We start from the raw sequence: 1,153,433 nt of genomic DNA on the forward strand, positions 1-1,153,433 counted from the left end.
GGCCCACCGGTTGCTTCACCCTCATTCCAGCTCTGCAAAAGATAGTGCTAAACACTCTGCTTGCATGATCCTCAAACAACCCTATAATGGTAGGTGCTATTATCATTCTTATTTTTCAGATGAGGAAACAGGATCAGAGTGGTGAAATGACTTACCCAAGTAATAAGTGGCACAGCTAGCATTGTAAGCAAAGTGTGTTCACACTCCGTCTGTGCTTTTTAACTCTATGGGTCAGACTCTCCTGGAAGATTAGTTAAAACACTGATGGCTGACCCCACCCCAGAATTTCTGAACCAGTGGGGCTGCTGTGTAGGCAGGAGAATATGCTTTTCTAACAAGTTCCCAGGTGACACTGATGCTGCTGGTCTGGGGACCCAACTTTGCGAACCACTGTGCTATGTCATACTTCCTCCTCTGTGGCTCTGGCTCATCAGATCTCAGGGGCACAAAGATGCCGAGTGTGCAAAAGAGAAATCTGAGAAAACACTGCCAGATCCCTCTGGCTTGTGAAAATAAAGAAAGCACCAATTTCCCAGGACTGACCAAGAGTTTCCATGTCATCCTACATGTGTTGGAGCCCCAGCCCATTCCAAAGTGCTTCACATGGAATCAATGAGCAGCTATGAGTTGAATAAGGGGATGAACTGACCAGTCATGATGGGACCTCTGTGGGGACTTACTCATCTGAAAAGAATGCCTGACATTTATTCTGAAAGACGTCTTTCTATAGACCCTCAATCCTTGCAGTACAAAATGGCATTTTTCTAAATGTGTTTTAATATGTTTCAAATGTTTTCTAATTTATTCTTAGGCATCTATATCAGACAGACATAGTACATCAAAATTTTCAAGCTTTTGAACAAGGGCCACTGCACAATAACAGAGTGGGGGGAGAAAACCAACACAGAGCTATTCACCATGTTATAAAAAAAGCAAACTTAAACCAGGCTTGGCAAAATCGCCAAGCTCGAAACATGTGACAACATTCCAGAGTTGACCCTAGTGTCCAAGGGGTTAAATTTTTCTTTAATCTTTCAAATCTTTGGACCCTAAGGCCCCCATCCAGCTATTCTTGGCTCTGAAGTGAAATAAGGAAAAAGCTGATTTTATTCATTCACTGATCTTTATCATGAGTATCACAAGTCCCCATGGCAGGAATTCTCAGCCCTGCTGCACACTGAAGTCAACTTGGAGAGCTTCTAAAGAGCCCTGTATTCTGGCCACATCAGACCAAGCACAGCAGATCCCCTGGGGGTGGGGTCTGGTAGGAGCCTTTCTGAAAGCCCCCAGACAAAGCCAGGGCAGCCAGGGCTGAGAAAGTCCTATTCCAGAGATAGTGAATTATCAGTGAATCCCCTCAGCCTTCTCCCAGACAATAATGCTTCTGAATCCTGAATATCTCCCTTGGGGTGAGACCCTTGCTTAGAATATGGAGACAGCTGCTGCCCGGGGCTCTGAACGGAGTGGGGATGAGTGGTAAGGGAACTCCTATTTGTTAGAGGTCTTCCTGATGCCAGCCTAGTCCCATCTACTTAGTCTCCCTGTGCGGCAGGTATTACTACCTTCACTTTGTAGAGGACACTCTGCCCGTCAGAGAGGTGAAGGGACTTGCCCAAGGTGATGCAGCTGGAATTTAAAGCCAGGCTTATCTCCTTCCTTTTTAGGAAAGAATAGAGAGGCTGAGTCCCTGTTACAGCCACAGATTGCTCCCTCCAATCACAGGGAGCCCCTCCTTCTTAAGGCAGCCCCTTCCATCCCTCCCACCTGGACCCCTATGCCCAGCCTGGTAAACATGACCTCCCCAGTTCTGAGGCCCCTTGCCACTCTAGCTATAGGCCAGGGATGGGTCAGCTCCCTTATCCCGTTCCCCAGGACCTGCTATTGGGTGGGGGATGACAAGGGCCCGGCTGGGCTTCTCTCCAAGATTCTGGCTTCTGGCATCCCCTCCCTTTCTGTGCCCTGACCAATAATCAGCCACTCAGTCAGCAGCAGCTGTCGTCCCCATGTCCACTCACAGAACGGGTCTGGGCGACCTGATCAAACATGAGAGGAAGCTGTGCTTTACCACTGCTCCTAATATATGCACAACACACAACGGCCTTTCTGCCCCAAGTAGGCATGTGATACTGTGATTTATGATAAGAAATATGTATTTGGTCTTCACCCCCATTTCTGGCAAAGAACTGCTAAAACCCTTGAAATTTCCTGTGATGAGAGGAATAAGGTTATTTTTTATGTTAATGAGGTAGCTTTTGGTCCAGCACCTAATGATGGGGGCTTGTTACCAGTGAAGCCAACATGTGGTTAGAGGGTCAGAACTTTCACCCTTACCTCTGGACTTCTGCAAAGGGGGCAGGGGCTGGAGGCTGAGTTTCATCACCAGTGGCCATTGATTAATCAATCATGCCATGAATGAAGACTCCATAAAAACCCAAAAGGATGTGGTTCAGAGAGCTTCCTGGTTGGAGATTTGGGGAGAACGGCACATTCCCTGAGGGTGTGGGAGCCCCTAGCCCCACACCCTTTCCCCATCCCTTACCCTATGTATCTCTCCCATCTGGCTGTTTCTGAGTTCATTTTATAATGAACCAATGATCTAGTAAGTAAAATGTTTCTCCGAGTTCTGTGAGCTGCTCTAGCAAATTAAACCCCAGGAGAGCACCGTTGGAACCTCCAGTCCATAGCCAGTTGGCCAGAAGCTCAGGTGACAACCAGTGAAGTGGGAGTTGGGAGGTAGGCAGTCTTGTAGGACTGAGCCCTTAACCTGTGGGATCTGATGCTACTCTGGGTATCAGAGGTCAGAATTGAGTTGAACTGTAGGACACCCAGCTGGTGTCAGAGAATTGCCTGGTGGTGTGGGAGGAAACTTCCCCCATCAACACACCCACACCCCCTCACTGGAAGTCTTAAAGGTATCCAACAGTTTCAAGTGGGTGTCTCAGTGGAGCCTCAGAACACCATGGAAGGTAAAATCTTTATCCCTGGTTAATGGCTGACGATGAGACTCTGAGAGGGCACAGGGCTCAAAGCAGCCCATCTGGGACCAGCACCAGGTCCCCTGTTTGTAAGGACCTGCTTAGGTTTCTAAGACCCCCACTGGTCACCAGGTCAGGCCTTCCTCATCTCCAGAATCCTCATCACCTCCTTTCAAGACCACCATCAGAGTCATCCTTCCAAGGCACTGCCGGGCTTGCCCCTTCATTCAACAACCTTAGGGGACATTGAAAAAAAACCCTTTTTATTATGGGAACTTCCAACAAAATGCAGAAGAGAACAGTGTAATACCACCATCTATAACTACCAACTTGTTCATCTCCTTTTATCTTTACTACACCCACTGCTCCCATCCCTCCATATGTTTTAAAAGCAAATCCCAGATATCATATCATTTAATCTGTGAACTTTTCTATATGTATTTCTAAAAGATAAAGCTTTGCAAAATAACCATAATACCACTATCACCTTTAACAACATAGACAATATGTCCTTAATATGAACAAAAGTTCAGGGTTCAAATTTTTTCCTAATGTCTCTTAAATGTCATTACAATTCACTTATTTGGATAAGGATCAAAATAATGCCCATAAATTCCAATTGGTTGACAAGTTTCTTGAATCTCTTTAAACCTTTAGATTCCCCTACTTCTTGTGTTTTTTTCCTTATAATTTATCTGTTGAATAAAACTGGCCATTGTCCTGTAGGCTCTGTCTCACAGTCTGGATTTTGCTGTGTGCATCCCCCATGGTGTTTAACAAGTTTCTCTGTTCCTCATGTCTTGAAGAAAAAAAATATAAAAGGAAAAATAATGACCTAATAATACATTACCCTAATAAAACTGTTTTTAATCCCTATCTATTCCTTTCTGATCCCTATTTCATGCATATAACTTTTTGTGTATTTTTGACACCACATTGTAAATGTTTTCCATGTTTCTATGTAAAGGTTTCATAATTAACATTCTTATTAGCTACTTACTATTCCAGAGTGGTGTTAATTAAACCTTAATCATTTTCCTGCAGTTGAACTCTTAGGTTTCTTTCTATTTTTGTCACTCTGATGGATAACAGTAAATCTCTCATGTCTCTGGTATAATGATTTCTTTTGGATAGATAGATGCCCAGGTGTGAGACAGAGGGGCCAAAGTGGATGAATGATTTTATGTATTCTATGCACACTGTGAAGGTGACTTCTCAAAGTGTTGAACCAAGTTACATCATCACCAGCACTGTACACATGAACTCCATCTCCATCCCTTTGTTTATGCTGCTTCCGCCCTGCAATTTTCCCCCCAATTAAAGTGTTTGTAAAATGATGCTGTGGTAGACCAGAGATCACCACAAACTCTTTGCTGTCTCTCCCGTTGAGAGATGGAGTCTAATTCCCTCCTCTTGAACCTGGGCTGGCCTTCATGATTGTTTGACCAGCAGTATCTGGAGGAAGAGATATTCTGGAACTTCTGAGCTAGGTCGCAAGAAGCTTTGCAGCTTTTGCCCAGGTCTCTCCAACCACTTGCTCTAGGGTGCCGGCTACCACATAAGAGCTCCGACCGTGCTAAGGAGACTGTCATGCTAGAGAGGCCCAGTGGAAGAGCTGTGGTCAGCAGATCCGGCAGAGTCCAGCCTGCCAGCCTCCTCAGGCATGAAGGGGAATCCTGGGATCCTCTAGACTCATTTGCTAGGTAAGTACCACTGAGTATCCTCAGATGCCACCAAGAGCAAAAGCATGTCTCAGCTGCCTAAATTCCTGATCCTATGAAATACAATTAAACGGTACTTGTTTTAAGCTGCTAAATTTTTAAAGTTTGTTTTGCAAAAGTAGATAAGTGGAATGCTGCCTTTATGTCCTCCCACCCTCCTTTTTATATTGTGGTAAGAACTATGTCCCTCTGACTTACATTTTCAGTTTGCATTTTCCTGGGTATTTGGATTTGGACCTGTGAATTTTTTTATTCACCTTTGTAAATTGGCCTTATTTTGTCTCTAGGAGAGTACTGACTCCAGACAAGCTTACATAGCATGTCTGGAAGCCCGAACATCCAACTCCCCACCCACATGACTGCAACATGAGCTCTATGGGTAAAATTGTAATATTTCCAGAATATCTCGCCTGGCTTTAGTACATCTGCCTATCAATAGGTGTTCAGAGGTGGAAAGAAGTATGGCTTTAGTGTATTTGCATCATTCCTCGGGGGTGCAGAGAAGTTCATCTCTATATCAATGGGTAGTTACCTGCGCAAGGAGGGCTTATCTACCTGAGAGGTGAGGGGAGGGCCGGTTTTGCTGCTGCTGCAGCAGGAAAGAGAGAAGGCCCCAGACTGAAGTTTGTAAGCAATAAACGGATTTTAAACTTTATTTCTCCCTTTGACTAATTTCGGTGCTTAGAGGTATTTTGCCCCGGGATTTCCTTTCCCCTGACTTACAAGCTCCCACCAATGAAATTTCTACCTGAATGACCTTGAAGTTCCTTCCCATTCTTTCATGATTCTAAGTGTCCTGAGTGGTAGAGGGAGAAAATTAGATTGTTTCATATCTATTGAGTGCTACAGATGAAATAAAAATAGATACTCAGCATCATTTCAATGCTCTTTGACAAGAAGGCCCTTGTAAGTGGATCCATAGCAACCTGAAAACACGTTTCTGTAAAAACACAGAAATAAGAGAATCTTTAAACCCTAAATGATTTCTGCAGTAATATAATTTGGATTTTTTGCACCTTCAACAAACCGTATGTTTCTATTTGCTTTTTGCAAATTTTTTTTTATTAAAGTATCACTGATATTGAATCTTATGATGGTTTCACATACACAAAACAGTGGTTCAACAATCACCCATATTATCAGGACCTCACCCCCTCCATTGTGGTCACTGTCTATCAATGTAGTAAGATGTTATGGAGTCATTAATTGTCTTCTCTGTGCTGTTCTACCATCCCAGTGACCTACCCATACTGTGATTGTGAATTATTGCGCCCCTTAATCCCCTTCGCCTTCCCCTCCCACCCTCTCCAACCCTCCCCCTTTGGTAACCACTAGTCCCTTCTCAGTGTTTATGAGTCTACTGCTTTTTTTGTTCCTTCTGTTTTGCTTTGTTTTTATACTCCACAAATGAGTGAAATCATTTGGTATTTGTCTTTCTCTCACTTTTTTCACTGAGCATAATACCCTCTAGATCCATCCATGTTGTTGCAAATGGCAGGATTTCTTCTCTTCTTATGGCTGAATAATATTCCATTGTGTATATATACCATATCTTCCTTAATCCATTCATCTATTGATGGACATTTAGGTTGCTTCCATATCTTGGCTATTGTAAATAGTGCAGCAATAAACATAGGGGTGCGTATGTCTTTTTGAGTCAGGGGTCTTGTTTTCTTTGGGTAATTTCCTAGGAGTGGAATGACTAGGTCAAATGGTATTTCTATTTTAATTTTGTGAGGAAACTCCATATTGCTTTCCACAATGGCTACGCCAATTTACATTCCCACCAACAGTGTAGGAGGGTTCCCTTTTCTCTGCATCCTTGCCAACATTTATTGTTTCTTGTCTTTTGGAAAGTGGCCATCCTAACTGGTGTGGGTGATATCTCATTGTGGTTTTAATTTGCATTTCCCTGTTGATTATGCTTTTTGCAGATGTTTTATGTCTGTTTCATAAAATGTGAAAGCACTGTAAATTAATTGGGCAATAAGAAGAGCAGTTTCTCAACTTACCCCCTCAACTTCTGCCAACAATGTTTTCTTCCTACTTGAAGCACTAATAGCATCTATTGCCTTTTCTTTTTTAGGGATTGAACTTTTTAAAAAATTAGAGATATAATTATATTACAAAAATTTGAAAACAAGGTAAAAATCCTTATGCCTACCACTTTGACATAGTGGCAACTATATTTTTATGTTCCTTTCCTGTTTTTACAAATCATGTGCATGCAAATATTTTTCCAGATTTTTTTTACCCCCTACTTTATCTTAAGTAGTTTCTATGTCCGTCATAAACTTCATACCCATCATTTTTAATGGTTATAGAATATTTCTTCAAGGCTTACACTATAATTTACTTTACCATCCTCCCTCCTCTTTTTGAATATTTGGGCTGCTTCCAGTTTCTCACTAAGCAACTCTTTGATGAATATTTTTCTGCATATGGTTTTTCCATATTTCAGGGTATTTTCTTAGGCGAGATTCCCAGAAGGGGATTATTCAGTCAAAGTGTATGAACATTTTTATGGCTTCAAAGTATCTTTTGAAGAAGGTAGGTGTTCCATTTCATGAGGTCCACAAAGATAAAAGGAAATTTGGCTTCAAAAAGTTCCTTGTAACACATGTTATGTAAAAATTTGGGCAAAGAGCTGCTCTGATAATTTTCTAAGTCATTAAAGATTGCTCTTTTCAATTAAAAAAATTAGGTTACTTTTCATTTCATTTGTTCTTGATGAGAGTCTTTTCTGAGATGTTTTACACTTTTGAGCCTTTCTAGAAAGAACCCACAGAGCACAATTTAACCTTTTCTTGATAACTTACAAGATCAGTATAACCATGAGCCATTTCCCTGGGCTAATCCCTGAGCACTTTCAGGAATTTCTGAGCTGGAGAGGCTACTTGCTCCGTTACAAAACAGCCGCAGACTAGAAGTGCCTGTGGAGGTCTCTGCCTACCTCTAGTTTCACGGCTCTGCACCCAAGTGGCTGGTGGCTTCTAGCATGCTGCTGCCTTCTCAGGCACCGTCTTGTCTGGCTGGAGACACTAACGTCAGCTCCAACCTGTCCTCACAGACCACAGGCACCGCTTGGAACTGGGGTTCTGAGGACTGAACCTGACCTAATACCACATCAGCAATAGTCCCTCTTGGTCAGTATTATGTGTGAAGCACAAATATTGAGGTAGCAAAACACCTCTGTTGGGATTGCCCTGGACTCACCTTGTCATTAGAAATCTGCCTCTCCCGCAGGAGTGCCTTGTCACTATTCATGTGAGGGTGAAACACCCTCAGCTGCCTTTTCCTGTGTTACCTGGATAGCAGGTGGGTGGCCAGACTTGTGAATAGAGCCTGGCACCTTTCTGAGGTGGTGGAGTGAAGTGGAATATGAAGTTAGGACACCCAAGTTCAAGGTGCAGCTCTGCCCTTCATTAGCCTGCTGACCTTGGTAGCCGCTCAGCCCCTCTGAGTTCTGGTTCTCCCATCTGTGAAATGGGGATAAGATGAGCCCTGCCACCTCCGGGTGGCTGTGATGACCCCGTGAGATAAGTGGTGGGGAAGCAGAAGGCTGCCACATGTGTGTGTTGTCATAATCTTGTTTAGATTGTAAGAACACAGACCTGCTCAGGCCGGCACAAGCTGATGTTTTATTTTGTCAGCTTTTCGGTGGGGAAACATATGAAGTCTCACATGTCATTAAGAATGGGAGCCTGGTAGGGCAGGGCTCCCCAAGGCCTGGAGTGGTGGGGGGAGGGTTTGAGGAGCCATCTGGTCCCTTGGTGGCATGGGGCTCCTGTGGAGAGTGTGGTGCTTGCTCAAGGGCTCTACGTGAGAAAACACTGAGTCACAAATCCGGAGAGCAGAAAAAGTATAAGCCAAGATAGGGAGGGACTGTCCATGGGAGGTGGGGGGCACAGACAGGCAGGGGGAGGGCTACATTTTCTTAAAGTAGTCTTTCCAACCATTTAAAGTAATATGTTGATATGATGGTTGGTATGGGTGTGGTAAAAAGAAGAAAGGAAGCAGTCAGAAGAGGGAATTGGATTATTTAGTTTGTGAGTGACCAGTGATCAGGAGGTGGTCAAAAGTGGCCAGTCAGCCCATCAAGCAGTGTCACGGGCCCTGGCCCTGCCCTCCACCTCCTGGCTGGCATCTGTTCTTGCACTTCGGCCATATTAGAATTGGGACCTTTGGAACTGGTTTGGAGAACCAGGTTGCCCATCTGACATAGGCTCCAGGCTGTGGTTCAGAGAGGATGAGAAATATATTCTTAATGACTTTTGGCCTAATTCAGGGTCCTCAGCCCACCCCCACCCCACTCCTACTCTGGCTGCTTCCACTGTCCACTGTGATGCAAGAGACTTTGAATGGGTTGATCCATCCCTTCCCGCTGTGGGGAAATGCAAAACACATGGAAGGTCGGCCTCCGAGCAGGACCCTGCAAGAGCCACATGCCTTAGCAAATAGATAATTGCTTGTCTCTCTTGGGCATCTGGTTTGGGGAAACAGAGCAAGACTAGTTTAGCTCATCCAGGTCATTGGGGCTTTCACTTTAGCCCTGAGATTTTAAGTCAAGTAGCATGGGTGAGAACAAAGAAATGATTCCTCCAGTGAGATTCATTCTGTTTCCACCCAATGGTGCTGACTAAGGGTTTTGAAATGATCACACTTAATATATGGGTCATGACCCATTTGTACATCATGAAATGTATTTAATGGATTTTGATCAGCCTTAAAAAATTTTTTTTAATCCAATGGAACAGAACAGAATAGAGAAACATCTGCGTTCATTATGTATAGTAAGGGCAAGTATGGCTACATGAAACTCTTGTCCCAAAAGTGTGTGTTTGTGGACTTGGGAGACCAAGGGCCTTGGTCAAAAACAATTTGAAAGCCACAATCTGCTAGCATTTCTCAGTGGGGCACAATTGGCATTTGTGCTGGGATATTACTTCTTTATTGTGTAGCCTGCTTCTTGCACTGCAGAATTTAGCATCCTTGGTCCCTGCCTGCCAAGTGCCAGTAGCTCCCCATTCATTGTGCCAAATTCTAAACACCTCCTAGGAGTGCCACTGACCAAACCCTTGAACCTATAGGGTCAAGGACGGAGGAAACTGCAACCTGTTGCTGATCTAAAACAAGTCAAGCCCAGCAGAGGTGGTAGGCAGCATGGCATATAAGGATAAAGAGAGAGAGGCTGTGTTTTTTGTAAGTTGTACTGCTGGCCCCACTCGAAAGCAACGTGTGGCCCTGCCATTTGGGGATATCAGTCCTTAATCAGTGATAAAGCTCCTATCACTTTGGACAGATTTCGTGTCCTGTTCTCTCTGGACGATAAAAGAATACATTTATCATCTCTCATCCATCTTGAGACAAAAACAGCTGTTGACCCTAGTGCCTCCATATTCACCACACCATTCTTTTTGGGGAAGTGACAGCTGTTAGCTGGTGTATTGGTAAGGGGGTTGAGGTAGGGTGGAAGGCAGGCAGCCCCCAGGTGTGGGGTTTGCCCACATCCTCTTTGATAGGCCTCCTTCTCTAGCCAAATAGTATCCAGGGAATTCTCCAGTTGTCCCATTTCTTTAAATCAGAGACTGATTGGACTGGGCTTGGGATCAGGTGCAAGGTCCCTTTTAGCTTTGGGCTGCTTTCTCTCCAAATTCTTGGATCCTAAAGGCCTTAACTCAATAAAACACATGATCTCTTGCTCTTTCAAGGGTGTGGTGAGTGGGAAAATCCATCCAAGAGAGCTCTTGGCAGTCTAACTAGAGACTGCAAATGCATCACTATGGGGAGTTATATTTGAATGGGAAAGTGTTCTAATGCAAAATGTCCTAATGCACGACAGAATTCAGGAATCAAGTGCCATGAGAAATAAAGATGTGACACTTGATGCCAACAGCAATGAGACCTCAGTATACTTATGAGGGACCAGAGGAGCTTCTCAAGCGCCAGGTCCCAGGTTCTGCCTGCAGACATTCTGATTTGGCAGGCATTCGGTAGAGACTCAGAATCAGCACTTTTAGCATTCTCTCCACAAAAGGATTCTGATGCATGTGCGCCACAGGTTCAAAAATACTGGTCTGGACTGTGGCTGACTAATGCTGATTGGCAGAATTAAAACCTTAGCATTTAGCATTTAGCAAATTGTGCAGAGACTTCAGAACATGACATAAGAATGAAGCATTTCTGATTATTATTCTGATTTGTAATGGTCTTAATTATGAATGTATGGGGGAACTGGGCAGGAGCCCCAAAAGGCAGAGAAAAGAGCACTGGGCAGGTGCAGGACTATTTGGCTCTGGCTTTGCCCTGGATTAACTGTGGCCCCGGGCAAGCCCCTGCCTTTCACTGGGCATGAGTGGAGGCTGGCTGGACAATCTCTGAGCAGTCTTCTAGATCTGATACTCTGTGACTACAAATCTGGGCCTTTTATTTATATTAGACAAAATCACTAAATAATAAAATAGAAAAATGCTTAGTGAGTGCTACATGCCTGAGTCATTTAATTTGATGCACTCAGTCACTGTGTTATTATAACTGTTTTCTCAGTTCGTGACCCTTGAGGCATGGAGAAGTTAAGTCACTTTCCTGAGGCCACACAGCCAGTATTGGATAGCCCATGAATTCAAACCTATACAGTCTGATTTTGGATGCTCTGTGCTGCTTGTATGTCAGATGTTGGATGGACTCCTCTCTGCCTATTGGAAATGACTTTTGCCTGCCCCCATTCTGTCACTTTTGGAAACCTGAAGTCATTCTCAATATCTAAGCAAATTCTCAGAAGCTGAAGTTCTCACACTTACCTCTGATGCTGAGCTCTCATTTGTGCTAAGTTCTGATTACAGCTCATCAGAACATCCCATGTGCATAGCCTTTGTTCTGTTCTGTTGACCAAGATACGGAATTCATCTCTCAGTTGATACTCATAAAACCCCATTTTCACAAAACATTTGTGTGTTTGGTAAACTTAATCAAAGGCTTCTGTTGTTGCTGGGGGAAGGGGACTGGCAGGAGGGATTTCCACTGCTGGAATGCAAACAGCTCCAAACCGTACATTGGGTTTATGATTTCAGATGTCCTGGGGCCATACCCACACCGGAAATGTTTCACTAGCTACTTCACCATACAGAACTTCCAGCTGCTATCTTGATGGTGCTTATAAGCTCTTGCTTCTCTGTCTTAACCTGAGTTTCAGAAAGCAGAGCCTGAGGCCAATTTCTGTGCTCCCTTGTTAAGGAGTGGAATCCCAGGAATGAGGGGAAATGAGGCAGAGAAGGAGGAAGAGTCAATGAGAGGCATTAGATGGTTGATGATTCGGTCTGCTGAGACCTTCTTCTGAGACGCCTATACACAACTTTCTCAGGACAGCACATCTGGGAGAAGTAGGGAGGAAAAGGCATTTGCTGGCTGAGTCCTAGGATCCCCATGTTCTGATCTCATTGTAAACAATTTAGACCAGCTTTGGTGACCTGAAGCTTCCTCTTGGCTATTTCTACAACCTTGCATTAAATGGAAGGAAATCACTTAAACCCTCAAAACACAGTCTGGCAGGAGGCAAAATGCCTTGCTTGGCATCCTGCCCCCATTCCTCCCACATGAGCAGTTGGAACCATTTGGATCCCCTTCAGCTCCCAGACCTGCCACCCTCCCTGTTCTCTGTTCTCCATCAGCTTGAGTTCACAGTTCCCACTTCCAGGTCAACTCCAAAATGAGAGCCCTAGTGTCTTTGAACATGGCCTGGCTTCCCTGGTGAAGTAGGTACAAAATTAACAATACTAACATGCATCTATTTCCAATTATTTTTAGGGGAGAAATGTACTTTGGGGGCTTTCATCTTTGGATTCCACTGAATTGGATACTATCAGACACAGCAAACCAAGAAACTATGAACAGTGCACATAGGATTTCTACCAGAGTAAGGGAATCTGGTGCCTTATGCATACAACTTTTCCTCTACTAACAGTGGGGTTACATTCTGATAAACCCATCATAAGATGGAAATATTGTCAAGTAAAAAATGCATTTAATATACCTAACCTACTGAACATCACAGCTTAGCCTAGCCTATTTTAAACATACTCAGAACACTTACATTAGCCTAGCATTGGACAAAATCATCTAACACAAAGTCTATTTTATAAGTGTTGGATATCCATGTAATTTATGGAATACTGTATTGAAAGTGAAACACAGAATGGTGCTATGGGTACAGAATAGTTGTGAGTTTCTTGGTTGTTTACCCTCGTTGATTGCTTGAGCACCAAGAGAGTATATCCTACTGCCTGTTCCTAGCCTGGGAGGAGATCAACATTAAAAATTAGAAATACAGTTTCTATTGTATGCATATCACTTTTGCACTATCATAAAGTTGAAAAATCATAAGCTGAACTATTGTCAGTCCGGGACCATCTGTATGTAACCTGGATTGATATATTGGACCACAGTTATGCCCACCAATCAAAATGCAACTAGGCCTTCAGCCCTCAGGTAACATATATAACTTAGGGGGACCAAGTTTGTTTCAAAATGGCATCTTTTCATTTTTTCAAGGTAGATATATCTTATTTATATATTAAATATGTAGCTATATATATTTTTTTAACCCATTTTTAACAGAGACATGATTACTCAATCTATTTTGCTTTTTTTAAATAAGGAAAGATAGGGTTACATTGCATATAATGGCAGATTTCTTAACTTTGATGTTGGGGAACAATAGGGAGTGGTGGAAACTATGGCAAACTGGAGAACATTGACTTAACTGAAGACAGCAGCCCTTTTCAATGTCACCACTCAGTTGTTGGCACAGGGAATGCAGGCCCCATGTTGTCAGGTTTTCCAAAAGTGTAAAAAGAAGCCAGAAATCTAGATTTTAATGTAAAATCTTATCAATTATTAATACTGCTGAATAATTTAATTTGGAGCTTGTAACAAAACATATCTGTAGACCAAACTGAGTCCATAGCAGCAGTTCTCAACCTCTGGATATAACTGTCAAACCATAGAACTATTATATAATCGTAGTTAATGTGGCTCTTTCTAAGCAATACAGAAATACAGTTACAAGAAAGTTATATTCTTAGTTGATATGGTACTTTATAAACAATAGAGAAATGTAAAACTAAGAAAACAAATTCCCTATGGTTAGTAATTCATAATAAAAAAGGTATGTTCAGCACAGAATGGCTGCAAATGGGAGAGAATTCATAGTCACTGAGAGTATAAACAGATGAAGAAAAAAGTGCAGAGCAGACAACTTTGTTAGAAAATACTTGGCTTTGTGTATTAGTTCCGCCTAGGACCATCCTAGCTCCAGAGCTGCTTTGGCTGCTGGAGCCTCAAACCCTTGAAGGCTGGGTCTGGGGTCTTGCCGCTCTCTTGCCAGTCACTCCTCTTGCCACAATATTGCCACCACCATTAACAGAGGCTGACATCTGATGAGCATTGTCTTGCATCAGACACTGATAAGTGCTTTATACCCCAGTAACACCTTGCATCCTCCCAACAACCTAGAAAGGAAGGAACCTCTGTCATCCTCATTTTGCATATTTACCCACATTTCACATAGTCCATAAGTAACTGAGCCAGGTTTCACTTAGACCATGACCCCAGAGCCCAGGTTCATAATTCCTACCTTCTCTGTGACCTCTTGCTTGTTAAGAGGTCTTTCCAATGACAGGAACTTCACCTCCTTTAAGGATCCCCTGACTCCATGTGAGCTCAGCAGCATTTGAAGAACTTGCCCATTCTTTCCTTCTCTTGTGTGTTCTTGGCTTTGGGACTTATGAATCTGTCACATACTGGATAGTTGACTTGGTAAATTGTATGTCTTCTCTGGACCTCACTTTACCATCAATAAAATGGGGACAGGAGGGAGATCAGGTTTCATAGGGGTCCCCTCTCCAGCCCAAAGAGTTCTTACCCATTTACTGCTTGGGTGTGCATCCCTCTGAGTATTGCCTTCTCCTCCCTCCTGTTTGCCCAGACTCTGCAGACCCCAGAGCCTGGGATAACTTCACTCCCATCTTGAAGCTTCACTTGCCTTCTCCAGGCCATGTGGATTTCTTCCTTTTCTGAAGACTGCATTAATCCCAGACACGACTCTCACATCTGTGCAACACTTTACAGGGGAGAGCACTGGGGCACGCAAGTTTTCTCAAGAGACTCACAGTCATCCACCCACATCAGGATCATTGCATCCATTATATAGATGAAGAAATAAAAATCAGATAAGGGCAGGATTTGCTCAGCTTCACTCTACAGCCAAGGCCAGAACTGGGCTGCAACCTGGCTCCCGACCTCCAGCAGAGCTCCCTGTGGCACCCTCACTGTCCGTGCTGGCATCAACCCTTTCACGCCTGAGTGCTCTGTGCCTCTAGTGCTGCTCTGCTTTTGATGGTGGGAAGGAGGTCTAATCCTCTTGTTCACAGACAGGTGGTATGATTGAGTGGCAAAGAGCATGGGTGTCAGCCCCTGTTATGCAATGCTAGGGCATGTTTTAAACCCCAGCTTCCTTGTCGGTGAAATGAGGATCAGTGCAGTGCCATCCTTCCAGGGCTAATGTGTACTCAATGACGTAACACAGGTAAGGTATCCCCTCCTTTTCGAATGTTCAAATTATGCCATTTCACTTTTATGAAAGACCTACATTAGTACATGTTTTCAGTAAGTGAAAGAAATCCGAAGAGGATTTTCACTTCTATGAAAAAGGCAAAAGGGAAAATACCGGTCAGCTTTTGTTCTCCAACATGGTTACAGGGTCATCGTGCAGCCCAAGCAGTGGCAGTGGCTCCACGAAGTTCTTTTCTGAGAACTACACTCAGCATCAAGCAGCCATAACTTTGAACTGTGTCTGTAGGCATCTGTGCTTTATCTCGATATACCTTGTGCATCCGTTAGCAAGATGTGTCCTAGAGTAGCAGAAAAGCCTAAGAGAGGTTATTTTTTGGGGTCTGAGAACACTCCAAAAGTTTTCCTTATAAATTAATGGTAATTGTTTATGCCATCCCAGCTTATGAAAGCTCTCTTAGGAATGCTCTACTTCCAGATAGAGGTGGGAAACCGGTAAAGCATTTAGCACAGGGCCTGGGACACAGTCAACACTCCATCAATGTCAGTTACCAGGTCCATCCCCATCCCATCTCCGTGGGGCTAACTGAAATTACCTCTTCACTCGGCAGACGGTGACTCACCTGCGGGAAATGAAATGAAGACAAGAACTACAGTCCACTGTGGCTGTATCGGGAAGACAGGTTCATCAGGAAGAGAGGCCTCTGAAGTTTGCCTGGCTACAGACCTGTCCAGGTCTCAGCTGGTTTCAGGGGTGCTGCCCCTTGCCTAAGGGACTTACACTACTTTGCCTGGTGGTAATTATCAAAATAAAGAGCTACCAAATGAGGGCTTAGGCAGTGCCCGGCCCTGAGCTTAGCTCTGTGGGGGTGGGGTACTTAACCCCCAGCCCCCACCATGGATCTGGGAGGCTGAGATGGGTCCTCTCTCCCATAGGACCACAGTGCCTGGAGTGGTGCCTCACCTAAGACGGCATTGCTTCATTCGTTCAGTGTTTATTAACATCTCTCACTACTATTTTAGGCAGAGAACAAAACAAATACTAACTCTTGTCCCCTTGGAGCTTACATACTGGTGGGGGTCCGGGGCAGAGGTGGGGCAGGCAAAGTATAGGGAGGAAAACCTTGAAATTGTAGATACTTAAAAACTATTAGGATGATCTTTGCTGCATTTATTTCTATCTGTCCCTTATACCCCTCAAAGGAGGCTGCTCCTGGGCATCCAAGTGGGTTCGCGTGTCAGGCGTGCAGGGCGGGGCACAGCAGTCAGCCGCTCAGTCCCAGCCGTGTGACTTTGGGGGCATTCGCTCCATCTCCCTGAGACTCAGTTTCTCCGTCCGATATTTAGGGAAATCACAGCGGTTGCAGCCTCCCTGGGCTGTTGAGAGAATTCCACTGGCGCGTGAAAGGAGGGCACTCTGCCTGCGGGACAGGGACCGACAAGAGGGCTGGAGGGAGCCGCGTCCCGCTCACGCTGGCGGGCGCGGGCGTGCTTCTCTCGCGGGCTGCGTAAGTCCGCCCGGGTGGAGCGGCGGCGGGGAGCGCGCGTCCGTAGAAGGGGAAAGGGGCGTGGGGAGGCGGTCGGCGCGGCGGGGATCCCCAGGCGCGAGTGCCGCGCCGCTGCCCGAGGTGGGCGCGGCGCGGCGGGGAGCGCAGGGCGCGGCGGGGTCGGGTTTCAGAGCGCGGTGACTCAGGGCGCGGGCCGGGAGCCGGATCCTGTCCGCCGCTGCCACTGCCCAGCGCCGCCTTTGTTCGCTGCAGGAAGGGCGAGCGGCGGCCAGCGCGCAGCGCCCCTGCGCCCTCCGCGGAGCTCGGCGGCTCGGTGCCTTCGGGGGCTCGGCTGACCGGCGAGATGGCGCCGAGGTAGGACGCGTGTCCCCGCGCCCAGGTCCCCTCTGCGCCCCGCGCCGCCTCACCTTCTCTCCCTTGGCCACTTCTTGCAGGAGGAGCGGGCAGACCTGGCGCCTGCTGTTGCTGATTTCAGTCTCAGCGCTTCTCCCCGCTGTCACCCGGCCCCGAGCAGCGACAGGTAGGCGACCGGCCTGAGGGTGGCACCGGCTGTCTTCGGCGCCCTGGGGAAATTGATTTTGGCGGCAGGCGCAGCAGCGGTGCGTGCCTCATTCCTGGACATAAAAGGGAGTCCTGGCCGCTCAGTGCGCACCAACGGCGCTGCCGCAGCTCTCTGGTTAGTGCAAGAGGGCTCGAGGAGCGCAGCCGGGGCGGTGGGGCGCTGTCTGGGTACCTGAGGTGTCGCGGCTAGGCATTGCCCCTCCATTTCTGGGCAGAGAGGGACTTTGGAAGCACAGTGACAGCGCCAAGCCCCGACGGGTCAATTAGCCCGCGCTCAGCCAGCGTGCGTGCCGACCATGGTACGGGCAGGTCTGGCGCCCTCTCAGCACACAGGTGCGGAAGCATGACTACCAGCAGACACCTGGCGCCTTTGCCTTGCAAGAAATAACGGGACTGAATTGCCCTATACTTAACTTAGCCCTGAGTTACCTAGGCCGTACAATCCCTCGTGGGCAGTGGTGCCATGCGTGATGGGAAGAGTATGGGCTGGGAGCCAGGTGATCTGGGCTTCTGTTTCCTGGGCCTCACTTTTCCCACCAGGACCCAGAGGAGTTGGAGGACTAGTGGGGTCTGAGTTAAAATAGATTTTGCTTAAACTGTGTTGAGGCTGCAGGGGCTTGGCTTGTGGCTGAGTTAGGTGCCTTGGGCAATGAATTTCACTTCTCTGTGCCTCAGTTTCCTCATCTGAAAAAGGGGAATAATTAAGCCACCTTTCCTCCTAGGGATGCTGTGGAAATTAATAGAGATATTTGAAATAATATGCTTTCCATCCCTTTGCACATACTAGGTACAAAATAAGTGATAGAAAGTACCAGTTAAACCTTGCAATAGCTGTGTTAGAAACAATGCAGACATTTTTACAGAAGAGGACATTGAGGATGAAAGAGGCTTAGGAAATGCCCCTTCAGAAAGGCAGGACTTAAGCCCAGATCTCGAGCCCTGTGCTTCCTTACTCAGCCCTTTCCCCATGCAGTTCTGCAGGAGAACTACCCTCTCCAAACAGTAGTCTCTGACTTGTGGATTTGTACATAGCCTCAGTAGAATAAGAGTGTGGGGAAAGGGAGGGACACATCTGTCCCTCTGAAGGAAACAGGATTGAATGGGCAGCCTTGGTTAACTCTTTGTGTGCTGGAGGAAGCCTGGGACAGCCCAGACCATTGTCTCCTTGGGAGCAAGACCCAAAGGCAATGACAGTTTTTCCTGCCAGAATGTTCAGCCTGGCACTTCTGCAAATCAAAGGGCAGCTGGAGCACAGTTTTGGCTTCTCAGCACCATGGCCATGTCGGAACATTGCAATTTTGCATGTGATATAGGCTGCTGCCAGCTCAGCGGCGCGGGCAGCTTCAGGGTCCGTGGCCTTTTGTGAACTTCGCTGCAATCTTCACCTCCAAAAGGAAGAGGGCTCCAGGGAAAGAAACTTCTGTGTTTCTTTCTCCTCCTGCATTTATAGGCTGGAACCCTTAATGTGCAGTCAGGACTGTTGTTTCTAACACAGAGGAAGTCCTGTTCCCATCTATAATGTAAAAAGGGAGTGACAGGAAACCCTCAGCAGTTGAAAAGGGCTGGGAGAGGACCAGTTGCAACTCATGGGCATTCAGCATCCCTCTGGGACTGTGAAGAGAATCTTCTTAGACGCAGGAAATATCCCCTTGCAAACCAGATTTTGCATACAGTCTAATAAGGCTAAGCCTTATAAACCACATCATGTGGTCACACAGTGGTGTGAACACACTCATATTTCATTCATTCAGTCATCACAATTGCTCCAGAAAGTGTGGACTGGAATTGTTATTATCCCTGGGCTTCACATGAGGAAACCGAGGTCCAAAGTTCCAAGGCTTCTCAGCTCCTGAGGATTCCCCAGCCCAACCTATTTCAAGAGACCCTTGTCAGTGGGATCTTTGACCCCCCACATATATCCTTGTGCCCCTAATGGGTCATGGTTGAGTTAGTAAAGTCACGGTGTCATTGTAAGACCTGCTGTTTTAGGAGAGAAGAAGGTTGTTGTGGGGGCAGAGGCAGTGGAGCCGTAAGATAATAAAATGCTGATATGTACAAATTTACTTACCTTCAAACTGTTTTTTTGTGAAGCATAACATCCACTCAGAAAAGTGCACACACACAAAAAGTACAGTCCAATGATTTATCCAGAGCAAATATCCACATAGCCCAGGTGGAGAAGTAGGATGGCCCCAGAAACTCTGATGCCTTGGCTGTGATTATTCCCTGCCTCCTCTCAGAGGTAACCATCACCTTGGCTTCCATGGTGATCACGTCCTTATACTTTTAAAAATAACTTTAATACCTAAGCATGTATCTCCAAATTCTAAAGTTCCATTTTACTTGATTTTGAACTTCATACATGAAGAATGTCTTCTTTGCTGGGTAGCTTCTTTCACTGTATATTAAGTTTTGAGATTCATTTATGCTATTGCATGTGGCTGTAGTTAATTCATCTTCATTGCAGTATAATAGTCCACTGTTAATAGACCATATATTATTTATTCATATGTCACCAACACCATTTGTTTCCATTTTTGGCTGATGCAGTAGTGTGGCTCTGCATGTTCTTGTGCATGTCTCTTGGTGCACATGTGCTCACATTTCTGGGGGTTTTAGAACTAGACATGGAGGGCTGGGAGACAGTGTATGCACATCCACCCATGTGCAGACAATGCCAGCACATCTTCCACTAAGGCTGTACTGAGGTCATGGCTGCCTACCTGGCAGGAGAGTCCCCATAGTTTTGCATCCTCACCAGCACTTGGTCTTGTCACTTGGGCTGAATTTCCATCTTTTTAATGGGTATGTTACTGTAGTCTGAATTTATATTTTCTTAATTTTAAGTTCAGTATCTTTTCATATACTTATTGGGCATTTGAATATTCTAATTTACCTTTTTTTATCAAGGTGAAATTCACCTAACAGAAACTAGCCATTTTCATGCATACAACCTAGTGACCCTGAGTGCATTCACAGCGGTGTGCTGCTGTCTTCTCTTCCTGGTTCCAAACATTTCATCACGCCAGGGCAAACCCTGTTTCCGCCAAGCAGTCACTCCCCACCCTCCCCACTCCCACCACTCCAACCCCTGGCACCCACCAAACCATTTTCTGCCTCTGCGGACTTGCCTATTCTGGACATTTCCTGCCAAGGGAATCATATAACATATGACATTGTATGTCTGGCTTCTTTCACTTAGCATGTTTTCAAGGTTCATTCATGTTTTAGTGTGTGTCAGTACGTCATTCCTTTTTAGGCTGAATAATATTGCATTGTATGGATATACATATACATTATAAGGAAAACGGTTTATTTATATCTGTTCTGCCATTAATGGGGGCATTTAGGTTGTTTCCTCCTTTTGGCTATTACAAATAGCGCGGTTACGAACATTTGTGTATAAGGATTTGAGTATTTCTTCTCAGTTATTTTAGATATGTACCTAGCAGTCGGATTGCTGGGTCATATGATAATTCACGCTTCAGTTTTTTTGAAACTCCCCAACTATTTTCCTCAGTGACTGTGCCATTTCACACTTCTACTAGAAGTATACAAGGGTTCTGATTTTTCCAGATCTTTGCCAACACTTGTTATTCTCCGTCTCAGGGGGTATGAAATGATACCTCATTGTGGTTTTGATTGGAATCTCCCTAATGATCAGTGGTGTTGAACATCTTTTCATGGGCTTATTGGCCATTTGTATATCTGCTGTGGGGAAATTCTGTATTCTGATAATCAAAGAAGGTTCAGGTTTCCCCTGTAATCATCTTGCTCTTGCTCATGGCAGTCTGATATACTTTCCTGAGTGAGAGAAGAGTTGATAAGAGTTGTATCCGAATCTCCCATGTTGTCCTCCTGCCTTATTTATGCTTTGGCCTGTAATGAGCTAATATTGTCACATACCATTAGAAGCTGTGATGAATATAAATGACTATGGTGTTTTAATTACTGGCTAAATGTTTTGGTTTGCCTGAAGTTGGGAAAGCCTGTGGTAGCATCATGTCTCACTTGTGTGTGTTTTGCAGCAGAGTAAAGGCTGAAAACCCCTGGCACACTGAGCCACTCACAGCTCCCCACGTATAGTTGGGGTTTTTGCAGTCTCTGCCACTTTGCACAAGTTGTGAACTAATCTCCCTGTCTAGAGTACACTTTCTCACCCTCCTGTTCTCTTGAAGGCCTAATCCTACCTACCAACTTAAATGGCATTTCTTCCAGGGTGCCTTCCTGGGTCTCTCCAGCTGAGCTCTCTCATTGCTAAGCCCCACCGCCTTTCAGTGGCCTCTCTGGGCACCAGCCACTACCCCCTGCTCCCACCATACTGCCAATATATTTCTTCATCTCTCCTTCCCAGAGGAGCATCTGGAGGACACGGGTCGTGCCTCCTTTGTCCAGAGTTGGTCACTTGGGCTTTGGCTATTTTGTCATTATTATAAACAGTGCTGCTGAGAATGTCTTCAGAAAAGCAGCCTTTGTTTTCTTTTAGATTATTTCCTTTGACTAGATTACCCCCAACAGACTTGCCCTTCAAAGGACAGAACTAGTTGGTTAGTTGTTATGTATTTAGATGGATCTTTCATATATATAAATTTTATCATGCCACTTCCTAGTTTAATTGCTCTCAGTGGGTTCTCATAATGCCTAAGATGGAGACATGCTCCTCACCCCAGTGGGCCTTTTGTGGGCAGGCCTCTGCTTGCCTGCTGGTCTCCACTCATACTGAGCCCCTTTTGACCTGGTCTCATCCTGAATCACTGGCAGGTTTTGGAATGAGATATTCAATGTCCCACCTCTCTGTCCTTGCACAGGCCAGGCTCTCTTTGAGAATTCCTTTCCCCTTGTCCACCTGGAAACCCCATTCAGCCTTTCAGGATCCTCTCTGGGAAGTCTTCCTGCTCTACCAGGCATTTGGGTGTCTCTGGGCTAATAGTTACATCACCCGTCTCTCATTCACAGGGCTTCTCAGACTGGATGGTGACCACTGACTACTCATCTGCCTCCCCTACCACAAGGGAAGCTCCAAGAGAAAGGGACTGGGCCTTTCCCAACTCTGAATCCCAGAACCTATGCAAGGTCTGGCACAGGGTGGGCACTCAGCAGACTCTGTCAATAAATTAAAGAGGGAATGAATGGGTAGGTCCACCTGTGGACTAGACAGGATGTACCATTTTCCCATGTCCTTTGCTGTGTGTAAGTCATCCCTATTCTTCCATGACTCTGTCAGCTATGGGGTGACTGTGGCTCAGTAAACAGGGTACATTATGGGGCTTTTAGTTTTCTTTCCTTTAGTAACTAGTTAGGCTGGAATTTACACTAAAGCTACTTTGCTCTTTACCTTTTTTCATTTCATCTAATTGTATAAACTATTTTCTAGTTTATCTTCACTCTTTTTATTCCTAATAGTTTTGTCAAAAGTTTTACATTTAACTTTTCTCTGCTTCACTAAATATATGAGCTTATATTCGAATGTCTGCAGCTTGATCCATTTAAAACGGACCACAGATTAGGTAGATTACATTCACAGAGTGGATCTGAAGTCAGGTTTTTTCCTAAGTGGTACCCAGGATTCCCCAAAATACCAATTAAAATATGAGCCATTTTCCCATCATTATGTTGCTTCTGATTATCATATAAAATTCTTTTCTTTAATGATAGAATTTTTTCTTGAATCTCTATATTTTGGTCACTTTCTTGTATACATGTGTTTTTTTTAATTCCACATGACCATGATAATTGTTGCTTGGTGATATATTTTAAAACCTGGTAAGGGAAGTCACCTGCTTCCTTTATTAAACCATGAATTCCTTTAGTATAGATTGACATATCACATAATTCCCTCATGATATGGTTGATGTGATGTGTATGTGGCATGTCTCATGATATGGTGTGTAGTGGTGGTGCGCAAGTGAGGGTTATAAAAAGGGAGGCAGTCTTACACTAAGAGTCAATTGAAAACATTAATGTGCAGCGAGGTAAATGGATGAGCAAATAAGGCTTCACAATCCTAGCAGCAGATCCTGGGGCCTGAGCTGCTGACACAGAGCCCAGGGAGCCGAGATGAATCAGGGGTATTGAGAGGAGCCAGGCTTGCTGTCAGACCACCTTCCTCTGCTTGACCCCAACTCCAGAGAAAAAGGCCTAGGGTTAGAACAGAATCTGGGAGAAGGTCCAGACCTCTTCCTGGGCAAGATCTAATGGGGGGAGACAGGAGGCTGGCATCACCTAATGAATACAATGCCCCCCTTCACCCTCTCAGAACTCATCTCAACACAACACAACACAACCTAATCCAGTTCAATTCGCTTTGCACTGGCTGCATATGCCGTGGATGATGTGAAGGACCAGGCAGGGCAGAAAACCATTACGAAGGCCCTGGTGTCTCTCAAATGAGCAGGACCCTGACCTGGGGTGTGCAGGGAACCCCTCCCTGGGTCAGTGGCATGGCTAGAGTCTGGCTTGCAGGGAGCAGCCCTGCCTCATGCCTCTCCAGAAGTCACCCTTCCATCACTGAGGGACTCAGATGGGTCCCCACTTGAGAGCCCCCTTCACCACCTTCTTCAACTAGCCTCCCCACAAAGTGAACGTCTGCTGAAGTCTTCAAAAAACTGCCCTGTTCTGTGTTCTGGCAACTATATAGACTTCTGTCTTCCTCCCAGATTTCCTGGCTGCCTGCTCTCTCTGAGGCCCTCTGGGGTGGGTGGCAGGGTGACTGGAGAGCTGCACTGGACCCAGTGGCCATCCCGGACGGACTCACAGTCCAGTAGTAGAGTGTCCAGCAGCTGACCTGAATGCTCGGGCGCTTGTTCTGAGTGCCCTAATACGGGTGCAAGCGAGCCTCAGCACTACCGAAGTAGGAGCATCCCTTTCTACCAGAAGATGGGGGAGGCGGGGGTTGGTAAGCAGACTTTAAAATAGATTTATTTTTTCAAGAATATTTAATTTTTTTGATAATAAAAATAATATTCATTAAAAAAATCTAGGGGGAAAAAGGGAGTTTAAAAATGTCACACATCATCTTGTGACTCAGAGATAAACCCTACTAACATTTAATGGAATATCTCTCAAGTTTATTTTCCATGCTTAAATATGCACATATATTATAATATGAATAGATCATTCCGTATGTTGTGTTTTGTTACTTGGCATTTTTTTCCTTAACAATTATCTAGACACTTCCTCTGGGACATTAAATATTGTTCCCTAACATCTTTCGTAATTGAAATAGTATTTCACTGTATGTATGTTCCATAATTAAACTAGTCCCCTTTTATGCCTTTAGACTCTTTCCGTGTTTCTAGTTGTTCACTATTATAAACATTATTGCAACACCCCTATTCTTGTAGCTCTGTATTTGACCTTTTCTGTGATTATTTTCTAGCACAAATTACTAAACAAATTGTTGGGTCTAGTGCATGCCTATTTTAAGGCTTTGCTGCACCCACAGCCTCTACTGTGATGGATGATGGAGGACCAGAGATGTGGTGGGAGCAGGGACTGTATAGAGCAAATATGTGGGGGACAGAATACATGGCATGAAAGAAAAATATAGGTATGTTTTTTGGGTGCTGGAAAGTTATAACCATTCCATCCTATAGATCAGAAGTGCAAAGAGTCCAAAAGCTGGTGACAAACTGAATCTAAATTCCTGCAGTCTCAAAAATGTCACGTGTAGAACTCCATCTGAAGTTGGGTCAGCTAGCTTCTTCCCCACTTCCAGCCACACAGTCTTAGTTCTGGCTAGTTCTGTCTCTAATTTCAGCACACAGATCTGTCTCCTGACCTCCATTTTCTCCACCCCTCAACCCATCCGCATTGCAGCCACAGTAGTCTTCTAGCTCCTTGCTACTCAGATGTGGTCCCTGGACCAGCAGCATCAGCCTGACCTGGGAACTAGTAGAAATGCAGAGCCTCCAGTCCCACCTGCAGACCCAGTAATTACATCAGAACCTACATTTTAACAGGATGATCCCTGGTGATTCACAAGCACAGTAAAGTTTGAGCCATACTGTAAAACCAACTCTGATTATGTCACCCCTGCTCAGAACCCTTTGTCATCTTCCCATGCTAACCTCTTGTGGTAGGCAGAGTAATGGGCTCCAGGGGTGTCCACATCCTAACCCCCAGAACTTGTGAATATGTTAGGTTACATGGAAAAGAGAAATCAGCTGTCCTTAAAAGAGGGCAAAGATCCTGATTACCCAGGTGGGCCCAGTGTAATCACATGCGTCCTTAAAAGAGGAGGAAGTCAGAGAGCTCTGTGACAGAGAGGAGAACTTGTCCAGCCTTCTTTAGTGGTGTTGGGAAGGGGCCATAAGCTAAGGAATGCAGGCAGACTCTAGAAGCTGGAAAAGGTAAGAAAATGGATTTTCTTTTAAAGTTTCCAGAAAGGAGGACAATCTGTTGACACCTTACTTTTTTTTCTGAGTAAGACTTGTGTTGGACTTCTAACCTATAGAACTGTAAGATAATAAATTTGTGTTGATGTAAGTCACTAAATTTGTGGTAATGATTTACAGGAGTCATAGAAAATCATCATAGCACTCCTTGGCATGGGATTTAAGACCCTCTAATATCCCACCAATGTGCTGGTCTGGTCTTGTCTCCCATTATATCCCTCCTCACAGCCTGATTTTATACCATCCACCCCCAGCATAGCTGGAAGGTAGGGAGACCACCCCACAGCCTGAGAGTCTGGCCTGGGGTCATCCTCCCCAGCAGCCCCAGCTCCTAGCCGAGCCTGGACCCTGGCAGATACTCAGGCAATGCTTGTTAAATGAGTAACTCAGTGGAAGCCTGCTGCATTCACGTCATCACCAGCCACAGAGGTGCCCAGTATTTGAGCACAAATATGACAATGGGGAGGAAGGGGAGGCATGGTGGAGACTTGCTCTATGGCTCGAGTTTGGCATTTCCCTGCTCTTCTTTTGTCTTGGGAAAACCTCTGTCTCTTTTTGCATCTCAGTTTCCCCATCTGTGAAGAGAAGGGGTTGGGCCAGATAAACCCTAAAAGCACTGTTAGCATGAACATTCTAGGATACCTGAGTTCAGTTTGGCCAAACTTGGCAGCCATTGGGGGAAATGGTTCAACCCAGCAGTTCTCAGCCCTGTTTATCTCGTTGCTGAGCAAACCCTCCACTGCATCCCATACCCCAAGTCAGGTTACAAAGCCATGCCCAGCAGCTGTGTGTACGTGGTACACAGTGGAGACTATAGCTGCTCTCTTCCCCCTGTCTAGTTAAAATGCCAAATTCCTCACTCTCCCACAGTAAGAAAAAGGGGGTAAAAAGGAAACCATTTCTTACTGCAATTTTTCCATGTGACACATTTTCTAATTTTATTTCAGGTTTAACTGTCTAGAATAGATGGCTCCATTTCAGGGTCTCTCCACCCCCTTTCAGAAAATGAGCTTCCAGTTTAAGCAGTGGAATGTTTTTGCTTGTTTAATAGTTGCAAGTGTGGGCTGATGTCAAGTTACAGCTGAAGGTAATTTTCTCTGTTGAGAGAAGTGCTCTAAAAAGCACAGCACTGTTCTAGCCATAGGATTCCTCCCGTTCTGGGCCCAGCTGTGGAAGCTTGACCAAGTTGCTGCCACTCCTGGACTCAGGTGCTTCAACCGCAAAGAGAGGGAAAGGCTGGCTCACCACGGAGACTGTGTGGCTGCATTGGAAGAAGTGGTTGGTGGGCCCCATTTCTAAGAGTAGTTCTGTTTCAGACTTCACTGGCATTGTGCGCACCAAAGTATATGTCTGCCATCAGCTTTTGTAATCTCTGCTTTGTTGCTCTAGTGCATGGAGTGGCTGAGAAAGTTTTAGCACCTGGAAAGAGGACTGTAGCTTTGTTGCAAAGAAAGTGGTTCTGCCCCTGTGATTCTGCTGCATCCAGCCCCTCCCTCCCCTGCCTTTGCCCCGCTGGGTTCAGGCCTGCGACTCAGCCTCTAGTGGGTGGTCACAGCAGCTCCCTGCTGGCAGGGCCTCCGTCTCTCTGCCTCTCTGTCAGAGTGCCTCCTCAAAACACAGGTTCTACCATGTCATGCTCCCTCTTAAAAACCCTTTCATTCTTCCCATTATAACACCTTAAATGCCACTCTGCCTGCTCTGGAGCTTGAGGCTTCTCCTCCCCTCACATCCTTCCTCCTGTCTGGCTCCAGCCAGGCTGAGCTACTTTCTGATCTCCGAATTTAATGAGTATGTTCCCTTCTCCCAGCCTTTGCAAGGGTTGCCCCACAGACTGGAATACTCTCCCCGCCCTATAGAAGTCCTCTTTCAGCTTTTCTCCTTTATAGACTTGCTATCAAAGTGTGCTCCCTGCATGAGCAACATGGACCTTACTCCGGAGCTTGCTGGCAATGCAGGGTCCCAGGGCCTGCCGCCTGGGAACCTGCACCTCACCCAGGCCCAGGAAAGTGCTGGGACTGTGGGGCCAGACAATGCTGGTTGGGTTCTAGGCTTTGTACCATACTAGCTAGTGGCCTTGGATGTTTGCTAGCCCTCTTCTTGCCTCGGTTACTTCATCTGTAGAATAGAGATGATGGTATTACCTGTCTCAGAGTTCTTATGATAAGTACATGACATCACGTCCCTAAAGTTCTTAGCACAGTGCATGGACCTAGTTCATTCCGGGGTCAGAATTCATTTTCAAGTCCATCTTGCCAAGGACAGGGAAGGCTGTGACAATGTTGTTCATCTTTGAAATCACTGACCTTCCAGTGGAGGGAGATAAACAGCCATGCTCCAATATGGGAAAAGTGAACTAACCAAATATTTGCAAGAGGGGGTGGTAGGGTAGGATTAATGCTAAAGTCTCTGTCCTTAGTAGATATCACCATCCTGCCTCTCATAGCCTGGTAGGGTTTTCATTTATTCATTTGTTCTCTCACTTTTTTTTTTCCTTTCTCTAATTTTTTAAAATAATTAATCGACAATTCCATGAGCAACATTATGGTTACTAGACTCCCCCCATCACCAAGTCCCCCCCACAAACCCCATTACAGTCACTGTCCATCAGCGTAGTAAGATGCTATAGAATCACTACTTGTCTTCTCTGTGTTGCACAGCCCTCTGCATGCCCCCCCCAACATTATACATGCTAATCATAATGCCCCTTTTCCCCCTTATCCCTCCCTTCCCACCCATCCTCCCCAGTCCCTTTCCCTTTGGTAACTGTTAGTCCATTCTTGGGTTCTGTGAGTCTGCTGCTGTTTCGTTCCTTCAGTTTTTTTCTTTGTTCTTATACTCCACATATGAGTGAAATCATTCGATACTTGTCTTTCTCCTCCTGGCTTATTTTACTGAGCATAATACCCTCCAGCTTGATCCATGTTCTTGCAAATGGTAGGATTTGTTTTCTTCTTATGGCTGAATAATATTCCATTGTGTATATGTACCACATTGTTCTCTCACTTTTATTGAATAAATATTTATTGACCGCCTACTCTTTGAGGCTATGTGGTATCTGCTGAGCATAAAGTGATGAACAAGATAGGCATGGTTCCCACCCTCAGGGAGCAATGATCTAATGGGGGACACAGACAGTAAATAAAGGATGGTATAAAAAATAAATATTTGTAAATTTATGAAGAAGTATAGGGAACTATAAAAGCAGATAACTGATCACTCTAATCTGTACTGGGTGTCAGGAAACTGTTTCTAGGGATATTTAAAATGAGGGGTGAATAGATTAACCAGGAAAGAGGGTGGGGCTGGTAGGTTGGAAGAGGAGTGGAATGTTCCAGATACAGGGAACAGAATGAGGAGCAAAGTTGAGCAGCAGCCTAAGCATGGGGAGGGACGGGAGGCTGGGGGGATGAAGGCAGAAACCCCAGCCAGCCAGTAGCTGCTTTCTGGAACCTGGCGCTGGGTGAGCACTTTAGCCCCCCGTCATCCCTTGGGTCTGCACAGCACTCAGGGCCCAGGGATCCACTGGCTGAGGGCCTGCTTCCTGCCCTGCTCTTGCCTCTACTTATCAGAGAGTTAAGTGCTTCAGGGAGGGGACACAGGGTCCCAATCTTTGTGTTGCCCAGGAGAAGTGCATTTATGAGACTTGCAGCAAAGTGATTGGAACTGGGCTGCAGTAAGAGCCCCAAGCCAGCACAGAGTCTCTGTCCTTCCTCACCCACCCAGAGCCTCCCAGGCTGTCACAGGCCTGGCTGAGAGGTCATGAAGGTCACGTGGGGGAAGGATTCTAAGAATTGCCCTCTGCAGTTAGATTCCAGTTAGTCTTGGCTTTGGAAAGCCTCTTCCTGTCTGTGAAACCAAGGGTTGGACCAGCTCTAAGCCTCCTCCAGATCTGATTTTATCTCTTGATTTTTGTCTCTCTGGATCTCTGTATTCAAAATGTGCCTCCATAAACACAATGCAGAATTTCTCTCTGGGGAGCAGGAATGAGATCTTGAGGGGAATAACTCAGACGGGAAGTATTTAGGTATTTAGTTTTATATTTTAGTTTTAGGGAAGCAGTTCCTTTAGAAATAGTGGGATATGGAGGATGCATCACCCCCCCCCCCCACCATATGAGCCATCCCTTTACAGAGCTGCTTCTCAAACTGGGGGTGCTGGTGGTCCCTGGCTGTGTAACAGTGGCATGCAAAGCCACATTATTTATTCCCATTTTACTCAGTGGTTGATAACATGGGGTCGGGGAGTGGGAAGTCCGGTAACAACTGGGGAATAATTTAGAATATTTTTATAACAAAAGAAACAGCACACGTGTGCTGTGGAGTGCAAAATTTCAGTGCTTTTAAAGATACAGCAGGAGGCTTTAATTAAATTTGCAAGCACTGGGGGCTCTTTGGCTAGACCCAAGCCCTCCCATATAGGGTTCCCTCTCTCTGATGATAGAATGCTTTAGTGGAGATGAGGTGATATACATGAAGATTTGAGGCCCCCAATTTGTGGGGAAGGCTCAGATTATTGCAACAGGTGCCAGAATCCATTGTTACATAAACATTTTCTCCACCCACAGATACCTAACACACTTGTGTGGGGAAGGGGCTATTAATGCTTTTTTTTGCTATTGAAAAGATGGAGGTCACTGCTTTCCAAAGCTCTTGTACTATAGCTGTCAACTCTAGGAGGGAAGGAACTTGTCTCTCTGTCACTGCTGGATCCCCAGCACCTAGAACAGTGCCTGCCATACAGCAGGTGCTCAGTAAATGCTAGTTGAATGAACGGATGTGCATGTTCCCAGCCACAGAAGTTTTCTTATTTCGCTCTGCATTTACCTCTCCAGGAATAAGTGTGTGGGGCTGCATTAGCATGGGCAGGTTAGGTGGAATGCAAAAAATGCTGCTCATGTATATGCATGTAGGAGACTGGCCAGTCCCACTCAAGTTCAAGGTTCTAAAAATCACCTTTGGAGCCAGCCTCCTACCCAGTGTGGCGCATGCTACACAGTGGCTCCTCTTGGGGGAAGAAGGCGCAGTTCACCGCTCCTGCACCCTGGATAGCAGGGCTCCTGGGGCTCCCTTCTGATGGGGCCACAGCTCCCCCCTCATTTCCATCAAAACCCACTGGGAACCTTGAGGACCCAGAAGACATTGGGCTTTCAGGATCACCTCTTCTAGCTCTCTTAAATTATAGATGGGAAGATGGAGGCTCAGAGAGAACAAGGGATGTGAGAGCCACACAGAGTCAGGAAGAAGTGGGCCTGGAGTCCAGGCTTCCCATGCCCAGGTGGGTGGCATTGCACTGCCCTGAAATTCCCAAGTGCTGCTTGGCGTGGATGCATTGTCAGTCTGTCCCAGCCTCAGGAAAGATGGAGGACATGAACAGATCTCTTACGGCCCTGGCAGCGCTTGGTTAGAGCTGAGCCTTGGAAACATCAGACTGACTTCAAATTCCAATTCTTCTATGTATTAGCCATGTGACCTGGGCAAATTGCTCAGAAAGAAGCACGGTTCCCTCATCTGGACAGGCGGTAGTAGAGGTCTCCCTCCCAGGGCTGCGTGAGGTGTTCAGCAGTAATTGCAGAGGAGTGGTCAAAGAGAGCTCTTAGGGGATGAGAACCCTTCCTGAAGCTCTGAACCTCACCCGGCTGCACGGCACCATCCCCGGGGAGCTTGGAAAACCTGCTGAGACTGGGGCCTCATCCCTGAGATTCTGACTGGGGTGGGAGCCAGGCATCAGTACTCAAAAGCCCCAGGTGATTCTCGCCCAGCTGGGGAAGAGGAGCTCAGTATTAGACCACATGCCCATGAAGGCAGGAGACGTGTCTGTCCTACTTGCCTGTGAACCTGCAATGCTAGCAGAGGCAGGCGCTGGTGGTGGGTGCGGATAATATTTGTGAATGACCAGATGGATGAACAGGATGTGCTCGGCGCCTGACGTGGCACTGTACCACCTCTCTGAGGGCTAGGTGTTGCCATCTCTACATCCAGATGAGGAAACTAAAGCTCAGAGAAGTTAAAGAAGTGGTGCAAAGTCACTGGATAGTAAGTGGTGGAACAAGGACTTGCGTGCCTGTCTCTCTGGCACTGAATCCCATGTCCTTTCCCCCACAACTGCTGGGCAATAGTTGTCCTCCTCAGGCACCCGCAAGGTCCCCTTCAGTTTCAGGTCCCTGGGTGCTCAGCTTGGAGGTCTGATTCCCCTCCCACCACTCCGTAGTACACAGGCTCTTCCCCCAGCAAACATTTGGAGACTGTCAAGCCGTACTTTCATCTAGATTAAACAAGAGTCAGCTTGTTTCAAAATATGACTTCAGGGTCACCATCTGTTCTGGCAGTTCCCTTAAACTCCAATCCCATTTCAGAACTACATGGAGCTCCGGCATCCCGTGGGGAGCAGGTCTCCACACAAGCGAGCACCAGGGTCTGCAGAAGAAGCAGTGTGTTTGATAACAGCTGTAGGACAAATTTCCCTCTACTCAACAACATCCAAGTCTTTATATGTGTGTACCATGGGCCCCCACTACAGACTTGAATGCCTTAATTCCCATATTGGGCACCTACTGTGTACGGAGTGTCCATATGAGGTGCTTTCCCATGCCACGCCTTCTCTAGGGTAATGGATGAGAGCGGCCTGGGTAGTAGACGGCTGTGGGAACATGACATGTAGGCATTTGTGTGAGTCCAGACCTCAGTTTTCTCATCTTGGGGACATTTGGCTGGGTATTTCCTGAGGTCCCTCCCAGCCCTGCAGGTCACCCCAGTTCTCCAGGCTTCCATCAGACTTGGTCAGTGCAGGCGAGGTTTCACAGTGCCTACTGAAGCCATGAGCTCATTCTGCCAGTCTCCTCTGCCCTGGCTGAATTCACACAAGCTCATCTGTTGGAGTGCCCTGGGGCCGTTCCCAGGGCGGCCTGATTTTGCCCAGGGCAGAACATGCCAAGTGCTGAGAAGCTGCAGGAAAGTATGTCTCCTGCTTCTGCCAAACTCCCGCCTTCACTCCACATTCCAAATCACCCAATTCCACCCTCTTCTTGGCAAGAGAAAGAAAGGGGCCTGACTGCCAGGGGCAGCAGCTCGAGATGAAGTGGGGATGCCTCCTAAAATGGTCAGCTGAAGCCTTCCTCAGAAACCTACAAAGGCGCCCCATTGCCTGTTGGATCAATTTGAGTCTTCTTGGCTTGACATTCAAGGCTCTCCACAATCTGGCTCCATTCTCCGAAGTTAAAAAATGATTAAGAGTAGAAAGAGCTGGGAAGGACCTCAGATGACCCACATAGGAGTCCCAACCACCCCAGTTACCAGCTCTGTGGACTTGATCTTGCTCAGTCTCAGTCTACTCATCTGCAAAACGGGATAGCAACAGTCACCATCTTAGCAAATGGTTCTGATATTAAATGAACAAATGCATGTTGGTTTAACATTTCTAATATCTATATTTATCTAGGTTTATAATTCTCTACCTTCAACTTTACTGCTGGAGGTTTTATCTAAGGGTCCCACCATTCCCATCCCCCAGAACTAGTCACAGAGCCCATTTTCCTAACCATGGGTTTGCTTGTGCTCTGCTCACCCTGCCGTGTCCACCTGTGCAAAGCCTTCCAGAGCCATCTCAGTTGCCCCATCCTTCAGTTCAGTCTTCTTGTCTCAGGCCTCCATGTATTGGTGTCTTGTCCCCCCTACGAGGCTGGGAGCTACTCAGGGACCAGAGTCCAGCCCAGGGCCAAGTCTAGACAAGGTTGAACACTAGACACTGGCTGTGGGTGAGATCAGAATCCTTAACTGGGACCAGGACAGTCTACCCTTCCAGTGTGGCTGCATTATGGCTGGGATAATGTAAATTATGACTGAACTGAGGCATATGGACAGCAACTTTTTAAGAGATTTTATTGACCAAGTGGTGTCAACCATGCCAAAGAATTCAAGAAACACCCAAAGACATGCCTCACTTAAAGACTTAGAAAGCTCCAGAAGTGTAATACTCCTCCAGGCTCCTCCTACCATATGATGCCCCTCCCACCCCAGTGCTCTACTTCTGGGGCTGGGGTTGGGCATGGGATGCAGGGATGCAGCCAGGAGCAGGAATCGTATCATTCTGCTCCTGGGATCTCCAGGGCTGGCCTGTCCCCTTCCCCTCCCATCCTGCACAGTGGCCCCAGCTCACACTCTAACACCCAGGCAGGCTACCACCCTCCAGCCAGACCTCAAGAACTCTGACAGTGTATAATGGAGAAGGGGAGGCATATATTGTTCACCTTCCTCACCCAGACCCTTGTTGCAGGGAGGGGGAAGGTGGAGGCAGCTGGAATTCAGTCTGAAGTCTAAGAGGCCAGTGGGTTTAAGAGAGGCTCTCTCAGCTCAGTAGGTGGGTGAGAGCCAAAGGCAGGCACTTTGCAGAAGAGGCTCATTCAGAGCCCTCCTACTCAGCCGGAAGGATGGAAGACTGCAGCCCCCAGGAAAGGTGACATCAAGCCCCTGTGTGGTTGTGCATATTATGCCTCAACAGTGGGGAACAGATAAGAGTTAGGCCATTAAATGCATATTGAGCTAAATGGTGCTGGGGTTACTATGACAACAGCCGGCACTTACTAGAATTCCTGTGATTGATGGCAGTAAATATGGTATGGTAAGACAAGCAGACAATCACTCTTGTCCAGAATCCACTAAGCTCATTCACTGACTCATGTGTGCAGTATTTGTTCATCTGTTTCTTCATTCATTCATTCATTCATTCATTCATGCTCAGTCTTTGCTTACTGCAGTCCAGGTCCTGTGCTGGAAGGGTAGGGGTGAAGTTGGGAGATTACAGGGGTGAAACCAGACATGATGCCTGCTCTCCACAGGGCTTACAGGCTGGTGGGAGACAAGCGAGTAAACAGGTAATAACAGAGGAGTGCGAAATCGGAGCTTCCTGGGAGACTCACCCAGGGAGGGTTTCTTGACAAGACGGTGTGACTCATTTGTAGGCATGTAGGAGTCAGCCCTGGGGCCCAGCTTCCCAGTGTGGCGGGAATGGACTTCCCTGGATGTCTTCAGGCCCCTTACGCCCAGTGCAGGGAGAGGGGAAGCTGCGCAGGCAAGGGAAGTAGCTGTCGCCAGCCCTCCCGGAAGGCGTGCGCTCCTTATGCTCCGGACGGGCTTTCCCTGGGGATGAGCTCCTTGGGAAGCTACAAGCTGCTTCTGGCTGCAGAACTATGGCCGCGCACACCCAGGTCCAGGAGCTCAAGTCCCCAAGGCTCGCTGCAGCCTGCCTACCTCCTGCCTGCGGCTGTTCGGCTGCCTCACCCCAGGCTCTAGGGCCCTCCTGATGTCAGTCAGTGGGATCCGGTCCCTTGGAGACTCAGCATCCCCACAGCTTGGGTGGGAAGTTGCTCATTTGCTGCCCTGTGATGAGAGGGAAGCTCCATCTCAGCAGGAGCCCTGCCTGGGGGTCTGTCCCCTGGTGTCTGGAGTCCTGCCTAGCGCTGCGCCGGGGTCGCGGCCCTGCAGCTGCTGGTTGCCCTCTTATACCTCCCGCCTGCCCTGCCGGTACCTCCACCATCCCCACAGCCGGCCTCCGTTCTGGTCTTGGGCCACCACCTTAGCCTCAGCGGTACGACATAGGGCAGGAGGTCTCAGAGCTGGCTGTGCATCCCTGCCTGGGGGGCTGGCTGTAACACAGGGTCTGATTCAGTAGGTCCGGGGCGGAGCAGGAGCTTCCCAGGTGACAGTGATGCTCCTGGTCCAGGAACCACACTCTGGAACCATGGGTGTCGTGGTTAAGCAGATGAGCTATGGAGCTTGAACCCAAGCTATCTGGATCTATCTGGGTCCAAATCTTGTCTTTGCCACTTATTAGCTATGTGACCTAATCCCTCTGCACCTCAACCTCTGCGTCTATAAAGTGGAGATAGTAGTAACGCTTTCCTCACTGGTGTTGTGACTATCAGGTGGCCCAATCTAGGTTATACTTGGCATACAGTGAGTGTTCAATGAATGAATTAGTTTCTTTGGCTGCTGTAACAAATTACCACAAACTGGGCATCTTAAGGCCACAGAAATTTATTGCAAAGTTCCTGTAAAGGATGACCGTCTAAATCCAAGGTGCTGGCAGGGCCGCTCCCTGTCTGGAGGCTCCAGGGAGGATCCTTCTCCGCCTCTCCCAGCCTCTGGGGGCTGTCAGCCTTCCTGTACTCATAGCTGCTCTATCACTCCAGTCTCTGTTCCTGTGGGCACAATGTCTCCTCATCTGTCTGTCAAATCTCTGCTGTGTATCTCTTATAAGGACACTTGTCATTGGATTTAAGGCCAGTGAGATAACCCAGGAGGATCTGTCTCTTCATGTCAAGATTCTTAATTCAATTATATCTGCAAAAGACCCTTCTTCCAAATAAGGTCACATTTGCAAGTACCAGGGATTAGGGTATGGACATATCTTTTTGGGTACGTCATTCAACCCGCTACAGTCAACATGGCAGTATTATTATTTGTTAGTTGTTTTTTCCTGCAGCTCAGTTAGGCCTGACCGTAGCTTCCTTCCTTGTGATGGGGAGGTATGGAGTGGGGTGCTAAACCAATTTCCAGGTTCCAGCTCCTCTCCACTGACCCTATTGTCCCAGGCTGGGGTGGGAAGCATGTTCCAGTTTCACAAATCTGAAAAAAATAGCACTGTCAGCCCCAAGACACCTGCTGGGAGCCCTCTGTCCATGTTAATGGTTCCTTACGCCTGAACAGTTCTACATCTGACAAAGTGCTTGCACATGCAGAACCACATTTGACCCTCACCGCAGCGTCATGAAGGAACTTGTAGCTCCCCATTGTGCAGGAGAGAAAACCGAGACCCAGAGTAAAAATTGCCCAAAGCTATCTTTCAAGGCAATTATAGACAACAACAGTGAAAGGGAGAAAAAAGAAGGCTTATGACACTGGTAATAATAACAATAATCACCACCACTACGCTTTATTGTGCATGCTCTTGCTAGGCTCTCTGCTCAATATTTTATGTCATTTAATATCAAAACTTTCTTCTGAAGTAGGCAGCATTATTATGTTACAGATGTTGAATCTGAGGTTCAGAGAGGTGAAGTTGTGTTGTGCAAAGTTGCACGGTTTTAAATGCAGAGATGGGTTTTGGGGCCAGGACTGGCTGTCTTTCTCCTCAACACCATGCTGTTTGGAGACCCTTCTCCCAGCTCTGAAAATGCCAGATCAGCCACGATGAGAGCAGTGGCTTCCTGGTGGCCAGTAAGACCAGGGCCTCCAGCCCTTCCAGATCTGCTCAGAAGCTGCAGCCCATGAAAGTCTGTCTCTCACTGGCAGCAGAGCCCAGCTCCTGGCAGCTGGGAGGCAGGAACTGAGTGTGGATGTCAGGAGCGATGGGAAGGGGCGGGTAGGGCAGTGGGCACAGAGAGGCAGATTGCTGGCAGTGGGGTGTGTTCCCTGGAGTGGGTCAGCTTGGGTTGAAGTGGCCTTCCTAGAAAGGAGCAGAGGGAGACTTGACTCCTCGCATCCAACAGATGAGGGCTTAAAATCGCCAGTCCTGAGACCTGACATCTACTTGTCCTTGTACAAGTTATTTCACTTCTCTGGGCCTCTGTTCCCTCATCTGTAGATTGGGACCAATGAGTGGGTTGTTGTAAAGAATGTGGTGGCTGTGAATTAGCATCACCTGGGGAGTTTGTGCAGCCTCACCATGCCCAGGCCACACCTGGACCAACTGGGTCAACCTCTCTGGGAGAGGGGGTCTGGGCATTAGTATTTTTAAAAATCTCCTCAATGATTCTGCTGTGCAGCCAGGGTTGATAACTGCTGCTATGCAGGTAAAACACTGGGTGCCTGGGACACAGCAAGGGCATGAGCTATCATTATGCATCTGTGGAACTAACATCTATTGGGCACCTACCTGTGCCAGGCCTGAGCCAAGTGCCAGGTGTCACCTGTACAGGTCAGCTGTTTGTATTTACTGATTGGCCGTTTCTAGCATTGCTTACAAGGTAATGAGTTAATTGCGTTCAATGCTTTGTGATATTCAAATCTAATATTCTGAGAAGGCGTTTTACTGACAAGGGGGAAAATGCAGAAAAGGTATCCACGTCAGGGCAACTGAAACCCTGTGTGAAGGAAGTGCAATTAAAGATCTCCAGGCCACTAAGGAGGTAGCTAGAGAGCAGAGGGCTGCAGGCTCCCAGTGGGCCCCTAGGCAGGCATCTTCCTTGTCACCCCCAGGGCTGGCATCGATGACGTGGAAGGCTGGCAGCAGTTGGGTTTTGTTGGTTGGTTAGTTTTAGCTGTAGAACCCTTCCTTCAAATGGGACTCTACTCAAAACCAATATATTCAACAAATTGAGTCTAAGTTGCTTTGGTGTGAGCATGTGTCTGAGGGTAGGTGAGTATGTGGTGATGTGTGTCAGTGTGTGAGAGAATATCCATGAGTGCATGTGTAAGAGAGTGTGAGTAGGTATAAGTGGGTATGTGTATGGGATGAGTGTAGGTGAAGGTGTGTGGGTCTGGGCAAGTGTGGGACCGTGTATGTATCCGTGTGTCTGAGTGTGTTCATGGGGGTGCTGGGAATAGGTCAGAGCATGGACATGAGTACGTGAGTGTGCGTGTGGTCGTATACATGCATGTGAGGGGCCGAGGGGCAGGCCTCCTCCTGCTCTGTGCCTCTTCCTCCCTCCCCACGCCGTCCCGGGCCCTGGAGAATGCCGTCTGAAAACCTCTGGTCCAGATGCCTTCACTAATCCTGCTTGCACTGCCGGCTGATGGTTCCCTGTTCCCTGCCAGTGCCGAGGCTGGCAGTTTTCAGGAGCTGCAAGTTGTAGGGTGCCCACTGCCAGTAGGTGGCCACGCTTCTCCCTCTGGGGCCCCTCACATGCCCCTGTCAGGCCCCTTCTCCTCCATGCCCGTTTTCCACGAGCTTCCCTCCCAGCCCTGGCTGAGTCCGCCTGCTGGGAGATGATTCATTCCAGTTGATGTCATCCTCAGGATTCAAGGCCCTCATGACACTCAATGAGTCTTTGTTCCCCAAATGGAAAAGGAAGGTCTATAAACTGAAAGGAGTTAGTTGACTACAAAACTCTTCCCAGATGCCCATGGCTGCTCACGCCCGCCTACACCTGCCGGCCTTCACGTGCCACCTGGTGCACGTGGTCCCTGTAGTGGTTCTGGGCCAGGTGCCCAGGACAGAGGTTGGGGAAGAGGGTGAAGAAGGGGTCTGAAGGCCCTCACTCTGCAAGTCAGCAAGACCTTCTGCAAGTCAGCAAGACCTACTGCATGTTCTGTGAGGCCTAGCCCAAGGGTGTGTGTGTGTGGGGGGGGTGCTGCCGAGCTGCTCACCCACATCACAGAAAGAGTCATACCATATTCTCTCCAGCCTGACCTCCTCAGTTCCTTAGTCACTGGGCCTACTTATCCAATTATATTACTAATTTAATGACCACCAGCTGGAGGGTGGCTGGGAGGAAGCCTGACAAGAGCGTGAGAGTGCTCGGCCCAGGTCAGCCCGGGGGAGCTCGCCAGGGTTCACACCAGGTCCTGGGCTAAGCACGGCTCCCCTTGTTGTCCACTCTCAGGGTGACTCTGAGCCGGCCTCTATTGCTGCCCCACTGTGCAGATTGGTCTACAGCTCAGAGAAGTGAAGTGGCTCGTCCAGAGTCATGTACAAGTTAGCAGCAGACCCCAGGACTCAAGCCCAATTCTGTCTGATATGAAAGCCCGGGGGACTAACCCTCACCTGTGGCTGCTGAAAGAGGGCATCACACTCACCCTGGCAGACCCTAGAAGGCTCTGAGGCCATAGGGCCAGACCTCTGTGCTTTTAAAAGCTCCCTGGATGACTCTCATGGGTGGCTAGATGGAGCCTTGTACTCTGCCACACCACCTATTCAGATTTGACTGCGGACTCCAATCCCTTATTATCCTCATGGCCTTGGAGCAGTAATTAACATCCCCAAGGCTCAGATTTCTAACCTGTAAAATGGGGATAATATCTACCTAAAAGAGAATCAGGAGTGAAGATGAAATGAATCATGGAAAGCTCTTTGACTAGTGCCTGTCACACAGCAAGCCCACAATAAATCTTAGTTGCTGATATGATCATTTCTGTCATTCACATGAATGTCACATATCATTCATAGATCACGCTTGCCAGCCTCTGTTCTGGTGCTGGGGACCAAGAGGTGAGTCTGCATCATCCCTACCCAGGAGCCTGTCTAATCATATCAGAGAAGGAAGGGAACTGCCCATCAAAATGCAGAGATGAGGGTGTTTGGATGGAAGGATGGACAGAGACTATGGGGACACAGAGGTGTGCATCTGCATCTGGGAGGGTCACAAGGGCAGCCCCGGAGGCAGGGGGCTCTAATGTGCAGAGCCCAGGGACAGGTCTTCAGTGCTGGCCCCTGTACTGGGGCTTGGTCCCTCCCCAACAAAGTGAGCGGATGATCCCTGCCCTGCCTCCCTCTGGGCAGAGGGAACAGGTGAGAGGATGCTTTGGAAACCAGAGAGGGTGCTGCGTGGGTGAGGATGTCTCCCTCCTGCTGAGGCCCTCAGCTGGCCTAGCTCCCTCCAGCTGCCAGGCAGAGTGGCCAAGCTGCGGTGCCCACACCTTGCCAGTCTCTGCCCACCTCCAGGCCCCTTCAAAACCAGCTCTTTCTCAGTTTAGGCCAGAGGCCAGAAAGAGGAAGAGAGAAAGAGAGAGAGGGAGGGAGGAAAGCTCACACAGTAACTTCATTGAGCAGGAAAATTCCTATGCTATATATGAAAACCGGAAAAGGCAAGGAGGCGTTCTAAGTTTACATGTAGAAAAATGCTCTTCTGTAATTCAGAAAAATGAGGTCTTTGATTGTTGCCAAGCCCAGGTCTCCTTTCTAAGTTGATCCAGGATTATTTCCCTGGCAGGGAAACAGTTCCTTTTCTAAGAAATGCATTGGGTGGTAGGTGTTTCCCAGAACCTCTTGCATCTTTGCTGGGTGCAGGCAGACCCCGTGCAGTGTGAATTTGGTTGTGCTCACTTTCCTCTAGAAGAGAGTCAGGTAAATCCAGGAGCCTCTGGGACTCAGCCTGGGTGTGGCAGGGTTTCTTTCCAGGCAGGACTGAGACAGTTTCCTGGGCACACTCTCCCTGCCTCTGGCCAGACCATGCTGTCCAAAGATGGGAAAGTCTGTGGGCAGGGCTGGGCTTGTCCTGGTCCCTGGTGGAGTCATTCCTTCCAGGCCTAAGGGCTGTGGCTGAAGGAACTAGCAGTTGAGGGTGGTTAGAGAAACTGGAAAACAGACAGGAGATGAGGAGGATGCAGAATGGGGGGCCCTCAGGCACGGCAAGGGCCTCTGGAAACCATTGAGTCCCAGCCTCCCATTTCACAGATGAGGAACCTGAGGCTCAGATAGAAGGGACCCTCAAGGGCATATACTGAGCTAGTATCAAATTCTGCTTCCCAAGCCAACCCTTTCCACCACACTGGGTAACATCTGAGAGGCCCTGATGTGGAAGTGAATGTTGACTTATGTGTGGTCCCAGGGGGCAGAGATGGGCCCAGATAGGTGGGTGTGAGCTGCAGGGAGACATGCCTCAGCACATCAGGAGAAAGAACTCTGAAGACTTAGGATTACCTAGCAGTGGTCAGGGTTGCCACAGGGGTAATGAGCACCCCAACAGTGGAGACATGAAAACAGAAACCTCGCACATGGCAGATGGCCTTTCAGTGGGTATGCGGTGGAGGAAAGCCCTTCTCCAGATGGTGAGCTGTGCTCTTTCTGCACAGTCTGGGGCTTGCTGAACTCCCGGCTTCCTGTCTCTCTGGGGAGGAAGGAGGAAAGGAAGCCACAGACCAGGAGGTCTGATTTTGATATACCCAGAGTCCTCAGGGGCCACCTCCCTGTAGGGGTGTCTAAAGGGAAAGGAAAGAATAATCCTGGGAAGATGCAAGAATGCCCACCTTCCAGGCAGGCTGGCATGAGAAAGAGCAGCAAAGAAGAGGGACATTTGGGTTACCTGAGGCTCCCCAGTTCATGCTCCAGGCAGCAAAGAGGGTACTGCCCTCCTCTCTCCCCAAGGCCCTAGTGCAGGGAAATCCAGGCTGGAGGGCTTCTGCTGGGGTCCTAGGGCAGCCCACCACCACTTTACCTACACACCCTTAGTCTGTTAGTTCCAGCCCCAGGCTGCAACCACAAGGGGTCCTCTGGACGCTGAGCCCTGCCCCTAATGGGAATATACTGAGCAGCCTGAAGAATCACCAAGTCCCCAGGTAAGTTAACTGAAGAGTTCCATGGGTCTTCATGGCTACAGGTGGGATGAGAGTTGTGGGCAGGGGTACCTTTTGCTTTCCCAGGCAGCCCGTGTAGGAAAAGGGCAGAGGTTGGGGAAGTAAGCATCTGCGTTGTAGTCCTAGCTTGGTCACAGCTCCCCACCTGACCTCAGACCTGCTCTCTTGGGTCCCTTGCAGACCTATGACTCTGAATCTGTTGTTGGGACCCATGTTCTCCGGTTTCCCTAAGCAGGCAACGCAGTCTCTTGCACCTGAATCCTGGGAAGCCTTCCTTGGGTTTCGTGGAGGGGCAGTTCTCCATGTGGCCGCCAGGGGCCGCTGCCGCGCACGCTCCTGAGCTGTCCTCAGCCTCCCTGTCTGGTTTCTCTGCAGCCTCCTTGACCCAGAGCCAGAGGAACGCTCCTTAGCCCCTTCAGGCCTTAAATGCTAACAAACTTGAGCACTGGGCTCACATCCCAGATCATCATCTGCAAGATGGAGTTTGCAGAGCTAGATACAGTTCCCTGGGGAGGCAAGGCTCCAAAGCCTAGGCTAGCCTCAGGACCCTGCAGATTTGAGGGCAGAACCAGCCCATTATGCAGGAGAAACTGAGACCCAGCTGGGGAGGAGAGACAGCAGATATCCTGGAGTCTTTGGCTGAGAGGAGGAGAGGGAAGGGCTCATGTTCTTCACCTCTGGTCAGGTTGCTGTCATCTCTGTGGAAGGAAAACCTGAATCCTGCCCTGTTTGTTTCTTCAGGGTTAGGATTATGCCCTGGTTCCCATGGAAACCGCCTTTGGACCCCTGGGAGGAAAGTTGCACCCTGCAGTGACTCTTCAGATTTTCCTCTGCCTGGTCCATCCCCAAAGTCAACTGATTCCTCTTCCCTGGGCCTGTGGGTGGGGCTGCCCCAGAGTTGTGCTCAGGAGCCTAAACCAAAGACTTGAGAGGGAGGCCAGTGGCATTGGTCTGTCCCCTTTCCTCAGGCCACGACACTGAGTGCCTGCTCTGTGTCTAGTCCTGATGTGTGTGTTTAGAGGAACGGGGGACACCTGCAGCTCTGCATATGGGGTGGGGGGGTGTTCCAGTGTCTTAGGGTACAGCTGAGCAAGTTTAGAAAGATTCAGCTGTGAGAAGATAGGGAAGGGTGTTAACAATAGAAGGAGTAGCATGAGCAAAGACAGAAGTCAAGGAAATGGGGAGAATGAGGAGATGAAGCAGAGGATGTCTTTAATGAAATTTCAACTTGATCCTGAAGGCACGAGGGAGCCATTGAAGGCTTTGGAAGTTGTGAATAGCATGAATGGATAAATGCTGAGACACCCAGATTGTGAGCCTCTGAGGTTCAGCCCCATCTCCCCAGCAGCACACAAGGCATGATGTGGGGACTTTACAAATTCATGAATCGGAAAAGTGGGTTGAAGAACCTCTAATGGAAATGAAGCTATCCCTATGCATTAATAAAGTAAGAGATTAAGGCTGAGGTCTGATTCAGCTGCAGGAGGTATTTTGAAGGCAGTGAAGATACATAAAATGTGTCAGAAGGGATACAGCAATAAAAGTCCATCTTGTCTAACTTCTTGATGTGCAGGTGGGGAAACTGAGGTCAGGGAGCGGAAGCAGCTTGCACAAGAGCACAGTTGGAGCCAATGACAGAGCTGGGGCACAACTCAAGTGTCCTGCCTCCCCCACCTGGGCCTCTCTCCTTGCCCCATAGTGTGTGCCTCCCTGGGGCAGGGGCCAGGGGTGGGGGTGGGGTGGGCCCTCAGACCCAGCCCTGTGGAGGTGGGAGGGAGCCCGGGTGTCCGGTGATGGATGAGCGCGCAGGGAGGTCCTTGTTTCATGTGGGACTGGAGCCTGACCTCACTAGCCTTGACCTGGGCCTCAGACTCTGAGCCTGGCTCTTCCTGTGTGCCGAGCATTTTAGCTGTATTATCTTCCTCAAGTTACACAGCTGTCCTGTGTGATAGGTATTATAATCTGTAGGGAAGTATGGCTCTCTCCCATGAAGGGCCCTGAGGCTCCCAAGGCCAGAGACTTCCAGGATCAGCCCCTCCAGGATGGTGGGATGTCTTCCCACCAGCTGTGATCCCCACCCTCCCCCTTCCCGCCCAGCACAGAGCCATCCCAGGACAAGCCTATGGACCAAGTTGCTGGGCCTGTTTATCTTGGCTCCCTGGCCTCTCTCTTCTCCCTCGCGGCTGCCTGAGCAGGTGGCCCTCCTGCCAGAGGCCAAGGGGAAGTGATCCAGCAGGCCCAGGCACAGCCCTGAGCATGGGTCACTCCAGGCCGGGGATGCTCCCCACCACACCGCACTGTGGCACAAGGCGTGCAGAGGGGCGTGGGGGTTGCTGAGAGCAGAGCTGGGCCAACTTGGGCTTCCTTTAGATTGTGGACTGGCTCTCTCTGTGGCCCACCCCCCCACCTCAGCAGAAACAAGGCCTGTGGCCCAGCACCTGCAAACTGTCCTCCTTAGCACGTCCGAGGCGTGGGCGTAGCCCGGTGGGCCAGGGAGGAGGCTCTCTGCTAAGCTTATACCTTCAAATGGAACAGAACCAATCACTACCTGTGCTGAGCCCTTGTACTTCCCACCCATCATCTCATTTAATCCCCCCCTGTGAGATGGGCGGATGTCCACATATCACTGGTAAGTCATCTGCCCGCTTGGTAAATGGCTAAGGCTGGATCTGAACCCAGCTGTCTGACACCCAGTCTGCCTCTGCAGACTGCCTCCTTTTCCGTCTCTCCAGATGGCCGACCAACCACCAGGACCTGGAGGGGCCGGTAGCTGGGGGTCATGGGAGGGGCATTCCAAGTCACTCCAGGGCAGAACCATACCCCTCCTCTGTCTGTCCTTGCTTTGCTCTTCCAGCAGCCACTTCCTGGCTGTGTCTCCTGGTCATGAAACTCCTTCCCTGACCATGTTTCCCTTCTCTGTAAAACAAGGAGGTTGAATAGATGTGTGATTTTTTTTTTTTAAAGCAGAATCCTCCTGGGAGGAAGAATTCCCAGAATTGCCATGCACAGCCTGGGCTGTACGGGCTGCTGCAGCCCTGGGCTGGTTAATGCAGGCTTCCGGGAGGGAGCCCCCGGGGTCCCCTAAAGCCCCACCTGTCCCTGGAATCCCCAGGACACCACTTGGAAGCAAGCCTGTGGATGCGAGGCTCGGGCCCACTTACTCCCCGTGGAACCACACTAGCTCCAGCCTGGAGCAGCCGCCGGAAAGGGGCTTCCTCTCCTGTTCTCAGTAGGAGACATCCTGGAACTAGAGGAGAAGCTTTCCACTGGATTAGGCCAAGAAGAAAGCAGGGCTGTCAGCAGGGTGCTTGTGGTTTTTGTTTTGTTTTGTTTTTATCTTTCAACTACGGAGGAAAGAAAAGAAATCTCGGTGGGGTGTTCCCTTTTATTTCTATTTCTTTCCTTTTTACTCTCCCCACCCCCCCTTTCTTCCTATATAAAGACAGGCTATATCTGAATGCAGGAAAAGCAGGAAAGGTTTTAGAATTTCTGAAAGAGGATGGAGGGAGTTAATGTCTTTAAAAATGTGTAAATGTCTTTATTTTTCACATACGCTACATGGTGTAAAATTCAAAAATTACAAAAGAATTTCTAGTGAAAAGAAAGCCCTCTGCTGTCCCCCAGCCACCAGCTCCCTTCCCTGGAGACAATTTGTGGCCTCAGTTTCTAACCCGTCCTTCTAGAGACATTCTAATGTATGTTTTTAAATATACTTCATATATTTATTTACCAGGTATTAATATGTATTTCCAATGGATAGTGATTCTATTCTGCACCTTGTGCTTTTTCTTTGCTTTTGGTGTTTGGTCTGTTTTTACTTAATGCATCTTGTGATTGTTTCACTTAAGGAGTCACACCTTTTCAAAGGCTGCACTGTATGTCCTGTGTGGCTATCAACATTTATTATTTATTTAACCCCTCCCAAAGATGAACACTTAGATACCAGTTCTGCAGTGAATATTCTTGTACCTGCTTTATATGTCACACATGTTGTAGCTTTGTTAAAATTTCATGGTAGTGTGACTGCTGGGTCAAAGAGTGCACTGTACATAAAATTTTGATAGGTATTGTTAAAGTGCCTCCCACAGACATTACACCAATTTACACTCCCAGCAGCAGTGTGTGCAATGGCCTGTTTTCTCAAACCCTTGCCAACCCAGCATATTATCCAACATTCTGGTCTTTGCCAATCTAATAGGGAAAATGCTTGTCTCTGTAGTCTTAGCTCGTATTTCTCTGGTTGTGTGTGAGGTTGAGTATCTTCTCGTATGTGTAAGAGCCATTCTCATTTCTTTTGTTACCAGACCTCCAAAGACCAGGTTCTTGAGTTTCAGTGTTACAGAAATGAACACTGACCTGGGAAGTTAGCAAGCAGACGGCGTGTATCGGAGACAGCTGTACACAGGGAGCTGACAGGACAGAGGAATGTCAGCTCCTCTCCTTGAAGGGGTTGTGCAGGGCTTATAAAGGCAGGTTCAGGTGAGGGGGCTGGGGAGGAATGGCATGGACGAATTACTTCATGATGTTATCTCCCTCATTTGCTTTTTGGTGGCGCCACTCCATGGTCAGCAGACGTTGATTCACTGGCTTTCCAAATACAGTCAGGACATCCTTTTCTGATGTTTCTATAGGATAAGCTTAACACAAAGAATTTTGTAAATTTTTCTTCTTCCCTCAAGGTAATGATTTTAGTGAAAACAGGGACTGGTTAGTAATTCTTGGGACTGTTTGTTCTGGCTTAAGATACGGTCAGTTGATTGTTATTTATATGGATGGTTAATGGAATTTCTTTGCTTTTAAAGGCAGTCTAGGAATTTTACCCTTTAACCTTTAAGCCCCAAGACGGAGGCTCAGTTTAACATGGAGTCCCTCTTGCTCTTCCCTATCCTATTTTACTTCTACTGTGGAAAGAATTTCCTGTTCTTCACTCATCTTTCTACTGGGTTCTTGCCCTCCTGCTGATTTATTTGCTTCATGTATTAGGGTAATTACTTTGTAGTCTGTAATATACGTAGCAAATATTTTTGCTGAGTTTTGGGATTTTATTTGACACTGTGGAGATTTTTTTTTTTTGCTATGCAGAACTTTTAAAATGTCTATGTAGTCAGAGTTAACCAAATTTATCGATCATTTTATTTATGCCTTCTGGAGTTTTCATACTTAAAATTAATTTCTGTTTTAATGCACTTGTAAACTGGAGAGAAAAATCAATCCCCTTCCCTCTTTTAACCTTACTCTGCCTGCTATAGATTGAGGGGTTGGACTTCATTCATTCACTCCTCCTCAGCCCTGGGCTGGGTACTGGGAACACAGGGATGAATGGGGTACCCATGGCCCAATGGGGAGAGAGACAAGTGACCCACCAGTGACATGCAGTATGCTGGGGGCTCTGATGGGGGATGCAGGGTGTCCAGCTCCGTGAAGGGGAGAAGGAGGTGCAGGGTTTTCAATGGGGTGAGGCCAGGCTGAATCTTGATAAAAAAGAGTTATTCTGGCAAAATAACGGTGGGGTGGGTGGGGCAGGGTGGATGGCAGAGAGGAAAGCATTTGATTTGGTGAGGTTGGGTGGAGGCGGGGCAGCCTGTGACAGCCTGAGGAACTGGAGGGATTATGCTGGGACATGGCCAAGAGCCAGCGTGCAGCTGCGTCCAGACCGCAAAGGCCGGTCAAGACTGGTGGTGGCAGTTTTACGCTGACCCCGAGGGCCACAGATGGCCATAGAAGGCTTCAAGGCAAGGCACCAACATAATCAGATTTGCTCTTCTGTTGAGGCAGGGATAGTTGTTTTCATTAAAATGTTGTGAAATATTTTCCATGACACTTTTAATAAAGAACAATACAATTAATACTTCTTTTGAATATTGCCTGGTTTAAGAAAAACATCATCCCTATAGCTAGAAAGCCCATGCTCCTGAATCACGTCTTTCTTCTCTCCTAAACATTGCATGTAAAATGGCAGTTACATCTTAAATGTTCTCCCTGCAAAAAAGGTATAATTATGTGACACGATGAAGGTGTTAGCTAAAGCTACTGGTAGTAATCATATCGAAGTATATAATGTATCAAATCAACATCTGGTACACCTTGAACATACAGTGTTATACGTCAATAATGTCTCAATTAAAATTTGGCACACTTGCTTTGGAGAACATTTTAGCAGCATTCAGTGAAAATGCAGATGTACATCCCATGTCAGCCAATAATTCCACCCCAGGTGGTGGAATTAGATGCACAGGTAAGCAGAAAGAGACACGTAAAGGTCGTAGCAGTTATGTTTCTAATAGGAATGGAAACCTTACTTTCCGTCAAAAGAAAAGTGAACCAATCCATCATGGCTTATTTACACCATGGAGTACTGCTGTGAAAATCTAAGACCCTGAGCCACATCCATCACCAGAGATGGATCTTAAAAATACAATATTGGGGTGAGGTGGGGAAATGCCCAAAGAATACATGCAGTAGGTATGCCAACATTGACATAAGGTTTAGAGATGTGCACAGTAGTTCCACATTCTGTTTAGGGACACATACATACTCATGTAGTAAACATACAAAGACATGCATGGGAATGATAAACACCAAATCTCCAAAGTGGCTGCTCTGGGGTGTGGGCAGCAGGAGAAGATGGGAGAGTTCATGAGAACTTCAGCTAAATCAATATTTTCTTCCTTAAGTAGAGTGATAAGCACATGCCTGTTCCTCATATTATTCTTCTTAAAAATTCTACGTAATTACTCTTTTTAACCTGGTATTTACCCAAATTATCATTTCAACATGTAATCAATATAAACATTTTTAATGAGCTATTTTGCCAAACTAAACTGGTTTGTATTTTATATTTACAGCGCATCTCAGTTGGGATAACCCACACTGCAAGTGCTCAGGAGCCACACTTGGCTAATGGCCGCCACACTGAACAGGGAGGGTTAACGTATCTCAGGTAGAGAGACTGTATCTGGTGGCCCTGGAGATTCCTTTCTGAACCTGATGATGATGATGATGTTAATAATACCTACCATTTATTGAGCATTTTCCATGTGCCAGCACCTTGTATTATCTCATTTAGTCCTCTCATCTAAGCACTCTTCAAAATTACAGTAAAATATAAATACATAAAATTTACCATCCTAACCACTTTTGTGTGTCTCACATTATTATTTATGTTTGTTTTGTGCCCTAAATGTTTCATAATGGTTTTGTGAGAACCTCCCCCCAACCCCCGCCCCAGCACACACACGGAAGCCAGCTGCTGACTTTCGTGTCCTGGCATCCCTCACTCCCATGCTCCAGGGAAGCTTGAGTTCCTGGACCGCTCAGAGTTTTATCTGCATCCCCCTTGCTGCTGAAGGGCCACTGGCACGGCCAGAACCGCTGGGAGAGCCCCTGTCTGCTGAGACCGAGCCAACCAGCCAAGGTGTGAGCAGCCCTGGCTCAAAGACATCCTGTCACCCACTGGTCATGCAGGCTCAGGCCAGTCCCCCCGTCTCCCCCAGCCTTGGTTCTTCATCTGTGAAATGGGGTAACAGCAGTAGTTCCTAGGGCTGAGGTGAGGCTGAGCAATATCATGCATGAAAACCCAGTCGTTACTGTTCTTTGTGGGGAGTTCAGGGCACAGAGGTGGGGTGTCCGGGCCCCATCCTCGGCCCCCCCTTCCCGTCAGCGCAGTGGAAGCAGTGACTCCTGGCCACCCTGTCCTGGGGTGCTGCATGGATATTACAAAAGGGAAGTGCGGCGAGTGTTCAACCATTACCACCATATTTACCGGGTGACACCGGTGGTCCCGTTGAACCCTTCTCATGGAACCCATGTTTCAGGGGAGGACACAGCCTGGGAGTAGTGCAGAGACTCACCTGAGGCCACACAGCTAGCTCGTTGTCCACTCAGACTGGGAGGCAGGCTGGGTTCATCAGGCGGGGCTTTCCTTGCGGTGCCCCCAAGTGGCTTGGGTTTCTTCGGAGGCCGGCCTGAGTCCCCTGAGGTCATGCATGCTCTCAGGGCCCTCGGCCTCTGGTGAGTGTGCCCTGCCTTCTCGTCTCCTTGGGAGAACACTGCCTGATTCTGACCCTCCCTGCATCCAGGCCTCCTCATCTGGCTGAATCCTTGGGGTCCAGCTTCACTTCCAAGGCCTAAGGGCCCTGTTTGTCCACTGCCCTGGCTGCGGGGGTCCTGTCTGCCTGTCTCATTGCCGGAACCTTCGCATTCCCTTGGGAGTGGGTGCGCATCCCCGCAAGCTGGCCTGCAGCCTTCTCCCGGGGGGCAGTGGTGGGGCGGGCCAGGCTCCTGAGCTGGGGCCCTTAACAGGCCTCCACCATGGAGCCCGAGCCCAGACTCTGGGATCGGATGATCCATCTTTGAACCCTGAGAGAACTTACCTCGGGCAAATTTATTAACTAAGTTTTCTATGAAGTAAAATGGGGGTACTTGTACCCACACTCATGGACTTGGTGCGAGGATTAAATGGCCTACTGTGTGGCAGAGTTCAGAGCAGAGCCTGGCTCAGGGTGAGAGTTCAGGGCTGCTGCTGATGACGAAGATTCCATGACAGCCAGGACAAAGGTCCACGATGACTGTGGTGTGAATTTCAAGTATCCTGACCTGTGGGAACACTTCACTTTGGTCCTGCTTTTTCCCCGCACCGTGAGGCACTCAAACAGTAGACTTCATTCAGAACAAAACAGAGCAAGCTTCCGTAGTTTTATAGAAAGAAATGGAGAGAAAGTCTCCAAGTTGATGGGAGAACATTATATATTTTAGGAGTATTCAAGGAAATATTTTGAAATGTTTTCCAAACTGCAGGTCATGACCTATTAGTGGGTAATGAAATAAATTAATAGACTGTTTGCAGTATATTTTTAATACAAGAGAAAAAGAATTATTAAATAGAAAAGAAAATATGAAATGGCCTGGTGGGTATTAAGAGTAAAGAATGTTTTATGAAACATCTGTTTTGGTGTTACAAATATGTATTTATCTAAACAGACACACTGGGTCACAATGTAAATTCATTTCTTATTGTGATTTCTTGTCAAAAAGGTTTGAAAAACAATAATTAAGAAACTACAGTGGGGTTCGTGAGGGGTCCCATTTTATTTGTTATTTTATTTCTTTCTCTTTTCCAAGTAGAGGAGAATATATGTGTGAAGCATGTCCTCTCCCTCCTTTCCTACAGAATTGGCTTCCCAGAGCCCCCTGGACCTCACCGAGCTCATCGGCGTCCCGCTGCCCTCGTCTGTGTCCTTTGTCTCTGGCTATGGCGGCTTCCCAGCCTACAGCTTCGAGCCTGGTGCCAATGTTGGCCGCCCCGCCAGGACCCTCCTCCCTCCCACCTTCTTCAGGGACTTTGCCATCAGCGCCACGGTGAAGCCCAGCAGCGCCCGAGGCGGTGTGCTCTTTGCTGTCACTGATGCCCTACAGAAGGTCATCTACCTGGGCCTGCGCCTCTCAGGTGTGGAGGATGGTCGCCAGAGGGTCATCCTCTACTACACAGAGCCTGGCTCCCATGTGTCGCACGAGGCTGCCGCCTTTCTGGTACCCGTGATGACCCACAGGTGGAACCGCTTCGCTGTGATCGTTGAGGGCGAGGAAGTGACCCTCCTCGTGGATTGTGAGGAGCACAGCCATGTTCCCTTCCTGAGGTCCTCACGGGCCTTGGCTTTTGAGGCCAGTGCAGGAATCTTCGTGGGCAATGCAGGAGCCACAGGGCTGGAGAGATTCACCGTGAGTCCAAGCCCTGCAGATCAGGGAGGCCGTGGGACACTGCAACGAGCATATGCCACTATTCCTGTTATTGTTTTTGTCTTATGTCCTTAAAGAGACATGCACGTATGGTGGGAAGAGCACTCAGCCCAGAACCCAAACTAGGTTCGGGTCCTCAGTTTTTTATTTATCCTGATGACTGTAGACAATACTCCGGTTCTCCGTTTTCTCATCTGTAAGTGGGGATAAGAAAACCTACGCCATGGGGTTGCAGTCAAGTGAAATAGCCTGTGTGAAAGTGCTTTGTGCATTTTAATGCATTATACAAAGAGTAGGGTTTGTTATATGCTTCAACAGTTTTATCTTTGGAGAAGCATAGCAGTTGCACTAAGTAATTTCTACAAAGGTGGAATAAGCCTGAATGTCAGAGTGAGAGGTCGTTTCTCTTTCTCCTTTTGGACAATGTGCCCTGAAAAAATATCAGAAAACTGACCTTGCTGTCAATATGGGCTTCTGTGAATAAGCCGTTCTAAGATATCGTGATTCTTCATTTATTAGCACCTGTCCTGACTGATGCCTTACCTGGCTGACACAAGACGGTGCCGGGGGCAGAGTGCGGGTTTATGTGGAAGACAGAATCTCAAGTGGTTAAAATCTGATTAATGATTTTTCAATACTCCCTTTGGGAGCATTGTGGAGAACGAACTCTCAGGTGTTGGAAGAGGAGGCTGGGAGGCTGGCTGGCAGCTTTTCATGGGATGAGGCCTTCCAGCCAACATGCTTTGAGCTACAAGGGAAAGACACCTTCTGCAAGAGGGGAGATGTGCATTTTAGGGTCTACCCCTGACAAACTGGGGCCTGGGGCCCAGTTAGGAGGCTGCTGTGTTATTCTGCACTTTGAACACAATGCTCCCCAAGGGCCTCTCCAGCTAGGGGGGCACATATTACATTGGCCTGGGGAGAGATGCCCCTAATGAAAGTGGGCCAAGGCTTGGGTAGTTTTCACGGTCACTGCCACAGGCCTCATACTCCCACACCTGTCCTTTCTCTTGGTCCTCTCTGTTACAAAAGCAATCATGTTTCCCACTGGTGGTCAAATTAAATGTGCAGGCAGTGGCTTCTGACCTCTCTGCTTTTCCCCAGGGCTCCATACAGCAGCTCACTGTCCACCCTGATCCCCGGACTCCTGAGGAGCTCTGTGAAGCTGAAGAATCCTCGGTGAGCAACCCTTCTCCCCCGCCACCCCTACTGTGGGCCCTGCGGCCCCAGCAGCCATTGGCCGGGAGGGCTGGCGCCCAGGGAATTCTTCATCCCCAGCGTCATGGAGTCTCAAAAATCTCTCATCTTGGCAAGTGCTGCAAGTCCTATTTTGGGCTTTTCGGTTATCTTTTATTTTTTAAGGAGCTTCAGCCATCTCTTTAGTGTGGGGGGTATATGTTTCTTCTAAGGTGTTAGGTTCTTTCATGGCTGTGGCAGTCAATGGCCTGGTTTCTAGTTTTCCTGCCAAGAAAGGATGCCAGGATTCTAAAATCAAAGTTAAAACTCTAAGACATTCTGGGTGTAAATTCCTATAAAAATGAACTTAAATTTAGCTTTTATGCTTGGCAAATGAGTCAGTTCTTAAGTTGGGAGTGGAGTGGTAGGCAGGGAAATAGATGGGTCCTCTTCCTCTCCTTCCCCCCATCTGCCCCTCCCTTCCTCTCTCTCCTTGCTTCCCTCCCTACCTCCAGGGTTTACTGAGCACCTGCTAGGTGACAGCCCTAGGGGATGCTGGAGATGAAGGGATATACTAGGAGCTGTCTCCATCCTTAAGCTGCACACAAGCACTTACACCCAAACGCAGTAACAGAGCATGGAACACGGGAGAGCCTCAGATCCAACTCTACATATGGGTTGGGTGGGGGCAAGAAGGTGAAAGAGGAGGAACCAGAGTAGGTCACGGAGCTGATGCCCGATCACTGACAAGCGCAAGTTACCCAGTTGCAGGAAGGCCATTCCAGGCAGACGCCATCGCGCCATGCAGAAAGTCAGAGGCAGGCAGAGCATGGCATTTTCCTGGAAATTGTGTTCCTCTCTGGTGGTGTCAGCCCCAAAACAAAATACAAGTTGATTGCATTCATTTAGTAAAAAGCACTGAAGTAGTTGGAAAGTCTTTCGGAGGCAGAATTCAGCTCTCTAAGAATGTTTGCACTCCCTGAGGCTACGATCCTGGCCTGACGTTCCTATAAAGCTGAGAGAAGGGAAGGCTTATGTGTATTCATTCCTTTATCTCTGCATTGCTGGAAAGGTAGAAACAGTGCAAGAAGCCAAGAATAAGGGATTGTTTACACAATCGTGGCACACGGGCTCCTTGGCTGCCATTAGAGGGCTAATTATGGAGATCAGGAAGACATCCTTTATATGTAACAGTTCCCAACACAGAATTCCCGTGACAGCCATGCAGAGATTGGGAGCGCGCCCTTTGACGGGGATTGAGGGGAACCCGGATGAAATGAATGCAGGTATATTAGAGAGATGGTACATGGATTGTAGGTTTTTGTTTGAGCAATAAAATGTGGAAGGAAACAAAATAGCTAATATATGCCCTGTGTGTGTGCTCAGCCCTTAATCCCACTCCCTGTCTCTGTCCGTCTCTTTCTTTCTCTTAGACACACATACACACACAGAGAGTTTGTGACTTTCCCAACTGTAACTACTCCCCTTATGGTTGGTATGATCTGTCTCCACACAGGCATCAGGAGAGACCAGTGGGCTTCAGGAGACAGATGGAGTAGCTGAGATCATAGAAGCCGTCACCTACACTCAAGCCCCGGTGAGTACTGGCTGCTGCACAGTATCCACTTGGCCAACTTTCAGGGGCTGAGCATCCATGGTGAGAGCCCATAGCCCCAGGTCTGACGTCTCTGTTCTGGGATCTGTGACTTCAACCACTGGCTCATCTGGGGAAGTTAGAAAAGTATTGGCCAAGCAGCATTTTGCAAAATCCCCGGTGCACTGGAATGCCACTTACCTCCGGAGATTCTCCAAATGCAAATGTTGTGCGATATGGCCTCCCAGCTCAGTGAGCTCAGGTAACTTCCCCTCTCTGAGCCTCAGCTCCTTGTTCATGAAGTGGTAATCTGAGTCCTATCTCAGGGTCCTATTTGAGGGTCAGATGAGGGAGTACAGGGTCAGGTCTCAGCCCAGTGCCTTGGTACAAGGAAGTGGCCCCAAATGGTGGTGGTTGTCACATTGGCTAGGGGCTCTGACTGTAAGAAAGAGGTCAGGGCTCCACTTCTGTGAGATGCAGAGTTCCCCCGGGACTGTCTGTCCAGCCTCATGGGCGAGGCAGCCATCCTCCTGCTGGCACAGGCTTCCTCCTGCTGGCACAGGCTTCCTCCCTCCTGGGAATGTGCCCTGGGGCCAAGACAAGCAAGTGGTTTTGAAAGCACTGAGTCAGACCATGCAGACAGCAAGAGCCCATTTTTTAATGAAAACCACCAGCAGTGTCTGAGTCATTGAACACAGAAGCCCCAGCAATCTCCTCGACTGGTCTTACTCACTCTATAACTCTATAAACTCATCTCTGATGGAAGAAAGTGAGAGATGGAAATAAGGCAGAGGCTATAAATTATAGACCTCCAGTGACAGAGGTGTGTGTAGGTGAGAATAGGACCACAGTCTGTTAGTGTGGAGAGTGTGTAAAGTTCACCTCTGTCTGTACTGAAAACTTCCCTTTGTACATACAGGTGGGCAAACTAAGGCCCAGAGAGGGGAAAAGACTGGCTCTAGGGTATCTGGGCAGAGCTGAGAGGTAAGGAAGGCCCCCTGACACCCCATCCAGTGTTCAGGCCATGACCCTGTACTTCTGGCCCAGGTGGTGTTTCAGAGGTCCATCCCCAGGACTGCAGCCAATTCTTGGGCAGCTGGGATGGAAGAGTTGAGGGTCCAAGGTGCTTGCCTAGGCATGATGGTTTGCGATCCGTGTGCCACAGCCTTTGGCCATACCACTGGCATGTCCAGGGCTCGTATAGTGGGGTGCAGGGTGGTGGTCGCCCGGGCCTTCTGGTCTGATGCTATCCCCCAGCGCACCAGTTCACAGCTAGGAGGAAGGCCAACTCATGCAGAGATGCCGAGAAAGTTGGTCCTGGGAGAGGGACAGAAAGGGGAGCAGGGTTTGAGAGCATGAGGTGATCATAGGGCTGGGCAGGGAGGGCTTTCTGGTGGAAGGGACACTGGAACCAGTGAGCTCTGAACAGAGGTAGAGAAACAGAGAAGGAAGAGGACCAGCATTTCTTGATACCCACTGTGTGCTTCTGCATATATGACTTAACTCAATCATTGCAACAGTCTCACAAGAGAGATGGCAGCAGACACTCAGGAGGGCTGGGTGGCTTTGCCAGGGTCGTACGGTGGTGACCCAAGCCCGGGTCTCCTCCCCTGGACCTCATACTGCAGAGCAGGGTGGACGTGGGAGCATGCCACAGCCAGGAGGGGTAAGGAGTAAATCCTCACAGTGACCTAATGGACCTGGTGGCTCAAGGGTGCCCAATCCCACTCTCCTCAGTGGCTTTAAAATACCTGGTAAGATCAAAGTCCCACCAAGTGTGAGTTCAGCTCTGCCACTTACTGGTGTTGGTGGTGAGTCAGTAACGTGACCTCTCCAGTCTCAGTTTCCTCCTGGGTTAAAATGGAGCATGCCTGCCATATAGGGTTAGCATGAGTCAGGTGGCCCCTGTGAAATGCCTGCAGGCCTTGGCCGGCAGCAGCTGCTCGGGAATGTTTTCTGCTGCGGCTACTATTGACTGATAGGTTTATTGTGAGGTTTAGGGAGGTGATGTGTTGGAGTACCTGTTCCTCTTAGGGCCCTTTCCTGTCACCTGCTTCTTGGTTGGCTGGTGACTGGGGCTGCAGGCATGCCAGACCCCTGGGGCTACTCTCAGTCCTTAGGAGGATTCCCCTTGGGCTGGGCTCTGGGCCTGGGGGTCCCAGAGCTGTGGGTCCTGCCACTGACCTTCTGTGGGCTCCCAGCATTGCCCCTGCAGAGCACACACTTCCTTTGCAGGGCCATGTTTTCCATTCATTCCCACTGAGGCATGGAGGAGTAAAGAGCTTTGTCCCCAGGACTATCCATCCTGGAGGTGGCAGAGCCAGGTCTCCTGCCTGGGGCCACCATGCTGTCAGTCCCAGCACCCAGCACTGGGGCCTTCCCCCCTTTCCCTGTCTCCTGGAAGTTCTCTGTGGCTCCTGTCCGCGGCCACCCCTCTGGAATGGGGGACTTTCCCTCTTCTCTCAGATGTCTCCTCCGCTCTCCGTCTGGCTTCTCTCTTGGAATGAATCTCACTTCTCTGTCCTCACCCTTTCCAGCCTGCCACCCTCCAAGACACAAGCCATGACCAGAGATCTAAATCATACACTGTCTGAGAGGTCAGGGACTTAAAAAGCCAGCCTTCCTCACCTCCTGCCCCATTTAGGGTAAGACTCCCTGCTACCCACTTTTTCCTCCAGCTAAATCTGCTACTGCTGACACATCTTCCCATTTCTGGAAAATTCTATCTTATGCTGAATTAGAATTAGTATCCTGGTGGTTCTCAGCCCTGGTTGTGCATCCAAGTCACATGGTGGGGCAGTGGTGGGAGAATCTTTTAAAAAAGACTCTTGCCCAGGCTGCATACAGGGGCTCTCAGATTTAGTAGGTCTGGAGTGAGGTCCAACAGTCTGTACTTAGAAAAGCTCTGCAGGTGATTCTGAGCCACCAGGACCTCTCTTCCAGCCAAACCCGAGTGCTCACAGGTTCCGGAACACACCAAGACTGTTCATGCCCCCACCATGCCTTGGCTCCTGCAGTTGACAGCCCTTCCCCCTCTCGTCCCTGCCTGGCCAGCTCTTACTGACCCTTCAGGATCGAGCCCACAGCCCTGGTTGGAGGCCGCTGCTACATTTCCTTCCTCGCACTTGGCTCTCCTTCTGCTAGCCCGCATGTCACGCTCAGTCACAGTTAGACTGGGTCTGTGTTTCTCCATAGTCCACAGTTTAAGGGCAGGCACCTTGTCTTACGTATTCATTTCTGTACCCAGGGGAATCAGCCAGGGACCTGGCACACAGCAGAGCCTCAGGAAATACGTGTTGAATGAATAAATCTGATTGTGTGAATGAGGCTCAGCAAATCACTACACTTCTAATAAAAAAGTCTTAAGACTCAACATTCCTATTTTGTCACAGGCCACGTGGGTCTCCGGCCCACCCTAACCCCTGACAACCACCAGCCAGCTGTGGAGGCGGGACGCCTGCCCTGACCACATCTGCGTTCTGCCCTTGAATAGGGGTTTGCAGCTGTCTTGTTGGGAGAGGTCTGGGGTTGGCAGGCTAGAGTCAGTGAATTTGTTAACTCAGACTTTGCCCCCTTGAGTTACAGAGCTCAGCTCGCCATCCCCTTGCTGCCCTGTGTTTCCCGCACCCTCACCTGCCCTCCTGGCCTTGCCCCAAAATCCAAGTCCTTCATACAGCAACTCTGCTTCCAGCCACAGCAGCTTTACTGCAGGCTTCATAGACACCGTCAGGGAACCCTGGCTGAGTGCCTTCCTCCCAGCCCCTTCCTCAAAGGGAGAGGAGGACCTGCCTGGGCAGGGGTCCTTGCCACGCTGCAAGGGCACCAGGCAGCTGGGACCTATCAAGATGTCCTACCTGGCCTCCTGCACAGCTTTGCCTGCCGTGGGGCCTGCTCTGCTCTTCCTACAGTGCCCTGGTCCCTGCTTCACTGGGCCTCTGGAGGGCAGCCTTCTAGTCTCTTGGCCTAAACTTCAGCTCTCAAACCACAAATCCACACTCCTATTGGCACTAGGGTGGACTCCCCAAAGTGCACACCTGCCCACACCTCTCTGCCTCGCCTGGCTCTGTCCCCCTGCTTCCCTCCCCAAACCCTTGCTTGCCAAGCTCAGGTGACAGGCCCTGACAATGCTGTGTCATTTCTCCCTCCACCCTTGTTTTCTAAAACTCTGCTCATTCTTTAAGGCTCAACTCTTTGAAGCCTTCCATTCCTGTCTCCACCCTGGAGATTTTACAGTACAATAAATATATCTTTAATTTTAGTATATCAATAGTTCATTATTGAAAAAAAACAGCAAATGCAAATGAGCCAAAAAGATAAAACAATCACCCCTAAGACCAACACACAGAGAAAACGACTATCCAGATGGTGGTCTTTCTCAAACCGGTGATGTTGATAGCTACCATTTATGTGCTCAGACTGTGGGCCTGGCCCTGTGCTAAGCCCCTCCTTGCATTTTCTACTCTGTGAGTGGTTATTACCATCCTGTTTTACAGAGGAGGAAACTAAGGTTACATGACTTGCCCAATATAACATAGGTAAGCAGAGAGCTGGGATTTGCCCTAAGTTTGATTATAAGAACTGAACCATTAAATCTTAAATTATGGGACTCATAAGAATCTCCTTTGTTCTGATGGACCTAACATTATCTGTATACTGGATTCTGACATTAAGAAAATAACTTCTGTTAGGATAGGTAAGTGATGCTGCAATAACCAGTGAACTCTAAGGTCTTAATGTCCTAGTGATTTCTTGTTCATATCACAGGTCCAACACTGATCAGCAGGACCCTTCCATGCACTCTCAACCCCTTGAGCTCAGAAGCGATGAGACTTTTTGAATATCAACAAGCCCTGGGCTCAGGAGCTGGTCTGTTCCTGGGTCTGGCTGTGATGCCATGACCTTTGTGGCCCCCGTCAGGATTTCTGCCTGGATCTCTGAATTGCTTTGTATTTTCCACTGTTGGGTTTTTTTGTTTGTTCATTTTTCTCTAGTTGGTAAAGGTGGTTAAGATACTGACTGGCCCTGGAAAAAGCTACACAGATCCAGGAGTTTCCTTAGATGGAAATCACACCCACCTTACATTTTAAAGGTGTTCATTGCACATCTTAGATTGGATTTATATGGCATTTATGGATACAGCCAGGTTCATTCATTTGTTCATTCATTCATTCACTCATTCATTCCTGCATCCAACAGATCTTTATTGAGCACCTCCTCTGTTTTGGCCTAGAATGTAGGGATCCCAGAAATGTGGTCCTTGTGCTCAGAGAACTTCAGCTGAGATTAGCAAAGTCTTGCTATAAACTGAACAGAATTTAATGACCCCTAGCACCTTTTTCAGGCCTTGGGAAGTTCAGTGATTGTCCAGGTACGTGATAGGCAAGGTTTTCTCTGGGTTTATTCAGCACTTCATGGATATATTTTCTCCAATGATACTCACTGCCATTTTGTGTGCTTTCCTGCCAAATAAATCCTTTTGGGTCTCGTTTTTCCTCCCTTCAGTCTAAAGAAGCAAGAGTTGAACCCATAAGCACACCTCCAACTCCGTTCCCTTCCTCTGAGGATGCAGAACTTTCTGGTGAGCCTGTACCTGAGGGGACCCTGGAAACCACTAACCTGAGCGTTATCCTCCACAGCAGCCCTGAACAAGGCGAGTCTCCGATGCACCTTCATATGCTGTGACCTTTTACTGGATGATTACTATGACCCCAGCCTGGGTGATGAGTGGGACATAGAGCATCTCAGTTTCATCCCCTCAGCCCTTTGAGGAAGGAATTATAATCATCCTCATTTTATAGACCAGATGGGGAAATTAAATCATAGAGAAGTTACTTATCCAACCAAATCTCTGTAAATGGCAGAGCTACATTTAAACTTTTAACCCCCAGACTCCACCCTCCAGGAGGTCCTGAGGTTCAACAGAAAAGCTTGTAATAATTGTTGCTACTTATTAAAAACCTACTGTGTGCCAAGTATTTACATACTTCATCTTCAGTCCAGACAAAGCCCAAGCTGCTATTATTAGCTAGTATTTTACAAACGGAAAATCTGACGTTAAAAGGTTAAGTGATATGCCCATAATCACATAGCTAGTGAGTGGTGGGACTCATCCAGCTCCCAGGCCTGACTCCAGAATCCCCACACTTTCCAGCCTCAGCCACAAACTCCCTGACTCTCAGAGGATCAGATCAGGTCATCCAAACTCCTGGGTAGCACACATGGGAAATGAGGCCAGAGGGGGGCAGGCACCCCGCAAGTCAGTGGCAGGCCCTGGGGTGAGTGCTGGCCTCCTGGCTCCCCATCCAGGGCTCTGGCCCCTGCCTGCCGTTCCCCAAGCCATGCAGAGCAGCACTGACAAAAGCCCAGGATCTGATGTGATCCACAGGCTGCAGCTTAACGCTTGCCCAAGGCCTGAGATTGGCCTGCATTTTCTGCCCTTTATCAGGGGAGACACCATTTCAGATGGAGGTCACAGCCAATGCCAGAGCACCGAGATTTAGGTGTGAGGTCAAAAAACAACCCAGACTACCCACAGTATGGACTGGCTGGGAAAATTGTGTTTCATTCATATGTAGACCTGAAATTAGTGATGCCGAAGACTTAACGACCCAAGGACACAGTCCACGAAGAAAAGAGATTTCAAAACCATGTGTGTGCAATGACCATAATTTTGAATGTTATTTATATCAACATAAAACCACATAGAGCGGGGTGCATATGTGCGTTAGAATAATATACAACAAAATGCTATGAGTAATTATCTCCGGGTGGTAGGATTCTGATGATTTTTTATTCTCTTTTTTGTGCTTCTGTATTTTACAAATCTACATTCATATGTCTCATTCTTTTTACTTCTGCCATTAGTATTTTATCAGTATTTTGACATCAGTAAATGAATGTTATTTTAACAACTAAATTTGGAAGGTCTGTGGGTGACAGAAGGTGTGCAGGACTGAGTGAAAAAAATGTATAATAACTCGGTAAAGTCATAATACACCCAGGGGGTCGGGTGTTGCTGTGGAGAGGCCTCAGGGTGAGCGCAGACAGCTGGGGTGGAAGCCCTGCTCAAGCCACCTCATTTGCTGTTAAGCCCAGGGCAAGTTGCTGAACATTTCCAAGCTTTAGATTCTTTAACTGTCCCCTGGGAATGTTCACAATCCCGGCCTCCCCGTGGATGAGAGGATTGAACACAGCCGCAGATGTGGAAGCGGTTTATGAATCGTGAATGCTGTTCTCCTGGGTGCAATTAGGATCTCCGAGGAGGGGCAAGGAGCCGGCAGGCTGCAGGGCCCGGGCGGGGGTCTCTCCTAGTGCAAAGGGTGGGAGCCAAGTGTTGACCGGGACCCAGATCCCAGCACAGCTCGCCTGTTCCCTCGGGTCATCCCGACTCCTCTGGCAGGCAAGAAGCTAAACAGGAACAGTGGAGCTGGCTGAAATGTTCCTGCTCATCTGTCTGGGTAGACAGATCAGATGGTGAGGAGAAAGGGACCTGGACCCCGAAGCCCCTCCCTGGCTAGAGAAAGCCTCCTAATAATTGTATTTCAAGCTTCCCTGACACCACCTTGGCCACCTCACCCCCACCTCCGTCCTTGGAGGGCCTCAGGGCGTGAGAGAGGAATGCCCCTGCCTGGGGACCGGATGGCTGCTTGCACGCGCCCCCTGGTGGTCACGGCAGGGAGGACGAGAGCGTGGTGATGCGGGGCGGTGGGGGGCTGGCGGCGGGCGGCGGGGGTGGAGGCAGGGTGGAATAGTTCAGCACCATCCCTGACGACATTCTTACGAAGGGACTGCGTGAACACCACATGGTGGAAACGCCCGGCACGGGGACAGGCCGACCTGGTTTCAGGGCCATTCCCAACCACTTACTCTTTGTGGGACCTTGTTCCTCCTCTGCAGAGTGGAGTTAATAATGTCCCGGATCAGAACAGGGCACGCCTGCTGTCATGGGTGATAGTGGGGAGACTGAAACCGTGGGATTCCTCTCCTGGCTCCTCCCACCAGCTGTGAGGCGGTGGGAAGGTCCTTGTAGGTAGGACAGATGGACTAGCAGGAGGATTAACTGAGGGGGTGCATGGGACATGTTTAGCCAGGGTCTCAGCCTATAACAGGTATGCATTCATGTCAGTATAATTTCTTTTTCTTTGCTCTTAGGACTCCATTTGTATTTTAATATTACAAAAGAACTATGTGCTTGTGGTAACGGTTCAATCAATGCAGAGTTGTATGAACCTAAAAATAGTAGTTTTCTCTCCTATCTTCTGGAGAAACCAGGATTAAACCAAGTGTGTGCAGCCTATCTGCACACACACACACACACACACACACACACACATACATATATATCTATATGTTACATTTTATATGATAATTATATAAGGATGGTGATATTTATATATATAATGGTAACAAAGCATGTATATTCATATACAGTTTTTTTCCTTTTACACATATGGAACCATACTGACGAACATTTATCAGTTGCTGACTATATGCCAGGAGCAGTCTTCCTGCTTTTCTTGCATTAACATCTTTAATCCTTGTAGCACATAATCCTCACAACAACCCAATGAGATAGGTATTGTTGTTCCCAGTTTATACTGAGGAACCTGAAGCACAGGTTAAACAACTCGCTGCAGGTCATGTTACTAGTAAGTGGCGAAGCAGGGGTCCTGCCCAGCACCTGGTGCCAGGGCCTGCGGTGGAAAACGCCATGTTATACCGCCATTCAGAGTCAGTTCCATGCAACTTGGTTGTGTTTCCTCTTAATCCTGTGTATGGACATCTTTTCAAGTCAGTAGATGAAGGGATACCTCATTCTTTTTCAAGACTGAAAAATGCAGTTATTAATTGCAGAATGCCCGCTTCCTTAGGGTCTGGTGAGATCCTGAATGACACACTGGAGGGAGTTCCTACTATGGATGGTGCTCCTATTACAGACACGGGCTCAGGAGATGGGACTTTCCTCCATGTCACCGAAGAGGTGAGTGAATGGGAAATTTCATTTGCTCATTTCAGACTCGCTGGTGACTTATTGGGCACCGTAGAGAACCACAGGGATTTAGGTGAATGTCTGGGAGACTGCCTCCCTCCTGCTGGCACAGAGGAAGCCAGAGTCCCAGGGCCCCAGAGCCTCTGAGGGATGCACGGGAACAGGGGAGGCGATGCAGAGCTCACTGGTCCCCACACCTGCCTGGGATGAATACGGGGCCCCCACCACGGTTCCCCCTCCTTCCTGCTGAATGGTGAAGATACCCGGCCTCCTCCACCCTTTGTGCCCCTTCAAGACAGAATCAGATTAACTGCTTGCATGTCCTCTCTACTGTTGGTAATTGGCTTTTAAACCTGCAAAGCCAGTTTTTAAAATTCTGGACACAGTAGGGTGCCAAAGTAAAGGAAATGTATTTTTCTCACAACTGCCTCTGCTAAAAACCCGCAGAATCAGGTCATTCTTTTCGTTATCCTGGGATGAAAATTAATTCCTTCTCCTACCCTCCCAGTCACTATCTGATAACAGCCTATTTTCACAGGTATTTTTAAAGTCCAGTCCAGCATAATATCGAAAATCCAGGTCCTTTGTCTTCTAAACTCCAAAGAATACACACATTCAACTCACTAAATGATTTGTAGTGAGGAGAAGGGAAGGGGAAAACCACAGCTCACTGAAAATTCTTCCCAAAGGAATTCTTATGCCCACCCCCCAGAATGAATTCTTTACTGTTTCTTCTATAGCCTGGAGGCTCGTGATGGGCTGATGCTGGTGGAACTGATTGCATTTCACTGTCTCTTAGCCCGTCCCACAGAAGTGGTCCGGTTGCTTCTTTTGTCGTGTGGTGGTTACCTGATGCCTGTGGAATTGGATTAATTGTACAATTAATTAATTAATTTTACTTAATAGTAAAGGCTGTTGGGACTTTAGCTGAAGCTGAGTCAGAAAGAGCCTCATTTAAAAATCTGTCACAGCATCTTGTCTGTTTTTTTGGAACAATAATTCTGCAAGGACTTAATATATGAAAAAAGGGTTCAGGGGTCAAATAAGTTTGGGAAATGTTCTGCTGTATATCCTCCTTACTGTAGGCTCTGAGAAGTCCAGCACAAGAAAATCTAACTTTGATCACTTAGTATTTTTAGTATCCAAAGGAATTACTTTCTGGAAAAAAAACCCCGTAAAACAAAATTTAAGAAAAAAATGAGATAAGACCTAGTCCACCCATCCCATCCCTCCCCTTTGGTAACCACTAGTCACTTTTTAGTGTCTGAGTCCACGGCTGTTTCGTTCCTTCTGTTTTACTTTGTTTTTATTTTCCACAAATAAGCAAAATCATATGATATTTGTCTTTCTCTACCTGGCTTATTTCACTGAGCATAATACCCTTTAAATCTATCCATGTTGTTGCAAATGGCAGAATTTTTTTTAAATGTCTGAATAGTATTCCATTGTGTATATGTACCAGTGCTTTATCTATTCATCTACTGATGGACCCTTAGGTAGCTTCCATGTTTTGGCTATTGTAACTAATGCAGCAATAAACATAGAGGTGCTTTATCTTTTTAAATAAGGGATTTTGTTTTACTCAGGTAAATTCTTAGAAATGGAATTACTGGGTCAAATGATACTTCTCTTTTTAGTTTTTTTGAGGAACCTCCCTACTGCTTTCCAATTGACATTCCCACCAACAGTGTAGGAGGGTACCCATTTCTCCACATCCTTGCCAACACTTGTTATTTCTTGTTTTTTGGATTGTGGTCATTCTTACTGGTGCAAGGTGATACCTCATTGTGGTTTTGATTTGCATTTCCCTGATGACTAGTGATGTGGGGCATCTTTTAATGAGCCTGGCCACATGTATTTCTTCTTTGGAGAAATGTCTATTCAGGTCCTCTGCCCATCATTTTTTAATTGGATTATTTGTTTTGGTGTTGAGGCATATGAGTTCTTTGTGTATTATTCGACTCGTTCTTATGGCTTCTGGATGGCACACAGGGGAGGTCACAGGAGGCAGTGGTGTCTGAATGGAAGTGTCTGGGGCTGGGCAGGCTGACTCAGAAGGAAGTGGTCCTCTGGTCTGTGGTTGGTGCACACAGACGCTTGGAATCAAACGGAGCCATGGGTGCCTTGCAGTTGCTACTGTCCCTGGATTCTGTGATTCTGAGACTGTTATGGGGCTGGGCTGAAGTCATAAATAACCAAGCGCTTTAAGAGAAGAAGCTGCAGCAGTGCAAGCTGCTAGAGGGCTGTGGGCAGGTTTCTCTGCGACCACAGGCACGCTGACCAGGGCCATGGTTCCCTGTGATGACTGTGTTTCAGAGTCCACATACTGAAGAAGGACTGTCAGCAACAGTAGCAGCCTGGGAGGCTGAGGTGCCCGTCAGCACTGCTGGGGAAGCAGAGGCAGGCAGTGTGTCCACCGGAGGGCTCACCCTCTCCTCGTCTGCCCAGCACCCTGGAGAAGGGGTCACTCTGGTAAGCAGCTGGAGTTCACGCTCCACGTTACTCACTTCCAGGAGAGGGTGTGCACCTCGGGGTGGGACTAGTCACTGGCCTTCCTCATCTGTCTGCAAAGTGTACAGCAAAGCCTTGTGGGGCCAGGCCTAAGTAGAAGCTGGTTTGGAAGTTGAGGCATCTATGACTCATTCAGCAGATGGCTGTGGAGTGCCATGCTGTGCCAGGCACTAGGTAAATAGGACAGACCCAGTTCCTGGGGGCAGAGTGCTAAGAGGTGCAGTGGGAGGAGACCAGTGCTCTGAGAGAACCAAAAAGGGGCCCAGAGCCCAGACTCAGGTGTCAGGAGCCTTACTGGGGAAAGGATGCTTCAGGTGGGACTAAGGGAGTGCCTGCAAGTGGCCTAGCAGATGGAGTGGGGCAGCTGTTCCCGGAGGTGGGCCAGCGGGAGCAAGACCTGGAGGTGTCAGTGTGAACATACAACGCCCTGAACAAGAGCTGCATGGCTGCGGGGTCAGGGAGAGCAAGGAGAGACCAGAGATGTGCCTGGAGAGGCCTCTCTGACCGGGGAGTCACTGGAAGGCGTTAGAGCAGGAAGAGACACAGTCAGAGTAGGACTTTAAGTGGAGAAAGGATGGGGGAAGCAAGGCTGGAGGCAGGGCTCGGGCTCGGAGGCTGTGTTGAGGTCTGGGGGGTGAGGGGTGGTACTGGCTCCCTCTGGGTGTGGTCAGTGATGTCAGGTCCTGCCTGGAGTCCCAGTGTGTGCAGGCCTGAAAAAAGTCCCCTGGATCTGTCACAGTTGGTGATCTGGAGGAGGTCAGTCTTAGGGATGTGAGAGAGGCGGAAGGCAGGGGGCACTGAGCCGGGAGACTGAGGCCAGGAAGTGGCCAGTGAGGCCAGCCAGCCCCTTCAACAACATTCTGAGGACCTGGGTTTTGTGCCAGACCACAATATGGTCACTCAGTGGAAGCTCCACCCTTGGGAGAGGTGGGAGAGAGATGGCAGGGACTGCTGGGGAGCCCGTGTCAGTGGGGTTGGCAGGGAGGAGAAGCAGGGTGGCGGCAGGAGCAGGGGGCTGGCACCTGGGGTGGCATGCAAGGTGTCACAATCAAGGCCATGCTATAAGGTAAGGTCTGGATATACAGCACCTTGAAAGTGAGGGAGCGACAGGATGCAGGTGTGGAAGGGACACCAGCTGTCTGCCCCTCCAGCCATACTGCAGCTGGTCACTTGTGGTTGCTTGTGGTGTCTTGCTGTTCAGGGTTCAGACGCTGAAGAAGGTTCAGGAGTGACAGCAGCCTGGGAGGCCAAGGTGCCCATCAGGACTGATGGGGAAGCAGAGGCTGGCAGTGTGCCCGCCGGGGGACTGACTCTCTCCATGTCCACCCAGGACCCTAGAGAAGGGGTCACTCTGGTAAGGAGTGTTGGCAGGTTGAGGTCATGGCTGGGAGCAGATCCTGCCCTTGTCAGAGGCCCAGTCCTCATTCTGGTCAGCAAATTCAGAGGAAGCTGACCAGGCAGGAGGCACCTCTCTGACCACATACTCCCTTGGGTGGAGTTGCCAAGGCATGGGCAAGCATGTGGTGAGCCCCTGGAGGCTTGGGGACTGTGCAGGCTGACAGCCCCAGCTGGCCTGTCGGGGCTGGGCCCAGGGAGGCGTGTGTTGGGAGAGGTGGGAGTGCATCCCTGGGCTGACACAGGGGCCCGCACCCCCAGCAGCAGGGCTCAGGGGCCAGGGTGGGACTGCAGGACAGCACCACTGCGGCCTGTTTCTGGGTGCAAGCATAGGCTGCCGGAGGGCCATGGGCGGTCAGGGTGCAGGCAGGCCCTAGCAGAGTCCCAGGGCACATCAGGCCTCCTCAGGCAGTGTGGAGAACCGTTCCCAGCTCCTGAGGGCAGAGTGCAAGTATGCAGGGTGACTGGCACATGTGCCCCTATGATGTCATGACACCGAACGTCCGGCAAGGTCTTCACGCTCAGCACCTCCAAACGCAGACTCCTCATGTCCACTCCTCCTGTGTTTCCACCTCGAATGGACGGGCCTCTCACTCCCCAGTTGCCTAATCCAGGATTCTCTTCTCTCTTCCTTATTTCCCACATCCCATCAAGCATGGTCTGGTTGATTTTTCCACCTAAACACAACATGGGCCTCTTCCTTCTCGCCTTCTCCAGTGCCGGCCCCTGGGCCACCGTGGCCCTGGCCCATGGCCCCCTCCACCCTCTGCCTGAGTCCTCATGGGGGGCAGCCCTCTGCAGGGAGCTTCCCCTTGCCCTCGCTTCAGCCCTGCCCTCCCACCTGGCCCTCAAGGCCTCGCAGGGTCTGGCCCAGGCAGCCCCAGCGACCAGGGTCCCCCTGCCCTTGGCCCTCCAGCTTCACTGACCTTATGTCAGTTTCTTGAATGTGCCTCTTCCCTTCTTGCTCTAGAATCTTCCTGTATCCTCTCCTCTCTGCCTGGAAACTTCTCCTCCCTGCTCCCCTCCTTCAACTCCTGCTTAGCCTTCAGAGTCCAGCACAAACACCACTTTGTCAAGGAGATGCCATTCCCAACTGAGGAGTCTCCCCATCAGACACATTTATGGTGCCCCAACCTTCTCCTTGGAAGGCCTCATTATAATTGTAATTAATCATAAACTTGGTAAATAGTTCACTTCTGGCTCCCTAGCAGACTGTGAGCCCTGTGAGCACAGGGGTTACCTGCATCTTACTCACTGATCTGTCTTCATCGCTGTAAATGGCAGGTGCTCAGTGGGTATTTACTGGGTGACTGAATGGAGGGGGTCACCTGGCCGTCACACACCGACAACGCTGGCTTTGGAGATCAGTCCACATGTTTGCTCCCAGCCTTTCACCTTGGTGTGTCTGGGGAACCTTTGCAGTTGTCGGGGGGCAGGGGTACCCTGACAAGGGGGCAGAGATCTCTAGGCCACTTGACAGTTACATGGCCTACTTTCATGAACAAAGTGGCCGCCATCATCACCTCCTCCTCCTCCTCCTCCTTATCCTTCTTCTGTCTTCTCCTTCATCCCTCACCTCTCATCCTCATCCTTCCTCATTTCCCTCCTCCCCCACTGCTTCTTTAAGAGCAAAGCACTTGTCACAGGGAGAAAACCAGGGATCAGCTCCATGTTCTGCCAAGTCTTGACTTAGCAGGAACCAGAACTTAACTGTGTGGAGCTGGAAGGGCTGCCTGTGCAGGCGGTGAGCTCCTAGTTGCTGAAGAGATGCGGGCTGAGGCCCCAGGTCCTGCAGAAGCAGATTCAGGGGACTCTGGGAGATGGCTGCGATGAGCCGGAAGTGCGTCCCAGGGGCTCCAGGGCGCTGTGGGCTAAGGCCTGCTCTGCTCAGCGCCTCACGGCCCCGGCAGTTCCTGCCTGCAGTCACGCTCCCACTGGACCAGCGTGTGAAGGAAGTGGCACGATCCCTCATGCTGGTTTCGTTTCAGAGTTCAGGCAGTGAAGAAAGTTTGCCAACAGCAGCAGCTACAACAGAAATGCTCCTCAGCACTTTCGAGGAAAAGGAGGCTGGCTGGGTCCCCACAGTTGGACTGGTGCCGCTCACGCCTACGGCACCCCCTGAGGCAGCAGTCACTCCTGTAAGTGTCTCCTAGTACCCTCTCTGGCTCACGGAGGGAGAGAGGCCAGCCTCAGGAGACAGCAGCAGGTGCTGGCCTGCCCAGAGGCAGTGCACATGCAGCTTCCTTAGAGCAGGCGACTGGACGGGCACAGCTGGAGGGCCAGGAAGCAGCATGTCAGAGGAGGTCAGGGGATCAGGTTTGTGTCTGGCCCTGCCACCTCCTAGCTGTGCCCAAGAATTTTCTCAGGGTGGCCTGTAGTGGGAAGGGGTTCCTGGGAGAAGGGCGGCATTGAGCACCCCATCACAGGGGAGGGGGGCCTAGAGGAAATGCACATTTCAGAAGGTGATTATGAGTCTGTGCTTCTGTGACTGTGTCGGGGTAATGATGGTAGGTAAGACAATGTTGTGCAATGGGCTAGCATCATAGCAATGGAAGTCACCAAAACTCACCAGCAGCTGTGGGCACATTGAGTCACGGGTGAGGTGACATGATTCCGTGTATTGGTTTTGCTTTTCAGGGTCTTGGTGATGAAGAAGTCTTAGCAGCAGCCACCACAGAGGAGCCCCCCACCGCAGCTGGGGCTGAGGAGTCAGGTGGCTCTCCCCCTGAGGGGCCGCCCCTCCCTGCACCCACAGAGGCTTCTGGAAGGGCGGTCACTCTGGTAAGTGGCATAGAGGCATGAAGATTTGATGTGGCCAGTCTTACAGAGGAGAGAGACAGGCCAGAGGCCTGGGAGGGGCCTGCCACCGGCTTGTTCAGAGGTAGGTTTTTGTTTTTGTTTGCAAAGTGCTCAACTCAGGCATTTGAAGGGCATCCAACCTGGGAACACACAAGAAAGCTGCAGTTTGTAGAGGAAAAAGCAAGAGGTAAGAATCTAGGGCACCCAGCTTCCTGTCCCAGATTGCCTTCAAATTGAAACAAGAACTTCCTAACTGGCAGAGCTCTCCAAAGATGCAGAGGCCCATCTCGTTTGTCATGAGAAAGCTTGTCAGAATTGCACGGAGTGCAGAGGGAATGGAAGCCTCAGGTTGTGTGTGTGTGGCCTTCAAGGCCCCTCCCGCATGAGTGTCTGTGCTTCTGGGCTGCCCCTGTGTGACCTCATGCAAATCCTTTCTTCTCGTTGGGTCTCATTTCCTCATCTGCAAAAGAGGGTGGCTGAGTGTCAGGTCAGAGAACACAGGTCACGGAAGCTTTGGGAAGCTCTGTACACATACACAGGGTTGTCATCACTTAAGGCCTGTAACTTTGTCTTTTAGAAATAGGAAACTAAAGCTGGTCCTCAGTATGGTCCTCAGTGTGAGTCAGAGAATGAAATTGCTCTTCAGATATTAATATTTTTAAGAAAACTGTCCCACTGGTGACCAGCTTGGGCACATCAGTGCTCCAAGTAACACTGTGTTGCTCACATGTTCAGAGCCTTGACTCAAGCTGCAGGCATGTGAGTGATCACAGTGCTCTGGGGTGACCCGTGAGGGGAGGGCTGCAGGACCAGACGGCACACCAGCGACCCAAAGGCCCATTGCTTGAGCTCTTCTGCCAGGCACCTGGTGCTCACCAAGCTCACTGTCTCCTTGTTTAGAGTCGTCTATTTATTCATTGATCACTCATCGACTCAATGCACAGCAGCGCAGAGCCTCAATCCAGACATTTGGAGATAGAGATAAATATGACCTTGTTCCTGTCCCCAAGGAATTCACAGTCAAGAGGCAGGAAATAAGCCGTTTATGCTGATGTTTATTAAGGACTCTGTGTTCCAAGTTTATCTGATTCTTTTCACACCACTACTCTCTGGTGCAAGGGGATGATCTCCGTTTTACAGGTGTGAGACTTAGCGAAATGTGCCTGCGGTTGCTTGCCTCAGAGAGGCTGAGCCAGGATTTGAACTGAGGCATGCTGGCCTGCAGAGCTAATGCAGCTTCCCTGAGAGTGTGGTGTGGGGGAACAGTCCCAACCCGGGAGCCGGGAGGCCAGTGTCCACCTTCCACGGGTGGCACTGATGCATGGTGCATCCTGAGTCTCGTTGTCACCACTGAGTGGCAGCAGAGTGAGAGCGCCAGTGTTTAGTCCTATCTGCACACTGACCCCTGGACACTTAAGCCAATACAGCTGTCCTAGTCCACTGCCAGACCAGCTGAGGAGCCCCTGCTGCTGGGGCTCAGACTCCCTGCTAGGCACCTAGCATGGACCCCGCCGACCCGCTGTGATGCCTGTGGCCCCCAGCTTACACCTTGTGACGTCCTAAATAAAGTGCCCTGCCCTTCTGCCCCTCACCCAAGGGTCATGCAAAGCACCCGGACCATACCTCCCCGTGATGCCACATCGGATGCTGCCGTACTGCCTGGCAGTGCACCTCGACATAGGGCCCATTCTCCTTTTCCTTTCTAAAAGTAGTTTATTATGGAAAGCCTAAAAATTCACAGAAGGACTTGGAATGCTATACTACCGCCCCGAAAACAGACACACCCATCACTAAGTTTAAACAATTATCACCATTTTACCAATCATACTTTATCTCTTCCACCTCCCATGGCCATCTTTTTGGAGCAGAGGGGAGAAGGCTGGAATATTTTGAAACAAATCCCAAATACCATGTCATTTAGTTCATAAATACTTTAATGCATATTGCTACAAGGTTGATCTGGGACTTTTTTCCCCTTAGCTACAGTGTCATCCATCAATGGTAATGATAGATGTCATTGTCCATCTAACAAAATTAACAGTGGTTACTTCATATGATCCGATACCCTAGATGTTAAAAAAATTTGCCTTTTTACAGTTAGTTTGAATCTGAATCCAAACAAGATCTACACCTTACATTTAGTTGATGTGTCTCAAAAGTTTTTTGGTCTGTGATTGTCCCACCTTCCTTTTTCTTTAGCAATTGATTTGCTGGAGAAAATGGGTCAGTTGTCCTTGGATCCTTTGTGTTTACTGCTTCGAGAAGTTGGAGCTTGGTGAGGGCCTGCTGAGACCAGCTGTGCTGGTGGGAGTGTTGACAAGTTTACTGCTTCTGAGGAGTTCTTTGTGGACACAGATGAAAAACCATAAAACTACATATTGTTGACCCAGAAACTTCTGTTCTAGGGATCAATCCTAACACAGATAGTCAGATATGTAAAATGGCTTTGTTTACAAGGATGTTAATCCCAGTATTGTCCATACTAGAAAAAACAACAGACACAGTTTAATTAGTCAACAATAAGGGTTTAACTGAATAAAGTATATTAAAATAATGGAACATTGTACAGCTTTAAAATTATAGTTATTAGGAGTTTTTAATGTTGGGGAAAAATACCATATAATGTTAAGTGAAAAAAGCTGGTTATAAACTTGAGTATATTGTGTGGTCTTAACTGTTTAAAAATAGACACACACAAAAACCCTAGAAGGAAATGCCCTCCCTAAATACTAGCAGTGTGGCCTCAAGTGGTACAACTGTTGGGGGGTTGGTAGGTTTCTAATATATTTTGGTGTTTACCCCATGGGAACTTACGATTTTTACACTGGGATTTTTGAAAAGCTCTTAGAAGTGAGGAGGGCATTGGTGGGGAGAGAGAGACTGAGATAGAGAAAGGAGAACAGGAGAGACAAGCACACGATATTTCATCCTGGCCTGTGACTAATGAAGGTAGATCATCCCTAAGTGCCTGTGTCAGGAATCTGCAGTGAATTGAAATGGATGTCTCGATTCCTGAGCAGATGGTTAAAGCACAGTAAGGACAGTCAAGAAAGCACTCACTCCGGAATAGCTTTGGGGTCATTTGAATCTTGGAGTCACCGAAGTAGTGGGTGAGATGGGTATCTAAGCCAGGCTCTGCCGCATATCTGTGACAGATTTCTTCACCTCTCTCAGCTTATTCACGCACAAGATGGGGATCATAGTATCTATCTACCTCTTGGGTTGAGGTAAGGATTGAATGAGTTAATACATGGAAAACTTTACCTAGCACATAGTACATGCTCAAAAAATTAGGTATGTAGAATTATTTATGAGACCCAGAGAGGGTTAGGGGTTTGCTTAAGGTCACACAGCTCCCAGGAGTCAAGTACAGGTGAGAGGCTTAGAGTCTGGACTTCCGACCTCTGTTTTGCACTGTCCACAACCACCCATCTTCAGACGTGAGCCAGGAGTTGATCAGCAAAGTCCATGTGGTTCAAATGCAGTCATTCTGTTTCCAAGGTCTTCCCAGTGGTCACTTGGCAAATACTGAGAGCCTATTGTCTGTTGGATGCAGGGGAGCCTACTGTGCTTTTTTCATGGGGCTCACCATGCCCAGCCCAGTGCAAGCCCCCTGCTTATGCCCAGCTCACTACTCAGGACCAGGGACTGTCATCAGAGCTGAGCAGTTACATGTCCCAAAAACATGGCCCAGGTTTTAACCACATCTTGCTTGAGGTTCAAAGAGAACATGTGGGAATAAAAGGACAAGTTGGGCCCAATGGAGAAAAGGTTGCTGCTGTCACCATATTGGAGAGCACGTTGGCTTTGATCAAATGCCCTGAGCATGTTACTTGGGGTTCAGTCAATTCTGATCAAGGGACTAGCTGAAGCAGTAAGAGGTCTGAGCTCAAACGGAGCAAACTGAGTCTCGGAGAAACACAAAACAGCATGTGGCTTTGTTCCGGCCAAGTCTGTTCTTACTGACTGGTGGCCTCGGGCAAGTCCCTTGACTTCCACAGGTCTTGGTTTCCCTACCTGTGATCAGAGGGTCCTTCCAATTCTGCTGTGCTGGGTCTCAGCTCTGGACTCTGCCCCTGATTTTCTTTCTGGGAAAGCACTGGACAAACAGGAGCTTCAGAGCTCCACTGGCCTGGGTTCGCTTCTTAGTAGTTATAGGATTTTGGGAAAGGTCTTTACCACTTCTTCCAGTTTCTCCAAATGTAAAATAGGGTGCTGATGACTGCCCTATGAGGGAGCAGCCAGAATGAAATGAGGTGATGTTTGTGGAAGGGCTTGTCTGGTGTCTGTCACCACAGAAAAATAACATGTTCCTCCTATTGAAGCAATGGGTGATGTGAAACTATTGCCAATGGGATGTGCCTGTGGTAATCTCGGCTGTGAGCCCCAGGAGCCCCAGTCCTGTGGCCGTCCTGCCTGGGGAGCTGGCTCTGGCCATAGACAGCAACCAGCTGCCTCTGGGACCCTCTCTGTCTCTACTCGGGCCTTGGTTCCCTGCCCTCCCACTTCTGCAGGGCTGCACCGAAGCGGTCCCACAGGGCAGACAGTGTTCCAGCCCTGGCGTCTCTTGAGGCTGCTTGTGGGGGTGTGGGGAAGGAGGGCTGGGGTCTGGGGAGGGTGGTGTCTTCAGTTCTCTCTGCTCTGATCTCCTCAGTGAACTTCAGGTGCCAGTAGGGTTTAGAGGGGGGGGCAGCAGGGGTGTCTGAGAGGGGGGTGATCATACCACCACATATGCTGGGGGACATTTCACTGTCCATGTTTCCATTCCTTTTCGTCACCTGATTTGTCTGAGCTGCCATTTCTCTGGGTCCTTTCTTAAGCCAAAAGCCTCCCAGGATACCAGTCTTTCTCATTTTCTTTTCTGCTTTTTCTTTCTAAATGGGTGTTCCTGACACTGTGCAAGCATTTCCGACGTACCAGCTGCAGGCCAGGCACTGGAACCCGGATGTAATTCAGGCACCAGACCTGTCCTCCAGGAGCCTACAGTCCCAGGGAGCCAGGCCCAGAGCAACAGGAACCCCATAAAGGCTGCAGGGCTGGTGGGAGGAGCGGGGCGGCAGGAACGGCTTCGGAGTTGGGCCTGGACCCCTGTGCTTTGGCAGGACCTTGACGGGGGGCATGCTAGGTGACCGGGGGACATGTGTCCAGTGCCTGTGCACCCCACAGTGTCTACAGGCGGGAGAGGGGACAGTGGGACAGGGCGCACAGCACTCCACTGACCATCTTGTTCTCTTTAGGGTGAAGCTGGGGAGGGGCTTCCCAGCCACCCTGGACCTGCCGGGCCTGCTGCACCCACGGTGAGATTCCCCCCAGGCTCGTCACAGGGGCCAGGGATACAGCCAAAGGAGGAGTTGACCTGTTGGCTCCAAAGCGCCTTCCAGTCAGACCTCAGGGCTTTTGCTTCTACCAGAACCTTCAGTGAACTCAGGAGCAGAATCATTTACATTGTGTTTGTATGCTGGACCTCCAATGCTCACAGGTCCCTCCAACTCAGCTCATCCCAAACTGTATTCATCACCATGCCCCCAGACCTGCTCCTCCCCCAGAGTTCCCCACCCTTGGGAATGGCACCCCCTATTCCCGATTACCAAGAGAGAAACAAGGAAACGTCCTCGAGTGGCCATCCCCAGGGTCCAGCTGTGCAGTGCGTCCTCATCCCTCAGTCAACGGCAACAGCCTCCTGACAGTCTTCCTGCCTCCGTATCACCACCTCCCTTCCCCCACCCCTACACACACACCAGTGCGACCTTCCTAAACCCAGCTTTAACCCCTGACCCAGCTTCTCCTTGGGGCCTCTGAATGGGTGCTCCACACACACGTTCAAGGATTGAATTAGGCCTCACATGGTTTCTGTCTTGGGAATTAAGTACCAAAAAGGTGTTTTGGAAATTCCCTTTGGTTCTTTGGAGGAATTTGATGGCATTCAGCAAGTGTGCACTGAGCTCCTTCTCTGTGCCAGGCCTCACTCCAGACACCAGGCACTTAGACGTGTCTCAAGACTAGGCTGACCTTGGGGGCACCCTAGTCTAAAGGGACTCACAGACACACACACAACTAAGCGTCAAGTCAGGTGGCCCAATGGCCAAATTGAGACCTCAATAGAGGTTGGTGGGAACACAGACAGGGGAGAGAAATTCCACCTAGAAACGGGGTGGTGGGGCTTCCTGGAGGAGGTAACGGTGGAACTGGGCCATGAAGATGAGTAGGGATTTGAAGGGCAGGAAAGGGGGCTGAGAAGATATGAGTGAGTACAGTGTGCTTGAGGACTGGCTGTCAGCTGCACAGCCGGGAGGCAGTGATGGGGGAGGGTAGCTGGAGGGGACAGTGGGAGAAAAGGCCAGAAGGAAAGTTGGCAGCATCAGGTACAGGGCTGCAGAACATGGGAAGCTTTTGGTGACACGGCTGTCTTTGGAGAGTGGCAGGTGAAACCAAGCTGTGGGACTTCCTTCTCTTTCCAGGTGGGAACAGAGGCTGAGGGCTCTGGCCTCGGCTGGGGCTTGGACCTTGGCTCTGGCTCTGGTGACACGATGCACAGTGAGGAGCTGTTAAGGGTGAGTGTGAGGGTAGAGGACCTGGTATCTGGGTTGCCCTCACAGTCTGACCTTCAGCACTTCCTGGCTTGGCCCCACCACTCCCACCCCTCACCCATTACAGAGACCTGCCGGCTTCTTCTCTGGGTAGCACTTCACACTTTGGCTTCCAGACCCTTCTTGAATCTTTCCCAATCCTGAGGCAACCCCCTCCCTGCCTCTTCAGACCACTCCTTCTCCCTCTTTGTTTTTGCTCTTCTGGCCTCTGCCCATGGTTGCACCCCCGCTGGTCCCTGGTCCCCAGGTAGCACCTGTCTTCTCCAGCTGCAGAAACTTCCAGGCCCCCAACATCATTCGCAGTCCCTCCTCTGAGCCCCTGTGCTGAATCCCCTACCTAGAAGGCTCCACCCGGCCACCCCTCTGCCTGCTCGGCATGACAGGGCTGGAAGGGGTGTGGACTCCCCAGAGGGATGAGTGGAGTGGGAGCCGGATGGGTGCTACCGGCTGCAGGACCAGCCAACTGAGCCGGAACAAGAGACCAGTACACGGCAGGGAGATTTTTAACAAGGGTTAACAACAGGCAGTTTTTGACTCACCTCCCAGGTAATCAGAAAACTGAAGTAGCCAGAGCATGTCTGAGAAGTCCAAGGAACTGGGTTTTCACTGCATACATGTATGTAGGGAGAAGACATGATATAACGGGCTCAAAAAGGCTGGCATTCAAATCTCAGCCTTCTACTAATTAGCTGTGTGTGTGTGACAGAGTGTCTATTTTTTAGGGTCCTCCAGGCCCCCCAGGCCCACCTGGCTTGCCTGGGATTCCAGGAAAACCAGGAACTGATGTTTTCATCGGACCCCCCGGATCTCCTGGAGAGGATGGAGTGACTGGTGAACCTGGGCCCCCGGTGAGCCACTGAAGTCACCCCCTCTCTGTGGCCGCAGAGCTTCCTTCAGCCAGGGAGGGGCATACAGATTGCAGATCCCCGGGCTGTCTAAATCCATGGCAGGCGGAGAACAGCCAGCTAACATTTGTAAGCAAAAATCCTCCTCCGCCAAGTTTTGCTAAGACTCCTGAGAAGGAGCAGCCAAGAAATCACCGTCCTGCGCATGGTTTTCCTGTGTTATCATAGTCGGCCCGGGAAATGCCGACTCGTGTAGAAATCCCGGAATCCTGGACCATCAGTGCTGGCCTGGAGTGGGAGACCCTCAGTGCGTCTAGTCCAGCCCTGCGCTTGCCTCCCCCACGGGGGAGGAAACTGGACGGGGAGAGTACGGGGCACTCAGCCGCAGGTGACAGCCAACAGAGGTGCAGCAGAGCCAGGGCCTGGCATTCTCTGTGGATGAGCACAGGCTCTGGAATCACCAGCTGGGCCTTCCCAGCCCTGGCCGTTAGTTCTAGGAAGAGTTTATTTGTGGTTCTTAAGAGAGCTGCTGTGGACTGATTGTCATTGATGTTCCCCAGGGCCCTGAGGGACAGCCTGGACTTGATGGAGCCTCGGGCCTTCCAGGGATGAAAGGGGAGAAGGTAAGGGGAAGAAGGGGGGGGTTCCTACACGTGGGAGCCACCAGGCCCACACCACCTCTCTCTGACCTCTAGGCCCGACCTTGCCTCTTACGCAAATGACCCTCTCTAATCCCCTCTCCCGGTCCTCTCTGCTGGATGTCCCCATCCCTGGGCTCTATGGGACTAAACCTGAACTCAGCATCTTCCCTGTGCACGCATGCATGGCCCCAGCTTCAGTGAGTGGCACCTCCTTCTACCCCAAAACAGTCACCTTGACTCAGAAACAGTCTTCTCTGACTCCTTCCTCCCCTTTTCTTGCCCATCCGTTGCCAAAACTGGCCAATCTGATGTCTGTGACCCTCACCTCTCTCTCCACCCCGACCTGACATTCATCTCTCCTCAACCACAGTGTGGCTCCTCACTGGTGCCCCATCCTACCACCCACAGCACAGCCTCCAGCCACCTACCCAGTCCATCAGCCACCAACCTGCTTTTCTAGCTCCACCTCCCTCTGCTCCCTTGCGTGGCCTCTAGGCCAGCCAGCCAGCCCTACCCACGTGCATTAGGCCTTCACCTAGACAGCCTTCTGCCCTTTGCACACGGTTTTCTCTCTATCCTGGATGTCCTCTCCCTTTTCTCATCCTCCAGTGCCCCATTCAGATACATCCTCTGAGAAGCTCTCCCGGACTCGTTATGAGCAGAAAGCATCCTCCTTCCTCCACTTGCCTTTAGCACGGTAGTTATTCGGCTGGGGATCTCTTAGCCAATGACACTAAAGCAGTCGGCTTGCTTGCCTGCTCCCACGCCCTCCTTCACAAATACAGAGCACGAGTACTGTCTGCGTGTCCACAGAGTCCAGCCCAGGACTCTGTTGGCGTTTGATGAGTGAATGAACCTTCCTCCCAGCGCCCTTTCTACCTTCCATGCCTGCAGTCCTGCATGCCTTCACTCTCTTCATTCTCTCCAAGCCTGTTTTGTCTTCTGTCTGTCAACCCCACTTGGGGCTGTGAGTATGAGTTCCTGCCCCCATGGTGTTCATAGCCTGGTTGATCAGATAAGCCATATCCTGCGATGGGGCAGTGAGGATAACGTGAGCCTCCTTGTAGAGACGGAGTCATGGTTTTACTTGGAGGCAGGGTCCCTCCCAGATGGCCTTCTGTGTACTCCACCGCAATAAAGTTATGGAAAATGCTACCTGCCTAGACACCACTAGTTTCCATCAGCTTTCAAGTGTTTATTTTTATTGAAACAGTAACTTGATTTTCGTGGAAAGCTCATTTCTCAGAAAGACAAGAAGGAAACCATTGTCAAGCTTTATGGAACTTATTTTACATGTACCAACCATTTCATAGCAAATTGCAGTTTGCAGGAAACATCACAGACCTCCACACATCTTCCTTGTTCTTACTAGCTTCTCCCCACCCACCCCTCCCAACTGGCCTTGAACTTAAAAATACCCAAACCTATATTCGCATATAAACCCCCACACAAGTGCACTCTGCCATTGCTCAGAGCTGTGCAGCCATGCACAGAGCAGCCTGCTTGCCTAGGATAGTTGATGGAGAGAAATCACATTTACCCCCTGAAATTTACTATTACTCCTTATTTGTTGCACTGTGTGTAAATGAGGCTTTCTGGTCAAGTAAAAGCAGACTCTGTAAGAGCTTGGAAATTTGCATCTGGAGAGCTCAAGGGAAACCTTGCAGGTGACATTTATTTAAGGGAAAAAAGCAAACGAAGAGGCACGGTCTGGACAGAAAATACAAGTTAACTAGTCATCACACTCCCTTTGTCCAAGTAATCCCAGTTTAGCTTTGTGTAATTCTCTAAATCTTGTATAATAAAGAACAGGTTGGCCCTCAAGAACCTGAGCAATGGAGCTGCTCTTAATGAGGATCCAGGAATGGGTTTAGAGCTTGTAACAACTTGTTTTAAGCAAACATTCCTATATTGACCTGATTTTTCTATTTCTTATCTTCTTTAATCATCAGATGTGTCTGGTATAAAACCTGGACTACAGGCCTCCATAAAACCACAGTCAATTGTAATCTAACAAATGGAAGTTATCAGCATAACCAACACCATGAGCAAGTTGTGCCACCTCAAATGATCACAACAGAAAAAAAATCCATGTATGCGTTAGGTTCTGTGATGCTCCTGGGTGGTGAAGTCTAATGAAGTCCTTGGCAAATCCACTTGCCATTATGAGCTGAAATTTCGAGTGAATTCTAAGCCATGATTTTGCAGCCCTCCTGCCCCTCAGTCTTTCAGGGGTTCTGTTATGGCACTGAACAAAGTACACTCTGCCATCACTATTTCAGGAATACGGGGTCTTTGCTGACCTTTTTCATTGGCGCTCCCACTGTTTTTTACTCCACCTGTTCATGTAGATTCCAACAAGATGAGCTCTTCCAGCCCCACGCTGATCTGCCCGTTATGCCAGAATGGTGGCCCCCAAATCTGTGATCCAAATGAATAGGTCCAAATACTATGTCCTCCCACATATAAGCTGGATAAAATCATCTGTTTCTGAGACAAATAAATCAAGGTCTGAAATGTCTCCTAGCACTCCCTTTGATACTGCTACAAAACATACTCTTGATTTGAAAAGAGTCAGGAAGGCAATTTAAAAGACACAACTTTTCACTTTATGAACAAAATCATCTTTAACAGGGTCAACTGGCAACACAATGATAAGGTTTTCAGAAGATAGAGTCCAGAAGTCAAGAGATGAGGCTAATTTTTCTGTTTCACCATAACCTTGACCATGATTTGACTTGTTTACTGAAAAAAATGTATAAGGTTGTCACTTCCTTCAGGGACAGATGGTGACAGGCAGCAGACGACAGCATGACTGGTCACACTCAAGAAAAGCAGACAGAAACTGTAGCCTCTGTGTTAGGCAGCAAACCTGGAACCCAATTCTTTTTGTTTTGGCCTAGATGGAGGGTCATCCTTAGCTCCTCCCAGGTCCGGCCAGCAGGCAGGGAAGGTCCTGCCGCTTCCTTCAGCGAGCACCCTTCTCCTGCACCCCACAGCGTCCAGGGTGTCTAGCTGGACTCTTTCTGCAGTTCTCTCCTCAGGAGTACATCTTCTGTTATTCAGCCCTTCCACAGAGTCATTCCTTTCAACAGTTTATGTATTTTTATTTCTAAGCTCTCTAATTGATTCTTTTCTCTAAACACTCTTCTTATTTCATAACAGTTTGTCCTTGTTTCAGGGCTGTAATACCTCCCTTGTCTCCCTGAGAATACACATCGTGTATGTGAAGCTCTGATCCGATTGAGTTCTTAGCTCTTTCGCCTCAGGGGCACATCCCGCTGTTGCCGCGGTGGCCTCTCTGTCAGAGCGTCCCCTTTGCTCAGATGTGTGCTGTTGCGGCTTTGTGTTTGCTTTTGGAGTTGGAATCCCTCTTTCCTGGTTTGCTGCCTCTTTGTACAGACGGTTGGGGAGTTGGGCTTCAGGAAGGGGGGATGGGAGGAGCGGGAGGTGCCGTCACTGAAGGCAGCTCGACAGCTGATCTTGTGTTTGGGGCCCTCCTGGACCCCCAGGGATCCCTAGCCCCCCGGCTCCCCTGTGTCCCTTTGCTCCAGTAAACAGCTCTTAGGGTTCTTGTAATAGAAATGGGGAAGGGAAGAGGAGGGGAGCTGGGTGGGCTCAGGGGCCGCCCTGCCCCAGCATTTCGCCCACCTCCCCTGTGGAGCCACGCTCTGCTCCTTGCTTCTCCCACCACTTGGAGGACACTTCCCTACGGTTTCCGCCATGGCTGAGGCCACTGGCTTCAGCCTCCTAGGTTTCCCCTTTGGTATATCTCACCACTGCAGATTCAGTGTCATGGGGCTTCTTAATTTTGAGCGTGACTCTTTCAGAACTACCCACTCTCTTGTTCTATGGATTCGATGTAGGAAGGGTGATGTAGCTGGGAGGGGGCTGCGGGCAGAGGGGAGCCGGGGGAGGAGGGACTGAAGAAAGGGCACAGCCTTAGATGGCGGGAATGCCATGCCCACGTGTCAGGACCGTCTGTGTGGCTGTGAAATTGCTGGCTCCCTCTCTTGCAGGTCCTTTTAAGGTTTCCTCGAAGACTCTGCATCTGGGGGCCCCCAGCTGCAGTCCTCTGATGGAAGGCAGTGTCCCCCGACGCTGACCCCTCCTATCCACCGGCACCCGTTGGTCCTTCACTCTGCTCAGAGCTCACAGCTCAGAGCTCAGAGCTCCTTTCTGTGGGATCCACATCTGCCCCCCACCTGTACTGCGGCCCACATTTACAGTGGACATGCAGTCTGCTTTAGAACGACATCCTCACCCCACAGTTCTGGGGCCACTGGAGCCAGCTTTTGGTCCTAATATTTTTCCAGAATAGAGTTAGTCATCATTCCACTTCTCTTCAAAAGTCTGAGGAATACATATCAAGCACTTGAAGCCCCTCTCCTCAGCTTCAAGCATGGGAAGCCCCCCTCTCCTTCCATCCCAGGAGGGCTGGGGAAAGGACCACACAGCCCACTGCCAGCCCTCCAAGGGAATTCTTCCTCTGCAGTCTCTCCCTGGCTCATCTTCAACTTCTCCTTTTTACTCCTGAGGAGGGTAATAAGCTAATAGTTGAAAAATGGGTTTCACAAGCTTTCTTAGCAAACTAACAGCCATTGTAATGCATTTAGCTTAGAGACAGCAATCAAAACTGAGCCAGGAAGAGTCTCATTTTAATATCCTCTTAAGAGTCTATAATTCTATGTGTCCTTATGAACCTACCTAATGAAATATATATTAATTGGCCTTTATTTTTGTTTATTGCTTTGTTTGTTTTTCAGGGAGCAAGAGGGTCTAATGGTGCAATTGGTGAAAAGGTAAAAAAAAAAAAGAAAAGTAAAAGCTTTCTCTTCCTTCGCCCCTTTCTCTGAGTTTACGATAATTGGACTGTTGGGCTGGAATATTGAACATAGAAATGCCATGGAACAGAGAGAAGTGCATCCCCAAGGAACTGCTGAGGGAAGGCAGAGCAGCTGGAGGTGGAGGGAGTGACTGAGCCGCGCTGCCCTCTCTGTCCTCACCCTTCCGCACAGATGCACTGGGATCAGTGCACCGGCTTGTCTCCAAGGGAAGTGCCGATTAGCAAGATGGCTGTCTCTGTACCATTAAGCAGTGCCAATCAGAGAATCCATCAGCCTAATTAAGTCCAAGAATGATTTTTCTGACATAGGCATGTATGTTGTTCCTTCCATGAGTGAACCCAGGGTTGGATAATCAGCCAGTCCTCTCCCTACAGGGTGACCCTGGCAATAGAGGCTTACCAGGACCCCCAGGGAAGAATGGACAAGTTGGTACTCCTGGGGTCATGGGACCACCAGGGCCTCCTGGACCCCCTGGGCCCCCAGGTCCTGGATGTGCAACGGGACTTGGATTTGAGGTATGTCCTCCTTTCTGAGGTTAAAGGATACTGTGCATGAAGGACTGCGGGAAAGACCAGCTGGGACAGCAGCCCGAGGGCAGAGGCTGTGCTGACCCCACTGAGTCTCAGCGCCCAGTCCACACCTGACCCAAGTAGGTGCTCAGGACCTGGAATCTGAAATTCACATTCTCTTTCCTTCCCTAGGATACCGAAGGCTCTGGAAATATCAGGCTGTTGCATGAACCCAGGATTTCTGGACCAATGGCTTCAAGTGTAAGTTGACTTTGGAAACCTCCCTTTTAGAGGGTGCTCATGCTCTCCTGCTGGAGTGAGGACACTGTGTGGTCCCAGCCTGGCTCTGCTAATTTCAGTAGTTTGCCTCTCTGTGCCTTTGGCACCCAGCTGTGCAATGGGGAGACTGGCTGCTCTGGATAGCTTCTTTCTTTGAAGAACAGCCCAGAAGTTCTACACAAAATGTCCTGCAGGAGAGCTTGAAAATCATATTTCTCTTTCTTTCTCTCTCTCCAGCCCCATGTCATCAAGCATCTCTGCTTCACTGCCTCCTTCCTGCTGCCCGATTCAATATTCACACTTTGCCCCATTTCAGAACCCTGTGCTCCTGACAGGTGTCCGTCCCCACTGCATCTAGTACCAGGGCAGTGCTGTCTGTCTTATACTGTGATACCTGCTCTCAGGGGGACCAACCCCCAGGATCTCGTTATCTTTGTCAAGTGGGGCCCAAGCTGAGCACACCAGTCCGAGAGGCACAGCACCTGGCAGAGGGGAGCAGTACAGCCCCGTCCTTGATTGAATGGGAGAACCTTCCCCTGTCCCCCAGAAGCAGATGGCTCTGAGATTCAGGGTCAAGAGGATGCTCACCCAATGCAGGCAGAGGGCCTCTGGTCCTCTCACTGTTGGAGGCATGTTCCTTCCTTCTGACTCTGGAAGGAGGATTTGCCTCTCATCTTTTGCTCCCATTATCTGGTACAAAATCCACTTGAGAGCTTAGGGAGAAATGGCAAGATGGGAGGATAGATGGAGAGTGAGCAAAGTGCATAGAAGAAAACCAAAGAATATTTATTTATTTGTTTTTCCAGGGTCCCAAAGGAGAAAAAGGAGACCAGGGCCCCAAGGTGAGGTCACAGAGCTGAGGTGGGTGTGGGAGAAAAGTCCAGTGTGGTTCTAGGAGCATTATCCAGGTACAGTGAATTTCTTCCATTATCATTGCTGCATCCAGGGTGACAGAGGGATGGATGGAGACAGCATTGTGGGACCTCCCGGGCCCAGGGGACCACCAGGACGCATAGAGGTCTTGCCTAGTGTGAGTATCATCCCAGTCAGAGCATGACTATGTATTTTCCACCTTTGCTAAAGGGAATAGGAGGTTGTCTACAACCAAAGGGCTTCCAGGGCTGCTGGTTATGCAGAGGGCACTGGAGTTATGTATCTGGCATTGGAGTTTCCTCCTGCCAGTGCACCCCAACTCTCTGCTTCTACCCCAGTACCACCATTCTCTCACATAGTGCTTCTGGAACATTCTCTTCCAGTTGGCAGCATTTGCAGTCAGGAGAGAATGGCTGTAACAGAGCTGTAACTGAGAGGCAAAGGAACATAAGTGGGGAAACAGGGAGGAAAGATAGTTTGGGTTATGAGAAATCAAGGAAGACTTTCTGGAGGAAGTGTTTTTGAGCTGGGACTTGAACGCCAAGAAGGATTTTACCAGGTAAGCCTGGAGGACAGGACTTCCACAATTCAGGTGGCAGGGATGCTCTGAGTCAAAGCACAGAGTAGGAATATGTGGGTATGTCCAAGGCACAGGAAGCTGATGGGCATGCGGGTGGATGGAGAGTGATGGGAAATTTGTAGATGAGACTGAGATGTGGGCTGGGACCAGATCACAGTTCACTTAATATTAGGACATCACATTGGTGAAAAATCGTCACCTTTCTGAAAAAAATGATGTCATCCTGGTAGATGACAAAAAGACAAAAAGTTCTAAATAACTGGGAAAAATGGCTAGAATAAAAGAAAAGTATGATTTAAAAATACCAAGTGTGGGTAAGGGTGTGGTGGGGTAGCATCTCCTGTGCTTTGGTGGAAGTATAAATTGTGTGTCCCCTTTAGACAGCTCTTGAGCAATCTGTTAAAACTAAAAACACCCATCCCCAAAAATTCCCCATGGAAATATCTCCATGCTGTATAGTTAAGTGAAAAAAGCAAGTTGAAGAATAATATATACAGCCTGATGCCATTTATATAGAACAACCACATGGACACACACACACACACGCACACTCACTCCCCAACAATACTGCATGCTTTCTGGATATATACTGTATATGTGTTTAAATTTCTGCCGAGGGAAGACATTCGTGTAGTGTGCAATTTTAAAATGAAGTGAAAGAAGAAAGCAGTAAGGCAGCTCAGGGCTGTTTTATAGGAAGTGGGAGGGAGAAAGGGAAGTGTGGGCAGTAGGTTAGGGTGTTAGCAGTGTCTGCCTGTGTTCTGCCATGCTGGGTGACTTCAGTTGAAGCCTCAGTGCCAGGAACAAGATGGAACATGTGCCACCCTCTGTCTCATTGTTTGATTTTTCTCTTTTCAGTCTTTGGCCAACATCACCCATGGATTCATGAATCTTTCTGACATTCCTGAGCTCATGGGACCTCCGGTGTGTATCCCCAGCTGTCCTAGGGTGAGGTGGGATCTCACTCTAGGTGCCCCTGTTGGATCTAAGTTGGGTTGGTTTGGAATCTTTGTAGCTCCTGAAGTATAGACCTAGAATATATCCCAATAGAATGGGAAGAGAACTTTGCATTTCTGAGAAGTCATTATCACGTTAATTTGAACATATGGGGAATTTTGTCCAGTGCAATAGAAGCTTCCGGTCCCATGTATCAGAGATATTTGTAATGGAAATCAGAGAATCGTTAGTAACAAACCATTTAATGTCTGTGCAATGGTTTGGCCCGCTTTTATTTACATGTTATCATTTCACAGAACAGGAAGCCTAGAGGGACCTATCCTTGTGGTAATGGGAAAACTGGTGCATAAGGAGAAAATGTGATCTGCTTCAGTCGTACATTTTAGAGATCAGGAACACACAAAGAAGCTACATTATTCTGCAAGTCCACAGAGTTGGTCTATGGCTCCACAGAACCTACAAGGAAGGAAGTTTCCTCCTGCAGCCCCTTTGCATCTTCCAGCATCCGCTGGTGACGGCAGGGAGAGAGGAAAGAGCTCTGGCCTTGTGGCCTGTGGGGCTTCAGCCCCGTCTCGGCTACACACACCCCTGAGCCTCTGAGCCTCTTCTCTGGTAACACCTTGCCAGCTTTGGGGCAGCTTATAAGAGGTGATGGATATGAAACTGCTTTGCAAACGGTGGTGCTCTGTGTAAGCCGACATGGAGACTGAGGCTTATACTTCCACAGCTGTGCAGTGCAGATATCTGCTGGGCTGCCCAGCCCTGCATTCCCCAATTAGGTCGGCCAAACCCCACCATCCAAGATCTGGGGAAAGTTCAGTACCCTCCCTGAGATTTCTGCAAATATCTGGGGTGGGTCCTTTAGAGCTCTGTCTCCTGCTGAGGGACCTCTGTTGGGTGGTCATTTTGCTGGCTTTTCTGTACTACATCCAGTGGGGCTCACATTCCTAGATCTCTACTAAAATCATCTCAAACACCCCAATAATCAAATCCTGAAGAACAGCAGCTAACAAGCAAAAGTCATTTCACAGACGGCCCTGTTTTCCTCCAAACCAGGAGGTTCGGGGTGTTAGGTGGGCTGATGCTAAAGCAAAGTGCAGGCAGCCTAAAATCGAAGATTCGACATCTCTGTTCTAAGAGTCTCTGGGCCTTGTCTGCAGGCATTACCATGCCCCACCCTCTCACTCTGCCTCAGCCCGGGGTCCTCCTTCCCTACTAATCTCTGTCCACTTCTTAGGCAAGTCCGGGCCCTCAAGGGTCCCCTTCATCCCTAATGGAGGGTCAAGATTTTCATACTCCAAGGCAGTTCCTTCCTGAGAGGACTCGAGTCCCAGGGGTCCCTTAGGCTTTTTCACCCCACTGTACATACAGCGTATTGAGAGACATGTTGCCATCCAGGTACGTCTCTCTGTATATATATTCTGCCAACCTCTTAGGACTTTAATAGTTATGTGGGCATCTGGGCTTGTAGGAAGAGGCAATCTGGCCCCATGTGGAGTGAACCACAAACTCCCTGTTTCCTGAGACCTTTAAAGTGGATGGTCCTTTAAAATTCTCACTCATATTCAGGGAAAAGGACTGAATGTCACCAATTGAAGCCCTAAAACCCCCGAGCACCCTTTTGGCTCACTCCTCATAGTTTAGGAACTTGTTTTCTGAGAACATTTGTCACTGGAGTTCTGCATTCAATGCCCCTAGAGATTTCTGATGCTAAGTGATTTTACAGGGAGGAGGCTGTGACGTAAAGTGCAGAGAGTTCTAGAGCCAGGGGTTGGGATGGGGTGGGGTGGGGGCTCTGGGCTCCTGGGTACAGTTCTGGCTTTGTCACGAACTAGTGGTGTGACTGCACGATTCCTCCTCCTCCCCGGCCTCAGCATCTCCTCTGCAGAATGGACCGTGTGCCCCGCTGTGTGGGAGCTGTTTGGGCCATTGGGAGGTTCTGGGAGGGGGTGGGCCCCTGAGGTGCAGTGTTTCTGCTATCTGGGAATGCTGCTCCTAACCTGCCTGCTTTGTCTGTGGTGTGTCACAGGGCCCAGAGGGCATACCTGGGCTGCCGGGATTTCCAGTAAGTACCACAGTAGTCAGCTTCCCTCTGTGCCCTGTGGCTGTGCTCATTCTGTTCCTTCCACCTGGAATGCCATTCTCCTCCATCTGCATGACCAAGCTCTAGCCCCATCTCGTTCACGTAACCTTTCCTTGTTGCCCCCACCTGGAGCCATCCTTCCTTCCTATGAGTCCCATCAGGCTTTATTCTCACCTCTGTTGTGCTTCTTTTCTGCCTTGAATAACTGTTATTTGTCCCCTGTCTTTTTTTGCAACTGTACTTTGAATAGTTTGTGGAGTTTCAGCCTTCCTCGTCTCTCTACCCCGGGGCCGGCTGACGCCAGAGCCAGTGCTTGGCTTCCTAAGAGTGCAGGTGGATGACCCGAGCATTTCACAGATACAGATCAAGTTCCTGAAGAGATAGGAGGAGGGTGGCAATGGAGGATGAGGGGAGGGGAATTGTGGACTAGAAGTCCAATAATTAATAGTCTGTGGGTACCACACTATGGCGCTTCCACCATGGAAGGTAAAAATGCATTTGTACATAGAAAGTGATCTTTTCTGTCTAAAGCTTGAGCCTGTGCTGAAGCTCAAAGACCCAGAGTGAAATTTATGTGATTTCTCCAAGATACTGCAGCTCTGAAAGGCCTGATGCCATCAGGTGACATGTACTGCTTCCAGGATAAAGAAGGAAATTTATCAAAAATGCAACAGAACTTTGTTCTTTATGGTGGAATTATAAGTGATTTCTTTATACTTTTCTGAACTTTTAATTTTTAAAAAGAGCACATTCTATGTGATGACACCAAAAATACATGTGAATAGATATTTAAAATCAAGAGAGAGTGGCAGCCACGGAGAAAACCTCTGACTTAGGAACTGGAGAGGCCAGACTGCCAAGCCCCAGCCCCAACGTGGCTGCTGCAAACTGGTGGCATGTTCCAGAATGCATTTTCTTCTAAATGAGTATTTCTGTGTTCCTGAGGGAGCTCTAGGCTCCTCAGAAGAACCTCCAGGGTCACGCCAGGGAGTAAGGAGGGGACCAGAAAGCAGGTTTCAAGCCACCATGCTCCACTGAGGAAACTCCCTTTGATTTATCTTATATACTGGGCTTTTGTTCAAGACTTTATTTGAAAAAAGGAATGAAAGGAATGTCACTGCTAAAAAATAACAACAACTATTTGAAAGCCACTGCTCTAATGAAGAACGCACCCCTTAGCCCAGAACACAAGACATGGACTTGTGAAAAGCTAAACAGCAAGTGTTGAAATGCTTTTTTGGGACAGATGTCTGGCTATGTGAGTCATTGTCACAGATACGTCATGCCTGTTGGAGTTGAGAAGAGGTCACCTCTGACTTGGTGTGCAGAATTTGGCTCTGCAGAGGGGTGGGTGGGCATTCCTGCAGGGGGAATGGCATGAGCGGATGTGCAGAGGCAAGGGGCAGTGCAAAGAATAAGGGCCAGGCTCAGCCCTGGTGGTATGATGGAGAGCAGAAGATGAGGCACTGGGGTGGGCAGGGATGGGTTTGGGTATCAGGCTAGGAGATTTGGAACCCATCTCACAGGTAGCAGGAAGCCAGAGAAGGGGCAGGAGTCCTGGAAGGTGAATGGGGGGTGGAGGCAGGCTGCTGGATGTGCTGAAGGACCCCGGGGGTGAGCAGAGGTGCAGGACCAGGCTGCTCAGTAGTTCCCACTGGAGGCAACCAACATTCAAAGGGGCATGTGGCCTCCAGGCTTCCTAACGCTTAGTGCTATCTTCTTTCCATAAGACCGCAATTTCTGGACTATTTACATTTAGGAAAATATCATGGCTAATTGTGAAGTCCACCTACCAGGGCAATGACACTCTCTATTCTACATTTTGAAAAAATGCTTCCATCTAGTTAAAGTGTTTCAATCTCAACAAGCAACAAAATACCCTCCAATGATTCCTTCTAGGGCCCAAAAGGACCGAAAGGTGACACTGGTGTGCCTGGATTTCCAGGACTCAAAGGAGAACAGGTAAGAGGGGCCCAGGTTTTGGTGGAATCATGCTCCAAATATTGCTAAATATTTCAAGTTGGCTGACAGTAGATGTTAGCTTAAAAAAAAAATTTGGTAGGTAATTCACACTCACATTATAAAGTCTACTTTAAATTTTAAAATTCAGTGACTTTCATATAGTTACAAGGTTGTGCCGCCATCACCATTACTTAATTCTAGAACATTTTCCACATGCCCCAGAGAAACTCCATATTTATTAGCTGTCACTCCACAGCTGTTAAGTTTTATGATCTCAAAATTCCTCTGGGAGGAAGGTGGATTGTGGGTGGAGAAATTGATTTCTATCATTGTTGGGTAAAGAATTTACCTGACACTCCCGTGAATGTGCTGTGCTTTGTCTGACTACCTGCTGGGCACTCCTGTCCGTGTGCTCCCCAAGGGTGCTTTCACAAGGCCGGGTACACAAATGGCACTCAAAACATTTGGGTAAAATAATACATAATTCATGAATACAATGAATGCTGATGTTTAGAAACTATAATTTGGGGCATTTTGCACTTGGACAGCAGTCTTGGTCCAAAACCTTTAGAATAGGCATTCAGCCTCCTGGAAACTTCCCGGGCACTGGACTGACCTTTGTGCCCTTCCACATTTACCTCTTAGAATTAACTTCCCAATTGGTTTTTATAGATGAGGGGGAAGGTGGCATGCATAAACAGATGGCAGAGACTCTGGATTGGATGCATGTATTCATCTGTCCATTTTTGCACTCATCCACCTTGCATCCATCTCCTAAGGTGTACCAGCTGGTTTTCTGTACTCGGCACTCAGGGCATAGATATAAGACATGAGGGGTAGACACATCAAGAGCCAGCCCTCTCATGGGGCCATGGCTGTAACAGAGCCTGTGCAAAGCCAATGGGAGCAACCCCTGAGCTGGCCTTGTGGAGTCCAGGTGGTGGGTGTGTCTCTGAGAGGAAGGAACAGGGGCTTTCCTCCCTCACCCCCCACATGCTGGCCCCCAGAGAGGAGGAAAGGGCTCCAGTGTCTGTTGGTCCACAGTTCCAGAGGGTAGGAGGCTCACTGTGCTGGACAAAGTGATCTACATTTGGTGCCCTGTGGGGTGATACCTGGGATGCTTTTTGCTGTCATGGGCCTATGGCAAGTGGCAGCTCTGGCTTGGGAGGTGACCTGGCCAAGCAAGAGCAGATCTTGCTTTAAACACTGTTTCCTATGAGGTGAGGTCAGAGGGACCTAGAGGGACCTATGTACCACCCCCACCCCCATCCCCTGCTGCCTTTAAAACTGGGTTGGTCATCCCGGCAGCCCTGCTCCAGCCTTTGTGGCAAATGCACTTTCTCTTGCTCTGCCTCTAATGCTCTTGTGCTTGCTTCTTCCTGCTGCTGGCGCGCTCAGGATTGGCTTTCCTCACCCACGGAGGGGTAAGATCAAAAAACCAGGTGTGGGCTTCGGGGGCCAGAGAGAAGAGGCTGCTCTGCTTGCTTTGGCACCACTGCCCTGGCTGCTGCTGGCCCCCCTGAAGGGAGACTGTATGTGGTCCAGCCCAGTGCCCCAAGGGCTAGCATTCAAATTTGGGGTCAAAGCCTCAGAGTGATACAGAAGGTTCTTCGATATGGCTTTGCTCTAGACATATATCATGTTGGAAGTCTCCTGGGATAGTAGATGGCTCTGCTAAGGACAGGATTTGGGGCAGGATCCTGTGTACCTGCCACCCGCCTATGCATCATCCCTGTTTCGCAAGCCTCGCTTGATCAGGCTTGCACAAGAGCCTGGAGTTCGGAGGCCAGATTCCACATGGAGACACAGGGCCTGTGTCGAGAGAAGCCCCTAGTGTTCATACCTTCATCTCTTTCCCAATTTCAGATGTTTTAACTAGAATAAGGATTCTTGGTGCGAACACATTCAAGTCAAATTGTTAGGAAAGCAAGCCACTGAAGGTATTGGGAGCCCGGAGGTTCCCGGAGGGGTGCCATGCAGCACCGTGCTGGGCTGCTTCCTGGCGGGCCGCGGGTGAGGGTGTATCTCTGTCAGCAGTGGAGCCTGGAAGGGCCTGCAGGCCCCTGGCCTGTGCTTTCCGCCAGTAACTGACGGTGCCCCGAGGGGATAACCCAGACAACAGCCAGCCACTCTGGAAGCTGTTGCAGTCCTCGAGGGAGAGGTTATGGCAGAGCAGCAGGGTCGAGAGGCAGGATGAAGGCAAGAGAAATCACGGGGGTAAGACTGAGAGGCCCCATGGAGCCTCTGGGTAAGGCAGCCAGGAGAAGGCCCAACTTCATCGAAAGATTCTCTGAATTACAGGGCGAGAAGGGAGAGCCGGGTGCCATCCTGACGGGGGACATTCCTCTAGAAAGACTGAGAGGGAGAAAGGTAATTATGTCACCAGACCCTGAAGGTACACATCTGCCTCAATGTCCCATCTTTGTTTCTGCCACAAACTGTGCTCCTCAGACTGACAAGTCCATGTCTCTGTGTTTTAGGGTGAACCAGGCACTCATGGAGCCCCAGGACTAATGGTAAGCCAGAGCTGCATCTGGACTGAGGTTTGAAGCATACTTTGGTTCAATTACATTGAAGTGTTCCAGTTGTGAAAATAAAAAGGATGTGACAAAATGTGTATGCATTATAGTAGGCTTGCTGCGATCAAATAAAAACCTCCGTGGTTTTTAACAGGATAGCACCTTATTTCTCACTCTTGCAAAGTCCACTGTGATTAATCCTAGTGGGGCATCTGCCCTCGAAGCAGTGACTAGGACCCAGGATGCTTCTGTCCTGTGACTCTGCCATCTGTGGACTGAAGGCCACACTGGTATCTCCAGCTGGCAGCAGGTGTGGGGTGGTACAGGGTTGGTTCTGGCAGAGAGCAGAGAGGCCAGGAGACAAGGAGCCAGGCAGGGGGGTACTTCATAATTGCCCCTTGCCCTCCGTCCTCCTGTCGGTGGTTCGTTGTCCCCACTGCCCATGAAAACAGAATGGGTGGCCCCCATCCCCCTGACCCTTGAGTTTCTGCTCTTTTCTAATCTGCTATTTGTTTTGCTGCTAGGGGCCCAAAGGACCACCAGGACACAAAGGAGAATTTGGTCTCCCAGGACGACCTGTAGGTGATGGTGTTCCTCAGACCAGAATTGAGGGAGGACCTGTGGGCCAGGCCGGCTGGTGGGCGCTGGGTTTACTAAGATGTCTCCTGTGGCTTTCAGGGCCGCCCTGGACTGAATGGCCTCAAGGGCGCCAAAGGAGATCGAGGGATCATGATGCCAGTGAGTACCACAGCCACTGCACAACCCTGGGGACAAGGCCAGTGTCCAGAGGAGGGTGAGACAGTGCCTGATGCAGTGAGCGGGGTTGCAGACAGAACGTTCAGCACTGTTTTTCTTCCTCCATTGCAATGTCCAAAGATCCTCCAGCCCAGCCCTGTCATCTACTCACTCTCAGGAGGGTCCCTGCTACTGAAAGCACCTTAGTGGAGTATAAACTTCCTTGTCCAGACCCCAGAGGGAGGGGGAGAAAGCAATCTGGGCACACTTGGGGAATCTGTTTCAGATCCCAAGTCTTCTGACTCTAGAATCATATCCATCTTCCTCTGTTACCCAGGCCCAGGGCTTTCACACCTCACTAGGGGCTCAGTTCACGTTTGAGTGATTACCAAAGCTACTCAGCTGCTTACATAGGGCCTCCCAGGATGGCAGGCACTGGGGGCATCAGTAGGGTCTGGAGTCTAGAATAAGGAAGCCACTATTTATTAAGCACCTACTATTTGCCAGACGGTCTTCACAGTGCTTTTAAGGACAGCATCTCAGTCTTGATAATAACTGTTCTGAGAAACACTCTATGGGGTCTTTATTTAACGCAAGAAGGAACTGGGGCCTAGAGAAGTTACATGACCCACTGAAGGTCACCCAGTTAAAGAGCACCAAGCTAAGATGCAAGTGCAGCTCTCAGCCTCTTGCTGCTTCTGTTTGTGCCGCACTGTTCCTACTTGGTACTTGCAGAAATCCAGAAATGCAGCCCTGGGGGACTGACTCACACTCATGAAGCCCACTGGGGCTACTGGGGAGGCAGAGACTGATGCACTGATGCCTTCACTTAGGATGATTGATACAGCTTCCAAGCAGGCCAGAGCCTCCCCCTCCTACTGCAAGGTCCTGCTTGGTATCCAGGTTTGGAGGAGAAAACATTGCATTGCTTGATCTCATTATTAAGGCCAGGCTGACCTCACTTTGACATGACTCTGTCTAGCAAGATTTTTGCATTCACTTTTGCATTTATGAGGCACTCTCCCAGATACCATATCACATGAGGAACCCCCCACCACCCCGTCCCTCCATAGCAGGGATGTTCTGTTAGAGAGGCAGTGGGCTTACTATTGGCTGAGTGCTGCTCAGGGAGTCAGAATCTGGGTTCAATCTCAGCTCTGCCGTAAGTTGCTGTTCGGCCTTGAGCAGCCCACTTCCCTTCTCTGGGCCTTGTTATCTCCATCTGTAAACCAGGATAATACTTGCTGTTCTGATGTCTCCCCCATGGATCATTGTGTAGATGCAATGAGGTCACAGATGTGCTCTTCAGAAGGGACTAGCCTACTTATGGGAGAAGTTAATTGACTTAGAGGACCCTCCTTTCCTCATTGTGTCCCCAAACCCTGGGGAGAGTATCACAGTTCCCTCTGCACTCTCAACAACCTGAACTCAGAAACGGTCTTTTCTTTCTTCCTTTAGGGCCCACCTGGTTTACCTGGTCCTCCAGGCCCTCCTGGGCCACCTGGAGCTGTGGTTAACATCAAGGGAGTAAGTGGGGCAGGGGCATGGTGGGGACCTCTCTGGGGGAGCTGGCAAGGAGCCCAGACTGGCCTGAGCTGGAGTCTCATATGTCCTGATGGCCTCACTTCTCTTGTTCTCACTTCCCACAGGCTGTCTTTCCAATACCAGCCCGGCCACACTGCAAAACACCAGTAAGTAGCATCTATTCACTGCCTCAAAGAGCAGGCTTTCATGTAGAAAGCAACTCAGAGAAGGTGATCAGTCCAGTTGAGCTCTTTCTATCCATTAGTGTTCTCTTTGATGTCTTCTATCGCCTACATAGAGACCCTTAAACGACTAGAAGCTTCTAAATAACAGATTGTGGCCATGAAGCATTCTGGATCATCTAAGGTTGCATGTGTTGTCAGTGTTTTTTAATGCAATCAAAGAAGCAGTGCTTTGTTATTGTAACCTCATTAGCTTTGTGCTTGGAGCAGTATAGTAAGCGGGAAAATGGACTCCTTAAAACTATTGATAAGAAGAAAAAGCAATTCCAGCCAGTGCTTTTTGCTTTGGGAGTTTGGGGCTACCTTTTGCTGTCCTTTCCCAGTTGTACTGCAAAGTGCAGAACTCTGCAAGGCAGGAATTCTCGCTCCCCTTTTGTAATGAGGGAATGGACTATGACTCAGACTAGCTCACTGACTTGTCCAAGGTTACAGGGCTGACAGAGCTGGAACCATCACCCAAGTCCCCTTACCACCAGGCAGCAGGTACAGGCACTGGGCCCTGAGAGGCCAGGCATATGCACAGTCACCCGGCCAGTCAGTGGCACCATCCCTGAGGCCTCACATGTGTTGGCAGAGTCCTGGAACCCAGGGGGGGTGGGCTTTTCCCTGTGCACGGACATTCTCTCATACAGCCAACAAATACTGGGTACTTACTGAGTGCCAAGTACTCTGCTAGGCCCCGGGACACTGGGGAGAACTAGACAGGCGTGGCCTCTGTTCTCAGGACTTTGCAAATTATAATTTAGAAAGATTCCTTGAAGTGGACTCATAATTGATGCCTGTTCGGTGTAGTGATGAGGCTTGGGTCTAGGGTTTCCAGTGATGCCGCGTGGCTGAGTGTTTGCCTAGACGCTGCCCCTGTCTGAACACTGAGGCGCCCAAGTCTGCAACCCAGGGTCCGGAAACAGGAAAGGACCCGCCTGTGTAAGGTGACCGAGGGGCCTGCTGGTTCCCAGATCCACATGAGGACAGAGGCAACCCAGGTCATGCGTACTGCAGTGGCCTGCAGGGGAACATAAGACACAAGTGCTGGAGGGACCCTTCTGAGAGACGGCTGTATCTCACCTCCTCCTCACATGGGAGGGGAGACTTCAGCCCAGAGGCAAAGGGCTGGCTGCTGGCTCTGCCATGACTTAGTACCCGAAGCCCCGCCCCACTAATATGATTTCGGGCTTCCAATGGGCCCACCCTGGGACGTCACTTGACAAGTATCTGTCGTAAAAATGTTGCTGTACTTATTACAGCCTGCACCGGGACCCTTTGTAGTAACCAGGTCCTTTGAGGGCCATGAGTTTACTTAAAGAAGCCAAAGATGAGCTCAGACCATTTTTGATGAGCTTCTGATTTCACATTGCCCGGCTGGACACTGAGGGGCTGGGGCATGGAGATCTCTTGACCAGCTCTCAAAATGGACAAGAAAAAGAAATGCTTCCCCTGACAAGCAGCATGTCACATGCCCCCTCCAATTTCAGCCCCTGTCTGACACAACACTTTACAGCTCACACCTGGAGTGGACGGACTTTGTTAGCAGAGCTGCAGGATGTCAGCTCGGCACTACAGCCATCACACTTAACTTAGAAATGTCTTCCCTGGAAGATTCCCATCCCTTCACCCCTCTCGGTGACCCCTAAGCAGCTTATGAGCCTCCACTCAAAAGCATAGAGGACCTTGGTGTCAGAGGGATCATTTTGATCCCATGTCAGCTGGAAATGGGTGAAGGTGAGCTACTAAAAGCAGGGACACAGGAAGCTCTGTTTTAATAGATGAAGAAACACAGGGAAGGAATATTATCTAGAACAGCTTGGACTCCAGATCCCTGGCACTTGATGGGGAGTCCAGAAGAGCCCTCCTGACCTAATGAGAACCCCCTTGTTAATCACCACTGTCCCCAGCTCCTGTTGGTTAGGCCCATCCTTAACTACACACAGTAGCAGAGCTAACAGCTGGCCCAGCTTTGCAGCCAGGCACATCATGTGTTCAGACGCTTGACCTCTCACATGAACAATCCTAATTGATAAGAAAGAAGGCCCAGAATGCTCACAGTTGGTCAAACAGCACTGCCACAGTTTGTTGACATAAAGCTTTGGACTTTCCCTCTGGTCTCACCCCAGCCCAGCTACGTGATGGGCTCCAGCTGAAGGCCTAGGATGCCTGTGTACTGGGGGCTGCTGGGGAGCTCAGGGCTTTGGGGGCTTCAGAGCCAAAGTCAGGCCTGACTCCATGTCCTTGTCCCTCCTGTCACATAACCCCAGACAGGCAACAGTGGTTACGTGTGCATGCGAACACCAGGACAGGGTTTGCAGTGAATGACCTTGCTTTTCTCTTTCCCCAGCTTGGTACCACTCATCCTGGGAATTCAGAGCTCATCACCTTTCATGGTACACACTCCATGTTCATCTTATGTTTCTCTGGGACATTTCTGGGACCTGTGTAGCTCTGCAGAAGGTGGTTTCCATTCGTCCAGTGCTAAGTACAAACCAGGTGGCCAGGAGGACCAGGCCGCGTATGGTGGGAGTGGGGGTTACTGAGCCAAGGCTGTGGGACTGGATGCCTCTCTTTGCTTTTGTCACCCGTCTGTCTTGGCTGAGCCTCCGAGCTAGCAGGAAGCATGCCGTTTGTCCATTCACTTGTTAGTTTGTTCATAAAGCATCCATTGACACCATCCCCCTGCCTGATGCTCTCCCAAGCACTGGGCTGAGGCAGATGACTCCTGTGCTGGTCCTGCCATCCAGGCCCTTTGACTGTTAGGTGAAACTATTTTTAAAAATCATTATAATGTAATATACCAAAAGCTAATGTAGGGAAGGGCCATGGGAGCTCAGAAGACCTTAGCTTCAAAGTGCTCTTGGACCAGCAGCCATCTGCATCTCCTGGAAGCTTGTTAGAAATGCAGAATCTCAGGTGCCCCACACCCGCAGACCTGCTAAATCAGAAGCTGCATTGAACAAGTTCCCCTCTGAGGGAGGCCTTGCCAGCTACTATCTGCTGCTGACCCCCAGTTGGTGGTGCCATGCCTCTGACTCTCACATTCCTTCCCCCCCACCCCACAATGCTGGGGAAGCCTGAGTCCCCAGACCTCATCTGTACCATGTGCCCCCATCTGTAGGTTCATCAGCATTGGCCTCTCACCTCTTGGAAACCAGAAATTCAAACATCTAATGCCCCCACCCCATCCCACCCATCTGTCAAGGTGGAAAGTAGATCACTTCCTTTCCCAGAGGGGAATGCTGAGCTCCCAGAGGTTCCCTCCATGGCCAGAGAGGGTGGCTATAACCAGTTCTACAGAAACAGAGCTGGTCACAAGTCCTGTGGGGCAGTGGGCAGTTGTACACTGGCATTCTTACAACATTAAGTGGAATGCTTATCACCCTCAGCTGTCCTCCATGGGCACTCCCGGGAGATTCCTCCCCTCCCCTTACACTACCATGCTGCACAGGTGTAGATGAGATGGGAATGGATGCTTGACGTGCTGGTGAGCCTCAGGCTGTGTGTGAAGCTGTCCAGGAGAGAGTTAATTGTACTCTCTGCTGGGCTCCCAGAATGCACGGCTGGTACCTTAAGGATACCACTTATTCCATCCTCCCTCCTGTTACCCTTTGCTGCTTATGTCTCCTCAAGGAGACCGAACTTGTCAAGGTCAGGAACTGTGTCTGATGCACCTACCTCTGTCTTCCCATCATTTAGCAAAGGATTGTATACCCTCAATAGGCCTTTGTTTGTTGAGTGGCCTTTGCTAAAGAGGCTCAGTTTGAAAACATGTCTCAAAAATATTTTCTGTAGAATGAAGGTGATTTTCCACTACCTTTTTTAAAGTTGTATGTGTTTTTGGTGGCAGGTGTTAAAGGAGAGAAAGGATCTTGGGGTCTTCCTGGCTCAAAAGGAGAAAAAGGCGACCAGGGGGCCCAGGGACCACCAGGTATTCCAATTTTTGCTCTGGATCTTGCCTTTGAGATTGGTTCCTGAGAAATCCAACTGAGCTAGAAAGTAAGACTATTTACATTACCACCCTGACTACAGGCTCCGCGGAATTCTAGAGAGACCCAGTCATGGGTGACTGGGGTCCAAGATAGACCATCATTAAGAGAGACCAGAAGTTCCAACATGCCTACTTCATATGCACAATGAGGCCCAAAGAGGGTCAGGGACATGCCCAGGATCCCACAGTGACTGGGTTGCAAGGCCCAGACTAGCATTCATTTCTGCCTCTAAGCCCAGTGTCCACTCCGGTGGCTAAGGCAATGAGGGGTCACCTCCACTAGGAAGTAATCATGGCTGCCAACTGGGAGACTTATTTTTTAATTTCTGAGATTATTATTTTTTTTACAAAATGAATTTTACAAAACATTTCCTTTTCAGGCCCTCCAGTGGATCCAGCTTACCTGAGACATATTCTGAGCAGCCTGAAGGTAAGTATTTTTCTACCAAACATTTGGCCAAGTTCTTGAGCATACGTCAGGGACTGGCTGATCCTACTCTTACTGGTTGTTCTGTGCTTCCAGGGGGAGAATGGAGACCGGGGGATCAAGGGAGAAAAAGGAGACTCCTACAGCGACTTCTCTGAGTCAGGGCCTCCAGGCCCGCCAGGAAGTCCAGGCCTGGTTGTGAGTAGTGGGCCCTCTGTGGTGTCTTCCTCCATGAGTCACACCTTTCCCTGAAGCCCCCCTGTCAGGGGTCAGTCACAGCACCACAAGCTGGAGGCAGGAGTGTGTCGGCCTCTCTCCCCATACTCACTTACCAGTGGGGGCCCACGGAGGAAAGGGGCTGGCCAAGGCCATACGTGTTCAGGTAACTTCCAGGTCGCCAACCACACAGCTTCACCCATGCTAATGATGGAAAATCCACTCAGCACAGAGTTATCAGTGTTGAACACATCGGATAGTGGAGGCAGAATGGAAAGCGAGGGAGATATTTTTAGAAGGGCTATTTGATTCTTCTGAAATTTCACTGAAGAAGGATGCCTAGATAGGCTTGGTCTTCTTAGGATGGCAAGTATCTCCAGGTCACATAAGAAATTCAAGCTATGCCTCCAATGAGATTGTGACCAGATCACGACCCTCAGGGACCAGAGTCCACCATGAGGGTAGAGCCGGCAAAGCCATGAGACCAGGGTTCTGCTTCCAGCTCTGCTGCTGATGTGCTGTGAGACCCTGTCCTCTCTCTAGGCCTCAGTTTCTTCATCTGTGAAATGTGAAGTCTGGGTCCTTCTGACCCTGGGGCTCTCTGGGGTTCCCTGTAGTGTCATTTAACATAGTGCCTTGGCTGCTGCTGTTTGGATATTATGCCTCCTGAGTGGTACCCAGGATTGAGGATAATTATAATGATAGCTTGTATCTATTACCTTCATACAAATGACCTCATAAAAAGAGTAGATGGGACTCCTAGTGACTGACGATGCTTTCTCTCTACTGTCACCATGCCCTTGCCTCAACAGGGCCAGAAAGGGGCAACTGTGGTCGGGCCCCAGGGACCTCCGGGTGCTCCTGGCCTGCCTGGGCTGCCTGGCTTTGGAAGACCTGGTTCCCCTGGGCCACCAGGACCCCCAGGGCCACCGGGACCTCCAGCTATCCTAGGAGCAGGTTAGTACTGTGAGTGGTGCCCTCATTTAGGCTGACCCTATTGTTTGTCTCAAGGTCACCACATCTGGGAGGCGTGTCAGAACCACACTGTTTGATAGAGGGCTGTTTCCTGGGTGGAGTTTCTTTTCTTATTTAAAACTGAGATATAATTCATATGCCATAAAATTCACCCAATTAAAATGTATGATTCAGTGGTTTTTATATATTCCCAAGGCTGTGCAGCCATCTCCTCTCTCTAATTCCAGAACATTTCATCACCTCAAAAAGAAAACCTTAAACCAATTAGTAGTCACTACTCTTTCTCTCCCTCCCCCCAGACCACAGCAACCAGTGACCTACTTTCTGTGTCAACAGATTTGCCTATTCTGGACATTTTGTAGAAATGGAATCATATAATATGAGGCCTTTCATGACTGGCTTCTTTCACTTAGCATAATGTTTTCTAAGATCATCCATGTTGCGCATGTGTCCTGACTTCATTCTTTTTATAGTCATGTAATATTTCATTGTGTGGCCTCATACCCCATTTTGTTTATCCATTCATAAGTTGATGAACATTTGGTTGCTTCTACTTTTTGGCTATTATGAATAATGCTGCTCTGAACACTTTTGTTCAAGTTTTTGTGTGAATATAGGGCTTCTTGGGTATATACCTAGGAGTGGAATTGGTGGGTCATATATATGGTTACCCTATGTTTAACTCTCTGAGGAACAACCAAACTGTTTTCCAAAGTGGCTGCACCATTTTGCATTCCCATGAGCAATGTACAAAGGTTCCAAGTTCCCCTTATTTTCCCCAACACTTGTTATTATTATAATATCTATTTTATGGTTACATCTCCTTTAGTCTAGTCATCATTCATTCATGTGAAGTAAGATCTTATGGTGGTTTGATTGCATTTCCCTAAAGACTAATCATGTTCCCTAAAGACTTTGCTTGTGTGAATGGAATGTGCTGGGCTGCTCTCTTGCTGCCTGGGCCTCAGGGGACTTGAAGACCAGCATTGATTCTATCTTTCTATGTAAAAACCTCTTCACTCCTTGGTACCTCACTTCCTCACATGAAAAAGAGGTATAATAGAAGAAAAAATCTCCATTTATTGAACACTCATCAAGTGCCAGCTGCTCTGCTAGTCACTCTACTACATTATTTTATTGAATTATCAGAAAGCTCTTCAAGGAAAGTATTAGTATCCCCATTTTACAGATGAGAGAAGCAAGACCAAGAGATGTTTAGGAAACTTTCCAAGGTCACACAGCTAATGAGTGGCACCAACAGGATTAGGACCCAGCTCTGTGTTCTTCCCACTATGCCCATGGTACAAAATACTAATAGCAGCAATACCAGCATGAATGCATCATTGTTTGTTGTCTGAATTGTCATGAGCCAGGTGTAGTGGGTGCATACCTGAGAAGAGCACTCCGGTGTCTGAGACCTCAGGGAGAACTTACACAGGGGGTGGCTTTGGGACTGGGATTTTGACTTAGTCTTGGATCTTTGGCTACAAGTGACAGAAACGTAACTGAAATTAGCTCAAGCAAAAGGAATTTATTGGATATAAAGGAGGAGGTGAACAATAAATTTGTGGGAGGGGCAGGCATGCAGTGGGACCTTAGGTACAGCCAGAACCAGGACTCAACCCCTTCTGGGCATCTCTGGACATCTCTTGTCTCAGCTTCTCTCTGTATGCCAGCTTCCTGCTACTCACCACAGACCACATCCTCTGCATAGTAGGAAATATTGGTACTGAAAACCAAGAACTTCTACTGTCAGCTAGAAATCTTGGCCTACTTTCTCGGTTTTAGTTTGAAAAATCTGGGGTGGGAAGATCTTAGGGAAGGATTCTGATTGACCTATCTTGGGCCAGATCCCAACCTTGGGCCAGTCTCCTGCAGCCAGGAGGTGGGATCACATGCGTACAGGGCAGCTCCTTCTGGACCCCATATGGTCCAGAAATGAAGGGGAAGATCTGAGGAGAAGGTGAGAATACTCATCTTCCACAGAAGGAAGGTGCTGGGGGGTGTAACCAAGCAACCTTGAGGGACGCGTAGGAATTGCAAGAGGTGGAGGGACATTACAGTGAGGACAGGAGGTAGAGACTCTGCTCTCCACAGTAGGCCTGCACTCCAGGTCCCAGGATGCCTTGTTCCGTGGCATAAGGATTGCCCCTCACAGAATATACAGCAGTTCAGTTCACAAAACACGCTCACATCCATTGTCTCATGTAATCTTCATAGCAACCCTGGAGGAAGATGAAATGGATACTACTATAAAACTCATTTCATGAAGGAAGATGTTGAATCTCAGAGAGATTAAGAAACTTACTCAAGGTCATAGATACCAGGAAGAGGCATGGCTGGGGTCCAAATCCAAGTCCTCTGGCCCTCTCTTCACCAGACATTCACCACCTGTGTGTGGCTTCTCAGGTCCTGTGATGGGGCTACACACTTACAAAATCTCATGCAATAATTTTACTGGGACCTGTAAAAAAACCCTCAACTCTGCCAAGAGGTTTGTAGTTTTTGTGGGGGACAGGGAATCAGAGAGGTAGGAGAGCAAAGCACTGGACCTAATAATACTTGTTTGTGTTTGCCTGAAATGAGAGCTTTTCAGTGGGGAGCCATAAACCCCTAGAGAATTCAAGGATGTGCCTCAGGGAACTGTCACCCACTGACATTTTCTGTGGAATTGTGTGGATGTGTGTGTATGCACGCACATGCATTTTTCTAGGGAAGAGGGTACTAGGACTCTTCAAAAGCTGCAAACCTCAGACTGAATGCTATACAACTTGCAAAGCACATTGCTAGTGTATCTCTTAGTTCTCCCCACAGCTCAGTGGGGAAGAAATGCCTGCTTACATTTTACAAATGGAGGAAACTGAGGTTCAGAAAGCTTGTTGTTTCCCCAAGACCACACAGTTGAGAACCAACAAACAGGGACTTGAGCCCACGTCTCCTGGTGCCAAGGCTCCTGGCGCTGTACTGCCTTGCCCTCTTTCTGCCACCAGGCACCTTCTCTTTCTCCTTCTTAGGCTGCTTCCTCTGTTCAGTGGTTCCTGCTTATCTCTTGGATGAAGTAAGTTGTATTAGGACATTTTTGGATGCAAATGACAGAAAACTCACTTCAGACTGAATTCTGTTCAAACAACAGAACAAGAGGAATTTAATCACTTACAAAAACTGAAAAAGTCCTGGACATGGATTCCTCTGGGGCTTCATCACGGATCCCAGCTGCTCCCCAGGCCAGTCACCGTGGCTAAGTCATGTGCAGGGCCCAGAGCTTGCAAGATGCAGCTGCAGGGCACCTTGCCACACCGTGAAGGGGCTGTGAAGGCTCTCTTCAGGGCCCAGCTGACCTCCGAGGCATTTTTCTGAGGGTGCTTTTCTGTAACCCCTCTTTTCTTCTTTGTCTTAGCCGTGGCCCTTCCAGGCCCACCTGGCCCTCCAGGACAACCAGGGCTTCCGGGATCCAGAAACCTGGTCAGTATTATCAGTGTATACCCATCCTTCTGTTTCGGGTGGGTTTACTCAGAACTTCAGCTGCAGGGTTAAGAGGCTGGCATACCTTTTACATTGGAGTCAGGCCTCCGTCACAACAGAATTGGTGCAATTCCTCAGAGGGTATTTAGTCTCTCTTCAGATGACTAATTCAGTAAAAAATACAGAATGCAAAATCATTTGATTTAAATTCCACCCTTCTAATCCTTAATTGACTGGATTGTAACAAGAACCAATTATCTTTCATCGAAAAACATAAGCACAAGTCTGTAAACAATAGCACAGCAGGCCCTGTGCTGGTCAGACTTACCCTGGGTAATTCAGCCTTCTCTGTTCTGCCAAAGGATGTCTCTCTTACGCACTGGTTACCCTGCTGGTCATTGTAGCAGGGTGCAGCACGCACAGATTATTATGTGCAGAAAGAGAGACAAACACCTCTTTGTCAGGAGGATGTTGGGGTGTCAAGAGTCTTAAGAATGCTTTTTGTTTTTCATTGGATTTTAGTTGGAAAATTCGGCTGCCAAAAGAAAGAACTGTCCAGCAAATGATGGAATTTTGATATTTGGCGCCTTTGGGTGGGGGGTTTCTAAGCCATTTTGATGCACAAAGTCATTATTTTCAAGGCTAGGTGAAAATTAATTTTTTATGATTTTTCTCAGTTGAAATGAAAAACAAAAGCTCTCTTGGATGATATTTCTTTGAGACTTGATGCTTGTCAATAGATTTTTGCAGCTTTTATGTTTGCTGCAAAATGGATGTACCAAAATAGCTGTCGAACCTTTGGCAGTTTTCTAGACAGAGAAATTACAGACCCTCATTTTCTGTCATGTATGTAATATTGCAACTACCCAGCTAGACACACAAGATTCAAGGCCTAAATAATTGCACACTTGCCTATGTTTCTTATTCCAAATGCAAACAAAGTTGAAACTCTTTAAGGAGCAGCATGAGATAACCCATTTAATGATGTCAGTGCCACGGAGCAGCTCACAAAGGTGGAAGTGGCAAAAGTTACTGACATCTTTGCTGATACCAACACCCAACAAAGGCAATTCTGTTGCCTCGTCAATGCCAGGTTTTTATGGAAGTTTTTAAATGTTTTGTACTCACAGAATATTATCTCCTTGTTCTATTTATCAGAATTTAGATTGGTGTTCTAAGGTAATTTATGTTTTTTCAAAAGAAAGTCCTTTGGTTATTAGTGAAACTATACATCTCTTTATGACATAATAAGCCTTTTCATTGACTATGAGGGGATGGCTCATATTTGACTTACAAAGAGGTCAGTTTTTCAAATTGTGCCACTACTCTGATAATAACTGCGGTGTTTGGAATTTAAAATTGACAGGTTACAGCATTTAGCCACATGGATGACATGCTGCAGAAGGCGCATTTGGTTATAGAAGGGACATTCATCTACCTGAGGGACAGCACTGAGTTTTTCATTCGTGTCAGAGATGGTTGGAAAAAATTACAGGTAATTCTTGTACTTCCAATAACAAACTGCCTGCCAATACCCTCTAAAAAGAATAATCTACTCCTGTACATGCCATTTTTCTGTGCTGAAAATTGGCAGTTTCTAGTTGATGTTTCATTTTAATGTACTGTTTTCCTTAAAGCTGGGAGAACTGATCCCCATTCCAGCTGACAGCCCACCACCCCCTGCGCTTTCCAGCAACGTGAGTACTTTCCCAGCCTCACTTCCCACGCCTTCATTCATCAGCATTTCCGGCCCCCTTGGCATCCAGCACCTGCTCTGCAAATTCTGGACACCCAGCTCTGCATGGCTTAGTATCTGATGGGAGGCTAGAAATTACCAAGTGCCAACAGAAGGTTCTCACTGTAGAGAGAAGGGAGAACTGGACCCAAACGCTGGAGACGTGCTATTCCCATGTCCTACCTGAATCCTGCCAAGCCAGGGGCTTCCCTTCTCCACCTCAGTTATTCATCTGTGAAATCATGGTTGGCGTAAGCAATCTAGAAGAACCCTTTAACTTTTGGCATCCTGAAACTTCTTTGCCCAAAAAGAACTTAAGCAACTTATACTGCCCATGTTTTACCCCTTGAGCTACCCTTTGAGGCAGGTCCTATTCCCCCACTTGCAATTGAGGAAGCAGAAGCTCTGAAGAGGTGACCTGCTCTATTAAGTGAATGGGTCGGCTCTAAAAAATGGGTTTTCTGCATCGTGGTTCAGTGCTCTTCCTAAAGACTTGAGAATGTTCCCTTCCTTTCTGAGGGTCTTTTTTTTTCATTCAAGCATGAGGTGTTTTTCAGTTAAGAGTGGCCCAAACACAGTGACAAACTAAAGTATCTTCTCAAGAAATATGGCACTTGCTCCTCAATGCACTCTGAACAGATTGAATTCACATTCGGGACCATTTGTTTTCCTCTTTTACTAACAGCCGCACCAGCCCCAGCCTCCACTGATGTCTATTTCAAGTGACAGTTATGAGAGGCCTGCAGTAAGTACAATTCATGCATTTATTCTGCAAATGCCGAATGTGTGTCTCCTGTGTGTGAGACCCTGTGCTTGGTACACAGTTCCTAACCTTAAGATGCATGTAGACTAGGGAGAGAGGCGAACAAAAAATAGCTTATTACAATTCAGTGTGGAAAGTCATGTGGGGGAGGCGGACATGGTACTGGGGTGTGAGGCAGGTCAAAGAAGTCTGCCTTCTTTAGACGAGGTGAGCTCTGAACTAAGACCTACAGGACAATTGAGAGCGCAAGAGAGCCAGGTGGGGGGAAGAGAATGGACATTCCAGGCAGAGGGAATATGCAACAGAGGATGGCAAGGGGAAGCGCTGTCCATTTCTGTAAGCCCACAGTATTTCAGTCTGGCTGAAGGAGTAGAGTTCGAGGCAGAGAAAGGAGAAGTTTAGTCTGCAGAGGGTAAGACTAGTCATCAAGGGACTGTAAGCCAAGCTAAGCACTTTGACTTCTTCTAGTGGACAATGGGGAGCTACTGAAGGGTCTTAAGCAAGAAAAGGGTATTATATAAGATTGGCATTTCAGAAATGGCCCGGGTTAAAGTGTCTGGATGGATTGGAAGGGTCAGGACCAGGGGCCCAGAGATGGGGGGCTGCTGTATTATATGAGCTGGGATCACAGCACTGAACCTGCAGAAAAGTGGGCAGCTTAGAGGGAAATTAAGGAGGCAGGAGTGACAAATGGGGTCCTTGGGTGGCTATGGGGCAATGAGGAATGATGCGCAGGTTTCTGCCTGAGTGGCTGAATGGTGAAAGCTTCCTTTCCAGGGATCATTTTTGTTGCTGGAATTAGAAACTCTCATTCTATTCCTTCACTAGCATGAGTGAAGATTTTGTTCAGATAATTGCCTGTACCTCATGGGCTGGGCTTGCGGAGCCCTGTCCCTGCTATTATTCTGCTCTACTATCTCTACAGACCAGCTTCTGCAAGGGTCTTCCTTCCTGCCTCCCCTCCACCCCCCACCTCAACACAGAGACATACTTACCTCTATGAAGCTTGCACACAGCTTTGGGTTGGCGTGGCACTGATCCTGACTCCGACTCTATGTGATCTTACAGGTGTAAAGCCCAATATTCTCTGACTCGGTTCAGAGTTTTGGAAGAGATTGTCTGAATGGGTCATCTTGGGCCAGTTGCCCCCTGCCAACCTAATCAAAAGTAGCCAAGAGAATGAGCCTGAATGGCCTTTTTAGCCAGTGTTGTGGGGAAGTTTCAAAGAACAAGGCATGGGCTTGGCAGAAACAAGAGGCATGTTGCCTGTAGTGCTGCCATTCACCGAGCAGTAGCTCATTTGGGGCACAATGAGTCTGAGGAATCTACAAATCTGAGCAGAGACTATGGGAGGGAATAGGGGATGAAGGCCTGATGCCCTGCAGTGGGTCTGGTCTGGGGAGAGACCTGGGAGTCTTCAGCCGAGCCACGGAAACTGTGATGGGGGTGGCAGGGTCCCCAGGAGAGTCTGTACAGTGAGAGCAGATTGGACTGTGAGCAACAACCCAAGGGAATCGAAGGAAGAAACAGGAGGAGGGAACTGAGACGCCATAGCCACCGAGGAGGAGAGGGTGCCCAGCAAGGCAGAAGCCAAGTGTCAAGGCTGCCAAGAGGCCCATCCAAAGAACTAAAAGGTGTCCTTCAAATTTAGAAACTAGGAAAAGCATTGCTGGAGCATTGAGAATGCCAGGAAGATTCTAGTCAGTTGAAGAAGAAATAAGGGGGTGAGGAAAGAGAAGAAGGCAAATATAAGTAAGGCTTCAAGAAGCTTAGCTATGAAGGGAAGAAGTTAGGGCAGCAGCTAAAGTACTCTTGAAGTAGGAGTTTGTAAATTCTAAAGTCATACATATTCGGTGTAGAAAATTTGGACAATGAATAAAAAGAACGGAGAAGAAAATAGTAAATCACCTATAATTTTACTAAAACTACAACTGTCCACAAAAATCACCATCTTAACATTTGATTGTTGAAATGTTACCATCTTCACAGACATGTTCATACTCATTATTAAAATGTTCTAGCAATTAGAGAAATACAAACATGAGAGCACAAAAGCTCCCAGAGCTGCCATTCAGAAAAAGCCACCACTCCAGACATTCCTGCTTCCCCTTAAAGGAGGAGACGTGGGGATGGGTGGCAGGAGAGGCATGGCAGGGAGGCCCTGAACCCCCAGCTGCCCTGTCCCTAGTGTCACCTAGCACGGGGAAGCCGTCCTCTCACCACTGCCCTTAGGGGTAGCCACCAGAAGCACACTGGCTGACGGGTAGTGAGGCCATAGGACCCCTTCTCTCGGGGGCCATAGTTTCCAGATATGTGAGAGTGAGGAAGAAGGGTGGGGGACTGCATGGCCACATGGCAAGGGCATCAGAGGGCTAGGATTTGTAAGTGGGGCTGGAAGTGGTCGTGAGTGGGCAGTGTGCCAAAGCCTCCTCCTCATCCTAAGGGCTGGGAATGTAGAGGATAAAATGCTGCTCCTGAGAGGGCTACAGGGGACCTTCCTCCTGGTCGGGGTGGAGGTGCCCAACCAGGGGTCTCCATCTAGTCTGATGATAAAGGCAGAACCAGGGATGAATATAAAGAAATTGGGAGAGGTCTCAAGCTTGGAGTCTATCCTCTTCAATGTAGGGAAGGCAAGGGGTGGGGAAATGGAGAAAATATCCAGTAAAATGCAAGGACTTTGTGAAGTCTGGACATTGCAGTTCCTGGCCAGCCATGCTCAACTGGCTGGACTGTTGATAAGCAGAAGAACGTCAGCATGGTGACGCTTGGCACTGGGGACATTCAGATGGGAGACACAATGCAGAGACAGGGAGAGAGGTACTGACCACCTCCTGCCTCACCACATGGGGCTCATTTCTTATCCTTTGGCTTCAGGTATTTTAACACATTTTTCTGTCCTGGAGACTGGGCCTGTGGCCTGCCCTAGCCCTCCCCAGCTTTATGCTCATGAGATAAAGTTATTGCTGAGGTGAGATCGTGGAGAGAGATGACTACTTGATTGTGTAATATATTCTACAGGGTACAGCAGAAAGGGCTGGGAGAGAAGGGTGGGTTTGGGGAGAGAACAGACTCTGGAATGACTTTTATCTGGGCTGCTGACCAAGATGGCAGGAATGTGAAGCTAGAATTACTGTATGACCCTTAGTTTCCAAACTAGGCCACCCCAGCAGTCTGAGCAAGTAATGTCTTGACCTTCTCCTTTCAATGCCTCTGGCCCCTCCTGATCAGCCCCAGCCCTACTCAGGAGGTAAAAGAAAGGATGGGAGGCAGATTGCTTGGTGTATCTCTGGGATCCAGAGCCAAAGCTAGCTTAAAACCTCCTGGAAACTGAGCTGGGGCAGACCCAGGGGTCTTCAACGAATGGCTTGCAGGCTGGCTTCAGATCTCTGAAGTATTTGGTTCTGTTTTGTTTTTCTCATACATGGAAGAACTTTCCACCATTCAGAGCTGTTCAGAGAGCTGACACAGGTTGCTTTGGGAGAGAGACCTGAGCTCTCCTGCGCTGCAGCTGGGACTGGAATGCCAGTTTCAGGGAGAGGGTGAATAAGACGACCTCTAGCATGCTTCTACCCCAAGAGGTCAAGGATCCTATTAGGAACGTGAAAGAGTTTGGGGGATTGGAGTTTACTTTTAACTCCTTAACTGCACTGTCTTTTCTCCCACTTTCTTTTTTCAGCTGCACTTGGTTGCTCTGAATGCGCCGTTTTCTGGGGACATCCGAGCTGATTTTCAGTGCTTCCAGCAGGCAAGGGCTGCAGGACTGTTGTCCACTTACCGAGCATTCTTATCCTCGCATTTGCAAGATCTTTCCACAATTGTGAGGAAAGCAGAGAGATACAGCCTTCCAATAGTGAACCTCAAGGTAAAAATAAATATGGTTCCCATTGCCTCCCGAGGCCTTGGTCTCCACAGAGACTGTAAGTAGTTGCCATTTGCTGGCATCATCAGAAATATACTGATTCGAGGCCCAGCCTGTCCCTGATTAGCTGTGTGGATTTGGGTGGGTCACTTTGCTTCTCTGGATCTCAGTTTCCTTACGTTTACAAGTGGCCCTTCCTGTTTGGATGGTATGACTCTTGGAGCAGACAGGCAGAAGGAAAAATTATGACCTCTTTTGTTGATATAGCTTTTTAAATGTGTACAAAATATTTTGTATCCATTATCTTAATAGATATTTTCAATAAAAGTGGGACTTATTATTTTCTCAGTTTGTCTCAGATGAGAAAACTGAGGCTTAGAGGGAGAAAAGAATTTGCTTGAAGTCACTACAAAATGCGAATTAGTTTCCTCGACTCCCACATCAGGGGTTCTCGGTTCCACCTGAGGATGCCTTCTACTGGGCACTGGCCAAATGGCACCAGACAACAGCCGGTGAGCACCGGTCCCAGAGCAGGGCCACTTTGTCCCGCACCTGGTCAGCTGTGCTCAGCATGTCTAAGTGCCCAGCCTGGCAGATATTTTTCTGTCCCCCACTCACTGACAAGACAGGGCCTCCTCATAGATCCTTCAGTGATACGATGCCAGTGGCCAAGTCTCCTACAGAGAGACAGCTCTGAAGCTGCTCACATGTCCTGGATCCTGCCCTCTCACTGAATCTCCAAGACACCTCGAGACCCTTTGGTCCCTGTGACTCCAGGACTCCAGTGTGAACCTTGAAGTTCCAACCTGACCACAGACCACTTTCCATCTCCTCTCCCAAGGTTCTGTCCCACCGTATTTACTCACTCAAATTGTTTGTATTCTTAGAATGTGCTCCTTGAGGAAAAGGAATAGGAGATTCAGCTCCGTGTCACCCACAATGTAAACAGCACAAGGCCTGGCACAAATTTAAAGCTCAGTACATATGAAAAAGTTTTCAGAATAACTAATAAAGACCTAAAACATACTTTTGATGGGGAGGAGCCTTTATACACATGTAATAAAATAAATTACCTCAAGAAATAAGACTGCAAAATCAAAAGCATTCAAGGGTAGTTAAGTTAATAAAATCAAACCACAAATATCTGCTGAGCTCCCACTCTGTCCAGGCTCAGGGATTGGGGCTGGTGCTGTGGTCTGAGGTGGCATCTGGACCTTGAAGAATGAATAAGGTCATTTGCAGCCCAATGGTATAATGACTCTAATGTGGCATTTTTGTATCCACAGGGCCAAGTACTTTTTAATAATTGGGACTCAATTTTTTCTGGCCATGGAGGTCAGTTCAATTCACATGTTCCAATATACTCCTTTGATGGCCGAGACGTAATGACAGATCCTTCTTGGTGAGTGGGGGTGGAAGCCCTGGAAGTAAATAGTATGATAAACAGTTTAAGGAGGCATGGGATGCTTTTACCAGTTGCCCCTCTGGGATGTTGCCAGCAGAAAGCCTCAGTGCGGCAGCTGAAGGCCCTGGGACCTTAACATGAGTGCAGTTCCTTAGCATGGGACCTTGGGCAAGGTAGGTCCACTCTCTGAGCCTCAGCTGCCTCACCTGTCAAATAGGCAAGATAATTGTAACCATACCGTAGGGCTCTTGTGAGAATAAAATGGTGGGTATGAGAACATCCAGCATACAGTAGACACTTCATAAGGGGAGGGAAGGCTACTTGGTGATCCTTTTAACCCTGTGCTCTGAGCTGTGCCATTATTCTCTGAAAACCAAATGCTATTAAGAATAGAACAATTCAGCAAACCTTTCCGCAGTTTCTACTCTATGCCAGGCCTGATGGCAGGCCAGGAAGGCAGAGTGATAAACCTACACAGCCCCCGTGCTTACAACACTCACAGTCTACAGAGGAAGACAGGCAGACTGGCTATGGTTTGACAGAATATTATAGTTATAAAATGGAGAAACAGATAAAGTGACAGGAGCACAGAGGAAATACTCATCCTTCGGTTGTTGAGAATCAATAAGGCTTCTTGTAATGGACTTTGAAATGTGAGAAGGAATCACTGGTTTGAAAATGATAGAGAAGCCCCTCCAGACTAAGGAACCTCATGAACAAAGGCTTAGATTCACCAGGGCAGAGAGTGCAATTTGGGAACAAGTATGAGCTGGATATGGTTGGAATAGAGCATGTCCAGCTAGGTGGACAGGGCAAGGAGAATAGAGAGGAGATGTGGAGTCAGACCTTGGAGGGCTCAGGAGTTTGACTTGATGCCCTAGATTTATGTCAGTTTGTTCACAGATGCCACAAAGAAGTGACATTTCAAAAAGTAATGACAGAATTCCTTTTTTAGGCCCCAGAAGGTCGTTTGGCACGGCTCCAGCATCCACGGAGTGCGGCTGGTGGATAAGTACTGTGAGGCGTGGCGAACCTCCGACATGACAGTCACAGGATTGGCCTCCCCACTGAGCACAGGGAAGATTCTGGACCAGAAAGCATATAGCTGTGCTAATAGGCTAGTTGTTCTCTGTATCGAAAACAGTTTCATGACAGATGCTAGGAAGTAATGACCTGATGAGTGTTAAAGAGTTTTCCAGTTTTTCTTATGTGAAGAGTTGACACTGAAATCTAAAATGTTTAAATGTTGTAAATATTACTTTTTTTATTACACATTCGTCACAACAGCAACCAAAGAAAACATACCTCAATACACTCAAAACTGAAGACATAAAGGACTCAGATCAAAGATAAAATCTGATCCGTGTATTGGTGCTAGATTCTGCAGGAACCCCCACGCAGTGTGAACACGTCCCAGCATGGTTAAGAGCAAGTTGAAAACAGAGGCCTTGGTGTTCTGCCCACTGCATCCTTCAGAAAGTAATTTCCTCCTTTTAGCCATTGTTGAGTGTAAGATGTCCTTCATGTTTTCTTACGAAGTGTTTAGAAATGTTACCCCTTTCTAAGTTATGTGCAGACCAAATGCTTTGTTCTTTAATATACATCCATCATTTGCAACTGCTGTTCATACAGAGAAACAACTGCTCAAATGATCCTATTTGTATTTCCTGATATTACCAGACTTTAATGTTTTTTTCCTAAACTATTATTGCCATCATGCTTTAGGATTTTTATATTTTTACACAATCATATTTTAGTATGGCATCTGTTTATGTAACTCTGACTTGCTGGAAAAGTTTAAACTCCAAATTATCTGAAACTAGAAAAAAAATAGCACATAATTACTACCTTTCTCTTGGTAGCCCTTCCCTGCACCCCCTCCGGATTTTATGACTTCCATTTGGCAACTCCTGAATTATAACTGCAATTGAACAAACAGGTTCACGAGGACGAATTTTCTGAGACACATTTATCTTCATGCTGTGTACTTTGATTTTTTTCCATGTAAGTGAACATAAAAACCATCTTTTCCAGGCGCTTTCTTCTGTTTGACGTTTTCCCCTAGTTCCTTTATTCTCCACCGTCCATGTGGAGGTGGCCCTGGGGCGGGCTGGCTGACCCTGCTTGTGTTGCCCTCAGGAAATGATCTGAAAACAGGAAGATTTTCCCATCATGCTCACCTGCTCCTGCCTATTGTCTCCCACGTGGTGGGGGCAGCATGGGGTGGGCAGAGAACCCGAGCCTGTAACACAGGATGAACTGTGACTGTCTCAACACATGACTTTGGACAAGTCTGGCTTTTTCCCTCCAGACGTTGAGATAAAATAAGCATAATATCAGCTCCCACTTATTAAACATCAGAATTACTAAGAGTCCCATTTACCTTTCCTAATAACCTGCAAGGTAGGTGTTTTTATATCTACTTTACCAATGAGAAAAAAAAGGTTGAGAAGTCACTTGTTCCAGGTCCCACAGCTGTTGAGTGTTGGGACTGGCTTCAGGCTCAGGGTCGGCCCTACTGCAGTGCCCAGGATCTTTTCAAGGAACTGCTGCACGAGGCTGCCTATCTGCTCCCTCCCAGTTCCGAGTCTGCGGCTCTCCAGCTCTTGGCTTGACCCTGCAAGAGGAACAGAATCACCAGGCAAGGGCATGCCGGGATATTTCCTCCCATTCACTGGGCTGGCCCAGAAACTTGGCAGAAGGAATCCACCCTAACAATCCCTGAGGTAGGACGGAAATTGAGGACAGCAAAAAAAAAGCAGACAGCCCAGAACCTCCACTTAGGGGCTTCCTAAGTGGAAGAGCAGTGAGGCTGTCTCTAAGGAGTCACGGAGTGAAGACAGTTACAGGCTGGGAAGCCCCAGAGGTGGATTGCTGAGGACCAGCTCACCCACCGAAGGCCTGGGGTGGGGGATGCCTAGCGTGGACAGGAACTGAAGGAGGAGGGGGCAGAAGATCCTGAGGTCATGAAGTGCAGATGCCATCCATTTCAGTCAAAGCCTGAGTGGCCCTGGGTCACAGAAGGGGTGGGCTGGCGTGGGGTGGGAGTCAGAGAGTCAAAAGAAGGAGAGACCCTTTTGCTGCCCCAGGAAGAGGGGGGATTGAGGTTTCTGACCTAGTTTCTCAGTCGTCTTTGTGCACCAGAGGACAGCACGAACAACCAGCCCTCTCTGAAGAGGCCCTGAATCAACCCAGCCCTGTTCATACTCTGAGAAACGGTGGTCAGAATCCTGGGGTGGGTATTCAAGACACTTCACTGAACATCAGCTTTCCTGCCACTTGCCAATGGCCACCAGCCTGGTGTCCTCATGGTCACTTAAGTGAGCTGCATAGGCCACTCTGCCAGGCTGCTGTTCATGCCCTGCCCTGTCTTAGGAAGGCCTAACCACTTTAGGTCTAGTCCCCTCCCCTTGCTGATAGCCAACACAGACCCTGCTTCATCTGTGACATCCCCCAGTGCCCCAAGCTTATCTGTTGTCATGCTTCCTCCTCTGAATACCTGGTGTTCTTGCCACACAACTGAAACGCAGAGGCCGAAAGGTCCCTAAGTCTTCACTCTGCTGCTGAATGTATCTAAAGGCTAGGAAGCCGATGAACGCCCTCAAGCCTAAGCAGGGCATGGAGGTATGGCCCAAGTAGCTGGTCTTTACAGTGCTAGAGGTCTTGGGGTACTTGCTCTAAGTCCATTTTGTAGATTCTGCAGCATCCAAAGCACCCTGTGCAGAAGTAGACTCCGGGCAGAAGTGTCTGGGCCACTTCTTAGGGGCTGAAGGAGGCAGACTTTGGAGGGCACAAAGGAGCTAAGAGACCAAGAAAGCATGGAGGTAAGGGAGACAGGATGTGAAGGAGAAGGTCCAGGGGAACGCTCATGGCCAACCTGGGCATGGCCACCTGGGGTACCTGACGAAGAGCGGGAGAATGAGGAGAACGGATGCCAGGAACCACTCTCTCTGAGGTAAAAATTTTCATATAAACCCTCTGGGCTGTGTATGGCAGCACTTGTTGCTTGAACCTATAGGGAGTGCTAGTAGGTGCCAGCATGGATTCAGGGAGCTGTCACCAGGCCAGTATGGCTGAACAGTAGTAAATTAGGGAAACAAGTCAAATTCATAAGCCAAAAAAACAAAAAGAACTTACTGGCTCATGAAACCAGGAAGGTGAGCGTGGTCACTCAGTCTGTTTTCTGTGTGTCTGCCTGTCTGCTTTTTTTTGTATGTGGCATCCCTCCAGTGAGGACAAGATTCCTTCATGTTCGGGGGTTGTTCGCAGACAGTGCCAGTCTTACGTTACTTCACCACCCCAGAGATGGCCTAGGAGAAAGGAGGAGACTTCTCCCCTCTGGAATTTTATTAATTCCTGGAAAGGATTCCGATTGGCCCCACTTGTGCGTATGACTGTGATTGGCAGCTCTATCCAATATGAGTTGTGCAGAAGGAACAATCCCTCCATCCAAAATGTGAGGAGGTTTGCAATGACCGGGGGCCTCAAGCAGGTCTTTTGCTTATTCCTTCATCCATTCAGAAATATTGATTGATGACTTTGTATCCAGGAGTATGTTTGGGTTTGGAGGTATATAATGCCCCACCTCTCAAATCCACCAAACCCATTCTCATGCCATGGATTATTTCAAATCTCCTGTGTCACTCCTCCTCCCCCAACTCCTCAGAGACCTTACCAGTTGAGGCAAGCATAGGTATGTGATCCCCGCCTAACCAAGCAACTGGAGAAGTAGCTCTGTTTCTCCTCCTTGAACTCCTGGGTCAGCAAGACACCACTGAGCTCCCTCAAAGCTCTTTTGACCACCACTAGTGATTTTCCCCTTTGTCTTCCACCTTGTACTTCACCTTGTGGGGCACTTGAATGTAGAGCCGTTGCCTGGGTTTGAATTTGGGCTGTGCCACCTACAAGCCATGTAATTAATCATAGGCAAGTTACTAAAAATCATGCCCTCCATTCAACATTCCCTGCAGCTCAGTTTCTTCATCTGTAAAGGAGAGACAGTAGTAGAAATCACCCTCCACTGAGTCACATTGTTGGAAGCACCAGGAATGAGATCCTGACCCTGAGTAAAGCTTACCCTCCAATGTGGGCTTGCTCTCCTAGCCGGCCCAGTTGCCTCTCGGGAGGAGCTAGGGGGCCTCCTCTAGCCTTGCTGAATGGTTCTGCCTGGTTTCTCTGCCTGCCTCTAAGCCCAGGACTCTGCCTCAACCTGTACAACCCCCAGCTCTACCTACTGGTGACTGCCCACTGTCCCAAGCCCCTGAATACTCTGGCTATCCTGGCCCTTTGCTCATCTTCCCAATAATCCGACAGCTAAAACGTTCCCATCTGGCCCAGTAGGGGTTCCAGGATTCAGCTCTGGCACCAGGGCTGGATGCCTTCTGATTGGCAGGAGCACGTGCCACAGTGCCTGTGAAATGGTCTGATCACTCCCTGCCTGAGCCTGCCTAGCACCCTCAGTTCCAAGAAGGACCCAGAGTGCCCTGTTACCTGATACGCTGGTGAAGGAGACTGCCTACCCCGCCTCTCCTTTCAGACTTGCTCACTTTCCTCTGGTTCTTCTCTCAGTGAATGGCACCACCATCCTGCCAGTAACCTTGGAGCCATTTATTTATTAATTCATTCACCAAATATTGACTGAGTGCTTCCTTGGTAACAACAACAAGCAGAACAATAACAACAATAAGAAGAAAAATAAAGTGCTGGGAAGTTCACCAAAGTCTGGATATTTTCAGGATGGCTACTTCTATTTCTCTAAATGTCAAAATATTTTTTAAAGTATTTTGCTTTGTTGCATGTGTTGATCTCCCTTTGAGACAGAGTGGTGCTGGCTCCTCTCTTACCTTCGGCAGGACTGCTGCTCAAACCTCCATGCTGACCTCATGGCCTCCAGTTCGTGCTCCACACCAGCAGACAGAGCTTTCGGCCACACTCTGTCAGCATTTTGATATGGTTTCCCCCTTGGACAAGGATTCATTTGCAAGTAGTTCATGAGGGAGGTTATGCCAGGACACACCCAGAGGAGTGAGAAAGTGAGACAGAGAAGGGAGGGCAGGCTTTGCAGGGACAATCTAGTCACCGCTGTGGGCAGCCAGATAGATGATGCTCTCGTTGTAAGAGCTCTGGGAGCCAGTGTAGAACTGGCACCTCAGTTTCTCCATAAGGAACAAAGGAGCTGTGGCATTTATATACCAACCAGTCCCTGGAAGGCAGGGGTGCTTCTGACCTGCCCTGCCCAGGCAGAGGGGCTCAGGCTGCTGGAGAAAACTTTCAGGCAAAGAGATGTAGATGCTGGCATTGGAAGCTGGAGGCCTATGGGCTGGCACTGCAGAACCTGCTCTGTTGGGCTTAGTCGAAAGTCTGCTATAACAGATTTTATTTCAAGATTACAGTTTGAACTTACAGTAACTTCCCAAATCTTATTGAAATGATAAGATAGTAAAAATAAGGGGGTGGGAGGGTGGGGTAGGGAGACCTGAAACCATTGTTAAATAAGAAGAACATCAACTGGGCAGAAACCTTGAGAACTTTTCGGAAGATATGAGTGGATATCTGAGAACCACAGCAAAAGCAGGGCTGGCCTGTGAATCTGTCCTGATGTTACACCCACACAGCGGCGCCAGAGGGGCTGGAGGTGCAGATGCGTTGGGAGCAGCTAGGACAGCCCACCGCGACCTGCGCACTTGCCAACATCACTGGAAGAGCCATCAGTCCTCTGCAGCACAGACTTCCATATTGACAAATACCAGCCAACCCCAACAAGCACCAGTCATCTGAGGAGACTGAGCAGCCCCAAAATGGGGACCAGCAGATGAGTCAACAGCCAATTAGAAAGAATTACTAGAGAAAACAGGAGCTAACTTTTCAGAAATTCAAATTTGTTTTTCAGTGAAATGTCAGAGCAAAAGAAGCATGAAATGGAATTCTAGGAGAACAAGAAACAGTCCTTGAAAATAAAATACATGATTGTGCCCCCAAAATAAAGCAGAACAGCCGCATGCATAGTATTGGAAATTGACTTTGTGATTTATCAGACAAACTCATAAGAATCAATACAGTCCTCTCAGAACATAGACAAGATAAATACATGAGGTAAAAAATAAGAGGAAGTTAGATATAATACTCCTATACTCCTATATATATATATATATATATATGTATGTATATATAACAAGAATCATAAAACAAAGAAGAATGGATAGATGTGAAGTATCAATTAACAAAATAATGGAAGAAAATGTTCTGAGCTTAATAATTATTATCTACAGATTGAAGTGGTTTACTGAGTCCTAGATAGAATTGTTTCAGTAATTCCACCCACCCAAGGACATATCCGGTAAATTTTCTGAATTTCAAGGATAATGTAAAAATCCTAAACTGTCATTACAGAGATTCAGACTGGCATTGGAGTTCTCATTTGCAATATTAAAAATTAGAAGACACTGGAGCAATATGTAAATAATCCTGTGGATTAAGAATTATGATACTAAAATTTTGCAGCCAGCCAAACTGAAAACAAAATAGATACTTGCAAAGACTGAAGATGATACATCCAGGTGCTCTTTCTGAGAAACAAACTCTGCAGAACAGTTATAATCAAATGTTACCAGAGCTCCGAGGCTAAGATCAAAAAGCAAAAGTTGCACTGTGCTAGGCCCGGATTCATAAAGGAAGAAGAGCCCACAGCCAGACTGCACGGGAGGCAGAGTGGAAGAAAAATGCCTTCATTCGTTTCTTCCTCCTGCTTTCCAATCTCTCATCAGCAAAGGCAGCTGGGAGTCGGCTGAGCCCACAGGCATCAAGCTCCCGCCCCGATGAGGGGCAGGGCTGGGAAAGCATGACAGATGTACCTTGAGGGCAACAGGCCCAGGACAGACACAGGAAGCTCTCCTGACTTCCCAGTTATCAGAAGTCCAGTCTACTTTTAGATTTACATCTCCAACTATTAAACCTCTTCTCCCTTCCCCTTGCTCTGACTCAGAGCATTCTTGAGCTGCTTGACTGCTAGGAATGAAGATGGGGAAGCAGTGTGATCAGGTTCTGAGATGTCTCTCCCCTTCCTTCTTCAAGGCCCAGCTCTTCCAGTGTGTTTGGGGCAGGCAGAAGGACAGGGAGGTGGACAAGAGTGTCCTCACCTGGCTACAGCTGTTGTCCTTTCTAGGCTGGCTGTCCTTGCCTGTCTGGCTGACAGTGGCCACAGACACCCTCTCTGCGGCAGGCATTCAAGTGCTGGTGAGTCCTCTGGAGGATGTGTGGGGTCCAAGCCCAGCCACCTTCTGTAACGTCCACTTAGCCCAACCACAAATCTTGCCGTTCTTGCCAGGGCAGCAGGAGGAGTATAGGGAGCTCCCCTTCTGCGCCTCTCGCCATCCTGAAACAATGCCAGCCTCCTCTACCTTACTCAGATAAACCCAGGGGCAATGTAGAAAAGATAACCAACCAGCCAACAGCATGCCAATTTCCCCTTCTCTCAGGGACCCCCGCTTTGTGGCTGACTCTCTGGGGCTTCCTCACTATCTGGCTTAGAGAGAAGGTCACCTCCCACCACAAATACCATCCTCCCCACGAGGCAGATGAGTCTCACTCTAACTCCCATCTTTTTCTCCTTCTCAGTCATCTCAAAACTAGGAAGGAGGGATGCAAAGGGTTAGAATGAGACCTTTCAGTATGTCCCAGGAGGTGCATCTGGTGCCATGGTGGGCAGCTCTCTTGAGAAGGTGGGGAGCGTGGAGCTTCTTTGTCCTCATCTCTGAGCTTCACGCAGAATTCTGGAGAGTAGGAAAATCCCATTGAACATCCTGCAATCTTTGAACAATGGGAAGGAGGCAGGCTTCCAAAGATGTGGGAGAAGAGTCTCCCAAAAAAGGAGGAGCGACAGATGTAAAGGTCTTGGGATGCAATCTCAGCTGGTGTGGAATAGGATACAGGAAGAAGCCACTAGGAGCAAAAGCGAGAGTAAATGGGCAGAAAACAGAGTGAGACAAGGGAGGAGAGGCTCACGTAGGCTCTGGGAGACTAAGGTAAGCGGTTTGGATTTTATGTCTGGTTGCTCTGGGAAGCTACCGGAGGGAGGATTTTAAGTAGGAGATTACATGAACCTGCTTTTTTTTGAAGCAGCAAATTCTATATTGGATGACATTTTCCGCTGTCAGAAAACACAAAACCAGCATTGACTGTATTCATTTTTATTACTGAGATAGATACAAAGATCTAGATTTTTGCTCTCGTCAGATCTATAATGTTTAAAAGTAGGTGAACTGTTTTTTTTTTTTTTTTTTTGGAAAGACTGCTGTGACTTCTGTTGGCTGAATGGACTGTGGAGGCAACAGTTAATGAACTGTTGCAGTGATTGAGCTGAGAGATGATGTTCAGGGCTACAGCTGAAGCAGAAAAGATGATGAGAAGTGGGCAGATTTGGGATGAATCTAGGAGGAGCCCTGCTGAACGGACTCGGTTGGGAGAGAATGATTCCTGGGCTGTGGGTCGGGTCAGTTGCCTGGACAAGAGTCCTGCTTCCTGGTATGGGAATGACTCTGAAAGTCATTTTGGTTCTTTGTTTTCTTCATGATTGTGTCTAGAAGAATGTCTGACACTTAATAGGTGCCCATAAACATATGCCAAATAATTTAAAAAGCAATAGCTTGATCAGGTTATGGTTGAGCAAGCTATTGGACATATCCATGCTCTTGCTACCTATGGCTAAATGATGCATTTACCACTCCATACATATTTGCAAAATTCTGGCTTAAAAAGGGGGAATGGGGAAGCAATTCCAGTTGCATCAGCCACATACCTACATCCCATCCTTTTGGACAGGGACAGCAAGAACTCTCGGGCATAGGAACAAATTCCTCTGATCTCCTGATGCTTCCACCTCTTGGGGGACTTGTGAGAATTCACTGGGCAGTGACAAACTGGACCCCACAGTGGAGGGATTCCTGTTCCTCACCAAGGGCCTAAAGGAGTGTCCACTTTCTAGGGACTCAGCTTCTGGTCTGAGTTGGCTTGAAGCTCCCAGTGAGGAGGACAGTCTACACTGGCCCTGGGCTGTGTTCCAGTAAATGCTGCTTCAAGATGAGATGCTCCCTCTTCACTCAGGCTCCCCCTTCCTAGCCACAGGTTTCTGCTTTTCCTGTTCTTTAAGGAAAAAAATCATCAAACCCTACACCGTTGGAATCTTGCTGCCCAGAGAGGGAACCTCTCTTTTATCTGCCTGCTGTTCCCTTCTGCTTTCAAACAGCCCAGCTTCGACAGAAGCATCCTTTTTGGAAGATCACGGCGAACCCATTCCAACATCCTGATGTCTCTGACCTAGACCTCTTGTAAAAGCTAAGTTGTGACCAGCTGCTTACCGGCGTGTCCAGAAGGGCCAGCTTCTCTGCCCCTGGAAAGAGACTCCTTGCGGCTCCTTATCACCTAGGCTAAGCCAATCCCACATTTTAGGGTCTATTACCTTATTACTTACGAGTCCCCATTTGCAGGTACCAATTTCTGTCTTACTCAGGCTTCTTTGGTTGTGGGACAGAAACCCAAGTAAACTTAGCTTAACCAAAAAAGAGTTACTGGCTCTTGCAGAAAGGGTGGGCCTGGCATTGGGCTCATCGTGTCCAGATAAATATTGTCGAGCCTTCGCCCTCCTACTTCCATCCCTTTCGTTCCATCGTCACTCTTCCTGACTTCTCCTTGTGCTCGGGCCTCATTTTCTCTGACTTGGGATGGCTCCATCCCGGCAGGGACAGGGCACAGGGGGCACGGCCACCGGAAGCCGGCTTAGATCCTTCAGGTCTGCCGCGCCGCGGCAATGAGGAGGCGTGTCTGCACGCCCCCCGGAATGTAAGTCCCGCGGACCGGCTCCCCGCGCGGCCTCTGTGTCTGGTCCGGGTTCCGTGCGTCGGCCCCTTGGAGGCCGGGAGCCCGGCATCTGTGATTGGCAGCCCCCGGAATCCGCGGCGGGCCGGGCAGGGGAGGGCCGGCCCCCAGGGCGGCGAGGCGAGGACGCCCGCCGCGTTCAGGCAGGAGGAGAGAGTTGCTGGGCCGGCGCACCCAGCACAGCGCTTCTCCAGGAAGCCCGGTGGAATGCCAGGAACCGGAGAAGGGTGCGTAGTAAGAGGCTGGTTTTGTTTTCTCACTTCAACAAGCAAGGGAATTGGCGGGCAGGAATTGTAAAGAGGAAGTGAGTGCAGGCTTCCTCGGTGAGGAAGTGCTCTCGGGGGAAGTAAGAGCAGGTCCTGTCTGCCCCTCGGCCTGAGGGGGCTCTTGGGGAGGGAGGCCATTTCAGTGATGACTCAGGGCGGTGTATCGCGCCTTCCTCAGGTCTGCTCTGCCCACTTCTCCAAAGCCAAGTAAATAGGAAGTGTGGCAGACTGGACTCTTTTTAGCAGCAGTACACTTGGGTTTGTTTTCATGGGCATGAGTCCACTGGGAAGCAATGATTGTCTCTTGCCTCTTTGCTGCATCAGAGAAACAGCAATTTTAAAGAGAAATTTCAAAGGAACAATTTTGTAACACCCAAGTTGGCTGTGCTGATATGTCATAACTGGGGTTTTAAAAAAAAAATTAAAATTGTACATATTTAAGGTGTACATGTTTTGATTACATATACATAGTGAAATGACTACTACAGTCAAATTAATTAACATATCCATCTCTCCATATAGTTACCCTGTGTATGTGTGTGTGTGCTGAGAACACCTAAGATCTACCCTCTCATCAGATTTTCAGTATTCAATACATTAACTGTAGTCATAGTTAAGTAATCATCGTTCTTCATACTGTATATTAGAGCGATAGAAATTATTCACACTACATAACCACAACTTAGTACCCCTTGAACACCAATTCCTGTGCCACTCTGCCCCTGTTAATCACCATTCTGCTCTCTTCTGTGAATTTGACTTTTTCAGAGTTCACATAGGAGATCATAGAGTATTTGTCGTCCTGTGTTTGGGTTATTCCACTTAGCATAATGTCTTCCAAGTTCATCCATGTTGTAAATGGTGGTATCATCTTTTTTAAGGCTGAATAATATTCTTGTGTGTGTGTGTGTGTGTGTGTGCGCGTGCATCTATACACACACTACAATTTCTTCATTTGTTGACAGGCACTTAAGATTATTTCCATATCATGGCTATTGTGAATAATAATGAATATTGTGCATAATGATGCAGTGAACATAAGAGTACAGATATATCTTCAAGGTACTGATTTCATTTCCTTTGGTTATATACCCAAATGAGGAATTGCTGGATCATATAGTAGTTCTATTGTTAATTTTTTGAGGACCATCCATACTATTTTCCATAATGACTGAACCAATTTACATTCCTACCAATACTGTACGAGAGTTCCCTTTTCTTCACATCCTCTCCAATATTAGTTATCTTTTGTCTTTTTGATATGAGTTATCCTAACATGTGTAAGGTGATATCTCATTATAGTTTTGATTTGCATTTCCCTGATGATTAGTGAGGTTGAGCACATTTTCATGTACCTGTTGGCCATTTGTATGTCTTCTTTGGAAAAATATCTGTTTGGGTCCTTTGCCCATTTTTAAAATTAGAATTTTTTTTTTTACTATTGAGTTGTTTGAGTTCACTATGTATTTTGGGTATTAAACCCTTAATAATTTATCTGATATGTTAATATATCAGATGAATAATAATATATCTGATAAACCATATCAGATATATGGTTTGCAAATATTCCTTCCTATTCTGGAGGTTGCCCTTTCATTTTATTGTTTCCTTTGCTGTGCAGAAGCTTTTTAGTTTGATATGGTCTCCCACCTGTTCATTTTTGCTTTTGTTACCTGAGTTCTGTTGTCTGATTTCCTATCCACAAAAATCGTAGCTAAGACCTGTGTGCTGAGACTTGTTCTGATCATCTACTTCCTATTAAAATCTTAGCCAGAATCAGGAGGGATCATTAGAGATCACAGCAAACCCTGTCACAATACAGAGAAGGAAACCAAGGCCAAGAGAAGGGAAGGGAGTGTTTTAAAGGACCCAATGAGTTGGAGGCAAAGTGAAGGTGAACACAGGTCTTCTGAATCATTGCACAAGGATCTTTCCACTAAGTCTGTCAAGGATGCTCAATAAAGTATATAATAGAGTGTCTGCTACAAATTTGCTTCTAAATGTCCTTGAAAATAGTTGATGGGAAATTTCGACCTGCTGCTGCAAGTGAAATTGCTAAGTGAATATGATTCTTGCATGCCAAAAATATCTCTGCAAAAACGTGACTGTCCTAGTTTAAGTGTAGGACTCTTGAATTCAGCCATCAAGCACATGCCCTCACCTTCCAATGGCCTTTTCTGTCTCTGAATTCCTGTGATCTGAGGGTGTTCTTCCCCAGTCAACTGCTTAACAATGTTTTTGTCATCTCTGGTACCCTCTAGGTTTCCCTATCTTAACTGTTGGGCTGTGCTGCTCAAGATTGGCCCCTGTCAATCTGTCCCCAACTTTGGCGGTGAGACTGTGCATCACTTGCTCCTTCAGGCCCACCAGGCTCTGGGCCCTGCTAGCTTGATCCAACTGGAATACAGCAGTGGGTTGCCTTGCCCTTTGGTTCCCTGTTAGGGTAGGTCAACTGGCTGGAGGGGCAAAGGAGGGAGGAGAGTGAGGTCGGGTTCCTGATTTACCAGGTTTCCTGCCTGGATCTCCAAGGCCTGGCTGCATCCCTCCATTGGAAAGCTTTGCTCTTGTCAGGCAGCTCTCTTCACAGGGCTCTGTCTCCAGGTGCCAGGAGCAACCTCTCCCCTTGCCTCTGCAGGCCTCAGCTGGCAACAGCACCTGCTGTTATTAGTGCTTCTGAGAGTGCTGAGGGTTCTGTATGCTCCCTTGTGATATCTCCAAGCTCTACCATCCATTTGAAAATAATCCTTTTATTGAACTCTCCTTGAGTTACCATTTGAATGTGCCACCTATTCAGCCAGGACTCTTTTTTTTTTTAAGGTATTATTGATATACACTCTTATGAAGGTTTCACATTAAAAACAATCTGGTTACTACATTTACCCATATTATCAAGTCCCCACCCATACCCCAATGCAGTCACTGTCTATCAGTGTAATAAGATGCCACAGATTCACTATTTGCCTTCTCTGTGCTACACTGTTTTCCCTGTGATCCCCCCACACCATGTGTACTAAACATAATACCCCTCAATCCCTTTCTCCCTCCCTCCCCACCCACCCTCCCACACCCCTCCCCTTTGGTAACCACTAGTTCCTTCTTGGAGTCTCTTAAGTCTGCTGCTATTTTGTTCCTTCAGTTTTGCTTCGTTGTTATACTCCACAATGAGGGAAATCATTTGGCACTTGTCTTTCTCCGCCTGACTTATTTCATTGAGCATAATATCCTCCAGCTCCATCCAAGTTGTTGCAAATGGTAGGATCTGTTTCTTTCTTATGGCTGAATAATATTCCATTGTGTATATGTACCACATCTTCTTTATCCATTCATCTACTGATGGACACTTAGGTTGCTTCCATATCTTGTCAGCCAGGACTCTTAACTAATATGACGCCAACCTGGGGTCTGTCTCCCCTAGACTCTGGGACATATCTGTCCAAGAGAGAGAATGTTCAGAGCCTAAGTTCAGGAGTCAGTTTATCTGCAGGGTGCTTGAACCTGGACTCCTGCATCTTAACAAATTCTCACCTTATACCTGAGAACAAGCTTCCAAGAGTTTAAGGTAGAACTCCTCACATGGAGAGGGCAGGGAGCCAGAAATCAGGGTCTTGAGCAAAGAGGCTGCAGAGCTGTGCTTGCTGGCTGAGCTGGTGCTAGGGGTCTCAGACAGCAGAGGGGCAAGAATCGGCCTCTGGTAACCCTGAAAGAGAGCCTATTCTGGCAGCTTTGGAAACCAGAGTGTTCTTGTGCTTTATGAGGCCAGCAAGAGCTGGGTGAAGGGATTTGTGTCCATGCTTAGGCCCAAGCGCTAAGGAGGAGAAGCACCCGCCGGGGCCAAGTGTGGTAATGGCAATGGAGGTATGCAGTGGATGGATGGAGCCTCTAGGGAAGATGAAACCTAGTGCTCTTCTCTCAGCCCCCGCCCCCCCCCACCCCGTCCACCCAGCCACAAATAGCCCACTAGCTCAAAATCCTAGTCCCTTGAGTCCAGCCACCTCATGGGTACCTTAAGCAATGAATCCCTGTTCTGACAGTCACAGGCTATTCAGGAGTAGCCAACGCCATCTTGATTTCTGCCCCTCACTGTGCTTGACGCAAAATGCAAAATGCATTAGTTTGAGAATAATTTATAGTCACCTACAGCCTGCTTCCTTCATACTGCCACTTGAGCACCAAACTGTGGGGGATGGCGGTTCCTCAGAAGAAATAAAGAGTTGCAAAGGCGCCCAACGTGATAATATTACCTCACTTTTTTTCACAGGGTTTCAGTTTGTCAGACATTTTTCTCATGCATTACATATAAATTGATTCTCACAATAAATCTATTGTGTGTGTGTGTGTGTGTATTTTCTGTATATCTACATTGAAGAGCCACAGGCTTTAAGAAATAAAATGACTTACCCAAGGTCATATGACTTACCCAAGCCAGAATGAATGGTTTCTTTGTATTTCTTATGATTTCATCGTGTAATGTATTAGCTATGATTAGGTCTGTCTTCCACTTGAGTCTATGAGCTCATTACTGTTAGAGTCCATGGTTTATTATATTTTTTGTCATGCATACCAATATAGGTTTGTGTGTGTGTACATGTGCATACATTGCATCTTTAATGTTTAATGAGTAATAAAACAACCAACTGTGTATTCAACACTTGGATTAGGAAATAAAATGTTACTGTAACTGTTGAAGGCCCCTCTGGGTCCCTTCCTTGTGTCTTTCTCTCTCTCAATTTCTTAACCACTGTTCTGAGTTTTGTCTTTATGATAGGAATGTATCCTTAATATATATGTATATATAATTTACTTATGTATTTCCTTTAGCCTTATATAAATGAGTACATGGCCTATATATCCTCACCCCTGACATGTACCCTCCATATACATATGCATGTCCTGCACACAGTAGGTGTTTTAGCTAGCCCAGCACTAGCACTGCCAAAAATCATCTGTCTGCTCACCCTGACCTCCCACAGGCTGAAGAGGTCTGGGCAGAAGTTGGAGTTGGGTTCTGAGTACAATTCACAGAAAAAAGCATCTCAGGACACCCCCTGTATTGCAGGTCCATCCCGCTAGTCCAGGGGAGTCTTTTATAACCACAAATTGGATCTGTTCAGCGGAAAAGCCTGGGGGACTGCCTTACTGCTTGAATCTGGAGTTCCACTTTGGAGCTCAAAAATCTCTTCTCTCAAGGCCTTATTCTTGAGTCCTGAGTGGCAAGCACCTTCTTACATGCTTATTGACTCTCCCTTAACCCAACTTCCACTTCCTAACACATGTCCCTCTTGTTCCTGGAGAGTTTATGACACGTTAACAACCATTGAACCAATGCGAGCCAATTGCGCAGACCTTAGGAGCAGCATTTTTCAAACTGTGGGCTGTAACCCATTGGGTAGTTGTGAAGTCAATCTAGTGAATCCAGATGAGGATTTTTAAAAACTAAAATAGAATTGGGCATTACCTTGGGCAAGGAGCCAAGATTACAAAATATCAGAGTGTGTTCCCAGTAGCAAGGAGTAAATATTTTGTAAAATTTTGTTCCAACCATGGTGTGTGTATGTGTATGTGTGTGTGTGTGTATGTACCAGGTCATGATGTAAAATGTATTTCTTATTATGCATCGTGTTCAAATATGTTTGCAAGCTACTGCTCAAGAAGAACTTTGCAGAGGACACTGGCTGTTTACTTACTTGCCATCTATTCTCTTTCCCCAGACAGCAGGATAGCCTTGTGGTTTGGATGGGCTCTAGGAGTACCCATGACTGACCTAAACCAATTACCAAATCCCAGTCAGTTCCCACCATGATTGATTCAGGGATGCACAGTAATTCTAGGCCTACACTAAGTAGGACATGTCTCTCCCTGGCCACATGGGGGGGTCACATGGCCCAATTAATCCAGGGATCTGTCTCTTAGAGAATACAACCAGATCTTCTGATGGGCCTGGAAACCTTACAAATCAATGCTTTGGAGATGCCCAAGGTAGTCTGAAACACAAAAAGGCTATTCACTGTCCACCCCACCCCAATTCCAGGCCAGAACTTGCTGGAGAGGCTGCAGAGGCCAAGAAAACAAACAAAGTAAGACACGGGGTAATTTCCAAGTTACATCATCAATCACCTACTTATAAAAGTAAGTCATGATTTTGTTGCTCTAAGGAGAGCGTTGTAGATGACCACAGGTCCCTCTCAAATTCTAGGTTCCCCACAGGGGTAGTTTACATGTTGGGAGAACCTGGGTACTTAGGAGGCTGAATTCCTGGGGAAACAGGGCTTTGAGAGTCACACCATGTCCATGCCAGGGGAAGCCAGGAGAGCATTTGAGGTTGTCCAGGAAAAGGTGTAAACTGAGTCAAGCTGAAAAGCCATGGGACAGACCCCAGGGAGAAGTAATGCTTAGGGACAGACCAAGGAAAGAGCATAAGACAGAAAGGCTGCCACCACCGCCCTTGTGCTGTTGTGTCCTGGTGGACACAAACTGCCCTCAGTGGTCTACATTCGCCTGCCAGACTCACAGGGCTTTTGTGATAGAGATCTGGGTAGTGGGAGAGGCAGAGGGAGAAGGCAGACTGATCTACCTTAGAATAGACAGAGGGCCTGTCAGGAGGAAAGAAATGGTAGAACAGGCAGCATTTTGAGAGATTTAAATGTAATCCTCCTGGCACCATTGCAAATTTCCTTTCCAATAAAAACTTACATGATGTTTCTGTGTTTGGGGGGAGGTCAGACCATTGTTTCTTTTGATGAAACACGATGATGAAGAGACTAAGAGATGGTCCAGCTATATTGGAGTTAGGATACTACGATAAGTAATTCATTGTATGCAGCCATCTCCTTCACTAAACTGTGAGCTCCTAGGAGAAAAGACTGGCTGAGAGGAGGTGACCTAGCCATGTTTGAGGAAGGAAAGAGAAACAGTTGCATGGAAAGATCTCACACTTTAGTCCTGTTCGTGCAGGGGCACCTGCCTTTCCCACTCAACCTTGCCCAAGAGGGCCAGGAGAGAGAAAACAGTGCATCCCGGGAGCCTGACTCCACGCTGGCTTTGGGAGGAAGGCACCCATCTCAGAAATAATGTGGAGTCTTCTATAAATAGACTTTCAAATAGGGTGTGAAGCAGAACTTGCAGAAGTGAAGACACACAGATCCTATAAGCTTGGTGGACTTACAGCATTTTCTTCTTTTATTTCCCTTAGTTTCCAGTTAAATTCCTTTGGAAAGTACCTATTTATCTCAAATCTCTCCCTAGAAATGCAGATGGAGTTTGGGTTACACTCTAGGAGCTGAAGGAGGAGTCAAGAGCTGTATTCTAGGGGCAGGTAAGGTATGGATACTCAGGGGCAGTGTTAGTGATGCTGGCGTGGTCTGTCCCGACCTGAGCAGTGCTCTCCAACACTGAGGCTCTCTGAAATCTCTCCTAAAAATGTGTCCTGGCCTTTGCTTTGGACTCATGTGAGATGCTTCCCAAAGCCTGTGTGCTATAGCTTGCATGCCTCATCAGCTCAGCTCAACTCAGCTCAGCTTAGACATGGGAACAAGGCAGACACCTAGTTGTCAGCCCACTGGAGGCCATGTCACAGAGAGGGAGGTTGGAACTGCTTCCCATCTGAGGGCAGGACTGGTGCAAACAGAGCCACGGGCTCCAGCAGTGGGACTGCTTCTCAGGGTCAGAGAGAAGATGGTTCAAGCCTGCTAGCCCTGAGCCCTAACTCACAGCGGCCAAGAAGCCAGCATTCCTTTTTAGTTCTGTGACATGGTAAGAAGGTGGTGAAGGCGAGGGGGAGTGTCTCTGGGGAAACAGGAAAAGCAGCGGGGAGAGCTTAATGCCACTCTCTCTGTCTTTGCAGATAGATCAAGCAAAATTCACATGCTCCGAAAAGAGTCCACTTCTGTTTCCCAGTATCCATGGGACATGTTTAAAATTAACAAAAAATTAACAAATAAAGGTTTCACAGCCAAGAAAGTATTTATCCATAGGAAAAACTCTTTATCCATACTGAGTTTAAAATTAGACATTCATAACAAAAGTCTAAGTGAAAACAAAACAATGCAAAACACAAAACAAAACATTTTCTTAAAGTAACCTAAGCATTTGGGGAAACCAGCTTGACAGAGGCGAGAGGGGATAGACAGCCTGTGAACATATTTTTAATGTTCGAGAGGCAGTGGAGACAATGCCAGAAGCTGAATTTCTCTTGTACTGTATTGGCAAAATAGCTTTTGTGTGAATCCCCTTTGATTCCTATAACAGCTACGACTGTTTTCTACTGTAACAGAAAATTTGATAGTAATTTTTAAGATGTCTGTGTCATGGAGGAGGTTAGGTAAGAGTTTCATTCCTAATAATTGATGGATTGATCCTTCCATGAGAAAAAAACTAAAACTGCAGGGAGATATATCTTCCTTCCTAAATGCATTTATGAGCTGGCGAGCAAGTAAGAAGAGATTCTCAGGCCAAAATACCAAGTGAAAGGAACTCAGCAGGGCAACTGGAACCCTGCAGCTGGCTGTTGCTCTGAGGGCATTTACCAATCAGATGAACTTGAGCTTCCATTGTCTGGCCTTCCAGAGTACAGGGGATCACAGAATACAAAGTAAGGGGCCATAGATACCTTCCCCATAAAGATGAGACCCCAAAGGTCTACAATCCCAGTGAAAGTGTGAACCAGAAATAACTACTGACCCCATCAATCACCAGGGGATCGTAAGAACCTAGGTGCTGAACAAAAATGGAAAACATAATGTCATCATTGAGAATATGGAAACACAAGCTGTCCCTTATGTAGTTTGAAGCCCAAATTCATTTACCTGTGTGTTCTAAATAATAAGCAAAAGCAAACAAACAAAAAAAAAATCTCAAGCCAATCATTTAAGTTACAGTACTCAGATACTGGTAGGGGTACAGGTCAGAAGAACAAAGGTAAATCCTCAACAGAAGAACTTACCTTTATCTCAGACCTTGAAGGATTTCCACAAATAAAATCTCAAGGAAAATGCACAGCTTTCAATAAAAAATAACTACACTTATGCAGAGGCACTTTAAATGAGAAACAACAGACAACAGACATAGGCCCACAAGAATTCAAGTGCTGGGATTATCATATACAAATATAATGATGAAATAACTATGATTGTTGTGTTGTTTTTTTAAAGAAGACCAAATTGAAAAACATGTTGGAAACAAGGACCAAGCAGACATGGAAAAGATCCAAATACAACTTCTACAAATGAAAAATAAAATAGTTGAAATTAAAACTGAATGGAAACAAAAAACAATCACAAACGAAGTTCAAAAATTAATTCCATTTACAATAACCTAAAAATGTACCTATAAATAAATTTAACAATTGTTCTGAAAGACACCTACCAGTAAGAGCTAAACACACATTGAGAGAAATTCAAGGCTTGAGTAGATGGGAGAAATGGACCATGCTCATGGATTAGAATGATCAGTACTACAAAGGTGCCGTCTCCCAAAATTGACTTAGAGATTCAAAGCAATTCCAATAAAAGTTCTAGCAGGCTTTTTTGTACATACTGACAAACTGTCATTACAATTTACTTGGAACTGTAAAGGTTTTAGACCAGGCAAAACAATGTTGAAGAAGAGGAACAAAGTTAGAGGGCTAACTGCATGATTTTAAGACTCATCATAAAGTACAGGAATCAAGACAGGGAATTGGTATGAAGACTGGCAAATAGACCAGTGTAAAAGAAAAGAGAGTCTAGAAATAAATATACACATATACATTCCAATTTTTGACAAAGATACCAAAGTAGTTTAATGAGGAAAGAAAAGTTTTTTCCAATAAATCATGCTGGACTAACTGAATGTCAATGTAAAAAAGAAAAATTGAACCTTTATTCATACCTCACACCTTACACAAGAGTTAATTCAAGATGGCTTAAAGACTTAAGTGTAAAAGCTAAAATTATAAAGCTGCTAGAAGAACACGTAGGGGAATATCTTTCTGATTGAGGGTAGACAAATATTTTCTAGACAGAACACAGAAAGAATAAACTATAAAAGAAAAACAAATTGAAATTAGCACTCTTTGAAAATAACATTAATAAAATAACAGTAAAAGTATTTACCATACACACACCTGACAAAGGGCTCATATCCAGATTATATAGATAACTCCTATAAATCATTAATACAAGACCTGAGCAAAAGACTTGGACAGACACTTCACAAAAGATAATATGCATATGATTTACAAATATAGATGTTCAACATTTCTTTTGATTTGAGGAGACAGAGATCAGTGCTTAGGGAATCTACAGCCACTAAAATTTGCAAGGCAGACTTCTGGAGAGGAAGGAGCTATGCAGAGTTTTAGAAATCTGCACAGGGGTTCCTTTGAGTCTTTGGCTGAATACATATTTCAATCTATGCAATACATAGAGTGGAACTCCCACAAGTCTGGCAAGAGCAACATTGGAGGACAGAAAAATTACTAAGAAGCTATCAGGTAGACAATTATCAGAGTTTAGACCTGGTCAGGGATTATCTGAGTTCTCTCCAGCCAGGGTAAAGAGACCTTGTTAGATATACAGAGCTTTTAACAGAGATTGCAGAAAGGTTATACCTTACAAGAAAGACCAAATTAGTCTTAGAATAATAGTATTTTGGACTTGTCCTAAAGAAGTTTTAAAATAAACCTCAAAAATATCAAACTAATCTGCACATAACCTACTTGCTGTCAGAAAGGATTACAACATAATTGAGCATTCCACGCCCTAAAATTTACAAAGTCTGGCACCCAATTCAAAAAAAAAAATCACTGGACATAAGCAGCAGGAAAATGTGAGCCCAAAATATCAGTAAACAGAAACAGACCCAGAAATGACAAAGTTGATGGAATTATCTGACAAATACATTAAAACAGCTATTATAAATTTATATGTCTAGGGATGTAAAGAAAAATGTGGACATGAGAGGAGAACCAAATGAAAAAAAAAATGAAGCTTCTAGAGATGAAAAATTCAATGAAATAAAAACAACCAGGTACAGAGCTACAGGACTCTCATTCATTGGTAATGGGAATGCAAAACAGTATGTCCACTTTAGAAGATAGTTTGGCAATTTTTTTACAACACTAAACATACTCTTGTCATATGACCCAGCAATCATCTTATTTACCCAAATGAGCTGAAAACTTATGTCCACACAAAGACCTGCACATGGATATTTATAGCATTTTATCCATAATTGCCAAAATTTGGAAGCAACTAAGATGTCCTTCAGTAGGTGAATGGGTAAATAAACTGTAGTAAATGTATACAATGCAATATTATTCAGTGCTAAAAAGAAATGAACTATCAAGCTTTGAAAAGATAGGGAGGAAACTTAAATGCATATTACTAAGTGAAAGAAGCCAATCTTAAAAGGCTATATACTGTATGATTCTGACTATGTGACATTTTGGAAAAGACAAACTATGCAGACAGTAAAAAATCACTGGATGCCAAGGGTTGGGGGAGGGACGGATGAGTAGGCTGAACCCAAGACTTTATAGAGCAGTGAAACTACTCTGTATGATACTATAGTGGTCATTAACATTGATCAAAACCCATAGAATGGACACCACCAAGAGTGAATTCTGATGTAAACTTTGAATTTTGGGTGACAATGATATGGGTTCATTGATACCACTCTGATGGGGGATATTGATAGTGGGAAGGCTGTGCATGGCTGGGACTGGGAATATGCAGTAACTTTATGTAATTTCTCAGTTTTGCTTGAACTTAAAAATAGACATTTATTGCTTATAATTTTTATGTATTTATTTATAAATATTTTATTTCTAAGAAAAAGGCTATTTTAAAAAAGCAGACAGAAAAGACAGATTACCTACAAAGAAGAAATATACTGATATCGGATTCATATAAATAACAATGGGAGCCAGAGACAGTGAATGATATCTTTAATTGTTGAAAGAAAACTATTATCAACCTAGAATTCTACATCCAGTGAAAACACTGTCCAGAAATAAGGATTAAATATAGACATTTCAGTCAAAACAATAAACTAGATTGTTTGCCTTGCCACTAGTCAACTTCCACTAAAGGGAATTTGAAAGGATATACTTTGGGCAGAATGAAAGTGATTTGAGATGGAAAGTCTAGAAGTAAGAAGAAAGGAAGATCAGAAAAAATGGTAAAAAGTGTTTGCAGGAATGATCACACTTATTTCTCTCTTGTTATCCACACCCCTTTGCAATGTGATTTTGCAGTTCCTTTTATCTATGTATGCATGCATAGATAAAATTACTATGTTTCCCCACCCTTTGAATTTGGGCTTGGTTCAATTCATGCCCAAACCAATGGGGTGTAGCAGAAATGATGCTGTGCCTGTTGTAAATGTCCATTTATTATCTTGGCCCCCTGAACTGTCATGTTAACAATCCCAGGCTAGCCTGATAGAAGATGTGAAAAACCACATAGAAGAGCTGATCTAGACCACTATAGATTTATTTAGCTCCCAGCAGACTGACCACCTGACAGCCCAAACTTAGGTGCAATCTCTGCTGAGATCAGCTTAAATTGGCGTAGACCAGAAAAACTGCCCAGCTTATCCACAGTCTCATGAAAAATAATACATGGTTATTATTCTAAGCCACCGAGTTTTGAGGTGATTTGTTATTCAGTTAGGAGCACCGAGAACTAGCAATATATAATAATGTATAAACCAATATTATTTTGTGGGTTAAAAAAATAAGATAAATAAAATATGCAACAATAAATAGCATATGACTAGAATTGTTCTAAGGTTAAAAAATTATGCTTATTTTTCTCATATAATAAGAACTACAGGGGTAATAATTTCAGAGCTAGTGTAGCTGCTCAAAGAATTTATCAAGGACCCAGACTCCCCCCATTTTTCTCTCTACTCTCCCTATTTATGGCCGTCATCCTCATGTTCACAATATGGCTGCTGTACCTCCCGGTATTGCAACTGTGTTCCAGGCAAAAAGGTGATAATGTGATGAATTTATCTCCTCTTTATGGGCAAAATAATACCTTTCCCAGAAGCTCTACCTGGTAGTCTTCTGCTTATATTTCACCAGCCAGAACTTTGAGAAATTAAGATTTTTAGCTACTAACTGCTTTCCCAAAAGAAATGAGATTATTTTACAAAGTGAATGTAGGGTTAATCAACTAGCAGTCTCTGCTATTTGGCAGAAAACATCTTAAGGAAATAATCCAAAAGGAAAAGCAAACAATGTACTAGGCATAAAAACTGAGAATTAGCACTGTGCAGGGGACAAGGCATTAGAGTGAGGGATCTCCTAGTCCTGGCTCTGCAGCTGACTTGCTGGGGGAATGGTTCTCAGTTTCCCTTTAAATCAAAATGTCGGAGTAAATAACCTTAAGCCTTTTTAAGAGCCTATAGAGCCTGTGAAGGGAATTAACATTTGTGATAGATTCTTCATGCAATCGCTCATTTACATCTTACAACAAATACATGAGTCAGTGTCATTATTCCATTTTATACTGAGGCTGAGAAATCTCAGACAGATCAAGTACCACATCTAGTAAATGACAGAGCCAGAATTCCAACTAGGGTCTGTAGGCCTCCAAAGGGTCTGTAGGCAGAGGATTCTTTCCATGGATGGCCCTCCTTTTCTCAAAAGGTAAAATAAGTGCATTCGTTGTCATTTATTGAATTATTAGTCACACTTTCTAAACCACTATTTTTCAAAATGTGGCCTAGGGATGACTGTAACAGAATTACCTGAGGATGTTTATTACAAATGCAGACTCCTGGACCTCCTTCAGATGAATTGAAGCTGACCCTATAAGGTGGATACCCAGAAATTTGTGTTTTTAAAACCTCTTCAGGTAATTTGGAGACATTTTAAAGTTTGAAAATGACTTTAAACTTTTAAATTATCATTCCATTGTAATATAGTTTATTTGTGGATCCATGACTCATGGAAATTTCCTCCTAATATAAGGAAAACAAAATATAAAAATAATCTGTTTCTCCTTCTTGTTCCTCAGTTTCTTAATGAACACACTCAATTCCTTGGAAATTGTTAAGGAACTGGAAATGTGTCATAGAAGATATCCTAACACTGATTAACTGTAAGGCAACGGCAGAGATTAACATGAACACGAATGCCGATTGAATCATATAGAGCTAGAAGGGGATGGGCAAAGGAAGCGGCATTAAGTAAATACTATGTTCCAGACACATTACATCATTTAAGGGGCCTGGGACATGTGACTCAATCCCTTTGATTTATTAAAGGGGTAAGTAGTATTATATTTCCATTTTAGAGATGAAGAACCTAATGAGGAGAGAACAGTCATTCATCTGAGGTGATCATTCATTCATTCATAAATAAATAAATGTTTCTTGAGCTCTTATGCAAGACACTGAGAAGAGAGCCTTGAAAAAGCAGTCTGGAGATCTCAGATGTCACAGGCCCTGACTTACTCACCAAGTCTCCATTGATGAAACAGGAACACCAAGGGAGCAGATTGGGACTGGCGCCTGCCAGAAGCAGTGTTCTGGGCTTGGTCTGTCTGCTGCAGGGAGCAAGAGGAGAATTTGTCACTGCTGGTCTCCAGCAGCCCAGAGAGCAGTCTGTGGCCTTGGTTTTTAGCAGTTGCTGCATTCCTGGTCAGGTGTTTCCGAGTAAAGCAGGTCCTTACCCGTCCAGAGAAGAGGATCAGGTGCGATCTGGAGGGAAGGTTGAAAAGTAGAACTTAAAAGGGGAGAAGGGGAGTTCCCAAATCTTATCATATTCTCTCATGTGTAGATGTTTAACTTTGAGAAGCACTTATTTCCATTTTATAGATGAAGAAACGGAGGCTCAAAAAGGTTAACTGACTTGATCAAGCAGGTGTCCCATTCAGAAGCGGAATCTGGCAGGTGTCAGATCCCAGCTCCTACACCCCCGCCACGCCCCTTTACAGCTCGGGAGGGGTCTTCACAGACACGTAAAATGCTCACTGAGTAGTGCTCAAGTAATTTTCTAGAGGCTGGTTCAGATTCCTACTACCAAGGTTTATTTAATTCCAAGTTCAAATCACATGGAAAATAAAATTTTTTCCTTAAAAGGTGCTGTGGAAAAAATGTTTTCTGTTCTATGTAACAGCCTCCTCGGCTGTGTTTGTGTCTGAAGACTAGTCTGACAGGAAGAATTACAAATCTGGAGCTCATTTTGGCGTCCCAGAGGGAAGGTGGGTGGAGCGTCTCACAGTAAATTAGGAATTCAGAATGAAAACGGAGCCGAGTTTATTTGGATTTCTAGTGGCACCTCAGAATTATTGTGCAGGCGTGTCAGCGGCAGCTCAAAATAATGACTGCTGTCCCACCGCCCTAGTGGTGATACGTGCTGAGAAGGGAATCCCCCTTCTTTGGGGTTGGGGGCGAGGGTGGAGAACCTTCCCTTTCCCACCCGCATCTGGAAGGGGTAAGAGAAGAGGGTGGTTTGCCTTTTGGGTCCGCCCTGAGTTCCGGAGGGAAGCGGGAGGATATTCGGGGGTGTGTCTGAACTCAGGTCTGAGGCTGCGATCTGAGGCCAGGATTTGGGGACTTTCTGGGCCTGGAATTTGGTGGGAAGGTAGGCAACGGGAGATGCGGGAGGAAACAGGAGACTGTGTCGTATATGAAGGGCACTGAGGAAGGATTTGGGGAGGTTGTTGAAAGTTGAGGCGTGAATCTGGGGAGGGGAAGTTGAAGCCTGCCTGACGATACTGCGGTCTGGGTGAATGTGTTGGGGACTGGTGGTGCAGGGCTATGGACAGGGGTCGGGGTGGGATTTGGGGTCAGTACCATATCTTAGGTATCTAGAGGCGGCTGCTAGAAGGGCTCCGAGCGGTCACAGCCTTTTTCCGAAAGCGACTCTTACCCAGACACGCCCATCATTCAGCCCTCGCCTTCCGGGACGGGAGGCTCTGCAGGGCTTGGGGAGCTAGACCCTGCCCCCACCCAACCTCTTTTCAGCGGAGACTGGCTCTGGCTGGGGCAGGGGTTTGGCTGCAAGGCCCCGGGGGGGATGGGGGCGTGGCCAGCGGCCGGGCGCCTGCGGCTCCGGATTGGCTCTCCAGCGGGTCGGTGGGCGGGGCTCGAGGCTGGGTCCCGTTCGGTCGCCAGCAGACGACCAGGAGGCGGGGCCGGCGGGACCCCAGCAGCCAATGGACGCGCGGCCCCCGAGCAGTTACAAAGGGCCGGAGCGAGGCCGCCGCGGCGGCTGGGGAGGTGGGGCGAGGCAAGGTTTGCGGAGGCGAGGCGGCGGCCGGGCCGGGCCACAAGCGGTGGCGGCGGGACCATGGAGGCGGCGCCCGCTGCTCCGCGTCCCGGGCTGCTCTTCCTCGTGCTGGCCGCTGCGGCAACGCTGGTCCCGGGGACGACGGGTGAGCGGCGGCGGGGCTGGCGGGCGGCTGCGGGGCGCGCGGGCCGGGCCCGGCCTCTGGCTCGCTCCTTCTTTCTCAAACATGGCGCGGGCCCGGGGGCGCAGGTGGCGGCGCCGGGGCCCGGGCTGGGCTTTCTGGCCAGGCAGCCGCCACGCGAGCCGTGGGCGCGGAACGGAGGCGGGACGGGGGGCGTGTGTTCGAATGTGAGTGGACGTGCCCGGCAGCCGGCGGTCGCCCCTGCTCCGGGCTCCCCTGCAAGGTGGCGTCGGGCGGAGCCGTCCGAGGTCCGGGGCGGCCCTCTGGGGAGCGAGAGGGGCGGAGGGCGTGAGGCTGGCCGGGACTGGTAGAGCTGGGGCTGCTACCCGCCGCGTGCCGGGGTGCTGTGTGGCTTGGTCCCGACACCCCACGCAGAGTGGGCTGCTGCGCGAGGCTCCCGGGGCCCCGGGCGGGGTTTGGGTTGAAGGCGGCTTTCGGAGCGGGCGTGAGCTCGGCGCTTCCAGCGCTTCCCCGAGCGGCGGGAGCGGGCAACGTGTGGTTGAGACCCCCGGGTCGGTAGGGCAGCCCAGGCTTTCGGCGCCTCCGACCCAGCCCTTTGAAAGCGGCTGCTTCCCCAGCCGGCGGTCGCTTTGGACGGGGAGCCGCCGCGAAGCTTTGTGTGAGAAGGGGGCACCAAGATGCGCGGCATGTTTTCTTCTTTCGTGCGTCTGGTAAGTGCTGGAAAAGAATCCAGTAACAGAAGGCTACAGATTGTTTTCGTAGTAGAAACTTGAACGTTTGCTCACTGCAGGGTTTGGAATGTTTGAATGGAAATGACTCCGAATTGATGAAACGCTTTTATTTCCTCGAAGGAACTTTGCTAGTGATGTTCCTTTTCTTGAGTGACAGTAGTTTGAATCTGTCATCTGTGTAGTTGGTTTTCAAGGGAGAATGTTGGCTCCATTTTCCAAAATATTTAATCAGGGTGGGGTACATGGTCATCACCCACCCTCGTGAAAGGAAGAGTGAAAAACTTAGCTAGCATCCAAAGTAAAGTACTGGAAACTGAACTATAGAGCCTTAGTTTTAGCAGCTGAAAATAGAGTACATTTCTGTTTCTGAAATTTAATACCAGTTTAAAGAAACAAAAAACTCAAGACTGAGGGTGCCAATTATTACTAATAGCCCCTGTTTGTTAAGAGTTTACTATGATACAGGTATATGAAGTACACCAAAGTACATTATCTAACCCTCAAGGGCTAGTGGCATTGGCCCATTTTATAGATGAGGAAACTGAGGTGCGGAGAGATTTAAGAACACCCTTACTAATAACTGGAATTAGGATTTGCACCCAGGGTTCAGTGTTTCCAAAACCTACACATCTTATCACATGCACCTAACTGTCCCGAATAGCCCATTTTTCTTTTTCTGTCCTCTAACGATTAGTTGATCTTTATTATTCACTTTTAGATTTGGCCCTCACAATTTGAAAATCAAGTTGGCTTTGTTCTGCCTCCTAGTAGATTCCTGAAGTCCCTTTACACTGAGCCTACGTTAGAGGAAACAGTGATTGGGTTAAAGAGGGGACAGGCTAAATATATGGACAGGTGGGAGAATCAATATAGTTACACATACAGCATAAGTAACATTTCCACACGACTATAGTTAACTATTTTCCGCCTAGTCTAGCACAGGAAGGGTTCATGTATTCAAGTAACAATATTGGACTTAATTGATTTACAGAACATTGCTCAGTCCATGCCCTCAAGGGTTTGCAGGCTACACTGGCATGCATGAATTACAAAGCTAATTACTCTTAAGTCTAGATTTCTTCAACTGGCCTGCCTGCCGTCTTGGTTATGTTGATGATTCAGTCAGTCTTTTCAGACATTCTGAAAAAGCTAGAATGGTTTTTAAAAATTTATAATTTGTCTTGGTGTCAGTTTTTTATTTCTGTCCTCAACTTCTTTCTCCATCATACATTTCTCTAGGGAAATTGTCCCCCCGTCCCTAGTACAGTTAGTACCACATGTGTGTATACACCATATGAGTCTTCTGTGTGCTTCCTTTCTGCTGTTTCATAACTTTGAAAACATGCCTAAAATCCAACTCTTTATATTAATGCCTCATGAATGTCTCTCTACCTTTCTTTGCAGCCATCAGTTTAGTCCTGTTATCCCTCAAATGTAGTTTCCAGTGCTTCTGTCTTCTAGGCTTTTCTGTAGGCTACACCAAACTAAGCTTTCAGCCATACCCACAAAGGTTTACAAGATTTCCCATTGTATTCAGCTCTCAGAGCGGCACTTCACCCTTATGATTAGGGCAGTAACTGAGTATGCAGGCAGAGATCTCACTTCTCACCACTGCAGACCCTCACTTCCAGCGATTTCTTCTCCCCCCCCCCCTGCCGTCTCTTGACTTTGAGCCTTTTTGCTACATAATTTTGCCCTTTTGGAGAGAGAAGTTCTCAGTCCTTACTTCCTGTGTACTGGTTTAGTTCCTGAACTCTGTATAGCACTTACAGTTTGTGTTGTCTGTTTCTCCCGTCTTGCTCTGTTATTTAACTATTCTCTTGAACATGTTTTAGGAACCCATAGGAAACTTCTTGCCCTCAGAACCTAGCACTGTGTTTTATATTCTGTTCCACTTAAATGCTTGCTAATTAAGTGAATTCCATTTGAGTGAACATTCCCTTAGTGTTTATACCATTATATGTAAGTATAGTTTATGCAATATTAAATGATTTTTCTGTGTATATAGTCAGGAAAAATTGGATGATGTGGTGAAAGAAGCAGTTGGTTATTAGGTTTGGTTATTAGTCCCAACTTCACCACTAGCGATGCAGAAAACTTCATCTCTAGTTAGGAAGAAAATGAGACTAACTTACTTTTCCTAATTCATGAGATCTTGAAGGTCAAATGAGGAACTTGTTTTGGAGTTTGAGGTTGCTATTTTGTATTGGTAATAGTAGGTAGGACTGGTGTTCAGCCAGCAATTCTCACTGGGCCAAATGTGTTTTGATTGGTTAGATATCCTTCTGATTGATTACCACCATTGTGGTGCCACTTGTTAAATATTTTTTAATATTGCCCCTGCAGAGAGGCATCCATCAAAGAGGGAAATGATTAATGTAGGCTGAAGTGATTGGGGAGGCTTCGTGGATCAGGACTTTATCTTTGAAGGGTGGCTAGAATTCAGATGGGCAGAGAGAGGGGATTTGATAAGTATTACGCTTTTTGTAAGCTGTGTCCCCCAGTTGTCCTGAGTTCTACTCCAAAGTAGAAACTAAAGCTTTTATTGTGTGGCTGGCAAGTTACTCGTTAGGGTTGTGTTCTTTGTATTGTGTGGTTTTGATGTATTAACTGCTGTTATTTTCTAAGTGCTGAATTCTAAAAACTCCGTAACATGTGACTGGAAACAAAATAGAAAGGTAATCTAAGTGAGATGAGTGAGGGAGATAATACTGTGATAGGCCCGCCAGGGCTAGGCATTCCAGTGGTGGAAGCCATAGTCACTGCAGTTTACAGATGGGAAACCACAGCTCAGGTTAAGTGAATCTCTCAGGGTCCAGCAGAATCAAGACAGGAACTTTGATTTTCTGATTCCAGGTCTTGCACCCTTTGTGGCACTTCAAAATGTGAAGGACTGGGAATGGGGGAGGAACAGGGTTAATGGAGTGACTTACCTCAGGGAAGTCTTGACTTTCACAGAACTAAGAAAGGTGATTTCTAAAGGTAAAAGGGAAGGGAAATGGTTATAGGTTATTGATTCCTCAAGAGAAAGGGAGTATCTTTTATATTGCTGATGAAAGGATCTGGCATAGTGCTTGTTAATTGAGCAAAGTAGGCTTCACGTAGTTTGGAAGATTGTGAAACAGTTCTGGGTTTTACAGACATGAAATGTAGTTGAAAGGCCTTGCAAGTACGTGGTTAGGTGTAGAATTCTCGGTGATCTGCTTTGTTGTTGAAATTAAATGGGGAAGTGACGTGATGAAGAATCAAGAAGATAAATATTGTTTCTGTGGGGAGGGCCACTCATGTGGAAACTTCTGTTGGAAGGCTCTTCTAGGCCTGGCTGAAACCGTTACCTGAATGAACACAGTTCTTGTAGTGTCGTATTGCATCAGTTGTATTTAAGTCTAATGAAACAGGTTTTGAAAATGCCATTGTCTCACCGATAGTACTCTTGATGTGAGAACATGTGTCTTCAAGTCACCGAGCCACTGGCATATGTGGATAACCCGTGTGCCCTTGCCTGCTCTTCCTTTATCAGAGTTTACAGAAAGCAAGTTCTCTGCCTAGATGGACTGTGGTTTAACATCATGTGACTGAGTCACATCTTCACTTTCTGCTTCTGGAATTGAGGGCAGGTGCAGCATTTTTCTTGGGAATTTTCATGCTTTATCCCATAGAATTAGCTTGAAAAGACTTGGAATCTTCTCAAAATTTATTGTCTATCTTGACCCAGCCTAACTCCATTACCAAGGATAATTATTTAATGCTTTTCTTAACTGAATTTTCTCAGTATCAAGTATAAGCAGTCTCCATAAACAGTAAAATTTGCTGCTACTCCAAATTAGATCCAGTTTCAGCTGTATGGTTTTGGTCCAGATAATGCAGATAGGTTTCTTACAGTTACCATTTTTTTTTATATGAACTCTTGACAGGTTGAGTTGTAGGTTTTTTTCTTAGACAAATAGTTTCTCAAACACTACTGCAGTACTAAGTCTGATTGGTTTTATGGATCCAGTTTTACAGATCTTATCTGGCCTTCTGAAAAGCTGCTCCCTCATTTTGGCTGTTGGAGAGCAATACATGTTATAAAGAAAGATTTCAACCTTTAAAGAAAATATATGACTCGCTGTATACACACAGGTTGTTTTGACATTTTTTGAAGGTTCAGTGGTCCTTGCACCATTTTATCAGTCTTAAAGTAATATAAGAATGTGCCAGGCATTCTTCCTGCCTTGTCTCCTTTAATTCTCATAACCAATCCTGGATGGTGGTTGTGTAATAGTTGTGTATAATAGTAGTTGTGTAAGCTTCTTGTTTATGTACCAGTTAATTTCCAAAAGGCTCGTTTAAGTCCATTTGTTACAAGGTCTAGGTGACCAGTGCTTGTGAGATAACTAGATTTTGATGACGTTGGTTCTAACCCAGTATTGTGTTCAGCTCTCTTAAACATTATCCAGAGATGTTAATATTTTGTCTTTCATCTTTTAATGATAAGTGCATTTATAAAAGGAAGACACACTGCTTCAGATAGAATAGATAGCTGTAGACTATCAGTAGTCCAACCATGGAGACTCAAATAATTGTGCATTATCATTAACTTCATCTGCCTGGTAGACTTGGTAGGATTTTGCTCAGACTAGATCTTATTTTGTTATCTATGAAAGTGTATAAATAGAAGAGCTGTGTTTTCATTTTACAGACCGGGTATCTGAGGCCATGGCGTTTGATGAGGGCTTGGAGCCTGCGCCTGAGCCCTCCAGAATGTGCACTTTCTCGTACTTCATGCCGCCTTCATGCACAGTGATACCTTGTTGTGTGGTTGGTCACTTCATTGGGAAGGTTTTCTTCCTCTTATCCTTTTTTTTTTTTTTTAAAGCATGAGAATTCCCTTCATCTTATTTTAAGTTTGCCTCTCTGCAACTGTAATTACTCAAATGCTTGCAGTCTTTCTTTGACATATTTTTAGGTAATTTGAATTAGAGAAATGGAAGAAGCTATCACTGTGGGCGGTACAGAAAAAGAGGTAGACTTGCTTTCAAGAAATATGATGCTGGGAAAATAGGTGAATACAGATTCAGCGATACCAACCACAGGGACTGCTTTACAGAGGTGGCAGCACTTGATCTCCCTGCCTGGCAGGATGGATGAGGAGTGGAGGGAAAGCACTCAGGCAGGGAAGGGTGATGTGTGTGAAGAAGGAGCATGCTAAGTTTCAAGAATTTTAAGGGGAGAAATGGGAGTTTATGATGTATAGAGTGGGGCAGAGAATTACGGGCCTTGAATATCAGGTGGATGGGTTCAGAGACTCTCCAGAGAATTACGAGTCCTGAATGTTAGGTGGATGGTTTTCATTTGGAAAAAACATCTAACTGCACCAAAGAGGAAATGGAGCAGGTGGTTCCCTAGGAGATTTTGGAGTTGGTGTGATGCCATTGGGAATGGAGTGGAAGGGTGGCCCTATGACATTTCAGAGAAAGAAATTGGAGGAGCTGGTAGGGCCTCGCGGGGCTGTCCTCGCCTGCATACTCTTCCCCCACACAGCTAACTGCAGGGCCTATTCCCTTGTCTGCTCTGTCTTTGATCAAATGACACCTTTTTCTCAATATGGCTTACCCTGACCACTCTTAAAAATTGCCATTATCTTACTTTGCTTTTTCTTTTTTGACCACCTTCTGAAATCCTGTATTTACTTAGAATATTTATTTACTATGCATATTATTTCCTTCTTCCTCCTAGAATACAAGTTTCATGAAAGTGGATTTCTTATTTTGTTCACCAGTGTATCTCAAATGCACAGAAAGTGCCTGGGGCATCATAGGCACACAGTATTTGTTGGGTGGCAAGTAGTTCTTAGCTGTCAAAAGGTGGAGTACAAAAATTAAGGATTCCGTGAAATAAATTTAACAGAAAGAATGACTCCAGGGTTTTTAATACCTGGATAATGCCTTTAACTAGTAAGGAATATGGTGAGAAAGATTGAAAGAAAAGGGATTGTGGTTTGAGCATGTTGAGTTTGAGGTGAAGGTAGGATGCCAAGTGGTGGAACGGTTCAGTAGGCAGCAAAGATGTAAGACTGGAACATGGTTGGAAACGGGAGAGGACCTTAGGCAAAGAAATGGTCATCAGTGTTCACTTTCCACCTCATTCTCTTTTTCTTCTGGATGCCAGTGCCCTAAAAAGCCACCTAAAATGAAATATTTATCTTGACCCTAAACTCTAGCTTAGATCTCGAGCCATGCTCTATTCACTGTGCTGTTCATCCCTCCTGGGTTGTGGGTCCATGCTTTGTTCCCTTCTACCCACTCAGTGCTAGAGAAGTATAGACTCAGAAGTATCTGGGATCTGCTGGTTGTACTGATTTAGCCTTCAGTCTGTGTGCTGCTTTCTCTGCAGTAATATGATTGACCTCTTGGGAATCTGGTCAGGTTCCTGGATGAGGTAGAAGAAAGTTTCCTGCTTGGGGCCTGCAGTTAAGCCACCGGCTTGAGGTCATGGCTGTGATGTTATACATATCACTTTCACTGGTTTCCTGGAGCTCCCTAATGGCTGCCTTGTTACATGCTTTTCATGCTACTGTTTTTCTCCATGAACCAAACTCTGGTGCAGTTCTCCAGACCATCTTAATTTTTCTCTTCCGTTTGATCTAAAATTGTTTGTTTTCCTTCCAGTTTTGAAAGCATTCAGATCAAGGGACTTGGTTACCAGTAATTTAATAACATCTTTATTTATGGGAGTATATGTAAGATACCCCACGGTTTTGTCTGGAATTAGATTCTAATCATTGTATCCCTCTGGGATTCACTTTTCAAAGGAGGATAGCACATATCTTAAGTGGTGGTTGTGAAGATAGTGGGTAGTAGTAGTACCTAGCACGTAGCCTCCCTGATACCACTGGATACTCAGTAAATGAGAGATATTATATATTTAAGTAAGTGAAGGGATGGCTTTTGGAAGAGAAAATACATACCTGTGCAGTGAAGAAATATGATCATTTGGTAGACGGAGGGACAGATTCACCCAATACAAGGAGCAATTTTCTATCAATGGGAGCTACCATAAAGTGGAACGTTACAAGGTACCATGTTCCTTGTCACTGGAAATATTCAGGCAGAGGCTGGGTGACCTGTCTGAGAAGTTACAGAAGGAATTTCTTGCATTAGGTAGGAGGTTGGAATTGATTATCTCCAAACTCTGTTCTTTTCTAGAACTGGATACTTTTAGGTGTAATCCAAGCTTCCTTGCTCACTGTTTTTAGACAGCATAGAGGCTCCCAACCCCTCTAGCATTCATGACTTCAAGGTAGGCACTGTTTTGTAACTTTAGTATTGTATGGGAAAAATGTATTTATTGATTGGCCTGTGTACTCTGGCCATTTTCCAGAAAAGGAGTTAGGAAGCTTGAAATGAAAACATGCGGCAAGACGAAAACTAATGCTAAGTAAGATAAGAACTAGTAAGTAAAAGGGGCAAAGAAAGAACAGTTATCCATAACTTAGCAGAGGAAAGCTTTAGTAGCTGGGCACAGTACTTAGTTCTGAGTTTTCTAGCAATGAGGGCAGTAAGGGAACCTTGTAGTTTGCATAGATCTCATTGCCTGTTACTGAGAATTCTGGAGGAGGCTGTCACCCTCCTTATTAATAGGGAGCCGCCAAACAAGGTTGCAGTGCAGGGAGCATCTCCCAGGGGTAAGGGTTTCCTGGACCTGGCAGCCTTGAATCTTGTTCTCTGGCTTCCTCTTTAACATGTGTTGAGGGTTCAGTTTAGTATCGCTGCTACCATTTTTCTTCTCCACTCTCAGGCTCTGATCCAAGTATGGACACACTGGTCTTACCCTAATGCCAATGGAACAGCTGATGTGAGGCTGACATGTTTAAATCAAGCTTTGCTAAAAGCTGGAGGATAATGAATAGAGAGCAACATGAAGCTGTTCAGCCTGGCTTACAAAGACATTTTCCTTATGTCCCTATCTTTTGGCCTCTCTCCATTTGGCAGGCATCATCTGAGTACTGCCAGCAGAAGTGAACAGTGCCAGATATTTACCTTTCTTCAAATAGGCCCAAGACGGCGAGGCCCAGACTTTGCCTTTGCTTGGGTTTCCTATCGAAGAGCTGCCTCTCTTCTGGGTGATGGATATTGGGTTCAACTTCCTTAGGAGAGACCACACTTAGTGTGAATTATGTATGTAGGTTGCATAGGAACCCCAATATTCATATAAAACATACCTACATATGTTACCATAAAGGACATTCTTTGGTTAGAGACATGCTGACTTTATTGGGAAAAATAAGTTTCTCTGTACTCTTGAGCAGACTCTATTATAGAAGTCTGCATAAGGGGCTCTGGGAAGTAAAGTGAAGGGCTTGGCATCATTGCTGTCTAGGACTTGAGTGGATTTACCTTCCTGTCTTCCTCTGCAGCAGCTGAGCTACTTTAGGCCTGTTTGGTGTTTCCTTGTTCTAACCAACAGGTCTGAGCCAACAGGTTCTTTTCGTTCGCTTGCTTCAGGATAACCATTCTATCTGGATTTCCTAGGTGTGAACCTCACTGATTACATAATGGTGTATATTTATAGTCCTAGAACACCTTGTTCAGGCATCCTGTTTCATGTCTACAATGTAAGAACTTTAAATATGCATGGAAGTACAAATAGCATCCATGGATAAAAGCACAGACAAATAATGGCTTTTTCTGTTAGAGCAAGGATTAATATACATATTTGGGATTACTCAACACGGAGGAGACAGTTAAAATCACAGAGGAATATAGAGATAGAAAAGCAGTATCTGCGGCTTTTCATCACATGCATAATATATATATGGGTTTTGTGTGTGTGCGATTTTTTTCCTTGATGTATTCATTCCCAAATCGAACCATAATGTGCTCTAATTGAGTCTCTTTGTTTAGCACATGGCTGTTGATTTGAGTACTTTCTCCATTTGAAAAGCTGACATTTTAATTTTGTTATTCAATGTGCAACAGATTTAAATAAAAACACCAAGATTGTGTATTGTAGATTTTCTTCAACAATAATTATATGTAATTATTTTACCAAAATAAACAAGTTAAAGTAGTTTTAGCTGTTTTATCTCATTTCACATTTGGGAAAAAAAAGTACAAACCAGGGGCCAGAATTTGCTTATATTTCTCGATGATGAAAGATAATTTCTGGTTGCTCGTTGCAGCTAGTCCCACCAGAGCAATGTAAAATTGATCCTGGTAAAGAGTACTGAAAATGTAGAGGGGACTTAACAGCTGGAAGTAGGGCAGACTAGCTACATGCTATATAAACAGTTGATAGTTCAAGTGAAGATTAAGTGTCTCAAAAATTTTAAGGAACCTGTGAAGATTAACTGAGATTGTGCGTGAAAAACTTGTAACATACTTTCCGGCACATAGAAAACATGAAGTAAATGATAGCTATTATTTAAAAAATTGTTTTTCATGGAATCATAGCATTTTTTGACTAGAAAGGACCATAACTAAGGGGACCATGATTATCATTTTGTCTGACTTTATTTTGCAGATGAAGAAACTTGGGCTCAGAAGTTATATGGTATTTCAGGATAATTTTAGGGTAATAATTCAGCTAATGACTGGACATGAATCCCACTTCCTCCTCACTTAGAGCTTGATTTAGCATCCATTTTCTGAAGCAAGCCTCCATTGGGGGAAATGATTTTTTAAAAATCACCTGAATTTGTGGGAGACCTCTTTAAATACTATCAAATCAGATCCCCAACAGATGAATTTATAGTTAGATAAATAAGGACAAACTCAATATAGCAAAATAGTAACAATTATAGGATTTAGGTGGTAGGTGTATAGGTGTTCACAGTTCTGTTTTTCTGAAGGTTTGAAAATGTTGATAATAAAATGCTGGAGGGGAGAACTGAAAAAAATCTATAGTATCTCCTCATTCCAGATGTGTTTCTTTTGGTGCTCTGTCTGAACATAGACCAACAGTACTTGGTGCTGCCAAAGTAGGTAAAACAACAAGGGGTCCAGAGCCCTCCGGGGTGCACATTCTAGTCATTTCCTGGACATTCTCCAGGGATTGAGAACCGCAAGTCTGTCTCGACTTTTCCTTTTATTAATTAGAAGTGATAGCTGTGCATTGCAGATTTGAAATTTCCTAACATCTAACACAATTTGCCCTGTAGATCACTTTCCTGTGAACAAATGCTCTATTTTTTTAAATTTTTCCATTGTTTTGCCTTTCTCCCTCCAATGGTAATTTACTTGTTCTCTTCTTTCTTATTTGTAATGCATTTATAAGTTTGAGTCTTTCTCCCCAAAATAACAGTTGTTTCTGTTACTTTATGCTGTTTTAAAAAAACAAGGCCACATAAATATTGTTTGAGCTAAGGCCTTCCCACCCTTTCTCACTGATCATTCAGGTTTTGTCAGATCCAGTTTACCCTTACCTTATGGAGAGAAAGGGAAGGAGGGAGGAGTTTCAATCAATGGGGTTAGGAGTCAGGCAGAAACCTTACGGATATACTCTTCAAGGGCCAACAGACTTAGAATTAGCTGTGCATCGCAAACAGATGGTGTGCCCTAAGGAAATAGCTGCTCTAAGCAGTTGGGTGCTTGCATCAATTTAGGTAAGAGATCTTAGATCTGGGGAAGAAAGTCTCATGAGCAAATGTGTAATTATCACCTACAAACCATCCTAAACCATAACTAGGGCCTAATAATTATTGACTTGTATATAGATGTGTCATCATTCTGTGCTTCATATACATATGCTGCATAGTTCTGTACAGCATAATTCTGTGCTGTATCTTGATTTCTCCAGGCTAAGTAACATTAAGCCCTGGAAGACCTTATCTCTTAATAGCCAACTCCCTGCTAAAAGCATTCTTCAGTAACTAAAATGCTAGCATCAATGGTACCAGCAGTTTGAAACCCATATTCCTGACACTAAGTCTCTGGACATCTAGGTTTAGAGGTTTGAAAACTATTAGGTTGGTTCCTCTGAATGGAGTTTGGTCAACACTACATGGTTACATCCTCATGTTGCAAGAGAGGGCACGGATTCAGTGGTTAGAAATATAATAAAAAATGTAAATACTATAAAATATTATAAAAATCCCTTCATTTTGGCTGGGCTTTTCTGTCCTTGCTTGGTTTAATTCAGCTTAGGTTCCTTTAGGGGACTGCAGCGAGAATTGAACTGCTTGCTTTGATGCTTTGACAAGGAAGGTGAACATTTCAGACTAGGGAAGGCAAGAAAATTAAAGTTTGTGTAACTATATGTGTGGTTCATCAAGTCTATTGAGATTTCTAACAGTACCTGAAGGGCAAATGGAAGTTTGATGGCCAGGATCCTCACCTGACCCTGATCTACTTCCACCACGTCCGAGCAGTGCTCGCAGGTGCATGCGTGCACACATGTTGGCAATGGGCTATCATTGACTCTATATAAAGAGCTCCACTCAGTGCTCTGGGGCTGGGAGGGGCTGGGTTCCTAGAGGTAGACCTTGCTGCATGAAGACTGCCCCGAAGGCAGACAGGTTTCTAGTGCTTCACCTGCCACCACCAGAATAAAGCTGGGTGTAAACCCTTGACCCACAATGTTTCTCTGTCATTTTCCTGTCTCACCCAGAATCCAAAGTGAACTTGCTGGAGGCTGAAACCCTTAGGGGAGATAGTATCTATCATCCCTCTTTTGACTAATACAGTCCTTTTTCTCTTTGTTTAAAAAGAGTGGGAATGACAGAGCTAAATACCAAGAGACCCATAGTAAAAATGTGATTGCTCCTGAGGAGCAGGAAATAGGAAGGGCATTGGGGAGCTGCTATCTTTTGGGGTTTTTTTTTTTTTGGTAACTATCTTATTAGAACTATTTGATACTTTAAACTCTATGCATAATACATAACTATAATAAAAACAAAATCTAAGTTAAAAAATTAATTATAAACATTTGGCAGTTAAGTCCATAAAAGCTTAGTAAATATGAAGGGGTTGAATTCCCCTGTTGAAAAGATAGGTCCTTAGATTGGATTTAAAACACAAAGGCCTGCAAATCTAGCAGTTTTTTTTTTTGAAGAGACACTTTAAAAATGATAACAAGATGTTGAAAATAAACAAGTAGAAAAGCAAATATGACAAAAACAATAAGGTAGATATGGTAAGGTTAATACCCAACAAAATAAAATTCAAGCTATGAAAGCATTAAAGGGAAGAAATGTATTTTATATTAATAAGGTAGCATCTCTCAAGACATGTCATGAATCTTTATGCAACTAATAAAAGTTTTAGAATGTATAAGGCAGAAATGTTAAAAGTACAAGAAGAAATTGATAAATTTACTATTTGTAAATTAAGAGTAATATTTGAATAACATAAGTGAAGGCAAATTCTGGCATGCTAAGACCCCCACCCCTTAAGATCCATTCACCAGCGACCAGATGGTCGCCCACCCCTTAAGATCCAATCACCAACGCAGAACACACCCTACCCCTACTCCTTAAAAACACACTTCCTCACCCACAAGCTGCTGCTCCCTCTCTCTGGGGGCAGTCATTTTCTCTTTCAGATAATAAAATCTCTTGCATGGGCAGGTGTCTCCTGAGTCATTCTGGGGTAAGGAGGGTCGCAGCGAGATACCCTTTCATTGGTGTCGTGACTCAGATGAGGCTCTCCCATTGGCTTTGCTCTTCCTCCGGAATCTGGGCTGCTTTGGGAACCCTCACTGCCCAGTGCTCCTCCACAGGCTCACCGTCCACTTCCCTTGTTGCTCGTCTTCTCGCCCAACACCGGCCTTCAATTTGGTTAAGTCTCCCCTTCATGGTTGACTTAAATGTCCCTTTGGAACCTAGGAAGTGATTGTTGAGTGTCTGGCACCCCCAAGGGCTCCTCCGGGACAGGGGCACCCCCAACCACAACTGTCAGAGTCACGGTTGATCCCCATAGTCGACCCTTCTCTGCCTCCCCATGGTGAGAATCCTCATCCACTGAGGCCCAGTCTCCCTTTATCTACTCGTAAACTCCTGGTACCAGGTACCGAGCCTTCTCGGCGTTTTCGCCTCAACCGCTCAGTTAGAGGTGGTGACGACCCCCTAACTGTGTCTGGTCTTCTTTGCGACCTTCTCAATCGCTCTGGGATGCCTCAGCGACTTGTGAATGGTCTCATTCTCACCATGGGATCTGGCCCCTCCATTCCTGCAGATTCACTGCTAGGGTGCTTACTCAATAATCTAAAGTCCCTCCACCTCACTCCAGACCTCAAACCTTTTAAGCTTATTCACTACTGTAATGAGGTCTGGCCACAATATTCCTTGGACAATCAGTCTAAATGGCCTCCCAGTGGCTCTTTAGATCCTAAAATTCTCCACAACTTATACAACTTCTGTGAGTGCACAGGCAAATGGAAAGAGATCCCATATATCCAGGCTTTCTCCTACCTCCGAACCAAGCCCGCTCTCTGTCTCCCTTGCAATCCTAAACATCTCCTGGCTCTAAAAAACTTCATCCCACCACCCACCAATTCCCACCACGTCCTCTGACTTTGACCCTGCTGATGAACCTCCTCCCTACCCATCTCAAACCCCTACAGCTCCCCCTCAACCATCAGTTCCTCTCTTGCCCCAACCTCCTTCTCTGCAAGATCAAAATCCCAACCCTCTCAGCTCCCCTAGTGCCGTTGCAGGAGCCACAGCACCTCCTCCTCCTCCACAACCAGTTCCCCCTCCCTCACCCAGTCCTGCGCCAAGCCCTCCAGTCACTCGCTCTTGAACCCAGATCCTAGCCCCACTATGGGAAGTAGCCAGTACAGAGGGCGTCATCTGGGTCCATGTCCCTTTCTCTCTCTCCGACCCATCTCAAATTGAGAAAAGATTAGGCTCTTTCGCCTCCAACACAACTACTTACATAAAAGAGTTCCAGTACCTAACTCAGTCATATGATCTTAACCTTTCATGATATTCACAAGATCCTATCCAACACACTTTTGCCCAAAGAGCGTAGGTGAGTCTGGGAACAGGCTAGAACTCATGCCGATGAGGTTCACCAAACTACTCCAGCTCATCCAATTGGTGCTGAGGTGGTTCCTGACCGAGACCCTAATTGGGACTATAATACAGCAGGGGGAGTCACCAGTCAAGGTCAATTCATTACCTGCCTTGAGGCAGGTCTCAGGAAGTCAGCCAATAAAGCCATCAACTATGAAAATCTCCAAGAGGTTATTCAGGATAAAAATGAGAATCCCTCTATGTTCCTAGACTGCCTCACCAAAGCTCTTTTACATTATACAAATCTAGACCCTGAGACCCCAGATGGGAGACAATTATTAATGACCTACTTCTTCACCCAGCGTTTCCCCAACATTAAGGCTAAACTTAAACGTCTAGAGAAGTGACCCTTAACTCCTCAGGCAGAAGTCCTGGCAGTGGCCTTCAAAGTATATAATGGGAGAGATGAAAAGGCCTGTAAACAAAAATATCAAATGCCAGCTAAGGCCTTTCAGCCTACCCCAACCACTGGTGCTCGGGTATCTTCACGTCCTAAGAAGCAGCCAGGAGGACCTCCTGGTCCATGCTTCAAATGTGGTCAAATGGGTCACTGGGCCAGAGCCTACCCAAACCCCCAGAAGCCCCCAGGTCCATGACCTAAGTGCCATCAGGAAGGGGCACTGGGCTGTTGACTGTCCTCGCACACCAAGAGGTGCCAGGTCATCCAGCTCTAACACTCCACGCACAGACCTTCTGGGTCTGGCAACTGATGATTGAGGGGGCCTGGGACCCCTCCACCTGACCACTACCATCACTGTACAGGAGCCCAGGGTAACCATTATGTTAGCGGGTAGGCCCATCTCTTTCCTTTTGGTCACTGGGGCCACCTACTCAGTCCTGAAGGAGTTTTAGGGACCTCCCTCCCTCTCACAGTCCTCTATAGTCGGGGTAGAGGGCACACCTTATCAACCTTTACAAACTCCCATGTTTCACTGCCTCTTTAAGGGCGTTGCTCTCTCTCATTCCTTTTTAGTGATTCCCCATTGTCCGGTTCCCCTTATGGGAAGAGACCTTTTATCCAAGCTAGGGGCTCTTATCTCCTTTACCTTTGGACCGCGCCTCAACCCCGACTAACCTTCAATCCCACTTTTACTCACCCGCCAACCTGCTGCAAACCCACCTACCTCTCCTTTTCCTTTGCCACCCCATCTGATCAACCCTGTAGTCTGGGATACCCTCACCCCCTCTATTGCCACCTGCCCCCCAGTAATTATCAGACTTAAAAACTCTGCCTCTTTTCCCTCTCAACCTCAGTACCCACTGCCCCTCAAGAGTTCACTGGGCCTGCAGCCAATTATCCAGGAACTTTTATACAAACAGCCACTACAACCAGCCGATTTCCCTTACAACACCCTGATACTGGCTATCAAAAAACCTAATAATAGCTCTTATAGGCTAGTTCAATATTTAAGAATTATCGGTGCAGCTGTTATTCCAATCCTTCCAGTAGTCCCTAACTCCTATACTTTATTATCCACTATCCCCATCTCTTCTACTTACTTCTCCGTCCTTGACCTCAAAAATGCATTCTTCACGATTCTCTTCCATCCCAGTGGGACCACTTACACCTTCAACTCCACAGACTACAAATCCTCCAGTAATCTACTCTACAACCCAAACAGGACCTCCTTACAGCTGCATAAGGCGGCATATATGTCCTACTCCAAGAACAATGCTGCTTCTACACCAGCCAATCCGGTCTCATACGGGATGGTGCAAAACACCTCCGTGAACAAGCCTCCAAACTCCTAGAAAGCTCCCCTAACAATCTGTTCCCTTACCGCCTCAACTGGCTCCTGCCCCTCCTACCCCCTATTACCTTTATTATTATTATTCTCCTTTTCCTTCCCTGCTTCATTAACCTATTCCAAAAATTCATTCAAAATCAGATTTTGAAAATTTCTAACCATACTGTTAACCAATTACTCCTCCAGGGCTGTCAAGGCCTTCTCACGAAGAATAACGAAACCAGCCAGATGACATCACAAGTCATCTCAAGATGCCCGCCCTTCCCCAACTATACAGCAATGGCCTTGCTAACCCCAGAATCTGCACCCCCTTCCAGCAGGAAGTAGCTAGAGAATGAGATTCTACACCCAGTTCCCCAAAGGCCCAATTAAGAAAAGAAAAAGATGGGAATGAAGGCAAATTCTGGCGCGCTAAGACCCCCACCCCTTAAGATCCAATCACCAACGACCAGATGGTCGCCCACCCCTTAAGATCCAATCACCAGCACAGAACACACCCTACCCCTACTTCTTAAAAACGTGCTTCCTCACCCACGAGCTGCTGCTCCCTCTCTCTGGGGGCAGCCATTTTCTCTTTCAGATAATAAAATCTCTTGCATGGGCCTGTGTCTCCTGAGTCATCCTGGGGTAAGGAGGGTCGTGGCGAGATACCCTTTCAATAATAAAGATTTAATGTATTCAAATTTTATAATCATGAATAGTATTCCTTTAAAATGCTTATTGAGTTTTCTAGGAAACTGTTGATAACAGCGGTCTACAGAGAACACCCAAATTAGAAATTAACCAGAAAAAAGTCAAAAGAAGTAATACATCCACTTGAAAATACAAGATTATTTTTCTGAATAATCCCTGTGTTAAAGAAGGAGTTACAACTGTCATTACAAACCATTTAGAAATGAGCAACGTGTGCACTACATACCAACACTATTTGGAGTTGTGCGAAAGTACTACCCAAAGGAAAATTTAAGTTAGAGAAGGAACAATTAAGTTAATACATAGAAAATAAGGATTTAGAAAGCATTTAAGAAAAGATTTGATCCATAAATCACCAAATTGGTTCTTTGTAATAAACACATAATTAAAATAGACAATATTTGGTAAATGTAAAAAAGATGAGTGGAAGAATGGAAAAGGAGAATGGTGTCTCTTTGAACTTTCATGTATTTTAATATAGTCCAACTTTAGTTTTTTTCTCTTAAAGTTAGTGCTTATTTAATTTAGTTAATCTTCCTGTACCCAATGTCTTAAAAATGTTTTCCTGTATTTCATTTAAAAGGCTTCTTGTTTTACCTTTCATATTGAGATGTATATATAGCCCATCTGGAGTTGATTTTTGATTATGGTGTGAGAAATATTTTTTTTTATGTGTATACCCAACTGATCCAGCTATTTGTTGCTAATAGGTTCTTTTCCCCAGTGTACTACAGGTTTCACGTTTATCATAAATCAAGGAGCAGTATATTTGAGTAACTGTTTCTGGGATCTATTCTGTACCATTGTTTTTTCCTTTTTATCTGTGTCATTACCATACTGTCTGAATTAGTATAACAACGACTTGATATTTAGTAGTTTAAGTCTTCCAGAAGCATCGTTTTTCAATTGCTTTGGCTTTTCTTGGTACATTTTTCCATAAAAATTTTACAATCAGCTTGTTATTTCTCTCTCACAGACACACACACCTGTAGGATTTTGATATAATTTTGTTCAATGTACAGATAATCTTGTAGAATATTGACAACTTTATAATATTGAATCTTCTAGTGAGGAGGATGGCATGGTCCTTCATTTATAAATACATAAATTTTACTTTATATCCTCCATAATTTCTATCAAATAAACAGTGCTTTGAAGCTTTCACGGTAGAGGTCTTACATGTTTTTATTAGCATTATTCCTAGGTATTTGATTTTTTTTTTTAATGCTCCTGTAAATGAAACATTTTTGAATTTTTCTGTTTGGTGCTGGTTTCTGTTTTATCATGAGTAGGTGCTGGATTTATCAGGGTATTTTGTATTTGTTTACATAAAGACGATTACGATCTGTTTACATTTTCCTAACCTGTCTAACTGTTGTTCCTGAATCTGTACAGCATCTCTATAGATCATCTCCCTGGAATGACCTTCCTTTGTTTTTTATGGCCTTCCTAATTCTCAGTTTAGAGTCATTGAGAGAAATTTCCCTTTTTGGTGCTGTCTGTACTTGGTCTGCATTACTCTTTATCAGTGGCCTGTTTGTTTTCTACATTACATCAGGAACTCCTGGAGAATAGGCATCTCATTCTAATCATCTCTGCCCAAAAGGTGTATTCTTTTCCTCCTACACAGGTTACATACACTATCCTTTTCTGGTAAACAGTGTTCAGGCCTTACTCTCTGCTCTGCTTCTGAAATTACTATTGCATGGCCCAGTCAGCTCATTTCTTCAACTATGGCTCCAATAGGTCTTTGCTGTTTGCTGGCCCAGATATAACTCTTCTCTGTCCTTAATTAAAAGGCAGTTGCTGGGTGGTTACCACTTCCTTCTCTTACCACAGTCCTCTCATACTTTGTTCCCTTAGCCCACAATGGTCTGCTTTTTTCACTTAGCTTCATCACTATACCTCAGCGTCTGTGCAACCAAGTCACATCTTCCACAGCCACTTTTGCTTTCCACAGGGAAAGGGTTGAGTCCTTTGTCCTGTCCCACTGGGGGGACCACCGTAGGTTAGCTAATAATCCTCTTTTTCTTTCTATGCTTTTAGAATAAATCTAGATTATGTTTATGTAATTCTTGGGGTCGTTATGGAACTTGTAGAAGTACCCCAATCTTTAAGATAAGGAGTTAGGATCAGGCAATTATCAGGTTCCTTCCAGTGTGAACATTTATGGTTAATAAGTTATGATTCTTTGTAAGTCAGGAGTATTTCAAATGTACACACTGGATGTGTTCCAGGTGCTATTAATTTGGGTTAGACCTGAAAGTATGCTTCCCTGTAGGTGACTCTTATGCTACTACCAAGAAGTTCTGGGGCTAACCCTGTTTAAACTCACATTACTGAAGAATTCTCTGGGTATCTGTGAGTGGAGAAAGAGAGAGCTACTGTGAACATTCACTGCTTTATGTGCACACTGTTTACATTTCACTCTGTGTCAGTATTGTGTTCCAGAGCTGTGCAGAGGTTTGCTCTTCTTCTCTGTTCAGCATCTACAACAGGGACTGACTGGCAGGCACATAGTAGTAGGTGCTAAATAAATATTTGTTGAGTGGGTGCATAAATGAATCTTTGAGCATTTTATTATGTGCCAGGCACTATGCTAAATATTCCTTACCTATTATATCATTTAACTCTCAGATCTTCTGAGATTGTTATTGTTACAAATTTAGGAAACAGGTTCAGAAAAGATACACAAGATTCTTAGAGGTTGACTGGTAATGATAGGATTTGAATTTAAGTCATTTTGTTTCTGAATGGGGTTAACCACCATTCTCTTACAATACCCACTGAAAACATAAACTCTGTTAAGAACTATGTAAAAGATGTCTAGATTGGGGAAAAATGAGAAATTTGTTTATTGTTTACCACTCACCACCAGGAACAGAAGTTTCTCTGTTTCTTTTCAGGGGCTAGGGTAAAAGAGGGCATACATCTACTCTGTGTGTTAACATAATCCCTCAACTCATTAAGTGGAACAAAAACAAGACAGCTTGAGAGACTGGAGTTGTAATCACATTGTATACAGCTTTAATGGTCTGACCATTTCCCTGTCCTTAAACATGGCTTCTAAAATAACAGCTTTACTGGCTATAGTCTTCCATTTATATCAGAATTCATTTTGTCATTGCCCTATTGTCATTCATACAGGTTGTTTTCAACCATAAAATACTGCACCATGCAGATTTTCACTTCCTAAGAAGATATTCCTTAGCAAGAAACATACTGGGTCTCTCCTGTGCTCCAGGATTGAGGGGTGCGGAGATGCATAAAGCATGAACCCAGTCCCTGACCCTAAAAAGTTTACAGTTTAATGGGGAAAATAGATAAATAACACTACAATAAACAATTATAAAATAAGGAACACTGCTATAATTATTGTCCCTTGTAGTCGTCACTGTAATTGTGAAGATGTTAAGTTGAATTAGTCAAAAATGGATGTTTAGTATTTGATGTAACTTGTAAAGTAATAGAATCCCACCATCTAAAGGATCATAGGGTTTTAGACCAGTGTTTCATTTTAGGGCAGGAGAGCGCTGCTTCAGACTATTGGTCAGTAAGATTAAGCCTCTGCTTAAGTATCTCCAATGACAGAGAAATCATGACCTTCCGAGGCAGCCAGTTCCATTGGAGGGAAGAGCTTTAATTAAGAAATGATTTTTTTATAAGACAAAATTTACCGCATCCTGACTTTGTGATTTGAATTACTATTGGAGTAAGACAAGTTGACTAAGTTGCTGCATCTTTAAAATGTGGTGGTTTTCTCCATGGCTAGGGTATCTTTCAGATCATTATGTCTCTGATTCATAATTCATGACAGATTGATATTCAACAAACACTTATTACTTATTATATCGGGCATTTGTGGGATTTTGTGCCTGGTTCTCCCTCTGCCTCCCCCATCACCATGGCTACAGTTAAGGGTAAATGCTGTTGTTTCTTTTTAAATCTGTTATTAAACAGACTCCCCAAATCTGCTGAGCAAATCTTTGTCCTGTACTTGTGCAGTTGCTTCATTTTGAACCTAAATGAAAGCCTTTGTATTAATTGTCCTTACTAAGTCTCATCGTCATTTAGGCAGCCTGTTCTTAGCATCCTTTTCTCTAACATCAGCTAACATTATGTCACTTAATTCCGAGGAACTTAAGAGACCAGAAAATGGAGGTATTGTGGAAAAACAAAAATTGAGAATTTAGGAGCACTGCCAGGCAAAATGGAGGTGTGTGTTGTTGAATTATAAGTGATGCTTCATAAGTGCTTGAAAGGTGACAGAAGTGGAGTTTATCTGGAGGAATGTCTGGAAAAATCAGGTTTTTCTTTTGAAGCTCTAAATTTGGGAGTGAAATGTTATCTAGACCAGTAGAGAATTTAATTGCAGATTATATGGTGCTCAGTATTTTGACAAGCTCACTGTGACATTATTGCTACAGTGTAATCCCAAGAGGGTAGGGTTGAGAAGGACCACTGAGTGCTTTCAGGGACAAAAATCTGGGGCAGTGGGCTGGAAGGGGCTGGCGGTTGGGGTTTTAGCCTTGTTTGTAGAGATATGCAGCATATTTTTTAAAAAGAAGAGGAAGAGAACCCCATGTAGTATGCTTTCTCCAGAGCGGGATGAGAGAGAAGAGAGGACAGACCCCTTTGAAGGGTGGGGTACATGATGCTGGGGAGGAGAGGGGAACACAGAAGACCTGGAGCAGAGGAATAGACCAGATGGAAACAGGGATTGACATTAGTAGCTGACAGGCTTTGTTGCAGCTTCTAACTTTTTTGCCTTTACCTTTGCCAACAGTGATGTGATCTGCTTTTAACTGTAGCCAGGCAGACAGAATAAAGGGCATTTCATTGTTCATGTCCTTTACCTGCCTATTGTGCATACTTGTCATATTTGGAAAACCCTCACTGTGTAGTAAAGCATAACTGTGTTGTGTTAGGCAGAGTAAGGGAAAGAAGAGCCACCCCAGCAAAGTCAGAGTGGTGACAAGGTTGGAATCCAGCCTCTGGTGAGAGAAATCTTCATTCCCACTCCTCTTGTTAACTGCAGAGCTGTCTCAGCAAGAAGGAACCCAGGGGTCCTTTCAGGGGCCTTTTAAAATTAAATCACACTTACCACTATTAGATGAATAATGCTGTATGTGGTTTTGAATATGTTGACTTTACACTAACAGGCAGGCCAAGCAGAGTGTTCCTGGAAGACAGTTAAAATAGGAGTTTGGAGTACAAGTGCAAGACCAGGAAGTTCAGAGATGCAGATCTGAGATGTAGCGAAGGGCTGAGTGTGGAAGTAAGTTAGGGAAATGTAGTGTCATGTAAACCAATGAAATACATGTTAATGTGTCTCATATCCTAAAAAATGGAGAAGAAAAAATTTGAATTCAGCATCACTAGAGAATCTCAAGATGTTTAGTCAAGTTCTTGATGGGGGGAAGATGAATGATGGGAAGAGAGATCAAATGAGGGGGGTTGATGAAGGAAAGTGTTGAAGTATATGCACAAAAAGAGGGTTTAGTTGCATAGACACGTCACTGTAGGCCTAGGAGGACAAAGCTTCTGGAACTAATTTTTATTTAATCAACAAGGGTCATAGTTCACAGGCTGTCTCCTCCTCCATTTCTCTAGCCAAATACATGAACTTGTGAATCAACCCTTGGTAGCTGGTGTCAGGTAGAAGTAATAGTGTTTTAATATGTGATCTCCAGACACACTGAAGTGAGGCAGTGATGGAAATTTTCTTTATAGTTGGGACCAAAAGCCAGAACCTCAGCTTGGAATTTATCACTCTGATACTATAATACAGTGAAGACAATAACCCCAGCGGTCCTGCTGTCTCTCTTCACTGCTGTCTTTTCCTTTGGCAGCTAGGCAATTGGACTCTGGCATTTTTCACATTACGCCGTCATCACACTTTGAAAATTCCATGATTTACTTTGCAGTCTTTGGAAATTTTTACTGCTAGTAATTGTATTTCCTGGTATGGGACTGATAGTTTTCTGTGAACACAGTAGTTGTTCACTACAGTGCTGAATCATAGTGAAATCTTTGTGAAGACATTTTAATAGGGATTAAGCTTAAGTTAACTTTTAGGTGCAGGAGAGCTACCAATGCAGATAATTAAAGTCATGATTAAATGAATAACCCCTGCCGTGAATAGGCAAGTTTGCAATTACATGGGTTGTAACAACTACATTATATTTTACCTTCCTGTCCAGAGGCTGGATTTTTCTTTTGGCCTTAATAGTGAAGTATATGCAGATTTCAGAAATGTTAAAATGTGGGAAAATGTGCATCTTGGAGTAACTGTGGCTACTCGTAGAGATTGGGGCATGGAAGCAATTAGGTGGCCAAGGTAGGAGAAAGGTAGCAAATAGGGAGTTTGATCTTTGCTATTAACCACAAAACTTAAATGTTAGGGGTCCAAAGAAGAAGCTGTACTTTGAACCACCAGGGAGTCTTAAAAGGTTCAAGTTACTTAACATACGAATAGTAGTACAGAAGAGAGTCACATATATTTTATTTGTTTATATGAAGATAATATAGTGGGAATTCACATCCACCTTTAATCTGGGTGAAATATTGTTACAGATAATTTTGGTACTCGTAAGTTTTGGTTTCTCAATTAGTACAAATGGTAGAATTGAATTTATAACTAGATGATGTTCAAGGTTTCATGTGACTCTGTCAGTCTAGGATTCTACAGTGGAATTTTAGACAGTTTTGGGAAGAGGTATTTATTTTGGTATTAATTATTTGGTTTATTTCCCCTAAAACTATGTCATATACATATACACATACATAATAGCAATCTTGTATTGAGTCAAGATGCTGATTTATGGTAAAGTAGAACTTTAAAATTCCCTCAAGAAATAAACCCTTACCTGGTTAAGCTTTGTGTTATATGATATTTGTATTTATCTAGTGACCTGTTCCTATTGAAAGGCTCTTAAGAGAAGCCCTTATGTATTTTTCATAATGTCACTTCAATTGTATAGACATGAAGCTAGATATAAAACCTTTATAGTTCTGGCTCATTTGTAAGTATAAACCAATTCTGCAAATTAAATACAAAGACAACTAAAAAGCCAAAAAAAATCAAATTAATACAATTATTCAGTGTGACAGATGATGTTTAGATTTCACAGAAGAAAAAAAATAGCCTTAGGTCTGATTCCATTTTAAATCTGTTTCTGTATTATAACTTCAGTGATTCTAAAAGCTTCAAGTGCTGATTCTCATAAGTTATGTTGTGCAAGACGGTATTAATGACATCAGTGCTTTGTTCGTAATTTCAGAATAATGAGACCTCACACCTAACCAGGACACTCGCAGCAAGCATTCCTCAAATACCAATTTTAATGAGATGTCAGCTGTGGTGGTCACCTGAAGATGAGGTTAACATGACATTACTGAGATATTTATTAAATGATTCTCTAAACCAATTAATGCTGAAAGTGAGAGTGGAAAATGTAGTTGTGTTCTTACACAACCACATATACTGCTAATGAACTTTTGCAAATTGTACTACAAAGATAGGACCCATGTAATACATGTTTTGGCTGTCAACTTTTCAAATGTACCATGACTTTATTATCATATGCTCTGTTGATTCAAGTTCTCTATCGTTTTCACCCTTTAAATTACAACTGAAATCTTTGCTGGTATAGTGTGCCATGCAGACATTTGGCCTGGAGGGGTTGTTCACACAACTGAAGCTGCAGCAGTGAAAGCCTGCTGAGAGAACTCATTTAGTTGGTGGCTACTCATGGTCCGGAATGTTTATTGTTCGTCTTAGATTATCTCATAAATGAAAATATGTTAGAATCCCCTTCTTCTCCACATGTATGTGTGAGCTCCTGTTTGTGAAACACTGCTTTAGCAAATATTTTTCTGATCACTACTTAGGAGTCCAGGACTCAAAGAGGGAAAACAAAACAACAAGTGTCTCTTAGTGTAATGAGGGACAGTTTAACAGCAAACTGTAAGCAGAGAGCTCCATGGGAACGTACTGAATGAAAGAAGCTGCCTGGTTATCCTAAGGGTAGGGGAGAGGTTGTCTATCATGGAGAAGATCTTGTTTGAATAGGGTCTTAAAGGATAAGACAGTGGGTTTAAAAGCAGCGAGAGAGCATGTGTAAAGACCAAGGTCATGAAGTCATGGTTATCATAAAGGTGAGAAGTGTGCGGCCCTAGATGACATCTGTAATGGGAAGGGTAAGTTGGAACCCAAAAGTATGTCTTAATTATTAGACCAAGCGTTCAGCTCTTACTTCATATGTTCTAAGGGAACCCTGAAGATCTTATAACTGGGAGAGTATTTGTGGCAGCATTTTTTAATGTATTGCGGTTGGCATAGTGTGTCGTGATGTCCTTTGGTAGTCACTGGACTCTTCAGGCACTGTGACCATGAGTAACTAATCTTTGTCTACAAAGCTTTTGGTAGAGTAACCTATTAAAAAAAATGCTTAGAAAACACTGGTAATGACTAAACTCATGAATAAAGAGGATTCAGAAAAGAATGATGATAATCTCCTATGGTGGTAGTTTAAATCTTTTGTGGGTGACAGAGGTTGAAAGTTATAAACCTCCGGAAAATGCAAATACATACCACATTTGGCCTAGAGTTTCACAGGCTTATACCCCTGAAGCCAGTCCATGGATTCCTAGTTCACTGTCCCTCCTTAGGAAATTATATCTATATAGAGAGGATATACCTGTATTGTGTAAATATACCTGTATTGTAGGGAACCTACAGTCACCACCAAACCTCACCATGAATAGCTGCTGTCTCTTTTAATAGTCTTTAAATGGAAGTCTTTAATGTCTCTTTAAATAGTCCTTATATTTTTCTTGAGTTTTCTTCATTCTTGGGACGAGTTAATTCAAATAGCTGAATTATCTAAAAGGAAAGGACAGATTTTTAAATAATGATTAGGGTAAAACTTTGCTGGTCTATAAAGATACTAGAAGTGTTCTAATTAAGTGAGCAACTAAGAACAACTGCTTGAGGAGATCCTGACATACATAAATTTGGGTTTAGCAAGTGAGTTGGGGTCCCCAAGACCCCCCTCAGGCTCCGTGATTTGCTAGAAGGACTTGTAGGACTTGGAAAAGTTATTCTCATGGTTATTATTTTATTACAGTGGGAGGATACCTATTAAAATCATCAAAAGAAAAAGGAAACGGAACATGGGGCAGAGCTCGGGAAAAACCAGGTGCAGGCTTCCCGGTCCTCTGCCAGTGCAGAAGCACAGGTGCACTCCAGGGCTTGGCAGCAGTGTGACAGCAGTTCAATGTATGCCAACTGGGAGGCTCACCACAGCTTTGGTGTCCAGGGTTTTTACTGGGGCTCAGTTATGCAGGCTTGCAATTATCTTATCAGGGAGAATAATTCAAGGACTCTGAGCTCATCCCCCCGGAACTGGCCAGGGGCCAATCATTAAGACAGGTATTTCTTGGGAATGCACAGGGTTTGAGCAGCTCAGACCTCCTGAGACCTTTTCTGCACAGCTGGGTTAGTTGTTCAGATGGAGCTCAGAGAGTTCTAGGCTGCCTAGCCACTCTTTTTGAGATAATGGTAGATCTCATCATAGATGGCCATTCCACTTACCTGGACTCTTCCTTTCTTCTTGCCAACAAGTAATTGGAAAATTTGGACTTAAGGATATTATCTGTGCTTTGCAGTTTCATGAGATCATAGTGAAATGTAAGTGCCCATTCTATCATTCATTCAATAAGTATTTTTTGAGTGCTGCTATGTGCTAGGCCTAGTGCTAAATGTGGGTTTATAAAAATGGTTAATATGGTTTCAGCCCTCAAGGAGCTTAGAGTTTCATAGGAGAGAAAAACAAAAATAGTAATTGTGATAAGCAATGTGTGCTTTGGGGAGCACTTAACCTCGCTGGAGAGCATGGTAAAGGGTGTGTGTGTCTGTGTGTATGGGAAAGTGTTGATAATAGTAGAAGACTTCCCTAAAGGGGTCACTCCTCAAGTTGAGCCATAAAGATCAAACAGATACAAGTAGGCACGGAGCTAGTGTTCTCCAGTCATTCCTGCAGCCGTTACCTATGTGATTAGAACGTACATGTATTTTACTGGTGCAGTCTCCTTGGCTTACCAGCAAAGCACCCTAATCCTAGAGAGAAGATACATGTCTTTCTCAGGGTTTGCACAGAGAAAAAAGTGTTTGGTTCAATACAAATTATTTCCATTATGCCATTACCATAAATCCACCCAAATGACATTTCCAACCTATAGTGAGTAGGTAGCAGTGTTTTCAAACATTGCTCCCCAGTGAGGAGTATGTGACTATAGTTTTGGCATGATAAGAGTTAAGAATTACCTGTTAAAAATGTAAATGTATTTTGTTTCTCAAATGGGTGGGCAAATTATTGCCTTAACTTTGACAAAATTGCATGTGAAAGTTTTTCTATACTCGGAAACACAAAAGTTTCAAAAAACCTGGGTCTAAATTTCATCTTATTTGGCTCCTATATATGTGTGCTTCTTAACAGAATTTGGAACTTCTAAGAGGAACACCTACAAGTTTTGCTTTTTGAACAGTGCAAAGAAATTTAAAGATTATGGTATGATCAGGAATGTGTTACTTTAGTAAATATGAGTTAATTTCAAATTGTTAACCTTGGGAACTTTTTCTAATAGAGTCTTGTTTTCTTTTTCCAGCATTACAGTGTTTCTGCCACCTTTGTACAAAAGACAATTTTACTTGTGTCACAGATGGGCTCTGCTTTGTCTCTGTCACAGAGACCACAGACAAAGTTATACACAATAGCATGTGTATAGCTAAAATTGACCTGATTCCTCGAGACAGGCCATTTGTATGTGCACCATCTTCAAAAACTGGGTCTCTAACACATTGCTGCAATGAGGACCATTGCAATAAAATAGAACTCCCAACTGTTGGTAAGTTGTGTAAGATTTTTTTTTTGATACTGCAAGTAAAGTTCTTAGACCCTGACTGTGATTTTTAGAACTGGGTGCATCTTAGAAATCATGTACCCCAGCTTGTTCAGTTTAGAGACAGGAAATAATTTGTCCATAGTTGCAGAACTTAGAGAGTAGCCAAATCCTGACTACTGGATGTGTGGTGTTTGAGAAGTTTGTTTCAAAAGTAGATGTTTTCTGAGGTCTGTTATGCCTAAAAGATAGCATCTTGAAAACGAATTCTGGCAAAGCCCACTGCCTCAGTGTCCTGAGTGTCCCTACTTTGTCCTCCGAGTGAATTTCTTCTTCCTTGGAGAATGCTTCAGCCTTTTAGAGCAATCCATAATGGGTGGGAATTGAGATCAGCTCTAAAAGTCTGATGCCTTCATTTTGTAATTTCACCTTGCCTTATGACCTTTCTATGTACAAATTATTATACATGCTTTCTAGGTTTTTGGTCCTTCACCATAGTTTATATTTTAAATTGTTTTGGCAGTGGCAGAGGCAAGAATTTGAACGCTTCATCAACTAGTATTAGATTAATTTTAAGGTTTTTGGTTTAAGAAGTCAGTCTGAGCACATGTGTTTAACTGTTCCATCACTTTCCTCAAACCCCAAATTCCTACTGTAATGATCAAAGGAATATAAACATGGGGGATACCTATATTAATGCTAGCAGAATTAATGGAAGAATGCCACCCATAGGTCTACACTTGTGAGGAACTTCTGCAGTTTATAGTGCAGATGACAGCAGACGAGTGAAGAATTGACTAACCATACAAAAAGAAGTGAAGGGACCTTCTAGAAAAATCCCAGCAATACCTTAAGCTCTGAGGGGTGGGAGGGGAGGTTAGACTACAGGGCAAACTCTCAATTCTCCTGTAGGAAGCACCTGGTTTCTGTGCTCAGAGTGGCAGGCCACAGTGCTTACTTTCCACCCAGTCTAGGCATCATGCTGAAGTAAGGTAGGAAGCATTGCTGTAGCTCAGAGGAAAAGGGCAAGCCGGGCAGGTTACAGAAGGAGGGAGCCCACCTACTTCAAGCGGTAACAGCAAATCCAGACTACATCTTTGCGTCATAAGGAAACTCCCTGTGGCAAAGCTCTATCACACTAATTTTTCTGACATTTATGTAAGCATCTGCAGTTCTAACATGACAAAGAAAATGGTAATTCTAGAATTTCCTGTTTCCATTGTTTGGCCTTGAAATATCTGAATTGAGACTCACAAAACTTTGTGAAGAACTCACTTATTTCTAATGTTAAACATATATAAATCCCTCACTCCCAGGTCCCTGTAAGCAAAGAGCAAAAAAACTACCAAATGGAAAGATTCATTTGCTCAAAAGAAGTAGATATCATCCTGTGAAGTAGACTTACCACATGATAGGGAGGAACTTTTGAATGATCCAAGGTCTATTTCCAGTTCACTATGAAATGAGAAGATTTTATGATTGGTAGCTTTTAGATGAAAAGCTCAATTGATGAGTTATTTTTTAAAATGCAGTATTGAAAATGAACAGTAGACTGAATACTGTATGTTTATAGTGAAGCAGGAGACAAGTTTGGGAAATTTTGTTACAAGTCAGAGAAAAAAGACAGTAAGCAAATTAAGTAATATAGAGGACAGACCGAGGTGATCCAATATGCTTAGTATAAAAATTCCAGAAAGTGATATTGGAGCAGACAGAAGAGAGAATACTATGCATAATTAATGAAAAACTACTTACTCAAATATGTAAAATGAAGAAAAGTATCAACTTCTAGAACAAAGAAAAAACTTTATATGAGCTCAGCACGAGTGAACACTGGTTACCTATAAAAGGAAAAAGAAGTTCAGATTTTCTGCTTTTTTAAATTCTAGAAGATAATGGAACATTATTATCCAAAATTCTTTGAATCAGAATTCTTTCATATGTATAGACAACGGGCATCTTTAGATAATTAAGTATTCAGTGTGCAAAAACCCATGTACTCTTCCTGAAAGAAATTACTGGAATTAGGATTCTGTATCGTAAGAAATCAATCCAAATAAAGATCTCAAGAATAGGAAAGATGTGATATGAAAGAAATGGTTGTGAGCAGTAAACCAGCAAGGCTTGGGATGAATGCCAAAATATTTGTAATTAATGTGTTTCTGAAACAATGCAAAATGTTAATTAAGTGATTATAAGAAAGTAAATGATCTTGAATTAAAAGCCTAAGTGATTAAAATAGACTGGAAAGTATATACATGGAAACTATTAACAAAACAAAGGAAACTAAACAAAACAAAGGATATATAATTTCACATGAAAAAAATTGGGGGAGACTCATGCACACACAGTAAAACGTGTGGTGTTTTGAGATATTAAGGCTGTAGATTTTTTTGTTTTGTTTTTTAATTTTGCTCATCTGTATTTACAAATTTTTTTTCCCTGCTATGAGCATATACTGACTGGCCTTGGAATAAAAAGATAAACTGAACTACTTAAGAAGAAGAAAGAAAAAGAAGACTTAGGATGTTAATGGGAGTGGTTCCAGGTTATTGGTTCTTTTATTAGTGACCTGAGAGTGATAAATGGGGAGGTCCTACAATGTCGGTGGTAGCTGGCATTGTAATTTAGATGATGGCTGAAGAATACGGGAAGAGTTAAGATGTTGACAGAGCTGATGATTTTAAAAGGAAGGCCACACTGCAGGCAGACTGAATGTTTCACATGTTAAGGGTTTGAGCCCTATGAGCTGCTGTAATGTGGCTCTGTGACTAATGGTGGTAGTGGCTACTGCAGGAAATCCGGAGGATTAGAAAATTGTGGATGCCACCTACAGTGTTTTTGGTTGTTGATGTTTATTTCACTTGAGGCCCTTTTTCAGGAAAGCCATCAACTGGCCTTGGTCCCGTTGAGTTGGCAGCCGTCATTGCTGGACCAGTCTGCTTTGTCTGCATCTCCCTCATGTTGATGGTCTATATCTGCCATAACCGCACCGTCATTCACCATCGAGTGCCAAATGAAGAGGATCCTTCTTTAGATCGCCCTTTTATTTCAGAGGGTACTACGTTAAAAGATTTAATTTATGATATGACAACATCAGGTTCTGGATCAGGTAATGTAATTGTTTTCCCTTTTTCCTAAGAAGTCTTTTTAAAATTACGTATTATTTTATTAGTTTGCTAAGCCAGTTGGCTTAGTTTGTTAAAACTTGGGGTAGGGCGAACACTTCCAGCTTTGATCCTAATAAAGGTCTTTAAGCTTGGGCTATATATGACTGACTAGTTTAGGTAGACAAATTAGAATTTATTTTTTCTATTGAAATAAGTCAGTAAGTTGGCTTCGCCTTTGTGTTAAATTTCAAAGCATTCTCACTTTCTCATGACTCCAAGAGGTAGAATAAGGATGATTATTCTCATGTAGGTGAGGTTGAAGTACAGAGATATTCAAATGATCTGCAACTATCCATTTGTTCAGGACTGTTTAGCAACTTTATTTTTGTATTTGAAAATAGGCCTAACAGAAAATGTGTTTGGAATTGTGATGGTTACTTACTTTTTTAACATGAAATTGCTGTCTTTAGCTCAGGCCTAGTTTTTTTTTTTTAATTCAACTAAGGAATTTTTAGTTGAGAAAAAAATCTAACCACTTTGTTATTTAATGTAGCTTTATGGATCCATGGCCTCTGTGGTATTTGCTTCTCTCAGTTCTTTCTAATGATTTTTTGTGGGATTAGAACTAGACTGGGTAATTGCCAGAATTATCCCTTGAATTCGATTTTGGAATACCAATGCTTCATGTTTAAACTGAAAGAGATTTATTTTTTACTTGCATGTGCTTTGAAAGGATACTAGGGGAGGAAGACCCCTATCCTCTAAGTATTGTAATTTGACACTTGGTTAGGAATCACGAGATTCAGATTCCTGTGCAAGCTTTGTCATTTATTGGCTCCCTGATCATGGTTGAACCATGTTTCCTCTTTGGGTTTCTATTTCCTTATTAGGAAAATAGAACAGATACTGTTGGTAATAATACTTAAAGTGGCTTGGGAGAACTTTTAATTGAGGCATACTATCCTTTGAAGAGTATAGTCAACTTCAGATAAGGGCTAGATTCATGGATAAAATGCAAATCTGAAAATACATACAATGAAAATCTCACATTTTATTATCAGGTGACTTAAAAGAATGTTAAAGCAGAAGTTGTAACTAGGGAAGAATTTGACTCACAGAATCACATCCGATAATACAGAAAGTTCACATAATGACACATGCCCATTTATTTTAGGGACAGGAATATATATTGGTTCCATATGCTTATCTGTTCATTTATTTAAGTATGAAGAAACCAATTTCTTGGCCTGAAGACTTGTATAGAATTTGGCTATATATATTCAGTAAGTGAGTTCTGTCCATGACTGTGAGGACACACAGGCTTGCGCTGGAGCCCAGGTCTTCTAAGGAAGCCTGTGAGGACCGCTGAGGCCATTGTGAGGATGGAGGCAATGAGAAGACTGGGTTGAGATGGAACAGCGTTGGTGCTGAAGATGTGACCGTCTTTGGGTAGGAGTGGTGGATGCATCGAAAGATGATTTTAGGGCTGCTCTGGGGTTTCCATTGATTCTGAGTTAGTCCAAAGGGTTCTCAAAGAAGCTGTGGTTCATTCTGGACCAAAAGGCTCTGATAAGCAGGAACGAAAGTCACAGAACATCAGGGTAGCTGCAGACCATTTGGAATTACCCCGGGGACCTGTTCTCTTGTTGCCAACTTACACCCAAGGAAATCAAAGCAGCTCATGTCGCTCGGCACAGTGGTCTGTATCTGGCCTCGGGAAAAAGCCTACTCACAGGATGAAGAGAAGTTGCTGTCTGGATGGCAGCTTATTTCTAAGTACACATGTATTACCTTTTAAGATAGACATGAAATAAATAATGAAATTATTCTTTTTCTATTTTATCTGTGTTTCTAGATAGATCAGGGACTACAAGTCTATTTAATTTGAAAGCTTCTTTTCCTCCTTCTGCTCCTTCCCCTGCAAACACTTGTCCATGTTGTTTGCTGGTGCTGTGGCTTTGGGCAGCTAGTTGATGTCTCATGTCCTGACTTAGTTCATCTTTAAAATGAAAGTGAAGAGTTCTGCCCTGTGCACGTCATTGAACTGTTGTGAAGTTCAAATGAGGCAGGATGTTTGTGTGAAGCACTTGGTAAATTGTAAAGTTAGGTCCAAATGACAAGTGTTACTCTTTAAGGTATTTAGAAGAAAAATCTGAGTTACAGTATCAGTTTGCTGTATTGTACAAAAAAATTTAGTTGAAAGTCTCCTTTCCCTGTCATAGTTCATTGTGCGCTGAGTAGTCTCCAGATTTATCCAGACAGATGCTATCTTTTGTTGAATGATAGCAGGAAATGCTATTTCTTTCCCTTCTATTTATTACAAAGCCTTACTGCCACCTCATGCTTGGGACTCAAGCCAGTGAGTAAGTAAAATGTCTATACATAATAGCCTTTTTAGTTCTTCCATTCGTTGAGAAAAAGATAAAACTAAACATTTCATACTACTAATTCACATGTTTATTACTCGGTACCATGCCCATAATTGAGAAAAGACCGTCTGTATTTCCCCAGATGCATTAGTTTGAATCATAGGTTGTGCATGTGGGCTCATTTAAGCATCATTAGATTGTAAAGTGTTTGCCATCATTGGCATGCTTACCAGGTTTTGAAAGGGAGCAAGACTCTTAGGGCAATACTCTTTATGTCTTGTTCATGCTTATGATCTCTTTAATGTATGTATGTTGTTCAGATCTTATTTCTATTTTCATTGCATGTGAAGCTGCTTGGACACATGTTGAGGTTTTCTCTCAAGCAGTTCTAAAGATACAGAATAATAAAGCAGAGAGTATAGAGACCTGCATTCATCCTGTTTATTTTTGTCTTTAGAAGAAAGTTACCTACTGTTTAAAAATGCTCAGGTGTTCATGTGGGTTATGTAACCAAATGCAGTATGTTGAAACTAGATTTGGCTTTTAACTTTTAGTTCTGCATTCTAGAATCCAGTAGTGTTGGGGAATATTGAAACTTGCTTTGAGCTGTTAACCTTTTCTTGACCATACCTTTTACATGAGTCATCAGTGTGTTAGGCATTTTCAGACTTCTCCCTTTGCAATTCCCCTTTCTTTATTCCTTGCCTTTCTATCTTCCAGATTAGCATCCTGAAATTAACTCTTTGATATATTAAAATTGTTTAAGTATATGGTGTGGTCCTGTTACAGGCTTTCAGAAAATTTATTAAGTTACTATCTATATAATAAAGGACATAATTAAGAATTGACTATTCTATTCATAATACAGAAGACCTCCTTGATTAATTAAGGATTGTTCACAGGTCTATTTTTAACTACTGGGCCCCTCATAAATATGAAAACAATCGTTTATGTTTAGACTAACTACTTTGCAGGAGTGGGGAGGATAGAAGGCAAGAAGAGAGGAGTATTTGAGAAACTTACAGATGAAAAGAGTAAAACTTCTCATTGCTTTAAAGTAAAGGTTTAATGTTTAGATTTATAAGCATTTCACATCAAAGAACCAAACAGGGCAGACAATTTCTTTACTGTCATTGAGTTAATCTGATCTAGCAAGCAATGCTGAATATAGATTATAAATTACACCAGTCTATGTGTAATAGATTGTATAAATAACATGCTAGTGTAGAGCATGAATAGTACACTGGTATTTTAATTGTCAGGGTCACTGTAATTTAAGATGATACTTCCTTAGTCCATGGGGGATATGATATTAAGTTAACTAAAATAGTCCCAAATATAGGGCTACTTAAATGTTTGTAGGAGTTATAAATCCTTTTCTGTAAATGAGTAAACATGGCAATATTTAAAAATACGTATTTTAGAATAAGTCAAGTTCAGTTGGTGAAAAAATGCCAGTGTCCCATTACCAAGGTAAGCTACTTGGCATCTTTCTTTAAGATGCTAGTGTTGCCTAGGCAGCCAGTTCCTTGCCAGTAAATTGCTTGTCTTGAAATGGTTTCTATGATAACTTTTACTAATTTATTAAAAGTTCGGCCAGAATTTATTTCTGTTTCTTGTATTCACATACTTTTGTTCTCCCATTAGTAAACTGTTAGCAGATTCATCTTTCTAAAATAAGATTTTAAAATTATTTCTCTTTATTCATGGCCCTTTTTCAGAAATCTTTGATAGTTCCTCTTTTATCCAAGGTGACCAGTCTTTCATTGGTCATCTTGAGCCTGGCATTCAATACTGTTCATATTCTAGTGACAGCTTACCTTCTCATCCACTGCCTTATCACATAGCCCTTTTCTCTTTATCTAAGCCAGTTCCCTAAACACCTATCATTCATTTCCTTCTTCTGCCTTTACTTGCGTATTCCTCCTAATTGAACACCTTAAGGTCCTTTACATCCCTTCTGTAAAGACAGTCTAAATTCAACTTACTTTACAAAGCCTATCTTGATCCTCTAGGCTGGAGATTCTGGATTATTTTATTGTATTTATTATCTCATTTTCCTCTTATCATGAAATACTGTTTTTGCAAATATAGTATATATCTCCTCAGTGAGATTGTAAGTTCCTTAATGGTAGAGCTTAAGGAGTTACTCCCATTCCTTGGTGGCTTTTTAATGAATGTTGTGTTGTTAGGAACACAGACTGTTGTTTGTTGTGTTGAATACTATTTTTGTTTATCTTTAGGTTTGCCACTGCTTGTTCAACGAACAATTGCAAGAACTATTGTGTTACAAGAAAGTATTGGCAAAGGTCGATTTGGAGAGGTTTGGCGAGGAAAGTGGAGAGGAGAAGAAGTTGCTGTTAAAATATTCTCCTCTAGAGAAGAACGCTCATGGTTCCGTGAGGCAGAGATTTATCAAACCGTAATGTTACGTCATGAAAACATCCTGGGATTTATAGCAGCAGACAATAAAGGTAAGTAACATTTGCTTCTCCTTTGAGTATAACAAAATATATTTAAGCCTTTCTACAAATATGGCTACTAAACATTGTCAAATTTGATGAGAAATTTCATGTAGCTTAGACCCATTAAGTCAAAGAGAAATAATACAAGTCTTTAGAAACAAGAACTTCTTAAAGATTTTGACTTTTGACATGTTCATAAATCCCTGACTCTTTTATAAAATGGAAAGATTTATATGTGTGTGTGTGTGTGTGTGTGTATAAAACCTATGTGCTTTTCTTATTTTGGTTCTGGGCAGTTATTGATTATAGTTATAGAAAAAAATTATAAACTGATTGCTCAAAACTTTCAGATAGGCTAGGGCTCAGGTGTCTGTTTCCTTTTAATCTTTTCCTGACCACTAATGTGTTTTGATACATACTAATGACCTCATTTATAGGGAGAGTGAAATAACTTCTGAATGTATTCTGTGTTCTAAGTTGCCAGGGGCTAAATAGGTGAATTTTTGAAGTAAACCCAGTTAAATAGAGAAATGGTTTCTCCAAAACCACCTTGGCCGGTGGTGCTTCAGATCAGATGCTGAAGGAATCAAAGAAGCCGTGTCAGTTGGTGATGAGTCAGAGAGAGGTGACAGCCCGCAGTGACTGGAGGCTACCTCATCTCCTTTCCTGGCTTCAGTTATGACTGTTGTGCCCACAGTTTCTGCTTTTATAGCTTTTGTTAGATACCTGTTACAACTCTCACTTATCCCCATCCTGAATCAAATGTATTTCCCTTCTTTCCTGTTTTTTAAAATGTGCTATCAATACCTTTTTTTAGGTTGGCCAGAACCATAGTCATCTTTTTCCTTCTCTCCGTTTCCATTTTATTCACCAATATTTAATTTTAGTTGATTATTTATAAATTTGTCATTTTTTCACTTCTCTATATCTTCAGATTTATTTATAATCATTATTATTATTATTTTTTTAGTTTTTATTGTAGAAAACTTCTAATATGTACAAAAGCATAGTATAATGAGGCTGTCACCCAGCTTTGACAATTATCAGTTCATTGCCAGTTGTATTTGATCTCTGATTTCACCTACTCTGTCCCAATCTGAGTTCTTTGAAGCCAAAGATATGATACCATGTCTTTCATCAATAAACACTTCAATTTTGCATCTTATGATTATGAGGAATTTTTTAATGGCCCTTTTTCAGAAATCTTTGATAGTTTCTCTTTTATCCTTAATACCATTGTAAGTTTGTAAAATCTCATCAAATATCTAGTCAGTTTCAAATTTCTGCAGTTGTCTCCCTTTTTTTTTTTTTAAGACAATTAATTATTCAATTTAGGATCCAAAGTCCACACAAAGCATTTGGTTGATATTTATCTTAAAATTGCTAGGATTCTTCTCCATGTTTTTTCTTCTGGCAGTTTATTTATTTAAAGAAACTGAATTGTTTGTCCTATGGAGCTTATCACACTCTGGATTTTTAAAAAAATATTTTATTAAGGTATTATTGATATATACTCTTACGAAGGTTTCACATGATAAAACAATGTGGTTACTACATTTACCCATATTATCAAGTCCCCACCCACACCCCAATGCAGTCACTGACCATCAGTGTAGTAAGATGCCACAGATTCACTGTTTGTCTTCTCTGTGCTACACTGTTTTCCCCAGGACCCCCCCACACCATGTGTACTAAACATAATACCCCTCAATCCCCATCTCCCTCTCTCCCGACCCGCCCTCTCACACCCCTCCCCTTTGGTAACCACTAGTCCCTTCTTGGAGTCTGTGAGTCTGCTGCTATTTTGTTCCTTCAGTTTTGCTTCGTTGTTATACTCCACAAATGAGGAAAATCGTTTGGCACTTGTCTTTCTCCACCTTGCTTATTTCACTGAGCATAATATCCTCCAGCTCCATCCATGTTGTTGCAAATGGTAGGATTTATTTTTTTCTTATGGCTGAATAGTATTCCATTGTATATGTGTACCACATCTTCTTTATCCATTCATCTACTGATGGACGCTTAGGTTGCTTCCATATCTTGGCTATTGTAAATAGTGCTGTGCTAAACATAAGGGTGCATGTGTCTCTTTGAGTCTGAGAAGTTGTATTCTTTGGGTAAATTCCAAGGAGTGAGATTCCTGGGTCAAATGGTATTTCTATTTTTAGTTTTTTGAGGAACCTCCATATTGCTTTCCACGATGGTTGAATTAGCTTACATTCCCACCAGCAGTGTAGGAGGGTTCCCCTTTCTCCACATCCTCGCCAGCATTTGTTGTTCTTAGTCTTTTCGATGCTAGCCATCCTTACTGGTGTGAGGTGATATCTCATTGTGGTTTTAATTTGCATTTCCCTGATGATTAGTGATGTGGAGCATCTTTTCATATGCCTGTTGGCCATCTGAATTTCTTCTTTGGAGAATTATCTGTTCATATCCTCTGCCCATTTTTTAATAGGGTTATTTGCTTTTTGGGTGTTGAGGTTTGTGAGTTCTTTATATATTTTGGATGTTGACCCCTTGTTGGATATGTCATTTACAAATATATTCTCCCATACTGTAGGATGCCTTTTTGTTCTGTTAATGGTGTCCAGAAACTTTTTAGTTGATGTAGTCCCATGTCACACTCTGGATTTTGCTAATTGAATTCCCATAGTATCTCTGAACTTGCTCCTTGTATTATTTAAAAACTGGTGATTAGAATCAGACTGAATGTGATTAAATTTTATTGGTTTCCTGAAAATATTTTATACTTCCTATATATTCTCTTGCAGCACATTAGGAAGCATATAATGTTGGATTATCTCTTTTTTGTGACTTGGCCAGTGACGGTTGTAGGCAGTGATGAACAATGGCTATTACCAATTCAGTAATAATTAATTGAGAAACAAAACTAATAAAGCAGTGATCCTAGTTTGACCAAGTCTTCAGTTTTCATTTTTTTCCTTCTTTGACACCATTTAGGTTTCTCCCGACTCTTAAAACAAACTTTATTGTGTTCTGTGACTCTAGATTTTCTTTGTTAATTTCCTGTTTCCTAATAGTGTCTTTGTTTTGTGAAACTTCCTACCAATTTATATGAAGACTCTACTTCTACCAATAGTAATTGCTCCCTTAAAGAATTTACCCAAACTTATGGTTTCAAACTGTTGTGGTGGTGATTTTCAAATCTGCATTTTGAGACTCAAACCCCACCCAGGCCCAGCATGTTTTAGACATATTCCAAGTTACAAACACAGTGGCACAAAATACTCTTGCTGCTGTGCCCTGAACTTTCTTTCCCACTTGCTCCAGCAGCAGTCAAGCTGGTGCTGTCATCTGCTGGTCACCATGGGAACTAGCTGATCCTGCTGACTTCCCTATACCTTCTTTCTCCTTTGGGTTAATGGACTTTGCCCAGAATCTCCATCCTGATCCCTTTTCCTTTCTCTTTATCCTGAGTAGTAACTGCATCTCAAACAAGCCTTTATATGTCAACCTCTTACGTAGCTTCCTTCTGCCTCTCTTGTCAAGTACCTCAGAAAATCTCTCTTCCATCTGCCTGTATTCTTATTTATTTCTTTTATTTGTGAGGCTTTCAGAATTTAATCATGGTTAATAAGCATGCAGATAAAGCTAGTGCTATACCTGTATCAAGAAAAAGAACAGATGAAAGTTTGGACAGAATCAGTTTATAAAGTTCATGAAGAATAGGTTTATAAAGAACGAGTATGAATATCTGAATCCTTTGGGAGGTACCCAGAAATCCCCTTCAGATTCTTCTGAAAACATCTTCCTTAATCTCTTCTGATCAGAGTTGCTTTCCTTCATTTAAGTAACAACCTTCAAAATATAGAAGTTGTTTTATGACAGTTTGGGTTTTTTTTTTCTTTTGTTTTCCAACTAAAAGAAAGGGAAGGAAACAGCACATTTTAAGTTTGTACTTACACTTATAAAACATCGAGTATCCTATTTTAAAAATCTAAACAGTTGCAAAAAGTAAGGTTTTCTTGTTGTGTAAAAGAAGAAATATGCTCATTGGTTAAGAAACTTGTCTGAGGTCACATAGTCAATGACAGCCAGGCTCTGGATTCTGAACCAGGTCAGAATGACTCTGTGTGCATCTTTTAGTGAATTGTGTTGCCTCCTAGTATTGAAATTTTCTTTTTTTCTTCATGATTTCATCAACTGTATGATTTTTCCAGCTACTTCTACTTAAATAGGCTTTTGTGGGCCAGCCTGGCTTAGAAGCCTTGCCAGAACCTTTACCAGGATTTCTATGGGAGGAAACATTTCAAATTCGTGTGTCACTTTACAAACTTCTGGAATGCATAGTTCTAGTTGTTGAGGTTCAAAATCACCTGTGTAAAACTGGTTCGGTCCCAACTTTCTCCTTCTGACATTCAGTTCCTGTCTCAGGTTCTCTGTGTGCAGCGATAGCACCGTTTTTGTTTTCTAGGATGGAAACTTTGGAATCAAAATTACCTTGTCTGGCTTCTTTGTGAGCTATATACACAGTCATTAAAGCTTGCATTTCTTCATTTAAACTCACTTTCAGTTTGGTCCCATACCGTTCTATTCCCACTGTGGCCACACTGGGTTCCAGATACTTCTCATCTTCCTCCCTCCCTCCCTCACTGATTCCCTCTTCCCTTCCGGAAACAGCCAGTGAGCACCTAACCGGAACCTTTTGTTCTACTAGGCTCTCAATAGTCCCAGCTCTGACCATCTTTGTAGACTCAAGATCACCATCTTTGGACTCTGATTTCTTGTCTCTTAAATGTCGTTAGTTATCTTTGCCTTACCTCAAGAATTACCCTGAGGACCTAAAGGATATGTATATATAAGTAGTAAGACAAACGGAAAATATGAAGTTTAGTATATACAAACTTAAGATGCCATCATACTGCAGTTGTGGGATTCAGGATTGAGAATAAAAAGTGGTAACTTTTGAATAAATAAATCATAAATGTTATATAACTCATCTGAAACATTGTTATTCCACTTTGCAGACAATGGTACATGGACTCAGCTCTGGTTGGTGTCAGATTATCACGAGCATGGATCTCTTTTTGATTACTTGAATAGATACACAGTTACAGTGGAGGGAATGATCAAACTTGCTTTGTCCACAGCAAGTGGACTTGCCCATCTTCATATGGAGATTGTTGGTACCCAAGGTAACTCGAAGCAACTCTGTTACTTCACATTCCAGTGAATCTAATTTATGTTCGTTTTTGCAGAAAGTAAGCCTAATTGGAGATGTTTAAAATGAGTTCTTAGATGAGATTATTTTATCTTTCTTTTGAAAATCTACATAGAGTTGGGTATCTGGGAATTTATTTAGAGATTCTGTAGTAATTGTAACAACACTGGTAATTTTGTGAGTTCTTAAAAGTAGCATCCGTTTTGTGATTTTTTAGAATCTTGATTTTATAATTCAAGTCTGAGAGAATATAGTGAGAATGAATTCTGTGGTATCAAATGAAATGTGAAAATCTTTCCGTAAACACTATTATCATGCATATACATGTTATCTGGCCATCTAATAATTATATTTGACCCTGAAATAAGGAGACTGCATGATACAGTTTTATCGTTGAAAAATAAAAACTGAGTTTTAATATGAAATTATTATGCTGTTATTTTTATGCCATGTAGGATATTAGATGCCAGTGTATCTCTCTGCTCTAGTGATTATCCACTTCAAGCCTGGTGGTTCTGTGACTCCTCACTTTACCATACACTTGCTATTTCACGTTTATCCCCATCTTTGTGATTATTATTACTGTTGGTTATAACAGCTTTATTGAGTTATTCACATATCATACAATTCACTCATTTAAAGTGTACAATTCAGTGGCTTTTAGTATATTCACAGAGTTGTGCAGCTATCACCACAGTCAATTTTAGAACATTTTCATCATTCCAAAAAGAAACATTAGCAGTCACTCCCCATTTCCCTCCAAATTCCTTAGACCTAGGTAACCACTTATCTACTTTCTGCCTTTGTAGATTTGTTTATTATGGACATTCCATATAAACGGAATCATAAAATACATGGTCTTTGATGACTGGCTTCTTTTTCTTAGCATGTTTTCAAGGTTCATCCATGTTGTAGTGTGTATCAGTGCTGCATTCCTTTTTATGGCCGAGTAATACTCCATTGTATGGCTGGACCACATTTTTTTGTATTCATTCATTGGTTCATGGTCATTTGGGTTTTCACTTCTGGTAGTTATGAACAATGCTGCTATGAACATTGGTGTACAAGTTTTTGTGTGGGTGTTATGTTTTCATTTCTCTTGTATATATGCCTGGGGATTGGATTACTGGTTCATACAGTTAGTAACTAATGGTTTGAGGCACTGCCAGACTTTTTTCCCAAAGTGCCTATACCATTTTACATTCCCACCAGCAGTGTATGAGGGTTCCAACTTTTCCATACTTTAATAACTATTTTTTTTTATAGCACTATGTTTTAATAGTACTTGGTTAGTATTAAAGGTTGTATATTTAATGGTGAGTACACTACAGGCAAGGGAAGTGATCTAGAGGTTGGTTCTTGGGCTGAGTCTGTGACTAGGGTTCTTATAAATAATTCATAGGGTAACAAATAAACTAGTATCTTTAACCCCCTAGTCTTTGAGTTGATAGACTTACATTTGGGGGCATCGTCTTTTGGTGTGTCTTACCTGTTTCTTTGAAGAAATGTAATTTCAGCAACTTTTGGTATAATGATTCACTCGAGGTTGTTCAGTAATGGCCCAGGTATTGTGGGTGATGTGGTGAGATGCTCTGACATGGGGGCGGGCTGATAGGCTTCTGAACCTAAAGATGAGAATTGTGATTGGTATTACCGGTTAAGCATCATGTTTAATTTTTGTTTCTTTAGGTAAACCAGCCATTGCTCATAGAGATTTAAAGTCAAAGAATATCTTGGTAAAGAAGAATGGAACTTGTTGTATTGCAGATTTAGGGCTGGCGGTAAGACACGATTCAGCCACAGATACAATTGATATTGCTCCAAACCACAGAGTGGGAACAAAAAGGTACCCTTGTGAATGGATAGTAATTTGCTACTCTCTGAAATCAGCATCCTTGCCTTTTCCTTCTCATTTGTTTACATGTATTTTCTGAAATTCAAACCTGTCCTTTATTAGATTGCCCACAGGTAGAGGATCTGATGGTCTTGCCTGCTCTGAAGCCAAGGTTACCTGACTTAAAAAGATGTCAGCTGATTAAAGTGGCCCTTCCAGAAAATGTTATCATTAGTTATGCTACTTATAATAACAATGGTAGCTAATGCTTATAAGCTACCTATTGTATGCCAATCATTGTAATGGGTCTTTTATATATTATTTAATCCTTTCCTGAAATGCTGTGCTGTAGGTAGGCCAACTATTTTCATATGTAATGAAAATATACTTTTCTCTCCTTATTAGAACTTTTGTATGTGCTATATCCTAGAGTGTATGTCTCCCTACTGTTTCCCTAACTGGGCACTCACCCTTCCTTTCTCATAGGAAACCCCTTTTGGACTTGGTGCCTTCTAGTAGGCTGAACTTGGACCATTGAGGCCCTCAGGCACCTTGTATTATAACTGTGCATTTATTTGTGCATTCCATTAGATTGCAGCCTTGTATTCCTAGCATCCATTATAGTACCTGATACATAGTAAGTCCTCAGTAAATACTTGTTGAAACCCTGAACATTAAAAGAACCTAACTAGGTAGACATCATTACCCTCAATTCACAGATGAGGAAACCACACCATGGAAGTTAAGTAGTGTGGCCAACCTCACGTCAACAGTAAGCTGAAGAGCTGAGATTCTAACCTGGGCCTCTCTGACCCAAAATAGGCCTTGCTTGGCGTATCATAGCATGGTTCCTCATCATATCTTCAGATGACCGCCTTGGCTTTGGGTAGAGCCAAGCTTCATTCTATCTCAGTTGTATTTTTTTATTTCTGGATTCAACAGGGACTCTCAGAATGTAGGGGTCTTGTATCATGGTTGCTGCAGGTTTTTATGGGTCCAAATCTGTAACTGTAGAAGGGTTTTTGAAACTTCAGAGCCGTATAGTGTAGCATCAGTAGAATTGGCATTCATTTTTATCTATTTGTTTTCTGGAGTATGTGCCTGCCCTTCCTCTCATTCTGTTTTAGTGAGAAGACTTTTAGATGAAAATATATGGTCCTTGCATAGTACACGGCAAAGGTTGCATAGTACCATTTGTAATAGTCATGATCATTGCACGTGTCTTTCACGGGAAACTAAGATCATGAGGCAGATGGAATGAAATTGTTGCTTGAGACTTTCATGGGATTTAGTGGACATTAATTTCACACCAGTTTGGATATTTATTATTTTTCTTGAGTCTAATATGATCTGTTACGTAATATTGTATGTATGTATATGTCTGTGTATACAGAGACATCTGAAATGATGTTCATCAGAGTGTTAACACTAAGTGGTAGTAATGGAATAATTTTTCACTTTGTAAACTGGGAAAATTTCTATAAGAAATAGCAGTCATTTTTAAAAACATCAGAACCATGCTGAAAGGGGAGAAAAGTCTTAAATGGTTACTTTTTTTTCTTTTTAATTCTTAGAAATGAAAGAAAATTTATGAAGCAGTTCAAAGTAATGTGGCCACTGTTTCATCAGGTAAAATGCTGACTTCTCTTTCAGGTACATGGCCCCTGAGGTTCTAGATGATTCCATAAATATGAAACACTTTGAATCCTTCAAACGTGCCGACATCTATGCAATGGGCTTAGTCTTCTGGGAAATAGCTCGACGGTGTTCCATTGGTGGTAAATTTCTCCTCCTTCCCCCAACGGCTTGTCAGAAACAGAAGTAATTCAAGAATTGCCTTCTTTTTTATTGAATGAAATCATATTTATCAGTAGTCTGAAATTATGTTCACCAGGTGATCACTGAGAATGCCAAAGGGGAAAAAAAGAGAGAAACCCTGTAGTGAGGGGAAGGTGACATGGCATGCTTTATTCTAGTGTACAGCTTTATCCTAGTCTTTTCCTATTTTCACATCAATCTTGGGAAGTATCAGAAAATCAACCCCTTCTTATCTTGGAATATAGGTATTTAGAATGAACGACTATTTAAGAGGCCACCCAGGAAGCTGTTTCAAGCATGTCCCTGGGTCAAACTCATTTTTCCCCTGAGATTATGGTTATTTTCTCCAACTTCATGGTTGGAAGTTACATACACAGAAAACAAAGTGCCATTACATTACTCTTTCAAGTAAGTGTGTTCTAACTTTTAAGTTGGTCTTTAGGAAATAGTCTTTTATCCTTGGGGGTCCGGCCTTGGCTGAGACTAGGACTTCAGGTCTTTGAGGCAGTGAGGGCTGAAATGTACATCTGCATTGTAGCAGATGGCTCAGGTTGTTGACAGATGCACATGGAGGAAGGGACTTGTACCTCAGACATAAACCTGCATTGTAGGGTTCACACCTCAGTGATAAAGCATATCTCCCTGTACCAGGGGAGTGACCGCGCCTACAGAATAAAACTCTTGGTTCATGCACATTGTTAGGTTCTCGGGAGAATGTCAGTCTGCTCATCACAGCTCATCATTAGCCATCATTAAAGCAGTGCAGGCTGATCCCGTGATGACACTCAGTTTCAAGGTGTAGGCCCAGTACTGATGCAGGGACGGGGGTTAAGGCAGATGTGGATGAAGCCGAGCAAGCTGTGAGTCCTGGATCCCTTGCCGAATTGAGCACTGGGCCACTGTAGTAGGACTCTCAGGTGTTCCTCTTCTATCTGGTCAAAGAATGGTCTTGCATTACCTGAATAAATTCTTCAAAATAATTTTTTAAACCAATATAGGAATTCATGAAGATTACCAGCTGCCTTATTATGATCTTGTACCTTCTGATCCATCAGTTGAAGAAATGAGAAAAGTTGTTTGTGAACAGAAGTTAAGGCCAAATATTCCAAACAGATGGCAGAGCTGTGAAGTGAGTATTTCTTTTAGATCCTGTATATAATTTTCTAAACTGCTTCTGCTTAGTGAAAATTGGCTGCTTTGCTTTAAGGAGAGCAGGCGCAGGCATTCCTTCTTCTTTCTTTCTCATAGCAATTAAACCAATGAATAAAAACAGAATAATACGGTTAAAGAATGTTCAGTTTTAAGCACATTTAAAGAACCAAGGCCATGAGTGAGTCCGAAGAGTGTTTACGTCTGCCAGTGAACCAAGGCACATGCATTTTACATGAGTGCTTCCTCTCAGCCAGGGCAGCTCAGGGTAGTGGGCTGCGTGCTGGGCAGGGCAGGAAGCCTATGTTCTAGACCAGCCCCACTACCACTGCAGTCTGACTTGGGGTAAATCACTTCAGTTCTGTGGATTTCAGCCTGCCTTTTTGTAAAGTGAGGAATTTGCGTAAGATGATTGCAAAAATGGTTCCGATGATTTTACATCTTACTCATCTGACTGCCCATATTCACCAAGAATTTGGAGAAAGTTCTTCCCAGCTGTCTAAGCTTCTTAAACCCAGCCCTTGGAAAAGTATCAGAAATGTTTTTTTAGTTGTAAATTTAAAGGATTTATAATACAAATTTTATTTAATTACTATCTGTTCTTATAATATTGGTAAGACAGAGCATTTTCATCCAGATCTGAGGTTTTGTAGCTTAGAAGGAATAAAAAGCTGATCACTTAAGTAGTTGATTTTACATCTTAAAAATGTAGGACTCAATAAACCCTTTGACATCAAGAGAGCTCCTTAGCTACGTCCAACAAAAACAGGTATCCAGAACCAGATGAAATACATCTCAGCACTCTCAAAGAATTTGTGTGTTTACAAATGAAATTAGGCCAGATTTTCTTTTACAATTTTGATCTTGATACTTCAAAGTACAAACTTGAAGTATTCATGTACTTATTCGATAAAGACAGCAAATTATTATTAAACAGATGGCTTTTTTAAGCATAAAGAAATGTTAGCACTTCCACTGCATTGTTTACTTGAAACTAAAATGACTGTATCAATAAAAATAAAAATAAATAAATAAAACAGAAAAGAAAGTTTAGCACTTAACACTAAAAGCATACAGGCAATTTGCAATTACTACCACATTGTGCTGAGTTAATACTGTCACTGTCGTTTTTGTGTTTCTCCATTTGGTTAGTTTTCTGTGTCCTTACTATTAATTCAGTCTTTCACTTCTAGGTTATTATAAATCTCCTCTCCATAGTAGAAACACATCAAGAATATGAACCTAATAGAATACCTCAAGAGATACCTTGCAGAACCTTCTCCCCTTTGCTGGTCTGGACGGTTGCTCTCTAGGCCAGCTGTACAGCTCTCATCCTGAGCTGTCCCTCACCTTTTGTCCTTGGGACTCCCTTTGCCTCTTTTCTTGGTGAATCCTCCTTCCTGGATCCCACGGCAGCCTGTTTCTTGGTTTACTAACTTCTCCTGTCTCTTGGGTCTTTGCTCAGATGTACCTTGTTAGTGGGACACTACCTCTCTCCCTATTTAAAAGAACACCCTCCTTCCCTAGCATATTTTATCTCCTTCCATAAATGATGTTTCTTCTTAGCACTTACAGTCCACGTATTTTACTTACTCATTAATTGTATGCTTTTAGATCTCAAGAAGGTAGCTTTATAAAGGCAGGGTTTTGGCCCTTTGTTAACTTCTGTGACCCTGGGGCCTCAGGTGGTCTCTGGTAGATGGTAGGCACTCAGTAAATGCTTGGTGGGTGAATATATGTATGTGCTGGGCACTTGGTCTTTTTTACTTTTTTTTTTAGGGTAGAACTTTTTTTGTTGTTGCTGTTATCATTAGTCTACAATTACATAAAGAACATGTTTACTAGGGTCCCCCCCTTCACCAAGTCCCCCCACCAACCCCATTTCAGTCACTGTCCATCAGCATAGTAAGATGTTGTAGAATCACTACTTGGTCTTTTTTATGTGGAAACAAATGCTCATTTCTAGGAAATGTTCTTGAAGTATTTCTTTGATTTGTTCCCTTCCATTTTCCTCTGTTCTCTCTTCAACTCTAATTATGAATGTTAGAGCTCCTAAACAAGCTTTCACATTTTCTTATGTTTTCCCTCCTATTCTCCATCTCTTTGTCTTTTTTCTCTACTTTTTGGGAGGTTTGTCAGCTTTTATCATTTTTTTTAAAATCAGATTTATCTCCCAGTTCTTCTGTAAAGTTTTTCCAAAGTCAAACCAAAAACAAAAAGTATCAATGACAAATCCAGTGTCAGTATTTTATCTCTTTAAGGATGTTAATGATAGTTGTTGATGTTTTCTTCTCTTTACAGCTTCTGTTTTCTCCAAGTTGCTTTTTCCTCTTTGTATCGGCTTCTGCATTTCATAATCCTTTCCTCAAGTGTCTCATCACACTCACACTCTTTTTGTGTTCAGAAAGGGCATGCAGGAAGCTCTGTGCCTGTAAATGGAGCTTGTTGACAGTGATCGGTGATCGTTAGGGCAATCTGACTGGATCGCTTCCTTGGGGACCCACTGATGTCAGTCTCTTCAGAGCTGTCCTCTTGCAGTCCCTTGCCTGGAGGAGTATGTGCAAATTGCTGCCTGTGTTTTGGGGAGAAAGCTTAAAATCCTAGCATTTAGTGTGTTGTCAATATGGAACTTTACCCTTGTGTTCCCCAAGTCAGAAATCTCTGTTTTGTCCCCTCAGATACAAACCTCTGGGCTTCTGCTGGGTGGGATGGGACAGTCCCCCAGCCATGTGAGCTGGTGGGGCACAGGTAGCTTGGGTTCTGGTGCTTTTGGCTGGTGCTCCTATTTTTAGCCTGAACATCCTTGCTGCAGTCAGTCCCTCGGTTGTAGGGGGAGTTTCAGTGTGAGTCATGTTCCTCCTCTGCCCTGCACAGCTCTGGGCTAGAAACCAGCCTTTTCAAGTCTGCTGAGTAAGTCACCCCATGTCCATCTGCTTTCCAGCTGCTGGTACCAGTGCCATGTTGATGGGGATCTAGGTCCTTTTATTCATTTGCTATTACAAATAATGCTGAAATGAAAAAACTTGTACATACGTTATTTAGGAAATAAACAGGTCAAGATTGTTAACCAATGAATGGAAAGTGATGTAAGGGTTAATTATTTTTCTTGTATTTTCTTGTAGGCTTTGAGAGTAATGGCTAAAATTATGAGAGAATGTTGGTATGCCAATGGAGCAGCTAGGCTTACAGCTTTGCGGATTAAGAAAACATTGTCACAGCTCAGTCAACAGGAAGGCATCAAAATGTAATTCTGCGGCTTTGCCTGAAGTCTACTTTTTCTTCAGATCTGCTCCTGGGTTTTAATTTGGGAGGTCAGTTGTTCTACCTCACTGAGAGGAAACAGAAGGATATTGCTTCCTTTTGCAACAGTGTAATAAGGTCAATTAAGAACTTCCCAGGATTCCTTTGGACCCAGGGAACAGCCATGTGGGTCCTTCCTTGTGCACTATGAACGCTTCTTTCCCAGGAAGGTCACAAAATGTGTAGTCTACCTTTATTTTTTATTAACACAAAACTTGTTTTTTAAAAAGATGATTGCTGGTCTTAACTTTAGGTAACTCTGCTGTGCTAAAGATCATCTTTAAGGGTAAAGGAGCTGGATTGCTGAGTTTTATGACACATTTCTTATTTTTGAAGAAAGTGATTTACTCCTGTTAGTACATTCTCAGAGGATTCTGAACCACTAAAGAGTTTCCTTGATTCAGACATTGAATGTACTGTTCTATAATTTTCAGGATCTTAAAACTAACACTTACAAAGCTCTTATCTTGAGTCTAAATATGACCTCATATAGTAGTGAGGAACATAATTTATGCAATTATATTTGTATACTATTACTGTTCTTTCACATATTCAGAACATTACATGCCTTCAAAATGGGATTGTACTATACCAGTAAGTGCCACTTCTGTGTCTTTCTAATGGAAATAGTAGATTTGCGTAAAGTTTGTGTGTGCTTAAATGTATAGTTTTAATTCAAAAAATTTATTTATCTGGATAACCCAGACTTTTTCTGTTTTTTTGGAAGAGTTTTTTGTGGTATGTCATTCAGTATTCCATTTTGAAAATGCCTTTCTCCTACCAGAATGTGCTTAAACCACTAAGGAACGAAGTGGCATTAATTGGTAAATTGTTATCATGGTCATGTTTGAATATTCTCATATCCGGCTTTTGCATTTTAATTGTGTTGTCTAAGTATACTTAAAAAATCAAGTGGCACTCTAGATGCATACAGTACTTTAATAATTTAAAATTTATAGCATACAGACTAATTTTTCTAAAAGGGAAAATTTGTCTAGCTGCTCGTGAAAAGTTGTGTGGCATTCTGTAAGCCATTTTTTTCTTTATCTCATCAAAGACAGTGTTATTTTTTTAAGAAATGAGTTATGTTTAAAATTAGAAATGGTTAGTGTTAAATAATAGGCCTTTTTCTGGAAAGGTAAAGGTAGTTAATATTTTAAGTAGAGAACAATGTGTGAGAGTCATAGGAACCAATGTTGGGTGGATTTTCTGTCATAAATACAGTTAGGGTTAGCGTGGTTTTGAGGTCTCACTACACTTTGAGGAAGGCAGCTTTTAATTCAGTCTTTACTTCGTGAGCAGATACTGCAACTGCTTAATTAACATGATTAGGTAATGAATTTAGTGCACCCTGGATATTTGGGAGAGGTATAGCTAAAGAATATTCTGAGTGTAGGTTCTCCATTTATAGATGTTTTTGGTCAAATTAAATGTTCAAAGCAAACTTGTCATGGTTTTCTCACATTAAGTTGAAACCAGCTTATAGTAGTAACTGATTTTTACATCCAGTGCTGAAAGTCTTTTGAATGTACTGTTCTATAATTTTCAGGATCTCAAAACTAACACTTACAAAGCTCTTATTTTGAGTCGAAACCTCATACAGTAGTGAGGAACATAAGTTGAAATTTTACAATTTTCAAAGTTCTCTTTATCACTGTGATCTTATTCTTGTGGGGGAAAAATTATCATAGTGGTAAGAAACAAAGAGTCAGAACATGGACTTCATAGTGCTATAGATTTCCCAATGAAGGGTTAGAATAACCTTTACAGTATTTTGGTCATTAAGAGATAGTGGCCATTATGCTGGCCAAGCTGCATTCTGTCAAATGTCTTATCTCTATACACTCATACATAGCATAGATTGGAAAGACTATTTGGTCCTAAAACCAAAGTAATTTTAGAATGAATGGCATATTACATAGGAGTTTAGTGTCAATTTCATGTGTTTAAAAACAATGGGGAAAATGTGGTTGGAGGTTAATATTTTGGCTTTTGACTCCAAATTTGAGGGTTTTTCTGTAATTACCATGATTTCATTAAAGCAGATAAGTGAGCTTAAGAGGTTTGTTTTTATCATGTTGTATTTCCTGTTTAATAATCTCTAGCTCTTTGATCAGGTACCTTTTTTTTTTTGCCATTTCTAAGACTACCAGATCTGCCTTATGAAATCCAGGGCACCAACGCATTTTGTCACTAAAACTATTTTCATATGATTTTAAGAACATACCAAAAGTTCTCGTCTGATTTGAAGTTGTAATACATGGTTTCTCACTGTCCTATAAGGTGATCAGCTTGTGCTGAAGGTATTCTTTATTCAGTCAAACACTGAGTTACAGTAATTATACTGCTATTGCCTAAGTGCATAACAAGTACTTTGAATGAATCAGGGTATTTTTTTAAAAGTTGGAATTTTGTTCTAAATTGGGTTTATACATTGTTACAGCTAATTCCTTTTTTGGCTAATGATGGTTTGATAAACCCCAATTGGCTAATACTGGAAATAAAAGTTACTTAAAAGATGAAATACATCATGATTACTGTGGCCTTAACTGCAGATAAACTTGACTAGAATATTGATTTTGTTATTTAGAAAAACAACCCTTTGTTTGTACTGTATAGCCTGTCTTCAGATGCACACCTTCCAAGGTTCTACTTTGGCTAAAATATACCTTCAGCACATTACCTGTCCATGTCCCTTCCTTCATGATTTCCACTTTGTTCCTCCCAACCTGCCTTCCTGCTGATCCCTGACTCAGAGACCAGTGCCTAGCCACCAGCCACCCTTCCATGCCCCTGTCCCCTGAACAGCCTTTTAACTGAATAGCTGCTTTTGATACCTAGAGTAAAATGGTTGATGGGTATGGTGGGACATATCTGCATTTCCTTGAGTCACTGCATGTTGCTGGGAGGTGTCTCTAACTTTGGAGTTTGGATGGAAGATGGCCCTGCTGGCTGCTCTGCTTTGATTTCAGGAGTGAGATGGCAGCGAGGTGGCAGCTATGGCAATGGGGATTGTGCCAGAAGCAGTGGCCAGGAGTATCCTCTACAGGACAGGAGGGTAAGGCCCAAAGAGCTGAGCCTGTAATTCTGCTGTAATGATAGTGCTCAGGAAGTGCCTTGAGTCAATGCACTGCCATGGCCATCAATTCCAAATTACAGTTCTGATGATAAAATGTAAGTGATCACTTGGCCATTTTGCAGCTCATGCATGAGTTACCTTTTTTTCCCTTTATATCTGAGAACTGTCACATACTTCGTAAAACAAGGTGGCAAAGTGCTAATTAAAATGCACAACAAAATCAGTATCTGGTTAGACATATCATATCAAGAGTTTATTTTTTTCCTTGAACTGAAAGAGTGATTGTAAATCACCGATTTCTTCTTGTTTCTTAACTGTGGCAGTGTTCTGGCTCCAAATGGTGGAGAGTCCAAATAATGGTTCTTCTGCAGCTTGGCAGAAAATGCAATTCAGATATTTTTGAGACGCTAAAGAATAGCTCTGGACATGTAATCTGCAGCTTGTGGTTTCTGTTTTGGAATGTTGGCATACCCATAGGCCCTCTCTGTAGGAATGCTGGGCTTTTAGGACATTCTGAGGATTGTCAGTGCATTGCAACTTTTCAATCCCATTATGCAATCTTATCTGTAATTGTGAACTTCAAAAAATGTGATTAATAACATTCAACCTGTATTTTCTTACAGCTTAAAAAAGAACTTAAGTGAATTTGTTTTTATTTTTTAACAAGATTTGTGAATTGAATATCATGAACCATGTTTTAATATCCCTTTTTCACATTGTGCCAATGGAACGGGGTGTTTGATATTTCTTTATATGTCAAGGAGATGCTTCAAAATGTCAATTGCTTTAAACTTAAATTACCTCTCAAGAGACCAAGGTACGTTTACCTCATTGTATATATGATGTTTAATATTTGTCAGAGCATTCTCCAGGTTTGCAGTTTTATTTCTATAAAGTATGAGTATTACATTGCTAAATTACTCAAATGGTACTGTATTGTTTATATTTGTACCCCAAATAACATCATCTGTACTTTCTGTTTTCTGTATTTTGTTGTATTTGTGCGAGTTCTTTTGGCTTTATCAGTGTAATCTCTGCCCTTTCAGATGTGTACAGAAAATGTCCATATAAATTTTCATTTAAGTTGGATGACTTGAGAAACCTGTAAAGAGGAGAGAAAAACAAAAACTGCATTTCCCCATAAGTTTTTTAAATTGTATATTGTATTTGTAGTAATATTCTGAATGATTTGTAAATAGGAAGTAGAAGAGCAATGATTATGTCAAGTCTTAACACTACAGTAGAGAAATGGAAGCAATGCAAATAAATTACTTTTTTTCCCAAGTGCTAGTGGCATAATTTAAAATAAAGTTAGTATACTGGAGTGAGCAATGCTGTTATGAAATGTAGTGCTGTCAATGGAGACTAGAGTCTTTGGATTACTCCCCAGGACAAGTTATAATGCTGTAATATGTTTGAGAAGTACCCACCTGCCCAAAGGTTCCTCTGCATGAGTGGTGGCTTCTTTCCACCCGCTTAGGGGTCGTTGATCTGTCGGTGGGAACGGACCTGTCTGCATGTGAACTGCCTTGCTTTTGGCTCCACAGATATGCTAAGTTTGTGTTAAAGCAGTATTATTATTTTGATTAGTAAAGTTTTTCAGTGTTTTTCAAGGGAGATTTTTTTTTTCTTTTACTGAAGTATCATTGCTATGCAGTCTTATGTTGGCTTCAAATGTACAACACAATGGTTCAACAGTTATACCCATATTATTAAATCCTCACCCCCCTCTGGTGTGGTTACTATCTATCAACACAGTTGAATGTCCATAACATAGAAATGTTACGGAATCATTGACTGTATTCCAATGGAAATTTATTTTCATCTTCTTATGTAATTTAAGGATTTGTGAGAATGGGCATAATTTGTAGAAGTAGGCTTTTTTTTTAAGGTAGATTTGAACAGTATCCTGGAAATGAGGACTTCGCTAAGAGAACTGAATAAATTATCGTAGAAAGAGGTGTGGTCCTCAATTCCCTGACTGATGCTGGGAGAGGATTTGCAGATAGAATTGCTCTCACAATGAGTACTAGTCATTTCAATTCAAAGACAGAACTTAAGGATTTTGTTTTTTCTTTACTCATTATAAAGAAGACACATCACCAGAATGTAGGCCTTTTGTTGAATGTTGGAAAAAAGTGAAATAATTTTTAATACATAATAGATTCAGTGAAACAACGTAACTAGTTTTATACAGTCTCTTCTGCCTTTGGTATTTCCTGATTTGGAAAAAGTGTTTTAAAAATACACGGCTTGATGACTTATCTTGCAACCTTACTGTTTTTGGTTGCTAATTGAGGATTTACAAAACAGTAGAACTATTTTGAAAGATGAGTGAAAAAACTTGATGTTATAAAAGCCAGAGCTCAGCCATGCATGATTTTTAACAATTAGGAAAGACAATTAAGTAATACTAAATCATTATGGAAATAAAGGATTCTTTGAACTAAAGAGAAATGAAAAAAAGAAGAAACATAAGATAGCTGGTTTTTTTCCTGTCGTGTAAGAATAGAAATATAAAAAGGGATTGGCAACTAAAAAAAAAAGGGAGAAGAAATAGTTGAAGGAAGGTAAGAAAAAGAGCAAAGAGGAAGTATTGGCATGGACCATTAACAGCTATATTAGCATCAAAGTGGGCTTTGAGACAAATATTACTAGAAATAGAGGACATTTAAAATGGTAAAAGGTTCAATATGTCAAGAGACATGAGACAATTACTACTAATGTATATGTACCTAACAGAACCCCAAAATACATTTAAAAAGTGACAGGTTTGGAAGGAGAAACAGTTCAATAATAATATTTGGGGATTTCAACATCCTACTCTAAATAATTGATAGAATAACATGACAAAAAGCATAAAAAAGAGTACACTATCAGTCAACTTCTGATATTTGTAGACCACCCACCAACAGCAGAATGCACAGTTTTTTCAAGGCCACATGGAACATTCTCTAGGAAAGCCCATAGGCTGTGCCGTAGAACAAACCTCAATGAATTTAAAAGGGTTAAGTTATAGGAAGTATCCAACCATGTTGGAATTAATTATAGGTCACCAACAGTAAGAAATTTTGAAAATCCCTCAATACTTGGAAATTAACCCATTCTAAATAATCCATGTATTGAAGTAATCACAAGGGAGATTAGAAAATAATTTTAACCAAATGAAAATGAAGACAACCAAAATTTATGGTACGCATCTAAAGCAATTCTAAGAGGGAAATTTAAATACCTATATTTAAAAAGGTATTTAAAACACGTGAAAGTAGATGCAAACTCCTTAACACACTATTAGCAAGCTGAATCCAGCAACAAAGAGGTAATAACCAGTACCAAATAGGATGTATCCTTAGGGCTGTAAGCTTGATTTAACTTCCAAAAATTTGTTGTATTACCATATTAATAAAAGACCCTGGAAAGGCATTTGACAGAATTCAGCACCCATTCTTGGTAAAAACTCAACAAACTACGAGTAGAGGGCAACTTCCACAGCTTAATGGATTTTCAATCTATGAAAGACCCACCTAACATAGTGGTGGAAGAGTGCCTTTCTCTGAAATCAGGAACAAGTGAAGAATATCCACTCTCATAATTTCTATTTAACATTGCAGTGGAGGTTCTAACCCCTTCCTGTTTTCCCTCCCTCCAAAAAGATTAAAGGCATTCAAGTTGGAAAAAAAAAAACTCTACTTACCAATGACAAGATCCGGCAAGATCCTAAGGAATATACCAAAAAAAAAAGCTACTAGAACTGATCAGTTTAGCAAGGTTGTAGGATCCAAGATCAATATACAAAAAAAAATCTATTAAAATTATTTGTATTGGCAATGAACAATCCCCCCAAATTAAGAAAAAAATGTTCCACTCAGAGTAGCATCAAGAATACAAAGAATATAAGTATTTCAATGAAAATGACAGAAGTTACTGGGGGTAGTTAAGGATCTAGATAACCGGAGAAACATTTATGGATTCGAGGATTTAATATGTACTATTAGAATGGATTAGAAGATTCAATATGCACCATTGTAATGGCAATTCTCCCCAAATTGTTCTGTAGATCCAATTGAATCCCTGTCACTATTCCAGCAGGATTTTTTGTTTGTTTGTTTAGAAATTAGCAAACTGGTCCTAAAACTAATGTGGAAATACAAAGTACCAAAGATGGCCAGAATTATTTTGAAGAAGAACAAAATTAGAGGAATTAACCTACTCAATTTCACAACTATAAAGCTGCAAAAATCAGGACTGTTTATTGGTATAAGGATAGGCAATATAGTGCAATGGAACAATATGGAGAATCCAGAAATAAACCCTTATGTATATGATGTATTGATTTCTGACATACGTGCCAAGATAATTCAACTGGAGAAAGGACAGTCTTTTCAGTAAATGGCGCTAGAACAATTAGATACTCATATTTTAAAAGATTGGAAGGAATGGGAGAAAGTTACTTTGATCCTTACCTCATTATGGACATAAAGGTAAAAGAAGTAAAGGCTATAAAACTTATGGGAGAAAATCTTCATGACCTTGGGTTAGGCAAAGACTTGAGTGTGATACCAAAAGCAAAAATCCATTAAAAAGAATATTGATGAATTGGACTTCATTAAAATCTTTTGGACTTTAAAAATCATTTTTAAGAGAATAAAAAGATAAGCCAAATGTGCAGAGAAAGATTTTACAAATCATATACCCAATAAAGGGCTTAGAGCAGAATACGTTAAGAATTACAACACAATAAGACAAATGATCCAATTAAAAAAAAAAGTCAAAAGATTTGCTAGTCATTTTCCCAAGAAAGCATATGAATGACTAATAAAAACAATTTCTTAAGGATTATTGGTTAAATTAAAACCACAATGAGAAACCACATTCACTTAAAATGACTGTTGTAATAAAAAACAATGCCTTCCCCCAGACAATACCAAGTGTTGGTGAGGATGAGAAAAACTAGAATCATCATACATTCCTGGAATGTAAAGTGGTATAGTCCCTTTTGAAAACAGATGGGCAGATTCTTAAAAAGTTAAATATAGACCTACTGTAGGATGAGAAATTCCATTTCTAGGTACTATGCATAATAGGGCTGCCAGATAAAAGACAGGACACCAAGTTAAATTTGGATTTCAGATAAACAACTTTTTATTACAGCCTGTCTCAAATATTTCAGGAGACATACCAAAAAAATTGTTACCTGAAATTCAAATTTAACTGGGCATGCTGTATTTCAATTTGCTAAATCTGGCAAATCTAATCCAAGAAAAATGAGAACATATATATTCACACTAAGAATTGTAGGTGAATGTTCATAGCAGCAGTGTTCTTCATAGCCCCAAATGGAAGCAATTGAAATGTCCACCAACTGGTGAATTGAATTTTTAAAGAAGTATTGTATGTCTTCAGTGGTTTACTGTCGTCCGGCAATAAAAAGGGATGGACACTGGTACACGTTGCAACATGGATGAACCTCAGAACCATTATGCTAAGTAAAATAAGCATAATGAAAAGACTGCAAACAGGCACAAGGGAACTTTCTGGGATGATGGAAATGTTCTAAAACTGGATTATTGGTCATGGATGAACATAAATGTACTAAGTCATTAATGGCCTACAGGCATGGGGTGATGCATACATAGTGTATGTATGCTCCAATAAACTTAAGACAAAAACCTCACTGCTACTCCTCCCACCCAGCATACCTTATGTGCTGGTCCTACTGAGTCACCCTTCTGTTCCCGAGGCGTCCTCCCTGCCTGCTCAGGTTCTGCTGACTGTCAGAACTGCACATTCCCCCCACCTTTGCCACGCGAACTGAAATATCCCCAAGGCTCAGCTCCAGTGGATTTCCTCCATCATTACTTCATCCTGCCTTCTGGTGCATCACTGATCCCCTGCAGAATTTCATTCCCGTTTTACCCCTTAGGGGTTTTTAGGACTCTCTCTCCTTCACACCCTTCCCTTTCTGAGCCCCTAACACCAGAACTAACAGGATAGCTTCTGTGATTATTTGGTGCTAACTCTGCTGGGCTCTTGGCTTAGGGAGCATGGCATGTGTGGGGTACCCCAATACCACTACTTAGGGGCATCTTTGCTTCCTAGCTCCCCTCCACACTCCCTTTATGAGGCTATGTCACATCCTACACAGGCTTCCCCCAAAACTCTCATCCTTGAATGGCTGCGAGGCCTGCCTCTGCAATGGGAAATCAGAACCCCGAGAATAGGGACCGTGTGTCATTTATTTTAGTGAACCCCTTGCCTAGCCCAGGGTTTGGCTCAGCAGTCCCCAAGAAGAGTTTGAGTGAATGGACTTCCAGTTAAAGGAGTACTAAGTGAATATGAACTGATCTGAAAATGCAACTCTGGAACTGGATATTTCATTTTACAGAAGCAAAGCCTGTCTCCCCGAGGGAGAGCCTGCCAGTTTCTTACGAAGGCATTCCAGCTCCCAGCTGCTGCCCCTCGGGTCATCGAAGAGAAGACTTTTCTGTCCTTACCTCTTGGTCGCTCTTCTGTTTACTTAATCTGTCAACTACTTGCATTGTCCTTTTATCAGTTTGTCTTTTTCTCATACTTGATGTCATTTTTTTTGTTTGTTTTAAACAATGGGCTCTCCTTAGAATCTAGCACCTTTTAGCACAGAAGTTTGGGGCTTTTGTTTAAATTATTTTGAGTGAAAGAATATTTTTACATTCTTGAATATTTACTGAACATTGACTATCACAAACCCTGTACGTATCATTCATCCCTTTCTATTTCTTGTCTTATACTGTCCTTCCAAATTCAGAAACAATCCAAGTTCGTATGTACAGCATTCCAGACCTCAGCCCAGCTCCTGAGTTTAGTGAACTGGATGATTTTGGAAGTTTTTCCAGTTCTAATATTTTGTGATTCTAATACAACTTTTTTTCTCTATGCTTCTTTTTTAAACCATTAGGTGAGAGAGGTCTGCTTTTATCTTATCAGGATGGTGATATTTGTAACCTTTGCTTTAAAAAGGAGCCAGAGTTTGGTTTATTAGATGCAGGACCTGGGTTTTAGGGAATGTGGGCTAAGCATGGGTGAGTGTGATGTGGGAAGCCAGTGCTTGTGGAAGACAAGTCGGGTTGGGTTGGGTCGGGTCTGGCAGCATGTCTTAGCAGGTGATTTGATTCCTCTTGGACTCTGGTGATTTGGCCATTTGAGTCATTCCAGAAGCTAGTGTGTGGGTCTGTGACTCTGGGTGTGCAGGAACCTGGACAGTATTTGGCAGGCAGTAAGCACTCAGTATCTGCTGAATGCCTACACGCCGAGGTCACAGAATCTTGCGTCCACTCAGCCATTCTTTCTGCAGCCTCCAGACATAGGGTTACACTGCTCGGTTACCCATTTTCTGCTTCACAGGACAAGATAAGCTATTTTGGAAATAATACTTATGTAAAGGTTTTTTTTTTAAATTAAAGTATCATGGATATACAATCTTATGTTGGTTTCAAATGTATAATACAGTGTACCCATATTATTAAATCCTCACCTCCTCTAGAACAGTTACTATCTATGTAGGAAGATGTTACAGAATCATTGACTGTATTCTCCATGCTGTACTACCATCTGTCTCCGTGACCAACTTATATTGTGATTGCAAATTATTATGCCCCTTTATCTCCCTCCCTCTCCCCCACCATCAGCCCCAGCCCCTCCCACTTATTTAAAGGTTCTTACTGGTGCCCAGTTACTCCTCATCTCGGTACCACACACAGAACTTTTGCCCCAGGACAGCCATGTCAGAGACTTCTGACTATGTCCCTTGGCTCAGTTCCTTGTTAGGACAAACAGACCCCATATCTTAAACGTTGCCTGTGCTTGCCCAAGCATCTCTCTATGATCCTTATTCTTACTTATATTCCTAGTAATTCATGCTCCTGATAAACCAGAAGATAAATCAGATTTTAGGTCTGTGCAGGTCTCAAAAGGTAATGTTTTTTATAAAGCAAAACAAAAAGCCTTCCCAACTCAGCATGTTCTCCAAGAAGTTCTCAGTAGATGGCAGTGTTGGTCTTTCTTTGGTTTTAGGTCTGGTTCGGGTGGTGGTGGTGTTTTGTTTTGTTTTGTAAGACTGCATAGCTGAGGTTTCTGTCTGGCTTTAACTGTTCCAGAAGGTGTAGTTCTTTTCACTCGATCAGTCTTCTTTGCTCAGGGCTTTACCAAAAACTGTTAAGTCCCCTAGACAGGCTAATAATTAAGTAACTCTTCAAACTAGTATTCTATTTACAACGTTTTAATTACAAAAGTTATACATGCTTGTAAAAATTAAAAAGGTACCAAAGTATAGAAAGTAAAAGTGAATAAAAGTTTTCCAGGTGTTTTTCTGTGCATATAAAATACGTATATAACATTATATATAAATGGGGGTCATGCTTTTTATGTTATTCTGTAACTTGCATTCGTTTTTTTACATGGTGTGCCTTCCTCCACATCAATGCCTGATCCTCACCCCTCTTTCATGGTTTATAACATTTACATTTTGTTCCAGAACTCTAGTCAAGTCTTCTAGGCTTGAACTTCCGAATACTTAAACATAATAAAAATAACATTTACCATATTGTGGTTATGTAATATTAATCACTGCAGAACAAAGTGTGTTCAGAACTATAGAGAAGTAAAGAAAATCCTATGTATTTAACCCCTGCCAACTGAATGTCAAGATTCAAAGCTGTTTTTTTTTAAGTGGAATCTCCCACTTTATTTTTAATTAATTTTTTTATTGAGTTATAATTGATATGCAATATTATATTCATTTCAGGTGTACAAAAGTGATTATTTTTATACATTATGAAATGATCACAATAAGTATTACCATCTGTCCCCATACAAAGTTATTATAATACTGTTGACTTTATTTCCTGTCTTCATTTTTATTTTCCTTGGCTCTCATTGTTTTTGATTAGCTTATTTGTTTCAATCTCATGTTTTCTTGAAATCTCATTCTTACATTCCTTTTGCTTTGCTCAGGTACCCCCCAGAGTCATTTGTCAAGTTTAAATACATCCAATATAAGCTTTCCCTGCATAGCTGAAAATAACTTCTCTCCACTGATGGCTGGTTTGGCCTGGAGTATAAATCACACTCAAGCTCATAGTCCATTGGAATTTTAAAGGCATGGTTTAAAAGTGTTTCTTATGAGAAATCTGAAGTTAGTCAAATTCTCATTCCTTTGTAATTGACCTATTTTTTTTTTTTCCTTTCTGGAAGCCTTTAAGATGTTATCATTGTTCCTGGGGTTCTGAAGTTTCTACAAGTGTCTAGGTATGGACTTTGTTTTTATTTATCCTGCTTTATCCCAGTAGGCTCTTTCAATCTGATGGATTGTGTTTTCCCTAACTCAGAAAAATTTTCTATTCTGTCTTTGATTCCCCACCCATTTATTTAATATTGTTATTATTATTATTGGTTCTTTCTTTCTCAAACTCCTATTGAATGAATGAATGCTGACCTTCTGGATCCCTCCTCTGTCTCTGGATTTTTCCTCAGTTTTTTACTGCTTTGTGTGTTTCCTGTGTTCTAGGAGATTTCATTGACTTATAGACAGCTGGTCTGGTTTTAGTCGTAGCCATTCTATTATTCCTTCTGTTTGCCAGATTTTTTTATTTTGCAGTTATTTTGAATTTCCAGAAATGATCTCTTGTTCTCTGATGGTGTCCATTTTAATGGCAGCTAGCTCTTGCTGTACGGATTTAGCATCCTCTCAAATCTCTCCAAAGATACATAAAAGTTTTTCTCTTAAACGTTCTCTACTGTAGCTTGCCTTTTTCAGGATGGTTCCTTTTGTTTATTTATCTTTGTTTAGCTCTTTCATTGCTTTTCCTCAAACGTTTGGTGACCCATGGCTGTTCATCCACTTTCATAAATGAAGGACTACGTTAGTCTGTCTAAATACCTGGTAAGGCTGTTTCTCGGGGAGGGCTGGCTACAGGTTCCCACAAGCTGTCAGGCCATGTTGTGGAGCAGGGACACCTCTAGACTGCCTGGGGATTCCCATACCTGCCAGTGTAAGAAGAAGTATAAATAATGGACTGGAGCACTTCTCTATTTTTCTCTTGCCTCTTCCCCTTGACAGATATGTCTGTGTGGATGTCTAGAGTGATTTTAAGCTCTGTTCTGCCCCTCTCTTGAGTCTGACATCCATTTCAGGATCCCTTCCTGGATAAATCACCCACAGTTTTTTAGAGGATAATTTTGGGTCCTAGAGATGCAAGGGTCAAAATTTCTACTACTAGTTGCTCTTTATGGGTTGAGGGTATGTTAGTGGGTAGAGGGAGGGAGAAAGGTGGGAATCATACAGAATAATCTCCTTTGTGAAGAGTTCTAGTGAATTCATTTTCTCCATCTTTATCTTTGTTGGGTTTTTGCATGATGGGACTTGGTGCCCCTGCTGATGCCCAGTGGGCCCACCCATTATCCCAGCCCTGGCTCTGCCTCCAGAAGCTTTGAATGTAGATGCCTCAACTGAATGAAGCTGATTGTTGACTGCTGACGGCCTCCTTGAATGGTCACTTTTCTCTCCATCTCTCCCACCCCAATTGCCACGTCCTCATGCTGGGTTCCAGGGTCCTGAATTAATCTCATGAGAAAGCCCTGGAGATTGGACAGTATTTACTCTGAGCTTTCTACCTTTCTAAAAAGAAGAGAGGAGCCAGGAATTCACCTAGGTTGAAGGGAAAGGTTTGCATGTTGGGTGGGGTGGGGTGGGGTGGATGGGATCCGTCTCAGAGCAGAGAGAAGATCTCGGGGATGGGGTGGTGGGGGTAGGGGGGCTGCTCGCTGGGCCGCCTTGGCCACCACAGTATTGTCACATTTGTGTCTTTACAGTTTTCCTTACTCCTTTCTGCCTCTATTAATCCTGCCCAGCTCAAAACCTGTACCTTCACTACAGGGATCCCCGTCGCCAAGCTAGCAATGTCCTTCGGTGTCTTACACACACACACACACACACACACACACACACACACACACACACACACAGTTTCTGATTCATGCAATGTCCTTCTGTCACACACACACACACACACACACACACACAGTTTCTGATTCATGCAATGTCCTTCTGTGTCTTACACACACACACACATGCTGTTTTTGATTCATTTCTGTGTCCCCAGAGTCTATCACAGTGGTGCTTAAAGAGCTTAGGAGCTTCTTGTGGAGCAAATATCCTTTTTAAAATTTTATTTTTAAACAGGTAATACACTAACAGGATCCACAAATGGTACAGCCAATATGGAAAAACAGTATAGAGATTCTTCAAAATATTAAAAATAGAAGTACCATATGATCCATTTATCCAAAGGAAATGAAAACAAGATCTTGAAGAGGTATCTCTACTCCCATGGTTATAGCAGCATTACTCACAAAAGCCAAGACATGGACTCAACCCAAGGGTCCACCCATGGCTGCATGGATAAGGAGGATGAGGTGTATATATATTTTTCAGCCATGAGAAAGAAGCAAATCCTGCCATTTTCAACAACTTGGATGACACTTGGAGTCATTATGCTAAGTGATATTTAAGTCAGACAGAAAAATTGGAAAGGTATTTCATATGTATATCATGTATATGTGGAATCTAAAAAACAAATTCCTAGAAAAACAGTGTAGAATGGTAGTTACTAGAGGCTGGGGATGGAGGAAATGGGGGAGATAATGGACAAAGGGTACAAACTTCCAGTTGTAAGATTAAGTTTTGGGGATCTAATTTCACAGAGCATGGTGATTACAGCGAATAATCCTGTATTATATACTTGAAAGTTGCTAAGAGTAAGTCGTAAGTGTTCTCACCACATAAAATAAATGGTAATTATGTGACCAGATAGAGGTGTTAGTTAATGCTATGGTGGCATGAAACATTTGTGCCAACATTATCTTGCTGGATACCTGACTCCCTTAACGTACGCGTGGGAAGAGATCCGCCTGGCCTGTTTCACGGGCGGGCGAGGACACTGTAAGTCTAGCTCATAAACTCAGGAAGACCTCCAGGGATTTTTCTCCGCTCTCATCGCTGTCAGAGGGGTTAGGTCTCTGCCCACCTGCAGGGCTCTCAGCCTGAACTTCAAGGCCATTAATCATCCCAGACCAGGGCTGCAGGAACAGCCTCACTAGCAATTAACCTACAGTGAAGGGAGCATTGTTTTCCCCTGCCCGCTCTTCTTTCATCTCCACGCCCAATTACTCTAAATTAACATTTACTAAGCAAAGTGCCTGTTAATTGGAAGGGCGGTAGGAAGAAAGGCCACACACCTACCCAGTCTAACTTAATGACCTCAAAGGGAGCCATTAATTAGCGGGAAGCGTGGCGCATTCAGATCTCCTTGGGATCGTAGCGCGTTCGCGTTCCTGAGCTCCGCTCTGCACTGACCCCCTCGCCAGCACTTCAGCTTATAAAAACACACTCATAAATAAGACAACACTTTGAAGAATGTCCTTACTGGCTGGGGTCTTTACAGATGCCTGGAAACAATCTTCTTACTGTCTAGCTGGGGAAACTGAGGCTGAGAATAAGGAAGTGGGCTGCCCAGGGGCCGCAGGGTCAGGCGGCTGGCTGCCACCCTGGCCTGGCCTCCCACTCCGCCACTGCGTTCGCGGTGGTTTGAAATGTGTGGCAGCTTCCCTTCTGATCCCTGGATGCCGGGCACCCGAGTTTGTCAACTTGCATGCCGCGGAAGGGTGAAAAGCCAGAGGCTTCTGGGAGTGTGAGGAGGGGCGGGCGCCTGCCCGGGGCTGCAGGGACTCCAGGCAGCCGTCCTAGAATGCCGTCCGGCAAGGCCTGCTCCCCTGGTTCCTCCCCACGTCCTCCGCCCAGCCGTCTGCGCCCCTGCAGCCCCTTCTCCCTCACCTCCGCCTGCGGTCAGGTCCCCCGTCCTGCCCCTGTGAAGCCTTGGCGTCACTCACCCCAGCTCTTCCTGCACCTGGTGGCCCCCTCGGTGCCCCGGCCACTTCTCTCTCCTCCAGTCTCCACAACTTCCTGCTGTGCTTGAAGGCTCTAACTCATCCCTCCATGTACTTCTCAGACAACCTCACCGCCCTCCCCAAGAAAATGGACACCCTGCCGGCGTGTGGGTTCACTTAGCCTCCCTTCCACCCTGCTGGGCTCAGCTGGCCCTGTGTCCAGGTGTGGCGGTGCCCTGAGCCCCCTCCCAGCTCCGGGTCTGTGGTCCTCAGGACCTCGCTGCTCCCTCCTCGCTGGCTCGTCCCCCTCGCTCTCCCCCGGATCCTTCCCCTCCCGGGAATACTCCCCAGGGGCGCCCGCCCTAAAACAGCCCAGCTCCGGGCCAGTCATCTACACGCATGACATGTCCTCACCTCCCACCCACTCTCAGCTGCCCCAGAGTCATCCTTCCAAAGTTCCTAATGATCTCTTCATTATTGAATCCAGGAGACGTTTTAGGTTTTGGGGTTTTTGAAATATGACCTTTTTGTGGAATTTTCTCCAGTTGATCAGTCCCTGCCTGCCTCCATGAAACCACTCTTCCCTTCACAGGCATCTCTTTCTGCTTGTCCCTTCAGGCACCTTCTCTCCTTGGCAAGCATTCCCCACGGGCAGCCCCATCCCCTCTGGTGGCTTCCATTACCAGCTCAATGACCACGGTGGTGGCGGTGATTCCTGAGTGGTGCTGAGTCCAGACCTGTCTCCTGAGCACCAGGCCTGTCAGCCACCTGGGAGATAACTCCCTTGGGGGTCTTACAGGCATCCTACACTCACCAGGTGCACAGTGAGCGCGTTCTCTCTCCCTTGTCTGTTCTCCCCTGGGGCTTCCCGTGTCATTTAAAGTACCCCCATCTCTCATGTCCAGTCAATCAGTTAATCACGGAGCCCTATACTTCAGTCTTCCAGGGGCCTCTATTCCCACCGCCATTACTTTAGCTGTGACAAAGTCAAGTCTTACCTCCCTACTGCCAGAGTGATCTTGCTAAACCCATATTTTATCAAGTCACACCCTTCAGTGGCTCAGCACTTTTAAGCAGGTTAAAGGCCAAGCTTCGTAGAACATCTTACAAGCCAAATTTCTTGAGACCATGTTGGGAAAATCCATGGACTAGTGCAAGAATTCTCATCTCAGCCTCAATTTTCTCACTTTTAAAAATCAAGCAAACATCCCTTCAACATGTTGGTTCTTGGAACTTTGATGCCCATTTCCTGATTTAAATCTTGAAATGCTTCCATGGAGAAGGTATTATTGTCCCATTGTTACAGGTGCGAATACTTGAGTCTTACAGGATATTTTCACAAGATAGTTAAGGCAGGATTTGAACTCTTGTCTGATAATTCCTATGCACTTTCCATGATCCCAGAGTTGAGCAGTCCAAGGGAGCCTCTGGGGGTGGTGGGCACCCTGACCATACCACGGGTCTGAGACCTCCTCCCATTGCAAACATCCTTTCTGTGTGCACACGGTTCTGTGTGCCTGGGCCCCCACCCTGAGCTCTGGGTCAGAGAGAAGCTGCGCCCACACGGGGTCTCACACGGGGCAGGGATGACAGACGAGTAGAGGATCAATAGCCATCTGTCTGGGCTCCACTGACAAGCTAATCTTTTCAGTAAACATTTCATTAGCTCCTGCCAGGCTGCTTGCACCTGCTGACAGGAGAGGCCAACTGGGCTGGGGGAGGGGGCCCTGTGCTTTATCACAGGCTCAGATGTCAGCAGTCTCCTGGCCCTCAGGGCCAGCTAAGCTCAGCTAGAAGGCCAGTGCCGCGCATGGCGGAATCCAAGTCATTCCCAAGACTTCTGCAAATTCCTGGAGACTTATGTTCTTCTTGTTACCTCTAGCTCTTCCCCAGACCTTCTGTGACCCACCATCAAAATGAGACCCCTCATGACCCTGCCCTGTTATAAACTCTTATAATTTCACCATACTTACTACTGCTGTGATACTGAGGTCAGTTGTATTAATAATACTAACAACAAACACCTAGTGAACACCACGCTTGTGCCAGACACCACGCTTAGTGACTTACATGCTCACTTTTGGTGAACACCACAGCAACCCTATGGGTTAGGTGCTGTTTTACTGCCCTGTTTGGCAGATAATCAGAGCCCCTGAGAGGTTATGTGGAGGAGCAGGAGGCAGAGCCTGGGGTTATCCACTCCGAAGCCCAAGTCCTCGCCCGCCATATTGCATCTGCAGTTCGTGGAATTAGCTGACAAGCTTCTGGTGCTCCCAGCAGACAGGTCTCTGCAAAGGGGGGAAGTAACTGACGGCTTCACCACTGGGTCTTCGGTGCAATGAATTTTTTAAAGATGACAGGAGGTATTGCTCGTGAGTTGGTTTAGCCTTTATTGCCCCTAAGCCAATGGCAGTAAGAACTGGCTTTTATTTGGTTTGATTTGGTTTGGGGAGAGATGTTTGTTTTTGCCATGCAAACTCACTTTTCTCTTCAGGTGCTTCAGAGGAAGACTGCTTCCTGCACAATGGCTATTTGGGGTGACCTCTCATTTGGCCTCACCACCTCTGTTTCTTATGTCCAGAAAGTTTCCTTATGCTAGCTAGCTGTTAATAATTCTACCTTCCCGCTCTGTAAACAAGCTACTCCAGTTCTGCACAGCTGGGTGTCCGCACTGTGGGATTTACCCAGAAGTCTGGAGCTCTCCACTTCCTCGTGTTTCCCCTGCTCAGTCTCCTGCTTTGGGCAGCCCTCCACGGAATTCGGGATCTGGAGGTGACTTGATGGGGACTGGGGTGAATCTGTCTCAGGGACAGCCCAGCAGCTTGGTGGCATCTGGGAATGCAGGCTCACTGGTACCAGATCGTTTCTCTTTTCATATTGCTGGGAAAGGACCCAGCCAGACCTCACAGCGTCTGCCTCTGAGGTCCTTGGTCTTAAAGCAATACATCACAACATCCCCATCAGCCATGCTGTTTGAAGAAAAATAGTAAACTATGATAAGCTAAAATAAACAATGAAAATCACCCATGATGTTTCCACCTAGAAAACCACAGTCAAATATGTGATGTGGAGGTTAAAAGCATTCAGATTTTTTTCTATACATATATGCAAGCAAAAAGTATTAATTATATCAGCAAATGATTCTGAAGTCAGATAGTCTCACTTAGCACTATATGAATGTATTTTCATGTCAATAAACACAGATTTAATTTGTAGTGACTTTACGGCATTCTAGTGTATGCATAGAGTATGATTTATTTAACTAGTCCCCTATTGATGTGCACTGTTTTTAATTTTTTAGCCTTTTATACAATGCTGCATTGAATATCCTTGGACATATGTCTCTGTGTACTTACCTCAGTTTCTTTCCTAAGATAGGGTTTCTCAATAGTGACACTATTGACATGTTGGACTAATAATTCTTATTCTGGGGGGCTGTCCTGTTAGCAGGATCCTTGGCCTCTACTCACTAGATGCCAGTAGCACCCCCTCAACATCCTGACCACATCTGCGGATTGCCAGTGTCCCCCCGCTGGCAAGATTGCCCCTGCTTGAGAACCTCAGCCCTAAGGACAAAGTTCTTAAATCAAAAGGTTAAAGAATATGCATATTTTAAGACTTTTGTTCTCTATTTTCAAATTGTCTTCCAAATGTTGCATGATTTACTCCCACCCAATTCACCACCCAAAACTTTACCAATCTTAAAAGAAAAAGACAAACACTTCTTTCCCTGTTTGATTTTTTGAGCTACTACTCAAGTGAGGTTGAACATTTAAAAAAAACCTATTGATTGTGTTGACCGTTTTCTGTGGTGAATCATCTTGTCTTATAATGTACTATTTTTTTGGGGGGTATTTTTTTTCTATGTCATCTTTTAATATTAAATAAAATGTACATGTCTTTCCTAGCTTGCTGTTTGTCTTTACGTGTTGATATTTGTGGCAGTCTCTGTTTGGAAGTCCTTAAGAATCTCATAAGCAGGTTCCAGGCAAAGCCTCACACTTGTGCCCCATTGTGGCTCTGGGCCCTAATCAACCGGCTCCATCTTTGCCTGCTAGAGGATCCTATTTGGGTCATGGTCTTTTATAAGATCTGCTGAGTGCGTATTATTGTGTTTGAGTGAAAAGTTCTTGCTCTGAAAGCTTGTCAGGAAGCAGCCTTGATCTGGGAAGACTGACCCGGGGCTTGATCATAATTAGTTCTGGTTAATTATTGCCAATCTGTAGCTTTGCAGCACAGGGGCCTGTCTTCCCCTAAGCTGGGGCCTCTGGAGGTTTCTTTTATGAGCTCTGAACCCTGAGGGAGGACTTAAAGTAATGAATTTTCCTGTAATCAGATTTGAGGGTTTGTTCCCCGAGCCATCCAGTCAATTGGAGAATTGAGCACTGACCGGTTTATTTGACCAAAGGATGCGCAAGATGAAGCACATGGCAGCCGAGAAGCAACCCAGTGAGTATACTGAAAAAATGACTTGACATTTTACAGACACCTACCTCTTCTATTGCAGGAAGCTTTTAGGGGGAACAGTTTCATTTACAAGGAGAGGATATCATCTGGGAGCTATTCAGGCATGAATAGGCCCGTGGTGTTTCCAGGGTCAGAGAGTAAGAGTCTAATTAGCCTTGAGTGAAAACTTGCTTCACCTTAAACTTCCCAGTGGGAGTAACACAGTTTGAATGTGTTTGTAAATATGTAATTTCCTCAACATGTCTTCAGCATTCATTCATTCATTCATTCATTCATTCATTCATTCATTCATTCAATCACCAAGGGCAGTGGGGATGTAGAAGGCATGACTTGGGGCTCCTGCCTTGTTTAAGGCACTAACATGCCACCTGTATAATTGAGAGAAAATAGACGCTTTGTGAGCATTCGTGTTACGTGCATTTGGGGTCACAGTGTGAAAACCTACTGAGACCTTATGGTAAAGTTAGTGAGGCTGGTTCAGGGAACAGGAGGATGGTGAGAAGGGCCAAAGTGGGGGTGAATGGTGAATATGTGCCACTCAGTGAATAGGCAGTATGTGGGCGCCAGTCCTTCTCCCAGGGGAATCTCCCATTTGAATCTCAGAAAGTGCCACAGCCTCACTAGCTCTGAACCTGGAAGAAATTTCTTGCAAATGAACTTGCCAGTCAAAGAAGAGGAAAGGAGATGTTCAAAGATGAGTTGTGTTACTTTTGAGGCCATGGAGCCAGAAGCAGAAGGGCACTCCCGGGGAGCTCCCTTCTCCATTGGCAGGCGCGGGTGGGTGGGGGGCGCCGGAACAGCAGCAGGCTGCGCTCAGGTGGGAACCCTTGCAGAGAGCAGCGAACCAGGCCAGAAGCTCCACCGGGAGGCTGCTAAGTGAGACAGAGATGTAGGCTGCAGAGAAGACCCCTCTGCCCTCTGATCCCCCACTAGAGGGAATTGTGCATATCCTCCTGGCTCTTATTATGTTCATTTCTTGTTTTCCTTTGCAACTGCATGATTTTTCTTTCTTTTTAAAGCAAATCTCTTGGGTGATACAAAGGGAATTCTTGAGATGGAGTTTCCATTCAACCCACTTCTCAGGAGCTGCTCACTGGTTTCAGACAGGAATGTAGTTTACCTAACTTTAGATAAAGGATGTTCTAAGGACAGAAATTCCAAAAGTTCATTCTAGAGTTAATTCCATTCTGTAGTTAATTCCAATGGAGGAGAAAAGATAGAGGCAGTCAAAGACAGAGGCATGGGCTCAAGCAACCCAACTGCCTTCTCTGAAGATGGGGCAACACACACACACACACACACACACACACGCACACACGCGTGTATAAGGGACAGCAAAGACATGTAGGGACAGGGTCAGGATGGTAGCCCAGGGTGGCTGAGATCTGTGGAAAATGACAAAAAGGCTTGGCTGCTTCTGCTTTTTAGTTCAAAATTGCTCTTAAATGCTGGAAACAGAGGCCTGAAAAAGCAATGGCTTAAACAAAATAAGGGTGCATTTATATTCTCAGGCAGTGCTGGGGTGCTTTGCTAGCTTCACAATGCCATCAAAATCTTCTTTCTGCTCTGCCATCCTTACTTACTGAATGGCTTCCATCTGCAAGGTCACCTCAGGGCCCAAGATGGCTACCAGTGTGCTTATTACATCTGTGTTTCAGGCAGGAAGAAGAAGGAGGCTGGCAAGAGCAAAAGGGGTGTCTTCCAAATGTGTAGGCTCCTTTTAAAGTAAGTCCCTAGCAATTCCTCCGATGACTTCGGCATACATCTGACCGATGACCTCATCTTTAAAGGAGATTGAGAAATGAGGTTCTATTGTGGGGCACATGGCTGCATTCAACAATATAGGGATTTTTTACTAAAAGAGCCAAGAGAATAGACCATAGGGAGGTGACTGGCAGTTTTGGGCACAAAACATTGTCAAGGAAGGCCATGAACAAAGAAGGGAAAGCATTTTCCGCCCCTCCTCAATCTGGGGTACACGGTACACTGTTAACAGGCAATAGAAAGCCTCAAGCAAATTCATTTCCATCCTTTCTTTAAGTGTCAGGGGAAAGTTCAGACCCAGGGAAGTTGAGGAGTCAGAGCAGCATTTGGGAAATAGTGGTACGGCCAGAGGCTGCCTCCTTACCTGCTAAGCATGCCCACTGAATCACAATCTCGGGCTCACAGCCTGGAAATCTGCATTTTGCCAATGCTTGTATTCAAGTTTGAGATCGACCAGATGACAGAGCTGTGACTTCACTTTACAAATGTTTTGCCTTGATGCATTTACGTTCAGGTAGCTCCTCCTGGCCCACCTCGCAACTCATTTTTCTCTTCACTATTTGGTATCTGGATAATTTTCTCAGCTCTGCTCAAAGCAGCTTGCATTTATCTTTATTGCTGCTCTCTTTATTGATTTAGGTCTATCTCTGCAATTCGTCAAGCTTAGATTGTATTTTAATCTTGTCCTCCAAAGTAGCTAAGATCCCTTCCAGCTTTGTATCATGCAGAGATCTGATTAGCCGGGTCTTGATTCCATCCTTCAAGTCATTAATGAAAGTATTAAATGGTCCTGGGTTAGCATGAAAGTTCTCAGATTTCTCAGCTATCTGGCTCCCATATCTGCCGCTGACTTCTGCTTGCCACAGTCGTAGGTTGGTGATCACACCCACCATTTCTGAGGTAGCTTATTGCTTCCTCATTCACAAATCCATGCATGTAGTACAATTCCATGCAGGAAAAAAAGAACCTATTAATTAATTAATCAATTCATTCATTCATTCAATAAACATTAGAGCAACAAATGCCCTTAGGCATACTGTGTTTTTCCTCTCACTCCAAAGGCATGTTGGCCACAGGGTGAAGAAGTTTATACTAAGTGTGTGCATTAGAAAGATCAATTTTTTAAATGTAAAAGTCAACTCAGCTCCATCTTTGAGATACACCATTCCAGGCTGAGCCAACCTCATGACAAGCAGCTTCTACATAATATTGCAGTAAGAGCTCACTTTTCTGAGCATTTCCTAAGTGCCAGTCTCTGTTCTAATCCCTTTATATGTGTTCATTTAATGCTGACCATACTCCTATGATGTGAAAGCTGTCCAATCCTCATCCCTTTTCTAGATGGGCTGAGGCACAGAGAAATTAGGCAGCAACAGCAAGTATAAGGTGCCAAGCTGGCCGGTGTCACGACAAGAACTCAAATTCAGCAGTCTGGCTCCAGTGCCCACACTCTGGGCCACTATCTTTCATTATGGTAGGAAGGATTGAGTGACCGATTTGCTAGGAAATGCCCACCCAGGGCTCAGATCCCAGAAATTATCAGAGGGACTGACCAGGGTGCCGACGTGTTCTCATCAATTGTCATATTGAATGCTTGAAAACTGTTGGTCAGTATTATTTGCTCCTCTTGTATAAATGGAAGATAGAGGCACCAAGATAGCTCCCCGAGAATCAATCCTCCCAGAGGCTTGCCTCAGGGGAGACATGCCTCACAGTCACCGCCTAGGACTCTTTGGAGAGCGGAGGCAGCACACGTGGGTGAAGGGACAAAACTGCAGGTCAGAAGTTCAGTCCAGACAGGAATTCTTTCTGTGTCCTCATCCTCAAACCTATAGCAAAGCACTAACAGGTGTGGCACCTACAAAGCCCATCTTCTGCAGAGAGGAGAGCTCAGTAGGCCTGGGAGACGAAGGCTGGACTGAAATTTTCTCTCGTTCAACAAACTCGCTTGCCCCCGGCTGGGCCTGGCCTTACTCCAGGAGCTGAACGAGACGAGTCCCTGCCTTTAGAAGTATAAAACTGAGCAGACATCAGCCACAGACCCCACTCGTGCCCGTGGCAGAGGCGGATCAGAGGCGTGGGCCCCAGGCTGGGGCCACAGCTGTCACCTGCTTCAGGAGAGCCGGAGGGAGAGCAAGGCTTCCAGCAGGAGGGGTGGGGAGCTGGACCGTGAAGTCAGGTCTCAGCGACAGCTGGGACTGGGCTGTGGTGGGTCCTGAGGGGGAGGCAGACACGGTGCCTGCCAGGGCACAGGACAAAGCCAAATTCTCACCTCGGGCCCTCAGACTCAGCCCCTCGGTCAGGCACCCAAGAGCTCTCTCCTGAGCTGATGTACATCTCGTCAGTCAGCTGAGCCACAGCAGCGAAGGCCAGGGGGCCCCCAGGATAAAAACTGTCTGTCGCCACCACTTTTCATTCGGCCAGGGAGAGGAGGCAGCGAGACTGACGGGTCTTTGTTCTCTGAGTTGCCACAATAGAGCATTTTGCCCTTTGGCCACCAGAGGGCGATGGTCGTCTACGCATAGGACAGTCCCGTGGCGACCTCGGGGCAGCGCCTGGGAGATCTGGGAAGTCGTGAAAGGTGACTTTGTTAAGGAAGGATGACGGGGGGCTTCTCCCACCATGACTTTAAATGCCTGTACAGCGGCGTTTTCCCATCCTAGAGAGCGGCCTAGTTTCAGCGTCGCTCCTTAGGTACGAGGATACGTGATCCGGGGAGTCAAGGCCCCCATCCCTCGACCTTCAGAGGCTGCCCGCCGCAGCCTTAGTGCCCCCTCCGTGAAATGGGGCGCACGGCCTGCCGCCGCTGCCTCACCGGCCGTCGTGAGGTGCAAACGAGACAGAGGAAGTGAAGGAGCCTGAAAGGACATGATGTCTGAAGACGAGAGCTTTCGATCCAAGCCCCTTCTACTGGTGTTTATTGCCAGTGTCCTTCCTGTCGCGGAGAGGGCGCTGGGGAGCGAGGCCCCGAGCACGCTCGGGAGGAGCTGCCCTCCTGCCGCAGAGGGCGCCCGCTCTGAGGCCGAAGGCAGAGCGCAGTGTCCCTACACCTGAGACCTCCAGGACAGGAGAGAGGTGGGGGCGCCGGCAGGGGCTGGTGGCAGCCCACAGGGCGAGAGCTCTGGCCCCCGTCTGACAGCCACGGCGGGACCCAGTGGGCAGTGGGTGGCAGCTCTCTGCGCCCCCAGCCCTGCTGCTCCAGCACCGCCTGGCCTGCAGTCCTCGGGCTGTTTTGACATGGGAGGTGGCGGCAGAGAGAGGGAGATTGCTGAGGTGGGCGGTTAGGCGAGAGGTGAAGGGTAGCCTGGATGCACAGGGAGCCCAGGGACACGCCCCTCTTCCTTTGGGCCCTGACTTCCTCATCTGTGGGCCGGGCAGGTTGGACTGGGTGTTCGCTGACTGTTGTCCCCTCCCCACCCTGTCCCAGAAGTCCACACAGAGCCCACCCCGGGACTAAGAGTCCCTGATCCTGATTCCGCTCAACAAGCAAGCACATGCCTCGGCCCAGATGCTTCTGCCCCTGTGGACTGACTCTCTGGGGCCAGACATCCTGTGACCACATGCAGTGTCGGCCCTGGACCTCGACGTCCTCCCTTCTTGCCAAAGCTCTCTCCCCTCTTGGTCTCCAGCACACTGCCCACAAAGGGGCATTTTGTCTCTGACAGCTTCTTTCCTTCTGTCTCCATCTGCAACCTTCCTACCCCAAGCCAAGGTGCTGTCCACAGCTTCATCCTCCCTAGTCCCCCATCCCCAGTACGTGACCCACCCAGAGCCCATACTGGGGGCAAGGGAGCCATTCCAGAAACAGGAGCTGGATGAATATTTAAAGGGAAGTAGTAAGTAGTATATTAACAACTTACATGGATATTGTAATGATCCCAGTGAAATATTCCCTCACCTCTTTTTCAAATTATCATTCCAAACCACGGAATACATTAGGTTTTATGTTCTACTTGCTTCTTTGGAGAAATATAAATCTTGGAACATCATCTTCATATGAAAGGGCAAAGAGTCCCCTGGGACACAAGATGTTTAAGAGCGTTAACCAAGAATCAGAAATAGTTTGCGATTAATATCGGGGTTTTGTTTATGGGCACAAATAAATTCCTAGTCTAGAGCTGACCTGTAAAAATCTGTCTGTGATGAAAACTCTGATTGCAAATGATGGAATGGGAAAACAGTGTGAATTTAAAGAGGTGATTTGGGGGGCAGGCTGGCAGTGTTTAGGAGCTAATATTTTCTGACCATAAATTTGTATGCTATTCAAACATTCCTAGTCACCTACTAAAATAAATATGATAAAGACTAGGAATTTATATCAGTGCTCCACAGCCATTCAAGAAGGCCACGTGATACAGAGCTGTTCCTTTCTCTGGGATCATAGAAAGAGGCCTTCCTCACCTTCTTCTTTCACTAGTGGTGATGCTCAATGACTGGAGGTAGGTGGGGGCCCCAGGGGAAGAGCACAGCTTTGGGAGTGAGAGGAAGACCACGTTTGCCTTCCCACTTGTCAGCCTGTGTGGAACTGGCCGGAGCTCTCACTTGTTCAACACCCATCACAGACTCCCCTTGGCACCTAAAACTAAGGCTGACCCTCCAAATCCTTAGGTGGCCTGTACAGTCCTCTGTGATTTGACTCTGCTTCCCTATCCAGGCTCATTTCCCATCAAACCTGGCTTTTGTGACTCTGTACACTTTCTCCATTTCTTGGTCCCTTAACCTACAACTTCTGCCCAGAACGTCCCTCCTCTTGAGCCATTTGGCCAATGACTGCTGGTTTTTAAAAACAGCATTAAAGTCATGTCACCTCTGAAGCCTTGTCAAAGGCTCCTTGGAAGAGGTGGTTTCTCCCTCCTCCGACTTTCTTATGAACCCTGCATGTTGCTCTCTGTCTGTCTTGTGACCTTGCAGCAAGCACAGTGCTAGAACCTGTTTCCCTACCTTGCTGGACTTGGACTTGGCCAAAGGGCTTGTTTAGACCAGTGGGATGTGACTGGAAGAGTGAAGGCCTTTTTATGTTCTCTAGTAATTCTTCTATTTTCCACAAGAAGAATGTGTCTGTGGCAGCTGCCAGCCCAAGGAGTGTATGGAGTCCATGGAGCCAATCTATCTAACGCAGTCCTTGAGCCAACCCCAGCTGCCCTGTGGCTTGGGGCAGGGCTGCCACAGCCACAACACAGATCTGTCAGTGAGAAAAACAGATGCTTATTGTTGGATGGCACCAAGTTTTGAGGTGGTTTGTTGTGCAGCATTAGTGTGGCAATAGCTGACTGATACACCTTGGGGCTGAACCCCAGAGAGGACATGTGCGTAGAAGAAACCACCAGCTATTTTGGAGCAATTAAAAACTACTGGGGCTGATGCTCTAAGCCTCTCAGCGCAGTCCATGTTTGGCATGGAAGTGGTGGTGCAGCTCCTGGCAGGCAAGAGGGCTAGAGAAATGGGCCGAGATAGTGCTCTGGATATGTGTCTTGAGTCTTGGATAGAGACCCAGGGATTCCCACATGCCTGGTGGAGGGTGAGATGCCTCTGGGAGGACTCTTTGGTTTATACAGAGGTCAGCACAGGGAAGCTACGAGGTGCGGGCTCTGCACATCTGGTTTATGGGAGGTCTTCAGTTATCAGCCAGATCCCCCAGACCAGACAGGACCAGCCACTGCCAGAAGACTCCAGCACAAGGGGCCCTACTATACGAGAGCATAGCAGTGATAAATCCATGTGGTTTTAAGCCGCTAAGTTTGTGGTGATTTGTTACAGCAGCAATAGGAGTTGAACACAAGCCAGAAGCAATCTAATGACCCAGTGATAGAGGGCTGGGTGACAGAACTGTTGTTCTGTAAAGAAAATGTAGATATTTATGGAAGATAGTAGAGAGCTGTGGAGAAGAATGGGTCCTGGGGTCTGATTCTGTTTCTATATTTGGTAGCTGAGCTGTGTGATCCTGTGCAAATGATTTACCTTCTCTAAATCTTAATTTCTTCATCTGTAAATCTCATATTGTTGTGAGGACCCAAATGCACCTGGTAAGCTCCCACTTAATGGTAATATCTATTATTATTATTATTAACAATATTATTATCACACAAAAGGACCTTCAGCAACATGACTATCATCTCAGAGTGAGGATGGCTTTATTTTTGTTGTCCTCATTTTCTGAGTCTTCCATAATGGATAACATTTCCTTTGGGGTAAGAAAACACAGTAAGAGATGAATTCAAACAATTAAAGAAACTGGTAATGTTTAGAGTCTTGAAAAAGTCTAATTTATTCTCAGGTAATGAACTAGACTTCGTTGCTTCTTGGATAACATTTTCATCACTATAATTTTTTCTGAGCTAGTTACAAATGTTTTCCACTGTCAGTTCTTTTAAGTCATTTTAAGAAATGTACAATATGTGTACCGTCTTCCATCAGATTGTTTTTGCCCACGTGGCTTGCTCCCGTGGTCTTCCCATGGAAGGGACTCCGAGTGGGGGCAGCAGGAACACAGCCCTGGGAAAATGTGGGTTGGCCGCAGGGAGGCTGTTCTTCTGAGAGGAGCAGGGAGGCAGATTGGGATGTCCTGGGACAGTCTTGAGACTAGACTCTGGCGGGAAAATGCGATGTTGAATTGTGACTCTAAGCCATTTATGTTTCTTTAAGAGAGTAATTAGTTGTGGATATTTCTTTACAAATGGCTTGAAGCCGTGTCTTTACTTAGTTATGTAAATGTTAGCAAGCAAAGAGAATCATATTTATAATTTTAATTCACCAAACATACTAAGTGTCCACCATGTGCCAGGCAGACTGAAGAATAGATTTGGGTGAGAACTGGTGAGTGGATGAAGAGAAACACGAAAATGAATAAATCAAGGTCACCAGTTTTAAAAACCTTATGATCTACTTTAACATTTTCCCACATTTACTTTCTTTTGCTGTTTCTTTTTAGCTTTTTTTTTTACAAAACTGTTTGAAAGCATCCCTATCATTTCAGCACAAATCCAAGAATGAGAATATATTCATGTGTCACCATATACTATTATTACTAAGATCTATATTCAAATATCTGTAAGACGCAGACGGGGCACCCAGTAGCCACGCTGCAATCATGAAGGAATACATGTCTATATTCAAATATCTGTAAGACGAATTTTTTTTTTAGCACTTTTGATTTTTAATATACTCTGACTTTGTTGTTGTTTTTAATTACCTGGAGTAAAACTGACCTTTGATCAATGTAGCCAATGGCATTTCTGTTACCTGAATAGCATTTGCTTGCATTGCACAGTCTTGTTTGAAACAAAGTTAGCGGGTTCCATGGGGTTTGCCCAGCAGCTTTTTATTAAGCAACAACAAATGCCTGTAAGGAAACCTGGCCGTTTGCCTCCCCTTCACAGCTGTACCCAGGAAGCGCTCAGGCTCTCATCTCATGGGCCATCTAATTTCCACCAAGGCAAGAGGACCTTCTGCTGTGGCCAGTTTCAAACTGATACCATTCAGTTCAGCAAATATTTATTAAATGTCTGCCATGCCCTGGGCCCTTTCCCGTGTATTATATTGTTAAATGTTCACAGAAACTCAATAGAGCACTATAGTGACTGCCAGTCTTATTTGAGAAATTACTGCATGGGGAATATTACTCATCTTTATTTCCTTGCACTCAATTTGGACTTCTTGAGTTCTTCTTTCATCATGATTATTTTATCTTTCTGCTTCACTTACTAGAGGGGACCCTCCCCTGCCCTTCTTCCTCCTTTCCTCTGTCTTCTCTCAGACTCTCTCCTCCTCCCTTCTCACTCCCCCTCCTTCCGCCCTTGGCCACCTCCCCACCGCACCCCCTCCGCGCCCCTCTCCCCTTCCACCTCTGCCTCCCCCTCTGATCACCCACACTGAGCTCCCTGAGGACGGGGCTGTCACGATAACAGTGAGTCCCCACCTGCTGAGCGCTCACTGCACCCCAGGCACACGGATGATTCTCTTCAGTCCTCACGGCAACCCTGTGAGGCAAGTTTACTGGTGATGATGCTTTAGGCTGTGTGCAGCTACAACCCACCCAGCCGTGGAGCGACCCAGGAGGCCGGGTAGCCTCCCCGCAGCCGGAAGTCTGTAGGAGGGGCTGCTGTTCTCGGTGTGGCTGTGTGATGGTGACACCGAGGGCTCCGGCCTTCTGCTTTGCCACCCGTCCCTCATGTATTCCTTCATGATTGCAATGTGGCTACTGGGTGCCCCGTCTGCGTTCAAAGGCAGGAAGCTGGCGGGGAAACTGAGTATTGAGTTTGTTTAGCTCTGCAGTGGGGAGAAGGGAGAAGGGTTGGGAACGTCCAGTGAGCCATCTGCCTCATTATCCGCCCCACTTCTACAAAAGCAAAACCGGGACTCGGCATAGTCAGTACTTGCCCAAGGGTCACACTACTGATAGTTGCAGAGAAGAATTTGAATCTTTATCTGTTTCAGTTCAACTTCACGGAAGTTGTTCAATAAGCATTTCTTATCGGCTGAGAGCCCTCGATAAAGCCCATAATAACTGCACCGTCCTCATGCGCACCTCTATTCAAAGATCTCTGGGTGCTTCCTGTGTGCCAGCCCTGGGCTGAGCACTGGGGGTCCAGAGAGGAACAAGGAGGACACACAGATGATCCCAGTACAGGATTGTAAGGGCCCCACTGAGCTGGCGAGCGAGAGCAGATGGAGCAGAGCATCAAGAGCTAAAGCTGGGAAATGCACTTCGCCCAGTGTCACCACCTAGAAAGTGGTAGAGGAGAAATTCAAAATCTGAGTTGTCTCCTTAAGAGCTGAAATTCTGCCCTCTCCCCCTGCAGCCCTGCTGTGCACAGCAGCGCCTGGAGTGAGCGGCTCTGGCACCTAAGAAATGCACCCTGGCCCTATGTAGGCAGTTTCTGAACGACGAGGATTCGCACTCGTGGCATTCCACAGAAACCATGCCCCGAGCTTACTGACATTCAAAACACTGCGTCCCCAGAGCAGCTCCGCCTGAACACCTCTGGCTGCCGCGGCAAGCTACCACAGACTGGGGGCTTAAACAACAAATGTTTGCTTTCTTACAGTTCTGGAGGCTGGGAGTCCAAGGTTTAGGGGCTGTCAGGGTTGGTTTCTGGTGAGACCGCTCTGCGTGGCTTGTGGATGTCTGCCTTTTCACCGTGTCCCCACATGGCCTTTCTTCTGTGTGCACTCAGAGAGAAAGAGAGTTCTCTGGTGTCTCTTCCTGGACTTACGAGGACACCCATCCTATTAGATTAGGACCCCACTTGTTATGGCTTCATTTAATCTTAAGTAACTCCTGCAAGGCCCTATCTCTAAATGTAGCCACAGTGTGGCTTAGGGTGTCAGCATATAGATTTGGGGGGACACAGCTCAGCCCTTAACATCTGTCCAGTGATTTTACAAATATTTTGGTCCCATCTCAGTGAGGCCCAGCACAGTGTGGATGGCTATCTGGATCACCCACATCCTAGATACTAATTTTCCTCCAGTGCTGACCATTTCCCCCACTCTACTGAGTTCCTTCAGCTCTCCACTTCTCCTGTAGATCAGGTGGAAGGAAATGCCAGTTTATCACAACTCAGAAAAACCTGAGCTCAGCCCTTAGTTTCTTGCTGAAGTCTTTTCTTTGCATCCTTCCGCTGTGGAAGTTGAAACTGCCGGATACTCAGTACCCCATCTCCTTTGCACCAACCAGGACCATCCCTGGCTTAGCCAATCAGACACATTGCTTTGAACTGCCAGCTGATGAAGCAGAGGAGGAATCCTGAAGAAGCCATTCTGGCAAGGTGTTCACAGCAGCAGCAGCTTCCCAAGGTGGCAGATCTGGCAGCGACATCTGAATGTAACATCAGAGAGCTGGCAATGCGCTCTGCAGTGTAAGTGCCATGTGGCTCCATGGCGACAGCCAGGTGCTCTCCACTGGGGTTCTGCCGGATGGTTTCCAACACTGTCCCAGCTGTCTGGTCTCCAGGGCTCTCTCATATACTCTGTGTGCTACTTGATGTCCTACAACAGATTCCTTGTCCGCGTACATTACTCAGAGTAGATTTCTGTCGCTTGCAACAAAGACCTCTCTGGCTGATGCCGGCATGACATCTGGAAGGGCATGCAGGCACTATCTATCACTGAAAGGAATAGTCTTACTACTAGCTTACTATGAAGCACAAAAGATGCCACTAACTTCCTTTTTTCATAAATAACCTTTTTATTTTAGAATAGTTTTAGACATACAGAAAAATTGCAAACACAGTGCAGAGAGTTCTCATGTACTTCACACTCAGGTTTCTCTATCACTAACACCTTATGTTAGTACGGTATAGTTGTCACAGTTCGTAAACCACCACTGACACATTCTTACTAACTAAAGTCCAAATGTTACTCAAATTTCTTGTTTTTACCCAATATCTTCTTTCTGTTCCAGGATCCCATCCAGGATACATTTAGTCCTCATGTCTCCTTAGGCTCTTCTTGGCTGTGACAGTGTCTCAGACTTTCCTTGTTTTTGATGATCAGTTTTGAGGAGTACTGGTCAGGTGTTTCATAGAACTTTCTATTGCGATTTGTCTCGTGCCTCTCTCATGGGTAGCTTGGGGCTATGAGTTTGGGAGAGGAAGAATAGAGAGGCAAATTGTCATTCTCATCACATTATATCAAGAGTACATCCTTCCAACATAATTTATCACTGTTGATGTTGGCCTTGGTCAGCTGGCGGAGGTTGTGTTTTTCAGATTTCTCCACTGTCAAGTTGTTTGTTTATCCCTTTGCACACTGCCCTCTCTGGGAGGAAGTGACTGTACAGCTCCCAAATTAATGGGCAGGGAGTGATGCTCCACCTGCTTGAGGGGGGGGGTATCTATATACACTGTTTGGAATTCTTCTGCATGGGAAATTTGTCTGTTCTCCCCATTAATTAATTTATTTAATCATTTACTCATACCAGTATGGACTCACAGATCTTTCTTTTCTGTTTTGGGTTATAATCCAGTACTACTTTATTTATCTTGTTGCTCCTGTGACCCATTGACATACCCTTTCAGAAAAGTGGGTTTTGAATTTATTTTTTAGTCCTTTTTCACTGTTTGGCATTGTAAGATGCTCAAGGCACATCTTGTATATTTTCTGCACCATCCTAGGATGAGCCATATTTCTAAGGAGCCTTGGTCCCTTTTGCTGGAGAAGAGGACTGGAAACCAAAACCTGGGTGTTATGTCTGTTTCTGACTGAAGAATTGTTGCCATTTTTAGCCCTCTGGTCTGAGAAGGCAAGGAAATACATGTGTGTAAAGTGGCCTGTGCATATATACAAGCTGATAAATTTGTCTATCTGTGACTATATTAAGCTAACCATAAATTAATATTGATATCTCCAACTCTAACTTATTACTGCATGGATCATTCTAAGCTTATCCCCTTCTTACCTTTAAATCTCACTCCAACAGTGAGAGACCACCTGGCTCCCACCACCTGCCTTCCCTTTATTTAATTGTTCAGTTTCAGTACATGTACAGTGGCTTCAGCTTTGTTAGCCTTCAGCTCCATGGGAAACAATATGCCATCCTTCTTGCCTTTAGTTTTACAGATACTGCTAATTTCCACAGTTACTTAGGGCAGCACCTTTGGCTCTCATCCCTTTCTGTGCAAAATTCCTCTTTTCCCCTGTTTGTCACATTTTAGCACATATAGAGTCAGCCTCAGTCTCCAGACCCCTTCTTTTCTCCTGTCCTCCCCTTCTTCTTTTTTACTTTTCTTCCCTGTCCCTGAAGCCCTGGTTTCATCCTAATAGCCCTTTACCTGGTGTAGACTAAGGAATACATGTTTGGTCTCTACCCTGAAGGAGCAAAGTGAGTTCTTACAATCAGGGGTGATGCTCCATAGACCTCTGGAGGACAAGGGCCAGGGTCCCAGGTTCTCTAGTGGATAGCATAGGGAATAAAGTTTCATAAAGAAACTATTGTCAGGCAGCTGTGTCTGGGGAGGTCCCTTCCAGTGCACTAGGTGAAACCTAACCAGATGGGGGAGGGTTCTTGACTCTGATAGAGAAAGAATTTGTAAGATAAATTCTAGCCAAAATAAGCAGGCGAAGAGAGGCAACAAAGGGCCAGGTAGTTTATTTGAACGCAATTCCCAGGCGAGGTTTCTCAGTCTACAGAAATGGAGGCTGGGAAAGTCGTGCGTAAGTAGACATGCAGTGAGTTTTTAAAGAAGGTAGGGGGAGGCAGAGCTTAGATTTACAGCGGCGCGAGGATTGGCTAGCCCAAGGCACATTTTTCAGGTTGGGAGGGGGCAGCAGCCGGGGACTTTGGCACGTCATCAGTGTCCGAAGTGCTCCCCCCTCCCCCCAGTGCCTTCAACCTTACAGAATTCTTGAACAGGTCAGTTGAGTGTAGGAAAGGAAAGAACTCATTAAAGTAAGAGTAGAAATGAATGTCAACAGTCATGCAGGCAACAGAGAGCAAGGGAGAACATAGGGAGGAAAGGGAAGTTTGTTGAAGTCCTGCTTGACAAGTAAGGCAAATTCCTTGCCAACTCCTAAAGCCAGGGTCTCCTGGCATCCTCTGGTGTCCAGTGTCTGCTTTTATCTGCATGGCATGGGAACTAAGTCCCCACTACCCCAGGATTTGGGGTTGCTGCAGAGCACTGGATGGAGTGAGATTATGTTCTGAGAACTTCTATTTCCCTACTGATCTGAAATGAAACAGGGAGAGAGAAAAGGATTGTAAGACTAGAAAGCTGAATGAAATAGCAATGTGACAAAGACATTTACCACCAGAGATAGAGGCTGGAGAGTTCTTGTCTTTATCATGGAAGAGTGTTCAGAGACAAGTGCAATCGATTTATGCAACAACAAAGTTTATTTGATGTAGGACAGTACACAGTCAGACGGGAGTGCAGGCGACCTCAGAGGGGAGGTGCACTTGAGTTTGGGGTTTTATAGGGTCTTTTGGGTAGGGGTCAGCATAAGGCATGATGTATACAGGTGATTCATAATTCATTTGAAGTTTTGTCTTAAGAATAGGGTTATTTAGGTGACTGTGTTGGTCCTGATCTCGGCATTCTTTATACACATAGGTTCATTTACACTTGGGAGGTCTACCTCCTGTCCTGGCTACAAAGTTACTTAATTGATGAAGGAGCTGGAAGATCAGCGTATAGATTAAGTTAAAGCATAAACTGAGCCTTTTTTATAGGCTAAATAAATTTTTACAATGGCATGATCCTTGTCCCATTTCTCTGCCCTATTTCAAAACTATGAAACAAGGAAAATGTTCTCTTTCTAATGTTCATGGCCTCTGATAGCATTACTTCAGTTATGTTATTGTGGTAACAACTACCATCTGCAGACAGGAGGATGGAAAGGAGGAAAGGGGGTGGACAGGAACAGAAGCCATTGCGACAATTGGAAGATGAGGACTGGCTGCAGGGGTGTGGGGGCCAGTCACACCACAGCCATGCCACAGTTCTAAGGACATGGGTTTTCCAAAATCAACTCATTCGTGGAAACAAAATTTCATTTGTCTTTAAACATTATGTTCTTCAAATTTCTCTACTATGTTTATTTTAAAAATATCACCAGAGTATTGTAATACTTTGAAAAATCACCCACTCCTCCCTGAAAGGCGATCTAAGTAACATTCTTATAATAATCCCTGTGGCTCTGGGGAGAGTATGCAGTTTGAACTGGCCTCCCTCACCAGTTCTGTCCCTGGGGACATGGAGGGTGCCTGACAGCTGAGCATTTCCTGCTTTTGATAAGCACCTTTCTTATTCTAATTTCACCTTTCCTAAAGTAACTTTTCCAGCTCCCCCCCCCCCACTCACTCCACCCATTACATCCCTGTTTAAACAACGTCTATTCAGACAGCTTGAGAACAATGATGATTTGGGTTGATTTAATCCGGGAACGGAAACCTGTAGAGGGTCTTATCTGGGGTGAGCGTCTCAAGCATCCAAGATTATCTCCCTGTCACCTCGTGACCCATCTTCTTCGTGCCACCTTTTAATTTTGGTAGCAATTACAGTGTATATGGATAATGTCCATTAGCATATTCATGGCCATCTCTTCATATTTATTGTCGGCACAACTCATTAATCTTCATCTACTTTGTGTGCTTGACAGCTCAATCTATTTTGCAATCTCTGGGAAGCAGCCATAGCCCCCCAACGCCTTTGTTTTCCTGTAAATAAACTGTGTTGGGGCCCGGAGGACAATGGTGCACCCTCCGGTGATTGACACCAGCCACGGCTACTAATCAGGATGGGACTTCATTGCCAGCTGAGTCGAGTGCATTATGGGGCCATTGTTCCGATGCTGCCAGGGCAAGAACACACACAGCCAGTCACCTTCGCAAGATGGGCTGATTGTTCTTCAAGATTAGACCGAGTTGCCTTATTATCCATCCCAGACAACAAGGCATCTCACCCAAACAGACGCATTTGTGGAATGGCCGGTACACCGGCCAGATTTGAATTGCTAATGTGTAATCTGCCCAGCACAGATGTGCAATGAATATTTGGACGTTGTTTTGCCAGTCAGTCGAGGAGGCTGAATTGATGAGGTGATGAGTATTCAGTGATGGGTCCTGGACGTTGGCCAACAGCAGAGTTGGAGCACTTGAGCCCACAATAAGCAGATTACCCCCCAAAATGCCTTTGCCGTAAATTGGTGGCAAATTCTGTTACAGAGACTGGTGGAAAGTTCCCTTTCCTTTCTGGTGAATTAGATGTTTTGTTATGTGTTTCAGACTTGGGGAAGGTATAGAAGTTGCTTCCATTGTACTCTTACCTGCCAACTCTTAAGGTTGTGAGTAATGTGGAGATGACTGTGTGGGTTTGAATTTGCCATTTCCTAGTTTATTTTCTCAAGCTATTTGTGCCTCAGTTTTCACATCTGTTAAAATGGGTTGAAAATTTCTATCAACCATATAGAGCTGCTGTGATGATTTGATGAGTTGATATACACAGAATAAGTCCTAGAAGGGTGCCTAGCTTATAGTAAGTGCTCAACAAATGTTAATTACTACCATATTATTGGTCATTTGCTTTTTCTTAACACTACAATGGTCAATTAGCTTGGATGCACTGGAAGTAAAGCTGACGCATCTTCATCACCTCAGGATGTCTCATGGCCTTCCCTGTGCTACTTTACTTAGTACATTTCCAGTTGTATGGAACATTTTCATACTTAGATGGCCACAGAATCCTTTTACCTGAAGCACCTTTTACAGTTTGTTTTCCCCAGAACATACTATGGGAAAAGCTGCCTAGAATATAACACAACATTTGCAAAACTTTGAAAGAAAAACATTAATTATGCAAATGCGTATATTCTCTCTGAAAAATATGTTACTCCAAGGTGTGTTCTACATGAAGGAAACAATGACTCTGAAGTAGGAACATAAGAATGGTAGATAAGAACTTGTAAGAAGCTGAGACCAATTGATCATACTGAAGTAAGTCTAAACAATCATAGCAAGTATCTTGTCAAAACTGACATATAAAAGTTTAAAATATTTGACAGCAATTATTTACATTGAAATAATGGGATAACAGCATATGTCAGTGACGATCAAAAGAATGAAGATGGGAAGAGAAAGCAAGTCTCTTTTTTAAGGAAAAAAAAAAAAGGAAGGTAGAAAAGGTATTTACTTATATAAGGTATAACAAGCAACTCCGGTAATCCTTAATGCAGCATTAAAGGCCAGCACTCTAAGACATGAGGGGGAAACAACCCTAGTCCACAGTTTCTCTGCTTGACAAACCAAAAAAAAATTAAAGTTAGAAAATGGGTAAAATATAATTATTCAAATGTGAACAAAATCCAAGTCAGGTCTGGGAAGATTAATATAAAGAATGCATAAGTATACAAGTCAAAGAGTATCAGACTGTTAACAGTTTCATTAATTTTTTTCCAGTCCTTTGCACATGGTGGGTTCTATGTGGATATTAGCAAGGTTTTTTTGTGGAAGGGGAAGCAATGGGCAAAAGGTATGCGGAAGAGGATGGCTTGTCTGCCAGGGCCCCTGGGGTGCTAAGTTGTTAAGGGATCTCCATTTGGAAAACTGGGGAGGACGCATACTTTTATCTGCTGGACTCAGCTTCTGGGAAGCGCTTCCTGCTGCTTCCGCTGTGCCCCCTGAGCTCCTTTCTCCCAGCTGCTGGGAGATTCCTGCAGCTGGCTAATCCTGGGGGCTGGCCACAGGTGATGGGAGCCAATGGGAGCCTGGCAGACCACACAGAACTGTGTTCCCTGACCTGCAAAATCAATTTAAGAGGACACCAGTGCTGAGAAGGGCCCATCACAGCCCTTCATTGATGTCTTTTCAGACTCTGAAAGAGTGCTGGCTCTTCTTGGTGGCGGAGGCAGTAAGACGGTGTCTGGGCTGCTACAGGTGGCCATGCCCTGCCATCAGGAAGAGACTAGTCTCCAATGAAATACAGTGAAATCCTGTACCAAGAATGGTGTTCTGGTGGCATTTGACTTCCTGGTTGCATTTGAACCTCAAGCCTAGGTACATCCCTGCACTTCTGGTTTCCTTCTTTTGCCTAAGCTAGAGTTGGTTTTCTGTCACTTGCAACCAAGAGTCTTGACTAATACAGTTACCTTGTTAAAAATTTTAAATAGTGGTATGTATGCCCTGATGTATACTGTATTACTCTATTGAACTGAAGTTTTAAGTTAGGTTTCCAGGTCCCACAGTGCAAAGGGATCACACAAATTGGCCAAGAGCAAGCTGGTCAACAACAGTAATTTGGTTTGAAAATAAGCATTATCAGTTAGTAATTTTTTTTTTGAAAATGCTTTTTTTTTTTGGTGTACTGCTAGGCAGTTTTGCAGCCTTTTTATACATCTGTTTTTTCTGATTTTTCTGCTTTTGCTTTAAAATTTTTAATACTTGCTTTTAGAATTTAAAGTCTATGATTTTTCCCTTAGAATCTTGCAGTAGCAAAAAGTTGGAGCAATCTCAATGTATAATAATAAAGGATTACTTCAAAAAACTATATAGCCCAAATAGGGCCCCAGTTTGAAACACAAATGTCTAAAAATATGTTATAAAAACATAAGTGATTGATATTTTATACTTTTATGTTCAATTTTCCTTTCTTATGAGAAAACCAACTCATGGAATATCAGAAAATATAAGCAAATATAAGAAAAATTTAATGCATACTAATAATCACACTCACCTGGGGACAACGAAGAGATGCAATAGTTCTTAGGGCCCTGGAACTCAAAGTTAAGTAATGCAGAAAAGCAAAGGCCAATCTGATTTCATCATTTTAGCAGCCTATTTTAATTCTGCCTGCCATTTTTGGGTGAGTGGCAGGTCACAAAGGTTAAGTTGCAACTGTGCTACATCTGTGTCCCCCCAGTAAAATCCTAACACACACTCCCTGAGAGTCTGATCTAGGCTGTATTTGTCTCAATGGCCTAGTGACAGTACTTCTTACAAGGTGTTTCAGCATTCACTTGTGGGCATATTTCTGGGTCACAAGGCCAGTTTGCTCGTCCTGTGAGCCCCACCCAATCCCCAGTCCTCTTGACATGGACAAAGTGCTGGTTCCAGCAGCCGCTTGGCTCAGGAGTCTGCATGGTTAGATCCCTCTTTATCCTCCCTCACAAGGGCTGCTATTTAATCAAGGAGGACAGCTTGGAAACTGGGCCTGTCACTGGGAAAGCTCCTCTCCCCTCTGCTAGCAGGCAGGAGGGCACTGGTATCTGGACAGTGGTGCCCTCACAGGCTGTTGGGGACACAGCTGCAGGGGCTGAGGTTAGAAATGAAGTAAGCAGTTCAAAGGAAGTGGCAGGAAAGAAGGGGTTTTTTGTAAAAGTGGAACTGATGTGAGGGGGTTCAGAAAGAAGTTACAAGTCTGTAACTGTCGCTCTGTGTGCCACAGGCAGATCCTTCTCCTTTTGGGCCTGTTTTCCCATCTGTGTAAGAACAAAGTAGGTTTGGGAACCTCTGGGGTCCTACTCAGCAGTGTGTATTTGATTCTGGGAGTTGGAAAAGTGAAGAAAGTTCACAGGACAGTTGGTAGTATTGGCCGAGGTGGACAGAGAAGAGCTCAGGTGCCTCATTTCCTCGTGGAAGGAGCCAGAACCAAAGGGAGGAGTGGAACTGGTGTACTGGGCAGGTCAGAAGGTGGTGGAGTGTTTATTGAGGAGGCATCTGTAACACAAACCAAAGAACTGTTGGCCAGGAGTCAGAGACCCGGGTTTGAATTACAGCGCCAGGGCTTCAGCTGGAGCTCAGCTTTCCTAGTGTAACCATGGCTACAGGGACTCCCTAGAAGGATGCTGTGAAAAGGAAACAAGACAGCCCAGAAAGAGTTCCACAAACTCTAAAATCTGTGATATTTACACTTATCAAATGGGGGCAGGCTGAGAAATTTGGCACGTGCAGTCCTTAGTGGATCAGGGGACCACTGGCTGCAAGCCTGCTCATTTCTCTTTTCAATTGTGTGCCCTTGGGCAAGTCTTTCATCTTTCTGAGCTGCTTTGTATACAAAATGGGGGATAATCATACCCACCTCATAAGACTGCTTTGAAGCTGATTAGCGAAAACAGCACAGCCTTTCTAAGCCTGAGGAGCTGAACAGGCCCAAATGCAGTGCTGCAGAGGACCTCAGTGCAGACTCGCTGTGTTAGGAGCTGGTTTGGGAGAAAGCAGACTGAAGAACGGTAAGGTGCTTAGACTTCAGAATCAGAGAATCTGGAGGTGGCCTGCCCCTACAGGCTGTGTGACACAGGAACTTGGCTCAACCACACTCATCCATAAAGGTTAGAATACCTATGCCTCAGAGCTGTCAGGATTCAATCAGCTGTTTGCTATGCAGCTCGTTATGCCCCACAATTACTGCTAGAGGGATTATTACCGACACGGCCCTGGAACATTTCATTTCAGCGTTTCATACTGCTATCTTCCCTAATTGCAGTTTAGTTTTGGAAGCTGTGAACACCTCCTATGGGCAAAGCTCCATCCTAGGTCCAGGAGCCAGGAGTGACTGCATCAGAAGCTGGAAGCTCCTGGCAGGCAGGGTTCTGCATCCCTCCCAGACCTGTGGTCTTACTGTCACCTGCTGGAGTTTAAGACAACGAAGGGAGTTAAACTCAAGGTTCATGAACCCATGAAGTCCATTCTGGAAGGAGCTGCATAAAAATAGTCAAATAGGCCAGTTTTTGTGCTTTGAATGGGTAAGCTCCAGTTCTGGATCAGAGCATGACCGAGACTGTCCTAAGCCCAGTGGTCACAGCCACCAGGCCTTTCTGGAAAGGCTGCAATTTCCTGAGACACATGCACCAAGCCACAAGATGGGGATGACTTACTTTACTGGATGGTGAGTTTTCACGATGCCAAAGAAAAGACAACTCAAGCTTTTCATTCTGTATAAGATTCAACGTATCTGACATGCTCATTTTAGAGAATTCCTTTTTAGTACAGTTGTTTTCATTAAAATACTCCTGTGATAAATTATCACCTGAAATTTCATCCTCTTAAGACTCCCCAAAGAAAATAATAGTGCAACATGGAACCTCTAGTTTCCAATATCCCCAAATTGCAAAATAGGTAACATTCATGTAATTTATAGGTTATGCCAAGTACTGTTTTAAATACTTTATATAAATCATGGTAATACGTTGTAACTACTATATGGGGAAAGCAGAATAGTGCAGTTATCCCATTTTACAGATGAAGATGCTGAGGCACAGACATTAAGTAATTTGCCCAAGGGAGGCCGTTAGGCTCTCAGGTGCATTCTTTTAGTTGATTAATGTAGTGCCTTTGGCTAGTGATCTTTGTTACTCTTAAAAACTGAATTTAGTTTTAAAGCTATGTTGAAAAGTGCTTTATGTTCATTTGTATGTATACCAACAGGTAAATAATGAACCATAGCCTGGTTAGTGTCATTCAAGAGCTAGAGTACATGGAAGGGGAGGATCAATTCCAGTTTGGGGGATGGGGGGAAGGTCAACAAAAGCTTCCCAGTCATGGCATTTGAGGTAGGGCTTGGAGGATAAAAAGCATTTGTGTTACACTTAGTAGGAGCTTACTTAGTAAAACACAAATATTAAAAAAACTGATGACATGGAGAATTAAACCTTAAGCTGCATACTATGTGCATGACAATATTCCATCTTCATTTCAACAGTCAGATTATTCTAGGTTCCAACTTCAGGCTTGGCTGTCTATATTCCTAACAATACCAAAATAGATCACAGGGGCCCAAAATGGATATTTTATTGTCTTTTTCTAAGACAAACATTTTTTTGGTCACATCTCAGTGTGCAAAAAATGTAATAAATCATCTTTGTAAAAAAATACAGATTATTCTTGCTCTGGATCCAGGCAGAGGAATGACTAACAAAAATTTCCAAACAGTGGACAGTGACCATAGGAGGGTTGATTCGGGAACTACAGTGATCCTGTTCTCATTAAGCTATGAAGCCAAATTGATCAACTTTAATTATGATACACCTAAATGATCAAAACTAAGTAAGGCACAATATGACTCCAAATTTATAGGCAGAACAATGATCTAGAGAAACTATAATTAAATATTCTGCTGAACATGGGATTGTACCACATTTTTACCTTAATCAACACTGGTAAGACTTGGAATAATTACAGCACAAAAGACACTGGTTTCCTGAAAAAGTAGGCAGGGAGGTGTGGTGTATAGGAAGGTGGCTCAGATTCAAGTGCATTTTTTTTTTTTAAATTTCTTCTGCACTAGATTCTAGGTTTCATTTTTGGTTTCAAAACTGGGTCTATGATCTACAAAAATGATAAGATACAGCATAAAGTCTTTAAAAATTTCATTATACCAGCAGTTTGGTGACATATTGGTAGAGCTGCTCTTTAAAAGCTTCAGGGGAAAACTTTTCTTTCACCCTGGCTCTTCCAGCCAGTCCCATTGTGGCTTTTAAGGAAGGTTCATGGATAAACTTTTCTACTGCTTCTGCAAAGTGCACTGGGTCAGGCTCACACAGAAACCCTGTGACACTGTGTGTGATGGACTCCAAAGGCCCTCCTGAGTTAACAGCAATGACCGGGCACTGCATGTACATGGCCTCCAAGGGGACAATGCCAAAGTGCTCATTTCTTGGTGTGTAGAGCACACAGGTACAGCCATGGAGCAGTGAGATTTTCTGTTTGTCTGAGAAAGACCGCAGGAGGGTCACATACTGGCCAAGGTCAAACTGCTGGACCATTGTCTTCAATTCCTGATAGTGTTCCACATTCTCCACAACTCTCTTGTCGTAACCACCTGCCATAATCAGATGAACCTTGTCCCAGTCTTGGGGTGTCAGTCTTCCACGCAGCTTTACGAGGGCTTCCAGTGCCAAAGTCAGGTTTTTCTTCCTTTCATATCTGTTGATGGAGAGGAACAGGAATTCTTTCCCTTTGGGGACTAGGTCATCGAGCTTTTCAGGAACAGCTGAGTCAAAGCTGGTGACATTCAGAGATGGGTAGAGGACATCAGGGTCTATGTGAGACAAGGATTTGAATGTTTCTTTAAAAATGGCAGCTGTGAACTGGCTGTTGACCAAGATGCAGTCTGCCATGCCTGTGGTATATTCCTCTATCCAGTCAATCGGGGCCCTGTATAGACGTTTAAGAAAAGAATCTCTCCTGGTGAGCAGCAGATCTGGGAAGTGACAGTAAAACAGGATCTTCTTACGCCGTCTGGCCAGCTTGAACACTGGGATACAGGCAGACACCTGGCCGAAGCAAAAATCAAGAGCAGATACAGTGACTGGTCAGCTCAACTTCTGCCTAAAGCAGACACCCACCCTGCCTGCTAGCCTATGGGCTTCTCAGGGGCAAGGTCTGATTCTGCTTTGTGTTCCCCCGGACTCTTACACAATACAATGTTTGGGGTATCGAAGGCTGGCAGACAGTTGCTGGCTGTGTGCTAAGGAATGAAAGCTGCAATTCCAGTGGTTTCCTCTAGACCAGCACTGTTTCACAGAAGTGCAGATCTAGTAACCACATTAACATTTTTTAAAAGTGAAATGAACTTTAATGTATTTCACTTACCTAAAATATTATCATTTCCTAAAGTAATTAGTATCAAAAAGTTAATGAAATGCTTTTTTCCCACATTAAATCTTTAAAATCAGTTGTATATTTTAGTTACAGCACATCTTAGGTCAGACTAACCACATTTCAAGGGCTCAGTAGCCCTACGTGACTAGTGGCTACCCTACTGGACAGAGCAGCTCTAGGACTGTTCTCCTCCTAAAGAACTGAATGGATGAACTAGAGCAGTTTTAGAGCACAGGCTCTGGAATCAAGATTGCCAGGATTTGAATCTCAGCTCTAGCAGATCATGATCAAGTAACCAACCTCTCTCTGGGCCTGTTTCTTCTACTGTAACATGGTGACAATTACAGTTCAAAAAAACCTGTATTTTTTTGTGATTATTAAATGGACTAGTATATGTAAAATGCTTAAGAATTTAGCACATAGTATGTGCTCAGTAAATGTTAACTATAATCATTACTGGGCATGAACTACCTGCTGGCATTCCCAGAAACTTTCCTGTTGGATAATCTTTACAAATTACTTAGTCTACAGCTCACTTAATTAACACCTGAAGAAGGTGAGCTTTAGGGATATTAGGGATTTTCCCAGAGCTATTTAGAAAGTAGCAGGTATGGAACTTGAATCCTGGTCTTCTTCTTCCAAGCTTAGTTTTTGTTCTATCTACTACACTATAGTCTTTTAGTGGCCTTGTGCTTAATGACAATTACACATGCAGGATGTTTGGTAAATGTCCACATTTCTTAAAAAGAAATAGCTTCTACACAAGCAAGGATGATCAAAAGTAACTTGGAAGAAACAATTAAAGAAACACAAATACAAATGTGATGTGATTTCCACCTATCAGTTTGGCAAAGATTAAAATGGTGACATCCAGTGTGCACAAGGCCATGAATAACAGGCTCTATCACACATTGTGAGACAGCAAAGTGACACAATCTCTTTGGAAGGCAAATCTGGCAATAACTATATTTAAAATGAATTCTTCTTATTTTTAGCAATTTCCAAAAACTTATTTCTAGCAATTTACTCAAAGGATATGCTTGCAGAAGCACACAAAAAAAGGTACAAGGATGTTCACTACAACACTGATCTTTTAAAAGAGAATGGTCATAATATAGTGTCCTTTAACAGAAGAATGTATAAATTATAGCACATTTGAATAAAACTGGATTTTCCAGCCCCATGATGAAGTGATTCTCCAATACTGGTATTATAAAAATGTCCCAAACAGAAACTTTTGGTGGAAAAAAACCACAACCAAGCTTTATCCCAACATAGGTGTATCATAATAAGAAATACAAATTCTAAGATATATCTGTGAACACACATATGCTGGTGTAGCTACAATTTATGGAAGGATAGAGGAGTAACTGTTAAGAGTGGCTACCTTTAGGGGGTGGGAAGTAGGATGGAGCTTTTACATTACACTCTTTTACATTATATGAATTTTTAGTTCCAAGTCAATGTTACTTTTTAAAATAAAGTTTTGGGGAAAAAAAGACATGAAGAGTCTAGAATACCTAGAGACCAGATCTAGGGAGACATGATTTACCAAGATAAAGAACTTGGGTTTTTCTCCAAAGACTTAACAGGGAGGAATGTTAAAGTTTTAACAGAGGCATGACATGTTTAGCCTGGTGTTTTTAACAGGACATGACTGAGTCCTGGCTGCACAGGCTGCATAGAATGATGCATGCGGCCTGGTAGTCAACAGAAATAATGCAAAGAGGGTAGACATATGAATTACTCAGAAGTAAAAGGTGGTAGGATGGCTGACTTCTAATGCTTGTGTTTCTTGGAACCCCAGGGCCCACCTGCTTCAGAATTATAAGCCAGTGAAAATGCAGATTTCTCAACTAAAATTTATGACCGTGGCGTCCTCTAATCTGCAGCTTTAATGTGGCCACATTGAAGTTCTAGAACCAGTCTCACTCATCTCTGCTCCAATCTGTCAGAACCGCAGGCCGGGAGAGGTCACCAGAGGTCATGTATTGCGCCCCACAGGGTGAGAAGAGGAGGCGCGGCGAGCATTGGGCAATGACCTCACTAGCAGCCGCCTCACCTGGTCGCACAGGACCACGTCGAACTCCTCATCGCCGAGGAACAGCACATAGAGCGCCAGGTAGATCATGCGCACGTAGGCGCAGACGGCGGCGCCACGGCCGCCCCAGCCCAGGCTGCGCGGCAGCCAGTCGCCCGCGCAGCGCACAGGCAGCTCGCGGCTCTCGGCGAAACAGTAGCCCGGGTCGTAGTGCGCTGTCCAGATCTGCACGCTGCATCCGCGCTCCCGCAGCGCCAGCGCCGCATCCAGCACGAGCCGCTCGGCCCCGCCCACGCCCAGGTCCGGATGCAGGAACAGCACCGACGGGTAGAGACCCGTATCCTGATTGTGGCCTCGCTTCTCCGCCATTGCCCGGAAACCACGCCTGCGCCCTTGTGGGCTTCCGCGCAGGCTCCTGGCGCGTGTTCCCAGCTGGCCATTGCGGAGCTGACCGCGCCTCGCGGCGCGTGCGTCCGTTAGGCCACATCAGCGCAAATCCGTGGGTGCCTAGTAACTGCCAGAGAAAATTTCTGATCTGGCCGTGCCTGTATTCTTCTTTGATAGGGACTGAACTCTGTGAAGGACGCCATGATTCTAAGGGAGGAGACTGAAGATCTGTACTTTCCAGAGAGCAGCGGAACAAGTCTCCAGTAGCATAAGTTCTACAGGCCTATAGTGGGACAACCCACGCGTCCGTGGAGTCGGCGAGGACCCTGCCAGCGGGTCGGGGGCGGGGCCTGAGCCAGTCTCTTCCGCCCCTGGCTTTCACTGCTTACCAGCTTTCTGGCAGTCAGTTTCAGTCCCCTGCCACTCTCCAGTCTCCAGCATGGTATGGCGGCTCCAGTCTCCCCTCCTTGATCCCCGCCTCTCCCAGGCTCCCCGACTCCTGCCTTACTTTTCTTCTGTGGCTCCCTCCCTCGCTTTGTCTAGCCTCCTGTGCAGGTGTAGGTCTCGGCTATCTGGGCTTGGGGTCAGGGAGCGGGCGGGGTGCGCTCACTTTTCTGTCTCGTTTCTTTGTAGCCTGGTCCGACTCCCAGCGGTACTAACGTGGGCTCCTCTGGGCGCTCCCCCAGCAAAGCAGTGGCTGCCCGGGCGGCGGGATCCACCGTCCGGCAGAGGTGAGGACAAAATGAGCCTCAGGCGACGTGACCGTAGGGGCAGTTAAGGCCTCTTGGTCTAATGGGTCTCAGGAGGGAGGCAGTATTTTCTTTGCATTGCTCAGTTTTGGTCATTGATCTTAGAAAAATAAAGTTTAACTGGAATAGGGATAGAGGCAACTTTGAGAAAACTGATGTCATTAAACTGGTTTATCTGGACTGAGCTTCGTCTTTATGTGCAGAGGTCCCAAACACACTCAATCTAGCTTGACTTGTCTAATAAAAAACTGTCTCTACTTTCACCGATTATATCCCCTTATTTCCATATGGCAGTGTTATGCGTTCGTTCCGTCCAGAACTTAAGCGTCATCTTGGATTTTTCTTTCCATTTCCATTTGCACTGCCCCAGTTCAGCCCTTAACTTCTCTCGTCTAGACCGTTGCTTGTTCTGCCTAACTCCTCTTCTCCAGGTCATTTCCACTATAATCCATCCTCTGCTCTGCTTCTGTCACCCTTCTGCTTAATTTCTATGTTAGTTTCTCGTTGCTGACCTTTAAAAAAGAACTGGTGGGTGGGTATCAAGGCTGGTGGTTGTTTTTTTTTTTTCAGCTGAACTGCCTCTCTTCATCTTTCTTGTGATCCACAACAGTAAATTTATTACTGTTTCTGAACTCACTAGACGGACACCCCCTAGTTTCTACTTATTCTTCACTCAGTTCAGAGTTATTTGCTCTTGAGGTCTTCCTTGACTCAGAAAGTAGCAGTAGCTACTAGTCCTCTTTTCCTCCCAAAGCATTTTGTTCATATCGTTGTAATGCATTTGTGTTTCCATGTTTATCTCCTTCCTTAGAATTTGACAGAAACTGCCCATCATCTCTGATACAATAAATGATGAATGAGTGAAGGAATCAAGCTACCCTGTAGTCTTGGCATTTTTGAAGAAACCAGTGGGGTTTTATCTAGAGAGGAGACTGAAGGAGTGTACATGATAACTACCCTTTAGGTTGTGAAGAGGGATGAGACTTTGGTTGCTGGCTACAATGGGTAAATCTAAAACCGATGATTTGAACTTACAGATTTCAGTGACAGATTTCAGCGTAGAGCAAAGAAATTATAATAGAACTGTCAGAAATGTCCTGAACAGTGTGAGTTCCCTGTCACTGAGATGTTCAAGGTAAGGCTGGGGTGTACCAGCTGGACAGTGTGTCAAGCTGTAGTGTAGGTCTTTGGGCTTGGAGTGCTGCCTGTTCCCACGCTGGATTTCAGAGATTCTTTGTGCTGGATTGGAAAATGTACTGTGGGTACAGTCCTTGGGGAATGGGTCTAGTTAATGAGACTGGTGAGTACTGTGACAGAGATGTTTGAGGACTGTCCCACTATGTGTCTGTAGAAGTTACGGGACTCGAGACTTGCTCTGCCACTGTATGGGAAGTACAGATCTTACATCGCCTTCCTTCAGATCACAGTATCCTTCAGAGTTCAGACCCTATCAAAGGGAGGATATAGGCCATCTAAGAATTTGTAAAGAAAAAAAAAGAAGTCACATATATATTAAATGTAAATATAATAAAATAACTAACTTAAAAATCAAATAGCTGCTGCATAAGTGAAATGGAGAAACAAGCATTTGAGGACAGATGTAGTTTTTAAGATGTGGGTGTTGTCATCTTTTAGAATTCACTGCAGCTGGGGCCTGTGTAACTAGACAGACAATGGTCGTATGTATTGAGAGACTCTACAGTGTTCCCTTCTGGAATTTTGGCACTCTTTAAGTGTTACTTCATTAGTGCAATGTTGAGAGGTATTGGCTGCCCAAGAGTATATCCCTGCTTTGTAAGTCTGTAAGAAAAACTTGAAGCTAACAGTTACTAATAATGCTTTGTATTATGCAATCCACAGATTTGCATTTCCCGAGCTCAATGAAGTTGTAGAGGTATTACCTTAAAGAAGCAATTGTATGGGATTTAAGGCCAGGCTGGAATTGAAGTCTTTGCTCTGTTAATTCAGCATAAAAGGAAGTTGCTCTGAGGATGAAAAGGAGCAATAATGCATTGTAAACTTAAAGCTATAAAATGCTACACAGGACCCAAGTAGGATTAATGGGAATCAGCAATCGTAAGATAGAACAGCCAAGGATATTAAAGATAGTCATCAAGTAGTTATTTAGGGAACATGCCAGACACTGGTCCAGCTCTGAGGCTATTCTGTGAGCAAGATAGGCAGGGCTTAACTTCATGAACCTTATAGTTGATGAACCTTATAGAAAGGCCATAGGCAAGGCGAATAAGTAATGTAATATTGGGCAGTAAGGGCTGTGAAGAACGATAGAGCTGGGTGGGGAGCAGAGTGGATGGGCGTAAGGTGACCAGAGTAGGTCACACATGAGTAGAGACCTAAAAGATGCAAGGGAGCAAATTAGGCAATGGCCTGGGGAGGACCAGGCTCCCTAGATGCAGGAATGGTAAAAGTGTAAAGAATGAGATGGCAGTGAGTGTGGCCTCTTCAAGGAACATCCAGAAGGCCACCGAGTTGGAACATTAAAGGTTATTATGGAAACCATTGTGTTAGGGTATAGAAAGGAGGTCAGTTACACTGGCCAGAAGAGGAGGTAAAGTGGACCCTGAATAGAAATTTACAAGATTACGATGGGCTCTGTTAACCTTTACATAGCTTTCCAGTGGGGGGATGGGAGGTATTTTGAGTACATTTTGGTATTTCTAGGTGCTCTGATGATCAAATCCTCTGCTAGGTCCCATGTGCCAGCAGATGTGAGAAATCTTCAGAGACCACTGATTCCTTTGGGGCTCCTGTAATTCCAGGAGACTTTGAAGACAGAAATGGACTTGGGAGGTTGTAGGAATGGTGAGAAGTTCATGGGTTTTAGTCCTGGCTCAGCCAGTGAGTTATCATATCCACACTGGCTTTACCGTCTAGCTCCATTTTTTAAAAATAAGGAGGAACAGATTAAGTGATGTGTATCCATGTGTGTGAAAGTTCTCCTAAGTGAATTACTCTGTAGATCCCTATACAGTTATGTGTACTATTACAGTCAGTTTTCCTATAGAAACAGTCATATAAATGGAGTTACAAGTTCCCAGGCTGCCATGTAGCCCATGATTAATGTGTCTGAAATATAATCTTTCTAGTACAGGAGTCCCAAATCATTGTTTGAGACTGGATGTTTTCACAGTCCTAGCATGAACACAACTCGTTTTCTGGAACCCCACCTGGAACCGGCAGGGCAGCAGGGTGAGCTCCCGGAGCTCCAGCCCAGAGCTGCTTGTGCCCAGCTTGGGGTCAACGCCATGGTGGGGTCAGGGGGATCATGACCCCTGTTGGGAGGGCAGTGAGAAGAGATGGTGGGATAGAGTTTCACTTCTGGTTTCTCTAAGTGCCCCTCTCTTTTCAAAAATCCAGAATCAGCAGCCCACAGATAACTGGAACGGGGTTTTGAGGGAGGTTGTACTGGGATTTGGTTAGTGGTGAGGAGCAGCGATGGGACCAGGCTTTCCCTTTCTCCTCTTTCCCCTTAGGATTTCTGTGTTGGTGATAAATGGTCTGAAGAAGAATCTTCTGCCATTTCTCACACTTACCCCCAGGTTGTACAACTCCAGCACTGAGGCGAGATGAGGAGCGGGGTTGGAGGAGTCTCGTGTGGGAGACCGGGGGCCGGGAAGGGTCCCCGGTGACGGAGGAGAGGAGGGAAGGGACTCCGGTGCCAGCGGTCCATGTGCAGGCTGGCTTCTGTGTGTGCTGGGCTGCCCGCGTTCCTGCCCGTCGCACAGGCCTTGCTCCCCTTGGGGGGGACAAGTTCTCGTTGGGGGTCTTTCGCATTTTCTCACATCCTTGCTCTCCAAGATCTACAGCCAGTATATCAAAGTAGTGAAAACAGATTAAAAAATAATTTTTCACAAATGTATACTCCATTTTGGGATCAGGAGTTCATTATCTGACCTCACAAAGATACAGGTGAAGAGAAATGGAAATGAAAGCTGTGTCCAAATGAGTCACTCTTGTGTGTGGGCAAGTGGATGGGCTCTGGAGTCAGAACCGGACTCCCAGCCAGGCTGGGCCACCTGCTCCCTATGTGCTCTTAGGCACTTTATTCAACCTTCTCTGATACTCATTTTCCTCATTTCTACAATGGAAATGGTAACTACTTTGCAGGGTTACTGCCTGCATTAGCATATTGCAGGTACACAGTTCTTAGTGGTTATGATCAGTGGAGTAAAAGCAAGAATTTAGGGGTACTAGCAAAGAAAAAGGGTTTTTTTTTCTGGTTCTTCTAACAATATAATGACAGCATGTGTTACAGTATTATAAGAGTTGCTAAGAAAAGGCTGTTTGGAACATGTTTTCTCTTATAGGAAAAATGCCAGCTGTGGAACAAGGAGCGCAGGCCGCACAACCTCAGCAGGCACAGGGGGCATGTGGCGCTTCTACACCGAAGATTCGCCTGGCCTCAAAGTGTAAGTCCTGGCAGCAGACCGTGTCACAGCTGTCTGGCAATGCTGTCTCTCTCTGCCACTAGTGGTGTTTGCTCTGATGACATTTATAATGTACAACGGCGTCATTTGTGCCAGGTGGGCTGGGTTTGCTTTGTCCATATATTACTAAGTTTCAGGCCTGGAATGACATCTCTTCATGGATTGAGTGAAAACAAAGGAAAATCTTCATGTAGCTTCAAAATAAATGGTGGGAATAGAGAGAACTGAGGAAGAGTTGTTTAATTAGAAGAAATTGCTCATTTGGTGTTCTTGTCCCACACTGAGAAATACGAGTAACCATTTGACTAGGAGTTGGGTGATTTTTCAAAGCCCTCCTGGAGGCATTGGCTGATACTATTACAGCTTAATGGGAGTTTCTGCATTAGCATCGTGTTACCCAAAGTTCTTTGGCCTCCTTGACTTCTGTGGGTGCTGAGTAGATCCCAGAGGGTGAACATACCACTTTCAAGTTGTTTGGATGGGAAATGGGCACCCGAGGGACCCCAGTCCTTTGCCTTCTTGCCTCACTTTCTGGGGTGCCTGGCGGTGTGTGGCAGACCTAATCCCACAGGTGACTGGTCAGATAGGCTCCAGAACACCACTTCCTACAGCAGCTCTCATTTGCACAGCACCTCAGGTTAGAGAGGTGAAGGTACGTGTCAGAGACAAGAACTGGACCCAGGTGTTCTGCCTTGTTCCAGTGCTGCCTGTCTGGTAGAAAGAAACAAAGTTAGGTTTCATTTGGATTCATTTAGTTAACTTGGCCAGTAGCTTGACTTGGATCTCAATTTAGTTTATGAAGACATCTCTAGAATTCTTGAGATTTGGTTTTACTTACTGATTGCGCTTTGCTCTTATATTGAAGATAGGTAGGTAAGGTGAGCATGTATTTGGGAAGTAGTTCTTGGGGTTGGGCATTATGTGAGTTGGTGGCATTCCAACAACCTTTCGATTTCTGTTGGAGGTATTTTTTTGGGGTATTTCAGAGAGAAGTTTTGCCCCTTGCTCTTGAGAGTGCCCAGGGACTCATTCTGAACCATTGCCAAGAAGGTGGGGAAACCTGTTGGCCTTGCATGAGTCTGGCTTGTGCTCTGGGCCTCCTGCTGGTGTGCGGCCAGGCCTGCTGGTGCTGCCTGAGTCCCCCTGGGGACAGACTGGCTCTTCCTGGAAGTGCTGTAAACCACAGACTCATCACACACCAGAGGGAGGTGTTTTTGGTGAAAGGACATAGTTAGGAATTCGTTACAGAGCCACTTTGGAGCAGTCAGGTGACACCTTGGAGCTTGTTGGCTCTTCTAGGAGTTTAGGATTTTTTTTGGGTTGGTAATAGCATTTCCTGAGAGCTTGCTATCACTTGCATTGTGTATGTATTAATTTCCTGAATACCTCAGCAACCCCCTGAAGAGGTAGTATGAGTATCCCTACCTTACAGGTGAGGAAAATGAGGCTTGGAGAAGGTAGGGTACAGGACCACGGTCACAGCTCCTGAGTGACCAAGGTGGTGTCCAAATTCCAGCACTTCAAGAGCTGTACCCTCAGCTTTATGCCCTATGGCTGATGTTACTCTGACATTGCTTTGTATGATCACATACAAGATGATGAAGATCTTGTCCCATGTACTTTTTTTTTTAATTAATTTATTTTGTTGTCATTAATCTGCAATTACATGAAGAATATTATGTTTACTAGGGTCCCCCCTTCACCAAGACCCCCTCACAAACCCCATTACAGTCACTGTCCATCAGCATAGTAAGATGCTGTAGAATCACTACTTGTCTTCTCTGTGTTGCACAGCCCTCCCCATGCCCCCCACACATTATACATGCTAATTGTAATGCTCCCTTTCTTTTTCCCCACCCTTATCCCTCCCTTCCCTCCCTTTCTCCTCAGTCCCTTTCCCTTTGATGACCGTTAGTCCATTCTTAGGTTCTATGATTCTGCTGCTGTTTTGTTCCTTCAGTCTTTCTTTGTTCCTATAGTCTTTGGGTTTGAGGTAAGTCTCTTGTAAGCAGCATAGAGATGGGTCTTGCTTTTTTATCCATTCTATTATTCCGTGTCTTTTGATTGGTGCATTCAGTCCATTTACATTTAGGGTGATTATTGAAAGATATGTACTTATTGCCATTGCAGGCTTTAGATTCGTGGTTGCCAAAGGTTCAAGGTTAGCTTCTTTAGTTTCTTACTGTCTAACTTAACTCGCTTATTGAGCTATTTTAAACACTGTCTGGTCATTCTTTATTTTTCTCCCTTCTTATTCCTCCTCCTCCCTTCTTTATATGTTGGTTGTTTTATTCTGTGCTCTTTTGTGCTTCCTTTAACTGCTTTTGTGGGTAGTTGATTTTATTTTTTGCCTTTAGTTAGTATTTGGTTGGTCTGCTTTCTTTGCTGTGATTTTATTTTCTCTGGTGACATCTATTTAGCCTTAGGAGTGCTCTCCCATCTAGAGCAGTCCCTCTAAAATACCCTGTAGAGGTGGTTTGTGGGAGGCAGATTCCCTCAACTTTTGCTTGTCTGGGAATTGTTTAATCCCTCCTTCATATTTAAATGATAGTCATGCTGGATACGGTATTCTTGGTTCAAGGCCCTTCTGTTTCATTGCATTAAATATATCATGCCATTCTCTTCTGGCCTGTAATGTTTCTGTTGAGAAGTCTGATGATAGCCTGATGGGTTTTCCTTTGTAGGTGACCTTTTTCCTCTCTCTAGCTGCCTTTAAAACTCTGTCCTTGTCCTTGACTTTTGCCATTTTAATTATTATGTGTCTTGGTGTTGTCCTTCTTGGGTCATTTCTGTTGGGAGTTCTGTACACTTCCATAGTCTGATCAATTATTTCCTCCTCCAGTTTGGGGAAGTTTTCAGCAATTATTTCTTCAAATACACTTTCTATCCCTTTCTCTCTTCTTCTTCTGGTACCCCTATAATGCAGATATTGTTCCTTTTGGATTGGTCACACAGTTCTCTTAATATTGTTTCATTCCTGGAGATCCTTTTATCTCTCTCTGCGTCAGCTTCTATGCGTTCCTGTTCTCTGGTTTCTATTCCATCAATGGCCTCTTGCATCTTATCCATTCTGATTATAAATCCTTCCAGAGATTGTTTCATTTCTGTGATCTCCCTCCGGATGTCTGTAATCTCCCTCCGGACTTCATCCCTTAGCTCTTGCATATTTCTCTGCAGCTCTATCGGCATGGTTTTGAGCTTTCTTTTTAATTCTTTTTCAGGAAGACTGGTTAGGTCTATCTCCTTCTCAGGGTTTGCCTCTGTGATCTTGGTCTGTATCAATTTCTTCTGCCTTTTCATGGCGATAGATATATTTGTGGGGAGCTGGCACCTGTGTTGGGTAAGAGAAAGTCCCTTCTTGCCAGTTTGTGGCTCTCCTCTCCTGGGAGAACAGCGGCCTCTAGCAGCTTGTGCTGGGCAGCTGCGTGCAGATGGGGCTTCTGATCTTGCCCAGCTGCTATGGAGTTTATTTAGCTCTGCAGTTGCTGTGGGCGTGGCCTGCTTCACGCCGCTGCTCCAATATGGCAGAGCCGCATTGGAGGGGGAACAGGCGGGAGGCTGTTTATTGTGGTGAGGGGCCTCTGAGCTGCGCTGCGGGGGTTCGGGTGCCCAGAGGTCCCTGTGATTCCCAGCTGCTGGGCTAAGGGTCCCGGGACACTTCTGTCCAGCTGTGGGGTCCCTGTCCCTATAAGACTTTCAAAAAGCACTCGCTTTTCTTTGTCCCTGTTATGCCACCTATGGGGACCCGCTCACAGGTCTTACTGCCCTGTTTCCCTAGTTTCCAGCACCCCATGCACGCACTGTGTCTGCGCTCCAGTGCGGATGGCTAGGGCTGGGTGTTCAGCAGTCCTGGGCTCCCTCTCCCTCCCTGCTCTGACTACTCTCCTCCCGCCGGGAGCTGGGATGAGGGGCGCTCGGGTCCCGCCAGGCCGCAGCCTGTATCTTACCCCCTTCGTGAGGCACTGGGTTCTCGCAGGTGTGGATGTGGTCTGGCTGTTGTCCTGTGTCTTCTGGTCTCTCTTTTAGGGAGAGTTGTATTTGTTGTATTTTCAAAAATGTATGTACTTTTGGGAGGAGATTTCCACTGCTTTGCTCACGCCGCCATCTTGGTTCTCTCTCTTGTCCCATGTACTTTTAAATTTGTTTTTACTCCTGCAATCACACACATTTTGGAAAAACAGAATAGTGTATCAAGGATTGCCTTAACTATAAAGATGCCTGGGGTCTTTTCCAGTGTCCACTCTCCAGCTGTATGTGGAACATGAAGTGACATCCCAAATTCTCAGTGTTGGGAGTATTGGGAGGAAACCAAGAAAACCCAGTGTTGGGAGGAAGAGTCAAAAAGGCAGCGCCTGTAACATTTCACCAAAGTCAACACTCACAGGTTGTGTAAAATCAATGAGTTCTCCTTTTAAGAAGTCCATTACTAATACTCTCCTGGAAAGGCATTTGATTTAGCAAAGGACTGATAAATAAACTCTATTTCCTTCCTATGATAAACTTTTAAATATAAATTAAATGTGTCACATGTTGCCTAGAATGTTTGCTGTTTGAATGTGGGAAGAAGTACCATAAAGCAGTAAAACAAGCAGTATGTGTGGGATCAGAAGCCTAAGTCAGGATCTGACCCTTTCATTCTGGCTGTGTGTTCTTAGGCAGGTAATAATTAATCTTTCTGGGCCCCGGTTTTTCTTATTGATAAAATGAGATTAATATTTGTTTTGCCTGTGTTGTAAACATTAATCAAATGGAATCATGTATTTGAAAACAACTTTGTAACTTTTAATGTGATACTTATCTTTGTATGCCTAGTATATTGTAGTCAGACAGTGAAGGTTGCCTTTAAATAAATACTGATTTTAAATAATATTCTGGTAATTGGATCATTTGCATTTAATGAGTTTGGGAAATTTTTCTTATTTGTGTTATGGAAAGTAGCAAGTATGTGAAATTAGAGAGAATAGCGTCTCCAGGACATTAGATCATTGTATTTGTATGTATTGTAGTATGTTTTACTAAAAGATAAGATTCTTTCTTTCTAAGTAACCACAATGCCATCACCACACACTCTCAGAATAAACAATAATAATTTGGGGAATATTTTTAAATGATGTAGATAATCTTGGATGACTCTTAGATGCTCCCCCTGCCCTTTTCCCCTAGGGTACCTTTAGTGTTACAAATATAATAATGTATTATTACTAAAATTAAGCATGCCTTCTCTTCTTATTTCCAGTGGCCCTGTTCCAGTATTGGTTATGAGTCTTCTGTTCATTGCTTCTGTATTTATGTTGCACATTTGGGGCAAGTACACTCGTTCATAGATTCGGCTACATCCATCTGTTCGTCATCTGAAGGAGAAGGAAGAAAAAACTCAGCATATCTTGGACCAAAAGTATAGTGATTTTCTGTTCATGAAGAAGAAGTTTCCTGTAAGCTTACTATTTTACAGGGAACCTAATGAGAATTTATTTTAAGGAATCAGTTTTTTTCTATGGCTAATAAACTTTTAAATTCATTTATACCAAGTGTCATTGCTGGTATCTGACTGCTAAGGCCCTTAGTCTCTCTGCTTTCGTTTTTATAAGTAAATATGTAGAAAACATGTTAGGTGGAGATTGTTTTCTTTGTTGGATTGACATATCCTTGTATGACCATGTAGTTATTCACATGCAAGAGACTGTAATTGGAGGCATTTCTGTCCTGGTAATTATCATTTGGGGTGTTCTGCAGTATTTAAGGAATGTGCATGCTTATGACTCCATCAGGCAGACCTGTGTTCAAAGGCGGCTGGTACCAAGGGAAATGAATAGTCATAGAGATTGTGAACTAAAATCTTGGATGAAATGTTTGCTCATTCTAGTCTGTTCTTTGTCTCTAAAACCACTGATAATATTTTCACCTCTTCTCCCAATTCTTAATTCTGAGAGTGTAGACCAGGGGTTTCCATCTGTTTATCACTTTTTACTAAACCTGTTCTGAAAGAATTCATTTGATAAATTGGATTTCTCAAATAAAATTTGCTTGAAAATTGCAGACCTTAATATTATAAGAGTGAGATACCAACATTTCTAAACTGAGTTGATATAATTGCAAGCAAAAATAAAAACTTGTGAAGTTCCACTTAGCTAATGCTGCCTTTCCGGGTATAACCATTCAGTTTCTGGTCGACCCTAGGAAATACCAACAGTAGCTCAAAAGGTACATCATCCTGGAGTTGAGGATTCTAAGCCAGAATTTCCAAAGAGAGATCCTTGTGAAATGCCCTACTTGTTCAGTAGAATCAGAAAATGATGAAGTGATGTATTAGTTAAAAAAACAGGTAATTAAAAAATACCTCTCTTACAAGGTAAGCCTATTAAAAAAATTGTAGAATAGTCAAGTAATTTCATAAATGTTTTTCTTAAATCCTAGCTGTAATTTTAGGTCCTAAGTACCAGATTTAAGTGATGAAAGTATGTACCTTTAAAAAAGACTTCCTAGGGCAATATGTGGGTGAGTGTGCTCTTGTGAATCCTAACACATGGTAAATTGTTGGGAGAAAATGAAAAACTGGTTCCCTTGGATCCTAGGAATTACTTACTATATGAAGTAAGTATCATTACTTTGAAATTCAAGAGAAAAATTCTCAATTTCATTTGAAGAAGTTAAAAATAGTAGTGGCTATAATGGAATTTCCCCCCTGATATTCAGTTCAATGGCAGCAGCTGAAAATTAGGCATTTACTTTGGAAATCTCATCTGTCCAGAGGGGTCCGTCTTGGGGGAGCTGCCGGGGCCACTAGGGGGAGCTCTTTGGTTGTGACTCTTCACAAGTGCTGCCTATTGGCCCCATCTGCCTAGCAGAGGTCTTCCTGTGCTGATGGCTGAAAGTCTCTAGACTTTCTGAACTAGTGATTTATAAGAAAATACCAGTTTTCAAGCAACAAGATGCTTCATTCAGCAGAAGGAAAACGGAACTGGGGCGTAAAAATGTACAGAATCTATTATGTAGCTACTTTTGGCTCTGATGATACAGTTCTAGTACTAAAGCTGAGAATCTTAGTGTTAAGCTATTCCCTTCTCTATTTTTTCCCCAAATTAATAAAAATTGCAAAATACATGTAATACAAAATATACCATCTTAACCTTTTTAAGTGTGCAGGTCAGTGGTATTAAGTACATTCATATCATGTAACCATCACCACCATCCATCTCCAGAACTTTTTTTTTATCTTGTGAAACTGCAACTCTAAACCCACTAAATAAAAAATCCTTTCCTGTTTCCCCTTAGCCCCTGGCAATCCCAGTTCTACTTTCTGTCTGAATTTGACTCATATGAGTGGAATCACAGTATTTTGCCCTTTTGTCACTGATTTGTTCCACTTAGCATATGTTGTCAAAACTCATCCGTGTTGTAGCATATGGCAGAATATCCTTCCTTTTTAAGGCTGAATAATACTCTGTTATGTATATAGATTACACTTTTTATTCATTTTAAAATAGGGATTCCTAAACTAGTGTCTCAAGCCCTAGAGAGCCATGAGCAATTTACAGTAATTCTGAAAGCCTGACAGCCTAGATGTTTACCTATGTTAAGCCTACCTTGGCCCAAGAATTCTCAAGTTTCCTTAACTATAAGCTATAATTCTAGTCACTTCTGAGTGGACACAAGCCAGCACATGCTGAGCGGAAACCAAGTGATTAAAACTAGGGACATGAAGTGTAACTGGTTTGGGCTGAGCGTTTTAAGTCTTTAGTAACAACAACATTAGGGAAATGGCCCGAGTCTCTGAGACAAGGATGCGAAGACTAAGTGCCTTTGGGCCCAATAGTGCCCTGAACACGTTCTAGTAAAACAGTAGACGAGGAGAGATGTGTTCCTGGGAGAGGTGAAACTCACCATAGCTTCTATTTTCACACTTATTTTCTATTTCACACACTAGCTGTTTAGCCTAGACTCCAGATTCTTTTTCCAGGTGCTAGCGTCCAGCTCTGAAACAGGCGTCACATGGGCCAGGATCATTGGGCCTGTAGTTCATCATTCCAGGCCCATCATGGACACGAGTGTTAATTTTTCCTCCTTTTCTCTTGGAAGCTTTAACTATGGTACTGCTTGTTTTAGTCTCTACTGTGTGTGGGGAAATTCACCCTGCCTTCTGTGATTTTGCATTTTATGTATTTCTGATGTGGCAGATATGCATGGTTAGCTAGCTGTGGAGCTGGAAGGACCAAGAGGCCACAGAGTTCTGATTCTCCCTTCAGCTCATAGCAGGGCCTCCTTCCGTAGAGTATGTGCTGCCTGAATGAACAAAACAAACCCTTGTCCGACTTCCTTTTGTGGCAGGCTTGCTGCTCTGGAACCTTCAGTTGGCTCCAGGAGGCAGTAAAAAATGTCATGTGCAGGTAGGTATGTGATGATTGTGCAGGGCAAGGATTTCCCTAAGGGGTAGGCCGTTAAATACTGGTGTGGCATCCCCCCACATCCATCAAGATGGTGTGCAGGCCGAGGACCATGGCTCTGTGCTCCACCAGCACCTTGCTCCACCAGATGCCTTGCTGTGAGAGAGCTGTGGAATCTTCCAGACTTGGGGTACCCCTCTGTGAGACACATCAGGCAGGGAACGTTTGTCAATGCCATGTTCATCCTCTGCACTGCTTGGTGGGTTTAGTGGTAAACCGAAACTGAAGCAAACGGGTGTGAGATGTCCTCACCAATCTCTGAACCTGGTGCAGGCTTGGTGGTCTGACCCAGCTCTCTGCTCTTCCTCTTTCTTTTCCTCCTCCCCTTTATCCCTCCCATTACTTTCTTCTGTTCTTTCATTTATTAACTCTAAAATTCAAACATTGCTAGTTTGTTACATGTACAAATAGTTCTGATTTTCACTGACATTTTTCCAAATTATGTTTGTGTTCCCCAAAATTCATATGTTGAAGTTCTAACCCCTAGTATTTCAGAATGTGACCTTATTTGACAATAGGGTCTTTAAAGAGGTAATCAAGTTAAATTGAGGCCATTAGCATGGTCCCTGATCTGGGATGACTTGTGTCCTTATAAGAAGAAGATACATGGACACAGCCATACAGGGAGAACCCCACGGCACTGGCATCCATCTGTAAGCCAAGGACAGAGGTTGGGGCCAGTTCTTTTCCCTCACAGCCCTCAGGAGGAACCAACACTGCCAGCACCTGAAATTCTTATTTCTAGCCTCCAGAGAGACAATATATTTCTGTTGTTTAAGTCCCCTCATTGTGTTACTCTGTCAGGGCAGCCCCAGCAAACCAGGAAACACATACATTAAAGGGGAAGCCAGTCGATAACGCTCAGCAGTGCTTAAGAAAGAAAACCCTGTTTTGTCCAGTTAAGCATCTGCAGCAGCTCTTCCCCACTAGTACACCGATTGACTTTCATTTTTCTAACATCTCCCCTTTGGGGAAGAAGAAATCAGCAGTCTCTGATTCATTGCTCTGGTATCTTCATTTTTGAGGAAGGTGGTGCCCCAAATCCGAAACAAGCATTTTGGGTCACCAGATGTGGATAGCCCCCACTGTAAATAAAAAAACTGGCCTGTGTATGTGTGTGTGTGTGTGTGTGTGTGTGTGTGTGCACATGCATGTGAAGTGAGAGCTATTTCTACTTAGATTGATTAGTCTGGAGACATGTTCATCTCAGCAAACTGAAAAAAAACCAGTGTTCTGACTCAGGCGACCAAGAAGAGGACTTTGGTTGGTGGTTAAGTTCTTGGCAAGGAATTGGTAGTGAGCAGAGTTTGCTTAGCAGAGTGGATGGCATTCCTACCACTACCAATAAAGCTGGGACCAGCAAAGCCTGGCACAGCCAGCTGGGATCTGATGGTATACATGACAGCTTGGAGATCCAGATTCAAGTTTCCATTTACATATATTATCCTTGCATTCCTAGTGAACCCCACCTAGTCATGTGAAGAAAAGAGCATAGCAGGCCAGACACTGCTATTTTTAGAAAAGTCTGTTTGCAAGGTTGGCCCTTGGCTGGTGGTCTGGAAAGTTGGCATCTCCACTGTTCCTTAACTGATGAGGATGGGCAGTGTGATTTGTCCTGTACACCAGCTTTCCTTCTGGGAATCTGGCGTTTTGGGAGTTGCCAGGCAGAAGTTGTCTATGCAATGACCACTAATAAAATCCTCAGGCACTGAGTCTTTAACGGGCTTCCTGGGCAGAAACATTGCACACATTCTTGTATTTTTCACTGCTAGAGAAAGGAGTGTACTTGATGTGTTCCTCACAAGACGGAAAGGGTGTAAATAGCCTGTGCATGGATTTTTCCAGACACTATCTGGGTCTTTTTCCTTCTGGTGATCCTATTGTGTATCCTTTCATTGTAATAAACCTTTACCATGAATGCAATTGTAGGCTGAGTACTGTGAGTCATTCTAGAAAATCTTCAGATTTACATTTGCTAATATTTGATGTCTTCTTATCAATATTCTTCAGATCAACTCCTATTTATCAAGATTTTATTTCATGCATATGTTTTAGATACCTTGACATATAGCAACTTCTTTAATCTTTTGAGGTATAACTCATTTTACATGATAACTCATTTTATAACTGAGAAAACAGGCTCACAGAGATGGAGTGACTCAGCCACAGTCATGCAGCTACTGGCTGCACAGCAGAGCTTGGAACCAGGGCCATCTGCTTCCACATTAGGGTGACCAACCATTCCGGTTTGCCCTTGACTAGAGGGTTTCTGGGACTTGGCACTTGAGTTCTAAAACTGGGATGGTTCTGGGCAAACTGGGATAGTTGGTTACCCTACTTCCAGTCTTCTATTTTCTTATACTTACTCTAACTGGAGACTTTTATTTACCTAAAGGAGAGCTTATCCCCATTAGGAGTTGGCATCTTAGACCCTGACTGGAAGAGCCAGACACCTGGTCTCTCAGGAACAATTTCCACAGTCCTTAGAATTAAGCACTCTGCTCCTCCCAACCTGCTTTGCTCTGCCTGCTCTTTCCCCCTTTCCACCAAACCCTCTCTTCCCCCGCTCTGCCCACCACATTTTTCAGCATTACTGTTTTTAATTTCCTTTACCATCCCCTTTGCAAAAACTTCTTTCCTGATTTAATTTCCATTTCTCTTAATTCAATTTCATTCTCTTGATTGTCATTAAACTCTTAAAGTTCTTTCCAAAGAATTCAACACAAGGCCTTGTGCTTAGAGATTAATTGTCGTCATTTTCCCTTCAAACACAGGTAGTTTCTTGCTTCTCCTCAATTATCTCTGGGAGAAAGGAAAGCGACCATCCTTCTTCCCAGGGCCTCTCTGAGAACAAATACTGCTGGTGGCTGCCTTTGGGGACAGAGAGAGAAGGCAAGTCTCTTATTTTCTTCCTCCTGTTAACTGTAATCTCAGGATCTGAGCATAGCCAGAGAACTCCACGCTCCTCAGGACAGCTCAGGCTGTGAACAGACTGGGGGGCTTTGGGGGCAGAGATGATGGCTATCTGCCAGGAGGGGTTTGGGATGGTGAGGACGGGGAACAGAGCCTGGCTCTGGCCTCAAGCATCCTGCCCAGCCAAGATCTCTCAGAGGAACTAAGGCTGTACCTCAAAGGAACAGAAACACTTTGGCTAGAATTTCCCTTCCCTGGAATGTCCCCCTTAGGAAACGAAAACTTCAGTGTTCTTTCTCACCATCTTTCTCAAGTTCTTATTACGGCAGCCCTTTGACCTTTAAGAGACCCCCTGCCTTCCCCCACCAGCCCTTGAACTCTATTTTCCCCAGCTCTCTCACCTCTGAACCTTCTCTGTATTTGCATACAAACCTTGAACCAAGGGTTGCAGGAGGAGTGGGGATGGAGGAGTGGGGATGGCGCCGTGGGGCTCTGGCCAGCCTCCTGTACAATCCAGCTGGCCGCAACCGCTGATCCTGTGTGGGTGAAGCACACGAGAATCAGAAAGCACAGGTCTGGGGATCTGACACCTGGCCGGTACTTAGGAGCTGGACGATCTTGGTGCTCTGCTGCCCCGGAGCCTCGTTCCCTCATCTGCAGATATTCAGATATATAGTACCACATAAAAGGGATATAGGGCTGAATTTTATTTTGTGTCAGGGCTAAATTAAAGAATTCAAGTAAAGTGTTTAGCCCTGTGCCTGGCACTTAATAAGCCTTCAATAACAGGTAGTAGTATTCACACTGGGTAGCACTTGATTCTCTATGTCATAGAATCCCCAACTTTCAGGTCTGAAAAGAAAATTGAAGTTCTTCAGGCCACCCTTCCCTGACCTCATATTTGAATATGAAATCCACTATTCATTCTCTGCCTCCGCTTGGGTGCTTCCTGTGGGGGGTGTGCACTGCTCTTTGGGAACCCCTGCCTTCTTTGGGCCACTGTATAGATGCCAAGCAGGAGCTCTCTCTTCAGGTTTGATGTACAAGTGCAGGAACAGGAAGCTCTCCCTTCTTGGCTAAAATCATTTGGGCTGCTAGAGACAGGACCAAATGATCGTTTGGAGGATAATTTAGCAAATAACTTGATGGCATACTTACAGGTCAGTCCAGCCTAGTCCAGCCGCAGACAAGGCCCTGGGGTTGAGGAGAACCCCAGTGAATGCAGGTGCATTTTATAGGCAAGGCCTCAAAGATCCCAAAGAAATCTTTGAAATCACCTTTCTCCTGGGTTCAGGGGACTCATAAATGATACCATCCGTCCCTGGTTACTCCTGCTCATTAAATGCCAGAATAAAGAGCTTCGAGCTCATGAGGGGCTCCATCCCCATTACTTCAGGACGCTTGGCTGCATTTATGATGAGAAGGCCCTGGGGTATTTAATAAACTACTGGATTTGTCTAATAAAATCCTCCCGTGGCCCTGCTGATGTTACCAGCTTCATGTCACACACTCTTGCACTATTGGGACAGTACCAGAATGTATTTTAAATTCCCATTGTATCTATTTCATTTTTATTTAAAGGAAATGATTTCCAAGGTTTAAGGCAGATTTTCTGATGTAAACATATCTATGTACCTAGGTATGAGGAGCTAGAAATGTGGTATCATATGTATCAAGTCTGTAAGGGGCTGGTCTAAGGCTAGGAAGGAGCAACTATGCACTGCTGGCTCATCTAATTGTAGTTCCAAACTGTTCTCCTCGGAACTGTGATTCCTCAAATAGTGGATTCTCATTGTTACATACCATATATTTATATAAAGCTGCATTTATCCTCATTTAACAATAGATTTAATCTTCTGTTAATGATATGTTTTATATAGTCTCCTAGAAGGTTTGGATTGGGCTTTGGAACTTAATCTGGCAACCCCTCCTGTTACAGAAGGAAGAACTGAGGCCCAGAGAGGGCATGGGATTTGCCCGAGAGCACACTGGTAGTAAGTGTGGGCTGATATTCAAGTCTAGATCTTAAAAATTCAAAGGTGGTGCTCTTTCCACCATAATAAGGATCTCTTAGTATATGTATATGTGTCTGGCTTTCATGGACACCCCGACATGGGAGGGTGGCAGCATGTGCACATCAGTGTGTTTATGGTGAGGGAATCTGGCTGCTTTCGCCATCACTGGCCACCAGGATCGTGGGGCCCATCTGGTGCCTAGGTGACTCTTCTCTTGCCCCCCTCGCTGCTCCCCTTGCACCCCAGGTGTAGCTCTGGTGTAATGAAAGACAGGCAGACCTTGAACTGGAACAGTTGGCTTCACCCCACCTCTCTGGCCCTGCATTTCCTCATTTGTAAAATGGAGTTACTGCTTCCTGAAATTCTCATGTTAACCGCAGGGCCCGCCTCGTGGGATGCAGATGGTATTGGTTCAAACTCACCACACGTGTAGTGAGATAGGGTTCATCAGTAGTCTCTCTGGAATGAAAGGGAGTTCATGTTTCCTCATCTCCTGCTCTATGATCCTGTTTATTTTTAATTAATTTGGTAGACAGATCAACTTGCTATCTCACAGGTGCTGTCCCTGCCTCACACCACAGTGATGAGGAAGCACAACCCCCTTTTCTTGATCTCCACCCCCATGCACACAAGGCCTCTACTTAGGCGTAGCAGACTTTATAGAAGGCTCAAGGAAACAGAGAGGTTTGCCTCACCCTTGTTAGAGCACTATAGCCTTCATCCCAGAAATTCCTTGCTCCTTACTTCAAAACACAGATAGCTTAGCTCATTGATCTCTATCATTTAGGAACTATGTTTTGCTGCAACAGAGACCTATAAAACAATGCCTTAAATAAGGTTTAAATATTTCTTCCATGTAAAAGAAGTCTAAAGATAGGCATTCTAGGGATGGTGTGGTAGTACTGTCATCTCATCAATGTCCTAACCTCCTCTTGTCTCTCTGTTTTGCTTTTTTTATCACAGGCCTATTGTTTCCAATCAAGATCACCTCAGGACTGCAAAATGGCTGCTTCAGCAGCAGTCATTACATCCGTTTTTCAGGCAGTGGAAGATGGAAGACCAGTAAGTTTACCAGTTGAGTCAGTCCCCCTTTCAGGGAGCATTTCCAGAAGTACAGCACCACAGTTTATTCCTTCATTCCATTGGCCAGAAGAAGTAAGCTGCTTTTATCTGGAAGGGAGTCTGGGAAATCCAATTTGTCATCTGGGCACCTTCCTGCCTCCAGCAAGACCAGGGCCCTGTGTGAGTAAGAAGAGAAGAATACATTTTGGGTAGGGTGACAGCAATGTCTCCCACAACCCCCAACTCAGTCCTGGACCTATCTTTGCATAGTCCATGACTCACTCCATTTAAACTAAGAGGCCATCACACTGCTGAAGGGAGGGAGCTGGAGTAAAAGAAATGGCTGAATTTTCATCTGCTGTGCTTACTAACAGTCTCTGAAAGTGAAAGGGGGAGCAGAGAGATTTATCCTCCCACTGATGGGAAATTTACCACCCTCCTTGGAAAGCAGAAGCAATTATAGTTAGCCAGTTGTCTTTTATTTTCCTACTGCTGTACCCAAGGATTGCTGTGAGACTCAGAGGACAGGTATGAGGAAGCATGTTGTAAATTATAAAATGCTATTTCCTCGTAGCAATGATCATTTATAATTCTGAGAGTTGTCGTGTCTCCTAAAGCTGCCTGCTCAGTTGAAGAAAAGGGTTTTCTGAGAGCCAGCCAGAGTGAGAGGCAGAGAGGAGGGGAGAGGAGGGCGCGAGAGGGAGGTGGGGAGAGAGGAGGCAAGCGGGACAGCAGAGAGTGGAGGCCTTTTTAACATCAAAGGCAGAACAAAAATATATTGACATAACTGAATGCCATGACTGACCCAAGGACACGTGCAACTGTCTGGGAGACAGAATCACTATTCTTTATACTCAGGTGTCTCTATTTAAAAACACCTCCCTCATTTCATAGTGATATATGTATGTGGAAGACTATGTAAAACAGATGAAAAGACACAAGGTAGCCTTTTTAAAAAAGCTGCACTTTCCATGTGTAATTGACATATAATAAACTGTCTATATTTAACATATGTATGGAAGAAACGTTAGCATTTGCTTTAGAGCCTTTTAAAAGTAAAAACTTAGAGTTGAAACCCAGCTGGCCTCCTGTCCCCTCCCTTCTCTCTCCAGAGGTCACTCTCAAGTTAGTAAGTCATGTTTCTGTCCTCACTATTACTTTATTTTTATACCAGTACACAGTATTATCCTGTGTGTTCAAAACATTTCATAAGCACTACCACAGGGCTTGTCTTCTATTTCAATTGGCTCTTGTTTTTTCATGCAGCACTGTGGTTTATCCATATTAATAATGCAGATCAAGTTCATTCATCTTATCTTATAGATTGTACTGTTTCCTCTGACATTTCCATGGTGATAGATATGATGTCACTCTTATTGGTTCTAAGGCTTTGTACATTCTCTGGGATTTTCTCTGATGATAATAAAATCACCTGGAATGACAGTTTTGTTTCTTACTTTCTATCCCTGAACCTCTCATTTCTATTTATAGTAAAATGTTGGATAGTTGTTAAAGAGGGATTATTTTCTTGTTCTTTAGCTGATTTTAAAGAGATTGTAAGGTTTGCTTTTTTAGGTGTGATGCTTGTGGTAGGTCCTTGGTAGATATCTTTTTATCAGATTAAGGGATTTATCTCCTAATATTAGTCTGCCAAAAGTTGTTTTCCCCAATCTCATTCATAACTGACTTCATTGAGTTTATTTTTCTGCAGCTTTTGCTATAATTATGTAATTGTCTCCCTTCAATTTTCTAATTTAGTTAATTATATTAACAGGTTTACCACTGTTAAAGTATTCCATCTTATTTAGGAAAAGATAAGACAGAGAACCATCCTTTATTTGGTCATGATGGACTTTTTATACATTGATTAAGATTGCCATCTGTCTGCTTTATGTGTATCTATTTTTTAAATTATTGTATTTGTGTACATGTTTGAGATTGGGGGGGATCTGTACATCATAACTGTCCTTATAATACTTTGTCTGTTTTTGTTATTTAGACTATATTAGCTTTGAAAAATAAGTTGAGGAGTTTCATCTTTTTTTAGTGTCTGGAAAAATTTATATGTAGTTGGAATTGTCTGTTTTATGAAAGTTTAAAGGATCCACCTGGAAAACCATCTGGAACTGTAGTTTCTTTGTGGGAAAACGTAGAAATTACAAATTTAAGTTCTTATTTTGTTATAAAACGAATTGGATTTTCCATTTCTTCTGAAGTTACTATTGGCAAATGTGGTAGTTTAGATCAGGGGTCGACCAGCTTTGGCCTGTGAGCCAAATGCAGCCACTGCCTGATTTCGTAAATAAAGTTTTATTGGAATACAGCCATGCTCATTCACTGACATAATGTCTATGACTGCATTCCTGCTATAACAGTAGAGTTGAGTACTTGCAACAGACACTGTATGGTCTGCAAATCTTGAAATAGCTACTATTGGGTCCTTTATGGAAAGTCTGGCAATTCTTAAGCTAGATTTTTTTCTAGCTTTTCCTAGAAAATTAATGTCCATTTTATTTGTCTAACTATTTCTTCTTTCTATTTTTGTTTTTTTCTTTCTTTAGTTAGACCTCCTATTATTTGTATGTTGGAGCTTCTAATCTATTTATTAGGTTTTCTTTTACATATATATTTTAACTTTTCTGCTGCTATCCAGGAGAAGTCCTCAGTCTGATCTTTTGGTTCACTAATTCTTCAGCTGAATCTGTCCTACCATTTAGCTGATCTAATGTGAATTATTTATACTTGGTTTTAAAAAATAATTTATTGTCCATGTCTCATAATGAAAATGTGTATTATGTTTATTTTAAGTTTTGGGCTATTCTGCTTCATATGGTAATAGTGTTCAGCATGCTATTTTTATTGTTTTTTTTGGGGGGGCAGTCTTACTCTTCAGATATCTAGTTTTTTTCCAGTGAGCTCATGCTACTTTGGTAATGTACACAGGGGGATTTCCAACAGAGAGCTCTAGTCTGTGTCTGTCCTTGTGAGCATAAAGTGTGGATAGTGGGTAGTGACACCACAGGGCCTCTATTCTATTGATCATGTCTGACTGCTGACTGCCTGGAAGGCAAGGCTTTGGTTCAGGGTTTCAACTTTAAACCTTTGAGTACCAACTGCAATGTGGTGTCTTGGATTGGATCCAAGAACACTCATGAAAAAAATGGATAAAATCTGAAAAAAGTCAGTAGTTTCATTAATAGTAACGTGCCAAGGTTAATTCTGACAAATGCACTACAGTTATGCAGGACATTAACATCAGAGGGACTTGGGAGAGAAGTATGCCAAGAAACCTCTGTACCATCTTTGCAGCTTTCCTGCAAATCTAAAATTATTTGAAAAGAAAAAGTTTTTAATATTGTTTTTTAAAATAAGTGAGCTGTATAGTCATGATATATGTACTCATCTGTAGGTATATTTCACTTAAGTACAATGTTTTTTATTAGACACCCACCCTAGAACCCTTTAAGTAAGAGCAATGCTGGGAAGACAAAGCCACCCTTATATTATACACCAGCCTCTGAGGGTCTGAAAGGGAAGAGTTGGAAGGGTGAATGTGCAAGGGAAGTGGTCATTCTTTATTTCAGTTTGTCCCACAGTTCACTGCTGCTCTTCTTTTTTGGAAGCTCTTCTTTTCTGTGTTTCATTTTGCCTTGGTTCTGTTGTAACACCATCAAGCTCACTAATCCTTTTCTCCTGCATCCTAACCTACTGGTCATCCAAATCAGTGTGTTTTTCATCTCATATGTTGCAGTTTTTATCTCTGGAAGTCTTATTTGGGTCTTTTGTTTATTCTCCAGTTTACTCAACTTTTTGAACATGGAGAGTTCAATGTAATAACTGTTTAGGGTCCTCTCTGCTAATTCTAACCCCTGTGTTAGTTCTGAATTGGTTTTGATGGACTGGCCTCATTATGGGTTATGTTTTCCTGATACTTTGCATGCCTGGTAAGCGTTGACCGGATACCAGACATTGTGAATATTACCTTGTTGGTGATGGATGTTTTGTATTCTTGATCAATCTTGATTTTTGTTCTGGAATGCAGTTAAGTACTTGGGAAATGGTGCGATTCCTTCAGGTCTCAGTTTTTATGATGTGCTGGGTGGGTCTGAAGCAGTGCATGAGGGCTGGTTATATTCTTCACTGCTGAGTGCCTTACCCCGTGCCTATGAACAGCGAGTTTTCCTGTCTGACTGGTGGCTGTGGGTCCTGCTCCCATTCCTGGGTGACCTCTGAGCCCTGTTGCCCCTAATTCTGTTGACTGGTTCCTCCCTCCACCTCCAGTAGTTCCCTACATGTGTGTCGTTGATGGAGGCACGGATCTCCGAGGCGCTCTCTGCGTGAGCTCTCCTCTCCGGCGCTCTGGGTCATAGCCTCTGGACCCTCAGCTCCATCTCTTCAACTCAGGGGGTCTGCCTGGTCTGCCTCAGCTCCCCTCATGCTGCCCAAGGCAGTAAACTGGGGCAACATAGGGCTTACTGCATTTGCTTCTAGTCTCTCAGGCATAGCTGTGACTGCCAGTGTCTTGAAAAACCACTGTTTTATGTATTTTGTGCTTCTTTCTCCCTCCCTCCCTCCCTCCCTTCCTCCCTTCCTTCCTTCCTTCCTTCCTTCCTCCCTCCCTCCCTCCCTCCCTTCCTCCCTTCCTTCCTTCCTTCCCTCCTTCCTTTTTCTTCTCCTTCTTTTTTGTTGTTTCAAGCAAGAGGGTTAATCAGTCCCTGTTACACCATCTTGGCTGGGAGCCAAAGTCCCCACATTCTTATTTTGTTCCCTATATTTAAGTGAGATGTGCTTTCCAGGTCTATTTAGGGATGGTTCTGTGGAGAGGTCAAAGAGGGGCCAGGACAGCCTTCCCAGTTTCAAAGTGCAAGGCTCCCTCTTCCACTGTCACCGTGAACAGCTCGCCGTATGGCCTGTCTGTAGCCACTTGGCCTCTCAGAGCTAAGCTCTCTGCCTCCAGCCTGGGTTTCATGGAGTTGTGCAGGCCTTACCTTCCAAGGTGGATGAGGCACAAGTCTTTAAACATAGAGAAAACAACAGACTGTATTGAAGGGGAAGCCCATTTGTGAAATGGCAGGGCTGAGGCAGATGCCAGGCTGGGCACAGAGGCAAGGTGGAGGCAGGGCTGAGGCCGGCAAGATGTCTCGACACACGTGAGAGCCATGTTTAAGGAAAAGTCCTCTCATTCCTTCACATGTCCCACGTCTGGGGCAGGGGTGGTGGCAGGACTGGAACGTAAGTCTGCCCAAATGGAGGAGACGGCCGGCATAAGGAAAGGCCCACACGTGTGTCTCAGTAGGATGCTGAGCATTTGAGAAGAGCCTGGTGTCTGCAACTGACACGTGTCAGAGAAGGCTTGCTGCCCACTGGAGAGAACTGCTTCTTTTCAGGGCTCCCAGAGTTGACACTGCAGAGGGGTTGTCTGCTCGGGAACTACACTTCCAGCCCCCTCTGTAGGTAGACATGCAACTTGGAGCCAGCCCACGGAATGTGAGTGGCAGTGATGTGTTCCTCCCACGGGGGCCAGTCCGTGTGTTCCTCTGCTTCCGGCTGGCTGGAATGGAGGCGACCCCAAGGGCAATCCTGAAGTCCCTTGGGGCCAATGGCAGAGCCTGCATATCTCAGGGCTAGTGCACCTCACTAGGGCATAAACAATTTTGCTATCATGGTGGTGGAACTACAACATCATATTAAGGGCATTCTCAGTACTACAACAAATCGATCATTTGGAAGTTTGACTTTTGACAATATGGTTTTCAGCAAATTCTTCCTTGAGGATATATATATATGTATTTTTTACTTCACTTGCTTCCTTTAGAAAGATCAAGTAGTGTTCTGAGCAAAATAACACACCAGTTTTAGGTAAAAGGCAGCTGATTTTACTCACAGATTTAGTTCATAGATGTTCTACCCTGTGGATAGGTCGGGAAGGACTTGCCTTCGTTCTTCTACCCATAGGATGCCAGGCTCTCTATAATGCTCCTTCTCTCTTAAGAGGAAGAAACCAGGGAAGTAGAGAGGGAGAGAGAGAAGGGAGGTCACTGAGGACTCACTCACTTAAGGTCACCAGTGCTGGCCTAGAAGTAGACCTACACCATGCATGGGGAAAAGTAAAGAACATCTGTCTCATCCTCTGGCCCGTGTGTGTGCCCCCTGGATTATGTCATTAGTAAAACATGTCCAGTAATGTCCTGCCTTCTTCGTATTGGGAGTATAACAGTGCAGTTGTAGGTCTAAGCCCTTCATTTCACAGGCGGGCAATCTGAGACCCACAGAGAACAAGGGGCTGCCCCAGGGCACTGTTTGTAAATTGCAGAGTTGGGTTTTCCCGTTTACTTGATTGAAAGACTTCATGAGGCCCCCTCCCACTCCTCACACCCATATGCACCTTCTAGCAGCTGCGCTTTCCTTCCTGTGAGTCGGTGAAAACCACACGGTGGGCCTGCAGGGTGACACGCCCGCCATCACTGCTCATGTGTCATCAGGGAGGCTGCACGGCGCCCCAGATGGAATGACGCGGCAGAGGAGCTTCTTGCACAGGGCCTCCCACCGATGCGTCTGCTCCTGGTTACATTTTTCAGGGGAATCCCTCCTGCCTTCAGCTGGTGGCCTCATGGGGCAAATGGCTTGAGTCACTCTCACCGCAGCACTCAGGTGACCTCAGAGGGCCACCACAGGGCTGAGAGCTGGAGCTGTCTGGAAAGTAGTTTCCCTTTTAATGTCTGTCTAGAAGGGCTGTTGTTCTTTACCCCTCTCCCTGGTCCTGTCTACCTTCCCTGTGCTCCTCTTAGTTTGATTGTTCTAAGCCACGACTGTGACCATGACTTTCCGAGAGCTGAGAGAGGCATGCAAGCCCGAGCAGGGCCTTCAGGGAAGCTCTCCAGCCCCCTGTGGCTACCCTTGCCTTATGTATCTTACACAACGGGCATGCTGTTACTATTTCAAGAACACTGTTGCCTTTGCACCCCTATGCTCTTGCTCAAGCTGATCTTCCGTCTAGACTTTTCTCCCCCACGTGGATGGCTTGGAAACACTCCCTCCTCATTCTTTCGTTTTTAAAATTACTTATTTTTAAAAATTGTGGTAAAATATATATAACATAAAATTTAACCATTTTTTAGTGTACAGCACAGTAGCATTAAGTACATCCACACTGTTGTGCAACCATCACCATACAGCCTATCTCCAGACCTCTTCATCTTACAAAACTGAAACTCTGTGTCCTTTGCACAATGACTCCCAGTTCACCTCCCCACTAGCCCCTGGCAACCACCATTCTATTTTCTGTTTCTATGAATTTGACTTCTCCAGGTACCTCATAGGGGTGGAGCTGTACTGTATTTGTCTTTATGTGACTGACATTTCACTTAGCATATGTCTTCAAGATTCATCCATTCTGTAGCATGTGTCAGAATTTCCTTCCTTTTTAAGGCTTAATAATATTCCATAGTATAGATTGATCACATTTTGTTTATCCATTCATCTGTCGATGGCACTTAAATTGATTCCACCTTTTGGCTATTGTGACTTAATTTGTTGCCTAACATATGGTCTGTCCTGGAGAATGTCCCACGTGCACTTGAGCAGAATGCATATGCTGTTGTTGTTGGTCTATTATGTGTTACGTCTGTGAGATCTAATTGGTTTATTGTGTTATTTAAATCCTTTAGTTGCTTATATTCTGTCTGGTTGTTCTATCCATTAGTGAGAGTGGGATAGTCAAGTCCAACTGTTATTGTAGAATTGTCTATTTCTACCTTCAGTTCTGTCAATTTTTGCTTTATACATTTTGGTGGTCTGTTATTAGTTGCATAAATGTTTCTCTTCATTCTTTAAGACTCTATTCATATGCTACCTCTGGGGCCCTCACTCCGTGCTTCCCCTCCTTGAAGTATAATGTGTTTGCCATTTGATCTGAAGTAACTTGGGCCCTCTTGCAATAGTCAAGGAGCTTTTTCTTATTTTGAACTAGGATCTGCCCCTTGTGAGCACCCTCCCACTCTTTCCTCTGGAGCCCTGCAGAGTGAATCTGCTCTCCCTGCCCCTGACATCCTTCCAGGGATGTGGCAACACTGACTACATCCTCCTGAGTTTCTCCTTCCTCAGGCTGAATGGTTCCCCTGCCTTCAAGCTCCTCCGTTGCTTTTCTAGGGCCCTCTCCCTCTCTGAGCCACTGCCTCCAGACATGCTCCAGACTGTCCCTGGCTGGGTCTGAGGGACAGGAAGGGCATACCCAGAACAAGGCATCCCCAGGCTGGCCGAGAGAGACAGCAGGGGTCTCTAACTGTGGCTTCCTCCAGGGGGTGGGCAGTTGGCTGCAGGGCGGAGAGCAGGAGCAGGAGGAGGAGGAGACAGAGCCTGGGTGTGTGTAATAGAGGGGCTGGGGTTACCGGGGCCAAGCTTCTTTTCAGCTGTGCTTGCTAGGAGGCTCTGGCTCTGGTGAGTCCACTGGGCCCTATGCTGGTTGCAGGGTGAGCCACATGGGAGGAGTGCTGGACACCCCCAGGCTGTTTCTGTCCAGTGGTTGGAGAGGGGTTTCAGATGCTGGTTAGCAGAGAGTCCATACTGTGGTCCTCAATATCTTGGATACCTGGAATTTTGTTTATGTCCCCTTCCCTCTTCCAGGGGTCCGCTGGAGGTGACTGGCCTTAATAGTCAAGGGGAAACAAGGACAAAGGAGGACAAGAGGGGGTCCAGTGAGGGCCTTTGGGCTAGCTTTAATAGGAATGATGATAATAATTGCACTAATTTTATAGGATTGCTGGACGTATTAAAGAAGGCACTGCATGTACATGCTCTGTGTGATGTCTGCCGCTGCCTGGTGCAGTGACTGCAGCTGCAGCAGCGCTCAGCCTGTGAGCGTCTCCCAGAGAGCCTTCCCTCTTGACGCCTTGGGCACCTGAGGGAGGTCTGTCAGCTCCATGCTCTGACAGCGTTTGTGGGCTGAGAATGGAACAGGACAGCAGGATGGCATTTCAGTTCTGGCTTTAAGTTGCAGTGTGACACAAGGCAAGCTCCTTCCTCTCTCTGGGACTCCGTTTTTTTTCCTGCACTGTGAAGGACTTGGCTGGAAGATCTTTGAGGCCCTTCAGCCACAGGAATGCGGTGCCTGGGTCATGGGCAGGGTATTACTTTCTGATGTTATTGACTCTCTCTGGGGAAAGGCAACTCCCTCTACTCCACCTTTGCTAATCTGATCTGCTGGTTTCCTCTACAAGACGGGCTTCTGGAGATGGGTCTGCACCTGGGGGATCTGAGGTCAAGACTCTCTGTTCCACTGCCTCCCTGAAGACAGCCCAGGACAGGGGTGTTGCCCAGGTTACTTTCAGGGCTCTTGCCCCATTTGGCCTGCACAGCCCAACCCATGTCCTGGAGTCACAGGGAGAGTTCACCGTGTCCTGCTGTGACACGTGGCCAGAGGGCAGTAGAACCCGAGCCCTCCTGGCAGGCAGGGGATCCTCATGGAGCTAGCCAGGCCCGGCTCAGAGCCGCAGCCTGCTAGCCTCCAAACCAGCTGTCACCTGGGCCACTACATAGAAGTCACGCCGTGGGGGGTGGCATCAGGCTGCTGGAAAGCGTGTTCCTCTCTCTGGGGCCAAGGAGAGGAATGAGACATCAGCCTGGCGCCGACTGGCCCGAAGAGACAGCTGGCTCTGCAGGGAAAGCTGAGACAAAGTCCCAAGTTCAAGACTGGCCAGTAGCCTCAGGACAGGGATTGCTGATGGTCTGACCCACTGCCAAGAAGGGAGCAGGGCCAGACCTACTGGGGCCCAGCCCTGAAGCCCATCCTCCGCCTGACCGACCTGCACTTGCTTCCTGCTCCTCCTCTGGGCCTTGGCTTCCCCATCTGGGCCAAATAGGAAGGTGCTGAGAGAACAGATTTTGTGGTGTCTTTACTTAAACCTTGGGGACCCTCTACCTTCAGCCTTTAGTGGCAATGCTACTATGAAGGGTAAGTACGTGCTGTGTAACTGTCTGCTGCTGTAGACACCCTCCTCACTGCAGAATAACCTTTCCTCACATGTCCCGGGCCAGGCTGGCACCTATTCTCCCATTCTCTAGAAGGGAAACGACTTTTGTTATGATTATAAGGAATGACAATCTGGATGGTTCAGCTCGTAGTTGAAAGAGGTCTGCGCTGACTGAACTCCAGCTCTCCCAGGGGGATCTTGAGGAATTCTCTTCCTGTCTGGGCCTCAGTTTCCCTCTTTGTAGTGTGAGCTCTTTGGGTCAGGAGATCTACAAACTTCTTTCCAGTTTTGCCTCAAGGTCTCTATCTTCCCCCTGGACATTTAACCTTTTTCCCCTTGCTTTGTCTCCGAAATGGATTAAATGGGAAAGACTGAAAAGCCAAACAGCTTGGCTACAGACCAGTTCCAAGGACAAAGAATCCCCTAACCTCTCCTGCAGTGGGCAGTTAGAAAAGTGCTGCCCCCAACACTGTTGGCAGAAAAAGACAGGGTGCTTATGTTCATATCTGGCCACGGTGGAGGACTGTTACTAGTGGTCACAGACATACTGCGGTTTTTTTGAGAATGTTTGTGCCTGAGTGAAAGTCAGGTGGAAAAGCTGACACTTGGCACCAGGCCTTTCTGGAATTATCTTCATCTTAGAGCCATAGTTTATTTTTCCACAGGCCTGAGGTTAAGGAGATTCCAGAACCTTCACGTGAGCAGTAGTACCCAGTATCCTGGGGCTGCTGCCTGTGAGGCTACCTCTCCCAGCATCTGCCACCCCACTGCTGACAGGGAGCTGGCTGTGGCGCCCAGGGCCCTCAGGGCATCCCGGATCATGTGAGACTCTCAGGAAGCCAGTGCTCACCTCTCAGGCATCTCCCTGAGAACCGCCGCCACGGAGTTGTCAGCACGCCTGTGTCAAATGGCTTCACCTGCATGTGCCAGCAGAAGGGCCACTCTGCGGGTGGGCCTCCTGGCTGTCCCGTCACCCTGCTCTGTGGCTGACACACACTCACAGCCACGTCACTCACCCATGCTGCTGGGTGCTTGTGTGAGCAGCTGCGCATTTAGGTTGTTGCTGGGGGAACCCTACCCTTCTGCCGCTCAGGAGCTGGGCTCTGGACAGTGAGCAGGAGAGAAGGAGGAAGAGCTTTCTGGATATAAAACTGCATGGGGAGATTCAGACAAATTTGGGTAATACAAAGTAAACCAGTTTTCCTAGACCAGATCCAAGATCCCTATGCACCTGGCTGCAGCCTGTGATGATTCCTGAGGAATGGTCATCATTCACACCAAAATGGGAAAAATAAAGCCAATAGAATGGATTTCATAAAATTAATGTAGCTTGAGGAGTTCATCTTCATTTTGAGAGAGATTGATGCTGCTTTTTAAGTTCAAATGCTTTTTTTCCTTAGAAAATGATAGTGATGAGATGGTAGTTGGTTTTTTAAAATGTACCTGCCTGACAAACCCATGTCAATCCTGTGTCATTAGGATAATTTTTACTGATGGAGGAATTTAAAAAATCTAGGTATCATCTGTACTCTCACATACCACACAGTGCACTCATTTCTAGTGTGTAATTCAGTGGTTCCTAGTCTTAATGGTTGTGCAACCATTACCATAGTCAATTTCAGAACATTTTTATCACCTCCCAAAAAACCCTATACCCTTTAGCCATCAACTCCTACATCCCCCATCCTCCCCTGGCCCTAGGCAGCCACCAATCTTTCTGTCTCTATAGATTTGACTACTCTGGGTCTTTCATATAAATGGAACCATAGAATACACAGTTTGTGTGTCTGGCTTCTTTCATTTAGCACATGTTTCCAGGGTTCATCCATGTTGTAGCATATATCACTACTTCATTTCTTTTTGTTGCCAAATGTTAAATAATATTCCATGGTACAGATCTACAACATTTTATCTATCCGTTCATCAGCTGATGGACATCTGGGTTGTTTCCACTTTTTGGTTATTTTGAGCAATGCCGCCATGAGCATTGGTGCACAGGTTTTTATATGAAGGCATGTTTTCAGTTCTCATGGGAGTGGAATTACTGGATGATTACATCTCTGACCTCATGTACCACCCCTTCATACTCCCTACCCTGGGACTCTATCCCCACCCCACCAGCTCATACTTTCAGGCTGCTCCCCTCTCCACCACCTGACTTCTGCCCTCACTGCTGTTTCCCCTGAGGAGCTCTTCCATGCTGTCATTTTGGGTCTAAATCCTACGTGTCACTAAAGGCCCAGCTCACCTGTCCTTTCCTCCACAAAACCTTCTTCCAGAGGTGTCTCAGAGTCATGCAACCCTCCAGGTCTGTCTTATAGCACTAGGCATTTGGGCTTTGCACTGCAGTTAATCTGTTCCCAGGTCTTACTACCTTCCTACTATACTCTTCCTAGCTTCCTTTAGACTCTGGTATTTGGATTTACTTTAATATTCCAAGTGCTTTGCACACAGGAGACCCTACATAAATGTTTGAATAGTGAGCACTCAATGTGTTCTATTATTTAATGATTTTAAGACGATACCTCTACTTTCTATATGGCTATCAGGGATGGTGGAACCCTTCCCAGCTTCTCAGAATGAAGACGCACTGTGCAGGCAGCACTTGGGGAGCAGGGCCAAGCTGCCTTCTGTCCCTCAGGCCCATTTCCCTTGTCTCCAGTCTGACACAGGCATCTCAGCCTTCTCAGCACGTTTCCAGCTAAAATCTAATGAATTACTCTGAAAAACAAGGTTATGCATTTTGGATCCTGAGTTCTTTGAGCATTGCTCATGACTTTGAAATTTATAAACATAGACAGCTGTCTTCCCAGATGACCTACCAAATCATATTCCCCTAGAAAGCAGAGCTCAATTAGATGTTTAAGGCATCAGATAGTGAAATGGACGAGATGACTTCCTGCCCTGTGAAGGTAGGGCACAGCCCTGACAAATGGTCATCTGGTCTCTGAGCATTGCCAATAACAAGCAGATACCTTCCTCCCAAGGCTGCCAGACAGGCAGGAAAGTTCTTCACACTGAAGTGAAATCTGTCATCCTGCAGCTCCCAACCACTGTTGGCTCGGCCCCTAGGGGCCCCTCAGGCCATCCCCACTCCTGTTCTCAGCTCTTCACGTTTTTGAAAACAGGACTGTGGCGTCTGTGTTTGTTCTTATCAGACAGAACAGCCCCAGTTCCTTCAGGAAGTTCTCTATACTTCAGAAACAGTAAATATAATACATAGTAAACAATTAATTAGTAATAATGAATACTTTCAAGTCAGAAAAAGTACCAGTAATATTACCATAAAAAAGTGACAATATTAAAATTGTAGTCTTTCATCTCTGACAACTGAGCATGTAGCACACACCAGGTATTGGGCCCATGCACTGACTTTCTACTCATCCAACAGCCCTCCGAGGTAAGGACTATTATAATTCCCATCTGACAGATATGGAAACTGAGACTTGGAAAGAATAAGTAATGTGACAAAAGTCACATAGCTACTGGAGGAGGGTTTTGAACCCAAGCATGTCTTCTTGAGTTCAAGGTCTAAATTCTGTGTGTGCCATCTTACTATTGGGCCCTGCCAGGCAACAGTGACGTTTTCCAGAAAGCTGGTTGCAAGCCTTGTTCTTCTGTGGTTCAGTCGGAGGAGCATGGGGCTGAAAGTCAGGAGCTAGGGATTCCAGTGTGGACACTTCTAACCTGTGGTGTGAATCTTCACAAGGTCCCCTCCTTGCCAGACTCTTGGTAAAGTCATCCGCAAAACAAGGAAGTTTAACTGGATGGTCTGTAAGATGCCTATTGGTTTTCTATTTGAATGCTCCAACCTTCCCTGAATGTACTAAACTCTGGACCTTTGAGTCCCTGGTCCCATTGTCTGGAATTTTCTTCCCCCTCTACTGCTTGACAAATGTTACTCATCATTTGAGTCTGAATATTGCTTCCTCATGGTGCCTCCCGACCCTCAGTGATGGCCAGCCTCTGTTCCCTGAACACCCATGTAAGTCTCTGCTCTAGAACCTGTGATCGTCTCTCCAGATGGACAGTTTATTTCTGGAGGACACACTTGTTCGTTCACGCTGACCTCAGCACTTAGCCCAGAGGGTGCTTGTCTCCAAGAACAGCAGCAGGCTGGTGGTTGGGGTGCCAGTTCCCCGACACGTCGACTAGATGGCTAGATGGCGCTGCAGCCCATGGGAATGTCCTCCCACCAACTGCAAAACTTCCGTCTGGCCAGAGGGGCCTTAACCTCAGGCCAAGCTGGGAGATCACTTGGTCAGAAGCCCAGGAAAAGTACAAGTTTCTATTTTCTCCCTATCTGCTCAGTTTTGAATGCTGCTAGGATTGACCCCTCTACATTTCCCATTCCTTGAGGTCTAGGCAGGCAGAGGCCCCTCCCTTCATCTCTCCTCTGCTGTCTCATAGCAGGAAAATTTAGACCATTCTTTTCCTCTGTCTTTGGACTGTTCCATGTTTTTGTCCAATGCATGTATGATCTGCTGATTTTTGCCACATGCCATCCTCACCTACTCCTCAAAAAAAGGAAAGATATTGTGCAATACCTTATGGTAATATTTCTGATACAAATGAACACCTTCTATTTCTGATCCTTTTACTGTTTGTTCAAATCCATTTTGTTTTTTCTGCTTTCCTGTATCTCCTTTTCACCCTGTTTGGTGCCTCTGCACACCCTCAGCACACCTCTGGGGCTGAACTGCCTGGGTTTTCATCTTGCCTTTGCTTCTTCTTTGTCGTATGACTCTGGGCAAGTTACTTGACCTCTTAGCAACTCAATTTCCTCATCTGTAGAATGGGGCTAGCAATAGTTCTTAGCTGAAACGGGTTGCTGTGAGGTCAGAATTAGCTCTTGGCACTTTACATAAAGGGGACCAATAGACACGACATGCTGCCAAGTGCTTGTGACATGCCTTTCCATCGCAATCCATTCCTTATGCGTTGAATGCACTTCTTATTTGTGAGTCCCAAGAAGGCAGAGGCTGGGTTTGTCTTGTTCACTGTCCCATCCTCAGTCCCCAGAAAAGGGCCTGGAACATGAGAGAGGCTGAATTAAAATTTTTGGAAGAACCATATTAGGTTTTGTTTCTCCTTTATCAGAAAAATGAACTAAAATTATGATACATGTTTCCCCATTTACATTGGTTAGGATTTAAAATTAATAACACTTAGGGCTGGCAAGGGCATAAAATGGATGCCTTTATTTCTGGAGGAATGTAAAATAGTAGAACCTTCTGGAAGGCAACTTGACAATATGTAGAAAGAGCCTGAAAAAAACTTGACTCAGTAATGCTACTGCTACTTAAAAAAAAAGGCTGGAGTGCTTAGACGTACACACATTGTTCACAACAGCAGGGTTTGTTCTATTAAAAAAAAAAATCACTAACAATTGAACAGAAATACTGAAATGGTTAAATAAATGATGACAGGCCCATGTAATGGAATAGTGTGCAGCCATTAAGGGAATCTCTTTTGTGGGATAGTTAAATGATGTGGGAAAACATTTCTGATAAAAGCTTAAATGATAAAAAGTAACCTACAAAAGTGGTAGACAGAATGGGCACATACCTCTTTAATCCTGATTTCCTTATCTGTAAAATTAAAATAATAATAGTGCCTATTTCTTGGGATTGTTGAAATGTTTTTAAAAGTATTTTTAAAAAATTTAAATTATTTTATTAGCTCTGGGCATAGGAGGAAGGACTCAGTAAATGTTAGCTCTTGTTCCATAACACATTAGAAGAACAAGATTGGAAGGAACCAGGGCAGAGTATTAATGGTGGCTAATCTCAGGTAGTGGCGTTACAGAAGTTTTAATTTTCTTCTTCACAAGATAAAATATACATAAAGCAGCTAGTCAAGTGCTGGACCATAGAAGGTGCTCAATAAAGGTAGCTAACATTGTGCTATTTTTCGCTCTCTTATTTTAAAATAATGAGCCTGTATTACTTTAAGGCTAATTAATACAGCCACAGCACCAGTTCTTGACTATTTGCTAATTGATTAACCAACCATGACCTAACCTGCACTCTGCCTGGCTTTGTGACAGCCACTTAGCCTATGTGGCAAGGGGGACTGACTATGGACCTCTTCCCTTCAGCTGGGAGCCCAGTATAACCAATTCAATTCTGTTTGCATCCTCTTCTTTTTACGACTCTCCTAAATAATCTTTCCCTGTGGCCAGCATTTTTTTGATAACACGTTCTTTCCGTGACTCAGTAATTTTCTCTTTTGCTATTTCTTCCTCAGACTTTCCTTTTCCACAATAAATTCCATGACTATCTTTACTGCCTTCTCCTGATTTTATCCCACAGTACACTCTCCTTTTCTATCCAAAACAAATAACAATTCATCTTTCCCCTATAAATGAAGTCAAGCTTGTTGATAATAACCATGTCAATCTTTTTAAAGTCCAAACAAAAGTATATGAGTAAGTTGGGATTACAAACCAGAGAGGAAAGGATGACTAATTTGATGAAAGATATTGGGAAATTTGACCAGCTATGTCAGAAAAAAATAAAAGTGAGATTCCTAAGGCATACCACACAACAAAATAAATTCCAGATGGAATAAAGAATCCCAGCTAGGAAAACCTAAAGAAGATATTGGCAAATATCTCTCATCTTAGAGTGAAGAAAACCTTTCTTAACACTTATGATATACAAAGGCATATGTGTCTAAATAAACATAAGATCTTTTCTAACTTAACAAAGTCCAACACAAAATGGAAAACAGAAACACACTGGGAAGATTAGTGACAAAGGTAGATATCTTTAAAATAGAAAAAGTCTTGAAAGGTCCAGCTCTTCTTCCTGAACCCCTGAAACCTCAGGCTGCCCTTCCTGTGCAGCCTTCTCCACTCCCACCCCTTCAAAAGATGCAGGAGCCTCTTGTCCCTGTGGCAGCACTTACACCCCAGTCCCCCCCCGCCCCAGCCACCACCTCGGAGCAGGTCATCCCACAGCTTGCCTCCAGAACCTCCATCACAACTGCAGGTAAAAACAAACGGAGTCTCTGCTGTCAGACTGGAATCACCATTAAAGAGTGGCCCATTTGAAGATCTGTCATTTAATCTGCTTGCTATATCAAAGGCTCAGTTATCTGTTCAAATGTCACCTGTTCTAACCGCAAACCCAAATGGGTTGATTGAGTCACTTTCTGCAACCCAAAGTAACATTAATACTTTGAGTTCTACAAGTTGCGTGTCAGCAGTGCCTCCAATTCCAGCCTGGAGTAAATCCCAGGAAAATACACGATGTTCTCCAAACCCATTTATTACCACCTTACCCAGCACAAATCCTTTCACTGACAGGACTGCTGCTCCTGGAAACCCATTTAGAGCTGAGTATCAAGAATCAGAGGCAACGTCATTGTTCTCCAAAGAAGAGCCCATTGCTAAGAGTTCTTTTCCTTCTCTGAAGCCTCTTGGTCATAACAATACTAAGCCTTCATTCTCACTTGATGGTTTTAAGGACAGTTTTGATTTGCAGGGCGAGCCTACAGTAAAAATTAAAAATTAGCAATCCAAAAGGATGGGTAACCTTCGAGGAAGAAAAGGACTTCAGTGTGAAACAGAAGTCAACTTCAGCTTGTCCAAACTTATTGGATAATCAACCAGGTTCATTTTCTGGCTCCAGCGTGACCTTTGATGATACCTGGAACAACAGTACAGATGTTTCTTTCTGTGTGTTGCCATCAAGAAGACCACCTCCACTCCGGTTCCTCTGCTCCCACCTGGTACCACCCCTCCAGTAGATCCTTTCACAACCTTGGCATCTAAGGCCTCACCCACTCTAGACTTTATGGAAAGAGAGTGGATACAATAGAAAGCAGTTGTTTTTTAGTTTTGGCAGGATAGAGCCAGAACAACTGGGCATTAGTTATTCATTATTTGCAATAAGTAATTGCTAAGTGTACTGATGTTATGAAATACCACTATTTAATGTGTTCAAAGTTGGAATATGTGTATGCTGGAAATAAGGAAAAAATCCTTCTGATTAACTGGAGTTTTGGTGTGTTTCTGTTTGGATAAGTGAGAAAGCATAGTAACCATAAAAAGTGCTCAAAACTACTTTAGAAAATAACCCTTATTCAGAAATTTTATCAGTCTTCTCTGAAGAATCTCAAAAAGCCCAACTTCTAGCTGACATTACTGCCAGCCTTTTCGTACTTGCTAACAATTGGTATTCATAAATATTTACCAAAGAGCTATCAAACTTACACTGAAACAGAATTTTGAAAGGCATTGCTTTTTAAAAAATGTGTATATATGCATAAACACATATATACACTTAAATACTTATAAAACTCATAATTTAAATTCTAGAATATAACTGAGACCAGATTTTTACCTAAAAGTTCAAACAGAGTACTTTTTTCAATACTTCATTATCAACAGGATGGCTATAAATGAAATATAGGTAGTTCACTAATTTTCATCCAAAACTAGAATAATCTCACTACAGAACCAGAATTTTCTACCATTCCAAACCCCACCCCTTCAAACACACACATAGCATACATCCTGTTACTTTCCACTCCAGCACCTCCATGTCCTTTCCTCTGGGAGGAGGTTCTTGCAGCTGGAAGCACATATTTTGTGGTCACTGTCATATAGATGGACACTCCAGCCCTTTCAAAATAGCACTGTGGCCTCATCTGTTGGGAAAGCACGTACCAGCTAACCTAGTCCAATGAGAATGTTAGCCTCACCGCAGGCTCTCTGTGCATTCAGGTATGTGTTACCCATCTCCCTCCCGCACTTTCCATTTGCTGCGTTTGCTCTGGAACTTGTTAGCAGGGAAGCAGCGGTCCTCAGAGTGCTTTAAATTACTCAGTGTCTGTTCTCGCCCCTTAAGAAGCTACGTATCACAACAATGATGCTGCTTTAAGTTTTTAGAGGCTACATCTCAAACTAGCTGTGGATTTTATCTCCTGCACTGCCAGTATGCAACCAGTCCTGCTTTTATTTTACAGAGAAGTACCCAGAAGTTTTACAGAATGTTGTATTTTGATGTCATTAAGTAATCCCAATCAGAAAACTCCTTGAGCAATGCTGTTTTATTGTCAGTTTAAGTTAAAATCATCTTTACTCATTAAAGTTCATATTAATGTTCCTTTTACATAGAGTTGTATGTGTCCACCTAAAGTCCATTGTCCACATTTAACCTGTAAAGGCGTGCTTTGGCAGAATATCAGAAAATTAAGTTCCTGGCTAAGAATGTGTAAAATGTAAAAGCACAGCAAACTGCATTGCACTTAACCACATAAAGAAAATCTAGTAGGAAAAAGCACTTTTCTAAATGCTCAAATGTTACCAAAATACTATATTTATAGAAGTAATCCTCTCTCTGTTAACAGCCATGATTTGTTGTTAGAAATAACTCTTGTGAGTTTTATATTGTGCTTGTTTTGGGGTTCTGATTATTTCAGCAGTAGTATATTTTAAACAGCAGTATTATTATAAGCAATGCGCTTCAAAATGTGAATTAACTTGTTGAAACTGTGGCTTTAACATCTATGTGATTAGTGTATATGGTATTTGCTCTCCATTAGCAAAATATTTCATTATAACCCTCACTAGTGCAGATTGCAGTTCTATGAGCAATGTTTCCTATTGAATATAAACTACTGTCTAAAATACACATATCATGCAGCAGCTCAGCCTTTATCAGGAAAATTGTGTTTGGCAGGTTGCTGAAAGTGCACAGTTATAAAAGAAAGTTAAAGGTATGCTGCAAATAGCCATTCTTCTGTGTATTATTAAAATATTTACCAGTTCTGTTAAAAGCAGAGCAGACATTAGACACTAAGGATCTCTTTGTGAATTCTTTGTTCTCTATAGTAGATTGCTGTTTATATGTAAGAATTTTATTGCTTATGTGGCATACAATATTTATATACTTTATAGAAGTACAGTATTGAAGTCAGTGGTACCAAACATTCTGTACATATCCTGTGAAGTGTGCTGTCATATGAAATAAATATACCTGTCTTTACCATATTGAAAAAAAAAAAAGTCTTTACAAATCAATGGGAAAATCTGAATAAGTCAACAGAAAAATAGGCAAGGGTAAGTAAGGTTAAAAGATTAGTAACAGACCAGGAGAAAATTTTTGTAGCATATAAAACAGATAAGGTATTAATAAAACATTAGTTGTATAAAGAGCTCCTTCAAATCAATATGAAAAAAGGCAACTCAAAAGAAAACTCCGCAAAGGCTGTCAACACACACATCACTGAGGAAGGAAGAAATAAGAAGACTGAAGGTATAAAAAGATGCTCAACCTCACCAATAACCAGAAAAATGCAATTATTATTTTTTTAAAGTTTCCTCTCCATGTAACAAATTGGCAAACATTAGAAAATTAAAAATAGCCAGAGTTGTAGTGGACATGAGGAAAGCAGTCATTCCCCTTATTCTCTCACTGGCGAGAACATGTAAATCAGTGAGGTCTTTTGGAGGGCAGTTTGGCAGTAAGTTTTAAAAATAGTCATCCCCTTTGGCCCAGCAATTCTACTTCAAGAGTTACATCCTCAGAAATGCTATACATGTGCAGAGATAGGTGCCAAAGATACTAATTGTTTATTATAATTTAAAAAAAGTGAAGGAAAAGCCATTCAAATATTCTAGAGAACACTAACAGAAGTGCACCCAAATGCATGCACATTGTCACAGTTGTTCTGGCAGGACTTATAAGTATCTCAGATGTCCAATAAGAGCATATTACGTAAATAAATTATGTGCATCACTTAATGGAATGCTACTCAGCTTGAAAAATGAATGAGGTAGATCTATATGTACAGCTATGAAAAGATGTTCATAATAATAAAAAATAAATAATGTCCAAAATCACTACTTAAAGAAAAAAGAACAGTTTGGAGGACTTTAGATGAAGTCTGATCCCATTATGAATACCAGACTATGACCCAGCTGTATGCAGCTGCTTGGGCGGGTGGGGACCCTGTTGACTGAGGCTGAGAGGAAGCCCCAGCTCCCAGCATCTCCTGCTTTTCACAAATCACTCTCAGGGGAGGGCTCTACACATCCTTTCTCTCTTTGGTCTGCTGGGTGGATTGGGACTCTTCTGCCTTGTGAAGCTGGTTTCAGGTAGGACATGACCCTATTACCATTCTGAAGGTTTCTTCATAGGAAAAGAATGGGAAATCCACAATTTCTGCATGAGCGTAAAGGAGGACATGCCAGCAGAAGCCCCAGAAGACTTGTGGTTCTGTCCCATGAAGTCTTTTCCAACAATAACAGTGGATCACAAGTAGGCAGGGTGGGGAACCCTCCATTTTAGAAGGAAGAAGAGAGAACAACTGAGGCTGAGACCACAAGATCTGTTGGGACAGCCCTTCCTCTCAAGGTTTTCTGCCTCATGTGAAGGTGAAATCTGCTTCTTTGAGGTTCTTGGGGTCAAGCCCACCTTCCCAAGGAGAATCCTTTAGAAACCCAAAATATATTGTCCTGTTCTCTCTTGTGTCAGCCTCATGCAAGTAAATTCCCCTGTCACTCAAGGTTTCAATAGCAGCCACAGTGCCATTGTTAGAAAAGCTGAGCAGGGGACCCACCATGGGTGAGAGACTGGACTAGATGATCCCACAAACCCACGGGTCCTTAGGATCCTCTTAGATTAAGGGAATCTAAGACTTGGTAGTGAAGGGCTGTATTTATATTCTTTACCCACTTGTTTTCTCTGTGAGTTGCATAAAGTGTTTTAGCAAATGTGAAAAAACGGTCTCAGCAGAAATGAATGGGCTGTGGGGAACTGAGTCTCAGTCCCTGGTAGGAAAGAATGAGATCCTCAGTGGGGCTTCAGCTTGAAAGGGGAATAATTCTTCTGCGTGATGGAGCAATTTATAAGGGATTTCAATCTTGTTATCAAGATAATAACTTTTTATTTTTATTTATTTTTTATTTATTTTAAATTAATTAATTAATTAATTTTGTTGTCATTAATCTACAATTACATGAAGAGTATTATGTTTACTAGGGTCTCCCCTTCACCAAGACCCCCCCACAAACCCCATTACAGTCACTGTCCATCAGCATAGTAAGATGCTGTAGAATCACTACTTGTCTTCTCTGTGTTGCACAGCCCTCCCCGTGCCCCCCGCACATTATACATGCTAATAGCAATGCCCCCTTTCTTTTTCCCCACCCTTATCCCTCCCTTCCCGCCCATCCTCCCCAGTCCCTTTCCCCTTTGGTAACTGTTAGTCCATTCTTAGGTTCTATGATTCTGCTGCTGTTTTGTTCCTTCAGTCTTTCTTTGTTCCTATAGTCTTTGGGTTTGAGGTGAGTCTCTTGTAAGCAGCATAGAGATGGGTCTTGCTTTTTTTTTTTTTTATCCATTCTATTATTCTGCGTCTTTTGATTGGTGCATTTAGTCCATTTACATTTAGGGTGATTATTGAAAGATATGTACTTATTGCCATTGCAGGCTTTAGATTCGTGGTTACCAAAGGTTCAAGGTTAGCTTCTTTAGTATCCTACTGTCTAACTTAACTCACTTATTGAGCTATTTTAGACAGTCTGGTCATTCTTTATTTTTCTCCCTTCTTATTCCTCCTCCTCCCTTCTTTATATGTTGGTTGTTTTATTCTGTGCTCTTTTGTCCTTCCTTTAACTGCTTTTGTGGGTAGTTGATTTTATTTTTTGCCTTTAGTTAGTATTTGGTTGGTCTGCTTTCTTTGCTGTGATTTTATTTTCTCTGGTGACATCTATTTAGTCTTAGGAGTGCTCCCATCTAGAGCAGTCCCTCTAAAATACCCTGTAGAGGTGGTTTGTGGGAGGCAAATTCCCTCAACTTTTGCTTGTCTGGGAACTGTTTAATCCTTCCTTCATATTTAAATGATAGTCTTGCTGGATACAGTATTCTTGGTTCAAGGCCCTTCTCTTTCATTGCATTAAATATATCATGCCATTCTCTTCTGGCCTGTAATGTTTCTGTTGAGAAGTCTGATGATAGCCTGATGGGTTTTCCTTTGTAGGTGACCTTTTTCCTTTCTCTCACTGCCTTTAAAACTCTGTCCTTGTCCTTGATCTTTGCCATTTTAATTATTATGTGTCTTGGTGTTGTCCTCCTTGGGTCCTTTCTGTTGGGAGTTCTGTACACTTCCATGGTCTGGTTGATTATTTCCTCTCCCAGTTTGGGGAAGTTTTCAGCAATTATTTCTTCAAATACTCTTTCTATCCCTTTTTCTCCTTCTTCTTCTTCTGGTACCCCTATAATGTGGATATTGTTCCTTTTGGAACAAAAAGTTCTCTTAATATTGTTTCATTCCTGGAGATCTTTTTATCTCTCTCTGCGTCAGCTTCTATGTGTTCCTGTTCTCTGGTTTCTATTCCATCAGTGGCCTCTTGCATCTTCTCCATTCTGTTTATAAATCCTTCCAGAGATTGTTTCATTTCTGTAATCTCCTTTCTGGCATCTGTGATCTCCCTCCGCACTTCATCCCTTAGCTCTTGCATATTTTTCTGCAGCTCCATCAGCATGGTTATGAGCTCTCTTTTTAATTCTTTTTCAGGAAGACTGGTTAGGTCTATCTCCTTCTCAGGGTTTGCCTCTGTGATCTTGGTCTGTATCAATTTCTTCTGCCTTTTCATGGTGATAGATATATTTGTGGGGAGCTGGTGCGTGTGTTGGGTAAGAGAAAGTCCCTTCTTGCCAGTTTGTGGCCCTCCTCTCCTGGGAGAACAGCGGCCTCTAGCGGCTTGTGCTGGGCAGCTGTGTGCAGATGGGGATTCTGATCTTGCCCGGCCACTATGGAGTTTATTTAGCTCTGCAGTTGCTGTGGGCGTGGCCTGCCTCAGGCTTCTGCTCCAATATGGCGGAGCTGCATTGGAGGGGGAACAGGTGGGAGGCTGTTTACTGTGGTGAGGGGCCTCTGAGCTGCGCTGTGGGGGTTCAGGTGCCCAGAGTTCCCCGGAATTCACAGCTGCTGGGCTAGCTGTCCCAGGGCACTTCCATCCAGCTGTGGGGTCCCTGTCCCTTTAAGACTTTCAAAAAGCACTCGCTTTTCTTTGTCCCGGGTGCGCCGCCTGCGGGGACCCGCTCACAGGTCTTACTGTCCTGTTTCCCTACTTTCCAGCACCCCACGCACGCACTGTGTGTCTGCGCTCCAGTGCAGATGGCTGGGGCTGGGTGTTCAGCAGTCCTGGGCTCCCTCTCCCTCCCCGCTCCGACTCCTCTCCTCCCGCCGGGAGCTGGGTTGAGGGGTGCTCAGTTCCCACCGGGCTGGGGCTTGTATCTTACCCCCTTTGCGAGGCGCTGGGTTCTTGCAGGTGTGGATATGGTCTGGCTGTTGTCCTGTGTCTTCTGGTCTCTCTTTTAGGATTAGTTGTATTTGTTGTATTTTCAAAAATATATATGGTTTTGGGTGGAGATTTCCGCTGCTCTACTCATGCCGCCATCTTGGTTCTCTTCAAGATAATAACTTTTTATTTAAAAAGTTGGGTAGAAGCATCAGATTATTTATTTTGCTTCATGAAAAATTGAATGTGGATAGCAAATTTCTTCTGTCCTATGTGAGGTTCACGGATGGTCTTTTGCCCTATTTTTGAAATACTAGAGAAAGATAAACTGTGTCCATTTAAAAAGTGGTCATATTTTCAGTAGAGTTTGGAATATTTATGAGACCTCTTTGGAATTTCACATTCAGTGAAACTGAAAACTGAGGTATATAAGCCAAGTTATTATTCATTATGTTATACTCCAGGCATTTATAGTTCCATTGCCCCCCAAGATACTGCAATGGCTTCTGAGGTGTACACTGCTCCCTAAGGTAGGATTTCTCTCTGAGAGATAGAATTTCCAAGAGAAGGCATGCAGGGCAGACCTCAGAAATTCTCTGGAATTTCCTCCCCTGTAATCTAATTACTGTCTGGGAATGGCACACTTACAGGTGGAAGGAGACTGGTGGTGGTGTGACGCACCCCACAAAGTGAGTGTTTCCCATGTTTGATGTCCTAAGTTGGTGGTGGTTCTCAGAAGTTCGTGCCAAATATTCACAGACTAGAATTTCTGGCCCTGTGCACAAAGCTCTTCCCAAACAGTTTGACCATCAGATTCATTTTCTCAAACATGTGATGTAAGAACAATGTTCCTTCAAACATACTTTGGGAAACACTTTTCTAGATGATAATGAACTAATATATATAGTGCTTAAAAGAAAAATGTTATGACCCAAGAAATAAAGACACTTCTCTACAAATTTATTTTTTCTTTTTCAGTTAATACACCTTGGTCAATTCTTCATTTCAATGGAAATGGAAGTCATTCATTCTTTTCAATGACTGTGCATTTTCAAATTCCCCCCACTAGATAATGCTGTACAAAACATTGTTGTGTGTATTATATATTAAAGCATCCTTTAAATTTGAATAGACTTTGGCCCTTCATTGTTCTCATAGGGACACTGAGTCCTGGAGAGTGAGAGGGTGTAGCCCCAGGAACAGAATAGCACACTCATTAAGGGAAATGACTGGAGGCAGACTGCCTAGCTTCACATTGGAGCCTGACCTCTTAGAGGGTGTGTGACCTTGGGCCATTATTTAACCTCTCTACCCTTGATTTCCTCATGTGTAAAATGGGGGAAAGCAATTGTACCTATCTCATTGGACTGTTATACAGATTAAATGACATGTTGTTTAGTGCCTGGCATCAAATAAGAGCTTAGTAAAATACGTAATGATGTCTGGACCATGTTCCCCCAGCCAGAGCCTGCTGACTCACGGAAGCAGCTTTCTTCAGTCCCAGGTGGTTCTTCACCTCGGCTACGTCTGCAGACTCACAGAGGGCTGTCAGTCACCTCTCTCTAACACTTGCTTCACTTTGCCTTGCACTTGAGTTAGTTGCTGGCTTGTCTGTCTTCTCAAAAGCTGGGATCTCACTGAGGATTACCAGGGGGTGGCTTGACATCATCTCTCCCCAGCACACAGCCTGGCAAACACTAAGCCTTCAGAAGAGCTTTCAGGGGAATAGATGTATTTGATTCCCAGAATTTATGATTTACAATCAATGACGTGTAGGTTATCTAACCCAACTGCCCACCCAATTCCAGGGATTTCACTTTAGACCATCAAGCAGATCCTCTTCCAGTAGTGAGAAACGCATTATTGCTCAGAGAAGCCCATTCTATTTTTTTAAAAGCTCTATTTTGAGAAATTTCTTGTTATAGTCAATAGGATTAACTTCCCACCATTTGCTTCAAGTTTTGGTTGGAGACTGCAGAAACATGCAGGGACAGGGCTGGTAAATAATTGTTTGGGGTTTATGGCTGAGGTGACAAAACAGTAAAAAGGGTGACAGAGCACACAGTATAACTTTAATAAGCTTTGCTCAACCAGTCAGAAACTAGCTCTCAGACATGTCTATACATTTCTGCCTCCAGTGTTTACTGGGGACATCTTTATAAGGCTGTTATTTACAAATTCAGACAGGAGTTTATAGAGGGCTTGAAGACAGAAGTTTATAGAGAGCTTGATGTATTTGTGTGCATGGTAATCTTCTAAAAGTTCTTTTCTGCTCTACAACTTTGGGGAGTGGAGTTGTTTAAGTTCTGAGGGTGCTTTTGAAAGCCCCAGTAGGAAAGGAATTGGACCTTCATTTCTCAGGATAGTTTTCCTGCCTTCTGGAAGTGATGCTAGGATCTTAGGAGACATGCCTCCCAGCCACTGAACTCTCTGGAGTTTAGCCAGAACATTAGCCCTCATGGATTAATTCGGAATTCTCTCAAATAGTCATCCCTAAAGGCCTACTTTATGCAAGAACTGCCCTTAAAACAATCACAACTGGGTAGGGGGTGGACAGACAGGTTGGTGCAAATTCTAGTTCCAGCCAGAACTTTCTTAGAGCCTTCCTGTGGCCACGAAGTCTGCAGTGGATTGAGGCTTTGCAGAAAACATCAGAGAACTGTTCTCCTAACTGTGTCTAGAGCTCATGGGTGAGGCTTGGGCAGCCGTGGTTCAAGTGCAAGGACGCCAGAACAGAGCGATGTCCATTTCTGCTAACTCAGTTTTTTACTGAAAAGTAAAGACTCTAAGATGCCCCAGCTGAAAAAGGAAAACTAACAAAGCAGGCACACTCCTCTCCAACTGTCTAGAGTCTCTCAGGTTCCCATCCTGTCCTCATTTCAATCAGATCTTCCTGGTACCTTTGAGAAGTAGGAAGGAGGAAGGTCATGATTTCCAATGTATAAATGAAGAAACCGAGGCTCAGATTTGATGACATGCCAAGGTCACAGTCGGGGCCTGGTGGCTCCTGCAGTCTGGCTCTGTCCCCACCCCCCACGGTTGTTACTAGGCCTTCTGACTAACAATCCACAATGATGCGGTCAGCCTCAGTCCAGTGAGACATCCAGTGGGGGATGTGAACAGTTAGGTGGCAAATGTGGCTTTTATGTGGAAGGTGTCTCTACAAAAATGTTTTTCTAAAAGGAGACAAAGACTAGGGGCTCAGACTGTCTCTGGGATAGTGATCTTTTGTCAGTTTATTAAATTCAGATTTATTGCTGACTCCCTGGCCAAAAACATAGTTGTAGCAGTCTATAACATGGAGCAGAAATATGAGTTCTCAGTGAATCTGAGAAAAAAAATAAAGAAATCTTAATGACCTGTCACTTGGAATAAATCTTAGTAGTCACATAAACGGGGATGACAGGAATTTATATTGTTCCTCAGCACTTGAATGACTAATGTGGTCAGAGTGGGGAACCACAGAAGTTATTTCTCTTAAAAAGCCAGCACCTGTTTGTAGACTTTTAGAACTGCTTTGATGAAGTTGAGGAGTATCATCTTGATATCCTTCATGCTCTTGGTGGGCAGGAACCTTCCCACACAATTAGAGGCAGAGGTGGCATTTCAGCCGCATTCTGAGAAGCTGATCTTGGCTGCTCCCAGGGGCCCTGGAAGTTCCAAGTGGGAGAAGTACCCCCAAGGGTATAGAGAGAACCAGAGAAGAGACATGGACACTTGCCAGGCAGGGGCACCCAAAATGGCTCAGAGGTTTTCGGAGGGGTGACTGTGGGGATGTGCATCTGACCCATTCCCAATCCGACCCCATGCTGGGACTCTGGATTCTGCAGCATCAGAATTACTAGGTTTAGAGCTAGAAGCATCTCCAGAGACCATTAGTTCCAGACTTCCATTTCTCAGATGAGAAGGCTGTGGTTTACAGGATGGAAATAACAAGTCAAAGTCACAGGGCAAGAGAGTGTCAGATGCAGAATGAGAGCTCAGATTTTCAGACCCTGGGGCATCATGTAGCCTCTGATAGTGTGACAATATCCTTTATTTGAGCCTTCATGCCACTGATATCTAATAGATGTTCCATGTTCAGTGCTGGGAATGTAATCCCCAGCCCCCGCCAAATCCCACTAACATGCTCCCCATGAAAATCATTACTGACCCCCCAAATCCCTCTCCTTTTACAGCATGTTACCATGTACACCACGGTTTCACATTATTCTCATCTAAGTCTCACAACCACACCCAAAAGGCAGGCAGGATGGCTACTTCTGCTTATGTTGTACAGACGAAGATGAACTGAGGTTCCTAAATTAAGGTTCACAAGGCTACGCTTCCGTTATCTCAAAGGAGCAAGTCTGAGGAATCAGTGAAATTCCGAGTGTATTGTACTGGTGCTGTTCATAGGCTAGTCAACAACATTGCTGGGTGTCATTAAGAATACAGAGAACCCGGCTCTGACCTGGTGCCCTGAGACTGGCAGTCCACTGGGGAAAAAAGAGGCCATCGAACCCCTGGGGTCTTCTGGGGCTGGGGCTGCCCTAGCCTTCCAGAGGCCACTAGTCCCTGGCTCTGGTTAATTAAACTAAAGCCAGTTTTCTATAAAACCGTTCATCTAAAATGCAATTTTTCGAAAAGGGCTTCTGTATCTAATTTGGGTGCACTGTTCTTTGTTACCACTGAAGAAAAAATTTAACTATTTGAAAACCTGTTCATCCTAGAGCACTTCTGGTTAAATTTTATGATTCTATTCATTTATCAAATTTGCAGCATTTTATGGAGATGGTATTTCTTATCTATGCAGGTCTCTTTTCTTTTGAGAGATATAAAACTATGCTTTCCTCAAAATGATATATATCTAGCAGTAAATACTTGCGTTAAAAACTTGAATTCCAGTTCATTGTTATGCATAGACACACATGATCCTGTCCTTGTAATTATAGATGACATGTACCTATGTACCAATGTTGAATGCTTTTTATGTTGTGCTTCTTAATCAGCTATTCATTTATGAGCTAAAATATGATTCTACATCCCAGAATGAATTGCTGCAGGTTTGATTTACTTTGATCTGAGAATGGGCATTAGTGGCCATCTAAGTAACACAGGGAGAGCGCAGGTGGACACCATCAGAAGCCGGAGGGGAAGGGGTCTTTGAATTTTGGCAAATGCTGCATTTGTGAAAGAGTTGACAGGAATTCTAGGGACCTGGCATTGGAGCCCATCTAGATCTCGGAAGACTTTAAAAATAATGACATTAGCAGTCATTTCTTATATTCATTATTCCACCAGTTGGCATATAATTATGGAGCATCCACTGGGCTTGATTCTGGGGACACAACTGTGGACATGAATACACATGCTCTCTGGTCTCATGGAGTGTATTCTTTAGTGAGGGAGACATAGCGTTAAGTCACAATCACACATTTGTGTTACTCTCCTGTTTCTTCTTAATAGAATCCTGATATTTGAGGTGGCAACGTGCCCAACTGAGAAACTACATTTCCCAGTCTCCCTTGCAGCTGAGTGCAGCCATGTGACCTGTTCTGGCCACTAAAATGTAAGTGGAGATTTGTTGGGTATTGCCTGAAAGTATTGCTTTCTGAAGTAGGTGTTGCCCCTTCCATTTTGTTAATTGCCTCCCTCCCCCCTCCTCCTAGAAAATGAGCATGAGGCTAGAAGTGAACAGCTATCTTGCAACTGTGAGGTTGCCATACAGATTGTTAAGTGAGAGGAAAAAAAAGCCTCTTCTCTTTGGTTAAACACACGGTAACTGCACCTCTCTTATATGCTGTCCCTACTGATAACTCTCTGGATGGGTGGTAGGGGCCTGGAAAGGGTGATCCCAGTAGTGATCAAGTGCCAAGACTTCAGAATTATGTCTGCAAGGGCTGGCCTGATAACTAAGGTCTAGTCTCCTCTGTTTTGAGGGCTCCCTCAAGGTGGACACCGTGTTGATGTGGGCTCTTCCCATCTACCATCTGACTGCACTGGGAAGTGGAGGGAACTGCATTATCATGCCATCTTCACAGGCCTGTCAATTATGTGCAGGACATGGGACAGTGTGGGTGGAAATCTGTAAAACCAGCTACCAAAGGTGAGTTCTTTTAATACCAGGTGGCCTGAAGTTAGAGGTAGTGAGGTAGGAAACGCATATAATGAAAGCCTAGGGAAGAGGTAGACTTTGAACTGGCCCCTGAGGGTGGTGCTGACTGTGATGGACAGATACAGAGCTGGGGGGCCCAACGCAGCAAGGCCAGGTCACAGGAGAGGCTGAGGAGCAGTGTATTAAAGAGCTAGGCCTGGACCCAAGTACTTTCTTATGTTGAAGAATAGATTGGAAACCAGATCACTTCTCAGTGTAAATGACCATTGATAGGGTATATAGAGCATACAGAGTGCATGTGTGTGTGTGTGTCTGTGTTCATGTTGAGGCTGATGTGGGGGAAAGGGAGGCACTAGGTGGAGTTTTCTCCAACATTCAACTAAGCTGAAGGGGTATGGAGGCTAGATAAATTTTTTTGAAGCAGTATTTCCAAGGCCTAGGACCCAGACTAGAACTTACTTTGCAGCACAGGCTTAGAAGAAATCCAGGCCCAGAACAGCCTCCCCCTTCCTTCCCAGAGCTGCCCACCCACTATTTGACATGCACAAACTGGGAGTTCTTTCCACAAGGCATGGCAGGGCCATGGAGAGACTGCTCCCTGGTAATGAGACAATTAGCTCCTTGCATTCTTCCTGCAGGAACAAATCTGGGCCCCCATGGCATCTGTCCCCTCCTGTTCCTCCAGCTGGCCTCCTTGCCACGTGCACACCCTGCGGGAACCAGGCCCCGGCTGCCTGCCTCTCCCCTGCCCACTTGTGCTTCCAGGAGGTGTTCAGGGGAGGCTGGAGGAGCAGGGAAGGAACCAGAGGCTCGCAGGGGGCGGAGTGATTGATGACAGGGCCGCGTGCCCCTGAACTCCTTGTCAGAGTTCTCCTACAGGGTTGGCAGCCCCTTCTTGAAAGCTGCTCTGTAGCTGAGGCGGCATATGGACTGTTGACAGAGCAGCTGCTGGGGAAGAAGACGCTGAAAGGAAGCCTCGAGGGATAAACAGAGAAATCCATGTCAACACGTGGCACCCAAGGCGCCCCGCTTGGCGCTCCAGCTCCCGACTCGCATCTCCTTCCAGGCAGGGAAAGTGGTTTGGGGCTGCTGAGCTAGAGCTTAAGCTCTTAAAATAATGATCCTGCTCATCTTCATCATCATCACATTTGTTAAGGTCTTAATATGTGCCAGCCAGTTCTGCAAACTACTTTAGGTGCCTCATTCTGTTTATTCCAAACAGTTCTCTGAGGGAGAGCTCTTACTGATTCTGTTTTATAGTGAAAAAAACCAGAGCCAGTGAGCTGAAGGATATCCTGCTGGTGACACAGCGAGTAAGTGGCCCAGGTCTAACTCCAAAACCTTTACTCCAAAGCCTTATTGTAGTTTCCTCTCATGAGCATTCGAGTGTCCGACCACTGGACTGATATTGATTACTAAGATGCACTGTGGTGTAATTTACAAAGCAACAAGGCATTCATTCCTTCATCAGGCCTCCAGAGCCTAGGGGCAGGTTACAGTCACCTCTGCACTCCAAGCCTCCAGGATAGGGTCTGGCAGGGAGGCATGCAGTGAATTCGGTGAATAATGCATGAATGAATCAATCACCCCTGCCAGGAGCTGCTCCCACATCCATTCTGCAGGTGGGAAAATGGGCTCTTCACGGAGCCTTGCCTAAGAGCTCATAATAAACGTGGCAGAGAGACTTGACCTCTCATCTTCAGACTACGGGTCCAGACCTCTCCCTGCCCTGCTGGAGTGTATCAGGTTAAGTGGGGAGAGGTGAGTGAGAACATAAAGCCACGAGTGTGGTTTATTTCAGAGTCAGTTGCCTATATCTTAATAAATCCCTGGTCTAGAGAGCTTGGAGAATATTGTTCCAAGAGCATCTAGCCTGAGCAAAAAATGTTAATTTTTTTTCTTGTTGTCAGAGCCTTGTCTACAGCCTGATCCCTGGAGAGCTCTGGGTCAGTCTCTGCTCCTCAGGTCTGTCAAATAACATTTTCCCCAGGTAGATCAGTCACACCAGTTGGGAATCTGGACCAAGAATCTAGACATTGAGACAGAAGCCAAGAGCCCACTCATCGCACTGAAAGCTGATACCCGATAGAGATTCAATCCCCTCTTGAGGCTGGGAACTTGGAGAGAAATGGACTGGACAGACTTTCTCAGGCTCCAAAGGGAAAAGTTCCCAAGTAGAAAAGACAGCACCATAAACCACATGAATGACACCACTAGAGAGCTCCACTTCAGGGTGTGGCAAATCAGGGCCTGGCTGACGGCAGTCTTGCTTCCAGAACATGATTCTAGAAGGCTCTTTAGGTGCATGTTGCACAGGAGTATTGCAACCATGAACTTGTTATGCTATTTGGAACAGGGAAAAGAATATATGGAAACTGTTTGCTTCCTTTTAAGTTAAGATGGTCTGTGAGTCTGGAGGAAGTCAAGTTCCTAAGGATGGGCCTTTGCTGAGCAGAGTACTTGGGTGAGAATGCAAAGTGGATTAGCCAAGAGAAAGCTAAATTGCTAATGCTTTGTGGGGTTGAACTCAAGAATTTCTGAGTCCTGCAGAATCCTTGGGCATGAGCTCAAGAAAGGAAGCTTGCCATGTCTGGATTGAAAATTTAAAGGTCCACTGAGACCACAGGCACTTCGTCCTCAGCTCGCCTCTAGCTTGTGAGGCACAGAGTACCCTGACTGGGTTCTTGCAGGTAGAGAGAGAGAGGAACCAGACTCCTGGGCCCTTCTGACTTACCACCTCCACCTTTCTATCCTCCCTCCAACTCCTCCCTCCCCACCCGCCTTTGATGCTCCCTCACCTCACCTCTGGGCATTGGCTTATGCTATGCCTGCAGTGCGCATCCTTCATTTCTGCCCTCTGAACTTCTGTTTCTACTTGGAAGTCCAGCTCAAGTCACACCCTTTGACTCCTCCTGGTTGTTTTCTGATCGAGATTCCCACAGCACTTTGCACATCCTTCTACTTCTCACATTCTAGCACCCGTTTTTGCTTTATGACTGCTTCTCACACCAGGCAGAGAAGGGAGTAGCCAGCCTTGTTCTCTTTCAGAATTCCAAGGATCCCGGAGATTTTGGTGCTTGCTTGCTGATCCCTTTTGAGTGAACAAGGCATAACATCTAACCTGTTGGCAACCTCAGGCTGATTTCCTTTTGTATTATTCACTCCGTACAAATTCCCAAGGGCGTTTTGAGAGGCCAGCAGGGAGCAACTTGGAGGCCTTGAGGTGAGGGGCTCCTGGCATTTTGCCCACCCTGAATTTCTGTCCAGCAGAAATGTGTATCCAGAGAAAATGCCTTTGCAGGCCAAGCCTGGGCCCCAGGGGAGGGGAGGGCTGGGTGGCCGCAGTAGGTCTCAGCCCCAAAGGCCTCCATGGAGTCTTCTGAAACCATGATGGCTCTTTCCTCAGTCTTCCCAAGTCAGACCTGAGGAATCTGTGCCCATCAATTTGGGCTTCCTAGTCATTCCACTCACCAGCCCTGCGCCTGGGGCAAGTCACCCAGCCTCAGGTTTCTTCACTGGTGGGTAACAACGCTGCAGACTTCATAGGATGGCACAAGGATGAAATGAGATGTTATTTATTTATCCACTTACATATTTATCACTTTTTATTGCCATATAACTAACATAGAATGAAATGCCTAAATCTTAACTGCAAGCTTGCTAATTTTTAACCATATGCATATACTCAGGTAACTACCACCCAGATCAAGATACGGAGCTAAATGAGACTTTAAAGGCGGACACAAGCTTATCAACTGTAAAGTGCTGAAGAAAATGTTGCTTTTGAATATTACCAGGAGGTGGAGCCTCTTTCCCATCAAATTCCTCTCCTTTACAACTTCTAGGTTTTTAGAAATCATTAGCATGAGTTGCAACCATCCTTGCAAGTTGTTGTGGGTGCCAGGACCGCCATATCCCTACTCTGCGGGGGGGCATGGAGACCAAGACCGACAGTGGCCGACCCCTGTGGCCCCAGAACCACTGCTCTGCATGTAGCTCCTGTCCCTGCTTCCTTGGGCACTTGGATGGCCTCACAAAACTGGGCCAGTGGTAACACAGCCCGTGTGTAGTTTCAACTCAAAACAGCTTGATTCCAAAGATATGCCCTGTAGGCCAGGCCCTGGGCAGAAAAGGAGAGAAAGAGCTTCCTAGGCTGGGCCCTCCCAGGAGGCCCACAGACTGCAGGACTGTGAACGTGAACATGGATGTGCAGGTAAAGTGAGGCCCATAGAGGCACGGGTGCTGACTGTCCCTGTGCTCTCCCTGGGCTGCTCTTCTGAGGTCCTCATACTCTCCTTGCAGTGTCTACCACTCCTCTGTTTAGGCAGCTCTCTGCTTTATCTGCTGTGTGTCTCCACCTGGCTGCTCCACAGCCCCTCAAACTTGGTGTGTCCCTAAAAAACCCATCTTCTTCCTGAACCTGGCTTCTTCCTCCTCCATTCTGGCATCACTTGCCCCCAGTCATCCAATCAAAGCCACGTCTGATGATCCATTTTACTCTTGCCATGTCCTTTCTTCCTGTCCTTCTCTACTATCACCTGTGCCATTACCCCTGGAAACCCTCACTCTGCTGGGAAACTCCTACCTGGTTCCCTGCCAAAGCTGGGGCCTACTGCCCCCTTCCTTGCCAAATCTTACCCAACCTTCAAAACTGAGAAACATGCCTCTGCCTCCGGAAGTACTCCCCGAGTTGTTCAGTTACATGTCAGTGACCACCTCTGCCCGCTGACCCCTGCCACCTTTTATCTGCACCTCTCTCAGGGCCCCTGGACACTTCCTATCTCCTCTCACTCATTTACCTCCCCATCTGCTGGTACCTAGCACAGTGTCTGGCCCTTGGTATTGGTGAATGAATGGTCAAATGCTGCGTTATTGACTAGACAGCATAAGTAAAGGCAAAGCCATAGAGCTATTAATCATACTTTCAGAGACCTGAGCCATTTTATAAAGGGCAGGATATGCTAATTCAAGTGGGGACTTTGAGAGTCTTTCTTCATCTCCTCCATGCCTGACCCCTGAACCTAGCAGAAAAGGGTATCTAATGCCTCACAGTCCTCAGTGCATGAAAATGCTGAATCTAGAGAAACTTTGTCATAATTACCCACCTACTTGAAAGTACAAACTATGTAATTTGCCTTTAAGTGATCTTAAATTAATATAAATAATGAAGTATGCTCAGTATAGTCAAGTACTGGTACATCCAGTTGAACACAATTAAAAATAAGATGGATTTATTAGTATTGTGACTATTATTGATTAAAATGGTAATGATAAATAAGGAGAAATGTTAAGTACAACAGAGAATTGGTAATATTTCTTCAAAGTAATCATTTTGCTGTGACTACCCAATTATTAGTACATTTAATGTGTTATTCAGTGCAATTAATTACCCACTTTGCTTCTGGGAAGGCACTAGGAAAAAATTGCTTTCTGTCTGGAGTGGTGGTTGCTCAGGAGAGAGACGGGGAAAAGCCACTGCTTGCTCGGGCCTCAGTGACAAGACTGCGTGCCATGGAGATGTGGCTCCCAGCTAGAAGCCGCGCGTGCCCTTGGTGAAGGGGAGACATGCCAGAGCCCAGGAGCTGAGTCTCATGGTCAGGAGCTTTTGTAGCTGTGGTGTGGGATGGTGAGCAGGCTGGGGAGTGGAATCTAGAAACCTGGCTTGTGTCTTGTCTGGGACACCTAGCTCTGAGGCCTGTGTTTACCTGCAGCACCTCCCAGGGGCTCATTTTTCTCATCCGTAAAATGGGTGTGATACAGCCTGCCTGCAAAGGTCTGCATGTGAAGGGGATTTGTTGGAGCAGATGTGTGTGGGCCATGGTGAGCATTTGTTGAGATGCCCAGGTCCTCTGCCAGGCTCAGCTTGACTCGTGGATTTGCTTCTGGTTCTTGTCATCCACCTCTGGGAGTCATCTCTTGCAGCCTGTTTAGATCCCCCATGTCTTAATGCAAGGTGATGAAAGGTCACACATTTGTCCTCCAGTTCACCTCCGTGGCACTTGACCCCAGGTTCATGAATGTCCTTGCTGGGAAGAACGTGGGTGGGTGAGATGATGTAACAACCATTGTTGGATACTTTTACCAAGTTTTCACCTATTCAGTTTCTTATCCTGCTAAACAGAGTAGGTTTTATAAGTTTCATTTTAAAAATGAGGACTCTGGGGTCTAGAGAGGGAAAGTGACTTGCTCAAGGTGACAGAGCTAAGTGGTAGCTTGGAGACTTGAACTCAAATCCTCTGACACTAAGAACCATGCACCCTGCCTCTGTAGCTTTCCTTCATTCTTGCCACATTTCCTTATCCCTGGAGTCCTCTGGCTCCCAACCCTCCCCAATGCCAAAGGTTCACTGTATTGTTTCATAAAGCTAATTGCTAGTTTTTACATAAAGGTTTTATTTTATGAGCTTCAAATTGCCCAAATTAGATTTTATTAAGCTCACATGTATGATTTTACTTGTTTTTATTAAAATTAAGTTCACTCATTTACCATTTGCAAGGGAGTTTGAAATTAGGATCACTTTGTATCCACGGAAACACAGGGAGACTCTTATATGTGATCAGACTTTTTACCCACAGAATAGGAAGAAAAGGCAGCTGGTAATTAGGTGCGTAATTCATAGGCAAGCTCCTGGAGCACAATGGGCCTGCTCTTCTGCTTTGTGGCTCACGGTTTAGGACAGTTCTTTCCAGCATGGCTATATGGTGGGCAGGATGGAGGGGTGGAAGGAACTGGTACCAGTCCCAGCTCTGCCCCTCACTCAATCTGTGGCTTTGAGAGAGGCTTGTCTCTTGTCTTGGGCCTCAGTTTCCCCAACTCTAAAATGGGGAGATTGAGGAAGTTAGGCAGAGAGAAAAGTCTTTATCCCTTGTCTCAATTCTGACTATTGGTAGTGAGTGGCCATAATACTGTGATGGGAAAGATTTTAATCCCATCACTGAGTCAGCAGAAAAATGCATCTTAATTAACTGACTCATTCAGTAACCACTAATTGAGTAACTAGTAAGTACCAGGAAGTCTTCTAGGCACTGGGGCTAGCTGAACGTATCAGAAAAGGCTTCTTGCAATGTATAAACAGTGTATCTTACAATGTATGAAACAATGACAACAACAGAAACAGACAACTAAATTAAATTTTGAAAAGTGATATTATATGAAAGATAAATCAGAGAAAGTGGTGCTACTTTAGATTGAAGCATCAGCAAAAACACCAGTGAGGAGGTAGTATTTGAGCTAAGATCTGAATGACAGAAAGGTCCCGTCATGAGGAGACCTGGTTGCAGCAAATGTGCAGGTCACACGGTAGGTTGGAGGTTGGCACGTTCAAGGAACAGAAACAAGGCCAGTGGGGCAGGTAAGGTGGAGATGGGCTCAGAGTGGTAGACAGTAGCTAGATGGTGATTGATTAGTTATGTCTGCCACTGGCATGGGAGGAAGAGTGTTGCTAAAGTGTGCTTCCTATTTGCAATTCCTGGACTAAGTGATGGTCTTAGCAATGATATTCCAGGATCCTGCTGGCAAGAGCCCCTTCCTGGCATAGGTTGCGGCTCCACCTGGGAGGATGGGGCAGTCATGTGAGGAGCAGGTGACATATGAACTGGGCTTTGAAGGATGCTCATCTCTGTACCAAGGGCTGACATGTCCCTCTCCATGGCATCCAGTTTGGGTCTGCAATATCTGGGATATAATATACTTCTTCAGCAATGTAAGCAAGATGTAGCCTGGTTTGAGTTAAGAGGCAGAGTACCTGGGGGCAAGTCCAAGCTCTGCTGTCATCCATCAGGTGACTTAGCCAGTGACTTCAGTTTCTGAACCAGTTTCCTAATCTTTAAAATGGAATTGTAATAGCATTTACCTCTTAGAGTTCTGTGGGAATGAAATAATAAGTTAGCACATAAGGCTTTAGAGGTGTTATCTGCATTTTAGTATTTGTAATTTGTATATTAGCTACTATACACTATAAAATAGTTTACTAGGATTAAAGATTGTTAAAATTATTAAGATGACTCCTGACATCCTTCAAGAGAATTTGATTTTTTTTTCTTGAGTGCAAATTGTCACAGCTTTATGGAAAGAACCTAGCAGTATGCATGATACAATGGCCTAAAAAATGTTTTAAAATGTTTGTTCCTTTTTGCCCAGGAATTCTTAGAATTTAATGAAAAGAAATAAGGGGACTTACAGCTTCTGGCTATGATCGGGTAGCCTGAGGCAGCTTAATTCTCCTGCTAAGAACTAGAAATGATCAACAAAAAGCAAAACAAAAGTCATCTATATTAATTCAATGGAATAATATGCAGCACTGGAAATGAATGAACTGTTGCAACAAGCAAAACAGTGAATCTCACAAACATAATATTAGGCAAAAGGAACCAGATGTGAGATCTGTATAATTTTATATAAATTCAATATTCAAATATAAATTTATATATAGATGATATATAAGATTATATATAAAACTATTTATGATATATACATAAGATATATAAGTATGAAATATGTAAGTAAATATATAAAATACACATTGTATGTTTTATATACTACAGTATTATGTATTTGAATTTATATAAAAGTTAACCTATTGGTGTGTTGAAGGTTAGGATAATGTGACCCTGGGGGCTGCTGTGGTGACTGGATGGGGGCACAAGAGGAGTGGGGGTCTGGCAATGTTCCCTTTCTTGATTCAGGTGGTGCACCTATGGGTTGTTTACTTTGTGAAAAGTCATTAAACTGTATACTTTTGATTTGTGCATTTTTCTATATGTATGGTTCACTTTGGTTTAAAATAAAGTTTACCTAAATAAAAAAAGAAGTATAGGGGCCTCAGGATAAAGATGTGTGATAAAAAGCTTATTGCTGCATAACATGTAACAGTGAAAAATAGAAATAATCAAATAGTCCAAAAATGGGAAATATTTAAATGTGGTAATGGTGCTGTCTTTAAAATGATGCTTTCAAAGAATTTTTAACCATGTGGGAGAATTTTAATATTTATTATTTTATAATTTAATATTACAGTGTTAGTATGAAACTTGTGTGCAGAATCAGAGCCTGGTTTTTAACTAGGCCCTATAACTTATAAAGTTATATATAAACATAACTTAGCCCTAGAGGCCCAGTGGGGGATGAAGCCCCTTCTGCTCCATACCTGCTGCTCCCATCTTCAAGGGAAGGTCAACAGATCCCTGTCTCCTGGCCTTGCTTTCTTTGTTCTTGTCTCTAAAAGTACCCTCATCCTTTAGCCACTCCCTTCAAATCCCCACATCTTGGGAACCCCACGCAGGGGCCCTGGGGGCCTCTCCTGGTCACTTGCCTTCCTCCCAGGGCTCCTGCTAGCTGGTCTGGACAGAACAGCTCCCAAGGACTCCCAGCCAGCACTCTCCGGTTTTCAGTCTGTGCAGATCAGTGGTGTGCGAAGAAGAGAAGACTTTCCCTCCCTGTCCCCTAGTTTACAAAACTGCTCCTGCCCCGCAGTGTTCTCAGAGCTGCATATTATTCCGTAGAATTGTATTAGCAGCTGTCCGTGCCTCTCACCACTTTACCACCCACCCTCCTGGGCCAGTCATACTGGGTTTAGGAGCTGCCCCTGAACTACACAAAGATTGAGGGGAGGCTTTGCCATCACCTCATGCAAGAGCCTGATTTTGTTCCCCTTTACGCCTGCTTGCCTCCTTCCTTAAAGATCGGAGTGGGGTGGGGCGATGCTTTCCACATTCTTTACGGTGAGTTTTTATTACTTTTGTAATCAGAAAAAATACAAAATAGCAGTGTTTATGTCTATGAGCGCTCTAGATCAGTGCTTCTTGAATGCTAATGTGCCATTCCGACAGATCAACTGGGGAACTTGTTCCACTGGGCTGTGATTCAGAAGGCTGGGGTGGGGCTGGGGGCTCTGCCTTGCTGACATGCTCCCAGTGGTATGTGGTCCACACCGCATTTCAAAGAGCCAAGCGACAGAGGAGAGGTGGAGTGTGGATGCAAACTGTGACCTGTCTCCTTGCTCTTCACCAGCACCAAGCCCGCCTGTTTCACAGGTCTTACATTCTGCTGACTATTTAGTGTAATGATGATTAAGTGAGAAGTTTTCAAGAAGGTTGGAATCTTCGTATGTATCTGGGCTAATCAAAACACTTTGGAGGTAAGTTCCTTAAGAGAACAGGTGTCCAGATTTGAGCGTCCTTACTCTCCAAGCAGATGGAACCAGCTGAACTCACAGAAAGGGACTGAGGTAAGAGTCAAGAGGCCAGGACTTCAGCCTCAGCTGTGTCAGTGACTCAGTTTCCCTGAGTGTAATTGATGAGGTTTAGTATAAATCGTTGGTAAAGACAATGATGTTCCTGATCCTGTGGGAGGGGGTTGTCATGGAGGTGGGGAGCTCTTAGTCACTGAGTCCGCCTTGGAGGCTGGATGGCAGCTTTTACCATAAGGGGGATTTGAAGGTCAGAGCGGAAGGCAGCTGAGAGACCCAGACTATCCTGATTATGAGTTGCCACTGGCTTTCACTTTCTACTTCTATAACAAATAAACTCCTATTATGTCTTCTTAGAAAAATGAATAGGAAAACATAGCTACAATTGTGAACTATTTGCTTCATTATTTAAAATTGCAGAATCAGGCAGTGAGGGGGGAAAGGACCTTAAAGACCTTAGTTCCATCTGCTCATGTGGGCAGTGTGGTGAGAGAGGCTCCCAAGGTCAAGGGGGTGAGAGCCTTTGCGAAGCACTGGAGAGCCTCCCACTGTGATGCTCGTGCTTATCTGGCCTCCAGACAAACACTGCCAGGGACAGGGACGGACTTTCTGGCAGTCTTTCCACCACTAGGTGGATCTGATAGTTTAGGAATTCTCACAGGTGAGTGGAAATCTGACTCCTGTGGCCTTTACCCACTGACCCTGGGGTCTAATGCAGGTGTTTTCAAACTGCCCGGATGACAAGTATCGCCTGGGAGGCTTAGTTAAAATTCAACACAGGCTGTGACCTGCACAAAACAGATTCCCAGGCTCTTCCTGGAGATATTTGATTCAATAGGTCTGAGAGGGGGCTTGGGAATTTTTTTTAAATAGCCATGCTTACTGCCTTCTGGCATATGAAATGAGTGAAGGAGGCATTTGGATACAAAGACTCATTCTTTTGGCTCAAGAAAAAAATCCATTACTGAAAGTGACGGATACAGGCTGACAGCTTTATTTGATATTTACCAAAAGAGCTGGTAAGTGATGTTTTTTTCACCTGAAATTAAATATGAGATGCATATCTATACATTTCTTGCAAATGTTTTAAAATGTCCCCATCCCTGAGACTGTGAGAAAGATGAGTGAGGCTGTTTTAAGGCAGATAAAACTGATCAAGGGATTGAGAATGAAAATATTAAAATACAAAAACCAACCCACTCGTATAGTTGTGATTAATAGTAGCAAAATTGATGTCAATGTCCAATATTTAGGATAGTGGATTAACTCCAATCTTAAATATGTTTCTCAAAACCTAGGCAGAACTACGAAGATACCCATGTGCTTCAATCCAATACTTTCCCTTCTAGAATTTTAGAGTAGATAAATCATTCAATAGAAGATAAAGGAGACTTATGCACAAAGATCTCATAGTAGCATTATTTATAACTTCAATAAAATTAGGAACAAATTCAATGTCCAAAAATAGGGCATTAAATAAATGGAGATATAACCATGAATGAAATATTATACAGCTATTAAAATGATGAGTAAAATCTATATCTCAATATGCACATATGTTTATGACATTTGGTGTAGGTTAGCAGAATAAAAATTAGCTCCATTTATACTTTTTTTGGTATATGGCTGAGTAATAGAAGGGAACATGGAAAAAGCACACCTTAGTAAAATAATTACTTGCTTAATAAATATATATATATTTAAATAGTGTCATTAATACAATGCCATACCAATAAAGCTAGTGGAAAATTCCATTTAGAAGTAGAGGTCAGGTCTTTGATAAATATCCATTGAAACTAAGGAACCTAAGATCTTCAAAGTGCTGAAGGAGGGCCCTTACGGTCAGCTCAGCTAGTTCAACCTCCTAAGCAACGTAAGGATGTTCATTTTAGGAACCTTGGCATAAGATACCCTGCACTCTTCTTGACTTCTGAAACTGATAAGCAACCTGAGAAGTTCTTCTCAGTTCCCGTCTACCATTGGGAGAGATCCAGCATAGGGGGTGGTGGGGAGAGGCAGATGCTCAAAAGCACAACTAGGAAAGCCAGACTTCCAATCTCAAATTTTGTTTTTTTCAGACCAAAATTCTTTTGTTCTGAACAGATTGGCATCAACTTCTCAAAATTTGCATCGTAGAACAAAGATTCATGTCTGAGTAAAAACAATGAGAATGGCACAGCTTGTGTCCCAAAGGTTTCTCCTGCTCCCACAACCACCCGTTCAGATTCTCTATTTCTAGTCTGCTAGAGACCGAGAAGCCCACCAGATCAGATTCAGAGGAGTTTACTGAGGCGAGGGCCTCTGGAATGAAGGATGGGGCCCAGGGCAAGCAAGCTGGTCTGGGGGCTTGAGCAGGGGCATGTCTCCTCATGTCTGGGTTAGGGACAATGCTCCTGAGCATTAAATTTAGCAGATTAGAGCCAGGATATATGTGATAGTACTGGCTATTTTGGATTGAGCTGGACTTCTGTAGAAAGAGCACCTATTTTAGGGTCAGAAAGCTGGTATTCAGTCTTGGCTCTGCCTCTTATTAGATTTGGGTAATCACATTCCCTTTCCGGTTCTCTGTTTCCTTACTTATGAAATGGGAAAATAATCCCTGAATCGCACACTCTCAGAGTTATTGTAAGGATTATTTAAGTAATAAATTGAAAGTACTTGATAACTGTAAAATATTATGCATGCTAATTATTTTAATAGTTACTAATGGTAATAGTGACACTGACATTCTAAATTTTATTCTGGGGTCTTAAATACTGATTCCCACAGACTTGTAATTATTTATGGGGTGATTTATAGGTTGCAGTGTATTGAGGTGGTAGTGTAAGTTAATTCTTTTTCCTTCTGCACTGGTGGGAGTGCCTGCACTGGAGGTAAGCCAGGCAGTCAGAGCATTTGAGAGAGACACCTCCTGCCCTGAGAAAGCCTGACCAGACACCTTAGTCCTTGTGAATTCTAAATCCTTGAGTTACATATAAAGAGGAGTATGCAGGTCCAATGTCACAGCTGATGGGAGAGCATTTTGAAGTCTGCTTCAAGAATGATGCATCGGAGGTGTCCAAGACGGCTCAGATGGGGACCTCATCACGTAGGACTGCTCATTGACCAGTGCTGCTGACACAGATCCCCCCCAGGACCAAAGGGGATACATGGTGACCGAGAAGGCGGGGCACCTTCCATCGGAGCCCTCTGTATACACTTCCTACCTTTCTTCCCTTTCCAGGTCTGAGTCCTAAGGCCAGGGACAAGGAACCCTGAGAGGTGTGAGTCTCAATTCATTGCCTTCTCTTTCCCTTGAATCGCGTCCTCCAGCCATACAGTAATAGCCACGATGTGTAATGCATGTTTCAAGACATTCTTTATTACTCAAATGATACAATTCAATTCTTTTGGTAAGAGAGCTAAATGAGACAGATGTGATATATAAAAAGAGGAGAGCTCTCCTTTCCCCACTCCTCCCCACCCACCAGGGGAAGTGTGCTGTAACCTCTTCTCCCTAATTGGTACATTCACACACTACACGTATTAATCACATATTGTTTTGCTGCTTCCTTTTTTCACTAGGTAATATATTTTGGAGATCTTCCTATCGCTCTATCTCTAATGCACTCTGCTTTCTGAAGAATGGAGATACTATAATTTACTTACCTATTCCCCTCCCTATAGTAGTAAATTCAGCTTTTAACTTTTTACTACTGCCCGCAATACCATGATGGGCATTCTTGGGTCTATGTACATAAACTTGTACAGTGATTTGTGTGGGGCACATAGACACGTACTTCTTTTGCAAAGAGTTCTAATAGTGGAATAGTTGGATCCATTGATACATGCATTTGAAATTTTGATGGAAGTTTACAAAGAGTCTTCATCCACTGGCCTCACCACTTTACACACAGTGTATATGACAAAGTCTGTTGCTCTACATTTTTGTCAACATTGGTATCTACCCTTTTACTTTTTGTCAAATAAATCTCTTTTGCCTGACTAATGCAGGTTTGCATGATTACTGTGTGTGAATTATTAATTTTCTGTGAATTGCCTGTTTATTTCTTTTACAAATTTTTTACAATTGAGCTGTCTTTTTCTTTTTGCTTTGTTACAAACTCTATATGCTCTGGATACCAATTCTTTACTTGATAAGAGTGTCATAAATATTTTCTCCCAGTCTTTTAAAACTGGTTCTTTTAACCTGGCTTATATGGTGTATTTTCACTTTCAGAATTTTATAACTTTTATGAGTTTAAAACTAGGACTTGTTATAGTTTCTAGATTTTCTCTCTTGCTTAAGAAGGTCTTACCATCCTAAATTCATAAAAGTTTCACCTATATTTTCTTCTAATACATTTATAGTTTTGCTCTTTAACTCTTCTGAAGGTTATTTTCTATGGATGGATGGTGTGAATTAGGAATCTAATTTAATTTTCCCCCCAAATGAATAGCTAATTGGTCCAGTCTCACTTGTGTGTGGAGAAACCCACTGTTTCTCTATTCATTTGAACTACCACCTTTATTGTATACTTAATTTTCATATATATATTTGGGTTTGTTTCTAGGTTTATTATTCTGTTCCGCTGATCTGTTTGTCAATATCTGCACCAATACTAGATCATTAAAATTACTATAGCTTACAGTGTGTTTTGACATCTGGTAGGATAAACCTTGAATAAAAATTGCAGTTGGATCTAGACTAGAATTGCACTGTGGAATATGTGGAGAAAATCAATGTACTTTCAATATAAGTCTTCCCAACCTGGTTTACCACTTCATTAATTTGGGTTTTCATATTTTATCTTCAGGTAGATCTCACATATTTAAAAATTACATTTGTTTTCTAGGAATTCTATGTTGTTATAAATTAAATCCTCTAAAAATATTGTTTAATTAATACTAGTATATAGGAAAGCTATTGGATTAACTATATTGATGTGTCTATCCACAGTTTTGAACTTTCTTATCAGTTCTAAGAGTTTTCAATTGATTCCCTTGGATTTTTTTTAGGTGGGCAATCATATTATCTGCAAAAAGTGAAAGTTATTTTTTTCCCCCTTTCTAGCTCTGTGTCTCTCTATTTTCCTTGCTTTTTGACCTCCAGGGCAATAATGACTACTATCACTGATAGCAATCAATTCTATCTTGCACTTATCTTTAGTGGAAATGCTTGAAAGATTTCACCCTTAAGTATTTAATGGCTAATGATTTCTGATAGATGTCCTTTTTTATGTTGAGAGGCTTGCATTTCATTCCTGACTTACTGAGATTTTAAAAAGTTAATTCTGAATGTTGAATTTTATTGAATGCTGCCATAATTATTAAATTATATTGAGATAATTAATATTACTTTATCTCTGCAGTGAATTACATGATGAATTTCCCTAGTGCTGAACTGTCCTTTTCCCCTTGGGTAAGTTATCTTTGAACAAAATATATTCTTCAGTATGCTTTTGGATTTGGTTTGTTAATATTTATAATTTAGGATGTCTGCAGCTACATTCCCAAGTGACAACTGACCGTACTTCCCTGTGATTCTTACTCTCCTTGTTCTCATTTATGGTGTCCTACTGTTGGCCATAATCTATGGCCACTCTAGCTTTCTTAGTCTTTTTCAAACACGTCAAGCTTTGTCACATCTCCAAGTCAATATACTGAGTGCTTCCTTTGACCGGGATGCTGTCTCCACGAGGTTTGTGTGGCTGGGCGCTGGACGCTCACTAACACTCCGGCACCTGGCCAGACATTACCACCTTCTCAACAAGCCACCTTCTGTCATTCTCTGTATGTCGTAGCGTAGATGCTCAGGAAATGCTTACTGAATGGATGAATGGTTTGTTTTTGTTTTGTTTTTGACAGGGGGCATAGGGGACAGCATTTCCCAGTCTCTTTAGGTTTGAAGTGTGTTTCAATTTTGTCTCCTTCATTGCAATGTTCATTGGTAGGATTCTAATATTTAAGTGCCAGTCCCTACATGTGCAAAGTTGGGATAATAAAGGAATTCATCTCATGGAGTTTTTAAGGGCACCAAATAGGAAATGTATACAAAGTGCTTCTCACAGCACCAGGCATGTAGGTAGCTAGTGCTCAGGGAATGCTTGCCATTATTGTCACTGACTTTCTTGTACACGCCCAGAGCACTCTCTCAGTCTCAGTTTCTCCTCATGGTCCAATGTGGACAGTAATCCCTGCCCTGCTTATTTCACAGGGTGAGTTGAGGATCAAAAGTGAGCATGGGATTTGAAAGTGAAGTGTCATGGGAATAGTGTGATTCTTCCCTGCCATGCCCAAAAAAAAGCCCCATTAAAGGAACCTGGGAAGCAGTGTGCCCCATGGGCAGAGAAGTGGCCTGGAGCTGGATGGACATGGGCTCAAATCTTGACTCTGCTATTTATCAGCTGCATAACTTTGGGAAAATTACAAGACCCTCTGATCTTCATCTATGCTGTTGCTATTCATTCTATAAACTAGGTGATAATACCATTTTCTTCATGGGGTTCCTGTGGGAATTAGATGAAACTGAATATATGAAAAACCCAGTTTAGCATTTTTCACAGAAGTGGGTATTTAATAAATGATATCTATTAATATTATATTTGTCTATGGAAAGGATTGGCAAGCCATGATTTAGAGCATTCTCTTTCCAATTTTCCATCATCGAAATAATCACACTTCGCACATCTTCACTGGCAGATCTCACAGCTAGCGCATTCAGGAAAAATTATTTACTTGAATAACAAATTCTTTGCCCAATTCCCTGAACAGGGGCTGTTATAGGTCGGCAGTGTGGGGTGTGTTGAGGAAGGTGTGGGAATGATGGTCATAGAGTGAATGTGTGCGGGACACTCACTGTGTTCCAGGCACTGTGCTAAGAGCTTTACAGGCCTTCCCTCATGCATCCTCACCTTATAGATAGGAAGCAGAAGCCCAGAGAAGCTAGAGGCTGTGCCTAAGGCCACACAGGTGTCAGAGACAGATGCCAGATATGAGCCAGTAGCCTGATTTTGGAATCTCTGTTCCGTATTATATTAGAATGGAACAAAGGTGTCAGGGCATAGCAGCTCTTCTCTGGGAGCTTGCAGAATGGAAGGTCATCCCCAGGCTTCAAACATGTCATTTTCATAGGTCTCGACATAGGTCATTTGCTCATAGTATGTGCTTGATTAATATTTGTCCAAATGAATAAAAAGCAATGAACAAATGCATAAACCAATGTAGTGCTTCTCTGAAGACCTCTGTAAACCAGACCATAAGGGTATGCTGTAAGACTATATGCTTTTAAGAGTATAAAACTATAAGAGTGTGCTGTAAACAAGACTATAAGAGATGACAAAGAGAATCAAATCATTCATTTTTAGCTCATAACTATAGGCAATGCTCAATCTTAGCATCTATTTTTGGCATATCTTTCCTTCTATTAATTATATTAATATATGTGGCAGGCTGGCTAGCTGCTTGCCAAACCTAGAGTTTTCCAGCTTCTTCTGAAGTGGTTTGTGTTATGGAATGGATTCATGACAATAGGATGTGAGTAGAATTGATGAGTGTCATTTTCTGGCTGTGGCAGTTGAGAACTAGGTGTATGCCTTTTTCCTCCCATCATTTTCATCTGCTGGCTGGTCACAGGGGGTCCTGAAGCCCTGGAGATGAGGACAGAGCCACCATTTGGAAGGAGCCTGGTCTCTGGAAGACTGCCCACCACCACCCACCTAAACCTGTGTTGCGTGTTCACATGAATGAACTTCTATAGTGTTTGGCCACTGAAATTTGGGGACTTGTTATTGCTCTTAGCATAATTTTGTTCAAAACTTTGATTCCTTCTGAATTATCTAATCTGCTTTGTAAAGTTGCAGATATATATATATTGGTTCATTTTGACATGGACAACTTGAGAAAGTATGATTATCAGTAAAACACAGAGACATAAGAAGGATGCACTGGCTGTTCCTTCTCCTTCTCCATTCAAGGTACAGGAATGGCCACTATAGTTTACAAAGCAGTTTTATATAATCACTTAACCCTTATAATTTAGTGGCATACTGATCACTATACAGAGGTGGAGACTGAAGTTCAGTTAAGGGATTTCCCCCAGGCCACCAAGCTGGTGACGATGATGCAGTGCCAGGACTCAAACAAAGTTTGTTTGGCTTTGTATCCTCCAATTTTTTTTTCTTTGGTCATAACACAGTAATAAATGGGAAGTTCTACGTGGATAAATTCCCTTTCTCTGAATACAGTGTCCAAGATGGTTCTGACAAGTACCTTGTCCCTTCCTTCTTTACACCTTTGTCTCTGCCAGAGTTTCTTTGGGATGTAGTGCCCAAAGCTTGTGATTAAAAACAGCTGAAGAAACAAGAGGAAAACACCTTCTAAAAATAAGTAGTGCCTCGGAACACAATGTACATGGACTTTAAGGAGGTGCACAGGGGTGCGTGACACAGAGCTGCCACGGGGAGGGCTTCAGTTTTCCACAAAAGGCGTTTCTTTCTGTTGTTAGCCACTCCCAGGAGGCCCCATAAATTTGATCTCAGAACCAGGGGCAGAAAAATTGGACTCATCCTTCCACTAAGGAATGAGAAGACTTCGAGAGTTTGAACTGCTTCTAAGATAGAGGCTAATTATCCCCCATAGAATTTGTTATTCTGTTATATGGTATTTAATCCTGAAGAGCAATCAAAACAATACAATATAAACAACTGATAAACCCCAAATGCTGACAACAGTGGTGAAATCGGTAAACCCTACAGCCTTCGCGGAGTCCCCCCAGTGACACCTGTTAAGAGCTGGCAACTACCACCCAGACCGCTCCTCTCATTATCTCATTATGGAAATCTGTGCAGATAACACAACAGAAATAAAGGCCAAATAAAGACAAAAATTAATTCTAGTATTTTCTCTAGGTGCAAGGAAAAAATATTTGAAACAACCCAGTGTTCTACCAAATAGAAATGGAAGTAAATTCTGGTACCCCAACTTAATGGAATATAAGGCCATGATTATGACAATTATGAGGGCCACATAGAACTATGAAATATATTTACTACACAACATTAAATGTAAAATAAATTGGACTTAACATTTCTGCTATTATTTGAGTGTAATATTATATATGTTTATGATCAGGGATGGAAAAGAAGAAAACATGAATGCAGTCACCTCTCAGTAACCTTATGAATGACCTTTCTTCTTTCTCAAACATTTCAAAAAGATATTGTATTGGATGTGCATTTTAACCTACTCGTCTCCATAAATAAAGAGCTTCTAAATGTGACACCCTATGAAACTTGAGTTGACTTAAATCTTGTTGCTTATTAATGAAAAATGACTAAAATCACTATAATTGGTGAAATAAACAAATGCTTATTGAGCTTCATATTTGTTTTTTATGGTTATGGTAACAAATTACCACAAACTGAGTGACTTAAACAAATTTATTATCTTATGGTCCTGTAGGTCAGAAGTCAGACCTGGGTCTCACTGGGCTAAGCCCAAGGTATTGGCAGAGCTCTGTGTTTTGTGGACTCTCAAGGGGGAAAGTCGTGTTTCCTGGCCTTTTCCAGTTTCCAGAGGCTGCCTGCATTTCTTGGCTCATTGTACCCCTTCCTCCATTTTCAAAGCCAGCTATGGCAGGTTGAGCCCTTCTTACACTGTATCACTCTGCCGCTGTCCTCTGCCTCTTTCATTTTTAAGGACTCATGTGATTAGATGAGGCCCACCAGGATAATCTCCCTATCTCAAGGCCAGCAGATTAACAATCTTAATTGTGTCTGAAATCTCAGATCCCTTTTGCCAGGTGAGGTAACCTATGAGTCATTCTGCTTGTCACAGCTTCTACTCTGAGCCAGGTGTGGTGCCAGGAGATGTTGGCGAAGGGGGTGGGTAGGTCCCAAAATAAAGCTCATGATCAGAAGCTGAGATTAGCCACGTAGCAGAGACCTACAACTCAGTGCGGACAGTGATTAGGGTCATGATGATTAATACGCAGAGACACGGGAAGGAGCATGGTTCCTTTTAGCTGGAAGATTCAAGGGAGGTTCGTGGTGATTGGCAATTGGACTGGGCCTTAAAGGGTGAGTAGGTACGTGTGAAAAGATGGCAGAGGAAGCCAATGGTACATCAAATAATACTAAATCAAAGCTTTGAAAGGGCCATTTTGTAAGGGAAATATGGTCAGATATTGACTTTATAATTTAACCTCATGCATCAAAGCAAAAGGCATGGAGGTAAAAGTGTCAGGAAAAATTCAGAAAATGTCTTCTACCTCTTTTCTATCTTGGTCCAAAGGTCCATTTTGCTTGTTTGTTTGAGTAGCTGTTCATACTCTGACTTTCTTCCTCATGCGGCCTCTATGGTGCCAGTTATGGGTTCCCTTCCAAGAAAGGGAGCCTCTTGGCAAATTGTCATGGCTTATAAAGCTTTATGCTTTGAAAGCAGAACAAATTCTGCTGCTTTGATTGGAGCAGCTGGAGCTAAAGGCTGCCTGACAGAGAAACTCCTACTGGACAGCCATCGTCTGGCTCCACGAGGTTGTACCTGCTTAGAGCAGTTGGATGGGAGAGACCAAGAGAAACTCTAGGGAGGAAGGAATGAGAGAGACGGAGGCCAGGTGGGCACCGGCTGAGAGCTGCTCCCGCGTCCTCCCCCAAAGCTCCGTTCCTGAACACTTCCTGAGTTTCTGTTTCTTGAATCAGTGAAAATAGTGTTCGGAATGTTCTAAGGAGGAATCATGAGGCCTCATCAAATCTCTGAGTCTGTTGTGCCTGCAGGTTATTTTGGTTATTAAGATTTTCATATTCATCTGATTATTCATAAGCTAGAGACAGTCCTTCTGGTAGCCAAGGGCTTCCCTTTAGCACCTCATCACACACAGCTCCTATTTACTGATTTTCAGATAATTACCCATATAATTTTTTTTCTCCCAAGTCATGGATAGACGCTGTATTGTATATCATATCATCATATCATATCATATCATTACATCATATCGTATCATATCATATCACATCATATCATATCTCATCATTTTATTGGTCTGGATTCACAAGGATGAGGATGCTCTTGAACCCCTATGTCTAAAATCCTGAGAAGACAGCACCTGGTGGATGGTGTTGCCATGGATTCTGCCTCAAAAGCCAACTCTCAACGGCAAAAATGGAAAGATATGGTTAGAATGAATTACAAGCCTTTGCACTCAAATTTCTGTTTTTTTTCCCCTCTATAAAAATAGACCTCTATTAAAACTCAAAGCAGAGGACGAGTCGTAACGGCTGCTGAGTTACAAGGCAGGCAAACCCCTAAAGAAAGAAAATAGTAGACTAGTTAATTAATTAATTCAGGAAAGAAAAAAAAGTGACTAAATGAAAGAAGACACCTTCAAATGGTATTATTAGTAATTACTGTTATAAGATGGAATAAAATGGAACAGACAGGAAGAACAGAGAAAGGAAATGGCTCACAAAGCATTTCTCGGAAATTTAGAAAGAGGAAGATTTTGAATCAACCCTTTTTGATAATCACAAGCTTCAAGGAATTATAAAAAGGACATTAGAAACAATAACCAGCAAACTAGAAATCATTACCAGCCAAAGGGAAGAAATAGAAAATAGGCTTCCAGAAGAGAGGGGAAAGACAGCAAAAGCCAAGAAATTCCATAAGTGGGGCCGTAAAACAAGAGAGGGCCTCAAGGATTGGCAGAGTGGGGGATGTCCTCCAATGTAGAAGTAAATGGGAAGGAAGAGTAAAAGAAAATAGGAAGAAAACTAGGAAAATTTCACACAATAATACAGTTCCCAAAGAACAATTCTAGAAACAACTCATGAACACCTGCAAATAGAAACCCAAATAGGGGTGTACCCAGATAATCAGTGTTAAAAAATTCTGGAAGTCCATGTGGAAAGAAAGACCTTAACAACATATGGAAGAAGAAAAATTTCTCTGTGGCTCCATGTAATAAAAATACTACCATATTTAGCAACAGCCACTGCAGGAAAAAGCAAAATGTATATGGCCCCTGAGTTTAATACACCAACCAAAATAATAGCCCAGCTCCAGGTCTGGTTTCCAGCCAAAATGCATCTTCACATTTAAGAGGAAGAGGAAATTTTTGCAAAGCTAGAAAGTCCACAAAAATTAATCAATGTTGGTGTTAAAAGAAAGCATTCAGAGGTTAGAAAAATTGTTATTTTTTATCCTGAGGGGGTTAAGACAAGGATCATACTAGAATAGGGTGACCCAGTTTGGCTGGGACAGAAAGGTTTCCTAAGATGTGGGACTTGCTGTAAAGCCAAGACAACGCTGAGCAAACTGGGATGGCTGGTTGCCTGAGTATTAGTTTCCTCCACGTGACAGCCTAGGCAAGCTAATTTGGCTCAATGTCAGCAAAATTAAGACAGGGAATTCTCTAAACTTTTTAGGTATTGCATTTTCAAATATGTTGTTTTCTTCTGTCTCCTAGGAAAATGTGCCTGAAATAGTCAGCATTTGATCATTCATTCACTCATACAGTTAAATAGTGATTGTGGGCTTTTTTTGCCCTTGGGCTGGGTATGTGGTTACAACTGCAAGCAAGCCTCTGCCTTCTGGGGTGTGGAGGCGGAGTGGGAGAGCAGGGCATGAAATCAACACACATAAATATGCATAGAGTTGGAAGTGTGACAGAGGGTATGAAGGTGAAGAACAGGGTGATATGATTGAGAGTGAAATAAAAGATGTGATTTAGACCCAGGAGAGGGATGTTCTGGATGGAAAAGCCCCTCTGAGGGAGTGACATGACCGTGGAGACCTGAGGGATGAGAGGAGAGGAGCCAGATGGAGAGTCAGGCTGCAGTGGGGAGGAGAGAGTGTTCCAGGCAGAGGGGTGGGACGTGCAAGGGCCCTGAGGCAGGGAGGAAGCCTGGTGAGTTAACAGTGATGAGACAAGGTGAGCGTCTTCTTAAATTAAGGGGAAAGAGAAACAGCTTTACCTTCTGTTGGAAGAGCAAGTAACACCAGGAATGATGGTGGTGAGGGTGGTCCAGCAGAGTTGGTGCTAGAGAGGGAGCAAGAGACCCAAGAAACAAAGGCTAAAGGTCAATGGATAATGATCCTTTTTGCGTGAACTCTTCTTACAGCATTTAAAGAAATCAATATAGCTGCCCTGGGGTCTCTCTGATGAATGCACATTATACAAGGCTTTGGAACACAGAGGGAAGCAGGAGCTCTGGAACAGTTGAAAATAAGAGAATGACAGAGACTTCGAGAATGAGTGGTGGAGGATAAAGCCATACTTAGTCTGAGATTTGCAAAAATGAAGGGAAAAATACAAAGGCTGTGTCTGGCTATGCTAAGTACAGAAAACTAAGGGAGGTATTAAAATATGGGCAATATTTTGGTGTTAGTGCGTGGCCTCATGTCCAGAAGAACCAGAAATGCTTAAATATTGCTTAATGGTCACCTTAAGAGGTCCCCAAAGGAGATACGTCTGAAGGAATGTGGCCTAACAGGAAAACAACATTTCCTCCCTCCCTCCCTCTCTCCCTTCCTTCCTCCCTCCTTTTTTCTCTCTTTCTTTCTGTCTGTCTGTCTCTCTCTCCCTACCCCCCTCTCTTTTTAAGCATAAATGAATCCATAACCTGTTAATTAGGATAAACCATGCTTCCAAACTCCACCTTATTGAATATTGTAAATAAAATCTATATGAAGATGTTGAAAACGTGTTTGCAGTTTTGGAAGATGAAACGTAAGTGGGAGTTGTGGCTGAAATCTTGGATCACAAAAATGTATAATCACCTTGACAGGGTGGAATGACTGACCTACCCAAGAGGATGTAATTTAGCAAAGATGGGAGCCCAGTGCCCTGCCAGAAGGAGGCTCAGTGCGATGAAGAAAGGCTGGCTTTTCTGCTCCAGAGTCCAGGCTCTGGCTAGTCGGAGCTGTTCAGGACCAAAGAGGCAGCCAAGATGTGGACACAGCGCGGCGTGACCCCTGCCTAGGAGACCATTTCCATGCATCCTCTAGCAACCGCTCCTGTGCGCGCGCCCCCTGGTGGGAAAGTCCAGGGATTGGCACACATTTGCTCCTCAAGGTTCTTTTAGCTTTGCTTCCAGAGGTGGAACTTGAGCTTCCATAAAAGAATGACAAGTAACTGCGATTAGTTAACTCTCTGGGCGCCCTACATGCCAAATCACACAGGAAAACGTTTACAGGAAAGTCAAGTACATATATGAAAAATTTTTAGAAGTGATTTTAAACCTGAAGAAGTCAATATATTGTGTGAATTAAAAAATGTAGTTCAAATGATGGTGTGACCTGAAACTGAATTTTTATTTTAAATCTTGCCATAAAATTCTCACGAGGTTTTTTATTGTATGTGCTCGAAAGAAATGCTAGAAGGTTTATGTGGCAAAACAGAATAAATGGAAAGCCACTAATGAAGAATATCAGAGAGGCTGAACACAGCCAAACGGTCAGCGTTACTGAAAAGCAGCTGGGTCACGTGGCGCTAAGGTTAACCAGAGCGGAGAACAGACTCTGGTATCAGAACGACCTGGGTTTGAATCATATTCTGCCACTTAGTGTCTGGGATGGTACTGTCCTATGATAAATGGGTTAGTGATATTTATTTAAGGAGGATTAATTGAGGTGATGTATGCATTGAGCACTGAGCACAGGGCCAGGCACATAATAAACACTCAGATTTATTATTATTGCTGTTATTGTTGTTATTATTAGGATAACTGTAGAACTCATGAAATCATGTTGAGAATCCTCACTATTCACTGATTAAAAACATCACTTTAGAATCCTATCAACTGATTAAAAACATCACTTTAATAAGAGACCCAACAGACAACCAATCCATTAGATTCACAGGTCCAGTAAGTATCTCTAGAAGCCAGCAAATTAAGCAGCATATAATGAAATCATCATTGTAAGTCAAGAGATGATTTCAACTTCAAGCCTAGTGTTAGGGACTTGATGTTTGTGTTCTCCCACCTCCCCCACTTCCTATGGTGAAATCCTAACCGCCAGCGTAATGGTACTGGGAGGTAATGGGAGATGCTTCACCCTCATGAGTGGTGTTTGGGCCCTTTCTTACAAGAGGAGATGGGACAGGGATCTCTTTTTCTGTCTCTGTTCTCTGCCACATGAGGCTGTAACAAGAAGGCAGCCAGGAAGCCAGTTCTCACTACACCTAATCTGTTTGCACCTTGATCTTGAACTTCCTAGTCTCTAGAACTGTGAGAAATAAATGTTTGTTGTTTAAGCTACCCAATCTATAGTAATTTGTTACAGCAACCTGAACTAAGACACAAAGACAGTAGGAGTCTAAAAAAGAAGAAGAAAACAACGTTGGCCCAGTTGTTTAGAGGTGATAAATTTATGCAGTATTTAAGTATATAAGAAATAACACTAGATAATATCACCTACTTAGAATATGCAAAAGCTAAAATGTCTCTGCCAAAAGGCAGACAACAATGAGGTTTTAATGAAAAGAACAAATGGGATAAGATGACAACAAGGGAAGGGAAAAAGCTAATAATAGATTAAGAATCACAAAAGAGATGATGTTCACATAAAAATAAGCTAAAAAATGCACACTATTTTCACAACCAGAGAAATTAAAATAATTTATTAGAAATATCTATAGCACCTAAAAATCCCCCATGCCAGCAGAAGGCATGCATGGAAGTATTGACAAGATTATGCTATTGAGAGAGATTTTTTTTCAGCAATTAAAAAGCAATAATAATGAACACAAAAAAAATATAGCTAATAAGACTAGCAATCTCAAACGTGGAAATAGGTCAGAAAGGAACACAAATATGTACAGAAGACATAATACAGCACACATACCCATTTCTCAAGAAGTTTTGTTTGGTAGGAATTATAACCTAGATATTCAAGACAGAAATATAAAGCAAAGAAAATGGATAATATTTGCAACACATTGGGTGGTGGTATCTTTAGATACATGACTTAATACATTGCGAGTTTTCTTTTTTGTCTGTTTTATTTTATATAAGCAAGCAATACAGGACATAATGTAGAAATCAATTTAGCCTTAAAGAAATATGAAAGCTCTCCAATGAATGTAGAAGAAACTTTAAACTCCATAGTCCACTGCTGAAATCTCTGCTTAGGAGCAGATGCCCTGAACCAGGCTGCCTTGATTGGCTCCAGGCGCACTGATTGCTGCTAGTTTGGGAACTGTGACAAGTTGCACTCTAATCCTTAGTTGATTCATCTGTGACAAGAGGATAATAGTGTCTGATAGCACAGCCTGGTGCATGGTGAACATACAGAGTGGCTGCTGATATTGTATGGACTTTTCTCTGCATTTTTAGTCTTTTCTTTCATGAATTCCTCTTCTAGAAGAATCCCCATTCCCTGAATACACCCCATCATCTCCTGCTTCTGTGTCTTTAATTTGACGTTTTCAAAGCAATTGAGGCTTGCTAAGGTCACAAACTGAGTGAGTATCAAAACCTGGAATTGAACTCAGCTTTGTTGGACACTAGACAGCTGCCTTACACCACTTTCCATCTTATACTCACTTCCACTTTGAAGGACAAGCCTGTATCAGAACAATCCCCTTCTAAGAAAACCAGGGAAAAACACCTCTTTGAAATTGTCAGTGAGATACCAAGCAACTAGGACTTGAAAGGTCAAGATCCTTGAAAGAAGGGAAACTCACTGAGATGAGCCTGTCATTCTGCATGGCTTTTTCTCTGGAAGTATTTGTTGCTTCATAAGAGGAAATAAGTGGAAGCCTATTGCATGTTTATGGGTTAGAAGACTCAGTATTATCACTTCTCTTCAAATTAGTTTATAGATTATAGAAGCCTAATCAAAACATCAGCAGATGTATGTGTGTGCAAATTAACAAGCTGCTTCCAAAATTTATATGGAGACACAGAGGGTCAAGAATACCTTGATCTTGAAGAATAAAATGGGAAGGCTTAACACTACTAGACAAAGCTATAGCAATTACAAGTGTGTAGTATAGATAAACCAGTGGTACAGAATAAAAAGTCCAGATATAGACACTTGATTTATGACAAAGGGGGCTTTGCAATACAACAAGGAAAGATTTGCCTTTTCAATTAATCATTCTGGGTCAATAGGATATTCCTTCATATAGAAAAATATGAATCTTGTTGCCTACTTCTTACCTTATGTGAAAACCAACTCCAAGTGGTTTATAGCTGTAAATCTGGCAACTAAAATTATAAAGTTTCTAGAGGATAACATAGGAGAATATATTAACGGCTTTGAAGTAGATAAGAGTTCTTAAATATTAGGGTGAGAGTATCACTAAACGAAAAAGGAAATATTAGAAAACTAGACTATATTAAAATGAAGAAGTTCTTCTCATCACATCTACTAGTAAGAGAGTGAAAAGCAAACCAGTTAGTGGGAGAAGATCCTTGGAATACATGTTGACAATGAACTTGTGTCCATAATATGAAAGGAACACGTACAGCCAATCAGAAAAACGTAAGAGATTCCAGTGTTTTAAAAATACAAAATCCCTTGAATAGAACTTCAAAAAAGAAGATACCCAACTGGTCAACAAGGTTATGAATAAAAGCTCAGGATCATCAGTCATCATGAAAATGGAAATTCAAATTAAAAAGCAGTAACACTATGCACTCACTAAAATATTGTAGACATTACCACTGAAATGCTGATAATATCACATTGGCAAGGATGTGGGGCAACCGGAACTTTCATACATTGCTGATAGAGGGTCAATGTGAGACTGAGCCATTGAAATGACTGACACTCAACTTTGACATGCAAACACTAAAATTTCCTAGCGTGCAAACTAATCCCACATTTTAGAAAACTGTCAGCAATTACTAAAGCTGAATATATACATAACTTTTGACCCAGCAGCAATTTCACTCTTAGGTATAAGTCCAACAAAATCTGTACATGTGGGCACCATAAAACATGGTCAGGAGTGTTCACAGCAAAATTATCTGTAATAGCCAAAGACTGTAATGCATGTAAATATCCATCATCAGTTGGATGGAAAAATAATGGAATTGTGACATATTTATTTAAAAGAATACTCTTCAACAATGAAAATGAATAAACTACAGCTACAGGTGTCAAAGATGAATAACACGCACAATATTGAATGAAAGAAATCAAACATCAAAGAATGCATATTGCACAAAGTTCAGAAAGAGGAAAAACTAATCTATGTTGATAGAAGACAGAATAGTGGTCACTCTTGGGGGGGGATATTAGTGATAGAGAGGGGTGCATCCATTCCCCTCCATTTTGTTCCACTTGTGACCCCTGGCCTTTGGCTGTGCACTTTAATATGTCAACCTGGAGTGTCCCTCTTTAATAAGGAATTACGGGTCAGGGTGGGGGTATTGGTGGTGTTCAATGTTTTAGAAACGATTTCATCATGAACTCCTCTACTGGAAACAGTTAGATGGCTTCTCATTCAAACTTCAGTCTATTTTGTCTAGTTTATGTCAGTTCAGAAGCACAGTCTGATTTAGGGGAGAGAAATTTGCTTCTTGTCAAAACTCAGTCACTCACACAGCCACAGATTTTAAAGTGTAGTCTCTTGTGTAAGAGCTTAATACAGCACTGAGTTCTGAAAGGTCTCTAGATATCTTGTAGCAGTGGCTTGAGATGGAAGTTTTGAGAAGGACTTATTTGTTCTTTTATATGTTATTGTACAAGTATTTATTGTAATATTGGACACAGTACTAGATGTGGGGGAGAACAATGGTATGACACAGATCCCTGACCTCTTCACCATGCTTTGGGTGCTGACATAATTTCCTTCTCCCTTCATCATTTTTATTTTGTTTTGAGCTCATTTAACTAGTTTCCCCTAGTTATAAGCTCTTAAGAAATGAGTGGAGGCCCAGATTCCAATTCTGTGCAAGACACGTACATTGGGTGAGAATAGCCATATACCTCAACTGGCACATATTTCTTTCGTCAAGAAAGAGATTATAGAGATTTTAAAAATAGATGCATCTCTTATCCTATCACATAATGGAGATGTTTCTACAATTCATTAGGTAAAATTAACATAGGGTAGTTGATGCTGAATTTGGGCATAGGGATGCCAGATGAAATGCAGTATTTGGGACATACTAAAAAATTGTTGTTTACCTGAAATTGAAATTTAGGGATTAGTTTTAGGGAAACTTTAGGGAAAATTAAGGGATTAGTTTATTTTCTAAATATGGCAACCTTATTTGGGCAGCATAAATGTTACATAGTAGTTGGGTCCATAGTTCATCTTTCAGTAGAATCCAGTCCAACCACTGCCAACTGGAACTGCATATAAAAGAGAGCTCGAGATCCTTTTGTATCTAAGAGAATTCTATCCTGACCTTAGCAAAAGTCACTGAGATTATGTCAAGATTATCAGACTCTAACAAAAGTCCTGAAGTGGAGAGTTACACAGATACTAGAAAGGATGCAAAATGTCCAAGAACCAGGGGACTTCCAAGGGCTTCTCTTTCTTTAATGCTAGAATGAAATTCATAATTGTGAAACTGCTCTATAGAGGGCATGAAAGTGCTTCAGGTGAATCTCTGGGTTCAAGGCATAAACACTCCTTTATATAGTGTTTATCTCAGAGACTAGAACAGTTCCAAAAGAACTTCTCTCACTTGCCAAGAAAGATCTATTTTTAAAAGCTCTTATTAAAAAAAAACACACCCTATTTAAATATCATGGCAATAATCCCTGAGGAAAGGTGTAGTATTATATAGAAAATTGTAAGATAAAAAGATTTAGGAAGGAATTCTTAGGGAGAATTCTCTCTCACAGCTGAAACTTCCTGAACTCACATACCCAAATAAATAACTTCAAAGAGAGTTAGTATTCAGTATTTTAAAATTATTTGCACATGAATATTTTACAGTGATTTTGAAGAACAGATGTTCTCATATTTTCCCCTCTTGCAAATTTTGAGAATCATCCTCTTAAATGTCTTCAATATTCCAAAGTGCTTAACCTTTGCTCTGGGGTAATTAGAGGAAAACATCTTGTTACCTACTAGGCAGGTTTTTCAAGGATATTCCCAAATCACCTATGAGTTGTGCTCAAATGTTTCTGGCACCTGGTAGAGACGAAGAGTACGGTGAGGAGTTACTCAACACAGATTTCAGTAATTTCACTGACAGTAGTTGATACTTCTTTCAAAACTCCCTCACAACCTAGCTTCACACCAGAAATACAAGGCAGAAGGTTGAAGTCAGCCATAGACAAAATTGTAGAAGAATCTGGGCATGGCTAAGCTGCAAAAGAGAGACAGAAAGAAGACTGGAGAGCTTTCACCCAAACGCTGAAATGTTATTGTTGGTCATGTGTGGCCCCAGAGGCCAGAGCCAGGATATCTAGGAGAAACTGAAGGAAAGTAGACTTTAATCTGTGCTGTTAAGACCTTCCAGTGATGACAGCTCCTACTTCTCTGCTTTGTAAGAAGAGATTGAAACATTAGCAGAAGAATTGGTCTAGATGAAGCCTGCCTTTTTAACTCTACAATCACAAAATTGAGCAACAGTGATGCCAGACTGTGCTATTAGTCCAGACCCTGGTCCTTAAGGTCTGAATCTGAATCGCAGCTCTAGCTGAGGGACCTTGGGTAAGCTGCTTAGATTCTCTGTCTAATGCAAAGCATTGCTGTGAGGACTAAATAGCATCTCAATAATGCCTGGCATATACTAGGCATTCTGTAAATGACTAGTTAAAAAAAAAACCAAACAACTAAATAAAGAAAATGGTTTCATCTGGGCTGGGCTTTATTTTTCTGAGGGCTTCTCTGATGCCCCCCCCCCCCCCACACCTGTGGGAGGAAAGCATGGCATGTCCCCAGGGTTTAGTAGGGTTGAAGAGGTAAGTAGCCTGACCCCTGGTGGATTCCTGGGAGGTGGATGCAGGTTTCACAACCTTTCCCGAGCTGGGTGGCTGCCTGAACCAGCTCTGGTACTGTACTTCTGGGCTATGGGCAACTGGAGGATCTGTGAAAGGACAGGGTGCTAAAAGTTATGACCTCCTTTTGAGGCCCATTTTGGCTTGCAGGGCACTGGGCAAGTAAGACTTTCCTTCAGGAAACAGAAGCACAAGTCAGTTGTGGGATGCATGGTATGGATGATGGGGCACCAGGTGGATGTGGGGCACTGGATGGGTGGTCGGGAATTAGTTCCAGCGTCCATGCAAGAGACACACAGGGGCTTTTCAGTGCCCAGCAAGTTTTGAAATGTGGAAGCCCTTGGAGTTTCTGTACAGTCTAGTGGAGGGGTGGGAGCTATGACAGTAAGATACAGGGCCTCCCGATTTTGGTGGATGGGGCCATTAATCAGATCTAGTTTAATCTGCAAAATAAGTAAGTGTGGCCACCGTGTGTCCCGAGAGACTGGGGCGTCTCTGCTTGTCCCTGGCACTTGCTTGCAGCGCTACTCCATCCTCCTCGCCTTCTCCACCCAGGCCGTCCTCTTGCAACACTTCAGCTTTCTCCTCACTCCCTTCAGACTGCAGGCATCTTGGGGCTTCATTTCTGTACTATTTTCCTCCCCCCCCTATATTAGAGAGGGTTATGAAAACATTAGGGAGGAAAGCTCTTTTGTTATAATACTATTTGTCTTTCCAAGGTTCAAAAAGTAAACAGAGTAAAGCTCTTTGCCTGCCTATGCTTCGGTTGCTGTCTCTTTGAAATGCAGGGGTTAGAATCTCTAAGGCTCTTTCTAGTTCAAAAGCCCTGGGATCTGTGATACAGCTGGGAAGTCCTATGTCATCATACTTGCAGTCACAGCGATAAAATCAGGATTCCGTGGTGCACTGGGGTAATTCACCTCGGTGCGCCCACACTCCCATGTCAATGGCCAACCCTGGGAAGAGGAAGTATTGGCCTGGGAGAGACCCAGGTCTTATCCTTATACTTCAAAGCACCTCAGGAGAGACTGGTCTCTACCTTCAAATCCCTTAAAGACATGATTTTAGGGTCAGCCCTCATCTTTCACGTCACAGTTTCTCGGGGAATTTATTCAAAGCCAAATGTTAAAACATTTTTGATTTAACAAGTCATCAGGAACAGTGTAATCACCCTTTAAAAATACTCCTCAGGTCCCTTCCATTTCTCTATCAGAATCCTTGATGTCTTTATGCATAAAATGGAAGTAATTGTTTGTGGGATGACTGGAAGAACTGGACGAGATAAGGTGTAAAACGTGCCTCTCACATAGCTGGGATTAAATGGTAGTCTTAGTAGAAGTTGGCACTGTTAGAGAGGGGCTTTCACACCTGCTATTTTGTTCATACCAGTTAGAGATTATGACTTTATCCTCCTCCTATTACTCTGGATCCTGAAAGTGTCCTTTTCGAGGAACTAGATTTCCCGGCTGTGAACACAATGAATCCAGGGGAATTGTCAACCCAGGGATCCATTTCTTCGGAACTACTTGCATGATTTTCCATATTTAATGACATTCCACCAGCAAGATAAACATACATGGGAGGTTGAATCATCTTTTCTTTCCCCTTGGATCGGGAATCCCAGAATGCAGGTGCAGGAAGCAGGTGGGAACTCCGGCACGCAGGCTGCTGCTCATGGCGTGCTTACACTGCTCGGTGGCCCTGCGGGGAGGTGGGTGGAGAAATGAGCGGGCTCTTCAGCTGACAAGGGGCTCCCCTCTGTATGGATAGCAGGTCTGCAGAGAGGGGCATGGTGTGGGGTGCCTAAAAGCAGCCCTCTCAGAAGCCCTTTCAATCAAGACCAGAGAGAGGCAGTTTCCATGACATTGGCTGAGAGTTTTGAGGGGAACCACATCACTCCGATGGGTTGGTTAGAGATACAGGGCGTACGGCTTGGCCATAAAGGGGGAGAGAACAAATGGCATCTCTGACAAGTACAGCCTGTTCTTCTGTCTAGAGAAGAAGAGGAGAGGCCCCAAAGAATATCTTTTGGATGAACTCTTGTAGAGAATAGAGGAGTTCCTAGATCGGATGAAAGAAATGACGGAAAAGAAAGTAAAAGATGAAGACTTTCAAAAAGATAAACAGAAACCAAAGTTTTGAGAGGGACAAATGGAAGAAGATGGCATTAAAAAAAATATATGTATACCCTCACTTTTTTTCCAAGGCATGCTTTGAAGCAATCTGCAAAATATACACAAGGATAAGGAATAAGGGGAGGGATTTGGGTTTAAAGGCTTTTGGGACTTGTGGTTGAAGATGGCAGCCCAAAGGCATTTTTAATTCTCATCCCTCCTTAGAAACCACTGCAAACAACAAATTAAAAAAAGAAGGGGAAAAAAAAGCCCTTCATCTCACATGAAATGAGAAAAAGGCCACAGCTCCAAATGAACCCATGAAGCATACCTGCCAAACACTGTGAACTCTGGAGGGAAGTGAGAGAGGAATGAAGACCACCTCCGGGCTTCAGCAAGAAGGAAATTTCCCTAAATGTGAGGATTCCCTTCCTGAAGGGGGCCTTTGATTAGCACGACGTGGCTGAGGGCTGGGTGGGCTCTCCTGTCCCCGGAACTACAGGAATGCGTCCTTGAGAACAGAGAGGGGTTGGTGCCGAGCAGGGAAGCACACGGGCCCACCTTTCCCACTGAGAGGAACTCCTGGTCCAGGGCGAGAGCCCACGCTGAGAGGGGTGGGAGGAGGCTGAGGAGGCAGCATTTGCCATTTGCCAGAGAGATCTGAACAGCGTTTGAAAACATCCGAAAGGAAATAAGCATTCAAGTGCAAAGGAAATAATGGATTTCATGAAAGGGGTTGGAGACCAGGAAGTGGAACCAAAGTTCCAGACTCCGTCCTCGCCACCACCAGCTCACTTCTCTTGATTCGCCCCAAACAAAACTTCAATAAAGAGCTGATTTCATTAAAAAACAGTAGGGAACACGATAGAACCCGTGGAAGACTTAGATATAGATCCTGCAAAGAAAGGAGGCACATGACTTACAAAAGAGGCAGAAGCATAAGAGACATCTTGATTATGTTTGAAATATCCAAGATGCTTCCCTCTGGTGTGTCTGGTGATGCCAAATTAAGGCATTATTTGTGTTGTGAAAAAAAAAAATAAGACTTGGTCGTGGACTTGAGTTAGCCAAGTAAATATTTTCTTGGCAGTGCACAACATCAGTGCAAAATGCCTATTATGCATAGACTATAATTATAGCATTCAATTAACATTCTCAAGTGATTATCATTTCTGGCCTGGTGGTGGTTGGGACTTGGGAGATATGAGTTCTGCTTGATGTCTTTGTCTGGAATCCACTACCTGAGTTTGGAAATTTGATGTGGACACACCACTCTAGAGGAGAGAGGGGAAATGAGAACTGCAGCCAGGGCACATTACAACTCATTGCCCAATCTCTTCAGTGGAATGGATCTTACTGAGGTTTAAAAAAGTCCAGTTTCCAATCCAATAGAAAGTTTTTAATATTAGTTTACTTGACTTATTTCTGGGGTGCACAGGGTTTTGACCATCTTTTTCTCCTCCAGAGGATTAGAAAGGCAGTATAGAAGGCCAGGTGTATGTGAGCATTAGCCCACTCCTAATCATGGGAGGGCTTTGCTTTACTGAGTACCTATTATGAACAACTTGGAATTATTTGTCGCGTTTACAAGCACCCTTTGAAAAAGGCGGCATCATTCCCATTTTACAGATGAGAAAACTAACTCAGAGAGGTTAAGTCATTGGCTCAAATTCACACAGATAGTAATTGGAAGAGCTGAGATTCAAATCTAATGATGAGAGAATGAGCCAATTAAGCATCGACAGGGCCACAGTATTGAGAATTCTTCAGTCAGAAATGTTTCTTAAAAGAAATCTACTTACTTCAAAACTTTCATGGAGTAGATGGAAATACGAATATATGTATTTTATTCTACTCTTGAGTAAAATACCATTGAAAGGGCCAAAGGAATATAATAAGGGGGCAAAAAATGTGCAGGAAAATAGAGAAGGATATTTTCCACTTGTCATTAAAAATGATGAGTACTTTCTGGAGGATGCAGTGGAGACATACATGACTGGACTGAGTCAGGTGATGGGGCTGATCAAGAACACCTGGTCACGTTTCATTAACAACTTCTGGCTCGGTGCTGAGCTGGAGATGGAAGTGGGCCATGGGACCTCCAGAAGCTTTAGAGCAAGAAGGCTCCCCAGGCACACTCTCAACTCACATGCTGACAGCAGGAGAAGAGGGCCCTATTTTACCAGTTTGTAATGTAGGCTGGGCCTGGCCCCAGGAAGCAGCAGAGTTAGGGCTGGAATCTTCCATGGGGTTCAGCACATTTATACTTGGGAGGCCAACTGTTTGTCCAGCTGGTGTTGGGGACACTGAGAGGAACTCATGTAAGACCTTATCTCCCATGAGTGCCAACCTTTTCTGCCATGCAGAGTAAACCGAGCTATGACAATGGCAGGGAAGTTCCCAAGGGCGCAGAAAGCTCAGAGGAGGGATGTGTCAGGGGGGACGGGGCCTCCTCAGAAAGGGTACATGGAACTAGACTTAAGGGCCGACGTAATACTTGTTCATCTAAGGAGAAGGCAACTCTGAATGAATGGAAGTATATGAAGAGATGTGTGGATGGACCAGTTGGAGTAAATTCTTGGGAAAATGGAAGACTGGGTGATATACCCCCACACCCCCCAGGGGGCGCGTTTCCAGGTCTATGAGGAAAGTTCGCTGAGAGGTGCCCGAAGTGCCTCCATGGGCTGGCGGGCGGGGGACAGGGCTCTCCCATGCTTTGGGAAGGCTGCTCTGGCAGGGATCACCCAGGGAAATGGCAGGTGTCGCTGCTCTTCACTGCAGAGGCAAACTCCCTCCCGAGAGAGGGATCGTGTGGCCTTTACTGGTATCTAAGGTGGTGGATCTGATAATGCCCATCGCTAGGGCTCAGCAGGACTGCGAGGCAAGTGGTCACGCTAGGACTGGCTAGTACTTACTGAGCGCCAGTTTCCCCAGCTGTAAACGAGAGATGTAGTGATTCCTCCACCTCGTGGCAACCGCACAGCAGCCCGGCATGTCGACTGTAAGCTCAGCAAATATAAATGGAATCATTATTTTTCCAGTTATTCCTGTTCCAAATCCAACACTTCTTCCACTATTCATCAATGACCTCTTTTGGAAAAGCAAACAGGCAGAAAAGCAAACAAATTTAAATTTCATTTGCACAACATCTTAAAATTTGCCCATTCGTCTTCCTACATCTTCTCCTGCCATCTCAGTCCATGGTTTTGCACAGCTGTTGCTTCTGTTTGAAAAACCCTTGTTAGTTCCCCAACCGACTTAGCCTGCAGCACTCAGCTCAGCTGTCACCTCTGTGTTGGCCCCTGGTCTGTGTAGCCCTCCTATGACATACCTCTGTCATGGTGCATCTTCATCCCAGATTACAGTGGGCCGGACATCTGTCTCCCTTCAGAGACTGTGAGCCCCTGAGGACTGGGGCTGTTTTATTTCTCTTTACCTAGCACCTAGCATGCAGTAGGCTTGACCAAATGTTTTTTGACGATTGTTTTAAAGCAGAATCCATGAATATTGGAGGAAAATGCATTTTTAACCACTTGGCATTGAGTTGCTGTGCACTCAAAAGAGAGAGAGTAGTTCTGAAATTAAATGAACTCTCATGATTGATTCATTTAAACCCCTCTCCCTCCAGCTCCTCTCTCTGGAATCATTCCAGGCTCTGGGTTACAAAGGTAAGTAAGGGAGTCAGTTTCTGCAGCCCCACTGAATGAGTGTGACATCAGAGCTCCACATTAGCTATGCAGAGGATGGAGGCACAGATGTCTCACCCGCAGTGGGGTGGCTGGGATTGTCTTCCCATACCTAGTACCCATAGCTATCCTCTGATGCATGTATTATAAAGTTGGCCTAGTGATCAGAGAGGGAAGCACAGAGCTGTTGAGTTCAGCCCCCATACAGGTGTAGAAATAGATGTAGAAGAGAGTAGCAGTGGTCCAGGGGTCAGAACCCAGGTGTGTGAGGTTTGCTATCGAAGGCTGCATGACTATGTGCAACTCATTCCCACTCTGAGAAAGGCTTCAAATTTTTGCAAGTTTCTGCTTATATAAAAAAGGGTGGGATGAGATCATCTTTAAGGTTCCTTCCAGGAAGCATGGATCTATGACAGCTTGAATGGGCCCTGAAATCCATCAGCAGGAGCACTTTGATTGGAAGATACCCCATGGCCCACAAATTGGGTCTTCCCTCTTCCCAGCTGTGTGATTGGCACCTCCCCAGTATGGTCATTGCATCTGGTTTAGAGAACCTGCCGCATTGCATCTGAACAGTCAGAACCTTATTGCCAGTTAGATAAAGCCATCTTAATGTCTAAATGAAAGTACATGAACTGGACAAACCAAGTGACCTCAGAGAGGAGGGGGCAGAGTTCTGAGCACAGGGAGGTAAGTCTATTTATTTGTTCCCTAGTTCTAATTAGAGAAAGTAAAAGAGTGTCAGGAGTCTTTAGTGATTCACATCTTAATAGCCTGGTTATAATTTATTAATCCCTTTCATCAAATTTTCAGCATCCCTTTCCCCAGGAGTCTAAGACTGACTCAAATGTATTTATTGTTTCTAGGTGGGGTGTCATTAAATATTTGGCATCTCCTAAAGCTGGTTGGGAAATGATTATATACCATGTGAAGGCTAACAATTTCTGAAGGGAAAGGCATGAACTGATAAAATACCAGTCAAAAAAGTGATAGGTACAGATACACATATGTTTATTCTTTAGACTATTAATGACCTCATATTTTACCTCCAATACTGACAACGAAGATCTGCCATTTCACTTTTTCCTTAACTTTCCTTCATCAGCCAATTTAGTGGTTTTCTTAAAGTGGAATATCAGGATGAATACTAAATGTGCCATGCTTCTAAACATTTTTTGATATATGTATACATTGTAAAATGATTACTACAGTAAAACTAGTTAACACATCCACCACCTCAGATAGCTTTTTTGGGTGTAGTGAGAACATTTAAGATCTACCCAGCAAATTTCAAGTATGTGATATAGTGCTGTTTGTTACCTGGAGTACAGTCCAATGCTGTATATTAGAGCTTCAGAACTTGTTCATCTTATCACTGAAAGTTCGTGCCCTTTGACAACTCTCCATTTCCCCCAACTGTCCCCCAGCCCCTGGCAACCATCATTCTATTCTCTATGATTCTATGAGTTTTAAAAAATATTCCACACATAAGTGAGACCATACAGTATTTGTCTTTGTCTTAGTTATTTCATTTAGCATAAGCATAATGCTCTCAAGAATCATCCGTCACAAATAGTAGTAATCCATTGTATGTGTGTAGACACACACACACATGTTTTGTGTGTATATATATATATATTTCATTCAGTTGTGGTTAGTTTCTTACCACTGTGGTTGGAAAAGAAACACGATATGATTTCAATCATCTTGAATTTATTAAGACTCAATGTATGATCTATCTGGAGAATGTCCTGTGTGTACCTGAGAAGAACATATATTATGCTGCTGTTGAATAGAATGTTTTGTACATATTTGTTAGGTCTACTTGGTCTTTGATAATTGGTCTTTTGTTTTGTATTTGATTGTCTGTATGATCTGGCTATTGTTGGGAGTGGGATTGTAAAGTCCCCTACTATTATTATATTGCTGTTTATTTCCCTTTTCAGTTCTGTTAATATTTGCATTATATATTTAGATGTTCTGATGTTGGGTGACATAAATATTTACAACTGTTATATCCTCTTGATGAACTGACCCCTTTGTCATTATATGTATAATTACTTTTTGTCTCTTATGATCATTTTTTACTTAAAGTTTACTTTGTCTGATATAACTACAGCTACCCCTGCTCTCTTTTGGTTACCATTTGCTTGGAATATCTTTTCCATCCCTTCACTTTCAACCTATGCATGTCCTTAAAGCAAAAGTAAGTCTCTTATAGGCCACATATCATTGGGTCTTCTTTTCTATCCATTCAGCATTCTATTTCTTTTGATTGGAGAATTTTGTCCATTTATGTTTAAAATAATTATTAAGAGGTGTGGATTTACAATTGCCATTTTGTTCATTGTTTTCAGACTGGTTTGTAGTTTCTTTGTTTCTTTCTTCTACTCTTGCTGTTTTCCTTTGTGACTTGAGGACTTTTCGTACTGGTATGCTTTGATTCCTTTATCTTAATTCCTTATGTAACAACTACAGGTTTTCCATTTGTTTCTATCATGAGATATCAAGAATCTTATAACATTCTGTTTTAAGCTGGTAACAACTTAACTTTGAATGCATCCCCAAACTCTACCTTTATTTCTCCTTCTCCCTAAAATTTTAGGTTATTGGTGTTACAATATACATCTTTTTTATATTGTGTATCCAATAAAAAGTTATTATAGTTGTAGTTACTTTTAATAAGTATATTTATAAAAATTTTATACTAGATTGTGCTTTATGTATCACCATTATAATATTATAGAACTCTGACTTTGTTTAAATATTTACTTTTACTGGTGAGTTTTATACATTTATAGGTTTTTATATTGTTAATTAGTATCCTTTCATTTCTGCTTGAAGAACTCCCTTTAGTACTTTTTGTAAAACAGATCTAGTGATGATGAACTCCCTCAGCATTTTTTTGTCCTGTTTTTATTCATCCTGTTCTCTTTGTCTACAATGTACCAAAATATGTGGCAACATCATTCAGGCTCTATCATTATCACAAAGCAGGAAAGGACCTCAGGAGTGTTTTTAAAGATCAGGAAACTGAGGACTGTTACCTGTGAAGTGACACAGAATATAATTCTAAAGATGGAGGAGTACCTACCTAATGGGTCTATTCTCTTTTGAGGTCGTAACTCTTATACAGCATTTCCTTAAAAGTTACCTGTCTTGGCTAATTCCCCTCCAGAAGCAGAGAGCTCACGATCCTCAGAGGCGGCCTTTCCATCATGAAGAGCTTGGCCATTAGGAAGTTCCTCCTCAACTAGTTAAAATCTTCCTCCTCCTGCATTTTCCTCTGCAGTCTTCAGTTTGTCCTGAAGACATCCCTGGCTCCTGGTGAACAATGGCAGAGCTGGATGCCCAGCAGCCCCAGCAGAAAATCCGGAGAGAAGGACAGCCAAGCCGGACAAGCATCTGCAACCCTACGTGCAGCTACCCCAGATGGCATAGTCCCCTGGACACGGGGGAACATTAACTATCCATACAGCCTCTTCTGATGAGAAAAAGGGCCTCCTTCACATGATCCAGCCTAGTTTGTTAGAATTCTTTAATTAATTTTAGTACTTTGCTAACAATGTCTTATTTTATTGCTTTTGAGTACATCTGTTTCTCTTGGTCTAGTTATGAGGAAGAAAGTGTTTGGGCCAAGGCAGACTTTAGGGTATACCTGGTTTCTTCACCAAATCCCATTCTTACATTATCTCTCAAACTTAAGACTTCTGATTTAGTGGACATTGACACTGTCTATCTTCTGGTTCACATATATTATCCTTTTAATTTATACAGTGCATCCTTGGGTCACACTGTACATTCTCAGCCTCATTTTCTGGCAAATGATGCCTCACTTGCTTCATCTCATGGATCATCCATGTCTTTGGGCCTCCATTTCTGAACTCCTCCACTTCCTGAAAAAGCAGAGAGCCCTTTAACATCCTTGGCCCAACATTCATTTACACAGTTCAGGGCTGGGCCAGTTGTCTTCTCTACCAAAGTTTTTTTTGGAGTATAGTGTCTTCAGCACCTTTATTGGCTTATTTTAAAGTGTACATACTCATAACACAGAGCTTTTTTCCTTCCCCACCAATAGGCAATATATAAACCTGGCTTACCCAAATCTACAAATCCTATATTTACAGTTGTTCTTAATGATGTAAACCACTTCTTTCCCAAGAGCCCTCGCATCCAACTTGTCCCATTGTAAAGGCAAGGTGACTATTTGCATGGAAGGAGCTAGGAGACACACCCACTTCCCAGTGTCTAGCCATTCTGAAGATAGCTTGCCAAAGTGCCTCAAGATTTCCCAGTGGTTTATCATGGCACAACTGGAGTCTATACACATCTCACACCCAGCCCATTGATAAGCAAGAATTATTTGAAGAAGTTCATCCTGGACCTCCAGAATATTTTTAAAGAAAGAAATAGTGAAAACTTCACAAAGTACAAATCCTAGGATGGAAGGTGGCTGACATCAAACTTTCCATTATGTTTCAAAGCGTTCAGCTGAACAATGGGGTATAGAATGGAATTTCTTACTAATGGGTCTTTGAGGGGGATATACACTGCCTGCTGTTGTCCAGATATTTTCTCAAGAGAATTACCTTCCACTCCCTACAATACATATTACTCCAGCCACGAATCAAATTAGATGAGGAAAGATTTGGTCTTCAAGTAACATTGGTCATTATTATAATGATGATAATAATAGCTAACCATATAAGAGTTAGCTGAGTCCTAGGCTCTTCATATATATTATCTTTAATCCTTATGTCTCCAGGGAAAAATATATTATTGGTAGTCATGGTAAGATGGCAGGATGTTTTGCTGAGATCTCAAATCCATTAGCCTTTGATCAGTTGCCCAGTTTGTCTGACACCAGTTCTGTTAGCTTCATGAACGAGGTACAAGTGGACAAAGCTAGTCAGAGAAAAAATGTTTTTTAAGTAGAGAGAAATCTTTGGCACTAAGTCTTCTCACTTTGGGGAAATAGGCTAGATTCTGTCTGAATCATAAGGACTGACTTTGTGCTCCAGGGTGGACTAAGGCCCATATGAAAAACCATCCTAGTTCATTCGTTCATTCTAAGAGTGATCATTCCCATGAGCAGAACCAAGAAAGCACACACCCCATGGGGAAGAGAAAGATCTTTTCCTAAGATCTAGTGGAATAGGCTTAAATCTCCCACACTGCTCACTCTTACAAAATTTATGGTAGAAAAGAGCAGTCTCATAAAGTAGAGCAGCCCCAGGCCCTTCTCAGCTAGCTAGAGTTACAGACATAATCAATCCAAAAAGGAAAAAGGATCCAATATGGCATGCCATGTGGAAGAAAGAATTTTTAAAGTTCTTTGTTTCTCCTATTGAAAGCACTTCTTGTTAGTACAGAAATGGCAGATCACCGACATGTATGCAGATGCTCTCTGCTCCTGATTCATGGCCAACATCCCAAATCGATGATGGCTCTCATTCTTGCCAAACCTAGAATTGTTCTCAACATGATGCCCCTAAACAGCTATATTAGATGGGAATTGGCAAGTGTTTAAAATCCTTTTGCCATCATTATCTTAGCACCCTCTTGAAGCACTGCCTATCGCCCATGTCAGAAAACTTCTACTAATGGGTAGAATATGTGAGAAGATGCTTTTGATTACTTCCCTAGAAGTTGAAGCCTGCAACCTACATGCCCCCGTATTTTGATCTTTTTTTAACTAGGGATGTGGCCTTGGGCCAGAAAAATCAAGAATATCAGAAAAGTCCTGCTTGATTCTTCATGTTGCCTCTTCTCCAATCCTTGCCTTTTCTATTTATAGACTTGGAACCAACCAATGGGCAGCTCAGTCTGTTTTCCTCATGGTTACCTGTTAAGCCATGTAGTCTCACCTGTTCTAACTTCCATCTTGAAATATGCTTAGTCACTTTGTGCAACCAAGGTCACCAGACAGGTTTTACGGCGTGCATGGACGAATGAAGCAACCCCCACTAAAAATAACAATAACATACAAACATCCTGAACAAATGCTGAACCAGACAGGAAGTCAGGACAACAGGTACAAACTGGGACTTTCATGAGCAAGTCTGGATTTAAGGCTTAATCAAGAGTATCTTTAAGAAACTCACAATATTAGTTGTATACCAATAGAATGTAGAAATCACAAGCATATCTCAGGATCAATATGACTTCACACTTACCTTCCAGCCTAACATCTAGATGAAAAGCAGAACAAGTAGCTCTCTGGTCCCATTTCCCTACTTCCCAAATTAAAAATACCCTGGGATCCTTTTTAAAAAATACATACACAAAATTCACATACACACACACACAAAAATAAACTCAAAATGGATTGAAGACCTAAATATAAGACCTGAAACCATAAAATTACTAAAAGAAAACACAGGCAGTAAACTTCTGAACATTGCCATTCACAGTATGTTTTTGGATATGTTACCTCAGGCAAAGGAAACAGGCAAATATAAACAAGTGGGACTACATTAAATTAAAGAGCTTCTGCACAGTGAAGAAAACCATCAACAAAATGAAAAGGCAACCTACTGAATGGGAGGATATATTTGTAAATGATGTATCCTATAAGGGGTTAATACACAAAATATATAAAGAACTCATACAACTCAACACCAAAAAAAAAAAAATCCACTTTAAACATGGTCACCTGAATAGATATTTCTCCAAAGAAAACGTACAGATGGCCAATAGGCACATGAGAAGATGGCCCCACATCACCAAACATCAGGGAAATGTGAATAAAAATCACAATGAGTTATCACCTCATACCAGTCAGAATGGCTAATATTCAAAAGACAAGAAGTAACAATTGTTGGGGAGGATGTGGAGAAAAAGGAATCCTGGTATACTGCTGGTGGGACTGTAAATTGGTGCAGCCACTATGAAAAACAGTATGGAGATTCCTCAAAAACTTAGAAATACTACACCACCCAGTAATTTGCTTTCTGGGTATTTACTCCAAGAAAACAAAATTGCTAGTTCAAAAAGATATGTGCACCACTATATTTACTACAGCATTATTTATAGTAGCCAAGATATGGAAGCAACCTAAGTGTCCACTGAAAGATGAATGGATAAAGAAGATGTGATACATATATACAATGGAATATTACTTAGGCATAAAAAAGAATGAAATTTTGTCATTTGTGATCAACATAGATGGGCCTAGAAAGTATTATGCTAAGTGAATAAATCAGAGAAAGACAAATACCATATGATTTCACTTATGTGTGGAATAAAAAAAATAGAACAAGTGAACAAAATAGAAATAAACACATAAATACAGAGGACAAATCAGTGGTTGCCATAGGGAAGGGAGGTCAGAGGATGGGAAAAATAGGTGAAGGAAAAGGAGGTACAGAGTTCCAGTTATAAAATAAATAACTCATGGAAATGAAAGGTACAGCATGGGGAATATAGTCAATATTGCAACAACTTCATATGGTGACAGATAGTAACTATACTTACTATGGTGAGCATTTCATAATGTAGATAATTGTTGAATCTCTACATTGTATACCTGAAGCCAGTATAACATTGTATATTAACAATGCTTCAATAAAAAAATAATATGGGGTAGTAGCCAAGATTTGAAGGTGGTTATACTGCACAAGAAATCTTACATGAAGTCACAACAGTTAGTTTCAGGTTTAAATCATTCCAGTGTGGAAAGTGTGTTTGCAAAGAGCACACCTCACTCTCAGTATCTCCAGGAAAAACCAGTTCTTCTACTCCCGGACTGTCCTGTACTGCGGCCCACAGTCATCCCTGAGCTACCCAATAGGAGCCAAAAGAGTTAAGGCCAGTCATGGATATCACTGACGCTGTTCAGGCATCAGCACATAACGCTTATTGAATGAATAGAATATAAAAAAATGAAAAAATAGACATATGACATGTGACATTCTCCCCCCACCCCCACCCAGTGTATAAAACAGGACAGCTCCAGAGATGGAGATAAAATGAAGCCAGTCCCTCCACGTGGATGCTCCTCAATTCCTAAGGTGGACTCTAAGGAGGAGTCTTGTAATTCCATTTAATTCCTGGTGTTTATCTCCTGGAAGCTAGCATATGAGATTGGCATTTGGTTTTGAGATTAGTTTGTATTTTCCAGATGCCACAAGTGCATCCTGGCACAGCAATCTGTCTTGGTGACCCTTTGGAACTTTGGAGGAGTGAGGTGCATGAGAGCGCTAGTGTTGGACGGACGCCACTCAGGACTTGTGAGAGCTGCTGCAGCAGAAGATGCCGTCTGCAGCTGCACAAGAGGAGAACCAGTGTCTAGCCTGGATCCTACGTCTCTCGAGGTTCTTACAGCGGGAATCAAGCGGAATAAGTACAAGGTTCAAAGGGAGCTTTTGGCATAATTGAGAATGTTTTCTCTGTGGAAAGAGAAACAAACTGATTAAAATGGGAGGGAGGCTACTATGATGCCTTGAAAGCACGGTGGCAGATGTGGGGGTTTCTGTGACGGTCATGGTTGTTGCTCTCGGATGTCCATTACGTAATCTTCAGCTTGTTAGTCATAGGGTTGATTTTCAGCTTAGTGGGGCAGCGTGAAAAAGGCAACTCTAAAGACCTTGGCGGTGTGAACCGTCCATCTCAACGGTCCATGCAGGACTGGGTAGGACATAGGGGCAGTGGGAAAGGTTAGAGAAACCGCACTGCCAAGAGACTAGTAGGAATGTTCTCATAATTCATGCTTTTCTCTTTTGTGGGGGACAGCTAGGCCTCTGGTGGGGTCTGATCATTGAACTAACTGGAGAGAAACAAAAGGTTAGCCTCTAGATTGCGTGCTAGGTCTCACCTCTTGTGGTGATTAAGATAGAGCCTGCCTGGATTATACTTCTCCATGATGAGAGGCAGGTTGAAAACTGGGTTTGAGTAGGAGGCTCTGCTTAGACCCTTCTCCCTTTGCATCTTCTCTTTTGAGGCTCCTGCTTTTGGCTTTCCCCTGGTCTCTTAAGTGAGGAGTGGCTAAGAAGCCATTGTTTGTATTTGAAGACCAGTACTGTGACATATGGAGTTGAAAAAAAGGGGGTGGGTGGCTTATTCAGGCTGCCGTAAGCTTTAGGGAGTGGCTAGTTTTCCCTGCTCCAGAGCTAGGGCACAGCCTGAAGAAAGGGTACCCTATAGGCCTCCTGCTTTCTGGCCAAGGATTCAAGCCAGGGGCCAAGTGGAATTCTAGGCTAACCCTAACTGTCAGGACATTTATTTGGATTTGGGGCCATGATTGGTAATGAAAAGAGTGGGCATCTGCCTGCCTTTGTTTATCATTCAAGGACCCCATAGTCTGCAGCAAGTGGCTGTACAGGATCCAGAGGTCCTCAGCCTGGCTTCTTATGGGCAGAAATAGCCATTATCATCTTTAGTGAATAGACAAGGTCAAATGGCTTAGAAGTAGCAGAGCCAGGATTGATTCTTACCTCTAACTCGTCTTCCCAATGCACCCTTAGTCTGGGAGTCACAATGCATGCATTTCAGCCCTGCCTCTGCCACCTTCTGCAGGACACCAGGAAAGCTCTCTTCCTCAGTCTCAGTTTCCTCATCTGACTTATGCATGGCTCACACTGGGCCTCCTTTAAATCTGACATTTAATGATTTGCTACATTATCACAGCTCTTACTGTTTGGATTGAGGGACTTGGTATTTTAATTTTCTATTATTTTAAGAAAGGCATCAAATCAGGAATTCAAGCCTGTAGCCAATGAACTCTCCACCCCCGTTATGAGAAACAGTCCCCAGAATCCCAAGGAAATCGAGGTCCAGGACTCCCCCTGGGGAGGATTCTGCATGCGCATAATTTATTTTGTCTTAAAAAAACAAAACTCTTGTGACATCCTTCCCCCTGTAGTTAAGTCAATGACTTTCAACTTCCTTTCCCTTCCCAAGTCCTCACAGAATTCTAGGCAAACTGAAGCACGAGCATTTGATCTCCCCAGATGTTTTGATCACAGAAGGGCCACATATGCACACACATTCCTGGATATTTTTAGATTTTTATAGGCTCCTAAGTTTTAACTTCTTTTTTACTCTGCATTTTGTGGCCGCTGCTGGGAGACACTTGAACAAATCGCCCAGTGGAAGAGGGCCTGGCAGGGGGAGGCTGCAAAGCAGCCTCACTCAGTGACGTGCCAGAAGTCGCTCTGAGGATGCTTGCTGCCAGGCTGCAGTCCCTGAGGCCTTTCTGGCTGCGAAGAGGAAACAAACCACTGCCATTAAGAATTATGGGTAATGCAGACTCCCTCTGGAAGAACTCTGGCTACAAGTCTCCTAAAAAACACATCAAGGCCCCAGTAAAGAGGTAGTGCAGTGTACTGGGTCGAAAGTCAGAAGATCTGCCTGTGGCTGGCTGTACGACCAGTTACTTTTCCCTACTGAGCCTTAGTTTACCTGCAAAATGTGATGCATCGTATATGTAGTACAAAGGGCTGCAAACTATGGCCTGCAGTCTGCCTGCCTGGTTTTGTAAATAATATCACACTGGGATAAAGCCAGTCTCATTTGTTCACATATCATCTGTGGGTGAGCTGACTAGTTGCATCAGAAACCGCACGGCCCACAAATCTAAAATATTTACTTCTGGCCCTTAAAGAAAAAGTTTGGTGACCCCTGATGAGACAGATGCTGCATTCACCATTCTAGGATGTGCCCAAGGCATCCTTGCCAGCAACTGGGACTCTCCTCCTTTCTCCTGAGGGAGAGGTGAACGATATCCCCAGGAGCAGCCTTATGGCAACGACGACAGAAGGTGGGGGTAGCTGTCCCAGCTTGCCCACCTCTCAGGTGGCAAAGTCCTAAAGGTGCCTCATATTGTGTCCTAGGTTCTGCAGTAGGATGGCACCCCAGATGCCCACAGTGGTAGCTTCCTCATCACCACACCCTGTACTGGCTTCCTTCTTTTCCCTATCTCCTCTCTCCTACTGGGGCTTCCTGGGTTCCAGTCTCCAAAAAAACCTCTTACACTCAAATCTTTGACTCAGGGTCAGCTTCTGAGAGTACACAGCCTAAGACAGGACACAAGTCTTATGTCCCTTTTCTTTTTCTCCCGTGGCTGGCATCCACTTGCACTAAGCTGCTCATTGATTTCTGGGTTATATGAAATGCTACAAGGCAGGATGTGGGATATGTGTTCCAAAATGGACACCATGGTGCTGGATGACACACCTTGGAAGTGCAGGGGAGTTTGTTCTCCATGGGGTGAACCTTGACTATAGGAGGAAAATTAATCTATCCACTATTTTCACCCTCCTTGAACTTCTGTGAAGTGTGGTTTCTCTTTGCAAACCTTCCAGGGAATTTCTGTGTACTGAGAAAGCATGGCTCCCAGGAGACCTACTGTGTTTCCTTGGATCTTTGTTGTGTAATTGTGTGGCAGTTACCTGCATGATGACTCATGCATCTTCTCTTGTCTCATTTCCCAGTTTTTTCCTAACCCTAACTACCCTGAGTTTGGACCTCCTAAATAAAGTCTCAGTACTATACCATGGCCTCAGGCTCTGCTTTCCAGAGGCACTAAGCTAAGGCATGGAGTTGGTTTATATATCTCTAAGGACTCTTTCAGCTCTGACATACTAGACTTGGGCTGAATTTCATTATAAAAAAACATTGTATATCTACTGTACTGGACATGAAGCACCATTTAATTCTCACAGAGATTAGTATGTGAGGTATGTCAAGGGTCTTGTTGCAATTCAAATCAGAGCAACAGAGGATGTTATAATAATTATTATTAATGCTAGGTATTGAGTTAAGTACTTTAAATTTTAAAGTATTTGATCCTCATTAAAACCTTATTGGGTCGTATTATTATCCTCATTTTACATAAGAGGAAAATGAAGTTCAGAGAGGGTAAGCCACTTTCCTAAATTGCACAGTAAGTGGTCAAGTCAAGATGTGAAACCAGGTCTGACAGATTCTAAAAACCATGTCTGAAATTGTATACTAATTTACTATATCTGAATAAACAAATACAATACTCTTTCAAAACTTTTTCTTTGGACACTCACCAATGAAGATATATGGATGGCAAATAAGCACTTGAAAAGATGCTCAACATCATTACTCATCAGGAAAATGCAAATTAAAACCTTAATAAGATACCACTACACACCCACGAGAATGACTAAAACTGAAGACTGACCATACCTGGCATTGGTGAGGCTGTGGGGGACCTGAGCTCTCATACACTGCTGGCAGGAATGTAAAGTGGTGCAATGAATTTGGAAAACAGTTGGCAGTTTCTTAAAAAGTTAACCATAAGTTGGCCATATGACCCAGCCAATCCACTCCTAGGTATTTACCCAGGAATAATGAAATCATGTCCACTCAGAGACTTTTGTATGAATGTTCATGGCAACTTTATTTCTAAGAGACAAAAACTGAAAACATTCCAAATGTCCATCAGAGATGAATGGATAAACAAATTGTGGTATAGCCATAAATGGAAATTCATTCTGTAATGAAAAGGGATGAACCTTTGATACATGCAACAACATTCATGAATATAAAAATAATGATGCTGACTAAAAGAAGCCAGATAAAAATGAGTTCATATTCTGTGATCTCATGTATACAGGGTCCCAAGTTCTAGAAAATGTAATAACAATAGAAAGCAGGTCTGTGACTGCCTGTGTGTGTTTGGGGATCGGTATGTGAAGAGGGGAGGGAAGGATGGATAATAAAGGTACAAGGAAACTTTTAGGGGTGGTGGATATGTTCACTGTCTCAAGAGTGGGGATGGTTTCATGGGAGCATACATATGCCAACTCTCTTCAGTGGTATGCTTTAAAAATACACAGTTTATTGTAGTTCTATTATATCTCAATAAAGCCAGAACAAAACAAAACAAGTTGTGTGGATAACTGAGCACACAAGAAGTGGCACTGGAGAATTGCTCTTTTTCATTTTCTTTTCGGATTACCCATGGAAATCAAACCAAATCAAATCAAAAGCTGATCAATTTTGTCATGGTTGACTCAACATGGTGTAGCCCAAAGAGAGGAGGAGGTGAGGATGCGGTACTTGGCAATTTGAGGATAGTCGCTTTACCTCCTTGAGCCTCAGATGCTTCATCTACAAAATGGGCATGCCTCTTGTTGCCCTGCCTCCCCCATGAAACTCACAGGAGGAAAAATAAGTGACCTTGCTTTCAAGTGTGAAGGACCAAATTTCCTCGTCTATGTAACAAGCACTTGCCAAGCAGTTGGTGGCGATCCCAGTCCTGGATACCACCGGCCCATCTGAGGGGTGCTGGGAGCTTACAGCCCCCACCCCTGGAGTCAGCACTCACCATCTCCTCTTTGGACTCTCAGGCTGACTGCTACTCTGTGGCTTTGTTTCCAGACCCTGTTTGGCTGGTGCCTTAAGGCCCATTCGTGTCCCTGCTTCCCACCTGCTCTGATGGCCCAGTGGCCTCACATCTCCTTCTGCATTGTCTCCAGCTCTCCATGTATTGTCTGTCATGTTGGGACAACAGGGTAGGCCTGCCCACTTATACCAAGATCAAAGAGGGAGAGGCTCCTATTTGGTCAGTCTCCTCAGGCACTAGGGAGACAGACCTGGATGGAGAGGGAACCCACAGTCTGGTGGGAGAGGCAGACCTACAGGCCTGCTGCGCCAGCACCTATCTGGTGTGAGGCTTTATGGCTGGGGTGCCATAGGCTGTCCCAGGGATGAGGGGACACAGGGTGGCAGTAAAAGGAGGCTTCTTGGATGAGGAAAGGGCACAGCTGGACCCAGAAGGATGGGTGAGTACTTGGCAGATGGACGTAGGAGAACATTCCAGACAGAGGATATGAGATCCCTTCCTCCAGGGCAAAGGCCTTAGAGCATTGAGACACTGTGAATGGTCTGGGGTCACCAAACCCAGCAGGAGGTGAGGCTGTAGGGTAAGAGGGAAGTGTGGTGCACGTGCCGAGGGCTTTGGGTTTGAATCTGTGGGCTGGGCAGGCACTGAAGGGTTCCTGTGGAGGAGATAGTCATAGCTCACTCCGGTGGGGCAGAAGGGTTCATTTGTGGAGCCCTGTTCAAATCTTCCCCAGGAGGGTTGCTTTCTCTCTGGAGCAGGGTTTCTTAACCATGGCACTACTGACACCTGGAGCCAGACAAGCCTTTGTTACAGGCAGCAGTCCTGTGCCTTGTAAGATGTTCAGCAACAGTTTCCCTGGCCTCTGTGCACTAGATGCCAGTGCCGCTCCCCGAGCTGTGACCACAAATGTCTGCAGACATTGTCCCTGGGGTGGCAAACTGCTCTCAGAACCACTGCTCTACAGTTTGCCTTGTTTTTTGAGTTATGTGTACAGATGGCCCTGCCTCTATTTGCCCTCTTCCCTCCTTCCAAAGCCCAACACTGCCTGGCTTCCAGCCCTTCCACGAGGCACACGGCTGGGTGGTGCCCTTGCCTCCCCTACAGCCCCACTCAGCACCAACGACACCACCTCCCTGCTCAGGGGCACCGGCTGGGGCTGGCTCTGGAGAGTCAGCTGCCAACAGCTCAGGCCGCCTCTGCATCAGGCCAGCAGGGCACCTAATCCCCTGTGGGGCACAGCACGTGGTGTTGAAGAGACTCCTGGATGGGATCCCTCCTCGAGGTTGGCTGGGATCAGAACTCTTCAAGCCTGTTGGCCCTGTACCCTCTGTCCCTCAGGCCTGCTCTCTGCCAAGCTCATAGCCTGGAGGGACAAGTCAGCCTAGGAAGCCTGCCAGGGAGAGGGCACCAGGCCGGGGACAGAGGGCAGGTGGTGGCAGCTAGAGGCCATGTGACTGCTGGAGGCTATGTGTGTCACAGGGCAGAGCCGGGCCACTGGCTCATTCCTGGGCTCAATCTGAGAAGGCTTCACATGACTTCTCTGTGGGAGCCTGCATGCTGGGGGCAGGAGAGATGGTGGAGGGAGGGGGAAGTGATTTTAGGATCCGGGCTGGAAATACAAATTACGTTTGTGAATCACAAGCAGATATTCATCACATGGCCCACTGAGTTTGCCTATGCAGAGCCCAGGCTTCGGGTGCAAAACCCGTATCCTGCCCCCCGGCTCTCTACAGGCTCTGTAGCCAGGGGGGCAAGGGGATTAGGGTAGGAGGTGGGGGCGCCAGCCAGCCACCTGGCCTCCATCTCCCAAAACTTCAGCCAAACCAGAACACAAAACCTGTCCCCAGTTTTGGCACGTTCCACATGCTTATTCATATGTTAAGCTCACAACAGCCCCATTTCTCAGTGAGAAAACCAAGGCCTGGAAAAATTCCTCTGTGTTCCCTTTTCTTCCTTCCTTTCAGTTTCCAGAGTTTAATTCAGTTTGATTTTACTTTAAAACACCTCACATAGCTCCCTCTACATCACTGTGGCCCTCCAAGGCACTTGCTGGCAGGTCCCTGCTGTTGACAGGATGAAGTGAGGGGTCTTGAAATCGCCCTTCCTCCACCCAGGCTGCCAGAGCAAACAACCACCAGCCGAGAGGGTCAGAAGTGCAGGACACACCAGGGTCAGGCAGCTTCTGCAGCTGTCAGGGTGAGACCAGGTCCTGGCAGGCCTCCGAATGCCAGGGAGGCTCCTTCCCCCGAGGAGTGAGAGGAAAGCCCCAGGGTTCCTCCAGTAGCCCCGCCTCCCAGCTCCCAGAGGGCCAGGAGCTTTATTTAGTTGTGCTGAAATCCCCCAGACCTGGACCAGGACTCCTAAGCCCATGTCCTCACCATCCAGGAGGACAAAAGCTTGTGAGCAGGCTCTGTCCCCTCTGGGAAGAGAGCCACCTGCCTCGTGCTTGCTGAATGCCTGTCCTCTAGGGTTATTACTTTCAAAATAACATCTAATATATTTAATCACATTACATAAGCAAGATAGGTTCCGTACAGAACAGTTGGAAGTCCAGAACAGTATATGAAAGGAGATTAAAAATTCACCATCATCTCACCAATCAGAGACAACCCATCCCTGCTGGAATGTTGGTAGACAGCTTTCTCACCTATTCCTGAGTCATGGGTATGCATATAACCCACTAGAAGAAGGAAAACCACAGTAATACTTTAGATTAAAGTTACTGAGACACAACATACCCAGTAAAAGGCTCAAATCTTCAGTGTGCAGTGCAGAACATTTTGCCCATGACTGCACCCTTCAAACTGTCCCTCAGATCCAGACGGAGACCATCTACACATCCCCGAAACGACACTCCTTCTCTGAGACGTAGCGGTACTCTGACTTCCGCTGCTCCAGATGATTTGCTTGTTCTTGAGCATCGTGTGAATGGATCCACACAGCATCTACTCTTTGTGTCTGGCTTCGCTCACCCAATCCATGCATCTACCACAAGCCCTGGCCTAGAAAAGGCACCCAACGTTGGCACCTGGAATGTGTGTTGGATGAATGTCTAGTAATGGAATGAGGAGGTGAGTGGGCTTTGGTTGTGGGGTGGTGTCCTGCGTTTTTTAGCCACCATCTGGCATCTGTGGGGAGAAGGGGAGCTGTCAGGAGGTCCAATAATCCGGGTGAGAGCAGATGACCCTGAGCTAAAGGGGGGGCTGTGGGGAGAGTGAGGAGGGAGCGGGCTGTGCACTCCTGTCTGCCTGGCACTCACAGGGGTAGGATTGGTGCCCAGGAGCACCAGGTAGGGGGTACTTTAAGAAACGCCATCAGAGCAGCCACTTGACATGGTGGCTGCCTCACTGTCACAGTGTCCCAGGCTCAGCAGTGACTTGGGGTGCTGAACAGCACATAGTGGAGATGCCCCACTGGGAAATGCAAGCCCTTGGCTCCTGGAGAGATGGGCACTGTTGTCCTGCACACCCAGAGTGAGATGCTTATTCTCTAGGATCAGAATGGCGGCACAAGGCCCAGCCATGGGGGCCCCCTTTTATTTTTTAAAGGTCTCAGGATTGGAAAGGACCTGTCTCCTGCCCCTCAGCCCATCTGAGGCTTGAGCCCCTTTTGACATTCTTTCTAACGCACGCTCAGCTTCCACGCCTCCCTTCCCCCTCTGTCTGTCATCAACACCCTGGCCTCAGCGACCATTACCTCTCGCCTGACCTGCTCTAGCCCCCTCCATCTGCTGGTACTTCCTGTTATCCACTCTGCAGGCAGGGGTCGGGTGCTCTCCAAGCGGGAGCCTCACGGAGTGGCTGGACTGCAGCACAAGGAAACAGGACTGGAGAGGGATGGACCCCCGGGCAGCAGGAGCTGCTGGGCTGTGCTGGGAAGGAGGGAGCCCTGGAGAGGAGGGCGGGGAGCTGCCCTGAGCTCTGTTGGTGTAAGAGGTTTGCTGGGGCAGGGACAGGAGAGGCAGTGCTGGTATGACACAGGGGGCTGAGGCCAGGCAGGATGTTGTTATTTGATGAAGATTCATTGCCCTTGATTCCTTTCCTTGGGCTTATCATTAATGGGTCATAGGAGATTAAAAGGATGGGGGTGGTGCTAGGTTTGGGTTTTTTTTTTCTGTATCACTAGGGAGATGGCGATGGCTCTGGGAATGTGGGAAATTGGGTCTCCATGAGCTTATGAGTTATTGGGGTAGAAGATAACCATGCTATAAACTTCTAAACCAGACACAAACAGGCTGTGAACAAGCTGTTAGAACAACCAGCATGTTGCAGTTAAATAATTCCTAGTCGATTATTGAGTGGGCTGCCTGGCATGGTTTGTTAATGCTGTCCCAGAGAACAGTGATCAGATCAGCAGTGTTTTGGGGTTGCATGTGGAAGGAGCCCCCCTCAGCTGACTGGTGCTGTCCTCCGCCAGGTGATTCAGTGGTCAGACTTGCTCAGGAGAGAGGGAGCTGTGTCATGACAAGCACTGCACCCACGTGCCAGTTCCGACCAAGAGCCAAATCACAGGGTCAGTAATGCCTCCTGGCCAGAGGATGCGAGCCGGGCAGCTGTCCCTGACATGCCAGCCAGGAGAGGTCCTCTTACCAAGGCCTTGGTCACTGTGGGGAGTGTGAGTCTCCTGTGCTCAGAAGGGCATGTGAGTGGCTATGGTCAGAGGGAGGCAGGGAGCCTGCTCCTGGCTCGCACCTAGATATGCACACAGGAAGCTGGGAGGAGGCCTTTAAGGCCAGGATGGAGGGTTCTTCCAGCATCCCCTGCGGCCAGAAGAATGGGGTCCTTGATGCACTTAGGGACCAGCTGGGAGAAGAGATAGGAGCTGAGCATGTTGCAGTTAAATAATTCCTAGATTGCAGAACATCTCCAAGCTTCATTTTCTTCTTTTGTAGAATGAGTAAAATAAGACGAGGAATGAAAGTGCCCTATAAATTGAATGATGTTATATGAATCTAAGGCATTATTTGCCTGCCCCAGAAGTCTTTGTGTTTAATATTTTTATCAGCAAGTTGGAGGAAGATACTGGATACATGCTTATCAGATGGGTGCGGAAAGTAAAGCCGGGAAGGCTGGCAGAGCCACAGGTAAGGGGGACCTTGCCCTGCAGCATCTGAAAACCCTACACTATTTGGTTTCTCTCCCCTGGGTGCCCTCTCTGTGTGACCATCAGAACACGCAGTGCCCCTAAAGGAGCTCCATCCTTCCTGACGTGCTGCTGCCTCTCTCTAGCTCAGGCTTTCTCCATCTCAGCACCAAGGTCATGGAGGATCAGATAATTCTCTGTGGCAGGGCTTCCCTGAGCACTGTAGAACATTTAGCAATATCCCCAGCCTCTACCCCTAGATGCCAGTAGTGTGACTACTGTTCCCCTTGTGACAACCAAATGTCCCTGGGGGACAAAATCGCCCCTGGTTGAGACCATACCTCTAGCTTTATCCTTTGCATGTCCCTGCCTGCATCATATGTGGCTCTGCTCATATCAAAGTACACATGGCTCCTTAAATAAAGCTTTTCTATGCCTTCCCACACCTTTGTATACCCGGATCTTTGCCCCCACCATCCCTTCCCACTCCTGCCTTTGGAGCTTCACAAAGTCCTGCTCATCTTGGAAAACACATCTCCAGCATCCCTTCTCCGAGGACACTGTCCTGGAGACTCCCCGCCAGCTAGCAGACTCACAACATACTTCTTCTGGAGCCCTGGCTGCATGGATTCTAATTTTTTGCTGGTGACTGTCTCTCCCACTGGACTATAAACTTTTTGAGGGCAATTCCTAGATCTTGCTTATCTTTGCTTACCGGTGCCTGGTACACAGCCTTGCCCAGAGTGGGGCTTAGTGAATAACTAGTTGAGTATAATATTATTCAGTGAATCTCTATGAGCTGGGCACAGGATGTATAATGATCCAGTGCAAATGAGAAGATTTTCTGGATCTTAGTAAAGCAAAGAGTCTAGTATTCCATCCTTAGGCAGCATAGTACAAGCTCATGTATTGGGCAGAAAAAAATAAAGGTATTATTATTTTAATCTCCAGGACACCAGAAAGGTTTAGAGGAGGTTTTCCTCCTGTGAAAAACCTTTTCCAGACTCTACCCTTGCAAGAACCCTGGTGTGGCTGCAGTAGGGAGCACTTTCTGTTTGAAAGATGCTGAGGATGGATGCCAACCCCAGCCAAACTTTCTCCTTGCTCCCCTCCAGAGCATGGGGCTCCACCTTGTCTCCCTTAAACACAAATATGATCCTTCCTGTCCAAGAGCGCAGCCCCGCCCTGCGGCTCCCCGCACCCTTGGCTACGGGACTTTCTCCAGCTCTCCCCTCTGCATTGTCAAAACGGCAACAGACTGCGCAGAAGGAACGCGTTTGGTGCTGAGACCAGAGCCAGGGCAATACGAGGCAGATCCAGACAATCTGCTCTGTTCCTCCCAAGGAGAGAGGAGAGGCTTTTATTACTTGCTGACAATTAAGTCAGCAATGGGAAAATCTCTGGGTGACCAAAGCTAAGCAAAGCAAGAGACGTACATCATGCACTGATGCACCTTGAAAAATAAAAAAGCCTGCTTTAAATTGTCAGACTTCATTGTGTGCGCATGCTGCGGGTGGTGGTGGTGGTGATACGTATGTACTAAAGGAAAATTCATGGGCTCTCAGATATAAAAAAACCATCCAGTCGTACCTCTGCCCATGGCTGGAGTGGCACTGATGACCCCCCTCCCTCAAGCTGGTTGCCTTCAGCGACAGGGACTGCTCACCGCGTTAGCAAATGTTAGATGGCTCTGTCTGCTAGGAAGCTCAGGCCGCTCTGGTGCTTCATCCTTTTGTCCTAAGACCAAGTCTCTGTTTCATTTGAAGTGGTCCAGTCCTTCTTCCCCAGGGAAGATTTTTCGAGGCAACTACTTTACTACCCTAATCTATTCTTCTGGCTACACAGACCCTGGTTTTCAATTGTCCTCCCTGTGACACAGTTTTTGAGTCCCCTCTCTTCCTGATCTTGTCACCACAATAGGTAACAAGATACCCCAGATTTCTGCAGTTCTCAGAGGGTATGTTATTTGGGTTAGACAAGTTTTCCAGAGGGCTGAGGAGTTATCTCTTCAGCAAGAAACTTAAAAAAGCATGATGGAAAGATTTCAAGCATACAGGATATAGGTCCTTTTAGAACGTGCACATCCCTGCCAATTCTCTGACATTTTTTACCACCTCTGACTTCATCTCTCACCACTTCTCTCCATTTGCCTCCCTACACCTCTTTGCATACCACCTTCCAACAAGACCGGACTTTCTGTGCCATCCCTGAAAGAATCAGAACCCATGAGTGGTAGCTGCCTAGAGTCAGATCACCCCTGGCTATGAGAAGCGCCTGCCAATGGCTGAGTAGTTCAGATATGGGAAGGGTGGCGCCAGCTGGGAGCTGCTAAGGTTTAGACTCCAGGGGCCCATAATCTCTTTCAGCCCTGTGATTTTGTGATCGTAGGCAAAGATTCCATAAGGGGGCTTTATGTGAAATGGGACGCCTGGGTGTCCTTGTGTCAGTTGTGGGAGAAGGGAAAGAAGCCAGTTCCTTTAGTCAAATGGCTGTGGGCTGAGCTGAGCTCCTGGAGAAGTGGGAGCAGTGCACACAGTGTGAGAGGGAGGGCAAGGGAAGGAGGACATGCTTCTGTCTCCTGTGACTGGAGGACCTAAGGGACAGGGGGTTGTGTGTCCGTGGGTCAGGCCTCTCTCTCTCTCTCTCTCTCTCTCTCTCTCTCTCAGGGGACTGGGTGGTTCTCTGATTGGTCTGGGCTGGAGTCTGGGACATTACCTTGGAGCTATTTGCCAAATTCCTGGACACCAAAGTAGCCAGTAGGCTTATCATAATGTGGGATGTCAGAGTTTTCACAGAATCCCAGAATTCAGGTCTGAGAGGGACTTTCACATCATTCCACTCTCAGAGGCTAGCACACCCAAACAAGCTGTCATCCAGCCTCTGCCAGATGTCAGATTAAAGATGATGCCTGGGAATTACATGCCACTGGCAGGTAGATAAATGTCTTCGTTTCCCCTTTCTTCCCTTCAAATGAGAGGAAGCACACCACCTCCTAAGACAACTCATTCCACCTTTGAGCAGCTTTGATTTGAAATCTGCATAGCTGGGTGTCCCCAGGACACCTTTCTCTCAATCTCATGTTATTGGGGGAATCAGAAGTTATTTATTACTATTGCTTATGATAAATATTAATAATAACTCTTTAGTGAGTACTACCCTCTGCTAGATACTAGATGAAGTATTTTATAAGGTGAACACAAAGTTAGGTTTATGAAACTCCAAATCTCACTGGGTCACAGCTACAAGGTCCCAGAGAGGTCATTTTATCTAGTCTTCATGTTCGAGAGCATGATATCTAGGCTTAGATCTTAAACAATCAACACCCTTTCAGGGATGGATGAAAATAGAGTCTCCCTAAAGGAGGCCATGGTTACAAGGATTTGGGGGCACCTCATCTTCCTGAGGTTTCCAAGAAGCAGTCCTGCAGGAATGTAGTTAAAGTCTGTGGTTACCCTCAGGATCACCCAGAGAGCCTCCACAGGACTGTCTGCCCATCCGGTGACAAGAGACTGGGCCCAAGGGGATGCTGTGCAGAGTCCAGGGGAAACAGAGGGCCTTCCCTGGCTGCTGCAGACAGCGGGAAGAGGCAATGACAGTCTTAGGTTGGGATCCCTAGAAGCAGAAACTGAAACAGGGTATTAGGTACCCTGTGGTCTACTGAGGGACTGCTCTGCAGGAAAAACCTGCAAGGGAGGGTGGTGAGGAAGCAAGGTAAGGAGGGGGAAGGGGATAAACACACAGTGGTCCAGGATAGGGCTACTGTATAAAATCTAGGACGTCTGGTTACATTTAAATTTCAGATAAATGAGAAATATTTTGCTACAAACGTTCTAATATTGCATGGGAGACACAGTAAAAATGTATGCTTCATTTATATGAAATGTGAATTTAAGTAGATACCCTGTATTTTTATTTCCTAGATCTGCTGACCCAGTCAAGGCTGGCCAATCAGCCTCATGTGCCCAACACTGAGGGTTTTTCTGGGACATGGAACTTTCAGTGTTAAAACCAGGATAGGAAACTGGGATAGTTGGACACCCTAAATTGTGGTCTCCAGCAAAGCCTAGCCTTGGCCCAATCCTTGGGCAGGGTGTGGAAGGGGACTGACCCTCTGATGCCCTTTGAGGGGAGGGGACTGCCCTTTTGCATCCTTCTGTCACTTAGTCATTGCCTGTGCTGGGTGTCGTTCGGGGGGTAGGTCTGGGGAGAAAGTTGAAACCTTCTGGAAAGGCATCTGCTGTTTCCTGAAAGCAATTCTCCTGAGAAAGGGAGCAGTTGTGGGTCATTAACAGGCAAACAAACAGGGTGCCTTACCAGCGCTGGAGGGTGTGTGCGTGGACCTCCAACATGGGACCAGGGTGGAGCACCACAGCACCTTCTACTCTGTCTATGGCCCTCCAGTCTGCAGGCTGTGCTCCACCCTTCAGGGGAAGGGTTGAGAACTAAGCCTGACTCCAGTCCACGGATCAACAATGTATTCCCTCTGGGATGCACAGGTAATTCCTCCACTGACTAGCCTGGGACCTACTGCCGTGTTCACAAAGTGTGAGGAGAAGGGGCTTGCATTATTATTCCTAATGGGAAGAGAAAGGACCAGGACAGATTTCAGAGGGAGTAATATCTGCACCAGGCCTTGAAAACTGGGGATTTGCCAATGGTGGGGAGTGGGGAGGCCAGGTGATGGTGGTAGGAAAGGTGCGGCCAAAGGCATGAAGGTCCAAGTCACGGAATTGAGGTGCAGACAATGTAGAGAGGTCTTATCAAGGCCTCCAAGAAGCAGCTATCCAGGACTTTGATCTCTTCTCTGCAAACAGGTCCTGAAGTCTGGTAAGCACAAGGCCTTGCCAGGTTGCACATTCTGGGACAGCTTTTTTTCTGAACTGAAAGAGCATCTGGTTCATGCAAAGGGCTGAATGATTTATTTTCTGACCCAAGCTAATGCTTTGGAAAAGTGCTGGCGGCCCTACTGACCTGGGGATGCCCGGGCACCTGGGGAACGTCCCAGCTCCTGGCAGGGGAGGCCCGGCCACCCGGGCCTGGCCCAGATCCATAGGAAGACAAGCTTCCTTCTCACCTTTCCAGTATATCCTGAAACCAGAAGCCTCATGACACTGGCTCCTCTGTCACTGCTCTGGGATTTCAGCTCTGGCTGAGGCAGGACACCCACACTGCTGAGAAGCCTGAGAAGCTACTAGGACAAAGATACAGGGAGGGTTGGCCAGGGAGGCTGATGGGAGCCATCCCAGATCAGTGACCCCATTTCTGGGCTGAACTAGGCCCAGCATTGGTAGAGCTCAGCATCTAAGCCTTCCACTGGCCCTGAGATTTCTTTTCAGGGCTCTGCTGAGGGAAACAGGGTTACTAAGCTCTTATTTTAAGCACTTACTTGCTGTGTGACCTTGAACATGTCACTCGGCCTTGCTGAGCCCTCTTTCACATCTATGCTAATGATTAATATCAGCTTTAGCAAATAAGTCTTGTAGCATTTGGCAGCTTTCAAAGCAGCACATTCACATAAATGCATTTAAACTGCAAACTGTGAAGGGGATGAGTGGGTAAGGTGGTATCAGTAGCTCCATTTTAGGGAAGCACAAACTGAATTAAATGAAAGCCATGTAACTTGCCCTAATGTTACAGTCGCTGGGCTTCTGGGCTTAGGGTTCTTGACTCTAGGACACGAAGTAGATAACAATCTCTTATCAGAGTCTCCAGGAAATGTCTGAGCCGGAGTCAGCAATTTTAAAGTCTTGATGCTGGGGACTGAGAGAAAATTTGGTTTGCATGAGTTTTCTGACACCTACAGAAGCTGGGTAAGAAGGGCAGGGTGTTCTACAATTGGTGCTGTATTCTGTTTCCACTATAGTCTGATGGGGATTCAAACCTCTTTACCCTTAGAAATATAATGAAAATATTTCACTCTGAAGCCAAGATCCAAGCGATTGTTGGAGGAATAACATAAGATTTGACAACATGGGGTTTTTCCGGGGCTCTTCAGGATCTACAGGCCTTTCCAAGAGGCTGTGTGCTGGAGTCCTTTCAGGTCCCGATGTGCCTGTAGTTCAGGTCGGCCACTGCTCAGGCTCCAAGGAAGCACACCAAGCAAGCGCTGAGGGTTTGAGGTGGGCAAGGCCTCTACTAGGTGGGATGGGGGTGAGGAGGGGAGTAGAGCTAGGGAAAGAAATAATAAAAACAGTGCTAATGGAAGACTCTTTACTTTTTTGGAGTGGTGAGAAGGCAGCGGCAGGGAAAAGGTGAGATTTGGAGCCAGCATTGCAGTTTGTAGCCAGACACATAGATCTAAGACCCAGAATAGCCACTTACTGTCTAAGTGAATTTAGGGCCGTCAGCAATCTCCCTGGACTCGGTCTCCTCACCTGTAACATGGGCGCAGGCAGGACCACCCGCAGCACTGTTGCCAGGGTCCAGGTTTCCACAGGGCCTGTACAGTGCTGTCCATAGAAGGCACTCAGTACATGCTAATTTCATTGATCTTTCCTTCCCCCATATGGGGATCATGCATCTAGAAAGTACAAAACCCTCTTTCATAAAAACAAACAAAAACTTTGTCTTCTTGGAAGAATCTGATAAAATTAACTTTAAGGCTAAAATAAAAGGCTCTGCATGAATGATGAAATCATTGGCTTACTTCCTTCTGACCTGGCTAGCCACCCCTCTTCCAAACACACACACACACACACACACACACACACACACACACACACACACACACACACACACACAGAACTGGAATGCCACAGAGAAGGGAGGCCAGGTTGTGACAGTCCCAGAGTCCTGCCCAGATAAAGCTGGAGTTCATTACGGAGACTCCGGGATTGAGGTCTGTATGTGCCCCCGCCAGCAGGCACTGACAATAATCTACAGGCCTAGTGCTTGGCCACACCACCCATTCTACTCCATGAGGATGGACCCTTGGGTGTCCCCAGAAAAATCTTTGGAAACACAGCTTTCCAAAGACCTCTCATTCCAATTTCCTCTTAGAGGAAAGGAAGGAGAAAGAAAGGAGAAATGAAAGCAAAATGATGGAGGGAAAGAGGGAAGAAGAGAGACCTGGTACAACTGGGAAAGCAAAATAATAGACTTGGGATGGTGAGATGCATGTGAACAGAGTGTGACGTGGGCAACCCCCACAAATAGACCTTCTGTTAAAAATAGCCTTTGTCTAAATGTGGAAAGGGTGTAAATATAGTAGCGGTTTCGGCTTACTATGGAGCCGCCCCAGCTCCAAGTAACAGAGGCTTATTATAGGATGCGTGCGTCAGCAGCAGGAGAGGAGGGAGGGCATGCAGGCAAGCCCTGGGCTGTGGGTAGAGTACCACGGCCAGCAGACCAGGGGTCAGCCAGCCAGCATCTCCCTGCTGTGAGGCGGGATGGCCAGATTGCTCTGAAATGCTCTCACGGAACTCCGCTGGGCAGAAAACTCGAGCCAAGCTGGAGAAGGCATCACAGAGCTGAAAAGGATCTGGGCACAATTGTCTTGGAAACGCTGCTCATTTTCATCTGGAGTTTCACCAGGCAGTAGCTCACTGACCAGCAGGCTGCTTGCCCCTGGACACTGCAGGAAGTTTTCAAAGGAACCCCTGGAACCACTAGCCTGTAGACAAACCATTCCCTCAGTCCTGAATGCCAGGGACAAAACCCCTAGAAACCCGTGGAAAGTGCCAGAAAGGAGTTAGACTCAAGTCTTTTAAAAAAAGCTTTGGGTATTTATCTCTCTGTCTCAGGCATCACTTAGTAGGTGAGCTGGGCATGGTGACTGCGAGACAGGGTGGCTGAGGTGCTGCTTTCCGGGTCTGAAGTGTGGCTGAGGGTACAGAGCCGCCCTGTGGGAGGCCCACTGCTCTCCATTCCCCTGACACAGATGGCCAAGGGCAGATGACCTGGGTGAGTGCTAAGGCCAGTTCTGGCTTCGTGTCTCCCATCCAACCCCTTGGGGGCCCTCCTTATCCTCCAGATCTGTCTGCTCAGCACACGTTCGTGCATACATCACACACACACACAGACAACACACACACAGACACACACACACCCCAACATTCAGCAGAAGTCCAAGGCCCATTTCTAGCAATAGCCCTCACAGCCCTGCTCCATCCCCACTCTGGCCCCTCGCTCGCATTACACCCCTCTGTCTTCCTGCTCTAGCCCTCTGGCACCTGGCTCCAGAAATGATTTGGGCTTGGTCCCAGATTCTTCCCACTCTGGTCCTGTTGGGCCTAGAGGACTACCCGCCACTGAATTAGCACTCGCCCCATGACTGACACCCTTATCTTCTACCACTACTCAAGACTGGTCCCATCCCTCCAGCCCACCTCCAACATCATCCAAACTGCCCTGGAAACCACCTTTCTAAGATTTGGGCCAAGCGGTGTCACTGCCCAGCTCAAAATTCCTGCAGTGGCTCCCCATGGCCGAGAAGACAAGTCCAAACACTGCAAGGCCCCGACTTGCCCCCATCTATTCTCCTGTCTCCTGCTGCCCTACACCAGGCAGTCACCCCAGCTTCTGGAGACGAGCTTTTGTTACCAGGGAAAGTCCGTCATTCGGGCCTCTGCCAGGGACCAGGCCATTCCCTTCGGCTGCCATGCTTCTTCCCAAATCTCTGCACATCAAAGTCCTACCCACTCTTCAAGGCCTCAGATCCACAAGGCTGCCCACTTCTTCAGGAAGCCTTCCTGGACCTCTCCTCCCACAACCACCACCTCCTGTTTCACTCCTACCCCAAATACTTAGTCGCTTTTGTGTATTCAAGTGGAAAGTGAATGAAGAGGCCCAGTGCCATGCCTAGGTGAGGGGCCCTCCCATGTACTCCACCACAGCCCATGTGGCCCTCTCCCAGAAAGCTTATCATTGTGTGTTGGAGTTGCCTGCTTAACACCAGACCTGCCCCCTGGACTGTGACTCTCTCAGGGCAGGTCTGGCCAGCCTTACCCCCAGTGCCCAGCACAGGGCCTGGTTAGCTGCACTAACTGAATCGGGCCTCTGCTATGGACTGAATGGTTGCATCCTCCCCACCTCCAAACCCATATGCTGAATCCCTAATCCCTCATGGGATGGCCCTTGCAGATGGAGCCTCTGGGAGGTCATTAGGGCATGAGGGCGGAGCCCACATGATGGGATCGGTGCCCCTGTAAGAAGACACAAGGGAGAGCTCCCTCCCTGCTCTCTCTCCCCGCTGTGTGAGGACAGAGCAAGAGGACAGCAAGCCTGGAAGCAGGTTCTCGCCAGAACCCCACGGCACCAGCACCGGGATCTTGGACTTCAAACCTCCAGAACTGTGAGAAATAACTGCCTGTTATTTCAGTCCCCCAGTCTGTGGTCTTGGTTATCGTGACCTAAGCTGACGAGAGTAACCTTTGCTATCTTCCAATGACTCTGCCATCAGCCCCGGAGACAGGTAGGAGGACCACCCAGATACGGTCCCGAGATGCAGGGCCTGGCATCCGAAGAACTGGGCCAGAGTCTCACCCCTGCCTCTTCTCAGTTGCAAGTCACTTTACCTACGTCTCTGAAGAGTTCCCTCAGCTGTGCAAAGGGGAGGCACCACTCCTGGCGGGGGGGTGCTGCAGGCATTAAGGGAGAGAGTGCTGCTGCAAGCCTCAGACAGACTGTCCAGCGCTCTCCAGACACGGGGTCCGCCATGACACCCTGCACCCGCGTAACTGAGGTGTTCGGAAACCTGCCTGGAAGCCAGGATGTTGACTCCAGCTGCCATTGGGGCCCATCAGCATGTCCTAGAAAGTACTTTTGCCACCTCTCTGTGTTAAAAGCTCAAAATCTCCTGACACTTCTGGTTACCAGAGCCCTTTAAAGCACATGATAATTTTTCTCCTCAAAATTCTTGAAAAGAAACAAGGCTTGAATGGCAGTCAGGACTGGCAGAAGTGGGCTCTCACTGTGAACGGAGGAAGGAGGCTGTGAAAGGAAATGGGAAGAAAGTGGACCTCCTGACAGATGGGCTAAGTCTGCCTGCCCTGGCCCCCAGTGGCCCTCCTGGGCGCGGCTGCGCCTGCAGTTGCCCAGGATACAGGGAAACCTGCAAACAACCGGGGGAACAGGGATCTGGGCGGATCCTATCTCCTTCCTAGAGAGTGTTAATAAGGTGGGAGGAGCGGCTGTGAGTGCAGCAGAGCCCAGCTCACCTCTCTTCTGCCCCCTTCCCAACGGAGTGAACTCAACCAAGCCTCCTGACCTCTCAGAGCCTTAGTTCTTCATCTGTAAAATGGGGATCACTTTGATAAGAACCCAAATCAAATGTGTTCATTTATGTAAATCTCAAACACAGTACCTGTATTCAATAAGCAGTAATTGAGACTGATTCTAAATTGATTTCTCCAGACTGGTATTTCATACTGCCAGGAAACAAGCAAAGACAAATGATTCTGAAAAATAAAGTGATGGAATAGACTTTGGTTTTTTTTTTTTTTTTTAATATCTTCCAATCAGGACAAAACAACTTCCACAAGGCAGGCTGAAAAACTTGCCATGGGAGCAAGGGTTTTGGGGCAGGACAAGAAAAGGGATCTCCTGTAGGATTATTCTAGAAGAATCAGAGCCTTGGATTGCTTAGACACTCCAGAATTTGTGCTGTGGTCTATTATACAGAAATTCTTATAGCTAGAATGCAATATGTTTCCAGATGACACACACTAATAGAATCATCCTGGAGGGACTGGGAGGTGATGCTTTTGGAAACATGTCCTTTCATCAGCTGCTAATCTATAATTAATCTGTACTTCTCCATGTATGTTGCCCTTCTCCATCTTAATTTTTCTTATGTGCATACATGTGTGGTTTCATGCAAAAAATGGTCATCTGAGTAGATGGGGTGGGGTGGGGTGGAGAGGACAAGAGCTCAGATTTTGTAGGCAAACCTTCCTGGTTCAACCCATGGCTCTGCCTTGTATTATCCTTGTGGCATGTTAGGGAAAACTTTTAATGTTAAAAATGGGTAGAATCTAGACACCTATCTACTTATCTACCTCAAAGATAGTTGTAAAGTTGAGAGATACTGCATGTAAAATGCTTAGCATAGTGCTAATGGTATTCTCATTATATAAATCTTCACATACATACACATAACATAAATATTCATATGTGCAAATATACCCACTCATATACTGATGGGTAAGCATGCACACCTACACATATTCTGTCAAGTATAGATAGTGACAAAGGGCACGTGCCACTTTGCCATGTAATCTAGTCAAGAGGTGGGAAACAGTGTTTCTTCTAGAGTTGGGGTCCTGAGACACCACTGAGTCTGAATTCCTATAATGTTCTGATGGGGTTCAAGGCTCCTGGAGTGGAGGTGTGGGCTGGCATGAAGCACGTGACATGGGTGCCCTAGTGACAGATGTCAGGGTCAGGTAGATATGGCAGCCGTAAGAACATAGCTCTCCGGTAGGGAGTTGAACTGACCAAGGGCCCCAGATGCTGTGCACTCATATTTGTGTTGAGGCCACTCTTCCCAGGGATGCTAGGGCACACCTGTCTCCAAGAGATAGGGGGCTTCTGTGATAGGTGGACTTTGGCCTGAGGACTCCCTCGGGCCTTGCTAAACTTCCTAGAGTGCACAAAGTCTAGGGTGCTTCTCCCGACCTTCCTTCCCTTCCTCCTTCTCCTGATCAGGCTTGCATGTGGCTCCCCCGCCCTCGCCTGACCTCTCCTAGATCCTTCTCCATCTTCTCTCAGGTGTTGTCCTACGTAAAATCCTTGCATTTTTAATTCTGTCTTGGTGTGTGTTTCTAACACCATAGTGGGGTGTGGACATCCAGGTTACAGAAGAGCTGTGCACCATTTAACCTGCATGACCAACCACACTGCCAGGCAGCACTTACTAGCGTCCCTGTGAGGTGAGAGACTGAGGGCTGGGAAGCTCTATGACTTGCTCATGGCACAGGATCAGAAAGTAACAGAGCCTGGTCAGGGACCCAGGCTTCTTGACCCCCAAATCTCTATTCTATTTTGTCCTGCCCATTGAGCACCTTACCGAGAGCTTCCACCAGCATATAATATCCTGAACTTCCCTGTGGAGGCAGAGTGAGTTCACCACCCCCGTTCAACAAATGAGGGGCTGAGCCTCAGAGAGGTAAAGTCAATTACTCAAAGTCATTTGGTTAGCAAGTGAAAAGGAAGGATTATAACCCAAGTCTCTTGCCCCTCAGCCCAGGGCCACATCTCTTTTGTCCCTCCTCCAAGCTACTTTAGTCCTTGCAAAAAATCTGGGAGTTGCCCACTCTGCCTGCCACTCCCCTCTCTTCCTGGGAACAGAAGCCCCAGGGTGACAGAGAGCTTGGCTGTACCAGGTACACAGTAGCCTGGGGTCCAGTCTGGGGGTGTGGGGAAAAGCTCCTGCTCCCATCATTGGAAATCTGCCCGCTGAGCATCCTTCCTTCTTGCTTGAAAGTGCTCTAGAGTTTCTGTGCTCACAATGCATCTCTTTGGAAGTCTGCCCTCTGAGGGTTGCCATGGTGACTATTTTGGTACTGCATGCTAGAAAAAGCCGAGGCACCTGCTGGTCACACCACCAAAACTTGTCTCTGAAAAATCAGCAGATGGCATTTGTCAGAAATTCCTACTTCTTGATTAATTTGGAAAAAAGAAGAGTGTGTGGCAGTGCTGATATCCTTTAACCTGGACTGACCGTGTCAGCGTTCCAGGGAAGACGTAAAATCCCCGTGCATGAATGCCATGAGCTTCCTCTGAAGCAGTGGGTCATTTACTTCTCCCAGAGAGGCTAAGAAGTTTGGTGATTTGCATTCTAGTAGGTGAAAACAAAAGGAAGACCATGATGTCACTTTCCTATTAAAGGAGGGATTGGGATTTCAGGGACAGCTCTGGAGAGGCCCATACCATACTTCTAGTAACTTCCATGAATTCTCAAACATGCCTCATGTTGGGTCCACCTTTTAATTGGCATGAAGGGGAAAGCATGCTGAGATTGGCTCAAATCCCAGCTCTGCCACCTATTAATTGTGTGAACTTAGACCAGTCCCTCAGTCCATCTGAACCTCAGTTTTCCAGTTTCCCCATCTGTAAAACAACAACAGTGTTTATCTCAACAGATTGTAATGAGGACTAAATGAGATAGTTACTACTATTTTTACTGTTATTATAATCATCATTATTATTAGGCACGGAGGGACTGACCAATCTATATGCTCATGCTGTTTTTACATGTAACTGTGCTCATGAAAATAAATAATTTCACTGTCTTATACTAAGCAGTGATATTATAGTAAGAGAACCATTAAAAACAATCCTCCCAAACTTCTGGGTATACATTGTACAATGTGTCTCTAACTTAATTGTTATCTTGTTCTGCTTTTATTTCTACCATTTCTCACATCCTGGCTTTCACATGCCATTTTCATACTTTGCAATACTATTTGTTCCCAGTGTTACTTAGTAAACCTTGACTGTAGGTGTGAGCTGGTTCCCTAAGCATTCATTGACTACTACTTCTTAATTTTGGGCTAGGTACTTTCAAGAGTCTTCTGCAGAACTGGTTATATGATTTTCACCTACTCGTTCTCTATGGAGTAGGAGCCTCCAGCTCCCCACCAGCAATTTGGTTCTATAATGAGGCCTGGTAAGTCAGGGCAGGCAAAACCCAAAACCCAGGTGACCACTCTCCCTTCCTGTGGCCATGACAGACATTGCTAATCAATCACAGCACTCTTCCCACTACACCCTGAGGACCTGGGAACCTTCCAGAACAGTGGTCAGGGAAGCCACTGCTTCGTCATCAGAGTTAGGGAAAGCAAATCTGCACGTGATCCCTGGTTGTAGGGGAAAGAACCCTTGGTGGGAAGGCAGGAAGGCTAATGCTGATCCCAGCCCTGCCTTTAACAGTGGTGTGAACTTGGACAAATCATTGCCTTCTCTGAGGCTCAGGTTCCATCTCTGAAATGAGCTGAAGAGAAAGAAAGAAGGAAGGAAGGAAGGAAGGACGGGAGGGAGGGAGGGAGGAAAGGAGGGAGGGAAAAGGAGCTCAATAATCTTTAATTCCTTCTAGCTTTAAGAGTCTCCATATTGTCACCATCCACTCCCTACCCCCACCATATACACACAGTCTCTCCTCAGGTGGGCTCCCAAAACCCAACGCAGGCTCTGATCTGTTCCTTTCCTGGGCCTTGTCCAAATGATCAGATTTTATCAAACATCCTGGGGCGGCTGAATGCTAAATAAAACATTCTCAGATGCTTACAATTACCAAATCATAGCTTTCCGAGCTGAAAGTCACCTCAGAGCACACTGAGCTAAATCCTCAATAAAGATGAGGAAACTAGGAGAGGTTTGGTGACTTCCCTGAGGTCACTCACCAACTTGACAAATGACCTGGTCTCCGCCTGGGGATCCATCAGGTTTGAGACCAGAGCGCTCCCTCGGTCATGTGACCTGGGCTCCACCAATCAGATGTGCCTGTGGAAGAATACCGTTCTGAAGCTAAACAGGAGGAAGGATGGCTTCGGAATTCATACTTTGGCGAGAGGGATAGTGGAGGCACGCAGCCTTGAGGGTGTCAGAGCCTGCGGTTCTGGTATTTAATGGTTAGTGCTGTCTAGGCCCCGAGCGTTGTCAGTTGGCAGTGGGGGGTGGGGTCTCTGAAAATGTCATCTCACTTTGAGGTTTGGGCATTTTCCAGGCTTGGCTACCTTTACATAGCACTCTTTGGCTGTCCTGGAGATTCTGTGAACTACTGGATATTGTTTAATAAATTTTCTTTCCACGGAAATGAGCTAGAGTGGTTCTGTTGTTTATACCAAGAGTCCTGACTGGCGCACCAACCCTTGAGAGGAAAGGAAAGTCTAAATATAAATGCCACTTTGCAGACACTTGTTAATCCTCTCTCTTCTCCTCCGCCCTCCTGCCTTTCCTCTGTCATGCCTGTCAAACTCATCAAGGCAACGCATCACTGGAGCATTGTGGGACCTATGAAAAGGGATATTGGATCTCAATTCCCACAAAATGACACTGATGGTTTGAAAATGCTTACAAAGAGGCACTGCTCCTTGCTGGGGAGGGGTAAGAATCCCAAGGATTTGCCAAGGGCAGGTCATGGAGGGTGCCAAGGTCCCTTTAACTCATCTCCTCCCATCTGTGCCCTTCTAGAGTTTAAAACATTAGCAGGAATGATGTAGGAGATTCAAGCTCATGTATGAACTTGAAATAGAATTGGTTCCCAGGTTCACAGTCCTGTTCTTTCCTGTGATCCCTCTTTGGAAGGATTTGGGCCTTGCAGCAAGAGCTGCCTACAGATTCATTTCCTTGGAAGGAGTTTACAGACAACCCCAAGACAAACAAAAAAGGGCAAGAAGGGAAAAAAAGAACAGCATAGCAAAGGAGGGATTGAAAACATCTGGAGTGAGTTCTCCTGACCCACAAATGGCAGTTGGTAACACAACTCTTCTGGCCAGAAGTCGCAACAGGCAGGGGCTGGTGGTAGATGGAGCATGAACTGGGACAGATCTGAGTTCAAGTGCCAACTCTGACACCCGTCCAAAGAGTCACCTCAGGCTGTCTGTGCACATTTTCTAACGTTGCTGAGCCTTGGTTTCCTTTATTTTAAATACTGTATATACACTCAGTCTGCACTGTGTTCTCATTATTGGTCGGAGTTGTGGTCTGTAACGTCTCTGGGAGCCCTGCATTAAATACTGAACTGCTGCTCCTAGGGGAATGGGGTTAGGTAACAACATGCCCTTGTATTATGTGTGTTTCTGTTTAAAGACATCTTATTTAATGTTATCATTGATTTGTTAAACATTGAACTTCTGGCCAACAGCACTGTAACTCATGCCTGGACGATGCTCATCTAACACATGCATTTTCTCTAAGGCACATCACAGTCTCCTCAAGCACCATGCTTGGGAACATTTTAAACAGCAAAGTTGCTAACAAAAAAAAAGCACAAGGATGTGAAAAACATGGCACTAAACAGACCACGAAAAGGACACTGTTTACAGTACAAGAGCTGAAACAGGAAGGCAGAGTATCACCTTGTTTGACCTCAGCAGCAAATGTGTAGAACAGGCACTCAAATTTGTCACTGCTCTGCCGGGGTCGGCAGATGACCCTGAAAGTGTTCTAAGTATTGATTTGGGGGTTACACACTCTAACGAGTAGATGAAAAGTCACATATGTGGAATCTGTGAATAATGAAGACTGACTATATATAAATTTATATATCACTACCTTACCTCACATAGTTTATGCCAGGACCAGATGCACAGGAGAGTTCATCATAGGCCATGAGGCACTGTATGAGGGAATGTAATGGTTATAACACATAGTGGGTCCCAGCTCATTCCTCACACTTCAGCTCAGGTGTCACCTCCTCCAGGAAGTCTCGCACCAAAGCCAAGGACCTAACTGTAAATACAAACTAGAATGGGTTCCCGAATTGTTTGGGCGAGGAGGAGGGAAAAGAAGGTCAAGAGAAAAACCTGTTTGCCTCATTCAGCTTCTCACCTCATCCAGGGACCTAGATGCAAGGGCATCGCCAAGTGGCAAAGTCAGGATTCACATCAGGATCTCTGACTCCAGAGTTAGCAGCCTTAACTTCTAGAATATACTAATGATGAATTTCAACAAATCATCATTGAAACAAAAATGTATCTCTAAGATATTTCTAGAGAGAATTCACGGACCCTTGAGGATACATCTCTGCACCTCCCCACACCATCCCAGTTAGAATGTGGGATGAAGACTTCTTGCCATGAGAGCATGCGGGATGGGAATGGGCTGGCTCCAAGGAGGAGTAAGGGTGGAGATGCCAGCGAAGACCAGGGTGAGCATCAGCAGAGAACACCAGAGGTGTCCTGCTGAGGCGGGGACACTTCCTGACAGCCTCACTTCCCCTCTCTGTTTGCCAGTTTGTGGGGACATGGGTTTCCTGCGCAAAGGCAGCATTTCTTGCAACTAGTAACCCAAGAAACTCACGAATTCTATAAATATTTACCAAACACCTATTGCATCCCAGAACTTGTACGAATGGGTGGGGGGACTGATGTTAGTGTTAGGGTAGAGTCATATCCTTTCCACCAGAGGAGAGAGGCCGGTGGCTGACAGCGTATGTTCTGTGCCTTGGTTTCCTCATATGTAATGGGGAGAAAACCCCAAGTATGTACCTTACAGAGCTGATAGGAAATCAAATAGGTTTGTACATGTAAGGGTGCAGCCCAGTGTGAGCTGCCCCACTATGGTCGCAGCAGCAGCAAATATTTACTGAGCACATACATAGCAGGTCACAGTGCTGAGTGTTTTACATATATTATTTAATCGAATTCACACAGTAATTAGTACTATTATTATTCCCGTTTTCAGACAAGGAAACTGAAGTATAGAGCAATGTGTCCAAAATTCCAGCTGACACATGCCTGGGTGAGGAGGTGGACTCAGGTTTTATAGGTGCAAATGCTGTTATCTTAGCCAATAAACTATATTGTCCTTGAGGAACTCACAGCCTCGTGGGGCAGCTGGAAATTAAAAAAAAATAATTGCAGTTGATTTGAAAAGCACTGGAGAGGTGACATGGCAATTAAGCTTTTCACAAACCTGTTCTCTCCCCTTCACTCTCTTGTTGGTGCCTAGATGGCAGGGACCAGATCTTACCCATCTTGGTTCGCCTTGCACCAGTGAGGTGCTCGGTAAATATTTGCTGGTTTGGTTTGATTCAAATGAGATATAACGACTCTTTCAGATGGTGCTCAGTATCTGAGCTAATGATTTCTCTAGTGTAGATTACAAGCCCTAAGGGTATGTTACTGTTTCTGAAGTTGGAGCCAGAAATGACAGTCTCTGTGTAAGGACGTAAGAAGGCTCAAAATAGGAATGATGTTTATTGCGGGCAAATTTGCTAAATGTGGGCTCCTTTGGTTTCTGGGTCATTTACAGCTGGCTACCTTGGGCTGTGAGCATTCCAGAAAGCTCCTGGCTGTTTGGTTTCCCTGAGTCATGAATTGAAAATGCAAAATAAGAAGGCAGATTGTATCTTTGCCATTTTGCCATGAAAACCCCACAGGCTACATATCATCTGTTACAGCTCCCTCGGTGCCAACCTGACCCCTCCCCCAGCCCCATATCCTCTTGCCTCTGTGGACACTCCCAGCGGAAGGGGGAGCATCACCATTCATCCCATCTTTGGGAAGTTCTAAGCTGCCTGCCTAGAGCTTTCTCCCATAAGTCCTGCCTCCTCAGCCCAGGGCCAAGCGAGGCCGTGTAAGCTTCCTTTACCTCAAGATAGTCCTTTAGAGATCAGATATTCACCACGGCCACATTTACTGTTCCTTTAACCATCCACCTGAGAGAATTATGTCCATCCCCTTGCAGCATGGTCGGCTCGAGTGGATGTGAGGGTGAGGCCCAGAGGTGAACATGGTACTCTAGATACGGTTTAACTAGCACCATAACCTGGATGATGCACTGTTAAACTGCTTTGTTGCTCCTACAGCCACACCCTGCCTCTGATGCAGCTTGAATATACAGTGGACTGGATTCCAGCAAGTTCTTTCTCTTGCTGTTGTCAAGACAGATGGCCAGTGCCCCACAGTAATTAAGCATCAGTCCTAGAACTCTGAGAGCCAGTGGGAAAATGCCATGTGCGGGGACACAAGAGAGGTGAGCCTTTCTCCTTGCATAGGTCCCGACACACAGACTGGATTCATGCGGTAAGGACCAGACCCCAGGAGAACAGGCAGGTGAAGACCTTGAGACAGGGCCCTGGCCCAGGGTTGGGAGATTCGGGTGTGAAGCCACTTAGGAAGTAGAGGTGCCAACACTCTACTCACAGGGAGGAGACGTGGCAAGGTCAAAGTGGCCCACAGCCTAAATATGCTGCATTGCCAAGAAATACCAGTCTGAGATCTAGAAAGCTATGCTAGCCTATTTACGTTTCTACTGAGGCTCTTTTGAATGGCAAAATGCAGAGATTTCCTTGAGTCACAACAAAATTCTTCTTAGCCTGTGTATCTCCCAAAGTTGGCCACTTCTCCGTTGCTCTCCACTGTACCATTTCTCCCATCTGGAAGCTCCTTTCTGTCCCCTTCTCTCTTCCCAAACCTGTAAACCAAACTCTTAATTCAGTGTCTCCTTTCTTGCTCCTGCCTTTAACTGTTGTTCACATTTATTCCATTCTTTCAAGAGTTGTTGAAAAAGTTTCCAAAGGCACAGAACATGCATGTTTTGGTCAGAAAAAGACTGCTCATCAAGCAGGGTTCACTCACCTAAGCAAGTTGGCAGTTCTGTCTCCTCCTACCCCTCATTTCACACTGCAGGGTAAGCACAGACTCTCAAGCCATAGGGGCTTGGAGAGGGGTGGGGGACAAACACCACAAAGCTTGGGTTCAAATTCAGCTCAGCCACTTGCTACTCACAAGTCATTTAACCTCACTGAGCCTCAGTTTCATCATCTGCAAAATGGGATGCCGTACCTCTCAAGGCCATGGAAAGGTTAAATGGGATAATGAATGTAAGGCATTTGTATGTGCCTGGAAACAATATACCCCTTCCATGCAAGTCACATTTAGTCAAAACATTGGGCTGGGGTTTAGGGGATGTGCTCACATGTCTCAGACTGTGTCTGTTTCCTGGGAAAATTCGTGGCATACTAGGGGACATGGGACAGCTCTACCAAGAGAAAGGAGAGCCTGCTGGGAGGACAGAGCACCACTGCGGACAGATGAGGATGGGCAGAGCCCAGAAGGCTCCCTGGAAAGGTCTTTGCTGGGTGGTCAGATTTGGCCATGAGGGAAAGAGAGAAAAGGAAGTGTGGTGTCTATACAGGGAGGGAGAGAGCTGAGGCATGGAGCAGGTGGTAGGACTGGAAAGCAGATGGAAGGTATAAGTCTGATTAAGGGCTCACTCTCCTGTCTCAGAGTTGGAGCTACAAGCGAATCTTCTAAATGGACTTTTGCAAAGATTCTCCAAGATGAGCAAAAAAGCAGCCCACGAAGGTGTAATGCTGTCACCCCCACCCCAAGACGAGGCGGGAAGAAAGAGAAGGGGTGCAAGGCAGAGGCAGTCACTGCTTCTCTCTCCTCCAGGCAGGTCTGGCACCATTGACTCCCGTGGAGGATGGAGACATTCAGCAGCCTGTGGTCCCCCAGGAAACTGGGTCCTTTTGCCTTTTTCCACTTTCCCATCTCAGAGGGAAGGTCATCAGCTCTTCCCTTTTGTAGTGCTAAATTCCATTCAGAGTCATCTGTCATTCAGGCCTGGACTATTCTGTCAAGAGCCACCATCAGTTCTTTAAAAAGAACAGCTAAAAGCTGGTCACACGTTCACCATTTCAAACACAGCACTGGCTCCTACATAAACTGCTGATGGCAGCTGCCATGTTTATATCTAAAGCCTACCTGCTTCAACCACTTTTGGATACTAGCATCTGCTTATCGACTCCAGGTGCCCACAAAAGGAGTTTCCCCAGGAGTCTTACCAAGATGTATGAATGCCAGTTTCAGGCAGCTGAAGGGTCTTTTCTGTAGGCTCAAAAGAAGGTGTGCGAGCTATGGGGTGGGAAATAGAAGACCCCAGAAGGAGAAGAAAGCAGTGACGGGAAGACCTTTGGGGAGAGGCCTGGGGCATATCATATCATAATTACTTGGGAGAAAGGCCAGGGGCTGGACCAGGCAGGGGTCAGCGGAGAGGAGAGACTTAAGAAATAAAGTCAAGGACAGACCACAACTCTAAAGAGGTAAGACAGGTGCCAGCCACGGAGAAGGCCATTTGGGAGGAGGAAGGTGACGTCTTCCACGGCAGTAAAATGAGAGTTCTCTTCCAGTCAGTTCTATTTTCTCTATACAAGAGAAGAGGTTCTTCTCGGGGTAAGACTCTGGAGTGGAGGTGCGGAGATGGATGGGAGCTGGAGAGCCACAGAGGAAGTCTGGGGCACGGCTGGGCAGCGTGCATGGGCATGGGAGTGGCATTAGGATCTTCAGAAGGCATAAGTGACTGAAGGGACCCCTGTGCCCTGAAATTGGGCAGGTCGGCCGCAGGAAAATGGTGGATGTGAAATGCCCTTCAAAGGCGCCAGGCACAGACTCAGGGTCAATTCACAGTTTCCTTCCTTTCCCCCGTTTTTAAAAGGCGTTTCCAACTTTAGAATGTTTGAGGTGTAAGTAGTCAAATCCTCACATTTTGCCGCCGGGGAAGAGGCAAGTACATCAGGGAATAATGGGTGCCCCACCAGGGCAAGCAGGGGCACACGGGGGCTCTAGGCCCTAGGGAAGCGCATGGAATGCCAAGGCGGAGCGAACTCCGCAGGAGGCCCCCGGCTGTCCCCCCAGGCTCTGGCTGTCTGCCGGGCTGCTCCCAAGTGCACAGGCGGGCACCCACACAACCACCCCGGCTACCCTGGGAATGGTCCGTCTTACAGGGTGGAATGCCCTAGGATCCTTTACTAGGACTAGAATTTCATTGTGGAAAATCTCCGGAGGCTCCAACCGCTGACTCATCGCTTGAGTATTGTCCAGGAAATCAGTTTCCAAATTGCACAAACTCACATGCAGGAAAGCTATCAATATGTTCACATTTGTATCCATGTCAATCTCCTTTCCTTATTCCTTGATATAATGAGTTATCTAATTACGGTGACATCTGTTGAGGAGGAATATAGCTTCCCTCTCCCCACTCAGAACCCAGTAGAGGGCTCTTTTGGGGGAGAGCGCGTCCTGCAGGGCTTGTGCAGGAGAGGCAGAGCCCCAACAGGAATCAGCCGCCGCATTGCTTTTGCTATCCCCAGCAGCCAGCTACTGGCTATCACCAGCACTATCTCAGAGGTGGGCAGGCCTGCAGGCTCACTGCCCACAGGTCTCCGTATTCGCTGCCTGGGTGGACTGAGAGGCAGGCAAAAGGGAAGGCAGAAGAACATATGCTGGTTGCATCGCCTTTGTATGATAACCACCATGTGACCTGGAAATTAAGGTATCTACAACTCTTCTCTAGTGTCAGCATTCCTCAAAGCCAGATTTTAAGGCTTGCTAATAGTCATTCATTCAACAAATATTAGTTGATTACCTACTAGGCACTAGGGGTTCCCGAGGGAGATAAGCAACAATCTTTGGAGCATTTAACATCCAGTGACACAAATGATAGCCACACAGGAAGACGGAGCCCGAACACTGCAGTGGATACTGAGAGAGACTTGGAAGGCAGAGCCATCTGGTCCCAGGCTCCCCCTCTGCCGTGGCCCCAAGGTGTCTTAAGAAACCATGGAGTCTGTTCCTGTCGTGCTGGGTCCCCCAGAGACTCACAATGGTGCGGCCCAAGGGGCCAGACCACAGATTCAAGAGGATCACTGACTTTCCGGGGAAGTTGGATTCGTGTTGTTGGTGTTTCTCATTGTTCCTTTTCTGATCATGTTTAATTCATGTTTTCAAGCTTCCTGTGTCTTCAGGGTAAATGTGGCTGCTGTACATACTTCTGATAGAATTCCTCTTCTTGACGTGTTAGCCCTAATTAAAGTGAGGGAACAGAGGATCCGCCTCTCACACAGGCCCTCACTATGTTTGATAAGATCTTTCTCTAGGTCCTAGGACTGAGCCTTCTTAGCAAGTATTTTTTCAATTAAAAAATTCTTCCGCTCATTTTTCTAGGAAATTCCTAATGTGGTAGTCATCAAAAAAAACAAAAAAACAAGACTCTTTAGAATCTAGTGATCCCAGTAACAGAATTGTAGGGCTAATTAGGACCTTCAGGGTTTTTAATCAAATCTTAATTTTGTGGGTGGGAAAATCAAAGCACAGAGTTGGGTTTTGAACACATGCTTCGGAGTTTGCCCTGTGCTCTTCCTGTACTCAGGTTCTTAGGTTCCAGCCCTTACCCACAGAGTTTGTTCTCCCCTTTAAAAATCAAAGTATCCTTGAGTACAAATAATACTTTGTCCACATAATCATACCTAAATTCCACTCTACAAGTTATATTTAATCCATTCATTTAACTGTTTATTGATTCAGTCTACAAAGATTTATTGAGCACATACTATGGTTTTGAGCACATCTTGCTACTGACTGAGGGTGACTAAGTGAGTAAAAAATGAATAAGGCATAGTCTTTACCCTCAAAAGGGAGACTTATACAGGAGATAAGATATGGACAAAAATAACTTTAATAGCTCTAATAATAATAATAGCATCATTTATATGGAGTTCACTATATTTCAGGTGCTGTTTTAAGCCTATCACATATATTAACTCATTAAATCTTTATGCTGATCTTAGGAGAAAGGTATTATAATTATTATTCCCATTTTTATTAATGAGAAAATAGAGGCCCAGGAAGGCTAAGGGACTTGCTCAAGGCCAAAGAGCTTGCCCAAGTGGTAGAGCTGTGGTTAGAATCCAGACACTCTGGTCTAAGATAAAAAGTAATCATTGCAATTAGGGAGGAACATTTAAAGAGGCATGAAAGCTCTGAGGAGGAAAGGTCCCTTCTAGGTAGGAAGATTGGGGAAGGTTTCACAGAGGGAGGAAGTGGCACCTGAGTGGGCTTGCAGATTTTGCAAATAAACATAGTGTGCCCACTTGGTAACCCTCAGTGTGGAGGTGGGCACAGGGGGTAACTGCAGCAGAGCAATGTGATGACATGTGCAAAAGAGGGACCTTCTTAGAAGCAGTGGTCCAACTGGTCTCCTTATCCTGAGATTCTCCCACTCCTTCCAATCCCCTCATGCATTTCACCTAGAAAGAGAGAGGTGATCACGTCACTGTCTACTTAAAACCTTTTAGTGGTTCCCCAGTGCCCTCAGGACTCAGTTCTGACTCTTTCATCTGAGATTTGCCTCTCCCTTACTTATTCACATCCATTTGCTCATTCATTCCAATTCTTAACCTTATTGCAGATGAACTTCCATTGCCATAACAACTGACTCCTAAAAACCTGTCAGTTGTTTTCCATTGCCAAATGGTACCAATTCTCTAGACGGGCTTTGAAGGCTGTCTACAGTTCAGACCTTCATATCCAATTGCCTGTCTCCAAAGAAACAACCTTCCTAACTGGGTTCTTCAGAATTCAGGAGCACATCCTGCCCATGGCGCGCCCATGCCTTGGCCCATCACATCCTAGAATGAGTCCTTCTTCTTTCTGGCTCCACCCATTCCCTCCAGCCCAACCCATCAACCTGCCCACTTCACAATTCTTTCAGCCTTCGCAGACCTCTCCGCTTCTCCCCACGCAGCACCGTGCTGATTCTGCTCCCCGCAGCTGCAGCAGGCTCCTTTATTCCATGGGGGCGTCTGGCATGTCATCCCTAGGCCTTGCTTGCAGAGATTATTATTTCATTTCGGTGTGGTTTTGTTGGCAGCATTCAGATGCATCACACATCCAGCCCGAGGTGTGATGTGCATCACACAGTGCTCTCGCAAGGGGAGTAAACAGTGTGATGAACAAGCGGCTGTCATTTGTCTCAAAATGTCTCCATTCTGAGAAATTCAGACTGCAGATAAGTTTTGTCAATCAACAGTCATGAACATTGTTAAAACTAGCAAAGGTACTTTTCAAACTTTTTTTTAGAAGAAAGTCCAAATTCCTTAACCAGCCCCCTAAAATCCAAGTCTCCCAAGAGCTCATTCATCAATCAATGAATCAATTAATTCAAAAAGTGTATGGATGGCCTGCCATATACCAGGCACTTCAGTAGATGCCTCAGAGAGTATTGCACAAAAAGGACAAAATCCTTGCTCTTCTAGAGCTTGCATTGTAGTAGAGAAGTAGATGACAAATGCCTAAACCAGGGGTCAGCAGATTGTGACCCACAGGTTGCCACCTGTTTTTATAAATAAAGTTTTATTGGAACACAGCCATGCTCATTTATTTATGTACCGTCTATGGCTGCTTTCACACTACAACAGCAGAGTTGAGCAGCTGTGACAGAGACCGTATGGCCTGCAAAGCCTAAAATATTTACCATCTGGCTCTTTACCAACCTATGGCCTAACAAAGTAAGTTATAATATCTCAGGTGACAATTCATGTCATGAAAAAAAAACGAACAGGTGTGAAGACAAATGTGAGAAAGGGGTGTCCATGGATACACACTCTGATCTCGTGACCACTGAGGACAAATTCCAGTGAAGGGAGGGAGCAAGCCACAAGAAACAGCTCAGGCAAGGATTCAGAGAGAGTGCACAGCAAGTGTGAAGGGCGTGCCATGTAGGTGTACTCGGTATGCTCACAAACATCAAGGAGGCTGCAGGTGGAGGCTGAGTCGGCAAGGAGAAGGGAATAGAGATGGGATTGGAGAGCCGGGCAGGGGCCAGATCGCAACGCACTTGCAGGCTGGGCGCAGACCTTAGTTTTATTCTGAGTGAGCTGCGAAGCCACTGTAGGTTTGGGGCAGAAAATGGTCTAACTATGAGTTCTGAAGGATCTCTTTGACTGCTGTGCAGAGAAAAGGTGGCTGGGTCAAGGACGGGTGCAGAGTGCATTCTGAAGGCAGAGCCAGTGGGATTCCTGATGGATCAGATGGAGGGCAAAAGGTAGTCCCTGGTTTTTGGCCTGAGCCAAAAGTTGAAGAGTGGCATTGGCATTTATGAGGTGGTGGTGGGGGTCTTGGGGGGCAGCAGACTGGGGAGTAAGCGAGTGGACGTCAGGGTTTCTGGTGTGCGTGTTTATCAAGCAGCAGTGTGGAACAGGCAGATGCAGCTACCCTGCTCTCCGTGGCTCACCAGTTTAAGGCCAGCAGTGCCCTGCACGGTCAGGCCCTGCTGACCCCTGCAGCTTACTCCCTGCCCCTTTCCTTCTCAGCCCTGTGCTCCAGCTATGCAGGGCTTGTGCCTCTGGACCCAGTCGTATTCCTTTCCGCCTGATGCCCTCCCCGCATGGCTCCATGCAATGCCCTGTGCCACTCCTTTCTTGTGGGCTACGTCTAATCTTTGGGTTGTAACCTAAGTATGGCCTCCTGAGAGGAGGTCTGGCCGGGCCACCCCACCTGAAATAGGCCCTGTCCTGTTGTCCTCTACCTCAGGACATATCTTACCTATGTTGTGCTTTTCTATATTTTAATTATTTTATGTTTGTTTACCTGTCCTTTGTCTGCCCCTCCTGTGTCTCACAAAATTGGGAGACTTAATGTCTGCCCTTTGCACTTACTATTTCCTCCCTCTGAATCCTCTCCTGACTTACCTGTTTCTGGTGGCTTGCTCCCTCCCTTCATTGGATCTGTCCTCAATGGTCACATTATCAGACACTATGTAAAGAAACAAGAAGTCTGTGGCTGTCTTGTTCCTCATAGTATTCCCAGGGCCTAGCATAGTCTCTGTGACATAACTTATTATCTTTCATCTATATAACCCGTTCCTTATGCTGAAATCCAGGGCAGAAGGGCAGCGTACTCATTCATTGGTTCCTTAGCCAGGTGAGACAGGATGCCTCTGGCTGAGCTGGGGCGGAGGCGCCCCTGACCTGAGGCTGCTGCTCTGTTAAACCAGACTCCTCCCACACGCCAGTTAGCAGAGGGCCAGAAGGTTCAAGGGGTTGCATCTCCTGGGGAAGTTTAATGTCAAAAGAAAAAAAAGAGGGAATGCCAATATAAGATTGGCAACATTCATTTTGCTAAATAAAAATGTGAAAAAAACACAACAGCTACTCTATTTGTTAAACTGTGTTGCAGGAACTATAGGTCCCCACGTCTCACTGCCTAACATAACAAAGCTTATTTCCCCCACCCTACATGCTCCGCGAGGCTGGCGGGGCCATGGTCACTGGGGCACCAGGCCGACGGAGGCTGCACCTGGACACATTTCCACAGTCTCTGTGGCAGGCAAGTGGGATCAGCTGCTTCTCAGAAACTGCCGGGAAGTAACATGTTCTTCCTACTTACATTTCATTGGTGAAAACGAGTCACATGTCCAGACCTGACGAAAAGGGGGTCAGGAAGGTGAATCCTCCCACGTGGACCCCATGACTGATGACTTGATAGCCACAGGGGTCCCAGGACTGCTGTTCAGACACTATCACAGCAGGAGAAAAGGAAGACCAGCGCTTGCTGGGTCTCTTGCTCCCGAAGACACCTTCCAGCCCACAGGCCATTTCTGAACCACCTACTTGGATGGGAAATGAGGTCCTGCTTGGCCCACTCAGGCCTGGCCTGGAAACAGGAAGGCACATGACTATATGGGTTGTGTCCACTTTAGCCTGTCAAAGACACAACTGGCATTTCATCCACTATATCCCAGAGATGACCTTGCTCTATTTTTGTTCCAAGGGATTACCATGTTATAAAATAAGAACAACAGGATAGATATTTCTCAAGTAGCAGACTACCTTAGGATTTTCAAAATAAGAGTAGAAATACATTTTTAAAGACCATTCCTTCTCTTCTTCCACCACTGCCCTGAGTCAGCAGACAAGTTGCCTAGAGCCCAAGGCTGGGGGACAGAGCGGTCCCAGTGGATTCAGGCCAGCGTGGCATTGCTTGCCTATGATAAGCAAACAGTGCAAGTTCTAGAGAAGATGCCTGGAACTTAGAAGTCAGAGGGAGGATGGCCAGGTCCACTCCAGTCCCAGCCAGCCCTGAGGAGAAGCAGGAAGAAGCACAGCCATGTGGAAAAACTCTACCTCAGTGTAAGGAGGTGGCGGGGGGCCACTCAGGAACATCACCTAGAAGCCTTGGTCCATTCCAGCTCACTTCCCTGCTGAGATTGGTGTGGCTTCTGATGGTAGACATTTGTTGAACATCTACCATTTTCAGGTGCTTTAGACACAGTCTCCCTTTTGCGACTCATTATATCCCTGTGGGAAGGGAAAAACCACCTCTGTCCTACAGATGAGGGGATCTCAGAGAGTTGAGGTAACTTTCTTGGGAGTGGGAGGTCACAGAGAGTAGAGTAGGCTGAATAACAACCACCCCAAAATGTTCACATCCTAACCCCTAAAATCTGTGGCTATGTTACCTTACATGGCAAAAAGGGCTTTGCAGATGGGATTAATGACCTTGAGATGGGGACATCATCCTGGGTGATCTGAGAGGATCCAATGTAATTACAAGGGTCCTTGTAAGAAAGAGGCAGAAGGGTCAGGTCAGGGAAGGAGATGTGACTGTGGGTGCAGAGGTTTGAGTGAAACCAGTGCTGGAAGGAGACCATCAGACAAGGAATGCAGACAACCTCTAGGACTGGAAAAGGCAAAGAACAGATTTTCCCCTAGAGCCTCCAGAGGGACACACCCTGCCAATAGCTTGGTTTTGTTCCTGTAAGACCTATTTCAGACATCGGACCTCCAGAATGGTGAGATAATAAATCTGTGTTGTTTTAAGCCACTCGGTGGGCAGTAGTGTATTACAGCAGCAAGTGGATACAGGTTAGCAAGGAGGCTTTGAGTGCAGGCCTGTCTGGCTCTGTGGTCCATTCGATTGCCACCAGGAGGCCAGGGCACTGGGCCTGTAACTCCCCCTTTGTAGCCCAATTTCATGCTCTGGAAAATGACAGGACTATGGGCTTGGATTGTGCTGGTTGATCCCAGCTCTAGAAGGACACATGGGGAAACCCTTGCCAAGGCCCACTGGAGGCCTGATGATGACCTGAACACAGATGAGACAGCTGGGCAGTAGAGGACAGTGCAGGAGTTGGTTATGAGAAAACAGCAGAGAGGGAACCTGGTGGGTGCCCAGATGAGGCAGGTGTCTTGTGCAATGCTGTGGGCAGGCAGGTATCACCCAATTAGACGGGACATGTTGGAGGAGGGCCTGGCTTTATTGGGAAGTAGAGGTCAGACTGGGGACAGTTGGGGGTGATGTGCCTCTGGAACTAACCCCTGAAGGGTGGCTTGGGGGACAGCTAGAGATCTGGCATTGCAGGTGAACAGGTGTGATTCGATCTGTGGATGAGTGGGATCACTCCAGAAGAGCGAGGAGAGCCAGCCATGAACTCCAGAGGCCCAGCACGCAGAGCAGTCAGAGGCAGAGGACTCAGCGGACACCGAGAAGCAAGCAGGGGGCAAGCCGTCGAAGGGAGGCCGGGAGAGAGAGAGAAGGCACAAAACAACCTCAGAAGCTGACTGGAGCTTAAGTGAGAATCTGTCGGTGACCTCTGGGAGAGCCGTGTCCATGGAGAGGTGGGGTGAAAGCCAGGTCGTGCTGGGTTGAGGAAGGGAAGGGGGCAGGTACATGGATGGCACGCTGTGAGCCTAGTTCAGTTCACTGGGAGAAAGCTGTGCCTGAGCAGTGATACAAACCACACCAAAGACAGCCAGGAACCTTTCCAAACAACTAGGTGGAGAAAATAATTCCTTAATAAAATGACAAAAACTATGCAAAAGATTGACAGTAACACCATAGTAGTAGTTGTCAAAATAAGTCAAAATAAGAGGAGGATGTAAGCTTCCCAGGAAAAGGGAGTCAGCAGTGCAGCCATCCTCACCCAGGCTGCCCCTGGAATATGGGCTCAAGGAGGGGAGCAGATGCTGCTGACACCCTGGCACAGGCCCGTGGTCTTTACCATTTTAGTGCCCGCGCCTGACTTTCTACTTGGTGGCACCTGCAGATCGCAGCGTGTGGGCTTTCTGGCCAGGAGAGCCTGCTTTCTGTGTTCGCTGGTGATGAATTAATTCCAATGTTCACCTCCAAGCATAACCTTCAACAAGGACTGCAGGGAGCTGGTATACCCACACCCCAGCTCTGCCACCCCGGGGAGGTTAACTCCGAGGTGAGGTCCTGCACTGCCACCTGCATTCCCAGCAGGACTGAGCTCCAACTGGCTACAGCGGTAACTAGCTTGGTAAAGCTCTTCATTGGCTTCCTATCTTTACTTGTCTTACTTTCCCATGTCCCCATTTCCTGGGATCACCTCCCAAATAAACTGCTTGTGCAGAAATTATTTTCTCAGGATCTGCTTCTGGGGGAAACCTAGACTAAGAGGGGTCTTCTGGCCTAGTACACAGCAGAGCTCCTTGCCTGTCCTTGGGGCCTGGTTTCCAACCGCTGTGAAATCGGCCAGCCAGTCTGTCAGCTACTCACATCTGCAATATCACCAGCATCAGCATGGGTACCTACTATGCTCTAGCTCGGGGCTAAGCTATTTACAAGCATTTTCTCACTTATTCAAGAGGCCCCGTCTGGTAGATGGATTTATGGTCCCCTAAAGATGCCCATACTCCAATCCCTGAAACCTGGAAATATGTTACTTTATATGGCAAAAGAGACTTTGCTGATGTGAGTAAGGGTCTGGAGATGGGGTGGCTATTCAGGATTATTACAAGGGTCCTTAGAAGAGGGAAGCACGCGAGTCAGCAAGGAGAGACGGAAAGGCGACAATGGAAGCAGAGGCCAGAGGGAGTTGAGCAGGGGATGGAGGAGCAGGGCATGGTAGGCAGACTCCAGAAGGTGGAAGGGCAAGGAAAAGAATGTCCCTGAGAGCCTCCCGGAGAAGTGCAGCCCTGCCAACACCTTGATTTTCCAGACTTTTGATTTCCAGAATTGGAAGATAAGAAATATGTGTTATTTTAAGCTTCTAAAGGTGTGATACTTTGTCACAGCTGCCATAGGACACTAATGCACTCTTCATGAAGGTTACCTATATAGATTCTGGAGCCAGGGATGCCACAATTCAAAGCCTGACTGTATCACTTAGTAGCTGTGTGACTCTGAGCAAGCTATTTAGCCTCTCTTTGCCTGCATTTCCTCATCAGTCAAATAGGGATAGTAATACCATCTGAGTCAGAGGGCTGCTATGCTGCTGAAATTAGTTAATACAGGCTGAACACCTCGAACAGTATCAGAAGTATTATAGTAAGTGCTCAATTAATGCCAGCTATTATGATTATTGATGTTCATGACAGCTCTGCAAGCTGGGTATTCTATCTTTATTTAACATGCTCAGAGAACTCATGAATTGCCCAAGGCCATTGGGCCAGGAAGAGCCTCAGCACAAAGTCCATCTGGCTCCACATGCCTTTCACCTCTTGCAAGACCTCACTGCTTCCAGGCTCAGCAGTGCCAGCAATTTCAAGTGTCCTCACAAGAGCTTGGACTCCAGTCCCCTTAACTATCCTTTGCCTCCCTGGCCTGCAATGCTCAGCCATGCTCCTTTCTGCAGTCAACCACCAGCTCAGATGGAAGGCAGCTAAAAAACACTATGATCTGCATTAAATGTTCAAAGGGCCACCTCACATTATCTTTGCAACAACCCCGGAGGTGGTTGGGCTGGGCAGGGAGTATCTCCATTTCAGGGATGAAGATACAGAGGTTCAGAGAAGCTGGAGGATTTGTCTAATGTCAGTGGGCCCTTGAGACAGAGCTGAAGGAGGAGATGGGTCTCCTGTCCTGGTCCTGGGCCTTTCCTGCTGTCTGTGAAAACCTCCAAAAGGCTCCTGCTAAGTCCCTGATGTTCAAATCCCAGCCAGTGAGAACCGCCATTGATTTAATGATCATCTAAGAGAATGTGATAAAAATCCTGTGTAGGTGGTCAGTAACATGTACACATTTTATTTCCCTTAATATTGCTTTAATTGAGTACACTTGGGTAAATACTTTGATTAGCAAATGTTTGTGCTTTGTGGATTTAACAAAGTTAGACTTTTCCAGTGACTGGAAAATACTGACTGCTGTGATTATTTTGATTTTCATGATGAACCCTTTGGAAACCAGGGTCCTTTGTCAGGGTTCAGCATCCTAAGCTGAACCCAGCAGGACGAGCCTGCGTCACTGACATTCCTGGTGACAGTGTACAAATTCCTTTTCCTCTCTGGGCCCCAGCAACTTGCTCTGGGAAATGAGGGGGTTGAACTAGATAATCCTAAAGGATTTTTGTAGCTAGAGGCTTTGACAAGCAAACCCCAGGCGGAGGTTCCTAGAAGCACAGGGCTTCTCTCCCAGCCTGCAGGCTAGGTCTCTGCCCTGAGTCCCAGTGCACAAGGAAGGCTGGCTGGTGTCCAGGTTGGAATCTGGAGCACAGCCCTGTGTGCCCCATGCCCAGCCACAGCCTGGCCACCTTTATTGCTCTCTGCCATCATGGGCAAGCTGCCCTGCCTCTTCCAGCTCCAAACATTGACACGAGCCACTGGCCTCTTCTCCTTGGCAATGCAGAACCCGAATGGGTGTGTCAGTCCATCCTGGGTCCTTCATTCTGGCTTCTGGCTGTTTCAAGAGCTTGACGGGACATCATGTGTGCTTAGGGTGGCTCTGTGATCAGTTGGCTAAATATGGAATCTATCCACTGCCTCTTTTTTTTTACATTGTAATGACAACCTTTTCCTTACTTTTAAAATTGGGCACCTTCAACCAATTGTGTATTATTGTAATATTCAGCCATTGTGTAGCATTCTTTGAAGAGGGGTTTGCTTTATATTCTTGAGGGTGTCTTATAACCCAAACAGCATGAGGATATGAGGGAAGTTCTGGTGACATTAATGCCCAGGCTTGCAGCCATTGACCCTGACTGGGTGACCAGAGGACGTCAGCAGTCCTCCACCCAGCAGGTCCCCAGGGCCACCTCACATGTGCTCCACAACACGGCCACCTGTGTCCCTCTCTAGTCTGTCCCTCAAGTCCTCCCTGCACAGAGCTCCACCTCTCAGGGCACTTCCTTGTGGCCATAAGGCTGTACCCCGCCGCTGGTCAGAGGGAGCAGGTGCGTGGGCCCATCCCAGCTCTGGGCGAGCTCCTCTCATCCTGTGTGCAGAGTTTTCAATCTTTGCTGAACACGATCCCCAACTTTTAGCCTGCAGCCTCCCCCAGGATCCATCTCTCAGGTCTGCAGAGGGGGCAGATGATATCCTATCCCAGGGTCTCTCTTTGCATACCCCCAGCCCTCAGAAATAAATGTCTCCATGCCAACAGAATTGAATTGCAAATGAATTGCAAAAGGCATTGAAAGCCCACCAGTTCCACAGGTTCCCATCTTCAAACTTTGGTTTGGTGGATACACTTAATTTTGTGAAAAGATTTTACAACTTAATTGATAATAGGAAGAATTTGAGGATTAAATATGAAAATAAATCTTTCAATGCCAAAAGAAAAAAAAAGGATAGGAAAAAGAACCAGACTATCTAGACAGATTAAAAAACACAAAAGTGGACTGAATTTTAGGCAAACAGGTCATTATATAAATTGGTCAACAGAGGAAATGACTTTAGGAGAAGTTGTTTTAGTCAGTGGGATCTGTTATAGAGGAGAGTCTACCTAAGGTGGAATGTGGATTTTTGGCACCTAGCACAGAACTTGGGGCATAATAGGAACTCAATAAATGCTTACTGAATCAGTGAATGCATGCCTGAATGAGGTTGTTTCTAATTCAACTTTGATGATGCCTAAGCAGAATATTGGTGGAACATCTCTGATTACTTTCAGGGATAACACACACTTCTCAGGACAGTAACAAAATTCACATTCACTTGGAAAAATAAGCCAGTGCCAGGAAGCTTTTGGGGAGATGGGCCAGGAAGTCAACAGAGCAGAGAAGGTGCAGAAGTCCAAAGGCCTTGTCATTAAAGGTCTGATTTCTCTCCTGAGAAGTGCAGGCTGGCAGAGCAGGATTCTAATAGCCCCACTGAGGTTACCAGGGTGGCCCATGAGAGGGGCAGAATGAGTGGCAGGTCTACCAACCTTGATTTTGTAGCTCAGCTGCAGGAGAAAGGAAGGATGGATTTCTGGGTTACCAGAAATTTCTCCTGAAGCACAAATGGGGGTTGAAGTGGTCCTGGTAGGACTAAGGTAGACTAAGTTTGTTCAGTCATGCATTACACAAAAATTTATTGAGCACCAATCATGCACTCGGCTCTGGGACAATAATAGAAAAGAAGACACAATCCCTTTGTTCAGGATCTCACACCTTGAAGACAGTCAACAGAAAATTAGAATTGATTGTGGTCCTTAGAAGGGTTAGGTGCCTCCGAGTGGAAATCACCTAAAGTAACCTTGGTGAGACAGGCCCTGAGCCCTGTGCTGAGTTCTGAGGGCTGACGAAGGTAAGTCTGGGGGATGAGCAAGCAGGGAGAAGGGCATGGGCGAGGAATGTTTCGGGGAGAGGGACCTGCAGTCCATCAGCTGGAGGGGGAGGCAACAGCTCCGGTTCAGTTCTCAGTTCCCTCAGCTGTGGCGAGCTCCTGGGGAATGGGGACAGGCACCCCCGGGGCTTCATTCCCACAGGTGACACGTCTACCCACTGCTTTGGCCCATATGCCCCAGGAAGTGGTGCACTGCCCTCCCGAAAGTCACCATCAGAATCCCTGGAAATCTACAGTTTCTTCTCCTGCTGAAGTGAGGTATCAACCTGGTCCTGGAAGGTGGGGCAGAGAAGCGAGGAAGTTCTAAGGGTGGGTTGCAAAGTACAGCCAGCATCCTACCCAGAAAGGCGGCAGGAAAGAGGTCAGAGGACTGGGTAGTTTTCCAGGCAGAGCCCCTGGGAGTGTCTGGAAGGCAGCAGGAGGCCCAGGGAGCCTCTAAGGAGCACTACCAGGCCCACCATGATAAGGGAGCTGGGAAGCGTGCCCAGCCTTTCTGGAACATGGGCCCCCTCGCAGCCAAAAGACTGGAAAATTAAGCTAGCAAATTAGACTAGTAAGACAACCCAGGCAAGTCAGTCGGCAGATATAATTCCTCCCTGATCAAGGGGTAGAACTTCATTATCACCAACAAGGAAGACTGGCTGGGAAGCTGGGGCTTCTTGGGATGGCACCTCAGAGCTCACAACAGCAAAAGAAGAGGGATTCTTGGCAGAGTCAGAGTCTTTAGAGATTCCTTCTATTTGGATAACACAATAAGAGTCTCAATACAGCAGCGCTCCATGTCTGTCACCGTGTGGCTACCTCCCAGCAGCCTGGAGGCCAGCAGAAGGAAGGGTTATTGTCCCCAGTTACAGGATAAGAACACTGAGGTCCAGAGGGGCCACCAGCTAGTGGGGGGAAGAACCAGGGCTCAAACGACTGAGGCTTGTCTGCCTTGACCCTTGCCATCTCTGATACATTACTACCTGTGCACTGCCATGCTGTAGATTTCAAAGCTTGCATAGGTTTAGAAACCATTTGTTTGAATTGCGGTCCTATGGGAAGGCACTCACCATACATCGCTATGTGAAAAAGGCAGGTTACAAAACAGAGTTGCAGTACGATCACGTTTTTGTAAAAGAGAAATATGTTAACACACACCCTTCACATGACCATGGGACAATGTCTGCATGAGCAAACACCAAAATTCTGGCAGCAGTTGTCTCTGGGTGTCGGAATTTACAGGAAATTTTAAAGAATTCTTGCTTATCTGCATTTTCTCATTTTTCTACAATCAATATAAATTACTTCTTTAAAACTGGATTGTCAAAACATATTATTATATTTTTATAAAATTCTAGAAAGTGCATACTGTAGTGACAGAAAGCAGATCAACAGTTTCTTGGGAATGGTAGCTGGGGCAAGCTATGATGGAAGGGAAGAAGGGATTACCAAGGGTCACAAGGAAACTTTGGGGGTGATGGATATGGTCATTCTCTTGATTGTGGTGATAGTTCCTTGGGTGTATACATTTGTTAAAATTTATCAAATTGTACATTTTAAATTATGTGCTGATTACTGTATGTCAATTACACCTCAATAAAACTATAAATGTAAAAAAAAATACTGGATTGTCAAGGTGGGGGACTGTGGGGGGAGATTTAACGGATAATAGTGACTGCTTCTCAAAAGAGACATTATCCATGAGGGCAAGAGTGTTCTAAATGAGACATTTTGTTCAGAAACAGGCAAGTGAGCCCATGTTCAAGTATATCAGAGAGTGCACAGGTTCTCTCAGAATTCAGCCTTTTCAGGCTGTAGGGGGGCCAGCTCAGACGGAGACAGACCACCTGTCTGGGGATGAAGAAGGCCCTGCGTCATTGTCAGCAGCACAGGCCAGCCCCTCCCCCAGCCTGAGGCAGCTCTGGCCGCCCCCTTTCCCTACGGGCGCTTTCATACCGAATTATTACTATTTGTGTGCATGCCCATATCCCCAAAGGTTATGAGACCTGGAGAGCAGGGCCGTGCCGTGAGCAAACTAGAAATATTCTTTAGAGGACTGGTGAGGACCTCAGGCTTTAAAGCCAGATACCCAGGTTTAAAACCTTAGCTCTGTCTACCAATTCTATGACCCCGGGTCAGTTATTTAAATCCTCTTACCCCCAGTTTGCCCATCTATAGGAGGGGGATGATCCTAAATACCTAATTTAATGGACTATGAAGAAAAATGGGGTAATGCAGATATATCCTAAGCATGGTCTCTGCTAATAAATGGTAGGTGGTATTATTATCATGAATAATAATTATAGTAGTTGCCGTAGTAAGTTCAGAATCCTCATACCCAGAAGGGGTCTGGTAGGCACTCCACGAATGTGCACTGAATGGATCAAAGGGCCCCCCCACCCGATCAAAGGGCCCCCCCACCCTCTTTTTCTCCCCCATGCAGCACAGCTCAGCAAAGCACCCCCCACTCTCTCCATCTCGGATAGCAGACAGAAGTGGGGGCTTGCCTGCACACAGTCCCCCTCTCTGGGCCCAGCCTGACGCACTCCTCGATCCTGAGGCCATATTCTTTGAAGGTCAGTCTCTGGTAGTCACAAGGTTGCAGTGATTAGCAAATGAGTGTTTCAAGTCCACCTTTGATCCCCATGATCCATTATTTGGCTGGATAGAGAGAGAGTAAGGGAAGAGCTACTTCTCCAAGGTAGAAGCCAACAGAGAAAGCCTTGTCTGCCCGGAAACCTCCTGGCCAGATTCTTCATGGTTCAGAATCAAGTGGCAGCAGCTGGAACTTGCTATGTGTGGCGGAAGCAGTGCTGAAGCAGAGAGCCGGGAAGGCTCAGGGTGCCCCAGGTCTGTCATGGTGGGGAGGAAGCACACAGGCTCTGATTCAGGCAGACCTGAGTTCAAATCCCAGCTCTGCTTGCTGTGCAGCGAATTGACTTTGGGCAAAGCTCCCTGAGCCTCACTTTCCCACATCTCTCTGAGAACTAAATGAGATGCCAGAAATAGCTGTCTGACTCACAAGAGTTGTTCAGTGAATATTGCTTTCCTTTGCTTGGTCACCAGCTCATTCATTGGGGGAGTTAGGTATCTCCCCAACTGAGCACCCCAAAACTTTATAGACTGAAAGAGGTGGTGTTCGAGCCCGACCTGAAAAAAATGGAGAGAGTCTGGAGGCAGGGCATTCTGCACAGCAAGAACATAATGAGAAGAGGCTCAGAGGCCACAGCACGTGCTGTGGTGGGGGTTAAGATGACTCAGTTAAGCCTTATTTGGGCAGGCAGTTCAGGCAAAGCTTGACTTCTCTTTCTTTTCCTTTTCCCTTCTTGCCCTGTTTGCTTCTTCACTTCCTAACTGTCTGCAAGAGGTTAAAGCAATCTGAATTAAGTTAGTTAAATTGACTTTTATTATTGAATTATAATCATTTGTGTAATTATGAAACCAGGTGTTCCTGATTGAGATCAATTATTCCTTCACCTGATCACTATAGAGCTAATAAGGACTTAGAATTGCTCTTCAAGTATACTTCCAGCCAGGTTGAAGCCTTCTGGAAAGGCATTTATTAAGCCAAAGAGTGGTGGAAAAAAATCCAAGGGAGAACAAGGACAGACATTAAAATCCTTTAGGAAAAGGCCTAGAAAGACTGATTTGATCATTAAGTAGCCTTGATGGGTGGCTGGCTGCTGACAAGGAATGTTTGAGGTGTTCCTACAGGAACTTTGATGGGCAAAGGGTAGAGTGGGGGTGTGCTAGGCATGGGGTGGTGGGAAATGAGGACATAGACATTGTAAACTACAGGTTAGAGATGCATTTTCTGCTGTGCTTCTCTGCTGAGGTGGAATTGACCTCTCATCCTCCTGAAGCTTCCATCCTGACTTTGAGAAAGATGAGAAAATGCCACAGTGTCCCCTTTCACTGTGTGAGGAGTGTGTGAAGCAGACATGCAGTGTGTTATAGGAGAGGCAAGCTTTGGATTCCTCCAGTCCTAGGTTCCTTTGCATGTGATCCCGGTGAGACCTCTGTGAGGAGGACAGAAACAGTTAGTTATTTCCATCGTATAGGTGGGGACTGTGAGGTAGGGTCAACAGATTGGCCTGTAGTCTCAGAATTAGTGAACAGGCCAGGGCTGAGATGGCGCCCTTTAGATACCAAGACCGCAGACGGCCTTTCATTCACAAGCTTATTGCCATGTGTTCCATTCCATAGCTGAGCAGGGTGAGCTGATCATCTCTGCAGTGGTTTGCAAGCCCAGGTACATGTTAACACTACTTGGGGAGATTAAAAACACATCTCTTGCTTGCCTGGCCCCTGGATTCAGTGTGTAGTGGCACTGGGCTGGGGTACCATCATGCTTTAAAAGTTCCTGAGGCAATTCTAGTGTGACTCAGGGCTGCAAACCTCTGATCTAATGAGCAGCTAGTTACCTAAGTGGAGCATGGCCTGGCCTTAGGATGTTCAGCAGCTATATAAGGCCCTTTGGGTTGCAAATGACAGACACTTCATTCAGCTAAATTGGCTTGGTTATTTGCAGGGGGATTTATTAGAAGGCTCATTTAATCAAGAGGCATATAGGGGATGTAGTGGGATCTCAAAGATAAATGGTATGTGGGGGTAGAGAACCACCTGATTTCACCTGACCCATCTCCACATCCCTAGTGCCAAGTTCTCTCTGTGTAGCCACTTCATTCTCTCTCTGCTCAGGCTTTCTTCTACAGTCCAAGGGCTGTGGTCACTGACAGCTCTAGACATCTCTACTGTTGGAGAAGATCTGAAATGTCTTTCTCTATCCCATCCATGGGCAGGTACCCACTCCAGGCTGATCACTTCGGTCACATGGCTGTGTCACTAAGATTATGGCAGCCTTGTGAACAACGTGATCGACCAAAGCGAATGGCAGCTCCCATTCAAACCACATGGCTAGAGTGGGGAAGGGGTTCTTTTTCAGAAGAAGGAGTGGGCACTGTTCTAGGAAGGCATACAACAGAGGCTCCCTAGGCATCATCTGTGATCTAGACATCATCTGGACCAAGCACTTGAAAGGAAATCCTTCAACAATTGCCTTGAAAGTCCTGGCTGAAACCTTGAACCACAAGGGAGCGAAAACCAACAACTTTGAAAGGAGGACTGTCCCACACCCAGTCATTTCAGGAATACTGAGCACAGGACCTACAAAGCAGAGGAGTTGGGTGCGGAGGCAGTATAGACACCACACCTGCCCCCCAGGCTGCCAGAGACTCGGCTTTGGATTAGGACTTGGACAGGTTCAGTATGAGTTAAAGATCTTTGGGTTGCAAGTGGCAGAAACCTGACTCAAATTGGTTTACATGCCTAAAAAAGTCTCTGGGCTCACGGGACAAAAAAACTCAAGGTGTTTTTGCTTCCAGTTAGAGTCCAGGCAGTGTTTTGGAAGCTCAGCCCTAGCCTCTCCCTCCCTCAGCTCTGCTCTCCGCTCTGGGCTCTCCTTGGTTCTCCCCTCACAGAAGCAACATGGCCATCAGTTTCTCAGGTGCCTGTAGGAAAGACTGGCTTTTTGTTTTTTCCTCAATAGAACTAAACAAAACTCCAGGGTTGAGTGTCACTGGAATAATGTGGGCTCCAGACCTGAGCCTCTATCTGTGGTCAGGAGGTGAAACTGCACAGACTGAGCAGAGTGGTGGTGGGGGTGAGGAAGGGTTGCCAGGCAGACCAGGATGACCTTTAAAGACCCCCACAGCTCATCTCGTCTGCAAGCCCCCAACCCTCCTGCCTAAATATGATTTTCTGTAAAGCCTTCCTGGGTCAGCAGCCTGAGCATGGCTGATGCTCCTGCCTTGCCCTCCTCTTGTCCTGTGTATGGGAAAGACACGAACATCACTCCTGGAGGGAGCCTGTGGAGAAACCGAGTATGAATCGGTTATCTTGGTACTCTAGGCCTGGGCTGCAACCGAGGAACTATTAGCATTCTGTTGAATCACAGGACTGGCAGGAGACATCAAGTGGAGGATGAAAGGGGCTTGGGTGGGGGGTAGGCAGAGTTCTGGAGCTAGCCCAGGTCCCTGGTGTGGGGCTCCCCATCTGCTTGGACTCAGGGCACCCCTTGGGCAAACTCCTTCTCAAATCTGGGCTTTGTCCACATGATCTTGCCCACCACCTGTCAAGATTTCTCAGGGGTTTGTGTTAAAATGTGTGGCAGCAACTTGTCTTTGTCAAGTAGTATCATTATGCTTGTTGCCCATAGAAAAGCCAAGGTCCAATGTCAGAAAATACAGCGTCATGAAAAACGGTTTAAAGGTGGAAGAATCATGCAATGGGGACTACTATACAGTGTGGACAAAAAGTCTAAAAGAAGATGATTTTAATATGAAGTATGTGCTTTGAAGAAAACAGGGGTGTAGGCGATCAGAAGCAGAAGGCAGAAGTCCATGGAGTAAAACCAAAGAGGGCAGCCATGCTGGCAGGGCTCCCCGAGCCTGGGCAGGAGCGCAGGGTTAGCGGGTGAGGCCTTTGGGTGCGGTCTTCAGGTCTGGCCATAAAGAGGTGCTGCTCTTCAAGTCCCTGGCCCTTCTCAGGCCTTCTGCTCCCTTTCCAGTCTTCACAAAAGAGGCTGAGGGGTTGGGTGAGCCTTGCAGGCATATTACAACCAGATCCAATTCTGTCTGCTGACACCACGGCTGCTCCCTTCCCCGATACCGAAGGCCGTCTGGCTTTCCTCACTCTGTCATCTTGGGCTGGAAGTAACCCACTTAAATCACCATTGGACAGGGAGAGGCTCGCAGCCTGCTTTGCAACTCTCCTTCCATCCAAGCCTTTAGTATGTGTAATAGCTCTGGCCCCATGCTGATTTCTGCCATGCGGTAATTAATTCCTTTCTTCTTAGAGATACAGCCATTTACGGGTCTCAGGTCTCGATTCAAGAATGTCTCTACTCTGTTCCTTTTGAAAAATACTTAAAATGTTGAGTGGGAAAACTTCTTGGTCTTTTGTGAAAAGCCATTGATCTCTATGCTATCCTTACATGAAAGTAAATTTGAGATGTATTAATGATTTAAATGTAAAACATGAAACCATAAAAATACTTTATGGTGAATATTTATATGACTTCAAGGTAGGAAAGGTCTCTCTAAGCATGCAACTGAAGGCAGCAAAGATAAAGGTTCATGAGTTTGTTCACATCAGAAATTTAAGTCCATGTCACCTAAATGAATAAACTAAAATTGATTTAAATTAAAAGAAAATGACAAATTTGGGGAAACTATTTGCAATATACAATGGCTACTACCTATAAGGATGATGATGATATGTAGTATTTATTTCTATGTGGCAGATGGTGTGTTAATATATACAGAACATTAACAGTTAAATTCACAAAAGAATAAAATCAAATGGTAAAGAAAGATAAGTGAAAATATTCTTATTTATAATCAGATTAGCAATGATAAAAGCCTGCTTGTGAAATTAACTAAGACGATAAAAACAATAATACCCAAATGTTAGGAAGGGAGTAGGGAGATGTTCACTTTCACACATTGTTGTTTGGAGTCTAAATTAGTACAAACTTTCTGGAGGGGAAATTAGTCAAAATCAGAAGCATGAATCCTCAACATCAAAGAATCTGTCTTGGAGAGAAATAACTAAGGATATGCACAGATATAGCTACATGATGCTATTTTAACATGAAGATTGGAGTTAATTCAAATGCCCGACAATGGAAGGCTTGCTAAATAAGTTAGATCCACATTGTACGAACATCACAAATTATTTGTAGGTGTATATTTACTAACATGGAAAGAGGTTCACTATCTATTGTTAGTGAATACAACTTGTATGCTCAACATACAAAATCTCATTTGCTTTGCAAAAAATTCATAGAAAAAGAGTCTGGGGAAAATATACCAACTATTAACAGTTTATCTCTGCCTAGCAAAATTAGAGGAAATTTCAATTTGAAATTTTACAGGTATTTTCTAATTTTTCTATAAGGAATGCATATTATTATAAAATAAGAATAACAAAAATACCCTGAATGCTTAGTATAAGGATTAAATGATATAATGGAAAGTGGTTTAGGTGTCCCTCAGGTGGTAACTGATTTCCAAAGATAGAGCTCCAACAAGACGATCAGAGAAGTCGGGGAAGATAAACCAAAGGAAAAGCAGAACTTGAATAAGCTCGTGCCACGCAAAGTCATTAGGGTGCAGGGGGTCTGAAGGGTGAGGATGGGCAGAAAATATGGCCCCATACCTCCCTTTTGGAGAGTTTGATGGAGTGGAACCAGGAGAGGGATAAACAGAACCAAGAAGGCCAGAGGACCAAGAGAAGGACCCTTGCGTTTTCTCCTTTTATTTTTGAAGATTATGAACTTCTGAGAATGTGTATGAAGTTCTGAAAGGATGACCAGGCTAATCCTTAGCCAGTGCTAGACTCCCCTTTTCAGTGATTGGAATAACCAGTTATCTAGCCTTGTTCTCATACCTGCAGTGACAGGTAACTCACTGACTTAAGCCAGTCATTCACAAATGGATGAGCTACAAGGAATCATGCTAACCATTTATGCCTAGAATTTCTATGGCTCTTTTTCAAAGCTGCTATGACCCTTTGTCACTGCAGACATTGCCAAGTTTTTTTTTTTTTTAATGATCCTTTTCACACGTAGTTATGCACGTGGATATAAATTATTATTTTACACACCATGTCTGAAATTCTATCATGGGACGTCTCTGTAGTTCTGTTTATATTGTCCATTGTTCCTGCTGGTTCTCCCTTGTAGAGACTAATTTTCTTTTGTGACTTGTTATTTTTGACTGTTTACTGGAAATTATATTAGAAAAAACTATTTTCAGGAACAATGTAAGGACTACAATCAAAGTACGTTTCTCCTGAGAAAATTTGGGTTGGCTTCTACCAAGGATCTTGTTAAAGTAAAAATTTTGATGCAGTTGGTCTGGGATGAGACCCAGGAATTTGCATTTCTAATAAGCTCCCTGGTGCTGCTGAGGTTCCAGATGCATGGACCACACTTTGGGGAGCAAGACACTAGAAGACCTGCAGATGGCAATCAGGCTGTAATTCTACAGGAGATGCATGACTTTGGTTCACTCTCATCCTGAGGGTGAAGCCCAGCTTGTGGGAAGGTCCCCTACAAGATGCCTCACTGTGTGTGGCCAGGGCTTTGATTATTGACCTCTTACCTCCTGAGATTGCCAGAACACAGCTTGAAGTTTGAAGGATTAGCATATATGTTCAGACCAAAAACAGTTTTTGTGCTTGCTTATTTCACTAGGTTTTAATTTTTTCTTTGTTTTTAATCTAGTAATTCCATATTTTCCTGTCATCTCCTTGATGCTTCTTAGAAGATTTTTAAAATCTATATTTCTAGTTGCTCTCAGTGGGAGCATTGGTCTAAATAACCTACTGCACGGTTGCTAGAAACAAGAAGCTGTGTGCCAGGCACTTCACATCTTCACACTCCTCGACTCTTTAGTACTCCCCAAATAATACCCAGAGAACGGCCTAGCATCATCTCCTTTGTTGAGGGGAGTCTTTGCTACATCTAGGACTATTTGTTTACAATAAATTTGTAAAGTTCTCTCCTTTCATTTGTTCTTGTGCTTCCTTTAAAGTTCCACTCAGTCTCCACCACTCAGCCGGCCTTTCCTAGCTGCTTTGTCTTGTCTGGGTTCTCCTCTTTGGAGAGCCCTCTTGCCAACCTGTCCCAGGGCTTCAGAATGGGGCCATAAAAGGAAATCTGAAGAGCCCCTTCTCATTCTATCAGAGAAGGGAAACAATTTGCCTAAGGTCCCACAAAGAATTACGGCTGCACTTGAGAATAGAACCCGAATCCTCCTCACCCAGCCTGGCAGAGTTCCACAGTCAGATGCGAGCCCTTCGTGATGTTGAGCCAAGCTTGCCTCTCAGCAACTTCTATGTAGTAATTAATCAAGAAATGGCAAGATGTGTGTCTTCTGATTCTGGGAAAAACACCAAAAGAATTCTGTACATTTTTATATAATTTATATCCACCTAGTTCTGAGGATAAAGGTCTCCATCCCCAACAGCTGAAGGAGAAGGAAGTGGTCAATAGGCACTCTTGGAAAAGGTGACAGGTCACAGGGTTTTTTCTTTTAGCTCTCCTCTTTGATTTAATTTCTGTGAGACCTCTGAAATCTAAGGAGCCCTGAAAACCACAAAATATACACCCTGTCCTCCTGGAAGGATTCCAGTAAAAACAGCTTTTAATTAAATAAAGGAGCTCTGCCATGTTCACTTCAGATAGCAGAATAAGGCCTCCGATGATAAGCTCATTTGACTGCAGGCAGGTTATTACTTGTTAAATAATCATTGAGTCTTGCTGTTCCTGTCCATCTTACAACATCTTAGTAACTGAACACAGAAGAATTGTAAAACAAACAAACAAACAAATCATAATTTAAAAAATAGTGATATTTAGGGAAACCTGAATGTCTGTAATAAAATCCATTAAGAAAGGAAGCAAAATGACTAATTCAGGAACTGGGAGTAACTCATTCAATCTAATTTCTTAAACTCCTGAACTCTTGGCCCCCAAACACTTCTCTGACCATATGTCCTCCTGAGTACCACCCCATGTGTGCAGGCATGCGCGCGCGCACACATGCACACACACACACACACACTCCCCATGCCCCAGCCACCACTGTCTTCTCAGTGGTTTCCAAACGTGGCAAACTCCCCTGAGCCTCTGTGTCTGAGAGCCTGCGAAGCTCTAGATTACAATGCCCTAGGCTGTTTCCCTGCCTATCACAATCCTTTCCAGCCTTTAGGGCCTAACACCAACTTCCCTGAAGATTTCTGCAGATGATGTTGCTAAGAAATGGAATCTCCCTTCAGAGAGGCCATGGAGATCTAGCCTCTCCGGAAGGGACTCTGGCTTCTGCAGTGTGCCCAGAGTCACGTGGACCCCTTCCCCATACTTAAATTTTTTTTCAGTATAAGTATGTCCTATGTAATAGTTGGGACATACTTATACTAAAAAATATATTCATTGTTTATCTGAAATTCAAATTTAGCTGAGTGCCCTGTATTTTATTTGGCAGCCCTGCTCAGGTAGCTTGGCGTGCCCTTGGCAGTGTTCATACTGGAAGATGTTTGCAGCCCAGGGCATAAGCAGAGCTCTGTGCCATTTGCTGGGTAATGGCTTACCCCTTAACCTTGATCTCTGTCATTTAAAAACACAAGTAACTATGAATTATACATATGCTTGAGTCTCTTCAAACATGTGTGTATGACTTTTCAAACTCTTGTAAGCATAACAAAAATAATCAACCTCATGATATCTCTATTGCCAGGTACTCTCCCAAGTATTATACAGGTACTAACGCTTAATTCTCATAGCAACTTTTTGAGGTAGGCACCTTTATTATCTGTATTACACAAATGCAACTGAATCAATGGGCGTTTAATAATTTCCCCAGGGGACAGTAGGTGGCTTGTGGTTGGTAAATGGCAGAGCTGGGATTAGATCCCAAGTCTTCTTCCAGAGGTTGCCTTCTCCACCATTCTCCTCCATGACATCTGTGGAGGTCCCCACTCATACATTACCCACAGCCCCCATGACTGACTATAACACACCAGTGTGTTGTGACCTTACACTTGTGAGTGATGGCCTACAGGATCTACTCCAAATTCATTACCTGGGAGCCATGACTTTCAGTAAGCTGCTGCAGATTACTTTTACAGACCTGACTCCTGATATTCCCCTTCTCTGGGTATGTTCCCCCTATGGGAGGGAATGCATGTTCTGTCTAGCTGTAGTACCTCACAGGGTCTCTGAAGAGCTAAGCAGATACTCAGAAAATTTGTCTTTCACTCCTCCTGTTTTGGCACACTCTTAGAGACGCATTTCAATACCTTCCTTCTCTCTACCATTCTTTTTTCTCCAAAGGGAAAATTCCTACTCACTCTTCAGGACTGAATGCAAATGTCACGTCCTCTGTGAAGGTTCCCCTGATTTTCCCTGGCCCTGTTAGTCACCCTTCCTTCCCCTCTACTTGGGTCATGGCTCAAACCCTGGCGTCTGGATTCCCTAATCAGATCTCTTTCTGCTGACTCCACTCCGTCTCAGTGATATGATTCTCTGGAACAGCAGTGCTCTACCCTGAGTGTGGCTCAGAATCAGCCAGGGAGCTTTGTAATACATAAATACTCAGTTCTATGCCCAATAATTCTGATTTGGCATGTCAGATGTAGGACCCAGACATCAATATTTAAAAAATAAAATCCACCGATGGTTCTGAGTCACAGGATTGAGCCATGGGTCAGAGGCATGGTTCTGAGTAGCAAGTGGTAATAGTCCAGGTAATCTTTCTGAGCTCAAGCTGTGTTCTTGGTACCCACTGAACACACTCCTCTTTACTGGCCATGCCCTCAGGTTCTGAAAGTAGGTATGACTGAAAGTCTGCAAGAGCCTGGGGGGGGAGTCCTTAAAGTGGCTTCCAGTCTGGACTTATCTTCTGTTATTCTGATGATTTTCTGACATAAGATTCAATTTCATATATACCCAAAGCAGTGCCCCCTCTCTACAGAGATATCAGGAAAAGGGAAAGGTACCTGTTTCTGGGATCAGTAGAATTCGTTTAGAGAAGAAACTTTAGAATCAGCTAGTATAATACCAGGTGGGGAAACAGGCTCAGAAAAGTGAAGGAAGCCCCCTAAGTGTCCAGTTTTCCTGCCTGGATTCCATCTGTGCTCTCACATACCTTGTCCACTTCGCCCAATGCCAGGTCCCCAGAGGGTAGATATTTGAAAGGGAAAAGAAAAAGGGCTTGGCCCAGGTCCCAGGTTACATCTGAGTAAACATGACATTCTGGTCATTCAGCCACAATATAATTTTAAATGGGAACCAGCCTTATAAGACACACACACACACACACACTACAGAATATCACATAATTTAACAAAACCTCTGCCACAATATTATTCAAACCAACATAAAGCAGCTGCATTAAAAATAAAAACAAAATTAAAATTGAATTCTGAGGCATAATCCAAGAGATAAAAGTCAAAAAAGCCAATATGTGATGATTGAGTATGCACGACCACAACCCTTAATCTCTGCCATCCTCTGCAGTGTAAACAAATCTGCTGATTGTTGATGATATTGCTGAAAACATCACTAATCAAACCTTAAATACCAAATACATTTAAGCAAATAACACTCTAGTTACAGTCATTCTAGCTGATGGTGAAGGAAATCCAAATCAGAGACCAGTCTGAAAATGGCCAGAGCTATACTGTAGCTTAGCCATTAATTGACCAACATCCTAGAGGCAGTGCTTTCTCTTAAGTACAGACGGCCTGGAATACAAAAGGAAATAAGGAAGAAGTCCAGGAGGCAAGCGCTAATGCAATTTCAGACTGGAATTACATCAGCAGCTTTAAACAGATGGCAGAATGGGAATAAATGTGTTAGCTCCTTTCTCTTACTTGGGCTCTCATTGTTTATATCATTAAAAATAAGGAGAGTTTAAAATAACATATATCATCATGTAGCGACTCACAGAGACACCTAAAACTAGTTTGAAGAAAAGACTGAATTTGGTCAGTCTCAGTTGTTTTGAAAACACCTGGGTGAATTCAACTAGATAACCAGCTGGCTATTTATAAAGGCGAATAAAAACTTATAGAGGCACACTGATTATGATGGAGCTGGTCATAGAAAACTCTGGATAATCCAGAGACTGGTTTCAGAACGTTTCTCCCGTGGGTGAGAAGGCGGTGGTGGGTTATGGAATCTTAAGCTCCTGAAGTTCAAAAGACCTAATTGGTTATCTACTCCAGGGAAAGCAAAGAAATGCATGTGTGTCAGCACTTTCCGTTCCCAGCCCTGAGCAGACATCATTAACCTGTTACGGTATTGTTACTGCTACCTGACATTTAGTTCGGGAATTCTTCTAGAAACAGCCCTTGCCCCCTTTTCACAACGGTGTTGGGTGTATGGAAGCCTCGTTCCCGTCCCTGATCTAATCCAACTCATTCATTTTTCAGGTGAAGAGCCGAGGCCCAAGGAGAGGGAAGTGCTCAGTAATATTGATTATAATGCTTTGCGCCGTAAATGTTTATTCAGTGCTCGACAAATATTTATATATTTACTGAACATGAGCTATGTGCCTGGCACTGAGCTCAACACTTCACGTGAATCACCTCATTTAACCTCACAACAATAGTCCAGATGCAATTTTTGTTTTTATGTTGAAAATGAGGCATCAGGAAGGTCAACTCCTGCTCTTCTTGTCAGGATGGTTCAGTAAGTGCATATAAAATCTTTCTCTGAATGCATAGGGATGTTAAGAAAATATTTTAAATGCTTAACATACACTGGAAAAAAGGGAACTTCTTTGTGGAACAGGAAGAAAGAGAAAACCTATTTACCAATTTAGTGATATATAGGAGTCCAAGTGGGGCTGTGGGAAGCAGGAACCATATACAGCTCTTTCCAAATATGTGGAGGCTCCCAAGTATGCCTGAGCTTGCATTCTAGCCTACATATACTGGCCTTCTTGATGGAAAAGTTTCCTATGACGTTAGGAGAGTGCCCAGAGAGGAGTGGCTGTGTGCCACCCTGAGGACTGGCCTCTGTCTTGGAGGTGTGGACAGACCTGCCTCTGAGGACCCAGCTCACAGCCACCTTCTTGCCTCCTCGGGAATGTAGCTTTCATCCTCCAGAATGAAAACATTTCTTCATCTCCAAAACAGAGCATTAATGCTTTTTTGTGTGTCCTCATGAGTTCTTAAAGAAGTTCCGGTAGGCAGACTCCAAGATGCCCACCGATGATCTCAGCACCTGGTATTCATGCCCTTGTAAAGTGCCCTTACATAGTGAAAAGGGTTGACTTGTGGGACCAACAGAGTATTGTAATGATTGTGGTGTATGTCTTCAGAGGTTAGGTCCTCAAAGGTATTATGATTTTGCCTTGTCCTCTCTTGTATCAGTCTCTCTGGGGGCAGCCAGGGCCATGCTGTGAGATGCTCAAGCAGAGTCATGGAGAGGGCCACGTGGCGAGGGACTGAGGCTTTGTGCCATTAGCCAGCACCAAACCGCCCTCCAATAAGTAAGCCACCTTGAAATCAAAACTTTTGGGCCACAATATGCCTTCGGAGGACAGCGGCTCTAGCCAATATCTTGACAGCATCTGTGTGAGAGACACTAAACCAGAACCACCCAGCTCAGTTTCTGCTGAATTCCCAACCCACAGACACTGTGAGATAAGAAATGTTGATCATTTTAAGCCACTAAATTGTAGTGGTAATTTGTCACACAGCAATGGAAAACTAATAAAGAAGTAAATAAGATAGTAACTGTAAAGTACTATCTCTTTATCTATCCCAGAGAAAATTTTGATATCATCTGAAAATTTGAATTTGAGGTCACTGCATTTCTATTCTATTTTGTATAAGTCAGTTGACCATTCCCCCTTTTCTCCTGCAAGTGAGGAGTAGTAGAATTAATCCAGCACTGTAAGTCATTACTAACAGAAGATGTGCAATCTCAAGTCCCAGAAATGAAATGCAAAGGGCTTAAACCAGCCCTGTGTCCCCCACCCCCGGTAGATGGAAATTAGGATTCAGGAAGCTGTGCTCCAAGATGACACCCCTGAGACTTCATTGCCTTATATTAGCATCTAGACTGGTCAGCTGCTTGTTAACATTTGTCCCTAAGCCTGCTGAATCCCCTTGATGGCTTTTGCATACACTAATTGAAGGCTTTATTTAGGAGAGAAAAGAGTAGATAACCATTTTTTCACCTGCTTCAGGTATTACCAAAAAGAATAATGGAGATCAAAGTTCATCAATATTTCAATAATCAGTCATATTGAACAAAATAATATGCTTCCTAAGTTTTTAATCTTTTTAATCTTTCCTTTCCTTCCAAACCAGAGATGGATATATAATTTTTTGTTAAGGGCTAACATTTTGTAAAATTAATTGCTTTCCTAGTCATTGGGGAAATTTCTTTGAATTATTATTTTTTTAAGGGTTAAAAGCTTTTCAAACCCCTTCATTCTTGGGTCAGAAGGAGATTTTTAAACTCACACTGGGACTCCAAATATTTGCTAGGTATTTAAATCATAATATTTCTCCATATTTGTATGCATGTTTTTATTCAAATATTTTAATGTTGAATTGAATGGATGGATTTGATGGACCCTTTACTAAAAAGAACTATCTTGTGGCATGAAAACATTTTCTAGGTGATATATTACTTAGGAACTTGTCCTTACAGCTAAGACACAAGTAGCGTTCTAGTTAAAAAATATTTTTTTATTCTTACCTTTTGCCTTCATTTTGTAAAATTTAAAAATTTTCAGCTTATTTCTTCCATACATATTAACACTGGAATGTGCCCTGCAAAACACTATTCCCTGAGCCCAAATGAGCAATGAACAAGCCAGCACAAGCTTGCTGAAGCTTAAGAACATTAGGCCCCGGTCTGATCCTATCTTTGGGTGACAGTGGGAGCTTAGACAATTGTTTTTCATTCTTTGGGACTCGGTGTCCTCGTCTATAAAATACAGCATCTGGGGGATGATCCCTAGAGGTCTTCTGTTATTTAGTCCTTCAGGTCTCACAGTTTAGGCTTCTAATGAAGCACTGCAGACTTGTCTGGTGACAGCAGTGGAAATGCTCGCTTCCTGATATGAAATCATGGACTTACATCATCTCTGATCTGCTGAGGAACCCCAAAGGATGTTTCACCTTCTTTGTCTTCAAACAGGTGTGGGGTTGCCATCCCATTTTACTACTGAGAATAGGTACAAAGTATGTAAGGTCTCTAACCAGAGATTTGAAGCCTGCCTGGGTAGCTTTCTGGGACTGGGCTAATATTTAACAAATAATTTTGTTTTCTGATTAAGCAGGAATACTAAAAAGTACAAATGGCCAAAGAGAATAACATCTATTGCATGCTTACTCTATACCAGACATGGTCTGAAATCTTATCTGTATTAAATCATTTAATCTTTACAACAAGCCTAGTAGGCACTGTTATTCTCTCCATTTCACAAATGAGTGAACTGAGGCACAGAGAGTTTATCCAACTGGCTTGAAGTCACATAGCTCATAAGTAGTGAGCTGGGATACAAATCTGGGTGGCTTGTACTCTTAATCCCTTGCTGTACATATGAGAAGATAGAAATCTTAAGAATTATCAGTAAAATGAAAAAAAAGGGCATATTATTTGTTTAATTCATCAAAGCAGCAAAAATGTTTAAAATTAAAAAAATTAGATAATATCCAAGATAGAGAAGTGTATGAGGTATCTTCATATACTTCAGGTGGGAGTGTAAATTGGCATTGCAATATGTGTGGTTGTTTTTAGTCTTCCTAGAGTACCACCCACACCTTTATGCAAGGTTGTATAATGTGATAGAGTTTTAACAACAAGAAAATAAAATCACCTAGGCTGAGGGAGGGGAACTAAAACAAATTGTATCAGAATTTCTAGGTGTGGGGCCTGGGCATTGGTTTGATTTTCAAGCTCCTCACCCAATTGCAGTGCAGAACCACTGCAAGTCTCTCCATTTGATGGAATATTATATATATATTTTTATTACTGAGGTAGGTTTATATGTAACTGACATGGATAGAAAATTGCTGAATATGTACTTTTTGATGCCATCTATATAGAAATGAAACTAGATTGTATATTTCTATCTGCATATATACATATATGCAAACTCGTTGAAAAAATATCTAGAAAGATGCATGCCAAAATGATGTGATTACCTCTGGATATTTGAGAATGGTAGTCAAAGAGGACTTCGGCCTTATCAGTAATGTTATTAATGTCTTACAAGTAGATTAAAATAAAATAAATTTATAGATGTTAAAAACATGAGGACATTAAAGCATACAAAAATAGAAAAGACAAAAACCAAAATCATAATCCAAACAGCTAGAAAAAGCCATCAAAATTTTTTGGTTTACCCCCTTCCTGTCTCTTGTTTATACTTACATATACATTGGTTTTAATCTTTTTCCCCCCTTTTTGCACAAAATAGGAATTATTACAGGCTGCCCTTTCCCTTTACAGTTCTGCAAAGGTTTTCTCCACGGATGCTCCTGAAGCATGTGTGTGCACCGATCCTGGGCTTCTTCACATTCTGCCACTTCACATTCTATCCTGCTCTCCTCTGACAGCCTGGCTACGGATGGGGAGGGGGTGGGAGTAGGGGCTACAATATCACATGGATCATTGCTTATGGGGATTTGCAGGGTTCCAACCTTGCCAGAGGGCCTAGCATCTGACAGGGGATTTAAAGTTTTGGGAAATGGAAACATGGAAACCACTCTTTATTAGCACATAAGTTTGTTACTTGGCTTTCAGACACATTTTCAATCTGTATGAAAGTAGGGGGTGACCTATAATTGACTTCATTCCAAGAAATGGGACCAGACTGTGCCAAAGGTCACCATGCATCCAAACCAGGTCACATGGTTTAAAATGGAAGCATCTGACAGTACCAACCCTCCAAGTGGACACAACGATGTCTTCCAGTCTGCGTACATGCATTATGACCCAACTGGTGGCATGACAAAGGGTCTGTGCCCATGGTTTACTCCAGCCCACATAGATATATGAAGCACTGGCCCTAAGATGGAAACATGGAAAGACCTGGTTGCTGGTCCGTGGGCTGTCCTGGTCCGGCAAAGACGACACATATGCATGAAGAGCCCCAATTCCAGACAGGCTTGATGCTGTCTTAGCAGAGCACTAACAAATCTGTCAGATATGGCTGGAATAATGTGGATGATAGGATAAAATTCTACAATTCCTAAATCCACATTCAGGGGCAGAAAGGGACAAGTTCTCCTAACTGCCTTGCATCAGTTCATTCTTGAGCTCACAAACTTGAAGCCACAGCCCTACTAGCATGCTATCTCTGTGTTGGCATCCCCATTCTGGCTGCCTAGAGAACTATGGCTCCATAACTGATTCACAGGCAGCTCTCATTAAATACAGTCTGCTAATACTAGGGAAACAGTGTGAGCTTGGATTTTTCTGAGCTCCACTTCCTCATCTGTAAAATAAAGGTCATTTTCTTTACATCGCTCTCACCTCCTCTCCCACTTCTACTACTACAACACACACACACACAAGCAAGCATGCACATACACTTGAGAATCAAGTGAATTAATGGATGTGAAAGCAGGTTCCACATTTTAAATAGCTGTAGAAATGTAAGGCCATTATATAGATTTTCTTCAGAGCTGCAGGTTTATCGAATGTTTATATTTCATCCTTGGAGACTTTTGCTTTTATTTGAAATGCAGCATTCATCTCCTCGTTATCTGTGAGACTAATCTTTTTATCCAACGCCTTCAGTCTGTTTGCTACAAAGCTGTCTAGGTGACAATGTTGATATTCAAAAGCCAATCTGAAAATACTTTCCATATAAGAAGTGTCAAAAATCACAAATGTGTCTCTTTTTAAAAATTGATTTCATCCACTGTTTTAGAACCCTGGTGAAAATATTGTCAGTGTTAGATGTATGTCTGCTCTGAATATTTCTGGTATTCTTCATGGGCCTGAATGTGGTTCTTGATTTATTCCTTGTAAATAACCTGGTGATCCTGGGGGAATATCACAATCTATAAGTATCACTATTTACAATAAGATGGATTTTCCTATCTTGCTAATTACAGTATTAATTTCCATTTACAAGTTGTTAATTCCTAGCATCAATCCTTTCCCTGTCATTGGGGAGGGACCATTGTTCAGAGAATGCCCCAGGAACATCTTTTCTATTCTAATCTCCAGATGTGCTACACATAACAGAAAATGAGGAAAAAGGGATAAGTTAATTTCCTTGATGGTAGGCCAAGCAGGCAGCAATCGCTCAGGTTTCTCAACACGCTCCCCACACAGAACCCACAGCCCTGGGTTTCATCAGCAACTCAGAATCGTCTCGTCGTCCTCCCTGCCTCACCCTCCTGCGACCAAACCAAATCTCATCCCCACACCAGGCAGGAAAACATCACCCTCATTACTGCAGTATGTATGTTCCTATTCCACTCCCCCTTGCGTAGTCAGTCCATCCCTGGGTGTGAGGAGAAAGTCAGGAAGTGAAAGCATTTCCCCACATGCTCTCCTTCTCTGCTTTGAACCGTCCGTCCCAGCTTCCAGCAGGAGCAGCCCAAGGGCTTTCAGAAATTCAATCAGTTTCCAGATAAGAGCATAACAAGGTATTAACTTTCATGTTGTTTTTCTCTATGACTTGGATTTTCCACTTTTTGAGGAAAGTCTAATAATTTTACTTCTAATGGGACTAAGGAGTAGCAAGAAAGATGGAGCTGCTTCTAGGGCTGGGGGTTGGGAATGTAGAAACCCCCTAAAAAGGTGGACTCTTCTCCCTTTTCCCTTTTTTTTTTTTGGTTCCAGGACAGTGGATATCAGAGGATGATCAAGATCAGATGCAGCAGAGAGGAGAAGTCAGGGTGAGGGATCTGAACCTGAGCTGGACCAGGGGGGACTCCGACCCCGGGGGCTGAGCGGGGTGAATGAGCAGCCTTGGCCAAAGGGCACGGTGCAGAGCCAGCCCTTGGAACTGACCTGGGCTTCTCCTAGCACTGCGTCCCTGTGTCAGAGTTCCAGAACACAGAGCAGGAACCTCAGGAGGCACCCAGGCTTTCTTTCTCTCCTTGACTGGTAACCTGTAGCTTTCAAAGAATAGGAATTCTAGATGTGAACTGACCTAGAAAGTGACCTTTCCAAGCTGGACCTGGAGGAATAAGGGATGTTTCTGAGAAGAAAATGGAACTAATGAAGGACTCACTGTGTCCGAATGTCTTAAGTGGAGTTTTATAGCTCGGTCCGATGGTTTGGGGAAAAATTAATAACAGGTACACAGACAACTAAACAAATGAAAAAAAGGGGCATTTACTCACTCTAAAAATACACAGGAAAGAAAATGTTACCATAGTATATACGACACAGCTTAGCTGTACATGTCGTTTACAGGATCATGATGTTGTAAACACGGTATGTGAGGAAGAGAGGTGAGTTGGATCTTCTCTAATAGGAATTTAAGAGAAAAATCAGGAAATAGAACTATACACATATTGTTTAGAAACTCAGAGGTAAGTTTGAGAAGAAATCACTAAAATGAAGTGGTTGGGAGCAGCCTTTTGCAGCAGACCAGGGGTCATGCTTTTCTGTGAGGAAGCCTATGGCAGTATTTTGAGGGATGCTCATGTATCTTAAAGGGAGTCACTAGGCCTGTGCACATGTGCCCAGGGTGCCACTGAGTTCAGATGTGGCCAAGGGATGTGCTTTGGTCAGTGAAACCCAATGGGCAGCGGAGCTTCAGCAAAGAGATCCCAACCCCTGCGTTCCCTCCCTCATGTCGGCATTTGTGGACCAGGGAACTGGGCTTTCCCTCCACTGGGGACCCTGAGTAAGCACAGCACAGAGCAGGGACCCTCAGTCACCCCCCCAACTGACACAGAGTATGAGAGAAATTAAGCTCTTACAGTTTTTAGCCACTGCAGGCAGGGGTTGTTCATTAACGCTTACGAACTTGGCCTAGCTGGCTGCTTTAATCACTTCAATAAAGGCAGAACCAAGCAGAAAAATGAAAATATGGAAATTGCCCATTCCGCCCAAGTCACTGAGTGTAGAGCAAAAGGTAGAAAAATAAATAGTGGTGACAAGCAACTACGGAAAAGACTCATAGATATCTCACTATATCATATATACATACACCCACACATTCAATATGTATACACAACAATTTAAAAATACATGACTATATAATATTTTATAATATATAACACATGTGAATTATATATTTATATATAAAATATGTGTTATAAGATATATCATATATATATGTATATATAGCGATGGGTAGAATAATGGCTCCCAGAGATGCCCACATCCTAAACCCCCAGAGCCTGTGACTGTGTTCCTCCATGCGGCAAGAAGGTTTTGCAGATGTGATTGTGGTTAAGGACCCTGGGATGGGGAGACTATACTGGATTATTCAGGTGGGTCTAATCCAACCACAGGAGTCTTTAAAGTGGAGACTCATCCTGGCTGCAGAAAGCTAGAGAGACGGCAACGTGAGACGGACTCGGCCTGCTCCTGCTGGCTTTACTGACACTTATGATTTGTAATTTCTTCATCTGTTTATGGATATAATAAAGCTTTTGCATTTGTTGTGAAGATCAAATAAGAAAATTTTAATAAACCTGAGGCCAATGCAACAATGAAATGGAGAGGGCAAGAGTGGAGCCTGGGAGGCCAGTTAGAAGGATCCAGGCATGACTAAGGGAATAGCAACGTTGACTTTGGACGGAGATCGAAACCTCGAAAGCCAGCATGTTCATTATCTGGAGACACTGATCCAAATATTTGAAACCTATGTGACCAACATCCTACAGACCTATATGAAAAGTTATGTCCTGATTAGAATTTCCCTTGGTTTGTATGGTATCAGGGAAAGGGGGTTAGAAGGAAGAAACAAATACTTAATGTCCCAGTGCTGAGAGGGTCTGCTTCATCCCTTTAACATCAAGGATGAATTTGCCAAGAGAAGAGGAACATTCTAAGTCTAGTGGATGCAGTCCCCTGTGTGCTTCTTCGCATTAGGTTTGCTCTTTCCACCGGGACTGCTGACCAAGGCTCTCCTGAAGACAGAGAGCCATGCGTGGACGCTGACCATGTGAGTCTCCTGCATTCATGGGCCTCCATTGCTGGTCCCCTGCTGATTGGCACACTTTTGCTTTAACTAGGTTCAAACATTCAATCACATAATGGTCAAGCCTGGCCCAAGAGGGCCATTAAATCAGTGATTTTCAAACTTTTTACCTTAGCTCATTAAATAAAGCAAAAGTCCCAAGACATAACCCACACCACCCCTTTCTATTTCCTGGTAAGATAAAGAACATCATGATAAATATCTGAGAGGAACAAAATAACATTCCAGTTATAACTGCAGCAATTACCCCAAAATGTATTGAGAAGGATAAGAACTGTAAATAATTTTACTAAGTGCTTTAATTAATTCAAGGATAGCAGTGAGTGAAAACCATGTCCAACTCATGACAGTTCTGTTGATGCACTGATAATAAAGCATCCTGCCTGAGCATCTCCGGAATTCCAACTCCCTGTGTCTGTACAGGGTTGCAAAGTGGACCTGCTGGCCAGCATTGTGTGTAGCAATCAGACTTCTTGTTAGGACACCAAGTTAGAATTCCTAATAAACTCTGGTAATATGCTCCTCTATTTATAAATATCAAATCTTGATATCTTTTAATAACCCACTTATTAGTTTACTAAGTTCTCCTTGGTTAAAAATAAAAATGAGAAAAAGTAACACCTCTTAAGTACTTACTATTGTTCCAGGAGCTCCTCTAAGAGCGTCTCATGCTTTAAGAATTGAACATTCATGGTATTTCCTGTTATTCATTGATAAGAAGAAAGTAACTGTATTTTGTGGTCAGTTTACAGCCCGTCAGAGGACGCCTAATATTGCTTTAAGGTAATTTTGTGTGTTTCTGTCCTAATCCATATATGCTGATTCTGAAGCTTAACTCCTAAAAGTCAGTTTCATTTCCCTTCAAGTTTTGAAGATTATTCTTTGTTGTTTCTAGATCCTAACCACAACATATAAAAAAACATTTTACAAATTATAAAGTGCTGCATTTGCATAAGGGTTTTAGAATGGGGTCTGGAACTAATGCTCCCATCTCCATTTATGAGTAAGGAAACTGAGGCCCAAACGGGAGATAACATGTCTTCAAGGCCCCTTAGTGAACAGGCAAAAGAATCAGGGTGAGATTCCAGACTTCCAGCACTCTGCAGGGCTCTTCTTCCAAAATGAACTCATTCTACACCCTTCAGGGCCCATTTCCCACACATTACTGGAAGAGCCATTTCTCCTTCTCCCCACTATTCCTTAACAAATTACCCCAAAACTTACAGGTTTAAAGCAGCAAGCATGCGTCTCAGTTTCCGAGGGCCAGGAATCCAGGAGTGGCTTAGCTGGGGGCTTCGGCTCAGAGTGGCTCAGGAGACCACAGGTGAGAAGATGGCCAGGCCTCAGGCCGTTGAAGGCTTCGCTGGGCGACAGGACCTCGCATGGCTGGGCTGGAGGCCTCGGGTTCCCACTACTCGGGCCTCTCCACAGGGATGCTCGTGACACAGCTAATGATCAGAGACAGAGAGAGGGGAGGGAGGAAGGCTTGAACACCACAATGAAGAGCCTGAACTCTATTTCACATAAAATGGGGAGCTGTTGATAATTGATGAGAACTGCTCAGACTCTGTTCCAAAGCCTTTTGGGTATTCCTCCTTGATGTCCAACGACTGGTTAATTTTCTGGGCTAAGACCATCTTACGTTGTCCAAAACTGCAGCTCGTAGCTGACAGAAACTCAAGAACAATAAAATTTAGTAGCAAGAATCCTACGAACATCCTGTAGTGGCACCTAAACACCATAAAAAGGGAGGCAGGAAAAAACATAGCAAGTGTCTCATCAGGATAATATTCCAGGGGGAGAAGAAAGCATTCATTTAAAAATTTTCCCTTTAATAAATTTATCATCACAGATCCTATGACTTTAGATTTAGAAAGGAACTTTGAAATTATTGAGATCAAGGTAAGCCAATGACACCCAGATCTACACTTCTGGCTTCACCCCCTCCTCTGAGCTTCAGGCCTAATTATTCAGCTGTCTGCTGGACATGTCAGCCGGCCTTCCACCTTCTGCTTTGGGTGTTTTACTTAATTAAATGATCATCTGCCCAGTCACCCAAAGAAGGAGCCAGCAGGCCATCATCCTCTGTTGGATGGGAAGCTACATTCAACTGGGCACCATGTACTGATTCTAAGTCTGAAGCACCTCTAGTTCCCTCCCCACCCTCATGCTCTTAAATTGATTGCTTGTCCTACCCAGGCCTCCTCAAATCTGCCCTCCCTCTCCTGCCTTTAAGGAATGAGTTACCTTGCCTGCAACATTCTTCTCTCTTGCTTGACTGGAAAACTCTTACAGCTTTCTCACGACCCAGTTCAAATGTCACCTCCTTTTTGTGGAATGAATAATCTCTCCTTCATCTGGACTCCCCACACATCATTACCAACTTCTAACATGGCTGTTGTCATGCCCATCACTTCAACAAAACAATGGCCCATAAAGACTAAATGACTTACTCAAGTTCAAGTTCAAGTTCACTCAGTTCATCTACAGCAGAGCCAGGACTAGAAGATAGTCTAGAAACAGGGCTCATGCCCAAGACTCCCAATGATAAAGTGTTCCTGCTGTTCCGGCCATGGAGAAGTGTCTGTGAGGCTAACTCCATGGTTATCTTTGAGGTTAGAGCTGTCTCCCCAAAAATCTATCCTGCACTGGGGGCGGCAGTCAGCGGGCTGAACAGCCTGTGCACTGAGGGGCGGGGATGTTCAGGCCTCGCTTGCAGGACGGCCCGTGGAGAGAAGTGCCACTCCAATTTGTGGGTCACTCATTTCCACTCCACAAAGGCCTTGTCAAATAGTTGCCTGGGGGCTTTCATCTTTATCTCTCTTACTCCTGGGGCCAAAAGTCAAATTTGGTTTCTGCTCACTTGTTTGATTTTTAGTGGCTCCCCTGGTATCCTCAGCTGCAGAACATTTAGCAAGTGGCTTCTTTTGAAAGTTTAAGGTGGAAGTCTCCGAGCTGGGGTGGGGCTTCTCCTGACAAGTGTGTAATTGATGGGAAACCTCTCACAGGAGGCTTCCTATCCCAAGTCTCACTGAAGGTCACTTCAGAGATGGAAAATACTCCTAGAGGCCTTTTACAATGGGCTAAACCAGCCTAAAACCGTCACCTTTTCCCTCCTGGGTGGCCATTCACTGTTTCCATCTGTCTGGCAGCCAGAGAAGAATGTGAGGAGACAGACAGAAAGGAAATCACTCCCTGAATACATACGGGACAGAACGCAGTGAAGCAGAGCCTTGGGAGAACACTGGGATGGGTGGGTGGGTGCTGGGGGCTGGGGCAGGCTGAGCCTCTAAGCTTTGGTTCGGCCCTCCAAGTGTTCTGTCGTTCTTGGGGTTTTCTGCCTTGATTCCTGTGGTCACCACCATACCTGGTCCTTCCCCACTGGCCCACAGAGAACACAAACCCTTGAACACGATTGAAATGGGCTAATATTTTCCAAAGGGGCATCACTAACACGCTAGAGAAAATGAACATAGAAAACATCAACAGCACTGAAAACAATCCATTTTGTTTCCTGGCACCTCGGAGATGGTGTGGAAGGTCCTGTTGTTCAAATCAAATCATAGCAGGAAGGAGACAGTCAGGAGATAATGGAAAGCTTACTGAAGGCAGTGGAGGTAAGGCTAGGTAGCATTGTAAAGATACAAAAGATACTTGGGAGTCAGAATAAACAGAATTTGCAGTATTAGGTATTAGATATGGGGTAGAAGGTTGACTCTTTTTTTTCTTGTTTAATATGATTCCCTTGAACTCAAGTTGGAATTCTCTATACCATTTGCATATTGGAAATGATATTGCTACAAAAAAAATTTGAAAGAGAGGAAGCACAGAGAGCTACAAGGGACAGGCTAAGACTTTTGCTATTAATGAAGATGGCATGTCTCATTTAAGAAAATTCATTTATGAAGGTATAATTTACATGCCCACATTTTAAGTGTATAGTTCATTGAGTTTTGACAAATGTAGACACCCATGCAACTATTACCTCAATCAATGTATAGAACATTTCCAGCTCCTCAAAATATTCCCTTGAGACCCTGCCCAGTCAATAGCTCCACCCTCATCCCTAGGCAACCATTGATTGCCTTCTGTCACTAAAAATTAATTGTGAATGTTCCTAGAATTTCATAGTAATGGAACCATACCACATATAATCTTTCATGTCTGGCCTTATTTCATTCAGCATTCTGTTGTTGAGATATATCCCTGTGTATCAGCAGTTCATTTCATTTTATTGCTGAATAATATTCTATTGTTTGGATATACCACAATTTGTTTATCCAGTCACCTACTGGGAGACATTTTGGGTGGTTTCAGGTTTTTAATGATTACAAATAAAGCTGCTCTAAACATTTGTGTACAGGTCTTTTGATGGGCATATATTTCCATTTTCTTGGGGAAATACCTAAAAGTGGAATTGCTAGGTCATCTGGTAAGCACTTGTACATTTAACTTTATAAGAATTTGGCAGCTCATTTCTTAACCAAAAGAACTCTTCTTATCATTATTTACCATAATTTAAAGATGAAGGAAAAACAAATGTAACCCAATACTACTTGAATGATCCTAAAATTTTAATTAGTGGAACCTGAATTAATGAGATTAAGCCATTGTAGAATGGTTTCTATATTCAAAAAAGTTTGCATTTTTAATTCTTATGAAAATAGGGCCTCCAAGAGATAATATATACACCAAGTGGGAAGAAATCTGTGAATTTTGTATATTTCCCCCAGAAAAGAATAGTAATGCCTTGTTATTTTATCAATAGGATTCAATTATATGTGAAGTGCTCTATAAATACACATAGGATATTATTTTTTTATACTAATAGAAGCTGCTGGGGATTCGTAGCATTGTTTTGCTTATACAGCCATGTGGATCCAGTATATGCCATGATATCATCGTTCTGAGTTGACTCAGCCAGAAAGCTGGGACACATATGTTGCCAGGTAAGCCAGCAACTTGGAAAATTATAGCTCCACTATTCTTAAGGGTTCCCCTGTGAGTGGAAGCCTTAACGTTGTCCCTAGGGGCCTAACATCTCACAGTGCAGCCTAATCATTGGCTCAGACATTTCTTTAGAAGCTGATTGACAGCTGCTGCCAATCTAGATAATCACCAGAGAGCCCCAATTAAAGCTCTGACCATCGATTTCACTGCCAGGACTTGGGACTTCAATATAAATCCACAAGTGGAAAGAAATTAGCCCCTGAGAAAAAAAAAAAGCATCATTTTTGTAGTATGCACTATATTATACAGCTATATTATGCATTATTTATAATTCATAGATGCATTTTTAACTCATCTTCTTAAATGTTGCATTGTTTGTCTAATAAGGTTGGTATTCAGAACCTTTCTTTTTCGATTTTCACTTTAGAAAGGGACACAGTAAATCTGGAAGAAAACATAAATGAAAGAGTATTTTTAGCACTGACAAAAATAGGAACTGTTTGAAAGTAATTTGTACTATTGTCATTGCTGGGGCCTTCATTAACCACCTAAGGAGGAAGCGCCCAATGTTTTCACTAATCCTCCAGATGAGGCCAAGTTTAAAACACACACACTCTCTATAGGAATCATGTGAAGATATTAAAACTTGGCCAGAAAGGTGACAAGGTATCTAGATAATTGAGACAACCTGGAAGTCGGCTGGCCTGTCCAATCGCTATGAACTAATGGTGGGTAATCAAACCCAGCAGGTCCACACAGATATTGGCAAATGCCAAACAGCTTCCTGTATGCACAGAATTCAGCTTAATTAGTCACAGAGGAGGAATAGGCACGTTTAAAGTAATCCAAGAAATCATTATTGTTCAAGTGGCTTACATACAGACATAAAAATTGTTGCTCTCTTACAGTTCCTACCTACAATGGAGGACAATGAGACAGTCAACTGACCTTTACATAAAGAACTGTCCGGAGGGTGAATTCTCTCTATCATTTCTCTGTTTGGTTATATCACAGGCTTATTTCTCAGTAGCTCTGTTTTACCCACCAGATGATAAATGTATGGTCCTGCCAACTCAAGAGTGGTTACTGACAAGAAATATAAGTGAACTTTTAAAGTATTTGGATAGTTTTATAGATGAAGAGCCACAAGAGCTGCTGGGAAAGGGTGATGTGCCCCTGACTACTAAGGCAGGGCTTTCCACAGCTGTCTCTGGTGTCTTCACTGGCAACTAGAACTGGATTGACAAGTTGGGGATTTCCTATTGCCCCAGAATTGCAACTAGGGCTCTGAGTAGTGAGCAAAAGGCACTTAGTGGTGTTAGTGTCCCATTTTCTAAGTCCTAATCTCCCCAAGGAGGCTCCAGTTCCAACCACACCACATGGGCTTATTGAGAGTGCTAACTCCAGAATGAGCCCTTCCACCCACCTCCATTCACTACCCACACCCCAGCCTTGGAGAAGAAAAGGACTTGGAGGTGAGAGAGCATCAGCCTGTTGGGTAGAGCTGCATTTGCGGAGAGAACCGCTTCCCTGAGTAAGGATAAGGAAGTTCTTCCTGCCCTCAGGCCGTCCAGAAGTGATGCACTTTCCCTCTCTGATAATTGACACAGGAGGCACCTACAGGAAGAGGAACTGCATTTCATTTCTTTATCACTGTTCAGGCTGTGCAAGATGAATGAGAAAAAGAGAGGACAGTCTTCCCATCTGTGTTGGTGTGCCCCGGGGTATGGCCCTGATTGCCCCCACAGAGTGGGCAAAGGAGTGCCTGCATCAGAGGGACATGGTAGGACAGCCACTGACCGGGGCTCATCTGGAATCGCCTCTCAGATCTTTCAATGGATCTTTAATGTACAAGGGTGCTGCTTGGGCATGAGTCCCTCATTAGCTGACATGCTGGAGTCACCACTGTCCTCATCAAGGCTATAGAAACTGAGATAGAATAGCAACCAGCCAGCCCAGAAGGCCACAGTTGCACCCACTTAAGTAAGGAGACATCTGTCCAGGCCTTCTGTGTCCTCCTGGCCTGTACCAAAAGCTCAGCCCCCAGAGAATGGCAGGAAAGGCAGCATTTGGAAACATACTCAGCCTCCCTCCAACCTGTCCCCAGCACTCAGGGCCAAGGAGCTGGCCAGTGTAAGGGCTCATTCCTTCTCTGTCCCTGGATAAAAATCTAGGCAAGTCCTTCAACCTTTCCAGGTACTCTCAGTTAACAATAAGTCCTGATATTTTCACAAAGTCCTTTCAGTAAATAAAATGACCAGTCACAACATCATAGTCAAAATAGTATTTTATTCAAAGTTAAAGCTTCCCACTCCCTGGCCTGCCTCAGGCTTGGAGACCGGTGGGTGGGGGGTCAGTTTCTTTCCTATTTTTTTCTCATCTTGCTCTTCTACTTCTCACCTTCTCAGTGGGCTGTCTCTGGCCTCCATTGGGTTGGAAATAAAACAGGGAAGTGGAGAGAGAGGAAAGGGACAGGAAAGATGTTCCCTCACTGGTGTAGATGCACTCCGGCCCTGGTGCCCTTTGGGCAGGGTGGGTCCCACTGCTGATTCTGTCTTTCACAAGTGACTCAGAGACATCACCTCTGTAGCCTCTGACTGTTGGCTCTTCTATGTGAGTGAAGCCTACTTCAGCCCCTGAGTATCTGGAGGGCCTTCCTATTGTCCTTCCAGGCTGTCCTCCCTGGGGAATCCAAGATGACCTCTGGCCAACTCCTCCCTCCCTCCATAACATGGCCATATCTGGTCCCTGACATTCCCTCATTCACCCAGTGCCCAGTTCATGCAATTGCTTCACTGTTCAGGAAGCTTGCTCCCAGCGCTTTCACCATTCTGTTGCCTAGTCCCCTTCAGCAGGGTCTTGCCTGCGGATTCTTGTCAGACTCATTTGAAGATTTTTGTCTGATAGAGATTCAAATGATTTTTGTCTGGTAAAAGAGATCACCTCAATGGGTTATGATTTACAGTCCTGCTGGAATACTGACAGGTTTTGTATTTAAGCCAGCTATCTTATTCTAACATTGCTATAAATACTTAGCTTCTCAAATGCTCTTTGGAGTGGTTTTAACATCTTAGTTGTTCTCTCATTAATGAGTTGAATAAAAGCTTTGACTTGTGTTCATTTTATATTTGAAAGTCCACCTTTTTGAAAAGTATTTCATAACACGATTAAAGTACAACACTCTCTGCTAACAAGTTCTACTACTGCTAATATTTGATGATAGTACTATTTTACACATCTACAGTAATTTATAATATACAACTTCATTTCTGCAATGAGAATCCTTTTGAGGACAGAGACTATGGCTGCTTTGTGCACTGTTGTATCCCTTCTGCCTGGCTTAGAGTCTAAGACAAAATAGGAGTTCAAAACATTTTTGCTATGAATCTCATTTGGTGTTCATATAACCCTGCAAGGTAGGTAGAGAGAGCCTCTTTCTTCATTTCACAAATGAAATGTGTTGGTTAGCTTGCCCAATGTCACAAAGGTAGTGAGTTAAGAAATTCGGGACTCAACCAGGCCTCCTTATCTAGGGCAGTGCTCTTTTGAGGATACCACAATTGTCTCTCATTTTATAAACATGTACTTAATATTTGCATAAAAATTAGAAATACTACCTGGCTAAAAGCTTCCGTAAGTGACTGCTTCTTGTTAGGATGCTTCTAAAAAAATTTTTAACATAATTCAATTAATAAAACTTCATAATTCATGCTCCTAAGCATGAAGTTACCTAAGGTCATGGCAATAATGTCTAAAGAAGTAATTAAATAAACTTGCAGGGGATGATTTGTTATTGAAACACTGGAACCATTTTTACCCCAATATTGCAACGTGTCTTGGTTTAGGAAACATCTAAATGTATGGAACCTTTGTTTTCCATGCAAGTCAAGTCACAATTAACACTGGAAAATCAGAAGCTGGTTCCAGTCTGCAGCTGGGCTTTTCTTTAGTCAATACTTTTATTTCCTTGGATGCCAACTGATCCCCTCTCCCCACTGCAAAAAAATAAATAAAAATAAAATCAAACAAAACAGAGAAGTAGTTGGTCCCCTTAAAATATGCTTGAGTCCTCATTTCTTCCCATCACCACCGCCAGCACCTTATTATAAACCATTAGCCATTTTAACCTAAATTTCTGCAGAAATCTCCTAGCTGATCTCCCTGCAACTGTTCTTATGCTTCTCTCACATCAACATGGCAAGTAAGGTGATTTTTAAAAGACACATTCTGATCTCGTTTCACTCTTCCTTAAATCCTCTCTGTGGCCTCCCACAGCCCTTAGGAAAACCTGATTCCTTCGTGTGGGCTGGAAGCCCCACATGACTTGGCCTCGCCTGACTCTCTCCTCATTACTCTCATCCTTGCTTACCCTGGGCCTTTTCCTCTCAGAGCCTTTGCATGTGCTAATCCCTCTTCCTGAAGTTCTACCTTTGCCCTCACCTCGCTGACTCCTGCTGCTCCATCTGGTCTCAGATGTAGGGTCACTTTCTTGGAAAAGACTCCCATGTTCCTCCAGGCCCTGCGTCATGCTTCAACTGCCTTTTTCAGCATCTGTCTCCCCACCAGACTCTAGTTTCTTGAGGCCAGACTGGATGTCTATGTTGCCTGCAGCCCTATGTTCAAGGCCTAGCACAATGCCTGATACATACTGTATTTCACTGGTTCTAAGATGCACAGTTTTTCACTTTTTAGTATCTCTGAAATCAGGATGCAACTTTCAATCAATAGTATGTGATAGTTTACTTGGCAGCATTTTTCTTTCCTAGTGTGAGTGAAACAATTGTGTGTCATACAACCAAAATTGTCTCATGTTTTAAGAAATTTGGTGGTTGCCACATGAATGACTACCTGTAACAAAAAGCCTGAGGGTTACTTGGTTTGTCAGAGTACAGAAATTCTCCTACTATGGGTGGCTAGATTCTGAAAGGCTGTTTGCAAGTAGCAAAGCCAGATAGCCAACTGCTGTTTCTGCTATAGATAGTGGGCAGCATCAGTGCATTTCTGCTTGAGTATTAGCCAGATGTTGTGTACGTTGGAATTTCATCAGCAGAGGAGCATTGTATCTGGGATAACTCATGCAAGCTCCTTCCTACTGCTCTGTGTCTGCTGATTCAACTTCTGTCAACATAATTTCATATCCCAACCATAGCTGTCAGCACCTCCTCTGCCAAAGCTGATGTCATATCAGCTGCCCCAGTTCAGATCAGCTGTCCCCATCACTGTCCTTATACTCCAAATAGATGCTTCTCTCAGCTAGCTGAACAGAGAAGCCCTTTAATGCTCACAAGACCTGTCATACATGCAGATGCCTCTGTTGGGAGCTCGGTCGAAGCCCCCAGAGAGAAGCAGGGAGCTACAGAGTGCTTGATCACTCATCATATTCCTGCCTTGACCATTGCTTCAGAGCCCAAAGGCCACCAGAATGGTCAAATCACTTTTTCTTGGAATCCAAGTATAACTCTGGAGCAATTTTGAGAAGCAGCTACATATAGGGCCTGAGAACTTCCACTTTCATTGTTATATAAAATATTAATTTGTTTTTCCCCATCCTTGAGGGCCAGCTTTTCCTTTGGTGAAGATTGTTCCACCCTGGTCATCTATTGAGAAAATACTTTCCTTATCCATGGACATGTGTCCACTGTAGCACAAGAGGACGTAAGTAGAACAGATTTGTTCCACTGACGGTGGCCTTGATAAGCTGCATCCATGATGGACGAGGCTGCAGCTTCTGGTCTTCTCCCACCATTATCCCTGCCTGGGGCTTCATAAAATAGCTGGGTCGAATCCCACTGACAGAATCTTTTAGTCACTTCCAATTCTGCCAAGGAAATATAGACACAGCTTTCAGCTTCTAAATTAACTTCGATTCCCTCCAGATCTTGGTCCCTTTTAGGTCACAAAGCATCTTAAAACTGAATTGAACACTTCAAAAGAAAAGAAAGAAAAAAGGAAACAGATAAGGGAGAAGTAGTTGAAGCAAATATGATAAAGAATTAAGACCCATGTCAAATAAAGATCTTATTCAAAATGTAAGAAAAATTAAGATCCCGATAAATAATTGAAATCTGCCCAAACTTCCCAAACCTGAATAGAAGCAAGGACAAAATTACCCAGTTAGAGGGGACCACTGAACTGCAGTTGACAGAAGGCTCTTCTCTTCCCCCAAGTACAATAAATAGTGGCCTTGGGAGGCTGGACTGAGGCAGGAGTCATGTATGGCTTTGAATCCAATAAGCCAGAGAGGAACATCTGATGAGGTTGCCCCAACTGAGGGATCAAGAGAAGATGTCAAAAGCTAAAATATTGAGAAGATGGTGGTGGAAAAGATATTGCTGTGCATACAGACATTAAGCTCCCCTAAGAAATCAACTGAAATTACTCTAATGAAAATTTTAAAATAGGGGCAAGTAACATCACTTGCTATACTAGAGAAGATCTCAACCACATCAGAAATTTTGAGGAGTTTCTGGTCTTCAAATGGAACAACTGGGCATCTGATTGAAGGAAATCTCCAAGGTGAAGGGCACCCCGTGTTCCTGAGGGGTACAGGCTGGAGGCCAGACTAGGCCATGAGGGAGCAGGGATCTCTTCACTTGAAAACTCTTTTGCTACCAGAGGAAAATCTTTGGCAATCAGCCTGTGCTGGCAGTCCAGGGGAAACCTGCCACACCGAGCAGAAAGCCCAAGATAGCAGGGTTTACTTCTGTGCAGACAGAAATATAGGAAAGCTGTCAGACACAGATGCTCCACCTGTGTGGAATGGAGGTAAGCCAGATAGAGATTTGGGTGCAGAATGTTTTGTCAACATAAAGTTCCCCTGGCACAAGACCTCTCCTGATAACATAGACGCACCCCTAAACTAGGACTTCATGGCCAGCCAGCCAGCCAGCCCAGTGAAGACTTAGAGATTGAATCCCCCCATATAAGGCCTAAGGAAGAATTCACCCATCTTAATTTTGGGGCAAATACAGGACAAAATATTCAGAGATTAATAAAGATACACATATACATATACCATGGAGGGTCTGCAACACAGAAAATAAATGTAGCACTCAGAGATAGAGAAAGGCTGTTCATTTCATTCAGGCCATAGAACTAATTTTCAGAGTCTACTTTTTACCTTTGAGGAAAAAAGAGCAAAGATTCTAAGAAACAAGAGATCTAAGATGAGATGGTAAGACAATATATTAATAAGTAATGAGGTAGGTAATTAATATATGTAAAGGCAACACTACAGAATAATTTGATAATTGGCAAAGGCAGTAAAGGACAAAACTAACTTTACAGAAAATCTGTGATGTGGAGGATAAACCTGAGGCAATATTTCAGAATATCGAGGAAAAAGACACAGAAATGAAAGTGATAAAAGAGACGTAAATGGAGGAGTCAGAAAACAAAGACTCAGCATGTGGGTCTGCTGCTTACTAGCTCAGTGTTTCTCCAACTATAAAATGGGGTGATAATAATACTACTCCATAGGCACCATAAGGATTGAGAGAGATAATGACTGTAAAGTACCTAGCATTTAGGAAGCATCATAAAAACGGTAGTTTCTGTTATTATTATTACTACTACTATTACTACTATACTTGTTATTAAATAAATGAACACAGGGACTCATAAAGAAAAAAATCAATACCACTGACCATGGTCTATGTTCCAGGACTATCAACTTGATTTTATCTCTAAATAAATATTTTTTTCCCAAGAAGGGCTCATGGCTTCTACATTCCCTGAATTTTTTTTAAAGCTTATATGTTTGCTACCTTCATACATAAATTATAATTCCATATACACATTCCAGTCTTAAAACACTGAATGTTACAATGGAGAATTGAGAGACCAGCTTGATTTTTTTTACATGGAACACTTGACATAGAATAAAAATTACAGCTACAACACTCTATCCTTGCAGTTCTGTAACTCAAGATATGCCTCAAGGTTTTTTTGTTCTGAGTCTTTTTATTTTTATTTTCTTGCTGGAATGAGTGCTCAGTTGATCTGCAGGTTCAGCTCTTAGTTTATTATAGGGAAGTTTTCTACTAGGATATCTTGTAACGTATTTATGTCTCATGTATCTGTTCTCTTTTCCAGAAACGCTGATATGTTTACATGCGTTGGCCTTTATCTTCCATGTCCATAATTTTTTTTCTGTTTGTAAACATTTTCTCATTTTCCTTAATTTACTCATGCTCCAGATTCTGGTTATTGCAGCTTCTAAAGTGACTCCCCTTTCCTAGGAATTTCATTATTGTGTTGTTTCTTTCCTAAACATTGCAAGCTTACTTCTCCTTTGGCCATTATAGGCTCTCTTCCTTGAACTCTTTACCTCTCTGTCTTACCTTCCTTTTCAAAGGGACCATGTCCTTCTTAATTTCTCTGAAGGTTGAAAAAGTATTTATCTGAAATTTTTTCTATATTCTGGAGTAATTTTCTCTCATCCCTTGGAATAATTCTGTGTCAGGTGTGAACTCCTCATCTGGTTTTCACTTCCTAACTTCCCTCCTTCTCTTCCTTCTCATGATGTCTACATATAGGACTGGTAGTGGGTCTTACTTATTCACCTGTCCGTTGAGAAAGAGGCCATTCTACTTGACTGCTCTTTGCTCAGGAGTGGTGTGTATGGTTGGGGCAGAGTAGTGATCCGGGGCAGCTAACAGCTTTGGTCCAGACACATCGTTTCAGAAGATATCCAGAGAGAAACTTTTTCTTAATTTTTATTGTTTACTCAAGTCAGCTGAGCGAATCACCCATCTAGGAGATAGGCCTGGCTCACAGCAAATCCTAACTCACAACTGATGTCCCTCTCACTTACTTTTAGAGAAATCTGGAATGGGCTGAGGTCTGGGGGGTTACATACCGCCTCTCAGCATCCTTCCTCAAATTGATCCCAAATTCACTGATCTGGCAGATGATCTCTTTAACCGATGGGTTGGAAGCTGTAGCTCTAACGATATTTCTTGGAGATGCAGTTTTCTTCTCTATTTATGTTCTTTGGACTCTCTTAATAGATGAAAAACTGAGGACTATAGTAAAGGTTTTTTTTACCTAAAACCTAAGACAGTCTTTTTAGAATAACAATCTGATGATGTTATCTCCTCATTCTGCTGCTCTGCTCTGATCTCTCCTCATCCACATCTTCAGCTCCTTCTAGCACTTCTTTCTCCTTCACTCTTTGGCTTCAGGTAAGGTTCACTTGCTCTCCCTCTGAGATCTGTCCTCTTGTGCCTTTTGTTCCCTTTGCCTAGAATGCTCTCTCTCCTCCCCTGCCTTTGCTTGGCCAACTTCTCTTATACTCCAGGCTCAGTTTAAACATCACTTGTAAAGGATGCTCCTTCTGAGCACCCTAAGTTTATATCTACAACATGTTCCTGCCCTTGCCACGTCCAACCTCCCTGCACATCTGGTTGGCAGGTCCCACATAATGTCTTGACTTCTCTTAATGTTGTAGAAATGCGGTTTGGACAATAATAAATTCAAATTTTAAACTGTAGTTTTCAAATGAATATTCTCTAATTTAGACTGGATATATTGTGGCAAAGTACAAACACATCGTGAATAGATTTGGAAGTATTTTGTGTGTGTGTCTGTTGCAGATACATCTGTATCATAAAGTTCAACAGGGCATAGATCAATGTTTGGCACATGGAAGTGCAATGAATGTTCTCTTAAACTAACGAATGACTTAGTGTATCCTGGCAAACAGATGATGTGCAATAAATGTTTTCTTAAACAAATGAACGAGGTTTAGATCCCTACCCAACACAAATAAATGTCATTCAGAGACAGGAAGTTCTATTGGGTAGAAAAGAGAGCTGTTCCTCAAGATACATCAAGGCACTGATTCAAGTTTTTCTGTCAGCTTGCCTCACGTTGTTTCGTACTTCCTCCTCATAGGTAACCACTTTGTAAACCTAGATGCAAAATGGAAGGCCGGCGGACTCCCTGCTAACAAACAAGCTGTGTAAGGCATCCTCAGCATTTCCTCAGGCTGTCAGAGGGCTTAGACCAAGTGTTCTCACATGTTGCCTAAGCTCTTCTCAGACACATTTGCTCCAAGCTTTTATCAGCTGCCAGGAAAGGAGCGGCTGTGAGCTCCAAACCTAATAGGTACATGGGGCTGTCGGCATGTGCGATTCTGATGGGCCAGGGAGAAGTTGTGCTGGGGACATCTGTGTCAGGTGGCCTTCTCTCTGACCAACAGGGGTTTGCATAAGTGCCAGGCTCCTGCTTAACTGGGAGATTGCCATCACAGGTGCTCAGCCTGGGGACTTTGTCCAAGCAGTGCCCGACTTCCCAGCCACACGTGGCTCCCTGTGCTCTGTCATTCAGGCTACCATTGGGATTCCAAGGGTAGCGTTAGCCTGCACTGCCTGCAATCCATGGGCTGCACTAGATTGATTCTAATGTCTGTTACTATTAAAATGTGGCTTACTGGAATACTGAATTTGTTTTACCTGGTTATAGAAGACTAAGGATTTATTACCTCCCTTGCCCCTTTCAGCCTTTTATCATATTGAAAGTTAAATATGTTATGCTCAGGGAAGTTTTTCATTGTTTTAATAACTCTCAGCTTGGGGCTGGGTCTCAATTTTTGCATGTAGTGCCTTTTTTCTAAGAATTGCTTTTTAAATGTGAAAACTCCTCTTTAGCTTTAATCTGCCTTACAAGATATTACCATTTTGTCTTTTAGATTTTATTAACTTTCATTTGGGTGGTTTTAGACTTTTCATAGGGTTGAGATTTCATTTCATTACTTAGACTATGGTGTGTAATTTGAGTATATCTGGCTTCCAAGCAATGGCCCCCCACCCCTACCTCTTTCAGAAGTGCAGACATTGAGGTAAATAAAGGTGCTAAGAGACCTGCTCAGATTCTCACAGCCAGTTGTAGGGTTAGGATGAGGAAATTCAGGTTTCCTAACCCTTAGTTCAAAGGTCTTTCCATTTCAGCTGCTTATCTTTTTAAGATATTTCTACCAACTGCACTTAAAATCTTACTCTAGAGTCACCACCACCACCATTGATGAAAACATATGCCAACTTGTATGAAAAAGGCAAAGACAGTGAATTATAACTACAGTCAATGTGATTTTTTCAGTTCCTCACCCTAGTCCCAAGGAATGCTAATACTCATGTGAAACAGCTGATCAATGGTTATTAGTATTAAGTGCTTCTATACATCAGGTACAACAATGGCCCAAATGTGGAAGCCCTTGGTTCTCTTGATAGGTCCTAGGAGACAGGAAGTGTGACATCCTGAGAAGTATAGCAATAATGTTGGTAAACTAGATTTAACAGTGGGTATTTGCATGGAGGTGGGGGTGGGGGGCCATTTGTTGGAAGTCAGATATACTCAAATTACACACTATAGGCTAAGAACAGTAGAAAAAAGTCTGATGTTCTCTCAGTAACACTGACAGTTTACTGAATTTAGTATGTATGCCGTTATATTTTTGTTAACAATAATAATAATAACATTTTTCATGGCATCTTAGTTTGCAGAGCTCTTTCACATTTACAAACTCATTTAATTGCCACAATAAGTATTTTAGATGAGTTTCTTCCTTTTCAAAAGATGACACTGAGACTCTAAATCTCCTAGCACATTACTGGGAGAAATTAGATTTCAACCCAGCTTCTTTCTATCCAAAATCTCATGATCTTTTCATAGTCATTTCTTTCTTCCTCCCTCCTTCAACCCACATTCATGGGGCACTTTTTATGTGCCAGAGACTGTAGTAGGAAATGAATCCATCAAAAGTGCAAAATTGGTTCAACACAAGGAAAATTATTAGCCTAATCTGTCACTCCAATAGACAAAGCAGTAAAAATTAGGTTTTGTGGCTATATTAGAGCAATAAGAAACAGCCCTCTTTGGATTAGCTGGTCCATGTTCACATTTCACAGATGAGGGAAATCTGGCACCAAGGTGGGAAATGGCTCAAACTCCAGTGAGACAGCGGCAGCTGTAAACTGAGTAGTTTAGGTATTCCTAGTAGACCACAGCACTTCTCAGGAGACACAAAAAACTATGTCCTTGGTAAAAATCTTTGTGCATTTCTGAAGAGTAGACATTGGTACACACACAGACATACACACAAATAAAATCAACATATACGAGCCAGTTAATTTAGTCTCAATGGGGAAACCACAGAGAGGCGTGTTCCCTGAAAGAATAGGATATTAAGAGTTTTTAATATAGATTACAGATGCTCTATAATTAGAGATGCTCACAAAAGAAATTCACATAGAGAAGGAAAAGGGAAAAATATCACCTTCTAAAAATCCAAGGGAATTCACCCAAAATCTAAGTCAGGCAAACAAAGTGACAGAATGTCAAGTAGATGCATAACAGCCAATTCTTGAGAACCTGAGATAAATAGCCAGAAAGCATCATAAAAAAAGAAAGCTGATCTATAATAGCAACACACAACATTAAACATTTTATTTACTAATTCAACAAATGTTTATTGAGAGCCTACTACATTCCAAACAATGTTTGGGGCTTGGGTTACAGCAGAGAACAAATACACAAAGATCCTGCCTATAGGGAGCTTTTGTTCTAATGGAGGAGACAAAGCATAAGTAAATTGTATCATTCCTTCAAAGCTAAGTGCTATGGGTACAACTGTGAGCAGGGTAAAGGAAACCAGGACTACCTACAGGAGGTGAGCATGGGATTATACTTTTAAAGAGGATAGTCAAGGCCACTGAGAAGGTAATATCTAACTCAAGACCTAAAGGAGGAGAGTGTGTTAGCTGTGCAAATATTTGAGGGAAGAATATTTGAGATAGAGGAATCAGACAGCATGCAGGTCATGAGGCAGCCTCTCTGCTGTTAGAGAAACAGCACCCCAAGGAGACCTACATAGCTGCTGAATTCATACTGAGGTGGGAGTGGGGTATAATCATCCAGAGTACTAAGGGCCCTTGTCTACTACTCCAGTACACAGGCCTTTACTTGAGGGAAATAGGAAGTGGGTATTTAGCAGAAGAGGGTCAGGATGCAACTTGAACATCACTTCAGTGATGGTGTTGAGGCATCCTTTATTTGATCACTGCCCTATCCTCTCCTACCCTGGCTCAAACCTCCATCATCTCCCATCCCAATACTGTAGATAATAGTGGGGGGCCAAGGTAAGGGTAGTGGAGGTGGTAACAAGAGGAAAATTCTGTATATATTTTAAAGGTAGAGTCAACAAGTTTTCCTGAGGTAAAACATGAGAAGAAAAGAACAACTCTAAGGATTTCTGTCTTGACCAACTGGAAGGAAAGTTAATAATTAACATAATATGGGACAAGGGAGAGTTACTAAAGAAAATCCTGAAAGAAAATCCTAAAATCCCTCTAGGATGGAGGATTTTATCCAGAACTAAGACTTTGTCCTTCTTCTCCCCTGTATTCCTGGAGTCTGGAACAATGTCTGGCACATAACAGGTACTCAATATGTATCTGCTGAAAACAATTCATGAATGAATAAATACTAACTACTGGAATCTCCATGGAGCTATAATTCAAACCAGCAGTTCTCTAACTGGCACGAAACAGAATCACCTTGTTAAAACACAGATTTTGGGCCTCATCCCCAGAGTTTCCGATTCAGTAGGTCTGGGACGGGAACCAAGAATTGGTATGCATAACACATTCCCGGGGGGGTGCAGACGCCGCTGGCTCGGGGACCACACTTTGAGAACTACTAGTTTGAACGCTGTGCTGATGTGCTCTGACAGTGAGCACAGCCCTGCCAAGCCCGAGGCAAATCCAACTCCCGCCTGCCCCTGCGCTTTGCCATCTCGGCCCCTCCGGCACCTCCCGTGGGCAGATGGCCCCGCCGTCCCAGACAGCTCTGGGCGCTCTCGCATTTCTGCTCCCTCGAACTCTCCCTTTTGGTCTGCAGTACAGTCGTGTATTTTTCAACGTAAAAATGATTTTTATCTGTTATCTCTTTTTGTTTGGAGCAGCCATTTTTGCCACTGAATCCCAACTGCCTCTCGTCTCTTGGGGCTGTTTCCTTCTTTTAGTTCTGTCTCAACCCAAATGGGGACATAGCTCCCTTTACCTTGATTTCCTCCAAGCACTGCAAGCCTGCCGTGAAGCAGCGGTGCGGAGTAGAGGTTTACTGAAGATTCCAGTACAGCTCAGCAAGGTAACTTAACATTTAACAGCGGACACCACATCTCTGCTCCCAAGTTTCATAAGCCATTCCTATAGAGGCCAAATTGCTTTCCTTTTCTCTCCATGTGACTCTCATTCTTCAGTCTTTCTTAAGACTAATCTCAAAGTCTTTCCCACATCGCTATCCGGAGCAGTTCAACTTTTTCTCACCCAGGGCCATTCAGGCCATGCCGGGGAGGGGGGGAGGGGGGGCTTCCCTTCCTACCAAAGTGATTTACTTTTCCAACAAAGGTGACTTTCCCATTTATGGGATTTCAGACCCATCTTTAAAATGAAACATTTCTCTCTATCGTCACACACACACACACACACACACACACTCACACACACAGTTAGCTTTAATGAGCAGAAGACCATACTTCATTATGGTTCTAATTTGCATTTCTTTGTACATTTAGGTACTGAGGTTATTTTTAGTGCTTTTTGTTTCAATTCACGTGTGTTTTCCAAGTAAATGTTCACTTTCCATCATCTTCTTTGATAGTTTGCCTTTTAATTTTGGTTATGTCAAAGTGTTTTCATTTTATGTAGTCAAATCCACCAGTCTTTGTTCTTTGTGACTTCTTCAGTCATTTGTAATCTCCCTTGTTTTCCCTTAAACTCTGGAATTTTTTATGTTTTGTTTTTGTTTTGTTTTTATGTTTGTATTTGACTTCTCTTCTATATTAGACCATTTATTACACTTGGAAAAACTCACCTTTGATATGAATAGAGTCTAAGTGAATTTTTTTCTCCCAACTGCTAATCAATCCTCTTTATATCCCTATTGCCTAGCACGGCTGTGACACGGTATGTGTTCTCACTAAGTGTTTTTACAGTCAATGCACTCATCTCCATACTTTGCGGCAAATAATCCTCCCTTCCCCCACTGAACCTGTTTGATTTGGGGATTGATAAGCACAGTATTCACTATCCTGCCAGCCACCACCACTGCCTACCATATGTATATACACTTTTGGGAAAAGCAAGTTCCTCTGGGGAATGTTCAGTCCTTCAGTAGTGTTCAGTAGTGAATCTGCAACCCATCAGAGGGAGTCAGAAAAGATTTAAGCATTATCCAAGAGGGCAAGGCCCAGGGTTTTGAGTCTTTGACAGCAGAGGCATGAGAATTGGAATGGAAGAGATAAAACTACCTCTGTGTGCAGCTGGTCTGTCTCATATATACGTATATATATATATGAGAGAAACAGAGTCAGAGGCAGAGAGACAGAATGATAAAGCAAATGGAGTAAAATGTAAACAATGAGTGAATCTGGGGAAGTGGAATGTATAGAAAGAAGGTCCTTGGACTATTCTTTTAAAACTGGTATAGAAAAATAAATGCAAATGGCTCTTCAATTTATGAAAGATGCACAATATAACTTGCAATGAGGGAAAAATAAAAGGATATTGAGATACCATTTCAAAAGTTTGACTATTGGCAAGATTTAGGAAACAGACACTGTCATGCATTGCTAGTGGGAATATCTCTATAGAGGGGAATTTGTCAAGATCTATAAAATTCATCTATGCATTTACCCTTGGACCCAGCTGTCTCAATTCTAGGAATCTAACCCAAAGACACACTACCAAAAATAAAGATAGATGTATAAGCCTTCTCATTGCAGCATAATCTGTTATTTTGCCCAATTATTGACTGAACAAACTATAATACATTTACACAATTGCGACCCAAAAAGGAATGAATGTTTATGTGTATATTACATGTATATCTCTAACAATATATATGTATATCCCTAAGATGTACATCCTCTTTGTCTTAGTCATTCTATTTCTAGGAATTTATCCCATGTGAATAGTTAAAAATATATTAAAATTTGACTACATAAATATTTATTCTAGTATAGTGATCATATTAAACAGTTATAAATAATCTAAATGTTCAACAATATAAGATTAGTTAAGTGGATGCACTGAACACAGAATAATTGGAGAAATCCCTTCTCTGAGAAGGCCTCCCTAATGTCTCACATTAACACAGCTCCTTGTGAATACCTCCCCATTACACTCATCACCTTATGCCTTGCTTTTGAAGAATTTGTGTATGGATATGTTTCTTCTCTAGACTATAGGTTCCTGGATCTGGGGAATTGTGTGTTGCTCATCTCTGTATTGAGTCTACCCTGACTCTTACCTTTGCCCCTTAAGACTGGCTTCTACCTTACAAACACTAGGCCAAAATGGCAGATAGGTTTCATTTGCAGCATTAGTCCCAATCATTTAATAATGGCTTCCTGGAGCACTGTGTTGAGAATGATTTTGCGGCTGTGTGCAGGCCTAGTTAGAAACAGTGTTACAATCAGTTCTATCTGTCACATACATGGGAGAGGAGAATAGAGGCCCATATGCCATGCTTTACATAGGAGACTACATATTGGTCACACTTATCTTGCATTGACTCATCTTGTAACCCCTGGTCATGTTTAAAAAAGACACACTCACAAATAACCACAGTATATAGCAGATTATGTTAAAAGCATTTAGGAAAAAAATATAACATGCTGCAGTTTTAATTCCAAAGGAAAGGACCTAACAACTAGCTTGGGAAACCAGAATCAGTTTTATGGAGGATGTAGTTTGAGTCAGGCCATGAAAGATGGAAAAAATGCTAAAATCTGAACAAGAAGATTGGAAAGAAGGGCATTCCAGGTGAGGAAGCAGTGTGAACAGATGCATGAGATTAAAAAAAAAAAAGGGTCAGTTCAGTGGTGTGGCCAACTAGCATTCCTGTTCTTCCTAACTGAATCCCAAATTTCTTTTAGATATCCATCCCTCCGTCATGTAGCCACATGCATTAGGGAAGACTGCCTCCTCTCCCGTTCTTAAGCATGGCCCCAACAGGTCAAGGATGTTGGTAATCAGTTTGGGAGCAGCACGTGCCCTGTTTCTGGCCAATGAGATAGGAGGAGGTGGTCTCTAAGAGGGCTCCTCAGAATAGTCTTCTAATCCCAAGAGAAAACCACAGGAAAGACAGTGCACCTTTCTCTCTGAGATGCCGCCATGTCTGGACACGATGCTTGGGACAGCTACAGGCAGTTGGTCCTGGTCTGAGGTTGAATCCAACACTAAGAATGGCAGAGCAGAGAGGTGCGATCGTTCATTACATCACTGAGCTGCTAGATCCATCATCCCTGCAGTTCACCTCGTCTCTGGCATTGCTCTGACGTGAGAGAATACATTTCCTTTTCCTAGAAGTCAATTTGGGTTTTTTCTCAGGGAGGCTGAAAGCATTCTGAGTCATTAGAAAATGCTGAGCAGTCCTGGTTGGTTAGAGCAGAAGGAACCTGAAAGGAACTCAGGAGAGAGATGGCTGGGAAAGCAGGCTGGGGGCAGACCTCACAAGACCTGCGTGCCAGGCCAAAGAATTTATAAATAATGGGGAGGGGGAGCCTGACAGTTTCGGTAAGTAATGGGGAGCAGACTCTCAGAACAGATGGGATAAATATTGGTGCAAATACGTGGTGCAGCTACAAAGGACCCAATTTGATTCTGACTTCTCCCTCCTGAATGAAATATGCATCTTCCGAGCAGCATCTTAACCAGACTGGGAACAATATGGAAAGGATGTGGGTGTGAGCGATGATCAAGTTCCTGGGCATTGGTCTCAGTGGTCACACTCACATACAAATGCTGCCCTTGGCTGCAGTCTCGCCCACATCATGTGTGAAACCAAACAGTTGGTTTCTCCGCTTTCCTTGGCAATGGCAAAGCCCCAGTTGGAGCCCCATGTTTGTGCTAAACTCCAGGCGGCACGATTCTGATTTATAACTTTTAGAATTATTATAAATGTGATTTCTTTCCATTGTAGAAAAATTGGAAGATACATGTAACACAAAGAAAATTAAAACACTTTTCAATCTATAAATCACAGATAACATTTTGTTGTATCCATTCCAGACTCTGTCTTTCTCTATGTATAAACGTTAAGTAAACAAAAGGGATACCATAACGTATAAATTGTTTCATCATCTTTTTTTCTACCTAGTAAAATAACTCACGTCAATAAATAGTTTTCTACCTTATTTTTAATGGCTCCATGAATTTCATTCTAAGGAAATTTCATGATTTACTTAGCCAGTGCCAGTGGTTGATGTATTATTTCCAATGCTGCTATCATGTACATAGGTGCTGCTGTAATGAACATCTTTATACATATACACAATTAACATGCATTGTCTAGTGATCATCTTAGAACAGAATCCAGAAGTAAGATTGCTAAATAAAGGTAGAATGACATAAAAAGTAAAGTTCAACCTCATTTCAAATTCTCTTCTTATCCAAGTAGATACACAAGCGAAAGAGTCCCCTCCATGTGAGTTCTCCAATCTACGTTTTTTCCAGCGTTTGAAATAACTACTTAATATCTATTTTGGCAAATGTCTAGATGTACAAATAAATCTATTCACATAATTTAATAGATATATGTATATATAGATACAAATATATAAATATATATCTAGCTATATATTTAGCTAATTTGCTTTGCATAAGAATAGATCTGTTCTGCTCATGTAAAGATTTGCAAGTGGTACATGTCATATTGTCCTACCAACACTCATCTTCCTCCTGAAATTGGATGCGATTATGCTTTCAAAGCTGGACAACCAACCCAATGGATGCCAATAGGGACAGCACTAGGGCACAAAAGATCATTAAAATTATTACCAAAGGCAGGTGACTTCAAATGCCTTGTGGTTCACTGCAGTTGCATTGTAAATCACTTGTTTAAACCTTTCGAGTCTCTTGTTCTTTCAACATAAGAATGACTGGGCACCCCATCCACCTTTCTCCTTATTGCCATGGTATACATAATAATATTCACAGGGTTCAAAGGTTTGCTGTATCATTGACTTTCTTAGGGCTGTCAGCCACCCTCTCTGTTACTTGATTATGCAACCTGTGAAATGGGACTGCAAGGTGTGGCAGACTGTGACATCATGATATTTGAGGTTCCAGCTCAGAATAACAATGGACAAACAGCAGTCTAAGAGGCCAGATCAGGGTGGCAGAGTCAAGCTAAAGCATCTGGGGTCAGGATGGGCCATGCCAACAGTGGAATGAGCACAGGAGTCAATGTCAACGCAGTGACGAGACAGGGAGCAGGTGCTGGAGGATTTGCAGGGCCAACCGGATCATCCCTTTGGCTGTGACTCCCTGGCATGAGGCCCTTTGTGGAGCAAGCACACACCTCCCTGACTATTCTATGGACTGTCTTAAAGGCACCATCCACCACCTGCTAAGGGTTGAGCCAATCCATGACATCAGAGTCACTTTGCACAACGCTTAAGACCTACAAATCAAATCACTGAGCACACGCACATTCATTATACGCAACCATGTTTGTTCAGTCATTTAAAAATACTTACTGAGCATGTACCATATTCAAGTCCTGCGCCAGGAATTGAGGATTCAGAGAATAAGGCATTGTCCCTTGCCTGCCCCCAGGTAGGTGAGGTAACATTTTAGTAGGACTGGGACCCAAGTACACAGACAATTTCAACAGATTGTGTTGGTCACAATCATAGGGGCCAGAAAAATTGTTCTGGAGTACCTTTGAGAAGCACATGGAAGACTTGTTGGAAAAAGTATCATTCAAGCAAAGAACTCCAAATACACAGAAGTGAATCAGATGGACATGAGACTGTTCAGGTACAGGAGGACAGCTCATGCAAAAGTGATTGCCTAACAGTCTATGTCAGGAACTGCTCAGAACTTGGGGTGACCAAAGCAGAGGGTGCAACTGGGACAGCAAGGAGGGGGTGAGAGCTAGAGCCAAAGGGGCAATCACGGGCCTTGGAGGACCTCACAGACCACACCGAGCAGTGTGGACCTCATCCTAAGGGCAATGGAAGCCACTGAAATGTTTTATGCAGAAAGGTAGTCAGATTGGCATTTTAGAAATGTTATAATGGTGAATGGAGGGAGAAAGGCTGGGGGCAGGGAGACCACACCTCTGAAAACTGATATCAAAATAAACAAGATTGTATTTTTTCTACTTCTCATCTGTACTTTATATATCAGCACTTACTGAGTATTTACTAAGTGTCAGATCCTGTATTTGGCACCAGAAGTCGATATAATAGGACATTGGCCTTGCTAGCGAGTGGCTGACTACCCCCAGGCGGCTGTGTGCTTGCCTGATGAGCCTGTGCAAGGAGGCACGTCATCAGGACTGGAGCACACTGTATTCTGTATAAAACGCACCACCAACCCTCCTGCTTAGCTTTGGTTTCAGTAAGAAGGCGGCACCCTCATCCCCCTTAATCCAATTAAAGGAGCGCTCGGTTGCTGTGAATGCCAGTCTGGCCATGCAGAAAGCTCCCGGCTGTGGAGGATGTCCCATTCCTTGAGCTGGGCCTGGGGTGTTGGGCCCCTGCTCCTCCCCTGAGCCGTTTCTACGGGCTGCTGGCCATACTCTGAAAAATGCACAGGTTGCCAAACTGTCAGCAAAAGCTTTAATGAATGGTTCTAATTACATTCAAGTAGCAGAGCCCACTGCCATTTTAATCAAATCTGGGCCTGGCAAGCTCTCTGGCAGGAATACAAGAGAAAGCCTCATGAAAATCCTGCCAAAACACTAATCACCTTTTATCCGAAATTTGCCTGATGGAGGCCTGGATGTAAAACGCTTATGGGGGAAGAAAAAAACCCAACAACAACAACAACGTTCGGATATTTTAAGGAGCTTATTTTGGGGCTTGCCATAAATTATTCCATGTGGGGAGGGGAGAAAATTCCAAATCAAGAGTTGCTGGGTGACTTCCCTTCAGGAACACAGTCCGAGCAGGGAGGGAGGGGCAAACTGCCTCCGGGCCTGAGACACACAAGCTCAGCCAGGTCCAAGTTCACCTCATACACCCACAGAGACAGGACCACAGGCCTTGTCCCAGACCTTGCTTTGGGACGCAAAATACCTAAAGCTCTGCTCTGTATCCTTGTGTCCCCTTGAACCTGTATCCTCTCATTAACTGGAGCTCTTCCAACCTAAACCAGGATGGTAATTAATAACTTTTTAAAAAGATGAAAAATGCACAGGTTTCATATTAACCATTCGCAAAAACTAAAAGGAGAGGGCTTCCCCTGCTGACTTGTTCAAGGCAAGGACATAGGCAGCAGGGAAATGAAAACCCGTACAACTTGCAAAGATGTTCTAGCCAAGGAGAAACAGAGAGGAAAGATTTGGTGATAAATAGGTTCCTCTCCCCTGGGGTGGAACAAGAGGAGAAGGATTCAAATTGCAGCAAGAGGGAATTCTTTTACCAATAAAAAAGCACTTCCTGACAATGAAGATAGAGAGTAAATAGGGAAAAGAGATAAGGGGTAAAAATCTGCACTCATTGATCTACTCTTGGAATACACTACAAGGGGCTGCACACCCCTTCCATCTCTAAGCGACAGCTCCCCTAGTAACAAAATAAAGGTTACTAACCACTTAATTTTAATACTTTAAATACCTCAGCCAGTTGTTGACTGCAGCTATTGGTTTGATTTTTTTCAACTTGAGATTCCATTTTCCACATATTTTACATCTTTTTCCCCAAAATTCCCTGAGATATAAGGAAAGCTGGGGTATCTAAAAGTGCAACACATGAATTTGGAAGCTCTGTTTTGAAATCCAGTCCCTGCCGTTGACTAGTTATATGACCTGAGCCTCAGACTTCCCATTTTTGTTACTTACGAAATGAAGATTAAAATACTTGCTCTGTGTATTATACAAAATACTTGCATTGATTAAACAAGTTCATATATATATATATATATATATATATATATATATAAATGCACTGCAAACATGACAGCACTTTAGAAATATTTGCTCATTTCTTTATTTTTATATAAGTGTAGCTATAGAAAGTCTGAAGATCTGAAGTTGAGTCTCAGTGTCACTTATTCCCTGGCTGCATGAATGTGTGCTTTCGTTTCCTCATCTATAAAATGGGTATGGTACTGCCTCATGGAGTTGTTGAGGCAGAATAACTGCATAAAACAATGAATGCGAAAGCACTATGAAAACATAATAATCCAGGAATATGATTACACCAAAACAAACCTGGTATGGGATCTAAATTATACTGGTTGGATCCTGGAGCTGTGCCAGGAATTGAAAGGTTGTTCAAAGCCTGCAGTTTAATTTAGGGAGAACAAGCATCTCAATGGACATGGGTGTAAGTCCAGGGGGAAAATATGGCCCCATCCCAGGGCAAGTAACCTTTGAAGCCAAAATCAGTCAAAGGGAGAAATAAAGTTGGAGAAACCCATTTATTGCCCATAAGCAGTTGCCTACTTCTGCTCACCCGTGTCTCTTGTGATCAGGCTGCAAGAAAAGGACCCCACTAAACTTCTCCAGTCCCAGTGCATGCTCGCTTTCCTCCCCCTTTGTAATCACCTATTGGTTTGGAGATGGACTACTTCTCTCCACCCCTTGGAAATACCTATTGATATGGAGATGCACAAAGGCCAGGTGAGACATTCTGGAAATATTGCAATTTTACCCACAGTGGGGTTCCAACAGACTGTCTATCCAAGCAATAGTTTCTCTGACCCCATTCAGGTGATGGAGTCCAGCTCACCTGCCACATTGCTAGACCAGGCTGGGTGTCCAGGCTTCAGAACTAGCCCTTCCAGAAGATAAAGCATATTACAATCAAATCATTTATAGTTACTAACATGGTATCTTATAATTGAAATTTGCTGATAAATAGAACTTAAATTTTCTCAACTCCCTCATCCAAAAAGGTAAAACAATACAAAAAAATCCTCCATTCCCATGGAGGGTCTATTGCTTTATAAATGTAATTCCTCTGTTTTCTATTCCTTTTCTGTGAACGATCTAAAGGTCATAGAATAAGCCTTCCTTTCATCTTTGAAGAACTTGGAATTTCAAAAAATGTCCACAAGATAGAAATAGGGTTGTATCACCAAAGATGAATACAAAGAGTGTGGTGGGACACTTAAGAACAGTGTCCTACAGAGGTGTAGAGTGTGGTCCAAGGACACGTAAGGAAGAACAGGGAAGTGGATGGGAGTAGAAATTTGCAAGAATAGAATTAGGAACACTAAGGACCAAAATAAGCTGAGAGATAAAAAAGCAGGAGGAGGAAGACAAGAAGTAGAAGAGAGTGAGAGAGAAAAAAAGATTTAAAGAAGCTCAGAGAAAAAAGGTACAATCTGACAGTGAGAGCAGCATTTTTCAATATATGAGTTCCTTGAGCATTAATTTTGTAGATTATCAAGAGTTATAAACAAGGAAAAGAATAACTCTGGTAAATAAGTTTCAGAATTGTCGGATTGTACAATCAATTAAGGAAATTTCTTCACTGAGGGACTTCTCAGAGACTTTAATGTACTAATGTGAATATCTCTTAAGAAGATATCATGAGGTATTTTCCAGCCTTATTTGACCACGGGATTTTTTTTTTTTTCATGAGGCATCTTGCAGAAATAGCACCCCACAGAACAGTTTGGCCTTGAGAATACTGGCTTGGAAGATCCAAAAGGGAATATGATTTGAGACTAAAGGAGCCTCTGGACCGTTAGAAATTCTGCTATTCCATGAATTCATTTATGTATTCACTCAACAAGTATTTATCAGCATCTATTGTATGCTAGACCCTGTCTCAGGCCCTGGGAACACAGCAGTGAACAAAATAGATGAGGTCCCCATTCCCAAGGAAGGTCTTTTTTACTGAGGGCAGAAAGGAGAGAAGAAATGTAAACAGGCAAACGAGTGCATGAACAAGACTGTGGTGGGCTCCATCAGGGTCCCTAGGGACGCCCACATCAGAATCTCTGGACCCTGTAAATGTTACCTTATATGGCAAAAGGGACTTTGCAGATGTGAGTAAGGATTCTGAGTGGAGGGATTATTCTGGTATTCAGGTGGGCCTATATGTGAACACAAGACACCTTATGAAAGGGATACAAGCATGCTGACAGCAGAGAAGGCGATGCGACGATAGAAGCAGAGGGAGACGAGACTCCGGGACGTGGAGTGCAAACCAAGGCATCCCTCAAGGCCGGGAAAGGCAGGGGATGCATTCCCCCTTCGGGCCTGCAGGAGGAGCCCGCCCTGCCCACGTCCCCTAAGACTCACTTCAGGCCTCTGACCTCTCGGACTGTAACGGAATAAACGCATGCTGTTTTAAGCCACTGAGTCTGTGGTCCTTTGTTATGGTAGCAACAGGAAAGCCATACAGAGATCATATTAGCTGATGATAATTCTGTGAGGATATTACAAGGGGTCCTGATGGTGTGATTGGCTCAACTGGGTGGGCAGGGAAGGATGCTCTGAAGGGGGTCAGCTGACAATGTGCTCAGGCCAGCACAGGTCAGCTTCTCTGTTGCCTCGACCCTCCAGCAAGGAAAGGGGGCTCACCAGCAGCTGATAGTGTGACGCTGTTGGTACAAAGAACAGAGACTCCCCCATGCCACTTCAAGGTACTAGCAGTTTGCTGAAAGTAAACTGGATGTAAAGAAACCAAGCAATCACCCTGAACAAGTCCCAAGGAAATGGAGGGAAAAAGCTTCCCAGCCAGACTCCAGAAAGAAGAGGAATCTCCTTAGAGAGTCGGGAGCGGGGCTGTTCAGAAATGGGAAGCTGCCCGGGATCCAGGGCAGGCAGCACCACCAAGAGTGGAAACAGAGGGTCACCTCCCTGTTCAGCTGACTCCTGCTTTTGTCTCTGCTCCTTCCCACGTGTCTTTCTGACTTGGCTTCAGATACAAATGGCTTACTATGCTAAACTCTCGCATCAAACTTCCCAAGGGAAACAATATGATTTGTCCAGTTCTTCACCATAATCTTCATGTGTCATTGGCCAGCCTGGGGGTTGGCTGCCTGTGGGTCAAGGGCCCACCCCTGATCCAATCAGTTGTGGTACATGTAGCTTGTCCACCAATGCATGTGGAGCTGCCCAGGACCACAGGGGAGAGAAATGGGGGTCAGGCCTGGCTGCTTCCTCCTCAAGAGGCTGTGGGTGGGGCTGGAATTCAGTGCAAAGACTGAGCTCAGGACTGAGCTCAGTAAATCCTAACTGCAGCAGAGTGAAGCCTGGTTCACTGACACTTAGCTCAACAATGTCGTAAAATGCTGTTCAAACACACACACACACACACACACACACACACACACACACACACACGTACCAAAGCTTACACACACCTCCTTATCATTTGAATTATCCAAACAACAACTCTGTCAAAATGATGTAGAAAAGATTTCTTCAGCCTGATACTAGAGATTTTCTTAGAAGCCCCCTGCATTTCCTGAGCTCCCTGACATGCAAAGGGACAATGTCAATTTGTAGAAGGTAGGTGAAAGGACAGCTGGTCCAGGTGACTGTAGGCTGTGACCCCTGCTAAAGGGCATGATTCCATGACATTCAGACCAATTCCTGTGGGGTCGGGCAGGCACTGAGAGCAAGGAAGAACCAGAGGCCAGGAAAAGGTAAGAGAGACCAGTTCCTCTTCCTTCACCAGAGCCCAGACATGAATGCAGATGAGTGTTCATGGGGTCAAGAAGAGCAGACAGATGTTCCCCTCCCCTCTTGTCCTTTCCTCAGAGGTTGTCAGAGCCCATGCAGTGACAGTGGGGAGAAGAAGGGGTTTCCTAGGGGGTCCTGAACACCATGGAAGATGGGTAGGCAGAAGGACTCAATCATTTTGGAGACTCGAAGTAGGAAGGTTCTTTTACAATTAATTTCTTTGAATCCAGTATGGTAAACGGAGGGCTGTAGAGATGAATGTCCATGATGCCCAGAGATCCCTGACCTCTCTGTAAGGCAGCAAGCACACCCAGGCCACTCATAGTACAGTAAGATTCTGATCCCCGCCTCCTTTCTGCCAGCGCCCTTCCTCTTACACTGTTTTCTGTGAGCAGATCTTCTGGAACTAATAGCCACTATTGTACTGCTGAGAACTAGAGAAAACAACACTGACAGGATCTGGCCTGGGACAGATGGGCAACAGCACAGCTTGGGGAGGAGGGAGAGGGAGCCCAGGCTCCATCACTTATGAGCAGAGAGTGCTTGGAAAGCCACTTCACCTCTAAGACTCGGACCTTCAGCTGCAAAATATTTCCATCCGCCCTGCCACAATGCAGAGCCTGAATACTAAGACGGTTTATGAAAGTGCTTTGCAAACAATAAAGAGTACTTTGAGGATTATTGTAGTCAGGAGGAAGGTTACTTGGATGGACTAGAATATCTCCCCAGGAAGCTGAATTCTCTTGTCTATCCACTGTTCCAGGGGACCCCTCATTCTCTGGCTTCCAATTCCGGCTGCAGTCAGCAGTCCTGGAAGGTAGCGCTTTTGTCTGAGCATCTTTAGGTCCTCGTCAGTTCAATGAATCTTAATGAATGTTTGTGCAGTGTTTTACAAGACAAATTTTCATATAAACTATTTCATTTATTCCTCACAAAAAGCAATGTTTATCATAACAACTCTGTTACGTGAATACTAACTATGGGGGAGACTGCCATTAGCACCGTTATGTGCATTATCTCATTTAGTTATCACAGCAACTCTATTGTGCAGGTATACTATTACTGTCTCCTTACTCCAGATGGGGAAGCTGGAGCACAGAGAAGTCAGGGGATTTTCCCAAGGTCACACAGCAAATAAGAAACAGAATTGGGATACACCACCAGAGTGGCTGGCCCCAGAGACTACACTCTGTACAACATGCCAAGCTGGCTCTCGGCAATTCCCTTGTATCACCTATTTCATTTTTATTTACATGTGCCATGTCATTCAACCATCATAATAGCCCTACAAGGCAGGTACTCCTGTCCTGCTGAAAAGGAGCAGTACAGTGATGGTAGGAATCTGCACAGTAACAACAGGACTCACAGCAGGTCTTCTAACCTAAGTCTGGCTCTCTCCCTGTCACACCTACCTCTCTGATAATAAAGGTAAAAACAAGCTCTTTCCAATTGCTCTGGAGATAATTGAGATAACAAAGGGCAAGTGGTTTGATTTTCTTTGGAAGAAAGGTTCTCAAGAAACTTAACATTTGATTATTGTTCCTGCGTTTTCAGTGAGGAGCAGCAGCGTGGGGGTATGCCAAATATCAATCAGCCGACGAACAAATCAGTCATCTTCTGGGTAAGTGCGTGCATCAAATTAGCATTTTAGGAGTGAGGCAGAGAATGAGATTTTCTAATAAGTCTCTCCAAAATATACACCAAACCTTTAGAGATTTTGCTTTAGATACTTCTGACATCCAACAGTCATAGGATTTCCAAGAGAAAGTAACCCTAAAACTCTCCTAGGCAATCAGCATCTCTGGTTAGAACATGTAACAGTAACAATTCTGAAGAAAGCAGTACATTTTACTTCCTTCTTTTCCAATTTCAGATACCCCACAGTGGTCATACGTGGAATGTTGTTGATTTCTAAAGAAAAACCTAGTTTTACCCAGTGGCATTTTTGTAAGTGAAGCTTACAAAAGTTGGTTATTTAGTCAAATCAATAAGCCATCATTCACCAAAGATATGAGAAAGGAAGACATGATCTTTCACCATGAGTAGCTTGAAATGACCTAGAAACATGGAAGGACATGTGGGAGTGAGAGAGGTCCCCTTTTTTCTTACTGATTCAATTTTTATTCTTCTGTTGAAATTAGGGTAAACATTTAAAATTATTTTTATGGTGCTTGATATATCCACTAACTTTTTTCCCCTGGCTTCATTGAGATACAATTGACATTTAAGTTTAAGGTATACAATACAATGATTTGATAGAGTGTATATTGCAAAATGATTCCCACAAGATGGTTAGTTAACACATCCATAACCTCACATAATTACAAATGTTTCATGTGAGAATGAATATTTAAGACCTACTGTTAGTAACTTTCAAGTGTACAAAATTATTGTTCACTATAATCACCATGCTGAACATTAGACCCCCAGGACTTATTCATCTAATAACTGGAAGCTTGTGCCCTTTGACCAACATCTCCCTATTTCTCCCTACTCCTCCCTTGGCAACCATTCTACTCTCTATATTCTCTATTTGAGTTTGGCTTTTTTTTTTTAAGATTTCATATATAAATAAGATTATACAGTATTTGTCTTTCTCTGATGCATTTCATTTAGCATAATGCCCAAAGAGGATGTTTTGGAGAATGCATCCCAGCTCTGACACTTACTACCTCTGTAATTTTAAGCAAGACAATCTCTTTAACTGTTAAGCCTCAGTTATCTTATCTGTAAAACAGGGACAATAATAAGAATACAAACCGGATCATAATAAGCATTGATTGGGCAGCCACCATACACCAGATACTGTTAGAAAGCTGGAGATACAGCATATAACAAGACAGACAGGGCCCTTGATTCTATGAAGCTTATGTTATAGAGGTAATTGATAAGTTGTTTGCAATTATAACTTATTATTAGTGTTATTGGTATTTTTTTGTCAACTTGAATTGATCCTTTCTTTTTCCATACCATTTTTTCCTTCAATGGTATTTCAATAGAAATCATGTTTTTTTATACTTAGTGAAATTATTTTAGTGTTGCTTAAAGTAATAGTGTATGAGTGCCTTATAGAGAAAAAAAAGAAAAAAAATTGTTATGCAGGCCAGGCCTGGTGATTTCTCAAGAGGCCAAAGATAAAAGGTCTTCTCAGAACAATTTCTGAAGAAAGCACGCTTGGTATGGTGTGCACAAGGAGTGCCTTGAGTGAGAAAGGACCCTGGAAGCATCCTAGGCACCCAAAGGCCTCCAAGAAGGGGCAGATACTATGCCTGGGGCCTCTAGAGAGACTCAGCTGGACATGCTCAGAAGGGCAGGCCCAGAGATGCCCCTAGACACCGTGGCTGAGGAAGCCTGCTGGGAGCGCGGGGCACCTGTGCTCATGCCAAACGCCTGCACCAGAGAGATCCCTCAAAGAGGTGGCCCCCATCACTCACCTGCACAGCCTTGATGGCTTCCCTTTGGGGCCCAAACAGGCTTCTCTGCTTCTAGGTTATCTGGATGGTTCTGTCTGGAGATTCTTACATGGCTCCAGGACCTTCTTCTGTAAGTTTGCATGTCACCACAGCCCAGTCTTTATTGTTGGAAGCAAAGCTTTGAAACAGAGGACACAAGGATGAAGTTTGACTCTCAGTTCACCTCTGCGTTTATTTATCAACAAAGATACTTCTAATTAATCTTTTGTATAAATGGGTAAGCATTCTCACAGTTTATAAAGTTTTTAAAAATGGGGTAAACATTCCTAAAACCTCAGAACAATAAAATACTAGAGATGGAGGGGTATTTGAGCCAATTACTCCAACTTCCTTTCTTCAGAGCTGAAGAAAAGGGGTTTGGAGAGGGGAAGGGACTCTTTGGAGGTCCTATTATTGTTATCTGGGGAATCTGGGACCATGAACTAGATCTTCTGACTCCCAATCTAGTGCTCCTTCCACCTCTTGATCAATTTACAACCTGGAGCAGGAAATTTGACTATCCTTCTAATCTCCTCCCAACTTGTACAGCTATAAAAATAGATACAATCTGGAAGCCCAGCCATGCCAAATATTGTGGCAGACTTCCCAGCCTCACTCTCCTCCTCCCCCAGCCGATGGGAAGTTGAAGCTCCAGAACACTCCTGCTAGAAATGTGAAAATTATTTCTCTTTTATTCTTTCTTATATCTAAATCCCGCTGCCCAACCAGGTTCAAAGCCCACTCAAGATCCTCTATCCAAAGAGGGGAGGAATCACAAAGGTCATCAGGTAAACAGAGTCCCCTATTTTAGATTCTGCCAATTAAAAAATATATAAGACAATTGTGATTATTTATAATTTAAAAAGACCCAGACTAGTGACAAAGAAAAACATGAGGTCTTCAAGGGAAATCAATGTGACTGAGTGAGTCTTTCTATGGAGAGGAAAGGCTGAAAAGAGACACAAAAATGGCTGGACGTATTAAAATATTAATGGACCCAGTGAGAGAAGCATCATAGAAACAAAAGACAAAAGCATTTGAACATAGATGGAATGTGAATTTGAGAAACTGCTTTCCTTCATGCTGATATTTGGCAGCATGCTGGAAAGAGTGATGGAGACATACACACAAGGATGTTCATTGCGGCATTATTTGTAATGAAAGGAAACGGAAATAATCTAGATCTTCCATAGGAGATCAGTTACAATAAGTTCTGGTGCATCCATACTGTGAAATATCATGCAGCTGTTTGCAGATGGAAGGTTAAGCTACATGCTCTGGCATAGAATGGTGTCCCACCATGTATGATAGCATATGGAAGAAGGCAATCACAGTGCTATATAATGTGATCCCATTTCATCTAACCGGAAATATATATATTTGTATATATATATATATATATATATATATATATATATGGAAAATGTCTAAAAGAATATGCAAGAAAATTAATTGCTGGAAAATGCTAATAGGAAGGGAAGGAAAATGAGAGGCTTTTATTTGTCACCTTTCATCCTTATGATGTGAAGGTTTTAGCATGAGAATATATTACTCCTAATATCTTTTTTATAAACCACAAAAATCTAATATCATTTAAAAGTCACAAAAATCATCCAGAATTGATTTTTCTCATAAATTTGAATTTATTAATAAATCTTCCACAACATAAAAAATAATAATGAACATAAGAAAAATATCCAAGAGGTCTTCATTGAACTCCTTTTCCTTGTGAAGACTTCAGCCCTTGGATAAAATTTATTCTCTCCTTCCTTGCCATTGTCCTCTGTAATTCTGAAGGCTCACTGTGTGAAATTTCCCACTCACATGTTTTCCTGCCTCACAGAATCCAGATTCGTCCTACATCCGCCACCAGCCTTTGGCTGGTTGTTGGACCTAGAACTGGAATGCAGAATTTCCTTTGTCCAGTCATAGCTCGGAAAGCTATGATCACAAAGAATTGGCACAGATTCCCCAAACAAACCATCTTTATTCTCCTTTTTGGTAAAAGAACAGATCAGGAAATTTCCTTATGGGTGCCAGGGAACTACAGCAAGACTTTTGCCCAAGTCTCCACTATATTCACGGAATGGCAGAAGCGTGGACTGGAAGGCTTAGGGAAACAGCTACAGATGAACAGACGTCTACAAAGCTCAGGTTACTAATGATGGCAAACTGGATGGAGGCATCTAAAGGTTTGCAAAGGCGGCCAGATTTGGGCCCTTTCCTGCACAACTTCTTTATCAATGATTCAGAAGAAGACTGGAAAGCCATGTTTTAAATACTCACTAATTTTTCCACCCATCACATGAATTTTCTTTTCCCTACCACTTTATTAAAGCATTCTAAACTCTGAACTTGAAAAGATACATATTAGATCATTTCTTTTCTATGTCAACAACTTGACTGTAGGATTCCATTAATATGAAACACTCTAGAATCTAAAGGCAAAATTATGTGATAGAGGTTGGGGGTGGGAGTAGGGACTAATGACAGAGGGGCCGCATGAGCAAATATTTTTGGAAGATGAAACTATTCTGTGTCCTAAATGCATCAATCTCTGCATTTCAAAACCCATAGAATTATATGCCATAAAAGTATGAACTTTACTGTCCATATACTTAAAAATAAACCCTAAAAGCCCTACCTGTCATTTTAAGATTCTAATATCAATAATAATAGTAATGATAGTAATCATAAATAATAATAATACAGCCTATAAAAATGAATGTTAGCTCCTCAGTGCAATGGCTTATGATTGAAAAGGTAAAATTTCCCCAATTCCCTCAGAGCTGGAGTTAAAAATATCTGGCTGGGTATATACATCATATCATCATCTGGTCCCTGCTTGTACCCCCTGCCCAGTTTCATCTCCAGTCACTGCTCTTTCCTCTCATTTTACATTTCCATTCCTAAATATACCAGGTTGTTTCTTGCTCTTGTGCCTTTGCATAAACCCTTAACTAATAACGCCTTCACCCCACCATTCGCTCTCTGCCAACCCTGAAAGCCCTTCAGACTTCAAAACCCAGCTCAGCCATCAGCTTCTCCTGATAGAAATCATGCTTATTTCTATCACCACCTTCATGACACTGGGCTGTGATTATGTATCACTGTGTCATTCTCCCCATTAAACTGAGATCCTGGAGGGTGGATACTGGGTCTTCTTATTTGCTTCTGAATCTCCAGAATTCAGCATAGGGTTGGGCACATAATCGAGCACTCAAGAAGTACTTGTAGACTTTAAACAATTAACTTTTTTTCTGATTAGGCAGCCTAAATCACTAATTATGTGTTTGAAGAAGGGGGCATTTTTCCCAAAAAAGATTTCCCTAACAATTAATCAGTTTTTCCTCTTCCAGCATTTTGTCACTACTTGGGAACAATTTCATACATTAAGAAGATGCAATCAACAGTCATCCATTTTATGGCATGTTTTGCAAGATGGATTTCCATAAGTCATTTTAGTCAATTTTCTCCTAGTTTTCAGGAACTGGTGTAAAGAAATCTGCAACACTTTTGTACAGTATGTGATTCCTAATTCCCTGCAGTCCCTTATACTTAAGGTATGAAGACTAAAGTGCATTAGACTTTGGTTGGAGTTCACCCTGATGCATCCAAAAGCAAAGGGACCAGTGGACCACAGACTTATTTAGAAGGACTGTGATACATTGTTGCAAGAATCTTGGACTATTGCTGATGGTAAAACCTATATGCATTGCTCAAATACCATGGGGTCTGAAGGGGTTTGGAAGGGATTTCCCACCCCTTCATGCTATATTCACCAATGCTGATCTGATTCCCTGGCTCTGGCAATGGGATGGGTCAAAGACATCTGACTGTTTCAGGCTGGGATTTGGGGATGGCTAGGATGAACCCTAGCCTCTGTAAGACTGCAGTAGTCTGGCAAGGAGAGCTGCCAGCCTGTGGTCACACTTGACCTAGTCTAGGCAGGTCAAGCAAGGGTTTGGATGATGCTGGGGATGCTGGCAGACCATTAGATGTCTGAACAGGGTGTGAAAAATGGCAAAGTCAAGGCCAAGGGCTTGGGAACATGGCCCAGGGGCCTCAGCAACACCACTTAGGAACACAGTATCTTAGAAGAACAGCGGCATAGGAAACATGTGCTGTCATCTCTCTAATCCTCACTTTCCCTCTCTACCAAAGATCAAGCATTAGAGCTAGTGCATTGTAAGGCTCCCTTTCCAGCCCCAGCTTAGACAAATTGACCTGGTCACAAACAAAGCAGGTGGGAACAGAAGGCAAGGCATCTCAGAGTTCATGGAGAGGTGGACTTCACTCTGAGCTACAGAAGGACACAGGGATTCCTGGATGGCTCCTGAGGCTCTGGAGGAAGCTGTCTCCTAGGTTGGCCAAATCTGCCAGGCCAGCTAACAAGCTATCTCCCTGGAAGATATTTGCCCAAGGAGAGTACTTCAGAGCCCATGAGCAGCACATAGATAAGGTACTGGGGCCTAGCGTCCCAGGCAGGAATCCCAGGAGCAGGGTGGACATTTCTAAGCCCAGCTGCCCCACCCTCACAGGTGGTCCCAGGCTTGGCACAGCTCCACTGCCTCTTTCTTGCATCCTCCCCACCCCACTCCGATGAGTACTTTTTTGGGAGGCAGCATATGGTGGAAATAGAGCAACTGTATAGTACAAAACCTGGGATTTGAGTCTCTGCCCTGACTATCATGCACTTATGTGACCTTGGGTAGATTATTTTTTCTACCTCAACTTCAATGTTCTTCACCTGTAAGATGGAGATTATGTCACCCACCTCCAGAGATGTTTCCATGATTCAAATCAGATCACCAAATAGCTGTGCTCTGTAAACTGAAACACTAGAGAAACCTAAGCCATTAGCCATGTCAAATTATTTTGGGAAGTTGTTGGGGTCTAAATGATGCATAAATAAAACCAGAGCTACAGAGAGAGTCTTTCTACACCCTGTGCAGACTCGCTGTCTCCTATGCATCATCTGGCGATCCCTCCAGCCTTCCTGGCTTGGCGGTGGGGCCAGCCAGCCGCTAACAGGATGGCTCAGTGCTCAAACCAGACAGTCCCCAGGGCTGGAGGCTTGTGCCTGTCAGCCTATCAGCTGGCACACTGACAGACAAGGAATCTGGCCAATAAATGTCTAATCAGGATGGTACCAATTCTCAAATCTGGCAATTCAGCATAGTGAATCCAAAGGGGTAGCAGGCAGTACTAAATGCGTGAGGTCTGTGGGCCACAAACCTCGGAGCTCCAAGGCCATGGGGCATTAGGGGAGGGTGGAGAATCTGGGGGAGAAACACACCAGCATTCCTTGCCCAGGAGGCAGTATGTGGCAGTGGGAAAAACACGAACCTCGAGTCCCCAGACACTCAAATACTAAGCCCGGCTCTGGAAGTAACAATTGGATATCCTTGGTGGGAGCATTTAACTTCTCTGAGCCTTGATTTTCCCATCGTACAGTGAGTGCAACACTAACAACAGTGTTCTAATAGCTAATATTTGCTAAAGGTATATTACATGCCAGGCACTGTTGTTCCATGTCTCGGTGGGTGTATCACGTGCAACTTCTCAGGATTCTTCTGAGGCAACCGGGTAAAGTACCTGCTAGGCTATCATGCCTTCAACAGAATAAGCTTCTCTCTGCACCCCTTATCCTGCGTTCTCCTATAAAACCTTAGAAAATACCCTTAGAAAACCTGGCTGCTCTAGTGCATGCGATTCTTTGTCCTTCGTGAGTCCCAGCTCTACCACTTACCAGCTGAGTAACCCTGGGCAATTACTTAACCACTCTGAGCCTCACTCTTTTCATAAGGTAAAACAATGGGTAATGAGCACATGGAGTTGTGGTAATAAAATGAGATGAAGACAAAGTACTTAATGCAATGTGTAGCACCTAGTAAATTCTCCATGAATATTAGTTGTTTTAACGATTATTTATAACCCCCTCATACTTGTGTCATATTTTTCACTTCATGAAGCACTTCCACATCTGTTAACTCATTGGATTTATGCTCTGTGAGACAGGCAAGGCAAAAATTATTATTCTTATTTGAGAAAAAAGGAAATGGAGGCTCAGAATGGTGGGTGACTTACTCAAGGTCATGTGGTGAATAACAAACAGAGATGAAACTTATGCCTGAATCTTCCTCCCCCAAGCCCGGTGCTTTTTCCCAAGAAGCTGCTGAGAGTCACAGGCAACTGCCAGAGTCAACCCCACCCAGCTGTTCCTTTGGCCCCAAAAGGAAGCCCATCAGCCAGGCCAGAGCGGTCAATGGTGGTGGGTGAGACCCTTCTCTGCAGCTGCTCCACAAATGGAGGAAAGGTCCCCCCAAGGCGACTCCAGGCCCGTGAGGATAACTCCCACAGAGGTGTTCATGGACGAGGGAGAAGAGGAGCATGGCTCTCACTGGAAACAGTCCCTGCTGCCGTGGAAGACCGCAGAAATGGAACACAAATTGAATGCATAAATGTTCTGGGTATTTTCCTGAGGAGAGGGTCCAGAGCTTTTATCAGAGTTTCGGAAGCATCCCGACCCGCAGAGGGGAAAGAGCTGTTGCTGTAAGCTGCCACACTGGCTTCCACACCCAGTCACCCTCTATGAGTCTGCTCCCCGGGGGTAGCTTTTGGGGCCGTGACCCTGACAAAGGAAACTGCCACCAGTCTCCATCTGCCTTGCATGGCATGATCTTCATTTTTTTTCTTTTATTCTCATCTATATTTATCATATTTTCTATAGTAAACAAATAGTACCTTTATGGATACTCAAAACAACAGATATATTTTTTTATGCTTTAAGTCTATTATTTAACCCAAGAAACAAGAGTTAATATGAGCAGGGTTTGCCACTTTGTCTCAACAAACACAATTTAGACGAGCTGTTTCTAATGAAAACTGAAACAGAGCAAATAATTCAGTTAAAAACAACAGCATCAATTTAGTGGTTTACCAATTAGCAATTCACTCCAACATGTATTGAGCAAATGCTGAGCTCACAGAACACCATGCTTAGTGTTCCTGGCTTAACGGGCTCCTGAAACACTTGGCGCAGCTGGCCTCTGACATCTACACTACCACCTGCCCTCGGTCTTGGTGACACACACTTCGCAGATTCTCTGTGGGTCCCTGTGCAGGTTTCTCTTCCTCTGCCCTCCCTTTAGATATTGGCCCACAAGCCCCTTGTTTTCTGGCTGGTTGTCTGCCTGATGCTTTCAGTTGCTTCCAACTCTTTGGGTACCATTCCTAGCCTGATGGTTCCCAAATCTGTAACTCTAGCCCATGTCTCAGAAGAATTCTAGTTCTACCAAGCCTACCTGCTCCTGGACACCTCCATCTGAAGGCATCAAATTCAACATGTCAAAAGCTGAACTTCTTACCCCCAAGGGCAACCCACCTCCAAATCATGATCTTCCTCTTGTACCTCTTATTAGTTAATCCAACAAGAACCATGGATGTTTGACTTCCTCTTTCCTACTGCCACATCCAGTGATCCTAAATATGTCGGTTCTTCCTCAGTAACTGTAGTGACCTTTGTTTGCTTGGTTACTCTACTAATTTCACTCACCTGGATGATGGCAGCAGCCTTCTAACAGGTCTCTTTTCCACCTTTGATGCCTGCTTTGATCTATTCTTCATGCAGCAGCCAGAGTGACTTTCCCCAAATGCAACTAGATCATGTCACTCTCCTGCCTACAATGACTCACCAAAGTCTTCAGGATACAGTTTAAACATCTGAGGATGTTTTCCAAGTTCCTCTGTCTCTAACCTCTGCCTCCTGTCTTCTACTCTAGACTCCATTTGCTACTGTCTATACCTGTTAAGACTGAGGTTCCAGTTGCTATATCAAAGACACAAATATCATAGTGGCTAGATTTTTTTCTCTCTCTCTCACATGACAACCCAAGCATAAGCAGATCAGGGCTGGTATAGGAACCTTGATTCCTGCTGTCCTATTGCTCTACTGTCTTCACTATGCAGCTTCTGTCTGAGGGGGTTGCTCCCGCTCCCACCACTTTCTTTTCTAGCCAACAGTGACAAGCTAAAGGGACAAGGAAAGAATCCGGAAGAAGTAATGTATGACATCCAACTTGTCTTATTGGCTGTAATTTAGTTACTTGCCCACACTTGGAATGAAATGTAGTATTTTGCTGAGCTGCCATGTGCTAACTCATACTTGCTTTAACTTAAGACCTTATAACCATCAAGAAGCCTTTCTGCTCCCAGAGGGTGGTGTGCTTCCCTCCCAAAGCACTCACTACATTCAATTTTAATTGTTTGATTACTTATCTCTTTTTCCATCTAGGCTATGAGATATTTTAGAGCTGGGAACTGTATCTTGCTCATCTTTGTTTCCTTAATATCTAGCATAACACCTCATGTATAATAGGTTATCAATGAATGTTGGTTGGACTAATGACAAAAAACGTTAACTGAAGTTAGGACCCCAAATGGTATAAAGAGTGTGGGCTTAATTGTGAAAAATCCCAAACAAACAAATGAAAAAACCAACATAAACAGAGTCCTGGAAACATGTCAAATGTTAACAGAGGTTACTTATGGGCAATGAGATTATAGGTGTTTTTTTTTCTGCTTCTAGCAGTATTATTTTAATTAGATATGGGGAATAACATTTAAAACAAAGGGGGAAATTTTGCTCCATGTGTTTCATATTAAGATCTTTAAAAGTTTCACTTAACAATTGACCGTTGTATTGTTTTTGAGCCAATTTTCTTTCAAAACACCAAAGAGCCAACTTGGAATGAATTTTTTTTAGATTAACATTTAGCATTAACAATCATCAAATCCAATCTGGTCATTTTATGGATGGCAAAACTGAGGTCCAGAGAGAAGAAGGGGCTTCCATGTATATGGTCTTTTTAAATTACTGTGGTCAGAACATGTAACGTGTGTTCTATCCTCTTAACAAATTTTTAAGTGAATACAGTATTGTTGACCACAGGCACATGTTGTACAGCAGAGATCTAGAATTTATTCCTCCTGTATAACTGAAACTTTATTCCTGTTGAACAGCAAGTCTTCTTTTCCCCCTGCCCTCAGCCAATGGCAGCCACAGTTCTACTTTTTGTTTCTGTGAGTTTGACTCTTTTAGGGACCTCATGTCAGTGGAGTCCTGGAGTATCTGTCTTTCTGTGACCGCCTGATTTAATTTAGCATGAGGTCCTCCAGGTCCATCCACCTTGTGGGAAATGGCAGGATTCTCTTCTTTTTTAAGGCAGCTGAATAGTATCTCATTGTAGGTATGCACCACATTTTCTTTATCCATTCATGATGGACATTGAAGCTGTTTCCATATCTTGGTTATTGTGCATAATGCTGCAATGAGCATGGATGTGCTAATACTTCTTTGAGACCCTGATTTCAAGTCTTTTGGATATATACCCAGAAGATTGCTGGATCATATGGAAGTTCTATTTTTAGTCTATGTGAGGAAACTCCATATTCCTTTCCCTAGCAGCTGCACCGTTTACATTCTCACCAACAGTGTCCTAGGGTTCCAATTTCTCCCCATCCTCACGAGCACTGTTACCCTTTGTCTTTTTGATCATAGCCCATTCTAACAGGTGTGAGGTGATATCTCACTGTAGTTTTGACTGACATTTCCCTGCTTAGTGATACTGAACATCTTTCCATATGCCTTTTGGCCATCTGTATGCCTTCTTTGGAGGAACGTCTATTCAAGCCCTCTGCCCTTTCTTAAAGTGGATTGTTTGGGTTTTTTTTGCTATCAAGTTGTAGGAGTTGCTTATAAATATTGGATATTAATTCCTTATCAGATATATGGTTTGAAAACATTTTCTCTCAATCCATAGGCTACCTTTTCCACTCTTTTGGTTGTTTCCTGTCTTTGTAGAAGCTTTTTGATTTAATGTGGTCCCACCTATTTATTTTTGATTTTTTTTGCTTTTGCTTTTGCTGTTATACCCAAGTAATCATTCTTTAGACCAATATCATGAAGATTTTCCCCTATGTTTTATTCTAGGAATTTTATAGATTCATGTCTTAAGTTAATCCATTTTGAGTTGATTTTTACATATGGTGTAAGATAAGGGTCTAATTTCATTCTTTTGCATGTGGATATCCAGTTTCCCCAGCACCATTTATTAAAGAGCCTATCCTTTCCCTATTATGTATTCTTGGCACCTTTGTCAAAAATCAATTCACTGTGTAGGTGGGTTCATTTCTGGGCTCTCTATTCTGTTCCACTGGTCTTTATGTCTGTTTTTATGCCTGTACCTTACTGTTTTAAGTAGTGTAGTTCTGTATTACATTTTGAAAAGAGGAAATGGTGCCTTCAGACTTATTCTTCTTTCTTAGAATTGCTTTGGCTATTTGGAGTCTTTTGTGGTTCCATATGAATTTTAGGAGTTTTTTTTCTATTTCTGAAATAAAAAACACCATAGGAATTTTGATAGGGAGTACATTGAATTTTGGTAGGGTTTGCATAGGTCACTTTGGGTAGTGTGGATACTTTAACAGTATTAAGTCTTGCAAATTGTGAATATGGGATGTCTTTCCATTTTTTTATCTGTGTCTTTAATTTTTTTTTTTCAGTGTTTTATAGTTTTCAGTGTACAAGTCTTTCACTTCCTTAAGTTTATTCCTAAGCATTTTATTCTTTTTGCTGCTATAGTAAACAGGATTATTTTCTTAATTTCCTTTTTGAATAATTTGTCGTTAGTATATAGAAATGAAATTGATTTTTGTATGCTGATTTTGTATCCTGCAACTTTACTGAACTCATTTATTAGTTTAAACTGATTAGCTTGTGGCAGCTCTAGATACATCAGGCTTGGTTTTATTCTGTAAGGAATGCCTTTGATTGGTATTTTTAAATTTCACATGTTCTAATTTTCAGTCATGATGAACTGTCAGCCCAGAAATGATGCACCCCACTGTGTGCGTGGCTGCATTTGGTGCCTTGGCCCACACAATGGATATAAATGCTGAAATCAGTCCTAGTATCCCTTCACAGATGCCTCTGCATCACAACGTCCCGAGACAAGGCCATTTGTCTGCAGCTTTTCTAGGAAGAGGCCTCTGGCAGAGCCCATCAAAATGAAGGTGAGGCTACAAAAGGCATTTTTTTTGACCTGATTATAGAGGCATTTTGTGGTGATTAAAAATATATGAGTACATTCTTCTTTCCACTTAGCACTTTACCCCTTGTTATATAGGCATAAAGAAGGCACAGAGAGATAAGTTATTTTTTAAAAGACTTTAAAATCAAACAAATTCAAAGGAAACTGGAAGCTTGCCTTTTCATCTTTCCCTTGTATGCTGTGCTCTGGGAGGTTAGACTCCTTCCTCAGCATAAACACAACATGAGCATCCCTAGCTCAGCATTTTTACTCACCATTTCTTCTGTCCCTTGGATTCTCTCCCCAGCCTCCAAACCCAATGGCTCTACCTCCTCCACGAAGCATTCCTGATCTTCCTCTCTGGCCTCACCTGCCTCAGAATTCCTAGTTCATGGTCTACATACATGTACCACTTATTTTACACTTCCCATATATACTTGGGTTGTGATAAATTTTTTCATGTGAATTTTGTTTCCGCAAATGGTGGCTTTCCTGAAGGCACAGGCCATCCACGTCTGATTCATCTCCATTTCTTCCGTGACTTGTACTCACTCACAAATCACTCAGGAAATTCTGGTTGAATCAATAAGATCACCCATGATCCAAACCTTGGGGGCAGCTTTACTCTAGGATTTGAGCCAAAGCTCCTTTCCCAGCTAATCCAGGGCTTTCAGCTCTCAACCATGTATCCTTGAACCAAGTCACCCTTGTAGGCCTTCAGCTTGAGGAAAGGTAGAAAAAGTGTGGGACTGATGGAGAGGAGTCCTGGGTGCAAGTCCAGTATCATCCAGCACTAATTGAATGAGTCGTCTCATGTCTTCTAAAAATAGTGTATTTTTTCAACTGCAAAATGGTTGTTGTACTTCACAGGCTGTTGTAAGGATTCAGGAAAGCAGTTTACCCAAACACAGCTTGCAGGCAGGTTAAAACTCAAAAAAGGCAACTTTGTGCTTCTGTGACTATTATCTTTTTCTTCTCCACTTACAGGCATCATTATTTTTCTGTTTCCTTTCCATCAGTGTCTGGCCTTTCCACAGCATTGCTATTCACAAAACTCACCCTAGTACAAGATGCTCTTGCCTACATCAAAGAGCAGTTTCCAGAAGTTCAGATTTCATAACTGTAAATGGAGTCATTCAAGAATACCAGGGTCAGGGCCACAGCTGGTGTCTACAATGAGGGTCCAGCAGCGGTGACAAAAATAAGATCTATTATTTGTGAGGGCCCTGAGGGGAATCATTTCAGCAGTAGGAATGCCTAGATAGTGACAATAAATAGGGGTATGCAAATGGAATTGGTACAGATCCTTCCGGGCATCCTGTGTAAAGGCCCAGTGTTTAGCTCCTTTGTTTATGATGTTACTAGCACATCGGCATTCTCCATTTCCTTATCTATGGATAAGGCCACTTTAGGGAACCTCAGAATATTTCTGCAGACTTCTCATGTGTGTGGATAGGGCCTGGTCATATAAATACAGCCTGGACCCTTCACCTTTCCACTCTTTGATATGTAGGATTTATATTATGTGCATGTTCATCTTATCTCTTGACTCTAGACATGGGGGAGCCAATATATGAGTCTAAGAGAAATATCCTTGGTGCCAAGATGTCAGGAGGGTCAGATCCACATGGGGCTTTTCTGGGGCTCTTATATAATGCAGTATGCCCAGATTACCAAAGAAGAAAATATTGGGTGGGACCTTGGAAGACAAACACCTTTGAATTGGGGGCAAAGGTCACAGTGACATGTTGCTCCTCCTGTCTCTCCTACAAATACCGCTTCTCATGGGATGTGGGTTACTATGGTGATGGAGGTAGAGTGGCACTGAACCTAGAGGGAAATAAGAAGTGTTGCTATAGGCTATGGTTTCCCTGCTGTGCTGTCACATTTCCTTTACTTCTCCCCAACCGCAGTCTGCCAACTCAACCTTTAGCAGCCACGGGCCTTCTACCAACAGTCCCTGCAAGCTCTTCCCTACACATTTCAGCCCAGTAGCTCACTTCCAGATGCTCCTTCTCTGGTTGGTTCCTTTCAGACTGATAACTTCTTAGAATTATCCTCAGATTTTAGATTTGGCTTCTTTCCTCCATCAAAATTAGAAGATTATCTTACTGGATTAGAACTCAGTGTGAGATGTTAGAAGAATATATTTTTTTGTCACTAAATTAGTTGCTCAGTGGTTCCTAGCTAAAAGTTGAATTAAACATTGTTTACTCTAGAAGACATCTTTTTGAGAAAGAGCTTGGACTGGAATTGGCTGTAGGCTCAGCAAGGATGGACAGTATGACATGGCTGCTTAGCAAGTCTACAGTGCCTTGGGCAGCCTTGGTAAATAAGAAGAACTCAAATGAATGGGAAGGAGGGAGGCAGCCCCATTCTTCCCTATGCCCTAATTCCCAGAGCTGGATTACCACACTTCCACTTACAAGTCCCCTTATAGAAGACAGATAATCTCAGTCCGCAATGGGAAGAGGAACAAAGCGGATAAAGAGCTGGATATGCAACAGATCTGAAGATACTGGGAATCTTTAGCTTGTTGTGGAAAAGGCATTTGAGGCTCTATAAGAGCTGCCTCCAAATATTTGAAAGTTTGTCATTTGGAAAGAAGATCAACCCTATTCTATATGAAATCTGAAACCAATGGTTGAAGATAAATTCATTTTGGCTCAATGTTATGTACACCTTTTCTAACAAACGGAGCTGCCCATCAGTGGAAGAGGCTGCTTTATGAGAGAAGGAGCCCTCACCAGTGGGTGCGTTCAAGCAGAGGTCTGGTAACAAACCATTAGGAGCGTGGACTAAGAGATTGCAGCTTTGGGGACTTAAGTATCATGACCTCTGAGAGCCATCTGATTCCACAAAATTTTGATGCCAAAAAGAAAGTCCAGACCCTAATTCCAAAGAGCAGCCTTTCCCTCCACCTCCCTTTCTGTTCCAGCATACTAATTTTCTCTCCTTCATCACTGGTAGGAAGTAGGACTCCTTGGGCGCTTGGTAAGTGAGACAAGACTCTGCCCAGCCCTCCCAGCATGGCTGGCAATTAGCTGGACTCCAGCCTCCCAGGACTCACAAGCTCTCAGCGGGCCACGATACTCCACCAGTGCTTATTTAGAACTCCAAGGCAGGAGGCAGCCACGGGTAGCAGGGGCTTAATTCTGAACCCATGCTAACCAAACATTAACATTTGCATTTAAAAACAGGAGCAGGAAAAAGAGCAATGAAATCTCTACTCAATTAAACCTGTTTGCAAATGCAAATATGCCTGATGTAGAAGAGAAAGGGACTCCTGAGTGGCCAACCCTCTCTGCTGACCTTTGTGACCAGACAGAAAAGGGGAGTGTATACAAATGCTAGAAGAAGGAAGTAGAGTGGGTGGGGGAGAGGAGGATGAGGAGGGACAGAGAGATAATTTTGTTCTATACCATGAAACCTATAATTTCACTCTGACATGAAAATTAGCTCTGTAGCTAATTAGCTTTCTAATATCATTTGCTGCCATAGAAAGGATAAAAGTTTATGAATTTATGAACCTACCTGAAAAAAGAAAAAAGGACTGTAAATTTGCAAGAGGGGATTAGCTGATTTAGCTCACAGGGGCCATTTCAGGGGATTAGGCCTGTCACTGCCTTTGTGCACTGAAGAGCTCCCAGAGGCAGGCCTTGTGCTGTATCTGCACACCATCACCCCTGGGGCTGACTTGGCTTCTCTGAGAAGCCCTCTAGTATTTGGAAAACCCTGACGGAAAGGGTCTCCTCCTACTATGCAGGTCTCTATCCTCTGCAGTTCCCCATCAGTTGTCCTAATTATGCCTTCTTGAGCTCCTGAACACTTTCCCATCCCCTGTCCAAGACAAGCCTACTGTGACTTGAGGTAATTTATGAATCAGGCCATGAGTCCACTTGGCAGCTGGACTGCTTACTCTACCAAACATCTTCCCCTCACCTCTCTGGACTGCTCTAGCCCCCTTGGCCTTTCCTACCAAGCTGAATGTGGTTTAGATCCTTCTGGAAGATCCCATAACTTAGCCTGGCCTTGGGCCATCTCTATTTTATTTTTATTTTCTTGAAAATACAGCCACAGTATGTCAGCAAGATGGCAGAATATGAACTTCTAACTCTCTTAATTCCCAGAGAAACACTAATTTTAATAAATACTCATGGATAGAATACCTTTATTGGAGGCCAGGAGTACAGCTAAGAGGCTCCAGCACTCAGGTAGAGCAAACATCCAAGAATAGATGCACCAAAGAAGTGTGAGAAGAGCAGTTTCACTTTATTGTCCGCCCTCCCAGAAGGTGGCATAGTCAGGGCCAAGAGTGATCCCCTAGGCTGGTGATTTCTTTCCCACAAGGGAAAGTGAGAGCAAAGTGGGTAGCCAGCTTCCCCGTGCTTGTAGGACACACCCAAGACCCACTTCTGCCCCACCCCACCAAGAACACTGAAGGGAAGGGCACAGCTGGGAACAGCTAGGGGCAGAGAAAAGGAGTGGGGGATCTCAGCAACCAGCTTGCAGATCTCAACAACCACCCACAGATCCTACCAATCAGCTTGAAGCCTCCACTAAGAGCCCTAGAACACACGAGCAAAACTAAGAGCTGGATTTTGAAAAGATAAACCAAACTGACAAACCATTAGTTAGACTGAGAAAAAAAGTGAGATGATTCAAATAAAATTATTAATGAAAGATGAAACATTATAACAGATTCCATAGAAATACAAAGGATCATAAGCACTACTATGAACAATTATGTACCAATAATTGGATAATCTAGAAGAAATGGCTAAATTCCTAGAATGATAAAATCTACTGAGATTTAATCATGAAGAAATAGAAAATCTGAAGAGTAATAACAAGTAAGGAGACTAAGCAGTAATAAAAAACTACCCAACTCAGGAAATTCCAGTAGCAGACATCTTCACTAGTGAATTCTACCAAACATTTAAAGAAGTAATGCAATCCTTCTCAAACTCTTAAAAATTTTGAAGCGGATCCAGACTCATTTTATTAGGCCAGTGTTATACCAAAGCTAGACAAAGACGCTATAAGAAGAGAGAATTAAAGGGCACTATCCCTGGGGAGCACAGATGCAAAAATCATCATAAGATATTAGCACACCCATTCAACAGTACATCAAAAAAATCATGCAGAGTAATTAAGCAAATAAAGAAATAAAAGACATCCAAATCAGAAAGGAAGAAAATTGTCTCTGTTTGTAGATGACATTATGCTATATATAGAAACCCTAAAGCATTTACCCAAAAACTGCTAGAACTAATGATAATTTAGTTAGAATTAATAATTGAATTCAGTAAAGTTGCAGAATACAAAATGAACACACAAAAATCAGTGTTTCTATACATTAACAGAAAACTATCCAAAAAAACTAAGAAAACAATCCCATATACATTAGCATCAAAAAAATAAAATACTTAGGTATAAACTTAACAAAGAAAGCTATCTGTACACTGAAAAGTATAAAACAATGATGAAAGATCCAGCAATCCCACTGCTGGATATATATATACATCAGTTTCTTGAGATATCTGTACTCCTAAGTTCACTGCAGCATTATTCATAACAACCAAGATATGAAAACAACCAAAATATCCATTGACAGATGAATATATAAAGGAAATGTGGTATATATATAAAATACACACATGTGCATGCACACACACACACACACACACACACACAATGGAATATTATTCTGCCATAAAAAAGAAGGAAATACTGCCATTTGTGACAGCATGGATGAATCTGGATGGCACTCAACTAAGTGAAATAATCCAGACACAGAAAGACAAACACTATATGATCTTACTTATATGTAGAATATAAAAAAGCCAAACTCACAGAAACAGAGAGTAGAACAGTAGTTATAGGGGCTGAGGGATGGAGGAAATGGAGAGATGTTGGTCAGAGAAAATAAACTTTCAGTTATAAGATAAATAAGATCTGATATCTAAGGTAAGGTACAGAATGGTGATTATATTTAATAATACTCTATCATACACTTGAAATTTGCTAAGAGGGTAAATCTTAAGTGTTTTCACTAGAAAAGAAGGAAGAAGGTAACTAAGTGAAGTGATGGATGTGTGAAGTAGCTTGATGTGGTAATCATTTCACAATGTGTACTAAATCATCATATTATAAACCTTAAATATGTACAATATTTGTCAATGATACCTCAGTAAAAGATGAAAAAAAGAAATTGAACAAGACACAAATAAAGGGAAAAACATCATGTGTTCATGGATTGGAAGACTTAACATTGTTAAAATGCCCATAATCCAGAGCAAATTATAGATTCAATGCAACCCCTATCAAAATCCCAATGTCATTTTCATAGAAATAAAAAAAAATCCTAAAAAATTCATATGGAACCACAAAAGAACCCAAATAGCCAGAGTAGTCCTGAATAAAAATAAAGCTGGAGACACTGCATCTTCTGATTTTAAATTATATTAGAAAGCTGCAGTAATCGAAACAGTATGGCACTGGCATAAAAACAGACACATAGACCAATGGAGCAGAGTAGAGAGCCAGAAATAACCTACACATATATGGTCAATTAATTTTCAACAAGGGCACCAAGAATACAAAATTGGGAGCAGATAGTCTTCTCAAAAAATGGTGCTGGGAAAAATTGATATCCACATGCAGAAATGAAATTGGACCCATATCTTATACCATATACAAAAATCAACTAAAAATGGATAAAAGACTTAAACATAAGTCCAGAAGCCATAAAACTCCTAGAAGAAAATATGGGGGGAAAGAAACCCTTGACACTGGTCTTGGTAATGGTTTTTGGATACGACACCAAAACCACAGGCAACAAAAACAAAAATTAACAGGTGGAATTGAATCAAACTAAAAAATTTCTGAACAAAGGAAACAATCAACAAAATTAAAAGATAACCTATGTAATGAGAGAAAATATTTGCAAACCATATACCTGATAATTGGTTAATATCCAAAATATATAAGGAACTCCTACAACTCAATAGCAAAATAAAGCCAAATAACCTGATTTGTAAATGAGCAAATGAGCTTGAATAGACATTTCTCCAAAAAAAGACATACAAAAGGCCAACAAGTACATGAAAAGAGGGTCAACATCACTCCCTATCACTAGGGAACTGGAAATCAAAGCCACAATGAGATATCACCTCATACCTGTGAGGATGCTTATTTTTCAAAAAGGTAACAGAAGTTGACAAGGATGCAGAGAAAAGGGAACCCTGGCACACTGTTGGTGTGAATGTAAATTGGCATGGTCGTTATGGAAAACTGTATAGACATTTCTTAAAATATTAAAAATAGAACTATGATATGGTCCAATGATCTTACTGTCAGCTATTTATCCAAAGGAAGTGAAATCAGGATCTCAAAAAGATGCCTGCATTCCCATGTTTGTTGCAGCATTATTCATAGTAGTCCAAGATATGGAAATAACCTAAAGTCTATGGATGAATGAAGGTGTAAAAAAAAAACTTGGTATGTACATAAAATGGAATATTATTCAGCCCTAAAAAAAGAAGAAAACCCTTTCATTTATAATAACATGGAGAGACCTGGAGGACATTATGCTAAACGGAACAGGCCAGACATAGAAAGACACATACTGTATGATAGCCTATGCATGCAATCTGAAGTAATCATTCATAGAAGCAGAGTAGAATGGTGGTTGCCAGAGGCTGGGGAGAGGAGGAAATGGGGATGTGAAGGTCAAAGGATGCAGTTTCAGTTATGTAAGATAAATAACTTCTGGAGATCCACTATACAGCATAAGGACTACAGTTAACAGTACTCTATTGTACACTTAAAATTTGCTAAGAGGATAGGTCTTATGTTAAGTGTTCTTACTACAAAATAATAGTAGTAGTAAGAAGAAGAAGAATAACAAAGGGAGTAGGAGGAAACATTGCAAGGGGATGGATATGTTTATGGCCCAAATGGTGGTGATGGTTCATGGTTATAGATTTCCGCATGTCCGTTATATCTCAATAAAGGATTGTTTATATATATATATAAACATAATCATGCTTACTGAGCACATATTATGCACCAACATGCCACATGCATTATTTCATTTAACCCTTGGAGAAACCCTAGGAGTTAGATGTCAGGTTATTATTCCCACTTAGCAGTTAGAAAACTGAGTCTCAGAGAGGCTAATTGACTTGCCCAGGGTTACAGACCTGGTAAAATATATAGCCAGGATTTGAACCCAGGTCTGCCATTTATTACCAATATCACTACCTGACACAAGTAGGACCTTTTTGTGAGCTACCTCACACATGTAGCTCATTGATTATCACTTTCATTAGCTCTGTGATTCTCTCATTCCCCAGGATGTGGGTAAGAAATGTGAACCTCACTGAAGTTGGGTGATCTGCCTGTCCACAGCTGGCAATCATTCATTCTGGGGTTAGAACCCAGATTGTGTTCCACACTCTCTGCAACATGGCACACTAACATACATCAACTAAATATTTTGTCCTAAATTTGTATTCTTTGGATTAACCAAATCCTGGGATTATTGTAACTCCCATAAAATACAACCACAAAGGTTAATACATGAGATTAATACAGAGCAGATGTTGAATGCCTGCCTGTAATTAAACTTATTTTTAAGGCCCCTTTCCCCAGGCCCCTAAACATGATGTAATTGCATTCCAAAGTTTCCTACATGCAGATAGATACCAGCTACCATCCACCAGCAACCACTAGGCTTAGGGTCTAGACCATCACAATCAAGACTACTGAGGGTGTGAGTCCTTTGAAGGAGGTCATGAGGCTGCAGCGTCCTGCCAAGCTCCCCATCCACACGAGGCATTTTTCTGCCCTGCATCCTACTCCTTGTCACTTCATTGGTCCTCCAAGCTTTGAGGCTGGATTTGCCCAGTGACTAAAACTCCCACACAGACCTGTAAATTCCCAGATGTGTTACTTCCTGGCATGGGCACCTTGCCACATGCTCACTATAATCTGACCTTACCCCTTCTCAGCTTTCTTGATATTCAGTTTGTAGGGACCTCAACCCCAGATAGGAGACTCTAAAAATAAAGAACAATATCATCCATTTGTCTGGTAAAGTCCACAGTACACAGAACTTCCATTGAGTAAAAGTGGGTCCTCAGTAAAAAACTAGTTAAGCTGAATTTTTAAAAATACCTATCAAGTTACCAACCTCTTTCCAAATATTTTATGAATTAGAGTTCCTTAAATGATTATATTCACTAGTTGCAACAAACTTATTTTGGGATGTCTTATAAACAAAGTTTAAGATGAATCAAGCAATGCTTCTTGATACTGAGATTGCTAAACTTCTCATGGAATATAAAAAGCAAATTTACTTTTAAAACATCTCTTCCAGGTTATAGGGCTTAATGGGGCTGATTGCAACTTTACTTGGCTACTTCTATAATAAGGTTTGTGATATCTAATAATAGTATTCTTAAAGAATAATTAACATCTTTAGAATAGGATTCATGAATATTACTCATCACAGCTTAAGGAATCCAACCAAAATCACAGCCCAGGGACCAACACCGAGTTGATGTCCAGAAAGAGCCAGACCTGGCAGTGGTCAGCAGCCTCAGCAGTCCAACCAAGGAGTGGAATGGGACTCGAGGGGGCCTGGGAGTAAATGCTCCCCACAGCACTCTGAAGGTGGTCATCTGGCACAAGTTACCCCCAAATTCAATTTCCTCATTCCCAATAGTGCCCTTAAAAAACAAGTCAGTCTTAATTATTGTAATAATAAAAGCATATCCAATTTGATGCTCTCATGCTTTAGCTAAGAATACATCCCATGATCTCTATTACATAGTTGAGCTTCACCCATATCCTGGTAATGATTTCTGTCTTTCAAAACTTGTGCTGAACTCCTGCTTTCCTCATAAGTGATTAAAAGAGCCCCTGTTCTCTAGGCAGACTTTCCTTTTGCCCTCAAGCCTACTCTGTTGAACCCTTCCTTAGTCCCCGAAAAGTGGGTCCCACCTGAAGTGGACTTGCTGCCCTGTCCTCTAGAGGTGTCTTCTATTCACTTCTCCACGTGTCTTCCACCCACCTCCTCACTTCCTGTTTCCTTGCTGGGTCTGTTGTTTAGCGTTAATGATTTTGTTTGCTTGTTCATCTTACTCTTTTCACTTCCTCCAACTCCTCTTGACAAGCATTGTCTTGATTTCTTCCATCATTCCCTAGGTCCCTTCAGAATTATAATGGAAAGATGGATGGGGTGGGAAGGATGGCTCTAGAGAACCTGAATGCAAATGGCACTGCTAACAAGCTGTGTGACCTAAGGAAAATCATAAAGCGTTTCTGGGCCTCTATTTGCTGGTTTGTAAAAGGGAGATAATCACTCCCACTAACCAGGGCTGGAGCAAGATGATCAAGAAATGATGACAGGGAAGGAGCTCCCCAAACAAAGAACTGTCCAGAAGTAAATTGATGTTACTCTCCAGCAGCATCCTGGCTTTCATCTGGTCAGCTGTTAGCATTCCATTATTCTGCCACCCACGGGATCCCATGTTCTCGGCTCTTCTCTTGATAACCTGCTCCAGGGAGGCGTGTCCCAGTGACCCCCAGTTTCAGTCTCACAGAAGGGCCCCATGTCCTCATGCTCTGCAGATGATGCTCTTAACTTGCTAGGGTCTGTCCCAAAGGAAATGTCTTAAATGCCACCATGGCCTGTCTTACTCCCCCTCAGCCCCTGGAGGAAAGCACCTGGTGGGCAGTTGATCCAAGCCATCCTCACCACCTTGCGATTTCACACATCTGGAGGTGGCAGAATGGTGCTAAAATGGCAGGCTCTGTGGGATCCCAGGCTTGGGGGTGAGTCCTGCCATCAACCCTCACTAGCTGTGTGATCCTGGACAAGTCTCTTCACTTCTGTGCGCCTCAGTTTTATCATCTATAAAATGGAGACAGTTATATGTCACCAAGGCACTCAATAGATGATCATCATTATGGTGATGATGATAATATTACAGAAATGCAGGAGCTCATTTAAGGAGCACCTAGTTTTGCTGCTGTTTTTACTGTTATTGTTAGTACTTCCTCATAGCTTCCTGGGTCTACCATGCACTTCATAGGTCCAAGGGGGACACCCTTCATAGTCCCCCTAGATGACTTACTTTTGTCCTAGGATATCTTCCAAGATAAATCCCATTCCTTACACCACGCTCTCTATCTCCAGCAAATGGAAACCATACAAACATAACTGTTGGACTAATTCCAAATGGAATGACTCACTGTTCCCCAAATAAGCCCTCATATTCTTGCCCAAATCCTACCCATCTTCCAAGTCTCACACTCTCTGCTTTCCCTGGTGTTCAGAATTCTTGGCTAACATGTCTTTCCTCCTTCTCTGCCCTGATACCTCCTAGAGGGCAGAGACCCTGCTACCACCTAATTGGGGGAGTTCAGAGTGGGGCTTAAGGGAAATGTGGTAGCAACAACCAATACAGGAAGAAGAAAGATAAACTACCAAAGTCAGGGAAAATTTGACCCTGAGGGTCACCCTATGTTCAGACAGGATTCTCATGAGGGGAAAATGCCATCTGCAGTAGTGCAAGAACCTGAACAAGAGAGGAGCTTTGGGGAGGCCTGGAAAGATCCAGAATATCTGCACAGGGATATCCATATACAAAGTTCTACAAGGCCATTATTAAAATCCATAAATAATGAGAAGCTAGATATAAATGTAGAATAAACATTGTTCAATCAGTGAAGAAATGATGATCAATTAAGCCAACTGAAGAGTGTCAAAACAGCAGAGATGACTAAACCATACTGAGGGCTCTCCTGTTGGCAATTTCTGTGTGTTCCACATTCCTTTTCCCTGCAGTATCTTGTGCATTAGAATTGTCCTCTGATGGGGCTCCTCAGAGACCAAGCTGAGTCTGATTCACAACTGTCTTCTGGGTGCTTTGCAGAGGGTCGGCCACAGAGTCCTTCCCCGTAGCTGGGTGCTAGGCCATACCCTCTGCCCGTGTTACTTCAACCTGAGCAAGCCCTCTGCACTGATGATCAGGCTCTGAGTTGCAGAGTTTTCATTCTGAGTCCAAACTCTTTTCAAGGTGACACAACTACCATGCTAGCTGAGAGACCTCCATGAATATCTCCTGATAGAGATCTGCCAACCTCCTGGCCCCTTCTTCCTTTACCTGTCTAACCCTAGTTGATCCAGCTCTGGACCCTGTGCTGGCCTGAGGCGAAGAGTAGCACGTGACCTCGGGATAGTATAAGCCAGCATGGCAACTGAGCCAGTCAGACCTAATCTCCGGGGGACAAGATCTCCAGTCTTTTTACCAATCCAGTCAATGCTGTAACAACGGATTTAGAGTGCTATCCTGTTAAGAAATTACCTCTTTTCATTTCTCCTTGTTCTAGTATAGACATTACAATTTTTATTGTTTTGTTTTGGTTTGGTTTTTGCTTCACATTATAAAAATTTGTTTCGATCTTGTTGTCTAGTCTTTAAATGTCTAGTGGCTGCATAATGTTCCACCAGGTCAATATACTACAATTTAATTAACCAGCTCTCTAATTTAGGACACTTAGCTATTTCAAAACTGATGCTAAACAATACCACAATGAACACCTTTTCTCTGGGTTCAGAATTATTTGCAAGGATAGAGTTCAGAAATGGAATCAATGAATCAAAGAATAAGAGCATGGCAAAGGCTCTTACCACGTAGTGCCAAATTAAAGTTGGTGGGGCTATTTTAAACTCACATTGCTATGAGCAATATATAAGTTTTCCAGTTTCAACACCACATTGCCTATATTAGGTGATTATCTAACATTTTTGCTAATTTAGAATCTATAATGTCATCTCATTGAAAAATGTGTTTGTCCTTTAATCACTGGTGAGGCTGGAACATTTCCCTGTGTTTGTTAGGAATCACACTGGCTCATGCATATTTTGACAGGCCCAGAATTTCTGCTCCGGTGGCCAGCTGCCCACTGTTTGGGTTCCTGCATTTATAACCTATTCTTCCTGAATCTGGCTTTATGATCCATTTGCTAATCTCTCTGACACCACTTGGTCACACACTTGTCGACTTTTTAACCAAAGTTTACAAACTTGGGTAGGGATTTGTAATTACCCAAGATTAAGAGAATGTCATTTGGAGTTAGAAGTTTGGGTTTCAGTACAAACTCTGGTGTTTGTTTTAACTCTGTGGCAGTTTCTTTTATTTTTTTAACTGTGTGGCATTAACTGATCTACTTTTCCTCTCAGAGCCTCTCTTTTCTCACCTGTAGAAAAGAGTAACGCCACTTACCTATTTACCTCACCATATTATATGAGCACTTTGAGGCTTGTTAAAGCAGGGTCAGCCCACTTTTCCTGCAAAGGGCCATATGGTAAATATTTTAGGCTTATAGGTCATACAATCTGTGTCATAACTCCTCAGCTCTGCTATTGTAGCATGCAAGCAGAACAGGACAATGACTAAATGGATGATGGTCCAGTAAAACCTTTTTTATGGATAGTGAAATTTAATTTTATATTTATATACAAACATATAATATTTACATATAAGTTACTTATGAGTATATAATATATACCATAACATGTTATATGCTGATATATACTATACTTATTTATGTTATATAATTCTATGTAAATATATAATTTAATTTTATATAATTTCCATGTATCACAAAATATTGTTCTTCTTTTGATATTTTCTCAACCCATTAAAAATGTAAAATGTAAAACCATTCTTCGCTCATGAGCCGTACAAACACAGGCAGGAGGCTGGATTTGGTCCACAGACCATGGTTTGCCAACCCCTGCTCTAAAACCTTATTCAGCATGAGACTGCGTGGGATGGTCCCAACAAATAGATACACAGAACAGGCGATAGGACGGTCCCTAGTTTCCAGTTTTCCCAGGGCCACACAGCTAGGGAGAAACGGGATCAGATCTGCCTGGCTCCAAAGCCCCCAGCGGTGCTGCAGCCAGCTGCCTCCCCCATCGGTGACCCCAGCCCTGGGCCAACTCCTTCCTGCCAGAACCTATTCCCATAGCTCCCCTCTCTCCTCAGCCTGCTTCAGACTGCCCCCACTCAAGGCCAGGGGCTGCCATGGTCATACCAGCACTAACAGAGAAAGAGCAAATCCAGCTCCTCCGGCTCCTACCAAGAGGCCTTCGAGTCTCCAGCCACAAAGCCATGTACTTGCCGGATCCAGCACCGATTTCCCACACTCAAGGAGATGTTCATTGTTGTATGGATGGAGCTCAAACCCACCTGCCGCCCTCTGCTGACACTCAATCCCCAGGCATCTCTGCTTATCAATCTTCTCTCTCCTGATATGTGACCACAATCACACCTTTCCTTTTAAGTCATCTTTTGAGGAGTTCTATACTCTTAGAGGAGAAGACCAGCAACAATAACGAAATCACTACTGTTGGAAACAAGAAACCTTGCTACGACAGGAGCCCAAGCGTCCAGCTGAAAGAGCACACCATTTGGAAAATGATGACCGGAGTTTAAGAGCTGCTCTGCCATGAATTACCTGAACCTCTTGAGGTTTTAGCTTCTCAGCTGACAATGAGGCTCACTAGCTTCAAATGAGAAGACATATGTAAATGTGCTGTACAGACTGTTCTACAAATACTAGTTAGTCATGCTATTAGCAGGCTTGTACTATTTCAAACACTGGAACTTGAGTCAGGACTTTCTCAACCCAATTCAAAATGTGGTGTTCATCATATTCTACAGAAACTCTAAGGCAATGTTTTCAGATTTTTTTTTTCTCCAAGCCTTACTTTCTTTCCTGCATGAATGGGAAAATGAATTCATTATAAATTCGCTTGGCACCAGCACAAATCCAAAGTGTTGTGGTTTGAAGTGACAAATGATAGGATGTTTCCACAGGGGCTTGTGGGAGCTGGCAGCTTGAGCACAGGAGCAGGGCCCAGCCCCCTCAGCAGTGGCATCAACAGCCTCTGCACGGCACAGGGCTGCCGCCTGCACTGAGTGCATCAGAAAGCCACCAGCAGCACCAGTTCCCAGCCTGGCCAGGCCGTGAAACTCCACGGATGCCAGGTACACACCTCACCTTGCCTTTATGGGAACTTAGTCACCTAGACAAGAGTCCTTTCCTTAGGTTCTGATTAGTGGCTGTTCTGAGCTTTTAAAAACCCTGTGTGCATTGCCTGGTCCAATCTATCCATTTTACTTACGGGAAAACTGAAGCTCACAAAGTAAAGGTGATTTGCCCAAAGTTATGTAAGCCCTGGTTTTAGCATTTTAGGGTCAACCAACTGTACTCACAATCTAATCCTTCCAATAAACATTAACACAAGGTAGGTATTGTGGTCATCTGCATTTTGTTGATGAAGAAAGAAAAGCCCAGAGAAACTAAGTGATTTGCAAGGTTACACGTTAAGAAGTGGCACCTTCTGGTTCCAAATATCATATTTTCTCCACCATTGCATACTGCTCGAATCCCTCAGTAATGAAATGGAATTAAAACTTGTCTCACAGAAGAGACAGGATATGTGTGAAAGTATGCTTGAACCAAAAACTGCTTGACTGCTGGTTCCCAACATTTTGAAAATAAGGACCTATATTAGTTATCTTTTGTTGGGAAATAAACCACCTCCTTCGCTTATAAATGTCCTCACATGGTGAGATAACTGCAGATAATAACAGTACCTACCACATGATTATTATGAAAAGTAAATAAACTAGTGTAAATAAGATGGAGACTGTATGTGGTTCACAGTAAGGATGCATGAATGTTAGCATCTTTCCACTCTCTCCAAAATCCTACTTGCTTAAGCAAATATAAAAAATTTCCATTGGAGTCAGACTAAACTGTTAAGCCTAATCTTAAAGGGTGGGTAACTGCACCCCTGAAATTATATGCATAATTTTGTATAAATATGTGTATGTTTTTCTTAGGTTAGAAGCCATTACTTTCATGAGATTCGTAAAGGAGTCTCTAAAAATGTCCAGAATGTCTAGGGATCATTGGCTGGTCAACATCTCAACAGCCATTACCATTCTCACTGGTTCCTATACACACTGCCTTCCCATCAGCATACACACCAGTGATTCAAATATGCTTCTTCTTAAAGAGGTTATTAGAGTCTTCATTCATTCATTTATGCATACCTGCATGCATTCATTCATTAGTGCAAAAGGCAATTGTTTGTACTGACTCTACATCTGACCTTGCTAAGCCCAGAGTACAGAGACACACAGACTGTGGGATCATTCAAAAGGCAATTACCTGAACTGTGATGAAGGCTTAAAGTGACCATAACATTTGAAAAGGGAATATGCCAGCAGCTGAGCAGCAACAGCTTTAAAATTTGCTACTTTCAACAACAACAAAGTTTTTTCTAAGGCAGGGAGATCACTCAATAGGGAACAGAAATGTAACAGAATGTTTTCTGTTTAAATGGACAGAAGCTAAGGAAAGAATCTCTCCAACTCTCCCACCTATCCTTCTTGCCTCTTTTAGTTTTTTTTAAAACCAAAATCTTCCCTTTATGTTCTAGATTTTCTTTTTTAGCTCAGTGTGAATTGCAGACTCTTGGAATATTTGAACTGGGAGGTCCCCTAATCCACAGACACCAATTATAAATTAGGTCTAATATTGAAAATATCCAAGAGCAAGTGTCTCACTACCTTGAGAGCCCCAGCTTATATTTGAATAGGTCTAATTAGTAATTTCTTCCTTGTTTTGAGCTGAAATATGCTCTTATTTTTACTTCAAAGTCCTAATTCCACCCTCTGGGGTCATATATGTCTCCTACCTCAATATTTTTCATTAATGGGTTATCAAATCAATTTTGGAATTATATTCAGCATGATTTACTTATACATATTATTTATTTGTTATTATCATATATATTTGTCCCTATAAATATATATATTTATTTAATGAGATCAGAATATAATAAAAAGTATCAGAGGTCATAACATATGAGAGAGACAGGTTTTGTTTTTCAAAGTTTTGTTTCAATTGTTTATAGATTTATGTAAATGTGTACTAGATTGTGATAGTGAATGTATTTCTTAGTATAAGTTACTACTGAAAATGTTAAAAACCACCAGTTCCTTTAGATAATTTAAGACTGCTGTGTCATGGAACCCCATGTCTTCTGTAGTCCAGATTCAATATCCCAGGTTCCTTGAACACCCCTCATTTTCTCTGTTTCCAATCCCTTCCAGACCTTGGTCTCTCTCCTCTGACTATGCTCTGTCTCACATGCTCCTCCTGGAGTGCACAGAAGGAGCCGAGCCGGGACAGGACTGGAGGCAGAGGGACTATGCGCCTCAGGGCATGGAGACGGGCAGAAGGCCTCCCTGCGTCAGTGTCTGCCAGGTTCTCAGGGGCCCTCAGCAGTGGGGCGCCACGGTCACTGACTATCAGTACAAAGCTTCCAGGAAGTGTTTGTAGGAGGCTCTGATTCAAAAATACATAATGTACAGCTACTCTACCAGGTCTCAGGTTGGTGCCGAGAGAGAGAGGGAGGACCACTGTCCTGTGTATTCCTACAACCATACACCCATTAGCTCCCTGAACCTGTGAGCTAAAAATCACCTCATTTTACAATAAGAAAACCAATGGTCAGAGAGGAAGACATGAAACTTCCTGGTGCATTTTAGAAGTTGTCATGAAATTTGTAATAACTGGTCAACAGAAAACCTACAGAGTGATGTGGGTAACAAGGCAGTAGCTCTCACTTCACTTCTATAGCACTCAGCCATTCTCCTTCCCTTTATCCCAGTCACCCAGTGATATGTACCACCTCTAACTGGGGTTCCAGCACTAAATCCAATGCTATTTTCATGGGCCTTTTGCCTAATGCTGCCAGTTTTGTCCAGACATACTGAAGCAAACTGCTCTTTATCTTCTCTGCTTCTTAAATTTATAAAAAGATTCTAAGGTGCTAATACTCTATCCAGCCATCCTCTTATGGCCAAGATGGCATTAGCCATTGTGATTCTAGGATAAGGTGGATTCCTCCTGCAAACAGCCAACAAGTTTGGGCCAAGTTGTAAACATTATTTACATCAACCTTAGCAGCTGAGTCTGTGGTCAGGGTGCCATGGAATATATGAGCAAATCAGGCAGCCTTAATCTCTGCAGCATGTGGAAGGAAAAAAGACCACCTTGACTGATGGTCGGCTAGATAGTCTGAAGAGGATTAAGTCTGACAGCAATAGAAACGGCTGGGGAGTCCAAGTGAAGACAGCTCGATGAGGTATGGCCTTCAAACTTTAAACTTCTAATCTCTAAGGACCAGAGTGACTTCGTAAGGAATTCAAGAAGAACACCATTCACTCAACATATCATAGGATCCTGAAATCCTAAGAATGTTTTCCTGAGGCCAGGAAATGGAAAGAAGTGCAGTGGTGCCCACTGTGTGGTGACTGCAGTTGCAGCAGACGGTGCACTGCGAGTTTGATAACTCAGTGCCACGGAGGTATTACAGGCCAGATGGCATTTGCAGGCATTGACAACTGCCCAAACTCATCCTCTGAACGGAGAGCTCAACAGATAGAAGCAAGCCGCTAAACATATCCACGCAGTCACCCAAACCAGCAGACTGGTAAAGTCAAGCCCAGAAACAAATGGAGTTTAATCTCTGGAGTTTACCTTAAACACCATCACTGGATTTTTGAGGTGATTCTGCAACTTCCTCACTGCCCCCGCTGTTTTTCTTCCTTCAGGGGTTTGTCTTTTGATGATAAACTCTACTTGCAGTTGCAACAAATAAAAAGTGAACTTCCAGATGGACTTCTCAAAGTGCAATCCAAATACAAGGGAAACAAGAAATCCAGAAGTCAAAGGCGAGTGGGAGGTTTTCTTCTCCCCCAGATCTCTGGGGAGTCCAATTCATTCAACAAGCTCACATTCTGGTTTCATTTCCATTTTCTATAATAAGAGATGAAGATGTAATATGTCAATGTTGATGTATCAGAGAGATGATGAATTCCAGGCTAAAACACAGCGACATCTGCTTGGAAACGAGATGGAAGAAATTAAGATGCTTACCATGATTATTTTCCTCCCGAGCAAATTTATAGTATCTTTGGTCTCAAGGGCAGAAATTCCAGACAGATTAGCTTTTCATCTCCTAGGTAACTCTCTGAACTGCGTAGCTATAGAAATTCATTGCTTTAACACTGGTTGTCCTTATTAAGAAAATATCTTAAATTCTGTACCAACAAAGAAACTCATTGACTACTAAGCAGTAGTCATGAAAATATTTATGACATGGATTACAAACAGGTGCTTCAAATAGAACAAAAGCTGGGGTTATTCACCACTTAGACTAACTGGAAAAAAAAATTATTTACACCTAGCAGAGGACATTTTATGCTTTTGGTAAATGTTTTTTCTGGGTTGCTTGTCTTCATATTCTAGGAATGGTAAATTTGCTTAAGCACCAGACAGAACCGGCAAATGTGAAGAGCTATGTAAACAATAGGGGCCAGAACTATAGAATTGCCTATACTATACTCATTCATAAATTATGCTGCAAAGATGTATCCAGGCCCTAGGACATGCTTGTGTTTGGCCCTGGAGATGCAAAAATAAATACAACATGACGTCTGCCTAGTTCAAAATTTGATTTATTTATTCTTTTTTTATTAAGGTATCATTGATACACAATGTTATGAAGGTTTCACATGAGCAACATCATGGTTACTACACTCACCCATATTATTGAGTCCCCCATCCACACCCCATTGCAGTCACTGTCCATCAGCATAGTAAGGCTTTATTTATTCTTTATAAATGTCTTAGGAAGCTGTGAAGGCATAAGGATGCCCGTTTCATAGATGAGAAAGCTGACGATGAGGTCACATACCAGGAAAAGCCAGTCAAGACTGGCACCCTACCCTTTTTCTTCAAGTCCAGCATTCTGCCTACCCCTCGTACCCTGGCGTACTGAGATGAGATCCACAGTGAGCTTGGATAACCCCAGGGCCTGAGCGTCTGAGGACATCAAAGCTGGCTTTTGACCCAATAGGAACATCCCAATGCCTTCCATTTTCATTTTCATCCAGTTTAGCACCATGTAGACACAGCTGTGGTCTCAATCAGGACTAAGTGATACTTTGCAGGAATTACTGAAATGCTCATTGAAAAGCTTTTCTCTTCTAATTGTATTCTGAAGTGATCCAGTGGTGGAAACGGTTTGGGCCTTTTCAAAGCAGCTTCTCTAGAACTTAAGCAACAAGAGTTGTAAAATGTTCCCCAAAATATTGCTTGGCATGAAAACCTCTTTCAATGCAAATGAACCATTGATAAACAGGAATTTGTTAAGAGGGACAGGAGCTGGGGGTGAGGCTCATTAGCCATTTGGTTGTCAAGGAGGGAAAGCTGCCAGAGAAGCAGAGATTGGTGGAAAACACCTTTGGCAAGGGAGGGGGAGGGGTGTGTGTGTGGGGGGCTAGATGACAAGGGTCATTTACAGTCAATAAGGTTCAAAGAGGCCATTTTACATCCATCCTAGGAACTGCTGATGTGAATTTTTTAATATTGGAAGAATTAATATGTGACTACTCCAAAATAGCCATGATGAAATGGAAACAGCTTAATAAAATGGAAATGATTTTAGGGTCAGAAAAGCTAGATGGGAGGATTCCCTCCCCTGTTAATTGTATGAACTTGGTTAAGTCATTGAACTCTGAACTGCCATTTCCTCATCTCCAAAATGAAGATAGTAATTCCTACCTCTAAGAGGATAAGTATGATGATGGATTTGGAAGTTCTTATTAAATTGTAGAACAGTGTATGGATCCAAGTTTTCCTTTTCTATTTACACAAAAATTCAAATCCAAATACAGTGTTGTTGAACATCTCTCTATGCTCAAATATCATTCATCACTAATTCCATCTAACTCTTAGTTGCCCCTGCCTCAGTCACACTGTGTATTTTTTTCTGAGAATCCACATTCAGAGTGCCTCCTGTGGGTGCTCCCCAAGGCTTCAGGTCTGTGATCAGACCTGGGAATGTTTGTTGCATCCCAACTTGGGAGAGCAAGGCCTTCAATTAGTCTTCCCAGCACTGTTACACGCAAAAGGCCTCACGGCAATGCAAGCATATGTCTGACAGCCATCCTCAGCTTGACCCCTGACGTCTAACCTCTCCAGTCTGTTCCTGCCCCAGAGTTCCTCTCATTTCAGTAAATAGCAACTCCACTCGCCCAGTTGCTCAAATCAAAAGAGTGGGGTCACCTTGGATTCTACTATTCCATCTCCCCATCAATATCCAATCCATGCCCCAGAACTGTCACTTCCACTTTTAAAATACATCATGCAGACACCATCTCTCTCCTTCTCCACCAGGTCCACCCTACTCAACCCACAAACATCCCTTGTCTGGAATACTGCCAGAGTCTTCACCTGTCTTCCTCACCTCTCCCTATAACAATCAGAGCGACCCATTAAAGATACTACCGCGAAGACCTCTGATGGTTTCCTGTCTCATTAAGAATATAGGCCAAAGTCTTTATTTACTATGGCCTACACGGCCCCAGCTGAGCAGATCTGGCTTCCACCGCCTCTCAGCTTCACTTCCTTCCATCTCCTCACTTTACTCCAGCCACTGTGGTGCTCCACCCCACCGATCACCGCCCTGCCTCTAGAAGCTTGTGCTTGTCATTTCCCTTGCCTGGGTCATTTTTACCCCAGGTATTCACATGCTTCATTTTTTCACTTTACCCAAGATTCCACACAAACATCCCTTCCTTGGAGAGGCCTTCCCTGATCACCTCTGCTGCTTATTTTTCTTCTTAGCACTTATTTATATTATATAATACCATTCCACTTTTTATATCATATTATATACTATAATTACATATTCTTGTTTATTGTCTGCCTCCCTGCTGGAATGTAAGCCCTGCAGGACAGGCATTTAGTCTCTTTGATTTATTGCCATATCCCCAACATTTAGACTGAACTGGTACATCACAGATATTTTTAAGAGGCTGTGTGATGCCTCGTTGAGCCCCTCAGGAGACCACAGCTGCCTTTCAGATGGGGGCATTCTTAGTCCTGTTTGGTGGATGTATACTCCAGGGTTTAGAGAGGACTGTGTACCAACCAAAAGGCCTTATGCCTGAGCTGAGGAGTAAGGAGGAGCGACTGAAGAATGCAGATCCCAGTGGACACCAACACAGTCAGGACAGAGGGGCCTTGACCTCCAGTTCCCATGGGGTCTGGAGAACCCTCCTTAGAGTAACAAAGGGGCCCTAAATTCAGGGGCATATTCCCCAAGCCCAGTTCTCTTAAAGTCAATTTCATAAAGGATTGAATACGGTGATTAAATGTGGTCTCCGGATTGGCATAAACCCAAGAGGGAGGGCCTTGCCCTAAGTAAACAGCCAGACTGAGGAGAAACTTGTACTTCCATCTCTTGCTTTGCTGACATATTTTTAGTTTATCATTTCCTGGGGGCCTGCTCCATGCTGGGTTTTGTGTTCAACAATATGCACATATTTTATCATTTATACTATTAAAGAAATGAGATATTATCCCTATGTTACAAGTGAGAAAACTGAAGTTCACAGGGGTTAAGTAATTTGCCCAAAGTTATAGAGATAGAAAATAGAAAAATCAAGATTTAACCAAAGGGGTTCAGAACATGCCACCCCAAAATATGCTACTTTGGCATATTGATTATTTTGAGCTGAAGGCACTTGAGAAACAGCAGATACAGAAGGGGCTCTCAGACGTCCCCCTTCCACCTAAAAACAGGTTACACAATTTCCCATGAGAACGGTGACCCCCCGCACCAGGAAGAGAGCAATCTTATCACCAAAATGGATCTGTACAAACAAACCTACTAAAATAATCCTTATCTTCCACTAGTTTCCCCCATTTATTTCCTAGTCACTCTTCCACATTTACTGCCCCTAGAAACTTAGATGCATTTTCCCTTGTCCTGTCACTTTTCCACAAATATATCATTCTTTGTTAAAAAAGCTATATAAGCTCTCAGTCCTAAATGTTTCTTAAGGTCTCGTTTTTCTTATGAAGTTTCCTACATACATGTGAACATACTGAATAAAATGTGTATCCTTTTCTCCTGTTCATCTGTCCTATGTCAGTTTAATTCTCAGGTCCAGCCATGAAACCTAAGAAGGTAAAGGACAATTTTTCCCTCCCCTGTAGAACTACACTCTAAACAGTGCTACCTCCCTAATGCTTTTCAACTGAATTCAATGTTCCTGCAGTAGCCCCCAGCTGTCAGTAAGTTGGGCCTCCAACTTGGTTCCTGCACTGTGAACAGATTGTGCAGAATTTCTAGAGCCGATCAGCACAGACACGGACCACAGGGACCACTCCAGGGACCTCTGGTGGCTGCTGCCTTGGACACGCAGGAGGCCAGGAGAGGTTTAACTCCTCTCAGGCCCTGGGAGGGTCTCCTATTGGCCCAGCCTGAGCGGGTATCATGGGATTCACCCACAGAAAAGGTGAACTTTAGCTTTATTCATGATTGTGAAACTCTTTAGGTTTCACTTCCTAAGGACTGCTCCTTTCTCTAATTCTCTTGAAATCTCTCAGCTTATCAAAACTGGTCACCCGGAAAGTGTTTGTAAATATCCTTCAAGAGGGCTGTCCTCGGGCTAGAAGCAACATCCAAACCCCAGAGGTGTGACAGATCCTCTAAAGTGGGCAAAGCAGATGGGCCAATATTTGCCTACACATCTAAGGAAGGAGACATTTTCAAACAGGCACCACCTAAGCCTTGATAAAGGCACTTCTCTCCTGCGTTATGAGAGGCCGGTCCTATCCCTTCTGTGCCCCCAAATCCTAGTGCATAACGAAGTGAACTGTCTTTGCCAAAGATGGAATAAGTGACAATCCAGGATGAGACATTCAGATTTCATACAAATATGAGTTCTTGTGACCTCCAAACTCACTATGCTCTGCATAGGCATTGCCGCTACCCAAAGTTATTCTTTCCAGAGCATGCTGAGAGAGAAAGCTATCTTACTGCAGACTGTTCCTTTGACATTCGTGCTCCAACACAAGGATAGTCTCTTCTGGGCCTAATTTGACTTCTTTATGTGCCAAGAGGAAACCTTCTATCTGAAGGGCAGGCATACAGATATCTGAAGAGGCCTTTAGGAGGCACTTTATAATTTCCTTGAATTTCCTAGAATGTTTGGAGAATAATGTGTATTGATTAACTGTCTCTTTCAAAATGCTTCAAGTTCTCCTATCCTTTCATGTTTTAAAAGGGAATTAACAGTGAAGAAGAAAAAAAGAATATACCAACTCATTCATCCATGTTTTCTAACTAAAAGGAGTATGGCCTAAAACCCCATGAAATGTAACAGAGTCCACGAGAGGACAGTGGAAGCTAAGTAGCTATTCCTGACAAAATGGGAATTGGGGCCATGGATATCAGAGAGATGGCAGTGATTCCTTGAGACCACGTCATAATCTAAATCTGACACATAATCCAAATCTCTGACAGCCAGCACAACGGCACAGAGATGTCAGGAGTCTAGGGCTGAAATCAGGGACACATGACCTACACAGCCCAGCACAAAGGGAAGTGTAGATCTGACCAAACCACAGATCTAGTCTGTGTCATTTAACATGCAAAGGCTGTGACACTCTTAGGCCAGTGTTCTAATAGAGAATTCTGCTTCCAACCAATGACATGGAATAAAAACAACAAAAACAATTAAGGCTCTGACCAATGATGTCATATAATAAGAACAAAGTTCGTAGATCTGAAGGCTTGTTTTTTATTTTTCAACTATAGTGGCCTATACATGGGCTTCTGAACTTCGTTTTTTATAGCTCAGGCCTCACTTGGTCACCTCAGGGGAACGACCTTCACTTATGGACCTGGTGGCTGTTGATAAGTCATGATGCGTGAGTTAATGCTTTGCTACTGGGAAGAGCACTGGACTTAAAGATAGAAGACCTAGGCTGCATTCTAGATTGTTACTATTAGCTGCATGACTTTGCATAGATCACCAAATTTTACGAGTCTTGTTGCTACATCTATAAAATACAAAATCTGGAAATTCACAGGACTATTTTTATGGGCATTATCATTCCCACGTTGCAGGTGAGGAAATGGTGGCCATGGAGTTACATGGAAAAGAACCAAGATAATGTAAGATCTTTCCGTTTACATTTCTAGTGTCTGTCTGCACCATGAGCTCTTGAGGTGGCCTTGACCGAGAAGGAAAAGGAATGATCAGTAGACACCGCAGCTGTGAGCAGCCCAGGTAGGGGTGTGAGCAGAGAGGGGCAAAGAATGGTGGGACCCACGACTTATCTATGCAACTTGTAAGCCCACACGCTCTGACACCTGCGGAGGTCAGCATTGTGAACAGATTCTGCCCAGTTCCGAAGTCCCTGAGGAGCGCTGCCCGTGAGTGTGCCTCACGGTGGGGACAAAGACCTGGCATCCACTCCAGGGACGGGATGATTCTGGGGCCTTCACTTTCACATGACATGCATTTTACATTTACTCACTGTGGGTTAACAATTAACATGCAATACATTAAGTTTCACATTAAACTTTCTCCACTTGGCCCAGTTTCAAGTGTGAGGAGGCAAAATATCATATCCCGAAACCATTTTCTCTTTTTTTCAAGGTGCCCATTGAGGAAGTTAACAAAGGAAGTAAAACAAAACCTTTGTTTTGGGCAGCCCTCTTGAAGGATATTTGCAAACCTCTGCTTTGAATCTTTCCAGCTTTCCTGTGCCCCTTGGGTTCCCCACTCCTGACAGGTCTCACTTCCTCAGGGAAGCTTTCTCTGGCTCCCCCAGTGTCAGGCAACCTTTCCACCCTTCCTCCCCAGAGCACCCAGAACCTCCATGAGCAGCAGATCACATGCTGTGCTTGTTCCATTGAGCTCGGGTACTGATTGGTTAAGTGCCTGTTCTCCCGAGTGACTCTGAGCTCCATGAGGACAGTGACTGTCTGTTTTGTTCACTGCTGAGCCTACAGAGCCTAGGGCTGTGCCTGGCACACAGTAATAGGTGCTGGGTAAATATGTGTTGGCTGAACCACACCCTGTTCGTTAGTTCCTCCTTCCTCCCCAAGGTCTGAATCACCGACCATCAAGAGTTGTTCATGAAGCATTCACAGCATGTGACACTGTGCCTGGTGATGTAGGGACCAGGAACTCGTCTCCATTCCTGGAGTGAGCTGGCCCTGAGCCAGGAGGCCACCACCATCGTGGCATCTTGGAAACAACACAGTGTTCACAGTCAGGACACCCTTTGAACCTCAGTTTTTCCATCTGTGAAACAGGAAGACAAACACGTCATGCACCTACCTCACAGAGTTGTTCCGAAGATCACATGTGGGAAACAGATGGGAAGAGTTTACTGTATGTGTCATGCAGCATTTTACTGTGGACGTTCCGTTTTTACAAGTGGTATGAGAGGCAGGTGCCTGTTTAAGCTCTATGGCAGAGCCCTTCTGTGGCTCTCTCTATCCCTTCCTCCTCTCCAGGACCCTCCCAGGCATGCAGCCCCAGACCTCCCATGGTCTAAGCCCTCCTTGTACATATAGGGAGACAACTGTGGCACAGACACGGTCAAAATCCCACATGGGGTCAGAGACAGAGGCAGGACTAGAACCTGCGTATCTGGTATCCCCTCCACTGTGTCCAGTTTCATACCCTAGATGGCTCTTTTGGCCCCTCTTGAAACCATTCCCCACCCGCACTGCACAGACTACTGATTCAAGAAGGTGGCAGTTCAAGTGTTTGTTAAATTTGATATAGCTGTGTGCATAACTGTTAGAGGCCCAGAAATATATTTGCATAGGCCATCTGACTCTAAATATTTCTCCAATTTTCCATTCATTGGTTATTTTAATGAGGCACCTTATCAGCATCTCCTCTTATTCTCTCCCTGCAAAACTAAATACATCTTTCCTCTGTAGAAAAGAATTTAGATATGTTATTACCTGATCATTTCATGTCTGGGAAGAGAAAAGCCTAGCAGATCAAAGCCCACGTGTGAGGAGCTGCAGCAGGGACAGGGAGGGGGACCCTGAAGGAGGAAGAGGGAACAGAGGACAGCAAAGCAGTGGCAGTGACGGCACCCTTCATGGCACTTGCTGCAGCAGTACTGTGCTAGGCCCTGAGCTGGCATTACCTTATTTGGTTCCTACAAGAGACTTAATAAGGGGGTATGCCCTGTTAAACAGTGTTCCCCCAAATTCATGTCGACCTGGAACCTCAGAATGTGACCTTATTTGGAAATTGGGTTCTTGTAGAAGTTACTAGTTCAGATGAGGTCATAGTGGACTAGGGTAGGCCCTAATCCACGGACTGGCGTCCATGTAAGAAGAGAAAACAGAGACCCAGATGCACAGGGAGAATGCCAGATGCTGACAGAGGCAGAGACTGGGATGATGAATCCACAAGCCAAGGAATGCCAAGGATTGCTGGCAGCAAGAAAGCTAGGAAGAGGCAAGGACAGATTCTTCCCTAGAGCCTCGGGATAAAGTAGGCTCTGCTGACAGCTTCATTTGGGTTTCTATCCTCCAGGACTGTGAGAAAATAAATTGCTCTGGTTTTAAGCCATCTAGTTTGTGGCAACTTGTTAGAGCAGCCCTAGAAAATGAAGAGAGGAGGTATTAAAATTCCCACAGCCTAGAGAAAGTTAGAAAGTGTTTCAAATCCCACATCTCTGAACTTGATAACTTCATGAGGAGGGTGGGAAATCCTGTGATTAGTCTCTGTTTTATGGGTGAGGCAACTGAGGCCAGAGATACAAAATAAAATGCCAAGATCGCACGAAAGCGAGCATGACAGTTGAAATGCAAATCCACAGTCATCGTTAGACCCAGAGAGATGCTCTCAAAGCACACAAACACCCTTCCCATTGCCCATCCTTTGCTCCCTCCTTTGGACAGAGGGATGAGGTTGGATCTCTTTCCCAGGGATCCTCCAGAGCAGGGCAGGCCTCCAGCACCCCAGCACCACAGCCAGGCCCGTGTCCGGGTGTCAGGCCAACCTTGCTCAGACCCAGCTTCATGAACCGATTTAAGGGACTAAAAGAGAATCCAAAAACTCATTGAACTTTGGTAAGCTAGAAATAGCGTCTTGATCTAATAAGACAACGCTGGACTACATTTGAAAAGGTGGAGTGCAGTCAGTTTGTTATTTGGCTTAAATGTAAAAGCATTTCAGTTGAAGTGGTTTCTCCTAGTCACTAATTCTCTGAAAGAGAAATTTTCCAAAAAGTCATCTCCCTTCAAGTGTTTTGAAAATTAGATGAGATGAAAAATAGGATGTCAAAATGAAATTAAGTAATTATTTTAGGAGGCTCAATTGTAGTTAACTGACCTAGAGCCTTGGAACGTCAAGCTAAAGAGTTCTAACTATTCTAGAAGTTATGTGAGAGATGACCAAAGGGCTGTGAGTCAGGAGTGAGGGGCTCTCTAGGGAGGTTAACTTGGTAGCCATGAGAAGCATGGACTAGAGAAGAGTCTGGAAGGCCATTTGAGGAGATGGTGAAAGTGCAAAGGGGAGAGCTAAGGCCAGGACTGGGGCAGGAGGCGCCAAGTGAAAGGGCAGATCAAAGACACGTGGCACATGGACAATGGCACTTAGTCCTCCTGGATGATTGGGCAGAATAATAAAGGGATAAAGCCTGGATTTTAATAGTCGATGCAAGTGAATGGAGGAAAAAGAACAGAGGTAGGCAGGAAGCTGAGGTGGTTCTAGCAACACTGAGATTGATGTGACCATGAGAACCCCTGCCAGTTATCTGAATCCTGGTCTGCTCATTTCTGAACTTCATTTTGGTCAGAGAAATATAAACTTTCATCTTGTCTAAGTCATTAATATTTTGGGTTTTCTGTCCCTTGCAATCAAACATAAGCCTAATACCAATATGGGTTGTATTTTCCCCATGACTACAATCTCAAAGAAATAATTACTTCAGAATACTCCATGGTTTTGTAAGAAACTTCTTCTCCCTTTCAAAGTTCCCATATTCAATCTGTCTCCAAAGCTTACAGTTTCTCCCTTAAAAATAAATTTCAGACTCACTTTTCCAGCCGAGTCCTTAAAGATGCACCTGTCTAGGGGACTGCTCACCTGACACAGCATCTGTCTTCCCCACCCAACCAGTACAAACACTGCTGATGACCTGCTGCACGCTGCCCTGACTGACAGCCCTCCGGTCTGCCCCAGCAACTCCAAGTGCCCCCCAACTATCAAGGTCCCCCCAGATATGGCTTTGACTGATCTGACATTATTTCCTACCTTTTCCAACATGAATTTTGTTGTAATCAGGCCAATCTTTTTCTAAAATACCCTACCCATTCCCAGCTCCACTCATTTATTCTTTCTACAAGAAACATCTTCTCACTCTTCACTTGGCTAGTGTGTATCTAACCATCTCCATCTTTCAAGGAGCCAAGCAAATCAGTAAGCCACCAGACAGGAGCAGGTATGAACTGGACTTGGACAAAAATCCAGAAGGGCTGCAAGCAAGCTCCCAGCCACAGACTGTAAGCTACTTGAAAGCAGAGATCCTGTCTAATATCTTTTCAACCGCAATCCTTCCCTGTACTTAAGAGAAGAGTGAGAGATACTGAATCTGGAGGGATTCTCCACATGGGGGAAGAAAAATAATGCAAAATAAAAGTGAAATCATTTAAAGGTTCACAGACAAATAACTGAAACTTTGCGATAAAACAGATTTCCATACACAAATACAATTGGATTCTAAAATTAGAATCAACAACTTCATACCTATTAGGATGCTTTCTATCGAAACCCAGAAAATAACAAGTGTTGGTGAGGATATGGATAAATTGGCACCCTTATGCACTGTTGGGAATGTAAAATGGTGCAGCTGCTGGGGAAAACAGTGTGGCAGTTCCTCAAAGCACTAAAATTAGAATTACCGTATGATCTAGCAATTCCTCTTCTGAGTATGTACTCAAAAGAATTAAAAGCAGGGTTTTGAACAAATATTTGTACACCCATGTTCACAGCAGCATTATTCACAATAGCCAAAAGTGGGAAGTGTCCACTGATGAATGACTTGATAAAGAAAATACATTATACCCATAAAGTGGAATATTATTATTCAGTCTTTAAAAGGAAGGAAATTCTGAAACATGTTACAGCAATGATGAATCTTGAGGACATTATGCTAAGTGAAACAAACTAGTCAAGAAAGGACTGATACTGTATGATTCCACTTACATACCTAGAATAGGCAAATTCATAGAGATGGAAAGCAGACTGGTGGTTGCCAAGGGCTGGGCGATGGGGCAATGGGGAGTTAGGGTTTAATGGGTTCATGAAGAGCTCCTGTTCAGGAAGTTGAAAAGTGTTCCAGACTTTGGTTGCACGACAATGTGAATGAACTTAGCGTAGCTAAACTGTACACTTAAAATGGTTAAGGTGGTCAGTTTTGTGGTGTGTGTTTATCACAGCTAGAAATGAATTGTCTTTTAATTAGAATCTACATTATTTGGCATTCAGTTCCGGCACCACATTTAAATCACCTGGGGAATTATTAAAACAAAACATTGATTCCTCCGTCTGCCTTTCCTTCCTCCTCCCCTAGAGACAGTTATCTGACTGGTTTGCATAGAGGCTTGGATGATTCCAATGTGTAACCAGGGGAATCGCTGGCATAGGAATTAGGGAACAAATGTCAGTGACCTCACACATATCTTATAGACATAGAATCTTAGAAGAAATGTACAAAAGTGAGAAGAAAGAACTTGGGCTTCAGTTTAACATCCCACTTCTTCCTAGTTTTGTGACATTGGGCAACTTACGTCCCAGTGCCTGGCCAAGTTCTCAGTGGCCAGCCTAATGCCTGGCACGCATACAGTAAGCTATCAATAAATATTAGGTAAACAAATAACATCTCTCTGGGAGCATAATGACTATATTGTCACATTATTCTGAGAATTAGCTTCTAGAAACACTAAAGTCTCAAAATAGTGCTTGGCACACAGTAGGCATGTAATAAATGATAGATGTTGTTACAGTATTATGGAAAGACCTAGATGATTTAATCCCATCTTCTCATTTAGCAGATGAGAACACTGGGACCAGTGAAGAGGAAGAGTTCTTTACCCAGGGCTCATTTTATTATGTAATAGCTTGCCTTCCACTGTCTTCACTTGCTGTCTCTGAATGTTTTCATGTGAATGCCTAGACCAGGACTTCCCCAAATTGATGCGGCTGTTGAAAACATCACTTATAACAGGAACTAGGACGTATTTGGATAAGCCTGCTGGTGCCTGGTTTGGCAACGTTAGATGGCAGAATGCAGCTCTTTATAACAATCTGTGGAACGTCAACTCTGAGGCGATGACCCTAAAGCTCCACAGGTCTGAGTCACTATGTATTGAAGGCAATTTCCTGGGGTTCCCTGAGGAGTAAAATCATTCCTTGCTGATTTTCAAAGGCTTTCTCTAAAATGAGGCTTCAAAACACTGAACTCCCAAGACCTCACGGACCTCCCAGCAGCCCAAGGCCTCCTGCGGCTCTCAGTCACTCAGCGAGAGCCCTACAGGGTGTGGCCAGAGGGAGGTGTGCAAACCCCTGTGGGGCCTGTGAAAACGGAAGATTCTAAGCCTTGAGGGTTAGATGAGATGAAAATTAGGATGTCAAAATGAAATTAAGCAATTGTTCTGGGTGGTAAGATTGTAATTAACTGACCTAGAGCCTTGAATGTCAAGCTAAAGAGTTTGAACTATTCTAATTATTCGTACTTTCCTTGAGCTCTCTATTTCCTGCAGCCTCCATTTCCCAGACTCCCATGTGACTTTCATGCACACTGAAATCGGGAAGCACTGTCAGGCTGGGAACCATCTGACAGTTCATTCATTCTGGTGTTCACTATTTTACTGAGCAGGTACTCCATGCAAGCCCTGTCCTTGCACTACAGATACAAAGTCAAAAAAGATATTGTTCTAATCCTCAAGGAGCTCTAAATCTGTTAGAGGACAGACAAGCAGCAGATGATATAGCACAGGGTGATCACTCGTTTCATGTAATAATTCAGCAAAGAATTATCAAGAGCTCACCACACAGAAAGCCTGGCAGTGTAGTGCTTACACCATGGACACGCCACCTGCTCTGCCTAGGTTTGCATCCCAGCTTCTCTACTCACCATCAGAGTGAGCTTGGGCAAGTGATAACCTACCTCTGTATGCACCCGTTTCCTCATTCACAAAATGGAGATGATAATGGCACCTCCCTCACAGGGTGACTGTAACAAATCTATGAGTTATATGTAAAACCTAGAAGAGTCTCCTGACATAGGAAGTATTGAGTAGATTTCTGTAGGAAAGTAAGTTACATGAAGGCCAGGATTTCTGTCTGTTTTATCCTTAATCCCTAGAGTGGTACTCTGCACTGTAGGCAATTACTAGATGTTCGTTGAATGGATAAATGAACTTCCGTGGGAGACTTCCAGCAACATGTTAGAAGAGATTAACGCTAAGACTCTTCTCAGCCTGTTGTAACCTGTTCTAGCTCTAGCTGCAAAGATAAGAAAACATAATTGGAATAAATAGGAATATGGTGTCTACTAAGTTGTGTTTCTGTAGGACTCCTTCAAATAAAAATACTAATTGGACCTGCTGAAACCAACATAGCACATGGGAATAGAAATTTAAAAAATATTCTTAGCTGGCACTAACCAATCCAAGGTATTTTCCTTCTTTCCATATGCAAAGTGTACAGTGCAGTGCAACTGCCGGCCACGCCCCCAGCGCTGAGGCCAGCTAGCCAATATTCTAAGACCAAGTGGTACAGAGTGTAGGGATCTCCGTGTGGAGTGAGTGGTTCCTTTCACATTTTAAATTTTAAACCCTTTACCACACCTTCCCAAAAGCTATCTGATTCTGAAAAACCACAATTCCAAAAACTCTAAAGTGTTATGATACACTGAGTACACATAATAAATCCCTTATTTTTTAACATAAAGAAAGAGGCACACCATTTTTATAAGGAGAATGTCAGTTTCTCCCTGAACCTACCAAAATATTGAACAAATATTTAGAGATTCACCTTTTCAAAGGGACCCACATGTTTCAGTCTAGCCCTGGTTCTATCGTCGCAAACACCCTCCCTGGAGACCTGCCTCTGGTCTCCTGAACACTCGTAACCATGCTTGGTCAGCCTCTGAAAGCCAACTTTGCTTCTAGGCAATCAGGGATTCCTGGAGGAAAGAGGACTTTTGAGAAAACTCAATTCCTTTTCCCTCTGTCAGAGGCAGCACAGCACAGTGATGAAGGCTCAGGGTCAAGCCACCTGGGCTTGCTCCATGGTTCTAGAAGGATCATGTGACCACTCAGTGACCATCTGACCCTGGGCAAATTATTCAATATCCAAGTCTTACATCATCTATATAACAGAGATGACATTAACAATGCCTTACTCATTGTGCCATTGTGAACTAAAATGAGTGAGCATGTGGAAGGCATGAAGAGTGGAGCTCAGCACATAGTACGTGCCCAACATGTGTTAGCTATTGTTGTCACTGTGCCTTCTCTAACCCTAGATGGCTTGTTCCTTCCTCTCCACTCTGGCCCAGGTTTGTGTCACCTCACATTGAAATTTTTACCATAATTTGGGGTTGGGGCTGGCTACAGAAATGCAGGAGTAGACATAGGGAAGATTTCATGAAAGCAATGAAGTTAGAGTTGGACAATAAAAACAATTCTTTCTTTCTATTTGAATGCTTATCAGAAAATTAGAAAAGGAGGAAATTAAGGAATTGCATTTCCCCTTAAAATTCTTTATAGGAAAATTGGGGCACCCTCAAATTGTTCTGTATGTTCTGGAACTGGCATATCTAGCTCACTCTTGCTATCTCTTCCTATGCAACACATCTTTCCAACCTTATTGTCATGTCTTTTATCCTTCAGAGCTTTTCCCCTAACTTTATTTTTTCTAAATTTTCTGAGCCCAAAGGCATGCCATGTGTCAGCTGCAGTAACTCCAGGGCTTAGCAGAGCACAGCCACACATCCACAGTTTCCTTGAGCTCTCTATTTCTAAGAATATGATTAACTTTGAAGAAACCCCACACAGACTTTAGTTAGCAATAATAAAATGAAATGGCTTATTGGGCCAAAATTACTCTTATTTGTGCCATTTCTATCAGTGTCATATATATTTCAATTGTGCTGAAAGAAGAATTATTGAATAAGTGTCAGGAGGACAGACTGAAATTGACAGATATGTGCTGCAGGTTATGACTGTTGCTCATTGCACAAAGGCAACTAGCCAACGGCTCAGTGGGGTCTGAAATCCAGCCTCACATCAAAAAGCCATGCATCCTGGGGCAGGGTAGAATTTCCTTAGAATGGACATCTTTTTCTATTTCATATAAAGATATCATATGGACCATATATGGTAGTTACATACAGGGGGAATGAATAAATAAGTAAATATATTGAGGAAAATGGGACTCAGATTTCTCACTGTCAAAAAAGGAGTTTCAAATTTGGAAAGAATGTTGGGTTGGAATTGGACAAACCAATGTGAACTTGTGTTTTTTAATATAGGTAGATATAATCTATGCGGGTATGTGAAAGTGTGTTCATGGATATATTTCCTAGCTCCTTCCACTAAAAGGGCCTAGAATCCATGATACACCATACACCAGTAGCAATGATCACATTTTGTAGCCCAGATCTTGATTTCTAAAATACCATTCTCTCCTAAAAGGAACCAGAGCCCATGGGAAAATTAGAGGATTGCAGGGTTGGAACAATGAAAGCACAAGATGAGCCAGGAACATCTTGTGGATCTAAAAAGCGAGAAAGGGCTAAAAAAATCTTGGGAACATGTCAAAAGCCCACAAGGCCAGCTTGAAAGGGCCCCTTCTCCCACCTGTCTCTGGTCTCCCAAATACCCATACTCATGCTTGCCCAAATCAGGGAAAATATGAGCATCAAAATAAGTAATGACAATCACAGATTATAGCCCATTAAATAAAATTATGATCTATGTATCTATACTGACATAAATGAATAAATGAGCAAAAAAGAGCTAATAGGGAAAAATGGAATAGTAACAATAAAAGAACTTATTAATCCTAAAGAAGATAATACAAATTTAAGGAAAAATAAAATAGGTGGAACAGATAGAAAGAAATTTAAACTATAGGTATAAACTAAAATACATATAACTATGTCATTCATATAATATAAATACTAAACACTCGATGTAAAAGACAAAGATTGTACAACTGAATAAAAACAAAATATAAAACCTAGTCATGGGTGCTTATGGGTCTTCTAAATATAAGAACACAGAAAGACTGAAAGTAAAAGGATTAGAAAAAGTATATCATACAAGCACTAGCCAAAAGAAAGTTGATATAACTATACAAATAACAAAGTAAATTTTAAGATGAAAATCATTGTCAGAAAGAGATAATTTTGATAGTATAAAGTTGAATTTACCAAGAAGATATTACAGTTTCTAAATTAATATGAATCTAATAACACAGCTTTAAAATATATAAGGCAAAATTTTACAGAACTAAAGGAAATAGTTAAATGTGCATCATTGTCAAAAACTTTAACATACTTCTTATAATAATGAATAAAATAAACAGGAAAAAAATCAGTAAGAACAAAGAAGACCTAAACAATGCAATTAACAAATTAATCTAATTGGCATAATGTAGAAGACTGCAGAAAAAGATGGAATACAGTTCTTTCGACACATGAGCAGCAGTTACTAGTATTGATATATGCTAGACCATAAATAAGCCTCAATAAATTTCAAAGAACTGAAATCATTTACAGTATGGTTTCTAACGACAATGCAATTAAGTTAGATATCAGTTACAAAAAGACACAAAAATTCCCATACATTTGGAAATTAAGCAAAAAATTCTTATTAACCCATGGCTCAAAGAAGTAAGGGTAAAGGAAATTAAAACATTTTGAATTGAATGATAATAATTATACAGTATGTAAAAACTTGGAAGAGATTAAGTTAAAACTGTATTAGGAGGAAAAGAGATTTAAAAGCTTACATTAGAAAATCAATGACCTATGTATGTATCTCAAGAGCTTAGAAAAAGAACAGCAAAATAAACTCTAAAAAAGTGGAAGGAAGGAAATAATAAAGAGGAGAAATTAATTAACTAGAAAACAAATATACAAAAAACAGAATCAACCAAAGTTTATGTCCTTTGAAATACTGATAAAATTGATAAACCTATGGCAAGATTCATCAAGAAAAAAGAGAGATGGATGAATTTGGAGTATCAGGAATGAAAAAGAAGACATCACTACAGGACCTACAGAAATTAAAAAGATAGGAATAGTCATATTATGAAAAATTTTGTACCAATGAATCTGGCAACTTAGATGAAATAGATAAATTCCTAGGGCTCAATTTTCTAAAACAGACACAAAAAGAAATAAAAGTGTATAGCTTTTATTTCTATTAAGTAAGTCAAATCTGCTATTAAAAAACATCCCAGGGAGAAAAGTTCAATCCCAGATGTCTTCACAGGTAAATTATCCCAAACATTTAAGACAGGAATGACAGCAATTTTATACAGTATCTTTCAGAGTATACAAAGAGATAATACTTCATAAATCATTTTGGTGAAGGCAACATATCCTTGTTATCTTCTTACTCTGAAAGTCTATGAAATAACTATAAGACATATGATAGTTAATAATTCATTAAGAACTCTCTGTAATATACCATGAACCACTAATGCCACCCCAAGAAGCTGCTCTATCTTTTCTGCTACCCTAATTATTAGGATGTTCTTTTTAATAGTGAATAAAATCTTCTTTTGAATTTCTTCTTTCCATCAGTCCTATATCTACTCTAAATGTGTGACATTTGGATGAGGCAGTTTAAGTTGGTCACATTTTATTGTAGTTTAAAAAAAACAAAAACACATTTTCTGCCCTTTTTGGACAAGAAGATCAAGTAATGTGCTAACAGACCACAGACCCACAGTCGTCCTTGTTCCATCTCCAAATTTTACACAATCACCAACCCTCCACTTTTAGAGTGTCAGCTTAAGGCAAGGAAAGGCTCAGGGTGTCCATTTACACATTACTTGAAAATGATGCCATAGAATGAAAGTAAGGAAGTTTTCCAAATAACAATGGCAACTCTTAGATGTGCCATACTTCACACTTTACAAAGCATTTGCATGTCTCATTTGTTATTTACAAGAATCCTGGGAGGGAGGCAATACACTTATTATTTCTTTACATAGAAGGACACTGAACTCTGAAGGCTTAAATACTGGCCCAAAATCACACAGGTAATGAGTGATAAGGTAGGTTTAGAACCTAATGCCTTTTGACCCCTACACCTATGCACCTTCCACTATACCACACAGCACTCCAATACTTAAGTAATGAAAGCCATGCACTGGGGACTGCTTTAACTGTCTAGGGCTATTGCATCTGCCAAGGTGAAGGCTAAAGAGGAAAAGATTAAGAGAAGTCAGAGAAAAATCACTATTTCTTGCTAACAGCATGATTAATAGCCACCTTCTGTATGTGTCCTTCATATAGCAAGACTCAGGCTACCTTACACATTAAAGAGTAAGCGCATAAGGACCCTCAGCCTGCAAGATATCTTGCCTACCAGTCTAAGACTTGCCTTGTTATTATGATGGCACTGAAGAGCATCCTCTTGCCTGCCAGCTAATATTCCTCCTACAGTTCTGCCTTCTTGGATCACCATCCACTCAGTCATAGAAACTAGATCACATTACCTGCAGCTGCTTCCTCTCCCTCACCCTCTTCACCAAACATTAAACATTTATCTATTCTAATTGACTCACTCATTTAACAAAGGTTTAAGAGCCCACCATGTGCCATAGCCACACTCTCTGACAAATGGCCTGCATAATAATTTGTACCTCACTTGTGCTTCTCTCTCCACAGACTCAAAGAAACCCCTGGGCACACCCATGTCTTACACATCTCTGCATTCCTGGAACTTAGCACAACCCACAGCAAGCATGTAACAAGTGATCAGTAAATATTTGAAGGGAAAGGAGAGAACTCATCTCCTTTTTCCATGCCAGTGCTGCTTACTGACCACCTCTCCCTGGACCTCTGCTTGTCCCACTTACTGCCTGCATTGAGGATGTCTGTAAAACACAGACCTGAATGTTGTGAATACATCTTACCTATGCAGAAAAACATCTTTAAATTTCTTAGCATTATCCCCATCCAGGTGACCTACCCCTGTACAAGCACCCTCTAAAAGAGATCTGGCTCTACACATCAGCACTAACCTCCTGGCCACCTGCCCAAGCCCTGCCACCCCCTTTGGCTGTCCCAAAGGCAGGTCTGATCCTGCCTCACCCTCACTGCCTGACCCTTTGAATGGTGGGCCTCCTCATGCTATAGATCTGGGCCTGGTCCTGCCTTCACATCCTGGAAGGACCCTGTGGAACTCTCCCTCTCCACCCCACATCTGCAGGCAGGCGTTCACTCAGCCCATGCTGTCAAAACTCCACATCAAGCCCAGGCTGCAGGTGCCCACTTGCCTAGGAGAATGTGGCTAACCATAGCTTACTAGAGTTATAATAATCTGGCTACAGATCAGCCTCCTGCCCCAGCCCTCAGAAAACCTGGATTTCAGCCACCTGAGAATATTTCTCATTCCCTCAGTGCACTAGGTTCTTTAACATATGAGCTTCCTGCTGCCTTAATGCCTCAGCTCCTCCCAACATACAAGCACCTTTCACCTGTCTTGTCTGCCTGTGGAACTCCTACTCATCCACCAAGGCTCAGCTTAAACTTCACCTTCTCTCTCCCTGGGCCCCAGTCAGAATAAATATGGTTTTAGAAGTTATGCTTCTATTCTAACAACCACCTCATGTCACCTGACTGGGGTCTGTCTCTGTCTCTGCCTGTAGGGCAGGAGCTCTAGGAAGATGGGAACCTTGTCTTGTTCAGAGTCATAACCTAAAGACTAGCTCTGTGAATTAAAAGCAAAAACTGTGCCATCATTGAATGAAGGAAGCTGGTAGAAATTAATAAATTATCTTTTAATAAATGAATAAATGCTCTAGAGGTAGCTTCTATTTATTACACATTTGAATACCAATACCTGCTGTCTCTGCCATCATCAAGATGAGGGTGTGCATTGATTCATTCATTTGCTAAATCCCTAATATTGCAACACGATGGACTGGATGCTGGGGATATGGAGGTAAGTAAAACATAAACCCTGCTTTCAGAGAGCTCAGATTCTCCTCGAGTCAATGTGAAAGTGAATTAATAGACATATGCTTAGGGTTAATACATTTCAAAGAAACATATTATTCTTTTAAAAGAATATGAAGTTCACATGCTTGTGATAAATGTTAGTTAGTGGCTGGTTAACACTGCAGAAATTTGGTAATTGTTTCGTCACCAGTCATTTCATTCTCTGGGTGCCTTTGGTTGACACCAAGATCATCAAGCAAGCTTTGAAATAATACTTATTTAAAGCTGAAAATATGAATGAGTTTCCACCTGAAAGAAATGATGAATCCTTTTCCAAAAACAGAGATAATTGTTAGCAATTTCAGAAGGTGAACTAGTAAAGGATTCATTCTCACATCGTTCTCGTCTGTCTGATGGAGATGGGAGGTTTATATAGGCTTGACTAGTCCCCATGGCAACAGCCGTTCTCCTGGGTTACCATAGGAATTATGAAAGCCTTTATAAACCTCCACTAGCAGAGCTGAGGCCGGCAGCAGTCAGGAACATCTGCTGAGGAAGACACGGCAAAGTGTCAGCAAGGGCGTCTGGGGAATTAATTTCACCCTGCGGTAGCTGTGCAGGTCTGTTTAGCCCACACCTCTACGGCCATGAACACTAGCTAACGCTGGAATCAGTCTGATGCCTTCAATGCATTTTCAAAATCGAGCCACAAACAGCTATGACCAGATTTCAAAAGATTTTGAGAGACCAGGAAAACCTCCATTGTGACAAAGCCTCACACAAGAGACAGGTAGATTCATTTATTTTTTTCCTCTCGGGACAGAGCATTTAAAGCCAGGAATGGCGGTGATGGTTACACAGCAACGTGACTGTTCTTGATACCACCGAACTACGTACACTTAAAAATTGCTAAAATGGTTAATTTCATGTTATGTATATTTTACCACAATTAAAAATAATTTTAAAACGAATAAAATTACCATGCTACCATGACCGGGCATCTACTATATCCCAGCACTAATGCTGAGCACTGCGGATGTTCTTGGTTGCATCACTCCACAAGTCTGTGAGTAACTGTCCCTACATTGAAGATTTTTATTATCCCTGCCTTGAAGAGGAAAGTGAGGCTTAGAAAAATAAATTGCTCCAGGGTACAGAGCTAGTAAGTGGTGGAGACAGCAGTCAAACCCACAGTCTCTCTGACTCTGGAATCTTGGCCCTTAACTACGCAACTTCAACAACAATGTCACATTCCACAGCAGCTCATGGATTTGGTAAAGATACATTCTTTTAATTTAATATGTGAAAGCTCTTGTTGAATTCTGTTTAAGTTTTTTTGCTTTCTTTTTTAAGACATAAAGGATAATCTCTTAGGGTGTGATGGCGGGAGGACTTTCATTTTCATTCTAACCTTTGAATTTTTTTACAACAATCATGTATTTGAAGGAAATACAAAGATACTTCCATTTTTTTAAGTTGTGTAAAGATTAATAAATCCTGGCGCTTTCAAATGGCAATCTGAATTTAAAAAAAACAACCGCTAAAATATACAGAAGAGTTCCTTTTACAAAGAAATCGTTTAGTAAATACACTGGAGCATTGCAGGTAATTTTTAGGCCCTGGAAAGCGCTTTCTCATCTGGACAAAGAAAATTACCATGTTTCATGCTAGAAAATGTGGAATACATGTGGTAGTAATCTCCTCTGTTAGGCTTTGGTCAAGCTGTATGGAAGAAATATGAAAAGAGAGAATTTTGGGGAGAAAGAATTCTAAAACCTCAGGGAATTTCTTCAGTAGCAAGAAGGAAAGCAGTAGGAATTGGTTCTTTAAAAATAAGCCTTTGGGACATGCCACCAGAGAAGACACACATCCTTCTTCAAGATTTCTTCTACATGCCAGTCATGGCTATGAAGGCCACTAACGAATCCTTCTACCAAGAACAAAAAATATGGGTCCTAGCCCCTGAAGCATTCAGTGCTCAAGTAGGTAAATGAGAGAAGAAATGACATTTTTTTCTCTTCAAAGATACATGTGGAAAAGAGGATACTAATTAGCAAGCAATGAAAATGTATCAAATTGTGTCTACTCGTCTTTATTCTTCTGCTGTTCAGGTATAGTTTCTTAAATAGTTGGTAGTGCTTCTCTTTAGCTACTTCAGTCAATTTTTGTCTTCAAAAGTAAAATTTGTTTTTAAAAGTAAGAAAGGAGGAAATGGGGAGTTGTTTAATGGGTACAGAGTTTCAGCTTTGAAGGGTGAAAAAGATCTGGGTATCTGTGGCACCACAATGTGAATGAACTTGATACCACTGAACAATATACTTAAAGATGGTCAAGATGGTTGATTTTATGTTACATGTTTTTTACAATTTTTTAAAAGGGTTTTTCAAATTGATGACTTCTGTATTAGTCAGCTCAGGCTGCTATAAGGAATACTGTAGACTTGGTAGAATTGTAGTCTACAGTATTCCTTATAGCAGCCTGATTTATTTAAATACAAAAAGCAGACATTTATTTCTCCTAGTTTTAGAGGCTAGGGATTCCAAGATCAAGGTGCAAGATTCTGCTCCCGGTGAGATCTCTCTTTCTGGCTTGCAGATAGTCTGGCCTTCTCACTACATCCTCGTGAGCAATAGAGAGTGAGCTCTGGTCTCTTCTCTTTCTTATAAAGACACTAATGCCGTCATGGGGACCCTCCTGAACTCAACTAAATCTAATTACCTCCTGTAGTAGGCACCCAGGAAGAGAGAGCTGTTGGCACCCTTGCCCCTTAACAGACAAAATCGAGAATTCTTTTGTTTAGTTCTCATGTTGAGCTCATTTCCAATCTCACTTCTGCTTTCACTCACCCCCTGACCAATTTTGGGTCTGCCTTTCTCCATCCTAATGATGACGAACATGACTCCTTTTATCTTGACACTTAACTCTCCTCCTAGTTGCTCATGTTGAACTTGCCCTCAGGTTAGATTCACTCCTGGTCACTCTGAGCTACCCTCTAGGCCCAGGCCTCCTAACCCTTCCCCACCATGAAGGCCCACCTCAGCCTACCTCAAAGGTGGGACACCCCGGCCTTGAAGCCAAAGACATTATCAACACACTAGACAGAAAAGCATAAGACAACAAGCTAAATTTTACCAAGGTTAAATTTAAAACTCTGCTCTGTGATTCATTAAATGAATTGTTTCAATCTCGAATTCAAGAAGGTATGGCTTGATAGCAATTCATATGATATAGACTTCTGGCTTTTATAGACCATTACAGACAAATCCAGCATTACTCAACATTGTAATAAGGTCACTAGGATTACCAATATGGTGTTTGACTACATTAGGAAGTTGACAAACATTTTTAATAAAGGGGCAGAGAGTATTTTAGACTTTGCAGGCCATACAGTCTCAGCCATTATTTATCAAAAGTAGTCAGAGAAAATGTATAAAAGAATGTGTAGCTATGTGCCAATAAAACTTTAGTTGTAAAGTTTGCTTACTCCTGGGCTACAAAATATGAGCCAAAATCAAGGAGTTGGTATCTCATTGCACCCTGCAAACACCAATCATAAGCCAGTTCTTGAGTTTATATCTGGGATCTATAAGTTTAATTGGTTAGAGACAAGAGAATAAAGATATTCTTATTGCTCAATATTGGTTTAGTCATTCATAGACCTTGAGCACAGTTTTTCAAGTGAGCTAAGAATCTACCTAGAAGTACTAACATTGCATCTAAACTTCTCTATCTTGTCCCCAAGGACAACATGACTATTCTTGTCAGAACCTTACTAGACTTAGACCAGTGAAGTCTACTGCCACCCTCTGCTAATCAAAGAAGTGAGAGAGATCAGTGTGTGGCATTTTGGTCCTTAGTGAAACCATGTAGCTCGTGAGGATCATCAATTCCTTTAAAGTGCCAACTTCTTAGCTGCAAGATGGCAAATCTAATTTGCAGAAGTCACAAATTGGTGGCCTGTTGGCCCTATCTGTCTACAGACTTGTTTAATGCAGCCTGTGCAGTATTATTTCAAGCATTTAAATAGTTATCTCCATTTGAAAATTTGAAATTTTAACTTAAAAATGTTGAAGTTCTAGTAATTCTAGGCATAGCTACAACCATCCGGAGCTCTTTCCCAGCACCTGCCCCTTTAAAAGAGAGCCTGCCTTTTCCAGCTCACTAGGGTCTCTGTCCACCCTTGATAATTTTTAGTTATTTTCTGGTATCCAAAAACGTTTGAGTTTACAATTATTCTACACAACACATTTTTCCCCCTTTTTAGAAGATCACGAATATGCTTAGCTGACTCTAGTCTTCTAACACATTCCCCATTTTTCACAGCTCCTCTGATATAATCAAAAGTGGCCCCTAATCTCATTTGCAAAGTTCCTGCAGTTCTCGAGAATACAATGTTCCTGGGCAGGAGGCCTGCAGCTTTGTGCTCACTCCCAGTCTCCTCACCAGTTTGGCCTTTGATGATCTTTTTTGTGTCCCTGTTTGTTCTACCCTTTCCATTTATAAGGTCATTCTCTTTGGCAGGGCAAACCAAGGCCAAGAGTTTTTAATGGTTTTGAAAGCCTTTACCCAAGGCATTTGCTTTGGCTTTTTACTCTTCAGCTTGCTCCAAACAGAATTTTGTATCTTTTAGGATGTCCTGAGCATTGTCCACAAGTCAGAATTTAGCCTGAGCTTTTGCTTTTGTGACATCATTTGCACAAATCTTCATCATCCTTTATATTCACTCTGTGATGTCCAGTGATGTCCTTTGAAGATCTGAGCTCACACGGAACTGCCTGAGAAGCCACAGGCTTCTTTCTTTTTAAGAGATCACCTCCGTTTCTTCTTCACGAGAATTGTATGCAATTTCATAGACAGAATGTCCACATAGGGAATTTCCCAACCCTCTTGAGACATTGACCACTTTAGAATTTCAAGCTGGTTGCATCTTTTCTCTGGATTTTTTTTTCCCCATGGCTAACACAAGCTTCTTCTCTCAGGTTTCCTCTCCTTTCTATCACAATTAAGTACAGGGAAGAGTCTTATCACTTCATCTACCTGCTGGGAGAAAATAGTTGTGGGGCAACTAAGGATTTATTAGGAGGTGGGCAGAATCTGAGAGTTGCTTAGGTCTGACATCCTCTGGTTTCCAGCTTTATTCTTTGAATAATATGGGAGTTGAGAAGCCTCCTGGGAAAAGAACTTGAATAGACATATGAGGCACATCAGAGGGATGGGCGGGGTGGGGGCGCTCAACAGGAAGGAAATTGTACGAAGACTTGCAGGATTTCTTGGACATTAAATTACATGCTCTGGAAAGAAGAGAGCGGTGAGTCACCTAAAATTGGCTGTGGGCTCCTCAAAGACACTGGGACACGGAGGAGGAAAAGGGCCAGCCAGCCAGAGTAGTGGTGGGAATCAAATGATGATACAAAAGCAAATGCGGACAATCAGGATACAACATCTGTACGCCTAGTTTCCTTGCCAGACCTGCAGCTGGATCAGGGACTCCTTTCTCTCAGCTGGCTGGATGACCCTCAGGATTCCCCCATGTCAATAATAACTTCTTTTTATACTTTTGCCTTTCTCAAGATTTGGCTCAGCTCAGTACATCTCCGTTCAAGTATTTGTCTTGAGAGACATAGCCCTACCACACCTCTTCTGAAAACCTGCTCCTTTCTAACGAGGCGGACACCCACACTGCCATGTCTAGGTATGAGGAGCTTCCTTCCTATCAGGTCTCAGAGACTCCTAGAGCTCTCTCTTTCTTCTCGTATTACACTATCAGAATTATTCTATTTTACAGTAGTAGTAAGTCTTTCTAACTCCTTACCTAGTTAACCTTTAATTTCCTGAGCTTCTTACCATCAGTCTTATGCTTCTGGATAAGTAGTAACCAGCTCTATAGCTTTTCCTGAATAGCCACTGAGGGCACCACAATCTTGCCAGTCTTCATGTGATAATTGTTACTACTGATGATGATAGGGTAACTATTATGAGCTATTGACATATATTATCTCTTATCTTTGCAAGGGGCATTTTTATCCCCACTTCACAGATGAAAAACTGAGACTCAAATGCTTAAGTAACTTGCTCAAAGTTCCAAAGCTATTAAGAGGATGAGCCGGTCTAACAGGGTCCAGATGACATCCTCCAAGAGATGATCGAAGAAAGTTCAATGAAGGGATGATTTAAGGTGTGGGCAGTTATAGAAAACTCTGTAAGGAGTGACAAAAGAACCCATCGATAGAAAGAGCAGAAAGCTTTTACTGTCCTTGGACGAGAAGGGGCAAGAAGGGCAGTGGTTACCACAAGCTGAAGAGAAAGCTGTAGGACAGGGCCAGCTGTCAGGAGCAGCCCCGGCCAAACTGCAGCCCAGCAGAGAGGGAGCCAGGAAAATAAACATCTTGACCTCACTTCCCACCTCTGATTACCTGCCCATGCCTCCCATTGGCTAAACCCAACAGGAGGCAAGAAAGCAAACCTTAGGCCAGCTCCCAGCATGCAGAGCACGGTGAGGAAGGGAGGAAAGTGGGTCTGGAGAATAGCTTGATGTCCAAATCCAAATTCCATTCTCAGACATGTGTCTTAAGCAGTCACTGATGTCCCTGTAACCCTATTTCCTCCAAGTTATTCTTCCAAATAATGACCTGACGCAGTAGAGAAGAAAGCCACACCAGTACCCTTAAGTTCTGCAGTGTCCTGTTCAGCACAGAAGACTCCCTGGAGATACTGATAACATTTGCCCACACACATGATTCATTGAGAGTGGGATACGGTAGCAGACTCTGCCAACCCAGACACATGCTTCAAGAAGTCAGTCCTTTCCTGGTTGGATGACTGGCCCAACCCACAGTTCCTTCAAATACTTTACTCTTTGATTTTCTCTTGGGCCTTTATTCTCCTACCCTATCTACCTCTTTCTTTCATTAGTGTCTTTTTTTTATTATGGTATCATTGATATACACTTTTATGAAGGTTTCACATGAGCAACATTGTGGTTACTACATTCACCCATATTATCAAGTCCCTCCCACACACCCCATGGCAGTCACTGTCCATCAGCGTAATAAGATGCTATAGAGTCACTACTCGTCTTCTCTGTGCTATACTGCCTTCCCCGTGCACCCCCCTACATTACGTGTGCTCATAATAATTCCCCTTATTCCCCTTATCCCTCCTTTTCTGCCCGTCCTCCCCACCCCCTTTCCCTTTGGAAACTGTTAGTCCCTTCTTGGGTTCTGTGAGTCTGCTGCTGTCTTGTTCCTTCAGTTTTTGCTTTCTTCTTATACTTCACAAATGAGTGAAATCATTTGGTACTTGTCTTTCTCCACCTGGCTTATTTCACTGAGCATAATACCCTCTAGCTCCATTCGTGTTGTTGCAAATGGTAGGATTTGTTTTCTTCTTATTATCTACCTCTTTCTTAAACAGTAATACCAAGAGGCATTGTTCAAGCTCTTTCACATTCTCCTCAATCAGGAAAATCTGTTAAGACTCCCCAGTGACTGCTTGTTTCTGATTTACTATATAACCAACATGACCTCACCCACAGACAGTATCTTCCATGACTTTCCCAAAGATTAGGAAACAGTAATTGTATTGGCTAGTTTCCAAGACAACAACTGGGCCAGTTTTTCAAGCAGGCAGTATCATTGCTTTTAAAAGTTGTCTGAAATAAAACATAATTATGTATGCAGGATATTCTAAGAAATCTATAAAAAACTTCTAGGACTGAAATGTGATTTAGCAAGGTCACAGGTTACAAGGTAAATCTATAAAATCAATTGTATTTTTATAGACTACTGGTGAAAAATAGAAAATAAAATCAAAGAAATACCAATTAAAGTAACATTAAAAAATGAAGTAGTAATACATTTAACACATATATATGTATGACCTATACACTGAAACCTACACTGTGAGAAATTGAGAACCTAATTAAATTGAGATAGATATATATCTGTTCATGACTTGAAAGTCTCAATATTAAGATACCAGTTATTTCCCCACTGATTTCTAGATTCAATGTTATTCCTATCAAAACCCTACCTATCTTTTTTCATAGAAATTGACAAACTGACTCTAAAAATCCTAGAAGTTTCCCAGTTCCAATTTTCTATAAAGATATGGAATTACAAATAGTCTAGAATATCCAAAACAGTTTTGAAAAAGAAACACAAAGTCAGAGGACTTACCTACTTGACTTTAAAATCTACTATGAAACTATGGTAACAAAGAGCATGATATCGAGGTAAAGGTAGACAGTGGATCAGTGGGACAGATTAAACAAATATATTTCCAACAAAAATGGCAAGGTAATTCAATAGGAAAAGGGCAGTCTTCCACAGATGTTGCAGGAATGACTAGACATCTATATGGGAAAGGGTATCAACCCTTACCTCACATCAGACCAAAAATTAACCTGAAATAGGTCATAGGACAAAATATAAAACTAAAACTATAAAACACAATAGGAAAACATAAGAGAATATTTTTAAGACTTGAAACAGGCAAATATATTTTTACTCAGGACACAAAAGGCATGAAACATAAAATAAAAAACTGATAAGTTTAACAGCAATAGTCCTGAGACTACTGCCTGGCTTGGCACCTTAAGGAGCCTCTCTGCCTCTGCGTACTGTTCCCCTTGTGTTACATGCATGTTGAGCTGACCCCTGGCTGAGGCTCTTGAATTCTGCCTGCTTGAAGAAAAGCACTCCCACCCAGTGTGCCGATGTTCTAGTCACTGGATTGGGTCTCAGTCTCAGCTAACAATCAAATGTGAATTTGCCTTTCTTGCTGTTGTTCTTTGTAAACATATATCTTTACATAAATGAAAGAAGAGGTTGAGCTTTATGTCTTCCTGGGTCCTAGCCCGAAATATTATCTAATACCATCAACGCTCTGATCAGCCGCAGGCTTCATGCACTGTTGCCTTGCTTTCTTTGTCTCCTTCCATGGTTTAAGAATCCTAAGTATTAAGTCAGAATCCTTAATCTAATTCATTAGAGGCTACATTTCCTGACCTTGTTTGGGATAAGGAAAATTCTTCCCAAAAGGATGTTTCTAGCATAATCCAAAACTGCCACCTTTGGAATATAGTTCACCAGGATGGCTGTGAATGCTGCCCCCATTACTGACCCTCAAGCCCCACTGAAGAATCCAGCACTGACCTAACCAAGGACAAGAACACTGATGAAGATGTGTCTCTACTTGGAGAACTCAAAAATGTGTAACTACTCAAAACTCCCGTCGAGTCCCCACATCTCCGCCCTCAGTGTCAGGACAGTGAGATGGGCCCTAGACACCTACGTATAAAAGCAGGGAAGGCTGAAGGCATCCTTTGAAGGAAGAGCACACATCAGTGGCCTCATAGCTATGGCTCCATTGATCCTCCCTGTAGCTCCATCCCTCACTGGACCTGTGGGATCATCTTCATTCTCCTGCATGAACCCGGCACTTCCTGAATTCCTGATCATGTTGAAACCACCCCTCAGCACCTTAGGGTTCTAGTAAGGCTCCAGCATCAGAGATGCTCCTTTGGATGTAGTTCCAGCCGACCCGCTTCACCTAAACATTGGTTACTATTATGTTCTTTAATACAAGCACAGAACTGAGAAAAGCATGTGAGGTTTTGCTTCAGCTCTATCTCAGTCTTCAGTTTAGCTTTTATCTGGCCTCTAAGATACAAGATGGACCCTGACTTCCAGAAAATTACCCTCTGGTTAGGAAGAAACTTGAGTAAGTCCCATAATTTATAAAGCCAAGACCGGCCCTGTTTACAGGGCTGATATCAGGATCAAATGGGAAAATATAAACTACATATACAATAAATTCACATACATTCTGCACATGAGGAACATTACACAAAATATGTCTTCTCTTAGAGGCTCTATTAACAAGATCCTGTCTGAAACCAAAGTACAAAAAATGAATTAATTAGCAGAAACCTTACTTGAGTTCTAGATTTAAACCAGAAACATGATTACTTAAGCAGTGTGCTGTCTTAATCTCCTTTACTGATCATTAAAGAAGGCATGTCAGCTACGATTTTTTATGTTTGCTCTGCTTTTACTTAAATAAAATGGTCCCTTGAACCAAAATGGACACTCTACACTTAATACCCTCAGAGATGGCACTGAAATAGGCTCAGAGCCTTCCTGGACTCTACCATCAGCCATTCTGCAGAGAAAGGGCTTATAAGTCCCCTATCCTCAATATACAATTTAAGTCTTGTAGCTGATGAGTTGCAGATTTAACTCATGCTTAGTTTCCCACCATCCTCCTCCACGTGCCCACCCCATCCAGCCTCACTTGTCTCATTTTTGTACATGTCAGTCTCCCCCCTGCATCCTAACCTTATCTGAAAACAAAAACTGTATGTCTCTTTGATGTTTAGGTGACCTCCAGCACTATCTAGTTTAATGCTTTACACACAATAGATCCAAATACGCACCTTAAAATAAATTGATTAATACATTAGTGCCTCTTTATAAAAAAAAATCTTTCTGGAAGCTGCATAGAACCATTAAGGACAGTGGGACCCCAACACCCTTGTCTGGAGCTTGGATGGATTTCACATTTCAGTGTGAAATGGTCAACAGAGAAATGGGGTTACAAAAGGCGCCACTGCCAAGAATTGGAAAGTTGTTAACATGGGTCCAGTCTTTTTCAGAGGCACCACTGGGGACTTGTGGATTGCAGACCATTACGCCTCACTCGGTATCAGACCAACAGATGGAGAGTTTAAGGAAGGGCAGAATAGAACAACCCAGATAAGGTGGATGTGCCACTGGGTCTCAGAATGGCTTTCCCTGGGGAGGCTGAGCCTCTGCAGCCAGGCTGAGTTCTTTGATAAGAAGACCAAAGAAACAGACTGTTCGGCGTGGCTGTGCTGGGACCCGATTTGCTCATGTTCTCAGGCAGTTTCGGTGGGAGCAGAGCACAGACACTCTAGGAAGAAGAGACGGAAGAATTGGCATGAGATCTTGCCTGGATCTAAACATCTTCCCAGCAGCAAATAAATGTGATTAATCTGATAGCATCAGCAGTGGACTGGGAAGTCCTAAGGAGTCACTTAAATCGTTGAGATGAATTCTGGTCAGGTTTTCTGTAGAGGGTGTTTCTGTTGGTGAACCCTACATTTCTACTGACTGCATCTTTAAAAAAAATTAGACACTGATTCTTTTGAAATAAAAATAGTCCAATGAAGTAAATCAAAATACTGATCATAGGGTGCTAGAAAGTTATTATATCCAAATACCTGTTGGCTGTTTCTTCCTTAATAGCTTACCAACGTCTAAACACCTGAGTTCAATGCCAAATTAGAGATGCTCCCCAACTGGCTTCTCTGCCTTATACTTCCTGTTTTGGAAATAAAAAGTATCACTGTCCTCCAAGTCACAAGGTTGTGAAACATAGGAGCCCTCTTTAACAACTCCCTCTTGCCAGTTCTGTCCCAGTGACATTGCTCTTCTTCATCCCCACTGCGATGGTAGCTTCCTAGCTGGTTCTTCTGTCTCCTGGTATTTCCCTTCAGGCTCCCTTCATACACTGCTTCCAGATCAGTCTTAAAAGAGCACATGTCGTTGGGTCACACTGCTGCTCAAAACACTCAAGACTCCCCGTTATCTAAACAAGATCTGTACTTTGTAACCTGGAATTCAAGAGCTGCATAATCTGGCTCCAACATATCTTTCTAAGCTTTTTTTATTTTCACTTCTTTTCAAATAAAAATTAGCTTTAACTGAAATAATATCTACTATTTATTGACTATAAGCCAGGTTATCTCTCTCTCTCTCTCTGCTTCCAAAGCCCCTGTTCCTAGGTTTTGGCCTCTGCTTCTCCCCCAGATAATTTCCCTGTTCTGGGAGCACTCCTACCCCATGAAGGGGAAAGGTTTATGTTCCCCTTGTCTGATGCTTTTAGTTCCTTGAAGTGTTTGTTGCACAACCTGGAAACTAGAAGTTTCCCAGTTCCAATTTTCTATAAAGATATGACTCATTAGAGCAGATCATTCCTAGGATTGCTTGTTCATTTCTTTCTAGTTCCATTTATCTGAACTGGGAGTTGTCCTTGCAGAATGGAACTGGTTTTCCTCCTCTCTTGCCAAGTAACAGAGAAAGAACTGGATATATGACATGCATTCACTTAAGGTAAATCAGGTAGGCTTGTGAAACCTCATCTGAATCATCCCTTCTCCAAGCCCTCATTTTCTCACAGAACTGAGAAGCGTGTAAAATGTCCCAGTTGGAAGAGCTGGGGGTAGAAGGGCAGTCTGAAGGCACAGAGGAGAGGAGACGCAATGCTATAACTTTCTTAAGATTCCCTAGATTCATGTCCTTCTAAGGTTGAAGCTAGATTAGTATTCTGGTCACAGTTTTTCAGTAATATTAGCTGATTATTTTCACAAGTCCAATTCTAGTGCCTCTAGGCACACTTTTTAAAACAAAGAAATGATCCTTTCTCTGCATTTTGAAGACTACCACACTAGTATAAAAATGCTTATGTTGATTTCTTAATGAATATGAAGTCTCATTAAAATTTGTACAGAATCCATAATGTTGTGATAGGCCTTTTTCTATGTGTTTCTGCATATCCTATATAATAAAACATTTTCATAGTACTTAGCAGTTTACAAAGAATATTTATGTTATCTCATTTGATCTTCAATTTTTCCTTGAAAGGTAATTTGAGTAACTATAGATAAGGAATCATGGCTCACACAGGGAAGATGATGTATCTATGTGCCAGGGAAAAAGCATGAAGACAAAGGATTTGAACCCTGGTTCTTAACTCCTAACCCAAAGCTTTTCCAAGCACCTTCTAGATAGGCAGGCAAGAGGGACAGAGCATTGAGTGAGACGTCAAAAAGCTTACAGTGCAGCGGAGGAGAGACAGAGAAGACAGTGTAAAGCAATTTGATGGAAGTGTACATGGGGTATCAGGGAAGCTCTGGGGAAAGGCTCACTATTGGCCAAGTCCTTAGGAAGGACTTAGGAGCTGAGTCTTAAAGAATGAGTAGGATTCAGCTTGGTAAAGGATAGGTAGAAAATGGTGAGGCACTCCAAGCAAAGGAAGAACAAGAGCAAAGGCAATGGGGCCCTGCCTGGCTGGGGTGGGGCCAGGTGTGCACTGTGTGCAGTCATTGTTGCTTTAGCAGAAAGGATCAAGCAGGGAGGGCTGATCAGTGAGGGGAAAGACATCGGCAGATCATGGAGCCCCTGTATGGGAAGAGTCAGGCATTTCCCTGAGCATACTGCGCACTCAAATGCTTATGTATGGGCTTGGCCTGGTCAGATTTACATTTCATTAGGTTATCCTAGCCATGACGTGAGGACAGACTGGAAGTTAAAGGGAATGAAAGCAGGGAGCCCTGTATAAAGGCCATTGTAGGAATCCAGGAGACAGAGAGAGGTGTAGCTTTAACATGGAAGGATTTGACCACTGATACAATGGCAAAGGAGAAAGGGAAGTTGAGGGTGACTTCAAAGTTTTAACCTGGTGCCTAGGCAAAGATGATTAAATTGCAGAATTCAGAATGTTTGTGAAAAAGATGAGCTGGTTTGGAGGCATGTTATGTTTGAGGGGTCAGCTAGAGCTGTGTAGAAAGTAGCTGAATTCCTGTCTCAAGGGAGGTATGGACAAAAAAGAGATACTATGAGGTTTGTGATTTATATGTGTTAATAGAAGTCATGGGGGTAGAAGAGCTCACATGGAGAGAATGTGAAACAGTGGGAAACTCTGGCAACCTCCTGTATGTAAGAGGAAGAGAAGCCTACAAAGAACCAGAGATAGAATTGTCAGCTACTATGAAAATCAGAAGGATGTATGTCCCAGATGCAAGAAAATCCCAAGTTTCAAGAAGGCAAAAAGGATTAGCAATATCAAACATTGATCTGTGGGTCAGTAAGATGAGAACCGATAAACATCTATTGCATTTGGTGATTAAAAAGCTATTGTTACTTTTACTGAGCTGCTGTTTCAGTGGCATGATTGTGGAAAGAAGCCAGATTACAGGAGGTCGAGGAGTGAAGGTGGGTGGGAAACCGGAGGCAGTGAGTATAGGCAACTTTTTGCCATAGTTGGATAAGATGCTAATTAGAGGTGAACATGCACTAAAGAGACTTTGTTTATTTGTTTTACAGGATGAGAAAAATGACTACTTTTATATGCCGAAGGAAAACATTTCATAGAAGGAAACACATTTTGTAGAGTTGATGACTAGTAGAACAAAGTGCAGGAGGAGAAAGGAGAAAATGGCATCAAGGATACGCATCCTCTGAGACAGCGGTAAGAAAAGGCAGTGAATGGTTAAGCTGCTGAAAGTTGAGAGAGATCAACTGATAGCAGCGGGATTATATTTCTCAGTGCAGCAAGAGACATGATATTCTGCTGGGCAAGGGATGTGTGGAGTGTGGAGCTCAAGGAAAGTGGTAAATGTTCAGAGTTGTTGAGAAGGAAAGGGCAACCGATTACGGACTCCAAAGAGGGAAAGAAGGAATAAATGCAAGGGAGAGGGCCAGTTGGAGGAGAGAAACTGAAAGGACCAAGAGCCTAGACAAAGCAAGGGCATGAGGCTACTAGAAGGGAGCTGAAGACTCCAAAAGTGAATCTCTTCTAGGAGATGGCCCTTGAGTATGGGACTGAAATTGAGGCATGGTAATGATGGTCTCTGGAAATAAGGAGTTCCAGAAATATGAGAGTGGGATACGGGATGGTCTAATTCTTGCCATCGAGATCTGCTAGGATGATGAGGGCAGGAGCTGAGATGGAGCGAAAGGTCATGAATTAGGTACCAATGTCTTCAGTTAATGAACAACAGTGCCTGGGAGGCTCATAGATGATGGTGATGTAGAAAAGATAGTGAGTTATATGGCCAAATAGGATGAGGATGAGACTCAAAATAAATTGTAATTTATTTTAATGAATGCATAATGTCTTTACACATAAGAGAAGATCTAGGAAAATGTCAATCCCTTTCCCACCTCTGTGGCACATGGCAAGTGAATGAATGAGTAGCTTCCACTGGGGAAGTCCACGTAGGGCAATTCAGATTCAGCAAATGAGGGAAGGGAGTGGGGAGTGGTTCACCCAGCAGAAAGGGTGCGGAAGGCAGTAGTGCAAAGAAACTTGCGGCTCTCAAGAAGTGAGTAGGATACCAGAGGGGAGAGGGAAGTCCGGCATGGCCTTCCATTCTGTGACAGAAAATTGCAAAGATGGGAGGCCTGGTCAGAAGAAAGCTCCACTTACCCCTTCCCCTCCACCACCCCACTCCCCGGCCCCCAATCAAATATTCTAACTGTTCTGTGATGCCAGAAGGGGCCAGGATTTCAGGTAGGGTCTGCTTGGTCCCAGGGAGACCACAGGGGCTGCTGGAGGTTTGCAAACGAATCTCCAGAGCCTTCCCCTTGCCTCCAAATACTCAAAAAAAATTATTCTTGGCTCATCCCACATTAGTTTTTATCCAAAATAAAGCTTGCAATTAAAAAAATCACCTCTCAATCTTTTTAAGTATGCTAAATTAAAATGTGCAAAACAACTATTATTTTCTTCCTTTAAAGAGAAACAGAGAAGCCTTTACTTCTGCTTTTCATATTTCATAGGAGAAAAAAAAAATGGAGCAAATGATGTGATTGAAGCCAAGGTTGTCTATTAAGTGTGAAAGCACTTCCTTTCCTTTCCCAGGAGCCAGGCCTAACACTAGGAGGGAGAGGAAATTAGCATGGAAGTTTTACTTAAATTACAAGATGGGTGAAGACCTGCCCAAGGATGATATCTTGTGTGCCCTGTGACAGACAATGAATGTTTTTCAAGACCAAGGTTGTTTTCTTTGTTATGTCAATAGTCTCTAAGAAGCTTCTGGACTGTTTTATTGGAATGAGTGTGATGGTGCTGAAAGCACACTGACCAGAGTTTTAATTAAGAGTTTAGGGATCCCTCCTCACTCTGCTACGCATGCGCTGTCTGACTCAGTTTGATCCTCTGTTCTCCATTTGCAAAAAAAAAAAAAAAATCAGAACCTAGACCACAGCATTGCTTTGAGGATTAAATAGATGATATTGGGAAAACTGCTTTATAAGATGAAAAGCACCAGATGCACGTCTGTCATCCTGGGGCGGCCTGGAATTGATGCCTCTGCCTCCACTGTCTAACCCCCAGCCAAGGGAGAGACGGTAAGACAAAGAATTGCATCAGGTTGTAGAACGCGGCGGGGCAGAAGCTTTGGGCAGGGCAGGGTCCTGAACCAATGCTTCTCAAACCACACCAGATGGGGAACCTTCCTTTTATCTGACTATAACTGCCCTGATTCATCCATTAGAAAAATTTTCAGAGTGGGAGTAAGGAAGCACAATATTTTATACTTTTCTTTACCACCTAATTAAGGAATAAAGTAACTTTTTTTCTTAATCATATTAAAGTCATTTGTATATATACATTTATATACATACATATTTTATATATATATATATATATATATATATATATATATATAAAATTCACAGGTCAAACTAGTTTCTACCAGAAATGCATACATATATATATTTATACACACATATATATACTTATATATACATATACATACGTGTATGTGTATAAACATACATTCAAATCCTGCTGTACACCTCCACCCGTATGCCCACCAGTTCTTTTAACTCAACGCCCAAAATAGAGAAAGAAACTTAGTGGTTTAAAACAACTGTTTATTGTTTCTCACAATTCTGTGGCTTGGTGGGATGGCTCTTCTCGCCTGGGATTACTCATGCAGCTGCATTCAGCTGGCAGATCTGCTGGGGCTGGGCTCAGCTAGGGCTGTTGACTGGAGCGCTCCATTTCCCTTCACAGGGCCTTAGGCCTTCAAGATGCTGAAACGAGCTCATTCGCCTATTTGCTTACTTCTGCTAGAATGTAAGGGCCATGTGGCTAGGGGTCTTCTCTGTCTCATTCACGGGGTTATCTCTGGCACTTAGGATAGGGGATGGCTCATAGCAGGTGCTTAATAATTATAAGTTTAATAAACTGGAGGAAGAAAGGTAGAAAGGAAAAAAGGAGAAAGACAGGAATCCGAAGTGGGAGATGATCTCCAAGGATGGCTGCAACAAAATCTCCCACCTTGCATGCCTTTTGCAATGAGATGTGTGGCTACTCTGAGCAGGTAGTGTGTTTCTTCTCTCTTGAACCTGGGCTGGCCCTGTGACTTGCTTTGGCCTGTAGAATGCAGGTGAAATGACACTGTATGGCATCATACAGAAAGAAAGAATGAGGTGAATAAAGATGGGAGGTGGTAGAGGCAAATTTAGGCTGGACAATCAAAGAAGCCTCTTGACACTTGAGCTAATATTGGACACAGAGACCCACAAGTGCAAAAGCCATGAGGCATGAGCAGATTTGGGCATTGCTGCAGCATAGTGAGCTGGAGGAGAATGGTCAGGCATGTGGTTTTATATTAGCCACAGATGGACTGTGCAACAACCTTTCTAGGTAGAAATGTGAGTGTCATTCTCAACTCCTCCTTCTCTCTTGTCCCCAGATCCACTGGGTCCCAAGCCCAGCTGATTTTTCTGAAACCTCTCAGAGGAGTCTCTTCCTCCCCACCTTTATGCCACTCTTCTTGGTGATTCATTCGCCTGCCTCCCTTTGCTTTCTTCTTACTTTAATCCAGTTTACTGAAGATGCAGCTCGGCTACAGCTCAAAAACCCTCAGTGGCTCTCCATGTTCCTTGGCTAGAGTCCAAACCTCTTAGCTTCTTTGGAAGCCTGCACAATCTGGCCACATGTCTACTTTTTGAGCCTATCTCCTCATTTTGCCTCTAGACTCTATTATGAGAGGGCCATTCTTTGGAGGCTGAAGTATCGCTCGTCTCCCAAAATACAAGTGAAATTAGACTGAAGCCACAGTCTGCCATCATCTTTCAGATGCTTTAGGAAAGCAGATGTTTCTACAGCCAGCTCTTCTAGATGGCAGAAAATTGAACCAGAAAGGAATCAAAGTGAAGAGAGAAGAGGGAAGATACAGGTTTGAGGCTAGGAGTAACAGCCAAGTTTAAGGCTGAACTTGGTGAGTAGCTCATGGGGACAAGTCAGGTGCCTGAAGAGCTGGCAGTGAAGGAAAGACCAAGGGTCACTGACAGAAAGTGGGGTGGTCATTCATAAAAAATTAATAGTTCACAGAAGACCAGAGTCAGCAATGGCCTTGAGGGGTCATCGAGCTCTACCCCTTATCACACAGAAGGCGGCCAACCCAGAGAGGGGGAAATGCCTCGCTCATGGCCACACAGCAAGTCCGTAGGAGATCCAGCCTCATGCTCAGGCCCCCAGACTGCCCGGCTCGCTGCTTCCTGTCACTTCCCACTAATCCGTCTCCCACCCTCTCCAGGGTGGAACGGCCTTGCAGAGTCAGGCCCAGAAACACAGTGCCTAATGCTGCTTCAGAGCGCAGCAAGGAGCCAAGGGGAGGCGGCCTTTCTCCAGGTCTCAGGGCTGCGCTTTCTCTGGCAGACGATGGAGACACCCAGGTCCAAAGCATTCTGGTCAAGACAGAGGCTCCTTATGTTTGACTCTGGTGATTAGACACATGGAGAAGCCGACAGGAAAACAACCAAGTCCATTTATCTGACTGCCATGATAAGTGATTGGATCAGCTGTATAGCTGGGCCAAAGACTTGCTAAGAAAGATGTCCTTACAGTGGCCAAGAGAAGAGAACCGACCCTTGGCAGCCAGCCTGGTGGCCTCTTACAGCTAAGAATAGCCCAGCATCACGATCTTTCTAAATAGGTTTCACATCCATTATATTCAATTCTCCACCCAACATGTTTGTGAGGTAGGTGCTATTTTCACTATTTAAGGATAAGAAAATAAGAAGCAGAGGGCACATGAGTTCATGAGTAGAAAAGTTGGAATTTGGACATAGGTCTTATGATTTCTAATCTACATGACTAATATTATTCAGCCTTAAAAAGGAATGAAATTTTGACACATTACAACATGGATGAAACTTGAAGACATTATGCTAAGTGAAATAAGCCCCTCCAGAAAGACAAATACTGTATGATTCCATTTAAACAAGTTACCTCAAGTATTCAAATTCATAGAGACAGAAAGTAAAATGGTGTTTGCCAGGGGTTGGGAGGAGGTGGCAGGTGAAGGGTCAGAGGAGTTATTGTTAATGCGTACAAAATTTCAAGTGGGAAGATGAAGAAGTCCTAGAGATGGACAGTGGTTAAAATGGTGAATTTTATGTTATGTGAACTTTACCACAGTAAAAAATAAAATTAAGGCAACTCCATACTGTTTTCCATAGTGGCTGCACCAATTTACATTCCCACCAATGATGACAGATGATAATTACACTTACTGGGGCAACCATTTCATAATGTCTATCATTGTTGAGTCACAATCCTGTACACCTGAAACCAACATAATACTGTGTATCAACTGTACTTCAATAAATAAAAATTTTAAATATTTTAAAAATCCACATGAATACAGTGAAACATGTTTTCTAACAATTCCATTTCTAAATCATAACTGTATGTTTCTATATCACCTACATCTAAATCATAGAATTCTGAATCACTGTAGAATGCTACAGCTGAATAGAGTCTTTAGTCTGCAGAAGAGGAAACTGAGGCTGAAAGAAGCACATGGGTGAATATGGGTCAGTCGGAAAGTTAGGAGCAAAATCTGCCCTCTCAGCTCTCTTAGTGCTTTCCACACTAAGTCACCTCTGCCTTTTGTCAAGCTTCCATGGTAACATCTTAGCACGGGCTGCGATAACACAATAGCACAGACCGGGTGGCTTAAACAGCCGAAGTATATTTTCTCAGAGTTCTGGAAACTGGAAATCCAAGACTGAGGTGTCAGTCAACTGAGTCCTGGTGAAAACACTCTTCCCAGCTTACTGATGGTCGCTGCCTTGCTGTGCCCTCAAATGGTGGAAAAAGAGAGAATTTTTCTTTCTCTTCTTAAAAGGCCACCAATCCTATCAGATCAGGGCCCCTCCCTTACAAGCTCATTTAAGGTTAATTACCTCCTAAAAACTGTATCTCCAAATACCATCACACTGCAGGTTGAGACTTTAACACAGGAATTTGAGGAGCAACACGATTCTGGCCACAGCAGCTAGCCAGCCCTACTCAAGGGCTTGTCACACGTTGGGCCCTGGGCTTTTGCAGAAGCCTTGTCTCATCTTTCTCATCTTTTGTTGCAGTGCCCAGGACTCCATCTTGGATCTCCTCTTTGCCTACATCTGTGCCCTAAAATTATTAAGGTCTGTTTCATGGATTTCTCCCCAAGTTACATCTCTGGCCTTGATCTCTCCTCTGGACTCAACATCTCCCTACTTGGAGATGTTAAAGCATCTCAAATTTAATATATCTAAAACTAAACTGCTGCCTGATCTCCCCCAAAACTTGCTGCTCATCCAGTCTCCCCCATTTCAGGGAGTGGCAACTCCATTCCACTTGCTTGGCATCAGCCTGACATTTCTCTTTCCACTCTAGCAAATCTATTTGCAAATCCTATGAGCTCTACTTTAAAATGATTATTTCTTGCCTTCTCACCTGCAACCATCCTCATTCAATATCATCACCCCGGGACAGACTACTGTAACAGCCCCTGGGGAGGGTGGGTGACGCACCAATCAGATCTCTCCTCGGGACGAGGGGTTCGTCCCCCCAGCTGCACAGAGTTGGGCTGCTGAAGGCTCACAGAAGCATCCCTCCTTGAGAATGGCCCTCAGAAAGGAGTGGCCTCACCCAAGATTGCTCTTACCCTCATATATCCACATGGCACAAGTCCTCATTTAATCTGTGTTTCTGTTCAAATGTCATCTCACTACAAAGGCCCCCTGACCACTCTTTGCAGATAACACCCCCTTTATTCTCTAGCTCCCTTACTCTGCTTTAATTTTTCTGACACATATTTATTTGTGTATTTATATATTGTCCTAGAATTTAAGTTCTAAAAGAGCAGGGTGTGTTGTGTGTGTGTGTGTGCATGTGTGCATGCACACACGTGTGTGTGACTGCTAAGTCCCAGCATCTACAGCAGAATCCGATAGTACATGGTAGACATTTGTGTCAGTTTCCTATTGCTGCTATAATAAATGACCACAAACTTAGTGGCTTAAACAATACAAATTTATTGTTATGCAGCTCTGGAGGTCAGAAGTTCAAAATGAATCTCATTGGGCTAAAATCACGGTGTAGGCTGGGCTGCATTCTTTCTTGAGGCTGGAGGCAAAAATGTGCGTCCTTGCTTTTTCCAGTTTTTAGAGTGGACGTGCATTCCTTGGTTCATGGCCCTGTTCTCCACCTTCAAAGCCAGCAGCAAAATATCTTCACATTTGTCCCTCTGACCTCCTCTCCTGCCTCAATTACACCGGGGCCCTGCCATTAATCCTATTTAAAGGTAATATTTTAAGGATATTTTATTATTTATATTTACATTTATGTTAAAATATCTTATTTTAAGGATAATATTCCTATTTTAAGGTCAGCTGATGAGCAACCTTAATTTGACCTGCAACCTTAGTTCCTCTTTGTCATGTAACCTGTCATGTAACATTCACAAATTCTCAGGATTAAGCCACTGATACCTTAGGGAAGGGAGGAGCATTATCCTACCAACCACAAGGCTCAGTAAGTATTTGATAAATGAATGAATAATTATCTAATTTCACTCACCCAGTAATTCCTTAAAATGTGTGCTATTTTTCTACCATTTTTACAGATGAGGGAAATAAGGCTAAGTCATCTGCTCAAGTTCACACAACTAATAAATAGTGCAGCAAAATTCAAATACAGACAGGCTGACTCAGGTCAGTCTCTGGCCCCACTTGCTTCATTTTCCCATAACTGTCAACTCACATATTTGCTTCCCCCATTAGACTCAGAGCATCTAGACAGCAGAGACCATGGCTTTGCCTATTTGCCACCCCATAGCTCAGTCAGTACCCAGCAAATAGCAATAAAAATAATGCCAGTGTGAATTTATTAAGCCTTTGAAATGTGCCAAGCACTGTTATAAACATTTTACCTGCACCCAAAAATATTGAGTACATGTTGAATGGATAAAACCATCTTTTCTCACTAAACCTCAATAGCCACATTTTTAGCCCTATCTAATACTCCAGTTCTATATAAATGTGCAAATTAAGTCATATTAAATTGGAGAGGCTCTAAAATATCAAGAGTAGGTTTATTTCTGTCTTCTGGTCTGAATCCAGAATCCCAACTCATCATCAGTCAGTCTGTCTAATGAATGGACATCCACTGTGAATAGATTTATCCATTCTAGATTAAGACTTTGATTTGACAAACTAGAAAATAATGACTAAGATACACAGAGGTCTTCTCAGTTTCCTAAGCACTCTCACATATACGTTTAATTCTCAGAATGGCATCGGACATAGAGAAAGGACGTGCTATTACATTTTATGTCAGGAAAGCCTAGACTGAGAAAACCAAAATAGCTTGCCCAAGGTCACCTGAGTAGTGAAGACCACAGTCGAGATTTCCTGTCTTCTAATTCCACACTTTTCTACCACATCATGTTGCCAAACAGAACATCACATGCCTTTTAGAAAGGGGACAGTCCATGCAGACTGGCAAACCTCAGCTTCCCCGCGGATCCGTGGGGACTCTGCCAGCTCCTCGGGTCTGGTTTGCCCACTCTTTCAGATCACCCAGCTCTCCTGATAATGAGTTTACAATTTCTCAGTCTGCACAATGAAAAGAGGCCCTAAGAATTCAAGTAACTCCATGAAGTCTAAAAAAAAAAAAAGAAGTGATAATTGCCATTGGGATTCATTTGCCTGAAAAAAATATATGTATTTACTGAATATAAATTCTGCATAACAGGGGATTCAGGGAAGGAATTTGATAGGCTTAGGAGATTTCTATTCTGTTTTCTCTTTATCTACTTTTCTAAGCATCCTTTCTATTTCCACTGTGCTTTGAAAAGAATGCAAGAGAACTCATGCTCTGGTATAAAAAGAGAAAGAAGATTCCTAGAGTTACAGAGCCTAGCTAACCCCTTTTCTGTGAAGATCTGTGTGCTCTTTTGTGTGGTAACGAAGAGAAAGAAAGAAAAGAACTGTCTCTCCATTGTCCACCATGAGGCCAGCCAGAAGGACCTCTGACTCCAGAAGCTAAGAGCTCCCCACTGCAGGCTCATTCCCTTTGCTTCTTCACTGACAGACCACAAACTCAGAGAATGACTCTGTCCCCACGGCAATTGTCCATGATTTGGGGATCAGGAGCTGCCATGGGAAGAGTATCTAATTTCACTTTCACACACTTGTGGTGTCAGCAACCTAAGTGCAGAAATGTATTTTGGCCACATTCTAACTACTCAAAGTCAACAGCACAGGACAAGAAGCCCACCTGTTGGAATCAATGAAGAAATCTCCTTAGTCACTGTAGGCTATAAATCATACTGATTTCACCTCGCCAGATGTGCTACAAGGTTTGGTGTTCCAAGAGACTGTGGGGTTTCTAAGTCTAATCCACACTGCACACTCTAGCCAGAGAGAATATTCTAAAGCACAAATTTCTTCCCTTCAAGTCTATTTTCCAAACTGTCACCAGAGTGATTTTTCTACAACATACTCTCACTTATAATCAATATATATTAAAATATATATTCAGTTGCTATTAGGTGCCAGGCACTTTTTTTGGTATGTGAAGTGATCAAGTCAGATAAGTATTTGCATTCATCTAGAAAGAGGGCACAACACAACATTACTTAAGTAAACATAAACAAGTTTACTTCAGAATACTGATTAGGAACAGAAAGAAATCAAAATGGATTTGGGGCTAGAAAGTGACAAGGGTAGGGGGATATTTTAGGGGGTGAGTCACATTTGAACCAAGGTCTTAGGGACATGAAGGAAACTGTGGCAAAACGGGAGAGAAGAACATTCCATGTGAAGGACAGGAGATCCAGAAGGTAGGATACGCATGGCTGTTTGAAGGACACAGAGAAGGCCCGGGAGGCTGCGGTGGCAGGGGAAGGAAAGGAAGGAAGTAGGCCGGCTCAAGACTGTTTTGGAGGTAAAGCTCACAGTCCTTTCTGATGGGGAAATAGTTAAAACTAATCAAGGATGATTCTGAGTTTTGGCTTGAGCAACGGAGTGGATGGCAGTGCCATCTGAGTGGAGGCAAAGAAGGGAACAAAGTCGGGAGAAAGACAAGTGTTTTGCTTTGAATATGTTACATATTAAGTATCCATTAGATATTCAAGTGAAAGCATCAAGTCAATAGCTGAATATACAAATCCAGAGGTACACAGAAAGTTCGGGCTAAATATATAGATTTAAGAGTCATTGGCATATATACCTGGTATTGGAAGCCAGGAAATTCCTAGGGAGAAGAGACAAAGAGGGAAAAGAAGAGCTCTAGGCACTCCAGGATCCAGAGGTTTAGCAATGGTGGCAGGTCCAGCAAAGGATAGCAAGAGAGAGTGGCCAGTGGGTGGGAGAAAATAAGGAGAGTGTCACCTAATGATCCAGGAGAAGAAAGGGATATATATATATATACACACATATTTATTTATTTATTTATTTATATATAGAGAGAGAAGTGACCAATGGATTTGGCAAGGTAGAAGTCACTGGTGACCTTCAGAAGTGCAGTTTCAGTGGAATGGTGGGTTGAGAAAGGGAGTAAGATCTTGTCCTGTCATTATCACTTACCAATTTAAAACCCATCAATGGTTCTTGCCCTTCACATAAAAGGATAAAGGCCATATTCCTTACTATAAAAGTAACTTTCCATCATGCAACTCTATGGAGGAAATCAGTAATTGTCAGGGTTCTTAGTTGCAAACAGAATCCACTTTAACTTACGTAAGCAGAGAAGGATTTTTGAAAGTATATGAGGTATCTCCCAGGATCTCCCAGAGAGGCAAAGAACCAGACTTGCATGCTGTCATAGTCAGAAACAACAAGCACAGGAGCAACCCTGTCAGGAGAAACTCCCATCCATACCGCAGGGCAGTTCTGACATAACTGGACCTAGAAACTCGATCAAACTGCCCCAGAAGAAGTAGATGTCTCCAACACCATGCCTGGCAGCAGAGCCCATCTGTCCACACAGTCAACACCTCCCGTTGTTAGCTTCATCCTCCTGTTGGCAGTTCCTTGGCTACATGTAGATCCCTTAACTGAGGAATCTGTGGAATCTGTAGTATCAATCACACCTCCAACCTCTATTTCCTCTTCTCTTGGTAGTAATCACCCTGATTTTTCTTAACCTAATAAGCCAGTGGATCTAGAGGAAGCTGACTCTAGTTTCAACCTAATGAATTATGTTTGTGATTGGCTTATGGCAGTGAGCATATCTCCATCTCCAGCCACAAATACTGGTTGAGGGGTGAATATTAAGACCTAATTCAAGTTGGTAAATGAAAGTAGACATCCGCTTGAGGCTTCTGTGCAAGAAACTACCTTAATGTTCTGAGAGCTCCCAGAAGCAATCTTCTCTCCCTTTCTGGACTGAGGGCTTGTCACCAAGGAAGAATAGCCCTGGGAGGAGCCAGCTGACAACCATCTTTTGGCTGCAGTGGCACCAGCCTAGAGTGAGGCTGACCCTGCAGAAGGCAGAGGAGAACGACAGAAAGGACATAGCCTTTAAGAACATTACTGACCCACTGAAATAAACCAATTCTGAAATCTGCCCTACTCCTGGACTTTCCAGTTCCCTAAACCAATAAGTCCCTTTTAATGTTTAAGCAAGTCTGAACTGATTTTGAGTAGCATCCATGAAATACATTATAATTGCTTCAGGCCCCAGTCTACCTCTCTGAGCAAATTTCTTGGCATCACTCACTGGCAGGCACATCATCCCATTTACCATAAACCACCAAGCATTCTGTTAAGACAGGTGACTCTACTTGGATACCCTTCCTTCCTTCCCTCCTTCATTGCCTGTCTACTTCCTTCTCACACTTAAGACCCAGCTACAATTTCACCTTCTCCCTGAAGTCTCCTGGATTCCGCTTAACTTGCTCTATCATAGCATGCAGCATTGTCTGATCTGTATTATGGTAACTCTTGAGGATATGTGCCCTCAAGATCATAGAGCCAGGATGGTCTCCCTGTTCTGAATGGCATTGTCCATGTATCCATCAAGTGTTTGTTAACTCTCCAGTGGTTTCCAAATATGTGTGGATGTTGGAAATTTCTTCGGCTGTGGTCTTATAAATTTGTAAGATGAGACAGTCTTGTATAAATGTTCTCGTCAATCCCCAAAGAAAAAATGGTCCTTGATGACAGCTTCTCCTAGAACCACTAAGTTCTTATGGCTCTGCCTAATCTACCATCTCATTTTACTAAGGAGGAAAGTGAAGCCCAGAGGAGAGAAGGTCATGGGCAGCTAGGGCAGAGCTTGGTCTTGAAACTGGTTTTTCCTAATTCATTGTTCATCTGCAGCAGCAAGTTGCCTCTTCCCACTGGCTGTGAGAATTGAGGATAAGCAAGACTGACTGTCCTGGATATGTTTGGTGTCTTTGGTCTGCCCCTTTGGGGCCCCCACCTTTCAAGAGCTCCCCTGGTGTGCCACCCTCACAGATAACTGGAGAAGCCATGGATGGGAACTACATACAAAAGGGGTGACCATCTCTCCCATTTTACCTTTGATGGGAAGGGAAAGACCTTATTCCTCCTGGAAGAATTTCTTTTTTCTCCCTGATTATTGAAATATACTTGGCAAATAAAAATTGTATATTTAAGGGATACAATATGATGACTTGATATATGTTTACACTGTGGAAGGATTACCACAATCAAGCTAATTAACACATCTATCACCCTACATAGTTACCATTATGTGGTAAGAACACTTAAGATTTACTCAATTTCAAGTATACAATACAGTATTAGTAACTATAGTCACCATGCTGTATATTACATCCCCAGAACTTCATCTTATAACTGTAAGTTTGTGCCCTTTGACTATTGGAGGAGGTCATGGAGAGGACAGGACTTCTGGTTGACCCACAAGCTGGACCTGGGCAATCAGAGGCTCCTCCTCCCCTGCCACCTGTTCTTAGAATTATGTTCTGCTCACTGTTCCCACACTAGGAGCTGTTTTCAAGGATGCAGCCTTGAGAGAGCAACGTGTTGCTGAGCCCATCTAGATGGTCTATGGGACTGAACCTTGTTAAGGCCTCTATATAAACTTAAGATTCTGGCAGGTGGGTGCAGAGATCTACTTGTCCTGTAACTGCTCAAGACAAGCCTCATGTGTAAGTTCCCTTGCTTGTTAAGCCTGCCACCTAGCAATCTGGAATGATCTGCCTCTTTCTTCAATCTCTCCTTGCCCTCAGTGTATGGGAGCCATTTTCAGATTTCACCTGGAGAACTGAGGTTGTGAACTAATGTTGACCAACATCTCCCCATTATTCCCCAACTCCTAGCTTCTGGAAACCACCATTCTGCTTTGCTTCTGTGAATTTGACTTTTTATATTCCATCTATAAATGAGACCATACATTATTGTCTCTCTATGCCTGGCTTATTTCACTTAGCACAGGAGTCCTCTGGGTTCATCCTTGTTGTCCCAAATGGCAGAATTTCCTTCTTTGTATTCCTTAATAATATTCCATTGTGTATATTACCACATTTTCTTTATCCACTCATCTATAGCATCACTTGGGTTGCTACCATATCAGGAATTTCTGAGTTTGTACAAAACAGAGGAGAGATTTAGAGAGGGCAAGAGGATTTTCTCATGACCACTCCAATGTCAGCCACCACCTCCTTCTCTGATATATGTGATCCCTTTGAGAAGCAGCTATTGGCTGGGGTTAGAAACGAGGGATGAGAATATCTGTAGCATAAGTTCTCTGGCTGCCCTCTGCCCCTCCTTCCCCCGCTGCTCTCTCCTGCCTGGCTCTGTGCACTGGCCAGATGGGCTTCACTTCCCAGACTCAGGCTGACAGTTGCCTTCCAGGCAGGTAAAGCGCATGCTGCAGGGGCCTAGAGGAGAGAACACATCAGGGTGGAGGCCAGGGAAGGCTTTGCACAGAGGGAATGCTTGTGCTGGTACTTTAAGGAAAAACAAGTTTGCAGAGTGAGGAAAGCTTGATGCTGGTGGACAGGTGGGAAGACCCTGAAGGATGCTGCAGGCAGTGGGAAGAGAGTCTACGGACAGGCACGGTTGCGGAAGGACTCGCTCTGTCTTGGGATGGCTGGTGGTTGAGTGGTGACCCCGCCCCAAAGGACATGTCTGGGTCCAAACATTTGGAACCTGTGAGTGTGACCCTATTTGGAAAAGGGGTCTTTGTTGATATAATTAAGTTAAGGATCTGGGAATTAGTTCATCCTGGATTATTATAACAGGTATCCTTATAAAGACAGGCAGAGGGAGATTTGAAACAGAAGAGAAGGGGAAGACATACAAAAAGAAGGCCACGTGAGAACAAAGGCAGAGACTGGAAAGATGCTGCCAGAGCCGAGGCACACCTGGGCCACAGGAAGCAGGAGGAGGCGGGGAAGGACCCTTCCCTAGAGCCCGCAGAGGGGGCATGGTCCTGCCAACCTTGATTTCAGACTTCTGGCTTCCAAACATGTGAGATTACATTCCTGTTGTTTTAAGCCACCGAGTATGTGGTAATTGGTCACGGCAGTCCCAGGAAACTAATCCAGAAGGCCAAAAGTTCACTGTGGTGGGAATTCAGGACATTCTGCTGGGTTCGCCAGAGACCCCTCTGTTCACCCCTTTCTACAGAATGTGGATCCCAGCCCTGCTATCCTTCCTGGGGAGCAAAGAAAGCAGCCACTTACAGCTTGCCTGGCTTTTGTACAAGGAAAGCCAGGCTTCTTAGTCAAAACCAGGCACAGTAGTGAGGACACCTGGGCTTCTAAAGGGGGCAAGACCAAACAATGCTACAGAAAAATCCTCTCTTCAATAGGACTTGAAACGGGGTTGACTCATTTTTAAAACGACCGGAAAACCGACTGCTGGATGAGGCATATCTACCTCTTCTGTAATTATGTAAAAAAATCAGCCACTTGTCCTCAGTGAAGGGAAGCTGAGCTGGAACTGTGGACTCACAGTCACCTAGGGCATGAGAGCCACCCTCAGTCTCACTCTGGGACCCACTGAAACCTGAGGAGTCGCTCAAGTTGGCAGCATCAGAGAGGAACAACTGCCTCTTGAACAAAAGTGTGCAGTGGGGACACCACACTGAAGAACTGAAGAGGAACCATGTGGGGAGAGGACTCGATGGAGGGAGAAATTCATCTGCAGAAAGGCAGGCATCTTCTTTAGGAGGACCTAAGGCCTTTCCTTGTGTGCTGTAATGGAACAATGAGTAAGTATCCGGATTTTGTATCTTGATACTGTACATCCTTCCTAGATCTGGGAAAGAACCTCATATAATGACACCATTGTGTGGCTCATGGGTCTGGTGTAGGCTGGCAGGGCAGGGAGGGGAGGGAGACTCTGGGAAGGGATTGGCCTTAGTTGCCCCTGTTCTCTGGGACTGGAGAGGTGCTCACCCCCAGACGTCCCTGTGTAAGAGAAGTCATCATGGGCAATGACAACTACAGAGACCCCCACTGCAACTAGCTGTGAGTAAACCAAGGCACTGGAGGTTTTTCAGCCAGGACAGCAGGAGTGGATTTGCTTTTTATAGAGATCACTTGAAGAGCAGTGTGGAAAATGGAGTGCATGAGAAGAAACTGGTGACAGAAGGACCACGTTCCAGAATGTTTAAATAATAGTCCGAGAGAAGGATGTTATTCTTGGGCAGAAGCACCGATGGAGAGGAGGTCTGACTTGGGAGACTGAGCTCAGAGTTGTTCTGTTAACCAAGATCTGGACAGAAGACAAGTCATAGAATTCTCCATCCGATTTCTATTCCCAGAAAACTGCCATGTTGGGACACCAGGGCTCTTCAGCGGTCATGAGAAATCCTGGGCATTTCCATGTTTGAGGCTTTTGATACTTTAAATAAAAAGAAAGAAATGCAAAAACAGGGCCAAATAAACTGTGGTATCTCTGACAGTTTTGCTTTGTAAAAACCATGGCTTTTAAACCACATGTGCAACACAGTGTATGTTTGTTTCCTCTTCAAAGACAATCATAGGAATTATCAATTTATTTATTCTGCCAACAGAGCTCTAGTCTCACAAACAGACACAATTTTCAGTGTTATGATGAGAGTCTTCTCCTAGGCTTGGCAGTGCCTCCCTGAGACTGTGTGCATAACCCCAGTTGAAGATGAGGTTAAAAATAGACATCAGGGGCTCATCACAAATGTGAGGCATGGGCGCTTGGTCCTCTGGATAGGCACTGAGGCCTGGTTGTGGATGCTTGGAGAATTGAACCCTGAAAATCTGCCCAAAGAAATAATTAATCCAAAGGTGCTGGCTGGAAAGAGCTGGAAGTCAGAGAAACCAGGCTGAGAGTAAAAACTGGCAGAAAGGGAGCAGAGCCCAGACGCATGCCAAACCCACCGCGTGCAGCCACATGCATGGGATGTGCTCTAAGAGTTTAAGGAGATAGGAAGGAATAACTCTTAGTCCCTCCAGTCAACTCAGCAAGAATAAAAGCACGCCCCAGAGGGACCCAGAACTTCCCAATCAGGTGGGAATTTGTCTCCTTCCCACAGTTCCCTTTGAGCCCTACGTCCACAATCGTGGCTTTTCCTGACCTATATTTTCTTATCCTTACCCTTCTTTCTCTAACACTGGCACATGTACTATGGGGTGGTAGAGCATAATGAGAAAGGTTACACAGCTCTAGCTGCAAATTCATGGGCACAGCAGTGCCTTATTTGGAGCCTTAGTTTCTCTGACCTGTTAAATGGGAGTGACAGTACTGACATCACAGGATTTGTTGTGAAGATGAACAGGTAGTGGTTGTGAATGTGCCTTGTGATCTCAAAGCACTGCAGGCCCTAGCTTAAAGTGAGGTCATCCTTATTATAACTGGTGTGGGGAACTCCTCGTGGCCCAGACCCAGAGTCAGGCTGGTAGCCACAGCATTATGACTGGCAACCTAAGGTTCCACCCAGTGCAGCCTCCTCCCTGTGATTCAGTGCCATGGGTTGCCTTTCACCCCAACTTCTCTTTCTCTGCCGCCCGTAAGTACCTGTCTCACTCCAATGGGCTACTGCACGGCCCAATTTGGATCTGTTCTTTCCATAGCCTGAGCCTGGGTCCACAGTGGCCCTTTACCACCAAACCTGTCCTATAAGGGCTCTCACTTGGGCACTGACTTGAAACCTACCCAGTCGCCATTGGTTAGAGGAGCAGAATGGGGCGGCGGGGAACAAGATCACACTAACCTCCAGCACGTGAGCCCCCCAAGCTGGAGATGAGGCTTCGTGGTCCATCGCAACTGTTTCTCAGAGCCCAGCTAACACAGAATCTCCATCAGCAAATGCCTCGGTATTTTAAATGCTCTAAATCAGAGTCCTTTCTGCCTTCTTTAATGGCTCTGAGCACTCTGGGACTTACGTGATAGTGATGTGAATTCATGTAGATACATATGCCACCATACCATGAGCATCTTGATTTATCTATGATTTATCTACATAATCCTTACAGTGCTGGACATTCAGTGGATGGTTAATAGTGCTTACCCCTCATTAAGGCTTTCTATTTACCAAAGGTATCTTTCCCTCCAACAATCTCAGTGTTTTGCAGCAGAGGTCAGAGGCCATAGCCCCCCATGTTCTGGTAAGTCAAGTTTCCTTGGGACACAACTACATCTATTTATTTATTCAATCAATGTCTGTCTCTGCTTTCATGCCATAATGGCAGACTTGAGAGTCACAACGGAGACCTTACAGCCTATAAAGCCTAAAATATTTACTATCTGGCCCTTTACAAAATTTTTGTTCAATCTATTTTATAGCAAGGAAGTTTAAGTGTTTTGAACAGGGATAATAGACAACATCACAGAGCTTTTGTGAAGATAAAAAAGGATAGCAAATGTAAAATTGTTCTGTAGACAACATCCACTCTGCCCACCACATGGGCCTCGGGAAAGGCTTGAAATCCCAAGTGCTGATGTGAAAAGTGTGAAGGTTCACTTGGGAGATAACCTGTCCCATTTAAGTTGCCACCTGGTAAACATACAGTGCTGTACAAATATAGAACTCAAATATCTGTCCACAAGGAATCAAATTCCTTCTGTCCTCCAGGGCAGCCCCTCTCCATAAGGCACTAATTCAGATGGGGTGATGGCTCCTGGAGAAAATAAGATAGGCCCCTGAATGCTCCTGTTCTTCATTTATGATAAGTGCTCTGAGGAGTAAGGAAGTTCTTTAATTAATGCCATTGGCAGATTTGCTTAACTGCTGGTTATGGTAGATAAGAATGATATTTTACTCGATTTGACAGAGCTAATATGCAAACCCCAAAATATTTTCAATTAGCCTCCTAGCTAGTTATCAACATGGATCTCACACTTCCTAAGGTGGCCTCCAAGTCTTAAGTGGCATGTTTTCAGATGCAGGGGAAGTGTGGGTGAAGAGACAGGCGGGCAGGGGCAGAGCCCCAGGTTCACATGGAAGAAAGAGACATTTCACTGTGGCTGAGCTGGAAGATGTGATGAAGGTCAAGAGGACAGAGCTGGGGCTTGGGTTTGAAGGTCATGCTCCTCTGGCCACAGGCTGGCCGGGGGCTGGGAGGGTAGGAGGGGAGCTGTTCTAACTGTGGGCATGGAGACCCAGCTGCCTTTGTCAAGTTGTCATTTCATCCACCTTGATGAGATGTGAAGTCCTCCTCAGAAAGGAGAAGTGTGTCCCGCGCCCCCTGAGCATATCAGTGGGGGGATCCACTTGGCCGGGGGTCCTCACACCCACTCGGATCTCCCTCCCCACCTCATGCAGTGCCAGCACCCACTTTACTGCCCGTCAGACACTTTCACTGCCATCATTGCACTGAACCTGGGCAGAAGACAGGGTTGTTCACATGGTGCAGAGGAGGAAACAGAGAGGTCCAGAAAGGAAACGCTACATTTGGCCTCCCACCAGGGCACACACAGATGGGAACTCTGGTCCCGGCCCCGTGGCCTTCCTCCCCCATGGTGTCTACTGTGGGAACAGCCTCCCCGGGCTCCAACCCTGACCATGGAACTGCACACTGCTCCTCTGACCCCGCCACCAACAGTGAGGCTGGGCCTGTGCTGGTACCCAACTGCTATCTGAAATTACCCCCACCAGGTGCCCCCAGAGCCTGTTCCACGTGTCTTTGTCACACAAGTCCTGCCAGGGCTGGGACGAGGATGATGTGAGACAGGTAGCAGGGCATAAAATTTAAGGAGGAGCTTACTCTCAGGACCATTACAAGTGCCATCATCTTGCTGGGCAGATTAAATGAAATAATGAAGTGCTTAGAGACAGAAACTGGCACACAAAAAGTGCTATGAAAATATTCGATATTCTCCTGAGTGGTAGCAGTGCTACTTTGAGTAGTAGGATTGAGAGAATCTGTTCTTCTGCTCATTGGAGGCAAAATTAGTTTATGTCAGTGAATAGAGTGACTATCGTAAAGTTAAATGAATGTGAGCTATTGTTGCAGAAGGTCTTACACTACTTTGGGGGCTCAACTGTCCCCAAATGAAGGACAGTTAGTTTTGTCCTATTCCACGGCCACAGTGATCCCTGTACTGCCCAGCCCATCTTACAAAGAAGAGTGGATGCCATGCTGCAGCCAACAGGAGCCCCTGAAGGATCTCAAGCTGGAAGTGATACGGCAAATCTGGGCTCGAGGAAGATCTCTCTGGCAGTGTGATCTTGGATCAAGGAGGGCTGGAACTGAGGCAGGGGGGCCAGTTAGAAGTAAGTGAACAGTCCTAGCAAGAGACAATGAAGTCTGAAGAAGGGCAGGGGTTGCGGGGACAAGAAAGGACAGAGGAATAGAGTGTGCATGAGGAAGTGAAATCTGGCCCCCACTCCTGGAAAAACAACTGTGAATCAGTGATACCATCTTTATCCCCCAAAGCAAACAGATCCTTCATTAGTGCTAGCAGTTGAGAGCTGTGTGAGGTTTGGTACCCACTAGCTGCTAAACATGCATATAAAAGGAAGCATACCATATGCTGTGATGAGTTAATGCCAACTGGCCCCACTCAGATATACACCACTTTAATTTTAACACTTTATTTGAACAGAAGTCTACTTCTAAGGAAGCACAGGATTTCTTCCTGCTGGCCATTTGACTTGATTCCTTTCCTCAGTGATAAAACGTCTCTTTTAGGATTCAGGATTCCGATGTCAACTCAATAGAATAGAGAACTTCATGGACAGACAGAATGAGATGCCTTTTAAGATAGTGAGTTCCCTGTCACTGGAGGCATTCAAGAAAAAAATCTGGATGGCCACTTGATGGAGTTGTTGCAGAGGAGTTTCAAACATCAGAACGTGAGTAGTATGGGGATGTTAGACTTGATGACCTTTAAGGTTTTTCAGAATCATGAAATTCTAAGAGGTTGAATCACAAATGTACTTCTTGGCTGATCAGGGAAACCCCACAATCACAGCAGAGTCAGAATGAGGATCTAAGATTTTTCAAGCAAATTTAGACATTATAACCACCTTAGGGAAGACATCTGGACAATCCACCAGCCAAGAGAGCACAATGGCACAAGAACAGAGATTGTCAGAAGAGAAAGTTTGCTTTCCATGTCATCCTGAAGAGCTTGGCACAGATGCTGAGTGCTAAAAATGAGGGCCAGGAACTAGGAAAGCAGCTTGGTCTTATCTTCTGTATAACTGACCATGCATTTCTCTTCACTTTGGGTATTAGGAGGCTCAGGACTTAATTTGCATACGAAAACAACTGTGTAGACCCTCGTACTCCGTCAGTGCTCTCTCCTATCCTGCCTTACCCCCATTCTGGTCTCCATATTAATGTATGCCTTTCTTAGTCCTAATTTTGTTTTTAATCCATAATTGACCTTCTGTTGCCTTCTACAAGCTACCTCAACTGCTCAACAAGGCAGGAAATAAACAAGAAAATACAAAATAAACCACCATTGGGGAAGCCATTTATTGGCTCTCATTGATAAATGGTGAGGAAAACAGCAGAGGGATCATCAGACTGGGGGCCACTTGAGTGTCAGGATTCCCCTGCCATTGTGGGAGCGTGGGGAAAATGATGGGCTGGAACACTGGATGTGACCGCGCTTTTCCCTCAAGATCTCGTCCCCAGCTGTCCTGCCCAGGATCCCAGGGGCAGCTCCAGATGCGGCTCCTCTCCAAGCTCAGAGCTCCCCAGACTTGGGGGTTTCTTAGCTGGAGACAACATCTCAGGCTTTTTTTTTTTTAAACAACACATGTATATATTATTCACTGTGTTCCTTGCACTGTTTTGAATGTGTCCAAATAGTAATTAATGTAAATTTCATAACAATTTTATTACAGAGTTACTCTTATTATGCACATTTTACAAAAAAATAAAACAAAGACCTTTAGGGGCTAAGCAAATCACTTGTGACAGACAGAGCCAGATTCAAAACCGAGGCAGCCAGTCTTTGAGGTCGTGCTCTTAACTACACATTTCTTTATAACTGGGGCTTTGGCTCAGCTCCCCGACCTTATAATTAATCCCAACCTAGATCATTAACTCTCCTGGATCATTAGCCCATATGGAGCTGTCTATTTGCAGACAGGAGTCAAACATATTTCCCACTCACCAGAATCCAAATATAAATTAAATGTTATGTGAAGGCTCAAGCAATGGGCTATGTCAGTGGGACTTCCATTGGTGGAGATGATGCTGAAAGAGGGTGGGGAAGAGCATCACATGCAGAGGGAAAAGCATGAGCAAGTGCCATGAAAGTACACGGTATGTGTCAGAGTCCGGCTCTGGCTTTCTCTCCAGTCTGGTCATGTAACACTCTTCCTGTGCAACTGTATTAACCACACTTGTTGAGTGCCGACTATAAGTCAGGCACTGTTCTAGGTGCTGGATAGAGCAATCAAGAAGGTAGCTTTATTCATGACCCTTACAAGGTAATGGAGAGACACAGTTCATAAACAAGCAAAAATGATACACAGGGTGTTGGTAAGTGTGATGAAGAACCATATGCAGTGTAATGGAACAGAGAGTGAGGGAGGGTCACTATTATAGGAAGAGTGATCAGAGAAGGCCCCTTTGATAACATTTTAGCACAGACCAAATGGAATAAGGCAATGAGCTATGAAGTAACCTGGTATGAGGGGGTCACAGGTAGGGCCTTAATTCTATGCCCCTAGGAGTTCTCATTTTGATTCTGGCTGGCACATCTGAAAGGTCTGGAATGGTTGTCTTCATCTGCTTCATGGCTCCTTGTTCCTCAAAGCCCCACATCAAATACTGGGGCTCTTGAAGCCTTCTCTGTCTCTCCACTCCCTAGGCAAAAGGAATCCTTCCATCCTGCCCTCCTTTGAACACCCAGCGCATTGAGTGTTATACAGCTCACTACTCTGTGTGACTTATCGTTGGGTCCACCTGAGAACAGTATTTTCACTCCCTTGTTCTCAGCTTTAGACTGAGTATTCAGCCTAGTGCACATTCTCTGTAGTTCAATGGACAAAAAGTCACCAGGCTGGCAGATTAGCTGACAAATCATGCAGTGGTAGGAGGGAGCACAAACAGACTTACTATGACCCAGAGAGAAGAGATTTCTCAACTCACCAGTCAAGAACATCAGTAACTACTCACTGAGGGGCACTGAGAGACCATGGGACATTGTGGGGGGTTGGGTAAATGCAACTCGCTTGTTGGACATGACAGAATGGCCATCAAGTACTTATTTTCTTCAATAAAATCACACTATAGCTTATACCTTTGCAATTTAGAGGCTGATATAAACTTGGGAAAGTGATTTAACCTCTCTATAGAAGGAGGAAAAGATGATGATGGTTTACTGAGCTGTCTGTGCAGGGATGTGCCCAAGACTCCAGATGGGTGTTTGAGCCCAAAATGACACACACTTTATGCCTTTCATGCACTGGGCATCTCTCACTTAGGGTTGCTAATACCTTTTCTAATGGAATGTTAATAATTAAGGTACAAATTAAAGACTTATATTTTTGAGTTGAGCAGTTGTTTCATATATATCAAAGCTATATATCTCACCACATTGTTTTCACTTTGCCTAAAATATGAACCTTTGTTTGTTGAGTGCAACTTTGTGCAGGCATTGTGCTAAGTGTTTTACGTGTATTATATAATATAAAACTAATATAGCAAAATGAAGGAAGTTGTTTGTATATTCCTCCTTAGGACAACTCTCAGGTAGAAAATATGATTTTGTTAGACCATTTGAATGAGATATGAGACCATTTGAATGAGACATGAGACCCTCAAAGGACATATCAAAATAATGACAGATGAATGCTAAAATTCCTTCTGATAGACAGTTGAATGCTCACTTAATGACAGGGTTTTTGAACTACTGAATAGCAGGATGGCTGTGGACTGTGCAATGGTGTGCAAGTTTGGGGCAGAACTGAATTGTTCAGAAATAATGGAGGAGAGGCTGAGGGCAGGGTTCAGGAGGGATCTTGGAGATTGTGAAAATCCCACAGTGGCACATGTGATGAATCCTTCTTCTCCATTTCCCCTGGGAAATCACCAGAAAATTCATTCTTATTCCTCAATGCTCTTGGGACATGAAGGTTATTTGGTAGGCTAGAAAGGAAATCTGGGTCAACAAATTCTGCAGATATAGAGGAACAGCCATGAATCTGGGTTATATTTAATCCACAACCCTATGAGGCAAAAAAATCTTACCCTCATTTTATAGATGAGGAAATTGAGGCTCATATAAGTTAACGACCTATTCCAATATACACAGCTAAAAGTGGCTGGACAGCCATTCCAAACAGATCTGCTTGATTCCAAGGCCTACAGTTTTATCCATAGGATATACTTTCCTCTGATTCTGTGACTGTGTCTTGCTTGTCAAATTTCATAAGTTTGATTATTGCTCTCCCTAATTTTATTTTAAGCCACATTAATAAAAGGAGAAATAGTTGTATACAGAATAGAAGGAGAGGAATGCTTCTAGCTATGGGGTATATAAATAGCCTACTAATCTCCCATCTTCGGAAAGGGACCAGAGTGAAACTTCAGTGGGAGTTGTGACTGCATGTGAAGGAGGGGAGCAGCCTCTCTGCACACATGGGCACATGCTGCTGAAAATGAGATTTGAGTTATCACTGCCATAGTCTCGACAAACACCCACCATGGAATGACATCACTGCCAAAGCCCAATTAGCTCAAAGAAGACCCTGGCACTGTATGATGTTCCTTCAAGATGGCATGAAATTCCAAATATAAATTGGGTCCGTACTGGGCGATGATTCAAGGAATCGTATTGGCCAGTTCACAGGACAGCTTGGCAACTAGAAATCTTTTAAACAGGCTTTTGAAACTACATTACCCCCTAAAAAGACAGAGGTATAATTATACCCCCGACTCCTCAATAAACATCTAGAAAAAGAAATAAAGGGGTTCTCTGTAAATGTTGTGGTTATCATCAGTTATACTTATAGAAAATGGAGGAAAATTTTATCAAGATGCATCATCTTCTGGAGCTACTTTGTCTTCTCAGGAAAAACAACTGTTAAACATTTAAAACAGTGAGAATTCTGCACATTTCTAGCTCTTTGCAATTTAACACATGCTTTCAGGTACTTTATCTGATATTACTTCCACAACAGTTCAATGTAATTATTGTTACTATTTTACAGATAAAGAAACCTAAAGTTTAGAGAGACACATTTTGAGGATTATTTGAAAGCAGGGATTTTTGTATTGCTCTTTGTGCCATCAGCATGATTCCTAGGGTGTGACACACACAAGGACACTATCAACGTGGATGGAATGGAATATATCGAGTGACTTGCCCAAGCCAGAAAGTAACAGCAATAGAATTTACAACTCAGTGTTCATTTCTACCTGATGAACTGCCATGCCATTCAGCCAAACATTTACCACACACCCGTTTTGTTTTGGGGCATAAATTAATATGATGAATACTGGAGAACTGGAGGAGCATGGGGGAAGGCTAGGTGTGTAACAGAAGCATAAGACAGGGTTCCTGTAAGAGACTGAATATAGAAATGATAATTGCCAGACCATACATACGAACAGAACTCTGACGCACAATCTGCAACCATTAGTCCAGGAAGCCAACCCACTATCTACAGCAAACAGCCAAGGAAGCTGAACCACTCCTGCAGTAGTCAGCCCAAAGTGGTGGGAATTGATTAATAACTGACAGCTTCTTTAATTTTTGTTCTGGCTTCCAACTTAGGACCTATTAGAGAAAGCCAAGTATGTACTCCTAACCAATCACAAAGGATGCCCGGCTTCTAATTCACTTGCCTCTAGCTTCTTGCTGCCAGCAGCCTCTGATCAGGGCATACTTGAAGCCTTCCCTTTTTCCCACTATAAAGCTTTGTCACTCTCCTGCCTACCTTTGAATCTCTGCTAAATCCAGGTGATGAGGGCTGCTTCTCTTGTTATCAAATTCTAAATAAATAGGCTTTGCTTATTCTCATTTGGTGGTTCTTTATTTCTACACCTGTGTCTAAGTAACTTAAACTGCAGTGAGGAGAGAAGAAATATTTTTAAGATAAGGATTCTCAAGTACTAGAAGCATTAGGAAATCAGTTACAGCAGCCTGAAGGAAGCTTTCCATTACCAAGTTTGACTTGTCTCTGTTGGGGGGCGAGGAGGTAACCTGGATGGACAAGGTGTAAGAAAACACAGTCACAGTGAGATGTCACAGAGATCACCAAGCCTCCTAAACTCACCAACTTTACACCAATGCATGTGCAAAGGTCCATAAAGCATCCAAAAGACCATGGACATATATCCCTTTTGACGTTTGAAGGACTGATAAATGCTGAAAGACTAGAAAGCCCACTTCTTCCAGTTGAAAGTGTAACCTTGAATGACAAGCAACTATAGAAGATGAACGTTTGCCTACATAAGAGGGTGTGAGAGTGAGCTGCTCAGGACTGTGGTTGACATTGGGCTTTCGGAAAGGTCCAAGGGAATCCTATCAGAGTCACAAGGTTCTTCATAAACCTGATAAGACAGTATTTTACACAATACTTACTGAGCAGTTAAACTATGCCAAGTATTCTTCAAGGAGCTGCAAATACGACAGTGATTAACATGGTCTACATCCTCACAGTCCTTACAATAACTTGCTTTAAGTTAAAATTTGAAGGAAAAAAAGGAAAAATTCCAGGAAAATTCTAAGCCAGAATTTTATACAGAAAATATAGGAAATATTCAATATTGCCAGGAATCCAACAGGAGAGGCTATCCATATAGCCTCAGATGTCTACATACCAATGCCCAGAGAATGGACATAAAAGTCACCCTATAATGTTAACACTAACTAGGAAGTATGCAGAACTTATTAGAACTCATTTATCAGTCTTGGTATCAACTGGCTTTAAACTTCCTTCTACCCTTCCCAGCCTCCAAAGGCCATCAGAATAGTTTCTTAACTTCAGCATGCTTGGGATCATGTCATTCTCCAGCTCAAAACATTGTAGTGACTCCCCATTAACTAGTGCATGGTTTCCAAGGCCCTCTATTATGTGGCCTCTGTAAATGTTTCAAAACAGTCTTCCAAAATCCCTATCCCCAAAAGATCCCTTGTTTCAGACACTCTAGAACTGTGTTGTCCAATATGGCAACATCTAGACACATGTGACTATTTACATTTAAGCTGATTAAAATTAAATTAAAGATTCAGTTCCTCAGTTGCACTAGTCACATTTAAAGTGTTTAATGGCCACACGTGGCTAGTGGCTACCACAGTGAACAGCATAGGTAGAGAGCATTTCCATCACCACAGAAATTTCTATCAGATATCACCGTCCTAGACTAATCATGAATCTCTGAACACACTCTGATTTCTCACCCCTGTGCCTTTAGGCATTCTGGCCAATCTTGTCTAAAATACCATTTCCCATGTCTACCTATAAAAAATTCTTGCCATTCCAGTTCAGATGCCACTTTCTCCAGGAAGCTTTCCTCAGTAAACATTAATCAGCTGTCCTCTATGTTTCCTTGAGCTACTTGGAAGTGCTATTTTGTCATTATTTATACTCTTCCTTGTACCAAGGTCTTTGTGAAAGCGGCTTTTTCCTCCACCAGAGAGCAAGTTTTTTAAGGTTCTGTGTCAGGTAAATTGTCTTACACATAGTTATGAACCAAAGAACTTTTGGCTCTCTGTTGAATCCTGGTGAAACTGGGCTGTACAATGACCACACCCAAACTATGAAAATGGTGCCCCAAAGATGTTCATATCCCAATCCCAGAACCTGTGAATATATTAGGTTACATGGTGGTATTAATGTTGCAAATGGAATTAAGTTTACTAATGAGCTGGCTTTAGGACAGGGAAATTACCCTGCATTATTCAGGTGGTCCCAATGTAATTACAGGCATCCTTAAAAGTGGGAGAGAGAGAGGCAGAAAAGAAAGAGCCAGTCAGACAGTAGTGTGAGGACTTGGCCCAATACTGCTGGCTTTGAGAATGGAGGGAGGTGGTCACGAGCCAAGGAATGCAGGCAGCCTCTAGACGCTAGAAAAGGCAAGGAAATTGATTATTCCTAGACCTTCTGGAAGCAGCCCTGCTGACACTTTGATTTTTAACCCAGCAATACCCATTTTGGATTTTTGACTTCAGTTGTTCCTCCATCAGTGTAAGTTAATAAACTTGTATTTGTTTAAGCTAATAAGTTTGAGGTAATTCGTAACATTTAAATTGATTAAAATTAAATTAATAAAAGCAAGAGGAAACTAATACAGAGTAGCAAAGGAATATTATAAGTCAAGGCACATGATTCCTGCATGGACCGAAAACCGACAGTATTAGTATCCTTCATCTGGCATTTTACCACCAAACATTTGTCCTAAGAAAACAATCAGAATTCTCATTAAGGTTTACAACAGGATATTCATTTGTAGTATTATTTATTCGAGTAAAAAGTCAGTAAGAAGGGATTGATGGCCATCCATACAACACAGTATTATATAGTCACTATAAAATATCGTTTCTTTGAAAAATATTTAGTGGTATGGAAAAAGTTGATCACGTTCAAAAAGCAGGATACCAAACAATATATGATCCCAATTTTATGAAAGTTGAAGGAAATATACCAAAATGTTAATGACAGGTTAAAAAAATTTTTTTATTGTTAATGATGGTTATGTTTGTGGGATAAGATCAGAAGAGATTTTTGGGTTTTCTCTTTATATATGTCTCTATCTTCCAGGTGTTGTATAATAAGCATGAATTACTTTTATACTCAGAAAAATAAATAATTTTTCATATAAAACAAGTCCCTCAGGTAACAAGAACCACAAAATTAATCATGTCTTTGAATAATCTCATTCATGAAAATATATCCTAAGGAAATTATGCAAACCAAGAAAAAAAATCTTATAAGTAAAAGGCTTTTATAGCAATGCTAGTTATAATAGTTTAAAATTGGAAGCAACCTGAATAGTAACTTTTATAAGTTGTTGTGATTATAAATACAACTATTTGATAAAGACACACACCAGCATGCAAATCAAGGAGCCTGAGGATGAAAGCCTGGCAAAGAGAACTGGAATGGCAATGACAACAGAAATAGAAGCAGTCTCTGCAGGGAAGGACTCCAGCCCGCCCCCACAGGGACATGTATGCTAATTTACCTATCCAACAAGTATTTATTGAGACTGTTTCCCACAAATGAATAAAATTGTAATGAAACACAAGGGAATAACAAACACAAAATTTAGAGTTTGAGTTACTCTTGGGGAATTCGAAGAATTCCATTGAGGAGGGGAACACAGAGAGTTTCATAGGGATTGGTCATTTCTTATGCAATTTCTTAAATTTGGTACATGGATGTTCTTTTTATGATTCTTTTATTATATCAAGTGCTTACAACAGTGCTTGACACACACTGGCTCACACAATAAATTACTTGTAGAATGAAACTTTTCAGTGGTTCTATAAATAAGGCTCAAACTCTTTGATATGGGGTGCAGAGCTTTTCAAGATCTAGCTTATACCTAATTTATCAAAGCTTATGACTTCCCATCTAATCTACAATCACTCTTGTTTATTAAGCACCAAACACACAGGACTTTTTGGTGTTTCTGAGACATTGTCCGACTGTTTCTTCTGCTTGGGATGTTCTTCTTCACCTAGAGAACCCCTAATCTCAAGGCCAAGTTCTGCATACCTGCTTTGCACAACCTTGTTTATCTCTCTAGCATTCTCCTCTGTGTTCCTATGCTGTTGTCCTTATATAGTGCATTAGGATCTGACTTGTACTAATCTATTAAAATCACTCAAATAATGCTTTGTTGCTTACAAAGCCCTTTAGCTCCATCATGTTTGCAATAACACTGTAAGCTAGTCTCCATTAGCCCACTTAACAGATGCACAGTCCAAGTTTCCACAGATCAAATGACCTGCTGTTTTCATAGCTTATACATCAAAGATAAAGACTTGAAGAGTCATGCAGCCTCTATAAGGCTGCCAGGATGAAATAGGGCAGAAAGAGGCTGGGGGGGATAAAACTGAAGTATCTAACAATGCAGTCAGCATTCATAAGATGAAAAAGGACATTTTCATGAGAATTAAGACAGGCCATGAAGATTAAATCTAGTATTGTTAAGACACATAAATTATACCCAGTAAGATAGAAGGTAGAATGGATTAAAAGAATGACCACAAAATTTCAATTTAGAAAAGAGTCAAATGACTTCAACAGAATGGTCCTTACATCTTACCAGGAGATTCTCAAATTGCAGACCATCTCTAAAGTAGGAACCTTGTCTTATTTTTCTCTTATTCCAAGTACCTAGAAAAATGCCTGGCACTAAAAAGGGATTCAGTCCACTCCTAAGAATTTACCCAAAGAAAATAAAACCCCTGATTTGAAAAGACATAAGCACCCCTATGTTTATCACTGCACTAGTTGCAATAGCCAAGATATGGAAGCAGCCTAAGTGTCCATCAGTAGATGAATGGATAAAGAAGAGATGGTATACACACACAGTGGAATATTATTCAGCCATAAAAAGAAAAAGAAATCCTGCCATTTACAACAACATGGATGATAGATCTAGAGGGTATTATGCTCAGTGAAATAAGTCAGGTGGAGAAAGACAAATATCAAATGATTTCACTTACATGTGGAGTATAAAAACAAAGCAAAAGAGAAGAAACAAAATTGTAGTGGACTCATAGACACCGAGAAGGGACTAGTGGTTACCAAGAGGGAGGGGATGGGGGATAAAGGGACACAGTAATTTGCAATCACAATATAAGTTGGTCACAGGGATGGTAGCACAGCTCAGAGAATACAGTTAATGATTCTGTAACATCTTACTACATTGATAGTGACCGCACTAGAAGGGGTGAGGATTTAATAATATAGGTAACTGTTGAACCACTGTGTTGTATATTTGAAACCAACATAAGGTTGTATATCAATGATAATTTAATAAAAAAAGGGACTCAGTACATCTTGAATTAATTAATAAAAGGATATGCTGTGAAGAAGCACAATTAGTTTTTAGTTTTCCTCCAACTGTTTCTCCTCAGTCATTTGGCCCTTTCAGTTCAGGGGGACTGAACATTAATTTCTGTCTGTTTAATTATTCAGACCCTGAAGCACTTCTCTAATGTTCAAAACCCAAACAAAATATTTATTTGCTTAAGCCAGTCAACAAGTATGCAGGCAGGTAAGTGGATGTAGTATGTGTTAGACAGCAGACTCTTGCTCTTTTATACTATCTTTAATGCCTGATTTGAAATACACCCCCACACACAAAAAACCCTCATGCCCAAAAGTCACAGATCCAATGAACAGAAAATACAAATCAAGAAGCCTTGCCCTGCTGTAGAGAAATGGCTCTGCTGAAACTAACAGTAACATGGAGCGAAAAGACACCACTGAAAAACTCAAGGGCTTTTGAAACCACCCTATCAAACTCCAACAGCTGTCCACTTTAGAACTTGATCATAGAAAATATGTTTTTGGAAAATGGGTCAATGGAAAAACCAGCCTTAAGCAAATTCATTTTTGCAGACTAATTCTCAGAGAATTGACCTTGAGCCAAGGCGGAGCACCAGGACTAGGCACTGTGTGGCATTTCACAGCCTGGCCTGTTCAGACATCCTTGGTTCTTGACTGACCATGGTTCTGGGATACATTTCAAGCAAAAAACAAGTCAAGGTTTGGAAAAATTGATTAAAAAGGAAGTTCACAATAAGAAAGGATTTAAAGGATGTGGCTATCCTGGAATGGGCCGAGGTTTTTGCCCCAACTGCCTTCTCTCTGTGCCTCATTGTATGTTATTAATTAGCCAGGGAGTAGAGGATGTTGACAGCAATCTCTCTCAAAGAACGAGGGCTGGATTGTTCATATGTGATTTTAATCTGATGAATTTGCCATCCCCAGACCCAAACCTAATTTATTCATTCTCTCATTTAATAAATATTTATCAAGTGTCTATACTCTGTTTTATGGGCTGGGAATACGGTAGGCAAGGTCTGCATTCTAGAAGGAGGAAATGATAAGGAAATATCAGGGACTAGGAAAGTTGAAACAGCCAGAAGTCTTTGCTCCTGTAGGCAACCAAGTATTCAACCTTCACTTCATCTCCCAGTGACATTAAGCAAACACTTGCCATTAAACTAGACCAAACAGCAGACCTACTCAGATGCTTAGCAGTCCCTGGAAAGAATTTGATTATGGGGGGTGGACAGTGGAGAATTTCTCCATTTGGTCCAATTTCTAAATGGAAACTCACAGTGTTTGATGAATAATGAATGTGCATAATTAATGCTTCTGAAAAAGGAAAATTTCTTACCTGTCAGTTACTTATCTTGGAGATTATACATCCATCACTCCTCCCCGGAGGGGCTAGACTCATCTCCATAGAAACTAGGGGCAACTGGAATGTTAATTATGCCTGCATGCCAGATTCCCCTGCTCAGAATGTGACTCACCAGAAGACCTTCTAGGGTTAACTTTTTCTGAAAAGTAGAAAATTTAACTTATCTGAAATACTTCTTAAAGCTTTAAGTAATGAAGTATCTTAATAACCCAAGACACCATCCAAAAACTGACTCTGTGTGCATACATGTTTGGGAAAGTATTGCATAGAAACACATACATCCTCTGGGAAAGAGGTAGGATGGTAAATGGATCCTTGACCCATTAATGAGATAAGTACCAGCACATAGAACAATGACAAGCACATAGAATGTGTTCACTGAATATTATCACTATTGTTGAATGTTGTTGACTGAACTATCAATTTGGTGCTCTGAGGATATAACAATTATCATTTTTACAGTGATATTGTAGATATCCTTTTTATACGTCATTTTATTTACTTCTTATAACAACGTGAAAAATAATAGGTACAGGTCCACAATATATTATCTGTAATTTTTTAGAACTCTAAAACCAAAAGTTTTGGGAAAACTCATAGGATGGCAAATCCTGATTTGAGCTGAAATGAGTGTCTTCATAGTTTTTATCCTATTTACTTAAATTTCAATACATTTTGTTACAGAAATATTATATGTTGCTTTTGGAGGGCTTTCCAGGTCCTGCTGGGCTTGTTTTGATCTATATATCAAATGCAACATATTACCTTTCTAAAATCTGAAAAATTCAGAGTTCTAAAACACATCTTGCCCCAAGAATTTTGATTGGAAAAATCATAGACTCACATTGTCATATTAATTTTATAACTGGATTCTTTGGCTCAGGAAAGCTACATGATTTATGCAAGATCAAAGAGCTGGTAAGTAGATATTTAAACCAAAATCTCTGATGCCAAATTTTTTGGGTTCTATTTTCCTCGAAACTCCAACCAATCTGAAATTGAATTGTCTGTCCTATTAACCTAAAAGAGGTAAATTGATCAGAGGCAGCACAGACTTCGTCAGGGCTGCAGAAGCTGAAGAACAGCAAATGGCATAGGGTCTGGAGCTAATTGGGGGAACTGTCTCTGCTCCCTGAAGGAAATGATTTTTAAAATCTAATATCATTCTTCAGGGCCTAAAATGCATGTGAAATAGGAGCTAACCAAGGTTTGTCCTGTAGACTTCTTTGAATAAGTACTATGTAACCCAACATGATATTGTTATGCCACATCCATTTTTCTTTCCTAATCACAGGTCTTTTATTTGCAGGTAAATGATATCCAGATCTCTCTCTTGGAGAGAGAGAATAAGAAGACTAAATTGTAAGGTTGGTACTTTTATCAGTCAGGAGAGTCTACATTATGCTGCAGTAACAAGCAACTCACTGCGGCTTAAACCACAGAGGCTTGTTTCCTGTTCATGTTGCTTATCCCAAGAAATCAGGAGAGGATCCATTCATTGTAATCAGACTGGGACCCAGGATTCAAAGCATCCACTACCTCAAACACCGCTAGCTTCCTGATAGAAGGAAAGGGAATACATTGACTTTCTAAACATCTACCCAAGAGTGATATTTGTCACTTCCACTCACATAGTTCACTGGTCAAAGTAAGTCATTTAGTCACACCTAACATCAAATAGGCAGAAAGTACAAAATTCATGACTTTGAGATTTTCTGATACATTTGCCTATTCAATAAATGTTTTCTTGTGTGCCTGGTGGTGCTAAGCACTGGGAATTTTTTTTTTTTATGTATTCAGTGCCCTGAAGAAAAATATCATGGGGTAAGGGGTGGTGCGTGATAGGGCTGGGGAGGGATTGCTGAAAAGCAAGTCCAGGGAAGGAGTCACTAAATAAGAGACCCAGGGAATGGAGAGAGGGATCAGGGTAAGGGAGATTCTGACTTTGTGGCCAAAACAAGACAGAAAAAATGCAAATCCCAGGAAAATCCAGAATGATTATTAAAATAGAGACAGAGGGCTTAGGTATCAACAGTCTCCATTTGTGAGTCTGAAATACTTGGCCTTTTTCTCTTCAACCTCATAGTACATCACGCCACTTCCTGCCTTTTCTGACTGAAAGAGCTCATGGAACAGAGCACTTCCTTCCCCAGCATGAGGTGACATGCAGAGCATTTCACTGCAGGAGAGAAGAGCACTCAACACGTGCTCTCTAAACAAATAAAATTAGCACTATTTATTTAGCAAAATCTATACTCCAAGAAGGGTCCTAGGTATTTTAGACACTTTATGTCGCTAAATAGGATTGTTGTCAAAAAGGATTAGGTATGTAGGATTATTAGTACCATTTACAAATGAAAAGTTTATAGAAGAGGTATCTTTTCATGACAAAGATAGTCTGAGTCTGAAGTCTGTGCTCTAAATTATCATGAAAGATAGTAAGCTTTTTGGAAGAAAAACTTGTGGAAATCCCATGTCCAAATGAATTCTTATTTGACCATTTAAAGTTGGCATTGCACCTGTAGCATAAAAAAGTAAAATTATCTAGGTCTCTTTGCTAAGGCATCTCCTGCAATGGTCAGGCTTCCTATAACAGGTAAGACTAAATCCAAGGCTACTTCTTCACACCTTCAAATATTTATCCAAAGGTCACCTTCTCAGTGAAGTTTCCTCTGACTATCCTATTTAAAATTGTAATGTCTCTTCCTCCATACTTCCTACTTCCGTCTCCTCTGGCTTTGTTTATCCCCTTAGCATTTATGACCTTCTTAGAAACCATATAACTTATTTGTCCACTGTTTGTTTCCAACCACTAGAAAGTAAGCTCCATGGGTGAAGAACATTTTTGTCTTTATAAAATCAGTTTAAATCCTCCTAGAGCCTAAGAAAGTACATTATACTTGATTAGTAATTATGAATGAATGGTCAGAATGAATGAATGAATGAATGAATGGAGCTCTTAATATGAGGTACATTGATGGGTTTGGGGGTATCTGCTAATGACTTAAAATTACATGCAGTTATGTGGAGAGAAGAGTGTGTTTGTATGTATAGTCTAAGTCTCAAAGAAGGCAATAACTCAAAGGTTTTAAAACCACTTTATGTGGACTATTATTCACCCATAAAAAGGAATGAACTATGAATACATGCTACATTGAAACTTGGAAACATTACACTAAGAAAAATAAGCCAGGTCACATACTGTATGACTCCATTTATATGAAATATCCAGAACAGTCCAATCTGTATGGACAGAAAGCAGTTTTGTGCTTGCCAGTGGTTGGAGGATGGGGGAGAGCAGAATGCTCCCCATTCTGGGCTTAGTGAATATGGGATTTTAATGGGGGCAATGAAAATGTTCTGCAACTAGATACTCATGATGGTTGCACAACACTGTGAATACACTGCCACTGAATTGCACACTTTAAAATGGATAAAAGGTACATTTTATGTTATGTGTACTTTACAATTTTTTCAAAAAACAACTTTGTGAATAAGGGAAAGAAATAGCAGACAAACATGAGGCAAATCATCCCATTCATCTAACAGCATGCATAGTAGACCCTAGGTCTGAAAAATTACCAGTTGCAACCAAACATTCTAACAATATATGGAACTGGAATACTTATTATGCTAGGAAAAACAACTTGCATTTTATCAGGTTTTGCAGTTTTGAACAAATTTCCAAGTGTCTTATTTAATAGCACTCCTACCAAAAAAAACCTATGAGGTAGGCAGGATACAATTCTATGATTAACCCCATTTTATAAATGAAAATAATAAGGTTCAGAGAAGTTAAGTAATTTTCCCAAGGTCACATAGATACCAGATGGTAAAAGGAGGATCTAAACCCTGGTCTGTTTAGGCTTTTGGCAATTTAGTTCTCTAGCTCTTTTCAACCTTTCAACGTCTTTCAAGAAACACAAGTTTTCCTGTGGTGAGGTTCCCCAGGTGAGGTCAAAGGTCAAGTTCCTTCCCTGACAGCTGAGCTATCAATGTGGTCATACTGGGAACCTCATTTTGACCAGAAGTTCTGACTAGAAATAATATACATCTACGATACACTAGGAAAAATAGATCAGTTACTACTGATAAAAATTTCTGAGAGTGAGACTGTTTTAAAATGTGGGGTCAATGGTAAGAAAAAGATAATCAAAGCTAATCAATGAAACTCGACTTCCTCATCTTACCAATGAGGAAACTGAGGCACAAAGAGGCTGGTACCTTGTCCAAGATGACAGTGTCAGAGGTAAGACTGGAATGCAAGGCTTTTAAATGCTCTGTGAAAGCATTTAAAGGTATAAGCCTTTCAACAAAGTACCTGGGAAAAGAGTAGTTTGTGTATTTAGCAGCCTAAGAATAAGCTGACATACATTATAAACACAGAAAATAAGAAATTAGGAATTCAGTGGCAATAAATGATCCAGATGCTTAAGTTTAGCCTCAAATGGATCTCTTTTCCACCTTTTGTCATCTAGACTGGGCTGAAACACAATGACATGATGACTTCTATGCTACCCAGGAGTGGTCAAGCATCCAGAATTTACCAGTCATGTTTTATAAACACTGTTGGTGGTTGGGTAAATACTGCAGGCCCACAGCGTCACTTCCATCCATGGAGACACAGATGGTCAGAGCTGACGGGGCCTTAAAAGTCTTCCAGTCTGGGGTTTACCAGCTACCATCAGCTGACCTCCAGGGAGGACGTTTGTACTGCCTTGAACCAGTGTCCAATCCCACCTTCCTTCTCAGAAACAGAGCTTACCTCTGGCTCCCCTCCCCTCCTCATCTTCTGCTCCCTCACTTGGAGGTAGGCCGAGGGTCTGTGGTAACTGCTCCTAAGATGGAGCATTAGTCATCTTAGGGAAGACTTGGAGGAGAGCCCTTGAAAGAGAAGATGGAATTTGCTAGAACAAAGTAAATTTAGCAAAGCTCCTTGGTGTATGGTTTGAGCTGGAAGGAAGATGTTCAAAATTCAAAATCATGTGAGCAAAACTTTATTCCTTCCATGAAGAAACTCAGGCCCCAAGAGTGGATGTGACTTGTCCAAAAACACAAAGTCAAGAAGTAGCAAAGTCAAGACTAGAGCTGAGAGCCACACCAAATTGCAGCCAGTGCCTTTTCATGATCCCTCGTCTCAGCCTCCACCATTCTCTTATAGGTAAAACAACTCTGATCTTAGTAATGCACCGGGGCCACGTCAAGCACTGACTATACTACTGGTTGCACATTTCATGGGGTACATTTTGACTTGTGACATATGAGTGAGGTCGTGGATTTCTGTCTTACGCACCTATCTCTTGGTAACTAGTGTGGGGCCTGTCTTATAGGAAGTATGCATAATTTATTTGACAAAATGGGTGCTATGAATGGAACAGGTGAGCCAGGTGGGGTTCTAACATGGTTATCAAATTCTCACACAACACGCCGTCCTTGCCTCAGGGCGATAGCCTTCTCTCCATGTCCCCTCTACCTGCCTTTTTCCACCTGCTGAAATTTTCTCAAGCCCCAGTGAAAAGCTGCCTCCCGCTACCTCAGCCAAAAGGGAGCTGCCAAGCCTCTGGCGCCAGACAGCCTTGGATCTGGCTTTCACCCTGACTCGGGCGAACTGTGCGATGCAGGCAAGTCACTAACCTCTCTGAGATTCAACTTCACCAACTGTAAAAAAGTTAATAGTATTGACCTCATGTGATTTTTCTGGAAGAAATAATGTATGTAAAATTCCTAGCACATGTACCACACAGCAGCAGCTTAACAAATGTGAATCCTCGGTGCCTGGGAGATGCCTCCCTCCCCGGCTGTCCCCTGGCTCTCCGCCTTCTCTTCACCGGTTTACTGTGTATCCCTTACAGATACTGAGTCCTCAGGATGCTGCTGCCTCCCACTAGATCATAGGCTTTCCTGAGGGCACTACTAAAGCAGAGAAATCTTGGCATTTGCCCCACCATGACTTCCCCCAGGACCTAGAAGGATGCCTAGCACAAATGTGGCACATAGAATTTATCCTCTTAGAATTAAATAGTATGTGTGTGGTGCTGATGGTGAGAGTGCAGCATGTACACAGGCTTTTAGGTAATTTGTTAAAAAAGTAACAGCCCTATTCTGGTGTCCTATGTATTTCTTCATCTTGTGTTTGATTTTCCCCAAAAAGCAGGCAGCCAGGTGTTTGGCAAGGACGCGCTTCCATTAAAAGCAAGCATCTGAAGGGCTCACGCCCCCTCAGAGAGTGACCGAGCTGCGTTTCTGCGTCCTCAGGCCCCCACGAAGAGGAAGTGGTATTTCAGGGACGGCAGATGACAACATGACACCACCCATCTCCGTCAGTGTTCATTTCGTTTCTTCAATTTCAACAAAGAAATGGTAGAAAAGGTTGTTCCTTTATCACATGGGTGGCCTCTCTTTATTATGTATTATTGAAAATAGGGAAGGTTCTCTTCACCCTGCCCTTCACAACAGAGCTTCCCATTTCAGTCTTTACCTCTTGTCCCAACTTTCTGGAAGAAGACCAGTAATTGAAACATGAACTGTAAATTCACAGATCACATCTCTCAATATCATAATCTAAAGGAACAAAAGAACCAAAATAGTTTTTAAAGCATTCGAGTATTAATACCTATGCATTCTTAAGGTAATAGTTAAAATTAACAAATGTTCATAGATTATTATTATTACTGGATAATACTTATTGAGTTCTTGTTATGATCAAGTCACTGTGCTCTACATTTGATTACTTCATCCACTCCTCAACCAGCTCTATAGAAAGCAGATCAGCAGAGAGGCCCAGGAACCTGGCCAAGATCCTACAAACAGCCAGCAAGAGGCAGGGCTGAAGCTGGGACCTACGCTTGCAGACTGAAGAGGCTGCTTTCACAGTCATGACCTGTACTGCCTTACCCTTCTGTACCTGGGACTGAAGCCTGAGTTAGGAATATGGAAACGAATGATACAGCGCCCACCCTGAAGAAGTTAACATTTTAGAATATGTGTTTGTGTGTGTGTGTGTGTGTGTGTGTGTGTATAAAATCATATAATTATAATTACAGAGTGATTGGTACTATAGTAACCGTATTTAAAAAGGGCCATCGAAGCTCCCCAGAGGCAGAACTGAGCTGTAGGTTAAGTCTGGATAGGAGAGAACTGAACACCTAATGTGTATCAGAGGTTGTTCTAGGTGATCTCACATCATTTTATTTAATCACACGATATTCCTGTATGCTAAGGAGGTAATACTATCCTCATTTTACAGATGTGGAAGCCAGGTCTCCTATGACAAGAGCAAATACTTTTCTAGCACTTACTCTGTACTGGGTGTTGTTCTAAGAAGTACACAGGTATTAATTCACTTAATCCTCATAATACAAGCACAAAGCCCATTGAGATATAAGGAACCTGAGTTCTAGGGTGTTTAAGTCATTCTTCAAAGGTCTTAGCCCCAGTAAGTGGGGCAGACAGGTGGAGAGGCTCCTGAGTCCTTGCTCTCCACCATCACATTATTGCTCCATGGGGGTGAAGTTATATGCCCCAAGTTACCACTTAGAAAGAGGCAGAGCCAGGACTTGGTCCACGTCTGCCTCTCTGTAATAAAGACAAATATCTTTTTAAAATTTATTTTAAAATATTTTATACCATAAAAAAGACTGAAAGACTGAAAGTATAGGTTAAAGTAAAATTTCCTGAATGCCATAGTAAAGAGTGACAACTCCATAGTATGGCAAAGGAAATGCTCAAAGGATTTTGAGCAGAAAATTAAAAATCAGTATGATTCAGTCTGCATTGAGGAGTAAAAACAGATCACTAGAATATAAAGAATGATTCAGAAGTGGGTGAGGCAGAAGCAATGGGCTCAAGTAGGAGGATGCTGCAAAGGTCTGGGAGAGGACAGGGCAAGGAGAATGGAGAGTGAGGCGAGGAGGAGTCGGGAGAGTTTTTAGAGAGGGCATTGGCAGGATTCACCCAGTCTGGAGGGAGAGCAGGAAGTCAAGAAAGAACCCGAAGTTTGTAGCTTGAATGGTTCAGAGAATGGTGGTGCTCTTAAATGATCTGGGTAATGTCGAGGAATAAGTTTTAGACATATTAAGGTTCAGGTATCTGTAAACCCCTCTGTGAAGCTAACCAGAAGAGTCATTTCAAGAAATAAGAATTATTTAGTTTCCTGGTCTCTGGCAACAACCTCCCTAAGTAGCCTTCCCGATCGAATAAACCAATCTGCTCTTTGTAAGCTGTTCAGGCCAATAAAGCAGCAACACCTATCAAGGATCCCATTCATGGACACAGCATCCCCTCAACCACACAAACTTCAGGTTAAGGGGGACAGGTGGTACACAGGGCACAATTCCCAGAGCACCAGCTATCAATCCAAAACACAAACCTTCCTTCTTAACAATTTCTTATGACTCGGGAAAATTTTAGAATATAACCAGGTTAAGTAAAAAAAGAAGCAGAGAATAAAAAATCCATATAATGTATTCCAAAAAAATATAATATACATATATATCACATACAGAAAAACGTAAGAAGGAAATGTACCCAATGTTAACAGAGGTCCTTCATTAAGCAAATATTGATTGAGCACCTGTAACATGCCAACCACTGTGCTATTCGTTAGGTATGGTGACAAAATGGACCTATTTGATACTCTCATACAGTTTATAGTTTGGGGACTAAGCTAAACTAAGAACATAAAGACACTTGTGAAGTGATCTGAGTACAGAATCCTTCTAGTCTTTTATAGTTGACTGAGTCTTTGCTCTCAACCATCATGTTACTGTTCTGTAGGGGTAAAGTAAGATGTCCAAAATGAAAGGAGCAGAGCTAGGACTTGAACCATGTCCACTCCACACCCACATTGACACCAATTCTTTTAGGGGCTCACCATTATTAAGTGTCTCTAAACCATTCAAAGTTCTCCTAGAAACAGCTCTCTTTTGCACTCATATTTCATTGATTTACATAATATGTAAATTCTATAATTAAAATAACACATAACTAGCATTCCTGCACTTGTGAATAAACAGTGATTCTTGGTGAGCATGGACCCATCTAGAGAGGGCACAAGTGTCTGGGCATGCCAGAGAAGAGCCCCTGTCCTCAGCATTCAGCATGCTGTGGGCACTGGTCAGTAATTGAGAGAATACATCGATCCAGTAAGTCAATCCAATGAAAAGTGATTAAGAGAACATATATTGAGTCCTATTTCTGATCACATGACTTGAGATTGCCATAACATTAGGCAGTTAGTTAAATCATATTGAGCTCCCTGTCAGCTGACTTTATTGTTACATCTGCCGCTAAGTCACAATTTTGTGCTGGTTATGGACTGAATTATGCCCCCCACACACACTCAGGTTGATATACTAATCCCCAGTACCTCACAGGATGACTTTAATTGGAGATAAGGCCTTTTAAAAAGTAAAATGAGGTCATGAGAGTGAGTCTTGATCCAGTGTGACTGGTGTCTTTGTAAGAAGAGATGAGGATACAGGTAACACACACAGACCTAGGGGGAACCATGTGAGGGCACAGCAGGAAGGTGGCTGTCTGCAAGCCAAGAAAGGTCTCAGAAGAAACCAACCCTGCTGGCACCTTGATCTTGGGCTTTTAGCTTCCAGAACTGTGAGAAAATACATGTCTGCTGTTTAAGCCATTTAGTCTTCAGTGTTTTGTTACGGTGGCCTAAGGAAATGAATGCGGTGCTCATCTCAATGACTGGCCCGTGGTCAGCACTCATATATTGATGAAATAATGTGTCAACCATCCTGCATTTCTAAGGCTGATCTTTTGAGAGTCTTTAAAAAGGAAGTTTAATAAGCATAGGTGTGCTCTAATTATCTGCCAGCACTGAGATTTTAACATAAGAGAGGGAACCTTCTTTTTCATCTATTTCTGACTCTTGATCTTAGGGGCTGGGGAAAGGAGTTCCTGTAAATTACAATTTAAGAACATGTCAAATCATCAGAGACCAAATCCCAGCAGTGTTAGGAGAGAGCCAGGCCTCACCAGCATCAGGGAAGCCTTTAGCTCCCTCAAGCTGCGCAATGACGTCTCTTGAGGCTTTGTGGAGGCCCCGGGGCACGCATACTAGGCTGGGATGTGAAACAGCCAAGCAAATTGGCAGGCAGCCAAGAAAATCTCCAAGGCCTTTGATACGTGGTGCATGAGGTCATGGGAATGAAGACTGAACTTTCCCCCTCAGGACAAGAATTAAGGTGCTTGAAAACCCGACACACCACCTGGATATGCTCTTTGCAGTGTGGCCTCAAACTGGAATGGCAAATTACCTACACTGTTAGCATCAGCACAGAATTCTGGAGCCCACCTGAACTTGATGGGTACATAGCCCAGATTTCTCATACTGAAAGAAAAGAAACTGAGCTTCCCAAAGGGAAAAGGTCTTCCCTGCTCTTGTCATTGTCACTTAACCCTTTCCCATAGAAACCAAAGACAAAGTAGAACATGTCAATCTTCTATATTGTTACTTTTTAAAAAGAATTTCTTCCCCAACATCCCCAGCAAGTGGCCACTAGACCTCACTCAAACACATCTAGGAATGGGAATTCACTGTTCCCTGAGGCAGTGAGGCCATGTTTAAACAGATTCAACTGTAGGTTATTCCTTTCATTGTGCCTAAGTCTGCCTCCCTATATCTTCCACCCACTGGTTCTAATTATGCCTTCTTACATATCATGGGGTCCATGTAACTCCTCCTCTCCATGGTGGCCTTCAGATATCTGAAGATAAAAACTTTTTTTTTCCTTAAGGTATTATTGATAAACACTTTTAAGAAGGTTTCACATGAAAAAACAATGTGGTTACTACATTCACCCATATTATTGTGTCCCCCCATACCCTATTGCAGTCACTGCCTATCAGTGTAATAAGATGCCACAGAGTCACTATTTGCCTTCTCTGGGCTACACTGTCTTGCCCATGATCTCCCCCACACCATGTGTGTCAATCATAATACCCCTCAATCCCCTTCTCCATCCCTCCCCACCTGCCCTCCCCCACCCCTCTCCTTTGGTAACTGCTAGTCCCTTCTTGGAGTCTGTGAGTCTGCTGCTATTCTGTTCCTTCAGTATTGCTTCATTATTATACTCCACAAATGAGGGAAATAATTGGTACTTGTCTTTCTCTGCCTGGTTCATTTCACTGAGCATAATATCCTCCAACTCCATCCATGTTGTTGTAAATGGTAGGGTTTGTTTCTTTCTTATGGCTGAATAATATTCCATTGTGTATACACGTACCAACTCTTCTTTATCCATTCATCTACTGATGGACACTTAGGTTGCTTCCAATTCTTGGTTATTGTAAATAGTGCTGCAATAAACATTGGGGTGCATATGTCTTTTTGAATATGAGAAATTATATTTTTGGGGTAAATTCCTAGGAGTGGAATTCCTGAGTCAAATAGTATTTCTATTTTTAGTTTTTTGAGGAACCTCCATATTGCTTTCCACAATGGTTGAACTAGCTTACATTCCCACCTACAGTGTAGGAGGGTTCCCCTTTCTCTGCATTCTCGCCAGCATTTGTTGTTGTTTGTCTTTTGGATGTTGGCCATCCTAACTGGTGTGAGGTGATATCTCATTGTGGTTTTTATTTGCATTTCCCTGATAATTAGTGATGTGAGCATCTTTTCATGTGCCTGTTAGCCATCTGAATTTCTTTGGAGAAGTATCTGTTCATATCCTCCACCCATTTTTTAATGGGGTTGTTTGCTTTTTGGGTGTTGAGGTGTGTGAGTTCTTTATATATTTTGGATGTTAACCCCTTGTTGGATATGTTGTTTACAAACATATTCTCCCATACTGTAGGATGCCTTTTTGTTCTGTTGATGGTGTCCCTTGCTGTACAGAAGCTTTTTAGTTTGATGTAGTCCCATGAGTTCATTTTTGCTTTTGTTTCCCTTGCTTGAGGAGATGCGTTCAGGAAAATGTTTCTCACGTTTGTATTCAGAAGATTTTTGTCTATGTTGTTGATTTTTGCTTTTGTTTCCCTTGCTTGAGGAGATGCGTTCAGGAAAATGTTTCTCACGTTTGTATTCAGAAGATTTTTGTCTATGTTGTTGAAGACAGACAAAAACTTTTAACAGTATCTCATAGGTCATGGTTTTGAGCTCTCTTCTAATCCTTGTCACTATCACCAACTTCCTCAAACCCTCTTAAAGACTAGTCATTGACACATCAAGACAGGAATACAACATTCTAATTAATGAGTCTTGGTCCCTTGACCTGGAATGCAGTTATCTATGAATCACCCTGAATGAGTGGGAAAAACACAATAGGATTGCTTGCCAATAAAGAGAACAGCCCCTCCCAGTTTCTAGTTGTCCCATCTAAAATCCCTCCTTTCCTGAATAAGTCCTAGCCCTATTTCAAGGAGCTCTGTCTCAGGTCTTCCTGGCCTCCTCCAATGTATACTGGTCACTGCTCCTTCTGCCATCTGCCACCCTCATCCCCGTCACTTTTGCCCCCAAACCTCCAGGGGGTCTTGGACTAGAGGTATGGAAGGCCAATTGATGAAGCATCAATTATCTGCCAAACTCCTTCCAAGGGAAGCAACCCCAACCAATTGGCCTACTGTCTCTTGCCATTCTGTTCCCAACACACTTACTACAGAAACAGAGCCAGTACTGCTACCCTTATCACAGTGAGTTGGGAAAAGACCAGGCTCATGCTGCGGATCTTATGTAAACAGGACCCACACAGATGGACTACCATTTAGGTCTCCTTACTGAGGGCATCTTAGAAAGCCCAACTGTCTTTCCAATGGGTTTCAGCCCAGGGCAAGTTCACTATGGATTCGATGTGACCAAAGAAAATGACAATAAAACGTTTTTGGGGTGAAAGGGTTATATCCAACTTTATCTCCAGGTGGCAGGTCAGTCACTAGAATCCCATTCACTCAAGAGTGAGTCTGCATGCAGCAAGCCAGTCTCTGCCACTGAGCCTGTCTGTCTGCACAGCCATCCTCTGGGACCCTCTGTCCACACAGTCATCCCGCACAGCTGTCCTCTGGGCCTCTGTCCTTGGTGGCGCTGCCACCACTCCAGCCTCTGCTCTGCTCTCCTGCAGACTGGCAGCCCTGCCACCATGTTGTGTCCAGAGCACCAGGTGGAGCTCTTTATATAGAGTCAACAGCCATGTATTGCCCACAGGTGTGCAGGGAGCTAGTCAATCAGGGCCAGGTGAGAATCCTGGCCACAGGAACTCTCATTTTATCCACACGGACCCAACCAAATCTTTGCTGGGAAGCAAAATGAATCACATCAACCGACTAGAGCCTCCATGCCTCTGCAGTTCTCTTTCACTGCTTGAGACTGGCAGGGAAATGTATGCAGAAGGAACAGAAGCCTGGGTGACTGAGTGGCTGATGAAGGGACATTCCCATATTCCCTTTTAATAAACCTGTATGTCTAATATGAAAACTCAGTAGTGGAAGGTTGGTCTGTCTGTTCCTGCTTTTTCCCCCCCTAAAGTTGAAGGGCAAGATGTTTACATAATGGGTTTTCTTTATTCTCATTGCTCTAGAATCCTTCCTCCTTATTTAGAATATTCTTAACAGGGATTTGATTTTTACCTTGCCTGGTAAATGAAACCTATATAGACTGGAATTTTTCATGTTAGACCCTGGATATTTGGAGGATATGAAAGGATTTAAAATTCTTTGGAGTTCAGGAAAGTCTGATCAGTGATGTCTAAAAAACCAAATGACTTTATTGGGGGGGTTCTTCAAGGAAGGAGATACTCCCCCAATAATGCCATGAGCACAGAGTGTCGTTCATTTTGGGATGTGACATGGAGGGTTAAACTTAGAAAGTGGCAAGAAAAGAATAGGCCCCAGCTCATCTTAAACTCCAGAAGCTTCAACCTTGCCAGAAATAGATTGCTTTTCATTTCTATACATAAGATTCATGTGAGATGCATTCAGAGGAGATCAAGTTTAGACAAAAGAATCCAAATGAATTCAACAAATTAATTCAGCAACTGCTCAAGTTGTTGAAGATCTCACCAGAGATTAAAGATAAACAGAGCATAAATAATTCTTGCTTTCAAGGAGTTTATAATCAAATTATTTTTCTTGTTCCTTCACTTGATTTTGTAAGAAATCTTTACAAACTGTAGTGTTGACGAAGTAAACCAATCATACCCTGTCTTGACAATGGGTTTCAGCCCCCAGCAAGTTCGCTATGGATTCAGTGGGACCAAAGAAACGACAGTAGAACGTTTCTTTGGGGTGAAAGGGTTTATTACCTGGCTTGTACTCTGGGCGGTAGGTTGAGCACTAGCTAGCGTCTCTGCCTCCGCCCAGAGCACTGGGCCGAGCTCTCTATAAAGCACAATAATAGCTTATTGCCTAAAGGTGCGGTTGCCTAGCAACAGGCCAGTTACATCATCAGGTGGTTTAAGTTCAGTGAGGATCCTGGAGATAGGAACCCCAACTTACCCACATGCTCTAAATTTCTTGCTATGGACTGAATGTTTGTGTCCCTTCAAAATTCGTATATCGAAATTCAAGCCCCCAATGGGATAGTATTTGAGATGGGACCTTCGGTAGATAATCAGGTCATGAGGGTGGAGCCCTCATGATGGGTTAGTGTCTTTAAAAGAACAGACATGCTTCTTCTCCTCTGTTCTCCAACATGTTCTCAACAGCATCTTTCTTTGTTCTCCAACAAAAAGATGGCATCTGCAAACCAGACAGCAGCCCACCACCAGGCACTAAATGGGCCAACCCCTTCATCTTGAACTTCTCAGCCCCTTCAACTCAGAAATAAATTCTGTTGTTTAAGCTACCCAGCTGAGAGTATTTTTGTTACAGCAGCCTGAGTAAGACACATCTACACGTGCCTAGCCACGGGCACAAACCACTGGGGAGGGAATGGTATAAAAATGATATATAAAATGTGCACTCTGTCCAGATGAGCTCAAAAATCTAGTTGGGAGAATAAGATACACACGTGAAACTGTTGGCCAATAGAGCAGTTTAAAATAAAGTGCTAGATTGAATGGTACAGATGGTTAATAACTAGAAAAATGTACGATAAAATGTTAAGTATATGGTCTTGGCAACAAATTTTGAAGAAGTTTAAAGAAAGATCAATATAGAGTAGAGACATCAGAAAAGACTTTATCAAGCAACTGCCAGTGTTGAGTCCTAAAGGACAGGCAGGAGTGGGTGGGCATTCTGGGCAGGAGGAAAGGCACGGAGGCAAGAGAAGACCTGACAGTCGCTGGGTAGGGATAACGGAGAACCAATTAAATAACCATAAATTGTGAATGTTATAAAACAAAGCCAAACAATTCAGATCACACCTAACAAAATTATAATAGAAATACCATGTCTGCTCCCCAAACACATGCACATTCTAACACATTCTTGGAAAGAGTGCTGTAACATTGATTTACATCTGACAGTCCAAGTGAAAAATGAAAGAGCTGCCAAATCTGCCTATATAAATCCCAGTGATTTCACATGGTTTCATCCTATGAACTGAAGGCAGAAAAAGAGATTTAAGCCTTTGAGACAGCAGACAATAAAATGGTACCCTAGTGAAGCTTCTCAGAGGAGCCACTAGAATCATATTTATCATGTCTAAGACTGACATTAATTCTAATGTGCAGACGCTCTTCAGCATTCAGATACACAATATTAAATAACTCTAACAGGTGAATTTATAGAGTTATTCAGGGGTGCACTGAGCTATACAGAGGGACTGCATAACTGCAGCATTATGCAGAATCAAACACTCTCCAGGAACCATGTTAAGCTTCTTCTGTCAACAGCCAGATGACTGACAAGACCCTCCTCCAAAATCTTCCCATATAAAAATGTTTCTCTTTTGCTTTGTGGTGTCAAACCTTTCAGCTGCAAAAATGCCTGGAACAACTGATCAGAACCAAAACTACTACCTAAATAACAGAAATGTGGGCTATGCCTGTAGGTAATCCTTGAAGAGGAGGGATCCTCTGGCTTGGGAGTTACAAATCCAAATCCCTAGCTGTCAGCTGAAATTATTGCTACTGCTTCCCTGCCCCTCTAAAGAACGCCTGCCACCTGACCTCATTAGAGAGCCCCAGTTAATAGGTAACAAGCTACTGCTCTGATCAACAGGCCAGACAAGAGGTAAGAATCCTGGGCATAGGGATCTCTGGGGCAGAGGCAGAAATCTGCATTTCTAGCCAGTATCCCCAGGTATTAGTTCCCTAATTTGCCTGACCATCAGAACCACCTGGGAGCAGTCTCAAAGTGTGGATTCTCAAAACATACCCCAGATCTCCTGAACAGAATCGCCAACAGTTTGTAAATTGTGACTGAAGTCAGGGATCATTACGCTGTTTAGAATTGTCTACATAGAGATGAAAGTGAGAGATTCCAGTTGGTGTAAGTGTCACTTCTCTCTGTTTGCTTCCTTTTACAAGAAAAGGAGAGTTAGGTAACCCATTATGTTTCCATTCCTGCCTTGGATGTCAGGAAACTGAAAGCTGATAGTAACTCTTCCTGGCTTAGATTTCTAGGTATAATTGTTGGCCTTTCTATTATTAGGTCTTTTACGTATTCTTTTAAAATGTAACTTTGAATTAAGTCACCTCTAAGTAGTCAGAGCATAAATCAGAAATTAGTGCAATATAAACAATTCCAATTCAAGCTTTACCTTAAGTTTCAGAAAGTCACCATCTCTAGGCAGCTTATAAATGTGGGTGAATCTTGCATCTTACAGCTTCACCAATAACGGAGCTCCCATCAACCTCCCCCACTGGACAAATGATGAAGAGTGAAGGACCCAGAAGAACTGCTCTGCTTGACAGAGTGGAGGTAGCAAGGCCATGTTCAGTTTCTCCAGAAGTTCAGGTGTTACCTCTCAACCCACTTAATCTGCTAAGGAAAGCCAGCTGTGCTGCAGTGAAAACAAGGTAGGAACCTACTGCCGAGACCCGTGTTCAAACCCCAGCTCTGTATGGCATTCCATAAGCCATTACCTCGAAGGTCTAGCTTCCTCATTTGTGAAATGGGGGTAAAACCTTGACCTTGCCTGTCTCTTGGGGTTGTTGTGAAAGTTCTTGGTAAAATGAAATATTGTACAAGATGCAAATGATCTAACTAGTGGAAATAGCTCAGAAATGGTAAATATACTCAAATGTGATAACCAGCCCTGCATCGAAGAGGGCTTTGCTATTCCTAGGGAAAGGCAGTGGTTTTAAAAAGCAGTCTAGAGTATTCTAATGTGCTCCTCAAACAGATGAAACTGCAAGAGAACAGTGGGTAGGGTGAGGTCCCCAGCTGGGAGGATGGCCTTTGAGGGTCTGGGTGTCTGAGGTTTACACTGACTTTGCACTAATCAGGTAGCACTTGGAGCACTGTATTCTCTCCTTGACAGGTCAGGTAGGAGAGCTTCACCACCTACAGTGTGTCCGAAAGAAACCAACCAGAGTATAAGGGGCCTGGAAACCATGGCCCACAGAAAATAGCTAAGGAACTTGGCACATACAGACTGGAGCAGACTCAGGGGCATGATCCTGTCTTCAGATACATATAGTGACATAGGATTGTCATGAGAAAGAGGGGACAGTTTCTTTCAGTGTGCATTCCCTAAAGTGTGTAAGCTGCTGGAGATGAGATGGAGTTGCTTCCACTCAGGGGAAGACAAATTTTAGAACAGAGTACATTAACAAGTGGAATTGTGAGCTCCTACAACTTCGATTTTCAGATGTTTCAGAAGGGATTCTTGCCCTTGGGAAGGGCAATAGAAGAGAGAAGTTGCAACAGATAATCTTTGAAATGTTCTGACCATAAAAATGCTCTAAGCCAGTCCCTTCATCACTGGCAGACACAAAGTTTCTCATTCTTGGAGAGAAACTAAAATCTAAAGAACCTAAACTTGCCTTCAGGTAGTAGAAGTAGGGAGCTATCACCAAGAAAGCCTTGACTCCGGGACTCGAAGGACTGAAATCGGTGCTCTTCAACATCTCCTTCCCTTACTACTGCACTCTGATTGCTGTGCTGGGCTTCTCGGATCAGAGCCTGATGCGGTGCCATCCCCCAACCCTGCCTCTCTTGGCGCCGAGCCAGAAAGCCACTGCTGCCATTTGTGTTTTCATTTAGTAAATAAAGATCAGAAATGGCTGCTGCTTTAATAGATTGAAAACTCTGGTCGGTCTGCAAATAAGTATCTTGGGGGAATTAGAGAAGATTTGGAGAACAACAGTCAATCTCAATATAATTAAAAATAAGCTCTCACCTGCTACTAATTTCCTTCTTGTTTCTTTGCTAACAGAAATCTTTGAACAAAGAGGTAAAAGGCACAGTTAGAAGCTGTTTACATAGTGCAAACGAGAGTGCTAATTGTAGGGAGCCTGCATGTTAATGAGAAAGAGGTTATCAGTGTGAAATTCTGAGTGCAATAAATTGCAGGTCATATTTCAGGAAACATTCATTTTCTAATGATTTCTTTTCACCTCCAACAGTGGTGCCAAATCAAAGTGCAGTATGTTGTAATGAAATGGGAATTAGACTGGCAGCTGGGAGATCTGGGTGTGGTCCATAGCTAGCTGTGTGCTCTTGAATAACCTGCATTCCCTCTCTGAGTTTCAGGCTCAACATCTATGGAAATTTGACATCTCTAAGTTTCCTTCCAGCTCTGAGTATCATGGTAGAAGAGGCGCCAGGAAGGTAGCAAGTGCTTCTACTGAGAAGTTTCTTTCTTGGGATAACCTTTGTTATTCTGAAACCAGCCTACAAAACACACTTGGGAAATGGCCTGGCTTCCTGGCTCCAAGGTTTTCCCTTACTCTGGCTACTAGGATTCTGCCCAGCTGTTTTTGAGGAACTCACTGAAGATCCCTGGAAGAAAGCCTCCTGGCATCACCAATACTCATGCCTCCCAGCCACTCCCTTGGACCCACTCAGCAGCTCTAAAGAGGCTTCAGGCCCTCTGACTTCACGTGACACATTCCTTTGACAAATAATCATTGAGCACCCACTGTGTACAAGGCACCATGCTAAACACTAGGAGCACAGAATTCTATAAGACAAATATACAGGCCATACACACAAGGAACTGACTATCTAATGGGAAAGTTACCTAATCGGAAAGACCTCAGACAATTATCCAAATAACAATGTGGTAAGTGGCAAAAATAAGGGATGCTGTGACAGGGGGAACTCACTTATCCTGGAGGGTCAAGAAAGGCCAGCCTGGGTGATGTTCACACTAAGGTCTAAAGTGGAAGTAAGCTGGTCATTGGGAGAGGAGGGCCCAAATTAAGTGAACTAAGTACACGAAACCCTGGCATAGCAGCAGCCCAGCACATCCGAGGACCAGGAAGGTCAGTGTGACCGGAGGATTTTGAACAAGCAGAGAATGGACAAATAGGGACTGGAGGGGCAGGCAGGACCACTTATGCAGCACTCCGTAGGCCCTGTTAGGACATTTGGACTCTGCCTCTAATCAGAAGCCATTAACAGACTTTAAATGGGGATGAGATGTGATCAGGCAGAGGGACTGTATCAATATCTCTCAACTGCTATGTCTAAATTCAGGTTTCTAAGGGACCGAAGAGCCCTGATGCCTGCTTCCATTCCCTCCCAGGGCCACAGAACGACACCAAGCCCCGAGAGCAGAGGATATCCCAGTGTTCCGGAAACTGAGCATTCTGAGTGTTTCAAGGAAAATGAACCCACAAATAATACCTTCATTGCAATCCTCCCTATAGAAAGGGATTTCAGCAGGGATTTTAGGGAACCCTCCACCCTCCCTCCAGCTCTCTTCCCTCAGGCCTACCATGTAACTGGAGAGGTCAGCAGGAAGGATCCTACTACAAAGGAAACAGCAAGGCCAGAAGTGATAAGCAGGGAACTCTAAAGGCTATGGCTCAAGATGGAGAGGAGACACAGGAGGGGCCACTGTGGGCTCTGGCCATGGCAGGAGGTGGGGCATAGGCAGCCAGCTCCCTGAGCACTGTGGGGGCTGCTAGAGGCTGAGGCTGAGGGAGACAGACTAACAGCCTTCACAGTGTTTCTTAAAGGGTGATCTACAGACCATAGGTTTCCTAATCAAATAGGGTGTGGTGACCAATGGAGGTCCCTCAGCCCTGGAATTACTTGGGCCCCATAATTAATTAGCATGGGGGATGGCAGGTCAGCACACAGGCCCTAAAGTCAGACTAACTAGTTTCAACCCCTAATTCCACACACTTCCTAGCCATGTGGACTCAGGCCGACTGCTTCATTTCTTTTAGCCCCAGTTCCCTCGCATGTAAACTCAGCATCATATTAGTCCCTACCTTGTCGGGTTGCTGCAAAGAGGAAACCAGGTAATTTGTGAAAAGTACTTAGAATGATGCCTTCCTGGGACATAGAAAAGACCTTGATCATTGTTGACTATTAATGTAACAAAGAACGGGCCTAGGAACCTGCATTTTTAGCAAGCTCCCTAGGTGATTCTCAGAACTACTCTTTTCTCTTTGGTTTGTGGAGTATCTGTATACAGCCTCTGAGCTACGCCTTTTGTATGTCTTACCTCATTTAGTCCCACGAGGTGACACTAATATTTCCCCACCTTACAGACAAGGCACGGGGGCCTAGAGTGGTTAAGCACCTGGCCCAAGGCCAGATCCTGCAGTTCTGGGTCCTCTTCCGGAGCAGCACATTCCACCAGGGCAGAGACGGAGAGGGCTCACAGGGTAGCTGTGAGCAGACTCCACAGCCTCTGCCTGGTTCGGGGGACCTGGGGGTGTACAGGGCTTGAGGAAGGGCTAAAGCTGATGGATAGACCTGGCCCCAGATGGAATGGTGCTTGCACCCAGTGATTAGGGAGCCAAGGGAAAGGGCTTAGCCCGAGGACTGCTGCAAACCAGCCCAACCCTACACGCCACCCGACTGCCAGCCACCCTCTTCGCTCCTCTGCCTCCCCAGCCTGCACAGCCCCACACCTCCTGTGGTTTGCACATCTTTCTCATGGCATGCAGCCCTACGTATTGTGCAGTTCTTTATGAGGCCTGTCAGCCCTTGACCACATGATTGAAAATTGGCTGTGTCCTCAAAGCCAAGTATGGTGTTTGCAACATGGGAGGCAGGAAAGAACAAATGAATCATGAAGAGCAGAGCAACCCCCCAAATCAAAAGTGTTTGAGCTTTCCAATGGCCAAAAGTAGGCCAGATATCAGAAGGCTTACATTTCAGTCTCACCTCTGCTATTTTCTTACTGTGGGACCATCAGCACATTATTTAACATCTAATATCTGCTTCATTATCTTTAAAATGGCTACTATAATCATTCAAATGAGCAAATGGATTTGAAAGATGCTTGTACCCTATACTAGTGCCCAAAGACAAGCTATTTGCCCCTTGTGTATGGAGATATTGAAATGTCATATCAGTTTGGATTAGAATTTGTTATGAGCGTAAGAGTTGTTGCCACCCTTGACACTTAATGAATGTTTGATGAATGAATGAATGATCCTTCAAAAAGAAAACCTTTTCATTTAAAAAATTCTACAGGTAAAATTTCACAACAATCACCATTTCCCCAGGCTATGTACATACACAGGAGCACTAGTTGGTGAAATACCTAGGTGGAGCCCTACCCACTGACAAGTGTCTCATATTCCTCATGAATCCCTACAGCAATCTTTTGGGGCTGGAATTGCCTTGTCTGACACTCTTTCCTGCTCCTACCTACCTCCCTGTACTGCCTACCTCACTCCCCAGCCCTTGTTCCTCCTCAGGTCAAATTTCAGGTCTGATCTGAGCTCAAGTCAGTTCTCCCAGAAAGCCTTTGGAAGGAGGACCTGAGGGAGTGTGACACCCATGTTCTTCCTACAACAGCATGCCTGCTTATCACTGCAAAGGCACTGACCTACAGTGGAGAAGGGAGAGAGACTGAAATGTAATGCTGACACCCAGGGTCATGTTTGCCAAAGGAGGGAGGGTGAGACTTCTGTTGGACTCATTAGAATTAATTACTTGCAAACCTCAGGTAAACAGCATGCAAAGAAAAAGGAAACTGCCAGGTTAAAATAGGCTCTTCTGCAAGACAAAGAACTGATCCAACAGGCACTTTTCTGTAGCAACATGCAGGGAAATTTCTGGGGTGGGAGTGGGGGTGGCACAGAAGTCAACCAGCCAAGAAGCTCACTGTGCAACAAGAAGAGAAGGTTTCTGTTGTGCTCCTGCCTCCCTTCCTGCTGGCGCATGCTACACACGGTCCCACCACCACCACTAGAAGTCACAATGAAAGGTCTCAAGGAAGGATCTTTCCACATAATTGACTTGTGAAGGGAACAACAAGAATGTTGAATTATCAGTCAAGAATGTAACAGAGTACCATCAGTAGATGAATGGATAAAGAAGATGTGGTACATATACACAATGGAATACTATTCAGCCATGAGAAGAAAACAAATCCTACCATTTGCAACAACCTGGATGTTGCTGGAGGACGTTATGCTCAGTAAAATAAGCCAGGCGAAGAAAGACAAATGCCAAATGATTTCTTTCATTTGTGGAGTATAACAATGAAGCAAAACTGAAGGAACAAAATGGCAGTAGACTCACAGACTCCAAGAAGGGACTAGTGGTTACCAAAGGGGAGGGGTGGGAGAGGGTGGGTAGGGAGGGAGGGAGATGGGGATTGAGGGGTATTATGATTAGCACACATGGTGTGGTGGGATCATGGGGAAGACAGTGTAGCACAGAGAAGACAAGTAGTTAATCTGTAGCATCTTACTACACTGATGGGCAGTGACTGCAATGGGTTATGGAGGGGGCTCAATAACATGGGTGAATGTAGTAGCCACATTTTTTTTTCATGTGAAACCTTCATAAGAGTGTATAGCAATAATACCTTAATTTAAAAAAAGAATCTATTAAGAAAAAATAAAAAAGACTGTAATAGAGTATGAAACAAATGAGAAAATTATTCCAAAGAGGCAGGGACTTAAAACTAATTGTCAGTAGCCTAAACCATGGTGAAGAAAGAATGAAGCACTCCCACTGGTACTTACCATGATGGTCAAGTTCCACTTTAGAGGCAACCTATATTCCTTACGACAGATTTAGTGAGACTCAGGCGCTAGGAAATACGAAGGTTTGTTACCATCCCTCCTCCACACACACATACCTCCCAGCAGAATAAGAAATGCCTCCTGTACCTTAACTGATGCAGCAAGCTCAAGGGCAACACCTTCCCAAAACAGGAACCTCCCAAGACTCAAATGCTCATTCCCTGCATTCTATGGTGGAAAGATCAAGGGCTCTGATCATTTTCAAATCATTCCACCAGAGGCAAGTCACCTAAGCTTTCTGAGCCTTGGTTACTTCATCTGGGAAACAGACAAAAAGGAACTCTTGCACAGGGCTGTTATGAGCTTTGAAAGATATGACTGATGTAAAGCACCTGGTACAACGCATACAGAATAGCAGTACACCCATGAAATGCTCTGAGTCCCTCATATCTGTAGATTTACTCAAGACAAAGAAGTCAAAAGAAATCCAGAGGACTTCTCTAGTAGGTAAAGGAAACTAAAAAATGTGAGCAGTCATCTCTTCTAATTGAAAATTATGAGTATTAAGAGTATCACCTCTGACCCTCCAAAAGCAGGTTGGGTCCCTGCGAGAGGTCCCTACTGACCTGCACAGCATTCCCCACAACACTTAGGCTTCTGGGAATATTATGATGCCTGCTTGTTGTCTCCACCACCTACTAGACTACAAACTTCAGAACAGGGTCAGGGACAGTGTGTGTCTCCTTCACAGAGCTTTATCCAGTCTCTGGTGCAGGATGTGAATATTTGTGTAATCAGTCAATCAACACTTTCTAAATTAATTAACATTTATTATTTGGGAGAAATACGTCATGTAAAAATATCTTACAGTAAAAATCTGGATCAAAACCTGAAATAACATCAATAGTAAGATTGGAAACTAGAAGGCAGGAATAGAAGATGAGCTAGGGAGTATGAAATTCCCTGACATCAAGAGGGGAAACTTGAAAGATGTTATTTTATTATTTTCTCTAAAACTTAGATAAAATAGGTTAGAAAAGGCTTTTTAACTACAAAAGGAATGATTTATAGAATTTATAATAAACTATATGCTTCCCAAAATAATGGAGAAGTTAAAAGGGAAGACTCTATATACCATACCTAGAAAATGACCACCTAAAAGGTAAGAAGAAAGTAGCAAACAGAAAGTTAATGAAACAAGATGACAAAAAATATATAAAATATATCTGTGTTAACAAAAACAAGTAAATGGGTTATAAATCACTATTGGAAGATTCTCAGATTGGGTCAAATAACAAAAGCTAATAATTTGTTGTTTACCAAATATACCTTAAAGCAAATCAGCACAAAAATTTAAAGAATATGTGAAAGACTATTATTTTAATGCACATAAATATAAAGCATTAATACGCTATTGCTATCAGATAACATTGAATACCAGGCAAATGCAAGAGAAACCATCATTTTATATTGGTAAAGGGTTCAACTTATAATCAAAATATAACTGTCATGAAGTTTTATATGTCAAATAATATCTCATTAACAAAAGTGAAGTAAAAAATTGGTAGAAATACAAAGAGAAAAATGACAGAAATGTGATTATTTTCAGAAATGCTAACACATTTGTCTTTTTTTTCCAACAAAACTTTTTTTTTTATTAAGGCATTATTGATATACACTCTTATGAAGGTTTCACATGAAAAAACAATGTGGTTACTACATTCACCCATATTATTAAGTATCCCCCATACCCCATTAGAGTCACTGTCCATCAGTGCAGTAAGATGCCACAGAGTCATTACTTGTCTTCTCTGTGCTACACTGTCTTCCCCATGATCCCCACCACACCATGTGTGCTAATCATAATATCCCTCAATCCCCTTCTCCCTCCCTCCCCGCCCAACCCTCCCCTTTGGTAGTCGCTAGTCCCTTCCTGGAGTCTGTGAGTCTGCTGCTGTTTTGTTCCTTCGGTTACGCTTCGTTGTTATACTCCACAAATAAGGGAAATCATTTGGTTCTTGTCTTTCTCTGCCTGGCTTATTTCACTGAGCATAATATCCTTCAGCTCCATCCATGTTGTTGCAATTGGTAGGATTTGTTTCTTTCTTATGGCTGAATAGTATTCCATTGTAACACATTTGTCTTTGACAGATAAATAAATGAAAAGCAAGGATATAAAGGTGGTGATTAATCTATTAATTAAAATATTTAATATGCAATTCTACAAAATTGAACAACTTAATTTTATACAAACAGAAAATATACTTTATTTCCTAAGACCTGTAGACTATTTACAATAATTTTTCATGTATTAGGATGTAGAGAAAATTTCAATGTTCCAAAAGTAATTTTCACAAGTTGAATCTCTGAATATAATTTAACAAAATTATAAATTACTAACAAAGTTCAAAGAAAAGCCCAACCCCTTAGAAATTTAAAAATCGCTATCCTAAACAATTGTTACAGGAGAAATATGACTCATAATTGCAGATAATTTTTTAAATGAAATAGGATGAATGGGATAAAGAGGCACAAACATCCAATTATAAAATAAATTAGTCACAGGAATGAAAGCACAGCATAGGAAATAATATAAATAAAATGAAGATGAGAAAACTATATATAAAAACTTAAATGAAACATCAGAAGTATTCTCAGAAAACAGTTAATATACTAAAATAATTCAATTTGCAACAAGAAAGATGGGGGAAAATGAACTAATGTTTTATTTAAAATCTAGAAAAAGAACAATAGTTAGAACTTTTAAAAATAAAAGGAATGAATGAACATAAAAGAGCATAACAAAGGTAAAGGAATAAAAAAGATTAAATAGCCAGTACTCAGAATGGTAAATGAACCCCAACAGCTGATCTCTGAGCACAGCAATAATGTAAACAAGCTTCTGACATATAATTAAGGAAGAAAGAGAGGATTCTGGGAAGATGGAGATGACAGTGGCAGGATCATGAGTGGCAGGATCATGTTTGGATATTCCCAAATCTCCATATAAAAACAGAGTACACAGCGAAACCAAAATCCATGGGCATGTTTACAACAAAGCTAGGTGACAGGTGTCCCCAAGTTCCCCTAGATACAAATGGGTGAGACAAATCTTCAAGAGTCAAGACTTATACATCACTGGCACGTTGTGCAAAAGAAAGCAGAAGGATGCAGACAGGACGTATCTGACAACAGGGGCGTCCCGAAGAGGTCCGCGCGATAGGCCAATTTGAGAGCAATGGCTAAACCTGGGAAGAATTTTGCTGAGTCAGTAACAGGTAAGCACATGGGAGCCCAAAGGAGAGTGGGTGGGGAGCAATCCACCCTATGAAACCGGAGAAGTGGAAGAGAGACATTTGCAGTAAAAATTTTTTCTCTATACTGAAAGACTCAAAATATGAAAGAAATTGAACAATTTTAAGAAAAGGTAAATTATTTAAATTGATCCAAGAAGATGTAGAAAATTTGAATGGATGAAAAAACATGACATTAATAAAAATATTGCCCCAAAATTACTTTTGTTAAAATTGATAGGCATATACAGTATGATCAAGAAATTCTTTCAGACCTTAAAAAAATGGATTAATTCTATTTCAATATTTGAGAATAAAATAAATAAATATTAATAAAATAATCACATACTCAATAAAAGCCTATGGAACAAAATCATTTATGAACAGAGATGCAAAATATCAAAATAATTTACTTATAAACTACGCTATCATATAAAAAGAACAATTGTTCACCAAATCTACTAAATTAATTTATTCCATAAATAAATCAAGAAAGAAAAAAAAAAAACATCATAATGTAATCTTCATAGATGGTGAAAAAGCTTAATAAAATTCTATATCTATTCTTCATAAATTAAAAAAGATCATCCATAACATGATGAATAACATTTACCCTACTAATATCACAGCTTTAGATGTTATAGAAATACTGGAAACATCTTTATTAAATAGAACAGTAAGATAAGTCTTACCAGTTCTACCACTATCATTGCAAATTATCCTAGAATTACTTGCCAATCCAGTAAGTAAATAAAAAGGAAAAAAAGGAGTTATGGATACAGGAAAGGAAAAAAAATATTATTTGCTAATTCTAAAGCTACCTTTTTGAAAAATATTTAAAATAATAAAATTAAAGTGATCAGAAATAATACTCTCCTCCAAAGTATTCTTCTAATTAAAGACAAAACAAAGAAAATAACTTTTTGATAAGCAGTAAAATTACATTTAAAATCAGAAGAGGTACCTCATAAATACTCCTTATCCCCTCCCCAATATTAAGTTTATTCTGAGTACAGGTCATGTTTTAATTAAGAAAAGACTAATTTTTTGACTGACTCCATTTTGAAAAGTAAATATTTGTATTTTTCTTACTATAAATTAAAGATATAGTCACTGTAGAAACTTTAGAGAATACAAATGAGCAAAACTAAAAAGCAAATAAAAGTCACCCATAAACCACAGAATACCACTGTTAATTTCTGAAATACATATACCACTTATTTTGGTTTATTTATCCATTATATAATTAATCTTCTTGCTTATATAAACTTCATCATATGAAGTTAAAATTCAGCGTTCTGTTTTTGTCATTGTGGTAGGTTGAATAATGGTCTCCAAAGATATCTAGGTCCTAATCCTTGGAATCTGTGAATGTTACATCATGTGGCAAAAGGTACTCTGCAGGTAAGATTAAGTTAAGGATCTTAAAATGAGGAGATTATCCTGGTTTATCCAGATGGGCTCTAGATGTAATCACAAATGTCCTTACAAGGCAAAGGCAGAGAAGAAGGCAATGTGCCAGCTGAAGCAAGATGCTGCACCTCTGGCTTTGAAGGGACCACCAGCCAAGGAACACAGGCTGCCACCCAGAAAGCTGGAGAAGGCGAGGCAACAGACTCTCCCCTGGAGCCTCCAGTGGGAGCTCCGCCCCGCAAACCCTTTGATTTTGGCCCAGGGTAACTGATTTCAGGCTTCTGACCTACAGAGCGGTAAGAAAATAAATGTGTGTTGTTTTAAGTCATCAAGTTTGTGGTGACTTGACTCAGCAGCAGTCGGAAACCAATATACTTACGAAATCATCTTTGATAAAAAAGCAAGTCAGGAGCAATATTTATAATTAGACATTGGTCTTAGACATTAAAAAAGTAAACTATAAACCATAATAGAAAAAAAAGGGAGGGCACACTTTCAAAACCAGGAGGCAGATTAATATAAGCCCATAATGAACACAAGAAGGCTATGACCTCAGAAAGACTGAAATCCTGAATGAGATGAGGCTTCTGGGAATGTGAGAGTGAATAATGCTAGACAACAAACACGGCTCATAAGGTGTATTCAAGGTAAAAAGAAGAGTAACAACAAGGGAAGTACAGGGCCCTGTGTGTCAACTAATTGATGGTGCAGAAATGGCAGAATCCCTGAGCCAACTGCTATGTCCTTTTTTTTTTTTTTTAATTTTAATGCTTTAATATAGGTGCTTATGTTTGAGGGTTTTAACTGTAATTTTCCACATTTTTTCTTTTGAAGAAAGGACTTTTAAATTTTAATATGCATACTCATGCTTACCAGGCCTATTTTTTTTTTTTTTTGAGAGGGCATCTCTCATATTTACTGATCAAATGGTTGTTAACAACAATACAATTCTATACAGGGGACTCAATGCACAATCATTAATCAACCCCAAGCCTAATTCTCAACAGTCTCCAATCTTCTGAAGCATAACGAACAAGTTCTTACATGGAGAACAAATTCTTACATAGTGAATAAGTTCTTACATGGTGAACAGTACAAGGGCAGTCATCACAAAAACTTTCGGTTTTGATCACGCATTATGAACTATAAACAATCAGGTCAAATATGAATATTCGTTTGATTTTTATACTTGATTTATATGTGAATCCCACATTTCTCCCTTATTTTTATTATTGTAATAATAATTATTATTTTTAATAAAATGCTGAAGTGGTAGGTAGATGCAAGATAAAGGTAGAAAACATAGTTTAGTGCTGTAAGAGGGCAAATGTAGATGATCAGGTGTGTGCCTATAGACTAAGTATTAATCCAAGCTAGACAAGGGCAACAAAACATCCACAGATGCAGAAGATTTCTCTCAAAGCTATGCCCTTTTTTTATCATAAAAATGATCTACAAATAGAAAAAGGCAGAAAAAAGACTGCCATGATGGAATTTGTGTCATGATAAGTAAAGCGACATTAATGATATAAATCTGGTTATGTTAAATCTATTCACCCATCCATCCATTCATTCATTCAAAAAAGATTTATTTAGTGCCTAATATGCACCAGGCAGGGGGAACACCTCAGAGAACAAAAAAGCCAGGTCCCATCTTCACAGCTGTTATCGCTTCGTGCAAGTGATGGCATCACAGTTAATCCTGTGGCTATGTAGTTGCATACCGTGGTTAAGGCTGGCATAGAAGGAAAAGGTGAGATGAGTATTGCAGATTCACTGAAGACCTGGGGTGGGAGTGACGGTACTCAGGGAAAGTTCCTCTTGAGAGGCAGTATTCATGTCATCCAGCTCTGGTGCACATGCTTGCAGGACTACAGAAGACAGCCAATTCCAAAAGTGGAGGAAATGTAAAGTCTGGAAACTATAACCAAAAAATAAAAAGCGATGAGGATGAGGAAAAAAGGTGGTTTTGCCAGTCAGTTCACAAGAAGCATGTCCCTCACCTCTGCCTTTTCAACTTCTGCGTAAATCCACCCGCTCACTCTGAATCTCTTCCTTAGAGACAGAATTTAGTGAGATTTGCGTTTGGTATGTTTGGAGACTTCAAAGCAACTTAGATTCAAAAACCCTTGCAGGTATGTTCCATTTGTTGCCTGTCTTCTCTCTGGCCGAAGAGCTTTTCAACTCTACACTAACAGAAGGAGCAACAACTTAATTCCTTTTCAAGGACTCCTGTTTCCACCAGCTGTGTCCTACCACGCTGCCGTTACAACTTATATCTTCTCTTACTGGAAAAGAGCCATACAGTGGTGTAATGCCTGTGGGCCCCAGTCAGAACTGAAAAAGCTCCCTCAACCAATAGTTTCCTTCACTTCCTTACAATTTTTGTCCTCTTTGTTTTTCTACTATACAAATATACATGTAATTTAAAGTTTTCTAGTAGCCACATTTTTAAAGTAGATAAAAAGAAATTAATTTTAATAAGCTTTTTCATCTAACCCCATTCTAGAGATTGAATGTACCATCCTCAAAATTCATATATTGAAACCTAATCCCCACTGTGTTGGTATTTGGAAGTGGGGCCTTTGGGAGGTAATTAGGACCTTTATAAAAGAGACCCCAGGAGGTCTCTTGTCCCTTCTGCCATCTGAGATTATAGTGAAAAGACAGACATCCATGAACAAGGAACTGGACCCTCCCAGGATAACAAGTCTGCTGGTACATCAGTCTTGGATTTCTCAGACTCCAGAACTGGGAGAAATAAATTTCTGTTGCTTACAAGCCACCCAACGTACAGTATTTTGTTATAGTAGCCTGAATGGATTAAGATCCTCAACACATTCAAATATCATTTCAACATTAGTCAGCATAAGAAATCACTAATAAAATTTTTTCTTCCTTTTTTATTTTTAACAAAGCCTTCGAAATCTAGTGTATAGTTTTCAGCAGCCCATTTCAGTTTGGACTGGCCACACTTCACATACTCCATAGCCATCAGTGTTTAGAAGTCACCATCCTGGACAGCACAATTCTAAACTGTAACTTTTATACTGTAGAAAGATCTAGAAGCCAGATGTATCAAAATTTTTAAACAAAAATATGAAATGGCTTCTTCAAAGCAGCATGTTGAAGATCTGGTTCAAGGAAAATGCAGGCCCTTACACCAGGGCAAAGAATGTCCCCTGCTAGGTGCTATGATTTCAGGCAATGCCACCAGATTGCCCTATGCCAGGACACTCTACTGTTGTGGCAGAGCCAGTCAAACTGCAGTGGCCTGACTTTGTGGTCAAGGAGAGAGCAACTATTATTGGAGTGCTTAGACATTTTGACAAGGCTGTTATTTCACTGTGAAACCTCACAAAAGAGAGGAAGAATATTTCAAAAAATATGATGAAAACATCCAAGGTCATTATGTTCAAAATGAACACAAAGCAGCTCCTCTGTCAAATGCCTTGGTGCAAAGATAACTCCACATTACACACTTCTTTAGGGTATAACATATTGCAAGTGGCAGTCGCAAAGCAACTTTTACCCAGGGAGTTTATATATTAAGCCAGTATCATCTAATAAGGCATTTGTTTAAATTTCTTCATCAGATTGTACACTCAGTTTTACAGAGCAGAACAACATTGTATGGCAATGTAGAGGTGGCAAGTATTTTTCTGTCATTATCTTATTTAATCTTAATATAATCACATATTATTGCACTGTGGGAGGGGGAGAAGAACTCCATAAGTTTTTATTGGAGTTCCAGATCGCTTGACATCACCTAGTTCTAATTAAACAGCAGAGATATGAACCATCATTAATATAAGACTTTTTCTCATATATATATTGAGGTTTCTAAATTAGAGGGAAGAAAATATTTCTTAATTCATTAGTACTTGTTAACACAGAATAGTCATTAATAGTTTTTTTCCAGCCAGTGTTCAAACAACAGCCTTGGTAACCAAAGAAAAGGTTGAAAATAGATGAAATTTCATTGTTAATAATATCAAAGTTAAAATTGTCCCTCAGAGAAAGTGGACATTATTTGCAGTCATTTTTGCTCTCATCAAGACCATGGTTCTATACTATTTACTCTTGTAGAGCAAGGAAGAGTAGAAGTCTTTGCCTGGATGCTACATTAGTGAGCTGGAAACACCTGTTTTCTCTCTGTCACCACTTCTCCATCACCTATTATTGGAATGCTTAGACATTTTGACAAGGTTGTTATTTCACTATGAAAACTCACAAAAGAGAGGAAGAATATTTCAAAAAATATGATGAAAACATCCAAGGTCATTATGTTCCTCATTTCCTTGCACTGAATTTATTTCCTTTCAGTATGTTGCTGTGCACACAAAAAATTTCAGTGTGGAAGAAATTCAAAAGCTCCCCTCCCCACAGAAGATAAAATCTTTAAAAACCCTATCTTTCCCCCAATGGACTGATTTAAGAAAAACAATCCAATGTTAAAAATTCAGTGTTCTAGCATCAGTCATATAAGTCTTCTTACATATAAAAATTACATATGGCAAATGTAGCACCACATTTAAGAAGGAAGCCTAGTTAGTACAAGATAGTCAGTACCATCTCTTAAAATAGCACCACATTCATGGATTGTCTCACTAATATCTGTTCTTTTCCTTTGGGGTTCAGTGTATCTGACTGCATTTGCACCATGCACACACACACACAAATAATTCTTACTAGATGTCTTTTGCAAGGTCCTATTAACTAAAATCTGAGCAAGGAAGTAGTGAGAGATTGCCCAATAAGAGGGCACATGAAAACAAATAGACATGGGGGATCAGGACTAGCAATCTGCAGGAAAACCATGCCGGAAGCAGGAATGCTTATTGTTAAGTAGGAAGCAAAGCAGATGGGCCAAGCACCCCCAAAGTTAAATTTGAGAGGGTTTCCAAAATGTTGTAAATGAAAAGACAGAGAAATGGGCAGGTACCAAAACAGAATGAAATGAGACAAGCTCGAGGGCAGGTGAGTTACCAGTAGCCAGTGGGGACACTAATCTGGAGCACGCTGGTCTGCCACTGTGTCCCTCAGGCGTGCTTTACCACTGGCTTGGACTGAGGACATGGCTTTCAGAGCAGCATTTTCTGAACTTTACGTCGATTTCCCTGGGAAGCTTGTTAAAATGCAGAGTCTGACACTCTGGTTCAGTAAGTCTGGGGTCAGGTGGGGATTCTGCATCGCTTACACATTCCTGCATGACAGGTGCTGCTGATCTAAGGGTCACATTTTGAGTAGCAATTAGCAAGTAGCAGGGGCAACATCCTGTCAGAAGCCAATAATAACGGTGGGAGGAGCGCGTGTTGCTGCTTCCATCTTTGCTCTAAAGAACCCTAATAGTATGTTTAAAATGTTTTAATCAATGCTCTTTAGGAATCTTAAATAGGTAAACGATGGGCCAAGACTCTTCCTGGACAAGTGCCAGGATCTTTGCCAGGCGAGAAATACTCTGTGTCCTCAAGGAGATCATGATCTACAGGAAATGTAAGGACCTGTTTGAACTCCTTCCTGTTTCAGGAGTGACTTAGGGTACAGGTAGTGATAGGAAAATGGCCACAGACAAAGCCTCATAAATCTTACAAAAGGCATGAGAGATGCAGCCTTTTAGAGTGACTTGGCTCGAGTTTCTGCTTAACAGCAACTCCAAGAAACGAGTAAAACAAGAACAACAAAATTCCAGGAGCAACAGTAGTCAGGGAGCCTGAGTTAAAGCTCCCAGACCCAACATCCACATCACACCCAAGTTCACAGGACTGAAAGCTGTTACTGCCGATATGGAAAAAGGCAATGATGCTAAGGTTGCTCTGCAGCCTAAACGACTTTAGGATGGAATACAGGGGTTCTGGTCTCCCCACTTTGTCAAGAAATCAACAAATAATAATAGCTATTTTATTCTAACATTTACTCTGATCCAGGCAGAATAAATGCTCTATAAGCATTATCTTATTTAATTCTCACTACCAATCCATGTAGTAGGTACCACTGTTCTCCCCATTTTACAGAGAAGAGACTGAGTTTCAGAAAGATTAAGTGACCTGCCTGCCACCAGTCACTCAGTTAGTAAGAAATAAACTATGATTCCAAATTAAAAATTAAAAGACTATTTAATTCTAAAACTAAAAATCAATTAAAAATGATCATGACTATATCTACCCAAGTTATATCATAAGGTGTTTATGAAGCACCAATGAAATCAGTAGAGATTTGAAAGTGCTTGGAAAAGATCTGTAGCGAAAGAAAATTTAAAAAGTACAGAAAGAGAGAGAAGGAAAGAAAGGAAGAAGCTGGCAAACAAAAGTACTTTGTAAACTACAGAGGATGAGCTTAGTTGCTGATGTAATTTATCATTATTAGGTCCCAAGACTGTGGAGCCAAGTCAAGGCTGCAAACATAAATCAAGGCTTCTTCCAGCTCAGGAGATAAAAGGACCTCTTTGAACTCTAAACTTCAACTTCTCTTGGCCTTGGTATAACCCTGTGGTAATTTATATTAAATGAAGCCTAATTGTGAGGAAGATTATTTCTCTTTCCCTAAGGAAATACCAATAAAATTCTCTCTCTCTTTAAGTTCTAAGACTTAAGTTCCTTTTGTGAAAGCAAAGAAAACTGAGATCCAGAGAATAGTAATAAGCCCAAGGTCTAACTACATAATAGAAGAGTCAGCATTTTAACCATCCATTCGACTCCATTACGCTGGAAGGAAGATGGATGGACTATACCTTCCTTCATGGAAATACACTATTTTTCAATCATTCATAATTCAACACATGTTCATCAGAGCTGGGATCACAAAGATGAATGAAACATATTCTACAACCTCGTGAAGCCAGAGTCCAAGATGTTCCCTGTGCCGGGCACTGTCTTAGCCATTTTGAGAATACCAAGATGAGTCCAACTCAGTTCCTACCCTCAACGAGCTGCTACCTAACAGGGAAGGCAAGCATATGAACAACTGAATTTAAATTTACACAGAGATGTGGGATCCTGAAGAATGGATAAAAGTTTGATAGGAAAGAAGAGGAGTAATGGGGCAAATTGTAAAGGGTTTTGCCTGCCATTCCAATGGGTTTAGAATGTATCTTGTAAGCAAGGAGAACTACTGCAAGTTGCTAGACATGGGGATGCATAATGAACACGGGGCTTAGGAATAATGCTTTGGAGAGAGGGAAAGAGAGAGAGAGAGAGGAAAACCAGTTGGGAAGAGGAAAACAGAGTGACCAGATGTGTAGTCCTGGTATAAAAGGCCTCGCTTCTACAGAAAATGGGGGAGAAGTAGGACCTGAACCTGGAAATGTTTGGATGGGAGGCAAGTATGGGGAGCCCTCAAGGAAGATGAGAATTTGGACTTTGGGGGAAAATAGTAATTCTACCAACATGATAGATTTGAGGAAAAAGACAGTGGGCTTTATGGAAGATGTGACTGTGGTGGAGATTCCTGGAAATAAGGCATGATGCTGGGGAGAGATTTTACATACCAAGTCTTCCCGGCAAAGTACATTTTCTTGGATAAGTGATTTTTCAAGGCAAATTCCAAGAAATTTCTGGGGCTGGGGCCTTAAGCATTATATATAACTGAGTAGCTATTCTAGTGTCATTAATGTTTTTGATTATTCATTGTGTTCAGTGTTTAAGAAAGCACACCTGCAGCTCTCTCTTCCAAGTAGCCTCAAGCTTCCCATTCATTCTTGGGAGCCCTCTAGGACCCTTTGAGTCATGACTTTTGGCCTTGTGGAAATCCCTGCTCTGAACTGGACAGCTTTCCTAGAAACAACAACACATCCAGAAGAGAGTTCTTCTAATTTTCCCACCCCTGTTCCACCTACCCACATCCGTAGCTCCAAAGCCTACCTTAAAATGTTTAAAGAAGACAGGACAGCAGACTAGTTCTGGTGTGGAAGTCTGAGGGCAAGGTGAAGCCACTGAACCATGACATCCTCATGGGATCTGCATTAGGGCAAGCAAGCTGTTTCTAGTCACACTCAGCACAGGTTCTGTGCTAACCTGTGAGTCTTTTTCTGCTATATTCTGTCAAATGAACCTTGATTCAGAAGGAAGATACATAGGGTTTTAATTTTAGTCTGAGAAGAGAAGTAGCTACCAGAAAAAAAAAAAGTTGAGCATGATAAGGAAGGACATGGTCAGAGGTTCACACTCACATAAAGAGCAGTGCCACGGCAGGGCCCCAAGGCTTAATGACATAGTTACACCTAGTGGGTACCTGGGTGAAATATAACCCTTTAGAATGAGGTTTTTCTTAGATGTTAGACTATGTAGCAACACACGGGAGGATGTCAGTGTGCTGAATCAAACAGGGCAACAGGCAAAACCCCTTAAAAAGTGAATGTCAGGAATGGTCATTTCTCCCACTCTTGCCGGTCTGAGCAATGTGCCTGTTAGTTTTACCCAACAGCATCCTCAGCAAGAGAAAAAACACAGAACAGTGAAATTAGGGAGGGGGCTGGCAACCAGATTAAAGACTCACAGGGGAAAAAAGTCTCCAAAATAGATGTGTTGGAAAACCTATTTTGTTAATCATGTCAAGATTGAAGCCCAACTTGAACTACCAGGGATGTGTGAACCCTCCTGAATGGCATTTTCAAGAGAGTGCACCTGGCAAACACAGGTTTCCTGAGGAGAATCACAACTGCGCAATGGCATTTTTTATTTGGTTGGTGAAAATGCCTTGTTTTGCATGTCCTTTATTTGCAGAAGGGGCTTCTTTTTGTCAAGATGCTGTATCTTTTCTCCACTTCATGCAACTCTGTAAGTACAAATGAGAAAGAAACATTTATCTGGGGACAGAGTTAAGAATAAAAAGGTAATATCCTGAACTTGGGTAAAGTTGATGGTGAATATTTTAAAACACAGTATAGCTTATTAAGAAATATGGTTGGAGGGTTCTTATGAAAGTGAATCACCTTCAGAAAACTAGACCTGGCTGCTATGAAAACATTTGTATTTTCATTCAACAGAGTATTTCTGACAAAATGATCCTATCTGGGAAATATTGGTGGTCCCCACTGAAATTAACACAGCTAAATAGGGGTCATCCATGTGACCCTTCCCCAGTCGCAGCAAGGCAGGTTGAGCCAGTAAGACTTTTCTCTGCATTATTTCCCATAATTCAACATCTCTAATAAGGATAATCAAAACAACAGGTATCTGATTTGGAGGAAGGCACAAGGCTACACAAGACCATACAAGTTTATAAACATTGGCATCTGTCTTGCTATAAGAAAATGGAAACAGAAATTAAATACTTCATCACATCAGCTGTTAAAGGAAAAAGGGAAGAGAAACAGAATAAAGGTAGCCAGCTCCTGCAAATGATCACAGCATATATTTTTGTTTGAAAGTACTAGAAAAGAAAGTTGTTATCACCAGCAACCAGCATGAATTCCATACTGGTTCAGAAGGCATGTTTAAAAGGCGAGTACATACATATCTATCACACACATACACACACATAACTTGTGGCAATTTGGCACTTTGAATCCCCATGATGTGTCCACCCTACCCTTTTTCCTAGTAAAAGGGCTCACGTAACCAGGAAAACCATAGATCTCAATCCAAAAATATAACTGAGTGGAGGGGTCTCAGAAAAAGAAAGAAAGGAAAAGAATGTCTTGATTCCTTAAACCTCTTATTTACAGATAATCTTAACTCCCTCTGGCTTTTGCACCCGCTTATAACTCCGTTGGCAGTGTCTGGCGGCTGCTTTCCCTGTTGCCTGAGCCAGCCCACTGCTGCATTTACTCCCTTCTCTTCACGTTGACTCATTCAAGGAGCCACTGTATTTCAAGCCACTTTGAAGGACAAACCCCTAGTTCTGAAGAAATTATAAAACTGATTCATATAAAGAAATTTGCTTGCTTTTCTGGCTCTAGGGTGTATAGACCCACAAACCATTTGCTTAGCAAAGCACAGCACCATCCCTGGTATACTTTTCTTGACTGCACTCTGGATGCCAGCTACTATGGAGAGGACGACGGAGTCTCCCAGAGGCCCTGAGCATCCACTAAGACATCGCTGAGACCTTACCTTTACCTTATATAGCATTCCTTAACTCTGTAGCAAGTCTCCTTTCCCGAAAAGTACTGCATCTTCCATGGCTTATGTAAATATTTTGGAAATTTTTTTGATCTTGCAAGCACCAAGGGCAAAAGTCAGCTAAGTGGTTTTGGGGGAGAATAAATTGGTCAAATACTATAGCCAGGACTTAATCCCTTAGCCACCAGGAAGAAATCAGAGGATGGCAATTGTACTTTGAATAGAGTCCCCTTTACGGAACACAAGCATGCATAAGTTCACCAAGAACAAGACAACAAATCTCATCCACTTTTCTGATACAAAAGACCACAAATAGAAAGTATTATACCTCACTCAATATTATATCCGATCAAGTGTTTCATAGTATATTTATGTACCAGAAGGAGAAATATGGATTGGATGATCGTATAGTCCCAACAAGTCTTGTTTAATGTACCAAAGTCAACCAGAAGGGATATCCCTATTGATGTAAAAGATTATTTAACTAGCTTTGACTACTAACAGCTTTCTCAGATCCTGCAATTGTGGTATCAACCTGGAAGAACAGGTTTATAGAATCACTATGTATTGTCTTTCAAGGTTACTGTATTAAATATACATATTCTGTGCACTGGTGTGGAAATGAGTACCTGACCTGTTATTTTCGCCTGGGAATTTCTGAGCACTGTCTCCCACTGGCTTCTTCAAGGTCTCACCTACTAGAACCCATGCTGGTCTCACATTTAGCATTTTTACTCTTCTCTCCAATATTCAGTTAAAATCCCTCTTGGTAGAAAGTCTCCTACACAAAAACTATTCCTTCCTAGTCTTTATAAGATATACTCTGTAATATTAGTTTGAATCACTTTTGTAAGTCAAAAGAAATGGTCAACTATCAGCAATTTCATAGAATTCTACATGGGAAACCCAATCCAAATGTCTTCCGCTAGTAATTCATTAGAAATCATCTAATTTTATAGGTGAAGATGATAAAGGAAAGCATTTGAAGGAGATAATACCACTAAGGTTACCTCAAAAAAAAAACCCAAATAAACATTAACTGTTCAAAGTTCAATGAGCTTCAAGCACATTTTTCTCCTTCCCTTTACAGCTCTATTTGTGAAGATGACCATTTTCTCTTTCTTTTTGACACAGTATAGGTCACTACTTCCAGCAAACTGGAGGATTTATCATGCTGTACTCTAATGCTGATGGTTTTCTCTGTCCCCAGTTTTTTAAGCCTTCCTATAAACAAGCTAAAACAAAGAAATATTCTCTTCCTCAGAATTTAATGGTTGGAAATTCCATATAGAACAAAACTGAAAATATGTAAAAGTACATTGAATCATTTCATTTGAAATTATTAATAAAGAAGTATTTTACATGAGATATATCAGATAATATTATAAATTAGGTTGTGCATAAAACATCTCATATTTATAAACAAAAGTAACTTTGTAATCTGGAAAGAGTATTTTAGTGATCTAGTCCATTTTCTAAAATATAACTTCTTTATTTCAAACAAAAGTATTTTTACAATGAAAAAGATGTATACTTATCTTAAGTCTAGATTCAAGGTATTATAAATATTCCATCTCACAATTCTGAATTTTAACTCATAACAATACATCAAAGAGCTCCCAAAAGACAGGCTTGAGTTATTATAAAATGTGCCTTGCTGTTAAATAATATTGAAAATAATTTGCCCCCAAAAGGGAGAATTATGACCAGATGGAATAAAATGTAAATATACAAAATGCTAACCTACTTATAATATGTGACCAATTAGAAAGCTAGGAAAGGGGAACTGAGAATGTGTTACCAGAAAGAAAAATGACTAAAGGGAGATTTTGACCATTTCTGAATTTAAGTTTCTGAATTCAATAATTTCCATTATTTCTGAGCATCCAAAAATATGAAAGTACAATTTAAAGAATCTGTAGAATACTCAGAGTGAAGAGATAGGAGGGAGATAAATGGAGGTCTATTGTCATTTTTTAAAATAGTAAAATATCTTACATTTAGATTACTACAGGCATGAGACTTAAAAAAAAACTCGAATATAGAAACCAAAGAGGATTTCTCCAAGCCTGAATTCTTTTTCTACTGTCTTTTCTTATCTTTATATCTAAGAACCTATGACTTAAGCAGAGAAATTCATTGTGAAAAAAATGGAGGTGAAAGTAGCTGAAATGGTTACATTGCTGACCTGCAACCACACATTCATTGTAGGCAGGTATTATTTCATCTTGCCAAGTTCTGTAAATTTTTCTCATGAAAGTCCCTGTTACCAAAACAGTCAGGACATGATGGAAGAATGACTTTTTTGAGTCTGTGACTCATATTGTTAAAACTTCACTTGCAGTATCAGAGTTTCAGTTTGAGTTCCCTTTATTATTCTCTCTGAGGATATAGAACGTTGGAAGTTATCCAGACATTTCAGGTAGAAGATATAGACACTGAACAGAATAATCAGTATTAGCTATGATTAGAAATAGAAATTGCCTTACAAATTATTGATCTGCCTGGTTGAATTTGTCTTCACTTAACTACGACTATGGGCAAGACACAATGCTAAGCTGATTCTGAGAATTCTTAAAAACAAGCATTTATCTATGTCTGTCTTTTAGATAAGTGCCCGTTTTTTTTTAAATACTGATCTTATGGAATGCCACAGTAAAGGGAATCATTATCTTATTCATGATGCTTAAATGTTGCTAATCCCTCAAGAGAAGGAAAACTTGTTTTTATCACTTAACCTCCTAAATATCTCTAAATGGGATTGAGAAATGTGGTATAATGCTCTTAACCATCGTGCTAATTCTTTCCCACTTGTTTTTCCATCCCAAATTCATCCTCTGCTTTTCTCTCTGTTCTGTGCTGCTAGAGTCTCACCCTACACTGTCTCTCCCAGGCTCCTTCCTGGCTGGCTTCTGGCTGTGAAGCTGGTTTGGCTGGAGACTGGCAGTCAAGAGAAGAGACATTGCAGAACGGCATTTCTGTTCTTCGCTGTTTTGGCCACATTTCTCCTACAGGACCACAGCTCTGTTAACGGTGGCACTTCTCATGACTCCCCTCTCAGGACTCTTCAGCCCAAAATGGTAACAGCTTCCCACTTAGAGCTGCCTCAGCACTTTTTGTTAGTTCTCCTAACTCTCATCCCTACCGCATGATCGGATGTTCCCTGCCCGGACCCTGGTTGATATAGACAAATTCCTGCAGCAGTGGGTATTTCAAAAGGCAACTTCTTAAAGGAAAAGTCAGAGCATAACAATAGCCTTCAAACACATCTCAGTAAAAACATCTGTGCAAGAGCCAAGAAATTATCATTCAAGTATACAAAACGTAAGTCTCAAACAGTGCTATCCAACAGAACTTTCTAAGATGATAGGAGTGTTGTATATCAGTGTTGCCTAATATGTGGCTATTGAGCTCTTGTAATATGGCTAATGAGACAAAGAAACTGAATTTTTTATTTTATTTCATTTTAATTTACATTTAAATGGCTACATGTGGCTGGTGGCTACACCACTGCACAGGGCAGGTCTGTATTAATCCAAGGACAAAACCTAGAGACTCTCCAAATACACAGTACAAAATAAGTACAGACCCTGCTAAGCAAGAGCCTGTTGTCAGTATAGAAGTAAGCAAAGGACACTGATGATTATAAGAAAAATGAAAATAAGTATGATAAAAAGGATACAAAGTCCAAAAGAGAAAAGTTCAAACCAAACCACAGGTATCAAGGAAATCTTCACAGAATATTTTGAGTTTGAGATGAACTTGGATGATGGAATAGATTTTGTATTTGTTTTCTATTTCTATTAATAAACTACCACACACTCATGGTTTAAAAACAACACAAATGTATTATCTTACTCTTCTGTGGGTTAGAAGTCCAACATGAGTCTCCCTGGAATAAAATCAAGGGGTCATCAGCACTGTATTCCTTTCTGGAGGCTGTAGGGAAAAATCCATTTCCTTAACTTTTCTACCTTCTAGAGACCAACTTCCCCTGGCTCATGGCCCCCTTTATCTGTCTTCAAAGCCAGGACCAATGCATCTCTTTTTATCTTTCTTCCCTAGACACATGTCCCTCTGACCACAACCAGGAAAGCTTCTCTGTTTTTGAGCCCTATGCAACTACACTGGGCCCACCCACATAATTTAGAATAATGTCCCCATTTTGAGATCTTTAATCACATTTGCAAAGTCCCTTTTTCCAGGTAAGGCAACATCTTCACAGATTCCAGAGATTAGGATGTGGACATCTTTGGGTGCCAATATTCTGACTATCAAGCGGCTAGAGATGAAAAGAAAGGGTTTCTAGGAGGAGGTACAGGCTAAGAGCAAGGCAGACCAGGAACTGAAAAGATGATCACTAGACTCTGTTAACCAGCTCACCTGAGCAACCAGTGTACATTTCCCTTGAGGAGACCTGTTGTAAGCCATGCTGATACTCAGGACCCACAGGCCACTCGGGGACACCTTCTCACACTTGTTGCCGCCAGACGAGTCATGTGCCTACCAAGAGACAGCAGTGTTTCTTGCCAAACTTATTTAAGCCAGTTGTATTGTCATTGTAACACATAGCTTAATTAAATAATACATAAATGAATATGACTGTGAAAAGACAGTCACTGTTTCCATGCAAATTAAGTTGAATGTTTTGGAAGGGCTCCTTAAAGGTAAGGTACTAAACACTTTCACTAACAATTTAGATATGGGCAAGACAACTACAAAGATTTTGGAGAAAACAGTAAAACATCTTAAAGGATCTATAATCAGATTGTCTTTTAAATATGTTTAATGTATTCTATGCATTATGAGTTAGGTTTATGCAGGAAATGTTATGAAGAACTGTATGATGAGCTTTGTCAAAAAACCAGACTTAAAGCAATACCCTCACCCCATCTTCATATGAATATACAGTATTTCTTTTAAGCTTAAAAATGTTCAAAGTATATGTAAGTTTTATACTTTTTTATAATTCCTTCTTTCAATGACTTTTTCAATAAATTGATCAATAAACATGTTATGAAAGAGGGCTTCAACTGTATTTAAAAACCAGAGATAGTGCAGTTGCAGAAGGGGGAGATTGGAAGAAGACTACCCCATCAATATAGGTTAAGCTGACATGGGGAAGGACCTCTAATGTCACAGTGAGGAATGTAGACATTGCAACAGGTATTCATGGAATAGTAAAAGTGTTGTTTTCGTTATTTGATAGTGTTTTTGAGCATCCAAAGGACAAACTAATATCTGCCCTCTATGAAATTGATTTGGCATATAGCACCTTCTAGTTTCCAGTCCCCATAGTCCAAGTATTTCCTCCCTATAGCAAAGGTCTCTGCACTCCCACCCTTAATCTGAGACTTGACCCTTAGGCTTTAGATCTGTGCTGTTCGGTATGGTAGCTACTAGCCTCATAAGGCTTTTGAGCTCTTAAATGTGGCTAGCCCAAACTGAGATGGGCTATAAATACAAAATAACCCCAGGTTTCAGAGACTTAGTATAAGAAAAATAATGTAAAATTTCTCACTAATAATGTTTCATTGATTACATGCTGAAACAATATTCTGTATAAGTGGAATAAATAAAATATATTATTAAAATTACTTTCAATTATTTGTTTACTTTTTTTAAATGTGGCTACTAGAAATCTGAAAACTATATGTGTAGCTCAAATCTGAGGCCCACATTATATTTTTCTTCTGTACATCAGTGCTCTAGCCTAGATCAATCCTGACATAAGGTAGGAAGCCAGCCAACCCTGCCCCCCAGCCCAACACTCTGTGACTCACATACCTATTACTAGGTGTCTGATTTTAAATAAGGAGTCTTTGTCACAATCATCTTTTCCCACCTTGGGACATGGTCTGGTTTCTTTGATTTCTTCCTTATAATGTTTAAGGCTTAGGTTATCAGCTCCTTAGAGACATGATGGCACCTAAACCACTGGTAGAAGATGGCAAAGCACTTGCTCATGTTCTTGACCTGTTCTTAGTGACCTGGTGTCACTAAGACTTCAAGAAGCAGGCCTCCTCCCTTTTATTGGTCTGAAGTAGAGTGTTACCAAGTGCTCACTTTTAAAAAGCACCCAGTTGGACAGTTAGGGATCACAGTAAAGTTAAAAAGAAAAGAAATAACTTTGCAGCTCTAGGACTATATTCAGAAGTGAGAGAGACACCCCTACAAATCACCTCACTCTCATGCAAACAATGCTGAATACTCCTTGATTTATTAGCCAATCTAGGGAACTGGCCAGATTTTTTCTAACACTCTGGAGGACAGTCTTTGTGCTCACATTGCCTATGGACATGGCCTGGGAGACAAGCCTCCGAGTCCGTTTTACAGGCTGTTCTAATTCTCTTGGGCTGCTGAGGAATCTCATCAGAAAATGTTTTCATATGTATGAGAGCATGCATGCCTGAGTATATGTTCATCTGCTTATGTACACATGCATCTGTCTTACAGGTGTACATGTGTTTGTGCATGATAGCATACTACCTGATCTGAGGCAACAGTTCCCTAAATACATGGCACAAAAAACCCCATCAAAACAAGACTATTCACTATTAAAATAATGCCAATGGAGTCAGGTAGGTTGTATGTGTTTTGTTTTACTTTTGTTTCTTAAGTCCTTATATTGAATTGCATAACTTCTTACAGTTGTATCCTAAGGTATTTCATAACATCTTGTAAGAACCGGCCACCTTCTGTTCCTCCCTCTTGCAAAGTGCTCCATGACTTTGCCCTTGTAGCCTGAAACAATTTAAACCTTTAGTATTCTGGTTCTCAAAAAGATTTCCCTGCTGGCCACACTGAAGGCAGCATGGTGTGGTACAAAGGATCCTAAATGGTGAGCCAAAGGATGAGAATTTAAGTCAGAACTCTATCCACTGTGAATTTAGTCAGGACCTTTCACACCCCTGAGTCTATTTCCTCATTTACAAAACAGGACCAGTCTTTCTCACTGGAGTTTAAAAAGAGTATCTTGGAATGGGTTCTGTAAACTCTGAAGTACTAAGTAGAGGAACAGATAGGCATTATTACCACTACAATTGTTAAAGTATGTCTCATGCTTAAGAAGAAGCTCTAGTGATGAGTTCTTTGGTGCAGTGAGACGGGAAGGAGTGTAGAGAATTCCAACACACACCTGTTCTATGACTTCATTCATGAAATTCAGGGTGGAAATTTGAGATGTTTCCCTAGATTTACATTAGAATTACATTGGCTTCAAAGAAGGTAAAAGTCAAGATGTAACAAATTTTTATTCTAATTTGTTCTGAAATACGGGTTTTCAGTCATCACGATTCCTTAAATTAGAATGGATTTCAAAAATAGATACATGCAAACATTTTTTTCCTACAATTTTTCATGTAAGAGTATGCTGTCTGCTATGTAATGTCACACATTAAAATAACATTGGCACAGAATGGGAGTAAAATCCTTTCTCTGGAAATAAGCATATGTTATTAAAATTATATATCATTTGTAGCCAACTACTAGAAAAGAATCCACACTGCAGTGTTGAAATATAGGGTTGACTTGTAGTACTGTGACATTGTGCAATAAGCATAGGGCTAGGAGGAAAAAGACTTTGGTTCTACTTCCAAATATTCCACTAATTAACCTGGTGACTTGAGTAAAGCTTTGACTTCCATGAGCCTTAATTTCCTCATTTGTAAAATGAATTAACACCACATGTGTACTTGCCCATTTCACAGGGTTCTTATGGGGATCAAATGATAGTATCTATGAAAATGGCTTTGTAAACTGTGAAGTGGGGTAGAGAAATAAAGAATTCAGAAAAATGAGCTTTAAATGAAAGTTTTTTATAGCATAATATAGCTGTTTACCAGTTTCCTTGTCATATATTAACCCATAGAGATATACAGGTAATTCTGTTCTTCATACATTAGCCTTAATAATAAGGTTATAATACCTTTGGCTCTAAAGGAGAAATCAATATGCCCTTCATCCATCATTACTCTCCAGAGCTTTTGAAGAGAGCTCACCATCAACCGAGTCACAAACTTCAGGTCACATTTTAGAGACATAAAGTTGTATACAGAACAAGCTACAAAATTGCTTTTATGAAATTAATAACAAGGATATGAACAGACTTTCGAATATTTTTTAAAGTCCTATAAACACAGTGTATTTACAGAACAATAGTTAAGAATACAATGGCAGACAATATAGAAAATCTTGAAAACTAAACGTGTCTACTGAATGCAAAAGTAACTCTTAAAAAGTCATGATGTTTTTTATATCAGTTTTTAAAAATCTTTATTAAAAATCAGCTGAATTATTTTAAAGGATGAAGGACAACCCATATAAAAACAAGGGAAAAATAAAATTAAATAAGTATATTGGAAAATTGAACAGAAATGTAATTGAAAAATAAAACCATGATCTGACTTAATAAAAACAGATAGATGAACAGAAAAAAATTAATCTAGAGTAAAATCCAAATAAATTAAACAGAAGTGAGAAAGAATACATAAGCAAAATATAAAATAAAATGAGTGAATACATAATTGTATGAAAATGAATTTCTTGTAATGAATAATTTCTTTTTATAAAATATGATATGCAAAAACTGAAAGGCAAATTGGAGATAATATCAAAGAAAGCAGAGGGATTATGTGTGTTTATAGATAAATTATCTAAAATGATCAAGGAATACTATCAATGTATTATAAACCATTTTTGAATATAGCAAAAATGGTAAAACTAAGTTAGCTATGATCTTGGCTCTAAAAACCTGATAAAGATAATTTTTTAAAAAACTACAGGCCAATTTCATGTGTTAATATACATGCAAAAATGCTAAAATATTAGCAGACAGAATTCAGCTATTTACTAAAAAAAAAATACACCATGAACAAGTGGGATTTGTCACAGAAATTTAAGGAATATTCAATATAAGAAAAATTATCAAAACAATATACCACATTAATAGTTCATATAAATAATAAAAATCATATTTAAATATATGCCCAAAGAGTTTTCAAAAAAAGCATCAAAATATATTTATAAGTTTTAAACAGAAAATACAGGAATCAAAAGATATTTCATTTTAACATCACCAAAATGTTATTAACTCCTTATTATGTGAAGATATTCAATACAAAGGAGTGCCTACTTAAAACCATGAACTTGCATTCCATGAAACTGAGGAAAACATTAAAAATGTTTTCACTGGCAACAGAAACAAAAGTTAAATGCCCACTGTCATTGTTCACTAATTAACACTGCATTTCAGTATCTTACAAATGCAATGACACTTACAGAAATAAGTTTAGGTATTAGAGAGGAAAAAGAAAATGTTAATTTCAGGTAATATTATTGTATACAAAACTGTTTTTAATCAGCTATAAAATTATCAAAGTTATGAAAAGAGTTCAAAATAGTCAATGATGAGATAAATGTATCAATCCACAGTTCCTCTATACTGTTCCCATATCATTAAAAGTAGTGAGAAATTAAAATAAAAACAATTTATCCACACCAACAACAAAAGTACAAAATAACAATGTTTTAAAGAAATGCAAAATTTATGTTAAATTGTGAATTAAAAAATCTGGAAAGGAAAGAATAAATATTATAAAAATGAAAATCCTTCACAGGTTAATCTGTAAATTAAAGCAATTTGAAAGTGAACGTCAACTATTCCTAATATAACTTGAAAATTATTTTTAAATTCATTTGCAATGGAATTCCTTTTTAAGATGGAATCAAATTAGCAATCCCTGATGCAGTTACTTTCAGCAGCCCAGTAAAATTACCAGAAAGAGAAGTCCAAAATTAAAAACAACTCTGAAAACTGAGACATGCAGACAAGCTGGTTGCCAGAATCTGAGAGGAATTTTCCCTCGCTACACAGGACCTATGGAGATGGATTGAGACAAACAACTGGTGGCTTTGTTCTGCTTCAGACAATAATAATAATAAATAAAAAGTCCAAACAAAATGAAATAAAATATGAAAACACTTGTCTCTCATTTACAATCTCTTTGCTGGATCAGAAAACTAGGATCAGGGCCCATCAGATTGTTCAGCATCAATCCCTCTGATATTATGATATTTCTTTTTTATAACTTTTCTTTCAACCTTCTCTTCTGTCTATGTTCATTCAGAGAAGGTACTTCTAGGAAACGATTGCCCAAAGGGGGAATGGTGTTTCACTAAAAAAGCCAAACTAACAGGGATTGTCTGCTGGAATGGAAATTCTTCTCAAGGAAAAGACTGCAGGCAGGTGTAAAAAAAAAAAAAGGCTCTGCACATACACTTCCTTTAGGCGACTACAGTTTGTAATTTGTTCCATTGCAGAACTAGACTTCAAGTTGAAAATAGTTAATAGAGACAAAGAAATACACTTTTAAATAGGAAAATGGTCAATTCATCAGGAAGACATAACAATGATGAACATACGTGAATCTAACAATAAAATACATCAAACAATAACTGAAAAAATTAAAGAAATAGACAATTCAACAGTATTAGCTGGAGAACTCAGTACCTCAATTTCAATAACAGATGCAACAACTAGACATTAGTTCCTTCAAAAAAGGAAAGAGAAGACTTGAACAATGCTGTCAACCAACTAGACCTAACAGACATCAACAAAATGTTCCACCCAACAACAGCAGAATATACATTTCTCAAGGGCAACTGAACATTCTCCACATAGACCATATGTGAGGCCACAAAAAAAATCTCTCAATAAATGTAAAAGGATTGAAATAATATGAAGTATGTTCTCTGACCACAGCAGAATGAAATAGGTAAATAGAACTAAAAAGGGACCTCAGAAAGGTTGTCAGAAATAAGGCCATTGTATTAAAATCAATAGCATTCCAATACCAACAGAAATTGTATTAGAAAATAATACATAGCTACAAAAAAAATGCTAAAAGTTATCTAGCAGTAAACCTAACAAAGAACAAAGGAAAACCTCAATAAAATACATCAAAGAAGATTTGAGTAAATGGAGTTCTACACCAGGTTCACAGGGAGATGAATGACTTTGTTCATTCTTCCCACTTAATCTATAAAGTAATGCAATCACAAAGAAAATTTCATCTTTTCTAAAACATTTGAACAAATAATACAAACTTTATATGGAGCTATAAAAGTCCCAGAACAGCTTATAAAACTTATAAGTGGAAGAAAAAGAGGGAGTGATTTTCTCTAACCTGATATTATGACAGACTACAAAGCTACTGGAATTAAAACAGTATGGTAGTGGTGAAGGTCAAATAGGTCAATGGAACCAAATGGAGAGCTCAGAAATAAGCCTAGGTATGTATGCAAATTTGACATAGATAAGGTGCATTTTAAAATGAGGGGAAAATAACTGTCTAGATCGTTTTGGAAAGATTAGCTTACTATATGGCTAGAAATAAATTTGGACCCACTGCCTTATACCATATACAAAAATGAACTCAAGATACCTTTCTACTCAAAGTAAAACTATGAAGCTAGTAGAATAAAATATGGGAATATCTTTGTGACCTGGGGATATGAAAGGCTTTCTTAAGATTCAAAATACACTATTGATGATTTTACTATACAAAACAAAGAATTTCTTACTTAGGAATAAAACTGAAAAAATATGAGCAGTACTTATACAAAACATTGCTGAGAGAAATTAAGGAAAACCTAAATAAATGGAGAGTTATACCTTGTTCACAGGCTGGAAGACTCAATATTGTTAAGATGTCAACTCTTCCTATATTGACCTATAGACTTCACACAATCCCAATAAAAATTCTAGAGTGCTTTTCTGTAGATATTGACAACCCAATTCTATAATTTATATAAAAATGCAAAGGACCTAGAATAGCCAAAGCAAATTTAAAAAATAACAGTTTGAGGATTAACATCATCTGATTTTAAAGCTTATTATATAGCTACAGTGATCAAAATAGTGTGTTATTGGTGAAAAGACAAAGAACTAGATCAAAGGAGCAACAGAGTAGAGAGTCCAGAAATGGACCCATTCATATATGGACAATTAATTTTTAACATATTAAATGCAAAGACATTTCCCTGGAAAAAAGGATCACTTTAAACCAATGGTGCTAAAACAATTAGATGTCTACATTTTTTAAATGACCTTTGATCCATACTTTGCACCATATACAAAAATTAACTCAAAATGGATCATAGATATAAATGTAAAACCCAAAGCTATAAAACATAGAGAAGAAGAGATCGGGGGAGATCTTGTGACCTTGGGTTAGATGAAAACTTCTTATATAAGACAGCAGGTATTATGCAAGTAAAATATATGATAAAATACTTGAGCCTAGAATATATAAAGAACACTCAATTCAATAATAAGAAAATAAACAACCCAATTTAAACATAGGCAAAAGACTTGAACAAGTAGGAAGGTATACAGAGGGAAAATAAGCATATAAAAAGATGCTCATACTACGCTGATGGACAGTGACTGTAATGGGGTTTGTGGGGTGGACTTGGTGAAGGGGGGAGTCTAGTAAACATAATGTTCCTCATGTAATTTTAGATTAGTGATACCAAAATAAAAAATAAAAAAAGGTGCTCAAATAATAAGCCATTAGAGAAATGCTAATCAAAACCACAATGATATACCATTCTTACCTATTAGAATGGCTAAAATAAATAAACTGAACATATCAGGTCTTAATGAGGATATGGAGAAAGTAGAACTCTCATCTACCCTGCTGATGGGAATGTAAAATGGTGCAACCACTTTGGAAAACAATTTGTCAGCTTCTCAGTTAACACTATGTATTTTATGTGTGTGCATGTAAAATCTTTATGCTGCAAATATTCATGTTTATTGATATTTATTACTGCATAGTATTCTATGATATCCATCCACTATATCTCATCTATCCATTTGCTGCAGGAAGAAAGTCAAGTTTATCTTTAACTTTCTACTGCATACTTGTACATGTTCCTTTTTTACCTGTGTAGGAATTTATATCCAGGAGTGGGATTGCTGAGTCACAGGATATATATGCATACTAAACACTGTTCTATTGCTTTCCAGAATAGCTGACAAGAGTAAATTCCAACCAGAAGTGTACAGGAGTTTCCATTTCTCTTTTTTTTTGAAAATTGCCAAATGGTGATCTTTTAAATATATAATTATTTCTACACTTATTACTTGGCATATAAAGAAGAGCTTTTCAATTTCCACCTGTTCATTTATTTATTTAATCAGTATGGGCTCGTGGATTTCTATTTTATCCAAAGGATTATAATCAATCAATGGTTGGCACATAGTGCATACTCACTGCATATTTGAAGAATAAGGAATAATCAATTAACAAATCCAATCTGAGATAAGCTACTGCCCACCAAGTTTTCAGGGTTTCTGAATATCCTAATAAACCATGAAGGCATTAAACACATTCTCAGAATTTTTCCAGTCTTTCATTGCTAAAATATTGCTTCATATAGGCTTTATACCTAAACAATAAACTCCACACTCTATCTATGCTTGGAAATATCTTCACATTTTGACAACCCTCCTATAGTTCTTTCTTCTATACACAAAGTGAAAAACAGAACATTTGGAAACATTTCCCTGTTCCATGAAAATACATCCTGTGCATGTCATCCCTAATTTCTGTATATCACAAAATCATATGATCATAGAGCCACAGAGCTTGAACCGTCAGACATATTTTGCACTCATCAATTTATAGATGTGACAACTGAGGCCTAAAGAGGTGAAAATGCTTCCCCAAGGTCGTAAAGCAAATTAGCAGCTGCCCTAACCAAAGTCTGTTGATTCCTAATTATCTTAACAAAAAGTCCTGCAGTGATAAAAATTAATTCTCCCATCAACAGATAAGCCTTTCAACCACCAGTTCACTCACAAATTGTCCAGAATCATTGTTAATAATTATTACTAACATGAATAGGTTGGATACTAAGTTGTAAAGTAAGAGAAACGCCCCCCACACAGCTGTTGTTACTGATATAAAATGAAGTGACATGGTTAACTAGTGTCCTACATAACCAACAGGCTCCTTTGGTTTATTTTTGTTTTATTTACGTGTGTTAGTGTGCATGTGCATTTTATTTTTTTCCTCAAATTTCTTCTAGTATTATAGAAAAAGGGAAGTTGGAAATGTGAAGTCTCCTACTGTTGCACCGACATATGACTCTTGCCTAAATGGCATTAAATTGTTCAGACATTGAAATGAAAGTAAATGTGTGTGTTTGTGTACCTATCATATTACGTAGCGAAACTAATGTAGGTTGAGTTGCATGTCACCAAATGCCCCACATGTGACATACAAGGAAAATGACATAATCCAAGTATACGGCAAAAGCAGCGCACAGTAACAAATGCATCATTTCTGAAGAGGAAGAGAGAGCAGATGGCTCAGCAAGCAATTGTAGAACAGCCAGCTTCCCCCTCCGCATCTCCTAAACCAAATTGCCTCCCAGTGTCTCATCCTAGGCCCCAGAGAAGCTCAGAGGTAAAACACTCAGTTACCACATTAGCAACAATTGTGGCAGAAAGAGTCCTAGGTCACAGTGTCCTGGGCTTGGACCCAAAGGACCTGAGTTCACAGTGAGATTCTGCTTCTTACCTTCCATGATACCTTAAACAATTACTTGATTTACTTAAATTGTATTTCCTCATCTATAATGAAGGATTAGTTCAACTTTATAATGCTAAAGGAAATTTGAAATGAGGTTCGATGCTTCATGAACTACAAAGTACTCAACAAACGGAGTTTGTTCATTAAAAAAGGCAGATCAGTTGAAACTGTTAGAAGCGAACTTGAGACCTAATAGCATACATTATCCACACTGTTCAGAGAGCACCAGCCCTAGTTGATAACAGCTTCTTTATGGTTCCTTTGCAAAAATGGTCCATGAATTTTGGCTGTCTCTATGTTAAAAAGTCATCGTGACTTTTTTCCCATCACAAGAGTGGGATAAATCGCTTTCATTCATTACTCATTCCATAAACACTTACTGAGCATTCACTCTAAACTCTGTACTAGCTAAGTGACAAAAGATACAGTAGCTGAGGCTCTTCAGCTGCTAATTTTTTTTAAGATAATTATTTATTTTTCTTTTGTTGCTGTTGCTTAAAGGGCAAGCACAGTGGAAAACAAAATAAATATTTAACTACCTCAAGAAGGCCAGGGACAGATATTTCTGGATGATTTATGTATTGGTCTAAAAAATAATGACTTACAACTTCAGCATTAAAAAAAAAAAGTTTCATAGATGCTGATTTAATCCTCACACTAGCTCTATAAAGTAGGGATTACTTCCCACTCTTTGGAGCCTGAATGCAAAGCCAGCTAGTCTGATTCCAAGTCCAAAATACTCTCCTCCACACCGCACTGCTTCTCACTTTAATGGTAAGGGACATCAAGATGGGAAGAGAAAAATATCCTCTGGTAAGATAAATCATAATTATTTTCAGTATGCTAATGTTCATTGTTAGAGCAGATTCCTGGGATTCTACTGTCCTCAAACTTCATAACTGACAGAAAAACAGCTAAAATAGGCACTAGACAACCCATCAAATGAGATTTCAATAATCCCTTTTGCTACTGTTTTAATCCCACACAATGTATTTATTGCATTTGTTTATTCACTGACATTCTTCTAACTGCAGAAGAAATTCCCAAAAGCTGAAACTAGACCAAAATAGTAGAACCCTGCTAATTGGTGGATCAATAACGTACTCCATTCTGTTTGCATAAATAGACATTTTGATGGCAATCCTTTGCTTTGATGGCAACCAAAATAGATTAACTATAGCTTTAATAGATGTATATAATAAGAACTGCAGACAATGTGCCCTGAAGATAGTCCTTGTTGTATTCAGGCAGATGGTAGAAGTGAAGGAAGGGGAAAAGGGGATGAACATTCCTGGAGCAGCTGTTGTATGTGAGCACCATACTGGGCACTTTACATTTTTTAACTCTTTGAAGCTTCATAATAACCTGAGGTGCAATCTTACCAATGAGGAAACAGAGGCTCAAAAAAATTAAGACACAGTCCCATCTCTTTGCCCCACACCCTCACATTATCTTTGAAAATGATCTATGTGGAAGGGTCAGAGCATGCAGAAGTGTGTTCCAGAAGAGCTCCTTGGCTCCTTTGAGAGGCCAGCACTCAAGCACCGTGATTCAGGAATTGAATGCACTGCCAAGGTCACAGATGGTACACTTGAGATCCCTTAGCGTGTGCAAAGAAGTAGTCCCAGAGAGGTGAGGGCTAAGGACAGAGCTTTAGAAACACAAATTTGGGGACTTGGGAGTCAGATAGAGAAATGAAAGATGTGGAAGAACTTAAAAAGTACAATTCCATAGATGTCAAGTATGTGTTAAGAAAGAATGGGTGGTCAAAAGCTATGACAATCAATAAGAACATAGGCTAAGCAATGACCTCAGGATTTGGGATAAAGTCTTTATTATCCTGCAAGACAAGAAGGTCAGTAAAATGGATGGAATTAACTTTTTTTTTTAATGATTGCTAAATGTAATGATGGATTTTACAATAGAAAGCTGGTAAGTGCATAAAAGTATAAAGAAGTTGGACCTGGGCAAGGAGGGAAGGGAGGTAATCACCATAAATCCACCCTGATATGATTAGCGTTTTTAAACATTTCAGCCTGTTTTCTTCTCATCTGGGAACTTTTTACACGGTTGAAATCATAGCAAATATGCACTTTTTGTATGCCATTTTTAAAAGCTTAATATTATCCTGAACATTTGCCCAAGTCTTTGAAAACTCCTCTAACTGCTTTATCTTGCATTCCACCACACCACTGACATAGAGAGTAGGGCTGTTTTTTGTATTGAACATTTCCGTAGAACTCAGCATAGTTGTTTCAGAGAGTAGGTATTCAAAAACTCTTTATTGAGTGGAATATGAATACTAGGGCATTCTCATATAGCCTCTTAATTTACCAGTCCTCAGAAACTCTGTGTCTCTGGTTCATTTTATGTGTCTGTTCTCAGGATATTTTGTTTTTCTGTTTCAGGCATGTGTGTTACCCCTGACAAGATGGATTTCTTTTATAAGAAATCTGTATTTTCAATGCCACTTATATTCTTTGCTTTGTATCTTATCAACAGTGCCTACCACTGTGTCCCTTCCACAGAAGACAATTTAATCTCATTCAATTAAGATGAGATTATAGCTTTTAAAGATTCAAAGAACCAGAATACAGTTTAGTATTTATGTTGGTGATACTTCTAGCACCAAGAGAGCCTCGATTTTTTTCCTAAGTCTCACTTTCTGGTATTAAGTCCTCTTTCTGCTTTCTTTCTCCCCTCTTTGCCCCTTTCTGTAGACTGAGACTATATACAGGTGAGCATGTATGTCAGAACTAGAAAATTCCCACAGCCATAAGCAATGTATAAATTAGAAACTAGAACATGATCTTTCTTTTTTGCACTCTCGACAAGTCATCTGAACAAGATAATTCAGGCTTGGGCTGAACTAAATAAAGTATCCAGAACAAGGAAGGAAACATCATGCTTTGCTCAGAGATGTTCAATAAACCCAGAATACTGTGTTCAGCTCAAAAGACAAACATTATTAATGAAAATTAAAAGCAGAGTAATGTCCACAGTGAAATGGCAGGTCTCAACAACATAAGCAAGTATTAAGGGAGCTGGTTTTCATGCAGAAGGTGGATTAGGTGACACAGGGATGTGTAAGTCATGGAAAGTTCTTGACTTTTCTCTGGAGCAGCTGGAAAGTGGCTTTTGAACAAAAGAATGGCATGATATGACTAAGGTTTCTGGAGAATCACTTTATTGAGAAAAGATTTTTAAAAGGCAAGAGTGAAAGTAGGAGGCTATTGTAAAACTCCAGAATTTATGCTTCAAAGGGTAGAACCTCCACTGGGTGGAAATCAGAGGAAGGCATATGGTCTGGGCTGACTCAGAAGGCTCTCTGCCATCAGAGGTGTACAAATAGAAAACCACTTGGCAAGGATGTTGCAGAGGTTGGCCTTATAACCTTAAAGTCATTTCCAACATAGAGACTCCACGTTCATTGCCTACAATCTAGCCACACCCTCAGATGGCCTAACAACTCCACAACTATGTTCACAAATTATTTTTTATTATAAAAACAATATATTCATTGTAGAAAATCAGAGATTAAGATATAGGTAAACAAAAGGAAAAGAAATAAAAATAGAGTCTTAACATCCAGACATACTGATTGGTATATATCTTGGTATATATCCTTCCATTACATTTTCTTGGGACACGTACCTTTAGATAGCCGGATGACAGACAGCACAGGGGTTTTTTTTGTAACTGAGTAAGATTACTATGTTTATGGTATTTTATCATATTCTTTTAAGATTAAATATATAATGAATATATTTCCCTGTTAATTTATATTTTCTGTCAGAATCAAAAATCCCCTGTAGACGGCCTTGAAGTAATGGGTAATGTAAGTAACACAGAAAGTGGCAAGACACACATAGTCTTAGGAGATTTAAATGATGAAATAGTGTCTTCTTTATGAGTGTCTCCCACCTAGCTTTAAGAGGGACTTTTTTTGATCCATCTCCATTATAATATTTCACAGTCCTTTCCCGATTTCAACCCCCTTCCCTCCATCATCATAACAAGCTAAATCCCATGTCAAGTGACAGGATGTTAATCAGAAGACAGTGAAGGAACACCCATCACCCTAATTGAGCCTCAGAGGTCTCATAGTACTTCTTCTGTTACCTCTGGGCATCTTACGATATTACAGCAGTCATTCATCCCATTAGAAGTTAAAAGTTTCCAAATGATTCTCAGTTTTATTCATCACCTTAGCACCAAGGGTAATACCTTGGTACTTATTCAGACACAGCACCTGTACATTCATTCCACAATGAGTATTCATTGAGTATCTATCTAATATGTACCATGCACCATTCTCAACATTTGGGATAAATCAGTGAAAAAAAAGAAGAAAATTCTCTGTCCTGGTGGGGTTTTCTTTGTATTGGAGGAAACAGACAATTAAAAATAATTATGTTAGATGGTGATAACTGCTATTTTGGGAGAGAAAGCAAGAAGGGAGGACAAGTAGTAACAGGAAGGAGGAAAGGGGACTGATTTTAAATAGCATGGTCCCAAAAGGCCTCTACCTGAAAGGTGGCTTTAGGATGAAGACTTAGGTAGGGGAGGGAGTGAACCCTAAGGCTGCAAGGGAAGAGGGTTCCCAGCCGTGGCCCTGAGGTGGGAAAGTACTTGGGCATGTTCTAGGAACAGGTTGGAGATCAACATGAGTGGAATAGAGTAGGAGAGAAGTAATAAAAGATGAAGTCAAGAAGAGCCAGAGGCAAGGTCACACAGGGCTTTGTGTATCATGGCATGTCTTGAACAGGGTTTTGTGTATCATGGCATGAACTTGAACCAGATGGAAACCCCTGGGGAAGGTTGAACAGAGAAGAGGGACATGACATGACTTGGGCTGTTGGGAGGTTATCTTGTTGGGAATAGATAGTGGAGGGCAAGAGAGGAAGCGTTAAGACCAAGTAAGATTCTGGAACAATCCAAGAGGAAGTGTCTTGGGTGACTGGGTGGTGTTATGGGTGGGAAGAGGCAGTCAGACCTTAAAAGATGCAGCTTCCAGACTTGGTGACCATTTTCATATGGGATATGAGAAAAAGAGGAGACTAAAGGATATCACCAAAGGTTTGTTTCCCTGGAAACTGAAATGGTAGAGTTATTGTTTACTTAAAAGGGAACACTGTGGAAAGAGCAGCTTTACAGTAGGGGTAATTAGGAATTCAGCTTTGGGCATTTGAGTTGATTAACCACCAAAGTGGAGATGCTAAATAAACAGTTGGATATGTTAGCCTGAGTCTTGAGGAGAGACCAGGTGACAAATGGTGGTGGTGTTAACAGCCCATAAATGGTATCAAGAACCACAGACTAGATGAGATTGCTAAGGAGGAAGTGTAGCTAGAAAACAAATAGACACAGAACTGAACACTGGGTCATGCCAACGTTTAGAGGCCAGAGCCCATGTGGAGGAAGGAGCAAGAGGGGAAAAAGCATCAGACAAATACCAACATGCCTAAGGCCTTCATACTAACTCCAGGAGATGTGTAAGCGAAAAGTTCTAAGGAAAAGGAAATTACGTTATCATCTTGGTGACCCTGAGATATGCAAGAGGATACAGGGCTGTAATAATGCCTGGTCCTGAAGAATAAAATAAATATTGAGTACAGCAGAATTAATCCCTACAATTGAGCAGTGACTTCAGAAAAATTCCATTAATTCTAGTTGAAGCGACTTCCAGCAATATTCAACTAAACTTAATTTTAATGATTGCATAATTGTCCATTTTATTTGTCCATTTTATTTATTTATTTAAACAATTTCCTGTTCCTGGACATTTATGTTTTTATATCTCTTGGCTATTTTAAATAATACTTTAATAAACATACTTGTAAAATACTTCCTTGTGGATAATTATTTCCTTAGAATACATTCCTATAAACATAACTACTAAATTAAAGGTGGTGCATGTTTTTAAAACACATTTAATATGTATTTCCCCATTAGCCTCCATAAAGGTTGCACCAATTTACATTCCCGCTAACAGGGTCTAAGTGCTTTATGTGTGAGACATAGTAAAGCTAGCCTGTGAAGTCAACAATCCTGTCAGCAAATCTGTGTGGACAGCCTTCACCCGATTTTTTTTCTAGTTTCTAATATTCAGTTTCTAATTGGTTCTTATTCTGGCTGTAAACCTCAGACCTGGGCTTTCAGGGTCTCCTCCCGACTCCACCCCTGATTAAATTGTTCCACACTTCCTTCCAGGCCCTGACCCTACTTACCTTTGGGTGACTCAATACCCATTCCAGACTTGGTGCAATCATATTCCTGTTATCAATCTAGCACCTCAGGGTTTTGCCTCATTCAAGCCATAGGAGTAAAAGAAAGGGGGAAAAAAACCCACCCATCTAAGTCACCTCACATGGGAAACAGGGAGAGGCAGTTGGGGACCATCTGTCCTGGTTGCTCATCTTCCATGGACCCCTTCCAAAAGCTTGTCCACCCACCAAAGCCTTCCTTTATTTTGGCCTAAGAAGAAGACACTGATTTTCTCCACTCCTATGACCCTGCCTAACTTGAGTGACCTGGGTCAAGAATTAAGAAGTGAGGGTCGAACCTCACTAATCACATAACCTGAGACTCACAATGACCCTGTGAAGTATGTGTATATACAGTCACATCTCATGCCCTGAAGAACTAAGAAAAGATTCCACTTTTAAATGAAATGTCTTACTCCTCCTAAAAGAACAGTGCTTATTGAGATAAATGAAAAGAGGGTGGTTGTTTTAAATCAGTATGACTAATGTTAAAAAACAGCTGGTAAGGAATACTAGGTAATCACATACACACAAGCTACCAACTGGGAACATTGCAGTGCTGTACCTACCATAATTTAGTTTCCCTCCCCACGTAGTCTCCCAGAGTGGCAGCTGTGATCTTGGGCTTTGCATGTTAGAGACCATTAGGAAAAGCAGCATGATTCATCATCTTCTGCTTGTGTTATTTTAACTTAGTCATTTGGGGGCAGATCTTCTGAGGCACTAACAATAGTTTGGAGGCTACATTGATTTTCTTCCTTAAATAACATGTGCATTTTTTTTACCTGTTGAAATTTCTGCCATTTCAGATAAAGATGCAGAAAATCTTAGAAGTGGAAGGGAGCACAGAGGTCACCCAGGACAATCTCTCAGCCTCATCAAACTATCCTCTGTAACATTTCTGAAAACTGTACAGAATTGCCTTGATTTCTTCCAGAAATGGGAAGATCACTACTCATAAGAGAAAGAGACCATTTTTATTTTTCAGACAGTTTTCACTGGAATCTTCTCTTTAATGTATTCCTATATAATGAATCATTGGTTTTTCATATTTCCTTCTATATTAACCCAGGAAGAAATGATTCTCTTATTCACATAATACCTCTTCAACTAAGGCAAATCTTATTTTGCTTTCTCTTCTCATTTCCGGGATAAGCATCTGCAGAATCCTCAGCATGCCAGACACTTTCCTTTGATTAAATCTCTCTCTCGGAAAATTGTGTGAAACTAACACAAGGCTCCAGATGTAATCTAGCTGGGACAGTATGACAGGGCCCTGGGCACAATACTTCTATAGAAGCAACTTTAGCTTTTGGAAGCCATGTTACACTGGCCCTTCTGAATTTATAGTCACAGAAGCTCCTGGGGTCCTTCTAAAATAGTCTGCTTTGCTTTCAGCGTATTTCCAGTTCTATAACTCAAGGATTTGCTTTTTAACCTAAACCCACAATTTTATACATTTATAGTTACCAAGTTTTATGTTGTAGGCTTCAACCCAACATTTCAGGTATCAAGACCATTTAATTATACCCACTGTCCTTCCCAAACTCTCATTTTCCATAAACGGGGAGTGTCTCCAGCGGCTGCATCTTTGATGATAGTTCTAGGTATCCAAGGATAGAGCAGGGCAGTAGAGACATCAATCCTTTAATGAATAATCTTTGGAGAAGTTTTATAAATCAGCTATTGAACCAGAACCTAATGGTAAATGCTTTCCCCCAACCACCCGAGAATTGCATACTTTAATGGCATTCTTTAGACCCCTAATCCCCAATTTCCCATAGAATTTTTTTTTACAGGATAGTGCTTTTGCCTCCCCAAAGGTACTTCATAAGAAGCAGCCACTGAAACTCACCATTGTATTTCACGGTATGTATGTAAGGATGTACAGAGCAGATGGCTTACTATATGACATATGTCCTCTTTGTGACAACCCACAGAAGTTTCTCTCTGCAATCAGTACTGTTTTTCTTTCTTATACACACTTTTATTCATGATGTTTCCATTTTGCTTGGACTGGGAGGGAACCCACAGCAAAATTTATAAACCACCTCTAGAAAATGTACAGAATATGGAATAACAGAATCCCACAGTGATATATTTTATGGGCCCACCACACATGGTTTTGTCTTAGTCTCCCTAACCTTGTTTTTCTTTACCCTAATTTCCTCTCTTCTTTCTCTTTTTTTTTTTCTTTTTGACCTCATTGTATACATTGTATATGTTGTGAAAGCCACCAAAAATCTTTTTAGAAGAAAGATAAGACAGATGACAGATAATCCAGACCACATTTCTATAAGCATTTTATGCATAAAGATTCATGGAATTTTGTTAGAGGCTTTGCTGCATCAAAATACACTATGTCTGCAGCATTTGTGTGATCCACAGGACTTACAATCATTTCAAAGATAAAGAATATGCCCTGGTCCCAGTGAATCTACATTATTTCTTAACAATCCCTGCTTTCTTTGCTAAATGCTTACAGATCATAAGTACAGTTGCATTTTTAGAATTTTTCTGGGGAATTGGTATCAAGCTGGCTATTCTGTCATTTGGTGGGGAGGGGCTTAGAGCACACATATTTTATTCCTTTGGAAATTTGGAGTATTTGCTCATTCCAGGTTTTCTGGAATGCCTCCTATCCTCAATATCTTATCAAATATCACTGATAATAGCTGTGAATTGTTAACTACCAGTTCTCTTGGTATTCTGAGGCAAATAAGAAATACAGTGAACTTCATATTTAAGCCCAAGAAAATTAAGCATCATTCTTTTGAGAATAAGGTTAAAGTATATTACAAGCTGTTAGAGTGGTTAAATTATAATAATTGATATTTTGTGTAAATAACTTTATTCCAATTATAAGTCTTAAAAGGGAGGAGTAAGAGCTATTAGGGAATTAAAATTTACTGAGTACTCATTATATACTGGTACCATGCTAGGTGGTTCACACATTTTCTTACTTCACATTCAGTTGTGAAATAGTTTTAGTTGTTGTCCATTTTACAGATGAAAAGAACTAGTTTTCAGACAGGTTAAGTAGCTGCCTAGATCACAAAGGTAAATTGCAAAGCTGGGTCTTGGACTTACAACCCATGCCTTTTCCCCCATATCAGACACGGAAAATTGGGAGGAGTAACATGAAAACAGTGAGCCAGGCATAACCTTTATCTGCTTGGAGAATGACAGCCATGAGGTTTGTGTCTTCCTTGGTAATCTTGTCTTTCAGCATAGAGGTCAAGCCTGGAGCTAATAAAACCTCCATGCAAGAGGGATTTTGTGTTCTTAAGACAAGTAAATTGCAAAGAAAATATTCACTTACCAGAGTAATAACACCTGGCAAGGCGATTTGTATAAAGGCTGAGGGAGATACTCAGTTAATAAGAGTTAAGCCCTCATGCCTAAGTATAAGAAAGTAAGACAACATCCTTAGAGCAAAGTGAAGAAAATAAAAAAATGATTAAAAGATCAAGCAATGACAATCTACAGCTAAATCTTAGTGAGGAAAAAGTTATCTATACTTAGCTGCTTCTATTTCTTTAAATTTGCTTTAAATTGTGGCTGAGGCCATAACTGTAGGGTAAGTAGAAGGAAAGACTAGTCTAGATGGTTCCAGGGTATTTCTCCTTTCACAATTCTCTCTAGCTAACTCTAGTGTCCAACTCCAGGTGAGAAGTGTGGGCCATTGATTTTGTATAGCATGCTGTCCCAGCACCTAGGAATAAAGCAAAGATGGCTTCTAAAATTCAGATTAATAAATAATTAGTATACAGTAGATTGCATAACTTTCTATAGAAGTAACCAATCTTAAGAAAAAGCTCATAAACGTGTTGCTAGGAAGAATAATATGACTTCCCAAGTCTCCATACTACAAGATACCAGAATACTTCCCAAATTCATTCAAGGTGACAAGAGTATATTTCTAGGGAGACATGGCTAGAATGCAACAGAGGTAAAGATAATATATTGGATTGCATTGGTACTTATCTTACACAATGTTACTTCTGATAAGTGATAAAAGAATGAACTGGATAGCAAACATCAATTTATCAATTTTTATCCAGTGGTGTACAAGGAAGAGGATGTTTCCATTATTGAAGAGCAACACTGATTCCTTACATAAAACTATACCTACAACAAAAAGGGCAATCTAACCAGATAATTCTGCCTAACGGAAACAGCCCTTTAAAGCATGCAATTTCTGTCCCTTCCTTCCTATTACAGCTATTCATAATAATGTCTGCACCTAGTCAGGTCCAAGTTTGGTTACTTCAGGAGCTATAGTCCCTATGGAATCCTATTGTATGTCGTTCAATCCCTAACTCTAAAACCTTTCATCAACATTTTTCTGGTAGCAGCTACCACTCCAAACACAAAAGCCCTCATATTTTGAGTATATACAATGTATCAGCAGGCACTGGACTCAGCCAGCTTCATAATTCATTTCAATTAAGCCTCACCAAAATCCTATACATTAATGCCCTAAACTGAAAGATGAGGACACAAGCTCAGAGAGCCAGTATGTGGCAGACCTGGAATTGAAACCCAAGTATGTTCAACCCTAAAGCCCATACTTCATCCAATATGTCACATTGCTCCCGAAACTGCAAGCAGAATACCCTCTGCCCCTCCAGCTCCCGCTCCTTTCTCTGATCTTTTCTCAGTGTTATGCACCTTGAATTTGCCATAATGTATCTCTTCAATCAGTTAGGATGATTTTGCTATTACACTACAGTTTCAAGTAGTAGTAGTAAATCTAACTCAAGCTGATGTAAACACTCAAGGGGGTTTATTTGGTGTATGTAAAGCAGCAAGCATGCTCTGCTTAGGGCTCCAGCCCATTTCTCTGACATTCTGTTGGCTATGCTTGACCTAATGAACTGGCTTTGCAACGTGGTTACAAGCAGCCATTTATTTCATTGCTTACATCCAGGAGAAAGAAAGCACCACTTCAGAGAACTGTCAGACAAAGTACAAAGGTTTATTCCAATGATCCCACCTTAAACCAGCCTCAACCAGGCAATGCTATACTATGGCGGCATCAGGTCTATGTTCTTTGTCTCCAGAACGATTGCTAAACAAAACATCCCAGCGAGAGGGGTAAGAGTATTCAGCCTCGTAAGGCTGGTGCTTCTTAGCCCTGGTTACACATTAGCATCATCTAGTGAGCTGTGTATACACTATCAATTCTCAGGCCCCACCCCCAATCAATTAATTTCTTCCCAATATGATTTTCTTTTCTTCACCAGGTGTAGATGGTCTGTTCTGCAATCTTCAGGTCATTTTTAGGGTTGGTTGTATTTGATCGAGTTGCTTCCTTGGTGTGTATATGGGAGGAGGTTTTCTCAGGGGCTTCCTTTCCCACCATCTTCTATTGGAATCCTTCAGTTAATTTCTAAGAATGTGCCCTAGTGTCTATAATTTTGTTAAATGGCCCCAGGAATTGGAATGTGTACCAGAACTGGAAGAAACCAGTTTACCCCCATCCTGGAGTTAGGAATAGTCAGTGCCCACTCGCACCATTAACTCCTGAGGGTAAAATGGAATGGTTGAGATGAATGGAGAAGAGGAAGGCTCTGTGCCTGCTACAGCATTTACCACACTGTTGCAGCTGCTTTTTTAATTATGGCTCTTCGCCTGGAGACCATAAACTCCCTGAAGATATAAACTGTGTCAGTATTACTCATTCTTGTATCCCGAGAACCGAGCAAGTACCTGGTTATCTAGTAGTAAATGCCCACTGAAACATTTTGGTAAATGAGTGAAGCTCCGACTCCAGGGCAAGCCTTGTGCAGGAGCTCTGTTCTCCTTTAAATGAGTCGGGGCCTCTCCTGCAGATGAATCTCTTGATGTTCCTTGTCACTCCCCAGCCCAAAACTTTCAGGGGTTCCCCTATGCCTTCATCATAACCTCCAGCAACTTTGCCGTGTGTTAAAGGTCCTCTTCTGTGTATCTTTCATCTACCTCTCAAGTCTCATCTCTGAGGATTACCTAACTTAGAAGACCTCATCTCTGCTGAATTTGCTCAAATGCATCCTACCTATGGGGCTCTCTTTATTTTTTCCTTTTATAGAGAATAGCTATAAAATACCTCTATTTTCCTTTAAAAAGTGAACTAATGTTCTGTGCAATGTCTTGAGTTGTAGGAAGAATAATAACAACAGCAATAAAAACAATAACGACTAACAGTTTTTTGGCTCCTGTATAAGTACGGTACCACTCTTAGCATGTCCTGTTACCTATTAAGTCATTTAATCACCTGATAACCTTGCAGCTGGGTATGAGTATGATCCCTAGTTTCCCAGAGGGGAACACTGAGGCCCAGAGAGACAATGTGACTTACCCACAGCCACACAGCTAGTAAGTGGCAAACCCAGGATTTAAGGCCAAGTCATCTGACTGCAGAATCCAAGCATTCAGCTACTACAACTTTGACAGTCATCAAGAGAGCAGACAAGGTGTCACAAGAGGCTAAACTAAGATGATGGCAGTGGAAATGTGGAGAAAGGGCCATCCGCGTACTCACAGGGAGAGGGAGGTACCATAAAGGAGGAAGAGCAGTGAAACCCCAGCACCACCAAGGCTAACGGTGCCTCCTGCCAGCAAACCTGCTGTGTTAGAGGACAATGGACGAGTCTTGGCAGAGTACAGGTACCTGTAAATAATGAGCTTTTAAAAAGAGATTTTATATCTGAAGATTAATAATATCCAGGAGACTACCTGGAAAGGGTTTTGAACGTGGCTGGGGTCAGAACCATGTGCGCATCTGAGGCTCAGGGTCCTAGATCCATTGTCTGATACCTGAGTCCAGACTGAGACTCAAAAATAAAAAATTCAACAACAGAATGGATGTCTCTGAAGCCCAGCCCATGAGGTATGCATCCTTTTGAGAGAGGCCCCTGGATTTCAGAAGTCTAGAAATGTGTGTAGAGAAATAAGGCAAAACACAGCAGGTGATGCCAGCTGGAACCTTCTCTGTTTTATTCATGCCTCATTGGCAGACGGCTGGTTCCCAGGAGGTGGCTGAATCTCACAAGGTTCAGATGTTAGAGGAAACAAATAACTAATTGTGCTGAACCCCAGCTTGGATTCATTCTGGGGTGTGGACAAGCGTTTGTGTCTCCAGAGCCTGCAGTGAAGTGGAAAGCATGTATTAGCCAGCTTGGTGATCTGAACTGAACAGAATAATTGAATTGTTGCCAGACCTGTGGGTGATTAGATGTCCTGTGTGAGCCTGGACAATCCCAAGAAATCACAGTAATTGTTAACCATGGCCTACACTTGAAAGGTAAGGCATGTCCCTCTTTTCCCCTGGTAACACATTATGCATCTTTCTAAATTTAAATTTAAGTTTGGTTAAATTCTTGTAGAACCTATGTGTATTTTCATCTTCTGTATTCTTCTACCTAGATGAGTAACAAGTTTGCTCCCTGCTGTGTAAAAGAACACTCCTCTTTTATTTGCATTAAAACTACCTATTTGATGCACCAAGTCCTGCCCTCCTGTTTTAGTTCAGTTCAGAAGTCCAAAATTAGAACAGTTTCTGGGCCCTCCCTTATCTGCAAGATCATATGCTCAGAGTTGGACAGGTGAAGGGAGAAGCATTAAAAGGTTGGTTCTTGCCTTCAAGTAACTCCCAAATCATTAAGGATGCAGACACAACATTTTATAATAGAAATCTATTATAGAAATCTATTCAATTCACTATATTGTAAGACTGCAGAGAGGCTTCCTAGCAGAGACAGCTCTCAGCTTAACCTTGAAGATGAAATAAGACTTCAACAGGAAGTAAAAGTGGTAGTTTAAATCCTCTGAGATTCCTTTAGAACTTAGGTGTGATATGAATACAAAATAAAATGAACATTCAAACTGTAGTATTTGCAGATGTCTATATGAAGACATGAAGGGGGTAGTAAGCAGTTCAAGGTTATAAGCAACAGAAATGGAAGCCACATAGCTATGGAGCAAAGCCATAGAGGTAGGACATGGCAGGACTGGAGTTGGAAGAGAAAGGTGAGCTTGGAACCTTGAGGAACACCTGAGTCTGAGGCAGAGGCAAAGTAGAGCTAGAAACATGGGCTAAGGAGCAGAGCTTGGAGGGAACAGGAAAGTATCAGCGTACTGACAGATGGGGACTTCTGAAAAAAATACCATGTCAGATCAAGACTGAAAAGAAGCCACTGGATTTGACATTCGGAAGCCCTTATCAAGAGAAGTTGCAATGGGGCACTGAGTGTGGAAGTCTTCCTGAAATGCATTAAGAAATGAAAGGGAGCTGAGGGAGGTCTGGGAGTTCTTTCAGAGTAAGTGGGTACAGAGGAGATGGCATCTTCAATAGAAAATTGAGTCAAGAAAAGGATTTTGCTGGAGCCATGGTTAGATACTATGTAAATTAGTTGAACCAAGTGGTTTCCACCCTCTTAGGGTTTATAGTCCAAGAGAAAGTTACAAAAGAGAGTGCCAAGACGGCTAAGTTAAAAAATCCATGTTATTATGGACATCAGTGTGAGTTATGGGTTTATGATTTTAGAAGGTGTTATGGGTTTTATTGTTTTCCATGGCTAGCTCATCTTTAGGATGATCACTCCTCTTTTGGTGAACTACACCCGCTCTAATAATACGGTTCTAGCAATGACTCCAAATATCACAGTGCACATGCACACATTCACACACATAGTTACTGGGCCAAGTCTTGATTATGTAACCACCAAGGCATCAGAGACCTCACCAGGACTTTCAAACAGGAGCTGGTAGAAGAAGGTGGGTCCCTCTCATAAGGGAAACTTGCAAGAATGACCCTGGGAACTGCTAGTAGCTGAAAAAAGCTTAGTGGAAAAAATCAAGAGTGAGAGAATAAATCTAATACAGATTGAGAAGCAAAGATAATAGACAAAGAGTAAGAAAGAGAGAGTGCCCCACAGCTAATTTGAGTCCCTAAGGCCCAACTCTTCCCCTGCCCATCTTGCTGTTTTGTGAGCCTCCAATAAATTTCTCTTTTCATCTAAGCTAGATGGTCTCCTGCCACATGCAATCAAAAGTTCTATCATAGAAGGATTGGTAATGGATGAAGAATTTTTAGAAGTTGCACTTTGAGATTTCCAATTGATGGAAATATTTTCAAGATCTTTTTTTCGCTGGACAACTGTATAGTGAACTTGAGCTGGGAAAACATGGCATAGCCAGAATATGACTTGGTAAAGAACTTGGAGGTATTACTAGGTATATAACACTCACTAGAAGGCGTTCAGTAAATGTTTGAGAGACAGAATAGAATGCATTTATGTACACAGCCTTTGGAACCAGACTGCCTGGATTAGAAGCCTGGCTTCATAACTTATCAGCTGTATGATCTTGGGAAAATTTCCTTTTTTTATTGTAGCAAAATACACAATATAAAAATCCATGTTTTACCTATTTTAAAGTGTACAGGTCAGTGACATTTAGGACATTCACAGTGTGTAATAATCACTACTAACTAGTTCCAGAACATTTTCATCACCCCAAAGGGAAACCCCAAATCCATCAAGCAGTTGTTCCCCATTCCTCCCTACCCCAAGCCCCTGGCAACCACCAATCTGTTTCTGTCTATCAATTTGCCTATTCCGGGCTTCTTACAAAAACAGAATCACATAATATGTGACCTTCTGTGTTTGGCTTCTTTCACTCAGCATAATATTTTCAAGTTTCATCCATGCTGTAATGTGTATCAGTCCTTTATTCTTTTTTATAGTTGTATAATATTCTATTATACAGATATCATCCATTTTGCTTATCCATTCATTATTTGATGGACATTTGGACTGTTTCCATCTTTTGACTGTTATGAATAGTATACTGCTATGAAGATATGTGTACAAGTTTTTGTTTGAACACCAGCTTTCAAATCTTTGCTTCATAATATGGTAACTCTATGTTGAACTTTTTGAAACACCACCAAACTTTTCTACAGTGGCTGCACCATTTTACAATTGACAGCAATATAAAAAGATTCCAATTTCTCAACATCCTTGCCAACATTTGCTATTTTTCATGACTCTTTTTTATTATGAGCATCCTTGTAGATGGAAGCAGTATCTCATGTAGTTTTATTTGCATTTCTCTAATGATTAACGATGCTGAGCATCTTTTCATGTGCTTATTGGTCATTTGCGTATCTTCTTTGAGAAATGTCTATTCAAGTCCTAAGCCCATTTTTTAATGAGGTTGTCTTTTTGTTGTTGAATTATAAATGTTCTTTATAGATTCTGAAGAGTAGACCCTTAACAGATATATGATTGGCAAATATTTTCTCATATTCTGTGGGATGTCATTTCACTTTCTTGATAGTATCCTTTGATGAACAAAAGCTTTTAACTTTGATGAAGTCCAATTTATGTATCTTTTTCCCTATTTGTGCTTTTGGTGTCATATCTAAGAAACCACTGTGAAGTTCAAGATCATGAAAATTTAGCTATGTTTTCTTCTAAGAGTTTTATGGTTTTAGCTCTTAATTTATGTCTTAAACTCATTTTCAGTTACTATTTTGTATATTGTATCAGACAAAGGTCTTCAGCAAGCTTTAACCTCTTTGTACCTCAGTTTTCCCATCTGTAGAATAAAGATAGTAAAAGTACCTAACTCATGGGATTTTGTGAGGATAAATTAGAAATAAATTAATTTATATTAAGTGCTTAGAATGGTGCCTACCAGTTCAATAAGTAAATATTCAATAGTGTTCATTATTATTTGCTAGTGTTGATTGATTGTGGTATGAAAGAAATCATCTGAATATGAGTTTGTTAAGTAGATTGGAGTAGAAATGAAGAGCAAATTTACCTCCCTCAATAAAATATATGTTTTAGAAGACATAAGATCAATTTTTGTCATCCATACATTATGTTCCTCTTTTTTTAAAAAAAGTATTATCACTGCAGTAACAAAAGTGTAAAATTCTTAAATAAAAGGAGATGATAGTTTTTTTCTATCATGAGCTAGTCAGAATACACCTGCAATCTTGGGCCTATTTTTGAGCACACTTAAAAAGAGATTTTGATAACCAAGTTAAAGCAGGTAAAGCAACAGAGTTGTAAGAAGTCTCAAAATGACTAAGCTTGGAAAAGAGCTAAAAAAACTGAGAACAATAGAAAATTTTGTTTGGCCAATAAAGCTTAAACTTCAGGACTCCTCTGTTGCACAAATTCCTCCAGGCCCTAATTTTGGACCTCATTCTGTATTCTTTTTCTTAAGAAAGATTCCAAAATTCTCCAAAATTATATGTACTTTGGGATCAGCAAAACCTGGATTACGATTGACTGAGAATAAATAAAATTATCCCAAAATCTCATGAGCTGACTTAGTATATTGGCTCCTTCTCACTCTAAGTGGTTGAGCCAAGGCTGAACTCATGCAACTGAATAACCTAGAAGGGATTGAGTGCAGTGCTCATGACTCAGAAAATGGAGTAAAGGACTCATAAAAGTCCCTTCTAACATTACGATTCTAACTTTTTAAAGTTTCAATCTTTTTCTAGAACAATCCTCAAAGATTTTCTTTTACTGTTAATTTTTAATACAGTAGTTCTTAACAATTACCATAGACAGATGATAGATAAATGGATAGGAAGGAAGGAAGGAAGGAAGGAAGGAAGGAAGGAAGGAAGGAAGGAAGGAAGGAAGGAAGGAAGGAAGGAAGGGAGGGAGGGAGGGAGGGAGGGAGGGAGGGAGGGAGGAGGGAGGGAGGGAGGGAGGGAGGGAAGAAGGAAGGAGGGAGGGAGGGAGGAAGGGAGGAAGAATCAATCTGGGTATATATGATCTTGACATATATTCAAAATGGGGATATGTTGATTTAAAAACTTTTTCAGGTTGTAAGCCTAGTTATACCATCAATCCACTGTATGTTCTATTTTATTCTACCTTTCAAGGAATCTAATTCTTAGACTGGGTAGAATTTTTTTAAAAGCTATCTGCCTGCCTCTAGCACCGATATTTTTATTTTTTTAATATCGTTTAATAAAAATAGTCCATATTAATTATAGTGTTTCTAAGGTATTGGTATAATTGTTCTGTTAGCTTTGTGAAATTAATTGAAAAGTTTACCATCTGTTTATTATGGAGCAGTTTATACATAGGAATTAACCACTCATTGAAAATTGTTAAAAGATGGTAATCCATCTAGCCTAGGGCCTTTCTAGGAGCTGGTTCTTTGACAATTTTTATAATTTCTTTAACAGTTGCTGAATGCTCAAGTTTTCTAACTCCATTTGAGGTGATTTTGGTAATATATATTTCTTAGAAAAATCATTCATTTTATCTAGATTTTTAAAAACCATGTCATGGTATTTTTAAATAATTGTTTTAATTGTATGCATATCTAAATTTTTCTTTTCCTTGAATATACTTCCCAAAAGTGCACACTTTTATTAATTGTTCCTTAAAAACCAGCTCTTTATTGAGCAATTCAACAACTTTTTCATTTTACAATCCATTAATACTTTTTTCAAATTTTAACTTTTCTGAAATTTGAATATATCTTTCAATTTATGGCAAAGACATATATATATATATATATATATATATATATATGGCAGTAGCCAAACAGAGTAAGTTGGGGCATAGTGGTAGTTGCACCACATAGATGTGATCTTAGCCATGCATGGAAGATACATTCACCCAATTGTCACCTCAGATGAGTTATATGCATTGCTGCACAACATGGGGTTAAATTTTAGCCTAAAATGATTTCTGCATTTTCACTTAGAAAATGATCCAAAATGTATTATGTAGAATGAAAAATTTTGTCTGTGCAGCTGATTTTCTGTCTTGTACAAGGCAATACAATTAAAGGTAGTAGAAACTGACAGATTTCTCAGCCAGATAATAGAACTTCCACAGCTAGGCATGGGAGTGTGACCAATACTGGCTGACTTTCTAGAGATGCTAATTGTCATTCAGCTACATGTACTTCAATTAAGGAAAAAAAATTATTAGTTTAACCCAGTGGAAAGAGCAAGTGAACCCCTTGCAGTATGCTTTAAAATTAAACTGTCAACTCTAAAGGTGAAGAGTGGTTATGTTCAGAAGAAGAGGAATGAAAAGCAGTGTGTCACCATGATGTTAAACAAAACTGATGATTGCAAAAAGAGACGCAGGAGGGATTTCAGACTTGAAGCATGAAGAAGGCTCAAAGTAAAAATTGGTTGTAATATTGAAAAAGAAAGCCATATGTAATTGCATTGATAAATATATACTATCTTGTATTTATCTGCAGATGACATGATTGTGTATGTAGAAAATTCTAAGAACTCTACCAAAGAACCTATTAGAACTAGTAAGTGAATTTAGCAACATCACAGTAAGATAAGTAAATATTCAGAGACTGATTGTATTTCCATATAACAATAACTGGGAAATTGCATTTTACAAGACAAAAGATAAATATACAAAATCAATTATAATTCTGTACACTAGCAACTCAAAATGAAATTAAAACAGTATCTTTTAAAATAGTATCCAAAATATGTAAACAAAAGATGTACAAGAGCTATACACTGAATACTAAAAAGTATACCTACAAGAAGTTGAAGAGTTATAAGTATGGAAAGTTAAATCATATTAATGTAAAATTGTCAATTCTAGCTAAATTAATAACTAGGTTTAATGCAATTCCAATCAAAATCTGGCAGGCTTCTTTTTTAAGAAATTGATAAGTTTATACTAAAGTTTATATGGAATTGCAATAAATCTAGAATGTCAAAATAATTTTAAAGCAGAACAAAATCAGAGAATACCTACATCCAGATAATTGTGAAATTAATTTATCCATTATAAATCTCCTTTGATAAGTATTTTTGGCATCTGCATTTGGTTCTGTGTCCAGATTTACAGTAATTATTTTTGAGCAGTGATTTTCAAACTTTGCTCCTTTAAGTCCTAAGGTTTTGAAGAGGAACCTCACAGGTTGCCTGTGGGCAGGTCCTCTTGCTTCTTTATACCCTCTTTAATCAGACAATGACAATTGTAGTTGTTTTATATTTTGGGTTTTCAAAGATGATCTCCTCTAAAGAATTTCATGACTAAAAAATGTTTGATAGAGCAGAGAGAATTAAACATGGGGTAGTCAGAGGTGAGTCAGAGGCCTCCTCCTAAAATCACACATAATATGAAAATATAATTGATACAACTAATCCTGAAAGACCAACAGGAAAGAAGGCTGCACCAGACTGCATACACCTGGAGAAAAGAGCAGACCTCATGGAACAGGCTAACATACCAAAGTCGTGATCCAGCAGGACCCAAGCCCTTCCCCCACCCTAGCTCACTGGTGGGAGGAAGAGAAACAGAGTTGGGAGGGAGTGGACACCTGGGATTGCTAAACACCTAGCCCTGGAGATCTGCTCTGGGAGCATGAATCTACATTGCATGGTGCTCTGGTGATTAGTGAGGTTGGAAAGCTAAGACAGGCAGAATACCTGGAGAGACTGGGATTTCAACTGCTTGTGGAAAACAGGGATCCATATCCGGCTGCTCTGGGTGGGCAGTCTGAGAGACTTCCTAACAGTGAGAGGGCTGCTAAAGGGGAAAGGATTGCACATAGCTTATTGCTCAGGAGAAAGGACAGGTAGTCAAAACTGTCTGGATAGGTTGGAAACTTTCAGAACCTTTAGGCTCTCCATCCACCTGGCTGGCTAGGCAGCTCTAAGGACCCCCACTGTGATACATAGCCTGCTGCACCTTCCTCAAGGCCAGCCCACAACTGGCTTGCAAACTGGCAACCCCTGCCCCAGTGCCCGGACAGCCAGAGGGAAGCCCCACCTACAGCAGCTACAAACACAAAGCACAGAGGCTTCCACCTATGCGTTCAGCCCAGTGGTTCTGGCAGTGGAACTGAACTAGTCATTCTACCTGAAAGAGATTTCAAAATAAAAATCATAAACATGCTCCTGGAGGTACAGGAAAGCATTCAAGAACTCAGGAATGAATTTAGGATGGAGATCCAATCATTATGGAACACAATGGAGGGTTTTAAAAGCAGATCAGATATGGTGGAGGAGATGATAAATGAAATAGAAATTAGATAAGAGGAATACAAAGAAGCTGAGGCATAGAGAGAAAGAAGGATCTCTAGGAATGATATTGAGAGAACTGTGTGACCAATCCAAATGGAACAATATTCATATTATAGGGGTTCCAGAAGAAGAAGAGAGAGAAAAAGGGATAGAAAGTGTCTTTGAGGAGTTAGTTGCTGAAAACTTCCCCAATCTGGGGAAGGAGATAGTCTCTCAGGCCATGGAGGTGCACAGATCTCCCAACACAAGGGACCCAAGGAAAACAACACCAAGACATATAATAATTAAAACAGCAAAGATCAAGGATAAGAACAGACTACTAAAAGCAGCCAGAGAGAGAAATAAGATCACATACAAAGGAAAGCCCATCAGGCTGTCATCAGACATCTCAGCAGAAACCTTACAGGCCAGAAGGGAGTGGCATGATGTATTTAATGCAATGAAGCAGAAGGGCCTCTAACTAAGATTACTTTATCTGGCAAGATTACCTTTTAAATTTGAAGGAGGGATTAAACAATTTCCAGATGAGCAAAAGCTCAGAGAATTTACCTCCCCAAACTGTCTCTACAGTGTATTTTGGAGGGACTGCTATAGATGGAAGTGTTCCTAAGGTTTAATAGCAGTCACCAGAGGTAATAAAACCACAGTAAAGAAAGTGGAACAGTTAATTACCAATCAAATGCAAAATTAAATCACCTACCCCCAAAGTCAGTCAAGGGATAGACAAAGAGTACAGAATATGATACCTAATATATAAAGACTGGAGAAGGAAGAAAAAGGAGGAGAAAAAAAGAACTTTAGATTGTGTTTGTAATAGCATACTAAGTGAGTTAGGTTAGACTCTTAGACAGTAAGGAAGTTAACCTTGAACCTTTGGTAACCACGAATTTAAAGCCGGCCATGGCAGTAAGTACATACCTATCAATAATCACCCTAAATGTGAATGGTCTGAATGTACCAATCAAAAGACATAGAGTCACTGAATGGACAAAAAACACCACATATCTATATGCTGCCTACAAGAGACTCACTTCAACCCAAAGACATACATAGACTAAAAGTGAAGGGATAGAAAAAGATATTTCAAGCAACTAATAGGGAGAAAAAAGCAGGTGTTGCAGTACTTGTATCAGACAAAATAGACTTCAAAACAAAGAAAGTAACAAGAGACAAAGAAGGACATTACATAATGATAAAGGGGTCAATCCAACAAGAAGATATAACCATTATAAACATCTATGCACCCAACACAAGAGCACCTACATATGCAAAACAAATACTAACAGAATTAAAGGGGCAAATAGAATGCAATGTATTCATTTTAGGAGACTTCAACACACCACTCACTCCAAAGGACAGATCAACCAGACAGAAAATAAGTAAGGAGACAGAGGCACTGAACAACACATTAGAACAGATGAACCTAACGGACATCTACAGAACTCTCCACCCCAAAGCAGCAGAATACACATTCTTCTCAAGTGTACATGGAACATTTTCAAGAATAGGTCATATACTAGGCCACAAAAAGAGCCTCAGTAAATTCAAAAAGATTGAAATTGTACCAACCAGTTTCTCAGACCACAAAGGTATGAAACTAGAAGTAAATTACGCAAAGAAAATGAAAAACCCCACAAACACATGGAGGCTTCACAACATGCTCCTAAATAACCAATGGATCAATGACCAAATAAAAACAGAGATCAAGCAATATATGGAGACAAATGACAACAATAAATCAACACCGCAAAATCTGTGGGATGCAGCAAAGGCCATGCTAAGAGGGAAGTATTTTGCAATGCAGGCCTACCTCAGGAAAGGACAATCCCAAATGAACAGTCTAAATTCACAATTGATGAAACAAGGAAAAGAAGAACAAATGAGGCCCAAAGTCAGTAGGAAGGACATTATAAAGATCAGAGAGGAAATATATGAATTGAGAAGAATAAAACAATAGAAAGAATTAATGAAAACAGGAGCTGGTTCTTTGAGAATATAAACAAAATAGATAAACCCCTAGCCAGATTTATCAAGAAAAAAAGAGAGTCTACACATATAAAGAGAGTCAGAAATGAGAAAGGAAAAATCACTATGGACACCACAGAAATACAAACAATTACTAGAGAATACTAAGAAAAATTATATGCTAATAAACTGGATACCTAGAAGAAACAGACAACTTTGTAGAAAAATACAACCTTCCAAGGCTGACCCAGAAAGAAACAGAAAATCTGAACAGACCAATTACTAGCAATGAAATTGAATTGGTAATCAAAAAACTACCTAAGAACAAAACCCCTGGATCAGACGGCTTCACAGCTGAAATTTATCAAACATGTAGTGAAGACCTAATACCCGCTTTCCTTAAAGTTTTCCAAAAAGCAGAAGAGCAGAGAATACTTCCAAACTCATCCTATGAGGGCAGCATCACCCTAATATGAAAACCAGGCAAAGACACCACAAACAAAGAAAATTACACACCAATATCCCTGAAGAACATAGATGCAAAAATACTCAACAAAATATTAGCAAACCAAATTCAAAAATATATTTAAAAAATCATCCACCATGATCAAGTAGGATTTATTCCAGGGATGCAAGGATGGTACAACATTAGAAATCCATCAACATCATCAACCACATCAACAAAAAGAAGGACAAAAACCACATGATCATCATAGATGCCGAAAAAGCATTTGACAAAATTCAACATCCATTCATGATAAAAACTCTCAACAAAATGGGTATATAGGGCAAGTACCTCAACATAATAAAGGTCATATATGACAAACCCACAGCCAACATCATACTTAACAGCGAGAAGCTGAAAGCATTTCCTTTAAGATCAGGAACAAGACAAAGATGTCCACTCTCTTCACTTTTATTCAACATAGTTCTGGAAGTCCTCACCACAGCATTCAGACAACACAAAGAAATAAAGGTCATCCAGATTGGTAAGGAAGAAGTTAAACTGTCCCTGTTTGCAGATGACATGATATTGTACATAAAAAACCCTAAAGAATCCACTCCAAAACTACTAGATCTAATATCTGAATTCAGCAAAGTTGCAGGATACAAAATTAATACACAGAAATCTGTTGCATTCCTGCACACTAATGATGAACTAACAGAAAGAGAAATCAGAAAAATAATTCCACTCACAATTGCATCAAAAAGAATGAAATACCTAGGAATAAACCTAATGAAGGAAGTGAAAGACCTATACTCTGAAAACTACAAGACACTCATGAGAGAAATTAAACAAGATACCAATAAATGGAAATACATCCCGTGCTCATGGATAGGAAGAATTAATATTGTCAAAATGGCCATCCTGCCTAAAGCAATCTACAGATTCAATGCAATCTCTATCAAAATACCAACAGCATTCTTCAATGAACTAGAGTAAATAGTTCTAAAATTCATATGGAACCACAAAAGACCCCAAAGAGCCAAAGCAATCCTGAGAAGGAAGAATAAATCTAGGGGGATTATGCTCCCCAATTTCAAGCTCTCCTACATAGACACAGTAATCAATTTGGTACTGGCGCAAGAACAGACCCATAGACCAATGGAACAGACTAGAATGCCCTGATGTAAACCCAACCATATATGGTCAATTAATATACCATAAAGGAGCCATGGACGTACAATGGGGAAATGACAGCCTCTTCAACAACTGGTGTTGGCAAAACTGGACAGCTACATGTAAGAGAATGAAACCAGATTTCTGTCTATGCCCATAAACAAAAGTAAACTCAAAATGGATCAAAGACCTGAATGTAAGTCATGAAACCAAAAACTGTTAGACGACAACATAGGCAAAAATCTCCTGAATATAAACATGAGCATCTTTTTCCTGAATACATCTCCTTGAGCAAGGGAAACAAAAGCAAAATGCAACACATGGGACTATATAAAACTAAAAAGCTTCTCTATAGCAAAGGACACTATCAACAGAACAAAAAGGCATCCTACAGTATGGGAGAATATATTTGTAAATGACATATCTGACAAGGGGTTTACTTCCAAAATGTATAAAGAACTCACAAGCCTCAACACCCAAAAAGCAAATAACCCCATTAAAAAATGGGTGGAGAATCACGGGAAGATGGCGGTGTGAGTAGTTCAGAGGACATCTCCTCCCCAAAATATATATATTTATGAAAATACAATAAATACAACTATTCCTAAAAGAGACACCAGTGGATGCAGTACAACAGCCAGGATACATCTACATCTGCGAGAACTCAGCATCATATGAAGGGGGTAAGATACAAGCCGCGGCCAGGCAGGACCCGAATGCTCCCCCACCCCAAAACCCGGTGGGAAGAAAGGAGTCAGAATGGGGAGGGAGTGAAAGCCCAGGACTGCTAAACAACCAACTCTAGAAATCCGCACCCAGAACGCAGACACAAGGTGCATGGGATGCTGGATATTAGAGAAACGGAAAAGCAAAACCTGGGGGCAGGTCCCTGCAGCCGGCGCCCCAGAGACAAAAGAAAAGCGAGTGCTTTCTGCAAGTCTTAAAGAGACAGGGACCCCATAGCTGGATGAAGTTGTCCCGGCAGCTGGGAGTACCGGGGAAACTTAGGCACCCTAAATGGAGGCAGTGCAGCTCTGAAGCCCCTCATAGGACTAGGAAGCCTGCCAGTCGTTCTTCCAACTGGCGCGGATCCCGACACACGGGCCCAGTAGCAGGAGAGTGGGAGCGCCCACTGGGGGCAGAAGCTCTAGAAAGAACTGAGAGCAGATCCGTGCGCCGCAGGGCTAGCCCACAGCGGTGCGACCAAACAGCCCGGGTGTGGCTCGTGCGCACAGGTGGCAGTGAAGCCAGAGCCCGGTAGAAGCCTGCGCGGAAAAGCCCCATGTGCACTAGCAGCAGAGCCAGAGGGAGCAGGTGCGCTCCCAGGAGCTGACCGGAATCCTAGCCCAACGCACAGCAGCCTGGGCCAGACCCAAAGGCTGCTGCTGCTACACAGCTGCCTGGCAGGGTCACCGCTAGCATGGAGGAGTGCACCTGGTCTGCATGCCACTCCCTGCAGGGCTCCGTGCTGCTCTGATGGACACCCCGCCCACAACAGCTTAGGAGATTAACCCAGTGGCTGCTCCAGGAGTTCAGGTAGCCATCACAGGCAGCAGAGAAGGGCAAGGCATCCAGCAAGCAGGAAAGGACTTTCTTCTCCCAGCTGACACACCCGCAACCTGCCTACAGCCACTGCTATCACCATGAAAAGGCAAAAAAATATGGTCCAGTACAAGACAGTTACACCTGAGAAAAGATCTGCAGGGGCAGACCTACCCAGTCTCCCTGAAAAATAATTCAAAATAAAAATCATAAACATGCTGACAGAGCTGCAGAGAAATATACAAGAGCTAAGGGATGAAGTCCGGAGGGAGATTACAGAAGTGAAACAAACTCTGGAAGGATTTATAAGCAGAATGGATGAGATGCAAGAGGCCATTGATGGAATAGAAACCAGAGAACAGGAATGCATAGAAGCTGATGCAGAGAGAGATAAAAGGATATCCAGGAATGAAACAATATTAAGAGAACTGTGTGACCAATCCAAAAGGAACAATATCCGCATTATAGGGGTACCAGAGGAAGAAGAGAGAGAAAAAGGGATAGAAAGTGTCTTTGAAGAAATAATTGCTGAGAACTTCCCCAAACTGGCAGAGGAAATAGTTGCTCAGACTACGGAGGCACACAGAACTCCCAAGAGACAGGATCCAAAGAGGTCAACACCAAGACACATAATAATTAAAATGGCAAAGATCACGGACAGGGACAGAGTATTAAAGGGAGCCAGAGAGAGTAAAAAGGTCACCTACAAAGGAAAACCCATCAGGCTATCATCAAACTTCTCAACAGAAACCCTACAGGCCAGAAGAGAATGGCATGATATATTCAATGCAATGAAATAGAAGGGCCTTGAACCAAGGATACTGTACACAGCACGATTATCATTTAAATATGAAGGACGGATTAAACAATTCCCACACAAGCAAGTTGAGGGAATTTGCCTCCCACAAACCACCTCTACAGGGTATCTTAGAGGGACTGCTCTAGATGGGAGCACTCCTAAAAAGAGCACAGAACAAAACACCCAACATATGAAGAATTGAGGAGGAGGAAAAAGAAGGGAAAGAAATAATTATCAGACTGTGTTTATAACAGCTAAATAAGCGAGTGAGGTCAGACAGTAAGGTAGTAAACAAGCTAACCTTGAACCTTTGGTAACCACAAATCGAATGCCTGCAATGGCAATAAGTACATATCTTTCAATAATCACCCTAAATGTAAATGGACTGAATGCACCAATCAAAAGACACAGAGTAACAGAATGGATAAAAAAGCAAGACAAAATTCAAAATACATCAAGAGGATCATACACCATGACCAAGTGGGATTCATCCCAGGGATGCAAGGATGGTACAACATTCAAAAATCCATCAACATCATCCACCACATTAACAAAAAGAAGGACAAAAACCACATGATCATCTCCATAGATGCTGAAAAAGCATTCGACAAAATTCAGCATCCATTCATGATAAAAACTCTCAACAAAATGGGCATAGAGGGCAAGTACCTCAACATAATAAAGGCCATATATGATAAGCCCACAGCTAACATTATACTGAACAGTGAGAGGCTGAAAGCTTTTCCTCTGAGATTGGGAACAAGACAGAGATGCCCACTCTCCCCACTGTTATTCAACGTGGTACTGGAGGTTCCTAGCCACGGCAATCAGACAAAACAAAGAAATACAAGGAATCCAGATTGGTAAAGAAGAAGTCAAACTGTCACTATTTGCAGATGACATGATATTGTACATAAAAAACCCTAAAGACTCCACTGCAAAACTACTAGAACTAATATCAGAATTCAGCAAAGTTGCAGGATACAAAATTAACACACAGAAATCTGTGGCTTTCCTATAAACTAACAATGAACTAATAGAAAGAGAAATCAGGAAAACAATTCCATTCACAACAGCATCAAAAAGAATAAAATACCTAGGAATAAACCTAACCAAGGAAGTGAAAGACCTGTACCCTGAAAACTACAAGACACTCTTAAGAGAAATTAAAGAGGACACTAACAAATGGAAACTCATCCCAGGCTCCTGGCTAGGAAGAATTAATATCGTCAAAATGGCCATCCTGCCCAAAGCAATATACAGATTCGATGCAACCCCTATCAAATTACCAACAGCATTCTTCAATGAACTGGAGCAAATAGTTCAAAAATTCACATGGAACCGTCAAAGACCCCAAGTAGCCAATGCAATCCTGAGAAGGAAGAATAAAGTGGGGATATCTCGCTCCCCAACTTCAAGCTCTACTACAAAGCCACAGTAATCAAGACAATTTGGTACTGGCACAAGAACAGAGCCACAGACCAGTGGAACAGAATAGAGACTCCAGACATTAACCCAAACAAATATGGTCAATTAATATTTGATAAAGGAGCCATGGACATACAATGGGGAAATGACAGTCTCTTCAACAGATGGTGCTGGCAAAATTGGACAGCTACATGTAAGAGAATGAAACTGGATCACTGTCTAACCCCATACACAAAAGTAAACTCCACGTGGATCAAAGACCTGAATGTAAGTCATGAAACCATAAAACTCATAGAAAAAAACATAGGCAAAAATCTCATGGACATAAACATGAGTGACTTCTTCATAAACATATCTCCCCGGGCAAGGGAAACAAGGCAAAAATGTACAAGTGGGACTATATCAAGCTAAAAAGCTTCTGTACAGCAAAGGACACCATCAATAGAACAAAAAGGTATCCTACAGTATGGGAGAACATATTCATAAATGATAGATCCAATAAAGGATTGACATCCAAAATATATAAAGAGCTCACACGTCTCAACAAACAAAAAGCAAATAATCCAATTAAAAAGTGGGCAGAGGAGCTGAATAGACAGTTCTCTGAAGAAGAAATCCAGATGGCCAACAGACACATGAAAAGATGCTCCACATTGCTAATCATCAGAGAAATGCAAATTAAAACCACAATGAGATATCACCTCACACCAGTAAGGATTGCCATCATCGAAAAGACAAACAACAACAAATGTTGGCGAGGTTGTGGAGAAAGGGGAACCCTCCTACACTGCTGGTGGGAATGTAAATTAGTTCAACCATTGTGGAAAGCAATATGGAGGTTCCTCAAAGAGCTCAAAATAGAAATACCATTTGACCCAGGAATTCCACTCCTAGGAATTTACCATAAGAATGCAGCAGCCCAGTTTGAAAAAGATAGATGCACCCCTATGTTTATCACAGCACTGTTTACAACAGCCAAGAAATGGAAGCAACCTCAGTGTCCCTCAGTAGATGAATGGATAAAGAAGATGTGGTACATACACAATGAAATATTATTCAACCATAAGAAGAAAACAAATTCTATCATTTGCAACAACATGGATGGAGCTGGAGGGTATTATGCTCAGTGAAATAAGCCAAGGGAGAAGGACAAGTACCAAATGATTTCACTCATATGTGGAGCATAAGAACAAAGGAAAACTGAAGGAACAGAACAGCAGCAGAATCACAGAACCCAAGAATGGACTAACAGTTACCAAAGGGAAAGGGACTGGGGAGGATGGGTGGGAAGGAAGGGATAAGGGTGGGAAAAAAGAAAGAGGGCATTACGGTTAGCATGTATAGTGCGTGGGGGACATGGGGAGGGCTGCGCAACACAGAGAAGACAAGTAGTGATTTTACAGCATCTTACTACACAGATGGACAGTGACTGTGAAGGGGTATGTGGGGGGGACTTGGTGAACGGGGGAACCTAGTAAACATAATGTTCTTTCTGTAATTGTAGATTAATGATACCAAAATTAAAAAATAGAAATAAAAAAATAAAAATGGGTGGAGGATATGAACAGACAATTCTACAAAGAAGAAATTCAGATGGCCAACATGCACATGAAAAGATTCTCCACATCACTAATTATCAGGGAAATGCAAATAAAAACCACAGTGAGATATCAGCTCACACCAGTTAGGATTGTGAGTATGGAAAAGACTAAGAACAACAAATGCTGGTGAGGATGCAGAGAAAGGGGAACCCTCCTATACTGCTGGTGGGAATGTAAGCTAGTTCAACCATTGTGGAAAGCAATATGAAGTTTCCTCAAAAAAACTAAAAATAGAAATACCATTTGATCCAGGAATTCCACTTCTAGGAATTTACCCAAAGAATATAATTTCTCAGATTCAAAAAGACATATGCACCCCTATGTTTATCACTGCACTATTTACAATAGCCAAGATATGGAAGCAACCTAAGTGTCCATCAGTAGATGAATGGATAAAGAAGAGGTGGTACATATACACAATGGAATACTATTCAGGCATAAGAAAGAACAGATACTACAATTTGCAATAACATGGATGGGCTGGAGGATATTTTGCTCAGTGAAATAAGCCAGGCAGAGAAAGATGAGAACCAAATGATTTCTCCCGTTTGTGGAGTATAACAATGAAGCAAAACTAAAGGAACAAAACAGCAGCAGGCTCACAGACTCCAAGAAGGGACTAGTGGTTACCAAAGGGGAGGGATGTGGGAGGGCAGGTGGGGAGGGAGGCAGAATGGGATTGTGGGGTATCACGATTGGTGCTCATGGTGTGGGGGCATCATGGGGAAGACAGTGTAGCTCATAGAAGGGAAATAGTGAGTCTGTGGCATCTTACTACACTGATGGGTAGTAACTCCAATGGGGTATGGGGGGGACATGATAACATGGGTTAATGTAGTAACCACATTGTTTTTTCATGTGAAACCTTCGTAAGAGTGTATATCAATAATACCTTAATTTAAAAAACAATAAACAACAACATTTGTTATAAAAAAATGTTTGATAAACACTGATTTGAATATATTCCTATTTTCATTGGTTTCAGACCTAAGGATAGTTCTTTTCTAGCCTATGTTCTCCATTCTTCGGCTGTTCCTTTAAGAATGACAGTACATATTTCTGAGTCCTTGCATATCTGAAATGTCTTTCTGTGATTTCACAATTAAAGATGACTAGGCTGGGTATAAAAGCAGTAAGTTACAAACTCTGGTCCTCAAAACTCTGTATATGATACTCCATTTTCTTCTAGATTTAAGCTTTCAGTGTAAAAGTCAGAGAAAGGCATATTTTTGTTATTTTTCTTTTTTTAGGTAGTCTGTTTCTTCTGCTTAGATGCTTGAAAAGTTTTTTTCATCCTTATGAATTAAAATTGTTGCCAGGATACATCGCTCTGCATGCCTTTGTGTATTGACTTGTCTGGAACACAATGATTTTTTCAATATGGGTCTTACTTCTGCTCATGAATTTTTCCTGTTATAATTTAATTATTGCTTTTTTCCATTAGTTTAAGAATCTCTTCTTCAAGAACACCAATTATCAATATATTTACTCTCCAGTTTTAAACACCAATATATTTTGTATTCTATGAAGGAAGCCAAATAGTTCCCTGAAATCCTCCAGTTTTTGGACCCTCCAGGAAATCATTTCAGAGATACACTCTTCCTCTGGGTCTTCCAGATACTCTTTCTTCCCTTCCAGTAAAGTCTTTTTTCACATACTCCATGTGGTTCCTCTCTCCTCCTTGTTTATCTTTGAACAAGTTGAAATCTATTCATATTTGGTGTTTATCAAAAGACAGGAAAGTTGAAGTACCCTTGGCTCCACTCTATTTATTAGACATGCACAGCATCTGGCCTCAGCCCTGCTTCCAGCATGACTGCACCTCTAATGTTCCCTTCTTCTACTGAGAATTTTCTCTGAATATAAAATGATGCGACAATACGCTCAACCTCACAAATCAGCCCACATGGGTAAAAGCCCACCCGCCTGGCTGTGTTGATAAAGGACAGATAGTGTAGAGGATGCAGTGCTTCCCCTCCTCATTTCAAAAGGTCTTTGTGTCTGTCGTAGGCCAACTCAGTGTGCCATAAAAAGACTGGCATAGGCTTGCCTCAGTCTTGCTTTATAGTTAGTATAGATTCTTCCCCAATTTTGAGATTATGCTGTCCATTGTTTTTATCTTTATGTTTAATTATTATATTTTTTCTTTGTCTTTACAGGCTCTTTTTTTTTTTTTTTTTGTAGCAAAGCTGGAAAAGACTTCATCAGGGACTTCTAGCCAGGCTCCATTTTTAAGTGGAACTCCCATAGCTTCTTAATGAATAATTGAAACATATCTGGAGAGGATATTTAGCAACTAAATCAATGCTGGAGATTATTCACTAAAGATGTGAAATCTGGTATCTCAATGCAATGAGAGAGAAAATATTATTTTTCAGGAGCAAAATAAAATTCCTAACAACTGACTAAGGCTCCTGATAGAAATGATGACAAAGAATGGCACTCCCAAAATAAAAGGCTTATGCTGAGAGCTTACATTGCTCTCCACCCCAGCAGAATTAAGAGTACCATTCTGCAGATTTAGGATTAATGTTACCACATCGAATCCTAGCTATAATGCAGGCAATAATGTTTTGTAGGAAAGAACACCATGTGGCGACCTTGCTAATCTTCTGGATAAGAATCATTTGGAGGTTGGCAACACGTACTGACATGCCTTGGACTAAAAGGAGTTCTTCACATGACACTGCAATGTTTAGGGCTATCCTGAGATAGATGATATATGGTCAAATATAGTGTGGAATATGGGCAAGTATAAAACAGTTGAATACTAAACACGTAAATGAAATGTTTCAAAAGTGGGATAGTCCAAACAAAAGCCTAGAGGTAAGTGGAGACTACAGTTAGCAGTTGCTACCTATCTGAGTGGGATGGTAGGAAAATGCGGCAAGGTGAAGATCCATATAAGGTTGAACCTTGTCATCATTTTTTTTAAAATTTAAGATTTTTAGTTGGAGAATTTAAATAAAGGAACAGGTAGATGGATGGCTCATTCTGGGAGTTGAAACTGCTTTCACCAAGAACAAAAGGTTCCCCAATGAGAAATATGAGCTCTCTTTGCCTAGTGCCCTAAATAAAGGATGCCCAATCACCTTTCTGAGGTCAATGTGAATGTCCCCAACCTTCCAGGTGTTGAACAGCTTCCAGTTTGTCACCAGCCAAATGAGCAGAATTGAACAAGAAAGAGCTTGCCTTCACTATGCTAAAGAAAAACTCGAACTGCAGCCTGCTGAAACCTAAACTTCCCAGGTGAAAAATGCCATAAGCAAAATAGGAGCAGGGATACAGAAAGGGGATAGTTGCTGAGCAGCTGAGCCTGGGACGGGCTCAGAGGTGGGCAAAATATTTTTAAAAGCAGAACCTCGGTACTCTGGCAACAAGTAACAGGGAAATATCTTGTTTGAACTAGTCCATCCTGTCCTTTCGATAGGAGGGGACCCGTTAATCTTTGGATAAAATTATTTTAGAGAATTTAGAGACTATCTAGTCCAGCCCCCTCACTTGAAGACACTTGGGCCCTCAGAGATTAAAAGACTTGCTGGGCTCGTGGTAAAGTCATTGCAGAAGTAGAATTATAATCCCAAACCTACTGTGATGTTCTTTCCACTACAACACCAATCATAGCTCTTTTTGTGGTAATTCTAAGGGAGGCAGTGTATTACAGTGGAAAGAGGACTGTATCAACTATAAGTTCTGAATTCTAGTCTTTGCTTTCCTAGTTTGAATGACAGAATCCTAGAGGTCGAAACTTCACTTAGTTCAACTTGCTACCCAAAGTGAAAAACCTCTACATAATATCCATGAGCAACTGGGTAGGCAGCCAGCCTCATGCAAACCCTCTCAGGGGTGGATATCTCACTCCCTTGAAGGAAGCTGATACTACTCAATGACCTGAAATCTGCTTTACAGAAACTTCTGTCCTGATTTCCAAGAGGTGGCTTTTCATCTCTCCTACATGCTAACACTGCTCATTTGGTTCAGTTTCCACTCAAAGCTCATACTTGCTAGATTTATAAACTTGACAATGAGGAATGCATGAGCTAGTCAGGGAGATGATCCATACTATTAAATATGACAACATGCCTACAAGTGCCAGGCACATGTAAACATTTAATAAATAGTAGACCCTATTCTTATTAACTATTACACAACACTTTCATTGTCTTGTGTTTAGACTCAATGTCCACTTTCTTCAAGCATGTAGCATCAAATGTGGCCAGCAGATCAGTGGTCAGCAAACTTTTTCCATAAAGGACCAGACAGTAAATACTTTAGGTTGTGCAAGCCACCCATCTCTGCCACAACTACTCCACTCTGCAGTTCTAGCATGAAAGTAGCCATAGAGAATATGTAAATGAATGGGTGTGGCTACCTTGCAATAAAACTTGACAAGAAAAACTGACGGCTGGCTGGATTTAACCCACAGGCTGTAGTTTGCCAACTTCTGTACTAGATGCTTCATTATTCTCACCACCAGTCTTCAGTTTGTCAATGTACCTTGTAAAATATGTCACTGAAGGCCAAACACTGCTCTAAAGATGGCAGGACCAGTATAAAGTACAAAAGAGTTATTAAATACCATGAACAGAATGCCAAAAGTCAATTTCTATGGCTCAAGATTGTCACTTTCTTCAGTAAGAAGAGTACTTTTATTTCTTTTTAATTTGCAACTTGCTTTCAGAAATTCTCTCATTCAATTCTACTTGCTGCATCCCATTATTGGCTTACATTAGTTTTGAGGTCAACTAAAAATCCTGATTCCTCAGAGTAAAGCTGCAATGCCTTATTGAAATGAGGGAAGTAACTAAAAGTTGGCATTTGGAACAATGAGAAACCTCCAGCCCCCTTTCCCCTAATCAGTTCTCAAAATTCTGAGAGGGGAACTTAAATCTCCTACCTACCTACTACCAGGGCAAGAGATTAAAGGATTCTGTTCTAGAGAAATAAACAGGCTTAAAAAAATATACTGGCCTTTGATAATCTCCAAATAATTATCTGGGTTCTTTGGAGTGGACAGTGAAGTCCACTCCAGCAATTGTCAAGCTCTGCCCATGAATATATAGTTTTCAATCAGCTTTTTAGTGCCTCATTTTTTAAATATGAATAGACAGCAGAGGATCACCAGGCATTTCAGAAAAACCTCCAATCAATATTTAAAACAGGACCAATATAAACATGCAAAAAAAAAGCTAGAAATAATAGAAGGAATTTAAAAAATAAACCCTCCCCTAAAAGTCTATAATTAATATCTTCAGAGTTTTTTAAGTGAAAAAGAAAGACTAGATATTCAGAGAATAATAAAAAAAGAAAAAAGTAAATAGATTGAAAGACAAAGTTGAGTAGGTTATCCAGAAAGCAGAACAAAAAGGAAAAATGTAAGTATCAATAAGAAGATCTAACATTTAACTAAGGAATTCCAAAAAGAGGAATTTTGAAACAGTGGAGAGGACATTATCTAAGAAGTAACACAGGCAAATTTCTTAGAACTGAAGAAAATTAAATTATTGGTTGAAATGGTCCACAAAAGCTCAATACAATGTGCACAGCTCATTGGCAAGTTACAGCCCAAGTGTTGTAAGTTACTCAGGCAACCAGTCTTGAGTGATCTGGGAGACACTAGTGGTCCAGCAGCAAACAGGAAAGACACAATCTGTGACTTTGGAAGTTTACAGGCAAATGGTGGGTCAGCCCTCTTCATGTATCCCCTAAAAGATTGTCCACTAAGACATTTTTCCCCCAGATTAAAAAGTGTTTGGTTCTTAGTAAATCATAGGCCTGGTCCAGATGATCAACTTGCCCCATCATGACTGACAGCCCCACTCCTTGCCCCTAGCTTTCCTTTTCCCCTGACCCCAGGAGGTTCCCCCTGCTTCTGATTCTCTGAAACAAGTTTTTGTAAATATTCATGCCTTCCTGCTGCAATCTGTCCTGACAGCCGACCTTCCCACAGAGCCGGCCTGACAGCTGGAACCATGACAACAGCAGCAAACATAATATATATCTGCCTTCTCAAATTCTTTTTTAAAAAATGGGGTCTTAACCAGCAAATGGAGGACAAATAGGTGTACAAAAATAAGCTTAACACTTCACAGGTCTTTTTCATACATTAATTCTCCTTACGACCTTGTCAAGTAGATATTCTCGATTTTATGCACAAAGTTCAGATGGGGTTAAACAACTTACCCAGGAGCCCACAGCTAGGGAATGGTACTACTGGAGTCACACCCAGGTCCTCTGACCCAAATCCTAAATTTACAGACTCAGCAGTACAAGGAACACCCCTCTTAAACTGCTCTCACCAAAAAAAAATGGATACCAAAAATCACCTCAAAAATTAATCACTAGTAATCATGAGTCACAAATTAAACTCTGAATTGATACCACAGAACACTTGTTATTGCCAGAGAGCATATATGAGGTACCTGTACCATAATCCAAGAAGGACAGCAACTACAACAGAAAGCTCAATGGCTGTGGGTCACGTGCCAGCCATAATTCTGGCTCACGTTCTGTCAAATCACACAACCTCCTTGGACTTACTAGTCCTTATCTATAAAATGAGAGATTGAGACTAAATGGTGCTGGATGCCAGCATTATTTTCCAATGTAACATTACTTCTGAAAGTACAAGACTTTAATTCAGTCCTTATTTAACTACACTTCATTAAGTAATTAATAAACATGAATTATTGTTTAAACTCACTAGTAATCAAAAACATAAATCAAGAGACTAAGTTGCCTATCAAATTGGCAGACATTTTTAACTTTTAATGTTGCCTTAATATACTAGTAATACTCATTTACAGGGGCAAAATTACAAATAGAGATATGGAAAGATCACCATCCATAAGCCTGCCGGTCAAAAATAACTACCATTCACATTTTCATTTATGCCCTTCAAAACCAGTATCATGTTATTTTTTTGGTTTCAGAAGGATACTTATTCCCAAAAACATATTGGAACTGTCTTCCCATTTCAATATGGAGCTACATCATCCTTTTATGTGGTTGTATCATCATTTATGTAATTGGTTCCCTAACATTAGACATTATTTATTGCTATTTTGCTACTATAAACAGTGTTGAGGTGAACATCTTTGTATATACAGCTCATCTGATTATTTCCTCAGGCTAAATTCCTGTAAGTGGAATTTCTAGTATGTACATATTCAAGGCTTGTGACAACTTTTGCCAGCCTATCTCCAGAAGTACATTTTACTCTCCCACTGATCTCGGTGAGACTGCCTATTTCCCACAGTCTCACCAACACTGGGTATAATAATCTTAGCTTTTGCAAAACTGATATGTAAGCCTGTTTAACTTGGTGCTCTGTTTAGTGAGTTAAACCTTTCCATGCATGGCCATCAAACATTTTAAATTATTTATTTCTTTATGATGGTTATATCCTTTGCTTGTTTTCTGTTGGGATGTTCATGGCTGGTGAAATGGAAATTATCACATTCTCTTGGACTTTTTCACATAAGGAATAGTTGAAGGGAAAGAAGTTTAATTAATCTGAAGAAAAGAAGACTGATAAGATATGATTATAAACTATAAACATCTGAAGAGCTACCCTTGATACAGAAGCCTGCATAGGAGGCAAAATGCAGACTGTCATTTATTAGATGTTCATATAAGACAGGTGGGATTTGTAGAAACCAAATAGCCTGAGACAGTTCTCAAGCTAGTCTGAGTGCCACTGGAAGGTGGTCTCCCATCCATCCCTACTGTAGACAGAGAAAGCTGGAATTCTAACAATCCTACTGCACCCCATAGCAGGGGTCACTGGTGCAGTCTTCTTGATACCCCAGTCTTCATAGTCACTCCAGAAAATCAGGAATGAGTAAAAGTGAATTCTAGTCTTGAATGATTACCACATTCAGGAGATGTTAATCATGACAGAATTGTGTTTATCCCACATCTTATTACAAACAATATTACAGAACTCCTGAGGATTATTGCAGTACAAATGAACCTTAACTACAAATTTTTGTCGATGTGTTTTCAGAAACCTTCTTATAGCCCTAGTTATAAGAAGAAATCCCTTTAGGTTGGAATTAAGTTCCAACTACAAGGGTAATTTCACACTCCCAGATAATGGGAGGCAACTCCATGCCTGGCTCCTTGCTCTAATAACACCTACCCAAAGTCCACCTACTTAGAAGGCAGGCTATGTAGTGACTTTCAAGACATAGTATTATTTCTGGAGACTGTATAAGCACCCCCAGGCTAGGGTCCTCCAGACTGGCTGCACCCAATACTCAAGGTAACATGACAAACAGGGAATTCAAATATGAACAGCTCCATGTGAACTTCTGCCTAGAAATCCAGGGGTAAGGTCATCTACGTGGCAAGCTTTCCCAGCAGCAGCTGCCCACTGATACATTTACTTACTCCCATGGGATTTCAGCCATGTTAGAAGCTAACATTGGTAAGAACAGAGCCTACTTTTTTTTATCTGTCCAATACTCTACAGTCCATCATAGCCATGGTCAGTAGGCAAACTGAACAGTCTCATCATTCCAAAGCCAGTGAAAACACTTGAAGAGTAGGTTGCCATCCATAAAAAAATGAGGGCACAAAGCTAGAACTGGTCAGTTTCCCACTTTAGAGGACTATTCAGAAATTACCCAGTGTCTGTGGGTAAGTGGTCAAGGAATCTTGGATTACTGCAGCAGAGACGGAGGATCACTCCAGTTGCTCATCACTAAGCATGCAAGTAGGAAAGACCCCTCACACTGCCTGGGTCCTTCCTTATACATGTACCAGGGCTCTAGCAGGTCTGATGAGCTGGTATGGGCAGGGGTAATTCTATCTTTTTACCAATAATCATACACAAGAAATCAAAGTGGGAAAGACATCCATGCTAACTTATTTAAGGAGGATCTACAAAGCCCTCAAAGAAGTGGACACTTCAGCCATGAATACCCAAGTAACAGCAGCTAATGTAATCCTTTTTCATCTCTTTATTCCACTCTCCTCAACCAGAGGTTGCAGATTTACACATGCCAGGACGCTGTACAATCACTACAGCACTTCTCCAACATAAAAAGTTTCCACACACAGGGAATTTCTTTGGTCTGCAGGTGATCATGACATTTCTCTACCTTCTCATTTAAGAACATTAACAGATTTGACTACTTGAATTCTATTAATAAAAACATAGCCAAAATACAAATGCAAACAACCAACTGGGAAAAATATTTACAGCAAAGATGAAAGATAAACAATTCATAGCTTGGTTGTTTGAGAAACTAATTGATAAGATAACACAAAGTCATAAAAGATAATTAACCAAAGAGAAAATGCAACTATTATAAAATACACACATACACATACACACACTGACAAGGCACGGCACTTTATTTATTATTTGGCTTCTCAACCAAATGTTTTTAATGATATTTCTCAAAGCCTCAGAACTGTAATCTCAATGGTTCTAAGTATTACCATGAGAGCTTCTAAAGACCCCGAGAACAGCTAGGATTTAATGGCAGGCTGTACTCCTTTAAAAGGGACTAGTGACTGAACAGCCGTGGGAGACCCCACGAGACTCCATACCATCTCCCCCTGCTCTAGATCACTATCTCCTTTACTTGGTCCTCTTGGGCCACTGGCCCTTCCCCCACCCTAGGAGTGAGCATTCATGAGCCGTTCAGAGCCATAGGTCCCGATGTGGCAGGCACATCAGGTTTCTCAGCTTCATTTCATCACTGGATGGCCCCTCTTTCTCTGGTATTCTTTTATGGTGGGCACAGCAAGACAGAAACAAGTCTGGAGACCAGGCATCTCATACATGAAAACATATTGGCCCTTTCATAAAGAAAAGTAATTCTAACTAACTAACAGAAAGCAAGTATATAAGAGATTGGAACAGAGTGAACTGGTTGAAAAAGGACACACTAATTCACACAGTGTAAGAGATGATTCTGAAGAGTACAGAAGGTATACTGCTGACCTAGGACCTACCCTGGTTTTCACACTTTGATGGGAATCATTCAGTTAATATCAACAGGAATTCTTAGCATAGAACAGAAGATCCATTAGAAAAGACAAATTCATCCCTGCCCTTTGATTGGTCTGTAAGCAGGCCAGTGGACTTACTGTCTGGCTAGTTTAATTAAACTACAGGCAGCTGAGAATATTCAGGGGCGGTCTGACCCCTAGAAACAAGGAAAGAGCAAGAGCCCTGGAAACCAGAACATGTTTCAAAAAGGGATTTTGACTTTAGATAGAATAAGTAATCAAGGATAAAACAAATTTCTCACCTTAGGCAGAATCATATAATTTTAGATTGGAGAAGACCTAAGAGGCTGTCTTAAGATCTAAGTACCAATACAGTGCATGAGTGGCCTCTACAGCATTCTAGGCGGGTGAACATGCAGTTTTCCCGGGAGTGTGCCACCTTATAATAAAATAGCTTCTTTCTATATCCTAAGCTGAAATCTCCCTTCCTGTTTAAAGTTTAAAGTTAGACCTATGTAGTGTACATGTCACTTAGAAATCAATCCTGTTGCTTCCACCTAATATGGGACCTAGGGAGGCATGACATTACTCTCTGAGACATGCAGGGAGTACATGGAACCCAGCAAGTGGGACTACATTTCATGCATCTCTCCCTTCCTTTTCTTCCTTCTTCTTTCCCATTGCCCCAGATTATGAGGTTCTGTCCTCCAGTGAAAAGCTAATCTTTCCATCTGCACTCTATTCCAGAGGTTCTCACTTTAGGTGCCTCAGAATTACCTGGAGAGCTTAATAAAACACCGATTGCTGGTTACCACACCAAAGTTCCTGATTTAGTAGGTCTGGGCCCAAGAATCTGCATTCCTAATCTCAGGTGACGCTGATGCTTTGGTCCTGGAATCACACTTTAAGAACCACTGCTCTGCATTAGGGGTCAAAAACCTTCTGTCAAGGGCCATAAAGTAAATAGCGTAGACTTTGCAGTCTCTGTTGCAACTACTCAACTCTGCTGTTGTAGTCCAAAAGCAGCTAAAACTAATACTTAGATTAACAGAAAGGGCTGTGTTCAAGTAAAACTTTATTTACACAAATAGGCCATGGACTGGCCTTCAGACTGTCATTTACCAACCCCTGTTCTAGACTCTTGCTGCTCAGAGTTCTATTCTCACCCCTTCTTTCACAGACAAGTCTCTTGAACAAGTCAACACCCACTGTTTCCACTTCCTTACCTCCCATTCACTCTTATAATCTTACAATCTTGCAATTCTTACAATCTGGGCTCTACACACTCCATTCCACTGAAATTGATTTCAGGAAAGTGATGTCCTAGAGAGTTTTTGGTCCTTTTCTTATCTACAGTTTTCTCTTGCAGTGACTCGTTGGACTCCATCTTTGCAATGCAATGACTCCATCTTTCTGGGAACATCTTCCTCCATCAGCTTCTTTAACATAACTCTGTTACAGTGCCTGTCATATAACTTCTCTTTCTACCACTTCCAAATTTTCCATTTCTCTGGCCAGGACCAGTTTCATGGAAGTGGGACCAGCACACTTGCCTAAGATCCAGTGTTCAAAAGACCCCTGCTTGGGGTTTAATGTACAGCAGTCACTGTCTTGAAATTCTCAATAATTTTCTCTCTGAATTTCTGTTTTGTAAGAGAAGTCCAACAGGACAATGGAACAAGCAGTGGGCTTAGAGTCTTAGCTCATGCTGTCCTGCCTCCTGCTACCTTCCAGAGATGAGTTCTCACTACCCACAGCTACACCCCCTTGCATCCCAGGTCCTGCCTGGCCTTCCCCACTCTTCCTACACCCCATAACTACTGCACTCTCTGCCCCTGGAAATGGTCTGGGCACAGTACTGGGAGGATCAGGGTTGGGCACAAAGTCCATTCCTGTGCCACACTGTCAGTACCATGACATGTGTGACAGGTGGTCAACCAGAGGCTAAATCTTAGCCCATGAGTCTCTTGGCCACGACCATTCACATACTCAGTGTGTTGTGGCACAGAGGTTTAAAGATCCTTGCAGGCCACCCATCTGCCATGAGTTGGGGCAGCAGACCATGGATAGAGGGAATGACTGGCTCAACTTCCCCAAACCCACCTTTTGCCAGTATGGAAATTCCACATTGACAGAAGGGAAAGCCTAGCAGCCTTTAGATGCAAGCAAAGGAGTGCCCAATATTGTGGGGCAGAGTCTTCTGTCTTCCTTCTTCCAACTTTCCTGAGCTTGACTTGAATTTATCTTCTGTCCAGCTCAAGGCACACTCCATAAAATGAGCCATAATATATGAAATGTGTTATTTCAGCATTCAACATGTAAGTTAAATGCTCTGATATCTGCATTTAAAATTGGCATTGCTAAAAGAGATAAGTCACAAAAGACCACATATTGTTTTATTCCATTTATATTAAAAGACCAGAATAGACAAGCCTACAGAGACAGAAAGTAGATTAGTGGTTACCAAGGGCTGGGGGGAAGGGACACTTGGGACTGCTAATGGATATGGGAGATTTCTTTCTGGGATGATCAAAATGTTCTAAAATTAGGTTGTGGTGATGGTTGTGTAACTCTATGAGTGTACTAAAAACCACTGAACTGTGCACTTTAAATGGGTGAGTTTATTGTATGCAAATTATATCTCAATAAACTTGTTTAAAAAAACTGACATTCCATAATACAAAGACGAATGATAAAATTAATGTTAATAATTTAAAGTTTTGATTTTTCATTATTGAAATGACACTAAATGCAAATAAAAGTCACCATGGTGTCAAGAGAGACCACAGAAGAAAGGAAAAAGCTTTGTAATGAAACTTTAATAGCACTTTTTTACCTGTGCTTTTAACAGTGGGCCCTGCATTTTCATTTATGTTGGCTCTGCCCCTGACTTCTTAAATATAGGTATTTTCCATGGTTTTACCCTAAGCCTTTTTTCTCTCACAATCTCCCCAGGGAGTCTCATTTAAGATCCAAATTTCAGCTACCATATGTTGCTTCTTTTTTTCATGATCCCCAGATCATTATCTGCAGCCCAGATCACTCCAGATACAAATATCCAAAAGCCCAGTGAGTATCTCCTCAAGCATTTAAAACTCAACATAGATACACATGTACCCATAATCTGTTCCTTCTCTGAATTTCCTATTTTGGTAAAGGATATTATCATCCACTAAATTGCTCAAATCAACACTATAATCCCCTCATTTCTCACACCCACTTTCATTCAATCATTCACTAAATTCTATAAATTCTAAAATCCCAAGTGTCTTCCAATCTAAACTCTTCTTAATGTCCTCCGCTTCTGGGCTGGTTCATCAAATCTTAGATTATTCAAATGGCTTCCTTATAAATCTCTTTGTTTTTAATCTCAACTGACTGTAATTCATCTTCCACTCTTTCTAAAATGCAAATCTGATGTCACTCCCTAGTTCAAAATAGGGTATATGTTACCCTAACCTACATGATAAAATGGAAATTTGCAATGGCATACAGGACCCATGGACACATAAAGTATTTTTAAACATTAACCATAATATTTTTAGAGTAGAGAAACATTGGAAACAAGGCAAATACCCAATAAAAGGGGAGTGGTTAAGTAAGTTGTAGTACATCAACTTGATGAATGAGTTCATTTAAAATGTTGAAGTATTAATTATAAGATAAACGGTGATTTATTCACATGGTACTTTATTATATTATGCAGTCTTTTAAAATCAGATTTTAAAAAAAATTTCCAGTTGTATGGCAGACTAAGGACCAAAACTGATCATCAGTTTAAAAAAAACAAAACTGAAACTGAAAGGTAAAATTTTTTATATTTTCTTAATTTATGACATGATAAGAAAATAAGATACCCAATCCAAAAACTAAATGAAGGCAAAAACAGAGAAGAAAAGATAGCACTGAGGCTGGCTTTCATTCTGAGAATATTTGTCAAATCAGCTCAATGTGCGTTTGTTTTCACAACCTCTTAGGATTTCTTAAGGTGGGAACTCTAATGGGTATTCTTCCATAAAATTGAGATCTCAAAGGGCAACACCCCCAGGGGAAGGATAAACCAGAAATAAACTGCCCCCACTCCCTCCAAAAACCTTTTAAAGAAATGTTCATGTGTGGGACTTCCATTATGAGTAAAGTTAACAAAATTTAAATCTCTATTGAAAACTGGTAATGACAAACAGCATTTATTGGGTTTATACCCAAAACATATATTGCTTGATAGCTAAAGAAATTTTTAAAATCCCAAGCTGACAATTAGTTTAAAATGTCCCTGTCCCTGTCACACACTGATACTACCTCTGAGAGACCTGACAGAAACAAATGCAAATTCTCTCTGCAAGAAATCACCTTCCTCATGGTCTCATAGTTTACCCAGACAAAATTCAAAGACAGAAACCACAGTCAAAATTCACAAAATACAAAGACAGAAGAATTGGAGCTGCAAATACTTAAATATTGAAGTTAACAGACATAGATCAAAACTAAAACATTTAAAATTTTCAGGAGATAACAAATAGACTTGAAAATATGAACAAAAGGCAATCAGATTTGAAAAAGTTAAAAGAATATCTAGAAATTAAAAATACAACCTTTGAAATTAGAATCTCAATGGAGGAGTTTAACAACAGATTAGACACAGTGGAAAAGAGAAAAAATTGAAAGATAGATCTGAGGAAACTATCCCATATGCAATGCAGAGGGACAAGCAGAGGAGAAAGTCTGAAAGAAAGTTTAAAAAACATGGAATGCATGTAGAAGCTAGCATACATCTATTTGGAGTTCTGTAGTAGTTTCATAACCTTTTAAAATTGGAATAGTCTTTTAACCATTAAAGCAATTAAGTCAGATATATAGCAAGTTCTATCAAACATTCAAAAATACATATAATTCCAAGCTTAATGAAAACTTTTTCAGAGAGTAAAAAAATGAGTACACCGTAAATCATTCTCTCATATTAGAAGTCTAGCATTGCCTTGATGCTAAAACCTAACAAGGACCTATATAATAAAGGCAAAGCACAGGCCAATCTCAATGGAGAACATGAATGCAATAATCTTGAAAATAAATATTAACAAATTAATAATGTATAACAATGATCAGTATATGGGAAGGATAATCTATCATTATCAAGTTGGATTTGTGCTAGAAATATTAGTTTAACAATAGAAAAACAATGTAATTCTCCACATTAATGAAGGAAAAAATTATGCAATCACCTTATAGATGGAGAAAAAGCACTTTAAATAAATATCCATTCACACCTTTTTAAAAAAAGCTCTTAGTAATCTGAAAATAGAAGTGAGCCTCTTTAACCTAGTAAAGGATATTAACAACAACAAATATAAGCCTACAGAAATCATCACAATTAATAGGACAAGTCTGAAAACCTTCGCTTTGCCATAGGAAACACAACCCTCTCTCCCCACTTTTATAAAATATTATACTGGAAATTGAAACTGGTGCAAGAAGGGAAGAAAAGAAACAAGTGATGTAACAACTGGAAAAGAAGAATTGGAATTGTCAGTTTCACAAAGGATAGAATCCAAAACAATTTACAAATAAACTATTAGAATTCAAAGGAAAATTTAGGTATATTTCTGGATACAAAGTCAATTTACAAAAATCAATTATATTTCAATTACAAAAGGAACAGATAATTAGTCTACGGATGTTTTTTAAGATACTATTTTCAATAACATTTAAAAGAAAGTTAATAAAAGTACAAATACTCCATAGGAAAAAAATATTTTAAAAAATTATAAAAAGCATTCAAGAAGACCTAAATAAAACATATTCCAAATTCACTGGACTAGACTCAGTATTGTAGAGATGTCCATTTCCCCAGATTAATCTTGTAAGTTCAATAAAGTTCTAAATAAAATTTCAGCAGGTTTTTTCATTGACTTTGCCAAGCTGTTTCTAAAATTTCTATGGAAGAACAAAAAGCCAAGCTAATTAGCCAATATATTCCTGAAGAAAAACAAGATGTCTTCTACCCATATCAAAACTTCATATAAAGCTGACATAATTAAGAAAATATGATGTTGGCATAATGCAAACAACCAAAGAAGCAAATTATAGAGCAAAGAAATTGACCCACACATATACGAAATTTGGTTTATGACAGGGCTATTATTGCAAATCAGTGGGGAAAGAATGAATTTTTAATAAATTGTGCTGAGACAATTGGTTATCCTTATTTAAAAAAAGAAAGAAAGAGAATGTACTTTTATCTCATACCACACACAAAGTCAGTTCCAAGTAGGATAAAAACCTAACTGGAAGACAGAACTATAACATTTTCAGAAGAAATGTAGCAGTCTATTCTAACACCTGAGGGAAGAAATTTTACTTATGTCACAAAGGGCACAAATTCTAAATGAAAATGTGATAAATTTGACTATATTAAAATTAAGATTATATGTTTACCACTAGATATCTTAAAGACAGTGAAAAATAGATTGGGAGAAGATATCTGAACCTATATAACCCAAAGAATTATTGTCTAGAACTCCTACAAACCAATAAAGAAAAGAAAATCCAAGAGAAATATAAGCAAAATATTTGAACAAGTACTTCACTAAAAGATAAGTCATATGAAAACTGTTCTGCCTCATCAGCAATTAGAAAACCACAGATTTAAACCAAATGAGAAAGCATTTTATACCTACCAGACTAGCAAAATTATACTGATAATATCAAGTGTTGACAAGGGTATAAAGCCACTGGGATTCTTAACAGATTGCTGGTGGGAGCATAATCTGGTAAAACTACTTGGGGAAATAATTTGAAATTACCTATATATTTGAAGATATACATACCCAAATACCCAGCAGAGTCACTCCTAGATATACATCATAAGGAAACACTTGAATAACTAACAGGAGTTGTTTATCAAAATGTCCTTTGTATTATCATTCCATATTACAATGGAAAAAAAACTGGGATAAGCTCAAATGTTCATCATTAACAATGAGTGATATATTCATATAAGGGAATACTTTACAGCCATGTAAATAAATACAATATAACACACGATGACATGGAAAAAAAACAAAGGTGCTTAACACTGGGTGAGAAAAGTCACCCAAAAATGCATCCAGTATGAGTACATTTAAATATAAGTAAAAAATATTCACTAAACTTTATGTTGCTTAGGAATACAACCAAATATATGATAGAAACATTTAAAAAATCAAGGATACAATAAACCCAAGATTTAGGGCCTCCAGGAAGTAGGATAGAGGCAGGAAAGAGGATGAGATAATAAAGAGGCATAAGGGACCTTCAAAGATAATGTTAATGTTCCTTATCTTACACTGAATGACAGGTATATGGGTGTTGATTATATGTTGATTCATTATAGCTTATATGTAATTTGTAAATTTTTGTACATATTCAACATAGAATAAACAGTTTTAAAAGAATATCTACTGATGAGAAAATGCATATTTTTTCAAATGATCATTACCAATTATACTGTGTAGCAACATAGAAACATGCTTTCAATGAGATTTAAAGTTAGAACAAAAAATTACATATCAAAAATTAAGATTACAACTACACAAATCACAGTTGTAAATGGATACAAACTGAATATAAGTAAGGGAAAAGAAGACACTTGATCTTTAATTTTCCTTTTATTTATATTTCCATTAATGTGGTCATAATTCTGTGCCAACAATAAAATGATATAATTAAAACAGAAAATTGATGCTCTGAACAGGTCTTCCATTAGAACTATTTGAACTACAGGTGAGATAACCAAGGTACTGCATCTTACCTCAATTGCAAACAAAGTATTCAAGGAAAAAAATCAACCTCTTGATTGCTGCACTTGTGAACCTTGCTTTATACAGCAACCAAAACATGCCTCATCAGCCTTTTTTATCTATGTTACCCTTACCATAATCCTGACAGCCTCAGAAACATGGTACCCAGATGGCTGAGAAAGACACTACCACAAAATCTTTCCTAAGGCCAACTCTGTAACCCAGTGACCTCATTTCATAAGAGACATTGATATTAGGTCTACAGATGAGAAAGATTATGACCAATTTACCCCTTGTTACTAGCGGACTAAGAGGAGGGAATATTATTTAAGGAAACTATACCAGGCTCTGTTTGATTTACAGCCAAAACTGCTCTTACTACCCTGCACTTGAGTATCATGAATAATCCAAGGTCATCAGAAACACTTCATCTCAATCATATTAAGAAATAATTTAAATGTTCCTCAAAGAAATATAAAAAAGGAAACTTGAGGAGCATTAATACTTACTGTTGTACCTATATTTTTGTGAAAAAAACTTAAAATGAAGTACAAACTAGCGGTGGTGTTAAAATAACTTTAAATCACAACTAAAGTGTTCATACCATCAAACTTAGAAGAAAAAAAATCACTACTGCTATACTGAAGTTAAGAATAAATTAGAGGCATGTAGAAGTCTGGAATAACAATATGCTATAAAAATTACTGATATAAAAATATGCCATTTAACAAATTTGATACTACAGAGGCATAAAATTCTACAGAGAGTCTGGAAGCAGCCATGTGAGCATAAGGAGATAGCTGGGGCAATGCCAGCACGGCTAATTCAGAAAGAAACTCAAATTTATAACTGGTTAGGTTTAATTTCTGTTTTGAAGATAAATTACATGCCAGAAATCTATATGCTTCAGAAATTTTTTCTACTGATATTTAAAAATAAAAACTGGACAATATAAAAAATATTTTTTCAGTAAAAACCCTCCTTTTCACCCCCAAATCTCATGAACACCTCACTTTACACACATTGTTCACACCCTCACCCATATTCACATACATATCTCCTAGACTAGAGTTTTAGTAATGAACATTTCTAGGTTACTAACTCGTATGTAACATATAGGTATAAAACATTGTAATTGTTTAAAAACTACTTGTATGTTTTTGGTGTTCAAAGACTTTGAAAGAAATTGATTTAGGAAAAGTTGGAAAAGAAGCCCAAGTTGATTGACAGTTTGGAGTTTGTGTTTCCACCATCTGATCATAGCCAAAATGCAAATGTGATTAAGTTCTGAGAGACAGGAATCTGCGAAGTGTCTGCAGATTATTAGAATCTTCCCTCTAGGTATTATCCAACAAGGGCATCAAGAACGACCTCCCAGCTGTTGCCTCAGGAGCCCCATAAAATAGAGAAGGGAATATAATCTTCATTCCATGCACCAAATCAAATCCAATGGTAGAGCTGTTATTGGAAGATAGGGTTCTAATTTCATGCCTGGAATCAATAGGAAAAAGAACTGAAATGGTTTGTCTGCCATGGGCACACAAGGAAAAAATGGTGGCATAGATGCCAAATGGTTGCCCTCTTTACCCTAAGCAAATTCTGCAATTACCTACCATACTAGGAGGTAAAACACACACACACACACACACACACACATACACACAAATATACATCCTATCACAAGTGCATTTCTTTATGCTATTAATAATATAGATTGAAGTTATATAAATGTAAACCCATTTTGTATAATTATTCAACAAAGATATTCAACAGTTCACTTAGAAAACTCTTTTGTTTGTGTCCATTTAACAGTCATAATTATATATATAATTATATATAAGTAATATGTATATATAAAGTATATATATATAAGTAATATAATCATAATTATATTACTATAGAACACATCGTTATAGGTACTGAAGATATAGAATAAGAAGAACTAGTTCAAACTCCCAAAAAATTCACAATCCAGACTAAAAGATTATAAAATCATTTTCATACACTATGCCAGTGGAGGAGGGTACAAAGTATTAATATGCTACAGAGAAGAAGCAATTAACTTTTCCTAGGGGAACTCATAGATTTTTCTCAGAAGAGGTGACTTTGCTTTTGGTCTTGAAAGACAGGTGTTTGTCAAGTGAGATTGGTCAAGGCATTCCATTCATTAGTTATTCAATCAACAGGGTCTTTTATTTGTGCCAGGATCTGTGCAAGTTACTGGGAATAGAAATAAATGCCAAGTCATGCTCTTCAGGAGCTGTGTTCTAGCAGTTTAGAGGCAGATGAGTAAGGGCCAAAAAAGAAACAGATTATAGTGGTAATAAGGATTGTGAGTCAAAGGAATAGTACAAAAGTTATTTTACAGAGTGAAGAATACCTTTACAAATCACCTTCTTGGGAGTTCTGTTTCCACCTAGGATACAAAAAGCTGGAAAGAGCTCAGTCCAACACTAACAACAATAAAAAGTTGGAAAGACTACAATCATAATTTCTTTCAAGCCATCAGAGAGCTACAATGGCAGGACAAGCTAGTAGGCTGGATTCTAAGGAAAGACGGCCCTTCCAAGGAGAGCCAGGACAATGGAGAAAGAGATTCTGGATGCCATATACGTGGGTAAAAAAAATTCAGCTTAAGTCTTTAACTAAATGCAAAAGGCCAGATATGGGCTAGCTTTTACCTCTCTCAACTCACGGCAGCTACACTGCAACCATTTGAAATACAGGCTTGAGTAGAAAGGCAACAGCTCATCTGGGTTCAGGAAAAGTCAGTTTTTCCAACCCTGATAAGCCCTACATTTATAGACTCTCTATTCCCTCTGTTTCTTCTCTCAAACCAGCTAATTCTTGCCTGAACTCATCTCATTTTTGAAAGAAGTTGCTACAAGGAATAAAGCCAAAAGACATCAACACTCCTACTCTTTGTAACCACTTCCTCTAGAGTACTCACATGAGAATCAAATAAACGATCTTGGGTTCACTGAACACACACAAAAACATCTTCAGGTGGTAAAAGATGCTTACTATGGGGCTCCGACAGTAATTCATAAACCTCTATATACCTTAGAATCTCAATCCATCCCTATTTCAAAATCATTGCCAATATTTAGAAAACAGGACTAGAAACACAACAGAGGGCCCAGAAATGGATTCATTCACATATAGTCCAAATGACTTTAGACAAGTTATCAAAGCAATTCAGTGGAGAAAGGAAATCTCTTCAACAATTGGGTTAGAATAACTGGATATTCAAATCAAAAGTGAGGGAGAGAGAGAAAATCTTGACTCCTATCTCTTACGTATCAAAATCGATTAGAGATGGGTTATAGATTTAAATGTAAAGAAAGGAAAAACAATAAAGACTCTAGGGAAAAATACAGGACACAATTTTTGCAACCTTGCAGTAGGCAAAAAATTTTCAAGACAGACATAGAAAGTATGAACCATAAAAGAAAAACATAGATAAACTGTATACATCAAACTGTAAAACTCCTGCTCATTAAAGGACACTCTCAAGAAAATAAAGAGGCAGGTCAAAGATTGGGAAAACATATTAACAGTATATATATCTGACAATATATTGTGTCCAGAATATACAAATAAATCATATAAGTCAATAATAAAAGACAAAGAACCTGATTTTTCAAATGGGCATAGGACTTGAGCAGACAGCTCCAAAAAGAAGATATACAAAGAGCCGATTAAACATGTAAAAGTACTCAACATCTCAAGTCATCAGGTTCATGTAAAGTAAAATACAATAAGATAACACTACACACAACACACACCTGTAATAAAAAATATATTAACAATACAAATGTTGGAGAGGTTGTGAAGTGACTCAAATTTTCATTGGTTCTGGTGGGAGTACAAAATGGTACAACTGTTTTGGGAACTGTTTACCAATTTCTTAAAAAGTTAAACATTTACCCAGTGACCCAGAAATTCTCATAGGTATTTTCCCAAGGGAAATAAAAATGTATATTTTCATAAAGGTTTATATAAGATATTTCATGGCAATCTTATTCACAACAGTCAAGTAGTGGAAGCAATACAAATGTCCATCAACAAGGAAATGGGGTTTTTAAAAACTCTGGTACATTCAAAGCAAGGAAAACTAGTCAGCAATAAAAAGGAATAAACTCCTGGGCCACACATGAATGAATCTTTAAAATATTATGCTCATTGAAAGAAACAAACACAAAAGAGCACATACTGTATGATTTCATTTGTAAGAAATCCAATAATAGACAAAGCTAACCTATGGTGATAGAGAGCAGATGGTAGTGGAAGGGTGAGTATGGAGATTGACCAGGAAAGTGATGAGGGAACATTCTGGACTGATGAAAATATCTAATGTCTTAATGCACAGTCATCAAAAATGAACTTAAAATACGAGCATTTCTCTGTATATAAATTATACCTCAAGTTTTTAAAAGCTTAATAAGTGCTGCTAAAGGTTTAGATTTCAGGTAGTACCTCCCTAGATGTAATTTATAAAAATGTAAACTCTTCATAAAGTCCTGGCTTTGTACTAACTTTTGATATATATGAAGTTTGATTCTCCCTATATTTCCATGAACCTCCTATACTTAGGTTGGAGGAATGGTCATCCCTAGTCATCTGAAATATGTCCTCAGATCCTGGAGGGGGAAAAATGGTAGACTTTCAGAAGAAACTGAAAACAGTGGGACAAATCCAAGGGACACTATCAGAACTGGAGCTTTACTTCTTTACCATGGGACAGTGATCTAGAGCTGACTTGTCTGATGCAAAACCACATAAGATGGTTACCAGGGAGTGATTCTTCACACCCACCACCTCTGTGCATAGATGGAAGCTGGCAGTAAAGCAAGCAATAAGGATGTCTTGTCTTATGTTTTCAATTAACCATAAACTGAACAAACTATCCAATTCATTGACTTGAATTTTTCCATTTTGTCTTTAAAGAACTCAATTTTGAATATAATCTTGGCTGGATGAAGCCATCTGAGATTTGCTCTCACAAAATACTTTCCATAGAAGAGAAAACAATTGACTTTCACTTAAATGTTTCATCTTGCAAGTGCACTAAGTCATTGGTGCCAGCCTCAAGTCAGTCTCACAGTAAAAAATAACTGATTTGGCCCATAATTCCTGACAACAGCTGGCACAAATCAAGCTAACATCCTTCAGAAATTTAAGTCTTCAGACATGCCTGTAAGTGGATGAAAAAGTTTCAGCAGAGTTAATAACTTCACTTTTAATGTGCTTATTCAATGCTGACACAGTGTTACTGGATTTTAAAGACATTTGGAATAAGAATGGAAGTTTGGTGTTCTTTGGTCACAGGAACACACTGTAACTTCTCAAATATAGAAGCAGATTATTTATTTATTTTTTTTTAGGAAAAAAGCATTTTGATGATTTTAGGTCCTCAAGTCTATTTATTTACAACTGAATAGGTCTTGCAGAATCTTATTCTGGACCACAAAATTAACAAGCAAAACCTACAACCTAAAGGTAGTTTCTCTGCTATGACAGTAAATGCAAGGGTGGGGAGGTCCTGGCCTTAAGCTTAATTTGTATCCATCCCTAAAGAAGTACACTCTGAAAGCCACCACATTATTGTGACAACCGCATTGTACTCCACAGAGTAAATTCTTCCTGGTAAATTTTATTGTTATTTAATTCAGGGAAATATATATGAGGTTGATATTTGTTTAGTGGTTAAATTTCTTATTCTCTTTTTATAATACCCTTCTATCTCTATGACCACCTCTTTGCAAGTTCACCCTACTTTGGCAGTTCACCTCACCCAATGGTACTATTCTACACAATTCAGTTCCTGAACCTGCTATTATTTTTCTTCACTATTCTCCCAACTTGTAGATTCCTCTACTTACATCTTAACTACTATGACTTTATCTACAGTTCCCAATGCTACAACTGCAATCCTTTTGTCTTTTTTTTTTAATTCCAATCCTCCTGATGACTTGCCACTTGGATAATTCATCATGTTCCCTTAATTCTGCTTAACAAGCCAGCACTCCAAATTTCCATAGTATCTCTTATAGTACTGCCATATTCAAAACCTTATTACTACTGCCATATCAGACTCCCATATCCAAAACCTTGACTGCTGATTTTTCTCCTTTCTTCATCCATATCCTACCGGTCCTCAAGTCCTGACAAGACCTCTTTCATAATGTTCTTTCTCCATTGCCATCTTGTTCAATCCAACAAGATATCTCTCTTAGACTACTGCAATAGGCTCTCACCAGAGTCCTGAGTGTCCACTTCCCATCTATTCTCCACATAGCAGCAAGGGTATCCATTTCAAAATGCAAAATTGAACATGTCACTTCCAGGTTAAAATATTCCAATGCTTTTTTATTGTTCTTGAAATAAAAACAAAGAACCCAATATTACCTGGCCCCTGCCTTTCTTTCCAGTCTCATGTCAGCACTTTGTCTATCTTGCTTGTGGTAGACTTATCCTACTACTTGTCTTTTACTTTTTTGAATGCATACTCCCTGCCACTACAGGACCTTCGCACATACTCCTCGCATTGTCTGGAATGCTTTTCTCCCTTTCCTCACCTCCCTTCACCCTCAGTTCAAAAATTTTTATTTTTTCCAGAAAAAATATCCTTGATTTCTATCTGCCCAAGCTAGATCAGAGTCTATCCTGTTATACATTCTCATGTCATCTTGTGCTTTTCATTCAAAGTGTTATTATAGTTTGTGACAATAATCTTGTTGTGATTATTTGATGAATGACCCCCTTACTCATCTTAAACTCTAGAATGGCAAGAAGCATGCCTATTTGGCTCACTATTAGATCAATGGCATGCAACACATTGCCTTGCACTTACTAGAAGCTCAAAGAACATTTGTGGAATCAAGGAAAGGTCTTCCATGTTCACCCTTTTTTTGTCTTCCCATTGCTTATACCACTGTTCAGACCCTTTTTGTGTAGGTGACTGAAGTATGATCTGGTCTCCTGAACCCAGCTTCTCCCCTTTCAAATTTAACCTGTACATCTCCAGGTCAATCTCCTAAAGCACTGCTTTCATTGTGACTCTTTTCTGGTTAAAATCATTCAATGTTTAAAGATTAAAATGGAAAACCCTTACCCAAATCCTCCCATCTCTCCCTGATCAGTCCCTTGCCCATCTTTACAGGTCTCCATCTCACTTCTCTACTAAACTCTCAAACTCAGTCTGATTTATTTATGCATTTATGGCTGCACCCAGACTACTGGGCAGGTTGTGTACTGAACAACTACTTGTGTGCCATTTATATCAGAGTCTACATGAATGACACCCCTGGAGTTATGCAGGGTACAAATGATGTGGCCAAACATGAGAGCCCCATGAATATCTCATTATATTTCTGCTCTCCTACATTTACCTTTGATAAAACATTTGCTTTATCTGGAATACCCTCCCTTAATCTCCACCCATCAAACTCTAACCCATTTTCAATGTCTGACCTTCCTTCTGTACCCATCCACCCAATGTTGTGCATTCCTGAAATCCTATAACACATCTTATCTGTGCAGTTCTCTTGCTATAAACTATAGTCTATCTATTGGTTTTTAACTTCTCTTGTTAGTCTTGTGGAGTAGAAAGAGCACTGGAATTGGAGTCAGAAGACATGCCTAGGATCTACTTCAACAACAGTGAAGGCACCTCAGACAACAGAAATGGGTGATCTTGGGTAAACTGCTTAACTTCCAGAGCCATAGTTTCCTGTCTGGGAAGTGAGAATAAACACCTCACAGGTTGGTGTGAGGGTACTTGAAGAGTCTAATCCCACAGGCACTGAGAGGTGACTAATTTGCCTGAGGGCGCTTTGCAAACAATGAAGTACTGTGCAAAGTGTTTGCTGCTGGTTGGTAATTATCTTACAAACAGGCTAGAAACTCTTTGCTGAAAAAGAGTGGTGTTTCCTACACCCAGTGCCCCTCAGAGTGCCTAGTAGTGTCTTTCACATGATCAGTGGTCAATAAATATTTGCTGTAGAAAGAATGAAGTAGGCCTGAAAGCTGCAGTCAGCAGATGAAGGTGCCCCACAGCTCTGCTGCTCATGGCTGCCCTCCAGTCTGCCATGGCTGAGTTCTGTCCCTCCCTCTCTAGCTGCACCCACCCCCAAGTCTGCATGTCCCACCCTCCACCCACGCCAAATCCCAATGCACAGCCGTGACCCTAGGGGCTGTGCAGTGCAAAAGCAGTGACTTCTGGCACTTCTCACTCTTCCACTTTCAGGACGAAGAATGGCAGCAACGACAGCACACTAGCCCCAGAAATTCTCCTGAGATGCTTCAGGCACCAAGGGAATTAGTACAGAGGGCTCTTTCATGAGGTCTTTCAGTTCTGCGTTTTATGCTCCAGGGAAATGAATGGGGAGAAAATCACACCTCAGTCTAACCAATAGCGAATGTTAACGAGTGTTCACATAATCATTTAGGAGTCTGTATCTCCATCAAGTAAGTAGGGCTACAGGGTGAGGACAGGGATGGATAAACCATATAAATACACACATTAAAAAAAATTTTTTTTCCTAGAATCTCAGAATTGAAAGAAATCTTTGATGTCATTTTGATCAAATTCCAATCAAATACAATAATGTCTACTCTGATATATCTCATGGCCTATATGTAAACATTTCCAGTGACAGGAAACCCACTGCCTAGGAAGAAAGCCCATTAACAGACTAACTATAATTTCTACTTTAGAGCACATTTAATCCAAATTCTGATTTCACAGATTATGAAATTGAGGCATACAGAGTGGAGAAATTTAACATTAACAGAGACAGGGCTAGAATAGGCCCCTGTCTTTCTTTCTGCCATTACAGAAAGTTAAAACACTTCTGCACGCACACCATCCCCTTTCATTCCTACTCTTTGCTCCTGGTCTATCTCCAGAACAACAGGGACTCTGTTTAATTCCTTTTTTCACATGACAGCCTTTCACATTGTTCAAGAAAGCTTTATTTCAGCTACTGAATCTTTCCCCAAAAAAGGATTCATGTTCTCTATCCCAGTCCTTTCAATGTTTCCTCACTTGGCACGATTCTATACCCTTCACCGCCTTCAGCGCTCAGTCTCCCACAGACTGAGGATACCTTGCTAATCAGGGACACCCAGAACCGAACAACAGAAAGAATACAGTAGGCCATGAGCTTCCCTTGATCTTGACAACTCACTCTACCATTGTACCCAAAGGCTGCTTTAGTTTTTTCAGTAACCAGTTCACACTGCTTAAACTGTATAATATTTATCAAGTACACACTATGTCCCAGGCATTGTTCTAAGTATTACATGGGTTTAATTCTTATGGTAATTCCAATAATATTAGTTCAACTAATTCTAACCAAGGTGGATGGCTCCAAAGCCTGCACTCTTAACTTAATGCCACAAATAACTTGAGGAATAATTTAAAAATTGTTAATTCTGTTTATTACTCTGAAGGGAGAGCTCTCACAACTGAAGAAATAAGGATCCTACTTTATTTTGCAGTCATCCTTATTAAATTTTAGATTTTGAGTTTGGACTTCTCTCTATAACTTTTACTTTATAACTCAATATATTAGCTATTTCCCCAGTTTGTGTCATCCTCAAATCTGATAGTATACTTTCTAGCTTTTCATTTAAGTTGTTGATAAAAATTGTAACTAGGCAAAGTGCTTAGTGATATAAAAGCTTGAATGGAGGCAAAAAATAATCAAAGGGGTGATCTTCCTTTGTTCTTCTTGCTTAGCCAATTAGGAAGCTACATTCTATTTTCTGGCCCACATTTATTCATTTTGTCAGAAGGATATGATAAAGAACTTTAACAAACCCATATAGTAATTGGGGCATACTAAAACTGCAGAATTTTCAAAACTTCTGTGCCTAGAATACCTTTCAAAAAATGGAAATGACATTCGTATGGTCTGATTGTTCTTTGTGAATTATTCCCTCTAAATTATTACAGCTTTTGGTAAATTACTTAAAAATCATCTGTTTAATGATCTATTTTAGAAATGGTGCCTGAAGTTGTCATCAAGCTTATTGACCTATAGCGCTCAATATTCATCTTTTGCCCCTTTTGAGGTTTACTGGAACTAATTATGGCCTTCTCATTCCACATTCATTCTCGGAACTGCTGCAAAACAGTGCTTTCTAAGAGTGCTCCCTCAAACACATTCCACCCTTATTCCATACAGAAGATGCTGTTGGCACCCTCCATCGGGCCCTGTGGGGTCCCTTTCTCAATTTGGTTGGTAAGCCCTGCCCCAGCTGCGGTGAATGCATCAGTGAGAACTGCTCTTGGGCAACAGACGCCACAGCACCGGCAGGTGTCTGGGATTTATACTGCCCATCTCTTCTCCCAGAGTCTTTAGCTAGTAGCAGGGTGATGGTAAAAAACCTCTCTCCTTTGTCTCAAGCAGGAAAAAACCCTACAGTAAAATGCACACACCAGAGCTCCTCATAGGATCAAGCTGAACCTACACACCACCCCAAACTACATTCTTGAATTTTCCTTCTCTTCTACCCTGCTTCCTTCACCCCCTACAGTGTCTCCATAAATCACAGGCACATACCAATCTCTGGCTCTACTTCTGGGGGAACACAGCCTAACACACTTCCCTTCCAGTAGCCGAAAATGATGAGCCTGTTAAAATGTTCACATCATTTCTGTGCTCAAACCCTCAACTGGCTTCCCATCTCACCAAGGGGGAAAAAAAAAAAAAAATCCAAAGTCTTTACCATAACCTAAAAGATCCTATGTGATCTTCCCCAGCTAACTTTCTGATTTCACCCCCTTTCTCACCCCAGCTCATCCATTCCACTCCACTCTCACTAGTCTCCTTGGAGAGCCCTCCAAATGCTATGCAATCTCCTCTCTCAAGGCCTTTATACCCAACTTTCCTCCACCAAACAAGCTCTTCCCCCACATATCCACTAGGCACGTCCACTTCTTTCAGGTCCCTGTTTCAGTGTCCCTTGTTATAGTGACCTTCTCCAACTACTCTACTGTGACCCAGCACATACACCCCACTGCCTGTCCCTGCATTCATTACCTCTCTCCTACCCCAAGACAGTAAGTTCTCTGAGCGTGGGAACATGACTCTTATATCCCTGGAACCCAAACACTGTCTGGCATATATTAAGCACTAAATAAATTTGTTGACTTACTTAAGTAGACTATCTTTTGACTTCCTACACACAAACCACACAAACACACATACACATCCAACAACTATCTTTGATTTCCAAGCCCTATTAGCACTATTTGTTCTATTATTTACAGCTTGGGAGCCATTACCTGTGTTGGCCACCACAGAAGCAAAATAGAAGTTGAGTTGTTAGGGCTTTTTGCTGTAATCTATTGATGTTGTTCCATGAGAAAAAAAAAATGGATAATATGTGGAAGTCAAGAAACAATAGAGCTTTGCAATCCAGAAGGTTTGAGAATTGTGCTGTCGGCTCAAATGGCTCATAGTCAAGTTGCTAGGCAGATAACTCCAAAATATGGAGCACAGTTGCTGTCATTAGTGAAAAATTAAAGAAGTGAAATTTAAAGTTAAGAATAATTCATGTAATAGAGTTCACTGATACTTAAAACCAAAGAAAGTCCAATAGTTATTTAATCACATAATGAGTGGATATATTTCTCTTATTACTCATAGGAAGGCTTTTGTGATAGATTCTTGGGATGGACAAAAACTACACAGTTTGGGTTTGCAGGACTGCATTATAGGTGAATCATGGAAATAAAATTGATGTGTTTAAACCGTAATTTTTTAATGTATAAAATTGACCCTGAGGCAGAATACTGATGATGTAAGAGGCACAGACTTATCTATGAAGGAATATCATCCTTCACTTTATTCAAACCATAACTCAGAAACCCAGGAAAACAGTCCTTACCCCCACAGCTTAGGCCACTTCCCTCCCTGAGTCCAATCTTAATACTCACTTATTTTCACAAAAAGGATGAATTAATAAAAATGTCATTAGAAGTCAGTCCACTGCACATGTATTAGCTAAGTGACCTAGAGGGAGTATTTTAGCTTGTTTGCAGTTAGTAGAGGGATTTAGTTCTGGGCTTCCTCCTATACCAAGCCCTACAGAGCCTCTCCTGTTTCTTCAGCTTCATGCTTAGATTTTTGACACCTCTGGAACATGCCCTTTCAACCCTGAGGTCTTCTTGCCACTCCCCTGCAGTGAGGTCCCCCGCAAGCTGCCCAGGTCCCATGCCCCTCCAGCAGAACTGCCCGCCCTCACAATCTGCTCATTCAAACACTTCCCCAGTGTACTCTGTGCTCTCTGCAGCCAGGCTTGATGGCCATCCCTGCCTGCCCTCTGTTTTCTCAGCTACCAGGTCCCTTGTTCTGTTTCTTTGTTGATCCTAGGGGGAGAAACCCCTCTCTGTGACGGTCTTCACTATTCCCAGAAGGAATCATTATTTATTTCCCAAAGGGGACCTCTTTTACTCTTCAACCTTCCCCCAATGGCTCCCTCTACAATCTGTTACAGGGTTTTTCAAAGAGTAGTCCCAGACCCCCTGAGTCAAGATCTTGGGTCTGGGCCAGAAATTCTCAGTGCATCATGTGTCACTTCTAACAAGCTTCCTAGGAGACACTGTTGCATGTGTAAGTTTAAGTACCACAGCCTTCATCCACCATGAGGCAGTATCCCTTTCAATCTCCCACCTTTTCTTACAGAAGTCTCTACCACTCCCCATGAGCAGCATCGGGGTGCAGATAGCCTATGGTCAGGGCCTCCTAGAGGCCAGTCCACCACCAAGTTCTGAGAATGACAGTTGTAGAAAATGAAGAAATGCCAAAACAGAATTACAAAAATTGTGATGTATTCTAAATGTTTATGCTCAATAAATATAGATAGTGCACTATAATGGTATTATTCACAAGTCTACCAAATATAAAATTTATAATATCCAACAACTAATGTGATCTAGTCACAGCACACAAGTTACAGTCACATGTGATATCTCTTTTTTTTTTTCAATTAGATTAGTGTATGTCTGGCTATGTTAACCCCATTTGTAAATAACATCAAAAGTCTAAATCTGAGGCTGCTCTTAAATGTGAGGTCTTGGCAATGTGGCCCTCCCAGTGCCCACTGTGACCAGCCCTATCTGTCATCACTGCGAAAGTGGGAAGAATGCCCTCCCCAGTACATATTCCTAGATATAAATCATGCTCTTTTGTTCAAGGCAAACCCAGCAGACACTGCTGACCAGCCTGGGGAGAAAAAGGTGCCTCTGGGAAGCCCGAGGGGTGTGCACTTGTCCCTTTCTGCAGTTGACAATTCTGTTACTCCCATTCTCTTTCCTGTCCCAACCCTGCAGTCAAGTCTTCCTTAAACCTTTCAGCCCCATCTCTGCTCTGTTACAGGAGAGTCAGGAAAGATGTTTCGGCCAGGGTGACCCTACTGGTGACCGTGGTAACAACTCCTAAGAGAAGCCCAGAGAGGCCCGGATGGCAGGGTCACAGGCTCCTCTCCCCAGGGGGCACCTCGGAGGTCCAAGATTTGGTTTCAGGAAGGGACCTGGTGAGGCTCACTCTAGCTTTGTAATTTCCATTTTTCCTCCCTGCTCACCTTGTTTAGTCAATCTTTACAATCAGTGACACTCTCTAGAGAAAGGTTGTTCTATAAGGAAAAGGGTTTAACTTTTTTTTTTTTTTAGAGGCTCTTTTCACTCAGCAGGAGTTCAGCTCTATATACACTGGCAGAAACTCAGGCTAGATGACGCACGGGTCCTGTGAGGGCCTGGCCTGCTGTTCCCTGCCCCTTCGGTTTTACCAGGAGCACGGATACTCCACTCCCTGGCTCAAACCCTGTGGCCTTTAAAGCACCTCCCCGGCCCTTACCCCTCTCTACCACACCAGCTTGGGCCCTGACCAGGCTCCTTGGGTCCTGGCGGGGGGGTGGGGGGGTGGCGTCTCACATGAATTTTCTGAAAGCAGTACAGGAGCAAATCAAGGTTTGTGGGGGACCTGAATCTTACACAATTTTAGAGTCCTCCTTAAATATAATTCCACTGTTGTTCAAAAGTGAGAGTTTATTCAGAACAGGAACAGAAAGGGCCATAAGCTTCCTCACGCCCCAATTAAGCCAGTGCTAACAGATGTGGTGAGGTCCGCCCACTGCCCGTCCTCCCCTGGGCCTCATCCACCCACCTCCACTTCAGCCTGGCCCTGAGGCAAGCATGGTCCAGGCACACTTTGGGTCTCATTTCCACTTCACCCTGAACATCCAAGACTGAAACTTACACTACTTTGCAGACATTTGGAGTTGGGGTTCTGTTCAACCATTTTCTTCCCAGGGAAAAATAAAACTCCTTCCCACACCTGACAGCTTTCTGCTTTCCTGCCGTCGCACCAGAGTAAAGCACTATCTCCTTGGCAACTTGTGCCCAGGGTGAGAAAAGAGTAAGCCCCTGGGCAAACGGGTCCAGCAGCCTGCCTGTGAGTGGTGGGGTCTCCAAACCTACTCCTTCCTCCTCCCAGACACACGTTCTGGTGTTACATTCTATCCATAACTATGTAGATTTATTTAGCTACAATGTTATCTCCATTAAGTCACGAGTAAGAGACAATTCTCTGCTTTTATTTATAACTTGTAGGGATTATTTTTGAGTTAAAGCTTTAAGAATTCAGATCTATCAGGAAAGAACAGCTTGTATAATGAACTTCCTGTTTTCATCATATTTGGACACCAAACCTCCTTGTTGCCTGTTATTATTACCCAGTTAATATGAACTGCCTGGAGTTTATTTTTAGCTGCGTTGACTCTATTGTAAGGACTGCATAACTGCTTTCAAAATGCGAAAATGTAATTACGGGATCTTACACTAAGTTGGGGATATTCTTAGGTCCTTTCACAAGGCGATGGCTTAAAAAATGAAAATAGACCATTTTAAATGGCTAAAGAAAACACAGTTATTTGATCCAAAATAGCCCACTGATCCTTTTACAAACTAAACACTTACTTCACAGAAGAAGGTCTCATTTTTGTTTAAGTGACCTAAACATATGCATTTATTTCCAAGTTCATAGAAGGAGGAGAGTGAGGAGGAGAACTAATGGAGGAAAGAGGCAGAGTGTAAGCACCATTTACCAAGAGCAAAAGATTCAAACTGCTGGAAGTACCAGGACACCTAACAGGGCTTTCACAGTTGAGGTGTGGGGAGTGTGAATCTCAGCGCGTCTCCGGTCATTCTAGCACAGGCAGCAAGGGCCTGATTGCCCAGTTGCAGGAGCATGAAGGGAGCCGGCACTCAGCAGTCTGCATGGCATTGCCCCTTCACATCTGGCAGCCTTGAATTAGTCACACACACAGGCCACTGCTTCAACGCCCACCCCCTCCACAACTCCAGATACTTACCCACTCCATTAATTATTCATTCAACAAAAATGTACAGCAGTCCTCCCTTATCCACGAGGGACACATCCCCAGTGGATGCCTGGAACTGCAGATAGCACCAAACTCTATATATAATATGTTTTTTCCTATACATACATGCTTATGACAGTTTAATTTATAAATTCGGATGGTTAACAACAATAACTAACAACAAAATAGATCGACCAACAACATACTGTAATAAAAGCTATGTGAATGTGCTCAGTCTTTCTCTCATAGTATCTTGTACAGTACTCACCCTTCTTGTAATGATGTGAGGGGAGAAAATGCCTATGTGATGAGCTGAAGGAGCTGAAGGATGCAAGACTGTGACGTAGTGTGAGGCAACTATTGATCTTTTGACGCTACATCAGGAGCATCATCTGCTTCTGGGTGGTTGACTGGGCATGAGAAACTGAAACATTGGAAAATGAAACTGTGGAAAGTGAAGGCCTGGATAAAAGGGGACCACTGTATTGTGCACTCAAAATGTGCTAGGCTCCAGGAATGAAATGAGAAACAAGACATAGTCTTTGCTCTTAGACAAGTGCCTCAGTAGAGAGAAGATCAAGGGATCTCTTAGAAGCACAAAAAAGGGGATAACTAACCCAGGCTGGATGAGAAGGGGAAAGCCTCTTGGAGGAGGTGATGTCTTCAGCTGAGTCCTGAGGTACAAGCTAGGCCTATCCTGAAGAATGACGTGTAACCTAAGGAAGAAGCTGGGGCAGAGACCCATGTGAAAGGGATTACAGCAAGGGCAGGTGGCCTGACCGAACCAGACAGTGTAAGGGGTGGTAAATGGAATGAAGTCTGCAGTGCTAAGTGGGAGTCCTTCAGGTCATAGTAAAGCCTTTTAGGTTTATCCTGAAAGTAGTAGGGACAAGTCACTCTAAGGTTCTAAGAGTGATAATGTAGTAAATATCACTGTGGTTTCATCAGTGTATGAATGGATAAACAAGGTGTGGTATATACATACAATGGAATATTATTTGGGCTAAAAAGCATAGAAATATGCTACACATGAACAAACCTTAAGGGCATTCTGGTAAGTAGAAAAAGCCAAACGCAACAGATAAATACTGGATGATTCCATTTATAAAAAGTATCTGGAGTAGTCAAATTTACAGGCATAGAAAGTAGAATGCTGGTTGCCAGGAATTAGGAAGCCAGACTGGGGAGTTACTGTTTAATAGGTGTAGTGGTTCAGTTTTGCAAGATGAAGAGAATTTTGGAGATTGGTCGCCCAATAATGTGAATTAACTTAATGCTACTGAACTGTACATGTAAAAATGGTTAAAATGGCAAATTTTGTGTTTATGTATATTTTACCATAATTAAAAATTTTTTTAATTAAAAAATATGGTGGCTGGATTTATATATATGTATATATAATACCTTATAGGTAGACATCTATGTATATAACCACTGCAGTGGCTGTAGTAATATATATTGTATCAATATATAGGTAGACATCTATGCATATAACCACTGCAGTGGCTGTATTAATATATATTGTATCAATATATGATTAGGTATTTTATCTACATACATACATATGTTTATCTACGTCCAGCCACTGTAGTGATAATTTGTTGTATATATATATACAGCTACATAGCTATAGACAAGTAGATCTGTGTATGTGAGTAAATCTATCTAGATAGATAGACAGAAAGAGAGAACAGAAAAGAGGTAAGGCCCAGTTAGAAGACTATTGCAGTAATCCAACGAGAGAGAAACAGTGGAGTGAATTTAGGCTAAGTTCATAGTAGGAAAGGAAGACCTAGTATTGATTGGAAGTGAGCATTGCAGGAAAATTCATTTGCTGTCTGTTCTCAAGGTAGCCCTTCCACCATGAAAAGGGACACACCTATGCTAGGATTTCTCTACTTTGTGCAAAACATCTCTATTCCCTCCAAATGCTGCTTATCCAATATGGTTTCCTACACTTACTACCTCAATTATCCTCTTTAAGATATATTTAACTTGTTAGTGTTCCTTTTAAAATGCAGTATCAACAAATATGTTAGTTTAATATTAATATATGACATATATAATAAGTATATAATATTTGTATTAAATATAATACTAATTTTGAGTTAATAATTGTATTATCAAATTATCTGATGGATCTCAGGGCTCAGACATCTCAAATGTAGTCTGTCAAACCAAAGTCCTGATCTTCCACAGTCTTCCTCATGCAGCATATGGCAACTCCATTTTTGCATTCCTTGAAGCATTTGCTCTGACCAAACACTTATCTTTCTTTCATAACTCCTACCCTATCAGTCAGCAGTCCTCGTGGCTGTAGCTTCTGTAAGCTAAATTCTAACCGAAATAAGCAGGTGATGAGAGGCAACAAAGGGCCAGGCAGTTTATTTGAGTGCAATCTCAGGCGATGTTCCCCGGTCTGGCTAGTCACAGGCCGGGGAAGTTACACTCAGCAGGGCAGGCAGTGAGTTTTTAAAGAAGGTAGGGGGAGGCAGAGCTTAGATTTACAGCGGCGCGAGGATTGGCTAGCCTAAGGCACGTTTTTCAGGTTGGGTGGGGGCAGCAGCCGGGGACTTTGGCACATCATCAGTGTCCGACATGCTCACCCCTACCGTCGGTGCCTCCAACCTTACACCTTCAAAATACATCTACAATCTAACCACTTCTCCACACTTTCACTACTGCAACCCACGTCTAAATGCCCATCATCTCCTGCCTACATTTCCGGCTTCCACTTTTCCCACTACAGTCTATTCTCCACAAAGCAACCAGACGATGCTTTTAAAACATGTCAGACCATGTTACTCCTTGGCTCAAACCCCTTCAGTTGTTCCCTGCCTCACCGTGAGAGCCCTTAACAATGCCTACACAGTCTGGCTCCCTACTCCTTCTATGGCTTCCTACCACTCTCCTCCCATACTCCATTCCTGCCACATCTGTCTTTTTGCTTTCCTCAAACACACCTGCTTTGGGTTTTTGCACAAACTGTTCCCTCTGCGTGGAAATTTTTCCCAGAGAGATTCACATAGCTCTCTGCTTCCGATCTCTATTCAGATGCCACCTGGTCACACTACTTTAAATAGCAATCCCACCCCCACACCCAGTGCACCCTTTCCCTTACCTACTTGACTTTTCTCTAGAGCACTTAATACCAACTGTCATATTATTTTTTAATTGTTTATTATAATAGACTGCCTTCCCCTCCTACCCACTAAAATGCAAATTCTGTAAAGGCAAAGAGTTCTGTCCTGCTTACTGATGCATTCTCATCACCTAAAATGATCCCAGGAACATATTAGACTCACATGTTGAATGACTGAAAGAATGAATGAATGAGTGAATGACTATGCTCTCAACTAGAAACATAGAATGAGACCTCCAAAAAAAATTCTACTCAAGTGCCTACCCTTGTCCTAATAAACCACCAAAGTTCTACCCACCATCTTTTACTAATTTCTTCTTAGGATTTGGGCAGAGTATTGGCTTAATTCAATTATGAACCTTATGTCATAATTTCCTTAAATAGTAGAGCTGTAGATGCTATAATAAAATGGATCTCTTCAAGGCTTAAAAAAAATCTATGAAGAACATTCTCATCTAATTTTGAATTTTAATGAATAGATTTAACGATGAGTAATTAATTTCAGTATTTATAGAAAATGAAATGCATTTCGTCCTTCATGAAAATCTAGCACTTCAGGAACAACAAATTCTCAGGAAAAAATTCTAATGAGATCATTAAAGTTGGAAATGTTGTACCTACCTAAGCCATAACAGCCACAGCAAGTGAATGGGCACCAAACAGTGTCCTCTTTGTTGTGTCCAACTCTGCTGTCTGATCTCATCAATTCCTCTCATCTGTACAACCTGCCAGTGGAGTACTAAAGAAAAAGCATGAATCTCCTGGTACCTAAGGCACAAAGAGAAACACCCAGTTTCTAACCTGTGTTACAAGCATAGAAAAGCTAATGTCATAAACACAGTAAGAATTTGTCATGTATTTTTTAAATGATAGATTTTAGGTGATATAAGGCACAACATCCTCAACAATGATATTTACAAAAAAATTGTTCAATAAAGTGGTATTTGCAAAAGCAGTGTTCCAGTGGACAATCCTTTTTTTTTTTTATTAAGATATCATTGATATATAATCTTATGAAGGTTTCACATGAGCAACATTGTGGTTACTACATTCACGCATATTATCAAGTACCTCCCACACCCCATTGCAGTCACTGTCCATCAGCGTAGTAAGATGCTATAGAGTCACTACTTGTCTCCTCTGTGCTATACTGCCTTCCCCGTGAGCCCCCTACTCCAGGGGACAATTCTTATATTGATTCACACAAAGGCTTGGAGCATACTATTAAATTTTTTACTCAGTGAGAGCATTTCTATCAGAAACAGAAGTAACCCAAACCAGATATGTTGCTTCCTGACACTACGAAAAATCACAAGAACAGAGATTAGAGTTCTTAGAAGAGAGATGGAGAGATTGCCCATCCATTAAATTGTCTTTTTCCAATATTAAGTGTCTTAGGTGAGCCTTTGGCAAATACACAGTTACAAGTCACTTCAGGATTGAATTCGCTGACAAGTGCCTGAAGTGCCAATAGTCTATGCTGTTGATTATCCATATGCTTTAAACACCAGATGTGCAGGAAGTGAGGCTGACATTCTGTTGTCAAAATTTTAAGAACCTAACTTGTATTCTTGCCATTCCACTTCTGCACAAAGATAAGCTGCAGGGGTTCCTGCAGGTGACCTCAGTATTTGCTTCCAAATGGAGTTTGAATCCATTCAAACACTATTTTAAGGACCCTGAGTTTTTCACTATCTTGCAGAAGATAATTTGGTCCAAGGCCTTTCTTAGGGCAGGAACAACCAATCAACCATTTCAACTATCTTTAAAAATAAAATAAAAACCACAAAAGGAAACACCCCAGCCAAACGAATCTCTGGTATTCCTGTAAGAATAAATTAGCTAGAAAAAAAATTACTCAAAAGAAGAAGGAGTGGACTTGTTCATGAGGGTTATCTGATATTATCAACTTATATGTTGCAGTGCATCGGCCAACAGCAGTAATTTTCACTCTGATAGAGCTGAATCTAAGCTGCTCTTTCTAACATTAGTCAGCAGGTTCAGCTGCTTCTTTTATAATATTGTTTATTACAAAACATTACAAAAACATTGACAAAACCCAAAATAAAAGAATGAAAAATCCTCCCCAAATTCTGCCATCCCACAAACCAAACTGTTTACATTTTTATTATGCTCCCTTTTAGTCTCTGTCCATATGCAGACAGAATTTTTACAGTTGTAACCACAGTACAGATACAATTTTGTAGTCAGGTATGTTTCAGTTAGTTTTTAAAGTATTTTTCCAGTTTACTTCATCATCTTCATTTCTACTACTAGAAACACTTCACCTCTACCATCCTTACCTTCAGTGGTATCATAAGTGGTGAGGAAGGCTTAAAAACAGTAATAATCAACAGAATTAGGGGAAAGGGCTATTTTTAAATTCCCGATTTAAGGGATGGGGGTCTCTGGAAGTAAATTTGTTCGGAAAGGATTTCTCTCACCCTTTATAAAGCTGGAAACCTTTATGCAAATAGCTACATTCCCCTACCATCAGGCATGTTTTTGTTATCTTAAAAAACAGCCCTTGCAGGTATTTCCTCTTTACCTAGATTGTTTTGAAGACCTGCTTAGTATTTAGGATATAGGCATACAGAGACATCTTTTCCTCCATCTGCTAAAAGGATCTATGTAACTTGGAATTTTTTAAGTGTGGATACTAGATACTGAATCCATATGAACATGAAGTGGCATACTCAGCTGTCAAAATGTTGGGCACCTGGATGCAGCATCTTTTTACATTTTAATTTTTAGCTCAGTATCACTGGCTTTCACACCAAACTGCACATAGACTCGTCTTGGCAGAAGCTAGTAAAAAAATAGAAATCCCAGGACTTACCCTTGACCTTGTGAAGCAGAATCTCTCTTGGGCTCATCTATGGACTAATGTTTAGTGACATTATATATCACAAAATGTCAAAGTCTTTCTTGCATGGTAATAGCTCTGATTATTATGGGTTGTGGATTTTTATGGGGATGGGACAGAAAAGAACTATAAGTTCTGGAGAAGGGATGGTAATATGAAAGAAAAATGTGGCCTCTACCAGCTTAGTTGTAATTTCTTTCTTTAATCTGGGTAGGCTAAAATGAGAATCACCTACTCTGGTAAACCTAGCAAGTATCACAAAATCAGTATTTTCCCATGTGTTGGTGAGCTAACCTGGCCTCAGTCTTCTATACACAATCCTGGATCCCCAAGGGCCATGCCCGCAAAAGAGGAGGATGTCTGGTGGTGATAATGTTGGGGCAGCATGTGTCAAATCTTTGGGTTTTTTTTTTAGTAGTAGTAGAATGCTTTGACTCTGGAAAGCCTTTGTTTTTAATGCTATGTTCTACATTGTTTGAATTTTTACAAGCATAGATATGTGTATTAACTGGTCAGTAATTTTTTTAAAAACTATAAGTTATACCCATATGTGTTCCTTACAAAAAAATGATCTCACACATGACCTAATCAGTGTCCTGGAATCTGACCAATCAGATCATCCCTCCTTTTCTGAAGAAACAAAGAAGACAGAGGTCAGAAAGGCAGAATCTTTTCCTCTGTCCCTACATTAGACAAAGAAGGAGAAAAGCTTTCCAGGAACTAATACAATGAAAGCAAAGGAACAAAGGTACTGCATTGCCTAGTGTTGTACCAAGGGTTTGTGATTCACCAGCCAACTCTTATTTACAAATCAGGGGGCAGTTTTGCACCCCCACCCCAGGGGAACATTTAGCAATGTCTGGAGTTATTCTTTGGTTGTCATAGCTGGGAGACAGGAGTAACACTGGTATCTGATGGGTAGAGGGCAGAGATGCTGCTAAAGATCTTATAATGGCACAGGATAGCCCCATCACCACAAAGAATTCCCTGGCCTGAAATGCCAAGGCTGAGACCCCTGCTGCCACGTGAAGTATGAGCCAGTGAGTAGCAGGTAGGAAATGAACCTGAGAGGCTTGTAAAAGCCAGATCATGAAAGACCTTAGATTGTATGCCAAGGTGCCTATTTTTTGTTTGTTTTTGGGTTTTGGTGGGGTTTTTTGTTTTTGTTTTGTTTTTTTACTGTGGATGAAAGCGACTGAAAGGAAATCACCTGATTATACGTAGATGTTAAGTATATCACTCTGAAGGCATTCTGAGGTAAATCAGAGGCTGTAACTGGAGGTAGAGAAAGCCCTTAGATGTAATTATAAAGCCCAGAGAGAAATGTGAGGGCCTATTCTAATGCCAGAAGGCATACAAGGAAAGAACAGTCAACACTATTCAGGATAGAAGGCAGCAGGTACTGGGAATTTAATGGATATGGGGAGGGCAGGTAGGAGTTCCAGACTTCTCTTTCAGATTATTGAATGGATGATGGTTAGATACAGGAAGAGAAGATTTATGGGGGGAAGAGCGATAGACCTAGATAAAAGTCTTGCAAAGGTCTCAGTTATTCTTCGGTGGAGATAAAACAGATAACAGAATACACTCATTCAACAAATATTTTAATAGCCATTATCTGTAGAAAACAGTTTGTACCTGAAGTTTGTTAGCTTCTTTTGCAAGCGAGATTGAGAGAAATTTGATGTTATTTTGAGGAAGTCTCTAAGAGCTTAATGGTTCTGTAATTTCAGGAGATGAAGGGTTTCTCTTTTTTAATCTAGAGTCAACTACACTTAGAGTTCATCTTGAGGAAACCATACCTGTGGAGTTAATTAAGGTAAATAGGTTGGCAAGGACTTCAGCCAACTACTCAAACAAGATCAAAATAATTCTGTCAGCAAAGATTTTCTTCTGGAACTCTTTTTAGCCTTGAAAGATTGGACTTTTTTAGAGATGATGAAAATAATGGATTCTGGCTCTGGAGAATACTGGAGACAACAAAATGCAGAGAGGCAGAGTTGCAATAGAGACGATTCATGTAGTAATCAATCCATACACATGATTCTGAATTTCCTTGTACTGAAGAAATACCAAAGTCCCCAAAGCTGAATAGTTGGTGTACCTGCAGTTAAGCACAAAATATTCTGGAATATTTTATGCAATTTAATTTTGGGGAAGGATAAGTTGATTTTAAAGGAACTAATTTAATTAGTCTTTAGGTAACTTGATCTCAGTTATATTTGAGATAATATCTTGATAATATGGCCTGGAATGTTTTTAATTTCTGACCTCATTTAGAAAGCAAGAGATGAAAGAACTTGTCCTAGAATAGTCCAGTGACATAGAAGTATAACTACAGTTCATTAATATTATAAATAGTTACTTTTGATGCCCTCCAGAATAAAATATGTGCCATAAATTCTTGGTTATCATAAATTTATTTGTCTACTTCAGTTTAACATTATCCCTAAAATCTCATTGATTGAGCTATGTGTAGGGACAGATTCAAGGACAATTTTGAAGGTTCAGATTAAGTTTAAGGAGAAAATATTTACTTTCAACCAGTCCAAAATACCCAACTCAAGGTTGTAGATAAGCTCTGAAGAGCTAATTCTTCAATCATCAATAATGCTGCCTCTGGGTGGAAATGTAAGTGATAATCCACAGATTTATCCCACAACCTGCCATTTAATGTTATTGACCTGTGATTATACATGAGTTTGACCAGATATTTTCCTCTTTGATTCAGACAGTTATTCCTGGAGAAGTGCCTTAAAAGGAATAATCTGACAACTGCAGTTTTCTGATGGATGTAGCTCTGGTGAAATTGCTGCCAATCCTGGCATTCAAGTCCTCTGAAATTATGTCAGCTAACAAGTACTTAGCAAATATAAAGTTCAGGAGGCTGTCAAATTACTGTACAATTTGAAGTATCAGTATGCACATTGTAGGAAAAATGTGTATGTTAAAACACAGACCAGCCTTGCCAGGAGCTGGATTAGTCCATAAATTCCTAAAGTCTATAAATTTAATTTTTATTCAGCCAATGCCTCCTGTGTGCTGACCACCACGTAAGAAGTTTCCACAATGAATTGCCATTCACCTTTGCAACAGTCCTGTGAAGTAGTCATTGCAGTCTCCCATTTAGAAATGAAGAAGAAGAGTTCAAGCGCAAAATCATCTTTCTAAAAATTGTTTGGAGCCAGGATTTAATCCAGATCTTCTGACAATAAATTTACCCTTTTGATATTATACCCATCTACCACCTAAAACTCCAACTTCAAACTCAGCTTGTCAATCTGGGTTCATAGTTTAATTTGGCTCCTTCTACTGAAGACTAACCATCTCTCCCTCTCCTCCCCCAGGACCAATCAATTGTCAACTCCTACCAACTCTACTTTCAAAGTCCTTGCTATTCAGTTTGGTCCATGGACCAGCAACATCATTACCACCTGGGATCTTCTTATAGATGGAACAGTGCAGGACCCACCCAGTCCCACTGAACCAGAGCCTGCATTTTTACAAAATCCCTAGGTGATGGAAGTTTGAAAAGTACATTTCTATCTAAGTGACAGGCTCTTCTCCATTCTTGCTACTCCATCATTCATCAGTCTCTCATTGTCTCTGACCCAGAGTGTTTAATAATCTCCTAGCTAGTCTTCCCCACTTTCAGTTTCTCCCTAATCCTTCACCACCGAATTCCTATTCATAAACCACCAACACATTGACTTTTCTAAAGAAAAGATTGAGTCACTCTGTCCACCACCGACTGACTCAAAAACTTCCACTTGCTCCTCAGGGCCTATCAAAAATAATAATACGACTTAACAAGTACCTGCTTTGTGCCACATATTTCATAAGTCCTTTACATAAACTAACTTGTTTACTCCTTATATCAACCCTATGAAATCGGTACTTGTATTACCTCCACTTTTGAGATGAGAAAACTGAGACTGAGTGAAGTAAAATAACTTGCCCAAGGTCATGCGGCTAATAAATACAAGAACCAGTATTAAGTCTCCAGCAAAATCCTCTGCCTGGCCTCAAATGTCCTCCACATTTGCATGAGAAAAGGGAGGTCTCTGTCTAAGCACCCACTTTTTGCCATGAACTTGGCTAAGATAGTCCACTCTATTGTACCATTTAAACCTCACAACAAAACTACAGCAAGATTTTGATGTTATTGTTCCAATTTTTACAGATGAAACTAAGAATTAGAGAAATTAGAGAAAAAAACAAAGTTCAGTTAACCCCGAGCCAGTATAATTTCTACTCCATATCTCCCCTATTCCTTCCACATAGAACGTGTTCCCTACATCTCTGAATGCTCTAATATTACTATCTTTTAAGGCCAAATCTTAGACACAGTTTTTTTCTTTTCCTCTAATTTGGGAATACTCTTTCCCTCTTCTGAAATCTTATTAGCTCTTTACCTCTGGTTTTCCTTTGGCACTACTTTGTATTTTTTTATGCTTATCTTTGTATATACAATATATCTATGCATGAACTTTCTGGAATACTGAACTCCTTTCAATAACTATGATTATTGTTCCTGAATTTTTAGAAGATTAATCTAAGGGGACAAATTAAATTAGAGCCATGATATTAAGAAAATTTAATAGGAATTCATGAACAGAAAAAAATGTGAGATAATTGAGAGTTGAAACAAGAATTATTATCCTGAATAGGACAGAATTTGAGAGACAGACAAAAATTAACATTTACTATTTAATTTTTTCCTGTAAAACCGTGTTATGAATTGATTTTCATGCAAGATGTTTTCTGGATTTTCCACTAGCTCATTGGTCCTTTTATGTCACTTTGCTTACATCTTTCATTCTACTTTATAATTTTTTCCTGACAGCTATTACCTGTTATAAACAACCTTTTCAGATGGCTCCATTCTATAATAGCTCTAAAATTACTTCAATATAATTCCAACCTTTTCCTACTACCTGGCATATATCATCCCCACAAATAGCCCACTTTCAATTAAGTGAAATATGAAGGGAAAGGGGGAGAAGACTTGCCTTAATTATTCTTTTAAGGACTCATATTATGATAGCTCCTGTAACACTAACAACCATTAGCAAGCAGGTTTACAAATGTACCAGTCCAAGTAGCCATACAAAGAAATATACTTAACAATAAAAAAATGTACTAATGAACATTAAAAAAAAGTGTACCAGTTCATTATTTTCCCAAGGCATACATCACATACTATGTTGTCAGCCAAATTAAAAAATTTACATTTTTTACTGTATATAATTATTACTGATTCCTAGTAAAGAACTTTATAGTCTATAACTGAACACAATTTTATAACTCAGTAAGTATTGTCATATTGGCAGCAACCAAGAAAACTTTCCTTTTACTGACGCTGACTCCTACATCTTAAATAAAGGTCAGTGCTAATTATTCCAGTAATTCTTTTTTTTAATGTGCTTCAAAAGCAGAGATCTGAAGTATATTTCCAAGAGTGTTTTAATATTCAATTTAAAGAGGGGTGTAGTGGGCATCTTTTGTCCTGAATCCTTTCTAGATAGAGAATGTCACACTGGTTTCCATGGAACACCCTGTGGGATGAACTGTAAGGTACTTAAGTCAAAGGAACTTCCAAAAGCCAAAAGCAAACCTCCAACATATTTTTTTTTTGTTCTGTTCAAAAGAGAATTGGAACTAAGTGGAAGTGTCATTATTCATACAGTGCTATGAACTCAAAAGGGCCTTGGAGTTTACATAGTTTAACAGCGCCAGAAGACACATTCCATGAGGGGAAGCCCCTGGACTCTTCTGCTCATTGCAGATTTTCCAGCACCAGGCACAGGGCCTATCATATAAGATGTGCCTCATAAATACTTGTTGAATAATGAATGAATAAACTTCCCTCATTTCACATGAAAGGGAATTTTAGACCAAAGCAGTCAAATGACCTAGCCAAAGTCACACAGTAACTCTATCCTGGCAGTAAAACTTCAGTCTACAATCCCTGATTTGATATCTTTTCTGCTGATTTCGACATAAACAAATACAGGTGTTGGGGTAGGGAGAAGCAAAAATGAAACAGCCTGGACACTATTTTCAAAAACCTCATCAGAAGCCAAAAATAAAGTCATATATACAATTGAGAAGGGAGTACTCCAAAAGAAATTTTTTAAATTAAAAACTCTTCCAACAATAAACAAAAACCCTACCAGTCTGACTGATATCCAAAACCACTTTACAGAGGTTTTAAAAAATCAGTTTTTAATAATAGAAAATTAGCCCATATGAGGAAAACAAGGAGGCCCACAAAACATAGCAGGTTAGCTATAAACTGAATATTAGACCAAATCTAATTTGAGAAATATTTTGAAAAGGACTCCAAAGGCAATAGAACACTTTTTATAACACATTTTTTAAGTTGCTGAAGAATCTGAGTAACAATTTAATGATCAGGATCTAAAAGAGGTACACACAGGGAAAAGATCAGATAGCAAATAGGGCAAATGAATCACTTTTCTTGGTCTTCATGGGGAAAAATGCTAGCCAGGAGACGCATGCATCATAAATGTCTTCTGAAACATACAAGTCAGACCTATTGAACCAAAGAGGGGCAAACGCCCACGAGTGAGTAGGAAATGGGCAACAAGATTTCAATGTATGTAAAGCACATATTTATGCAATTGAAGAGAAACAAAAATACTCTTAAACCTATATCAGGACACCACTCCAACCCAATGAAAGGACACAGGCATTTACTGAAGGACACTGCCACAACATGAAGCTGCAGCCAAAAGTTCAATTAAAATACTGCTAAGAGCATCAGGTAGGGAAAAACAGCTATAATTCTAAATATGTGCAAGAGGGGCCATGTCTTATTTGACTTTGTGTCACCAAAGCCAAAGCATCACCTATCAGAAGGTAAATATTCAGTAGGTGTTTGGTAAATTGAAATGAGCTGGATAAATATAATGCATATTGTAGTAATACAGCAAATTTCTGACAAACGCAGTTGATTATGTCTGGGTACACAAAGCCTGTATACTTTAAAAACTAAGATTTAAAGGACTGAAAAAGATATGGTTAAACTTTTCTACAATCAGTGCACTGCCTTGACATAAGCAAATGGCCACAGTACTAGTAGGTACAGAACAGGATCCGTGGGTTACAGAAAATCAAAGCATTAGGCAGAGTTTCAGGTTGCAAATGTTCAGACCAACCCTGGCTAATTACTGAGAAAAAAAGAATTCATTGAAAGCTACTGGGTAGCTTTCAGAATCAACACAAAGACTGAAGAACTAGGCTCAAAATATCAACAGAAACCAGGAAAGCATAGGTAACCAGAACCACTGCCCATGCCACATGCCAGGAATAGCCTAGGTAGGTGCTAAGCCATCCCCACTGAACTTCGGATGGTACAGCTGGACTGCCACCCCTTGCAGCTTAGGGAACTCTGCTGAACCTGCTGACACAGCCACATTGGATGCTGGGTGCCGCGGCCACCACCACCACAAGGAATCCTACACCGTCCCTGCTTCTGCAGGTAACTCATCACAGATTCAAATGCCTGGGCAGAAGATTCGATGGCTGAAGTCAGACAGCCTGCTCTCAAGCTGCAAAAGAGAAAAATATAACTGACTTTTTGGGCCTCCACCACGGCCAGGACCCTGCTTCTCCCCACATCTCATGCAAGGTTCCACAAACTTAGAAAGTGAATTTGAATAGTAGGTGACCACAATAAAAAAAAGGTATGTGTTTACTTCTGAGAAAATTGTAATCTGAGAAACAGATGATTAGGACTGACCTCCTAGCTACAGGGGTCTCCAAAATCTAGTGAGGGGGAATTACCTCTCCAGGGTAATCCTGTTTTGCAAGTGGATGGTATTCCTGGAAAAGAGAGCCATGAGCCATATTGGCACTACTGAGGGGCATTACCACAGAGGTCCCATGAACACATGCACATTTCCCATGTCACAGACTGGCAAATATGGTTTCATTCCTGTCAAAGTTCCTGAAGTAATGACATAATTTCTGAGCACCTGTTCACCAGACATTGGTCAGCTATATCTCCCCAGGCTGCAGCGATGCTGCAGGTGCCCTTTGTAACAACGCTGTGATGGTTACATTGACTGAGTTCTCACTAAGTGCCCAGAGCAGTGCTAAGGGCTTTGCATGTACTGAAGTCGTTTGCCCCTCAGGATAACCCTAGAACTTAGGTACTATGATTGCACTCATTCTACGGATGAGGAAAGTAAGGCAGAGAGGATACTTAAGTTGCCCAAGGATACCTGGCAGGAAAGCAGTAGTGCCAAGGCTGGAACCAGGCAGTCTGGCTGCAGAACCTGTCTTCCTCAACACCTGCCTTTTGAGAGGATTTCCAGCCAGCCCTCCTGGACTGCTAGTTTATACGATTTATTTCCTGGACTACATCAGCCTCTCCAGAAAATTAGCACTTCACACATCCAGTTTAGCACTTTTGTGGCACCTCCAACACTTCTCCTTGCACACCTTCATCATTTATCAGAACAAAACAATGGCAACAACGTTGGAAAGATAAATCACAATAGAAAGAACAAATAGGATGGGAAGTCCCACTCACCATCGCTGGCTGACTGTGAGCTTTTGATAGAGCTCAATCTGTTGCACATGATCCAGCACTATGTTGCCGCAAAGCTTAGTGCTGTAGTGAATGTGTACACATACGGGATTTCTTGCCCATCGCACTGCCACCTGGGCATCCTTGCCCTGAACCCCTTCATTTCAGGGCCAGGAAAGCTCAGGCTCCTCCCTCTGCCACTCGCCCACAACTCCCAGACAAACTTCAGCTTCTGATTCTTTATCGCCTTCTTTCAGAAAATGGTTATCCTCAGTTTAAAAAACAAAAATGTTCCATCCGTGATCCCTGTCCATTAATACTACATATACTAGGCACAACTCAACCAGAAAGCAGAACCATCCTAAGTATTTAAAGGAGAGGGAATTCAATGCAGAGAATTGGTTATCGAAGTGACAGAAGAGCAGATAAGCCAAACAGAGGACAGTGAAGCAACTTAAGGCTTAGCAACAACAGGAAGCCATAAGCACCCCTGGGCTGGAGAGACAAAAGAATGAGGTTGTGATACCAGAGTCCAGGGTTTAGGGACACTGGGGAAAGCCAGGACCACGGCAGCCATGTGTAATGTGAGCTGGAGTCACAGGGAAGAGGTAGGTGCTGCTGAAGATGCCACCCTCGCTGAGTGGGGGAGAAACACCGAGGGTTCTCCTTTCCTCCTGCTCTGATCTCCTGTCAGTGTCTCCCATGCTTAACTCAGCCATAACCCAGCTGACAGAAGCCTAAGGAGGGAGCCTGCAGGGTCAATTACATTTGTTAGGATATTGTTTAGTTTTTAGAAATAAATGGATATATATATATATATATATATATATATATATATATATATATATATATATATATATATATATAAATGAATATATGTGTATTTTAATATAAATTATTTCTGAGATAATCATCACCATTTAAAATCAGCACTGTTTGGGGCAGTCCTAAATAAGCTGTGCCTGTATATTATTTGTAATTTATTACCACCACATAGTAAGTTTCCAATAATATGTATTACATTATGTGGCTGATTATTTCCTGAATTGTGTATAGTCCATTCAATAATATATAATCAGTCCTCATTAATTAACATATTTGATGTCCTTTTTTTTTTTGCATTCTCCTATTATTTTTCCAATATTTTTTAATGAAAATTTTCAAACAGAAGAGTTGAAAGAACTCTACAGTGAACATCCATACACCTACCAACTGAATTTTACAATTAACATTTTGCCATATTTGCTTTATCATGTATCTATATAACTATTCATCCTTCTACCCATTCATCAATCTTATTTTTAAATGCATTTCAAAGTAACTTGCAATACAGAACAGTTTCCCCCAGAATATTTTGGCTTGCATATCACTAACTAGAATTTAATATTTGTTTACAATTCTTTTTGAGATAAAATTTATGTACAGTGAAATGCAAAACTAGTAAGTATGATAGTTGATGAGCTTGGCAAATAAATACCTGTGTAACCCAACCCTACCAAGTTATAGAACATCACCATTAACTCAGAAAATTCCCTCTTGTTCTTTCCCTGTTGATACCAAGCCACACTCCCCCAGAGGCAACCGCTGTTTGATTTTTTTCAGCATATATTAGTTTTGCTTGTTCCAGAACTTCATGGAAATGAAAGCATGAAGTATTCACTCCTTTCAATATAGTTCTTTTTGGGGCTTGTTTGAGGTTTTTTTCCTTCATGTTATTGTATATATGGACAGTTTGTCCTATTCATTGCTGAGTAGTACTCATTTTTTAATATACCATAGTATCTTTATCCTTTCTCTTGTAGATGGACCCCTAGGTTATTTCTGCTTTTTAAGTAATTTTGTACATTATTCTTGCACAAATGTTTTTGTGGGCATGTTTTTCATTTTCTCCTGGGTAAATACCTAGGAGTGGAATTGCTGGGTCATATGCTTAACTACTGAAGAAACTTACAGGCTGTTTTCACCAGTGGGTTAAACCATTTTATATACCAACCTACCAACAATGAATGAGTGTTTTCGTTGCTCTACATCTTCCCCAACGTTTGGTGACACCAGACTTTTTAAATTTTATCCATTCTAGTGGAATTAAACATCAGCTCATTGTGGTTTTAAATTGCATTTCCCTGATCACTAATGATGCTGGGCACATTTTCATGTCCTTGTTATTGGCCATTTGTATATCTTCCTTTGTGAAATACCTGCTCAAATCTTTTGTTCATTTTTATAAGACTTCTTTTCTTTATGACGTCTTTTATCAGATTCAAGTTAAAAGAACTCTTTCAAGTCCATAAAGCAAGATATATGAACTCTGCTGCCCCAAGTCACATTTTTAGTTGCTATATTACCAAGATTAATAACCTTAATTTTCCATTAAAAAAACCTAAAACCTAGTTTTTCTCCAATTCTTTCTAAAACAGACAAAACCTCCTCCTCCTCATGTTGAACCTGTATATACAGGAATGTACAGAGCAGGTATATACAAATGCCGGACATCCAGGCAAGTGTTACACTCTCTGGTCTATGTACACATTTCTGTAAACAATATATACCACCTCCCTCATTCTAAATCAGTGCTTATAATATTCTGACAGTCTTTTTTTGTCTCGGTTCTCTGAACCTCAGAGTTCAAATTCCAGATCTTTCCTTTTTTTTTTTTTAGACAAGATTCTGGTCTTCCATCTTCTAGAGAGCAAATCTTGACCAACCTCAGATGTACTCTTTGCTTCATGCTTTATTGCCTCTTCTACTGAGAGTTGGTACAGATTGCCTATAATAAGCTTGCTAAAGTCACAGTTGTCTTGCTATAAAAGATAAATACTGTTATTTTCATTAAAGAGAACCAAGATAGCCCCTGCAGGACATGTGGAGGACTGATAAATCCACCATCATCAGTGTTGTCATATTTGAAAAGAACTTCAGCCTCAGGTTGAAGAGAAAGAACAGCTTTGGTTCTGTGGCAGTACAAACACTGTAATAGAAACAAATAGGTTCCAGTTCCATCATTAGCCAACCTTGTGATGGGCACAGAATGTAGTTCTGCCATCCCATTTGAGAATTCTTACCTATACATGGTAAGAATTACCTAGACATAATTCCTGGTACAGAGGTAGCAATTGGGATGGCACATAGCCAGGTACCAAGAATATGTTGGTGGCAGAAATTTGAAATAAACCAAAAGGTGTCTGGAGCAGAAGCAGCGGCTAGTTCAAGTAGCTTGAGCATCCAGTGGAAAGCAGCCCCTGGCACCCTTAATTTACTCTTCAGACACAGTTAAAGGGGAACATTCTCTCTAGAAGTGGCCTCACAAATAAGGATATCCATAAACAATTTCCAAGCTTTTGAGTCAGACAGAGAGCCCAGCATCCACAGAGTTGCCCAGTACTTCATTGCGGAAGCCGGATCTTTGGGTAGGAATCCCTCTGAAATACAGAACACCCCTCCCTAAACTGAGACCCAAGAGACAGTAAGAGTCAGAGGCAGCTGTCTCCTTAATGGAGTTATGAGTGTGGACTACCAACTGCAGTGGACACACACACACACACACACACACACACACACCTGTAGGGATGGGTATTCTGCTCGCATTGTGTCTATGCTGGGAACAAGTTGTACCAATTCAGAAAGTGTCAAAGGCTTCAGTACCAGTTCAGTGTGAAGGGCTCTCTCAAGGCCTCCTTGGAATTCAGCCAAAAAAAAACTGAGTCATTCCAACCCATCTCTTGGGCAAGAGGCCAGAATGATCACTGACCCCCCACTTCACACTGAAGCCTATGGACATCACCGATGGCATCCCCATCTGCTGCCACAGTGGGATAAAAGATAATCAACAATTACTTTGCACTTTGAAAACACAGAATGTCTAAACAAACTTTCATCTTTTTTTCTGAAATCACCTTTTATTTACTTTCAACAACCAAAAAAAAAATGTCTAGAGAAGTTTCTAGACAGTGGTAATAATAATAATATTCTGCTTATTGCTGTGGCAATTCTGTCTGCTCTATCTGTGGCTGCTAAAATTACACATGAAAATGACACAGAAGAATTATGATCATTTATTTGGCCCCTCATAGTTACCACTGAAATTTGATCCTGTCCACAAAGACAAATAAGAACATTACTCCACTGCCACCTCTAAGGGAATTCAACCTTTCTTTAAGCTCTACTGAAAAATGAGTCCTCAGAAATCCAAAGCCTCATCTTTAAAATGATTTACAGAAACTTAAGGGACTAAGTCTTGAGATCTGAGAATAAATTAAATATTTTTAAAACATATTAAATAATGTTCTCATTCCATGGCTAGAAATGATTGACTGCTTCTGAATATGTAATAATTTTCCAGACTATCTTCTACAATTGTAACTTTCACACTGAAAACTAGGCTTTCATTATGGGATGGGCACTGTGACAATTGAGTTTCTTTTAGCTAATAAGTTAATTGGCAGTTGTTTTGTATAAATCAGACATTTAAATATTTATATGAAAAATTAGAATTGTTTAAAAATTTGGAAAAATATTCTCACACAGCACATACACTATGGTGTAGAGAATATTCCTGAATCATTTCCTGTGACTCACAGCCCAACTACCACATTTGCTCAACATACATAGGCATTCATCTTTTGGTTGGGTCAATTTTATATTTTCCACATTTAGTCAGATTTCAGATTTAACCAATTTCTTAAATTAACTTTATAATCAATTGTCACATCACTTTTCATGCAGAAAGAAGGGGGAAGGAGGTTGAAACTCCAACAGATCCATGAGTAAGTTGCTTGGAATTAAATTCTTTATTTGTGAAATAGTGTGGGTGGGGGAAGGAGGAACCCTGTGAAATTCTTTGAGTACTACTACTTGAAATAGTTTTCATTTTCTTGATTCATCTCTCACCTTCTTGTCTCTTTTTTGTCTCTTTGTAACCACTCAAAAATCCTCTCATTCACCTCTTGTTAATTCCCGGTTCCATTCCCTTTAGTGGCCTTTCAAAACTTTCTCTTCCTCTATGTTCCTAAAATCCCCAATCACAAGACTCCACTTCTAGCATGCTACTTTTCTGAGAAAATAGAAGCCATCTGAGTTATGTTTCTTCTTACTTCCTTTCTCTTCCCCCTCTGAATTCCTCTGTATTGTAAATTTATCCCTCTTTCCAATCTGCCACTCCAGGATGAAATGTCTCTGTGGTAATACACCCTTTATATGATCATAAACCCTCCCATCCCTTTACTTACTTGCTCTTTCAGTTCTCTTCTTTTTTTTCTCTCTCCTGACCCGTCACCCCTTTTGCCTACTCAGGTAGCCCCGGTCTTTAAAAATAAATAAAATCTTCTTTGACTTTCCCACCTTTGATCATCCCTTCAACACCCACATTATCAGAAGAGTGATCTACCTTTGCTTCCTGCATGTCTTCATCAGCCCTTACTCACAAATTCTTCTAGGATCACAGTGACCTACACACGCCAAGGCTTCACTCACTCAAGCTTGCACGGTATTTAACACCGTGGGTGACCTTGTGTCTCCTGAAACCCTCCTTCCCTTGGTTTTGTGACCCTACAGTATCCTATTTCTCCTAAGAATGCCCTGGCCATGCCTCCCCTTTTCTTCCCTCCCCTGCCCTGTGACACCAGGTATTCTCTACAGTTTGACCCACGCTCCTCCTCTTTACACTGCCTCCCTCTATCCTTTGATAATCCAGTTCTTTGTGGGCTCTTTTGACATCTGGATCTCCAGTCCAGAAGTTCTCTCTCAAGCTGCTCCACACACGTCTCTACCTGACAACCTCATCTGTAACTCTAGGGGCTCCTCAAGGGCAGATACCATGTTTAATTTATTCTTGTATTTCCATCCCCCAACCTCCACCACCAGAGCCTAAAACAGGGTAGCAGGAACTTAACAAAAGTTACTTAAACTGAAGTAAACAGTGTTTCACACCAGCACCTGAAGCTGAATGGATATAAAACTAAACAGCTGCCTGGCCCTCCACAACCCAAAACAACCCAGCCTCCTAACTTCCCTATTTTTCCTTAGGATATTACCAGTTTCTAACCCCCAAGTCTTAGAATCTCAGTTCCAATTCTGATATGTTCTTTTTCCTTGTTGCCTACATCCAGTAAGTTAGCATAGCTTATTGATTCTTCCTTTGTTATCTTTTTCCATCTGTTAATTCATTGACCTTCTTTCCATCCTATCCTCAATTCGAGGCCTTAATTACCTCCGACATATCTTATTAGAATAGATTCTGAAGTCAGTTTCTCTATCTCTCCTACATACTACTTATAATCTTCACTTATCATACTTCTAATGATACTAGTCCACATTTCAAAAATAGTTCATATTTATCCCTTGCCTAGCAAATTACAAACATCTTGTCCTAGCATCCAAAGTTGGTTGTATAAATACCCATGTGCTTGGAAGGACTAGAGATCTCAAGTTACCTCAAGAAAAGAAAATATTTAAAAGGATATTCACTGATCAACTGATAGCTGTCAGGAAACAAGAACACTCTGAAACTCCACCACTCTCTCTTTCTATCAGTGTCTCTGCTTCTCTTTTCAGTTTCCTTTCTCTCTAAGCTCTGCTTCACGTGGCTGTTCAGTTTCCATTCCCTCAGCTTCAGCTACCACACAGCACAATATGACCAGTCCCAACACCTTCTAAACCTTGGCAACTCTCGTCATTTGCTTGCAGTTTCTGCCCCCACTGTTAATTGCTTCAGTCTTGATTTCCCAGTTCCAAATTCTAAAATGTCCAAATGACCCAGTCCATCTTTTCATGCTGGATCACAGAAACGCCACAGAACGACCTATGGATCATCTGCACTTACATCAGATGCCCATCCTATTTCAATCAGCTGTGATCCAATGCCATGGTGGATAGGAAGGATAAAAGGTTTAGAGAATGGACTCTTTGAAGCAGGGCTGCGGGCAGGAAAGATTCCTTAGAAGGAATCCTTTCAAAAAGCAGCAATGATCAACATCTCCGAGGTATTGCCTTTCCCTGCCTTGTTCTCCTACATATACACCACAGTCCTGTCAAGCAGGAATTGCTTTCTCACAAAACCAGTCCATAATTTTGTAAGTCTATGCCTTCACTCATGCTATTCTCTCTGCTTAGAATAATCTCTGCCAGCATCTTACTATCTCAAAATCTACCATCCAAAGGACATTAATGGATATAAGAGGAATTCAGTAAACTGGCAATACACAAGAAAAGAAGCTATGAAAAATTATTTGAGTATGATCAAAGAAACAAACTCAGAATAAGATGAAATTTTTGTCAATTAAATTAGCAAAAATAAATTTAGAATGATTAATGTGCTTTATGATGTTTGTCTTCCTATAAAATATAGCTAAAAGGAAATGTATTTAATTCCTGTCAAAATTCCACAAAGATGTCCAAATATAAATAAAAAGATGAGAACACCTAATATCAAGAATTTAAAAAATAACAGCACCAGACAACGAAATGTTGAGAGTACAATAAAACTGTTGGTCTTATAAATGACTTATAGTATTCCATAAAACTAGAACTCTTTTAAAAAGCAGTTTACCAAGTTTATTGATTTTGGAATATGCAGAGAAACCTAAACAGGAAAACAATTGCTTTTCAATACTACGAACTATAAAAACCACTTTTAACATTTTGGTACATAGCTTTGCATACCTTCTTAATATGTATATATTTTTTCTTTTTTTTTTAAGTTTGGGTCAAATTAGCTGTACTCTTAGTTTCTTTTCTTACCATGAACCATTGCCTATGTTACTAACAGTCTTCAAAACATTATTTTTAATGGTTTCAAGAAGTCTATCATATGAAGAGGTAATAACAGATTTTTAACAAAAAAATTTCCTAACACTAGACTTCAGATTTTGTCTACTTTTCCATGATTACTGATGGATGTAATGAACATCCTTGTATATAAATCTTTTGTGCATACCTCTGATATTTTCTTAAATTCCCAGAAGCACTTGATAAGACAAAGAATGCAACCATTAGAAATAACTTTTAATAAAAGAACTTCAAAATACCAATTTAGCCCAAACTGTGATATGACTATGTTAGAAGAATAAGGAGGGGGAAAGAGGAAGGAAGAAATGGATGGCATAAGAGGGCTAATGCATCAGCATCTATAGCAGGAAATCATCAGTACAGATAATGAAAAACATTCTAATTAGCATAAGGGTGTTATTTAGAAAGAAGGAGGCAAAATATGAAGAATAATGGACAGGAATCAGATGTAAGAAAATAGGGCACAGGACCCTGCTGCTTTTCATTATAAATCTTTTTCTGTTTGACTCTTTTAACCATGTATTTATATTGGTTTGATAAAAATAAAGTAAATAAAAAATTAATACCAACAGTATCATTCAGGTATAAAATATCACAGACACAGAAGTTGGCTTAAGAGCCCACAGTTCTCATAATTAGGTAGGAAAAAAAATCCTTTTATGTATATACCATTGTCTATAGAGTCCTTAAAATTTAAATTTTGTGAATTCTTATTGAGAACCCTCTGTAAACAAAGCATGTGACTCGGTGCTGTAGGAGGTAGTAATAAATACTTTATTATTTTATTCTCTCCAGAAAGAAGATATTTATTGTCAACAGTAGAAATACTCTCTCCACTCTATTCAGCTATGGAATGTTAGAAAACTACCTATGGAGAAAAGATCGTTTTTCTCTTAAAAAATATAAAAATAGAGAAAAGGTAAGATACTAATTCCTCAAGCTAAAGTTTAAGAGAGCAATGAATTTTTCTTTGGAAAAAGTCTTCCATTTTTCCACATACCAGAAAACATGCTATAGGCAGTCCTCCCCAAAATATGTCAGAAAATTGGAAAAACAAAAGGAAAATTAGGATAGTGGGAATAAATGAAGTGTTAGAAGTCTCAATTCACAGGCAACTTGCTCACAAATCTTGCCACGTGTCCTTGATAAATGTTTAGTTCTTCTTAGTTCACGTCACTGTAGAGCCAGGAAGTTTCTCTAACCTCAGAATATTAGTAACTTGAGAAGAAATAATCATAAGGGCATCAGACCTGAATTATTCCCCCTCTTTATACAACTGTTTTGAAGGGCACTTTTATAGCAAATAAGGAATCAGATGAATCTCCACTAGCAGTTGGTAAGCCTCTGTCTCCTGCTAGCACACAAAATGGGGTTACTAGACGCAGACTCCTGTCTCTTGCTCCCTCCCCACAACCTCCTTCTGCTGTCCTCCCCCTCTTCACTCCACATTTCTCCTGTACTCAGTTCCTCTCACGCCCTACTTCTTCCCTTCCTCAAACTCCTATCTGGGTTTTCCCTCCTCTCTCTCCCATAGTTTCCCACCCTCCCCCGATCCACATCAAAGAACCGAGGAGAGGAAGGAGAACCTCACATAGCAGAACCTACATGAAAGCGAACCATAAATTTTACCTTCAGGTATTAGAAATCTGGTAACAAAGGCATCTAACAAAATGCCAGTTCAGGTCAGACTAAACTATTTGTAAGTTTTTTCAAAATTTCACGAGCAATTTTCCCTTTGCATCTGAATGACTATCATTTAGGTGTATTTACTTTGATTTTCAGTGGTAAACTAAATGTATAGTTACGTTCTCCATTTCTACATAATGCTCCCTTTAAAATGTTTTGTTCAGTGACCATTATGTAACTTCAGCATCCACTCACACAGTGTTTCCTTTCTCAGTCTTTACCAAAATCTACCTCTGCCTCCCAAACAGCAGGCATTTGGAAAAGTAAATGTTCCTTATCCTCATCCAAGTCTCTGTACTTATCAATGTGGGTCTCTGTGACAAAGAATAAACTATATAATGTTTGTTCTCAGCAGCAGCTACATCTAAATATCATACTGAATAAAGTTCAAGAGCATGTATTATATGAACCTTTGAACTCTGAAAAATGTGGCTTTGAATCCCAACCAGTCTGGCTTTTGGAAAGGACATTCCATCTTTCAGTCAGAATGGAGATACTACAAGAAAAGCCTGGAAGGAGGGGATGAGCTTAGCCTATCTGATGAATACACCAACTAAGAAATGGGAGAAGACACCAGAAACAGTTGGCTAAACAAGTGATAACACCAAGCATTTTGACTATATAAGCAAGACTTTACAGACAATCTTAATTTCAAAAAGGTCTGTTCAAAACCATGCTTAAAATGTAATAAATCCCCAAATACCACCTTAAAACAGCCATATAAATTAGGATGGCACCCATGGATCTAGGACTAAGGCAAAACCCATCCCCAATATTTGTTGGTTCACCAAACTACTAAACAGACTTAATACATAAGTACCAGAACAATTGGGCCAAACTACTCCCAGATCAGTTTTCCTAATTCTTCATTTTCAGTATCATGGGCTAATAAATTCATAATTGATTAAAAAACTTATTATAGGTCCGCTATACGTTAAGCATTGTGCTAGGGAATTTAGGGCATTTCTCTGCCCTGCATGATAGAAAAAAATACTAAAATTCTAAACAAAAACAGGATTAGTGTTGCCTTGGGCTCCAACAGGGCTTGGCACAGGACTAATGACTGATTCTTTATTTAAAATTTTGACATTTTGTTCATCATGGATTTTTGCATCAATTTTTAAAATATTGCATAAAATGTTACTTAATCTTTATTACTGAGGTTTTCAGTGCCCTTTTAAATTTTGTGCCTTTAACAAGTGCCTCACTCTCCTCATCCTAGCCCAGGCCCTACATAGAGTTTACAATCCATGCAAGGGACTGGAAAACTTTTTCTGAAAAGGACCAGATAGTAAATATTTCAGGCTGTGGGCCATGAGATCTCTGTTGCAACTACTCAATGTTGCCATTGTATAGCTAAAAGAACATAGACAATACTTAAATGAAAAAGTGTACTATGTTCAATAAAACTTTATTTACAGAAACAGGCTGCAGGCCATCTTTGTCCCACAGATTGCAGTTTGCCCACCTAATCTACACTAACTCCTCATTTAGCTGTCAGTGCTAGAGAATAAAGTAATTTTCATTAAGACATAGTCTCCGAATAGCTATAATTTACCATTGAAGAGTTAATGACTCTCAACAGTTTTGATCCAAAATTTTCTAAAATGGCCTAAACATATCACTGTCTCCCTTAAAAAAATTTTTTTTTAATACAGAAAAATTTTAAAGAAAATTAAGAGCACCAACAATCAGACTATCCAATGATAACCATGATTACAATTTTGGTGAATTGTCTTCAAGTCTTTTTACACATTTTTAATACATACATACTTCAATAAAGATGAAGGTATTGGGCAAGATAGGCCTGGTTATGCTGTGGTTAACAAATAAACCCCTAAGTCCCGGTGGTCTGATTCAATTAAGGCTTATTTCTCACACATCCTACCTGTCCATCATGGGTCATCAGGGGCCTTAGTCCATCAAGGACCCAGACTGATTAGGAATCTCCCACCATCCTGTGGCTGCATCTGGAATATAAGACCTCTTTCAGTCACCTTGGGAGACAGAGCAACAGCTGGAGGGTCTCACACCAGCTCTTCTATGCTTTAGCCTAGAACTTTCACTCACAGCCCACTGTCTAGAACTGGTCACATAACTACAGGTGGGAGGATAGAAATGTCTAGGACATAAAATGGAATGTTTGATGACCACCACACTTCTTTGTCTCATTAAAAATCACACTCCATCTGAATATATATAATTTTAGTCCTTTCCTTGCCTTTAAGGTTATATCATAAGTATTTCCCCACATCATTAACTCCTCATAAATATATAGATATAATAACCCTCTGTTACTGAGTCCGTTTCACTCTTTCAAGCATTGCCATGCGCCAGGCATTTTCCTAAGCACTTCATGTACATTTTCTCATTAATTCTTACAACTAGTTTATCAAGAAGATACAATATTATACCCATTTTATGGTTCTGAAAATAGAGGCCTAGTAAGCTTAAATAAGTTTTCCAAGACCACACAGATTGTAAGTGGCAGATCTGGACTCATACACAGGATTGTCAGAAAGCCCATGATCTTAACCAATGAGTGTGAACTAGAGAGCTGTGGTCCAAGTCTGAAACAAGACATTGCTGTGCTGAGTTAGTGACCAGAAGGCGTGTCATTGGAGGAGTGGAAAAGGATGCATCAGACCATGAGGACCTATTGTTACCAGTAACTTGCGAACAATAGAAAAAATGACAAATGAAAAATGGGACCCAGTATCAAATTTTCCAATTCTCTTTTCTTCTCTGTGAGATACTTGGAAGGATGACTGCTCTCTTAGAACTTATTAAAGTTCCTATATTCTAGACTATTTTGGAGAGAGGGGGAACACTAAGAGATACAGTAGACTCTTGCTATTCTGGAAAGTGTTGATTGAAAAAAATGAAATATTAATAAACATAAGAATCTTCCAAAAAAATGTAACTATATTAATCTATCTTTATTTAATGTTATCTGTTTAAAGCAAGGATTGACATGTATAGATTTGTTGTACACAGTCTTTAGTATCTCTCATATATTCATGTCATATGTACCATCACATATCTTAAAATTCTTCATGAACTAAAATATTTATATTTAAAAAGCACTAACAATACAGTGACTTAAATATTATCACCACAATTGTGTCTTAAGGTAGCAAACTAAACCACATATCAAACTTGAGCATGCTTAGTCTGTCCAGGATGCTATAACAAAAATACCATAGACTGGGTGACCAAAACAACAAACATATCAGTTCTGGAGGCCCGTAAGTCCACAATAAAGGTGCCAGCAGATCTGATGTCTGGTGGGAGCCCTCTTCCTGGATCACAGACAGCCCTCTGCTCATGTATCCTCCCATGGTAGAAAGAGGGTGAGTGAGAAAGCTTCCTGAGGTCTCCTTATGGGGCCAATACCATTCATGAAGGCTCCTAATTACCTCCTAAAGACCCCACCTCCTCATAACATCATTGGAGATTATGATTTAGATACATGAATTTTGGGGAGACACAACATTCAGTCCATAACACGTGCCAAGTTTTATTTAGTAAGTCCATTCCTAGACTTACTGAGGAGCAGATAGGCACACAAGTAATTTTTCACAATTTGTTTCTTAGAAGGTATATTAGTTGGCTAGGGCTGCTGTAACAAATTACCACAAACTTGGATGGCTCAGAACAAGAGAAGCTTATTTTCTCAGAGTTCTGGAAGTTAGAAGTCCAAAATCAAGGTATCAGTAGGGCTGTGCTGTCTTTCAAAGCCCTAAGGAAGACTCTTTCCTTTTCTCTTCCTAGTATCTGGTGGTTGCTAGCAATCCTTGCCATTCCATAGCACACAAACACGTCACCCTAATTTCTGCCTCCACTGTCACATGGCATTCTTCCTGTATCTGTGTCCAAATTTCTCTCTTCTTATAAGGACACCAGTCATTGGACTAGGGCCCATTCTAATACAATGTGACCTCATTTTAAATTATTACATTTGCAAAGACCCTGTTTCCAAATAAGGTCACATTCACAGCTACCTGGGGTTGGAATTTCAACATATCTTTTTGGGAGACACAATTCAACACACAACAGAGGACATATGTTTTCATGTCTTCCTTGGGAGTGTAAGTGAGGAGAGCAGAAAGAGAAGAATTACTCTCCATGAAATCTAGTGGAAGGCTCTGTACTGAGTCTTACTACATTTTTACCCAAAATATCCAGTGGATTCAAATAGTCTATCATAGGGTTAAACACATACAGTTTCAACTCTTGAATGGGTTTTGGGTAGTAAAACTGGGTACCTACACTCCATATATAACAGTGTTTACCAATCAATCAATAAAAGGGTCTCCAAGTTCAAACAAACTACCTTAGCAACAAAATTTGGCAACCACCCATTTGAAAGTTAGGACATGCTTATAATTTTGACCATTCCTCATTTCTCTCTCTTTCTCTAAGGGCAAGGATGCCGTTATTCGATATATACCGTTTGTAAATGCTACTGCAACTTCTAATAATCCCGGATCTAAATGGTTAGCAACCAATAGTAACAGATGGTGATGATGGTGATAATTATGAGGATGCTGGTAATGATAGCAATAAATCTAAACAGACATTTCTAACAATGCAGTAGCCTTCTGTTTTAATCAGAAGAAGTAAAATTTTTAAAGTAGATAACTGAATTTTTTTCAAGTGTTTATTATTTCTTACATAATAAGTACAGATAGAGATCTGGAGCTTATGTTAAAAATAAAAAATTAACCAAAGCTCAAAATAAATATATTCAGTAGGGAACAATAGTCTTATAACAATGTAGCCTTTCACAGAGCACCTTGGAGTGATGAATCATTGTACTTGATGATCTTAAACAAGTTTACATATAATTAGAGAGGCATGGAAGTTAGGGGGCTGGTATTGTTTTACACAGAAACCCAGCACCAGACGTCTTCAGAGGTTTGTATTCATATTATGTAAGAATTACAACAACCCTAACAAAAAAAAAAAACTCCCTACCAAACCATAAAATGATTTTCCACTTCCGTTTCTGAGTCACTTCCTGCAAAATAGCAAGCCAAAAATAAAGTGCACAATCAGGAAAGAAATCAACCTGACTATGTATGAAGATACATAGATGATAGATAGATAGATACATAAATAGATAACTGTGTTTTAAGTGAGTAATAAGTACATACTTATAAACAGATAAATTTTTGCAGGGAATAGTTACAAAAATGTTATGATATCCTATTGTTTTGGCTTTTAATTTGTATTATTAATACTTAAACCTTCTAGAGAACAAATTTTATTTTGAATTATCCAGGAGAGGAATCTTCGGGGTTGTATATTATTTAATATATACTATTCTTTTCTTCTAAAAATTAAAATCTTGAACAAGATCCTTGTCTCTCAAAGTCACCTGCTTATTGCTAGGACCTATGCCTGCTAAGCATAACCTTGCTTGCTTCCACTTCCTGACTGTCCCTCTTTAATCTAAGTCCTGTAATCCTTACTACTTCAAACCTTTTATTCTCCAGGCTCTACCCCTGGGTTCCCATCCCTACTTGTCTCTGAGATTTGACACTATTAAGGCCTGATCTTTTCAGTTTCAACTGATCATTCTCCCAAAGGAATGGAGTGCTAAGCCCTTTACAAAGGAAGGAGGGAAAAGCCTGTCCCTCACAAGATCAAATAAAATTTCAAGATTTGAACTTACTAAGTGGTACTTCAGCTGCCTCCAGCCCTCTTAGTACACGTGTACTCTCTCTCCAGGCCGTTTTTCTCCCAGGGCCTAGGATCCCAATCACAACTATATCTCCAAGGGCTGAGAACCATCCTTCCTGGGTTGCTTGGATGCTGCTGCTCATCCCCATGTCATTAGGCTGTGCGAGAGGTTCTAGCTGTTTCCTCCATCCACATAAGGAACCTCTTCTACATAAAGTTATAAAAATTTCTCTTCTCCATGAATACTAGAAAATAGCCAAAGCTCCAGGAGCATGTGCTTATTTCTCTTTAAATCCCTGAACACTCAAACAGCTATCTCAACCACCAATTCTGTCCGATTCCTAAACTCCATAAAAATCTGCCTGTTTTTCACGGAAACCTTCTGTTGCTTTTCCTGTAACCTCACCAAATCTACAGGCACTGACTCTAATAAAATATCCTCCCTTCGAAAAATGTATAAATCAAGCCTCAGCCAGATTTCCTGACCCACTGGGGCTGGTATTCCTCCTCTGTCTGGTATTCTGAAACTTTCATTGGAATAAAAGAGGAGGTAGATGAGTTTGTTGAACTGGTCAAGTCTGAAAAAATCAGTGTATACCCTGCCAGGAACCTAAGAAGCTCAGAGAAATTTAAGAAACGATCAACTAAGTTTTGATGTTCTACTCAATAGTAATAAATAGAGTGACTATGTTTCTTTGGATCCCATAAATATAAGAGAACAAGAAGCCAAATGGAGGCAGAAATTGGTTAGGATGGACCAATCTTAAGAAAGACATGACAGACCTAGAACCCCCATCTATGAGCCTGAACATGCCCAGCATGATTTAACAATTAAAAAACTCAGATGCACTACCATTGGGAAATCAGGACTTTTGCCTAGAGACCAGCATACACAAATAGACAAGGTCACTTGATAATTAATATCTGGAAAGTGATTCCAATTAAAGTATTTTAGAAAAGATCTGGAACAGCTTAATATTGGAAATACATTCAGTAGGGAACAATAAATATATCCCTATATGTAGGTAGACATATCACTGCTAAAGTGAAGAAATAAAATCCATTAGTGAAATTCAGCAAGAAGATTCTCTACCAGTCTTCACCACATTTAAAGTCACACTTTTGGCCACTTGCCTTGGTAGGATGAGTGAGGCTGATAATGGAAGAATTATACCCAGCATGAGGCATTATATTCAGAGCTTGATGCAGGGCAACTTTGGAAAATTTATTCACAGCCACCAAGCATTTAGAAAGATAGAGGAAAAGAATAGATATGATTTAACAACTAATGGCTCTATAAATGGTATAGAAGCAGATTTTCTTTTTAAATTCACCTCTCTCTGCTAATGAAAACTGAACATGACATGCATTGCTTCTTGTCAACACCAGTGGTGTTGAGCTTTAGCCATATGTGGAAAACGTAATATTTATAAAGAAATTTGAATGAGCTATATAGCATCACTTGATAATTACATTCTGCAAACACTGAGTTTATACTAATATGGGATAACCATGATACAGAAAGAGATGCCTTAGGTAAATACACACCCAGAAGCTTACTTAGTATCCACATCCCCACACCCAAAAGCACTCTGAGGCAACAATCCCTTTGGTATTGTTGAAATTAAAAACAGAATTTACACATAAACAGGGCTTATTATATATAAGTTTAATACAGGATAAAGATCACTCATCAGGGCAGAAGATAATACACAAGAAACACTGTTCCGATAAATCTGTATCTGTATCTCATAAATTTTAAATGGGTAAGTTATATGCAAAAATTGAACTTTATAATACCTAGAGGATAAGAATTACATGTAAACGTACATTGGAAAAAAAATCATGGAGGTCATCTTAAAAGTCATTACAGAGTGTTCAAAGTAAAAGATTGATACATCTTTTTTTTTCTCTTTAAGAAAATGTTATTGTGGCATAATATACATTACCTTTTCCATTTCAGCCACTTTTAAGTGTACAATTCAGTAGAAATAAGTACATTCACAATATTATGTAACCATCAACACAATTTCCAGAATGTTTTCATCATCCCAAACAGAAACTCTACCCATTAAGCAATAATTCCCCTTTCTTTTTTCTCCCCAGCCCCTAATAGCCTCTATTCAACTTTACACCTCTATGAATTTGCCTATTCTCTTCCTTATATATGTAGACTTATGTAACATTTGTCCTTTTGTGTCTGGCTTAAGTCACTTGACATCATGTTTTCAGGGTTCATCCATGCTGTAGCCTGTATCAGAATTTTACTCCTTTTCATGGCTGAATAATATTCAATTATGTGTACACAGCATATTCTGTTTATCTATTCATCTGTTGATGAACACCTGGGTTGTTTCCACCTTTTGGTTACTGTGAATAATGCTGCTATGAACATACCTGTTTGAGTCCCTGTTTTTAGTTATTTCCAATATATACCTAGGAGTGGAATTGGTGGATCACAGAGTAATTCTACATTTGACTTTGTGGGGAACCAGCAAACTGCTTTCCACCATAATTTCTTATTGTTATTAATCTCTGCAATATCTGAATATATGTTCTCTTATTTTATTTTGTCTTTTTTTAATGTTTTGACATATTTTTCCAGTTTTTTCTCTTCTTTCTCAATTTTTTTTGTGGTAAAATACACATAATATAAATGTATTATCTTAACCATTTTTAAGTGTACAGCTCAGTGATTATTAAGCACATTCACATGGTTGTGCACCATCACCGCCACCCATCTCCAGAACTCTTCTCATCTTACAGATCTGAAACTCCATGGTCACTAAACAATAATTCCCCATGACTCCCTCTTCCCAGTCCCTGGCAATGGCCATTTTACTTTCTTTTTTTTTTTTTTTTTTTAATCTCCCTTTTCCACCATGCCCCAGCCTCTAGTAACCACCATTCCAGTCTGTTACTATGAGATCAGCTTTTTATGTTTGTTTAGATTCCACACATACGTGAGATCTTACAGTATTTGTCTTTGTCTGGCTTATTCCACTGAGCATAACATCCTCCAGTTTCATCCATGTTGTTGTAAATGACAGCATTTCATTCTTTCTTAAGGCTGTATAATATTCCACTACATATGTCACATTTTCTTTATCCATTCCTTCGTCACCAAACATTTAGCTTGTTTCCATATCTTGGCTACTGTGAATAATGCTGCAGTGAACACAAGAGTGCAGATATCTCTCTGAAAAACTGACTTCATTTCCCTTGGACATATGCCCAGAAGTGAGATTGCTGATCATATAGTAGGCCTATTTTTAATTTTTTGAGGACTCTCCATATTGTTTCTGTTGTGCACCAATTTACATTCCTACCAACAGTACAGAAGACTTCCCTTTTCTCCTCATCCTCATCAAAACTTGTTATTTATTTTTTGAAAACAGGCAGCCTAACAGGTGCAAGGTGATGTCTCATTGTGATTTTGATTTGCATTTCCCTAATGATTAGCTAGAGCATCTTTTCTTCATGTATCTTCTTTGGGAAAATATCTATATAGATCTTTAGCCCATATTTTAGTCAGGGTACTTGAGGATTTTTGTTTTGTTTTGTTTTGTTGCTATTGTACTGTAAGAGTTCCTTATATTTTTTGGATGTTAAACCCTTATCAGACAGCTGGTTTACAAGTACTTTCTCCCATTCCTTAAGATGCCTTTTCATTTTGTTGATTCAACATACCCTACAAGTGGAAAACCAAAATTAAAAGGTAAAAACAAATGACAAAAAATACTTATGCAAATATGACAATACATGCACAGGTTAAGAAGAAAAACCCTAAAATCTCAATAAACAAATTACAAATGGTATGAGTAGATAATTCACAAGAGAAGAAATGTAAACAGCTAATTATGGGTTTACATGTTAAACCCCACTTATGATCAAAAGTAAAAATTTGAATGAGATTATTTTTTGCCTATCCAATTAGCAATAGTTTTCTTAAATACTCAGTTCTACTGCATCCCTACCAGAGTTATTAGAAAAGAAATAAATGAGGGAAATAAGACCTGCTCATCATAAGTAAAACATATTTAAAGATCCCTCTGACAAAAGGAGAAATGCCACAGGAATTACCTTCCCTCACACCCCCAACAGTGCTGCCCTCAGAGGTCCTGTTTGTTCTAGTCAACCATCCCAGGTCACCCTCCCTCTGAGATGTGCTCTAGACTTTATCTTTCAAATGTGTAACTAGGAAGCTTTATCCTTACTGTGTGATGCCTAATTTTTAGTTATCCACACTCTTTAATCTTAATCTCTAATCTTGTATCTCCCATTCTTTTAGGTGGAGTCCCTAATCTCTGCTGTTTATTCTCCTGAACTTGATTCCTTTTCCTGTAACATGATATATGCTCAACCTTTCTACATCTAGCAGAATTCCCAGTCTTGGCCTCCCTTGCCCAATCTGATATGTTTTTAATTCAAATTGTAGTGGAATTGTATAATCATATAGATAATCATTGTTTATAATATAAAGATAATAAAAGTAGAAAACCTTATTATATACTTCCTATGATTCAGGCATCGTATTAAATGCTTTACATGCATTATTCAGTTGAGTCCTCATAACACTCTGGGATGCACAGGCAGTAATACTTTTATTCTGTCTCTGAGGAAGATGTTAAGTGTCTCACCCAGTCTCACACAGCTGCCGGTTCTAGCCAAGTCAACTTGACTCCAACAAGCAATCCACTGCCTCCCTGGGCTCTCCTCATGTGGGACTCATCTCGGAGACCATGACTTGCCTTACAGAATAAATCTCTATTAAAATAAACAACGTAAATATAAAGTCCTACTGGATTTACAGCATCTATTCCTGGGAAACAAGTCAGTACTGAAGTAAACAGAGCCTTATATTATTTTTTATAAACCATTATTTTGTATGACTTTTCCAGGAGTCTGAATTGACAGATACGAAAAAATAAATAATACAAAAACAAACAAACATACCATCCCATAACACTGAAAGGCCACTGACTGGCATGAGAACACACACACATATATATATATATATATAACCAGATACCAGTATGCCAGGATGTTGGGTGAAAATTCACTGGTACTGGGTCCACAGATGAAATCTACAGGCACTGAGTCTCCATATCTAAAGGGATAGACACCTTCCCTTAAGGCTTAATAGTAGTGAAAACCAACACTGTGCCTGTAAGCCATCAACCCAACCCTTACACCTCTTCCCAGTCCATGCAAGAGCCTAGGCAGGAAGAGAAGAGTGAGTCAAGTCCCCAGCCTTGCATATAGCCTGCAGTGCATACAGTGGGGAAATTTTCTTTTCCTTATCCTACAACACCAAGTTTGTTGAAGGGAGGGGGAATGCATGCCTCCAAAAGAATCCCTGCAGAGTTGGGAGCAACTGCAAGGAAAAGAGGCTCCTGGCACCTCACTGTGCCATGAGTGAAGCATGGTGGAGCCTGGTGAGAGAGTTCTAGGGAGGGCTTGGCCTGAAGATGGGGGGCGGCACTTGAACACAGAGATTTATACCTGCTTCTCCCTGTAGATTTCTGAAGACTAGAGGCTTTTAGAGTAGCCCTCTGGCAGCATGCCGAGAAAATATAGCAGAAAGAAAAGTGTGGCACCTCCACCCTGAAGTCATGACAGAAGTTATGTAAGAAAATCTCAGGGGTGTCCACTGGTTCACAGAAAGTACTGCGGAACAGAGGGAGCACAAAGACAAACGGGCTGTCCAGACAACCAGGACAAATGAGCTGACACCCCACCACAGAGAGGACCAGAGATAGGGATCATGCAGGGCTGCCCCTCTCTCAGGAAGTCCTCATTGACAGAGCAGCCCAGGTCGGCCTGAACAAGAAACCTCGTATGGAGACGATTACATCAGCGGAGGTGGAGGAGCAGCTAGACCAAAGTGACTGGAGGAAGAGACGGACAGCTTCCCACGACTGGCAGAGAGTCAAGCGTGTAAGACGACGGCTACCTCCTCTGTCCCGGCACCCCTCACCCCAGGCCTGGATCGTCTATGCGACAGACAAGGGGAGGAGGTATCTTACAAGTACTCTACCTATCTCCATGCCTATCTCAATCTCTCTCTTCTTCTCTTCCTCCCTTTCTCGTTCCAATCTCCAATTCCAACCCACTTTTTGGCCCCCTTGAGCAATGGGTTAGGAGAAGAGTTTTAAACTGGATACAAAACTGGAGTTTTAAACTGGACTGAACTGAGCTTTGCTCATCAAAAACAATCAGGATGCTTTGAAACTTAAGAAGCCATTAAAGGGAGAAGATGATTCTACAAAGTTGAGGCAAAAGTAGTGACTGGAAAAAAGTTGAAGTGCTTAATATATCCCAAATGAGTTGTTGATTGATAGATTACATTTATACTACATAGTAGAAGAATTCTTGTCAGGATTCTACCAAAAGTAACCCATTTTAGAGCACAACATGCAAGGATGACTGAGGTGTGCTCTAGTTTTCTAATCTTTTTGTTTAAAAAAAGATATTTAATACAGTTTCCCTTTTATGGCATTCTATCACTAGAAATCAGGGCACAACAAGTTAAAGACTCAAATCAAACTGAAGACCTAAGTCATATTTATACACGTAAGATAAACCTGCAATGGAACCTACAGCCCCCATCTCTGTGAGTCATCTTAATACTACAGAAAGCTGTGACCCTGGGCTTCCAGGGGACCAGCCATATGGCTCTGCTGTACAGATGAGTCATTAAGAAAGCTGGCCAGCCATAACTGACATCCTCAACCCCCCTCCCCAGGAGCTGGCCATTTTCTTTCTATTCATCCTTATTTCTTTCCTTGTATTTATTTTCAGAAGCCACCCTTATTTGAACTGGTATGACGAGAATATCCTACCTGCAGTCCTATGGAAAGGACAAGAAGTCTTTCAAAAATGAGTGCAACTACAAAGTGACTCTACTATGTGATTCCTACTTACAAAAGTAAAATAGATATTTTTTTCTCCACCAGAAAATGGTCCAGATTCTCAACAGTCTCAGTCTCAGTTTGGTACCATAATTGCCATAAATAACCTTCTTACGCACTAAAACCAGTTTTGCCCTTTTCCCAGGAGGCTTTTGTAAAGCTCAACATAAATTCAGCTATCTCATATGATGCAATTGTGATTTAGGAAAAGCCAAGACCATCATCAATACACAGTTCCATCCTCCCACACCACAGCCCAATCTAACTGCCGCCAAGTCCCCAAACCCTGAAACTCCCACCCACAAGCTGCCAAACCCTCTGGTTGCCCTATCGCTGGCAGATGCTACGATGCTCTGTCGGTAAAAGGTTTGTGAGAAACTGAAAAGTGTACAAAATCAAACAGAATGCAAAGACATTTTTACTGAATTCAGTATTTCAGGATTCTGGAATACTTAATGCTAAGAGGGATTTGGGGCTCTAAAGCCCCATGTTTCTGTTTGGCCAACTATAAAATACCTGCCTGTCCCGAAAGGAATCAGAGATGGCAGTTTGTAAAGACTCTGAACCTGCCCCATGAAAATCATCATATACATACAACTGTATAAATACAAAATATATTGATCATGGGGACACAGGTGTGCCACAGTCACTATTTCTGTGCTGACACAATATGATGAACACTCACAAGTGGAAAGAAGTTATTCTTCTAAGGGGGAAAACATACTTCACTGTCATTTACATACACTGTATTGAGCTGTGTCCAAAGACTCTGACTTAGTGACACAGTGTGCTGCAATACCATAACCAGAGTCAGGGTATTCCTAAAGAGCTCCCTAAGGTCCTTCACCAAACTGTATAATTATTGTTTCAATCTGGAAAGCAATCCTGATACTCTGAGCCCCTCATCTTACATATGGGAAAACTAAAGCCCTGGTGTTTTAAAGACTTACCTGTGTCCAAATGACAGCACAGCTAGCAAAATGACTAAAATTTAGACTTCTTGATTCCTAGCTCCGTGCTCTTCCCATTCCTTTTCGCTGTTCCCTAGCCTAAACATAAACCCACTGTTCCCACATACACTCTCTCCATCCCATTCTCAACTCTATGCTACTACCCATACGCTCCAAATCCCCAAAACTGCTTCTCTGACTGCTTGGGCTAAACCTTTTTTCTGGACTCTTAACTTAGTCCCTCCTGGCATACATAGTACTGTCCTTCTCCCTAACTTGGGCTTCTTGTCCTTCCCAATCACTACCTCTACCTTCTTTCTCAGATTTTGCTCCACTCAGCCCAGGACTCTCTTCTCTGATTCTGAGTCCCAGGCTTCCCTCAATCACTTATTACCCTGAAATCTTATGTACTGCAGTAGTATATTAGTTTTCCATGGTGTCAGTATTCTATTGCACTGTAAGAAATTACTCTGATGTCAGTGGTTTAAAACTAAACAAATCTGTTATTTTACAGTTCTGTGGGTCAGACATCTGACATGGGTCTCATTGGACTAAATTCAAGGTGCACTCCCTTCTGAAAGCTTTGGAGAGAACCCATTTACTTGCATTTTCTAGCTCCAGAGGCCACCCACATGCATTGGTTCATGGTCCCTTGCTCTGTCTTCAAAGCCAGTAGGACAGCATTTGTGAGATCCTGAAGCCATGACATCTCTTCTTCTGCCTCTCCTCTTTTACCTCTAAGGACCTTTGTGATTACATTGGGCCCACCAGAATAACCCAAGACAACTTCCCATGTAAGATCAGCTGTTAACAACCTGAATCCATCTGCAACTTTAATTCCCCTCTGCCATGCAACTTAATGCGTACACATGTTCCAGGGATGAGGACATGACATCCTTGGGAGGCTGTTAATCTTTCATCTTCCCTTCAGCACCCTCTCCTCATCCCCCGACAGCCTCGACCCCAACCTACAGGAGAATGGATGCTAGATTGATGGACTCCCCAAATGACCACTGGGCATGTCTCACACATCTCATCCCTCATGCTGCATTGGTCATTTGGGCATTTTCCTCTGAGGTAGGAGGAGGACACTGGCCAGGCCACTCCAGGCCCTCTGTCTGCATAATGTTAGGGAGGGCAGAGCAGAGCAATAGGGAGGAGCAAGGAAGAAGCTGCCCTGGAGACCAAGGACCCGGAAGGACTAGCACACACAGTGTTATTGCTAAGGCTGACCGTGGTGCTGGCTAAGTGTATCGTGAACACATAGGCCACTGCATATGCAGTCTGAGCCTTCAACAGAAAATTCCTTGGGAAAAGACTTCATAGTCAAAATTAGGAAAAGCCATTGAATTGTTGGGTAAACTACATTCTGTAAGGAAAAAAAGCTCCAACTCAAGACAACTGTGGAAGATGCTATGGAATCAGCCCTAGAGCATCCTATGAGTCACCTTGTAAATACTTACTTTTAAAATCTTCTTTTGAAATAATTAAAGATTCCAGGAATCTGCAAAGGTAGAACAGAAAGGTCCCATGTACCCTTAACCCAGTCTCTCCCAATGGTTGTATTTATGTAACTATGGTACAAAATCAAAACCAGGAAATTGACATTTGCACATGTATGTATAGTTCTATGCCATGAAACTTACATTTTAAAAACCTTAACTGAATAAATGTATATGTCCCTACACCCATACTCAATCAGAATTCCACAAAGATGGCAGCACTCCATGGACTTAGGACTCACCTTCTACCCAAAAGACCTGGATTGGGTGGCTTCTAAGAATCCACACAACCCTAAGATAAAGAGCACAGTGAAGCACAGTGAACTTGACAAGGGCCTGCATGCGGAATGAACCTGAGCAGGGCACAACTTGATAGGAACAGCCCTGTAAAGAAGCTATTGGAATACACTGAAGAATATATACCATAGTGGCTTCAACCTAAATAACTGCAATAAAATTGGAAAGAAGAAAAGGATTCAAGATATACTTTTGAAGTAGAGTCAGGGTCAGCTGAATTCTGTCATCTGGGTCATCAGTAACAAATTTCCACATCAACCACGGAAGCCTAAGGATCCAGAACAAGACCATGCAACAGACCAAAGGTGAGCAACCCGTATGGGGACTAGAGCTGAAAATGGCCTCATTGTCACTGCCGTTGCTAGTACCCACCAACAGCTACTTTGCTCAGATGGTTCCACTTGTCTTGTCAAGCGACACCTACTTGGTTCAGACATTCATAGACCCAGCTTATCCCATGCACTTAGCTTCCTGCCTAGAAAACTGACACACACAGTGTGCCTCAGGATTAGGTGCAATTGTACACTTGTGCTTGGGGTACTCACATCCCTGTTTGTGTTGGTTCTGCCTTATCTGTCTGCAAGTTCTTCTACTTGCAGGTTCAAGGTAGCCCAGTTCAGTGGTACAGCGACAGCTTCTCACCCTGTATGCCCAGAAAGGCATAGTCACAGCAACCCTGATGCTGGTGTGAAAAGGAAACCAAATCATCTAAGAACTCAGTGTAGGGCTGGTTCCTAAATTCCCCCTTGTCCCCAAGACCCTATGGTTCACTGAAGAGCTGGAATCCTATTAGCAGAGGGCACCTGACTTCTTCCCTGAGACTAGCTTTCCACACCCCTCACTTTGTCTGCCACACTCCTCACAGACAGACACCAAGAACAAGTGCTGGCCCAAAGACCTGTGGCTGCTCTCTGCACGTTCCTCCGGGACTGGACACTGGACCAGATGACAGCTGGTTTTGTCACACTGCCCCACGCTTAGTTTTGGTCTTCCCACAGGGACAAGTCTGCTTTATTTGCCTACTTCATAGTGGTAGAGGTAGGGAGAACTGGCAACTCTCAAACGCTGCTAATTGAAAAGAAAAGTCATGCAACTACTTTGAAGTGAAATTTGGCAAAACCTTGAAAAGTTAAAGATGCATGTATCCTGTAATCTTACTCTTAGGTATATGCTCAAGAGAAATGGGTGGTATTTCCACCAAAAAATTCATACAGATTGTTCAGAGCCACTTTATTCTTAATAGCAAACCCTGCAAATAACCCAAATGTCCTACAAAAGAAAGAATAAACAAATTGTGATACAGTCATAAAATGGAATTACCCAGCAATTTAAAGAAAATTTAATAATATATTCAACAGCACAAATGGGTCTCAGAAATACCATGTTGAGCAAAATAATCCAGACCCAAAAGGTACATACGATTCCATTTATAAGACATTTAAAAGCAGGCAAAAACTAATCTAAACTAGATCAAAATAGTGGTTTTCCTCTGGTGGGATGTGGGGGAGTGTGCTACTGGCCTGGCAGGGGACATGAGGGAACTCTCAAGGGTGATAAAAATATGCTATATTTTCATCTGGGTGGGGTCTCATGGGTGTGTATGTATGTGAAATGTCATCACATTGTACACTTAAAATTTGTGCATTTTACTTATACCTCAAAAGGTATATAAATAAAAATAACATTAATATATAAATCATTGTTTTAAATAAAATAAGCAAAAGAAGTAAATAAAATCATTAACTTCCTACTACTCAGCTGTATTGTTAAGTCCTCTCTGTAACCATGTTTGTTAAATTTATAAATCATGCTGCTTTTTAAATCAACTATTTTCTATTGAACCTATTTATCATTTAATTGTTTTTATAAGAAGTGCTCTGTAAATGGTTTCATAGTGGAATCTTTTCCTGAAGCAAAATTGTATGTGACCCCTCAACATAAAAATGTTTCTATGGTTAAAGCATATTTAGGAAGGCATACCCTGTCTAAATACTCCTTGACCACCTCTGGCAGCCTTTGAGCCATCTTGCTAGTATCCAAGAAGTCTGAAAATCACTGTCCTGGTTTCATTTGTAATAAATGCATTCCAGTTCATGAATGACCCACAGTTTTATTTAACTCTGATCGTAACAAAAATATCAACACCTGAGTATTGACAGCCTCTTCTCCATTGGTCTCACAAAGGAAATTATGCAGTTGTCCAAATGACCCCATTCACTCACCTTACCCTCAACATCCCTCAAAAAAAGATTGTTTTGTCCAACCAGGTAACAAAGGCCTTTTAAAGGTAGATAGGTGTATGCAGCCAAAAAGACATATAAACTCCTACACCGGTAAGGGAGAGAATTATCAGCTGGAAAACAGACCCAGGAAAGGGAAAGTTGGGGGGGGGGAAGAAGATAAAGCTGGGTCCAAGAAAGAAATTTTAAACAAAGAGGTAATGGAGCAAATTGGAAGCAGCTGCAGAGGATGGGAAAGATGTTGGAGTTAGGGGAATTTACATTGTGAAGAACTGGAGCAGGGAAAGTCCAAAATGCTTTTTCTGTGAAAACTTCATTAGTGCTTCAACAAATGCTATTTTTTTATAATACATTTTTCTTGATCTCCTGATTTAAAATGAATTTATAACTTCATTATATGCTAATATGTTATATTCACTTATGACTGTTTCTAGACTTTTGATTCTATTCTTGTGACCTATTTTTAACCAGTTCAACATAAACAAATGATCACAGCTTCAGAAAGTATTTTAATGACAAATAGGACAAGTCTCCCTTCACTATTTTTTACAATATTTTTCTCAGGTATCTTTGAATGTTTGTAATTCCATCTAAACTTTAGAATCGTTTTGTCAAATTCCCAAAAACTGGCATTGGGATTTTGGTTAGCATTTAGAGAGTAATTTGGAGGAAATGCACATTTTTATAATTTTGAGTTTTTCACCCAGAAATATGGTCTCTCTCTCTCCACTTATTCTTCTCTTGTCCCTCAGAATGGTTTGTTGCTTTCTTCATATGGCCCTCTATATTTCTCACTAAATTAATTCCTAGGTCTCTATTTTTGTATTGCAATTGGGTAAGGGATTTTTTTCCCTATTATATGTTCTGGCTGGTTTGTGTTGGTTCATATGTACATGCAAAACCAACATGCAGAAAAGTATATGAATAATCATACATGTGTACATATGAGATCATATGATATGCAAGTATGTGAATATTTGGGATCATACACACACTAACCAGATAGCCTACCAAAAATTCATTTTAGCTCTAAAAGTTTTTCATTTGATTTGCTTATATTTTCTGGATAATGATAATTTTGTTTCTTACTTTCCAATATTTATACTTAATTTTTCTCTATTTAAAACAATGGCTAGGAACCCCTATAACAATGTAAAATGTTTTTAGCGATATCTGGCACCTTTAATGGAATGCTTCATCATTAAGTAAGCTTATTTTTAGTTTCTCATGAACAGGCTTTAGTATGTTGAGAAAATCTCCTTCTAGTTCTACCTTACTAAGGTTAAGTCAATAATGGGTGGTAATTGTGTTTAATGCCTTTCTGGCATCATGTTTGCTCTTCTTTCAGCCTATTAAATGTATAGATTAGTAAGTTTCATGTTGAACCATCCACAAATTCCTGAAATAAGCCTTACATGTTTATTGTACACATTGTTATGCTTAACATAGCACAATAACCAATTTTCTTAATATTCCTAAAAAACACCAATTTTCATAAGTGAGATTGATATTTATGTGTATATGCTAGTTTTTTCAGTTTAGATATCAGAATTATGTCTGCATCAAAATATGAAGATTTCTGTAAATTTCTAGTACCCAAAATATTTACTTAACAAAGCCATGTCTGTTCCTTGCACATTTCCAGGAATTACCCAAAAAAATCATCAAAGTATGAAAGTATGATGCTTTCTGGGTGGACAATCTTTATAATTCCTTGTATGGGTCATGGTATATGCAGGCCTTCTTTAATTAATTTTGGAAACTTGTTTTTTCATTGGAAAATCATCCAATTCATCATGACTTTCAGATCTGTTAGTCTGAAGATGAGTATCATTCATATTCACTTGTGACTTCTTATGTCCTTCATATCTGTGGTTTCATGCCCATTTCCAATCTTTTTTTGTTGTTGGTTTTATTTTCTTCCACCTTGACTGGACTTAACTAGAGGTTTTGTTTTTTTCTATCTCTAACATCCTCAGTTGTATTTGTTGTTCTAATTTCTTCAATAATTTATTCATCCCTTTTGTCGTATTTAGTATTAAATATATGTTTTAGGCAACAAATCTGCTCTGAGTAGTGCTTTGGCCAGACCCTTAAGTTTTTAGGAGCAGTTTTCATTGTCATTAATATACACATTTTCTCTTTGCCACAAAAAGTGATTTAGAAGAGTCTCTTTTAAATTATTCAAGAGTTTAATGATTTTTTACTTAACCAATTAGCAAATTTTTATGGCATTATAGTCCAGACTGTGGCCTATACATTTCTGCTTTTGGAAATTAAAGTGTCCTACCTGGCCCACTGCATAATCACATTTTATAAATGTTTAATGTGGACATCAGGATACAATGTATGATTTAACATCAGTTAAAATCAATGATTTTTGTCATCCACATTTATATATCCTCATTTCTTTATCCACCTATTCTCCACTTATTCTGTCAATTACTGAGTTGACGTTATTGTTGTTATGTCAAATCCTCCTTGTATATTTGTATTTGGTTTATGTATTTCAGTGATCTATCCCCCAGATATGTTTCTTATGAATTCTACTCCTTATCAATACAAAATGCATTTCCTTACTTAATGTTTCATGTAATGCATTTGCCTTAAAATCTACTGTCTCATAATTTACCACCTATTTGTTTGCTTGTTTGTTCTTCACTGTAATTTTTGCCCAACTTTGTATTTTTAACCCTCTAGTTCATTGTTATAATGGCATATAGCTGTTGGTTTGGTTTTTACAGAGGTAAAATATACATACACTGAAACACCTAGCCCTAAGTGTATAATTCAATGAGTTTGGATAAATCAGTACACCCATGAACTCTTGATCCCAACCAACGTACCGAACATTTCCATCATTTCAGAAAGTTACCATATATCCCTACAGGCAACCACTGTTCTTATTCCTATTAACATAAATTTTGCTCCCTTTAGAATTTTATGTAAATAGTCATTCAGTATGTGTCATTTGTCTCTAGCTTCTTTCACTCAACATGAATATTTTGGGGATTTGCTTCATATACCAGTAGTTAACTCTTTTTTCTTACTCAGTAGTATCCTTTTATATGAATCACATCATTTATCCTTCTGTTGATGAATACTTGGGTCCTTCCCAGTTTGGGGATAGTGTGAATAAAGTTGCTGTGAACATTTTGTAGGCATGTTTTCATTTCTTTGATAAACCCCTAGACCTAGAATTTCTGGGCCATAGCACAGGTTTATGATAATTTATAAGAAACTGCCGGAGGGGGCGGAAGATGGCGGCGTGAGTAGAGCAGCGGAAATCTCCTCCCAAAACAACATATATCTATGAAAATATAACAAAGACAACCCTTCCTAGAATAAAGACCAGAGGACACAGGACAATATCCAGACCACATCCGCACCTGAGAGAACCCAGCGCCTCGCGAAGGGGCTAAGATACAAGCCCCGGCCCCGCGGGAGCCGAGCGCCCCTCCCCCCAACTCCCGGCGGGAGAAGAATAGGCAGAGCAGGAGGGAGACGGAGCCCAGGACTGCCGAACACCCAGCCCCAGCCATCCGGGCCAGAGTGCAGGGCCCTGGATACTAGGAAAACAGGGCAGCAAGAACAGTGAGCGGGCACCGGAGGCCGGGCGCCGGAGGACATAAGAAAAGCGAGCGACCAATTTTTTTTTTTTTTTTTTTGCTGTTTTGTTTTGGCGAGCGCTTTTTGGAAGTCTTAAAGGGATAGGGACCCCAATACTAGGGAAACAGGGCAGCAAGACCTGTGAGCAGAGGCCTGAGGCTGGCACCGGAGAATAAAGAAAAACGAGCAGCCACCTTTTTATTTTTTTTAATTAAAAAAAAATTTTTTTTTTTTTTTTGGTGGTCGTTGTTTTGTTTTGGCGGGTGCTTTTTGGAAGTCTTAAAGGGGCAGGGAGGAACACTTAATCCAGAGGTACGGAATCCAGGGATCTCTGGGCACCCTAACCCCTGGGCTGCAGGGAGCAGGGAGGCCCCTTACAGAAATAAATAGCCTCCCAGCCGCTCCCCCTCCAACGCGACTCCACCAATTTGGAGTAGCTGCCTGAGCCAGGCCACGCCGAACAGCAACAGCAGAGATAAACTCCATAGCAGCCGGGCAGGAAGCAGAAGCCCTGTCTGCGCGCAGCTGCCCAGCACAAGCCATTAGAGGTCGCTGTTCTCCCAGGAGAGGAGGGACACAAATCAACAAGAAGGGAAGTTCTTCCAGCCGTCACTCGTCCCAGTTCTGCAAACTATTCCTATCACCATGAAAAGGCAAAGCTACAGGCAGACAAAGATCACAGAGACAACACCAGAGAAGGAGACAGACCTAACCAGTCTTCCTGAAAAAGAATTCAAAATAAGAATCATAAACATGCTGACAGAGATGCAGAAAAATACGCAAGAGAAATGGGATGAAGTCTGGAGGGAGATCACAGATGCCAGAAAGGAGATCACAGAAATGAAACAAACTCTGGAAGGGTTTATAAGCAGAATGGATAGGATGCAAGAGGCCATTGATGGAATTGAAACCAGAGAACAGGAATGCATAGAAGCTGACAGAGAGAGAGACAAAAGGATCTCCAGGAATGAAACAATATTAAGAGAACTGTGAGACCAATCCAAAAGGAACAATATCCGTATTATAGGGGTTCCAGAAGAAGAAGAAGAGAGAGGAAAAGAGATGGAAAGTATCTTAGAAGAAATAATTGCTGAAAACTTCCCCAAACTGGGGGAGGAAATAATCGAACAGACCACGGAAATACACAGAACCCCCAACAGAAAGGATCCAAGGAGGACACCACCAAGACACATAATAATTAAAATGGCAAAGATCAAGGAAACAGAAAGAGTTTTAAAGGCAGCTAGAGAGAAAAAGGTCACCTATAAAGGAAAACCCATCAGGCTAACATCAGACTTCTTGACAGAAACCCTACAGGCCAGAAGAGAATGGCATGATATATTTAATACAATGAAACAGAAGGGCCTTGAACCAAGGATACTGTATCCAGCACGACTATCATTCAAATATGACGGTGGGATTGAACAATTCCCAGACAAACAAAAGCTGAGGGAATTTGCTTTCCACAAACCACCTCTACAGAACATCTTACAGGGACTGCTCCAGATGGGAGCACTCCTAGAAAGAGCACAGCACAAAACACCCAACATATGAAGAATCGAGGAGGAGGAATAAGAAGGGAGAGAAGAAAAGAATCTCCAGACAGTGTATATAACAGCTCAATAAGCGAGCTAAGTTAGGCAGTAAGATACTAAAGAGGCTAACCTTGAACCTTTGGTAACCACGAATTTAAAGCCTGCAATGGCAATAAGTACATATCTTTCAATAGTCACCCTAAATGTTAATGGGCTGAATGCACCAATCAAAAGACACAGAGTAATAGAATGGATAAAAAAGCAAGACCCATCTATATGCTGCTTACAAGAAACTCACCTCAAACCCAAAGACATGTACAGTCTAAAAGTCAAGGGATGGAAAAACATATTTCAAGCAAACAACAGCGAGAAGAAAGCAGGGGTTGCAGTACTAATATCAGACAAAATAGACTTCAAAACAAAGAAAGTAACAAGAGATAAAGAAGGACACTAAATAATGATAAAGGGCGCAGTCCAACAAGAGGATATAACCATTCTAAATATATATGCACCCAACACAGGAGCACCAGCATATGTGAAACAAATACAAACAGAACTAAAGGGGGAAATAGACTGCAATGCATTCATTCTAGGAGATTCAACACACCACTCACCCCAAAGGATAGATCCACCGGGCAGAAAATAAGTAAGGACACGGAAGCACTGAACAACTCAGTAGAGCAGATGGACCTAATAGACATCTATAGAACTCTACATCCAAAAGCAACGGGATATACATTCTTCTCAAGTGCACATGGAACATTCTCCAGAATAGACCACATACTAGGCCACAAAAAGAGCCTCAGAAAACTCCAAAAGATTGAAATCCTACCAACCAACTTTTCAGACCACAAAGGCATAAAACTAGAAATAAACTGTACAAAGAAAGCAAAGAGGTTCACAAACACATAGAGGCTTAACAACACGCTACTAAATAATCAGTGGATCAATGACCAAATCAAAATGGAGATCCAGCAAGATATGGAAACAAATGACAACAACAACACTAAGCCCCAACTTCTGTGGGACACAGCAAAAGCAGTCTTAAGAGGAAAGTATATAGCAATCCAAGCATATTTAAAAAAGGAAGAACAATCCCAAATGAATGGTCTAATGTCACAATTATCGAAATTGGAAAAAGAAGAACAGATGAGGCCTAAGGTCAGCAGAAGGAGGGACATAATAAAGATCAGAGAAGAAATAAATAAATTGAGAAGAATAAAACAATAGCAAAAATCAATGAAACCAAGAGCTGGTTCTTCGAGAAAATAAACAAAATAGATAAGCCTCTAGCCAGACTTATTAAGAAGAAAAGACAGTCAACACAAATCAACAGTATCAGAAATGAGAAAGGAAAAATCACAACGGACCCCACAGAAATACAAAGAATTATTAGAGAATACTATGAAAACCTATATGCTAACAAGCTGGGAAACCTAGGAAAAATGGACAACTTCCTAGAAAAATACAACCTTCCAAGACTGACCCAGAAAGAAACAGAAAATCTAAACAGACCAATTACCAGCAACGAAATTGAAGCTGTAATCAAAAAACTACCAAAGAACAAAACCCCTGGGCCAGATGGATTTACCTCGGAATTTTATCAGACATACAGGGAAGACATAATACCCATTCTCCTTAGAGTTTTCCAAAAAATAGAGGAGGAGGGGATACTCCCAAACTCATTCTATGAAGCTAACATCACCCTAATACCAAAATCAGGCAAAGACCCCACCGAAATAGAAAACTGCAGGCCAATATCCCTGATGAACGTAGACGCAAAAATACTCAACAAAATATTAGCAAACCGAATTCAAAAATACATCAAAAGGATCATACACCATGACCAAGTGGGATTCATCCCAGGGATGCAAGGATGGTACAATATTCGAAAGTCCATCAACATCATCCACCACATCAACAAAAAGAAAGACAAAAACCACATGATCATCTCCATAGATGCTGAAAAAGCATTTGACAAAGTTCAACATCCATTCATGATAAAAACTCTCAGCAAAATGGGAATAGAGGGCAAGTACCTCAACATAATAAAGGCCATCTATGATAAACCCACAGCCAACATTATATTGAACAGCGAGAAGCTGACAGCATTTCCTCTGAGATCGGGAACTAGACAGGGATGCCCACTCTCTCCACTGTTATTTAACATAGTACTGGAGGTCCTAGCCACGGCAATCAGACAAAACAAAGAAATACAAGGAATCCAGATTGGTAAAGAAGAAGTTAAACTGTCACTATTTGCAGATGACATGATACTGTACATAAAAAACCCTAAAGACTCCACCCCAAAACTACTAGAACTGATATCGGAATACAGCAAAGTTGCAGGATACAAAATCAACACACAGAATTCTGTGGCTTTCCTATACACTAACAATGAACCAACAGAAAGAGAAATCAGGAAAACAACTCCATTCACAATTGCATCAAAAAGAATAAAATAGCTAGGAACAAACCTAACCAAAGAAGTGAAAGACTTATACTCTGAAAACTACAAGTCACTCTTAAGAGAAATTAAAGGGGACACTAACAGATGGAAATTCATCCCATGCTCGTGACTAGGAAGAATTAATATCGTCAAAATGGCCATCCTGCCCAAAGCAATATACAGATTTGATGCAATCCCTATGAAACTACCAGCAACATTCTTCAATGAACTGGAACAAATAATTCAAAAATTCATATGGAAACACCAAAGACCCCGAATAGCCAAAGCAATCCTGAGAAAGAAGAATAAAGTAGGGGGGATCTCACTCCCCAACTTCAAGCTCTATTATAAAGCCATAGTAATCAAGACAATTTGGTACTGGCACAAGAGCAGAGCCACAGACCAATGGAACAGACTAGAGAATCCAGACATTAACCCAGACATATATGGCCAATTAATATTTGATAAAGGAGCTATGGACATGCAATGGCGAAATGACAGTCTCTTCAACAGATGGTGCTGGCAAAACTGGACAGCTACACGTAGGAGAATGAAACTGGACCATTGTCTAACCCCATATACAAAAGTAAACTCAAAATGGATCAAAGACCTGAATGTAAGTCATGAAACCACTAAACTCTTGGAAGAAAACATAGGCAAAAACCCCTTAGACATAAACATGAGTGACCTCTTCTTGAACATATCTCCCCAGGCAAGGAAAACAACAGCAAAAATGAATAAGTGGGACTATATTAAGCTGAAAAGCTTCTGTACAGCAAAAGACACCATCAATAGAACAAAAAGGAACCCTACAGTATGGGAGAATATATTTGAAAATGGCACATCCGATAAAGGCTTGACGTCCAGAATATATAAAGAGCTCACATGCCTCAACAAACAATAGACAAATAACCCAATTAAAAAATGGGCAGAGGAACTGAACAGACAGTTCTCCAAAAAAGAAATACAGATGGCCAACAGACACATGAAAAGATGCTCCACATCGCTAATTATCAGAGAAATGCAAATTAAAACTACAATGAGGTATCACCTCACACCAGTAAGGATGGCTGCCATCCAAAAGACAAACAACAACAAATGTTGGCGAGGCTGTGGAGAAAGGGGAACCCTCCTATACTGCTGGTGGGAATGTAAGTTAGTTCAACCATTGTGGAAAGCAGTATGGAGGTACATCAAAATGCTCAAAACAGACTTACCATTTGACCCAGGAATTGCACTCCTAGGAATTTACCCTAAGAATGCAGCAATCAAGTATGAGAAAGATCAGTGCACCCCTATGTTTATCACAGCACTATTTACAATAGCCAAGAATTGGAAGCAACCTAAATGTCCACCGATAGATGAATGGATAAAGAAGATGTGGTACATATACACAATGGAATACTACTCAACCATAAGAAAAGGGCAAACCCAACCATTTGCAGCAACATGGATGGAGCTGGAGGGTATTATGCTCAGTGAAACAAGCCAAGCGGAGAAAGAGAAATACCAAATGATTTCAGTTATCTGTGGAATATAAGAACAAAGGAAAAACTGAAGGAACAAAACAGCAGCAGAATCACAGAACTCAAGAATGGACTAACAGGTACCAAAGGGAAAGGGACTGGGGAGGATGGGTGGGTAGGGAGGGATAAGGCGGGGGGAGAAGTAAGGGGGTATTAAGATTAGCATGCATGGGGTGGTAGGAGAAAGGGGAGGGCTGTACAACACAGAGAAGGCAAGTAGTGATTCTACAACATTTTGCTATGCTGATGGACAGTGACTGTAAAGGGGTTTATAGGGGGGACCTGGTATAGGGGAGAGCCTAGTAAACATAATATTCGTCATATAAGTGTAGATCAGTGATACCAAAAAAAAAAAAAAAGGGCAGTTCCTGTGTGGTAACCTCCAATGAGTTCTACACAAGGGTATAAAGGGCATATGAAAGTGTAGGCAAAGGGTCTGTTTGTGTTTATACAGAGGATCAAAGCCTAATTGGGCTACCCCAAAAATGAACTAAGATACGATATGAAAAAGAACTTCCAACATCAGCACTCTCTGGAAGACTCATGCCAGAAGATGATCATCAAAAAACCCCAACAAAGATCCACGTGCTGCTACAGCTGTAGATGCACTCATCCCACCAGTTCCTGGACTTGCCATGGGAATGAAGGAGATAGCTAAGCTGGCCTGTGCATACAGTAAAACAACAAATTTGACTGGATCTATACTGTTGGAACTCAACCAAGAATTAGGAGAAGTGCAAATTGTAGCGCTCCAAAATCTTACAACTACAGACTATTTACTGTTAAAAGAACATAAGGGATGTGAACATTCCCCAGGAATGGGTTGTTTTAATTTGTCTGATTTCTCTCAGACTGTTCAAGTTCAGTTGGACAATATCTACCATATCATAGATAAGTTTTCACAAATGCCTAAGGTGCCTAACTAGTTTTCTTGGTTTCACTGGAGATGGCTGGTAATTACAGATATGCTTTAATTATGTAACTATACTCCTATTATGTTAATGTATGTGCACAATTTAAGTAGTAGCTTAATACCTATACATGCTGAAGTTACTCTACAAGAAGATATGTCAAAGAAATAATCAATCTTCCCATGTTTTCTTCTGCCTGCTACTTCTATAGCTTTTCTTCTTCCTTCCTAATTACAACCCTTAAATAGAATTCGTGCCTCATATCAAATTTACCGAGTATCATAATTCTTCAAGTGGTAAAGATACCTCAAGACAAATGCTGGGCACAGAAGCTACAGGGCATAAATATGCAAAGAAATAAAAAGCTAACCATTTCAAACAATAAGGCTTCTCTCTCACTTACCAACTTTACATTTCCCTGTATGGCCCTGGAAGATGACTGGTTAGCCAGAGACGGGTAAGATTCCTCAAGGGAGGAACAACCTACGACAGGCACAGTCACAGGGGGGCCATCAGGTGAGAAATTGGGGATCAACAGAGGTGAGGCTTAGAACCTCACCCCCCCTGTTCTGAGAGAAATCTTCTGCATACGTGGATGTTTTATTGCCCTTGTCTAGCTTGGATTAACACATAGTCTACAGGCACACACCTGATCATCTACATTTGCTCTCTTACAACACTAAACTGTTTTCTACCTTTATCTTGCATCTACCTACCACTTCAGCATTTTATTAAAAATAATAATAGAGAAAGAGATGTGGTATCCACATATAAATCAAGTATAAAAATCAAATGAGTATTCATATTTGAACTGTTTATAGTTCATAATGCATGAGCAAAACCGAAAGTTTCTGTGATGACTGCCCTTGTACTGTTCACTATGTAACTTATTCACTATGTAAGAATTTGTTCTCCATGTAAGAACTTGTTTGTTATGCCTCAGAAGATTGGAGAATGACGAAGATTAGGCTTGGGGTGGATTAATGATTGTGCATTGACTCCCCTATACAGAATTTTATTGTTGTTAACAACCATTTGATCAATAAATATGAGAGATGCCCTCACAAAAAAAAAAAAAAAAGTACACACTTCCAATGGTAAAATAAATAAGTAACCGGGATGTAATGTATAGCATAAGGATATAGTCAAGATATTGTAACAGCTTGGTATGGTGATAGCTGGTACCTAGAATTGTCATGTATATAAATGTTGAATCACTATGTTGTACACCTGAAACTAATGTAATGTAATACTGTGTGTCAACTACCCTTCAATAAAAAATAATTATCTACAAAAAAAAAAAAAAAAAAGAAACTGCCAGTAACTCTCCCCACAATGATTACATAATTTTGAAATGGTATCTCATTGTAATTTTAGTTTTCTCCAAAGATTGTGTTGAGCAATTTCATGTGCTTTTTGGCTATTTGTACATCTTTGTGAACCACCTGCTCAAGTCTTTTGCATTAGGTTGTCAATTTATTATTGATTTGTAGATGTGTATTGTAAATATTCTCTACCAGTCTGTCTTCCCTTTTCATTTTAATTTGATAACCTTTGAAGAGCACAAGTTTTTCTTTCCAGTTTATCATTTTTTTCCCTTTCTGTTCATGCTATTTACATTCTCTAGGAAATCTTTGCCTAACCCAATTTTGTGTTTTCTTCTAGAAGTTCTATAGTTTTGATTTTATGTTTGAGTCCATAATCCATCTCTTAAGAATTGTATGTTCTTTGGTGTTACCTAACATAGATAATTATATTCTTAATTGCATTTCCCAATTGTTTGCTGCTGATCCACAAAAACACAGATGACCTGATGTTCTATGGCTTTTCTTGATTCACTTTTTAAGTTCTAGTAGTTTTTTTATACATTCCTTATGATTTTCTATGTAAAGAATCATATCTAGGAGAAAAATGGGGTTTTTCTTCTTCTTTTACAAGTTTTATAGCTTTTGCTTCCTTTTCTTAGTTCATTGCAATGGCTAGGAGCTCCAGTGCAATACCAAATAGAACTATTAGACAGACGTAAGAGAAGTAATCTCAAAGAAATGTAAGATAGATTTAAGAGAAGATATCCATATTTTGTTCTCAAACATGGGAGGAGGCTTTCAACATTTCAGTGCTTTGTAGATGCTCTTCCTCAGGTTAAATAAATTTCTTTCTATTCCTAATCTGCTAAGTCAAGAATTGTTGTTCTGTGAAATGCTTTTTCTGTACTTATTGAGATTACATGGTTTTTCTTACTTATTAACATGTGAAATACATTAATTTTTGGATTAAACAATTTGTATTTCTGGCATAAGCCCCACTTGATCATGATGTATCAACCTTTTTCTATATTGCTGGCTTCAACCTGCTAATATTTCATTGAGAGTTTTTATTTCTATCTTAGTCAACTCGGGCTGCTGTAACAGACTACAATGGACTGGGTGACTTTAGCCAACAAACATTTAGTCCTCACAATTCTGGAGGCTATGAAGTCCAAGATCAAGGCACTGGTAGATTCAGTGTCTGGTGAGGGCCCTCTTCCAGGTTGCAGACTGCTGACTTCTACATCACATTGGGGTAGGAATTTAACATACAAATTTTGGAAGGACACAAACATTCAAACTATTGCAGTATCTCTGATCATAAGGAATACTGATCAATAATTTTTTTTAAGTACTTTTCTCAGGTTTTGGCATCTGGGTAATGCTTGCTTCATAAAATGAGTTAGGAAATGTCCCCTCTCTATTTTCTAAATTTGTTTAACATTCATATTATTTCTTCTTTAAATGTTTGATAGAATTCACCAGAGAGACCATTTGGACCTGTGGTTTTCTTCATGGAAAGGTTTTTTTATAACAAATTCAAAATTTTAAATAGATTTATGGCTATTCAGACTTTCTACTCCATATTGTATTATATTCAGTAAATTGTTTTAAAGGAACTCGAAAACATCTAATTTGTTGAATTTATTGGCATAAAATTTCCGTAATATGCCTTTATAATGTTTTTAGTGTCAGTATGGTCTATAATAATATTCCTTTCCATTCCTAATATTGGTAATTTCTGTTTTCTCTCCTTATCAATTATGGTAGGGATCATCAATTTTATTGCACTTTTCAAAGGACAAACTTTTGGCTTTGTTAACTTTAATTATCCCTTCTATTTGGCTGATTTCTGCTCTTATCTTTATTTGCTTTGGGTTTAACTTGGTCTTCTTTTTTCTAATTTCTATGGCAGTAAGAAAGGTAACCTTAAAGTAACCTCTTAAAGGAGGTTTGGAGACAAAGCAGGAAGCAAACAAGATTTGTGTGTGAAGCACACCAAATTCAAGCCTGGGTATCACTTTTCCTTGAAGTCTTGGAGACTGACTCCAGGTGGTAGAAACATACACACTTAGGTTTTAGGTGTAAATGTTCACTATGTTGCAGTACTTTGTAAGACCCAGGGCCAAAACCTTAAAGGACTAGGATCACTGCTCTCAACATGCCTGGACCATCTACTGGTACATCAGCATGATCCAGACAGACTAAACCTGAGTCTAGGCTTTCAGGCAAGGTTAAGGTACTAAAACGGAAGCCTCTTTTCTTATCTCTAAAGGGCTTCCTAGGAAACCAGTTGGTGGGGGTGGTTTGTCTCAGCACCACTATCTAAATAATTTGAGCTCTTATAAATTATGAGGTCATTTATTCTGGACCATGGGCCCTGAATATCTACAGCTATAATGCTGCAGGTTTTAGTACCCTGCTCAACAAGTGACATTAACCAATTTGAACTAATAAAAAATCCTAAAAAGTTACAAGAGTTGGTAGGAGAAAAGGTATATGGGAAGGTTGAGGTAGGAAGACAATACAAAGAGAAGATTACTACAACTTCAAATATAACTGATGATGTAAGCAAGGGGTTCAAAAACTAGAAACTAAGGGAATTAGGTCTGCTGCCCTCCAGGTGGGAAGTCAGTAGAAGCTAATGATTTCCAAGCTTGTTTTAAACCTAGAAGCTAAGTTGAAACAATGAGCCCTGGTTTTCTGGGTATCTTCTACTTTCCTCAGATTATGTTCTCCCACCCCTTTCTAACAATAAGTAGTATATCTCCTATGACTTACTAATTTCCTTTAGGAACTTAAATCTGTGGGAACTTTTCCACTGTGAAGTCATGAAATTGCAAAAGAACTTGGAAAAATAACAGACACAATGAGACAGACCTGCATCCAACCTGAAGACCTCCCCCATTTGTGGGATTCCATTCAGTCCCTTTACCCTTTCCAGCTATACTCAGGGTAATCAAATAATCTAGAAGTTGTGGGAGCTCTAATTTGGCAGTGGAGGTGAAGGCAGGGCTCACTTGCTAAGAACAATCTTCTCTGATAAAAAATTTAAAGCAAGACCGTATTTTTGCAGAATTTCCTACACTTGAATATCATTAAGTTTTTGAATATACAATGAATCTTGCCTTTTTTTACTCTTTCAAAAACTATTTATTGAATATACCTATATACCAGGCATTGTGCAAGGGATAAAGGGACAAAATGGTTAGCAAAGAAAAAGAGAAAAGAAAGTTATGCGTGAAAGGGGTAGGAATGGGGAAGAAAAAAAGAATTGCTGGTAGGCTCCTTTATTACCAAATACTTTGTATATTCATGGATCCTCAAATCAGAAAAAAAGTAGTTATGCTGGATCTAACATGTAATCCAACTAGTGTGTGTGTTTGTGTATGAGTGTGTGGTGGTGGTGGTGGTGGTTGTGATTTTTGGAGAAGATGACGGAGCATAAGGAGAATACCTCAATTTCTGCCCAATAGAAGTGGGAGGATAGAATCACTGATGTTCCAGAAGCTAAGAAAGGAAAAATGTAAATTATTTTCTTTACGCATGTGGTTTGCACAACATCCTCCAACATAAGACTCCCACTTGGGCCCTAAAGTTGGAAAAATCTAGACAATGTGGAGAAGGGAACAGAGCAACCAGACTTGACATGGTATACCAGGTGTCTGCACTAGCATCTGACTCCTAAAGGGAGACCTTTGTAAAATGTTCTCAAGCTTCATTAGCTATGTGCATTATGAATCTGGAATTAATGTGTTACCTAAATTATAAAGATGTATTTCTCACTTAAGTTCCTTCATGCACGCAGGGAAGCAAAAAAGCAGTTTTTTAAGTGAGGGTTAATTAAGAGCTCCTAAGAATTTCTAACCCCCAATGGTATTTTCCATGTTGATTAAAAGTCTTCACTGCTTAGAGCCCATATTTAATCATCACACTGTAACTATAGAAGCAGTTATAACATAGGATAATATTAAAGATTCTGAAATCAGATTGCCTTGTTCACCCTGAATTTCACCACTGATTGATCATGTAACTTTGGGATATGTTTCATAATAATAGCTAAGAATTATACTTATTGAGCATTTAATTACTTATTAGCAACTATAAGGCCAAGCACTTAACACGTACTTACATTATCACTCATCATAATACCCTGTGAGGTATGAGGTAGATATCGTTATCATCATTATTATGTAATGGATGAGGAAATCGAGGCACTTAACGTAGTTTTCAGGTCCTAAACTAGTAAGTGGAAGAGCTGAAATTCAAACCTAAGCGTATGTAACTACTCTACTACAGTTCCCTCACTCAAACCCTTAGTGATCTCTTACCCTAGCTCACAAAACAACATATGCACAGTAGACACAATGAATGTGTACACAATGAATGAACAAACTGATGAAGAAACTATAGTAAGTGCTCTAATGGAGGTGTAATGATTTAACGGAAGAATGAGTAAAGACTGAAATTGACTGAGAGGGTCTGTGACATCTTTGAGGAGGTGGCATCTGAACTGTCTCTCTGATCAATGGATACAGAGGACTTCCCAGTAAGAAAAGGTGTGAGGAAAGGCCCTAGAAGAACTTTTGGAGTTAACATTAAACCTTTGTGACTAGAACACAGGGAAGAAACATGGAGGATAAGGATATTAGCAGCAATAAAACCAGGAATTGCCGAGAACCCAAACCATCAAGTTGATTCTTAAGTGATTTTCAATTTTAAAAAATCTTACTGCTGCATATAATGTTATCAGCTCCCTCCATTTCTTCTCATTCATTTATAATTGACCCCTGATGACCATATCAAAAATACAGCTATGTGTACAAGGAGAGGTTGTAGCAAAAGGATAGAAAGGGGTAAAGGAAAATAGTATGGAGAGAAAAATAGGATGAATTTGATCTAAATTAAAATACCAAGCAGATGAGTGTCTCATTTTATTATTCTTAAATTAAAAAAAATTTTTTTTTTACTACATCTATTTCTATAGTAGACCCATGCTAACTAAATTAGGATGCAGAGAGACAGAGATCCCTAGATGCAACCAATATTATTTTAGAAAGGAAATCCTTTGACCCTCATGCTTTGCACTACACCTAATAAGCCACTGTCATTACTAAAGAGTTAGTGAATCTGGTATAGTATTGAATACAGGTTGTATCACACAAGAACAAAATACACCACCACTTCACACACTGCACTCCCTGCTTTAAGCACTTACTCAATATTCACTGCACACCTGTTATGGGAAGACAGTATTCTTGGCACCGACAGGGATACCTGAATGAATCTGGTATGATCCAGGCCTTTGAAGAAGGCACAGAGTAGATGAGCCAAATGTGTACATGATAATGCAATTCAGAGTGACATGAATGTATGAAAAATATAGCATGTAAGCAAAAAAGAGGCATTTGTTAATCTTAACAGAAGAAATGAGGGAAGATTTCATTGCAGGGTTAACTGGAACTCCAGGGAAACTTGTTTGTGCTTTTTATTTCTATAATTTTTTTAAATTACAAAGGTGATATATTTTCATTATTTTAAAACAAAAAATACAGTTAAGCAAAAAAATCACAAATAAACCATATAGTTCTGTAAATGCCATTTAAAAATTATTTATAAAAAACGAGACCTTATTGTACATGCCTTTCAGTAAGCAGTTTTTAGGCAACAATATATTAAAACCATTTTTCCATGTTATTTACTATACTTCTACAACTGACTTTCATATTTATTTATTTAAAGTGCATTATCAAAAGGTGTAAGAGTATACAGTTAAAAGCATGTCTTTCTCATCCTATCCCATTACCTTTTAGTTTTAACCAGAAGCAACCAGTTAACAGTTTCTTGTGATTCTTCCACAAATATTCTATGAATATATGAGCATATGAGTATTTATTTTATTTTTCTTTAGATAAGTGGTAGATGTGCACATAGTCTGTACTTCACTTTTCTCTCCCCAGGCAATACACATACCACTACCTTTTTCTTCTTAGTGGCTGCAGTGTTCCATTGTATGGATATACAGTTACTTTTCCTGTCCCCTTTGATGGTCTTGCAGAATATTTCCAATCTTTTGCTATTATAGTATACTAGATATATCCTTAACATGCAAATATGCACACACCTATGATACCTGCAGGAAAAATTCCTAGAAGTTTTTAAAGTAAAAAATTATATGTGTATTTTAAAATTTCAAAGATGACTCCTTCATTCAGGTGGTCTTCCCACCAACTACAAATGAGACTGCTTATCTCTTTCCCTACCTGTAGATGCCCAGCCAGATACCATTCATCAGTCCCCTTCCCACAACACACATACCTTACAGACAGGTGAGGTCACTTGTGTGGCCAATGGAATTGTGGGAATGTGAACAGAAATTATGTGTCACATCCAGGCCAAAGTAATTGAGAAGAGAGTAGGCATTCACCACTCCATCTTTGCTTTTCCACCATCTGGAAACAGGTAGAGCCACATGATGCAATGAACCTGAGTGTCTGAATCATCACATAGAGAAAAACTATCTAGCAACCAGAAACATCCACATTGCAGTATTATTACATAAGGGAGAAATAAATTTCGATCGCATTAAGCTGCTGAAATGTTGGTGTTTGTTATAACATCTTCTTTACCCTAGTTATTATACTAAGATACTTTTTATATAAACCCCAGATCCACAATCAGATGACACACTTAAGAAATGTTGCTTAAGTATTTCAATGTTATGTATGACAATAGCTGTTAAGAAAATATCCTACATTTCCTCGATTATCAAGAGCTATTTTTTTGTTTCTTTGTTTTCTTTATCAAGAATGGGTGCTGATTTATCAAATACCTTTGCAATATCTGTGGAAATAATCCTAAGATTTTTTTCCTTTAATCTATTAAAAGGATTTTTTACATTACTCTCTCCTAATGTAGAGAAAGTCATGTATTCCTCAAATAAACAATGTTTACTTATTTATGGCATTTTTATATGTTGGTAAATGCAAAGGAATAATCAGAACAAAATTAACACTAGGAAATTCACTAAAAAATAATTTACAACTTCTAAATTTCCATTGAGAAATAAAAAAGTTAGAACAGACCCTTCTGAAGAGCAAATTTGTTATCTGGAAAATCAACTAAATGAATGATGATATTATCCAGAGCAAAAATAAGAAGAAATGAAATTCCTGAATGAAAAGAAAAAACTAGAGGGAAGGTCTTAGAGGTCTAATTGCAAATAAAAGAAGTTCAAGGGGGATCATACTAGAGAAAGCAATAATCAAAACACAGTACAAGAAAACTTCCCTTAGAAAGAGACTAAAATTGTTAGATCAAAATAACTCACTGAGCGCCAGGCAAGATAAATGATAAAAGGCATACACTTAGATATATCTTAAGTTTAAATTTCTTAAGTTTAATAAAGAAAAAACATAAGCTTTCAAAAAGAAAGAACAAGTTACTTACAAACAAAGGAGCATGAGGCTGGCATTGGATATAGATAAGCACATAGACGCTCTGAAGTAAGACTACCTGGATTCAAATCTTGGTTTGAACTTGGGCAAGCAACTTAACTCCTTCATACTTCTGTGACATAGGGGTGATGACAGTACTTAGTGTCTTTGGTTGGTTGGATGCACTATTTGAAATATCACATGGAAGAGTCTGGCACATAGTCAATTAGAATCACTGGACTTCTGTCAACACTGAAAGCTATATGAGAGAGTCAAAATACAGATTTGGGGGAGAGCGAAGCCTGAACCCTCCCCAGAGCTTAACATATAGCATTAATGATCCAAAGAGCTGTACAACAACAAACCTATCCTAATGCCTCTAAAGGTACCTGAGTTCATGCTAGTGAGAAATGATAGGCAGAGGAATCTCACTGATTAACTTTTATTAATGTGAACAAGGCAAGAATGAGTTTTTTGATCTAGAACTCAAGATTATCAGAGATGAAAAAGTTGTAGGCTCTGTCAAGACTAAATGGGCTCAGTCTCTTATAGTCAATGAGGACTCTCCTACTTATTGTTACTGCCATTCAGGACCTGCCAAAAAGTGAAACAGTTTAGGACTTGTGGCTGTCTGATCTGGGTATCATAGGAAGTTATTTCATTCAATCAGAAAATTGAGCACATTTTTGTGTCAGGTAATACACTGGGGATCTAACTGTGAACAGGATATACCAAGTCCCTTACCTCTTGATTTATATGACAACATTAGAATGCTCACATGATATAAGAAACCAATCATACTGACTAAAGCCATTAACAAAATGCATCTCACACACACACCCCTTTTAGTCCATTTGCACAAGAAACAAAAAAGCCAATTTTTAATATTATTAATCATGAAAAGTCAGATGTCACTTTAACTAGTCATTTAACTAGTTCAACTGTAGTTACTAAGCACTTAGCAACAATCATAAATCTCTTAAATGTTCCTCTTTATATACCACCTAAAAATTCCCTAGTCTACTCCCATCTTCAGATAAGATTATTTCTTCCATCTAAAAGGAAGCTATAGAATTAAATGGCATATATTGAATGTAGTGGATTGAATAGTAGCCCCTGAAAAGGTATGTCCATTTCCTAATGCCTGAAATTTGTGAATATTATCTTACTTGAATAAAGGGTCTCTACAGATGTAATTAAGGATCTTAAAATAAGGGAATCATCCTGGCTTATCTACGTGAGCTCTAAATCTAATGACAAGAGGAGCCTTAAAGACAGTCCTTATGGCAATCAGTCTTTATAAGAATCCTTATAAAAGAAAGGCAAAGAGAGATTTTAGACAGACAAGAGGAAAAGAACAGAAAAGGAGGCTAAGGGAGCAGGACAGAGATCGTAATGAGGCAACCAAATCAAGTAATGACAATATCCTCCAGAAGCTGGAACAGGCAAACAACGGATTCTCCCCTAGAACTTCCAGAGAGGGTGCAGCCCTACCAATGCCTTGACTTCGGGCTTCTGACCTCCAGCACTAAAAGAGTATGAGAATAAACTTCTGTTGTTTATGATGCCCAGTTTGTGCTAATTTGTTACCGCAGCCCAAGGAAACAGTGAACAAAGGCATTTCAGTAAGGAGCCCTGAGTTCAAGTCCCATTCTTGTCATTTAGTAACTGCTCTTTTGTAACTCTGTCAGCCTCTCTGAGCCTCCACTTCCTTATTTGTAAAAATGGGATAACGAATTGAACAGCGAGAAGCTGAAAGCATTTCCTCTGAGATCGGGAACTAGACAGGGATGCCCACTCTCTCCACTGTTATTTAACATAGTACTGGAGGTCCTAGCCACGGCAATCAGACAAAATAAAGAAATACAAGGAATCCAGATTGGTAAAGAAGAAGTTAAACTGTCACTATTTGCAGATGACATGATACTGTACATAAAAAACCCTAAAGACTCCACCCCAAAACTACTAGAACTGATATCGGAATACAGCAAAGTTGCAGGATACAAAATCAACACACAGAAATCTGTGGCTTTCCTATATACTAACAATGAACCAACAGAAAGAGAAATCAGGAAAACAACTCTATTCACAATTGCATCAAAAAGAATAAAATAGCTAGGAACAAACCTAACCAAAGAAGTGAAAGACTTATACTCTGAAAACTACAAGTCACTCTTAAGAGAAATTAAAGGGGACACTAACAGATGGAAACTCATCCCATGCTCGTGGCTAGGAAGAATTAATATCGTCAAAATGGCCATCCTGCCCAAAGCAATATACAGATTTGATGCAATCCCTATGAAACTACCAGCAACATTCTTCAATGAACTGGAACAAATAATTCAAAAATTCATATGGAAACACCAAAGACCCCGAATAGCCAAAGCAATCCTGAGAAAGAAGAATAAAGTAGGGGGGATCTCACTCCCCAACTTCAAGCTCTACTATAAAGCCATAGTAATCAAGACAATTTGGTACTGGCACAAGAGCAGAGCCACAGACCAATGGAACAGACTAGAGAATCCAGACATTAACCCAGACATATATGGTCAATTAATATTTGATAAAGGAGCCATGGACATACAATGGCGAAATGACAGTCTCTTCAACAGGTGGTGCTGGCAAAACTGGACAGCTACATGTAGGAGAATGAAACTGGACCATTGTCTAACCCCATATACAAAAGTAAACTCAAAATGGATCAAAGACCTGAATGTAAGCCATGAAACCATTAAACTCTTGGAAGAAAACATAGGCAAAAACCTCTTAGACATAAACATGAGTGACCTCTTCTTGAACATATCTCCCCGGGCAAGGAAAACAACAGCAAAAATGAGTAAGTGGGACTATATTAAGCTGAAAAGCTTCTGTACAGCAAAAGACACCATCAATAGAACAAGAAGGATCCCTACAGTATGGGAGAATATATTTGAAAATGACACATCCGATAAAGGCTTGACGTCCAGAATATATAAGGAGCTCTCACGCCTCAACAAACAAAAAACAAATAACCCAATTAAAAAATGGGCAGAGGAACTGAACAGACAGTTCTCCAAAAAAGAAATACAGATGGCCAACAGACACATGAAAAGATGCTCCACATCGCTAATTATCAGAGAAATGCAAATTAAAACTACAATGAGGTATCACCTCACACCAGTAAGGATGGCTGCCATCCAAAAGACAAACAACAGCAAATGTTGGCGAGGCTGTGGAGAAAGGGGAACCCTCCTACACTGCTGGTGGGAATGTAAGTTAGTTCAACCATTGTGGAAAGCAGTATGGAGGTACATCAAAATGCTCAAAACAGACTTACCATTTGACCCAGGAATTCCACTCCTAGGAATTTACCCTAAGAACGCAGCAATCAAGTTTGAGAAAGACAGATGCACCCCTATGTTTATTGCAGCACTATTTACAATAGCCAAGAATTGGAAGCAACCTAAATGTCCATCAATAGATGAATGGATAAAGAAGATGTGGTACATATACACAATGGAATACTACTCAGCCATAAGAAAAGGGCAAATCCAATCATTTGCAGCAACATGGATGGAGCTGGAGGGTATTATGCTCAGTGAAACAAGCCAAGCGGAGAAAGAGAAATACCAAATGATTTCAGTTATCTGTGGAATATAAGAACAAAGGAAAAACTGAAGGAACAAAACAGCAGCAGAATCACAGAACTCAAGAATGGACTAACAGGTACCAAAGGGAAAGGGACTGGGGAGGATGGGTGGGTAGGGAGGGATAAGGGGGGGAGAAGTAGGGGGGTATTAAGATTAACATGCAAGGGGGGGTAGGAAAAAAGGGAGGGCTGTACAACACAGAGAAGGCAAGTAGTGATTCTACAACATTTTGCTATGCTGATGGACAATGACTGTAAAGGGGTTTATAGGGGAGACCTGGTATAGGGGAGAGCCTAGTAAGCATAATATTCGCATTTAAGTGTAGATTAGTGATACCAAAAACAAAGAAAAAAAAAAAAGGGCAGTTCCTGTGTGGTAACCTCCAACGAGTTCTACACAAGGGTATAAAGGGCATATAAAAGTGTAGGCAAAGGGTCTGTTTGTGTTTATACAGAGGATCAAAGCCTAATTGGGCTACCCCGAAAATGAACTAAGATACGATATGAAAAAGAACTTCCAACATCAGCACTCTCTGGAAGACTCATGCCAGAAGATGATCATCAAAAAACCCCAACAAAGATCCACACACTGCTACACCTGTAGATGCACTCATCCCACCAGTTCCTGGACTTGCAATGGGAATGAGGAAGGAGATATCTAAGCTGGACTGTGCATACAGTAAAACAACAAAATTGGACTGGATCTATACTGTTGGAACTCAACCAAGAATTTGGAGAAGTGCAAATTGTAGCGCTCCAAAGTCTTACAACTACAAACTATTTACTGTTAAAAGAACATATGGCATGTGAACAGTCCCCAGGAATGGGTTTTTTTAATTTGTCTGATTTCTCTCAGACTGTTCAAGTTCAGTTGGACAATATCCACCATATCATAGATAAGTTTTCACAAATGCCTAAGGTGCCTAACTGGTTTTCTTGGTTTCACTGCAGATGGCTGGTAATTACAGATATGCTTTGGTTATGTAACTATACTCCTATTATCTTAATGTGTGTGTGCAATTTAAGTAGTAGCTTAAAACCTATACATGCTGAAGTTACTCTACAAGAAGATATATCAAAGAAATAATCAATCTTCCCATGTTTTCTTCCGCCTGCTACTTCTATAGCTTTTCTTCTTCCTTCCTAATTACAACCCTTAAATAGAATTCGTGCCTCATATCAAATTTACCGAGTATCATAATTCTTCCAAGTGGTAAAGATACCTCAAGACAAATGCTGGGCATAGAAGCCACAGGGCATAAATATGCAAAGAAGTAAAAAGCTAACTTTTTCAAACAATAAGGCTTCTCTCTCACTTACCAACTTCACATTTCCCTGTATGGCCCCGGAAGATGACTGGTTAGCCAGAGACGGGTAAGATTCCTCAAGGGAGGAACAACCTAAGACAGGCACAGTCGCAGGGGGGCCATCAGGTGAGAAATTGGGGATCAACAGAGGTGAGGCTTAGAACCTCACCCCCCCGTTCTGAGAGAAATCTTCTGCATACGTGGATGTTTTATTGCCCTCGTCTAGCTTGGATTAACACATAGTCTACAGGCACACACCTGATCATCTACATGTGCTCTCTTACAACACTAAACTATGTTTTCTACCTTTATCTTGTATCTACCTACCACTTCAGCATTTTATTAAAAATAATAATAATAAAGAGAGAAATGTGGTATCCACATATAAATCAAGTATAAAAACCAAATGAGTATTCATATTTGAACTGACTGTTTAGAGTTCATAATGCATGAGCAAAACCGAAAGTTTCTGTGATGACTGCCCTTGTACTGCTCACTATGTAACTTATTCATTATGTAAGAATTTGTTCTACATGTAAAAACTTGTTTGTTATGCCTCAGAAGATTGGAGACTGACAAAAATTAGGCATGGGGTGGATTAATGATTGTGCATTGAGCATTGACTCCCCTATACAGAATTTTATTGTCGTTAACAACCATTTGATCAATAAATATGAGAGATGCCCTCACAAAAAAAAAAAAAAAAAAAAGGACAGACTTCCAATGGTAAAATAAATTAGTAACCGGGATGTAATGTATAGCATAAGGAATATAGTCAAGATATTGTAACAGCCTGGTAGGGTGATAGCTGGAACCTAGAATTATGTATATAAATGTTCTACCACTGTGTTGTACACTTGAAACTCATGTAATGTAATACTGTGTGTCAACTACCCTTCAATAAAAAATAATTATTTAAAAAAAAAAAAAAAATGGGATAACGAAACCAGTGCCACTATCCCCCAGAGGTTTGATAAGAATCAAATGGGATCATGTTTGTGAAAACACTCAGAATACTGTACAATCCCATACAAATATGAATTATTATTCTTATACTTTATAATTTCAAATGAGGTTTGGAGTCTGGGCTCTTTACTCAAGCCCATATACTGCAACCCTTTACACAAAACAATACTTGCCTAATTTTAATGATGTTAACATTTTATCAATTCTCAGTATCAAATTTTATTTACAGAATTAAGCTATCATTAATGTACAAAGTACTTCTTTAGTGCTAGGATTTAATGAAGAAAGTCTAATTACCACTAACCTTATCATCTATTTCACTTCCCTCCAGATATCTTCTACTACTGTCACACTAATTTAGTAAAGAGACCATCTAATTGGTTTATTGGCCCCATATATATTTAACAAATCAGTTCTAGTTGAGTTGCCTTCAACAATATCTGTGAACTCACTTAACATACTCATAACTCTTTCTCTAGCTGACCTTAATTATTCCATATTGAATTTTTCTCAGCTAAGAATGAACCTCTTCCTCCTAGTTCTGGTTTTCCCCAATAGGTGGATACTGATCTACTGTCAGACCTAGTTCTCCTTTCCTGAAATCAAGTATATTTATGAAGTAAAACCATTAACTAAGGATATTAGTTCCACAAGTTATGCACCAAAGTTAATTTCATCATGTTATAATCTTACTTTATCCATGACAAGTTTTTACTTTCTAAGGAATTTTTCCATTTTTATTTCACAAGAAACATCATAAAACTTATCCCAAATTATCAAGAATTCTACTACGAGCTTCAAATTTCTTTCCTTCAGGGCAAGGAACTTTGACATTAAAAATAAAGAAATGGCACTCTGATAACATAGCCTTGGACCAGAATTTATTTTCTTGTGCCTTAATCATTCTTTTCTGTATCGGAGTTGAATGGCACTCAATCTTCCTTTTATTTATAACATAGAGTACCATAAAAATGTTATTCTCTAAACTTTTGCCTCTTCAGAGATCTTTAAGTAAATTTAAAAGTATTATTCCCAAACAGAAGTTGAAACAATAAAAACTTCAATGGACTTTGAGATATACAAATACATTAATCACTTGCAATTATTATAACCAACAATGTACATCCCTGAGATGAGATGTGCTTGAAGACTGCGTTAAGTGTTCCTACCAAGACACTGAATTATGGGTAGGTAATGTTATTTTAATATACTTCACTACCTTTTCATAGGTAGCAATTAAATCACATCTGAGATGCAAATTAAACATCTAGTTCTCAGGATTGCCACTAAAAATTTCAAATAAAAAATTATATTTAGAAATCCATAGTCAATATGTTGTAATGAATATAAATATGTATGAATATAAAGGACTACTACTCCATGGCATTATCCATAACTTTAAATATAGGCTTTACTCCCCACAAATCGGTTTATAAAGGTAATTACTTTATCATCTCAGATCAGTAAGAAGTTTATTAACAATGGTCTCTAATTTTCATGATCTCCAAATAGACTACGTAAAAGTAAACCATAAACCTCTTCCAACAAGTAGCCTCCACATTTTCCAGAAAATCGATTACACATGAGTTTGCCAAGTTACTACTTCCTCTGTGAAATGTGTTAAGTCCCTTAATAAGGAAAGCTGGAGCTAAAGATCTTCTTCAAGAATTTCAACTCCAGATCCTCAGGATTCTTAAGAAACAAAAAACATCCTAAGAAGCTATCCATTCCCCAGTCACTCGTCTGAGCAACCAAGTGTAGAACCTGGCCCCTCGCCACTAGAGGGGGGTGTTTCTTCTATTGGTTTCTCTTTTCCCTAATTTGGCTCCTCCAGAATTTCTGGTAGAACTAGAAGCCAGCCTCAGCAGCAACATTATGACCTTTATCTCCCTTTCATATTGTGTGGCCCTTTCTTTTTATTTCAGGCTGTAAACTGCCACTAAAATATCAACTTCAATCCTTAATTACTTGTATCAGTATGCCCCACATGATACTTCCTTGCCTTTTTAAAGACTAACAAGCTATACAGAACTGATTCTAGAGACTTTGACATTAGTACACTAGAAAATAATCAGAAAACCTAACCAAGCTTAAGTATTCTTTTTTCAAAAAAAGGTTTCATCTGCCTTGTTCGTGTTACTTCATTTGAATCACAATAATACTATGAAATAAGACAATCAGTAATAAATTTCAAAGAAGAAACTCAACACCTTTAAGTGACTTGCCCAAGATTTCAGGTAGCAAATAGTGAAGCCATAATGAAGACTCAAGTGCCCTGACCCCTAGACATTTCTGGTGCTGCTTATTTTATGAGTAAAAGGCACTAGCTGAGAAAATGGACCAAGTGCTGACATGACCTTCCTTTTTACCAGTGTAGAGCAAACAGCTATACGATTACTTATTGAACTTACCTATTATTTCTGGCAAAGATTATAATTTGTTTATTATCTCACAGAACTGGAAGTTCAGAGGTAAGGCCAATGAACTACAATACAATCAGCAGTTCAGTAAGGTCATGTTTATATTTAGGCACAGCAAAGTAGGTGTGAGAAAAAAAGGTAGATCAATCAGGCTTGCTTTTTGTAAAAAGCAAAACAATGTAGAGATGAACTATTTGCAAATGGTGTTGTGGCAACTGAGTAGCCATTTGGGGAAAAAAATTAAATTGGACCTGTATCCCACACTATACACCAAGGAAAATGGGTTAAAAATTTAAGTGTAGAACAGAAACTCTAAAAGTAGTAGTAGAAGACAACTGGAGAGAATTCTTCTATAACCTTGTATTAGGGCTTCCTTTTCTAAAACACAAAATCCTGAAGTCCTAAAAGAGAAGACTCACAAATTCAACTACATTTTAGAAGAGCCCCCACTGGCCCCAAAGTCAAGTCATAAACTAAGGAAAGCGTAGATGAGAAAAAACAGGGGAAAGAGGGTTAGAGGGAAGAAGGAAGAGAGGAAAATAAATCTATTAGACATTCTTGAGGCCAAGCATAAGATGCAAATATGCAAAAGCGGTGACCAAGATCAAAGCAAGAATCAGAATTAGAATCAGGATCAGGAAAAGAAGGAATGAATGACAAACAGGAGCCACCATACCACAAAATATTCAAACAATCCAAAAGCCTCAAGAGGAGGTGGGGGTTCCTGCCTCGTTCCTTGCTGCTTTCTGTGAAGAACTCTGATATAAGGCAGAGCCTCTGTGAGACAACTGAGGCAAGAATTGGCCAATTAGAATTTGCACCCAAATTTATAAAGCCAGAAGATAGGGGAAAGAAGAGCCCAGATAAAAGCAAATATGTCAGAATAAAACCAAATCCACCTAATATGAATCTGCTTGGGACAGAGTGGGTATGCCACTCAGAATGCTTTTGGTTGCAAGTGACAACATCCCAGATCACACTGTCTAATACAATAAGGAACTGCTATTATCTCATAGAACTGGAAGTTCAGAGGTAAGGCTGAACAAGTACAATACAATCAGCAGTTCAGTAAGGTCATCAAGTGCTCAGGTTTCTTCTATCTCTGTGCTCCCCATCTTCTAGATCAGCTTCCTCCAAAGCGAGTTCCTCTCAATGTCCTAAGATGGCCTGAGCAGTTCTAGCCATCATATGCAGACACATCAGCAGCAGCATCAGAAGAAGCACCATCTCTTTCTTTAACCTCTTTTTCGGGACAAGAAACCCTTTCCCAGAAGCACCCCAGCCCTCCTCTAAACTTCACATCTCATTGGCCAGAATAGGTTACAGGCCATTCCTAACCTTTCACTGGCATAGGAAGCAGGATTAATCATGATTGTTTTAACTCATCATCCAGGTTGGAATGAATGCTGAGGAGTCAATCACCATGACTAGGCCATGGGCAATTTATAATAATGAGTATTACTGTGACATTGTTTTCACTCCATAACAAACCTCTAATTTAATTATGCTGCCTCCAAGATTTTAACTTTGAGGCATTTGCTGTGCCTATACAGATAATTACTCTTTGCTCACATCCCATATTTACCATCATAAACTTAATTGTCAGATACAAAACTTGTTAAAATTTTCTTGTTCAAGTCACTATTTAAAACAAAATTTCTAATGCAACATTTTAGAGCAAGAATGGCAAATGGGTTTGTCTCCCATAGCCCAGTAGATAAGTTGTCTAGAATCCATTTCAAAAAAGATTCAATGATGAGCTTGGATCCAGTGAGAAATACTGCCATTATTGCTTAGTGATGTCTACTATGACTTGGATTTGGGCACAACACATAGCATATATTGGCCAACCCTGACTTAGAGAAAATCTCTTTAAACAATTTCCCTCCAATAATAATGGGTTTGTCTGATGCAATGCCTCTTTATTCTTATGTTAGTGGAGTCCCAATCTAAACCTACCCCTCTTCACTCTTTCCATCTAATTTACATACATACACATAATATATATCAAGCATGAACTCCAAAAATTGTTTTATTTATAATCAGAAAGTTCCATAGGAATTCTAGAACCAGGCTCCTTTTGTAAGTCCATAGAAAGGCTTGGCAGAATACCTTCACTTAAAAACTGTCTCACATAAAGGAAGTAGGGGGTGATTGGGGCCCAGGATGGATATGGGCATGGCCAGGACTGAGGGGCAGAAGGAAAAAGAGAATGGCACTGTATTCCCAATTATGATAAACTGGTCCACAGTTGCAAGACAAAAGGCAGAAAGGAACCAAAACCTAATCCTGGGACAAAGGTGACTAATCAATAACTGGAGTATGCTTCAATAATGGTAGATTACAAACAGTGTGCAGAGTTTATGTGTATAAAATGCATTTGAAGAGACAGGAAAGGACAACAGGGGTTATTCCTGGGTGAATTAATTTATGGCTTTTTTTTTTCTTTTGTCCTTCTATCCTTATCTACATTTTTCTGAGTGTCCTGTACTGCACATGCACTGCCTTTTTGATGGGGGAGGGGGGTAATAAAGGAAACATGTTTTTATCTAATCACTTGATGTTTCGGTTGTTCTAGTTAACCACTTATTGCCTTGTAGTTAAGATCAACTTGCCCAGTTACTCTCTATTCTACTATTTTTGGAGCAGCTAGATTCTTTAAACTTTTTGATATTATAAAAAACAAAGTTGCTTGTAATTTTCTTGTAGCTGAAAATTAATTTGATTTAGAAGAAAACTTAGAATACCTAAAAAATTAACTGAAAGTGCTTAATAACCGCGTAATACATTAAAACTACCACTACACAAAAACTAATAACTGAGGATATTCTTTTTTTTTTTTTTAACCGAACTGTCTAGTTGACCAGTTCCTTTTAGCTAAATTGTATTTGGCCAAAATTGGTTTTGGCCAAAATAACTTAAGTCAAATTGATATTAGACAAAGAATACACTACCAGCATTAGGGGAAAGTTTGAAGGTAGAAATAAAAAATAGGATCCCCCAAAAAGGTTCAATAGTGAAAAACAGGCTTGGACAAGTTTGAAAGAAAAAAATCACCTGGGGCAGTGGTTCAAAGTGGAAGGAAATCTTTTATCAAGAAGCTGTACAACTGGCCCCAGTAGTTTAAAAGAGCTAGTAGGAATATCAAGTAAATTCAGTGTTATCTGCCTGCTTAGACAGTCTCCCCTGAAGAGAATAATGCTGGGGTTTTCCCTAGGTTCCCCAGATGTTTGGGGTTCAAACTGAGGACAAACATCCCCAAATCATTCATCCACAATTACTGTCCTGCTTAATGAGGTTCTGGAGCTGCATCATGGGGAGTCCAACCACTTTTTTAGTACATTATGGTGCCCATTTGAAATGACAGAAGGTAACATGCTACACTGTCAGACTAAGCAGCGGTGGCAGATGGTATGAACTTGCACAGAGGGAAGCAATCTGAATTGGATTGCCTCAGGAGTGAAGGACCCAGGTGGGTGGACTTCAGCTCCTTCAATAGCTGGTTAGTGTAGCTAGAAAGCTAGAAGATACCTCTGGTTTGAACAGTCTTCTAAGGAACCTGATCACAGCTAGCATTTCTTTTTAGCCAGTTACTACTCAATGGAAAATCCTGGAGAGCTTTTTGAGTGGGCTGTATTCAAATATTAACTGGCTGTCAGGCTTTCGGTGTTCCTGAGTTAAGCGAGGAGGTAGCAGGATGAAGACATCTTTGCCATTAAAGAAAGCATTCTATAGGAAGGAAAACAGAACTGTGTTTATATTTAGTCATAGCAAAGTAGGTGTGAGAAAAAAAGGTAGATCAATCAGTCTTGTTTTTGGTAAAAAAAAACAAAAACAATGTAGAGATGGACTATTTGCAAATGGTGTTGGGGCAACTGAGTAGCCATTTGGGAAAAAAAAAATTAAATTGGACCTGTATCCCACACTATACACCAAGGAAAATGGGTCAAAAATTTAAGTGTAAAACAGAAACTCTAAAAAGTAGTAGAAGACAAATTGGAGAGAATTATTTTATAACCTTGTATTAGGGCTTCCTTTCCTAAGACACAAAATCCTGAAGTCATAAAAGAGAAGACTGGCAAATTCAACTACACTTTAGAAAGAATCTACACAGCGAAACACCATCAGCAAAGATGAAAGACAAATGACAAGTGGGGTAAGGGTAGGGGAATGGCACGACTCATATTACAAAGGGAAAATCTCCATTATTAGAAGCATGGAGCTACAAGGTAGTTTTCAAACAAACCCTCTCCCCTACCCCCACCACAAAATAGGCAAAGGATATAAGAGACACTCCACAAAAAAGGAAACACAAATGGCTTTTAAACATGAAGATTTCACACTCATTCATCTGAGAAATACAAATTAAAACTACACTAAGATAACATTTTTCACCTATCAGATTGCAAAACACCCCAAAGTTCATTAACACATTTTATTGGCAAGAATATGGGTAATCAGGTGCCCATACATTTCTGGCGGGGGTGTAAACTGTACAGCCTCTCTGGAGGACAATTTGGTAGTCCCTATAAAACTACTATGAGATATACTCTTTGGTCAACAATTCCACTTTAAGGAATTTACCCTACAAATATATTTGCACAAGTGTGAAATAATCTATGTAACCAAGGCATTTATTGCAGCACAATTTGTAATGGCAAAAGACAGAAAATTTCCCAAATATCCATCAATATGGGACTGGTTAAATAAATAATGCTATAGCCAGATGATACTGTTAAAGTGAAATACATCTTGGATATTTTTCTAGTGTTACAGAAAGAACTCCAAGGTACACTGTTAAGCAAATAAGATAGAATAATGTATAAGCTTCCATTTCTATAAAAAAGGAAAGGGAATTAGAATTTATATTCGTATTGCTTGAATAAGCATTTTAAAACTCTGGAAGAATGGGAATTGAATAGATGGGGGCAGAAATACAAGGGAAACTTTTCATTTCTAAACATTTTGTTGTTTGAATCAATGTGAATGCACTACCTTTTCAAAAGATAAATTTTTTAATGTTTAATGTGTTAAATTTTTAGTGGATATAATTGAGTTCCTAGACAATTTTCTACATTTGGGCCCTTCCATCTACAGATGATACATGGTAGAAAAGTGACTGTATACTTGGAGGCCTTGAACAGTAGCACCCAGAACTAGAAAGCAAATTGAGGGTTATGGTTGGAAATCTAATGACTACAAGTGAAGAACTCACTAGTGAACTGGTTGTATATGCGAAAGGCAGCAAGACTGAAGAGGAAAGATCACAATCTTGTGTAAGTATCATAACAAAGAAATAAGCCAGAGATTAATTCTCAGGGGTGTCTGGAATGGAAAGGTGGTACAAATCCTTAGGAGATCTGAATTGTCCCAGAGGGGTGTGTCTCAGGCATACCGCCCTCAGTGTGGTCAGCAAGAAGTCCCTGCAGACCAGCTACAGTGGTGAGCAGGGCAGCACAGAGATGACGGCGGGCAGGCCTTCTCTCTGCTCCCTTCTGCCTGCCCAGAGCAAAACTCACTCAGAAAGTCAGTAAGGCCTCAGACCAATTAGGATAAAGAAAACAGAAGGTTTGAAATAAAGCTTCTTGAAAACTGCTTTCATTCACTTGTCAATTGTTTACAGAGCTCCTACTGTGTGCTCAAAACTACTCTAAGATGTAGCAGCTTCAAACCTATTCATCCCCCAAAGTATGTCCAAGACAATTAATAAAAAAATCAAGATTTTGAAACAGATTGTCAAAAATTTTTTAAATATGGAAGTAACTAAAAAGTCAATTGACAACTATAAAATGTCAGTGGATTTCAAATTTTATTCTATTGGTTTTAAAAATGGAAAATGATTTAACATATGAATTTAAAATAGTGGGGTATTTTACTTCAATTTTACTAAACTTAAATAGCATAAATCTTTAAATACGGTCTTCTATTCTCATCACTGCAAGTGATAAAACAGGAAAACATTAATCAAAAAGGGAACTAATTCAGAACAGATGTCAGGGAGGAATTTTTCCAGTAGTGAACTATAAACATGCAGAATAAATACTGGAAAATGTATTACGGTACAAAACAGAATCAGTTACTAATTACATGAACTAAACAAGAAGCCAGATACCTAACTTTGTAGAACAGGTATTCAAAAAGTAGTCCTAAATTAATGGACAAACCTTGTCTTTACTATCCAAACCTAACTCATATGATACACAAATCAGCAATGTGTTAAAATTTGGGAATTTTTCAAAGCCTATAAAGTCAGCTCTTATTTATCCATAAAGAAGCATCAACTTCAAACCTGACAAGTTTGCAAAAAGAATTTATTATATTCTTCCTGCTTGATTTGCTAACATTTTTCCAAATTAACACCTACTTGGTAGTGTCCTTTTGATCAGCTTTCTTAACATTTCACTTACACTCAAAAAGGAGTGGTAAAGACTTAAAACTCCACTATCACCAGTCCTTCTACAGGAAAAAGCAAAAGGACAGTCTTGCCTCAGCTGCTACATGTAAGAAGAAATAGTTCATGCCTGCACGCAGTGAGGATTTGAAAGGAACTGAAAAGGAACAAACAACAGTATCCATTCCAATGAAAGTTTATTAATTTGTATGAAGTCAATTTGTGACTCATCCATGTTTAAATGAATGTACAAAAAAAGATTCTAAAACTAAATATAAAATGATTTTGGACTATTCATGCTTCTGCTTATTTCCACTTTGTGGACCATGAAGTCTGTGATGCTGGCAATACATTAATTGTCTTAGGCCACCAAGATCCCATTCCATGGCAACTGTTAATTATCATGCAGGTCAAGGCAGTTTAATATTACTGTTAATATTACAATTATAAGCATATGTTATATACAGAAGTTACCAAGCCTCCTGACTACAACAATCAGGTAGTGAGAGGAGACCAGCCAGAGCTGACTCATGATTCAAAATATTTAACTGACCTAAAAAGACATTCAACTTTAGAACCTGAAACATCCGTAAAGATCACAGAGTAAGCCAAAAACTATCACTGGACAGATGATAGTATTTAGGTGCTCCCCTCAAAATGAACAAACTTATCCACAAACAGGCAGCCTCACTGGCAGCAAAGCCAAACCCAGGCCTCTGAAAAGCACACTAGTGCTCTCTGTAAAATAAATCATCTCACTTATGCAGAATATGCTGAAGGAACTGAACTTGTACATGTGAGGCAATCTTTCTTTTCCAGAGTTGGATGACAGGAAAGGGTTATGCAGTTATATGTGGAAAGAGATATTTACTTCATCCATCAACTCTAGCTAAAATGCAGATCTTATTTTATAGGCATAAATAATATCCTGAATTGATTTATCACACATGAATAATAACTTCTCACAACTATCTCACAATAAATCATTGTGGTCTTCCACAGTTTACCAATGACTGAGGAAATGATGACTAAGAAATAAACTATCTTTTTAAGCAGATTGCAAGCCTGTCTTGACTGTTATTTACTAACAGACAGAAAAATATTACTTAATGAGATTTAAAAATATTATTAGCACTTATACTATAAAGTATTCTTTCCATCTCAGGTTTTTACTCTTTTCTAAAATTTTCTGTAACACAGAAAGTCTTTCCTGAGCTATTACTTACTTTTTTTCTTGAAATTAAATTTTAATATTCTAAGTCATATAGGCCTCTCTCTAAAACTTCTAACAAACCATAACTCTAACCCTTAAGACTCCATCAAAAAACTATTAGAATAACTGGATACAGCAAAGTTGCAGGATACAAAATTAATACACAAAAATCTGTTGCATTCCTATATACTAACGACAAACTAGCAGAAAGAAAAATCAGGGAAACAGCTCCATTAACAATTGCATCAAAAAAATAAAACACCTACAGATAAACCTAACCAAGGACATGAAAGACCTATGCTCTGAAAACTACAAGACACTCATAAGAGAAATTAAAGAAAACACAAATAATAGAAATCCATCCCATGCTCATGGATAGGAAGATTTAATATTGTCAAAATGACTATTCTGCCCAAAGCAATTTACAGATTCAATGCAAACCCCTATCAAAATACCAACTGCATTTTTCAATGAACTAGAACAATAATAGTTCTAAAACTCATATAGAACCACAAAGACCCCAAACAGCCAAAGCAATCCTGAGAAAGAATAACAAAGCTGGAAGGATTATGCTCACTGACTTCAAGCTATAGTACAAAACTACAGTAATCAAAACAATTTGGTACTAGCATAAGAACAGACCTACAGATCAATGGGACAGACTAGAGAGCCCAGATATAAACCCATACATATATGGTCAATTAATACATGACAAAGGAGCCACGAATATACAGTGGGGAAAAGACAGCCTCTTCAATAACTGGTGTTGGGAAAACTGGACAGCTACATGCAACAGAATGAAACTGGATTACTGCCTAACTCCATACCCAAAAGTAAACTCAAAATGGATCAAAGATCTGAATTCAAGACATGAAACCGTAAAACTCTTAGAAGCAGACATAGGCAAAAATCTTTTGAATATAAGCGTGAGAAGTTTTTTCCTGGACACATCTTCTCAGGTGAAGGAAACAAAATTTTTAAATGAACAAATGGGACTACATTAAACCAAAAAGCTTCTGTACAGCAAAGGATACCATCAGCAGAACAAAAAGGCAACCTATAGTATGGGGGAATATATTTATAAATGATTTACCCAATAAGGGGTTAACATCCAAAATATATAAAGAACTCATATGCTTCGACACCAAAAAAATAAACAACCTCAATTAAAAAATGGGCAGAGGACCTGAACAGACATTTCTCCAAAGAAGAAATACAGATGGCCAATAGGCACAAGAGAAGATGTTCCACATTGTTAATCATCAGGGAAATGCACCACAATGAGATATCACCTCACACCAGTCAGAATGGCCTCTATCCAAATGACAAGAAATAATGTGCTGGTGAGTAAGGAAAAATGGGAACCCTCCTATACTGTTGATGGGAATGTCAATTGTTGCAGGCACTGTGGAAAACAATATGGAGATTCCTCAAAGAAATAAAAATAGAAGTATCATCCAACTCAGTAATTCCATTCTAGGAATCCACCAGAAGAACACAAAATCCAATTTGGAAAGATACACGCACTCCTACCCTATGTTTACTGCCACATTGTTTGCAATAGCCAAGATATGGAAGCAGCCTAAGTGTCCATCAATTGATGAATGGATAAAGAAGATGTGGTATATATATATATACAATGAAATATTATTTATCCATAAAAAAGAAATCCTGTCATTTGTAACATGAATGGACCTAGAGGGTATTATGGTCAGAGAAATAAGTGAGGTAGAGAAAGACAAATACCATATGATTTCACTTATTTGTGGAATATAAAAACAAAGCAAAACAGAATGAACAAAACAGCAGTAGACTCACATACACTCATAAGTGACTAGTGGTTAACATGGCGAAGAGGTTGTCATGGATTGGTGGGGAGGGTGAGGGGCATAAAGGGGCATAAAAATTCTCAATCATAATGTAAGCTGATCATGGGGATAGTAGTACAGCATAGACAATATAGTCAATGATTCTGTAACATCTTTCTATGTTGACTGATAGTAACCACACTAGAGGGAGTGAGAATTTAATAATGTAGGTAACTACTGAACCTCTGTGTTATATATTTGAAACCAATAAAGATTGTATATCAATGATACTTCAATTAAAAAAAAGAAAAAAAAAACAATTCTACAATCTCTTTGCCTGGTTTGCTGCTACATATATAAACATATTTTAGAAAAGGTTAAGACATTCAATGATTTTATATTCAACTGATCATACATAGATGTCATGATTCTCAATTTCCTAACCTTCAGAAATTTTTCTGAAGGAAATTGATATAAACATTTCCCAACCTAGAGCATCCAGTTCATCACTGAGAGGAAGCAGCAAAAAAGAAGGTGGAAACAGAGGGAGCAAGAGGGTACAATAAGTCAAAGTGTATCAGGGAATAAGAAAACCATAGCAAATCTTCCTACACAGATGTAACAAGTATCAGTCAAACTGCAGTTTCCTTATATTACACGCAGCTGTCTGGGCTTGTGGCAGGCTGCTTGACAAAATGTCTCAAAAGTTGAGGTAGAGAAAATACCTTATGTGTGATCCATGTCCTTTCATACCAAGAATATCCTAATCCATATAACTTGTTACTTACATATAGCTGCTCTCTATTCATATTCAAATTTAGATGATGGAATATCTACGACTATTTGCTACTTATGTTAAACTTTGGTGCCACAGAAATTTCAAAGATATGTAAGGCATGCTTCTGAAGCTTTGAGTTTGACAGGAAAATAGCCATGGACACAAGAGCACAAAAAAAGGCAGTGAAGAAGAACTTACTGAAAAACTAAAGCACAATCTGAGTTCATTTCTTGAGCTAGTTTTAGAGAAAGGATAAGATTTCAATAAGCAGAGAAAAAAGGGGAAAAAGGAATGCCATAAAAATGAAAACTATGAACAAATGTGGGAGGGTAAATGATGTTTGAGGAACAGTGAGGATACTAGTTTGAGCAGGTCAGGGAAGTTCTATGGAAATAAAGAGACCAAGATGTCCAATCCAGATAATATCCAGCTGCTAAAGACTTTTGAGCAATGACAGAATTGATAAGGAAGAGATGATATACTGGTAGGTCAGACAGAAAACCACCAAAGTCCCACATTACTGAGCCTAGAACACTTAAGTTTTAAGTCAATGTCAATCAAAGTTACTAAATTTTATATACATATGATAGAACTTGTGCACTTTTTCTAGAAAACTTAGCTTTACACAATTCTTTTACTTTCCCTTCCTGTTTTCACCTTAGAATTTTGGAATTTTTACCTCACCTTTTCCCACCCCATCTTTGTACTGGTACAACTCAATCACTCTTTACATATTAGCAAAATCAGCAAGATTACGTCATTGCTTAGAAGAGCATCCAAAGCAATTTTTAAAATCCCACTTTTGTTAAAGCAATTGCTTTAACACACAAATTTCCCCCCAATTTCACTTTATTTTCCAAGAGAAAGAGCACTTTTTTTCTTGCAGACAGACTACACCTAGAAAACCAAAACAAAATAAAAGGTAATTATCCAGTGAATCTGTAACAGTTACTTCACAGAGTCTTTAACAGATTGGCTGCTATAAGTTTCATGAAAGCAGAAACTAACTGCTTTTCTTTGCTTTGTGTGTGTAAACTAGGACACACATGAATGTACCGCTTCTAGAGAGAGAACTGAACCAGGTTAAGTTTTCAACATTTCACAAACTAAGGTAGTTTTTATTCTATTTGATTTTCCAAAAGAAGAGATTTAATTATAAAAAGTCATCAGAAAGGTAATTTAGGTTACTAAAACAGTCACTGTACATGATTTACAGAATTTTATGCCTGATTTCTAGTAAATCACTTTTGAAAAAGCATAGAATAGATACTAATTTGAAAAGAGACAATCATTATTCATTCCGAGGTCTCCTAAAGAACTGAATATATTTAAAGATCTAGGATTAAGCAGAGGATGGGGTCCCAACTTTGTAAGAGAGCCTTGTCTCTGCTTCCATGACCATTTGATTGCAAAAATGTTGCCACTAATCAGTGACCACTGGAACCTCTCCAACAGCTAGTCCAGCTTCCTACCCAGAGGAGCAGGGAGCCAGCTGATTGGCTCAGCACAATCAGACAACAGCCCTCGGCCTAACAGCATCAAGGAACAAAGATTGGTAATCCGATACTCAGGAAGGAAAGGATGTAAAGGAGGCGAAGCCCTAGGGAAGGGGACAGGCGCACAGAATTAACCAACAGAGACGTCCAGAAAGATACTCACTCGAAGAGAGACATGTTTTACCTGAGGATATTCAGCCAGGAATGGATTTATTTTTTTTAATTTAAGGTAAACAAGGATATGGGTTTTAAACTGTCACTGAGGGAGCCCAATTTATATGAAGAAACTTGGTTAGTGGTTTTATAACTACCTTGAGTAGGCAAGAGACCTTTTAAATATTAAATTTATAAAATGTAGTTTATTCAATAAAGTCACTTAAAGATGTCCTGTTCCTGAAAAACTGTACCTAATTTTAGGGTTTCTGCCTTACATCGATTCCAGTTCTGCATGAGACTTCAAATTGAAGAGGGACTGGGTGGAGTACAGAACACAAGAAATTTTTACTGCATGGAAATAAAAGTATTTTTAAACCTTCTTGGTGGTGAAGAGTTAGGCAAGAAGTAATATGTGGAAACTGCCAAGGCTTCTCTACACACCCACCCACCAGATACCATCGCAGCCGGCTAGGGGAGTCTCCCTCTTCTTGCCTGACAGCTTCACTTTCTTTGAGGTCTGGAGCTGGTGATCACACTGGCCCGTCATGGTATTTTCAGTTAACAAAGCAGTTACTCAACAGGGGAAAAAGCCACAAAGGAGTAGAGCAGCTGCTTCTGCACCCGTGATGCAAGTGCAGAATGAGCCCAGGGCCGCCACCACCGCCTCGGCTCCTCCGTGACGTCCGGGAGGGGTATCCCCGGATCTCAGGAAGTGGTGGCCGCGGGCGGCTCCGCCCCCACGCGACTCGGGGTTGGCCGGGCCGCCGGGCGGCAGGACTGCCCGGCCTGCAGGCAAACGGATTTCACCATCGGACACACACGCACGCCACGGGCCGCGCGCCCCGCTCCCTCGCCTGCGCCACCGCTCAAGGCTGACCCCGCGCCCACGCCTCTCCCTCTTCTCCCGTCACGGCCCGCGCCCTCCTCTCTCCCAAGGCTCACACCCACTCACCCCGACCCCCTGCGCCGAGCCTGGCTCAGCGTCGCCGGTCACCAGACGGGGTCGAGCCGAGTCCAAGATGGCGACTCCGCCCCCGCCCCCTCCGCCCTCCCGGCGGGGTCGCGGCGCCCCCTCACGCGGCGAGCTCGCGCCCAAGGCCTGGCTAAAAATAGCCAGGCTCGACTATATTTGGTTCCGCCGGATCCCGGCGCGGCCACGCGCTCTCCGCCCCGCCTGGCCCCGCCCCTCCCCGCCTGGCCCCGCCCCGCGCCGCGCTGAATGGAGAAGGGGCGGGGGTGACCGAGGGGAACCTACTCCGCTATCTGCCGCGCGCGCCGGCGGCTGGGCCCGGCCAACCACCGAATTTAGTAACATCGCCTGCGTCAATCACGCGCCTCCCGTGCGTCAGCGGCGCGCGGCTCCAGGTCCTGCTTCCCCCCACCCCCAGCCTTCGAATGGATGCGCTGTAGCAGCGCCCTCCTTGCCTCCGAGACTGGATTGGAACCTGGGGCAGTGTAGAGACTGCGTTCCTCTCCGCTGGGTCAACTTTTGGAGCATCCTCCCACGATCTTCACCACGCCACCCTGTCTGAAGTGGATGTGGAGGCGAAGGAATATATCCCTGTCAAAACTGTTAGTTTTGTTTTCAACTTTCTGGTGCTAGCTCGAACTTTCTGTTCTGAAACGTGTGCTGTCCACGATGGGATTCTTCCCCCATTTACTACACCCCCGCCACACACACACACACACACACACACACACACACGCAGTTGTAACAGGTCAAATAAAATGTAACATCTAACTCAAATGGACCACAGGGGGACCATGCCTCTCTGCCTTGTTTCACTAAAATATTTTCTCCTCAAATATTCATGTCTAGAAAGGTTGCTTTCATTTCACTCTGCTGCAACCTTTAGAACTTGGAACCTTTAACTGATAAACTTTTGTTTCTGTTTTCAGCAAGAAGTTCACATTTAAATTAATCATTTCCAGGAAGAAATTGCTCTCCCTCACAAAGTCGCCCAGGCTTTCGGCACACCATTTCATGACAAATGTGTCCCAGGAGACCAGAGGAAATCCTCTATGGAGGGACTGTCTAATAAATCCTGTTGATTGATTTCAAAATGTTTAATTTGGGAGGTGGAAGGGGAGGCCCATCTACAACGATCAAAAAGTGAAAGTGCGAGCTGAGTTCCATTTCAGGCCGGCGGGGTGGGTGGTGGGTGATCTGCAACAGTCAGACCCGCTCAGCTGTTCAACACGTGTGTGTTTGTTTTATACACATTAAGCAGTGTCTGCTGCAGCGCGCACGTGGATGATGGATGTGCGCTTAGCTAGGTTATAGTGGGTCCAGTTAGGAAATCCACACGTTAAGTAGAAAGAAAACCTTATCTCCCCCGAGTCATCTGCATCCCTGTGCGAAACACGCACCTGGCAAATGATGGGAGGAGGAGATGTTAGTCTAGACGCAGAGGGCCGGAGAGACTTAAACAGCTTTGAAACTGCTGCTTCAGGAAAGCGCAGCTGTACCTCAGGAGTCTCGGGCTGGTGCCTAACTCCTTCAGCACCGGCTGCCAGGTCACTTGCAGAAGCTGGCTCGTGTAGCCTACCCTTTTCGGAAGAGCTGTCCTCTCCCTTACCCCTCTCCCTGGCTCCCTGCCTCGGGGCAGCCTCGGAGGCGCGCCAGCAGCACTCCTCCAACTCTGCTCCACCCGAGCCTAACAGCTGGGCGGTCCCGCCTGACCCGCGGGCTGGCAGCTGCACCCTCCTGCAGACTCGTGCGCCGCTGCGAAGGGTTTGGCCCCGGCGGGGGCTGGCGGCGCAGCGCAGTTTCCATTGTGCAGCCCTGAGAATGGCTGGGTAACGCGCGCGCGCACTCGCGCGCTCAGACACACACACCCTCCCTCGCACACGCGGAACCGGCTGGGCCAGGGGAGGGAGGAGGAGGGTGACGTAGCGTCCCATGGCGTCACATTGACGTCTCGCATTCCAGGCACTCTATGGAGAGGCCGCTAGGGCTCCTGTGGCATAAATGACGTGCCGAGAGAGCGAGAGAACGCGCAGCCGGGAGAGCGGAGTCTCCTGCCTCCCGCCCCCCACCCCTCCAGCTCCTGCTCCTCCTCCGCTCCCCACACAATCTCACACCAGCTCCCTCACTCGCACACACAGACACGCGCGCACACACGCTCCGCACACGCACTCCACTCTCTCCCGCGCGCTCACACCCCTCTAGCCCTGCGACCTCGCTGGTGCAGCGCCCCGCGGCAGCCGGACGCCCTCCCCGGACTCACTTTGCAACGCTGACAGCGCCGGCTGTGGCCGTGGAGGTGGGAACAGAGGCGGCATCCTTTCTCCTGGTCGTGGCCGGAGCTAGGACGCCCGCGGAGTCCCTCTGCGGCGCTCTCCGATGAGTCTGGATCGCAGCATCCCCTGCCAGCCGCTCACCACCTCTGGGAGCCGCTGGGCTTGTACACCGCAGCCTTTCCGGGACAGCAGCTGTGACACCCCCTCCAGAGCAGATTTCGGGGCAGCTCTCTAGAAACTCGCTCTAAAGACGGAACCGCCACAGCACTCAAGTACGTATGAGATTCTCCAACTGGGGGACTTGCTAAAAAGTTGGCGCGCTGAGAAGCGTCGCTCCTGAAATTGACAACTTCGAGTGTAGGGTTTCCCTCCCTCGCCTCTGCTCTCCCGCTGTGCTCGCCGAGCGGCCAGTGGGTTCGGATCTGAAACTTTTCCCCAGTAGCGGGCCCGCGGGGATCTATGGAGCTCTTGGGATTCCTCCCCCACCCGAGGAGGCGAAAAGCCTTCTAACAAAGAGGAGGACCAGGATTTGTGCAGTAGCAGCTCCAGCGATGTAATTCAGGGTATTTCGGCTCTAGTTGTCATGGTAATGATGCTCTCGGCGGCGGCGGCGGCAGCGGCAGGGAGTTGCAGCTTTGGTGATGAACGGCAGCAATTTTCCTGCCTTTTAACTAGGATTGAAAACAGGGGCTCCGGTGGGTCCAAGTTACCGTACCTTTTGGTGACTCCGAGCTGGTTGACTGGGAAGGTTGGGAGGGAACGGGCGTTGGGCAGCAGCCGCCGAAGTTTGTAAAGGCTCTCCGAGGATCTCAGAAAAGAGGGCGTAATTGTAGGAATGTGGCTTATTGTATTGAAATAAGCCTGGAGCTCCACTAGGCACGTCTGCCTGGCGTCGCCGACTTGCCCATGTACACTTCTCCCTTTGGAGGTAATCGGGTGTAATTGCTGACTCCCGCACCCCGACACGCGTGGGGATGGTGTCCCTCTCCTCCGAACCTTAGCTGGGTATGGGAAAGGATTGTTTTACTCTTAACCGAAAGAACTCGCGCTTTGGAGAAGTTGCTCTGAGTGTTTTACTCTTAATGGAAATGAAAGTTCTCAGTGGTGAGAGGAGAGCCGTCAGGCGAGCGCAGCCTGATGAGACTGACTTCTAAAGGAATCTCTTGAACCTGTCGAGGATTGGGGCAGTCGCGAAAGAGAAAGCATTTGTCCCTTAATTCCAAAGAACGTTCTTGGATATTGCAATTTATTTATATCTCCGGATTCTCCGGAGGGAAGAGCTGCAAGGATTTTGGCAATCAGAAATCTCGGGCTTTTATCCCAGAAGCTTAGGGTGCCGGGGAAAAGTATAGGGAGCCTTTCAGTCATTTTATTTCATCGCGAATCCAATCCTGAATCTTCTTTTCCCACGACAGACAATTTTTTTATAGAACTGAGTTGGGGAAAGAAAAAGCTGCCCAACGCGACTAGGGTACACAATGAATGAAGTTAGGGTTTATTCGTGTTATCTTAGCTGAACAAAATGCTCGTAATATATCAAAGACTCGTGAGGCCAAGCAGTCTCTACACCCGCTCCCTCCCCCCGCGACCGCCTCCCCTTGGACCGTGCGCTTGCAGAAATTCTCCCCCGCGGTTTGTCTCCTCTCAGTCTTTCTGAGAATCTCTGTCTTTCCCTTTCTGTCGGTCTCTCTCCTCCACTCCTCCTACCCCCGCCCCCGCTCCCCAGGGTTGGAAACTCCGCGGAGGAGACCGGGTCACAGTGGGGCGTTTCACGGTTTCCTCCACACACTTCACCACGGGGAGGGGAACACGGGGGTGTTCCTTTCGTCTGCCCACGAGAAAGAAAGGGGCTTTGACAAGGGTGGTTATTTCTTCCTGATTTACAACCCCGAGGCTCAGTGCTCGCGGCCCCGGCGGCCGTGAGCGGGAACGGCAGAACATGTTTCCAGGCGCGGAGGCTTTGCCTAGGTAACCGGTCATTTGGGAGGTGTGGAGCGAAGAGAGCCGTGGGGCTCTTGGTTCGGCTGCAGGAGACGCGGTGTGGCTCTCTCCCGGGAACGCCGGACTTTGGAGGGGAGCCACTTCCTTGAGGAGACGCGACCCTCACCCACCAGAGTCAGAGGCCGATACTCGGAGAAAGAACCCGTTTGAAAGGCCCCGGGGGGAAAGGCGGGTATGTGGGCACCTGCTGGGGGAGGTGGTGGGAGTTTGCTGGAGACCCCTATTGAAGATGCGGCGGCGACGGAAAGTGCATGCCACAGCCGTGGGAAGATCTGCCCGTTACATCTTCGCTAGAGCTAGCTCAAGCTTTCCGTGGGATCAGCTGGGTCTGGGACTGGAGGTGGGGGTGGCAAGGGAATCCCCCATTTCCTGGCTTTCGAGGGCTTCCCGGACCTGCGGGATCCGAGCCCCTGTCTCTTCCTGCAGGCAAGCCATCAACACAGGGGTGTCGGGGGACGAAATTTAAACAACCCTCTCTGCCCACGCACCCCCCAGGTTTTGGGGAATTTTTTTTCCGGCTCCACGTTCCCACCCCACGAGCTGTGAGCGGGTCTGGGCAAAGGGGGGCGCTATAGGCCACAGTTTGGGGCAGTGGGATCCTTCCCCGAGGCCGGCTGAACTGGCTCTTCCATCTACAAAGTTTCGCTGAGGTTGTGCGCAGAGACGCCCCCGGCGGAGCGGAGCTCCGCGCCCTCCGGAATATACCCCCGCCTGGCCCCTAAATGGCCCCGAGCCTCGAAGCCGCCCACCCTAGGGGATACCACCCTCTGGGTGCAGGGGACCTCCCTCTGCCCGCCCCACCAGCCTCAAACGCCAACCGCCGTGTCGCCTTGCCTCCAGCGCGAGCCTGTTTCCACTGTGCCCTTTTGTTTGCTTGACCCCTAGCCCCCGAAACTCTCGGCTAATAGAAGCGAAGCTCCATTAGCATTTAGAATGAAAAGCGCAGACTTTCTTAATTCCTTGGGGCATTCATGCATTCGTTCCGGAACTTGTGCATTTCCTATGCAACGTGTAAATTTTGTGTTTGAAGGGGGAGGGAAGGTAGAGTTGGAAGTGGCTATTTTACGCACGTGCACACTCTTTGACCCCCGAACTCAAGCGGAACACTTTCCACAAGTGTTCTCCTTTCTTCGGTTTTCCTGACTTCGCGGGCTCGGAACCAATTATTGGGGAAGAGAGATCAATTTCTGGAAGACAAGAGGCTGAGCATTTTTTAGCCTTTGGTTCGGATGCCACAAAACGGCGGTGAGCGGCGTGGGTGCTAACTACCTTTTCTCTGCTCCTGCAAGGCGCTGTGGTGCTTCTTGCCCAGGGACTTCGCTCACCTTAAGCACTGCTTTCGTACTGTTATAATCGTTTGTAATTAATGTAGCATTCCTAGAGGCTCCCACCTGCTCCTCAATTCGCCCAGCCCAGGGCGCGGCGACTCAGCTTGGTCTCACTGTAACCTCTGTCCTCTCTCCCGGTGCCCACAGGACCCACTGCGGAAGAGCGCAGTCCGGCAAGCCCGGGCCCTGGCACTGGACCCTCAGCTGAGCCGGGCAGTACCGCCGCCGCCTCTTCGCCTCGCCGGACGTCCCCGCCTCCTACACTCTCAGCCTCCGCAGGAGAAACCCCCAGCCCCACCATTCAGCGCACAAGATACCCTCCAGGTAAGTCTGAAGGCACGACCCCTTATTCCTCCCAGGCTGGGGGAGGTAGGTGAGGGAGCCACACGCCCTGCGGGCAAGCTGATCGACTAACCCAGCGCTAGAACAGCGTCTACTGGCCACTCCCTCCCCAGTACAGTTGGCTTCTTTGTACGAAGTTCCTCTGGATACACCCTGCTGCTACTGAGAGGAGCAGCCAGATTAAAATGAGTTACATTTCTCAAAAGAAAAATTGTTCCTAAGAAAAATGCAATATACCAATAGATCGGGATCTTTATACATTTCAGTATCTTCATTTTTGCTCTCCTTTTATATCCAGTTTATGCATCGAGAGATATGGAATCACTTAAGAGTAATATAGAGCATTTTTTATTTGTATAAAACCCAGATGATTTGAGTGCATAAATTTGGATTATTGAAGCTCAAAGGAAAAGAGAAAAGTCATCTGAGCTGACCACCAAGGAGTAAATTTGAACTGGGCAAAAGAAAGGATTCCAAGTTTAGCTTGTAACACCTCTTTACACATTTGTTAAAGGGATACCAGGTGCCTGACTGTGTAGGCACCAAAAGATATGCAGATAAATAGAACTCAATCCCAGCAAGCTCATCTTGCAGTTGACACAGAACGGGAGAAAGCAACCACAGTGTGTGCGGGTAGCCTTGGTTGACACTCATAAAAACATTATAATATCACTTGTCTCCCTTGGACAGTAAGTCCCACACAGGACACTTATCTTTCCCCCTAACTCTTAGGTTTATAAATCAATATGTGTGACTTGGGAGTACAGTGGCCTCTTTTCCCAAAAATAAATGAACAGGGCATTCACTGGCTATCTTTTTGTCCTCCTATTTGTGGCAGAGCCCACAGCAGTCTCGAAAAGACACAAAGAGCAATAGGTAGGGACTGACAAGGAAGAATGACAGACTAATGGAGAAATCCTAGAGATGCTGGAGGGAGGAGACTAGATGAAACAGCAGGCAGTGTTCTTTCTTTTAAATGATTAGCCTTTCATTTCACCCCAGCAACTGGACGGCAGGATAAGTAATGCTTGAACTTCAAACTAGTGAGGGTGTGTTAAAGCTCTGTTTGGAAAATAAAGGCTTGAACTGGCCTCTCCCCATCACTGCATCTTCCAACAGGCCCTTACCTTTTTTCAAGTCAAGATTTCATCCCATAAACGCATGATTCAATCAGATTTGGAAATGTGGGTAAGAGAAAGATGTCAAAGGAAATGTGAAGTACTCACTTTTCTATTGGTCACGACTTTTACACCACAGACTCCAAAGAGATGTAAAGCACCTGGTTCTCCTTTGGCTCAGAAAAACCAACCACCGGAAGCTGTCCGTTTTATCATTTCTATTTAGCCATAAAGAAAGGGAAACAATTAGACAAAATAAATCATCTACTAGATGCAATAGTTCTCAGGGCATCTCATCCAACTCAACCTCTCTAAACAATAGTAAGCACCCTGGGTACCAGTTGCTCTGGGAGCTTAACATAGCCAAACTGGCAAAGAAACTGAACCTATTAAGAAACTGCTTTCTTTTCTAGGGGTACTAATCCTTCTTTCACAAGAAAATATTAGACTTACCTATTATGATAGCTGTAAACTGTTGTCATAAAACAGCCACTGATATTTTATTAGTCAGAATTGGAAATATATGTATATATATATATGTATCACACACACACATATATATACTGTATAAGGCAGAGAGCAGGTTTGGTGGGTGTTTTGTTGCAGCTGCTGATCTTTTTCTTTGCAGATGGTGCAAACTCCCCCGAGTCCATTTCCTGGGCCTACGTTCCCACCTAGCTGGCTGAAGTCATCAACAGGGGTCCAGTTTGTGCAGGCTGTTAGCCCTGTTTGGAGGAGTGGGGAGGGGGTGGGAGAAAGCAACCACAATGTGTGTGGGTAGCCTTGGTTGGCACTCATAAAAACATTATAATGTCACTGTCTCCCTTGGACAGTAAGTCCCATGTAGGACACTTATTTTCCCCCCTAACTCTTAGATTTATAAATCAGTATGTGTGACTTGAGGGTCCAGTGGCCTCTTTCCCCCCAAATAAATGAACAGGGCATTCACTGGCTTTTTGTCCTCCTATTTGTGGCTGAGCCCACTCTAATTAGTTGACAGGGCTCAAAAATACTTTGTAAAAAACATCAGTGGACTTACAAAGGAGGAAGTCAGATTTCTCAGATCTGGTGGACAGCGCAAGGGAGGGAAGTTGGGTACAGAGGTCCCTGGAGGCAGGGTTTTAGCATCCTATGGTCCCTTTGACAGTCCATCAGGTATTCAGCTTTCTTCCTGGGGGAAAGGGAAGGGAAGAAAGTAAGCATGGGGCTTTATATCTATGCTACAAAAGGAGGAAAGGATGTCATTTCCTCTCTTTTTCTCAGATTAGAAAGCAATGAATCCAGTGCTACCTATTAGCTAGGAAAGTGTTGATTTTGCCTTTGAGACACCCTTTCTTTTGTCCCTGCAGATATGCCCTGCATACAAGCCCAGTATAGCCCTTCGCCTCCAGGTTCCAGTTATGCAACGCAGACCTACGGCTCGGAATATACCACGGAGATCATGAACCCTGACTACACCAAGCTGACCATGGACCTCGGCAGCACTGAGATCACGGCCACAGCCACCACATCCCTGCCCAGTTTCAGTACCTTCATGGAGGGCTACTCGAGCAACTACGAACTCAAGCCCTCCTGCTTGTACCAAATGCAGCCGTCCGGGCCACGGCCCCTTATCAAGATGGAAGAGGGCCGCGCGCACGACTACCACCACCACCACCATCATCACCACCATCACCACCACCACCAGCAGCAGCAACAGCAGCCGTCCATTCCGTCCCGCTCCGGCCCAGAGGACGAGGTGCTGCCCAGCACCTCCATGTACTTCAAGCAGTCCCCGCCGTCCACCCCTACCACGCCGGGCTTCCCTCCGCAGGCGGGGGCGCTGTGGGACGACGCGCTGCCGTCCGCGCAGGGCTGCATCGCGCCCGGCCCGCTGCTCGACCCGCCGATGAAGGCGGTGCCCACGGTGGCCGGCGCGCGCTTCCCGCTCTTCCACTTCAAGCCCTCGCCGCCGCACCCGCCCGCGCCCAGCCCGGCCGGCGGCCACCACCTTGGCTACGACCCGACGGCCGCCGCCGCGCTCAGCCTGCCGCTGGGAGCCGCCGCCGCCGCCGCCGCAGGCAGTCAGGCCGCTGCGCTCGAAGGCCACCCGTACGGGCTGCCGCTGGCCAAGAGGGCGGCCGCGCTGGCCTTCCCGCCTCTCGGCCTCACTGCTTCCCCCACTGCGTCTGGCCTGCTAGGCGAGAACCCCAGTCTGCCATCGCCGCCCAACAGGAGCTCGTCGTCGGGCGAGGGCACGTGTGCTGTGTGCGGGGACAACGCCGCCTGCCAGCACTATGGCGTGCGCACCTGCGAGGGCTGCAAGGGCTTCTTCAAGGTGAGCGCATGCCTCCTCCTGGAGACCCCTTACCCCCGCAGCCAGCCTCCTCAGTCACCGGCTCAAGTGAGCATCTAAGTGGGCCCTTACCGGTTTGAGAGGTGTGATTGTTATACTGTGCATTCCTGTAGCCTTTCCCAACACCGTCACATCCACTTTCTGAGGGATTTTTAACTTGAGGTCCATTACAGGAGGACTCCCCGGGTGCACTTGAGGGGGCTGTGAACCTCCTGACTTGGCTTTACCTTATGAGCATTTTTCTGGACAGAGCCTTCAGCAGGTTCTCAAAAATGTCTGTGATCTCAAAAATGCAAAACCTCACTGCATTCCTTGTCTGTCCATCAAAGGTGTTTTGAAGGGTTGGGGTCTGTGTGCCAGGCCCTGGACATTTGTATCTCATTTAATCCTCATAATAGGAGCTCAGGCTCTAGAATGAAACTTGAGACTGTATTCTGCCCACCCACTAGCTATTGTTAAAAAGTGACTTGAAGGTAGGTACTAATTGTCCTTGTTTCATAGATGAGGCAGTGGAGGTTCAGAGAGGTTAACTCAACTGCCCCACAGCACACTCAGAGAGTGAGAAGGAAGGAAGCAGGATGCCAATCATGTTTGCATGACCCCAAAGTGCAGGGTCCCCTTCACAGCTCTGAAGCAGCAAAATAGGGGCAATGAGATGGATGCAGTCTGGGGCAGCTCACTCTATGGAAGATAGAAGCTGAGGTCTCACCAATCTAGTCCACCTCTGTGCCACATACAGTGCCAGGTGTGGACATTATTCATTGTCTCACAGACTCAAAGGAGAATTTTGTGGTGTGTGGTGGTGGGGGACATCTTCAGCCTCCCCTCCCGCCGTCTTCCCAAAGAGAAATCTAGAGCCTAGAGAAGCGAAGCCTTGTCAGCCTATAAAGAATAATTTAGCAGCACATGTGCAACAGTTCTGGCAGGTTTCTCCTGACTCTTGAGTTCAGTGCTCTTTCCACCACTCAGGGGGATGAGGACCTGTCTTCTTGCTGCTCTGCGTTTGCTGTTGACTCCCAGATTTCTTCAGACACTTGCTGCTGTGCCACCCTCCCCACTCTTCTGGCAATTATCTCAGGCATTTGCAAACCTACACATTTTCTCCCACAAAATTCATGCCCTGGCCTCCAGTGCTGGGCAGGGTAGAGGGAGAGGGGAAGCTGGGTGCTGATTGGATAACTAGAATTTGGGAGGCCAATAGGATGTATCTGGGAGCATGCTGAAATTGGAGCCAGAACACTCAAATAGGAGTCCTCTATCTGTCACTTATCAGTCACATGACATTGGGCATGACATGTCTTTCTAGGCCTCAGTTTCCCTATCAGGTGAATAAAATTCAGAGGACTGAGTATTAAAAGAAAGAAAACATCAATGAAAATACTTTATAATCTTTAAAAGGTCATAAAACAATAGTGCCTTATTAGGTGAAAACTACAAGTATTTGCTAACATTCACATGTTTGTGAATTGGTAGGTTTGATCTGTGGTAGGAGTCACGTGATTGATTAAATTCTGCAGATAAATGAGAAATGTTTGCAGAAAGACTTTGTAATATATTAAGTACCATACAGAAGGTATGCAGGATTTATGTTTTAAATGTAGAACCCTCAGTTTTGCCATTTTTTTTCTGTCTTAACCACTCAAGTTTTACCAAGGTTATATTTTCAAGTAACTGCATTCTTTTAACAGATTTAATTTTTGCGGTGGAAATGCTGAAGGGGAGTGAAACGGGCATCCGAAAAAAAGAAAGAAAAACAATTAAGAGATGTACAAGTAACCCACAAATATAATCACCCCTAAATATTTGAGGGTTGACCAAATACAGAGTGTAATACATTCCTGGTCTGGAAATATCAATTAAGTGTTCCCCAACAGTGTCTCTTTCTGCAGCAATCTCTTGAAAACAAATCTGTACTTGAAAGGGTGGGGGTAGGGTAGGGGAGAACCACCCCACAGATCTGTTAATTAAGGGAACAGAAGCAGGTTTTACCCAGTAGCTTTCTACCATTAAATTGAATTCTTTAAAAATGTGACATGAAGTGCAGGTAATGATGGGAATTCAGTGATTGAACTGTAACGATCTCTCCCTGTCAAACTGTGCAGGCATGCACAAATGTGGGGAAGATTTCAGGTTATTGGGAAAATGTATACCTGAAGCAAAATGCCACCAGCACTTGAATTGGCATATCGCCTTTAGGATGATGGCAAGAAATAGAGTTTTAGAAATGACTGCATGTTCAATGAAAGAAAGATTCATTCAGGAAACACAAGCTTCCTAGCCTTACAGACTGCTGAGAATTTAAATGCTGGAAACTCAGAAATATATTTGTGTTTTGGAATATTGCATCTTAAACTGAATGTATCTGGCTTTGGTTAATTTTTAAAGTTTTATATAGGCAATTTAGAAACTCTCATAAAATGAAATTAAAAAGTAATAGGTTGAAAACAAAAACATAGGGATTGAGGATTGCTTCAAGTAAAAGACTGAAAGTAAATCTAAATTTTTGGACACAAAATAGATCACTAGTCCCAAATTCCCTGAATTTTTCTTTTCTTTTTAATGTAGTCAGGCTTACCAAATAGATTCCAGCTTTCTGCTCTACTTGGAGTTGTATAGATTCAGGTAATTTCTGAATGACTTCACCCAAAGTGGTAAATACACATACATTTGCACAAATGTTCTTAGTTTTTTTCAAAATCATATGTTCTTTTGAGTCTGGAACATAAAATATGCTTAATTATTTCTCCATGTGTCATTTTAAAGTAGTATATGATTCTGAAGAATGCAACATTATTTTATATCCAAGTCCAAGTTTTATGATGTGTCTCTTAGAATATGGCTATTTTGATGTCTATGTCAATGGTCATTTAAGAAAACCATTTAATGGGCATTTTTACTGAAAATATATGGCTCTCCTATTTCTTTCTCTGACTTCTTTGGTTTTCTTTTTTTTTCTCTCTGGGATGTGATAGTGATTTTTAGTATCCAATTTTAAGATTTTGCTTTCAGAAATCAAAAATGACCAGTTTACCATACATAGTCATTTAAAGATAAGTTCCAATGGCTGATTTTTTTTTTTGCATTAAAACATTATTTCCTATATGTTTTAAGTAGACAAGTACTGATTTTGCTTTTTATGATTTCATCTCTATTGGGGAACAAAGCTAGTTACTATGATATTTGACTTACAATAGTGATAGCCAACAAAGTACATCCCAAATAATTTTGATTTTATTTTAATAAGGTCAGCAATAGTCAGGGAAGTGGAACAAGTAGAAAATTGTTCCCAAAGGGATATTAAAAGTGGAGATAATCTAATCCTCCAAGGTATGATATGTTGACCTGGTAATTTCAGATATGATTTTATCATTCAGACTTGGGTGTCTCCTGAGACTTGCTTCAGAGCAATCAGAGATGATTTTCATTGTCAGCAGCTAACACTAATAAAATTGTTTTTCCTGCAGGCTAGCGTGTTAGGAAATTAAATTTATCTAATTATACGAATTGCGCTGTCGCTTTTCACATTGTAATTAAAATACATCTTGTCAGGTCCTACCTCTTCCCAGAAACTATTAGTTGACTATCTTTGTATTATATTTTCTCAGAGAACGGTGCAGAAAAATGCAAAATATGTTTGCCTGGCAAATAAAAACTGCCCTGTAGACAAGAGACGTCGAAACCGATGTCAGTACTGTCGATTTCAGAAGTGTCTCAGTGTTGGAATGGTTAAAGAAGGTATGGATACACTACAGTGTTTTTTATCCAGCTTGCTTATATGTATTCTCAGATAGCTCTGAAAAAAATGTTAGTATTTATGTTAGGATGGTGAATTTTCCTAGTTTCCCTTTCTTTCCAACATTTTACTTTTATGGTGTACATTAACATTTAACGATAGCTGAGGACTACTTATTCTAATTTCTCAAAATCAATAGAGAGCTTGTGTACATATATCTCTGCTCTATTTAAAAAGGAGACTTAGGGCTAATTCATTACCAAATGTAAGTACGGGTAACTTTTCTGCGGTTTGTTTCAACTCTCATTATATCACTGTGTGAATATTATTCCAAGCTTTTTGCCACTTTTAAATGGTTGGACTCTTTAATGATTGCTCAACTGTAATGTGTTTGATTTCTTTTTTGTGATTTATGGCTGTTCATGGATATCTCTGAAGACATTTTTTTTCTTTCTCTTGGCATCAGTTGTCCGTACAGATAGTCTGAAAGGGAGGAGAGGTCGGCTGCCTTCCAAACCAAAGAGCCCATTACAGCAGGAACCTTCTCAGCCCTCTCCACCTTCTCCTCCAGTCTGTATGATGAATGCCCTTGTCCGAGCTTTAACAGATTCAACGCCTAGAGATCTTGATTATTCCAGAGTAAGTTTTATGATGTCCTGCTTTTGAATGAACGATCAGGGTCTCTATTCATGATACTAATAATGAAACTTGACTGAGTAACTTTGTGCCTGGCCCTGTGCTAAACAGTTTTCATACCTTTTCCGTATTTCTCAGTTCATTTAGCAATTCCAGAACATCCAGTGAGCACCAAATAACATTTGCTTTATTGGGTCTCTAAAAGCCTTAACAAATGACCCTGACAGTGCTGCACATGTCATGCCCATTGTTGCAGGATTCTTGGTGGTTGTGCCAATGAAAATCCGCCAGGTGATTTCAATTTGTAGTTTTCTTTCATGGTTTAGACAAAGTGAAGAGTGGTTTGTTTCATTTTGTGATCAAACCATCTGGGTGAGCCTCAAGTTATCCTTAAGCAGTTCACACAAATGCATTGGGATTGATTGACCTGCTGCTTCTCAGAGGGATTAGACCTTTGATGGAGAGGACTGAGTTCTGGCCTTGACATTGGGAGGTATCAGGGGGGGTGGGTTGGAATAGTGCCTCTGCTGCTTCCTGCCTGTGTCACCCGGCTCCTGCTCTTGGCTTTCTCATCCCTACAATGAAGATGATTACAATATTTAACCCCAGAGGGATGTTGTGAACATCAGTCACACAGGAATGATGGTTTTGAAAAGCATAAATGATTGCCAGTGTTGTTATTTAAGTCAACCCAAACATATCGATATTTTTATTTCCTATAGGATAGTTAAAATATAATCACTTTGAATTCTGCAATTCCCAGAAATTTAGATAACACAGAGAAGAATCATGCGAAAGGATTTTCTAAGCAAATGTGTAAATATTGCTGGAAGGCAGTTTTTAAAAAGACTTAGAAAAGCAAACTTCTAGTAAGACAGGGTCTCACCGAAAAGGGGAAGAAAATAAAAAGATTACAATTATCAAGCTATCGCTATATGCTAGATACACATTGTGGCACATTGGCTCACTTAGCCATTTAAAGAACCATGAGATATGGGTATAGTTACCTCCACTCTAAGACAAGAAAACTTAGAAACACAGTTTGTACACAGATGAGAGAGATACCAGTCCAGGGATCTTCCGTTGGTTGATCTGGCCTGGTAGCCACTACCGCATTGCCCTCCTCAGGAACAAGCAGTATTTCAAAGTTATGGTTGAAAGGCTGGCAAAGAGTGTGAGTGTGCCTGCTATGCACCCTCCTTTAGGTTACAGTCTTGACAGAAACGGAAAGGTGATCCTTCTTCCCTCATCCCCACCCTCATTACAGGCTGTGAAGCTTCTTCTTCACACCTGATCACAAGACTTCATGTGAAGCCTGGTAGATTGTTAGCACTGAAGGTTGAGGACTCTTATTCTGATTACAAGTAGCATCTCTTGACTAAAGTCAAGTGTCAAATAACAGTCTAACAGAATAATGCAGCAGTTAAGAGCAAAGGCTTCAGAACCATGCAGACCTAGAATAAAATCCCCAAACCATCATTTACTAGCTGGGTGACCTTAAACATTTGATTCGACATTTTAATACCTCGTTTTCTTCATTTGTGTTATGAAGTAATAATAACATTATCTACTTCCTGGGGTTGTTTGTGAAGATTGAATAAGATGATACTTGTCAAGGCTTTAGCACTGTACCCCATACATTATCTCTTGGCCAGTCTTTCTTACTCCACCATTTGTTGAATGTACTAATGAGTATGATGAGCATGATACACGTCTGATGCCACATAGCAATACCATTAAGGTAAGTGTTATGATCTCTGTTTCACAGATGAGGAGACTAAAACTGGGAAGGACTAAAGGACTGACTTGCCCAAGGTCACATAGCTAATATGTATCAGAGAGAGAGTTAGAAGCCAAGTGTATTGGACCCCAAAGTCTGTGCCTCTAAAAACTAAGCATCACTGTGTTTCTGGTTTCAGTGAGAGTGGGTACTAGAAAAGCATTCAGGAATAAAGGCTTTTCCTCTGGGAAGCAACTTTGGCTTCCCCTTATGCAAGGTGTCTAAATCAATGAAACTTCTCTGCACTCACTGCCTATGCCAGGACTACGGGGCACAATCTGACATTCTTCCAGGCCATTTGAAATCACTATTGATGGTCAGTCTAGAGAATTTAGGCCCCCAAAGTGATTTTTTGGCCCTAAATTATCCAATTACTGGTCTACATGGTCTCATTAGTCATTCAGTGGCAAACCCTCTCCAGCACTTTGAGCCCTCCTAGCTGAGAACTGTCTCCTCACTGAAAAAATCAATCCAGTGTGTTTGCTCGCCTCTGCACTATTCAGTGTGTTAGACTAGAGTCATCATCCTCATCAACAAACATTTATCCAATTTAATTGTTAGCTTTGTCCAAAATAGCAGATTGACCATGCCAGAGTCTGGGTCACATTGACACTACCTTTGGGGCCTTGCTCAATTTTGCAAAGCATATTTATTTTAATTGCATTGTTTTGGAGTCAGGTTGAACCGCATAGCTTGAATTCTCCCACTTTTAGATAGCTTTACAAATTATCAAAAATTGGACCAAAATCAATAAATTAAAAGGCTTTTTAAAAAATACAGTGAGTTTTCATAAAAAATTTGGATGAAGGCATAGAAGGCATGCTGATCACATTTGCAGATGACAGAAAGCTGGGAGGGATCGCTAATATGATGGATGTCAGTATCAACATTCAGAGTTATTTCGACAGGTTGGAACAGGATGGGCTGAAACCATCATGAAGAAACTTACCAAAATAAATGTGAAGCTCAGAATTTAGAATTTTAAAACACGGGAGAGCCTTGGCCTGTCAGTAGTTCATGTTAAGAAGATCTTGGGAGTTTATTCCATACACATTCATATGAACCAAAGTGCATGTGTGGTGGAAGAGAGGGACGCTAAAGTACCTTAGGCAGCTGTCAAAGTGTAGGACCAGAAACAAGTTGGTGGTTCTGCAGACCACACAGGAGTTTAAAGGGAATATGGAAACATTGTTTCTGGAAACTTGTAAGAGATGGTTGGAGGAAATAGAATTTGTAGACAGGAAGGGAGGTGGTTTGGCAGGATTCAATCACTCTTTCTCCATGTGGCAAAGAAGACTTACTCTTGAGGGCAGATCTAGAGGGAGAAAGAGGGGGTGCCTATCAGCTCAGACTAAAGACAAGGATGCACTCTCTTAGCTACAGTGGAAGCATGAGTTTATCAACACGACGTATCTAAGGAGAACACATAACAAGATTTCTCACAAGCAGATAAGTTACTTTGGATGATATTAAGTTCCTTCCAACTCTAAGATTTTATGATTCTGGGGTTTACCTTATTGTCCCTAAATGCAAGTGAGTATATATATATATATATATATATATATATATACACATATAAGAAAATGTGTTACGTCACTTTTTATTTAACAAGATTGAAATTACACTGTTCTCTTAAAAAACATTAACGTAAAATGAATGAAACAAAGTGAATTTATTGAGTGTCTGCTTTTAACTAGGCACCATCATGTATATTCTTACAAAATTTCACTTAAGCCTCAGCTTTATGTGGTATAACTTGCGGTTTCAGTAAATTTTTAAATATTGTAATTCATTGAAACTCAATATTCAAAATGCCTTCTTCAAGTTTTATATTTACAAATTCATAGAACTGGAGGTGACCTTGAGATCATCTAATCCAACCCCCATATTTTCAGAGGAGTAAATAAAGGCTTGAAGGGGTTAAGTGCTTTGCCTAAGGTCAGTGACAGAGGTAAGGCTAGATCCAAATCTCATCACTCAAGGTAATGTGTTAGTATTTCTACACACTGTCACTTCTATTTAATGACATTTTGCTAGAGTTTTTTGATAGATGCTTTATTTGATTTTTTAAAGGACAATAATAGTAATATATACCCATTGGTTTTTAAAAAGGCAAGCCATTTACAAATAGATAGAGTGAAAAAGGAAATTCTCCTTTTCGTTTATTCCTGCCTAACACCTCTTCGGCAGTAACCAATGTTAACACATTGGTGTGTATCTATAATTTTTCACATTTTAAGTAAGAACTTGCCCTGTTAGATTTGAGTCAGACAGTTGATTTGTCCAAAACAATTTATTAAAGATGCTAGCTTTCCCCAGTGAATCAGGTAAATAGAGAAATGAGAAAATGTTTGCCAGACAGGTATATACTAGCGTATATGTCTTTAAGGTAGTAAGCGAACAGTTTTCCTCATTTGTGGGAAAGGGAGGTGGAGGAGTTGTGTTCCAAGTCACAGTGGGAATGAACGCTTTGGAAGCCCAAAAGAGAGCTCCTCGCTCTGTAAAGTGTTCCTGGCTCTGGGATCTTTACTTCTCCTATGGGCCAAACTTCTCTCCTTCAAAAGTGAGCTCAGATAATATATCAGTGCAGTCAAAACATGTCATGTTTGATTTGTTTCTCCTCAAAATGTTGCTGTTCTCTGCCCCATAATTGCTTTTAATTTAGCAATACAAGTATATATAGATATTGGGCTTGGCTTTCAAGCCTGCATAATTACTAATGAGAAAATATATTTAACCAAATATAGTTGGTCATTTCAAATATTTTTCAGCAAACTAGGATGTTTTCTGGTAATTGGTGTTACTTAGTATAGTAACAAACTCCAAATACAAGAGACAGTGCTCAGATAAAACTAGGCACCAGCAAATGTCATTTGAATATGTTAACAAGATGGTCTGGGAAACAACGTGGCTAACACATGTTAGACCCACAAAGTAAACTGCATGAAGACTCTGCATAGAGAGTGGTTTCATGAAGCTACTCAGGAAACCCTCCCAAATTTCCACCAGTTTCCTCAGTGATTTCAGGCCAGTTCCAGACCCTCTGTGGGCCTCAGTTTCCTCATCTGAATGGTGAGATTAGACTAAATGTACATGCAGGATCTTTTCCAGCCTTCTCATTCCGTGACCCTCTCGCCTTCATACCTGCTATAAAACCACTATGGGTACAGATTCCCAGACCACACCCAGACCTACTGAATCAGAACTGGGGTGGGGGGTGGGGCAGGAGGAAGGCAGAATCTGTACATGAACAAGTGCCTTAGATGACCCACTGGCACACTATGTTTGAGGTCCACCAATATAGTTTAATAAGACCAATTCAATTTTACCTCCATTGTCCTATTCCCTAGCTTTTGGTGAGCTGAGAAAGAAATGAGCAATAGAGAGATAAATTTTCCAGAAAGGAATTTATTCATTTAACAAATACTTATTGAATGACTGTTGGGAATCAGTCACTATTCTAGAGCAATGGACACGTTGAACAAGAGAAGTTCCTGCCCTCATGGAGCTTACATGCCATGAAGAAGTTAAAAAGACAAATACACAACTGCTCTGTGATCATTGGTGGGAGGAGAGGAGGTTCTTTTGTGTTTGCGTTTTTGTTTTTTGTGGAGGAGGCAGTTACATCAGAAAAGAACTTTGGGGGAAAATATATTCATTGCCGATTTTTAAAGTGTCCTTTTTTAATGTATAAGAACCTAAGAATATGTATACACAGTTTGGCTCATAGAATGATCACTTCTAACACATATAATGAAATATAAAGACCCAGGGAAAAGTAACATTCTAAGGGGAGATAAAATGTTCTTAGGATATTCTACATATTTAGCCTGGACTGACAGTGTGAAAGGATAAATATCAGATTCCATTCTGTTATAAAAGCAGCACGTTGCTAAGCTTTTAGGGCTGGTGTTCACCTAAGGTCTCACTTTATTCCCATTCAAATAACTTATTTTAGGACTGCAGTGTTGCTGAACTCTGATCTGTGCAGCTGTGTTATTGCCATATGAAATGCATAGACTCAGTTTAAATAACATCCATTGTTTGTAGCACTACCTTCTCCCTCTAGGTGCTTCCTCTCTATCAGACATTAGCTGTTGGTACATGTAATACTGTGTCTTTGACTAGGGGTAAAGCATTTTTCTCTAATTGGCTTTTGTTCAACTGTAATGACTAATAAACAAATATTTCTAGATTTCCTTTGGTAAACCCTAAGCCTGCCTAGCTCAGACAGAGCAATGTAGGAGAGCACAGATGCAGAGATGGAGGGGGGGTTCTGGTTCTTCCAACTCCAGGTCCAGTATTGCTTGGTGAGGTTTCTTAAAACTGCTAGGCCAGGCAGAGAAAGAATCTAAAGTATTTTGTTCTGTTTCTTTGAATTTTATGTTTAGTAGAGGGGATACTTGGTCTGTCTTTTCCCCAGCATGGGATGCTGCCCCTCCTGTCACCAAGTTACTAGTGACTCTGCCTGAATCCAGTGTGACTCCAGAATTCTCAAACATAGACCAGAATCACTGCAGGTGAAGCCGGAGGGTCTGGCTGGAGTTTGGTGCCCCGGGCCTGCTCGCTCCTCTCCTTAGTGTACTCCACCAGAGAAAACTGCACATGCAAGCCAGGGACTGTGTTCCCCTGGGTGCAGGATGCATGAAATATGAGCCCAGCAGGGCCGGAGGCCTGCAGAGGACTCTGGGTGAAAGCTAGTGCTCTGGAGGATTCTAAGCAAATATTGGAAACAGAGAGATTATTGAGTTGTGAGCCATGGTTTCAGGGAAGTCAGTGAAGAAGGGACAGGTCCCTTTTCCAGGGGAAAGTGAATATTCTTTAGCTTCTTCTCTCCATTTAACACATTATTTTAAAACAAAATGCTGAATCAGTATCAAGACATTCTAGGCAATAATATCATAACTGGTAGGATTAGCAACAGAACCACTGAATGCAAGAACCATCACATGGAACATTCAGCAGGATAGATGATAGTCTAGGCTATAAAATACACCTTAACAAATTTAAGAATAGAAATCATAATAATGTCTGCTGTCAAACCACAACGTAAATAAACTAGAAATCAGTAACAGAAAGATAGCTGAATACAAGACCCAGAAGAAAACTGAGAGATCAGCTAGCCCAGTTGCTTCCTACTTCAGAGGCAGAAACAGACCCAGAGAAGTTAAGTGACTTGTCCTGGACTGTACAGCAAGTCAGTGGCAGAACCTGGAGGAGGACTCCATGACCTACTGTCTGATTCTATATTCTTTTTCCTTCTCCATATTGTCACTAACTTAAGGGTTTCACATATAGTGCAGTCAGCTTTCTAAAGGTGGGTCTGCCCTGAATTGCATCCTGCCCTTGGAGAGCATATGGAATTAGGTTCATATAATAGGAGAAAGTAAAAAAAATATATTTCTCTGTTCTCCTCCAGTGAATAGGGTGTGTGCTGACAGGAGGCAGTGGGAAGTGTTTGCGACACCCGGGGCATGCTGCATCCTTGAATATACATGGCAAGGAGGACTGCCTCCTTCTCCTGGACTTTGCCCTCATTGTCATGATATCACAGAAACATCCAGGGCTTCATAGACTCCAAGCCCTGAGTTGGATTACTGGGGACAGAGAAGCCAGGGCTCTGAACTTGACCTGATGTCACAGGATCGTAGAAAGTCAAGGCTGAAAATTAGAAACCTTCTGGTTCAACCTCTTCCACCACTTGATAAATGTGGAAGCTGAGGGACAGCAGTGGTTCCAAGTATCATAACCTTCATCAGTTTCATCACTGTCATCATTCATTAAACATGTTCAATGTGTCAGGCTCTTCACATATATTATCACATTTAATCATCATCCTAAAATATTCAGGAAGGCATTATCCCCATTTTACAGAGGAGAATACTGAGGCTCTGAAAAGTGAAGTGATTTATCACAGGTAACTAAAGTAAGTGGCAGAGCTACACTGTTCAATACATGAGAGGCCTGGACAAATCTAGGATTAAAGAAGCTGGGCTCCTTGTCTGGCATTTCTTTTATTTCATGATGCCTCATTGGAAAAAACAAAGGGGAAAAACAAAGACCTAATTAAGACAAGTGTCTCATTTCCTCATACCTAAGTAGTTTCTACAGTTAGCACATGTGTGCTTACTGGCTGTTTCTCCTCCAGTCAGGTTAGGGCATTGTGGCAAACCTAGGCACTCCTGACTACCCCTTTCATTGAACAGTTTTCAACAGCTATTTATTGAGGGCCACCTATGTGTCAGTCACTATCCTGCTGACAAAACATGGGACCAAATGAATACATACCTAGAGACCCACAACCAGAGCAAAGCAAAGTGCCTTTTAAAACTATCCCATGGGCTACCAGCTAGTAACATCAGATCTATTAATGGCCAGCAGGTGTAGGACTGGAAATCACAGGACTGTGTTTAAGTCTTGGCTGCACCACTGTTGGTTATGTAACTTGGGAAAGTCTCTTAGCCTCTCTGAGCCTCAGTTTCCTCATCTGCAAAATAAGGATTAAAATCAATGCCCCAGTAGGATCAACTGAGAGACGGGATGCAAAAGCACATTTACTGTGTTAGTGTGAAGGAAATGACGTGCATATTTCCATGAGTGTTTCTGTAGATCTCCTAAGTCTCTGTGTTGTTGGTTGTCCCTTGATTATTACCTTGCTATAACAATCTTCCTACATGAAACAGGAAAGATTTTCCTCCAGTGATTCAAGCAAAACCCTGCCTCTACCAGAATATCCAAAATCTGGGTAGAGACTTTTTTCCTATTCATACCTTTCTTCTCCTTGGATGCTCTACATCAATGCTGTCCAATAGGATGCTCTACAGGGATGGAAATGTTCTGTACCACAAGTGGCTACTAAGCACTTGAAATACAGTTAGAATGACTGAGAAAATGAATTTTTAATTTTATGTAATTTTCCTTAACTGTAGCCACAAGTCCTGAGTCTGATGACACACAGCTGCCTAGGCCTCCTAAGGAAACACCATCCCCACTCTGCCTGGGTCACATCACAGAAATCCATCGATGGAAAGCAAAAGCATTCTTTTTTCCTGGCAGTTAATTCTGTGATTCCCCAACTTCAGTGTGCATGAGAATCACCTGGAGATTCTGATAAAGAAAACCAAGTTTCTTGGGTCTCCCACCATAATTTCTAATTCTATAGGTCTGGGACAGGGCCTAAGTTTTTAGTTCTAGCACATTCTCAGATGCTGCTGATGTTGCTAGTCCAGGGAACACACTTTGAGAACTGTGGTTTACTTAAGAATTTTATTTGGAGACAGCTATGCTCGAGTGGAATTAGTAGATCCCAGAAGCCTACTGTACACAAACCTCTGGGGCAATGGTTCTCTATGCTGACTGCCCTTTGAAATCACCTGGGGAGTTTAAAATTGTCCTGATGACCAGTCCCGCCCCAGATCATTTAATTAGAATCTCTGTGGTATGACCTAGACATGAATGTTCTTTAAAATCCCTCAGATAATTGCCGTCAAGACTGAAAACCACTGCACTAATGGGACTTAAGCAAATTTCTTTTGTCTTTTAAACGGTAATAAAATCGCTCTATTTATATTACAGGTTCACTGTGAGAATCAGATGAGGCTGTGAATGAAAAAGGGTTTTATTAACTTTGGGACCTAAAAGTAAGGATTTAGGCATTGGCACTCTTGAAAGAGCCAATTTGCAAATGATGCTGCTATTTGTCTTGACCTGATGTAACGCTGCTATCTGCGATTTGCATTCTAGTACTGTCCCACTGACCAGGCCGCAGCAGGCACAGATGCTGAGCATGTACAACAGTTCTACAACCTTCTGACAGCCTCCATTGATGTGTCCAGAAGCTGGGCAGAAAAGATTCCTGGATTTACTGATCTTCCCAAAGAGGATCAGACATTACTTATAGAATCAGCCTTTTTGGAGCTGTTTGTTCTCAGACTTTCCATCAGGTAATAACTATTATTTTATCTTCCTTCAGTCTACCCTTCCTTTGAAGAAGTTGGAAATGTGCTGTGCTTGTAGCTGAGTCATTGGTGAAAAGTTTGCTCAAGATGGAAAAAGGGAATATGATCAGGCATTTGAAAACTGAGCAGTGGGTAGAGCACTGGACTGTGAGCCAGGACTCCTGGGTTTTAGTCTCAGTTCTAATGTGGACATGCTTTGAGACCCTGAACATGCTTTGAGACCTTTGAGACCCTTGTCTCACTGGAAATTCAGTTTCCTTCTTTGTAAAATGAAGAGGCTGGATCTGGTGATTTCTGAAGCCCCTTGCTGCTCCAATATTCCGTAAGTCTAGGAAGATTCTCATGGTGCACAAGGTATTTTCTGGCAGCAAGTATTTGTTTTGAACATTGCAATTGCCTCACAGGTTTCTATTTAACAAGTTACTGTTCTAGTACACCAGATGGGGCTATAAAGAGTTCTCACAACTTCTCAACCCCCAGTATTTACTCCAAGCGAATAGCATGCGGACCAAATGATTTGGTTCAACCTATGATAAACAGACACCAAAGACAAAGAGACTGTCATTTTTTCAAAAAGCTAGAATCTGGGATTTAGCTCCTCTCATAAAGTCCACATGTAGCATTTTTAATTCCATCTTTCTTGCTGCCTTTTATTTATGTATTCTTAGAATATGGTACCAATGTTCCACCAAATATTACAAGAAAAACCATCATCTTTCCCTTCTTTCTCTTCCCTACCACCACCTCCCAATTTTCACACTGTGTTACCAGAAAATCTTATTTAAAGTGAATATTTTCATGCTTTGTTTCCAGCTATTTTGGTTTGGAGCCCTTAGAGAAAGTCCAGAAATCTGCATTTTTAATGCACGCTCTGGTGATTTTGATGCCTGTGGTCTGAGGTCCAGGTTTTAAACTCTGAAAGAATGAACCACTTTGTCCTGTGTGTACCTCTGTAGAGGGCTCTGTGGAAGAGACAGAGGTGGAGTTACAGTTAGTGCCAGTAATTAGCATAATTACAGTCAATTCTGGAGTGCTCAGGAGCCAAGCCAGCCATGCGACCATCATCTATTAACAGGCAGCAAAGGATTAAGTAAGTGTTAAGCTCCATGTGGGCAGGCACCCATGTACACCCTATTCAGCAAGTTTTCTCCAGTGCCTGGCTCCAGGAATGGCCCATACTTGGTGCTCTGTAAATACTTGCTGAGTGAATGAATGAATAAAGCTACTTATCTAAGAAGCACAGTTAAAACAGCTATTAACTTGTTAGTGCAATAGGCTGAAAGAGGTAAGTATGCAGCAGAGATTTGAAAATTAAGTACTAAGATTACAGTAAGGATCATATAGAATTCAGAATTAGTTACACCTAATACTCATCAAGCTCCCCTGTGTACCAGGCACTGTGCATGGGCTTTCAAATCTTTTCATTCCCATAACAATCTTAGGAAGTAGCAATTAGAGTTCCCATTTTATAGATCAGGAAAAGGGAACACGAGAGATTAAAGGAGTGCCCAAGGCCCCACGGCTAAGGGATGATGTCCAACAAGAAGTTCTAGGGTGCCTCTCTTGAGAGAAGAATGGGATGATTAGGGAGGTAATATAAACTATCAGGGCAGATTTAGAAATAGCTCTAGGCAGCCCCACTATTAAATGCAAAAAAGGTGATACAAAATAAGGACTCTTTTTACCTTCATCTACTTCTTAGTTTGTGATGGACTTCTGGCAGTTGCAGATACTTGGTGTTTTTAGAGTCTGCACAACAGAATTTTAGTGTGTAACCTCAGGCCGTATTAGTTTTTGACATTAAGAAAAAAGCCAGAGAAGTCCTGGTGAGGAGCACTGAAGCCAATAGTCCCATGTTCACTGCAGAGAGGTGGTGAGCTGGGCTTCACTTCCATAGTGTGTGAGTGCCTGTTCCCCATGTCCCCACTTGGGCAGGCCAGCAAGTGATTCTAGTAATAGAGAGCAGGCACCCCACCCCCAGTCCCCTGAGGCTGGTGCTCACCAAGAAAGTTAGCCCAGTCGAGTGGTGGTGGTGGTTTATCCCAGGAGCCAAGTCTTGTTCATCAGGGGTGTCTGGGCAGGTCTCACTTCACAGTGCTGGGTCCCGAACACTGCCCCGTGGCATCTGGGTGCCTATATGTTATGATGTGATCCTGTGGGACAGCATGGACAGACCTCTTCAATGTGCCTCTATCCCTATGCCCCACTATTTTGTCTTGTAGGTCGAACACTGCTGAAGATAAGTATGTGTTCTGCAATGGACTTGTCCTGCATCGACTTCAGTGCCTTCGTGGATTTGGGGAGTGGCTCGACTCCATTAAAGACTTTTCCTTAAGTTTGCAGAGCCTGAACCTTGATATCCAAGCCTTAGCATGCCTGTCAGCATTGAGCGTGATCACAGGTAAGCACCACCCTGCTGTCCCCCTTTCTCTGCTTTCCTATGTTAAGGCGGATTCTGGCTGTTGCTGTCACACACAGAGTAGAATATCAGGAAAATGACTGCCACTTTTCTGAAATCTGCTAAGTTTAATCTAGTATAAACAAAGAGACATATATCTGCAACTTCTTGTCATGTACTTCCAGGGAAGAGGATTCCTAGTCTACTGAGGTATCACTGTCAGCAAACCCAATGTATGAGGAGCTAGATTTCCATGGGAGCTCAGTTGACAGCTGGACTAGCTGCTTCAGGGTATTTCTACAGGGGTTTCAAAAGAAGTTGATTCGCCTGTTCCTGTGGGGCAGAGGGGTGAGTCTTCCCTCTCCCCAGTCCTTGGCTAGTGACCCAGAGAAAAACCAAAGAACTGCACACATATCAACATAGCTTTATTTATTTATTTACAATTTTATTTAACAACTTAGATTGGCAGAGAACTGAGAAAAATGGGTATCTGTTAAAAGCAGAAATGTTCAAGTCAATTTTTAAGTGTTAAGACCCAGAAGCGTAAAACATATTCAACTTCTAGATTATGCCTTTCTTCCCCTAGATGTCTCTCCCTTTCTATCTTTTGGGATAAAAGACCCCAAGGCTGAGTGAGAGGAAGTGAAAGGCGTCTCAGGTGAGACAGGAAATGCTCTCTCCCTGTGGCTGCTCTCACGGCCCCAGGGCCCGGCGCCCTTTGCCCTTCCACAACTTTCAGAGTTTCCTGTTTCAGTGTCATGCTTCTCAGTCAGACTGGGGCCTGGTGATATAGTGACAGCAGGTAGTGGCTAGCCAGACCTGGGGCTCACCTCTCAAGCTTTTCATCAGACCCAAGCACAGGCTAGGCTGTTGGACTAAGAATTAAGGTTCAGATTTGATACTCTTGGCTGTAGAAACCACGTTTTTGAAGCAGGTGGTGAGGCCTTTCATAGAGGACCAAATGCATTCTTTGGTGCAGATGGGCCCTTCTTCCTGATGTATCAGAAATATGCACTGTTAACATGTACCTTCTTGGGACTTCCTGTTAGCTCAAGTGAGATATGTCTGAATACCTGAAGAGGCTAGGCTGGTTCATCATTTAATGTTTTACGTGAAGGCAAAGAAATAAATGGCATGTGCTACAGCAGGATTCAGACACTAGCTGTTCCCTCACTATTCCAAGTAGAACCCCACTTCTTCCTGGTCTTTTGGTCCTGGGTGAGAAACCCCCTTCTTTTGACAGTGATTTGAAACTCACTAATAAAACAAAAACACAGGTAGTCTCCAAGAGTATGGATTTAACTTAAAGGGCTTTTAAATGCCTTAGGGGAACACCTGAAGAAAATAAGCACATTTAAGGCATAAGGATATTACTCCAGCAGGACTGTAATGAAATTGCTTTGAAGGTAACCTTTAAACTGAAGCTCTTCAGCTCAATTTCAGAACCATTCAGCTCTCCATAGGACAGTTAAACATTCAAAACTATAAAGGATGGAATTTAATTAAAACAAAAACAAAAACAAAAACTAGAGCCAGCCTTGACTTTCAGTAAAAAAAAACCAGTACCCTTACCACATCTCCATGGAAATGGGTGTTGAGTCTAGTTAATCAACCAGTGTTCACTTATCTAGGCGCTCTGCTGCATATCAGTAGGTTTTCAGAGATAATAACACACATCCCTGGTGGAGACGGAAGATGCAAAGCAATACATGTGATAAAGGTGTTGGGTGCCATGTGGGGATGTGGGAGTCCATTCAAAGTACTGAGAGACGGAAGGTGGAGAGCTATTTTCTCAAAAGAGCTAATAGGAGCTGGTCCTTGAGCAAAGCACAGGCTGTCTCCAGGCTAAATTGAAAGGAGTGAGAATTACAGGTATAAATAAAAATTTGCTAAAGTCGTTGAAAATATGGCTGTCATAAGTTTCAGGAAGGAAATGATGAAAAAAAAAATAGTGATGAGAAATCAGAGGGAAGGATGGGGCAGGGCCAGAAAGTTTTAACCAGGGGAGCAGCATTGCCAGGCTTAAATTTTAGAAAGACCTACTCTGACACCTGTTTTTGAGCACAAATTAGAGGAGGAGAGAGTAAAAGTCCAGTCCAGGTATAAGAGCTCTGATTTAAGCAGAAGGCCCATGAGGCCTACAGCTTTATTTTGTTTTACTCTCTAAGTAGAAATTAATGAAAAGTATAAGGGCAGGACATGCAAGTGTCAGGCAGTCCCAACCTGGAGAGACTGGGCAGTTCAGTGCAGAGGATACAGAAGAGGAAATAGGAGAAGGTGGTGCGAGTCCTGTCTCTGCCTCCAGTGAGCTGTGAGTCCTGTGGTTCTAGCTGCTCAGCCCACTGCCCTTTATGTGGAGCCTTGCTCAGGGAGGAGGCAGTTTAGCATGGTAGAAACAACACGGACTTGGGAACCCAGCACCCCCCGGCTTTAATCTAGGGTCCTATATTTAAAAAGTCTGTGATATTCAGGAATGTGTTTCATTTCTCTGAACTTCAGTTTCTCCATCTGTAAAGTGGGGATAATAACATCTTTCCATGAGGAGGCAGTGAGAATTACAGAAAAATAGGTTTGTGATGTAGCCAAACTGGATACAAAACAGGCACACAGTCCACCTGCATTCTGTCCCGTAGTGATGGTGACAGAGACTCCCTCTCATTAAGTACATGCCTGCCCCTTCCCCTTGGAAACACTAGGTAACCCAAAATCAAATGCCATACCATGAGGAAATGGGTGGCAGCTTTAGAAGGCAGTATGTTTGGCGAGTATCTCCTTGGATTCTTGAGAGAAAGGCTCTAAGAAAAACAATGATATTGAAGGACTTAAGCTGGACTTTCCCAGCATTTATAATGGGCCACATCCTTTCCGGGCTAGCTCCAGTTCCTGCCCTCAGCTGTCAGCCTGTGCAGTGGGGGTTGTTGTAGGCCCTGTGGTTATAACCCACAAGAAAAATAAGCACTTCTCTCATTTCTGGACCTCGAAGTACTCTCTTTGTGATCTGCTAGCTGGGAAGGGGCTTGAAACGTGTGAAAGCATCAGGAAATGGCAGAAAAGGCAACACCTGGGAAACAGCAATGCCCACTCTTGCGGATATCAATTTTCACTTGAATGTGGGCTCCTGTGAAATCTTGACTTTGGAATAAACTCCATTGATCATATAGGGTAATTGTAGAGTATCAGCAGGGCTACTGACACCAGAGAGCTCGTCCTCAAATTGTCTGCTCCTAGACTACAGAGAAGAACTCATGAGAAGCTCAGCCAGTCTCACTTCTAGGAAAATTAAGAATCTGGACAGTACTGGTAGTTTGCACAAACATGGTTTGTTTGTTTTTAAAATTTTTCCTTCTTCCTCCACCTTTCTCTGTGCCCCCTTATGAAAAACTAGGTGGTGAGGTGGGGCAGGAAATGGTTTCTTTCAGTCACTCTCCTACAGTAAAAGGGAGTTCCCCACAGATGTGGTTGTCAAATGTTTGTAGGTCCCCAGTTCCTCTCCCTAACCATTCCCTTTTGCCAGTGCCACATCCCTGGCATAGGAGTAACAGAAATGCTTTACTTCTGATGGGATACCAATGAGGTGATACCTGGTTAGGTTAGTATGTTTAGTAAATAAGAAGCTCCCCAAACAGAACATTAGTGTGGAATTACCACTTTATAAGCATCCATTCATTACATTAACATTGAGGGCTTATATGCAAGACCTGGTATCAGTCTCTAGGGATACAACGATAAGCTGTGTAGGAATTCTGCTGTCAGAAAAGTGTATAGCCTCCTAGGAAGTCATATATGATTATGATGTAATGAACTTGATGTTAAAAGGGGTACATTCTGTGCAGCAAAAGTCCAGATTGCTACTAACTCTTTTGGGATGAAGGAAGGTTGAGTTGCTGGTCATGATGGCTTCCAAAGAAGTGGCATCTAGACATGGTAAGATATAAGCAAGGACATTCCAGGTTAGGGAAACAGCATAGCAAGAGCATGGCAGTGGAAAACTTCAGCACATTTTGGAGAAAAGCCAGTATGCTGGAGTTGTACTGTACATGTGTTAAATCACATACATCATAGAGAGAGAAGAGATTTAAGTATTAAAGAAATGCTAAATAAAGCAGATAAAAAATTTAAAGTATAGGCTATTATACTTAATAACTATATGTCCAGAAGTGAGCATGAGAGAGAAGATGCAAACCCACTGTGGACCATGGTCTCTCTGCTTCTGGTGGTGAGAGCTGCATTTTGGGGAAATTTAAAGGATTTTCAAGGAGAAAACTGATTTTATGTGATACTCATCTTATGGCCTGCTATTATGACCTACTCACAGAGCAAAATGCATTTTCAATCTAGTAAAAAGGGAAACAGGACTGGAAAAGCAGTTTTGGACCAGGTAGTGGAGGGAATCTTGAGTGCTCAAATCTCATCTTGCTAATCACTATACTAAAATAATGTTCCCTGAATCTTTTTTTCCCTACTCAAGTCTCAGTCAGTTGAGAAAATGACTGCTTTCTCTTATGCCTGTAAGCTCTGTCCTAGTCTTATTGGAACATGAATTCTAAGATTGAGGAGGAGGAAGGAAGGCAGAACCAGGGACAGAAAGCAATAAACAACGACGTGGCAGGACTCAGCAGGTGGCCGATCCTGCCACACCCTCTGCCACCTGTCTTCCCAGAGCTCCCCTGCTCACTCTAAATGGTTACCTGGTTATCCTGTTTTCATGTCATCTATAGCCAGCAGGCTCATTGCAAGGAAAACTAAATGCAAAACTTGGCAGGGAATACAGTTTTTTAAAAAGGCTTTGGGGGTCGGGGTGGGCAGGTGTTGTCATGGATTTGAGGAGTGCAGATCTGAGTTCCAGTCTTTACCCTGCTACTTCCTAACTATACAGTCTTGGGCAAGTTCCTTACCCTCTCTGAATTTCAGTTTTCTCATTTTTCACAAAGATAGTAATGCCTACTTTTAGGTTTCTTGTAAAGATTGAATGAGCTAATGGGTACTTTGTAGAGAAAAAAAATTTAGATAAACCTTCATTATTATTACCATAAATGTTATGTGTCCTACTTCCAGTAAGAGCTAGCTGTTCTCCTGAGAATCCATGACAATTCCATGCATCCTTCAATTGCATATACACATCATATTAAGTAATTTCTTTCTATCTTTCTTTGCTAAGGAGACTACAGGTCTCCTAAGGACAGGGGGAGTCTTATTCTTTATAACTACTTTATTATTTAGAGGTGTGAATGTCAGAAAGCCTTCCAAATTAGAAAAACCAGAATTAATTATCTTTAGCTTACTACTTTGTTAATAGAAAATAGTCTGAATTCCTGAGAACTATCTTATTACAATTCAGATTAATTTAGTAATATTTATTTGTGCACTTACTATGTGCCAGGCATATAATCCCTCAAAGAGTTTGTGGTCTTATAAGGGAGACAGACACATGTTCTAATAAATCCAAGACAGACAGACTAAAAAACACTATTATAGCCTCTGCACAGACTGCTGACCAATTTGTGGCTTCCTGATTGGGGTGGGCTCAGCATCTCTGGGGTTGCCCAGCAGTAAAAGATGTTATAGGACATGAAAAGTAGCAGTGAGATGACTTCTCAGAGAAAGAAGTAGAGCTCAGAGGTGGAAGTCCTGTTTGTTGGTGTTTGAGTTACGTGCACATCTCTCCCCAGGAGCTCTCTTCTCTTTTCCCTTTGGTTGGAACTGTTTTACTGTTGTCTCTGGATTGGTCTGTGCCCTGAGACCTGCTCAAAAAGGAGTTGCATTTCCTAACTGGGGCTCCTGATGGCTGCTATCACCTCTTCCTTTATACCCTGGTCCTTGCCATGAAGAAGAAAATTCGCTGTCCCTTGGATGGACCCAAGAGGCAGAACTGGGAACCGTAGGAAGGCAAAATTTAGCTTGAGATAAGAAAAACTTTCTAACAGATAGAACTACTTGGAATTGGAACAGGCAGCCTTAGTGAGTTAGGTTTACAAACAGATGAACACTAGGTGTAGACTGGGTCGAGCATCTTACAGGGACTAGGATCGACTGCAGCAGAACTTCTCCAGGTTTTCATGTACATGCAGGCAACTAAGCATCTTGTTAAACTGTACAGTCTGATTAGGAAGGTCTGGGGCAGGATCTGAGATTCTGCATTTCTAACAAGCTCCCAGGTGGTGATGATGCTGGTCTGGGAACCACACTTGAGTCAGCAAGGGACAAGGAAACCAATCGGTAATTAGGATTCCATTAAATAATTGCTACTATTTTTGAACACTCAGTGTCAGACACTGTACCAAGGACTTTGCAAGTGTTATTTTGTTTAATGTTGTTTAATAAATAGATTTGGAAGTACCTGGGTTGGATCACAGCAAGTATGGAAAGCAGAGAGACTAGTCAAGAGCTATTAAAATAATCTAGGTAACAGATATTGAAGACCTGATCCAGAGACACTGAGATTGGGAGGAGGTCACAGATGCAAGGAACACCACAGAGATAATAACAAAGGTCTTAGAACATATTAAATATGATGGGCCAGGGGGAAGAAACTATTAGAGATGATTATGAGAGGAATGGGGAGGATTATGAAATCACTAATAGCTGAACTCAGAGAAGTGGCTGATTTGAAGGCCATTAATGAGTGTTTGACATAGAAGACACTCGCTAATATTTATTAAGTACTTACTAAATGCCAGGCATTGTTCCAAATACTTCACGTGTACTAATGTATTTAATTCTCACAACAGCCCATGAGGCAGACACCTTTATTAGCCCTATTTTACAAATGTAGAAACTGACCCAGAGTCACCCAGCTAATACGTGGTAGAGCTATGCTTTACATCTAGGAAATGGGGCTCCAAAGCTTTTGATGTGGTAGGTGTTAGAGTTTGTCAAGTTATTTCTTTTGTTAGCTTCTTAATAACTCCCAACTTGTATATTTATTCTCAGCAACTATACATTTAGTATTCAATGAATCATGTTTTATAGATCTTTGATCCGCAATTTACATATTCATTGAACAGATATATACTGAATATCTGCTATGTAGTAGGCTTCTTGGTGCTAGAGATATAATGGTGAGCAAATACAGTCCATGCCTCCATGGGGCTTACATTTAATGGAGGAGGCAGGCAACTGTTACATAAATATCTTTATGTAACATAGTTTTCATGTTATATAAACTGATTTCATGTTATATAACATGATTTCAACCAGTTATATCCTTCAAATGAAAAAATAGAGTGCCATAGGAGGACACGGTCTAGACTGGGATTAAAAATGGAAGCTTCCTTGGAGAAATATTTGATCTGTGATCTATAGGATCAAATACTTTTTCAATGGAGTTCCCCTTTTTACTTGGTGAAAAATAGACATGAGCACAGACTTAGTAGCTCTATTGTTTCACTCAGTCATTCTCTCTTCCCTTCTTCCTTCGTCTTCCCTCCCTCCCTTCTCTTGCTTCTCCCCCCATGACTACCTCCTCTCCCTCCTCTCCCTCCTCTTCCCAGCCTGCCTCCCTTTCTCTCTCTCTTACCAGAAATGTCTATGGCATGGATAGACAAAATACACAGGATTCTAACAGTGTCTTTAGATGGTAACACCACACAGGTTAGGGGGGTGATCTGTTGTCTGTCTCTTTTGTTCACTGCTCTAACTCCAATGACTATAACACTGCTTGGCACAGAATAGGTACTCAATAAAAATTTGTTGAAAGTTAACTAATCAATTAGTTAATGAGGTACACAGAAAGTAGCAGGTAGTTACAGGGAGGCTGAGTTCATCTCAGGATGAGGAGGACCATTCTAACATACTGTCCAAGGAAGCCTGGTGTAATAGAAATATCTCTGGACTCGGAGTAAAAGAAATTAGATGCTTGTTAATTTTGACTGTGAGCAAGTCATTTAACTCTCTGAGCCTTCTTACCTAGTAAAATAAAGCTCATCTTTGTCCTAATTCAAATGGTTGTTGTGAGGGTGTTATAAAAGAATCTAAGTATGTAATATAAAGTGCTATTGAATATATCTTTATGATCAGGGTGAAATATTGAGCTTCCAGTCCAGCTGGTCCAGGGCACTCTCTTTGTGAAACCCCTAGTGGAGATTGTTGTCTTAGGTGGGAACGTGAACTAAATGACTCAAATTCTTTCCAATTCATGTATACTATGGTTATGGCACATAAATACATTACTTAATCATCCCTGTAAGTTGTATTTTGAAGTTTTGAATCTGTAAGGCTGAATTAAAATACTGAACTACTAGATACAAATGATGTAGATCAAAATGCAAGAAATACCAGAAAGCTTGTTTTGTTTAATGGTGGACTAAGATCTTAAACTAAAATCTGTGTATAATTCTCTGGGAAGGGGGAAATCCAAATGTCCCCTTCCCCCAGAATTTATAAACTCTCTGTGTATCATCTCTGCGGCCATGTTTACCAAGCTGCAGTTAGAAAGGGGGGCCCTTAGACTAACATCTCAGGGACTGGGGTTTTAAGGAATTTCAAAGTACTAGGAAGGTCCCAGACACTAGTGACTCCCTAGTGATTTGAAGATTTTGCTGGCTGCTGGTACTAGTTTGCATGGAGACTGAATTTTATCTTGGCCCTTTTGAAAAAGTAAAGAAGCCACAAATCTAGTAGCTGTTTAAAACAACAAAGAAGGTGCCTTTGGCTTCTAACAGGAGTGTCTCCGAATTCCTCAAGGAATTCCAGGCCTAGGGTTGATCCAGCTGGCAGGAGGTATCGATCTCCACTTGAATTCACTGAATAAATAATGGTTGCCATAGTTATTGAGCAGTCACAACTGGTTGGAGAGCAGGGAAAACTCTGCGACACCTTCTGTGAGTTTGGCTATGAGAAAGCCTAGTTACAAGGTTCCATCATCAGACCCCTCCTAAAATCCAGCCGACATATTGCTCAGTTTCTGTATCTTAATAATTAACATGGGATCTTGAAAATAATGCAAGGCCCTGAAAGGAAGGGAAAGTTTAAATCAATGGATTGGTATTTTTGTCTGGGGAAATCATCTCTTCCTGGGTTATGAACCTAATCTGATATAGCTCGGTATTAATAGAATTTGCTATCAGCAAGGTGCCTATTTGATCATGTTACAGTTACCAAGAGCTTCTTCACCAAGGCCCAAGGCCCAGTTTGTTCTATTTTAACACTGTTGATTATACAAATAGCACTAACCTGGACATTTAAAATGAAGGAAAAGAGTTATCTGACAATCTCATAAATATTTTTGCTTTCTGCTTCCTTTCATCCTTCTTTATACACAGACATAATTTTTGTGTAGAGATGCCACCATGGCTTAGGTACATTTTATATTCTTTAACATGTTATTATATATTTTTTCATGTTGCTTCATAGCCTTTATAGTCATCCTTTTTGATGTCTATAGAATCTTCCATTATGTGGATGTCCCATTTTGTACTTAATAGTTCCCCTATTCTCCCACCCTTGATTTTTTCCAGTTTTTTAAGAATAGATAATGCTACCAAACTGTCTTCATGCATACACTTTTATTCATCTGTTGAATTTTTCCTTCAAATAAATTCCCAACAGTAGGATTATTTGGTCAGAGGCTATGAACATTTCATAGCTCTTAAAATTTGCTGCCAGATTTGTAGTCTGGTTTTTCTGCTTTTGGGGGGAAAATAAAACTTTGGGCAGAACACCACTGCAGGCAGAATTTCTCTTAAAGTGCACTCTTGGTGCTTCTTCTGAGACTGAAACAAAGGGACTATGTGTTTAGTAAAGATAAACCATAGAGGACAGGCTTGCACCTGGGCTGATCAGCTAATAGTTTCCTGGGGAAAGCAAAATCGTGCACTGCAAAGCTTGGGAAGCAGGGAACTTAACGGCCTTTGTTTGAGTCTGCAGTTGCCAGCACTTGCCAGGTGCTGGGCGTTGTCTTAGGTGCTGACTGTACTGTGCACAGAGCACTCTACATTTGGCAGGACACTTTCATGGAGCATCATCTTCGTTGTGCCTCACAATAACCCATGGAGATAGGTTTTGTTATAATAACACTTTTTCCTTTAATTTATTGTGTAATCTTTAAGATACAAAGGAGTGAAGAATACAACAAAGAGTTCTGTATCTGTCACCCTGTAATCCCATTTTCCCAGAAGGACATTGAGACTTAGAGAGATTAAGTCCTAGGGCTAGTAAGTAACAGAACCCAAACTAGAAGCCAGGTCTGTCTGACTCCAAGTCCAGTGCCCTTTTCTCCACGTTACACTGCATGGAGATGAGACACCAGCAAGTTACAATCCACTAAGATACTGGCTGGCAATTTTCATGGCTGTACATGACACAATTACAACCCATCAGAGCTAGGACTCCATAGGCCATTAAATCTAGCCTCCTCCTTTAAGGTCGGCTCTAGAGAGGGAGGAACTCACCCAAGTCATACACAACTAGCCAAGTTGGGGAAGAATGCAGATCTCCTGGTCCCTGGGTCTTCTTTTGTTTAAGGGCAAGAGAAGAAAAGCACTGTCTGGGTAGTTGCTTCCTTTTTCTAATTGACTTTTGCTTTAAGGAAATACCTTTCTTAACAAAAATATCCCTAACTAAAAAGTTAATGTAGGAAAAATTAGCCAGTATTCCTTGATTTCTTATTGGAAGAATGTCTTCCATGTCTCAAAATTACTTTTTTACATGTAATATACTGAGAGGTGAAATCTTTTACTGAGATTTTTGGGGCTAAGCTCTTGTCTCAGGAAAGAGGCTCTGGTATCTAAGTGCTAAGGAAGAGTAAAGTGATTTGTATGGAATATCAGGCTCCTTGCTCATTTCAGGGAGATGCAACATTGTTCTGGAGCAAGAGGGCAGAATCTGCCTCAGAAGACTGGTTTCAAATCCCAGCTTTTAGTAGCTGAGTGACTTTGGGAAAATCACTTAACCTTAAAATAAGAGATCATAATATTTAACATGGGGATCATTTTATATATCGTTTTATAAAATAATGCCCTACATTATAAAATGTCTGCACTGCCTCCTTCTGGGCTTCCTCACTTCTCTCTGACTTTTCCAACTCCACAGCAGGAGGACATGTATTTCATAAAGAGTGCCAGGTATGGGTCAATAGGGTTTCAAGAGGGAAAAAACTAGGAAAAGCTGGAGTCTTCTTAGTGGTGGTTAGCATGAAAACACAAGAATGCACTTTGTATTGAGTCTTTTGGGGCAGCCCTTGCTTTATTTAGCAAATGGAACTTAACAGGCAACAACCCTTCCCCCGCCACCATAAGTGTCTGTCAATATGGGAACATGAATTCATTTGCCTGCTCTGAAAGAGTTGCTTCCTGACAAGACTTCTGTGAGACCTCAGTAGGATAATGTGTGCAAAATAACCACCCTGTCATTCATGCAGCATGTCCATGTGCCAAAACCATGGGCTTCATCTGCTTTATTCTCCTAAGCTGGTTCTCCCAGAAACCCTGAATTGGGTACAGTTATTACCTTCAGTTTATAAGAACTCTGGGTTTCTCAGAAGTTAAGAGACTTACTTGAGGGTACACAGTAAGGAAGTGACAGGACTGGGATCAAATCCTGGTACTGTTTGATCCCAACAGTCATGAACTACCTCTAACAGGGAGGTCACTCTGATGGTAAAACCTGCTCTTTTCTATCCCTCTGCAGAACGACATGGGTTAAAAGAACCAAAGAAAGTGGAGGAGCTATGCAACAAGATCACAAGCAGCTTAAAAGACCACCAGAGTAAGGGACAGGCTTTGGAACCCACCGAGCCCAAGGTCCTGGGTGCCCTGGTGGAACTGCGGAAGATCTGCACCCTGGGCCTCCAGCGTATCTTCTACCTGAAGCTGGAAGACTTGGTGTCTCCACCTTCTATCATCGACAAGCTCTTCCTGGACACCCTGCCTTTCTGAGCAGGCACAGCCTGAGCAGGGAGCTGCCTCATCCGCTAGCGCCTCATCTGCAGCAGAGGGATGGGTCTGGACATCTGCCATTTTTCTGTCGTTCCTTAAGAGAATAAGCAGCTCCTGTAGAAAAGAAAGACTTCTTTTTTTTTCTGGCACTTTTCCTTACAACCTAAAGCCAGAAAACTTGCAAAGTATTGTGTTGGGGTTGTGTTTTATATTTAGGCTTTGGGGTTGGGGTGGGAGGGGGGTATAGTTCATGAGGATTTTCTAAGAAATTGCTAACAAAGCACTTTTGGACGATGCTATCTCAGCAGGAAAAAAAAAGGATAATATAACTGTTTTAAAACTCTTTCTGGGGAATACAATTATAGTTGCTTTGTATTTAAAAACAAGAACAGCCAAGGGTTGTTCGCCAGGGTAGGATGTGTCTTGAGATTGATCCCTTTAGAATACACTTCCTGTATCAAGGGTATGTATGTGGTGCAAACAAGGCAGAAACTTCCTCTTCTTAATTTCTTTCTTCCTTTATTTTATTTTGTCAAATGGTGAAAGATGGAGGACTACCTATAAATCAGACATAGCAAAATGATAATTAATGGCTGTTCGCTTCCAAATACAAGTGCAATTTTTAAAGTGCTGTCTTACCAAGTCTTGTTTATTAATGCTCCTTTATTTTTTTATGGAAATAGGAAGGAGGTAGTCATGTTAGCAAATGACACATGCAATTTTCCTAGCAGAGGCTTCCTGGCAGAGGTCCACCTTCCCTGTAGAGCCCTTCGGAGGTATGGTCCAACCAAGATTTTAGGCCATTCTTAATGGATCCAGGTACCTGTCCTGAGTGTCCAGGTGTCCTGAGACAGGCTCAGATTATAAGATGGATCGCATACAGGTGTTTTGGTTGTGTTCTTCAACCTAGCCAGAGTTCTCTAAACTTGCTTCAGTTATAGCAACTGACTGACACTTTCATCAGAGGCCTGGGAGAGTTCAGTGAGTCTTAACTATTCAATCCCTAGATAAGAACATAGAAATAAGTAGGAATTGGATCATACAGGGTAAACACCAGGAGTAATAAAGTTTTAAAAATATATATAATTTAATTTTTGTTCTTGGTTAAAGAGACAATTTTGAAGAGCAAGGAAGTCTTATTTTAAAAAACAATAGTATGAATGTGAGTACTAGAAGGGATTAGTGTGGGCTGCGTTTCAACATTCCGTGTTCGTACTCCCTTTTGTATGTTTATACTGTTAATGCCATATTACTATGAGATAATTTGTTGCATAGTGTCCTTATTTGTATAAACATTTGTATGCACGTTATATTGTAATAGCTTTGCCTGTATTTATTGCAAGACCACCAGCTCCTGGAACCTGAGTTACAGAGTACTTAAATGGGGTGTTCACAGTGACTTGGATACACCAATTAGAAATTAAATAAGCAAATATATATATATATAAATATAGCAGGTTACATATATATATATTTATAATGTGTCTTTTTATTAACCATTTGTACGATAAATGTTACTTTCCATGCAGTTATTTTATGGTTTATTTGCAGTGACTTTTAAGGCAGTACTGTTTAGCACTTTGATATTAAAATTTTGCTTATGTTTTGCTAAATTCAAATAAGGTTTGAAGATTTTTAGGTCTAAAAATCTTTATATTATATACTCTGTATCAAGTCAAAGTATCTTTGGCCATTTTGCTAAGAAACAAACTTTGAATGTCAAACTGATGTCATAGTAGTTTTGTTAGCTTTAAATCATTTTTGCTTTAGTCTTTTTAAAGGAAAAACAACAAAACTATGCTGTTTATATTGTCATTAAATTATACAATCAAACAAATGCCAAATGAATTGCCTAATTGCTGCAAAAGATAATCCAGATCTTGTATCTGTATGTTTTTCTTTTCCAAGAGTCATTCTGATATTTGATCATGTATTATGTTTGTGTGAGCTTTTATGAAAGATTATTATTTTTATATCAAGATGATAGGATCTGGAATGTTAGGACCTTGGAATGTGAGACTTGGAAGGGGCCTGACTTTTCAGCTAGTCCACCCCCTGAAATTCCTGGAGGAACAAAGGGGGACCCAGCTGAAAAAGGGTTAAAGAGCAACCTAAGGTCAAATAGCTAGTACCAGATTCAACACTAGGACCTAATTGTCCTTTCCATAGTCTTTTTACTCAACTAACTGCATCTATAGCAAAATAGGCTTTTTTAAATAACCACTAACATTTATAGTTTACCTGATGATAACCATGAATAAAGTAGTACTTTGCATTAATTTTGTTGAGCTTATATGCAAGCATAATAAACATTATTAAATATCAGGAAAGCTAACATTTCACACAAGGTAGCTTCAGACCAAATTCAAATTGAATTTGAATAAATTAGAAATACTGTGCATACATAACCCTTTTGTGTACCATTTGTATTGGAAAGTTAATCCTTGTTGTCATGTCTATAAAGGAAAAACAAAACAAAATAAAAAGAACCCTAGAGAAATGCTGTTACTTTTAATTTTTATACCCATCAGATTTAAGGAAAAAACTTTTTAGCCGTGATATCAATTGGTTGGAAGGAATGAAGTTTTTTAGTTATAGGTCCAGACACTAGTGCTGACAATAAAGATTATAGCCAGTGTTCTTCTGTCTTCCATAGTTATTACAACTATGAGAGCCTCCTAAGTCATCTATCAATTCAACGCTTTTCTGTCTTAATGTTGACACACAGTTTGTACAGAGGGGATGACCAAACTAGCTCAGGAGAGGACAGCAAGAATTAAAGCAGGTGATTCTTCCCTTGTGGGAGAGCTCTCTCAGTGTGAACAAGCCTTCTGTGGGCAGAAATCAGGAATCCACCAGCTGTTAATGGAGAGTGCCTTGCTTTTATTTCAGACAGCAGAGTTCTCCAAAATTTCTCTGCTCCTCTAACAGCATTGCTCTTTAGTGTGTGTTAACCTGTGGTTTGAAAGAAATGCTCTTGTACATTAACAATGTAAATTTAAATGATTAAATTAAATTACGTTTTATCAATGGCTGCCGGTGTGTTGAATAAGCATGTTTCATTTCACAGTATTCTCTTAACCATTTATATAATAGTATTTGCTGTGAACTGTTGAATACTACCCAAAATGGATTTTTTAAAAGGTTTACTAATGCTGAAAAATTAATAGGGATTCTGAATTGGAAATATATTAAACCTCACTGATTGGGAAGGACACTCTAAATTCAAAAACCATTTATTGACTACTTCTGTGGGCAAAACACAGTTGGGCGCTTTGAAGAAATACAAACATGCACAGTGTATAGAGCTGTTTTTCTTTCAACTGTATATAACTTAAATGGAGCTAATAATTTGCTGCTTTAAAGTGTTCCTTAGATGTATGAAGGATTTATTTCTATATCAAGATGACAGGATATCAATTGTTTGTGAATCAGAACTTAACAAAAATTGGGGTTATAGTTCCCAAAGACTGATCAGTACTCTGCCTTTTTGCTAAAGCTGCTACTACTGCATTGCTTAGAAATCCCTTTCTGTGGACAATGCCAAGGCAATTTTTATTCAACTCTACCAAAACATTGTATATTCTGAGTTAGTGCAAATCTGTGTTTTGCACACAGTGATGGCTCAAAAAGAGAATGTGAAGCCCTCATGATTTACTTCATCAGTTTATGCATGAGGTATTTTCTGTGACATCTAAGTGTCACGTGTGGTCTAGAAGCCAAACCCTTCTTCATGCTGCTCAGCAATACCTTCATTTCCTCAACTATAAAATATGATTAGTAAGAAAAGAGTAAGAGATATATTGGGACACCATCTGGCATGTGAATCCAAATAAAGGTGCAGGTGCTTGGCCAAAAGAAAGAATCTGAGAAAGTTAAGCTTTTTTTCTGGGGATGTAGGAGCAAAATTCTGGTTTGAATGAGGGGAGAGGCAAGAAGGTCAGGGCTGAGCAAGGGACATATGCCTTTAGTTGAATTTCTGTAAGTTAAATGCACAAAGATAACACAAGAAACTAATAACTGACTTCTTAAAAAAATTGTAATAAAATACATATAAAACTTAGCATCTTAATTATTTCTAAGTGTACAGTTCAGTGATGTTAAGTCTATTCACATTGTTTAACCAATCTCCAGAACTCCTATCATCTTGCAAAAATCAATACCCGTTAAACACTAACTTCCCATTCACTGCTCCCCCAGCCTGGCAACCACCATTCTTCTGTCTCTACGAACGTGACTACTTTCTTGTGAACTTCATGTAAGTGGAATCATGCAGTATTCGTCATTTTGTCATTGGCTTATTTCACTTAGCATAGTGTCCTCAAGATTCATCTATGCTGTAGTATGTGTGAGAATTTCCTTTTTATGGCTGAATAATATTCCATTGAACATATACCCACATTTTGTTTATCTAGTCATGTGTCAAATGAACACTTGGGTTGCTTCCTCCTTTTGGCTATTTTAAATAATGCTACTATGAACAGAGTATACAAATTATGTTTTCAAGAGCTTGCTTTCAATTCTTTTGGTTAAATGTTGACTTTTAAGCTTAAGTATGGTGTAAGTGCTTTCTAAGGATAATCTTGATTACATGTGATTTGTTCTTTGCCTTAAGCACTGATTTCAAATCCTCCTCATTTTTTTCTCTCAGGAGGCACCTAAGGTTGCTCTGCCAGCAAGCTGTCTATAAATCTTTGTTCTAGGATTAGGCTAAAAATGGAAAGGACATATTAAAGGTTTTTTTTTCTTTCTTGTTTAAAAAAATAATGAGCATATTCTCATCTCTGTAATTTTTCTTTTTATATTGCCAAGATTCTATGGAAATTAAAATATAAAATTGGAAAAATAAAACTGATGGCAAAGTAAAATCTTTCATATATACAAAAATGAAACTGATTTAAAAGCAAAAAATAATTGTAAAATGATTTATACATACAGTGTAACAAACATCTGTGAACTAAACCACCCAACTCAAGAACTGTTGGAGCCTCTGTGTTTCCCCAACTGTATTTCCCTCTTCTCCCCAAAAGCTGGAATTTTGGTTTATCATTGCATATGCACATATTCCTAATAATTTATTGTTTAGAGTAACATTTAAAAAATTTATATTACTGGTATCATAAGGTACATATTTTTCCGCAACTTGTTTTTTTCTCTGCTCAAAATTATATTTGAGATTTATCTATGTCATATAGCTCTAATCAAGAATTTCCACTGCCCTACAGTGCTTCTGGTAATACATTATAGTTTCTTCATTCATTTTCCTGTTAATGGATATTGAAGTTGTTTTCATGTTTCTAATATTAGAAGATATGTAATGAACATTTTTCTACACATCTCCTGATACACAGGGCAAGAATTGCTAAACCACTCTAGGGTGGTGATGTTCAAAGCGTGGCCCCCAGACCAGCATCACCAGCAGAACCCAGGAATTGCTAGAATGTGGATTCTCAGGTCCCACACAGACCTTCTGAGTCAGAAACTCCAGGGCTGGGGCCCAGCATCTGTGCTTTAACAAACCTTCAGGTGATTACAATGCATGTTGAAGTCTGAAATCACTTCTCTACCATGAAGTAGAATTGCTAGGTTATGGGGTATGAACATTTTCTCCTTTACTAGGTATACCAATTTTCTTCAAAAGTAGTTGTACTGATTAACACTCCCAACAACAGTATACGAGAGTACCTACTGTCCTACATCTTCCCCAACACTTGGATTCATCAGAATTTTTTTATTTTCACTAATCCAATGGTCATAAAATGGCATCTTGTGCTTTGTACAATCATGAATAGAGCTGCTGTTAACATTTATCTACAGGTCTTTGTGTGAACATGTTTCATTTCTGTCGAGTAAATATCTAGGAGTGGAATCGCTGGGTAGGTTTAACTTAACAAGAGGCTGCCAAACCTTTTTACATACAAATAGGATATTTGGCCAGGCACATGGCTGTCCAGCAGAAACACATTTCTCAGACTTCCTTGCAGCTACGGGTGGGCTTGGCACAATGTTCTGGTCAGTGAGATATAAGTCAAAGTGTCATCTGGGTACTTACTATGTCCTATATGCCACTCTGTCCTTCCAGATGGTATTTGACAGTGGCTTTCCAGAGACAACTTTATTACTGTCTGGCCTCAGAGAGTGGCTCTATGGGTGGAAATTTCAACTTGGAGAAGAATCAAGAGCAGGGTCATGATAGGTGATATTTTGGGATGGCTTATACATAGGGCTGGTCTTAGAAAATGTTTGTAGAGTAACCCACATATTAGCTGTGGGCCTCTTCCTCTTATTATCTAGGAGGGATTTTTCCTTTATTGAAGTATAGTTGACATATATTATATTAGCTTCAGGAACATAACCTAGTGGTCTGACAGTTATATACTTACAAAATGCTCACCACAATAAGTGTAATTACCATCTGTCATCAAAGTTATTACAATATTATTGACTATTTTCCCTATGTTGTACTTTTCATCTCTGTGCCTTATTTATTTTACAATTGGTAGTTTGTGCCTCTTGACCCCCTGCACCTATTTTGCCTATCCCTCAACCCCCTTCCCTCCAGCAACCACATTGTTCTCAGTATTTATGGTCTTATTTATGTTTATTTGCTTTGTTTTTTTAGATTCCAGATATAAGTGAATTTGTCTTTGACTGTCTGACTTATTTTACTTGGCATAAGAGAAGGGATTACATTGAACTCCCTATTCCACAAATAGAGGTGTCCAAAGATCTCCTCAAGACATCTGCGAACTCAGCCAATTTTTACATTACCTCTGGCTTCAGGGCCTCATTTCTCTTTGCTTAGCTCTGTTAGTGGACTATCTTGTTATACTTCTGATGTCACCCCTATTTCTGGTGTGGCTTCAGAAGTAGAACTTAGATTTTTTCTTCAGTTGCCACTTCAAAATCATGTATGAGACTTTTCCAGTTGTAGAAACCTACCTTAAGCAACAGCTTGTATCTTTCACCCCCTCTTGTTCATCCCTCTCTCGCTCTTCTATCCAGAACACAAATGCTACCTTAGACTATGGAGATAACAGTACCTCCTAGGGATTGTAGAAGAGCAAGTTGGAAGGAATCCAGGTCTCTGAAGGTTTTGTGGAGAAGAACTATCAGCCCAGGGTTGCTTATATAGACATGTCTCATGAAAGAGAAATAAACTACTTGTTTCCATCACTGTTAGTTTTTCTGTTAATTCAAAACTGAACTGTATCCCAACTAAGGCACAGAAGATGCAAGAAACACAGCCCATCTGCAGCAGAGGTGAAAAAAAGTCAGGAGTACTTAGTGACTTTACATGAACCACTCATGTTTTGAGTTTACCAAAAAAGCCAAGGTCATCTTAGGTCACAATTATTTGTTCATTTGTTGATTCACTCAACTTTGAACTAGGTCCTGTGTTTCTGCTTCCTCATAACCTCAGACTTAATGCTGCCTGCCTCTTAACAGTTTTAATTCTTTCCATCTTCTGGTTTCTCTTGTATCACCTTCTAATTTCACTTTTACCACTAACCACCTTATTCACTATTTTCTAATTCCTGTTCCTGAGACAGAAAATCTAATAGGCTTAACTCAAATTTTCAGGCCAACTGTAGGTCCCTGAAAAATATTTGGATTTGGTGCCTTTGGGGTCATCTCTGGTCCAGTCAGTTGTGGTTGAGAAGAACATGCGTTGACTCTTCAGAAAATATTGTGACTTGAATAGTTTCACCCTGAAGGAGCTGTGAATATAGTGGCACAGTGACTATCATATTAGTATAGCAGGAAGCTTGACTTGACTCCTGGGGACAATTGTGAAGGGTAGTTCTGGTAGAATCATTCTTTCTTGTTCTCTTTAGTGCCCAGCACCACAATGCCTGATTCCCTAGAAAACCTTAGAAAGTGCTTCTTGAATGAGTTCAGGTTAGATATTCATTGATGGGGGTAGGAGATGGAAAATATCAGATCCTGAAGAGATAGCCTATGTCATGATTTCCAAAGTTGGTACCTACAGTCAAAGTATCTAATTTCATATTTTATGAAATTTAATGAGAGAGAGAATGAAAGAATCAACACAACCCTAAGGAAGGTTTGTTTTTTCCTTTCCTTTAGCAAGCAGCTGTCAGTTTAACTTATCCCAAAATACCATCAGTGATGAGCATGACTGAAAATGCATTTTATCTGTAATTAGAGAGATTACATTAAACACTGTTATTTGCAGACACACATTGAATTAACCCTAATTGAGGCTAGCAAATAGTAGAGCCTGCCTATTTTGTGCCCCAAAATTTTTAGAAAATTGTGACAGTTGACACACGAGGGACAATGCTGACTAGATTTCTTTCCATCAAATGCCAGACAGTAATTGTAATTGCTTTTAAAAATGTTCTAAGCAGTTTTGTTAGTAAATCAGAAGTTGCCACAAATCATGCCGATAGTTTCTAAACATGGTGGTTCTTGACTGTGCATTCCAATATGAGTTTAATGAACTGATTTTCCAAGGAATTTAACTTTGCATCTGTTTTCAGGTGTAATTAATTCACTCTGATTAATGTGATTAGCATAGAGATCAGTGGATTACCCATGAAGCCCTTTATTTATTCACTTATTTTTAATCTGCAACCTGTCCATTGGGAAATTACGTAAGCATTTTTTGGGAAAACATCTTGCTGGTGGCTCTGATCACATTGGATAATTGCAAGGCAGACTCCTGGTAGGAATTCATTGATTATTCACAGGCTGTGAAGCAATGTACTTTTGTTTGAGGGATCTATTAAAGTTTACACAGCCTCTGTCTTTAAAGAGTTTATACGGGAAGATGAGACAAACATCCCAATGCAAGTCACTTGCACCAGAGCAATGGCTATTCTCAAATTCTTCTATCCCGGGCACCTGTCCCCCACTCTCCTTAAATAATGCTCTTACCTAGGGTATGTCAATGGCCCTCTGCTTCGCTAATGCTTCACACTATTCCTTGGAAGTCTCATTCGTGCTTCCACTCCTACTCCCAAATCTATACCTCTAACTCAGTCCTCCCCCTGAGCTCCAGCCCTGGAGGCTCCAGATGCTTCCCAATATCTATACCTGGATATCCCACGGGTACTACAAATTCTTGCATACCAAACCCAAATCCATAATCTCCATCTAAACTTGCCCCTCCTATCTCCCAATCTTTTTAAATGGCTCCTCTATCCACCCCCACATCCATGCTAAACTATTGTTGTGAGTCTCAGGATAGGAAGGCATTCATTTATTCCCTGAGGGTCTCAAAATTTAACATTCATCTTTAATGCTCATTGGAACCATCTGGAAAGGTTATTAAAACAGTTTCCGGAGACTTATCCCCAGCAATTCTGATTCAGTAGTCTGAAGTGGGGTCCACGAATTTGCACTTCTAACAAGTTCATGGGTCACACCAATGCTTTTGGGCTAGAGACCACATTTTGAGAACAACTGCCCTAGAAAATGAAAAGAATGCAGGCATGTTTCCATGATCCACCATATTAACCACTATGGAAGCAATCATTGCCACAGAATGAAAGCCCAGGAAGCAAATCTTTGGGGAGAGCATTTCTGCATCAGCCAGAGGCAGTATGAATTAGTGAAATAGCAGGAGATTTAAATATACTTTATCCAAATGGGAACCCTTGTCCAGGGATGGTGCAGCCTCTCGTGGTGCAGCCACCAGGGAAAACAGTATGGACGTTCCTCAAAATTTTTAATATAAACACCATACAACCCAGTAATTCCACTCCTGGGTATTTACCCAAAGAAGACAAAAATCACTAATTCAAAAAGATTCATGTATCCCTATGTTTATCAAAGTATTATTTATAATAGCCAAGATATGGAAGTGACCAAAGTGTCCATTGGTAGATGAATGGATAAAGAAGATGGAGAATTGTACTTAACCATACAAAATAAAACATTGCCATTTCTGACAAGGATGAACCTAGAAGGTATCATGGTAAGTGAAATAAGTCAGACAGAGAAAGACAAATACCATATGATTTCACTTATATGTGGAATCTAAAAAATAAAACAAATAAACAAACAAAACAGAAATAGACTCACCAAAACAGAATAAACTGATGGTTGCCATAGGAGAGGGCGGTAGGAGGACTGGCAAAACAGGTGAAGGGGAGAAGGTACAAACTTCCTGTTATAAGATAAACAAGTCACAATTTCATAATATCTTTTTATGGTGACAGATGATAACTAATCATGAGTGATTTGTAATGTGTGTAACTGTCGAATTACTATGTTGTACACCTGAAACCAATATAATATTGTATATCGACTTTACTTTCAAAAATAAGTAAGTAAATAAATATTCTTCATCTATCGAGTATTAAATCCTACTCTCTTCTAGGCACTGTGCAAGACAATGAGCTAGGTTCTGAGATACAATGTTGAGTGAAACCCTGGCACAATCCATGTTATAACAGGTGAAATCAAGAAACTCACTGAGACTTAGATGTGTCATCTGTAAAATAGGGGTAGTCGTGCCACTTTATAGACTTTTATGAAAAATCTCAAATACAAGAGTAAATTAAGTGCCTAGTTCAGTGCCTGGCACATTGATTCTCAAAAAGGATAGTTAATCAATGGTAATTCATTCTTATTTTTATGTTAGAATTAGCCACTCTAAATCACTATGCAAATGCTAGCTGTAATTATTTTTAGCATTGTATCATAGACCCCCTTAGTGAGTTTACCCTACTTGGCCAGACTTTCCATATGAGGAAACGCCCCAAACAACTGAAGATATGGTGGAACCTGGGGAGCCTACAGAGTCCAGAGTTTTATTCTTTAAGATTACTGGGGCTCAAATGTTTAATAACAGTTTCCAAATTTCCCTCCAGAAATAACTGTCCTCATTGGCATACTATGTCATTAATTGTAATTCTCCCAAATCAAACTGGAGTTGGCTCAGAAGCCAAGAGAAACAATAAAATCTGATCATTTTTACTAGATTCTAGGATTTCAAGTGTTGCATTGTCTGAAAGGAAATGCATATTGTGGGGAAGTTGGGGTTCCTATGGCCAGGATCCTCACTGAACTTAAACCACTGATGATGTAACTGGCCTGTTGCTAGGCTACTGCTTCCACACCTTTAGGCAATAAGCTATTATTGCGCTATATAGAGAGCTCGGCCCAGTGCTCTGGGCAGAGGCAGAGATGCTAGTGCTCGACCTACTACTGGGAGAACAAGCCGGGTAATAAACACTTTCACCCCAAAGAACGTTTTGCTGTCAATTTCTTTGGTCACATTGAATCCATAGCGAACTTGCCCAGGGCTGAAACCCATTGGCAAGACAACTGGCGAAAGTCGCAGGGTTCACTGTTGACCAAGGAAAAAGACAGGCTGCCCTTATGGGAGGGGTGCTTCAGTGGGCTGCTCCTGAATGGGGACACAGTGGATTGTCCCCCATTGGGTATGTGGTCTGAGGTGGCTTGCCTCCTAGAGGACTGGGCCCCACCCCAGGACTGGAGGCAAGTGGAGGTAACACTTGAGGCTGTAGAGGTGGCCCTTGGTATAGTAAGTAAGTCTTTTGAGAAACAGAGTGCCCGTGAGGCAGCGGGAACTGTGGGTTGGCTGCTTCTCACAGTATTAAAAAGGTGTACAGAGGAGACCCAAGACAGGGCAGCATGAGAACGCAAGCTGCAAACTTCTGTGGATTCCCTGAAGAAGGAAATGGCATTGATGTGAGAGGAGGCAGCACAAGAACGCCAGCAGCAAGGTGCCACTGAAGAGGTAAAAAATTCATTACAGAACAAGATGGCAGCGCTGCCAGGTGTCCTGAAGGAGGAAGAGGCCATCAAGGAAAAAGATGAACTCCTGAGGGAAGCACAGGCAGAGGTGGCACGAGAACGTTAGCTGCGAAGCATTGAAGTGAAGGTAAGAGAGCTTCTGAAGACTGAGCTGGCACTGCTGCGAGGCACAGTAGAAAAGGTAAAGGTTGTAGCAGAGGAGGCACTCAGGGGAGGGGAGAGAAAGGTGACATCAGCCCCAGAAATGGAGGAGCTGGAGAAGGATGAAGGGTTGGTGCCGGAGGCACTGGCGCCTCCTGTATTGAAAGCACACCCAGTGGTTGTAAAGAAAATAAAGACCCAGCAGCTGAAAGTTCCCCAAGGAGAGGAGCAGGCCCCTCCCCAGGTCATGGAGCACTCTATGGTCCACCCCTGTACTCAGGCTGAGCTGGTGGATTTGGGCTCCTGGTTTAGGCAGAAGCCCTCGGAGTCAATATCAGCTTGGCTCTTGTGTCTGTGGTGCTTAGGGTTGGATGGAATTGTTCTGTTGGGATTAGAGATGGGAAAACTGTCTTCCCTCACAGTGTAGCCCACCTTGAGGCAGTGATTACAAAATGCACATCACACCCCAGGGAGTCACTCCCTCCTCGATTGGCTTATGGCTGCACTTCGTGCTGTGTGGGCCAATCTGGGTGATCTGCCATCCTCTCCTGTTAGATGGCAGACATGCTGAGCTCCAACAGGTGTTACAAGAGCTAGGTATAAGAAATGCCATCTATAGTCCAGAGAATTAAGGCCAAGATGAAGAGATTTTCACTACTGGGATGAGAAATATTGTACTTCAAATGGCTCCTACATCCCTCTTTGGGTCTCTAGTCGCCATTCTTTCCCCTCACTTAGGGCATCCCATAAGCGAGGTGAAATGTACAGTAGCAGACTTAGGAGAGGCAGAAGCACTGAGAACCTGGAAAGAAAGAAGACCTGTTACTCACAAGAAGAATTTACAGGGCCCCATGAAGGTTACGAGGACCCAGATGTGGGTTGATTTAATGCAGGCAGGAGCAGATGGGAGGAAATTAGATGGGAAGTCAAATAGGATCTTACTAGATCTTACTGGCAATAGTTGAAACCAGAGCAGCAGTCCCAGCCATTAAGACAAAAGAAGCAGAGGTGAGAGACAGAGCCACAAGTCTGGCCAGTGTGTTTGCAAGACTTCCTACTGAAGAGCGAGCCAATCTCACTTGAGCCCACACAGGAAGGTGATTGGGGAACACAGTTTGACTGAGGGGAAGGTCAAGATATCTGCCCTGAGGGACCAGGGAGGGGACTGGAGGCCACATGTTGAAATAGCTACTTATTGGTCCCCAATGAACATACAACGTGTCCTGGCTCTGGTGGACACTGGGGCTGAATGTTCACTGATTCATGGTAACCCTTAGTGGTTCCCTGGGACCCTCACTATCATAGATGGATATGGGGATAAGGCTATCAGAGAGAAAAAGCCCAAATCCCTTTGGGAATAGGGCTTCTACCCCCAGAAGTATATACTGTGTATATATCTCCTATCCATGAGTATATTTTGGGAATTGATATCCTGAAGGGCCTATGGTTGCAGACCACTGCAGGTGAGTTCAGACTGAGAGTACATGTGGTGAAGGCAGTTCTGAGGGGACATGCTAGGCACCTGCCCATAGCTTTGCCTGTGCCTCAGTGGGTGACTAATACCAAACAATACAAACTGCCTGGAGGGCATAAAGAGATTGGAGAAACTCTCCAGGAGCTGGAAAAGGTGGGAATTATAAAGCCCACACATAGCCCTATCAATTCCCCAGTGTGGCCAGTAAAAAAGCCAGATGGCTCCTGGCATATGATTGTGGATTACAGAGAACTGAATAAAGTCATACCTCCTATGCATGCTGCTCTTCCCTCTATTGCAGGCTTGATGGATATCCTCAGCCATGAACTAAGAACATGCCATTATGTGGTAGATCTTGCTAATGCCTTCTTTTCCATTGACATAGAGCAGGAAAGTCAGGAACAGTTTGCCTTCACGTGGGAAGGACAGCAGTGGACTTTCACTGTCCTTCCACAGGGATACCTCCACAGCCCCACCATCTGTCATAGACTTGTAGCCCAGGACTCGGCTACATGGGAGAAACCGCCAATGGTGCAGCTGTACCATTATATTGATGATGTCATGCTCACGTCCGATTCTCTTTCAGATCTAGAAGGTGCAGCACCTAGACTGCTGCAACATTTACAGGAGAAAGGATGGGCTGTGAACAGCACCAAGGTTCAGGGACCTGGCTTGTCTGTTAAATTCTTGGGGGTTGTCTGGTCGGGTAAGACCAAGGTTATACCAGAAGCAGTTATAGACAAAGTCCAGGCCTTTCCTACCCCCACAACTGTAGCATTGCTACAGGAGTTTCTGGGTCTTCTAGGCTACTGGAGAGTGTTTATCCCATGCTTGGCACAAATTCTGAAGCCCTTATACCAGTTGGTACAAAAGGGCATCAGGTGGGACTGGGATGAGACATGTGCATCTGCCTTTACTACAGCAAAATGGGCAGTCAAGGCCATGCAGGCCTTGAGTGTGACAGACCCATCAAGGTCCTGTGAGCTGGATGTTCATGTGACTAAACATGGTTATGGCTGGGGTCTTTGGCAGTGGTTTGAACAAACTCACCAACCGGCTGGATTCTGGTCACAACTCTGGAAAGGGGCATAGGTACGATACACTTTGATAGAAAAACTGGCTGCTGTGTATCACGCCTTGCTGGCTACAGAACCCATCACTGGAATGGCCCCGATAAAGGTAATAACCACCTTTCCCATCTTGCAGTGGGTATGAGACTGGACCCAAAAGCCAAGGAGTTGTGTGGCACAAACGTCCACAATAGTCAAGTGGAGTGCTTACCTACAGCAGTGTAGTGCCCTCTCTAGCAGCCCCTTGAGTGAAGAACTCCAACGCTTATTGGGGCCGGTGACATATACTAATGAAAAGCAGGAAGAACTTGCTTTTGAACCATTAGTAGAAGGGACTCCCTATCGGAAGGGAAGAGCCCTATACCCAAAGATGCCTGGTACACAGATGGCTCCAGCCATGGACAGCCCCTGGAATGGAGGGCCATAGCTTTCCATTCTAAGATTGAGACAATATGGATGGAAGATGGCGAGGGAAAGAGTAGCCAATGGGCAGAGCTGCTGGCTGTGTGGCTTGTGATCAGCCAGGAGCCCTCCCCTGTAGTTGTCTGCACTGACAGCTGGGCTGTCTATCGGGCTGACCCTGTGGCTACCAGCCTGGTACCATGCCACTGGCTGGCTGGTCATTGACCCCTTTGGGGGCAATAATTGTGGCAAGACTTATGGGCCTGTGGTCAGACTAAAATAATTACAGTATACCATGTGACAGGTCATTTGTCACTGGCAACCCCAGGAAATGATGAAGCAGAGAAATTGGCCCAGATACATTGGTTAGAAGGAAAGCCTGCCTCTGGCATAGCCCAATGGCTAAATCAGCATTTGTTGCATTCAGGGCAAAAGACAATGTGGGCTGTAGCCCATTGGTGGGGTTTGCCTTTGACCTTTGAAGAAGTTAGTAGAGCCAAGCAGGAGTGTGTCATGTGCTCCAAAAGGGACTTACATCAAGTTTCACGGCAACATGGAACAATAGCTAAGGGGCCTATACCGCTCATCAGGTGGCAGATAGACTATATTGGGCCTCTACCTGTGTCAGAAGGATATTGGTATGCTATGACTTGTGTGGACACAGCTACTGGACTTCTGGTTGCTTTTCCTACCCATTGTGCAGACCAGTAGACAACCAGAAGAGGCCTGGAGCATCTCTTTGCCACCTATGGCCGACCACAGGTAATTGAGAGAGATCAGGGCACCCATTTTACTGGACATACACTGCAAGAATGGGTGCGACAGCTGGGAATCAAATGGAAGTTCCATGTGCCATACAATCCTACTGCAGCAGGCATGATAGAGAGGCACAATGGCTTGTTAAAATCCGGACTAATGTCAGATACCAATAGTCTGCGGGAATGGTCAGTCCACTTATGGACCATGCTACGGCGTTTGAACAAGAGACCCCGAAAAGGAGCCCTGAGCCCTGTAGACATGTTAACACATACGGCTGCCTCCCCCATACAACTGCAAGTACAAACCAAGGAAGAATCACTGAAGCCAAAGTTTGTCCACCAGAATAACATCTTGCTGCCAGCACCAACTGCACTGAACCCCGGAGACTCCATTGAGTGGATGTGGCCTTGGACCTTTCGACACATGGATCAATGATGGCCGGCTCTCCTGGCACCTTGGGGACAAGGCCTGGAAGCTGGCCTCCTGTGTATTCCTGGAATAACAGCAGAGTGGCCGCCAAAGGTCACAGTAGTATATCCTGAACGGCCAGAAGGTAGGAGCATCTTACCAGGAAGTTTTGTTTTATCATTATGGCCAGTGCCTGCACCCCTAGTAGCACTATATATAGACCCTTCAGTAACACCCATGGGGAAAGGAGTAAAAGTATGGTATACTAGACCTGGAAGGGACCCCCTTCCTGCTACAGTCCTATCAGAGGACCACTCTCTTGCATGCATCCTACCTGATGGACAAGATTTGCCTATGTTGGTGTCATTAAAACATGTGTCTTATCGCCCCTAAAGTCTTTGTGGATTGGGAACTTCCTCTGGCTTTAAGATTATTATAATTTTTTGTTATTAGGAACCTCCTCTGGCTTGAGGATTATTATAATTTTTGTTACTTGTATCAAAATCTTGCTGTATCTTAATTTTTATTATCTCTAAGTTGTTGTTATCCTCTGTTGCTATTGTGGAATCTGGTTACAGTGTTCCAGCTTTCTCACACAGGGACCATTGCAGAAGATTGAAAGCATGTAGAATGTAAGGCGAGAATCCTGGAGGGGTGGAGTGTGGGGAAGTTGGGGTTCCTATGGCCAGGATCCTCACTGAATTTAAACCCCTGATGATGTAACTGGCCTGTTTCTAGGCTACCACATACACACCGTTAGGCAATAAGCTATTATTGCGCTATATAGAGAGCTCGGCCATGTGCTCTGGGTGGAGGCAGAGATGCTAGTGCTCAACCAATCGCCAGGAGAACAAGCTGAGTAATAAACCCTTTCACCCCAAAGAAAATTCTGCTGTCAATTTCTTTGGTCACACTGAATCCATAGCAAACTTGCCTGGGGCTGAAACCCATTGGCAAGACACATGTGGAGATAATATTTGTTTTGTAAAGACTAAATGCGGTACAGCCAAACAAAGGAATGCTATAAGGCTTTTGTAAATGGTATTGATTTGAATTTATTGGTATGGAAGCAATGGCAAAGACAGAAGTAGGTATGTCATTCTGATTAAATAAAAAAGTATGGGCATACTCATTTGTGTCTCTACATAGAAAAAAATGTCTGGAAAGATATACACCAAACTGTTAAGTGTTTATTTCTCAGTGGAGTAATTATTATTAATCTGCAAAGATTAGTCTGTATTTTCTAGATTTTATATGATTCATGTAATAAGCATTTAGAAAAGGGAGAATGAGTCCACAGTCCTACAAGGAATGAGGAAACCTGCAGAAGCCTTCAGGCAATATTCCCAAGCTTGGCTGCGTAGGAGTATCACCTGGGGAGTTTTTTAAAGCATCTCAATGGCCAAGCTGCCCCCAAGACCAATTAAATAAAAATCTCTGGGGCTAGAGTTGAGGCTTTAGTAGTTCTTAAAGCTCCCCAGGTATTGTCAGTGCATAGCCAAGATTGAGAGCCATGGCCTTGGGAGACTTTCTCCTGCATTTCCTTGTGTCTGGTAGGCCCTTGGAACCCTAGCTTTATGGGAGGCCCCACGGGTCTCCGCAACAAATCTAGTCCCCAGGAGAGACATCGATGTTCCTTATCTTCCAATATGAAGTAGTTTTATTCAGATTTCGAGTGATTTTGAAAAGGGTCATGGCTAGAGATTACCTTGGCTACTGGATGGATGTAGGGAGAAACAGTGGAAAACAGGAGATGAGTCAGAATATCTGGGTTCCTTGTGAGGTCTGTCACCTACTAACGGTGTGATTCTTCACAAGTTACTTTTTTCTCTGAGCCTCAGGTTTCTCATAGCCCTGCCTCTTTGGGTTTTATTAGGATTAAAGGAACTAAAACCCATTAAAAGAGTTTTGCAAAATGTAAAGTACTATAAAAGTATTATTATTTTTATATTTTGTAACTAATAATATGAAGAGCGTGCTCGGGAAAAATGATATCTGAGAAAGACACAAGAAAGGTTGACTTACTTTTCCATAGGACACCTAGGCCTCTGGCTGGACAGAGAGACCTAAATCCAAGGAGGATTAAATAAGGGGCAAATCCATGGATTGAAATTAAAAAAGCAACTTTCACAGCCAAACAAAAACACTTGTTTCTCAGAAATCCAGAGAAGAGACTCTGAGAAAATTCTTCCCTTTGCTTTTCTGATGGCTTCCAGGAATTTATCCCAAAGTGGTGATGTCACAGAATAAATAGGTTTTCTTCTCATAATTAAACCAGAGGTTCTGGGAATGGGCTGAGCACAAGGTTGACTTCATTACTGAGACTGCTTGCAATTTAATTCAGATTCCAAGGAGGTGGGTCCCTATGTATCACGGAAACAGGATCCTTGCATCTAGACAACAGTATCTAGATTCTACATACGTATCTAGATTCACTTTTTCTTTCCCTCTGGACTTAATTTATTCTCTGAAAATACTAGTCCCTGGGAGGAATTTAGCTACAACACTGTCTGTGGAAGGGGCTCAGCGTTAGATGGGGCCATCAGCGATATCACTGACATGGGTAGTAACTGAAGAAAGCTGAGCATCCCTTAAGAATATGGACCGTGACTTTTTCATCTTTGTATCCCCTGCATGTATAAAGTTCAGGACCTCGAAAAAGTACAGTTAAGCAATGTCATGGAAACTTCTCCTGTATGCACAGTTCCAAGCTCATGGTAGGAAGTCAATAAATATTTGTGGAATGAACAACATTGGCACCAGGTCTGACACACTGAAAATGTCTACTGTCATGCAAGTTTATTTTCCTTTTGTTCACCTTAGCCCACTACTAGCTGCAACTTCTCCCAGAAGTGGATTTATTGCCCCACATTCTCAGGGTTGATGTGGGTCTACACTGAAGATAAACTATAGTGTTTATATGGTACATTCTAGCTGCATTATGTATTTGTATCTTCACAACCTCAGGAAGAATGACTGGGGCAGTAATCTTGGCAAAAGATAAAGAAAACCTAAACAAGGAGAGCGGCACTGGTAGGGAGAAAACCAGGAAGCTTTCAAACCAGCTTTCAAACTTGCTCGGACGCATGAGAGGATGATGGGCTACTCACTGAGTTATGAAGGAAGTAGAGCTTTGGGGGGCAATATGATGAGTTTAGTTATGGACATGCTGAATTGTAGGTGTCCATCATCCAGATGGTGGCGTTGATTAGACCCTTGGATAAAACCCAGAGGAGACTTCTGGATAAATCCTGATGTACATTAGACTACCATTAGAAATCCTGAAAATACAGTAATAGAAATAGAAATAGCAATAGCAATAGCAAATCCAGAAAGGATGAGTATAGGGAGAAGAGTGAGAACAGTTTTAGAAGGAAGGATGTGACAGGGGCCAACAGCAAAGGACTAAGAAAGGTGAAAATGGACAGTAAGCAGGAAGGAAGAGAAAGTAGTATGGAAGGGGACATGATGTCAATGGGAAGAGTTTTACATAAGGGGAAGATATGTTTATATGTAATGGGAAAGACTAGGCACCTCTGTATCTGTCCATCACATCTGACCACAACAGTTCTCAGAAAGGCATGGTCACTGCTTCACTTCTGCCTTTCAAACCTAGCACAAGTTCCTCTCCCGGCCAATCTAACTCAGAATCATACAAAAAAATGGACTTCTAGGAAATGAAGTTCTCAGTTTATCCAAGATGGAACATCACAATCCAGCACAGTCCACCCCTTGTCAACTTTGTATCCGCACACACTTCTTTAACCAAATTTAATTTCCAGATGAAAACACCAACAAGACCATGCTTTTGTATCACATGATGAGACTATCCTTCATACAACTGAAAACTTGTTAACCTCCAATTCAAGGATATACAAACTCCGCTTCCTCTGTCCTGAAGAGCATAGTTTTGACACCCATCTGGCACTAAATTAAGTCTTCAAAAGGGTGTTATGTAATTCAATCACATCAGCTGCTTCCAGGTGATGTGAAGACTCATATGCACTCATTCTCTGTAAAACAAGTTCCCTGGTGAGAAACAAGGCTGTATGGGACACCATGATGATGAATAAAACACCCTGTAAGCCCACAGATGAGTGATTTTGTAAGAAACACTGTAGGAAGGGAAATCCATATCCAAATTAAGTATCGATTCCAGTAATAAAAATGCATTTCCCCTTCTATGGTAGACATGGACCAATGCAATCAGCCTGATGTCAGGTGACCTGAGAAATGGTACCATGTTTCCAGCTGGTGTTGGTCTTTGCTGTTGGCAGCTAGAGACTCCGTGGTGGAGGTAACCAGACTGACTTTGGTGAGAGGAAGTCTGTGTTGCTGGCTTACCTCTATCCCTGCAGCCATGGCTGCTTTATTTATGAATGCATCGGGCAAGGACAGGAGGGAATGGGGAAAGAGGCTGACTGACATACACAAAACAGGTCATCTTGTCTACCTGATTACTAAGATCCTTCTTTGGTAAGTATTCACCTGGGACACAAATAAACTTAAAAATTGATGTATAGAAGCTCTTGTAATAGAGAGATTTGTAAAGACAATTTTTGACTGGGAAAAATTATATTTTTTGTACCCTATGCTCTTCCCTCTTATAAAGAAGAGATTTCTTTCCTGAGTGCTGAGATGGGTCTGAGGATACATACTGGAGAGTGAACTATGAGATGGGGTGAGGTGACAATTTGGGATGAGAGGCTGAAGAGGAATGTTAGTTTGGAGAATAATTCTGGATGAGGAGGAGAGATTTCTGAAGAGAAAAGAAAGCTGCTGTCCACAATGGAAAACTGGGGAAAGAATAGAGATACTTAAAGGGGACTGTATTATGATTGCAATATAAAACCTCTTCCCTAGTCCCACAAAATTTTCAGTAAAATAACCACTTCTCGTCAAAGAACCAAAGAGGTAGATCTATATTGGGAATATGTCAAAATGTTGACTGCAATCTCAATAGTAGGCCTGGAACAAGAGCTATGGCTGCTCCCAGGAAGCCTGCTACACCCCAGTTATATTGGCGAAAAAACAATGCAAAACACTGTCACTAAACTGCTGTTAGCAGTTTCTGCCCTGCAATAAGACACTCAAGGCAGATTGTCCTTTGATTCAGGGGGGTAAAGGCCCGAAGTGGCCCTTTAGTTACACAAATATAAAACAAGCTTCCACCTATTGTTCTTGGGAAGATCTAAGATGTAACCTGAATGCATATATTTTAGCTTGAAAAGCTAAGTGACTGTGGTGTATTATAAATTGTCCTGGCTAGGTTTTAGCAGCCAAAGTTATGCATCTACAGATTTTGTTGCTTCTTTGGGAGAAATGTTTATTTTCTCTGTATAAACTGGGAGTTCTTCACTGAGAAGCAGTTGCTTATTCCTGTGGAAATGTATGTGCCTTTAAGTGCAGAGATCGGAAACTATGAGGAAGAGAAAGGCAGGAGGAACATTAAGCATGATCTTCACCTCACTCTGAAACACCCTTTTAAAAAGCTTTGCTCAGTTTGATGCATGCCAGTTGTTTAATGTCCTGTATATGGGACATGTGGTTAGAGCATGGGCTCTGGAGTTAGACCACCTTTATCTGAATCCCCCTCTACTATTTCTAAGCTGTGTTGCCTTGAGCAAATTATCTAACTTCTGTGTTCTTCATTTTCCTTATTTTAAAATGGGAAGGATAATAGTTATTACTCTAGGAGGTTGTTGAGAAGACTAAAAGGGATGTGTAGTTTAGCACAATGTTTTGCGTATAAGCAATATTGCAATAAATTTTAGAATAATCAAGAAAATACTAATATTGGCCATCAATAATATAACTGCCTTGTAGGAACCAACAAGTAAGTCTACACTCCTATGTGTAGAATGGAGTCTCTTGAGAAGTAAAATTTCTACAGCCACTCATCCCAAGAAGATGTGGATTCCAGGGGTAGACAATGAAATGAGAAGCCAAGGATAGATAATGTGAGAAATGAGACAAATATTTACCATGAAGTCCCAGATCTCCTGGGAAAAATGGAGAAACAATCTCTGATATTAATGGTGGGGCTTCTGAGATGCCAGAAACAATACCCTCAAAAATAGAAGAGATGAAAGCTGCTCAAGCAGTTATTAAATCGCTATAAGCAGTTTCTGCCCAGCAAGAAGACACTTGAAGGCAGTCTGTCCTTTGGTTCAGGAGGATAGAGCCCTAAAGTGGCTTAAGTTAAGGGAAATGTCCCAGGATGGCATGAGATTTATGTGTGTGATAGACGGGGACTGAGATCTATACCCATCTTGGGGTATTTCCTCACCACTTGTGAGGAACACACTGAATAGGATACTGTTTCTGTGTGTACTGCTATGTAACAAATTACCCCAAAACTCAGTGGCATAAAACAACAATTGTATTATAGTCATGGTATGTGTGGGTCAGCAATTGGACAGCGCACAGCAGGGGTGTTGTGTTTCTGCTCTCTGATGTTTAGGACCTCAGCTAGGAAGGCTTGGATGTTGGGGATAACTTGAAGGCTAGGTTTTGAATTATCTGGAGGTGTCTCAGCAGCTGATGGCAGCTATTGATGGAGCTTCAGTTTTTCCAGCTGGTGGCCAGAAAAAGTACAAGTGCCCCCACCCCCCATGTGGCATCTCTGCATGAAATAGTTTGGGCTTTCTCAGCCAGCTGCTGGGTTCCAAAAGCTAGTATCCCAAGAGAGCCAGGCAGAGATTTTATCACTTTTTATAATTTGACCTTGGAAGCTGTATAGTGTCACTTCTCTGAAAGTCACAAACTCATCCTGTTTCTAGGGAAAGTGACATAGATTCCACTTCTGAATGGGAGGAACATCAAAGTCACATTATAAAGAACATGTGAGATGGGAATTATTCTTCTGGTCCTGTTTGGAAACTATACACCACATGGATGCCATGACTGAACTGCTCTCTGGTCTGGGTTTAGGGAATTCTTTTTATATCCCTCTATACCTGGGACTCAAACACTATCGGAGCAAAGTATTGCACTATGTGGGAGTCCAATAGAACATCATTTCTTTAAAAGTTCTTTTAGGAAAGGTTGGTTACATGATGTGTTTTATTACCTGAAAGGAAAAATCTCTTCCAACACAGTGAGAATACATAAAAAATGTTAAGTTTGGAAAAGTCAGAAGCAATGGAAGCAGATCCCACCCCACCTGAAGAAGCGATGAACAACGGTGGCAGGATGAAGAACAAGGAGAAATGATGGACCAATGAAGGCCACAAAAGGAAAAGACAGTTCCTGTGAAATATGAATAAGCCTTGGGCACAATTAGCCAACTTACAAGGAGTAGGCAGCAAACTATTTTCAATTAGGGGGACCATTAACTAGAGAAATTATTTGTTGTTAATGTGTATTCTGTCATATTCAGGAGTGACAGCTCAAATGGAGACCATACTTCTAAGACATGGTGACATCTCAGAACTAAATAGTAATTTATTACTATGATTTCTCATAAATTTGCTATAACAGGCATACCACATTCATCTCTTACTGTATTAGGTTAGTTTTACTTTTTACATGTTGTCTCTTTCATTTATTAATTATCCAGCATCTTAATGTGTGTTATCTCTGAATCTAGGTTATACTTTCTGGAGTTTGTCAAACTATTTAGTCATCACTACCTGGAATATTTTAGCACCAGGTGGCAGCAAAATCTGAGAGCTGACACAAAATTCTTGGCAGGGAAATACACACCTAATTAAGAATTTACCTCAAACCTCAGGATGCTTAATAAGGAGTGGCAAATGCATTACTTCCCCATTCTCCTTGTTTTTATTTAGATACCTCCCGCTCTCTCTCTCTCTGTCCCTCTCCCTTCCTTCTTCCCTCCTTTCCCGTCTCCCACTCCACCCCCTCATTTCAGTAAGTGATTTCCAAATTGTGCACACACCGCACCCCCCCCACGGCCTCCATACGCTCACGTAAACTCTTGCAGACAGGAAACAGGCAGGCAGCCAAGTGGATAGCACTGGAAGTTAGTTTCACAAGGGCAAGAACTAGGATAGCACAGAGCATAGACACCCAGCAGAATAAAGCAAATTGGCATCTGTTAAGAAAATCCAGGACCTAAAGGAACAGAGACTAAGTTCAAACACAGATTCCAAAGGGCCAGAAGCAGAATCATAGTGAGGTAGCTGAATGAGCCAAAAGGAGTTGTAGCAAGAGCAGGTGAGAAAAACAACAGTAATTCACCTTTAGAGGTCAATGAGGGCAGGTGCTTGGTTATTTTGAGTTGGCCTAACGAGACATAGAAGAAACTAGAGTCATGCTCTCTTAAGTGCTGACTGCACCACCTCTACAAGATTCTCCATTCTGTATGTGGTGGCCAAAGAACAGAGTTCTGGGATCCTTTTCTAGTTTTACCCATACTGATCCAAACTGGCTGTTTCCAAGCTTGAGGTAACTCATCATATGAGAGTTAGTGCTAATTTAGTTTTGCCAGAAAAGATGGTAGTGATTTGGGATGGCAGTTCCAATTTGCTCTTATTTAAGAAGCATTGCCTTAGTCACTTCAGATTTTATCTGGTTAGGGCCTGCTACTTAAGCTGTCAAACCAGATAGAGATGCATACTTTCTAAACACAAATACAAAATCATTTTAAAGTCCATTAAACAGATTTTTTTAGTTGGAGAATAATTCAAAATTGGCAAGCAACTTTATTTTCAGATGCTTAATCATGATAAAGTTCCTAATAGTACTTTTCAATAATTAAATTTTGTAAGCATTAAAAAAACAAATGGGTATTAGAGCTTTTAGGTATTTTCAACCCCTTTTCCTACTTGTTGTAAACGTCTGCAAATCAGTTCTTGGAACATGTATGAGACTCTTAAATTAGATACCATCATCTGAAGAATCTCTAAAAGGTTTCAAAGAGAATCTTTTATAATCATACTTTATTCCTGAAGCTTTCCACACAATGGCATATTTCACTGTATGACTGTAAAAATGGATTTTCATGTCATATGTCTAAAGAAAAAACAAGTCTTTGTTCCAAGGAGCATTTTAGAAGATTCACAGGTATTAATAGGTGGGAAGGTTCCAGCTTTTAGGAAGAAAAGACCTCGTGTGGTCAGTAAGTGCCTCTTAAGAAGTAGCTGTTTATTTCTGGCCTTACAAACCAAAGAGTGAAGTGTCTTCACAGAGCAGATGTTTGTGGACAACTAGCACCAAGATGGAATCAAAGTCCCCCCGTGGTAGAGAGTTGCTATGTGCCCAGAGAGGCCTCAAAGGGGGCAGAAGCCTGGTGTGATTCCCATGTTCCAGGGGCTACACTTCAGGAACGTGATTTAGCAGCATGGTGAGAGTGGATATCTTTCTCTCTCTTTTTCAGATGGACACCCACTAACAAACCGTGATGTATGAACCATATAAGAAATTAATAATTAACTTTTAATATAGGGACTTGGATCCTCTGGTAAGTACATTCTTCACTATAGACAAATCTACACAGAAAGCCAAATAATTATCACAAGTCTGCCTCACACAAGCATAGACTCAGAACAAGGGGAATTAGCATATATTTCAAGTGTTTAATAGCATTAGCTTTTATATAGCTCAGTGCACTTGTCTCTATAAGGAACAAGACAGATTAAATCCCTCTCTTGCTTTCTTTATCTGGACTTGATCTAATAGCTTTTCTAGTTCTGCCATTTTATATTCAATTTCAACTTGATTTACATCACATTCTAGTGCAAATGCACAAATGCAAATAATAAGAACTCAGAAGAGTTGGACAAACTACAACAGTAGACAACTGTTGCTCATGATAATATGAGGAGAAAGAAAGAGTGCCCTTAACTACTCTGCATGACTAGATCTCTAGGTCCAGATAAATTCTATCCCACAATGTACAAGAAACACAGACACTGCTTATCATCCTCTGAGACATTCTGAGACATCAGAGAGATGAGAGGAGGTGCTTTAATGCTAGAAACAAGCATGTGTTCTGATTTTCTAAATAGAGAAATGAGTTGAGCTTGAAAAGACAGGAAAAGTAAGTCTAACATAAAACCTATGGAAAGTTTAGGCAGCTTATTGAACATAGGAAAGAATGCAGTGATCCCCAGGAAGCAACATGAGTTTACCATAAAAACATTAGCCCTCCAATCAGTTTATCATTTATATTCTAGGCTGGATTATTTGCAGACATCTTTATTTACTGGTTTATCAGTTTTAAGTTTAAACCCAAATTTAAATAATAAAATCAACTAGATGGTATTTAATTTTCCTTCAACGTTCCAAGTAAGTTTATGTATCAACAATAATTTGCTCACCAGAAGTCTGATTAGAACTCTGTAGTGAATCCATTCTGACCATGTGCCCACTCTACCTCCTCTAGTCACCCTGAGGGCAGCGTTTTAGTTCTAATAATATTGCATTTATTTAGACCATGTTTAAAGTCCTCTTTCCAAATTCCCTTCTGAAGTTTGCTTTGTCTTCACAGGTACAAAGTCATTGCCCTTTGGAGAATGGATGTTTAACTTTTTCAAAAATAATCAAGTCTATTAGAAACAAAAAGGATGAACTTTGATCACCTGCTCAATTGAATGAGGAGGCCGGGAAATGAGGAAGGCAAAAATTAAGATTATACACCTTAAGTCAAGGAAACTGATTTAGTTGGTGGTCTAGTAAATTGGGCCTGAAAGCAATCTCTAAAGAGATATTTTTTAATGAAGGAAAATGTCCTGAAAACTTTCAAATTATTAAAAATTATCTTGCTTTGATATGTTTAAAAATGCACATTTAAAATGGTAATAGAGAGTATATACACTTTTCCCTACCTTCCTTTCTTCTGATCCAGCAACATAATCCAAGCAGTTCAAATATCCTTTAGTAACACAATGGATTTCATTCCACTTCAAACTCATTTTTATATGTGTTATTTTTAAAATATCAGGAAAACAGATTTTATCTTCTAATGTTCTGATAGGCTATAAATCTTAGTTCTTTTATTTAAATTTAGACGTTCTAAAACACACATGAACAAAGATTTGGGTAGTTTTAAGTTTATCTTTTTTAAATTCTTCTGAAAACAAAATTCAAACTTTAAATGCAAAATCATTCAGTTACCAATAGATTCATACTATATTCAAGTACTATGTTATACACGACTTCAACCAAATTTCAAGTTAGGAGATCAGCAGTAGGGCCTGTAATGTTACTTTCCTAATATGCCTCATACATGTAAATTTCCCCAACGGACATTTCAAGAAATCTTCACCAGAAGTTAATTGACTAAGAAATAAAAACATAAGCAACAAACTCTATCCATTTATAATTGAAACTTATTCCAGAAAGGATTAAAGATGATTTACAAAACTATACATAACTCAACAAGATTTTTTAAAAGCAAGGGAAGAATTAAGAAGAAAACGAATATGGGAAAAGTAACCCAGGACTGAAGTGAGCATTCACCTTCATGTTTGAAGTCCTATATACTTGCTAAATTTGACTTGGGCTTTCTAACAGCCATTACAAAGATGGAAACAATCAGTTGCATAATTCATAAAGTTTAAAAAAATAAAGTCTGTTTAGAGGTGGAAAACATTCTAGGTTCTGAAAATCTGAGGGTAGAGGATCTCAATCACCTGCTAACCTAAAATATTTCCCTGTTGTAAATTGAACTGGTTGAAAGCAGAATTATACAATTTGTCAGGTACTTGAAATGCAACTCATTCCTCTGCTCTAAAAAGTTTGAGTTCTCCGTTGCCTATAAATTAACTCTAACCTCCCTGATCTGGTATTTTGAGGCCATCCTCAAAACCAAGTCAAAGTGAGCTTCTGGAAGGCAAACAGACAGTATTTCTTATTCAATATTGTGTTACCAGCATTTTCACTGGCTATGTGCCAGAGAGAGTGTCAACAGATGCTCAAAGACGTTATAGAAAGGAACTCTCAATCAGCCAAGAAAGCTGGTACCCTTTCCAGCCCTCATCTCTCTACTTGAACGGCCTTCCCCCTGCCAGCTCTACCTGTGAATGCTGACCAGTATCTCCAAAGCCAATAATAATAAAATCTCTATCACCGAGAAAAGCTACAACAACATCACTTCACATTTGTATGGTTGCTGTATTGTTAACAAAGGTCAGATGCACAATTTTAAACTATTCTCACAACCAGCTTGCCTTGTGGTCTGAGTAGGGATCCCAGTCCCTCCTCTACAAAGCAGAAACCAAATCTTGTTAGAAGGTATATCTTTGTTAAGTGGTGAATGCCATTTTTTCCTGATTTCCACAGTGGGATATGGCCTCTTCCTCTCCTTCAAATCCTGGTGACATTTGGTTTGTACATCTCTTATGACACTTAATAATAAATCCATACATTTAATGTAGTACATTACAGTTTACAAAATACTTTGTCATGCTAAATTCCTACTTTTTTCATTCTCACAACTTCATTTAAAGAAAAAAATAATCCACTCCTTACCTTGAAGATCCTGCTGCTCTCTCCACACTCTCTAAAAAATATAAAAAGTGACAGCTACTCAGTAAATTACATCACCAAACTCATTTTATCATCTTCTGAGAACAACCAAAATTAACAATTTTTAGCTCCCTATTCTCTGCCAGGTGCTGGGATCACCTTTTATAGATAATACTGCTTCAGTTTACGTCTTCTTTGCTCCTAGATTGTTAAGTTGGATTCCCTTCCTCCCCCTCCAAAATAACAGCCAAAAAATCTAGAAATAAAATATGTACTTTCCTTCTCTGTGGCTACTTTGACTAATGAGGAAAAAGAAAAAGGGTGGCAGTGATGAGAAGGAACTGAAACCCTTCCTGAAACCGCCAAGTGACGGATTTAGGGACCAGTTCTGGCTGGAGTTCAATGGGATGTTGTAATATGTCGAGTAGATCAAGAATATATCAAAAGCTGCCAGTTAGGGGAATTTCTGATAAAGACATCATCAAGTAAGAAAAGACTCCAGCAGAAGTATTTTGGTGAGGGAGCTCTTCATTCCTTACCTTGGTTCAGAGTGACAGTTCCAAGCCAGAAAAAGGCTGGGGAACAGAACTAAGATGGAAGCCACCACCAGAAATTTCCTGCGTCTGAGGACAGGAAAGTCCCTGTGCCAAAGAGGTGGCATTACAGTCCCAGGGAACACACTTCACATGGAAAAGAATGTGCATGGTGCCCCTGGAGTTGTGCACAGTGGGGTCCTTCCCCTGGTGTCTGGCTCTGGTCCTCCTTTACACTGACAAGCGCCACAGGGGATATGCATACTGGAGACCCTCAAGAGACCTGGGTACTCTCAAGCTGTAATAACTCATTTGCTGATTTAGCTTGGCATTTCGATTTCAGTTCATTTTATAGCTCCCTGTCAAAGCTTTCTTGGGTAGGGTGGAGGAGTGCAATGGGATTCTCTAGACTTGCTGAGTGAGAACATGAAGGCCAGTATCATGCCCAATGTGTGAATCCTCCCACAGCATAACTCAGACTCTTTGTAGCAAAGATTTTCCTGGAAAGAAAGGTCATTTTCAACCCAGACTGTGTGACCTCCATTCTTTACATTTTTCTGGAAAAGCATCACCTTTTAAGAAAAGTGAACTCAAAATCATTCTAACTCATATATGGGTCCTGGTGACTATTTCCCACCTGCCCATCAGGTCTGTGATTCTCAAAACTGACTGCACGTTAGAATTATCTAGGGAACTTTAAAAAACATATCAATGCCTTGTTTCCACTTCAGACAATTAAATCAGGATCTCTAAAGGTGGGGCCCGGGCAACTATGTGTTTTAAAACATCCCCAAGTGGTGGTGGTGTGCTATCATGTATGAGAATCTGTGCCCCAGTGGTTACCTTATATCCAAAGAAATAAGAACGTGATCAACATGAACTTTGATGAATACATCTGAGGTAGTTATTCATCCCGCCCTCTAGCAACATTCTGTCTTCTCATCTGCCCTCCCTAAGCCAGGGACCTGAATACACCTATGCTGCATTCTTTGTGTCTTTTGCATATTCTGTTCAGAATGTCCTTTCCTCCTTTCCTTGATAACTCCTATGTATTGACCAAACTCTGAAGTCACCTTCTCTGTGCTTCTTTATACAACACTTTTGTAAGGATAGCTAATAAGTGCTTGCTAATTGTATTTATTAACATGTCTGTCTTTCCCACCAGACTGTCAGCCTCTAGAGGAAAGGAATGGGATCTTTTAAAACTTTCAATTGCCATGAACATACAATGGGGAAATGACAGCCTCTTCAATGGTTGGTGTTGGAAAAACTGGACAGCTACATGTAAGAGAATGAAACTGGATTATTGTTTAACCCCATACACGAAAGAAAATTCGAAATGGTTCAAAGACCTGAATGTAAGTCATGAAACCATCAAACTCTTAGAAAAAAACATAGGCAAAAATCTCTTGGACATAAACATGAGCGACTTCTTCATGAACATATCTCCCCGGGCAAGGGAAACAAAAGCAAAAATGAACAAGTGGGACTATATCAAGCTGAAAAGCTTCTGTACAGCAAAGGACACCATCAATAGAACAAAAAGGCATCCTACAGTATGGGAGAATATATTCATAAATGACAGATCCGATAAAGGGTTGACATCCAAAATACATAAAGAGCTCACACACCTCAACAAACAAAAAGCAAATAATCCAATTAAAAAATGGGCAGAGGAGCTGAACAGTTCTCCAAAGAAGAAATTCAGATGGCCAACAGACATGTGAAAAGATGCTCCACATCGCCAGTCATCAGAGAAATGCAAATTAAAACCACAATGAGATATCACCTCACATGGGTAAGGATTACCACCATCCAAAAGACAAACAACAACAAATGTTGGCGAGGTTGTGGAGAAAGGGGAACCCTTCTACACTGCTGGTGGGAATGTAAATTAGTTCAACCATTGTGGAAAGCAGTATGGAGGTTCCTCAAAAAGCTCAAAATAGAAATGACCCAGGAATTCCACTTCTAGGAATTTACCCTAAGAATGCAGAAGCCCAGTCTGAAAAAGACAGATGCACCCCTATGTTTATCACAGCACTATTTACAATAGCCAAGAAATGGAAGCAACCTAAGTGTCCATCAGCAGATGAATGGATAAAGAAGATGTGGTACGTATACACAATGGAATATTATTCAGCCATAAGAAGAAAACAAATCCTACCATTTCAACAACATGGATGAAGCTAGAGGGTGTTATGCTCAGTGAAAAAAGCCAGGCGGAGAAAGACAAGTATCAAATGATTTCATTCACATGTGGAGTATAATCAAACGTCTGTGTCTTTATATTTAAAGTGCATTTCATGTATAAAACATAGGTCTTACTTTTTGTTTACTCCAACAATCATGCTGACAAAGAAAAAACTGAAGGAACAAAACAGCAGCAGAATCATAGAACCCAAGAATGGACTAACAGTTACCAAAGGGAAAGGGACTGGGAAGGATGGGTGTGAAGGGAGAGATAAGGGGGCATTAAGATTAGCATGTATAATGTGGGGGGAGGCACGGGGTGGGCTGTGCAACACAAAGACAAGTAGTGATTCTACAGCATCTTACTACACTGATGGACAGTGACTGTAATGGGGATTGTGGGAGGGACTTGGTGAAGGGGGGAACCTAGGAAACATAATGTTCCTCATGTAATTGTAGATTAATGATACCAAAATAATAAAAAACTTTCAATCGCCAGGACTCAGCACAGTGGCTGGCATGTTGGCCATGGAGGCTGACTGACTGAATAATCGGAAAGCACTTATCAGGTGTTGAAAAGATTCAGACTTAGCAACTATGCCCTTTAATGTTTAAGCGCAGGGATTCAGGACATTTTTTTCCATATTTAAAACGATTTGCCCAGGCTTTAAATATTTCTGAAGTGTTCGCTCATATAAGCCAAGTGATAGTTGCTGAACCTATCAATTTATTTCTTTGGAGTAAGCACTATTTCTTTCTTTAGTAATACTGATTTGCCAGAGAATATTAAAGTTAAAGTATGTGTCTGGCAAAAGGAAATATAAGTATCCCTCAGAAAACCCCTGCAATCCATTGAGAAGGCCTAGAGAAGAGAAAAAAATCCCCTAAGGGGTATGACAATGGGATTTGGGGACTTGCTAGGCTGGGAAAAGGGAAAGTGGGGCTCTTTATGAATTTTGTTGATTTCCAATTCCTTAAATGTATTTCACTAGTTGGGGGATTAAAGGGTATACTGGTGAGTGTGTCAGTTGTCAAAGAATAGATCCTATAATGCTATAAGAGCTCCAGGCAGCTTCTTCAACAGGAACCTAGAAATATTTGTTATCTTGGAAATCATTTTGCCCTATTGTTATACCCTCTTAGTTCTTCTAGGATGCTCTTGCTGCCCCTGCAAGAAATGGCAACTTTAATGAACTTAATTTTTGCACTGTTACTCACATACTCTACTTGTAAGGCACTTTGTCTATTTCTATTTGCAATTCTAACAGTTTTTTGCCTCACGTATTTTAATGCTCTGTTGTCAGGTGCATATACATTAAGGACTGTTATGGCTTCTTGGAAAATTAACCCTTTTATTATTATATAATGTGCCCCTTTTTATTGCTGATAATTTTCCCTTTTCTGAAGTTTGCACATCTGAAGTTAATATAGCTATTCCCACTTTCTCTTGTATTGTATCGGCATGGTATATCTTTCTCCATTCCTTTACTTTTAACTTTTCTGTGTCTTTATATTTAAAGTGCATTTCATGTATAAAACATAGGTCTTACTTTTTGTTTACTCCAACAATCATGCTGACAAAAAATTAATGTAGCCAGACCATTGATATTTAAAGTAATTGGTACAGTTGGTTTAATATTTACCATGTTTCTAACTATTTTCTATTTGCTACATTTGTTATTTATTTCTCCTCTGCCCCATTTCTGACTTCTCTAGTATATCAGTTATACTTCTTTTTAAACATTTTTTAGTGTTTGCTCTAGAGTTCATAATATGTTTTTACAACTAATCGAAGTCTACTTTCAAATAACACTATAGCACTTTATGGGTAGTGCCGGTACTTTGAAACAGAACAGTTCCAGATCCTCACTTCTGCCACTTAAAACATTTCTATATTTATTTTACCTAATACATTGTTTCTATTATTACTTTGAACAGTTATCTATTAAATCAGTTAATAATATGAAATATAAAATATTTTAAGATCATGTAATCTATATCATTTTCCTTCTCCCTGAAGAACTTCTAAAATTTCTTGCAAAGCAGGTCTGTTGGAAATGAATTCATTCACCTTTTTTCTTTCTGGTCAGAGAAAGCATTTTTCCTGCACTTGTAAAGGATAATTTTGCTGGATATCAAATCCTAAGTTTTTGTTTTGTTGTTTTTTTCCCCAACACTAAATGTTTCATTCTACTCTCCTCCTGCTCACAGGGTTTTTAACAAGAATTCTGTGACTTTTATCTTTGTTCTTCCATATTAGAGTGTGTTTTCCACTGACCTCCTTCAAGATTTTCTGTCTTCAGTTTTTTTGAGGTTGAAAATGATATGCCTAGGGTGTAGAATTTTGGCATTAATTTTGCTGGGTTTTCTCTGAGCTTCCTGAATTTGTGGTTTGGAGCCCATAATAAATTTTGGAAAATTCTAGGTTATTATTACCTCAAACATTTTTTCCACTCCATTCTTTTTCTCCTCTCTTTCTGGTATTCCAATTATATATATGTTAGATCTTTTGAAATTGTCCCATAGTTCTTAGATATGCCATTCTGGGTTGTTTTTCCATTCTTTTTTTTCCTTTGCATTTTAGTCTGAGAAGTTTTTATTAACAATCTTCAAACTCACTGATTCTTTCCTTAGGAATATGTCTAGTCTACCAACAAACCAATCAAAGGCATTCTTGACCTTTATTATAGGGTTTTTTCATTCTTAGCATTTCCTATTGATTCTTCAAGTCTCCATCTCTCTGCTTATATTACCCATCTGTTCTTATATTTTGTCAACATCTTCCATTAAACCCTTTACCATATTAATCATAATTATTTAAAATTCCATGTCTGATAATTACAAAATCTATGTTATATCTGAGTTTCATTCTGATCCTTGCTTTGTCTCTAGACTATATCTTTTCTTGCTTGCTAATAGGCCTTGCAATTTTTTGATGACAGCCAGACATGATGTATCAGGTAGTAGGAACTGAGGTGAATAGGCTTTTAGAGTGAGGTTTTATGTTGATCTGGCTAAGAGTTGGGCAGTGTTAAATGTTTGTTGTACCAGCAGCTATCAGAGCCTTCAATTTTCTCCAGAATCCTTGTTGTCTTAGAATTTTCCTAAAAACTCATGTAGGGACTATACCTTGCAGTTCTTTCAGCTGTAATCCACTGTTATTAGACTGGAGCCTGTTGATGTGGTGGTAAGGTACAAGAGGAAAGGAAGCATTCTACAACACTATGATTAAGTTTCAGCCTTTCAACAGGGCTGTGTCCTTGGGTTGTGACCTCACAAGTGTTTCTCAGTCTTTCCCCACCTTAGGAGAGACAGGAAAGCTAGGAGGGGCTGGAGTTGGGTAACCCACTCCCTTCCATAAGTCTCTGGCTAAGTCTTTTTCCCTGCTGAGTACATTTGTTATGGAGAAGACTCTGGGTATATTTCAAAATATACCCTTATTTACCCCTCCTGTGCCAGAAACATGGGGATTTTTTCTTGGCTCTTCATCATGAGAACCTGGAAAGGTTCCTGGAGGTAAAACCCAGGTGAGAGATTTTGGAGATATTGCAAGCCCCCAGAAGTTTCTCTCACACCCTCCACCTCCATCAATGTATCAAAGTTACCCTTTATATCTTCCTACCAGCTTACAGCTCCAGGGCTGTGATACTCTGTATTTGCCTGTCTTGCCATATTTTGGGGGGTTTAACTCCAGGGGGACAATCCCAGGGCAAAATACCTTTGAAACCGAAATCAGTCAAAGGGAGAAATAAAGTTTAAGAAACTGCTTATTTCTTACAAGCACTCATCCAGTGTCTCTCTCGACCCAACTGCAGAAGAAGAGAGTGTTCTACCTAACCTCTCTGGTCCAGATAAGCCCTAGGTGGCCCATGTAATTACCTATTGATACGGAGATGGCTACTTCTCTCCATCCCTTGGAAACACCTATTGATATGGAGATACACTAAAACCAGGGGAGAGATTTTGGAGATACTGCAATTTTACCTACAGGGGGCAACCTCAATTCTCTTAAAACTCCAAGAAAAGTGATTTTAAGTTTGTTCAGTTTTTTTCTTGTTATAAGGATAGGAGTGACTTCTTTCAAGTTCATATCAGGGCTGAAACTAGAAAGCCTGAGAACTCAGTAAAAGCAAACTTAAATAGCATCTTGTCATTTACTCATATTATAGGTACAAGGCATTGAACTAGAATCTATGGGTGGATAGAGATAAAAAAAAAATGTGGATCTTGCCCTCTGAAAGCCTATATTCTTTTTGTTGGGCAGCTGCATCTGGGAAGGTCTCTCCCTGCGCACTATGTGAAACCTGAAACTGGATGGGAGAGGGTTCTTGACTCTGATCCAGCAAGAATTCTCAAACAGGTTGGAGGAGTATAGTTAAGGAAGAAATTTGTTAAAGTGAGAGTGGTAGTGAATGGCAGCAGCTATGCAGGCAGTAGAGAGCAAGGGAGAACAGAAGGAGAAAAGAGAAGTTCATTGAACTCCTGCTCAGCACAGGGTAAATCCCTTGCCAACTTCTGAAGACAGAGTTAGCTGGCATCTAGTGTCTGCTATACTGTGCATGGTATGAGAACTAAGCCCTTACCACTCCAGGATTTGGGGGAGCTCCAGGGCACTGGATGGAGTGAGATTATGTTGTGAGAACTTCCCAAAGACAAAGAAAGAAGATTTGGGGGCTGCTAAGGAGCATGATCATACAGCTGCAGTATTGTCTGGGTCACCCAGGCTGAAGGCAAATTCTGGCATGCTAAGACCCCCACCCCTTAAGATCCAATCACCAATGCAGAACACACCCTACCCCTACTCCTTAAAAACGTGCTTCCTCACCCACGAGCTGCTGCTCCCTCTCTCTGGGGACAGCCATTTTCTCTTTCAGATAACAAAATCTCTTCAATGGGCCTGTGTCTCCTGAGTTGTTCTGGGGTAAGAAGGGTCGTGGCGAGATACCCTTTCACAGGCAGTGGGAACTTGCAAGTCCAAATCAGAGATCTTAGTAGCCTTTCCCTACTTGTCTGAAGTAGAACAAAGAGAATGAAGACTAGTGCTTAAGTCTAGAAAATGGAATGAAGTAGTGAAGTAACAAAGATGCTTACCACTAGAAGAGCACAGAGGCAAAACAATTAAGTTAAGCAGTGAAAAGTCTTTATTTAAGGAAAAGTATGCACTCAAAGGGGAGTGAAGGCAACCTCAGAGAGGAGGTGTGCTTAAAGGCTTAGGATTCTGTCTTTAAAGGCTTTCAAGAATGGGGCAAAGGGCCAAGGTTGGTGGGGAGTAGGCTTGAAATGTGGTCTCGTGATGTCTACCTCTGGTGAGAGACATTATGTCACCATCCATAGTCTGTCCTCTTGATATCCTGTAAGATAAATTTAACACAAGGAATTTCTTGATCCTGTTCCTCTTTATGATAGTGGTTACCCTCAAGCAGTGAGGACATATCATTTAGGACTACTTGCCCTGCCTTAGGATAGGACAGGTTATTGGGTGATTACGGTAAAATATGTTAGAAATCTTACCTCCTAACTTCCCGGTTTTTAAATGGAATCTTAGCCTTAAGGTGGAGTCCCTCCTGCTCTTACTATACTACTTTTATCTTGACATTTTCATACGACTTATCATCATAGGCAGGAAAAATTAATCATGATGCTTATCCCATGTCCCTGCCCTACCTTGGGATGGTAAAAAACCATTTCTCAACCCCTGTGTTTTATGGTGTTATAGGTGTATAGAGGCATTATCTTCCCTAGCTCCCAGTGCAAACAAGCCAGTGGCAGAAACTGAGAGCAGCATTCTCTTAGTTTCGTTTTATAAACATCATAATTTTCCTTTTGTGCCAAGATGGGGAAAAGGTTGAAAAGCATTGGAGGTGGCAACAAGACACATACCAAATTACTCTAATAAAATGTAGAAAGTGACATATAAAAAAAGATTAGATTATAAAGTATGTGTTTGGAGGAAGGTGGCATTAAATCTAGAAATTCTAGAAATATTAAGAGGGGTCACATTTGGGATAAACATAGAAAGATAAGTAGGATTTGAATGTTCAGAGAAAGAGGGGCAATTGGTAGGAACTATTTCAGGTGAAAGGCACAGGGTAGGATTTGGGAAAGGACTGGGATCTATTAATACCTATTAATTTGCATGTCTGTATATCATGTGATATTGATTGACATTTATGATAATAGTAATTATGGTACTACAAAATTCAAAGTGTCTTGTAAACTGCCAAAGTTTAAAAAACATTTAATATGATTCTAATGCTCAGTATGTGTTTTAATTGCAAGCATACTATAAAGTTGCATATTTTTAGGGTGAGTTGATGGTGAGGGGTTTGGTTATGAAAAATTAAAGTCAGTGAATAAAGCAAAAATTACAGAGTCACAATTACCCTTGAAAATTGTTTAAAATGTCAGTAAGGTCTAGAAGGTGTGTTTTTATAAATACTACCTTATGTAATAATTCTTGGGCACACTTTTAAAAATAAAGGTAATCAAGTACACATGGTGTGTGTGGGGTCACAGGGAAGACAGTGTAGCACAGAGAAGACAAGTAGGGACTCGGTGGCACCTTACTACACTGAGGGACAGTGACTGCAATGGGGTATGGGGGGGACTCGATAATAAGGGTGAATGTAGTAACCACATTGCTTTTTTTTGTGAAACCTTCATAAGAGTGTATAACAATGATACCTTAATAAAAAAATAAAATAAAGGTAACCAAAAGAAAAGCAGGGGAGGGGCCTATAGGCAGATGTTTGGGCATCAAAGCTATTCTACATGTAAAATGATTATCAAATTCCTAAGTGGCTAACGGTTGAGGCCTAAATTCTGGTGCTACTGTTTGCCTGCAGAGCTTCCTCCTTTTGGTTTGATATAAGGAGTCTATGTATAATACATACATATATACACACACAATTTATATATATATACACACACATACATATATCTACATATATCCTCTTATAACCTTAATATATATGAACATGTATAGCAACTATATTTCAATTAAAAAAACCTAAAAAATATATGTACATGAACAGATTGGTGATGGTGTGTGTATGTGTGTATGTGGTAGCAGAGGACAGTAAAGCAGAAAGTGAAGAGGTCTAAGTACTACAGTCAGTGAACACTACATGCAAGTTTAAAATTATATAATAGAAACAAATGGGATTTTGTGTCTATAAAAGTTAGAACTCCCTTGATTGAAAGTAATAGAAGTCCACCTGAGTTAGTGTATGCAATTAAAGAAAAGGTTAGGGTGGGGGCTGGGAGAGTTAGAAGGCTGTGGGTGTATCCACACCTAGGTGTTGGGATACAACTAAGCCTCAGGAATGAACTGAATCAGGAATCTGAATGTGCTGTTTCTTTTGGTATGTGTGTGTATCTAATCATTCTCACCTCCCTCCCCTCTCTTTCTCTATTCCATCTCTTTCATGACTTTGTATTTTATTTTCAGAGGGGTGAAGGGCTTTTAACAATGGTAGAATTTACTGCTGCTATTTAACCATTACTTTACAGAGAGATAATAGAAATATTAAGGAACTATCTATTCCTGTTTACTGAGGTTCTGTTTGTTAAGAATTGCTAGCTCTTTATTTATTTTCCTCTTATATTGTGGTATAACTTACAATAAAGTACACAAATCTTAGGTGTATAGCTTGATGAATTTTTATGTAATTACATTAGATCAACACATAGAACATTTCCAGCATCCCAGAAACTCCCTCTCCCCAATTAATGCCATTCCAAAGGTAACCACTATTATCAGTTTATTTTTAACCTTTCTTCATCTCAGTTCACAAGATGGTTGAAATGATAGAATGCACAAAGAAATTGAGTGCATTCAGAACTGCAGTACAGTAGACATTCAATAATGCATGGCCAGAGAAAGAACATAGTGAAGATAGTAGCTTTTAAGTACTTTTTTAAACATGTAAAAACACTTTTTTAACACCATGACCCAGGACATACTTATGCCTCCACAGTTATAAATGGGATCAATAAGCAGCATGACTTCCTCTGATTCACCAGTCTATGAGTGAAAAACATAGCCACTAAGAGCTATGCTATGAGCATCTTGTGAAACAAGCCAGGCTAAAGCTGGAGTTCTAGTCCCAAATCCAAATTCCTGGGAAAGGTATCTTATTGTTCCAGTCTGAGTCAGGTGTCTGTTACTGGACAAACTTACTATAGTCAGGGGCACGGGCTCATGCTACCTGAGACCAGTAACTGAGAGCATGCAGATCTGCTGGGGAGCAGCAGTCCCCAGAAAAGGAATGAGCTAAGAAGATAACCTAGGAGGTTTTATTATTGTGCCAAATCTGACTTTGATTCTCAGGCTCATCATATACTTGCTCTATGATACTAGAAAAATTATTTAATCTATATAGTGAATATATATTGTTTTCTTAGTCTGTTCCAAAAAATGTGCTAAGTTCTTAGTAAATAATAATATATACCTTTCCTCAAGAAACAGCTTTATTCAGCTGTAACTGACAATGAACACATATACACACATATAAAGGGTATAATTTTGTAAGTTTTGACATGTGTATACACCCATGCAACTAGTACCACCATCAAAATAATGAACATATCATAGACTCTCATGCCCCTTGGTAATCCCTTCATCTGCTCCACCCCATTTAGCTATTATTCTTAATTCTTCAAATAGGTCCTGTAATTCCTTATAAACACAAGCTTGATTCTGTCCGCTTTTGAATGTGACCTTTTGTACTACATTTCTAAATTGGCATTGTTGTTTAGGAAAGCTATTTCTCTAGCTATTTTATTGAACTTATTTCAATTCATTCCTCTGGGTTTTCCAAATAAGCAATCATAATACCTGAAAAGAATATTTTTACACACACACTAACTGTTTTGTTTTATTTTGTTTGGCCTCCCTGGTTGAGTTAAGACCTTAGGAAAATGCTGGCTAGTAGCAGCAGGCCTACTCCTAATAACTTCAGAGCACAGGGAAAGAGTATAAAAAAGGTCTACACATCATATGTCTAAAGATCTAAATATTATTAATCAGGTTAACAAACGGTAAGATTAAACACTCTATCCTGCAACTCTGATACACCCAATTTACAGCAAATATACATATAACAATCTAGAATGCTAGGGTCAAATTTAGAATTCTTGAGTGCCACACCTACCTGTTGTAATTGAGGTAGCTTTTCCAGAACTTAACTCAAGTGACCTTTACTTCAAAAGATCTTGTTTTACTGATACTTGCATAAAAAACATTTTCCTGAGGTATTGACAAATAATTTTTCTCCTTAGAATTATATTTTTTAAACACCTCATTCCTAGAGCAAAACAAACATCAGCATTCATTTTGCCCATAAAGAAAATCCAAATTACTTAGTAGCTTTGTGCTTATTTTAGAAATTTTTTTTTCAAGGCTTTCTTACAGGCCCCTTAATCCTTCTTGGTTCACAATTTCTAGCCTTATCCGCTTTCACTGAAAGACCCTAACACTGAGTTTCCTTAGGTATGGCTTGAACATCCTTAGGACTTCTCAGGACAATATCATTGGTGGATACATTCAAAACAAGTCATCTGAATATTCAGTCATCTGAACATATAATAAAGGTTGCATCAAGAAGTCAGGTCATTCAGAGAGGAGGATCTGAGACCAGGACAGGGTTTCAAAGTCAGCCAACTGCTTGTTCACTGGTAGCAGATGGCAACTTGAAAAACTTGATAAGGAAATTAGGAAACCCAGTTGGAGTTTCAACTCTGTCACTAACTGGCTGAACTGGAGTGAGTCACTTAAAATTCTTTGTTGAGCCTCAGAGTAATTATCTATAAAATTGGGATAAGGACATTGGCATTAAGGGCTCAACCAGCTTTGAGGGAAAAACACAACTTGCCTGAGCTTCAATTTATATGCCTGTTAGAGTTAAGATAAAACTTGTACCCTGCACACCTCATAGTGCTTTGGGAGGTGAGAGGGAGAAAGCGCAACCTATCTGAGCTTCAGTTTCTACTTGTGTAGAGCTAAGAATACACGACCAACATGCCAGTAATATTCCTGGAAGAAGAGGAAATTGGGCGGAAAAACTTCGCAAAATGTAAAAGGCTATACAAATGTGAACTGTCACATACTTAAAACACAATGAACAGACTAAAGAGCATTCGTGCGCCTCTTTCCTCCTAGCTCCAAAGTGACAATCCCACAAAGTAAACAGACTACTTTTTAATAAGCCTGTCGCGACTGGGAACGCAAACCGCGTGTGTACTCACCGGCGTCCCGGCCACACCCCACGAGGCCCAGACTTGGCGAGAGGGGGCGTGGCCCAGCCCGGCCAGCCCATCGCAACGACCCGCCCCGTCGGCCCGCGCCTGCGCCGTGCACACCGACCAGCCTCTGGCGCCCCGGCGGGAGGTAAGGGACTCGCGCTAGGCCGCCTTGGGGGTGTCAGGCCCTCACGCGCAAGGTGGGCTGGGCGCCGACTACGCGGGCGGGAGAGGCGCCCTGCGGGAATCGGGCACTTAGGTCGGAAGTGCGAGCGCCGTAGGGGCATCTCCGGGCCCAAAGAAGTGGTGGTTTCGTTTTTGGCAGTCCTATTCGAAGCGGGTACAAGGAGGCGGCCGACGGGACGAGCGTGATGGCTTCCCGGCGTCGCGGGGTTGAAAAGTTTACTGCGCCTGCCCTTCCCGTGGCGCACTGTGGGCCCTAGGTCGTCAGGGCCGCCGGCGTCTCTGTCCCGAGACGCGCCAGTGCATCCGTCTCTAGTGGGGGCGTTTGGTGTGTGTGGCTCGGGTGCGCTGTGGGTGACACTTTGAGGGATACCGCGAGACTAGGGGGTCCTGAGAGGAGGACCGGGAGCCAGAAGTCGGAGTCTCCTGTCAGACCCGGAGGTGGTTCACAGACGCTCCCACACCTAACGCCCCCCGCCCCTTTTACAAATTTGGAATCGAAGGCCAGGAGAGGAAACCATATGGTAGGACCAAAAGCCATGCCTTTCTTTCCAAATTCAGTACCCTGTCCCCCAGTCAGAAACACGGGGCGATGTGCCTGAGGAATTCAGTGGGGAATTTCCTCAGTGTGGGGAGATACGGGATCTCTAGGCTGATGGAAGGTGTTCATCACTTTGCTGGGGGATGGAGAGCGTGTGCCAACCATTTTTGGCCTTTTCTGGGAAATGGGGCTTTTCACTTACAAATAACCTTTGAAGTGATTGAGTTAATCTCCTAGTACTTTTTCTTGGAGTTGGAAACATGACTGACTATATGGTATTGAGCTGATAGTAGTTGTATGCACCAACGATAAAGTTTGTAAAAGCACCTGGTAACCCCCAAGCCCCCTAGGTGTCAGTGCAGTGAATATGATTGCAGTTCTTTGACTTAGAAATATTTGACCTTATATGAAACATCAATTCATACAGTTTTCAAAGATTTTTTATGATTTTGCAGTTACAGAAAAATTAAAGTCATACAGAGTTCTTTACAACTTACTTTAATGCTAACACCTTATATAACGTACAATTATCGAAAGTAAGAAATTAACATCTGTGAAATACTATAGATTACGAACTTCCCTCAGATTTCATCATTTTTTTAATACTGTTTCCCCTTTTCTGTTCCAGGATCCAATCTAAGATCCCACAGTGCACTTCATTGGCATGGCTCTTTAGTGTTGTACATTCTTTCACGACATTTATACTTTTGAAGAGTGCTGGTTAGTTATTTTGTGTCTCTCTGTTGAGTTTTGCCTGATGTTTCCTACTGGTTAAATTAAGGTTATGCATTTATGTTGATACCACAGAAGTGTATGTGCCCTTCTTAGTTCATCATTTGAGGGGGTACATATGATACAGTGCTTTTGATACTACTCTTGACCACTTTTGGTTAAGATGGTGGCTGCTGGGATACTCTCTAAATTTATTATTTTTTCAATATCTAATTATATTGATGTCTTGGGGGAGAATTTTTGAACTATGCAAGTATCTTGTTTCTCCTTAGACTTTTCACTTGCTGACTTTAACATCCATGGTGGATTTTGCCTTTAGTAATTATTGCAGTGATGTTCTAATGGTGATTTTCTGTTTCTTTCATTCCTTCTTTATTAATTGGAATTCTTCTGTAAGAAAGAGCTGCCCCTTCTTCCCATATTTAGTCAGTTATTTATTTGTATCAGTATGGGCTTTTTATTTTTGTATCGGTTATTGTCCTACACTTGTATTATTTATTTTATGTCTCACATTGTTCCAGTTTTGGCCATTGGGAGTTTTTTCAGGTTGCTTTCTGTACCCTTTTGACAGGCCCCCAAACTTTTTTGAGAGCTTCCTTACTTTCTGGCACCGTAAGATGCTCCAGGCTTATCTTGTGTTTTCCCTGCCCCAGCTTTGGAATCAGCCACTTCTCCAAGGACCCCTGGTTTCTTTTTTTGGAGAATGGTATTTGAATACCAGGATCTGGATGCTAGGTGTATTCACTGCTATTGAGATATTATTGCTGCTAGTGCCTGGCAGAAGACAACTATATGTATATATATATATATACACAATTTATATTGATAAATTTTATAAGTAAATTTATTATTTAACATATATTTGCATATTTATTTATATAAACACACATTCCATGCCGATAGATATATATGCATGAACACACACACACACATATATATATCCATGCATGAAGATTTATATTTTTGTATCAAGTTGTGTACATACACATACATATATGTGTGTGTATTTTTTTTAAACAAAAGTTCATTCTAGTACTTCTGATTCTAATCTAACACCACAGGGTTCATTCTACTCTTGCCCTTTAATTGTAACTTCTTTCTTCAACAGTGAGAAATCTAGCTTTCATGTTCTATAAAGTATTTCCTTATTTGTTCAGTCCTAGTATACACATAAAGTAATTTCAGGATTTCTAACCCATACTTCTGTGAGAAACAAATTAATTACTAGAGTACACTACAGTAGTTCTTTTTGTCTTTAGTCTTGTAGTATCCAGTTAAAATACTGTTTTCCAGAATTACCTAGATTATTTTCTTCCCCCACTTCCTTCAATGTGGTTATGCTATTCATTTGTAATACAGTTAATTTATTTTTTATAACTTGTATTCCATTTTGGGTTCCCCTATATCCTGTTGTTTAATTTACAAAAATTCACTCTTTGTGGTGTACAGTTCTGTGGGTTTTGACAAATGCATATAATTATATCTACCACCACTGTCATGATATAGAACAACTCTGTCACCCCAAATATCCCATTAGAACATTTAATTTAATGTTTTAAAACATTTTCAAAATATTAAACTCTACAGAGGTTTGAGAAATTAGGCATTTTGTGTATTCTGTCTTTTTTGCAGGCATATTTTACACAGTTGTGATGTCAACGTAAATGCATTTTTAATCCTTTTAATTATATCAGAAATATGTTCCAATTTTCTGACTGAAAATCAAGAAATGCTGAAATACTTTCACTCATCATTTAATCACACTTTTAAACAACATTTTGCATATTGAATTAAGACCTTTCCTTAATAGCTTACAAACATTATTTGAGCTATTTTGTGATCAAAGCCATCTCTGGACAACTTTCTGCAGCATCATGATTTATGCAATTATTTGAATGTTATGTTATCTTTTTAGTTTTATATAGGCGTTTTATTATAATTTTATAAAAATGGAAATGGTAAAGAGAAGAAAAAAGTACTGGCCAAAAGGGGACCAGGAGTTGGTAAGGCAAAGACCTCTTGGGAGTTTCTTAGGGCAGAATGTCTTCCCTGAGAGTTAGCTTTTATGAGGCAGCAGATTTGCCTTGGGAATGGAAAGCTGAGGACATGCATAACTCTGACCTGGACATACTACTTTTGGAACTCAAAAAAGAAAGCTATCTTTATAGCACAGAAGAACAGTGAAAACAAACCAAATATTCAAAATTGTGGTATGTTATGTATACAATAAACTGATAAGTGGAAGAGAAGGAAGAATAATTTGATTTGTATTTAAACATAAAGTTTTGAGGCAGATGGGATATAAAAGAGTAGCTAGACAGAGGGAGCATCACTGTAAATCCAAAAGTAGAGATTAGGTCATAATACTTAGGTAGATTGGGTGTATTGCTTTATGAACATTTTGTTTTCCTGTTCAAATAATAGGGAACTGTTGGGAGTTTTGATTCAGAGAAGGGGCATGTTACAATTGGTGTTTCAGATATATTAATTGGTGGTAGTCTGTGGGGATAAAATTGGAGAGGGGAAAGAATCTAAAGACAGGCCACACTTGTAATATGCTATACATATTGTGCAGTTTGAGTAGAGTGAATGGATTAGAAAAGGTGAAGGAGGGACATGTGAAGAAAAGTTTAGTTCCATTAGCATCTATTGAGTGCCAGATTATGTTCAGAAACATTTTGATAGGAATGGTGGTAGATATAAAGATACCTTCTTATAGTATATAATATGCATAGCAGAACAAAATATAAAGCAATGTGATAGACTGGGAAACATTAACATTAGACAAATAATTCATAGTTTATGAGTCTATTATATGTTAAATATAATAGAAAGACATTCCCTATTGTAAAATAGACTCATGGCCTGAGCAGTCATTTTATGAAAGAAGAAATGCAAATGGATAATAAAGCAATCCATTTGTAATTAAATAATGCAAAATAAAATGGTAATGAGACACCGGTTTTGTCACCAGTTGAATGTCTAAGAATGATAATACCAAGCATTGATCGGGGTATGGATAGACAGACATTTTGATATATTGCTGGTGTGAATGTAAATAGGTACAGTTGTTTTGGGAACATTTGTTATCAAAGCCTTAAAAGAAGTGTGTACCTATTCTTTTTCCAGGTATTTATTTTAAAGGGCTAATCATAGATGGTAATACAGATTTATGTATAAAAAGGGTAATTACACTGTGATATAGTTTGTAATAATGGAAAATTGGAAACAATCTGAATAGCCAACAATATTGGTTAAATTGTGAAACATCTGTGTAATATAATACTATGTAAAGTTAATTTACATGGAAATGTTTTTATTGTACTTAATCAGGTTATTCAAAATCCGTGCTTTCTTGTCTTTGTTCTTTAATTCATTTATTCACCCACTGATGGTATACTTCATATTTGTTGCCCCTTACCATCTCACTTCTTTGGGTTTATTCACTTTATTGTTAAAGTATACCTTTTAGTAATTCTCTTAGTGAGGGTAATTGGTATAAACTCAGTCTTGGTATATTTGAAAATGATTATTTTCCCTTCAATTCTGAGTAATAATTTGCCTGGGAATATACCAGCCCCTCAGCACTTTGAAGATACTTGTGTCTTGGTATCTTGCTGATGAAAAGTTCGCAGCTTCTGTTGTTTTAGTTTATCTGTCTTCTATCTCTGGTTTTCTTTTTAAGATATTTTTTTTGTCCTTGATATTCTGCAGTTTCCCGTCCATGTGTTTAGGTAAATTTGTTTTTTATTTATGCTACTTAGGGCTTGTGTGCATTTTCAGTTTGAGGTCCTACATCTTAATTCGCAGTGTATTCGCTTTGAATAATGCCTTTTCACTACTTTATTCTTTCCATATGGTACTCTAATTTGTTATGGAGTTTTTCATTCCATCCTTTATGTCCCTTATCTTTTTATTCCTCTGTGTTTTGACTGATACCTCTGAATCAACAATTCTCCCTTCAGTTACATAGTTTACTGTTTAATTCATCTTTTGAAGTTTTTATTTCTAGAATTTTTACTTGATTTATTTTAAGATTGGCTTGTTATTATTTTATAATATCTACTTTTTAAAAAAGATTTTATTACTTTATGTCTTTGAATATTTTTAGGTATGTCTTTTAAAATTTTCTTTTTGAATTACTTTATTATCTCTAGTCCCTTAGCTATATGAGTTTTCCTGTTTTGTTGGGTCTGTGGGCTTACTCTTTTGGCAATGAAATCCATCTATCTCCAATTCTCACTACTGTAGCTGTTGAACTCTTATTTTTGGTGTCTGGAGATTTTCCTTTTTTTGCTTTCAAGCTTAGATCAATCATAAAACTAAGTTACTGGTAGATGAGATAGTCTGTATAACCAACATTTAAAGATTTTCAACTGTGAAAGAAAGAGAAATGAACATTATTTGGAAGAATAGTTCTTAATGCTTCTGGAGTGATCTCTTTTGATAATCTTATGAAAGCAATGGACCATATCTGCCAAAAGAACTCAAAAATATATTCCCAACTTTCCATAGATTCAGGGACTCCACAAAATCTATGAAGCCCTATCTCTATGGACATTATAACCCAGTGGGATTAACATGGTCAACTTAAATTTTTAAATATGGTTAATGAGATGGCACAAAAGCATGGTGCTCAGCAGTAGTTTTCAAGCTTGGTTAAACGGTGGGGCCCTTTGTTTATAAAAAATCTAATAAGCTCAAATTTGTAAAATGGATTTAATTTTCTCCAGTTGATGCTGATGTGTGGTCTGGAGTCTGTTCACTTGCCATCCCTACCCTCTCCTACCCTGGCCCCAAAAGGATACAGTTGGACTTTGTGAAACAGTGGTCTATAACCACTGGTGAATTAGGAAGAGCATTTGATTGTACTCTCAAGAATTCTGGGTTCTTATTACAGTTCTGTCACTGTTTATTTGTGTTGGCTATAGACAGTGCTAACCTCTTTATAAGAAAGGGAAGGGGCAAACTTAAAAGACACCAGTGAGAAGAGTTTCATATGTTATAATATATCTGAAGTACATAGTTACATAGTTACATTATCATGACAGTAGAAATGGAGTTTGATTCAAGCAGAAATGTTAATGAAATTTTTTCTTCCAATATTTCCATTTGACACATTTTTTAAAAAAAGTTATTCAATGTCCAAGATACATTGGGAAATGAAAACTTAGGATAATATACTAGTTATTTTAAAAAAGCTATTTAAGTACATATATATATACATATGTTATTGTATAGAAAAAGACCTGAAAAGACATATATCAAAATGGAAGGGCAAGGAAATGAAAAGAGTTGTTAACTATGGGTAAAGAGATGATTGTTGACTTATTCTCTTTCACATTTTCTAAACATTCTGACGTGAATATATGTTACTTTTATATAGAGAAAAAGGTTTTAAAATAAGTTTTTAAAAAATACTAGTAACTCAGTTCAGCATTAAGTTGAATCTGTATTTAGAATAAATTCTAAAATTACCTAATTGTTGGCTTTTAAAAATAATGGAAACTGATTTTTAAAAATTCTTAAATATTTCTTTTGTAGGTTTTTCTGTATGAGTGGAGAAGACAGTTGTTTCAAGGAGAAGTGACACAACACTTTTTAGGATGTCTGAGGATGAAGAAAAAGTGAAATTACGCCGTCTTGAACCAGCTATCCAGAAATTCATTAAGGTAGTAATCCCAACAGACCTAGAGCGGTTAAGAAAGCACCAGATAAATATTGAGAAGGTGAGTATTTCATTTGCTAACAGTTACATATTTTGATTTATATTTGTTGTACATTTCAGCTGAATTTAGAATATTAGACAAGAGGCTTTGCTAAAACATCTAAGTCTTATTGATTTAGCAACATTATTTTTTCATTTGGCTTTTCTGGCCTACAAGTACACCTCTCATATTAGAGGAGAACTGATTCTGTTTTAGAGGGGGACTGATGTTTTAGCCAGTTAATAATTACAATGCAAACTGGTATTGTGCCGTAATGTGAAGGCAGCCGACTTTGGCTAAGGGGCTTGCCTTAATTTCATTCACCTTGTGGCAAGTTTTTTGCACTTTGAGTGTGTGTCTGTCAGTAACTCCTGTCCTCTTCAGGCGTACATAGATTAAAGAGGTAGATCGTTGCATGATATGAGGGAGTTTTCCAACTTCACTGCTTCCCTTTGAGGAAAGCCCAAATATGAGAAATATTGTCTAGAGGTCAGTATAAGAAATAGGTAGAGGGAAGAGCTGGTCTCAAGAACTGTGACGGAGGTTGCATAGAACCTGGACTGGCCAGGGAATGGTAGGAGTGGTTGTGGCATTTATGGGAACCTCAAGTTTACTGAGTATTAAGCATTGATTTGGCAGGTTATATTGTCTTATTTGCTGTCAGGGTATTTGCTCCTTCAAAAGGACCTTCTCTGTATAAATTTTAAGCCATCTGGCCCTCATTGATTTTTTTCTGGGGAGAGGTGGGCAGTATTGAAAATGGAAGTAGAAAATCATTAAGTCTTTCAATATAAATCAACTGAGTACCTTATACGAGTAGGAAGAGTGTCAGCTTTTTCTCCCATAGATACCATCTGTCTTGCTGGTATTTAAGTCTCCTTAAAAAGAGGATAAAATAAGTGTCAAGAATATTAAAATGAAAATTTCAGTGCAAACATGAAGCTATCTAGAATTCAAGATTAATATTTTCTTGTCCCTTCATTTCTTCCTTATCCATATGCAATAAGTACTACGACTTTTAAGGATGGAGGAGTTGTCTGGTAAACTGGTTATTCCTGACATAAGCAGAACCAAATTAAAGGGTTCTATGCTTTGATTAGTGAGGAGGGCTTGTTCTTTGAGCATTATGACAATATAGAAATAAACTTGTTTACCTTTGATTGATTATATACAGGTGTAACGTTTGATAAGGTGTGTTTCAAAGTCCTAAGCGCATATTGAAGTGCTCAGTTACAAAGATGACAAGAATATGGCAGATAAATTGATTCGGAAAGGCAGAACTAGGGGGACTATGGTCTATTAAGACCATTTCTTTCCTTTATTGTCTTATTTTGCCTTTGAGATTTGGCATGTCTTAGATTTCCCTTGTCATATTTTTTCTATACAAAAGTGCCTGCTATCATTACCCTCAGATCCTAGTCATATGTACTACCCAGTCAGTTATCAATGCAAAAGTCAGAAACCTGGAAAAAAGGTGGGTGGGGATAGGAATGGGTTTGTTACTGATTTGATTAGTTGTGCCATACTTCAGAAAAAATTATTCCAGAGTTATATTGATCTTTCTCTGCCAGAACATTTCTTTTAGCATTTTGTGAAATTTTTACTTAGTATGAAATTTGAAATTTTTAGACAATATCAGAATAATTATAATTTACAATATAGGTGATGTCTGAAGCTAAGCAGTTAAACTCATACTGATCTGTTTTATTCCATAGTCTTGATCATTCTACTTTCTCTAGGATTTCTAGTTTAATTATGAAAGTGACCTTTTAGTCTGTAAGATTGAATATTATATTTTAATAGATAGTTTATAGCAATGTAAAACCATTTAAAAGCAGTAGTGTTCACTGTGAACAAAAGAGTTAAGAACTAACTTTGGACTCCAGGTGTCTGATAGTGCCTCACTCTCAAAAAGGCATATTCTTCCTGGGGGAAGGGTGTAGAAAGATAAAATATTTACTATGTTAGCCATCAGTCATCCAATACAAATTTAAAAGAAGAAAGTCAGACTGAAGAGAAATTGAAGGTAAGCCTTAGAGGAGTGATTCTGCAACATCTGAAAACAATGAGAGTAGTGTCCTGTGGACACCTGGGACTGTATTCCATAGGTCCTTCAGCATTACATTTTATTACATGATAGACTTGATTAGAATGTAATCCTGAAACTTGAAATGTTAGTATCACTTGCCTTGCTAATATAAGATAGACTTAAAGCTATAGTTAATAGGAACAGCAAGATAGTAAGCCTGGAACATAAAGGTTTTTTTTTTCATCTTGTAGGCGTTTGGGGGAAAACTTACTATATAGAATATGATTAACGTGCAAGTGGCAGAAAACCTCAGAATAATGTATTAAAGGATAGGCTTTTTTGTTTTTGCTTTTACTTTCATGTCTCATAGTTATGGAGGCAGTCCAGGGTTACAGGGTTACACCTAGCAGTCATGAAAGACCTAGACTCTTTTTATTTTGCTCTCCAGTTCTCTTCTCAATTTGTTTCTGTCTTGCATGTAAAATGGCAACACCAACTGTCTCATCCACTAAACTCCATTTCAGCTAGGATATAATAACCAGAATCATATTTTTGCTGTGTTCTTTTTCTTTTCAATTCTCTCTCATTTTTCTTTTTTCTTCTTTTTTTTCTTTTGGTATCATTAATCTACAATTACATGAGAAACATTGTTTACTAGATGCCCCCTTCACCAAGTCCCCCCCACAGACCCCATTACAGTCACTGTCCATCAGCATAGTAAGATGCTGTACAGTCACTACTTGTCTTTTCTGTGTTGCACAGCCCTCACCGTGCCTCCCCCCAGATTATACATGCTAATCTTAATGGCCCCTTTCTTTCTCCCCACCTTATCCCTCCCTTTCCAACTATCCTCCCCAGTTCCTTTCCATTTGGTAACTGTTAGTCCATTCTTGGGTTCTGTGATTCTGCTGCTGTTTTGTTCCTTCAGTTTTTTCTTTGTTCTTATACTCCACATATGAGTCAAATCATTTGATACTTGTCTTTCTCCACCTGGCTTATTTCTCTGAGGATAATACCCTCTAGCTCCATCCATGTTGTTGCAAATGGTAGGATTTGTTTTTTTCTTATGGCTGAATAATATTCCATTGTGTTTATGTACCACATCTTCTTTATCCATTCATCTACTGATGGACACTTAGGTTGCTTCCATTTCTTGGCTATTGTAAATAGTGCTGCAATAAACATAGGGGTGCATCTGTGTTTTTCAAATTGGGCTGCTGTATTCTTAGGGTAAATTCCTAGAAGTGGAATCCTGGGTCAAATGGTATTTCTATTTTGAACTTTTTGAGGAACCTCCATACTGCTTTCCACAATGGTTGAACTAATTTACATTCCCACCAGCAGTGTAGGAGGGTTCCCTTTTCCCCACAACGCCGCCAACATTTGTTGTTGTTTGTCTTTTGGATGGTGGCGATCCTTACTGGTGTGAGCTAATATCTCATTGTGGTTTTAATTTGCATTTCTCTGATGACTAGCGATGTGGAGCACCTCTTCATGTGTCTGTTGGCCATCTGAATTTATTCTTTGGAGAACTATCTCTTCATCTCCTCTGTCCATTTTTTAATTGGATTATTTGCTTTTTGTTTGTTGAGGTGCGTGAGCTCTTTATATATTTTGGATGTCATTTTATGAGTATATTCTCCCATACTGTTGGATGCCTTTTTGTTCTATTGGTGGTGTCTGTTGCTGTAGAAAAGCTTTTCAGCTTGATATAGTCCCACTTGTTCATTTTTGCTTTTGTTTTTCTTGCCCAGGGAGATATGTTCATGAAGAAGTCACTCATGTTTATGTCCAAGAGATTTTTGCCTGTGTTTTTTTCTAAGAGTTTTATGGCTTCATGCCTTACATTCAAGTCTTTGATCCATTTCAAATTTACTTTTGTGTATGGGGTTAGACAATGATCCAGTTTCATTCTCTTACATGTAGCTGTCCAGTTTTGCAAACACCAACTGTTGAAGAGGCTGTCATTTCCCCATTGTATGTCCATGGCTCCTTTATCATATATTAATTGACCATACGTGTTTGGGTTAATGTCTGGAGTCTCTATTCTGTTCCACTGGTCTGTGGGCTGTTCTTGTGCCAGTACCAAATTGTCTTGATTACTGTGGCTTTGTCGTAGAGCTTGAAGTTGGGGAGCGAGATCCCCCCCAATTTATTCTTCCTTCTCAGGATTGCATTGGCTATTCGGGGTCTTTGGTGGTTCCATATGATTTTTTGAACTATTTGTTCCAGTTCGTTGAAGAATGCTATTGGTAATTTGATAGGGATTGCATTGAATCTGTAGATTCCTTTGGGCAGGATGGCCATTTTGACAATATTAATTCTTCCTAGCCAAGAGCATGGGATGAGTTTCCATTTCTTAGTGTCCTCTTTAATTTCTCTTAAGAGTGTCTTGTAGTTTTCAGGGTATAGGTCTTTCACTTCCTTGGTTAGGTTTATTCCTAGGTACTTTATTCTTTTTGATGCTATTGTGAATGGAATTGTTTTCCTGGTTTATCTTTCTGTTAGTTCATTGTTAGTGTATAGGAAAGCCACGGATTTCTGTGTATTAATTTTGTGTCCTGCAGCTTTGCTGAATTCCGATATTAGTTCTAGTAGTTTTGGAGTGGAGTCTTTAGAGTTTTTTATGTACAATATCATGTCATCTGCAAATAGTGACAGTTTGACTTCTTCTTTACCAGTCTGGATTCCTTGAATTTCTTTGTTCTGCCTGATTGCAGTGGCTAGGACCTCCAGTACTATGTTGAATAACAGTGGGGAGATAGGCATCTCTGTCTTGTTCCCGATCTTAGAGGAAAAGCTTTCAGCTTCTTGCTGTTAAGTATGATGTTGGCTGTGGGTTTATCATATATGACCTTTATTATGTTGAGGTACTTGCCCTCTATACCCATTTTGTTCAAAGTTTTTATCATGAATGGATGTTGAATTTTGTCAAATGTTTTTTCAGCATCTATGAAGATGATTGTGTGGTTTTTGTCCTTCTTTTTGTTTGTGTGGTGAATGGTGTTAATGGATTTTTGAATGTTGTACCATCCTTGCATCCCTGAGATGAATCCCAGTTGGTCATGGTATATGATTCTTTTGATGTATTTTTAAATTTGTTTTGCTAAAATTTTGTTGAGTGTTTTTGCATCTATGTTCATCAAGGATATTTGTCTGTAATTTTCTTTTTTGGTGGGGTCTTTGCATGGTTTTGGTATTAGAGTGATGCTGGCTTCATAGAATGAGTTTGGGAGTATTCCCTCCTCTTCTATTTTTTGGAAAACTTTAAGAAGAATGGGTATTATGTCTTCTCTGTACGCCTGATAAAATTCTGAGGTAAATCCATCTGTCCCAGGGGTCTTGCTCTTGGGTAGTTTTTTGATTACCTCTTCAATTTCGTTGCTGGTAATTGGTCTGTTTAGATTTTGTGTTTCTTCCTTGGTCAGTCTTGGAAGGTTGTATTTTTCTAGGAAATTGTCCATTTCTTCTATGTTTTCCAGCTTGTTAACATATAGGTTTTCATAGTATTCTCTAATAATTCTTTGTATTTCTGTGGAGTCTGTTGTGATTTTTCCTTTCTCGTTTCTGATTCTGTTGATGTGTGTTGATTCTCTTTTTCTCCTAATAAGTCTTGCTAGTGGCTTATATATTTTGTTTATTTTCTCAAAGAACCAGCTCTTGGTTTAATTGATTTTTTCTATTGTTTTATTCTTCTCCATTTTATTTATTTCCTCTCTGATCTTTATTATGTCCCTCCTTCTGCTGACTTTAGGCCTCATTTGTTCTTCTTTTTCCAATTTCAATAATTGTGACTTTAGACTATTCATTTGGGGTTGTTCTTCCTTCTTTAAATATGCCTGGATTGCTATATACTTCCCTCTTAAAACTGCTTTTTCTGTGTCCCACAGAAGTTGGGGCTTTGTGTTGTTGTTGTCACTTGTCTCCATATATTGCTTGATCTCTATTTTAATTTGGTCGTTGATCCATTGATTATTTAGGAGCATGTTGTTAAGCCTCCATGTGTTTGTGAGCCTTTTTGCTTTCTTTGTACAATTTATTTCTTGTTTTATCCCTTTGTAGTCCAAGAAGTTGGTTGGTAGAATTTCAATCTTTTTGAATTTACTGAGGCTCTTTTTGTGGCTTAGTTTGTGGTCTATTCTGGAAAATGTTCCATGTGCCCTTGAGAAGAATGTGTATTGTGCTGCTTTTGTGTGCAGAGTTCCATAGATGTCTACTAGGTCCTTCTGTTCTAGTGTGTTGTTCAGTGCCTCTGTGTTCTTACTTACTTTCCTTCTGGTGGATCATTCCTTTGGATAGAGTAGCGTGTTGAAGTCTCCTAAAATGAATGCATTGCATTCTATTTCCTCCATTAATTCTGTTAGTATTTGTTTCACATATGTAGGTGCTCTTGTATTGGGTGCATATACATATTTATAATGGTTATATCCTCTTGTTGGACTGACCCCTTTATCATTGTGTAATGTCCTTCTTTATCTCTTGTTACTTTCTTTGTTTTGAAGTCTATTTTCTGATACTACTACTGCAACACCTGCTTTTTTCTCCATTTGCATAAAATATCTTTTTCCATCCCTTGACTTTTAGTCTGTGTATGTCTTCGGGTTTGAGGTGTGTCTCTTGTAAGCAGCATATAGATGGGTCTTGCTTTTTTATCCATTATATTACTCTGTGTCTTTTGATTGGTGCATTCAGTCCATTTACATTTAGGGTGATTATTGAAAGATATGTATTTATTGCCATTGCAGGATTTAGGTTCATGGTTACCAAAGGTTCAAGGTTAGCTTCTTTACTATCTGTCTAACTTAACTCGCTTATTGAGCTATTATAAACACAGTCTGATGATTCTTTATTTCTCTCCCTTCTTATTCCTCCTCCTCCATTCTTTATATGTTATGTGTTCTATTCTATGCTCTTTTGTGTTTCTTTAGAGTGCTTTTGTGAGTAGTTGATTTTATTTTTTGGCTTTAGTTAGTATTTCGTTGGTCTGCTTTCTTTGCTGTGATTTTATTTTCTCTGGTGACATCCATTTAGCCATCTAGAGCATTCCCTCTAAAATACCCTGTATAGGTGGTTTGTGGGAGGCAAATTCCCTTAATTTTTGCTTCATTGGGAATTGTTTAATCCTCCTTCATACTTAAATGATAATCGTGCTGGATACAGTATCCTTGGTTCAAGGCCCTTCTGTTTCATTGCATTAAATATATCATGCCATTCTCTTCTGGCCTGTACGGTTTCTGTTGAGAAGTCTGATGATAGTCTGATGGGTTTTCCTTTGTCGGTGACCTTTTTTCTCTCTCTGGTTGCCTTTAATACTCTGTCCTTTTCCTTGATCTTTGCCATTTTAATTATTATGTGTCTTGGTGTTGTCCTCCTTGGGTCCCTTGTGTTGGGAGTTCCGTGGGCTTCCGTGGTCTGAGAGACTATTTCCTCCCCCAGTTTGGGGAATTTTTCAGCAATTATTTCTTCAAATACACTTACTATCCCTTTTTCTCTCTTCTTCTTCTTCTGGTACCCCTATAATGCAGATTTTGTTCCTTTTGGATTGGTCACAAAGTTCTCTTAATATTGTTTCATTCTTGTGAGATCCTTTTATCTCCCGTTGCCTCAGCTTCTCTGTATTCCTGTTCTCTGATTTCTGTTCCATTAACGGCCTCTTGCACCTCATCCCATCTGCTCTTAAGTCCTTCCAGAGATTGTTTTATTTCTGTATTCACCCTCCCAACTTTATCCGTTAGCTCTTGCATATTTCTCTGCAGCTCCATCGGCATGGTTATGACCTTTATTTTGAATTCTTTTTCAGGAGAATTGGTTAAATCTATCTCCCCAGACTTCTTCTTGGGGATTGTCTGTGTGATTCTGATCTGGATCAAATTCTTCTGCCTTTTCATGGTGATAGAGGTAGTCGTGGGCAGTTGGCGCGTGTGTCAGCTGGGAGAACAAAGTCCCTTCTTTCTTGGTGGTCGCCTTCCTTTCCCTCTTCATGAGGTGCTGAGTTCTCTCAGATGTAGATGTAGCCTGGCTGTTGTACTATATCTTCTGGTCTCTCTTTTAGGACTAGTTATATTTGTTGTATTTTCAAAACTATATATGGTTTTGGGAGGAGATTTCCACTGTCCTACTCACGCCGCCATCTTGGCTCCTCTGTTTTTTCTTTTAAAGAGAATGTTCCTGTTCTTATGGATGCAGCCCCATAGCATCTCTCTATGATGGTATAATATTTTAATTTTCCTCTATTTACTTGTCTGTTTTCCCAGAGTTCCTTTCATCTTTTCTCCTTTCTTCAAATTATTTTTTTGTCTTTCTCACCCTCCTCCCTCCCTCTCTCCCTTTCTTTCTTCCTTACTTTATTTTTTTTGCATGTGTCAGCCTATGTACAGTATTATAGGTTTTCATTGGCTAGCTGTTGATATTTAAAAGTGCTAATTGGATGGTATTTGTGTGTGTGTAAATAGGTAACATGGTGGTAGTAGGGGCCTTGTTACCTGGAGGGGTGAATAACTGAGGATCTATTTAAATGGGGAACTGCCAGATACTCTCTGGAGTGTTGTCTGTGGTGTCAGGGGCAGTGCAATTGCTTGTGGAGAGGGCATCTGGTAGACTACTTGTACCTTACCTAAATTTTCAACTAATTCTGCTCTCTCCTCAACCTTCCACCCCTTCCGCAGCCTTAGGTTTTTGCCTTTTTCTGGTATGTTGTCAGTTGCAGCATGTCTACTCTTTTCTAGCTTCCAAAATTTTGTTAAAATTTCTTGTCTTCTGTTATCTTCTGTTCTCATTATTCTAGTGGTTCTTTACTATCATTTTAGTTGGGTTTTGGAAAAGAGCACAGATGTTTGTGTTAATGAGAAGGGAAATTATTTATTACAGGAAGTAAATATGTGTTACCTTTTCATACATTTTGATATTTGCTGTTTCTTGTATCGTTAGCCCTGAAAATTATATAAAACTTTATATAGATTTCTAATCCTCAATAAGTTTACAGTCCACTTAAGGAAATAAGATAAGGAAAATCCAGAGAATGATAAGAGGTAACATATAATTAGTGAAAATCAATGGTGTGGGGTGTTCAGGCAGTATGACACCTGAATGATACGGTACAAAATAAGACATAATTAAGTCCAGTTGATTTATTTGTTTTTTAACTTGTAATTTTAACAAAAACCTCTTTTATTTATTTTTTTTTGTCTGAGGATGTTTATTTCAGTCTTTTAAACACATTTCTCACCACCCGTAACCTCCTCCTTATCCCCCCTGACATAACCCTGATTCAGTGTGCCTTCCTCTGTGTTTCAGGATAGAAAAGCCTCAGCACAGGTGATGAATGATAATGGATCTGATGATGATAATTCCGTTCATGTTAATGTTTGGTTAGCAATGAACAATAAACAAATATATATAGACAAAAAATAACAAAAATATAGTTGTGGCTAATGAGACTTGAGAGAAAACCTATTTGGGATATGGAAACTTCTGGAAAAAATTTTCTACTGTTACAAAGATTTATATGGGAAGAGACAGTCCTCCTGCTGCTACTAATCTTGTGTCTCCCTGTTGTGTATCTGAAACTATAGCCAGTAGGGGACAAGTCTGAGGGTAAAAAACTCTGTTGAAAGTAGTAAAACAAAGGTAGAACTTGGGCACTTGATGATCTTGTAAGCTTCTGAAATCAACTACCCTGGAATTATCATCACCTGCTTCTAGGCTGCTGCTTATGTATGATAATTAATGTCCTTATTACTAAACCCATATTTTAATTTTGAGTTTTGTTTGCAACAAAAAGCATCCTGATTCCCTGATTCCTTCAAGTAATAGCACTACTTTATTAATTGTTTTTATTTGTTGAGTGCTATCTTAGAGGTTTTATATATATCATATCATTTATCTTAGAGGTTTTATATATATCATATCATTTAATCCTCACAACAGCCTTATAGGTTAGTCTTATTATTGTCTTCCTTTTTAGGAGGGGAAGTAGTCTTAGAGTTGTTAAATTACTTTCTTGAGATCACTATACTACTAAATGTTGTGCTCGAAACAGTGTGCTCCTAATCAAAGTGTGTTGAATGAATGAATGTGTGTATGCATGTGTAGAACCTAAGATTGTATCAGTTGTTTTTAGAAGCCACTTCATATTGTTGGCTTTTTCATTGTTTTTTTAAGCAACTAAATAAAGTCCATAGGACTTTTTAATATGAATTTCAGCTGTTTCTTTTCGTACAATTGCTCTTTTTAATTTAAATGCTAGGCTTTTCATTTATCATTGTTATTTATTCTTATCATGTGGAATTGTGATCTTTTGTCTATATGATTATTCCTCCTAGTTTGTATTATCTGAAAATAAAGGCATTACGTATTCTTTGTTTCAAGGCATTGATGAAAAATGTTAGGAAATGGACAGAGTTTACTCTTATATACTGTCACTGTTTCTCAAAGTTCTCACAAATCATCTTTCTGATAGTCTGGAATAGAATTTCCCTAAAAATTTATATTAATATTTACAGTGTACAGTGTTTTAAAGATAATTTCTTTTGTGAAAATTTGTTCTGTATTTGCCAGTCTCCAGGAGCTTTTTCAAATCTTCACAGTTCCTCATAGAAAGGAAAGGTGTTTCTGCGATCACAAATTTCCAAGATCTTTTCATTCATTCAGATGTAATTTTTCTGGGCCTGTTGACTTGGACTCATTTGCAGGATCTAGGTTTATTCTTACTCTGTCTTGGTTTTTGTTTTCTCCTTAATGATGTTTATTGTGAACTCTGCTTTGAAGATCGTTTTCCTCAATGAAGAAGGAAGATGGAAAAAATACAGACTTGAATACTTTTGCTTTCTCTCCTACATCTATAGCAGTATCCTCCCCATTTGTCCTCCTTTCAAACATTGTTTTTTGTTCAAATCCCAACTTAGTTACTTCCTATAGAACATTTTCTGATGAATCAATCTCCAGTCAGACATAAACACACCATCTTCACACAGCACTGTCCCTTAAAGTTCACAGATTGAATATTTACCATTTTAACCATTCATGGGAAAGCTGCAAATACCCATGATCTTTAGAGAGTAGTATAAATGAAATTAAAATCTTCCTCGCAGGATTATTGTGAATATAAAATATATGAAACACCCCTGAATGCAAAGTTGACACTTCAAAATGTGTTACTTAACAAGTAGGGTAGCCTACCCAGGTACTTGGCAGTGGAACCATCAGTTAATAGTTTCAAATGCATTAGGAGATTTACAGCTTTCCTGGGAAACATCCTTTGTGTTTGTTTGGGGTGGTTTTTTTTTTGATATTTTGGTAGGCACAGAGAGGGGAATTACTTTTACCTACACTATAGGGTACATATTTATTTTCATTACATGAATAATCCTCAGTTTATGGCTTACAGTCATTGGGCTGTTAATATTATGTAGCTTTTCTGTTAGAGTCTTTGATATTTTCTGTGTAGACAATGATGTCATCTATGAAGACAAACTGTTTTATTTCTTTCTTTTTCTAGTCTTTGCCCTTCCTTCCTTCCTACACTTCCTTTCTACACTGGTGTGATGCTGAATAGGAGAGGTGACATCAGACATCTTAAACTTTTCCCAGTATTAGGGAATGGTCTTTCACTACTGAGCATGATGTTAACTGTAGGGATTTTTGTAAATAGCTCTATCAGGTTGAGGATCTTAACATTCATTTTTAGTTTGCTGAGAGTTTTTGTAATGAACAGACATTTGTCCAATGGTTGTCTTTAGATCTACCATCTTGCCGTTTTTGTCTTTTGTCCTTTCTGTTCTTCCTCCCTTTTGTCTTCTTTTGCTCCCTTCTTTTGGATTAATTGCATATGTTTTATGATTCCATTTTTTTCCTCTATTAGCTTATTAGTTATACCTCTTTGTTTTTTATTTTTATATGTTAGTGGTTGCTTTATAGTTCTGAGTATTCATATTTAACTTACCACAGTCTACCTTCAAGTAATGTTTTATATATATATATCACTTCATGTATAAGCACCTTATAACATTGGTCTCTCTCAGGGTCTTTGTAGTATTTATTATCATATATTTTACTTCTGTATACGTTAATAACCCCACAATATGTTGTTGTTACTTTTGTTTTAAGTAGTGTTGTTTTTCAGAGAGATTTTTAAGATAAAACATATTCTATATTTATCTATATGTTTACCATTTTTAATGCTCTTCTTTCCTTTGTGAAGAATCATGATTCTGTCTGGTATCATCTTTCCATCAGCCTGAAGGACTTCCTTTAACATTTCTTGTAGTATAGGTCTGCTGTTGAATTATGTCAGCTTTTTCAGTTTTGAAAAAATCATTGTTTGTCTTCACTTTAAAAAAATGTTTGTTCTGGTTATAGCATTCTAGGTTGAATTTTAGAATGTTTTTCAATACTTTGAAGATGTTGCTCCACTGTCATCTGGTGTGCATTATTTCTCATGAGAAGTCTTCTGTCATCCTTACCATTGTTCCTCTGTACTTCAGATATCTTTTTTCCTTTGACTGCTTTAAAATTTTTCTGTCACTTGTTTTAAGTAATTTTATTATGTTTTGTAGTAGTACAGTTTTCTTCATTTTTATTCTTCATTGTATTCCTTAAATATCATGGACCTGTGGGTTTATAGTTTTTATCAAATTTGGAAAAATTTTGGCTGTTAATTTTTCAACTTTTTTTCCAGTTGTCTTCTTCAGGGAATCCAATTACATATATACTGTGTTGCTTTCCATTGGCCTGTGATTCATTGATGCCCTGTTCATTTATTGTGCGTCTTTTTTTCTCTTTGTGTTTCATTTTGGATTGTGTCTATTGCTGTGTCTTTAAATTTACTAATCCTTTCTTTGCGTTGTCTTACTTGTTATTAATCCCATCTAGTGCATTTTTCATGTTAGATGCTTTCTTCAACTCCAGGAATTCAGTTTTTTAAAACATCTTTAATGTCTCAATATGTTCATATTTTCTACTTTCTTGAACACATGGTTATAACTTTTAATATCTTTGCCTATTAATTCCACTATCTCTTTCATATCTGAGTCTGTTTCTGGTGATTAGTTTTCTCAATAAAAATCATACTTTCCTGCTTTTTTTGCATGCATGGTAATTGTTTATTGGATCCTAGACTGAATTTTGCCTTGTTGGATACTGGATATTTTTTAATTTCTGTAAGTATTTTTGAGCTTTGTTCTAAGACACATTTATTTGGGAAACAGTTGGATCCTTTTGAGGTTTTCTTTTAAGCTCTGTGTTGGATCAGAACAGCCTTTATGCCAAGGCTAATTTTTCCCCATAATGGGCAATACTTTGGAGTATTCTACCTGGTGTATTGCAAGGTTTTTTTACCCTGACTTAGGATCTCATGAACTGTTTCAGGCCTTTGAAACTTTGATCTTTGGGGATCAGTCCACCTGTTCCTTTTCAGTCATTCTTTTTTTGACTTCAGGTAATTTCCTCATGTACATGTGTTGATTCATACTCAGCTTGAAGACTCAAAAGGACAATCCTGAAGGTCTCTGGAGCTCTCAATCCTGAAGATCTCTGGAGCTCTGTCTCAGGATAGTTACCTTCTGTCATTATAATTGTCTCCTCACATGCAACTGTCTCTTCTCTGATATTTGCTTCATGAGTTCTAGCAAATTTTCAACTCTGAATTCTCAACTGTTTCCCTAACATTAAGTTTTCTTAAAATATTATGATAGATTAATACTGAGTAATAAATTTAAAAGAACTTTATTCTCATACATGTGTTTGGCTTCCATTCTCATCTTTTTATTAATGTAACACTATCTAAAAGAGCATTTATACTGGATTTGTTCAGTTCAACTTTTCTTTAAAAATGTAGGTAATTTTGGTAATGGTTTTTAATTTATTTGATTAGATAGTTGTTTTCAGTTTATGTTCGGTCTAAGTATATTTTCAATATAGTTCAATAATTTTTAAGCTTAATAGTCATTGTTTACTTTCTAGATGAAGTAAAAAAATTTAGGAGAATCCAGAGTTTTTTGCTTCATTACTCACTACCAAAATTAAAGAAATGCTGACTAAGGAATATAAAAATGCCCTGGAAATTTTTTAATGCTTAGCTTTTATGTCTTCCATATGCGTTTTCATGTATCTGTCCTTTCAAGGTTGAGTTTTTATTTGGGGGGTGGGTGTAGTTTATAAAAAATGTGCTTAATGTCACTCTTCACATCTGCTAATATCTTAATTATTTGGATTTTTTTATTTCAATCAAAAATAATATGTGCAATTTGGTGTTGATGCTTATATTCTATGTAAGTGTTCTGCCATCATGCTGTCACTTTTTGCTGTGTTTCCTCTCAAATGAAAAATTTTCCATTATCATGATCATAAAGTTTCTTGGCTGGAACTCTGAAAACTAAACATTGCCCTGGTTAAAACATACATATTAAATGTTCAAGACTCCTCTTTTTCTAGTCTTGAGTGTCAGTGTTACTTTTTCTCAAAATCAGATTTTAGTTTTCAATACTTGACACCATCATTGACAGACATTTAAAATTCTTCATACATAGTAAGAATAGCTGATGAATGCCATAATCTTTTATTTTTCACATTCCTTTACATTCTTGTTCTTTATTTTTTTCATCTCCTAAGAGTTTACAATACAAAGTACCTACCTTTTTTTGGTAAATTAAATAGTATTCTGCCATTTGCCAGAATTTTGTATATCATGTTTTTGAAAACTTCTGTTTGTACAGTCTTTGGACAGTTAACTGCCACAATGAGGTCAGTACCTTCTTTAGCTGCTGCATTTAAGTTTTGTTAAGTAAGTGGGGATTTTGAGGGTAACTAGAAATAATAAGTTTAGTATTAGAGAAAAATTTCAGTACCTTTCCTCTCTGTTTTGTATAGTATCAAAGGTGCGGTATCTGGGACAAGTTGCATGAAGAGCATATCAATGCTGGACGTACAGTTCAGGTAAGGCAATTGTTTCTTGTACAGCCATATGAAAATAAATACCCTTGTAGCTGAATTCTTTTATGCATCTTTGTAACTACATTTCCTTACGGATACATTTTTAGTAGGAATTACTGAATCAAATGTGATACATATTTTTAAGATTTTGATTTATTCCACAAATGATACATCAACTTATATTCTCACAATGGATGTAGCTCCCAAAAACCTTACCAATACTAGTACTATCCATTTCTCAAATTTTTGCTAACTAGTAGGTTGCAATAATGCTGTTTTGTTGTTTTAATGTGGATTTTTTTTTCTTATTATTGCTTTGATGGGTGAAAGTTTTTCTTGTATTTGCCTTGGATGTAATATTTTGCAAATTGTCTATTCATGTCCCTTGCATGTATTATGTTGTCTTTTGTAAAAGTTCCATATAATTTGAAGATGTTGATCTTATGTCTATAATATTGTTGCCATAATATAGTGCTGTGAATATTCTTTACTAGTTATTGGCTTTTTAATAAATAAGTGTTAATTATTTTAACTTGACTTTTTAAAATCATATATCCACATAGTTAAAAGCCAAATGAAATTAAAAGGCTTATAGTACTCTACTCTTCTTCATCTGTAAGTCTTACTTGGAAGAAACCACTTTTAATCCTTTTGGCTGTTTTCCATGGTATTTAGCTCTTTATTTCTAAATGCCATGTGTTGACTGGTATTTTTAAATTAGTCAGATTTAGGGATTGCCTCTTCACTTTTTTGCCATAGTAGGTGGAGATCTAGCTTTCCACCATGCTCTCCTACTTGCCTTCCCACTCTATAAGTACATATATTATAATTTTTGGTTAAATTAGTAATTAGTAACTCATTATTTTGATTATAGAGTTTCTTGCTTATCCACATAGTGAAATACAGTACAACCTTTCACTTTTTTTAAAGTTAATTGCCTCATTTTTAAAAATTGCCTGGCTTTCTGTGTATTTGTACTTAGTTCTTTTCTAAATGCTCCACACCTCTGCCACAGGCTATCAATAGTATTTTTCATGCACTCAAATATGTCACTTCCATTTTTTATTCTGAAGCCCCTTTCCAATTTGGATTCCGTTTCTAGGCTATTGCATAACTGATGTTCTGGGACTTCCCTCAGCTGCTCCTCTGTGTTGGGTCTCTACTTCCTGGATGTCATGTCTTACTCATTTTTGGTTTACTCCATTGTTTTTTTGTAATACATCTTTAAATAGTTCTCCAAGTAAGGGTACTTGGGAGCTAAATTTTTAAGTTATTATGTATCTGAAAAATACTTTTTTCTCCCCTCGAACATGTGTTTTCTGAACTCAGGAGATACAGAATTCTGGTTGGAATTCCCTTTCAATTTTCAATTTTGAAGCCTTTCTAGTTTAATGTTCTTCCCAAAAAAGCTAATGTCATCTGATTCCCAAATCTTTGTATAGAATGTTTTTTTCTCCTTGGGAGCTTTTATGATCTCTATACCCCTGGTTTTCTCCAGTTTGATGCTTTGTGTTGGACCCTTTCAGTCTAAAAACGCATGTCCTTTAATTCTGGGAAATTTCACTAAATTATTTATTTGATAATTTATTCCTTTGTGTTTTCTCTTTGCTCTTTTTTGTTTGTTTGTTTTAGTTGCAAGAGTCAGCAACCTATGGCTGGCATTTTCCTTGGAGGAACCTCCAAATAGCAGTATCTGGAGGTTGTTTCTGGCCTAGTTTTCTAAAGAATCCTCATTCTCCCTTCAGGGCAAGTAGGTGCTTATTTTTCAGTTATAGAAGCAGGTTAGGTGAAGGCTGAGGGGCTTTCATTTTTTAGTATAGGCTTTTACATAAATCCCTTCATTTAGTTTGGTGCCTGATGTTTCTGAGTCTGTTTCTCCAAGGGTTGCATCTCTAGTCCTCTTGAATTTCAAAAAGGTTACTACAGTTGAATATAGTGAATAGGTTGGGATAGAAAGAAATGAATGCAAGAGATCATTTTAGAAGAGTTACAGAGACTGTAGAGATGGAAAGATACAGATTTGAGATCTAGACAGAAATTTGGCTTACCTATCTATATATATTACTGCTTGCTAACTAGATTACAGGTAAAAGACCAGGAACTGTCTCTATTTGTGTATCCTATACCATCTGGTGCTCAGCAAGATTCAGTGTTTATTGAATGGTAATAAGCACGTTAATGTCAATGAGATTATAATGACTTGTATTTCTTACCATAATCATTGTTTGATATATCAGTACAAATCAGTTACTGTTTTCTTGAGACAGTGGTTATGATCAAAGTGTTTACTGTTTTAAAATAATATATATATTTACAATATTGACCTCCATCTGGCACAAAAGATTTGTGTGCCATTAAAGTAAAAACAAAAAAAGTGTTGCTAGATGTAGGTATTTGCTTAGTTCTATTCACATCTGCCCTGAATTTTGTGTCTAAGTTTGTTCTTTGCTGGTTTGCATAAAACTTGTATTTGGACAATTTAATGAACAGTTATCATAGATTTTCCAGATTATTGTTATTAGATTTTACAATAAGAACTATCTTTTCACTTTCATTGTAGTGTCTTTGATGAAAAGGAGTTCTTCATTTAAAACATAGTCTAATTTTTTCAGTCTTTTATCGGTCGTGATTTAGGTATTTTGTTCAAGAAATGCTCTCTATCCTAAGAGCAAGAAGATAAATTCCTATATTCTCTTAACAGTTAAATATTTAATCAATCTGGAATTGATAGTATGAGGTAGATATAAATAAAATGTCATTTTATTGCATTTGGAAAACTAGTTGTCTCTCACTATTAACTGACTTCTTCAGTGCTGTTAACATATCACGATACCATATATGCATGGGTCTGTCTCTGGACTTTATCTATTATGTTCCCCTGGTGAATTCATCTATTTTCCTGCACTATCTTAAGACAGTCTTATGGTAAGGCTTGATATCTGGTAAGACAGTACTTCTACCTTACTCTTCCTTTTCAGAAGTGTTTTGGCCCTTTACTCTTCCATTTAAAATTTGGAATCTGCTTTTCAAAGTCTATACAGAATCTTACTGGAAATTTGGTAATATAATTGGATTAATCCATCTTTGTAGAAGAAATTGACATATATACAATGTCTAGTTTTTGTTCCTCTGAGTAAGAAATTCTTGCATTTTATGTCTTTAATATTTGTATGTCTTACAGTTTTCTGCATACAGACTGTGGTAGATTGTACTTTTTAATGATGTTTGCCAAATGTCTTCCATTCTTCATGGTTTTTTTACAAAATGACCCTTCTATTCCCCAACCAAAGGGTAGAATTTTAATTCCCCTCCCTTGAATCCGGCCTGAGGCAGAAGTAATGCCAGTTGACTTCTGAGGCTAGGTCAGAAAAGGCCAGAAAGCTTTGACAGGTTCTCTGAGGAGGCTTTCTCTTGGGGAACTTAGCCATCACATGAAATATCTAAGTATCCTGAGACCTCGTGTGGGAGATAACCACAGCCTCAGCTGAGTTCTTAGGACTCAAGTGCCAGCCACATGAGTGAGCCAGTGCAGTTGAACCTTCCAATGACTGCAGCCTCAGCAGGTGTCTGACTCAGTTGTGTGGGAGACCCCAAGTGAGAGCTGTTCAGCTGAGGACTGCCTAAATTTCTGGTCTACAAAATCATTAGCAAAATCAGATGGTGGTTTTAGGCCCTTAAGTTTTGGAGGAATTTTTTATGCAGCAACAGATGCTAAAATACAGGGCTTATACTTAATTTTGTTTATCTTTTTGAACCCATTTCATTAATCTATTCTTAAATACTTTACAGTTTTAGGGTGTATTTGGGGGAAGTGTTGAATGTCTTTCTTTTAAATTATGCTTTCTAACTTTTGGTGGTGTATATAGAAACATAGTTAATGTTCATAGTTAATGTTCATATATAGATCTTATGGCTTATTATCTTTAAACTGTCTTGTAGTTTCCAATAATTGGTCTAAATCCCTTTGGACTTTTTATTTATAGTTTATTTTTTGAGTAATTTTTAAAATCTCTCTTGATATTACTCATTTTTCCTGATTTCTTGTTTCCTGTGGTTGTTTTCAATCTGGCTCACTGGTTATTAGAGGAAACAGTTGGTTATAAACAAGCCTATTCAAATTTATCTTTAAAAAAAACCTTATCAATGACGACAGTCCCTCTGCAAAAGAATTCTTAATGCTTTTTATACATACGTTTTTTCTGAAAGTAAAATTTCATTCTACTTTCAGGAATACTCATATATTCCAGGATGGTTGTAAGGATTGTTGATCATGTGTGCAGAGAGCCTACACAGCCTCTGTCACACCGTAGATACTCAGTAAATAAGAGGAATTGCTTATAAACTTGATTTGACACTCGCATTTTTAACTGCTAGATCAAGCTAAAAAAATTCGTAGCTTTTTGTTTTCCATTTAAAATATATTGTATGTGTATGACTTCTCCCCATTTTGTTTGGCTTATCATACAAAAGTCACAAAAAGTATATTTAAAAACATTTTATTCTCCCCGCTCCCCTCCCCAAATACTTAACATATAGTAATAATACCAGCTGATAATAGAAATTATGAAAGATATATCACAATTTCTGCTTTAAGTACTTACCTACATGGGAATTATGAAAAGTTAAATAAAATATTTAAATAATACTAGCTTTTAGTAAAAGAGATCATGTATGTTAGTATATGATTAATTGTCAAATCACTATAGAGACCAGTAAATGATAAAGTGCCAACCATCTGGAAGCTGGATAAGGACAGTATTTTTCTTATTTTTCAGATAAAAAAAGGCTAAATTAACTCACATGGATAGAAAGTGGAGTACTGCACTTAATACCTGTGCAGTAGGTCCTCATTCGATAGTTGTTGAATAAATGAATGGAGGCCTTTTTCTCCTTTGATCTTTATTCCTTTTAGTGGTTCAGTTAATATTCTTTAAGCTATATATATTCTTTGGTTTTAAAATAAGTGTGAAGTCATTACATTATCAATACCTAAGTGTAGTAATAGGGTAATACAAGTAAAGAATAGTCCAGATTTATTTTAATTAAATAGTATGACTCTGTAACCCTTAATAATAAATTATATGATATCTAGAATGTATTTACTCTAAGTTGTCTAAATGTTTACCAGTGGTCTTATACTCTACATTTGTAAAGAAATCAGATTAATTATTACAATACCAAATGTTTTTTACTGTACACAATTTGCTATTAAAATTGCATGTTGTAAAGACACATTAGGAATCCTTAAATCAATATTTAACAAAGGCAAATATATGCATAGCCACTCTTGTTTTAATCATTAAATACATAATTAGCCATTTTTCAGAGTTTCAATTAACTGAGAATAATTACTTTTTACAGTTATCACTATAGACAAGTATATATTTAAACATATCTTTAAATCTTTAGATGGAAATTTCAGGATATTTCTGAAGGAAGGGAAAAAAGGCATAACTAGTTACTAAATTTACTTACAAAACTAGAGAGTCACCTTTTACTGAAAGTTTGGCTATAGTTTGCAGTTTACTACCTGCATATTATAAAGCTTGTTCATTACTGAGTTGGTATACTTTCTTTTTTAAAAAATTAGTTCATTGATTTATAGACCCACTTATCTAACTTGGAGACATTTTTGCAGATTTTCAGAACTTGACATAATATCTGCCTTTCTGACATGGTTATTAGAACAACAGAAACATTTGAATTTTTACTATGTTGTAGATACTATTGTAGACACTGGGGATATAGCTATGAGCAAAACAGAAGAAAATTCTTTTTCTCATCAAACTCTGGGAATGGTGAGTAGAAAAAACAGACAGATAACTTTTTTAAAGTAAATAAGTATATAATATTTACATGGTAATAAATGCCATGAAGTAAAACAAAGCAGATTAAAGAGAACAAAGAATCACAGAAGGAATGAGTGTTCTTTTATATATGGTGATTAAGGATGTTTCTGATTACTCTTGAGCAAGAATGGTCAATTTTTCCTTTGAAGGAAGTAAGGGCATAAACCATGGGGAATGGTTTTCCAGACAAAGGAGAAATCTAGTGTGAAGACTCTGCAGATGAAGGTTGTGTGGCATATTCAAGGATTAATAAGGAGGTCAGTGAGGCTGGTGTGAGTAAGGAGAGTATAGGAGACTTGGTTAGAGAGACCAGCAAGATCTGATTATGGAAGGCCTACAGGACATGGTTACTCAAAGTTGGGTAGAAAGCCTTTGGAAGGTTCTGAGCAGATACGACTTTTAAAGACCACCTTGTCAACTAGGAAGAGGATAGATTCTAAGAGATAGGGATGGAAGCAAGAATACCAGTTAGGTGACTAATAATCAGGATGCCATGGATCTACTTTTTAGAGAAATGCAAATACACACATGTACAGACAATTTTGTGTAGAATGTCAGGGGCCTTCTATGTTAGATTTTTACCTACTCTCTTTGTAGCCTTGGCAAAGGAACTCACAAGCTTGACGGGAATAAGGAACTACCTGAAATTAACCTTACTGTTGAAGTAACTTTTTGAAAAATTATGCACCACATACTTCAAACATACAAAAATGTAGAAAATAATGAAAATAATATAACACTTATGTATTCATCACCCAACTTTGTCAGATGTTAACATTTTGCCACAATATCTTCCCCATTTTTGGAAAAAAACTTTAGAAATACAACTGAAGTTCCTTGGGTACACTTCCTTGATTCCATTTGCCTTGTTCTTATCTGCATCTGAAAGAAAATCTTTACTCTGATTAAAATATTTCTCATGTCTGTGCAGGTAACTGTATAATACAGTTTTGTACTTTTCTTTCTGCTTTTTTCCCAAACAGCTTTCTTGAGGTGTAGTTGACATAATAAAGTATACAATTAATAAGTCTTGACATTTGTATGTACCGTGAGACCATCACCACAATCAAGATAATGTGAAACCATCCTCACAGTCAGAATAATAAAAATAATCCATTACCTCAAGAAATTTCCTCATACCCCTTTGCAACCCTTTTTCTGGCTACTCCCACCCCATCTCTCTTCACCCTTTTCCCCTCTCCATACATGCACATAACACATTCAAACCCCCAATACCCAAATAATCACTTACCTACTTTCTGTCACTATACATTAATTTGGGTTTCCTAGAATAAACAGAATTATACAATAAGTACTCCTTTTTGTCTGGCTTCTTTCACTCTGCATTAAGTATTTTGAGGTTCATCCATTTTATGTGTATCAGTATTTCATTCCTTTTTATTGTTGAGTAGGTATTCTATTGTATGAATATACCATGGTTGCTTTGTCCATTCAACTACTGATGGACATTTGGGTTGTTTCCAGTTTAGAGCTTTTGCAAGTAAAGCTGCTATGAATATTTGAGTACAATACTTTGTATGGGTAAAGAATTTAATTTTTCTTGGATAAACACTTAAGAGCAGAATGACTGAATCATATAGTAGTTGTTACTTAACTTTTTAAGAACCTGCAAAGCTGTTTTCCAAAATGGTTGTATTGTATTAAATTTCCACCAGTTCTTCCATATCCTCACCAATGCTTGGTATAGTTAGTCTTAGTCTTTTTAATTTTAGCCATGTAATAGGCCTGTAGTGGTATTTCCTTGTAATTTTAATGTTCATTTGATTAATGTTACTGTTTTATTTTGAATCAATTATTTTTTCATTCCATTTTATCTCCTTGCTTGTCTTGCTAGCAATAACTCTGTTTTGTTGTTTTAGTGGTTGCTTTAGAGTTTATAATATGCAACTTATTACAGTTTATCTTAAGGTGATACTATACTATTTCACATGTTTAGGAAACTTATACTTCTGTGCCTCCCCTCCTATTCATTATGCTATTGTTGTCTAATATTTTACTTACATATATGTTATGTGCTTCATAATGTTGAAACAGTCAATTATTTTAAGTGATTTAGATGTTGAGGGAAAAATCATATAATATATTTTACTGTGTCATTTTCATTTCTGGTATGCTTAATGCCTTTGTGTAAACCCATATTTCCATGTGATACCATTTTTCTTTTACCTGAAAGACTTCCTTTTTTTTTTTTCTGGTATCATTAATCTACAATTACATGAGAAACATTATGTTTACCCCATTACAGTCACTGTCCATCAGCGTAGTAGGATACTGTAGAGTCACTACTTGTCTTTTCTGTGTTGCACAGCCGTCCCCATGCCTTCCCTCAGATTATACATGCTAATCATAATGCCCCCTTTCTTTCCACGCCCCTTATCCCTCCCTTCCTACCCATTCTCCCCAGTCCCTTTCCCTCTGGTAACTGTTAGTCCATTCTTGGGTTCTGTGATTCTGCTGCTGTTTTGTTCCTTCAGTTTTCTCTTTGTTTTTATACTCCACGTATGAGTGAAATCATTTGGTACTTGTCTTTCTCCACCTGGCTTATTTCACTGAGGATAATACCCTCTAGCTCCATCCATGTTGTTGCAAATGATAGAATTTGTTTTCTTCTTATGGCTGAATAATATTCCATTGTGTATATGTACCACATCTTCTTTATCCATTCATCTACTGATGGACACTTAGGTTGTTTCCATTTCTTGGCTATTGTAAATAGTGCTGCAATAAACATAGGGGTGCAACTGTCTTTTTCAAACTGGGCTGCTGCATTCTTAGGGTAAATTCCTAGAAGTGGAATTCCTGGGTCAAATGGTATTTCTATTTTGAGCTTTTTGAGGAACCTCCAAATTGCTTTCCACAATGGTTGAACTAATTTACATTCCCACCAGCAGTGTAGGAGGGTTCCCCTTTCTCCACAACCTCACCAACATTTGTTGTTGTTTGTCATTTGGATGGTGGCGATCCTTACTGGTGTGAGGTGATATCTCATTGTGGTTTTAATTTGCATTTCTCCGATGACTAGTGATGTGGAGCATCTTTTCATATGTCTGTTGGCCATCTGAATTTCTTCTTCAGAGAAGTGTCTCTTCATTTCCTCTGCCCATTTTTTAATTGGCTTATTTGCTTTTTGTTTGTTGGGGTGCGTGAGCTCTTTATATATTTTGGATGTCAACCCTTTATCAGATCTGTCATTTATGAGTTATTCTCCCATACTCTAGGATGCCTTTTTGTTCTATTGATGGTGTCCTTTGCTGTACAGAAGCTTTTCAGCTTGATATAGTCTGAAAGACTTCCTTTTAACATTTCTTAGAGTACAGTTCTGCTGGTAATGAATTCTGTCATCTTTTGTATATTTGAAAAGCCTTTATTTGGTATTGTTTTTAAAAGGAATTTTACTGTTTATAGAATTTTACATTGACTTTTTTCTTTCAGTATTTTAAAGATGTTGTTCAACTCTCTTTTCAGTTGGATTGTTTCCAATGAGAACTCTGTTTCATTCTTATTTTTATTCCACTGTTTGTAATATGTCTCTTTTCTCTGGCTGCTTTTACAATTTTTCCTTTACCACTGGCTTTGAGCAATTTGATAATGATGGCCCTTGGTGTAGTTTTCTTCATCTTTCTTGTGCTTTGAATTTGTTGAGCTTAATCTGTACGTTTATGGTTTGCATCAGATTTGGAAGATGTTTTGGCTATCATTTGTTCAGATATTGTTCTATCCCCTCTCATTTCTCTCTCCTTCAGGGACCCCAACTACATCTATCTTTGTAAAGTTATTACTGTACAGAGAGTCAATTCCAGGTTCATAGGTAGCATAAATATGAAAACAAAAAGACCCTGTAATTTGTAGGAATAAAATAATGACTTTTATGATTTTTCTAAGAAAAAAATGGAACATGTGGCCTATCTACTTTTCAAATTTTTTTAAGGGATGTTAAAAGGAAGAAGCAATAGAGAAGAAAGGAATGAGGAGAGAGGAATAAGTGAGGATAATAGACAGAAGTTAGGAGAAAAGAAGAGAAGATTAGAGAAGCAAGGCCAGGTAAAGAATAGCAGAGAAGATAGGAGAGTAGATTCCAAAATGAATGCTAGTAGGAGGTAAATTGGATTTCTAGGTGGTAAAGATGGCAAAATAGAAAGGCAAGGTGGAAACTTCCTCCCACATACACACCAAGGAAGCAACTGAGGCAAATACAACTAAACTTGAAAATGATCAGAAGATTGTGAAACAGGCCATCCACACTTGGTGAAGAAGAGAAGACTACATAGAGAAAGGTACAGTGGCAGAACTGGACTGATCAAGACCCCAGTCTTTCCACTATCCCATCCCACAAGCAGGAGGAAGAGGAACAAGCAGGAAAGAGATAAGTGCTCAGGAACTCTGCATACCTGGCCTTGGAGATTGCTCTGGGAACATGAGTCCACATTGCATTGGGCTTTGGTGATTAACAGGGCTAGACACCAGGGGAATTAGAACACTCTGGGAGGCTGAGACTCCTGTCACTTTTGGAGGAGAGGCACACTCTGTCTGTCCCACTGAGACACAACAGAGAGACAGCAGTTTGAAAGATTTATCAGCAGTGGGAGGTATGCCAGAGGGGCAAGGGTTGGAGGGAGCTCTCTCTGGAGAAAAGGCAGGTAGATGACACTTCCCCTGCCCTCCCTCACAACAGTTGCTCAAGTACTCCCAGAAGCCAGCTCCAAATGCTCCATCGCCCTCTCTGGCAGCTCAGCCCCACTGCAGCACTCCCCTGCACACCCACTCATCTACACTGCTAGCCTAGCAGCACCTGACATTGCTGCCCTGAAGGAAGACGGCGACCCCACACACAACAATCCCAGCAGAAGTGCTCTGGCACACAGAGGATATGCTGAAGTGAGCCATCTGTCTCTGCTGAGAGAGATCAGTGACTGCCCATAGGCAGGTATAAAAACAGCCCTGCTAACAGCCCACCAACAGCAACTGCAGTTTCACCCCAAAGAAGAACCAGTCACAGGTGAGCAAGGAGTCTTGAGCTTCTTCATAAAGCCATTACTTTCTAGACTGTGAGATATAGCGGAATATCTAATACAAAGGAGGAGACAAAGAAAGCCAGACAAAATGAAGGACAGAAGAATATGTTGAAACAAAAGAAAAAGATAAGACACCAGAAAGAAGGCTAAATGAAATGATCATCAATCTTTGTGATAAAGATTTCAAAGTTACAGTCATAAAGATGCTTACTGACCTGGGGAAAAGAATCAGTGATCTGAGTGAGAACTTCAACAAAGAGATAGAACATTTGAAAAAGAGCCATTCAGAACTGAGGAATTCAATAACTGAAATAAAAAACATAGTGGAGGGAATGAATAGTAGACTGCTGGAAGTACAGGAATCAGTGAGATGGAAAATAGAGAACAGGAAAACAACCAAACTTAGGAACAGAGGAAAAAGAATTCTAAAAATGAGAAGATGCTAAGAGAGCTGTGTGACAACTCCAAACAAACAATATTTGCATAATAGGGGTATGAGAAGAAGAAGACAGACAAAGGAGTAGAAAGTCTTTTTGAAGAAATAATTGCTGAAAATGTCCCCAGTCTGGGGAAGGAAATATACACCCAGGTCCTGGAAATACAGAGAGGCCCTAACAAAAGGAACACCAAGAAGGCAACACCAAGACATACAGTAATTAAAATGGCAAAGATTAAAAATAAAAATAAGAATCTCAAAAGCAGTGAGAGAGAGGCAGACATTTACCTATATGGGACTCCATAAGGCTATTAGCAGGTACTTTACAGGCCAGAAAGGAGTGACATGAAATATTGACAGGCTAAGAACCCACAACCAAGAATCCTCTACTGAACTGAAGGAGAGATTTAAAGTTTCCCAGGTAAACAAAAGTTAAAAGAATTCACCATCACTAAAATGGCCTTACAGGATATGTTAAAGGAACTTCTGTAGCTGGAAATGTTCTTAAGCGTAATTATTTTACATCAGTGAAAATAAGCCTATAGTAAAGGTAGGTAGTACACCAATTACCAAGCAGATATGAAGTTAAAAATGGTAAAACTGACTGTACACAAAATCAGCCAAGGGATACACAAAATGTTTACATAATGACATACATAAAGTATGGAGGAGGAAGAATAAAAAAGTAGTACTTTTAGATTGTTTTTGAAATAAAGCAACTATCAACTTAGTACAGATTTATATGCATAAGGAACTCTCTTTGAACCTTTTGGGAACCACAAACCTAAAGCCTATAATAAATACACAAAAAACAAAAAAGAAATACAAGCATTACACTAAAGAAAACCATCAAGAAAGAATATTATAAGTGGGAAGAAAGGAACAGAGAGGAACTACAAAAAAACCCAGAAAACAATGAGATGGCAATAAGTACATACCTATGAATAATTACCTTAAATGTAAATGGACTAAGTGATGCAATCAAAGAGGGTGGCAGAATGGATAAAGAAACAAGACCCATCTATTTGCTGCCTACAAGAGGCTCATTTCAGACCTAAGACAAACATAGGCTGAAAGTGAAGGGATGGAGAAAAAAGCAAGAGTAGCAGTATTTATATCAGGCAAAATAGACTTCAAAACAAAGAAAGTAATCAGAGACAAAGAAGGACATTACAAAATGATAAAGGGATCAGTCCAACAAGAGGGTATAACAATTGTAAATATCTATACACCCAACATAGGAACACCTATTATATAAAATAAATACAAATAGAACTAAAGAGGGAAATAGATAGGAACAGAATCATATTAGGAGACTTTTAACACCCACTTGCATCAATGGAGAGATCATCCAGCCAGAAAATAAATAAGGAAACAGTGGCACTGAATGACACATTATATCAAATGGACTTAACAGATGTCTACAGAACATTCCACCCAAAAGCAGCAGGGTACACGTTTTTCTCAAGGGCACATGGAATGTTCTCCAGAATAGATCACATATTAGGATACAAAAAGAGTCTCAGTTAATTTAAAAAGATTGATACTGTATCAAGCATCTTTTCAGATCACAGTGATATGAAATCAGTTACATAAAGAAAACAAACCCCCACAAACACATGTAGGCTGAACAACTGCTTCTAAATAATAAATAGATCAATGAACAAATCAAAGAAGAAATCAAAACATGGAGACAAATGAAAACAAAAATACAACAGTTCAAAATATATGGGATGCCACAAAAGTGGTTCTAAGAGGTAAATACATAGCAATTCAGGCCTACCTCAAGAAATGAGCAATCCCAAATAGTCTAAACTAACAACTAAGGAACCTAGTAAAACACATGCACCCCTATGTTTATTGCAGCACTATTTACAATAGCCAAGAAATGGAAGCAACCTAAGTGTCCATCAGTAGATGAATGGATAAAGATGTGGTACATATATACAATGAAATATTATTCAGCCATAAGAAGAAAACAAATCCTACCATTTGCAACAACATGGATGGAGCTAGAGGGTATTATGCTCAGTGAAACAAGCCAAGCAGAGAAAGACAAGTACCAAAGGATTTCACTCATCTGTGGAGCATAAGAACAAAGAAAAAACTGAAGGAACAAAACAGGAGACTCCCAGAACCCAAAAATGGACTAATAGTTGCCAAAGGGAAAGGGACTGGGGAGGGCAGGAGGGATTGGAGGGGGAAGGGGAATAGGGGCATTACAATTAGCACACATAACATGGGGAGGGGGGCACGGGGAAGGCAGTATTGCACAGAGAAGACAAGTAATGACCCTATAGTATCTTACTATGCTGATGGACAGTGACTGTAATGGGGTAGGGACTTGATAATGGGGGAACTCTAGTAACCACAATGTTGGTCATGTGATTGTATAGTAATGAAAAAAAAAGAAACAAGCTAGTGAAAGAAGAACAAGTGAAACCCAAAGTTAGTAGAGGGAAGACCATAATGAAGATCAGAGTGAAATAAATAAAATAGAGAAGAATAAACCATAGAAACAATGAAACCAAGAGCTGGTTTCTTGAGAAGGTAACGAAGCAGACAAACCTCTAGCCAGACTTACCAAGAAAAGGAGAGAGAGGTCACAAGTAAAAAAAATAAAAAATAAAAAAATAGAAATTACAACAGCCACCACACAAAAAGAGTGAATTCTATGAAAAATATATACTAACAAATTGGATAACCTAGAAGAAATGGAAAAATTCCTAGAAAAGCACCTCCTACCAAGGAGGAAGGACCCAGGAAGAAACAGAAAATCCGAACAGACCTAATACCAGTAATGAAATTGAAGTGGCAATCAAAAAACTCCCAACAAACAAAAGTCAGAAATTCAAAATACATCAAAAGGATCATCCATCATGACCAAGGGATATATTCCAGGGATGGAACAATATTCATACATTGAATCAATGTGATATACCACATTAACAAAAGAAAAGATAAAAACCGTATGATTATCTCAATAGGTGCTTAAAAAAACATTTGACAAAATTCAACATCTGTGATAAAAACTCTCAACAAAATGGGTATAGAAGGAAGATACCTCAACATAATAAAGGCCATATATAACAAACCCACAGCTAACATCATACTCAATGGCAAAAAGTTGACAGCTTTTTCTCTAAGATCAGGAACAAGGCAAGGCACTTTCACCACTTTTATTTAACATAGTACTGAAGTCCTAGCCAACAAGAAAAAGAGATAAAAAGTGTCTGAATTGATGAAGAAGTAAAACTCACTATTTGACATGATCCTATATATAGAAAACCCCAAAGATACCACCAAAAAACTCTTGGAACTAATAACTGCATTCAGCAAAGTTGCAGGATACAAAATCAATGTACAGAAATCTGTTCTGTTCCTATTTACTAATAATGAACTAGCAGAAAGAGAAATCAGGAAAACAATTCCATTTACAGTAGCATGAAAAAGAATAAAATATCTAGGAATAAACCTAACTAAGGAGGTGAAAGACCTGAAAACTATAAGGCACTTATGAGAGAAATTAAAGACACAAAGAAATTGAAATCTATCCCATGCTCATGGATAGGAAGAATTAATATTGTCAAAATGGCCATCCTGCCCAAAGCAATTTATAGATTCAATGCAATACCAAAATACCAATGGCAATTTTCAATAAACTGGAGCAAATAATCCTAAAATTCATATGGAACCAAAAAAAGACCATGAATAGGCAAAGAAGTCTTCAGAAAGAATAAAGCTAAGGGTATATACTCCCTGATTTCAAGCTATACCTCAAAGCTACAGTAATCAAAACAGTATGATACTAGCCCAAGAAGAGACCCATAGATCAATGAAACAGAATAGAGATCCCAGATATAAACCCATGCACATATGGTCAACTAATATATGACAAAGGAGCCATGAATATACAATGGGGAAAAGACAGTCTTGATAAATGGTGTTAGGAAAACAGGACAGCTACATGCAAGAGAATTAAGTTGGAATACTGTCTAACTGCATATACAAAAGTAAACTCAAATTGGATTAAAGACCTAAATATAAGACATGAAACCATAGAACTCTTAGGAGAAAGAAAACTTAGGCAAAAATGTCTTGAACATCACAAGGAGCAATTTTTTTCTGGACTTATCTCCCTAGACTAGGGAAACAAAAATGAACAAGTGGGACTGCATCAAACTCAAAAGCCTCTGTACGGCAAAGGACACCATCAGCAGAACAAAAAGGCACCCTACAGTATAGGAGAATATATTCATAAATGACTCATCTAATAAAAGGTTAACATCCAAAATATATAAAGAACTCACACACCTCAACACCCAAAAAACAAATAACCCAATTAAGAAATGGGTGAAGGACCTGAACAGACACTTTTCCAAAGAAGAAATACAAATGGCCAGCAGGCACATGAAAAGATGCTCCACATTGCTAATTATCAGGGAAATGCAAATTAAAACCACAATGAGATATCACCTCACAGCAGTTAGGATGGCCACTGTCCAAAAGACAAGAAATATCAAATGCTGGTGAGGATGCAGAGAAATGGGAACCCTCCTACCCTGTTGGTGGGAATGTAAATTGGTGCAACTGTAGTGGAAAGCAATATGGTGGTTCTTCAAAAAACTAAAAATTGAAATACCATCCAACTCAGTAATTGCACTTCTAGGAATTTACCCAAAGAAAACAAAATCTCTGATTTGAAAAGATTTTTGCACCCCTATGTTTATTACCACACTGTTTACAGTAGCCAAGATAATATGGAAGCAACCAAAGTGTCCATTAATAGATGAATGGATAAAGAAGAGGTAGTACATATATGTATGCAATGGATTATTATTCAGCCATAAAAAAGAAAGAAATCCTGCTGTTTGCAGCAACATGGATGGACCTAGAGGGTATTATGCTAAGTGAAATAAGGCAGCTAGAGAAAGACATACCATATGATTTCACTTATCTGTAAAATATAAAAACAAAACAGAACGAACAAAACATAGCTACTGAGAAGTGACTGGTGGTTACCATGGGGAGGGATTGTGGGTGGTGAGTTGGGTAGGTGAGGGGGATAAAGAGGCACAAAATCTCAGTCATGAGTTGATCATGAGGATGAAAGGGCAGCATGAGGAATATAGTCAGTAGTTATGTAACATCTTTCTATGTTGACAGATAGTTACTGCACTAATTGGGGTGAGGATTTAATAATGTGTGTAACTGCTGAATCACTCTATTGTGTACTTGAAACCAATATAATATTGTATATCAGCTATACTTCAATAAAAAGCTGAAGGTAAATTGTTTTAGGTTATTAAGACCTTCAGAGGAATTTAAACTTAAATTTTACCTTAAAATATTCATGAACTGATGAACCAAGTTTTAGGATCTCTACCTTTCAGACCCTACTCTGACTCATAGGTACTAAAGAAACTAAGGGAGGAAATTAAATCTAAGGCACTATCAATTGTAAGACACAGCATTATTTTGTGTATACCTGTAAGAAAGAAAAGTGCTGTCAGTTAAGCACAATTCTTTTGTTCTTAACAATCTATTTCAAGATACATTCCAATTTTACAGATATTAAGATGTAAGAAAGATACTATGTCCTAAAGTTATAGTATTTAGAAAGCTTCTAGCCCTGTCTTTGCCCAATCTATTCTATTATTCGTATGTTCTATTTTCCCAATATTACTCTTCAGGGATGGCTCAAATCTCACCTTCATGAAGGCTGTCTAGATCCTTATCATAAGTTATATCAAGTTTCCTTTGAACATGTTTCTTATGCCTCTTTCAAATTTGAATATTTCTCCTTAATAGAGAATCAGAAGCAAAATAGGAGTTAAGTAGTTATGCTTTCTGTGCATCATCTGTTAACATTATACCATCTGCCCCAAACAGTAGGCCTAAACCTTCTTTCTTGTTCTTCTTGCTCTCCATGTATTTTTTTAATCCATTTTATTGTTCTTAACATTTTCACCAGCCTCCGCTCATTCTGGGCTCTCAGTTTACTTACATGATTCTCCTTGTTTCACACCACTTTCTCATATTCATCCTTTTTTCACATGCCTTTTTTTTTAATTCATTTTTTTTAAACAAGCCTCTTAAATTCTGAACATATCATAACATACCTTATACAATCATGTTGGATTCCTCATAAGATGCTATTTTCTTTTTTTTATCAGGTTAACTTTTTTTTTATTGTGTCAGAATTTCACTTTTTAGAGACTTTTTCTTTTAAAAAAGATTCCTCCTATAATGATATAATTTCTGCTATGGCATCATACAACCAGTTTCTCTAAACTTGATTCACTTCCCTAAAGTATCATTTTTTCCAGTATTCTTTTTTGCAACTGTTATGAACTCCAAGATGGCATGATTGCTTTCTCTCATGGGTTTCATTTCCACTACACTATTTTATGCTTATATGTCAGAAATAATTCCAAAAAAAGTAGTGTTTTTTATTATTTCTTCCAACTAATAAAGATGAAATGTTTCATATGCTAGTGACTTATATTATGCTTTCCTTGGGAAGAATTCCAACTGGTTTCTTGATAGTTGGTGGTCTCTATTGTTGGACCACTGCTTTGCCTCCTTGTGGAAATACTAAAGCATTCATTCATTTACCATGTTTATGGAAACAAATTGTATATCAGGGACCAAACATGGCCTTGAGGATACAGTGGTGAAGAAATTAGGCATAGTCTGTTTTCCTACAAACTTTATAATCTAGACAAATGAATTAATATATTTTACCCAGTAAGGTGGTACCTAGCAAACTTCCACAATGAGATTGCTATTCAATTTTACTCCTACCCAAATGCTTCCAAATTTGTTTCAATTCTTAATTGACAAACAGGTTAATGCAATATTCTTTTCTCAAAACATTATTAAAATTTTTTACTGTGAAATATACATGCTATAAATTACATAAAACATATACACTGTGAACACTCATGTAATCAAGAGTGTTCAGGTCAAGAAATAGGCAATTACCAGCATCCTAGAAGCCCCTCTTATTAGCCTCTTCCCAATTAATTATAACCACCTTTCTCTCCCCATAGTAATCACTGTCTTGATTTATATGGTAACTACTTCCTACCTTTTCTGCATTGTTTTAGCACCAAACTGTGTCATTGAGAATATAGTTTAATATAGTTTTTGAAAATCATATAAATTGAATTACATGGAATGCAGGCAGACCTCCTTTTATTGCATTCACTTGATTGTGCTTTGCTGTTATTTTGTTTTTTACAAATTTTGTGGCATCGAGGCAGTCTGTCATTGCTATTTTCCAACAGCATTTCCTCATGCCATGTCTCTGTCTCATTTTACTAATTTTTTCAAGATTTCAAACTTTCATTATTATATTTGTTATGGTGATCAGTGATCTTTGATGTTACTATTGTAATTGTTTGGGGTGCCACAAACCATACACATATAAGACTACAAAGTTACTTGCTTAATGTTATATGTGTTCTAAGTGCCCAACTTCCTGACTATTCCTCTGTCTCTCTCCCTCTCCTTGGGCCTCCCTATTCCCTGAGACACAATAACATTGAAATTAGACAAGTTAATAACCCTGCAGTGGCCTCTAAGTGTTCAAGTAAGAGGAAGAGTCTCTCACTTTCAATCAAAAGCTAGAAACGATTAAGCTTAGTGAGGAAAGCATGTTGAAAGCCAAGACAGGCCAAAAGCTGGTTCTCTAGCACCAAGTAGCCAAGTTGTGAATGCAATGGAAAAGTTCTTGAAGGAAATAAGAAGTGCTATTCCAATGAACACACAAATGATAAGAAAGCAAAATCATCTTATTGCTGATATGGAGAAAGTTTTAATGGTCTGGATAGAAGATGAACTAGTTGCAACATTCCCTTAAGCCAAAGCCTAACCCAGAACAAGGCCCTAATTCTCTTCAATTGTGTGATGGCTGAGAGAGGTGAGGAACCTGCAGCAGAAAAATCTGAAACTAGCAGAGGTTGGTTCATGAGGTGAAGGGAGGTAGTCATCTCCATAACATAAAAGTGCCGGTGAAGCAGCAAGTGCTGGTGGAGAAGCTGCAGCAAGTTATCCAGAAGATCTCTCTAAGGTAACTAACAAAGGTGGCTAACTAAACAACAGATTTTCACTGTAGACAATACAGCCTTCTATTGGAAGAAGATGCCATCTAGGACCTTCATAGCTGGAGAGGAGAAGTCAATGCCTGAGTTCAAAGCTTCCAAGGGTAGGCTGACTTTCTTGTTAGGAGCTAGTGCAGTTGGTGACTTTAAGTTGAAACCAGGGCTCATTTGCCATTCTGAAAATCCTACTTCCCTTCATAATTGTGCTAATTTACTCTGCCTGTGCTCTATAAATTGAACAACAAAGTCTGGATGATAGCACATGTGTTTATGTCACAGTTTACTGAATATTTTAGGTCTACTATTGAGATCTCCAAAAAAAAGATTCCTTTCAAAATATAGCTGCTCATTGAAAATGCAACTGAGCTCTGATAGAGATATACAACAAGATTTCATACTTGTTAATATAGCATCCATTTTGTAGATCAAGGAGTAATTTCAGCTTTTTGTCTTATTTAAGAAATACACTTTGTTAACATTTATAGCTACCATAGATTGTGATTCCTCTGATGGATCTGAGCAAAGTAAATTTAAAAACTTCTTGGAAGTATTTACCATTCTAGATGCCAGGAAGAACATTTGTGATTCATGGGAAGAGGTCAAAATACTAAGATTAGCAGAGTATGGCAGAACTTGATTCCAACCCTCATGTATGACATTGAGGGGTTCAAAACTTCAGTGGAGGAAGTAACTGCAGATGCTGTGGAAATCGCAGAAGAACGAGATTTAGAAGTAGACGTGTGACTGAATTGCTCTAATCTCATGATAAAACTGTAACAGATGAAGCGTTACTCCTTATGGATGAACAAAGAAAGTGGTTTTTTTGCGATGGAATCTACCCCTGGTTGAAGATGCTGGGAAAGTTGTCGAAATGACAACAAATGATTTAGAATATTACATAAACTTAGCTGATACAGCAGCAGCGGGGTTTGAGAGAACTGACTCCAATTTTGAAAGAAGTTCTGCTGTGGGTAAAATGCTATCCAGCAGCATCATACTACAAAGAAATTGTTTGAGAAAGGAAAGGTCAATCCATGTGGCAGACTTCACCGTTGTGTTAAGAAATTGTCTCTCCACTCTTTAGCAACAACCACCCTAATCAGTCAGCTACCATCAATATCAAGCCATCACCCTCCAACCAGCAAAAAGATTATGACTTGCTAAAAGCTCACATAATGGTTAGCATTTTTTAACAATAAACTTTTTAAATTAAGTCATGTACATTGGTTTTTTAATGCTATTGCACACCTAATAGACTACAGTATAGTGTATAAATAACTTTCATATGTACTGGGAAATTTAAAAATTCACTTAATTTGCTTTACTGCAGTACTTTATCTGGAACCAAACCCACAATATTTCCAAGGAATGCCTGTGTATCATTTGTGTCTGGCTTGAGATTTACCTATATTGCTACATATAGTAGTAGTTCGTTCATTTTCATTGTTGTATATATTCCATTGTATGAGTTTACCTACTGTATTCATTCTACTGTTGATGAACATGTGGGTCATTCTCATTTTCTATTACAGATGCTATTAACAATTCTTGTATATTTTTACGGGTATATATGTGCATAAAATTCTCCCTGAGTACATTCTCAGGATAGGAATTGCTGATTCATCATGCGTCCTTATTTTCAACTTTAGTAGATATATTAAACTATTTTCCAAAATATTTATACTAATTGAATACTCCTTCCAGCAGTGAACACAAGTTCCTATAGGTGCCATATCCTCACCATATTTATTAAAGTCGGGCTTTAATTTTAGCTGTTCTGGTGGGTAACTAATTATGGTTTAATTTATATTTATCTTATTATTACTGAGATTGAGTAACTCTTTATTCATTTATTAGAAGTGCCCATTTAATGTTCTTGCCCTCATTTTTACAGATTTTCTTTCTCTTATTAATCCATAAGAGCTCTTTATCTCTTCCAACTCTGATTTTTATCAGTGTATGTGTTGAAATTACCTTCCATTCAGTTGTTATCCTTAGTTATGTCCTTTGATGACTGGAAGTTCATTTAATTTAATATAGTCAAGGTTATCAACCTTTTATGGTTGGTGCTTTTTGTTCCACATTTAAAGTCTTTCCTACCTCAAAATAATGAAAATACTCTTCTGTCGTTTTGCTTATCACATTTAGGTATACAATCCTTCTGGTTTTTTTTATAGTGTATGGTGTGAGGTAGTGATTCCAGTTTTATTTTTTCCCGTATGGATACCCAAATGGCTAAGCACCATGTTTTGGAAAGATCGTGTTTCTCAGCACTGCCCTACAGTGGCACCTTTGTCAGGAAATCCAGTGCATATATATTTGGGTTGTTTCCAGGCTATTAGTTTCATTGGTATATTGTTCTGTTCTTACACCAGTACCACACTGTCTTAATTATAGCTTTATTATCAATCATTCAATATCTAATAGAGGAAAGCTAGTCTCAGCCCTGTAATGTATTTCTATATATATTTTAGAATCAGCTTGTCAAGTTCTATCGTATAAAACAACCTTTTTCAAATTTATTCTAATTTATTGAATCTATAAGTTACCAAATCTATAGATTTAAATTTTATTTTATTGTAATTACTAGATATTGAATCTATAGACTAGATTTTTAAAAATCTGTTCATCTATGGATGTCTATCAAATGACTTCTTTGCAACACTGAGTCCTCCAATCCATGAATTTGTTCTATCCATTGATTTATTATTATTTTATATTATGCTGGATTTAAATTGTTGACATTTTCCTTAGGATTTTTTGCATTTCACAAGTGTGTGAGACTGATCTGAATTTTTCCTTTTACTTACTCCCCTTGTTGAGTTTTGCTATCAAGGTTTGCTGTCATAAAATGAGTTCAAGAATTTTTTTTTTTCAGTCCTCTTTAAGAATTAGTGCATTTCGTTTCACTCTTTGGAAGAGTTGGCCGATGAAGCCATCTATGCTAGGTTTTTGTGTGGTGTTGGTTTTGTCTATGTGTGTGGAGAGGTGTGAAATTTCAAAATACACATTCAATTTTTAATAGTTTATGTCTGTACAGATTTCTATTCTTGTCAGTTTTGGTAAATTAAAGTTTTCGAGGAATTTATCCATTTCATCTGACTTTTCTTGTTTATTGATATAAGTGTGTTCCTAATATTCTCTTTCTGTCTTTTTAATGTCTGAAAGATCAGTATTGATGTCCACTTTTTTTCATTTCAGTTTTTGGTATTTGTACCTTCTTTATTTTTTTTTAAACTACTTCACAGTGAGGTTAACCAATTTTATTAGTCTTCCAAAAATCAACTTTTGGCTTTTTCAAACTACTATATATTCATTTCTTCCATTTCATGAAATTTATGTCCACATCTTTATTAGTTTCTCTTTTAAGTATCTTTCTTCATTTCCAGACATGTAGCATTTGTAGGTGTATTTTTGTGAATGATTTCAAGTTCAATTTTATTATGATCAGAGTACATGGTCTGTATGATGTTATTGTTTTCAACATTCAAAAAAATGTCATTTCAACATTCAAAAATTGTTGAAACTTATTTTAAGACTCAGTATATAATCAGTTTTTATAAATGTTTGTTGTGGGTTTTTCAAAGATGTATATCCTCAAATTGTTGGTTGCAATGTTTTATACAATGCCTAATACAAACTTGTGTTAATATTATTGTTCAAAGTCTATATCTTACTTGTATCCTTTTGTCCATTTGTTCTATCAATAATTGGAAGATATTAAAAATTTATATTTGTGTTTTTGCTTATTTCTCTTTGTCAATTTTTGCATTATGTAAATTGTGGTTATGTTATTAGGTACACCTGACTTTAGGATTACATATTCCTGGTGAAGATATTACTATTATAAAGTGATTTTCTTTACTTCTAGTAATGTGGCTTTAAGGTCTGTTTTTTACGATAATTCTATTGCTACAACAGGTTTTCTTTGGGGGTGTGGTGTTAGGCTTACATACTTTATCATCCTCTGAACCATTTGTCCTTATGTTTTAGATGTTTTTCTTGATTTTTATAATTTTTCAGTCTGCGAATCTTGATCTTTTAACTGGAACATGTATTTAATTTATATTTAATGTAATTGTTAATATATTTAGGTTTAAATTTTGCACTCTGTTGTCTGCTTTCTACTTTTTCCACATATTCCTTGTTCCTTTTCATCTCCCTTTTCACCTTTTGGACTGATATTTTTTATATTGTTCTCTGTTAGTTTTGGAATCATATACTCTTTTACCAGCAGTTATAACATACATCCATAAATAATAGAGATTATACAGGTACCTTGGAATAGTTTAGTTCTATGTGTGCCTCCCAAATTGAATTCTATTTTTATATTTTTTATGCATTTTATATAGGTAATGTATTAATACAAATGCTAAATATACTGTATTAATTTTTACATATATTTAGTATAAATGCTATTTTTATATATTTTAATACATGCTTTGGTATATAAATTATAAACTGAATTTATGTATTTTAATTCAATTTAGATAATATGGTTATGTATATAATTTAGTTTTATATTTTAATATTTATATATTTGATTTAATTTATATTTTAATGTAAATTTTGTATATTTTCATTGTAATTTATAATTACTGTTTTGATTTTAATATGTAATATATATTTAGTTTGTGTCTTTTAATTTTAATGTATTTTAAATATATTTCTATTTAATATATATTTTAAAAATATATTTCTATTTAAATATATATTTTAAATCTTAAAGACATCATTATTACTATTACTGTTTTAGTATAATTATTGGTTATCTAGATTTACCCACACTTTTACTTTCTGCATCTCCAAATATGAAATATGCTGGTAAAATGTCAAAATTGTCTTTATTTCATCGTTGGTCTTGAAGGATATTTTTGTTGGGTATAGAACTTTAGATGGACAACAATTTTCTTTCCATACTTTGAATATATCATTCTGTTGTCTTCTGGCTTTCATGGTTGCTCTGAGGACTCATAGTTTTACTCTTTCTTTCTCTGGTCTTTATTCTGGTCTCCTGGAGGCAGTGCCACTTTTTTTTCCCCCACTCTTCAAGGTTTATTTGTTGTTTCTGTTGGTATAACACTTGTTTATATGTAGGTGTTCTTTTTACATTATATGTCAATGTACATTATTCTGATACATATAGTACATAAAAGAAGATCCTTTAAAACAGTTTTGCATAATAAAAGCAATGTTGTCTTTGTACATTGGTTCTCAGGGTGTGATTGATTGGAGGGGAAAAAAAGTTGAACTAGGTATGTTGGATGAAGGAACCAGAAGTTATTTAACACACAATAAATACACATCTGGCTTGAAGGGCAACTACAGCATGTGCAATATTGGCAGGGTACCTCTAAGATGGTGGAAATATTTTGCAAGAAATTCTATTGTCTGTAGCTCCTTTTGAGACATCTTTCTCCCTCACCCCCATTTCTCTTTTTTGGGTAGTGTATTTTTTTATTTACTCCAAGGATTTGTTGACATTCTTGAATCTGTGAATTTATGTGTTGCTCAGTTTTTGGAAAATTCTCAGTCATTATTCAATGTATTTCCTTCTAGGACTCTAAACATATGTGTATCATATCTTTCTTTAAATTATATCCTCTTTGCATTTCTTTTTGCTGTGTTTCTTTTTTACATAGTTTTATATAGTTTCTTCATATCTACTTTGCAGCTTACTGTATCTTTCCTGAGTTGGTCTAATATTTAACTAAATGAATTTATTAAAGGTTTTTCCTTTGTACCCTTTATGTGATGAAATATTCATTCTTTTTAAATATCTGTATTTTAATTTTTATGGTTTCCAGTTGCCCGCTTAACTTTCAAGCTTTATTTTTATATCTTTGAACAAAATAGCCATTATTTTAGGTTACATTTGCTATCAGTTGTCCCTTTGGATGTTTCTATTATCTATTGTTTATGCTGTTCCTTCTTCATGTCATATATGTCCTCATATACTTGACTGTCTTTGATTGGTGGACATTATATTTGAAAATTATTTGAAGCTAAGGATTCTTTCTTCTCTTTCTTTGTTATCCTTCTTCAGAGAGGATTTTCATTTGCTTTCTCTAAGCCCTGGAGTACTAACTTTCCAAGGTTTTCTTTATACAATTTCAGGGACTAAGGGTTTTATGAGCTGGAAGCCAAACTGCAGTTCATAGGTGGTCTGATTTATCTCAGGATCATCTGTGTTGTTAGGGGGCAGATTTTTAAGATTTCAATCCAAAGCACCATTGTGCTTTTATTATCAGGCCCTGGCATTGACTAATTCCCTGTGAGATTTGTTTAGGCTGTCAACACTTTGGTGAGCAAATCCCTTCAAGCAAATCTGACCCTGAGGTCAGGACTTACCTCTCTGAATTTCCTTCTTTTCCCAGTTCTTTTACTATAAATTTCTTACTATCTTTTTGCCTTCTGATGCTTTTGAATTTTTTTCTTTTGGTTTGTTTTGTGTTTTATTGTTTGTTTTCAGCTTTTTAATTAATCATTGGTAAGTGGGTAGTTTGAATGATCTAATCTATACCAAGAAGCAGAAACACCTACCCTGTATGCTTCACGTATGGTTTTACCATCCTGTTTCTTTTATTTGACTTTAGAGAGACTTTATAGCTGTGCTGTTCGATATGGTAGCCCCTAGCCATGTGTAATTGTTGAGTCATTAAAAATTTCACAATAAGATGTGCTGTGAATCTAAAATAAATGCCAGATTTCTAATACTTACTACAAATAAAAGAATGTAAAACATTTCACCAATAATTTTTATATCAATTACATGTTGAAATTATATTTTGGATATACTGAGATAAATATATTATTAAAATTTATTTCACTTGTTTCTTTTTACTTTTTAATGTAACAATTAGAAAATTAAAAGTTACATATATGCTTGCATTATATGTCTGTCAGATAGGGAAACTCTACAGTAAAATTGTTGAGAACACTCACTGTGTAGCCTGGATTTGATTGCTAGATTTACTTTTTACTAGATGTGCAATCCTAAGCTATTTTATTTTTTAATTGTTCATTTTTATTTGTTTTATTTATTTACATTATTTATATTAAAGTATCATTGATATACATTATTCTGAAGGTGTCACATGAAAAACAATGTGGTTACTACATTCACCCATATTATCGAGCCCCTCCCATACTCCTTTGCAGTCACTGTCTATCAGTAAGATGCCACAGAGTCACTACTTGTCTTCTTGTGCTACACTGTCCTCCCCATGATTCCCCCGACACCATGTGTATTACTCATAATAACCCTCAATCCCCTTCTACCTCCCTCCCCATCTGTCCTCCCATTCCCCTCCCCTTTGGTAACCATTAGTCCCTTCTTGGAGGCTGTGTATCCACTGTTTTTTCCTCCAGTTTTGCTTCATTGTTTTACTCCACAAGTGAGGGAAATCATTTGGTATTTGTCTTTCCCTGCCTGACTTTTTTCACTAGCATAATACCCTCTAGCTCCATCCATGTTGTTGCAAATGGTAGGATTTGTTTCTTTCTTATGGCTGAATAGTATTCCATTGTGTATATGTACCACATCTTTTTTATCTGTTCATCGACTGATGGACACTTAGGTTGCTTCCTTAGCTTGGCTATTATAAATAGTGCTGCAATAAACATAAGGTGCATATGTCTTTTTGAATCTGAGAACTTGTTTTCTTTGGGTAAATTCCTAGGAGTGGAATTCCTGGGTCAAATGATATTTCTACTTTTAGTATTTTGAGGAACCTCCTTATTGCTTTCCACAGTGGTTGAACTAGTTTACATTCCCATCAGCAGTTTAGGAGGGTTCCCCTTTCTTGGTATCCTCGCCAGCATTTGTTATTCCTAGTCTTTTCGATATTGGCCATCCTAACTGGTATGAGATGAGATCTCATTGTGGTTTTAATTTGCATTTCCCTGATAATTAGTGATGTGGAGCATCTTTTCATGTGCCTGTTGGTCATCTATACTTCCTCTTTGGAGAATTGCCTGTTCATATCCTCCGCCCATTTTTTAATCAGGTTATTTGCTTTTTGGGTGTTGACCCCTTGTCAGATATGTCATTTACAAGTGTATTCTCCAATACTGTAGAGTGCGTTTTTGTTCTTCTGATGGTGTCCTTTGCTGTAGAGAAGCTTTTTAGCTTGATGATGTCCCATTTGTTCACTTTTGCTTTTGTTTCTCTTGCACATTTGTTCATTTTTGCTTTTGTTTCTCTTGCTTGAGGAGATGCATTCAGGAAGAAGTTACTCATGTTTATATTCAAAAATTTTTGGCCTATGTTTTCTTCTAAGAGTTTTATGCTTTCATGACTTACATTCAGGTCTTTGATCCATTTCAAGTTTACTTCTCTGTATGGTGTTAGACAATAATCCAATTTCATTCTCTTACATGTAGCTGTTCAGTTTTGCCAACACCAGTTGTTGAAGAGGCTGTCATTTTCCCATTGTATGTCCATGGCTCATTTATCATGTATTGACTGACTATATGTGCTTGGGTTTATATCTGGGCTCTCTAGTTTGTTCCATTGGTTTATGGGTCTGTTCTTGTGCAAGTACCAAATTGTCTTTATTACTGTGGCTTTGTTGTAGAGCTTGAAGTTGGGGGGTATAATCCCCCCAGTTTTATTCTTCTTTTTCAGGATTGTTTTGGCTATTCAGGGTCTTTTGTAGTTCCATATGAATTTTACAACTATTTTTCTAGTTCGTTGAAGAATGCTATTCTTCCTATCCATGAGCAGGGGATGTATTTCCATTTATTGGTATCTTCTTTAATTTCTCTCATAATGTCTTGGAGTTTGCAGGGTATAGGTCTTTCACTTCCTTGGTTAGGTTTATTCCTAGGTATTTTACTCTTTTTGATGCAATTGTGAATGAAAGTTTTGTCCCTGCTTTCTCTTTCTGCTAGTTCATCATTAGTGTATAGGAATGCTACAGATTTCTGTGTATTCATTTTGTATCTTGCAACTTTGCTGAATTCAGATATTTTATCTAGTAGTTTTGGAGTGGATTCCTTAGGGTTTTTTACGTACGATATCATGTCATCTGCAAACAGTGACGGTTAAATTTCTTCCTTTCCAATCTGGATGCTTTTATTTCTTTGTTTTGTCTGATTGCCCTGGCTCGTACCTCTAGAACTATGTTGAATAAAAGTGGGGAGAGTGAGCATCCTTGTCTTGTTCCCAATCTTAAAGGAAAAGCTTTCAGCTTCTTGCTGTTAAGTATGATATTGGTTGTAGGTTTGTCATATATGGCCTTTATTATGTTAAGATACTTACCTTCTATACCCATTTTGTTGAGAGTTTTTATCATGAATGGATGTTGAATTTTGTTGAATGCTTTTTCAGCATCTGTGTAGATGATCATGTGGTTTTTGTCCTTCTTTTTGTTGATGTGGTGGATGATGTTAATGGATTTTTTTTTTTTAAATAATTATTTTTTATTGAAGGGTAGTTGACGCACAGTATTACATTACATTAGTTTCAAGTGTACAACACAGTGGTAGAACATTTATATACATAATTCGAGGTTCCAGCTATCACCCTACCAAGCTGTTACAATATCTTGACTATAGTCCTTATGCTATACATTACATCCCGGTTACATATTTATTTTACCATTGGAAGTCAGTCCTTTTTTTTTTTTTTTTTTTTTTTTTTTTGTGAGGGCATCTCTCATATTTATCGATCAAATGGTTGTTAACGACAATAAAATTCTGTATAGGGGAGTCAGTGCTCAATGCACAATCATTAATCCACCCCAACCCTAATTTTCGTCAGTCTCCAATCTTCTGAGGCATAACAAACAAGTTCTTACATGTAGAACAAATTCTTACATAATGAATAAGTTACATAGTGAACAGTACAAGGGCAGTCATCACAGAAACTTTCAGTTTTGCTCATGCATTATAAACTCTAAACAATCAGTTCAAATATGAATACTCATTTGGTTTTTATACTTGATTTATATGTGGATACCACATTTCTCTCTTTATTATTATTATTTTTAATAAAATGCTGAAGTGGTAGGTAGATGCAAGATAAAGGTAGAAAACATAGTTTAGTGTTGTAAGAGAGCAAATGTAGATGATCAGGTGTGTGCCTGTAGACTATGTGTTAATCCAAGCTAGACCAGGGCAATAAAACATCCACATATGCAGAAGATTTCTCTCAGAACAGGGGGGGTGAGGTTCTAAGCCTCACCTCTGTTGATCCCCAATTTCTCACCTGATGGCCCCCCTGCGACTGTGCCTGTCTTAGGTTGTCCCTCCCTTGAGGAATCTTACCCGTCTCTGGCTAACCAGTCATCTTCCGGGGCCATACAGGGAAATGTGAAGTTGGTAAGTGAGAGGGAAGCCTTATTGTTTGAAAAGGTTAGCTTTTTACTTCTTTGCATATTTATGCCCTGTGGCTTCTATGCCCAGCATTTGTCTTGAGGTATCTTTACCACGTGGAGGAGTTATGATACTCGGTAAATTTGATATGAGGCACGAATTCTATTTAAGGGTTGTAATTAGGAAGGAAGAAGAAAAGCTATAGAAGTAGCAGGCGGAAGAAAACATGGGAAGATTGATTATTTCTTTGACAAATCTTCTTGTAGAGTAACTTCAGCATATATAGGTTTTAAGCTACTACTTAAATTGTGCACACACATTAACATAATAGGAGTATAGTTACATAACCAAAGCATATCTGTAATTACCAGCCATCTCCAGTGAAACCAAGAAAACCATTAAGGCACCTTAGGCATTTGTGAAAACTTATCTATGATATGGTGGATATTGTCCAACTGAACTTGAACAGTCTGAGAGAAATCAGACAAATTAAAACAACCCATTCCTGGGGACTGTTCACATGCCATATGTTCTTTTAACAGTAAATAGTCTGTAGTTGTAAGACTTTGGAGCGCTACAATTTGCACTTCTCCAAATTCTTGGTTGAGTTCCAACAGTATAGATCCAGTCAAATTTGTTGTTTTACTGTATGCACAGGCCAGCTTAGATATCTCCTTCCTCATTCCCATGGCAAGTCCAGGAACTGGTGGGATGAGTGCATCTACAGCTGTAGCAGTGCGTGGATCTTTGTTGGGGTTTTTTGATGATCATCTTCTGGCATGAGTCTTCCAGAGAGTGCAGATGTTGGAAGTTCTTTTTCATATCGTATCTTAGTTCATTTTCGGGGTAGCCCAATTAGGCTTTGATCCTCTATATAAACACAAACAGACCCTTTGCCTACACTTTTATATGCCCTTTATACCCTTGTGTAGAACTCGTTGGAGGTCACCACACAGGAACTGCCCTTTTTTTTTTTTTTTTTTTGCTTTGTTTTTGGTATCACTAATCTACACTTACATGACGAATATTATGTTTACTAGGCTCTCCCCTATACCAGGTCCCCCCTATAAACCCCTTTACAGTCACTGTCCATCAGCATAGCAAAATGTTGTAGAATCACTACTTGCCTTCTCTGTATTGTACAGCCCTCCCTTTTCTCCTACACCTCCATGCATGTTAATCTTAATACCCCCCTACTTCTCCCCCCCTTATCCCTCCCTACCCACCCATCCTCCCCAGTCCCTTTCCCTTTGGTACCTGTTAGTCCATTGTTAAGTTCTGTGATTCTGGTGCTGTTTTGTTCCTTCAGTTTTTCCTTTGTTCTTATATTCCACAGATAAGTGAAATCATTTGGTATTTCTCTTTCTCCGCTTGGCTTGTTTCACTGAGCATAATACCCTCCAGCTCCATCCATGTTGCTGCAAATGATTGGATTTGCCCTTTTCTTATGGCTGAGTAGTATTCCATTGTGTATATGTACCATATCTTCTTTATCCATTCATCTATTGATGGACATTTAGGTTGCTTCCAATTCTTGGCTATTGTAAATAGTGCTGCAATAAACATAGGGGTGCATCTGTCTTTCTCAAACTTGATTGCTGCGTTCTTAGGGTAAATTCCTAGGAGTGGAATTCCTGGGTCAAATGGTAAGACTGTTTTGAGCATTTTGATATACCTCCATACTGCTTTCCACAATGGTTGAACTAACTTACATTCCCACCAGCAGTGTAGGAGGCTTCCCCTTTCTCCACAGCCTCGCCAACATTTGTTGTTGTTTGTCTTTTCGATGGCAGCCATCCTTACTGGTGTGAGGTGATACCTCATTGTAGTTTTAATTTGCATTTCTCTGATAATTAGCGATGTGGAGCATCTTTTCATGTGTCTGTTGGTCATCTGTATTTCTTTTTTGGAGAACTGTCTGTTCAGTTCCTCTGCCCATTTTTTAATTGGGTTATTTGTTTTTTGTTTGTTGAGGCGTGAGAGCTCCTTATATATTCTGGACGTCAAGCCTTTTTCGGATGTGTCATTTTCAAATATATTCTCCCATACTGTAGGGATCCTTCTTGTTCTATTGATGGTGTCTTTTGCTGTACAGAAGCTTTTCAGCTTAATATAGTCCCACTTGTTCATTTTTGCTGTTGTTTTCCTTGCCCGGGGAGATATGTTCAAGAAGAGGTCACTCATGTTTATGTCTAAGAGGTTTTCTTCCAAGAGTTTAATGGTTTCATGGCTTACATTCAGGTCTTTGATCCATTTTGAGTTTACTTTTGTATATGGGGTTAGACAATGGTCCAGTTTCATTCTCCTACATGTAGCTGTCCAGTTTTGCCAGCACCACCTGTTGAAGAGACTGTCATTTCGCCATTGTATGTCCATGGCTCCTTTATCAAATATTAATTGACCATATATGTCTGGGTTAATGTCTGGATTCTCTAGTCTGTTCCATTGGTCTGTGGCTCTGTTCTTGTGCCAGTACCAAATTGTCTTGATTACTATGGCTTTATAGTAGAGCTTGAAGTTGGGGAGTGAGATCCCCCCTACTTTATTCTTCTTTCTCAGGATTGCTTTCGCTATTCGGGGTCTTTGGTGTTTCCATATGAATTTTTGAATTATTTGTTCCAGTTCATTGAAGAATGTTGCTGGTAGTTTCATAGGGATTGCATCAAATCTGTATATTGCTTTGGGCAGGATGGCCATTTTAACGATATTAATTCTTCCTAGCCACGAGCATGGGATGAGTTTCCATCTGTTAGTGTCCCCTTTAATTTCTCTTAAGAGTGACTTGTAGTTCTCAGAGTATAAGTCTTTCACTTCTTTGGTTAGGTTTATTCCTAGGTATTTAATTTTTTTTGATGCAATTGTGAATGGAGTTGTTTTCCTGATTTCTCTTTCTGTTGGTTCATTGTTAGTGTATAAGAAAGCCACAGATTTCTGTGTGTTGATTTTGTATCCTGCAACTTTGCTGTATTCCGATATCAGTTCTAGTAGTTTTGGGGTGGAGTCTTTAGGGTTTTTTATGTACAGTATCATGTCATCTGCAAATAGTGACAGTTTAACTTCTTCTTGACCAATCTGGATTCCTTGTATTTCTTTATTTTGTCTGATTGCCGTGGCTAGGACCTCCAGTACTATGTTAAATAACAGTGGAGAGAGTGGGCATCCCTGTCTAGTTCCCGATCTCAGCGGAAATGCTTTCAGCTTCTCGCTGTTCAATATAATGTTGGCTGTGGGTTTATCATAGATGGCCTTTATTATGTTGAGGTACTTGCCCTCTATTCCCATTTTGCTGAGAGTTTTTAACATGAATGGATGTTGAACTTTGTCAAATGCTTTTTCAGCATCTATGGAGATGATCATGTGGTTTTTGTCTTTCTTTTTGTTGATGTGGTGGATGATGTTGATGGACTTTCGAATGTTGTACCATCCTTGCATCCCTGGGATGAATCCCACTTGGTCATGGTGTATGATCCTTTTGATGTATTTTTGAATTCGGTTTGCTAATATTTTATTGAGTATTTTTGCATCTACGTTCATCAGGGATATTGGTCTGTAGTTTTCTTTTTTGGTGGGGTCTTTGCCTGGTTTTGGTATTAGGGTGATGTTAGCTTCATAGAATGAGTTTGGGAGTATCCCCTCCTCCTCTATTTTTTGGAAAACTTTAAGGAGAATGGGTATTATGTCTTCCCTGTATGTCTGATAAAATTCTGAGGTAAATCCATCTGGCCCGGGGGTTTTGTTCTTTGGTAGTTTTTGGATTACTGCTTCAATTTCGTTGCTGGTAATTGGTCTGTTTAGATTTTCTGTTTCTTCCTGGGTCAATCTTGGAAGGTTATATTTTTCTAGGAAGTTGTCCATTTCTCCTAGGTTTCCCAGCTTGTTAGCATATAGGTTTTCATAGTATTCTCCAGTAATTCTTTGCATTTCCGTGGGGTCCGTCGTGATTTTTCCTTTCTCGTTTCTGATACTGTTGATTTGTGTTGACTCTCTTTTCTTCTTAATAAGTCTGGCTAGAGGCTTATCTATTTTGTTTATTTTCTCGAAGAACCAGCTCTTGGTTTCATTGATTTTTGCTATTGTTTTATTCTTCTCAATTTTATTTATTTCTTCTCTGATCTTTATTATGTCCCTCCTTCTGCTGACCTTAGGCCTCATCTGTTCTTCTTTTTCCAATTTCGATAATTGTGACATTAGACCATTCATTTGGGATTGCTCTTCCTTTTTAAAATATGCTTGGATTGCTATATACTTTCCTCTTAAGACTGCTTTTGCTGTGTCCCACAGAAGTTGGGGCTTAGTGTTGTTGTTGTCATTTGTTTCCATATATTGCTGGATCTCCATTTTGATTTGGTCATTGATCCATTGATTATTTAGGAGCGTGTTGTTAAGCCTCCATGTGTTTGTGAGCCTCTTTGCTTTCTTTGTACAGTTTATTTCTAGTTTTATGCCTTTGTGGTCTGAAAAGTTGGTTGGTAGGATTTCAATCTTTTGGAATTTTCTGAGGCTCTTTTTGTGGCCTAGTATGTGGTCTATTCTGTAGAATGTTCCATGTGCACTTGAGAAGAATGTATATCCCGCTGCTTTTGGATGTAGAGTTCTATAGATGTCTATTAGGTCCATCTGCTCTACTGTGTTGTTCAGTGCTTCCGTGTCCTTACTTATTTTCTGCCCAGTGGATCTATCCTTTGGGGTGAGTGGTGTGTTGAAGTCTCCTAGAATGAATGCATTGCAGTCTATATCCCCCTTTAGTTCTGTTAGTATTTGTTTCACATATGCTGGTGCTCCTGTGTTGGGTGCATATATATTTAGAATGGTTATATCCTCTTGTTTGACTGAGCCCTTTATCATTATGTAGTGTCCTTCTTTATCTCTTGTTACTTTCTTTGTTTTGAAGTCTATTTTGTCTGATATTAGTACTGCAACCCCTGCTTTCTTCTTGCTGTTGTTTGCTTGAAATATGTTTTTCCATCCCTTGACTTTTAGTCTGTACATGTCTTTGGGTTTGAGGTGAGTTTCTTGTAAGCAGCATATAGATGGGTCTTGCTTTTTTATCCATTCTGTTACTCTGTGTCTTTTGATTGGTGCATTCAATCCATTAACATTTAGGGTGACTATTGAAAGATATGTACTTATTGCCATTGCAGGCTTTAAATTCGTGGTTACCAAAGGTTCAAGGTTAGCCTGTTTAGTATCTTACTGCCTAACTTAGCTCGCTTATTGAGCTGTTATATACACTATCTGGAGATTCTTTTCTTCTCTCCCTTCTTGTTCCTCCTCCTCGATTCTTCATATGTTGGGTGTTTTGTGCTGTGCTCTTTCTAGGAGTGCTCCCATCTAGAGCAGTCCCTGTAAGATGTTCTGTAGAGGTGGTTTGTGGAAAGCAAATTCCCTCAGCTTTTGTTTGTCTGGGAATTGTTTAATCCCACCGTCATATTTGAATGATAGTCGTGCTGGATACAGTATCCTTGGTTCAAGGCCCTTCTGTTTCATTGTATTAAATATATCATGCCATTCTCTTCTGGCCTGTAGGGTTTCTGTTGAGAAATCTGACGTTAGCCTGATGGGTTTCCCTTTATAGGTGACCTTTTTCTCCCTAGCTGCCTTTAACACTCTTTCCTTGTCCTTGATCTTTGCCATTTTAATTATTATGTGTCTTGGTGTTGCCCTTCTTGGATCCTTTCTGTTGGGGGTTCTGTTTATTTCCGTGGTCTGTTCGATTACTTCCTCCCCCAGTGTGGGGAAGTTTTCAGCAATTATTTCTTCTAAGATACTTTCCATCTCTTTTCCTCTCTCTTCTTGTTCTGGGACCCCTATAATATGGATATTGTTCCTTTTGGATTGGTCACACAGTTCTCTTAATATTGTTTCATTCCTGGAGATCCTTTTGTCTCTCTCTATGTCAGCTTCTATGCGTTCCTGTTCTCTGATTTCAAGTCCATCAATGGCCTCTTGCATTCTATCCATTCTGCTTATAAACCCTTCCAGAGTTTGTTTCATTTCTGCGATCTCCTTCCTGGCATCTGTGATCTCCTTCCGGACTTCATCCCATTTCTCTTGCGTATTTCTCTGCATCTCTGTCAGCATGTTTATGATTCTTATTTTGAATTCTTTGTCAGGAAGACTGGTTAGGTCTGTCTCCTTCTCTGGTGTTGTCTCTGTGATCTTTGCCTGTAGCTTTGCCTTTTCATGATGATAGGAATAGACTGCAGAACTGGGACGAGTGACGGCTGGAAGGACTTCCTTTCTTGTTGGTTTGTGGCCCACCTCTCCTGGGAGAACAGCGACCTCTAGTGGCTTGTGCTGCGCAGCTGCACGCAGACAGGGTTTCTGCTTCCTGCCCGGCTGCTATGGAGTTAATCTCCGCTGTTGCCGTGGGCGTAGCCTAGCTCGGGCAGCTACTCCAAAATGGTGGAGTCGCGTTGGAGCAGGAGCTGCTGGGAGGCTATTTATCTCCGTAAGGGGCCTCCCTGCTCCCTGCAGCCCAGGGGTTAGGGTGCCCAGAGATCCCGGATTCCCTACCTCTGGATTAAGTGACCCTCCCTGCCCCTTTAAGACTTCCAAAAAGCACCCGCCAAAACAAAACAATGCCCACCAAAAAAAAAAAAAAATTTTTTTTTAATTAAAAAAAAAAAAAAAGTTTTTAATTAAAAAAAAAGGTGGTCGTTCGTTTTTCTTTATTCTCCGGTGCCAGCCTCAGGCCTCTGCTCACCGGTCGGTCTTTCTGCCCTGTTTCCCTAGTATTGGGGTCCCTATCCCTTTAAGACTTCCAAAAAGCGCTCGCCAAAACAAAACAGCAAAAAACCAAAAAAAAATGGTCGCCCTCTTTTCTTATGTCCTCTGTGGCCCAGCCTCCAGTGCCTGCTCACTGTTCTGGCTGCCCTGTTTTCCTAGTATCGAGCGCCCTGCACTCTGGCCCGGATGGCTGGGGCTGGGTGTTCGGCAGTCCTGTGCTCCGTCTCCCTCCCGCTCTGCCTGCTCTTCTCCCGCCGGGAGCTGGGGGGAGGGGCGCTCGGCTCCCGCGGGGCCGGGGCTTGTATCTTACCCCCTTCGCAAGGCGCTGAGTTCTCTCAGGTGCGGATGTGGTCTGGATATTGTCCTGTTTCCTCTGGTCTTTATTCTAGGAAGGGTTGTCTTTGTTATATTTTCATAGATATATGTTGTTTTTGGAGGAGATTTCCGCTGCTCTACTCACGCCGCCATCTTCCGCCCCTCTCTGTTAATGGATTTTTGAATATTGTCCCATCCCTGAATCCCTGGAATAAATCCTACTTGATTATGATGGATGATCTTTTTTATGTATTTTTAAATTTGGTTTGCTAATATTTTGTTGAGCATTTTTTGCATCTGTGTTCATCAGAGATATTAGTCTGTAATTTTCATTTTTTGTGGTCTATTTGCCTGGTTTTGGTATTAGAATGATGTTGGCCTTAGAAAATGAGTTTGGAAGTATTCCCTCCTCTTCTACTTTTTGGAAAATTTTATGGAGAATGGGTATTAGGTCTTCACTAAATGTTTGATAAAATTCAGTGGTGAAGCTATCTGGTCCAGGAGTTTTGTTTTTTCATAGTTTTTTGATTACCAGTTCAATTTCATTGCTGGTAATTGGTCTGTTCAGATTTTCTGTTTCTTCCTGCGTCAGCCTTGGAAGGTTTTCTAGAAAGTTGTCCATTTCTTCTAGGTTATCCAGTTTGTTAACATACAATTTTTCATAGTATTCTCTAATAATTCTTTGTATTTCTGTGGTGTCCTTAGTGATATTTCAATTCTCATTTCTGATTCTGTTTATGTGTGTAAAGTCTCTTTTTTATGGTAAGTCTGGCTGGGGTTTTATCTATATTTGTTTATTTTTTTCAAAGAACCAGCTCCTGCTTTCACTGGTTCTTTCTGTTATTTTATTCTTCTCAATTTTATTTATGTCTGCTCTAATCTTTATTATGTCCCTCCTTCTACTGACTTTGGGCCTCATTTGTTCTTCTTTTTCTAGTTTCATTAATTGTGAGTTTAGACTGTTCATATGGGATTGTTCTTCTTTCCTCAGGTAGGCCTGTATTGCAATATACTTCCCTCTTAACATGGCCTTCACTGCATCCCACAGATTTTGTGGTGAGTTATTGTTGTCTTTTGTCTCCATACATTGCTTGAGCTTTGTTTTTATTTGGTCATTGACCAATTCAGGAGCATGTTGTTAAGCCTCCTTGTGTGTGTGGGCTTTTTTGTTTTCTTTGCATAATTTATTTCTATTTCATACCTTTGTGGTCTGAGAAGCTGGTTGGAACAATTTCAGTCGTTTTGAATTTACTGAGGCTCTTTTTGTGTCCTAGTATATGATCTATTCTTGTAAATGTCCTGTGTGCACTGAGAAGAATGTGTATCCTGCTGCTTTTGGGTGGAGTGTTCGGTAGATGTCTGTTAGGTCCATCTGTTCTAATGTGTTGTTCAGTGCCTCTGTCTCCTTACTTATTTTCTGTCTTGTTGATCTGTTCTTTGGAGTGAGTGGTGTATTGAAGTCTCCTAAAATGAATGCATTGCATTCTATTTCCACCTTCAATTCTGCTAGTATTTGTTTCACATATGTAGGTCCTCTTTTCTTGGGTACATAGATATTTGTAATGGTTATATTTTCTTGTTGGTTTGACCCCTTTATCGTTATGTAATGTCCTTCTTTGTCTCTTGTGACTTTCTTTGTTTTGAAGTCTATTTTGTCTGATACAAGTACTGCAACTCCTGCTTTTTTCTCCCTATTAGTTGCATGAAATATCTTTTTCCATCCCTTCACTTTTAGTCTGTGTATGTCTTTGTGTTTGAAGTGAGTCTCTTGTAGGCAGTGGATAGATGGGTCTCATTTTTTTATCCATTCAGTGACTCTCTCTCTTCTGATTGGTCCTTTCAGACCATTTACAGTTAGGGTGATTATTGATAGGTATGTACTTATTGCCATTGCAGGCTTTAGATTCGTGGTTACCAAAGGTTCAACAGTAATTCTTTTACCTAACTGTAATTTAACTCACTTAGTATGCTATTACAAACACAATCTAAAGGGGTTTTTTTTCCTCCTTTTTCTTCTTCCTCCATTCTTTATATATAATAGGTATCATATTCTGTACTCTTTGTCTATCCTTTGACTGACTTTGGGTGTGGTTGATTTGATTTTGCATCTTCTTAGTAATTAATTGTTATACTTTGTTTACTGTGGTTGTATTGCCTCTGGTGACAGTTGTTTAGTCTTAGAAACACTTCCATCTGTAGCAGTCCCTCCAAAATACACTGTAGAGATGACTTGTGGGAGGTAAATTCTGTCAGCTTTTGCTTATCTGGAAATTGTTTAATCCCTTCTTCAAATTTAAATGATAATCATTCTAGTTAGGGTATTCTTGGTTTGAGGCCCTTCTGTTTCATTGCATTAAATATATCATTCCCTCCTTTTTGGCTTGTAAGGTTTCTGTTCAGAAATCCAATGATAGCAAAGAATTTTCCTTTGTATGTGATCTTATTTCTCTCTCTGGCTGCTTTTAATAGTCTGTCCTTATACTTTGTCTTTGCCATTTTAATTATTATACGTCTTGGTGTTGTCTTCCTTGGGTCCCTTGTGTTGGGAGATCTGTGTACCTCCATGGCCTGAGAGACTATCTCCTTCCCAAGATTGAGGAAGTTTTCAGCAGTTACCTCCTCAAAAACACTTTCTATCCCTTTTTCTCTCTCTTCTTCTTTTGGTACCCCTATAATGCGGATATTGTTCTGTTTGGATTGGTCACACAGTTCTCTCAATATTCTTTCATTCCTAGAGATCCTCTTTTCTCTATGTTCCTCAGCTTCTTTGTATTCCTCTTCTCTAATTTCTATTCCAGTTATCATCTCTACTTTATCTAATTTTATAAATCCCTCCATTGTATGTTTCATTTCAGATATTGTATTCCTTAATGATTGAATCTCACTCTTGAATTCTTCCCTGAGTTTTTGAATATTTTTCTGTACCTCCATGAGCATGTTTATGATTTTTATTTTGAAATCTCTTTCAGGAAGATTGGTGAGTTCAGTTGCACTTGGTCCTTTTTCTGATGTTTCTGGGATTTTGGTTTGAACCAGGTTCCTTTGAAGTTTCATGTTTGTGTATGGTGTTCTCTAGTTCCCAGAACATCTACTGTCTGGAGCTGCTCAGCCCCTGGAGTGATTTCGCAGGTCACAAGAGTGGTGCTTGTGCCTGGGGGAAGGACAGAGCTGTTTCCTGCTTCTCGGCTGCTGTGCCTGTCTCCACTGCCAGAGCCAGTGGGCCAAACACACAGGTGGAAGCCTCTATGCTTTGCATTTTTAGCTGCTGTGGGCAGGGCCTCCCTCTGGCTGGCCTGACGCTAGGGCAGGGGCTGCTGGTTTGCAAGCTGGGGGCAACTGGCTGGGAGGAAGGTTCAACAGTCTGAATAGCATGGTGGGGAGCCCTGGAGCTGCATAGTGGCCAGGGCAATGGAGCCCCTGAAGCTCCTGAAAGTTCCCAATCTGCTGGGCATAGTTTGCCTGGACAGTTTTGTCCACCTGTCCTTTCTCCTGAGCATCAAGCTCTATGCGGTCCTTTCCCCTTTAGCATCCTTCTCACTGTTAGGAGGTCTCTCAGCCTGCCCTCCTTTCGTTTGTCCCAGTGTGGCCAGATGTGGCTCTGTATTTTCCACAAGCAGCTGGAATCTCAGTCTCTCCGGGTATTCTGCCTGTCTTAGCTTTCCAACCCCACTAATCTCTAGAGCACCATGCAATGTAGGTTTGTGCTCCCAGAGCAGATGTCCAGGGCTTGGTGTTCAGCAGTCCTAGGCCTCCACCCACTCCCTGCTCCATTTATCTTCCTCCCACTAGGGTGCTGGGGTGGGGGAAGGGCTTGAGTCCTGCCAGATCATGTCTTTGGCACGTTACCCTGTTCCGTGAGGTCTGTTCTTTTCTCCAGGTGTATGTAGTGTGTCGCAGACTTCTTTTCTGTTGCTCTTTCAGGATTAGTTGTATTAATTATATTTTCCTGTTCTATGTGGTTTGGGGAGGAGACCTCTATCTCATGTCTCCCACCACTGCCTTTCTGTAGGCTATTTTCTTAATAATCCTGCTTTAATTTTCTCTTCTGTAATATGAAAATAATAGTAATATCCATTCAGAAATAAGTTTTGAGGGTAAAGGAATATAGAGAAGGTAAAGCACTTAGCACAATGGACAACTTACAGAAAGTGTTGATAATAAATTAGCCATTGTTTTTTGTGTATAGTATCCGATTTTATAGTTCAGTGGGTATTTTCTTTCTTTCCCTTAACATTTTCACCTTCCCCACAGTAAAATATTTCTTAGATAGATATTATATATGACTAGGGACATAAATATGTACAAATTCTGTAAGAGAAGAAGAATATGTCACAGGCAAAATGCTCAGTAGCTGCAGACATTCATTAATGCTTCTCCAAGATAATATTGCCTAAAGTTAAAAAGCAACTACATAACCAAACTTCACAACTGTGATCCTGAAAGGAATCACATAGCCAATAGATGGTGGTGGGTTGGAACCAGTAGATGGTGGTGGGTTGGAAACAGTATTGTTCCAGTACTTGAGAACTGTAGTCTCCTCTACTTTATCTAATCTTCTTATAAATCCCTAATTCTAAGTCCTAGTCCTAATTCTGCCACTGTATTCATCTGGACTCCAATTATAAAATCATGAGGTTGGGTTAGGTGGTCACATAAGCCCTTTACAGTTCTATTACTTTTACATATTAATACTTTCATGTCACATATTTTCAGTCTATAGTACAGTATCCTTAGGTTTTCCAGTTCACATTGAAATGGTAAGAGTGGACATAGGTTAAAGGAAGTGTAGAGTCATGATAGGATAGAGCCACAACTTTTTGATTCACCCAGAAAAACTTACAAGATGCTTTAGGTTGTAGCTAAACAATTTTTTCAGAATCAGTTTTAATTTAACTATAATAAAATGGATACCTCAGAGTATATTAAGGTACCACATGGATATAATTATGATTATAGTTAAAAGGAAAGATTGCTGGGCTTGTAAGAATACCCAGGTTTTAACTTCAGCTTTGCCACTAGATAATTCAGTAAATCCTGAGCAAGATTTCTTTGTTTTGATTTCTCTATGTGTAACAATGTGGAATATAATAAAATGGGATGAACATCTTATTCAGAGTAGGCACTTGAGAAATTAAAGAAATTAATACTTTTTGTCATTTCTGCTATACAGTATTTGCTTTAGTATCTGTGAAAGTACATTGGTAGGAAAGAATTTAAGATACTGTGTGAAAAGAGATAATTTTTTAAAAAGCATCATACTCAGATTATTCTTGGAAGTTAGTTCTATTTGTGAAACAATAGTTTGTTTCAATGTTTTTCAAAGTATGTACCATTGAATAAGATGGAAAGCTCCCCATTCTGTGAAGCGAGCACAACCTTACACCTGTTAAAGTGAGTTTAAAACTAGTAAAGATAGTATTTAGATACACAGTGTTCATGCATGCATGTACACACACACATATATACATACATATGCTAAAATTCCAAATTAAATAATGGCAAATTGAATCCAAAAGTGTATTAAAAATTTCTATATATTGACCAGGAAGGGTTTATCTCAGAAATAAAAAGATGGTTCTATACCATAAAACCTGCTCATAATTCATTATATCAACTTTTTAGAGGAAAATTTATCATTATACCAATAGATGATTTCAAAAAACAAGGGAAAATCACTTAACAAATCCAGCAATTGACCCAGAGATGCAAATTAAAACAACAATGGGATAATATGTAGTACTGGCATTATGTGGGGAAATGGGCACTCATACTTTGGTGATAGTGTGAATTGTTACAGCATTTGGGGAAAAAATAATAATAGCTATTAAAATAAAAATGCATGTTATCCTTTGTACTCTCACTTTTAGGAATCATCCCTATAAAAATATAGTAAAATAGCATATACTCTAATAATAATATATGCTGTTATAGTATAGTAGGATTTGTATTCAAATACATTTCCTTCATAGTTTGTAATAACTAAAAGTTGGAAACAACATGAATAACTGTTGATCACTGGGCGAGTGATTCAGTAAATTATATTATACCCCAGTAGGGAATATGGAGTAACCATTGGCCAGCAGGAATATCCATGACGATATGTTATTGTTGTATGTATATGTGTTAATGTTGTTGGGGCAAGGAATGATAAAATATAGATTATTGTGCATAATATCCATTTTTTTGTAAAAAGATAGGCTATATATGTTAATGTTTGCATGAACTCTATAGAAAGGACTGGGTTAAGAAAGGTGGTAGGATTGGTGAAGTGGGAAAATCATTAATTTTTTCTTGATATATTTCTGCAATGTTTATTATGGAAGTCATTTGTTGCCTTTATAATAATTACATTTAGTGAAGGAAAAAATACTAAATAAATTCAAAGCATGAGGATGTTAGTTCTGAGGAAGCTGTATTTGGCCAGACATGAAAAGCATAAGAGTATTGTGTATACCTTCTGTTACAGAGATTACTTATAATCACTTATATTCATGACCTTTATCACAGATTATTTTCCATAATAAAGATGTTTTATACTAAGAAATGGTGGCTTTAATTATGTTTTTTCTTTTATAGCAACTCCGCTCTAATATCCGAGAAATGGAGAAGCTTTGTCTGAAGGTCCGGAGGGATGACCTAGGCCTTCTGCAGAGAATGATGGGTCCTGTTAAAGAGGAGGCGTCTACAGCAACAGCAGATTTCCTCCAACTCCATCTGGAATCCGTGGAGGAACTTAGAAAACAATTTAGTGAGGAAGAAACTTTATCACAGCCTTCTCTGACCAGATCCAGGACCGTTGGTGGTAATGTACTCTTATTCTTGATTATAGTAATGCAGTTAATTTAAATTCACCTCCTTTAGATAGTGCAGATAATACTAAGTCCCCAGAGACCACGTCCTATTCCACTGTGCTGAATTCTTGGACCCCGAGTGTTCATGGAAATGTGTTTCCCTAGGAGTTTTGCAAGATAAACATTTTGAGGCTATACTATACAGAGTGGAACTTTATTAGGGCTTGAAATACCTATTTGTCTAGATAGTGAAAAGAAATTTTAAACTATTTCCTAAGGAGAATGTCATCCTTGTCTGCAGAGTATTCCTCCCTCATCTGTAGGTGCAGGGGTGCTTCTTTCTTAGGCATTCTGATTTTCTTTCACAGAGGATGTTAGATCTCCCAGTTTAGTTTTCTGAACTTAAATGACAACAGAAAAAATAAATCTTTATTGGGGATCATGCCATCAATATTTATGAAGTGGTACTCTAAGGAATAGCCCAGTGAAACTTGTCATTACAGCTCTTCTAAGGATGTAATTGCTAATTGTTCATTATATTACAATAATATCTTTATAAGGAACCATGAAAAAAAATGATTGGTTTAATGCATGGTAGTACTTCACAGCAGGATGTTTTTTAAAAACCTTATGGGTATTGAATGGCATAACTGATAAAGTTTCTCTACCAGAATTGTTTATTAGAAAGCTAAGTTCAAATTTTTTAACTACCAAAAGCCAAATTTTTAAACTCTACTGGCTTTATTTTGTAATTGCTGCCCTTGTTTATACTTATTTGTTTTAGAGTTTCCTGTATTTTTAATTTATACCATCTTGTTACATTTTTTGTATGTTTTAAGCTGCCTTAAATCTTCATGGAATAGTTGGGGTATAAATAAATTACAAATTAGAATAGAATATGAGAGATATTATACTTAACATTTTTCTGCTTTCCATTTACCCAAGAGGCTCCAAAACCAGATTATATTTAATGTTATATTTTCAGTTCTGATGATGCAGTAAATTACAGGGAGATAAAAATTTTTTAAATTTGGAAGAAACATTTAGGTCATCATTCAAAATTTCTGGGTAATCTTGCTTTTATGACATCCTTAGTATCTATCACATAGTAGTACATAATGCTTGTCACATAGTGGACCATTAATAAATGTCTAATAAATATGAAAGAATAAGTATCTTTTCAGAGACAATTTTTAAAATTTCAGATATGCTATAATCACTTCACTCTGTAGATGACCAGCACCCACGTGTTGTTTTGCGGAGAAGGCAATGTGCACTCAACTCTTGGTTGAAGAGTAATTGCCAAGAATGCTTTTTGATAATTTGTAGTTACTGTTTACATTATTCTGTTCCATTATGATTACCCCCACCATATTGATAGCTGAGTACTGTTCTTATCATTCAGTGCAAACTGATACTTTATGTATATAGAGAAACTCATGTATAGGTTGTCTGTATAGAGAAACTCAGCTGTATAGTTCCATGTGATTAAGGGGACAACCTTTCCACTTAGATATGTGATAGTTATGATGGCAATAGTAACAGTGAAGATATACTGGATTTTATGGAAAGAGTTGCTGCCATTAGTCTCTTCTGCTATTTAGCTTTAACTTGCCCATCACCAGCAATTCCCTGGCAAACAAAATTTTTGAGTTCTGAGCATTTTTTCACAGTATAATATAGTATTTTAAAACTTGCTTGAATTTGCATTTTATTATTGCATTATTTTTATCTCTACTAGTAAGACTATTTGGGCTTAACAAACTTGGGTTTATGTATCATCAGTGGAATTGGGTGATTAGAAGAAAATTTACCCAGGGTGTTTGAAATTAATTTGATCCATAGGATGCTTACCAGTGTTAAAAGAAAAAAAAGTTGGCAAAATTTGATAAAGCATGTGTACAAAGAAACTGAAAAAGATTGGAGTAGAGCCAGAGGATGAGGGAAAGAGTGGGTGAAATTAATTTTCCAACTCTTGATTCTCAAACTTCTCAGTTTATGGAACACCAATTGGCTGAAGAGTTGACTTGCCACAGAGAGAAACTTCAAAATTAAATCTTTGCATTTAGTGCTGACTTGATTGAGCCAGTCATTTCATTTATAAAATCAAATCCCTAAGTGTAGAATTTCAAATTCTGTGTCGATTTTCAAATTCTGAATGGTCTGCTGGTCAAACTGTGCATTGGCTTTAAATCCTTTGCTAAAATTAAACAGTTTAAGTTAACTACTAACCAAGTGCCTGAGTCTTTCAGTAAAAGCAAGAGTTTCTACTACTAGGTTGCCTTAAATCCAGAAATATTATTAACAAATAATTGAGAGTACAGGAAAGAATAATAATGAAAAGAAAGCAACTAATTTATGAATAAGACTTTAATAGTGCGGTAGGAATTGGGTTTGTTCCATGTGCCATCCTCTAGCTGTAGACTCTGTTGTCATTCTGCATGTTTTTATCCAGCCTTTATGTTCTTTCTGGTTTTTGCTTTAGATGCTCATTATAGTAGTGACAGCCTATATAGAAAAACGTGATTTGCATAGAAGTGCCTTAAAATACTTTTTCCTTTAAAAATTCAATTTGATTCTAAATAAATTGGTTGGAAACATCAGAGATTCAGGAACAGTGTTGCCACATTTCCATGAGTGAGATCAAAATACAAAACTAGCTTTTCATTTACAGATAGAAATAACAAGTAGAATAGGATATTTTATGTTCTCCAGAGAATGAAAGAAGCTTATTAAGTTTAGGGGAAGCTGTGATGATTTTGCTGTTTCTGTTGTCCAGATTCTGAGAGTTCCTAAAGTAAATCTTCTCTTCCAATCTTGCTTGATCTGAGAAACTCCCTTCTGTCTTACTTGTTTGTCTAGTTTCATTTTTAGCATATTTTTTCCCAAGAGAAGTGGTGAACCTACAAATTTAATTTCTATTTACAGAGGTACATCAGGTCGTATGGAGTGAGGAGTGAAGCAGTGCTTCCCTCCATCTTTGATTTTGTTACTCCCACCCAGCACATATACTTCAACAAGAACAGACTCTTTATTACATTTTAAACAAATATTCACAAAGGAAAAATATCCAATCTTAAAACTGCTGGGAATTCAGATTAGCATATTGAGTTTGATGAACTTTGATTTTATCACAGGTATATGCATATACTGAATAGTTTTGTGAAACATGTGGATGGTTTGTATACTATTTAGAAGATGTTTTCTCCATTGGTTTTAATTTTCTTAAAAATCTTTCTTTCCAGCTAAATTAAACCATGACTTAGAAGTTTGGTTTATGCAGACGATCAACAGATTAATTTCACTATTTTTAAGCTGTCAGAACATGAAAAAATTCAAGAAATGCTTTTGAATTAACTTAGATTTATAGTGAAACTTTTCTTAATGTAGTAAAGCTTAGTGGAAATTTCTAATGTATTTTGTTGTAATTCTTACTGAATCATTGCATTTTGTGAAGTATGGGGAAAGAACAAAAAAAGAAAGAATGTTTGGATGTTTACAGAGAAGGGAAAAGTCTTATGTCCATGGCATTAATCTTATTTCTCATTTCAACTAAAAAATCTTAATGTTTATTTGAGTGTATAGTCAATCATAAGGTTTTAAAACAAGTTTGAAAAACAGTGGTGAGTGAATACATACATTTTACATGCTCTTTACACTTGCAGTTGTTTGCATATGGATGGAACTGTCTGAGATTGTTATGTCATATAAAATAATAGCAATTTTGACTTCTGTAGACAGTATAAGAGTTCTTCAGCTTTCGTTCCTGCATGTATAATCTGTCTCAATGTTTTGCTGCCTCATATTTGTAGCAATTTGTTAGAAGTTCAGAGTCAATGGATGATCACTGAGGTGGTGATTTTTAATGTAAGCTAGAATAAATGAAATTACAGAAGTTGTAGAAAGGTTTCTTTCTTAATTGTTAGTCATTCCTTGACTTGATTAGTGATGTTCAAAGCTGTAAGTTTATGACAGGATTTTCCATGGAAGAGAACAGGTTTCTTTGTTCTAAGACTCCATTTGGACTAAGATGCATAACACAGTTTGGTTTCAAGTGAGATGTAAATGACTTCAACATTTCTTATTTTTTACTGAGGGAAATCTTTTGTGCTTGCTTAAAATGTCAAACATTTCCCATCTCTTCATTTTTTAGATTAAAAATTTATGTGTGATAATCTCTCCTCATTTTGTTACATACCCTGGCATACTTCATTTGAATCTTCTGTAATGGTGCAAATGTTTTGGCCTAAGAAATCTTCAAAGTGGGTGTTATGTTTTATGTTTATAAAGTTCTGCTTTACATTTGGTCTGTTAATGATAACAGTTATCATTATTGATCATCCTATTAAAGAAGTTGGAATTCTTATTTCAACAGTAATATTAAGTGGAAGAAAGGTTTTAGTGTAATTCATTTATCTTGATTGAAGTGAAAATGAAAGTGTCTTAAGGTGATAATGTAGTACACAGAATAAATAGTTCTCTTAAACATTTGTAAAAACCATAGTTTTAAAATATCGGCTATTTGCCATAATGTTGTAATGTAAAACTCTGTATCTGATGCTTTGCTCTTCCTTCAAGATAGGAAATGTATTCAGGTAAGTTAAGATTCAAAATTAAAAGAACACTGTCAATTCTGATTAGCCTGCAAGTTGCTTTTTAGTCAACTGATTATGCCCTTCCTAAATGATTCCAATTGGTTTTTTGCTCAAGAGGTAAAATATTCATAAATTTTGAAAGTAAAATAGTAGTGCAGTTTTATAAAATGCAGTTCTGTTATAGGCTAGGATGAAAAAAAGAAACAGAGGGAGAAGGTAAACTTAGAGTTATAATGACTTACTTTTAGGAGTAGATCAGGTGTCGTGTGTCACTATGTCATTTCCCTGCTTATAACCCTCAGTAGTCCTCCACTATCTGCCAGGTGAAGTCCAAAGACTTTAAGTGGCTTTCAGAGCCATTCCTAACCATCTATAATGTCTTATACTTGTAACTTTGTTCTACTTTACTGGTTTGTCAAGACCAAACTGCTGATTTTATGTTAAAACTATATTGTTCCTTCTATGAGGGCCTTTTTCATGCTGGTCTCTCTACCTGGAATATATATTCCTATCTTCTTTGCCTAATAAAGACCACCTTCTTAACAAATCTGCCCCATCAGCTGCACATACCATACCACGCTGGGTCAGACACCACCTCCATCTTGAAAGTCTCAAAATACTGTATGTATCTGTATTTATTTATCTAGATATCAGTGCACCCTCTTACTGTTTTAGGATTATCTCTTTGTATGTCTAACTCATCTAGAATATAAATTCCTTGAGAGCAGCTGTTTTGTATTACCCACTTTTTTATCCCTTGTACCCAACACAGTGCACAAAGGGTGCTCAGAAAATATTGAAGTGATAAGTGTTTTGAGCTTGAAGTAAGAATGACAAAGTAGACCTTCATATCTCCTTTCCATTCTGTTGCCACATCCTAGAGCATAACATAATCATTTTGCATCAGACACATTGCAAAGCCTCCTAACTGGTTTTTCACTGTATTTGTTTTTTTCCTACCTTTTAACTCCATTCTTAATCTCTTTGTCACACTACAGCTATGGTTCCCTTTCCAAATCTGAAATCTGATTATAGCACCCTCCAGCTTCCTGAGAGTCTCCAACTTCTTTTAATAGGTCCATATAGATCTTATGAGAAGGACAAAACTCTTGTACATCATTTACAATGCCATGAGTAGTATCACCTTACATTTCCAGCTTCAACCTTAGCCTTCTGTTGTCATAATCTATGCTTCAGCCATACTGAATTCTCTTCAGTTCCCAAATACGCACATATTATTTTCCCCAACCTGAATATTCTGCTTCTTCCTCCACCCTTGTTCCACTTCACCTGTGTTTCTGTTCACCCTCAGGCTTCAGCTTTAGCACCTTCTTGGACTACTCTCCCTCCCACTAGTCTAGGTTAGATAACTCTCTTCTGTGCTCACACAGCATTCCATACTTACCATACCCTAGTTCTTACCAGACTGTACTGAAATGCCTGTTAACATGTCTGTATCACACATGACATAGGACGCTCCATTAATAAGAGCAGCAGTGGCAGTGGCCAAAGTAGTGCCTTTTTATTAACTCACTTATAGTTGATATATAAGCCAGGCACAGTGCAAAGTAAGTGTCCCCTTATTTTACAAAGGAGGGAAGTAAGTCAAAGAGATGAAATATATTCCCAAGTCAAAATTCTGATAAATAGCCAAACCAGGGTTCTAACCCAAGTCTTTCTGACTAGGCCCATACTCCTAACCACTATACGGCGTTGACTCCTTGAAACCATTTCTATGGTTAACAATTGCATCCCCACACTTCAACACATTGGTTGGCATATAGTAGACATTTTATATTAGTTTAATGACTGAATAATTGGTAAAACTAATACAAGGAAATGAGAAAGACTTGAAGATGGAGTTGGAGGCATAAGTTAATTCACCATCATAGCAGTGTTTAGTGCAAAAAGCTTTAGTGCATTGATCAGACTTTTTAAAACTCAGAAAAGATATAGAAGCAATGGAGGTACAGGCCAGAAAAATGACTCTGAGGAGAAAAGTGATAATGTACAAAAAGGTATATATGGTAAGAGGTGCTAGTTTGATGACAAATTTATTGTTACCAAAAATGACTGATTTTCATTGCTAAAAACAGCACTTCCTACTTTTAACACCTTGTGAATCTGATATTTATTACTAAAATAATCAAAAAATTAATGATGTAACAATGGAAAGTGTTAAACCTATTTCTATTGGGTATCTTTTTGTGGAACATTGGCCAAATAGAATAGTTCCCCTTTGGTGTTTCTTCTATATCTACCTCTAGTTATTCAGATTGGGAGGATAGTATTTGTAGCCATTTTTTTTAGATAACTTTGTGGAATAATTAAAGAAAAAATGTTAACTAACCTGGGAACAATCTGCCTATAGATAAATCTATTTTTATAGTATAGTCAACTTACTTGTGACCTGAATTCAATTAGTAAGCATTTTACATGTCCATTGTTTTATGGAATTGATTCATGCTACCACCTTTTAACAAAGCAAATAAACTCTAAACTTGAGGCTATGTTCATCTAGGAACATTTCATACTGCTGAAGCTGATCCTCAGAGTATGACTCAGATACATGCATTGCCTGAAATTCCTCGAGATCAAAATGCTGCAGAATCCTGGGAAACCTTAGAAGCGGTATGTTAAAAATTCTTTTCTTTTTGGTAGCTGTGAAGCATAAAAAAAGTAACTTCGTCTTTCTCTCTCTTTTTAAGGACTTAATTGAACTTAGCCAACTGGTCACTGATTTCTCTCTCCTAGTAAATGTAAGTATATAACTGTTTTTGGCTCAGAGATGTTTGACTGATAGGATAAGAGGCTTTTATCAATCTCTAGGCTTTTGATTAAAATTTTAAAAGATGTTAAAATTTTTAAGACTGGTATTGAGCCATGGATAGAAGAAGTCTGACTGTCCTCAAATTCCAAATCAATTAAATAAACTTTCATTAAGTGCTTGTTAATGAAACATACTGTGTTAGATCTTTAGCAGTGGAGGTCTGAAAAGGTTGGATATAGAAATAAATGAAGCCTGCTCTCCACCTTCAAGGACTTACAGTAGGTGGAGATAAGCTTGGGCCCTGGAAGCTGAAATTTCAAGCCTTATTATTAAATGTAAAAACAAGGTATGAAGAGAATCAGCTCCAAGGAAAAGACTAATTCCAAGGGAAGGAGGCAGGGGTTGTGAGGTTTAAGAAGCATTAAGGATAGCTTCACAAGATAGGTCACATTTGCTTGAGTGTATTGTAAAGTGTCTACAGGTGGGGTTGAGGGGGTGCATTTGAAAACAGCTGAACAAAGACATGTAGTAGAGAAGTGTATGGCCTTTCAGGAATGACAAGTACGAGTGATGTAACCAAAGCTAAGGTACCACAGACAAAGCAAGGAGGGTAGGGCCAGATTGAGATGCCATTGAAGGCCATACCAAAGAATTTGAACTTTACTTTGTAGGCATTAGGAGCCATAGAGCTTTTGAGGAGGTTAGAGTGATGTGTTCCAGTCTGGGCTTCAGAAAAATTACTGTTATCAGTGTGAATAATGGCCTTGGAGAGGGAGAGATTATAGGTGGGACGACTAGTTAGGAACCAGTTGCAGGAGTTTTCACCAAGAACAATGGCAGTACAAGTATAAACATAAAGGATAGCTAAGAGGTATTTCTGGGGTAGACTTGATAGAAACTGGAGGAAGATGGAAGAGTCAAAGATAAGAAGCAAGTCTTTATTTTGCATAATTGGGTAGCCAGTGATATTGATAACATAGATTAGAGAACATAAAGTAGATTTTGCGGGAAAGATAGATGTTGTTATTATTTTTCTAAATTATTCTTATTTTGCCTTCCCAGGAATTACATAAAGGTTGAATGTATGAATATGTGTGTATATACATATGTATGCACATACAGGAGCAAATCTGTTTCTGCTCATGCTTCTGTCTAGGTTTAGTTCTTTGTTCTTGATCAAACCATGATTTGGGGGTTGTCCATCTTTGAATTTCGGTTCCCCTGGCATCTGGCTTTAAATTGTAAGTCCCTAGATCACTCGATTTTAGGATTAGAACTGGAAGAGACCTAAGAGGTCAACTAACCTGATCTTTTTACTCTTGCCCCAGCTTCTCGGTCGGTGGCGGTTGCCTCTTTCTGGAGAGTTACGGTGCGGGGTTGCTCCATACTTCAGCCTTTCCGTTTAGCAGGCTCTAATTCACACAAGTTCTTCCTCATGATAAAGTAAACTCTGCCCTGTAGTAACTTCCCTCTGGTACTTTTGCCCTCTGAAGCCAAATACTGAGCAAGTTTTGTCTTTTCCATATAAAGTTTTGAACTTTTTAAGAGCAACATTATCCTTTATTACCCTACCCCACCTCACCATATTTTCTTCTCTTAATTAACCCTTGGTTCTATAATGTGTTCTTCCTAGAATATGATTTCTAGGCTTTTCAGTACTAGCCCATTACTCTGCTTGTTTTCTTGTTTGTGGATTTTTTCTTGAAAGCTAATGCCTAAAGTTGAATACAGTAAATTGTTTAAAGCATTTTCCTTTTCTGATGTCTCCAAAGCAGAAGAAGCAAAATGTTGGCAATACCTGGATTAGATATTTGTATAATCTGGTAAGATATTTGCATGTTTAATAGGGAATGATGCAATAAGAATACCAAAATATTTGTTTTCAGAATAAAAATTATTCAATTATTATAACTTATAATCTCTAATCTAATGCAGTTTGTAAAATCTATACATGTATGGTTACACAAATATATACTTTTGTCAAAAGTCATCAATATGTACACATTAAAATTTATACGTTGTACATAAATTATACCTCAGTAAAGTTGATTTAAAAATACAGATAAACATGTGCAAAATTCTTCTCATGCAAGTCAAATACATTTCCCTTCCAATTGGATAGGGTCATGAAAGGAAGCTTAAGGGTTTGTGGCCATTTAACAGTTATATATCTGATTAGGTTAAGTAAGCAGCTCCTAGCCACTTATCTAAGGAAGGTTCATGCAGGAAAACTTTGGCTATAGCCATAGCTCTATACAAATGTCCTATTTATAATAATTTATGTAAGTACATGAGACAGAATGCTATTGGCAAAAGCTCAAAGGAGAACCCCTGATTACTATTCCCAGGGTGACTGAGTTCTCATGACCACATATGTGGTCAAGGATTTATAGAGGATCCGTTTAGGCACCAAATGACTGACCAGAGTGACCACATCCACTCATTATCATCACATGGACATGATAGTATCTAGGCAAATTAGCCATGTATTTTTAAAGCAATTTCTATGTGCGTAGTACCATGATAAGCTCAACAAGGAACAGAGAATAGTATAAAAAATGAATCTATAGGATAGTTGTGATAGTTGCACAACATTGTGAATGTACTTACTGCCACTGCATTGCACACTTAAAGATGGTCAACATTATAAATTTTATGTATATTTTTACCACAATTAAAAAAGAACCTAAAAAGCCATTGAGAGATCCTGGTACGGTCCAATAGATGTTAATAAATTAATATCTCCTAGGTACCTGCTTCATTTTTCTTCAACCTTTTTTGCTGTGAGTGACCTCTTCTCTTCTCTTCTCTTCTCTTGTAACTGTTGAACCACGTCAAGGGGAATTAAGAGCTCTGGGCCAGTTGCTCCACAGCATGTCACCCTTGCTGTTAGTCCAGTTTTTTCTATACCTTTTGCCTTATTCCCTATGGCTTTTATAATCCAGTTTTACTTTGGAAGCATGAAAAACTGGGTTGTAATGAATTAGATCAGATTCCTCTATTTATTGCTCATGTGACTTTCAGGGTGTTATCTGACAACAATGAGCTCTGTAAAATTGATGGGAGGACTAAATGAGACAATGTCTGTTACTTCCTATCCCCTTTCCCTTCCACTGACACCAGCTGCATTCCTGCTTTTGTAACTCCCTTGTCTGATTCCCTCTTTGGCTCCTTGCTTAGAATTCCACTTTTGCCACCACCATTATCTTTAGACATTTTAGTACTATAATTCCTACAGTCCCTTTCCTATTGCTGAATCATATCCCCTAGTGTCAACATCGTACTTATCTACTCTACTTATTGCCTACTCTAGGCCAACATAATCCTGTACTCTGCCTGTAGACAATAGTGTGTATGTTTGTTTCTGTGCTTTGCTGTGTATATGACGGAGTCTGACTAAGGTTTATAGATTACATAGCTTTGGAGTTCAGAACCAGTATATCACAAAGTTATCTGGACTGGTCAAGATCTAAGACTGTAGCTGCCCTTGAGAGCTGGCTGGAATTTAGAGAGTCAGGAATAAAGGAAAATTAGCTTCTTGAAGAAATCCATAGTTCCCAGCACATTAATAAAACTGCACAACTACTAGGAAGACTCTCCAAAGGAGGGCATTTTTATGGATGCAAATTGATTTAGGGATGGATTTGTTGAACGCATGATACGGAGAGTGCTGGGCCCCCAAGTGTCCACAAAAGGCATTCGAGGGAAGAACAATTCCTCAATAGTTTTTACTTCAAATATCCAAATTGCATTCTACTTAATAAATCATATTTTCTTCAGAATTTTAGGTGCTTGTAAATTTGCTCATTAAGATCAGTTATTTTCTCAGGCAGATAATTCAGTGTTTCTTAAAATGAAATCCCTAGACATTTTCTTAAGAATCTTTTGAGAATTCTTTTCCTTTAAAAAAGGAGAAACACTGCAGTGTCCTGCATAAATGGTTTAAGTCATTATTAATGGGATGCTGAGAAGATACATCAAGTGCCAAAGTATAAAGTGTCAGGAAGGGAGCTGAAAGATTATCAGATGTGGGAGGCCCAGGCAGATGAAAGCAAACATAAGCTAATCAGAAACAGAAAGAGGAAGTTGGTAGAGAGAAGTGAGGAGTCTTGGGTGTTGGGCTTCACAGATAGAAAATTGATTCAAAGAAGGAAACAGAAAATGGTGGAAAAGCTTGCTTCCATTGCTGTAAGGAGCTTGGTTTCCAGTACTGGGAAGGTTGTTTATGTATGTTTGACCTAGCATAAGGAGCCAAGGCTGTAGGGGACAAATGGTTACCAGATTCAGCTCTGGATGGAATCTAGTTTGGCATTCTATGGACAGTGATAGACAACTCAAGCATCGGTTTGCTGCCTAATGTAATTATCACGTTACTGAGTCCTTCTTACTTAAGAAGCAGAATTTGGAGATATGAGCAAAGTTTGGGAATCAAACCAAGCAAAATAGGGGAAGAAGAAGGCAGGTCTGCACAACTGAGGGCTGACTGTTGATCCCAGGATAGAGGCTGGCACACCCTGTCCCTTATCGCCATACTCATGTTTAAGCGAGCTCCCTGAGGTGAGTGAATAAGTACTTATAGGTTTCATTACTCCTAAAGGTGAGACAGGCCTCATCAAGTGCTGGAAATCATTAAATTAATTTTAAGTTTCACCAAAAAAAAAAAAAAGTCATAGAGCTGCAGTATCCAACTTTTTTAGAAAAGAGGATTAAATAATATTTTCCCAAGGCCTTGAGATCACACTTGTGGTATAGAGATGACAGTAATCCTGTCAGCCTCCACCTCCTTGATGGAATTATTTTAGGGCTAAGATAAAAGAGACACATTGGCTACTTTCTCTCTGCCCCTCAACTCATTAAGATCTGGAGGTTGATGAAGAGTTTTACACCTGTGCTCTATCTGCTAACATAGACTTTCTCAGGCAAGAATGAGTGTTGGGGATGTCCCAAACAGAAACAATAGGGCATCAGGAATCCAAACAAGCTGGATAAGGACTGCCACTTAGGCATCTATGGGTTGGAAAAAGAAGGCTAACATTAAAGAAGTTTTATTGTCTGAAGAAAGTAAAAACTGAATGAATGAATGCTAGGAGAGATCTACTATTTGGTGCCCTAGAATTTTCAGCCACCTAGGATAGGGGAAAGTTTAATAAGTTTTTTAATAGAAAAAAGGGAGTTCCAAGCTTTCTTGGGAAGATCCTGATGACTTGTCCTATTTTCCCCTCATACTCTACAGACACTTTCTCATTTTATCCTCACTTCAACTCTTTGTGGTATAAGTATCATTATCCTCACTTGACAGATGAGAATACTGACACTTAAATAATTTGTCCAAGGGCACACAGTGGTAGTGCTGGGATTTGAACATAGGACGCCTGACCAAAGGTTGTGCCCTTAATCCTGTCATGATATGTATACTTGTGATTTTTAACGTGCAAGAACCATGGACATGCAGCATCAGCATCACCGAGGAACTCATTAGAAGGGCAGATTCTTAGGTCTCACCCCAAGCTGACTGCATCAGAAACTGGGGGTGGGAGCCAGCACTCTGTGTTTAAAGAAGTCCTCCAGGTGGTTCTGGCACAACTCAAGTGTGGGAACCACTCTTGTATTTGCCTCTGACAGAGATGTTAGAAGGAAAAGTGATAAGTGACTTTTTTTAGGGGTTGTGTTAGAGATGTCAGGATAGTGATGGAGACTATTAGGAATGAAGGGGTACCGTCAAAGGTCTAATGGAAAAAGTACATACTTGGTTTATGAGAAGGGAATGAATGTCAATAATGCTGATAGAAAGCATCTGTGGGAAAAAAATTAGCTGTGTTGTCTGGATTTCATGTTCTCAAATGAAATGATGATTGGAATTAGTAGACTGTTAGCTAGATCCACTTCAGTATAATGAAGAGGTCAGTTATATAAGGGCAATCAAATAACTTCAGGATTAAAGTTGAATTATTTCACAGTCATTCTAGCAGTTGGCATTTAGCTGGAATCAAATAAGGATTCTCTTCTTTTTTTTCTGTGAATTAAAAAACTACTCTATATATTGAAGTGATAGTGTTTACATGGGTTTATACATTTGTCCGAACTCATCATATTATACCTTAAATGGATGCAGAATTTATTCTGTGTAAATTCTGTCTAAATAAAGTTGCTTAAAAGTGGGAATGTGTCCCTGGAATAAATAACGAGTTCCTGTCAGTGGAGGTGTTTGAGCAGAGGTTCAGTAACCACTTGTCAGAAACATTGTAGGGAGGCTTCACCCATCTGAGGGGAAAATAGTAGTCAACGACCTAAATATTCCTTCTAGCCAGAGAGTCCATGAGTCACAGTTTCTTCTGTGTCAGTGCAGATGTTGCCATTTTATGTAGAATGCTTTATTAATATATTTGATCTGAAACATTTTAACTTATGAGTTTAAAATGTATTAAACTGTACAGGTGTGAAACACAGGACAGTAAATTCATTCACTGCTCCCTATTGCATATCACAAGTGGAAAGACTACAATGGTAGATCAAACTATATTGTATTCTTATTCCTAAGATACAGTAATTGTATTTACTGGATCCAAGGGCTTTTTTCACTCCTAAGGCAAATTTGCCTGTTGTAAGCTGAATCTTCGAATATTAGGAAGGTCTTTCTGTTTAATTTTGTTGTTGTTTTTTTCATCAACCCCAATCAAATAACTTCAGGATTAAAGTTGAATTATTTCACAGTCATTCTAGCAGTTGGCATTTAGCTGGAATACAAATGCTTGTCTCGATTTTTTTTTTCTCCTGGAAGTAGAGTCATTTGGAGAATAATATGTTTGTATGTTTGAATGAATTTTAGTGTGAGATGCTTTTTCCTATAAAGGTGCCGCCCTTTTATTACCTAATACTTAAGTAAACCTCTTTTTTTCAGACAAGCGAATTTATACTTTCGACATGGTTTATCAGATGCTATTAATGAACTGCTATTAAGACTGCAAGGCTGCAATACAAGGGCCCTGATTACAGGAATTAAAATAGTGTGTATTGGCAGACTGCTGCTCCCCAGCAGGAACGCTCACTCATAATTCCTTTGCATCTAGTCTCAGCAGGAGAAGATTGACAGCATTGAAGACCATGTCAACAGAGCTGCTGTGAATGTTGAAGAGGGAACCAAAAACTTGGGGAAGGTAAGATTCTGCTCCTGCTGACAAATCAATGGCACTCTGGCTCCCAGGAATCTCTAGTATTAACCCAATTGATCTGCTCTCTTTAATGTTGAGGGAGCCAGCAATTAAGGAAATAAGGAAGAAATGACACAAAGGTAGTGCCAGAAATCAGTGGCAGTTATAATATTCTACTCTGAGATTCATTCTGCCGGGAGAGAAATTTTTTCAGAGAGATGATAAACCAAGCCCCACTATAAGGCATTTGGCTGTACAGGGAAATATTTGCAGAGGTTCAGGGAGAGAAATAGACGGGGTTGCCAGAAACCAGTAGGGCCAAAAGTGTAAGATGTAACAGCCCTCATGAAGTGGGAACATCTATTTTCCAGATAATGTTGCTTTTAACCCCAGGTACACAGCACAGAATTATTTCTGTACAACAAAAGCTGTGGGGATATCTGTGGCTACTGAAACTATTTAAATAAGCCTGTTGGATAGTTAGTGGATTGATTCTTTTGCAAGTAAAACCAATTTGTAGCAGTCTACTCTTTGTAGCTCATTCCTCTAAGCTCTGAGATCTGGAGAAATTGTAGTACCTGTAGAATACTTTGTCCTTTTCTCTACCCATGGCCCTCCTACCCCCCAACCCCACTACAATCTCTAAGGTTAATTATGTGCCAAGAGTCAACGTGGCATTGCCAGGAGTAATGAGAGGAAAATGCACATCACCACAGGCAGATATTCTCAACTCAATTTCTAAATTGAATTTTTTTTTTTCTTTTTTTACAGGCTGCAAAGTACAAGCTGGCAGCTCTGCCTGTGGCAGGTGCACTCATTGGAGGAGTAGTGGGGGGTCCGATTGGCCTCCTCGCAGGCTTCAAAGTGGCAGGAATTGCAGCTGCACTTGGTGGTGGGGTGTTGGGCTTCACAGGTGGAAAATTGATACAAAGAAGGAAACAGAAAATGATGGAAAAGCTTGTTTCCAGCTGTCCAGATCTTCCCAGCCAGACTGATAAAAAATGCAGTTAAGAACCAAACTTCAGCATTATTGGTGCCAACATGTCTATCCTAATAAGGACCTTTGCTGCTGTTGGACACTGTCAGTTTTTGGAACATGTTTATGTTAAGATAGTGGCTATAGACCCTCAAGTGGGGTTGACCTGTGATAAGTGGATATATTTTGTTGTTTGCCGGGTGTTAATGGAGATGTTACAGGTTGAGGAGCCTGGGCTGAGGGTGTATAATGTTTGTCAAGTAAAGTTTAAAGACTACCAGGGAGCAGATTTTCTGCTGCAGATGTGAAAACTGAACCATAACTTTGATAAGGACATGAAATGTGTGGTCATGTTGGGTTATAGAGGAATGGTTTCTTCCATTTCTTCCATAACCCTGACTTAGATATCCTCAGGCTAGGCATATTCTAAAATATGCTAATTTATCTTCTAAATATAGGAGATTATTTAGGCCTGTTAGCAAAAAAAAGAATGTGGAGTTCAGGAGCCTTTCTTATCTAATAGGGAAATCAGAATCTAGTGAGGAGCATAGGTGAACTACGTAATGGAGTCCATTTGGCAAACCCTATTGCAGCCTGGTCTACCTGTATCTTCTGGTGAAGGATACGACTGGTATAAGAAAATGGAAAGAGAGACCCAACTTCTCTTTCAAATATGTTCATTTATGAAACTTTCTTCTTTTCTGAACCCTTCCTTCTGCCTCTCTTTAAATAAAGAATACAGAATCCGAAGGGTTAGGAAGTCTTATAAGCCAGTCAGCGAGCTTGCTCGGTCAGCCTGTCTCTTAACACCTCCAGGATCTAGTTCCCTCTGCCTTCCCTCCCTTGTAATTCTGAGAAGTTCTTTGAATTCTACCTAGGTGTAATGAGGACTTTTCTCATAATCTGCTTTCTTGTATCTCCCACCTCTGTTCATCCTTTCCTATAACCTCTAAGTAAAAAGAAAAAGAAGGAAGGAAAAAGAACAGAAAAAGAAAAGATAAAGAAATCTCCAAATATTTCCAACATTGTTAGAGTTTGAGATAAAAAATAAATGGGGCGGACATACCAGATTATTTCTTGGGGCATCTTCCAGTTTCAAGGGCTGGTGTACCTGCCACACAGGGCATCTCTGGACCCTAAGTCTTTTCCTCTGACCCTTGGGGGAGATAAGAACTAGTTTTCTACCTCACTTGTGTTGCTACCATCCTTTTCACCAGGCTTGGCAGTCTCCTGTGCTTTCCTTCTCTCTTCACAGCTGCTATTTCTTCCCAAGAATGGCATTTTTGCTTGCCTTTTCTCACATACAAGATGATGGACAAAGCTAGTGCCAAGACTCAGTCCTGATGAAGGATTTGTGGTGCTAATCTCAACACTTGACATTAACAGCAATCATAGCCCAGCCCAGCCAAATGTCTATCTTAAATAGCAAGATGATTTAAATTTAGAAAAAGGAATTTAAGATTACAGGCAGCCTCATCCTGTATCCCCAACTCATCTGAAATAGGAAGGAACCACCTTTTGCCTTACTCTTTGCTCTTTTTCTGAGGACAGAGGAGTGGGGACCTGCACCACAGAAGGTGTGAGCTATCTCTGCTCAGGAGCCAAACATTCATCAGGCAGTTCAGTGATTTATCAGTTCTCTCTTGCTGAGTTTACTCTTAATAACTTTTATTGATTGCTACCTTTTACTTCTGTATCTGAGAAGACCTTTCTCTTTGATACTCTTTTGACTCTCACCAACAAATTACAATGAGAGAGCACCATTTCTTACTGTCATTAAATAACTGGAAAATAGAATTATTGTTACCTGCTGACTTGTATCTTTAATATATTACCAGGAAGGAAGTACTTTGAATAAGTGTCAGATTATGACCCACAATTTGATACTGGGTACCTGTAAGGTTGGGATAATTTTTGAAGTCCAGCTTTTTTCTATTTTCTGATTCTTGTTGTCCCTTTAACACAGGGTGTTCAAACCAGAATGAGGATCCAATTCACCTGGGGTGTTATTTAAAACAAAGTTCCAAAACTTTAGTCCTGTGGGTGATTCTAGTAATGGCCAATCTGCCCTGTTCAGCTAAAATTATAAATATAAGATAAAGTTACACCAAGATTCAGGCATATCATTTAATTCTGTAATTTCTAATGTTCTGCCCTTCAGCATGGTCTAATCTTTATAACTGTATATTATTCCTACTCTGCCAACTCAAAATTGGCTATGCTTTTTTTAGCTCACCATTTTAACAGCACTAGGCACTCATTACCACTATCAGGTTGGTTTTACATCAGGACCTGAAGGAGAGAAGAGGTCTGTAATTGAAGCTTATATTTTGTTTGGGGATCTCGTGTTTACTAAAGCCAGTGGGAGACACCATTGTATGTGTTCATATAGGCCTTTGATTTTTACTACTCATCAAGATTGGAATATTACTCTAGCAGTCTTCATGTTTAGGCAAGTTACAGAGCTTTTAAAAATTTTTATAATTTAAAGTTATTTAGAAATTGTGTTTAATATCCTGATAATAGAACCTAATAGCCAACTTTTTGTAGAAATTTCTAGAAGTGTTTAATCAACTTGATTATAAATGGTATAAACCTCTAAACATTAAAATATTTTGAAGTATAAAGTAGTCCGTATGACACAGCCAATCTTAAAATTCTGTTTAATGCCCTCCAGTATCACATTAAGTTCATCTTCTCTATGATTCATGTCTTATTTTTACTCCAACAAGTTAGAAGGTAAAGATCACCTTAAGTTCTTAAAATTTATAGAGGCTCATTTGGATAAAGGCAGCCCTCCTAAAGATTTTTTTGATATAATAATCTGAGAACTTCTCTGTAGAGACTTTGAAACTTTTTGGTTGTAAACCAGAGTAAAAAAATGCACTTATGTCAAAACTTAGCATATGCATAAATGGAACAACACTTATTGTTTCGGTTTTTAAAACATGCTGGTTGCAACCTACTAAATTTATTTCATAATCTCCATGGGTTGCAACCCTTAGTTTGAAAATAAAAACACACTTATAGAAGAACTGATATTTATTGAATATGTTCTAGTTGCCAGGCACTTCACTAGGCATTTTACAGGTACAATAAATGAGTCTCAGGGAAGTTAAATAATTTGCAGAGGGTTGTTCAACTACAAAAGGGTGAAGCCAGAATCCTAGGTTTGTTGAACTACAAAAACTTCTATTACTCTCATATTATACTGCTTCTATATATAAAATGGATGTGAGTCATTCATTTATACTTTTTTTTTTTTAATCTCTTTCATGAAGTGTCTGGCAGCCTCAGTTTTTAACAATAGCCAATACCTTCTGGTGAATTTAGTCCTTAGATTATAAAATTAAAACTGTTCCCATTTTACCCATACATCCTACAAACTTCTTTATATTCTTGATAATACTCATGGGTTAGAGCCATCACTTAAACAGTGCTTTTTATATTTAATTAAAAATATAAACTCTAATGTTTTTTTAAAACAAATCTCTCATAACTATCAAATCAAATGATTATTATCTTTAAAATAGTACCCTTGGGAAGCCATGCACTTAGTATAGTGATGCTAGTATTGCTTGGAACATTTTTTAAACTCTTCTTTTGGAAATGCCTCCAGAGACATTTTGCAAATCACATAAAAATGCCATCTCAGTGTTTATTAGTCACAGACTATGTACTCTTTTGTCCTTATGACCCCTCCTCCCTTCCTCAGTTTTGCTTTTCTTCTGCTTGCTTAGTTCTCCTACCCACCGATGCTGGAGCCCGTAACCGAAGGATTCTCAGATAGGGGTATGCTGGCCAGAGTTCCTGGAGCAAGAACTTTTAGGTCAGACTGAAGCTGAGTGCTGTAAAAGGAGAATCCCAGGAGTCCAAAACCCTTCCTCTGTGGGTTGCCTACCTGCCTGTAAGTGCCATAACTGGTTTGCCCAGGAGTAAGGATTGAATACTGGTAATACCATCACAGGAAGTTGAGGAAACCTGAGATATAAATACATAGCATGCAACATTTTTCTCCAGTGAAAGTACAGAAACCAAACCAAGCCATGTTTTAGTTAACTTTAAAATTGAAAGGTCTTCCTCAGGGTCCCCTTTGCCCTTCATTGCTGCCATATGAAATCTTTTGTGGGGAAAATGAAAAAAAGCCTGGGGAGAAGTTCTCCTGTGAAATGGGACATTTTTTTTCTCTTGTAAAAAAAAAAGTACAACATGGCTGTGGCTCTTAAGTACTTATGAATGTTAGACAATGTTCTTAAGTAGTCAGAGGCCTAATAAAAGGGCAGCTTCCTGCCAGCCTAAATGAACATAAACAGTTCAGGTTCTGTTTGTATTTTTTATTAACACTACATTTTGTTTCTAACAGTGGTTCTCACTGTTTATATTCAGTAATTTGACACTTTTACAGAGAAACTTCTTCGGTATTGTCAATAATCAATGGTAAAAGTTCTACATGTTACCCATATCGCTGTCATCAAAGAAAATTATTTGAGGGGTCAAGAAATACATCTGTGCAATATTAACAAAAGAAATAAATTGAAATAAAAATGTAAAAAGTGTCAAAGGCAAATAATTTGCCCAAAATCAAAGCCAGTTAGCACAAAAGCTAGAATTATAACCGTCATCTAAAATAAAATTCTCGAAGTAATTTAACTGAGTGTTTTGTTACGCCATGTCAAGCATGCCGAGGCTTGTGGTCCTCCAGACCAGCTTTAGCATTCCAAATCAGGCAGTAGCTACAGTGGAAAGAGAATTGGATGGGGAAATCAGGAGATCAGATTCTAGTTTTGGCTTTGTCTCCTGTAATGAGCATTTTGTCAGGGATGGCTGCCTTCTGTTCCAGCCAGAGATTCCCCAACCATAAACCTTAGTGGTGACCAACTTGGCATCCTCCATTCTTTATATCTGTCCTCTCACTGGGTCCTCTCAATTCTCTGAATGATAGTTGCATCTATTCTAAATTGTATTCATGGTCATCACTCTAGTACAGACTACTACCTCACACCTAACTCATCTCCACTAACTTTAAGCCATTCCTCCCATCATTGCTGCAGGAAGGAGAACCAGGTCTGCTGAAATCTTTTCTGTGGCTCCCAGTGAATGCCTGATAAAGTTCAAATCCCTTAGGTTGGCATTCACGGCCTTCCATATTTTGTCCCCAGCTTTATCTCTTCAAACTCACTGCTTGCCATCTGACAATGCCACTGAAAATCAGATAGTCCGCAAAAATGATTTTATGGTTTTGCTCTGGTGAAGGTGTGACCTAGTAATGAGCTCTGCTTATATTTTTCCAGACTAAAATAATTAATGTAATAATAGAATTTGTGAAACTAGTCAGCTGAGATTTTTTAAGCTCTTGAACAAGCCTAAAAGTTATTTTCTAAGGAAAAGAAATACTGTGTTCTTCCAGAAGAAACTGCATTCAATTTCTTAACCTCCAGAACAATCTCAGGCTTGTCACCTGTGCACCTGAAAGACAAAGCATGAGGAGTTTTCTTCTGCAGCATAGATACTCCAGCCTTGAATGGGCCATTGTCCATCTCCTGTGAGAAGCTTGACTTATAAATATTTGAGAAAAATACTCAATAGTACGTTACCCATACATTTCTCAAGTACTTGAGATTTTCTTGTATTAAGGTTAGTCACTAAAAAGATGTTTACCTGAATTAAGCCCCCTACAGATATTTTCCATTTTATTGTTAAACTCTTGGTGTTAGCGAGGGTCAGCACAAGAAAAAGTCCAATGATGAGAATTTCTACAAATTCTGTAAAGCTTCCTGAATTCACTTATGTTGCTGAGTGGTGCCTGTATAAGGAAACATGCAATAAAGTCACTCATTCAACATTTAACTGAATGCCTGTTGTGTGTTTGAGCGCCAAGGCCATACATAGAGAAATATTAGATCTATAGAATCTACCTTTGCACACCATCCCAGTTAATGAATTTAGATACCTAAAGCAAGGAAATGACAGTAAAGTGTGTACATACCCTCAGGGAGGACTGAACAAAGTAACATGAGGGTACAGAATGGACTGACTAGCTCTGCCTGGAAAAGAAGGGGAAGGCTCTGTGAAGCAGGGTATTTGAGCAGTCAGTGCCCTGAAGAATGTGACTGACTAAAGTAGGACTTGTGGGCTTTCAAGCGGCAGAGGAATTGCATGTACAAAGGGTTCAAATCATGAGAGGGCATAGTGTGCTTAGAGAAAACCAAGGAATTACATACTTTGAATGATGACGCTGGGTAGATGTAAAATACTAGAGTGATTTTATATATTCTTTGTTTAAAGGAATTAATATATTGCTTTGTATCAGATAAGACAGTTATACCTCTTGGAGTTCTTCATTTTTGCCCTTGTTCCAGAGAAGTTAGTAATAAACCTCACATTTGCCTGGGTTCTTGGTGTATTTGGCAATTTGCTTTCCTTTCCCACATGTAAGAAATTATTTGTGCTTTCTTGCCTCTCTACTGTGAAATCCCCTACATAATATTGAATGCCTGCTTTCTTTCTATCCTCCCATTCATTCCATGAATATTTATTGAAACCCACTGAGAAGTCATGAAATTTACCTTTTAATGTCTAAGACCTTCATGCTCCAGTTTTCCGCCTCTAAATGAATATTTCTTGACCACTGCAATTCAGTGGCTCCCTTTTTTATTGGTGGTGGTGTGATCTCCTAACTAGATTATAAACTTCTCTCAGGGCAGGTACCATCTCCTCTGCTTCTTGGAGTATTCCATGGCATGAGGTTTAGTGAGGAGAAGGGGAAGAAACTACACACTCGCTACTCCCAGATGATAAGTGAGGAGGTCATGCATGTGCATTCCACCATCTTTCAGGGATATGTACTGAAATGTGAACAAGCTTTCTAAGATATGCTGCACCTGTGCTCATTACTCACTTTTGTATATTAACATAGGAATGAATGATGCAACAGAAGAAATCTGGAAAACATCTCTAGGACTTGGAAGTCATGAATTGAAAATTTCAGAATTTGGAGGTAAAGATATTTCTCTTTCCAATTAAGTCATGACTTGTAAGAGAGGATGTAGGACCTGCATCACTGAAGATATGATTTGAAAAAAATGGGTTTATCTTCTGTTTTACCATAGGATTGGTGGAGTCAGAATAGTAGGGACCCAAGAACGATTTACAATCTGATGGCCGAGTGTTGTAGAGTAGCAGCAGGAATTTAATTGCTCTGCCAGGCAAGCGGAGGTTGGAATTAGGCAAGGATAGGACTGAAGTTAAGAGGTATGCATTTGACAGGATTTGAACCACGGTTTCTAATACTCAGGTTCATGTCCTTATTCCAGCAAATAGTCTCTCAGTGAGTTGAAAGGAATGAAAGGAATAAAGTGCTTGGTACTTACTAATCCTCCACAGATGTTCGTTCCTTCTTTCCTCTCTAGGTTTAATTGTTCATAACAGATTGCTGCTTATTTATCTGGGTTAGGGTGTGAGTCAGAAAACTCAGGACTTCTTAGCCTTCCCCTCCTTGCGTCTCCCCTTCCACATGGGTACCTTGGCCGTCTTCCAGGGTGGTCATGAAGATTAAAATAAATGATACATGTAAAGTGCCTAGAATGGTGCCTGACTTATAGTAACTGTACAAATCTTAGTTCCTATTATTATTATTGTAATCATTACTATTATTTTTTCCCAAAGCCTAAAGGAAAGGCACATGAATTAAAAAGTATCATGTACCTACATAATAATATTAGGGAGACATCTAAACTGAGATCAGACTTGATAAAAATACCAAAAATTCTTAAAATGATTTTTTTTAAAAGCTGTTAAGAAGGTGATAGTAATGACAGATACCTGGTAGAAGGTGAATCTTTTTCATCTCTATTGAGAATGATAGCCAAACATGAAAATGTGTGAGATCTGGTTAGGAGTAGGGTGACCATACATTCCAGTTTCTAGGACAGTCTTGATTTATATCTGTTGTCCTGGAGAAATTATTACTAATGCTCCCTTTCATTCTCAAATGTCCTGGTTTGAATGAAAAAATTACATGCTCACCCTGGCTAGAAGGGCAATGAAGACAAATGTGGAGTTCAAAAAAAAAAAGGCATGTGTTGTTTAAAAGAATTTACCATTTCCAGGCTCATATAAAGACATCATAAGGCCAGTGGGAAATGTAGATGTAAAGTACTACCAGTAATCTTTGTGGAATCAGGAAACAAGGAGCCAGAGCACTAAGCTTGCGCTGAAGTCTTATTTGTTAAGGGGTAAAGTTGGATTACAGAAGCCACAGACCAGAGAATTTACCTTCTAATTCTAGAAAATTCCTGAAATGGACCATTACACCATGTCTCAATCAGAAAGCCATGCACATTATGAAGACGTGAGGAATCGGTAAGTCGGGGTAGGTGTTCTGTTTCCTCACTGTGCATAGCCAGGGGCGCCCTGCTTTAGGCCCCTTCCCAATCATAGTACGTATGATTGATCTAATCCCACCTTGGCAAGTTTACCCACAGCATCAAGAGAGTGGGCGTACGACTCCCTCCCTGGCACTCATCCAACAAGCAAGCACAGGACAGCACAGCAAGTCCAGGACCTACCTGAGTGGCCCTGAGTTGGGAGAGAAGCAACCAGTGGCGTACCTGGCAGCAGTTTGCTGTTACAATAGAGAATAATGACAGCCTGTATTAATATAATTCTCGCGGAGGGAAAAAGGAGCCTGTTTAGGAAAGAGTAACTCTTTCTGTTCCTAAAACCCCACTTCCCGTAGGAAGGCTCCCGGGGCCCCCACGGCTGTACACACACATCCTTACCCCTGTGGTTAGCTCTCAGCATAGCACCTACAACGTTCTGTTATGATCATGTTTCTACTTATTTTGCTCCTTCACTCAATTTTGAGCTCCATGACAAGTAGAAGCAATCTCTTGTTCACTGTTGTATCCTCAGCCTGGCAATAGTAGATAAAAAATGTATGGTGTTTTGTAAATCACACATCGTATTTTGTCAGCTCACTAGTCTCTTCTCCCACAAGGCTATGACTAAGCAGATCTACCTCACAGAAAACCTGTAGCCTTCATGGGCAAGTCCCCAGCACCTCTGCAGACTGCATTATCCAAGAGGGCACTCCAAGTGTCATTCTGATAGTTACGTATCTCTGAGTTGATTTACGATTTCATTCTAGGCTTCAACTTTCAGGACTCCATATCCAATTTAGGATATAGGATTAAAGGTGACTAGACATCAGATACTTGGGATTCACAGTTGAGCCGCAGAGCCTATTCTGGTTATGGTGATGCTTTGTTCCTTATTCATTCATTTGTTCATTATTTATTATGTGATTTGGCCTTTTTTTTTTTCATCAAGATTTATTGATCACTTACAGTGCTCTAGGTTTCCAGGAATATAAAGATAGAGGAATCCCTGCTCCCAGGGCATTCACGTGGTGATAAGGAAAAGTTACACTTCCAACTTCGTATTAGACTGGGTAGGTACATAAAGAGCTGTGGACCATGGGGGTGATAATTGTCCTGGGCATAGAAGGAATTTACTAGGCAATATAGGGGAAGGGGAAAGGGAAGGGAAGGAGGCAATTTTAGAGAAGCAGTTTGTAAGCTGCACTTTTTCTCTTGCAGTGACTCCAGAACTTAACTAAGGATAGGCCAGCCCTTTCCCAATGTGCTCTGGCAGTTCAACTAAAGGCTGGGTTTGAGTATTCAACACATGGATTCAGATACCTTCCCATTCTGACTCAAGTACAACTAAATCTAAAAATTAACTTTAAAACTAGAAATGCTTGTAACTCTGATATGAAGTGAGTAAAATGTTCACAATATGATTTTATAAATTGAATTAGCAAAAAGTCTCAAATATAGAAATATTTTATAAATATAGTTTTATTACTTGGAAATACATACAAAAATTCAAACACATCTAAAAAAGTTGCCAAGCAGAGGTCCGATCCAACTTTTAATTAACACACAAAACAATTATATTCCACATAAGACAATTTTAATCCTGAAACAACTTGTCTTCAGGGTCTTTAAATAATGGGCTTTAAAATTGTTTTATTCTTTACACCTATTTAAATCTTCCCTCAAATATAGACTACTAACATTTCAGTTTGGCTCATGAGATGTTCTATTTACAAAAATAGCTAATGCCATTTAACCCAAAATTTTGAAAATTGGAATACTCTTTGTCCATTTCCATCCTTGTCACTTTGTTCTCCGTGGTTTCTCAAAAAAACCTAATAGCTGCTAACAAAAGCATTTGCAATTTCTAGCAGCTCTCAGGGATGCCAAAGTCGGGACTTAAGGTCCTGAAATTATTTAATTGTGGCAAGATTTTACTTCTCATTTTTGTGGTTTTTGTCATCTTGTGTCCAGCCAGACCAAATCTCCTTGTCAGAGAAAATAAAAATTGAGTTATTCTGCTTTTCCTGATTGTTAACCCATTATACTTCTTTATCCATTCTTTTTGCCCTTTTTTTTTTTAATGCATTCTTGGCAATTGTTGTATTTTTTGCAAACTTAAGCTCATTCTGAGCTTTAACATTTTAAACACTATTTCTATTTCACTCTCCTTTTTTTGACCTTTACTATACAAGTTTTCCCTTCCTTTGTATGTGATCTCTGACTTCAGCAGAGAATTCTCTGTGAGATGCTTTAGATGCCCATTCTCTAACATCCTTTCTAGATTCATTTAACTTTTTTTTTAAGTTCAGAATTTCATCTAAAGAAAATTTTCATTCTTTCATGGTCCCTCTCTCACTACTAGAACAATTTTTGAAAAACTAGAAAAGGTAATGGGCTGATAAACACAAGGGACTGCTTCTCATTTTGATTTTGTGACTCAGTTGTGTTCTCAGTCTTACATCCCCTCTCTCCACAGCTGACAAGCCTGAGGCCCAGAGTAGGATTGGATAAAGTGAGAAGACTTCACCTGTAATAGTCTGTTTCATGGTTCAGAGGGGAGGAATTCGAAATTGTGAGTTCCAGATGACTGAAGTTCTCTCTGTACATCTAGCTGGTGACAAATCCCTATGGTATCTACATCTTTGCTGTCTCTGCTGTTAATGTCCTCGGTCTGGCCATTCTCCTCTGCTGGACTCATTTTATCATACCTACAACCTGTTGCCCCAGTATTCTTTCTCAAACTTGAACATACTTCCCTGTTTAAAAAAAAAATCTGTTGATGTATCTCTACTGCAAGAGCCAGCACAAGGCCCTTAGTGCGCCATACAAGGCCCTGTACAATCAGTTCCCGTGTCTTTCTCCAACTTCCTTTCTCATTTCCCTAGCCACAGGCCTCCTCCTCCCACCCAACCCTCTCCATGCACTAGCCCTATGGCAAGAACGTGTTTTTTCTCATGCATTTTGCTGTTTTACACTTGATCTTGTTAATGACTCTGTATAAAATTGTGCACCAAGTCCTATGAGTACAAAGCGCTTCAGGGCTACAAAAATTACCAAGGTCACTTTGCATTTGATGATCACTACTAGGTATTCAGAAATGCTAGACACTGGAGATATAGCCATAAAATTCAGTATCCTTGCCCTCAATGGCTGCACAGTCTAGAGAAGACAATGATAGTGGCAGGGTTAGAGCCTGAGTCCCAATATGCATAAATGCTAAACATCACAGCCCCAAATCCACTCACTTTTTAAATAGCCACTCATTATCTTAGATCACACTGAACATGTACTACTTGAGCCCTTTTTCCTAACTACTCTCAAGCCAGCTCTCTGCAACCCAATACTTCAGTGTTATCTTTTACTTTTTTGAAAGCCACTTACAGGACTATAGATTTATTATAGCCAAAATGCATATGCTGCTTTTGGTTTTGTGCTAGCTTATTGAATGTTTGTGAATTTTTATTCTGAGTGCCTCAGATTTGGTCCATCCTCTGACCTGAAGGCTACAATTCTAATTTAAAAGTTATTAATTAAAAGCAATGAAGAGAACAGAATTCAGGCCCAACCTTTAGGGAGCTCTGTCCTGCTTTTCCAGTTCTAACAACCCTGTAGAATATACGAAACATGCCCCTTATCACTTATTAACAACACCTATTCTGAATGAAATGATGGGTTTCATGTATAAGAATCCTAGGCTGATTTTTTTAAAATAAAAATCATTAAATATCCATTATAAATATTCACTTTATTTTAAAAGAATTGGAAGATGTTACATATATTACATACTACATATAATGGCACATATCAGCCTTTTGAGCTTAAAAATAATCTGTCCCCAAATTGGGATTGACTTAGACTCCAAGTATAAAATGACTCTTGGCCTATAGCACCAACCCAGGCCCAGAGGAAAGTCATTTTTGAACCTGTCCCCTGGCATTGGGCTTCCTGATATGACACTGAGGGTCTTCTCCCTCTGGTTTTGTTCCCTGGCAGTAATGAAGCCTGGCACAGGGACCCATTTGACTGTACACTGCAAGCCTAGGGAATCTAGAGAGAACAGGTCCTCTAACAATTTTACAATGGAAAAAAAAGTATGTGCCTTATTGTCTTTTTGATCTATTCAACTATAACAAGACTCTACGAGACAGAAGGTTACAATTATTTTAATACAATTTCTCTGCAGGTTTTTGTCTTTGGAAAATGAAGTGTCATGATAGGAGGAAGCTTAAAAGTCACCTAGTTCAATAATACTGGTAATCTGCTCCACTAGTATTTCCCTTTCCCAGATTTAGGTGTAATTCAAAATTTTAAATGCCATCCATGCCACTTTTTGTTAGACAAACACACAAATTTAACAACACTTTTCTTTTTCTTATTCTTAAGGAAGGACAGTTCTGCCAAATGTTGTGGCTGTGGCATTCCTCTTCTTCTTCATAGTATAAGTTACATATTAAGAATTCAAAAAAAATACCACTATGGAATTTTCATAAGCAATATCTGACCAATCAGTAAAACACAGTACACAGTGTGAAAATTTTAATTTATTCCCCCCCCCCCGCAAAGTATCCAGAATATATACCCCCTTAGCTTTGAGAAATGTGATAATGAAAATATCAACAGAACTGATTATATGCAAAGAAAAGCACATACTACACAGGAAATATCCCTTAGTCCTCCCTAACCTAGCAGTGCAAGTTAATGGTATGCTTCTGGTCACCTTCCACTTGAGTTATAAAAATTTTACAGGACAGATTTAAAGCAAAGATAGGCCTCTGATTTTTTTTTTTAACCTAGCAGATTTTTAAAAAGAGGCTATATTTAATGACAATGCATTTTGAGTCAGGGGGAGAAAAAAAATTAAAAACACAAAACTTCTTTCAGTTTATTCAAAATAAAAATACACATAGAATTATGAAAATATAGGTTTACTATTTCCACCACGTAAGTTGATGCTGCTGTTTGAAAGGCTTGCAAATTGTCTGAGTTTTTAAAGCTCATCTCGATCCCTCAATAAAGTATACCTATATTCACTGGGTGCTAGTTTCTGGAAGGAGCTCTCAGGTGGACTGCTTGCTACATCTTGGACTTGCTATAAGAGAAAGAATAGAACATTTTTATATCAATATATTTTATGGAGTTATAATATTTTAATAAGAGTATTAAATGGATGATAGTTACCCTGTAATTATTTGCTTAATAATAAAAGATAGCTAACTAGATGCCAAAACCAAGAGTTAAGATTGAAATCTTGGTTTCCCCATTTCAAATGCCCTTACTCAGATTCTCCAGGGCACAGCTGCCACAGAGCCATCAACCATGCATGTGTTGACAGTTCCCGAAGTGTGGTGCAAGGAAACAGAATACTCGACACCTGGGTGCTTTCCTAGACTATTCTGTAGAAGCAGCACAACCCTGACTAAGTGGGCTCAAGCCCTTCCTGCTAAGAGAATTGAAAGCATCTACTCTGTAAATAATCTACAGTACCAAAGTAGGAAAATAATTGCTCTCACTGAGCAATTACCTGGATGCCAAAAGTTATCAAAACTAGTTGACATGAGGAAAACAAATACTTCAATGCTACAAGAAATTAATTTCTGTAGTATTTTACTTGTAAATCAACAGCAGACAAAAATATACAATGGAACTATGTAAGAGTGACTTCCAAGAATTTTGGAGAAAAAGCAGTATAGCGTATCCCTTATCTCTATGCTGTGAGCTTAAGAGCAAACATGACCCTCCCTTGTAGTTAACACAGGCACAGTGCTTAGATTACATACCATATGTAATGACACATTGCCATTATAATGGGAAGCAAAATGTCTAAAACTTCCCATTTTACTGTCATGTTCCTCTTCCCCAATATGTTTTTTATTTTTGGCTAAGATAAATGTTGGTTTAAGAAAGCTGGAAATTATATTACTATGAAGTACAGGGAATTCATTGGCTAATGGACAGTTGAAATAAATCAGGATAATACAATAATGGTAAGCTACAACTTTTCCCCTGATAAAACACTAAGCATAAGCAGACATACTTTTCTGAGGAAAATAATACCTCTGGGTTATTGCCAACAGTTTTCCCAATTTGATTGTTGCTTAATTATCAGAGAAAAATCTGATCTCAGATTTCAAAGAAAAAGCACATTAGCTTCCTAAAGGAACTCTTGATTCTCAACTTAATTTGAGTCTTAAAGAAAAACTCAGTTTTTATTTTTCTTTTATATGTGGATGTTCTTTGGACAAAGAAGTGAAGTTCTGAGCATAAGAGTTATATATCATCTTCCTCTCAACATGACACCAATCAATAATGCATCAAAATGCAAATTTAAGTGTGTTGAAACAAAGTGGGAACTTAGAAATTACTTGTAACAGAAGTTACAAGGTAGAAAAGGTAAAATTCTAAGGTTAAAAAATATGAAAAGTAAATACGAAATTTCGCTGACAGTTGTCAAGCATTCTAAATTACAGATGGAGACTGTAAGTTTTGAGCATTATGAATATTGTATTGGTGAGGAGCTCTTAGGATGGTTTAGCAAGAATATCAAATCATTATTTTCTTTATAGTGTGGTCAATCCCAGCCACAGAGGAAGGCTTGAACAATTAATGGAATCCACTGATCTATTTGCTTATCTACCTGCTTCCATTTCCTACCTTCTACTTATATTTGAAGCCAACTGTATTTAACCCTATTAGCCATACTCCAGAGGATATATTCACACTGCCTTAGTTCATATGATCAAGAAATTACACTGTAACATTCTTAGAACTTCTCTGAAGATCTAAATTTTTAAAAATTAATTTTAAAGGAACAATTTGTATATTATCTAGAGTCTGTTCAGAATTTTTTTACAAAGATATTCAAGAGCAGAAACTGAAGTCTACACAGCAGCTTTAGGTCCTCTTCAAGACTAACTGAAAAAGAGAAAAAGAAGAGCTCCCATTGAAAAGCAAGAGCCTCACCTGTCCTGGGGCTGTATCAGTTGGGTCGGGACCATGATGGAATTCTCGGTGTAGTTTTCCAGAATGTAAGTCAAACACGAACTGCTTGAGTTTTCCAGGAATTCTAAAACCAAAGTCAAATAAAAATTTAGCTTAAACTGTTAACATGAACTTACTTTTACCTCTGTTTTACCAATTCATAACAATAAAAAAATTTAATTTTACCTCCAATCCCACCGTAACTATTTATAGGTCAAGTATATTTTGAATAGTTTTACACAACTGAAATCATGATATCTAGATACTCAGTTTTGTGTTCAAACTCTAACACTTATTTCATAGAAATTTTTCTGTGCTTATCATTTTAATATGAGTTTATCAAGATGCTGTCCTAAAACTTACTTAATCCTTATTATTGTTGGGCATTTATGTATTTTCCTTAATATATATAACCAAAAAAGCCTTATGTTCTGCAAAATCACACTAAAAATAATAGGGTTCAAGAGAAAAATAGTGTTAGGGGATAACCACTTAAAACTGTGTAGGTTTGTAGCCAGAATACTACTAAGAGCCTAGAACAAAAACATTAGTACTTTTCAGTCACCACCTGCATTGGAGCCCTGTGTCAGCCAGGTGAGCCTCTGCAGCCTTAACCTGGAGCTTGTAGGTCCTCTTTTGAGATGCATGTCCTTGAGGGCGTTCATGCCAACAGAACCAGTTTTAACAAAATAAATGAGTGTATAGCTTTTCATGTTTTTTGGTTTTTGTAAAAATGGGGAAATTTCTCACAACTTATTCAACCACATGAGCAGCTCCCCTCAATAGCTTAACATCGTGAAAGCAAAGCATTTCTCAAACCGTGATACTGGCTTTTTTTTTTTTGGAGGTCTTCATATACTGTGAAGGCATTCTCTTTAATAGTGAAAAGGCTTTCTTTGATGGCTTCGAAACATTCTGAGGAAAATAACACAGGGACCAACATAACTTACTTTATACTGACATCATTCCCCTAATTACCAACATGGCGTGAGCAAGTTTGCAGTTTAGACACATGCACTGTAGTAAAAAAGCTAAGCAGACTTATATATCATACTTTTTTCTTTGAACTTATTTCCTTGAGTTGTATCCAATAACGCAGGAGTACAGATCTTCCTCAATTTACAATGGGGATATATCCCAATTAATCCATCATAAATTGAAAATATTGTTAAGTTGAAAATGCATTTAATACACCTAACTTACCAAACATCATAGCTTATCCCAGCCTACCTTAAACATGCTCAGGTACTTATATTAGCCTACCGTTGGGCAAAATTACCTAGCACAAAGCCTATTTTCTAATAAAGTGTTGACTAATATATGTAATTTTATTGAATACTGTACTGAAAGTGAAAAATACTGGCCGTATGGGTGAGAATGGTTGTAAATGTTTACCCTCGTGATTGCACGGCCGACTGGGAGCTGCAGCTCGCTGCCGCTGCCCAGCAGCATGACAGAGGCTCCTACTGCACATGACTAGCCCTGGAAAAGATCGGAATTCAAAGTGCAATGCATACTGCTTTCACACCATCATGAAGTCAAAAAATCTTAAGTCAGACTGTCATTAGTCAGGGACCATTTATATTGGGTTAAAAAATAACTTTTGACAAAGTGCAGGCAAATTATATCACAAAACATCAATTTTTGCTGCTACCTGTCTACCTGCTCTGTGCCAGTGTTATCTTTTTTTATAGTTTTTGTTAATTTGATCTGAGACACCTGCATTTTAATTTACATTTCTTCAGAAATTAAGCATTTTTTCACTTGTCTTAAAGTGTATTTCTGCTCATATGAAGTATGTCTTCACTGAGATCTTTGTTTTTAATTCATTATGTATTTTAAATAGAAACACTCTGTTTTTCATATCTGTTAAAAGAATTAAAGTGCACATCCACAAACATTGTAATTCCTTCAGTAGAATTGACTTTTTAAATCATTATTTTTTAGTAGCAAAGAATAGATGGCTTATATTAATATTACCAGTTTTCTTTTTATCCTCTACTGAGGTCCTGCAAGTGCTGTTTCTTCCCTTCAATAACTCCCACTGAGATGTACCAACCCATAACTTCATTGTACACCCATTTTGGCTCCCCACTAGCTCCAATGCAACAGAGACCAGCAGGTGCCAAATGCACAGTTTACAAATACAAATGACTGTCAGGTAGTTGTATTGACAGAATGCCTCTGAAAGGTTTTCTGGTGCTGAAGAAATTGCACATGCACCAGAGACAAACACTGAGAGGAGATTAAATTTTATATCATTTGCTATTACCCACAACAAAAAGTGCTAAAAATATATCCATTGAGTTCAAAGAGTTGCAAATGGTCTATAATGATTAAGCCTATTGTTATTTTAGAAAGTCCAAAAAGGAGCACAATCAGTAGCGTGGACAGCTTCTGCTAGACAATAAAAAATTATAACTAAATCTTAAATGTAACAAATTCATAGAGAACAGAACAGATTTTTTCCTGTTTTATTTTTTTTCCATAAACAGACAAAAAGAAAGGATTGTAAGCAAAAGGCAAAGACAAGGGAGATAGGATGAATCTGAACTGATTTGGTAGAAAAACATTACTACAAAAGCGCTGGCTTGTGGCCAGAAACTATCCACCTTTGTTAAGTAACAATCAGTGAATCAATAATTCATTGTCAATAAAACAGACATGCTTATCTGCTAAAAAGGAAAATAAATGGGCCCTTACCATAATAAATTCAATTACGTTTTCACGCTTTTGGGTACAATTTTTCTAATTAGAACACCTAAGTGTTTCCCATCCTCCAAACACTTCTGTTTACAATCTATTTTTAGGTGATGCAAAATTTAGAAACTAAAACTCATAAATATTAAGTGTATCATTAACAAGCTTTGACAAACACAAGGAGAAAGTATTTTTAAAATTTTGCATACAGTAGAATTGACTTTTAGGCTTACAGTTCTGAGTTTTAACATGTACATATTGCATACCATTACCACCTCCACAAACAGGATACAGAACAATTCAAAAATCCCTTTATTTAGTTAGACTCTCTACTCCCTGTAACTCCTGCTAACCATTGTCTATTCTCTGTTCCTTATAACCTGCTTTGCCAGAATGACATATTCATAGAATTATACAATATGCAAACATGAGACTGGCTTCTTTTACTTAGCACACTGCATTTGAAATTCACCCATTTTGGTCTTGTATAAATATGTTTGTCCCTTTATACACTGCTGAATAGTATTCCACTGAGTGGATATACCACAATTAATTTAAGCCTTCATCCACTGAAAGATATTTGGGCTTTCAAGATTTTGGTGATTTTGAACAATGCTATTACTACAAACATTTTTTGTGTGAACATAAGTTTACTTCTCTAGGAGAAATACTGGGTTATACAGAAGATGATATGTTTAACTTTCTAAGAAACTGCCAGACTGTTTTCCATAGTGGCTGTATCACAGTGCAGACTCACCAGCAATGTATCCCAGTTTCAGTATGTACTAGTACACAAAGACATATAGACCAATGGAACACAATAGAGAGCCCAAAAATAAATCTACACATTCTTAGTCAAGTGATCTTTAACAAACGTGCCAAGGATACACAGTGGGAAAAGGGCAGTCCTTTAAATGGGAAAACTGGATATCCACATGCAGAAGAATGAAATTGGACCCTATCTCACACCACATACAAAAATCAACTCAAATGGATTAAAGACAATTCCATCAAACTAAAAAGCTTCTGTACAGCAAAGGAAACAATCAACAGAGTAGAGAGACAACCTACAGAATGGGAAAAAATATTTGCAAATCACATATATTTGATAAGGGATTATTATCTAAAATACATGAAACTAAAACAACTCAATAGCAAGAAAACCTGATTTTAAAATGAATCCGAACAGACATTTCTCAAAAGATACAGACAGCCAACAGATACATGAAAAGATGTTCAATGTCACTAATCAAAGAACTACAAAGCAAAAGCACAATGAGCTATTACTTCAGACCTTTAGAATGGCTATTACCAAATAACAAAAGTGTTGCCAAGGATGTGGAGAAGAGGGAACCCTGTAACTATTCATGGAAATGTAAACTGGTACAGTCATTATGGAAAACAGTATGAAGGTTCCTCAAAAAAAATTAAAAATAGAACTACCATATGATCCAGCAATCCCACTTCTGAGGATATACCAGGATCTTGAAGAGATATCTACATTACCCTGTTCACTGCAACATTATTCACAATAGCCAAGACCGAGAAACAACCCAGGTATTTTTAGATTCCACATATACTGAGATCATGCAGTATTTGTCTTTCTGTGTCTGGCTTATTTCACTTAGGATAACATCCTCCAGGTTCATCCATGTTGCAAATGACAGGATCCTTCATTGAGGCTCAATAATATTCTGTGTGTTTGTACATCATATCTTCCTTATATATTCTACTCTATGCCTCAAGCAATTCCACTCCTGTCATTTTCCTGTTTTCAACACAAATCCTGTGTTTTTATTCTCCTTGAAGTTTGTTCCTTATAGCTGCATGCCCTATGACAGCAATAGAACTGTCCAAATTTTTCTGCCAATATAGAAAATGTTGTATTATCCAATCTATCCACTACGGCAGCCACTACCCATATGCAGCCATCGAGCACTTGAAATGCCTGAAAAACTGACTTTAAAATTTTCATTTTAATTAATTTAAACTTAAGTCTTCACACATGGCTAGTGTATATCGTATTGGACAGCACAATACTATGATGACTCCTCAAGGCGGTCAAAGATGATGCACAATCAGTAGAAGACAAAGAGCCAGAAAGAAAGGAAAACCATGAGGTCACAGACCTCAGGTAGAGAGTGTTCTATCTACAGCACTCAACACTCCAGGAGTGCTGAGGAGGATGAGTCTGGGAAAGTCACAGTAGAACTTTTATTTATTTATAAAGTAGGAGTGTTACTGATTTTTTTCATGAATGAAACCTGGATTCAAACAACAGGGGTTAAACAAATCAATCCATTTAAAGGCAAACTAGCCATTAGAAATAATGGGAAAAATATTAAGGACATGGGAAGATGTTTATGATACATAGATAAGCTACATATAAAATTCATAAAACAGCATGGCCCTGATTTTATAACACAAACAATAGATCTCATTTGTGGATTTATAGGTGATTTTTTATTTATTCTTTGGCATCTTATTAACTTTCAGAATATCCACAAAGTAAGCAAAATTTTAACTATCAGCAATAAAGGAACAAATGATGTGCTTAACACACACACACACACACTCTCTCTCTCTCTCTCTCTCTCTCTCTCTCTCTCTCTCTCTCTCTCTCTCTCCCCCTCTCTCTCAGGGAGACTAGACATCTTCACCTGGTTCCTGATCTAAACTATTCGGTCTTTCACCATTAAATATGATATTACTTGTAATTTCTTTATAAATGTCCTTTATCAGATTTAGCAAGTTTCCATACATTCCTAGTTAAGCATTTCTGTCTTGAGTGGATGCTGAATTTTGTCAAATGCTTTCTGCATGTATTAATGTGATCAGTTTTTTTTGCTTATTCATTAATATACCAAACTTAACATTTATTGGTTTCTGAGTGTTGAACCAGCCTTGCATGCTTGGGATGAAGCCCACTTGGTTGTGATGTACTGTTTTTTTAATGTATCGCTGGATTCAATAGCCTAATATAGTGTACTGTTTTTTAACTGAAATTATACAGTGTAATACAAACTCATTTACTACTTTATTTAACTTTATTGTATTGTTTTTAGAGTCTAACAGACTTGGATTTGAATCTGAATATATTGTCATAATAAACATAGCAAGCCTCAAACTGCACTTACCATGTTGTCACTGTTCTAAGAGCTACAGATACACATATTCATTTAATGCTCAAAACAACCCTATGAAGTAGACCCTATTACTTCCATTTTGCAGATGAGGAAACTGAGGCAAAGAAGTGGTAAGAAATTGCACAGGGTATAATATATAACTAGTAGGTAACAGATTGGGATTAGAACTAATAAGCAGTCTGGATTGAGAGTCTGAGCACCCAAGTTGTGCCATATATATTGCGTCCTTAGTGGCTTGACTTTTGTAGAGTCACAAAATCTCTTGGAGCTTAACTTTTTTTTATTGTAAAAATGGAAATAATACCTATTTTATAAGCTTGTTATAAATCAACTGAGAACACATATAAAGTGGGGCCAGTACACTACAATGACAGTGGCTCTGTCAGCACTTGGTATCTATTTTGCTGACAGGACCAACTATGGTAAGATATACTGGAATGGGGAACATGGCAAATGGTAGCAGATAAATATTAGGCTATATTCCAGATGTGCAGATACATACATTCAAAGGAGTCAAACTCTTAAACTTGTAAGAAGCAGATTAAACGAAAATTAATCAAAACATTTACTGAATGTCAACTAATGCTGTCACAAGACTGTTGGTATAATAAAATAAAAACTAACTAAATAAAATTTGCCTTTTTAGCAACTTTCTTGGTATCAATTTTTTTTTCCACTTAAGAAAAGCCTTATTTGGGGGGAAAAAAAGGGGGGGGGGTGGCCGCTAGATAATGATGAACAAAACCAGATTCTGTGATTTAAAAGGGACCTTAACAGTGCCTAGATTTGAAGCTTTTCTTCTACCTATCCCTCCAAGTTCTTTATCATTCCATCCAATTCCCGATTTGCTCCCTCCAAGCTCACGGAGGCAGGCTAATTGGTCTTAGCAAGTGACCAAATTGTGAAATCAGTGAGCTATCTGCCCACTGGTCTTGGGTTTGCCCCGCCTCCCCGATGTCCACACAGCAGCCCCCACCTTCCCCCAGTGCCACCAATCAGCTGCAGCCAACCTTACCAGACTGAGCAGTTCAAGGGATTACAGTATGTCCCATAATTTAGTGATTTGGGAAAATGACCTAGTGCACCCAGTTGGAGGACTCAGCACTAAAGCAGCCTGTTCCATTGTCTTAGGAGTGAGCTGAAGCTTGCTTCTTCCCCATCACCCACTGCTGTGGCAGCTGAGAACCCGTTAGCCAAGGTGCAGACGGTTGGGTGTTCGCTGGCCACCATTTTTTAGAAGAGATTTCTTTTTAAAGTCCAACGGTGATATGGTATGTTGTACAGTGCACCATTTCTTCCTTTCTCTCAGGGCTATAGAACATTTCCGAGACCTGCCCTTAGGTTCTGAAATTACCCCCAATTCTTTTCCTATCTCCATATAAAATCTATTGCTTTGCATTTGGCAAGAAACCAATCTGGTCAACCTATAGGAAAACACTAAGGATTCATAGATCTGTGACTAAGTCTCAGGTACTAGTAAGTACTGTCTCTTAAACATCTTTCACGTTCACACTACACTGCTTTTTATAGGTATGAAAAATGTAATTGCTTTGGTATCAAGTGTTATGAGCTTGGGACTTTGGGGTTCAGTATACTCTGACATGACTCCTGGCCCTGCCACTAATCAGTGGTGTAGCCTTGCTGGTTAAGTTCCCTCCCAAAGCCTCAGTTCCTCTGAAATAAGAGGTGAGCAGAACACAGGTAGCACACCCCCACCACACCCCCAAGGCCTACTACCTCTGGCATGGGAGGAACTGCACTGTAAACCTGCTTCCTCTTTCCTCACTACAGCCATACTTCCTCCACTTGACCCCAGAAATGGCTGAGTTACTAAGTAAAAGTATTAGTAATTATAGTAATTGATAGAAACCGCTTATCACGTAAGCCTTAATTACCATGCAGTACAATTGCAATTATGCAAGCCATTAAATGTGTCAGATTCACTTAGCTGCCTGTTTTATTTGATTTCTAACACTAACATCTATTCACGTGGGCTCACTTTGTAGTTCACACAGTGCCTCCTTACAATTAAAAAAATATTAGAGGGAACAGTGCCTAGGAGGGAAAAATCAGGCACCTGACAGAGAAATTAAAGAAGTAATTTGTTTCAAATATAGTCACTTATTTCTCTTCCCTACTCACGGGACTACACACTTGCAGGCTGGGAGAGGTCCACTTACCATTTCAACATTCTTTGGAAAATCTAACTGGCTCAGTGTCTTTTTGTACCAAGGCTTATTAGGTAGAATGCTGCCAGCTGACAGATTCGCTTTTCTTGGTCAAGGGCCCATCTTTTGGTTCAGTGAACTGCTGGAGAGTAGGGGAACCGGGTCATGTGATAAGGAGTATGACCACTTGTGTTCATTCGGGTTCTGTGACAGACACCAAGATGGGATTAGAAGTGCTAGAGTGTTTTAAATCTGACTTCAGAACTGGAGGGGAAAAACGTAAGATAGCCAAGATGGAATAACTCACAGGTTCCTCTTAAAGTGTTAACACCATGTTCCTAGGAGTAAAAGAAAATGGGGCACAATTTGGTTGCTGATTGATAAACCTAACCTAGTCAGCATCCTGTTGACTTCCACTAATTTGAGACATCATAATTAGGGCTATAAGTTTCCAGTGAAAAGGGAAAGGTAAATAAATAACCCAAGATTTACTCACTCCTAGAGGTGGGGAGATGGGCTGATAAGACTTCCTATGAATGATCCATGAGTAAGGTAGTATTTTAATGCCAAACACAGTCAATCTACCTGGAAGCTCTTGTAGCAAGCCCAGCCACCAGAACAACTCCCCTCTCTCCTAAAAAGCTTATACTTTTAGCTTGAGCTTGTGGCTTCAAGAAGCAAACCTATGAAGTGAGGAAGGGGGCCCCCAACCAGCTAGGACATTTCCACCTGTCCCAGTAGCTCACCCACTTGCTCAGGGGACTTCTGAGTTCCAGTTTTTAAGTAAATCCTGGGATGTTAGATGTGGATCTTTAAGGTGGATTTCTGGGTACAGCTACTCTTCCTTTGTAAATCCAGCTTAGTCCTGCCTTCTCAATGATCCCCCACCTCCTCACACTCACCGAATGAGCTTGCTTCCATAGCCATAGTTAAACAGATGAGTCGGACAGGAACCTCAGCATCTTCGGCCGCTGTCAGCACCAGAATCCCCCACACCCGCAAAGAAATGCTGCTCTTCCTTTCCTCTTTCGCACCAGAGGAAGAAGGCTCTTTCTTTGCTTGCTTCTCATCCCCTCTGTGCTCTTTATGGTTTTGCTTTATCAATTAGCCCCTCTTTCCTCTCTCTCCAATAACTCCTCACTCCATTTGACTCTGTCCCACAAAGGGTTTAGATTTTGTACCATACGGGGTGGGGGGAGCTAAAACTATTTCATTCTATGTCTCTCAGAAACTACCCCATTTTTCTTTTCCTTTACAGGCTAGCTTCTTCCAAGAATTTTCTTGTAAAATCTTCATGTCCTCACCAAACAGTCACTCTTCACTTCATTGCCATAGAGCCATTTGGAGGTTAAATCTAACAGTCTAACAGATGCTTTATCCATTATCCTCCGGCTGAACATTTCTTCCTGCTAGAAGTACTCCTCACGCAATTCCCATATTACTCTTTTCCAGTTTTTTTTTCTTTCACTTCTTTGATACATCCTTTCTTAGCCGTTCATACATATTTGTTCTTCTGTCCTCTCCTTAAATATTGGTACTCATCAGTGCACATTCTCCACCCTGATCTAGGTCATCTCATCGCTTTCAATACCAGCTATCTCCTCATGTGTTCAGGACCCAGCCCTTATCCCACGGCTGCATCCCAGAGCCACATGAACTCCCTACCGGACACTCTTCTCCTTTGGCCCACAGGCACCTCAAGTTCAGCAGACCCCAAGATGGAACCATTATCTGCAAGGCTGCGTCTCTACTGAGTTCCCAGCTCAGTTAATGGCTCAAAGTCAGATACCCAGCCAACACTGCTGGTTTCCTTCTCCCCGTTTACTAAGATACCAACTCCTCCTATTCCACCTACAAATGCCTCTCTAGCTTTAGTGCTACTGCCATAATTTATTTAGGTAATTCATTCATCCAAGAATCATCTACTGGTTGTTATCTGTCATCAACTTTGCCTGGATTACTGAACCATCTTCTCGATTCTATTTTGGCCCCTTTAATGTTCTCCACTTTGTAGCCAGAGTGACCTTTTAAAAATAATCTCAACTAAAACCCTTCACTAGCTCTTCATAGTTTTCAGGATAATGTCAAATGTCCTTAACCCAGCAAATAAAGGCTTTCATGAGCTAGCCTCTGCTTACTCCTCTAACCTCATCCTGATTCCCCCTCCCATCCACTCATATTCAGCCAACAGTCTCTGTACTTGTTTCTGCAATGTCCCCTTTCTCCAAGACATGTCTCCTTCTCACCTCCATGATAAACTTCTACAGAACTTTAGGACCTACCTCAGGCATCAGTATCTCCAGAAATCTTGGATCAGGTACCTTTGAACTCTGTCAGAGGCACTTACCACATCAGAAAACGCAATTGCCTATTACCCCTGCTTGTCTCCTTTCTCTGCTTAGTTGTGACTTCTTTGAAAGCAGGGATCCAGTCTTAGTAAACTTTAAACTGTTGGTTTGTATGATCTGGGTTATATTATACAATGACTGTCATATAGAAAACCTGGATAAATACTTAATGAGTTACTAGACTAAATGGTATTCTTTTAAAGTGTTAAGTAAAGTAAAAGCAACTAATATTTTAGTACTTAGTGGTTTGACACAACAATCATCTCTCATTAATTTTCATAATAATCCCATTACGTAGGCCATACCATCAACCCTAAGTATAAAGAAACAAGGACAGAGAAGTGCCTTGTCCATGGCAGGACTCAAATCTAGGCCTATTACATGTTGGGAAAGAGAAATCTTCTCTCAAACAACTACACCTCTATTGAAGTAGTTAGAAGTTTTCTAAGTGAGATAATTCATTCCTTAGTAGGACTTTGAATCACAAAGCTCTGGACACATACACAAAAGTATTTAAATGAAGTTTTGAAAGAAAAGGTCTAATTTGAATTAATTGTATTGCTTACATTTTTCATGTATGAAGAAGCAGCTCCATTTTTTACCATGTGTTTAACATCTCAGAAAGCTGATAAAAATGTTCAAGGTTTATATGTTTATTAATACTACGAATAGCTGAGAATAGCCAGAAATGCCTAGTCAGAGCCATCTTGTGGGTCTTAAATATCACTAATGTTCTTGTTAGACACAATCACAAATGAACAACATTACTAATTTACTTTAACCTGAAGTAGGATTATAATCTACATTCCTTGATGTACTGACAAATTAGTCAATTCAGAACTAATTTCTCAAAGGCCAAAAATTATCTTTAAGAGATTAATTCCCAAGCATTAGGATCATCTAATGCTGGCATTTTTAAGGGACAGATTATAATTCTCTGTCAATTATATGATACTTTAAAGTGGCAAAAAAGAAAACAAAAAACCTTTTCCATTCAAACAACAAAGCAGTGTTCCAACATAGGATCATTTAAAATATTCAAACAATTGTTTTAAATTCGTTTTTGGAAAACATATCAGATTTAAGAAATCCAAAATGAATACTTACAGTACATCCTTGAAGTCTCCAAACACGTACATATGCCTAAAGCTGTCAATAGCTATTACAGGGCAATCGGCTGGAGTTTTCTGTATGTGCAGAAGAGGATGTCTAAATTTGTCACAGTCGGCATGTAAAAAGTTTATTGTACCTTTAAAAAAGAAAGAATTTAGAGAGGTAGATTAGAATTTTCTTGATTGTATTCTTGTAAGGCTACAACTTCAGAAAAAGTGACATACTGAACAACAAAAAACATGCTTTAGAGTACTATAGATCACAAAAACTAAAACCTAACTATTACATTTTAGAAGTAGGATTTTAGTCTTAGGTCAGAGAGTATTAATATCATTAGAGACTGGGAGAACTCCACCTGAATTCAAATGCTATAGTGAATTTTAAGTTTTCCTGAAATAGGCAAACATCTGCTCTGAGCACACAAGTTCCTGAAGCTGATAGATGAGCTGTTCTCATGGGACTGTCTTCATTTCATCAAGGATGATGCCCTTCTAGTCCCTGCTAGTTGATTTTTTATCTAATTCAACCCCAAAAATATTTACTAAGTGACTAATAAACATGGGTCTGGCTCTGTGTAATGCTTTCAGTTTAATTTGTGTGACTTCTCTCCTACAGAGGAAAAGCTGATGATCCCTCAAATTCTTTTTTGATGCTTTGGAGAAATCCACAGAAAATTATTCAGCTTTCTTTCCTTTAGAAATAATGTTAATCAGACTAAGTTCTCTCAGTGATATCTCTGGTAGTGTCTATTAGAAAGGGACCAAGACAAGTATCAAGTGCTGGAAGAAAGTGACAAAAAATACTAATGTTGTCCACCTATGATCCCACTTTTCACACTAGTTGGTTTCACAGATTATCTGACCTTCTAAAACAGTCATGGTTTTTTAAAACCATAAAAGCCACTGCTGTATATTACCTATTAATGTCTCCCCCCCAACCCCATGTTTGCATGTTAACTTGTGGGTTGAGCAGAATTAAAGAAGCTTACTAAGTTTTTAACCCAAATATGTTTATGTCATTATGAATGTAATGAGGGAGGGGAGGGCAGAGGGAGAAAGAAAGCAACAATGAAAATAAACACCTTAATCTCTCTACCTTTTTCACTTATTAATTGTCGGGCTACTTCATTCTGGAATATTTCTAAACTTTCTGTATCTTCCTTCATGTGGAAGAGTATGAGAAAAGGCAGTCCCTCTTCCGTCAGTTCCTGTATAGAGAAATATTCAATGAGAATTGTCAGGCCTCTCCATTTAGTTTATTCTAGGTAGGAACAACTCTGAACCCAACCCACATAAACAAGCAATACTTGGAACATCCCAGGAAAAAAAAGTCCAGTGGCGCAAATAAACACTAGCCTCAGTGGAAAAAGGAACCCATTCCCTCCACGTCAAGTACCCCGGCCCTCGGAGGACCCACACTCCTGCGCCAGTGCAGGAGCTCCTCTGCTTTGAAGTAGCCACTGGGGTGGTCCGTCATTAGTGCCCCATCAGGCCACGACACTGACGCGTGAGCTGACCAAAGTGAGAACTTAGGTGGTTCTCTACCAAGACGTTGATTTTAGGGTGGTGTAAACAGGATTAGTATTTTCAGTCTTCACAGATCACACTGAAAACCTGAGTGTACCAGCAATAAATAAACTTTATCTGAAAACTTCATGTATTCTAAGGTTTATTGCAAAAACCACTCCACTTACTTGACACCCAAAGCTGAAAAGTGTCTGATTCAGAGGAAAAGACAAAAACCCCATAACATAGCCAGTTTTCAATCAATACACAACTTATCAACATTAACAAATTCCTGCCACTATACATGTATGTGTTTATATACCTTTTATATATACATACACAAAAGTGCCTTGAAAATTATAGTGCTTTAAAAATTATTGTTAGTGGAGAGTAATACAAGATATAGTAATATCTATTTTTTAAGATAGATGGGAATCAGAAAAATCTTTTTACAGCAAAGGATTATTCCCTGTATATAATTAATTGGAACTAAAATATGCAGAGCACTGGTTCTAAAAGATAACCCCTTAATCTTCAACCAAGGGTGGGTATCAGAATCACCTGAGAGGTATTTTCAAGGCTGTAGTGAACCAAGAAATGCAAAAGAGGGGTTTGGGGATAGCAAAGGTGGAGAACCACTGGCCTCTATTATGGAAATAGCGATGATGTAGTCTGTTCACTGTATGACTTTTACAACTGCTAAGTCTGTGGTACAGTAATAAGATGAGTAGAGGAAGCTTGCTTTTGCAGAAATGTGAATTAAAAATAACAACACACATGAGAAAGCCCATACCTCTCCATTTTCAAATGTTATTTCTCGGACAAGAGGAACACATTTATCTTGAATCCAACTGTAAGTCCCATCAAAATTTGTCATTGATCCTAAGTATACCATATCTGGAGCAGAATGCTGTTACAAAAACAGAAGAAAAAAAAAATTAAACACATCTGACCTGTGCTAATGAAAACACATTCTTAAAGCTATCTCTGAGCCCATAAAAGCTATAGGAAATACAAAATAAAAAATAAGGGACTTCTGAGAAAGAGGGTTGTAGACGGTAAATAACAGGTAATTCTAAATTTATCAGGGACTCATTTATCCAACCTACGATGTCTATGCCTTCTGTTTTTCCTTGGATTTGGGTCAATTACTGTTTATCATTATCTTCACCAATGGCAGACAGGTATTATGAAAAAAGAATTATCCAAGTGAATTAATTTAGCTATCCCTTAGAACTGAAAATGTTAGAAGAAAATCTAGAGACTAACAGTGAAAAAGCCTTCAAAAATACAAGATAACTCTCTAAGGCATGACTATCTCTAATATTAACTACTTAGAGTATCTGTTTCCACATTCACTCAAAAATTAATACTTATGAAGTACCTAAAATGATGACAGAAATAATAGCTAACATAAAGAGTAAACCTACTGAGTCCAAGACTCATTTAATATTTACAACATCCCCATATAGCAGGTAGTGTTATTATCATGGCTATTGTTACTAATGAAAAAAACTGATGCACAAAGAAGCTAAGAAGTTTTCCCAGAGTCACACACCTAGGAAGGTGGCATATTTGACATTAAAACAGTCTCATTACAGAGCCCATGCACTTACCAGCCAACCACATTGTGAGACACTGTACTGGATTCTGATAATCTAGAGATGGTCACAGTAACTACTATAAAGAAATGTACTTACAGAACATACAGGCAAATACCTCTCTGAATTCAGAATAGGAAACAAGTTTTCCAAGCAAAAAGATCATTCATATGACTACATAAAAAACTTCAGTGTTTCACAGCACTGCAAACATTAAAATGAAAACTACAAATTGAAAAAGTACAGATTTCTATTTTTTTGTGTGTGAGAAAAATTACAATGACAGACTATTAGCTCAATTCAGAATGACAAATACTGTGACTTTTGTCTCTTAATTGTGGCTACCACAGTTTGTGCCTAAGCAGCTACTTCTAAGTTAAAACACACTTAACTTCTTAGCCGATGGTTAAAAACACCTAGCTGCTCCTGACTACCTGGCACCTATCAGGTTGATTTATACCCCAAAAGATTTGGGAGTTTGGCTAGTCTGATTCAGGTTCAAGAGGTAATCACAGACCACATAAGGTTTTTTTTTTTAAATTTGGGTATCAGATTGAGTTCAAAACAGAGGTGGACAAGGCTTGGGGATCAGGGGATCTCTAGTCCCAGCTCTGCCACTAAGTGCTTATGTGACTTTAGGCTTCTCTGTCCCATCTTTACTTTGAAAGATTTGAATTAGCAGAAGCTGATATCTTGAGGTTCCTTTCTACACAAATTCTATGACTGTGAAATTAACATGTAAAGAACTGTAAGTCACACTATATATATACTTACGTTAAACATTATGCATACTTAGAAACTTACCCCTGGTGGTTTGTAGATTATGCTGTCTCCACTATATCTTTCTGGTTTTGAAACAGCCCTAATAGAAGAGAAATAATAATAATATTTTTAAGAAAAAAATAATACAAACAGCAGTAATAGTATCTGGCAAATAATAGGTGTTTAGTATTTGGTGAGTGAATTCTGCAACAAATTCTATGTCAAATGGGTAACTTTTTCTCTGTCCAAATTATATTTGGATTAGTTGAACACTGATTTTATCTCCAGTTTCTGACTACAGTAGTACAGGAAATATGTAAAGGGATGCTAACATAGATGATGGCCATGGGACAGAAAGGAAGAACATCCCTCAGTCCGTCAGTCAGTCAGTCCCTAATTATTTACTGCATGCTGCCCTCGCACCAGCTATGGCTTTGGCCCTGAGTTTGCAGCCCAGAATGTAGCTGGCAATGCCTGTGCTCTTATGGAACGTACATTCTGGTGGGGACAGACAGACAATGGATATAGTTATCATGGGTGGTTAAAAAAAGTGCTATGAAGAAAAATAAATGAACAAAGAATGACAAGTTGGATGATGGTAGTACAATTTTATATAAAGTTATCAGGAAGGACCTTTCTTTTCCGATACATTATCTGGGAGAAGCATTTCAGATACAGAGAAGGCTCTGCTGCAGAAGTCTGTCTGCAACATTTGAGTAACAACAACATGGCCTGTATGGCTAGAAAGAACATTAGAAGCATGGAGGAGTTCCTTCATTACTTTGTACATTGGTCTTCAAAAAATACTCATAATGTTTACAATAAAACACACAAAATCTACAAAAGCATTAAAACAAGAACAAAGGTCACCAAATGAGGGACATATGTGCCAGAAATCTGGACTCTACTCAAATCTGAACTAAAGTCTAACAGTTATGGGCCAAAGAAAAGAAAGAATATTGCATAAAGTCAAAGGATGGTGGAGACAACCTCCAATAAGAAGAGAGTGTCAAGGACAGAACCACAAGATTGACTTGATTTTGAGAGAGAAAGAAAAAAACACAGGAGTTACAGTCTGAGAAGTCAGAAAGGTAAGAAGCAAATGCAGAGGACTCAATGTAAAGTGTAGGCACAGGAAAAGGACACAGTAGTTGAGTATCACATTCTTCAGAAAAACTGGAGCAGATTAAGAATGAAAAAAGGCCATTAGATTTAGTAATTAAGAAGTCACTGTGGAGAGAGAAGGGGAAAAAAGATGGCAAATTAGGAAGGCAACATGGAAACCTCACACACACACACACACACACACACACACCAAGGAAGGAACCACAGCAAATACAACTAACACTGAAAATGACCCAAAAACTGCAGAACAGACCACCTACACCTGGTGAAGAGAAGACCACACAGAGAAAGGTAAAGTAACGGAGTCATGATCAGTGGGGACCCCAGCCCTTCCCCCATCCCAGCCCACACATGGGAGGCAGAGGAACAGAGAGGGAAGAGGGTAAGTGCTCAGGAACTCTGCACACCTGGCCCTGCATATCTGCTCTGGGAATGAGTCTACATTGCATTAGGCTTTCGTGACTAACAGGGATGGACACTAGGGAGAGTTAGAGCTCTCCGGGAGGCTGAGACTCCTGCCACTTGTGGAAGACACGCACACTGCCTTGGCCCCACAGAAACCTAACAGAGAGGCAGCAGTTTGAAAATTTACCATCAGTAAGAAGGGTGCCAGAGGGACAATGGTTGGACAGAGCACTCTCTGCAGGAGAAAGAGCAGGTGGACATTTTCCCATCCCCCATCAGCCCTACTGGTCATGTGCCCAAGGGAGGCCCAAATGCTATCCCCTTCAATGGTGGCTCAGCCCCAAGGTACTTCCCTGCACACCCACCTGCCTATGGGGCCCACTTGGCCCAGAGACCTCAGACTTCGTTGCCTGGCAGGCAGAGGAAGGCTTTCCAGGCTTTCTTGGCCCTCTCTAAGCACTCCTTCCTCCTTGCAGGGGGCCCAGCCCACCACTGCATGTACTCACGCCAACCCACCAGTTAGCAGTGCCACCCACATTACAGGGCAGGCAGAAGGTGGCCCCACTCAAAACAATCTCAGCAGAAGCTCTGCAGCTTGGCTCACAAAGGGCCAGTGGAGGCAAGCTGCCACCTGCTGTAGACTGAGGTAGGCCACTGCCAGCAGACAGACAGAAAGAGAGCCCCACCCATGGCCTACCAAAAGCAACTGGGGCTCCACCATAAGGAGAACCAGGTACTTGAGTTTCTGGGCACCACAGGACACCTTCTTCATAAAGCCATTACTCTCTAGACCAGGAAGCTTAGCAGATCTATCTCAATATAAAAGGAGAAACAGAAATCCTGACAAAACAAGGAGGCAGTGGAGTATGTTCCAAACAAAAGTAAAGGATAAGACACCAGAAAGGGGGCTAAATGAAACAGAGACCACCAATCTTACTGATAAAGATTTCAAAGTAACAATCATAAATATTCTCAATGATCTGTGGAAACGACTGGGAAAACTTCAACAAAGAGAAGAGTTGAAAAAGAGCCATTAAGAGCTGAAGAATATGTTCACTGAAATGATACATACAGTGGAGGGGATGAATAATAGATGGCTTCAAGTGGAGAAAACAATGAGATAGAAATCAAGAACAGGAAAACAATGAAGCTGAGGTAGAGAAAAATAATCTCTAGAAATGAGAGGATGCTAAGAGAGCTGTGACAACTCCAAACAAAACAATATTCACATAATGGGGTACCAGAAGAATAAGAGACAAAGGGGTAAACAGTCTCTTTCAAGAAATAACTGCTGAAAACTTCCTCAATCTGGAGAAGGAAATAGACACAGAAGTCCTGGGAGTGCAGAGAGTGCCTAACAAAAGGAACCCCAGCAAGACAACACCAAAACATATAATACTTAAAATGGCAAAGATTAAGGAAAAGGAGAGGGTACTAAAGGCAGCCAGAGAGAGAAAAAAGATACTTAAAAAGGAAACCCCATTAGGCTATCAGCAGATTACAAAGCAGAAACTTTACAGGGCAGAAGGGAGTGGCAAGACAGATTTAATGTATTGAAATAGAAAGGCCTTTAACCAAGAATCCTCTACCCAGCAAGATTATCACTCAAAATTGAAGGAGAAATTTAAATTTCCCAGATAAATGAAAGCTGAAGTAAATTACCACCACTAAACCAGCAATGCAGGATATGTTAAAGAGATTTTTATAGATGTAAATGTTCTTAAGCCTAAATAGTTTTCACCAGTGAAAATAAACCCCACAGTAAAGGTAATAGACCACTGACTTACCAAGCAAGTACAAAATTAAAACAAAAATACATGAGTAGTAAAATCGACTAAACACAAAATCAGTCAAGGGATACGCAAAAACCACATTATGAACCTAATACATAAAGTGTGGAGGAAGAAAAGAAGAAAAGTACTTTTGGATTGTGTTTGAAACAGAGTAATCATCAACTTAACACAGACTGTTATATAGTTAGGAAACTATCCATAAACCTTACAGGAACCACAAACTGAAAGCCTATAACAGATACACAAAAACTAAAAAAGAAAAAGAAAGCCATCAAATGGCAAAAAAAGAGTATAAGAGAGGAAGAAAGGAACAGAGAGCAACTACAAAAACAACCAGAAAACAATAAAACGGTAATAAATACATATCTATCAATAATTACCTTACATGTAAATGGACTGAATGCACAAATCAAAAGACATAGGGTGGCAAAAAGGATAAAGAAACAAGACCCACCAATATGCTGCCTACAAGTGAATCGTTTCAGACCTAAAGACACTCACAAACTGAAAGTGAAGGTATAGAGAAAGATATATCATGCAAATAATTAGGGAGAAAACAGTAGGAGTAGCAGTACTTATATCAGACAAAATAGACTACAAAACAAAGTAACAACAAAGAAGGACATCACATAATGATAAATGGATCAGTCCAACAAGAGGATAGTAACACCTATATATGTAAAACAAATAGTAACAGAACTCAAGAGGGAAATAAACTGCAACTCATTCATATTAGGGAACTTTAACACCCCACTTACATCAATGGACAGATCAACCAGACAGAAAATAAGGAAACAGAGGCACTGAACAACACATTAGATCAGATGGATTTAACAGATGTCTACAGAATATTCCACCCAAAAGCAGCAGGATACACATTTTTCTAAGTATACATGGAATGTTGCCCAGAACACATCAGATACTCGGCCACAAAAAGAGCCTCAATAAATTTAAAAAGATTGAAATTGTATCAGGCAATTTCTTAGACCACAATAGTATGAAACTAGAAATAAATTACACAAAGAAAACAAAAAACTCAGAAACACATGGAGGCTAAAAAACATGCTTCTAAGTAATCAATGGATCAATAACCAAATCAAAACGAAATCAAACAATACACAGGGACCAATGAAAACAAAAACACAACAGTCCAAACTTTGTGGAATGCTGCAAAAGCAGTTCTAAGAGGGAAGCACATAGTAATATAGGCCTACCTCAAAAAGTAAGAACAATCCCAAATAAACAGTCTAAACTCACATTTAAAGAAACTAGAAAAAGAACAAATGAAACCCAAAGTCAGTAGAAGTAGAAGGTGGGACATAATAAAGATCAGAGCAGAAATAAATAAAACATGAAGAATACAATAGGAAACACTCAATGAAACCAACAGCTGGTTTTTTGAGAAGATTAACAAGAAAAACAAACCCCTAGATTTATCAAGAAAAAAAAGAGAGTACACTAATAAAATCGGAAATGAAAAAGGAATGGTCACAGTGGATACCAGAAAAATACAAAGAATTTTTAAACAATTCTATGAAAAATTATATGCCAATAAATTGGACAACCTAGAAGAAATGGACAAATTCCTAGAAAAGTACAACCTTCTAAGACTGACCCAGGAAGAAACTGAACAGACCAATCACCAGTAACAAAATTGAACTGGCAATCAAAAAACTCCCAACAAACAAAAGTCCAGTATCAGATGGCTTCACAACTGAATTCTACCAAACATTTAAAGAGCTGACACCTATCCTTAAAGTACTCCAAAAAGTAGAAGAGGAGGGGAAAATTCCAAATTCATTCTATGAGGCATCAATCTAATATCAAAACCAGACAGACACTACAAAAAAAAGAAAATTATAGATGAAAATCCCTGATGAACATAGATGCAAAAATCCTCAACAAAATATTGGCAAACTGAATTCAAAAATAAATCAAAAGGAGCAGTGGGGTTTATTCTGGGGATACAGCACAATATTTGTAAATCAATCAATGTGATAGACCACATTAACAAAAAGGATAAAAACCACATCATCACCTAAAAGATGCTGAAAAAGCATCTGACAAAATTCAACACCCATTCATGAAAAAACTCTCAAAAAAATGGGAATAGAGGGTACGTACCTCAACATAATAAAAGCCATATATGAAAAACCACAGCTACCATCATACTCAATCATGAAAAGCTAAAAGCTTTTCCTCCAAGATCAGGAACAAGACTCTATGTCCACTTTCACCACTTTTACTCAGTATAGTACTGGAGGTCCTAGCCATGGCAATCAGACAAGATGAAGAGATAAAAGGCATCCAAATTGGTAAGGAAGAAGTAAAACTGTCACTCTTTGCAGCTGACATGACACATATAGAAAACCCTAAAGACTCCACCAAAAAAACTATTAGAACTAAGAACTCAATTCAGCAAAGTTACAGGATACAAAATTAACACTCAGAAATCTGTTGTGTTCCTATATACTAACAACAAACTAGCAGAAAGAGAAATCAGGAAAACAATTTCATTTACAAATGCATCAAAAAGAATAAAATACCTAGGAATAAACCTAATCAAGGAGGTGAAAGACCTGTACTCTGAAAACTGTAAGACACTCATGAGAGTAATTAAGAAGTAAACAAATGGAAATCTATCCCATACTCATGGATAAGAAGAATTGATAGAGTCAAAATGGCCATCCAGCCCAAAGCAATTTACAGATTCAGTGCAATCCCAAAATACCAATGGCATTTTTCAATGAACTAAAGCAAATAATCCTGAAATTCATATGGAACCACAAAAGACCCAAAATAGCCAAAGCAATCCTGAGAAAGAACAACAAAGCTGGGGGGATTACACTCTGACTTTAAGGTATATCACAAAGCTACAGTAATCAGAACAATATGGTACTGGCACAAGAACAGACACAAAGATGGAACAGAACAGACAACCCAGATATAAACCCATGCATGTATGGTCAATTAATATACAATAAAGGAGCCATGACAATGAGGAAATGACAGCCTCTTCAATAACTGGTGTTGGGAAAACTGGACAGCTACATGCAAGAGAATGAAAGTGGATTACTGCCTAACTCTATACACAAAAGTAAACTTGAAATGGATTAAAGACCTAAATGTAAGACATGAAATCAAACTTAGAAAAAAAAGGCAAAAATCCCTTAAACATAGCATGAGCAATGTTTTCCAAACACATCTCAGGCAAGGGAAACAACATAAAAAATGAATAAGTGGGACTACATCAAACTAAAAAGCTTCTGTATACAGCAAAGGACACCATCAGCAGAACAAAAAGGTAACCTACAATATGGGAAAATATATTTGCAAATGATTTATCTGATAAGGGGTGAATATCCAAAATATATAAAGAACTCATACAACTCAACACCAAAAAAACACAAATAATCTGATTGAAAAATGGGCAGAGGACCTGAACATTTTCCCAAAGAAATACAGATGGCCAACAGGCACAAGAAAAGATGCTACACATTGCTAATTATCAGGGAAATTCAAATCAAAAATCACAATAAAATAATATCCCCTCACACCAGTTAGAATGGCCAGTATCCCAAAGACAAGAAATAACAAGTGTTGGCAAGGATGTGGAGGAACGGGATCTTCCTACACTGTTAGTTAAGAATGTAAATTGGTGCAGCCACTATGGGAAATAATACGGAACAGAAGTTCCTCAAAAAACTAAAAATAGAAATACCAACCAACCCAGTAATTCCACTTCTAGGAATTTACCCAAAGAAAATAAAATCCCTGATTCGAAAGCATACACATACACTCCTACGTCTATTGCCATATTATTTACAATAGCCAAGATATGGATGGATGCAAACAAAGTGCCCATCAATAGATGAATGGATAATGAAGAGGTGGTACATATACACAATGGAAAATTATTCAGCCATAAAAATGAAAGAAATCCTGCCATTTGCAACATGGATGGACCTAGAGGGTATTATGCTAAGTGAAATAAGCCAGGCAGAAAAAGACAAATACCATATGATTTCACTTATAAAAACAAAGCAAAATGAACAAAATAGCAGTAGACTCACAGGCAGTGAGAAATGACAGGTGTTTACTGTAGAGGAGGGGTTGGGGGTGAGTCAGTGGGAATGGTGAGGGAGATAAAAGGGCAGAAAAATTCTCAATCATAATATAAGTTGGTCACAGGGATGGCAGTACAGCATGGAGAATATAGGCAATGATTCTGTAACATCTATGTTGACAAGATAGTAATGGTACTAGAGGGGGTAAGGGTTTAATAATATGGTAACTGTTGAACCACCGTGCTGTATACTTGAATCCAATATAAGATTGTGTATCAATTATACTTCAAAAAAAAAGGTCACTGTGAGTATGCAGAGGGAAGTTTTATTAGAGTAATGGAGATAAAAGTCAGCTTCTAAGAGATTAAGGTTTTTACTGATTAAAGTTTCAGGAATTCAAGGCAACCAAGCACAAAGTAATCTTTGAAAAAATTTGGGAATGAAAAGACATGAGATTATAGCTCAAAAGATAGAGGAAAAATGTCAGGAAAGACAGACTCACATGTTGGGGAAAAGAAAATAGTTTATGAAAAAGTTCAGGTTCAAAACATAAGAAAGGACAACCAATGGATCAAAACTGCAAAGGATTTTGAAGGGACAGTTCACAAGGACACTAGTAAAGAAGTTGGCCTTGGGAAACAATAGTTATTCTGAGATAGCGAAGCTAGAAAAGGTGATGGAGAGCCTGAGATGAATAAAGACAATGAGTTCATGCTACTGAACAAGAGAGTGTGTTTTTTCAGTCTAGAAACAACAGGTTAGTAGTTTGCAAGACATAGAATATTGTTAGCAAGTGAGCTGAATAAAAGCATGAGAGTTAGTTGTTAACTTGTCCATTCTTTTCCTCTTACCCATATTCTGAAATAGAACATAGCACAGAAAGGAAAATAAATAGACTTTTAAACTCTTAAAGAGGTTACAGGTAGGTATAAAGACTGGCTGGTGACTTTAAGAGGTGTCAGAGTTTTTGAAGAGGTCATCATCAGAGCAAACCCACACCCAAGACTTTATTTAACACAGTAGCCCCACTGGCCCAGTATCACACTCTCCATTAAGATACTTACCCAAACGCAGAAAGGAAGGCACAATCATCGTGCAAAATATTTGCTACTCTTTCAAAAACTCTATAGTTTTCTGAATCCTTTTGCTCAAAATAACCAATGATATTTCTTTTACTGCGCTGTAAAATAAAGTATGTAATTATTTTATAAACATATACAGTTCTATAAACATGTTCTTTTATTTATCCAGCTGCTGTTAAATTATCTCCAAATGAAGTATGATTATAAATGCATATTTGTCTTTTAACACCTGGCCCAAAACTACTAAAGGTTATACTGGGTTGAAAACAATCTTAACTACAATCTAATAAACTTCTTTCTAGTACTTTATTTTAAAACTTCAAGAAATAGATAACTATTTAACCAGCCACATGCTATGAATTCATGTACTACTGTAACACACTTTAGTCACCTTATTTAGGACAGGACTGTCACTGACTAGTTATCTCCATCTAGGCTTCTCCAAAAGGCAAGACCCTGACCACTACTTCCCCAGGCCATTTCCCAGGGTTGTGCTTGCAGGGAACAACACTGACTTAGGAGGGAATGTCTCCCACCCCGAGGGACAATGAGCAGACTTACTGCTGGCTCTGCAAGAGGAGTTCCCTGTGCCCAGAATTCTTCACATGTAACGTAACTCACTGCATATGCAAGCACCCACCCTGGCCTCTGTGTCACTTCCAATGGACTCAGGGGACAAGGAAACAAATGCAAACATGCTCCCACTGTTTGCTGTCATGGGAGCAGTCAAGTCCTTTGTCTCTGGCCCAGGAGCCATGTGTCTCCTGACAGCATCCATGAAACAGTAAGTAGCTTAACGTTTATAAGTAGGGTAAAATCCAATCTCAAAACTGACAGTGATAATCTAAAGCCCAAACTCAATTGTTTTTGGGTTTTATTTGTTTTTTTTTTTTTGAACATTACTTAGTGTATAAAGAAAAGGCTTTGCTAAGCTTATTATTAAGGGGGGATATTTTAGAGGACACTAACCTTAAACAAAGCTGATACAGAAGTAATTAGAGCAGATACCCTGAGGGTCTCCACTAAGGAAAACATGGAGAATTTGGTTGTGTATGACTGATGTTAACTTCTGTTTCTTTTTAAGTCAGGCTATCCTTTGCCCTCAGTTAATTAAAACTAGTGCAACTTTATTGTATGCTGTATACTTCATCCAAACTTTCAGTTAAACAGTAGCATTTCCCTTCAGAATTACTTCAAGAAAAATTCAACTTGCTAAGTATGAATCTGTCAAATCTACTGCAATGAACTGTAAGAAAATGTCCAGCTTCTTTGATTGCATAAGGATTTGTTTACATTAATTAAACAGGCAAAGTTCATTTGATGCAGCAAGAGTTAACAACTTACATCAAGAGTGGTGATTTCTGCTAAGTCATGAAGTTCTTGAACAGGGTCACTTTTTTGTTGCCTGATGTAATCTGCAAGTGCTTTCACTGACCGCTGACCCCTGTACTCTCTCTTCATCATCATCCCATTACGAAACAATTTGAGGGTTGGGTATTTGCTTATCCTGTATCTCTGGGCTATATCAGCTAAAAGATTGAAAAGAAAAATTAACTTCATGCTTTTACTTGACCTGGGTGAACCCATTATCCCAACAGTCAAAAATCTTATGCTTAGTGAAAAAATTTTGGTTCATATAATTCTTTTGCAGTGTTAGGAAAAAAAAAATTAATTGAAAGAGTTTATATTGGTTAAGAGGCTAGGCTCTGCATATACTTCTTGGTTTAAATCCTAAATTTGCTATTTACTGGCTGTGTGAACTTACAAACTGCATCAATTCTCTATGCCTTAGTTTCTCATCTGTTATGCAATCAGAATAATTTCTACTACATAGGGTTAAGTATTAAATGAGATAATACAAATGCATGACACAGTAAACTCTCAAAAACATAAGTAAATTATATATTCCAGAATAATCAAAATGCATAAAACTCCAATTTTGAAAATGGTCATTTTATAACTGTGAGTATATCTTATGGCATTTAATAAAAGAAAATTAAAACCAGTCTCAATGACTAAAAGTTCTTGCTAGAATAGTCTATAATCCCAAATATGCAAATTTTATGTAAAGTGAAAGAATCAAAACCCAAACTCAACATTATACACTAAAAAGTCCCCTTTATTATGATCTATGGGTATATTCTCAGGCAGTGGAGATTTTTTTTAAAAAACATGTATCTTTAAAATTAGTGTTTATAGACTCAAAATAAGAACCTATATCAAAATGCATCTTGATTTTATTTTCAGATATCACAATTACTAAGATATAGACTCAATTAGAATGAAAGAACCTTTAAATTTTTCTGCTATTATTTCCAAGAAGTGGCACACAGGAGAAATCAATGTGTTTAACTGAGTTCTAAAATGAGGGCAGAATTCTAAAATGGTGGCACAAAAACTATGAAAATTCTCTAACTCCACTTCCATTTCTCATAGTTACAATACAAAAACAAAACAAAACAGAGCTGCAATAAGGCTCTGTTGACCACCTTCATTTTCTAGGACATTTAATGGCAGAAATAACTACCAGACGGTATATACCTATGTGTGCTGACAGCTTCATCAGTGTAAACAATGGTCAAAACATGAATTGTCAAAACATATTTATACATTTTAAATATGTATAGTTATTGTATGTCGATTATACCACAATAAAGCTGTTTTTAAAATCTAAATGAATATTGACTACACAAAGCCACAGTACTAATTATGCATGTGGTGTTTGACACAAATTAAAATACATGATGACAACAAGAGCATATAAACTGGGAGAGGGGAGGTAAGCAGGAGGCTAATTATTCTAAGTATGCTAAGGTCTCTGCACTGTCCAGGAAGACTTATTACTAAAAGTACTTATAATAATGTGATGTCAAGGTTGTGTTTTCTTCTATGTAAGATTAAGCAGACAGAGAATGCTAGAATGGTGTATTGGAGATTAATGATGGAATATGAGTTCTAAGAAGGAGATATGTAGAAAGGCTATTCAATTAAGATCACGTAACACTTTGGTAAACTCCCTGGAGGACTTATAAAGGGGGACATCATGCTTAACTACTAAAATTCTTTAAATGGAAGACAAATGTAAGCAAAAACAAGGGAACCACTGATCTTATGAGATCAAAAATGTTTTATTCATCAAATCACAGAAATTTGACATGTTATTAAGCTATCTTAGTATACATATATTTAATACAGACACTAATGTGTTTGGTTTAGGAGTTGGTTCTTCTTGAAGCAGGAGACTAGGGGATCGATCGCCTACACGCCCTTTCCAGTGTGATGGATCATGGTGAGGAACCTTGTCTCTGTGGTGGTGTAAGAATGGTGGGCTCTACTACCTGCAGAAAGAGTCAATGAGATTAAGTTGGTGCTACAGACAGAGGCGAAAGTGGTTCCATAAGCAAGGAGAAGCCTCCTAAAGGAAACGGAGGCACTCGTAATAAGGCAAACGCCACAAAGGGTTAGATTTACTCTACTTACAAGAAAATTAGCCCAGAGAAATAATAAAAGGAACTTTACCTTCCTAATTAAAAAACACATTTGGCCTCCAGCACACTACACAGTGAAATCTAGCACATTACAAAATGAATTTTTGTAGTGATGTATAAAAGAAAAAGTTTTTAATAAAAATGCTATTAAGATTATGTTAAATAATTCTACTGCCAATGCTACTGTGCTATAGTCTGGAATAGGGAAAATGTCTTTTTAAAAGTTACTATTTCCCCCAAATACCCATCAGGAGGAGACTGGTTTAGGTAAGGTAGGGTATACCCACATAATCAAAGAAATGAAAAAGATCTCTTTATGCTGCAAAGGAGCAATCTCCAAGAAACACTGTTAAGTGAGTGACAAAAAGCCAGCAGAAGAGTGTGTATAGGTATGATATTTTGTGTAAGGAATATGAAGAAAAATTGGGAAGAAGTATGAACATATGTGTATGAACACACATATATATTGTGTGTATAAGCAAGTATATGATATAAACAAGCGTACATGGTATGTGTGTGAATAGCTCTGCCTCCTCCCCACTTGCAAAAAAACAATGCCAATGGGAGAAAATACAAGGACACATCAGGGATAGAATTTATTTTCCCTGACTAGACTTTGGTTTTACAGTTTTGTCTTTGAATCCTGAAAATATTTAGTAGTAAAAAAAATTGATTTAAAAAATGTTAATACTGGCATTTGTTATTTTGAAATAAGCAAACCCATATTATAGAAAAAGCACATGAGATATCCTAATACCTTTAAGAATCAAGATTTCCAGCATAAAAGAAAAAAGACATAAATAGAAGCCAGGCGGAAAAAGACAAATACCATATGATTTTACTTATTTGTGGAACATAAAAACAAAGCAGAACAGAAGGAACAAAACAGCACTGGCCTCATAGACACTGAGAAGTGACTAGTGGTTACCAGGGGGCAGGGGACTGCTGAACCACTGTGATGTACATTTGATTTTTAAAAAATACATTTAAAAAAAGATACAAATGGAAAATTGAATAAAGTAAAAACCCTGTAATATTTCATTTGAATTGGGTCTTCGAGAAAAAACTTGTGTTTTTCTTTCAAAAACATGTATTTCTAAGCTCTTTCCATTGAGACCTTCATTGGCCAACTCCACCAAACAGTTAAAGAAGTAATTCCATTTCCACACAAACTTTCCCTGAAAACTGAAAAGAAGGGATTACTTTCCAATTCATTCTATAAGGCCAGCATTAACCTTCTACAAAACTTGACAAAGATATTATAAGAAAAGAAAATTACAGAACAATATACCCAATAAACAAAATTAGAAGACTGACTTACTAGTGGATTCAACACTTACTGTAAAATCCCAGGAATCTAGACAGTGTGATACTGGCATAAAGATACAAAAATAGATCAATGTAACAGAATAGAGTCCAGACCCCACACAGACATGTAGAAGTAATTTTTGACAAAGGTGCAATAATAAAATTTAACTGTATACTTCTCGCAAAATATACACGTAAACATAAGGATAAAGACAGCTTGAAAGTAAAACACTGGGTAAAAAATTATACCTGCAAAAACTAATCAGAAGAAATCTTGTGTAACTGTATTAACAGTAAGTAAATAGACATTAAGGCAAAAAGCTTAACTGGAGAAAAAGAGGGACACTTCATAAGAACAAAAAGTTCAATTCCTCAGGCAGATATAACAATTCATAATATCAACAGCCTAAATATAAAGTAGAAAACAACAGAGCTATAAGGACAATCTACAATCATGGTGGAAGATTATTAACACAGCTCCTTTAGTAACTGATACAACAAATACAATCAATAAATTAGAATTTGAACAACACAACTAAGCAACTTGACTGAACTGACACATAGAGGATACACTACCCCACAGGTGCAGAATACACATTCTTTGTAGGTATATAAACCATATAAAAAACAAACATATGATGAGTCACAAAAAGCCTCAGCAGTTTTCAAATGATTCAACTCATAATGAGAATAAGGAACTTAGATACCCATGGGGCAAAGATGAAATCCCAAAAAGAAACTGGAAAATATTTTAACTGAATGATAATGAAATTACGGATCATAACTTATAGCATGCAGCCAAAGCAATAGCTAGAATGAAATTTACAACAATAAAATGGATATGTTAGGGAGAAAAGGCTGGAAAACAAAGAGCTAAGCATTCATCTTAAGAAAATTTAAAAACAAAAAATGAAGAATAAAGTGAATGAGAAAGATAAAAGCTGAAATTAAATGAAAAACAAATATACAGTAAAAAAGATCAAGAGTCAAAATCTAGTTCTTCGCAAAGGCTAACAAAATTAATAAACCCCTGGAGTGACAAATCAAGAAAAAAAAGAAAGAAAAAGAAAACACAATTTCAGGAATGTAGCAGGAGACTTTAACTTGGATATTAAAAGAATAATATCAATAACCTAATGGAAGTGTATATTTAGATAAGACAGAAAAATGCCCAACAAAGCACAACTTACCAAACTGACACTAGAATAAATAGAAAATGCAAGTGGTCCTAAAACTATTAAGGTAAGTGATCCATAATCCAAAGCCTGGGTTCCCACAAATCCAACTCCATCCCAAACAAGCTTCACTAGCAAATTCTACCAAATATTGAAGGAGAAAAAACGCAGTTTATACAACCAATCCTCAGAATCCAGAAAAAGGGAATGTCTCAACTAATTTTACGAAGTCAGCATAATCTTTTTGTCAAATCTGACAAGGAAATGGTAAGAGAGAAAAGGTATGTGGTAGCCTCACTCAAGAACATAGATCCAAAACTTGAAAAGAAAATAAACTGAATTTAGTACTATATACAAAAGATAATACATCACAATCAAGCTGGATTTAGTCTAGCACTTCAGCTTAATGTTTGAAAATCAATGTAATTCATGACATTAACAGAATGAAAGAGAAAAATTCTACTACAGTAGTCCATGGGGGATATGTTCCAAGACCCCCAGTGGATGCCTGAAAACATACAGTACCAAATCCTATACAACTGACCCTTGAACAACATGAGTTTGAACTGCATGGGCCCACTTATATGCAGATTTTTTTCAAAAAATATATTGGAAAATATTGTGGAGATCTGCAAAAGTTTGAAAAACATTTTCTTCTGTTTAGCTTACTTCATTGCAAGATAAAGTAATATATATATAACTTTCAGAATATGTATTAATCAACTGTTTATGTTATCAGAAAGCTTTTAGTGAACAGATTTTTATTAGTTAAGCTTTTGGGGAGTCAGAAGTTTTATTGGATTTTCAACTGAGCTGGGTTTGGCACCCCTAACCCCTGCACTGTTCAAGGATCAACTGTATTGTTTTTTCCAATACATATATACCTATGATAAAGCTTATTTATAAATTAGGCACAATAAGAGATTAACAATAACTAATAATAGAACAATTAAAACAATATACTGTAATAAAAGTTATATGAATGTGGTCTTTCTCTCAAAATATCTTATTGTACTAAATTCACCCATCTTGTGACGATGTGAAATGATAAAATGCCTACGTGATGAGATGAAGTGAGGTGAATGATGTAGGCATTGTGACACAGTGTTAGGCTATTACGGACTTTCTGACTATTTGTCAGAAGGAAGATCATCTAATTCTGGACTGCAACTGACTGCAGAGAACTGAAACTGCGGAAAGTGAAACCATGTAAGTGGGGACCACTGTACCTCTCAAAAGAAGAACACTTGATAAAATTTAACAACCATTCACTCTTAAAAATGATTGGCAAACTAGGAACAGGAGACTTCCTTAATCTGATAAAGGATATAAAATAAACAAATGCCAAACATTTTGACAGTACAACACTAAAAGCTGTCCTGCTGAGATAAAGAAAAAAAAGATGCCTATTATCACTTCTATGTAACACTGTACTGGAGTTCTTAGTATAATAAGAAAAAAAAGCTGAGTATATATAAACTGGAAAAGAAGAAATAAAAATATCATTATTTGCCAGACAATCTTGTTGGGGTCATAGAAAACTCAAAAGAGAATCTACAAAAGGACTTCCACTTCCAAGCAGGCAGGATGAAGAAGCTAGCAGAAATCTATTGCTCTTGCTGTGACAATTAGGAAAAATCAGATTTTTTTAAAATCACATTTTTAAAGATAATGTAGCAGGAGCATTTGTGGAGACCATGAAACCAGTGAAAAACTAAATGAATTAAAATTTCAGAAAGAAAAGGCCGGCCGATTCCTAACTGAGCAAAGATCACTCACTGGCCATTTTCTTTTCTGTAGGCTTCTTTTCCTCTTAGAAATCACATCCATAATTTTGTACAGATTTACGGCTGAGGATTACACCCACAGGGCAGAGAGAAAGAGAACTCAGTGAAGCATTTCACAGTCACCTAAGCTGAAATGGTGGCTTGAAAGGACCTTGAAACACACAAGTTTTCCCTAGAGGACATTTGCTGAGTGTAAAGGTGGCACAGTAAGCTGGGGGCTGAGCCAGAAAGACGAGAATAAAATCTTCTATGGCTTTGTGGTGCTTAGGAGACAGTATCTATTTGTGGAAAGGACCTACATCAACATCAAACACACAACCAAGACATTCGCAAAATTTTTAAGCTGCATAGCGAAGAAGCATCTAGATGTTGAGGAACACCATGAATTTTTAAGGCAAACTGGAAAAAAAAATTTGTGACATATATTAGAGACAAATCATTAATATTCAGAATATTAAAAGGAACAGTTACAAAAGGACCACCAAAAAAGATTAAGTGGGCTAAAGATACCAATTTATGAAAAAAACACAGATGGCTAATAAACATGTAAAAACATGCTCAGTTGTAATCAAGTTACAAATTAAAACTACCAGATAATATTGTGCCTATCCTATCAGCAAAATATTAATAAAAAGTTGTAATTCAGTAACACCAAGCCCTATGAAAGGAACATATTCCTACTAGGTCTGATTTAGGGGCATAGTCAATGTTAGTAAGGCCGAACTACTAGCTGGTGCCTAACTTACCAGCAAGAAGCCAAGGAATTTTTTTTTAATCCCCAAAGGATTTGGCTGAAAGGTTGTAAGATGGACCCAGAAGGAAAAAACTAGTCTAAAAGTAAACACTCATTTTTCTATTTGTGGCCTAAGGATCTGTGTGAAAATGGACAGCAAGAAGCACTGCTAGAGACAATATAATGGTAGCAACTTTTTTAACTTGGTGAACTAGTGGGCATAATGGGAAAACAGTGTACTAATAGCAAATATACATAAACTAGGAGTAAAATAAGGAGAGATGGACTCCAGAGAGTGTTAAATGCTAAGTTAATGTATTGAATTTTATCCTACATGTGATAAGCAGTCACTGAGCAGCAGAGCTGGGCTTTCAAAATATTCACCTGGCAGTGGTACAGAACAAGGAAGACCAGTAAGAAGCTATTGTGATCGTCCTGGCAAAAAAAACAAGTCTGTTTACAAACTTAAACATTACAACCTTTAAGTTGCCTTAAAATTCTACTTATGGATAGAAAAAGATTTAATAATACTTGAAGACTGTTAGGGGGATATTGCTAGCTTAATTCTCAGACAACATCATGGCAGGAGGTATGCTACACAATGAGGTGGCTTTTAATTATTAAGCAGCAAAAATCTTAAATTACACTGATCAATAATCTCAAACATAAAGGTGACTTTTTACAAGTGGTCAAAAGTGACTTTAAGATCATTATAATGTGACATTTTGACAATATAACAAAGAATTACTTAAAGGGTATAATAAATGGGTGGAGTTTGTTTTTTAGTTAACTGGATGGACCAAATGTTAAAATGGATGTCAAAGGAATTATAAATTTCAGGTTAACAGCTCACTGATTGGAAAATCAGCATGTACTTTTGCTTCAGTGGTCATTTGCTTGTCCTTGATGTGTTCTGCCTGCCTGCCTGCCTCACTAATGCCCAGCAGGATTCCAAATGGGTAAAGTGCCTCATGCTCTTGTCTCAGCGATGTCCCTCCCTGCTATGATCACCTACGGCAGACAGTATAAAGAGGCAGATGATTTCAACAGGAAGGTCTTAGTGTTCCAGTTCCAGGGTAAGGACCACTGCTACTATGTACTTTTTCCATTACTCAACTTATGCCGTTCCCTCAGTGAGGAAAACCAAACCAAACCCAATAACTCTTAAGGAAAAAAGAAAACCTTAAACAGAAAAATTACAAACTCAGCCAAGAAACTTAGGATTCAGCCTAAACCTGCTCACCCAAGTTCTACTTTATGCACAGGAACTGTTCAATGTATATATCTTCTACTATTTAAGATATATATCTTCCACTATTTAAACTGAAATATATTTGACATATAACATTGTATAAGTTTAAGGTGTACCATATGTTGATTTGCAACATTTACATATTGCAATGTTGTAATGTGACTGTCACTGTAGCACTAGCTAGCACCTGTTACTTCACATAACTGTAATTTACTTGTGGTGGGAGTAGTGTAATTATTTTCTAATTCTTTTTTTTTGTTAATTTTTTATTAAGGTATGATTGATACACACTCTTATGAAGGTTTCACATGAAAAAACAATGTGGTTACTACATTTACCCATATTATCAAGTCCCCACCCATACCCCAATGCAGTCACTGTCCATCAGTGCAGCAAGTTGCCAGAGATCCACTATGTCCCTTCTCTGTGATACACTGTTCTCCCCGTGATCCCTCACACCATGTGTACTAAACATAATACCCCTCAGTCTCCTTCTCCCTCCCTCCCCACCCGCCCTCCCACACCCCTCCCCTTTGGTAACCACTAGTTCATTCTTGGAGTCTCTGAGTCTGCTGCCATTTTGTTCCTTCAGTTTTGCTTCATTGTTATACTCCACAAATGAGGGAAATCATTTGGCATTTGTCTTTCTCCACCTGGCTTATTTCACTGAGCATAATGTCCTCCAGCTCCATTCATGTTGTTGCAAATGGTAGGATTTGTTTCTTTCTTATGGCTGAATAGTATTCCATTGTATATATGTACCACCTCTTCTTTATCCATTCATCTACAGATGGACACTTAAGTTGCTTCCATATCTTGGCTATTGTAAATAGTGCTGCAATAAACATTGGGGTGCATATGTCTTTTTGAATCTGAGAAGTTGTATTCTTTGGGTATATTCCAAGGAGTGGGATTCCCAGGTCAAATGGTATTTCTATTTTTAGTTTTTTGAGGAACCTCCATACTGCTTTCCACAATGGTTGAACTAGCTTACATTCCCACCAGCAGTGTAGAGGGTTCCCCTTTCTCCACATCCTCACCAGCATTTGTTGTTCTTAGTCTTTTCGATGCTGGCCATCCTGACTGGTGTGAGGTGATATCTCATTGTGGTTTTAATTTGCATTTCCCTGATGATTAGTGATGCAGAGCATCTTTTCATGTGTCTGTTGGCCATCTGAATTTCTTCTTTGGAGAACCGTCTCTTCATATCCTCTGCCCATTTGTTAATCGGGTTATTTGCTTTTTGGGTGTTGAGATCTGTTAAGTTCTTTATATATTTTGGATGTTAACCCCTTGTTGGATATTTACAAATATAGTCTCCCATACTGTAGGATGCCTTTTTGTTCTGTTGATGATGCTCTTTGCTGTACAAAGACTTTTTAGTTTGATGTAGTCCCATGAGTTCATTTTTGCTTTTATTTCCCTTTCTCAAGGAGATGGGTTCAGGAAGAAGTTGCTCATGCTTGTATTCAGGAGATGTTTGCCTATGTTGTCTTCTAAGAGTTTTATGGTTTCATGACTTACATTCAGGTCTTTGATCCATTTTAAGTTTACTTTTGTGTATAGGGTTAAACAATAATCCAGTTTCATTCTCTTGCATGCAGCTGTCCAGTTTTGCCAACACAGCTGTTGAAGAGGCTGTCATTTCGCCATTGTATGTCCATGGCTCCTTAATCATATATTAATTGACCATATTTGGTTGGGTTTATATCAGGGCTCTCTACTCTGTTCCATTGGTCTATGGGTCTGTTCTTGTGCCAGTACCAAATTGTCTTGATTACTGTGGCTTTGTAGTAGAGCTTGAAGTTGTGGAGCATAATTCCCCCTGCTTTATTCTTCCTTCTCAGGATTGCTTTGGCTATTCAAGTATTTTCTAATTCTTAAAGCCTCATTTATGCATAGCACTTATGAAAGCTTCTTTATTTCCATCATGGAAGGTTCAAGTTGCATTGGAATGCAGACAGGTGAGAATAACTGGTATTGGAGAGTAAGCGCTGCCTAAATGAAGGACAATCACAAAGTACTTTCCTAAAAATGCTAGAGGGAGCCTGAATGTTCTGCACTGACCAGCAAATAACAGTATGAAATGTCTCTTGCCGAGTGCCATATACACTAAAAGCCACTGGAGGTCACCAGAGAACCTGGTCCCACCAGGGGCAGACTGGTGGGACTTGTACATCTAAGCCAGCAGGACCACAAGAGAGTGATGAACTCCCAAATTCTTCAAACAAGGAGGCTGCAGAAGATGAGATAAAGTGGGATCATGATATATGACGAAGCAAGAGCAAGTTTTAACTGCGTATGTGCAGAAATTTTGGAAAACAAAGAATTACAAATAAGAAAACAAAAACCATTTGTAATTCAACCACCACTGGTGAAAACCACTATTAACATTTTGGTATTCTCAATAATTTTGAATAAAAGTGGCTTAACTAGCAGTGATATGCTTCAATTGAGAAAAAATACTCAAATAGTAAAGTGCTGGCATCAATACTTGCAGAGGTATCAGAAGCTTGGAGAAAATCCTAGGAATAGTAATGTTCTTTAGTCAAGAGCATTACCAACATCCTTAATGGCACAGAAGTCAGTACTGTGTGGAAAAATGCAAAAATCCATGACTCAGAATTGAAATGTGATTCATAAGAGTCAGAGTCTGAATGTGAAATTCAGAATTACCTGAACAAATTTATTTCCCCTTTGAGGCACACGCATTAATGATAAGACAAAAACATCTTTATCTAAGTAAGTCTAATAAATAGTTCTTACAATAGATATAAAAATTCTAAGTGAAGAAAGCATTGTGTTGAGTGAAGTTTTTCTTTTTCATTTATAGATGAAAGGGTGCCTTATCATCAATCTCAAGTTAGATTTGATGAAATACTGTAGAAAATAATGTATTGTTGGGAGAGAACCTATTTTAAGTACTTAACATAGTACTTAGAAAGCTAACAGTTCATAATTGCTGGCTACAATTCATTACTCATTTATCCATCCATCTATTCAACAACTATAGCTGAACATCTACTATGTGCCAGGCACCATTGCAGCGCTGGGGATAGACGGGTAGAGACAAGGTCCGTGCTCCTTGGGAGCTTGCATTTTGCCATCACCATTAATACAGCTGCTGCTTCTAATCACTTCCACAGGATAGAATCTTAAATGAAATTCTTAAAACTCTTAATATATATAATACATGGACCAAAAAGATATATCAGTTTGGATTCCATAAGTACTGTAAGGGAGAAACCCTCTATAACAGTAAGTCTATCTTCCCCAGAGATGTAGATGCCTTTTATGGGCCTGCCAGAGGGGAAAAGCTGAAAGGGCAAATGGACACGAAGGCCCTCTGGGCAGTGGGAAGAGGCTGCTCCTCAACATTCCGTCGCCTTAACTGCCCTGGCTTCCTTTTCCTCCTTCTCTTCCTTTACTTCTCTCCTTCTATTTTGTTTTCCACGTCAGGTAAAAACAAATGAAAAATTTAGGGGCTTAGGAGGTAAACTAAATTTTACCACTAGAGCAGGGTTATTCAAGCTACAAGCTTTACACTGAGATTTCAACAAATATACGTAAGCTTAAAAAGTTGGAAGTTGCCGCATGACACTCTAGTGTCAGTCTGTATTCCAAATTCTCTTTCTACAGTTCCCAACTCTTTGGGTTGGGGGTGAGGGTGGAGATACAGAAAAGGAATAAAAAATCAAAGTTGCTATATCCAGCTCATAAACAAAAACAAAAGGACTGATCAGGCGAAATTAGCTTGTTATATCCACTCTTGCCTTCTTTCCTTGAAGTTCTGAGACTAGCTGAACCTTTCAATAAAAAAAGTCCCCAGAAGTGCATATAAAGAAGAGGTGAAGGTAGGGCAGAAAGCACGCCACAGAATGCTATGAGGTGGAAAAGGACACAGAAGGAAAGGCAAGCAGCAAACTAAAGGGGCTCCTGTAACTACATATGGACATGGGTTTTCCTGATCAGCTAGAAAACTGGTGCAGAGGACAACTCCAAAAGAAGTCCCAACACGTTCTAAGGAGTGAGTATAGGCATACCTCAGAGATATTGCAGATTTGGTTCCAGACCACCACGTTAAAGCACATGTTGCAAAAAAAAAGCAAGTTGAATGAATTTGTTGGTTTCCCAGCACAGGTAAAAGTTGTGTTTACAGTATAATGTTGTCTATTAAGTGTGCAATAGAATTGTATCTAGAAAAACAAATGTACACACCTTACTTTAAAAATACTTTATTGCTGAAAATGCTAACCATCACCTAAGCTTTCAGCAAGTCATAATCTTTTTGATGGTGGAGGGTCTTGCCTCAATGTTGATGGCTACTGACTGATCAGGGTGGTGGTTGCTGATGGTTAGGCAGCTGTGGTAACTTCTAAAATAAGACAGCAATGAAGTCTGACACGTCAATTGACTCTTCCTTTCATAAACAATTTCTCTGTAGCATGTGTTGCTGTTTGGTAGCATTTAACTCACAGCAGACCTTCTTTCAAAATTGGAGTCAATTCTCTCAAACTCTGCCGCTGCCTATAAGCAAAGTTAATATTCTAAATTCTTTGTGGTCATTTCAACAACTTCCACAGCATCTTCAACAGGAGCAGATTTCACCTCAAGCAATCACTTTTTTTGTTCATCCATACATCGACGACATTCACGTTTTACGATAAGATAGAAGCAAGTCACTCACTAGTTTTTTAAAATTGAAATTTAGTTGATATACAATATGATATTGGTTTCAGATATACATAGTGATTTGACAAACTATATGCATTATTAAATGGTCACCATGATGAGGGCAGCCACATCAGTCAATATACAAAGAAACTGCAACACTACTATGTCACCATGCGGTACTTTCACCTCTGTGACTATTTCATAACTGTTAGTTAGTACCTGTTTATCACCTTCACCTATTCTGCCCCCACCCTCCTTCAGGATCTACTTCTAACTCTAGTTCTCCTATTCACACAGCATCTACAGTTACTTCCTCCACTGAAATCTTGAACCCCTCTAAGTTATCCATGAGGGTTGGAATCAACTTCTTCCAAACTCCTGTTAATGTTGATATTTTGGCCTCTTCCTATGGATCACAAATGTTCTTAATGGTTCAAGAATGGCAAATCCTTTTCAGAAGGTTTTCAATTTAGTTTGCCCAGATCCAAAAGAGCTATCACCCTCTTTGACTAGAATATATTTCTTCTGCAATAAGACTTAGAAGTTGAAATTACTCCTTGATTCAAGGACTACAGAATAGATTTTGTGTTAGCAGACATGAAAACTTTAATTTGGTTGTATATCCCCATCAGAGTTCTTGGGTGACTAGGTGCATTATCAATGAGCAGTAATACTTTAAAAGGAATCTTTTGTTCTGAGCAGTAGGTATCAACAGCGGGCTTAAAATATTCAGAAAACCATGTAAACAGATGTGCTACCATTCACGCTTCATGGTTCCATTTATAGAACACAGAATTCTTAAGGGCCTTAGGATTTTCAGGATGGCAAATGAACACTGACTCCAACTTAAAGTCATCAACTGCACTAGCTCCTAACAAGAAAGTCAGCCTATCCTTGGAAGCTTTGAAGTCAGGCACTGACTTCTCCTCTCCAGCTATGAATGTCTTAAATGGCATCTTCTTCCAATATTGTCTACAATGAAAACCTGTTGTTTAGTTATCCACCTTCATTAGTTACCTTAGCAAGATCTTCTGGATAACTTGCTTCAGCTTCTCCACCAGCACTTGCTGCTTCACTTGTACTTTTATGTTATGGAGATGACTTCTTCCCTTCACCTCCTGAACCAACCTCTGCTAGTTTCAGATTTTTCTGCTGTAGCTTCCTCACCTCTCTCAGCCTCCACACAATTGAAGAGAACTAGGGCCTTGCTCTGGATTAGGCTTTGCCTTAAAGGAATGTTGTAGCTGGTTTCATCTTCTATCCAGACCATTAAAACTTTTGCCATGTCAGCAAAAAGGTTCTTTTGCTCCCTTATCATTCATGGTCACCAGAGAAGCACTTTTAATTTCCTTCAAGAACTTTTCCATTGCATTCTTAACTTGGCTAACTGGCCCAAGAGGCCTTTCAGCTTATCTCAGCTTTCAATGTGCGTTCCTCACTAGGTTTAATCATTCACAGCTTTTGATTTAAAATGAGAGACATGCAACTCTTCCTTTCACTTGAACATTTAGAGGCCATTTTAGGGTTATTAACTTGCCTAATTTCAATATTGTTGCACCTGAGAGAAACAGGAGGCCCAAGGAAAGGGAGACAAGAGGAACAGCTGGTTGGTGAAGCAGTCAGAACACACACAACATTTATCAATTAAGTTTGCTGTCTTAGGGGCATGGTTTGTGGCACCCCAAAACAATTACAATAGTAACATCAAAGATCATTGATCACAGACCACCACACAAATAATGAAAAAGTTTGAAATACTGCAAGAATTACCAAAATGTGACACAGAGACATGAAGTGAGCAAATGATGTTGGAAAAATGGGGCTATTTGACTTGCTTAATGCAGGATTGCCACAGACCTTCAATTTGTATAAATTGCAGTATCTATGAAGCACAATAAAGCGAAGTGCCATAAAATGAGGTATGCCTATACACATACCACCTCCCTCAGGGACTACTTTGAAAATACTCACTTGGAATATTTTATGAGACTCATTCCCATTACATTTTTACACTGTTATATATAATTATGTTATTTGTTTCCTGACTATGGCCTCACCTCATCTTCAATTCTTAAGCAGAGCTGATAAAAAAAAATTGTAAAACAGCATTGGCATAAATTCCCAAATGCAAAACAATATGCAAGATTTGTGGCTAAGATAGAGGGACTCCATAACTAATTTCAGACATGGATCACACCTCAATTTGCACTTGCAACACGTTGTGAAGCAATAAATAGCCAAAGATTTAAAAATTCATGCAAACAAAGGTTGTTTCATACATTTTGACACCTTCATTTCTTCCAAGGACCTATGCTGGGTTTTATCAAGTTTTTCAACATTTATTGAATGGATAAGATGGTTTTCTTTATTTTAGCTACTGATGGAATTTATTCTATTGCTTAATAGTAAGCCATCTTTATATTACTAGCATAAATTCCACTTGGTAATGGGAGAATATTCATAAAAGGCACAACTACCTTCCATAACACCTGGTGAGAAGGAAGAACGATGTTAATGTCCAGGAGACAGCAACTTATCATGACCAATAAAATGGACGTACCATTGCCATGGTCATGAATTTGTCACACCTGCTCAGGGGAGGTTTCTGCTGAAGAATTCAGACAGCCACGGAAAGAATGTGGGTCAGTTTCCAAAAGACACCAAGTGGCTCTAAGTGTTCCTCAAAATGACTTTAGTAAAAGTGTATTCAAGCAAATACTTTCTAAATTCAATGATTATGTTGAAAATTATTTATCATAGTGAAAATAACCAGAAATTACAAAAAAACAGTATCACAGTACACCTGTACAGTATAGATTTCGAGCTTCTTCCATACATTTTTAACAACTCGAAAACAAGACCTTCACCCTGCTCTTTTCTTAACCCGACAAATGACATGTTCAGTCACTTCTTATACTAACTTCTCAAAAATTTTAAACTTACAGAAAAGATGAAAAAGTAATCTAAGATTTTATCCCATATTTAGATTTTATCACATTCAGTTACTACATTTCTCTTTCTCGCTATATACATACACTTTTTATGGAGAGTAATGAACCAAGTTTCATGATTATTTTTAAAGTAACGTACTCAACTATACACAAGTAAGCAGTGGCTTTCTGGTACTAGAACAAAGGATTCTATCTTTGTAGAAGACTAGACCACACAGTATAGAAGCAATAATAGAACAACTAATACCACATATAAGTAATTACAGTTTTGTTTATATATTGACCCATTAGAGATAATTTAAACAGAGTATCATATAATTAATAACACATTTTTAGTCATTTTTATAAAGAAATTGGGTGAACTGTCAGTTTCCATGACAAATCCAATTTAAATTATTTTGACCTTCAAAATAGTATGGTTACCTGGTAAAAGCTATACACTTGTGGGTTACAGTCTGGCTCCCTCCATTTACTATGTAACCTTGGTAAGTCACTCAGCCCAAGTCTTTCAGTGGCTTCATCTGTTAAACAATAATACACTCCAGCTCTCTGAAAGTTCAGTGTTCATTTCCACCACAGAAACTTCACACCTACTCCTCTTTCTGCCTGAACACTCTTCTTCCCCTATTTCCCTTAAAATTCCTACTCTTCCTTCAGGTCTTGTATCTTTTCTCAGAGAGAACTTCTCTATCCCTCCAGTTTAGCTTAGACTCATTCTCTCATAGCACCCAAAACCTTTCTTTAGAACAGTTATCACAGTGAGCAACTATGCATTTACTGCTCTTGCCTTTCTAAGTGTGTTTGGTTAACTGCTGTATCTCTAGAACCTACCACACTGCATTACAAATAGTAGGCATAAAAAAATTTTGTTGAAGGAATTATTAATACTATCTAACTCAAGGAAATGTAATGACAACTTTAACACATGTAAAAGCATGTCCAAATCCAAGTGAGCACTACATAAACAGTTCCCTGGAAATTTGACTAAAACCTCTTACAGGAACTTTCCCAAGAAATAACACTATTACTTTGAGTAGAAGGCCTGGGTGATAAAGTGAGTCAGAAGCAAGGTAGACAGACTAAAGAATTAGAGGGTAGTTCAGAGCAGGCTACCACAGTGCCAGACAGGTGATTAGTAAGAATGAGACATATGTGTGGGCAGGATGGTATCATGATTCTGATGTCACCTTCTGCCTTTGCTAGGAAGCTTCATACAGATCTTCTGACTGAAACTAATCCTGAAGCAGAAAACAGGTGCATTTGGCTGGAAAGAACACTGTAAATAAATAAAGACCGCAAGAAGTAAAACTGTTTGTATTTGCATACAACATAATTGTCTAAGCAGGAAATCCTATGGTTCTCTACATAAAATTTATTTTAACTAATAAACACCAGTATACAAGGTAAATACACAAAAGTCAATTGCATTTCTATATACTAATGAACAATCAGAAATTAAAATATTAAAAATCAATGCCATTTAAAATAGCATCAAAAAATAAGAAATACTTAGGGATGGCAGATCTCACAAGACATATACGACCTAAGGAAAAAATACCTGACAAACCCAAAATGAGGGACATTCTACAAAATACCTGACCTATACTCCTCAAAATTGTCAAGGTGGTGAAAAATAGAGAAAGACCGAGAAATGGACAAAACAGAGATAACTAAGAAGATCTGATAACTAAATGCAATATCCTGGATCTTGAAACATAAAAAGGACATGAGTGGAACACTTGATAAAATCTGAATAAAGTCTATAGTTTAGTTAATAGTAAAGTAGCAGTGTTAGTTTCTTAGTTTTGGCAAATGTACCATGTTAATATAAGATGTCAACATTAGGGTAAACTGGGTAAGAAATGTAAAGGAACTCTCTGAATTATCTTTGCAACTTTTCTATGTATCTACAATTGTCCCCCCAAAATTTTTCTTTAAATATCACTTACAACAAATGCCATTTGCTTACGGATAAATCTGACAAAGATGTAAAGACATACAGACTTACACACTGCTGTAAAACACTGCTGAGATAAACTGAAAAGAACTAAAGAAATGGAGAGACAGACAGCATTCATGGGTTGGAAGACTTATTACTGTTAAAATGAGAATTCTCTACAAATTAGTCTAAGGGTTCAAAGTAATCCCAATTAAAATCCCAGCAGTCTTCCCTCTGCCCCTCACTCCCCTCCACCCCTCTGGTTAGAAATAACAGGCTGATTCTAAAAGTCATACAGAATGCAAAGTAACTTGAACAGCCAAACCATTTAGAAAAAAATTACCAAATTGGAAGATTTAAACCTCAAGGCTTATTATAAAGCTCCAATAATCTAGAAAGTGTAGTATTAGTTTATACATAGACAAACAGACAAATAAATCATAGGCAAATAGATCAACAGCACAGAACAGAGACCAGAAATAGATTCACACATATACGGTCAATTGGTTCTGACAAAGTCAGTGGAGGATAGTCTTTTCAACAAATAAAGTCAGAACAGCTTGATAACTATAATGAAAAAAATGAACAATGAACTCTAATTCGTACATTGTGCCACTTATAAAAATTAACTCCAAATGGATCATAGACCTAAATGTACTTCATACTATAAAATTCAGGAAAGAAAAACAGCAGAAAACCTTTGTGATCTTAAGTGAGGGAACGATTTCTTAGGCACAGCATCAAAAGCATAATCCATTTTTTAATAAATATAAATTAGACTTCATCAAAATTAAGAATATGTGCCCTTCAAAACTCTCTCAAACAAAACTGGAGGTCTCATACTTCATGATTTCAAAACTTATTACAAAGCCACAGTAATCAAAATAGGGTGGTACTAGCATAAAGAAGACACATAGACCAATGCAACAAAGCAAAGGGCCCAGAAACAGACAAGGGTGCCAAGATCACTCAATGGGGGAAGGATAGTCTCATCAACAAACAGTATTAGGAAAATTGGATGTCCACATGCAAAAGAATGAAAGTAGATCCTTACCTTGCACCATATACAAAAATTAGCTCAAAATTGATAAAGCCCCAAACATATGACCTAAACGATAATACTCTAAGAAGGAAACATAAGAGAAAAGTTTCACAACATTGGATTTCCAATGATTTCTTGGATATGATATCAAAAGCACAGACAGCAACTGTAAAAACAGATCAACTGGATAGTCAAATTTAAAACTTCTGTGCAAAGGATATAATCAATACAGTGAAATGGCAACATAAGGAATGGAACCACACATATATGGTCAATTGGTTTTGACAAAGATGCAAAGTCAGTGAAAAAAGGATAGTCTTTTCAACAAATAAAGTCAGAATAGCTTGATAACTATAATGCAAAAAATGAACTCCAATCCGTATCTGCAATGGGGTGGGGAAGGCACTGGATTATATGGGTGAATGTTGAAACCACAACGTTCCTTGTGTGAATCCTTCATTAGATTGTTTATCAATGATACCTTAATTTTAAAAATTTTTAATTAAAAATAAGTAAGATATTTAGAAAAAAATAATTAAAAAGGGCAAAGGACTCATTTCTCCAAAGAGGGTATACAAACAGTCAACAAGCATATGAAAAGATGCTCAACATTACTACTCAGTAGGGAAATGCAAATCAAAAGCACAATGAGGTAGCACTTCACAAGCTTTAGGATGGCTAGTATCACATGCACGCACCCCCCCGCCTCCCCACACACAGAAAATGGCAAGTGTTGATTGGCAAGGATGTGGAGAAACTGGAACCCTTGTGCACTGCTGGTAGGAATGTAAAAATCTAGCTGCAATGGAATACAGTATGGTAGTTACTTAACAATTTAAAAATAAAACGACTATACGATGCAGCAATTCTACTTCTGGGTATACATCCAAAAGAACTGAAAGCAGGGTCTCAAAGAGATATTTGTACACCCATATTCACAGCAGCGTTATTCCTAACAGTCAAGAGGTGGAAGTAACCCAAGTATCCATCAACAGACGAATGGATAAACAAAGTGTGACATATATGTGCGACAGACTATTATACCGCCTTAAAATAGAAGGAAATTCTGATCTTTGTTGTAGCACGTATAAACCTTGAGGACATTATGCTAAGTGAAATAAAGCTAGTCACAGAAAGACAAATACCATATGAACCCACTGATATGACGTATCTAGGGTCAAATTCATAGAAACAAAAAGTAGAATTGTGGAGAATCTAGTAACCACAATGTTGCTCATGTAAGTGTGTATTAATGATAACAAAACTTTTTTTAAAATTGTATTTGGCTACAAAAGAAAAAGTAGAATGGTGGTTGTCAGGGATCTTGGGGAAGGGAATATGGGGAGTTGTTGTTTAATGAGTATAGCATTTCAGTTTTGCAAAATGAAGTTCTAGAGACTGGTAATACAACAATGTGAACATACTTAATGCTACTGAACCCTACAACTAAAAATGGTAAAGATACTAAATTTTATGGTCTGTGTATTTTACCAGAGTTAAAAAGAGAGACACTCTTGAGAAGGTAGAATGGAAGAAAGTACTTGTGAAATGACACATTTAAAAAAGAACTTGTATTCATAATATATAAAGAGCTCAAAACCCAATAAGAAATTATTATACTTGTTAATAATTTAACAAATATGTTAAATAAACTGACCATACCAAGTGCTGGCAAGAGTATGGAACAGCTGACACACTCATACACTGCTAGTAGAAATTAAAATAGTACAAATATTCTGTACTGGAAAACAGTTTGGTAGTTTCTTAAAAAGTTAAATATATACTTATCATATGACCAAGGAATATCACACCTAGGTATTTGCCCAAGATAAATGAAAGCACATGTACAAAGATCTGCACCTCAATGTTCACAGCAGTTTTATTTATAATAGCCCAATACTGAAAGCAGCCCAAACGTCTGGCAATAGGTGAATAGTTAAACAAGCTGTGGTATATAGCCATACAACACAGTATCACTCAATAATAAAAATAACACACACAACAGTTTCAAAATAACAATGCTAAATCAGAAAAACAACCTCTCCACAAACAAAAATAATATATAATGTATGATTCCACTTAAATAAAATTGTAGAAAATGCAAACTAATCCATAGTAACAGAAAGAAGTTCCATGATCCCCTGAGGACTGATGCAGGGAGAAAGGGAACACAGCGGAGCAGAAAGATAACTTGGAGATGACAGATATATTGACATCTTGACTGTGGTGATGGCTTCAAGGGTGTACACATGTGTCAAAACATTTAAATTGTATAATTTAAACTTTTGCAATTTATTATATGTCAAGTATTCTTCAATAAGTCTTTTTTCTTTAAATAAATCCTACCAAAGGAATTCTGCCTAAAAGGCATTTCTCTCCAGACCACCAAGGATTCCTAAGGTCCTTCCAGTTCAAAACTGTAATCCAACTGGCACATAAGCTGTTACCCAAAGTACAGTTTATCTTATAATCTCTAAGAGAGTGGGAATGTGAATAAATTATCTATAAGGATTTCATAGTGTCACTTTTAAAAAGTGAAGGATTACACAGGATAAAATATTTAGAATAAACAATGTCTCAGATATAACAGTCATTAGTAAAAAACCAATTCTGTGGAACTCTCTAGTGGATCAAGAAGTATCTGAACTATAGCTGCTTAGTCCCATAAAAGGAAAACCTGATTACTATCAATGATGTCAGATTTATTTCAAAACTAAACCCGTTTGAAAGAATAAGTATATTTATGGTTCAGCAGTTAATTTTTCTTCTCAATGACTGTAAGCATAAGAGCATAATTTCAGATATTATGGTCCAAGTTCAGTGGAAGTAGGGACTGTTGTCTGCACTGTAATGTCTAATTAAATGCAAAGAATAGAATGATTTGAAATGAGAGCCCACACCAAAACATCTTCTCTGCCAGAATGGTGGGAAGAATGATCCAGAAGCCAGTGTGGAAATGCAGTCCATGCTTATACTGACAACCTTTTATTGATCCCTTCATCATATCTACTTATGAATCTCAACAAAAAGAAATATGGGGTATGGTTTATAAAATACTAAAATGCTTTGCTGTTCCCTGTTTCTGCCTAGCACAGAACCTATGTATGTGAAATTGGATAGAAAAGAAGCAAATAGATCTCTCAAGGATGGCCAGAAGATCTGGATTCTAAATCTGGGTTGACTAGACATTAAGCTGTAGGACACTAGTTAAACCACTTTATTTCCATTTCCTCATCTGTAAAATGAAAAGTTAGTGTACATACACACGTACACACACACACACAAATTCTAAATATCATGTTAAGTGTAAAGAATAGGAAATTTGCAGAATGGAAGCATTCTGTATTCAGGTGAACTTACCAATAATTCAGTGCAACAGCTTTTAATGAGCAGTCTGTCTCCCAGAAACTGTCAGATGCTTGAGATTCACAGATTAATGAGTAGTTTGCTCTCAACTTAAAAAGGAGCATTAAAAACAAAGAAAAAAATCCTGCTTTTGAAGAACTGACATTGTAGCTGGTGAGACAACTAAGACACAAGGAACCAGAACTACAAAATGCAGTTGGTAGTACAAGAGAGGCAAGTTCAAGTGCAACAGAAGCACTCAGGTGGAAACACCATAGCAAGCTCACTAGTTCCTGTTGGAGGTATCTGTCATGTATATGGAAAACCATGAGGACTTTTATAGAAAATAATCCACTGGGACAAGTAAAATCCAAGAGGGTGGGTTTTAAGTGAGTCTAACCTAAGTTTCCAACATTCTTAGTAATTTTAATCAGTAACTACAGCTAATTATACCTCTAAAACAGGCATAAGAGAAACACAAAAATCTGAGATTGTTCTATTTGAAATGACTACAAATATTACATAGCATGCTTAGAAAACAGAAATCCATTTTCTTCCTAAAACTATATTTCAATTTTATTTATTGATTTTGGTATTTCCTTTGGTAGAACACATTGCTAGTTAATGATTTACTACCTAAATGATTGCCTTACTATATTTTAGTGAAACTCCCTCCCAATTTTAAACCCTTCACACAAGCAAAAAGTAAAGAAGTTGTAAGTACATAAAGTGTGTTATAAGTACATAAAGATTAAAAATTAACATTTTTAACCAAGGTCACCAGAACCTTTTTGGTTTGTTCTCCACTTAAAGCAGAGCATTTTTTTAAAAAAGAAAAGAAAAATGTGTGTACACGTGTGTTCGTGTATGTGTGTGTACGTGTGTGCACGGGAGAGGTGGGGCTGGGGCAGTTTCTTCCAGACTTTCTGTGGTACTTACAGTGCTGATCACAATCAACTCTGGCAAACACTACTTGATTTTCATTTGGATATTCTTCCTTAATGACATTGGAAGCTTCCTCAAAAATTGGATGCAACATCTGACTGAAACGACACCTATGCACAGAGAAGCATACCAGTTAAAACTGAAAAGCAAAAGCAATGAAATCTTATTTCAATTATTATCCATTGATATTTAGTATATGTAAAATAAACAGCTTGCTTTTGAGACAAATAATTAATTTAGTTATGGTTCCTGATGTCATTTTTTGGAGATGAAGACAATTTTGAATTCAAAAACTGTACAATGGCCTTAAGTAAATGGCCAATATTATGGAGCACACAGCTAAGGATCTCTCACAGGGGCCATGTAACAAGTCTGAAATAAACTCTCTAAGATATATCTACTTGGACTTTTAACTACTGAGATGTGGTCATTTATAAATTAATTTGCTTTCTCTTAAACAATGAACATATTCTTAAGCTACTATAAAAAATCTTTAGAATGGTAAGTTTATTGCAAATATTAGGCCAATTCACCTGTCCAGTTCACTCAGTCTCATAGGCAAGTTAGCATACTAAATAAGTTGTATGAAAAACATGTATATGTATAATGAGCTGTTACCCCTCAATACTTTCCCCTGGTAAAAATGGGCTTTTGTATCTATAAACTTATTAAATATACTAAGTCCAAGAGCAAAAATTTTTAATTCCTAAACAAGATTTCTATCCATGTTTCTTTTGTCATTTTGTTTTGTTTTTACTTTTAAAAAGGGGCACAAACCCCACAATATTCCAGAAACTCGACACTTCTAATTCTGACCATCCCTTAATCAACCACTTCACACATATATGTTGTGGGTCTTTAAAGGACCTAATAAGAAAGAGAAAACTCAGAATCACCACACAGCCAGCTGGGTGAGCATGGTCATTCTCATATGAAAATGTATCGAGTATTTGTTAACAGAACAACAAACTATAATTGCTACTATTGCTTCCAGAGCCCCTTTCCACCAGTAATTTTAGTTAAGTGAAGCCTGTGAACTCTTTAATCCACATGTGATTGGGTCACATATATTAACTAAAGTCAACAAAAAATATTATAAAGCCTGTGAAAGGATGCAACCTTCATACTTCCTCCCTACTTCTTTTTTTTGTATTATCTCTTCCAGCCCACTCACCTGACTTCCTAAGGAGATGTCCTAGAATATACCAAGGAGACACAATCTGTATCTTCAATATCTTGCTTTCAAGTGGCTCTTTCCTCTTTTAGCATTCTTAAATCTCTCCCATCTGGGATAGGTGGGTGAGGTCTGTGGACATCAGGGACCGTGTCTTATTTGACTATATACTCTAATAAGCATTTCAACAGATGTCTGTTAAATGAGTAAGTTGACAAAATGGAGGAGCTGGAGAGGCTAAGACTATGAGTTTGTGGGTTCTTACAATTTTCTGAAAATAGGGTGCTGGAGGGCAAAGAGTACAAGGGGTAGGAATTGATTAATGGTGTCTTGAAGACTTAGTCTATGGCGTACTAGAGAATCAGGGGACAGATTCCTGACTTAAGAGCAAGTTAAAGACACACACTGAGAGCTTCTCCTTTCTGGATTGTCCAGTTTGCTACCCAGTGTGCATTTAAGAAAGGTTTATGTTTAAAACTGGATCAGTTTTAATACCAAAACATGAAAAGGAAAGATAAAATAAAAGGCCAACTGCAATATTACTGTACCTTAATACACATGAATCCATACATATGGAAAGATCTATTTATAAAAGTAACATTGCAAAAGCAATATATGTATTAAAAGGGCCTTAAGGGTCCTCTGAATTCTCTGTCCATTCTACTACTTAAAGCAATCCTTTAACAAAAAATCAAATGGGTAAAAGTCTTTGTAGGGATAATCTGGGGGCACTTACTAGTAAGACTTAGTGGAGAAAAAAAATAAGCTTTGGAGTCAGACATACCTGAGTTTAAATCCCAGTTCCACCACTTACTAGCCGTATGACCTCTCTGAGCCTCAATTTCCTCAACCTAAAATGGAAATTATAATACCTACCTGCAGGGTAGTTCTATGCATTAAAAACAGTATACAAAAAGAGTCTGGCATATAACAACATTACTAAGTACCTACCAGTTCATTATCCTCTGAGGCATATCAGTATTTTTGGGCAATTTTATCAGAGAATTCTTTCTTAAACAGTCACAACCACAACTTTCAGAGGAAACTCAAAATCTAGCCTTTGAGCCACACAGTGTAAGTCTAAGTTCTACAGCCAATTATCTAAGTTTTATAATTAAATAAAACAGTACTAACTCATGAATGACTTTATTCTTTGGGTGCTATGTTTTCCCAAATAACTACAATTACTCCACATTTTCCAATACAATTTTTGCAACAAGGTCAGTGGCATGTTCTGTTTCTACTCCTTACAACACACAAAATCCCTCAATCAAGAGAACTGCATTCCAGGAGGATTAAAGATGGTGGCGTGAGAGGTGAGACAGAAATCTGCTCCCAAAATCACACATATTTTGAAAATATAGCAAAAAAAAAAAAGAGCAATAGGAAAGAAGGCTGCAGCAGAATGCCTACACATGAGCAAAACAGTAGACCTCAGGGAAAAGGTTAAAGTACCAAAGCCATGATCCGGAGGGACCCAAGTACTTCCCCCACCCAAGCTCAATAGAGGGAGAAAGAGAAACAGAGCAGGGAGGGGGTGGAGGCCTAGGACTGCTGAACACCGAGCCCTAGAGATCTGCTCTAGGGTATGAACCTACATTACATGGTGCTCTGGAGATTAGTGGGGTTGGAAAGCTAAGACAGACGGAATACCTGGAGAGACTGAGATTCCAGCCACTTGTGGAAAACAGGGATCCACACCCTGCCACTGTGAGACAACAGAAAGGCGGGCAGTCTGAGAGACTTCCTAACAGCAACAGGGCTGCCAAAGGGGTGAGGAGTGCACACAGCTTGCTGCTCAGAAAAAAGGACAGGTGGACAAAACTGTCAGGATGCACTTTGCCCAGCAGGTTAGGAACTTGCAGGAGCTTCAGGCGCTCTATCCCTCTGGCTGGCTATGCAGCTCTGAGGCACCCCCGCCACGATACTCAGCCTACTGCGCCTTTCAACTGGCACCAGCTCGCAAACCGGCTGCCCCTGACATTGTGCCAAGCCAGCCAGAGGAAGGACCTACCTATGGAAGCTACAAGTGCAAACCATAGAGGCTTCTCCCTGCATGCTCAGCCCACTAGCCCTGGCAGTGGAGATGGACATTGTAGCCAGCAAGCAGGAAAGACCTCTTTCCTCCCAATAGGCACCAGTGCTGCTTGCCTGCAACCCTGGCCATTGCTCCAGGGGCTGAGCAGCTCCAGAGGACGGAGCTTCTGGGCACTAGTAGGAGACACCTACAAATATGAAACATCTAGGGAACCTGGTTCAATCCAAAATCCCACAAACACCAGAAAGAGTGCAAAGTGAAACTAAATTCATCAATCTTCCTGAAAGAGATTTCAAAATAAAAATCATAAACACGCTCACAGAGCTAAAGAAAAATATTCAATAACTCAGGAAGAAATTCAGGAATGAGATACAAACATTGAAGAATTCAGTATCTGAAGTGAAACATACAGTGGGGGGATTTAAAAGCAGATTAGATGAAGGAGAGGAGACAGTGAATCAAATATAAATTAGAGAACAGGAATACAAAGAAGCTGAGACACAGAAAGAAAAATGGATTTCTAGGAATGAAAGAATATTGAGAGAACTGTGTGACCAATCCAAACAGAACAATATTCATATTATAGGGGTACCAGAAGAAGAAGAGAGAGAAAAAGGGATAGAAACTTCATCAGTCTGGGGAAGGAGACAGACACTCAGGCCATGGAGGTACAAAGATCTCCCAATAAAAGGGACCCAAGGCAGATAACACCAAGGCATATAATAATTAAAATGGCAAAGATCAAGGATAAAGACAGAGTACCAAAAGCAGCCAGAGAGAAATAAAATCACATACAAAGGGAAATCCATTAGGCTATTGTCAAACTTCTCAACAGAAACCTTACAGGCCAGAGGGGAGTGGCATGATATATTTAATGCAATGAAGTAGAAGGGCCTCAAATCATGAATACTCTATCTGGCAAGATTATCATTTAAATGTGAAAGAGGGATTAAACAACTTCCAGATAAGCAAAAGCTGAAAGGTTTTACTTCCCACAAACAATCTCTACAGTATATTTTGGAGGGACTGCTCTAGATGAAGTGTTCCTAAAGCCAAATAACTATCACCAGAGGAAATAAAACCACAGTAAGTGGACTAACTAATTACTAAGCAGATGGAAAATCAAATCAACAACCCCCAAAATAAGTCAAGGGGTAGACAAAGAGTACAGAATCAAATACTTAATATATAAAGAACAGAGGAGGAAGAAAAAGGAGGAAAAAAAAAAAAGAACCTTTAGATTGTGTTGTAATAGCATACTAAGTGAGTTAAATTAGACTGTTAGTAAGGAAGTTACCCTTAAACCTTTGGTAACCACGAATTGAAGCCTGCAATGGCAATAAGTACATATCTATCGATATTCACCCTAAATAAAAATGGTCTGAATACACCAATCAAAAGACACAGAATCACTGAATGGATAAAAAAAAACAAGACCCATTTATATGCTACCTACAAGAGACTCACTTCAAACCCAAAGATATACACAGACTAAAAGTGAAAGGATGGAAAAAGATATTTCATGCAACTAACAGGGAGAAAAAAGTAGGAGTTACAGTACTTGTATCAGACAAAATAGACTTCAAAACAAAGAAACTAACAAGAGACAAAGAAGAACATTACATAATGATAAAGGGATCAGTCCAACAAGAGGATATAACCATTATAAATATCTACGCACCCAACAGAGGAGCACCTACACATGTGAAACAAATACTAACAGAATTAAAGGGGAAGTAGAATACAATGCATTCATTTTAGGAGACTTCAACACACCACTAACTCCAAAGGATAGATCAATCAGACAGAAAATAAGTAAGGAGACAGAGGCACTGAACAACACATTGGAACAGATGGACCTAACAGACATCTACAGAACTCTCCACCCAAAAACAGCAGGAACATTCTTCTCAAGTGCACATAGAATGTTTTCAAGAATAGATCATAGACTAGGCCACAAAAAGAGCCTTGGTAAATTCAAAAAGATTGAAATTGTACCAACCAGCTTCTCAGACCACAAAAGTATGAAATAGAAATAAATTATGCAAAGAAAACAAAAAAGCCCACAAACACATGGAGGCTTAACAACATGCTCCTAAATAGTCAATGGATCAATGACCAAATAAAAACAGAGATCAAGCAATATATGGAGACAAATGAAAACAATAAGTCAACACAGCAAAATTGGCAGGAAGCAGCAAAGGCCATGTTAAGAGGGAGGTAAATTGCAATACAGGTCTACCTCAGGCAAGAAGAACAACCCCATATAAACAGTCTAAACTCACAATTAACGAAACTAGAAAAAGAAGAACAAATGAGGCCCAAAGTCATAAGGAATGACATAATGAAGATTAGAGAAGAAATAAATAAAACTGACAAGAATAAAACAATAGGAAGAATCAATGAAAGCAGGAGCTGGTTCTTTGAGAAAATAAACAAAATAGATAAACTCCTGGCCACTTACCAAGAAAAAGAGAGCCTACACATATAAACAGAATCAGAAATAAGAAAGGAAAAATCACTACGGACACTACTAATATACAAATAATTATTAGAGAATACTATGAAAAATTATATGCTAATAAACTGGATAACCTAGAAGAAATGGACAACTTTCTAGAAAAATACAACCTTTCAAGACTGACCCAGATAGAAACAGAAAATCTGAACAGCCCAATTACCAGCAACAAAATTGAATTGGTAATCAAAAAACTACCTAAGAACAAAACCCCTCGACAAGATGGCTTTACCACTGCTGAATTTTATCAAACATTTAGTGAAGACCTAATACCCATTCTCCTTAAAAGTTTTTTCCAAAAAGTAGCAGAGGAGGGAATACTTCCAAACTCATTCTATGAGACCAGCATCACCCTAACATCAAAACCAGGCAAAGACACCACAAAAAAAGAAAACTACAGACCAATATCCTTGATGAACATAGATGCAAAAATACTCAACAAAATATTAGCAAACCGAATTCAAAAATACATCAAGAAGCTCATCCATCATGATCAAATGGGATTTATTCCAAGGATGCAAGGATGGTACAACATTCGAAAATCCATCAATATCATTCACCACATCAACAAAAACAATGACCAAAACTACATGATCATCTCCATAGATGCTGAAAAAGCATTCAACAAAATTTAACATCCATTTCATGATAAAAATACTCAACAAAATGAGTATAGAGGGCAGGTACCTTAACATAATAAAGGCCATATATGACAAACCCACAGCCAACATCATACTTTATAGCAAGAAGCTAAAAGTTTTTCTTTAAGATCAGGAACAAGGCAAGGATGCCCACTCTCCCCACTTTTATTCAACATAGTTCTGGAGGTCCTAGCCACGGCAATCAGACAACACAAAGAAATAAAATGCATCCTGATTGGTAAGGAAGAAGTTAAACTGTCACTGTTTGCAGATAACATGAAATTGTACATAAAAAAACCCTAAGGAATCCACCCCAAAACTACTAGAATAACAGAATTCAGAAAAGTTGCAGGATACAAAATTAGTACACAGAAATCTATTGCATTCCTATATACTAACAATGAACTAGCAGAAAGAGAAATCAAGAACACAATTCCATTCACAATTGCACCAAAAATAATAAAATACCTAGGAATAAACCTAACCAAGGAAGTAAAAGACCTATACTCTGAAAACTACAAGACACTCTTAAAGAAGATACCAATAAATGGAAATACATACTGTGCTCATGGATAGGAAGAATTAATATTGTCAAAATGGCCATCCTGCCTAAAGCAATCTACAGATTCAATGCAATCCCTATCAAAATACCAACAGCATTCTTCAACGACCTAGAGCAAATAGTTCGAAAATTCATATGGAACCACAAAGACCCTGAGTAGCCAAAGCGATCCTGAGAAGGAAGAATAAGGCTGAGGGGATCCCAGACTTCAAGCCCTACTACAAAGTCATAGTAATCAAGACAATTTGGTACTGGCAGAGACCAATAGATCAGTGGAACAGAATACAGAGTCCAGACATAAACCCAAATACATGTGCTCAGTTAATACACAATAAAGGAGCCATGGATATACAATGGGGGAAATGACAGCCTCTTCAACAACTGGTGTTGGCAAAACTGGACGGCTACATGTAAGAGAATGAAACTAGATTATTGTCTAACGCCATACACAAAAGTAAACTCAAAATAGATCAAAGACATGTATATGTCATGAAACCATAAAACTCTTAGAAGACAACATAGGTAAAAACCTCTTGAATAAAAACATGAGCAACTTTTTCCTGATCGCATCTCCTCAGGCAAGGAAAACAAAAGCAAAATAAACACATGGGACTACATCAAACTAAAAAGCTTCTGTACAGCAAAGGACACCATCAGAAGAACAAAATGGGATCCTACAGTATGGGAGAATATATTTGTAAATGACATATCCAACAAGGGGTTAACATCCCAAATATATGAAGAACTCTCATGCTTCAACACCCAAAAAGCAAATAACCTGATTAAAAAGTGGGCAGAGGATATGAACAGACACTTCTCCAAAGAAGAAATTCAGATGGCCAACAGGCACATGAAAAGATGCTCCCCATCGCTAATCATCAGAGAAATGCAAATTAAAACCACAATGAGATATCACCTCACACCAGTCAGGATGGCCAACATCAAAAAGACTAGGAACAACAAATGTTGGTGAGGATGCTGAGACAGAGGAACCCTCCTAAACTGCTGGTTCGAATACAAATTAATTCAACCACTGTGGAAAGCAATATGGAGGTTCCTCAAAAAGCTAAAAATAGAAATACGTTTGACCCAGGATTTCCACTCCTAGGAATTTACCCAAAGAAAACAAGTTCTCAGATTCAAAAAGACATATGCACCCCTATGTTTACTGCAGCACTATTTACAGTAGCCAAGATATGGAAGCAACCTAAGTGTCCATCAGTAGAGGAATGGATAAAAAAGATGTTACATATAAATGGAATACTCTTCAGCCATAAGAAAACAAATCTTACCATTTGCAACAACATGGACGGAACTAGAAGGTATTATGCTCAGTGAAATAAGCCAGGCATAGAAAGACAAGTACCAAACGATTTCCCTCATTTGTAGAGTGTAACAACGAAGCAAACCTGAAGGAACAAAATAGAAGCAGACTCACAGACTCCAAGAAGGGACTAGTGGTTACCAAAGGGGAGGTGTGGGGGAGAAGGGGATTGAGGGGTATTATGATTAGTACACATGGTGTGTGGGGCTCACAGGGAAGGCAGTGTAGCACACAGAAGACAAGTAGTGACTCTGGCATCTTACTATACTTATGGACAGTGACTTCATGTATGTAGTAACCACAGTGTTTTTCATGGGAAACCTTCATAAGAGTGTACATCAATGATACCTTAAAAAAAAATTTTTTTTTTAAAAGAGAACTCATTCTAGTTTTAACTCTGCCATAATCTAATCAGGTAACCTTGGGAAAATCCTCCTCTGGGTCTTAGTTTTACTTCTAAAGTAGATTGGACTAGATAATCTTGTAATATATTTGTGGCTATTGTTACATCTGGACAAACCTAATTAACTTTAGAAAATGTTACCTTTGTTATACATTTCATAAATGGTATTTCTCTGTGTATCTTCAACATTTTAGTCTTCTTTAACTACTACACTATACATCATTCAGTACATATTTATTATGTACTTCTCTGCCAGGCATTATGTAAAGGCCTTGGGGAATTAATGTCAAAAATATATAGATATGGTAACTTCTCACAAAGATAACAATGGTAGTAGGGAGCCAACAACTAAACTGCAGCAAACATGTCTTATGATGGGGTAAGTGCAGGTGTCACAGAAAGATAGAAAAAGAGTTCCTAACCTGACTTAGGCATAGGGATAGCATACTGATCCAGAAAGGTGACCTGGAGAAGGTGACATCTAATCTAAGACTTGAAAGATGATGAAGACTTCACTAGGTAAATAAGTGGGTGAGAGAACAGTGATCCATTTGGGCAGAGAAAATACTACGACCAAAGGTCTAGAGATGAAAGAGCAATGAAAACTACAGAAACTCAAAAACGTTCAGTATCATGAACAGAATGTGGGAATGGTAAGAGGCAAGAGATGTAGCTGCAGAAGGCAGGAAGGAACCAGGTCAAAAGGGCCTTCTAGGAAGAAGGTAAGGACTTACCTGTTTAATGAAAAACTATTTAAGGGTTTTAAGATGAAGTCAAACAAATTCAATTTGCTCTTTAGTGATGACCACTCTGGCTTACTTTGTAGATACGAGAATGGAAAGGGTAAGACTTGAGGCACAGAAAATAAATTAGGAGGCTGTCACAAGAACCTAGGTAAACTGCATGACTGTGGCCTGAAGCTGAATAGGAGCAACCAGTAGTTTGTAAGCCTCAAAGGGTCAAATAAGATAGATTGTCTAGGAATAAGGATTACATGAGTGTTTCAAACTTCTCTCCAGCTGAAGCTTCCTCTTCCTATTCCCATGCCACATTGTTTAACATTTACTACACATTATGCCCTAGTTCTTGATGCTGGGAATACTGAGTAAGACATTATCTCTGCCCTCAGCATTTATCTGTCAGGACACAAAGATAAAAGACAAAACAATTTATTAGGAAAAAGAAAGTGGTACACAGGGTACTACATGAACACATAAGATAGAATCTCACTCAGACAGTAAAAAAAAGTAGACTTCGTAGAAGTAGTAGTGGATGGCATGTGCTTTTAAAAACGTCAACATTATTTTTCCTTCTAAACTTGCCACATCCCCATCCTCACCTCCACACACTGCCCTATTTCCTTAGTCAGGGAAAATAGACAATTGCAGTGTGTAATTTTGTGTGTGTGTGTGTGTGTGTGTGTGTGTGTGTGTGTGTGTGTGTATGTATGTGTGTGTAAGTGAATCTGAGTTTTTATGTTATCTGCTTTTAAGATGTGCGATAAAGGAATCCTGTATACTTCTCTTAAAACAAAAATGTTCACCAGATTAAGCTGTGTCATTTGTAAATGAACCTTAATTGATTCTGTGTATGGAATATTGTCTCACAAGAAAAAAAAAAAGACTTCCCCTCTCACCCTTTTCTAGCAAAGAAAAATTCACCTTTAGCATGTTAAAAAAAAAACAAAACACTAAGTGATTCAATCCCCCTACACAAAAACTAAATAAAAGTAAGATTATTACTTACCAATCAGCATAAAAATTTACTAAAGCAACATCAGCATTGTCTGAAATTAAAAAATAAAACCGAACAATCTAAGTTATTTGTGTTTATATAATTTTGACATAATTAAAGATACGGTTTTCATCATGATCTTTTCCCATTATAAAAGGCCCACTAAAAGTACCCCAACAAGTGACCTCTCACTCAGAAACCCATACATACAAGTCATGGATGGCTTATATAATTTGTGGGAGTCTCTGTTCCTTTTCTCTGTATCCTCTATCTTTGTACCTTCATTGAATAAATATAAAGCAAAAAGGGAAATCAAACCCAGATCAAGCAAATAGTCTACCATACAGCCTACTCTTCATAAAACGTTAAGTGGAATGATTTGAATTTTAATAATCCATTTTTTGATCTTCTATACATGGAAATCTGAGAATTAGCTCTGCAAGTAAAGTCCTATTTCACAGAAGAGACCTGTGAAACAGCTGTTTCTAAATCTCACCTAGCTGCATCAAGTAATCTACAACTAACAGTGTTGTAGAAAATGTAGTTTTCCAGTTCCTTTCCATTTAACAGTTATGCTCTGTTGCAAAAATAATTATGATTTGCATACACAGATATGAAGACATGAGAAAGATATATTTATTCCTTTCACCTAAATCTAATACAGAGAGACTTCAACTCCTCAAGTACTCACAAAAATAAAAGACAAAAATATTCTAGAATTTGGAAGATGAAAAGAGTGAAAACATGTGAGTTTCAAATCACATCTTCCTTTTTTACCCAGAGCACTTTTTATTCACTTGCTTCTTCACTCTAAAGCAGTGGTTCTCCAGCTGCGGACCCTGAACCAGCAGCACCCACAATCACCTAAAACTTGTAAAAATGCAAATTCTTAGGTGCAGTCTAGCAGTTTCTCTGAGAAACTGCTGGCTAGGCCAAACAATATAGATATTATTAGTAAATCCTCTAGGTGACTGATATATGCTGAAGTTTATAGAAACACTGCTTTAAAGAGATCCCACAATGTAGGAATAGACTTAACATTTAAAACCAGTTCCAAGAACACAAAACATAGTATGAATGTCAATGAGTAAAACCTTTTATCTCTATTATTTTTGGTTTTGTTATGCTCAAACCAATGGGTGAAATGGAGTGCTTAAAAACAAGAAAAAGAAATCATTTATGCACACTGTACACTTTCTTATATCTCCTAAATTGTGATTTTTCTATCAACCATGTCTTCACCTTCCCTCTACTACTTTTTACAAACAAGAAATGTTTTACCACAAGTTAATTGTATCTACAATTACACTGCCAGTAAACAAAGCATTCAGGAAACATTTGGCTTACTTAGTTGGTTGACCAGTGACAATAAGAGATCAGACTAGGTGATTTAGTTAAAAGTTTAAAAAGATAAAAACATTTCTAGGTGGTGTAATAAGGTCATCAACATTCACTACTGCACAGCAGAAACTTTTGACCTGTAAATAGGCTTTGGCAAAATAATTCATTAACTGTTAAGAGTGGTATTTATGATAAGGCAAAGAAATAAAACAGGACTAAACTTTTACTTGTAACACAGGAAAGTAACCTTATATATATTAAGAAATTTTAGTAAAAACTAAAACCAAAAGTGCTTTGCTAGTTTAGTAAACCATGGAATTGATAAGAATGCCAGCTCCTTAACTGTTCTAGATAACTGAGGCTTAATTTTCTGTATATAAACTTTAAAGATATCAAGGTACTTACTTAAAATGTCATCTATATTCTCTGTATCAAGACTTGTTATTTCAGTTGTTACCGGAGTAAAAACCCAAGTTACCTGGAAATTTTAAAAATGTGAAATTAATAAATGTTTTCACAAAAGACAAATAATGAAGAAAAAGTCCAGAAAGAAAATTATGAATAAAGTTGGTGTCACTTGTTATTTACAAAATCATCCATCAATTGGTTTTTATCTTATTATCTATTCTAACCCTTCAATGAAACAGAAGTACGAACTTCTCAAGCCTGGAACCTGGTCAAATAAGATTTTCTATACTTCCAAATCTATAAAAGAGATTGTTTCTAAACAACTAAAAAGAAACAAAGAATTTACTCAGTTAAACTAATACTTTCAACAACTTTGTCTCTCCAGCACAACAAAAATCACCAGACTAAAAATCATCAGTTTTGGACGAATATAAGACCAACACTAAATTTGCTGTTTCTTTCCCACCGTATTTCTAGGATAGGCTGGAACAATGAAAAGAATAATCCAAGAAAGACTTTACAAATTTTTTTATAAACCCAAAGCCCTTCTTGCCTCCTCTTCACTTACGGGTGATAGCAATGTGTTAAGTGAGAGGCTATTAAAAAGAGAATAAGAATATTTTGCTTCCACTTTAATGTTTCTGAAACCCTAAGAAAATCTCAGCCTGCCACCTGCAAAACAAAGATACAATTTTAAACTAACCTAACAACTGTTTACTTATTTTAAAAAGCAATATTTAAGTGTATTTATTTTATTTTTAGGTTCCATCTTTAATATACTATGTGTTTAATGCCTGGGCAGCTTTTGTACAAACCAGAGTTTGTATATGAAAATTCATTTACTGAACTGCTGAGTGACATCTGTATTGGCTAACAACTAATGTCAGGTCCTGATAAAGGTACTAAAGACGACTCCTTTGCCCACCCATTTCATGGACAACAGTTATAACTCAAAAATGTTAAAATTTACCACAAAGAGACATGTTGATGCTGGAATGTAAATAAGCCCAGCTTATTATTTGAAATATTTCTGTAAATTTATTCCTTTCTTAGAAAAAGCCTAAGAATAACACTAGTCTTTTTTTCAACTTACCATAATAGTGTAGCCAATAGCTGGCTGCTATTTCTGCTAGCAACCAATAGATATACTCAATTAAAAGTAAGCTAGAGAATTTTAAATCTCTGTATATTTGATGCATGTAACTAATTTCATATTTCCAACACCTCAAAACTTAACTGGACACTAGTCAGTACTTATAATCCATATTCTCAATTAACAGATCCTTGTCCCATCAATGTATGACCAGCTCTAGGTAACTGTGTAACCTGTTAAAAAGACAAACTGAGACATATTTAAAAATTCAAAAGTTCATTTGAGTAAAAACAATTTGAATGGGGTAGCATCCAGTCTAACAGACAGGAACCCTGAGGAGCTGTACAAAACAAAAGGCAGAAGGAGCGGGAACAAGGAAGCTTTACCAGGTAAAAAAATTGGGTTGGTTATTACAAAGTTACTTTCCTTTAGGGGATGACACGGGTCTATTAGGCATATTACTTAATGAGTGCTGATCAGGCAATTCCTGATTGGTTTAAGCTTCCATTTCTGGAAGAACTGAAAATATAAAGTCTAGGTTTGATGATGTGGTGGGGCTTAGCAGAAGCGACTCTTTAGGGCCTACTGTTTTGTTTTTAACAAGCCCAAGTACATTGGTACAAGATTTTCAAGTAGATTGTATATTGAAGAAAAATTCAAGAAGACAATGCAAAATATTATCATAAAGCAATGAAGTCGGTCATTATCAAAGTCAAGTCATTAAATAAATCGACAGTCATTTATAGAGGATTCACTAGCTCCTGAAGGCACAAGTGCATGTGGCATGGTATACCCTGCCTCAAGATGCTCTCAAACTAGTAGCAGTGGTAATGTTACTGGACCTCAAAAGACCAGGTTCTTGAGTTTCAGTGTTACAGAAATGAACACTTAACTCGAAAGAAATTAAGTAGGCAGGGTTTATTAGAGATATACAAGGGAGACTACACAAAGACTGAAAGGAGATAGTGTGGGGTTTACAAAGACAGTCTTTGAAGATTCAGGAGTTAAGAGGTATGAAAATCATTGACCTTTCTTGATATTTTCATGCCAATATGTCTCTGCGTGAGGCACTACTTTGACGTTTAACAGACGTCAGTTTATAATCTCAGAGTCTGTTAGTCAAAAGGTTTCTCTTGATACCCTATAACAGAGACTTTCAGAAAAAGAATGCTAATAAAAAATGTTCACAGATCAAGTTAACCTAAAACTTGCACTTGATCAGGTGCTAGTCTAATCTACAGGTGATAGACTATGTGCCATTTAACTATGTCTATCCCCTACATAATATAATTATTCCCTTCCCTTTCTAAGAATATGTTTCAAGTTAGGTACACATCCTGAGACAGAGGCTCATTCCAAAATGGAGTCCCTCTTGTTCAATCCCTGTCTACATCAGTAAGGACAAAGAAAAATGTTAATAGGTACAGATATTTATCTTCAACTGTATAACCAAGGAAGCCCATTTTTGAAGAGTCAGTTATTGCCTATCAAAATGTGTTTACAGAAAAATATATTCTAAATTTAATTGCTTTTTACTTTGAAATATTTACACAGCAAAAATATTTATATGCTAAGTAATAACTAAAATGAGGCAATGATCAATTTGGCTACATTAAATAGCATAAGTATTACTGAAGAAATACTGTGCTAATAATAAGCATACATCTGATAAGGCGCATTTTGCCACCAGTTGTATTTAAGAAGGCCCAAACTAGAAATCGGTCTGACCCAATAAGCTCTCCTCCCTGCAGGGTGTAAGTAGGTGTTTCATTATTTACATTTCAATTATTATGCAGCATGACAGGAAACACAGGTTGTTTATTTGAACTGTTAGCAAGCTCCACTAGGGTAACAAATAGTTTCTTTTCACGTCAGCCCTAAGCCAAAACAAGATTCTCTCAGGAAACATCTTTATGTGTCAAATGCTTTAGTACTTAGGTAAAATAAAGACTAGGAGCTCAAAACCAGGAAGGAAGGAGGGTAATCATTAATTTTTTTTAAATTTAGACTTGAAATAAATTTAAAAATTGTTAAAAAGAAACAACAAAAACATACAGAAATTTTGAATAGAAGATCTTGATAGTCATGGAGACTATTAGCCTCTAATGATAGAATATTTAGACAATACATATAAATATAAAAGATATAAACTTGTGAAATATTTTACAAACTGGTCATTCTCTTTAACTCTATAACTCATTTTCTTGTCAAGAAAACTGAAAAGCATCTCCATCTTCCATAATTCATCAGATAATTCCCTTCACATACATTATTGTACCAAGTATTAAGCATTTCAGTCTGAGGTATGTCTAGTGATGTAATCATATAAAAAAGACACAGTGAAATAGTAAATAGTGTACCCAAATTCTTTCCTTTTTTTTTTTTTAATAAAGTGACAGGCTAACTTTAGATATGAGCTTCTTCAGCAAGTAAGGAATATTTTCCTCCACTGAATGGTTTTAAAAATTGGGACTATCTCTGGGAGCTAAAAAGCTTTCCTCTCCTTAAATATCCCTGTACCTCCATGACCACCCAACTGGCTAGTGACGCCAGTGCACAAGCTGTATTTCTGTAGCATTTTTCAAGCCACCCAGAAGCCAGCTGCTGCTTTTCCCAAAGTATGCCCTACAGTTTTTCAGCTTCCTTCTCTTTGGGGACATGGTTTGCTCTACCTGGAGTGTCCTCTTCTCCACTACTGCATAATTAATCTTTCAAGGATTAATTCCCTCTTCCATGAAGCTTTGAGTTTCCTGGTAGAAAACACTTTTCTTTCTCAAAAGTCCAACCTACTCCATAAGATGGGGACAGAAAAAGGGAAAACGTAGGATAGCATAATGGAAGTTACTGAAAAATTTAAATTCTCTCTAGATTAGACATCAAGTTGAAATTAGGTACAATGAAAAGTTGATTACATGATAAAAGAAATGATTTTAGAAATAAATTTTGGTAAGATTTTTTATTAGGCACTCTCTCTTAATGTTAGGCCCAATTTTAATTGTTACCATTTTGACAGATGTACATGCTATAATACTAGCACAATGCTCTGGCACTCACTGCCAAATGCCAGTGTATTCCTCTTCAAGAAAACATTAACTGAACAAGACACTAATCCAACAGGACCTCCTTCAGAAGTATGAGCTAACATTAGTAATAACATATTGGAATTGAATTACTAAAACTTCTCTGTTGGTAATTATAAAAATAAACAATTTTCAGTACGTTAAAACCATTCAAGTGGTTACTATTCAAATACACTCTTAAAGAGAACTACTATGATACTCTCTGAATTGAGTATCTATCTCCCTTCAATCCAACCTGCCCACATAGGCCAGACTAATCTTTCCAAATGCTGCTTTGCATACATTAGTTCCTCTGCCTCTCCCCAAAAAAAACCTCCAAGGGTTTTTCACTGCCTACAGTACAGAAGGCCAATTCCTAAGCCTGGCATTTAGGATCATTCATAAACTAGCCCAAATTTGCTTTTCTAAATCACAACCTACTCTTCCCAATCTATATCCTACTCTCCAAAAACATAAACTATAGATAACCACACATTCTAGTTGGCCATATATTCCAACTTGCTTGAGAAAAACCCAGTCTAATGCCTGCTGCCCTGGAGTATTATTAATAGCACCACTCCTTTCAAAAGGGTCCCAGTTTGGGCAATAAATTATATGGTCATCCTACTTGCAGCAGACCTTTAGCAACTGAGAGAAACTGTAACAAGCTCTTCACAAATCCTCAATTACTAATATGCATCTAATGCCTTCCCATATAACATATGGTAAAATGATAAATGGAATGAAAGTGAACAGAGAAGAAAAAAGATGCACTAAGACATGAATGCTAAACTAATCCCCAGCCTCACGCATTGACTAAAACACTAGGCTCTTAGCAAGGGAATAAAATGAGTAACTCAGAAAAGTTATTCAAGGGTCACTTTCAAATACCCCAAATCCTATTAAGTCACAAATCCAGGAATGGAAGGGGTCTATAGTACTTGCAGTTCCTAAAAGGGTCCTACTCTTTTGCTTCCATACTTCACTGTACAGCTTCTTCTGCTGGGAATACATTAGTTTTCACTCAGGTTATTTGTGCTATCTTACCTCCTCTAGGAGACTCTGAGTACCTTAAAAGAGACACTGCACCTTACTCAATTTTGTATCCCATAGATCACTTACTACAATATGATATCTGGACACAAAAAGCACTCAAATATGTACTAAGTGAAGGAATGGGGAGATTATGTTAATACACTAAGAAATTAGAGGAAGGGTGTTAGAGGCAAGAAATGGGGGAAAGAGGTTCAGAAATGGGAATAACCAACAAACATTTTTAACATGTTTGAGGAAAACAATGTTATCAAATAGGAATGAAGTTTGTATTAAAACTTGTTTTTAATTATGTAATGATGAAGAGCACAACACTAGGTGATGATTCACAGATCAGATTTAGAAGGAATCTCAGCAGTGACTTTCCAATCTACAGCACAAACCCCTCCTTCTACATCACTAAGAACTGTCATGAGCCCTTAGTAGGACCTGCTTCCTATTCCCCCAGCTGTTCTCTGGCATGATTTCCAGAAACATCAGCACACAGATTACTTTCACTTAAGAATAGCTACGTTACATTAATGGATAAAAATCTAATACTTATTGTATCGTCCTCTTTTAAGGTTGTTAATTCAGTCATGAAAATAAATGATTTGGGACTTTGAGGACCAGAAACTAATAAAGTATCAGACAGAAGGTTATTAAATATTATTTCTGTTAGCAAGATTTATAGTTACAAAAGCATTTGCTAGACTTTAAGTGTTTTATTAGGATGCTTAGTTAATGAGTTTGGAAAACAATGTAAGTTCCTGAGCTTTAATTTAAAGCTCAATAATTTAGTCTTGCCATTTAAACAGTGGTCCCTCAATCAACAACAGTGGTTGTGATGAAATGCAGAGCATCAGGCCCCACACCTACTGAATCAGAATTTCCATTTTAATAAGATCCCCAAGTGATTCCTATGTACATTAAGGTTTAAGAAATACTGCTTTAGAGAACAAAGCCTTTGACTCTGCAAGCATTTTAAACTTTGTTGAATGCTTTTAGTCCTTAGATATGAACACAAGAACAAGTAAGACTCATTTGTGAGACTTCAGTGTTGACATGCAAATTATTGTAATTTTTAGAAAAGTGTGGAATCTGTAATCTTATTAGCAATTTACATAGATGTTAATTTTTGAAAGTATACTGCCTTCTGCTTGAATAGATATTTCTGCATGAAAATTATTGGCATAAAACAGATGCTTCAGCAGAGGATATTTCCTTTCCTGTGACACTACTGTTTTAAATTGGCATTACAATTGCTAGGCATTCTGCAATAACAGCTTAGTGTATTTTTGCTATGTCTTTCATTTACCTGCCTTTCTGTTAGGATATTCTCAAAGCCCTTAACAAATTCTCTCTCCTATAGCAAGAAATAAGTAATGTACTGGGCAATAACTCTAGCTCTCTTCTACCTCTAGCCCAGATTGATAAATCAGCCTACAATCTGAAGTCTCAAAGTCACAGGACCCAGGCTGTTTCTCCTCCCTGGGGCCACTTCTCTGACTCTCATCTTTGCAATAAGCTGGCAGGTAAGAGAAGCACAGAGGTTTGCAGTTGGCTGCAAGGAGCTAAGAGATACAAAAGTCCCCAAAGGAAAAAAGCTGAGGCTGACAGTACTGTAAGTGCCTAGAAGCTGAGTATCAATCAAAGCACATCTCACTGTTAGTACTCCCAGAAGCATTATAATGAACTAGAGGTTCAAAGAGAGGGGAAAATAGGACTAAGTATAGAATAACACCGGGAAGCTACTTCAACCCTTAAATTGCTCAAAGGTACAACCTTCCTGTAATCAGTACAACCCATTTTGGACAAGTCAGAACTAATCTGCTTTTATAAAGAAACATTAAAACAGTTACAACATTTTTCATTAAATAACTCAAAATGTGTAAGTGCAGATATATTTGGGAAAACAAAGTCTATGCAAAAAATAATAATTCAATTATGTATAATATAAACCCTAAACACAAATTCTGCCAGTAAAAACAACCATAGAAAATAAAAATAAATCATGGCAATTCATGCTTTTCTTGAATTTTAGTTATTTGCTCGTGCATGGATTTCCATTAAAAATTGAAGTCATCTGCGTTCTGTTCTCCACTGTATTCTAAAAATGGGATGAACTAATTTACCTGGAATAGACACTGTACTTGTCTGACCCTTCAGCGAAGAATGCTTTTTTTTCAGAACTAGATGTGAGCTTCTCAATGTATGCAAAGGATTTTTCTCTTGAAATCACTACATACTGTGCCTCTAAAACCCAAACTTCTACTCATGGTGGTATTAACAAAGCATGGGAATTGGGAGAAAAGTCAGGATGGTAACTGCTTCCTTCTTGCTGTACATACTCTAGAACCCAGGGAAGGGTCTGTAGTGGGGGAAGGGGAAGAGATGATATCCCATTCATAGCTGTCTTCTGATTATTATCTAGCACTGGATCTTGTTTTCGGAACAAATATATGACAAGAGAAAAAATTATGACTGCTCTCATGCTACAATATAATTCTTGCCCAGGATACCTTAGGGAAGAAAAGTTCCCTTAAAAGAGTCCACACACATGTTGGTACATACATTCTTTTGTTAGATCACACATTCACGCCACAAATAGTTGATTGAGTCACCTAGGCACTGTACTAGACACTTGGGAAAGGGTTGTGAATAATATTACATAGATGTTTATATTACATCTAGCAAGATCAAACTTAACAATTTCACTTTCGCATTTTAAAAGAAGAGAAGAGTCTCTCAATTTTAAGAGTCTTCCCTAATTCCTGCAAAGTCATCTATTCTCAAAAGAAGGTAACTGCTGGGCACTGAACACTGAGAATTACATAGTATGTCATGATGCCTTTTTGTCTAGGCTTTCAAGAAGCTTTGAGTTAATCTTAATGTGGAACAACTGCCATCAACACTGTTAGTGAACAACCTTAACATTACCAGAAGTGGAACAACCAAGTATTAATGCTTCTTGACAGATGGAAATAGGAAATAGAAAGGACCACTTGTAGTCTTCACCCCCAAAAAACTGAATCTGACCTCAATATAATCAATCCCAAGAATTATGTATAGGAAACAATGGATATACAGGAACTTGTAAAATGATGCCATAAGGATACAAGCAGCCATGTCAAAATATTGTTATAAAAATATCAAAAATTGTATAACAAATATGACAGCTTGAGGGACAGGCTCCCCCTGAAGTGGATCCAAGACAAGTAGTTGAGCACAGCAGTTTATTTGGGAGAAAAAGGAAGTAGCCACAGAGGAATGAGGAAGTAGGATGGTTAAGACAGCCAACATGCAATATGAGCTAAATACCAATGTTTTCACTTTTTAAAATTTTACTAGATTTATACCAAATAGGCTGTGGTATCTCCTAAGTTACATAATTTAAATTATTTAACCCTCTTATTACCAGTTTCTACAGATGGCATATGCGTTTCTAAACTGCAGGATGTTAAGAATATATCTCCTACATATGTCAAAGAAAGTCTTAATTTCAGTATTAAACATATGACCCTGATTGTTTTTTTTGGTGAGTCAACAGTCTTCAATTGAAAAACTGTTCTTCAGTAAAAGCTTGGGTTTCTTATTTTCCATATTCACTTAGTTCTAGAATGACTCTAAGCTCTCTAATTTCTTACTCCTGAGTACTATATTCTAGGGGAAAAATATTTTTATTAACAGATCCAAGAATGATTCCATTATTATATTGGCCTAATGCAGTAACCACTGCTTTGGACTGCTTGCTTTAAAAACCTGTATCTTCATAATTGTACTGTTACTTATAACCAAACTAATTCTAAATGTCAATTAGAAGTAATCCTTGAAAGGCCATATATTTGTTAAGATACCTATCCTAATTAAATGATCATTAGAACAAAGAATCTTTAATGTTGTCTCATGTACCACATTACTGTTTTAATTAACTTTGTAATGCAAATGGGTCTGTCTTTCCCTCATTTGGCCTAAAATCTTCCCAGTGACAGTCTCAAAGCTTTCATATATACTAAAAGTCACTGCTTCATGACCTCCATCATTGCCAGTAGTATATAAGCTTTCTAAGCAGATCTACCAAAAATCTAATCAGAGAATGACCATGATTTCTTAAAAGGAAATCTGAACTTAGGAATTTATCTCCCTTGCACACGTCTGTCTCCCTTTTCTTAGTTGCCATGAGATAGAAGTAAAGAAAGAAGAAGCAAGCATTGGCACAATTAGAAATCACTAATATCAAATATGAAAGGAGGACATCACTACAAATCCCATGGGCATTAAAAGGATAATCAAGGAATCCTACAAACAACTCCATGTCCACAAATTTGATAACCTAAATGAAATAGACCAATTCCTTGAATGACACAATCTACCAACACTCATCTAAGATGGAACTATCTAAATTGGCCTGTATTTATTAAAGAAATTGAATCAATAATAACCTTCGAAAACAGAAAGTACCAGACCCAGATGGGTTCACTAGTGAAGTCTACCAAACATTTAAGGAATAAATTATACAATTTAAGAAATCCATATAAAGAAGAATACACAAATATAAATATGTAGAGAAATATCATAAAGAAGATCTCTACAATCTCTTTCAGGAGCAGAAGTAGAAGGAAAAATTCCTAAGTCACTCTATAAGGCTCAACAAAACTAGACAAAAACATTTCAAGAAAAGAAAACTACAGACCACTACCTCTCACGAACACAGATATAAAAATCCTCCAAAAGATATTAGCAAATCAAATCCAACAATGAATAAAAAGAATTATCCACCATGATCAAGTGGGATTTATCCCAGGTATGCAAAGCCAGTTCAACATTTGAAATCACTTAATGTAATTCATCACATCAAGAGGCTAAAAATGAAAATCATCTGATATCAATATATGCAGAAAAATCATTTGACAAAATCCAACACCCTTTCATGATAAAAACTTAGCAAACTAGGAATAGAGGGGAAGTTCCACAATTTGTTTATGAACAGCTACAAAAATCCTACAGCTAACATCATATTAAATGGTAAGAAACTGAAAAGTTCTCACTAAATTCAGGTACAGGGCAAGGATGCCTCCTCACACATTGTTTTTCCAAACCATAATGGATGTACTAGCTAGTACAATAAGACAATAAAAGGAAATAAAACATATACAGATTGGGAAGGAAGATATAAAACTGTCTTTGTAGATGTCCTGATCATCTATGTAGAAAATCTTAAACAATAAAGAAAAAACAAAAAACTTTTGGAATAAGCAATTACAGCAAAGGTACAGGGTACAACATTCATATAAAAAGGCCCATCATTTTTCTATATGCCAGTAACAAACGAGAGAAATTTGAAATTCAAAACACAGTGTCATTTACATTGGTAGCACCCTCCAAGACAAAATACCTAATATAAATCTAATAAAATATGTATAAGATCTATATGGGCGAACTACAAAACTCTGAAAAATGAAGTCAAAGAATTAAATACACAAAGAGTTATTCCATGTTCATGGATAGGAAAACTCAAAATAGTCAAGAGGTCAGTTCTTCTCAATTTGATCTACAGATTCAATGCAAACCCAATCAAAATTCCAGCAACTCACTTTGTGGATATTGAGAAAATGATTCTAAAGTTTATATGGAAAGGAAAAAGATACAGATTAGCCTACACAACATTGTAGGTCAAGAACACAACTGGAAGACTGATACTACCCAACCTCAGGACTCACTATAAAGCTACACTAACCAAGACAGTGTGGTATTAGCACAAGAATACACAGATCAATGGAAAAGAATAGAGAGCACAGATACAGACCCAAAGAAATAGAATCAACTGATCTTTGACAAAGGAACAAATGAAATACCATGAGAAAAGACTGCCTTTTCAACAATGGTGCTGTAGCAACCAGATATCCATATGCAAAAAATTAAATCTAGACACAGACATTACACCCTCCATAAAAATTAACTGAAAATGGGTCACAGACCTAAATGTGAAATACAAAACTGTAAAAACTCCTAGAAGATGACACAGAAGAAAATCTAGATAGCCTTAGGTTTGGTGATGACTTTTTAGATACAACACCAAAGGCATGATCCATGAAAGAATGAATTGATAAGCCAGACCTCACTGAAATTAAAATTTTCTTCTCAGCAAAAGACATTGTCAAGAGAATGAGATGAAAGCCACAGACTGGGAAAAAATATTAACAGAAGCTATGCCTGATAAAGAGTATTTATTATCCAAAATATGTAAGGAATTCTTAAAACTCAACAAGAAAACAAACCACCTAATTCTAAAAGTGGCCAAAGACCTTCACAGACACCTCACCAAAGACATACAGACATCAAATTTGTACATGAAAAGATGCTCCACATTAATACGTTAAGAGGGAAATGCAAAATAAAACAGTGAGAGACCACTACACATCTATTAGAATGGCCAAAATCCAGAATGACAACACCAAATGCTGGCAAGGATATGAAATAACAAAAACTCTCACTCATTGCTGGTGGGAATGCAAAATGGTATAGCCACTTTGGAAGAGAGTTTGGTTGTTTTTTATAAAACTAACAATCTAACAATTGTGCTTTTTTGATGTCTACTCAAAGGAACTGAGAACTTGCACAGGTATGTTTTAGTAGATTTATAAGTCTATAATGCACAGATTGTCCAAACACATAGAATGTACAACACCAAGAGTAAATCCTAATATAAACTATGGACTTTGGGTGAAAATGCAGATTGATCAATTGTAACAAATGTACCATTCTGGTGGGAGATGTGATGCACGTGTGGGGTAGGAAGTATATAAGAAACATCTGTACCTTCTGCTCATACTGCTGTGAACGTAAAATTGTTCTAAAAAACAAAGTATTTTTTGTTATTATTCTTTTTTTAACTAGCAACACAAAGTTACTTTTGGAAAAACCTTTAATGCAAGAGAAGTATTTAATCCACTACTTTTATTATTTTCTAGTCTAAGAAATAACATTTGAGATGTACACACATGCACACAAACAGTAATTCATTCTGTCTGCCTATGGATCTATGTAAATACAGATTTGGGGGTCACAAAAGACCATAGAGGCTGTAGGTTAAAAAGGATGCCCCAACAATTCATGTCATTCAAGTTCAGAATGTGACCTTATATGGAAATAGTGTGCTTGTGGATGGTATCAGAAATTATCCTGGATATAGGGTCGGCCCTACATCTATCAACTGGTGTCTTTATAAGAAAAGGAGAGGACACAGAGACACACAGAGGAGATGATGCTATAAAGATGGAGGTAGAAGTTGGAGTGATACATCTATAAGCCAAGGAATGCCAGAAGCCACTAGAAGCAGAAGAGACAGACAAGGCTTCTCCGCTACAGCCCTCAGAGGGACAGTGACCCTACTACCCACCTTGAATTCAGGCTTCTGGTTTCCAGAATGTGAGAGAATAAATTTGTTTTAAGCAGTCACATTTCTGTTAATTTGTTGCAGCAACCCTAGGAAACTAACACAGAGGCAAAACCCACTTTGGTCCACATTTAAGAACTAAGTACATATATCAAAGAAGTCATGACCATTCACATATGTATTTGGCAAAGCAAATATACCACTGGCAAGAAGTCCTTATTACAGGCCTTTTGTATGATAATGACCTTGCATCTGAAAAACCTAAGACTGTTATAAAATAATGAAAAAGTTACTTCACAGTAGGAATGCCTTTCTACTTGCTTTATTTGACTTTTGCCAAGGAGGTGTAGGTTTTATACTGTTTTATTCATTTGTTTCCTTAGTACCTAGCATGGTATTTGGCATATAGTATAGACTCCACAAAGTTTGCCAAATGAAAAAACAGACTGAACCAAATAACCTTAAAGTTCTTCCATTTTTAGACATTTCACAGTTATGAGACCACAAAAGAAGCCCATATAATAAAGCTGGGAAAGGCCATCAATGACATTTATTTTGCAATTAGAATAGAAGGAATTTTCTGAAATCTTTGCTTGGGGACTAGAACTCAAATTATGACAGTGAAAGGATCTCCTTTAAATTAAAATATATATATAATTCATCATACAGCAAGAATTCTAGAGACCTCCCACACCAAAAAAGCCTTCAGAAAAATATGTAGCCTGCCTGCCTTAGGACAAATTAGCAAGTAAAAAAGTGACAGATCAACTAGAAATCAAATTAAGAAAGTGAATACAGAAAATACTGTACTTGCCATTGGATCTGATTTATAAAGAAAACAGCAAGTCTCAATCTGCTGAAGTTCACAGACTCTCCTGTTGTGGAAATTTTAAGCACAATTTTCTTAATTTACCAGTAAGTGAAATGATTGCAAATGTTCCAATGAACATTTTGTTTTCAGTAATTCAAAACAATGAAGTTTTCAGATAAAGAATTTATCTACGTAGGCCAGACAGTTTTCTAAATGCAGCTCTCTCAAATAAATGATCAAATGTGAAGGCCATCAAAATATTTTTATAATTTTGAATTTCATTTTCAACATCATAAGATATACAGTATTGAAAAATAGGACCATAAACTATAAAAATTACTCAGCTATAATTATTGGTATTATTGTTTAACTTATCATTATCCTAGTCAATCCTCAGTTCCCATCAGCCTCTCTGCCCTCTACTTTATGTCAAATTAGTAATTACTTAGAATTACAAAGTTGAAGAGGGCGCTTGTTCATCTAGTTGCAAAATAGTCGCCCAGTCCTCCATGAAAACATGTCTGGTAGAATGGCCATTTAGCCTCCAACTGAAGACTTGCTATGATAAAGAGCTTTATAAGACAAACCAGTCCATTCTAAAGCAGCACAGCTAGGAAGTTTAACCTTACCAGGAAGAGCATTTCCCTTCTTCACATTCATCACAATTCTATCAGGTACAGCTCAACAAGAGCATATCCGCCTACTCCTCCACAAGCTCAGGGCAGTCGGAGGGGACAGAAGCACTGAACCAGGTACGGCCCGCAGGGAATTCAAAGGCACATTCTGTCCTTTAAGAGCTTCATGACCACTCATGAAAAGTTATCATACAAGATATATAAAGCAAGTATTGTAAGGCTTACAGAAAGCATATTAGAAAAATTTAGAGAAGGCAGAAAAAGAGCAAAGAGCATTGCATGGATTAGATGAGCAAAGTAGTTTCTATGGACGAAGTAAGTGAGTAGCAAAACCTCGGCCATGGAAGTTCATGTACTGCCGTATTAGAAGATGAGGTTGGAAGGCTCCTCTTAAGGGAAAAATCAAGGTGTGGGGAGATAAAGCATAACACCCTTGGAAAGCCAGATAGAGGGCTGATATCTGCGGTAGCAGAAAATAAGAAGCCATGGGAGACTTTTCAGTAAGGGAAGAACATAGTGATCTCAAGATTTAAGGAAGATTAGTGGTTCATATTTTATGACAAAGACTGGAGAGAAGTAAGACAGCTAAGAGAGTGGCACAATTAATACAAGGAAGGGACTGGGTGGGGAAGATTTGCATAAACTTTCAAAAGAAAAACAGGTCATAAAGACAAACTAAAGGGTTGAAAAGTTCAATGAGCCAAAGCTATAAACATAGGTGATTAGCAGAACTGAAAGAGGAGTAAGACTATTTTAGAGGAGGAATTTCTGTGCAGTCACTGTCTACTTTGATTCCACTGGATATATGCCTTGCCCAGTCAATGAGAAAACAGCTGACAGAAGATGAGATGCCTTCTACCAACTAAGCATGAATAATTTGGAAATTGTATTTGGCTACTTTTCTTACCCAGCACTAAAGAACCAAGAAAGTAACTGAGCCCAAAGCACTAACCAAACTTCTAACAGATTCCCAAGTTACTCCAGGCTTTAGAGAGGCAACAGTTCAAAACCTGTGAGTTAAAATGACTAGATGACAAAATGCAATGGGAAGGGAGAAAAGAGAGCTCTTTGCACATTAGGGTAAATCCACATTTACCTCCATACTATCTTCTTTCACTTAAACATAGGTCTTTTCCCTTTCCCCAGCCATTGGGGGTGGGGTTGGGGGTGGGGGATAGAGAGAATGAATTATTCCAGCATTAAAAGCAACAGAGAGACCAGCACTTCCAGAAGAAATGTGGTAGTTAACAGTATGAAATGGTGAAGGGTTATGAGAGGAAGACTTACCAAAGAACAGTAGAATTCACAATTAGAAGGCTACTGTGACCTAGGGAATATATCACAACATTAAATTATGTTTTGTAGTCTCTGATAAGCCGACACCAGCTCCTACATTTACAAGCACTGAATTTACAAACTTAAAAGTTTCCATGGATGCAAATCAGAAAAAATCACCTAGACTGCCTGCCAGTAAGAGATGAAATTAGTCATATGTGGTGTGTCATGCTGGACTTATGAACCAGGGCATTACCAAACATTATTTCAGAACCAAAACATGAAGAGAAATGCTTAATTTACATTTTTGAATGATGTCCAGCAAAAGAAAATGGTTATACACACAATTGGTTTGTTTGAATGATACTGGTTTTAATTACCTAAAATAATGGCTTAAAATACACTGTTATTCAGGTTGTTTAAATGGTTTTTAGCTTAAATAATTTACTGATATAAATTACCCCAATCTTAACATTGGGTTAATAAACTTTAATAGTAATATAAGTGTCCTATATTTCTTTTAGAAGAAAACAATCACCCTTGTTCCTTCTTTGAACTAAAAACTATATAAACAACCTGACAACCATGCATTTTAAGCCATTAAAAAAATCTTCTATCTTATTTTTACAATATTCAGGGATACTTATTAGTATTTCAAAGTAATATTACAAAATAAGTGATAGACTCTTGGAAAAATCATCTCATGTAAGAATATAGACAAACTCTGCTTATTTCCTTAAATATCACAAGCTATTTAGCATTAGAAATAACAGCTAAGATGGTCCAGGAAATTAGTACTACTGCACAAGGAAGTATTCCAGAAATAAAGCAAGCTAAGACTCTGACTAAGGCATTGAACCAACAGCCTTACTTAAAATTAACTACTCCACTCATACCTAGCTAGGTGGTTTCTCTTGCCTCATAGGTCAAATGAGAGAGACAGAAAATCTGATTGTTTCACTACAGAATATGGATACTTCTCAGAATAAAAAGCTATTTCTTGAGGGCTTATCTTACTATATACCTAAAACCACTCCTTTGTTCAAGGTAATAACCAGTGTACATCAAAGACACCTTTATAACAGCATCATGGCCTGGAAAACACAATTTACTCTCTTCTTCTACCCAAGCTCCCATCTTTCATTGGGAGGGATTTGTAGATGTATTAATGAGATTAGAAAAGCAAGACCATATGATGAGCTTTTCTTGATCCAAACTGAAATACCCATCATAAACTATCTTACCCGCCAACAGGTTTTCACCAAATACCTCCAACAGAGTATATAAATTTAAAAAAACATTTGTTATATTCTCAGATTTCATCAAATCTATAAATAGATTATCTTAATGCCCAAAACTTACAGTAGTAGAAACTACATACGCTTATGTATACATTAAGTTTACACCCTACTGGAAGCAATATTTAAAGGACAACTATGACATATGTAAGTTAGGAACAAATGAAACTGTATAACCAATTATTTGAAACCCTCCACACTTACACAAATAGGATTTTTATTTTTGCATCTTTTCAGTGACTAAAAATCTACTGTAATAATCTTCTCTTCCCTCACTAACTAGAGAAAGATTACATATTTCTATAGAAATACCTTCATTTTACAAATATCTAGAAAATTACAACAGTCAGGGATATATTTTTTAAATGATTTTGAGTGTACAAAGTAATAGAAATGATGCCTTTTGTTTGTGGAGCAAATGACATCTTTCAAATAGCAGAACATAAAGCATGCTTCCCACCTTCACTTATTCCACTTACAAGGAATTTCCTTTTATTCCTTTTATGTTAAAAGCAGAAATGCATATCAAGTTAGATTTTTATTTCTATCAATCATAGTTAGCATTTGTCACTATTTTGATAAGACTATGTCATAACTTAACGAGGGGAAGGAGACGAGCTGATAAAAACTTTAAGAAACCACTAATCTTTAGCATCAGACTTTTAAAATAAAAATTCTCACCCATTTACTCATTCCAGAGAGTCAGGAAAGGTAAAAAGTTAGGTACAAGCACAGGAAGATGGTCAGCACAAGGACTACCCTCCTCCAAACTATTCTCTCCATTTCATGACAACATCCATTTAATAAGCTTTCCTTCTCTATCACTACATTACAAAACAAACATATCTCCTCTGTGCCAGACAAGATGCAAAGTCCTTTATATACATTATGTCTTAATCTTACAACCTTGCAAAATAATTATGTCCATTTTTAAAATAGAAAATCTGAGGGTCAAAGGAAATCTGCTTAATAACACACAGCTACAAAGAGGTAGAGACCAGGAATGAGCTACGTCTTCTCAGCTTCAGTCACTCTACCTTCTCATACTGTTGATTATTCTGGAAAACTAGACCCTAGCACTATTTCCATAATGCATCAACTCTCCCTGAAAGGGATGTACCACTGCATACGTAGGCTTCTGGGGAAAGAATCCAAGCAACAAACATATGTTTGAAACGTATACAATTTACAAACACATCTATTATCTCTTTTCCATCATCATAGCAACTCTGAAGCTGAGGTATGAATTAAATTATCCCTATTTTACAAATGAAACTGAAACTTTGCAGTATCTGACATACAGGAAATGCAAGTATTTGCTAAATGGTTAAGACTCAAATAGACTAAGTGGCCTACCCAAACCAGTGGCAGAACAGGGTTCAAACCCAGGTCTCTTTTATTTCTAAAACCAATTGCACACTGTCTACATAATCTATTTTCATCACTATATACTGCATTTAAGTACAAAACTAAGTACAGTTATAAAACACAGCTAGGCAAATAACTTACCCACTTAACATCCCATTTTTAAGCTGTTTTTTGTTAGTATAAGAATGACGGCATAATTCCTAGTAGCTGAAGGCTACAGGGGCTGGAAGTTTGTCATGCCAGCTCATTAGTTCAGTGCACACAGTTTTAATATGACAAGATGGACAATTTGAAAGTTACCAAAAAAAAAAAAGGAAATGTACTCAATCATTTTATTCACTCACTGATTCCCTCATCTAAACAATATCTGTTGAGCATCTGCTATGTGGCAGAAACCAGAAAAGTGTAAGTGCCTACAATGTATCATGGGTACATTCACACAATCTCATTTTGTCTTCCCAAAACTCTGCAGACAAGGTCTTTATCCCCATTTGATGGGTGAGAAAATAGAAGGTCAAAAAGGTTAAATAACTTTTTTAAAGTTAATGGTCACACTAGGAGTCATTTCCAAGTCGTATGAGTACATGTATATGTACATGTGAGCATCATTTCCTCCTGTTTCCCTCGTAACTAGTGGTCTACCAGTCTATACCAGGACCAAACAAGAGTACAAGCCCAGCCCTACTTTGCTCAAAACATACATGTTACTAATAAAAGTCCTTTCAAATATGCACAGAAGAACACTGAAGGATATACATTAAAATGTTATCAGGGTTGGGGTATGCTTTACTTTTTTATTATGCTTTTCTGTACCATCAAAGTGTGTTGTTTTCAGGAATCAAAAAATGTCAGGAAAACTTTAACATTTTGTTAAAACTGCAGGTTGTAACCCATCCTATTAGACACAGAGAATATTTTTAATTTCGCATTCTGGGGCACACTGGGATTAAATATATTGGCTACTCCCAGCAGGGGCAACTGAGCCAAGGCTGCGGAGATCAGTGTTACTGATCTCCTCGTAGGAAATTCTACTTCATCAGGTCAGATGAGCAATTTTTTAAAAATAAAAGGAAGTATAAATAAATAAGTAAGTAAGTAAGTAAGTAAGTAAGTAAGTAAGTAAGTAAGTAAGTACAGAATAAGGGAGATAAAGTATCAGCAAACAATGTATGTATTGAATGTGACTGGGACAGTCCTACATTTGGGGCTCTGCACCTGCCTTTAAGATTCCTTCCTCAAGAAATTCAAATGACTAACTCCCTCACCTACTTCAAGGCTCGCCTTCTCAGTGATGTTACAAACTACAACTTCCCAATGCTTAGCTCCACCTTTTTTTCCCAAACACTTAACAAAATTATTGTGCTTTTAACTTGTGTAAGGTATTGTACTAGAAACTAAGATCTGAGAATAAGAATATGTGATACTTTTTACCACTTTGCTTCACAAAATCGTAGAAGCATGCAAATAACACTTCCTATGAGTCAGACATAACACCTGTATTATTCTTCAGAAATTAATATGCAAGATCAAGAAGCAGAGCCAAAATTTCAGCCCAAATCTCTGACTTCTCAACCAAACATTCTTTTAAAAGTTTTCTCTTTAGCTGATATGCTTTCAAGTTATCATTAAGAGAAAAATACTTCAAATTACTTCAAAAGATACCCTAAGACCCAAGTACTGGCACAATAATAAACTGGACTATTTCTGAAACAAATAAGTAGGACATGCTTTAAAATGCAGTACATTTTTTATTAGTTCTAAAGGAAAATTAGGGTCTCTGTTCATTTTAAGATTAAACTAAGAAAGAACTAAGTAATTTTGCAACACTGAGGTACTTTTGTTAATTGTGAGATCAGAAGACTTCCTAGGAGAAGCACCATCCTCTTATAGTAAAAACCAGTGCTATCTAGAAAGCTTGAGGAATGAGCCAGCTGTTTGAGTAGCTGTTTTCTAAGAAATTATTTTGATTACAAAAAAAAAAAAGAGTAGCACTTCTTTATTCTTAGCTTGATCAGAACGTGAACTCATTATAGAAGAGAGAGCTTGTCACTAGCTAGCTGAGATTTTACTGTACTTGAGCCAGAACCACAGTAATAAAGTCAAAGGAACTGAAAATGTTCCCATTTCTTCTCCCAGGATAACTCTCAATCATGATACTTATCTTATACTTTAGATTGTTCTTTAAGCAAAGAGACTTCAATGGGGTGTTAGTAATTTAAGAGTTGGGATTTTGCCCTACATTTTCCAGAACTTTAAATACAATAGAACAGCTAAACAGCAGGCATGTAAATATGAGTATCTTGTCCAAAGGACCAAGAAATTTTAACTTCACTTAATATTTTATTTTATAGACTTATTCATGATCTCTACTCCATCACTAAATCTTTTTTCTTCACACTTTGGAGTTGGCTCAAATTTCTTAGAAACTGCTTTAAATATTAAATATTAGTTTATCTTCATGAGCTTATATAATTTCTGGCCATTTTAAAGTAAGCAGAAAGAGATGCATGTTAATTTATGGGTTTATCAAGTTAGAAGATTAAGCTCCTGACAAGGGTATCCTTCTAACATCTGAAGCAAAACATATCAACAGGCCATCTTTTTAGAGGTAATTTTACTAATATGTAGATATGTTCTTATTCAATAGAACTTCCCCAAAAGTATTTCTAAAGATGTAGCCCTCAAAAAGGATTTGACCACAGACAAATTGCAGGCCTTCAAATCCCAAAGTCACAGTCACACTCCATCAGAATGCCCACTAGACTCCCAGTCTATTCAATGCTACTCGATTTTCAAGTTAAAAAGTAAGGTCTCAAGAAATAACATGACTTGCCCTATGTGACCTTGTGACTAAGGATCAACACCAACACACAGACTCTTTGATTTTCTGTTTGAACTAGTATTCTCTAGTGACTCCTCAAATTTACCACCAAGCAACCAAAAGCCAAATCCATGCTCACTGCTAAAATAACTGGCATTTTTCAGGTTACTGCTGTCCCATCGACAGGCAAGATAAATGTTCCTCACAAGCTATGAAATGCTACTTGAGGCATTTTCCTCATTCTGGGTTTCTGAAACAGAAAGAGCAAAGCCCTGGCCAGCACTATCCGACGGCACTTTCTGCAATGGAAATGTTCCATATACTGCATTGTTCAATACAGCAGCTGCTAGCCACATGTGACTACTGAGCACCTGAAATCTGACTACTGTGACTGAGGAATGGAATTTTATATTTTATTTAACTTTAATGAATTTAAATTTATAGCTCAACTCTAGACAACTGTAACTTCAGTCATTATTACCACATGTGATCCACTCATGGTTCTTCTACCTCTTCCCACCTAATGAACTGAGCAAGACACTAAGGTAGAGTCCCATGGAAATAAAAAGGGCTCCAATTCCTTTTTTCTAGAGTCAAGAATTCCTCTGATTCTTGAAGAAAGAACTTTTTAAAAAATATTTTAAATCCAATTACCAAAAGTCCCACTACTAGACTGTGATCATCTTAATGAAGAAATGGAAGTAGTTTTTATACTCTACTATTCACCCAACACTTTCCTTTAGGTCAACTACTACTAGAATGTCTGAGCTGATGTCCTTCTTTTTCATTGCTTTTCTCCATTATATTAGTAGTGTTCATATCTACAAACTCAGTCACTTAAGAGTTCAAATATAATGCTCAAGGTTCTATATAATGAAAAAAATCACAAGTGTGGAAGAATCACAGAGATCTTGACCACATTATCACCAAAGGAATCAAAGCACTTTGAATTTTATTTCAGTCTTTACAAGGGCATACCTGAGATCCACGGCATTACACAAGAGACCTCTCCAAAGTAGCACTTTTCCCTCACCTCCTGAATTGAGTAATCAGCTGGTTAGAATCCACTAAAGACAATGATTTTTATGTTAGCTGAGGTAATAATGAGCTGTCTTAACGGAAACTGGCCAACGGATTTGCCAGCTTCTTTAGGGCTAATTCTATCATCTGGCCATGTCAGCAAGCCACACAGAAAGACTTCTTAAAAAAACAAAAACAACAGATATCTAACTCATGTAAAAGATTTATTAAGATATTGAAAGGCACAACCCTTTTATTCATTCCATTCAGGACTGAAAACCAACCCATCAATTTAACCCTTCAAGGCCTACTGTCATCTTTCCTCAAGAAGACTTCTCTGATTCTTCCACTGAGAAGTAATTTGTGTCCTTCAAACGTCTACAGTTGTACTTCACACACTTTAAGAGGCATATGTGAATCAGCTAGGCCCGCTGTTACAGTGCAGACGGCTTCAGGAGGCTTGGTGTGAGGACGTCTGGACAAGCTTCCAGCTGATGCAGATGCCGAGGACAACCACACTTCTGGGCACCGAGATCTATAACCCCTTTCTATAAATATCTTGAGGGCACCTATCATTTTCCTTCTGGAATTCTAGTCATTTACATGCACATTGTCTCTCCCAAAATGAATTATAAATTTCCTGGAAGCATGATGTGCCTCTCAGTTACATTTTCCTCTTCCATAGCAGATAGCAAAAAGGTAAGGTCAGTATCAGAAAAGCTGTGACCAAAGCATGCTATTTTCCTAACATTGGGTAACAGAATGAGGAGGCACAGAGCTGCAACTTATTTAAACTTAGCAGATTTGTTGAGGAAATATCCAATCAAATAAGACAACTATTGTTAGGGGAGTCAGTGGAATATGTTTTTTGAAAAACAAAATACTACATCAAGAATCACTGAATCATCAAGTCCAATGTGCTTACCTTAGAGGCTAAAAAGTTTAGTCAGGTGATTTATCCAAGGTATGGTGTTTAGTATGTGGAAGAGATGGAATTTATACATAGGTGCCCAGATATCAGATCCAAAATTTTTTGCATCGTGCTACCTCCTGAATAGACACTAAGTGAATAGACAAAGAATTAATATGTTCCATTGTTCTCAAACTATATCTTGTGAGTACATCTATCCTGAATTACTGGAAGGGAGTAAGAATAAACAACTTTCTGAAAAGGGGACAAATAACATGAACACATACAAACACACAATAATAAATTGGCCCAGATTACAAAACCACTCAATGCTGATCAGAGTGTGAGGAAGTGGGCATACTCACACACTAGTGGTAGAAATTCATACACATTGGTACAACTTTTCTGGGGCAATTTCATGGGCAATAATAATGTATCAGAAATTATCAATAGATATACCACATGACCCAAGAAATGTAATTCTACAGAAGTATCCTGAGGTTATATTTGGAGATTTCCAGGATACACAATGTATGTATATCTTCTGTACATATTTTTATAACTGTGAAACACTGGAAAAAAACCAATAACCTAAATGTCTTAACAAAAGATGAAGTAAATTATAGTGCATCTATCTGTAGGTTGAACTATCATAAAGCTATTAAAAATCTTAGTCTTCAGTATAGAAAGGGTTTTCAATAACTGCAGTAATTAGATATATTCTCCAAGGCTTTTAGAAGTTTTAACTCATCAGAAATATTACTGAATTCAGATAGCAGAGTATGTTCCAGTGCCTCTCAATTTAGATGCATCATAGAATCAACTTGGGAAATAAAGACATAAGAACTTGAATATAAATGGCCTATGCACATAAAAAAGCTCAGTCATGCTCATATTAAAAGAGAATCCAATTAAAATACACTTAGATACCATTTCTCACCTCCCAGATTGACAAACACCCCATCTTTTGACATCCTATTTTATTAACAAGTATTTGGGAAACTGTTACACTATTGGTGAGACCACAGTACGGCAAAACGCCTGTACAGAGGAATTTCACACTATCTAGCAATAGCTACAAAGTTACATATACATTTAACCTCTGCCTTAGCAACTTCAATTACAGGAGTTTATCTCAAAGATACACTAGGAAAAATATGTATGCACATGCTAATCTTTGCAGAATTCTTCGTTACAGCAAATGAATGGGAACAATAATAAGGGATTGGCAAATCTACCCCATGAAGCAATAAGCAGTTGAAAAACAAATAGGGAATATTTCTGTCCTGTTCTTTAGGATATACTTTCAAGCTAAAAAAAAAAGGCAGAGAAAAGTATGAATATGCTAGTTTATCAAGAGGGAAGGAGAAACAAATATATACATACAAAAATACAAGTTGATTGTTTATTTTTTAAAAAAAGGAAGAATTAAAAATTGAAAAATAATTGTTAAGGTTTCTTCTATTAGCAAGGAGATGAGTAGAGGACCAGGGATAGAAGCCAGACTTATGCAAAAATACTTTGCTTTATAGATTTGGTTTTGGAAGCAATAAATTTTACATAATTATAAAGTAGAAGATAAATATTTTAAAACTAAAAATGAAAGCTAAATGAAACAAATGAACCTAATCATGTATTGGGTTGGTGTTAAGACCACGTAAATTTAATTACAGATGTATAGGAAACAACAGAGTAAGATAAAACCACAAAATGGCAAAACTCCTGTAGAAAGGAATATTCAGCAATATCCAGAATGTGGGTAATTCTATAGGATAGAGGGTCCAGTTTCCTCAACAGTAGACTAAAAAGGGGGAAAAAACGGGATGTATGCACACTATATGACTGGAATGTCAACTGGAATGTATGCACACTATATGGCTCTTGAGTTAAACACTCATTTGTTTAAAAAACTTTTGAAACAGGAAAATCTGAACATCAACTAGATATTTGATGATATAAAGGAATTTTTCTTAGTTTCTCTACAAGTGACAATGGTATTTGGTTTTACTGTTTAATTCTTATCTTTTAGAGAGACCTAAAGAGAAAACAAATCATGTGAGAAAAACATTTTTTAAACCAATGTTCAGGTCCCACGGACAAAACTGCCGTGGTAGAGAGCCCTGACATCATTTTATTAAAACAGCCCCAAGTGATTCTAAAAAGCAACTAGATTTGTAAACCGTGTATCTGGGATGAGTCCTGTCAACAGGATAAAATAACTCACCTAGTTATAAACGGAAATACATACACGTTTCCAAAAGTACTCTTCTTGAAGACTGGAATCTGTACTTATTAACTGGCACTAATAGCTAAAACTGACATCTCTGAATTGTACTGTTCTTATTTTTCAGGTACTTGTGAAGATTTTAATTAAATGTTTACTTAGCTCTCTGATTTACTAAGCTTCCTAACCTAAGGGAACTTTTCTTCCTACACATATTCAACAAACCAGAAGCAACAATGGCACAGCCTTAATGTCCAAGCACAAGGTAACCAGGACTAGTAACAACTGATGATCTGTAAATATAATTACCAAGAGATTCAAGAAAACATCAATATAGCAACTGAAGGGGAGTGTTAGAAATCTCTGATCCACAGAAGAGGTGCCTTAAGATGTATCAGGTAACATCACTCCAATTTAGTCCTATTTCTCTTACCTGACCTTTTCAAAACTCATGTACACAACCAACACAAGAACAATTACTAAGAAATAATTAATTTCAGGGAAAATGATCACTTTCAATCCTGAATAAACCCATCTCAGAAATACAAGCAGAAAAGGGCTAATAAATGAGTAACTGACTCTTTGTTTAGAGTGATAAATGAAGTTATATTCTATGAGCTACCACATAATGACCACATAGTGAAATGAAGAAATGATGCCATGATACAGCTGGTTTTGACTCTGTCTGATTCAAGCAACTCTCAAAAGCCACACAACTGGGAAGCCATTTCCCAATCCATACATTATATTAGCAAAAAATCTTGCCATCTCCATCTTTCAAATCACCCACAAAATATGAAGAACAGTTATGAGGGCAAAGATTACATAAAGTTAAGAACTAAAGTTGTAATCACACAGCTAATGGATTAACCCAAAACCTAACAGAAACAAAATATACAGTGAGATACATGAAAGGTATCAGGATTAAGGCCTCATTGTATTTGCCAGGTGACTCCAATTTCTCTTCTGATTTATCCAAAATCAGTGCATCTAGACCGTCTCACTCTGTCCAAGACATGTTGCACATTCAGTGGAGTTAAAAAATATATTAAAGGTGTGGGGTGTTTCCCCAGGTAAGCATGAAGTAACAGAACTCATTCTCTAAGATCTTCACTTTAAATGTATATATACAAGCCCGGGAAAAAAGTTATCACATTGAGCTTTTGTGTTTAGTTACCCACCCACCCCAGGAAGATTTTTTTAGGCATAGAGTGGTATGTACCAAAAGTCTTGCTTTGCTTTTTTTTTTAATTGGTTGGTTGATTGACTGCGATCAGGGAACAAATTACTTGCCTACAGAAGTCTACTACTATATGTGTCAGCGTTATCTTATGAACAGCACCAAATCTGACTAGTCTAGTTCTTTAGGGCTGAGGTGTATAGTTTGCCTGAAAAAAATCACTGTAGTAAAATATCAGTAAAATCACAGCATTTTAGAGCAGATCATTTAAAGAAAAAATGATGACCTCAGCTAGGTGGGAACTGTGAGATTCAATGGCTGTATGTGGGAGGGAAGTCTGAGAGAGGAAGTTAAAGGGTGGAGGAAGAAAGTACATTGGGGAAGATAAGGATATATTTTTAGACAGGTGAGATACTGAGTAAGCAGGTTCCATCAGTAAGACAGAATTACCAGTTAGGTAACTCAAGTTATGATTAGACAGATGTTTTATAAATATTTGCTAACGAGTATATGACCATTAAAACTACTTTGGTAAACACTGTGTTCAAATTGAATCTAGCTTGACTCATAATTCTGGTTTATTAACCTTTTCCTGGGCTTTATTTTCCAGCCCATTAATCTTTATAGGTATTTCCTAAAATGTTTTCTAAGTTTCTATTCCTCTACATTTACTTAAATAAATATTCAAAAGGTTGACTGGATTTTAGAACTGGAAAAAAAATTCCTTCTTTTTTGTACTTAACAAGATTTGTAGGTTTTCTGTAATAAGAATGAGTTATTTCAAAATAAATTCTTTCTCCTTCTCGAAGTTAGCTCTACAACCAAACCTATCATTCCAGGGAAGTGCATCTGGTATAGTTTTCCTATTCAGTATTTCAACTTTTCTTTCTAATGTCTTAAGATTTTTGCCCTTTGTATTTTTGGTAACCTAAAAGTAATTTCTGGAAGACAACTTATAATTCAGGGCATTTTATGGGTAAGGAAAAGATGAGTAATCTGGGGTCTGTAAAGAGAGAGTGGTCTGTGATGGCAATGAGTATTATTCTGGTACTTGTAGGTGAACAGACCCACCATGTATAATTACGAAGAAAAAGCTCTAGAGAGAAAAAATTCCCTCCATACAGAAGTCTCTCACTGCTGTATGAGAAGTGACAATAAGACATCATTTAATATTACCATGTTTATATATAACTTTTAGTTCTCAAAAGTACTTTGACATTCTTGTTAGTTTTTTTATAGTGTTTTTCCTCCGAAAAGGTCAAATACAGTAAAATACTTTTGAATATCACAAAGACTTGCAAATCACAAAGAAAAACGGAGAGAGAAAAGAGGAAGGGAGGATAGGAAGAGAGAAATTAAAATGATCTCAAAAACACAGAAATCAAATTTTAATGTAATATGGTGGAATAAGCTCTGCAAGACCCGGTTCTTTCTGCCAGTAACCAGCTATAAGGACTTCCTGTGAGTCAAATATGCTTCTGAAATTGTAAAGAAAGTGTTTTGACTGAATGTTCATCCTAAATTTGCCTTTTTTAAAATCTACAATTATTTTCAAATATTGTATTATAGTAACAGCTCTTTAAAATTCATTTAGCCATATGGCATAGTCCTTCACTTTTGTCTCAATCTGACCTGCAGCCTGCACTACTTAGGTTGCACACTCCAGATGTACAGTACTTTGGAGGAAGAAGGCCTGGGGAACAATTCCTTTATAAGATGGGATGAGCTGCGCAGATGAGGGGATACAGGAATGAGTTCATATTTATGCAAAACACCTGGTAACAATCAAATCAGAAGCACTTCGGAACTCTGCTTAAATTTCGAGGCTGAGCAGGGTACAACAAATTTTGAAGGGGTCCTTGAGCTGAGGCTTTCAGGTAATCACAGCCTCCACCCTTCAAACCTTTATTCCCCCAGTGGGACACTAAATCAGTCTCCAGTTCCGGGTTCCTAACCAATCGCATCAAGCCACAACACAGGGCTCTGCCAACATGGGCACCGTTTCAAGGCTCTAGAGATTCACAAGACCCCGGCACCTGTCGACCTCACACCGTTCCCAAAAGGAGGGGGTGAGAGGAAACAGCAGGTCTATACCCAGTCTTTTCGAGTCAGGCTAGCACCAGGTTCACTAGCCCTCGACACTGAAACCACCTCCATACGCCAGGGAAAGAGGGAGCTCCTCGCCGGGACCCTCCCACGTATCCTTCACCCCAGGACTAATTCTCCTGTGTTCAGATGCTGGCCTCGGACCGTGGTTCCTCAGGTCTCGGGGACCCGGGCCTGCGAAGCCGACAGACCGATGCAAAGAGTGAATGCAGCGGGGGAGGGTGCACTCCTCGTCCCCAGAGGAAAAGACAGGAAAGCTGGGGACAGGGGCATCCATGTTTCCCCTCGGCGAGGGCGGGAGGACGCCGAGCTTCTTCCCAAGGGTCTGTCATTCCTTCACTTACCAGGAGCAGCAAGGAGCATCCGAGGTCGGGTAAGGATAGGAAGACGGCAGGATTCATGGTAACGCTGGGGTCCGCGGCTAGGACAGGCGTGGGCGGCTGGGACGGGGCAGGGCTGGGTTAAGTTAGGAATGGGCTGGGCTCCGGGAGCCGGCGGCAGCAGAGAATTCTCCCGTCGGCGGCACCTCGTCCTCTAGACCCGGAGCTCCAGCGGCGAACACCCAGGACAACTTCCAGAGAGGCCTCTCATACCCTCACTTCCGGGTCCTGCCAACCTCGGGCCACGTCGGGAAATGTAGTCCCGCATCACTCTCACTGAGCACGTCATCGGGCATCCAGAACTTCTTTCCCGTCAGCCTCTCGGCCCGGGTCCGCCGAGTCCTCTGAGCGCGGAGCCCTGTGGGATATAAGCGGCGGTGGGCGGGGTGGGGATATTCGTCTGCGATCAGATGATGGGAACTACGATTCCCAGAGGGCGGTGCGGTCCAGAGGCTCGGGCGGCCTGCAGAGGGGCTCTACTTTCTGCCCGGTGAGGTCTGTCCCAGCCGGTTGTAGTGTACTGTCCCGGCGGGAGGGGCGGCCCAACGGGGTTTGTACCTCCCGGAGCCGCCCCCGGGACGTGAGTCCTGGAGGAGGCGAGGGTGAGTAGCAGGGGTCTGGCTGGGGAGGCCCCGACCGATCTGCACTACCTTGGCCCCTGCCTGGACTCACGGCCCTCCCGGCGTGGGCTGTGGCCTGATCTTCCATCGCTGGCCTCCTCGCCTGCTGCCTTTTCTTTCTGCGCTAATTCTTGCATTATAAAGTCTGAGCCACCTCTCAGGGTGTCCGCTGAATGAGTCAATAACTTATGTCTAATGATCTGTGGGGCTCCTGTAAGGGGTAGATAAGGTATAGGATGGGATAGCATGTTGTAAAATGAAAAAGCTCAGTGGGAGATGATTGTTACTTATGATGGATCACTCCTACAGGACAATCACAAAATTCTTTACAAGCAGTTGAGGGATCTTAACCTCAACAGTGAGCGCTCCTGCCTCATCTACAAACACCCAGCCAGGTCCATGTGCCCAAATGATAGCCACACAATCACTACTAGTACCCGGGAAGCATTCTGCTTTTTTTTAATGGACCTCCCTAGTCCATGCCTTTGCTCCAGCTTTCCTGCTGTCTGAATGGCTTTAACCCCTCTGTCTGGAATGCCATCTCTAATGTCACTATCTCTGAGAACTTACCAACCAACCAACCCTTTAGTTCTAATCAGAATTACAGTTCTTTGCTTGGGACTATAGCACCACAAGTTTTGTACAAGTATAATTTTTAGAGCATTTATAACACTGTCTTGTTTTATAATTAGTGACGATGATAACTTTCTGCATTTTATGGCACTTTATGATTACAAAGTGGTTTTGATTTTCATCTATAAAAATTATTTACAAAAAACATTAGCACTAAAACAACAAAAACAACATTTAAGCTAAAAAAGGACCCTAGAGAATATCTTTACCAGGGTAACAAAATTAGGTAGTAGCAGAGCCAAGACTCTTGCGTAGGTCTCCTTTCTCCTGGTCCAGTGTTCTCATCACGTCTCTGAAAGACAGAAGAGGTAGAAAGGGAGAATTTTAAAAGAGCAGACATTTTTTAATGAGTATGAAACCATTACTCCAAGAAATTAAACTTTGATCCTGCTCACCCTCCAGACTTAGCACTCTGCTTATGATTTTTCATCCAGCTAATATTTACTGAACACCAGTTACTGTGCCAAGAATTATGAGGTGAATTATTTGAGTTACACAACAGATCTAATTCTTAGTGTATTTTTCAAAGGGTATGAAGAGATGGGTGTGTGTGTGATTCTGATGTGCATAAAACTCTGATCACTGACCATCTAAAATGAAGTTGAGAAGAGTGCCTAGCATATAATTGGTACTCAACTTGTTGAATGAATCACTGTGGTCTACTTTTTTCATTTTTCATGTTGCAGAAAATCAGAGAATTGAAGTAGCTTAAGGCACGCTGCTTATTAACAGAATTGGGCCTAGAGCCCAAGTGCAATTAATGACTCCTCTACTGGGTTTCTACCCCAACTCCTGTTTTGTAGCTTCTTTAAAGTCACTTTAATGTGTAATCCTGCATATGACAGTAGTTTTTCTGACATGACAGACATGCTCAGACATGACAGGAATGTCTCACAATGCCCATTTTCTGCTAGCCTGTTAACTCAAGTTGTCAGCAAAATAAAGACGTGAAGAGCTGACCTTTACCAAAATTAAAATACTTTCACTATAAGGCAGAACTTGAACCAATAATCCTTGTCAGTGCCAGCACAAGTAATAACTAGCTCATCAGTAGTGATGTTTATCTTACAAAACTGCCAGATCTTTGGGAGGCACAGACATTGGAGTGACTCTTTTTGGTGAAATCAGAAGAGAGCTTGCCTACCCTTAATGGCAGCTATTAACATAGCTGATTAACAGCTGCTCTGTTTAGATTGCCATGTATGCTCCAATTTGCTGAAATCCCTGTGACTCCCTGTGTTTCTAACACTTTTACCTCCCTGGTCCTTGTAGGCACTCAACTTTGGAATTTTGATAAAGCGTCTTGTATTTAGAAAAGAAATGCAAGATCACTGATGCAACTACCCTTCTTTCCTTCCCATCAGATGCTTGAATTCTTGCTTCATTTCTCACATAATCCAGCCTCTGCTTAAACACTCTTATGACAGAGAACTCTATTTTCCTATGCAGCTAATGCATTTCTAGAAGGTCCTAGCAAACCATATCAGACTACCAGTCAGAACAAAATTTTCCTTAATGAAATATGATTAACCCCAATGATGTGGTGTTCCAAGTAAGATCCTAAGATCAAGATCTCAAGCTTGGTCCATTTCCCTGGTGGACATAAGAAGAGAACAAATAAAAATATCTCCTTTTGTCTGCATGAAAGAAAGAGAACTTTAATGGACTTAGAACTTATATCTAGTTAATTCTGACCTGACCATAAGTTCACACCATACACATTTTATGGCTTGGTCATCACCTTTATTCCCAATATCAACTCTAATATTTAGTATAGTGTGGAATCAAATTACCTATATTAATTTAGAGATCACTGTAGCTTTCGAGTCACTTGTGGCTAGTGTTAAATACTGAGCCCCCTTTTTTCCCCTTAGCCCCTGAGAAAAGTCTTAGAATCGTTTAACCCTGTCATTTTAAGGATGAGCAACTTGTACAAAGGGTCACCTGATTTGCCACATCATAGCAATTCTGGGACCAAGATTGCAGATTTTTAAAATCCTAGTCAAACATTTCTAGCAAATATATTTATAATATACCCACTTAGAACTGATGAGACAGCTTTCAGAAATGTTTCCTGCATATACTCATGGTTTAAATCATCAATTTCAGATTGCTCCAGTTTTTGAGAAGACTATGAATAGGTCAGAGAACTTGCTTTTTACCGGTTCCTTGTTAGCATCACAAGTTCATGCTGCTGCTATTAATGGAGATAAGGGTGCTCTTCATAGACTCATCACAGGTAAGCAGTCCCTACAAATACAGAAACTTTAAAAATAACTGTTTGTCCAAAACAGCAGTAGACTCATGGACACTGAGGGAAGTTACCATGGAGTAGGGGATGGAGTGGGTGGGTGGGAAGGGTGAGGGGGATAAAGGGGCACAGAAATTCTCCATCATAATGTAAGTTGGTCACAGGGAGAGTAGTACACCATAGAGAATATAGCCAATCTGTAACGTCTATGCTGACAGATAGTAACTAGCAGGGGTGAGGATTTAATAATATGGGCAACTGTGTTGTATACTTGAAACCAATATAAATTGTGTATCAGCACTACTTCAATAAAAAAAAAATTGGCCCAAGGAAGTACATTGGTCTTAGTTTTAATTTGCAATGTAATTACACATTTTAATGGATATATATCATTATTTATGTTTTATTCCAGGACTTGAACAGAAAAGAAATTAAGTCCTGAAATTTAAGAATATGAATTAGGATTAGGAGAAAAGGATGTGAAAAATATCTGAGTACTTGGTATTGAATCCAGATATATACTCTAAGGTGCCAAGAGAATTAATTCATCTTTGTAATAACAGAGATCTAGAATGAGATAGTGGATAATGATCTTTAGTATTTAGTATATACCCAAAGTACTAAAGTTTACAAATAATTTAAACTTTAATGATTTTAAATTGAGTCAATGTTCTCCCTGTCATTGATTCAATTGATTGAAATTGGTTCAGTGTTCTCCCTGTCATGTGTATATAGAGAGGTGCAGTATAGAAATTCTAGAAGGAGAGAACAAAGTGAATAGAAGGGAGACAGTATTCAAGGACAAAATGATTAAGAATTTTCTAGAATTTTGAAAACCACAAATTCACCTATTCACAACTCATTAGTCCCAAAGAAAATAAATAAAAATGTATATTATTTGTAATCGTTTTACACACCAGTGGCATCTTGATTGACAACTTGGGCTTTAAAATACCATCCACATTGCTTGAAACCCCATGCCAGTTCCTTCAGTATTTATTTTTGTCCTACATTTCCAGTTTCTCAGGAACTTCTACCCATGTGCCCTAATTCTCGCTAGGTTTCCTATTCCCCAGTATGCCATGAATTTTGTCTTACTTTTCTCTGCATGTCTGTTTCCTCTCATCTTTTCCACCTTCTACCACTTTACCCCCTTCTCTACTAAATAAACCCTATTTATCTTTAAGGACAAATGATTTTGCCACATATCCTGTAAAGATTTCTCTATCAAAGACGTTATCACCTGGTAACTCAGCTTCATTTCAGCTTCACAGTTACTCACTCCCTGGAATTTGACATCGTCCACTGCCTCAGAGTCACTCATTCAAACATTCCACCATTCAACACAAACTTTTTTACTTCCAGCTTGCTTACTAATGAGAACAATAGTTTTCCAATATCACTGAGACTTCTAATCCATTACCTTGGCCATTTTCAACTGTCAGTCTCCTCCTGTCTTTATGTCCCCACTGGCCCTCATTCAGCCCTGACTCCACAGTCTGTTATTAAAATCCTTCTCTTCGAAAATTCTCTTTTCTCATCACCTCCTGTTGCACCTAGCTGTTTCAATCCCAACTCTGGGTGCTCCATCAACCTCTGCTAACCCCTGAGCAATTGGTAGCACCCCAAAATTCATGCTTACCTGCTTTGGGAGGCACTCCACACTATTTGCTCATCATGCTACCTTAATGAGCATTTCATACCTCCTCATTCTGCCAAAACCTCTGACTGCCAATTCTCCTTCTCTCCATTCTCTCCTAGAGCACATACTTCCTAGAGACCTTAAATTGGCACTCCTTCATCTTTCAGCATGATACCTACCAATCAGCCTACGTCTACACCCTTCTTCTCACTTTCTGCTAAAGTGGAGCAAATCTCTTTCAGTCAAAGGTCTGTTTTCCACACATGCTCTGTATTCTGTCCCTTCCTATTTTCTCAGGGACCTTGCTCCGTTTTTTTTTAACCTCTGATTACTACATCTTCAACCTTTTCCTCTATTCTGTGTTCTTCCCATCAACATTTAGGCATGCTCTATTGCTTCCCTTATTTAAGAATCCCTTCTGTATTCCTTCTTCCCCCTTCTAGGTATTGCCATGTCTTTCTATTTTTCTTCCTAATTGTCAGTGCACAGACTGAACTGCAATAACACTGGCTTAAATAAGATGGAAGTATATTTTGCTTCATAATAGTATAAAGGTAAGTGGGCAGCCTAGGGTGGAGAGACATCTCTGCTTCACCGAATCACCTAGGAATGCTGCTAGAGCTTGGCCCTTTAATTCTCAGCATGTGGCTTCCATCTCTAAGTCAGAGGCAGATACTCTCCCTGTAGTCATAGCCCAGCCAGCAAGCAGAGTGCAAGACAGCAATTTCTCGGTTAGGACGTGGCTTAGCTTAGACACAGAGCCACACCTAGGACAAAAGAGGCTAAAGTGTCTTCTTCTGGATGGCATCATGTCCAGCTAAATCTCAGGGTGTTCGATTCCTAAAAAGAAAAAATCAGAGAATGGATTTGGGGACCGTTATCACTCTGCTGCCCAAACCAAGCTTCCTGAGCTGTCTGCACCCATTGTTCCTACTACTTTACCTCAATCCACTCTTTTATTAGAAGAAAATAAAACAGTGTTGAAATATAAATATCAGGAAGTATATAGAACTTGCATCTACAGTTCTAACAAATAAATATAAATCAGACATCCCTGTAACCACCACTAGATCAAGAAACAGAACATTGTTCCCCCAGAAGCCTTAATACATCCTTCCCTCTGCCTTGGAGTAATTTGTTATCTATACTTTAATGGTAAAAATTACATTGTAGTTTTGTGACCTAGGTATAAATCTTAAACACTGTAGTTTAGTTTTTCCTTTTTGAACTTTTTGGCCAAATGTTCCATGTTTACTTGCACAGACAATTGTGTATGCAGTTCAGTCATTTTCCTGCTCAAAAACTAATTGATTTCTATGCACTGTGCATAGAATAAAATTTAAAAGTACAACTGTACCTCTTTTCCTCTCCAGCTTCACCTTTCACCACTCTTCTTCCTGGAAGAACTTATCTTCTTTCAGGTTCTCAAATCTACCAAGCCCTTTTCCATGTCAGGGATTTTGCCTGAAATAATTTTCTCCCAATTCTCTGTTTGACTAACTCTTACATATTCTTCTGATATCAGGTGGCTGCTAAAGAGGTCTGCTCTAACCACCATCTCAGGGAAATTTGTTTGTTGTTGGAACTTTCTTGTTCTTTCTTGGAACTCTGTCGATTTTCTTTGTAGAACTTGTCTCAGGTTTTAACTGCATATTTACATGTATAACTATATTAACATCTCTTTCCTATAAGCTAGTAGCCTCCATGAATATAGACTGGGCCTGTTTAATTCATCACTATAGCCTCAAAATCCAGCATAGTACTTGGCACATAGTAGGCACATGAGAAATATTTGTTGAGGTAATGAATAAATACTACTATCATTCTTTTAAGTATCTTTTCTCTCAAGAAGTCTATAATCATCTTGAGGACTGGGATTAAATGTGAATTGAGTTTAATTGAATTGAATTAAATTGGGAGGCAGATTAGGACTAAATTCCATTGGAAAAAAATTAAGTCAGAGTATCTCAAGAAAAAATATCATATAAAATGAATTCTTTATTATTTTAGTGGAAAATGTAACCTTCTTTCAAAGAAAACAAAACATGCATTATGTTATAAATTTAAAATATTTATATAGCCTCAGTCATAAAAAATTAACTAATGTGTTACATAATAAAACTTGAAATATTCTTATAATTTTATACCCCCAAAGAAAAAAATCCTTAAAGTCAAAGAAAAAAAAAGATGAGAAATCAGTAGAGCTGATAAATTGATCTGTAAATTGGTTCCCTATGTTTTCTAACATCTTGTCTAAGGAACCCCTTACTGATTACTGACTTTGAGCTCTAACACTACTCATCATGTAAGAATTCTGCTATTATGTCTTCTGTGCGAAGACAGTGATACCTTTGCTATGTGGTATTTCCCAACATTTGTATATTGCTACTATATTCATCTTGAATTTCAGTGTGTCTTAATGTTCTTTTTACATAGCACATGTTTGATGAACTCTGCATATATGCCCTTTCTCTTTTCTAAATTAGTAACATAGTACTACAGATGAATTGTTTTTTTTCTTGAATCTTTGCTCACCAACTGCTCAGTGAATTCATTCACTTTAGCATTTTCTGTTTTCCTTGCTCTGTTTCCATGGAGAAGTATGTCAGTGATGGGTTTGACTCCATGGAAACAGATGAGCATCTCTTTCTACATGCACAACTAATTAAATCGAACACTTTCTGTACTGCCCATTGTCCTGAAGGAGAACTGAGAGGCTTTCCTTGAATGAGACATCATTTTAGTAGCAATTTTTAGTGTTAAACCTATTACAGTGGATTAATGTTTTAACAATTCATTATGTCCTAGATTCAGATGATTTAGGTCTCAGTCCTGGGCCCAAAAAGCAAAACATACATAGTAAAGGTTTTACTATATATTAGTAAATGCTGTGTAATAGTACTTAGGAGATTCATTTTAATACTATACAATGTAGTGTAGTAGAAAGATGTGGATTTTAGAGTCAGATCAACCTGAGTTTTGCATTCTAGCTTTGTCATTTATGAGCTGTATTACCTTTGCTAAGCCACTTAGTTTTTGAAGCCTCAGTTTCCTCATCTGTAAATTATACGTAGTAATACTCTGCTTGTGTCAGAGTGAAATGAGATGATTATAAAACATTCCAGATGACTATAGTTAATAATACTGTATTGTATATATGAAAGTTACTAAGAGAGTAGATCTTAAAAGGTCTCATCGCAAGAAAAACAACAGATCAACTTGAATTTTGAAGCCACTATGTGTAGTGATTGATGTTAATTAGATTTATTGTGGTGATCATTTCACAAATAGTTATGTATCAAATCATGTTGTACACCTGAAACTAATGTAATGCTATATGCCAGTCATATCTCAAAAATAGATCTGGCATCAGCCCTGACACATAGTAGAAAATAATTTGGACCATGTTACTATTATTGTTATGTCAAGTCAGACTTACAGTAAAATAAATCAAGTCATAAAGTCTCAGAAATGTCTCAATAAAGGACTAAATGCAACCAAGAATAGGCTGTATTCTTTGTGAAAACCAAACAAAATAATTTTTAAATGTGCACAGTGCATGATGTTGTCATTACTGCTAATAGTGTTGGGATTGTTTGTAGTGTGGTGGTGTGACAGGCAGTGCCATTCTGATTCTGCCACAACTTTTGTTTCCTTGTCCATGTTCTAAGCAAGTATAAATCTCTATCAATCATTTTCTCTCTCTCTTTATGACATGTCCTATCACAGTAGTTAGGTGTGGCAAGAAGCCTCACAAGTGGTCAAGTAGTGTCATGACCTTCACCTCAACCCTGACCTTAAATGTTAGGGTCACTAAATGTTTTACAAATGCTTGTTTATGTACATATGTGTTTGTAAATATATATGCATGTATATGCATCCATACTAATACCAGTAATAAAATTAGCCAACATTAAAAAATTATGTTATATGTGCCAGTCACTGTACTAAGTATTTTGCAACACATTAACTCATTTAATAGTGAAAGACTACAACGAGCTCTTATCACCTTCATTTCATAGGTGAGGAAACTGAGGCTTAGAGAGATTAAGTAACTTGTCTAATAAGTGGCAGAACTGAGATTGAAGCCTGGTAGTCTGATTTCAGAGCCCATGCTTTTAACTACTAAACCATGGGGCCTCCTTATGTGGGTGATATTTCTACATACACATGTACATTCATATGTCTGTATACATAGAGAATGAGACAAGAAAGAGCTGATTAGGTCTAAACCTTGACTGATGAACAGAGTGGTTATCTGGATTGGATTTTTCTTTTTTTGTGCCATGGTCCCTTTTGGCAATCTGGTAAAGCTTATGGACACTTTCTTGTAAATATGGGATTTCAAAGAAAATCAGTTGTATTAAAATACAGTTTTCAAAGTATTTTAAAATTACGATAATAGCAATATATCTGCAATCATTTTTATTAAAATATTAAATAGCAAAACCTACTGGCAAATCTAACAACTATGATAATTTCAAGCTAGCAATGAGTGTAATTGATATCTTAAGATACCACAACAATTAGAATATGATAATATGTAAAAATATTCTGTGAAATCTCAAGTGCCCTCAAAATATAGTATCTCATGTTGTTATTATTCTCATTTTATACATTAGAACACTGAGACTCAGAAGTTAAGGAATTTAGTTGTAAAGCTAATAACTGCAAAGTTGAGCCTCAGACCAAATCATTTGATTATGAAGCTTATGCTCTTTCCATTGTTTCCATGTTGACTTTATAACAATAAGCAAGTATCTTTTGAATTACCACAAATGCCCTTCCAAGATGGTGACAATACAAAAAGTGTAAAGAAGTGGGTGGGTGAAAGTAAGTGCAGTGCATTTTTTATGCCATAGGAAGGTAACATTTTAGAACATGCAAATAAAATGTCAGCACAGAATGATACCATGGTGCCATATACCATGTTGTATAGATGGGTACAACTGTCACTACAAATGACAGCCATTTCCTCTAACTGCGAGAATTGGAACTCTGGTTTCTGCATATTCCAGTCCACTAACCCTACAGACTTTTCTGCTTCAAGTAGCCCTAAAATAACTGAATGCAGCGAGCAGTGGCTTCCCAGTCACGTCAAGTGGCTTTCGAGCTCAGCTTTCTGAGCTATGTTCAGGCTGAGCACATGCAGAAGGCTAGCCCCAGTTAAGCAAGCACCAGTTGGTCATGGATTAGAAGCTATCTCCGCAGTTGCCAGAACAATTAAAACAACACAGCACACTAGCCAGCTGCTTTCTATATTAGCTGTTCCTGACAGGAATGCAAATTTAAGTATACCGCCATTCAGCAAATATTAGTTTGTATCATAAGCCCCACGTTTGTACATGTTGGAGTTACCAAACACTTCCAAACAATAAATCATTTGACTTAAACATCAAAATAAGCTATTGCATAGACTGGACAGGTATTACCTAAATGTAATAATTGAGAAACTAAGGAAAGGGGTGGGGTATGTAGGTAAAGGCACAGGTTTCTCTTTAGTGTTACTGATTTTAGCCAGGAAACTCAAAACTTGATGGGCCCCTCCCTAGGTACTCAGAAACCAGCCTTAAAGCCGCTATCCCCCTAATGCAACTGAAAACAGGATCCAAGTGAGGCTGAATGCTGCTTTTTCTAATCATGAATAGGGGATGCATGCTTTCAATTTCCTCAAATACACAAATTATGTCTTACGGGCACAACATATTGTATGGTGGTGACATAACCCAATTAAATCTCTGTTAGGAAGTATAAATACTAGTCACACAAAAACAAAGTATGTCAGATTGAAGAGAAGACTTGAAGTTTCCCTGTATCTTACAGCAAACATGGGAAGAGCACAGCAAATGGCCTAAAATTCTAGGAGGTAAAGTTACCTATTAGCCCTGTGGTGCCAACTTCACTTTGGCCCTAAGAAGCCTCATAAGCAGTTAGGATTATCCCAGTATGTGATGATTGCCTCCATTTCTCAACATTTGTTCTTGTGACCGTTTCCTAAATACTCCCCCTTACGAAAGTTCCCAAGGAGGAATCCCAGTCTGAGGGGAAATTGTTATACAATTTATCACCATCTTGCTAATGCTTAACACTGACAAATCAGGTACCAGCAGAGAGTGCCCTTTAATAATGGAAGACTAGTGATTAGCCTTATTTGAGCATATTCTCCAAAAGTATCACTTTGATTCCAGAAGGGCTCAAATGATAAAAGGAATATTACTTGTAATACATTTTAGTTCTGTTAATGAGTTTAGGTTTAAATGAGTCCTTATCTATAAATGCAGTGATAGCATCTCTGGAATCTTCCAGATTAGATATTGGAACAAGAGAATACCTAGCACTGATTTACCACTCAGAAGACTTATGCACAAAGGCTTCTTTTACCAGATACTTTGAATCAGATGCAAAATTAGCCTCCATTTTCAAAATCATGTTTTTTGAAAAAGAATACCTGCCTCATCCAGGAGTTATATACAATCTGAATGTATTTATAAAGCTCTTTCAAATTTCAAGAGCAATGACCTTTCTCGCTTTATTACCGAGATATGTGGAAACATGGATTAACAAAGTGAGTTATTTGAGAAGCTATAAAGTACTTCTGGGTCCCAATACATGAAAGATATAAATATATATATATTGAAATACCTAGAACTAAAACAGTAGCTTAGTTTCAGGCAAAAAACAACTCAGACAGATGTTGAGAAAATTCTTTGTCAACATTTTTTCCTCTAGCATTTATATTGCCCCAAATTAAGTATTTCGTTTGATCAACTTTCTTCCCCCATTAGCAGAGTTCATGCCTCAACACCTTAAAATGAATTGACATCCCACATGCCCAACTGGTACGTGATTACCCTCAGCAAGTACATGAACACCTGACCATTAACAGGATGAAAGTAACATTTTTTCACTTAAAGTACATGGCAGGAGTGATGGTATCTCCTGGTTTGGGACAATTTTATTACTCCCAAGAGAAACCCTATACCCTCTAGCTAAAACCATCTTCCCACCCAATCCCTAACACTTGCAAAATGTGTCATTGCCTTCTGGCCTCCATAGTTTCTCTTAAATACACTGTCATTTGAATTATTGCACCCATATAACTAGTGTGTTTTTTCTCTCTTGCTTCTTTCATAATTTATCTTTAGTTTTCAGAAATTTGATTATGATTAACTCAGCATGAATTTCTTTGGGTTTATTTGTTTCACCTTTGATCAGCTTTTAAATCTGTAGGTTTGTGTCTTTCACCAAATTTGGGCCATCTCCAGTCATTATTCTTTTAAATGTTTTCAAACCTTTGTTCTTTTTCCTAAGTTCTTTCTGGAACTCTGATGATATGAATGGTGGGTACTTTGTTATTATCCCACAGAGCCCTGAGACTCTATCAATCCTTTCTGTTTCTCTTGTCTATCAGTTGTACAGTTTGGATAATTTCTGTGGTATCATCAATTTCACTGCTTCTTTCCTTTGTCATCTCCATTCTGCTATTGTGCCTATTCAGTGAGGTATTTATTTTGGTTAATATATTTGGTTGTTTACTTACTTCTTAAGTGTTTATTATTCTAAAATTTTCATTTGGTTTATCTTTACATTTTCTCTTTCTTTGCCGAGACTTTGCATTTTTCCATTTGTTCCAAGAGTGTTTATAAATGCTTGTTGGAGCATTTTTATGATAGTTGTTTTAAAATCCTTGTCAAGTAATTCTAATATCTGTATCATCTCAGTATTAGTGCCTTTTGGTTGCCTTTTCTTGTTTAAGTTAATATTTTCCTGGCTCTTGGTTTGTCTAGTAATTGTGGATTATATCTTGGGCATTTTGTTTATTATGTTATTAGACTAGATCCTATTTGAACCTCCTACTTTAATACACTGACAATCTGTTCAGGTTTAGAGAGAACATTTTGTTCCAGTTTTGTGGACTATGATTCAAATGTCAAGGTAGTTTTCAGAGCTCTTGCACGGCTTTTCTGGTCTGCCCCAATTCTGTGCTACCCAGGCCAATTTAGAACCTGGGTGATATTCTACCCATAGTTAAATTTTCAAAGCTTTTTCTGTTTTGATTCTGGTCAGTTTCACACACGGGCTGCTCAGAGTTGTTCATGACGTTATGCACCAATTTTTTAAAACTGTTTTCTCCAGCTTCCTCTTCTCCATAATCCTCCCCAACCCCTAGTTGGAAAGGGTTAAGATAGCACCTCATTGCTATCTTTTGTTTAATTCAGGGCATGAAGATCCATTGGACTCCTCCCCATAGTCTCTGCAATGCCCAGTGGGGAGGAAAAGAGGTGCTGTTCTTTTTGTTGTATATACTTTAAGTTGACCGGGAATGGTCAAAACGGTTGATGACTGCAGGGTTACCCTCTCACCAAACTCTTCACTGGAGAGAGCAGAGTTCTTGGGGAATTTTGTGTCTGCCCATTGATTTTTCTGGTTGTGGGCTTTAAGCACCCAGGCTGACTATATATAGGAGGCAAATAAAAAAAGAAAAGAAAGAAGGAAATTCAAGGAATTCACCAGCAGGTTGTTCCCTGAATTCCATAGTCCCTAGCCAATCTGCATTCTTTTCTCCACCTTTTGTGTATTTTGCCTAGGTTTTTAGTTAGTTAAAATGAGAATTAGCATAGTGTGCACTTGCTCCATATTGTCTAAAACGGGAAGGCAACCATGACTCGTGTTTCTTTCTCTCATAAAAACATACCACAATGCTTGGTGTATGGTCTGCTCTAAATGTTTGTTGACAGAAGAAAGGAGTGAGTTCCATATCTCTAAATGTTAATTCAGTATAACATAGTGGTTAAGAATATAACCTTTAGATCAACAGTCAGTTTGAAATTTAGCCTTACCACCAGCTTCCAGTGGAATGTAAACAGGTTACTTAACATCTCCGAGTCTGTTTCCTGTAATATGGGGTGGTACTATCTATTTCATAAGGTAAGAAAAAATAAGCCAACGTATTTCATGTATGTAGCACAGTGCTTGATGATCAATGCTTAATAAGTGTTCCGAGTTACACTGGTAATAACAATGCTTAGTATCACTCATTATCTGTTTCTTATATTCCTAGGAAACTCTGCCCTTAAAGACAAAGAAGACCAGTTTGGGAGGACACCACTCATGTATTGTGTGTTGGCTGACAGACTGGATTGTGCGGATGCTCTCCTGAAGGCAGGAGCAGATGTTAATAAAACTGACCATAGCCAGAGAACAGCCCTCCATCTTGCAGCTCAAAAGGTGAGAAGTAAAATTCCTTTGAAGGGTAAACCTTTACTGTGGTTATTTGTTACTTGATTAATGGAACTATGCAATCGACAGATGATAAAGAAATCACAAGTATGTGGTGACTCTTAGTTTCATGTTTACTTTAAACTACAGAGAATAGAGCACAGATAATCAATAGTGACTACCTTTACTTATCCAAGTTTAGCTTATTCCAAGGCTAAGTCAGGGAAAAGGAATCAAAATTACATGTAAGATATAATTAAACTGTATTACACAATGGTTTATGCATAGGAAAAAAAGCAAAGATCAAAAAGAAAGACACTAGATATTAGTAGTTAGGTTTAAATATTGGGAATATATGTGAATTTTTGTACTTCTTCACTGTTGAAAAATTTTTCCTTCTAAGTGTTATTTTTATAATAGAATGTTGCAGTCTCTCTTAAAATATGTAGCATTAGGGGGCATAACATAAATTAATTTTCTGAGTGTATTTCAACTTCTTAAAAATTGAAAACCACATTGCCAGTATAAATGTTGATTTATACTGTAAAATCAAATGTTGATTTATACAGTAAAAAAACTTTGATTTATAAGGTATAAAATCAAGTTTTTAAAGGCATTGTCAAGAGCTGAGATTTTTAAGGTTAACACATCAAAGAATAAAATAAAATAAAATGAGAAGCTTCTAAATTTATTTAAAGATTTATTTACCTGAAAACTATTTTTCCCTCTGTAACATTTTGATCTATAAAATATATTTCCAGTGCCTGATTTTTCCTTTTTTATTTTAGACATATATTTTTGGAATAAAAAGCAATGAAAATTAGTTGGGTCCAGTAGAAACTATTAAAGTTATTTCCCATTGAAAAATGTGAACCAGATATAGCTTATTAATTGAGGGGTTAGAAAAATACCTTTTCATTAGTTGAATGCATAAAAAGAGACTGCCAGTAAGATATACTACTGAATATGCTAGTTATGTGCTCTTATTAGTTAGGTCTGTCAGGTTATTTCCAAAGTTACTGCTCTTGAATTTGCTTTTCATTATAGTATTTTTTTTTTTTAAATCTCCCTCATTTTCAATCTTACTTTTAACTACTGCTCAGGTATTTATAACCTCTCACCTAGACTTGTCAGCTGTTAAAATTTTTCACTCAGGAAGAGTAACTCCATTTAACATGTTACATAAAAAAGTAAACATTTCAAATTGAAAATCCAATTTGTTATGGATTCGATATGCTTTTGATTTTCAATTGTGATTCATTTAGGATTAAAACTCAAACTTCAGAAATGTAGGTTGGGGGAACCTAACTTAACATCAAGTGGATCATATGAAAAAAACTGAGGATTTCAGTTCATGACCAGGTAGTAAATCCTCTTTGTGGTGGAGGTATTATGTGATCAGAATGATTGAGAGAAGGGGAGAGCACAGAGCAGACACATTCACTGTAGGTCTCATCACAAGATCCAGTGCACATTGTTTTCTTTTGTTTTTTTGTTTTGCCCTTTTTTTTGTAAATTTTTACAGCATCAAAGAATAAGTTGAACTATAATTTATATAGCTGATTTCATAAATAAGAAGTTTCATGTCCTTTCAACTATCTAGTTATTATGCATTTCTCCCTTCTTTGTGTTGCAGTTTGTTTTTGCATATTTGGCAAAAGAAGTAATATATCTTTAGGCTATACTAGCGCTAGTAGAATTTCCAGAACACGGTTGGTAATAATTCTTTGTTACTTGGCTCTGGCCACATCAAAACTGTGTATCGTGTTTTATTTAGTGCTCATTTAAAAGCACCATTATTTTAAAAATCAGAGGTAGTATAGATCAGGCAGGAATAAGATGGTGAGGGATCCAGAAATAATTTGCAGAGACTAGTTGGAGATGATATGTCCCAGGTCTGTACACAACCTGCCTCTGAGCAGACACAAACATAAATTCTCTTTAAAGACAATGTATTCACCTTAAACTCAGGATTCCCCCATAGTAAATAGATAAAAAATGATCTCACAGTGAAAGAGCACCAAACACTTGAGGAAGCAATCTACCATGGAAGCAGAAATGATAAGCAGATTTATATCATCAAAAACATCAGATATTAGCATCATTAGAAACACATATGAAGTAACCATTGATGGACTTTTTAAAGATAGAAAAGAAGAAATCAGAGAAATGAGCAACCAATAAGAGACTTCTGTGACCAGGCTTCAGTTCAGGCCATAACCACTTATTTTAGGATAACCCATCTGCCAGAGAATCTGTGAAAACTGAACAAAATATACACATTGTTTGAAGACGTTGAGAACAATCAGCATAGGCAGGATCTAAGTAAGTAGGATCCTTCAGAGAAGGGAAGCATGTGAAATGAGTTCCGCATTCATCCTGGCTTTTTCCTTTAAGGCGTTTTCCAAATTGGAATACAACCAATACAAATTGGAATAAAAGAATGCAACCCTAGCAGGAAACAATAGTCTTAATAGGCTGAGAAACCCAGGTAGAGTTCAGAGTTAGCAGTGGCTGGAACTTGACGCTCAAAACCCTGAAGGGACGGGAACTACAGAGATGGAACCCAAAAATCGGGATCCACATTCCTGGCAAATCATTAGCAGATTCCTAAACTGTGCTTATGTAGGGCGAGGCTCTAAGAAACCCAGCAGTAAACAGCAGCTGGGAAACTAAAGAGCTCAGCAGAGATTATTTTTACATTATCCTATATTTTCCTTCTTATTGAAGTCTTCTACTTCATAACAAATTAGTTTTTTTATAGGGATCCATTCTCATTTTAAAGCATATGAATAACTAGTATTCCCAGGACAACCTAGCTCATTAATTTTTAGCCATTTAGTATCTGCTATGTGCCAGTGCCAGGATTTTGTACTATGCACTTCCTACGCTTTTTTGTTTTTTTAATGATATTCTTTAAATGAAGGGTCCTGAATCCTAGGGAGCTAGTTAGGAAATTTGAAAATAAGTTACAAAAAGTATTTAGGGGGACCAACATGGCAACTAAAGCTCCTTTGGAATAGGAAGAGAGTGGAGGTGCAAAGAAAGCTGTTACAGTTCAGGCCAATAAACAGGAGGAGCTGGATCCACAAGATAATTATGGTGGTAGATCTGTTCATTCAGTAGGTAGTTGCCAAATATCTAGTACAGAGCCATGATTATACAGCTAGAAAGAACATAAAAAAACAATCACATATGTCTGCTATAAAAAAAGTTCTCTCAGTATTGATCCCTGTTAAGTTTCATTTTCCTTTGTTTAGTGAACCTCTCTGAAGTATCAGATATCAAATAGTCCTTTCAACTATTGTCTCTCCCACTTAGATCTGTTATCTGTGAACTCAGAAGTGTGGAATTTATGTAATCATCATATTCATGTGCATGTGCATGCATTCATTCAACATATGCTAAAACTTAGTGTGTAACAGGTACTGTGCTAGACCTTGGAATACAAAGATGAAAGACAAGATTCCTGCTTGACTGTTTACAAAGATCATAAAGATACAAAGTGATAATTAAGCTGGCCTATCTACCTTACAATATTGAAGTGTTCTATAAAACAGCAACAGCCATAACATGTAAATAGTCATTGTAATTATTATTGACCTGAAAATCAACCATTCTCATATGTTATTTACTATGTTTTTGGTTTTCTGTGATAGTTAATTATGTTATCTTTCCCTAGGTTGATTAGTAGAAAAAACTCATGTTCACAGGAGCATTTTGTCCAAGTCTTTATTAGAGCCACATTACCTAATATTGTAATTATTGCTTGTCTCCCACTAGCCTAGAGCTTCAGGGACGAACATTGTTTTATTTATTTTTAATCCCTTAAATCTAGCACAGTGTCTCACATATCTTGGTTGAATGAATACATTTCATGTTACTTGTATAGGAAGTCATTATTAATACAAATGCTAGACATTTTGTTTATTAGAAACATTTATCCAGTTTCAAAATACATACATGGAGAAATTTATTGAACTGTGCTGATTGGTTTAGTGATTTGGACACATGTTCACTTCTCTGCAGACAAATTGCTGTTAATCCAAGCAGCTAAGGAAATGGTACCATGATAGTAAAATTAATCTCAATATACTGAACACGTGTACCTAATTTGTTTTTCGTTTAGTACTTCAGTTTAGTCTAAGAAAACCATCAGTCATACCTTTTCTGGGTCTCTCACCAAAGATGTCTAATTGTTAGAAGTGGTTTGCTGCAGGGAAGCTACCACGTCTCTGACTTCTACAGCTACATTTATTTGTTAGTAGGGATAAGCAAGCTTTAGCAATCTTACTAAATGTTAATAGTTACATATTTTTAATCTTCCAGAAGGTTATTAAGTTGGTTTCAAGAAGATTAAGACTACCCACTTTGAAAATTATACCATGTTAAATGCAAAAACTAAGGAAGCTTCAGGTTGTGGTTGTGCTGTGCTTTGTTTTTTTTTAAGTCTCAACAGAACACTCAATTAATCATGAAAATTGAATATTCTCTTCAGTTATCAAGATTGTTTCCATGTACAAAAATTAATGGAAAAGAGTAAAATACCTCTGAAACTTTTCAGAAAAACTTAATGTCAGGTAACAGTATTGGGTTTCCTTATTTTACACACCCTTACCCACCAAACAGTCTGCTCCCCACTACCCCTCAACTCTGTATTCCTGTGTGTCCCCGCACTAACCCCTTACCTACCACCATTAATCATAGATGTCACTTAATTTGTATTTCACCCCAACTAATGTGCTTTGAAAGCAGAGGCCATGTCTTATTTGACTTTTTAATTTCAGTCTTAGGATGGTTGCTAATATTTGATAAAGACTCAGTTAATGTTTGTTTAATGACATGAATGAAGGAATGAATCAGTAAATGTGAACATCAGATAAATTTACTATGAATGGTATGGTCTGTGTTTAAACTGTTGAAGTTTAAATTAATGGTTATATGTATACCTTTTCATTTTCACCCCATGTCCTTATAATTTTGTAAGTAGGATTTTACAAGACTCTTTGAGCTTAATTTCTCAATAAACATCTCTCTTGTATACCTTAGTTTCTTCATCTATAATAATAATATTTCTATCTGTTATCTAGGAATGATGAGTCCTTAGATATAAAGCATTTTGCTTGGTAGAGAAATATACTGTTCATGTTTTTGAGATTTGTTCATATGCAAACAAGTAGCCCTAGTTCATAAAAGATTATCTTCAGATGCCCAAAAGACACATGAAAAGGTGCTCAACATCATTACTAATTAGGGAAATGCAAATTAAAGCTCTGAGATACTGTATAGCCATTTGAATATCTAAAAGGAAAGTCTGATAATACCAATTGCTGATAAGGATATGGAAAAACTGAGACTCCAGCATTCTTGGTGAGAATGTAAATTAGTACCTCTACTCTGGAATCTGACTTTGCTGAAGTTAAACACAAGCACACACACAATACCACTGCAGTGCACACTCCAACCCCAATAACACCTGAGAGAAATAAGTAGCCTCCTCCACCAAAAAGCATATATAAGAAGGGACATGATAGCTTTATTTGTAATAGCAAACATTCTTTTTATTTTATTGAAGTATCATTGATATATAATCTTATGGAGGTTTCACATGGTGGTTTCAACATTCACCCATATCATCAAGTTTGCACCCCCGCTTTGCAGTCACTGTCTATCAACCTAGTAAGATGTAATAACAACCATTCTTAATGGTACATACAACCCAAATGCCTGTCAGCAGGTGAATGGGTAAATAAGGTGGTGTGTTCCTACAGTCGACTACTACACAATAAAAAAGAATGAACTGTTGCTACATTCAACCACATGAGTGAATTTCATAAACATAATGTTAAGTTAAAGAAGTCAGACACATATGCAATTTATATGAATTTCAAAAACAGGCAAAACCATATGGTGATCCAAATCACACTTGTGGTTAGCAAAGATGTAGGCATTGACTAAAAAGAATCATGAGGATGCTGGAAATGTTCTGTATCTTGATCTGTGTGTCGATTATGTAAAAATTTATCAATATGCATACTCAAGATTTATGTGCTTTATTATGTATTGTTATATATATGTTATATATATAACATGTTGTTTTATATATATATATATATATATATACCTCAGTTTTTAAAAATTATTTTAAAAAGTGGTAAAATGTCCAGAACTTGGTGACCACTATCAGTAGGTAGGATAAAGGACAATGGAATCAAGAATGGCTCCTGGCCTAGGCTTTTAGGCACTCGGCCACATTCCCCAGCCTTAGCTTCTGGAGCTATAAAAGCCCTGCATCTGAGCCCTCATCCAGTGGTTTTCAAACTTGAGCATGCATCAGAATCACCGGGAGGTGTCTGGTGGGTACTTCTGGCTTTTCTGTGACTGTATTCACTCATTAGTCCATTTAAAAATAATTTAATACGTGCCCATGCTACCACAAACTGTGTAGCCAGTGGATATCTGAAAAGTAAACAAGCTGATGTGCTTCTAAAAGAAGGTACCAAAAGACATTTGTGATGTTCCCACCAAAACCAGAGTTGGCCTGCTTTTAAACAAATCTGAGAAATGAAATAAAAGCCTGTTTGTCCTTTAATACTTTGAGTATATTTAATGTACTTCTACTGGCATGGGTGAATTCTATAGTCACAAGGAACCATGTATCAATAATTCTTGATTGAAATCACTACTCTGAATTTTTCTAACAGTTTTTATAAGAAAAAATTGTTCTCATTTGGTTTCATAGTAACTTCATAGCAGTTAGAATAGTTGAATATGATGTTTTCTGGATAAGTAAACTGAGGTGTAGTTTGTTTGACTTCTTCAAGGTCACTTTGATACTTGTAGAGTCAGGAATTATTCTTGTTTTTTTTTATTCCCAGCTCAGTCTCCTGAGAATTTTCTCACTGCAAGAAAACTAGTATACTCTTTCTGGTGCTTACTTTCTCAGACTTCTGGTTCTTCTGTCCCAGAATAATTACCAAATCCAGTTTCTCAGTCAAACCCCCAAAGAAGTACCTAAGGGTTTCTTTCTCATGAGCCAGATTCAGAATTTGAACCCAGAGCTTCTACCTTTAAGTCCATGTTTTCCATTTAAGGTTATGATACCTCTCAAACACAATAGAACAGCCTTGTAGATTATATTTTAAAATCTACACCATTTACAGAATTTTGTTTTGAATTTCATGTTCCTTACAACCATAGTCATTTTCTAATCATCTTTATCTCATCACTGACCCCCACTTTTATTCAGTCATGAAATTACAAGCATCTGCTTTCCATGAATACATTAGAGATCCCCAAAAGCCTAGATTCCCATGGAAACCAATCAAAAGCTAAAAGGAAAAGAAAGAGTATATATTGAACTTCCCTGAGACCTACATCTTGTTTTTCATTAGACTCATGCTGATTTCTTTTAAACTCTGGGCACAGGGCCAGTGAATATTTTTACAGTTGATAGAAAGGAACTTCAGATCCATTTATTTTGATTTAAACTTTTTAAGATTAATTTCATATATATCATCAATTCCAAAGAACATTTTAGTATTCATTTTCTAATTACCTTCTTATGTTACAGGACCATGTTTGTTCATATAATTTCCTCTTCTTGTTTTTGTTTCATCCTCATATTTTACTGTTCAAAAGAGAGTAAGAAGATTTCAGGAGGCCCCTTATTCCTGTAGTATGAATATTGTCAGTCCCTGGACACATTTTCCATTGAACAAGCATAGGGTTCTATACCTTCTTTGACTGTTAAGCTTTTACAAAGCTCAGATGACCATTTACTAATATGGTAACAGGAATATAACCAGAGTGCCAAAGTAAGGAGGATCAAGAAAGCCAGGGAGGAGGCAAATGCGGAGAGCATGCTGTAAATTTAAATAAGGCAACCAAAATAGCCTTCATTGAGATGGTGACATTTGAAGCAAGACTTGAATGATGTGAAGAAATTAGCCACGTGACTGGCTGAGGGAAGAACTTTTTTTCATTCCAGGCAGAGAGAATCGTCAGAAATGTCTTAAAATGGGAACATGCCTGGAATGGAATGTTTGAGGAATAATGAGTAGGCTAGTATGTGATGATGAGTGAGCAAGGTGAGGAGGACATGAAAGAAGTGGTGGCCAGATCCTGGAGGGCCTTTTGGCCATTGTCAGGAATATGTTTTTACTCTGAAAGAGATGAGGCATTTGAGGGTTTTAAGGAGAGAAGTGACATGATCTGACTCCTGTCTTAAAGTAATCATTCTGGGCAAGTGAAGATATTTTTCTCCGATTTTCTATTATCTATTCCTTCATTCCTTCTTCATCTGACATGATTCAAGTCTCCTTCCCATCTTGATCTCTTTCACCATGTATGCCTAAATATCCGTGAAAATAAGACACTTAGAATAGAATACAGTACCAATCTGATGAGCACAGAGCAGAGCATGGCTTTCATCACTGACATTTTGGCAACCAGATATAGTTGATTCATGCTGAAGGTTTTGCAAATAAAATCTCTAAGTCTGCTTTATACCTGCAATCACTTAAACTAAGCCTCTATTCATAACACTATGGTTTTGGCCTCAAGTGTAACAACTTATTGTATCCATATTTAATCATTACTTGAACTTCCCAGACTTACTTAGATGTTTTACCATTCCCTCCTTTGTTCCTCTAGTACCTTGTGTACTTAACCACTGTTATATCACCTATCACACTGAAAGGTATTTATTTGCTTACACATTTGATTTCCCTACAGTGAGCATCTTAATATCAGGGAGAGTGTCATGATCTTTTTTATTTACAGTGCCTAGAACTTAACAAGTAAGTAATGCTTGGTGAATTGAATTGGGTTCATCACAACCTGTCAAGGTCCTCCTGATCTTTTATTTTTTATTTCACAAGTTTTATCATCTAGTTAAAATATGGTGATATCTGAATAGAAGCCACTGCTAAAGCCAACATGCAATAATTGCACTTTTCTTTCTTTTTCTTTTAATAAAATGTCATTGACACACAGTATCTGTTAGTTTCAGGGGTAATCAAAGTGATTTCATATTTTTATTTATTTTGAAATTATCCCCATGGTAAGTCTAGTTACCATCTGTCCCCACACAAAATTATCACAATATCACTCACTGTATTCCCTATGCTGTACATTACATCCCTGGGACTTATTTTATAACTGGAAGTTTGTACCTCTTAATCCCTTCCACCTATTTTGCCCACCCCTGGGACCTCCCCAACTCTGGTAACCAGAAGTCTGTTTCTTGTATCTATAAGTCTGTTTCTATTTTGTTTTGTTTGTTTGTTCATTTGTTTTTTAGATTCCATATGTAAATGAAATCTTATGGTAATTGTCTTTCTCTGCCTTATTTCACTTAGCATAATACCCTGTAGGTTCATCCATATTATCAAAAAAGGCAATAATTTTTTATAGCTAAGTAATATTCCATTATGTGTGCGTATGTATGTGTATATAGATACAGATCTTTATCCATTTGTCTGTCACTGGACACTTAGGTCACTTCCATAGCTTGGCTATTGTAAATAGTGCTACAGTTAACATAGGGGCATATATGTCTCCTCAAATTGGTGTTTTTATTTTCTTCAGGTAAATACTGAGAAGTGGAATTGCTAGATCATATGGTAATTCTATTTTTAATATTCTGAGGAACCTCTATACTATTTTCCACAGTGGCTGCACCAATTTATATTCCCACCAACAGTTTAAGAGGGTTCCTTTTTCTCCACATGTTCACCAACACTTGTTATTTCTTGTCTTTTTGATAATAGCCGGTCTGACAGGTGTGAGGTGATATCTCTGTGGTTTTCATGTGCATTTCCTGGATTAGTGATGTGGAGCATCTTTTCATGTTCCCATTAGCCATGTGTATGTCTTTGAAAAAACGTCTATTCAAGTCCTCTGCCCACTTTTTAATAGGGTTGTTTGTTTTTTTGTTAATGAGTTGTGTGAGTTCTTTATGTATTTTGGACTTTATATATTAGTCCCTTATCAGATATATCACTTGCAGATATCTTCTCCCATTCAGGTTGGTTGCCTTGTCATTTTATTGATGGTTTCCTTTGCTGTGCAAAACATTTTTTAATTTCATATAATTCAATTTGTTTATTAGGTTTTATTGCCCTTGCCTGAAGAGACTGACCAGAAAAATAGCCATAAGCCCAGTGTCGAAGAGCTTACTGCCTCTTTTCTCCTAGAAGTTTTATGGTTTCAGGTTTTACATTTAAGTCTCTAATCCATTTTAAATTTATTTTCTGTAGACGGTATAAAATAGTGGTCCAGTTTCACTCTTTGGCATATACAGTCCAGTTTTCCCAGCACCATTTATCGAAGAGACTGTCTTTTCCCCACTGTATATTCTTGCCTCTTTTGTCATATATTAATTGACCATCTTCTTGCCTCTTGAGTCTATCATTCAGTAAGTATAGTTGTCATCTCTCCTACATGAGTCACCAGAATTCTCATCCTAATCTTTGATATCAAAGTAGACTCTGCTTGCAGAAAAGCTTAATTGTTGAAACACTACTGTTAACATTAACTTTACCAATTTAAAAGATTGTTTTATTCTTTTCTTATACTCATCTAAATTATGTCATCAGTGGTAGCTAGACCTCTTGATTAATTTTATGTAATCTGTCAGAGTCCACTTGTTTGCCATTCCAGTTCTCATGAGTATGTGATTCATTTGATTGTTCAACAAGAAATTTTTTAGTACTTAATATGTATTAAGCATTGCACTATATATATTGAAATATTAAATCTGTGTCTAAATATTTAGTCTTTTAGAGTCTGAATCATCATAAAGTTAATATTTTAGCAATAAAACTACTATTTTTCAAGAAATTTATTGAGTATACCAGTTTATCTCAGACGGTTTTAGATTTCAGAAGGTTTATATCCTTTTAAAATTTTATTCAAATCCTTTATAGCTCTTTGTCATTCATCAGACTACTTCTTTGGAAAACATTTGTTAGGAATTTGATCTAAAATATCAGACTATATTTTGAAGTAATGATTCTAGACTTCTAACCATATATGTAACTGGTTGTGCAGAATTGTAAACTAGTACAGTCTGTGTGTGTTTGTGTGTATGTATATATGTACACACAGATGCATGCTTTAAAAAGTTATTGAATGGTAATATGTCTACATTTTGTACAAATTTTTTCCGTAAAATTTTACAGTGCATAATCTGGAAGTAGGGAACACTTTCTATCTGTGGGTAAAAATATAGAATTGATAGGAAAAAGATTGATAAATGTGGTTACATGGAAATAGGAGAGACTTTCCTCTCCCAGAAAACTCATAGCAAAGAAAAAAAAAGGTAAATTGGGCAAAAATATTTGCAAGTTATATCACTAACAAAGAGTTAATATCCCTTATACATAAGATGGAGAAGAAAAAGACCAACAACTTTATAAAAAATGAGCAAGAGATATTAATAGATCACAAAAATTCAAGTGGCCTTTAATATGTGAAGATTGTTCTACAGTGTTCGTCACAAGAGAAATAGAAGTTAAAATTACAATAATAACATGTTTTTCATGTGTCAGATTGACAGAAGTCAAAAAGTTTGACAACGTGGTCTGATGGCAAAATTGTTGCTGGAAAGAATAAAAAATATTATAACCTGCATGGAAGGAAACAACAATATCCAGTAAAGTAAACTAGGATATGCATTTACCTTTGACCTTGTATTTGCACTTCTAGGAATCTATCCAAAACATACACTGGTAAAAAATAAGAAAGGATGTATGGACAAAGCTGTTTAATTGCAGCATTATTTGTAATAGAAAAAGCAGGAAGGGAAATGTCCTGGTAGAGGACTGATGGAATAAACAAACATGAAGGACAGCTATGTAGCTATAAAAAGTAATGAGAAATATTTTTGTATAATATTTTTAAATGATATCTTGGAGAAAAAAGAAAGTATGGGATATTAGGTGTTGTCTATCAGAAATGGAACTTATTATTCAATTGACAGGGGACAGGATAGACTGGAACTGAAGACATCACTGGGCTGGGCAGAAAATGAGGGAAAGTCCAGCCAGAAATAACAGCTGGTATCCTGGCAAGTGGCACTAAAGGCAGCCTGGACTACAAAACATACTGAGATGTGGAGGTGTGGAAAGTAGGCATCTGTCAGTGAGAACTGGTGACAAAGTTGAAAGAGAAGGTGAGACAAGACAAACACCATTCCTTGGGAGAACTCACAAAGACTTGAAGAAATTTGGATACTAGGCAGGTTTTTGATTTAATGTATGAAGTACGTAATTGTACCCCCAGTGCCTAAGACCACTTGAAGACTGGATGGGTGGATACATAGGAATCAATTTGCTAGACCTTGAGGCACAAGATCAGGACTAATTACAGGAACAAGAACAAAAACTGAGTTTCACTGTGTGGACTGCAACATTAAGTCATCCAGACTGTCTTGGCTCACACTGATCTCACTAGGGAGCTAGACTTAAATCTTTTCTTACTTAGGGTTAAGGTAAGTTCCAAAGCTGGGGGAAGGATAGCATGTAGACCACAGTATCTAGAAGCAGGGAAATTGAATATTCCTATCTGTTCACTTTTTGAACAGCAAGAAAAACCTTCCTAGAAGATGGTAGACTTTCCTCCCATCTCTTTGACTTGCAGACCTAATCTACTCTCTTGGCCGGGAGAATGAAATGACTGTGATTGTTTACAGCAATCAAAGCCCTACCTGGGTTTGGTGAGGTCCCAGCCTCCTCTGAAGGATATGACCACTTGAAGGAAGATGAGCAAAAATCAGGGTTCTGTTAGCCTGGAAGAAGATGGGCATAGATGTTGGGCAGGTGCTCTGTAGCGTCACCCACAGTGTCGTTTGGACACTTACAGAGCTTTGTGGACCTAACTGCTGTCTAAAGCAATAACTGTTGGCCACCTTTATGGAATTCCCTCCTGTCTCACTGCCCTTCAGCTCTAAGAGCTGTACCAACTCTGCTTACAATGGGAGTGGCTTAACATGAACCATACCTTGATGCCCTTCCTATTTTTTTAGCAAAAGTGGATATCTCCTGAATGCTCCCAAATAAGGGAATAGTCAAATCACTTAATTTTTTCAGCAACAAATACAGATACCACCTAATGTGTTACCCCAGTTTCACCCCACAAGCTTAATTGAGAGTATAGTTGTAAAGAGCACTGGTCTGAAAATCAAAGGATTCATTTAGTCAACAGATGTTTATTTATTGAGCACTGACTGATCATGAGGTACTGTTGTATATGTTCGGGATATAGCAGTGACCAAAACAAAAAAATCCCTGCCTTAAAGGAGCTTACATTTTGTTGGGAAACAAACACGAGAATAAATGTTATAAAATATATACTGTATTGAGGCAGAGCCAAAACGGTGGCGTGAGTAGGGCAGCGGAAATCTCCTCCCAAAACCATATATATTTCTGAAAATACAACAAATAAAACTATTCTTAAAAGAGAAACCAAAAGATTCAGGATAACAGCCAGGCTACATCTACATCTACGAGAACCCAGTGTCTCACGAAGATGGTAAGATACAAGCTGCGGCCTGGCGGGACCTGAGCGCCACCCCTACCCCAGCTCCCAGCGGGAGGAGAGGAGTCAGAGCGGGGAGGGTGAGGGAGCCCAGGACTGCTAAATACCAAGCACTAGTCATCCGCACTTGGAGCATAGACGCACAGTGCATGGTGTGCTGGATACTAGGGAAATGGAATAGTAAAACCTACGAGCAGGTTCCCACAGCCGGAGCCCCTGGGAGAAAAGGAAAGTGAGTGCTTTTTGAAAGTCTTAAACGGACAGGGGCCTCACAGCTGGAGGGAAGCGTCCCAGCACACTCAGCCCAACAGCTGGGAATCCCGGGGAACTCTAGGAGCCCTAACCCCCTGGGCAGCAGCGCAGCTCTGAGACCCCTCATGGTGATAAACAGCCTCCCACCTGTTCCCCCTCCAGCATGGCCCGCCATAGCAGAGCAGCAGCCTGAGACCAGCAATGCCCACAGCAGCCATGCAGAGCTTCCTCCACAGTAGCCCGAGCAAGAATCAGAGACTCCTTCTGCGTGCAGCTGCCCAGCACAGGCAGCTAGGAGTCGCCATTCTCCCAGGAGAGGAAGGCGAGGAGCAAGCGGGAAGGGACTTTGTTCTCCCAGCTGACACACGCGCCAACTGCCCACGACTACCTCTATCACCATGAAAAGGCAGAAGAATTTGAACCAGACCAGAATCACACAGACATCCTCCCCTGAAAGGGTACATGGGGAGATAGACTTAACCAATCTTCCTGAAAAAGAATTCAAAATAAAGGTCATAACCATGCTGATGGACTTGCATAGAAATATGCAAGAGATAAGGAGGGAGAATACAGAAATAAAACAGTCTCTGGAAGGACTTAAAAGCAGAATGGACAACATGCAAGAAGCCATTAATGGAATACAAATCAGAGAATAGGAACGCAGAGAAGGTGACGCAGAGAGAGAAAAAAGGATCTCCAGGAATGAAAGAATATTAAGAGAAAAATGTGACCAATCGAAACAGAACAATATCCGCATTATAGGGGTACCAGAAGAAGAAGAGAGAGAAAAAGGGATAGAAAGTGTATTTGAAGAAATAATTGCTGAAAACTTCCCCAAACTGAGGGAGGAAATAGTTGCTCAAAGTACGGAAGCACACAGAACTCCCAACACAAGGGACCCAAGGAGGACAACACCAAGAAACATAATAATTAAAATGGCAAAGATCAAGGACAAGGACAGAGTATTAAAGGCAGCTAGAGAGAGAAAAAAGGTCACCTACAAAGGAAAACCCATCAGGCTATCATCAGACTTCTCAAGAGAAACCTTACAGGCCAGAAGAGTATGGCATGATATATTTAATGCAATGAAACAGAAGGGCCTTGAATCAAGAATACTGTATCCAGCACAATTATCATTTAAATATGAAGGAGGGATTAAACAATTCCCAGACAAGCAAAAGTTGAGGGAATTTGCCTCCCAAAAACCACCTATACAGGGTATTTTAGAGGGACTGCTCTAGATGGAAGCACTCCTAAGGCCAAATAGATGTCACCAGAAAAAATAAAATCACAGCAAAGAAAGCAGACCAACCAAATACTAACTAAAGGCAAAAAATAAAATCAACTACCCACAAAAGCAGTCAAAGGAAACGCAAAAGAACCCCAAATAAAACACCTAATATATAAAGAATGGAGGAGGAAGAATAAGAAGGGAGAAAAATAAAGAATCATCAGACTGTGTTTATAATAGCTCAATAAGCGAGTTAAGTTAGACAGTAAGATAGTAAAGAAGCTAACCTTGAACCTTTGATAACCACGAACCTAAAGCCTGCAATGGCAATAAGTACATATCTTTCAATAATCACCCTAAATGTAAGTGGACTGAATGCACCAATCAAAAGACACAGAGTAATATAATGGATAAAAAAAGCAAGATCCATCTTTATGCTGCTTAGAAGAGACTCACCTCAAACCCAAAGACATGCACAGACTAAAAGTCAAGGGATGGAAAAAGATATTTCATGCAAACAATAGGGAGAAAAAAGCAGGTTTTGCAGTACTAGTATCAGACAAAATAGACTTCAAAACAAAGAAAGTCACGATAGATAAAGAAGGACATTACATAATGATATAGGGGTCAATCCAACAAGAAGATATAACCATTATAAAGAAATATGCACCCAGTACAGGTGCATCAACATAGGTGAAACAAATACAAACCGAATTAAAGGAGGAAATAGAATGCAATGCATTTATTTTAGGAGACTTCAACACATGACTCACTCCAAAGGACAGATCCACCAAACAGAAAATAAGACCCAGAGGCACTGAACAACACACTAGAACAGATGGACCTAATAGACATCTATAGAACTCTACACCCAAAAGCAACAGGATACACATTCTTCTCAAGCGCACATGGAACATTCTCCAAAATAGACCACATAGTAGGCCACAAAGAGCCTCAGTAAATTCAGAAAGATTGAAATTCTACCAACCAACTTCTCAGACCACAAAGTATAAAATTAGAAATAAATTGTAGAAAGAAAGCAAAAAGGCTCACAAACATATGAAGGCTTAACAACATGCTCCTAAATAATGAATGGATCAACGATCAAGTTAAAATAGAGATCAAGCAATATATGGAAACAAATGACAACAACAACACAAAGCCCCAACTTCTGTGGGACACAGCAAAAGCAGTTTTAAGAGGAAAGTATATAGCAATCCAGGCATACTTAAAGAAGGAAGAACAATCCCAAATGAATAGTCTAAAGACACAATTATTGAAATTGGAAAAAGAACAAATGAGGCATAAAGTCAGCAGAAGAAGGGACATAATAAAGATCAGAGAAGAAATAAATAAAATTGAGAAGAATGAAACAATAGAAAAAATCAATGAAACCAAGAGCTAGTTCTTTGAGAAAATAAACAAAATAGATAAGCCCTGAGCCAGACTTATTAAGAGAAAAAGAGAATCTACACACATCAACATTTTCAGAAATGAGAAAGGAAAAATCATGATGGACCCCACAGAAATACAGAGAATTTTTAGAGAGTACTACAAAAAACTATATGCTAACAAGCAGGAAAACCTAGAAGAAATGGACAACTTCTTAGAAAAATACAACCTTCCAAGACTGACCAAGGAAGAAACACAAAATCTAAACAGACCAATTACCAGCAAAGAAATTGAAGTGGTAATCAAAAAACTACCCAAGAGCAAATCCCCCAGGCCAGATGAATCCACTGTGGAGTTTTATCAGACATACAGGAAAGACATAATACCCATTCTCCTTAAAGTTTTCCAAAAAATAAAACAGGAGATTCATTCTATGAAGCCAGCATTACCCTAATACCAAAACCAAGCGAAGACCCCACCAAAAAAGAAAATTACAGACCAATATCACTGATGAACATAGATGCAAAAATACTCAACAAAATATTAGCAAACTGAGTTCAAAAATAAATCAAGAGGATCATGCACCATGATCAAGTGCGATTCATCTCAGGGAAGCAAGGATGGTACAACATTTGAAAATCCATCAACTTCATCCACCACATAAACAAAAAGAAGGAAGCAAACCACATGATCATCTCCATAGATGCTGAAAAAGCATTTGACAAAATTCAACATCCATTCATGATAAAAACTCAACAAAATGGGAGGACAAGTACCTCAACATAATAAGGGCCATATATGAAAAACCCACAGCCAACATCATACAGAGCAGTGAGAAGCTGAAAGCTTTTCCTCTAAGATCGGGAAAAACACAGGGATGCCCACTCTCCCCACTGTTATTCAACATAGTACTGGAGGTCCTAGCCATGGCAATTAGACAAAACAAAGAAATACAAGGAATCCAGACTGGTAAAGAAGTCAAACTGTCACTATTTGCAGATGACATGATATTGTACATAAAAAACCCTAAAGACTCCATTCCAAAACTACTAGAACTAATATTGGAATACAGCAAAGTTGCAGGATACAAAATTAATACACAATCTGAGGCTTTCTTATACACTAACAATGAACAAATAGAAAGAGAAATCAGAAAAACAATTCCATTCACAATTGCATCAAAAAGAATAAAATACCTAGGAATAAACCTAGCCAAGGAAGTGAAAGATCTATACCTCAAAAACTACAAGACACTCTTCAGAGAAATTAAAGAGGACACTAACAAATGGAAACTCATCCCATGCTCTTGGCTAGGAAGTAATATTGTCAAAATGGCCATCCTGCCCAAAGCAATATATGGATTTGATGCAATCCCTATCAAATTACCAAAAGCATCTTCAACAAACTGGAACAAATAGTTCTAAAATTCATATGGAACCACCAAAGTCCCCGAATAGCCAAAGCAATCCTGAGAAGGAAGAATAAAGTGGGGGGGATCTTGCTCCTCAACTTCAAGCTCTACTACAAAGCCACAGTAATCAAGACAATTTGGTACTGGCACAAGAACAGAGCCACAGACCAGTGGAACAGAATAGAGACTCCAGACATTAACCCAAACATATATGGTCAATTAATATACGATAAAGGAGCCATGGACATACAATGGGGAAATGACAGCCTCTTGAACAGATGGTGCTGGCAAAACTGGACAGCTACATGTAAGAGAATGAAACTGTATTATTGTCTAACCCCATACACAAAAGTAAATTCGAAATGGATCAAAGACCTGAATGTAAGCCATGAAACCAAAACACTCTTAGAAAAAAACATAAGCAAAAATCTCTTGGATATAAACATGAGCAACTTCTTCATGAACATATCTCCCCGGGCAAGGGAAACAAAAGCAAAAATGAACAAGTGGGACTATATCAAGCTGAAAAGCTTCTGTACAGCAAAAGACACCATCAATAGAACAAAAAGGCACCCTACAGTATGGGAAAATATATTCATAAATGATAGGTTCGATAAAGGGTTGACATCCGAAATATATAAAGAACTCACGCACCTCAACAAACAAAAAGCAAATAATCCAATTAAAAAAAGAGCAGAGGAGTTGAACAGACAGTTCTCCAAAGAAGAAGTTCAGATGGCTAACAGACATATGAAAAGATGCTCCACATTGCTAGTCATCAGAGAAATGCAAATTAAAACCACAATGAGATATCACCTCACACCAGTAAGGATCGCCACCATCCAAAAGACAAACAACAACAAATGTTGGCGAGGCTGTGGAGAAAGGGGAACCCTCTTACACTGCTGGTGGAAATATAAATTAGTTTAACCATTGTAGAAAGCAGTATGGAGGTTCCTCCAAAAGCTCAAAATAGAAATACCATTTGACCCAGGAATCCCACTTCTAGGAATTTACCCTAAGAATTCAGCAGCCCAGTTTGAAAAAGACAGATGCACCCCTATGTTTCTCACAGCACTATTTACAATAGCCAAGAAATGGAAGCAACCTAAGTGTCCATCAGTAGATGAATGGATAAAGAAGATATGGTACATATACGCAATGGATTATTCAGCCATAAGAAGAAAACAAATCCTACCATTTGCAACAACATGGATGGAGCTAGAGGGTATTATGCTCAGTGAAATAAGCCAAGCGGAGAAAGACAAATACCAAATGATTTCACTCATATGTGGAATATAAGAACCAAGGAAAAACTGAAGGAACAAAACAGCAGCAGAATCACAGAACCCAAGAAAGGACTAACAGTTACCAAAGGGAAAGGGACTGGGGAGGGTGGGTGGGAAGGGAGGGAGAAGGCGGGGGAAGAACAAAGGGGACCTTACAGTTAGCATGTATAATGTGCGGAGGGGCACAGGGCGGGCTGTGCAACACAGAGAAGACAAGTAGTGATTTTACAGCATCTTACTACGCTGATGGACATTGACTAATGGGGTGGTGGTGGGGACTTGGTGAAGAGGGGAGTCTAGTAAACATAATGTTCCTCATGTAATTGTAGATTAATGATACAAAAAAAAATTTTTTTAAAGAACAAAAAAGGCTTTTTAAATATAACTATTGTAATACTTATTGAAAATTTATCAAGAATTATTTAGTATCATAAAATAGCCCATCATTCATTGTTTGAATTATAAATCGTCTCATAGTTGTTTTTGTTATTTTTTTTACATTTGTTTGAATCAGGATCCAAATAAGAGCTGTATATTATGATTAGTTTCTGTCTTTTAAGTATTTCTTGACCTATAGATTCCTCTTCCATTTTTCTTATTTTTTCTTCACAGTTTGTAATTGTGTCTTAACTCTTACCCTAACTTGATGTCTCAGTCTAGACTGATTGTATCTGTCTAGATTATGTTGATGCTGTCTTTGGATATAGTTAACTTGTTCCTCTGTCTTCCTTATTCCCTGCAAATTAGTCATTGGATCTATAGGCTTGATCTGATTTAAGTTCAATTTTTTTGGCTAAACCGCTTCATTTTTATGATACATTTCTCATCAGGAGACACATCATGTTTCATTGTCTTTATCTTTGTTATGTTAGCAATTATTGATGTTCATTGCCCAAAGCCACTTGTTTACTAGGAATTGTGAAGTGGGGAATTCTGATTTTACCATCCTTTCTACAATTATTAGTTGTGCAATTGTAATGTATAGTTAGCTATAAATTGTATAATAGAAATAACTCATTAAAGAGAAACTTCTCTATATCTATTAGGCTACTCAATGGTACAATTCATATAAACAAGGGAGAAGAATCCTTGATTCTTTGGTTTTATTTACCAGTTCTCAAAATAATTAGCTGGTCTCTTGTGTCCTCCCATGATGATCAATTAATTGTTTCATTTTTTTCTTTTAGTGTCATTATGAATAAGGCATACGAATTTTTAGTATCATGTAAATGTATTTCTGTATCATCCATTGATGTTATTATCCTTACCTGATATTCAGTTTACTCAATCTTTGGTTGTGAGAGGTCTTTCAGGTTTGTTCCTGGATCCTTTGGACATGATCCTTTTATTAATAGCTTCCCTGTTATCTGTTGTGACTAAACATTCCAGGTTTACTTCTGTATTTTTTGCTCCAGACCTAGAATCAGCCATTTCTCCAGGTAACTATGGTTCCTTATAACAGGAAAAAGTATTTGGAGACCACAGTCTAAAGGCAAAGGGTGCTCATTTTTCCTGGTTTGGTAATTTCTAAGTCTTTAACAGTGGTTACTGCTTGGAAATTTTTTAAAATAAAAGTATGGTTTCATTATTTCATATTGTAATTCAGAACTAAGTGTTTTTTGTTGTTGTTTTCCTTGGTAAACTTAACCTTTTCTATCTTATATCTCAACTCCTTTTTCACACCCACCTGTAAATGATAGTATATCACACTGTATAGATAAAGAAACCAAGACTCAAAAACTTGAGTAATTTTTCAGTAAGTGGCAGAGCCAGAATGCAAATGTACATCTGCCTGACTCCAGTCTTTGTTTTCAATATGTCTTTAAAAAATTTGACTTGCTTCAAAGCATAGCATTTTTAATAGAACTGCCAGATAGAAAATTCAGTTCAACTAAGCATGCTTTGTCTTTGCCCCACTGGAATGTAAACTCCATGAAGTCAGGGAGCTGTAGTCTTTTGTTCCTGCTACTTCTCCCCACTGTCTAGTGGCAGTGCTTGGTACACTATTGGTGTTCAAAAATTATTCATTGAATGAATGAGTCTACTTCTAAAACTATAGCTTTATTAATTCTCCCAGGAGGTCCAGCATTTCTTGCATTATGCAATGTATTCGTGACTAAAACCAAATGACAAGATTCCAGTCTGATATGAGCACTTTTTTTTAAAGGAAGAATAGCTCAGCTTTGTTTCTCTTTTTTTCTTCATACAACTCTCCACCCTTACCCCAATGATTCCTGCTTGTTCTTCACAGAGTACTTCCTCTCTTGGGGCTGTATATTTCTTTTTCTTTTCTTTCTTTCTTTTTCTTTTTTTTTTTTCCAGATTAAATAGCCCCAGACTGTCCATTTGAGCTGACTCTTGGAAAGCTAGTCAGTGCAGCCTAGTGGAGAGCGGAGCCCTGAGCATTTGCATCTCCAGAATGTTTGTATTGACAAATGGCAGTCAGTTATTGACATTTGTGTCCCTTGGTGATACTTCAATTGGCTTATCTTTGCTGGTCAAATGCCTTAATTGTTCTGGCCTTTAATTCAGTCAAAGTTGGAGCTAGAGCAGAGGGGAAAGAAAAGGAGCAAGTCTAACAGACTATCAAACTTGAGCTGGGAGGCTGCTGGCAACGATCAGCCTGTCATAATGTTATGATTTGTTCATTTTTATCCCATTTATTAGCCTTTACTTGTTGTGCCGTTTGGCCTCCAGGGCAGATAAAGTGCTGCCTAATTTGGTAGGTTTGCTTCTGTCAGAGCGGCCTCGACAGGGAAGGTGTTAGCTGCAGTGACAAATAATCAATAGCTGTCGTTGTCATGAAGAACGTGAGCAGTTGGGCCTTTCATCTGGAGGATTAGAGGTCTAATTGGATTGAGAATAGGGAGGGTGGGCTGTTGGGTAACCCTGTCAGCCTTGTGAAGCTGTCAAATGTCGGCCTTATTCATGGTGAAGGGAATAAGGAATCATGTGCTTTCAGAACTGAGGAGGAAGGCAAGTGAAAGCCCTTTATACAAAGGAACAGATCCTGAAGCCAACTCAGCTAACGCATGCTCTCTTTCTCTATCTAATTAGGTATCCCTCTGGATAATAAATCTATGTGACTTTAAATGATGTCTTCCAGGTTGGATGCGCGAAACACACACAATACAAATCCATGTTGGTTCTTTTGTCTTCAATATCCTAGGAGGTAAACCACATAAATGGAGACTAAAAATGAAACTTTAGGGGAGAAATTGCATTTAAGTTGTCATCTCTTTGTCAGAATTAACAAGTAATAAGCATTTTAACAGTATTATTAGAATAAAATAAGTGAGACATTAAATTAAAAGGATAGATGAGTTAATAATAAAGTGTGGATATTTGACAGTATTTTTCTCATACTCTTTTAGAAATGTGGTTCCTTATAGAACAAAATCTTTCATTTATTCCTACATGAACTAACCCAAAAGATGAAGAATTATCCATTGGCTAAATGGTTTCTTCAAAGGAATGCCCACTTCCTTCTTCCTTAGTAAATTATAACAAGTAACAGGATTAGATTTAAATGATACCAGTGCTATCATATCTAATTCAATCTCAAAATCTTTTCTCCCTACATGCTTAACACTATTTTCCCATACTCCTATATACTTAGGCTATAATACTGTTGTTTGGAATGTGAATGGAGACACTATTTGGAAAACATTAGTTGGCTTATCTCTAATGTATAGAACTCTTAATACCTCTTCAAGGCCAAGTGCATGATTTTAACTTTCACTAAATTATTTGCAACATTTAGTAATGATAAGTGCTAGACACAATGTTATAAACAAAATTTATAATTTTTCTTATATATAAATCCTCTATGTATGGATTAAACTCAGAACAAATTGCTATCATCAAAAACCATACTAATTTTTAAAATGTTTCTACAATATACTAGGTATTAAGAGCATTTGTAAGCATCATCTATATAGATATCTTCATGAAAGCCTTGAATAAAGATGAATTGACTCCAATGCCAGGAGTGTGTGAATAGGAATTCCTAGGTTAAGGATTATGCATTCAGCCCTTCTCTGTAACCCCATGGTCTCTTCTCTATACTCATTCAAAGAGTATATGTATATACTCATATACACTGCCAACCAATCTGGCATGATTCAAAAAAGTACCCCAAAAGAAACAAGTGAATGTTCAAACTAGATGCTGGCTGGATAAACCCATTGACCCCCCTGGGCCCTTCAAACTCTGAGATTCATTATTACCAGTACAAATATTTCAGTAAGTTCTTCCTATGTCAGTGCTGGCTTAAAGATTCTAGTGTTTTACTTGCTTTGTAGTCCACAATGAAGATTAGTAAAATTCTCAATACTTCTGACTAGGCATTTGAATTGCAGTTATCCAAAGTACTTATTTTGCATGATCTAAGCTAGGAAACTTTTAAGTTTCAAAACTATCTAAGGTTGCAGAAATCAGATTTCATGCAATTATTCTAGAGTTATGTCTGTGGAAGTATAATTGTGACCACATTTTCTTAAGCAAAATTGCTCACAGGAAATAGAGGCAAACTTGATATCCTCGCCAAAAAAAAGTACAAAGTTTAAAGAACTAGATTCACATCAGAGTGAATCTAACATAGACCTATAAGAAAAGTCTTGCCTCTTTTGATCAGATTAAAATATTTTGTTGCTTTGTGACATCTCGAAATCCTTATCATTTATTCATTTAATCAGTGTTTGTACCGAAGTCACTGTGCTAAGTTTTAGAAATACAGGTATGAACAGAGCATAATCCTGCCCTCATGGAATTCACAGTTTAAATGAGCAAAACAGGCAAGGTAAATGTTAATTAAAGTACAGTATTTTAAAAAACCTTTTTTATTGAAATATAGTTGATATACAATATTATATTGGTTTCAGGTATGCAACATAGTGGTTCAACAATTATGTACCTTTCTAAAGGTTAACCATAGTAAGAATAGTTACGATCTGCCAACATACAAAGACACTACAAAACATGGTATTCTGGTGTTAAGTACTAGAAAAGGAGTAAGCCTAGGGATGTCATGGGAAAAAAAAGGAGGGGCACCTCACTCAACCTGGGATGTTCTGGTCTGGATGGCTTCCTTAAACAGATAGCATCTATGCTAAATGAAAGGGAAAGAGGTGGGAAGGCCACTCGAGATATACTGTGGAGTATTCTTGTAGTATTGTTAGGGTGAGAACGAATATGTAGATTAATATGTACAGATCTTTTGAATATGAGATAGGAAGGAAGTATGGAGAGATGATACTCAGCAAGTAAAATGGGTTTAAACCATACGGGTCCTACATGGAGAATGGTGAGTGGATTTGAAGGGTAGATTTAAAACTTGAAAATTGGTTATATCTGGCTAAAGGGAAGGAATTTGCAGCTACTCACCAGTGCCTTTCTGATCAGCAGATTCAAGTACCTTTCCTGAGTCCTCATCCTCCTTGACTTCATTGGTACATTTGACCTTCTCATAACCCTCTCCATGAATCTCTTTCTTTCCCCTGATATATATTACCTGTAATGTGGCAAGAGCATTGCACTAGACTCAGAAGTCAGAAGACCTAGATTCATGACTTAGGTTCTCCTTCTTTCTGAGTGATTTAGGGCGTTTTAAGCATAAACTCCCTGGGCTTCTGTTTCCTATTCTTTAAATTTGTGAAAATACTCTTCTGAAAAGGTTCTTGTGGGGTTAAATAAATTAGTGGATTCAAAAGGAATCTATTTGAAAGAACTCTTTTACTCTATTAAAGGACACATAGTTTAAAGAACTCTGCCTTGGATCTCAAAATGATAAACCCTCTGGTTAAGGAAAAAAGTATATTCAGGCAGATTATATGAATCATTTTGAAGCTAAAATTAAGAAGGAATGACCAATACAATCAGGTAGAAGTTCTGAGAATACCACTAGGCCCTCTCTTATGGATCTTAGCACTTTTTATCATATATTATGATAATTCATGAACAAAATCCACTTGTAATGTTCTGTGAACTCCTGGAGTCCCATCAAATTTATCTTTGTGTCCACTTGCAATTCAGTGCTAAATGTAAATGTAAATATAAATAATAAGTGCTAAATATTTGTTTAGAGGAATGATATAATGAATTTTTGTGCTAATATTGTCAAAATTAGCTCTGAATCCAGTTTAATATCCAAAATTCTTGAATCAATTTGTTCTCTCCTTTTGCAGTGATGTTAAAAAATACCACCCATTCTACAAAACCTTTTATTATCCTAATATTGGGATTTGTTAATGAAGTATGTAGCATTTGACTCATAGTGAAAAAGGACAGAAGCTTGATACTGGTCTCACCTCCTTGGACAAGGAAAACTCTGAAAGTGTGTTCCCCAGCTGGTTATAGGGGTTCAGCAGGGAGGGGTATTGAGTTGTATAAAAGATTATAGTTGAGCATTCATCAAGGACAACTATTGGCAGCACAAGATGCAAAATAAAGTAAATAGATATCAAGTGGTACTTATGAGGATGGCTGAGACTATCTAAATACTGCTTCCATCATGGGTATTTGTACAGTGGTTCTTAACCATTTAGAGAACTTTAGAAGAATAACAATGCTTCCTGATAAGGGTAGAGTAGCTTATATTGGATCAAGCCTCCAGAAGAGAATATTAAAAACTCTGGACAAAATATAAAAACAAACATCTGGAGGAACTGAAGAGTGACCTGAAAGAAGCAGGCAGAAATTGGGGAGAATTAACACTTAGAAGAAGAGAATGGCATTGGATCACTTTTCACTTCTATGTCAGGGCAGAGTCATTTCTTCAGAGGGGAAGAAAATTGAAGAGAAATCTATATTCTTACTTGTTGAAGAATCAGAGAACAGCTTTTGGGGCAATTGATGAAAGTCAGGAGAGATATTCCAGAACAGAAACCCCCATAGAAGGGAAGCCCCAAATTCTACATATAAATGGCCAGAATCTCTGACTAACCCCCTACCTAAACATATATGGGAATAACTCCAGGCTGCCAAGCTAAGGCTATAATAGCTCATTAGAGATTTTCTGTGCAGGAGAAACAGTGTGGAATTTGAATTCAGCCAAATTAATTGCCTGCTAAAAGAAAAAATCTATATTCTTTAGTGTAACATACAGAATTCACAGTGTCATTTGCAGTATCCAAAATTACTAGACATATGGACAAATAAGGAACTGTGACCCATACTCAATAGAAATGGAAATATTGGAGAACAACCAAAGGTGATCCAGATGTTGTGATTAGCAGACAAGGGTTTTAAAGCAGGTGTTTTAACTCTGCTGAGGGATGCAAAGAAAAATTCTCTCTTAATGAATAACCAAAAGTCTCACACAGAATAGAAACTTGAAAAAGAACTAAATGGAAATTCTAGAGATGAAATATGTAATACCCCTTTTTTGTAATTACCTTTTCCTTTTCCTTAGTTTGGGTTTAATTTTTTTCATCTTTTCCTAACTTTTTACCCTGGAATCTTAGGTCAGTGATTTTACATAATAGTTATTATTGTTAAGTTATAATAAAATATTACTTATATAATTTAATTAAATATCAATATAATTAGTTAAGGCCATGAAATTTCCCCAAGCACTGCTTTAACTGCATCTCACAAGTTTTGATATGCTGTATTTTTGTTGTCTTTCTTTCATTTTGAAATATTTTCTAATTTCCCTAATGATTTATTCTCTGAACCATGGATTATTTTTCAAAGTCATGTTAATTTCCAAATATTTTAGGCTTCTCTATAGATAATGTATTACTGTTGGTATCTAATTTTACTCTGTTGTGATGAATGTATTATTTGGTATCAGTTTTTTTTATTTGTTGAGACTTATTTTGCAGCCCAGGTTGTGTTTATTCTGTGAACATTTTATGTACAATTATACTCTACAGTTGTTGGGTGTGGTGTTCTATAAAATGTCAGGGAAATGTGGTTGATAGTAGTATTCAAATCTTTTATGTACAAATTGACCTGAATAATATTTTTGAAACATGTCACATTTATAGAAAAGTTGAAAATGCAGCAAAACAATTGTTTTTTTCACCCTGAACTATTTGAGAATAAATTGCTGACATGATGCCTCACCACTTCCAAATTTTTTAGTGTGTATTTTCTAGAAACAAGAGCATTCCTCAACATTACTACAGCACAGCCATCAAAATCAAATAATTAATATTGATACAGTTCTACTTTAATCCTCAGACTCCAGTGTTATTCCAATAATATCCTTAAGGATTAAGTTTAGAATCACACATTGCATTTAGTTGTCAAGCCTACTTCAATTTGGAAAATTTCCTAATCTTTTCTCAACTTTAATGGTGTTGACACATTTGAAGATTGCAGTCTAGATATTTTATATAATGTCCCTCAATTTGGGTTTGTTGGCTATGTTCTCCTAATTATATTTATGTTATTTGTAATGGCTAAGATATAGAAATGATGCTGTTTTCTTCTCATTGAATCCTGTTGGGTGTCACACAATTTTGATTTTTCCCACTCCTGGTGATGTTCAGCTGCTCATTTGTTTGTTTTTCACTGTAGAGATATTCTTTTATCTTTGTAATTAACAAATATTTTTTAGGGAGGTACTTGAAACTATGTAAATATCTTATTGTCTACTTTATCTGATACTAATGTAGCTACTCCACCTTTCTTATAATTATTGTTTCAGGCATTAGTTTTTCCATCCTATTACTTTCAACCTATCTGTGTCTTTATATTTAAACTGCACCTCTTACAGACCACATAGATTCTTGCTATTTTTAATCTAGTCCGACATATCTGCATTTTAGTTGGAATTTTAGTCCATTTACATTTAACGAATTATTGACACAGTTGAGTTTCAGTCTTCGCTTTTACTGTTTTTTGTTTTCTGTTTTTGCCATGTTTTTCTTCCTCAGCCTGTTTTCTCTCTCTTTTTTGGATTCATCAAATATTTTTTAATATTTTAGTTTACTGGATTTTTAGCTATATGTATTATTTTTGAGAGGTTGCTCTAGGGTTGTTAGTATGCATCCTTTACTTAACAAATTGGGATATTGTACTATTTCTTATAACACATACACACAAGACACTGTCTTTATTATCCTGGTCAGCAAACAAGTCTATCCTCTGATGTGAAAGGAGATACTATCTCAAGCTTCCGGGGCTGCTACTATTCAGATATCCTTGAAAAGATAGTCCAAATTACTAGACATGTAGAACACTATGGGAAATTGCCTTGAAAGAAGTACAAAGATAAAGTAAATTCACCTTTGGTCAAGCTTTGAGACTGATTTCAGAGATTACAGAAATGTGCCCATCTGTTCTTTCTGTTTTCCCTCTCCAGAGGAAAAAATAAATCTCAACCACAGGCTAATTATAAGCATAAACTTCACAAATATTTTAAATCTTTCATCCCATATATATTTCATATATAAGGCTGAAAATCAGAATTACCTTGGAAGTCTTGGTTGGACTTAACACTCCTTAACACTAAACTGGAAAGGTGTGGTCTGCAAAGGTATTATTTATTTATAATTAACAATTTATTAATATTTTGAACAACTGTCCAAAGGAATTGACAGATTTGATCAGAGGAGGGAGAGACAAATATGCACTGTGACTCTAGTTGCAATGGCCTTATACCCAAGGTTAGAAGGATGGGCTTGTACTTGAAGAGAGTATTAATGTTACGAGACAGTGTTAGTATGCTGAGTGTCCCTTATAAGAAAGTCAGGCTGCAAGTGCTTCTCAAGTGGGAGAAATCATCAAGGGAAGCTTTTTTGGAGCATTCCATTTTCTATTCTTCTTCCTCCTAGGTATTGAAAGGCAGCTACTACAGCAGCTTTTTTATTCTGACGTCCTGAGGCAGCTACAAATGTGCATTGAACTTAGGACTATAGTCACAGTGGTGGCTCTGCACTGTTCACGGAGTCATTCCCTGAAGACTAGCTGTAGTTCTGTCGATTATTTCATAAATACGTAACTCCCTGTATTAAAATCCTTCTTGCCTAAAATACCTAAAATAGCTGTTTCCTGTACTGAACCTACCTAATATATGGTGGAATTGAAATTTCAGGTGGGCCTTAAAGAAATGAGCACACTTAGCCAAGGACAGAGAATGAGGGATAGAATTTCAGGCAGAGGGAATAGTGACCCAAGATTGAAAGGCAGAAGCTGTCATGGCGTTTCTTAGAAACATTGAGAAAGTTGATTACAGAAGAGAATGAGAGATGGATTCGAGTTTCCTATCATCCATATTTCATTCTTTCCTATCTAGTCCTAATTCATTTCATTTCTCTTTTCCTATTTCATTTCTTTCTTTCTCTCCTTCTTCTCTGTCCTTTCTTTCCCCATTATCACTTGTCTATAGCTTAAACCTTCCAATTTCAAATAGTAGCATCTACAGACATTGCTTACTCATTTTGGTGGCTTCAGAATTAAAGAAGGTGCAGTATTTCCAAAGTTTTGTCAATTCCATTGACTATTCCACCATTAGGTCAGCAGAGTCATTCTTGAACTTGGCTCCATTGCTAAGCAGACTCATTCATAAATGTAGTCTCCTTGGACTAACTAGATTTATGGTGGACTACCAGAAATCCTCCCCTATGTGCATGACTGCACTTGGAAGCTCTGAGCTTTACAGCCATTTATTGCCACCTGGCCCGAACCAGAGCAATATCTCTTATCCATTGGCACAGGAGAGTTAAGGATGTGATTGGGAGTTTGAGCATAAAAGTAATGTGATGGGCTTGGAGAAGATGAAAGCAGAACATGTTGAGGGGAATAGATAGGTGTTTCACATAGCTATAGACAAAGCATCATCTCCTAAGGTACTAAACCTAAAGTCCAATATCTATTTGATGTTTCATATCTATAGCATTTGGAAAGCCATTACAAACCACATACTGGTTACTTTTGAAAAACTAGATTAAAAGGGGGCTTGACTAGAAAGAATAATTGCTTCAGGTATTTCTGCTTGTAATTCTTTCAGTTATTTTATTTTCCTACCACATTCTCTGGCATTCATTCTCAATGTTTTGAGTTACCATTACCCAGGAGGTTGACTTCTTATTATTGATAACTGTAGTCTCAAGTAACATTCTCCTTGGCTTTATGAGAATTTTTTTTCAAGCATATGTTCCCAAATTTATACTAAAAAAGTGAAGCTAGATACAAAAGCAGTTCTATGTTTCTTATAAAAAATAAATAAAACTCATAAAAGCTTAAAAAGAACCTTGAAACCCATTCTGTGCAACATTTCCCAAAGATGCTTCCTTAGAACAGTACTCTAGTGAAACGTTTGAAAAACGAGTCCCATGGTCAAATAAGTTTGGGAAATACTCCATGCTCCTTCGTGGAAATTCACAGCGCACATTAACATTATGAAGTCTCTGAGAAGTCATAAAGAAACCTTTATTTTATTATCCAGGATTTCTCATTATCATTTGATCTCAATACTTTTTTTTTAACATAAACTAATAGCATCTTAAGGATCTGTAAAACATCTCAGTAAACACTAATTTATAACTTAATTTAAATTTCTTTATTTCACAGTTAAGGAAACTGAGGCCTAGAAAATTGCCTTACTCACCACATCTAAAAACAATGCCTTACTCTACACAAAGTAGATACTCACTAATGATATGCTTATGTTTAGATAACTAGAGCTAGGACTAATAAATACTCAGGCCTCCTGACTTAGATCTGTAGCATTTAATAATGATAGTTATTAAATAATGCAGTTAAACTTACATTCACAACTTTTTAAGCTGGTGATAAATAAAAATATTTTATTATTGCTATAAAAAGTGTTGCATACATGCTAAAAAGTTGAGTAGTTTGCTGATGTTTTAAATAGCCTTAGACCATAGCTCTCTCTGTCTTTCGTCTATAACAATGTGAAATGTTGTTGGTCTCTTGAAACTGGTTAGAGCACTCTGGGTTTTGAAAAACCAGTTCAAGTCTGTCTAACGCCATCTGAAAGGGGAATTTTCTGAAGCCTTTTCTATTCCCATGATTCTCACAAAATTCTTCAGTTCATTCCAATGTAGAAAGTAATGGATCTTTCTTAAAGAAGTGCTAAGCCCAAAGTGATCACAAAAGGCAGATTTTACCACCTCTGATCAGGTTTCTTTTTCTGTTTTGCTCCATTTTTTTTTTTTTTAGCATACTTGATATTTCATCCCCAAGACAATTCTTTTTTCACAAAACATTGTGCTATATATAAGAAACACTTGGAATTTTTACTTTTCAGGGCTCCATTTTGGCATGATGTCTTTGGTTGTTACCATCCTGAGCTAAGTCATATTTCACTATCACCAAAAAAGATACCTTAGAATTAAATTCTTGAATTGAACTTGACCCTTCTGGTTGGTGGTCAGTTTAAATTAAGTAGTACCTCCCATCACTTAAGACAGATATCATTTCATAGGAATGCTACCATTTGTCAAGAAAAGAAACTGTGACAATGGGGAAAGGATGTGGGGTAAAGAAAAAGCCCTGTATCTTATGTCATCAAAAATCTGTGCATAGTTCTTATTGCTGAAAATAAACATGTATCATGATTGGTGTATGGGGGTTCACATTAGTATCAGAAGTTTTTATGGGCACTCTGCTGGTTACTTGTTACAGCCCAGTATACTGTGCTGTGTTTTCTCGACTGCCTTTGTAAACACCGTAGCATTAATAGATCATCTTGAAAGAAGCTACCGTTCCTGCTGTATCTGTCAGTAGCCTTCTCTCAGGTTTCTGACATATCCTTAATCTGATGCTCAGCTTTGTCATTTGGATCAATAGGAAACCAGATAAGATGTCTTCTACTTGCCAGGCTATGGCTATAAAAGGTATTTGAAAAATAAATTCACTTTTTATGTCCATGCCACAAACCTGGGGAGTACTAATTTGTCATTTGTCTCTCCGTCTGTCTGTAAACAGTCAGTTAGATTGGTTATTGATGAGAGTGAGGTGAATTATACCTGAAACAAAAATCATATAGAAATAAACTTCATAGCAAATTTCTTACATTACTACAGAAAGGTGACATCTTTTTGTTTTAAGCTGGCATATCTTAACTTTAGTCTCTATTTTAGAATGAGCAATTCATTTTGTATTTGTTTTCTATCACAAATCACCAGTAATATTACATCAATTATAAGTTATATGTTACAAACCACTTATAGTTAATCTTCATAGACTCTGTAACTTAACCACCATTTTATAATAGGTAATGCATTTGTTATTCGTTCAGAAGACATTTATCTAGTGCCTGCTATATGTGGGGCACTACACTAGGCACTATAGATTTTGTGTACAAAAATAAGTGTTGGTGATAATAGAAGAGGTTAAAGTTGTAGCATTTTAGTATTAGAAGGAATACCAGAAGCCAACTTCAAACTTACAGTTTAGAGAAAACTAAATTGTAGACAGTTTGTGAATCCCAATCAACCAACTATTTAGTAGGTTTTTTTTTTCTGTTAGATGATATATGTTATCTGATCACCTTTTTAAAGGAAACCCATAGTTTAATCTTTTTGAATTTGTGTTTCCTCGCCTATGATATGACAATGATTCTGGCTTTCACAACAGGGATATTGTGAATATTAACTAAGGTGTAACTGTGGAGCATTTCATTAAGTGCAATCTGAGGATAAGAAATGTTCCTTGTAGATAAGAGACAGGAAGAGTACATCAAAAGGTAAACCATGCTTTCCTCAGGTTTGTGAAATGCAGGGTAATTATTGTTTTCTTTGTATTTTTCTTGATTTCGGGGATTTCTTTAATAAATGCATTATTACATTTGTAATAAAAGTTAAGAGTTTTTTTCTTTCTTCTAACTTTATATCTTGATCCTTCTCTCCCCGTTATGTGTGTGTAGACATTGTCTTCTGAGTCATCTGGAATAAGTTGCAGAAGTGGTACTTCTTTGCCCCCACTTTACTGCATATTTCCTAGTAACAAGGACCTTCTGGTATAGGACCACAATTAAATTAGCAAACTCAGGCAATTAACATTAGTACTATTATCTAATCCATGAACCTCATTTAGGTTTCCCATTTTGCCCCAGGATTGTCATCCATATAAAATAAAATCCAGGATCAGGTGGTGCATTCAATTGTTTCAGCTTTTTAGTCTTTGTTAATCTGCATCAGTTTCTGTATCTTGGGTGTGTGTGTGTGTGTGTGTGTGTGTGAGCTCATGTCCTTGCGCATGTGCACTTCATGACATATATTTTCTAAGAGGACAGGCCAGTTATATTTTCTTTCATTTGGGGTTTGTCTGATGTTTCTGCATGTTTCGATTCAGGTTACTTCCTTTTGACAGGAAGGGAAGGCCACGGGAGTGGTGGTGTGTCCTCACGCATCATACCAGGAAACACTTGCCATTGACTTGTCCCACTACTGGTGATGTTAACGTTGGTCACTTAGATGAAGTGGCATCTACTAGGTTTCTCCACTGTAATGTTACTTTTCTTCCTTTGTGATTAGTAAGTATTTTGTCGAGAGCTAATTTGAAACTATGTAAATATACTATTAACTCCTCAAACTCAGGGCACCCACTAGCATTAGCCCTCTTTGACCACTGCCACCTGAATCCATCATTATGTCAAATAGTAAAAGTTACTTTTTAAATCACTCCTTATCCCAGACATAAAATTAGATGTATAGTTTGATGGCAACTATAAAAATCATCTCTCATATTAATCAAAAAAAGTTGGAAGCAATTGCACCAAAATGCCAATAAGAGTTTATGGTAGGCTTAGGATGATAGCTTGTAGGTGAGTTCCTTTTCTTACTTTATTTTCCCAATTTTCAATAATTCTCCAAATTTTTCATTATGCATAAAATATATAATTCATAATTTTTTATGGCTTTCTAAAATGTATGTTTGTTTATTTCCAATTGATCCACAAAAAGCTTGAGAGAGATACTAAAATGTTGATTTAAGAATCATGATGTACTGGAAAATAGAAAAATCATTAGGTTAGAATTAAAACAGCCATGGCAAACAAGATGCCTACCCTGGGATGAGTTACACAGTGGGTCCTCTACAGCGGCCTTTGACCCGCACACCTTTCTTCCTCACTCCAACCACTAGGCTGTGGCATTACCCTTTACCAACTCAGTTGCTTTGCTCTGAGCTGCAAAGAGAAAAGGGCTGGAACGGTGGCAGAAAAGTGAGCAGTACAGAGTTGAGGGATTAATTTATAGATGAGGGTGGATTGTCATATGATTTTTAAAAGCTAGCTAGTTTTGAGACCAGCAGACACAGGTCTGAATTCAAACATCAGCACCAGGAGGACCTTGGTCCCACTCTGGCAGTGGAGAGTCATCACCAAGTCAGATCACTAGTTAGTGCTCACTATTGAACTAAAACCTTTAATGCATAGGCTGAATGAGTTTCATTAAAGAATTTTGAGTGTAATGGAATTTATTTATGCATTTATCTATCCATTTGTCTTTTCTACTGTTTTAAGAAATCCCAGTCATAGTGTGGATTTGAAGTAGAGAAGGCAACAGATGGATTCAATCAGTTGTTTGAAATGGTTCCCCTAAAGGCACATATCTTAGCTGAGTAGATGAATTGATTTTTTTAAACTGCATGTAAGGATCAATAAAACTAAGGTACATTGTCGGAAAACTAAAGGTGGAGCCTACCACGAGACTTGGGGTGCATCAAAGCAACCAGGAGGTAAACAAGATTTGCTGCATATAGCTTTTGAATCTAATATTAAAGGATGATTTTTAAAATAACTACTTTCAGTTTAACTGAGAAGACTGGTCAGGGTCAGTGAGGAGAACGGGACAGGCAGATTATCATGGACACCAACAATGAGAACACTAGAAGCAAATACTTTCTTATTTTTCTGTATCTGAAATAAACATGGTCAAATGAAAGATGTTTTGTTTGCAAAGACTACTTTTATGACAAGAGGAGAATAATAATGGTATCTGAGACAGAAGCTAATATTTATTGCACACTTTCTGTGATCCAGTCACTGTCTTGTTTTTTTTTTTTTAACCAGTGGGAAATCTGAGGATTTGAGAAGTTCCATGCCCACAGTTAATACAGCCAGTGAACTACCCAAGTCTGACTGGTTCCAAAACATATTCTCATTAGTTACAACATGCTGCCTCCCCATGAGGTAGCCTTTCTGGGTCCCCTAAAGCTTGAACTTCAGTGTGCTAGGAAAAGGAATTTTTCTATCAGGAAAAAGGAAGTAGACTCAAAAGCTATTACCATGTGGTTAGGAAAACTAAAAATTATCAGAAATTGAGTTATCATTGAGGGAGCTAGAATAAAAAACATTTAACTTTGAAGTAGCCATAAAGAGTGGGTCTTCTGCTTCTTAGAATCACAAAGAACATTAAGATGGAGGAGCCTTTAGGTTATAATCCCACCTCCTCGTATTGATGTGGGAGGAAAGTGAGACTAGGGGAAGTTCAGGAACTGCCTTCAGGCCTGCGGTGGTCTGGCTGGGACTCCTTTCACATCACCGCCTTCCTTGTGTCCTTCGTGCTGCGTCAGGAACCGGAAGGAAAAGCCCGAACACCTTCGGCCGGCCCCTTTAATCACCTGTTTAGTCCTTCCTTACCTTTTTGGCTTCAGTTTCGTGTGTCCCCACTTCTATCCTATCGTCAGGCTTACCACCTAGTCAGTCTCTGCTCTAGTCTCCTTTCCTTACCCTCATTCTCCGTGCGCGGCACCCTTGCATGTTCAGTGCTCTTCACACTTGCACCGCCTTAATTGTATATGTACTTTAAGATGAAGCTAGGCCGTTTTCGCCAAGAAACCTTTAATGGCCCCCCTGGAGGCTGGGTTAGGAGCCCCCTTCAGAGTTACTACTGTCTGTCCTTACATAGGATTGATCTCATTCATTGGGTTACAGTAGTGAATAACATTCGCATAGACTTCACTATCTGTTATGGCCAAAGTGAAGGTTGTGTGGGAATTATTGCACTGTGTAATAAGCGGATACAGGAGACTTGATAAATGCAATTTACTAATCTTGGCTTCAGAATTTCCATATAGGAGGAACTCATGGGGACAGATTGGATGGGGTGTAAGACCCAGAGCTTTCTTTGTAAGCACTTCACATAAAATCCAGAAAGTATCTGTTGTCCATATCAAAGAAATGGGGGAGGGGACTGGAATGGAGACATCAGAAACTGCCAGAGTAAATGGGGATCCCGAGTCAGGGTCCAGCTCAGCTGCCATCTCCTTCATGGCCTCTTTCCTGATCTAACCTTTTCCCCTACCACAAGGGGTTTGAAAGTATGCCCTCTATCCTGCCTCTCTCTACAGTCTGCTTATACTTTTCATACACTTGCTCTTCCTTGCTTTTACTCTACTGTATATGAGTATACTACATCTGTATTTTAATTATTTTTTAAACTTCCAAAACCATTAGCACAGTATCTAATACAGAGTAACTACATAGTCTAACTATTGAACATTGAATAAATAGCAGAATTAGATTAGGGCTTCTCAATCTTGATATCATTTTTTTAATTACCTGCACATCATTAAAGAAATAGTAGCTCCAAAGTCCCAGGAATTAAGATTTCATTGATCGTGTATGGAGCAGACTTTCGGGGGGTGGGTATTTGTTTGTTTGGTTTTTTTTTGCTCCTCAGGGTTGAGAACTCAATATTAGGTTCTTAAAGTATGGACTCCCAGACCACATCTCCCAGAAATTTGTCTGAAATGCAAATTCTTGGGCCCCCACACCAGACCTAGTGAATGAAAAACTCTGAGGGAAGGCCTCAACAACCTGTTTTCAAGTCCTCCAGGTGACCCTGATGAATACTAGAGTTTGAGAACTACTGATAAGAGAAAATAAATTTTTCTATAAATTAAATATCAACTGTGAGAAACAAAATACATTTCAAAATCATCCCAAAAGGTTGTGCTAATTTAAAGCACCACTCTAAGTAAATGAGGGCACCTCATAAGCACAACAGAATTGTACTTGTGGAAATAAGCATCATGGCATTTTATAACTTCTTTTAATATTTATTTTTTGTATGAAATGCTCTCTACTGAGGGGACTCATTTTCATAGTAATCTAAAAAAAAAAGCTATGTTAAGCAGGAAAAGCACATGAAAAATCTAGCATTGGGTAAGGAAGTCTCAGTCAAGGATACTTTTCCATAGTTTCTTCAATTAGAGAACAGCCTGTCTACTTTTTTTTTTTTGACAGTGGCATTTTTCCTTTCTGTTGTGCTATTTGACTATGTGCCACTTGATAGTTCTGTCTATTCCTATGGAAACCAAGTTACTGGATGGAGCCAAGGCTCGGAGGAGACACTGAGGAGAAATATTAGGAGAGCTCAGCCACAAAGCAACTAAAGATGTTGCCTTTCCTTCAGTCAAATCCTTTTTGAAAGCCAGAATCTGCTTCAAGCCAGAGAGATGTTCTTGGCTGATTTATTGTCTAGCTGCTCTGCCAGATGGATGAACATCTTAAACTTGAAAAACAACAAATAGAGCCCCTATTTTGTCTTTGAAGTGCCATTCTTAGCCCTTGCTTAGAGAATTGTCAAATAGCTAAAAAAGAAAAAAGAAATTTTTAGTTTTTAAAGATTTACTTAAGATGGCAGGTTAGCAATGTGGTTATCATCATAGTTGTTGAGTCATTAGAAAGTGTAGCTATAAAACAGAGTATCTGGTTAGACCATCAGAAATTTAAAGAAAGAGGGAGAATGTGACTGGGAAAGGCAATGCTGATTTAATTTCATTGCTATAGCTCAGTGAGTTGATATTTAAAAGTTTGGTTCTTGTAACTATTTGCTTCTTATAAAGATTCACATTAAATAAAAGGCCATGACACCAGAGTACAGTGAGACACCTAAATCCACTGAGACAAGCAAATGATCCAGGCAGACGAGAACAATGAAGAAAGGTCCTTCTTTCCAATTCATTCTACTCTGTATGTATTTGATATGGGAGTGGCGTCTCATGGCCTGGGTGAAAGAACGACACTGGACTGGGTTGTACTGAGCCACTTATATGGATATTTAAATTATGGTTTTAGTTCAGTTAGGATGTAGAAGTTGGCTTTTCCAGTTTTATGTACTTTACACCAGGAATTGCTGTCTTTGGAGAAAACAGTTGAGGCAGCTGTTAATATAGATGATTCATAACCCTGTATCTTGAATCTAGTCATGTCCTCCAATCTTCAGATTCATATTTCTTTTTGCCATTTTTACACAGATTTCCCTCAGACACTTCAAACTCCACATGTTAAAAAACAACTCAAAATCTTCATCCCTAAATTCTATTTTTCCTTCCATCTTTTCAGTGGTTGACACCCCTCTCCATCTTACACACATTCAGGAGTCCTCTTACATACTTCACTAATGTGTCTTCTGATTCACCTACTCTCACCATTCTGGCTCTGGATCACTGTAGTAACCCCCTAACTGATCTCACTGCAAAAAGGTTTGTTTGCCCTCAAATCAGTGCTTCACACAGCCTTCTGGGTATTTTCTCAAAACACAAGTCCACTCATGTCATTTCCTTCTTAAACTCTTCATTTGCTCCCCATTATCTGTATTTTAAATTTTAGACTCTATCTTGCTGTATTAGACTCTCTGTTTTTCTAGCCCCTGTCCACCTCTCTAATCATATGTTTTACTTCTTCTAATGCTCCACTTCACATTAAAATTACATATAATTATTTTCAGGGTCTGAGATTTCAGTTTAGCCTACATACAAGCTAAGAATAAGTCTGTTACAGTTTCGTGGATGGTGACAATAGATACGAGACTCTAGTGTCACAGAGACAAAGTTTATTATTCACAGCATAGCAAGAAGCATCAGCACCTATATGTTTGCATTGGTTTCCCCAAGAACCATGGCAGGGTTTCAGAAGGCCTAGACAGAGGCTTTACACACAGCTTAGGAACCCTGAACTTCAGATACCTACCACTTTCATAGTTAGCATAAGTAAGCCCAGAGGAAAACATGACTCAAGTTGATTGCTGCAGACACAACCCTGAAAAGTTGACTAGGTCAAGAGAGATCAAGACATGTAGAGATAAGAACATGTAGAGATAATTAAAGTCCCTGGTAAACTGCCTCTCCCAACAATCCATCTCTTAGCCCTACATGTTCTTGACATGAGCTACATGCCATGCCATTCCATCAGCTACTGTGATTGATCTGACCAACAGAGGCTGGGAACAAATCTGTTTAATATGTCTTATACAGCATTTAATTAATAGGACTCCAAGCAGCAGGATGAGAACAACCTGCAATATTGACTTAATTATGCCTCTCAGTGTCCTAGATTAAGTCAGTGTGAATAAGCACCAGGGGAGACAGTAGGTCTTAGTTTATTATGCCTAATGGCCTGGGCAATGCAGGCTTATTCAGCAACCTGCTTTCAGTCAGTCTCATCAGTTGCCCTACTGTGGGCATCCACATGCATGACCCAGACAGTTCAGTTGGCAACCACAATTTATTTCCATTGTCTGTAGCCCCAGAGAAGGGTGTCTTTAATCTGCCATCTATAGTCTTCTAAGTGGCAGCCCAGATGACTAGAGCTTTGACACAGCCTAAGAGTTAGTAAAACATGCCCAGTCCTTAGGGGTATTGTCTAAGGTAAGGATGATGGCTTTCCTTTTAGCCCACTAGGCTGTCTTGGCCCTACACAGACTTCCAGAGTTGTCACTGAGGTTGTACTGCCTCCCAGCTGTGGTTGAACTAACTAACTCTCAATGGACACCTCCAAGTTTTAACTTAGTCAAATCATCAGTGAACCAGGTGGAGACATTCAGTGGATCCTGCATGCATCAAGGGCACCATTAAGCCAACAGCTTTGCCTCAGACAGTGACCACTTCTACACCAGTGCCTTGTCCTCATTGCCAACAAACCAGACTAGAGCAGGGATCAGGAGTACAGCACAGTCAGCTCTGTGCTATCAGGCCAGGCTTTGCATTCACTTTTACTTTTAAGCAGCTGCCCACTCATGTCTCAACCATGTGAACTTCTAATGTTTTCAGTCCATACAAAGCTCTAGATCAAATAGCAAGGCCTTCATTGCTCTCACCATTTATTTCCACTTGGGTGATTCCTTGGCTCAGCAGACACGACCACACTACTGTCAGCTTGCTACGCCACTGTCATGCGAACATGCCCTCCTGCCTGCCAGAGGAAGGTGAGCAAAGAGCAAGGCACTACTTGGGCAGTTGGTATAATCAAACTGCTCACCACTTAGACTCATTAACAGATAGGACAGTGCGGTCCCTTTCCTCCCCTGCCTTGCCCACCACTTAGGTGTAATCTCAGGGAGTTTCCACCCTGAACCTGACCTGCAGGGCTTTTGTCCTTACTCTGAAGGAAAACTGTCAGCATCCCCTCCTTGTTGCCTGTACTGTCAGATCTTGGATTAATTTTACCCTACTTTTTTCTTTTGTATGTGCTAACTTCTTACAAGCCTTGCTGCAAACCAAGAGAAATGGCTCAGGTAAAGAGGAGTCAAGGCTTTGCATTCTTGGCGAGCCCAGTAAGTATGTGCCGGGACATTCAGGGTCCATGGCAGACTGTCTGTCCCAACACTATTGCGGTATTTCCAAGACTCACTTGTGTCTGCAACCATTACAGAAAAGTCTGATATAATGAGATTACTGATATTTGTGACCTATATGCTTCCTAGGATAGTGATTCTTTTTTAAAAATTAATAGGTAAATGCCTTGAGAGTTTATAAATATATAATTATATAGATATCATTAGACTTAATAACAAATCATGTTTCTGTTATTTCCATTTCTGTTTTGAATAATGTGTATCTTTTGGTACATAATATGATTAGGATTTAGAATGAAATATGGCATAATGCCTACCTTATATATGTATTGCTATCATATATACATGTATATATATATATATATATATATATATATATATATATATATGTATATAGTAAAAATATTTCCAGAACAAAATTATACACAAACGTCTAAGTGAACAAAAATGTAGTAAATATTTGTGTGTGTGTGTATATATATATATATATATATATATATATATATATATATAAAATAATTGTTTTCTCCTCAACTACAATGAGAGTAAATATAAGTGCTGAGAATACAGAGCAAGAACGCAGAGAAATCAGGAAACATGTAGGTCCCACAGTATTGGCTTTGGGAAAGTATCTGTTCTCTTTGGTGTTCCAGTGAGGAAAAGGGCTGTTCATTATAGGCAGGGTTAGCCTAGTTGTGCACATTGGAGTCTATTTCAGTAATTGTTTCAGTTGAAGAGGAAGCAAAGAGCAAAGACTCCTAGGAACCAGATACAGAAAATATGGTATCCATTTGGGAAGAAATGTAGAGATAAGAATCCAGAATGTTTTAAAGATGAGCTGTCAGTTGTCTAGAAGTTAATGATTAGGCACTTAACAAAAACAGACAGTAGTCTTGTAGAATATGCTTTCAGAGACTTCTGGTTCAGGAAGACACTCCCTTTTTTCCCCACTGAGTGAAAAGTGGTCATATATTCTAAAACCAAGGAAATACTTAGAATTTGGAGATATTCTTTGCCTTCCTATGAGGCTACAGCTTTGGAAGAAGCTGTTTGTCTAGAAAAGTGGCAGGAGCAGGACAAAGATCCAGCCTCAGGACCAGAAAGATAGCCCTCGTATCACTGGGTAGGGCTGAAGAAGACCATTTAAGAATCTGTTCTTATAAGGGACCAGGAGCTGGGTGTTCACAGCTGTAAGGGTGAGCAAAGAAAAAAAGGAAAAGAAAAACAACAGCAAACAATCCCCTCTTTAAAATGAGCCTGCAACCAAAAACTCCAAAGTATATGAAGAAGTCTGATGCTAAGAAAACTAAAATATCATTATTCAGACCATGAGTTCATTCCTAGTGAAGGAACATAAACAAAGCAAAAAGACAAGCCACACAAAGAGAAGGTGTTTGCAAAACCAAGAATTAGTATCCAGAATATGTAAATAACTCCTACAGATCAGTAAGAAAAAGACAAATAGCTAAGTTGGGAAATGAATAAACACAAAAAGGCTATTCTCAGAAGAAGAAACAAATAGCCAACAAACATATAAAAACAATCCACCTCAATCAGGGAACTGAAAATTAAATCCATGCCAAAGCATTTTTTAATATTTTGACCATTTTTAAAAACATTGTAAAAAGTTGCAGACCCATTTTATTGGCAAAAGTTAGCAAGCCTGACAAAACCAAGAGTGGTGAGGATGGGAAGAAGTAAGAATTCTCATTTCATTACTGGTGGGAATGTAAACTGGAGTAGCTACTGTAGAGAGCAGTGTCAACCTAGTAGTTTCAGAAATCCTCGCACATTTATCAGCAGATATATACCAAAAAAAATCTTTGCAATATTGTCTGTAATAGTGAAAAATGAGAAACATGCTTAATATACCTCTTGAGAATAAATAAATATAATACTTGATTTTCATATGACAGAATTCTGTCTCTAGTACAAATGTGTGAACCAAAGCAACTTGGATAAATCTCAAAAATATTGCTTAGAGTAAAAGGTGGCAAATGATCCATGGAGGACTATTTATATAAAGACTGAGAACATGTAAAACAGTACCATGTAGCTTATGTACGTATATTTGTAAGAAAGAAAAGTATTAAAAATCTCATTGGGATGATAAACACCAAATTCAGGATAATCATCTCTAAAGAGAGAAAGAAGGTAATGGAATTGGGCTTGGACACAAAAGGAGCATGAACCCTGTTACGTTTTATTGCTACAAAATGAAAACTCTAAAGCAAAATATCAAGGTATTTCACTCAAGCCTTCCGTATTATTGTTATTAAGATTCAATGACTATATGCTCTTTCTGAAAAAGGAGTTCACCTTGGAGAACTTGGCCAGACAAAAATACAGGCTGGAAGCGGCGTTTGGGCCTGGTCTGCTTCCAGATTCATTTCCAGTGCTGTTCTCCTGGTCAGAGGACTTTCTCAATCTCTTTTACCCTTTTTGGTATTTTACTCCTTTTCATGCATTTGGGGAAAAGCCAACGGTCATAACCATTTACATGACAGACAAAAGAAGCTCTTGGTGTTAATAATTGCAGGAAGATTAAGGTGAGGGTGACGACTGCCTAACAAAAACAAAACAGAACCTTGTATTCCGTATTTCAGAGACATTAGCAAAAGTTTTCTTTCACCTTTCAGTGGCCTAATAGACCAGTTATATCAGAGTTAATGTCCTTTTAGTGACTAAGTCAGGACTTTTCTGTAACTTCAGCTCTCACATCTCACTCACTATCAGTTTTCTTAGGAACATACACTCCTTTGATTTATTACCTCTTTCACTTTTGTACTATTTTCTACCCAGTTAGCAATGTGTTGTAGCAGATGCCAAAACAGGCTTCACCCCAGGATCAAGTTCTGTGTGGTTCTAAGAGATGTTACACATGATTAACTTCCAAATGCTCCCAAAAGCATATGCATTGTAAAAATAAATGTGAGAAGAAGTCCTCATTTCAAGCAATGTTAAGAAAGTGTTTAGACATTTTGTTTGTTTGTTGTATTGAGGATCCTTTACAGGGGGCAAAGTAGCCTGTAACATGGGTCCCCAGAATCATATAACCTTCAGAGGGTCATCAAATTAGCTTGCTGTCTCAAACTAGTATCTTCCTCTTTTCCCTTGACACTAGAAATATTCTCCTGCATTTAGCCCTTAGAGTTCTCTGTCCCCTCTGTTCATTCCCAGAACTGAGCTTGCATACACTGGGCATTTAATAAAAGCTTGTTCATGGGACAAGGAAGTTGACCTTGATCCAAATGGACTATATTGTTTGTAGTCCCAACATTTGTAGAGAATATCTGATGTGTCTCTGTCCTTTGCAATAGCAGTTGGTCTCTCCCCAGGATACTGGCTAGGTTCCTATTGGGTATGTATGCCCTTGTTGGTCCTATATCGTCATTATCTGTAGAAAGAATATAGTCATCTTTCTCAACATAAAAAAAAAAGTCAGGAAAACCATTATTTGTAACATTCCAGCTATGTTTACTTTAACCTGTCCCTAATATTGGTTCTCTCTCTGATCACTAGATTAACTGTATAAACTGTATACAAATCATTCTATCTACAAATCATTCTATCTAATCATGAGCCATTCTTGGTTCCACTAGATCATCTATATTTTGTTGCCTCTTCCACACTGGAAAACTGTTCATAATAAAACTAGCAACTATTTACTGAGCATTTGCTTTGCCCATTGTCCTAACTATTTTACAAATACGCACAATAATCTCAGGTACTGTTCTCATCCCTGTTTTACAGACAAGGAAATGGAGACACAGGAAGACACTTTCTTTGATGTGCAAAAATGTTCTGATACCTCTGTGAGGGGCAAAGATGAAATCTGTGGAGCTTTGTAATAAGTAAAGCTTAGTGCAGACATTTTACTGTTGCCTGCTTTATAACAAGGCTCAATGAATGTCTAAATAAGTATCATTATTGAATGTACCTTGCTTTGTGTAAGTAGAGTCCCCAGAATAATGTGAAATGTAAATATGCCAAAAACCATGTCTGTACGTCAGTAGCCACCCCATCCCCTGACATATTCGAGTTTTCTCCTTCTTCCCTTTGCCTCTAAATTTCAGAATCAAAATGGTTGTCTGATTGAATATCTTTAAAAGGTCATGATGAACTATTCTGTAATATTTGAAATGTTATGCTCAAAAAGGTCAAACGTTATTTTCTGATATGAAGTACCACATAGTTTTTCCTGGGCACTGTTTTTCAGAGAATAGATAGCAAGTGATTTAGAGCAGGCTGCCCTCTTGAGGAAATGTTAGCCCTTTACTTCTCAAAAGCGGGCGTTGGATGAAATGAGAAGTCCATGTAAATGATGTCCACTATAAGTGAAGCTCAGTTAAATGAAACATTACGAAGCAAGAGTAACCAAATACCAGATATTTGAGAATCAAGATTCTTAACTGTTATGATCTAATATAGCAACTGTAAGAATTTTTAAATAAAAACAAAAACCTAAAAAAATAAAATAAAACCTGTAGAAGATATTTCTTTTCCTCTTATTCTCTCAATCCTTCAAGTAGAATTTATTAAGCACCTATGTTGTGCCAGGAACTGTGACAAGCATAATAGTCAATAACATCATCTCTGCCTTTGCGATGCTTACAGCTTGTGAGAGAGATCTTAGTGAAGGAAACAAATTTATACGTAACTACAAACTGAGGAAAATAATACTATGAAGGAAATGAAAAGGTACTACAACAAAGACAACACAGTAAGTAAGGTCTACTTTGGGTGGTCAACGAAAGCCTCTCTGAGAGGAAATAGCTGAGTCAGGCTGCTTTTTAGTCCATTCCAAGTCTGCCCATCTAATACAGATGGTCTTATGGACCCTTTTCCTATCTTCTCTTATCTCAGCCCCAATACTTGAACTGAGTGAATCCTCTCTTCCCCTGTGTGTGAGCAGGCAGACCTCATTCATCCTTCCGCACCTCACTGTCACTGTAACTAGTCCCCTTTGCTTTAGAGCCAGCCTCACATCTGTCACAGTGGGGACCTCCTCAAGTAACAAATGTGTTCCCTACTAATACTGTTAGTCCCTCACTGTAGACCATCAATGTGTTATAATGCTAAAGGGCCACATTTCCAAATGGTTAAGGATGTAGATCTCAGAAGATGAAAAGGACAGATAACTCTATCTGCCACTGTGCTTTGAATAGGGAAAGATAAGTAGGCGTGAAGCAGGCAGAGAACTTGATCATGCAGTATAGTTTCGTCATGTTGACTTTGAAATATCTGTGGTACTGAGCATGTTGAAGGCACCAATCAGAATTGGAAATACGGAACTAGACCTCGGGGAAGAGCTCCGAAGAAGTGTTTTTCAAGGGTTTTGTTTCAAAGCTCCCATATTACATTGACATACTATATGCTTGACCTGGATCCCCACTGGTGTACTGTTCTAGCCCTGGAAGCTAAACTTCTTTCTCCAGATGGACTGATTCTACCAGATTGGGTGGAACTGATGAGACATATTGCCTGCAAGTAGGTGGCCTGTGGTGACTCCCGGGTTGGTGCTGAGGCGACCATATGCGTCTGGAAGCCACACGGAACAAGCTGCATCTTAAGGTGCCAACTCCAGTTGCACCTTAAGTAGCTCTCCAGGAAGACGAACCACCTCCTCCTGTTCACCAAGTGACTTTGAACAAAACATTTAACCCCTTTGAATCTCACTTTCCTCACCTGTAAATTGGGGTTTAAAATCTCTGCATGTTTCGCAAGGTTATTACACTTTGAATATGAATAATCTCTGCTATGTTGGTCAAAATGTGCTAGAACTAATATACTCATTACTGCCACTAGAGAGCAATTTGGAAAATACACCCAAAACCATGAAATATGTAAATGCCTTTAACACAGTAAATTGGTTTCTGGTAATTTTATTCTTGTGAAAAAACTAAGAAAAAAAAACTATGAAAAAATGTATGTTGTACATTTCCTATACAGAAAATACTATAAACAATAATGGAATGATTAAAATGTGTTGCTTTAACACAATGAAATATTGGCCAGCCACTTATGGAAACTATATGCATGTAGAAAGTGGTTGGAAGGAAACATGAAGAGATAAAACAATTGACAGAATAGTGGAATTAAAAGTATTTTTCCTTTTATTAATTTATCTGAATGCTTACTCTCACAGAAAAATTAAAATACTTAACATTTTTAAACATTTAAAAAAATTTTGGCCCCAAACTAAATTTCTCCTTACTGTTTCTTGTGTTTTATTTAGGGCAATTACCGTTTCATGAAGCTCTTACTTACACGCCGAGCAAACTGGATGCAGAAGGATCTGGAAGAGATGACTCCTTTGCACTTGGCCACCCGGCACAGGAGCCCTAAGTACTTGGCGCTTCTGCTGAAATTTATGGCACCAGGAGAAGTGGATACACAGGATAAAAACAAGGTAATAGACTCTCCAAATCAAGGGCAAATAAGAGCAGAAAACAAATGCTTCCTTTTAAAATGTGAAGCCTCAAGGAAAAAGGCCTAAATTACCATCACCCATACACATGGTAGAACAATTCTAAGTGTTCCTACCCCCCAGGAAGTATTTCCCTGAAATTCTATCATTTTATCCTGCTAGTAATCATGTGTGGTGGGTAGTTGCATCTCCTTTGTACAGATGGGGACACTGAAGGTCAGGAAGATTAAAATTCTGGCCAAAATCCAAGTGGCAGAACTAGAATTCAGACTAGTTAGCCCAGGCCTAACTACAAAACCCAGCTAGTCATGATAGTTACTCTAGGTGGTTAGACTTGTGGCCAGATGCCTGGGGCAGTGGACTAAGTGCCTCATGGTTTAACAGCCTGGCCTTTGGCACCAGTCTTTCTAGGTTTCAAGCTAGAAGCCACCACTTGTTCCGTATCCTTGGGAAAATTTCTTAATTCCTCTATGCCTTATTTTTCTTATATGTGAAAAGGGTTGTTGAAGTTAAAATGAGATAATACATATAAATAGTGTTCAGCACAGTGGCCAGTGCATGATATGCTCTCATAAATGTCAGCTATGAAATAAATATTGTTAGTTTCATTTTTGGCTCTGACATCTACTCTGGCTTTTGTTGCTGGGCTCTCTTACCTTCCCTGCTCTTGAATTTTAACCTACTGTACACACTGGTCATTGTTTTAATCAATGCTCTGATGATTCTTTACAGGAAATAAAATGTGGTGTTTAGTTGGACAACTGCAATAATCCTCTTCCTTTTCCACCAGGCACTTAATCATAGAGTCTTGCCAACTCCAACACTCCCATGTAATTAAACCTCTTTGGTTAAATCCACTGGGTTTATACTCAGTAATCCCTTCACTCTCCTAGTGTTCCTTATGTAGTTCTCAGGTTTTGGTAGCAGTCATTCACATAACTCAGAGTTCTGACATCAACTTTGACTTTATTTCACAACTACTGTAACTAACATTATTCCTAACTTACAGCATTTGTAGTGCTAATGTCTCACTGGAAAAGCACTTGAGTCCATCTACAGAGGCCCATTAATTCCTTGCGAAGCTACGATGTCTTTAGGCTTTATAATGTCTTTCCCAGTTTATTCTAGGAATTACCTACTATCTTCCAGTATCTGTATATTCTGATATTGGGGGTTATCTGATCAAACAGATAGAAAATGGATCCAGGCGGGCACAGAGAAGAGAGCAAGACAAAAGCCTAGAGCTGGGATTCTCTAACTGAGGGGAAGGATTCGATTTTTTTGTTTTTTTTAATTTCCAATCTGTCAACAGACCAACAATTTTATAACATACATTAAAAATGAGTAACAAAAAACAAACAACCCATTTAAGAAATGGACAAAGAACTTGAATAGACATTTCTCCAAAGAAGATACACAAATGGCCAATGAGCACAGGAAAAGATGCTCAGCATCACTAATCATTAGGGAAATGCAAACTAAAACCTCAATGAGGTAACACCTCAAAACCTTTAGGATAGCTATTCTCACTACAACAAAACAACAAGTGTTGGTGAGGCTGTGAGGAAATTTGAACCCTGTGCACTGCTGGTAGGAGCATAAACTGGTGCAGCCACTGTGGAAAACAATGTGGCAATTCATCAAAAAATTAAAAATAGAACTGCTGTATAATCCAGTAATTCTACTTATGTGTATATACTCAGGAGAACTGAAAGCAGAACATGAACAGATATTTGTGTATCCATGTTCATAACAACATTATTTTCAGCAACCAAAAGCTGAAAATAATCCAAAAGTCTATTAATGGATGGCTGGATAAACAAAATGCAGTATATCCATACAATATTATTCAGCCTTAAAAAGGAATGAAATTCTGACACATGCTACAATATGGATGAACCTTGAAGACATTTCACTAAATGAAATGAGTCAGACACAAAAGGGCAAATATTGGATGATTCCACTGAGGATGAGTCACATTCGTAAAGAAGGCAGAATCGTGGTAACCAGGGGGCTGAAAGGAGGCAGGAGTTGGGCGGCATTGTTGAATGGTTGAGTTTTGATTTGGGAAGATGACAAAGTTCTGGGGATGGGTGCTGCTGATGGTCGCTCGGCAATGGGAATGTGCTTGGCTCCTCTGAGCTGTGCACTTAAAACCGTAAAAATGGCAACTTTTATGTCATACACATTTTACCCCAGTTAAAAAAAAAATTACTGGAAAAATGAAAACAGAGATGTACAAAATACAACTCCAAACGTTTTACTATTAGATTTAATAGACATAATATAACATCTCAGCCTGTATATTCCAAACAAATTAACAAAGGAAAAGCAAAGAAAGGGATGCAGAGGGGGAAAAAAGTAAAGAAAAGAATTATAGAAACTACTTTTTCTTTATTGGAAATGTGATTATAAGGAAATAAGTGCTATTGTATTTCTGACTTTTTTTTGTTCTGCAGTTATTGCTAAACAAAAAGGAATGAGTTAAATAGCAACTTTTCATATTAAATACCTATAGGTACAGTTCAGATGAATACTACGTATGTCAACTATTAAAGTTTTTCATCTGACAAATGAGTTTGTTTCCTGCTGTTCAATGATCTAATTCTAGACTGGATTGATGACTGTGCTACCCCAAGGGATAATCTAAACAATTCCTGTGTGTTTCCTTAATAACTCTCCTAATAGGGGAACCAGTCTTACCGAGGTATGTTGATGAGAATAGCAAAAGAGATTTTTAAAGCAACATAAATAAGTTCAGGATTTTCATTTTTAACTTTTATCTAAAATAAAGCAGTGTTGTAGTTTCAAAATATATCCTAACATCAGTAACTAGGTTTAGTAATTACAACTAGAATTATAATTAAACTTATCTTTTGATATAAGGAATGAAGTCCAGATCCATCATTTCCTGTGCATAGATCTTCTTTTTGATAGTTATTAAAATTCAAGATAGTCTATCAAAATCTCAAGGTGCTTGATGTAATACCAAGATCACTACTTACTTTGTTGGTAATTATTCATAAACTATGGGGCTGCTTTTCTCATTCTCAGGATTATTGCTTATTAGTACCTGATGATTTTAATGCCAGCCATGATTAAGAGGTCAGATCCTGGAGTCAGATTACCTGGGTTAAAATCCCAATTCGGCCACTTACTCCCTTTATGTCCTTGAGCAGATTACTCATCCTGTAGTCATTCACATAACTGCAAATTCAAGAGTACTTATCTCCCAGAATTGTCATGACAGTTACATGAGATAAAATATGTAAAATTCTTACAACGGTGCCTGTCACTCAACAAAAGCTTGGGAAAAGTTTATTGTGCTGTGGCTGGTACTGTTGTCATTGTTATTGTGAGACTATGTCAATTTTGCAGCAAACAGCCCTGCATTGGAGTGCCTACTACAATAACCCAGAGCACGTGAAGCTGCTTATCAAGCATGATTCCAACATCGGGATTCCTGATGTCGAAGGCAAGATCCCGCTTCACTGGGCAGCCAACCACAAAGATCCAAGTGCCGTCCACACAGTGCGATGCCTTCTGGTGAGTACAAGTGGTGCTGCTCGACCTGGATGGCCTTTCCAAAAATTCTTTATTATGAAATATCCAATATATACAAAAGCATACATATGACACACAAGCAAATTTTGAAGCAAAAGATTCGACAAACATATGAATCCACCACACAAGAAATAGAACCATCTGAATGTTGCTATTTAAGACCACACAGAGGCTTCCTAAGTGCCAGTTTCCAAATGCATTCTCTCCCCTTATCCCATGTTCATCCATGTTCCCCAACAACTACCGTCCTGAATTTATATTTATCATTCCCTGGCTTTATTTTTTACTTGTTCTTATTAAATAGTGGATAGATGTAAGTGAATATTTGTGAAGTATGTGTAAGATACAAAGAATAGGGAAACAACAAATGCTCGTATATTCATCACCGAGTTTAAGAACAAGCACTTAGCATCACCTTTGTGTCCCCTGGGTGCCCCCCAGGGCCATTCTATTCTCTCCTTTCTCAGAGACAGCCACTATCCTCAATTTTGTATATTTCATTCCACTGATTTTTATTATAGCTTTGCCACATATATTCATATCCCTAACCGATGTAGTGTTTAGTTTTTAAAGTTTTTGAATTTCATATACATGGAATTATGTTGTATGTATTCTTTTGCAACATGCTTTTCTTGCTCAACATTAGCTGGTGATTTTTTTGTGTGTTTCTGTGTGTAGCTGTAATATATTGATTTTTACTGCTATACATAATTGTATTCCATTTTATGAATAAGCCACACATTATTCATTCTGTTATTGATAGACATTTGGAACTCTTTTCAGTTTTTTGCTATCCACAGTGCTGCCTTGAACTTTTCTTTTAGCATATCTAGCATACATATTTAACTGGTTGTTGCCAGATGTAGAAATACAACTGATATTTTTGTTCATTGAGCGTATATATCTAACCACCTTGCTATACTTTTCTTATTAATTTTGAATATTTATCAGTAAATTCTTTGAGGTTTTCAATCACTCTTTCCTGATTTCCAGCTTGCATGTTAGAGTAGTCTAAATAGTCCTATTTGTTTATAACACACAAATTAGACTTTAAAAGATATTATCTGTATACACAATGATTATTTCTGTTTGCATGTTAACTGATTTCTTTGCTCTGGATTTCTTCTTTAACCTCAAGTTTTTCTTCTAGTGTTATTATCTACTTCCTGAAATATAATTCTTAGAACTTCCTTTAGTGTAAATCCATTTGTGGTAAACTATTTTTAATTGTTTGATGATTAAAATAGGTATCAGTACCATGCCTATAGAGATGAATGTCTGCATCTCTACCATGCTCTTCAATGTATAGTTTTTCTGTATTAAGAATGTCTGCATCTCTCCCGTGCTCTTCAATGTATAGTTTTCCTGTATACACAATTCTACGTAGTTTCTCTTCTCAACTCTTTCAGCCTATTGTTTAGCTGATTTCTGCCTTTCATTGTTGCTCTTGAGGAGTCTATTATTGGTCTAATTGTCATTCCTTTATAGATGATGTTTTTTCTCTCAGGCTGCCTTTAAATTCTTCTCTTAAGGCATTCTAAGTTTTACTTGCAATGTGTCTAGGTGTTCATTTTTTTCCCCCGTTTGGTATATACTCTGATTATTGCATCTCAGTTCTGGAAAATGTATAGCCATTATCTACTTAAATATTGCCTCTCTTTCACTCTCTCCACTCTTGCTTTTAGGGTCTCCAATTACACATATTTTAGACCTTTTCATTTTATACTCCATGTCCGTTAACTTCTCTCTTAACTTTTCTATCATTTGTCTCTCTGTGTCACACTCTGGGTAATTACATCAACTTCTCTCTTAACTTTTCTATCATTTGTCTCTCTGTGTCACACTCTGGGTAATTACATCAGATCTGCCTTCCTGTTCACCAAGCCTTTCTTCAGTTTAGTCCAGTCTCTTGTTTATCCTATTCATTAAGTATTTATTCTTAACAATTATAGTTTCACTTCTAAAAGTTCGGTTTGGTTCTTTTTCTTATCTGCCTGGTCATTCTGTTAGTTTTTGTTCTTTGGTCTCCTTTTATATCATTTCTTATTTTCTCACATGTGTTCTGGATAGTTATTTTATATTCTTCATATATTGATTACAGTATCTAAAGTTCTGGGAGGATAATTCTCACTCATAATATATTATTTCCTCACAGATTTGGCTTTTCTTTTTCTTCTTGTAAACACATTTTAGTCCTTAGGAGACTCAAAGACCTAACATACCCACTGCCTAAAAGTACTTTTTTTTTAAGTATTTATAATACCTTTCCTATCCTTATTGTAAAATAGGTTGACTATACAAACAGCTGTAAATTGGGGATGGTCATTCGGAGAGTTCTCAGTTTGGGGCAGGAGGGCTTGGCCTTGGAGATGACCTAATCTGAGAAGGGATGTGACCTTGGATAAGCAGCCCTCTTTAGCTGAAACAGTTCCAGAAGGCTGACAGTGGAGGGTCGTCTGATGTCAGCGGTCACAGCAGCTGAGGGAATAAGTCCTCTAGTCTTGACAGGGGACCTAAGCAGTGCATCATAATATCTGCTACAAAGACCCAGTACAAAAATGAATAAATCTGAAATGTCGTTTTAAACCGAATAGGCAATAAACATGGGATAAAAAAAACCTCAACCTCATTCATAAAAGAAATACAAATTAAAACATCAGTGAAATGCTTTTCATGTCCACAAGGGAAAAATGTAGAATGCTTGATAATACCAAGTGGTTAATTTGTAACAGCATGTGGGGAAATAACTTTTACACATTGTCATGGATGTGTTAGTTAGTACAACCATTTGGAGAGTTTGACAATACCTGGCTAAAGATGCAGATACCCTTCCAACCAGCAATTCCCCTTCTGGGTGTTTGGACTAGAGAAAAATTACACATGTGCTACAGGGGACATAAACAGGAAGCATGTCGATTGCAGCATTATTGTTAATAGTAGAAAAAAAACTGAAAATAATCTAAATGTCCCTTTGTAGAGAATGGATAACTAATTTGGTTTAACAAATGAACTCGTATCAACACAGATACCCAAAAGTATAACATTAAAAGAAAAAAGTTGCCAGAGAATATACATAGTATAATGTGTAAGTATAACTATTGAAAACACACATATAAAATTCATGTATTGCTTATGGATGCATACAAATGTAGCAAAACTGTAAAACATATAGCTTTAGCTGAATCCATAACAGATACAAAATTAGGCAAGGTACTGACACCTATGTAATCCAGATAGTATGGTATTTATTACCTTTTCTGTACATTTTTATTGTTAAATATGAAAATAAATTTTTAAAGATTCAGACTGTACTTTTTCTGAATTTTATCACTTGTGTTGAGAGAAAATATATGTTTAGAAAGTCGCTCTGTTAATAATTTTGTCAAATGTGACTTAGTGAGGATTCCATGTGTGTCTGAAGTCTCTGGCTCCTTCAAAACAGGATGCTGCTCCGACCGAGTCTTTGCTGAACTGGCAGGACTACGAGGGCCGAACCCCTCTTCACTTTGCAGTCGCTGACGGAAACATGACAGTGGCTGATGTCCTGACCTCATATGAAAGCTGTAATATAACATCTTATGATAACTTGTTTCGAACCCCACTTCACTGGGCGGCTTTACTGGGTGAGTTGCATGTGAATGAAAAGGACCAGCCCTAGGAGAAACCACATGAATATATACATTTCAGTGGTTTCTTGTCCCCTGTCAGCTCTACCTCCTACTTATTTTAATTTTTAATTGATATGTAGCATTTTATACCTAAATCCCTCTGTTGTGTGCTAAAATTTTAGTAACATAAATGAGTGCCCTGTCATATTCATTTTAATTTCAATGTCCTGTTTTAACTTTTTATTGTATAAGTCATGCACATTCACTGACAAATGTAAATATAAAAGAATATTCTTTTCACATTCAGTGCCTTTGTTTTTTTGGAGGAGGGCTTTAATTTTAGGTTTGTGCTATACTCTTGATATTTGATATTTTTTCTATGTTCCTGATATGCCTTTCATTGAATCTTTCTAGAGATTGCTTTTTTAGATGAGAGAGTGTGTATATGTGTGAGTGTCTGATTTGGTGGGGGGTGCTATCTGAGAGTCCTCTTTTACTGAAGGAGGTTTCCCCATTTAGTCACTGTTATAAGACATAAAATTTGGTCCTTTTTTTTGCTATTCTGCTCTTTGAGTATTAGTGATGTTTGGGGTTTCTTCATTTTTTGTTTTTTCCTGTTTTGTTTTCTGCCTTTTCGTGTATGGATTACATTTGTTACTTGGTTTCAAATTGCCTATATTTTAAGAGGGTTTTTAGGTTCTATTAATAGTACTTTTAAATTTATCAAACACTTTTTTAAGCCTGACAGTCAAGAGCCAAACTGGCTCTTTTGACTCCCACCGGTTCTAAATGAGGAATTTTTAGAGCACTTTTACTACCACTCTCTTAGTATTTGTTAATATCATCTGTAGTTTTTCCCAATTATTATTGTGGGTTTAGTTCTTAAATTACACATCGTCTCTTTTAAAAATGATTTTTACTACGGGCAGGTTTATAATTGTTATTTAGACTTCAGTTCAATGTGTAGTCTCATCCCTTTTTCCTTTTCCTCTGCATCCTGGGAGGATTTCGCAAATTTGTCTGCACACCGCTAAAGTGACCTTTTGTTTGCCAAGTTCTGCTTTCTTTCTGCCTCTTGTAGATTGTATTTTACATGATATTTTGATTTCCTTCTCTCATCTATATTTCTTCTTATCTCGGCTTATTTCCTTCTCACTTCCTTCTATTAATCTTTCATTTCAGATTATTTTCTTCTTAGGATATTCTGTTTCATGTCATAGAGGCCGTCTCGGCACAAATCAAGAATGCCAAAGAGTTCCCTGGAATCTTCCCCTGGAGCCCTCTCTAGATCACTTTCTGAGTGTGCTCCTCATCTCCCTGAGGGCCTGCCCTGCTCCCCGTCCTCTCCTGGTTTTCATAAAGCTCCTTATTATCTTTCAACCAAGATGAGATGTGTTTAGGTTGACTGTGGCGCAGATTGCCTCTTCTCCTGCTTTTGCCTACTTGGGTCATGGGGAACTCCAACTCAGACCGCAGCTGGAGAGCAGGTAAATGAGCACAACTCCCGTTCAGATGCCTTTTTCTGCTTGACTTTCACGCAGTGTATCCTTGCTCTGCTAAAGTGGCGTCATCTTCATTGCCTGGTTTCCCAATATGCTGAAGCAGGTTTCCTAAATATACTGTTACCAAGTTTGGTCATTCTTTAATCCTTTCTACAGTTCTTCACTTGTGGAGACCACATCCTCCAAAATGATCTAGAGAGGAGTCCAGAGGAAAATCTCAGGAAACTGTTTGACATCCTTAATTTGTGCCTCTAGAGTATTTTCTCCACCACCAGCTTATCATTCCTGCCCACTTGTTTTCTGGGATTTGAAATCTCTGGGATTTAAACATCACAAAGACATAAAAAAATTGGGAGAGGAAGGTTAGAAGGTATAGACAGGAGGCCCCAGAGGTTACAAGAGATTGTGTTACAGTATATCCTCCTGAAGAGCACGAGGGAGTGGCTGTGCAGTTGTGACTGGTCGTGTGATGGAACCTGCGGACCAGGGGCACTGGTGCCTGAGAGGGGCTGGCGTCTCACACACTTTCTTCCCTTTTTATGGGCAGCTTTATAAAGAGAAGCCTGGGAATGCAATGAGCTAGTACCAAATATAGCTTTTCTCAATCTGGCAATTATAATTAATGTCATCTCCTTCTTGACCAAAGCATTAAGTTTTATGTTTTTTTTAGTTTTTGCCTTTGTTCTACATTATCATAGCATTTTATTGAGAGTTAGAAGAGGTTGCACTGGAGATCACTATTCAGAAACCATTTTTGAATAATGTTTTATGTGCTAGCAATTTTTCTTACCCCTGTCCTTTAAGTAGATTATAAGTTATTTAGTCCCTTTGTGTGATAACTACCTCATTGTGTCTGCTTCTAGGCCATGCACAGATTGTCCATCTCCTTTTAGAAAGAAATAAGTCTGGAACTATCCCATCTGATAGCCAAGGAGCAACACCCGTGCACTATGCAGCCCAGAGTAACTTTGCTGTAAGTAAAACATGACAATTATCTTCTTTCTTAATTAAACTTTTATTTTGACATAATTATAAATTCATATGCAGTTGTAGGAAATAAAACGTGTACCCTTCACCAGTTTGCCTCCATGGTAACATCTTACAGAAGTTACAATACAGTATTATAAACAGGAACTTGACATTGATGTAATCCACTGACCTTATTCAGATGTCACCACTTTACATGTACTCACTGGTGTGCTTGTATAACAATTCGTTTTTTAACAGTTGTTCATACTGTTGATTCTGACCGTTATGCAAGTGATAGTTTGTTGTTAGTCACATGTGAAGTTTTATACAGTGTTTATTATAACTGTTCAGTGTAACATTTTGCTTTACTGTAAGTGTACTTCATCTTTTCACTAATTTTACAGCCCTAAAGACAACATAGCACTCAGCAATCTGTAATTGTCCTGAAGGCAAGTGCGGTGTGGCCTGACAACTAGACAAACCTAGGCTGGAATCCTGACTGTTTTTTGCCAGCTGTATCAGGATTGTTGTTAGGATTAGAGAACATCTATGACCAATGCCTAATGTCATCAGTATAGAGCAGGTACTCAAGAAATAGTATGTATTCCTATTATTGCTGGTGCTAATGAGAATTGTGTATGTTACACATCTGAGAAAGCAAATTTATGAGTTGATATTTCCAAAGGTATTGAGTATTATTAATTCTTCCCTTACTGCCCTTTATAGTTTACAAAACACTTTCTCATCCATTACGTCACTCAGTCCATCCAGCAACATGATAACTTTAGGCTGCTTCAGCTTCCTGAGTATGAGTCACCACCAGGAACTAGCGACTCATCCACAGAGGCACATGGTAATGCAGCCACGTTGATTTTAAGCCACTGCCTTCTAAGTGGGCGTGCATAATCAAACACTTGTTTTCATTAAATTATAAGAATGCTCTCACCAGCGTAGTATAATTCCATCTGCCTGGCCTTCCCAAATGCACTGCTGAACATATTGAATACTCAGTTTGCTAAAATATCTTATCTTCCCACCTTCTTTCTATCTGGTAACCAGAGCAACTAGAGCTGTAGTCCTTCCTGACATTCCTAAAAATTTATTCTATTTATCACCTTGAGTTTTAGTGCACTGTTATCTTCTGTTATTTCCCAAGATCTCAGAAAGATACAAAGCAGTACTTTGAGGAGGAGCTTTTTCTCATTACAGATAGATAAGAAATTTAGTTGACCCAGTCTGGTCAATCCATGGAAATCAGAGCTTAATCCATATTTCAACACAAGTCAGTGAAAGAGCATGTTATCCCTATTTACAGATGAAGAAGCCAAGGATCCAAGAGATTAAATGACTTGCTGAAAATCTTGAACCAAAGTCTTAGACTCCAAATTTAATATATGTACAGATACCAGTAATTAAGTAACTGTGCTAATGGGAGTAGGAAAGAATGGTACATTATGAACGTTTATTCAAAGAAATACTTGCTTTGGATAATCTACCAATTACAGAGATGATTTTTGTTTTAAATAATAACACAAATTTTCTAACCTCAGTTTCAAGCCCCTTGACCTCCTTGGACTCTGTTAACTTCTAAGAATTTATATTCTCTTTTTAAAAAACATCAACAGCAACAAAAAAAAACAAAACCCAAAACCCTTGCAGACATTCACCATTAAGAATATATACTCAACAGAGAAATGTTTGCAAGTTAGTAAAAGAAAACAAACCATAAAATGACCAACCTTTTTTTTGTTCACTTCTTTACTCAAATCTAGTGCGTACTAAGCAGACACACTGGGTCTAGGAGCACTAAGCTGTAATGACCTGAGTAGGTCAACAACTGGTTTTAAGACTAGAAAGCAGTGTCTGATGTGGACACAGTGCTGTGGTTTAGCCCTGGGTTCTATTTCTCTATCTGCCTGTATCAAGTTTTGTATGACCTTGAATCCAAATTTCTTCTATCTGTAAAAGGAGAGGATTAGATGAGCCCTTGAATTTCTTCTTGCTCTAAAATACTGAGCATCAGCATTTCACATATTTTTGGCCAGTGCCCTGCCTCCAGGATTTTTTTCTGAAAGTATTTTACTTTCACTCAAGCAAAAATATTTTTTCCTATGAACTTCCTAAAAATATGTACGCTTCTGAGTTTTAAGGAAGGAGGCAATTTAAAATGCTGTGAATATTAACCCCCATTAAAATTATCAGGCACTGTAAGAATTATCTAGGGTCCTAATTTTTGTATGACTCCATGGAGGAAGGACCTTGAATATAGGAATTGTTAAATAAATATTTATTTAAGTAAACTGAATACTTCATTTCTTGGTAGCCACCCATCATTATTCAATAAATGCATTAATTATTTTGTTAAATTATAGTTATAAAACACGCAGTAAAAAAATGTATTAACCTTCCCTGTAGGCATGACTGAATATGCAGGTCTAGCTAAAATATCCAAGAAAACCTGTATTTTAATGTTGGTCATGACACCAAATATTTCTTTTATGTGCCACTTCATCTGTCTAACAGTGACCTATAAAGTTTTTAAACTTGATTGAGGATGATCATTCTCAACTAGGAAGGTGTTGAATGAGGGTGTTACTTATGTTTTGGAAGTGCAATGGAAACTAAAACTTAAATATAAGAACAGAAGATTGTTATTTTCAATGGAAATTTTAGTTTCATTATTCATAAAGATTATTTCATTTGATTCAAAAGCAGGGAAAAAAATACTTTGCTTCTTAGTGGAAGTCACCTAAACTGCCACTCTCTTGTCTCAATTTTTTAATGAAATTTTCTTAAAGGAAACTGTTCAAGTATTTTTAAAACACCCCTCGGTGAAAGATGATTCAGATCTTGAAGGACGAACATCCTTTATGTGGGCCGCTGGGAAAGGCAGTGATGATGTCCTTAGGACTATGCTGAGTTTAAAAGCTGACATTGATATTAACATGGCAGACAAGTATGGAGGTACAGGTAAGAACTGGTAGTCATATTAAATTTGCTTTTTTTCAGGCTCCAAAGTGTAGATGGTGCTATAAAACCTGTACAGTAGTACCTTGAAATCATAGTTCCTATTGTGATATTGTTTGACTTTAATCCTCACTTTCTAACTTTTAGGTTGCTAGGATGTCACTCCAAAGGCTTCATTTCTCCAGTTATTGTGGCTAAATTAGTCTGTGTTTCTACCAGGTGAAGGGTGGCATTTGGTTTAACACCCGGGTTGCTCCTTAATCATGATTATGGAAACTCTTCCGATCATTATCTTTGTGTACAAAAGCATAAACCTGTACCTTAATAAAACTATGCATATTTAGTAGTTATCAGTTACATTTTCAAAAATTGATTATATTTTAAGGAATGCACATCTCTAAGTATGTTCTCCTTTACTCTTTTCTCAAAGAATAGCATTACTTCATCCTGAATCTCCGATTTTAGAGATAACTTCCCATGATTTTAGAAGCTTCAAAGCTTCAATTCACCTTTGCATCAAAAGCTCTTACTGGATGCTCCTTTTAATCTCTTTCTCTAATAAGAGAGCCTCTTAACTATGTGTTGGTCGACATTCATTGCCAACTTGGAGGTCTCTTCTTGGTATATGATATACTAATTGCAAGTCAGAAAGAGAAGGAAAAACCTCACAACCGCACAATAATAGCACTGAACAGAATAAATACTCAGCTAGGAGCTTCTCAGTGTTAAATTTCCATATATGTATAAACATAGGTGCAGCCATTTGCACCTACCTTTTGTTCTGGATAAGAGGTCTCTTGGCCACCAAAACTACAGATGGAGCACTTGGAGGAGAGAGGCAACAGGAGTTACTATACCTATTAATCTCCCTCCCTGTTCCTAGACCACCGAGATATTAACAAAATATCAATTTCATTAAAGGCTTTAACTTTAAAAAGTATTTCTTTATCAAAGCTTCATGGTGGACCTTAAGCTTCTTAAGGGTTGTGGTGCAGACACATAGGACATTGAGTTTATAAATGGACTGAACATTTAATTCTTTGTAAAGTTCCTTTAGTAAGCAGTCTTTTACTTTATCACTAGCCTTGCTTGTAGTTTAACTTTTTCATGTATTTTAATAAAATATGGGCAAGGATGCTTGCATCCTTTTGACCAAAGGTGTCTTTCTGATGTGCACCATAGTTGCAGCCAGCTATAAATTTTTCTCAGATTCATTAATTCCCTGGCTCTTTCTCCTAAGGGAGTTTTGTTATATGACAAAGATGCCTTCCTGACATTTCTCTTTTATGACAGTGAGTTTCTCGCTATCATTCCTCTACAGTGTTGTTTGTTCTTTCCCATTAGAAAAGAGTTCTTATCAACAGCAATATACAGATATTATTTGGATCTTGATTCAAATAAATCAAAAAAAGTTATAAAGCTGCTAAGAAAATGTGAATACTATCCAGATATTTGATATTACAGAATTTTTGTTAATATTTTTTAGTTATGACAATGGTACTATCCTTTCTTTGCAATGCTGGGACCCCATGGGGGTTCTGGGGACCACATTTCCCCTTGGCCAGCAGGTGCCCTGGAGTTAGAATCACTCCTTGGGGGCAGCGGAGGGAGACTGGAAGCCTGGCAGAGGAAACAGAGCGGTTCCCCGTTCGTGTCGGCATCTCCCTAGTAAGCGTTCCTCAACAGGGCAGGGGTAGTTTGCTGCAATGGCTACAGTTAACTCCACTCTGCAGTTTTCCACACAATCACAGCGCCAGCCTCAGAACACCCTCCTCAGAGACTCCAGCTTCAGCCAAGCAGTTTTAATAACTCCGTCTTCTTTGTGCTCCCGCAGCCCTGGAACTGCTGGCTGTTTGCTGCTTTTGCCCTCTGTGATGCCTTAGTGTTCTCTTTTGCTTCTTCAGTTCTTCAGTCCGTAGCTAACACTTCTTTATATTGAATTCTCTATGCTTAAGTATCTAGCATGGTTTCTGTCTCCTAAATGGATGCTAGCTGCTATAGTGGTTGTGTTTTTAAAAAGAATTCTCGTCTTTTTAGATATACTTATCAAAATATTTACAAATGAAAGAGCATGACTAGAATTTTATTCAAAACAGAAGGTGGTGAGAGAATGGTTGGTGGGTAGATGAAACAAGAGTAATAAGCATGTACTGATAACTGTTGAAGGTAGGTGAAGGCTGTATTGAATTCACTGGACTATTGAATATGTTTACTTATGAATATGTTTGAAATTTTCCATAACATAAGGTTAAAATTTTTAAAAACTTTAGATTTGTAAACTTGTGGCATTTTTTCAAAGAGAGAGCAACAACAGTTAAATATCAGATTATTTTTAAATAAATGCAAATAGTCAGAAATGGGGAATTTCATTTAATAAGATCATTAATTCTGTTTTCTGCTTAACTGAAATTTTGTGTTTTCATTTGACATTGACATTTATCTGAAGAGTATCTGATGCATACTGATGCCACAACACAAAATTGTAGAATTTCAGAATTAGAAAGCACGTTAAAATTAAATTTAGTTGAGAGTTTCCAAGCCGTGCTCTTCAGAACAACAGGTTTCTATAAAGGTACCCGAGGTGTTGCAGGGGTGGGGGTTGGGGGATGGGTGCTTAAGTGGGTAACCCTCCACTCCTACTTTAGTCAGAACCACTCAACCCTTATCTGGTTTATATGTTGAGTGTTTTATAAAATTTCACTTGGGGGGAAAAGCATTCTTGTGCCCTTAAAATGTGAAAAATCACCGAACTATCACATCTCTACGGTGCTTTAATCTGCCCTATAACATTCTCACCAGAGGTCTTCCAGCCTCTGGCTGATCAGCTATGGAACCCACTACTTCCATCTTAACCTAACTCAATTGGAATGTTTTTCCTTATACTGGGCCACAGTTTGTCAAACTGAATGTTTCAGGCTGTGCTCTCTGAAGTGACAGCACTTCAGATATTTGAAGTCTCTCACTCTTGTCTGAATCTTGTCTTGAAATCACTCTTGTCTTGAAACTGACATTCAGCCATTTAGGTCAGGAGTCTTAAACTCAAGTACATGTAAGGGAATTACTTGGGGAATTGCAGATTCCCAGAACATACAGACAAATATCCTGTTTCACATCCTGTCAACAAGTCCTGTTGACTCCACCTCCAAAATATATTCTAGATCTTTCTGCTCCTCACTATTTCCACTCCTGCCACCCCAGTTCAAGCCACCGCCATCTTTTGCCCAGTCTGCTGCAACAGAGGTCACTGGCCTCACAGTTTATGTTCTAACCTACTACAATGCATACTTCTCACAACAGCTAGAGTGATCTGTTGAAAGCATAAATCAAATTATCACTTACTCACTTAAACCCTTTCAGTGTCTTCCATTGCTCTGACTTTTATAGCCTCTTATCATATGGCCTTCTCTACCTCGCTGACTTAACCCACTCTCATTTATTGCTTGCAGCTTCCTTGCCTTCCTTAAACACAGAGATTCATTCCTGTCCTGTCCTATCTGTTCTCATTGCCCAACTACTCTCTCTTGAGATCTCAACATCACTGTCCCTTTTTTATGATTCAGGTCTCAAATGTCAGTTCCTTAGCACAGCTTGCCCTAACCAACAATCAAAAGTAGTCCCCCAGGTGCTCTACATATCAAAATACCTTTTATTTTAATTACAGCATCCATCACTGTGTAATAGTTTCTTGTTTATTGATTCAGTTTTTTTGTTTTATTTTCTTTTGCTTCCCCTACTAGAATGTACCCTTATCTGTTTTGTTCCCTGGGGAATTCTCAGCATTACATTAGTACCCAGCCTGTAGTAGGTTCTAAACAAATCCCCAGAAATCTGCATTTTTATAGGCATCCCAGGTTTGGTTAATGGATCACACTCTATGAAAGAAACATTGTTCCAGGCATTATAAAGCCATAATACTTAGAAAGAACTGCCCAGGCTTCTAGACAGTTATCTTGGCAATTTCAGAATTTAAAGAGGGATGAATTTAAATAGAATTTAAGGAGTCATCTAAAGGGTGATGGCATTTATCAAGCAATGGGGTATAATAACATAGTTAGGGGGTCAATATAAGATGAAACTTAACATGTAACCCAAATTACTCTTTCAAACCCCTTATGAAAATACCAGACAGGAGACCACAATCCATCTGTTTTTCCTCCAATGTTGAAACAAATTGTTGTTTCTTAAACTGGCCCTGAAAAAATAACTGGCTTGCATGTCATATGAGAAGTACGCTCAGTGCAGTAAGAGGGTGCCCGTCGTGCCATGTGGGTGTACAGACCAACCACAGGAACAGCCCGGGGAACCAACTGGAGGAACATTAGTGGACCTCTCCTGTCAGACAGCCCTCCAGGCATATACTTACTGAGTGGGTTAGTGGGCAGAAGTGAGTGCATTGTCGTTTAAATCATTTCTCTGTGTCATTCTTTTATTCTCTTACTCTTAGAGGAAAAGATAATAAACTAGTAACTGAGAAGAGGAGACCATTGCAGACCAACAGTGTGGAGGAAGAAAAGAGAGGGAAAAGGTGTGACTAATCCATATGAATAGAGGGGAAGACAGAAATCTATAACAGTGAAAAGTAGAGAATCCTTAAGATTAAGTTGCATTTAGCCAAAATGATGAGGAAATCATGAGGAAAAGGTACATAGAATAATAAAAATGTAAAGTTGTTTATAAAGAGCCCTTCACTTTCTTTTGCTCCCTTTTAGCTTTACATGCTGCCGCCCTTTCTGGCCACGTCAGCACCGTGAAGTTATTACTGGAAAACAGTGCTCAGGTAGATGCTACAGATGTCATGAAACATACGCCACTTTTCCGAGCCTGTGAGATGGGACACAAAGATGTGATCCAGACACTTATTCAAGGTTAGTTGTTTGGACTACTCCTAACAAGTCACTCTCAACAGGTAGGAATTCTTGCATTCACCATTTCAAATATGACTTTACATAGCTGAGCGCCGCTGGGTAGAGGGAAGGAGGGAGGAGCTGACGCCCAGCACTGGAACTCCACGCCTAGCTGCACCTGTTGAGAGTTGTTTGAGCTTACCAGCTTGTTATAAAAATCTAAGGTAGATAATATACATGGAAGCGTTTTGCTACTAGTAAGGCATTTAAGGGACTGTTGTAATATTTTTTTAACTTCTATTCATTTTTATAAATTCTTTCAGTATTAGGCATTTTCATCAAATTTTTGCTTTTTTCAGGTGGAGCAAGGGTAGATCTAGTTGACCAAGATGGACATTCTCTTTTACACTGGGCAGCACTGGGAGGAAATGCTGATGTTTGCCAGATACTGATAGAAAATAAGATCAATCCAAATGTTCAAGATTATGCAGGACGCACCCCTTTGCAGTGTGCTGCATATGGGGGATACATCAACTGCATGGCAGTGCTCATGGAAAATAATGCAGACCCTAACATTCAAGACAAAGAGGTAGAAATTCTAGGTTTTTTAATATATTGTTTCTTGAAAATGTTCAAATTATTTCTTTTTTGTTAACTAAAATTAAGTAAAACAACAATTTATCAAATTAGATTACTCACAAATCTGCTCATTAGAAATGATTTTTACTTATAGAAGTAGTATATTAAGCTACTTTCCAGTTCTATTAGTTATGTGTATTGTTTTGGATTACCTACATAAAAATAATATCTATGAAAAGTAACATTTTTCTTTCTTCCTTTCCAATCCTTCTGCCTTTCATTTCTTTGTCATCTTATTAAACTGGCCACAACCTCCAATACAATGTGGCAATATTTCACCACTGAATATGATATTTGCTATAGTTTCCTTTATATTTCTAGTTGCTAGGAGTCTTTTTTAAATCACAATTAGCTGTTTAATTTTTCTCTGATACCATTTCTACATCTATCAACATGATCATATTATTTTTCTCCTCTTTGCTGTTAATATGGTGAATTACATTGATTACATTGTTTTTTTCAGATGTTAAACCACCCTTTCATTCCTGGAGTAAACGAGACTTATATTTTTAAAATATATATATTGATGGATGTTATTAGCTAATATTCTGAGACTTTTGCATCTATGTTCATGAGCAAGATTGACCTGTAATTTCCCTTTCTTGTGTTTCACTTGTCAGGTTTTGGTAGCAAGTTTACGCTGACCTTATAAAAAGAGTTAAGAAATAGTCCTCTTTCCTTATTCTCCTAAATAATTTGTGTAAGATTGGTAGCACTTCTTCCTTAAAGTTTTGTAGAAATTCCCAGGTGAAGTCACCTGTTCTGGAGGTTTTCTTTGTGCAAAAGTTGTTAATGACTGATTCAGTTCCATTAATAATGGTAAGACTCTTCAGATTTTCTAATTATTTACCCTTCAGCTTTGGTAAGATGAAAAATTTGGTAAATTCTTGAGAAATTTACCCATTTTTTATTAAAAATACCAAATGTATTTGCATAAAGTTGGTTGCATATTCTATTAGCTGTAGGACCTGTGATTTCCTCTTACATATTTCACATATTGCTAAAGTGTTTTATCTCTTCGTTTCTAAAAACTTTTCCATCTAGTTTATTCATCTTTACGAAGAACTTCTATCTTTGTTGATTTTCTGTATTTCAAGTTTTTTTTTTACTACTTCACTGGTGTTTACCCTTATCTTTATTATTTCCTACCATCTGCTTTCCTAAGGTTTGATTTACTATTTTTTTAAAGATCCTCTTGATGAAAGCTTAAACCTTGATTCTTTTTCAATATTCTTTCAACATATGTATTTAAGTGCGCTTCTTTCTTCTAAGCACTGCTTTAGCTAGATCTTACAAGTTTGGGTAAATTGTACAATCGTCATCATTCAGCTCAAACATTTTCTAATTTCTGATTTTCTAATCTTGATTTATTTGACCCACAGAATATTTAGAAGTGTATTATTTTTCAGGCAGTTGGGCATTTTCTCATTACCCTTTTGTTATTGATTATATTCATTTCCTATTTAACAAATTACTACAAACATAGGTCTTAGAACAACAGAAATTTATTTTCTTACTGTTCTAGATGTTTTTAAATCCAAAGTGGGCCTCATTGGGCTAAAAATCAAGGTGTCAACAGGACTACATTTTTCAGAGGCTTTGGGGGAGAATCTGTTTCCTTGACTTTCCTAGCTTCTAGAAGGTGCTCTCATTCCTTGGCTTGTTTCCTCATTGCTCTGCCTTCAGAGCCGGCGATGACTGACCAAGTGTTTCTCATACTGCATCACTCTGACACTCCTTCTGCCTCCCTCTTTCACTTGTAAGGACCCTTATGATTGTACTGAGCCTACCCAGATAATCCAGGATAATCTCCCCCATTGACTAGCAACCTGAGTTCCATCTACAGCCTTAATTCCCCCTTTCCATAGAAATAACATAGTAACAAATTCCAGAGACTAAGAGGTAGACATGTTTGCAAGGCAGTGCTTTATTCTGCCTACCACACTGACTTGTAGCTTAAATTTTACTATGGTCAGAAAACATACTCTGAATCATCTTTCAAAATCTTTTGAATCTCTCTTTATGGACCAGCATATCGATGATTTTGGTAAGTTCTGTGTACACTTGAGTACTAGTTTTGTCATTGTTAGGTGCAATGTTTTATACTTATCACTTAGCTCAAATTTTTATAGTACTGTTCAAGTCTTCTATATCTTTACTGCTCTTTTATCTGTTTGTTCTATAAACTATATAAAAGGTGGGTTAGAAATCTCCCACTGTCATTATGGATTTAACCATCTAGCCTTCTAATTTTGTCAATTTTCATCCTGTGTATTTAGAAGCTGTGTTATTAGCTGCATACTGATTTAGGATTAGGATATCCTCCTCTCTGACTCCATTAACACTGTGAAGTATCCCTCTTTATCTCTAGTAATGCTTCATGCTTTGTCTTCCATGACATTGAATTTTTTTAAGGCAATTGATTTTATAGAATGTCACTCAATTTGGGTTTGTCTTATGATTCCTCATAATTAAATTCAACTATTATATTTTTGGTTGGAGTATTATATAAACGAAACCGAATCTTTCACAGGGTATCACCTCTAGAGACTTATGATCCCCTAATTCAACACAGTATTAATTTTGATCACCTGACTAAGGTGCTGTCCATTTTCTCCATTGTATACTTAATATTTTCCCTTTTTTGTAATTGAGCAATTTGGGAACTATTTTTATTTTGAGTTAGCAAAAGTAACTGTATATCCAACAATACCTACTACAGATGTGCTTGATTTTTGTTCATGCTTGTAGGGAAGAACAGCTTTGCACTGGTCCTGTAACAATGGATATCTTGATGCCATTAAGTTACTACTAGACTTTGCTGCTTTCCCTAATCAGATGGAAAACAATGAGGAGAGGTAAGCTGTTGATAAGAACAATATATTGTTGTTCATCTCACATTCTTTCTGCCACATTAAAAAAACCTCAAGTATAGATACTGGTTCAGAAATAATAGTATCTACATTAAGAATTCCTGAACTAGAAGAAAAGAGCAAAAGTTCCATGCACTGTTGATTTAATATCATGGGATTTTAAAGCTATTCAGAAATTTAGATAGTACCTAGGGCAAGCTCACGTTTTACAGATGAGGAAATTTAGGCCCTCTCTGGCTTATGACTGGCATCAAATCAGGGGAGTCCTAATGGACCAGGAGTAGGAATTCGGGTAGGCCAGCGAAATGTGTGATGTATCAAGAAGTCTTTCCTGATGAAGAGAATATTATCAGTTAGTGGACAAAGGTGCCACTGTGTAGCATGAAAAAATGAGAAGCTAAGATGACAGTTCAGGATTTTAGTTTAGATACTGATTTCATGAATGATAGGAGATCCAGAGTTAGGCTAGGGATGTTGCCAAGGGCGCATGGCCCAGTAAAAGGCCAGCAGCAGCATGAAGTCTGCAGGAGAGATTCTTGGTGGTATTGGCTCTAAGAAGATTCTAGTGATCTGTAGGTAACAGTTGAGTCTGTGATCGGACTTCAGTACCTGAGCTCTCCCGGCCTGGGTCTGTACTCACTGCAGCGGCCCTTGCTGAGCCACCACCAGTTCTTTGTACCTGTCAGGAAGTGGGAGACTTCACAGAGAAGGAGGCACTGTCTCGAGGAAACACATTTATCTTTTCTGGGACCACCTCCTTCGTCTTTCTGACTTCTTTCAGAACCTTTCCCCATTGTCTGTATCTTTTGTCTATTTTCCAGTTTTGTTTTTTCCAAAGTTTGTCTTTTCTGCCTATAAAGTCTTCTTTCTCTCAGACACTCTTCAGTGCCTCCACTTCCTCATTCTCAACATTTATGCCTTTGTAGTCTGGCTTCCATCTTCACATTTATGCTGAAATCTGTGTCTGAATGGTCACTGGAAAATTCCTCATCGATAAATCATATGTCGTCCTCTGGCGCACTCTCTCTGGCCTTTCTGTGTCGCCTGCTCTGTTGACTCCTTTGCTTTGAGACTGTATCTTCTCTAAGCTTCTGTGACAGTTTTCTTCCAGTCATGTCTGCTCATCTCCATTTCTTTTGGCTCCTCTTCCATTTTTAAACTTTTTAAATATAAACATTCTTTAAGAACTGGATCTCCTCCCAGCCTGTGTCCTTTGGCAGTCTGATCTACCACCCGGCTTCCACAGTCCCTTGGTGCTGGCGAGTTCTCAGTCTGTATTTCAGGCTCATCTCTCGCCTTGGCTCATCCTGTCATCTCCTCCTCATTTCCAGCACCACTACTCGATCCTGCCCTCTGGGACTCTTTCTGGGACTCACACAGTGTCCCTTCAGTGTTTTCCTTCCTTACATCTTTCTGTCATTCAATTCATCTGCTTCCAAAGTAGCCTCCCTAAATCATATTTCTGACATAATTGTTAATCAGGTCATTCCTCTGTTCAGATGCAGTCTCATCTACCAAGACTGTGCTGATTCCACAGTCATGTGTTCCAAACTATGTTCTCCTCTATACTGTGAATTTGAACAGCAATTAGCACATTTTAATTCTGTGTAATCTGTCCTCCCTATGGCCAAGAACTCTGGAAGATCATGATCATCTCTGCTCACAATGCTTTTCATGAAATAGATGCTCAGTAAATAATTGCCATGTTGTCAAGTTGGTGTCTTCAAGTTTGCTGTAGCATTACCCTACTTGACACCTGCATTAGAAGCTTCTGGAATTCTTGAAGCACATGCAGAATTAGATAAAGCAGAAAAGTGTGTCTTAACTTTGAGAATGATTATATAAAGAACTCACTTTCTCTATTATAGTGAAATGACAACTGCAAAACAAAAAAAGACTTAAAGATTTAGGGATTTGGACACTTAAAGCTGGAAAGCCAAGCGGAATCGTCAAGGCTGAAGTTTTGATATTACAGCAGATATGTGAGAGGATTGAAACCCTAGAAACCAAAGGGAAAGGTTAAGACTCCTAAGAATTAGTATTAATTTATTTCTATGAAGGATTCATTCTATAACAATGTTTACTGTCTGGCTGCTATTTTTTTATGAAATCATAAAAATATTTTTTTTCTAATTCAGTTCCCATTTATATGCTAAACCTTGAATTTCAGGCCTAAGTAAGTTGGTGAATTGAGATGCTTACTGCCTCCTGGAGTAAACATATGTTAATTACAGCCAGAAGGACCAAAGGAAAAAATCCCCCTAACTGTACTTGCCAATCTATAGATGAAAAGAGACAGTGGTAATATCCCTGTCCCTTTAATGTTTAATCAGCAATGTACCTTGATGTGCAAGTGTCAGAACCTGGCATGCCTTTTATGTTTATTGACATTCCAGTTTAAGCATTCCGCTTGTCCCATCAGACCATTCCCACATGGCAAGTCCAATTGTATCTCACCTCTTGTCTTTATCTACATTGTTTCTTGTCTGGTTACCATCAATGTAGTGTTAATTTTTCCTTCTCATGCATTGACACTATCCACTTGATGTGCACTGCGTGGGCATAATTTTTGCCAACTACTGCTGGCTTTCAGTCAATAGCTATCTGACAGCCACACTCTGACATTGATGGGAATATTCACAGCACTTGAATGTTTCTAAATTGAATTTGGGTTGAAGAAAGATTCAGCAGTAATAATCACAATATGGTCAGTTGCTGAAACACTAGGTGTAGATTCTAATCTTAAAACCTTGCTAGCTACTTAGATTGTGTCTCCCCAAATCAAAACTTGACTGAGAATCCTAACTTGAATAAACCAGCTATAAAAAATATATTTTTGAGAAAACTGGGGAAATTTGTACTTGGAGTGGGTACTAGATCTCACTAAGGAATTCCTTTTAATTTTATTAATACAATCATTTCATTGTGGTTATGTCCATATTATTTATATGTGAATACTACATGCAGAGAAATTGGATGATAAGGGTTCTGGAATTTTCTTTAAAATACTTTAGCAAAAATAAAACGGACTGGGTTAGATGAAGCAACTGTGGCAAAAATCTTGCTAATTGTTAAATTTGGATAATGAGTGTATAGAATTATTATGCTATTCTCTCTCCTTTTGTTTAAGCTTGAAGTTCCTCACAATAAAATACTTAAAATATTCAAAATGCAATTTTCCATCCACAAGCAGTCTGAGAGACCTGGTTCTTCTCTCCATCCTTTCACACCATCTGTAGGTGAGGAGACAGAAGCTCAGAGAAGTGTCAGGAATGCCCAGGGCTGCAGGCTGCTGGCTCCCAGCTCAGCATTCTTTGGGCCACATTACCCTGCATGTTACTTCCTTTCGTCAAGTTTGCAAATTAAGCCTTCATTTGGGCCTTACTGTCATAAACCAGATTTTGATAATACTACTTGTATACTATGTGAAAGACTCTACATATTAATCATTATAGAAAGATGATCAAGATTACTAAATACATATGTTACTTGCACATTGGTTTGAGAAATAGTTTTATGCTGTAGGAGACTTAAATCCAATAACGGATGTGTAGTGGAAGGATTACTGAACAGGGAGTCATGCAATCTTAGTTCTAGTCTAGATCCTGCAGGTAACTAGTGACCTAACCTTCAGCAAGTTGCTTCATCTTTCTAGGTCTGTTTATTCATTTATAAAAGGAAGGTATTAACTAAATGACCTCTAAAATTCAATATGCTCTATTATTGTGTAGTTATGTGACTCTGATAACAAATATAGTACCGAAAGGCACTTTAGAATTTATTGTGAAACTTTAAAAAGTTCTGAATTTACTAAATGCTGTCTACTTACAAATCAAGTTTTAAAGTTTGTATACACACCTCTACTCTATGGCTTCTGGTCCCTGAACAGTAGTGGCAAATTAAACTGTCCTAAAAAGGGGATTCCTTAATTTGACTATGTGGGACATCCTTCTGAATTCAGTTTCTGCTGAAGTGACCAAACCACCCTTTCCTCATACTGAAAATCTCTTACTTTTATTCTTTTTCTGTGACTGTTAAGTTAGTTTTGAAGAGATCATTTCTTTCCTGTAGTCACTGGATGATTTTCTGTGTCTAATCATGCATCCATATAGTCATCCTTTATTTCCACTTTATAAATCCGCTGATTATTTCCTCCTAAACCTCCGATTGCACTGGATTAGAAACCGTCACCCAGAGAGAACCATATCGTGGCAGTCGTTAGCATTCATAAATACTGGTGTGAGTCCTATGGAAATAATGTTTATGAAAAGCAACTGTGGTATCACCAGCCTTGCTGCAGTGTGTGTCCTGTAATTATAACGGCAGCAGCTGACACTGATTAATTGCTTCTTTTATGCCAGGTGCAATGCTATCTTCTTTACATTTATTATTTCATTTTCTCCTCACACCAAGTCTATGATGAGGAAAGGTGGTTCTTAGAAACATCAAGTAAGTTGGTTAAGAAATAACAGTCATCATTACCATTGTTGGATGGTAGAATTGGGGTGTTTTCCTTTTATTTTGGTACTTTTGCATTGTTTAAACTCTTAAAATATGTATCATTTTAATAAGGTAATCATTTTTCTTTAAAAAAGGAAAGCATATTTGCCAAGATATTAAACAGTGATTATTTCTGAGGGTGGGATATAAATACTATTATTTTCTTCTGTGTATTTATCCAATTTGTTTTATATTTCTAAAAATAGAAAGGATATATATTTTTAAAAGGAATGGCCTAAAATCACACATCTAAAAAGTAACCAGTTGAGTTTCAAATATATTACTATATGACAATACCCATCTTTTCTAAATAATTATGCACACTGTACAAATTTAAAAGGCATAAAAGGGCATTCAGTGAAAACAAAATGTCCCTCCTACCCCAGCCACTGATACAACCAGTTTCCCCCCCAGAGGCAAAACTCTCACCAGTTTCTTGGGAAATATCTACAGATATATTTTACATAGATAGGCATATAGGGATATGTTCTTTTTATACAAATGGAGCATGCCATAATACTGTTCTGTTTCTTACTCTTTTTTCTTTTTCTTCACTTTAACAAGACATCCTGGAAATTGTTCCTTATTTACTCATATGCTGCAGTAATGGCTGCATTGTGCAGATGACTTCATTACATGGATGGCCTGTACTTTATTTAACCAGTCTTCTGTTGATGGACATTGAGGTTGTTTCCATTCTTTTACTATTTCAAACTATGTTTCTATGACTATCCTTGTACATAAAGCATTTCACACTTGAGAACTGATCTGTAGGATAAATGCATGTAAGTGAAATGGCCATGTCAAAGGGCAGATACAGGAATACTTTTGATAAATATTGTCAAATTATTCTCCCTAAAGATTAAAGTACGATAGAGAGCTGCCTGCCTCCATCCTTGCCAGCACAGTGTACTATTAAAGTTTCTGATCTTTGCTGATCCAATCATTAAAATGCTCTCCATGTTGTCTTAATTTGTATTTCTCTTAAATGAGAAATATTGAACGTATTTTTATATGTTTAGGAGCCAGTAGTATTTCCTATTCTGGTATCTTTTACCTTTGTTTTGGTGGTTTTTTGCCCTGCAAAATTTTGTTGTTTTTACATAGTTGGATTTACCAGTCTTCTCTTATGGTTTCTGAGTTTTGTATCGTTTTTTTTTTAGAAAAGACTTCCCACTCCAATATTTTTAAATTTTTTTTCTATGGGTTCTTCTAGTACTTTCATAGTTTTGCTTTTTATACTTAGATTTGTGCTTCTTCCAGAATTCATTTTGTATAAAATGTGATACAAGAATCTTTTTTTTCCCCAGATGGCTTCCCAGTTGTCCCAGCACTATTTAATAATCCATTCTTTGTGCAGTGATTTAAAGGGCCATCCTTATCACATACTAAATCTCTCCATTTGGAGGTATATTTTTTATTTCATGAGCATTACCTGTCAGTAATCATGGGCTCAAACTTATAAATCTCAAAGAATATTATTTGCAGGATTTTTTCAATAGTGGGGAGTTATTTGGCACTTAGAGAAGAAGAAAAGTGATCGTGTGTTCTTACAGCCCCCGTTTGTGAGGTAGCAAGCCGAACTCAGGAGCCAGCATGGCCGGCAACATGGAGACCTTGGCCCCAGCCTCACCCTGGCTTTGCACACCTCAGGGAGGAAAGGAACAGCTCTGGAGTAGAGAACATAGATTTGCTTGAAGAATATTCCACATCTTGGAATGAGGTTTCCTTCTGCTGCATAATATTGCTAGTTAATTGTGCCTTCAATTACATTCCAACACTTAAAAAAAAATCCTCCTACTCCAGGTACACTCCCCTTGATTATGCTTTGCTTGGTGAGCGCCATGAAGTGATCCAGTTCATGTTGGAGCGTGGAGCCCTGTCCATCGCAGCTATTCAAGACATTGCTGCCTTCAAAATCCAAGCTGTCTACAAAGGGTATAAGGTCAGAAAAGCTTTTCGAGACCGGAAGAATCTCCTCATGAAGCATGAACAGTTGAGAAAAGATGCTGCTGCCAAGTAAGCTTGAGCTATAGAGATAGTAGTGTTCCACAGCTCAGAGTCGGTGCAAGCGGGTGGGTGGCGGGAGTGACCAGGAGAAGGAGTCTAGAGATCTGAAATCATTTTGATGCCTGTACCACATCGCCGTCCCCTTTCTGCTCACCAGTCCTTCAAAGGAGGGAGGCCTTTTCTCTACCTGGTGGCTGATTCCACATCAGGTTAGTCCCTGATGTGCCAGCCCAGGGACAAACCCCCACCACACCCCCCATGGCAAGGAGCTGGGAGGTGGGAGTGCTATGTGCAGTAAGATACAATGACAAAACTGGTCTTCTCACCATTCCCGCCTTTCCAAAAGGATCTTACACCAATTCCTAGCCTACTTTCACTTGACTAATCTTAAGTCTGGTTTTGATTTGATTAAAGGAACCAAATTGTATAAATAACCTGCTCTCCCCCATCTATTCCCTAACAAACCTATACTTAGTGTAATTTATTCAAGTGATTGAATTCTTTCTATATATACAAAACTCTTGGCTAGAGTCTGCAGATAAAACAGTGACTAAAAGCAAAGTACTTCACATTCTTTTGGATATTGATACAGAACATGCAGAAGTCATTTGTGCTTATTATATGTACATTGTGATTATTTTATCATAAATGACTGGCTTTAAATTATGTTTTGGTTTGCTTTTTCTTTGATACCTTTGCTGGGTATCTTAAATGGCAGGATTGTTGTTAGCAGATATAGATACAAAAACCTCTGCTGATAAAGATGCGCTTAACAGGCAGATTCTCAAGAGGTCACTTCCTGACTGTATCTTGAATCTTTCCAGATTTTAAGTCCTTCCAAATCATGAATCTTTCCTTATCTTGCCCTTAAGGTAGAAGCATAAGTATAATAAGTAATGATTTTAAATATGGATAAAGGGCAGGATAAACCATAACGTTAGCCTTCAGTAGAGAAGACTGAGAGAAACACATGATTTTTGTGCCTCTGAAGCTGCCAAGGTTGGTGGCATCCTAGAAAATATTATTTTGCTTTCTTGTCTTATTGAGGCTTTCTCCTTTTCACTTTTGCCAAAGAATCCTGGATAACCCAAGACTTCTACATGCCTCTTTTTCCAGCCTTCTTATAAAGGTTCTCTGCATGTGAGTGACAATTGTGAGCAGGTAATACATGTGACAACTTATCCTGAGTTGCAAATAAATATTCTCTATAAGGGATGGAATATTGTATTTCCTTCTAACTGATGTTTCTATAAACTGCAGTTTAATGTGTGAGAATCTGTCTTCAGAATCTGAAGTGGTATCTACCTGAATATAAGACAGAACCCTACAAAGGCAACACGACTGACTTTGTATGCCCCCCAAAAAGGAATGTGTTAATCCTAATAGATTGCATTCATTGTTGTTGGAGAGAGGAGGTCCTGGAGTCCTCCTTTCTCCAAACCCCTTTTCCTGCAAAGTAGAAGGGTTATGGTAGAAAGAAGACACAGCTCCAGTGCAGCCTCTGATATTTACTGGTGATGAATTTAACACAGCATTTCTCTCTGGGCCTCAATTTCTTCACCAGTAAAACATGACAAATTAGATGAGTTGATTTCTAGGCATGCTCCATTTCTGGGGAAACCCCCAAATCATCATTGGTGGTGACCTCAGCCTCCTGTCCCCCCCCCACTTTGTCTGGGGGTGGGGCATTGGTGCTCCTGGGGCCAAGGGTTTGGACAGGCATGCTACTGCGTCACTGTAGAGCTGGAAACCAAGAGCCTGTTTGTCAGAACATCTCCTGTGCAGAGGATGAAGCTTCAAATAATGGCATGTTTAAATAGAATAGAATGATGGTTTAAAATTTACTCCTAACATGGCCTTAACAACTTCCAGCCCAGAGGGTTTGAAATGACAAGGGGATTTAGAGAACCTCTTGTCCAACCCCCTTTTAGTTGTTTCCCTAATAAGTTTCACTTTTGCGAAAGACAGGTGCTCTTTGTTTTTAGTGCTTAGTTTCTGAATTTTTTAAAAACACGTTCAAATGGGAGCTGTGCTTACTATGATAATATCTAAAATGGCCAAAACTGAGCAATTATCTTGTCCCTTGCTTTTTCTTAGTCACAGTCTTTCCTTTATTGGATGTCACTATTGAAAGTGTGACCATCCCCTCCTACAAGGCACACAGACCTCCAAGAGAACATTTAAATGGATAAGAAATGGATTTAATTTGTCTTGATTTTAATTCTCAAAAGTTATTTCTTTAAATCTGAGTCAGTGTTTAATTTTTGTTTGTGGTTTTTGCTTCAAGGAACAAAAAATAAGATTAAATCCAGTCCTTGCAGCTGCCTCGATGTACCTTTCCCAGCTTGTCGTGTTAGGATGGCAGGCATCACCTTTCTTAAAGCAAGGATGTGAAAGGAACTTACTAAACTTGAAGCAAAGTGATTTCTAACTTACTGATAAAGAAATTGGAAGAGAGACGTTTTAGCCATGTTTTCTAAGGTATCTTTTTTAGGAAATACTATTTAAGAGATACCTATGATCCATTTAAAAACACCATGTAAAAACGGCCATGCCGCACCACCTGTGTTCCCGTGTGAACACCACCACGACCCCCCCGCCAGGCACACAGATGGGTGCACACTTGCCTAAGCCTGTCTCATGTTGATTGCTCCTTCCTCAGAGCTTTGCTCTTGCTGGGTTTGTATCTCACTCTGCAATCTCACTGTTTTTCTCCCATCTTTTTAAAGACGGTCAGCCCTGTGGACGTACTCCTTGGACTTCTACTCATGCTCTACTTTTTTCCATTGAAAATATATCCACTCTTAAAACTTAGATTACTTCAGCTCTGTAGGTAACCCGTTCATCTGTCCCCCAGCTTGGCCTCCTGGAACTCTAACCCTGCATCATGAGCCGCCTGCCGGGCATTTCCACTTTGCTGTCCTTCTGTCGCTTGCCAATGCTTCAGATCACTGGGCATTTCCATTTGCAAGTGTTCTTGTCATTATCACTTCAGACTCACTGAAACCTACAACTCATCACCACAGCCTGTTTCTCTTCTTGCCTCCTTACTTCCCTGCTAGCGCTGCCATGAGTGATTCTACTGATTACTCTACACTCTCTACAGGCCACCATTCTTGACTACCGTCTGCGATGCTCTGTAAGACCCCTCAACATGTTACTTCCACTTCCATCTCCAGTCCTCACTTTTCTTCAGTGCTACCACACTCCCCCACCCTCACACTGAGAAAGTCTCGGCCATCCAGAACTTTCTTCACTTCCTCGCTTACCACTTACCTTCCTTACCACAATCTCTGGGGAACCTGAGCTTCCTCCTGGTTGGTGTATGGGACTGAGTAGGTATGCCTCTTAGAGTTCCACCATCAAGTCAGTTTAGGTCACCCAGTTCAAAGTCTCCTGATGCTTCAGTCCTTTGCTCAGGAGGTGGTCCTGTGTCCTCAAAAAGTCAAGTGACAAGGAATTCTGTTCCTCTTGAGCAGAGTATCCCATGAGTGGACAGTTCTATCTGACAGAAGTTCTTCCCTACCTTTTGGTCTTGAGCTGCCCCCTGAAGAAGAAAAGTCTAGTTCCTTTTCCTTAAACAAACTTCCAGATACTTAGAGAAAGTGCTCATGATGCTCCCTCTCCTACTGCAGCCTCCTGATTGCTTTATAACAGGCCCTGTTCAGCCCACTCCCCTGACATCTTCAGTTTGTCAGCACCTTTCTCCAGGGTTGCCCCATACGTCTGACTCTTCTGCTCCCATGGTGGTCTGCCCATGGGAATCACTCCCATGATTTGACTTTGTACCATTAACTTCTCTGAGCTGCAGTTTCCTATCAGTAAAATGAAAAGAAAATTTCTTAATCCAGGATAGGCTTTGGGGCTCCATGAATGCCCTGGAACGGCATGCGGCATTTCATGTGTCATGAGCAAAGATGGGGAGAAGATCCATATATTTATATAACATTTTCAGAGGGTCCATGAGTCACAAAGAGAAAAAAATCATTGAACTAAATGATATCTGAGACCCCTGCCAGCTCTAACATTCTATAAGTCAAAGGTCCTAAAACACATAACATTTTCTCATTTCCTTGAGAGGAAATCAAAGACTAAAAATACTAGGCCTGTTATTCAGCAGCAGTGAAGAGGTAGAATCTAACAGACCCCCTACAGCCAATGAGAGACCACCTGAGAAGGTCAGAGCTGAACCTTCTCTGTTCTGTGAGGATTCCTCTCACTGGGAATACTCCAGCAGAAATTGAATTATCATCTCTCCAGGGTAATATTTAAGGACTTTCTAAAGTTATATAAAGAGCTGGTCTCTAAGATCTCGTCTGAGCCAAAGATTCTACGAGAGCTCAGGTTAGTGTCTTTGCGCATGGTCTTCCCTCTGCCTGAAATAACCTCTCATTTCCTTCCTTTCTAATTTTGACGTTGTTTCTGTATAGCTTTTCTTTCTCTTCCAGTTTAATTAGTGAATGCCTCCCGCATCCCCTGCCTAGTTCTTTAGAGAGAGCACTATTTCAGCACTTAGCACATGGAGAACTCACTCTCTCCAGGAGTACGCGAGACCGTTCCTTCCTTGAGAGCAGGGATCGTGTTGAGTGTGTCCCCATCCCCAGTACCTTAGAGCACTCGCTTCACAGTGAGCAGTGACTAGTGAGTGAGCTGCTCCTACAGCGGATCTAAGGCCTCACATAAGTCACTCATTGTTCAAGGCCTGGTCTACTCCTCAATCAAGTGGAGAGACTGAATCAGATACTCTCGTAGGTCTTCAGTTCCAGGACTGTGAGCCTCTGTAAGTGCACCACTTTAACTTGTTTGCCTCACTCAGGCAGCAAACACTTTTATGTACCATTTATTCTCAGAGACACACTGGAGCTGATATATTTGTGTGTTTGGTTTTCCAGTTCCTTCCATATTTATCATGAGGAAACTACCATTTGACAAATCATGATTGCTCTTTCTTCTGATTTTTAAAAGAAATATAAGAGTAAAGGGGTTCACCACTGCATATACTTACATGTGAAACTGCACCATTTGGCTTTTAGTGCCCAGTTTTGGAAAAAAGAAGTTAACTCTATCAGACACTGCAGAAATAGGCTGCTGTTTCCCACTCCAGTGGAGTATTCATTTCCATTGCCATGAATACACAGCCTAAGAGAGGTTTGAGAGATGTGATTAAAATTCCACAAAAAAGGGAGTTGTGTAGTTTCAACAATGAGCATTTTCTGAAAAGATCATTAGGTCCAGCCCCACAACTCTTAGACTGTAGGCTCTCTGGCCCCACCAGACCCTGTCACAAGGCAGCTTTACCTACAGTGATCAATTATAATAGTAGATCTTTATAGCTTGCAAAGTTCTTATACATTAATTCATTAAATCTATACAGTAGCCCAGTAAGGTAGACAGGGCAAATATTTGTAATCTTCACAGATGACAAATGTAACACATAGAGGTTAACCTGTCTGAAATCACTCAGCTAGTAAGGGAGAGAGATGGGCCTCAGTCCTACCCTCAGCCAGGCTTCCTACCACTGCTTGGTTCAGGGGAATCACCTCCCAGCCACACTTACATTAGAGATAGTCTCCAGGCCCTGGCGCCAGCTGATGGGCCAGCATTAGTGTTAACTGTTCGTGGCAGAACCAAGCCCCCAGTCTGTTTTTCTTCTAGCCCAGTGCTTATTCAGTTATGCCCGTGTTGTTTCCAGTAATTATTTAAAGAGTGGTGCCAAGCCACTATCATCAATTTTGCAACACAGTTCAATAAAAAAAATCTTCCTGTTACTCTCTAACCTAATGGAGCAGAGCATACCAACATCCTCCTAAATCCTTGAGAAAATTAAGAGTATTGGTTGATCCCAATCCTACACCAAGACTATAAATAAGAATTTCATTAAGGCAAAGCCCAGTCACATTGGTACAACAGGACATGCTAACTTGCTGTCCCTTTTCTGTAGGAGCCATTTAAATCACCTTTCAAATCTCTCTTAGGTCTTGTATTGATGGCAGTTGAAACTTAACTTGAATACTTGTGGAGTGGGAAAGAGCCTGCTTATTTCTACAGTGTCTGATAGAATTCATTTCTATTTGTTAAAACTGGGCAAATGCATCTCTCTGTAGAAGCTACACAGAAGGGTAGAAAAGGGCATCAAAGAAAACAAACTCCCAGGACTCAAACTGCCCAGGCCCAGAGACAGGTCTGTGCAATATTGTGCAAATGGAGCATCAAGTCCTGACATGCTGAAGCTGTTAGGTGTTCAAGTCATCTAAGTTATTGCCCTTGAGCTGATTCTCTGCACATCAAGCAGTCTTTTGATCACTCACCTTCTTATTGGCAACTGTATTGTTTTACAATTGACATCTAGGCTACTGGTTTGTAGAACTCCCCATCCTTGGGTAGATCTGGGTGTGGGGGACTTTAGGGCACTTATCTGCCCCATATTTGCCAGCGAGCAGTGTGTCCCTTAAATCTCATCTTTCTTGGGTGAAACAGCACAGTTCCTTCAGTCCTAGTTTGGAGAGCCTCTTCACCCTGTGGCGCACAAGACCCAATGCAGATGTTGTTAAGGATCGGATCCTCAGTTGACTTTCTCACTTTCTTACTCTGTGAGCCTCTGGGGATCTGCTAAAACTATTCTAGAAAAGATAGTATAAACCAGACTAATTCGCAGTCCATCAAAAGCTATTGTCTGGTAAATTTTTCTTAAGATAATAGAAAAAGGAGAGGATAAGGTGGAACTATTTTATACATGAAGATTCTGCCATGTTAATGGATTTCCGGCTAAAACTTTACTTTGCTGTGTCATAGAATTTCTTTCTTTCTCTTTAATTTTTCATATAAACTAGAATATCTGATTGGTTCTTTTTCTGGTATGTTTCCTAAACTTACAGAAATAGATCAAGTTTGTAACATAGCCCACCATGAAGATTAAAGATCTTCCACATTCTGTAATAGTTAATTAAGTTGGAGGAAAAAAAAAAAAAACACTTAAATTTCAGGGCAATTACTGAGTCTAAGAGTTTAGGACTAAAAGCTACATTGGAAACTAGTTTGAAATGCTGTTAATCTCTGTTTGATGTGGTATTACCAGTTTCTTTATATAATCCAATTGATTTGTTAAATGATAGCAAATGAAATGAAATTTTAAAGAACAACCTGTCACTGAGACAAATTTTATAGGAAAGTAAAGCAGCTGAGTCCTAGCTCAACTCTCTATATAATTTACCATGTAGCCTGGAGCAAGCCACTTACCTCTCTGCCTCAGTTTCCTTATCTAGCAAGGGAAAGTAACCTGAGAAAACTGTGATTCTTTCAAACTCAGAAAATGAGCAATGGTTCTGGACCTTTTTCCCCCAAGGAGAGTCATACATGTGGGATCATGTTCTGCTTTCGGGAGTTGTGTGTGTGTGTGTGTGTGTGTGTGTGTGTGTGTGTGTGTGTTGCTGTTATGGCTTTTGTATTAAGACAGTGGTATAGATAAAATAGGATCATATTCATGATCCCTATTTCTAATCCCACCCACTATTCTCCAGTGATAACTTTTATCTTTTGCACCAAGAACCACAGCTCTGGAGAACTGCACACCTGTGGGCTATGTGACACCTGGAAGGTTTTTTAAATTCAAAATGTATCAAGTTTTCTAAAACATTAATTTACTTCTATTCACAAGCTGAGGACCTAGTTGTATATTTACATTATTTTACATTACATTATTTCTCCCTAGCCTGCTTACTTGGTTCTACCAAAATGAAACAACACCCTCCTGCAAGCCTCCCTCTCCAAAGAAGAAGTCTAGGAAGGCAGACCCCCTTGCTTCCTAGACTTCCTGATCATGCTAAAAGGCTGGATCCCCTGTTTGTCCTGTGGCTCCTTTGTTGGAGGCCCATAAAGGTCTACAGTGACAGGTTTGCCCAAGGCTGATTGTAATTGGCTTCTTGGAATTGAAAAGGAAAGCTGTTGGTTTCCTAAAAGAGAGAAAGATGGCCGCTAAAATAAAAATCTAATTTATCACCTCAGAGGCCCTCTTAATGGCAGTGAGATCCATGCAGTGCCAAGCCAGGCAGCCACGCCTGTGTGTCAGGCTGAAGGACCAATATTCTCTTGAAGCATTTCTGTTCATCAGCGCTCCCTCTGCCCGCCAGGAGCAAGGCTATTAGATCAATTAGCAGCACTTCAGCCACTCAGATGCTTTCACCTTCTTCTGAAAAGCAGCCTTGTCCCAGACAGCTCATGCTGAAATGGCACCTGCTAGCACCCACAGAAATCTCAGGCACCGATGGTGGCAGGTTGTCCTACTCACTCGCTTGCCACTTGCAGCGCAGCACTCAGGGGTCAGCAGTTGGCAAGGCATGGAACAAAACCAAAGGCGATTAAAAACATGAGCGCTATACAGAAGTTAGCACAACCCATCTGGCCACTTTCTCTGGGGTGGGACTTGGGGGGAAGCTATTAGATAAGCAAGCCAGGGCCCCGAATCAGAGGCTTCACCACACAGGGAAGGCAGTTGACAATCCTTGATATAAAGTATAACCCAGATGTCTGTCATCTCTGTCTTCCTTGTCCCTTGAGATCTAAATAAGCTTTGCTGATATACACAGTCCACGGTCTGCAGAAATCTGAATTCACAGTCCTCAGTCTGCAGAAATCTGAATTCATAGTCAGCAATCTGAGGAAATCTGAATTCACAGTCTGCAGTTTGCAGAAATCTGAATTCTGTGACTTCTTGCTGGCTTTGGGTCTCTGCCTCCACTCTTGCTTCCATGTCTAGGATCTTAGCTCTGCAACTTGTCAAGTTGCTTATAAAAAAGCATGCATGAGCATGGTAGACCTTACAAAAAGTTGGGGTCATTGAGGAGAATCATATTTCATATCCCATAATGATATGGTTCACAGTCCATATGAGACTTTCCTTATTCTCTGAAGCTTTGCTACTCAAGGTGTGGTCAGAGGACCATCAACACCTAGATAATCTGGGTGCTTATTAGAAAGGCAGAATCTTGAGCCCTGCCCCAGGTTTGCTGAACCAGAAGCTAGATTTTAACAAGCTCTCAGGGGATGCAGCTGATGAAAACATGCGGAGCACAGCTCTAAAGGCCTTGTCTGTCACCTCCCCGTGGGGCGAGTCTCTTCACCCAAGCCCTCGCTTTGTGCAGGACCCAGTCTGTCATCTTTCCCCTCCCTTCTCTTTTGTTCTTTCATTTCTTCCCTCCCTGTCAGGAGCCTCAGACCAATTCTTTGTGTCAGGACACAGCAGCCCCCTTCTCTGGAACCTTGGAGCCTGTCACTGCCTAGGCCCTGAAGGTCTCACCTTCTACCAGCACTCAATCCTGTCCCCAAATTAAATAAAAGTTTAATGTAAAATTAAATATTTTAGTACCCCAAAAGAAAGACTCTGATATCAGCTACTATGATAAAAGAAACCTATCTCATTGCAAAAGAGATCCCAGATTTTATGCAGGTATCTGGTTTCTAAACACACTTCTAAATCAATTCCAGATTATGCACTATCATGTACCTCTTAGACATGGGGAAACTGCATCTCCAAACAGAAAAGTGACTCACTCCACGTCATTTGTGGTTATGGGCAGAGGCAGGACCAGAAAAGTTTTTCTATTTCCCAGTGCAGGCTTCTCTCCACTGCCCCCTCATATTCTACTTTGAACCGAACCCTTCAGTGGCTACCAAATTCTATTCCTGAGCAGTAAACGAATCATCTGGGCAGCAAATATATAGTGGGTGCCTGCTGTATAGCAAGCACTGTTCAAAGATCAGAAGAAAGAAAACAGACCCAGTGTTTCCACACTACTTGCTTTTGCCCAAACTACTCCCTCAAACTGAAGTCCTCATGTGCCCCTATGTGCCTGGCAAATTCCTGCACATCTTTGAGAATCAACAGCTGGTGCCTTCTGGATTCCACCAGAAGAAATCAGTCACTGCTTCCTCTATGCAAGCATACTATTGTAACATTTCTTCCATTATATGTTAGGTATTTGTTTTCTAACTGTCCCCCTCTGAGTAGAAGTTTCCTGAAGGGAGGGTTGAATTCTGTGGTCCTCAGTGTCCAGCACAGGAGAGGATCAGAGGTTTTCTTCCTCCTTTCTTTCCCTTGGAAATCCCTACAATTCAATGACATAGGTCAAAGAAATCCTATCCTTCACACAGCCTCTTCATCCTCAAGCACCTTGCTCCTTTCTGGCCCTGGGCTGCCTCAGACCCATCTGCCTCCCACTCCCACTCTTTTCTAGATCTGGCTTCTCCTGGCCAGTCCTCTTACACTCCATTGCTACCCGAAGGTTCCAGCTTAGCCACCAGCTATTTGTATATGACTTTCTGAAAATCATCCTACCTTCTTGACCTCATCTGCAAACTAAGTGGGTTTGACTCATCAGCTAGAACTCTCAATGGCAGTGTTGCATAGTCAGGTGGGTTATAATCAGCTGTGAGGAGCTTTGTAAGTGTTTCTTGTTGTATAATCATTAAGGTCTGCCAATGGTCTTTTTAACATAGGGATTAAAGGTTACCCTGTAACTGTCCTCAGTTGCATTCTGATGTGCTTTCTGGAATAGGAGAAAAAGGGGTGTAGTTACAGGTAGCTCCAGGGATCACATGCAAACTTGGGGCACACATACCTTGGGAATGTGCTGTATCTCACAGAAAAGTTCCATGGCTGCCTGTCATGTGCGTCTCAATAGGGCAAAGATTGATCTATAAGATTCTTTCAGATCCATCATCTTTTGAGCTACAAGGCCTGAACAAAAGACACTCCTTTAACTTCTTCCTTTTCCTCCTTGGCTTTGCTTCCAGGAAGCGAGAGGAAGAAAACAAGCGAAGAGAAGCAGAGCTGCAGAAGGGATGGCTGAGCCCAGACTCCTCCAGACCCCAAGCCCCTCCCTGTCTGCCCAGCACCCAGGCTGAGCCCCTCAGGCAGGGCAGGACCCCCAGCAAACAGCCTCCCACCAGCGACATGGCCCAGGGCCCTGAGCACAGGGCCTGCAGAGGGTCTCCAGGCAGAGGGTCTCCAAGCAGAGCTCCCCAGAAGGAGCAGCATCTTTCCCCAGACTTGCAGGGAACAGACCCCCGAAAGCCAAATGGTAGGTGTATTGCCTTTGTTATCTGATGCCCACCCATGGACTGTGGGCTTTGTTGAGTGGTATATATAGACTTTTTACATTTAAGGTAATTGTGTCAGTACTTAAGTCTGCCATTTTATTATTTATTTTCTATACATTGTCTCTGGTTCTCATTCCTGTTTTTCTTTTCTTGCTTTCCTGTGGGTTCCTTGAACACCTTTTAGGATTCCCTCTTGACTGATTCATAGAGTTTTTGAGTATATAATTTCTTTAGTTGTGGTGTGGTGGTTGCTGAGTATTGCAGTGTGCTTATACATTACATATATAATATATATTACAAGGGACTTACGACAGTCTACTAGTATCAGCATTTTACCACTTTGAGTAAAATGTGGAAACTTCCTTCCATTTAGGCACCTTTACCTTCCCCACTTTTAAATATCATTGATTGGATATCAGATGGTGTTAAAATTTTTGTTTCAGTCATCGTATTTATAAAACTCATGAGGAAAAGGATAGTCTGTTTAACGTAGCCACATTTCGGTTTTTATGTTGTTCTATCTGCCTTGTGCTCCAGATTCCTTCTTTTGTCGTTTCCTTTCTGTTTGAGGAACTTTCCTTAGCTGATCTGTAAGGGTAGCTCTGCTAGCAACAAATTCTTTGACTTTTCCTTGTCTGAGAATGTTTTCATTTTGCTCCTGAAGAATTGTTAAACCAGACATGGAATTCACAGCTGGCAGGCCTTTTCCTTTAGCACGTGAAAAAGACTGCCACTTCCTTCTGCCTTCCATGGTTTCAGGTGAGAAATCCACTGTGGTTTGAATTGATGTTCTTTGGTAACATTCCTAGGTAACATGTCAAATATTTCTCTCTGGCTGCTTTCAAGGTTTTCTTTATCTTAAGTTTTCAGTAGTTTAATATGACATATCCTGGCATGGATTTTTGGAGATTATCCTATTTGGATTTTGCTTAATGTGTTGGGGGTGCCCAAGATGACCCCTGGGTTCAGTAATTTTCTAGGAGGACTCACAGGACTCAGCACATAGTTGTACTCACAGCGACACTTTATTGTAACAAAAGGATACAAGGCAAAATTAGCACAAGGAAAAGGCATGTAGAGCAAAGGCTGGAGGAAACCTGGTACAAGTTTCCAAGAGTCTTCCTGGTGGAGTCACAGGACTTGCTTCCTCCAGCAATGAATTCTGATATCCAGTTGGGCAACGTCTTGTCTACCAAGAAAACACATGTAAGGCTAGGACTCCAGGCTGGATTTCAGTCACATAGGTTCCCTCTGCCTAGCATATAACAAAATGCCAAACTCCCAAAAGGAAAGCAGGCATTCAGCATAAACTGTATTATTTGCACAAACCATTGTAAACACATCATCGAGCCATTCTTATCAGAGAATGGTGAGAACCCTCCAGAAATCCAAGTGCAAATGCCAACATAGTAAAAAAGGCAAATAATGTCTTAATATTATTATGAAAATAGTTTTGATCTTGTGGACCCCAGAAAGAGTCTATGGTATCTCATGGTCACCTAATACAAGGCTTGGACAGTTAAATCTCTCTCTCTCTGAACCTTAATTTCCTTGCAATGAGGTTATACTCGCTACCTTGCAAAGCAGTTATGAATAGAAATAAAATAATGTACTTATTACAGCCCAAGACCCATAGTAGCTCTTCAGTAACTACCATTATTAAACCTCACAGCTGACGTAGCCAAGACCAACTACATAAAAGTGTACATGAATGGCCACAAATACATCCAGAATATAATTCCAAGACCCACTTTACAGTAACAGCGCATTAGTAACATACACCTAAGGATAGTCTGATGCTTTGTCATACATTCATTCATTTATTCATCAACCAGCATTAACTAGACTCCCATGATGTGACAGCCATTTGAATTTCTCAAGTTCCTTCTTAGCTTAGGGTCTTCATCTATAATATTCCCTCTATACATATGGATAAAAAGTGCCTCTTACTTTTCAGATCTCAGAGTGAATGCACCTTTCTCCATATACATCCATACCACCCCATCAAATGAGGCTTTATTTTCCTGTTCTGTGTTCCCATAGCTCTTCAGTGCTCCCCTATTAAAAAGTTCATGATCTTTTACTGCTATTACTGGCTTACTTGTCTATTTTCTCCACTAGACTATGGTATCTTTAAGATCAGGTTTCCTTTAGCTGTCTACTGGTATGTAACAAACTACACTAAATGGCTTAGAACGACTGTGATTCTGTGGGTTGGTTGGGCAGTTCCTCTGCAGGCTTCACCTGGCCTCATTTATGTGACTGTATATAGGCAGAGGATCAGCTGAATTGGATGGTCTAAGATAGACTGACACAAATGTCTCGCAGTTGATGCTGGCTATCAGCTGGGATTCCTTGACTCTGCTTTACTCCTCCAGTAGGCTAGACTGGCTTACTTACATAGTGGTCTCAGGACATCATTCTAAGAAAGCAAAGGCTTTCTTAAGTTACAAGATCTCTTGAGGAATAGGCTCTAAAACTTGCACATATATTCTATTGATCAAAGCAAGTTATGTGACCAGACCAGACTAAAGAATATGGAAGAATAGATTCAACCTTTGTGCATACTAGAACGAGAATAATTTTGGCTACTAAACAATCTATCACAATTCTTTTTTGGTCATAGATTATTCACATTCCTCCCACATGCAAAATAGTCTCACCCTTATCTCAGCGTCCCAAAATCTCATCCCAGTTATCACATTAAGCTTAAAGTCTGGGATCTCGAGACCTGTTTCATGTCCAGATGTCAAGGTTCGGTTCCCTAAATGTGAATCTTTCTGATTCAGAGACCAGTCAACCAAAAACATCAACCCCCCCCACACACACACACACACCCAACAAGCAATGGTGATATAGGGGACAGAATAACCACAGTAGGAGGCACATAGCCACTAGTCTGTAACAGTTCTGAAAGCCACCCAATTTTACATTAGCAGGGCCCTACTTTGAAGTATGGACTGCTCCTTAATTAGGATCTGGTTTTACCCCATGTGGTGTTTCCTATTCCATTATTCTTGGTTCTTGGCCATCTGGATTTTTGGCTCTGCTCTCTGAGAAGTCTTCTTTCAAATAAGACTTGGCCCATGTTTGGAACTGCGTGGCCTTCTCAGCCTGTTTCCTGCCTATAGGAAATTGGGGCTCCAGAGGCTCCTTTTTGTTTTGAACTGCCTCAGGAGCTCAAGCTGTGGTACTCTCAGTGATAAAGTTATCACAAAAACATCATGAGTTTCCTGTCAGTCTGACTGGTTCACTCCATGTTCCAAAACCACAGTCATAATTATTTTTCGGACAGGTTTTGGGTGGCTACTTTGGGTGGCTCAGGCTGCTATGGGGAAATCCAGTTGAGATTCTTAGAATTTTGTCTAGCTGAGAGTACCTACCAAGGACCATCTTAAATATTTTTGAGGTCTTAATAAAGAGTTACACAGCCGTACTCTTGATGTGACCTTTATCCTTAGGTCATATCATACAATGAGACTCTCTTGCTGGCTGTGAAGAATGAAAATATGAAAAGTTTTCTTTTCTAACCCAACACATCATGGGCTCTCTATATTTCCTCTTGCAAACTGAGTTCTTTCTTTCTTCTCACACCTTACCATATGCAGCTAAAAAAAGGCCATTAACATTTTCTTCAGCATTTCACCTGGATATCTTCTAAGCCATATCTAAAGCCCATTAGGTTTATTTTCCATCTTCTAATGTTACTGAAGGTGACAATTTTGCCAATTATTGTGCCAGTGGATAACGGAGTTCATATTTCTCCAGACTCCAATAGCCACCTCTCCTCTGCTGTTCCGGCCTTCACGAACGGCCTCCTTATTGCCCGCCCAGCTTCCGCCCCCTAGCCAGTCCCAAAGTCAGTGCTGCATGTGTTCGTTAGGCCCAGCATCTCTCTTTTTTTAGGTATCGGTTTCTGTCTGGTTTTCTCTAATGGCATAACAAACAACTTCTGAAACTAAATGGCTTAAAACAACAATGATTTATTATTTCTCTCAATTCTTTGGGTTGGCTGGACAGTTTTTCTGCTGAACTGCATGGGCTCACTCACGTGCCCGCTACAGGGTTGCCAGGCTGAAAGCCCAAGAAGGCTTATTTCACATGTCTGGTGATTGGTGCTGGCTGATACTAGTTAGACTTTCTCTCTTCGCTCTTGTGTACTAGGTGTCCTAGTACATGGTTTTATAATTATTTTTAAGTCATGTAGGGCTCATGAAATGAACTTAGTGGATTGGACCAGGATAGTTATTATGAAATAAACTACAATAGAAAATATCCAAGTATATTGCTCGTTATAAAAGTAGTAAGTTTTGTTGCAGTTGTATGTCTATGTACATAGGTGTGTTTGTGTATGTATATGTGTATATGTACATGTATGTGAGTATATTGGACCACAATGTGAGATTTATTTCTTGAAATAGGCTATTGTTAAAAAAATTTTTAAGTTACTGTTCTAGAATAATGTTGAAGCAGGAGAACTCATTCATTTGAGGGCAGGAAGTGGTATTCTGAGTAAGGGACCTTTGGGAAGAACCAGATTCAAATATGCAAACAGGACCTGCGGGAAGCCCGGCCTGCAGACTTTGAGGAGAGTTGAAGCCAGTGAGCCTGATACAGATGTAAGGAGAGGGAGCTCCAGTTTCATGGGCAGTCTTTACCCTCACTGACCTACCTGAAAGACTAGAATGCAAAGGGAAATAACTCTAGGAATCAAGATTGGCCAATGACTAGAACTTCTCTAGCATGGTGTTTCTGAGAAACCCCAACATAACTGGGCAAAGGACATCCCAAGCCACTTATGTTTGGCCACATAAAGAAGGGTCACAACTGCTTCAGCTGATCAGTGTGGCCTTGAGGGGTGGGAATCACATCAGGAACCCAGGGGTGGGAAATGTGGACCCCTTGTTTTTCTCCATCCTGTCTCCTAGAAGTAGAGAATGTTAGAGCTTAAGGGCCCTTAGAAAGAAAGCATCTACACAGCCTCCTCAGTTCAAGTCAGGAAACTGAGGTTCTGAAAGAGGGGTTTGCCTGAGATCTCTTAGCAGGTAATTTCTTTCTTCCCTCTCAGAGTGATTCTTCTCTTGTCATTTACAATGTGAGGAGAACATAATGGCTAAGTACTGCACAAGCTTTAGAATCAAGTAAACTAGGTTCACATTTAGATCCCACCACTTGATCAAGTTACTTAATATCTCCATGCTTCCATTTCTTTATTTGTAGAAAAGAAATAATGGCTGTCTTGGAAAATCATAAACATTGAGATAACCCATGAAAACATTTAAACACAGTGCCTAAAGCATTCTATAAATAATTAACCTCATTATAATTTAAAAGGAGGGGGAGAAAGGAGATATAATATTTAGAAATATCACTGTTGCTGGGTGGAAGATGAATTTGGAAGACACAGTGGCAGCAGGGTGAAGAGTAGATGAACTTGAGAGGACTGAGGTGACTTGGTAGCAAAATTGCTTGTGGGAGGTGGCGAAGTAAAGTTGTCTTTGAGCCAATGTGGTTTTCAGAAGAGTCAGTGAAGGAGAAACTCACTGTTTTAAGGGCCATCCCTGGTGTTTTCTTATTCTCACCATATGGGCTGCCAGAGCTAGTGTGGGTATGACTGGTGGAAGTATAAGTGGACCCTACATTTGTATACGTACAAAGGCTAAGACAAATTCAATTACTGCCTATGTGCCGAAGACTCCCTATTTTCTTTGCACCAATTATGTATATTCAGTTATTCACTTAGGAAACCCCAAAGGCATCTCAAACTCAGTCAATCTAAGACAAAACTGATGAAGATTTTATGTGCACTCGTTCTCTATTCTGGCCACAGATGGACATACTCATCGTCTCTATGTTCAATCTAAGAGTAAAATCTAATAATTATCTTCTTTTCCCTTACCACCCATGTCCAATCTGTTACATTTACTTCCTAAGTATCTTTCAGGTCTATTCTCTCTTTCTCATCCACCACTACCACATAATCTATGTAACATCTTATCTTCATCTCTAACATGAACTATGCAGTAGCTTCCTAACTGGTTTTACCTACTCTGACTCCCCTAATACAATTTCTTCTCCATTAACAGATCTTCTCAAAATAATAAAATCTCATCATATCTCTCCCCTGCTCAAAGCCCTGGAATCAATCACTTCTCCAAGGAATTTTGGTTCTTTTTGTTGAAGAATGGTATTAGAAACCAAGATCTGTGTGACAGGTGGATACATTACGATTGGAGTCTCACTGCTCCTACACCCTTTCAGCAAACAGAGCTAAGAAATATTTATATCTATTTCTGCATCTGTCTGTGTATATGTGTATTATACACACATGCACATATACACACAAACCATGAATTCATACTGATACCTCAAATTCGATTCAACAGCAGTTTTATTCTAGCGTCTTTCTTTATTTGAATTATTTTTCTCCAACAGTGAAAGGTCTGGCTCCTGTTATCTATGATACATATGCTTATTTGTTCAATTTTAGTATACACATAGTCTCAGAATTGCTAACCCATGCCCCTGTGAGAAACTAACTAGAGTACAGTATTCACATACATTTTGTTTTGTACTTAGTATTAAAGTAGTCAGGCAAAATATGGTTTTACAGACTTACTTCAGTCAGCTCTTTTCTTCTTCATCTTTTATGTGGTTACCTTATTTATTTGTAATACAGTTAGGTTTGTTATTGTTTATATTCTATTTTGGGTTCTTTCCCACATCTTAGTTGATTTTAATTGTTGTGCCTTTTTTTGTAGTGGGGTACTTTCTATTCAAACAGAAAATAACATTTTTTTTCCTAATTAGTGAATATGCATTACAAAAAAATTTTAAACAGATAAAAGAACAAAGAAGAAAATAAAAATATTCCCTAATCTTAGGATAAACAACTGTTATCACTTTGGTACAAATCCTTCTACTAGAACTTTTTTTTTTAATTCAGAAAATTGTGGGCATCCTGTTTTGAGATATTCATACATTATCTCTTTGTTTTCAACAAAATGCTAGTAGCTGCTTAGTATTACAAAAAATTATGAATACAGCATGATATATTTAATCATACCTGTATTGTGGAACATATGCAGTTTAATCATATCTGTATTGTGGAACATAAGCTAAAGAACCTTTCATATAAATTTTTGTGTACTCTAGTTTTTTGTATAATCTAGTTTGTGTAATCTCTAATTTTTATGACTCTTTAAACATGCTGCCAAATTTTATTCCAGGGAGGTTGCAGAAGGTCTCACCCTTCAGAAGAAAAAAGAGAAAATTCTCTCCAAACATTTAGGCAATGATTTATTCAATCCTAGTTAGCAGAATGAATTTTGTCATATTTATAATAGCTTTGTGTATTTATTTTCTGTATTGTTCGTTGATGTCCTCTGTCAATTTTTATATTGGTTTTTATTTTCTTAATATTTCTAAAATCTCTTTATATAATAAGGATAGTAGTCTATCATGTAAAATGAATGTCTTTTTTAAGTTTACTTTTTAATTCTAATTTTTTTTCTCTTGAGATTTTTCTCCTTGTGTTATGCTAAGAGGTTTTCCCCACTTCAAGATCTAATAAACACATATATTTTTTATTTTTACTATTTCATATTTAACTTGTTATATAGTGAGGTTGGAATCCAATTTATTTTTAGAGGGTAAGCAGTTGTTCTGCCATATACATGGAATAAGCCACGGTTGCAACACTGGCAGAAGGTTTTGTGAATGATGGCTTCTGGAGTACAGCGTCCCTCTCTGAGTTCATACCCAAGGGCTCTGAGTAACTCAATCCTCACCACAAAGTCAAAATGCTATGTTTTAATATATATATGTATTTTATATGTCAGTTTATTTTTAGCTGTCCTTTCTTTCTCACTAATCTACCTATATTAATACCCAAATCATATTTTTTTATCATTACTGGTTAATAGTATCTAATAATATCCAGCAATCTCTTCATTATTTTTATTTGCTTTCCTCATAATAGAGTTTACTTTTAAGAGCAGTTTTATATTCACCCACAACTGAGCAGAAGGCACAGAGTTCCCATATACTCCTGGCCCCACACATGCACATACTCCCCAACTATCAATGTCCTACACCAGAGCAGTGCATTTGTTAATCAGTCTACATTGACACTTCATTATCACTCAGAGTTTGTAGTTTATGTGAGGGTTTATATCTGGTGTTGTACATTCTATGGATTTTGGCATGTGTATAGTATCACACAAAATAATTGCACTGCCTATATTAGGGTTCCCCAGAGAAACAGAACCAATAGGATATATATTAAAAAGGAGATTTGTTATAGAAATTGGCTAACTTGATTATAGAGGACTTGAGAAGTCCCATGATTTTCAGTCTGCAAGCTGAAGAACCAGGTGACATGATTTATTGAGCGTGAAGGCTTGAGAACCAAGGGAGCAGATGGTGTGAGTCCCAGGCCAAAGGCCTGAGAATCCAGGGCTGATGGTGTAAGTCCTAGTCCACGTCTGCAAACCTGAGAACCAGGAGCGCCTGTGTCTGAGAGAAGCTAGATGGCCCAGTTCAAGCAAAGAGAGCAAATTTGCCTCTCCTCTACCTTTTTATTCTATTTAGACCCTCAACAGACTGAATGATGCTCACCTGCATTGGTGAGAGTGATTTTCTTTACTCAGTCTACCATTTCAAATACTAATCTCTTCCAGAGATATCCTCGAAGACATACCCAGAAATAATGTTTTACCAGCTTCCTGGGCATCCCTAATCCCAATCAACACAAAATTAACCATCATACTGCCCTGAAAATCCTCTGTACTCTGCATATACATCCCTCCCTCCCTCGAGCCCCTGGCAACCACTGGCCCATTTATTGTCTCCGTAGTTTACCTTTTTCACAGAATGTCATATAGTTAGAATCATATAATATGTAGCCTTTTCAGATTAGCTTCTTTTACTCAGTAATAAGCCTTAGTTATATTCATGCAGGTGAAGTAACATTTTACTTAGGAATATCCTCATAGCTTAATAGCTCATTTCATTTTAGCATTCATTTCATTACTAGTTCATTTCTTTTTAGTGCTGAATATTATTCCATTGTCTGGATGTTTCACACTATGTCTATTTAACTACTGAAGGACATATTGGTTGCTTCCTCCTCATCCCTGGACTACCCAGTTCCCATTCCTCTCTTCTTCCTATGCCTTTCCCACCCCATCTCTGTAGGTATCAAATATCCTCCATTTCTGGCTTATCTTTTCCATATTTATTTTATACAAATGAACAGACACAGTATAATTTCTTATATCGCCTTCTTACATGAAGAGTAGCATAGTTTACTTTTTCACACTTAAGAATAGTTAAAGTCTCTTTCTGAAAACACATTATCTAGATAACCTGTCCATTTTATTGTCACTTCTCTCCCGCTCTGAGTATTTTCTTGTCTTCTCATCTGCCTGTATATTTTTATTGAGTGCTAGGCATTTAATATTTAAAAATTGTAGAAATACCTGAGAAGGAAGAATAAAGTGGGGGGATTATGCTCCCTGACTTAAAACTCTACTACAAAGCCACATTAATCAAGACAATTTGGTACTGGCACAAGAACAGACCCATAGACCAATGAAATGGACTAGAGAGTCCAGATATATAAACCCAAGCATATATGGTCAATTAATATACAATAAAGGAGCTATGGATATACATTGGGGAAATGATAGCCTCTTCAACAACTGGTGCTGGCAAAACTGGACAGCTACATGCAAGAGAATGAAACTGGATTATTATCTAACCTCATGCAGAAAAGTAATATATGTCACAAAACCTGAATATAAGTCATGAAACCATAAAACTCTTAGAAGAAAACATAGGCAAAAATCTCTTGAATATAAACACGAGCAACTTTTTCCTGAACGCATCCCCTTGGGCAAGGGAAACAAAATAAAAAATGAACAAATGGGACTACATGAAGCTAAAAACCGTCTATACAGCAAAGGACACCATCAGCAGAACAAAAAGGCATCCTACAGTATGGGAGAATATATTTGTAAATGACATATCTGACAAGGGGCTAACATCCAAAATATATAAAGAACTCACATGCCTCAACACCCAAAAAGCAAATAACCCTATTAAAAAATAGATTTTAATAGGGCAGAGGATATGAACAGACACTTTTCCAAAGATGAAATTCAGATGGCCAATAGGCACATGAAAAGATGTTCCACATTGCTAATTATCAGGGAAATGCAAATTAAAACCACAATGAGATATCACCTCACACCAGTTAGGATGGCCAACATAGAAAAGACTAGGAACAACAAATGTTGGCAAGGATGCAGAGAAAGGGGAAACCTCCTACACTGCTGGTGGGAGTGTAATGTAGTTCAACCATTGTGGAAAGCAATATGGAGGTTCCTCAAAAAGCTCAAAATAGAAATACCATTTGACCCACAAACTCCACTCCTAGGAATTTACCCTAAGAATGCAGGAGCCCAGTTTGAAAGTCATATGCACCCCTGTTTATCAGAGCACTATTTACAATAGCCAAGAAATGGAAGCAACCTAAGTGTCCATCAGTAGATGAATAGATAAAGAAGATTGGTACATATACACAATGGAATATTATTCAGCCATAAGAAGAAAACAAATCCTACCATTTGCAACAACATGGATGGAGCTAGAGGGTATTATACTCAGTGAAATAAGCCAGGCAGAGAAAAACAAGTACCAAATGATTTCACTCATATGTGGAGTATAAGAACAAAGAAAAAACTGAAGGAACAAAACAGCAGCAGACTCACAGAACCCAAGAATGGACTAACAGTTACCAAAGGGAAAGGGACTGGGGAGGGTGAGGGGGAAGGGAGGGAGAAAGGGAATAAGGGGCATTACGATTAGCACACATAATGTAGGGGTGAGCATGGGGAAGACAGTATATACAGAGAAGACAAGTAATGACTACAGTATCTTACTATGCTGATGGACAGTGACTGTAATGGGGTATGTGGTGGGGACTTGATAATGGGGGGAATCTAGTAACCAGAATGTTGCTCGTGTGATTTTATATTAGTGATACCAAAATTTTAAAAACTGTAGAAATAACTTGAGATCTAAGATGATATTAATTTCTCTACATTGGCGTCTGGCAGGCATTTAGGAACACAAGCAATCCAACAGCACCTTAATCCAGTTGCCGGAACTGAGATGGTGCAAAGCTAGGCTTCAGTCCATGCTAGGATCAGTCTACCACCAGTTTACCTTTTCTCCTAGGACAGCCCTTCTGGGTCCCAGTCCAAAAGAATGCTTCTTGGCAGGTTCTAGTCTCCAAACCTCTGTAGGGTGATTCCTCTTGGGATATGTGGTCCCAAATGCCTTGCTCATCTCTGTTGGTTACCTAATTCCCCTGGATCTTGGCCCCACACTTTTTTCTGCCTTGTTAATTCTTCAAAGCCTTCATATAGGTAGTTTGTAATACCTGGTTCAATTTTTCTGTTGTCCTCACTGCTAAGTATGCCTCAATTCTCATTACAGAAGCAGAAATTCCTTCATTGTTTTTTACATCAAGACTAAATTTTTCACTTTAGATGTTGTATTTGGTTCTTTCTCAAATGTATCTATTCATTTCTCATATTTTAAATTTATTTTGTGTTTCACTGGTGCATGTGCATGTATATGTTCGCATGTGCACACTGTTCTATTAGCTCAAATTCTTAATCTAATATTGTTATTGTGTCTGTTACCTGTCACTCATGGTGGATTGTTTGCTCATGCATTTTATAATTTTGGATTGTGAAGTCATTCTCAGAAGGATACCTCTGTGCAGCCTGAGTTGAGGAAATGCCATTCTAAAGCAATACTGTGTTTGCTTCTGTGAAGCATCCTGCTCCGCCACCATCCTGAGACCTATTTTTATATTTATTTTTCCTATGGGTTGAGAATAAATGAGTACCAAACACATGTGAAGCACAGGAATTTGGTTTCAAATTCTCCTAGATTATTTACCCCGTCTGGAATCCAGGTTGAGACCAACTTGCTTGCGATCTCCCAGTGCTGGCAAGCGGACTTTTTATGTCTTTTCTATCATTTCCTAAGGGCATACCACCAAGTCCTGGCTTTATGCACAGCCTGGCTTGGCTCTACTTAATTTCCTTCCTGCAAGGCCTCATTTCTCTGTTATCTGGATATTAAAACAGAACTAGATATTTAATAAGACCAACTGTGGCCTGTTCTGCCACTACTGCCTGCCTAGACAGTTGCTAGATGAACTCACAGACTTACTGCTCTGATTTTCACTTTCCTCTTTGTTTTTGGCCCCTGTGGGTTTCCTCTCTTGAAGGCCCTATAGTGCTTTTAAAAGGATGCTCATTATATTTTGGTCAGCATTTCTAGGTAGTGGGAAGGCATTCAGGTCATCTAACCTTCTGTTGCTGGAAACAGAAGTAACGCAGTTTTTTCTAATGAGAATCACGACTATCATGTGCATCAATATGCCATTGGTCGAGTATCAATATTTTATGTGAACAAGTGAGCAGAACTGCCCTATGATACAAGTTTTGGACAATAAATATTCTTCTCCTTTTTCTGTCTCCCAAGAAACATCAAGGGAACAGTGTAAAGGCCAATCTGCCTGTGTCCACGTCAGCCCCAGTGAAGGCAGTGATGGAAACAGGCATCCAGGAGTCTCCTCTGTTGAGAAGTCCAGAGGTGAGGCAGTTGGAGAACAGCGGTGTGACAAGGGAAAAGGCTTCTTGAAGCAGCCCGCTTGTGTCAGGGCAGCTGGGCCTGATGAGAAAGGAGAGGACCCTAGTTGGGCAGCTGCAAGCCTTCCACAGCAGGATGGCCACTGGAAGACCAGCAGGCGGCACAACACAGCACCCAAAGCCAAATGTGCCTCCCAGAAAAGGCGTATTCAAGAGCTCAGAGGAGGAAGGTGCTCCCCAGCTGGCTCTAGCCGGCCTGGCAGTGCCAAGGGGGAGGTGGTCCATGCTGGGAAGAATCCTCTCCACCACCAGACACCAAGAAACAAAGTGACACAGGACAAGCTCGAAGGAGGGATCTATTCAGATTTGCCACAGAGCACAGAGGTGTTGAGGTCAGGAGTCAGGAAGCTGGGGACATCTGCCCTCTCTGAGGACGCTCAGATATCCAAAGAGACTGGTCCAGCACCTGGTCCCCGCTCTGGGCAGAGTGTGAATATTGACCTTCTCCCTGTAGAGCTGCGGCTGCAGATAATCCAGAAGGAAAGAAGCAGGAAAGAGCTGTTTCGCAAAAAGAACAAAGCAGCAGCCATCATCCAGAGGGCCTGGAGAAGGTAGGAAGCCAGTGCTGTAGTACCCCTGCTGTGACACCCACCTGCTCTGTGCTTACTTCCTAAGTGAATTCCCATGCTGGCAAAGACAGGCCGCTTGTATTGAACCTAATAGCCATGAAATTCACACACGTGTTAATCCTAGTAACTTATACTGGATAACAGCTTTTTGGAAGAAAGATAGGAAAGCACCCAGGATAGCCTGGTGTAAGGAAAAGGCCCTCCATTTGTAACCAGGAAACCTGAGCTTCAGGTGAGGAGTTAACAGGCTGCTCACCTTAGACAAATCCCTTGGTCTCCCTAACCCTCAGTTTCCTCATCTGTAAAACAGGGTTTAACAATTGCTGCACCTATCCTTTTTATATGACAGGTTGCTAGAATGAGATAATTTGTGCTTCATAAATTCTAAAGCACTACACATGTAAGATACTTCATTTTTCTTTCTTTTACGTCTTTACTACCCAGGAAGTCATCCTACCCCAAATACTAAAACCAGGACCAGGATATAGTAGATTGAGTGAAATTTATTACAAAAACCTGTGTGAGCATTTACCAAGCTCAGAATGTAGGATGGGTGCTGGAGCAGTGGTGGAGGATTCCTGAAATATGGTGACAAATACCTTCTGGGAGTGATCAGGGGAGGCTGCAGGAGCCCTCTGCTGCAGGTCATCACTTATCCCATCATCTCCTTTACACTGCAGGCCCCTCTAGGGCTTCAGTCTCAAGTGAGGCCACACCGTGATGACCAGGGAAGGGTGGGACCCGTCAGTGGGTGGGAGTCACATGGCCTCCACCTCCAGAGAGAGGAAGGTTGGTTGGGGACAATGCAAGCGAATCATGGCAAGCACAGGTGTGCCACATGTCAGCACCTCAGTCAGGAGATAAAAGGGCCGGAGAGACCCTAATGCTGGCAGAGAGATGAGAGTGAGGAAGGTTCTTGTGAGGTCGGGGGAGAGGTCTCAAGGACTCTCCTGCCGGACTGCCTCACCCAGAGCCAGGCAGTCTGCTTCATTCTTGCACGGGCTGAGCTACAGTGCATCCTCATCTCAGCTCAGTCTTAGTCACCTTGGCCGTTTAGTTGCCTTGTGCCTGATTCCCTTTGCTCTCCCAACCACGCAGAAAGCCGTCATGATAGGGATTATTGTCCCCATTTTTCAGAGAAGCAAATGGTCTCAGAGGAAAAATGACCAGTCCTAGTGGTGCAGATCCAGCTGACTCAAAACCACAGGACTGTCGCTGGCATTCCTAGCAAAGATAGTGTTTGCTGTGGCCAAAGATAATGGAGGCAGAGGCAGGCCTCGGGCTCTCCACCTCAGGGTGGGCTGGAGAAGGGCTGCCTGTATGGTGCCCACCCTCAGGGCAGTGTTACAGGGGGATGTCATTGCTGTTGTTAACAGTAGTTGGCACTTATTGGGCACTTGTGCCAGACACTGTTCTAAGTAGTCTTACATGTATTACTCGTTTAATCCTCACAGTAACCCTGTGAGGTAGATACTGCTCTTATCCCCAGTCCACAGATGAGAAAACTGAAGCACGGAGAGGCTACTCAGCCTACCAAAGGGACCGAGCGAATAATGCCAGTGCTGTCTTTGGGCTGAGACGGTGACCCTGAAGCTGCAGGTGGGAGTGGTCCTTGCTCCCCGTCCTTGGGGAGTTCTGCCAGGACATGCACTGGCTACCATCTCCGAAGAACCTTTTGTTAAGTATTTCAGCTGAAACCTGGGATCTGAACAAGCCAGCAAGGTTGACCACGGCAGGCCCCACAGCTGCTCCTCTACCTGTCACTGTTCTTTGACTCCTTTGAAGAGTCAGAAGCTGACAGGTCCTGTCAGTAAGTGTCCATAGCAGCAAATGAGCCTTCAGTCATTTCCCCCAAGAACAGTGGGCTCATAGTTTGTGTGCCCACCTGGGGAGGCAATTACATAGGCCCCCTCTGGCTGCACCATTGTGCAATTCTGAGACCTGGGACATCAACTCCCAAAGGGATGCTGCACATTGTGGGAAGTTACATCAGATCACAGTAAAAACACTTTCACTGAGTCTGTTATAGTCTTATCCATCTTCCATTTTAAGTACAGTAGCTCAAAGGGGCTGTCATGGAATAGTATGTGGTTTCTGACTCCAGTCCTAAGGAGCAACAAGGAGTGGGGTAGAGAATAGGGCTTGTCACATAAATGCTCTATAAATGCAGCTATCATAGGAGCCATGTTGAGGAAGGGGACAGGCAGACTGGAAAATGGACAGAGATGGGGCGAGCAGGTAGAATTTTTGGGCCCAGAGAAAATGAAGCTTAAATTGCACACTGAGAATAAGTGTTGAGTTTTATTCCCACTCAAGACCTATTTTAAAGATCCAAACAGGATACTGTACAAGCTAAGCTAGGCTGGAAAGTTGCTGTGGCTAAGAGCAGTTGCTGCGTAAAACACTTCCTTTTTACCTGAACATGCATAAGCCACCTTGCTGTCAGTTCTTCTCCAGCATGTCCTGAGTGAATAGGCAAGGACTGGACCACAGAGGCCCCTGAGTCCCAGGCTGAAAGGGATGACTGGCATCTAGAATTCTCAGCAAATAGGAGTGTCTGTTCTCCTTGAGAATGGGAGAATAGAAGCCGTTCTGGGACCAGTGTTTTCACCTGGCACAGACTCAGTCTCCATACCAGAGTCCATTAGGTGGCAGTGGTGCCCATTGAAAGCTGGGAGTAGTGGTGGATTGTACCTTCAGCCAACACCTGGGCCTCCCAGCAAGTTTTCTGCCCACACAGCAGAGGGTGTGAAAAATGCTTTGGATTGCAAAAAGAACTGAACTGTGGAGCAGTATTGCCCTATAACTCTATAGCTTTTCTCTATAGTTCACTTTTTAGAAATGTGGTATGTATTCTAGTTAAAGGGACACCATAGTCTGTTACTTTACAGAAAGAGAAAGGAAGAACCATGTAGTTTGACTGAAACCAGCCTTCAGGACAGGAGGGAGGGGCTGTACCAGGCAATGCAAGGAGCTTTTAGCAGACTCAGGAAGGTTATTTCCCATTTGCTGCATTGAAAAATCAGGTCTGGGGCCTGGGGCTCTTCACAGCACCCTAGAGGCTCACCAGGAGTGGTTAAGTTAATCAGCTATAGATAGTGAACACTGATGCAGCATTCCTCTGGAGGCTCCAAAACAGCTGTATTAAAATAAGCTTGAGTGTGCATATGGGAGAGACACCACCAAATAAACACTAGGTGTAAACACAGCCATTTTTATACCCCGGCCCCTAGCCTCTTTCCCACCCCAGGCATGAGTACCACCCCCCAACAGCATGAATTTAGGAAAATACAGCTATTAATCTTGCCATCCTTTTAAAAAACCTCTGCGGGTTTTCACCAAGTACAGAGTACAGATCCAAGTCCTTAGTAGCACTGGTTATTGGCCCAGACAGCACCAAGTATGGATTTGGTCTCTCCTAGCTCTGACAATATGACTTCCTGAAAATTACTCAGCCTTGCCCCTCCCCTGGAGTTTTTTTGAGATAATAATTGACATACAGCACTGTGTAAGTTAAAGGTACACATCATAATGATTTGACTTACATATAATTATCACAGTAAGTTTACTTTTCATCTCATGAAAATGTCGTATTTTCCTTGTGATAACTTTTATGACTTAACTTTCATATATACCATAAATCAGTGTTAATTATAGTTGTCATATTGTACATCACAGCCTCAGTACTTATTTATTTTATAACTGGAAGTGTGTATCTCCTGACCATCTTCATCCAGTTCCCCCTCCCTGCATCCCCTGTCTCTGGTAACCACAAATCTGATGAGTTTTTTGAGTTGTTATTTTTTAAGATTCCATACAAGTGAGATCATACAGTATTTGTATTTCTCTGACTTACTTCATTTTTCATAATGTCCTTAAGGTCCATCCATGTTGTCACAAATGGCAGGATTTCCTTTTTGTGGCTAAATAATACTTCATTTTATACACAAACACCCCACAATTTCTTTAGCCACCCATCTGGTCAATGAACTCATGTTGTTTCTGTGTCTTGGCTATTTTAAATAATGCTGCTATGAAAATGAGAGTACAGATCTTCCTCTGACATAGTGTTTCCATTTCCTTCAGATATATCCCCAAAAGTGAGATTGCTAGTTCTGTTCATAGGGCAGTTGTATTTTTAATGTTTTGAGGAACTGCCATACTATTTTCCATAGTAGCTGTATCAATTTACAATCCCATCAACAGTGCACATGGGTTCCCTTTTCTCCATATCCTTGCCAACATTTATTTCTTGGCATTTTGATAACAGCCATTCTAATAGGCATGAGGTGATACCTCACTGTGGTTTTTATTTGAATTTCCCTTGTGATTAGTAATGTTGAACATCTTTTCATGTGCCTGTAGGCCATTCATGTATCTTCTTTAGAAAAATGTTGATTCAGTCCTTTACCCATTTTTCCATTGGATTTAGTTTTAGTTTTCGGGATGGGTTTTTTTGTTGTTGTTTTTGCTATTTAGTTGTATGAGTTTTTTATGTATTTTAGATATTAACCTATATCAGATATATAATTTGCAAAATATTTTTCCCATTTCATAGGCTGTTTCAATTTTGTTGATCAGTTCTACTTATTTTTTATTGCTTGTGCATTAGGTGTTATATCCAAAAACTCATTGCCAAGACATATGGCAAGGAACTTTTTTCCTAGGTTTTCTTCTAAGAGTTTTATGGTTTCTGGTTTTACAATTAAGTCTTTAATACATTCTGAGTTAACTTTTCAGAATGGTATGAGATAGGGATCTAGTTTCATTCTTTTATATGCAAATATCCAATTTTTCCAGCAGCATTTATTGAAGGGACTGTTTTTTCTCCATTGACTATTCATCGCTCCCTTATCAAATATTAGTTGACTGTATGTGCAGGGTTTATTTCTGGGCTCTCAATTCAGTTACACTGGTCTGTGTCTGTTTTTATGCCAAGTATTATACTGTTTTGATCAGGATAGCTATATAATATAGCTTCATATCAGAAGTGTGATGCCTCCTGCTTTGTTCTTTCTCAGGATTGATTTCGCTCTTTGGGGTCTTTTCTTGTTCCATGTAAATTTTAGGTTTCTTTTTTCACTTCTGTCAAAGTGCCACTGGAATATTGATAGAGATTGTATTGAATCAATAGATAGCAATGGGTAATATGGCCATCATAAATGTTAATTCTTCCAATCCACGAACATAGAATGTCTTTCCATTTGTCTCTCCCTCAATTTATTTCATCAGTTTTCAGTGTAGAGATCTTTTACCTCATTCATTAAATTTATTCTTAAATATTTTATGTCTGTGGTGCTGTTGTAAATGGTAGTTTTCCTTGTTTTTCAGATATTTTGTTAGTGTATAGAAATGCTGCTGGTTTTTGTATGTTAACTTTGTATCCTGCAATTTTACTCAATTCATTAACTAGATCTGAAAATTCTCTGTTGGCATCTTTTAAGATTATCCTATATAAAATATCATGTCATCTGCAAATGGAAAAATTTTTCTTCTTCCTTCCAAATCTGACACCTTTTATTTCTTTTTCTTGCCTGATTACTCTGGCTAGAATTTCCAGTACTCTGTTGAATAAGAGTCATGAAAGTGAGCACCTTTGTCTTGTTCCAGATCTTTCACCATTGAGTATAATGTTAGTGGTGGGCTTGTTATTTATGGCGTTATGTTTAGGTACATTTTCTATACCTAAACTTTTAATCATGAACATACATTGAATTTGTAGTGCTTTTTCTGTATCTACTGAGATTATCATATGACTTTCTTCTTTTATTGTACTGTGATATATCACATTTGTGTATGTGAACCATCCTTGCTTGCATCCGAAGGACAAATTCCTCTTAATCATGGCGAATGATTCTTCTAATATGCTGCTGAATTCAGTTGCTGATATTTTGAGAATCTTTTATTCTATATTCATCAAGGACCTTGGCTTGTAGTTTTCTTATAGTATCCTTTGGTATCGGGGTAATGCTGACCTCATAAAATAACATTGGGAGCATTCCCTCCTCTTTGATTTTTTTTTGGAACAGCTTGAGAAAGATTGTTATTAATTCTTTAAATGTTTGCAAAAATTCAACAGTGAAGCCATCTGGTTCTGGAATTTTATTAATTGGGAGATTTTGTATTACTAATTCATTCTCCTTACTAGTCTGTTCGGGTTTTCTATTTCCTCCTGATTCAGTCTTAGTAGGTTGTGTATGTCTCTAAGATTTTCCATTTCTACTAGGTTGTTAAGTTTGTTGGCATATAGCTATTCATAGTAGTGTCTTATGATCCATTGCACTATGGTATCATGGTGAATGATTGATCCTTTTAATATGCTGAAGTCAGTTCATAATATTTTGAGAATCTTTATCACTTGGAATGTCTTCTTTTTCATTTATAATTTTTTAGATTTGGGACCTTTTAACTTTGGTTAGTCGAGCTAAAAATTTGTCAGCTTTATCTTTTCAAAGAGCCAAATCTTTTAGTTTTGTTAGTATTTTCCATTATTTTCCCATTCTGTACTTCTTTTACTTCTGCTCTAATCTTTATTTCCTTCCTCCTGCTAAATTTGGGCTCAGTTTGTATTTTCAAACATCCTTAAGGTGTCGGGTTAGGTTGAGATCTTTCTTCTTAACATAGGTATTTATGGCTATGAACGTCCCTCTTAAAATTTTTTTGATGCATCCCACAAATTTTCATGTGTTGTGTTTCCATTTTTGTTTGTCTCAAGATAGTTTATCTCCCCTTTGACTATTTCTCTGATCCATTGGTTCTTCAGGAAAGTGTGAAATTTCCATGTTTTTGTGAATTTTCCAGCTTTCCTCCTGCTAATATTTCAAGTTTCATACCATTGTGGTCAGAGAAAATACTTGGTTTTAATCTTGAATTTGCTAACACTTGTTTTGAGACCTAATATATGGTCTATCCCAGAAAAAGTTCCATGTATACTTGAATATGTATTTGTTGTTGGATAGAGTATTCTCTGTGTTAAGTCCATTTGGTCTATAGTGTTATTCAAGTCTGTTGTTTACTAGCTGTACTGGTGGTATAGTGCTGAGCATAGCTGCCTTTCAAATCTGCTATTCCTTACTAATTTTCTATCGGAATGATCTATCTATTCTTCAGTCTGCCATATTAAAATTCCCAGCTATTATTATATAGCTGTTTATTTCTCCATTCGTTTCTGCTTTATATATCTAGGTGCTCCAATATTTAATTCAGTGCATATTTTAATAATTAAATCATATTGATGATCTAACCTTGATAATTATATAATGACCTTATCTCTTTTTAAAATTTATAGTCTATTGTGTCTAATATAAATATAGCAACCACCTTTTTTATTAAGGTATCACAGACATACAATCTTATTAATGTTTCACATGAGCAACACTGTGGTTACTACATTCACCCATATTATCAAATCCCCACAACATACCCCATTGCAGTCACTGTCCATCAGCTTAGTAAGATGCTATATAGTCACTACATGTCTTCTCTGTGCTATACTGCCTTCCCCATGACATCCCTACATTATGTGTGCTAATCGTAATGCCCTGTAATCCTCTTCCCCTTCATTCCCCAACCATATTCCCCACACCTTTCCCCTTTGGTAAACACTAGTCCCTATTTGAAGTTTCTGAGTCTGCTGCTTTTTTGTTCCTTCAATTTTGTTTGTTGTTATACCCCACAAATGAGTGGAATCATTTCTCTGCCTGGCTTATTTCACTGAGCATAATACCCTCTAGCTCCATCCATGTTGTTGCAAATGGTAGGATTTGTTTTCTTCTTATGGGTGAATAATATTCCATTGTGTATATTTACCACCTCTTCTTTATCCATTCATCTACTAATGGACACTTAGGTTGCTTCCATTTCTTGGCTATTGTAAATAGTGCTGCGAGAAACATAGGGGTGCATCTGTCTTTCTCATACTTGATTGCTGCATTCTTAGGGTAAATTCCTAGGAGTGGAATTCCTGGGTCAAATGGTATGTCTATTTTTAGCTCTTTGAGGAACCTTCATACTGCTTTCCACAATGGTTGAACTAGCTTACATTCCCACCAGCAGTGTAGGAGGGTTCCCCTTTCTCCACAACCTCGCCAACATTTGTTGTTGTTTGACTTTTGGATGGCAGCCATCCTTACTGGTGTGAGGTGATATCTCATTGTGGTTTTAATTTGCATTTCTCTGATGATTAGCGATGTGGAGCATCTTTTCATGTGCCTGTTGGCCATCTGAATGTCTTCTTTGGAGAAGTGTCTGTTTAGATTCTCTGCCCAGTCTTTAATTGGATTATTTGCTTTTTGTTTGTTGAGGTGCATGAGCTCTTTATATATTTTGGATGTCAACCCCTTATTGGATATGTCCTTTATGAATATATTCTCCCATACTGTAGGATGTCTGTTTGTTCTACTGATGGTGTCCTCTGCTGTACAGAAGCTTTTTAGTTTGATATACTCCCACTTGTTCATTTTTGCTTTTGTTTCCCTTGCCCAGAGATACGTTCATAAAGAAGTTGCCCATGTTTATGTACAAGAGATTTTTGCCTGTTTTTTTCTAAGAGTTTTTTGTTTCATGACTTACATTCAGGTCTTTGTTCCATTTTGGGTTTACTTTTCTATATAGGGTTAGACAATAATTCAGTTTCATTCTTCCATGTAGCTGTCCAGTTTTGCTAACACCAGCTGCTGAAGAGGCTGTCATTTCTTCATTGTATATCCATGGCTCCTTTATCATACATTAATTGACCATATATGCTTGGGTTAATATCTGGACTCTCTTTTCTGTTCCACTGGTCTATGGGTCTGTTCTTGTGCCAGTACCAAATTGTCTTGATTACTGTAGCTTTGCAGTGGAGCTTGAAGTTGGTGAGCTTAATCTGTCCCACTTTATTCTTCCTTCTCAGGATTGCTTTGGCTATTCAGCTTTTGTGGTTCCATATGAATTTTAGAACTATTTGCTCTAGTTCATTGAAGAATGCTGTTGGTATTTTGATAGGGATGACATTGAATCTGTACATTGCTTTAGGCGGGATGGCCATTTTGACAATATTAATTCTTCCTACCCAAGAGCATGGGATGAATTTCCATTTATTAGTGTCCTCTTTATCTTGAGTGTCTTGCAGTTTTCAGGGTATAGGTCTTTCATTTCCCTGATAAAGGTTTATTCCTAGGTATTTTATTCTCTTTGGTGCAATTGTGAATGGAATTGTTTTTCTGATTTCTCTTCCTGCTAGTTCATTAGTGTATAGGAATGCAACAGATTTCTGTGTACTAATTTAGTATTCTGCAACTTTGCTGAATTCAGATATTAGATCTAGTAGTTTTGGAGTGGATTCTTTAGGGTTATGTACAATATCATGTCATCTGCAAACAGGGACAGTTTGACTTCTTCTTTACCAATCTGGATGCCTTTTATTTCTTTGTTTTGTCTGATTGACATGGCTAGGACCTCCAGTACTATGTTGAATAAAAGCAGGGAGGGTGGTAATCCTTGTCTTCTTCTCAATCTTTGAGGAAAAAGCTTTCAGCTTCTCACTCTTAACTATAATGTTGGCTGTGGGTTTGTCATATATGGCCTTTATTATGTTGAGATACTTTCCCTCTATACCCATTTTGTTGAGTTTTTATCATGAATGGATGTTGAATTTTGTCAAATGCTTTTTCAGCATCTATGGAGAAGATTGTGTGGTTTCGTCCTTTTTGTTGATGTGGTATATGATGTTGGAGGACTTTTGAATATTTTACCATCCTAGCATCCCTGGAATACATCCCACTTGATCTTGATGATCTTTTTGATATATTTTTAAATTCAAATTGCTAATATTATAAATGGCTTGCTTTTTTACCCATTCTGTAGCTCTATGTCTTTTGATTGGTGCATTCAGTCCATTTATATTTAGGGTGATTATCAATAGATATGTACTTATTGCCATAGCAGGCTTTAGACCTGTGGTTACCAAAGGTTCAAGGGTAGCTTCTTTACTATCTAACAGTATAACCTAACTTGCTTATTACAGTATTACAAACACAACCTAAAGGTTTTTTTTTTAATTCTCCCTTTTTCCCCTCCTCCACTCTTTATATGTTAGGTGTCATAATCTGTATTCTTTGTGTTTCCCTTGACTGACTTTTGGGGTAGCTGATTTAATTTTGTTTGCTGAGTCATTGGCCTATTTCCTTTATTGTGGTTTTATTTTGTATGGTGACAGCTATTTAGCCTTAGGAGCACTTCCTACTAGAGCAGTCACTTTAAAATACACTGTAGAAACAGTTTGTGGGGGGTAAATTCCCTCAACTTTTGCTTATCTGGAAATTGTTTATTCCCTGCTTCAAATTTAAATGATATTCTTGCTGGATAGAGTATTCTTGGTTCAAGGCACTTCTGTTTCATCCCATTAAATATATCATGCCACTCCTTTCTGGCCTGTAAGGTTTCTGCTGAGAAGTCTGATGATAGCCTGATGGGTTTTCCTTTTTGGTGATTTTTTTTCTCTCTGACTGCTTTTAATAATCTGTCCTTGTCCTTGATCTTTGCCATTTTAATTATGTCTTGGTGTTGTCTTCCTTGGGTCCCTTGTGTTGGGAGACCTGTGCACTTCCATGGCCTGAGGCTTTCCTTCCCCAGATTGGGGAAGTTTTCAGTAATTATTTTCTCAGACACTTCCTGTCCCTTTTTCTTTCTTCTGTTACTCCTGTAATGTGAATATTGTTCCATTTGGATTGGTCACAGAGTTGTCTGATTATTCTTTCATTCCTAGAGACCCTTTTTCCTCTTTGTACCTCAGCTAATTTGTATTCCTTTTCTCTAATTTCTATTCCATTTACCGTCTCCTCTACCTCTTCTAGTCTGCTTTAAATCCCTCCATTGTATGTTTCATTTCAGATACTGTATTTTTCAAAGTTTTTCTTTACTCCATCCCTGAGATCTTGAATATTTTTCTGTAGCTCCATGAATATGTTTATGATTTTTATTTTGAAATCTTTATCAAGAAAATCGGTTTCACTGAGCCCTCTTTCTGGTGTTTGAGGGATTTTGGATTGAACAAGCTTCTTTTGCCATTTCATTCCTACTTAATAATATGGAATAATAACTTTGCATACATGGTACCCTCTAGTGCCCAGGATCTCTACTCCTGGAGCTTCCCAGCCCCTGGAGTGAAGGTGGGCGTTACAGGAGAGCAGCCTGATGCCTGCCTGGAAGACAGAGCTCTTTCCTGCTTTCCAGCTGCACTGCCTGCCTCCACTGCCAGGGCCAGTAGACTAAGCACGCAGGGAGTGACTTGATGTAGGCAGGGCTGCCCCCTGGCTGGCCTGGCACTATGGTAGGAGCAGCAGGCTGTGAATTGTGGTAATGGGCCTCAGGGCTGCCTGCCAGCCAGGGGGATGTAGCACCTGAAGCTCTTGAAAAGTTCCCAACCTGCAGGGCTGAGTATGCCAGAACAACTTTGTCCACCTGTGCTTTCTCCTGAGCAGCAAGCTCTGTGTAATCCTTGCCCCTATAGCATCCCTCTCAATTGGGAAATCTTTCAGATCGCCCGCCTTTTTGTCCCAGAGCTGCCAGTTGTGGGCACCTGTTCTCAACAAATGGCTGCAATCTCAGTCTCTCCAAATACTCTCCCGTTCCCTGCTTTGCAACCCCTCTAATCTCCAGAACACCATGCAATGTGGGATTGTGCTCCTGGAGATCTCCAAGGCTGGGTATTTAGCAGTCCTGGGCTTCTCCCTCCCCACTCCATTTCTCTTTCTCCCTCTAGTGAGCTGGGGTGGGTTGAGGGCCTGGGTCTCACTGGATCATGGCTTTGCTCCTTTAACCCTTTTCTGTTAGGTCTTCTCTTTTCCCCAGATGTAAGCCATCTGCTGCAGTCTTCTTTCTGGTCACTCTTTCAGGATTAGTTGTATTTGATGTATTTTCACATTATATGTGACTTGGGGAGATTTCTGCCTCACTTCTCACACCGCCATCTTTTTCCCCTCCTCAATATCTTTTTGAATCAGCAATCTTGTTTCTTCAGATAAATTACTAAGAGTGGAATTACAGGGTCAAACAGTATTTCTATTTTGTTTTTTTGAGGAACCTCCATATTGCTTTCCACAGTGGTTGAACTAATTTACAATCCCACCAACAGTGTAGGAGGGTTCCCCTCTCTGCATCCTCCGGACCAGCATCTGCTCTTTTTTTTTGATGTTGGCCATCCTAACATGTGAGGTGGTATCTCTACCCCTGCTTTATTTTTGTTGTTGTCACTTGCTTGAAATACCTTTATCCATTACTTCTCCTTCAGTCTGTTTGTCTTTAAAGATAACTAAAGTGAATATCTTGCAGGGAGCATATTATCACATCTTTTTAAAAAATCCACTCACTCTGTGTTTTGGAGAATTTAATCCATCCATGCTTAAAGTAATTAATAGGTAAGGACTTACTATTGCCATTCTGTTGTTTTCTGGCTGTTTTGTAGATCCATTTTTCATTGGTTCTTATTCTGCTGCCTTTATTTGGTTTGCTGAAGTCTTTTGTTATCAGTATAGTTTGACTTTATCTTGTTCTTCTCTGTAATTAGTAATGGTTTTACCATGAGGTGGTTCCATTAGGCTTACATAAAATCAGTTAAAATAGGATGTTACTACTAAAAGTTCAGTAACATTCCTGAATTTTACACTTTTATTTCTCCCCACACCCTCACATTTTAGATTGTTCATATAATTTTATATTGTATATCAAAATAAAATGATCAGTTATGGTTATTTTTGCATTTGTTTTTTAACTTTTAAACTGGAGTTATGTTTATTTATGCATTACCATTACTGTATTACAGAATCTAACTCTGACTACATTATTACCCTTACCAGTGAGTTTTATGCTGTCTTTGTATGTATTGATGATGTTAACTTTCTTCTTCCAGTCAAAAAATTCCTTTTAGCATTTCTTGTAAGGCAGCTTTACTGGTGATGAACTTCCTCAATTTTTGCTTGTTCAGGAAAGTATTTATCTCCCTTTCATTTTTGAAGGACAGCATTGCCAGATGTAGCATTCTTGATTGACATTTTCTTTCAGATTTTGAATATATCACCTAATTCTCTCCTGGCCTGAAAAGTTTCTGTTGAGAAATCCATTCACAGTTTTATGGGAATTTCCTTGTATGTAACTTCTCTTGCTTTCAAAATTCTGATTCCTGGTAATTATAACATGTCTTCATGTAGCACTATTTAGGTTCTCTATGTGTCCTTTGGGTCTTACAGATCTGGATGTCCACTTCTTTCCCCAAGGTTTGGGAAATTTTCAGCCATATTATTGCTTTAAATCTCTCTCTCTTCTGGAATTCCCATAAAGTGGATATTTTTTCTTTTGAGTGTGTCCTGTAAGTCCCATAGGCTTTCTTCACTTTTTCATTCTTTATCCAGTTAGGAACAAAACAAAAAAATTTCAAATATCCTGTCTTCAAGTCACAGATTCTTCTCCATAGCCAAGTCTGGTTTTGAGCTTCATCAAATTCTTCAGTTTGGTCACTGTATTTTTAAACTCTAGGATTTTTTTTAAGGTTTCTACTTTGTTGAACTTCTCATTTTGTTCATTCATTGTTTTCCTAATTTTGTTTAGTTTGTGCATTCTTATAGTTAACTAAACTCCTTTAAGAGGATTATTCTGAATTCTTTCTATGGCAGTTCAAAGACTTTCATTTTTTTTCTTTTTTGTTATCACTAATCTACTATTACATGCAGAACATCATGTTTACTAGGCCCACCCCTTCACCAAGTCCCCCCCACAATCCCCATTACAGTCCATTAGCATAGTAAGATGCTGTAGAATCACATCTTCTCTGTGTTGTACAACCGTCCCTATGACCCCCCGATTATACATGCTAATCGTAATGCCCCCTTTCTTTTTCCCTGCCCTTATCCCTCCCTTCCCACCCATCCTCCCCAGTCCCTTTCCCTTTGGTAACTGTTAGTTCATTCTTGGGTTCTGTGATTCTGCTGCTGTTTTGTTCCTTCAGTTTTTTCATTTTTCTTATACTTACGGTCAATTTTCAAAGCTCTATTAGTTTCTTTGGTGGTGTCATGTTTACTTGATTTTTCATGATCCTTGATTCCTTACATTAGTATCTGTCCATTTGAGTGAGTGGTCTCCTCTTCCATCCTTTACAAGTTCACTTTGACAGAGACCATTTACCAATTAGCTCAGTTTGGGTTTCTGAACATGTACACTGTTAAATGTCCTTGAGCAGGTAGAGCTTGCTGTCAGGGTCTATTTTTGGGCAAGGCCACTGCTTAAGCTCTAAGGTCCAGCAGTGTGCCACTCACTGAGAACATTTAGATAGGACTGCTGGCTTGTTCTCTGCCCAAGTGAGGCCGTAGATGGGCTCTGCGGTTGCTTGGGTTCTCTAGTCAGGCATACTAGATGGTCAGGACTGGGTACTACATGGCAGTAGATGGGATCATGAATTAGCTTCTCTGCCCCTGTGGTATTGACAATAGAATGGTCCCCAGGGCTGTACATTGTTGTTTGGAGACCCAAATCAGGCAGGGCTGTTTTGAATCCCCTGGCAAGATGGGGGCCATCAGTCTTGCTCTCCAGATGGGGCTAGTAACAGGCTGTGCTCTGTTCAAGTGCTAATGTAAGATGGGCTGTTCTGGTCCATAGGATGAAGGTTGTATTGAGCATTTGCTAGGACTGCAAAATACTTTCCCTGCCCAGGTGAAGTAGAACCAGCTTCAAAGCCAGAAAGACTCTTTGTGGTCTTGACACATGCCAACCCTCACCCCATGTTCCCTGGCCAAAGACAGCCACTGTCTTTGCTCTGCAGATGATCAGCTCTGCCTGTTAAGCCTTCTGCTTGAGTGTTGCTGGGCTATGCAGTTTTCCAGGTGTTGCAACCAAGGTTTTTGGTCAGGTGGGTTGGGAGCTGTACTCAACAGTGAGTGGGGCTGTGAATTAATTCTCCTGCTGAAACAGAAGCAGACCAGGCTCCAGGGTCAACAAGACTCTTTGATCGAGGACCTCAATCAGGCAGGTCTGTAACCTGCTAAATTCCCTGGGTCAGACTGCCACCATTTTGACCCTGCAGATGAACAGAGCGCTGCAGGGTGGAACTTGATCAGAATCCATGCACTGGTTGTGGCAAGCCCTTCTCCACAGACTTCATGTGGTCAAACCCCAAAGATTCCTTGGCAGTACCCATAGGACAACACTGGAGTGGGGAATCCCAAGAAGTGACCCACAGTGCTGGTGGAGCTCGATTCCCTGGGCTCTCTTTTCCCACTGGAGGAACTATAAGGTTGGGGGTGTGGTGCTGTGCCACCCTGGGGAAGGAACAATGTGATCAGCAAGTAGCTGCTCCTCCTACCATTCTAGGCAGTCTCAGTCTCTGTGGCACAAGGCGCTTTTCAGCCTCACCCCATGTTCTAGGATTTTCTCAGTGGTGTACATGAATAGTTGTTACGACATTGTTGACTTTGCACCCCCTCACAAGAACCACTGTGTCACCATCTTGGTGACATCATCTCTACTCAGCTTTTATCAGACTCATATCTGCCTCACAAATTTATTTTCAGGCTTAATCACAGGGAAAGAGCCTGGTATATAACAGGTCCTGAACAAATGTTGGCTTCTTCCAGTGTAGCCCAGCCTTCTATCCTTCTTTCACCAAACATACAATGCTTCATACACAACTCATTACCTGCTTTCCTGCACAAATGCCCACATCTCTCCTCATGTCAATCGTGCTGCTAAGAATACCCTTCTCTGCCCTAGTAGGCTCCTACTCAACCTTTAAAACCCAGCAAAAATATCAGCCTTGGAAAGCCTTATCAAACCACCAATTTTCAGTCCTACACCTGTCTCATGCCATCTAGCTCCTCACTCCTGCACTTTTTATACTGCACTTATTTTGTTTACACATTGGTCTCTCTCACCCTGAGGACAGAGTTATCTGATGATTGCGAGGTTCAGGAAGTGAACACAATTCAGCATACTGCCACTGCAATTAGGAGTGGGAGCTTGAATGAATCTCCCAGAAGTTCAGTAAATACTGCTTATCAAGGTTTCTAGAAACCTTAAGAAAACTTGGTCTTCTCAGTTCTGTGATCTTAAAGCCTCTACCCTTCTCTAACACTACCTCCCCCCACCCCACCCTACCCAGCTACCAGCTTAGGAAGCATCTGTCCTGCCTTCTGTCTATGAAGCAGCATGGAGCCAGAGATGTAGACAAATGGAATCAAGAGTGCATGGCATTGCTCCTCCAGGTGTGGAGGAAGGACCTGGAACTAAAACTCCCAAAGACCATCACAGTAAGCTGGACCCCCAAGACTCCTTCCAAAGTCAACTCAAGCACAAAGTCCACCAGGCACTTGGTACTCAAGCAAATCTACGGTAACTATTCTTCTGGGCACAACAGATACCCCCAGAACATGTTATATCAGAATCTGAAATGGTATTTACTTTTATTGGGCAAACCCCCATTTAAGTAGGAACTTTCTTAATGTACTTCCGGGCACCAAGAGAATTCTCAGCACATCAATGCCTCCCTGTTGGCAATTCTCGGTCAGAACTGGCTTAAGGCATTCTGGCATCTCAACCAAGGCAGCCTTCCAGCCAAGAGATCCCTACTAGGTTTCATGACTAAAAGACTCACTGTTTAAACCTCTCCAAATAGCTCCTTGGTCCTCCCCTTACATTACCCATTTGGAGGATTCAGACCAGGCCTGCTTCATTTTGACCTTTCGTATGCTAAGACAGTGCAGGGTTAACCATCTGTGGGAATGCTTTAGACCCATGCACTGCAGTAAGTACTTGCTCAACAGATGAATTGCAAAAATTGAAACATTTTCAGTTCTGGAAAGGGCCCAGCCAAATAAACTCAGCAGAGTACAAGCCTGACTAGCTCCCCAACAGAAAAAAGTTGAGCCAAGTTACCCTTAGAAACAGATCTGCATCCCAGGCAGCAAAATCTCAGAACTTTACCCTGGGCATACATGGTACTTCCACACCACACCTAATTAATCTTGGCAGATACCCACAAGCTCAAACCTTTACCTCAATAAGGAGTTCAGAACTTGTTCAGGACTTGGCTGTGGTGGTCAGAGACAATGATCACTGTTGGTTGATTTCAGGTTGTTCTCAGGAAGGGAAAGTACTTCATCCTACAAGATCATCAAAAGCCCATTCTGTGCTGCATCTCAGTTCAGGTAAGGAAGCCACTGAACCATGTCTTGCCAATGGGTTTCAGCCCCAGACAAGTTCACTATGGATTCAGTGAGACCAAGGAATGACGATGGAAAGTTCTAGGGGTAAAAAAGTTTTATTACCCAGCTTGTTCTCCCTGCTATAGGTCAAGCACTAGAATTGTATCTGTGTCCAACAGTCTGCAGGTCTGTAATCTTCCTCTGTCTCTGCCTCTGCCCAGAGCACTGAGCAGAGCTCTTTACATAGTGACTCAGTCAATAATCGCTTGTTGCCTACAGGTGTAGAAGCAGTAACCTAGCAGTAGGCCAGTTGTATCATCAAGTAGTTTAGGTTCAGGTGAGGATCCTGGCCATAGGAACTCCTATTTTCCCCACAAACTGTCAAACCAGATTAGGAAAACATTTCCCTTTTTTTGAAAAGAAGAGATTAAAACAGAAATTGCCAGGTTTCCAGCAATCATTTGATTTCAGGTATGCATGTTTTTTTTATCTCCCTTTCATGGACTTATTACTGCAGTCAATGTCTATCTCCATAAGAGTAAGTTATCCTACTCTTACAAAACCAAAGCTATAATTGCTAACATTATGTCCAGCAGAAATAAATGGTATCTACTATTAATCACTTTTAGATATTTGCTCACATAAAAAAAAGGGGGAAATGAAAAAAACTGTCATTCTTCAAAGCACTACCTTTGGAGTTCTTAATCCATTTTGGTTTCACATTAAGATCCTCCAATTCATTTCCAAAGAGAAGTCCTTTAACCACAAATTCTGGCTTTAGCCTTTTAGGGCCACATAGGAGGATGTTTAATATTTAAGAACATGTCCAGCTCAGGCTCAGTTGGGTATACTTTCACTCATACAGAAGCTCAGGGAACTTTTCAGCTGCAAGACAAGAGTATTTTACTCAGGGCCTCCTTCATTCACACCAGCATTAAATTTGTGTGATAAGTTCAGTGCTGTCAGCAATTAATGCCAGGTCCATTGTTTCTCATGGTGGCTATGGCAACATGCCTTCCCCCCACTCTCTCCCCGATCCAGTCATCCTGCAGGAACAGAGTGCAGCTGGGAAGGTGAACAATGACTGTCAGCATGAACTTTAACATTCATTTAATTTTTGATAGGGGGAAAACCTGGAGGTGGGGGACAGAGTAATTACTTGCCATATCTTTATAAGAGTTGGGCAACTCATATAATATAGACAGGTTGATGAGGCAATGGGCATAGTTAGAACTGTAGGCCTTGATTCCTTTCAGTTTCTATGTTAAAAAAAAACAAACCTGTTCTGAGTAAATTGAAAAGTAGTTTCAAAAAGTGTCAGATAAAACTACCAGAGAAGCAGCATTTAGATAATCAGACCATTTTCCCTGCTTTGTCTAAAGAGAAAAAAACTCCAGGACTATCAGAAAACTTAAACTGAAGGTATTTAGCAGCATAAAAAGTTTTTAGTTAAAGGACTCACAGTTAAGTATTTGAATTTGTTTATTCTGTCCTTTAAGTTGTTAGGACTTCATATGAACAGATAGCTTGTTTGTTCTGCACATATAATTCTCACTGGCTTAAAAACAGACAAGGACTGAAGAGAATCTTTTCCTAACTCTAAACTTGGAGGAATACAAGGTTTTGTTAGAACCACCTACCCATACACTAAGCATTAACTTGTGAGTAAGGCTGATGGTCAGTCAGAGCTACTAGCCTGTATGTACTTTATACATACATACATATACATATATATATATAGAAAACATGTCTATATAATAATTTCCATAGCAATGGGCATGACTTGAACACATAGTATTTCTACAATATAGATTCACACATGCCAAACTGAAACAATAATAAGAGAACATTGATTTTGGTCTCTACCTTGAATAAAATTCATTTTTGGCTCTGAAAATTCCATGGAGTTAAGGATCATATTTTACTCACTGTTCTATTCGGTTTTAGGTAAACAGTTTGACTCATCATTGGCACTCCTTTTGAGTGAAGACTGTTGCTCCCAACCTCCAACTTGGGGAGAGGCTTTAGTAGTGCTTTTACCTCTTAAAGAGGAAGCAGAGAGTTGGACATAGCAAAGTAACAGCATCCTTGGACTGTTTACCTAAATAATCCCTGCTCTCTCCCCTCTTCTATGGTGACCTGTGCAAACTACCCACAAAGAGTAACAGCATTCTAATGATCACAGTCTGGGTGTATATATATATATACATCCGTACCTGCGCACACATATATATAAAATCTAAATCTGGGGCCCATCTCCTTAAAAATAAGAGTTCCCATAAAAAAAAAAAATCCATTCCAATGAATAGGAGGCAGCCCTTTAGTATGAATGCAATTTAGTATGAATCCATTTAGTAATGGCAGCCCCTTGTATGAATGCAAAATATTCTACCCACCTACAGAGGGGGATACAGATAACAACTTAAGACTTGACAGAGTAAAGGCAGCCAAAAGTACACCAGAGTTCTAAAACAGTAATTCACTTTGAAATAACTTTTAAGTTTAAACAGTAATAAAACCAGGACATGTTTATAACTTCCTAAAACTACTCACCATTCATGTTTGCTTCTTCGCTTCACACAATGTTAGAATAAACAAAAAGCATTATGGCCGTAGCAAAGTTTCTTAAACATCTAGGGCCTCAGTATCCTCCTTTGTCAAATGAGGATATCATGGTTTTCCAATTGTGGTATCTTATAATTTCAAAGTCATAAAAGTCTAAAAAATTCATTTGAAGTTGGATATGCCTATCAATCAGTCACCCTTGAAAATCTGAATTGTTTCAAATGAATCTATTTTCTGGAGTGGAGTATAAAAGTATGTATGTATATATGTAAGTTGTGTTGTTAGATACATAGAAAGAAAGATAACATACCAGTTATTCCAAGCAGACTGATGACCTAGGTTACCATCCCAGCTCAAGTGGCTGCCCGCCCACTCCCAATCAAGGTTCTCCCTTGAACAGGTGTCTCATATCTTGAGATGATGGAAAAGGGAAGGCTGATAAGCCATCCTGTCTCCATAATAAACTAGCCATCACCTTATTTAGCCCCCATGGATAGTCCAACTATAAACCCATTTTTTCCCAATGAACTCTACAGCAATAAAATTAATAACCTGAATATCTCTCTCATATTTGCTTTTAACAGTGAGCAATTTGCAGTGTATGCACCTCCTTGAGAACAATGGAAGATCAAAGAATTTTTCTTATAACCTGCAGTCATCCACTCAACCAAAAAAACAAAACAAAGCTTCGAGTGCCTATGGAGGAAAGCTGTGTCTGGGGAAGCTGTAATAGATAGTACAGAGTTCTAATTCTCTGCTGATTATCTTTTAGACTTTGGGAAAATGTTAATATTCATGCCTTAAGCCCTATTAGAATGAAAATGTAACAACTGAAAGAAAATGTCAGAATGTGTTCTGTCTGATCTTACACAGCACTGTTTTGTAAATTATGTTAGTCTGTGCTGAAAGGACTGGGGTAGACTGTGCCTGTGCAGAACTGCAGTTTGCCTCCACTTCAGTCAGTATGGCTAGAAAGAATTTATAATTAACAGTACAGTCTAAGTGAATGTAAGAATATGAGCGCCAAAAGGGCTGCTAGTTTGGGATCTCTGCCAGCCAGCTGGTGCAGGCCTGGTTTTTTTGCTTCAGTGAAGAACCTAAGTAAGATAGGAGGGGACTGGGTTACAGTAGCCACCTTCTTCCTTTCACTATTTTATGAAATCTAATGCAACAGACTTGACTACAGTGACTACACTGCTGTTATTCCAACATTATCAGTTTTAAATTTTAGACGAGAATCATGACTCAGCATTTGCTTTTAGAAACTGTCTTAAGATTGTAATAGGTCTGTAACAGCTTCCATGTTAGCCTCTGAATGTAGGCTAGGCAGGTTTACAAACCAGACCATTTGTGCACAAGGTACCAATTCTGGCTTTAACATTCCACTTGTATTTTCTGCCTGACCTGCAGAGGTGAGCAATCTTGTCAAAATGCCATTCCTACTGGCAGGGAAAACTGTGCTGTTTACATTCCAGCCCTTTAACACCTGGTTTAAATAAAATCCAGTGATTGCGGGCTTTTTCACATTTTTAAGGGCAAGGCTAATACAGGAATATAGACAGGAAGCACAAACAGTAACATGTTAGGCTCACAAATACTTCTAGGATTGCTTCCATTTTCTTAAGATTATGGTTACCACTGTCCTGCCAAGAGGTAAACAATAAAGTATTAATTATACAATAAAGTATTAATTCTTTTTAGCTTACTGTTACTTTATAATTATGAACATAATGAATATGTCATATATGTCACTATACATAGCTGGTAACTTTTAAAGAACTCTAATGGATCTAATGGATCTTTAGTAGACAATCATTTTGAAAGTAAAGTTATCTATATCAGTCAAGCACCATTTATGTATGGGAAAACCCAAAAGAACTATATAGCACCATTTTGAAATCTGCCCCTGCATGGGCTAGCAACACCTCTGTGACAGACCTCCATAGTGAGAAGGTGAATGTTATGATGGATAAGGATAACCATTCCCAAATAAAAAACTGGTGTCTGTTGCCATCTGAATGAACTGGAGTTGAGAACACAAAGATGCCACTAATGTCTTGGTAAATAATAGAAAGTATCATATCATCGCTCTACTTTGTAAATATTTAGTTCCTCTGAAATGCAAAATAAACCAACACCTCTAACCAAATATCATGTGCTAGTCCAGGAAACCAGCATGCATTATTTTCCTACCTTAGTGCAATGAAGGTTCATGAACAACTTCTTTAAAAGTTCACCTTTAATGACAAACATTTATTACATCAGTCTCTCTTCAAAATTAGATAGCTGTGAATAAACAATTTAAAACAGGAGGTGTCATGATGTCTCTTCAATATACTGTACTCAATGCACTGGGCCCCTGGGGATGCCCCATAATATACACATTGAAGCAATAATGTAAGTCTGTGAGCCACTGCTCCTGAATACCTCCACTCTTCAGAGTCTGTAGGGAAAAACAAGAGTAACTTGAGAATTCTATCAAAATTGCTAAACCATCTGACAACATTTTTCACAGGAGATTTCAGAGCCATTGTAAGAGCATCCTCATCTATAAACCACCACAGGAAATGTTATTGGGAAGGGGAGCCTATCATCTGGGCATTACCACAGGCCATGAAAATTCCAAGTTACAGCCTCAAGTTCAAGTGCTACTATTTCTTGTTTGGTCTGTTTCACTCCCATATATGCTAGGGACTAATGAAATTTCACCATCAACCCTTCCTATACCTTTGACTACCTCCCCTTGGTATTTTAGAGTCTCACAATCTTTGCACCGACATTAACAGAGTAATTTTACCGTGCCAACTGACAATTTGTCATTCTCTTCCTTATGAAGGTAGGCTGATTCTCCAACTTCAAAATAATCCAAATTGACTTTTCTTCTCTTCTATTACTGAATTATTCTGCTTCTTCTATTACTTCTCCAAGGCTACTAAGAAAATCTTGAGCACCTATGTTATATGTATGTACACACTATTAATATCAAGTACTACTACTTATACCAATTAATAAACCCCCACAACATCTATACAAAAAAGCCTCTCTTCAACTCTCCCAAACCAAAAACACCAAAGGATTCCCACGAAACAGACACAGCACAACACAGAGAACCAACTACTAGACAAAGCAGGAGCCTACAAATTCCTTCTTTCAACTTCTCCTTATTCTCCAGTGAATTAAGTAACTAGAAATTAACCTAAAGTTTATTCCTGCCAAGTAAATTCCTTAATGACAGCTAACATTTATTAAGAACCTAATAAATCAGCTACACTAAAAACTTTACGTGGATGATCTCATTTAATGGTCATCCAAACCAAATGAAGTTACTGCTATTTCCATTTCTACAGGTAGGCAAAATAATCTTGGATAGATTTAGAAAAAAACTTGCCAAATTATCACGGTTCATCAATAGAGTCTGCATCAGAATTCAGGTAGTAATGACTGATGCCTACAACTTTTCTAACCATTATTAATTCTGAGAATCAGCCAATGCACAAGAACCTGGCCTCCCAAGAGCACCTCCCAGGCCTTGTCCATGAATTGTACACGTCCTCATTGCATGCTTCTTACCGTGATATTCTTGATGATTTGCTGCACCAAGATGGCATTGGTCAACATATGAGTCCTGAGGGGTGCATGCTGAAGCAGCAGGCGAAGCATCTGGCCCACAACAGGCAGCTCCTCAGGCCCAGCTTTGTTTACTCGCAGGCTCTGCAGCATCAACCTAAGGACTCGAGGCAGGAGAGCCAGGATGGATACACAGACTCCCCACAGCTTGTCTCTACAACAACAGAGAGAAATGAATCAGGGAGCCAACATATACAGGAAAAGTGCCCTTTCCATATTTCCCAAAACAGAAAATGTCCTTTTAAGAAATGTACTTTCTGATAAAATTAGTAAGAATAGGTTTCATCAGAACTAAATAAGCAAATCCAATGAAGAATAAGCTGCTCTCCCCTATTTCATAGGTTCCAAGACTAGCTCCAACATTTTCACAGACTTTTAACAAGATAATTCTTGAAGCCCTAGTGATTACATAAAAGACTTAGAGAACAGAATGATCTACACATGCATATTGTTCTCCACCACTGGACATCATTCAACTGTCTGTTACACAACACAAAAATCGAAAGAGGAAGAATATCCCACTGGTAAGAAGGGAAGAACGGAACTTCCTCAAACTCTAAGCCTAATACTTGCATTCTGAGCCTCTTCAATGTTTTAGAACAGGGAGGATTTGCAGAGAAAGGTAAGCTCACAAGGAACTAAAACAGATTTCAGAAAGTAGCCAGTAAAGGGACTATTACTGCACTTCTAGGTCACAGAAGGCCAGAAATGGTAAATCCCACTTTCAATAAGCATCATTCTCTTGGTATCTTTATAGAGCAAAAATAAGTTTTATGATAGAAGTAAATGTAGCTAGCCTAACCACATTCTAGAAGAGTGCCGATTAAATGGAGTAATATCCTTTTGGAGGAAAAGTTCACAGCTGCTAAAGGCTCTGACCTTAGTCTGTTACAGTTACTGTACCAGCAATGCATAATCTTCCCAGTCCCAAAATCTTTCTAAGAGAATCTGACTACCTTAAGTGAAGAAGGACAGCCCTTTCACTATTTGACTAACTTCCCAACTTCACATATATGGATACTAAATCCATTCTAATCCAACCATCTCCTCTTATTTGAAGAGACTTTAATCTGCCTGTTGATTCATGCACAGGTAGGTCAGCATAGCCATGTACAAGGAGAAAAGAAAGACTGTAGACAGAGCTACTAATGAGGGAAAAACACAGCAGTAAAGAAACACAATCTAGAAGACAACAGAAAAAACTACTTTGGTCCCCACTGAGCTTTAAATTCCTACTTCCATAAAGTATGAGCCTTTTGATTTTATAAGTCACTCCTGTAATGGTCCACTACTTGAATTTGAGGGATTTCAAATAATTGCTAATCAAAACTGTGCTAAAAGGGCCTATGGGATCTGTATCCTAAGTATAGTGACTAGATGAGTAAAGTTTAGAATTCTACCTTCACACACTACAATCAAAGAAAACTGCCAAGCCAAGGACAAACAGAAGAGACCTGGGTACCAAGCAATGGAAGAAATACCATATTAACAGTCATTCTTAGGGTTTTCTAAGAGATGTCTTGTATAAGAATAATTTTACATATCCTATAAAGTGTTCAAAAAGACAGAACCAGGACTAATGAAGTTTCTGCTCAGCATAAAATAATGGTTCTAAACCACTCTTAAGAAACATGAAAGTTCAGTATTTTGCATACAATTTTCAGGAGTTTAGCTAACTCCACACACTTACGATATATTCTGGTCAGATAATGCCAACCTCCTCTTTGACTCCAAACACAGAGAACTACAGATAAAATTCATTTTTTAAAAATCATACAGCCAAGCTCAAAATCCAGTATGGGTGAAATTTCTAGGTGCCAGAAACTATGACAGAATTCATATAAAGTTACCCAACAGGGGTTAGAAATGGCTGTGGGATTTTAGGGCTGGGTTTTCAACAGCTAAGTGTTGGAAGCTGAGGCTTCAGTTCTCAGATTTAGGAGGCAGAGACCTAAACCTGGGCTCCTTGCAAATAGCTGGGAGCCAGGAAAACACAAATGTGAAACTCACCCGTAAGGAGGTCTCCACAACCTCCACAGAACTCTCAAGCAAAATGCACTCAGAAAAAAGGTATACAAATCAAAACACGAGTTTGTGCCACCCCGTGAAAGAATCTCCAGAGCCCACCTGACTCCCCAGAAAAGCGAGAATTCCCATGCTAGAGAAAAAAATACAGAACAAAACAAACTGACACGAACTTTAAAATAACACCAATAACTTAAGAAAAGGCAAAAATGACAAACAGCCAAGTAAAAACCCCAAATAGGTCAAGAAAAGAAAAACTCAATAAGAGGGTTGGCAAAGCGAAAGATGTTATGAGAGGACAGAATGAGAAGTTCCATATGTTTATAAGGGGACAGATATTTAGAGAGAACAGAAATAATGGGGGAGATAACAGAAATAATAGTACTTCCCAGATCTGACAATAAAACACCATTGTCAGATTAAATAGTAGTACACTAAGTCTAAAGCAGGATAAATAACAACAAGCTACACTAGTTCACATCCTGATTTACAACATAACAAAGATGAGAAAACAATAAAACCACAGAATAGATTACTATTCTATTATTAATAGATTACTACCTACAAACCAAGAAGGCTCAGTCTAACAGATTTTTCAATTACTAATGAGTCCAGAAGACAACAATAGTTTCTTCCAAGTACAGTGGCCACAGTCTTGAACAAACTGGCCAGGCCTGATTTTTTGATCAGCACTTAACATATCAAAGGCTCCCAGTAATTTGACTGTCACTCTCATTACACTTAATCTCACAAACACCTTCTGGGGCCAGAGCAGGGTGGGCAATAGGAGTAGCCCAAAAGAGAAATCTAAGTACCTAAGATTGGCTGCCAACATTTCCTTGTGACTAATGTCAGCCTGAGAGATACACAGGGTCCTGGTAATATCAACCTTTCCAATACCCAGTATAAAATACTTGAGGTATTTTAAACAGGCAAAAAGTATTACACTGAGTTTTGTTCGGTCCAGCCATATAACATCAAGCAAGATACTCCTCTGTAAGAAACTACAGAAGTTCTTTGAAACGAATCATCAAAGTATTTAATAAAGGGGCTATATTTCAAGCGACAAGTAATAACAAATAGCAATATTACTCTTTCACGAAGGGGGATGCTTATTACAAAGTTTTTAGAACCTTGAGAAGCTCCTTGTTATTTGTAAAGCCTTTTCTTGACCTATTAGACCTAATGCTTATGTGTAAGAAAAATACCATCAAATCTGTTTATGTGTAAACTTCAGTGCATTTACAGTGAAATCTCTAAAGTTATAAATACACACACACACACAAATGGAGAAAAATCCAAATGTCTGTTGACAGTAAAATGGGTAAGTTATGGTACATTCTTTTAACAGAATACTTTAAAGCAGTAGTACTGACGGCCAATCTAGCTCACAGCCTGTATTTGTAAATAAAGTTTTATTCAAATACAGCCACATCCACTCATTTACATATTATCTACTGCTGCTTTCATACTACCAGGACAATGTTAAATTTTCTGACAATAGACTATGACCCCCCAAAAACATGGAATATTTCCTATCTGACTCTCTGCATCAAAAAGTTTGTTGACCCCTGGTAACAGAGAAACACAAACGTGATTAACATAAATGTGAATTCTGGGGGATGCAGAAGAGAAGTGTAACACGGGAAGTATATGTGCGGACAATATTCTATTTCTGAACCTGGATGTTGCTTAAATGGATGTTCAGTTTATACCTACTCTTTATATCGAATTATACAGTCACATGAATATTTTTGACATTTAAAAGGAGAGATTAGAAAGACAAACATCAAAATGTTAATAACAGGTGATAGGATTTTTATTTTCTTGATGCTCATCTGTTAGTTTTTTAAGAACCTTCTGTAATGAATTTTAGCAGGCATACCAATAAGAATATAAACATAAGAATACTTTTTTTTTCCCAAGTAAAGTGAAACACTCCAAACAATTCTAGAAGCTTTAACCCAAGTATTAACATAGGAGCAAAAGTACTAATTAAAAACGCTGGCATCTCAGAACAATTTCCCTATATCCAAGAATTTAAAATTCTACTCTGGCTAGTTCTAATGAAAACCAAAACAAAATACAAAGACTTGTATCAATAAGACTTGTATTCTGAAGGTATAACTTTTTTCTTGCTAAACCTATAGCAATTATTAGTAAGGAAAGTTCTCAAGAAATCATGCCATCTAACTTCAAAGTTGTAGCTTCAATGAAAAAATAAAAACTAAGAATTCTTATCACAACACAAAGGGGATTCATGAAAGAACAAGGAAAAGGTTAGCCAGGTTTACAAACTCTGAAAGAGAATTTACAATCTTTCTAAAATCTAATTTTCTTTCAATCTTTCTAAAAATATTTATTTGTATATATTTTTATACATACATACATATTTGTATGCTGGCTTGTTTGGGGTAGGGATGGAAGAGGTAGGAAAAAATTTAAGTTGAAGAAGAGATAGGAAAAAATTAAAGTTGAAGAACACAAAAACTATTACCTCTTTCTTAGATGTTCTGCTTCTCCTTTCTCTAATGTGAGCAGAAAATAAAGAAGACTGTAGCAACAAGAAGCCAGAAATGGCAGTAGAGTCTCACTAAAAACACACGTATGATCCAGGAGCTTACAGATAACACCCAAAACACAGCCAGCTGTGCTGTCAGGAATTATAGTCAACCCAACCTAGGCAGAGAAAAATGAGATTAATGACCCCTTCACAACAGTCCCTTTCCCCAAGGATACAACCAACCACATTAACTGTAAAGTTAACCATATACCACTTCTACTGAAAACTAGTATTTGCCTAATACATGCATGCCAACCTACCACACCTTAAGATCCTCTTTTCCTTTCAGAATTTAATCCCTACATTAAATGACTTTGAAAACATACAAACTCAAGAAATACTTTTAACACAAAATCTACTGCCTCCCATCATGATCAAGTCTTCTGAAATGTTCTAGACATTACAATTCTACTAAAATTCTCCTAATGGTCAAAAATACTACTATTTAAAAGGATTATTTCATGCATCCAAAGAAAATCTTGATACTAACAATCACACTGAAATGATCTTCAGATTTTTCAGACTGGAAAACTCCAGTATGTAGCAACACCCCTATCCCAGGTAATTAAATGTACAAAACAGAGTTCATTTTACCATCAGCTTTCCCCTGCCCTTTGATTAAGCTGGTCATTCAGACATGACAATAGAAAATACCTGTACTGAAGGTGGTAAGATATTACTATACTGAACGCTGAACTGCTTTACTGCCCCAACACCTAGATAAGGGACATCACAGTATGCTAACTCATCTGGACTCTACTGTATAAACTATCATTAAGGTGGACTCTAACTTGTAACTGTATGTATGCATGGTTTAAATCTCCTAGAAACTACTGTTGCCATAAAAAAAGTCTGCAGGCTCTGAGGTCTTAACCTTTCCATCAGGCTGTGTGAAAACAGTGGTCAAGACTGACTAGCATGTTGCTCTTTTACTAGAGTAAAGAATGTAGTCAAAGGAAAGCATTTATCTCTGGAGTGGAGAAAAAGGTGGAGAACTTTGGAGACAGAAGGGAAAAGGATCAGAAGTTTGATAGCAGGAAGAAAGAGGACTGTGAATTCAAAGCAGTACTTTTCCAACTCAAGGGAAATAACATTTTAAAAGAAAAAAAAGGGTGTAGATGTGCCTATCAAATCCAAACAAGTGAGAGCCCCAGGGAAGATCAAATTTGGGGAGCCCTCCCTTGCACTATAATTCACTATTGTAATAAAAAGCCAAAAGTCAAAGTGTAAAATTTGGAGGAATTTAATAGCAAAAACCAAGGCATACTAAATGTGAATTTAATACTAATGGGAACAAAGGACACCCACTGGCCAGAAGACAAGTCAGTCTCATGGCTGATCTCACTGCTTCCAGTAACCAGGACTTGAGCCTGTCAGGTGACATCCCTACTTTAGATCCCAAATCTTCTAGATGGAAATTAGACCCTAGTTTGATACTGAATTTCCAATACACTGACACCAAGCACGTTAATTAAAGCATTACAAGTCAGAAGGACCTGAGGTACAATTTTAAGGCCCTTCGTTTCACAGATGTAGAAAGTCCTGAGAAAAGGGGATTTTCCCAAGGTCACAGAAGTAATTACTAACAGCCAGGAAAAACACCAAGATTTCTCAGGTTTCACCACAGCATCATGCTGTGAGAGGCCAGGGAATTATTAAGCTTAGAATTCTGGATACTTCCTCTCTCCTTGACTATGGCACACCCAATCTTAAACATTGAATTTCTATGCTTTTTTGTGTAACAGAAAAAAATTTAAGTATACTCACCAAATGCTTACTGATGGCACTTTGTAGGATATCAAAGCTCTGGTTTCGGGCAGGGATGACCAATAAATTGTGACAAACTGTCTGTCAGCAAAGGAGAAAACCAATAACCAAATCAGGACATTTTAGGTCAGAAACGAGTTCAATGAAATTTTGTTTGTTTTTTTTTTAACCTACTTGCTCTACACAGTAATAGAAAACAAAAAATGACTTTGAGTGTCAAAGGTCAAACAAACCTCACATATGGGCTGATTTTCCACATAATTCATTTATTAGACATTAATGAGCACTGAGCTCATCCTATTAAGTGCCATGCACAGGAAGGACAGAACAAGAAACTCCTCTCTCTCAGCCCTCAAAGTAGCTTACAATCTGCTGAGGTAGAGACACTATGTAAGCATTACAACTGAAAGATCTGAGTGATGTGAAAAAAAAGCTGACTAAAGCCTTTTCTCCATTTGGTGGAAAACATGCAGGAAAATACTTAATGATCCAGAAAATAGTACTATCTTATTCAAATAAATTGTAACACTGCCTCCTACTCCCCAACGGTAAAAGGAAAAGAACAGTCTACAGGAAAAGCAGCAAAGTAAGAGGGAGGTGGGAGTCAAGTCCCTGGTACTTTAAATTTTCTAAGCTATCAAGAAAATGAGAGGACAGTATCTAGTCCTTCAGAGACATTGTAACACAACTGCAGAAACTGATGAAGTATAGTGCCAAAAATGAAATACACAGAAAAATCACACGGAGAGACAAGGACTGATGGAAAGAAGAGTATCACTCTAGGAAGAGGACAATATCAAGCTAAATAAGAGAACTGTCAGTCAACCCTCAAAAACCAACAGCTCAATGTATTATTTCTCTATAAAACCTCTTGTACATTGATACCACCATTTTCACATGGCAATTTTTTCTTAGTTTTTATACTTATAGTAACAATATGACCCTTAACAAAGCAGAAGTGAAGGGTGCTGACGCCCATGCAGTAAAAAATCTGCATGTAACTTTGGCTCCTGCAAAACTAAACGACTAACAGCCTACTGTTTAACAAAAGCTGTACTCACTCAGAGTCAATTTACACATATTTTATGCTATATGTATTATATACCATGTTCTTACAATTAAGTAAGCTAAAGAAAAGGTTTTTTCATATTGTTGTAAATCTCCGAAAAGTTTAATATATTTACTGTAAAAAATCCACATAGAAGTATGCCCATGCCATTTAAACCAGTGTTGTTCAAGGGTCAACTGTATTTCTAATGCTATCTTTTTACCTCAAAACAAGCACAGTCCTTATTTTTATTAATAAGAAATAAATCACATTTAAAAATACCCATTCAATAATAAATACCCACTTAAACCCTTCCCTCTGCTTCCCTGTCCCTTTCTGATCTAAGTCTTTGAGTGGGGCTGAACTAGGTAAACATCAGCACTGAAGTGGGTGGGAGAACTGGAGTGGCCAGAACTATCCATGCAAAAGTAGAGGCAGACTGTCCCCAAGAGCTGGAATTCAAATGGGGTGAGAAGATGCCTTCATGGGAGAGGGGCAGCACCAAAAGGAGACTGACTACAGGCAGAGGAACTGATCAAGTAAATATAGTTAAGTAAACAGAAGCTAGGTTTCCCACAATTGGAAAAAAACAGAAGCTAGCTTTCCCACAATCAGAAAAGGCAGTTACAAGAGGAAAAGGAGACAACTAGAATGAACCCAGTAGTGGTAAACTGATTTCTATCCACTGAGAAGGTGTAGGAATAGCAACATCCAACAGCAATGACCACAAAGACAGTCGAGAAGTTGGTCTCTAAATACCATTCTCTTCTTAAAGGAAAACTGGGCTTCTTAAAGAAATACGTGATTGCAGGGCTAACCCAGGGAAAGTACAATATGAATCTGGAACAATCTTTGGTACAAGAAAGGAAGTACTCAGAGAAAAATGAGGACATGTCAAAAGAACAAAGCAGCCAGCTTCAAAGGAGTGCCAATGGCAAACAGGAGATTATCAAAATTAGTAATGACTACAAGGAGTTTTAACCTACTCAATAAAATATGAAACCATACTAACACCAATAAATGAATAGACTAAAAAAAGAATATGATACTTACACTGCTCCAAAGTATCTGATCATAAAATATTAATTACAAAGAGGAAAAATTAAACAGTATTTTTACTGCTGCCAAATACCATTTAATCAAATGACAGAAGTACATGACAAATCAAAACCATGCACCCCCTGACAGGATATGAGCACCATCACTTGTGTCATATTCCCACCAAATTTACATAACTTGAATCTAACCTTGAGGAAGCATAAATCCAAACTGAGGCGAATTTTACAAAATAACTTTCCTGTGTTCTTCAAAATTATCAAAGTCATGCCATGGGAATGATGAAGGAGATATCTAAGCTGGCCTGTGCATACAGTAAAACAAAAAATTGGACTGGATCTATACTGTTGGAACTAAACTAAGAATTAGGAGAAGTGCAAATTGTAGCACTCCAAAATCTTACAACCACAGACTATTTATTGTTAAAAGAACATATGGGATATGAACAGTCCCCAGGAATGGGGTGTTCTAGTTTATCTGAATTCTCTCAGACTGTTTAAGTTCAGTTGGACAATATCCACCATATCATAGATAAGTTTTCACAAATGCCTAAGGTGCCTAACTGGTTTTCTTGGTTTCACTGGAGATGGCTGGTAATTACAGGTATGCTTTGGTTAGGTAACTATATTCCTATTATGTTAATGTGTGTGCACAATTTAATTAGTAGTTTAAAACCTATCCATGCTGAAGTTACTCTACAAGAAGGTATGTCAAAGAAATAATCAATCTTCCCAAGTTTTCTTCTGCCTGCTACTTCTATAGCTTTTCTTCTTCCTACCTAATCACAACCTTTAAATAGAACTTGTGCCACATGTCGAATTTACCGAGTATCATAATTCTTCCAAGTGGTAAAGACACCTCAAGACAAATGCTGGGCATAGAAGCCACAGGGCATAAATATGCAAAGAAGTAAAAAGCTAACCTTTTCAAACAATAAGGCTTCTCTCTCACTTACCAACTTAACATTTCCCTGTATGGCCCCGGAAGATGACTGGTTAGCCAGAGACGGGTAAGATTCCTCAAGGGAGGAACAACCTAAGACAGGCACAGTCGCAGGGGGCCATCTGGTGAGAAAATGGGGAGCAGCAGAGGTGAGGCTTAGGACCTCCCCCCTCATGTTCTGAGAGAAATCTTCTACATACATGGATGTTTATTGCCCTCATCTAGCTCGGATTAACACATAGTCTACAGGCACACACCTGATCATCTACATTTGCTCTCTTACAACACTAAACTCTGTTTTCTACCTTTATCTGGTATCTACCTACCACTTCAGCATTTTATTAAAAATAATAATAATAGAGAAATGTGGTATCCACATATAAATCAAGTTTAAAAATCAAATGAATATTCATATTTGAACTATGTATAGTTCATAATGCATGAACAAAACCGAAAGCTTCTGTGATGACTGCCCTTGCACTGTTCACCATGTAACTTATTCACTATGTAAGAATTTGTACTCCATGTAAGAATTTGTTCGTTATGCATCAGAAGATTGGAGACTGACGAAAATTGGGCTTGGGGTGGATTAATGATTGTGCATTGAGTATTGACCCCCCTATACAGAGATTTGTTGTGGTTAACAACTATTTGATCAATAAATATGAGAGATGCCCTCACAATATATATATATATATATATATATATATATATATATATAAACACACTTCCAATTGTAAAATAAATAAGTAACCGGGATGTAATGTATAGCATAAGGAATATAGTCAAAATATTGTAACAACTTGGTATGGTGATACCTGGTACCTAGAAATATCATGTATATAAATGTTGAGTCGCTGTGTTGTACACCTGAAACTAATGTAATGCAATGCTGTTGTCAACTACCCTTCAATAAAAAAAAAAAAAAAAAAAAAAAAAACCACCCATGGATTCCCTAGTATTAGAAAACATGTTTTTTCAGAGTCTTCTGTGCCCCATTTGCTTTTTCCTATTATCCCAATTGCTTAATTACCATAGCTTTATAATAGATATCTAGTAGTATAATTCCTCTCACTTTATTTTTATTCAACACTTTCTTGTTATTATTGGCCCTCTGCCTATCAATGTAAATTTTACAATCACCTTTTCAATTTCCACAAAAACATCTGCTCTGATTTTGATTTGGACTACAATGAATCTACACTACAAGATTAATTTAGGGAGAAATCTCATTTTTCCAATGCTGGACTCTCCCAATACATTAGTATTAGATATCCCTGCATGTTTTTAGATCATCTTTAATATTTCTCAGTAATATTTTATAGTTTTCAAGGTCTACAGAGGTCCTCAGCCATTCTCTGGTGAAACTCTCCTTTAATCTACACTCAATGTGTGTGTGTGTGTCTATTACTAAGTATAGCCTTCAAAGGTCTGCAATGAGAGCTTATGTGTCCACTGAATCCCAGAGACACTTCCAGACTAGGAACTTACTAACCTAATCATTGTTTCTTTAGTACCATGAGTCACAGAAACTACCGACTTAGCTTTTTCAGTCTCTCTGCTTTTGCAGCTTAAGAATTTGGGAAATGCTGGGTGCTGTAAGAATCTAACCTGAGGACCCTTGAGATGGTGAAAAAGTTGGCAAGATTCTCTGTCCTCCAAAAGAGGCCATTTGATAAAGCCAAGTTTGTATCCTCCTAAACTGAAAGTAATTTCTGGTCTCCTCAGGTATACGCTGAATACAAAGCTATGCATGCACAAGGTAAAATTCCACAAGGCCAAAGAACAAGCAGCAGCTGTGAGCGAAACAATTCCCAAACATCAAGCAGAGAAATGCTTGAGTTCTAACCAGCCAGAATGGCAAATCTTCACAGAACACCCAGGTCATTCCCATGATACTCAGAAAAAGAACATACTTACAGCAGGAATAAATTAGCAGTAGGGCAGAGGTTGGCAAACTTTTTCAGTAAAAGGCCAAACAGTATTTTAGGCTTTGCAGGCCACATTAAGATTCTACCACAAATTCTTGTGTATTTTTGTTTCATCAACCATTTAAAAAATGTAAGCACCACTCTTAAATGAAGGGTGGCACAAAAACAGGGCTAAACCAGATTTGGCCTACAGGTTGTAATTTGCTGATCCTTGACTTAGTAAAGGTTACCTGCTCTGATAAACTACCCCAACAAAATTTAAAACCAAGACTCAAAAGGATAAAGCTGATACTCAACCTGCTCACCTGCCAGAACAGAACAGAGCACTCATAAAACAACAAAATCTACCACTTAAAATTACAATTGTCCTATAATCCACACAAATACTACTAGACATGCCATAAAGCATAAAAAATATGCCATACAACTGGGAGAAAAATTCATCAACATAAATGACAAAAAAATGATAGACTAAAACTATTATAAATGTTTAAGCAGTTAAAATAGTATGCAGAGAAACAAGATACAAAAAAAGCTCTTGAGATACAAAAGTATTTAAAATTTTAAATTAATTGGTCTTTGTTCACAGATGACATGATCACCTATGTAGAAAACACGAAACAATTGAGCAAAAAAAGAAAGACAGCTAGAACTAACAAGCAATTATAGTAAGGTTGCAGGATGCAACACTAACATAACAGAAGTCAATCACTTTCCTATATACCACAATGAACTAATGGTATTTGAAATTAAAATCACAAAACCATTTATATTATCACCCCAAAAATGAAATGCTTAGATACAAATTCAACAAAATATGTACAAGATTTTTATGAGGAAAACTATAAAACTCTAGTGAATAAAACTGAAAGAACTAAATAAATGGAGGATATTCCATGTTCATGAACGATAGAAAAGACTTTAATATTGCCAAGATGTCAGTTCTTCACAACTTGATCCATTTTGTGCAAATGCAATCAAAATTGCAGGAAGCCATTTTGTGGATACTAACAAACTGATTCTAAAGTTCACATAAAGAGGCAAAAGACTTAGAATAGCCAACATAATATTGAAGGAGAAAAGCAAAGTTGGACTGACACTACTCAACTTCAAAAAGTACTACCAAGTTTCAATAATCAAGTCAATGTGGCATTGGTGAAAGAGACAAAAGATCAATGGAACAGAACAGAGGACCCAGAAATAGACCCTCAGTCAGCTGGTCTTTGACAATGGAGCAAAGATTGTCTTATCAACAAATGGTGCTATTAACGATCAGATATCCACCTACAAAAAAAAAAAAAAAAACTAGACAGAGCACTTACACATTTCACAAAAATTAACTCAAAATAGAATAAACAAACCTAAGAATAAAATGAGAAACAATTAAACCCCTGAAGGTAGGAGGAAAACCTAGATGACCTTGAGTATGGTGATGACTTTCAGATACAATACCAAAGACACAATGCATTAAAGAAATAACTAATAGCTAGACTACATTAAAATTGAAAACTTCTGCTCTGTGAAAGATAATACCAAGAGAATGAAAAGACAAGCCACAGAAGGGGAAAAAAATCTTTGCAAAAGACACATCTGATAAAGGCCTGTTACCCAAAATATTCAAAGACGTCTTAAAAGTCAACATTAAAACGGCCCAATTAAAAAGTGGGCCGAAGACCATAACAGACACCTCACAAAGAAGAAGTGCAAACAAGCATATAAAAAGATGTTCACAACCTACATTATCAGAGATATGCAAATTAAAATAATAAAGAGATACCACTACACACCTATTAAAATGGCCAAAATCTGGAATACTGACACCACCAAATCTAGCAAGGATGTGGAGCAACAGAAACTCTCATTCACTGCTGCTTGGAATGCAAAATGATGACACAGCCACACTGGAAGACAGGTGGTTTCCTACAAAATTGAACACACTCTTACCATATGATCCAGAAATTGCTTTCCTTGTTATTTACCCAAAGAGTTAAAAACACATGTCCACACAAAACCTACACATGAATATTTATTAACACCTTTATTCATAATTGCTAAAATTTGGAAGTAATCAAGCTGTCCTTCAAGTAGGTAAATGGATAAATCATAAATCAAGACAAAGGAGTATTATTCAGCACTAAAAAGAAATGAGCTGCAAATCTATGAAAAGACATACGAGAAACCTTAAATGAACATTACTAACTGAAAGAAGTCAATCTGAAAAGGCTATATAACTGTATGTTCAAAATATATGACATTCTGAAAAGGGCAAATTTATGGAGACAGTAAAAAAATCAGTTTGCTAGGGGTTTGGGATAAGGATGAATAGGCAGAGCACAAAGGATTTTACAGCAGTGAAAATACTCTGTATACCATATAATGATGGAGACATGTCATTACACAGTTGTCCAAACCCACAAATGACTTCACAGAATACAGAACACCAAGAGTGAACTGTAACATAAACTGTGGGCTTTGGTGATTATATGAATGCAGATTCATTGACTGTAACAAATGTACCACTCTGGTGGGGATATTGATAACATCTGGTGGGGAGGAAGCCATATATATTAGGGAGGCAGGGGGAGCAGTATATAGGAAATACCTGTCCCTTCCCTTCAATTTTGTTGTGAACCTAAAACTGCTCTTAAAAAAATACAAAAAAAACTCTTAATTTAAAAAAGAAAACTTTTTTGGTTAGATTTAAGAGCAGTTTAGATACTGAGGAAAAGATCAGTGAACTTGAAGACATAGCACACTTTCTGAAACAGACAGAAAAAAAAACAAAGAAAATCTCAAAGTTCTGCAGGACAGATAAGGTAGTCTTAATACACATGTAATTGGAGTTCCAAGACGGGAAACCAAAACATTTTTCTGAAGGAATAACGTCCAATAATTTTTCCCAACACAATAAACTATAAACCTAATAAAAATCATCAATCATCAAGCTAAAAGAAACACAAAGAAAGTAACACCAAGTCATTAACATAATCAAACTGATGAAAGAAGTAATAAATCTTAAAAATATGTAGGACAAAAAGCATGTGGAGAAAGACATTATCAAAAAACAAAGATAAGAATGACTTCACAGATTATTACACATTACATTGTGGCATGAAGTGGTATAATATAATTTGAAGATACACTATGTTTAGTTAGAGAGAAAAAACACCTAAAACAAAGAGACACAGCTAATATGCCAAAAGTAGAGATAAAGTAGAAGCTAAAAATACTCAAACTATGAAAAAAATGCATCAGTCATGGTATCTTGCTGCAATGGAATACTATGCAGCAATGAAAAAGAATGACCTGCTGATTAGATTACTATAGATGTCTTACAGCGTACACTGAATAAAAACAAATTACTGAAAAACAATTATTTCACTTTTTAAATGTTCAGTGCTCAGAAAAAATGGTCACAAAAATACTAAGTAATAATGACAGAGTCCAAATAAGTGTATAGAGTACATTATTTTTATAAAAGGAGAAAAAAAAAGAACATATGTAGTCATTTATGAAGACACAGAAGATAACAGAAATACATTTAAAACTGGGGAGGCAAAATGGGTGGCTAAGAGAAAGGAAAGGGAAGAAGACTTCCACTATTATCCTGTTTTGAATTGTACTCTGTGAATACCTACTCAAAAACAAAGTCTCATTTTTAAAACATAATTTTGGTCTAGGAGATAAAACTTTAACAACTAAATATTCCTACTATACTAATAACTTCAAATGAAATAATTAGAAAAATTTTTACATTAAGGAGGTCAAAAACAATGCATATTTCAAATACTTTCACATGAAAAAGTCAACTTAAATACAGCAAAGTTTATCCAAAAGAAAACTGAAAACTTTTCTTAAGCAAACTTCAAAAATTAAAAATGAGACTTTCAGATTTTCCTCATTTATGTCACCATTTCAAAGACAGCAACCCTGAAGTCTAATATGTATCTGTGCCAAATATTCAGAAACATAGCTGATCACATTCTCATAACAACTGTGCCTTCACTTTACATAGATATGCTTGTGAAAAATTTAAATTATCAGTGTAAAATTATATGAGATGTCCAAGTTACCAAAAGAGACACTGGCAAATCTATGCCTGAAAGCTGGGACTCACATAATCCCCATACATCATGAATCTCCAATACATCATGATAGTTTAAATGTATTAGAAAACAGTATGTTCTTTAAAAGAACTACCCTTATTATTATTAAGGCCTTAACTTCAATCTACCTTTCTTATCTCTCTTCATTTACTGTGGAATAAAATTCCAAATATTAAATAATTAGGCTGGTTACCCAATTCATTATTTATTTTCACTTTTTAAAATCCAGTATTTTGGGGAAGCCTACATATAAAAATGCTACCAGGCACTAGGGTAACAGAGAGAAGATAAATGTCATTGGGATGACCTAAGTACTGTGACTAGAGTCGAACAAAGCCACGAGAGAACTGTGTTAAGTATCTAGAAAAGACATAGCTCTAAGAGATAGGAAGAACATGCAGAGTATTCAGAATAGAATGAAAGAAGTAAACAGATCAACTGAATAAAACCAACTGGCATAGCAACAAAACAGAAAAAGTAGGCTGTAACTTGAATCTTGGGACTACCCTGTTGAGGACACTGACAAGATTATAAAAAGGCTTTTGGTCTGGCAATTAGAGGAGCTAGAAGGAAAGAACATATTCAGTGTTCTGGCTAAGGCTTTCTAAATCATTAAAGGAAAATCAGCCAACAGAGAGCATAACCTCAAAATTTACAGGAAAAACTCAAACCAAAATTATGTGATGACATAACTGCATTCTTAATGGGCAAGCACTTTTTAATGAAAGGGAAGAAAGTGAAAAAGTAAATAACAGAAATTAATTAATATAGAAATGTCTTAGAGGATCAGATCCTTAGTGTTAATGTTTATGATGTGTTTGCATGTTTAGTTTTATGTATTTGTAACATATAAGACAATTTTACCTATTAGGGTAAAAAATCAGCCTTATAGTTCATTTAAAGTATACCTATAATTAATTTAGAGATGTCACTTTAATTTGAATTTCATTGTAAACAATACCAAACTAAAGATATTAAGACTATTCATATTTATACCTAATTTACTAAGATATTGAAGACTTACTTTAACATTTGTGAAGGTGTGTCAGAAAACTGAGCTACCTAACAAAAAGCAAATATATTAAGTAATTTTAACCAGGTTAATAAAAGGAACTAAGTATAACCAAAGACCCCTTTTTAAATGATTACTTAGACTTAATATATATTAAAAATAAGATTTGTTATTGTAACAACTTTGTATGGTGATAGCTGGTAGCTAGAATTATCATGTATATATAAATGTTGAATCACTGTGTTGTACACCTGAAACTAATGTAATACTGTGTCAACTACCCTTCAATAAAAAATAATTATCTACAAAAAAAAAAAGATTAAAAAAAAAATTAAGATTAGAAAGTTGAACTTTAAAACTTAAGGAAAATGAAATTTTAAATCTAACTTTAATAAACTATATACTAATTCTTAAAACCAAAGGAACTGCTCAATCTTTTGTTCAAAAAAAAAAAAGCCACCTTCAAGGATACCAATTCCTACTTAAATCTTTCCCATCTTTCAATACCAAGTCAAACTTTTCCTTTTACATGAAACCTTTCTTCTTTTCCATAGATGGATCTAACCTATCTATCCTATGCTAAGTTGGAAAAAATAAAATTTGTCTCTATCATTCAAACTGCTGATTTATTCTATTCTAATGACATAATTTTAATGAAAAACACTCCCCTTTTAGAACATAAATCTGTCCACGGTAAGTGCTTTCAGAACACACAGATCATGTACACTACTTTGTGTCTCTAAGAACATCTCAGATGACATGATCCTATTTTATGGTAACTATTAGTGGCTGATGAACTGATTTAATATTTGTCTTTTTAAATGCACTGTTACCTCTGTTATATCCCAATGGTGTAAAAATTGATCCAAGTCCGTAAGGTAAAGCAGCACAGGAGAAAGCTGTGTCTGGATGACATGAGGAACTCCTCGAAGGCTCTGAAGCCAAGTCAACTCCTCTTTTGAAAACCCTAATTTGAGTACAAAGGAAGTCAATTTAAGGAAATGAATAAACTACAAAGCAAGTGACATTCTTTGTAAATTTTTAAAAATAGCGATGACTTCAAGTTAAGTTCTTTAAGCTATCTTGCTTTCTCTAAATTTCTGTATTTCATGCAATATTTAGCAAAAATGAATTGCTTGCAATGGAAGTAGTAAAATTGACATAATTATGTACACAAGGATGTGTTCTGACTCAATCTACAATATAGCAAGAAACACGTTTTACCGCTTATACTGTGGACTTTACCACTCTCCCTTATAGATGTGCAAGGCATATAATCCTTCCAATTAACAGTAGTTTTAAAAAAGCAAACTAACAAATAAAAGAACGTACTCCTTCATACATATACAAAACTCTATAGTCTCTTGCATAATGGCCCTCAAAATGTTTTAAAACTATCTCTGCTGAGTCTTTTTTTTTTTTTCCTTTTCAGATAGTTCCTTCAACTACACTTCATACAACAAAATTTCTGATTCTTTTACCACCCTTATTCCACTTAGCCTGACCTACGTAGGCAATTGGCCGTAGTCACTCCTGAAAGATAGTTCTCAGAATGATCAGAATCCCAGCAATGTGGTCTAACTCCAGCTGTTTTGATGTTCAGATCACTGTATTTCTATGAACACAGCTTGAAGAGTCATCATCTAGTGTGATAGCCACATCACAGCAGACTCCTAATGAGTTTTCTAAAACTGCTAAACCTTTTGATAGGTACTTTTATTAAAACCTAAAGCCCCCCGCTTCTATCACAAATGTATATATCTAAAACTATTAAACATGTAGGAGTCTACATTTATCTTTCATATAATATTTATTTTGCCAGATTTATTCATTATCAGAACCTGTCAAGTTCTTTTTGGATTCTGACTTAATATATTTGTTAAGACTTCTAATTTCAAGTCTTCAGGAAATTTCAAAGAATCTCATTATCACCTACGTTTAAAATGGAAATGTTGAAATAGTACAATCATTTAAAACAATAATAATAACACTTACACATCTAACAACATTTCTAGACTCATTTTACCAATTTTGCTTTCAGGGCAAATGGAATGTAGAAAACAGTTCATCGAAATCTGATGCTCTTCCTGTCAAGCTGAACATTTTAAACATGTTTAAAATAAATATTCTCTTCATCATTTTTAAAAAGTACACAATGCGACTTTCTCTAGCTATCTGAAAGAGTTAATGTATCCAATTCACTGTAAAGAGAGGTAGAAGTGAAGCTGAAAAATAGTACTAAGAAGGAAATAAAAATATCATTTGACATTCAAATAATCCCCAAGTTTTTGGTATTTGTACCAGGAGAGATTTAAAGATGAATAATACATCTCCCTGCCTCCAGAGGCTAACAATACAAATATTCCTTCAAAGATTTCTACTTATTAATCAGCGAAAATCATTCCAAGATAGACTGTCCATCATCTCTAAAACTTAAAACCGAACAGGTAAGACAATAAATCTTAGGATAATCTTCATACCAGGTTTTTCCTTTCCTTAACCTGGCAAGTGAATGTGGTTACCTGTAAGTGTTGAAAATAAGAAGCTGAAATAGTCCACATCACTTATCAGCCAGTCTGAGTATCTCCAGCCAGAAAATGATGATCTATATAATAAACAATGGGAGAACTATTACCGGAAGTGCCCAACTTAAAAGACTCAAAAATAATAGCACAGTATATAACCATATTACTTTACTGAAAACAAGTATGACTAATAGCTTTAAAAAAAACCCATAATTTGCATTAACTTTCATATAAGGGCTCAAGTACCAAAATATGGAATTTTTAACTATCAACACATATATATTTATGTAGTTTATTAGAAAGCGTAACTGGACAACACATATGGTATAACTGGGAATTTCCACACTACCTGAAAATCAGACTATAAGGAGCCAAGTGAAGTTTCTCTTTTCAATAATAGGTTCAGCTACTAGTTATCTACTACTTGGTTTGCAGTCTTACCTTGCTTGCTTAAATGAGGCTAGTTTAAACAAGCTCCAGTTCCTACTTAAGCAAAATTATCTTAATTAGGCAAAGAATGCTTCCATTTAAAGCTACTCTAAAATAACTATGTGTTCCTATGCTTTGCAAAGCCATAACTAGGTCTACTTCACAATAGTGCAGTTAAAGTATTGGTAAGGAACTCAAGGGAATAGCTAAATGTAAAGCAGCTTCTCAGTAAATGCAGATTATCTAGTTCCTGCTGGAAGATCAGTTTCCAGTGACTTTTTAAAAAACTGTCTTCAAGGTAAGGCTAAGAAGAGAATAGAGCAAATGTCAACATGGATTCGGCAAAAAAGACTGAGAATGATCAGATCCAACAAGTTGAAAATACAAATCTTACCAGGTATTTGAATAAGTGTCATAAAAAATAAGGAATCTGATTCAAATAAAAGCACTTAATAAATTTTTACCATTAAAATAATTATATTTATTAATATTCTTAAAATTTGGGAAATTACAATAATGGAAATATCCATCTGAGTATTATTACAACCAAAAGCAAAAAGTTTTGAAGGGAATATCACAAGCTAAGAGGTTATAAAAAGCCAGATGCTCAATGGAAAGGAGTAGAAAATCGTAGTTTCTAGAAAACCCAGTGAAAACAGGAATCAACTCTGCCATCCAATGGCTAAAGAGGGTATTAGCAAATTCATCTAAGAGTCAGATACAAATGGAAAGCAGTGTTATCTTATCACACTATACTTGAAACTATTATGACCATATACCCGGCCTGAGCCAAAACACTTCTGAGAGTAAAAGGGGATGCTATTACTAATCATGCTGGGAAGAAATAGGTAAACTGGAACTGCTTCTGGCCGACCAGGGCATATATTCACCCTTAAAACCCAAGCCAATTTTCTAAGCCTAAGAATTTCTCCATTCTCAGAGATTTTAATCTAACAGCATAGATTAACTTTCCATATTCATGTCTTAAGTTCCCCATAATCAAGTTGCATGTAAATAAACTAGCGGCAGAGAGGATAAGGAATGAGGAAAGGCCAGTGGAATAGTAGCATTGTAATGGGCCAAAAGTCAAAGTCTAAAAAACTGTAAATGGGTGATAAAGAAGGTAGAGGCAGCAATTCAAAGTACACTTATTAGGAAATAAATGAACACCAACATTTTTTAGCTGATGGGTTTTTCACACATTTAACAAACATTCTTTTTTTTGGTAGTATCCAGCTCTTAAATCAACTGATAAAACAGGGTGTCAGAACTACAAAACCTCAAACTGGATCTCAGTCCAGTTAATGTGACAAAAGTCAGAAATGATTAAAAGTCTGGCACAGTGCACAAGATAGATGAGACGGAGAAGCAAGACTATTATAACAGTACAGGTGAGAGATAATGAAAAGTTGGCTCGCTTAAGGGCATACTTTGAAAAGGGGATATTTTGAAGAGAGAACCAAAGATATGTAACAACCCAGCACACATCTGATGGAACCAAACATTCTTCTTAAATTCTAAATCTAAGAAAAGGGAGCAATGATAATGGCATTGGCCCAAGAAAGCTGAAAAGTCCTAATTTTGTATAATTTTTTAAAACAGAGATTTGTTTGAATGGGAACATTCCACCCAGAGAGAGACAGGAGGTGTACTAATAGGCCCTGTGAAAATACTAACTTGGTGGAGAAAGCAAAATTTAACACTCACATCTCAAACTCACAAAAAACATCTCAACACTCACCAGTCTCCACAGAAAAAATTAAAAGACTTCTGAAAACATCTTTGACCAAAGTTCTTAAGCATAAGCAAATCATAACTGATGTAAAGATATTAAATACAGCTTCTAAAGATAATCAACTTCAAGGTGTTCATAAGATGATTTTAACCAAATGTTAAAATAGATTCTCCAACTATAGTCATAGGAAAGGACCAGAGTGCCCTCTACTGGATGCTGGTAACATAAAACCACTTAAGTTAGAGAAAAAGAAATAACATTTAAATTTTTTTAAAGGCCTACCATTAAATTAGACAGAGAGCTTATATTAGACAAAGAGCAGGGTTTTTTTTTTTATTTCAAAGAAACACATGGGAAATGAATAAATGTGAAAATGCTTAAAAATAAGACCAACACTACAGTGTGTGTGGGGCACGGGGAGGGCTGTGCAACACAGAGAAGACAAGTAGTGATTTTACAGCATCATACTATGCAGATGGACAGTGACTGTGAAGGGGTATGTGGGGGGGACTTGGTGAAGGGGGGAGCCCAGTAAACATATGTTCTTCATGTAATTGTAGATTAATGATACCAAAAGAAAAAAAAGAAAAAAGAAAAAAAATAAGACCAACACTCTAATGTTCACACACATGTAAGAAACATAAAACACATGTTGCTAGCAGCTCTCTTGTGCTAAAAGGTAAGGTTATCATCATTTATGAATACTCTGAGTGACTTACATTCAAGCCTTTGTCCTATACTGGTAGAAAGACTGGCATACAAAGGTAAGGTTTACTAATAAAATGAGCTATTCCTACTTTACCTGGGATAGGAGATTTGCATAAGAAACCACAAGGAAACTAGTCTATTCAGCTACAGCCTAGATTTCAATTTCTGCCTAAAACCATTATCAGATCATCTCCATAAGCTACTATCAGTAAAAATATTGCTGTATACTAAAGTACTATGACTGAAGATACACATGAGGTGTTTAAGGATACTTTGAACATTCCCAATATGAAACAGTATTAGTAGGAAAGCTTTCAAAGTAAAATGGTGCAGCAACTGTGGAAAAGAGTATGGCAGTTCCTCAAAAAATTAAACTGTGAATTACCATATATTACTTCTTACTTCTGGGTATACAGCCGAAAGAATTAAAAGCAAGGACTCACACAGATATCTGTATACCAATGTTCACAGCAGCAGTATTCACAATAACCAAAAGGTCGAAACAACCAAGTGTCCATCAACAGATTAAAAAACAAAAATGTAGTGTGTATACACAATGGAATATTGCTCAGCCTTAAAAAGGAAGAAAATTCTGGCATATGCTACATGAAAGAACCCTGAAGAATTATGCTGAGATACGCAAAAGGGACAAATGTATGATTCTACTTTCATGAGGTACCTAAGAAAAGTCCAATTCAGAGACAGGAAGTAGAGAGTAGCGGTTACCAGGGGCAGAGGGAGGCAGGGATGAGAAGTTACTGTTTAATGGGTACAGACCTTCAGTTTGGGATGCCAACAAAGTTCTGGAAATGGATGGTGGTGGTGCTGACTACACAACAATGTGAATGTATTTCACTCACTCTACGCTTTTAACTATGTACTTAAATTAAAACTGGTTAAAACGGTAAGTTTTATGTTATATACATATTTTGCCACACATACAGGAAAGATTTCAGGTGATTCCGTCTGAATCCACAACCTTATTTATTTCACCAGCTATATTAAACCCTGAGGTTCCATGAAAGGAAGGTCTGTATTTTAATTCTGTAACACCAAAAGGTTTCAGCATAACACTCTCACCTACCACTGAACCCGTACCACTGCTTTTGATCACTTCAACCCTATTTCTATCTATCTATACAAATCTCTAAAGAACTTGAAACAGTCTTACTCTAGTGAACTTAACTACTCTATTTAGCAATAACATCAACAATTTTAATTGTTGAATTAAGAGCAAATAAAGATAGTAGCAGTATGTGACTTAAAAGCCTTCTGTAGTTCAAGAATTGTCAGTGAAAGAGGTCAGGGGAAAAGATTGTATGTTAAAAATACAGCTCACTTGAGCATGCTACCTCATGTGCAGTATCCCAATAAGCATGACAGCCAAACTTGAACTGAGTCTTCCCATAATACAGCAACGACTCAACCGAGAAAGCAAATCAGCAGGCAGACTGGGTAGAAAATACACAAGCTGGACCAAGCGCTCCTGAGACTCCGCTGGGAGAACCACCACACTGCCTTCTTGTGGATCTAGTGGAGTAGGTAGACACATTAAATTTAACTATAAAAGATATACAAGACAGGGATTCAATTAATAAAATTGGTTATTTTCAGTGTTTTGTTGAATTCTAATATATCAATTATATGAAAAAAGTTTTATCGTAAAGCATATATATATACAGCTTAAAATACTTTCTAAGGTAAAACACTGAACACAATTATATAAAGACATATATACTTAACACTGTAATAATTTCATAACACCCAAGTGTCTTATTTGAAATAAGAATTTTGGGGGAAAATGGATTGGACCCAAAGCAAAACGGTAAAAACAAGCACCTTCGCTAACAGTGGCAATTATAGTAGCATCCTAATTTAAACTACACACTCTCCTCCACACAAGCAATACTGAGGAAAACAGATTTAAAAATACAACCCACAAAGGGTGGAAACAAACCAAGTGCCCATCACCTAAAGAATGGATAATTATAAGCAATATACCCATACCAGTGGAATACTACTCAGTGCTGGTATATGCTACAACATAGATGAAAACTGTATGCTAGGTCCAAAGCACCACAGTATGTATTTCAAGTTAGAGGAAAATGTCCAGAATAGGTAAATCCATAGAAACAATGAGTAAACTAGTGGTTGCCAGAAGCTGGGGACGGAAGGTGTAGAGAGGGGCTACTAATGGGTATAGTTCATTTTGGGGGTCATAAGAATATCCTGGAAATACACAGGAATGATGATTTCATCATCTTAGGAGTATGTTAAAAATCAGTGAAATGTACATCATAAAATGGCAAATTTTGTGGTATGTAAATTAGATATCAATAATATAAACTTTATATATGTACATATATCCCAATATGCTTTTATTGATATTTTTGCTTAAAATATAAAATAGTTCTAGGGATGAATTAAAGAAGTATTAATATGTGGAAATCATATAAGATATCCATTATGATTAAATTACTAATTTGTCACCAAAGCTTCAAAGGATTTTTTTTTTTAAATACCTGATCAATTTTGAATCTTTGAATAGCAGGTGATAATAAAAGACAATTTAAGAATGAAAAAGCATCTACAACCATTAACTTTGTAAAATTATTCTAATAAAGGATTCTTACTATTGAACATGAATTTACTGTTTGATATTTTATTCTGGCAATTTAACCAAGGTATAACTAATTAAGAATAATTCAAAGGAAAGACAATCTAAAGACACCCCCTTAGAAACTTCTTTCTTAAATTGGGGTAGACCAGATTCCTTAAAAAGTTAAACTCTTACTATAGATTTGAAGAGCAGTGGCTTGTAAGCTTCTTAGTAGGTCTTTGTTTGCTCGTGCTGCAGCTGTATGGATAATATCAATAAGCTGTGTTGAGAGCTCAGGGTTTCGGGAGCCAAGATGAGCAAGCTGCAATGGTAAACCAGCGAGCCAGCGAGATAACACTTTACTACGATACCTAAGAAAGACCAAGAACAAAATAAAATACAATGCTCAAAGACAAGAGAAATACATTTAACTTAAATATATCACAAAGTGACAAATCATCTACCAACAGCATATTTACTCATTTAAACATTTGAGAACTTACAAGAATAGCAGAATCATTTATTCAGCCCTAACACTTTCTAAGGTTTTATCCACTGAATTAAAAAGTTCATGTAATTTGCGGCTCTAAGTTGTATTTTTATCTTGAAGGACAGATGCCACTTAACTCTTTATGTACTATTTATCCTAACTAGTGTTAATTATTATATTAACTCCTTAACGCATTCAGTGTCGAATGTCCCCACACTAAATGGCTTAGAATTTGTGCTATTTCAGTTCCTTAGTATACTTGCTGAATCTCCAATGTCTCCTTACTCAGGTAACAACAATCACTCTTGCTGTGCCTCAAGAGCTCAGTGATTTTAAATGACCTTTTTGTCAGACCTAACTTAAGTCTCAGTTCTGTTACCCATGACAGTCACCAACTTATTTAACCTGAGTTTGTTTCCTTCTGTAAAATGAAAGTAACAGTACCTAACCTCATAGTAGTAGGAGAATTTAGATAAATTATGAAAAGCTCCTGCTTGAAGACCCAATATGGTTCAACAACTCCCTATTTATATAAGGCATCCCAAATTTCTTTCATCCAAACATCTCTTCCTGTCCCAAATAAACCTCAAATTCACCATATCAGAAATTCAATCCTTTAATTCTATAGTTCTACTCTTTGTGTTGTCTATCTCAGCTGATAGCACCAAACTAAGTTAGAAACTTTCTCATCTTCTATTGCCTTCATTCTTACCACATGCCACAATATGTCACTAAGGGCTAGTGGTTCAACCTCCATAATTTTTATGGGAAGCAAAAGAAAAGGCTGAAGCTTTAGGTTGTTCCAATTGTCCTTTAGCTTTAAATGGACAAGTAGAAATATATGCTCAGAGGCTCCATATGTTCAGTTATATGTATTAATAATATCACTGGCACTATTACGTATCCTTCTTTACAAAATTTTGTAAATTTTCTTAAATGCAACCAAGTAAGATAAAAAGAATGGACTTCTCCAAAGATTTATTCACTCTATCATCTTAACTAAACATACTACAAAATAATCTGGTGACACAAAGTCAAAGTAAATGAAATTTACCTGACTCTGTAAGATCTCAGTTCTTCTTTCTGATAGATTTTACTGAAAAACTTGAGTAACAATGTCCGAACTGGAAGGAGAAGGCCCCTCTGCTGATATAATGTATAAACTGCCTTGATGAGAGACTCCGTAGACTCTAAAAAGGAGGAGAAACAACTGCATATAAATAAAAAATGTTTCTTTACCAGTCCCCAAATTTCTCTAATCGCACATAAGTACTTTACTTTGTTCCTATGACATAGATCTTAGCCACAAACTGATGACTATCATCAAAGTACTATAGCAATGGCCTAATATAAAAGTCAAATCAACCAGAGATTACGGTATAAATTATCCTAAAGGACGACAAACCTAGGTAGGGATGACAAAAAACAGGATATTAGAAGGGTTAATAAGATAGTAACCAAATAGGAAAGCTTTATTTTTGAATGAAAAGGATTAGTAAGTCACACTAAAAACTGACTCAGTATGACATAAGTTCAAGCTAGAAAAAAGGTAAAGAGACAAGCAGGATATTCATTTTATTTGGATCAATTTCTAGTCAAATTAGAAGAGGTTATTTCTTCATCATTAGGCTTGATGATCTTTCCTTTTAATAACACCTACCTTCTTTTACTCCAAGTCTGTAATCTACTAGAAATCTGATCAGTTTGCTTCAGAGTGGACCTACCCACTGGGAAAGATGTTCTGAGCCATAAACGATTTCAGTAGATAGTTCTTTGTAATTATGCTACCTACCTTTTTATAGCTTGAACACAATTAACCTGACTACATGTAATGTTTGCAAGTCATCAGTTAACAACATGCATAAG

General features: G+C 40.7%; 9 protein-coding genes and 3 long non-coding RNA genes across 31 annotated transcripts in view; 8 read left to right on the plus strand and 4 right to left on the minus strand.

Annotated features, from left to right (window-relative positions):
* Positions 1–16,636: 16,636 nt before the first annotated feature.
* Positions 16,637–114,188, plus strand: COL15A1 (collagen type XV alpha 1 chain). Of its 2 annotated transcripts, XM_036888411.2 has the most exons (42): positions 16,637–16,770; positions 17,023–17,124; positions 17,205–17,290; positions 51,123–51,670; positions 52,793–52,867; positions 54,381–54,461; positions 59,961–60,108; positions 63,329–63,438; positions 65,764–65,919; positions 67,160–67,312; positions 69,342–69,491; positions 69,991–70,134; positions 75,390–75,449; positions 76,611–76,703; positions 77,462–77,587; positions 78,145–78,207; positions 82,992–83,027; positions 83,447–83,587; positions 83,774–83,842; positions 84,667–84,702; positions 84,807–84,890; positions 86,172–86,237; positions 88,300–88,335; positions 90,253–90,315; positions 92,617–92,685; positions 92,796–92,831; positions 93,359–93,412; positions 93,513–93,572; positions 95,028–95,096; positions 95,219–95,260; positions 97,668–97,713; positions 99,171–99,251; positions 99,692–99,741; positions 99,835–99,936; positions 100,767–100,911; positions 104,327–104,391; positions 105,758–105,886; positions 106,029–106,088; positions 106,812–106,871; positions 110,566–110,751; positions 112,035–112,150; positions 113,109–114,188. In XM_036888411.2, exons 2-42 carry the CDS (start codon positions 17,114–17,116, stop codon positions 113,320–113,322), a joined length of 4,119 nt encoding a protein of 1,372 aa, XP_036744306.2. In that variant the 5' UTR covers positions 16,637–16,770; positions 17,023–17,113; the 3' UTR covers positions 113,323–114,188. The 2 variants fall into 2 exon arrangements, with proteins under 2 accessions (XP_036744306.2, XP_036744307.2); XM_036888412.2 differs by lacking the exons at positions 16,637–16,770; positions 88,300–88,335 and having other exon boundaries at positions 16,855–17,124.
* Positions 114,189–139,434: 25,246 nt separating this feature from the next.
* On the plus strand, positions 139,435–193,317 carry TGFBR1 (transforming growth factor beta receptor 1). Its single transcript, XM_036888362.2, has 9 exons — positions 139,435–139,655; positions 167,492–167,731; positions 170,607–170,837; positions 175,448–175,678; positions 180,658–180,825; positions 182,541–182,697; positions 184,339–184,463; positions 185,502–185,632; positions 188,775–193,317. The coding sequence occupies exons 1-9, from the start codon at positions 139,571–139,573 to the stop codon at positions 188,898–188,900; spliced, it is 1,494 nt and encodes a 497-aa protein (XP_036744257.2). The 5' UTR covers positions 139,435–139,570; the 3' UTR covers positions 188,901–193,317.
* A 38,642-nt stretch (positions 193,318–231,959) lies between these two features.
* Positions 231,960–235,837, minus strand: ALG2 (ALG2 alpha-1,3/1,6-mannosyltransferase). The gene is made up of 2 exons (XM_036888281.2): positions 235,273–235,837; positions 231,960–232,882 (listed from the first exon to the last, which is right to left on the minus strand). Exons 1-2 carry the CDS (start codon positions 235,618–235,620, stop codon positions 231,980–231,982), a joined length of 1,251 nt encoding a protein of 416 aa, XP_036744176.1. The 5' UTR covers positions 235,621–235,837; the 3' UTR covers positions 231,960–231,979.
* A 101-nt stretch (positions 235,838–235,938) lies between these two features.
* On the plus strand, positions 235,939–246,359 carry SEC61B (SEC61 translocon subunit beta). The gene is made up of 4 exons (XM_036888282.2): positions 235,939–236,080; positions 236,272–236,369; positions 240,716–240,817; positions 246,072–246,359. Exons 1-4 carry the CDS (start codon positions 236,078–236,080, stop codon positions 246,157–246,159), a joined length of 291 nt encoding a protein of 96 aa, XP_036744177.1. The 5' UTR covers positions 235,939–236,077; the 3' UTR covers positions 246,160–246,359.
* A 5,136-nt stretch (positions 246,360–251,495) lies between these two features.
* On the minus strand, positions 251,496–725,208 carry LOC130683016 (uncharacterized). 2 transcript variants are annotated; one of them, XR_008996566.1, is made up of 8 exons: positions 725,029–725,208; positions 677,878–678,004; positions 461,315–461,593; positions 431,559–431,715; positions 398,740–398,963; positions 261,151–261,252; positions 255,277–255,442; positions 251,496–252,843 (listed from the first exon to the last, which is right to left on the minus strand). It is a non-coding gene; the product is annotated as an uncharacterized LOC130683016 (long non-coding RNA). The 2 variants fall into 2 exon arrangements; XR_008996565.1 differs by lacking the exon at positions 431,559–431,715.
* On the plus strand, positions 253,387–285,626 carry LOC130683017 (uncharacterized). Its single transcript, XR_008996567.1, has 3 exons — positions 253,387–255,266; positions 284,943–285,045; positions 285,416–285,626. It is a non-coding gene; the product is annotated as an uncharacterized LOC130683017 (long non-coding RNA).
* On the plus strand, positions 338,668–342,334 carry LOC118913929 (uncharacterized). Its single transcript, XR_005025412.2, has 3 exons — positions 338,668–338,855; positions 340,793–340,867; positions 341,982–342,334. It is a non-coding gene; the product is annotated as an uncharacterized LOC118913929 (long non-coding RNA).
* Positions 725,209–727,125: 1,917 nt separating the features above from the next.
* On the plus strand, positions 727,126–765,853 carry NR4A3 (nuclear receptor subfamily 4 group A member 3). Its single transcript, XM_036888280.2, has 8 exons — positions 727,126–727,591; positions 730,796–730,972; positions 733,458–734,425; positions 738,049–738,178; positions 738,643–738,815; positions 748,336–748,535; positions 750,773–750,951; positions 762,574–765,853. The coding sequence occupies exons 3-8, from the start codon at positions 733,460–733,462 to the stop codon at positions 762,819–762,821; spliced, it is 1,896 nt and encodes a 631-aa protein (XP_036744175.1). The 5' UTR covers positions 727,126–727,591; positions 730,796–730,972; positions 733,458–733,459; the 3' UTR covers positions 762,822–765,853.
* Positions 765,854–804,302: 38,449 nt separating this feature from the next.
* On the plus strand, positions 804,303–912,237 carry STX17 (syntaxin 17). Of its 9 annotated transcripts, XR_005025436.2 has the most exons (12): positions 804,303–804,380; positions 811,233–811,417; positions 826,290–826,355; positions 869,719–869,944; positions 877,050–877,159; positions 877,237–877,287; positions 884,366–884,452; positions 885,218–885,452; positions 892,339–892,419; positions 896,280–896,375; positions 907,759–907,898; positions 910,365–912,237. XR_005025436.2 is itself a non-coding variant. In XM_036888439.2 (10 exons), the coding sequence occupies exons 2-10, from the start codon at positions 811,295–811,297 to the stop codon at positions 896,312–896,314; spliced, it is 1,014 nt and encodes a 337-aa protein (XP_036744334.1). In that variant the 5' UTR covers positions 804,303–804,380; positions 811,233–811,294; the 3' UTR covers positions 896,315–898,448. The 9 variants fall into 9 exon arrangements, 2 of the variants coding, with proteins under 2 accessions (XP_036744334.1, XP_036744335.1); XR_005025438.2 differs by lacking the exon at positions 907,759–907,898 and having other exon boundaries at positions 910,365–912,235; XR_005025432.2 differs by lacking the exons at positions 907,759–907,898; positions 910,365–912,237 and adding an exon at positions 892,832–894,873 and having other exon boundaries at positions 896,280–898,448.
* ERP44 (endoplasmic reticulum protein 44) lies at positions 898,355–990,206 on the minus strand. Of its 3 annotated transcripts, XM_036888436.2 has the most exons (12): positions 989,951–990,206; positions 961,376–961,448; positions 959,642–959,681; positions 949,230–949,345; positions 925,941–926,125; positions 924,579–924,694; positions 916,167–916,224; positions 914,555–914,671; positions 913,352–913,463; positions 912,251–912,392; positions 900,764–900,866; positions 898,355–898,892 (listed from the first exon to the last, which is right to left on the minus strand). In XM_036888436.2, the coding sequence occupies exons 1-12, from the start codon at positions 990,005–990,007 to the stop codon at positions 898,791–898,793; spliced, it is 1,221 nt and encodes a 406-aa protein (XP_036744331.1). In that variant the 5' UTR covers positions 990,008–990,206; the 3' UTR covers positions 898,355–898,790. The 3 variants fall into 3 exon arrangements, with proteins under 3 accessions (XP_036744331.1, XP_036744332.1, XP_057354872.1); XM_036888437.2 differs by lacking the exons at positions 959,642–959,681; positions 961,376–961,448 and having other exon boundaries at positions 989,951–990,205; XM_057498889.1 differs by lacking the exons at positions 959,642–959,681; positions 961,376–961,448; positions 989,951–990,206 and adding an exon at positions 950,410–950,432.
* Positions 990,207–990,379: 173 nt separating this feature from the next.
* On the plus strand, positions 990,380–1,125,316 carry INVS (inversin). 7 transcript variants are annotated; one of them, XM_036888381.2, is made up of 18 exons: positions 990,381–990,588; positions 993,349–993,478; positions 1,004,194–1,004,360; positions 1,051,207–1,051,380; positions 1,054,777–1,054,944; positions 1,058,405–1,058,585; positions 1,060,936–1,061,045; positions 1,063,840–1,064,011; positions 1,068,718–1,068,873; positions 1,069,212–1,069,441; positions 1,072,243–1,072,349; positions 1,078,671–1,078,883; positions 1,089,663–1,089,949; positions 1,102,536–1,102,646; positions 1,103,157–1,103,253; positions 1,119,398–1,119,627; positions 1,120,368–1,120,442; positions 1,123,589–1,125,316. In XM_036888381.2, exons 2-18 carry the CDS (start codon positions 993,373–993,375, stop codon positions 1,123,732–1,123,734), a joined length of 2,730 nt encoding a protein of 909 aa, XP_036744276.2. In that variant the 5' UTR covers positions 990,381–990,588; positions 993,349–993,372; the 3' UTR covers positions 1,123,735–1,125,316. The 7 variants fall into 7 exon arrangements, with proteins under 7 accessions (XP_057354870.1, XP_036744276.2, XP_036744273.2 ...); XM_057498887.1 differs by having other exon boundaries at positions 990,380–990,588; positions 1,102,536–1,103,253; positions 1,119,398–1,119,545; positions 1,123,589–1,123,690; XM_036888378.2 differs by having other exon boundaries at positions 1,102,536–1,103,253.
* The window catches only part of TEX10 (testis expressed 10), a 44,858-nt gene continuing 16,650 nt past the window's right edge, over positions 1,125,226–1,153,433 (minus strand). Inside the window, exons 7-15 of one of the 2 annotated variants that reach the window (XM_036888382.2) lie at positions 1,152,622–1,152,757; positions 1,151,273–1,151,448; positions 1,149,831–1,150,008; positions 1,145,604–1,145,686; positions 1,143,915–1,144,048; positions 1,132,987–1,133,067; positions 1,131,154–1,131,335; positions 1,126,575–1,126,785; positions 1,125,226–1,125,447 (exon numbers count right to left, since the gene is read on the minus strand). In XM_036888382.2, the coding sequence (XP_036744277.1) occupies positions 1,125,334–1,125,447; positions 1,126,575–1,126,785; positions 1,131,154–1,131,335; positions 1,132,987–1,133,067; positions 1,143,915–1,144,048; positions 1,145,604–1,145,686; positions 1,149,831–1,150,008; positions 1,151,273–1,151,448; positions 1,152,622–1,152,757 (1,295 nt within the window). In that variant the 3' untranslated portion in view covers positions 1,125,226–1,125,333. Of the gene's footprint in view, positions 1,125,448–1,126,574; positions 1,126,786–1,131,153; positions 1,131,336–1,132,986; positions 1,133,068–1,143,914; positions 1,144,049–1,145,603; positions 1,145,687–1,149,830; positions 1,150,009–1,151,272; positions 1,151,449–1,152,621; positions 1,152,758–1,153,433 lie in introns of those variants that run through there. The other variant, XM_036888384.2, reaches the window with a different exon arrangement.

The sequence above is a fragment of the Manis pentadactyla genome, chromosome 3 (assembly GCF_030020395.1).
Source record: "Manis pentadactyla isolate mManPen7 chromosome 3, mManPen7.hap1, whole genome shotgun sequence".
Taxonomy (NCBI): Eukaryota; Metazoa; Chordata; class Mammalia; order Pholidota; family Manidae; genus Manis; species Manis pentadactyla.

Bases quoted from the DNA above. Each gene is read 5' to 3' on its own strand.
- SEC61B (XM_036888282.2), top strand. The intron at 236,370-240,715 runs GTGAGGACAAAA...TTTCTCTTATAG, and splicing joins GGATCCACCGTCCGGCAGAG to GAAAAATGCCAGCTGTGGAA. The intron at 240,818-246,071 runs GTAAGTCCTGGC...TCTTATTTCCAG, and splicing joins GATTCGCCTGGCCTCAAAGT to TGGCCCTGTTCCAGTATTGG.
- ERP44 (XM_036888436.2), bottom strand. From the start codon at position 990,007: ATGAATCCTGCCGTCTTCCTATCCTTACCCGACCTCGGATGCTCCTTG. The intron at 959,682-961,375 runs GTAAGTACCTTG...TTTTAATTTCAG, and splicing joins GAATATAGATGACATTTTAA to ACAATGCTGATGTTGCTTTA. The intron at 916,225-924,578 runs GTAAGTATCTTA...CTCTTCTATTAG, and splicing joins GCCTTCCTTTCTGCGTTTGG to GGCTGTTTCAAAACCAGAAA.
- NR4A3 (XM_036888280.2), top strand. From the start codon at position 733,460: ATGCCCTGCATACAAGCCCAGTATAGCCCTTCGCCTCCAGGTTCCAGT. The intron at 734,426-738,048 runs GTGAGCGCATGC...ATATTTTCTCAG, and splicing joins GCTGCAAGGGCTTCTTCAAG to AGAACGGTGCAGAAAAATGC. The intron at 748,536-750,772 runs GTAATAACTATT...TTTGTCTTGTAG, and splicing joins GTTCTCAGACTTTCCATCAG to GTCGAACACTGCTGAAGATA.
- ALG2 (XM_036888281.2), bottom strand. From the start codon at position 235,620: ATGGCGGAGAAGCGAGGCCACAATCAGGATACGGGTCTCTACCCGTCG. The intron at 232,883-235,272 runs GTGAGGCGGCTG...TGCTTCGGCCAG, and splicing joins ACGTGGTCCTGTGCGACCAG to GTGTCTGCCTGTATCCCAGT.
- STX17 (XM_036888439.2), top strand. From the start codon at position 811,295: ATGTCTGAGGATGAAGAAAAAGTGAAATTACGCCGTCTTGAACCAGCT. The intron at 811,418-826,289 runs GTGAGTATTTCA...TGTTTTGTATAG, and splicing joins ACCAGATAAATATTGAGAAG to TATCAAAGGTGCGGTATCTG. The intron at 892,420-896,279 runs GTAAAGATATTT...CTCTCTCCACAG, and splicing joins GAAAATTTCAGAATTTGGAG to CTGACAAGCCTGAGGCCCAG.
- TGFBR1 (XM_036888362.2), top strand. From the start codon at position 139,571: ATGGAGGCGGCGCCCGCTGCTCCGCGTCCCGGGCTGCTCTTCCTCGTG. The intron at 167,732-170,606 runs GTAAGTTGTGTA...GCCCTTTTTCAG, and splicing joins AATAGAACTCCCAACTGTTG to GAAAGCCATCAACTGGCCTT. The intron at 185,633-188,774 runs GTGAGTATTTCT...ATTTTCTTGTAG, and splicing joins ACAGATGGCAGAGCTGTGAA to GCTTTGAGAGTAATGGCTAA.
- INVS (XM_036888378.2), top strand. From the start codon at position 993,373: ATGAATAGGTCAGAGAACTTGCTTTTTACCGGTTCCTTGTTAGCATCA. The intron at 1,054,945-1,058,404 runs GTGAGTACAAGT...CCTTCAAAACAG, and splicing joins ACACAGTGCGATGCCTTCTG to GATGCTGCTCCGACCGAGTC. The intron at 1,064,012-1,068,717 runs GTAAGAACTGGT...GCTCCCTTTTAG, and splicing joins AGACAAGTATGGAGGTACAG to CTTTACATGCTGCCGCCCTT.
- COL15A1 (XM_036888411.2), top strand. The intron at 86,238-88,299 runs GTGTGTATCCCC...GGTGTGTCACAG, and splicing joins CTGAGCTCATGGGACCTCCG to GGCCCAGAGGGCATACCTGG. The intron at 106,872-110,565 runs GTAAGTACAATT...TTCTTTTTTCAG, and splicing joins ACAGTTATGAGAGGCCTGCA to CTGCACTTGGTTGCTCTGAA.